This window comes from Aspergillus versicolor (genome assembly GCF_001890125.1).
Source record: "Aspergillus versicolor CBS 583.65 unplaced genomic scaffold ASPVEscaffold_1, whole genome shotgun sequence".
NCBI classification, from domain to species: Eukaryota; Fungi; Ascomycota; class Eurotiomycetes; order Eurotiales; family Aspergillaceae; genus Aspergillus; species Aspergillus versicolor.
The window spans coordinates 1-991,028 of record NW_024467524.1 but is presented as its reverse complement, the minus strand read 5'-3'; the positions used below and the strand labels follow the sequence as shown (position 1 = coordinate 991,028).

At 50.4% G+C, this 991,028-nt stretch overlaps 392 protein-coding genes and 5 non-coding genes across 397 annotated transcripts in view; 209 read left to right on the top strand and 188 right to left on the bottom strand.

Moving 5' to 3' along the window:
* The window catches only part of ASPVEDRAFT_220058 (uncharacterized protein), a 948-nt gene extending 91 nt beyond the window's left edge, over positions 1–857 (top strand). Inside the window, exons 1-3 of the mRNA XM_040809481.1 lie at positions 1–337; positions 402–489; positions 544–857. The exon at positions 1–337 is cut by the window's left edge and continues 91 nt beyond it. Coding sequence (XP_040661904.1) covers positions 77–337; positions 402–489; positions 544–692 — 498 coding nt within the window. The 5' untranslated portion in view covers positions 1–76 and the 3' untranslated portion in view covers positions 693–857. The remainder of the gene's footprint in view (positions 338–401; positions 490–543) is intronic.
* Positions 706–2,959, bottom strand: ASPVEDRAFT_35483 (uncharacterized protein). Its single transcript, XM_040811002.1, has 2 exons — positions 2,845–2,959; positions 706–2,767 (listed from the first exon to the last, which is right to left on the bottom strand). Exons 1-2 carry the CDS (start codon positions 2,897–2,899, stop codon positions 1,023–1,025), a joined length of 1,800 nt encoding a protein of 599 aa, XP_040661903.1. The 5' UTR covers positions 2,900–2,959; the 3' UTR covers positions 706–1,022.
* A 386-nt stretch (positions 2,960–3,345) lies between these two features.
* ASPVEDRAFT_157357 (uncharacterized protein) lies at positions 3,346–5,175 on the bottom strand. The gene is made up of 5 exons (XM_040808541.1): positions 4,795–5,175; positions 4,651–4,737; positions 4,516–4,596; positions 3,899–4,463; positions 3,346–3,844 (listed from the first exon to the last, which is right to left on the bottom strand). Exons 1-5 carry the CDS (start codon positions 4,917–4,919, stop codon positions 3,554–3,556), a joined length of 1,149 nt encoding a protein of 382 aa, XP_040661902.1. The 5' UTR covers positions 4,920–5,175; the 3' UTR covers positions 3,346–3,553.
* Positions 5,176–6,461: 1,286 nt separating this feature from the next.
* On the top strand, positions 6,462–8,166 carry ASPVEDRAFT_220021 (Zn(II)2Cys6 transcription factor domain-containing protein). Its single transcript, XM_040809480.1, has 3 exons — positions 6,462–6,946; positions 7,014–7,180; positions 7,235–8,166. The coding sequence occupies exons 1-3, from the start codon at positions 6,627–6,629 to the stop codon at positions 8,008–8,010; spliced, it is 1,263 nt and encodes a 420-aa protein (XP_040661901.1). The 5' UTR covers positions 6,462–6,626; the 3' UTR covers positions 8,011–8,166.
* On the bottom strand, positions 8,167–9,766 carry ASPVEDRAFT_219967 (uncharacterized protein). The gene is made up of 2 exons (XM_040809479.1): positions 9,477–9,766; positions 8,167–9,415 (listed from the first exon to the last, which is right to left on the bottom strand). The coding sequence occupies exons 1-2, from the start codon at positions 9,602–9,604 to the stop codon at positions 8,323–8,325; spliced, it is 1,221 nt and encodes a 406-aa protein (XP_040661900.1). The 5' UTR covers positions 9,605–9,766; the 3' UTR covers positions 8,167–8,322.
* Positions 9,417–11,053, bottom strand: ASPVEDRAFT_219956 (uncharacterized protein). The gene has a single exon (XM_040809478.1). The coding sequence runs from the start codon at positions 10,824–10,826 to the stop codon at positions 9,675–9,677; it is 1,152 nt and encodes a 383-aa protein (XP_040661899.1). The 5' UTR covers positions 10,827–11,053; the 3' UTR covers positions 9,417–9,674.
* A 1,682-nt stretch (positions 11,054–12,735) lies between these two features.
* ASPVEDRAFT_157352 (cytochrome P450) lies at positions 12,736–14,396 on the top strand. Its single transcript, XM_040808540.1, has 3 exons — positions 12,736–13,204; positions 13,271–14,162; positions 14,226–14,396. The coding sequence occupies exons 1-3, from the start codon at positions 12,841–12,843 to the stop codon at positions 14,278–14,280; spliced, it is 1,311 nt and encodes a 436-aa protein (XP_040661898.1). The 5' UTR covers positions 12,736–12,840; the 3' UTR covers positions 14,281–14,396.
* Positions 14,397–15,025: 629 nt separating this feature from the next.
* On the bottom strand, positions 15,026–17,078 carry ASPVEDRAFT_122213 (carotenoid oxygenase family protein; the record flags this gene model as incomplete). The annotated part of the gene is made up of 11 exons (XM_040805963.1): positions 15,026–15,100; positions 15,171–15,412; positions 15,480–15,542; positions 15,601–15,698; positions 15,769–15,819; positions 15,879–16,010; positions 16,063–16,142; positions 16,204–16,296; positions 16,348–16,490; positions 16,564–16,882; positions 16,947–17,078. 11 exons carry the CDS (start codon positions 17,076–17,078, stop codon positions 15,026–15,028), a joined length of 1,428 nt encoding a protein of 475 aa, XP_040661897.1.
* Positions 17,079–18,385: 1,307 nt separating this feature from the next.
* On the bottom strand, positions 18,386–19,693 carry ASPVEDRAFT_119858 (aldehyde dehydrogenase family protein; the record flags this gene model as incomplete). The annotated part of the gene is made up of 4 exons (XM_040805745.1): positions 18,386–18,674; positions 18,728–19,129; positions 19,201–19,503; positions 19,569–19,693. 4 exons carry the CDS (start codon positions 19,691–19,693, stop codon positions 18,386–18,388), a joined length of 1,119 nt encoding a protein of 372 aa, XP_040661896.1.
* Positions 19,694–20,450: 757 nt separating this feature from the next.
* On the bottom strand, positions 20,451–22,158 carry ASPVEDRAFT_118953 (cytochrome P450; the record flags this gene model as incomplete). The annotated part of the gene is made up of 4 exons (XM_040805655.1): positions 20,451–20,543; positions 20,599–21,448; positions 21,508–21,859; positions 21,915–22,158. The coding sequence occupies 4 exons, from the start codon at positions 22,156–22,158 to the stop codon at positions 20,451–20,453; spliced, it is 1,539 nt and encodes a 512-aa protein (XP_040661895.1).
* Positions 22,159–22,575: 417 nt separating this feature from the next.
* Positions 22,576–24,336, top strand: ASPVEDRAFT_23161 (cytochrome P450; the record flags this gene model as incomplete). The annotated part of the gene is made up of 4 exons (XM_040809524.1): positions 22,576–22,687; positions 22,750–23,004; positions 23,078–23,876; positions 23,937–24,336. 4 exons carry the CDS (start codon positions 22,576–22,578, stop codon positions 24,334–24,336), a joined length of 1,566 nt encoding a protein of 521 aa, XP_040661894.1.
* A 162-nt stretch (positions 24,337–24,498) lies between these two features.
* ASPVEDRAFT_119942 (uncharacterized protein) lies at positions 24,499–24,693 on the bottom strand (the record flags this gene model as incomplete). The annotated part of the gene is made up of 1 exon (XM_040805754.1): positions 24,499–24,693. A coding segment is annotated over one exon (195 nt), but the record flags the coding sequence as incomplete, so codon positions are not given.
* Positions 24,694–26,936: 2,243 nt separating this feature from the next.
* Positions 26,937–28,150, top strand: ASPVEDRAFT_120582 (uncharacterized protein; the record flags this gene model as incomplete). Its single annotated transcript, XM_040805805.1, has 2 exons — positions 26,937–27,002; positions 27,044–28,150. 2 exons carry the CDS (start codon positions 26,937–26,939, stop codon positions 28,148–28,150), a joined length of 1,173 nt encoding a protein of 390 aa, XP_040661892.1.
* A 95-nt stretch (positions 28,151–28,245) lies between these two features.
* ASPVEDRAFT_219720 (uncharacterized protein) lies at positions 28,246–29,864 on the top strand. The gene is made up of 7 exons (XM_040809477.1): positions 28,246–28,658; positions 28,705–28,810; positions 28,859–28,873; positions 28,928–29,065; positions 29,112–29,201; positions 29,251–29,415; positions 29,465–29,864. The coding sequence occupies exons 1-7, from the start codon at positions 28,376–28,378 to the stop codon at positions 29,544–29,546; spliced, it is 879 nt and encodes a 292-aa protein (XP_040661891.1). The 5' UTR covers positions 28,246–28,375; the 3' UTR covers positions 29,547–29,864.
* A 327-nt stretch (positions 29,865–30,191) lies between these two features.
* Positions 30,192–31,257, top strand: ASPVEDRAFT_77909 (uncharacterized protein; the record flags this gene model as incomplete). Its single annotated transcript, XM_040816459.1, has 4 exons — positions 30,192–30,757; positions 30,817–30,851; positions 30,902–30,987; positions 31,033–31,257. The coding sequence occupies 4 exons, from the start codon at positions 30,192–30,194 to the stop codon at positions 31,255–31,257; spliced, it is 912 nt and encodes a 303-aa protein (XP_040661890.1).
* A 309-nt stretch (positions 31,258–31,566) lies between these two features.
* On the top strand, positions 31,567–35,258 carry ASPVEDRAFT_67080 (uncharacterized protein). Its single transcript, XM_040815924.1, has 3 exons — positions 31,567–33,610; positions 33,653–34,399; positions 34,446–35,258. Exons 1-3 carry the CDS (start codon positions 31,637–31,639, stop codon positions 35,178–35,180), a joined length of 3,456 nt encoding a protein of 1,151 aa, XP_040661889.1. The 5' UTR covers positions 31,567–31,636; the 3' UTR covers positions 35,181–35,258.
* A 1,293-nt stretch (positions 35,259–36,551) lies between these two features.
* Positions 36,552–37,403, bottom strand: ASPVEDRAFT_871789 (uncharacterized protein; the record flags this gene model as incomplete). Its single annotated transcript, XM_040817995.1, has 3 exons — positions 36,552–37,054; positions 37,137–37,329; positions 37,374–37,403. The coding sequence occupies 3 exons, from the start codon at positions 37,401–37,403 to the stop codon at positions 36,633–36,635; spliced, it is 645 nt and encodes a 214-aa protein (XP_040661888.1). The 3' UTR covers positions 36,552–36,632.
* A 326-nt stretch (positions 37,404–37,729) lies between these two features.
* ASPVEDRAFT_48396 (uncharacterized protein) lies at positions 37,730–40,055 on the top strand (the record flags this gene model as incomplete). Its single annotated transcript, XM_040813998.1, has 2 exons — positions 37,730–38,414; positions 38,704–40,055. The coding sequence occupies 2 exons, from the start codon at positions 37,730–37,732 to the stop codon at positions 40,053–40,055; spliced, it is 2,037 nt and encodes a 678-aa protein (XP_040661887.1).
* On the bottom strand, positions 40,052–43,454 carry ASPVEDRAFT_48395 (uncharacterized protein; the record flags this gene model as incomplete). Its single annotated transcript, XM_040813997.1, has 6 exons — positions 40,052–40,276; positions 40,335–41,881; positions 42,179–42,647; positions 42,917–42,962; positions 43,029–43,225; positions 43,278–43,454. The coding sequence occupies 6 exons, from the start codon at positions 43,452–43,454 to the stop codon at positions 40,052–40,054; spliced, it is 2,661 nt and encodes an 886-aa protein (XP_040661886.1).
* A 320-nt stretch (positions 43,455–43,774) lies between these two features.
* Positions 43,775–49,353, bottom strand: tpcC (non-reducing polyketide synthase tpcC; the record flags this gene model as incomplete). Its single annotated transcript, XM_040805986.1, has 5 exons — positions 43,775–45,013; positions 45,059–47,428; positions 47,489–48,589; positions 48,652–48,952; positions 49,010–49,353. The coding sequence occupies 5 exons, from the start codon at positions 49,351–49,353 to the stop codon at positions 43,775–43,777; spliced, it is 5,355 nt and encodes a 1,784-aa protein (XP_040661885.1).
* A 495-nt stretch (positions 49,354–49,848) lies between these two features.
* tpcB (metallo-beta-lactamase type thioesterase tpcB) lies at positions 49,849–50,872 on the top strand (the record flags this gene model as incomplete). The annotated part of the gene is made up of 2 exons (XM_040813996.1): positions 49,849–50,019; positions 50,075–50,872. 2 exons carry the CDS (start codon positions 49,849–49,851, stop codon positions 50,870–50,872), a joined length of 969 nt encoding a protein of 322 aa, XP_040661884.1.
* A 1,478-nt stretch (positions 50,873–52,350) lies between these two features.
* ASPVEDRAFT_219633 (Zn(II)2Cys6 transcription factor) lies at positions 52,351–54,255 on the top strand. Its single transcript, XM_040809476.1, has one exon. It carries the CDS (start codon positions 52,462–52,464, stop codon positions 53,788–53,790), a length of 1,329 nt encoding a protein of 442 aa, XP_040661883.1. The 5' UTR covers positions 52,351–52,461; the 3' UTR covers positions 53,791–54,255.
* Positions 54,256–54,428: 173 nt separating this feature from the next.
* Positions 54,429–56,016, top strand: ASPVEDRAFT_121213 (FAD-dependent oxidoreductase; the record flags this gene model as incomplete). Its single annotated transcript, XM_040805863.1, has 2 exons — positions 54,429–54,663; positions 54,734–56,016. The coding sequence occupies 2 exons, from the start codon at positions 54,429–54,431 to the stop codon at positions 56,014–56,016; spliced, it is 1,518 nt and encodes a 505-aa protein (XP_040661882.1).
* A 416-nt stretch (positions 56,017–56,432) lies between these two features.
* ASPVEDRAFT_119635 (SDR family oxidoreductase) lies at positions 56,433–57,293 on the top strand (the record flags this gene model as incomplete). The annotated part of the gene is made up of 2 exons (XM_040805721.1): positions 56,433–56,762; positions 56,832–57,293. The coding sequence occupies 2 exons, from the start codon at positions 56,433–56,435 to the stop codon at positions 57,291–57,293; spliced, it is 792 nt and encodes a 263-aa protein (XP_040661881.1).
* Positions 57,294–57,853: 560 nt separating this feature from the next.
* Positions 57,854–62,677, top strand: ASPVEDRAFT_48388 (uncharacterized protein; the record flags this gene model as incomplete). The annotated part of the gene is made up of 4 exons (XM_040813995.1): positions 57,854–58,177; positions 58,728–59,444; positions 59,494–60,071; positions 60,970–62,677. The coding sequence occupies 4 exons, from the start codon at positions 57,854–57,856 to the stop codon at positions 62,675–62,677; spliced, it is 3,327 nt and encodes a 1,108-aa protein (XP_040661880.1).
* A 344-nt stretch (positions 62,678–63,021) lies between these two features.
* Positions 63,022–64,953, top strand: ASPVEDRAFT_77893 (uncharacterized protein; the record flags this gene model as incomplete). The annotated part of the gene is made up of 3 exons (XM_040816458.1): positions 63,022–63,109; positions 63,165–63,605; positions 63,665–64,953. 3 exons carry the CDS (start codon positions 63,022–63,024, stop codon positions 64,951–64,953), a joined length of 1,818 nt encoding a protein of 605 aa, XP_040661879.1.
* Positions 64,954–65,658: 705 nt separating this feature from the next.
* ASPVEDRAFT_77892 (putative serine/threonine protein kinase (Nrc-2)) lies at positions 65,659–67,812 on the top strand (the record flags this gene model as incomplete). Its single annotated transcript, XM_040816457.1, has 5 exons — positions 65,659–66,559; positions 66,613–66,786; positions 66,846–66,971; positions 67,029–67,410; positions 67,467–67,812. 5 exons carry the CDS (start codon positions 65,659–65,661, stop codon positions 67,810–67,812), a joined length of 1,929 nt encoding a protein of 642 aa, XP_040661878.1.
* A 1,276-nt stretch (positions 67,813–69,088) lies between these two features.
* Positions 69,089–69,425, top strand: ASPVEDRAFT_100018 (DASH complex subunit DAD3 family protein; the record flags this gene model as incomplete). The annotated part of the gene is made up of 2 exons (XM_040805579.1): positions 69,089–69,181; positions 69,285–69,425. Coding segments are annotated over 2 exons (234 nt in total), but the record flags the coding sequence as incomplete, so codon positions are not given.
* Positions 69,426–69,819: 394 nt separating this feature from the next.
* ASPVEDRAFT_122265 (mitochondrial 37S ribosomal protein uS5m) lies at positions 69,820–71,164 on the bottom strand (the record flags this gene model as incomplete). The annotated part of the gene is made up of 2 exons (XM_040805969.1): positions 69,820–70,091; positions 70,144–71,164. The coding sequence occupies 2 exons, from the start codon at positions 71,162–71,164 to the stop codon at positions 69,820–69,822; spliced, it is 1,293 nt and encodes a 430-aa protein (XP_040661876.1).
* Positions 71,165–71,562: 398 nt separating this feature from the next.
* On the top strand, positions 71,563–73,194 carry ASPVEDRAFT_67064 (tRNA (uracil(54)-C(5))-methyltransferase; the record flags this gene model as incomplete). Its single annotated transcript, XM_040815923.1, has 1 exon — positions 71,563–73,194. One exon carries the CDS (start codon positions 71,563–71,565, stop codon positions 73,192–73,194), a length of 1,632 nt encoding a protein of 543 aa, XP_040661875.1.
* Positions 73,195–73,374: 180 nt separating this feature from the next.
* Positions 73,375–74,927, bottom strand: ASPVEDRAFT_122758 (actin-related protein 3; the record flags this gene model as incomplete). Its single annotated transcript, XM_040806018.1, has 4 exons — positions 73,375–74,271; positions 74,318–74,712; positions 74,789–74,811; positions 74,893–74,927. The coding sequence occupies 4 exons, from the start codon at positions 74,925–74,927 to the stop codon at positions 73,375–73,377; spliced, it is 1,350 nt and encodes a 449-aa protein (XP_040661874.1).
* Positions 74,928–75,853: 926 nt separating this feature from the next.
* ASPVEDRAFT_119001 (threonine aspartase 1) lies at positions 75,854–77,628 on the top strand (the record flags this gene model as incomplete). Its single annotated transcript, XM_040805658.1, has 6 exons — positions 75,854–75,960; positions 76,025–76,224; positions 76,276–76,620; positions 76,678–77,283; positions 77,344–77,453; positions 77,512–77,628. The coding sequence occupies 6 exons, from the start codon at positions 75,854–75,856 to the stop codon at positions 77,626–77,628; spliced, it is 1,485 nt and encodes a 494-aa protein (XP_040661873.1).
* Positions 77,629–78,424: 796 nt separating this feature from the next.
* Positions 78,425–79,638, bottom strand: ASPVEDRAFT_121314 (TFIIH/NER complex subunit TFB4; the record flags this gene model as incomplete). Its single annotated transcript, XM_040805873.1, has 2 exons — positions 78,425–79,515; positions 79,593–79,638. 2 exons carry the CDS (start codon positions 79,636–79,638, stop codon positions 78,425–78,427), a joined length of 1,137 nt encoding a protein of 378 aa, XP_040661872.1.
* A 527-nt stretch (positions 79,639–80,165) lies between these two features.
* On the bottom strand, positions 80,166–83,927 carry ASPVEDRAFT_97580 (glycerophosphocholine phosphodiesterase; the record flags this gene model as incomplete). The annotated part of the gene is made up of 4 exons (XM_040818784.1): positions 80,166–80,381; positions 80,439–80,839; positions 80,897–83,728; positions 83,792–83,927. Coding segments are annotated over 4 exons (3,585 nt in total), but the record flags the coding sequence as incomplete, so codon positions are not given.
* A 2,596-nt stretch (positions 83,928–86,523) lies between these two features.
* ASPVEDRAFT_122939 (UNC45-central domain-containing protein) lies at positions 86,524–89,137 on the bottom strand (the record flags this gene model as incomplete). Its single annotated transcript, XM_040806033.1, has 2 exons — positions 86,524–88,941; positions 89,057–89,137. 2 exons carry the CDS (start codon positions 89,135–89,137, stop codon positions 86,524–86,526), a joined length of 2,499 nt encoding a protein of 832 aa, XP_040661870.1.
* A 1,650-nt stretch (positions 89,138–90,787) lies between these two features.
* ASPVEDRAFT_122605 (protein arginine N-methyltransferase) lies at positions 90,788–93,548 on the bottom strand (the record flags this gene model as incomplete). Its single annotated transcript, XM_040806002.1, has 4 exons — positions 90,788–91,108; positions 91,192–92,693; positions 92,758–93,382; positions 93,441–93,548. The coding sequence occupies 4 exons, from the start codon at positions 93,546–93,548 to the stop codon at positions 90,788–90,790; spliced, it is 2,556 nt and encodes an 851-aa protein (XP_040661869.1).
* Positions 93,549–96,471: 2,923 nt separating this feature from the next.
* Positions 96,472–99,351, bottom strand: ASPVEDRAFT_35450 (uncharacterized protein). The gene has a single exon (XM_040811000.1). It carries the CDS (start codon positions 99,027–99,029, stop codon positions 96,888–96,890), a length of 2,142 nt encoding a protein of 713 aa, XP_040661868.1. The 5' UTR covers positions 99,030–99,351; the 3' UTR covers positions 96,472–96,887.
* ASPVEDRAFT_35449 (nucleobindin SSP120) lies at positions 99,292–100,187 on the top strand. The gene is made up of 2 exons (XM_040810999.1): positions 99,292–99,511; positions 99,573–100,187. The coding sequence occupies exons 1-2, from the start codon at positions 99,394–99,396 to the stop codon at positions 100,052–100,054; spliced, it is 600 nt and encodes a 199-aa protein (XP_040661867.1). The 5' UTR covers positions 99,292–99,393; the 3' UTR covers positions 100,055–100,187.
* On the bottom strand, positions 100,156–101,926 carry ASPVEDRAFT_218807 (tRNA(Phe) (4-demethylwyosine(37)-C(7)) aminocarboxypropyltransferase). The gene is made up of 2 exons (XM_040809475.1): positions 101,753–101,926; positions 100,156–101,693 (listed from the first exon to the last, which is right to left on the bottom strand). Exon 2 carries the CDS (start codon positions 101,559–101,561, stop codon positions 100,257–100,259), a length of 1,305 nt encoding a protein of 434 aa, XP_040661866.1. The 5' UTR covers positions 101,562–101,693; positions 101,753–101,926; the 3' UTR covers positions 100,156–100,256.
* A 77-nt stretch (positions 101,927–102,003) lies between these two features.
* ASPVEDRAFT_122197 (uncharacterized protein) lies at positions 102,004–103,643 on the bottom strand (the record flags this gene model as incomplete). Its single annotated transcript, XM_040805961.1, has 6 exons — positions 102,004–102,186; positions 102,252–102,398; positions 102,424–102,747; positions 102,800–103,101; positions 103,153–103,340; positions 103,393–103,643. 6 exons carry the CDS (start codon positions 103,641–103,643, stop codon positions 102,004–102,006), a joined length of 1,395 nt encoding a protein of 464 aa, XP_040661865.1.
* A 348-nt stretch (positions 103,644–103,991) lies between these two features.
* On the bottom strand, positions 103,992–104,298 carry ASPVEDRAFT_77877 (uncharacterized protein; the record flags this gene model as incomplete). The annotated part of the gene is made up of 3 exons (XM_040816455.1): positions 103,992–104,006; positions 104,065–104,112; positions 104,188–104,298. 3 exons carry the CDS (start codon positions 104,296–104,298, stop codon positions 103,992–103,994), a joined length of 174 nt encoding a protein of 57 aa, XP_040661864.1.
* Positions 104,299–105,805: 1,507 nt separating this feature from the next.
* On the top strand, positions 105,806–108,441 carry ASPVEDRAFT_77876 (uncharacterized protein; the record flags this gene model as incomplete). The annotated part of the gene is made up of 13 exons (XM_040816454.1): positions 105,806–105,837; positions 105,930–106,235; positions 106,299–106,445; positions 106,502–106,596; positions 106,650–106,711; positions 106,774–106,874; positions 106,949–107,384; positions 107,442–107,541; positions 107,604–107,879; positions 107,943–108,078; positions 108,129–108,168; positions 108,229–108,274; positions 108,332–108,441. 13 exons carry the CDS (start codon positions 105,806–105,808, stop codon positions 108,439–108,441), a joined length of 1,887 nt encoding a protein of 628 aa, XP_040661863.1.
* A 661-nt stretch (positions 108,442–109,102) lies between these two features.
* On the top strand, positions 109,103–111,547 carry ASPVEDRAFT_77875 (uncharacterized protein; the record flags this gene model as incomplete). The annotated part of the gene is made up of 2 exons (XM_040816453.1): positions 109,103–109,660; positions 109,724–111,547. 2 exons carry the CDS (start codon positions 109,103–109,105, stop codon positions 111,545–111,547), a joined length of 2,382 nt encoding a protein of 793 aa, XP_040661862.1.
* Positions 111,548–112,498: 951 nt separating this feature from the next.
* On the bottom strand, positions 112,499–114,800 carry pps1 (tyrosine/serine/threonine protein phosphatase PPS1; the record flags this gene model as incomplete). The annotated part of the gene is made up of 6 exons (XM_040806013.1): positions 112,499–112,622; positions 112,677–112,733; positions 112,783–112,903; positions 112,961–113,845; positions 113,907–113,993; positions 114,050–114,800. The coding sequence occupies 6 exons, from the start codon at positions 114,798–114,800 to the stop codon at positions 112,499–112,501; spliced, it is 2,025 nt and encodes a 674-aa protein (XP_040661861.1).
* A 95-nt stretch (positions 114,801–114,895) lies between these two features.
* ASPVEDRAFT_218388 (uncharacterized protein) lies at positions 114,896–115,856 on the bottom strand. Its single transcript, XM_040809474.1, has 3 exons — positions 115,570–115,856; positions 115,048–115,476; positions 114,896–114,962 (listed from the first exon to the last, which is right to left on the bottom strand). Exons 1-2 carry the CDS (start codon positions 115,604–115,606, stop codon positions 115,076–115,078), a joined length of 438 nt encoding a protein of 145 aa, XP_040661860.1. The 5' UTR covers positions 115,607–115,856; the 3' UTR covers positions 114,896–114,962; positions 115,048–115,075.
* Positions 115,857–116,937: 1,081 nt separating this feature from the next.
* Positions 116,938–121,023, bottom strand: ASPVEDRAFT_218294 (tRNA methyltransferase PPM2). Its single transcript, XM_040809473.1, has 6 exons — positions 120,456–121,023; positions 120,171–120,388; positions 119,735–120,099; positions 117,968–119,667; positions 117,597–117,887; positions 116,938–117,527 (listed from the first exon to the last, which is right to left on the bottom strand). Exons 1-6 carry the CDS (start codon positions 120,783–120,785, stop codon positions 117,069–117,071), a joined length of 3,363 nt encoding a protein of 1,120 aa, XP_040661859.1. The 5' UTR covers positions 120,786–121,023; the 3' UTR covers positions 116,938–117,068.
* ASPVEDRAFT_35438 (phosphoinositide binding protein ATG18) lies at positions 120,720–122,946 on the top strand. The gene is made up of 5 exons (XM_040810997.1): positions 120,720–121,123; positions 121,176–121,330; positions 121,468–121,627; positions 121,680–122,556; positions 122,629–122,946. The coding sequence occupies exons 1-5, from the start codon at positions 121,072–121,074 to the stop codon at positions 122,672–122,674; spliced, it is 1,290 nt and encodes a 429-aa protein (XP_040661858.1). The 5' UTR covers positions 120,720–121,071; the 3' UTR covers positions 122,675–122,946.
* Positions 122,849–125,794, bottom strand: ASPVEDRAFT_157254 (mismatch repair ATPase MLH1). Its single transcript, XM_040808539.1, has 4 exons — positions 125,233–125,794; positions 125,002–125,181; positions 124,684–124,950; positions 122,849–124,631 (listed from the first exon to the last, which is right to left on the bottom strand). Exons 1-4 carry the CDS (start codon positions 125,326–125,328, stop codon positions 122,964–122,966), a joined length of 2,211 nt encoding a protein of 736 aa, XP_040661857.1. The 5' UTR covers positions 125,329–125,794; the 3' UTR covers positions 122,849–122,963.
* Positions 125,795–125,898: 104 nt separating this feature from the next.
* ASPVEDRAFT_58152 (proteasome regulatory particle base subunit RPN1) lies at positions 125,899–131,733 on the top strand. The gene is made up of 8 exons (XM_040815410.1): positions 125,899–126,672; positions 126,737–126,985; positions 127,041–128,077; positions 128,538–128,694; positions 128,799–128,863; positions 128,927–129,091; positions 129,149–131,461; positions 131,525–131,733. The coding sequence occupies exons 1-8, from the start codon at positions 126,072–126,074 to the stop codon at positions 131,555–131,557; spliced, it is 4,620 nt and encodes a 1,539-aa protein (XP_040661856.1). The 5' UTR covers positions 125,899–126,071; the 3' UTR covers positions 131,558–131,733.
* Positions 131,734–131,865: 132 nt separating this feature from the next.
* ASPVEDRAFT_35434 (protein kinase RIO2) lies at positions 131,866–133,747 on the top strand. The gene is made up of 3 exons (XM_040810996.1): positions 131,866–131,989; positions 132,084–132,228; positions 132,296–133,747. Exons 1-3 carry the CDS (start codon positions 131,927–131,929, stop codon positions 133,330–133,332), a joined length of 1,245 nt encoding a protein of 414 aa, XP_040661855.1. The 5' UTR covers positions 131,866–131,926; the 3' UTR covers positions 133,333–133,747.
* Positions 133,659–134,460, top strand: ASPVEDRAFT_122817 (mitochondrial 54S ribosomal protein uL23m; the record flags this gene model as incomplete). The annotated part of the gene is made up of 3 exons (XM_040806023.1): positions 133,659–133,747; positions 133,823–134,113; positions 134,226–134,460. 3 exons carry the CDS (start codon positions 133,659–133,661, stop codon positions 134,458–134,460), a joined length of 615 nt encoding a protein of 204 aa, XP_040661854.1.
* A 442-nt stretch (positions 134,461–134,902) lies between these two features.
* ASPVEDRAFT_23120 (putative LON domain serine protease) lies at positions 134,903–137,826 on the bottom strand (the record flags this gene model as incomplete). The annotated part of the gene is made up of 3 exons (XM_040809520.1): positions 134,903–134,990; positions 135,051–137,289; positions 137,355–137,826. 3 exons carry the CDS (start codon positions 137,824–137,826, stop codon positions 134,903–134,905), a joined length of 2,799 nt encoding a protein of 932 aa, XP_040661853.1.
* Positions 137,827–138,572: 746 nt separating this feature from the next.
* Positions 138,573–139,686, top strand: ASPVEDRAFT_23119 (porphobilinogen deaminase; the record flags this gene model as incomplete). The annotated part of the gene is made up of 2 exons (XM_040809519.1): positions 138,573–138,858; positions 138,923–139,686. The coding sequence occupies 2 exons, from the start codon at positions 138,573–138,575 to the stop codon at positions 139,684–139,686; spliced, it is 1,050 nt and encodes a 349-aa protein (XP_040661852.1).
* A 203-nt stretch (positions 139,687–139,889) lies between these two features.
* Positions 139,890–141,066, bottom strand: ASPVEDRAFT_23118 (IGBP1/TAP42 family protein; the record flags this gene model as incomplete). The annotated part of the gene is made up of 3 exons (XM_040809518.1): positions 139,890–140,462; positions 140,516–140,792; positions 140,855–141,066. The coding sequence occupies 3 exons, from the start codon at positions 141,064–141,066 to the stop codon at positions 139,890–139,892; spliced, it is 1,062 nt and encodes a 353-aa protein (XP_040661851.1).
* A 137-nt stretch (positions 141,067–141,203) lies between these two features.
* ASPVEDRAFT_181452 (putative RNA helicase/RNAse III) lies at positions 141,204–147,072 on the top strand. Its single transcript, XM_040808878.1, has 17 exons — positions 141,204–141,670; positions 141,761–141,879; positions 141,933–142,114; positions 142,165–142,268; positions 142,322–142,587; positions 142,638–142,745; positions 142,800–143,433; positions 143,486–143,544; positions 143,591–143,660; positions 143,713–143,781; positions 143,829–144,008; positions 144,074–145,147; positions 145,199–145,599; positions 145,653–146,190; positions 146,223–146,408; positions 146,464–146,616; positions 146,671–147,072. Exons 1-17 carry the CDS (start codon positions 141,635–141,637, stop codon positions 146,965–146,967), a joined length of 4,476 nt encoding a protein of 1,491 aa, XP_040661850.1. The 5' UTR covers positions 141,204–141,634; the 3' UTR covers positions 146,968–147,072.
* A 536-nt stretch (positions 147,073–147,608) lies between these two features.
* Positions 147,609–160,770, top strand: ASPVEDRAFT_120688 (dynein heavy chain; the record flags this gene model as incomplete). Its single annotated transcript, XM_040805812.1, has 3 exons — positions 147,609–147,894; positions 147,961–160,268; positions 160,324–160,770. The coding sequence occupies 3 exons, from the start codon at positions 147,609–147,611 to the stop codon at positions 160,768–160,770; spliced, it is 13,041 nt and encodes a 4,346-aa protein (XP_040661849.1).
* A 1,634-nt stretch (positions 160,771–162,404) lies between these two features.
* Positions 162,405–164,305, bottom strand: ASPVEDRAFT_35425 (survival factor 1 family protein). Its single transcript, XM_040810995.1, has 5 exons — positions 164,034–164,305; positions 163,730–163,948; positions 163,199–163,626; positions 162,769–163,145; positions 162,405–162,718 (listed from the first exon to the last, which is right to left on the bottom strand). The coding sequence occupies exons 1-5, from the start codon at positions 164,051–164,053 to the stop codon at positions 162,620–162,622; spliced, it is 1,143 nt and encodes a 380-aa protein (XP_040661848.1). The 5' UTR covers positions 164,054–164,305; the 3' UTR covers positions 162,405–162,619.
* ASPVEDRAFT_35424 (mitochondrial 54S ribosomal protein uL11m) lies at positions 164,266–165,268 on the top strand. Its single transcript, XM_040810994.1, has 2 exons — positions 164,266–164,638; positions 164,702–165,268. The coding sequence occupies exons 1-2, from the start codon at positions 164,510–164,512 to the stop codon at positions 165,032–165,034; spliced, it is 462 nt and encodes a 153-aa protein (XP_040661847.1). The 5' UTR covers positions 164,266–164,509; the 3' UTR covers positions 165,035–165,268.
* A 1,464-nt stretch (positions 165,269–166,732) lies between these two features.
* On the top strand, positions 166,733–176,511 carry ASPVEDRAFT_48356 (uncharacterized protein; the record flags this gene model as incomplete). The annotated part of the gene is made up of 16 exons (XM_040813994.1): positions 166,733–166,784; positions 166,838–167,139; positions 167,200–168,565; positions 168,625–169,386; positions 169,733–169,734; positions 170,436–171,331; positions 171,594–171,595; positions 172,202–172,203; positions 172,836–172,971; positions 173,112–173,190; positions 173,291–174,539; positions 174,593–174,803; positions 174,855–175,813; positions 175,866–175,954; positions 176,006–176,174; positions 176,233–176,511. 16 exons carry the CDS (start codon positions 166,733–166,735, stop codon positions 176,509–176,511), a joined length of 6,555 nt encoding a protein of 2,184 aa, XP_040661846.1.
* Positions 176,512–176,918: 407 nt separating this feature from the next.
* On the top strand, positions 176,919–179,085 carry ASPVEDRAFT_181435 (tRNA lysidine(34) synthetase; the record flags this gene model as incomplete). Its single annotated transcript, XM_040808877.1, has 5 exons — positions 176,919–177,057; positions 177,124–177,327; positions 177,392–178,549; positions 178,649–178,772; positions 178,836–179,085. The coding sequence occupies 5 exons, from the start codon at positions 176,919–176,921 to the stop codon at positions 179,083–179,085; spliced, it is 1,875 nt and encodes a 624-aa protein (XP_040661845.1).
* A 381-nt stretch (positions 179,086–179,466) lies between these two features.
* Positions 179,467–184,197, bottom strand: ASPVEDRAFT_48354 (putative Rho guanyl nucleotide exchange factor; the record flags this gene model as incomplete). Its single annotated transcript, XM_040813993.1, has 3 exons — positions 179,467–180,015; positions 180,072–181,909; positions 181,968–184,197. The coding sequence occupies 3 exons, from the start codon at positions 184,195–184,197 to the stop codon at positions 179,467–179,469; spliced, it is 4,617 nt and encodes a 1,538-aa protein (XP_040661844.1).
* Positions 184,198–185,611: 1,414 nt separating this feature from the next.
* On the top strand, positions 185,612–190,713 carry ASPVEDRAFT_23107 (uncharacterized protein; the record flags this gene model as incomplete). The annotated part of the gene is made up of 6 exons (XM_040809517.1): positions 185,612–188,796; positions 188,872–189,214; positions 189,268–189,656; positions 189,733–189,839; positions 189,907–190,283; positions 190,345–190,713. The coding sequence occupies 6 exons, from the start codon at positions 185,612–185,614 to the stop codon at positions 190,711–190,713; spliced, it is 4,770 nt and encodes a 1,589-aa protein (XP_040661843.1).
* Positions 190,714–191,496: 783 nt separating this feature from the next.
* Positions 191,497–194,301, bottom strand: ASPVEDRAFT_77853 (mRNA splicing protein SYF1; the record flags this gene model as incomplete). The annotated part of the gene is made up of 5 exons (XM_040816451.1): positions 191,497–191,779; positions 191,845–193,856; positions 193,920–193,973; positions 194,033–194,149; positions 194,212–194,301. The coding sequence occupies 5 exons, from the start codon at positions 194,299–194,301 to the stop codon at positions 191,497–191,499; spliced, it is 2,556 nt and encodes an 851-aa protein (XP_040661842.1).
* Positions 194,302–194,710: 409 nt separating this feature from the next.
* On the top strand, positions 194,711–196,176 carry ASPVEDRAFT_35417 (H(+)-transporting V1 sector ATPase subunit D). Its single transcript, XM_040810993.1, has 7 exons — positions 194,711–194,787; positions 194,841–194,851; positions 194,909–195,234; positions 195,282–195,330; positions 195,383–195,392; positions 195,453–195,493; positions 195,543–196,176. Exons 1-7 carry the CDS (start codon positions 194,717–194,719, stop codon positions 195,758–195,760), a joined length of 726 nt encoding a protein of 241 aa, XP_040661841.1. The 5' UTR covers positions 194,711–194,716; the 3' UTR covers positions 195,761–196,176.
* ASPVEDRAFT_67029 (U1A/U2B'/SNF family RNA-binding protein) lies at positions 195,958–197,027 on the bottom strand. The gene is made up of 4 exons (XM_040815922.1): positions 196,953–197,027; positions 196,873–196,879; positions 196,475–196,781; positions 195,958–196,389 (listed from the first exon to the last, which is right to left on the bottom strand). Exons 1-4 carry the CDS (start codon positions 196,994–196,996, stop codon positions 195,989–195,991), a joined length of 759 nt encoding a protein of 252 aa, XP_040661840.1. The 5' UTR covers positions 196,997–197,027; the 3' UTR covers positions 195,958–195,988.
* A 185-nt stretch (positions 197,028–197,212) lies between these two features.
* ASPVEDRAFT_t29 lies at positions 197,213–197,283 on the top strand. Its single transcript has one exon. It is a non-coding gene; the product is annotated as a tRNA-Gly (tRNA).
* On the bottom strand, positions 197,254–201,305 carry ASPVEDRAFT_181422 (tubulin-specific chaperone D). Its single transcript, XM_040808876.1, has 6 exons — positions 201,114–201,305; positions 198,527–201,029; positions 198,197–198,476; positions 197,778–198,122; positions 197,556–197,721; positions 197,254–197,508 (listed from the first exon to the last, which is right to left on the bottom strand). The coding sequence occupies exons 1-6, from the start codon at positions 201,285–201,287 to the stop codon at positions 197,374–197,376; spliced, it is 3,603 nt and encodes a 1,200-aa protein (XP_040661839.1). The 5' UTR covers positions 201,288–201,305; the 3' UTR covers positions 197,254–197,373.
* A 197-nt stretch (positions 201,306–201,502) lies between these two features.
* ASPVEDRAFT_157204 (uncharacterized protein) lies at positions 201,503–202,782 on the bottom strand. Its single transcript, XM_040808538.1, has 3 exons — positions 202,758–202,782; positions 202,194–202,706; positions 201,503–202,126 (listed from the first exon to the last, which is right to left on the bottom strand). The coding sequence occupies exons 2-3, from the start codon at positions 202,702–202,704 to the stop codon at positions 201,531–201,533; spliced, it is 1,107 nt and encodes a 368-aa protein (XP_040661838.1). The 5' UTR covers positions 202,705–202,706; positions 202,758–202,782; the 3' UTR covers positions 201,503–201,530.
* A 1,010-nt stretch (positions 202,783–203,792) lies between these two features.
* On the bottom strand, positions 203,793–207,514 carry pkcA (protein kinase c; the record flags this gene model as incomplete). Its single annotated transcript, XM_040816449.1, has 8 exons — positions 203,793–203,854; positions 203,912–204,317; positions 204,373–204,574; positions 204,630–205,605; positions 205,671–206,066; positions 206,122–206,691; positions 206,753–207,022; positions 207,106–207,514. 8 exons carry the CDS (start codon positions 207,512–207,514, stop codon positions 203,793–203,795), a joined length of 3,291 nt encoding a protein of 1,096 aa, XP_040661837.1.
* Positions 207,515–208,681: 1,167 nt separating this feature from the next.
* Positions 208,682–209,308, top strand: ASPVEDRAFT_35411 (putative eukaryotic translation initiation factor eIF1a-like protein). Its single transcript, XM_040810992.1, has one exon. The coding sequence runs from the start codon at positions 208,925–208,927 to the stop codon at positions 209,237–209,239; it is 315 nt and encodes a 104-aa protein (XP_040661836.1). The 5' UTR covers positions 208,682–208,924; the 3' UTR covers positions 209,240–209,308.
* A 231-nt stretch (positions 209,309–209,539) lies between these two features.
* On the bottom strand, positions 209,540–210,911 carry alg3 (dolichyl-P-Man:Man(5)GlcNAc(2)-PP-dolichol alpha-1,3-mannosyltransferase; the record flags this gene model as incomplete). Its single annotated transcript, XM_040805887.1, has 3 exons — positions 209,540–210,136; positions 210,206–210,729; positions 210,791–210,911. 3 exons carry the CDS (start codon positions 210,909–210,911, stop codon positions 209,540–209,542), a joined length of 1,242 nt encoding a protein of 413 aa, XP_040661835.1.
* Positions 210,912–211,301: 390 nt separating this feature from the next.
* On the bottom strand, positions 211,302–211,801 carry ASPVEDRAFT_35407 (uncharacterized protein). Its single transcript, XM_040810991.1, has one exon. It carries the CDS (start codon positions 211,772–211,774, stop codon positions 211,343–211,345), a length of 432 nt encoding a protein of 143 aa, XP_040661834.1. The 5' UTR covers positions 211,775–211,801; the 3' UTR covers positions 211,302–211,342.
* Positions 211,802–212,122: 321 nt separating this feature from the next.
* ASPVEDRAFT_216631 (serine/threonine-protein phosphatase) lies at positions 212,123–214,270 on the top strand. Its single transcript, XM_040809472.1, has 3 exons — positions 212,123–212,487; positions 212,547–213,801; positions 213,861–214,270. The coding sequence occupies exons 1-3, from the start codon at positions 212,471–212,473 to the stop codon at positions 213,861–213,863; spliced, it is 1,275 nt and encodes a 424-aa protein (XP_040661833.1). The 5' UTR covers positions 212,123–212,470; the 3' UTR covers positions 213,864–214,270.
* A 407-nt stretch (positions 214,271–214,677) lies between these two features.
* ASPVEDRAFT_121926 (putative C6 transcription factor (NirA)) lies at positions 214,678–217,598 on the bottom strand (the record flags this gene model as incomplete). The annotated part of the gene is made up of 5 exons (XM_040805930.1): positions 214,678–215,851; positions 215,906–216,274; positions 216,332–217,271; positions 217,337–217,391; positions 217,446–217,598. The coding sequence occupies 5 exons, from the start codon at positions 217,596–217,598 to the stop codon at positions 214,678–214,680; spliced, it is 2,691 nt and encodes an 896-aa protein (XP_040661832.1).
* A 1,905-nt stretch (positions 217,599–219,503) lies between these two features.
* ASPVEDRAFT_216583 (uncharacterized protein) lies at positions 219,504–221,266 on the top strand. Its single transcript, XM_040809471.1, has one exon. It carries the CDS (start codon positions 219,694–219,696, stop codon positions 221,188–221,190), a length of 1,497 nt encoding a protein of 498 aa, XP_040661831.1. The 5' UTR covers positions 219,504–219,693; the 3' UTR covers positions 221,191–221,266.
* An 823-nt stretch (positions 221,267–222,089) lies between these two features.
* Positions 222,090–225,965, bottom strand: ASPVEDRAFT_35398 (DNA ligase (ATP) DNL4). Its single transcript, XM_040810990.1, has 7 exons — positions 225,646–225,965; positions 223,477–225,587; positions 223,293–223,424; positions 223,106–223,238; positions 222,946–223,051; positions 222,465–222,894; positions 222,090–222,401 (listed from the first exon to the last, which is right to left on the bottom strand). Exons 1-7 carry the CDS (start codon positions 225,705–225,707, stop codon positions 222,376–222,378), a joined length of 3,000 nt encoding a protein of 999 aa, XP_040661830.1. The 5' UTR covers positions 225,708–225,965; the 3' UTR covers positions 222,090–222,375.
* ASPVEDRAFT_35396 (uncharacterized protein) lies at positions 225,936–229,042 on the top strand. Its single transcript, XM_040810989.1, has 3 exons — positions 225,936–226,254; positions 226,367–226,418; positions 226,469–229,042. The coding sequence occupies exons 1-3, from the start codon at positions 226,158–226,160 to the stop codon at positions 228,738–228,740; spliced, it is 2,421 nt and encodes an 806-aa protein (XP_040661829.1). The 5' UTR covers positions 225,936–226,157; the 3' UTR covers positions 228,741–229,042.
* ASPVEDRAFT_215857 (zinc-dependent alcohol dehydrogenase family protein) lies at positions 229,018–230,561 on the top strand. Its single transcript, XM_040809469.1, has 2 exons — positions 229,018–229,805; positions 229,884–230,561. Exons 1-2 carry the CDS (start codon positions 229,295–229,297, stop codon positions 230,408–230,410), a joined length of 1,038 nt encoding a protein of 345 aa, XP_040661828.1. The 5' UTR covers positions 229,018–229,294; the 3' UTR covers positions 230,411–230,561.
* ASPVEDRAFT_215914 (putative C2H2 transcription factor) lies at positions 230,548–234,429 on the bottom strand. The gene is made up of 6 exons (XM_040809470.1): positions 234,105–234,429; positions 233,780–233,996; positions 232,210–233,731; positions 231,871–232,137; positions 231,675–231,819; positions 230,548–231,617 (listed from the first exon to the last, which is right to left on the bottom strand). The coding sequence occupies exons 1-6, from the start codon at positions 234,133–234,135 to the stop codon at positions 230,713–230,715; spliced, it is 3,087 nt and encodes a 1,028-aa protein (XP_040661827.1). The 5' UTR covers positions 234,136–234,429; the 3' UTR covers positions 230,548–230,712.
* irs4 lies at positions 234,338–236,486 on the top strand. Its single transcript, XM_040810988.1, has one exon. It carries the CDS (start codon positions 234,724–234,726, stop codon positions 236,365–236,367), a length of 1,644 nt encoding a protein of 547 aa, XP_040661826.1. The 5' UTR covers positions 234,338–234,723; the 3' UTR covers positions 236,368–236,486.
* A 251-nt stretch (positions 236,487–236,737) lies between these two features.
* On the top strand, positions 236,738–240,318 carry ASPVEDRAFT_35393 (uncharacterized protein). Its single transcript, XM_040810987.1, has 10 exons — positions 236,738–237,317; positions 237,453–237,498; positions 237,596–237,755; positions 237,831–238,035; positions 238,084–238,660; positions 238,720–238,758; positions 238,815–238,883; positions 238,940–239,196; positions 239,255–239,907; positions 239,957–240,318. The coding sequence occupies exons 1-10, from the start codon at positions 237,184–237,186 to the stop codon at positions 239,998–240,000; spliced, it is 2,184 nt and encodes a 727-aa protein (XP_040661825.1). The 5' UTR covers positions 236,738–237,183; the 3' UTR covers positions 240,001–240,318.
* On the bottom strand, positions 240,048–243,492 carry ASPVEDRAFT_35392 (uncharacterized protein). Its single transcript, XM_040810986.1, has 5 exons — positions 242,973–243,492; positions 241,059–242,879; positions 240,920–240,999; positions 240,707–240,856; positions 240,048–240,609 (listed from the first exon to the last, which is right to left on the bottom strand). Exons 1-5 carry the CDS (start codon positions 243,069–243,071, stop codon positions 240,351–240,353), a joined length of 2,409 nt encoding a protein of 802 aa, XP_040661824.1. The 5' UTR covers positions 243,072–243,492; the 3' UTR covers positions 240,048–240,350.
* On the top strand, positions 243,479–246,073 carry spb1 (rRNA methyltransferase spb1; the record flags this gene model as incomplete). Its single annotated transcript, XM_040813991.1, has 4 exons — positions 243,479–243,496; positions 243,563–243,712; positions 243,774–245,463; positions 245,517–246,073. The coding sequence occupies 4 exons, from the start codon at positions 243,479–243,481 to the stop codon at positions 246,071–246,073; spliced, it is 2,415 nt and encodes an 804-aa protein (XP_040661823.1).
* Positions 246,074–246,229: 156 nt separating this feature from the next.
* On the top strand, positions 246,230–248,481 carry dot1 (histone methyltransferase DOT1). Its single transcript, XM_040810985.1, has 2 exons — positions 246,230–247,008; positions 247,081–248,481. The coding sequence occupies exons 1-2, from the start codon at positions 246,461–246,463 to the stop codon at positions 248,042–248,044; spliced, it is 1,512 nt and encodes a 503-aa protein (XP_040661822.1). The 5' UTR covers positions 246,230–246,460; the 3' UTR covers positions 248,045–248,481.
* Positions 248,163–249,175, bottom strand: ASPVEDRAFT_871638 (ATG16 family protein; the record flags this gene model as incomplete). The annotated part of the gene is made up of 3 exons (XM_040817992.1): positions 248,163–248,580; positions 248,644–249,008; positions 249,091–249,175. The coding sequence occupies 3 exons, from the start codon at positions 249,173–249,175 to the stop codon at positions 248,422–248,424; spliced, it is 609 nt and encodes a 202-aa protein (XP_040661821.1). The 3' UTR covers positions 248,163–248,421.
* Positions 249,176–249,615: 440 nt separating this feature from the next.
* Positions 249,616–250,534, top strand: rab7 (Rab family GTPase YPT7; the record flags this gene model as incomplete). The annotated part of the gene is made up of 6 exons (XM_040813990.1): positions 249,616–249,645; positions 249,704–249,757; positions 249,826–249,921; positions 249,976–250,155; positions 250,223–250,370; positions 250,425–250,534. 6 exons carry the CDS (start codon positions 249,616–249,618, stop codon positions 250,532–250,534), a joined length of 618 nt encoding a protein of 205 aa, XP_040661820.1.
* Positions 250,535–251,171: 637 nt separating this feature from the next.
* Positions 251,172–252,706, top strand: ASPVEDRAFT_77831 (uncharacterized protein; the record flags this gene model as incomplete). The annotated part of the gene is made up of 6 exons (XM_040816448.1): positions 251,172–251,291; positions 251,348–251,701; positions 251,757–251,762; positions 251,823–251,895; positions 251,951–252,369; positions 252,440–252,706. 6 exons carry the CDS (start codon positions 251,172–251,174, stop codon positions 252,704–252,706), a joined length of 1,239 nt encoding a protein of 412 aa, XP_040661819.1.
* A 665-nt stretch (positions 252,707–253,371) lies between these two features.
* Positions 253,372–254,761, bottom strand: ASPVEDRAFT_121730 (PH domain-containing protein; the record flags this gene model as incomplete). Its single annotated transcript, XM_040805912.1, has 4 exons — positions 253,372–253,593; positions 253,614–253,656; positions 253,684–254,453; positions 254,522–254,761. The coding sequence occupies 4 exons, from the start codon at positions 254,759–254,761 to the stop codon at positions 253,372–253,374; spliced, it is 1,275 nt and encodes a 424-aa protein (XP_040661818.1).
* A 3,517-nt stretch (positions 254,762–258,278) lies between these two features.
* Positions 258,279–260,008, top strand: ASPVEDRAFT_118744 (glycosyltransferase family 15 protein; the record flags this gene model as incomplete). The annotated part of the gene is made up of 5 exons (XM_040805638.1): positions 258,279–258,550; positions 258,618–259,019; positions 259,073–259,159; positions 259,214–259,610; positions 259,667–260,008. 5 exons carry the CDS (start codon positions 258,279–258,281, stop codon positions 260,006–260,008), a joined length of 1,500 nt encoding a protein of 499 aa, XP_040661817.1.
* An 862-nt stretch (positions 260,009–260,870) lies between these two features.
* On the top strand, positions 260,871–263,953 carry ASPVEDRAFT_215604 (uncharacterized protein). Its single transcript, XM_040809468.1, has 3 exons — positions 260,871–261,007; positions 261,237–261,523; positions 261,599–263,953. The coding sequence occupies exons 2-3, from the start codon at positions 261,349–261,351 to the stop codon at positions 263,869–263,871; spliced, it is 2,448 nt and encodes an 815-aa protein (XP_040661816.1). The 5' UTR covers positions 260,871–261,007; positions 261,237–261,348; the 3' UTR covers positions 263,872–263,953.
* Positions 263,954–264,268: 315 nt separating this feature from the next.
* On the top strand, positions 264,269–265,914 carry ASPVEDRAFT_35384 (Ran GTPase-binding protein YRB1). The gene is made up of 5 exons (XM_040810983.1): positions 264,269–264,351; positions 264,409–264,711; positions 264,874–265,132; positions 265,189–265,317; positions 265,372–265,914. The coding sequence occupies exons 2-5, from the start codon at positions 264,433–264,435 to the stop codon at positions 265,437–265,439; spliced, it is 735 nt and encodes a 244-aa protein (XP_040661815.1). The 5' UTR covers positions 264,269–264,351; positions 264,409–264,432; the 3' UTR covers positions 265,440–265,914.
* Positions 265,915–265,977: 63 nt separating this feature from the next.
* Positions 265,978–268,201, top strand: ASPVEDRAFT_35383 (putative transcription initiation factor subunit (TAF30)). Its single transcript, XM_040810982.1, has 7 exons — positions 265,978–266,300; positions 266,431–266,471; positions 266,735–266,886; positions 267,021–267,166; positions 267,230–267,370; positions 267,440–267,560; positions 267,619–268,201. Exons 1-7 carry the CDS (start codon positions 266,292–266,294, stop codon positions 267,705–267,707), a joined length of 699 nt encoding a protein of 232 aa, XP_040661814.1. The 5' UTR covers positions 265,978–266,291; the 3' UTR covers positions 267,708–268,201.
* A 518-nt stretch (positions 268,202–268,719) lies between these two features.
* Positions 268,720–270,114, bottom strand: ASPVEDRAFT_215348 (phosducin family protein). The gene is made up of 3 exons (XM_040809465.1): positions 269,366–270,114; positions 269,030–269,259; positions 268,720–268,906 (listed from the first exon to the last, which is right to left on the bottom strand). The coding sequence occupies exons 1-3, from the start codon at positions 269,969–269,971 to the stop codon at positions 268,891–268,893; spliced, it is 852 nt and encodes a 283-aa protein (XP_040661813.1). The 5' UTR covers positions 269,972–270,114; the 3' UTR covers positions 268,720–268,890.
* A 987-nt stretch (positions 270,115–271,101) lies between these two features.
* Positions 271,102–273,158, bottom strand: ASPVEDRAFT_215384 (WD40 repeat domain-containing protein). Its single transcript, XM_040809466.1, has 5 exons — positions 272,748–273,158; positions 271,891–272,603; positions 271,742–271,831; positions 271,565–271,684; positions 271,102–271,501 (listed from the first exon to the last, which is right to left on the bottom strand). Exons 1-5 carry the CDS (start codon positions 272,863–272,865, stop codon positions 271,481–271,483), a joined length of 1,062 nt encoding a protein of 353 aa, XP_040661812.1. The 5' UTR covers positions 272,866–273,158; the 3' UTR covers positions 271,102–271,480.
* Positions 273,159–274,777: 1,619 nt separating this feature from the next.
* ASPVEDRAFT_77823 (2-keto-4-pentenoate hydratase) lies at positions 274,778–275,581 on the bottom strand (the record flags this gene model as incomplete). Its single annotated transcript, XM_040816447.1, has 1 exon — positions 274,778–275,581. The coding sequence occupies one exon, from the start codon at positions 275,579–275,581 to the stop codon at positions 274,778–274,780; it is 804 nt and encodes a 267-aa protein (XP_040661811.1).
* Positions 275,582–276,279: 698 nt separating this feature from the next.
* ASPVEDRAFT_120028 (uncharacterized protein) lies at positions 276,280–277,440 on the top strand (the record flags this gene model as incomplete). The annotated part of the gene is made up of 3 exons (XM_040805760.1): positions 276,280–276,650; positions 276,707–277,025; positions 277,090–277,440. 3 exons carry the CDS (start codon positions 276,280–276,282, stop codon positions 277,438–277,440), a joined length of 1,041 nt encoding a protein of 346 aa, XP_040661810.1.
* A 63-nt stretch (positions 277,441–277,503) lies between these two features.
* Positions 277,504–277,943, bottom strand: ASPVEDRAFT_215454 (uncharacterized protein). The gene is made up of 2 exons (XM_040809467.1): positions 277,634–277,943; positions 277,504–277,566 (listed from the first exon to the last, which is right to left on the bottom strand). Exon 1 carries the CDS (start codon positions 277,853–277,855, stop codon positions 277,634–277,636), a length of 222 nt encoding a protein of 73 aa, XP_040661809.1. The 5' UTR covers positions 277,856–277,943; the 3' UTR covers positions 277,504–277,566.
* Positions 277,944–278,018: 75 nt separating this feature from the next.
* On the top strand, positions 278,019–280,299 carry ASPVEDRAFT_35375 (uncharacterized protein). Its single transcript, XM_040810981.1, has 6 exons — positions 278,019–278,571; positions 278,647–278,908; positions 278,971–279,162; positions 279,218–279,379; positions 279,430–279,662; positions 279,722–280,299. Exons 1-6 carry the CDS (start codon positions 278,467–278,469, stop codon positions 280,148–280,150), a joined length of 1,383 nt encoding a protein of 460 aa, XP_040661808.1. The 5' UTR covers positions 278,019–278,466; the 3' UTR covers positions 280,151–280,299.
* A 579-nt stretch (positions 280,300–280,878) lies between these two features.
* On the bottom strand, positions 280,879–283,856 carry ASPVEDRAFT_35372 (uncharacterized protein). Its single transcript, XM_040810980.1, has 9 exons — positions 283,691–283,856; positions 283,519–283,638; positions 283,333–283,463; positions 283,152–283,283; positions 282,556–283,100; positions 282,232–282,505; positions 281,999–282,174; positions 281,759–281,939; positions 280,879–281,700 (listed from the first exon to the last, which is right to left on the bottom strand). Exons 1-9 carry the CDS (start codon positions 283,741–283,743, stop codon positions 281,024–281,026), a joined length of 2,289 nt encoding a protein of 762 aa, XP_040661807.1. The 5' UTR covers positions 283,744–283,856; the 3' UTR covers positions 280,879–281,023.
* A 1,441-nt stretch (positions 283,857–285,297) lies between these two features.
* Positions 285,298–288,979, top strand: ASPVEDRAFT_48319 (uncharacterized protein; the record flags this gene model as incomplete). The annotated part of the gene is made up of 3 exons (XM_040813989.1): positions 285,298–286,810; positions 287,463–288,804; positions 288,859–288,979. 3 exons carry the CDS (start codon positions 285,298–285,300, stop codon positions 288,977–288,979), a joined length of 2,976 nt encoding a protein of 991 aa, XP_040661806.1.
* Positions 288,980–290,733: 1,754 nt separating this feature from the next.
* Positions 290,734–292,488, top strand: samB (MYND-type zinc finger protein MUB1; the record flags this gene model as incomplete). The annotated part of the gene is made up of 1 exon (XM_040813988.1): positions 290,734–292,488. The coding sequence occupies one exon, from the start codon at positions 290,734–290,736 to the stop codon at positions 292,486–292,488; it is 1,755 nt and encodes a 584-aa protein (XP_040661805.1).
* Positions 292,489–293,250: 762 nt separating this feature from the next.
* ASPVEDRAFT_48316 (putative oxidoreductase, 2OG-Fe(II) oxygenase family) lies at positions 293,251–294,608 on the bottom strand (the record flags this gene model as incomplete). The annotated part of the gene is made up of 5 exons (XM_040813987.1): positions 293,251–294,064; positions 294,136–294,152; positions 294,211–294,264; positions 294,314–294,373; positions 294,429–294,608. The coding sequence occupies 5 exons, from the start codon at positions 294,606–294,608 to the stop codon at positions 293,251–293,253; spliced, it is 1,125 nt and encodes a 374-aa protein (XP_040661804.1).
* A 3,396-nt stretch (positions 294,609–298,004) lies between these two features.
* ASPVEDRAFT_35363 (protein disulfide isomerase family protein) lies at positions 298,005–299,727 on the top strand. Its single transcript, XM_040810979.1, has 2 exons — positions 298,005–298,722; positions 298,810–299,727. The coding sequence occupies exons 1-2, from the start codon at positions 298,209–298,211 to the stop codon at positions 299,394–299,396; spliced, it is 1,101 nt and encodes a 366-aa protein (XP_040661803.1). The 5' UTR covers positions 298,005–298,208; the 3' UTR covers positions 299,397–299,727.
* ASPVEDRAFT_35361 (heat shock factor-binding 1 family protein) lies at positions 299,638–300,230 on the bottom strand (the record flags this gene model as incomplete). The annotated part of the gene is made up of 3 exons (XM_040810978.1): positions 300,019–300,230; positions 299,837–299,936; positions 299,638–299,733 (listed from the first exon to the last, which is right to left on the bottom strand). Exons 1-3 carry the CDS (start codon positions 300,094–300,096, stop codon positions 299,639–299,641), a joined length of 273 nt encoding a protein of 90 aa, XP_040661802.1. The 5' UTR covers positions 300,097–300,230.
* A 259-nt stretch (positions 300,231–300,489) lies between these two features.
* On the top strand, positions 300,490–301,709 carry ASPVEDRAFT_48313 (EBP2 family rRNA-processing protein; the record flags this gene model as incomplete). The annotated part of the gene is made up of 3 exons (XM_040813986.1): positions 300,490–300,612; positions 300,673–301,342; positions 301,405–301,709. 3 exons carry the CDS (start codon positions 300,490–300,492, stop codon positions 301,707–301,709), a joined length of 1,098 nt encoding a protein of 365 aa, XP_040661801.1.
* Positions 301,710–302,386: 677 nt separating this feature from the next.
* On the bottom strand, positions 302,387–304,269 carry ASPVEDRAFT_48312 (uncharacterized protein; the record flags this gene model as incomplete). Its single annotated transcript, XM_040813985.1, has 3 exons — positions 302,387–303,475; positions 303,538–303,974; positions 304,065–304,269. The coding sequence occupies 3 exons, from the start codon at positions 304,267–304,269 to the stop codon at positions 302,387–302,389; spliced, it is 1,731 nt and encodes a 576-aa protein (XP_040661800.1).
* A 473-nt stretch (positions 304,270–304,742) lies between these two features.
* On the top strand, positions 304,743–305,987 carry ASPVEDRAFT_119925 (pseudouridine synthase PUS4; the record flags this gene model as incomplete). Its single annotated transcript, XM_040805752.1, has 2 exons — positions 304,743–304,776; positions 304,840–305,987. The coding sequence occupies 2 exons, from the start codon at positions 304,743–304,745 to the stop codon at positions 305,985–305,987; spliced, it is 1,182 nt and encodes a 393-aa protein (XP_040661799.1).
* A 137-nt stretch (positions 305,988–306,124) lies between these two features.
* ASPVEDRAFT_214844 (putative GPI-anchored cell surface glycoprotein) lies at positions 306,125–308,205 on the bottom strand. The gene is made up of 3 exons (XM_040809464.1): positions 308,161–308,205; positions 306,732–308,102; positions 306,125–306,670 (listed from the first exon to the last, which is right to left on the bottom strand). Exons 2-3 carry the CDS (start codon positions 308,035–308,037, stop codon positions 306,624–306,626), a joined length of 1,353 nt encoding a protein of 450 aa, XP_040661798.1. The 5' UTR covers positions 308,038–308,102; positions 308,161–308,205; the 3' UTR covers positions 306,125–306,623.
* Positions 308,206–310,947: 2,742 nt separating this feature from the next.
* ASPVEDRAFT_35355 (2-oxo-4-hydroxy-4-carboxy-5-ureidoimidazoline decarboxylase) lies at positions 310,948–312,097 on the top strand. Its single transcript, XM_040810977.1, has one exon. The coding sequence runs from the start codon at positions 311,363–311,365 to the stop codon at positions 311,828–311,830; it is 468 nt and encodes a 155-aa protein (XP_040661797.1). The 5' UTR covers positions 310,948–311,362; the 3' UTR covers positions 311,831–312,097.
* A 198-nt stretch (positions 312,098–312,295) lies between these two features.
* ASPVEDRAFT_214595 (WD40 repeat domain-containing protein) lies at positions 312,296–315,981 on the top strand. Its single transcript, XM_040809463.1, has 5 exons — positions 312,296–312,803; positions 312,949–313,124; positions 313,200–313,360; positions 313,522–314,065; positions 314,114–315,981. Exons 1-5 carry the CDS (start codon positions 312,629–312,631, stop codon positions 315,845–315,847), a joined length of 2,790 nt encoding a protein of 929 aa, XP_040661796.1. The 5' UTR covers positions 312,296–312,628; the 3' UTR covers positions 315,848–315,981.
* Positions 315,982–317,049: 1,068 nt separating this feature from the next.
* ASPVEDRAFT_121042 (SRP9/SRP21 family protein) lies at positions 317,050–317,626 on the top strand (the record flags this gene model as incomplete). Its single annotated transcript, XM_040805848.1, has 2 exons — positions 317,050–317,130; positions 317,222–317,626. The coding sequence occupies 2 exons, from the start codon at positions 317,050–317,052 to the stop codon at positions 317,624–317,626; spliced, it is 486 nt and encodes a 161-aa protein (XP_040661795.1).
* A 437-nt stretch (positions 317,627–318,063) lies between these two features.
* ASPVEDRAFT_48307 (ribonucleotide-diphosphate reductase subunit RNR2) lies at positions 318,064–319,496 on the bottom strand (the record flags this gene model as incomplete). The annotated part of the gene is made up of 4 exons (XM_040813984.1): positions 318,064–318,671; positions 318,721–319,054; positions 319,152–319,397; positions 319,467–319,496. 4 exons carry the CDS (start codon positions 319,494–319,496, stop codon positions 318,064–318,066), a joined length of 1,218 nt encoding a protein of 405 aa, XP_040661794.1.
* A 1,933-nt stretch (positions 319,497–321,429) lies between these two features.
* On the bottom strand, positions 321,430–323,254 carry ASPVEDRAFT_181301 (putative mitochondrial oxaloacetate transporter (Oac)). The gene is made up of 6 exons (XM_040808875.1): positions 323,042–323,254; positions 322,894–322,968; positions 322,696–322,825; positions 322,171–322,642; positions 321,971–322,116; positions 321,430–321,923 (listed from the first exon to the last, which is right to left on the bottom strand). Exons 1-6 carry the CDS (start codon positions 323,056–323,058, stop codon positions 321,831–321,833), a joined length of 933 nt encoding a protein of 310 aa, XP_040661793.1. The 5' UTR covers positions 323,059–323,254; the 3' UTR covers positions 321,430–321,830.
* Positions 323,255–323,511: 257 nt separating this feature from the next.
* Positions 323,512–324,720, top strand: ASPVEDRAFT_121941 (WD-repeat containing protein SWD2; the record flags this gene model as incomplete). Its single annotated transcript, XM_040805934.1, has 3 exons — positions 323,512–323,619; positions 323,676–323,895; positions 323,948–324,720. 3 exons carry the CDS (start codon positions 323,512–323,514, stop codon positions 324,718–324,720), a joined length of 1,101 nt encoding a protein of 366 aa, XP_040661792.1.
* Positions 324,721–324,868: 148 nt separating this feature from the next.
* On the bottom strand, positions 324,869–326,518 carry ASPVEDRAFT_77802 (uncharacterized protein; the record flags this gene model as incomplete). Its single annotated transcript, XM_040816446.1, has 1 exon — positions 324,869–326,518. One exon carries the CDS (start codon positions 326,516–326,518, stop codon positions 324,869–324,871), a length of 1,650 nt encoding a protein of 549 aa, XP_040661791.1.
* Positions 326,519–326,679: 161 nt separating this feature from the next.
* On the bottom strand, positions 326,680–329,181 carry ASPVEDRAFT_35348 (putative integral membrane protein (Ptm1)). Its single transcript, XM_040810976.1, has 7 exons — positions 328,914–329,181; positions 328,660–328,857; positions 328,274–328,599; positions 328,173–328,213; positions 328,052–328,126; positions 327,390–328,000; positions 326,680–327,331 (listed from the first exon to the last, which is right to left on the bottom strand). Exons 1-7 carry the CDS (start codon positions 328,986–328,988, stop codon positions 327,044–327,046), a joined length of 1,614 nt encoding a protein of 537 aa, XP_040661790.1. The 5' UTR covers positions 328,989–329,181; the 3' UTR covers positions 326,680–327,043.
* Positions 329,182–329,364: 183 nt separating this feature from the next.
* On the top strand, positions 329,365–330,550 carry ASPVEDRAFT_121415 (uncharacterized protein; the record flags this gene model as incomplete). Its single annotated transcript, XM_040805884.1, has 2 exons — positions 329,365–329,450; positions 329,515–330,550. 2 exons carry the CDS (start codon positions 329,365–329,367, stop codon positions 330,548–330,550), a joined length of 1,122 nt encoding a protein of 373 aa, XP_040661789.1.
* Positions 330,551–330,672: 122 nt separating this feature from the next.
* On the bottom strand, positions 330,673–331,834 carry ASPVEDRAFT_23052 (DUF4112 domain-containing protein; the record flags this gene model as incomplete). Its single annotated transcript, XM_040809515.1, has 4 exons — positions 330,673–331,132; positions 331,183–331,397; positions 331,457–331,606; positions 331,820–331,834. The coding sequence occupies 4 exons, from the start codon at positions 331,832–331,834 to the stop codon at positions 330,673–330,675; spliced, it is 840 nt and encodes a 279-aa protein (XP_040661788.1).
* A 503-nt stretch (positions 331,835–332,337) lies between these two features.
* ASPVEDRAFT_119726 (putative GTP binding protein (GTPBP1)) lies at positions 332,338–334,320 on the bottom strand (the record flags this gene model as incomplete). The annotated part of the gene is made up of 3 exons (XM_040805729.1): positions 332,338–332,639; positions 332,688–334,200; positions 334,267–334,320. The coding sequence occupies 3 exons, from the start codon at positions 334,318–334,320 to the stop codon at positions 332,338–332,340; spliced, it is 1,869 nt and encodes a 622-aa protein (XP_040661787.1).
* A 413-nt stretch (positions 334,321–334,733) lies between these two features.
* On the bottom strand, positions 334,734–335,685 carry ASPVEDRAFT_35342 (U4/U6-U5 snRNP complex subunit LSM3). The gene is made up of 4 exons (XM_040810975.1): positions 335,469–335,685; positions 335,314–335,406; positions 335,190–335,226; positions 334,734–335,139 (listed from the first exon to the last, which is right to left on the bottom strand). The coding sequence occupies exons 1-4, from the start codon at positions 335,592–335,594 to the stop codon at positions 335,105–335,107; spliced, it is 291 nt and encodes a 96-aa protein (XP_040661786.1). The 5' UTR covers positions 335,595–335,685; the 3' UTR covers positions 334,734–335,104.
* ASPVEDRAFT_35341 (uncharacterized protein) lies at positions 335,535–338,584 on the top strand. Its single transcript, XM_040810974.1, has one exon. It carries the CDS (start codon positions 336,000–336,002, stop codon positions 338,223–338,225), a length of 2,226 nt encoding a protein of 741 aa, XP_040661785.1. The 5' UTR covers positions 335,535–335,999; the 3' UTR covers positions 338,226–338,584.
* Positions 338,576–339,796, bottom strand: ASPVEDRAFT_35338 (PIG-L family deacetylase). Its single transcript, XM_040810973.1, has 2 exons — positions 339,446–339,796; positions 338,576–339,363 (listed from the first exon to the last, which is right to left on the bottom strand). The coding sequence occupies exons 1-2, from the start codon at positions 339,690–339,692 to the stop codon at positions 338,681–338,683; spliced, it is 930 nt and encodes a 309-aa protein (XP_040661784.1). The 5' UTR covers positions 339,693–339,796; the 3' UTR covers positions 338,576–338,680.
* A 125-nt stretch (positions 339,797–339,921) lies between these two features.
* On the top strand, positions 339,922–342,094 carry ASPVEDRAFT_35337 (uncharacterized protein). Its single transcript, XM_040810972.1, has 5 exons — positions 339,922–340,276; positions 340,353–340,489; positions 340,546–340,917; positions 340,974–341,946; positions 342,004–342,094. Exons 2-5 carry the CDS (start codon positions 340,402–340,404, stop codon positions 342,011–342,013), a joined length of 1,443 nt encoding a protein of 480 aa, XP_040661783.1. The 5' UTR covers positions 339,922–340,276; positions 340,353–340,401; the 3' UTR covers positions 342,014–342,094.
* Positions 342,095–342,162: 68 nt separating this feature from the next.
* On the bottom strand, positions 342,163–343,361 carry ASPVEDRAFT_48295 (amidohydrolase family protein; the record flags this gene model as incomplete). Its single annotated transcript, XM_040813983.1, has 2 exons — positions 342,163–342,326; positions 342,377–343,361. The coding sequence occupies 2 exons, from the start codon at positions 343,359–343,361 to the stop codon at positions 342,163–342,165; spliced, it is 1,149 nt and encodes a 382-aa protein (XP_040661782.1).
* A 470-nt stretch (positions 343,362–343,831) lies between these two features.
* On the top strand, positions 343,832–344,971 carry ASPVEDRAFT_48294 (isopenicillin N synthase family dioxygenase; the record flags this gene model as incomplete). The annotated part of the gene is made up of 2 exons (XM_040813982.1): positions 343,832–343,906; positions 343,982–344,971. The coding sequence occupies 2 exons, from the start codon at positions 343,832–343,834 to the stop codon at positions 344,969–344,971; spliced, it is 1,065 nt and encodes a 354-aa protein (XP_040661781.1).
* A 166-nt stretch (positions 344,972–345,137) lies between these two features.
* On the bottom strand, positions 345,138–346,123 carry ASPVEDRAFT_118882 (SDR family NAD(P)-dependent oxidoreductase; the record flags this gene model as incomplete). Its single annotated transcript, XM_040805647.1, has 2 exons — positions 345,138–345,979; positions 346,051–346,123. The coding sequence occupies 2 exons, from the start codon at positions 346,121–346,123 to the stop codon at positions 345,138–345,140; spliced, it is 915 nt and encodes a 304-aa protein (XP_040661780.1).
* A 440-nt stretch (positions 346,124–346,563) lies between these two features.
* On the top strand, positions 346,564–347,427 carry ASPVEDRAFT_48292 (uncharacterized protein; the record flags this gene model as incomplete). Its single annotated transcript, XM_040813981.1, has 1 exon — positions 346,564–347,427. The coding sequence occupies one exon, from the start codon at positions 346,564–346,566 to the stop codon at positions 347,425–347,427; it is 864 nt and encodes a 287-aa protein (XP_040661779.1).
* Positions 347,428–350,066: 2,639 nt separating this feature from the next.
* On the bottom strand, positions 350,067–352,763 carry afeA (adenylate-forming enzyme AfeA). The gene is made up of 3 exons (XM_040809462.1): positions 352,093–352,763; positions 350,820–351,922; positions 350,067–350,752 (listed from the first exon to the last, which is right to left on the bottom strand). The coding sequence occupies exons 1-3, from the start codon at positions 352,351–352,353 to the stop codon at positions 350,365–350,367; spliced, it is 1,752 nt and encodes a 583-aa protein (XP_040661778.1). The 5' UTR covers positions 352,354–352,763; the 3' UTR covers positions 350,067–350,364.
* A 1,910-nt stretch (positions 352,764–354,673) lies between these two features.
* Positions 354,674–356,152, top strand: ASPVEDRAFT_118875 (integral membrane protein TmpA; the record flags this gene model as incomplete). The annotated part of the gene is made up of 1 exon (XM_040805646.1): positions 354,674–356,152. One exon carries the CDS (start codon positions 354,674–354,676, stop codon positions 356,150–356,152), a length of 1,479 nt encoding a protein of 492 aa, XP_040661777.1.
* A 940-nt stretch (positions 356,153–357,092) lies between these two features.
* Positions 357,093–358,664, bottom strand: ASPVEDRAFT_77787 (alpha-arrestin; the record flags this gene model as incomplete). The annotated part of the gene is made up of 1 exon (XM_040816444.1): positions 357,093–358,664. The coding sequence occupies one exon, from the start codon at positions 358,662–358,664 to the stop codon at positions 357,093–357,095; it is 1,572 nt and encodes a 523-aa protein (XP_040661776.1).
* Positions 358,665–362,964: 4,300 nt separating this feature from the next.
* ASPVEDRAFT_181256 (tyrosine--tRNA ligase TYS1) lies at positions 362,965–364,617 on the top strand. The gene is made up of 4 exons (XM_040808874.1): positions 362,965–363,624; positions 363,671–363,735; positions 363,793–363,859; positions 363,920–364,617. Exons 1-4 carry the CDS (start codon positions 363,066–363,068, stop codon positions 364,393–364,395), a joined length of 1,167 nt encoding a protein of 388 aa, XP_040661775.1. The 5' UTR covers positions 362,965–363,065; the 3' UTR covers positions 364,396–364,617.
* Positions 364,618–364,716: 99 nt separating this feature from the next.
* On the bottom strand, positions 364,717–366,087 carry ASPVEDRAFT_145538 (CaiB/BaiF CoA transferase family protein; the record flags this gene model as incomplete). The annotated part of the gene is made up of 1 exon (XM_040808064.1): positions 364,717–366,087. The coding sequence occupies exon 1, from the start codon at positions 365,974–365,976 to the stop codon at positions 364,717–364,719; it is 1,260 nt and encodes a 419-aa protein (XP_040661774.1). The 5' UTR covers positions 365,977–366,087.
* A 442-nt stretch (positions 366,088–366,529) lies between these two features.
* ASPVEDRAFT_35323 (putative cell cycle control protein (Cwf23)) lies at positions 366,530–368,439 on the top strand. Its single transcript, XM_040810971.1, has one exon. The coding sequence runs from the start codon at positions 366,646–366,648 to the stop codon at positions 367,951–367,953; it is 1,308 nt and encodes a 435-aa protein (XP_040661773.1). The 5' UTR covers positions 366,530–366,645; the 3' UTR covers positions 367,954–368,439.
* ASPVEDRAFT_48285 (uncharacterized protein) lies at positions 368,116–372,225 on the bottom strand (the record flags this gene model as incomplete). Its single annotated transcript, XM_040813979.1, has 3 exons — positions 368,116–369,422; positions 369,774–372,116; positions 372,195–372,225. 3 exons carry the CDS (start codon positions 372,223–372,225, stop codon positions 368,116–368,118), a joined length of 3,681 nt encoding a protein of 1,226 aa, XP_040661772.1.
* Positions 372,226–372,667: 442 nt separating this feature from the next.
* Positions 372,668–374,557, top strand: ASPVEDRAFT_48284 (histidine--tRNA ligase; the record flags this gene model as incomplete). The annotated part of the gene is made up of 5 exons (XM_040813978.1): positions 372,668–372,899; positions 372,957–372,981; positions 373,050–373,317; positions 373,384–373,632; positions 373,679–374,557. The coding sequence occupies 5 exons, from the start codon at positions 372,668–372,670 to the stop codon at positions 374,555–374,557; spliced, it is 1,653 nt and encodes a 550-aa protein (XP_040661771.1).
* Positions 374,558–374,814: 257 nt separating this feature from the next.
* Positions 374,815–376,554, top strand: ASPVEDRAFT_212620 (uncharacterized protein). The gene is made up of 3 exons (XM_040809461.1): positions 374,815–375,257; positions 375,313–376,089; positions 376,164–376,554. Exons 1-3 carry the CDS (start codon positions 375,071–375,073, stop codon positions 376,289–376,291), a joined length of 1,092 nt encoding a protein of 363 aa, XP_040661770.1. The 5' UTR covers positions 374,815–375,070; the 3' UTR covers positions 376,292–376,554.
* ASPVEDRAFT_35319 (DEAD/DEAH box helicase) lies at positions 376,367–380,246 on the bottom strand. Its single transcript, XM_040810970.1, has one exon. The coding sequence runs from the start codon at positions 380,164–380,166 to the stop codon at positions 376,516–376,518; it is 3,651 nt and encodes a 1,216-aa protein (XP_040661769.1). The 5' UTR covers positions 380,167–380,246; the 3' UTR covers positions 376,367–376,515.
* Positions 380,247–380,539: 293 nt separating this feature from the next.
* Positions 380,540–382,176, top strand: ASPVEDRAFT_181235 (uncharacterized protein; the record flags this gene model as incomplete). Its single annotated transcript, XM_040808873.1, has 2 exons — positions 380,540–380,718; positions 380,786–382,176. 2 exons carry the CDS (start codon positions 380,540–380,542, stop codon positions 381,768–381,770), a joined length of 1,164 nt encoding a protein of 387 aa, XP_040661768.1. The 3' UTR covers positions 381,771–382,176.
* ASPVEDRAFT_35317 (putative CorA family metal ion transporter) lies at positions 381,703–384,313 on the bottom strand. The gene is made up of 5 exons (XM_040810969.1): positions 382,384–384,313; positions 382,261–382,334; positions 382,155–382,210; positions 382,048–382,101; positions 381,703–381,998 (listed from the first exon to the last, which is right to left on the bottom strand). Exons 1-5 carry the CDS (start codon positions 384,005–384,007, stop codon positions 381,899–381,901), a joined length of 1,908 nt encoding a protein of 635 aa, XP_040661767.1. The 5' UTR covers positions 384,008–384,313; the 3' UTR covers positions 381,703–381,898.
* An 83-nt stretch (positions 384,314–384,396) lies between these two features.
* ASPVEDRAFT_35316 (uncharacterized protein) lies at positions 384,397–385,587 on the bottom strand. Its single transcript, XM_040810968.1, has 2 exons — positions 385,086–385,587; positions 384,397–385,037 (listed from the first exon to the last, which is right to left on the bottom strand). Exons 1-2 carry the CDS (start codon positions 385,450–385,452, stop codon positions 384,826–384,828), a joined length of 579 nt encoding a protein of 192 aa, XP_040661766.1. The 5' UTR covers positions 385,453–385,587; the 3' UTR covers positions 384,397–384,825.
* Positions 385,588–385,855: 268 nt separating this feature from the next.
* ASPVEDRAFT_77775 (DNA-directed DNA polymerase gamma MIP1) lies at positions 385,856–389,309 on the top strand (the record flags this gene model as incomplete). The annotated part of the gene is made up of 2 exons (XM_040816443.1): positions 385,856–386,018; positions 386,071–389,309. The coding sequence occupies 2 exons, from the start codon at positions 385,856–385,858 to the stop codon at positions 389,307–389,309; spliced, it is 3,402 nt and encodes a 1,133-aa protein (XP_040661765.1).
* A 350-nt stretch (positions 389,310–389,659) lies between these two features.
* ASPVEDRAFT_48280 (gluconeogenesis factor YvcK family protein) lies at positions 389,660–391,287 on the bottom strand (the record flags this gene model as incomplete). Its single annotated transcript, XM_040813977.1, has 2 exons — positions 389,660–391,023; positions 391,083–391,287. The coding sequence occupies 2 exons, from the start codon at positions 391,285–391,287 to the stop codon at positions 389,660–389,662; spliced, it is 1,569 nt and encodes a 522-aa protein (XP_040661764.1).
* Positions 391,288–391,639: 352 nt separating this feature from the next.
* atmA (DNA-binding protein kinase TEL1) lies at positions 391,640–400,754 on the bottom strand. The gene is made up of 6 exons (XM_040809460.1): positions 399,342–400,754; positions 398,947–399,287; positions 394,434–398,892; positions 392,933–394,385; positions 391,927–392,884; positions 391,640–391,866 (listed from the first exon to the last, which is right to left on the bottom strand). Exons 1-6 carry the CDS (start codon positions 400,673–400,675, stop codon positions 391,847–391,849), a joined length of 8,565 nt encoding a protein of 2,854 aa, XP_040661763.1. The 5' UTR covers positions 400,676–400,754; the 3' UTR covers positions 391,640–391,846.
* Positions 400,755–401,317: 563 nt separating this feature from the next.
* On the top strand, positions 401,318–409,908 carry ASPVEDRAFT_48278 (uncharacterized protein; the record flags this gene model as incomplete). Its single annotated transcript, XM_040813976.1, has 9 exons — positions 401,318–401,501; positions 401,585–405,946; positions 406,007–406,162; positions 406,215–406,489; positions 407,065–407,757; positions 407,811–408,891; positions 408,945–409,367; positions 409,428–409,788; positions 409,848–409,908. 9 exons carry the CDS (start codon positions 401,318–401,320, stop codon positions 409,906–409,908), a joined length of 7,596 nt encoding a protein of 2,531 aa, XP_040661762.1.
* A 124-nt stretch (positions 409,909–410,032) lies between these two features.
* ASPVEDRAFT_77770 (Gfo/Idh/MocA family protein) lies at positions 410,033–411,175 on the bottom strand (the record flags this gene model as incomplete). The annotated part of the gene is made up of 2 exons (XM_040816442.1): positions 410,033–411,078; positions 411,127–411,175. 2 exons carry the CDS (start codon positions 411,173–411,175, stop codon positions 410,033–410,035), a joined length of 1,095 nt encoding a protein of 364 aa, XP_040661761.1.
* Positions 411,127–413,633, bottom strand: ASPVEDRAFT_181215 (uncharacterized protein). Its single transcript, XM_040808872.1, has 3 exons — positions 413,393–413,633; positions 413,249–413,340; positions 411,127–413,199 (listed from the first exon to the last, which is right to left on the bottom strand). Exons 1-3 carry the CDS (start codon positions 413,540–413,542, stop codon positions 411,537–411,539), a joined length of 1,905 nt encoding a protein of 634 aa, XP_040661760.1. The 5' UTR covers positions 413,543–413,633; the 3' UTR covers positions 411,127–411,536.
* Positions 413,634–413,724: 91 nt separating this feature from the next.
* On the top strand, positions 413,725–415,062 carry ASPVEDRAFT_35309 (Gfo/Idh/MocA family protein). The gene is made up of 2 exons (XM_040810967.1): positions 413,725–413,903; positions 413,958–415,062. The coding sequence occupies exons 1-2, from the start codon at positions 413,850–413,852 to the stop codon at positions 415,014–415,016; spliced, it is 1,113 nt and encodes a 370-aa protein (XP_040661759.1). The 5' UTR covers positions 413,725–413,849; the 3' UTR covers positions 415,017–415,062.
* Positions 415,063–415,520: 458 nt separating this feature from the next.
* ASPVEDRAFT_119358 (uncharacterized protein) lies at positions 415,521–417,077 on the top strand (the record flags this gene model as incomplete). The annotated part of the gene is made up of 1 exon (XM_040805689.1): positions 415,521–417,077. The coding sequence occupies one exon, from the start codon at positions 415,521–415,523 to the stop codon at positions 417,075–417,077; it is 1,557 nt and encodes a 518-aa protein (XP_040661758.1).
* Positions 417,078–417,369: 292 nt separating this feature from the next.
* ASPVEDRAFT_t30 lies at positions 417,370–417,457 on the top strand. The gene has a single exon. It is a non-coding gene; the product is annotated as a tRNA-Gln (tRNA).
* A 282-nt stretch (positions 417,458–417,739) lies between these two features.
* Positions 417,740–417,826, top strand: ASPVEDRAFT_t31. Its single transcript has one exon. It is a non-coding gene; the product is annotated as a tRNA-Gln (tRNA).
* A 1,510-nt stretch (positions 417,827–419,336) lies between these two features.
* On the top strand, positions 419,337–419,426 carry ASPVEDRAFT_t32. The gene has a single exon. It is a non-coding gene; the product is annotated as a tRNA-Gln (tRNA).
* A 1,481-nt stretch (positions 419,427–420,907) lies between these two features.
* ASPVEDRAFT_66952 (putative dihydroxyacetone kinase (DakA)) lies at positions 420,908–423,478 on the top strand. Its single transcript, XM_040815919.1, has 4 exons — positions 420,908–421,219; positions 421,391–421,898; positions 421,955–422,580; positions 422,646–423,478. The coding sequence occupies exons 1-4, from the start codon at positions 421,210–421,212 to the stop codon at positions 423,272–423,274; spliced, it is 1,773 nt and encodes a 590-aa protein (XP_040661757.1). The 5' UTR covers positions 420,908–421,209; the 3' UTR covers positions 423,275–423,478.
* A 2,463-nt stretch (positions 423,479–425,941) lies between these two features.
* On the top strand, positions 425,942–429,669 carry ASPVEDRAFT_77765 (putative GATA transcription factor (Ams2); the record flags this gene model as incomplete). Its single annotated transcript, XM_040816441.1, has 4 exons — positions 425,942–425,948; positions 426,013–426,166; positions 426,223–428,315; positions 428,372–429,669. The coding sequence occupies 4 exons, from the start codon at positions 425,942–425,944 to the stop codon at positions 429,667–429,669; spliced, it is 3,552 nt and encodes a 1,183-aa protein (XP_040661756.1).
* Positions 429,670–430,273: 604 nt separating this feature from the next.
* On the bottom strand, positions 430,274–430,834 carry ASPVEDRAFT_120362 (putative ssDNA binding protein Ssb3; the record flags this gene model as incomplete). The annotated part of the gene is made up of 3 exons (XM_040805790.1): positions 430,274–430,347; positions 430,468–430,522; positions 430,589–430,834. The coding sequence occupies 3 exons, from the start codon at positions 430,832–430,834 to the stop codon at positions 430,274–430,276; spliced, it is 375 nt and encodes a 124-aa protein (XP_040661755.1).
* Positions 430,835–431,290: 456 nt separating this feature from the next.
* On the top strand, positions 431,291–432,715 carry ASPVEDRAFT_77763 (microfibrillar-associated 1 family protein; the record flags this gene model as incomplete). Its single annotated transcript, XM_040816440.1, has 1 exon — positions 431,291–432,715. The coding sequence occupies one exon, from the start codon at positions 431,291–431,293 to the stop codon at positions 432,713–432,715; it is 1,425 nt and encodes a 474-aa protein (XP_040661754.1).
* Positions 432,716–433,159: 444 nt separating this feature from the next.
* Positions 433,160–433,989, bottom strand: ASPVEDRAFT_122436 (trafficking protein particle complex subunit 5; the record flags this gene model as incomplete). The annotated part of the gene is made up of 2 exons (XM_040805985.1): positions 433,160–433,649; positions 433,700–433,989. The coding sequence occupies 2 exons, from the start codon at positions 433,987–433,989 to the stop codon at positions 433,160–433,162; spliced, it is 780 nt and encodes a 259-aa protein (XP_040661753.1).
* A 1,339-nt stretch (positions 433,990–435,328) lies between these two features.
* ASPVEDRAFT_181200 (rRNA-processing protein LAS1) lies at positions 435,329–436,965 on the bottom strand. Its single transcript, XM_040808871.1, has 4 exons — positions 436,819–436,965; positions 436,584–436,723; positions 436,032–436,508; positions 435,329–435,974 (listed from the first exon to the last, which is right to left on the bottom strand). The coding sequence occupies exons 1-4, from the start codon at positions 436,936–436,938 to the stop codon at positions 435,491–435,493; spliced, it is 1,221 nt and encodes a 406-aa protein (XP_040661752.1). The 5' UTR covers positions 436,939–436,965; the 3' UTR covers positions 435,329–435,490.
* Positions 436,966–437,351: 386 nt separating this feature from the next.
* ASPVEDRAFT_122523 (uncharacterized protein) lies at positions 437,352–438,554 on the bottom strand (the record flags this gene model as incomplete). The annotated part of the gene is made up of 1 exon (XM_040805995.1): positions 437,352–438,554. The coding sequence occupies one exon, from the start codon at positions 438,552–438,554 to the stop codon at positions 437,352–437,354; it is 1,203 nt and encodes a 400-aa protein (XP_040661751.1).
* A 1,253-nt stretch (positions 438,555–439,807) lies between these two features.
* On the bottom strand, positions 439,808–440,774 carry ASPVEDRAFT_211958 (uncharacterized protein). Its single transcript, XM_040809459.1, has 2 exons — positions 440,458–440,774; positions 439,808–440,402 (listed from the first exon to the last, which is right to left on the bottom strand). The coding sequence occupies exons 1-2, from the start codon at positions 440,674–440,676 to the stop codon at positions 440,052–440,054; spliced, it is 570 nt and encodes a 189-aa protein (XP_040661750.1). The 5' UTR covers positions 440,677–440,774; the 3' UTR covers positions 439,808–440,051.
* A 5,541-nt stretch (positions 440,775–446,315) lies between these two features.
* ASPVEDRAFT_48268 (putative NAD+ kinase) lies at positions 446,316–448,130 on the top strand (the record flags this gene model as incomplete). Its single annotated transcript, XM_040813975.1, has 5 exons — positions 446,316–446,348; positions 446,405–446,452; positions 446,515–447,553; positions 447,610–447,886; positions 447,974–448,130. 5 exons carry the CDS (start codon positions 446,316–446,318, stop codon positions 448,128–448,130), a joined length of 1,554 nt encoding a protein of 517 aa, XP_040661749.1.
* A 356-nt stretch (positions 448,131–448,486) lies between these two features.
* ASPVEDRAFT_35295 (uncharacterized protein) lies at positions 448,487–449,616 on the top strand. The gene is made up of 2 exons (XM_040810966.1): positions 448,487–448,920; positions 448,994–449,616. The coding sequence occupies exons 1-2, from the start codon at positions 448,624–448,626 to the stop codon at positions 449,489–449,491; spliced, it is 795 nt and encodes a 264-aa protein (XP_040661748.1). The 5' UTR covers positions 448,487–448,623; the 3' UTR covers positions 449,492–449,616.
* A 126-nt stretch (positions 449,617–449,742) lies between these two features.
* Positions 449,743–450,753, bottom strand: ASPVEDRAFT_119340 (NAD(P)-dependent alcohol dehydrogenase; the record flags this gene model as incomplete). The annotated part of the gene is made up of 1 exon (XM_040805686.1): positions 449,743–450,753. The coding sequence occupies one exon, from the start codon at positions 450,751–450,753 to the stop codon at positions 449,743–449,745; it is 1,011 nt and encodes a 336-aa protein (XP_040661747.1).
* Positions 450,754–450,960: 207 nt separating this feature from the next.
* Positions 450,961–452,415, bottom strand: ASPVEDRAFT_35294 (zinc finger MYND domain-containing protein). The gene is made up of 2 exons (XM_040810965.1): positions 452,354–452,415; positions 450,961–451,994 (listed from the first exon to the last, which is right to left on the bottom strand). The coding sequence occupies exons 1-2, from the start codon at positions 452,372–452,374 to the stop codon at positions 451,353–451,355; spliced, it is 663 nt and encodes a 220-aa protein (XP_040661746.1). The 5' UTR covers positions 452,375–452,415; the 3' UTR covers positions 450,961–451,352.
* ASPVEDRAFT_211866 (uncharacterized protein) lies at positions 451,933–454,640 on the bottom strand. The gene is made up of 2 exons (XM_040809458.1): positions 452,226–454,640; positions 451,933–451,994 (listed from the first exon to the last, which is right to left on the bottom strand). Exon 1 carries the CDS (start codon positions 454,586–454,588, stop codon positions 452,384–452,386), a length of 2,205 nt encoding a protein of 734 aa, XP_040661745.1. The 5' UTR covers positions 454,589–454,640; the 3' UTR covers positions 451,933–451,994; positions 452,226–452,383.
* A 113-nt stretch (positions 454,641–454,753) lies between these two features.
* ASPVEDRAFT_119450 (uncharacterized protein) lies at positions 454,754–456,553 on the bottom strand (the record flags this gene model as incomplete). The annotated part of the gene is made up of 6 exons (XM_040805698.1): positions 454,754–454,881; positions 454,944–455,077; positions 455,130–456,084; positions 456,134–456,296; positions 456,350–456,412; positions 456,470–456,553. 6 exons carry the CDS (start codon positions 456,551–456,553, stop codon positions 454,754–454,756), a joined length of 1,527 nt encoding a protein of 508 aa, XP_040661744.1.
* Positions 456,554–456,871: 318 nt separating this feature from the next.
* ASPVEDRAFT_121242 (uncharacterized protein) lies at positions 456,872–459,376 on the top strand (the record flags this gene model as incomplete). Its single annotated transcript, XM_040805865.1, has 9 exons — positions 456,872–457,141; positions 457,197–457,366; positions 457,443–457,555; positions 457,614–457,785; positions 458,187–458,392; positions 458,467–458,697; positions 458,757–458,924; positions 458,985–459,218; positions 459,285–459,376. 9 exons carry the CDS (start codon positions 456,872–456,874, stop codon positions 459,374–459,376), a joined length of 1,656 nt encoding a protein of 551 aa, XP_040661743.1.
* Positions 459,377–459,843: 467 nt separating this feature from the next.
* Positions 459,844–461,318, top strand: ASPVEDRAFT_35289 (hydroxyacylglutathione hydrolase). The gene is made up of 8 exons (XM_040810964.1): positions 459,844–459,997; positions 460,054–460,141; positions 460,193–460,264; positions 460,319–460,560; positions 460,618–460,709; positions 460,758–460,892; positions 460,946–460,972; positions 461,022–461,318. Exons 1-8 carry the CDS (start codon positions 459,886–459,888, stop codon positions 461,103–461,105), a joined length of 852 nt encoding a protein of 283 aa, XP_040661742.1. The 5' UTR covers positions 459,844–459,885; the 3' UTR covers positions 461,106–461,318.
* A 526-nt stretch (positions 461,319–461,844) lies between these two features.
* On the top strand, positions 461,845–462,448 carry ASPVEDRAFT_120676 (putative mitochondrial inner membrane protease subunit 1; the record flags this gene model as incomplete). The annotated part of the gene is made up of 2 exons (XM_040805808.1): positions 461,845–462,204; positions 462,269–462,448. The coding sequence occupies 2 exons, from the start codon at positions 461,845–461,847 to the stop codon at positions 462,446–462,448; spliced, it is 540 nt and encodes a 179-aa protein (XP_040661741.1).
* Positions 462,152–463,990, bottom strand: ASPVEDRAFT_145506 (mitochondrial 54S ribosomal protein mL38). The gene is made up of 2 exons (XM_040808063.1): positions 463,400–463,990; positions 462,152–463,350 (listed from the first exon to the last, which is right to left on the bottom strand). Exons 1-2 carry the CDS (start codon positions 463,932–463,934, stop codon positions 462,626–462,628), a joined length of 1,260 nt encoding a protein of 419 aa, XP_040661740.1. The 5' UTR covers positions 463,935–463,990; the 3' UTR covers positions 462,152–462,625.
* An 80-nt stretch (positions 463,991–464,070) lies between these two features.
* ASPVEDRAFT_35286 (mitochondrial 54S ribosomal protein uL4m) lies at positions 464,071–465,278 on the top strand. The gene is made up of 2 exons (XM_040810963.1): positions 464,071–464,250; positions 464,305–465,278. Exons 1-2 carry the CDS (start codon positions 464,167–464,169, stop codon positions 465,079–465,081), a joined length of 861 nt encoding a protein of 286 aa, XP_040661739.1. The 5' UTR covers positions 464,071–464,166; the 3' UTR covers positions 465,082–465,278.
* A 364-nt stretch (positions 465,279–465,642) lies between these two features.
* ASPVEDRAFT_77749 (mitochondrial 37S ribosomal protein mS47) lies at positions 465,643–467,191 on the top strand (the record flags this gene model as incomplete). The annotated part of the gene is made up of 3 exons (XM_040816439.1): positions 465,643–465,693; positions 465,751–465,912; positions 465,977–467,191. The coding sequence occupies 3 exons, from the start codon at positions 465,643–465,645 to the stop codon at positions 467,189–467,191; spliced, it is 1,428 nt and encodes a 475-aa protein (XP_040661738.1).
* Positions 467,192–467,473: 282 nt separating this feature from the next.
* Positions 467,474–469,151, top strand: ASPVEDRAFT_121933 (putative iron-regulated transporter; the record flags this gene model as incomplete). Its single annotated transcript, XM_040805932.1, has 6 exons — positions 467,474–467,759; positions 467,815–467,978; positions 468,027–468,066; positions 468,097–468,281; positions 468,325–468,855; positions 468,912–469,151. The coding sequence occupies 6 exons, from the start codon at positions 467,474–467,476 to the stop codon at positions 469,149–469,151; spliced, it is 1,446 nt and encodes a 481-aa protein (XP_040661737.1).
* A 98-nt stretch (positions 469,152–469,249) lies between these two features.
* On the top strand, positions 469,250–471,362 carry ASPVEDRAFT_211486 (Zn(II)2Cys6 transcription factor). Its single transcript, XM_040809457.1, has 3 exons — positions 469,250–469,329; positions 469,374–470,285; positions 470,333–471,362. Exons 1-3 carry the CDS (start codon positions 469,324–469,326, stop codon positions 471,311–471,313), a joined length of 1,899 nt encoding a protein of 632 aa, XP_040661736.1. The 5' UTR covers positions 469,250–469,323; the 3' UTR covers positions 471,314–471,362.
* ASPVEDRAFT_58052 (arylsulfatase) lies at positions 471,135–473,629 on the bottom strand. The gene is made up of 2 exons (XM_040815405.1): positions 473,147–473,629; positions 471,135–473,094 (listed from the first exon to the last, which is right to left on the bottom strand). The coding sequence occupies exons 1-2, from the start codon at positions 473,299–473,301 to the stop codon at positions 471,411–471,413; spliced, it is 1,839 nt and encodes a 612-aa protein (XP_040661735.1). The 5' UTR covers positions 473,302–473,629; the 3' UTR covers positions 471,135–471,410.
* ASPVEDRAFT_t1 lies at positions 473,581–473,659 on the bottom strand. Its single transcript has one exon. It is a non-coding gene; the product is annotated as a tRNA-Leu (tRNA).
* A 174-nt stretch (positions 473,660–473,833) lies between these two features.
* ASPVEDRAFT_77746 (sugar porter family MFS transporter) lies at positions 473,834–475,603 on the top strand (the record flags this gene model as incomplete). Its single annotated transcript, XM_040816438.1, has 2 exons — positions 473,834–473,990; positions 474,042–475,603. 2 exons carry the CDS (start codon positions 473,834–473,836, stop codon positions 475,601–475,603), a joined length of 1,719 nt encoding a protein of 572 aa, XP_040661734.1.
* Positions 475,604–475,820: 217 nt separating this feature from the next.
* atfB (bZIP transcription factor atfB) lies at positions 475,821–477,128 on the bottom strand. Its single transcript, XM_040809456.1, has 2 exons — positions 476,052–477,128; positions 475,821–475,997 (listed from the first exon to the last, which is right to left on the bottom strand). The coding sequence occupies exon 1, from the start codon at positions 476,983–476,985 to the stop codon at positions 476,092–476,094; it is 894 nt and encodes a 297-aa protein (XP_040661733.1). The 5' UTR covers positions 476,986–477,128; the 3' UTR covers positions 475,821–475,997; positions 476,052–476,091.
* A 324-nt stretch (positions 477,129–477,452) lies between these two features.
* On the bottom strand, positions 477,453–480,498 carry ASPVEDRAFT_211329 (uncharacterized protein). Its single transcript, XM_040809455.1, has 3 exons — positions 479,153–480,498; positions 478,774–479,094; positions 477,453–478,725 (listed from the first exon to the last, which is right to left on the bottom strand). Exons 1-3 carry the CDS (start codon positions 480,147–480,149, stop codon positions 477,920–477,922), a joined length of 2,124 nt encoding a protein of 707 aa, XP_040661732.1. The 5' UTR covers positions 480,150–480,498; the 3' UTR covers positions 477,453–477,919.
* snf4 (AMP-activated serine/threonine-protein kinase regulatory subunit SNF4) lies at positions 480,477–482,351 on the bottom strand (the record flags this gene model as incomplete). The annotated part of the gene is made up of 6 exons (XM_040817990.1): positions 480,477–481,034; positions 481,096–481,205; positions 481,256–481,612; positions 481,673–481,822; positions 481,883–482,024; positions 482,298–482,351. 6 exons carry the CDS (start codon positions 482,349–482,351, stop codon positions 480,849–480,851), a joined length of 999 nt encoding a protein of 332 aa, XP_040661731.1. The 3' UTR covers positions 480,477–480,848.
* Positions 482,352–483,670: 1,319 nt separating this feature from the next.
* ASPVEDRAFT_119762 (uncharacterized protein) lies at positions 483,671–485,021 on the bottom strand (the record flags this gene model as incomplete). The annotated part of the gene is made up of 4 exons (XM_040805733.1): positions 483,671–483,973; positions 484,034–484,323; positions 484,386–484,510; positions 484,573–485,021. The coding sequence occupies 4 exons, from the start codon at positions 485,019–485,021 to the stop codon at positions 483,671–483,673; spliced, it is 1,167 nt and encodes a 388-aa protein (XP_040661730.1).
* A 785-nt stretch (positions 485,022–485,806) lies between these two features.
* ASPVEDRAFT_48248 (CRAL/TRIO domain protein) lies at positions 485,807–487,022 on the bottom strand (the record flags this gene model as incomplete). The annotated part of the gene is made up of 2 exons (XM_040813973.1): positions 485,807–486,141; positions 486,197–487,022. The coding sequence occupies 2 exons, from the start codon at positions 487,020–487,022 to the stop codon at positions 485,807–485,809; spliced, it is 1,161 nt and encodes a 386-aa protein (XP_040661729.1).
* Positions 487,023–487,298: 276 nt separating this feature from the next.
* Positions 487,299–488,069, top strand: ASPVEDRAFT_211277 (Apc13 domain protein). The gene is made up of 2 exons (XM_040809454.1): positions 487,299–487,383; positions 487,437–488,069. Exons 1-2 carry the CDS (start codon positions 487,381–487,383, stop codon positions 487,887–487,889), a joined length of 456 nt encoding a protein of 151 aa, XP_040661728.1. The 5' UTR covers positions 487,299–487,380; the 3' UTR covers positions 487,890–488,069.
* Positions 487,600–490,323, bottom strand: ASPVEDRAFT_35277 (DNA-directed DNA polymerase alpha subunit POL12). Its single transcript, XM_040810962.1, has 4 exons — positions 489,861–490,323; positions 489,628–489,786; positions 488,276–489,575; positions 487,600–488,222 (listed from the first exon to the last, which is right to left on the bottom strand). Exons 1-4 carry the CDS (start codon positions 490,238–490,240, stop codon positions 488,049–488,051), a joined length of 2,013 nt encoding a protein of 670 aa, XP_040661727.1. The 5' UTR covers positions 490,241–490,323; the 3' UTR covers positions 487,600–488,048.
* Positions 490,324–490,563: 240 nt separating this feature from the next.
* ASPVEDRAFT_156927 (translation initiation factor eIF2B subunit delta) lies at positions 490,564–492,562 on the bottom strand. The gene is made up of 2 exons (XM_040808537.1): positions 491,925–492,562; positions 490,564–491,855 (listed from the first exon to the last, which is right to left on the bottom strand). Exons 1-2 carry the CDS (start codon positions 492,489–492,491, stop codon positions 490,860–490,862), a joined length of 1,563 nt encoding a protein of 520 aa, XP_040661726.1. The 5' UTR covers positions 492,492–492,562; the 3' UTR covers positions 490,564–490,859.
* A 282-nt stretch (positions 492,563–492,844) lies between these two features.
* On the bottom strand, positions 492,845–495,441 carry ASPVEDRAFT_35274 (kinesin-3 family protein uncB). Its single transcript, XM_040810961.1, has 2 exons — positions 494,735–495,441; positions 492,845–494,671 (listed from the first exon to the last, which is right to left on the bottom strand). Exons 1-2 carry the CDS (start codon positions 495,093–495,095, stop codon positions 492,993–492,995), a joined length of 2,040 nt encoding a protein of 679 aa, XP_040661725.1. The 5' UTR covers positions 495,096–495,441; the 3' UTR covers positions 492,845–492,992.
* A 37-nt stretch (positions 495,442–495,478) lies between these two features.
* Positions 495,479–496,165, bottom strand: ASPVEDRAFT_35273 (uncharacterized protein). The gene has a single exon (XM_040810960.1). It carries the CDS (start codon positions 496,054–496,056, stop codon positions 495,784–495,786), a length of 273 nt encoding a protein of 90 aa, XP_040661724.1. The 5' UTR covers positions 496,057–496,165; the 3' UTR covers positions 495,479–495,783.
* A 1,611-nt stretch (positions 496,166–497,776) lies between these two features.
* Positions 497,777–498,677, top strand: ASPVEDRAFT_122427 (YoaK family protein; the record flags this gene model as incomplete). The annotated part of the gene is made up of 2 exons (XM_040805982.1): positions 497,777–498,011; positions 498,079–498,677. 2 exons carry the CDS (start codon positions 497,777–497,779, stop codon positions 498,675–498,677), a joined length of 834 nt encoding a protein of 277 aa, XP_040661723.1.
* Positions 498,678–500,800: 2,123 nt separating this feature from the next.
* ASPVEDRAFT_77735 (uncharacterized protein) lies at positions 500,801–501,982 on the bottom strand (the record flags this gene model as incomplete). The annotated part of the gene is made up of 1 exon (XM_040816437.1): positions 500,801–501,982. The coding sequence occupies one exon, from the start codon at positions 501,980–501,982 to the stop codon at positions 500,801–500,803; it is 1,182 nt and encodes a 393-aa protein (XP_040661722.1).
* A 5,026-nt stretch (positions 501,983–507,008) lies between these two features.
* On the bottom strand, positions 507,009–509,288 carry ASPVEDRAFT_48241 (Zn(II)2Cys6 transcription factor; the record flags this gene model as incomplete). Its single annotated transcript, XM_040813972.1, has 2 exons — positions 507,009–508,861; positions 508,946–509,288. The coding sequence occupies 2 exons, from the start codon at positions 509,286–509,288 to the stop codon at positions 507,009–507,011; spliced, it is 2,196 nt and encodes a 731-aa protein (XP_040661721.1).
* A 965-nt stretch (positions 509,289–510,253) lies between these two features.
* Positions 510,254–511,729, top strand: ASPVEDRAFT_48240 (alpha-mannosyltransferase; the record flags this gene model as incomplete). Its single annotated transcript, XM_040813971.1, has 1 exon — positions 510,254–511,729. One exon carries the CDS (start codon positions 510,254–510,256, stop codon positions 511,727–511,729), a length of 1,476 nt encoding a protein of 491 aa, XP_040661720.1.
* Positions 511,730–511,822: 93 nt separating this feature from the next.
* On the bottom strand, positions 511,823–512,659 carry ASPVEDRAFT_35266 (uncharacterized protein). The gene is made up of 3 exons (XM_040810958.1): positions 512,329–512,659; positions 512,139–512,260; positions 511,823–512,072 (listed from the first exon to the last, which is right to left on the bottom strand). The coding sequence occupies exons 1-3, from the start codon at positions 512,471–512,473 to the stop codon at positions 511,971–511,973; spliced, it is 369 nt and encodes a 122-aa protein (XP_040661719.1). The 5' UTR covers positions 512,474–512,659; the 3' UTR covers positions 511,823–511,970.
* An 827-nt stretch (positions 512,660–513,486) lies between these two features.
* Positions 513,487–514,212, top strand: ASPVEDRAFT_121358 (uncharacterized protein; the record flags this gene model as incomplete). Its single annotated transcript, XM_040805876.1, has 1 exon — positions 513,487–514,212. One exon carries the CDS (start codon positions 513,487–513,489, stop codon positions 514,210–514,212), a length of 726 nt encoding a protein of 241 aa, XP_040661718.1.
* Positions 514,213–514,628: 416 nt separating this feature from the next.
* ASPVEDRAFT_35264 (protein-transporting protein BCP1) lies at positions 514,629–515,741 on the top strand. Its single transcript, XM_040810957.1, has 2 exons — positions 514,629–515,033; positions 515,097–515,741. Exons 1-2 carry the CDS (start codon positions 514,716–514,718, stop codon positions 515,652–515,654), a joined length of 876 nt encoding a protein of 291 aa, XP_040661717.1. The 5' UTR covers positions 514,629–514,715; the 3' UTR covers positions 515,655–515,741.
* ASPVEDRAFT_58034 (chorismate mutase ARO7) lies at positions 515,673–517,104 on the bottom strand. The gene is made up of 3 exons (XM_040815403.1): positions 516,711–517,104; positions 515,923–516,577; positions 515,673–515,870 (listed from the first exon to the last, which is right to left on the bottom strand). Exons 1-3 carry the CDS (start codon positions 516,779–516,781, stop codon positions 515,793–515,795), a joined length of 804 nt encoding a protein of 267 aa, XP_040661716.1. The 5' UTR covers positions 516,782–517,104; the 3' UTR covers positions 515,673–515,792.
* Positions 517,105–519,057: 1,953 nt separating this feature from the next.
* Positions 519,058–521,248, top strand: mdv1 (WD repeat-containing protein; the record flags this gene model as incomplete). The annotated part of the gene is made up of 5 exons (XM_040813970.1): positions 519,058–519,141; positions 519,219–519,822; positions 519,873–520,070; positions 520,120–520,919; positions 520,973–521,248. The coding sequence occupies 5 exons, from the start codon at positions 519,058–519,060 to the stop codon at positions 521,246–521,248; spliced, it is 1,962 nt and encodes a 653-aa protein (XP_040661715.1).
* A 360-nt stretch (positions 521,249–521,608) lies between these two features.
* On the top strand, positions 521,609–522,217 carry ASPVEDRAFT_210723 (uncharacterized protein). Its single transcript, XM_040809451.1, has one exon. The coding sequence runs from the start codon at positions 521,767–521,769 to the stop codon at positions 522,079–522,081; it is 315 nt and encodes a 104-aa protein (XP_040661714.1). The 5' UTR covers positions 521,609–521,766; the 3' UTR covers positions 522,082–522,217.
* On the top strand, positions 522,171–524,349 carry ASPVEDRAFT_210798 (uncharacterized protein). The gene is made up of 2 exons (XM_040809453.1): positions 522,171–522,211; positions 522,271–524,349. Exon 2 carries the CDS (start codon positions 522,318–522,320, stop codon positions 524,187–524,189), a length of 1,872 nt encoding a protein of 623 aa, XP_040661713.1. The 5' UTR covers positions 522,171–522,211; positions 522,271–522,317; the 3' UTR covers positions 524,190–524,349.
* A 165-nt stretch (positions 524,350–524,514) lies between these two features.
* ASPVEDRAFT_145481 (putative MFS transporter) lies at positions 524,515–526,434 on the bottom strand (the record flags this gene model as incomplete). The annotated part of the gene is made up of 7 exons (XM_040808062.1): positions 526,197–526,434; positions 525,834–526,147; positions 525,695–525,784; positions 525,081–525,644; positions 524,925–524,999; positions 524,749–524,876; positions 524,515–524,691 (listed from the first exon to the last, which is right to left on the bottom strand). Exons 1-7 carry the CDS (start codon positions 526,358–526,360, stop codon positions 524,515–524,517), a joined length of 1,512 nt encoding a protein of 503 aa, XP_040661712.1. The 5' UTR covers positions 526,361–526,434.
* Positions 526,435–526,715: 281 nt separating this feature from the next.
* Positions 526,716–528,771, top strand: ASPVEDRAFT_22980 (MATE family efflux transporter; the record flags this gene model as incomplete). Its single annotated transcript, XM_040809514.1, has 4 exons — positions 526,716–526,913; positions 526,986–527,096; positions 527,210–527,822; positions 527,885–528,771. 4 exons carry the CDS (start codon positions 526,716–526,718, stop codon positions 528,769–528,771), a joined length of 1,809 nt encoding a protein of 602 aa, XP_040661711.1.
* Positions 528,772–529,570: 799 nt separating this feature from the next.
* ASPVEDRAFT_210794 (agmatinase) lies at positions 529,571–531,259 on the top strand. Its single transcript, XM_040809452.1, has 6 exons — positions 529,571–529,816; positions 529,861–529,957; positions 530,011–530,101; positions 530,158–530,241; positions 530,299–530,520; positions 530,569–531,259. Exons 1-6 carry the CDS (start codon positions 529,685–529,687, stop codon positions 531,116–531,118), a joined length of 1,176 nt encoding a protein of 391 aa, XP_040661710.1. The 5' UTR covers positions 529,571–529,684; the 3' UTR covers positions 531,119–531,259.
* A 290-nt stretch (positions 531,260–531,549) lies between these two features.
* ASPVEDRAFT_210439 (uncharacterized protein) lies at positions 531,550–532,860 on the top strand. The gene has a single exon (XM_040809449.1). The coding sequence runs from the start codon at positions 531,641–531,643 to the stop codon at positions 532,787–532,789; it is 1,149 nt and encodes a 382-aa protein (XP_040661709.1). The 5' UTR covers positions 531,550–531,640; the 3' UTR covers positions 532,790–532,860.
* On the bottom strand, positions 532,860–534,253 carry ASPVEDRAFT_210508 (uncharacterized protein). Its single transcript, XM_040809450.1, has 2 exons — positions 533,783–534,253; positions 532,860–533,733 (listed from the first exon to the last, which is right to left on the bottom strand). The coding sequence occupies exons 1-2, from the start codon at positions 534,051–534,053 to the stop codon at positions 532,931–532,933; spliced, it is 1,074 nt and encodes a 357-aa protein (XP_040661708.1). The 5' UTR covers positions 534,054–534,253; the 3' UTR covers positions 532,860–532,930.
* Positions 534,254–534,454: 201 nt separating this feature from the next.
* ASPVEDRAFT_22976 (GDP-Man:Man(1)GlcNAc(2)-PP-dolichol alpha-1,3-mannosyltransferase) lies at positions 534,455–535,968 on the bottom strand (the record flags this gene model as incomplete). Its single annotated transcript, XM_040809512.1, has 2 exons — positions 534,455–535,071; positions 535,128–535,968. 2 exons carry the CDS (start codon positions 535,966–535,968, stop codon positions 534,455–534,457), a joined length of 1,458 nt encoding a protein of 485 aa, XP_040661707.1.
* A 719-nt stretch (positions 535,969–536,687) lies between these two features.
* On the bottom strand, positions 536,688–542,011 carry ASPVEDRAFT_48229 (kinesin family protein; the record flags this gene model as incomplete). The annotated part of the gene is made up of 5 exons (XM_040813969.1): positions 536,688–537,227; positions 537,280–541,263; positions 541,314–541,486; positions 541,542–541,871; positions 541,957–542,011. 5 exons carry the CDS (start codon positions 542,009–542,011, stop codon positions 536,688–536,690), a joined length of 5,082 nt encoding a protein of 1,693 aa, XP_040661706.1.
* A 4,716-nt stretch (positions 542,012–546,727) lies between these two features.
* On the top strand, positions 546,728–548,540 carry ASPVEDRAFT_35254 (SDR family oxidoreductase). The gene is made up of 5 exons (XM_040810956.1): positions 546,728–546,918; positions 547,008–547,293; positions 547,347–547,527; positions 547,583–547,842; positions 547,937–548,540. The coding sequence occupies exons 1-5, from the start codon at positions 546,818–546,820 to the stop codon at positions 548,267–548,269; spliced, it is 1,161 nt and encodes a 386-aa protein (XP_040661705.1). The 5' UTR covers positions 546,728–546,817; the 3' UTR covers positions 548,270–548,540.
* A 164-nt stretch (positions 548,541–548,704) lies between these two features.
* ASPVEDRAFT_35252 (uncharacterized protein) lies at positions 548,705–551,283 on the top strand. The gene is made up of 2 exons (XM_040810955.1): positions 548,705–550,755; positions 550,819–551,283. The coding sequence occupies exons 1-2, from the start codon at positions 548,836–548,838 to the stop codon at positions 550,927–550,929; spliced, it is 2,031 nt and encodes a 676-aa protein (XP_040661704.1). The 5' UTR covers positions 548,705–548,835; the 3' UTR covers positions 550,930–551,283.
* A 147-nt stretch (positions 551,284–551,430) lies between these two features.
* On the bottom strand, positions 551,431–551,841 carry ASPVEDRAFT_77717 (uncharacterized protein; the record flags this gene model as incomplete). Its single annotated transcript, XM_040816436.1, has 1 exon — positions 551,431–551,841. The coding sequence occupies one exon, from the start codon at positions 551,839–551,841 to the stop codon at positions 551,431–551,433; it is 411 nt and encodes a 136-aa protein (XP_040661703.1).
* A 607-nt stretch (positions 551,842–552,448) lies between these two features.
* Positions 552,449–554,768, bottom strand: ASPVEDRAFT_35251 (MFS transporter). Its single transcript, XM_040810954.1, has 3 exons — positions 554,360–554,768; positions 553,364–554,285; positions 552,449–553,309 (listed from the first exon to the last, which is right to left on the bottom strand). Exons 1-3 carry the CDS (start codon positions 554,632–554,634, stop codon positions 552,650–552,652), a joined length of 1,857 nt encoding a protein of 618 aa, XP_040661702.1. The 5' UTR covers positions 554,635–554,768; the 3' UTR covers positions 552,449–552,649.
* A 765-nt stretch (positions 554,769–555,533) lies between these two features.
* On the bottom strand, positions 555,534–559,689 carry ASPVEDRAFT_122188 (inositol polyphosphate kinase KCS1; the record flags this gene model as incomplete). The annotated part of the gene is made up of 2 exons (XM_040805958.1): positions 555,534–557,490; positions 557,564–559,689. The coding sequence occupies 2 exons, from the start codon at positions 559,687–559,689 to the stop codon at positions 555,534–555,536; spliced, it is 4,083 nt and encodes a 1,360-aa protein (XP_040661701.1).
* A 2,772-nt stretch (positions 559,690–562,461) lies between these two features.
* Positions 562,462–563,427, bottom strand: ASPVEDRAFT_35247 (uncharacterized protein). The gene is made up of 2 exons (XM_040810953.1): positions 562,963–563,427; positions 562,462–562,890 (listed from the first exon to the last, which is right to left on the bottom strand). Exons 1-2 carry the CDS (start codon positions 563,231–563,233, stop codon positions 562,577–562,579), a joined length of 585 nt encoding a protein of 194 aa, XP_040661700.1. The 5' UTR covers positions 563,234–563,427; the 3' UTR covers positions 562,462–562,576.
* Positions 563,428–563,865: 438 nt separating this feature from the next.
* Positions 563,866–565,174, bottom strand: ASPVEDRAFT_58021 (isocitrate lyase/PEP mutase family protein). The gene is made up of 3 exons (XM_040815402.1): positions 564,670–565,174; positions 564,137–564,618; positions 563,866–564,086 (listed from the first exon to the last, which is right to left on the bottom strand). Exons 1-3 carry the CDS (start codon positions 565,145–565,147, stop codon positions 564,030–564,032), a joined length of 1,017 nt encoding a protein of 338 aa, XP_040661699.1. The 5' UTR covers positions 565,148–565,174; the 3' UTR covers positions 563,866–564,029.
* Positions 565,175–565,374: 200 nt separating this feature from the next.
* Positions 565,375–567,580, top strand: ASPVEDRAFT_156861 (uncharacterized protein). Its single transcript, XM_040808536.1, has 6 exons — positions 565,375–565,813; positions 565,880–565,940; positions 565,997–566,168; positions 566,224–566,495; positions 566,574–567,216; positions 567,275–567,580. The coding sequence occupies exons 1-6, from the start codon at positions 565,682–565,684 to the stop codon at positions 567,468–567,470; spliced, it is 1,476 nt and encodes a 491-aa protein (XP_040661698.1). The 5' UTR covers positions 565,375–565,681; the 3' UTR covers positions 567,471–567,580.
* A 274-nt stretch (positions 567,581–567,854) lies between these two features.
* Positions 567,855–570,226, top strand: ASPVEDRAFT_48221 (Zn(II)2Cys6 transcription factor domain-containing protein; the record flags this gene model as incomplete). The annotated part of the gene is made up of 3 exons (XM_040813968.1): positions 567,855–568,456; positions 568,795–569,441; positions 569,490–570,226. 3 exons carry the CDS (start codon positions 567,855–567,857, stop codon positions 570,224–570,226), a joined length of 1,986 nt encoding a protein of 661 aa, XP_040661697.1.
* An 864-nt stretch (positions 570,227–571,090) lies between these two features.
* Positions 571,091–572,072, top strand: ASPVEDRAFT_48220 (DUF614 domain protein; the record flags this gene model as incomplete). Its single annotated transcript, XM_040813967.1, has 2 exons — positions 571,091–571,784; positions 571,837–572,072. The coding sequence occupies 2 exons, from the start codon at positions 571,091–571,093 to the stop codon at positions 572,070–572,072; spliced, it is 930 nt and encodes a 309-aa protein (XP_040661696.1).
* An 898-nt stretch (positions 572,073–572,970) lies between these two features.
* Positions 572,971–575,362, top strand: ASPVEDRAFT_77708 (PalH/RIM21 family protein; the record flags this gene model as incomplete). Its single annotated transcript, XM_040816435.1, has 2 exons — positions 572,971–573,088; positions 573,192–575,362. 2 exons carry the CDS (start codon positions 572,971–572,973, stop codon positions 575,360–575,362), a joined length of 2,289 nt encoding a protein of 762 aa, XP_040661695.1.
* Positions 575,363–575,885: 523 nt separating this feature from the next.
* ASPVEDRAFT_121477 (uncharacterized protein) lies at positions 575,886–578,052 on the top strand (the record flags this gene model as incomplete). The annotated part of the gene is made up of 2 exons (XM_040805890.1): positions 575,886–575,996; positions 576,079–578,052. 2 exons carry the CDS (start codon positions 575,886–575,888, stop codon positions 578,050–578,052), a joined length of 2,085 nt encoding a protein of 694 aa, XP_040661694.1.
* Positions 578,053–578,853: 801 nt separating this feature from the next.
* Positions 578,854–580,181, bottom strand: ASPVEDRAFT_120319 (pepsin-like aspartic protease; the record flags this gene model as incomplete). Its single annotated transcript, XM_040805786.1, has 4 exons — positions 578,854–579,191; positions 579,253–579,477; positions 579,528–579,805; positions 579,859–580,181. 4 exons carry the CDS (start codon positions 580,179–580,181, stop codon positions 578,854–578,856), a joined length of 1,164 nt encoding a protein of 387 aa, XP_040661693.1.
* A 2,269-nt stretch (positions 580,182–582,450) lies between these two features.
* Positions 582,451–585,860, bottom strand: ASPVEDRAFT_120606 (uncharacterized protein; the record flags this gene model as incomplete). The annotated part of the gene is made up of 6 exons (XM_040805806.1): positions 582,451–583,218; positions 583,268–583,557; positions 583,610–583,657; positions 583,713–584,701; positions 584,753–585,626; positions 585,710–585,860. 6 exons carry the CDS (start codon positions 585,858–585,860, stop codon positions 582,451–582,453), a joined length of 3,120 nt encoding a protein of 1,039 aa, XP_040661692.1.
* A 700-nt stretch (positions 585,861–586,560) lies between these two features.
* Positions 586,561–588,479, bottom strand: ASPVEDRAFT_122485 (putative UV radiation resistance protein (UVRAG); the record flags this gene model as incomplete). The annotated part of the gene is made up of 2 exons (XM_040805989.1): positions 586,561–588,336; positions 588,402–588,479. 2 exons carry the CDS (start codon positions 588,477–588,479, stop codon positions 586,561–586,563), a joined length of 1,854 nt encoding a protein of 617 aa, XP_040661691.1.
* A 392-nt stretch (positions 588,480–588,871) lies between these two features.
* Positions 588,872–590,026, top strand: ASPVEDRAFT_120830 (mitochondrial 54S ribosomal protein mL67; the record flags this gene model as incomplete). Its single annotated transcript, XM_040805828.1, has 2 exons — positions 588,872–589,162; positions 589,232–590,026. 2 exons carry the CDS (start codon positions 588,872–588,874, stop codon positions 590,024–590,026), a joined length of 1,086 nt encoding a protein of 361 aa, XP_040661690.1.
* Positions 590,027–590,738: 712 nt separating this feature from the next.
* Positions 590,739–592,523, bottom strand: ptcG (type 2C protein phosphatase PTC1; the record flags this gene model as incomplete). Its single annotated transcript, XM_040805929.1, has 2 exons — positions 590,739–591,188; positions 591,249–592,523. The coding sequence occupies 2 exons, from the start codon at positions 592,521–592,523 to the stop codon at positions 590,739–590,741; spliced, it is 1,725 nt and encodes a 574-aa protein (XP_040661689.1).
* Positions 592,524–594,456: 1,933 nt separating this feature from the next.
* On the top strand, positions 594,457–599,029 carry ASPVEDRAFT_48211 (uncharacterized protein; the record flags this gene model as incomplete). The annotated part of the gene is made up of 5 exons (XM_040813966.1): positions 594,457–594,571; positions 594,646–596,397; positions 596,456–596,694; positions 597,267–598,474; positions 598,525–599,029. The coding sequence occupies 5 exons, from the start codon at positions 594,457–594,459 to the stop codon at positions 599,027–599,029; spliced, it is 3,819 nt and encodes a 1,272-aa protein (XP_040661688.1).
* A 771-nt stretch (positions 599,030–599,800) lies between these two features.
* On the top strand, positions 599,801–602,520 carry ASPVEDRAFT_22955 (beta-mannosidase; the record flags this gene model as incomplete). The annotated part of the gene is made up of 4 exons (XM_040809511.1): positions 599,801–600,891; positions 600,943–601,376; positions 601,432–601,667; positions 601,729–602,520. 4 exons carry the CDS (start codon positions 599,801–599,803, stop codon positions 602,518–602,520), a joined length of 2,553 nt encoding a protein of 850 aa, XP_040661687.1.
* A 479-nt stretch (positions 602,521–602,999) lies between these two features.
* On the top strand, positions 603,000–603,251 carry ASPVEDRAFT_122429 (uncharacterized protein; the record flags this gene model as incomplete). The annotated part of the gene is made up of 1 exon (XM_040805983.1): positions 603,000–603,251. The coding sequence occupies one exon, from the start codon at positions 603,000–603,002 to the stop codon at positions 603,249–603,251; it is 252 nt and encodes an 83-aa protein (XP_040661686.1).
* A 3,234-nt stretch (positions 603,252–606,485) lies between these two features.
* Positions 606,486–609,021, top strand: ASPVEDRAFT_77696 (BRCT domain protein; the record flags this gene model as incomplete). The annotated part of the gene is made up of 4 exons (XM_040816434.1): positions 606,486–606,507; positions 606,556–606,617; positions 606,691–606,967; positions 607,025–609,021. 4 exons carry the CDS (start codon positions 606,486–606,488, stop codon positions 609,019–609,021), a joined length of 2,358 nt encoding a protein of 785 aa, XP_040661685.1.
* Positions 609,022–609,552: 531 nt separating this feature from the next.
* On the bottom strand, positions 609,553–612,820 carry ASPVEDRAFT_58006 (mitofusin). The gene is made up of 3 exons (XM_040815399.1): positions 612,411–612,820; positions 610,256–612,345; positions 609,553–610,199 (listed from the first exon to the last, which is right to left on the bottom strand). Exons 1-3 carry the CDS (start codon positions 612,764–612,766, stop codon positions 609,838–609,840), a joined length of 2,808 nt encoding a protein of 935 aa, XP_040661684.1. The 5' UTR covers positions 612,767–612,820; the 3' UTR covers positions 609,553–609,837.
* Positions 612,821–613,050: 230 nt separating this feature from the next.
* Positions 613,051–613,991, top strand: ASPVEDRAFT_77694 (ESCRT-III subunit protein DID4; the record flags this gene model as incomplete). Its single annotated transcript, XM_040816433.1, has 5 exons — positions 613,051–613,056; positions 613,110–613,324; positions 613,394–613,454; positions 613,513–613,773; positions 613,836–613,991. 5 exons carry the CDS (start codon positions 613,051–613,053, stop codon positions 613,989–613,991), a joined length of 699 nt encoding a protein of 232 aa, XP_040661683.1.
* Positions 613,992–615,846: 1,855 nt separating this feature from the next.
* On the top strand, positions 615,847–617,688 carry ASPVEDRAFT_121406 (uncharacterized protein; the record flags this gene model as incomplete). Its single annotated transcript, XM_040805882.1, has 2 exons — positions 615,847–616,655; positions 616,791–617,688. 2 exons carry the CDS (start codon positions 615,847–615,849, stop codon positions 617,686–617,688), a joined length of 1,707 nt encoding a protein of 568 aa, XP_040661682.1.
* A 226-nt stretch (positions 617,689–617,914) lies between these two features.
* ASPVEDRAFT_209141 (triose-phosphate isomerase TPI1) lies at positions 617,915–619,439 on the top strand. Its single transcript, XM_040809448.1, has 6 exons — positions 617,915–618,178; positions 618,283–618,562; positions 618,615–618,689; positions 618,790–618,902; positions 618,976–619,190; positions 619,257–619,439. Exons 1-6 carry the CDS (start codon positions 618,141–618,143, stop codon positions 619,283–619,285), a joined length of 750 nt encoding a protein of 249 aa, XP_040661681.1. The 5' UTR covers positions 617,915–618,140; the 3' UTR covers positions 619,286–619,439.
* Positions 619,440–619,592: 153 nt separating this feature from the next.
* Positions 619,593–621,046, bottom strand: ASPVEDRAFT_48204 (mitochondrial distribution and morphology protein 10; the record flags this gene model as incomplete). The annotated part of the gene is made up of 2 exons (XM_040813965.1): positions 619,593–620,881; positions 620,950–621,046. The coding sequence occupies 2 exons, from the start codon at positions 621,044–621,046 to the stop codon at positions 619,593–619,595; spliced, it is 1,386 nt and encodes a 461-aa protein (XP_040661680.1).
* Positions 621,047–621,294: 248 nt separating this feature from the next.
* On the top strand, positions 621,295–622,505 carry ASPVEDRAFT_35228 (ribosome assembly factor MRT4). The gene is made up of 2 exons (XM_040810951.1): positions 621,295–621,581; positions 621,670–622,505. The coding sequence occupies exons 1-2, from the start codon at positions 621,388–621,390 to the stop codon at positions 622,214–622,216; spliced, it is 741 nt and encodes a 246-aa protein (XP_040661679.1). The 5' UTR covers positions 621,295–621,387; the 3' UTR covers positions 622,217–622,505.
* Positions 622,381–623,013, bottom strand: ASPVEDRAFT_208993 (uncharacterized protein). The gene is made up of 2 exons (XM_040809447.1): positions 622,587–623,013; positions 622,381–622,540 (listed from the first exon to the last, which is right to left on the bottom strand). The coding sequence occupies exon 1, from the start codon at positions 622,960–622,962 to the stop codon at positions 622,648–622,650; it is 315 nt and encodes a 104-aa protein (XP_040661678.1). The 5' UTR covers positions 622,963–623,013; the 3' UTR covers positions 622,381–622,540; positions 622,587–622,647.
* On the bottom strand, positions 622,907–624,495 carry ASPVEDRAFT_35227 (U1 small nuclear ribonucleoprotein 70 kDa). Its single transcript, XM_040810950.1, has 4 exons — positions 624,131–624,495; positions 623,948–624,075; positions 623,799–623,895; positions 622,907–623,726 (listed from the first exon to the last, which is right to left on the bottom strand). Exons 1-4 carry the CDS (start codon positions 624,390–624,392, stop codon positions 623,101–623,103), a joined length of 1,113 nt encoding a protein of 370 aa, XP_040661677.1. The 5' UTR covers positions 624,393–624,495; the 3' UTR covers positions 622,907–623,100.
* Positions 624,496–624,670: 175 nt separating this feature from the next.
* Positions 624,671–625,211, top strand: ASPVEDRAFT_77688 (mitochondrial 54S ribosomal protein mL43; the record flags this gene model as incomplete). The annotated part of the gene is made up of 3 exons (XM_040816432.1): positions 624,671–624,709; positions 624,777–624,859; positions 624,920–625,211. 3 exons carry the CDS (start codon positions 624,671–624,673, stop codon positions 625,209–625,211), a joined length of 414 nt encoding a protein of 137 aa, XP_040661676.1.
* A 348-nt stretch (positions 625,212–625,559) lies between these two features.
* ASPVEDRAFT_48200 (putative RING finger domain protein) lies at positions 625,560–626,706 on the bottom strand (the record flags this gene model as incomplete). Its single annotated transcript, XM_040813964.1, has 3 exons — positions 625,560–625,706; positions 625,757–626,554; positions 626,662–626,706. The coding sequence occupies 3 exons, from the start codon at positions 626,704–626,706 to the stop codon at positions 625,560–625,562; spliced, it is 990 nt and encodes a 329-aa protein (XP_040661675.1).
* A 524-nt stretch (positions 626,707–627,230) lies between these two features.
* Positions 627,231–628,899, bottom strand: ASPVEDRAFT_22943 (pre-mRNA-processing factor 19 family protein; the record flags this gene model as incomplete). The annotated part of the gene is made up of 5 exons (XM_040809510.1): positions 627,231–627,694; positions 627,758–628,221; positions 628,290–628,728; positions 628,784–628,828; positions 628,887–628,899. 5 exons carry the CDS (start codon positions 628,897–628,899, stop codon positions 627,231–627,233), a joined length of 1,425 nt encoding a protein of 474 aa, XP_040661674.1.
* Positions 628,900–629,061: 162 nt separating this feature from the next.
* On the top strand, positions 629,062–629,927 carry ASPVEDRAFT_35225 (DUF4604 domain-containing protein). The gene is made up of 2 exons (XM_040810949.1): positions 629,062–629,363; positions 629,413–629,927. The coding sequence occupies exons 1-2, from the start codon at positions 629,333–629,335 to the stop codon at positions 629,874–629,876; spliced, it is 495 nt and encodes a 164-aa protein (XP_040661673.1). The 5' UTR covers positions 629,062–629,332; the 3' UTR covers positions 629,877–629,927.
* A 334-nt stretch (positions 629,928–630,261) lies between these two features.
* Positions 630,262–633,833, top strand: ASPVEDRAFT_48197 (GTPase RIA1; the record flags this gene model as incomplete). Its single annotated transcript, XM_040813963.1, has 6 exons — positions 630,262–630,324; positions 630,412–630,432; positions 630,505–631,430; positions 631,480–632,991; positions 633,062–633,384; positions 633,454–633,833. The coding sequence occupies 6 exons, from the start codon at positions 630,262–630,264 to the stop codon at positions 633,831–633,833; spliced, it is 3,225 nt and encodes a 1,074-aa protein (XP_040661672.1).
* A 184-nt stretch (positions 633,834–634,017) lies between these two features.
* Positions 634,018–635,249, bottom strand: ASPVEDRAFT_35223 (exosome non-catalytic core subunit CSL4). The gene has a single exon (XM_040810948.1). It carries the CDS (start codon positions 635,198–635,200, stop codon positions 634,445–634,447), a length of 756 nt encoding a protein of 251 aa, XP_040661671.1. The 5' UTR covers positions 635,201–635,249; the 3' UTR covers positions 634,018–634,444.
* A 525-nt stretch (positions 635,250–635,774) lies between these two features.
* On the bottom strand, positions 635,775–637,856 carry vac8 (protein anchor VAC8; the record flags this gene model as incomplete). The annotated part of the gene is made up of 6 exons (XM_040805967.1): positions 635,775–636,106; positions 636,172–636,921; positions 636,982–637,227; positions 637,282–637,395; positions 637,456–637,576; positions 637,671–637,856. The coding sequence occupies 6 exons, from the start codon at positions 637,854–637,856 to the stop codon at positions 635,775–635,777; spliced, it is 1,749 nt and encodes a 582-aa protein (XP_040661670.1).
* A 2,568-nt stretch (positions 637,857–640,424) lies between these two features.
* Positions 640,425–642,301, top strand: ASPVEDRAFT_77681 (FHA domain protein; the record flags this gene model as incomplete). The annotated part of the gene is made up of 3 exons (XM_040816431.1): positions 640,425–641,488; positions 641,549–641,645; positions 641,705–642,301. 3 exons carry the CDS (start codon positions 640,425–640,427, stop codon positions 642,299–642,301), a joined length of 1,758 nt encoding a protein of 585 aa, XP_040661669.1.
* Positions 642,302–643,359: 1,058 nt separating this feature from the next.
* On the top strand, positions 643,360–644,813 carry ASPVEDRAFT_122331 (bestrophin family protein; the record flags this gene model as incomplete). Its single annotated transcript, XM_040805972.1, has 4 exons — positions 643,360–643,487; positions 643,558–643,699; positions 643,762–644,324; positions 644,414–644,813. The coding sequence occupies 4 exons, from the start codon at positions 643,360–643,362 to the stop codon at positions 644,811–644,813; spliced, it is 1,233 nt and encodes a 410-aa protein (XP_040661668.1).
* Positions 644,814–644,944: 131 nt separating this feature from the next.
* On the bottom strand, positions 644,945–646,190 carry ASPVEDRAFT_120891 (uncharacterized protein; the record flags this gene model as incomplete). The annotated part of the gene is made up of 6 exons (XM_040805831.1): positions 644,945–645,161; positions 645,211–645,365; positions 645,417–645,575; positions 645,622–645,744; positions 645,799–645,996; positions 646,044–646,190. The coding sequence occupies 6 exons, from the start codon at positions 646,188–646,190 to the stop codon at positions 644,945–644,947; spliced, it is 999 nt and encodes a 332-aa protein (XP_040661667.1).
* Positions 646,191–646,413: 223 nt separating this feature from the next.
* Positions 646,414–649,210, top strand: vp16 (tethering complex subunit VPS16; the record flags this gene model as incomplete). The annotated part of the gene is made up of 7 exons (XM_040813960.1): positions 646,414–646,558; positions 646,610–646,716; positions 646,769–646,897; positions 646,953–647,446; positions 647,491–647,585; positions 647,635–648,905; positions 648,962–649,210. The coding sequence occupies 7 exons, from the start codon at positions 646,414–646,416 to the stop codon at positions 649,208–649,210; spliced, it is 2,490 nt and encodes an 829-aa protein (XP_040661666.1).
* Positions 649,211–649,253: 43 nt separating this feature from the next.
* ASPVEDRAFT_48190 (Alb1 domain-containing protein) lies at positions 649,254–649,887 on the bottom strand (the record flags this gene model as incomplete). Its single annotated transcript, XM_040813959.1, has 3 exons — positions 649,254–649,451; positions 649,507–649,799; positions 649,872–649,887. 3 exons carry the CDS (start codon positions 649,885–649,887, stop codon positions 649,254–649,256), a joined length of 507 nt encoding a protein of 168 aa, XP_040661665.1.
* Positions 649,888–650,124: 237 nt separating this feature from the next.
* ASPVEDRAFT_120814 (ubiquitin-specific protease UBP1) lies at positions 650,125–652,095 on the top strand (the record flags this gene model as incomplete). The annotated part of the gene is made up of 2 exons (XM_040805826.1): positions 650,125–651,029; positions 651,075–652,095. The coding sequence occupies 2 exons, from the start codon at positions 650,125–650,127 to the stop codon at positions 652,093–652,095; spliced, it is 1,926 nt and encodes a 641-aa protein (XP_040661664.1).
* An 81-nt stretch (positions 652,096–652,176) lies between these two features.
* ASPVEDRAFT_35216 (EF-hand superfamily Ca2+-modulated protein) lies at positions 652,177–653,272 on the bottom strand. Its single transcript, XM_040810947.1, has 3 exons — positions 653,082–653,272; positions 652,812–653,017; positions 652,177–652,749 (listed from the first exon to the last, which is right to left on the bottom strand). The coding sequence occupies exons 1-3, from the start codon at positions 653,082–653,084 to the stop codon at positions 652,386–652,388; spliced, it is 573 nt and encodes a 190-aa protein (XP_040661663.1). The 5' UTR covers positions 653,085–653,272; the 3' UTR covers positions 652,177–652,385.
* Positions 653,273–653,385: 113 nt separating this feature from the next.
* ASPVEDRAFT_35214 (bifunctional C97 family peptidase/thioredoxin family protein) lies at positions 653,386–655,734 on the top strand. The gene is made up of 4 exons (XM_040810946.1): positions 653,386–653,519; positions 653,566–653,580; positions 653,624–653,845; positions 653,893–655,734. Exons 1-4 carry the CDS (start codon positions 653,484–653,486, stop codon positions 655,357–655,359), a joined length of 1,740 nt encoding a protein of 579 aa, XP_040661662.1. The 5' UTR covers positions 653,386–653,483; the 3' UTR covers positions 655,360–655,734.
* A 1,380-nt stretch (positions 655,735–657,114) lies between these two features.
* ASPVEDRAFT_77673 (uncharacterized protein) lies at positions 657,115–657,756 on the bottom strand (the record flags this gene model as incomplete). The annotated part of the gene is made up of 1 exon (XM_040816430.1): positions 657,115–657,756. One exon carries the CDS (start codon positions 657,754–657,756, stop codon positions 657,115–657,117), a length of 642 nt encoding a protein of 213 aa, XP_040661661.1.
* A 9,152-nt stretch (positions 657,757–666,908) lies between these two features.
* Positions 666,909–667,879, bottom strand: ASPVEDRAFT_77671 (uncharacterized protein; the record flags this gene model as incomplete). The annotated part of the gene is made up of 2 exons (XM_040816429.1): positions 666,909–667,380; positions 667,449–667,879. The coding sequence occupies 2 exons, from the start codon at positions 667,877–667,879 to the stop codon at positions 666,909–666,911; spliced, it is 903 nt and encodes a 300-aa protein (XP_040661660.1).
* Positions 667,880–668,837: 958 nt separating this feature from the next.
* Positions 668,838–670,629, top strand: ASPVEDRAFT_208268 (uncharacterized protein). Its single transcript, XM_040809446.1, has 2 exons — positions 668,838–669,856; positions 669,927–670,629. Exons 1-2 carry the CDS (start codon positions 669,268–669,270, stop codon positions 670,433–670,435), a joined length of 1,098 nt encoding a protein of 365 aa, XP_040661659.1. The 5' UTR covers positions 668,838–669,267; the 3' UTR covers positions 670,436–670,629.
* A 194-nt stretch (positions 670,630–670,823) lies between these two features.
* Positions 670,824–671,733, top strand: ASPVEDRAFT_77669 (uncharacterized protein; the record flags this gene model as incomplete). Its single annotated transcript, XM_040816428.1, has 4 exons — positions 670,824–671,161; positions 671,217–671,375; positions 671,435–671,505; positions 671,558–671,733. The coding sequence occupies 4 exons, from the start codon at positions 670,824–670,826 to the stop codon at positions 671,731–671,733; spliced, it is 744 nt and encodes a 247-aa protein (XP_040661658.1).
* Positions 671,734–672,902: 1,169 nt separating this feature from the next.
* On the top strand, positions 672,903–674,208 carry ASPVEDRAFT_77668 (uncharacterized protein; the record flags this gene model as incomplete). The annotated part of the gene is made up of 3 exons (XM_040816427.1): positions 672,903–673,438; positions 673,492–673,741; positions 673,810–674,208. The coding sequence occupies 3 exons, from the start codon at positions 672,903–672,905 to the stop codon at positions 674,206–674,208; spliced, it is 1,185 nt and encodes a 394-aa protein (XP_040661657.1).
* On the bottom strand, positions 674,169–676,623 carry ASPVEDRAFT_180982 (uncharacterized protein). The gene is made up of 5 exons (XM_040808870.1): positions 676,121–676,623; positions 676,032–676,061; positions 674,846–675,081; positions 674,534–674,795; positions 674,169–674,483 (listed from the first exon to the last, which is right to left on the bottom strand). Exons 1-5 carry the CDS (start codon positions 676,334–676,336, stop codon positions 674,481–674,483), a joined length of 747 nt encoding a protein of 248 aa, XP_040661656.1. The 5' UTR covers positions 676,337–676,623; the 3' UTR covers positions 674,169–674,480.
* Positions 676,624–676,734: 111 nt separating this feature from the next.
* On the bottom strand, positions 676,735–678,236 carry ASPVEDRAFT_35197 (ESCRT-III subunit protein VPS24). The gene is made up of 2 exons (XM_040810945.1): positions 677,873–678,236; positions 676,735–677,819 (listed from the first exon to the last, which is right to left on the bottom strand). The coding sequence occupies exons 1-2, from the start codon at positions 677,918–677,920 to the stop codon at positions 677,181–677,183; spliced, it is 687 nt and encodes a 228-aa protein (XP_040661655.1). The 5' UTR covers positions 677,921–678,236; the 3' UTR covers positions 676,735–677,180.
* Positions 678,237–678,484: 248 nt separating this feature from the next.
* On the top strand, positions 678,485–679,629 carry wos2 (Hsp90 cochaperone SBA1). Its single transcript, XM_040808869.1, has 4 exons — positions 678,485–678,568; positions 678,744–679,069; positions 679,125–679,298; positions 679,352–679,629. Exons 1-4 carry the CDS (start codon positions 678,538–678,540, stop codon positions 679,430–679,432), a joined length of 612 nt encoding a protein of 203 aa, XP_040661654.1. The 5' UTR covers positions 678,485–678,537; the 3' UTR covers positions 679,433–679,629.
* A 789-nt stretch (positions 679,630–680,418) lies between these two features.
* ASPVEDRAFT_77664 (translation machinery-associated protein TMA46) lies at positions 680,419–681,638 on the top strand (the record flags this gene model as incomplete). The annotated part of the gene is made up of 4 exons (XM_040816426.1): positions 680,419–680,475; positions 680,535–680,552; positions 680,630–681,171; positions 681,224–681,638. 4 exons carry the CDS (start codon positions 680,419–680,421, stop codon positions 681,636–681,638), a joined length of 1,032 nt encoding a protein of 343 aa, XP_040661653.1.
* A 1,881-nt stretch (positions 681,639–683,519) lies between these two features.
* Positions 683,520–685,373, top strand: ASPVEDRAFT_22921 (sugar porter family MFS transporter; the record flags this gene model as incomplete). Its single annotated transcript, XM_040809509.1, has 6 exons — positions 683,520–683,574; positions 683,595–683,663; positions 683,712–683,773; positions 683,817–683,944; positions 683,994–685,059; positions 685,125–685,373. 6 exons carry the CDS (start codon positions 683,520–683,522, stop codon positions 685,371–685,373), a joined length of 1,629 nt encoding a protein of 542 aa, XP_040661652.1.
* A 336-nt stretch (positions 685,374–685,709) lies between these two features.
* On the bottom strand, positions 685,710–686,357 carry ASPVEDRAFT_119208 (uncharacterized protein; the record flags this gene model as incomplete). The annotated part of the gene is made up of 1 exon (XM_040805674.1): positions 685,710–686,357. The coding sequence occupies one exon, from the start codon at positions 686,355–686,357 to the stop codon at positions 685,710–685,712; it is 648 nt and encodes a 215-aa protein (XP_040661651.1).
* A 393-nt stretch (positions 686,358–686,750) lies between these two features.
* Positions 686,751–688,692, bottom strand: ASPVEDRAFT_156755 (cytochrome P450). Its single transcript, XM_040808535.1, has 3 exons — positions 688,244–688,692; positions 687,148–688,198; positions 686,751–687,093 (listed from the first exon to the last, which is right to left on the bottom strand). The coding sequence occupies exons 1-3, from the start codon at positions 688,617–688,619 to the stop codon at positions 686,913–686,915; spliced, it is 1,608 nt and encodes a 535-aa protein (XP_040661650.1). The 5' UTR covers positions 688,620–688,692; the 3' UTR covers positions 686,751–686,912.
* Positions 688,693–690,045: 1,353 nt separating this feature from the next.
* On the top strand, positions 690,046–691,226 carry ASPVEDRAFT_35193 (uncharacterized protein). The gene has a single exon (XM_040810944.1). It carries the CDS (start codon positions 690,191–690,193, stop codon positions 691,127–691,129), a length of 939 nt encoding a protein of 312 aa, XP_040661649.1. The 5' UTR covers positions 690,046–690,190; the 3' UTR covers positions 691,130–691,226.
* Positions 691,227–691,314: 88 nt separating this feature from the next.
* Positions 691,315–691,793, bottom strand: ASPVEDRAFT_77659 (uncharacterized protein; the record flags this gene model as incomplete). The annotated part of the gene is made up of 2 exons (XM_040816424.1): positions 691,315–691,581; positions 691,632–691,793. The coding sequence occupies 2 exons, from the start codon at positions 691,791–691,793 to the stop codon at positions 691,315–691,317; spliced, it is 429 nt and encodes a 142-aa protein (XP_040661648.1).
* A 939-nt stretch (positions 691,794–692,732) lies between these two features.
* Positions 692,733–694,530, top strand: ASPVEDRAFT_35191 (putative C6 transcription factor). Its single transcript, XM_040810943.1, has 3 exons — positions 692,733–693,497; positions 693,542–693,983; positions 694,035–694,530. Exons 1-3 carry the CDS (start codon positions 692,746–692,748, stop codon positions 694,323–694,325), a joined length of 1,485 nt encoding a protein of 494 aa, XP_040661647.1. The 5' UTR covers positions 692,733–692,745; the 3' UTR covers positions 694,326–694,530.
* Positions 694,446–695,696, bottom strand: ASPVEDRAFT_122024 (zinc-dependent alcohol dehydrogenase; the record flags this gene model as incomplete). The annotated part of the gene is made up of 4 exons (XM_040805947.1): positions 694,446–694,933; positions 694,987–695,065; positions 695,116–695,489; positions 695,549–695,696. The coding sequence occupies 4 exons, from the start codon at positions 695,694–695,696 to the stop codon at positions 694,446–694,448; spliced, it is 1,089 nt and encodes a 362-aa protein (XP_040661646.1).
* Positions 695,697–696,017: 321 nt separating this feature from the next.
* ASPVEDRAFT_35189 (uncharacterized protein) lies at positions 696,018–697,948 on the top strand. The gene is made up of 2 exons (XM_040810942.1): positions 696,018–696,655; positions 696,706–697,948. Exons 1-2 carry the CDS (start codon positions 696,237–696,239, stop codon positions 697,790–697,792), a joined length of 1,506 nt encoding a protein of 501 aa, XP_040661645.1. The 5' UTR covers positions 696,018–696,236; the 3' UTR covers positions 697,793–697,948.
* A 496-nt stretch (positions 697,949–698,444) lies between these two features.
* Positions 698,445–700,539, top strand: ASPVEDRAFT_207050 (sugar porter family MFS transporter). The gene is made up of 8 exons (XM_040809445.1): positions 698,445–698,583; positions 698,639–698,690; positions 698,737–698,992; positions 699,040–699,086; positions 699,130–699,331; positions 699,386–700,021; positions 700,067–700,197; positions 700,249–700,539. The coding sequence occupies exons 1-8, from the start codon at positions 698,512–698,514 to the stop codon at positions 700,443–700,445; spliced, it is 1,593 nt and encodes a 530-aa protein (XP_040661644.1). The 5' UTR covers positions 698,445–698,511; the 3' UTR covers positions 700,446–700,539.
* Positions 700,540–700,699: 160 nt separating this feature from the next.
* ASPVEDRAFT_121910 (uncharacterized protein) lies at positions 700,700–701,829 on the bottom strand (the record flags this gene model as incomplete). The annotated part of the gene is made up of 5 exons (XM_040805927.1): positions 700,700–700,800; positions 700,889–701,127; positions 701,174–701,282; positions 701,331–701,409; positions 701,458–701,829. 5 exons carry the CDS (start codon positions 701,827–701,829, stop codon positions 700,700–700,702), a joined length of 900 nt encoding a protein of 299 aa, XP_040661643.1.
* A 1,038-nt stretch (positions 701,830–702,867) lies between these two features.
* ASPVEDRAFT_35185 (GIY-YIG nuclease family protein) lies at positions 702,868–704,547 on the top strand. Its single transcript, XM_040810941.1, has one exon. The coding sequence runs from the start codon at positions 703,015–703,017 to the stop codon at positions 704,374–704,376; it is 1,362 nt and encodes a 453-aa protein (XP_040661642.1). The 5' UTR covers positions 702,868–703,014; the 3' UTR covers positions 704,377–704,547.
* ASPVEDRAFT_180954 (CHAT domain-containing protein) lies at positions 704,527–708,540 on the bottom strand (the record flags this gene model as incomplete). Its single annotated transcript, XM_040808868.1, has 2 exons — positions 704,527–707,157; positions 707,428–708,540. 2 exons carry the CDS (start codon positions 708,538–708,540, stop codon positions 704,527–704,529), a joined length of 3,744 nt encoding a protein of 1,247 aa, XP_040661641.1.
* A 184-nt stretch (positions 708,541–708,724) lies between these two features.
* ASPVEDRAFT_77651 (uncharacterized protein) lies at positions 708,725–709,555 on the top strand (the record flags this gene model as incomplete). Its single annotated transcript, XM_040816422.1, has 1 exon — positions 708,725–709,555. One exon carries the CDS (start codon positions 708,725–708,727, stop codon positions 709,553–709,555), a length of 831 nt encoding a protein of 276 aa, XP_040661640.1.
* A 762-nt stretch (positions 709,556–710,317) lies between these two features.
* ASPVEDRAFT_145412 (retropepsin-like aspartic protease) lies at positions 710,318–711,472 on the top strand. Its single transcript, XM_040808061.1, has one exon. It carries the CDS (start codon positions 710,707–710,709, stop codon positions 711,298–711,300), a length of 594 nt encoding a protein of 197 aa, XP_040661639.1. The 5' UTR covers positions 710,318–710,706; the 3' UTR covers positions 711,301–711,472.
* A 283-nt stretch (positions 711,473–711,755) lies between these two features.
* Positions 711,756–712,950, top strand: ASPVEDRAFT_66847 (uncharacterized protein). Its single transcript, XM_040815913.1, has 3 exons — positions 711,756–712,170; positions 712,237–712,639; positions 712,732–712,950. The coding sequence occupies exons 1-3, from the start codon at positions 712,168–712,170 to the stop codon at positions 712,848–712,850; spliced, it is 525 nt and encodes a 174-aa protein (XP_040661638.1). The 5' UTR covers positions 711,756–712,167; the 3' UTR covers positions 712,851–712,950.
* Positions 712,951–713,038: 88 nt separating this feature from the next.
* Positions 713,039–713,722, top strand: ASPVEDRAFT_206987 (uncharacterized protein). Its single transcript, XM_040809444.1, has one exon. The coding sequence runs from the start codon at positions 713,071–713,073 to the stop codon at positions 713,431–713,433; it is 363 nt and encodes a 120-aa protein (XP_040661637.1). The 5' UTR covers positions 713,039–713,070; the 3' UTR covers positions 713,434–713,722.
* ASPVEDRAFT_35181 (retropepsin-like aspartic protease) lies at positions 713,230–714,307 on the top strand. The gene is made up of 3 exons (XM_040810940.1): positions 713,230–713,349; positions 713,407–713,495; positions 713,639–714,307. The coding sequence occupies exon 3, from the start codon at positions 713,639–713,641 to the stop codon at positions 714,215–714,217; it is 579 nt and encodes a 192-aa protein (XP_040661636.1). The 5' UTR covers positions 713,230–713,349; positions 713,407–713,495; the 3' UTR covers positions 714,218–714,307.
* A 661-nt stretch (positions 714,308–714,968) lies between these two features.
* Positions 714,969–716,029, top strand: ASPVEDRAFT_121336 (uncharacterized protein; the record flags this gene model as incomplete). Its single annotated transcript, XM_040805874.1, has 4 exons — positions 714,969–715,275; positions 715,331–715,611; positions 715,687–715,928; positions 715,981–716,029. The coding sequence occupies 4 exons, from the start codon at positions 714,969–714,971 to the stop codon at positions 716,027–716,029; spliced, it is 879 nt and encodes a 292-aa protein (XP_040661635.1).
* Positions 716,030–717,747: 1,718 nt separating this feature from the next.
* On the top strand, positions 717,748–718,698 carry ASPVEDRAFT_22905 (retropepsin-like aspartic protease; the record flags this gene model as incomplete). The annotated part of the gene is made up of 1 exon (XM_040809508.1): positions 717,748–718,698. One exon carries the CDS (start codon positions 717,748–717,750, stop codon positions 718,696–718,698), a length of 951 nt encoding a protein of 316 aa, XP_040661634.1.
* A 341-nt stretch (positions 718,699–719,039) lies between these two features.
* On the top strand, positions 719,040–720,210 carry ASPVEDRAFT_35177 (uncharacterized protein). Its single transcript, XM_040810939.1, has 3 exons — positions 719,040–719,463; positions 719,526–719,922; positions 719,984–720,210. The coding sequence occupies exons 1-3, from the start codon at positions 719,461–719,463 to the stop codon at positions 720,076–720,078; spliced, it is 495 nt and encodes a 164-aa protein (XP_040661633.1). The 5' UTR covers positions 719,040–719,460; the 3' UTR covers positions 720,079–720,210.
* Positions 720,211–720,655: 445 nt separating this feature from the next.
* On the top strand, positions 720,656–721,577 carry ASPVEDRAFT_206959 (retropepsin-like aspartic protease). Its single transcript, XM_040809443.1, has 3 exons — positions 720,656–720,834; positions 720,931–721,487; positions 721,542–721,577. Exons 1-2 carry the CDS (start codon positions 720,749–720,751, stop codon positions 721,418–721,420), a joined length of 576 nt encoding a protein of 191 aa, XP_040661632.1. The 5' UTR covers positions 720,656–720,748; the 3' UTR covers positions 721,421–721,487; positions 721,542–721,577.
* ASPVEDRAFT_206797 (uncharacterized protein) lies at positions 721,373–722,059 on the top strand. Its single transcript, XM_040809441.1, has 2 exons — positions 721,373–721,494; positions 721,542–722,059. Exons 1-2 carry the CDS (start codon positions 721,466–721,468, stop codon positions 721,951–721,953), a joined length of 441 nt encoding a protein of 146 aa, XP_040661631.1. The 5' UTR covers positions 721,373–721,465; the 3' UTR covers positions 721,954–722,059.
* Positions 722,060–723,307, top strand: ASPVEDRAFT_206738 (uncharacterized protein). Its single transcript, XM_040809440.1, has 4 exons — positions 722,060–722,445; positions 722,535–722,815; positions 722,863–723,107; positions 723,156–723,307. Exons 1-4 carry the CDS (start codon positions 722,166–722,168, stop codon positions 723,202–723,204), a joined length of 855 nt encoding a protein of 284 aa, XP_040661630.1. The 5' UTR covers positions 722,060–722,165; the 3' UTR covers positions 723,205–723,307.
* A 102-nt stretch (positions 723,308–723,409) lies between these two features.
* Positions 723,410–724,488, bottom strand: ASPVEDRAFT_77644 (uncharacterized protein; the record flags this gene model as incomplete). Its single annotated transcript, XM_040816421.1, has 2 exons — positions 723,410–724,326; positions 724,374–724,488. 2 exons carry the CDS (start codon positions 724,486–724,488, stop codon positions 723,410–723,412), a joined length of 1,032 nt encoding a protein of 343 aa, XP_040661629.1.
* An 82-nt stretch (positions 724,489–724,570) lies between these two features.
* Positions 724,571–726,076, bottom strand: ASPVEDRAFT_206852 (uncharacterized protein). Its single transcript, XM_040809442.1, has 2 exons — positions 725,998–726,076; positions 724,571–725,885 (listed from the first exon to the last, which is right to left on the bottom strand). Exon 2 carries the CDS (start codon positions 725,791–725,793, stop codon positions 724,702–724,704), a length of 1,092 nt encoding a protein of 363 aa, XP_040661628.1. The 5' UTR covers positions 725,794–725,885; positions 725,998–726,076; the 3' UTR covers positions 724,571–724,701.
* ASPVEDRAFT_77642 (uncharacterized protein) lies at positions 725,984–726,690 on the bottom strand (the record flags this gene model as incomplete). Its single annotated transcript, XM_040816420.1, has 3 exons — positions 725,984–726,220; positions 726,268–726,327; positions 726,391–726,690. The coding sequence occupies 3 exons, from the start codon at positions 726,688–726,690 to the stop codon at positions 725,984–725,986; spliced, it is 597 nt and encodes a 198-aa protein (XP_040661627.1).
* Positions 726,691–726,721: 31 nt separating this feature from the next.
* On the bottom strand, positions 726,722–728,361 carry ASPVEDRAFT_35173 (NAD(P)/FAD-dependent oxidoreductase). Its single transcript, XM_040810938.1, has 3 exons — positions 727,472–728,361; positions 727,189–727,429; positions 726,722–727,142 (listed from the first exon to the last, which is right to left on the bottom strand). Exons 1-3 carry the CDS (start codon positions 728,271–728,273, stop codon positions 726,866–726,868), a joined length of 1,320 nt encoding a protein of 439 aa, XP_040661626.1. The 5' UTR covers positions 728,274–728,361; the 3' UTR covers positions 726,722–726,865.
* A 305-nt stretch (positions 728,362–728,666) lies between these two features.
* On the bottom strand, positions 728,667–730,037 carry ASPVEDRAFT_35172 (agmatinase). Its single transcript, XM_040810937.1, has 4 exons — positions 729,936–730,037; positions 729,804–729,889; positions 729,059–729,761; positions 728,667–729,008 (listed from the first exon to the last, which is right to left on the bottom strand). Exons 1-4 carry the CDS (start codon positions 730,018–730,020, stop codon positions 728,749–728,751), a joined length of 1,134 nt encoding a protein of 377 aa, XP_040661625.1. The 5' UTR covers positions 730,021–730,037; the 3' UTR covers positions 728,667–728,748.
* Positions 730,038–730,262: 225 nt separating this feature from the next.
* Positions 730,263–732,025, top strand: ASPVEDRAFT_120567 (Zn(II)2Cys6 transcription factor; the record flags this gene model as incomplete). The annotated part of the gene is made up of 3 exons (XM_040805801.1): positions 730,263–730,300; positions 730,346–731,117; positions 731,162–732,025. 3 exons carry the CDS (start codon positions 730,263–730,265, stop codon positions 732,023–732,025), a joined length of 1,674 nt encoding a protein of 557 aa, XP_040661624.1.
* Positions 732,026–732,099: 74 nt separating this feature from the next.
* Positions 732,100–732,984, bottom strand: ASPVEDRAFT_119532 (uncharacterized protein; the record flags this gene model as incomplete). The annotated part of the gene is made up of 3 exons (XM_040805710.1): positions 732,100–732,338; positions 732,387–732,722; positions 732,777–732,984. 3 exons carry the CDS (start codon positions 732,982–732,984, stop codon positions 732,100–732,102), a joined length of 783 nt encoding a protein of 260 aa, XP_040661623.1.
* A 419-nt stretch (positions 732,985–733,403) lies between these two features.
* ASPVEDRAFT_206585 (uncharacterized protein) lies at positions 733,404–734,261 on the bottom strand. The gene has a single exon (XM_040809437.1). The coding sequence runs from the start codon at positions 734,159–734,161 to the stop codon at positions 733,478–733,480; it is 684 nt and encodes a 227-aa protein (XP_040661622.1). The 5' UTR covers positions 734,162–734,261; the 3' UTR covers positions 733,404–733,477.
* On the top strand, positions 734,262–735,484 carry ASPVEDRAFT_206586 (glycoside hydrolase family 16 protein). The gene is made up of 2 exons (XM_040809438.1): positions 734,262–735,380; positions 735,439–735,484. Exon 1 carries the CDS (start codon positions 734,362–734,364, stop codon positions 735,325–735,327), a length of 966 nt encoding a protein of 321 aa, XP_040661621.1. The 5' UTR covers positions 734,262–734,361; the 3' UTR covers positions 735,328–735,380; positions 735,439–735,484.
* Positions 735,456–736,366, bottom strand: ASPVEDRAFT_206605 (uncharacterized protein). The gene has a single exon (XM_040809439.1). It carries the CDS (start codon positions 736,228–736,230, stop codon positions 735,583–735,585), a length of 648 nt encoding a protein of 215 aa, XP_040661620.1. The 5' UTR covers positions 736,231–736,366; the 3' UTR covers positions 735,456–735,582.
* A 665-nt stretch (positions 736,367–737,031) lies between these two features.
* Positions 737,032–739,555, top strand: ASPVEDRAFT_77634 (Zn(II)2Cys6 transcription factor; the record flags this gene model as incomplete). Its single annotated transcript, XM_040816417.1, has 6 exons — positions 737,032–737,172; positions 737,226–737,474; positions 737,517–737,588; positions 737,634–738,232; positions 738,280–738,730; positions 738,791–739,555. The coding sequence occupies 6 exons, from the start codon at positions 737,032–737,034 to the stop codon at positions 739,553–739,555; spliced, it is 2,277 nt and encodes a 758-aa protein (XP_040661619.1).
* A 44-nt stretch (positions 739,556–739,599) lies between these two features.
* On the bottom strand, positions 739,600–740,695 carry ASPVEDRAFT_57968 (uncharacterized protein; the record flags this gene model as incomplete). The annotated part of the gene is made up of 1 exon (XM_040815397.1): positions 739,600–740,695. One exon carries the CDS (start codon positions 740,693–740,695, stop codon positions 739,748–739,750), a length of 948 nt encoding a protein of 315 aa, XP_040661618.1. The 3' UTR covers positions 739,600–739,747.
* A 674-nt stretch (positions 740,696–741,369) lies between these two features.
* ASPVEDRAFT_122514 (uncharacterized protein) lies at positions 741,370–742,249 on the bottom strand (the record flags this gene model as incomplete). The annotated part of the gene is made up of 2 exons (XM_040805992.1): positions 741,370–741,441; positions 741,497–742,249. 2 exons carry the CDS (start codon positions 742,247–742,249, stop codon positions 741,370–741,372), a joined length of 825 nt encoding a protein of 274 aa, XP_040661617.1.
* Positions 742,250–742,515: 266 nt separating this feature from the next.
* ASPVEDRAFT_77631 (uncharacterized protein) lies at positions 742,516–743,439 on the bottom strand (the record flags this gene model as incomplete). Its single annotated transcript, XM_040816416.1, has 3 exons — positions 742,516–742,542; positions 742,601–743,114; positions 743,165–743,439. 3 exons carry the CDS (start codon positions 743,437–743,439, stop codon positions 742,516–742,518), a joined length of 816 nt encoding a protein of 271 aa, XP_040661616.1.
* Positions 743,440–743,712: 273 nt separating this feature from the next.
* On the bottom strand, positions 743,713–745,433 carry ASPVEDRAFT_66831 (uncharacterized protein). The gene is made up of 5 exons (XM_040815912.1): positions 745,037–745,433; positions 744,611–744,986; positions 744,441–744,558; positions 744,320–744,387; positions 743,713–744,264 (listed from the first exon to the last, which is right to left on the bottom strand). Exons 1-5 carry the CDS (start codon positions 745,181–745,183, stop codon positions 743,762–743,764), a joined length of 1,212 nt encoding a protein of 403 aa, XP_040661615.1. The 5' UTR covers positions 745,184–745,433; the 3' UTR covers positions 743,713–743,761.
* Positions 745,434–746,163: 730 nt separating this feature from the next.
* On the bottom strand, positions 746,164–748,156 carry ASPVEDRAFT_145393 (uncharacterized protein). Its single transcript, XM_040808060.1, has 3 exons — positions 747,726–748,156; positions 746,573–747,672; positions 746,164–746,506 (listed from the first exon to the last, which is right to left on the bottom strand). The coding sequence occupies exons 1-3, from the start codon at positions 747,997–747,999 to the stop codon at positions 746,273–746,275; spliced, it is 1,608 nt and encodes a 535-aa protein (XP_040661614.1). The 5' UTR covers positions 748,000–748,156; the 3' UTR covers positions 746,164–746,272.
* A 734-nt stretch (positions 748,157–748,890) lies between these two features.
* On the top strand, positions 748,891–751,278 carry ASPVEDRAFT_22888 (Zn(II)2Cys6 transcription factor; the record flags this gene model as incomplete). The annotated part of the gene is made up of 10 exons (XM_040809507.1): positions 748,891–749,057; positions 749,129–749,157; positions 749,201–749,319; positions 749,366–749,381; positions 749,426–749,641; positions 749,683–749,948; positions 749,992–750,006; positions 750,050–750,238; positions 750,281–750,729; positions 750,762–751,278. 10 exons carry the CDS (start codon positions 748,891–748,893, stop codon positions 751,276–751,278), a joined length of 1,983 nt encoding a protein of 660 aa, XP_040661613.1.
* A 59-nt stretch (positions 751,279–751,337) lies between these two features.
* Positions 751,338–753,404, bottom strand: ASPVEDRAFT_57965 (Zn(II)2Cys6 transcription factor; the record flags this gene model as incomplete). Its single annotated transcript, XM_040815396.1, has 6 exons — positions 751,338–751,605; positions 751,670–752,430; positions 752,482–753,020; positions 753,069–753,106; positions 753,174–753,265; positions 753,324–753,404. The coding sequence occupies 6 exons, from the start codon at positions 753,402–753,404 to the stop codon at positions 751,338–751,340; spliced, it is 1,779 nt and encodes a 592-aa protein (XP_040661612.1).
* Positions 753,405–753,446: 42 nt separating this feature from the next.
* ASPVEDRAFT_156709 (NmrA/HSCARG family protein) lies at positions 753,447–754,784 on the bottom strand. Its single transcript, XM_040808534.1, has 5 exons — positions 754,717–754,784; positions 754,182–754,667; positions 753,941–754,130; positions 753,716–753,888; positions 753,447–753,656 (listed from the first exon to the last, which is right to left on the bottom strand). The coding sequence occupies exons 1-5, from the start codon at positions 754,759–754,761 to the stop codon at positions 753,588–753,590; spliced, it is 963 nt and encodes a 320-aa protein (XP_040661611.1). The 5' UTR covers positions 754,762–754,784; the 3' UTR covers positions 753,447–753,587.
* Positions 754,785–755,245: 461 nt separating this feature from the next.
* ASPVEDRAFT_77626 (SDR family oxidoreductase) lies at positions 755,246–756,146 on the top strand (the record flags this gene model as incomplete). Its single annotated transcript, XM_040816415.1, has 4 exons — positions 755,246–755,282; positions 755,329–755,863; positions 755,924–756,023; positions 756,075–756,146. 4 exons carry the CDS (start codon positions 755,246–755,248, stop codon positions 756,144–756,146), a joined length of 744 nt encoding a protein of 247 aa, XP_040661610.1.
* Positions 756,147–756,678: 532 nt separating this feature from the next.
* ASPVEDRAFT_120215 (arylamine N-acetyltransferase family protein) lies at positions 756,679–757,758 on the top strand (the record flags this gene model as incomplete). The annotated part of the gene is made up of 3 exons (XM_040805779.1): positions 756,679–757,076; positions 757,124–757,193; positions 757,252–757,758. The coding sequence occupies 3 exons, from the start codon at positions 756,679–756,681 to the stop codon at positions 757,756–757,758; spliced, it is 975 nt and encodes a 324-aa protein (XP_040661609.1).
* An 894-nt stretch (positions 757,759–758,652) lies between these two features.
* ASPVEDRAFT_119596 (uncharacterized protein) lies at positions 758,653–764,872 on the top strand (the record flags this gene model as incomplete). The annotated part of the gene is made up of 5 exons (XM_040805720.1): positions 758,653–760,602; positions 760,623–761,215; positions 761,634–762,227; positions 762,304–762,821; positions 762,876–764,872. 5 exons carry the CDS (start codon positions 758,653–758,655, stop codon positions 764,870–764,872), a joined length of 5,652 nt encoding a protein of 1,883 aa, XP_040661608.1.
* A 659-nt stretch (positions 764,873–765,531) lies between these two features.
* On the bottom strand, positions 765,532–768,290 carry ASPVEDRAFT_77623 (uncharacterized protein; the record flags this gene model as incomplete). The annotated part of the gene is made up of 2 exons (XM_040816414.1): positions 765,532–765,810; positions 765,861–768,290. 2 exons carry the CDS (start codon positions 768,288–768,290, stop codon positions 765,532–765,534), a joined length of 2,709 nt encoding a protein of 902 aa, XP_040661607.1.
* A 1,842-nt stretch (positions 768,291–770,132) lies between these two features.
* Positions 770,133–772,578, bottom strand: ASPVEDRAFT_180912 (uncharacterized protein). The gene is made up of 7 exons (XM_040808867.1): positions 772,518–772,578; positions 772,246–772,469; positions 772,034–772,199; positions 771,914–771,988; positions 771,339–771,352; positions 770,697–771,274; positions 770,133–770,634 (listed from the first exon to the last, which is right to left on the bottom strand). The coding sequence occupies exons 1-7, from the start codon at positions 772,551–772,553 to the stop codon at positions 770,210–770,212; spliced, it is 1,518 nt and encodes a 505-aa protein (XP_040661606.1). The 5' UTR covers positions 772,554–772,578; the 3' UTR covers positions 770,133–770,209.
* Positions 772,579–772,739: 161 nt separating this feature from the next.
* On the bottom strand, positions 772,740–773,663 carry ASPVEDRAFT_22880 (tyrosine-protein phosphatase; the record flags this gene model as incomplete). The annotated part of the gene is made up of 2 exons (XM_040809506.1): positions 772,740–773,083; positions 773,135–773,663. 2 exons carry the CDS (start codon positions 773,661–773,663, stop codon positions 772,740–772,742), a joined length of 873 nt encoding a protein of 290 aa, XP_040661605.1.
* Positions 773,664–773,952: 289 nt separating this feature from the next.
* Positions 773,953–775,591, bottom strand: ASPVEDRAFT_119462 (uncharacterized protein; the record flags this gene model as incomplete). The annotated part of the gene is made up of 4 exons (XM_040805701.1): positions 773,953–774,233; positions 774,280–774,527; positions 774,570–774,803; positions 774,849–775,591. 4 exons carry the CDS (start codon positions 775,589–775,591, stop codon positions 773,953–773,955), a joined length of 1,506 nt encoding a protein of 501 aa, XP_040661604.1.
* Positions 775,592–777,354: 1,763 nt separating this feature from the next.
* On the top strand, positions 777,355–779,365 carry ASPVEDRAFT_206226 (uncharacterized protein). Its single transcript, XM_040809436.1, has 8 exons — positions 777,355–777,714; positions 777,762–777,962; positions 778,004–778,089; positions 778,139–778,182; positions 778,227–778,648; positions 778,693–778,892; positions 778,936–779,064; positions 779,109–779,365. The coding sequence occupies exons 1-8, from the start codon at positions 777,618–777,620 to the stop codon at positions 779,304–779,306; spliced, it is 1,377 nt and encodes a 458-aa protein (XP_040661603.1). The 5' UTR covers positions 777,355–777,617; the 3' UTR covers positions 779,307–779,365.
* An 809-nt stretch (positions 779,366–780,174) lies between these two features.
* ASPVEDRAFT_35148 (uncharacterized protein) lies at positions 780,175–781,832 on the top strand. Its single transcript, XM_040810936.1, has 6 exons — positions 780,175–780,430; positions 780,474–780,852; positions 780,899–781,016; positions 781,061–781,125; positions 781,177–781,207; positions 781,252–781,832. Exons 1-6 carry the CDS (start codon positions 780,260–780,262, stop codon positions 781,577–781,579), a joined length of 1,092 nt encoding a protein of 363 aa, XP_040661602.1. The 5' UTR covers positions 780,175–780,259; the 3' UTR covers positions 781,580–781,832.
* ASPVEDRAFT_35147 (uncharacterized protein) lies at positions 781,533–783,155 on the bottom strand. The gene is made up of 3 exons (XM_040810935.1): positions 782,432–783,155; positions 782,263–782,388; positions 781,533–782,218 (listed from the first exon to the last, which is right to left on the bottom strand). Exons 1-3 carry the CDS (start codon positions 782,807–782,809, stop codon positions 781,715–781,717), a joined length of 1,008 nt encoding a protein of 335 aa, XP_040661601.1. The 5' UTR covers positions 782,810–783,155; the 3' UTR covers positions 781,533–781,714.
* A 1,242-nt stretch (positions 783,156–784,397) lies between these two features.
* On the top strand, positions 784,398–787,029 carry ASPVEDRAFT_871257 (uncharacterized protein; the record flags this gene model as incomplete). The annotated part of the gene is made up of 1 exon (XM_040817984.1): positions 784,398–787,029. One exon carries the CDS (start codon positions 784,398–784,400, stop codon positions 786,870–786,872), a length of 2,475 nt encoding a protein of 824 aa, XP_040661600.1. The 3' UTR covers positions 786,873–787,029.
* A 265-nt stretch (positions 787,030–787,294) lies between these two features.
* ASPVEDRAFT_120985 (uncharacterized protein) lies at positions 787,295–789,587 on the bottom strand (the record flags this gene model as incomplete). Its single annotated transcript, XM_040805843.1, has 3 exons — positions 787,295–788,156; positions 788,206–788,907; positions 788,956–789,587. 3 exons carry the CDS (start codon positions 789,585–789,587, stop codon positions 787,295–787,297), a joined length of 2,196 nt encoding a protein of 731 aa, XP_040661599.1.
* A 399-nt stretch (positions 789,588–789,986) lies between these two features.
* Positions 789,987–794,548, bottom strand: ASPVEDRAFT_35146 (uncharacterized protein). The gene has a single exon (XM_040810934.1). It carries the CDS (start codon positions 794,237–794,239, stop codon positions 790,052–790,054), a length of 4,188 nt encoding a protein of 1,395 aa, XP_040661598.1. The 5' UTR covers positions 794,240–794,548; the 3' UTR covers positions 789,987–790,051.
* Positions 794,549–795,257: 709 nt separating this feature from the next.
* On the bottom strand, positions 795,258–796,422 carry ASPVEDRAFT_206102 (NAD(P)-dependent alcohol dehydrogenase). Its single transcript, XM_040809435.1, has one exon. The coding sequence runs from the start codon at positions 796,314–796,316 to the stop codon at positions 795,291–795,293; it is 1,026 nt and encodes a 341-aa protein (XP_040661597.1). The 5' UTR covers positions 796,317–796,422; the 3' UTR covers positions 795,258–795,290.
* Positions 796,423–797,919: 1,497 nt separating this feature from the next.
* ASPVEDRAFT_119842 (Zn(II)2Cys6 transcription factor domain-containing protein) lies at positions 797,920–799,767 on the top strand (the record flags this gene model as incomplete). The annotated part of the gene is made up of 3 exons (XM_040805742.1): positions 797,920–798,791; positions 798,849–799,081; positions 799,142–799,767. 3 exons carry the CDS (start codon positions 797,920–797,922, stop codon positions 799,765–799,767), a joined length of 1,731 nt encoding a protein of 576 aa, XP_040661596.1.
* A 312-nt stretch (positions 799,768–800,079) lies between these two features.
* On the top strand, positions 800,080–801,738 carry ASPVEDRAFT_120376 (uncharacterized protein; the record flags this gene model as incomplete). Its single annotated transcript, XM_040805793.1, has 5 exons — positions 800,080–800,310; positions 800,374–800,620; positions 800,673–800,752; positions 800,806–801,503; positions 801,558–801,738. 5 exons carry the CDS (start codon positions 800,080–800,082, stop codon positions 801,736–801,738), a joined length of 1,437 nt encoding a protein of 478 aa, XP_040661595.1.
* Positions 801,739–802,334: 596 nt separating this feature from the next.
* ASPVEDRAFT_871242 (uncharacterized protein) lies at positions 802,335–802,863 on the bottom strand (the record flags this gene model as incomplete). Its single annotated transcript, XM_040817983.1, has 2 exons — positions 802,335–802,826; positions 802,853–802,863. The coding sequence occupies 2 exons, from the start codon at positions 802,861–802,863 to the stop codon at positions 802,340–802,342; spliced, it is 498 nt and encodes a 165-aa protein (XP_040661594.1). The 3' UTR covers positions 802,335–802,339.
* A 487-nt stretch (positions 802,864–803,350) lies between these two features.
* On the top strand, positions 803,351–804,425 carry ASPVEDRAFT_35142 (WSC domain-containing protein). Its single transcript, XM_040810933.1, has 2 exons — positions 803,351–803,707; positions 803,757–804,425. The coding sequence occupies exons 1-2, from the start codon at positions 803,419–803,421 to the stop codon at positions 804,056–804,058; spliced, it is 591 nt and encodes a 196-aa protein (XP_040661593.1). The 5' UTR covers positions 803,351–803,418; the 3' UTR covers positions 804,059–804,425.
* Positions 803,915–806,627, bottom strand: ASPVEDRAFT_35141 (uncharacterized protein). Its single transcript, XM_040810932.1, has 11 exons — positions 806,206–806,627; positions 806,016–806,155; positions 805,896–805,967; positions 805,681–805,841; positions 805,539–805,632; positions 805,340–805,489; positions 805,114–805,291; positions 804,858–805,069; positions 804,602–804,813; positions 804,458–804,547; positions 803,915–804,413 (listed from the first exon to the last, which is right to left on the bottom strand). Exons 1-11 carry the CDS (start codon positions 806,393–806,395, stop codon positions 804,326–804,328), a joined length of 1,587 nt encoding a protein of 528 aa, XP_040661592.1. The 5' UTR covers positions 806,396–806,627; the 3' UTR covers positions 803,915–804,325.
* Positions 806,628–806,989: 362 nt separating this feature from the next.
* On the top strand, positions 806,990–811,438 carry ASPVEDRAFT_48145 (uncharacterized protein; the record flags this gene model as incomplete). The annotated part of the gene is made up of 9 exons (XM_040813957.1): positions 806,990–807,123; positions 807,169–807,288; positions 807,334–807,581; positions 807,627–807,989; positions 808,036–808,127; positions 808,177–808,641; positions 808,992–809,468; positions 809,513–810,228; positions 810,271–811,438. 9 exons carry the CDS (start codon positions 806,990–806,992, stop codon positions 811,436–811,438), a joined length of 3,783 nt encoding a protein of 1,260 aa, XP_040661591.1.
* Positions 811,439–811,538: 100 nt separating this feature from the next.
* Positions 811,539–812,793, bottom strand: ASPVEDRAFT_77605 (putative protein kinase; the record flags this gene model as incomplete). The annotated part of the gene is made up of 5 exons (XM_040816413.1): positions 811,539–811,699; positions 811,747–811,909; positions 811,958–812,265; positions 812,309–812,652; positions 812,696–812,793. The coding sequence occupies 5 exons, from the start codon at positions 812,791–812,793 to the stop codon at positions 811,539–811,541; spliced, it is 1,074 nt and encodes a 357-aa protein (XP_040661590.1).
* Positions 812,794–813,157: 364 nt separating this feature from the next.
* ASPVEDRAFT_77604 (uncharacterized protein) lies at positions 813,158–814,835 on the top strand (the record flags this gene model as incomplete). The annotated part of the gene is made up of 3 exons (XM_040816412.1): positions 813,158–813,185; positions 813,234–814,387; positions 814,431–814,835. 3 exons carry the CDS (start codon positions 813,158–813,160, stop codon positions 814,833–814,835), a joined length of 1,587 nt encoding a protein of 528 aa, XP_040661589.1.
* Positions 814,836–814,872: 37 nt separating this feature from the next.
* Positions 814,873–816,460, bottom strand: ASPVEDRAFT_120206 (uncharacterized protein; the record flags this gene model as incomplete). The annotated part of the gene is given in 4 exon segments (XM_040805778.1): positions 814,873–815,528; positions 815,571–815,782; positions 815,802–816,011; positions 816,054–816,460. 4 exon segments carry the CDS (start codon positions 816,458–816,460, stop codon positions 814,873–814,875), a joined length of 1,485 nt encoding a protein of 494 aa, XP_040661588.1.
* A 350-nt stretch (positions 816,461–816,810) lies between these two features.
* Positions 816,811–818,542, bottom strand: ASPVEDRAFT_77602 (uncharacterized protein; the record flags this gene model as incomplete). The annotated part of the gene is made up of 5 exons (XM_040816411.1): positions 816,811–816,980; positions 817,024–817,654; positions 817,700–817,784; positions 817,831–818,446; positions 818,491–818,542. 5 exons carry the CDS (start codon positions 818,540–818,542, stop codon positions 816,811–816,813), a joined length of 1,554 nt encoding a protein of 517 aa, XP_040661587.1.
* A 2,434-nt stretch (positions 818,543–820,976) lies between these two features.
* ASPVEDRAFT_77601 (uncharacterized protein) lies at positions 820,977–823,556 on the top strand (the record flags this gene model as incomplete). The annotated part of the gene is made up of 2 exons (XM_040816410.1): positions 820,977–821,035; positions 821,087–823,556. The coding sequence occupies 2 exons, from the start codon at positions 820,977–820,979 to the stop codon at positions 823,554–823,556; spliced, it is 2,529 nt and encodes an 842-aa protein (XP_040661586.1).
* Positions 823,557–823,900: 344 nt separating this feature from the next.
* On the top strand, positions 823,901–825,391 carry ASPVEDRAFT_48140 (uncharacterized protein; the record flags this gene model as incomplete). Its single annotated transcript, XM_040813956.1, has 4 exons — positions 823,901–824,213; positions 824,259–824,605; positions 824,654–825,106; positions 825,149–825,391. 4 exons carry the CDS (start codon positions 823,901–823,903, stop codon positions 825,389–825,391), a joined length of 1,356 nt encoding a protein of 451 aa, XP_040661585.1.
* On the bottom strand, positions 825,294–826,641 carry ASPVEDRAFT_205844 (uncharacterized protein). The gene is made up of 3 exons (XM_040809434.1): positions 826,257–826,641; positions 826,092–826,213; positions 825,294–826,048 (listed from the first exon to the last, which is right to left on the bottom strand). The coding sequence occupies exons 1-3, from the start codon at positions 826,482–826,484 to the stop codon at positions 825,457–825,459; spliced, it is 942 nt and encodes a 313-aa protein (XP_040661584.1). The 5' UTR covers positions 826,485–826,641; the 3' UTR covers positions 825,294–825,456.
* ASPVEDRAFT_22856 (uncharacterized protein) lies at positions 826,483–827,148 on the top strand (the record flags this gene model as incomplete). The annotated part of the gene is made up of 1 exon (XM_040809505.1): positions 826,483–827,148. The coding sequence occupies one exon, from the start codon at positions 826,483–826,485 to the stop codon at positions 827,146–827,148; it is 666 nt and encodes a 221-aa protein (XP_040661583.1).
* Positions 827,149–828,050: 902 nt separating this feature from the next.
* On the top strand, positions 828,051–828,377 carry ASPVEDRAFT_77598 (uncharacterized protein; the record flags this gene model as incomplete). The annotated part of the gene is made up of 1 exon (XM_040816409.1): positions 828,051–828,377. The coding sequence occupies one exon, from the start codon at positions 828,051–828,053 to the stop codon at positions 828,375–828,377; it is 327 nt and encodes a 108-aa protein (XP_040661582.1).
* A 440-nt stretch (positions 828,378–828,817) lies between these two features.
* ASPVEDRAFT_48139 (SMP-30/gluconolactonase/LRE family protein) lies at positions 828,818–830,072 on the top strand (the record flags this gene model as incomplete). The annotated part of the gene is made up of 3 exons (XM_040813955.1): positions 828,818–828,984; positions 829,036–829,513; positions 829,560–830,072. 3 exons carry the CDS (start codon positions 828,818–828,820, stop codon positions 830,070–830,072), a joined length of 1,158 nt encoding a protein of 385 aa, XP_040661581.1.
* Positions 830,073–830,123: 51 nt separating this feature from the next.
* ASPVEDRAFT_156658 (uncharacterized protein) lies at positions 830,124–831,283 on the bottom strand. The gene is made up of 2 exons (XM_040808533.1): positions 830,817–831,283; positions 830,124–830,770 (listed from the first exon to the last, which is right to left on the bottom strand). The coding sequence occupies exons 1-2, from the start codon at positions 831,276–831,278 to the stop codon at positions 830,159–830,161; spliced, it is 1,074 nt and encodes a 357-aa protein (XP_040661580.1). The 5' UTR covers positions 831,279–831,283; the 3' UTR covers positions 830,124–830,158.
* A 567-nt stretch (positions 831,284–831,850) lies between these two features.
* On the bottom strand, positions 831,851–832,817 carry ASPVEDRAFT_180870 (uncharacterized protein; the record flags this gene model as incomplete). The annotated part of the gene is made up of 2 exons (XM_040808866.1): positions 832,328–832,817; positions 831,851–832,283 (listed from the first exon to the last, which is right to left on the bottom strand). Exons 1-2 carry the CDS (start codon positions 832,780–832,782, stop codon positions 831,851–831,853), a joined length of 888 nt encoding a protein of 295 aa, XP_040661579.1. The 5' UTR covers positions 832,783–832,817.
* A 2,038-nt stretch (positions 832,818–834,855) lies between these two features.
* Positions 834,856–836,145, top strand: ASPVEDRAFT_66799 (uncharacterized protein; the record flags this gene model as incomplete). The annotated part of the gene is made up of 3 exons (XM_040815909.1): positions 834,856–835,054; positions 835,534–835,836; positions 835,896–836,145. The coding sequence occupies exons 1-3, from the start codon at positions 834,930–834,932 to the stop codon at positions 836,143–836,145; spliced, it is 678 nt and encodes a 225-aa protein (XP_040661578.1). The 5' UTR covers positions 834,856–834,929.
* A 59-nt stretch (positions 836,146–836,204) lies between these two features.
* On the bottom strand, positions 836,205–838,284 carry ASPVEDRAFT_156655 (NAD-dependent malic enzyme). The gene is made up of 6 exons (XM_040808532.1): positions 837,787–838,284; positions 837,613–837,741; positions 837,435–837,568; positions 837,122–837,388; positions 836,710–837,077; positions 836,205–836,664 (listed from the first exon to the last, which is right to left on the bottom strand). The coding sequence occupies exons 1-6, from the start codon at positions 838,276–838,278 to the stop codon at positions 836,333–836,335; spliced, it is 1,722 nt and encodes a 573-aa protein (XP_040661577.1). The 5' UTR covers positions 838,279–838,284; the 3' UTR covers positions 836,205–836,332.
* Positions 838,285–838,464: 180 nt separating this feature from the next.
* Positions 838,465–840,224, bottom strand: ASPVEDRAFT_118838 (putative MFS transporter; the record flags this gene model as incomplete). Its single annotated transcript, XM_040805644.1, has 6 exons — positions 838,465–838,624; positions 838,669–839,136; positions 839,185–839,599; positions 839,644–839,929; positions 839,973–839,998; positions 840,044–840,224. 6 exons carry the CDS (start codon positions 840,222–840,224, stop codon positions 838,465–838,467), a joined length of 1,536 nt encoding a protein of 511 aa, XP_040661576.1.
* A 478-nt stretch (positions 840,225–840,702) lies between these two features.
* ASPVEDRAFT_22850 (uncharacterized protein) lies at positions 840,703–842,156 on the top strand (the record flags this gene model as incomplete). The annotated part of the gene is made up of 5 exons (XM_040809504.1): positions 840,703–840,705; positions 840,846–841,074; positions 841,116–841,599; positions 841,644–841,792; positions 841,837–842,156. The coding sequence occupies 5 exons, from the start codon at positions 840,703–840,705 to the stop codon at positions 842,154–842,156; spliced, it is 1,185 nt and encodes a 394-aa protein (XP_040661575.1).
* A 19-nt stretch (positions 842,157–842,175) lies between these two features.
* On the bottom strand, positions 842,176–842,820 carry ASPVEDRAFT_121695 (2-hydroxychromene-2-carboxylate isomerase; the record flags this gene model as incomplete). The annotated part of the gene is made up of 1 exon (XM_040805910.1): positions 842,176–842,820. The coding sequence occupies one exon, from the start codon at positions 842,818–842,820 to the stop codon at positions 842,176–842,178; it is 645 nt and encodes a 214-aa protein (XP_040661574.1).
* Positions 842,821–843,106: 286 nt separating this feature from the next.
* On the bottom strand, positions 843,107–844,548 carry ASPVEDRAFT_35127 (magnesium transporter CorA family protein). Its single transcript, XM_040810930.1, has 2 exons — positions 843,809–844,548; positions 843,107–843,762 (listed from the first exon to the last, which is right to left on the bottom strand). The coding sequence occupies exons 1-2, from the start codon at positions 844,315–844,317 to the stop codon at positions 843,174–843,176; spliced, it is 1,098 nt and encodes a 365-aa protein (XP_040661573.1). The 5' UTR covers positions 844,318–844,548; the 3' UTR covers positions 843,107–843,173.
* Positions 844,549–844,985: 437 nt separating this feature from the next.
* ASPVEDRAFT_35126 (uncharacterized protein) lies at positions 844,986–846,370 on the bottom strand. Its single transcript, XM_040810929.1, has one exon. The coding sequence runs from the start codon at positions 846,362–846,364 to the stop codon at positions 845,102–845,104; it is 1,263 nt and encodes a 420-aa protein (XP_040661572.1). The 5' UTR covers positions 846,365–846,370; the 3' UTR covers positions 844,986–845,101.
* Positions 846,371–846,949: 579 nt separating this feature from the next.
* Positions 846,950–847,558, top strand: ASPVEDRAFT_35125 (uncharacterized protein). The gene has a single exon (XM_040810928.1). The coding sequence runs from the start codon at positions 847,164–847,166 to the stop codon at positions 847,344–847,346; it is 183 nt and encodes a 60-aa protein (XP_040661571.1). The 5' UTR covers positions 846,950–847,163; the 3' UTR covers positions 847,347–847,558.
* A 325-nt stretch (positions 847,559–847,883) lies between these two features.
* On the bottom strand, positions 847,884–848,963 carry ASPVEDRAFT_35124 (uncharacterized protein). The gene has a single exon (XM_040810927.1). It carries the CDS (start codon positions 848,849–848,851, stop codon positions 848,006–848,008), a length of 846 nt encoding a protein of 281 aa, XP_040661570.1. The 5' UTR covers positions 848,852–848,963; the 3' UTR covers positions 847,884–848,005.
* A 608-nt stretch (positions 848,964–849,571) lies between these two features.
* ASPVEDRAFT_77587 (uncharacterized protein) lies at positions 849,572–851,120 on the top strand (the record flags this gene model as incomplete). The annotated part of the gene is made up of 2 exons (XM_040816408.1): positions 849,572–849,796; positions 849,846–851,120. 2 exons carry the CDS (start codon positions 849,572–849,574, stop codon positions 851,118–851,120), a joined length of 1,500 nt encoding a protein of 499 aa, XP_040661569.1.
* Positions 851,121–851,244: 124 nt separating this feature from the next.
* ASPVEDRAFT_871184 (uncharacterized protein) lies at positions 851,245–853,036 on the bottom strand (the record flags this gene model as incomplete). Its single annotated transcript, XM_040817982.1, has 1 exon — positions 851,245–853,036. One exon carries the CDS (start codon positions 853,034–853,036, stop codon positions 851,369–851,371), a length of 1,668 nt encoding a protein of 555 aa, XP_040661568.1. The 3' UTR covers positions 851,245–851,368.
* Positions 853,037–853,691: 655 nt separating this feature from the next.
* Positions 853,692–855,025, bottom strand: ASPVEDRAFT_145354 (SDR family oxidoreductase; the record flags this gene model as incomplete). Its single annotated transcript, XM_040808059.1, has 3 exons — positions 853,692–854,678; positions 854,735–854,972; positions 855,015–855,025. 3 exons carry the CDS (start codon positions 855,023–855,025, stop codon positions 853,908–853,910), a joined length of 1,020 nt encoding a protein of 339 aa, XP_040661567.1. The 3' UTR covers positions 853,692–853,907.
* Positions 855,026–855,397: 372 nt separating this feature from the next.
* ASPVEDRAFT_77584 (glutathione S-transferase family protein) lies at positions 855,398–856,185 on the top strand (the record flags this gene model as incomplete). Its single annotated transcript, XM_040816407.1, has 3 exons — positions 855,398–855,635; positions 855,683–855,981; positions 856,030–856,185. 3 exons carry the CDS (start codon positions 855,398–855,400, stop codon positions 856,183–856,185), a joined length of 693 nt encoding a protein of 230 aa, XP_040661566.1.
* A 33-nt stretch (positions 856,186–856,218) lies between these two features.
* Positions 856,219–858,598, bottom strand: ASPVEDRAFT_205411 (C2H2-type zinc finger protein). Its single transcript, XM_040809433.1, has 5 exons — positions 858,451–858,598; positions 858,370–858,397; positions 858,258–858,321; positions 857,478–858,191; positions 856,219–857,430 (listed from the first exon to the last, which is right to left on the bottom strand). Exons 1-5 carry the CDS (start codon positions 858,535–858,537, stop codon positions 856,260–856,262), a joined length of 2,064 nt encoding a protein of 687 aa, XP_040661565.1. The 5' UTR covers positions 858,538–858,598; the 3' UTR covers positions 856,219–856,259.
* Positions 858,599–859,047: 449 nt separating this feature from the next.
* ASPVEDRAFT_90293 (uncharacterized protein) lies at positions 859,048–860,119 on the top strand (the record flags this gene model as incomplete). The annotated part of the gene is made up of 3 exons (XM_040818748.1): positions 859,048–859,108; positions 859,162–859,374; positions 859,428–860,119. Coding segments are annotated over 3 exons (966 nt in total), but the record flags the coding sequence as incomplete, so codon positions are not given.
* A 548-nt stretch (positions 860,120–860,667) lies between these two features.
* On the top strand, positions 860,668–862,868 carry ASPVEDRAFT_871163 (uncharacterized protein). The gene is made up of 5 exons (XM_040817981.1): positions 860,668–860,948; positions 860,998–861,117; positions 861,188–861,533; positions 861,585–862,259; positions 862,315–862,868. The coding sequence occupies exons 1-5, from the start codon at positions 860,821–860,823 to the stop codon at positions 862,507–862,509; spliced, it is 1,464 nt and encodes a 487-aa protein (XP_040661563.1). The 5' UTR covers positions 860,668–860,820; the 3' UTR covers positions 862,510–862,868.
* On the bottom strand, positions 862,459–864,463 carry ASPVEDRAFT_145351 (cytochrome P450). The gene is made up of 4 exons (XM_040808058.1): positions 864,359–864,463; positions 863,168–864,286; positions 862,931–863,106; positions 862,459–862,868 (listed from the first exon to the last, which is right to left on the bottom strand). Exons 1-4 carry the CDS (start codon positions 864,386–864,388, stop codon positions 862,715–862,717), a joined length of 1,479 nt encoding a protein of 492 aa, XP_040661562.1. The 5' UTR covers positions 864,389–864,463; the 3' UTR covers positions 862,459–862,714.
* Positions 864,464–865,225: 762 nt separating this feature from the next.
* Positions 865,226–866,070, top strand: ASPVEDRAFT_156629 (HAD family hydrolase). The gene has a single exon (XM_040808531.1). It carries the CDS (start codon positions 865,333–865,335, stop codon positions 865,948–865,950), a length of 618 nt encoding a protein of 205 aa, XP_040661561.1. The 5' UTR covers positions 865,226–865,332; the 3' UTR covers positions 865,951–866,070.
* Positions 866,071–866,559: 489 nt separating this feature from the next.
* Positions 866,560–868,696, top strand: ASPVEDRAFT_66786 (HAD family hydrolase). The gene is made up of 4 exons (XM_040815908.1): positions 866,560–867,432; positions 867,488–867,537; positions 867,598–867,743; positions 867,801–868,696. The coding sequence occupies exons 1-4, from the start codon at positions 866,714–866,716 to the stop codon at positions 868,407–868,409; spliced, it is 1,524 nt and encodes a 507-aa protein (XP_040661560.1). The 5' UTR covers positions 866,560–866,713; the 3' UTR covers positions 868,410–868,696.
* A 218-nt stretch (positions 868,697–868,914) lies between these two features.
* ASPVEDRAFT_35118 (uncharacterized protein) lies at positions 868,915–870,570 on the bottom strand. The gene has a single exon (XM_040810926.1). It carries the CDS (start codon positions 870,387–870,389, stop codon positions 869,037–869,039), a length of 1,353 nt encoding a protein of 450 aa, XP_040661559.1. The 5' UTR covers positions 870,390–870,570; the 3' UTR covers positions 868,915–869,036.
* Positions 870,571–870,785: 215 nt separating this feature from the next.
* On the top strand, positions 870,786–871,029 carry ASPVEDRAFT_35117 (uncharacterized protein; the record flags this gene model as incomplete). The annotated part of the gene is made up of 1 exon (XM_040810925.1): positions 870,786–871,029. The coding sequence occupies exon 1, from the start codon at positions 870,798–870,800 to the stop codon at positions 871,026–871,028; it is 231 nt and encodes a 76-aa protein (XP_040661558.1). The 5' UTR covers positions 870,786–870,797.
* A 1,371-nt stretch (positions 871,030–872,400) lies between these two features.
* Positions 872,401–873,920, top strand: ASPVEDRAFT_77576 (Zn(II)2Cys6 transcription factor domain-containing protein; the record flags this gene model as incomplete). Its single annotated transcript, XM_040816406.1, has 3 exons — positions 872,401–872,485; positions 872,538–873,229; positions 873,276–873,920. The coding sequence occupies 3 exons, from the start codon at positions 872,401–872,403 to the stop codon at positions 873,918–873,920; spliced, it is 1,422 nt and encodes a 473-aa protein (XP_040661557.1).
* Positions 873,921–874,087: 167 nt separating this feature from the next.
* On the top strand, positions 874,088–875,826 carry ASPVEDRAFT_35115 (uncharacterized protein). Its single transcript, XM_040810924.1, has one exon. The coding sequence runs from the start codon at positions 874,112–874,114 to the stop codon at positions 875,708–875,710; it is 1,599 nt and encodes a 532-aa protein (XP_040661556.1). The 5' UTR covers positions 874,088–874,111; the 3' UTR covers positions 875,711–875,826.
* Positions 875,827–876,674: 848 nt separating this feature from the next.
* On the top strand, positions 876,675–878,252 carry ASPVEDRAFT_48123 (uncharacterized protein; the record flags this gene model as incomplete). The annotated part of the gene is made up of 1 exon (XM_040813954.1): positions 876,675–878,252. The coding sequence occupies one exon, from the start codon at positions 876,675–876,677 to the stop codon at positions 878,250–878,252; it is 1,578 nt and encodes a 525-aa protein (XP_040661555.1).
* Positions 878,253–878,369: 117 nt separating this feature from the next.
* Positions 878,370–879,690, top strand: ASPVEDRAFT_205341 (putative carbonyl reductase). Its single transcript, XM_040809432.1, has 3 exons — positions 878,370–878,735; positions 878,790–879,173; positions 879,229–879,690. The coding sequence occupies exons 1-3, from the start codon at positions 878,486–878,488 to the stop codon at positions 879,474–879,476; spliced, it is 882 nt and encodes a 293-aa protein (XP_040661554.1). The 5' UTR covers positions 878,370–878,485; the 3' UTR covers positions 879,477–879,690.
* A 532-nt stretch (positions 879,691–880,222) lies between these two features.
* On the bottom strand, positions 880,223–881,162 carry ASPVEDRAFT_118939 (EGFR-like transmembrane domain-containing protein; the record flags this gene model as incomplete). Its single annotated transcript, XM_040805653.1, has 2 exons — positions 880,223–880,521; positions 880,571–881,162. 2 exons carry the CDS (start codon positions 881,160–881,162, stop codon positions 880,223–880,225), a joined length of 891 nt encoding a protein of 296 aa, XP_040661553.1.
* A 2,052-nt stretch (positions 881,163–883,214) lies between these two features.
* ASPVEDRAFT_57931 (NAD(P)-dependent alcohol dehydrogenase) lies at positions 883,215–884,552 on the bottom strand (the record flags this gene model as incomplete). Its single annotated transcript, XM_040815394.1, has 3 exons — positions 884,251–884,552; positions 883,537–884,182; positions 883,215–883,461 (listed from the first exon to the last, which is right to left on the bottom strand). The coding sequence occupies exons 1-3, from the start codon at positions 884,435–884,437 to the stop codon at positions 883,215–883,217; spliced, it is 1,080 nt and encodes a 359-aa protein (XP_040661552.1). The 5' UTR covers positions 884,438–884,552.
* Positions 884,553–885,272: 720 nt separating this feature from the next.
* ASPVEDRAFT_180822 (glycoside hydrolase family 27 protein) lies at positions 885,273–886,996 on the bottom strand. The gene is made up of 4 exons (XM_040808865.1): positions 886,708–886,996; positions 885,998–886,648; positions 885,796–885,933; positions 885,273–885,738 (listed from the first exon to the last, which is right to left on the bottom strand). Exons 1-4 carry the CDS (start codon positions 886,828–886,830, stop codon positions 885,427–885,429), a joined length of 1,224 nt encoding a protein of 407 aa, XP_040661551.1. The 5' UTR covers positions 886,831–886,996; the 3' UTR covers positions 885,273–885,426.
* A 239-nt stretch (positions 886,997–887,235) lies between these two features.
* ASPVEDRAFT_156608 (BNR/Asp-box repeat domain protein) lies at positions 887,236–888,575 on the bottom strand. The gene is made up of 2 exons (XM_040808530.1): positions 888,077–888,575; positions 887,236–888,008 (listed from the first exon to the last, which is right to left on the bottom strand). Exons 1-2 carry the CDS (start codon positions 888,529–888,531, stop codon positions 887,330–887,332), a joined length of 1,134 nt encoding a protein of 377 aa, XP_040661550.1. The 5' UTR covers positions 888,532–888,575; the 3' UTR covers positions 887,236–887,329.
* A 1,484-nt stretch (positions 888,576–890,059) lies between these two features.
* Positions 890,060–891,795, top strand: ASPVEDRAFT_35109 (putative nucleoside transporter). Its single transcript, XM_040810922.1, has one exon. The coding sequence runs from the start codon at positions 890,128–890,130 to the stop codon at positions 891,658–891,660; it is 1,533 nt and encodes a 510-aa protein (XP_040661549.1). The 5' UTR covers positions 890,060–890,127; the 3' UTR covers positions 891,661–891,795.
* Positions 891,796–891,853: 58 nt separating this feature from the next.
* On the bottom strand, positions 891,854–893,193 carry ASPVEDRAFT_119179 (pepsin-like aspartic protease; the record flags this gene model as incomplete). The annotated part of the gene is made up of 3 exons (XM_040805671.1): positions 891,854–891,931; positions 891,976–892,803; positions 892,849–893,193. 3 exons carry the CDS (start codon positions 893,191–893,193, stop codon positions 891,854–891,856), a joined length of 1,251 nt encoding a protein of 416 aa, XP_040661548.1.
* A 91-nt stretch (positions 893,194–893,284) lies between these two features.
* On the bottom strand, positions 893,285–895,416 carry ASPVEDRAFT_205291 (GMC family oxidoreductase). The gene is made up of 3 exons (XM_040809431.1): positions 895,167–895,416; positions 894,378–895,073; positions 893,285–894,323 (listed from the first exon to the last, which is right to left on the bottom strand). Exons 1-3 carry the CDS (start codon positions 895,207–895,209, stop codon positions 893,377–893,379), a joined length of 1,686 nt encoding a protein of 561 aa, XP_040661547.1. The 5' UTR covers positions 895,210–895,416; the 3' UTR covers positions 893,285–893,376.
* On the top strand, positions 895,329–896,557 carry ASPVEDRAFT_35107 (uncharacterized protein). The gene has a single exon (XM_040810921.1). The coding sequence runs from the start codon at positions 895,596–895,598 to the stop codon at positions 896,439–896,441; it is 846 nt and encodes a 281-aa protein (XP_040661546.1). The 5' UTR covers positions 895,329–895,595; the 3' UTR covers positions 896,442–896,557.
* Positions 896,558–897,457: 900 nt separating this feature from the next.
* Positions 897,458–899,339, top strand: ASPVEDRAFT_22822 (uncharacterized protein; the record flags this gene model as incomplete). Its single annotated transcript, XM_040809503.1, has 4 exons — positions 897,458–897,640; positions 897,743–899,028; positions 899,081–899,230; positions 899,300–899,339. The coding sequence occupies 4 exons, from the start codon at positions 897,458–897,460 to the stop codon at positions 899,337–899,339; spliced, it is 1,659 nt and encodes a 552-aa protein (XP_040661545.1).
* Positions 899,340–900,675: 1,336 nt separating this feature from the next.
* Positions 900,676–905,239, top strand: ASPVEDRAFT_48113 (uncharacterized protein; the record flags this gene model as incomplete). Its single annotated transcript, XM_040813951.1, has 10 exons — positions 900,676–900,690; positions 901,787–901,858; positions 901,906–902,040; positions 902,105–902,711; positions 902,767–902,849; positions 903,227–903,242; positions 903,301–903,474; positions 903,534–903,963; positions 903,985–905,057; positions 905,112–905,239. 10 exons carry the CDS (start codon positions 900,676–900,678, stop codon positions 905,237–905,239), a joined length of 2,733 nt encoding a protein of 910 aa, XP_040661544.1.
* Positions 905,240–905,767: 528 nt separating this feature from the next.
* Positions 905,768–907,345, top strand: ASPVEDRAFT_119592 (uncharacterized protein; the record flags this gene model as incomplete). Its single annotated transcript, XM_040805719.1, has 1 exon — positions 905,768–907,345. The coding sequence occupies one exon, from the start codon at positions 905,768–905,770 to the stop codon at positions 907,343–907,345; it is 1,578 nt and encodes a 525-aa protein (XP_040661543.1).
* A 1,061-nt stretch (positions 907,346–908,406) lies between these two features.
* Positions 908,407–908,760, top strand: ASPVEDRAFT_77560 (uncharacterized protein; the record flags this gene model as incomplete). Its single annotated transcript, XM_040816405.1, has 1 exon — positions 908,407–908,760. The coding sequence occupies one exon, from the start codon at positions 908,407–908,409 to the stop codon at positions 908,758–908,760; it is 354 nt and encodes a 117-aa protein (XP_040661542.1).
* A 645-nt stretch (positions 908,761–909,405) lies between these two features.
* ASPVEDRAFT_22817 (uncharacterized protein) lies at positions 909,406–910,241 on the top strand (the record flags this gene model as incomplete). The annotated part of the gene is made up of 2 exons (XM_040809502.1): positions 909,406–909,688; positions 909,805–910,241. The coding sequence occupies 2 exons, from the start codon at positions 909,406–909,408 to the stop codon at positions 910,239–910,241; spliced, it is 720 nt and encodes a 239-aa protein (XP_040661541.1).
* A 1,738-nt stretch (positions 910,242–911,979) lies between these two features.
* On the top strand, positions 911,980–913,610 carry ASPVEDRAFT_871137 (uncharacterized protein). The gene is made up of 5 exons (XM_040817980.1): positions 911,980–912,169; positions 912,230–912,272; positions 912,334–912,505; positions 912,567–912,703; positions 912,889–913,610. The coding sequence occupies exons 1-5, from the start codon at positions 912,032–912,034 to the stop codon at positions 913,524–913,526; spliced, it is 1,128 nt and encodes a 375-aa protein (XP_040661540.1). The 5' UTR covers positions 911,980–912,031; the 3' UTR covers positions 913,527–913,610.
* Positions 913,611–914,546: 936 nt separating this feature from the next.
* Positions 914,547–915,542, top strand: ASPVEDRAFT_22815 (uncharacterized protein; the record flags this gene model as incomplete). Its single annotated transcript, XM_040809501.1, has 1 exon — positions 914,547–915,542. One exon carries the CDS (start codon positions 914,547–914,549, stop codon positions 915,540–915,542), a length of 996 nt encoding a protein of 331 aa, XP_040661539.1.
* A 176-nt stretch (positions 915,543–915,718) lies between these two features.
* On the top strand, positions 915,719–916,717 carry ASPVEDRAFT_205134 (uncharacterized protein). Its single transcript, XM_040809430.1, has 2 exons — positions 915,719–915,875; positions 915,948–916,717. The coding sequence occupies exon 2, from the start codon at positions 915,966–915,968 to the stop codon at positions 916,323–916,325; it is 360 nt and encodes a 119-aa protein (XP_040661538.1). The 5' UTR covers positions 915,719–915,875; positions 915,948–915,965; the 3' UTR covers positions 916,326–916,717.
* Positions 916,718–916,901: 184 nt separating this feature from the next.
* ASPVEDRAFT_35102 (uncharacterized protein) lies at positions 916,902–918,181 on the bottom strand. Its single transcript, XM_040810920.1, has one exon. The coding sequence runs from the start codon at positions 918,088–918,090 to the stop codon at positions 917,110–917,112; it is 981 nt and encodes a 326-aa protein (XP_040661537.1). The 5' UTR covers positions 918,091–918,181; the 3' UTR covers positions 916,902–917,109.
* Positions 918,182–918,363: 182 nt separating this feature from the next.
* ASPVEDRAFT_77554 (uncharacterized protein) lies at positions 918,364–921,461 on the top strand (the record flags this gene model as incomplete). The annotated part of the gene is made up of 5 exons (XM_040816404.1): positions 918,364–918,452; positions 918,502–918,847; positions 918,902–919,255; positions 919,312–919,489; positions 919,546–921,461. The coding sequence occupies 5 exons, from the start codon at positions 918,364–918,366 to the stop codon at positions 921,459–921,461; spliced, it is 2,883 nt and encodes a 960-aa protein (XP_040661536.1).
* A 681-nt stretch (positions 921,462–922,142) lies between these two features.
* On the top strand, positions 922,143–923,675 carry ASPVEDRAFT_180793 (uncharacterized protein). Its single transcript, XM_040808864.1, has 3 exons — positions 922,143–922,403; positions 922,468–922,548; positions 922,614–923,675. The coding sequence occupies exons 1-3, from the start codon at positions 922,176–922,178 to the stop codon at positions 923,364–923,366; spliced, it is 1,062 nt and encodes a 353-aa protein (XP_040661535.1). The 5' UTR covers positions 922,143–922,175; the 3' UTR covers positions 923,367–923,675.
* A 1,560-nt stretch (positions 923,676–925,235) lies between these two features.
* ASPVEDRAFT_22810 (uncharacterized protein) lies at positions 925,236–925,664 on the top strand (the record flags this gene model as incomplete). Its single annotated transcript, XM_040809500.1, has 1 exon — positions 925,236–925,664. The coding sequence occupies one exon, from the start codon at positions 925,236–925,238 to the stop codon at positions 925,662–925,664; it is 429 nt and encodes a 142-aa protein (XP_040661534.1).
* Positions 925,665–926,575: 911 nt separating this feature from the next.
* On the top strand, positions 926,576–927,588 carry ASPVEDRAFT_120962 (uncharacterized protein; the record flags this gene model as incomplete). Its single annotated transcript, XM_040805840.1, has 2 exons — positions 926,576–926,970; positions 927,021–927,588. 2 exons carry the CDS (start codon positions 926,576–926,578, stop codon positions 927,586–927,588), a joined length of 963 nt encoding a protein of 320 aa, XP_040661533.1.
* A 423-nt stretch (positions 927,589–928,011) lies between these two features.
* Positions 928,012–931,359, bottom strand: ASPVEDRAFT_66762 (CAIB/BAIF family enzyme). The gene is made up of 2 exons (XM_040815907.1): positions 930,855–931,359; positions 928,012–930,798 (listed from the first exon to the last, which is right to left on the bottom strand). The coding sequence occupies exons 1-2, from the start codon at positions 931,337–931,339 to the stop codon at positions 928,044–928,046; spliced, it is 3,240 nt and encodes a 1,079-aa protein (XP_040661532.1). The 5' UTR covers positions 931,340–931,359; the 3' UTR covers positions 928,012–928,043.
* Positions 931,360–931,534: 175 nt separating this feature from the next.
* Positions 931,535–932,783, top strand: ASPVEDRAFT_145324 (uncharacterized protein; the record flags this gene model as incomplete). The annotated part of the gene is made up of 4 exons (XM_040808057.1): positions 931,535–931,809; positions 931,871–931,964; positions 932,020–932,149; positions 932,206–932,783. The coding sequence occupies 4 exons, from the start codon at positions 931,535–931,537 to the stop codon at positions 932,754–932,756; spliced, it is 1,050 nt and encodes a 349-aa protein (XP_040661531.1). The 3' UTR covers positions 932,757–932,783.
* Positions 932,784–933,343: 560 nt separating this feature from the next.
* On the top strand, positions 933,344–934,986 carry ASPVEDRAFT_118787 (uncharacterized protein; the record flags this gene model as incomplete). The annotated part of the gene is made up of 5 exons (XM_040805642.1): positions 933,344–933,456; positions 933,506–933,689; positions 933,744–934,038; positions 934,095–934,318; positions 934,375–934,986. 5 exons carry the CDS (start codon positions 933,344–933,346, stop codon positions 934,984–934,986), a joined length of 1,428 nt encoding a protein of 475 aa, XP_040661530.1.
* Positions 934,987–935,562: 576 nt separating this feature from the next.
* Positions 935,563–938,125, top strand: ASPVEDRAFT_119458 (uncharacterized protein; the record flags this gene model as incomplete). Its single annotated transcript, XM_040805699.1, has 8 exons — positions 935,563–935,982; positions 936,033–936,309; positions 936,360–936,634; positions 936,686–936,810; positions 936,867–936,934; positions 937,026–937,147; positions 937,199–937,377; positions 937,426–938,125. 8 exons carry the CDS (start codon positions 935,563–935,565, stop codon positions 938,123–938,125), a joined length of 2,166 nt encoding a protein of 721 aa, XP_040661529.1.
* A 262-nt stretch (positions 938,126–938,387) lies between these two features.
* Positions 938,388–940,077, top strand: ASPVEDRAFT_121971 (uncharacterized protein; the record flags this gene model as incomplete). The annotated part of the gene is made up of 5 exons (XM_040805941.1): positions 938,388–938,536; positions 938,606–938,756; positions 938,809–938,841; positions 938,893–939,187; positions 939,242–940,077. The coding sequence occupies 5 exons, from the start codon at positions 938,388–938,390 to the stop codon at positions 940,075–940,077; spliced, it is 1,464 nt and encodes a 487-aa protein (XP_040661528.1).
* A 407-nt stretch (positions 940,078–940,484) lies between these two features.
* Positions 940,485–941,752, top strand: ASPVEDRAFT_118706 (SMP-30/gluconolactonase/LRE family protein; the record flags this gene model as incomplete). The annotated part of the gene is made up of 2 exons (XM_040805635.1): positions 940,485–940,724; positions 940,796–941,752. 2 exons carry the CDS (start codon positions 940,485–940,487, stop codon positions 941,750–941,752), a joined length of 1,197 nt encoding a protein of 398 aa, XP_040661527.1.
* Positions 941,753–941,934: 182 nt separating this feature from the next.
* On the bottom strand, positions 941,935–946,113 carry ASPVEDRAFT_48104 (uncharacterized protein; the record flags this gene model as incomplete). Its single annotated transcript, XM_040813949.1, has 3 exons — positions 941,935–943,410; positions 943,476–945,815; positions 945,889–946,113. 3 exons carry the CDS (start codon positions 946,111–946,113, stop codon positions 941,935–941,937), a joined length of 4,041 nt encoding a protein of 1,346 aa, XP_040661526.1.
* A 5,411-nt stretch (positions 946,114–951,524) lies between these two features.
* Positions 951,525–952,110, top strand: ASPVEDRAFT_871101 (uncharacterized protein; the record flags this gene model as incomplete). The annotated part of the gene is made up of 2 exons (XM_040817977.1): positions 951,525–951,772; positions 951,833–952,110. Coding segments are annotated over exons 1-2 (402 nt in total), but the record flags the coding sequence as incomplete, so codon positions are not given.
* A 285-nt stretch (positions 952,111–952,395) lies between these two features.
* ASPVEDRAFT_77543 (uncharacterized protein) lies at positions 952,396–954,180 on the bottom strand (the record flags this gene model as incomplete). The annotated part of the gene is made up of 4 exons (XM_040816403.1): positions 952,396–952,789; positions 952,844–953,460; positions 953,516–953,879; positions 953,933–954,180. 4 exons carry the CDS (start codon positions 954,178–954,180, stop codon positions 952,396–952,398), a joined length of 1,623 nt encoding a protein of 540 aa, XP_040661524.1.
* Positions 954,181–954,544: 364 nt separating this feature from the next.
* On the top strand, positions 954,545–957,358 carry ASPVEDRAFT_22800 (uncharacterized protein; the record flags this gene model as incomplete). Its single annotated transcript, XM_040809499.1, has 1 exon — positions 954,545–957,358. One exon carries the CDS (start codon positions 954,545–954,547, stop codon positions 957,356–957,358), a length of 2,814 nt encoding a protein of 937 aa, XP_040661523.1.
* Positions 957,359–957,413: 55 nt separating this feature from the next.
* On the bottom strand, positions 957,414–958,319 carry ASPVEDRAFT_118900 (NAD-dependent epimerase/dehydratase family protein; the record flags this gene model as incomplete). The annotated part of the gene is made up of 1 exon (XM_040805648.1): positions 957,414–958,319. The coding sequence occupies one exon, from the start codon at positions 958,317–958,319 to the stop codon at positions 957,414–957,416; it is 906 nt and encodes a 301-aa protein (XP_040661522.1).
* Positions 958,320–958,596: 277 nt separating this feature from the next.
* On the bottom strand, positions 958,597–962,108 carry ASPVEDRAFT_57912 (uncharacterized protein; the record flags this gene model as incomplete). Its single annotated transcript, XM_040815393.1, has 7 exons — positions 958,597–959,990; positions 960,050–960,281; positions 960,345–960,602; positions 960,645–960,749; positions 960,816–961,660; positions 961,721–961,952; positions 962,091–962,108. The coding sequence occupies 7 exons, from the start codon at positions 962,106–962,108 to the stop codon at positions 958,597–958,599; spliced, it is 3,084 nt and encodes a 1,027-aa protein (XP_040661521.1).
* Positions 962,109–962,572: 464 nt separating this feature from the next.
* Positions 962,573–965,075, bottom strand: ASPVEDRAFT_121755 (beta-glucosidase; the record flags this gene model as incomplete). The annotated part of the gene is made up of 2 exons (XM_040805915.1): positions 962,573–964,836; positions 964,940–965,075. 2 exons carry the CDS (start codon positions 965,073–965,075, stop codon positions 962,573–962,575), a joined length of 2,400 nt encoding a protein of 799 aa, XP_040661520.1.
* Positions 965,076–966,140: 1,065 nt separating this feature from the next.
* Positions 966,141–968,366, top strand: ASPVEDRAFT_121552 (uncharacterized protein; the record flags this gene model as incomplete). The annotated part of the gene is made up of 1 exon (XM_040805897.1): positions 966,141–968,366. One exon carries the CDS (start codon positions 966,141–966,143, stop codon positions 968,364–968,366), a length of 2,226 nt encoding a protein of 741 aa, XP_040661519.1.
* A 106-nt stretch (positions 968,367–968,472) lies between these two features.
* Positions 968,473–970,527, bottom strand: ASPVEDRAFT_119336 (Zn(II)2Cys6 transcription factor domain-containing protein; the record flags this gene model as incomplete). The annotated part of the gene is made up of 3 exons (XM_040805685.1): positions 968,473–969,104; positions 969,168–969,400; positions 969,455–970,527. The coding sequence occupies 3 exons, from the start codon at positions 970,525–970,527 to the stop codon at positions 968,473–968,475; spliced, it is 1,938 nt and encodes a 645-aa protein (XP_040661518.1).
* Positions 970,528–971,026: 499 nt separating this feature from the next.
* On the top strand, positions 971,027–972,568 carry ASPVEDRAFT_121166 (uncharacterized protein; the record flags this gene model as incomplete). The annotated part of the gene is made up of 1 exon (XM_040805861.1): positions 971,027–972,568. The coding sequence occupies one exon, from the start codon at positions 971,027–971,029 to the stop codon at positions 972,566–972,568; it is 1,542 nt and encodes a 513-aa protein (XP_040661517.1).
* Positions 972,569–973,915: 1,347 nt separating this feature from the next.
* Positions 973,916–975,568, bottom strand: ASPVEDRAFT_22794 (uncharacterized protein; the record flags this gene model as incomplete). Its single annotated transcript, XM_040809497.1, has 2 exons — positions 973,916–974,979; positions 975,022–975,568. The coding sequence occupies 2 exons, from the start codon at positions 975,566–975,568 to the stop codon at positions 973,916–973,918; spliced, it is 1,611 nt and encodes a 536-aa protein (XP_040661516.1).
* Positions 975,569–976,817: 1,249 nt separating this feature from the next.
* ASPVEDRAFT_77535 (uncharacterized protein) lies at positions 976,818–978,079 on the top strand (the record flags this gene model as incomplete). The annotated part of the gene is made up of 4 exons (XM_040816402.1): positions 976,818–976,895; positions 976,968–977,048; positions 977,154–977,545; positions 977,716–978,079. 4 exons carry the CDS (start codon positions 976,818–976,820, stop codon positions 978,077–978,079), a joined length of 915 nt encoding a protein of 304 aa, XP_040661515.1.
* Positions 978,080–979,535: 1,456 nt separating this feature from the next.
* ASPVEDRAFT_156541 (glycoside hydrolase family 11 protein) lies at positions 979,536–980,483 on the top strand. The gene is made up of 2 exons (XM_040808529.1): positions 979,536–979,841; positions 979,915–980,483. The coding sequence occupies exons 1-2, from the start codon at positions 979,570–979,572 to the stop codon at positions 980,312–980,314; spliced, it is 672 nt and encodes a 223-aa protein (XP_040661514.1). The 5' UTR covers positions 979,536–979,569; the 3' UTR covers positions 980,315–980,483.
* A 1,246-nt stretch (positions 980,484–981,729) lies between these two features.
* On the top strand, positions 981,730–984,036 carry ASPVEDRAFT_35092 (uncharacterized protein). Its single transcript, XM_040810919.1, has 5 exons — positions 981,730–982,110; positions 982,173–982,249; positions 982,302–982,435; positions 982,491–983,097; positions 983,156–984,036. The coding sequence occupies exons 1-5, from the start codon at positions 981,757–981,759 to the stop codon at positions 983,652–983,654; spliced, it is 1,671 nt and encodes a 556-aa protein (XP_040661513.1). The 5' UTR covers positions 981,730–981,756; the 3' UTR covers positions 983,655–984,036.
* The last annotated feature ends 6,992 nt before the right edge of the window (positions 984,037–991,028 follow it).

The following is a 991,028-nucleotide window of genomic DNA, read 5'->3' as shown; positions in this document are numbered from 1 at the left end:
GCATCTTTACAATAAGATATTACATTAACTTTCACAACCTCTCTCCTCTGCTTTCGTTTTCTATCTTGATCGCGAAATGGCCACTGATATTCCAGGTCGCTCTGCCAATGCCGCGCATGTTCGCCGCTTCATTACGGACGTGCTTGTATCGGACTACTACACAGACCCCACCTTTGCCAGTGAAACAGCGCGTGCATGGCGAATAGGCCGCGGTTCTGAGCTCCATGATGCAAAGCAGAAATGCTTCGAAGACCTTTTTGGTGCTGAGATAGGATTCTGCCTGTATAGGAGTGTTCTTGAAGCGAGAGATAAGACGTGGCAGAGTTCCCGTATTGGCGTACTTATTACCTGTAGGTCTCGGCTTATAACCTTTATTTGCTAACGGGCTATCTTTGATGAAGTGCTTACCTTACTCAGGGGGTGTCTTTCTGTCGCCTCTTCTGTCCTTTTGGACTTTATATCAGAATCGGCCCGCGTCTTCAGATACTCGTGAGTGGACTCCTGCGCAGCCTGGATGTTGTTAACAGCTTATTCCCTGGGTAGCCTTGTTTACTCTTTTAATACATGGCGCTCTTTTGATGGGTCATGCCTGCTTGCGGCCCAAGGGGAGCTATATAAGCCTGGTGATGGGCCTTGTTAGTTTTGGTGCTTACGTTCTGCTTTGGTCTAGGAGAGTCATGTATACCTGTTGAGATTTAGTGATAGGTTGATTGATTGCCTTATAGTATATATATAAGTTGCTTAACTCTATTAATACTCAGCTGTTTAATTAAATTAGTCTCTATATAATTATCTTTAAAAAGCAGGCTGGTTTCACAACGTCTTGCTGAATACTCTTGCATGGGATAAATGCATAGAACAGCCTCTTTGTTTACTCTGGTATATATGACCATAGGGTGTGGAAAACAGGGCTTCCCGTCCGCTTTGGCGAGGCATCTTTGGCATGCCATAACACCTGGCGGTTCTCAGTATCAAGCTCAAGAAACTCGGGGAAGTTTCCAGATGGACTTCAGGAATTGTCCCTAAGCAGCCTTTATTTTCCTCCCGAGGCTAGATACTCGCCCCTTCCACTCCTCCACCAGCCCCGCGTAATCCCCTGGCTGATGCGGTACGAACAGATTCCTCCACCAGGACCCCTTTCTCGCCGTGCGCAGTCCCAAATCTCTAAGCAGCATATCCAAATAGGGGAGGACCTCAAAGACAAAATCCGCATTCCGCGACCCATGATTTGTTGGTGACCGCAGAGCAACAAATTCAGAGTGCAGTGTTGCCTCGCGGAGTGCAGACTTTTTGTCCTGCGGATGGTGTCGCGTGAGTTCGGGGGCATGGTTCAGGTAGACGAGCGCCCACAGAGCTTGCACTTCGGCGACAAGTGGTGTGTTGAAGGTGGCTACGGTTCCGAGGATAGCGATGCTGTGGTCATCCCATAGCTCCGGGGGAACCATGAAGCGCGCGAGACGGAAGGGGTGCAGGACTATCTCGTCGACATGTTGGCCCTGCGCGTCCTTTGTGCGGTACATCCTTCTGGCTGGGGCGGTTTGGAGCATGGGCAGGCGAGTGTAAAGCTCCTGGCGGGTGTCTTGCACGAGGTCCTGCTGGTCCACCAAGTTAGCGACCCATGGAAAGCCAAGGTCCCGTTCAATCCCATCCGGCAAGAAGCGAATGCCCGGAGACGCTTTCCAGCCCGTGCATAGAATGAGTCCTCTTGTGGGCAGCCTCTCCTGGTTGGACAAAACAACCGTCTTCCGCTCGAGTCGCTCGACATCAGCAATGTGCACCTTGACCAACCCCCGCCGAACCAGGCCAAAGAAATCCCCCGGGAAGTTCAAAATCGCCACCGCAGTCCCCGCCCAAATCATCTTATACGAGGGCCGTAACTTGGCCGTCTCCTCATGATCCTGGTACCGATTCGTCCGCAGCATATCCCACTCGAGCGAAGCCCAGAACAGACGCACGATCATCCGGCCGAGCCACGTGCCATGCAAGAATCGGCGGATCGGATTACTCGCCCAGATGCATGGGCTAAATACGCCCAGTGCCCGTATAAGAGGGAGGCTCTCGAGGAGGAGGTTCAACGGTGAGAAGACAGCGGCGGGAGTCATCCACGAGGGGCCAGCCCCGGACGCTCGGATGATCCAGTTTACCTGGTGGCCCTGGGATGCGCAGGTGTAGACGGCGTCCCAGGCGGATTTGCCCCCGCCGAGGATTGCGATTGGTGCTGTGCAGTCATCACCAGCTGGCTTGTTGGCGAAGAGGGTGTTTTGATAGTGAGCAAACTCCTTGACGTGAAACAGCGCCGCACCGAACGAGCCCTGTCCGTCGAACATAGGGATCCGCGGTTGTGATGTAAGCCCCGTTGCTAGAATGAGTTTCCGCGTCGTCCATATAGCTTCCTCCCCGGCTGCTGCTGTTGTGCATTGAATAGTCCACACTCCAACTTCCTCAGCATACTCCACAGTCTCCACCTTGCAATTGAATCTGACCCTCTCATGAATCCCGAAATGGTCCGCGTACGCTTTCAGATACTGATGAACTGCTCTCCCGGACATATGTTCACCGGGCTTCACAAGACCAGCCACGGCAGTAGCCTTCTGGATGGGAAAATCGCTATACACGTACGACTCCACTCGGTTATTCGTCCGGAGTCCTTCGTATACCCGCTCTTCGGCCCAAACACCGCCCACCGATGCGGCTGAATCTAGAACGACGAGATTAATGCTGGGATCGAGCGAGAGGGCGGTTTTGGCGGCGGCGAGGCCGTGCCAGCCTATTACAACGAGTTAGGGGTGATGACAATTGGGAGCCGTGGGTTGTAGACGTGGAGGGAAAGAAAGTGTCATGTACCCGCGCCAATAATAACCAGGTCAGCTACTTTCGGCTCCATCTGTATTAGACCCATTCTGCTTGATTCAGGATGTTCGGGAAATAGGCTCTCGTTGAGCGAGAACTTGGGTTGGCTGTCAAAAAAAAAAGCGAAATGCAGGGAGCGCACCGTCAGCATATAAATGCGTCTTCTTCAGTCTAGTGCTATTTTCCCGCCAGCTCTTGTACATTTTGCCCTGCCGGACACTTATCGAACGGCCTGGATACAGAAACATTGACCAACCAAGGGCCCGGACGTGTCCGCACGGGCTTCACCCCGCCCTCGAAGGCTCAGCTCCCTTTCCCAATCAGCAGATATTGGACATTATTCACTAGTATAGTGCGGCTGAGCTGACAAAGTGACGTGGCTGGGCTTAATCCAGTTGATTCAATCCCTTGTCTTCTCGCGAAGTGCTGGAGCAAAATATGCATGAGATCTCTTGGTATCTGAGTTTCTACTTGTATTGGCTCCTTGTGTTATCGCACCACCTAAGCCTGTTACTGCATAACTCATGAGTCGCAATATGCACCACTCTACTAACAAAATCACTAATCTACAAGAATCCGCTGCCACATTGACTAGTAAGACGGCATATGCTAAACAGAATTGGCATTGGTTTTCAGGAGACAAGGCATATCTTAGGAAATGTACTAGTAGACTAGTGATAGTTGTCCTTTGCAGTCTACAAGATTAAGCCTCTTTCCTAGGTGAAATGATGCTCGGGTGAGGCGGCGCGTCAATATGACCAGCTTTCCGTGTCAGGGGCACGTCAGCAGCCGTGAGGGTCAAATCATATTTGCCGTGAAAGATGAAGTTCATTGGGAACCCAGGGTTGAAGGCCACTGCCGTATCAATCCGGTCCATGTCCTCTTTGGATAGCTCGATTCCGAGTGCTTCAACGTTTGCTTTCAAGTGCTCGATCTTTCTCTGCCCGATGATTGGGAAGACATATGGCGACTTGTGGAGGAGATATGCAAGGGCCTGCGGAAGAAGTCAGTCCTTATGCCCGGCTAGTACACGTTGGAAGCACCATACCACAGCCGGAAGACTCGTATTCTTGCTCTTCGCTACCTTATCCAGGGTGTCCGAGACGCGAATCTCATCCTCAGTCATTGCATCATCAGATCGGCCTCCACTACTAAGCTCTCGAGCTTCAGGAGACTTCAACTTTCCCTGGGCCAGGGGCCCCCATGGGGCAGTGCCCATTCCCTGGTCTCGGCACATGGGGACGATTTCGCTCTCCATATCACGATGCAGCGGGTTCCACAGCCCTTGGTAGACAGAAAAGGGCCGCAGGCCATTGGCACGGGCGTAATCGTTGGCCTTGACAACAATCCAGGCGGGTGTGTCCGATACACCAAGATACAGAACCTTTCCAGCCGAAAGCAGTGAATTCAGTCCGTGCATGACCTCTTCAACACCGCTCGTGAAGTCCCACCAGTGCACATAGAGCAGATCAATATAGTCGGTCCGGAGGTGCTTTAAGCTGTAGTTCACCGACACTTTCAGCGATTTCATCGAGTTGCCAACAAAATTGGATTGGATTCGCTCAGTTTCGAGGTGGGCGTCGCGGAAACCAGTCGTGTATTTGGTGGCGATGCTTTTTGATGGTTAGTATATATACATAAATGAATAATAATAAAAAAACATACACCATCTGCTCGCGGTTTGCGCGGCTTTCCATCCACTCACCAATCCATCTCTCAGAATCACCTTGCTGGTAATTATTCGCCCTATGCAAACATGTTAGACAGCCCACCAGATAATATGTACAAATTGTGACATACGTATCGATGAAATTCCCGCCCATGTTGTAAAATTCATCCATCAACGCAAATGCTTCATCTTTTTTACATTTGCCCATGAAGTGCTCCCTATGAAAGGTTATTTTAAATCCCAAAGACCTAGTTAGTCTCTGAGAATGAACTCACCATCCCTCACCAAAGCTCATTCCTCCCAAACACAAAGGAGAAACCTTGACGCCCGCAGTTGGAGCGAGCACTCGATGATACCCCAACGGGGTTTTTGGCTTAGGTGCGAAGGTCCAGAAAGACATTTTATCAGATGATGAAAGCGAAAAGATGGCAAAAGTTCGGGCTCTCAAACGATGTTGAACTTGGGTTAGAATTGCCAGAAGACGAGGCTCCGCCGGTCTTTATACATCTTCATTGCCCTTGAGAACATCGTGTACGTATATCAAACGGAGAAGTCGGAAAGCTCCAAGGCTTCTCGTGGATTAACTCCGAAGCATAGATATTTCATGAATACTAAAAGACTGTCAGCAGTGTGCGCTAGCTTGTCATCAACACGAGATTTGTCGAAAGCTAGGTGCGAAGGTGAGGTGATTCAGAATTCAATGGCAAGTAAGCCACTCAGATTCGTGAGGCTTGCTTACAACGGCTGCAGCTCCGTGCTGTAGACCGTTAGCCTGACCACGGCGCTGCCCTACTCCTGTAATCAAGACCAATCATGCATTTGGACCTGTGGTCGGGGGCAGATGATGACTCGTAGGTGCACGCTATTGAAGTTGGTGGTATAGGCCACATCGGAATGTTTGATATAATCTATCAGATGGTAGAATGCTGAGAAGGCTGGTTCCTAACAAAGCAACTACCATACTCATTATCTGAGTAAGTTAATTAGTATATAATTTTCTTATTAGTAGAGTAATATATATATTTAAAAGTAGCTTGGAACCGTTTGTTAGAAGCTTTCTGTTTAGAGAGCTTGAGCAGTGCTGTTTAATAAGATAATTTGGAACCAAGCTAAATAATAGGCAAGGAACCTATTCTAATACCTATCAACTCTTCCAAAACCTAATCAAGTCATGGTTTATATAGCACATTACAAGAATAGCTTCTTTACTATTGTTATATAGTGCTTTAACTAATAGAGCGCTAATGGATGCCCTTTCTGTTCCTAATATAAAGGGTTAGCCTGTTGCAGTTAACAAGGAAGAAAAATATAGTTATCTGGTAGGCCTTGAATCAAGCTTACTTTCTACGTGAGTCTAGAGATAAATAACTCCATCTAAGATAAATCGAGCATGATTGGTGTCTTAGTAGTTAGCATATCTTACAGGGTTCTTACAGCTTGAGAAAGTTTATTAATCAGTTTTTTACCAAAACCATGGATTAAGAGATGTCGCTGTCGCGTTTTGTAGTCTAGCAGCTCCTCGTTGCCTCTAGTGCTTTCAGCAAATGTAGGTCCTGGTCAAGTAGTAAAGGCTGTCTATCGCGCACTCACCCTAATTACCCTGATCTCACCCAAGTCGCGCAACCATAATCTCACCTGGGGCAGCACCCTCCCAACTTTTGGCCACGCTTCGCACGCCGGCTGGTTAGTAGTATGGTGGGTGACCACATGCGAATCCCAGCTGTCGTATGCTCTGTTTTTATTATATAAAATTTTTTTAGCTCTCCAGGCGAAGTGACCTACCAAGGAATTGAACCACGGAATCCTGCATCAAACCCAATGGTTATTTCATATATCTCTAAGATAAATAAATAACTGAATACATAAATAATAACATGGTCTGTTCCGGTCCGAGTTCTCTGTCAATTTGCGGCTTTAGGAGGTGGGGAGATCAGCACCGAGAAGCCTTGCCCTAGTTGGGGGTCCAGTTTGCGTCTCTCGGGAGCGTGTGGGGAGCTACTCATGGTCATCTGTTGACAACACATGCCTTAAATGCAGGGGAACCGGGTACAGTCAGACTCAGTCGGTGACTATAGCATCTTATCTCGGTTGGTTGTCCATCGCCCTCATGTTTCGCACTCCACCAGCTGGCGGCCCTGTACATCCTCCCCAGAAGGGTCGGGTTCTAGATTCGGACCTCCCCTCACAAGACATCCGACAGCAAACCAGGACGCCCAACTCCCGTGCTCGGCAGATGCAGTCAGGGGTCGAGCGATCGGACTCGAGCGAGCAGCTAGTGAGGCGGCGCAGGCCTCGGTGCTCAAGAGCCTGTGAGCCATGCCGCATCCGAAAAGTGCGCTGCATAGCTGGAGTCAATGGCTCCCTCCCCTGCGAGAGGTGCAGAACCATGGACGTGAAGTGCGTAATTCGGCAGAGATTTGTACAGAGGTGCGTCTTTCGAGTCCCTGCTATCCGGCTTCTTTTGCGGCTGGACTGACTTCTCCCCTTCAAGCAGCGCATATCGGGTGAACAATTCATCGCGCAGGCCTTCCAGGTCCCTCGACGAGCACGCCGATCCCTTTTTAATGACAGCGTCGGATATTTTCCCCTCTATGGAGAGCCGGCAAACTCTAGTTAGTCCTCCAGACGACCTTGTATTCAAATCTAGTCCATCGCATCAAGGTGAGGAGGTACATCTCTGCCCTTTTGTCAGATCGGTTCTCTAACATGACATAGATCCCAGGGATGAGCTCCATCCGCAGGACTTGGGCTCGGGCTTGGGCCCAACCTGCGAGGAAAGCATTCGCACACCGGAATCGGCCCCAGAGATCGCATCCCACCCTCACCTCCACCCTCACTCTTCCACCCAACCGCGCCCATCAGACACCAGCGCCCAGACAAGCAGAGCAACCCGGGATATTCTCGCCCGGCTTGACTCTGAGATACTTGCCCTGTCGAGTGCCACGTTGCGCCAGTCCCTTATTCGACACCTGATGAGCCAGGTTCGAATCCTGATCAATACCATACGTCAGATCGAGCGTCTGGGCCCTGTAGGCGCCATAACCGACCCGTCCCGGAGATATTGGGGGCCTACCAGCCAAAGACATGGAATATGGGCGGATGCCGTGGAGAATGACAGCGACAGGAGGTGCAGAAACCCCGACAATTCCCATCCGTGGCCACCATCCATCGGATCGCACAAAACCGAAGGCTTCTTGTCTCAGAGCGATCCAGGGTATGGATTAGGCGCGGTGGGGCCAGACGGTAGTCGAGATGGCCCTGACCTCGGGACGACTTCGGTAGAGCCGGCGAGACCTGAGAGCACCTCGTCCGCAGGGGACGACGCGGCACGTCTCGAGAGTGGGATACGAGACCTGTTGGACGAGTTTTTAGACCCGATCCCACTGCCAGTCTCGGGGCCTGTCTCCTCTCAGCCCAAGTTGGGGCGAGGCGGCTACGGTGCATCTGCGCCTAACGTCGAGTTGGACGTCGAGTTGGACTTTTGGAGTTGAGAAGCCGCGACGGAATTCTACCAAGAGAATAGATAAAAAAAAAGAAATTAAGGCGACATATTTTCTACTGGTACTGAATGGTTGGGTCGCTGTAGGGTCGGTGCACTCTGCGCACCTGAACGATGTCCAGAATGAGATATTGACCATGATCACAAAGAATGATTCGATGATTCGACATTCGAGATGGACAATTGTTTAGAGCGATATCTCGATTGTGCGTGGTTTCTTACGTACTAGTCAGCCGCCCAAGATGAGCCATACAAAACAGCGGAGGCACACTAGATCTGAGCACTCCGAATGATATTCGCAAGTTCAATCGCCCTGCTTTAACTGTGATAAAGACTGTGCCATCTGCGAGACGCAGCGCCACTGGGAGCCGCATCGTAGCAGAACCGCCTCGTAGAGACCGACAAGACTACTGAGATTACAAGCACATACAGAACGCCCGTCCATCAGCTCCCGCCCCCCATGCTCCAGCCAATGTCGGAAGGGTTCATCCTGCTCCATTCCAAATAGCTCAAACGACTCTAAGCTGTCGCTGGCTGCTTGCAAGCTGGAGCCCATGGAACAGGCATCGCAGACTTGAACTGAGCGAGCATAGGCCCACACCACGAGGCCGGCCTCGTACAGGGCAATCGAGGCAATGAGCCCTATGTGTGGGATTGTCGAGGACGGGTTGTTGCCTTGCGTGTCCTGCTGGCAAAACTTGTCCCGCAACAGTTTCAGGATCTTGGCGGCATGCCAGACCGCCAACCTCGCATCCGGAGTCTGGACCCATCGTAAGGTGCTCGATTCGAGCTGTCTTCGGAAAGTGCCTGAGTATGGGCGCAGCCGGCTGTCGGTCGCTAGTTCTTTGAGTGTTTCCACATTGGCCGCTAGAACGATCTGCGAGAGGTGATACAGTGGGATAGCGCTGATCTCAAGCGTCTCCCTGTGACCCTTTGATGACAGCTCCGGGCCGAGTACCCTGTCTCTGTAGCCCTCCTTCCAAAGCGTCAGTTGCTTGGTCCAGAATTCGGAGCTCCGCGAGAAGCTGGCGGGCGTCTTGCTTTGCAAGTTCGACCGCACCCCTGCGGACTCTGTCCGGGACCGATGCCGCTGAGCGTCTTGCCAGAGCCATGCTTGCATCGCGCACAGTCCGTACAGGTACTCGTCCTCCAGGAGCGGGGGAAGGGTAGCACGGCAGTTCTGGTCCATGGCCTGATCGACCAAGTGCGTGAAATACATTGGATTCCGCTTTCTGGATTCGATCAGCTTCACTTTGTGCCATTCCTCCGCAGTCTGTGCCTCCCAGAGTCGTTCGGAACATGGCAGCGTGAGGCAGAACTCATCATATCTCAGCATCGGGCGGTATCCACGCAGGAAGTAGAAGTATATGTCTAGTCGAAACGCAAAGTAAGCTAGCCTAAAAGGGGACGCGTCAGTTTGATGGGTAAGATTTCGAAATGTTCGACCAGAGCTGCTACCTCTTCAAGGATTCCCGCCTAAGCCAGCTTGAGGGAATGGCGCCTTTGGCGTCATGGCGTGCGAGAATATACTGCTCATTAAACAGCCCGGCCTCCCTAAATACGGAAAGCATGATGCTGTGTTGCATATATGCTTCACTAAAGAATTGGTTGTCCTGGATATCGCATTAGTTGACAGCGTTATCACGCGCCGCAACGTCAATACAAAGTGGTAAAGGGGAGTAAATAGGGTGAAGGGTGCGCAATAAAGAAAAGTAAACGCTTACCGAGACCTGAAGCGTGAATATTGCATTCAGCAGCAAGGTCTGGTAGGTAGATACAGGCCAGCGCAACCCTACATCTTGCTTCGGCACCGGGCTGAACTGGGAATAGTCTCATGTTTAGTTGCACGCGCTGGAATTCTCGGGTGACTTGGTAACATACTAGTTTGTCTCGAAGCTTCTCAGTGATTTTCTTATGAATATCAAGGGCCGCGTCCATCCACGAGGGGATACCCGACTCCCACGCACCAATCATGGCCATGGTGTCTACCAGACCTTGGTCGTCTGTCTCTAGTTTGAACGTTGCCCTATGGACCACTGCCCACAGGCGGTGGAACTTGGCAAAGAAAATATCAATGCAGTGCTTGAGGGTTTGGAGCCCCAAAGGAAATAGGGACGGTGCAGCGGGCCTTGACGCCGTGTCGGAAGCCTCACTGTACAAAGGCAGGTTGTCTGGAGCCCATGCATCGCCATGCGATGACCATGAAAGGCCAGCTTCGTTAGTCGTGGATAGGAATGCTAGGCTGGAGTTGAAGATGCCGGAGGGGGCCGGAAGCCAAAGGTCCTGGGCACTAGAAGGCAACGCAGACTCCAGAAAAGTAGAGTCGAAAATATAGTCGAGTGTCTGTCTGTCAAGGTGGGAGGCTGGCGCGGTAGCACCAGCAGGCATTTCATCTTGGGATGGGCCATCAGGACATATCCTCCCGCGGACGGCGCCTGTCTCGTCAATAGATGAGACAGCTGTTGTGATGGCATGGGGTGAATCCGAAGTGACTGGTGGCCTTGGCAATGGCTGCTCTGGACTGGCCGTCGGAAGTGCGGCCTCCGCCCCAAGCGTCGACAATCGTGCAAAGGGCTCGACGCGATAGTTTTCGTCGGGACTCTGCGGCGAGACCGGCGGGTAAGCCGTCAAGTGCGCTGGCTCTGCTGGGATCTCTCGCGGGTGTTGAGATGCTGCCCTGTCCAGTGCTTCCCATGGTACGTCATTGGAGTTCAGAGTAGCAATGGACCCATTTCGCTCGGGTCCGGCGGGTGTTGGAAGATGAAACGATTGTGGAGGGGTGTGGCCACTCTGCCCTGCCAGCAGCATGGTATCAACGTCGAAGCATCCGTCGCCGCTCGGCTGGTCGTGCAGCAAGGCGGAAGTGTATAGGGAGGACTCTGTGGTATAAGCTGGCGTTTGCGGCTCGACTGGCACGGCAGCTCGGTCCTCAGCGGCTCGGGCCGGCTCGGTGGTGTTGCAGGGGTATTGGCAAAGGCTGTTTGACCGTTGACAGGCCTGGCAGGGGAGCTCCCCCGTGCAGGCGGCCTTGCGAGAGTGGCAGCGGTTGCAGGCAGCCACCACCCGGCGCCGGCGGCGACTGGTGCGGCGGGAGTTGGTCGACGAGTGCTGCGAGGCAACATGACGCTTGAGGACGTCCCTGGCAATGAGGAGACATCACGTCAGTAAATAGAAGCTGAGGGGGTGGATTGCTCACTGGCGACCATAGTTTTTGTGGCAAACGGGGCAATCGAACGGCTTCTGCAGCCTGTGCGACCGCAGATGGCGCTCCAGGTGTTCGTTGCGCCGGTAGGCCTTGTTGCAGCCCAGGACGGTGCAGACGTAGCCCCGGGCATCTTCGTGAGGGTCCATCGAAGCATCCAGGGCTGGCATTGTCAATGCAGGCTGGAGCGTCAGGAATGGGGGACGGAGAGGCAAGAGCTGAGAATCACCTCATCCGAGCGTTTCTACGTTTGTTTCCTATGGGCTCTTGGGCCAAGTGCGGGGTGCGGAGCGACACCCAAGATTGGAGTTGGAGAGCATCCATCGTAGTTGGCACTCCTTAAGGGCCACTAAGATTCGCAGGTTGTTAATGAGTAATGACCCGGGCGTCCGGTTGATCTTGTCATCCCGGGCGATCCAGCCATCCTGCGTGAGTTGATCCTCTACACTATTTTAGTTAGCTCGATCAACTCTATTCTGATACGATTGGTATAGCTCGAATGCTATGCTTAACTAGTTGGAGCCTGAGACTTTCGTTCTTCACAAAAACTTTCTGTCGAAATGCGGGCCCATGCGATGACTTGTATCATACCCAGCTGTACGGCCTCTCCGAGCTAGCCAACATGATTGACTAAATACTTTGAACAAGGCAAAATACGAGACTACCTAAATTAGGCCATTGCATGCAAAAGAAAGCCTTGGCCTTAACGACAACGAGGTAGCGGAGGGTATCCTTTGCACTCCTTTCTTTCGGGAGCATACGAGGCAGCAATAGACTGCGGTAAATTACCCCACTCGGCACGATGAAAATAAACGAGAATAACCATATAGTGAAAAGTATAATTTACCCCACATCATGCCGATTAAAGAAGAATGAACAACAGTATGCTGCTGACTCGGCTGAAGTCTAATTAGTTTGGTCTCCACCTCGCAAGTTGACCGAGTTGAACGAACCTGGGGAAACTATACGTCTGGTGCGTATGCATTATGCTGCATAAGGGAGATCGTGTCATCGGACACACAGGCACAATATACAAAATGGCTGAAAAGAGGATTGATTCTCCACTCGGCTTGAAGGCATCTCGATCAACCACCCCCACATCGGCTTATCGAGACTATGACGACGTGCTTGTCGGATGCAAGTGCCGTGGGTGCTCAACTGAAGGGCAAATGCTTCTCAGAACAGGGTACACAGAGGCCGAACAAGCATAAGTCATGAATCTAGGGCGATGACTTTACCGCGTGGGGGGCTGCTCCTTGATTACGAACGTTTCTCTGGACCCTTGTTAGATGGCTAAAGACAAAAGGACTCCATGTAAAAGACCCTTGAAAGGACTTTTTTATAGAAAAGACTGGTAGTCAAGGCCCTCTAAGCTACGCGACAATGGCATCCCAGACAACCCTTTTGAGGCTTTCACAGCCTTATCTCGAGCTCCTTCAGGAGTGGCAAGAAGCGCACTCTCTTGCGGCTTCGATAGCTGCTACAGTAATTGCGACTACTCTGTTGTTTGCAGCATACGTCTTGTATGCTCGCTCATTCTCGCCGCTTGCCAAAATCGACGGGCCGTTCTGGGCGGCGCTCTCTCGCCTCTGGCTTGTGAAGCATTCGAGCGATGGCGACATGCACCGCGTCATCATTGCGGCGCACAAGCGCTACGGGGATCTTGTCCGGACCGGCCCCTCAGAAGTCAGCGTTGCCGACCCCGGCGCCATCAAGAAGATATACGGCGCGGGCACCAAGTTCCGCAAGAGCGACTGGTATAGTGTCTGGCAGGGGCGGCGGAAGTTCGATATCTTCCCCGAGCGGGATGAAAAGATTCATGGGACGCAAAGGAGGCTGGTGAGCCACTTGTATGCCATGAAGTCCTTGGTGCAGTACCAGGATAAGGTCAACGAGGCGATCGAGGTCTTTGTCAAGAGGATCCGGGATCATGCGAGCCACCAGCCGCTGAATCTAGGTGTATGGGTTCAGCTTTTCGCTTTCGGTAAGTCCAATTACCCTATACCATGCACCTAGCCTCACGAGCTGCGGTCTAATACGTCTTGGACAGATGTCATTGGAGCCATTACCTTCTCCAAGCGGTTTGGCTTCCTTGAAGCTGGCAGCGACGACGGCCAGTTCAAGATCCTGGAACGCGCCCTCCGCTCGGGTGCGTGGGTTGGACAGATGCCGTGGTTATATTGGCTGAACGAAGCCGTGACGCCATACACCGGCAATTGGCTGGATGTGATGGTGCGACATGGCTCCGTGAGACAGTTCGCCAAAGCTCAAGTCGATGCGCGGGTGGCCACGGACAACACGTCGTACACCGATTTGCTTGCCCGGTTCTTCGATGTCAACAAGCAGAAACCCTCGGACTTTGACGAGACCGCCGTGCTGTCGATGGCGACCTCGAACATCTTCGGTGGCTCCGACACGACGGCGATTGCCCTCCGAGCGATCATCTGGTGCGTCCTCAAGAACCCACGCTGCAAGGAGAAGCTCGTGGAAGAGATCAACGAGCGCCGGCGCAACGGCCAGCTGTCGTTCCCTGTAGCCCTCGAGGAGGCAGAAAATATGCCATACCTGCAGGCGTGCATGTACGAGGCCCTGCGTCTGCATCCTGCGGTTGGCATGTCTCTTCCCCGGGTCGTGCCCGACGGGGGGATCGAGATCGACGGACGCTTCATTCCTGCCGGCACGACTATTGGCGTGAATCCGTGGGTCGCGCATCGTGATGAGCGGATCTTCGGGAAGAATACCGAAGAATTCAGGCCGGAGAGGTGGCTTGTCGAGGACAGGGCCGAGTTGGAACGGTATTTCTTCGCGTTCGGCAACGGGGCCCGGGCTTGTCTTGGTCGCAATATCAGTTGGATGGAGATGAGCAAACTGGTCCCAACCCTCTTTAGCCAGTTTGACGTGTCACTTACCAGCAGCGATGCACAGTGGACGGAGAAGTGCTGGTGCGTGCATCTATCATCCCTGCCATGTCTGCATTTCTGTGCTAACCAAACCTTTCATCGCAGGTGGTTTGTCAAACAAGACAATGTCTATGTCAAGTTTGCACCTTTGAAGAAATAAAGGCCGGAGCGTCGCAAGGTGGGTAAATGGCGTATACTACTATAGGTGATAGAGGTAGAACAGATTCTCGAGTTTCTTTGTAACGCCTAGCACTCATCAATGAAGTACGAATTCTTCTTGTTACACGAACTCTAGCCTTTTTCCATTGTAGATATTTCTTAGCACGAATGATCTTTATACGCGGAGTTCAGACCTGGGAAATACTTCTTCCCTATGAATACCTGCCAGGTTACGAGGGCCTGTTTAGATTAGCTTATATATATATGTTATATAACTTTCTACAAAATCTTTGTACTAGGTTCGTGATGTTATTATCTAGCGACTTTTTTTTTTTTTTTTAATTAATATCTTAACGTTTTACACTTAGTACCCTACCAAAGGCTACTAGTTATAGGAGGCCCTGCCTTTTGGAGTGTAGCAGCGGGCAAGGCTTGTAGAGTTGTAGAATCGGAGCCACAGCTAAAGTCAATTTCAAGGCGGCGTGTATGATCGAAACGCTGTTCGATAGCCCACAACCAGACCTACGACTGGATCGTATAATCTATGCCAGCCACAGAAGAGTATTCGTCATATCTCGGTAGGTCAATGTCGCTACTTAGTTGCAATGTCGATAGCTACAGGTTTGAATAGAGGCTGGGGAGAGGCTCAATAAAATCTCCCGTTTCAGGGATCCGCTCGCCGTCAACCCAATTGCCATGTACGGCAGATCGCATTCCTGGATCCTGTCAGTAAGTGTTTAGCAGGATCAAGGAGATGACGCACGGAAGGGTAGCACGATCCTGGCGACGATGTTCTGAAAGTCCTTGGTGTCTTGAATGATCTGCGGCAGCACCTCCATGTCAGCATGTGGACCGTGTCCGCTTTTCTTCACCAAGAAGGGGCCAACTAACCACTTCGTTCCTCAGTTTCGGAACATTGTCGATCATGGTGATCAGGAAACCGTCTCCTTCGGGTGCCTCCGGATACCGTGGGCTGAAGCATGGCTCTTGCACCAGTACGCCTGGCCCTGGCGACATGATCTCTAGCTTCCTTGTTTCGGAGTCGAATCGGCCAAGGCAGTTAAGCCCACGGAAAACCAGAGCCGGGTCGACCATGGACTCGGGGTTGAAGCAATCGAGGAAAGTATAGCGGGCTGTAGCCTGTTAGCCGTCTCGGCGACTTTTGCTGAGAGCACAGGTGCGACAATGGGGATAACTTACATCGTTTGGTCAAGAATCGCTCGTCTATGCGGGGGAATTCACAAGGGAGGTCGACCAGAATCTCTAGATGCGTGTCAACGCCAGTACTTGATGGGCATACCACTCAACTGGGCATCTGTACCTGGGTCTGCAACTTCTTCCGAGACAGCATTAGGGTCAATGGAGAATCTGACATAGTTGACCGTAACCGGCTTTGGCTCGCCAGTTGATGCAGAGCTTCTCTTGATCGCTAGCCGAGGATGGGTCAGGAAAGTCTGCTCGGTGCATGGTGTGTGTGTGTGTGTGGTACTTACGCAGAAAGGGGAACGTGTTGCTTGATGCAACTGTTGTGTCGAAAATGCTGTCACAACGACAATCAGCGCGCCGTTCAAAGTCGAGCAAGAGCCTGTTGCTACTCACATGTTTCGTCCCTCTTCCCAACATGCGCCAGTATGAATCGGCATCGAGTTCTTCCAGTGGAAAGTCCGTACGGGCTTGTCCATGTCCCTGGGCACAATGTAAAAGTACGTCGGCAGGCCCTCGTCGTAGGTCCTTGCCGGTGGAAGTCAGCACCATGAGACGCTTGAACGGGGCCTTGTCCTACCAGAGGTGACCATCCTTGGTCTTCAGCTGCTCAAAGCTCGTGCGGAAGGGCATCTGCTGCAACACAATGTAGTTTCTGGTCTAAGAAAGGTAGAGTTAGCGAGCGATCTGGGGTACGGGGACGAGGTGAAGCGTCAAGTACAATCGCGCAGTCGTGGATGAACCCAGTGATGACTCTTTCAAACGGTCGTTCAAATGTCTTCTTCCCATTCCTGTCAAGGATCCAAACAGTACACTACAACAAAGCCATTAGATAACAAGAGCCTTTATAAGATGGATTTCTCACGTCATTGCTTTCGGCTCCCTTGAGTCCGTAGCCAAAGCCGACGAGCTCACCCGTGTCAGGATCAACCTTGGGGTGCGCCGTGTAGGGCCCATTGACCGGGATCTGACCAGGGAAAGGGTTGTGGCCGACGGTGGCCATGGTATCTTTATGTTTGTTGTTCTATGTGTCAGCCCCTAGAAGGCGTTGGTGGGCAAGGAAGAAAAGGCGCTCGCTCACTTGGGTCCAGCTCATACGGCGCGCCCAGCTCCCCCAAGGCCAGCAGTTTCCCTGCATGGACAATGATATTGGTGTTGGCCACATTGTCCTCCATGGACCTCACGCAAGGGTGATGGGAAAAGGGGCTTGTCATAACCCCAAACATGGCTCGGCCAGCCTTGCGCTCGGCCAGGAACCGCTCTGTCAAGACATATCGCTGCTTGAACGAGGCCTTTCCGTCTTCAATTCGAAATGCACTGATACTACCGTCGGCATCGAACGATGTGGTCTTTGCACCGCCCTCGTAGTAGTCTCGCTCATAATACGGATCATGGGAAACCTAAGGGACACAGGCACCGGGTCAGGCTGTGGACACCTAGAGCAAGTTCTGGGGGACTACTTACACGATAGAAGGTGCCGCAGAGCTCCAGTGGGATCTCGCCCTCAACCTCGAGGTCGTCGAGCTCTGCGTGGGCTCGGAAGGGCCGCGAGGCGCCGGCGAAGTCCTCGTAATTAGTAGACAGAGCGCGCACCATGGTTAACGAAATCGAGTGTTGTGTCTGGCAGGATTCTTGTTGCCTTGGTGGAGGGGTTAATGATGATGATTTACCGTCCCAGCACTGGATACAGAGAGGTTTGGCATCTTTATATGGGGGCTTTGGGACGTGCTGCCCGTTCCACCAGAAGGCCACGACCATACCGTGTGGGGCATTAGGGCGTAAGTTGGAAGAAGTGATTGTTATTGTTACAGCTCCTACTCTGGACTCTGGAGTCTCGCTTCCCCTCACGCATTCAAGAGAAACCCCAGTGAGGTGGCAGGTTAGTAATACCCCACACGTTCCATGTTGCCCGAGTGTCATCATTTTGTGGAGGATCAACACCCCACACCATCTATGGAAAACCTGGGGAGTACCGGAGGAGCGGGGAGGATTCGCAGGAGCTTCTGTTGAACACCACTGCTTGAATGGTGATCGAGCACCCAGAAAGATCTGGGAGGGGCTGGTCATAGGATTACTTTTGTAGGCTCGTCCTATAGCTCCAAGGGATAGAATTTAGGTATGGGGCGAAGTCTTGCATTTGATAAGCCACACAGGTGCTCTATCTACTGAAACTGGCCATTGGCCGTAGCACCGGGTCCATTCTTGTAGCTGAACGCAAATCAAGAGGCAAGAGAATTCTAGCACATGGGGAGAGCCTCGACGCGCCATGCTGATCTGCGCAACCGCCAATCGAGCAGAGACGCAGAACGATCATCAGGAAGCAAAGCTCCCTTTCCACGGGAAGATTCTGTTTGTTGCTGATGGGGAGGCCTACGAAATCGAGGATCGTTTACAGGCCTTGGAGCCCGAGTGGCTTGGTAAGGAGAATAGCAGACTGCAGGCTCGAAACATGCAGTAGATGCACTCGTCACTCATCGACTCTTTTTCAAGGTTAGGGCAGGCCATGGAGTCAAAATGGAGAACGGGCTTACAACGGGTAGCAGGACGACGTCTAGTAGTTACAATGGCGGTTGGATAACATGTAGTTGTAAGTTTACTTTGTTGCTTTGGTCCGTTGTAAAAAGATTATTACCTTGAGCACTTGGCCATCAAGCGAAGCCCTCTGCAGGTTTAAACAGATCAGTGGGAGGGTCTTTGGAAAAGGAGCTCTATAGGCCAACACTTCATGTTCCATCTTGCTTGTGGCTCAACAGAGGCGAGATCTCTTCATCATACCAGGGACTGCGACACCAAGCGGCCTAGAAAATCTTCCATGTCGGCAGAGATAGGGTTTCTTGCTGGACAAGGTTTCCATTTAGATAACGAATCTCGTACTCATTTCCATCTTGTCTTGCTTGGCCCCCTCAGCTCAGATCAACAAACACAGTCTTGGTCTCTGTCCAGATATCAAGCCCTTCCGAGCCGAGTTCCCTGCCGGTCCCAGAGCCTTTGGTTCCGCCAATTGGAAGGTTCTCGCAATGATACGGCGAGGTAGTGTTGATGCCAATGGTTCCAGCCTCGAAGTCTTTGGCAAACCGCAGACCGCGCGAGGTATCCCGCGTGAAAACACTGGCGTATAAGCCGAACTCGGAATCATTTGCTTGCGATATCGCCTCGTCTTCAGAGTCGAACGGAATGACGCACGCAACGGGTCTGCAGTCTGTTAGTATATATATATATATATTAATTAAACCCTCTTGACTCACCCAAACACTTCCTTCCGCACAATATCGCTGCTCTTTGGCGGATCCCAGATAACCACCGGATCGACAAAGCAGCCCGTCCCTTCAGACGGAACATCTCCCATGGAAAAGCAGCATGCTTGCTGCTTCGCTCCCTCCAGCATCGCCTTGATCGAGTTGAACTGTTGGCGATCTGCCACTGGACCGGATGTCGTCTTGGGGTCTAGAGGATCACCAGCATGGCCTCTCACTTGAAGGATCTTATCCTTGTACACCGTGAGAAACCGGGCGGCCACCGACCTATGCACGTAGACTCTGGTACTGGCCATGCAGATCTGGCCAGAATTGAACATGACGGAAAATGCGGCGGCCTGGGCAGCCTTTTCCAGGTCGGCATCTGCGAAAACTACCAAGGGGCTCTTCCCTCTGCGGGCATGTCAGTACGGACGGCAAAAAAAAAAAAAAAAAAAAAAAAAAAAAAGTATCATGAGCCATACCCCAGTTCGAGCGTGCAGTCCTTTAGGTTTGATTCAGCGGCCGCTTTCTGAACAAGCTTGCCCGTGTGTGCACTCCCCGTAAACGAGATCTTGCGGATCTTCATATGGCGAGCAAGGCAGTCGCCGCAGGGCTTCCCAAGGCCCGACAGGATGTTCAGAACTCCGATTGGCAGCCCAGCCTGCTTGGCAAGACGAGCAAAGAGGAGAGAAGTCAGCGGAGACTTCTCCGACGACTTCAGCACCAGCGTGTTTCCGGCGATTAGCGAGGGCCCGATCTTCATGCACATCATGATCAAGGAAACGCTGTTTCCTCGCGAGTCAGCGTTAATCTATATATACAGGATCTCCACGTTAGACTGGCTACCTACTTCCATGGGATGATGGCCGCTGTGACGCCATACGGCTGCTTTAATGTCAGGTTCAAGTGGGTGTCCGTGGCCAGTGAGGTAACCCCGGCGATGTCGTGGCCGTTGATGCGATGTAAGATGTACATGAAACTGTGTCCCTTCTCGAAGCCGTCGGACGATGCGGCGATGAATTCGTCGATCGTGCCCTGCTTCCAGGATGTGACGATGAATGCATCGTCAACTGCAGAACACGACCAAGTCAGCCACGGAGGTCATCCCCCTATATGTAACGACGGAACAAGAAACAAGGGAACAAGACACACAGAACATGGATCGATACTCGGCCCACCTGGTACTTGTTAGCATATCGAGGCAGTAGCAAGCGAGGCGGGGGCGTTACTCGGCCGCGTCCCGATACACCCATCCTTCGCAAATCTCCCTGATCTTGAAACGCTCCAGGGCCTCTGCGTCGAGAAATAGGCCGCTGGAGTTGTTACACAGCGCGCGGTCTGGCACGAGGTCGGGCAAATGGGTGACCGGGTATTGGTTATCGGATCTGGGGCCCTTGTCTGAAGCCATCGTCAGCTCGTGGGACAGGCGGGTTCGTCTCGCTCCTTGAAGGTCACTTTAACTTGGGGCTTCTATGATGGATGTGATGAACGTGGATGTTTCGAACTCAGATATCAACTTATTCGAAGACTATGTAGGCCCGGAGGAACGATAAGCTATTTCCAAAGTTACAAAATTCTCCACCTGCACCCCATCGGCTTCGCTCCCCACGCGACTGTTCGCTAGACTTGTCCCCGCCGAGCTTGCAGCCGGCAGACCAACCCTTGTTGAACGGGGAACCTGCGCGTTGGCGCATTAGCAATCATGTGGGGAGATGGGGAGACGGGCAAAGACTCACCAGTAGTTGGCGGTTTTCAGATCTTTTTCTGGTGCGACCAGAACGATGTCAAACGCGCGGAATAGCTGCGGGATCAGCTTGGACATCTCCTGCCCCGCCGTTAGCAATGATGCGACAGTGACTGGAGCCAGCCGAGCCTCTTACCATCATGGAGATGTTCTTGCCAATGCAGACGCGGCTCCCCGCGCCGAATGCAAGAGACGACCGCTCCATTTCCTTCAGGCGCTCTGGATCCGCGTCCAACCACCTCTCAGGCCGGAACTCGTCCGCATCCTCGCCATAGACCCCCTTGTCGCGGCCAATGACCCAGGGGTTCATCCCAACCACGTAGCCCTCGGGGATGAACTTGCCGCAGATGGTGGCGCCGCCTTTGGGCACATGCCGCTCCATCAGCATGCCTACGCTGGGATGAAGCCTCATCCCCTCCTTGATGATAGCCTGTAGATACGGCATCTGCCGCGCCTCGCTCTCCTTGACCGGGTCTGATAGCCCTCCGGCCTGGTCCAGTTCGTCAATTTCACGGCGCAGCCTATTGTAGCAGACCGGGTTGGTAATCAGGTTGTGGATGATAGAGCGCAGGGCGATGGCAGTGGTGTCACTCCCCGCGAGCACGTTGGTGCTGGTGTGGTTTACAATGTCCGCACTCCCAAAGGCGCTGCCAGTCGTGCTGCCGCGGACACCCTCCTTCGCCATCTTCTGGAACCGAACCAGGAAGTCGTCCCGGCCCTTGTTTACCTCTTCCGCCTCCATTTCCCTCATGCACTTATTGGCAAAGTTGACGGCGGGGTTGAAGGTCTCAATAGCAGGCATAACAATTGGCAGGATGGGGTTCCCGACCAGCAGCTTATGCAGCCAGGGAATCTGCCCTACAACAGCAGCATAGATGAAAAATGACCCGATAGAGCTGATCACGTTGTCGACGTCTCTCGACTCTTCAATAAACCCCAGTGTCCGAGAGAAGGTGAGGTTACCAATCACATCAAACGCGTACCATCTAGCCCCGTTAGTATGTATGATGGATGCTTCTTGTCTGATATACGAGAGGGGGCATACTGAAGCCACTCCCCGAGGTCGAATGCTTGGTTCTCCCTCTCAAAGCTCGCGAGCTTCTCCATAAAGAGGCGCGAGACGTGATCGACCTTGTGCTCGAGCTCCGCCAGTGCGGCCATACTATAGGTGTGTGCCACCGGCCGCTTGATTCGGCTATGGTAGGCCTCGTCGCGAGTGGCGAAGAGGTTCATCAGCGGTTTCTTCTCGTAGCGTGCTGCCTGGATGGGGTAGAATGCAGTCTTGGTGAATCCTCCGTTCACCGAATAAATCGTCTTGATCGCTGCCGGGTCCCCGACGGAGACGTGCTTGGGTCCGAGCCGAACCAGGGCGCCATATTGCCGGTGGAGAGCGATTGCTGTGGTTTCATCGGCCGTAGAACACAATGACGCTGATAATGGGCCAGGGCTCACCTGTGTACTGAGAGCTTCCCTTGTAGGTATCCCAGGTTTTCCAGATGCTGGAGAAGCTGGCCCAGAAAGGCCCCGGGATACCCTGGAGATGACGGTCGAATTTGACGGAGAGGTAGTAAATAACGGCCGTGCAGAGGGCCACGAGCCACAAGTTTGGGGAAATGTAGAGATCATACTGACTCCGAAGGCGAGATTGCCCGGATGGCAGAAGCCAGTCCAGGGAAGCATCAGTGATAAGGCCCATTCTGAGTCTCAGCAGTAGTAAGAAGGCGGTTAGCAGAGAACTTTGAAAAGGCGACACCAGAGCCGTCAATAGTCCATTTCAGCGTCTACTTTGTTATAAGATGGAGAACACGTCCCACCCCACGCCGCCAGAATCCGGGGTATCTCAATGCTAATGCCCTGGGTTGATGATCATCCCCGCCGGCTCCCTCCCCACATGTTCCGGACCGCGCATGTAGGACCACCGTTGCTGCAAGGTCGGTCGGTGGGAACGAGTCCGTTGGCATCGGCTTTCCAGTCATTGAAGAACACATCTTGTGCTCGTTTCTACATTGTCTAGGCTGCGCCTTTCACCTGAATCCGACCAAGCCTTGGCCCTTAACACCGTCCCTGTTATCTGTCTTTACCTAGCAGCAGTCAGTGTTTTGGAACAGCCAGAATGCTTCTTGTGTTGGCTGCAGCCATGGTAGCAATCACCTGGCTTGCATTTGGGCTGATCGCTCCATCACCTCCGACAAAAGGCAGCCAGGGGCCCTTACCTGGCCCACCAGGTGCGCCGCAAGCATTCCAGTCTTTGAACTGGCCATAATATCCGCTAACCATGACTCCCAAGGCAAACCAATCGTTGGAAACCTCTTTGAGATCCCCCCGTACCATTCCTGGCTCAAGTTCAAGGAATGGGCTGACATTTACGGGCCAGTCTTCCGCCTCAACCTCATGGGCCGGCAACACGTTGTATTGTCAACCGAGAAGGCCGCCAATGATCTCCTGCGTGAGCGAGGGACATATTATTCGTCGCGTGAGTTCCTGCCAATGGCGTCTGGAATCCTCTCGCGCGAGATGAGGCCTTTGCTTCTCCCGTACAATGGTGAGCCCCCCCGCGGAGGAGCCACACCCGGAAGAAGAAAAAAACGCGCTAACTGCAGCCTGGTTTCTTGCAGACCGATGGCGCCGAGGGCGCAAGCTAATGCATCAGTTAACGATGCCGGCAGCAGCCGACTCTTACCAGGCTGTCCAGGACTACGAGTCCAAGAAACTGCTTGTCTCCCTGCTCGAGGCACCTGACAAGTACGACAAGTGGTTTGAGCTGTACGCCTCCGGGGTTGTTTTCCGGATTGGATTCAGCAAATGGATTGAAACCGGCGAGGAGCCTGCTGTAAAAAGAATCATCCAGGTTAACCATAATCTCGAGCGAGTCGCATCCCCTGGATCCTACCTGGTTGATTCAATCCCACTTCTTAGCTACCTGCCTGAATTCCTGGCCCCCTTCAAGCGCGAGGGACGGAGATTGCACAATGAAGAGCTGAGCCTCTTTCGGGAACTGCAGTCTGACGTGCGGCGTGAAGTGGACAATGGCTCTGAGGCACAGTCCTTTACGCGCACCTTCCTTGAGAACAAGAACAGCTACCAGCTCTCCGACGACGAGGGGGCCTATGTGATCGGCACTCTGTTCGAGGCTGGAAGCGGCACGACCGCAGCGGCCATGATGTCCTACTGCCTGGCCATGTGCCATTTCCCGGAATGGCAGAAGCGGATGCAGGACGAACTGGACGAGCAGGTCGGCGAGCGCATGCCGGAATTCAAGGACATGCCAATCCTGCCGACGGTGCGTGCTGTTACCAAGGAGGTGTTGCGGTGGCGCCCCGTCACCGCAGGTGGCTTTCCTCACCAGCTGACCAAGGACGACGAGTATAATGGGTTTTTCTTCACTAAAGGGACCATCTTCCATCCCAACCAATGGTAAGTGGTAACCCTCCCTGTTCAATGTGGCCGACGCTGATTCCCACGCCTCCACTCCAGGGCCATCCACCGAGACCCGGCACTGTACCCTGACCCAGACAACTTCCGACCAGAGAGATGGCTGGACCCAGCGTTCCCAACCACCTACAAGGAACCGCTGTCCAAGTTCCCCAACCTGCAGAACTTCAGCTGTTTCGGGTTCGGGCGCCGCATCTGCCCAGGCCAGAACATCGCTGAGCGGTCTCTGCACATCTTAACGGCCCGCATCGCCTGGGCAGGCAGCATCGCTAGGAAGAGAGGCCCCGACGGAAAAGAGCTGCTGCTGCCGCTGTACGACTACACCCGGGGCTTCAACACGCAGCCAGAGCACTTTGCCTTTGACATGGTTGCGCGTTCGCAGGAGCGGCATGAAGCCATCAAGGAATCTCTCAAGGACGCAAGGTCGAAACGCCCTGCGTAGTCGCCAGGAGCGGGCTATACCGTAACTATAGGGTGTCGATAGTTGACATGTTCACTTTTCGCACGACGCGTCAAAGCAATAAAACGAGACGATTTCGAGTCGAGATTAGTAGAAACCATGGAAAAAGAAGAATGCAGTGCTAGATATGCCATCCTCCAGTCGCTATATGTTTAATTGTTTTGTCAAATTCAGTACATACGACCACAGGGTGTGGAAAACAGGGCTTCCCGTCCGCTCAGCCGTACTTAAGCCACAATTATCAACGTGGTTAGAAGTATAATAAGCCCCGAGTGCGTTGCTACTCTTAGGGGTAATAGACACTAACTCTTGGGTAAGTGCAGGTGAGATAGGTGATAACGCGGTGAGAATATTACCTACTTAGATAAGTGGGGGTGGGAAGGGTGAGTAAAGAGTTTATAAAGTTCAGGGACCTGCTATAATAAATAGCAAGGCTTTTCCTACTTTTATCCAATATCTTTTAAACCTATAATAGATATATTTACTCTTACTATCTATATTCTTCCTATCCTTATCTCACGTGACCAAATGGCACTACCCAAAAAATCTTTAAAATATAAGAAGCTTGTGAACTTTAGAAGTTTATAGAATTATATAGATTTACAGAAGAATACTAATAGGAGCTAATAAATAAAAAGAATATTATTAGCTATAAGAAAAGGTCCCCGGCTACTGATAAGAGATATAAATATATTATTAAAAACTAGAGAATATAAGAAGAGTCTAGCCTACCCTGAAATTAAAATAGATAATATTAATTAATATAATAAAATAGATAGATACTATCAAGAGACTAATCTCAGGATTTATACTTTAGAATAAAGAACCCTTATCCTTCTATCTAGATTCTTAAGCTATTTTTAAAGAGCTATATTATACTTTATAAAAGTCTATTACTAAGCTAGTATAATATCTTATAAAATCTTTCTTATTTTATAAGTAAATAAGAAAGAGTCAGGTTAATTAAATTACTAGATACTCTTAAGAATAATATTTATAATATTTATTTACTATCTCTCTTATTTAATACCTATATTAATAGTAGTAGTATATCAAGAATAAACTTACTCCTAAATACAGGCTATATACTAAATATAGAGAAAAGTTTCCTGTAATAAAGATAGATCTTAATATTCTTATTTAATATCTCTATAAAAGTGATTATAAGGTCCTTGGCCTTTGGGGTTGTTGTAAATAGTGTGAAAGAGTGTAATATACCTAATAATCAAGAATATAGTATCGTGATAGCTGGATTTCAAGAATAAAGAATAGTTAATAGATTAATACTAAAGTTTTAAGTATACACCCTTCATGAAATAAAGAGGTATCTCTCTAGCTGAGTCAGCTTCAGGCTGACTTAGCTTGCGAATACTTAGTATTCTTCGCAGAGGCCTTACAAACTCCCATGGCCGTTAAGAACAAGGAGTCTATATTAGCTGACTTTTTAAGTATTTGTAGCAGGTAAGAAGACCTCTCTAAGTCACTACAGGCCAATATTATTATTTGTCCATCTGTTTACTAATAATTTAATTTGCCAGTCACGTGGGAGGTTGCATTTACTAAACCATCCTTCTATATAGACTTTTCCTTTAAATATTATGGTACTGGGAATGCTCCACCCCATTAAATTAATACACTTAATTATTATTACCCACTCACGCTGGCCTGGCTGTACAAGATAAGGTTTACCAGGCATGTTAGCTCTTGTCATGACTTTTATAGTTGTAATTATTTTATTACAAAGCCTGTTTTGTTAAAGTTAAAGATATCCTTATCTAATATTCCAAACTCCACCTATATATCTTGTAGAGTTGTAAACAAGTCCTGTATAAGCTTTGGGTCCTTGTATTTAGCTCTCTTATAGGCATACTTTCTAGTAAATTAACAGCAGATCTCTTCATGGTATTTAACAAAGGAGGTAACCCAGTTCTTGCTAACAGGGTGGAAGGAGGAGGGGTCTGCAGTTTATAGAATTATATTTGCTATTTCTTGTATATAAGCAGGTTATGGAGCAACTCCATGCCTATCCTGTAATATAATCCACTATATTAGAGTATTCTCTTGAATTTCAGAGAGTCTAAGGTTCTGGTTGCGGTGTTCTAATTTAAATTAAATTCCTTGTACGCGGTCGCGGAGAGTTCTGTATGAGATATTAAAGGCACGCGCCGTTGGATGAATTTTATGTTTTTTGTCTTCTTTTAAGTATTTAATTGCAAGTAGAATCCGGCCCTCTTGATCAATCAAATCTTGACGATTTTTCTTTCGATTTGGAGGCATGGTGGTTGCTTGAAGAGAGACGTGTAGAACACGCATTGACTTTTTGACGTGGCGGTCGGAGCACCCGAGCGGTCGGAGGACCCGTGAAATACGTTATCCAACACTACGCTGTAAATGACTAAGCTGCTTGGCAACCATGCAAACGTCTTCTCAGACTGTTTCTATCTCTTTCATCCACCACAACCAACATGGACCGATTACCTGTCGAGATTCTCTTGCACATCTACGAGCACTGTGATCAATTTCGTCAAGCGACGTCCCTGTCGTCTGTCAACAAGCGATGGCGCTCTATGTGGGAAGACAAGATGCCGACCATTCTGTGGCATGTCGGGACGGCCAGCGTTGTCGGCTTCAACGACGCTTTGATGGCAGTAAGCTTCTTCTCTGGTAGTGAACATGTCTAAGTGGATAGGCCCGAGCAACTACAATTGTCAAAGAGCAAATCCAGGCTGACAAACTGCCTCCGCATCCGTTCCCACTGCCATCTCTCCGGGACCCCAAAGTCTCGCTGGACGAGCTCATGGCGGTCTTTGATCTTCAACACCTTGCGGAATGCCTGGAGTACAAGCAGTGCCATAAGACCGACTGGGCTACCGACAATGACCTGACGGTCGACGCGATCTGGAGAGAGCGCTTTCGTCAGTCGCTGTACCGGGTCTTTCTCGCCGCTGCTGCCTTGACGGGCGCATATCAGGAGCCTTTCCTTAAGCAGACAGACGATTGTCCGAAATCGTTTGTCAAAGGCTATAAAGACGAGCTTATAGAAGACCCCGATGTACAGAACTTTGCTGAGGTGCTCACCCCGCAAGATTTTCGCTATCTGCTCCAGTTTCCCGTCTACAACTTCCAGGACTATGAAAGGCATGACGATACCTATGGTCGCCTGGCAGAGTTTCTGTTCCAACTGAGCCAGGAACGAGCCTGCCATGAGGGAATGGAGGACAACGCCCTGGATAGGCTTCTTTCGGACCACTCGCCAGAGGCCAGGGTCTTGTTCCACGAAACATCGCAGCTACTGGTCGCTTTTGAGTGCCTGCAAGAGAACACTGTCCGATCCGAACTTGGTCATGATGCGATGGGTGGAACTGGCCGGAAAGCCCTCATTGTGTCATTGGGATCGTTCTTCCCTGTTGAATTCGACCTGCCACTCTGCTCTGCAAACGTCGACCCCACCGGCCTGGCATACAAGAATATCACTGTCGACAAGCCCCCGGAGGTGCACTACCTCGGTCCATTGGACATTCTCTTGGATCTTGTCTTCAGAGAGTCAGGCCAACCCAACTATTACGACACCACCTGCCCTGCGCCCGCACCGCCCCTGCAATTCTTCGAGTACATGTACCGGAAGTATCTCGGCCTCAGGTTCTCCAAATCGGCGTTCGAGGAGTCCAAATATGCCCCATATCCCCGCTGGGTTGCCGACGCCAATGTTTTTTTCGACTCGTTCCGCATGTGGTCTGATAGCTTTGATGGGGCTCTTGTAGCTGACACCCCGCTGCCAGCTTTCTATCGTCGCTAGTTCTTACTACCCAACAAGGAAGGTAACATCGTCTCTGCCCAGGCCCCCTGCGTCCATCCTGCATTAGCCGTCATTTTCGTGTGTCAGATATTGCTTGGTTGAAATGGACCTCTTGTTACAAATTCAAGGACCTGTGTATGTAGTTACTCGGGAAATGATTATACAGATAACTGAATATTTGTCCATCCAACCTACACATCTCAAGGACCAGCTCCTAACTTCAAGATGAACAACGCGCTCAAAGTCACCATAACCTCTCTCGCTCTTGTATTCCTTCTCCAGCCACTACATGCAAAACCTTTCCATACTCTGGATACCAGCGCCCATCTGGCCCCGCGCAATGTCTCGTCAACCTGCAAAGCATCCGTCAGTACGGACATTTGGACAACGTGCCAGTCCCTGATCCAGCAGTACAACATCTCTCTTCCCGCGTTCTACGAAATGAACCCAGAGGTCTGGTACGACTGCTCGCAGTTCCATCCAGGTGAGGACTATTGTATCCGCGAAAGTGAGTGCATCCATTCTGTTTTGATTTGAGGTTCACGATTTCGCAGTGACGAGCTTCCCGATCTCAGAGGATGGACTCTGCGGTAGTCAGGCCGCGGAAACTGTGACGTGTATTGGGTCTGAATTTGGAGACTGCTGTGGCAGGAATGGGACGTGGGTCTTCCCTTCTCTGCATTGGTCCTTTGGCTAACGAGGCTATAGCTGCGGAAGCACAGAGTATGCCAAATCTGAATCTGATGTGGGCTGAGTGTCTCGGCTAATATGCTACAGCAACGAGTGTGCCATTGGCTTCTGTCAGTCTGGGATTTGTCCTGGGCTGGGCTACAGCACCAATGGCACATGTGGAGAGGAGTATGGTAACCTAATGTGCGGAGGGTCATTCGGCGACTGCTGTTCCAACTCTGGCGAGTAAGTGATTAATCCGTCCAGACCAATTACCCAACTAAGGAGCCAGGTGCGGAAGCACAGAAGCCCACTGCGGGCTGGAAAACTGCCAGTCCGGGGCATGTGAGGGCAGCACGACGAGCACCACAACCCCCACGTCGTAAGTCAGACGGCCTGATATGTCTTGGGTACTCAACTGATGAGAACAGCACCCCCACTCCACTCCCCGAGCCCTTCAGCCCCAGCCCCGACGGCACCTGCGGCTACCGCAACAAATACGTGTGCAATGGCACCGAGATCTACTGGGGGTACTGCTGCTCAGCTGCGGGATACTGCGGGACGTCTCAGTATCATTGCAGTGATCTCCAGGGCTGGTGGGCCTTACTTCCCCTCAGCTGAGTTCGACCTGCTGACCGTCTCTAGCCAGCCGGAGTTTGGGCTCTGCGATGTGACCAACACCGTCACGGCTTCTACAGGTGCAAGCGAGCCGACCACTACTTTGTAGCCCCAGCTTGGCACGTCTGGAAACTCGCAGGGATCTCGGTAGATAGATTTAGGTAGCAAATTAGCGAAATGAAAGGGCTTGATATCGGCGAGGGCGAAACTCCAGATCAGTCAAATCACCCCACCATCGCGTCGCAGAGTATTCGGCGTCCCGGTGCTGACAGTACTACTGGCCTTTTGGGCTGGGATGCCTCATCGAGCCGCCCCATGCCCGGTAGTGACTTGGCACTTGGAGCCATCAACCATTTTGCGGCCCCTCATGCACTTTGCAGTACATTAGCGTCTCTTGGTAGGGGTCATTTGCACCGCGGACCCTGACTTTCAGCTCAGGCGCTCTGGGGGCGACGCCTGAGGTTTCACGATGCTACAATGGAGTCGTTTGACCGGGGTATGGAAATTATGTTACATTCCAATGTAGGAGGGTGTGTTCAGCCGCAGCTCATGGCCTGCAGGTACGGTACGATACAAGCTGCTCAAGCAAACGGCTCAAGCCATGCATGGTACCGCGTGTGCATGTCGGCCCCGACGAAAGAGCAGCATGTTCCAAGTCCCATCGCCCCGACGTTTAGAATAACCCTCTGTATCCGCCTCTGCCTTCGACACCACGCTCGCCCCGGTACTCCTGTTATCCTCAAGTCTACCAGCCATGAGACTCCATGCCCTCGCCATGACCCTGCTGCTCCAGCTTGCAGCAGCCCAATTCCCAGGCCCCAAAGTAACCGAGATCGAAAACGGGCAGGAAGTCTGGAAGGCGCAGCGCTTTGAAGGCGACGACGAGGTCATCACCTATACGGTGCGCGACCACGGCACCATGCGCCCAACACTGGTCTACAACTGCGCCAAAGCACCATCCCTGTGCAAGACCGTCGCAAAGCACTTTGGCGGCAGCGTGGGAACAGGAACGTACCACTACGACGCGGACTATCGCATTCGACAGGGCGATAGCGGACAGCGCAAGTCGGTGCGGCGGAATGACAATTGCCCGTCGAGCTGGATTGATGGGCGCTGTCCGGAGGCAGACCAGCCCAGGTTCTATGCGGGTGCTCGGGGGTTTGCTGATGCCCTGATGTACCGTGGGCGTAATGCAGACCGGGAGCCGGATGATAATCGCTTGGCCGAGGAGTATACGAAGAGATTGGCGGATGGGAGCGTCAAGACGATGCACCGCGAGATTGGCGCGGTGCTGTCGTGCGATGAATGGCCTGCTGCTAGGTATGCCTCTTATATCCCATCGGCGAGGCTCTACTGATACTGATTGATTGCAACCACAGCTGGATAGAAGGGGGATCCGGGGGCGCGACATACTGTAGGTAGACTCTATCCCAACCCTATCTGCATAAGCTGATTCCACCGCAGGCTCTCCAATCGGCCAAGGCTGCGGTCGAACAAGAGCAGTCCAGACCGACCAGAACTGGCAGGCGCAGGCGCACAATGCCATCGGAGTATGTCATACTACTGTTCCATTCGAAAGTCAACTAACGTGGTAGATCTGGTCTCGCATCCGCTCGCCTGCTGATCGCCGCAATGCCGATACCCATGACCCGGAGTATACAATCTTCAAGTTTGACTTTCGGACGGTCGACGACAACAACAACGGATATGCGACCTGGGTCGAGGCCAATGGACATAAACGGTACTGCTATGGGCCGGACGTGGGAGACAAGAGTGATTGCAAGCCAGCATGGGATGATGACCCGGCAGTTCCGGAGTAGTATGTATAGGCTACCATTGTCAATATGATGTGTTCCCATACAACCCTGGGTTCTATCCGTAGGCATCGAATATCATGTTCACCCTAAGTCAAACACGGCCTCCGGCAGTGCAGGTTGCCTGATGAGCCGAGGCCTTGGGCCCCCTGCAGAGCAATAATCTCAAACAAGAGCTGAATCAACGGTAACGGCTAGTAATCCGCCCCATGCAGCCCTAGTAATGCGCTTGCTCTGCCAAGGACTTGGGGGCATGCAACGATGTATACCGATACCCAGGCAGTCCTCGTCTCAGCACTGCCCTCCCCAGTCCTCGCTTCAACTTATTACTTTACTGATGGTCTAAGTTTCGACTGCTTCGTCTGTCCTCAACCTACCAGGCAGGATGAAGACCACTCGTGCTCTTCTGTTCACGGCCTCCCTTTCTATTCTTCCATTTGTACACCCTCGAGCGAGTCCTTTCAATCGGCTACATCGACGAGCCGAATGCGAAGCCATCCAAGTCGAGGCCGACGATGGCTGCTGGGCTCTTGCCGATCGCTGTGGCATCACCCAAGACAAACTGGGCGAGTACAACCCGGGCGATGATTTCTGCACAACACTCGAGCTCGACCAGTGGGTGTGCTGCTCCGAGGGCGATTTGCCCGACCTCTCTCCACAGCCCGGCGAGGACGGGTCGTGCTTTTCCTACAGCGTCAAAGAGGGTGATGACTGCTGGGCCATTGGCGACGAGCACTATATCACGGAGGATGATATCTACGACTACAACGGAAATACCTGGGGCTGGGCTGGGTGCGGTGAAGGGCTGCAAGAGGGCCAGCTCATCTGTCTGAGTGACGGAGACCCCCCCATGCCTGCGCCCCTTACCAACGCGACTTGCGGTCCCCAGGTTGAAGGGACGGAGAGGCCCACCGACGGAACAGAATTGAAGGACCTGAATCCCTGTCCGTTGAGTGTCTGCTGTAACGTCTGGGGCCAATGCGGCGTGACCAGTGACTTTTGCATTGAAGCGCCTGCTGACACTGGCGCGCCGGGGACTTCCCTGCCTGGCGCCAACGGGTGCGTCTCCAACTGTGGAATGGAGATTGTCAACAATGATGAGCCCCCTTCTGAATTCGCCCATGTGGCCTACTTTGAAGCCTGGAATCCGGACCGGCCGTGCCTGCATATGGATGTTACTGATATCGACACCCAGAAGTACACCCATATCCACTTCTCTTTTGCGGATATTACGCCCGAGTTCACGGTGGACGTGAGCAAGATTGAGGACCAGTTCAACATGATGAAGACCATGACCGGCATCAACCGCATCCTGTCCTTTGGCGGGTGGGCGTTTTCAACCGACGCCCCTACCTACACGATCTTCCGCGATGGAGTCACCCCGGAGAATCGCGAGACATTCGCCCAGAACGTGGTGGACTTTATCAACGAGCACGAGCTCGAAGGAGTCGACTTTGACTGGGAGTACCCGTCCGCCCCCGACATTCCTGGAGTCCCTGCAGGCATCAAAGAAGAGGGCGAGCAGTATCTCGAGTTTCTAAAGCTGGTGAAGAGCCTCTTGCCTGACAAGTCCGTCTCCATTGCCGCGCCTGCTTCGTATTGGTATCTTAAAGGTTTCCCCATGCAAGAGATTGGCGAGGTTGTGGACTATATCATCTACATGACCTACGATCTCCACGGCCAGTGGGACTATGGCAACGAGTGGGCCAACCCGGGTTGTGAGAATGGGAATTGCCTTCGCTCGCATATCAACAAGACAGAAACCATCAGTTCGCTGTCCATGATCACCAAGGCAGGCGTCCCCTCAACCAAGGTCTTTGTTGGGATTGCCAGCTACGGCCGCAGCTTCCACATGGCCGAGGCCGGCTGTACTGGGGGGATGTGCAAGTTCACGGGCAGCTACAGCGAGTCTGACGCGACGCCAGGCATCTGCACCGACACAGGAGGGTACATTGCCTCTGCCGAGATCCGGGACATTCTCCGTCAAGGCCGACTAGGGCTTCGTTCCGTGGAAACGTGGTACGACGAAGAGTCCGACTCGGACATTGTGGTCTATGACTCGCTGGAGTGGCTCGCCTGGATGGACGACGACACCAAGGCCGGACGCATCGACTGGGTGCGCGGACTGAACTTTGGGGGAGTCTCGGACTGGGCTGTTGACCTCGATGGAGACGCTGGCACGGGAGGAAGCCTCGAGTATCGCAGCCCTGAATCGGCCACTGTCATTCCGTTTTCTGCGACGAGTGTGCCTCCCACGGCCACATTCACCCTTGGAGGGCCGGTCACGTCTGATGTTGAAGGCCAGCCGAATGCAGGCGCACAGAATACACCACAAGGGCCTGGAGCGGATCTATGCGAGGTAAGTCTTTTACCCGAAGGAATTCTGTCCTAATTTATGCAGTCTTGCGACCTCATGCGCCTGATCACCTCGACCTGCTGTGGTTTGGGCGGCAGCGTACGCAACGGCGTAGAAATCTCAGCCAATGTGCCTCTCGCCCGCGGCCTCATCCTCCCAACTGGCTTTCGAGTGAATCAGGATGTCGTCGAGTCCACCAATGTCAAATGGTCTGCCGGCGAGACAATCCCCTGGGAGATCATCATCCCCCGCGGCACCCGCTTCAAATTCCCCTTTGAGATCCCGCCTGGCCTGCAGCTGAGCGATACGGCATCGGAGGAGTTTGCAGACGACGACGATGACCAAGGCACGGATGGGGTCCTATACATCATTTCTGACTTTTGGGAGCGCCCGCATACGGTCTCATGCCACTTCCCCTGCACCATGATGTTCCCTCCCGTTACCACGACCAGCACCTGGACGCCCCCTCCGTTCACGACCAGCACGGACGGTGAGACCGAGACAATTACGCCGCCTGTCCACACCACCCAGAAGATTCGCATCTCGAAACACACCGTCCAGAGCAGCACGGACTCCCCGCCGACCAAGACCATTGGGCCGACGCCAGGTCCGGATCCGCTGTGTGTCAAGATGAGTGTCCCGGTCTTGGGCGATATCCAGGTCGGAATCTGTCCTCCATCCATTGACCCGTTCCCTCCGGATATCCCAGACGTGACCATAGTCCCTGTTCCTCCTGGAGGCAAGCCGGGGCCAACCAATCCCGCCAACAAGCCCTCGGAAGATCAAGAAGAAGTAAGCCGTATATTCAACGTTGAACTAAGATGCTAACGCAGTTCAGGAGGAGGAGGAAGAAGACGACGAGGAAGACGACATGAGCTGCGCTCTCCAAGCACCACCCCCCGATCCCGACGGCGAGTACAGCCCCATCGACAACGGCGACGACGCCCCCTACAATTCCGACTACGACGTGCGACCAACCTCTGGCCCTGGCTCAGGTGTAGACCCCGACGACGGCGCGGGTGTCGGATCCCCCATCACCACAATCATCACCGTGACTGCGCCTCCTCCCCCTCCACCAACCGTAACAGTAACGGTGACGGTCCCGGCCCCAGCACCAGACCCCCCAACGCCCTCGCCAGAGCCGGACCCCGAACCCCCAAAGCCAAACCCCGACACGGAAGAAGAAACCTGCTACAGCCGGCCCAACCGCGAAGTCTTCGGGGGAACCGTCCAAGACGCCCTGGACAACTTCTGCGAGTGGGCAGACGGGCAGAGCATCGCCGACAACGACTTCCTGCAGGTCAAGGCGCCCGGCGACTTCCTGTCTAATGTCATCGTCGGGGTAAGAGGCAAGAACAAGTGCGAGTTTGAGATTGAGGAGGACGACTGCAAGCGCATTCTGAACAAGGTCGTGGGGTGTCGGCCGGGGGGGTCGTTGCTGCGGATTGGCGGCGAGGTGGAGAGTAACTGTGCTGTGTGGACGTTGGATCCGGTTGAGAATCTGCATGGCGAGTGCATTCCCATTCCGGCGTTTGAGGCGATTTGTGCTTTGATTGATTTCTTTGCGCCGTGATCACTTGCATATATATTTGGGACAAACGAACCGCAATATGATAGCCCTCGTGTGAATCAAGGCCGGTTAGATCACCCATCCAATGACCATCTCCATCGCAATATGCCATCCGTCAATGATGTCAGCAGAGTAGCTTCTTTTTGACTATAGTTTGCCTTGACCCTACTCTATACCGTAGTCGGTGGCTGGCTTCTCCTGCGGCTCGTTCCTCCCGTCGGTCCGAAGCGAGCAATCTATGACATGGCCAGCTATCAGATGACGTCTCCATAGCCTCTTTCGTGTTTCTCTTTCTGATAAGGACCTGAGACGTGCTGAGATGGCTATTACCCGTAGAGCTCTATTGTTACATCTCCATTCCCGGAAGATGCGGAAGAGGCCTCATGATGCCAACGATGCCAGCCATTTGATATCAGAAAGTTGAGCCACATGGTTAGGTTTATATATCACCATGAACTAGAAACTGCTTAGTGAGCAGTTTCTCAGGACCTTTTTTGGTCTATGGGTTAGATCACGGGATCATGGTTGGCGTGGCTTTCACATATATATTAAACTTTTCAATTCTTTCTTTATACTTCTTAAGTAATTCTATATATAACCTATATTTCTATATAGAGAGATTATTTTCTGTAACTACCTTTTCCTTATTATTCTTTCTAAACTCTACAAGCTTACTTTCTCTTATGAAGTCTTCTAGCTTTAGTTAATATCTAGATAGAGGTATACTTAATAGGTCTTTATTCTCTATATCAGGATCTATATATTACTAGATATTCCTGTATTCAGCAAAGGTCTTAATCCTTTAATATTATTACTACCAGTCCTTATCCTCCTATAGTTAGATATTAGAGATCTCACTAGCAAGCTTTCTTATTAGACTGTCTATATCTATTATCTCAGGGTTACTGGGTATTTCTGTTGTTATTAGAGCTTTCTATATAGCTTTAAATTATCTAAATCAGTTAAGTATTTAACCAGCTAGATACTCTCCAGGCTTATAACTATTAGATTCCAGGCGGTAGACTTAATAGCTTAATAACTAATTACTGCCTTAACTTTGATAATATCTGAATTAAGTAAAAGTAATAATATTAAAGTCTTTAAAAAGAGTCTAAATATAGATAATTTAGGAGATTCTAATAAACCCCTAAATAAATATATAGCTAATCTAGTTAGGTAGATAAGTAATAATTAATATCTTTAGTTAATTAGCATAATAGCTACTCGGTCCGATTTAGTAGATTACAACCGATTCTTGGTGGTCAGTATTTCGACACCATGTTTAAGCCACACGCCGGCTGGTTAGTAGTATGGTGGGTGACCACATGCGAATCCCAGCTGTTGTATGTTTTTGTTTTTTATTTATTTATTTTCCCGTCCCCTTATCAAAGGCAGCAGTCAAGTTGTGTTACACATAAAATAGAGTGGTGGTTGTGAATTGGCACTTTGCTCCCATCAACCATCCTCACTTTCATCAAGACAAGGCATTTCCAAATCCAAGTCCGGAACCTCCCCAGCAACATTTCTATACCAGTCGACAGAACAAACATCCTCATACCACGCACTCAAAAAGGGAAACATCTCGCCCATTTTCCTCCGAAACGCCGCATAGGCACCCATCAGCATACTCGCCGTGAAAAAGTCCGCAACAGTCATGGTCTGTCCGACAAGATACCTACGGTCCTTTAGATACCGCTCCAGATGTCCGCACCGACGCAGCATCGCACGCAGCGAGTCTTCATCATCCTGACGGATTATCTGGCGCTGTCCGATCCGCGGGAGAAAGACACCCCCAATTGCCAGGAAGAGGTCCGAGTTGGCAAAGGACATCCACTGTAGGATCTCGAGAGAGTCGTTTTTGTCCTTTCCCAGCAGTGCTGTGGATTCGTCTTGGGATGCGACTGTTGCTTGTCAGTCTGGCCAGTTTATACTGAGTAGGTAGGGTTAGGGTTAGGGCACAGTAGAGAGTGAGAGGGATGCATTCCGAGAGCACGTAGCCGTCGGCCCTGACAAAGGTAGGAACCTGGCCGAGGGAGTTGTATTTGCAGAGCTGCTCGTGTGCATCTTTGTTGGTACTCTCCGCGTAGATGATCTCCAGATCCAGCCCGTGGAGCTTTGCCAGGGCGAGGATGGTGGTGGACCGCGGGGTTGGCTGGCTGCATTAGCTAGCCCTACACTAGCAGGGACGGAACGTACATTGTGGGTGTAGAGGGTTCCGAAGGACATCGCCGTCGTCGATTGGTTTGGATTGTAACTACTGCGATCGGGGACTATTTAACACCGACTTATAGCGCTGTAGACCGGAGGCCGCTGCGAGTCTGCGATACGCTGGATGGACTCCGACGATCGGGTCCCGAGCTCGGGGAAGACGTTGTTATTGTTGTACAGAGCTGATAGTGTTCTATTTAGGTTATTACGCTGCAGCGTATGGCAGCGCTTATCTGGAAATAGAATAGAATAGAATAGGGGTTGGCTGGTAGCTGCGCAGCATAAAGTCGGGTAGTCCATGAGCATCAGCGATTATAACTCTATCTATACAGACAGAAGAGAGAATGCCTACATATGCCGTCCTCGGCGCCACAGGCAACACAGGGAGCGCGCTCATCCAAAACCTCCTCCGCAACCCCTCCAACCGGATCAACGCCTACTGCCGCAACAAGGCCAAACTGCACCGTCTCCTCCCAGAGACCATCGACAACAAAAGCGTCTCCATCTACGAAGGCTCCATCAGCGACCTGGCACTCATCCACGCCTGCGTGCACCGCACCCGCGCAGTCTTCCTCACCGTCACATCAAACGACAACATCCCCGGCTGCCGACTATCCCAGGACTCGACGCAGACAGTCCTCGATGCGCTGCAGCAGATCCGCACGGAAGAGGGTCCCGATGTTGTTAAACTGCCGAAACTGGTCCTCCTCTCTTCAGCAACGATAGACCCGCACCTGTCCCGCAAAATGCCGAGCTGGTTCTTGCCGATCATGAAGACCGCGGCGTCGTATGTCTACGCGGACTTGATCGAGGCGGAGCGCATGATGCGTGCGAATGACTGGGTGGATAGTATCTTTATCAAGCCGGCGGGATTGTCTGTGGATATCCAGCGCGGGCATAGACTGGACTTTGATGAGCAGGAGTCGTTTATCAGTTACTTGGATCTGGCGGCGGCGATGCTGGAGGCTGCGGAGGACGAGACGGGGGTTTATCTGGGGAGGAATGTGGGCGTTGTGAATACGAATGGCAGTGCGAGGTTTCCTCCTGGCACGCCCAAGTGTATTGTTGTTGGCTTGCTCAGGCACTTTTTTCCCAGATTGCATAGGTATTTGCCGTCTACGGGGCCTACTTAGATAGCTTCAGTATATGAATTTGGTAATATCAGTCAGACTAGAACGTAGCCCGATTCTCCATAGAAATAACCCCGAAGTACTCGGGCATCGGACTTCAAGACATCCGATGCAGGACGTATATATACCTGGACAGTACTTCAGGCAACAGCAACAACAACAACAAAACAAACAACTCTACAAATCAGTTATTAGAATGTCCTCCCAGATCAAAATCTCGCCTACCACCCTGGGCCAAAACAACTACAGCCCGACTCCCCCCTCCCAGTCCGCCCTCGACCTCACCAACCGCCTCCTCCAGTCCAACCACGACAGCCTGCACATCTTCTTCCGCAACCTCAACGGCCACAACCACCTCGTCCACAACCTCCTGACTCGCCTCGTCCTCGGCGCATCCCCCTCCCAGCTCCAAACCGCCTACGATGACGACCTCCCCACCCAACGCCCCATGCCCCCACTCAACGAGAACACCGTCTCCCTCCTCTCGGACAAAACTTACTTCAAATCCCAAATCACAAACATCGACCAGTACACCAACTTCCTCCGCTTCTTTGAGAGGGAGATTGATGCCCGCGGGTGGAAGGATGTCGTGAGTGAGTATGTGTTTTCGCGGGATGAAGTTGCCGAAGCCTTGCTCCCGCTGATGTATGATGGTGCTTACCACTCCATTATTCACCTTGGGCTGGGTGTTGAGTTTGAGCAGCCGGGCGTTATTGCTGAGGCGTTGGCTCAGGCGGCGGCGCATGATTCGTTTGATACGGATTATTTCTTTCGTTCTGCTGAGGCGGCTGCTGCTGCAGCTGCAAAAAAGGTAGGTAAAAAGGGAGGGGAATCGCTTGTTAAGCTGCTCGATGAGATCCGGGCAACGCCGAACCTAGTTGCCGCCGGCCGGGTTCAAGGCCTTATCGGGACGATGAAGATGAAAAAAGCTGTTCTCGTGCAAGCAGGCGACCAGATTATTGACATTGCGTCGCGGTTTCGGGTGAGCGAGGAGGATCTGGAGAGGAAGACGGCGGAGGTGGTGAACCTGTGTGCGTATATGGCTGGGGCGGCGGCGAAGAGGGAGGGGTGTCAGGAGAAGATTGATTTCTTCTTCATGCACTGCGTGACCAGCAGTATCTTCTTCTCGGTGCTTGCCAGGCAGGACTGGATTAGTGTGAAGGATAGGGTGCGGCTGGTGGAGTGGAAGGGCAGGCTGGATCTGATGTGGTATGCGGTCTGCGGGGTGCCGGGACTGGATGTTGATGCTGTGAAGGAGTACCGGGGGCAGAAGACGGGGGATATAACCTGGGAGGAACTGTTTGAGCTGGTCAATGAGCAGCATGACGATGGGCATGTGGCCAAGTTTGTGCGGGCGTTGAAGAACGGGGAGGAGGCGTGCAGGCCGTTTGAGGAGGACTTTATGATCAAAGGGGATATGTGGCTGCGGATTGGAAGAATGGCATACGAGACGACGATTGATACGACGATGCAGACCAGATGGGTTGTGATGGCGGGGATGGACACTGCCTGGACTGGGTTCAAGAGACAGAATATTTAAACACTATCTAGGTACGCCAATACAGCAGCCTCCACCTCCGATCGGATGATCTTGTGCGTTGCATTGACTGGAAACCTTTCTAGTCCAATATCCTGCAGAAACAAGACTCCTTGCAGTGTATTCTCCCCAAGAGCGGCAGTAATGTGTGTTTTGATCTCCGTCTCTGTCTTGCTGGAGTGTTCAAGTACCGCAAAGGGACCGCCGGCATTGACCACACACGCCTGACAATTAGCGCAAGTAACAGATAGAACAGCAGAAACAAGATAGAATAGAACTCACCTGAGTAGACGCAAACTTCTCCAGACAACTCTCAAGCAGAGCTGGCATCACGCCCGAGATCATGTCCTTCTTCCTCCCCAGCACAAACACGATGCCCTCGCTGTCCATCATTCCCACATCGCCCGTGTTGAACCATCTCCTCCCTCTTTCTTCATAGAATGAATCGCCTGAAACGCCGTCCAGATATTCCTGGATTGTGCTCCCACAGCAGACATGCAGCTCGCCCAGCTTCCCTCTCCTGGCCACTTTCTCTTCATCCCAGATCCTCACCACTGCCCCTGCAGCAACCGCCCCAACCGGACTCATCTCGCCATAGAACGGAATCTGCTTCATCGCTGTAAACGGCCAAGTAAACACTCCTCCCCCGCCCACCTCCGTCATCCCATGGTTAATCACAACCCTCGCTTTAGGGAATAGCCGGCCACATTTCTCCAGGACATCCCTCGTCACCGCATCCCCACCAACCTGCACCGTCCGCACACAATCAACATCAATATCCCCGTTATAAACCCCCTTGCCCAACTCCACGGAAACAGCATGCACCATCGCCGGCGTCAGCACAATAAACGTCACCTTATACCTCTTCACCGCATCTAACAAATCATCCACATTAAATCCATTTCTTGTCATAACGACCGTCCCGCCCCCTCGCCACGTCTGCAGCGTCTGCGCCGGTGCAATACCTCTCGCATTATGAGCCTGCTGTAGCGCCCGTCTGCCGTTCTCTGGGGTTAGCAGCCAGGACTGCGACTGCAGTACATGACTAATTCCTGAGACGAGCAGTGGACACCCTTTTGGTTTTCCAGATGTCCCGGAAGTGAAGAGGATAGAATGTATACGAGTTGGATTGTCGGAGCGGGCAGCGGATAAGAGGGATTCTATTAACCAAGGTTCAACAGCTGAGGATGCGAGTGTTAACAAGGATTTCCAGATTGATGCCGTTGATGGATATGAAATCGCCGGTTCTGTGAGTGTAATTCCGAGAATGCTCCCATCTTCGTTTGTATCACTTCCTGGAAGAGGGATATTCCGCCGTACGATGTCCAATGTATTTGCTTCATATGCATCCTGCACCACGATAACAGCCGGTTTCACCCGCCGGAGCAGATCCCGCAACTCGTCGTGTTTCGAGATATCGAGCAGTCCCAGGTCCAGCGATACGATCGTAAGCCGCAGAATAACCGCTGCCCAGAGCAGGATTGTATACTCGATGCCATTGGGGATGAGCAGGAGTATGGCTGTATTCGGCTGCACGCCGCTGGCTAGCATCCCGCCTGCCAGTTGCAGTGCTGCGCGATGGAGCTGGGTGTATGTCCATGCTAGACAGGGTTCATGTTGGCTTTGGCTTTGGTTGTTGATTAGCGAGGCGAGGTGGTCTGGTGGTTGGTGGGTGCTTATTACTGCGAGGCCGTGCGGGTTTTGATGTAGGCCTCGCTCGATGTGGAGGAAGACTGAGGGTTCATTGACGAGGGGACCGCCGTCTATCTCTGCTTGCGAGGGACGTGGCTTGAGGCGGAAGAATGAGCGTAGAGAAGGCATTCTAGATACTGGATTGTGGAGGTAACGAGAGAGCCTTGGAGAGATGTCTATCCTGTAGGGCAGTTCTCCGAGCTCGGGGTTCAATTCGGGGTCCGGTGTCGTGCAGCTGCTGTTTAATAAATAAATATTAAAATAGTAACTAGTGTCGCAGTCCGTACAGTCTTTGGCCGACTCGTAGTCCAAGCCCTAACTAATCCAATCTCTCCCTAATACCTTCACCACCATAACAAACCAATAAACCAACTAATAGACTAGTCAAACACAAACCCCAAGCCCAACAACCGCAGCCACAAGCGGAAACAAACTCCTGACCAGATGCATCCACCCCCATCGCACAACCAGCCCCCTCACCCCTTCCAGTGTTGCCGTCACCTCACCCTCACCCCCAGTCTGATTCAAATTCCAGCTCTCCCTCTGCAATCCAAAAAGTACATTATTCGTCGCCGTCATACAAACCCACGTAAACGGGACCATGATAAGCGTCAACACCCCCACGAGCGCAGCTCTCCGCCACGGCTTCTTCCGTGAACTCTGACACGCAGCGATGTAGAAGTATAACACTGCAGTGACTATGGAGATTGAGGGCAGCGAGATGTGGCCGTAGTGGTATGTTCGCACCCATTGGTGGAGGAGTTGCGGTGGGTGCGTTGTTGTGTCGAGTAGCACCGGGACGGTGATTGTGCTGAGGGTTATCATTGCTCCTGATTTGTAGTTAATTTTATAGAATTTGGAATTTTGGGATATCATAAGGGACGGTACCAGAGAGGAAAGACCCTGATACAACGGCTGTGCTTTTGAGGGTTGAGAGGGATGGGGAGAGTCCTGCCATGGTGAATGAAGTTCTACGGAAGGAAATAGACCTGCGAAGGGGATAATAAGTGTAAAGGCTTAAATGGGAGATGTTACGTGTCCGGCTCGGTGAGTGTCTCGCTCTCCGAAGTGCAATCATTCCCGGGCCTGTAGGACAGAAAAAGTTGCATTGAATATCGAATCTGCAGCACATAAGTAACACCAGACTACTTCGTATCTGTAAACCCATCAACCTCGACGCCCTTGTCGATGAACTGCGATATCCATCCGATTGTCATCCTAAATCAGTAAGCACATCTCAGTCACTCTTAACCAGAAATAAATAAAATTAAAGGAAAAACGCACTTGCTCCTCTTCGTATCCGCAAAATTCTCATGGTCCCCGACCAAATGCTCCTTATACCACGGATCGTCCTTGATCTTCTTATAGTCCTCGAAACTGCGAAACACCACCTGACTGAAGCAGTCGTAGTCCGCGATATTCGCCATCTGCGGGTCCATGATCTGATACATCAGCTCGCGGGTCGAGCTCGTGTTGTGGATCTGTGCTTTGATCAGTGTGTTTGCTCGGTAACAGAATATATATGGGACGCACCTGGGTCCATCGCATTATCCCGTATTTCACCATCAGTCCTGTCGTCAGTGGTGCGGAGACCTCCTTCATGTGCTTCCGGTAGGCTTCTTCGGTCATGCCTGGTTTGCGGTAGCCGAGGATTGTGAGGCAGAGGACTTGGTCCTCTGATGTGCGTGCTGGGGGGTCTGGAAGAGACATTTTCTTTACTTGATGTTTTGGGTTCTGGAATATGATGATCTGGTAGTCTGATTTACTGCGATGGGGATGGCTTCTATATAGGGTGGAAATGACCCGAGTCCAAACCCGGACAGCGACGGCGAATTATCGGAACATTAATGCTCGTCTGTATTCTGTATACGAGCTGATGTCAGATCTGCTGTCAATTTTAAATTCCTAGAAAATGCTGTCTGTATATTCGATTTGTAGATCTATATACTCAAACCCTAATATTAGGCCGAAAGCAAGGAATACAAAGCATACAGTAAAACATACAATAGTACACCATCTAACAAACTGAACTAGTTGTAGTACTCCAACAACCAGCTTCGTAAATCTCCAATGGTGGGGTACTCCAGGAACAAACTACCAGTCACTGTCACCCCCAGCTCCTCTCGGAATTTCTCTGCAATCACCAGACTCATCAAGCTGTCGACGCCGAGATTGGAAAACGAGGCATCATCCGTAAGATCCGACAGCTCCAGTGCCGCTTCCTTGGAGATGAGCACCAAGGCCTTGGCTGCCACGCTGTCGCAATCTGCTGCGGGTGCTGGAGCGGGAGCGGGAGCGGGAGCGGTGACTGCGACTGCGACTGGTGCTGGAGTAGGAACCGGAGTAGCCACGGGAGCCGGCGCAGCAGCAGCAGGCTGGGGTTGTGGCTTTGCCTTAGACGCTGGCGTAGCTGAAGCAGCTGCGTGAGATATAGCCCCGGCCTCCTCTGGAGCCGTGAAGAATCGATTAAGCAGGATGCGCGGGTACCGACGGAACTGGATACCACCGCACATGCCAATAATGACTCCGTCTTGCATGACATAGACGTCCCCAAGATAGACAGTAGAGTCTTCCTCGGTCGGAATCATCTTCACGTAGGATCGGTATTTCGCGCCTGCGACAAGGGGCTTAGCGAACCGTAAAGATCTCCAGCCCGGTGTGACACAGTAGTTGGCCTTTGTGTCTATGGCGTCCGATACATTCATCACAAACCCGGCAAGATGCGCAACACTGTCGATAAAGTACGGCGGAACAGTCCAGGTACCGCTCTTCTCAGTAGAGAGCTTGATGTCGGCAAAGGCCTCGAGCTCATGCAGAACAACGGATTGCATTCCACGGTATTTCTGTGCATAGTCCACCAGGTTGTTGGCAAAGAGAAGGTACGCCATATTGTGATTGAAGCGATTCGCGACACCCTCTTCTGCAAGGCGCTCGAGGGCTTCCACCCTACCCTCAACCAGATGCTTGTTGGGGATCCACGTCTTGAGCCACTCGGAAGCATCCCCATAATAGATAAAAGCGCTTGCAAACGGCTCATCTGCGGTACCGTCGTTGAGGATATTTTGCCAAGTAAGATCAGCAACACACGAGTGGATATCTACAGTCGAAATGGTGACGCGGATATACTGAGGCTTCTTGGTGTTCTTCTGTGCCACGAGTCCACGCAAAACCACAAGGTCTGCCATGTTCATGTCCGGCGTCTTGCCCCCCTTAACTAGATTCTTATAGAGGTATCCCCCAAGGGTATACCCAATGTCCGCATGGATGGACTATTAACGTTAGCTAGACGCTGAGGAGAAATTGAATGCACTTACCGAAGTTACCACACCACATCCGTTCATCTTGTGTCCATGTGCGGCAGCCAAAAAGTCAGGCTGCATCATATCCGACTGCATTACAACTTTACCCGCAGATCCGCTAAAGCTCTCTTCGATGATCTGCTGGACAGTTGAAGTTCTCAGACCAGAAGGCATCGCAGGGGAAACGTGTCCCGTTTGCTGCGCCTTGAGAGCCTTTTCAGCATCATAGAATGTGTTGCCCTTGGTGAGGGCCCAGTCCCCATTGTACTGAAGCCAGTATGTCTTGTCATTCCAGGCATAAGTCGGCAGATCTAAAAGCCGTAGGCCTTTCTCGAAGGGGCGCTGGTACTCGTTCCATTCAATAGGCACCCCGGCGCAATGCAAAGCAGAAAGAGATTGTGACAATGTTACCCAGTTGTCCTCTCCTCTCTTCATGGAGGCTACTGCCACATTGACAGTTGGGAGCGTGGCTTTCACAAATCCTAAGCAGACAGGGTGAGGCCCAATTTCCACCCAGGCAGTGTCTTCATCAACCGTCGAGAAGTCCTGAGCCATCTCAAGTGCCGACAGGAAATTAACAGTCTCCCTAGTTGCACGGCGCATGTATTTCGCGTTGATGGTCTTATCGTCGAAAATGACCTTGCCCAATAGTGGAGATATAACGGGCATAGTGGGTGCTCGGAACAGTGCTCCGTTTTTGGCGGCCTCTTCGAAGTCGTCGAGGATGGCTTCTGTCTGAGACGAGTGGAAAGCAAATGCCACGTCCAGGATGCTGCATCGATAGCCACTCGACTGCAAGATATCGGAAACAATTTCAATCTCTTCCTGGGTGCCGCTAAGCACGGTCTCTTTAGGCCCATTGACGCATGCGATCTCATAGCTCTTGCCCTCCAACAATTTCTCAATATCAGCCAACGGAACACGCACCGCCAGCATTTTATGGCTGCCGACCTGGCATTTATCTTCCAATAGCTGCGCCCTGCGGCCAACAAGGAAGAGTGCATCACTGGCAGAAAGCACACCTGCCACATGGAAGGCCGCATATTCTCCAAGGCTGTGGCCAACGACAGCAGTTGGTTTGGCACCAAGTGAGATCCAATACTTGGCTAGAGAAATCTCGGTCGAAACCAAAGCCAGCTGCGTGGAAACCGGAGAATGGGCATGGTCTTTCGGGTAGCTACCATCCACCACTGGAATGAAGGATGGGAAGCCTTGCGCCTCTGCGAGTGAGTTCAGGTACAGCATCTGAGACCTGAAATACGGCGAGTGGTGAAACAACTCCAGGTCCATTGACTTGTATGATGCACCCTGACCTGTGAAGGCGAAAGTGACCTGCGGTGGCCCAGTTGTTGGGATAGGCTTGAGCGTGTCGACCCTCTCTATAATCGTTGAAAGTTTTTTCGTTACTTGGGCAATATCGGTGGCGGGGACTGAGGCTCGGTGGTTGTGGTGGTAGCGTCGAGCTGTGGTAGTATATGAAAGATCCGCCAGCGAGATCTCTGGGTGGGCTTCCAGATAGGCGATTAGCCGCTCAATGTTTTTCTTAAAGGAAAACTTGCTCTTCGCAGATACATTGACAACATGAGCCACCCGTGGGTCAACCGAGTCTGTCTCTCTCAGTGGAGGCTCCTCGAGGCAAACCGTGGTGTTACCCCCAGCTGCACTAAAGTTGTTCACCACGGCATAACGTTTCTTGCCTTCCACGCGCGGCCATGGAACCTTTTGATAGGGGATATGTAAATTCCTTTTGTCCAGATCCTTTGGGAATAAAGGATTGAGGCTGTTCTTTATACCCACATGTGGCGGAATCGCACACTTCTGATACATCAGCAATACCTTAAGAAGGGCGGTCACTCCGGCGACGGCCTCTCCGTGTCCAACATTCGCCTTCACAGCACCAATATGGAGTGGCTGCTGAGCGCTTCGTCGTTTAGTTATTGGAGCAAAAACGTCGGTGATGGAGGTAATTTCCACAGAGTCACCGGCCTGTGTGCCAGTGCCGTGCATTTCCACAAAGCTGACATCTAGCGGGTTAATTCCAGCGGAGCTCGTAACCTGCCGGTACAAATAACTCTGAGCACCGGCGTGGGGGTGGGTAATTGAGATAGCCTCAGCTGAGTGATTTGTGGCAGCAGCACGAATAACCCCGATAATGTTGTCGTTGTCCGCCTCAGCATCATCAAGGCGTTTCATGACGATGGATCCCATTCCATCAGCACGACAATATCCGTCGGCATCCACATCCCATGTCTTGCACGCACCGGGTGTCTTGGAGAGGAAGTGGCCATGACTGAGACCAGCAAAAGCGTCGGAATTAGTGAGAACATTCATACCACCGGCTACGACCATGTCGGTATCCCCATTCCATAGAGAAGTACAAGCAGCCTAATAGGGGATGCGTCAGTTATAAAACAATCAGTTCATATGTAGGTGCGTATTAAATACCTGAATAGTAGCCAAGCTGGAAGAGCAAGCAGTATCACAACTGAAGCTAGGCCCAGAGAACTTGAAGAAGTAGTTTATGCGTCCCGGACCAAACGCACGGCAGCCACCTGGAATGAAATAGGTACTGATTTCTTGAGCTGTGTTAACCTCTCGGTAGTCATCACTAGCTTGTCCATAAAATGTTCCAATTCGGTGGAGATTAGTGGCTGGGGTTCGATTAGCCACGTAACCTGCCCGCTCCAGTGCCTCGTATGCAGTAACGATGGCAAGGCGCTGCATTGGGTCCGTCTGTTGAGCTTCCCGCGGCGACATGTTAAAGAATGGAGCATCAAACAAACCAGGTTCGTCAATAAAGCAACCGTATGGGGTGTGGCTCGTATTCATTCTTTTTCCATTCGGGTCCCAGTGGGTTTCAACATCGAATCTATCAGCAGGTATCTTCCTGGCGACATCCAAGCCTTGCTCGAGTAGATCCCAGAACTTCTCAGTATCCGTTGCACCGCCAGGCATTCGGCATGACATGCCGATGATTGCAATCTTAGACTGTTTTGTTCCCCGTGGGCTTTCATTATTAGGCTTCTCAAGAATCCAGGGAATCAACTCCTCCGTTGACGCCTCGAACCCCTGAAGCTTGGAGCTAAGCGCAGTCCGTAGGTCATTGATAGGAACCGAAATACGAAAGACCAAAACTTCGCAGTTAGTTGCCGATATTGTATATGCCTGGTCAACGACGCCCTGAATGACATTGTCCCACAGAATGGGCTGTGTGAGGAGCTCCAAAACTAGCTTCTCAAACAGCTCTTTAGCGGTTGAACATGTGAAGTGTTTACCAGTCGAAGTCTGGTAGATTGGTACTGTAGGCGAGTATACTGTATCTATAGAGTCGATGGTTTTCGTAGATATGATCGCACGTGCATGCTGTTCGTTGTATAGGTGCTTGGCATGGCAAAGGCCACTGTACACAGGAAGGCTCACAACCTTGTGGCGCCTAAAAAATTCCGATAATCGCAAAACACGCTTGATTCGCGAAGGGGGCCCGCTGATCGTGACAGAATCCTCGCCCCATGCGCTGATAAAAATCTTGCTAGGTTGCGGGGTGTTCTTCGAAAGATCCAATATTAGCCATTAACCCTAATGCGGGTTTTAGGGCCCGAAAATCTCACCTCTCTGGCATGAATAGCGTCAAGTTCCGTCTGCACTTCTTCGACCTTGGCACCGGGGACAACCGAAGCCCAAGTGTCTGGGGAGCCCGACGTATCGCGAGGCTCTAGATTCTGAGAGATCTCGTCGACCAATGTCCCGAGACGGAAAGAGACCCGTACTACCTCGGCACCCGTAACTGGAAGATCGGCTAATGTAGAACATAATGACACAGCAGCAGTTGACAAAAGCCCAAGGCCCAGGCCTGCTAGATATGTGGATACGTTGTGTATGTCAAATCGGTCAGGTGTGTTCTCATAGTAGCTACAGAAATTAGTAACCTCGCGTCATCAAATATCCAGGGTGAATTGGCATATATACCCGATCAGAGTTGCTATTTCCAGGACACAAAGAAGGACGCCGTCCAAAGACCCACTTAGAGGCCCTTTGCGGAGCTCAGGGTAATCAGCAAGATTAAGAACAGTTTCAAAAGCAGGAACTAGAGATTTGACAGAAGTCGGTAACTGCCGTACTTCGTCTCGGACAGCAAGTGTGGCCTCATCAATAAATCTCGCGAGTATCGGGTGTCGTCTATCTTTACTGTGGTTGTACAGGTGGCGGAAGAGCCCCTGGAGGTCGTCTTTGGGAAATTCGTTGCTGAAGTAAAGAAGCTTCATCTTGGAGTATTCCGCTTGTGAGCCTGACTGGGGAGTGTAAACGGACATTCTCGCAGACAATGCCTTCTGGAAGCGGATGGGCCACCTGATCCGGTGTGTAAACGAAGGTAAGGCAGTTAGTTCACGGAAGGCGACGCAGATAATGATCAAGGAAATGAATGTGCAGATCTGAAGTGAATACAAGACAAACTTTGTTGCACCAGGCGAGATTTATTGTGGTCAGAAAAGATCTAGGTAGACCTGCCAAGCGATAAGTGTCAGACTCGGCCAATTCGGATCCAGCGGCGTTCGGCGATGCGTAGTACTCTGGACTCGTACTCGGAAAACAAGGTCCCCGGTCGGAGTCCAGCCCAATATGCGGCTGGCTGAGCGATTATTGGCAATGCCGATGGGGCTGATGTAGTGTAATGTTTCTTGTGCCCCGGCTAGACTTGATATTTCCAAGGAGACCTCTGGTGGTTCCCAGAGTTCTTTTACCTAAGACAACGCCTGAGAAAACAGGTTAAACTCGAGTCTCCCGAGTATATCCTGGACCCGGACAGAATGGCTCAATCTCAGCAGCATAAGGGTGGGTATAAGCAAATCAACAAAGCACTCAACATATGCGCCTTCGAGGATTATCTTTCTGCGCAGCTCAAGCACTTGCCTCGCCTTGAGGATGTGGAGCAACTCAGCCCTCGAGTTATTCGTGTCCTAGGGCAGAATGCTGGGAAGGTAAGATATTTCCGGCATACGAGTGCTGCCTCTGGCTAACGAAGCCCACATGTAGTTCACTTTGCAAGGGACAAACACATATATTGTCGGCACGGGGTCGCAAAGGCTGATAATCGACACTGGCCAAGGGATTCCGGAATGGGCAGATATCCTTGATTCTACCCTCAGGGACCGTTCCATCTCCCTGTCACACGTCTTCCTGTCCCATTGGCATGGTGACCATACTGGAGGAGTTCCGGACCTCCTGCGGCTATATCCCGATCTCACTGAGGCCATATACAAAAACTCCCCAGGTAGTGATCAGCAACCGATTGATGATGGCCAAGTTTTCCGTGTCGAAGGTGCTACTATTCGAGCGGTGCATGGTCCAGGCCATTCCCATGACCACATGTGCTTCATTCTCGAGGAGGAAAATGCCATGTTCACAGGAGACAATGTTCTCGGACACGGAACTAGCGCAGTCGAAGAGCTTGGTGTCTACATGGAGACTCTTCAGAGGCTGAAGTCACACCATTGCGCCATTGGCTACCCCGCCCATGGGGATATCATCACAAACCTCCCAGCGAAGATTGCTGGAGAGTTGGCGCAGAAGATGCGGCGTGAAAAACAGGTTCTCATGACGCTCGACCGACTCAACAAAGATTCCAGGCGAGCAGGCCGGGCCAAGAAGGCCAGCGTCACAGTCAAGGAGCTGGTGATTCTGGTGCACGGGGATGGGATTGACGAAGATGTGCGGACGATGGCCCTGGAACCGTTTATTGATGAAGTGCTGCGCAAGCTAGCAGAAGACGGCAAGGTAGCCTTTGAGATGCGAGGGGGAATAAAGCGATGGTTTGGTGTGGGAGTGTTATAAGTTCAACGTTGGAGTGCTGCTTCTTTCTTTGAATGGATGGAGTGAGGTTGAAGGCGCCAAGCTTTACCTGCGGTGTTCCTCGCCAAAAACTCGCCTGTCTTCCTTCTTCGGGTTCCTTTTTGTTTTGTACGCTGTCTCCCACTTCTGCCTAGATTGATTTCCCAGAGTCTCTTTGAAATGACAAAAAAATTACTGCCTACTTTCGTTACATTTCGACGCGTCACCCCAGCCTGCGGTGCGGACATTTAAACGCTTACAATCCTCCAGAAACCCAACCGCCCAAGTGCTCACACAACTATCAGAAAACGACGTCCTTTCTCATCGTTTGTCTTTGATAAATTATTCCAGCTGCTGCCTTTCCCACAGAGTCCATCACTCGATTGTTTGAGCCTTGCTGGTCCGACTCTCGGGCTCCGAACGTGGCGTGATGGATTGAGTACGGCAACCAGAAGCTGAACCAATATTTTACCTGACAAGATGCAGGGTTGGCTGAGACACCAAGGAAAGGGCTCGAGAATACCGCGCTGCCTGCTATGCGAGGAGAATAATCGCAATTCCGACCCGGTGTTATCCAGTGGCCAGTCGCCGAATCACACCATAGGCTCTTTGAGGCCATATCTTGAGCGTCATCCTGAAGGACGACAAAATAAGGTGGATATTAGTACGGTCACTAATATTGACTAAAGCTTGTTACGGACAAAGTACCGATGATCCCTGGGTCTCTCAGTTGCTTGCGCTCAAGCCGATCTCGGGTGGGCTCTTCTCACCAAGCTGGGCTTGGCTGTCAGCTCCGCCAGAGATTCCCATGTAGCCTATGACCCCAGGTCAAACTCGTTAAACTCACACTGAGTTGTTTGAGTTCTCCTGATAGATGAAGCAATCAATTGCTCGAGTCGCCTGGCTCCCAGAAATAGCAGAATCCCGGTCGGACAGCGGCAATGCTGTCGGTCTCCGGGGACGAAGTGGGAGCCCGTTTACCTGGGTCCAACTCAGCTTCAGCCTCAACCTCTATACTCGTCTCCCTCCCCCAGCCGCGATTTCGTCGTAGCCGGATACGAGTTGGGGGCTAACTTCTGGATATTACTTGATTTATATGTCTTCTGAGGTGGAATTACCGGTCAAATGACGTTGACGGCGATACGATGCCGCAGCTAAGTCTGAAGTTCCCGTGTCATGGCCACATTAGGCTGCATGAAAACTGCTAGTGCTGGCCTGGAACAATGGCGATGACGATAACTGGATTGCAGCCACCCTGGTCTGACTACGATCTATGTAACAAAAGCACACTGGACACGACCTGGCTGAATCAACAGGGCCATGAAGGGTGCCAGGCGACCGCTTCCCAGCCATAAAACCAATCCTGGGCATCTGTTCAGGCCCCGCATACGAACGCCAGACACTAATTGTATCTTATTGTAAGCTGACATTAAGCGGCTAGGCTGACCTGTCAATCCCACAATCCCAATAAACCCCGCCAGAGCTCGCCATGCTAACAAGCAGTGCAATCCTTCGTGCAGATGCGCTTTGTCTTTTTAATCCTGGGGCCCCTCACCCCTCCTTCGTTGTAAATATCCGATCATCATCCCCTCATGTTCACAATGGCAACCTTAAGCGCCGATGGTACTTCGCCTATCCAACCTCCGGCAGTAAAACTGAGAGGAAGCTGTCAGGCATGTGCGCAGTCCAAGCTCAAGTGCAGTCAGGACAAACCAACTTGTGCACGGTGCGCCAAAAGAGGTACAACATGCCAGTATCTAGTCAGCAAGCGCGCTGGCCGCAAACAGGGCAGTAGGACAAGCAGCCTCAAGACTCTTTCAAAAGAGTACCAACCTACGTCTGTTGAGGAAAGTGATGGTCAAAATGGGCTCCTGGATGCGTCCACACATTTAATGCAGTACGCTCTTCAACAAGATCGAAGCCTCGATGCGTGTCGGGAAGGTTTTCACCATCAGCGTACGCCGAGTTATCCAGAGAGCATCCCGAGCCTCCTCTCATCTGCTGGCCCTGCAACCTCAGCTACAACTCCTCTTACATTTGGACACACCGAGTTTGACGGCTTTCTTGCTTCACCGGTGTCCTTGTCGTTTCTCGATGCACCCGATGTGGACTATTTTTCCGGAGCCAAGGTCAATTTCAGAGATCTCGATGGAATTCCTGAGCCTTCTTCGTTCTTCTCATCCAGCGACCCAATACCGATGCTTGACGACAACATTATCGAGTCCCCTTTTGTGGCGAATTCTCCGGGTCCGCAGACTAATCTGCCTTGCTCACCTCCGCTACCGGAGATATCTACTCTCGGGGATCCACCGCAATGCTTCTGTTTTGCTCGTTCATTATCGTTGCTCCGGGAGCTCTTCCCACACCCTTCGTTGAATTGCAGAGCTACAAGCACCGACAAGAGTTGTTTCAGCCCTCCAACAATCCAACAAGTTATCGCTCAAAATGAGCAAACCATACAAGATATCAATCGAATTCTTCAGTGCCCTTGCTCTCAGGATGGCTATACTCTCACTATTCTTGCCCTCACCGTCTTCAAGATTCTGGCGTGGTATAGTGCAATAGCGTTGGATTCGCCCATACCCGGTGACAGTCAGTCATTTACAGAACAGGTCGACAGAGCACCAGCTATAATCAGGGGCTACCACCTTGAAGGCGAAGACAGGGACCGCATGGCCGCACAGCTTGTTTTGAGCGAGCTACATCCCGTGCAAAGACTAGTGAATACACTTTACCAACGGCTGAAAGACAAGGTATCGCAGGGCAGACTGCTCACTGGACCGAACATAATTCCTGTGGGAGCTAATGGGCACGAATCCAGCGTACCCCTGCACTTCCTCGACAAGCTAGCTGTGGATCTCGGAACTCGGCTACGCGGGTTGTCCAGTGAGATTTTTGAGCAATTACGGCGAGGCTGGTGATTGACAAACAATTGAGGCTTCGGATTCCATACTCTATACCCTACAGTGGACTTGCATAGTTAGCGGATGGTAGGCGCGTCCTCGATGTGATAAAATGTGATATATTAGTGGCCGGAGCCTTTGAGGTACAGCTAACAAAAGTACCTGCAACCTCTACTTAGCCCGTAGCCTTCTGAATGGAGAGGCGGGATTCAGTTCACACCGAGAATTCCAAACTGGTCTGAACAGCTCTGGCCTCCATCGTGCCGCGTTTTCATCCCCGAACAAGTCCTCCCAGTCTCCCAGCCATCAGCGGCTGCAGTCAATAGTCAGGCTCGATGGCAGCCTTGTTCTCTGTCCATCTTCCCGTCTTCAATGAAACGTCCCCGATCAATTGGAAATTTCCATTCCAAGCCACTGACTGAACTATGCGGAGTTATTTCCTTCAGTTCCATTGGTGAATTTTGATCCCCGAAGCCCTCTTCCATACAAACAGTCCATTCACTAGCATAGCTGTGGAACCTTTTTACCCCAGACGTGCTCCACCTCAGTACAAGGCTACAATGCCTGCACTTTTATATCGTCGATACACTTTATCCGTCAATACACTCGGGACACTACGCATCCCAATCAACAAAATTCAAACCAAAAAGTCCAATATGACACAATTCCCTGTTAACATCGCCAGCGACAAGGACGAGTTTGATCCGGAGCACTGGACAAACCCAGGCGCAAACAATGTCAACCGTCTTCCAGCCCGTCACCCCGAAACTGGAATCAGTGTCCTTATCGTCGGTGCTGGGATGGGTGGGCTCATGACTGCTCTTGAATGCTGGAGGAAGGGTCATACAGTCGTGGGCATCCTTGAGCGGAACGAGGGGCCTGTTTATTCGGGTACTCTATCTACCTTATCCTCTTTCTACTCTCAAACTAGGCAGCTAACTGGGGTTAATGAAAAAAAAAGGAGACATAATCGTCATGCAACCCCCGGCTGTCTCCATCATCCGCCACTGGCCTGATATGTGCTGCGACATGGAAGAAGAGCAGGTCCATGCTGCCGTTAGCTATGAGACCCACGGTGGAAAACATATCTACGGCCCGACCGTGCCATCATTCAACGACCCGGAACACCTCGCAAGCCGGAAAGGTCCATTCGTTGCCCCCGCCCAGGTCCGCCGGAAGTTCTACCGCATGCTACTACGGCAAGCCGCCAAGATAGGTCTCCAAGTTGAGTACGGAAGCCCCGTTCAGAGTTACTTCGAGGACCAGGGCGCAGCCAAGGGCGGTGTTGTTCTCGAGAATACCGGGGCGGTCCGTCTCGCAGATGTAGTCGTCGCCGCAGACGGGCTGAAGTCCGCATCGGAGATTCTCATTGCGGGCGAGCATGTCCCCACCAAGTCAAGTGGGCTGAGTATCTACCGGACTGCGTTCCCCAAGGAGCTCGCGATGAAAGACGAGGCCGTGCGGAAACGCTGGGGCAATTCTCCGCCCGTGTGGGAGTATTGGCTTGGACCGGGGATGTACCTCGGTGTATTTGTAGGCGAGGATATCATCTCGTTCGGGTTTACGCCACGAGACGTGCAAGGCACGGCGACAGAGTCCTGGGAGCCGGATACAGATCCGGAAGACGTGGCGAGGGCGATGCTGCGCGTGCCAGACTGGGACCCGGCAGTGCTGGCACTGATTCGGAGTGCGCCGCAGGGTGCGATCGTGCACTGGCCGCTATTGTGGCGGGACCTTCGACGCGAGTGGACGTCGCCGGCGGGCCATGTGGTGCAAGTTGGGGATAGTGCGCATAGCTTTATCCCGACGTCGGGGAATGGAGGGTCGCAAGCGTTGGAAGACGCTATTACGCTGGCGACTTGTCTGCAGTTGGGTGGATGTGTGAGGAATGCGCCGCTCGCAACGAAGGTGTATAACCTGCTGAGGTATGAGCGGGTTAGCTGTGCGCAGAAAATGTCGTTCGTCAATTCGCAGCTCAAAACTGCGACGGACTGGGATGCTATCTGGAAGGATCCGGCGAAGATCAGGACACGGTTCCCGAGTTGGATCTTTAAGCATGACCCGGAGGCATATGCTTACGAGAAATATGGACAGGCATTTGCGCATCTGATTTCTGGAACGGAGTTTGCCAATACCAATTTCCCTCCTGGGCATGAGTTTAGGCCATGGACAATGGAGGAAGTGTGGCGAGATATCGAGGATGGGAAGAGGGTGGAGGATCTTCTTGATGGCGATTGGTCTTGAGATCTGTATTCAAGATTCCATATTGGGTTCAAATGTATTTGACGCTAGACACCAGCTGCAGATCGAGTGTTGTTCGTGCATCTCCGAGAAGTGAAATCTCCGAGGGCGAGCCCTAATCGACGACTACAAGATAAACCAAATCCACCACCACAGCTTTCCAGTCCCAAATGATATCGCTGTCCGACTATGATCTTCGCATAATGCAGTCCGATTTACGACTTGACTTATCCCCTGCGGAAGTCTCTTATCCCGATTCTCGGGCACCGTACTCCTCACGTAGCCTAACCCAATTCTAGGGCCTATAATAAAACTAGGTACAAGGAATAGGTAAATAACTAGCCCCAATGCCTCCAGTAGCTCGTCTTTCCCTCATACGCTCCCACATTAGCCCTCCAAACCTTGACAACGAATTAAACATGGCACCTCATATCCCCTATCGCCTCGATGGCAAAGTCGCTCTCGTCACCGGTTCTGGCCGGGGAATCGGGGCCGCAATGGCCATCGAACTGGGCCGATGTGGTGCAAAGGTCATAGTGAACTATGCTAACTCACGCCACTCCGCCGAGAAGCTGGTTGATGAGATAAAGGCCCTCGGAACCGATTCAATTGCATTGAAGGCCAATATCCGCAATGTTCCCGAGATTGTCAAGCTCATGGACGAGGCGGTGGCTCATTTTGGAGGCTTGGACATTGTTTGCAGCAACGCAGGGGTTGTTAGCTTTCAGCACCTGGGCGATGTCACTGAGGTACATTTTCTTTTCTTTTTTTTTTTTTTTTCATTATCGTCAGAGCTAACGAGGTCCCCCTGAATAAAGGAGGAATTCGACCGCGTCTTCTCACTGAATACGCGCGCCCAATTCTTCGTTGCGAGAGAGGCCTATCGCCATCTGAACAACGGAGGACGGATTGTCCTCATGTCCTCCAACACAGCCAAGGAATTCAGCGTCCCCCGACACGCCGTGTACTCAGGCTCCAAAGGTGCCATTGAGTCCTTTGTCCGGGTTATGGCGAAGGACTGCGGTCATAAACAGATTACTGTCAATGCGGTGGCCCCCGGCGGCACTGTGACGGACATGTTCAATGATGTGGCGCAAAACTACATCCCCAACGGTGAGAAGTACTCTCCTGAAGAGCTCAAGCAGATGGCAGCCCATGCGTCGCCATTGCTGAGGAATGGGTATCCGTTGGATATTGCGAGGGTTGTTTGTTTCCTGGCGAGTGGTGAGGCGGAGTGGGTGAATGGGAAGATTATTACGGTTGACGGAGGTGCGGCATAGGTCGGTCTGACAAATGGTAGACAGGATTGAAATAGATTAAACTATTTAGTCAATGCATTAGTTTGCAGTTGTGTAATTGGTTGTTCATGTTACCAGGGGCGAAGGCATCGGATTCCGAAGGTGTTGACTGTCGGGGATTTCCAAGAAACTCCACGCGAGTACATTGTGTGCGAGAGAAATCAGTATTGTTGATTCCGGGTATGTCACGGTCTTTGACGGATTGAGGTCATTTAAATAAGTCCTTCACTCTGGTTCCTTAGCATCTGACAGTCCGATTCAGCCTTAACCAAACAGACCAACACGATGGCACTTCGCCCTACCTTTGAAGGTACATTTGCGGAATGCGCAGTATAGTACAATGCTAAGAAATGATCAGATATAAAAGCCTGTGAGACGGTTCTTTTTGAATGGGCAGAGAGTTACGATGGAAAAGACTGGGGACGACTGGAGCGATGCATCGCTCCCTCTCTCCGTGTCTGTCGCTCGTTATCCATGTGAGGGGCCAACGCTGATGTTCACAGATCGACTATAGGGCCTTCATCAATAAGCTCTGGGAAGATATGTCCGCCGCCGATTTCGTCGCCATGGTCTCCCATCCTCACTTTCTGGGCACCCCGCGCATCCAGACACAACATTTCATCGGAATGACGAAGTGGGAGAAGGTCAGCGAAACGCAAATCCTGGGACACCACCAAATGAGGGTCGCCCACCAGAAGCATGCGGACGACGAGTTGAAGGAGGTAACTGTAAAAGGACATTCTCACGGTACGGGCACAATAACATACCGGAAAATCGATGGGGTCTGGAAGTTTGCGGGAATTGAGCCGCATGTAAGATGGACCGAGTTTGGAGGGGAAGGTCTCTTTGGGCCACCTGTGGAGGAGGTTACAGCATGAGGGCCGATCAACATTACTAGGATTTGAATCAGAAATTATATCGCGTGGTGTGGTGCTCGAGAGGGCAACACAGTTGGATAGCTTCATGGTTTCCGAAACAGGACATTCGATATAGTGGTAGTGCAGTGCTTCGGATTTCTTAACACAGTAATGAGTAAGCTTACCGACCTATCGGCCCACTGTCCTTGGCCCTTCAGGGATGTTTCTGGCTTTTGCAGATAATTCGCGTCGGACGAGGACAGCCTCCTTCGCGTTCGGTGTTGGAGCCCAGCGAAGCCGAGAGCCGTTGTTGTACGTATTCCTCCACTATTCGCTGTCATTCCCAGCCGCAGACGCCACTTACAATCACTCTGCTGAGACAATCGCGCTGTGTTGTCAGAACTGAGAAATATCCCGAGTAGCAGGCCGCAGAACCCAATCCCGCTCCTCTTCTTCAGGGCGCTTCGCATATAACTACAGCTCGAATCGGTCTTTCAGATACCGGCAATTCAGCGTGTATGGGCACCCTTCCAAAATGTCCAACCTCACGGACTTTGAGACCTATACCAGCGACCTCACAGCTGCCGTCAAGACCCTTGTGTCACAGTCCCCGAGTCTCTTGTCCTCCGGCTCTCAACCGTTTCTTCCCCCAGACGCTCCCAGCGAAGCCCACCGGGCACGACAGTCGATTCTAACGACAACCACCAGACTACAGACTCTACTCTCCAGCCCCACGGATTTCCTCCATCATCTTACCGTCCAGAACCAGCTGCTCGCCTGTCTCCAATGGCTGGGGGAATTCCAGGTCCTCGCCTGCATCCCCCTCAGCGGCAGCGTTCCCATCAAAGACGTCGCGGATCTGGCTGGTGTTCCTGAGACTCATATGTCGCGCATTGTTCGGATGACAGCAACGGCCGGTTTCCTGAAGGAGCCTCAGCCTGGCCAGGTTGCACACAGCGCGCTTTCCGCTCCGTTCGTCACCAAGCCGTCTTACCTCGACGCCGTCATGTTTCTCGCCGGCACAGTTGCTCCAGCCGCTTTACAGATGCCCACTGCAACTCAGCGATTCGGCTCGTCTCTGCGTCCAAACGAAACAGCCTATAACATTGCATTCAACAATCCAGCCACCTTTGCTAGCACTAGTGAACAGCGTCCCAAGCTTCAGCGTCAATGGCCTGCTTTCCTGCGTTACGGAACGAAGGACATCGACGATCACACAACAGACCTACTCGCTAGACTAGACCATTTTCGCCGAGGCAACATATCAGTCGTCGAAGTATAACCTCCTAACAACACTTCTCTGGAAATAAACTAACATGTCACAGGTCGGCGCCCGCTCAATTGACCGCGCAACAATCCTCGCAAACCTCTACCCCTCCCTACATATCACGGTCCAAATCGCAGCCCCAACAACAGGACCAAACAGCTGGTCTTCACATCCCCAAACACCCTACTCCAAACATGACGACCTGCGTCCGCTGAGCTCTAGCCATACCAACAAAGGCAACACTGCCACAAGCAGCAGCAGCAGCTCCTCCTCCTCCTCTCCCTCAAGCCCCAACATAACAATCCAACAACGAACCCCAACAACCACACAACCCATATCCGACGCCTCCGTCTACATCTTACACCTCCCATCCCCCTCACCTACCATCCCATACGGGTCCCTTGCTACACGCATAATCGCTGAGCTCCGCGCACATCTCGACGTCCTCCGCTCCAACCCCGCCGCAACGCTTATCCTAACCCCGCGGCTGCTCCCGGACCCGGCGGCTGTGAACGCGGACACTGAGGCGTCTGCAAGATTACGGGATTTGTCTCTACTGCAGCTAGCTAATGAGCGGGAGATTGACCTTTCCGAGCTGATGAATATGCTGAATAGTGTAAGTGATAGTATGGGGAGGTTGGTAGTTGTTAATAAGATAAAATCGAGGGAGAGTGTGGTGGTTGTGTTGGAGGTTAGGTACCAGGTATATAATCGCTGATTTAGTTATCCATCTTGAATATATATCCCTGTGTACGGTTGTCTAGAGCTTTTTGTCTATCTATCCTAAGCCGTTTATAGTTTCCATTATTTAGCCTCCAGGTCTATAGCTGCGGGTCATATGGTGCAGCGACCAAGATTGAATGTATAATGGTGGGGTAGCTCCAGCCCATTTATATCATAGATGAAAGCTTCCGGACCACTCCAGTAGGCCAGGGTCTACTAGTGTGTCTAGTTGGCCTTTATCGATTTTCCTACAGTTCTCCCATAAAACGCCCCAGAAGTGACAATCTTCAGTAGCCCCGACTAACGCGTTGATGACGCTGTCTACAGCTTCCCGCTGCGTGGTTGAGTTGAAGCCGATCTAATGTTGAATTTTATTGAATTTTATAACAATTGAAAAGCGTTAATCTTGCCGTCCTGGTAGTCAAACATTAAGCTGGTAGTCTGATCATTGAGCGGCTTTTGGTTGCACGGGTGGAATGTAACCTCCTACCGTCTACACGTCATGCCAGGTTCTGGCTAGAGAGTCCTTCCCACTTCCAAATGACAACTCACTGACGTGCTAGAGCTATTCCCTACCTAATGCGTGCTTACACTCTTGAGTTCAAAGAGGTTGGGTCTGGTTCGGGTGCCAGCGGCAAAGACACCCATCAGCCGGAATAGGGAAGGGTTTAGAGAAGCCCACTACACTCTGTATCATGTCGTCACGCCGTGCTTCTGCTGCCAAAGTTAATTGAGATCTCTACTTAGAGGCCCCGCCCGCCCGAAACGAGATGTAGATCCGAGTTCCACGCACTATCGTCAACATGTTGAGCCGTCTCTATATCGCCCTGCTCAGCCTCTCTTTGGGCATTTTTCCGGTTGCCGCACAGGACCAGACAGCCCGGGTCTGGGCAGTATTTGGATATACTGTCAATGGGGAGAGAATCCCGAAGGTTTTCCCACGTCATCCGAAGTCATTGACACCATATGGAGCATACCAACTGCATGAAGCTGGGTCTGCCTTTCGAGACCGATATGTCGCTCTCGACGGGGTTGACAGCGACACCAGTGAAAGGATCGTGAACATCGCTCCTGAATTGCTCAACACCGAAGATGTCAAGGTCGCTTCCACGCCCGATACAGCCGTCCTTGCATCCGCCCAGGCATTCATGCAGGGCGTTTATCCACCGCTCAAAGAATCCTTCAACTCCTCGTTCTATGGAGGTGACTTGGAATTGGCCGACGGCTCTAGTGTCCAGGCCCCGCTTGGGGGATATCAATATCCCTCCATCGAAACGTTCGGGTTCGACGACCCTCAGTCCGTCATGATCGCCGGTCAAGCGCTCTGTTCTGCACATGGCTCTGCAAACCTTCAATACCTTAGCAGCAAGGAATTCTGGGCAACTTATGCGGACTCAGCAGCATTCTATGCTCACCTCTATTCTCAGGCTATTTCTGGAGGATTTGACATGAAGGGTGCCAACTTCGCAAACGCAACCAGCATCTCCGAGTTTTTGGACTACCAGGCTATGCATAACGAGTCTTTGTTGCATAACTTGGGCCAAGAGGACGTCGAACGTGCACGATGGTATGCAGGCCAATACGTATACGAAACAAATGGAAACACATCATCATCTGATGATGTTAAAGACGGCAAAATCAGAGCAATTGCAGGGCAAGGCCTGGCATCCAATGTTCTTGACGCTTTTGAGAGCAGTATCAAAGGGCAGGGTGCCCACGGGAAGATGACCCTTCGGTTTGGTAGCTCCCAAACAGCAGTATCGTTCGCCTCGCTCTTACAACTGGACAACAAACAAAATGCGAACTTTACTTCCCTGCCAAATCAGGGAGCCTCGTTTGTGCTTGAGTTGTTCAGCCTGGAGAGCGAGAGCTACCCTACGTTCCCCGATCCGTCACAACTCTATGTTCGGTTCCTCTTTCGAAATGGGACAGGTGCTGATTTCAGGTCATATCCGCTCTTTGGATACAGTCCTAGCAGGGTTGTTCTCCCATACAGTGAGTTTAAAGACAATATGCAAGGTGTGTCACTGGGTTCGATCGCAGACTGGTGTCAACGCTGTGACTCGTCCGCCGTGTTCTGTTCTGGCGTCGTTCCTGCAGCCAAGCCAGGCGTGAGCAACCCTAAAGAAGACAAGGGCGGTATGCATCCTGCCGTTGCTGGGGTTGTTGGTGCTGCTGTTACCGTCGGTGTATTGACTCTCTTCGCTGTTGTTGGATTCTTCTGTTGTCTACGCACGAACCGGGTGCGTCGTAAGTCGAGTCTTGGAGGCTTCAAAAGGAATAGCAAGATGGCCAGCGATTCGGATGTCACATTCAACAATCCACAATGGGGGGCCGACATCAAACCCCCCGCAGCTTCAGCCAGAGGGTATGAGCGACATGGCAGCTGGGAAATGGCCAACAGCCCTCCACGGCTTGCAAATTGCAGGGTTAGGTCGTCAGCTCTAACAGACGATATTGAAGAAGAGTGGCAGTTGCATAATAGTATGGAGCCTGTCAAAGCACGAGAGCATGTGTGATTTAAGCCAAAAAAAAGTGGACAGTTAGTATTGGAAATGGATTTCTGAGTTTGTTGAATGAGCAGGTTCTGTAGTCTCATCCATAATCTTCTCAAAGGGCCGCCGACTTTGGTTGTTGTGGTACGCTCTTTCCCTGTCAACAACCTCACTTTCCGTCCCACAACACACTCCCAACCCCAACCCCCTTCTCTTGTCTCCCTTTACCATCTTCGCCGACTTCTCGCCATCCTCTTCCTCTGTAAAAACGAGCCGTCACCAACGACACACACCTTCCCCATTCATTCTTTCACCAGAAATTTTCCAAACCCGACGCCTGTGTGGTATACATTCATTCATCCCCAGTCATGACCAAATACGATCTGCAGACCCTCCTGGCAGCGAAGACCAATGCCCACATAGATCTGGGCAGGTTCAGCGACCAGGCCTTCAATAGTAAGCTCCGTCTATGCCACAAGCAGAGAAGATGTTAACATGCGGTCCCGTCAAGATAACCTGGTCCGTTCCAATGTACTGTCTGAGCAGCCTGTCAACAGACCAAGAAATATGTCGGGCCATTCACGCCGCACTGTAATGGCCCCTTTGGCATTGAACGCACAGAATACCCCACGCCAGACAGATCACCATACTATGTCATCCAATTCCCAATTTGACGATGCGTTTGTGCGATTCGTTGAGCAACACACGTCCCCAAAGCCGCAGCGTGTCACCGCTGGTGGCCGCATTGTACCTATGAACCCTTGGGACTCACCTCCCAAGTGGAGTCTACCGTTGAGCTCAAAGGGTGCCAGCGCTGCGAACAGCGAGGCTTCGAAAACCGCTAGTTCGGCCGCGAAAATCGAGGCCAAGTCTATCTCTGAAAATCAGCCAAGGCAGGAGCAGGCGGCGAAGTCTGAGACCAGGGTTCCAAAGATGGCCCCACTGCCAGCAGGTAGATCCCCAAATTGCGTTTGCCAACCGCAGGTGCTAATTATGGTCAATGGCATTTAGATGCTGCTAATGCCCCATGCTTCCAACCTCCTGGCAGCACATCCAGCCCGTACCAGTATGCCAACGTTCCCTTGGCTACTCAACAAGCCCAAGGAACTGGGTTGCCTTCCTATTCAGCTTTTGGAATAGGCGGGGATAATTTTTTGAATGCTTTTGCTCCGCCGCAAACCCCAGCGCAACTAATAGGTCCGCAAACTGGATTTCCATTCCAGACACAGCCAGCTTCCGCAGCTACCTCAAGCTTACTAGGTTGGAATGGCCTCAATGGCCTAAATGCAGTATCCCCTGCACCATTTAGTCCCTATCAGCATAGCTATGCCGCAAGTCCTCCTACGGCCAGTGCTCAGTGGCCTCAGCTGCCACAGCTGCCCCCGTTGCCACAGGTTCAGCAGGTTCAGCAAGTTCAGCAGGTTCCACTGGTTCCGCAGTTGCATCAACTACCCCAAGCATCTCCCGCTACTCGCAACCAGGCACCTACATCCAATCAGCAATTCGTTGGGTCTCATTTTCAAGATGTCATATATCAGAAATCACTGGAGGATGCTGCCAAGCAGTATGATGCACTCTCTGCGCAGCTTTCCCAGATCGACAGATTCACCGCGATGCATTCTTGGGTCATCGAACCAGAAACGAAAAAGCTCCTCGTTGAACAGCGAAAAAGCTTGGTGCGTGAACTTGATACGGTGAGGCTCTATAAAGAGCATTTGCAGGTTCTGTTTGGTAAAAGCCAAATGAACGGCACTCTCAGGCCTCAGCAAGAGCCCATTACAATTCCAGTCACTCCCCCACAGAATGAGGCATGGGGGACGCCTACCAAATCTAAGTCGAGATCATTATCACCAACCGTCCGCAACCTCTACCGCACGATCGAAGAGACTGACGAACGCGGTGAGCCTATCGATGGGTTACTCTGTGCTTTGTCAGGCGCATCTAATGGGCTCGCGAAGAGGTTGAGTGAAGAACGTCAAAAGTCCCTAGGCATATCGATTAGGGAACCCCCACGGGATGTATCTAGCACGCTTATCAAGGCGAGGGACTCGAGAGAAGAGTCCCTGCATGAGGCACCAGAAAAGGTTGAATACGCCCAGCCCGTGCAAGTTTCCAGGAGACTTTGGCAATCAGATCCCCATCCACACTCGCCGCTGCTTTCTCAATGTTTCAACAGAGACTGGAGCCCAGTTCTGCAGAAGTCAGCCGCCCCGGCTGTATCTCAAAATGTTACAGCTCACGCATTTCTTCCGTCTTTCGACGGCGCGGGAAAGATAGCCGACGGCTTCGAACTGATCTAATCAGGAGCCCCATGTGGCGGTGATGGAGAGCAAGGGGTAAATTTGTTCCGGCGGAAGCCAATAATTACCGTACTCGGCAGGGATTTGGGAGTTGGGAGTACCAGGAGCTGGGCGCATTGAACTTGGGAGTACAGGGAGGATTACTACTGATAGGATGGATGATGAATATCTGGCCTCGTGTAGGATTATTGTATCTTTAGCATTGATTTGGTGCTTAACATAATTCGATTCACTCATTGAAAGTAAGTGTTGTTTGACTCGCGAACATTAATAATGGTGGCCAACTACGCCATTCCTGACTCAGCCACGGGGAAGAATCCCAATTCGACTCAACTCCACCTCCTCCTCATCCAACGTCCGCAATAATCAAGCAGTCAACGGCCGTGCTTCATGGACTGACCATCCCGCGGCTTTATCGCTTTTGCTCCTCCGCTCTTTTCGTACTATCCCTCTGTCCTTCTTTCCTGTCGTCTCGTTCAACAGCCGTCCCTCCTATTTCACCGCTCCTCTGTTTTATGCCTCTCCAACGTTACTAGCTCCACGCCGCCAATTCTCCCTCTCCCCGCGCTCCCTCACCCGTTCCCGAGCTTCGTCGCCAAACCAATCTGTCTTTGAACATCTCTGGTCGCAGTCGTTGTCAGCGTTGGATTTTCACGAGAATCACACCCCACGCTCTCTCCGGGTTAATTTGTTACTCTTGTGGGGATGACGCAGCTTTTCGCGTCCAATCCGTCCCCTGCGGCGAACGAGAAACGGGGAAATCTTCCCGGCCTATCCATGCCCTCCAAAAAACACTCCAACGATTCAAGTCATTTTCCAACGAAGATCAAGAATTTTTTTCGCATCAACAGCTCAAGTAGCGCATCCTCGCATCAATCCAACAATCACTCCTCCAACTCCGATCGCGATAACGGTTTCTCGGCCCCTGCCAAAAATGAGCCTAAGTCCACCTTCAGACAGTCCCGCTTCCTCCCCATTATCGGTCGCAATCGTTCTGCTACGGTAGCCAGTGAAGGGAATCCGTTAGACGAGGGAATCTCTCCGACCGCAACGGCAAACCCCTACTTCGTCCACCAAGGTCAGCCCGCCCTTCAACATCGTAACGACGGCTCAATACCCTCTTCACCGCCGGATACCCCAGAGCTACAAGTCGATGGTGTTTCGGCTGCGGAGCAAGCTACCACAGCTAACAAGGAAGAACTTGCTCGGAAACTACGTCGTGTCGCTTCGGCTCCGAATGCCCAGGGATTGTTCAATGCCAGTGACGCCGGTGCACGACCTCAAACTGCGGAGCTGGGTAAGGAACCCTTACTCCACTCAGGCGCTGCCGGCGATCCCGTTGGCCTGGTGGAAGTAAGCCTAAGCACCGACAATGACGGGACTCTTGCCGTTCCACAACCGGGTTCCGACAATCTTCCAACCCTCACACAGGTTCGCACGTCAAGCAGTGGTTTCCGTCGGACATACAGCTCCAATTCGATCAAAGTACGCAACGTCGAAGTCGGTCCGGCTAGTTTCGATAAAATCAAGCTCATTGGAAAGGGCGATGTGGGTAAGGTTTACCTCGTCAGGGAAAAGAAGTCGACTCGTCTATATGCCATGAAGGGTGAGTTACCACGCAACACCAAATGAGACCGGTTTGACTTACAAAAATGCTAGTTCTGAGTAAGAAGGAAATGATCAAGCGGAACAAAATCAAGCGGGCACTGGCAGAGCAAGAGATTCTCGCCACCAGTAACCACCCGTTCATTGTGACACTTTATCACTCCTTCCAATCTGAGGATTATCTCTACCTGTGCATGGAGTACTGCAGCGGTGGAGAATTCTTCCGAGGTATGATAACACAATAATCTTAAAATTGATTGTCCCTTGCTGATTATAACGCCTTACAGCTTTACAGACCCGCCCTGGGAAATCTATATCGGAAGACGCTGCTCGTTTCTATGCGGCGGAGGTTACCGCTGCGCTCGAGTATCTCCACCTCATGGGTTTCATTTACCGTGATCTGAAGCCAGAAAGTGTGTTTAGCAACCTTGACTACATTAAAAAAGCATACTAAACGGCCTCCTTCGCAGATATCCTTCTTCATCAGTCAGGCCATATCATGCTGTCGGACTTTGACCTATCAAAGCAATCAGGACCCGGAGGTGCTCCTACAATGATCCCCGCACGAAGCGGCAACTCCACCACGGCTTTTCCAACCATTGACACGAAGTCTTGTATTGCTGATTTCAGAACCAATTCGTTTGTTGGTACTGAGGAATACATTGCGCCAGAGGTAATCAAAGGCTGTGGGCATACCAGTGCTGTGGATTGGTGGACTCTGGGTATCTTAATATACGAGATGCTTTACGGGACGACACCATTTAAAGGCAAGAACAGGAATGCGACGTTCGGGAACATTCTCCGTGACGAAGTACCATTCCCAGAGCAGGGAGGTGCACAGCAAACTTCCAAGTATGTTATTCATGGCCCTTGCACCCTATTGATGCACATAACTAACCAAGGACCAGCATGTGCAAATCTTTGATCCGAAAGTTACTGATTAAAGATGAGACTAAACGTCTTGGAGCTCGGGCTGGCGCCTCGGACGTCAAAACACACCCGTTTTTCCGGCAAACACAATGGGCTCTTATTCGCCATATGAAACCGCCAATGGTCCCCCACCAAAGTCGCGGGAACGAGACCGTCAACTTCCGAAATGTCAAGGAAAGCGCGAGCGTTGACATTGGCGAACAGAACCCTTCCAAGATGAAGGGCGTTCCACTAAATTCAGGTCTCGCCACGCCGAATGGTGAAATTTCCGATCCTTTTGAAGAGTTCAACAGCGTCACTCTTCACCACGATGGTGACTTCTAGTTAAACCAAACCGTGGTGCTCAGCTTCTGGCCTTCCGCATACTAGACGAAACTGCTCGAGCGTATCCTGTATTGCTATCATTTCACGATCATGATGCATGAAAACAATTTGTATTCGAAAGTCAATATTCTGTCGCTTTTACTACAGGGAGCTTGGAGGCGTTTAGAATTTTAACTTGGGATTTTTCTGTTATCGATTTGCTGCAACTTATATTGGGTGGATGCCGATCTGCTTCGATGTCTGAATCTGCTTTACGCGTGTCATTTTTCGGTTCCTGTTATTGTGCTGCCTGCCATGGTATACTCTTGTCCCTTTTACAACGTTCCTTCCTATATGGCTATCAGTCGCCTTGCCATAACTATCCTTATTGCAGAACACGGCGTTGGCGATTTCGAATTTGCACTTGCGCAACACAATTTGTTCAACTACTGCCGCGTTACTATATGAACCGAACTTTTGCCTCCATTTCTCAAGCCCTATTGCTTATCTGCGCCATTTTTACTTACCTGGTTCGAGAAATTGGGCAGAAGGCTTTTCAAGGATCTGTGTTCAACACAACCCGCCTTCTCTACGTGCTTATCATATACATCCTTAGCCGCGAAATTCAATTGTCTTATTATTCAAACACTATTAAGGATAGAAAAGTAGGGCTGGCAGTTCTTCCCTGAGTAAATACCTTCATTGCATCAATATCTTGTTGCCATGCCCGTTAAGTAGGAATTACTGCCATCTTTTCCAGCTTCCTTGAAAAGCACCCGTATACAAAGTCCTAGCCATTTGAGGGATAGATCATTTGAGTCGCCCTGTATCATGCATAATGAAGATTCCAGTTTGTATATTGTGGTTAAATAATTAGTATAGTGTTTCCATCGTATGTGTTGGGCATACTGGAATATATATAAGTTGTTGCCATCAGTAGTAAGCCAAGATACTGCAAGGAAGGACGGATATTGCATGTCGCTTAGATGGAAATAAATATATTTAACATATAAGCTTCTATAAAAATGCGGATTTTCCTGAGGTTATTGCAGCCTGTGAGGGTTGGGTAATAACGCCGATATCAGAACGGCCGACGCGCTTCTTTCCCCGCCAACCAAAATAAATCCGGAGCCACCATCAACACCAAAACACCATACCAACAACCTCAAATCCCACTCGAATATCAACAAAAGCAACTCGTCTCCCTCAAGTAAAAATGTCAGACATAACCCCCACGCCCTCAAGAACTACAACGCCCCCGACAGACCCTCCAACGGACACCCACCCCGCAACCGAAAATGCCTTTCTCCGCCCCTCCCACCCGCTCGTCACCGATCTCGAGCAAGAAGTCCTGGATGAGTATGCACGCTTGCTGGGGAATGTGAATAAAGTATGTTATCTCCTTTACGGCACCCCTCATTTACCTCTTTTCCGCAAATTCAATTCCATGACCGGCCGATGGCTAACGTTCTTTTGCTTTTTCCCATCCACAGCTATCGACCAAGCTATCGGACCTCGCGGACTCTCCTACCTCGGTTACGCTAGATGGACTCCGGCAATTAGAGAGAAAAACGGCGACCGTGTGCACGCTGCTCAAGGCTAGTGTGTACAGCATTGTCCTGCAGCAGCAAATTTTCAACGAGGGGGAGGAACAACAGCAGCAAGGTGGGGACGGGGGAGAGACTGGGACCATGAATGTTGGGGATGAGGGAGGCTACGGGCATGCGGATATGAGTTACCAGGAGGGGTATTGATTGATTGATTTATTGATGAACTAGGTGCACTTGTTGGGGCCTGGCGTTGGGTTTCGTTTTCAAGTCATAAATTATATACCCCCCTGCTTTGTTGTGGTGTTTGCTTATACGGTCATGTTGTAAAGAAAGTGAGCCGTGATCGGATTCAATTGATTGATGGTGTACAAATACATGGTCAAATGCTGGAGAAAATATGGTAAAGGAAAATATTATATACATCGTCAGAATGCAACCAGAAGTCTGGCAACAGGACAATGTGCCATAATCGTACAGTCTAGTTCGCGCGTCGTCGTCGATCCCCTTCCTCCCTTTGCCCTCCTTCCTCTTTCGTGTCTCTTCCAGAATAGTATACCTTGCGAACATCTACCAGCTTCTTTCCTCGGGCGCGCGCGATCTCCTCTGGGTCGCGCTGGCTCATCAAGGCGTTGTAGGCGGCCTTCACGGTGTTCATGTGGTTTCGAGATCGTTCGACACGAGCAGCAATGTCGCTGATGCCGGCTGCGCGGCACATTTCGTAGATCAGACTTTGGCAGCGAAGACCGAAACCTGGACACTGTCAACTATACCCTTGTGTAGAACGGAACATTTGGAAGCTTACCAGGAGGGCGGCTCATCAGTTTCAACTCCACAGCACCCGACTTGCCTTTGACGTCGCCAAAGATCGTGCGGTTCTCATACCGAGGAATAGGCTTCATGTTTCTGATCGCACGGAACCTCGCCTGCACGATCGCATCTCCCATTTCCTGTGACTTGCCCTCGCCGATACCGAGGAGACCATTTTCATTGCCAGCAATAGACAGGACATACTGGCTGCGCACCTTACCAAGACGGGTCTGGTTTGTGACAAACTTCTTGACGAGAGATCGCTCCCTGATTTTCGAGAGCGTCTGCTGGGTGTGTCCGGTAGCCTTCATGAGCATCTTCAAAGCATCACTTGGCTCTTCGTCTACCTTGGAAAGGCTGGCACCCTCAACCTCATAGTATGGGGGAGGGTTTTTCATTTTCCCATCCAAGTTTTCTCCATGCTGAAACAGATCCGGCACAAGTGAACTATTCGGGTTCAACTCGTTTTCCTCCTTCCCAACTGTCACGCGGTTCGTCTCGGCGAATCGCACCCAGTCAGACACTGAAACGTTTTCTGGAGTCTCGGAGAAGAACTTTGCAAAGTCGTCGACGAAGTCGTCTTCGGTCTTCAGTCTCGCATTGTAGTCACTATTGCTCTCGGGGGCGCGGACGTGTTTATCAAGACCGGGCTCGATCACAGAGAAATCATCAAGATACGAGAGCTTCATAGGATCTTTGCGGATTCGGAACTGTTCAGCCAAGTCTTTCGGGTCAATGGCCGCCTCGCCGGCTTCAACCGCGGCGAGCTGCTCGGGGGTGTAGTGCTCCTTTAGCCATGCTTTCTCCTCCTCTGTGTAAGGCTTAAAATGGTCTGGCGTCAACTCATCGCGGATCTGTTTCAATGTCTTGCCTTCAACCTCAATTGGAGGCTTTGGGCCCTTGTCTTGAAGTTGTATCGCCGACAACTGGAACTGGCGACGGGGCACGCGAGGGCCGGGGGCGGCGGCGCGTGAAAAGCTGCAAAACAGACATCTGGCTGGCCGCGCGATACTCATGATGACGGATAGGCTCTTTGGCCCGTTCAGGCCGCGGGGAGCAGAAGGACGTGTGAGGGAGGGTGGAGTGTGGACGACGGGGGTGAATCGGAAGATGGTGGAGGACAACTTTTGAGGCCGGCAGAAAGAGAGAAATTCTCAGCCGCCGGCCTGGCCAATCAGCGCCCACCCTTTTCTGCTTTGGATCTTTTCTTCCATGGCATGGCCAGTTCGACTTTCTTTTCTTCCTCTGACTCTGCTGTTTTCTCGAATTTACATTTATGTTTCGCCTTCCGAGGTTGTCCGTTTGTCGCCAGTTGAAATACTGCCCTCCAAAACCCTCAGCGACTCGGTTACTCCCTGTCGCAAATTCAATCTCGATTTCTTTACAGCAACGGAATGCGCATCGCTCATCCATAATGCCTGGACCAAATAAGAACTTTCGCCATGGCCCCAAGCGGCAAAGGAGGACCGAACCTAAGCGGAAGGAAAAGTCGAACGAATTTGACGAGGTTTTGCAGCTCGATATTGACAAACTTCTGAAGAAGAACAAGCCTGAGGTCGACAGCGCCGCCGACGCTCCTACTCCGCCGCCGTCCACTCTTCCAGAACTTTTTACGGAGATTGAGGTGACTGTCGAGGAGATATCTTCTACAGGTGATGGGTTGGCACTATCAGAAAACAAGGATCATGTCTACATCGTTCCTTTCACAGTTCCAGGCGACAAGGCTCTTGTCAAAGTAGTGCGGCACGTCAAACAACTATCTTACAGCGTGACGGACTTTCTCAAGATTATCGAGCCTGGATCACAACGACGAGACGATGCGATTGGGTGCAAATACTTTGGCAAATGCTCTGGCTGCCAGCTTCAGATGCTGTCGTATGAGGATCAGCTGGCCCATAAGAAACGCATCGTCGAGAAGGCATACGCCAACTTCTCCGGCCTCATCCCGGACCTTATTCCTGCCATTGGAGATACATTCCCATCGCCTCAGCAATATGGATATAGAACCAAACTCACGCCGCACTTTCCTGCACCCATAGGTGGAAGAAACAAGGATATTCCGGAGTCTGAACTTCAAGTGCCACCCATCGGCTTCACTTACAAAAATCAACGGCGGCATTTAGATATCGAGGACTGCCCATTAGGCACGGACATAATCCGACAAGGATACAAGAGCGAGAGAAAGAGGGTAGCGGAAAATCTGTCCAAGTACAAGAAGGGCGCAACCATTCTCCTCCGCGAGACCTCCAGTCGCACTCCAAAGGAGGTCTCGGCAGACGCCAATGACAACTCCGACTCCAAACCAACAGTCCCAATCACCTACGAGAACAAGAACAAACCCGAGCAAGAATCTGGCGATGTCATCACCATCGACCGCCCAACCTACACTGAAGAAAAACGGTGTGTAACAGACCAAAACGCAACCTCAGTCGAGTACATCGACGACTACCTCTTCACCAACAAAGCCGGCGCCTTCTTCCAAAACAACAACTCCATCCTCTCCGGCTTCACAGAATACATCCGCCAACAATCCCTTGCGCCTAAGACTGACACCTCCACCGCCGCCAAAACCTCCAGCCCCATAAAATACCTCCTAGACGCCTACTCCGGCTCCGGCCTCTTCACCATAACCCTCTCCCCGCTCTTCAAATCCAGCCTCGGTGTCGACGTAGCGGGCGACTCCATCATCTCTGCGCGCGACAATGCACGTGCAAATTCGCTACCCAACACCGGCTTCGCCGCCGCCGACGCCGCAACCCTGTTTAAGGACGTTCCTTACCCGGCTGACCAGACGTTACTTGTTATTGATCCCCCGCGGAAGGGATGTAGCGAGGACTTCTTGCAGCAGTTGTTGACGTATGGCCCGCGGCGCGTGGTATACGTTAGTTGCAACGTGCATACGCAGGCAAGAGACGTGGCTGTTATGGTTCAGGGAGATCAGAAGAAGGGGCTGAGATATGATATTGAAAGTATTCGCGGATTTGACTTTTTCCCGCAGACGGGCCATGTGGAGGGTGTGGCTGTTTTGAATAAGGTTGCTATATAGGATGTTGGTGTGATATGAGATTGCTGTACCGGCGGCATGAACTAAGCTGCGACTTGCTCGCTCGAGGCGTTCTGGTATAAAAGTCTTATTTCAAAGCGTACGTGCTCGGGACGAGGATTTTATTTGCATAAATACTATAGACAAGATAATTCGCGAAGAACAACTAGAAAAAAAAAAGAACTAAGTACCGGGGCCACCAAGGAGAGCGAACCTCCGGACAATGCTAGGGCCAATTTCATCGTATTCTGCCTTAGTGTGGCAGTAGCTGCGGAATTCGGGAGTCTGACCCAGCAGACTGCCTCCAAACCACGGACCATGTCTCTGTCTTTTATGTGTCACGACGGCAACGTCTAAACCACCACTTCGTGCTCCTCCGCTTCGGGCTTCCGATGCACGAAGACGCGCGTCGACCAGGTGTCTAATATCACGTTGCAAGCGACGGCCAAAGTCTTTGTAGAGGGTAGAACCTCCAGATAACACAATATTCTTGTACAGTCCCCTTCGGACGTCGATTGGCGAAGACTGAATAACACCATCCACAACATTGGGTAGGGGAGTCAGGAAGTCGGAGGAGTAGATTTCGGGGTTGAAGAAGATCTCAGGAGCAAGGAACCGTTCATATCCGACATCAATGCTAACGCTACGCCCGTTGGGCGCAGTGACAGTATGCTTTAGGAAACGGTCCGGTTCACGATCGTAACGAGCAAACTCCTTGACGATATCTGGCGACACGTAACAATATTCCTCCTTCACCTTCTCGGCAGTCTTCAGGCTGCTATCCGGCTCGCCTCGGTCACGCAGCAAGCTTTGTACGAAGTAGGTAATGTCTCGACCGGCAATGGGAATACTCTTGATAGAAGATCCGATGACGTAGCCTTCTGCGACGGGAATAACGTGGGTGACACCATCACCCGAATCAATCACTGTTCCGGTGAGAGATCTATCGGTCACCTTAGAGGAAGTCCAAGAAGCTGCCAGGGCGAGCACAGCTTGGACGGCAATGTATAGACCAGCGCAGTTGAAAGACTCGAACATAATTTCGGCAGTATTTTCGCGGTTCTCCGGGGGGTTGAGCGGCTGATAACGAAGGAATAATTAGCAAGTCTGTACATGGCGCACTGACTGACCACGATAGGAAGCATTGTAGAGCCCCGGGACTTACAGGTTCGGTAAGGAGGAAGTAGTGATCCTCGGGCTCGACGCGGAGGTATTTGAAGATTGAGTTCGACCAGAATCGCTCCATTTGATCCCAATTTTCGATCTGTCCATGGCGAATGGGGTAGTTGATTCCATACCCAGGACCACTAGCAGCTGACAGAGCTTCGTCACCGATGAAAAAGTCCAGATCTTCTGTGCCACGCTTCGCGGACAAATGTCCACCTGCACCTCCACCGGAAGCTAAGAAGGATGGCTTGTTCGCAACAGCAGGCCGGGCACCGGCCCCGGCGCTTCCAGCACCAGCCTTTGTAGCAATTGCAGTGGGAAAGACGAATGAGGGCGAGTCGTTTCCGGCGAAACCTGCAGGCTGTCAGCTCCTTCGGATCACTTAGTGCGGGGAGTCTGCTGGGATGGAGCAGTAGCTGAACGCATTTACCTAGTTTTGAGTAACCAGTTCCGCTAAAGAATGAGGGCGTGATGTTAGCTACATATTCCTGTCCCATTTAATTTCTCAAAACATTGAAATCCGATATAACATACTTGTCCATGACAACGGCCGGGGTTTGGGGGGCCATGGCGGATGGGCTGGGGTGCACGCACACACACCCGCTGTCAACCAATTAACAAATGAGATAGGCGTTCAGTAGGCCTGGGTGAAAAGGCAGGCCCAGGAATTAGGTCGGTAGAAAGGAAATAAGAAACGCCAAAAAGACGGGGTCGAGCAGCTAGGAGGGGGCTCAGCCTGGAGGTATGGAGGTGGTGGGCAGGCAGGCAGATTAGAGAAGGCGGTGGGCCCAATACGTAATGGAACTGCCACGTGATCCAACGATAGTCAGCCACAGCCACAGCCACGGACAACAACTGTGGCTGGAGCGTCAACCGACTATACAACAAAACGTGTGTGGATTCTTCATACAACGGCGACAATTGTATATGAGCACCACGAAATGAGTCCAGCATAATCCCATCTGTTAGACATCTTGGGGATATCACAGTCTGGCTAAAAATGCTGAGTGCGCTCCTTTTCAAAACGGGCAACTGCCTTGTGAACTGAGCAGAGGAAGGCACTCGCAGTTGGTACTTCAACTCTTATATCATTCTCTAACTGCCTCGGAACCATTCCTTTGGCCCCTCATAAGCCGTGTCCCATTCATTATTAGCATTTTTTAGCTGTATTCTTCTCACCCTTTGGTTTATCTTTACACAGATCCTAAGATACCTCAGTACTCTGGTCAACCAAACCAAAAAAACTGTGCAGCAGCTTTGTTCAACTGTACCTTGCTAGCCTATTTTTACTCTCCTAAGTCTCCCCAGTGTTTATAACTGTACTGAGGGCGTTCTTTGAGCTAAACGCAACCCTACTTGCTGTGCGCATAAAATTACGCTACGTGATTAGTCGCCAGTTGTGCAATGCTTCAGTAGCAGCCTGGATCCTCCCATTCTGTTCTCCCAACCTCTCGCAAATCTTCCACCATTCGCCCAGCGAACTATCCAGGCCATCATGAATCGACCAAAGAGAGGAAAGCATATTTCTGCCATCTTCATCCACGCCGGGGCTGGTTATCACCGGCGCGATTTCGAAAAACCCCACATGAGAGTATGTGAGAGGTAAGTCCTTCCTATGGCCTGCTCAGGAGGAGTGGCCCCGATAGTGGTCGCTAATTCAAAATAGCGCAGCCAAGATTGCCATGAGTGTTCTTCGTAACGGTGGCTCGGCTGTCGATGCTGTTGAAGTCGCCATCATGTACCTTGAGGATGCAGAGATTACCAACGCCGGATACGGTAGTAACACCACGATCGAGGGCACTGTGGAGTGCGATGCCACGGTAGTTGACCACCTCGGACGCAGCGGGGCTGTCGGCGCCGTAGCGCGTGAGTATTTCTCTTTCGATTTCATGTTTCATCACTAACCTGGCCAACTAGAGGTGAAGAACCCCATCTCACTGGCCCGTACGATCCTCGATGCATCGAAGGAACATTTGACCTTACATAGAGTTCCTCCAAACTTCCTCGTGGGACCGGGAGCCACAGACTACGCGTACGAGCAAGGATTAGTGGTTCTTCCTCATGATGGCCTTGTATCAAGCCCGGCAAGACACAGGTGGATGCAGTGGCAGAGAGAACTCAAAGAGGCGGATGTTCGGAAACGAGCCAAATCACAAGGCTCAAATGAGATTGACAATACCTATTATCGCCGCCCTGTCAGGGGCTATTCAGCTCACCTTCCCATGAGCCCTTCCAGCACGCAATCAGCATCAACACCTACGAGTTTCCATGTGGGCATACATAGTATTGGCACGGGCAATCCAGACAGTGGGAATGCAGATACACGAAACAGCGGCATCCCAACTCAAACGGGCACTCAGTTTCCACCTTCCAATGAAATGAAATCCAAGAGCGATCATTCGAGTGGTGGTATATCCCCCACGCTAATACAATCATCCGCGAACCCCTTCAAGAGATCCTTTCTTCAACCCAATCCACTCAGGGCCACTACCCAAGCTGGCGTTCTCATGGATGTCGATGAGCCTTCGCTTTCATCCCACGGCCGGGACGGTTCTCTGCCTGACTTGTTCGGTTTTACGGAGGATCGTGTAAGCGATACCGTGGGCGCCATCGCTGTAGATAGCTATGGTCACATTGCAGCCGGTTCTTCTTCTGGGGGGATCGGAATGAAACATAAAGGTAGAATTGGTCCCGCAGCACTGAACGGGATCGGTACCAGTGTCATCCCTGTCGACCCTAATGACCCCGAAAAGACATGTGTAGCGAGTGTTACATCTGGCACAGGGGAGCATATTGCTACCACCTTAGCCGCACACACCTGTGCTTCTCGGGTCTACTACACCCAGCGGAAGCGCCCAGATGGTACCTTTGAGGAGGTGACTGAAGACGAGGCCATGGGGGCAATGATTGCAACGGACTATATGGGTAAGCGTATATACCCCTTGAGATACGATTCGAGAAGGTATTAACAGCTGTATTTGCTAGGCCATCCTGGAGTGAAAGCCAGCCCTTGTGAGGGTTCTGTGGGGATTATGACGGTCAAGCAGACAATAGATGGAATATACTTATACTTTGCGCACAACACAGATTCCTTCGTGAGTACTGGAATACCTTCCTTTCTACGGTCAATTGCTAATGGGATGGTTGCTTTAGGTGCTCGCCAATATGAGCAGCGAGGACAAGAAGCCGTCTTCTGTTATGTCTCGCAGCAACGGACACGGGAGTATTGCGCAGGGCGGGAAGGCCTTCCGAATGAAACGGTCCTCATGATGTTATGGACACCATTTTTTGATGCTTTCAGTGCATTCAGACCCTAGATCGTAGAGACATCACGAACTTGTGCCGCTTCTTTGTCCGAAACTGCTATCTATGACCAAATCGGTCTCACAGCTAGATCTGTCTTGCAGGTCTGTCTTGAGGTAATACGCCTCCTAGGACTCGTATTACGCACTTGTGCAATGCTTTAGTGCAGAGGCGTATCATAGTTTCTTTACTTTGCGCTTCTTTGAATAGGCTTCCCTAGGACATGCTGGTCTGCGTTTACGCTTCTTGTGTATTCTAGGCCAAACTATTTATATTGTTCACTTGGTTCAATTCATTGGAATAGGTATTTCCAGTAGCTCTACATAGCATTCGCTCAGCATGTGATGTAATCCTAAAAGTGCACTTTATTTATTAAAAAAAATCGTTGGATGTCCCAGAACTGGAGGGCTTATATTCTGTGATTCACGTCCCTCCAATAGCGCACGAAAACCTAAATGTATCCCGGATCATATCCTTATCCCGGGATCTTTCGTATGCAAGTGTGCATTTCCCTAAAAGATATTTCTGAGGGTGCCCTGCAACGAACGCGGATATGTGTCACGAAGGATGGGGTTGCTGTTTCTCCGTCCTCGTTAAGTAGATTCTAGCCCAATCTAGTATGCGCGATATCTGAATCCAAATTGTGTTCATGACTGAGAGTACCAAGCATGCATGTCACCGGAGGCCTTTGGTTTTGAATTTACAACCCATTAAACATTAAATATGGGTAAGTGAAATTGTATGAGAAGTTCAGAGACCATCATCACGGACCCGGGGTAGGCGTCGGTGTGGGTGTAGCAGAGACACCATTCGGGCGAACCTTCTTCTTCTTTTTCTTCCTGGCCACAACAGCCGGTTTGGCGCCGTAGTCACCGGTGTCTAGATGCGTGCCGCAGGTCAGGCAGTCGCCGTTTTCCGGTGGTTCACAGAAGATACTCAGGCAGATGGAGCAGACGAATCCGATATCCACAACGCGGCGGTGGCAGAAGCAGGCGGCGCGGAAGTCGACGTCGACGCGGGTTGGGAGGACAAGGTGCTTCCGGGAGCGCTGATCCGGGAGAAAGGCCATCATTAGGTATTGGAGGAGGCCGCGGGGTTCAGAGAGGGGCATGTAGATTCCCTTTGTTGCGTCGGAAGCTTGTTGGAGGAAGACAGCGTCGCCGCTGAGTTTGCATACGTCGATTGGGATGTGGAGGCGTTGGCACGCAAAGATGCTGTTCATGATGGGGATATATTGGTGTGCGGAGCCGGTCGCACTACTTACGGAGATTATGAGGATACGGGACTGCAGACTTTCTGCGCCGCTGTCGTTCGTTGCCGTTGAGCGCCGCGTGGTGGATGGGTCGCCGGAGTGGGTTAGCGAAGATGTGTCGCCGCCGTGGGCTTCGGCCCATGCGATTGTTCGTCGGTTGATGTGGGTGAGAGCCAGTGTTAATGCGCCTGCCATCATCGTTGAAGTGTTGCTTTCCACATCTGCCCGGCTCGTTGAGTCCATCAGGTGTTTCAAGTTAGACGTGACTTGTTCCTCCACTATCCTGAACGGGCGGTATTTGTTAACTTGTTTGCCGCTGTTGTTGTCGTTGCTGTTGCCGTCGGCAGTCATCGTAACATCGCCGTCAGCATCTTCCTGTGATGTTAAAGATGCCGAGGGGTATAGCCATGCGGCTTTATGACTATGTGAAGCGACAACGGCAACCTCGTTCGCATAGTTACAGGCAAGGTGGGCATTGAGAAAGACGAGAATATTCGCGACGGCGGTTGAAAATGGGAGATTGTTCTTTTCGTCCTTCTCGAGGAGCGCCCAGGCGTGTGGGTTTGTGTCGATGACGACCGTTAAGAGGGACGGTGCAGGGTCTATCAGGAAATTCATCATTAGCTCTAATTGCTGCTTGAGGTATAGGCTAAGAAAATAAAAGAAAAGATTGTCTTACCATGTGCACTCGTCTCATAGTGCTCAGTCGCGTCGACGGCGTTCATGCTTGTAAACCAAATGCCTCAATGCGAGAAGGTTTTGGTACTGTTCCAGGAATTGAGACGGTGAGGGAAATCGCGTATACCAAGAAAGGCCGCAGCGACAGGTCTATCTTTCACTTGAAAGAGTCGAGCATCATGACCAACCAGCTGAATCTCCCTCGCATAGGCAGATTCTGAGCTTTGCCGTCTATAAAGTTCCGTTGAGCTGCACGAAAGAAACCCACCAGGGCAAGATTGTCAAGCTTAGAAGATTGATGAAAGCCTAGACCGGTTTATGCCAGAAGCTCCGACTTGACCTCAAAAAAAGTGGCATGCATGCACGTGACACCGAAGTGGGTCAGCTTCTATACAAAAGGTACTTTAAGTATCTTTACAAGAGTCATATTTATATAAAAACAGACTAGTTTATTCATACTTCATAAACTAAGCTGAGCCCAATATCTAGAGTCGGGTAGCTATCTAAATGGCGCTCTTGTCTTCGACATCTAAATCCATCTAGCATGATGAGATATCCATTTCAATCAAAGAATAGCCTCCGGCTTGACATGGAGATGATCATCTTTCTGCTCCGTCTGGCTCAGAACCGGGATCTTGTAAGCCTCTTTGAGAGACGCAGTGGTCGGCTCGCTGAGCGGGCTGGCATGCGGGGTGAGACCAGGTGTAGAGCCATCGCGTTCCGTTAGACCTTTCCGAATGGCAAGGACGGAATCGGCGATAACCGCGTCAATTCCCTCGGCAGCTTGGAGCTACAAAGTATAAGGTTAGATTCATACAACTGATAAAGGGGGTTCTCGATATCTTACCTTGACTTTATACGGATCGTTGTTGGAAGTACCGTAAGAAACACAAACAAGACCAGATTCTTTGACCACGCGGATAAGGCGCGGGCAGAGAACAAGGCACTCTGCCTGTGTCACCACGCCGAGCAGGTTCCATCGGGAGGCAAAGCGAATCGCCTCCTGCAGACTACTGGCTCGGATATCACCAATGGGGCTGGAGCCGGAATCGGTCAGGAAAAGGACAGGAATAGATGGCTGCTTGAAGGCCAACAGCAGGCAAATATCGGGATTGAAGCTGGAGAGGATCATGTTGCGTCCCTGACCCATTTCATAAGCCTGCGTGAGGACAATATCCACGAAGGAATTCAATTCCACGGCATATGTATCCATCTCTTCTTCCTCAAGTTCATAGAGCATAGGGTATTCTGGACTTTGGTTAGCGTTTTGGTCCACCAGACGTTTTAATCAACAGATAAACTTACTCAACTCCATATTAAACCCAACATTCTGAGGTAGCAACTTGAACAACTCTTCCAACGTGGCAAACGGAGCCTGGATAGAGTTGCCTCGACTATTGCCTTTGAATCCCTTCTTCTTGAAGTCACGCGTGTGCTTGATCTTTTCGTTCAGCTCCAGGAGGTCACTTTCTGTGCCACCAACAGACATCGATCGGTGGCGGGGAGGGGGGTTGCTCGGTTCCCGTCCGTCGCTAGCAGCCATTTTCGGGGATGTTGGCGCTCGAGACGCAGGTGTTTTAGTTGAGCCTCGCTCTCCCAGTTGAAGGAATTGCTCCAGCGTAAGGGCATGTACAGGGGCGTCAATTCCTGTTTCGCTGACAAGGAAATCATGGTAGATAACAGGAACGTGGTCCTTCGTGAGCTGAATATCGAATTCGACATATGAAGCGCCCAAGTTGGCGGCTGCGATGAAAGACTGGATGGTATTTTCGCCCAGCTGCAATGAATTTCGGCTATCGAAATTCTTACCCAAACCACGGTGGCCGATGATCATTGTTTCCGAAGTCATACTCCTCCAGTATGTCTGCTCCCTGTTGACGGTCATGTTTGGGTTTTTGAATGGCGTGATGATAAGGAAGTTGAATGTAATAGATCCAATCACATCCAGTGTATTGGCCGCCACGATGGGAACAGTAGAGTCGCCTTGGAGGTTGATTCGGTGAGATCCAACCGTCGGCTTCACGCTGGAGAGCAGGGCAACACCACGTCCCACGATCTTGTCTTTTGAGCCTGCATAGGTCGGAACAAGGTCAAAGAGGAGCCTAACTTTGCTAGGGTCCGCCGAATGGAACACAATTGGTTCTGTCGCAACGTTGTCTTGTACAGGGAGATCAATGATCTCGGGTTCCCCATGTGCGCCGTTGGCAGAGACCACAATAGACAGAGCAGTATCCAGCTGAGTCGCGTGTGCGTTTTCCACAGGAATACGATCAAGATTCACAGCTTCCACGTGCTTTCGGATGTCCATCGTTCCCAGACTGACCAAAATCATGGCCTCATCGGTGAGATACCGATGTCCAAATGACTTAACAGGCTCAGAATACCGTGAAGAAGTACTCCCGGCAGAACTGCCGTTGGACTTCTTCTCCAAAAGAGATGATTGCGATTGAGACGACGGAGCAGATGTAGTAGAGGGAACAACTAAGACAGGCTCTGCCTCGGAGAGCTCAGGTGCAGGAGTGACTTTCGCAAGGCATCTGGCGATTTCGAGATGACCACGAAGGGCTGCATGTTCCTTTGCCGTCCAGCCGGATGAATCCACTCGCTCGAGATCAGCACCAGCTTCAATCAGAGCCTCAACGACACTCAGCGAGCCGTCAACACTGGCTACAAAAAGTGGAGTCCACGAGTATGTGTGCTCTGCAAGCTCAGTGTCTGCTTTTTGATCATCGTTTCCCTTGAGCAGAATACGAGCACACTTGTCATGACCGAAGCGGGCCGCGACATGCAACGCGGTTTCACCCTGTTGGTCTTGGTAGTTGATCTCAACTCCAGCATCAACCAACAGCTGAACGATATCAATGAAGTTGGCTTTGGCGGCCAGTGCTAGAACCGCGCTTGACCTTGAGACATGCTTGCGAACTATCGATTTGTCTGGGGCTTGCCCTTTCCAATTCTCTGCTTTTAAAAGCGTTTGGGTAGTTAAAGGGTGGCCGCCGACGACACTGAGATGAAGCGGCGCCCAGCCATCATTATCTTGCCAAAGCGGGGCATCGATTCCTTCGCCAACATCGAATACGTCCCAGGCCTGCAAATGTTCGATAATCACTTCACAAACAACCCTAAACCCATACTGCGCAGCATAGTGTAATGGGGTGCGTCCAGACATGTCTCTAGAAAGCAGGGACTGGCGTTGATCCGGACGAAGATTATCTAGCAGATGTTCGAGAACAGAGACCGCGGGATCAGACCTGTCCAGATGCTGGGGCTGGTTCGCTTCTTTCACCACTGGGCGGGGAGGCTGCAGGGTCGGAAGTGCGGCGGGAGTGATATAATTCGAGGTATCCAGAGGGAAGTCCAACACCATTGAGGCAGACTGTTCTGAATCAGCGGTAGTCTGAGCACGACCAATCGCAATCACCAAGCGATGGATGCAGTTGCGCTTGTTGATATCGTCGTCTTCCTCAAGGGAGTCCAAACGGCCAAGGACAGCAGAAATGCATGCTTTGGAGCGATAATAAATCGACCGCTGGAGAAGATTACGAAGAACCTTTTGGAAGACTTTGTCGCCCGCTTCATCCGCGGCCGTTTTCAGATCCTCTAACAACTCCAATAGAACATGGGTATCATCTTTGCGCAATGCTTCATCGATAGTAAGAAGCATGTTCGCAGGGAGGTTCAAATTGGGGCGAGAGGGGCCTCTTTTCAATGAAAGAGTAGAATGCGTCGAGCTGGCATCGTCGAAGGTCTTCTGGTCACCCAGAGCAGACAGCCAGTCATTAATCTTTTTCAACGCTTCGGAAACACGAGTGTTGGAGGCGAATGGCAATGGTTCTACCTTTGTCTCAAGGTATTTCTGCTTCGCCTGCGCTCCAACCTTTTTATCAAGCTTCTTGGTGATCTTGTTGAACCCGCGACGGTTGACCTCGCCATACCATTGCAACTTGCGGAATTGTCCACGCAACTCAAGCAATGCGGCCAAAAGGTCTTCCACGTCCTCCGAGTCCAAATGGCTCCCATCCAAGGGCTGTGAATAGCGGTCTGATAGTAGCTTCAGGCGACGCGAGAAGTCGGCATACTTCTTGTTGTAAAAGTGATCAACGTCCTCAAGGTTTCGGTCGAGGGAGTAGAAGAAGCCTAGAGGGGAGTGTTAGGAGGGCCGCTGAGCGGACCAAAACGCGCAATAATCAGATGGCTCACCGGCAAGATCTGCCTCGTGACCCGCCTTCACACGTTCCGCCAGGGATTTGATGAGCTTCTTCAACGACTTGTACCGGATGTAGGAGGAGCTCCATTCCGGCACCACATTTCGGGGCAAATTGCGCCCAAACTTCATATTTGCTGGAGTATCTCAAACCCTGCAAGTAAATCCAAACAAGCCGCACAGATATCAAATTGCGACAATTTCTTCGTTTAGGAAAGGGGAGGGAAAGAAAGAGAGTGCCTTTTCCAAAGCTTCCAGTCGACAGTTGAGCTTCCTTAGGCGCAACCACTAGTTCAAACAAAGGAAAACGCGACGGAGATTTAGATGAAGGAGGATTGGCGGATAGAAGAAAGAGAAGGGAGGGAGAACTTTGGAAACAAGGACGCCATGTGTCAGTTTTCAGGAAAGACCAGTGCGAATCTTGTATATCGGGGGGTGGAAAACCTGAAGCCGCCTCCGCTGAATTTGTAGAGACGGGATCCTCGGAGAAGACAGGAAGAGGTTGTGCAAGGCGGGAAAAAAAATAGCGGCTAGTAACGATTAACGATAGTCAACACGTGGAGAACCAGTAAAACGATGAAAGTGAGAGTAGCAGGCCAAAAAAAAAAGATGCGGTCAGGGCACGAAACGAGAGGATCCGATCAACGGGGGTGGACGGTGGAGCGGAGAGGCACAGAGGGCCACATCGCCGACAAGTAATCTGAGCTCTGGCGGGCACTGGGTGCCATGAGTGGCAATGAAGCCGGAAGGCCAGTCGGCGCCGGGGAGTGACCGCAGCGACAGGTTCGACCACACCGTGGGCTTGGGGTGGTGGGATCCATGGGTGGTTGCGGAGCGACAGATCCCGCTGTCTGGGCGAACCGATCGTGGGCGTGACCGTCCGACCAACGCTGATTTGCCATGTGCTTCGACTGGAACCAGAAACTCTCTCCGTCCACAGGACATGCAAAGCAAGGGAGATGCAAGGTACAGCAGATCAAGAAACGAAAAGAAAGACCTTGAAGCTATACGTACCTTAACCAGCGACCCGGGTCCCACTACGGTACTAGTACAGAGCACGCACCTACACTCCGGATGAGTTGAGCTTCGGAACCATTTCGAAAGATAGATATGATCAGCGACTTGGGAGACGAGAGAGATTGATGAAGAAGAATCGTCTTGATAGCTGACTTTATATTCTCTATACTCCCCAGACCGCTCGGCGTACTTTCTGTTCTCCGCACGCCTTGTCCCAACCGCGAGTCAACCGGGAGCTGAGCTAAGATCCATCAGTGATCAGACGTGGGGTAGCTGCTCACCTCGCCCTCCAATCTTCCTCACCATTGAGCATCTAGCCATGCAGCAGAACTTCATTTCTGACGTCGGCGCAACTCTGCTTCCCTTTCTGTCTTGTTCACGCGCCCAAATCACCCTATTCCAGCCGACCGCCGACAGGAATCCAGGATGGACCCCCGCGGCCAGGTGGGGCAAGATATCCAGCCCTGCAGTCGTTCCAAGCCCACAGATGCAGGCTGTAAGGGAGAGCGGGTGAATGTTCTCTTCTTTTCGAACACTTTCAGTAATTATGTATATTCCGTAAACGCAAAGATGTTAAATGCATCTGGCACTAAAATCTAATTTGAGGGATTCGAGGATAGGACAATCGGGACAGCATGTATATATAATACTAGCTAACCTAAGACTGTAAATATACGAGTCGTAATGAATCATTTTAGTTCCTGAATCATTATTATCCGAATTATGTTCCGATACTTGATCGGCTTCATAGACACGGACCAATTATAACTCTCGACATTGATGCACAAGCCCTACCTACTTGCCGCTGGTAAGCGTGTTGTTGCATATGGATACCTCTAATTAGACATCCACAACGCTCCAGGGGAAGCTTTCCCTCAAGTAGATACAATCACTCGCCAGCGCAGTCACAGGACTTGATTCCTGGAACCCCTTTGCCGACTGCCCCTGGTAGACAGTAAGGTGTGCCCAACAGCACAGCGCGGTTGGTGGGTACCACAGCCAGTGCTTTAGGGGTTCAATCGTCTTTCGGCTGAGAGGATTCACTAACAGATCGACTATTGGTATGTGGTGGGTATAATTGTACGTACATAAGGACCTTGCTATGACTTCATACTAGTTTGCATTGATATACACTGTAGCTTGCACTAGGAGCGTCGGTGTTATCTGTAAGATTTGTCTAGGCTTGGGACTAAGTATAGATAGTCTATCTTGGCAATTGAACCGAAAAAGAACAGCAACGAGACCGTGACGACATTATTCATTCTCATTCCATAACCTAATATCGCGTGATATCAAAGATAAGCAATGGCCTTGGTCGGGGCTGGTCACATGAATCCAAAGCGGGACCGAGTCGTCTTGTGCATTCTGTTCCAGGGCTACAGGCGCCGCTCTATGCAATTTGACCATCAAGGGAAGCAGTGACATTATAAGGATTTCACGTGAAGCCACCAGGAAAAGCAAGGAAAAGAAATCGAAAAGCTCAAGAACACCGGATAGCAAACCCCTGTCAGAAGCGCCCGCAAGAAACAACAATCATTAACCAACGCTGTATCCCCAAATACAACTTGAAAGAGAAAAGAATAAATTCAAGAAGAAAAGAGAGGAAGCGATGAAAGAAATTTACGAGGAAAAGGCGTCTATGCATGAAAAAAAAGTACTGGCTTTCATCAAATCATCAAAACAAACCCCTGTCGAGTTGCCCCGCCGTTGATTATCCCACCAAAGGCTTGAGCGCTTCGACACCAAGTTGGAGTACGAGTTGGTTGCGCGTCTTCTTCAGCATATTGGTTAGGACTTCAACGCCTCCACTTTGCTTCACGGCCTCGATCGCCCGGCATCCGATATCGCCAGAGGCGGCACAAGTCAGATTGCGGACGCACGTAACACCGCGGTGAACGAGACCATCGTCTGCTTCCTGGCAAAGGTTGAGCAGGAGTTGGACCCCGCGCGGCCGGTCTAGTATTCCGGCAATGACGGGATCGAACTCTGTCAACATAGCCAACGCGCCCCCGGCGGCGCGTTGTGTCGTAAGGTCGTCCGTGTCCGTAAGCGCGAGCAAGATGTGTAAACGCTGTCCAGCTCGCTTGGTGCCATCGGCCATTTTTATAATCCCAGACTCGCATGTCATTAAGTTACAAACCAGCTCGCAAGCAGCCCGTTGAATAAGAGAATTCTTAGAAAGCAACAAGTCTTCCACTTGCGGCCAGGCGTTGCGAACGATGGCCTCTGCTGCTGCTGCATCAGGATGAGTGGCCAGATTTGTGAGCGCAAGGAGACTTTCGAAGACTGGTAGCATATCTAGTGGTTGCTCAGCTGTCGCGCTAGTAGCCTCCGGGGGAGCAATGAGAGCAATCAAGGGTCGAATGGCCGAAGTAACATGTGGAAATCCCGACAATGGGAAGACATGGGAAGGGTTGACAGAAATAAGAATTCGCGCAAGAGCATGCGACGAATTCAGGATGTTGGTGTTGGTTGCACTGGAGCTAGTTGAGAGACCGAGTAATAGTTTGGCCGCGCCTTGTTGTGCCAGAGTCCCTCGCGACTTGGGATTCCGTGACAGTGACAGTAGGATGCGACCGATAAGTTCGTGATTTGAGGACGTGGTATTCCTGCCGCATGCCACTAGAAGCGGAACTACGCCTGCGTCGATAACAGCGGCACAGCGAGCCATGACATGCTTGTCATCTTCAAGGACATTCGGGCCATTCTTAACCGCACCGGCATTAGCCTCGGCATAGGATTTGAGTTGAGAGATTTTCTTCTGTTCTTCAGACAGGTTTGGGAGAAACTGCGTAAGATTCAAAATAATCATCAGACCTCCATAGAGGACCGATGTGTCGTTAGACTTGTCCTGCAAGATTTTGATCAGGCCTTGTAGGAAGCCCGAGTCACCGGCGAGCTGTTCCTTGACTTCCGGCTTGATGGAGGAATAGGCCAAACCCTCGATCGCATTCGAGATATGCTCAGCCTCAGGTCTAGACATTATTCCCTTGAACCGGTCAACAAGCTCAGAAACATGGCTGTCATCGTCCTGAGACTTGCCATTTGAAGCCTTACCATTGTTTTCCTTTGGAGAAGCCCGCAATTTTGCCAGAATAACAGCAGCTAACTCCGAGTTCTGGTCGGTCCCGTTGCTAAGTATGTGAGAAAGCCAGTTAGAGAGGTTTTTTGAGATCGCCTCTCGACTCGTGCTGCTAATGCAAGCAGCGTTAAGCAACTCCAGAAGTGTTATTTCCATTCTGCGGCTCTTCGAATCTCTACCAGTTAAAGGTTTCAGAGCATCTATGCAGACATCCGAAAGAAAAAGACCGGCCGCAACTTGCGGCGCAACAGGGAATACCGCAGCTATCGCGGAACAGGCAACGATAAGATCATCAATGCGGTTTTTGCTTAACTTGGTGAAGATGATCTTCGACAATTGCTTTTCTCCGGCGTCTTTGGAGGCTTCAAGGTATTTGACAGTCGCCAAAGTAGCTTGGCTTCTCCACTCAAGCGGTAGTCGGTGGTCCAACGAACTGACAACCACATCAAGGCTCTCGTCGTCCATTAGGTCTCGCAGCTGACTAGCCTCAATAGCAAGTAAACGAGCGATGCCCTTGAGGGAGCGCCCGTCCAGATCATGACCAGATTCCATAAGTTTGGCAATAAAGAGCTGGAACAGCTCCCGCTCACAATGAAGGCGGGCATCCTCTGAGGGCCAAACCGAGTGATCCAAAACAACGGTGTCTAAGCACACTGCGGCTCCATCGCCCCGGTCGTAAAGATCATCGAAAAAAGTGGTGACGGAGACTTGAAGCTGGCTGGAAAAATATTGACGCACACTGGCATTTTGGCGAACAAGCCCGGAAATAATATCGTCTTGGGCGGAGGACAGCGCCTGTGCTTGGTATGAAAGTAGGAGTTTTGCACACTCCAGCCCTACACTCTCTGGCGGAACAAGACCGTCAGTCCGGAGATACCGGGCGGCATCTTTCGCCGCCTTTTCGTCTCTCTGTGTCGCATAGCGGCGACAGAGATCGAGCAGGTGGTGGCCATTGCCTTCTTCTTGTTGGACCTTTACTAAGGCATCTTTGACAGTTGCATTGTCGGGCGCGAGCGTGAGCGCTTCTCGGAGATTTCGTACAGCAGCCTAGATTACATCACGAAGCGCGTTAGCCACTGCGCACGGGTAATACCAAGGGGAGGCAGCAAACAGCCAGTCGAACCACATTCAGCTGGGATATGAAGATAAATTAGTTCCATACCTCATGATGCCCCGAATCTCTCAACTCAACAGCCTCTCGCGAAAGGTGTACGGCGCGTTCCTCGCCTGTGGCGTGGACCATTTCAGCTCTGACTCAGAAACTTTTCGTTTGAGGGCGAAGCGCGAAAATAATGAAGATATGGTCGGCTAAAATACCGGGAGGTACGTCGGATCGAAATTGAGGTAGAATGGGCGAATGCTGTCCAGGAAAACTGGCAGGATCTCGTTGTAGAGGGGTGGAAGTGAATAGTCGCGGAGGGGTGAAAGAAGATAGATAAACTAGCCCACGCACTCCGAAACGGTTGAGAGATAAAGAAAGACAACAGTCATGGAGAGTAAGAAAGAAATCTCGCCTTCAAAGCCGCAAGTAAGCTGACCTGCGAGGAGGTAAGGAGTGCGAGTGAACGAGGTGATGATTATTATTGGGAGGGAGACTGAGAGATGCGCAGAAGCTGTCCGTCCGTCCAGGACCGCAACTTTTTTTTTTCTCTCCCGCCGTCACCCAAATCTATGGATCGCGACAGGTTGACCCAGATCTCGTCTTCCACGACAGGGCGTCAATGAGCAAACATCTCCGGTTTATACCCCGGTCTAGAGTCCTCCGTCTAGCATGTAGATGAGTGGCAAGAGTGAAGAAGATTGGCAGCACTTTGAATGCATCTGTGAAGATCAACTGTGCCCTGTGCACGGGTCTTCCGCCGACCCCCCGTAAAGTCCGTATACCGGCACTTCCTGCTCTCAGTCTCAGCAGCATTCGGCCTTCCCATCAGATAATCTCGGGGCCATCGAATCACGCGCAATCCCCCGCCGGCCAGCTAGTTCCTTCTCCAGTAAGAACGCTACTTGATATCAACAATTATGCTATCCCATTATGATGGGGAATTCGACGAGTCTCCGATAACGAAGCCCCTCGGGAGCCCCCAAACCAACCACAGCTTCCCCCCATAACACGTTGCTTTTCCCGTGGTGTGGGCTGAAGTCACCTCCCAAAAGAGCCAACTTCCAAGCCATTCTATTGTTTCATGCCCAGAGGCTCGTGTCGCACTATCCCGCCTCGTTCTTGCGTCCTTCAGCTTCGATGATCTGCAAAGTCCCATTTCTGTAATCCCTCCACCGATGGAGCCCTGGAGCTCTCCCAGCATTCACCCCGCCGGGTCGGAGTATGCATTTCCTCATCCGTAGTACCTATAAATCATTTTGGTCGACGACTGTCTAGATACTCGGACTTTCCAGATTATACGCGGAATGGCATCCGACTGGAGGCCTTTTTTTATCATCTCATTCTAAGGTCGTGCAACCTCAACATTACGGACAACCCGTGGACGTTTCGGTTATACTCTTTAAGTCTACGGAGTACGAGAGGCTGCACTCCGTGCAGTGTACTCCAGAGTACGACAGCTTGGGAGCAACAGGAGGGAACGTGGGATGAGTCTGCACGTGCATGGGTCTGATGTCAAACTCTGTATGACATTTCTTTTCCCCTCGCTCTTGACGCTCTGAAAGCAGGAGGATCCTCATAATAACTGTTCAAGAAACGAAGGCCGCCAAGTCCGTCTTATCAGTTCGGATATCACAAACTTGCTTGGCCTTTCCAATTGCTTTGCCAAGAGCCTGCCCAGAAATTGCTGCCACCACGAAATTCCCCCGCGAATACGAATCCAGGCAGCCTCACACACTAACAGCCACTATTCTGCCTCTCCGGATTCCGGAACGAGTTAAAGCAGATCTTGAGCTACATAAGACATCCATCCTTAATGCTTGAGTGTAGATCACTAATCCCCACCCTCACTCGCCTTGGGCCGCGTGCTCTCCTCTGCGACGCCTTGCTGTATATATCCGCATTGGCATCTTTGTAGCCAGCGCTATCTGCGCCTGGCGAAATAGCTCTGGCTCCACTCATCACCGGGGCGATGCGCTCTGATGCAGATGCTGACTCGGGGGCACCCTCGATAGCGAAAACTTCTACCATCCACTCGTACCACACCTTTCGGTCGTCGGTCTGTCTGTACATTGTGACGACAATTTCGCCGTTGTCTGGTACGCCAAGCGGCGTCTAGGTGATTGTTAGCATATCTAGTCCTCTTTTGTCACACCCCAGTATCTTCAAGGGGGTTGCCGGGAAAGCAAGGTTTTTACCTTCAGCGGAAAGTATATTGGGAACCAACTGATCATATTGGCACTCTTGTTTTCCATGGTAACTGGGTTGGTTGACAGTTCTACACCGGGATATAGAACCGTTTCGAAATAACCCCCGAGGCCGTGACAGACCCCACGGTTTGGAACGGGGAAGGCGAGTCGTGTCTTACGCACATTGTGCGCATTGGAGATCATTGAGGTGGAAGGCGGCTGGGGTGGTATATCTCGGTTAGGATGGGAGAAAGACCACGCAGTCTGGACGAACGGCGTTGTCGTCTCGGACGGAACTGTCGTGACTGAAGATCTGACACTGCTATAGTTGGGATCGGACTGATCTGTAGAAAGGTAATCAATGGCATGTAGCATGACCACATATGGTGTTTCAGGCGCTGCAGGATTCGAGATCGTTTGATTTGTAACATCCGCATGGAGCTTTGGTGCTGAAATTGGCGTGAAATGGGCCGTGTAAGAGGCCGGAATCGAGATACCATGCACTGGATCCAGTAGGTGGTTGACGCCATCTAGACACTCCGGTGAAAGTTCATTGTCGCCAAAGGAACCCAATAGCTCGGATATTACTATGTCAATCTTGGCGTGCACAGACTCGGTGATCTCTTCAGTTGAGGGAGCAGTGGATTTCTTAGCATCTGGGGCATAGAGCAAGTCATCTTCAATGCCGAGAGTCTGCCCGAGAGGTGCTGCTGGCGTAGACGTCTTCTTCTGCACAAGAGGCCCTTTCCACGCACGCATATCAGAGTGGACAAGGGTTACTTTTCCACCCCAAATACTCTCATTATGGCGCTGGAGGAGAACGAATGCGTTTTGGTTCTTTTCTACGACCCAGAGGTCGATTTCAACACCTGACTGGGCGCTAGCCTTGAGTGCCCGAGTCACCAACGGGCCTCTTCCTGCCCCGACCACCGCAACGACCACTCGTCCATCCGGATTAGAAGTGGGTTTCTTTTGTTCCACCCAATCGGTGAGTGCCTTTGCGATTGCACGTTCATACCATTCGTATTTTATAGGGTCTTTCTCGAATACTTCATAAGTGATGCTTTCCAGGTTGACGGTCAACGGCTGTAATGGTGCCTGGAGATAGTCCTGGTAACCAACGCCAAATCTTTCGATAGCGGTTCGGGGAGGTTGACGCTGCTGGAGATTTCTCATATACGATAGATGTGGAGTTTGATCAATGTACTTTTTGTTTGAGGCTGCGGCCTGCGCAAGACTCGGGTATTCGGTGCCAGGAAGATTGAGCACATTCGCCCTGGATGGGTCTGCCTCTAAACCTGGGAGGGATCCCACATCACAAAGCAAGATCCACGGTGCCGTTCGCAGGCGCATAAACCAGGATATCAAAGCCTGGTGTGATTTACCCAGGACTGGATAACCTTTCTGGTTCTTTATGAATGTGTTGGGGTCGATGGTGAACAGGTGGACCGGCTCCGAATGCCACCTAGATTGCACACATATCGGCGGTAGGTGTTTTGGTAGCGGGAGAGCTAAGGAGGCATCTTAGCGACGAGCAACTATAAATAGTAAGATGGTTAGGTAGATCTGTCTTACCTACGAAAAGCCTTGAGTGGTATTTACAGGTTCTTCTAATGGCATCCCAGGCATCCCAAGTACCGAAAAGGTCTATCCTCGGTGGTTCCATCCCGTTGTTATAAAAGAACTCCTCCCTAGCGAAGGGTGCAAGGTGACCCATCTCATCTGATTCGAGATCCTGATTGTCGACCATGTTTAACCAAATATGGAACTGGATGTACGGGCCTAGGTTGATCGCATCATGAATTGCCCGCGCGTAGTATATCACTCCCTCCGAGTGCATTCCATTGTGGTGCAGTTTCGGTCCTGGGACCAAAAGGTAACCAATGCCACAGAAAGCAGCGTAAGCAACCTCAAGCATAAAGACCTGACGGGAGATGTCTGCAATCAACGGATCTGGAGAACACAAATCAATCCAAGAGCTGGTCACTCCCATCAACTGGGACATTGCGTCATTTGGGGTTAAATTTGTATCGGCCGGTCCTAGTTGTGGAACAACTACAGGCCGCACATTCTCTGTGGTCATTAGCGTCCCAGAGCCATCACGAGACAGAGCCCGTATATTTGATAGATGAGAGGAAAGGAGACTGAGAACGCGCGAGTGGAAGTGGGGGGTTGTAATCGGAGTAGTGAGCATGTCATACTATACGTTGAGGGTTAGTAGCTGGAACAAAGGCCAGTGGAGAGGGTTTCCTACATACATTACTTTCATGTGCCAGTTGTACCACCTCCGAAGTAATTGGAACGGTGCGCTTGCTCTCATGCTGTCCGATGCAGAAGCTCGGAACGATTCCTTCCGACGAATCCATGGTAGGTTGTTAGAGGCTGCGTTTGAGGCAATGAGTGATATTTGGGAGCAAATATGGCTGGGAACTCTGGTCTATGACCTGTGGAGAAAGGCTGCTGGCGCTGGTCTCAAGTACTAGTTTGCTTCTTTCAACCGGGAACTATGAAAGCTTCGATTTCATTGGCGTTACCGATAGACGTTGAGAAAAGCTAAGTAGGAGTAAAGCCAGATCCTAGAGAGCCTCCGTCACCGACTGAACAGACAAGCAGGCAGTGGTCCCTAATAAAAAGGTCCAGTCCTATAAATATTTCGGGTCCCTTGTTTTGTTCCTTTAGCGGGGTTGGCAAAACCCCAGGGCGGTGAAGCTTGAAGCGGCAGTTCTGGCGACCGCCGGCCCACTTACCTATCTGAGCCGCCTTTTGTTCCGAAGGCAAACTGCGCAGTGAATTTTTTGGCCGCTTCGACTCGACTATCTCGTCGTGCCCCTACACTCCCCCAACTCGTCATGGTTGATCGACGTTCAGACTCAGAAGACAGATCTCGCGCCAAACGCCAGAAGATGGATAAGTCTGGGGCTGACCCCCGGGATAATCCCTATCTGGCTCATATGTACGCTGATACGTCCTCTAACGGCAACACAAGCTCTGAGGCTGATAACAAGAACTCAGCCTTTGCCAAGCTGCAGCGACATAAAACAACTGCTGCGCTGGCGCAAAAGGTTGAAGATAACGAGTTCAATCCGTTCACCAACCAACCATACTCCAAGAAGTATTTCTCGATCCTAGAAACTCGTCGGGATCTTCCGGTTCATGCACAAAGGTACGTAGTCCTTCCATGTAATTTGATTAGCAAATCGCTAACTTCCGCCGCTCCTCAGAGATGAATTCTTGAAGCTGTACCAAGAATCCCAGATCCTGGTCTTTGTCGGTGAGACCGGATCCGGAAAAACGACACAGATCCCCCAATTCGTCCTGCTCGATGATCTCCCACAAACCCAACGGAAGATGGTCGCCTGCACCCAACCCCGTCGTGTGGCAGCAATGTCAGTGGCTCAGCGTGTTGCTGCAGAGTTGGATGTCACTCTTGGAGAGGAGGTTGGTTACAGCATCCGTTTCGAGGACATGACTAGCTCCAAGACACTGCTCAAGTACATGACGGATGGTATGCTTTTGCGAGAGGCCATGAACGACAATGAGCTTAGTCGCTACAGCACCATTATTCTTGACGAAGCACACGAAAGAACAATGTCGACAGATGTTCTTATGGGGCTTCTCAAAGAAGTGGTGTTGCGCAGGCCCGATCTAAAGATCATCATCATGTCTGCCACACTGGATGCGCAGAAGTTTCAACGTTACTTCAATGACGCACCGTTGCTTGCCGTTCCTGGTCGTACCCATCCGGTCGAGATCTTCTATACCCCCGAGCCCGAGCAAGATTATGTGGAAGCCGCCATTCGCACAGTTCTCCAAATCCATGCCACTGAGGACGATGGTGATATTCTTCTCTTCTTGACTGGAGAAGAGGAAATTGAAGATGCAGCGCGCAAGATATCTCTTGAGGCTGATGAAATGGTTAGAGAGGCTGATGCAGGTCCCTTGAAAACATACACCCTTTACGGTAGTCTTCCGCCGCATATGCAACAGAAGATTTTCGATCCAGCGCCCGCCCCGCGCCGCCCTGGAGGTCGGCCAGGCAGGAAAGTGATCGTGTCAACCAACATTGCAGAAACATCCCTTACAATTGACGGTATCGTTTATGTTGTCGACCCCGGTTTTTCAAAACAGAAAATCTACAACCCCCGTATTCGTGTCGAGTCTCTGCTAGTCTCGCCAATCTCCAAGGCCTCCGCACAGCAGAGAGCTGGTCGTGCTGGTCGTACACGCCCCGGAAAATGTTTCCGCCTTTACACAGAAGGTGCCTTCAAGAAGGAATTAATTGACCAGACCTATCCCGAAATCTTACGCTCCAACTTGTCGTCGACCGTGCTTGAGCTGAAGAAATTGGGAATTGATGACTTGGTCCATTTCGATCTGATGGACCCACCTGCACCGGAGACGCTTATGCGAGCTCTTGAGGAGCTTAACTACCTCGCATGTCTTGACGATGAGGGCAACCTGACACAGCTAGGACGTCTTGCATCAGAGTTTCCCTTGGACCCAGCGCTTGCTGTCATGCTTATCAGCTCGCCCGAGTTCTATTGTTCCAACGAGGTCCTGTCCATCACTGCTTTGCTCTCCGTACCCCAGATCTTTGTCCGACCAGCATCCCAACGCAAGCGTGCCGACGAAATGAAGAATTTGTTTGCCCACCCTGACGGCGACCACCTTACCCTTCTCAATGCCTACCATGCCTTCAAGAGCCCCGAAGCGCAGGAAAATACTAAGCAGTGGTGCCACGACCACTTCCTTTCCCTGCGCGCCCTACAGTCCGCCGACAACGTGCGCATGCAGCTTCTACGAATCATGGAACGCGAGGAGCTAGAAATGATTTCGACTCCTTTTGAAGACAAGAAATACTACGAGAATATTCGACGCGCCCTGTGTGCTGGATTTTTCATGCAGGTTGCCAAGAAGGAAACACAGGGCAAGAGCATGTATATGACCATCAAGGATCACCAAAATGTACTCCTGCACCCTTCGACCGTTCTCGCCCACGACGCCGAATGGGTCCTATACAACGAGTTTGTCCTCACCACGAAGAACTATATCAGAACTGTCACAGCCGTTAAACCAGAATGGCTAATCGTAAGTTCCTCTCTGACACCTTATCCCGTTTGCCACTCCGTCGTTCATTTATCTAACCCAGCGCTTCAGGATATTGCCCCTACCTATTACGATGTTTCGTCATTCCCGAAGGGCGATATTCGCTCTTCTCTTCTTCGCGCTGCGGAGAGGCTCTCGCGCAAAGAGAAGATGCGTGCCGATGGAAAGAGACGTTGAATATTTTAGATATGAAATTTATAGACTATGCTTGCCATCTCGTCATGTCAATGCCAAAATGTTTTCCATTTATGATATACCCGCCAACAAGGGAGCGATGTCTTTTCCGATTTTGTGTGCTTATTTGTGGGCAAAGGACAAATAAGCCGACGTATTTAAGTTCCTATCTCCAGTCCCATATATGAAACGACCCAATTTGGAACAAAAGCATGCAATCCTAGGAGGCATTAGCCAAGAAAATAGGTTTCTATCTATAGATATAATGTACAGGTTTATAGGTATCAAAGGCCATAAGTATGGTCGCCAAAAAAAAAAGAGGGTAATAGAGCTGAGTGTAAGATATACATGACTCCAAGTAGAGTTATACGTAAGTAGTTAGAGGATATCATAATACAGGCTGTCGTGGCCACGTAGTTGTTCATCTAGGAGCTCACGCCACCAGCTCGTCCGTTTTGTGGAGGGCTTTCGCCTGAAGCGGGCGCCGATGTATCGCCAATCAGTTCTTCTGGATCAGATGTTGGTTTAGTGCGCGGCGCAGTCGTGTGCTGAGATAAATGGAGGACCATTTCTTTCAATTGGGCGACTTCACTTCTGAGAGTCACAATTTCCTGCTGTTGGGCAGCCATCGTGCCTTCAAGGGAAGTCGAGGCATTTTCGTTTTCCGCTTGGATTGTTTTGAGCGCATCATTAATGATGCCCTGTTCTCTCGTATCTTCTTCCATTGCCTTTCCAGCAAGTCTTCCCTCAACCACCGAGGTCAAAACGCGGCGGGAATATATCTGGGAAAGCCTTTGCAATCGACGAGCAGACCCTCCTTCCCCCGGGATGGGCATCTTATCAAGGTATTCTCCTACGATCCTAACAAACTCGAGATATTGGTCTGCCTTCGTCAGGTTCGCTCTCGGTACTGAGGTTTCCGCTATTGTCCACCACCTCTGAGATTCTGGATCGAATTCGGAGACAATGTCTTTTTGTTTCCGAGGTAGATCCGGGCTGAACCCACTATTAACGGAAGCCTCAATGACGGCATCAGAAGCCTCGAGCATGCGACATGAATCACATAGATGCACCATCATTCTGATAAGTCTCTCTACCCTTTGCGGCGGGTGTTCGGTCGTTGAAGCAATGAAAGCCAGAGCTCTTTGCAGGACGGGTAGTCCCTTTTCCCAATTACGGCGTATTGCGTAGAATTCCAAATACGACATGAGTATAGCAAAATCGTCCAAGTTGCCGGCGCCTCTCGCTACCATAAGGTACGCGTCAGCACGATCAGGCTGGTCGAAACGCAGACAAGCCCTAATGAGTGCAGCGTAGATAACAACATTTGCACTGTGAACCGGGGGAACTGAGACTTCAATTCCATTGACTGTCTTCGCTTTGTAGTAACCGAGACTCCCCAGTTCAATCGGGTATCCCTTTCCTTCCAACATTTTCAGAAACAGATCGAAGCCGTTCAGATCTTTACTCTTGCGAAAGAAGACAATAATTGCTGTTATCAGGGAAGGGCTTAGTTGAAATTTGTAAGGAAGTATCGTTTTAATAACCAGCCTGGCAATGTCGTTTTGTCGGGTTTTTGTGAATGCTATGATCATTTTCGTGAAGGTATAAGCCTGATCAGGATCTTGAACATCGAGTAGATTACTCGACAGCCTTAAGAGATATTCCTCGAGAGGCATTTCATTGCCCATGTATAGGTCTGTGTCTTGACGGAAGCGGTTTTCAAGCTGTCTACTTCGATGATTCACCTCTTTAAGCCGACGAATACTGATGCCTCGGGTTAAATCCTCGATGTTGGCCGTTGGGTTTGACTTAATCTGCCGTATCCTACGGCGAGTGGCGTTTAGCTCGAATAGAAGACCCGGCAAGTCAAGTTGTGGGGTGGAAGCGTCGTCATCATAATTCTTCAGGATACCGAAATAGCTGTGAGCAATCGCTGGGCGTAATACAAGCCTAATCGCAAGCTGTTTCAATGCGAGTTTCTTGATTGCCTTCGCGCGAAGCACATCTGACTTGAGCCAATCAGGAACATCCTCTACATCAATAGCCATGTCAAAATCATCGTCTGCTTCCTCTATCGGAGCCAACTTTTCAGCTTCTAGCTCTTGAACAGCCGGATCCACTCCTTCTGTATCGAGACCGACATTACTCGAGAAATGCGATAGTCTGCGCGGCGTTTGTGTAATCGGCGACCGAATGGTTCTATGTGTAGGCCGCGGCAGCGTGTGGAATCGTCTGGTCTGAAACGCCGTTCGAAAAAGGTTTGGGGTTCGCAGTGGTGACAGGGCACCCAAAAAGTATCCCCCCTCATCGAACAACTCATTCGCCTCGTTTACAGGCGCAATCCTTTCCTCCCACCTCCGGCGGTGCTTGCCATTTGCGGGCGCCTCTGTTGAGGCCGCTGCTGCAAAGAAACCGGTACAGCGAGCTGTGGGCGAGTCCTTGATACGTAATCTTCGCATGCTTGTCGTCGGCACCGTTCGAGGGGCCGCCTTCACCGCGGTGGTGCTGAGGCACGAAAGGCAGTGGGAGGTTGGCGCTGCGCTGTGGGACCATAAACGCTGCATTCTCAGGACATTCCAGTCCCTGTCGACGAGGACGGCGAGTTTGGTGATAGATCCCGATCAATCAGACATGTCTGTATATTCAATCTGCGAAGCCGGGTATAATTTGAACTAGACAAGCCAAGTAGGTGCTAGTGGTATGATGCTGGAAAAGTTGATAGTATCTGCGCCGGGAAAAAGGTCGGAGACGCCGGGATGCAAACCCTGCAAACACCCCCATGCAAACAGCTGGTCTGGCCTTGTCTGGGGCTCCTCATACGCAATCAACCCCGGAGAAGTTACTGGGGCTATTTTCTTCTCTTCTTGTCCTCATCCTATTCCCCAAGCTTGGCTCTACCTACCCGAACTGGAATCTCCGCAATTGACAATGCTGGGTATACTTACTACGGCACTGCTCGCCTTGAGTGGCAGCTTGGTGAATGCCCACGGGTCGCATTCCAGCCCCCAGGATCCCTCTGCAGATTGGGCGACTCGGCACATGCAAGGTGGGACCTTGGGTACCCTGCAGGAAATATCAGTGAACTTGCTCACATTTTGAAATTGCAGAGGAACATCACATCGATACCTTTGACGGCGGCTCTTTCTTCACCCTTCACGACTACGATTCATCCGGAGCGTGGACACCCGATGAAGTACGGAAAACATACGGCATGGACGACGAGTCCAATGCGGGCCTCACTGAGGAGCGGAAGTTGGAAGCGCTGAGGGAGGTCTTTACTCTTTTCGATCCGGCGAATACTGGGTTCATCAGCCGCGAAAATTGGTTGCACCTTATCTCCGACGGCGTGAAACTGCCGGATTTTGGGTTCGGGCCTGGCCATCACGGGGATATTGAGTACGAATACGAGATCCATCACTTCGAAATGTACCACGGCGAGGATGCGACGGAGGAGGAACTCACGCACCCTGAAGACATTGAGCATTTCAAGAGACATGACGAGGAGGACGCGGCGATGGATAAACTGGAGCAGCTTGAACGGATGGCAATTGTTGCGGCAAACATTCCGGCGAAATTCCGAAAGCAATAAGTTTGATTATATGTAGATTTATACATTTTCCATATTTGCATATGTGTATTATTGCGGTCCGTCACTTACGCTTCAAGGATATACCAGGATAGATACCATTCTAATGACTACATGATCCACCAGGACTGGCTTAGTATCCGATTGCCATGTAGAGTGCATTATAAGTTCATAACTGTCATGATGAATTGCTGTCGGAGGGTCGCTAATGCGACGACAGCTTGATATCGTATACACAGTGCATGACACCAGGAGCGTAGGTCTTGACTTGTTCAACATGCCGACATTCAGCGCGGTGCTCCAAATTAACCTTCGGAGATGCAGAGCCTTCCCAGAGCCTTTCCATTGCCGTTGTTATCTCGGTTCCTTTTTCCTGTATAAGCTGCACATCCACATTCTCGTGCACGTGGATCCATCCACCCTTGTCCTTGTCAACGATCTTGCAGGCATTCTCCCATGAGGCAATGGATGAGGGCAAAAGACCCAAGTTAACATGCCTGATGCTTGTCCAGCACCGTCGGTTGTTCACCATAGCCGCCCTAATCTCATTCATAATGCCTGCGGCGAAGCCGTTATCGCCATGGAAGATGACAACGCGGTCTGTATCACACAAACTCTCAACCAGTTCTGGAACGGGTATTCTAAGTTTCCCATCACTTTGTACCTTGACAACCCTGCATCCCCACCCATTCTCGACACAGCCCCTCCGTAACCCCTCCACAGACCACCCGTTTATCTCCCAACCCCAAACCCTCTTCACGCCCCGCTTCAAGTACGAAAACACAAAGTACCCAATTCCAGCATACATGTCAACCACAGCGACGTCGCCAGCAAGACTCCCTCCAAGTGACGCTTCATCCAGCCCCTCAAACGTAGAAGCGTGTCCCAAAATCCGTGCCTTCTCTGTGATATTCCCCCTCGAGAACATAGTATATAAAGGTGCCCAAATCTGTACGATTCCGTGGTTCTGGACGGTGCGTACCCAGAATCCCCGCTTGTAGGCATCTTCAGATGGTTGCGTATTCTCCTCACCACCTGATGCAACCGGTCCAAAATCCCCATATAATGGAACTAGTCCAACTGGGCTTCGCATTCTATTCTCGTGCCCGTCGGTGTCTGTGAGCACAATTGGGGCATTCATGGCGATGTGTGTTACCCCAAATCGGGCAAAGGAGTTTGCAATAGATGAGTATAGAGTTTGGCGCTGGTCTCTGCTTAAGTGCTCATATAGAGAGCCCCAGGCCGGAGGGTGGGTGAAGGCATTCCCCGGTAGGAGGAGCATCGGCTCATATATTGTGTATCTCTTCGGGAGAGAAGAGACCAACGCCTCGACTGATAAATCATGTTGATCAAGTAAAGATGAAGAGATGTTCGTTTTTATGAATTCCCCGATGCCTCTTTGTAGTGGGTTGGTGATGTGTCGTGGTCCTCGTGGGGGTTTTGAATCATTCTTGCGATGTTTTGTAGGCGCACCCGAGAACTCGGGGTCCAATGCTGCAGTTTCTGTCATTTTCGTGAACTATATATATAGTCTGTATGTATGTCCGAGTGATGCGCGGGAAATCTCATCTGATCTGAATATGAACAGAAATATATGTTGCCAGCTCACATGTGGTTATGACGTTGGTTGTGGACTTTATAGCTGAAGCTTGTGAGATACCGGAGAATCCAGAAATGATAGGGTAGTATCCAGGTAGCTACCTATACTTAGGACGAAGTCGATTTAGCAATGATTGGAGAGCACTCATGCCAATATCCGTGTCTTGTGGGACGGCAACACACATTGGTGCCTCAGGCCGAAATACCGTAATCCGACCAAAAAACTAAAATAACTAACCCCACTCTAAAGCAATGACTCTCTAAACAATTGAACCACGGCTCTCTAAACAACGACTCTAATAATGTACATGTATTATTAAAGAATAACAAAGGAACTATTTGGAAAATGGCGTTCAAGAAACCTGATTGAACTGCATCCTTGCCCGCTTCCGATGCTTTGAGAGGAAATACCAGAACCCTAAGGTAAGGCAAGTCAACGGCAGGGTCGCGGCGAAGAAAATCCAGAATTTCTTCGACGCTGCAAAATCTCTATCCTCTGGTGCATCGAAATCAAAGAGATTCATCCCCAGAAATGCCTGGACGCGCGGTTATTAGCCCTGTCGGTAGGTTGAGACAGACGGTATTATGCTGGGAGACTCACAGAGACAAAACTCGAGGGCAAATAAACCAATGTGACCATCGTTACCACAAAAACATTGGTATTGTCTTCGACAGATGCGTCGGTCAGCTGGAGCATTCGAGCTTGGTTATTGAGAGTCAGCGTTGTGGCCAGCTTTTCGTTGTTAGCCTGGTACTAATCGAGGATAACATACGGGGATCAAACGTACCAGATCCGAATAACCCTTCACCTTTTTCTCCAGAGTCTCAACACTTTTCATATACCCTTCTAGATTCGAAATATAGGAGGCTGTTTCATCAGCGAGCTTTTGGTGTTGTTTGTCCGTGATCAACCCTTTAGAAAGGAATAGATCGTTGGCTTCTGCCATTTTGCGAATAGTGGTTAAAGTGACCCCAATTTGACAAGAGAATGGTGTAATTGCGCTGACGAGATTTTGTGGATGTAACAACAAACTCAAACTCTCAGTGTTGCTCACTACCTTGGGATTGGAGAGGTCCATTGTGAGGGCGATATCGGCCTGAATATCTGTTACCACGGAAATTCATAGATTGAGACAGTCTGGAACCTACTGCTTCCTCAATTCTTTCCCCCAGATTTCGCAAACACCATCTCCAATTTCCAATATAGGTGGCGAAGACAAGCAGGTGAAGGGAAAACCAATTTGGGACTCCATCGCTTGGGGCAGTCGCGATTTCCCTCTCTAATCTTGTCTGTAGCTCTGAATAGGGGCGGGCATGGAGGAAAATCCAAAGGTTGCCAGTCCCTAATGGATTATACCTATGGAAGACACAGACTTGCCGGTATGTGAATTTAGTTGGTCCCTCAAGTCGGACTTGATAACCTTCGCTATAGGTGAACCTGTAGTGCATGTCTTGCAAGGGTTAGCAGAGAAAAGACAGACACAATTACCAAGAAGCATTACCAAAGGCCCCATCTTCTCGTTCGCGTATTGTCATTCCTCCATGCCCTGAATCTGAGGTGCGTGGCTTGTCCCCGAACAAGAGGGCATGATCGATAAAGGAGTCGTCAATGTCGTAAGTGTCCGTCAGTTTTCGCATTGCTGATTCTGTGATCGAGAGTGGATCTAGCGAGCTCCTGCAACATATTGAACTAGAGTATGGTAAGTTGGGTGCAGCAACACGAACGGATGCAATTTATTTACACTATGCGGGTCTGCGGCTTTGGTGTCGATGAGATATGGGTTCTGAAAACATCGCTATCACTGAAAACAACAGGCTCCGGCTGCGGGACTGTGTCATATAACCGTATGTCGGACTTTTCATGGGAGGCGATGAAAGCTGGAGATTGGAGCAGAGGTCGGATTGCCTTGTAGTGGTTGCGGGATGGAAGGTCGGACTTCTGGTCAGCGGTTGACACAGTCTCACTTCTTCCCCTCCACGTGAAGGCCCTCATTAATATGGGTGATGACACCGACATCTCTGTGAATCCTACAAATGAGCAGACGCTCTTGGACTGCTTCCAATTTCCTGATAATAACGCTCTTATAAACTTATGAACGAGAGTTCTCAGACCCTTTACTAGAATGTTGAGGCAGACACACGCCCGATAAGCAACGCCTCTCCAGGCGACTCAGCCATGCTTTAATGTCACAAAAGATTGCCACCTGAAAAAAAAAAATGCCACCTGTGAATAACTGGTCATGATTAATTCGCTCGGACTGACCGGCGAAGATCACTGCGCCCAGTGCGTTGTTAACTGGTTAAGCCTTTCCAAGAAGAGACCCGAAAGCATCAGGCTAACTTACGCAATCTCCTCCTGAAACGGGCCTTCGTTAGCAACTTGAACTAGGATTGATAGTTTCAAGGGAGCGTACCAGTTTAACCTCTCGGGGCGCATCAAAAACATATCTGCCACTCTGACTCTACCCAAAAAGCGTCAGCATCACTGCCGGAAATGGATGGGGAGACAGCCTTTCTCTTTCTCAGAGAGTTCTTACGCGGACTTGGATTGGTTGTTGAAAAAGGAAGCGGAGCCGGACTTCCAGATCCTCCATTGCGATATAGTCGCTAAGAGCCTCGCTAAGAACATTACGAAATGGAGTGCTCATGGTTGCAGGCGCTGTTGGTCTGGCTTGGGGGTGTCACGAATGGGGACCGGGCAACTGGATCAAATCGAGTCTTCGACCGATTTCAAAGGAGGAGGCGCTACGGGGATTATAATGGTGACTTGCCTCTTGTGCTGGATATGGTAATTCTGGCCCAAGAGCAGAGCCTCTTTATGCCAGTGACGTGGTTGTAGGAGAGCTGCCAACAGTTGAGGCCCTGGAGAAGGATAGGTCTGGATGGGAAGCTCTGGTCCGTTCCGAAAGTTCCCTTGGTCATCGCCGGAATTTACATGAGTCCGTCGAATCGCAGGGGTTATGCTTGTATGGATGACCAACATTATCATCCAACCAAGGTGATGATTGGTAGGAATCCCTGCATCGCCAGGAGGGGATGCACGACTTGTTCCCCAATGAGTTGAGGGCCCAAGCCCCAAGGCTCGTTCTCCGCATTTCCAAGGGCTTGTGCTCATGCTAGTTATCTGAAAGGCAGCTTATAGATCCCGACAACAGCGAATACCTAGTGCTAGGCGGCTGGTCCTCCATCGGTATGCTATTTAAGGATGGTCAGAAGATAGCAAGGAAAAGAGACTGGCTTTGATGCCATGATCGAGTCGTTAAGATGAGCCACATGATTTGGGAACTCGAAATTCGACGAATAAATGTTTTCTTTTTTTTCTTTTTTTTGCCCGTCTTCGGCCCTCGTCTTCATCCTGGCGAGTTTGAGGCGGAGGAGCCCTAGCCCCTGAGCCTTTGAACTTTCGCCTGCATGAGCTGGCCGGTCAGCCACTACTAGAGGCGGGCTCACCTTTCCAAGACCTAAAAAGAAAAAGAAAAGGTCTATTTTCGAACTTGGCAAGGAAGTTGTGCAAGAATAGTTATTTGGACGACGACGTTACAAGGAACTGGGTGCAGTGTTTGAATTCTATCTTTCTCTAACAGGGTCCGTTCTACATCGCAAAACGTGCCAGTGACGTTTTATCACGGTTAGCTCATCGCCGAGGACCTTCCTTACGCAAGTAACTCCGATGCCATCTGCAGCTGGGACACAGCATCTGATTTGGGCACTGTTCTCCACCGGTGGCTGAGCCTCTTCATACTGAGCATCTATGTGGGCTGCGGGATGTTGGGGGGGGGGCAAACGTGGACTTGTTTAACGACCTTCCTTTCTGTGTCTTAGACCATTAATGTCACCCATTAGGATACGAGCCTCTGAAACACATCAGGGTGAGCGGATGTTGTTTGGTTGGAGAGGCGAGCTTCTGCCAGCCTCGCAGCCTCGCAGCCTCGTCATGAAATCCCTGCCTTCTCTACGCAACCCGAGTGTTATTTTAATGGATCTGCATCAAGCCTGATGCTTTAGGCTCAGGCTGACTTGAGGTTTATAATCAAATTTCCTCCAATACTTGCAGAACAATATGCGTGTTCGCTTTCGCATACTTTCGACGCCCGGCAACTTACCAAAACAATCAAACAGTTCCTTCAGCCACTCGAGGAATATTCCGTTGGCGTGATGGCAGTGAATGATAACAGCTTTCAAGAAGAGTGAGTCAGTCCCCTCTATTCATCGCATCTGCCACGGTGTGAGGCATTGGTCAAACGAGGCTGTTTCTCACTCTTGTTGCGTTTGGGGCCAGGGAGGAACACTATGGGCACCCCTTACGCTCACGAACCCCCGAAGAATTGGTATTTGATGCCGCGTTATTCTACGACCGACAAAACCATGAAAGCATCGTCGGACGGAAACTTAAGAACGTGGTAGACAAGGAAGTCTTTCTGAGGGGAGCACGACTTGCCCAAGATCCATATAATATAGCTGGGGTGCCTGGATTGACAAACGTCGAAGCCGATGCACTTCGATTCGAGCTTAATTCAAGTCTACTCCAGCAAACAAAAGACCTGAAAGTCACCATTTTGGTCACGGCATGCGCTGCCATCACCCAGTGAGTGCAATATCTATGGATAAACTCATGTCTTCTCTCTTTATGTTTACTGATCATATAAAGAGGCTGGCAGCAATCGTCGATCAATGCGAGTTCATTCCATTGGCAGGACGCATTTTGGCACGAAAAAATTAGAGAGATTCCCGGCGGCAAGTACAATGTTTTTGGCGGATTTATCGATGCGGCACCATGGCTTACTGGAAGTCTCATGTGAGTCTAAATCTACACATCATAAGTCCAAGGCAGCATTGACATGTGAATATCAGCGGCACTTGGTTGAGTGACCCTTTGCAGGAGGGGCAGTTTGGAAGACGCCCTGCACTTTTCTTATCAGGAATTTGTTGTACAGCGTTTGCGTTAGGTGTGTTATTCCGCCACCCTCAAACTTACAATATTTCTAATGCCATATATTAGCGACGGCTAGGTGCAACAACTGGCAGGAGCTTCTGATTTGTCGCCTGCTACTCGGAATTGGGGTACGAATAACCTATAAACTTTTGCCATTTGGGTGATTATTGACGAGGAACGATTCCTTCAGATTGGGGCGAAGGCGTCGGTTGCCCCTGTGTTCGCTGCGGAGGCTGCTGTTGATCGTTTACGTGGACGACTCCTTATGATGTGGCAGGTTTTTGACACATTGTGAGTTTATATCCCACTCCCACCGAGGACGTACCATACCACCAAAGCGTTTTCTAAACAATATCTATTTCAAGCGGAATATTCGTTGGCTTTGTCTGCGTTTTTATTGCCGACGAGAACTGGAGGGTTATCTTAGGATCCGCCGCAATCCCTTCCATAATCCTGCTGTTCCTTGCTTTCCTCTGCCCAGAATCACCACGGTTTCTCATTCGTAAAAGGCTATACGCGGATGCCTTTTTAAGTCTTCGTCATTTGCGTGGAAGTGATATCCAAGCATGTAGGGACTTATACTCAATCCATAGCCAGTTGCAATTCGAGTCACAGAAGAGGCTGCGCAAATCTGGAAAATTGTCGAGAGATGACGAATGGTTGAGGAGGGAGCTGTATCAAGAAGTAGAGCTTCGCAGCTTGAACTTTTTCAAGCGTGTGAAGTCACTCTGGTCTATCAAGCGCAACCGAAGAGCGTGTATTGCTGCATTTATTGTGATGGCATCCCAGCAGCTCTGTGGCGTTAGTCCCTGAAATTGGAACCACCGAATGGACATGTGCTGACACTGATTATTTTAGGTTAATGTGCTCTCATTTTATTCATCAGTTGTTTTCAATGACATTAAGGAGGGAAATGCTATACCAAAAAATACGGCGAAGGTAAACTGGCTAAATTTTGGTACAGTACTCTCGCCTGGGCTAATAACACTCGTCTCTCTACTGACTTTTGAATTTCAACAGGCTTTGGGTTGGCAAATTTCCTGTTCACTATCCCAGCACACAGGTACATTGACGGATACCACAAAAAGGGCCGGCGCCTATTACTGCTGGTGTCTCTTGCCGGCATGTTTTTAAGCCTCATCGCCATCAGCTCCTTCTATCTCATCTCAGATTCTGGCAAGAGGACCGGGCCTGTAGCTGTCTTTACTATTGTCATCTACCTTGCTTTTTACGGTATTGGGGCTGGACCAGTTCCATTTACCTTTAGCGCTGAAGTATTCCCCTTGGCGTTTCGCGGTAAGCAGCACTCCAAAACCGAGAGTACTACTAGTGAAGGGTCACTGACTTTTTGTTGTCTAGAGGTCGGTATGAGCTTTAGTGTTATGGTCAATTTTATTGGCCTTACAATTCTCGTTAGCCTTGTTCCGCTTGTCAATAAATATGCGAAGAACGCCCAAAATACACGGCCCTATGGCTACCTTTTATACATATTTGCGTGAGTGATATTAGAGTCATTTACGAGAATAATTGGCTAATACTGTGTAGCGGTCTGGATGCCCTGGCATTTGTGCTGGTGTTCCTATTTGTAAGTGACCGTGCGCTTGTTTCTGATATGGGCTGGTTTCGCTAACCCTAACTTGCGAAGGTCCCGAGCACAGGCCAGATCCCCCTCGAACAAATGGACCAAATATGTAATATCAAATTTGACCCATATGACCACAAGATAAAATTCACTGACCATAATATAGTTGAAAAACATACATTTACTCATGTCAAAGAGCATTTTGCAGCTTTGCCCTGTCTTCATCACAGCAAGGACACCGATGAAGAATCTAACCAGATGCACCCCGTCACTTAAAATATCCGCAGACATTCATTATTAGGATTTGGTCTCCATGCTATGAAATTTATGTCTATTTCAAATTGTGTACTGGCGTTTGTGAAGGCGATTGATCTAGTAAGTCGTTGACCATGAAGCGCCATCTGCCTCTTGTGGTAACGTAGATGGACTTGGGAGGTGCCGTAACTCACTAGGACACTCACTTAATAGTAGTTAGATGGTATTTGAATGAATACACAGGCTATGAGACGGAATAACAGACCGTCTATGTTTAATGCTAAAGCTCGTCTGTCTATTTAACCTGAGCTTCATCCAACGCATAGCCACGCTGTTTCGGTAATAAAGAAGTTCACAAATGCCGCTGCTGCCTAGCCTCCTTAACTATCGGGCTAAAAATAAGAAAAGAAAAGAAAAGAAAAGGCTGCCTGGCTTGAAGGAGGGAGTTTCTTGGGCTCGTGACTTCGAGTCATCCTCAGCTCCTTCGAGTCGTCACTCCGCACCCTCAACCTCCTCCACTCTCCACCTCCACTTTCCCCAGCGCCTATCGCAATGCGCTCTGGTTCGAAAAAATTCATATTATTTCTCAATCTACTATATATTTCTCTATCACTGGTAGTTCATGTATTCAGTGATCGTCAATCTTCATATCCTACTTGCGCAGCTTTGTCAGCTTCTAACGATGCGGATGCCTTGGTTTAAGGACAAAAAGCTCGATATATCGGCACTAAGGGATGAGCTCCAGAAAGTCATGGTGCAAAATAATAGCGATCCCAAAGCCTCTCCGTTCGTACCACGTTCGAAACTCAAAGAATTCTGGGACGATGCGCGCCTGAAGGCATTCGCCGACAGATACAACGCATTCAAACCGGGTCATATAGAGCGCATCAAAAAAAGCTACCTTCAGACGCTTTCCATATTGGTGGTGAGCCAATGGAATGAATGGAGCAAATTTCAGGCCCTCTTTCTCGAGACGGAGAATAGAAGCGACGATAATATCCCCGGGTATCATATGGATATGTTGATGGCCCCAACATTTCTTGGGAAGTCAGGGTTCAACTTCTCTGTCCACCGACGCTTCTACTGTCCGATTGACATAGAAGAAGGCAAGCATCGTGAACTGGATGAGGGATGGATATTACCTGTTATTAAAAGGGAAGTGATTGGGAACGGAGGGGCCGGCACTGTCACCAAGGAGCACGTTTATCCCGAGCATCTCTGCTACAATGATGGACGTAGTGTAGGTTGATATTTCATGTTCCAGCTGCCAAATACTATATGAACTGACTGCCGATTGTTTTAGGGGCCCTGTTACATTGCTCGTAAACGTCTCACTAGCGCCAATAGGGATGTTGACTTTGCGAAAGAGAAGAATAACCTTGAGATACTGCGAAAACAGCTGAGGAGGAAAGAAAATAACGGAATCATGCCGTTCTTTGCGACTATTACTATTGGGAATCAGTTCAATCTTTTTTTCGAGTGGGCGGATATGGACCTCGAGCATCTCCTGCGGGACCAATCTAGCCGTATCAATTTTAAGGACTTGCTTGGAGAGTCTAGACGCCTGGCCGGTGCACTGGAATATTTGCAGGAAGAATTGGACCCAGGACTTCGATGTTGTCACATGGATCTGAAACCAGCAAATATCCTAGTATTTAAAGGCCCCGATCTGTCCAGTGCTGGGCACTGGAAGATCTCGGATTTTGGGGAGTCCATCATTAAGGCGTCTTCGGTCGAGGAGTCAGGCGAAACGTTTCGATATCCCCTTGGGCATAATTTGGAGGGTATTTACCGATCACCCGAGCTTGCCAGCAATGGCAGCTTTGGGCGCAAAAGTGATGTTTGGTCATTGGGATGTATTCTTGTCCGAGTCCTTGCCTTTGGTCTGGATGGCGAGAATAAACTGAAAGATCTGGACGAGAGGCGAGGGAAAAACATGGATGGAGAAACTGACTATGACCATAGCTTTTTCCATCGCGGAAGAGATCATCCCATTCGAAACCCTCACATTGAGGCCTGGTTGAATGAACTGCCCAACAGAGACAGCCCAGTCCCGACGCACGTACTGACACTCTTCCGCGACTTGCTCCTCGGGACACTTGAAATTGATTACAATGATCGATTGACTGCCGCCGATGTTAAAAGGCAAATTCGACGCATCCAGGAAGAATTGTACTATGTTCCTATGCCCGATAGCCTGGTACCAGTGCCGCCGCCGACGCCTCCAGAGTCACCTCAACCTCCTCCACCCCCTCGAACTCTACCGCGCGAGTCCTCAGATATTATAAAAAGAATCCTAAAGTGTGAAAATGACACCCAAGATCTACAGCATCTGCTCAGAGCAGACTTTAATATCGAGGAGCTTGTTGAAATGAACGGAGATTGGGACAGGCTATTGATTCATGCAATTCGGTCCCAGCTCACTAATATCGTGGATAAACTACTGGACACCCGACAAGATGTTGACAAAGAGGGGTTAGACTCGGGATATATGACCCCTCTGAGCCGTGCTATTTCTATGAATAGTTATGATATGGATATAATTCGTCGTCTGCTACAGGCGAGGGTAAATATCAATGCCGTTTCGGGAACGGGCCTCACACCACTTATGATTGCAACACGGTCCGGCCGTCTAGATGTCGTCCGTGAGCTACTGAAGCACGGCGCTGATTTTTTGGCAACTAGCAACGCAGGCTACACTTGTCTGCATCATGTCGCGTGGGCACAAAAAGAAGGGGCGGCTCTCATTAAAGAGTTTACCAGGAACGACCGGATACCAGTTGATACTCCCAGCAGCCTGTCGAATGAGACCCCATTGATTATGTTGGTAAAGGAATACCCATCTCACAGCAACAGGAGGCATCAATTAGAGTGGCGAGCAAAGTTCGATGCCTTTATGGAAGCAAAGGCCGATCTGAGCAAGGAGGACAAGAACGGAATGAGTCCTCTATATCACGCCGTCCACCGTCACCTTCCTAGAGCTATCGATGCACTTCTGAGCCAGAGGGCAAGAATGGGCTCCAAATACCCACAGCTCGAGGACCCAAATTGGGCCCCGGACGAGCCGACAAAACGGTTAATAGAAAGGAACCTTGAGCTGCAACCGCCACCCAGGATTGTACGTTGAACTGTACAGCCCATTGCTATATACCCTATATACCCATTTTTGTTTTTTATCGTTCTTTTTAACTTGAGTATATCTATACTGTATAATGTTCTGTGTCTCGCGCGTGACTTTTGGCTACTTATTTTCTTTCTTCCCCCCAAGTTTAAATACATTTGAATATTCACGTCACTTTGCAAAGAAAATGATCGACAAAGTTTATAACTAGAAAATCCCACGCGGTTACTTCATGCTCCTTCAACAATTAATACCCATGAAGTAGCTTCGGTGGCTCCTTCCATGTCTGCAGTTACGGCCAAAGTTCCTTCTTAAGTAGGTGGGGTGCTCGTGCCTTCCATTTTTGGCTCCGGTTTGAGATCAGTCCTGCCGAGGAAGCCAACTATTTACTACCCAGTTATTACTACCTGACATACCTATTGATGAAGGCGATCCCAATACATATTGGAACAAAATCAAGGTCAGCCAGTGAAAGGTGGTGAGTACAGACAACATTTGCCTTTGGAAATACAGAAAGGCTCGGTTGTAGAGAAGAAAGATGTCTCCAGGAACCAGCCACGATGGATCCCGTTGAAGACAAATTAACTTTCTCTATATACCATAGAGAAACCTTTAGGGAGAGGGAAAAAACGAAATGCCCTAAATCGATAAGACAACATGGTCACATAAAATGGGATCAATTTGAAGCGAAAACGAAGTGGGGTAATTGTGTCACGCCATAACTACATGCGTGAAAAGAGAGCAAGGAATATCCGTGTAAATCAAATCCATCTAACGCCAAAATCAAATCAAATAAAATCGTGAGAGGATGGTTCGTTTCGTCAGTTCGTCCGGTCATTCCTCACATTATCGATGCATCGAGTGTCGTCATTCATTCATTTCTGCCTGCAGACGGTTTGCTCTCGTAGTAGCGAGCCCTAAAGATGGTAGGTAGTTGTTGCCAATTCCCACGTCTAATTATCTCGAGTACGGTTTGTTCATAAGGGCGATCTCGCGGGCTACAGTTGCCCATTCGAGTTCTCTTTTTAGAGGTTGCTTGTTCTTCTTTTGTTGGAGCTCTTCCCACTTTAGAAGCTCATACCTGTGGGTCTAGTCAGTTTTGATAAGCGTTTTGCAAATTGGTACTCTTGCTTACACAAATCGCAAATGGGGCTGGATGATAACATTGAGTCTTCTCGCTCGAACGTAGCAACTGGAAACATGTCAGTGACATCTCGATACAAAGTTAGAGTAGCACTTACTATGCCCGTGGGAAGGATAGGTTCAGAGATGCCATGACCTCGGCGATGCAGATTGTAGCTGAACGCGAGACACCCACTCGGCAGTGAACTAGAGTAGCCGCACCATCCGATTTTCCTTTGCCTGTGTGGCACATTAACACTGGAAACCTAAGGCACATTTGGGCATAAAGGAACTTACGAATAAACTCGAGACAACGATCGAACTCTTCAGTCAAAGGGTCAATACCGTTGTCTTGCACCTTGGTGATATGCATCACGTTTTCAGCGCCCATTTTCGCGATATCAGAGTCAGTCCATGTAACGGCTTCACCAATGCTAAGAACACGTCGAATTCCAAGTTCCCACAGCATTTCCGGGTTGTTTGCGTGAGATAAATTTCCGAGGTACATATAGGGGAGAATTCGACTCGGGAGAGAACCATCGCAAAAGCTAAACCACCGAGGATCCGTCAATCGGTATTGTGCGGGATTCGCAGGGCTCTCTTGAAGAATCCTTTCTTGCACATTCCTCAGAAATGCGACATCGGATGGGTAAGCGAAAAAGTTTCGTTTCTTCTCTCTGTGAAGTCTAAGCCAGGCTTCACTTGCAGGAATACCTTCAGCAAACATTGTGTAAGCGATGACTAGTAGGGAGCTCTCGGTATACCCATCAGGGCAGTGAATTAGGATTTTTCGTGACTTTTTGGGAGATTCATCCATAGGGGTGTCCCCCTCGGCATCCGTCTCTGGAATCTCCGGGTTTGCGAGATAGAATATCCACCGAAGGGTGTTGATCAAGTCGTCGACATCCCTACTTTCCCCAGACGGGAGGAGTAAGGAGCCAGATGATGGAAATTCCAGTCGCTGCGGCTCTGTCGCAAGGCGCTTAGCTAGGTTCGCCAAATGACGAGGACCAGGAATTCCGGCAAGGTCATTTGCATCAATCATCAGATCGAAGGATTCGGCTGAGGGGGCACCAGAGGTACCAGCTTGCAGGAGATAATCCGGAGTAGGGCCCTGCCATACGTTCTTCGAAAGCTCGGTTGCACGAGACATAGTACACATCTCCAAACGCTCTAACTGGACTGGTATGTTTGTTAGACCGGGTGGTTATGGCACATGATGAATAATTATAATAAGACTCACAGAGATCCACGACCTGGTCTGTTAGGTGTCCACTAGAATTGACAGCTACCAAGCTGGGTGCTCTTCGTTCGATATCGGAAAATGGACCTAGATTTCGTTCAGTTCACCACATGTGGCGCAGCGGTACGACATTTGGAACTAACAAGAGACAATAAATGTATTGTATGACGGCAAGGTTTGGTCATGGTCAGAGCTGAGCCTCCAGTGATGTTGTGCGGCTGTAATTCTGCCCGCAACATCTAGAAGCTGCTTCGCAGTTACGCCATCCTGGCCGTATACGACAATATCGGATAAAGGGGCTAGCTTCGCAGTTTGAATGTGGAAGTTGCGCACCGAGAACCCTTCGCGAGGATCAACGGCGAGGAACTCAAATCCTGACGGCGCAAGAATCGCATCCGGAGCCACGGCGCCTTTTAGCCTAGATGTGGTCAAGTCCCCACCCACTTTGACGATTGTAAGACCTCTCCAACATTTAGGAGTGCGCCGGAGTGAGCGCCGTCGATTGGTGAAGAACCCGATCTGCAGGTGGTTTTCAGGGTGTAGACCATGCAACCAAGGAAACATCAGGTTGGGGTCTGGAAGGGGTTGCGAGGAACAGTGTTTGACAGCAGCCTCCAGTATCTCAATTTCTATCGAGTATAACGGTGGCGATTCTGCAATTTTGGGAAATGCATCGGGAGGATGAAGAGGCGAGGACGCCGGAAGATAGGCATCTTCTTTTGGGGTGGGCGAGCTAGTTCGCGAAGGGATGGGAGACGGACCGGTCGGACAGACAGGTATATGTTTGTTTGGAACCGGGGAAGAAGTTCTATTCAGGCTCAAAGCCGGAGACACCGACCCAGGAGGAGGAGTGGTGTGGCGCAGCGGCTGCTGCTGCACCACGACAGTTGCCATGTTTAATGATGCCCGTGTACGACAAGCTGGTATGCTGATGATATGAATGTCAATTGCCAGGTCCTATGAATTTCTGGCACGTAAACAAGCGGCTAGCTTCGAAATCAAGGCCGCATATTTTGACTGGTCGTTGTAGAAGCCCGGTAGCTTGTAATGAAATGCCTAATGGTGATGGTCCTCTTGTTAGTGGTGGGGATCTCACTATTCGGTTGGGTCATCGTCCGGTCAAGCACGTGGACCAACTTACTCAACTCGAGCTCCAAAGTTCAATCAGTCTATACTAAAACAAGCGCGTCAGTACCGCATGGGACAAGGCAGGAGTCGAGGGTTAGAGATATAGGGAAGAAGCGAGGTGATGAGGGAGTTGATTGTCGTGATGAGGAGCAAGTGGATGATCGGGCCAAGTTGTACCCACCCAGAGATAGTGGAAGACCCAAACCCCACAGTGAATCAGCGATAAGGGAAACCAGCGACTGACGGCGCGTGGAAGGGAACACAATTGGAAGGGCAAAACAGCACAGAAAAGACGGTGGCGAGAGAGGGACGACGAAGAGAAGATATGTACAGGTCAGCGCGATCGTTGCAGCAAGCCGAGGGCTGGTGTCGGCCGTGAGAGCGAGGCGAGAGGAAGAAGAGACTGAGACGCGAGAGTACGGGGGTGGGGAGGGGTAGCAGGCTAGGCGTTAGTGGCTCCGTTAGTCTCCCGCACTATAACTCGCCTCTATCCAACTCTTCCAAGATCTCGTCCCCTTGTGAGCTTGCCACGAACTCGAGAAATTAAAGTCTCCCCGGCTTATCCAGCTCATGCCTCGTGCTCGGCATCCGTCGCTGTATTACGCGCTGGTTTCCCCAAATCCGGCCGGAACTACCACATCACAGTCTACGCACAAATGCCCACGAATCCTTCCGCCGCTGTCAACGTGCCACATTAACACTTTATAGGCCGGCGACTCGACCTCATCCTGTTTGATTTTCGGATTCGCAGTATATCTCCTGTTTTTACTCCACACCACCATGACAAGAAATCCTGGCAAGTCTTGACGCCAATACCTCAGCACGACCCTTGTCGCGCCCAATGGGGTCTACGGGAGGAACCTGCGTCTCGGTCTGGCTGGAGCTCCAATTTGGTTGTGGCTCTGGCTCTGGACCACCAAACTATCAGCGTACGGCGAACACAATGACAAGGGGGTCTTGTTGTCCGTAGCGATCATCCCCCCTCACTGCTGCTCGAAGATGCCTAGACGCATGGCTTTCCACAAATAAACGTTCCAGCCATCTGATTTGACTTCGATCACTGGCCCTCCTCGATGGTGGTTGGCGCATCGGCCGTTTCCATGGTTGCGCTACAGTCATGCGCCTACCCTTGGTTCTGGGTGACCTCTGGGGCGCTGGGGGGAGATCGCGACAACTTACTCCGCTTGGGCTTTCATCGGGGTTCCTTGAGGACTCATTGCATCATCAACGAGGCAAGTCTTTCAGCCCTAATAACTAAGTTTTGTTGGTGCTTTTGGGGGATGGAATATGTGGGGATTTCAAAAGCCCCAGGTTTCAAAGCTCTAGCCTCAAATCTTATCGACAAAAATCCTGGTATTGGGCTATCAGAAGATTGCCGTTCAGATGACTATCTGAGATGAATCTATCCAATAGTACCCTTATCCTGGGGACACACGAGCCCTTCCGGCAACGATCTCGAGTAACTTGAAACGCGAGGAGTCCAAGGGCGAGTATTTTATCCAGTTGACTCTGAAACTTGCAGCAACGGGATCGTCTCCTTTGCCACCTTTGATATACATGCTTATTTTCTATTACTCCAATGTGGTGGCCTTTGTTTAATTCTCGCGGGGTAACTTGGGCCAAGCATCGGCCCTTCTCATCCCATCCCCGCTCGCCCTTCCAAGGCTGATGACGTATATGACCCTGTTGTGTTGGCGCCCGCACCTGTGAACACAGCTGCGTCCGAAATTCTCTCCCCTCTCAGCCCGATTTCTGTTCCATCTTATTGGCATATCGTCAAACAATGCTTGCGTTGTCTAGGTTTCACAACGCCCTGCAGCTGCTTGCCTGCATGAGCCAAGGCGGTAATCGCTGCGCGGCGCAGCCAGGTGGACAAATCCGACCGCATCACTAACTGTCCACTGCAGCCCTCGTGCAAGGAGAAGGATTTGTAAGTAAGTGGCAACGGGGATGCGTTTCCGAAGCAGCACGATTCGTGACCAGGGGCAGTAAGGGCCCCACCAACAGTGAAGGGTGAACTGGCCCACGGTCCAATTACTGTTCGGCCATCTCCTGCATTTCATCCGCAAGCCTCAGGAGGTAAAACCGCGCCATATCTGGCGGCATATCACCAAAGGACTTCACTATTTTCTCGAGGTCTTTTCTCCCCTTCTCATAGGCCTGTACATCACGGTTCCCATAGACATCTCGTCCACTCGCGTAACCTTGTGATAGATTGCGGAAGAAAACATTCACTGCTACACTCACATCTCCTGTAGGCGCAGCAGTATGCAACCAAAGTGGGGGAATGAAGAGAATGTCACCACGCTTGAGACGCGCTTCATGGGGCGAAGTGTGCGGGATTGAAGCTATAGACCCATCTGCACGGTTCTGAAATATATTTATTTTAGAACTCGATGCCCCAGCTGGAACATCAAGGTGTTGCACATCGGTTGGTGGGAAAAGTATGAGTCGCTTTTCTCCTTGGATTTGGCAAAGGACGTTTGCCATTACCTGAATAAGGGATTAGTATCTGCTTCAATACTGTTCTGCCCCGAAATACTTTGCTATTCGAAAACTTACGTCGTAATGAAGCCATAGAGTAACGGGCCCCGATATCCTCAGGGGCGAGCTGTGCGCATTCTCAACCACAGTGGACAACACTTCCGGCAACCGAAAGTCGTTTTTGAGACTAGGGAAATCTTCAGCCAGGTTTGCCGGAAGCTTGGCGGGTTGTTTGGCGGAAATGCTTCGGAGATATTGTCGGCCACCGGCGTGCACCTCATTCATGAAAGTTCCGAATTCCTTGGTGGTGTATGCAAAGTTCTTCGTTTGAAAACTCATGTTTTCTGTTTCGGCCTCGTGGACTACCACCTAAATTATATCTCGTTAATAACAACCGCCTTGAATGAGAGGACAGGAATGGAGGAGGAATAAGTGCATGGATATCCTACCTTACGGTCATTACCAACAGCGTTGACGAGATAGTCCTTACTCCATAGTTCAGTGCACGGCCCAATTTCCGAGCCCTCGATGATCACGGGCTGGGACGTGTCCATTATCTGCTGGAACTCATCGGGTGTCCCAAGTTTGACTCGAGGAATAGGAGCCATTATGGTGGTGGATTTATAGTTTTTAGGCTTGGGCCTGCGCTTGCTCGCCGATTTACTGGAAGTTGCTTTCGCAGGCTGGGCGTTTTCGGCACGGACCACGGCCCAGTTGTTTCCAAGTGAGGAGTCAGCTGCAGTTATAATCCAGGTACCTTCTGTCCAGAATGTTCCAAAAGAGAAGCATACGGCGCCGCCACCTAGGAAAAGGACCTGGGTAGGGCTGACCTCGCATGATGCGTGCCCCACTAGTAAGGGTCGTGGCCCGCCGAAAGCAGAGCTTAGCCCTATCGTGGACAGAACCGGTGTGCCTATGGGAGAACTACCTTCAATGCACTTGAGCAGCTCCGTCGAGTCAAGGAGCAGAATCTCGCAGTGGGATGGAACAATGCGTCGGGGAATAACACCACCAGCCACGACCAACCCCCACGAGGCAGAAGTCACGGTAGCGCCAAATCGTGGGAGAACCTCGTACTCTGGAGAAAACTTTCGCATGCTTTCAGTTTGGTCAGATAGCTCCAAGAAGATAGATCCGTCCGACTGTTTGTGTAACTTCCAGGTCCAGAAATCCTCTAGTATAGTACCATCCGCTCCAATACCACCAAAAAGTACTCCTGATGTACCATTTATATTGCCCAGGCATGCACCGAAGCGAGGCTTAGGGACAGTCATAGGGTTGCTGATTTCAACTATTTGCCATCCTTTCCCATTATCACTCCAGAGGAGCCAGGTATCTAAAGTTGTACCATCGCTGGTCTTCCCACCGTATATGAGGACACAACCGCCGTCGACTGTAAGTTTTGTTGCAGAGTGCCGGAATCGACCGACTGGAAGGTTGGATTCTGCATGCCACGCACCATTCCTGCGCACCCAGGTGTCCTGGAGCGCTGCAGCTGGTGAGGTTCGACCCCCAACTAGCAAGCAATCACCACTGTCGCTGAAGCTAGTCACAGTATGGCACATGCGCGCCGATACATCGCGAGGAGCGGGGAATGGGATGGAGGTTCTAGTGTTCTCTTTCGACGGCGAGTATAAATCGGTGTCTGCGAGTCGTGCTTGTGACCCCAACCCAGAATGATGACCAAGGACGCCCTCGTCTCCGAAAACCAAGGCACCAAACCTCCGCTGACTAGTAGGCAAACAGCAGTTCGGGATGATCTTAAATTGGTCTGACTTGTTGTCCACATAGCCACTGTGAGATACGGCGCTAGCTTCGGGTCCCTGTCTCGTGGAAGCGTGCAAAAGGAAATAATGCGACGCAAAAAGTGCAAACTCCTCCCATTCATCGAATACCTCAACAGAGTCCAACGAGGTCCTGAGCGAGCTGCTCACAAACTCGTCGTCTGACCATAGATCCCAAAGGCTGCGTGCATGTGCATGCGCCCACCCAGCTTCCGTGAAACGTCGCTCCTGGTCGGCCAAGGAGGGATATTCGTGGATGGAATATAGAGGTGCCCCGAGCTTACCGAAATGTTTCATCATAGTCGACGCGAACGGGTGATCAGGGCCGTCTGGAAAGAACTGCTCTAGAATGCAGAATTGGGAGTCTATAGCGTGGTGTAGTTAGCCTTGGCTGTTTAACAATATAGTTATGCAGGGCGAGGCTTCTCTAACCATTGCTCAATTTTGAAGCCCAGTTCACAACCGCGTTCGCGGATTTGACGTCCATGTATGTAAGAGACACTTCAGCAAGAAAAAGTACGGCGCAGTCGTCCGGGAGGATCTCGCTCTTGAGGACGTGATCCAGCTTACCCAGGTTCTTTAAATCACAACCAACAGCAACGTATTGCCTGCTGCGAACTTGCACGGCGCTCTCATCGGAGTTGAACTCTACATTCTCCAGCTGGTCCTTGATAGCGTCTGCTTTCTGGATCGCTGCCTTTTTATTGAGCATGAGTTTCTCATAGTCAATATCCACGAATGTTGTTTGGCTACATAAAGAGCGGTCCGTACTGAGGAGGATAAATGGGAGGGGGTCACTACGCGTCTGGTCTTAGTATACGGCTCTCGTCCTGCTGTTCCTCGGCGGGTGTTCTCATCTACGACTCACAATCCACATCCCAAGTTAAGGACAAACTTAGGCTTCTCTGATGGTTCCCTCATGAAGCGCCGTACGGATTCCTCCATGGCGTGCATTCGAAGCCAGTATCCACGGTTTATCAAAGGGGCACGTCTCTGGGGCTTTTTGACGAAGGACCGGAAGAAATGGGGTTCGCGGTAGTACAACATTTCGACGCTTCTTTTTGAAACTATACTGCTGTTGTTCGTCTGGGAGTAGAATGAATGTTAGGCTGCGACGAACGGTGGGTCAATCTATTCAGAATGAAGTACTTACTCCCATGACCAGATCTGCCGACTTCTCCGCCTTCGAGGGAGCTGCCCTCTTAGCAGGCTGTTTTGAAGAGGCCATGGCGACACACAACCGCCTGTTCTCGGGTGGTGGGGTTGAAGCTGGATAAGTTCTCTGCAAAGGGAAAAAAAAAAAGCGGGATGGAATCGATCTATTGGATGTGGCCCAAGCGTCCGAAATCGGCTGCCGCGATAAGCGCCAAGTTGCGGTAACAGAAAGGCGGCGATCTTGAGATCCTCCGCAGCCGCTCGAGCAGCAGCAGCTGGCTTTCTCTCCTCCTCCATATATGGTCGGCTTCCGATCGTGAACCTGCATAACATACAGAACCAAGACGCGCGACGCGACAAAACAGCGAGTCAGGGCGCGACAGGTGATGCGTGGCGACAGCTGACTGTTCCTGGCACATCGGACCCTGTGATGGGCGCAGCCGAACCCCTCCACTCTAAGCTTCTGGAACCAAAGCCCGCCTCTATGCCATTTTCCTTTTCTCTGCCTATTCTTCCATCCTATAATCTCGCGACATACCTACAAGGAGGTTGCTGTAGACCGCTATTAGAGCAAAGCTGAGCTGTGACGTGAGCCGCGTCGAGTCACCGGCAAGATGACGATGAACTTCGTGACGTTTAACCAGGACTATAGCTACCTGGCTGTAGGTAAGACATGCTTCTTGCGCGTGCTCCCGAGACACTTCTTGACACGAAATAGCGACTTCCAAGGGATTCCGTATATTTACGACAGACCCCTTCGCCAAAAGCTACGAAACAAAAGAGGGCAACATCGCCATCATCGAGATGCTCTTTTCGACCTCTTTGGTGGCTTTGATTCTCTCACCGCGTCGCCTTCAGATCACAAATACCAAGGTTCGTAGCCCCCTCGTCTCGGTTTTAATGCCGTATTGTAGCTCTCTACCCCATGCCTTGGAGCCCACGAGCAATAAATGCCCTTCGTTCGGTTTACTATGGGCCTGGCACATGATTAACTTGTCTCCGAATCATAGCGACAATCTACGATATGCGAATTAACATTTCCAACCACCGTCCTGGCCGTCAAGCTGAATCGAAAACGACTGGTTATTGTCCTAGAGGACCAAATATACCTGTACGACATTCAAACCATGAAGTTGTTATACACGATCGAGACATCGCCGAACCCGAATGGTGAGCCTTTGCTGCGCGCGGCCAAGAGTAACTGCAGACTGACCGTTTATAGCACTATGCGCGTTGTCGCCGTCCTCTGATAACTGCTACCTTGCATACCCTCTTCCTCAAAAAGCCGCCCCTTCTTTGAACCCTCCAGCTCACGCGCCACCTGGCAGTACTCACGTGTCCCCAACAAGTGGTGAGGTCTTAATATTCGACACCCTGAAGTTAGAGGCCATCAACGTGATTGAAGCGCATCGATCACCGCTGGCATGCATTACAATGAATGGCGATGGTACGCTCATCGCCACTGCGTCAGACAAGGGAACCATCATCCGAGTGTTTTCCGTACCGGACGGCCACAAGCTATATCAATTCCGTCGTGGCTCAATACCGTCGAGGATCTTCAGCATGTCCTTCAACACAACGTCAACCCTCCTTTGCGTGTCATCATCAACTGAAACGATCCACCTTTTCAAGCTTTCACCCCCGTCCCAGCAGCCGCCCCAAGAAGGTTCGCCAACATATTCCCCGCCTACAGGTCGTAGAAGAAGCTTTAGCTCCCTCAGCCAGTCTCCGGACGAGGACAATGCGAGTGAGGAACACGGGTCCTCGGATCTATCTGGCAGAAAGCATAACGGGACACTAATGGGCATGCTCCGCCGCACCTCACAAAACGTCGGTGGTGTGTTCGCTGCCAAGGTTGGAGGGTACTTGCCCAAAGGTGTAAGCGAGATGTGGGAGCCAGCCCGCGACTTTGCCTGGTTCAAAATTCCGAAGCCTAGCCAGGGCGCCGCGCAAAACCCAAGTGCGGGTCCGTTACGGAGTGTCGTCGCAATGAGCAGCAACACACCCCAGGTGATGGTAGTCACGAGTGATGGCAACTTTTACGTTTTCAGCATCGACCTTTCCAAGGGTGGTGAGGGGACATTAACGAAACAGTACTCGTAAGTCAATATAGCAGTGTCCCTTTCCCATTAGCGTGTCGATTTCAATGCGCTAATTAACATTTCCCACAGTGTACTCGAATCAAATGATAGACTGGGACACTCAGTCACAGACTAGCTATTATGCTGATTTGTTTATCGACTTGATACCACTGCGCTCTTTACTATGGCTCGCATTTCCTCCACTCTCGGTGTTGTCACCATGGCTATGTATTACCCACAGCGTTTGACCATTTTACTATTTGTGGATCTACTCTGGGATATCCTCTTTGGCGTTAGTTTTCTGGGGGCTACTAGTCGGCTTGATATCTTCAATCATCCCATTAAATCTAATGCACGACACGTTTCAGCAACTATCTCCCGTCAGTAAATCATAAATTCGTATCTACTCATGCAAATTTATCCCTTTAACATCGTTCAAAGACCCTATACAATCCTTTCAAATCCGCAACCTCCACAACGCCCCTCAGCAACCTAGTAGTAGCAACAAGCCGCGCCCTTAGAGCTGGGAAAACAACATGTTCTAGCATGCGCACCATTTGCGCTCGACGATTTCGGACAAGCTCATCCTCTTTATCTTCAGGGTCTCCTTCCAAATTTCCCTGCTGCTGCTGCTCCGCCTGGGGCGGCCTGGGTAGCTGCTCCGGCGTATAAAAGGACGCGAGTTCCCACAAGAACGTCCGAAAACATTCTTGCTCGCTTGTCCAATCGACATACGGGCCAAGACGGAGGAGGAATCGCGGCAGTTTGCCCAAGCAGGGCAAGTAACCCTTTAACAACAGGGGGAGGGTGAGGAGGTGGCCATCATCTGAGATGTGGATGGAAAAGTACTCGCTGAGCATTTCTCGTCTATCAACCAATGTCTTTGCGACAATCTCGGGGGCGTTGGAGAAAATGGAGCGTTCTTCCTCGGTTTGCTGAGTATCATTGCTGGTGGCGGCCTCGCATTCAGCATCTGCCGCTATGCGGAGGATATCTACGATTTTAGGGGCTGGGTCTAGTTTGATTGTGCCGAAGTTTCCAAAGTCTGTTAGGCCGATTTGGTAGAAGAATTCGTTGCAGAACATGCCGTAGTCTATAAGGTAAAGCTTCACGCCCGATTGGACGGCCGCGATACGGCGTTGTTCGTCAACGAGGCCGACGTACGTGTGGGATGCGATGGTTTCGGTCAGCGAGTTGTGCATTGAATTGCGGACGGTAGCCCGTAGGTGCTTCACGGATGTCAAAGCGATTTTGAGGGGTTCGCGGTCTGTTGTGTCGTAGTGGAAGCCTTCGTCGAGAACGGTCTGAGCGGTTGGTTCCGCTTCAGCTCCCTCTGCCGTGGTGGTTTGGTGCATTGCGGGTGATAACATGGAGGTTATTTTACGTACGCGGGAGTCGGTACGTACTAGGTTGTTCTCGTATGGTTTTTTCGTGGCTGCTGGTGTTTTGGGTCCGGCCTCTGGCTCTTGAGCTGATGGTCCAAGAGTCTGTACGGAAGGGAGGAGTGTTTGGGTTAAAAATGTTCGGCTGGAGTCAACTTGCGCCAGCTTCGATCTGATCTCCGCGCAAATGCTCTCGATGATTTCGTCCTCGTTGAGGAAGTTTACTTCCCGTTTTGTAGGATGGACGTTTACATCCAACCGGTGTGGTTCAATCTCGAGGTCAATGTAGACGAAAGGATGTCCACCTTTTGGTAAGAAACTTGCGTATGTCTGCTCCACGGCTCGCTTTATGGGGGTAGACTCGACTGCGCGATGGTTAATAAAAAGAAGAATAGTGGTTCGTTTAACGTGGTAGTTTGCATTCGTGACCAATCCAGATGAAGAGAAACCCAGCTTCTCATCCTGGACGCTGAACTCGACCAGTTCATTAGCCACTGCACTCCCATGAATTTGACGAATTCTGTCAGTGGTATTTAGAGCAACTGCCGTTGAAATGCTGACGCCTGCATCGCCATGTTTGCGGCAAGAGAAAGCAACACCAGAGCAGTGCACTGCATAGCGGCCAACTACATCCAGGATCTTGGCGTACTCTTCACTGGCTGAGCGGAATGCTCTGCGTCTAGTTGGCACATTATAAAACAGGTCCTCGACCTATTGGGATTAGATGTGTGACTATCCTCCAAGACGTACTAGTATTACTCACTGTTATCTGTGTACCTCCACGGCCCGCGGTGGCTTTTGGGACAGCGTTCTGCCCTGGCTTGGAAGGAACTAGCTTTCCATCTCCATAATGAGCTCTCCACGCACAGCTCGACTCGGCGGTCTTCGTGGTTACAGTTAGATGGGCAATATGGCTGATACTAGCTAACGCCTCGCCACGAAACCCGTATGTGGCTATTGACGTGAGGTCCTCAAACTCTTTCAGTTTGGAGGTTGTGAATCTCTCACAGAGAATGGGAAGGTCGTCTCGCTGTGAAGTCAAATTAGCCAGAATATTATGGTTTACATGAGCTTGTCATACTTCAATTCCGTGGCCATTATCGGTAATCTGAAGAAGTTTAAGACCTCCTTCTTTCACAAGAATCTCGATGGAAGTCGACCCTGCATCGACCGCGTTCTCTATTAGCTCCTTCAGTGCGTGCATGGGAGCCACAATAATTTCTCCGGCCGCGATTTTGTTCACAACATCCGGATCCAGGGCCTATTGAATGAGTCATTTGATTGCCCAGTGATATGGACGAAAGTAGCTCACTTTGATTTTTTTAGGTTTACGAGCGCCCTCGGTATCATCAATAGGCCGCTTGGTGCCCCGAGACTCGGGGATGTCAACGTCCATTTCAGGCTCCATGACTGAACGGATAATCTCTGTCGCCCCCGTAGATCATTTACAATGCCTATGTTAATTGCGAAATAACAAGCATAACGGATAACACGAATGTCGAAATTTTGGGACGGATCTCCGTGTTGTTTGTAGATGGTCGGGCTCGATGATATTGATCCGTTTCGGAGATATTCCCGGAAAGAAATAGCGGAGAAAAGATATGCCGACCCACCAAATACAACGCCAACGGCCTGGGGCATCGTGATGGAGAGATGGAGTACAAGTAATATCCCAGGTATGATATATTTCTGTCAACCTGCCTTAAAATAGACGGATGCCACTCGTATTAATCCCAATCGATCAGTAGATGATGCACGTACGATCCACTATGTTGTGCTGACAGAATTAGATTATATTTCCTTCAAACACAGAGTAGAAGCTTTTTTAGGGACATTCTCAAGCTGTCACCAAGTTCTTTGGTCAGGGCATGGCTTAAGCCTAAAAAGAGTGAAGTGACAATGGAGCCTTCGAGTTGAGCACAGGTTCGCTGGCAGACGGGAGCATCCATGCTCAAAAGTGGGCCTGGAGGTGGAGCTCCTTTCCCTAGCAGCCCCAAGATCCAGCCCTCCGCCGGAAACGTGAGACTGCAATCGTCCACCTATTCGTATTCATCCATATCTTTCGTAATTGAGCTTCGTTACATGTTTCTTCGTCGATGAAGTTCTGCTATCTTCAAGCTCCCTGGGAGCCGCTCTTCATATGTCTAAACCATGTTAACCTCCAAACGGCTCTTCCCAGCTGATGAAGAGCTTGGGAAGAAAGATGACGACCACAGGCCTCATGCCCGTGCCGACCAGCGATGGCAGCCAGAGTCGTGGAAGCTTCCTCGACGCCGACGTTTGCTTCTGATCCCCGTGATACTATACCTTTTCTTTATGTTCTTTAAGAACATGCCAACAGACATTGGCCCCGCCTGGGATCGGCCGAAGTCTAGATTCGCACCATCACAGCATATCGTGCCTGATACACCTCTTCCTCCGACGATGCCTGAGTCTGAGTCTCCCCCACAGGGACGGCAAGATACCGGAGATAATAATAGTTTATATTATGAGGGGAAATTGCACTTCTACAACCTAGGGAAAAGTCTGAAACCTTTCCGGAGTCATGTTGCAAACAGCCCGTTCAACGCAACGGTATTCGCAGCTGGGAGCTTGGGAAGCGTGTCCGATCTTTTGCCTCTTGCATGTCGCATGGCGAATGAGAAGCTGGATACAATACATTTTGTATTAATGGGAAGAGACGATGTCTCTATTGAGGGAATACAGCGAGTCAACGGCTTGGATGATGTGAGTTGTCCAATGAATTGGCATGGTGAGCGCTATTTTACTTTCTGTCTCTTCCTAGCAACCTACTAATATGCGAGTATTTCCCGTAGATGCTCGTCCCGATTATGCTCAGTGGTCAACGGATGGTCGCATGGAGCAAGCTATAACTACTGCACTACCCTACATTAAGGCATATCTTCGACCACAAGTTCTGATCACACAGGGAGAGCTCTTGGAAGACCTGTTTTTCACACAAGGCATACGAGAATCTCAAAATATTGGAATACCACATATTGCCTTGCCTCGTAGGGCAAGAGAGCTCATGTGGATGGCTACTCTTGACAGCCATGCTCTTCGAAGTAAGTATCGCAGTGCGTTATACTATATTCCCTATGCTAAAAAATTCAAAAATAGATTGGAATGATATACATGTCGAGTTCCTCATTTATGCGGCTCCTGACTCCGCAGGGCCCATCGTACGATTAATAAAATCTTTGGAACATGCCGATTTTCTTGGTTTCAGCCCCAGTTTAACAATTGAGCTACCTTCTCGCGTTGATTCTGAGCTTCTTCAATTTCTGAAGGGCATGCAATGGCTTCCTAACACGTCTGGCAAAATTACACTTCGCCGACGAATCCAATCACATCGGATAAGTCCCGGTGAAGCCTCTCTACGCGCGGTTGAGGCTTTCTATCCAAAAGACCTCACTCTCTCGCATGTTCTTGTACTCTCGCCACATATGGAACTAGCACCATCATTCTATCATTACTTGGTGTTTAACATGCTAAAGTACAGATACTCGATCCGTTCAAGCATGCTACCTTCCAGGTTAATGGGAATCTCGCTAGAACTTCCATCATTACCACTCTCCAATATCGAACATTTCAAACAACTCCAAATTGGCCTTACACGATTTTCGGATAACAACACTCCAGACGCACTGCCCTTGTTTCTATGGCAGGCGCCTAATAGTAACGCCGCGCTATATTTTGGTGACAAGTGGGCTGAATTGCATTCTTTTCTCAGCCAGCGGCTTGTGAGTAGAGAAGTAGATTCTGGCAACCCTCTGGAAGAAAAGATTATCTCAAAAAGGTATCCTGCCTTTCTGGAACCCCTACTCGAACTCCTTCGTGCGAAGGGATACTATCTACTCTATCCGGCCTTTTCTGATAAAGGCCGGTTTTCACTTGCAACTTTCCACAACGAGCTGTTCCGGCAACCAGATGAATTCTCCCCGGACAATCCCGATATTCCTATTTCTGAAGCTCTTGGGGAGTCCTCGGCTCCTGAGAAACCGCTAAGCAAAGCTTCTACTCTGATGACTCATCTCGAAGCGTTCTCACTGGACCTACCCGATATCACTCACCTACCCATATTGTCATATCGAGGGGAAGAAATGTCAGAGTCTCTTTTTTATCAAGAAACAGAAGAATATCGGGGAAAGTTCAAAGTGCGGTATGGAGGTTGCCGAGAGGGTTCGGGGAGCGGCGGGAACGCGGAAGACTTGTTCTGCGAAGTTTAATCACTTCCCGAGTAAATGCACGACATATTTTATCCCATATTTTAATTAGCTATACACTTTATTGATGTAAAAACCTGAAGCATCCTTTCTATAGGTTTCCAGCACGTGATATATACGTGACACGTGACGTCAACCCGGCGTTTGTGTCTTGGCAAATTTTGGATTACATAAGTCGATAGAGCTCCACTGGCGCAACGACCGAACGGCGACGAGGCAGAGCTCTCTGTTTCCATCAACAAGCTTATGAATCACATTCTACCCCATCACTGAGTTTCCCGGGTCCCAGACACTTCCCTGTATCTCTCTGTGATCTTGTTTCACCACTCTCCACCTCACTTCAGCTGACCACACATCCCGCACTTCAACACAGGTCATTCACGCCAGATAGCCATCGAACATGGCGAAGGAAGGCGAGAAGTCAGCTCCGGCCGACAAAGGCAAGGGCAAGGTCGATGATGTGAAGGACATTCCTGGAGCAAAGAAAGACAAGCCTGAAGATAAGACGCAAGCCAACGGAAAACAGAAGGATGACAACCCCGAGGATGGTAAGTAGCTCCTACGTTGTCAAACGGGAACCTTCAGAATTCCCTTCTCGTCCCCAATCATGAAATGTTGTCTAACGATTTTCCTTTTTTTCTTCTTCTTGCAGAGGAACTAAGTGAGGAGGATCAACAGCTAAAGAGCGAACTCGAGATGCTCGTGGAGCGGTTAAAGGTATGATGATGGGGTGCGCCTTGCTATTGAATCTGTCGGTGCTAACGATATGCTTCACTCTAGGAACCCGATACCTCCCTTTACGCACCTGCTTTGGATGCCATCAAGAATTTTATCAAGACCTCAACCTCATCTATGACGGCGGTTCCGAAGCCTCTGAAGTTCCTGCGACCACACTACGATGACTTGGCAGCCCTCTACGACAAGTGGTCGGCCGGTGCGACAAAGGTTGGTTTGTTTGGCGCCGTATTTGCGCTCGGAAGCTGATGGATTTTATTTTTCTAGGACTCTCTGGCGGATATGCTGTCTGTTCTTGGGATGACGTACGGTGACGAAGAGAAACTCGAAACGCTCAAATATCGGCTCCTTGCCAAATCCGAAGATCTCGGCTCGTGGGGTCACGAATACGTCAGACATCTTGCATTAGAAATCGGACAGGAGTACCAAAACAGGTTGAATGCTGAGAAGGATGTGCAGGATTTGATCGATCTCGCCCTCTCCCTTGTCCCGTACTTCCTAGGCCATAATGCGGAAGCCGACGCGGTTGACCTGTTGAGTGAGCTTGAAATTATTGAGGAAATTCCTCGATTTGTTGATGAGAACACTTACTCAAGAGTTTCTTTGTATATGGTCAGCATGGTAAACCTCCTCACGTACCCTGAGGATCAACAATTCCTTCGCACGGCGCACGAGATCTATGTTCGCTACAAGGAACTCACAAAGGCCATCGTGCTTGCTATCCGCCTCAATGATGTCGATCTCATCAAGAGCGATTTGAACGCGACGTCGGACCAGTCGCTTAAAAAGCAAATGGCTTTCCTCATTTCCAGGCAACAAATTTGGCTCGACCAGCTGGGCGATGACGAGGAAGACCAAACTTTTATGGATTGCTTGAACAACACGTCAATTCCAAAACACTTCAAGTCGCTCGGGAAAGAACTTAACATCCTCGACCCGATAATGCCAGAGGACATCTACAAGACACATTTGGAAAGCAGTCGAGGAGCAGGCCTCACCAATGTTGACTCCGCCAGGCACAACCTCGCAAGCGCTTTCGTTAACGGATTCGCGAACGCTGGATTTGGCAATGATGAGATGATGCTTGTTGAAGGTGATAAGGGTCCTTGGGTTTGGAAGACAAAGGACGATGGCATGTTGTCCACCACCGCCTCGATGGGTATGCTCCTCCATCGCGATGTTGAAATTGGTTTGGATAAGATCGATAAGTACACCTACGCCACCGAGGACCAAATCAAAGCCGGTGCTCTACTGTCTATTGGTATCCTTAACTCGGGTGTGCGCATTGATTCAGACCCTGCATTGGCACTTCTGAGCGACACCGACAATTTGGAAGCGAAGAATGTCCCAATGAGAGTCGCTGCAATCATGGGTCTTGGTCTAGCATACGCTGGTTCAAACAAAGAGGAACTTCTTGAAGTTCTGTTGCCTATTGTCGAAGATGTATCTCTGGACATGCAACTCTCTGCAATGGCAGCTGTTTCACTTGGTCTTATCTTCGTCGGCTCCTCAAATCATCAAGTCAGCGAGGCGATCGCCACCACCCTCATGGATGAGGAGCGCCAAAAGCATCTCAAGGATAAGTGGACTCGCTTCATGGCTCTTGGTCTAGCGCTACTTTACTTCGGCCGCCAGGAGGAAGTCGACGTGATCCTCGATATTCTCAAAGCGGTCGATCACCCCATGGCCAAACCCACCTCTGTCCTCGCTTCGGTATGTGCTTGGGCGGGTACCGGCACTGTCCTGAAGCTACAGGAGCTTCTCCACATTTGCAACGACGTTATTGAGGAAAGTGACGAAAAGAAGGGCGATGAGCTTGTTCAATCCTATGCTGTGTTGGGATTGTCATTGATTGCCATGGGTGAAGATGTTGGGCAAGACATGATTCTCAGGCAGTTCGGCCACTTGATGCACTACGGTGCCAGCAACATCCGAAAGGCCGTTCCCCTTGCCATGGGCCTGATTAGCCCGAGCAACCCCCAGATGAAGGTGTACGATACGTTATCCAGATACAGTCACGACAACGACAATGACGTTGCGATCAATGCCATTTTTGCTATGGGTCTCTGTGGTGCAGGTACAAAGAACTCGCGTCTGGCACAGCTTCTACGGCAATTGGCCAGCTATTATCATCGCGATCAGAACACTTTGTTTATGGTCCGCATTGCTCAAGGTCTACTGCACATGGGCAAGGGCACCATGACGCTCAACCCATTCCACACCGATCGCCAGGTGCTAAGCCGAGTATCGGCTGCTGGTTTGCTTACCGTGCTAGTATCATTGATTGATGCGAAGCAATTCATTCTCGCCGAACACCACTACCTCCTTTACTTCCTCATAACTGCCATGTACCCACGATTCCTTGTCACACTTGACGAGGAGCTTCAACCCCTTCCCGTTAATGTCCGTGTGGGTCAGGCTGTTGATGTTGTTGGGCAGGCAGGTCGCCCCAAGACGATCACTGGCTGGCAGACACAGAGCACACCAGTGCTACTTTCTTATGGTGAGCGGGCAGAGCTAGAGGATGAGCAGTACATTCCTCTTAGCAGCACCCTAGAAGGGCTGGTTATTCTGCGCAAGGTATGTTAATTCCACATATTTCTGTATTCTTATCCCACATGGACTCTGCTGACCCGTTTTTAGAATCCTGACTGGGTAGAAGAAAGCTCCACCTAAGCAAATGGCAGTATTCTTCGGATAGTATTTAGTGAGATAGAGACGGCGCAATGTCAAGCGCCTCTATACAGTTTAGGTCTAATGTATTCAGAAAAGCCTGAAAATATAGTAGACAAATGATCTCCTAAACAAATATGCTTCTACCAATGTCTACGTTCTTGTAGGGTAGTCCGTGCAATATCAACATTGTTCTTCATGTCGTATTTAGATAAGAAGTCAAACATTTCCCGATCCGTCGTTAGGGTATAGGGCACGTGCGATAAGAAATCCCAAATTTTGCCGCAACATTGCCCCGACAAGATCTCACGACAAAAGAGCTCAACATCTTGTCCAGCTATTTCGCTAGTTCCAGAAGCAGAGACATTCGATATGAAGCTCGATCCGAAGGCCATCCGCTACCTGACTTCAGAAGACTTCCGTGTGCTTGCAGCAGTATGCCTTGTTCACCCCTCATCTCCCCGCATTGCCAGAAACTTTGACGCAGCGCGTGTAAAGAGCGGAGAACTGATAGAAGTGTTTTCTTCAGGTCGAACAAGGAAGCAAAAACCATGAAGTTGTACCGACCCCTTTGATTGCCCAGATTTCCGGCCTGCGAGGCGGTAGCGGCGTAAACCGTTCAATCTCAAACCTTGCAAAGACAAACCTGATTGCGAAAGTGAAGAACGCAAAATGTATGCTTATCTACGACTCTTGTATATCTGTCACTTTTTCCCTAATGCTGATGTCCTTTTACCAAAGATGATGGATATCGACTCACGTACGGCGGTCTTGATTATTTGGCCCTCAATGCTCACCAAAAGCAAAAATGCATATACTCTGTCGGCAACCAGATCGGCGTCGGAAAAGAATCGGACATCATAGTTGTTGCGAATCACAAGGGGACACAGCGAATTCTGAAAATCCATCGACTTGGCCGTATCTCGTTTCGAACAGTGAAGACCAACCGCGACTATCTACGAAACCGAAGCACGGGATCATGGATGTACATGTCGCGTTTGGCCGCGATGAAGGAATACGCCTTCATGAAAACATTGGGAGAGAATGGGTTTTCAGTACCGGAGCCTATTGCCCAGAACAGACACACGATCGTGATGAGTTTGATCGATGCCTTTCCGCTCCGGCAAATCTCCAAGGTCCCCGATCCGGCTTTGTTGTACTCTGAATTGATGGATATGATTCTGCGGTTGGCTCGTTATGGATTGATTCACGGGGATTTCAACGAGTTCAATATTCTTATCAAGGAAGTCGAGGATCCGGAAGCGAAAGGGAAGGGAAAGGCGGACGAAGGGGAGGAAGACGACGAAAACCTCAAATTGATCCCGGTGTTGATCGATTTTCCACAGATGGTATCGATTGACCATGCCAATGCTGAAATGTATTTCGATCGCGATGTGAACTGCATCAAGCGATACTTTCAACGGAAGTTCCACTTCGTGAGCGATGTACCAGGGCCGTTCTTCTCTGAAGCGAAGAAACAGATGTTAAAAAATCCCGGCAAAAGGCTTGATGTTGATGTGGAGGCTTCTGGGTTCTCAAGAAAGATGGCACGCGAGCTTGAAAAATACATGAAGGAAGTTGGTGCTGACGGAGACCATAAGGAAAACGATGAAGGCGCCGAGAGCGAGGAAGATTCAGAGGGGTCAGGGTCGGAGGATGACAACTCTGGGGATCAAAGCGACACGAAAGGGAAAAAGAATACATTAGTGTCCGAAGATTCGCAACGCGATGGCTTGGATGAGAGTTCTCAAAAACTGAAGGAACTGCATGTGTCGTGAACTTCTTGTTGCCGCCCAGATGGGACAACAATTACACAATCTAATATTAATGACTGTCATGATCGAAAAATATAGATTCTAACTCATTCTTGATCGAATTTGAAAATCAATGTAGAATTTTATGACCACTACTTCTTTACATACTGGAGAATCTATAAAAATCGGCTACGGCCCGTGAAGCGGCCAACCACGCAGTTTTGATCTGCAAAAGTTCCGCAATCTCAAAAGACCGTCAACCTTCACTCTATCTCAACAAACACCCAACACCACTCCAATACCCGTTTTCAAAAACCGTCCTCTCTTGATTCGGGATCTAAATCGCCACAATGGTCCGAAAATGGTCCAAGTTACTCGCGAAGCCCGCCGGCTGGCTCCCGCCGAACGCACCACTCTCACAGCGCAAGCAGATATACCTGTATGTTCCTTCGCCAGCTCTGGAAGCCTTGCTCCTCAATACCCCGGTCCTCATCTAATTTTGCACAAATTCTAGCCCCAACTTTACAGTCGCTCTCATCCGAACGCCCTTCCTCCCGCCCCGATATGCCTCGTTCTACGTCCCCTTGAATTTCAATAAGCTCGATATGCGCGACTACCTACAACGTTTGTACGGAGTTGGCGTCCTCAGTATACGTAGTTATGTTGAGCAACAGAAGGTCACGCGTCTCAGACCACAAGGAAAATATGGATATGGGAAGTTGCGACGACCGACCTCGAAGAAGAGGATGACTGTTGAGATGAAGGAACCGTTCGTTTGGCCCGAAACTCCGGAGAACATGGATGCGTACGTTTATCCCCTTGTTGGATGTATATTTGTCATTCTGGAATTTGAGGAGGGATGGCGATTAATGCGTTGAGATTGTGCACCTTACTAACGTTTACTTTTTTGGGCGTAGGTGGGAGAAGGACCAATTCTTCAAGGCCGCGAAATATCAGGATCAGATCCAGAAGGCGCAACGACCAGACGCGGGAATGCAGCCGGACAAGGAGTCTCGTGAGGCGTTTGATGCGGAGGCCAAGAAGTTGCTGAGTGGTGAGAAGCCATGGAGGCCTACGTGGCAGGCTTTGGGATTGAATTATGACAGACCGGCAGTTGGATCGGCTAAGGGACCTTTTTCGGGGAGCTCATAAGATAAATGTGGATGGAGACCCTCAGAAAGGCTTGTAGGAGTATGATCGGTTTTCTGTGGTTAGGAATGAGGTCTAGGGATGTATTTGTTCAATGGGTTGCCTTTCTTTCTGGTGCTGTATTAACTGCCTGGTCATGCTTGTATTATATCTGTTGTTTCATAAATATACATATCAACATATATATATATATATACGGATCCGTAATGTACCAGGGCCGAATATATGCAAGGCGACCGGACAAAGTATATATGAGGGGACCTGAAAATAATAAAAGATATATAATTGTAAGGCTGCGAAAAGGTACCAGATGCTACGTATAGAGTGGAGCTGTGCAGATGAGAAAACGAGAGAAATCAAAACAGAACGTCAAGGCTACATAAAACGTTGCAACTGGGCTAAGTAACGAGGATAAAGGACAGTGCAACGGGTTGGAAGCAATATACTACAGACGGCTCTCGACAAAGTTCATATGATGCTGGCCGGGCCAGTGGGCATCGGGCCAAACGTGTCGAATAGCTTCCCAAATGTGCCTAGAATTTAAGATTAGTAACGTAAAGACCTCAACCAAACATGAGTGAAAATAGACATACTTGACATAGATGATCTCAAGGCCATTGCTGACTTCCTCAGGGATATCCTTGACATCCTTTCGGTTTTGGTGTGGAAGCAGAACGGTAGTTACGCCCGCCCGCAGCGCGCCGATAAGTTTTTCCTTGATACCACCAACGGGCATCACACGCCCACGAAGAGAGACTTCACCGGTCATTGCGAGCTTGGGAGGGACAGCCTTGCCTGAGAATAGTGAGATCAATCCGATGGTGTGTGCGAGCCCGGCAGAGGGGCCGTCCTTAGGAATGGCTCCCGAAGGGCAATGCACATGCAAGCTCCGACTCTTCATAATATCCTCGTTAGGGTCGGGAGTCAGGCCAAGTTCGAAAGAGTGAGCCTTGACCCAAGTGAGAGCGACTTCGACACTTTCCTTGAGGACATCTCCAAGCTTCCCGGTGAGTTGAACGCGACCGTTTCCTGGCATGTCGGCAACCTCGATGAATAGAATACTTCCTTGTCCACCACTTGAATATGCGACTAAACCGGTAACGACACCTGGACGGCCGTGTTTCTCGGCAATTTCCTCGTCGAATCGCTCGATTCCTAGGATCTCTTCCAAGTCATCGACGGTCACAACGGGATTATACGTCTCAACCTTAGCGGTGTCCGCAGCATCCGCATACTGAACCGCTTTATAGCGACAAATGGAGCCAAGTTCTCGCTCGAGGTTGCGGACGCCAGATTCTCGGGTGTAGGATGTGGTAGTCTTGTCAATCACATCGTCTGACAGGACAACCTGGCCATCTGTAAGACCATTTGCTCTGATCTGCTTGGGAATAAGGTGTCTTTTGGCAATGTGCCTCTTCTCAACAGTTGTATAACCAGATAGCTGGATAGTCTCCATTCGATCGAGGAGAGGAGCAGGGATTGTATCAAGAGAGTTTGCTGTTGCCAGGAAAAGAACCTTGCTCAAATCAATGGGGATGTTGATGTAATGATCAACAAAAGTGTGGTTCTGCTCAGGATCTAAGACTTCAAGCATTGCTGCAGATGGATCGCCTTGGAAATTAGCGCCGCCGATTTTATCGATTTCATCGAGCAAGAACACAGGGTTAGCAACGCCAACTTTCTTGAGCCCGTTGACGACCAAACCAGGCATAGCAGCGACATACGTTCGTCGATGTCCTCTGATCTCAGCCTCGTCCCGTACACCACCAAGAGATATCCTGTGGAACTTTCGACCAAGAGCAGCGGCCACCGACCTCGCCAAGCTGGTCTTTCCAGTTCCTGGAGGGCCAACAAGAAGAAGAATCGGGGATTTATCGGTCATACGCCTGGATGTTAGCATATGTAGTTTTGATTCGATAGCAGCGCGGTCCGACTCAGGTAAAGATGGAATATCCTTTTCAATATCCCCACCAGAGTTATCCAACTCGCTTGTTAAGGCAGCGATTTGGCGTTCAATATCCTGATTTGTTGTTTGCTTGAGTCTCAAAACAGCAAGATATTCTAGCAATCTCTTCTTGATCCTGTCCAATCCGTAATGGTCGTCATCCAGCTGCTTTCGTGCAAGTTTCAAAGTCTCTGGGCCGAGCTTATCTTGAGTCACCTTGGTCCACGGGATATCTGCAAGATTCTCGAGATAAGTTCTGATTACCCCGTATTCCTGGTTGACTGGCATCATCTTCCGAAGTCGTCGCAGTTCTTTGTCAGCAATCTTCTGAGCCTCAGGGCTGAGTTGAGCATCTTTTAGCTTTTGCTGCAGCTCATCAACTTCGTTAGACTCCTTTTCATCTGAGTCATTGTTCCGTCCCCCCAATCCGGGTGGGGGGTTCCCTGAACCGCCGGAAATGCCACGTTTGGATAGTAGTTCTCGAATTCGAGGATCTAGTTGGCCTAAATCGACCATAGGTCCTTGAGGAACGCTATCTGTCGAGACCGTAGTGAACTTGACATTGCCACGAATGTTCTGGTTCTGCTTGCTCAGGATGTCAACTACTCTTTCCAATCTGGTTTTTACGTCCAGTGCTGCCAGAACGCGAAGTTTTTCCTCAAGGCTTGACTCGGCAATATCAGCCATAACATCCGCGAGTCTTCCAGCCTGACCCAAGTCAGACTTGGTTATGATCAACTCAAATTTGCGCGCGATGATGGGTGACAACCGGGGCCCTCCTGAATTCGGGATCAACGAGGTGTATCGTAGCAGGGTAAGGAGTTCCTTCGATAAATGCCTTAGTTGCTCAAACAGCTCTACAATGTCTGCATCGTTCCGCGTTGGCTCTATATATTTCAAGGTCAATGCTAAGTAAGGGTATTTGAATGAAGCGGGGGTTTAAGGAGCCTACCTTTCTCGTCGTGGAAAATACATTCCGCCTCGAAGAATGGACGTTCCTTGAGCACGCGTTTTATCGTAAGACGTTGCACACCTTGAACTAATAGATGAGGCTCAGAGTAGGCACGACGTTGAACACCAATAACCTTTCCGAGCGTGCCGTAACGATACAGATCTTCCTTCCTCGCTTGGCCGGCATCGATAGATTCGAATTCTTCTTTCGTATCTTCATTCACCGCACCGTTATCGATCACGCGTTGGCCATCCTTGGTCAAGTATGGTGAGCAGAGGGGTACGCAGCCGAACGTTATGGAGTTCGCATCTCGCTTGTTCGTATGCGTACGATCGAGCAACGAGGATAGGAGATTGGCAAGATCCGGCCGGTTCGAGACTGGAATTCGCAAGGTCGCCCCGGGTAGTAAGACAGAACCCTTAGGAAGCGGAACCAAGGATAGCTTTGTTGGCTTCCCCCCGTTGGAACCCATCTTGGGTGGCTAGATGGTTAAGCTAGCCTAGAGGTTGCAAGTGGAGGGTTGAAGTCCGAAAAATGGCAATAATTATAGGGTGTTGGGATTCGAGGGTGGAGGAGGTCAGAGGACGGGGGCGGAAGGTGGAGGGCCGGCTGCTTATAAGGTTGTTGGCAAAAGGTTCCAGAACTCCGTGGATGAGTCCGTCGGGGATTCTGGGGGAATCGTGAAGACTAATCTGAGAGATAAGCCTATTCCGAAGCCGAGGTTCGTCGTTACGTCAGTTTCTCCGCAGGAACGAACGCATCGGCTCTCACGCGAGTAAAATAATTGGTTTTATACATATGCATCCAAACCCGACTAGCTCTATCTTTGCTATTCAACTTTGGTCAAACGTATACTCCTCCGCTCAAATTTGTTTAAGCCATCAAACTGTCGGAAACGACTGAGTGAGGCGATTCGCCTGTCTCGGGGTTTCCGCGGTGTATTGGCGGCGTATCACATGGTAAGGCACAGCTTAGAATTGCGTAATACTTTGTAACAGATGCACATGGCCCGTATTCAATCATACACGGAACCGCCTGCCGCTGGACGGGTCTACCATACAATTAATCAGTCGACAAACTCGGCTCCTGTCATCCGTCCTGTTCAGCCACTCAGCCGCCTTCTCGCCCCCCGGGTTATATCATTTACAAAAGAAGGCATATTTTTGTCTTCTTTATTGCCGCGCGGACAGCTGTTATATCCCACGCCCAGTCGCCAAAATGACTACCCAAGCCCCGCCACCCTCCGCAGACCCCGCGTCTCAGAAGATCTTCACAATTGGCACGCGCAAATCCAAACTCGCTCTTCTCCAAACGGATCTTGTTCTTGCAGCCCTGAAGGAACGATACCCAGATTATACCTTCAAGATCCACTCCCGCGAAACCGCTGGTGATCAAAATACGACCATTGCGCTTCGGGATTTCACTACTAAGAATTTATGGACACAGGAGCTTGAGGACCTACTCGAAGCCGGTCATGTCGATCTTATCGTGCACTCATTGAAAGGTATATTGCCTGCCCTTTTCAAGCCTTGCTTATTGTGAGCTAACTGTACCGCAATGTATCTCAGATGTTCCCACGCTTTTACCATCCTCCTGCAAGCTTGGTCCGATGATGAAACGGGAAGATTCGAGAGATGTCTTGGTCCTTAAGAAGGGCCTACCTAATATGACTCTGGCTGAAATGCCGGCTGGCTCAGTCGTGGGAACATCGTCAATTCGCCGTACCGCCCAACTTGCTCGAAAATACCCTCACCTAAAGGTAATGGACGTTCGTGGCAACATTGGAACTCGGCTATCCAAACTGGATGCAGAGGATAGCCCTTACACATGCCTTATCCTTGCTGCTGCAGGGTTACTACGTCTGGAACTTGGAGATCGGATATTCCAATTCTTGGATTCAAAGAACGCCGGGATGCTGTATGCCGTTGGTCAGGGCGCATTGGGTATCGAAATTCGCAAAGATGACAAGATTATGGAGGAAATGCTGAGCGCCATTGGGCATGACGAAACAACATTTGCTTGTTTGGCTGAAAGGAGTCTTCTACGTACCCTAGAAGGTGGTTGCAGCGCTCCACTGGGAGTTGAAACTGAATGGGTTCATGGCACCGGGGGGTCATCGAAATTGAAAATGAGGTCTGTCGTCGTAAGCGTGGACGGTAGCGAGAATGCCGAGGTCGAGGTCGAAGAAGCAGTTGACTCGGCTCAGTCTGCAGAAGCGTTTGGCGTCACAGTGGCCAAGGCACTGGTCGCTAAAGGAGCCGGTAAAATCCTTGACGAAATCCAGCAGAACAAGCAGAATCCACTGAAAGTGCCGGTCTCCGAATCAACTTAAGATTATGTTTAAGGCAAAGGAGCTGCTGGTCTCTCCTTAAACTTGATTCTTTGGGTTATTAGCTTCGATCCTCGGAGAAATACAAGGCCTAGACTGCGATCTACCACAATTTTCTACCTGCATTACCAGATGTTTAAGATCTGTGCATACAAAGATGGATTATGGTACATAGACAAAATGTGAATGCCTCATGCCAATATCAATTAACCCCTATTCAAGGTATTTCCAGAGCCTCGAGGGTTTGCTTCTTTGTATTCGTCCCATTCTCTCGCCTTCATCGTCTCTTCATCGGCCTTGTCTAGATCGTCTTCATCGACCTCTACTGCTTCCGGCTCACCTCCCTCGATTATGCCACCGCGCCTCTTCTCTTCCTCCAAATAATCGTCAATCGTCATTGTAGGCAAATTGTGCCCTGACCGGAAAACGCCATCGCGAAGCTGCGTACGGCGATCGAGCAGTGTGAAAGGTTGTAACGGCTTCCCATCTTTACTCAAAATCGGTCCTAGTTTGCCTCCTTGGAGAAGTTGAGATATCGGCGGATCCAAACGCTCCGAATAGTTTTCGGCGCCGCCCCTGTTTCTCCCACGCGCATCAAGTTGTTGCGAGTCATCGGGCTTTGGAGGCATCGTCCGAATTGCCGACAGCATTGAAAGCTCCTGTACTAAAAGGTCCAGCGATTGAAACGTCTGATGGGTGTATAAATTGAGTTCCGCCAGGTAGAGCTGCCGTACATCGTCTTCGTCACTTTGCAACCGTTGTTGATTCTGGGAATAGTACTTTGCAGCAACGTAAGCGATATCCAGATTCATCAAATAGCGGGGATTCCAACCTCGAGTCTCTCCTTTAGTTCTTTCTCTTCCTTAAACCTTGTTATTTTGACTTCTCTCCGGGTGGCGGGATCGTTCGTTTGCGTTAATGAGAACGAGGAGGGATTCGCTACATAACGCTCGTAGAGCTTTTTATCATTCGTATTTAAAAGTTCGTAGTCTCCCAAGCGTCCTAGATATTTTTCATATTCTCCCAGAGCTCGATGTAATGTAGATTCGCGATCTGAGTTATAGGATCTTTGGAGAAGGTCCGCAATGTGATATTCGACCGTCAGGTACCTATTGCAAGAGATAAGGAGTCAGGCATCAGCAAGCCGTGAGAAAACTCGGGAGTGTATTACTGTAAATCGACTGTCGAAATATCTTCTAATAGCTCGTTCGAGCTGAACATGGACAGCATGCCCACCAGTCGCTGGCATTCCTCGAGCTTTGCTATTGTCGCGTTGACATCGTCGCGGTAGGTATCGGAGTTTGTATTCGGACGAGTTTCCAATGCTGTTTTTTCTCGCTTTGCATCGTCGAAGACGGATCGGAGGGTCTGAGGTTGCTCCATTGCGGCTTTGAGTCTGCGTAAAACTGGATGATGTTTGAAGAAACAATCTCCAGCTGCCTCAGATGTCGATCCATCGCCGCAGACAGTAAGAGTTTAATTTCCTGGGCTGCCCCGCAGTACCTAACAATCTCCCCACCACAATCGGCTTTCCATCTATATTGTACTCCGTACGCTGTGCTGCTCTTGCACGTTATATCGAGTTAGGTATCCTCGCTACCCTCAGTTGTTGAAAATGGGACGATTCTTTATCAATGTAACGATGCCCGTATTGGTGTGCTGTCCTTCAGTGTCTCATGCCAAGTTATATATTTATATTAGTGGATCGGTGAACAAGATGTTTATGGATGAAATGTGAATGCGCGTTTGCTCAGTGTTTGTTAGCTGTGTTTAGCCTCGAGTTGTTAAAAACAACTGTCACTGCTCATCATCTCACACCTCTTTCTACTTCTTCCATTGACTGCTCCTTATCTTTCGAGAATCGAAAATTCGTACGAGGACTTCAGCCTGGCAGATTGTTTCTTTTGTCAGGACCTCGAAAATATCCAGGTTTATCTTTAGCAACTGCATCATGGGGCATGCAAGATCGGCAGCGTCAGCGTCAATGGTGAGTCCGTCGTCCTATAAAGCCCCGGTATATCTCCGGAGGCCAAATGGTAGTGTAGATACCGAGAGGATGCTGACAGTATATTTCAAGGTGGGTTCAATTGAAGATAAAGACAGCATGTCATCCGACCAGTCCGAGATCGAAATAATTTCTCCCATCGAGGATGCCTCGCAGCGTCGAAAGACCCAGAAAGCCAACTTCGAGGCCTTGTCAGTAACCGAGACTCATCGCTTCCTCCTCTTGAAGATTAACATTCTCCTAGACTCGCTAAGCGGGCTGATGCCTGTGATGAGAGAGTTGAGCCTTTGCAAGATACCCAGGTATCTACCGCTCGACTCTTTGCATCCAAAGATAACCAGCAGGGTACTCTAGACCCACGAGAATATCAGGTAGAATTATTTGAAAGGGCAAAGGCGGAGAATACAATCGCAGTTCTGGCTACAGGTATGTCAATCATGTCCACAACAATATTACATATTCTAATCATACTATAGGAGCTGGAAAGACACTGATAGCTGTACTGTTGCTAAAACACATTATCGAGAGAGAACTTAACAACCGCGCAGATGGAGGAACGCATCGAATTTCTTTTTTCCTGGTATTATGAAAACGAGGTATATTGAGAGCAAACAAGGCTGATAACTCTCATAGGTTGATAGCGTGACTCTTTCCTACCAACAAGCAGGAGTTTTGCGAAACAACCTCGACACAAGCGTTGGTCACTTATTCGGAGCTCTGGGTAGTGACCTTTGGAGCCGAGAGACTTGGGATGAGTTTCTGAAAAAGTACATGGTGATTGTTTGCACTGCAGAAATTCTTCATCAATGCTTGCTTAATGCACACATCCAGATGGAACAGATCAACCTCCTCATCTTTGATGAAGCGCACCATACGAAGAAGGACCACGTTTACGCACGGTTCGTGACGAGTGCCGAATTTAACAGCGCATACTCTGATTATATTATAGGATCATAAGGGACTCATACCTTTTGGCAGAATCGTCGAAAAAGCCACGGATTTTTGGAATGACGGCTTCTCCAATTGACACGAAAGGCGATGTTGCAGAGGGTGCTATGTATGTCGTCGAAAAAACCCGCTTTCATGATCGCACTGACTAATGCTTATACAGGAACCTAGAATTATATCTGGATAGCAAAATTGCAACAGCATCCCAGCTATCTCAAATACACAAATTCATCCAGCGTCCCACGGAGGAGGTATGGTTTTATGATAGGCTTGAATCACCTTTTGGAACCAATCTTTACAATCTGATGGAAAGTCGTTTTGGTGACATTGATGATCTGAAGTCTGTTTTTCGATTTTCCTGGCAAGCGAGCTCTGAGCTTGGTAGATGGTGCGCAGACGGGGTTTGGAGGCACATCTTTTCTGCCAACGTGCTACCAAAACTCGAGGGAAAGTCAAGAGAGGAGATGTCCCGACTGCAAGAAGCGAGTGACATTGCTAAGGATCATACGCTTAATAGCCCAGATGAACGTGGTCAGTTAAGCCAAAAGGTCCGCATTCTCCAAAAAAGGCTAGCCGAACACTATCAGAACAACCCAGAAACAAAATGCATCGTTTTTACGACAATGCGTTATACTGCCTTTATGTTGTTGGAACTATTTACAGCTTTGGAGATTCCGCATATAAGGCCTGGGTTATTGATCGGCGCGCGATCTGACGACCTGACATCGGCAAACATATCATTCCGTCAACAATTTCTTGCCCTTGTTAAGTTCAGGAGTGGGGAGATTAACTGTTTGGTAAATATGGAGCTGAAGCTTTGTATAAATATGTTATTCTGACCACTGGTAGTTTGCTACTTCTGTGGCCGAGGAAGGCCTCGATATTGCCGATTGTAATCTGGTTGTACGGTAGGTTACACATCGACACTTCTACCAGATGATACTAACCATCTAGGTTTGACCTATTCAATACCATGATACAATATGTTCAGAGCCGTGGCCGTGCGAGACAAGCCAACTCTACAGTACGTTATGATGCATGCTATGCCGATACGATCTAACAAAAGGTACCACAAGTACGCGAGTATTGTCGAGAGAGACAACGAAGGACATCAGCAACGCCTCCTTGAGGTTCGTGATGCGGAGGTAAGCGTGACCTGGTCCCAGGAATCATGCTATGGCTGACCCTATAGCAAATCATGCAAGCCTTTTGCGAATCACTTCCAGAAGATCGAATATTAAAAGGGAATGATGGGCCTTTGGGATTCTCGAACTCAGACGAAGTCGAAAGAGTGTATACAATCAAGAGTTCAGGTGCGAGGCTGACCTATCACTCCGCCTTGGCTGTTTTATCGCGGTATGCAAGTTCCTTGGTGAGTACCGACCTAGTGGATGGAGCATACTATTCCCATCAATTAACAACCGAAATGTCATACAGCAATACGAAGGTGATACCTCAGGTCAAGCTACCTATGTGGTTCTACCATCGAAAGATATGTTTGTCTGTGAAGTAATACTACCAGAGAGGTCTCCGATAAGAGGCCTGAATGGTAGTCCGGCGATGAACAAATCGACGGCAAAACGATCAGCAGCGTTTGATACTTGTGTCTTGCTGAGGAAGCACAAACTACTTGATGATCACTTCAACTCCGTTTACCATAGGCGCCTCCCAGCCATGAGAAACGCAAAACTTGCAATAACCTGCAAGAAAACCAATCAGTATGACATGCTACATAAGCCAACTTTTTGGGCTCGGGGCCGTGGTATACAGCCGGAAACATTATACGCCACGTTCCTAACATTTACGCCTACCAGACCACTGTCACGAAAATTAGCGAGCATGGTTCTATTGACTCGAGAGAAATTACCACGACTCCCGCACTTTTCTATATGGCTCGAGGAAGAGGACGTGGAGACAGAGGTTCGGTTTCTTTCTGTGGAAACAGCGTGTGTATTATCCACGGCGAGGGTCAGTGCCATCACTGAATTTACACTCCGGGTATTCCTTGATGTCTTCCAAAAGACGTACGGCTGCGAGCCTGAGAACATGCCATACTGGCTTGTTCCTGCAAGCACACAAAACGCTCCAGAATCCGGTGTTGATCCGTCAACTTGCATCAACTGGGATACTGTTGCCTTGGAGGATGATCTTACCGGACTGAACTTTTCAGAGATAACGGATCCGGAGTCCTTATGTGACCGGTTTGTGTTCGATCCCTGGGATGGCCGCTGTCGGTATTTCACTCTATCTGTGGATGAAAACTTGAAACCATCAGATCCTCCACCTTCATATGTCCCGCATCGCCGACACATGGACGACATAATGAACTATTGTATAAGCCTGTCAAAAACCTCACGCGCACACTTCCTCTCCAGGTGTAGTTGGAACCAACCAGTCTACAGAGCGGAGTTGGTCAGACTTCGAAGGAACCTGCTCGACAAAATGTCAGATCAAGAGAGAAAAGCGGAAACGACGTGCTTTGTTTGCTTGGAGCCCTTAAAAATATCGGCGGTTAGTTGCCCCTAGGATTTAAATCACGCTCAACTACTGACGCCGCGAAAGCTTCCCGCCTCTGTTGCAGCATCTTGTCTTGCTTTCCCCGCTATAGTCACCAGACTTGATAGCTATTTAATAACCCTCGAGGCTTGCGCAGAGCTGAATCTCATTGTGAAACCAGACCTTGCCTTGGAGGCATTCACTAAGGACTCGGACAATACCGAGAAGCATCGTGCTCAACAAATCCAGTTCCAGAGGGGAATGGGGAAAAACTATGAGCGCCTGGAGTTCTTGGGGGATTGCTTTCTCAAGATGGCAACATCAATCTCCCTATTTGCACAGAACCCCAACAACGACGAATTTGACTTTCACGTCAAGCGAATGTGCCTAATATGCAACAAGAACCTGTTCAATACTGCCATCAAGAAAGAGATCTACCGATATATCCGTAGTCAAGGATTTTCCAGGTATGAGCTTTCTCAAAACTTTGCTCTACAATAAACTCTGACCATAACTGCAGACATACTTGGTACCCCGAGGGGCTTTCCCTATTGAAAGGTAAGAACCATAGTAAGAAGCTTCTTTCCTCGGCGAAACATTACCTCGCAGAAAAGACAATAGCAGATGTGTGTGAAGCCTTGATAGGAGCTGCTCTACTCTCCGGTGGCCGTGATAATCGATTCGATATGGCAGTCAAGGCGGTGACCATCCTTGTTGATAGCGAGGACCATGAGGCGTCTTGCTGGAAGGACTACATTTCCGCTTATACACTTCCTCAATACCAGACCGAGAATGCAACTGGTTTTGAGAAAAAACTAGCACAAATGATCGAAGAAAATCTTGGATACCAGTTCAATTATCCAAGACTACTCCATTCAGCATGCACTCATCCTTCCTTTCCTTCGGCGTGGGCTGCTGTGCCTTGTTATCAAAGGCTGGAGTTTCTTGGTGATTCGTTGCTTGATATGGCCTGTGTAGAGGACCTGTTCTCACGGTATCCGGATCGAGACCCGCAGTGGCTCACAGAGCACAAGGCAAGTCGCCAGCTAAGCTCAATGGTGGAAAATGTTTCACTAATTTATATCTCCAGATGGCTATGGTTTCCAACAAGTTCTTAGGAGCCCTGGCAGTCAAACTCGGTCTCCATAAGCACATCAGGATGTTCAGTACGCCACTATTTTCTCGGATCAATCGATACGCAGAAGAAATAGATGCCGTGGAATTGGAAAACGAGGTCGCTGTCGACTATTGGACCGGAACTACCGATCCGCCCAAGGTATGCCTTCTAAGCATGCGACAATACGATTTCGCTTAGCTGACCTCACCAAAAGTGTTTACCAGACATGGTGGAAGCTTACCTAGGAGCTATATTTGTGGACTCAAACTTCGATTTCGGGGTTGTTGAAGCATTTTACCAACGACATATAAAACCGTTCTTCCGAGACATGGCGATTTACGATACTTTTGCCAACAAACATCCGACAGTAAGTCCACATCCATATTAAATAGTGAAACAGACCGGGACTAATCCCCACTAGACTCTCCTGCATAATCGACTGACAAATGAATATGGATGTACGGACTACTGCTTGAAAGCGGGCGAGATCCCTGCCGTTGACGGAGAACCGCCTCGGGTGCTGGCCGCTGTGATGATCCACGACACTGTTATCGCCGAGGGAATAGCCTCATCAAGTCGTTATGCCAAGGTAAAAGCAAGCGAAAAAGCCCTGGATATGCTGGAGAGTATTGGACAAGCTGAATTCCGCGAGGAGTTCAAATGTAATTGCCGAGAGGCGGAAAGCCCCCCAGAGACGGACCTTGGAACAGCCGTTTGAGATAAACAGGTAGTCCTTAAGTCTCTAGGAGGGTAATTAGACAAACATCTCTGTACTTTGGGTTGAAGAAAGATACTAGATAAGCCTCTTTAAAAGACTTTCTGCAGCCGCTGGAGCCATGGTCTATCAAACAAGCAAACCAAGGGACCCAACGGCGCAATAACGGCGGATCACGTGTAAAAAATAGGAACCAGCGAAACGTGGCAAGCCGCTAGTTCATGACAGGACTAGCGTGATTTACCCCCTGAAAGGAACCAAAAACACGCCTGTGAAGCCCGCCGCGTCTCTGGCTCATATTGCTGATTTGTACCTGCAAGCGATCAACTCAACCTCTGGACAGGTTGGAGCTAAATCGACAGCCGGCCGGGTTTTTAAACGCTCTATAATCATTTAATCCACACTTTTTCTACTCTGATTCTTTGCTTTCAGCGTATTCCCTTTTTGCGTTGCCTCTCCGATATCCCGCGTCACCACCGCCGCCTTTCTTATCGGGCTGTTGTTTGTTGCGAGCATTCAACCTTACGCTGCGAAACGTCGCCTGTCTGCGACCTATTCTTCGTCCCTACCACGCCGTGACTTTCACCTTCTAGTCGACCATCGATGACACAAGCGGGTTACTTTTCATAGATAAATCGATCGTGATGGAGGTCGCCTCTTCCGAGATCCCTGACGGTGTCCCGACCGCCATCTCCGAGGGGCCCTTGGTTGATGCAGACGCTGTTGTGCAATATTTGGTGGATGTACTGCAGGTTACTCTAGGAGCGCTGAGAAGCGAACTTGAAAACACCGGCAGCCTTTTATCAAAGCCCAAATACAGTGAAACTGCGCAAAGATGTGTACGGTTTGCGTCGGAGTCGCAAGTTGCGCTCTATGTGCAGAAGGATATTGTGGCATCCGAGAATACGAACGGAACTGCGGATGGTGAGGGTAAGTAGGCCCAGGTCCTTACGGTCAGTAGGATGGCACTAAACTGACTGATGTGATTTGCCTCAGAGCCTCCAACGCAGTATGTGTATAACCTCTCGACCGAGCTGTCCTCTTTGTCCACGACTGTCGCATCGGTGGCTTTCGTAAAGCGGCCGACTGCTATTGATCCCTTGCTCCCTATCTCGTCACAAATCCAGGTTATGAACTTGCCTGGTCCCGTAATCCTCAACAACACGCAAGCGCAACAAGGGACGTCGCAGTCGCCCTACGAGTTTTTACATTTGATGGTGCATCATGCGCTTAGCCCATACTTTGAAGCCAACACTCGCGAACAGGAGGGTACTACGAAATCAAAGACTGATGCGGAGGGCAAAACCGGAGTTCCAGGTACTAAGAAGAAATTCGCGGAACTGGAACTAGGACTTTTGCATCTGCAACAGAACATTGAAATCCCCGCCCTGAATCTACCTCTGCACGAAGTTGTCCAGGCCGCCCTTGTCGATGCGGAAGCGCGAGGTGTCAAGCCTTCTGTGGAGCTTATTGACGCTACGCTACTTGAGAGCAGCGCGTTCATCAACAGCATCCAGAATAATGTGAACGCTTGGATCAAATCCATCCAGACCATTACGAAGATGTCTCGCGATGCGGATAGTGGGTCAGCTGCGCAGGAAATTAACTTCTGGCTATCCATGGAATCAGCTCTTGAGGGTATCGAGAAGCAGCTGCAAGGAGAGGGAGTTGTGCTGACTCTGGATATCCTGCGCCAGGCGAAGCGGTACCAGGCCACCCTCAGCTTCAATGCCGATACTGGGTTGCGTGAGGCGACGGACCTGGTTCAGAAATATAATCAACTGATGCGAGACTTCCCTCTCGATGAACTCCTCTCTGCGACCTCGTTGCAGAAAGTCCGTGAATCTATTACACTCATTTTCAACCATCTCAACAAGAAGATGAAGATCTGCCCATACCCAATCAAGCGTGCCCTTGCGCTTGTAGAGGCCATCTCAGGCGATCTTGATTCCCAGATACATTCCTTACTTAACGGCAGGACCATTCTGCACCTCGACTACCGTGAATTCCGCACCCTTATGAAAACTGCTAGTGCTATCTGGAGGACCTGGGATGATAACCTTAAGGAATTCACAAACGTTGCTCGCGAATCCACCAGGCGTCGAAACGAGAAGTTCATCCCGATTAAAATTAACTCGCGCCATGAGAAGACGCAAGAACGACTGAAATACATGAACACGTTCCGCGTTAACCACGAGCAACTCCAGCGAACCATCGCAAACGTTCTTGGTCCCAAAAGCTCTTCTGCTGGAGACTCTGCGGCTGGTGCAGGATCCGATGGAGCAGTGATTGTTGAGGAAATTGGCGACGTTGACGCCGTCGAGGAAGTTGCACAAGCCTATGCCGCTCTTAAGAGTGTGGACGTGTTGGATGTCTCACCACAAGGAACACAAAATTGGATCAAGGAGGAAATCGCGTATAACGAACGAACTTCTCGGGTCGAAAATTCAATTATTGCTCGCCTGCGTGATCGTCTTGCCACTGCAAAGAACGCCAACGAGATGTTCCGGGTATTTTCCAAGTTCAATGCGCTGCTTGTGCGCCCTAAGATCAGAGGGGCTATTGGTGAATACCAGACGCAACTCATCGAGAACGTAAAGCAGGATATATCTGCGTTGCATGAGCGATTCAAACAGCAATACGGCCACTCAGAAGCCCACGCAATGGCTCAGCTTCGCGATCTCCCCCCTGTTTCTGGTGCGATTGTTTGGGCACGCCAGATTGAGCGTCAGCTGGACGGGTATATGCGGAAGGTCGAAGATGTTCTAGGAGAGGACTGGCACCTGCATTCTGAGGGCCAGAAGCTTCAGGCCGAGGGTAATTTGTTCAGGAAGAAGTTGGACACTCGCCCCGTCTTTGAGACCTGGTTGCATGATGTACAGCGGCGACGAATCACTATTTCTGGACGGCTGTTCAATATCATCCGCAACCGAGCTGCAGGGAACACGTTGGATCTCGCGGTGAACTTTGATGCCCAAATCATTGCTCTTTTCAAGGAAGTACGGAATCTCCTCTGGCTCAACTTTCAGGTTCCCCATGCCGTCAGCAACATTTCCAAGGAAGCCAAACGCGTGTACCCATACGCCATTAGTTTGATGGAGAGTGTTCGGACATTGCTCCAGACTAACCGCTCCATATTGTCAATGACTGACGTCGCGATGCTCCTTAATGGGTATGTGAACGAGGCTCAGAGCATGATCGTAAGGGGAATTCCGCTCCGGTGGGAGTCCTTCGTGCACTCATACGAACTGCATGTGAAACACGCTGCTCTAGCAAATGGTGCTCTTGATTCAGTTATGCCCAGCAGGGGTGAAAGCAAGCACGTTCAGTTCGTGCGAGAGTTCGCCGCCTCAGCTTCCGTCCTCCAACATAAGACCGCGGTTTTGACTTCTATCAATGATACTATCCAGAAGGCAACCCACGAGCTCAAAACGTGTCCGTATGAGTTCTCTGCCTTCAAGCAGCGCTTGAATGTCATCCAAAGCGCAGTGGACAAGCTGAACCTCGAAAATTACGTCAATCTCGGTTATTGGGTGCACAACCTGAACCAGAAGATTGAGGCGATCCTCCAAGAACGCCTACACAAAGCAATTCGAGAGTGGATAAACTCATTCCAAGAATCACAGAACGGCCAGCAATCTTCGCAAGTAATTAACGCTGCAGGCGAATCAGAAGTCCCGGCGTACAGCATTGAATTTCCCGCCCTTACCCATGAGATATCCATGCGTAACCAGGTGCTCCATCTTGACCCACCTCTCCAATATGCTCGGGCAACGTGGTTCTCGCATTTTGATAACTGGCTCGGTGTCGTCTGCAACCTTGAGAAGATCAAGTCATCCCGCTACCAGATATCCGTTGAGGTGCAGAAGGTTCAGCTTTCGGAGGCCTGTTTTGCCGATCTCTCACAGTATTGCTCCGAGGAATTGAATCTCGTTTACAGCACTGTCGAAGTCAGGCTCAAGGAAGTGTCCCAGTATGTCGACAAGTGGCTGCAATTTCAGTCGCTTTGGGATTTGCAGTCTGAACAAGTATATGACATTTTGGGCGACGACTTGTCTCAATGGCTTCAGCTTCTCCAAGAAATCCGCAAAAGCCGGGCCACTTTCGACACATCGGAAGTTAGTCGGTCGTTCGGTAACATTAAGATTGACTACGAGCAAGTCCAAACTAGAGTCAATGCGAAGTACGACCAGTGGCAGCACGAAATTTTGCTAAAGTTTGGCTCTAAACTCGGAAACCGCATGCGAGAAGTCCATTCTGAGATCGCCACCGCTCGACACAACTTGGAAGGGCAAACCCTAGAGGCTGCTTCTACCGCTCATGCAGTCTCCTTTATCACTATTGTGCAGCAGTGCAAGCGCAAGGCTAAGGTGTGGGAGCCTGAGGTCGACATTTTCCGTCAAGGCCAGGCTACTCTTGTCCGTCAACGCTACCAGTTCCCTAGTGACTGGCTTCACGTTGAGAATGTTGATGGCGAATGGGCGGCTCTCAACGAATTACTTAGCCGGAAGGGCCAAATTGTTGCGGACCAGACCGAAGGTCTACGAGCAAAGATTTCGGCCGAGGATAAGGTCATTAACGACAAGATAGCTGAGGCCATTGCACAGTGGAATGAAGAGAAGCCCGTATCTGGCACTATTCCGCCAGAAGAAGCCTCCCGCTCTCTTAGCTCGTTCCAATCACGCCTCGAATCTCTCCAGTCTGAATTTGAGATGGTATCCAAGGCTAAGGAAGCCCTTGATTTGCCAACCAGTGCGGAATCTTCATTGCCCGCAATCTTGGAAGAGGTCCATGATTTTATGTCTGTTTGGGCCGCTCTGTCTACTATTTGGAAGAGCCTTAACGACCTCCGAGACGCACTTTGGACCAGTATTCAACCGAGAAAGCTTCGCCAGTCTATTGACGGCCTTATCAAGATGACCAAGGAAATGCCCAGTCGGATGCGGCAATACGCTGCCTTCGAGCACATTCAGAACGTCTTACGGCAGCTTTTGAAGGTTAACCCCCTGCTGTCGGACATGAAATCGGAAGCCGTCCGTGAGCGACACTGGTTGAAGATTTATAAGGCTCTCAAGCCAGGAAAGAGATTCTCTCTCGTGTCTCTGACACTAGGCGATGTATGGGATCTCCAACTTGCGACTAGCGAGAACGTGATTCGAAGCATCATTGCTCAAGCTCAGGGAGAGATGGCTCTTGAAGAATTTTTGAAGTCTGTCCGCGAGACTTGGCAAAATTATTCACTTGACCTGGTCAACTACCAGAACAAGTGCCGACTTATTCGAGGCTTCGATGACCTCTTTGCTAAGTGCAGTGAGAACTTGAACTCTCTGCAAGCTATGAGGCATTCTCCTTATTACAAAGAATTCGAAGAAGAGGCTTCCTCATGGGAGGACAAACTGAACCGGGTTCATGTCCTTTTCGACGTGTGGATTGACGTCCAGCGTCAATGGGTTTATCTAGAGGGTGTCTTTACTGGCAATGCTGACATTAAGCACCTTCTGCCGCTGGAGTCGAGCCGATTCCAGAATATCAATTCAGAGTTTTTCGCCGTGATGAAGAAGGTGTACAAGTCGCCATTTGTTCTCGATGTCCTTGCCATCAATGGAGTTCAGAAATCTCTTGAAAGACTTGCTGAGTTGCTGAACAAGATCCAGAAAGCTCTGGGTGAATACCTGGAACGAGAGAGAGTTTCTTTCCCTCGTTTCTACTTCGTCGGTGATGAGGATCTTCTTGAAATCATTGGAAACAGCAACGACATTTTCAGAGTCGCAAAGCATTTCAAGAAGATGTTCGCCGGTCTGTCGGGTGTTCTGATGGATGACGACAGCAACATCGTAGGGTTCACGTCAAAGGAGGGAGAAGAGGTTAGGCTGAAGAAGGAGGTCAATCTTGTCAAGACGCCTAGGATCAATGACTGGTTGACTGCCCTTGAGAGCAACATGAAGACAACCCTGGCCGAGCTCCTGGCGGAAGCGGTTGAACAATTCGAGCCCCTTTACAACTCGCCCGAGGTTGACCGCACTGCCTTTGACGACTTCATTGCCAATTACCCTGCCCAGGTCGTCGTCCTTGCCAGTCAGGTTGTATGGACAAACGAGGTCCAGAAGTCGTTGGAGAACGGGGGCACAAACCTTCCGGCTCTCTTTGACGCCCAAGTCAGAGTACTCGAACTGCTTGCAGTGACCGTTCTTGGGGACCTGGATCCCATCAGCAGAAAGAAATGCGAGCACCTCATTACCGAGTTTGTCCATCAGCGCGATACTATTTCCAAGCTCATCGGGTCAAATGCGACGAGCCCCACACACTACCTCTGGCTTCTTCAAATGCGCTATGTTTACGAGAGCGAAGGTGACTTCCTGCAACGATTGCACGTACATATGGCGAACTCTAAATTGAACTACGGATTTGAGTACCTCGGTGTTCCCGAACGTCTTGTGCGCACTCCTCTTACAGATCGCTGTTTCCTCACCCTTACTCAGGCACTATGCCAAAGACTCGGTGGTTCTCCGTATGGACCGGCAGGTACAGGAAAAACCGAGTCCGTCAAAGCCCTCGGTCTCCAACTCGGTCGTTTCACACTTGTTTTCTGCTGTGACGACACTTTCGATTTCCAAGCAATGGGCCGTATTTTCCTCGGTATCTGTCAAGTTGGTGCTTGGGGATGTTTCGATGAGTTCAACCGTCTTGAGGAGCGTATCTTGTCGGCTGTCTCTCAACAAATCCAAAATATCCAAATTGGCCTCAGAAATGGCGAAACCGATGACAAGTCTCAGATCGATCTGGTTGGCAGACGCCTGAGTGTTAACCTTAACACTGGAATTTTCATCACCATGAACCCTGGGTATGCTGGACGATCCAACCTCCCAGACAACTTGAAGAAGCTCTTCAGGAGTGTCGCGATGTCAAAGCCCGACAAGGAGCTTATTGCCGAAGTCATGTTATTCTCCCAAGGTTTCAAGCAAGCAAAGCGCCTCTCGCAGCAGACTGTGCCGTTCTTCGACCATTGTTCCACTCAATTGTCTAAACAGGCTCATTATGATTTCGGCCTTCGTGCCCTGAAGAGTGTCCTGGTCAGCTCGGGAGGTCTTAAGCGTACACGTATCGCAAACACCGATGGGGAACTGGGCCCCGACGAGATCGTTGAACCACAGATCATTGTTCAGAGCCTTCGTGAAACCATTGCTCCCAAATTGGTTCGAGAAGATGTCGCAACCATGCTGCAGATTCAGGAACAGGATTTCGCGGGCGTCGAATATGTTCCAGCTAACTACGAGAAGCTTACTGCTGCCATTCGAGAGATTGCCCAAGAACAACACTTCGTCGACAGCGAGATGTGGATCACAAAGGCTCTTCAACTCTACCAGATCCAGAGCATCCATCATGGTGTTATGATGGTCGGCAAATCGGGAGCTGGTAAATCATCAGCGTGGAAAATCCTGCTCCAAGCCCTTTCACGCATTGAAGGAGTTGACGGAGTTTCTCACATCATTGATTCAAAGGTCATGTCGAAAGAGGCACTCTACGGTAACCTCGATAGTACCACTAGGGAGTGGACAGATGGTCTCTTCACTGGTATCCTACGAAAGATTGTGGACAACCTCCGTGGTGAAGACACTAAGCGACACTGGATTGTGTTCGATGGGGATGTTGACCCAGAATGGGTTGAGAACCTGAACAGTGTGCTTGACGACAACAAGCTGCTTACCCTGCCGAACGGAGAACGGTTGAACTTGCCTCCAAACGTCCGCATCATGTTTGAAGTTGAGAGCCTCAAATATGCCACCCTGGCTACTGTCAGTCGCTGTGGTATGGTTTGGTTCAATGAGGATACCGTGACGCCCTCAATGATCATCACGAACTATGTTGAATCGCTTAAGACGAAGACTTTTGAGGACCTGGATGATGACAGTGCTCCTGCCGGCCAAAGTGTTGTCAAGACACAGGATTGCCAAGATATGCTGTCAACTATCCTTTCTCAGCTCCTGCAGACCGATGACCTCGTCCTTAAGACTCTTGCGGAAGCTATGAAGTACAACCATATCATGGAGTTCACGGATATCCGCGCTCTCAACACTCTGTTCAGTCTCGTGAATAAGGCTTGCCGGAATGTCCTTGAGTATAATATCCAGCATGTTGACTTCCCTCTGGAGTATGAGCAAATCGAGTCTTACATCTCCAAGAAGCTTCTTCTTTCTCTTGTTTGGTCTTTCACTGGAGATTGCCCCCTAGGGGACCGCAAAGCTTTCGGAGAGTTCGTGTCTGGCCTCACTACAATTGATCTGCCCATCGAAACTGATTCATCGATCATCGATTTCGACGTAACCCTCCCCAAGGGGGCTTGGTCAAGCTGGCAATCTCAGGTGCCAACTATTGATGTTAACACTCATTCCATCACTCAAACCGATGTGGTTATTCCCACGGTGGATACTGTTCGGCATGAAGATGTTCTCTACTCATGGCTTGCAGAACACAAGCCACTGCTCCTCTGTGGCCCTCCAGGTTCTGGTAAAACCATGACACTTTTCGCCGCGCTTCGCAAACTGCCTAACATGGAGGTCGTTGGCCTCAATTTCTCCAGTGCGACAACCCCTGACCTTTTAATCAAGACCTTCGAGCAATACTGTGAATACAAAAAGACGCTGAACGGTGTTATCATGTCTCCCAGTCAGATCGGTCGTTGGTTGGTTATTTTCTGCGATGAAATCAACTTGCCAGCGCCTGACCGATATGGAACACAACGCGCAATTTCCTTCCTGCGCCAGCTTGTTGAGCAAAATGGCTTCTGGAGAACGTCTGACAAGACCTGGGTTGCTCTTGACCGCATTCAATTTGTCGGTGCTTGCAATCCTCCTACCGATGCAGGTCGTACGGCTCTGGCCGAACGATTCCTTCGCCACTCCCCTTTGATTATGGTGGATTACCCTGGAGAAATCTCGCTCAATCAAATCTATGGGACATTCAATTCGGCCATCCTCAAGATCCTTCCGTTGTTACGTGGTTATTCCGAGTCCCTTACCAAGGCCATGGTTCAGTTTTATCTGGAGTCTCAGGCACGATTTACTCCGAAGATACAACCCCACTACGTATACTCACCTCGTGAACTGACCCGATGGGTTCGTGGTGTGTACGAGGCCATTAAGCCACTTGAAAGTCTCTCAGTCGAAGGACTTGTTCGCATATGGGCGCACGAAGCCCTGCGGCTTTTCCAAGACCGTCTTGTTACTGAAGACGAGAGAACCTGGACTGCGGATGCTGTTCGACGAATCGCGCTCGAAAACTTCCCTACTATTGACCAGGAGCAGGCACTGAAGGGTCCAATTCTGTTCTCTAATTGGTTGTCTAGGAACTACGTTCCCGTTGAGCAAGAGCAACTACGTGACTTTGTCAAGGCGCGTCTCAAGACATTCTGCGAGGAAGAGGTTGACGTTCCCCTCGTTCTATTCAACGACGTCTTGGAACACGCTCTGCGCATTGATCGTGTTTTCCGTCAACCCCAAGGTCACCTTATTCTCATCGGTGTCAGCGGAAGTGGCAAAACAACACTGTCTCGCTTCGTTGCCTGGATGAATGGGTTGAAGGTCTTCCAGATCAAGGTGCACGGCAAGTACTCTTCAGAAGATTTTGATGATGACCTCCGAAGCGTCCTTCGCCGTGCCGGTTGCAAGGGAGAGAAGATCTGCTTCATCATGGACGAGTCCAATGTTCTGGATTCCGGATTCTTGGAACGTATGAACACTCTTCTGGCTAACGCCGAGGTTCCTGGTCTTTTCGAAGGGGATGAGTTCTCCTCCCTTATGACAGCATGTAAAGAGGGTGCTCAACGGCAGGGTCTTATTCTTGACAGTCAAGAGGAACTGTATAAGTGGTTTACTCAACAGATTGTCAAAAACCTGCATGTTGTTTTCACCATGAATCCTCCCGAGGAGGGCCTTTCCTCGAAGGCTGCGACTAGCCCGGCGTTGTTTAACCGTTGCGTTCTTAATTGGATGGGAGACTGGTCTGACCAGGCCCTTTTCCAGGTTGGCTCTGAACTCACTCAGTCGGTTGACCTTGATAAAACCAACTTTGTTGCGCCAGACAGCATACCAGTGGCGTACCGTGAGCTCAGCCTACCAGCATCACACCGCGATGCGGTTGTTAATGCAATGGTCTATATCCACTATTCGCTCCAACGATTCAACAAGCGCCTACAGAAACAACAAGGAAAGACAACCTATCTGACTCCTCGCCACTATCTTGACTTCGTCGCCCAGTATGTGAAGCTGTTCAATGAAAAACGCGAAGACTTGGAGGAGCAACAAAGGCACTTGAATGTCGGTCTTGAGAAGTTGAGAGACACCGTCGAGAAAGTCAGCGATTTACGTGGTAGTCTAGCTCAGAAGAAGACGCAGCTTGAGAAGAAAGACACGGAGGCCAATGAAAAGTTGCAACGTATGGTTGCAGACCAACGTGAGGCGGAGCAACGTAAAGCCGTGTCTCTCGAGGTGCAAGCTGCCTTGGAGAAGCAGGAACAAGAAGTTGCTACTCGAAAAGAAGTCGTCTTGCACGATCTTGCGAGGGCTGAGCCTGCGGTCGAGGAAGCACAAAAGAGTGTCAGTAACATTAAACGGCAGCACCTTACTGAAGTTCGTTCCATGGGCAACCCTCCCTCTGGTGTTAGACTTGCTTTGGAAGCTGTTTGCACTCTGCTTGGGCATAAGGTTGATAGCTGGAAGACGATTCAAGGAATCGTTCGAAGGGACGATTTCATTGCCAGCATCGTCAACTACGACAACGAAAAGCAGATGACGAAGAACCACAGGGTGAAGATGCAGAACGAGTTCTTTTCCAAGGAGGATTTCACCTACGAGAGAGTCAACAGAGCCAGCAAGGCCTGTGGTCCGTTGGTTCAGTGGGTCTCAGCACAGGTCAACTACTCTGAGATCTTGGATCGAGTTGGACCCCTGCGTGACGAGGTTGGCCAACTCGAGCAACAAGCGCTTCAAACTAAGGAAGAAGCCCAAACCATTGAAACAACGATCAAGGATCTTGAGAACAGCATCGCCACCTACAAGGATGAGTATGCTGCTCTTATTAGCGAAACACAGGCAATCAAGACCGAGATGGAGAGAGTGCAATTCAAGGTCGACCGGAGTGTGCGTCTACTCGACAGCCTGGCTTCTGAGCGTACCCGATGGGAGGAGGGAAGCAGGTCCTTCGAAACCCAAATCAGCACACTTGTTGGCGACGTTCTCATTGCTGCGGCCTTCCTCGCCTATGCCGGTTTCTATGACCAACAATTTCGTAGGGCGATGACAGATGATTGGGTCCAGCACCTGGTCCAATCCGGCATAACCTTGAAGCCACACAACCCTATCACAGAATACCTGTCAAACGCGGATGAACGTCTTGCCTGGCAAGCGCACTCCTTGCCAGTCGATGACCTTAGCACTGAGAACGCCATTTTCCTCAAGCGCTACAACAGATACCCCCTTATCATCGATCCTTCTGGCCGTGTTACCGAATTCTTGCAGAAGGAAAGCTCAGAACGGAAACTCACAGTGACCAGCTTCCTAGATGATTCGTTTGTGAAACAACTTGAAAGTGCACTTCGATTCGGTAACCCCATCCTAATTCAAGATGCCGAGCACTTGGATCCCATCCTCAACCACGTCCTCAACAAAGAGTACCAGAAAACCGGAGGACGTGTTCTCATCCAGCTGGGCAAACAAGAGATCGATTTCTCGCCTTCATTCAAACTTTTCCTCTCGACAAGAGATCCCTCGGCATCTTTCGCACCTGATATCTGCAGCAGGACCACATTTGTGAACTTTACGATCACGCAAAGCAGCTTGCAGATCCAATCGCTCAATGAAGTTCTCAAATCCGAACGAGACGACGTGGACAGCCGGCGTTCCGATCTTGTCAAGGCTCAAGGAGAATTCAAGGTTCATCTTCGCCAGCTTGAGAAGCGTCTATTGCAGGCCCTAAATGAGTCCCAAGGCAATATTCTCGATGACGACAATGTTATCGAAACACTCGAGACGCTCAAGAAGGAGGCTGCAGAAATTTCCAAGAAGATGGCTGAGACCGAAGGTGTCATGACAGAGGTAGAGGAGATCACTCAGCGCTACAGTATCGTTGCACGCTCGTGCAGCGCGGTGTTCGCAGTGTTGGAACAGCTTCACCATATCAACCACTTCTACCAATTCTCTCTCAAATACTTCACCGACATATTTGACTCGGTTTTGCACGCCAACAAACACCTCGACAATTCAGGCCTTGATAAAAAGCGAGATTACCTTCAGCGCATTGATATCATTCTTCGAGATCTCTTTGTTACCACCTATCAACGGACTTCGTTGGGTGTCATTCAAAAGGATCGTATCACCTTGGCCATGCTCTTGGCGCAAGCGGCTCCTTATCCCATGGACAAGGGCATTATTGATACCATTCTGGATGAGTCCACTGAAGGTAATGACTTGTCAGCCAATCCTGAGGCCAAGGTCCAGGTGATGAGCGGGTTTGCGAACATGTCGCTATTCAAATCCCATCTCCCTTCAGTGGCTGCAGAACAATGGGATCAATTCTTGAGCGAAGAACTCGCAGAGAACTATGTCCCAGCTGTTTGGGACGAGAATACATCGGAGCTTGACAAGCTACTCCGGTCCCTACTGCTTGTCAAACTCTGCAGGATGGACCGATTTGTGCCGGCTGCTGAACGGTTTATTGTTGCTGTCTTCGGTCGCGAGCTATATGAAGGAAGCACTGACCTGCAACACATCGTGGGGCAAGTAACTGCCACTTCACCAATTTCCCTCAGCTCAAGCCCTGGGTTCGATGCTAGTTACAAGGTTGACGCCCTGGTCGAGCGCACGCACGCAACTTGCGCAAACATTGCTATGGGTTCCAACGAAGGTCTCGAGAGTGCCGACAAAGCGATCAGCAACGCGGCTTCCGCTGGAACTTGGGTCCTGGTCAAGAACGTACACCTTGCGCCTTCGTGGCTGCAGAGTTTGGAGAAGCGCCTAGCCTCACTCAAGCCTCATAAGGACTTCAGGCTTTTCCTCTCCATGGAATCAAGCCCCAAGATCCCAGTCAATCTTATCCGCGCTTCTCGTGTGCTGATGTACGAGCAGCCGGCTGGTGTGCGGGCTAACATGAAGGACTCCCTATCTTCGTTGTCTACTCGCGCTAGCAAGGCTCCTGTTGAGAAGGCTCGAGTGTATCTTCTCCTCTGCTTCTTGCATGCTGTTGTCCAAGAAAGACTGCGTTATGCACCCAGTCTTGGCTGGAAGGGCTTCTGGGAGTTCAATGATAGTGACGTAAGTATCCCGATTTCTGGCTTCATTGTATGAACCCAACTAACTCGTGTAATAGTACGAATGCTCAGCATACATTATCGACTATTGGGTTGACACCATTGCCCAAGGCCGATCTAACGTGGCACCTCAGAAGCTCCCATGGGACATGATCCGCACATTGATAACCGAAATGTATGGTGGCAAGGTCGACGACGGCGAAGACTTCCAACAGCTCGAACGCCTGGTGAATAGCTTCCTCACCCCAGCCGCCTTCGAAGATGAATACAAGCTCGTTTCCGGCGTCGAGAATGATGAGTGCTTGACGCTACCAGGAGAAACTGGCCTCCAGAACTTCGTACAATGGGTCAACAACCTTCCAGAGAGAGAGCCACCGACTTACCTTGGTCTGCCGGCAAATGCAGAGAAACTTCTGCTCGTTGGGCATGGCAAGAAGATGATCTCAGATCTATCCAAGGTGACTTCGTTGTTGGATGAGGGGGAGCAACTTATGATTGAAGCTTAGTATTAGATTCGGGGTACTATGTCGAAGCCGCAGGCGCATATTAATTGTCCATTTCTTTTGTTCCGGCTTTTGGCCATACTCTGATATATTTTTTTTCTTTTTCTCTACATTTCATGTTCCTTTGTTATTTTAAACTCTTTAAGTCTAAAGTTCTTTAGGCTATACATTCCAGCAATAGACTTGTATGCATATATCCCAGCCATGTTCATGAAAGTCCTGGCCGCGGAAGGGTAAATTTCTCAGAGTGGACTGACTATAAGTACGTTTGAGACCCTGTCGAGCAACCTGAGCAGGCGAACTTCTCCCAGGGTTGGCGCTCCACTTAGAGATGTCAAACAGCAGCGTGGAGCATGTGTGGAGCGCGATCAACAACCACACGCTCTGATCTACGGTGTCCTGTCGGCCAGCAGTCCCACGATAATTTGACCCAATTTACCAACTGTCATAAATGCCATTTCACTTGCTTCAATCAAACCCGTACAATGTATGTCCCATCTACTCACCCGTAGTATGTTAGCACAGTAATCCAGCCAGGAAGACAACGGAAAGAAGACATACCCGACTCAGTGCGAAGACGACCTATTGAGTATGGAGAATTTTCAGTCAGCGTGCATTCTACTGGAACACGGTCCGATAAACCCCCTCGATTGCTCAACGCGTCTCGTATAACAAGACAATGCAATTCGAAGACGGCAAGGCAACAAAAAGGAATGGAAATCGACAGGAATGTCAAGTAAGAAACTTACGTCTCTAGTTGTAACGAGCTAGAAACAACAAGCGAGAAGCCGTCAGTCCGGAGCTAGTATCCGTAGAAGCAGTTGCTAGGGTCAAATTGCTTACCTTGCGCTGGTGAGACGGCACTGTACTCGATTCGAGTATTAGCATAATGTGTCTCAGGATCTGTTTTTTCATGCAAGAAAAGGAGATTAGTACGGTACAACCCCGCACATGAAAAGGGCCATGGAATAGAGCAGGCTAGTAGGCTACACACCTCCGACAACCGATCCCTCAAGGCGAGTCGGATCTCATCATAGATCTCCTTTTTTATCCTGTATACGCCTCCGCGACGGGCAAGACGACTGGGTATCATATATTAGACCAGGGCTGCACTCGGAGAAAGGGATTGCTAGGACTTACCGGATGGCTGGTCGTGCTATATTGGGGCAAATAACTGTGTTAGTCGGGCTGGACTCCTCTGTCGCCTTTGAGATACCCTCATGTGGATGTGTTTGTGGGTGGGAGAACGGGTCCCGGGGAGGTGTGACAAACGTACTAACGCCAAGTATGTTGTCCCGTAACACCCTGTATGCGTGATATTAAATATTAGTATTTCTTTTTAGAAGGATGGGAAGGAATGTATCGAGGATGGACTGGTTAACGTACTTGTGGCGCCGGTATCCTGCCAGGGGTAGTATGTGTACGGCAACTCGAGCCATTGGTCTGCATGTGATGATGATGGTTTATTAGGCGAGGTATTCAAGCAAACGGAATAAAAAGGTGCTGGATAGTCGAGTCGGAATTGGGAAGGATACGGGGTCACGAAAGACATGGTCGAAGGGTTGTTACTTATGGGCTATCATAACACTTTGTTTGTTGTAAAACAAGTCAATTGTGTTGAAGTTTTGAATATATGAGTCTTATTAAGCCATAGCCAGTTGAAATGAGTCGATTCTCTGCCTGGGCATACTGATAATGAGCAAAGCACATTGTGGATTAAACTAACTATACACTATGCAGACCTAGACTGCTACTTTATAGATATGTAATGTAATTCTCGTGGCACATGTCTTGAGCAAGCACTCAAACGCCGTTGATAATCCTGGGAACAGTTTTATGTACGTTCAAACATTCAGGAAATGAAAGTCGCCTCGGAGAACATGCTTCCTTCCTCCGTAAATTCTTCGTCGCCGACCTTGAGCTTCAGGGAGAGCTTCTCCTGAGGCGAGTACTAATGAACAGTTAGCTTAGCACAGCTAGCCCCGACGATTCAATGCTTACCTGGAAAATATATGGTCGCGCACCTGCGACGCTGCCGGCAATGGTTTTGATGAAACCTGGCACTTCGGCCATGACGTCGACACGGTCAAGTTTTGGCCCAAGAGAGCCGTCAAGCTCGGCGGTGACGGGCTTACCGTCCTTCGTCTTACCCTCCCACACCCATTTGATAGACTTCGGCTCCGGCCAGTTACTAGTTTCGTCCTCTGACGCATCTGTGTGCGTTGCGGTGTTGGTGGTACCCGCGTAGATAATCTCGCCGTCCTTGACGACACCGCCAACATTTACCACGGTCGAGCCGTAAGAGGGCGGGGTCGTAAACTCCATCATGATAGCAGAGAAAGAGGGCGTCTGGAAGTTAACAAAGTTCCAGCGGGAAGCTATTCATGTCAGAATCATAACATTATCCTTCCACCGAATTTTCTGTACGCACCTGCATGGTGGGGCTTCATGCCCTGAAGAGCTTGGGAGAACAATCCTCGACCCTTCATGTCATAAACCTTCTCCTTGGTGGTTATAGTTCCGGCTACACTGCATCGGGGCCAGAACATATGACGCATAGAGCCCCATGGGTTCTCGGGGTCTGTACCGAAGTATGTGGTGCCATCCTTGCCGATGGCGAAACCCGGCGAGGTGCGGGCAAAAGTCAAATCCACGAGACAGCCTTCGTTCACAGCAGATTTAAGAGCGTATGCATCGCCCGCTTCATTCAAAGACAGAGAGATGTTATCAGCGGCAAAGGAGAACATGCTCTCATCGAACATGTGGTTGCTCAGAGGATCGGAGAACCAGATGTGGGGGTTTCCATCGCCTGAAGTATTGAAGATCTTGCAGTTGAACTGTGCGGTAGTATGAATTCCACTGTGCATAAACCATACAGTTAGAACCGTATGGGAACCGGCAAAGGTGGGAAGTAAGTAAAATCGAGGGGTGGACAAGACGGTGATGTAACGACGAGACTCACGCGATGTTGCTGTAAATGATCTGAACCATAACTAGCGTGCCATCGTCGGCCATGGCATAGTACGTCTGGGTCTCGACATTTGTGTACTGGAAGGCGCGCCACCGCAAATCCTCCTTGGTAAGCTCTTTGTAAGGGGCATCTTCGGTCTGTTGCTGAGAGACAGGTTGGATGGCTTCAGGGCCATAGATCGGTTCCTGCGTTCCCGCAACAGCGGAGAGGCTGTGGAGATGGTCAGCAGGGCGATGATATGATCGCAATCAAGGGCTGAAGGAGGAGATGCATTGGAAGGAGGAGATAAGCTTACGTAGATTTGAGCCAATTCATTGCGGATGGTCAGAATGGGTGTTGTAAGAAGGAAGGTTGAAAGGGAAGGGGACAGGAGATCAGGGAGAAATCGATAGCGCGCGGGGCCCAAAGGGGTCTTGCAATCGACAATCAGAGCTTAGGGTAGGAAACTCGCTCAGGCCAGGAGCTGAAGGAAGAGACCCAGGTAATATCTGGGTACATATGAATTTCTAAACTACTACCAGTCCGTCACCACATCCTTAGTCTCTCGTTGGACCGTGAACTACGTTCGGGCAACATTATTTAGTTATGACGTTCAGCATTTTTCCCGCGAGCACATTTGGGAGGTTGACTCCCAAAACGGATAGAAATCCCGGCTTCCGATCTGCCATTCCGAATCGAAAATCTTGGCCGCAAAATACAGAAACAGCTCTGTTGATGTTGACGAATTGAACAACCCTTCGATACTTCCTCGCAACATAACACTCCTTCACAATGGCCAAAAAAGCCTTAGCCAAGGACCAAATCGTCAAGCTCATTGTGGGAGCCGGGCAGGCCAGCCCTAGTCCCCCCGTCGGTCCAGCTCTGGGTAGTAAAGGTGTCAAAAGCATGGACTTCTGCAAGGTAAGGAGGCCCCGAAAAACACTGGTCGGATGATACGAGAAATAGGGGACTAAATATCCATAGGAATTCAATGCCAGAACAGCTCACATTAACCCCGGTGTTCCGATTCCCGCTCGCGTAACAGTGCGCCCTGATCGCTCCTTTCACTTCGATATCCGCACTCCCACGACAACATGGCTGCTATTGCAGGCGGCAAGAATAGAGCCACGCAAGAACAGAATCCGTGGTGCCCAGAATCCCGGGCACGAGACAATCGGCAAGATCTCCCTGAAGCACGTGTATGAGATCGCGAGGATCAAGCACTCCGAGACGAGATTATCGGGATTGAGCTTGGAAGGACTTTGCAAGAGTGTAATGGCACAGGCCAAGTCCGTTGGAATTCAGATCGTCCCATAAGAGGTCAAATGGCGGAGTTAGACTACTTGAGTGATGTGGTGTCATTTGCATTGTGCAATAAGCAACTCTTTTAAATATTATGATACCGGCGTTCTCGGAGATGGGTCTGTTATACTATGTACTATAGCCTTTGCATGCGATATAGAAAGCGCAACTAATCGCCACCTTCACATACTGTTCTCTTCACTCCCCTGCCCAAGTGTAGAGCGAGACTTGCCAAATTCAAAGCTAGGGATGAAGCATATGCCCATGGGGAAGGTGTAGCGAGAGTGACGGCCAGGAGCCAAGAAATACGTAGTAATGAATGATGACGCCCTGTGTCACCGAGACTCCTCAGAGAATCTGTCTGTTCTGGTAAGGGAGGATCATAACCATATCCAAGCTCTTGGCAGCACAACCCAAGCAGATAGTGACTCAGGAAATTATGCATTTTGCACATGGATGTTACTAATATATGCTTGGCAACACCCACCGGGCGCTGAAAGTGACAGAGGCCCAGCAATTCGCCTGGTGCCACTTCGTAAAGTATGAGGAATTGGAGTGGGATCCCCGCAGTATAGTGCAGGCTTTCGGTCTGGAGATAGTACATAGTTATGGATCTTGCGTTAATGCTTTTTTCCAGAAATGGAATAGAAACGCTTGCCAATAGAAAGGACGCGACTTGATGATGCACCCCATATTATCCAGGTTGCGTCGGTATGCAAGGAGCAATGAATCCCGGCTGCTTCTGGAAAACATCACCGATCTGGAGCAGCGACCAATGCGGTATCCATGTTCAGCCACCTGCACGGGATCATTCTAGGCTGGATTCGAGAAAATCGCATTCTCCCTGCGGCTAGGACTACTGTAACCCAGCGGGGTAGATGGAGTTGGCAGGTGATGCAACGGATAATACGGAGTGCTCTTCAGACTCCAGAGTAGTCATCAGCGCTGCCAACAGGGCGTGTCTCCGCGGGATTCCGGATGCTGCGAGGAACGAAAATCATTCTTCGTCTCTACCCATCGACTTGGCGAGCATTCTGCTTCTTGTCCTCTCATCGTCAGCAACCATTGACCGGTCGCCCATTTGTTTCTCTTCTTCCTGGCCTGGAGCCTGATAAAGCCTAGCCCATGTGGTCAATCTAGACTGCAGTGGATCTCGCCGCTATTGCCGCCGCCGCTTGTTTTTCTCTCCAAGTCGGAGACACCGCCGCCGCTCTTGCTTTCTCTCCTCCAGTTCCCAGTTCTATTTCTACTGCTGCTACTAGCCTCTCCCCCTCCTCCCTCCCACCTTTCCCTATCAGACTCTCCACTCTCCTCTCCCCTTTCCTTACCCTCTCCCCAGTCGCAACGGAATCTGTTGCTGTCTTGGATGATTCCTTGGTGGTCCGAAATCCCGTCCGTCTGCCTCCGGCCCTGCACGCCGCCTACGAAGCTCCCGGGCCGTTGTGAGTAACGGCAGCAACCGGACTCGTCGAAACGTTTGCTCCGTCGCCCACGCGCAACCCGCGCCCTTCTACGCCTTGTCCCACCAAGTTCCGTCACCAATCGTCCTGAAAGAAAAAGGAAAAAGAAAAGGAAAAAAAGAAAAAAGGAATAAAGCAAGCTTTGCATGGGAGTTGCTTCTTTTACCTTCTACTTCTCATCGTCTGTCACGACTCGTTAAACTCCTATTGCATCTTTGGAGGGGCATGACTTCCGCCCGCGGTCCTCGACAATATGACGTCTAAGGCGACTGACTCTGCAGATGGGAAGAACCCTGTGCAATTCGGTAAGCACTAACTTTCGCACTTGTGATTTTATTCCGTTTGTACGTTCTAATAGGATTGCCGTCTTCAGCCGAAGCCCTGCATCCCCAAAATGTAGACCAGACGCCCGCCGGACAGGATTCTGAGTCTGGAAACACCGATGCCAAATCCAAGCAGCAACCTGCACAGGTGCGCTTCTCTTCAGTGAATGAAGAGTTTGAGCCACCGGAGCTGCCTCCCTCTGGTAAAGCTCCGACCAGCGATCCGAAGCAAGAAGATGATCTCCGTTCGCTCGCGGCAACCCTTCAAAAGTCTCAGCTACAAGAGTCGAGAATGTTTAACATCTCGTACGATCCGGTTTCTCTTCCATCATCACGGGTATTACGCCCCGTCATTTCATTGGTGGGGTAGTCTGTTTGCTAACTACTTGCCCCCTAGGTCGCATCTCGAGAGTCGAGCGATCGCAGTGCACGAGAGAACGGCTCCGAGTTACCGTCAACTCATACTTCTCCTCCAGCATCAGCGATGCAATCACCCCCTCTTACGCCAGCTGCGACTCATTCGCATGAAGCTACCGCACAGACAGGACCTGCGCAAACAACAGCAAAGCAAGCCCCTCCTCCTTCCCAACCCTCGGAAATCACCCCCTCTGCCTCTCCCCCAACAAGCGCGCAATCTAAAAGTGCAATCGCTCAAAGCGCTCCCAGCTCACGTCCATCGTCAACGGATCAACTATCGAGACACAACGACGTCGCACAAACATCCTCACATCCTCTCAATGGAACGAAACATCAAGCGCAATTTTTCGTTGGCCCGGAGGGAGGCACGCGGGATGAAAGTCCGCCAATGACTCCCGGTGTCAACGTAGAGAGCTACACCCCACCCGGTGCCATCACACCAATTGGCGAGCCGAATGACCCGTATGCACGCAGCAAACGGCCGCCACAGTCGAAGAATCTCACTCAACTTGATCCACGATTCATATTCACTGGCCGTGATTTGAAACGCAGGGGTCACCGTGCGACATCTCATCCTCGTCCTTCGAGCGCGCGCTCCTCAAGTGCATCGGATCTCAAAGGAGGCGATAAACGAGCGGGTATATTCGGCGGGAAAAAGGACGTACGACAGGGAGAAGCAGAAACCAAGCCGCATGGTCATATGTCGGAGCTAAAGCGGTTCTTTAAAATGGGTCACAAGCATAAGCGTGGGGAATCGCCCACCTCAAAGAAGTCCAGCCGTTCGTCTGGAAAGAACACTCCTTATCAAATGGCACCCGACAATGTTCCATTTGCGGATGACCATGGGCTCAACTCCAAATACGGAAAACTTGGGAAGGTTCTTGGCTCAGGCGCTGGTGGTTCCGTCCGGTTACTTAAGCGTAACAGTGACGGCGTGACATTCGCCGTAAAGCAATTCAGAGAGCGTCATTCCTGGGAAACTCTGAAAGAATATTCCAAGAAGGTGACCGCCGAATTCTGTATTGGATCGACTCTCCACCATGGTAATATCATAGAGACACTTGATATAATCCAGGAGGGAAACCATTGGTACGAGGTTATGGAGTATGCGCCGTTTGATCTATTTGCCATTGTCATGACAGGCAAAATGTCCAAAGACGAAGTGGCTTGTTCTTTCAAACAGATCTTGAGCGGCGTGGCATACCTACATGGAATGGGCCTAGCTCACCGAGATCTGAAACTGGATAACGTTGTCGTCAACGAGCATGGAATTATGAAACTCATTGACTTTGGAAGCGCTGTGGTCTTTCGATATCCCTTTGAGAATGACATTGTGAACGCGTCGGGTGAGTCCATGACAAACAATTATCATTTGTAACTACAGAAAGTGTTCTGACTGCTTTAGGAATCGTCGGATCCGACCCATATCTGGCGCCAGAGGTTTATGATGAGAAGAAATACGACCCTCGCCCAACAGACGTCTGGTCTCTAGCCATCATTTTTTGCTGCATGAGCCTACGCCGGTTCCCTTGGAAGCAACCCCGAGTCAGCGATAACTCTTATAGACTTTTTGTTTCGACGCCTACACCTGGGACTCCTGTTCCCGATGCTGATCCAAAGCGGCACCGGCCTGTGAGATCGGCGCCGAATCTCACAATTGCCCCCAATGAGGATAAAGGTGCACAGTTTGCATCGAGTATTAGTGAAGAACCTTCGAAAATAATGGCGACGCCCCCACGGTCCCCCGTTAAACCGCCGGCGTCTCCTGTTAAACCATCGGCAGCCAGCCAGGAGGAAAATCGCCCACCAGAGAACCCACAGGAGAAGACAGACGGCAACAATGGCTCCGACAACAAGACTAGTGGCCAAAACAAACCCACTCGAACTACAAGCAAAGAGGCACCCCCGCTTCCATCTGGCTCAACACAATCGAGTGGGCAACGTCAGGAAGTGATCAAGGGCCCTTGGAGACTGCTGCGGCTTCTTCCTCGTGAAAGCCGCTACATCATCGGCCGCATGCTCAAAGTGAGCGTGAAAGACCGAGCCGACCTCGATGATGTATTGACAGATGAGTGGGTGCGGAATATCAAAGCATGCCAGCAGGAGGTGACAGGGGAGTTGATTAAGGCGTCGGGTCATACGCATGTCCTCGAGCCGCCTTCCCCGAGTGTGCCTGTTGCCAGTAAGGCGAAGTGATTTGGGCAGCTGATTGTGTATAATGACCGAACTGAAAAGGAAAAAAGCTTCGTTTACCCTTCTGTGTTGTGCGTTTTTAGATGCATGGCGTCTTGTGTTCTATACCGTCCTTTCGTGATGATCTTTCGCGGCGCTGCTAACTACAATTAGACCTACTTTGTCGTCAACCGTTTGTATCCCCCAGGTGGTGGATCTGTTTTACTTTCTGTGCCCCATATGCCCATTGTCATTGTTCATACACCGTTAGGTCGACTACCTACTCTAATTCGTGATCCGTCTTTTGTCTCATCTCGGCGTTGTGGTGGGTGTTGTGGCAGCAGTATGTTTTGTTTAGTTTTGCTCTTTTGTTCCTTTTTTTTTCAAGTACTTCGTTCTTGCTCTCTTTTTCTTCCGCCTCACTTTTGGCTTCGATATTGCCCCGTAAGAGTTAACACTGTACGCGAGTCCAGCAGTACATTTGGTGTATTGCGAGGCTCTTTTCTTTCATATCTACCTGTCTTTAATAACACCCCCGAGGCGAGCTTGTTTAGCCATAGATTACATGAATACATCAAAAGTGATCAATTTGATCAATCAACTAGTGCTAAGTTCGGAGAGTGCGTCCTTACGGATATTGCGGACAGTAGTGAAAAGCGCCGAAGCTGGCCGAGCGGGATTGCGGTATCGGCGGAGATAAGGCGATTACGGGAGGGCTGCCGACAAAATGTTGGACTTGGACTGCATTGGAAACCTTGAGGAATCTCCAATTCTCCATTTCTCCATTTCCCCAAATTTCGCCTCCCTGATTCTCTACGCTTTCCTCTCACGTCTCCCGGACCGGATTCGAATTGGGAGCCCGGAATGCTAGTTTGACTTTTGCTCCCATAATTCCTCCAACACAGATGGCGGAGTCACGAGATCAAAGTCAAGAGTCCTTGGTGTCCTCTCTCTGGACCAGGTCCCTAATTGTACGCCATGGACGCCTTCTATTCCAAAATTGCCAGCATGAACTGACCCAGGCACTCTGCCGACTCTTTCTAGTCCGGCGCTGTTGCGGGTCTCACCGTCGATTGCTCCCTTTACCCGCTTGACACCATCAAGACCCGTCTTCAAAAAGCCAGGCACCATGCGCCCGCAGCCCCGGCTCCAAGCGTCTCTCTCCGACAGACAATCCGCGGTATCTACGCAGGCCTTCCCTCTGTTCTGTTCGGTTCAGCTCCCTCCGCCGCATCCTTCTTCATCGTCTACGATGGCGTCAAGCGCACCCTCCTTTCCTCAGCGAACCCCGAGTCACAATCTCGCAGCCACATAATTCTTACACAATCGCTCGCCTCTTCAATGGGTGAGATCGCAGCTTGCGCAGTCAGAGTTCCGACGGAAGTCGTCAAGCAAAGAGCCCAGGCCGGCCTCTTCGGCGGCTCCAGTCGGCATGCGTTAACGGATATCTTGTCCCTACGGCACCCGGACCCCAAGACCGGCGCGAAGAGGGGATACGGTCAGGTTATTCGGGAGCTGTATCGTGGAGCCGGTATCACGATTGCGCGTGAGATCCCGTTTACGGTCTTGCAGTTCACGATGTGGGAGGCTATGAAGGAGACATATGCCAAGCGCCGGCAATTGGAGGCTGGATTGGCTACGGCGGGTGGCGCACAGGTGCCTGCATCGACAAGTGCGGTTTTTGGTAGTATTGCGGGTGCGATTTCGGCGGGGTTGACGACGCCGTTGGATGTTATTAAGACCCGGGTTATGCTCGCTCGGCGGGGGGATGGTTCGGAAGGGAATCCAAGAGTAAGAATTAAGGATGTAGTGCAAGAAATTTCCAAGGAAGGGTTTGGAGCTTTTTGGAGAGGTGTTCAGCCGCGAGTTGCGTGGATTGGCATTGGGGGTGCGATCTTCTTGGGTAGCTACCAGTGGGCATGGAATACTTTGGAAGGAAAGTCGAAGGCAGATGATTAGGTTGAACTGACGTATCATAATGTGTATATATACTGATAGAATCTCGATTAGAGCTAGAACAGTCATAAATAGACGAGGTCGGATATAACTATACCTTCGAGCTACCGTCTGTTCATGTCTCGGATAGATGTTCAAGAGCTGTGATTGGCAAGCCTTCTCTGCGCGGCTTATGCACAATGGTATCACAAAATCAAGACACCTCGTGGTTCCTGAGCAACCATTGCAGCTCTTTCACCTGCTCAGGCGTAAGTAGGTATTCCATCTTCTCATGCGAGAGAAAGTCGTGGTCCGCCGCCTCGAAGCCCGGGACAACAGTCTATTTGAATCAATGGATATTAGAACATACCTAGTCCATAGTTAGCGGTATTCCATCAAAACTTACCTCGCTGATCAATAATCCTCCAGATTGCAACTGTTCCTCGTTTCCATCCCCATCCTTGACTCCTGATGAATCATCCTCTGGCAACGAATAAGTCGCCTTCTAGTCACCCCTGTCCCCAAACCATTGCAGCCGCTCCCCCATCTCAACCCTGTGTCCAACGACAAACGACTCAATTGACGCTTTTACCTTACCCTCGCCGTTTCCACACCCCGGCCGGTCAGCATGGATGACGATATACCGTCCACGGCCGCGGTGAAGCGTATGCACCGTCCGGCTGCGATTCCGATGGAACGCGCCAACGGGCGAATGAGGCGTTAAAAGATAGAATATAGTTGTGCTTGCGGATCGAGTTGTGTGGTTGCCATTGCCATTATTGTGTTCATTCTTATTCGGTTCCCCACTCTTCATGTCAGTAGTAGGGTTTTTGGTGGCAGCGCTGTGTTTGTTTATGCCTTCGACGTTGGTGTAGTGGTAGGGGTTTTGTAATGTTGAGATGAGAGATTGGATGGAGGGAGATTCGTGGGAGAAGTTGGATGAACAGGGGATCTTTGTTGGAGGATAGATGGCTTGATCGAGGAGAGGGGAGTATATTTTCCCTAACCTATGTGAAAAGACCAAGCAGCTTGTGCCAGTCTCTACTTTGTATAGTTATATCATTATTACATTCCAGAATATATACAATTACCCACTTCGGACCCATTTATTTAGCCGGATCGGGCTCAGTGTCAGTCTGTGCCGATCGAGGTTGTCGCTGCTCGCTTGCCAAATTGCGGTCGCTTCCGGAGCAGATTTCAATAGAGCTGGTCTATATAGCTGCAATTAAAGAGGACGGGGATCAGATCCTTTATCAAAGGAGTGGAAGAGGAACGAAGGGGCCTAGCGCATCGGCCAAGTAGATTAATAAATCCATCAGGCACAACCTCATCGCCTCCAAATCCCATTCCCCGCTTCTCCTCCACAGCCTCCTTCTCCCAGACGTCGCTTCCTGCTGTGCTAGAGTTGTCTGCTGGTGCTTACCACCCTCTTTCTGCGTTGTTGGCGTTGTATTTGTAGAGGAATGCTTGTCTCCACCGCTATCTGTCTGATCGCACGTTTGTGAGCAGCGATCGTCCTGTCACTGCCTCCGCATCGCCCGTCCCCTCCGCACTTTCACCTGCTTCACCCGCACGCCTGTCGCCGTTGTCGCCGTTGTCGCCTACTGCATGGCACGCAAACTGAGCCATCAAAGGGTCACATATGGTAAGTGCTTTACGTTGCGATGGCTTTTGTGTCTTCTTGTTTTTACCTCTTTCTTTCGCACTCCAAAGCCCGCTCGCACGCCCTCCGATTGCTCCGATGTCTGGATTTTGCAGCTGACCAAATAATCGTTGTCTGTCCAGTGCTCCCTCCGGCTGATGCACCTGGTGGTCATCGGCTGGGTATCAACAGCTTAGCGATAGACCCGGAGAGATCGACTCTGTGAGTGCCCGAACCGCCCTCTGACGCTCCCTGCCAAAGGGACACTGCAAGTCGCAGTCGTCGGTGTTGCCCCGATTCTGACCAAACTCTCTTGAACCAGCTACTCGGCTGGTCGCGACGGAGTTATATGCTCGTGGGACCTCGACCTTCCCTCGCTTCCCTCATCCTCAGCCTCGAAACCCGGTCCGACCAAGTTTCGTAATCAGGTTCAGGCGCACACGCACTGGATCAACGACATTGTCCTGACGCAGAACAATTCTGCCCTAGTTAGTGCTTCGTCGGACACCACGGTTAGGCTATGGCGGCCTCACTCCGAGACTACGGACGTTCCGGAGCCCATCGGTAAACACACCGACTACGTCAAGTCGCTTGCGAGCCCAGGATCCCAGTCAACATGGGTTGCGTCGGGCGGCTTGGATCACAAAGTTAATTTGTGGGACCTCAATGGCAAAGGAGAAATCCTTAGCATAGGTGCCGCTGGTACGGATGAGGGTGCGAAAGGTTCAGTTTACGCTTTGGGTGCTGTCTCTTCCGTCGTGGCTAGCGGTGGACCCGAAAAGCTGGTGAGGGTGTGGGATCCCAAGTCCGGAAAGCTGATTACGAAGTTCGTTGGACATACGGACAATATTCGAGATATTCTAATCAACAGTGACGGCGATACGATTATGTCGGCGTCTTCGGACCAAACTGTCAAGATCTGGTCTCTGACGGCAGGTCGATGCATGCATACGCTGACTATGCACAACGACAGCGTCTGGTCACTTTATTCGAACCATCCCAACCTTTCCGTCTTTTACTCCAGCGACCGATCTGGTCTGGTTGCCAAAACTGATACGAGGAATGCTTCCGATATTGAACAGGGTATGTGTGTAGCTGCAGTACAGGAGCATGAGGGGGTGGTCAAGGTCGTAGCAGCTGGCGATCACATCTGGACTGCCACACCAACGTCCAGCATCAATCGCTGGAGTGACATCGATACAACTGCGGATATTGACGCCCCCAAAGTGCTTGCCGATCCTCCAAACTCGAACGCAAAAGGGTCAGACAAGTCGCCGCCCAAGGAAAAGCCAACAACGATACCCTATGAGTCACTTTTGCTTCTTTCCAACACGTCCATACTGCCAAGTTCACGGATACCCCAAGCATCCAACCCGGCTGCAAATGGTCAACCATCCTCACCACGACCGGACATTGAGGAGGAACTAGGTATCACAGTTCCTGTTTTCTCTCTGCCTGAAGAGACGGTAGAGGGTCAGCATGGCTTAATCAAGTACTGTCTGTTGAATGACCGGAAACGCACATTAACACAAGACTCTGCCGGCGAAGTGATTTTATGGGATCTACTTAGGGTAACCACCGACTACCTCCCCAATTGAGACGGGGCCGTGCTAACGGTATCTAGTGTGTGCCTATCAAGTCATTCGGCAAACGTCATATGGATGATGTGGAATTGGAAGTCAACACCACCGAGAGTGTCGCACACTGGTGCACGATTGATATCCGAACGGGGAGGCTGTCTGTAATACTCGAGCCGGGAAGGTGTTTTGACGCGGAAATATACGCGGATGAGGCTCAGCTAGCCGACTATTCCCAAATACGAGAAGATCAGAGATGTGCGTACGCCCTTTCCTTACAATGGATTTTGTCTTGCTGACCTGGTATAGTGAACCTGGGAAAGTGGGTCCTACGTTGGCTCTTTGCTTCGTTGGTGGATGAACAGGTCAAGCGTGATGCCGAATACCGTATCGAAGCGAAAGCTAAAGCGGAGGAAGTTGCCAAGTCACATAGTCAGACCGCGCCAGTGGATATCCCCGGCAAGTTAAGCGTACCGATACCGTCAGATCCATCTTCGGCTCCTGGACGCTCAGGCTATGATTCATTCGGCAGTCCTACAACACCTGGTTTTGGAATAGGTTTTGCCACAAGCCCCGGTTCGTTGACGGCATCGGTTTTAAACCACGGGCATAACAATCACAATAACATGGGGACGTCCCCAGGAGAGTCTTCTGATTATTTAATGTCACATCAAAGTGCCGATGTGGCGAGAAGCTCCATGTCGGATAGGTCGAGCGACTACTTTTCGCCTCCCAAAACTCAAACAACATCCGGAGAGCCCGACAAGTCCCTACCCACATCAGGAGGAGAACAGACACCAACTGCTACTTCCGCCAGTGAGCCGGATAAGGAGGAACGCAAGAAGAGCAGCTCGCGCTTTGGAAAGAAGTTCCGGATGGACTTCCCCAAGAAGTTGGGACGGACTTCGACTGAAGTTAAGCCTCAAATACAAGAAGAAAAAGTGGAGGAACCTGAGATGACATCGGTAAAGGAAGAGAAGGTTTTCGAAAACAACCTCAGCGGCTTTATTGAGCGAGTACATCACGATTATGAGGAATATATCTCCGGCAACCCAAACCAGGACCTGGTGTCGGCGTTTGCTCCTAGTGACGAGAGCGAGACACCTCTGCTGGAGATACCAAATCGCACTGTGGTCTTTATCCAAGAAGAATCTGGTGATTCGGTTGTGGCCACTGATATCTACAGAGGCACTGTTGAGAATATCAGCCAGGACAGAGAGAAACTTGAGAAAACCATGCCGCTGTGGCTGGCTGATTTGCTACTCAGGGTAAGTGAATAGTTGCATAATTTGGCCCGTTCGTTTTTTTTAACCTAGCCAGAACCAAATGCCCTTCAAGGAGCCCGTCAAAGTTGCATTTACGCTGAAACCATACGACGACTCCCTACCGCCGGTCGTCAAACCAGACCCGTAAGTACCGATCTCTGCTGTCCTCTTGGATACATACTGACGGAAATACAGACCTAGCTTCAATGGCAATACAAACAATTCCCGCCTGAACGCCAACCGAATGCTTCGGGCTAAGAAAATACTAGCATACGTATCGGAGCGCATTGAAGAACCGACCAACGACCCGGTACAAGATGCAATGAAACCCGAGGAGTACCTTGAGCTGTACTGTCAAAATATTGTATGTGTCTCTTGAGATAGCTCTCATCACGTCCTGGAAGCGTATTAACAGCCCATAGCTCATAACCCCCAACATGACCCTTGCTACTATAAGAGCGCTCCATTGGCGCAACAGCACTGATATGGTTCTCCATTACAAGGCTACCGACAAAAAGGCGATTCGACTGATAGGGTCTGACAAAGGCAACAATTCCAAGGAAAATCCAGGAATTGAGGAGCCCCAATCCAACCAACAACCTCAGTCTGAGTCAGGTGGTGTCGGAACTGCCCATGTCGAGGATACCGGAGCTTCACCGGGCAGCACGGCATCAGGCTCTGCCTCTGTAAACAACAGTTGATTTAACGCTGTGTTATGCGCTTAACCAGCATAGATATCCTAGCACATTCTCGCCTTGCCTTGTCTTTTCCTTTGGCGCGCAGCAGGTGAGGCCCATGATGGCTTCCTTGTGTTACGGTGGTAGGCGATACCTCTGTTCTCATTTTTAGCGATTATTCAGTTGCCCTCTGTGTGAATACGGCATAAATATGTATATACTAGCTATTAAAGCGCAATTTTTGGTTTACTCAATTAAAGAATTAGGTCTTCCATGTAGTTAGTAGTATGGATATATCTCGTGGTATATGGATCACGTGCGCAGCCCTGCCGCGATACCGTAAAGCGGCAAGACATCCGTTTCGACCTCACACTTCCTTTACCAATCCACCCAGTTTATAACCCCCCACACGTACGATATATGGATCATACATGGCAGCATCATGCATTTTGCGGTCAAAAAGCGCAGGCGCAATTACCGTCCCGCAATTCACCGACGCGCTCAGTCGAACATGGCTCGAATCGGGTCGTTTTCGCCCTGGGACGACATCAGCCGTGCCCCGTAGACTAGGTTAGTAATTTCTCCAGCTGACTATGTTCTGAGTATGAAAAGAGTTGGGGCTTAGTGATAATATAGGCCTAGCTGTCAGTGGGGGAGCAGATTCCATGGCCTTGGCATATTTATGCAGGCAATGGGAGAGACAGAAACAAGCCCAAGCCCGCGGCGTCAATAACAATGACAGGGATGAAGCGAGAGTTACGGCTTTTGTCGTCGATCATAAAGCCCGAGAGGAAAGTACCCAGGAAGCAAACACTGTTGCGACCTGGCTTAGAAAACTGGGTGCGTGCTTCAAGCTGTGCGCCCCTTCCAAGCGCTGTGGTTGAGCCTAGCTAAGAAATCCCAGGTATCACGACCCAAATCCTCCCGCTAGACTGGACGGGCGTCAGACTTTCTGCGTTTGAAACGCAGGCGCGTGGCTTAAGATTCCAGGCACTGGGCAAAGCGTGTAGGAACCGGGGTATTGAAGCATTACTTTTAGGTCATCACCAGGATGACATCGTCGAGACTACGATCTGGAGACTTTGCTCCGGTGCCCGCGGTGCAGGACTAGCGGGAATTGCTCCTCTTGCGAGGATTCCAGAGTGTCATGGTCTTCACGGAGTGTCGGGGAGTGGGGAGACCGTCACTGTGGATGCTGATGAGTTTGCCCAGTCTCGACAGCAAACCCCAACTCCAAACCAGCTGAGCAGTGCGCGGGTATCAACAGGCGGAATCCTCATCTGTCGACCACTTCTATCATTTCCTAAATCGAATCTCGTTGCGACATGTCACGAGAATAAAGTTCCGTTTGTCTCGGACCGAACGAATTTCGACCCAACCCTTACGCCTCGAAATGCGATCCGCTCGCTTCTATCGTCTAATTCTCTACCATGTGCCTTACAAAATCCATCTATCCTATCTTTAGTCGACCACAGTCGGAGTTTAATCCATGACTCGCTTCGTTTATCTGATAGGATTCTTGAATCCCAATGCAGGCTACTTAACCTCCGGTTCGCTTCGGGGTCCATCACGATCCAGTTTAAATCTCCCCCATATTCGACCATGAAGGACCAACAGCAAGAGATATCAGCTCAGCGCCTCCACGAACTCCAATCTCTCACTCTTCGTCGGATAACAGAACTCGTCTCCCCGTTTCCGGACAACCACTTCTCACTCAGTAGTTTTGAAGGGTTTACCAGCCGTGTCTTCCATTCTCCCGCAACCACAGAACAAGTAACCGGGGAAGAGAAAACCGAGAAGAAGCAAAGACCATTTACATTAGGTGGTGTGCTCTTCCACCCCCTGAATTCCTCGAATACCAACCCCCCTACGACGACATCAACAACTAATGACGATGATGGTGCTGACTACGGGAACACGAGCTGGCTCCTAACCCGCCAACCATACATGCGCCGTCGCGATCCAATCCTCCACTTCCATGTACCAAATCCAACTTCACCAAGAAGTCCAGAACAGGAATCCTATATACACTGGACATTATGGGATAATCGTTTCTGGATCCGTGCTTCGATCACCCCTGGACAAGATCCTTTGATGTCTCAATGTACCTCAGATCCCAAATCTCAACACGGGGACGAAGAGAAAACCTCCACTTCTACAGCCGTCCCTACTCGGACACTATCAGAAAATAACGAGGAACGTTCCAAAGAAAGCCGAATCCAGCTTGTCATTCGTCCTCTCCGTCAATCGGATCTATCCGCCGTCCGTCGCCTGGATACCAAAAAGTCAAAAACAAAGGGTCGGAATCCGAATTCTGTATATGAAAGTGATGGTGAACGTGAGGACAGCTCTGGTGTGGCTGCATTTTTTGCAAGACTAGATCGAGAAGCTCCGGGGCAATCACGGTTTACAGTTCCAGTCCTTGCTATCTCGAAGGATGGGGCTGACGGCGCTGTGCCACCAGTTGATGTGCCGTTGGCCTTGCCAACAATTGATCTAATGTTTCCGAGGTTAGAGTCTACGGATTGGACATTAACCTGGGAATGGAAGTATAAGATGATTGACCTTGAATCATTAAAGTTAATGGGGTCAGTATAAGCTATGCACGCTAATCCACAAATGGAAAAATGGAAATAGATCCACCATGATAATGAGAGAAAGTAATCAGACAAACACCATCGGTGATTGATCCCTCGCCTTAGCATAGTCAACCGGCCGAGGTGTGATACATGCAGTTCAGCCACTTGTTTACATACAAAGAAAATGACATCATTCAAAGAATGGAAATCCGTACTCGCCGGTCTCCTAAGTGTATCCAAATCCAGACGCCGTAAGTGACCAAGTCCTTAGAAGAAAATACAAGAAACGCTCATATGCTTGTACCTGACACCCAAATTTCACCCATGGCGCGAAGGACATAACAGACCAAATCTTGGCAACTCGGTCCTGTTTAGCACGAAGTGGTGTCCCTCGATGAAATTATTCAGCGCTTGCCTTGAGCAAAGCCACTGCTGCTTGCTGGGCTCGAAGGCCCCCAACTTCGCGTTTCAGTCTAAAGTTCTCTTTCTTTAATCTCCCAATTTCGTCCATTGCAGATGACAGCTGAGTCTTCAACGCATCCTCACCATCCCCAGTGCGGACCTCCTTGGCGAGTTTGCTCAGCTCCGAATTGAATCGACCATAAAGGGCTTCGTTCTCAGCACTAGCCTCGCGATACAGCTCATCGAGCTTTTTGGCGCGCTTCTCGCTCACAACAAGGGACGACTCCAGGTCCTTCTCCATGGTAGAGGTTCGGTTGTTGAGTTCGCCAGATAAGCTTTCGAACGCTAGTTCTAGATTTCGCATCCGGGCCGACAGGGCTGCTGCGCTTGTGTCGTCGGAAGTGCCCTGAATTGTTGAATCTGTCAGTTGTCGAGTCGGCGATGGCCGAAAACCTCGAAGCTCTTGACCAATAAGCTCCAGTTCATCCTTCAAGCCTAGCTGAGCGATAGATTGTGCCTTTTTCTCGCCTTGAAGGCGGTCCCGGAGCTGTATACGGATTAGCGAAGTGCGAAAGGTCTACAGATTGGAAGTTAGAGACATACCTTCTGAGGACTTTGTAGCCGCAACCTCTGCGATTTGGTTAAAGACGATGAAGATAGTGGACGGGTTGACTCCGACCCGTTAATGTGTCCTGATCGCTCTTTCAGCACAGGGGCCTTGGAGCTAGGAACTGCAGACCTGCGTTTTGGTTCCAAACTAGGGGAGAGGGATTCTTCAATCCTCTTCCTCGGAGACCTGTCGGCTGTGGAGTATTTTGGGTCGACATTTTCTTTCCGGCTGGGTGTGACTGGGCGGACAGGTGAACGCCGGCTAGGTGAGCCCTGCCTTGGGGGTGGGCTACCTTTTAAAGGTGACGTGCTACGGTTGGTGGACCCTGAACCATGGCTAGTCTGAGGTCGAGCAGCCTTTGAAGGAGTTAGAAGATCGGTTTGTAGATTGGTCGAAGAAGACTCAGGAGTTGTGGGACGGGCGGCTTGACTCGGCGATAGGTTAGAAACGTCTGTTGATGCCGTCCCTGGTCGCAAGTCGGATAGCGAGCTCCTTCGCTTTCGACGCACCCTGACTACACCGCTTCCCGAGGTACTCTTTATTGAGGGTGGCGGGTCTTCTTGTGAACTTTCAGGCCGCCGGAAAAGTTCTTGCGATATAGAAGCACCAGAGCGATCGCGAGAGCCTGGGCGTAAGAGAGAACTCAAACTTGTGTCAAGGTCTATCGACTTTGAGCGTACTAACAGTGAACCTCTCGGTGTCCCCGGTTCTGAGTCGTTGGGGCCCTTGTTTTTGCTGAGAGTTCTGAGAATTGAGGCAACCTTGCCTTCTCCAGAGTTTTCTCTGTGTATGCCGAAGCCAAAGCGCTTGCGGAAAGACGATGCGTTGGAACCAACAGAGCCTGGAGTTTGGGAGGCAGGCTTGGTCAGATCGCCAGTCAGGATTCCCTCCAGTGACGAGCCGCTTGGGACGAACTCATCAAAAAAGTGGTCAAAGTCATCCACTAATCTATCCAGCAGAGACACGTATTGCATTGGGTCACCTTCGATCGTTAAAATCTCCGCAAACGCGGCTGTCAAGGCGCCCCGATCGCCATCACTTCCAGAAGCATCGAGAAGATCCGCAAGGAGGCGGATAAGTGAAGCGAGAGCGCGACGGTTCTGAGGGCTCATATCGGCAACAAATTTCCGAAAACATTCCTCGAACTCTCTAGGAAACATGGCATCAAACTGGCTCTGGAGCATTCGCAGGCTAGTGGGATCTATGACTGGACCCATATGCTCTTTCCATGCGTTTGCCATGAATGTCTCAAAGGCCACGAACAGCGTGTCAACCGCTACCTCAGCTGCCGCCTGGAGCCTTGCTGGATCTTCTAACAGGACGTTGTATAACTCGTTAACTGATGACCGGTCCACATTGTCCCTTGTTCGAAGGGTACGCCCAACAATGTTCCCGCTCCGAGATTGCAGCGCTAAAACATAGGCAGCAAATGCCTGTTCTAAAACCGTAAAAGGACTATCCGATACCTTGGAGGGCGTCGTGCCTGCGACGGGATTTTTGACTGGAGTTTCCTCTTTTCCCGGGAATGAAGATGGCAAAGTATTGGACCGCGAAACATTAGCGCGAGGAGGCGGCATTTTGGGGAATTCACCCTGTAAAGTGGCCGACCCAGGAGCTTTGGAGCTTGAGGTACTGCTGTCTCGTGAATGGCCTCCACCCAGGAGGTTTGCAATCAGTTTTGTTGGCGAGGGAGGGCGGAATCCACGCGGAGTCTTAAACTGCCCTATAAGATGGCCAGCGATGTATTTGATTATAGCAAAATTAGAATGAACTAGAGACTCCGTCATGTGCCTATTCCGAGTGTCATGCAAGGGTTGGAGGATATTCAGCACTTTTCCAATTAGCAAATCAAACTTCAAACTGAGGATCCAGGCAGAGGGAGTACTCACAGCGTTTTGAAAGCACTGGAACGAAGCCATCCACCGTGACGATGTCCGATGAACCTGCACCTACTATCGAGTCCACGTTGACCCGATACTGATCTTCGCCCACCAGAGAAACCGATATGATCACCTCCAAATCTGTATTTCCCAATGTCTGGGTGCAGAGCGCCCTTGGTGTATCAAAGACGACTCTAATCTTTGACGGCGCGGGCCGACTCGCCTCCACACCATGTTCGTCTTCAAACACACACGCCAGGATACCAAGGTTGCCAACGGTACCGGTTGGATTTCGGAGCGACCACCCCCCACTCTCCCTTTCTTTTTCGGAGAACCTTCCCTCGATCTTTGCCTTAATAATCTCCTCAACGATCCGACCAGCACGGCCCCCATACATTGAGACCGGTTCTAAAGCCAATAGGTCCACGGATGTATTTTGGTTAGGTTTCGACGCCACTGAGGCAGGAGCAAGAAAGAGAATCCGGCCGCATGTAGATTGCATGCAGCGTACTGTATGAAGGTCATAAACCTGTACAACCCGGATCTCCGCTGAAGACGCGAGCGGTCCTGAGACACCTTGGGCCGTATAAGACGCGTTATCTAGTTCGGCCATCAAGCCACGTGCCGTCATGCGACTCTCAGGAACTTTCGATAAAAGCACAAGACAATTCTTGTATAGCAGCATAATCCCCGCATCCGAGTCAGCATCTGGAGGATCCAAATGATATGGTGACGACAGCCCGTTGTAATCGACCGCAGTAATCAATCGGCCAGTGGGTAAGACAGTGGATGGCCACCCATCCACCAACTCTTTTAGTCGTCGAAAACCTTGATCATGGTTAGTAGAAGAAGGATCATCAAGTGAGCAAATGTCTTTGATTATATCCCGCGCTTTCAATAGTGGGCGGACGGCGGGGTGTACCAAAGGAAGGCTACTTGTCATCGTGTCGATTAATAGGCTATAACGCGGAAGTCGTTGAACAGGTTCCATCAATAATGATCGCAGTCTCTGTTCCCCAGTTTCGTATACGCGCCTGGAGAAACTAGAGTTCTTGTCCCTCATGAACGAGTTCAACGTCTGGGTGAAGGCGTTATGGGCGCGCATATAATCTCCGTAGGGCTGGGAAAACTTAGGAAACCATTCGAGAAGTGCATTTGCAAATGCTACAGCACCAATTGCATCTCGTTCGTCTTCAAGTGACCGTTGGGAAGTGGATGCTGGTAACTCAGTGTCCTCAGTAATGTCGGCAATAGCATCCCTTTCCGTATCCTCCAACACATTGCGAATGACATCCAGGAAGCCCATATTCACATTGTAAATCTCATTCAAACATGGGGGAAATAGCGTAGTCAAGTCGGACTCGCTAGGGCTAGTACTTGATGCCGATTTCCCTTGTGCTCTCGCGCGGAACTCCTCGGCCACTTCACATACAAGGCTATACAGCTTGCTGACATATCTCTCCTCGGTATCTACTACCTCGCACATAGTCAGGCGGAGTGACTGTTTCTGATTCTGAGAGAACACCTTGGAGCGGCTGACATTGGTGGGTTGTGACGGGGCCCGTTTCAGGCGGGAGGTTGGCAAGAACATGGGTGTTCCTAAAGCCCGTATGAGAGATGAATATTTCCCATAATTAACATCAGCAGTATCTTCCGTATCCGTAGGTTGGTCCGCGGCATGGGTGTCGTGTTCTGCTTGTTCGGGAGGTTGGATGGTCCCGGCAGGAAGTACTATATCGACATCGACCCATGGGACCTTGCGTTCCTGAAACGCGCCTCGGATATCCCGCACGATATCAGTTGTATTTTCCACTTTTACCATGCGATTTGCTAGGTCGGCTGCGTGCATCTCATCGAACATCTTAGGGATTTGGCCCCCCGCCTTCCCCGCGCGAGCTAGAGCTTGCAGACAGTCCTTTGCGGGGTCGGATAATTCGGCGAAGTATTTCAGCATGCCGACAGCCAGGGCGCGACAAACCTCGTCGCCTTGCTTGTCTCGAGGTAGATGATTGACAGCAGCATACAGCGGTGCTGCGGGGGACACGGTGATACGCGAATAGCTTTGGAATCCGGCAGGTGTCAATATATGCGCCTGGATGCGCGAACTGCTCACGGTTGCATTTGCGGTGGATACGGGCCCGTAGAAGACAAATATGGACGATAACAAAGGGTCCGAGACATGGTATAGGCTGAGCTGGTCCAAAGGCAGGTCCGACGGGGCACACGAGGGGGTCGCCATGGTGGCCGATGAGGAAGGTCAGAGCGGCGCGGCGCGCGCACAGCGATGGTGAAGCGCTCGAGCGGGAAGGGGAAGAGCGAAGGATTCAAATGGTCGTTATTAGATTAGTAGATATAAGGGCAAACAGAGAAAAGTGAGGGAAAGAACTGAAGAGACCAGAAACTACCTTGTAGGTAGCAGCCCAAAGGTCAGCTGTGGAGAGAGAGCGACAGAAGAGTACCCATCCAAGGTTAAAGAAAGGGAAACATAGAAAAAAGGATGGGGAACATGATAGAGAAGGACAGGCAGTTGTTATTATGACCGATAGGCCGGACAAGAAGGAGAAGGGTCAATTGAGAGAGTGAAACGTCCTCATGCGATGGCAGCCGAAAGAGAGCCCCTCCATGGAGGCTGACTAGAACGGTGGCAACGAGACTGAGGAGACGGAGAAGGAGTGGGAAAACAAGGGATCAGTTGCACAGCGCAGGCTCCTCCGCCGAAACAGAACCCTGGGAAGACCCTAAGACTCTGGGTTGATCCAGGGCGCTGGGGATGAAGATGGTAAAAAAAGGTTGTTGTTGTTGTTGTGCCGGTGATTTGTTGTGGTTGAGCTGCAGCAGCAGATGATTTGCGCCCACCCAGCATTAGCTGATGCAGTGGAGGACAAGAGAGGGGACACCCGAAGCAAGCACTGGCTTTAAGTAGATCTATTTAATTTACTCTGCTGAGATCTAGTCTAACATGAATCCATCCCGGCCCAATTCCATTTGAGACCAGAAACTCATCCACTTCAACACGTGTACTGCCGCTGCTGGTGGTCGCCCCCGTCAACCGATGCATCTGGGAAAAAGAAAATAAGAGAAGGAAAAAATCTGAAAAAGCTAAATGCAGAAGAGACTCGAGAAGACGGTGCACGCACCCCGGCCCTGCCTTCCGATCATAATCCGTCTCGTTATCCGATGCAAGGAGAGAGAGAGACTCACGGTTTGTTTATCGGAGAGTTTGGGTGGAGAACCGAAGCTCAGCATTCAAGCATCAACAACCACACCGCCGCTCTACCATGGATCAGTGGGACAGCCCGAACCTCAGACAGAACGGCAGGCCAAGATTCCGGTCGTCTCATTTAGATTATCTGCCATTCATTAAGCACCTCCTGGCGCCTTCTAGTTAGATACTCGATCACTGGCCATCTGTTGACTGCAGGTGGATGTATTATTCAGCTTCCGGAGGGTATAAACAGACCAAACCCAAATGGGTATTTACGCGCTAGACCCGATCAAGCAAGCAGCCCTCTCCGCCTTTTTGCAGCTGTTGGAACTCTTGAATTGTGTCCACATCGGCCCTGGTTGTATACAACTCCAATTACAAGGGCCATGATTTAAGTTTGTTCTTCTGCCGGGCACCCCCTAATCTCCGCCGCTCGCTTCTGCCCGTTATGTCGTCCTCGTCTTTGCCCATCGCCGTCGACCCGGTCGCGTTAGTGACAACAGAATGTATCACGGTCACCTCCGCCATGCGGAAACATGCCCGATGGGCTCACTCCTCTGTCGCCGCCATTCTGGGCAGCGGCACCGTCTCTCGTGTCTATGATCGCGAGACATCTGCTCCCCCCAGCCCCCGTGGTTGGAGCACACCTACCCGACCGAGGTCGAGGCTCTCCTCCGCAGACGATGATCACGCCCTCGCCAATCGGTGGGGACTGAGGGGGAAGAAAGGCAAAAGCATACAGGATAACCCTCTAATTTCCGCCTTCACTCGACTACGCAGTGACCTCAAAGACTGCAAAGATGTCAAGACATTCGACGCCCCCGCCTTGCTACATCCGTTCCTTCAGGTCGTCCGCTCTTCTTCGACCTCCGCCGCTATCACCTCCCTTGCCTTGCTCGCCTTAACCAAGTTCTTCTCCTATAAGATTATCGACCGCAACTCCCCCAGAATCTCTATGGCCATGCAGCTGCTGTCCGCAGCAATCACCCACTGCCGGTTCGAAGCTAGTGATTCCTCCGCCGATGAGATCGTTTTGTTGAGGATCCTGAAGTTGATGGAAGGCATGCTGTCCGGGCCGGAGGGCGAACTTCTGGGGGATGAGAGTGTCTGTGAGATGATGGAGACCGGTTTGAGCATGTGCTGTCAGGTCCGCCTTTCGGAGGTTCTCCGAAGGTCTGCCGAGATAGCTATGGTCAATATGTGCCAGGTTATATTTATGCGACTGTCTGTGTTGGACTCTGATTCAGAACCGCTCGACCTTGATAATCGACAACCGTCGCATTTGAATGAGGTTGAGCGAACAAACTTCAAAATGGACCCCTCAGTTGACGGAAACACTGTCGCTTCTCAGCATCCTTCTGCCATGGGCTCTGACACAGCTGTCACGGACCGCGAGCACGCCAGCTCTGACGGTCCCTCTGATCAAGCACTGAATGGGGTTGCAGTCGCTGCTCCACCAAACCCGGATGATGACTCGGGTCCCGATGTCAAGCCCTACTCTTTGGCTTCCATTCGAGAACTCTTTCGTGTGCTCATCGACCTTTTGGACCCAGACAACCGGCAACATACAGACCCCATGAGAGTTATGGCGCTGAGGATAATTGATGTTGCTTTAGAAGTCGCAGGACCCTCAATTGCCAGGCACCCCAGCCTAGCATCCTTAGCACAAAACGACCTCTGCCGCCACCTATTCCAACTCGTCCGATCTGAAAGCCTAGCAATTCTCACTAGCTCTCTCAGGGTTGCTGGTACTCTGATTCTGACATGCCGTCCTGTCTTGAAACTTCAGCAGGAGCTCTATTTATCATACCTAGTTGCGTGCCTTCATCCGCGGGTAGAAATACCAAGGGAACCGGGAATCAATCCTGCTTTGTATGAGGGAGTCCCCCAGGCGCCTAAGGTGGTGAAGCAACCACCTTCTCAGAGTACTAGTGGACGATCCACACCCGTCGCAGTGAAAGATCGACAAAAGCTTGGTCTAGAAGGGGGCTCCAGAAAACCCGAGACGAGGGAAGCAATGGTTGAGAGCATTGGCGTACTGGCACGAATTCCCAGCTTTATGGTCGAACTCTTCGTGAACTATGACTGTGAAGTTGATCGAGCCGACCTCTGCGAGGACATGATCGGATTACTTTCTCGGAGCGCATTCCCTGATTCAGCAACGTGGAGCACCACCAATGTGCCGCCCCTGTGTCTGGACGCACTTCTGAGCTACGTACAATCTATTTACGATAGACTTGATGAGCCGGCTTCCACTGAGGGATTTCCGTCTAACGAACAATTGAGAAACCGACGAAACACAAAGCGGGTCATTGTGCATGGAGCTCAAAAGTTTAACGAAGATCCCAAAGGTGGGATTGCTTATTTGGCGTCTCATGGCATAATTGAAAATCCGGATGACCCCGATCAGGTCGCGCGGTTTTTGCGAGGTACTACCCGGCTATCGAAGAAAGCGCTCGGTGAATACATCTCGAAACGATCCAATGAGAACCTCCTCAATTCTTTTGTGGATCTCCTCGAGTTCTCTGGCAAGTCTGTGGTTGATGGGCTTCGAGATTTACTCGGTGCATTCCGATTGCCTGGCGAATCCGCTCTGATTGAACGAATCGTCACCACTTTCAGTGAAAAATACATTGAAAAGGCCCAGCCCTCAGAGGTTGCTGACAAGGATTCCCTCTTTGTCCTGACTTATGCCATTATCATGTTGAACACTACTCTTTATAACCCTAACATGAAGGCTCAGAGTCGTATGTCTTGTGAAGACTTCTCAAAGAACTTACGGGGTCTGAATGCCGGGCAGAACTTTGCCCCAGAGTTCCTCGAAGAGATCTATGATTCTATTAAACAAAACGAAATCATCTTACCTGATGAACACGATAACAAGCACGCATTCGACTATGCATGGAGGGAATTGCTCGCAAAATCAAGTACTACTGGAGAACTGGTCACTGGTCAAACCAACATTTACGACGCAGACATGTTCGCGGCTACCTGGAAACCTGTAGTCGCTACTCTATCATACGTCTTCATGTCCGCCTCAGACGACGCGGTGTATTCTCGCGTGGTCATGGGTTTTGACCAGTGCGCTCAAATAGCTGCACGCTATGGGTTGACTGATGCACTTGACCGGATCGTCTTTTCTCTTGCTTCAATCAGCACGCTTGCCACGAGTAGCCCACCTAGTACTGCTCTCAACACCGAAGTACAGGCTGGCAAGAGGAGTGTTATGGTCAGTGAGCTGGCCGTGAAATTCGGTCGAGACTTTAGGGCACAGTTAGCCACCGTCGTGCTCTTTCGAATTCTAACAAATAACGAGAGTTCGGTCCAGCAAAGCTGGTCACATATTATCCAGATACTCCGAAACCTGTTCATCAACTCTCTCATTCCCCCTTTTGATTCTACTCTGAATGCCAACCTCGATATTACCCCGATCCCTTTGCAGCCGCCATCGCAGGTTGTGGATCGTGACGGGCGAGGCAACGACACAGGACTACTCTCCGCCTTTACGTCTTACCTATCCAGCTATGCAGCTGATGATCCTCCGGAGCCATCAGATGAAGAACTTGATAATACACTATGCACTGTAGATTGTGTGAGCGCATGCTCAATCGACGAACTTCTTTCGAATATCAGGTGAGCGCCACCCTCAGATTTCCAGCCTTGGATGCATATGCTAACGACTTTCTTTTTTTTTTTTTTCCTTGTCAGATCTCTCCCCTTGGACGCTGTAGCGAAGATAGTGGAATCGTTACAAGCTCAGTTGCCTGAAGAGAGTGCCCCAGCGGTCATTGTGGTTAAACCGGAACGGCCGCTTCCATCAACGCGAGCAAATGCCGGGCCAGACTCAAGTCAAGGGCGATATGAACCAGGAATGATGTACCTGTTAGAATTGACCGCAATTCTTACCCTTCGAGACGGACAAACAATTGAAAGTCTGGGCGAAGGCCTTCTGGCTTCTTTACAAGGTTTCATTCGAGATGCTAGGAATCTCCACCCTCTGGCATTATCACGAGTGGTGACTTATCTACTGAACTTGCTTCGGCTGAGCCATGTATGGACTTTTACCTCATAAATCCGGTGCCCTACGTTCTAACTGTTAACCAGGATCAGCCTTTCACCCGTGTTCCTGTCATTCTTCATGGCATTTCTAGCTTCGACCAAGACACGCTGGAGAGTGTCGCAGTGTCTATCGTCAAGGGGCTCTCGCGGTGCGTCTTTGACGGCAACCTTCTGCGGAATGAAATTACTGTCTCGCCGGACTTCTGGTCCATCCTACAACGCTTGCATCAGCACAAGGACGCGGCGCCCTTGGTGTTCAGTCTCCTGAGAGCCATTGTCGATTCAAACCCTCCTATCGTGACGGCTGACAACTACGAGTCTGCTGTCGCCCTTGCAAATGAGTTTATAAGTGCGGGCAGCGTAGGCTATATTGAAGAAAGACACAGGGACACTCTTACACGACGCCCCAAAGGTGTCAAGCAACCAAAGCAAAGGTTCGATATCACGCTACCCTCTCTCCCCTCTTTCTTACCCAACCCATTCCCAAACATGCTAACCCGCCTTATGCAGTGAAAATGAAGTCGTCTCGCGCGGTGTGACCGCCATTGGCCTCATATACCATCTTACCAGTCGGACTCCGACTCTGATCAAACAATCACATCTAGAGGATGGTGAAGGTTTGTGCATTCCATCTCCAAACCGAAAGTATTCACGATTGACCTTGGACTAATTATAAAAATCCAGCTTGGTCAGCATATTGGTCACCAATATTCCACTCCTTGACTTCCCAGTGTACCAACCCTTGTCGAGATATCCGGCACCATGCTATATCTACTTTACAAAGGTCACTTCTCTCTGTCGGTATTGGAGCCGATAATGAATGGACTGCGATCTTTGATCAAGTCCTTTTCCCTTTGATCTTACGGCTACTCAAGCCTGAAGTATTCCACTCCGACCCACGCGGAATGGGTGAAACCCGCGTTCAAACAGCGACCTTGGTGTGCAAAATCTTCCTGCGTTATCTTGACCAACTTCCAAACGCGGAGGGCATGCTAGAATTGTGGCTCAAGATCCTCGATATCCTTGACCGAATGATGAATAGCGGTCAGGGAGATAGTCTCGTAAGTTTGCCTTTCTGGTTGTCTTTAATCAGTATTACACGATATCTAACCCACTGCACAGGAGGAGGCCATTCCGGAGAGCATCAAGAACATAATCCTAGTCATGGCAGACCAGGGCCACCTCGTCCCACCCTCACAAGATCCCAGCAAGGAAAATATCTGGACCGAAACAAAGAAACGCCTAGAGCGGTTCTTGCCTGATCTTTTCAAGGAAATCTTCCCCGACGCACCTAAGGAAACACCGCCAGCCTCAACACCTGCTTCGCCTCTACCCCCCACCCCCGCTGAACCACCTTCAGAAAACGCACCAGGCGACAAGGAAAAGGAAAAGGAAAAGGAGCCGGAAACCACAACCGTAAGTGAAAAGGAAAACCAGGCAGTTTCTGAGACCCCGAAGGCCGAAGAGAAGACCGAATCTGAACAGTCCTAAAAACTTTTGACCTAGAAGGGCGACGGAGATAGTATTTGAACGAATACCTATGCATTTGAGTCACTTTGTTCATTTAAATACCCTGGGCATTTATAGCGTGGACAGCCTTGTTTTTACTTAGATCTACTTAGAACGAGGCGTGTAAATATACTGTTTGTGCCTTTGTTGTTGTCGTGTTTATGTGGCTAGAATGCTATGATATATAAGTAATCGATTTGACTTGGGTAGGGTGTCTTTCATGCCAACCTAATTTCGCATTCATACAGCAGGCAGATATAATATTTTAGGCCATTCAGACTACTAAAATAATGCAAATCGAACCAGGAGCCTTCTACAGACTACGAGAAATCATAAAATAGTTTACAACTCTAGTTAAATACCAGAAATCCTCAATAATCATTTCATCTATACACAAAACGCCATTGCGTTGGAGAAGATAGGTATCGCAGATTCATCAAAAGAATGACTTGGCTTGCACAATAAGACAAGACTGCAAGAAACCAGGAGATAAAACATAGGAGATCAATATAGGGTACAGAGAGACAAACACAGAGCACACCCTTGTCTAGGTGTTTGAGATGATATATTGATCTATTGAGTTCAGCCGTTGTGGACGGTTAGGTAGCGGTTATGGTAGTAGATAGATAGGTAGATGGTTTAGACAATCATTGGCGCGTGATTATGTTTGTTTTGACGGGGTAAATGGTACCGGGAGTTAAGGAAAAAGAGAGGGATTGACTTCTGTTCGCAGTGGCAGCGTAGTTGAGGGAGAAGAGAAGATCTCTAGTCCGCATCCATGTCTTCGTCATCGAGATCGATGGCGTCAGGGTTCGCCGGAGCAGCGGCCGCAGGTGCTTGGTTGGCAGGAGGAGGACGATTGCCGCCTTCAGGTCCGGTACTGGCCGCAACGAAGCCTACAGGTGCACGCGCTTGTCGTTCCAACGCCGCCATGGCATCTGCTGTGGTTGCGTCCATTTCTTCCCCTCCAGTTTCCGGTTCAGCTTCGCCTTCACCCTTTTGTTGACCGCGGGCGATGGCCTGGGACGCAATAAAGTTGACGTCGGTGCTGTATCGGATTGGTTAGTATGTTGCCATAACAGTATAGTAAAAATTGGGGTTGGGGTTGCATACTTGTATTGAGCTTGAACACTTCGCTTGATACGAAGCATTTCCTTGAATGTATCTTCGTTTCCGTGCTGGACTTCGAAAGCTTCCCATTTCTGCCAGAATGGCGCATTGGTGCGCGGATCGCAGAATTGAGATGCATGGCCGTAAATAGCACGTGCGCGATCAATTTCGCCCAATCTCCTTTCCATCTCGGCGAACTTGAGGCACATTTCCTTGGCCTCTTGATCAGGCAAAGCGGCAATACCCCGCTCGTAGATCGGCCGCGTAGACGGCAATCCGAAGTTGGAGGCGGACTTGGTGATGTAGAACTCGAACATTTCAAAGCGGTCTTCATCAGAGACAGCCCGAGTGGCACGTTCGTAGATTCGCATCGCGTGTCGAGCCAATCCCCGCTCCTCTTCCAGGTTTCCGTACATCAGATAGAGCGGTTTGGCAAACTTGGGAGGACAGCCATCGAGCGCCTGTTCAAATAGATCCCGCAAACGCTCAATACCAATCTTTCGATCAACGGCTTTGGTAAGATAAAGATTCCAAAGTTCAAACGCAACTGGATAGGTGAAGAGGTCCAGGCCTCGTTCGTATACTTTGAACGAATCCTCGAAATATTTGTGTTCCTCAAGGAGGTTGGCGTAGTTGACAACAGTCTGAGGGGTGGCAATTCGCAACTCGAAGATCCTTTCATACACCTTCTTCGTCTCCTCGATCGATGAAACACTCTCCACCAGATCGACATAGAAACTCCATAGCCTCCAGCTTTTATGAACGCGTTGCTGAGGGGAGAGTGTCTCGTCAAAGTAATCAACGGTCGATTTCTTGGGCGCTTGCGTTGCCTTACCCATGATCTCAACCGCCTTGTCGAAGTTTTCGCTGCGCAGCTCCATCTCCGCCCATTCACACCATGTTTCCGCAAGCTCTGCAACTGATTTGAAAGGAACTTTCACGGCTTTCTCGAAGATAACCCGTGCAGGGCCCAAGTCTCCGCCGCGCTCGTAGAATTTCGCGTAGTTGACCCAGAGCTCCGAAAACTTGCCAACAGCCTTTTTGGGATTGATAGCTGATATAGCAGCGGTGTATGTTTGTACAATTTCCACGTTGTTGTCACCCCAAAGAGCCACCCTCTTTTCCCATTCAATGACATTGTTGGGATTTTGCCTAAGTAGAACATCATTGACCAAAAACGGTCGTCGATCCATAAGTTGTTCAAATCTGAGCATCCGAAGATCGAGATCGAAATCGGCTTCCTCATCGGCTTGGTTATTATCAGTCCGAACGGCGGCAGCTTCCATCAGGTTGCCTATGATGGATTCTTCGAATTCGACATAAGAATCAAATATAAGAGTAAAATCGCGAACTGTCATGACTGTCGTAATGCCCTCCTCAAAGACATCGCGTGCCTTCTCGAAGTTGCCTTTCGTGATCCAGTAAGTTGCCAGTCCGGCCCAAAGTTTACCTTTTTGGTCGGCAAATCGATCGATGCCGCTACGCAGAATTGCGTCCACATCAATTCCAGACTGAGGCCCTGTCTCGATTTTCTTCGCTTTTGAGACCAGTAAATCCACCATTTCAGTGAACAGCTGGAAGTTACTCTTTCCGTCCCGGGACTGAAACCTTGGGTCGTTAAGAACCCCCATGTAGCGCTTCACGGCGTCGGTATACTGTCCCATCTCCACAAGGACGTGGATGTATTCCTCTGCACTCTCTGGGTGGATTTGCATGTATCGAGCCCAAATTTTCACTGCGGTTTGACCGGAAGCAGACCGTGCGAAAGCCTTGTATAATTTCCAAATCCGATTGTGCTGAGTTACCGGCAACGCTCGCAGAGCACGATCGAAAGTTCTCCTAGTTTGTGTAACGAGCGGCTGTTGAAGAATGAAGGAGAGGTACATCTCCCATATCCGAGGCATTTTGTTGAGTAGGATCAACGCACGCTCAAACAGTGCGTTGACCTTCTGAAATTCGGCCCGGTATTTGGTTGCATTGCGATTCTTAAGATGTTTCGTTCGAAATTCCAAGTACTATAATAAATCTGTTAGCATATTCCTCCAGATATCGATCAGTGGGATCAGAAATTTAAATACCATCTTCCAAAGCTTGTAGGACCTCGGGAGCTGTTTACAAGCACGCTCTAGAACCTGTCAAACGTTTAGTATCTTGCGAAAACGAAGGGAGCGAGCATGAAAATATCACTCACGAAAGCCTGCTCATAAAGCGTCCCATTTTGCTGTTTGTATTCGATGTACGCAAGCCATGGCTTGATGCTGCCGGGATTCCGAAGGAGATCCTGCTCGTACACGTTGTCATTATCGGCCTAATGCGGTAGTTATCATATTAGCAGTCATTTCCTATTCACACGGGTAGCTTTTTACTTACAATCAGATATAAATCTGGCCGGGAGGCCGAAGATCGATCCATCTCTGCGTGTTGCCGGTGGGATCTCGGGGGCAGAAGCGTCCCTGGCATTGCGCCACTCAATCGAGCGGGACCGACTCACACGGTCAACACTTATTCGCAATAAAAAGTGGTGGCATGAACGGGAAAGCCTTCTCGTCGCGTCGTGAGAAAACCGACAAGCGCTTCGCCGACGAAGTTGGCAGCGACATCACGTGATGGATGTCAGGCAAGCCTCAGGCCACGAGCTGGTCCAAGCTCCTCTCATTCCGGTGATGTTATCGACATGTCCCTCTCCGCCTTTGGACCGCTATCATTGTTTGCGCCTCTCGTTGAATTCCGTTTCCGGATACTAAAACAATGTCCGGAGCAGTGGTGAGTCGCTTGTTTCTGTATTATCCACATTATTGTACGAGCCCCTATTGATATGCTGGCTTCTATATAGGGCCGTGAGGCGGTCTTCCCGACCCGTCAGTCGCTTGGGTTGATGAAGAGTAAACTAAAGGGCGCGGAGACTGGCCACAGTTTGCTAAAGAGGAAAAGTGAAGCTTTAACAAAGTACGTTCTTTTTATATCAATAATTGTATTTCTGATATCAATACGTTTTATAGGCGTTTCCGCGGTATGCATACTCGTCGATCGACCTCTCCGCATCACCCACGCTAATACGGATATCCAGAGATAACCCGACGAATCGATGAAGCCAAACAAAAGATGGGGCGGGTCATGCAGGTTGCTGCATTTTCCCTGGCGGAAGTGAGCTACGCTGTTGGTGGTGATATCGGCTACCAGGTCCAAGAGTCCGCCAAACAGGCCCGATTTCGAGTCCGGGCGAAGCAGGATAACGTTTCTGGTGTTCTGTTGCCTCATTTTGAAAGCTACACGGAAGACTCCATCAACGACTTTGGCTTAACTGGTCTTGGAAAAGGTGGACAACAGGTACAACGCTGTCGCGAGACTTATGCCCGCGCGGTCGAGACCTTGGTCGAACTTGCGAGTCTACAGGTATGGAAGTACATAACAGTATACCGGCGGCTGGCTAATTAGTATAGACTGCGTTCGTCATCCTTGACGAAGTGATCAAGGTTGTCAACCGAAGAGGTAAGCCTTCACTCCCAATCAATTGACGGCGCCTATATTAACTCAATTCTAGTAAATGCTATGTGAGGCCTTCGCCCCAGTATTCGTTTTCATGAATTCAACAACTAACGAAGTTGGCACAGTGAACACGTTATCATTCCACGAACAGAAAACACCATCAAATGTCAGACTTAACCCCTCCTTGCCTTCACACACACGCTAACCCACCATAGACATCAATTCCGAACTCGACGAGCTCGACAGAGAAGAATTCTACCGACTCAAGAAGGTGTCGGGCAAGAAGCAGAGGGATGTTGCAGCAGCTGATGCTGAAATTCAAGCCGCGCGCGAGAAGGAGGCCCAGAAACAGAAACAATTGGGCGATGCCACTGAAGAGCCAGAGGCGCCTGACGTTCTAGGGGAACAAGAAGACACAGATGTTATTTTCTAGCATGTTTATTCCCATTTACTTGTATGTAGTGTATTTCCTTTTGGCATTCAAATGTTTCTTGCCGTTTGCTGTTACTTTAGTTTCTTCGGCCTAAAGGAAAGGCCATACCATACATGCATGCATGTTGTAGCATTTCGCATACTCCATAGTTGCGATTAGGTAGCTCAAACCCATAAATCCAGCCCCCAACGCCCATAAAAAAAAAGAAATAAGACAACGATAAGCAGCTCATTGTCTCTGGAATGTAACCCGAATTGGCTTCCCCTCCGGGCCCATCGGCATCCCCGATGTAGCTTCTTTCGCACTGATAGCGCCAGATTCGCTCTCGTACTCCACAAATGCAATTCCCTTTCTCCCCGGTACCAGTCTGACTTCCTGGAACCCTTCGAACCTTCCAAAAACACTCGTGAGAGTCTCCTGGTCTGCTGTATCGGGAAGATCCCGCAAGAACAGAATCTTGTTCGGGGGTAGATACTCGTCGGGGATAACGGCCGCCGCAGCGCCGGACGTGGGCTTGAGACCAGCACCCTTTGCTGTCTTGGCAGGGCGACCCGTGGCCTCGGGCGCACCGACTGGTGGGCGTTTGAGTTTCTTCTGGGCCTCTAGGGCTTCGTGCGCTTGTCGACGCTCTAGAGACTAAGGTTAGTATATTGCACCACATCACACAACCATTCAGGATGCCCAAGTGTATTTGAGATAAGATAGAAGGCATACCCTTCTCTGCTAGCCTCCTCCGCTTGTGGGATTCTAACTCGTCATCCCCTCCCTCTCTTAGCACTGTCGCATCGCTCCTTGTCTTCGCGTAATCCAGGACCATTGGTTTGTCGAATAAATCGAAGCCATTGATTTCGTCAATGGCGCGGGTTGCGGAGTCGACATTGTCAAATACGACGAATGCTTGCCCCTTGGCCTTGAGGTTTTTCTTCGCAATGATTTCGAGGATCGTCCCGTATTCCGAGAAGATTTCGGACAGCGCTTCTTTTAACTCATCGGGCTTTATGCGTTCTTCAAGATTACGAACCTGCAGAGGGTTAATCGATGTTCCAGGAAAGAGAAGAAGAAAGCTTTAAATGGAGTATCGAGGGGCTCCGGAGAGGGCTGGCTTGACGTACGTAGACTCTGCGGAGAGCTGTTAGTTGGGCTCGGTCCCGGTATGGAGGGGAAGCTTTCAATGGATTGAAGAAGAACTCACGTGGGATTGGGAGGGATACTGGCGGGAACTGGGACAGTGGCCATCTTCGCGACACGGTAGATGGGTCGTCGCAGGCCGAATTTCCGTGTTTCAATTAGTGTTTTCTTTGTATGTAGTCTGTCGCTCTCGCGGCCTCATGCAGCTTGATTTGCTTGCCGCTTTAGCAAGAGGTCATGTGACACAACTAGCTGGAATAGGAAATAGGATCTAAAGTGGACTTTTGGTCCATAATGGCAAATTTTCAGACAGGACTTCAACCAGCATCATTGGTCTAGTGGTAGAATTCATCGTTGCCATCGATGAGGCCCGTGTTCGATTCACGGATGATGCATAGCAATCCTTTTTGTCTTGTACCCGACGTGTTTTTTTTTTTCCTAGCCTCAAGAGATATATTATCTAGTACCTCTAATGCTACGAGAATTCATATACTGGCCACAAGTCCTCTCACCTCTTCCACCTTACTCTTTAGCTTCGTTGGCTGACTCGCCCAATCTTCTAGCTTCACTAAGTCAAGGTTGGTTTCCATGAACAGATATTCTGCCGCCGTGGTCCGAACCTAATGCCAGTTAGAAGAGCCCCGAGTTTGATATTAGTAGAGCGTACCCTTGGAAACGGATGAAGGAGCATCCCTGTGAGCTTTTTCATCACGTCACCCCGCACCTGCTCTAGTCTTGAGAGGGGTGCATATGCCCGGATTGCAGCCTCGAGCCTGACTATATTCTGCGTCTTGAAATGGGCTTTCTGAACAAGGATGAACAGTTTCCTCAAGCTGGGCAACGTCAGTGCTTCCCACATATGTCTCACTAATGGGGCTAAGATACTGACCTTGGGTCCCGGAATTGAGGAGCGGAGGCGACATAACCATCTAATAAGAATGCTGATATTTCCAAAATTGGTATTGCGTAACGGTCATCTGGAAGCTTCTCATCCAGGATAAGGAGCAAATCCTGGATAATGGCCGTTACTCTTTTGGGCTGTTCTGCAGCTGGGTAATTGTTGATATTTTGGATTAAAGCTGAGCGCGTGGCGCGGATGAGTCCCTCTGCCCCCGCCACAGCGGATGTCGCAAATCCCTGGAATAGTGGAATCCGTAGCCAGTCGATTCCTTGCAGCTCTAGCAGTTGCACAAAGTAGTCGGTTGACGACACTTGACTAAAATGCTCATAATGCCTGTTTCGATTAGCATATTCGTTAAGACTCATCCAGCACCTGCACATATACGTAGAGGCATCACGGATCCATACCTCTGCAATGGTGGAAAACCACTAGCGCTATCCCAGAAGACCTGGAGGCAGAGCCAAGCCTCAAGTCGGACCTTGTCCAACTTCTCTGCTGCAAGACGGCAGAGGCAACCGACTATGTCTTGGATGTGTGACTGGTTGGTGAAGCTACTTTTCCTTTGCAGCACGATTTTTGCGGCTTGGATACCTTCCAGCCTAACCAAGGAGCCAATATCACCTCGTCTATCTGTTGTATAGTCGTTCAAAAACCCAATGAGACTACTTGCAATATTTTCGGTCACATCTGTATGTCGGTTAATACCGTTTTCCTGCGGTTTTCGAGGAGCTGCATACCTATATGCGGCAGAACGCCCATGGCAAAGCTCTTAACGGCTACCACTCGTTTCTCAATTAATTCTTCCTTTTCGGCACACCGAATGAGCTCTTCAATCACAACTTGTCGAGTAGCATCAGTTGGGTTAAGCTCGCTGAATATAGAGCCAAGAATGGAGATATGGCCTCGACCGGTAGGCAAGTTCCGAGTTGTACGAATGTGCGAAAGCCAGCCTTGTATTAATTCGTCCTGCTTCGAAGATTGTACAAGGTACCACAATTGCGAGATCGCTTTTGACGAGGCTTCTATTGAAATATCGTCATTCCTAGAGAGACAGAGCATCAGAACCTTGCAGGCTTCTTCAAGAAGAGCAGGCTCAGGTTCGTAGCTCTGGTGCTCTCTGAGACGGTAAGATGATCTAGAAAGTGATGCTATTAGACACGAAGCAGCCTCAGCAGTGAGCTCTGGGCGGGAGGTCTGGAGAGTCAGGTCGTCTTTAGTTGGCCCAGTCGGCGAGCCAAAGATTTCCCAGAACTCAGATATCTGTCTAGCAATGTGACGTGCATCTTCATTGGTTTTAATTATAGATGTCTCAAAATCATTGAAAGCATCGATCACTGAAGAGATGGCAAGAAAGCACCCATGTCGTGTCTCAACATCGCTGCGGGGAATACTATAAAACCTGTCTAGTAGTTTCTGAAGGACGACGCGCATGGACTTGTTGGCTTCCTGTGTACTTAACTCCCCAAGAGCCTTTGCTGCGTGTCTTCTGGATTCGGCGTCGGCTGAGCCAATGCCTCTCCATTGCATCAATGATTCGAGCAGCGGGCTCCAATACTGGGGGCTAAGAGCAACTGTCTCTTTTGCAACGTCAATCATCGCCCTTGAGCGCCGTGCCACGGCGTGATAATCCACTACCTGGACAATAGGGATCCCTTCCACAATAGTATTGGGATGGCGACCGATAAGTTCTTGAAGGGCAGCAGAAGCACCTCTTCGGATATTACCAGACGGGTCCACGCAAGCGGCACAAACAAGTTCGATGGCAAGCATTTGGAGAACATTGACCCCAGATTGGGCAGTGGGGGAATATATTGCTTGCCTGTTAATTGCAAGGAGCTCCTGCGTTGTATATTTGCGCGATATAGCCCATATACCAAAGCACGCGGCATCCCGAACGCCAGTCCCGACAGAGCTTCCAGTGGACGACCTTTGTTCGAAGTCTAAACCGGATACAAGGGGTTGCAACACCTTAGGAAGTTGATGGGTTGGAGGTGCATGGCGGAATAATAGATGGCCTAATGTGAGAATTAGGCCTTGCCATCTTTGAGCGTCGACAGCGCTTAGATTGCGTTTCAGTGTGCTTGTTCCGATTCGCCTCGCCTCAGAAGGCGTTATTATAGTACCATCCCTTTTCTCATACAGGATATTTTCTTCCAATGAGCCAATAACAGCCTCAATGACTTCAGTAGCCATGTCCGGGTCCAGCTTTAGGGTCACAATACTGAGCGCCTTGCTCGCGGAAAACCTTACAGGAGTATCCTTGTCCGCGAGAGCTGTCAAAAAATAATCAATTGCATCTTCCAGGATAAAGGAAACCTGGTCATCAGATACTAGATTGCTGCTTCTCTCAGCAAGTAAAAGAGCCATGACGGTTATAGACCGAAGGATTTTGATGATGGTCTTTCGAGCTAGAGCAGACGATAGAATCGCCTGAGATACTTGGGTATCGCCTTGCACGATACGCATTATCTGTTTAAAAACAGGGACGATGAGAGGCGCGAGGTCCTCGGCTTGGCCGGATCCAGTCAAACGCGCAAGAAAAGATAGCACGCCGATGTATGCGTAGACAGCGGAGGAATCAGTACCAGTGGGAGGTTGGATTACATTGAGCGCCCAATCGGTGAGATTCGTCAACAACCCTAGAGCTTGCATATCTCGGCGCAGGACGAGACGTGCAAGAAGCATCGTTGCGGCTTCACGCTCCTTCCCTGCTACATTGACATAGGCCAACGCAACTGAAAGAAGAGAGGTGGCCACCGCCGGTGTTTGCGGCGAAAATCGCTCATTTGGTCCGGATACTTGGTATGGAATTGGTATATCGTCGGATGACATCGAAGACAGGTCAAAAGGTGCAAGCAATAAATGCGCGAGCCATATAAGCAGCACATAGCGCTCCTCCCACACTAACCGGCTTGGGATATCTTCAGAAAGAGCATGAGGGTCGTCTGACCGAGTTGTATCCCACTGAATGAAGGCGCGTAGCAAAGGTTCAAGGTATTTTGGCTCATTGTTTAAGAACCCACTGATAACCTTGACCCCTCGTACCTTACAAAAGGTGTAAAGGAGCCTGCAGATAGCCCTTGGAAGAGGATACAAAGCTCTAGACTGGTTTCTAGCCGATTTTATGGCATATTGATTGCTATGTGTTAGCAGGTATGACAACAGAGCCTCGACTAGAGGAGGCAGAAGTGATTGCAAGTGCTGATCCAGCAACTGCGGCCATTCTTGGAAGGGTTCCAACTGAAGATAACTGGTTAGCAGAGCCCTAAGTTTTTGGCCTATATCCCGACCGTGTACAGAGAAAACCATATTTCCGGGACTTACAAGGTTGACGAGCCTTTCTGTTTTCGAAGCCAAAGTCCATCTTCGTGGGACTCTCTCACCTTTTTTGGTAGATTGTGGCTTCCAGAGCAAGGACGGCAATTTGGCCGAAAATTCCTCGACAAGATCCCCAGAAGCACGCTGGAGCTTAACTTCTCGGGCATCAGCTGCATCCATGATGGAGTTGGGCTCTCATCGAAGAAAGATACCAAGTACAAATGGCGGGGATCCTGTCGATCTCACAATATCGCGCTATCACGTGACGCATCTTGATCTATAAAATTGTTTGGCCAACAAGAGATGGGGATCGTTAAGATCAAATGAAGGAGAAGAAGAAAAAAAATTCTGGGTTTTATGATGACCAAAATATATACAAGCAAAACTGGATTACACGCCCGGCGGGCCCGGCTCTATTGTCGCTTAGAGATCCTCACTTACAGCATCATTCCCTGGAGACTTTATAAAGCCCCCATAATTGTTTTCCGCAAGTTGAACCATCGTGTTACGGATATGCATCACAACTATAGCGATTGACAGGGAGTTCCATACGTCCTGCCCTCTCTCCGCGAAATCAAACTGCAAGAAGAATTTGCCGTCGGGTTCCTCATCGTCTTTCGAGAGCTCCAAGTCGTATGTCATTAGAGCGACAACTGGTCCACATATGAGAAACCCTATCAGCAAGGGTTCCTCGATTTGGTTCAGTTCAGTCGTGGGAGACAGTTCCTCGCCTGGTGCATCAATTGCTTCTTGCAATGCGGTTTGGTGTCGAACGGCGAGCTTTTTCAAACGTTTATTGAGACGTTCCAACGCTTGGCGAACAGATTCTTTCTCTCTTTGTGCGTGTATAGCATGTATTGGTATTGATCCAGGACTAATTTCGAGGTTGACATCATATAATGCCCATCGTATATACTTTTGAATCGTCTGTTTAATCAGCGGCTCGGGCCTCTTCTCCACAATGCTACAATCCCTCACACGCCCGCTGAGGGAGAACAGATTTCCGAGAGACTTAATAGCTAAACGACAAATAAGCAAATGAATACAAAGAGAGGCTGACCAAGACAGAATCATGCGAGCACTTACCATAGAATGCGGTGCTTCTTGATATTTTGATAATTGGTTCTGATTGCTGCTTTCCAGACTCAGGAAACAGAGAATCAGGCAAGGTTGGGAAATCAAACTGCCAATGCTTTGGGGCAAGCGGCTCGAACCCGCGCATTGCCAGTTTTAGGAAAAGGGACCTCTCCTTTTCGGTGTACATGCCCTCGGGAATGTCGACTACACCGGCCAGACGCTTCTCTCGTTCCCGGTCGAAGTCAAAGAGAACTGTTGCTTTCTCATTGTCAGGAATATCGTACTCCTCCGCCTCCTTGTACTCCTCGTCATCACTTTCAGCAACATAATTGGTGTCTTCTTCATACAACGCGGACCGTCTCCGTGTTGGATGGTTCGATTTGAGGAATAAGCTCGGTTCGCTGGCCGCGCTGGAGGCGCCGGACGACTCTACGTATGGTTGCACATAGTTGTTCTTGTTTGCGTGGTTCTCTGTAGTCCCAACAGATGTGGCTTCGCTTGCGACTGAGATGCTAGGCATTCCTGCATGGAATTTAGCTTTTTAAATGCAGGAAGAATTGATTTGGGCCTTACTAGTATTCGGTTTTTTGGATGGAGGTGAGCCCTTATATTCAAATAGAGAACCTTGGTTGTCTTCTGTTTGCGGCTTCCTTTTCCGCGCCCCAGGTTCTGATTCGTCTTTCTGTGGCGTATAAGTTGGGTCTTGGAGTGGTTTCTTCTTAGTCTTCGGTCTAGGCGTGGAAGGTTGTTGTTTCTCGTCGTCATAGATGACTCGCAGTTCGTCCTCGCTGGAGGATATGGCAGCTGAGGACATGATTTTGTAATGTCAAGAGATCACTAGCGTCTTCAATAGGTGGAGAGCCTACACTATCCAAGTTGTGGACAGGAACTTCGAAGTGAATGGGGGAGAAATGTTAATTTGAGGGATGGAATGGCGTGCGCTGGTTGCTCTTGGACCTTTGTGCTTCTGGGAAATAAAAGATGCTATTTTCGTATGCAGATTGTGATGCCATCAGTGGACTTCTTTGTCGTGATCAAGATGGACTTTTGGGGACAAAGAAACATACCTGGCGGTTACTGGAAAGAGCCAGACAGCCAGCTGGAAACAGTGCTTCCTTTGTGAGATTTGGGCGTAACACTGGAATTGACATCGTTAAGCCGGAAACAAAGACAACTGGGCTGAATTGTAAATGCGGTGTTGCGGAACAGGTTGAGACTTGAGGATTCAGTAATAGCTGGAATTTACGAACTCTTGCCTTGGTGATAGGAACAAAACGGCCCCCTTCCATTAAGTCATACAACATTATTAAATCGTAGGGTTTGGGATAGCGAAGAACAATTACATTCCTTGAATGGCGAAGTTAACAATCCATTACAAGGCACAGACACGCGTTGAATAACAGGAAACCCTCCCCAGAACACACCCCATTTTTTCTCAATTTGCGCCCCCTAGAAGACCACTCAAGACCTGCTTTCAAAACTCTTATGGGTATGTATGTGTAATGACTATCATTTCAGCGCAAAAGGGGGGTGGTAATCATCCGGACCAAGAATCTCAAATGCGACATAAATCCAAACTTCAACACTTCGCTGAACAGAAAGTCCGGACTAGGCAAAATCCGCAGTATAAGAGAATCCACGGAATTCTTCCTGCATAGCTTGGGAAAGAACTAGAAGAGAAGGGAGTTAGCATTTGCATTGAAACGATCAAAAAGGTAGCGCCTTACCTGATTGCACTGGGGTTAGCACAGGAGTGACACTGGTGAATTCTTGGTCAAAGTTGCTAGTATCTGTTGCGCTGCTGATGGTAGGCATGAATGGTGGCGGAACTCGCTTGTGGTAGATATCGTCCCAGTTAATGTTGCGGAAGAAAGCGTGGGACATAACCTCTTGGGCGTCTGTGGGGCCAGATCCCAGTCTCAGTTCGGGCTCCCGGGTCAACAGCTTCTGCAAAATAGAAACCGAATCGCGGGGCATGTGAATCGGGTAGAGAGGCTCATCTGCAAGAATAGCATCGTAAATCTCGTCTTCATCTTCTCCACGGAACGGAGACTGCTGCAGAAGCATCTGGTAGATAAGGACACCGAAAGCCCACCAATCGACCGCTCGACCGTACTTCTTATCAAGGAGAATCTATGATATTTATTAGTATGCGGAGCTAAATATGATGAGAGATGAAGAATCATACCTCAGGTGCCATAAATTCTGGCGTACCACAGAAGGTGCTCGTGGTAGATCCGTACCACATGTTCTCCTTGCAGAGACCATAATCAGCAATCTTGATATGCCCATCAAGGGTTAATAGAATGTTGTCGAGCTTCAAGTCACGATAAATAACGCCGTTCTCGTGGAAGTATTTCAGAGCCAGCAATACTTCTGCTGCATAGAATCTAGAGATGTGTCAGTTACTAGGATAGGTCGATCGAGCAGGAAGGCAATACATACTGTGCTCTCTTCAGGCCGAATTGACCTCGTTGGATGTGCAGCATGAGATCACCACCACTGATATACTCCATAACGAAATAAACACGAGTTTCTGTTTGGAAACAAGCGTGCAGGTTGAGAAGGAATGGGTGGCGCTCCTTATTGGCAATTAGGAAAACTCGCTTTTCGGACTTGGTGCTTTCGACTTCGTCATTCTCAATGATGAATTCCTTCTTCAACACCTTGATGGCATATAACTTCTTCGTAGACTTGGTTTCCGCCAGCATGACTTTACCGAAGTTACCCTTTCCGAGAACAGCCAGGAAGTTGAAGTGGTCGAGTCCAATTCTCATCTTCGCTGCCTGAGGAATTTCTTCTTTCGCAGCCACTTGCTGCTGCATGGCTTGCATAGCTTGTTGCTGCGGTTGCTGTTGGGGTGGCATACCGTAAGGGGCTGGTGCATTAACCTTCTGCATTGCTTGGGCTGCCTGGTAATTTTGCTGCTGCATGGCAGGGGCCTGTTGCTGGTAGGATGCATATGCAGCAGGGTCATAATGAGCATGGGCAGGGGGCTGGATGGGTCGGCTCGAATCCGGAGGTGCCTGCTGAGGGCGTATGCCTGTTGCCATGGCTGCCGCAGCGGCAGCAGGGCTTGACGAAGAGGTTCGTGGGGGCAGTGGCTGGCGCTGAGAAGTAGGCGATTGCGGAGGTATATAAGAAGTTGCCGCAGCACTTACTGCTTCAGAGGACGGCGGCCGTTGAGACGCCCCATAGGACAACGGGCTCTCCGCAGGTTTCGGGTAGGCATGCGCGGAATCTTGAGACGCCCCTGCAGTCCGAAGCGTCTTACCGCTCAGACCAGAGCTGACAGATGGGGACTTGTTGTGATGCTTGTGGCGGATAAGGGTTTCCAGGATCTGGTTTGCTGCCTCCATGGACATGCCACAGAAATCGGGAACCAAGTGCGTACAGTGCGAATGGCAAGTTAGACCACACTCTGCCAAGTTACAGGTATTAGCTATCAGTTCCCACTATGCGCATGGGGATATGGAGAATATTTACCTGAACAGCGCTTGGCATTCTTCCGCCCAAAAGGTAATAGGTAGCCGCAATGACAACACCAATTGGCAGAGATATTGGAATACCCATCCCAACGATGCGGGATGCGGTGATTGATTTTCTCCTCGTCGGGGTCTGTCTCGTAGTTCGCTTTGCTGATACACTTCGTGACGACTTTCGGGTAGCACTTTCGGTGACAAGTGTATTTGCAGTCGGCGCATTGCATGCCAGCAGCATACTTCAAGAAGTCGCCGCAAAGAGCACAACGCATGATATTGTAGAACTGCTGTGTGATGAACTTGTGACCTTGCTTTTCGTGGACTTCCTCCTTTCTCTGCCGGACTGCACCTTGACGGTTGAGACCTATGTCGAACGGTCTTCGATCCTTCAGTTGTTTCGCTAGGAAGCATGTTAGCGTGGGACATGAATAAAGCTACATGAAAAAGATCATTACCGAAGCTAATTGATATATGGATTCTGCCCACGGGTTCCAAGGCAAACCACGAGTCAATCATCAGCGGAGCACCGACGGAGCCCGTTTGGCCTTGGGCGCCAGGGTTTCCATAGCCTCCAGGACCAGGGTACTGTGACGGGCCGCCTGATCCTCCAGCTGTATCCGGTCGCCCAGGACCAGCGCCGGGCTCCATCCTATCCGCAGAAACCCATCCCGAAGCGTTTATCTCGGTTTCAATCTTCTTCCGGCGCATCTCTTCCGCGATGTCCGAAATGCGCAACCAAAGCATACCAATTGGGGTGGGTCTCTCGCCAGACTTATCGTATACAGTCAACTCAACCTCGTTTGCCTTATCGATGTCGAGATTGAACGTCTCGTCCTGCCATCGATCGGACCTGGTCGCCTTTGTCCTGGCCTTTATAGTGTCTTCTACCTTTACAACAACGAATGTCTCGGGACCCCTGGAAAACCTCGAGCTAGCCGCATGGTCGACGTCTTGAACGGCTTGGATACGCATTGTCAAAAGACCGGTTAGAGGCTTGCGCAAGTTTGGGGCACTTAAACTTTCATCTATAGATACCAATGTTAGCTGAATAAACTCCTAGTTTAAACGAAACGAAGAATCCCGTACCGTCATCAGCAGTATCAGTCGACTCAATATCAACATGCAAGTCTTCATAACGTTTAAGGGCCTGCTTCAAAAGCTGAATTTTCTGGTTACTTTCAACCCGCCGGCCCTCAGCATCCGCGCGACTCTTTCTATCGCCTTCGTCTTGGTACAGGCGAACCATCTTTTCAATGCCTGCTTTGTACTGCTTTTCGACACTAAGTTTGAATTCGAGCTGGGACAACATGAGTTGGATCTTCGGGCCAAGATATTGGGTATCATATTTGATCAAGTCTGATGGATAAGGATATGTATTAGTATATAACTCCGAGATAGCGGTGCGCTAATAGTGAAAGGGCCATCAGTGTCCAGCATACCGAGCTTGGTATAATTCGGGCGAGCCTTAGGCACAGGCGCAAAAGGTCGGGGGTCCTTGAACGGAGCGCCTGACGGCATGTTTCCTCCGCCTGGCTGCGCATAATGTGCAGAATCACCGTAACCTGAACCGTAATCTTTCGGCGGAGGGGCGGGGCCATCATCAGGGTTCGGCGGTAAGCGTTTGTCGGTAGGCGAACCGGATTCTCGCTCTGCTTGACGCAGTTGCAGCTCCTTCATCTTCTCTTCCAAGTAGGCGATATTCTTCCGACCATCACGAATGTTCCCGTCGACTCTTTGTTGCACCATAGGGTTGTCAGTCGACAGTCGCATGTTTGTTGCGGCGGCGATGAGGGCCTTTTCCCGCTCGATCTTGCGGAGGACCGAGGCGATGAGCTCGTCCCCGTCCATGGTGAATGACGCCTAACCTAGGGGGATGGCAGTGGTCGGGGAGGAGCGGACTCGGCGGTGGTGCAACGAAGCGACCAGTTGAAGAGGGGTAGAGAAAAGGAGAGAAGACGGGAAATGGGAACACTCCGTCGAAGGAAAGAACAGACTAGGCGAAGCCGGTAGGGTAGGCAGCCAACAGATTGGGCGGGATTTGGGGAGGGGAGGTTTGGAGTGTGGAGTTGGGAGAGCGAGAGAGAAGCGGAAGCTGTCGCGGGGCTTTTGTTGACAGTGACAGGGCAGAGAGGAGGGGGCGCCAGCGATGGATCCTGCAGCCCTCAAGAAAACCTCACCAGATCCTTTCGAACCCTTGACACATGTGAGACAACTGTATCAGTCGATGACGAAATGAGGCCGATTTTCTCAGATTTCTGTGGCAAGATCGATAAAATATCCACAATTCACAGAATTTATTGTAAGGGGCTGTGCGGGACAGACAATTGGGGGACACAGCCAAGGGGAGGCACGATGTGAACCTTGCGATATGCTCCAGTGAGGTTCCAGACTCTCGCACTGTCAATGAGAAAATGAATGGATGCCAGGCTGAGATTTGTCTCTCGGACTTTCTCCTGTTGAGTTCCTCGAGGCCTTGATTTGCTTTAGCAGTGGCTTATGCCTCACGCGTCTGCGATGGTTCAGGAATGAGGCCGGAATTCGCCCGCAGGTTACTGGGCCCTCAACAAACAGTTATCCGAACACGGAGAAGGACACAATACAATTATGTGCATGTGCCAGATTCTTGTTTGGACTTGAAGCCGGGAACAATTCGTCAACGTAAACCGTATGTTCGCCCAGCAGGGATTTCCGGAGCCTACTTCCAACCATGACTGCCAAAGAACCCCTCATCAGGCCTCGAACATCCCTGACTGCAGCCTTTCAAGGCAAAAAAGCAATTAATGCTCACGTTACGGAACCCAACCTTCAGTCCATGCTTAATTCTTACTCTCCGGAGTTCACGAGCACACCTCGTCACTCGTGCTGCCCCTTACTGTATAGGAATTTGCAAATGTACTATCGGGGGTCATGTGCGGCAACCCTGTTTATGAAGGGCCCGTCAATGGCGATAGCGGAAACTCGGAAGTATATGGTTTCAACCATTTAGCTCGCATGCTGCACTACTATGGAGGGCTTGTCTACTTGGTCATCTTGATGAGTACGTAGTTTATTGCCTAGGCTTTGTGGATTCTGGCCGTTTTATCTTAGTGGCCTCAAAATCCATTTTCGGGTTAGCGTTCACGTGACATCGAAAAGATCTCAGCACCGCGGGGCATAGGAGGGGTCTATTAATTGTCAATTCTCAGTGCGGTGGGCATATAGTTCGCCGAGTCAATATTTGAGTATCCGCCCTTGAAATCCACACCCAAAATCTCTACAATGCCTCCTCCGAGACGGAAGGTGCTTGCCACAGCTGAAGAAACCCTGTTCCCGCCTGATGAACTTTCACCGGGGCAAGAGATCGCGCGAGTTATTAAAGCCACCGGAAACAATATCTACTCGGTCGAATTTCCCTCAAAAGAAACAGCCCTGGTGGAGCTTCCGGCTAAGTTCAGGTCCACCATCTGGATGAAGCGCGGCTCCTTTGTGGTAGTGGACACGAACGCGCTTGATACCCGTGACAACAAGCTTGGAGGAGAAATCGTTAACATCGTCCGGGACGAGAAGGCCTGGCGCAAAACTCCATTTTGGTGAGTGGGCCGATGTAACCGTCGTGGGTAACGTATCTAACTCTTGAAAAAGGCCAAAACAGTTTGTGAAACAGTCTGCCGTGGTATCTGACGACGAGGAAGAATCAAATGTCGGAAAGATGCCATCCTCCGACGAATCAGACGCATAGCAAGACGACGAGTTGACCATGTCCGACGGCCGAATATACTTTCGCGCAGTTCATCCCCTGAAGCAAGGGGGAAACAACTTGTACTCCATACAACCTTAATCAAAGATAAACCACCAACCGATTTGCCAAGCCCTGATAAATATCCATACAACTTCTCACTGGATGTGTTCTTTTGCCTTGGCCCTTGGGAGTGAAGTGGGAAATGCGGTGTTCCTGTTTTTCAGGATGCCAAACACCTGGGCGCAAAGCAAGAGTACAACAACGGCGGAGCTGAGGTTGGTGCTCGGATACACATTCCAAGCCAATTCTTGGAATAGCCAAAGTGCATAAATGAGAGCTGGATGATATTGAGCCCGCCATAGGAGGAAAGGACTCGCCCAAGAGAGATAGGCGAAAAATTGGTAGTGTATAGACCTTGCACACAACAACCCGATGGCAAGGGTCGTCAACAACACGGTCATAATGAAGGATGGATGGAGGACTACGCCGTGATGTCGCCCCGTCAAGAAGTTGTTCACGAAGTTGGGCAAGTTGGTACCGGACGGCTTCAAGAAGCTCGTGACCCCAAAAATAACCAGTATGAGCAAATGTAAAGCTACCAGGCCCAACCAGAACTCTCTGGAGAGAAATATTTCCTCTGGTACAAATCTCCAGTTCACCGTCCACTTAAACATAAATTGTCTTCCAAACTCGAAAGCGCGTTCAAAGTAGCCGCTGGGATTCGCCTGTAGGAATGGTGTTGCAAGCATGACCTATCTTTGTGTCAGTTGACCATCCGTGGAAGCATTAAGGGAAGTTCCAATGAAGGTGTAGGCACAAACCTGAATACCCAAGGCTAGAATAGCCAGTCCGATGCACGACCTCATACTCAAGCTCAACGCAAGTATCACAATAACTGCCGGGACCAGGAGAATCAAGGTCATCTTAACACCCAGCCCAAGGGACCAAAGCATAACCGCAGGAGTCCATCTTCGATTTATAAAGAACCAAATAGCGCCCCACATGGCCAGCGCCGCAAGTCCATCGTTGAAGAGTCGCAGCATATACACACTATGCAGTCGTTTGGACAAAACGAGCAAAGGGAACAAGTACGGCGGGGCGCCAACTCGCCGATAACAAGCCATAACTACCGTAAGCGTGATCAAATATAGGAAAGCGAATATAATCTGGCCGAAGGCAATATCCCGTCCTTCATCGGTTAAGTTGTGGAGTAATGCGTAGCTGTAGACATGGGCGGCAGGGTAGACAAGCGGCCCCGTGGAACCCTTAATCAAAGTGTAGTCGCGCTCTCCTGAGAGAAATAGTTGTATCTGCTGCATATATGTCGTCCAGTCGATTTCAGTATCTGTTGCAGGCTATTTGTTAGCTCTAGTTAACTGAATGCAAAACAAGATTGTCCAACTCACAAGGCACTTTCCATATGATAAGAGCGCAGAGCAGGCCGTCCCCGATGTTGAGGAGGGGTGCGATCCATCTCGTATGCTTGGGATTTGAGCACAGCTCGCTCACTAATTGTATCAGATCCATTGTTAGTGTTGACAATGATTTTCAAAGTCGCGATCGCCGTCATCCTTGGCCTGACGGTTGGAGTTGGATGGAACCTTAACCAATGATAGCTGTCCTTTTTCGGATTAGCGGCTAACCTTGACATAACAAAGATTTTTCGATGAAACATCGCGCGAGGCATCTTCGAAGTATTTGTCTATTTTCATAATAATCATCGTAGTTGTTACATATAAGATCTCTCGAGGTATAGATTGAACCGTCAACAAACAGACAATGGTCCAGTAGTGGTATATGTACAAGGGTATATCTCTGGGTTGACCCCTCAGATGGGTTGCCCGGATGCCTATAATAAAGGCACAATTGGGTCAACGACGCCGTCGTTGGCTTTATTCATAGCATCTTCCTCCAGTTCGTCACATTCAAACACCCCTCCGCCTGGGTTACCAGTTCTGTTACCTTCCGACATCCGCTTGTTGGCCCTCCTCCGGGGTCGTCTGCGTAGTCGTCCGGTTCGAAAAGCCGAGTAAGTCGCCTATAATCCCAGTTGGTTTTGGTACTGGGCATTCTCTTCCGGGTGCGGAAAATCGTTTGGCCTCTTCTTCCAGTTGTAGAAACGTCGAGACCTCCTCGTCGGCCACTGTCGATGACGGTTGGGGAAGGATGTTCCCTTCCTGTATCGCATCAACATCCTTCCGCTTTCTTCGTCGTATCCGTTGAATCTGTTGACCGTCGGGCGTGGAAATTATTTCGGAGTCGGCAAATGTGCGCCGCGGGGAAGGACAAGGGAATACGTGTGGAATACCGACAACCAAAAGTGATGCCAGTAAGGTGCCGGCAAAAAGGCCGGTTGTTGACCGCGACCGCGGATGTAGATGGGGAGGCATATTTGTTCGGATTGTGAAGACGAGCAACCGCCGTTACTATGATCTTGCAATTGATCAGGGCGACATTGGATGTGTTGATTCTGTGGTGTGGGCTAATCAGTTAACAGCGGCATTGGTAGAAGGAAAGAGGGAAATAAACATACAAATCAGGATCGAGAAGAAAGTATTGATATTAATTGGGTTATATCATGCCCTAGACAGGCATCTCCTGTGCAATGGCAATGCGGAGGGATGTGCAGCTGCAGGACGTGACCGGATGAAGCCGTATGTTGGAGCCGGCGGAAGGAAGGGAGAATTCGGCCTAGTCTTGGCGATCAGATCTAATCTTATCTATATTGTTTTTGATTGGTCAAAATGCCTTCCGCCCAGCAGAACGCGACACACTCTGCCCGGACACCTGAGGCGCGCAACGCAGCCAACTCCTCATCAGCAGAATCTTCGTCGCCTCTTTGCAGGTAACCCCCCTGCTTTTCACTCTCGTTCTCTCTGGATTCACTGCACAGAGGCTCTCAGATGAGAAGAAAATGATTGTCTCGTTTCCACACTCATAGTGGACCATTCTTTTCTATCCGGAGCTCCAAAACGCTATCTCCCCGCCGACCTCTCCTCCAGAGCTCAGGACCCACAGATAAACCTTCCCTTAAGCCTAGCTGTCGTCGTAGAATCACTCCAGTGCCTCGCTAGTGCTGTGTTAATATGAGTGATCTTGATAGGTATCATGCAATAGCTACCCGTTCGGCGATGAAACCAAGCTAACGCCTCCCTCCTCTAGGGCGATCGCCCAACTGCGCGCCTGTCGCTTAATCCCCGAGGCCCAAGTCCGTGAGCTCTGCTACAAGGCGCGAGAACTTCTAATCGAAGAAGGGAATGTGGTTTGCGTTGACGCACCAGTTACGATATGCGGGGATATCCATGGCCAATTTCACGATCTGATGGAACTTTTCCGCGTGGGCGGAGATGTTCCTGACACAAATTACCTATTTATGGGCGACTTCGTCGACCGCGGTTTCTACTCGCTTGAGTCATTTCTTCTCCTACTCTGTCTTAAAGTCCGTTATCCCGATCGCATGACTTTGATTCGTGGGAATCATGAATCTAGACAGATCACAACAGTCTACGGGTTTTACGACGAGTGTATTCGCAAGTACGGGAGTGCCAACGTATGGAGGTATTGCTGTGAGGTGTTTGACTATCTAGCACTGGGGGCCTTGGTCCTTGGGGCTAGTTCGGAGTTGCAACCGTCAGGGCCAGTTTACAACGACACTACTCAATCGACCATGTCAGCCCCCGTCAATAGCGAACTTGAGACTGAGGTGCTGAACTCCAGGGGCGACGTCACCATGAGCACTTATAGACCAAGACAGAGGACCTCGTTAGACAATGGCCACACAACACCAACCAAAGACCAGGCGCCCATGAGGTCTGGCGCTCCTGGAACAGGCGCCTCTGGCAGTGGGGCAGGCAGTTATGACAGCAGAACAGGGGCGGTGCTGTGTGTTCATGGCGGACTTTCGCCACTCATTGATACTGTCGATAAGATACGTCTTATTGACAGGAAACAAGAAGTCCCCCATGAAGGCGCCATGTGCGATCTCCTTTGGTCAGATCCCGACGAAATCGACGGTTGGGGTCTAAGTCCTCGCGGTGCTGGCTTCTTATTTGGTGCTGATATTGTGAAACAATTTAACTACAAGAACGACCTTTCACTCATTGCCCGTGCTCATCAGCTTGTGATGGAAGGCTACAAAGAGATGTTTGACGGCGGGATCGTCACAGTCTGGTCAGCCCCCAATTATTGCTACCGATGCGGAAATGTCGCCGCCATCCTGGAGCTAGGCGAGGATACCAGCAATGGAGGTACGGTTACTCGAAGTAATGGAGATTACGGAAGAAGCAACGGTATCTTGACTAGTGCCGTGGACAAGCCAGCTCTACGTAGCCCTGGAAGGAGATACCGTGTCTTCGAAGCGGCTGCGCAGGATACAAGAGGCATGCCTGCGAAGAAACCAGTTGCTGATTATTTTCTGGTGAGACTTTCTCCTTGGTCCTTTCCCCCAAACCCACACACTAACAGCAGCCATTGCAGTGATACCACACAACCGTACTTCTGTTTCCTTGGCTTCCTCCCAAAAGCCAACTTCTCATACCCCCCTACTATATATGTTGGCTCCTTATTTTCATCTTCCGTGATTTTCTTATCGTCCATTACGGACCTTCTCCCCAGGTCCATCTTCCTCCTACCATATTTCCTCGGTCTATTGAACCGACTTTCCAATTGATGACGACATTAGATATGTAAGCTTTTCCAAGCATATGTTTTTAAAGGAACGAAATGGGAGTTTTATTTTGCATTGCCACGTATGATCTTCAATCTATCTTGATTGTGTACGCAGGGGCGTCCTCCGTGTCACAGTAATATAAGCTAGGAAAGTGCGGTTGGTGCAAGATCGAACCACCGCGTAAGACATCCCTCCATGGTATAAATCAGAATCCCTTCCTGCTACTCGATTTTTCGCCTTTTTATAATGGATGATCAGCCACAATCCGTTAGGCTTGTCAAGTCAGCATGAGGTTTCTTATAGGCTAAAGCAAGTATACTAGTCATGAGGGCCCGGGGAATAAGAAGGAACCAAAAAATATATAGGTATATACACAATGAATAAATAGCACGAATTCCAATACCCCCAAGTTAAGGAATCCCAGTGTAGGAGTGGGATACAAAGGGAACTTCGTACAAGTATATTGAAGGCACCATAGAGCGCCAACGAGGGAGAAGAGTAGGAAATAGTAAGTGGGCATATATGCATGTTATTACATCGTAAAAGTCATGCGTATAAATCTACCAAAATCAAAAATCATAAAGGGGTATTAATTGGAAGCGGTCAGATAGAATAGACCTGCTTCTATTGCTGAAAATTCCCGGGAACGGCAAGATTATTTTGGTTGTTGTTAGTACCAGGAGCGTTCTGATTCCGCCTTTCCATGTTAGGAGGCATTGTGGCTAGGATCTCCGCCGGCTGTGGAGGCCTAAAATTAGCATCAGACGCTGCTGTAGAAGGAATATTTGGCATATTGTCCTCGTAGTGCCAATCTGGCGATGTAGTTGGAATACTGTTATTCCAACCCTGAGCCCAGTCATCGGCTCCCAGGTGTAGTGAATTTACGTCACGAGACCACCAGTCCTGACTTTCTTCGACCAGGTTCTCTGACGCATCAAAGGTAGTGAGAGGAGAAGCGGCGGAAGCGGCAGACATATTGTTAACGGCAGCGAAGGAACGTAAATGCGCTTCATTTGGATTGTACCATGCTTCTTGTGGCGCGATTTGACCAGAATGGGCGGTGTTATAGTTGGTCGAAACTGGTCGGAGATAAGTGGGTTCGGGTTGGCGAGCTTCGTTTCTTGCGAGCTGGGCACTAAACGATCGTTGGGCTGAACGCATGTCCGATACCGAGAGGGGAGCTGAGCGTGTCGGTGGAAATTGAGAACTGAGAGGCCCTGCTACAATGGGCGACGACTGGATGATAGGATTGGCAACATGAGCGCCTACGGCCTGCACAGGAGTCGGGGAAATATTGGCGGCCGAAATTAGAGGTTGGGCCATATCGACAACTGGCGGTGATCCTTCGGAGGCTGAGGGCGACGCAGCCAGGTCCCAAGAGCCCCACGAACCCCATCGCGCATGCGTTTGTTCAAAAATGATAACAGCCTCTCTGGGTAACTGGATCTGCCACTTATTGGCGGATATGTCCAGGATTCGCAGTGTTCGCCGAGCACACAGCCAAGACTCTCCCATTTCCTCGAGATGCTTTAAGCCGTGTATAACATCTCTCTGGGCATTCTTCTCAGGTATATTAAGAATGTGGATTGTTAAGGCCGTGTGTGCTATATAAACTGCAATGTTGCAAATTTGTTTGAACCCATATGTACGTTTATAAAGACGAAGCAGTTTCGACACGGCCGCAGCAGCCTGCGTGCAAAGCTTCCGGGGAGAAACATGTTGAGGAAGCGGTGACGTCGATTTGCTGTATTTGAGGAAAGGGCGGTAAAGGTGAATGAGGAGTAGCTGGAAAAACATGCTACGGTAATTTTAGTAAACAATGAGGACAAAGGCATGGTAGCTGTTAACTTACTGCATGAGTAGTGCCTGTGGTAGCTGGCCTTCTCGTGGTTCAAGCTCCTTCGGTAATCCTTTCTTCCAAGCTTCTAAACGTGTATGAATCTCACTCAGCTTTTTCAGCTCCATTTGCTTGGACGTCGGCTTTTCTGTGGGTGTAAGGTCATAGAAAGACACTAACAAATCTCCACTAATTCTACACAGCTCGGAAATTTGAACGGCGACTGCCCTTGTTCGCGAAGGCTGTGCGTATTCACGACTAGCGCCCGTATCGGTGTAAGGAGACCATAGTGTTGATTCTTCATTGGGGATGATATACAAATTCGCGGCACTCGTGTTGGATGTTGTGAATTGAGGTTGACGGCCAAGATAGTTAGACCAGCATCTAAAAGAAAGTTAAGTTAGCATATCCATCACACCAACTTGAAAGAAAATTTCATACTTGTCAACAAGGAAACAACCCCAAAAGGTAATGCGCCGCGCATCGGTTTCTTCCTCGTTGAGGTCGCGTGTCACGAGACTTGAAGATTCCAGATTCAAGCCCAAGTCAAGCGCCATGCGGAAACTCATTCCGCTATAGACCCAACCTTTCCCTTCACGACCGCACCCGGCCTCTCGTACGGACATGAGAGCCAGGGCCTGAACCGTGCATAGCTTTGAATTGGCAAGTTCGTCATTCTCATGGACCAATCTTTTCGCCTCCTTGAAGAAATGGTTTCCAGCAGTGGCAGAGCTGTCGGGGTCCTCATGAGCTCCTGGCCAGGAGCTAAAATGGCATCCTAAAGCCAGCATGGTGTTAACTAGTAGTGATGAGCAATATTGACTCGGTACCCCACGGATGTAGTCACGGTAGAAGAGTTCCTTGGAAAGGGTGGTGAAAAACGGATAATGCCACGTGAAGTACATGGTCATTAAGTGGTTAATGAGCCGACCGTCATCAGTAACCCTCGTCCATTGCGTGACGGAACCCTCAGTATCCCCGCTACTATCCAAGTCGGGGTTGAACTCATTGAGTTCTGACCCAGGAGGTAGAAAAATGAGATTCGACGTTCCTCCGATGAATTTGCGAGAGCCGTCGAGGACAAGATTGCTCATCTTTCCGGCCAGTTCAGACTCAAATTGATCCGTCTGGTTGAGGTTCTCATCTTCAGGGACTGCAGGTGTAGCCAGGGCTTTTCTCTCTTGATTTAAGAGGGACTGTGCCACATCCTCCAGGTTCTCGCACGACCTGATCTGCCGAACCAGATCAAAGGCGTCTTCTTCCTCATAATTGAGTATGGCCTGAATTAGAGTTAACAAGGTTGAGTTTTTGGTTCTCAACGTATCGGTATCCTTCTTATAAACTCCTTTTCGACGATGATCGGAATTGGGATCATAAACGCCTAAAAAAATTATGTTAGCCAACTTTATCCCCATTCCCATATCTAGTCAAGGTGGGGCGAAATACAAGCTGTATGATAGACGGAGGAACAGGCGGCGCAGCTAGGAAGGTTTCCATCGCACTAACAAAGGGTTAGATTTGTGAAACTTGTGTACCCAATATCGGCACTCGTTACCTTGGACTTCCGCCTACGGCACGCGATACATGCTGTGCTGACACAACGTCGTTTTGATGAAGTGGCATTATCCGCATTTGTCTCTTGGGCCTTCGACGACGGCTTTGTTCGAGGTCCGTCGGAAGTGGGTTCCGGGTTGAACTTTTCCTCCATCATACTCAAGCCCAGACAGAAATGTGTGACAGCGTCGAAGAAGGAGAGCGCATGCTTAACAGAAGAGGGCGCTGGTGTTTTCCCGAGGACGACCGCGAACAGGACGCAGAGAGGAAATGCGAAACGGCTTTGGCAAACTCGAGACTCGGAACAATGGGCACACCATCGAAATGGCTACCGGTGTTTGACGGCGAGGCAATCTATCCTGGGATCCGGGAATGCGTTAGGTCGGCGCGTACAAAGTAATTGGTAACGATGCGCAGAGCATGGCGCACAGATATGCGCAATATCGTTTGGCCATGCTCTAAATCGAATGCTGAGTCCTATACTTACAGCTTTCTTCAGCAGGATCGAAGGATGTCCCCGGGGCTGTCATCCATGACCCGCAAGTGGAGGCGGGCAGCGTTCGGGGTTCTTGGAGGGGAATCGTTGATCGGAGTCAGATGGAGATCGCGGGCAGGGCCAGTGGTTTCAGTTGTCGATATGCGGCAATGAGGAGCCGGGGTGGGAGGAGCTCTGGATGATTATTGGGTGACAGACTCTGTGCAAGATAGCAGCTGGAATCCTGATAGTCCGGGGTCCTCGTCTGGAAACAGCATGATACGCCTCGACATTCCTGCGGTTGGCTGAACGGCGCCGATAAGCACTGCTGACTAAGTAGGTGCCGGACAAGTTGATTCTCAAGGGCTTTCGTGACCTCTCGCAGGCCTTAACAATTGGGCATCACTCATATCTTCACGCTCAAGAGAGGAATCATTTATATTACAGTACGGATGGTAGTAACTACACGCGTGCAAATATGCAAAGATAGTTGAGCCTCAGATCGGAGGCGCTATGGTTTACACACGTTTCCATCCCCGCCGAGCCGATGTCCGACTCGAGAAGAGTCCATTGTACAACTTGACTTTTCCGGAAGACGCTCTCAGGCGTTGGAGTGCTTGATGTCTGTTGCTGGTTGCTTTGGATCATTATGTCACAGTACAGAGTGCGGGCAGATCAGATGACTCTGGCGCGCCCAGCCAAGATCGCGTAAGCGTCAGCAGCGCTCTTCTCTTGACCCTACATTAGTAAGTCATTATCTATTGTCAACTCGTACTTTGAAGCCGTCGAAATTTCCCTGTGTAGCTCCAACTTGTCCAGAGAGGTTGGGCACGCAGGCACTGCAAGGCATCAAACGAGTTAGTTCCCAATCAAGTTAGGTAATAGACTGTTCACGACTGTTCAAATAAGCGGTCGGCTAGAAGAAGGCAAGAGTAATCGAATGTTCTTGCGTGGGGATTCTCTTCGTTGGTATTGCTGTTATTCGTCGCTTGGTTCTCCTTTTCTCCATCCTTTTTCACACAAAACACTGGCTGAAGAAGAGAAACTTACCAGATCGCGGTATTGTATTGTCATGGAGGTCGTTTCGGAAACATCAAACACACGAAAACAGGGGCCATGCGTGAGTCCAAGCCAATGACTAGACCATATTTATAATAGGCCATGAATAATGGTAACTCAAATACAAAAACGATACGCCGACGACATGTAATTAACGATCCAGAGCGACGGTCCACCTGCCAGATGCCGTCACTACCGCTCTTTTCCTTATCTTTGGCTTTGATTGTGATTGAGATCATGGTTCACAACACCTACTCTACCTATCTATCCAGGACTTTTCTCTTGTCTTTCCTATCCCCCTGTCCACTGCTGGTCCATCACCAGGTATATTCTTGACTGTCAAGGGTGCCTCTGCTGGTGACCGTCATTCGACCTGTTGACCAGTCATACAGCTGCAAGTCGCGTGCCTGCATCCTTGGTGCGGCCACCCGCATCGGGCCTCCACGCTTTATCGTCCTGCGGCCTGCCAACACAGCAAACCGTTCACGGTAGTGGGCTATTATTTATCATCGCCGAAATACTTCCTTTCTCTCTCCCTTTCTCCGAGTTCTTCCTATCGAGTCAGAGCGTCCGCTTACTCCTGGACACCTCCCACTCTTCACTTTCCCTCTTTTCCTATTTCATCCATGTATCTCGCTCAAACTCTCGACCAGAGTGCCTCGTCAGGCTTGAAACTTTCGTCCGATAATCTCCGCTGTGTCCCCAAACAGTAAATATGATGGTCCCTAGGGGCTTTCTCTTTAGCTCAATACCTTCGCCAAAACCGCTTGAACGGAACGTGAAACAGCGGCCCCTAGTTGCAAGGTCTTCGATCGACATGATGCCGCAAGAAGATGACTCGGCTCTTCGGTTACCAATCGAGTCCAGCTCGCAGAGCATACACACTAATCCAGTCGTCATCCCTCCCAAGCGCGGTCACCGAACGACTTCTGCGCACACTGGCACAGTGAGGAAAGACCCAAAGACCCCGAGAAGAACTCGGGTTACTCGCCAGTCATCGTCGACGGCCATGGGTGACCGGCCGGTACCGACATCTATTGCATCTATATTGGAAGCCACTGCAATCCCTGTCCCACGGCGAAGTTGGGCTGCTCGGGAATCTCGGAAGTTGCCTCGTGGGAACCATGTGCAGGATTTCAGCAAGTTACTGATGGACGGACTGGATGAGCCAACATTCTGTGGCACGGGAAATTCCGCATTGGACGTCCTACTTAGCCCTCCGGAAGATATTGAGAAATCTTTCGCCTCGAGCGATGGTGACAGCGAATCGCTTTCCTATTCTGCGCCATCTATCTCGGCCGACTCTGTGCCATCTTTGGATGCAGACTTGGAAACCCCTTATAGTCTCTCCACACCATTTACCCCGTCTAGTCAACGAAGCCCTTCTGAGAAGAGCTCACGGCGCCGGCGCCCTTTCAACTGCGAGAATTGTGCTTCCGATCACCCACTTCTGGACAGGGAGCAACCAGAGTCGGAAGATGAGCAAACAGTCAACAGCCATAAGTCATGTCCGCTGGGCTCTACTCCTCCCAAACCTTTAGCCGCCTCACGATCCTTCCCGCGCCTTGGGTCATTCAAGTCGAACCTAACAGCTTCGCTACGAGCGATTAAGTCAGCGGCGCAAACTGTTTCAACTTTGGCATCACCCTCGGTCCAGCCCGATGACTTTCTCAACCGCTCATTTTTCACCATAACTCCGAAAATGACGGATGACCGGAGACCACCCCCCATGAATGAAACACCATCTCCCGCCTTGCGCCGGTATCTGAACCCGATCATGATTTCACCTGCAGAGATGTATAGCTTTCAGGACCAGCCGCATGACTCGCTTGATTCGGGGGCTTGCCCGATCTCAGTCCAGATGCAAACATACCATCATTCAGGAAAGCATGGGTTCCGAAGGGGGCGCTTTCAGGTCTCCAACTCTAAGAATCGTAGCCGACAGTCTTCGCCTTTTGACCCCGAGACACCTCCAATGTCACGTCAGCGAGAACCTCGTGAGAATAGCGACTTCCTTCGCATGGTTGTTCTAGAGACAAACATGAGACGCCGAGGAAAACTACGAGATGACATTCCCACTCGAGCTCGGGTCTGGCTACCCCCTCGTAGGACCGGTCAAACCAAACTCATCCCATTCGAGTATGAGGAAGAAGACGAGCTAGAACCTCCCATTCCGTCACGATGGATTGGGATCTCCATTGAATCATTCTGATCCCACACGTTCGTTTTCTTGTCATTTTCCCCCATCTACCACTTCGTTATGCACAGCGCCGGGCGTCTTCATTTGATTCGGTTTCTGTATCGACGGCTATTTTCTTACTCTGTACTTGCATTTTGGGTAGGCATTTCAAACCTACTTTGAGGATCATTTCAACGGCGCAAAGGCCAAGGTGTTTGGGTGCTTGATACCATTTTCCCCAGTCTTTTTTATCTTCAAAATGGCCGTCGCCTCAATATAGCGAAGATTACATCCAAAATCAGAAATGCTATTATTATGATTAACTTGAATATCTACTCCGTAAAAACACAGTATGCACTCTGTATCGAGCCAGCAACGGGCACAACATCCGAGGCATCGACTCTGAGCCGATTATCCGTAATTGGACAGAAGCTCATGCACAGTGACGTTCCATGGATGCCACCAAACACTAGTGCAATGGATTTTCACGAGAAAGCCCCCAGAGAGAGTATTATCTAACCCTTGCAGTGAATGGCTCACGTTTCCTTGCAGAGCGGGGAGAGCCCAGAGAGAGCGAGTTGACACATCACTACTCCATCCATTCTCGGTACTACTATATGGAATTCATGGGCGAGAACTCCTTACTACTAGCCTCTTATCTGAAAGGTTGCGCGTCGGCCGATGGTCCACTCGACGCACCGCTACGTACAGGAGACAATGGCGAAGTTCAACTGGATGCCGGATAGCCTACGCTGCCTGGCAGCCTGGCAGCCTGACTCCCTAGTGTCCAGTGAACCCTTCCCTCGACCCAATCGAGAACTAGCGTCCAACCCCATTTTGCAGCTTTCCTGCTTTCTCTGGTCCAAGAGAGGGGTCGTCTCTTCTCTGGGGGTTTCTTTGTTGGCAGGGTTACTATGGGGGAATGGATGCGGTGCACGGGCGGGATTGGGATTGGGCGTTGACGTTGAGAACATACATATTTAGTGGTCATCTGGCTAAGCTGGTGACTTGGCTGATACTGCAGGTTGCAAGAAGAGGAAACAGTGAAGTCATGCTCTTTTGGGTACTATATTTTGAAGCTAGGTGTTTATTACCGCTATGGTGATCAGGCGTATTTGCATCGGCAAGGGGTATCTGAATTTTCAAATGTGTAATATATGCTATACCACTCATTCACTGGGGTTTGAGATATGCTGGTATGGGCGTGAATGAACGTTCTCATGATTTATGGGATGGTTGGAAGCCTAAATGAGTTGATAAGGGTTAGTCTGCTTGCATGGACTCCGGCCAGGAGGATGAAGACTCACGCTCTTCATCCAAGAGTGTCCGCTCTTTCCAGCTTTCCTCAATCCATTCAACATTGACAATGTGTGGAATCCGTTTCCGCGCTGATAGCGTTTCACGAAGCGTAGATATTTCCGATGCTGGGGTCTCCGGGCCCACGACAATATGTGTAATAGATGGATCATCCGCTGATTCTGCCACGCTTGCACCGGCAAACCTCGCTGTGTTCCTGGCTCGGTTGGTTCTATTTGACTGTTTTGGTTGAGAACTGTTTGATTCCAGATCATCCTCGCCGCTTTCAGGGAAATATATGATCAATCCCTTGAATAGCCACCCCAACGGCATTGTCCAACCAGAATCGACCTTTTCTTGAATACTTTCTGTAACCCTTTCAATGACCTCAGGACTGCAGGCTTCATTGTCCTTCCGTTCTTTGCCCATTTTCTCCAAAAGCTTATCGATGTCAGCAAGCAACGATACCATGGACTCTTGGTTGACACTTACATCCCGCAGTTCTTCGACTGTGGTATCGCGAGCATAACTGTCATTGAATTGATCTATGCTCGCTGACACTGATTCTTGTTTATCTTTTGTGGTGAAAAACATATGTCTAGGCGCAGTTAGTGAGTATCTGATTCCCAGTCATTGACAAGGGACTCCATACCTCGGCTCAAGAGGAAGAAGCAAATCCGGAAGACCAGCGTCAATTTCACTCTGGCGGATACAGTCAAGTATCCAAGATGGTCTGATGATGTCGACATCGCCACTTTTCTGCAAGGATGCTGCTTTCACTGTTCCTGTTCAAGTGTTAATCATCAAAGGGTTCCTAAAAGATCCCCGGCATGACTTACTCCTATCTGCGATACAAACCGTATCGGAAGCAGCGTTGTTCGTTTGATAGAATTTGCCTCCATTGGCTTTCACCAGACTCTCTAGTTCCGCCTTTGACTTCTTAACTGGTGTATTTGCATCGGTCAAGACATCTGGGACTGGTTAGTCATTGGCGATAAGAGAAGTACTAGGGTTTCAGTTTACAGAAGTTGAGCCCATCAAATATATGCCCTGATGGGCCAGAGTATTGAACCTCTGCATCCTCGCTATACCCCGCTACCGTGAGCGGCTTCTTAGTTGCTGCCTTTACCCGCTTCTTGCGGAAGTTCTCAACATTGAACTCCTTCTCCTTTTGTTCTTGTTCGACGTTGGACTTCAGATCTAGGAATTCCTGCACAGACAGTGCACTACTCCAGTCCTTATCCATGCGCAGCCGCTTGAACCGCGGGAACCGAAGCGTCAAACCGATTCGGAACTGGTCACTAACCGACACCGAGGCCGCTTTCACACAAAGAACCACTGAATTCTCAGGTTTTATCCACATGTCGGGTCGTTCGTGCTGAGCATCACCCCCTGCAAGTTCGATGTATGCCATGGGCGGCTTCTTGGGGTTCCACTCCGTCCACTTGCCGTCGGTGTGATGTCGAATGTTCGCGTAGTCGGCAGCCGTGAAGCCCCCTCCTACTTTGCAGAAAGAATAACACTTGGTGGGGTTCGACCCTTGAGAAGACTGCCCCTCACCAACCCTCAAGCCGCACAAGAAGCTAGAAAGATTGCCGCCTCGGTGGCCAGACCCATAGTAGCCTCCGATAACGACGAGGTCAAGGGACTCCCCAAACTCGGTCATATATTCGGGCTTCACTTTCATCCAATCATCGTGTCGCTCATTCAATCGGTATGGGGACCTAGGGTTCTTTAGAACTAGACCTTCAGATGCTTCCGCCACTGCTCTCCTGAGCGAAGCTTCAACCTCGGCCTTGGTCGTAGCCTCTTCGAAAGAATGTATTTCAAATCGTCGATGTACAGGGTTTATGACTTTCTGTAAAGCATTTCGACGGTCACGTAGTGTGTACCTTGTCAAGTCTCGACCGTTGAGATAGAGGATATCAAAAATGCGGAGTAGCGGGTGTATGCCTTGTTGAAATGGATTCCTCTGCTCAGACAAAGCAGCCGTCTTGAGTGTACCAAAGGGTTCAGGGGCATCTTGTTCAGTGTTCCAAGTAATCATTTCGCCATCCAATATCAGGTTATCAGCCCCATCTGCGAAGGCATCTTTGAGGTGTCGGGTCAAGGAACCAGCGTCATCGTATATTCCATTACCGTAAAGATATGTGTAGTCTTTAGCTTTTCGTGACCAAAATTTGAACCTTTTGCCTCCTGGCACAGAAGCATCAGATACCATATGAACCTGCATACGTTCTCCATCAAGCTTTTCCTCAATCCAAAAAACAGGGTCATCTTCCGTTGGTCTCATGCGGTCAATCATGCGATCCAATGACTGCATCTGAAACTGCGCAAGTTGTGGTTGGAAGCATTGCATCAATGAAACGCCTCGATCTTCCGCATCAAGCCGGATATTGGGGTCGTGGAGCTCCCAGCAAACACGGCGCAGACTACTGGATATACTGTAGAGGTTTTCCGCATCAGGGTGCCACACATCAAAAAAGGTCCTCTCTGTCGCTCCCACTTTCATCTGCCGAAGTATAATCCGAATCAACCACATGAGCTCCTCGGGGTTCATCCGGCGGTAGAATTCCGCGAGAATAGGCAGCTGCTGCTCCTCCTTCGACGCAGTGGATAGCTGGTCAAGCTTCTCGTTAACTTCTTCGATCAACATACGCCCAACTTCTGTGCGCATTGGTCGTTTCGAGACGATATCATAGCACCTTCCGGCAAAATCGCCTGCCATGCTGGATGTGGCCGCTTGCCCAGGAAGCTTCCAATTCAGAAGATTAAACCCATCCTCAGAGTTCTTATCGATCTTCATAATTTTGACAAGCATCTTCCCTATCATCTTCTCTTTCATCCCATACATTGGCCGGTCTCGGTCCTTGTCTGGAAGGATTAGTCGGAATGCGGGGTAAATGTCGTCGCCGACCTCTTTCCGCCATCTTGAGATAAAGCGATCTATAACATCGCGCCGTCTTTCGAATGGATTTAGATTTGTGGCTGACTGGCCATGAGGACCGGCTTTCCTGCGACCCCCTGGTGGCCCAGCAGGGTTCTTTTTTATTTCACTAAGAGGGCGGAAGAGAGTCTCGAAGAGATCGTGGAATGGCAAGGTGGGAGCAGTGTTTCGAGGACGATTCGGATATCTATGTCAAATCGCAATGTTAGCTCAATTATGGCATGGGGGAGATAGAGGATGTTTACTTTTCATCAAGGTCGGACTCTTCGCCCTCCATAGCTTCGCGCATGTTTTCATCGCGATCCATTGCGATTGTAAGTCCGTATTCAAGGTCCCATATAAGAACAAGAGAGATTTATGCTCCTCGTGGACCAGGAACAGCTTGAGAATTTGAATTGACTCGCTGTCAGAGGAGGCGGAGACGCAGATCGCAGGCAGCTGTAGGCTCCAACCGCTATCGATAAGGATGCATGTGAGGTGACATCACAAGCCAGGAAGCTCTCGTCTCTCGTGGAGTCACCATACAACAGACTCGGAAACCATTTGGCTATTGGGTCAATAAAATCAGCGGTGTATATTGCTGGTAAAGGCTCCCCAAGGTCGTATTCACTCTGACCATTTGGTACAGTGCATGTGGCTGAGCAGCATCTGCCCCGATCTCTTTATCTTATCCGTCTTTTCCCCCCACATTGTTGGAGAAAGAAATCGATTGTCTACTTCGAACTTACCAACCTACATCTCTTAACTACATCTCCAAATGCCCAGAGGAAGGCCTAGGTCTGAAGTCGCTCCATGCCGGTATTGCAAAAGGCAATTCAAGCGACTGGAGCATTTGCAGCGTCATGAGCGAACCCGTCCGTTGCCCCCTTCCCCGATCCTGTTTGCATTACCGGGCCATGTTCAATTTACACTCTAAGTATTTGTAAATTATTCTGTATGCATTTATAGTTGACTGATTTAGCATAGACACCCAGGAGAAGCCGTTTTCATGCCACTGTGGTTGCTCGTTCGGGCGGCAGTAAGTATATGTGCAGAATTGTGAGATTCAGTACCTGAACTTGTTCCCAGGGACCTTTTGGCGCGCCATGAAAGGCTATATCATTCTGAAGCAGATTCTAGACCTGAGGTTGATGCAGGTGTTCAACGTCCTCCACACATGCCAGCCTCCTTCGATCAAAGCCAAGGCACAGGTCTGACACCACAATCAAATCTAGGCAGTTCTAGCACCGCGCCAAACCTAGGCTTGGACTTCTCCCATTTTACAGAAACAGTGGCTCCAGACTCTAATGTTTCAACCTATCTCGCTTCTGGGGATTTGTACCCTCAAGTGGATGTGTCTCAGGAAGGACTGCAAATCCCTGATCCGTTCTGGGGAAATGATGCATTCTCATTCCCAAATTTTGTACCGTCACAATTCCTTGACACTGACGTCTCTCTATATAATCTTTTTCATCAGCCCTCTTTCCCGAGAGACTCCGTGTCTCAAGCACCCGCCCAAAGCCCATTAGAAACACACTCAACCCAAAGCAATTCTGAGTCCGAAGCAGAATTTCGTGCTCTGGAGACGAACCCTATTCCAGAGCGTCCGCCCAAATTCCCGTCTGTAGGAGACCAACTCCAGAATACTGGGCTAGAAACTGGGTCAGATGCCGTGAGATGCCCGTGGGCCGTGTCATCAGCGACCTACAAAACAATTCTGGGCGAGATCACACAGTATCAAGATGCACTATCGAATTTTTCACCACCATCAAGATGTGCCCTGGTCCGCTACCTGGAGGGCTACTTCAACGGGTTTCAAAAACACCTACCTTTCCTTCATCCACCAACCTTTGACCCAGGTAATATCAAGATTGAGCTTCTCCTGTCCATGGCTGCAATGGGAGCGATGTACCGATTTGAATATCCCACTGGCCATTATTTATATGGGGCTGCACGATCTGTTCTGGATTATCGTCTCCAGATTCACCGTAGAAGTCTAGTCGGTCAACTCACCCGGAAACCCCAGGATTTTTTTGCTACTGGAAGCTGTCCAGGCCACTCTACTGGCCTCCTATCGAATACTAACGAGAACGATGACTCCAGTTCTCGAACACGAGGGCCAGACTTTTCCTGTTCAAATCTCCACACCGCGCAAGCTCTAATTATTCTGATGGTTATGAGCTCATGGGGTCAGAAATCTTTAGTACAGGATAGCATAGCAACATGCAGCCAGCTTGCCTTTATGATACGCGATATCGGAATGCACGAGTCAGATAATACCAACGATCGAGATCTCAGATGGCTGGAGTGGGTAGCTTACGAAAAACGACGGCGCACATTGTTCGCGGCGTATACTATTTTCAACATGCACACCATCGCTTTCAATGTGCCTCCTATGATCTTAACTCGCGAAGTCTCCCTTAATCTGCCATCCTGCGAAGCTGAATGGAATGCCACTTCCTCAGTGCCATGGGAACGCTATCGCGCGCTGTCTGCTCTGCATAAACGTGGATTTTCAGCAACCATGGATCGATTGACAAATGGGGAAAGTATATGTGAGGAAGGGGCTATCTCATCGTTTTCCAACTATGTCCTAATTCACGGGCTGGTTCAGAAAATTTATCTTGAGGTCCAAGATGGAACATTTCCTGCTCGGGAAATTTCTACAAAACCTGAACTGCAAAAATCCATAGAAATGGCCCTCAGGTCCTGGCAGTGTTCCTGGGAAGCTACGTGGGAGTCAACACTAGACCCTTGCTCGCCTAAAGGGCCGCTGGGATTCAATGCAACAGCCTTACTGCGGTTGGCTTATATCCGGCTTAATTCCCGTGTCGCAATGTGTCATGAAATGATCTCTGATGACCCTGATCATATAAGAAAAGTTCTTACCCAGGTTCGCAAAATCCAGCTCACACGATCTCCTTCGCTAGATCGCACAGTCCTACAATGCATCCATGCGCTCAGTATTCCTGTACGAGTGGGTATTGCATACGTCGCGCACACGCAGACATTACATTGGGGAGTACAACACTCAATATGCCATCTTGAATGCGCTTTGTTTCTCACAATGTGGCTGCAGGGGATTTTGGATGCTGTTAGAGTGGACGGGATGAACTCGCTGCGTGGAGATGAGCAGCAACTGCTTGCTATGACGCAAAATTTGGTTCAAGAAACCCATCTACGGGAGACGGTAGATCAAGAGGGTGACCCTGCGTCCAACATCCATCGTCTTACGGCATCGATAAGTCGACTTTGGGCGGAGATCTCGAGCGGTACTCATGCGTTTGATATTGTGCACCGAGTAGGGAGATCTCTTTCTGTACTTGCTAGCGTTCTAGAATCGCAGCACTCTGGCACTTGACAAGCAGGAGATGTATACCCGATATGTATTATATTTTTCGTATCTTGAATGCCTTGTTTATGATCAAATACTGAAATGTAGGGCATGTTATCCCATGGGGGTTGCGGGGTCTCGCCGACCTTCTTAAGCAAACCTGTCTATTCTATCATGGTTCTGTCCCCATTCGGCAGCCTTCTCGAAAAGTGAAGTTTGTATCATTAAACTATTTCGTTATTCTTTACCTATGTCAAGTGCCTTGTTTGCTTCCCATCTTGCCAAGCTTACAAATACTCTCACGATTTTCAACCCCAACTCTCGCCTCCACCACAATTGGGGTTAAAATTCAATTCGCATCTTCTTCTTCGAGTGATTGGAGATTTTACAGTAATTGTGGATGACAAATGAGATAACAAATCAAGCTGATATTTCGAATCTCGGGATGATCTCCATGACGTTCAATAAATTGGGGGGGAGGATAACGCAACATATATAAATACTATCCGTCGACAACGTATTATAGATATCCCAAAAATAAAGAACCGCCACACACATTTCAACCATCACCCATAACCATCATGTCCAACCAAACCGTCCTCCGTCTCCCCCAGCGAGACAGCTGGTCCAGACTCACCTCATCCACCGAGCCCTGTCCGCAAGCCTCCAAACACGAAGTTCTCATCAAGATCCGCAGTGTTGCCCTAAACTTCCGCGACATTGCAATCGCAACAAGCCAATACCCTTTCCCCGTGAAAGACAATGTCGTCCCTGGTTCTGATGCAGCCGGAGACATCGTCGAAATCGGCGAGGGTGTCTCGGGGTTTGAAATTGGTGATAAGGTCGTCATCGCCTTTGACCCTTCCTCTCTGTATGGCCCTATTAAGACTTGGGGTGGAGGATTGGGCGGGCCTATCGACGGCGTTCTCAGGGAGTACATTGCGGTTCCATACCATTCAGTGATTAAGATCCCTGCTACGTCCACTCTGAGTTATGCGCAGTGGGCGAGCGTTGTCTGTACCGGTGCTACAGCTTGGAACTCGCTGTACGGTGCCATTCCTATCCGCCCTGGACAAACGGTTCTTTTCCAGGGTAAGTACCCATACTCAACCTTACAGTTATATAAATCATGTCCAGATATCATTGCATACTAACACTCCAATTACCCAGGAACTGGCGGCGTCTCTATAACCGGACTCGTCCTCGCCAAAGCCGCTGGCGCAACAACAATCATCACCTCCTCCTCAGACGCGAAGCTCCGACACGTCAGGGAAAAGTACGGCGTTGACCACACAATCAACTACAAAACCACCCCCGACTGGGCCACCGAGGCGCAGCACATCACAAACGGACAAGGGGTAGACTATATCTTCGAGAACGGCGGATCGGGTACAATCAAGCAGTCGATTAACGCCATTGCATTCGGCGGCGTGATTTCAGTGATTGGGTTCCTTGCGTCTGCGAGCCAGGAGGAGATGCCTGATGTTGCAGGACTGGCGTTGAGCAAGGGTGCTATTGTGCGTGGGATCATGATTGGGTCGAAGCAGTTGCTTGAGGAGGCCGTTAGGTTTATTGGGAATAGAGATCTGGATGTTCCTGTTGAGAAGACGTTTGAATTTAACCGGGAGGAAGTTGTCAGTGCTTTTGAGTATTTGACTAGTGGGCAGCATGTTGGAAAGGTTTGTATTGAGTTTTAAGTTATTGGGTGGCTGTTTATTCTGTTAAGTTGGGGGATGTCTTATATAGTTGAGAGCTTTATTCAATATATGGCCTAAGACTGTATAGAATCCGAATACCTCAAAGCAAAGGCTGTGAAAATAGATTTATAGTGGAGAAATATAAGCTGAAGTACGATATTTCTAGAACAACAAAGGTATAAAGATCTCAAAGGACGAAACCTCACCAACCAGCAGCCCCATAACATCAACGAACCGGAGACTTGATGGTCCAGCCACTTCATAGTTCCCGTCATAGAATGAACAACAAGGACAAATATATATCATACCAAATCAATAAGCCTCATCAAAGTTAGCATAAATGCTTTCGCCAAGCCCCAGGAGTGAAGACCCGAGAGAGTTTCGCAGCCAACTCGCAAAATTTGCTCCGGCCCATGTGGTGCGCAAATATCTCCTACATTCGTCAACATCCCTTTCATCATTTGACCCTCTCTAACAAAGGATTGTACTAGCTCATCAGAGCACGGCTGGTCGAGGTTAATAACGCTAGGTCCGATTGCTGAGTCGCGTCGGGAAGTCGCGAGGTCGGGAGAAGCTTGCTTATAGCACAGCCCGTACGCCCATAGCGTGAGTATTGCGAGGTAGGTGGCTTCTGGCTCGTGGAACGCCTTGGTGGAGTACTTGCGCACATGGTATAGCACCGATCCGGCGTGAATGACGGCTAAACGGGCTTTATACTGATCATGTTTGATCCAGCGTAACACATAATGCCACTCAATAACCCGTTGACGGTCTTCCCAGTTGACCTCCTGCGTAGCTAGCAGGTTTACTAAATGCCGAATTTCTCGGAACGGCGCGAGAAGTATGATACGGGCGGTGTGGAGGTGCAAGATTGTGGGATGTTCGTGCCCGTTTGCTTTGGCTATGGTGCCGTTCGCAGTCCAATGGAGGATATCCAAACAATCGCACGCGCTGTTGCGCCATTTCGAATACGAAGGGATCCCTGGTAGCCAAACAGATCCTGATGGAATTGCTAGCTTTCGGGACTGCTTTTTGGCGGTTGGATTCCAGAATGATAGCGGGCGGCGGAAGTACTCGCCCACTTCCCACATTCGATGGTATAGTGCATGTATGAGCAGAACGTGGCTGAACTCGCTTATTTCGGGTATAAGCTTTTTTTCGATGTACAAGGTCAGCACCGCGTCGTAAAGGGAAATCTTTTCCTGCTCTACAACGTAAATGTCAGCCTTGAATTACTGGAGCATACGTGAAATAGCAATAATACCTGAGTTTCCTTCACGAAGGCCTTTCCATATACGAGATGAGGCTGCGTGCCAGATCTTTTCATTGCACGGAAGAGGTGCTTCGCCGTCATCTAGAGAAAAATACGATTTCGTGTCGAACTGGTAGGAAGCTGTACAATCCACAAGCTGGCATCACTTAGCATATCACTTCAATAGTGGTAGCACGGTATCTCATACCCATATCAGATATCCCGTACGTCTTCGAGACTCTTCTTCAACCCATATAATCCATTGTTGCTCATCGGGCGGTTGATCTGATTCAGTAGTCGGATTGTCTGAGCGGGACAGGAGCTTCTCGCGCGTTGCAAGGTTGATGAGATCACCAAAGTCGCCAAGTGCGGAAAGCTTGCCATTTTCACTGCCCCCATGAAGTCTCCCAATACAATTCAGTAAAATTGCTTGAAGGAGCCAGAGTGGCGGGTGTTCAGATATGCTCTTCTCTTTCTGGAGTGAAACTCTTCAATTAGCTACCAAGAAAAAATGTGACTACCATGCACAGAAATTACTACCACTCACCTCAACACTGACTGCTCGACGAAGAAACTCGTGGAAAGCTGTTGCCGTCCCGTTTTGCTCACAGAAGCTTGCAGAGTGGCTGCCTATTGCGGCTAATGCAAGCGTGATTATCCAGTGACATTTGTTTGGATTAAATGTTGGAGTATGGAAAATTGGGTATATGGGGTGGAAGAAGTGAAAATAATGATGAAGAAAATTCGATAGCGTTTGTGTATCTGGAAAATTGCTCGAGTCGAATTTGGAATAAAGAAAATTTTCGGTACAACATAGACGCAAAAACGCCTGGCGTATTTCATCGTACGTCGTAGGTTCAAGGTTGCAACCAACTGGGGTTTCGGGCATGGAGTCCGTTTGTAGTTCCTGAGTTGGCGGAAATGCAAACTGAGGTTTGCTATTTTGAAACTTTAGAAATATATCGAGGGACTCAGCATTTTGCGTTGGCCACGATGACTGGGTCCGCCTGTGCTTTGGAAGTCGTTCACTTGGCTCACCAACAGTAGGGTCTGTAGGTCGTTTGGATGGACCCGATTGTGATTGCTGACGCTGTCCACGAGCGAAATGACCGGGGCTTTCTACATCGCCGAGCGAAGTGCTTCCAGAAGGCGTTTGGGAGATACTCCCCGACAAAGAAGAGCCCTGAGTGTCCGTATTGATAACCGGAGGTAGCCATGTTGTCTGGCTTAACGAGCCATCGAACACGCCTGCTTGAAAAGGGTGTTGGACCCCAGACGTTAAACCTTGATCAGGCGCCGATTCGAGTAAAAAGTCGCTTGACAGCCAATTTATTGTAGGAGCTGCGGTTTGACCTAGAAGTGGTTGCGGGAAGCCTAATTGTACATGTGCGTTGCCCGAACCCGAAATCCCAGCAACGAAGTTACCAGGTGGAGCAACTTCAGTGTGCTGCCCGTCTAATGGATAGCCGAGTCGCTTTTGGTCAACCGCCAGAGGCGGTTGGATCTGAGTTGGCGGGGCCTGGGGATATAATTGTTGGTTTACACCCCCGTACGGGGGAAATGATTCCGAGACGGCAGCAACGTCCGCTCGAATTAGGGAGGGCGAATGTCCGTCACGTTCAATGTCCGCATGGATATTGGGCCCCAGCATACTATCTGAGCGGGACGTAGAAAGGGTATGGGATTCCGGCACGTGCAGTTGAAACTGGCCCATTTGATATCCGGGTCGACCGGCGGCGTTTCCACTTTCTTTACCCCGAGAGGCCTCGGGGCCATGTACGGAGAAGGGATGTGACGTTGATCCGGAGAGCGGACCTTTCCCATCGAGCGATATAGTTTGGCTTGCGCCCTTCTGAACCTTGGCTTTGGAGCGTCGCTCGGTCGGATACTGGCATTCGAGAGATCTGTTTTCGCAACGAGTACACGGCATACCACCGCTACAACGCACCCTCGCAAGCGCACATTTGTAGCAAGCGCGAAACGTCTTGACGGTAATTCGGTGTGTGCGATCCTTTCCCCCGTCAGTGCCTATGGTATGATGACTCAACTCATGGCGATGAAGCGTGTCACTGGTGATAGTTAGACCGAGGACCCGGACGAAAGGTGCACTAACATACGTTCTGGAGAAATGACGACCGCATTGAGTGCACTCGAAAGGCTTCTCCTTAGTATGGCTGCGAAAATGGCGCTTCAGGTGCTCGGGTCTCCTGAACGTGCTCTGGCAAATCGAGCACTTGGTTTGGCCGCTGGCAGACGAACTCTCTTCAATGTCAGGACCATGGTTGGCGCCGCCAGGTCTAGCTGTCGCTTCAGCTTCCTGCGGATCTGAAGATTCTGTGATGGATTGTTATTCTATGACTGCCTCCAGACTGGCTGGATTGCGGGGGAGCGGAGATGAAGGTTGGAGACTTGGGTGTGGGTTACGGAGAGGACTGCAAGTACCTTGGCTGGTATCGCTCTTTTCCGGGGTCATACTGCCTCACGGACGACTGAGTCAAAGACGACAGGAAAATAGCATTATAGCGCAATGCATCAGGACAGGGAGACATAGGAGAGAAGCAGGATAACCCCGGCGCATCGCAAAAGAGACGCGGTTTCTCGAAGCAGAGCTAGTCGTGTGAAAGTGGGCCGATCACACATTTCGAGCCTCTGAAGAAGTCGGTTGATATTAAGCCAGATTTAAGACTGGGGGAGGAAGCGGGGAAGTCCGAGATACGGGAGCCAGGGCTGTCGCTGCTGCGATTTGCGAATGCGTTTATGGAACCGGGAGTTATCCGTCATGTCATCTTTGCTGCTCGGTTAAATAATGGCGAATAAAAATAGAATATTCAGGCGGAGACGCAGCAGCGTTGTTGACGTTTGAAACTCCGCATGGGCTCACGATGGGGATTTTCAGCTGAGACAACGGGTGACACAGGAGCCTCATCTCAATGCAAGCTCGGCCACCCCTATTCTCGAGTTTCAACGCGTTTCCCACCGACCGATCTCGATATCGACACCAAACACGAGCATTCTTCGGCCTGCAGCTCGACCATGTTCCAGACTTAGGCTCGTTCCACGAATGGCCAAACCAGGTTTGACCCCCTCGCGGGACCGCCGACTGCCTCCCCGCAATAATGTGAACGCGAACACCTCTCCGAATCGCGCTGCTTTACAGGGAGCTCTGCTAGCTTTCAACCATGCTACGCCCCCAAAATCCCAGTCTCCATTAAACATGGCAGCCCGCCCGCCCATTTCGCTTCTCGACTCCGACCCCGATCCCATGCCAGAGCTGCCCGAACCTGGAACCATAAAGGATAAAATCGCCCTCTTCAGCTCAAATCCAGCTACGCTTGAGCCGAACAACAGGCCTAAGAGTGCGGCCGGAAGTGTACCAGACATTACGCGCCAGAAAACCCCCCAATTGCTTGCGGCTGAGATTGCTGCGGGAAGCTCGAATGGGCCAAATAGCAAGACTACAGGCGTGGATGCGCAAAGGGCCCAGTTACAACGGATTGGAGCGGCCCTGCCGTCACCTATCCCGGTTCGAAAGCCACTCGCAAACTCGCGGATATTGGACCCGTACTTTGACGATCCTGAAGAACATTCACCTCCAAAACGTTACGTTGGCCAAAGGTCCGCCTCACCCAAACCTTCGACATCTTCCCGACCTCCGATAACGAAGCCGCGCCCTGTCCCGCCACCTATACCTCGAAAACCTTCGCCCGCGTTTAGTGAGCCCCTATCAGTCGATCGCCGTCATGAAAATCGAAACCGGTTCGAGTCTCCGAGCGGCCCTATCCCTCTTCGCTCCAAGGCTTCTGCATCCACACTGCCCGAGGAAGAACAGCCTCCTGCACTTCCACCGCGACGAGCCGCGACCGTGATGACCAATTATGCATACGAACCGCAAGTTAATTTGGGACGCGCTAGGTCCCCAGCGTTTCCATCCAGCCCGAGTGTCATGTCATTATACAGCCAGTCGCAAAATCGCAGCAGTACAAGCATGCTTGACAGTCTTTCGGATGTGACTAGAGACGGAACCTCGGATGCAGTCGCAGCTTCGTCACTCGCATCAAACCGGGCACTACAGACAAGGAGGCCATCGCCACCGCCTCCTCCGCCATCACGCAGACGAAGATCCCGATCTCGATCCATATTGGGCCTCCAACATCAACATAAAAAGGATCGCTCAGCCGATCAAAGCCCAGGAGGGCTTCGCGAGACCCTCCGAACACAACCCAAACCAGACGACGAAGACGAGCGGAATCGCCGCCAACACCGAAATCACCTCATCCGTAAGCATCCTCATAAGCACCAAGAAGGCGATCGAAAACGATGGAGAAGTGAAATCACAGAGAAAGAGCGCAAGAGATATGAGGGCGTCTGGGCTGCAAATAAAGGACTACTCATACCTCCTAACCAAGTGGCGGACAAGAAGGCCGCAGAGAATGGAATCCCGCCGGGTATGTATCCTCCAGGTGCTCTGGAGATGGTTGTGAACCTTGTAGTTCAAGATATCTGGTCGAGGAGCCGCCTCCCGGACCACGTCCTGGAGCGAGTCTGGAACCTCGTGGACGGACAGAACATTGGCCTGTTGACGCGCGCGGAGTTTGTCGTGGGAATGTGGCTGATCGATCAGCAACTGCGAGGACACAAGCTTCCAGCAGTCGTTCCTGATAGTGTATGGGCCAGCGTCACGCGGGTTCCAGGCATCTCTCTATAATGCACTATACCAAGCCTTAGATACTGCTATACTAGTACGAGTTGGAAAGCCAGATAGAAGTTCAATCTTAAGTAACTATTGATCACACCAAATACAAAATCGATTCCAACAAAGCTTCTCTCCACCGTAAACTTCGGATCGTGCGGTAGAAAGTCCTGACAGGGCCTGGAAAGACAGCAGGACGAGCGAAGACCGCGGCACGTGATCCCAGCGGACCAAAAGTGGAAAGAGCGAGGAAATCCCGTCGAGGTCCCGAGAAAACGGAAGGCGCGCTGGAGGCCGCGATCCGATCATTCAGATGATGTGCTCGATCGTAGGCCTGGGATAGCCACATTCTTGAAAACCATCGTCCAATTGAGTGCTCCCCAAGGCTGGCCTTCTCCAGGGCCTGCATGATCTTCGCAGTGACTCTTGTTATGTGAAGCCCGACCACGCCACATTAAGCCGCTCCTGTCATGACCAAATCCCGAACGCCCACTGTTCGGGATTTGGTCGTAAGCCAACAATGGCTGATTCATCCCGCCTGGTCCCTTTGCGACTAACGGGCGATCCACGCTCTATATATCAGACCACTCTTTCGGGCCCTGACTGCATTTGAGATCGGTATTCCCCGTGGTCGATGAGAAGACGGGGAAACTTTGACGATTGCACTGTTCGGCACCACGGAGCGATGCGCATCCCGACAGTCTTCGTTTGCGGGCGATTGTAGTACGCTCTCCTCCAAAGGGCTGCATGAACCAGGCCGACAAAGATTCGGGCCTTGCCAACGTACTCTTAACGCCCGTACGTTGACCGATGAATTTCTCGGAATTCATCATGGTTTTGGACCAAGTTGAACACCAGGGGAATCTTAATGGTGTCTCAGCAGTGACACAGTCTATCACGTCGAGGCCCACTGTTGTCCGCAAGAAATTCGCAAAGCCGCCAGTCAAGGTAGCCTGTTTAGCTTGGTAAGGAATGCCATGGCTTAATGCTGTCCCTGTGGACCCCATTTCCCCCCATTCTGTCTGGAATAAAGCTTGTCTTGAATTCAAACTTACCTACAAGCACTATCTTATACATCTCAACTGACTAATTGGTTGCAGTCGTGCTTCGAGGACTCGTTGTGATGGACAGGATCCTTGCGCCAACGTAGGTCTTCTCCATGTCATTTGGTTTCTCTCTCTCTAGCTTTGTTATAATTGAGGTATGATTGGCTAATGCTGGGACAAATCGTCTCCTTGTTCAGTGTCTTAGCAAGAAAAGAAAATGTTCCTATCTGCCAAGTAAGCGTGGGGGTCCAAGGAAGAAAAAGAAGGCCCCCATTCCAGCAGAAGACATTGTTCAGCAAAAACAAGGTGATGTCGAGAACCCTGTTCTCACACCAGTGACCCCAGATTTTGAGGACGGTATGTCGATCCAACCGCCGCCTTTACTGAGCAAACCCCAGCAGACCCCGAAATTAGGCTAACAAACAGTAATAGCCCTATTCGGTCAGATCGATGTGCTTTCAACCCCTGGTGCTGGGCTCAGAAACTTAGACTTTCCATCGGATGTTCAATCACTGTTTGCAGGTCTATTCGCTCCGAATGATGGCGGTAACACTCAGGTTCAAATGGAACCTACCCCATCCTCATCAAGCGCATCGTCACCATCCGTAGTCAGGACATACGGCAGTGAACACGAAATGTAAGTTATTTCTTGTATGGTATTGGACTATACTAACCGTGAACCTAGATTAAATGCTTATTATGATTTCATTCATAACTATTTTCCGATACTGCCACCGAGAGTAGCACCCGCTTCCGTTGACAGCCCCTTGGATGGCGTTGGCTCCTACTTAGAATCTCCCACCGAGGAACCAGCTATCGTTTATCAACCTCGTTCTCCGCTCAGTCTGGCAATATCTGCCGTTCTAGCACTAGTGCCTCACTCAAATGACTCGGATCCGTCATCCGCTAACTCAATCATCCGACGCCGGACATTTGCGCATGCCTTCGCACAAATGGCTAATGCTAGCATCGAATCCGATTGTGAACTTCATGCTTCCCCGTCAAACCCCTTTGAATCTCCGGGCAGTGATCGCCAATTAATCAATCGAGAATCATTTCACCCTCAAACTCCCGTAGAGCTTGAGAGCATTCTTGCGTTGTTAATACTTTCTGTGTACGAATACACCCAGCGTGGGAATCTCCTAAAGATGAGGTACCGTGCTGGCCAAGCGTTGGCAATAGCATTAGACATGTCCCTGCATTCTCTTGGGGAAGAGTATGATGGATTTGCGGAGGCTCGAAGGAGGGCATGGTGGATGACGGTAAAACTATCCTTATTCCAAACTCTACTCCAGTCACTGACTTTTGTATTCTTAAACAGTACTACTGTGTCCTTCAAGGCTCGATTGTTAGTACGACAGTGAGTTCACCTGGTCAAAATTCTGTCAACGTTGTTCTAATGCCTGTGACAACTAGCCTCTTTCCATCGACGCGAATGACCCGCAGTTCGTTACGCCTTATCCTAGGTTTGCTGCCGATCCCGATGTAAGTAATGTTAAGACCTATGCCATAAGAAATATCCCATTTAACGATATCCGCAGGGCTGGTCTATTTTGATCCAATCTCAGCAAATACTGGTAACGGCAACTCAATTCGTCATCGATCTTAAGAAATGCATTCCTACGGGGACCAATATGCCATACATTTCTGAGAGCATGCAGCGACTTGACACGTGGTCGAACACAATATTGTCGCAATCGAACCTCCCTGCGTTGGTTTCTCGGACTGTTGATGGTAATCTACCCGAGCATACAACAGCGCAGAGTATCCGTGCGATATCAAGGATAAAGCTGTCAAGGTTAGTGCTGACTGAATGGTAACAAAAAGTATATATCGTATGCTGACACTCAGTTCAGTTCCCAGATCAAAATCCATCGCTTCAGAGCATTCTCAGACATCCCGATATTCCTTAAAAGGCACTGTGATCTAACCGCAGCTAATTCATCGGAGCCGGCATCGAAATGCGCCCCTAAAGGCTCAAAGCCTTCGGGTGAGATTTCGAATATTGGCTGCTCTTGTACTAGTTTGGATCAATTCAAACATTCATCCTCGAGCGAGTACGCGCCGTCATCTACATCGTCCACATCGTCCGAGTTTCAATCCTTACCTCAGTACTCGTTCATTGACGAATTTCCTTATACCAGCCAACATTCAGCAAGGGTTTGCTTGAGGGCGTCCTTATTAATATCGCACATGTTTCAAAGTTTACCTGTGCCTCAACCGCTCACTGGCTGCAATAGCCCGCACCAAGCACTGCAATCTCTACCTCTGAACCAGTATCCAAGAACTATGCCGTCATTTGCGTGTTGCCTAATGCAAGGCAGCTATGCCCTTCTGATGATATTCTATCAAACGAATTTGGCAAATCAGGTGCCGACGGAATTCGGAAACAATCAGGCCAATGCCCCGTCTGATAGATTCACAGAAGAACTCCGTCAAGGGCTTGAACGGATTATTAACGCCATCTCGAATTATACCATTTCTTATGAGGCATTAAATGGAATGAAAGGTGAGTAAGGATTTGATGTTATAGCGAGCCAAGCTGACAGCAAACCCAGACGACATTCAAGGTGCATATCATACGGCGTTCTTACAGGGGTAGATGATAACCTCTGCTGCATTTGCATATTGGACATTCTGCGGTGGGTGATATTGAGACCTCGCAAATGGGGCTAGGCTAGTAATGATCGAAGCTATTATATATTAATACCTATTTTCTTGGTTGTCATATACCCCACTACTGAGTTGGTTTACATTGATTTGCATCCATCCGGAGTGTACATAAGCGGGTCATGCGTAGATCTATCGGTTTTTGCTTATATTGATATTCAAAGTTCTGCTCCCTCACTTTAGAAGATAACGTATTTCATACTCTATTAGTTTATATATTCATGATAAAAAATTGGATACAACCCAGCAAAACATCAACTTTCCCAAAGTATATGATTTCAGTCAAAGTTTAGAGCGTATGCCTTCTAAGCGGAACTTGACATCTTTTAGGACTTTGCTCGTGGGCTTCCAGTCATCGAACTGCTTCAAAAGTTCCATAGTTTCGTTGTATAATTCGTGTCGCACATATTCTTCTTCGAGGAGACCACGCATAGCAAATGGGAGAATATATGGGTTTGTTGCAGGAGGTGGGTGACTCCGTTTTATGTTAAGGGGTGCGGATGAGACAGGGGATGTTTCGAGGGCGAATTCGATTGCGAGTCTGAGGTGTTTGTTAGTTAAAATTCAATATATACTTTAAATTTCTGTTGAGAAAGTCTTTGGTAGGAAGAAGCAATGGGAATAATGGGTGGACATACCGATATACGGCGTCGTCATCGTAAAGTCGGGAGTGGCCTTCTCCTGTGTAGAGACTACCTGCAAGTGGAGAGCTGAGTTCGCGGATGAGACCGTGGTCTGAGACGCCGAGGTTGCGGAGTTTGAGGGCGAATCCAACCAAGTGTGAAACACTATGGAGAAAAAAGTCAACGTTAGATGTCGGAACTGGCTTGTGCGGAGAAGGTAAAACATACAAACTTGGGGCGTGAACCCTGCCGTCGACGAAGACGGCTCGGTATATGTATGGGTGGGACACAGGGGAGAATAGGGACGACTATTTCAAGTTAGTTCTCGGATTGTTCGCTATTACTGGGGTGTTATAGGGCCAGTTACCTCTAACGAGACGAGCTGATCATCGATACTCCCAACATAGGAGATTCGTACTCCGAAGTCTATACATGTCCTTAAAGCGGACTCGTAGCCCTTGGAGACTTGGCTGTACGGCAAAGCAAACTCGAATAGTTCTCCAGCAGAGCCGCTGATCCATCTAGACCTGTAGTCTGTAAACGGTCCAAGATTTACGCCAGCCATAGCACAGATTCCAACTCGATTGGCGTTGACACAACCGAACGCTATAAGTTTAGCAACCAGCATGATTCCAACCGGAACCCCTTGACTATGGCACGCAACCAGAATGAAATCAGCGCGCCTTATTTCCTCCATCCAGTTGAGAAGTAGTTTCCAAAGCAGATCCACTCGTTCGGCGATGCGCCCTTCGCCTTCTAGGGCGATTTTCTCAATCTCGCAAGTGTATCCGTTGTCTTCCGTATATTTGCGTATAGCTTCAGCGGCCATGTTGGAAAACCTAACAGATGTTCCAGTCGGCTGACCAAGGACACTTCGTATCAAAGGGGCAGGGAAGTAACCATGGATCCCTATTGCCAAAGCCCTTTTAATGCGCGGGGGATGAGGGACCTTATAGACGTGTTGGTTATTGGCCTCCTTGTTATAGTGGAGGAATCGACCGATCGATTGGAGCAATGTCGGTCTATCCTGGAAAGCAAATGTATCTTTAAAATGCGGGAGAACTTGGTTTGGTATAATCTTCTGCAGCTGTTTAGAGGCCTCAGGAGCAACCGGAATCGGAACCGGGGCCTCTGAAGTATTTGGTAGCTGTGATACAGCAGTGTCTGGTCCCGACAGATCACTAGGGGGAGCTTTGATTTTAACGCTTCCTTTGTTGATTATTTGTGGCTTTTGTCCGGTTTCAGTCTCCGGGCCACTCGCCACTTGTTCTGGAGGCACATCCCGACTTATAGTGGCTTCGGCTGCTTGGGCCTCTTGCGGTTTTCCCTGTATGGTGTCTTTGGCGGAATCTCTGAAGAAGAAAGACCAGGCAGACGCCCTGTTTCCCGTACTAGTCGGAGTAGCTGAGCCACTGTCTGTTTTTCTATTATCTTGTTCTTCTTGTGGACAAGGTGATGCGGTTGGAGTAGGAGGATTCTGTTCTACTGTGTTCACGGATGGCTCATCCTTAGGCTTGTCGGCCCCTTTGGATGGGGATGATCCGTACCACATCTGAAGCCAAGAGCGCTTTTGCGACGCGGGCGCGACTTCCGTAACCTCCGGCGAATTATTTGGGTCGTTTGCGCTAGGGTCTCGTGTCGTTTCTTGTAAAGGTTGTTCTACAGTTGAATATTCAAGCCCTGGCGCCTGTTTCGGTGTTTGCTCTGGGGTAGGTTCACTTGGAGTAGGTTTATCGCTTGCGAACGGTGTGTATACCCATGAAAGCCATCCACTAGGTTGACTTACAGCCGGGACCGCGTTGTCTGAGTTCGCAGGCTGGCCAGTTGCATCCGACTGAGATTCCTCTGAGCCAACTGTATCTATCCCGCTATTATCATTTGATGCCTCCTTATCAGTTGTTTTCCCTGGCGAAGCACGGTCCGGTTCGTGGTTCTCTGCGGGGGCCGATGTGGAACCATCTGAAGCAATGTTGATGCGGGTCGTTGTAGCGTTGGCGGGGAGGGATCTGGCCGACCCGCCCACTCGTTTTGTAAGCTGAAGAGAAGGATGTCGTTGTTGTTTTGGAGTGTCAAGTTGAGGTGTAGATACAGACGCGGCGTTGGATGGGTTGGGCTTGGCCATCGAAATGCTCTCACGGGCAACCTCGGTAACAGGGGCCGCTTTTGACGGCCAGACGCTTGGATACCACTTTCATACAAGTTAGCTATAGAACCATCGAATTTCAAGACCATGGTCACTTGGAAAAAGAGATGAATCACGCCGGGAAGAGACCAAACTTACTAGGCTCCCTCTCGAATTGGACCGTTCGCCGTTCGGGGAGGAGATCTCAGGCGATTGAGGGCTAGGTTTTACTCTCTTGCGAGGACCCGTGGACGCCATGGAAGCTGCAATAAGAACATCACCGAAACTAAATAAAATTTGAGGTATTTGAGGCGCTGAAATGCGTACGAAGGTAACTGCTATTAACGACAAAGGACTAAAATTAGAGCTGAATTATTGATTATGGCAAGGTTATTGTTCTGACTCTTTCCCACCCAACCACACGTCACATGCATGCTCTTAGTAGGCGTCACCGCCTTTGTATTCTGCCTCAGGCGCAAACATGTGGCTGGTGCCCGTCACTGCCACACGTGACTAAAGAAGGGAAATTGTGGGGCTAGATCCAGGCCGATAACTTTTTTTTCTTTTGGATAAACTCGGATTCTCAAAAGAACAGGCCTTTCCATCAGGTTAATTTTGTCGCCCCGGGTTGCTGCCGAGACCATCTCGACCACCGGTATCGCACAATGGCGATTCAGAAAAAGGTATTTTAGTTTGGTTTAACGAAAACAATTTCACTAGAAGTTCACTAAATGCTGACCTTCTCATAGCACGGCAAGGGTCGTTTGGATAAGTGGTATCGCCTTGCGAAGGAAAAGGGATACCGAGCAAGAGCCGCGTTCAAATTGGTTCAACTGAACAAGAAATATGGCTTCTTGGAAAAGAGCAAGGTTTTGCTGGATCTTTGCGCGGCACCTGGAGTGAGTACCCTGGATGGTCGCCCGGCTTTAATCTTTCGAATTGTACTAACAACTAGATAAGTCATGGTGTCAAGTTGCTGCAGAATGCATGCCTGCTCAGAGCTTAATCGTTGGTGTCGATTTGGCCCCCATCAAACCGATCCCCCGAGTCATTACCTTCCAGAACGATATCACGACGGAAAAATGTCGCGCTACGATCCGATCACATTTTAAGCACTGGAAGGCGGATACAGTTCTGCACGATGGTGCGCCGAATGTTGGTACGGCGTGGGTTCAGGATGCTTTCTCTCAGGCGGAGTTGGTGCTTGAATCTCTTAAGCTTGCTACGGAGTTTCTGGCCGAGGGTGGTACATTCGTAACCAAGGTTTTCCGATCAAAGGATTACAACCCTTTACTGTGGGTTTTTAAGCAGTTGTTCTCGTCCGTCGAAGCGACCAAGCCTCCATCCTCCCGAAATGTCTCCGCTGAAATCTTCGTTGTCTGCCGCGGTTTCAAAGCACCAAAGCGCATCGACCCCAAGTTTCTTGACCCGAAGCATGTGTTTGCGGAACTTGCAGACCCTACACCCAATAACGAAGCTAAGGTGTTCAACCCTGAAAAGAAGAAGCGAAAGAGAGAGGGTTATGAGGAAGGCGATTGGACCCAGTTCAAGGAAGTCCCAGTGACGGAGTTCATCAACACTACAGATCCAATTGCAATTCTCGGTTCGGCCAACAAGCTGAGCTTCCAGCAACTCCCTGGGGGAGACCTTGCGTTGGCTACGTTGGATCGGCTACCAGAGACCACTGAGGAGATCCGCAATTGCTGTGAGGATTTGAAGGTCCTGGGTAAAAAGGAGTTCAGAAACCTTCTCCGGTGGCGTCTCAAGGTTCGCGAGAAGTTTGGACTGGTAGTGAAAAAGGGACCAGCTAAGGCAGACGTAACCGAAGAAGTGGCGGAGATTGCTCCCATGGACGATGAGCTTGCCATTCAAGAAGAGCTCCATCGCTTGAAAGACAAGGAGAGCACGAGGAGCAAGAAGGAAAGACGCAAAGAGAACGAGAAGAAGCGCAAAGAAATCGTTCGATTGCAGATGCACATGACAACTCCCATGGACATCGGAGCGGAGCAGTTAGGGCCCGGGGGAGATGACGCCACATTCTCCCTTAAGCGTGCTGAGAGGGCTGGGGCAAAGGATGCCATGGCGTCAGGGAAAGAAATTGCAGTTGAGAGTGAGAGCGAAGAATCCGAATCAGAGTCAGAATACGCCGGAAGCGACGACGAAGAGGACCGTCTAGAGAGGGAACTCGACTCGCTATATGAACAGTATCAAGGCCGCAAAGAAGATAAGGATTCGAAACTGCGAGCAAAGAAAGCTCGCAAGGAGTACGAAGCTGAGGAGTGGGAAGGGTTCTCCGGATCAGACAAAGGGAGTGATGACGAAGAGGAAGAGGATGCAGAGACCGAATCCCGTGCTGCTCCTTCAAATGAAGCTCTCTCTAATAACGCCGCGCTATTCTTCGACCAGGACATCTTTCAGGGTTTGGAAGGTGTTGGCGATGAGGAGGACGAAGAAGAAGACGAAGACGAAGAGGACGAGGACGAGGAGGATACGGACAACGAGGTAGTGGAAGAAAAACGACCGCAAAGCAAAGCCGTACCTGAGAAACAGAAGAAGGCCAACGGTACCAAGAACAGTAAGCCATCCGAAGACTCTTCGGATGACGAGTTCGAAGAGGCCGAGGAACCGCGCAAAAAGAATGGCCAGCCTGGTAAGTAACACCAAGGAACGTAATATGACAATAGTTGCTAACTACATTGCTAGACATTGATATTATCACGGCTGAAGCTATGGCGCTGGCTCAGCAGATGGCTACTGGAGAAAAGAAGTCGCATGATGTGTTCGATGACGGATTCAACCGATACGCCTTCCGTGATGTCGACGGTCTCCCAGAATGGTTCATTGACGACGAGGGCAAGCACAGTAAACCAACCCGTCCAATCACCAAAGCAGCAGCAGCAGCAATTCAAGAGAAGATGCGCGCTATCAATGCTCGACCTATCAAGAAGGTGATGGAGGCCAAGGGCCGCAAGAAGCTCAAGGCAGCCCAGCGGATAGAAAAACTTCGCAAGAAGTCCGCGCTACTGGCGGAGGATGACACCCTGAGCGAGAGGGACAAGGCCCAGGCTATTACACGAATGATGAACAGGGCGACCAAGAAGAAACCCAAGCAGCAGGCGAAGGTGGTTGTTGCCAAGGGAAGCAACAGGGGTATTTCTGGCCGGCCCAAGGGAGTGAAGGGTAAATATAAGATCGTGGATGCTAGAATGAAGAAGGACGTGCGGGCTCAGAAGCGACTGGCGAAGAAGAAGCAAAAATAGATTTACATATCTGTACATAATACATAGACAGGTCGAGACAAATCTGATACCCGTGAACCAACCGACAGAAGATGAATCTCTGATTCCTTGTAGAAGACCCAGAGCCATGGGAGTGGATATGACTAAGAGTGGCAACCTTATCGATCGTCGCCGAGTGCTGCTTTTCTTCACCCGCCATCGATCTCACGCGGGCCGGGGCTGGATTTTCGCATTTGCTTCACACGCTCTTTTACCCTTTTCTCTCGTTACTCTGCAGCTTGTCGTACATATGTTGCTGCCAGTGTAAATATTCCCTTGTCTATATTACTGCCTCTCTTTCTTCCGAGTTGATTTTTATCTTCGCTTTTCATACTTTATTCCAGCCCGCCCGACCGCCACTACTACTCGATGGGATTCTTTGATCACCTCCAAAGAGGAGGCTTTTCGCTCCAACCGAAGAAGCCGCAGATTCGTCAGGTGGTACAGTCGCGACCTGCCCCCTCCTCACGCCCGGCACCTCAAATCGCAAATAAGCCTTCCTCAGGAAATCTCTCCGCCGAACCTCGGCAGAAGACTCGAGAATCCGCCAGCCGGTCAGCCTCGGGGGATAGAAAGCTCTCACAATCGAAGCGGCGACTGACGCCGTTACGGAACCGAAAGCGCCCGACTCCCGAACTGCGGTTGTCTAGTGATGATGACGACGAGGGGAGCGACACGGATACCTCTCTCGAAGTACGCAAACGCGCAAGGACAGGTGACAGCGCAGAGCCGGATTATGGGAGACGGCTGCGATCAGTGAAGGCGTTCTCTGGGGATGACGCTAAATCGCTTCCCATTGTACACGCGGCGGAGATCACGTCTGTGCAGAAGCCGGGGAAGTTCAAGCCAGCATTTGGGAATGCAGATCAGACCTCGGAAATTCTCCTGCAGTATCCTAGTGCGACGCCGAAAGAAAGGTATGGATGCTCACAAGTTTATTTGCGACAATCGAATGTTGGCTAACGGTATTTTATTTTCTCGCATTCTAGATACGAAGTGGTGGTTCCCCGCGACGATAATGAGTTTAAACCCCTCGATGATATTGTCCAGGTAATCGAAACAATAACCCAGGCATACATACCTGAGGACGAACTGGACGAATTCAACAATGAGTCGAGTGGTATTAAGCGAAGATTACGGCGCGGCCTCGCACGCGGAGACGAACCCGAGTTTCGCCAATCTGTCACGGACTATAACCAAGCCATTGAACGTCTACGGGAAAGCGGAAGTGTCGCGAAAAATCTAGACGCCACTCACCGGCTTAGTTTGCCTCACGTCGAACGAATCCTGACACAGATCTATTCTCGGACGGTGTCACCACGAGTTGAATCTCTTCGACAATATGAGAATGGATCTGACAACGTGTATGGTGAACTTCTTCCTCGGTTTATCAGCTCTATCTTCAAAGAAACCGGGCTTAAATCGAATCATGTTTTCGTTGACCTCGGGTCCGGAGTGGGGAATGTGGTTCTACAGGCAGCCTTGGAAATAGGTTGCGAGAGCTGGGGTTGCGAGATGATGCAAAACGCATGCGACCTGGCAGAGCTTCAACAGTCAGAGTTCAAGGCGCGATGCCGCCTGTGGGGCATTGCACCAGGAAAGACTCACCTAGTGCGAGGAGATTTCCTCAAGGAGCAAAGCATTATCGATGTTCTGAAAAGAGCCGATGTTGTCTTGATAAATAACCAAGCCTTTACCCCGCAACTCAATAACGAATTGATCAACCATTTCTTGGATATGAAGGAGGGATGCCAAATCGTCTCCCTCAAGTCATTCGTCCCTGTTGGCCATAAGATTCAGTCGCGGAATCTTAATTCACCTATCAACCTTTTGACAGTCAAACAAAGACATTATTGGTCTAACAGTGTTAGTTGGACTGATGTTGGTGGCTCATATTTCATCGCCTCGAAAGATAGTTCTCGGCTCAAGGCTTTTTCGGATAGTTTGGCATAAGCTATTCTCGATACCGTGGCGCCGCAGAACACTATTTGGACAAATGCCTCCTTGTATAAACTTTTTTGAGTTCTTTTGGTGCACGGAAGATGTTGTATTTTGACGACGTAAATAGGATACCATTATTATTGCCAATACAGAATAGATACCATATTTCACCTTCATTATAAAAATTACTGGAGTTTTACAGGTCACCAGATCGCCAGGGGCACATTGTCCACTTTATGAGTTCAAGGCATGCGTTCAAATCTAAAGGCCCAGTTTATGAAGAGTAGCGTACTGTCTACGCAGTGGAATGTTCTATATGCCGGAGGGATATTAGAAATGAAAGGGGGCGGCCAGCTATTCACCAAATTCAAAGAAAGCCAGGGAGGGTATCACGAGAACTTGGAAGCATCATTCATGGCATCTGCCTCTATCCCCATCCTGGCCATCCATCGGTCAACCAGATCATGGTTTTCCCTTTGCAGACGATCTGCGCGCTGTTCGGCCATGTTAATTTGAAGGTTCAACGCAGCTAACTCGTCTTGAAATTCCTGGAGACAACAGGTGTTAGACTGTTTCCCAAGGTCATTAGTTAAGCGACTAGCCAAACATACTTCTAAAAGCTTTGCTTTCCCCTTTAATTCCTCATCTCTATCCCTTAATCGAAGTTGCAGGTTGGCGATTTCACTCTCCATCGAGGTAATTCGTTTAGCGTCATGAGTGTTTCTTTTCCGCAGCCTTTCCAGCTCTGTAGTTGCACGAGCAAGTCGTTCTTGAAGCTCGGTACGGGATCGTTGTGCTTCTGCTAGATCTGTTCTCGTCGTGGATAGAATATCCTGTGGGGAAGGTCCTTGTACTCGAGGTGCCTGTTGTCTGGGATCGGCGACTGGTGGGGGGTTTATAGATTGCTGCGTAGCGATGCCCGGAGTACCCGGTGTTTCTACCACCGAGGAGGCTGTTCGATCGGCAAGCTTGGTATCTAAAGCAATTGAATATATTAGCAAGAAAAGTACACAGTAGAATCAGTAAGTATGAGAACCAAAAGGAAGGTTGATTCGTACAAGCATTGTATATTGTGAGGTTGGCCTTCTCATGGCGATCTCGAGCTGCCAAAGCGGCAGCGTACTCGCCCCTCCAGTGGGCCATGTGAGGGCAGCTTGTCAAGATAAACGAATCATGAGATGAGAGATGCCTTAATGATCATATTGCGACCCGAAGCTCGATACCAAAAACCCAAAGCTGCATCCGAGAAGAGGATCAGCTATGACAGCGCATAATGTTTAAACTGCCCGAGAGATGGGCGATAAGGCTAAGTGTAGCTAAGCCCCTCTTTGGCATCGTCGAACAGGGAAGCTCCCAGCACACCGCCTCTTCCACCGCCCGCTTCGACCATGCATCATCAAGCCGCTGCGGAGCAAGCCCAGCAACTACTCCTCACTCCTCATCCTCCTACTCCAGGCACTTTACCAAAGTCCCCTGTATTTTAGACTCCGTCGCTCCGGGGATCTTATATTCGGGGCTTTCTGATTTATCTCGGTACCCGACTACTTCTTTTTAACTTTGACTTTGCGCACCTTATCTGCGCAATGGCGTCACGGAAGAAGGTTATGCTCAAGGTACACTTTGCGTCCTCACCAGTTTCGTCTGATAGTTACTAATGCAGTACGCTGTTAGGTTATAATTCTCGGAGACAGTGGTGTCGGTAAAACGAGTTTGATGAACCAATATGTCGGTGTCACTATATCCTCAAGCCAAAGCCTTGGTTCATGACTCGCTGACGTCGGACTCGGAACAAGGTCAACAAGAAATTCAGTGGAAGCTACAAGGCTACCATTGGCGCTGATTTCCTGACAAAGGAAGTTCTAGTTGATGACCGACTAGTAACAATGCAGGCATGTGCCCTACGATGCGGCACTCGAGAAAACAAGCTAACCTGTGATGGGCAGATTTGGGATACCGCTGGCCAAGAACGTTTCCAGTCTTTAGGCGTCGCATTCTATCGAGGTGCCGACTGCTGTGTTCTTGTCTACGATGTGAATAACTCGAAGAGTTTCGAGGCACTTGACAGCTGGCGTGACGAGTTCCTCATCCAGGCCAGCCCGCGTGACCCTGAGAGTTTCCCATTTGTAAGTTGAGAAGCAAATACGTGTCTGTCCGTTGTGGGGATAACCTAAGCTGATTATTTTGAAATAGGTTGTTATTGGAAACAAGATCGATATGGAAGAGAACAAACGAATGATCTCTTCGAAACGAGCCATGACGTTTTGCCAGTCGAAGGGGAATATTCCATACTTCGAAACAAGTGCAAAGGAAGCTGTCAATGTCGAGCAGGCGTTCGAAGGTGATACCTCTATTGGCAATATTATATTTAATAAACATAGCTGACAACAACTAGTCATCGCTCGAAGTGCTCTAGCCCAGGAAGAAGCAGAAGAATATGGCGGAGACTACACTGATCCGATCAACATCCACGATAATACCGAACGCGATGGATGCGCCTGTTGATACCCCGATGCTGCACTACATGTCATTGGTTTTACCTGATGGCCACTATTTGCTCCTTTTCTGCTGCGCTTGTAGAGAATTATTATTCCATACCACTGGAAAGCTTGGAGGGATGCAATTCCCATTCATAAGCGTCTATCCTGTATATCCAACCTGGGCGTTCCGTGTGTAACACTTCCCCGTCTTCCTTCCCGTGCTGGTTCGCATCAAGATATCTTTCTGTTTTGGCTGTTTATTGCTTTTGATGCTCTGCTTTATTCCAGGGTATAGTTATGATCTTCTAGGAGTCTGGAATATTATCATTTTACTGTTTGGCTGACGACCCTACTTTCCGCAAGCGGGACGAGGTAGACTGTGGGTGGATCTGTCCCGGGCAATTTACTGCTTTAAACACCCCGGCCGCCCGGATCTAGAACCTTAATCAGTAAATACTATCTACAATCATCATTCAAGCATGCCATTAATTGATTTTGCGCCTTGCAATCGCTCCCGGGAAATGTGTTGATTATGTGTTGCGACTCTTCTGTCAGCTCACCTCAATTGCGACCGATAACGCCATCACGCGCACAAACCTCCCCCAACACCTCCGCCCCTCCCTAATCCAAGTTAACAGCGCTGGTGGAATATCGGTACCTCCATGGAGTCATCATTAAGCGAAAGGCGCCCCGGAATAGCCAGCACAGCCAGGAGAACACTGGGGATCTGTCTGCTCCTCGTAGTGGTGACATTATGGACAGCATCCAACTTTTTGGCCAGCGTGAGCGCCATCCATATTCTTACCACGAGCCACTCTAACGATACTACTCGCACCAGACTATTTTCGCCGATAATACATACTCCAAACCGTTCTTTGTTACCTATCTTAACACCTCGACTTTCATCCTCCCACTCTTCACGATTGTCGCCAGCAGGCTCTGGGGACTCTTCCGCTCGGGGAAATTATATCAGGTCCAATCATTTGAGAACTTGCTGCAACAACTTGACTCACATTACCCGAGTGCTGAATCGGAGCGCATACTCGAAAATGACACAGGCTCTGGTGCAGAACCTCGTGGCCCTGGAGCGTGGAATGCCTCGAGGGCCGACGATGCGGGGAAAGGCCATGGCAACAAGAAGCTGGGCCTGAAGGCGACTGCAAAGTTGAGCCTCCATTTCTGCTTGTTGTGGGTGAGTATTTTAAGCATGGACTTGTCATATTGCCTATCGGCTAACGTAAAGTTAGTTTACTGTGAGTGGTCTAGGTACAGAGGGAAAGTGCTGTTGGAAAACGTATTAATTAATGCCGTAGGCGAACTATTTCTCAATGGCTTGTCTGCAATTCACGACTGTTGGAAGCACGACTATCTTGACGTCTACCAGTGGTACGATACCTTGGAAGAGCTCAAATCATAAAGCAGATAGCTCACTCTGTTCCAGGTGTATGGACTCTCATCTTCGGGGCCATTTTTGGTATCGAAAAATTCACAGTACGCAAACTCGCCGGTGTCATCGCATCCCTGATTGGCATCATTCTCATATCTCGCGTCGATCTTTCTGGCTCCGAGAGCAACCCAGGAGATGACGGCAACAGCAGCCGCAGATTCCCTCCCAAATCCGCTGGGGAGATCGCGCTGGGTGATGCAATGGCAGCGTTCAGCGCAGTGATGTACGGCGTCTATACGATCGTCCTGAAACGACAAGTCGGTGACGAGTCCCGCGTCAACATGCAGCTCTTCTTCGGCCTCGTCGGCTTCTTCAACATGTTCCTGCTCTGGCCGGGCTTCATAGTCCTCCACATAACCGGCGCTGAGCCCTTTGCTTTCCCTTATACTAGTAGAGTTTGGACTATCATACTCGTATGCTTATACTCCGACCCCACTAATAACAGCTGACCGTCACGGTTATACTAACCAATTAACCGCACAGATAAATGCTCTCTCCTCTCTCTTGTCAGACATTTGCTGGGCATACGCGATGCTCTTAACCTCCCCGCTGGTCGTAACCGTGGGTCTCAGCCTAACGATACCGCTATCCCTGGTCGGTCAGATCTTCCTACAGGGCGAGTACGCCACGCCGTTATATTGGGCGGGGGCCACGGTTGTATTCCTTTCATTTCTAGTCGTTAACCATGAAAGTCAAAACACTGCGCAGGCAGGTTATGACATTGTTCCTGGGGAAGAGAGGGAGGATTAAAGTACCAGAGGTATATAAAGTAGCCAGCTCCTAAGCAGGCCGCATTCTCTTTTATGGATTTCAGATTCCAGGGTGTTCGGGGTCATACATGGATTGTCCAATCACGCTTTAACAGCAATACGAGGGTATGATGGCAGGATATAGTATATAATTAATTTCGCATAGAAATACAATCTGAACCCGGGAAAGAGCCAAACCAAGTCACAAGAAAGCAATTTCAGAGAATATAGGATGTGATTAGGCAAGGATACAAAGAAAAAGAGGAAGAAGGAGAAAAAGGTATCTCAGGCCCAACGCTCAGCTGCCCTTGACGCCAATATAATAGAAGGCAAGCTCAAAATAGTATACACGCCCTGGGTTGTGTGGGAATCATTAATGGTTACCAGTAACCATTTCAAAAGGTAGCAGTGACAGAGAAACTAAAACCAACCAATATAGTCAATAGTCCCGGGGGTATGTAATATATTCAATTAATCAAAGGGGGCAAAAAGGAGGAGAGAGAAAGAGGAATAGGTCAACGAGCGAGTAATAGTGATAAGCGAGGTAGGGCTTATCGAGAGGTCAAGGCACAGAGAAGATAAAATAGGAGATATAGTGGACGGAGTGGAAAGGAATAAAAGGGGGGTTAGAGGTCTGTGAGCGTGTTAGGCTTTATAAATTAGATATTATGGCGCTGCTGGTTGGTTTCCCTGTTTCTTCCGCGCAACAATTATACTTTTCAGGGCACCTAGCCACTGCGCAAGAGATTCTTCGTCGGGCGTCGAGAGTCGGTATATTTTTTCCTCTGCGATTATCTGAAGACAGTAGCTTTTGGAGCGAGATATAGGGTCAACCTCTGCGGCGTCGAATATTTGAGTCATTGGAATGATTTGGACGGCGGAGTACTCCTGTCAAATGGTTAGGCTACTCTCATAAATAGCATATTCACGTTGGAGGTGAAAAAGGAAAGACTCATGAAGGAAATATCGAGTGAAAACTAGGAAAAACGTACTTGTTCGTTTTTATAGAACGCCAGGCTCTTTGCTCGTAGTACAACCCACAGGCGTTTCCAATGTCGCACACCCCCTTTCATCTTGAGACACTTCAGGTAGCCGCTGCAGACAACCCTTTCTGGGTCGCGTAGGATCCCGGTCTCGTGGTTTTTAGCGGCTTCGCGAGAAAGAGCAGACTGCGGAATGGTTGGCGCGGACGAAGAGAAATCATGGGCCGAAGGCTTGGACTTCGAGTGGACACTCGTGTTACTTCCAGGCCCATCCGACCATTCAGAGTATGAGGTAATGTCATTCGCTGAATAGTCCGCAGGACTAGCAAGTCTCTTTCGATGACTAGAAGGCAGGTCACGACCAAATTCAGGGGAGCTTGCCCTCTCCCGATATTCAGTATCCGAATGGTCAGTGGTGTCATAGACGCGCTGTTTGTTAAATACCACGGCATCCTGCTGCTCATTCTTTTTTGAGAGAGCAAAAAGAGCATCCTCGTCTTCATTTAAGCGGCTTTCGGTACGTATCCTCGCAATCCAATCCTCCATATCCTTTTCCGACAAAGCCTGAAAACGATAGTTCTTCGACGAAGTGAATATAGCGAAAACAAACTGTCGTGAAGAACGGTGGGATTTGATAGGTGCAACTGCAGTCACCTCGGAGAGTGATATGGACGCTCGCAGCCGGGTCGCCTCCTCATCCTTGTAGACCGATAACAAGTTCGGCCGGAGAACGAGATACGCAGGTTTCCAAAATGCTCTAAACACCTACGCCGAGCTAATCAGTATGGTTCGTTTCCAATTATGCGCGAACTTTAATGACCAGGCAGACTTACATGCTTTGGCTTCACCCGGCGGTTCACTTTCTTTGACTTGAGGACCCGATCAAATTCAAAGCTTCCATTTTCGTTGACCGGAGAAAAAGTATCCAAGTTCATGTGGCCGTTACGATGAGCAGTGGGTGGTTGAATCGGCGAGAGGAAGGACTGTTCCACTGTGCCATCAGGGAGGTGAATCGCGGGGGTATTAAGCCCCTCGAAAACCAGCGGGCCGGGCGCCGCGCGCTTTTGCCCCATGACGTCGCTAAACCGCGCTGTATATGATATTTGTCTTATCGAACGAAGTGTTTATTGTCGAGGTGGGAGAAAGCTGGCGCTAATAGGACACTGAGCAGGCGCGCATCTAGGCCAACGGGGCGGCGATGGGATCAGGCCTCCATAAATAGTATATGGAGGCCTAAGGACAGACGAAAAGCGGCAGGCAGAAGTCAGCCAGAATGTTTCTGGCTGACAAGAACAGGATATTGGAGGGTACCGGCGCAAAACAGACTGCACGCAAGAGGCTGTGTTGAAAGGGACGAGATGGTGGGCACTCCTGAGTCCAGAGTCCAGAGGCTGCGGAGTCGGCGCCTACTTTTGCAGGTGTCGACTGTTGATCGCACGTTTTTTAAGTTCAACTCCACGGCCAGGAGCAAGAGGGAACCAAGGGCCAGGAGAAAACACAGCCAGTCCAGTTATTCCAATCGAATCGAATAAATTGGGCCGCCTCGTCAGATACTATTATTGTATGCTCTATACAGGCGCTGCGCAACGCTCCCTCGCCCCTCAAGGCGTCCGGTCTCAACTAGAAAGCAAGCTCTTTTCTCAACCACTGATTCATCCCCTAATCCCAATAAGGACTGGCGCATACTAGTTCCCGCTTCTAGACTCGGCCTGGACTAGCCTGCTCCTTCCCGTCCACCAAAGGACCCTGAGTCCTGCATAACTCCATCGAGATATACGAATTGAAATGGGTTAAAGATACGTCGCGCTGGTGTCAGCCTTATCCGGAGCCAAGGAGATGATATTCGTGGGCTTCTTTTCAAGTTCGTGGTCCAAGTTCTGGCTGAACTCTGGCTCTTGGCGTTTCGTTTGAAGTATGGAGTAGCCGAGTACCACGACCGGCACTGTCTGTCATAAACAAGCTGGAGGTTATAGGGAACCTTCTCCAGGCTGTACTGGTCAGCCATCCCTTCCGTCAATAAAAGCACCAAGCTCCATATTAGGTGCATTTCTGTCAAGACTATCCATGCTCGCAGAACTCCCTACTGCGTATTGTCATATAAACGCACTATGGACAGCGCCCGGTAAGTCGAGGTATATCAATCAGATTGTTTCTTACGCATTTAAAAGCCAGACACACACAAGGGGTTCGTCGTCGACACTCGAAGTTACAATAGCAACTGAAGCTGAATATGTGACGGGAGGTGCAAGGGGATGGACGATCCATGGGAACAATGTGCGGCTCTTGCCTAGCTGTCCCCCTTTCGCACATGGCCCATGGCGCTAACGACATTGTGCTCTCTGTGGCTAGGTATAGACGCAGCAAGAATGGCATTGCCAACCTGATAATAAACGGGCCTGTGCGCCAACGTCTTCAAGGTGGGTGAACTACGTACTGTAGTTCTTGGTGGGAGCTAATGCAATAATGAGGTGAGTGAGAACCATGACTCGTATAACTTTTCTTTTCCTTTCCTTTCTTTTCTGGACCGAAATATTGATTGTCTTGATTCGGGTTACCGGGATTAGGCAGGCATCAGCATACCGGATAAACCTACTCGGCAGTTTCTGGCTCCGCTGGCGATTCACGGCTCTTGAAGCATTTGTCGTTTCGAGTCCAATGGTCCACCAGGACAAATCCTGTAACCATTACTTTGTGGAACAAGTGGCCTTAACACCCGAGATCAAGTTTTGGTAGTGTAAGCGCAAATACCCCTGTTTCTGGATTTTGGTCCTTGAGTCCCGCATACAATCCCCAGATTAGGAGAACCACGATAAAGAGTGACCGCTTGAAGTATGTGAGTTTAATACACAACCGAGACCGCGAGAGGCCACATATCCGAAAATCCAAAAGCGTAAGTCACGTGGTATGTTGTCGGTTTCAGGGTTCTGCGCTGCCGCTGCGCAGCTGGCGAATATTTACCGCTAGTATCAATTTTACCGCATATAATTATATACCGTACCTTACACCCCACGGACGGTGACTGTTCTTGTTCTGGACCGAGTCCAGGCTCAACAGTAAGGGAATAATAAATAATATTTCGCCTCCAGGCATAAAGAAGTCCATGATCTTGCATACCATTGACTAGCACCGAAGTCTATTAGAGATATGACAAAGCATAGGTTGGTTATAGCCAACTAGGTACCGAGCTACATCAGGTGTGCTTTTACTGATTACTGAGCATTATAACACCCAACGGCTGTGACGAAAATAAGGTCTTCATGATTCAACTGTACAGAGTCAGGACTTTTGGCTCCTCTGCCCAATCCAATTGTGATTATATCTTGCGCGACCATGAACATCGCAGCTAAGGCTACCAAGGCACCTGGTTACAACTTACCGCTGCTGAGGCCCTGGGGGTGACCACTTGTATGCGGAATGAGCCGGATCTCCCATCTCAATAGCATTATTTGGACTCCGCTAGTATTTGGTGTTCCTGTTGTTCCATCTTGCAAACAGAAAGGGACCATGATGGAAGCGATAAGTTGTCCTAATTATTCGCCAATTCATAAATGCGACTGCACGAGTCAGCCCTAGAATCGAATGCGTCCACACTCCACGAGTAATCCAATTGGCAGATAGGCGGGTCAGAGGAGGCTTTGGGAAGCTCAAGCCCGGGTTCCTTAGCTTAATTACATCGTGTTACTCTTATAGGCGGGCTAAGCGTCAGGGTCTGAGGACCTGGTCGCCGAAATCTCCAACAGTAGGAGGGCTATGAATAAGAAATATTAGCCCGAAGGCGCTGCAACCTTGACAGATGAGTTTAATTGGTATTTCTGGGCTCAACCAAAGAACAAGGAAGTCGATCTTTGATGTTTATCCTTCGACACTCGCAAGTAATAGTTCAGCGTCTCGTGCAAGGACAAATCATCGGTACAGTAAATATCAGGTACCGTACCTTACCAGGAGCAATTTCTCAGGGGAGCCGCCTTTCCGGGCTGGGAGATTAACTTACCAAAATTACCAGAATTACCACCTGTAATCACGCCCATGGCTGCTGACGCCTCCCTACGCTTGGCAAAACTTCGACCATCCCCGTCCCTAAAATCATTCCTTCGAGCCTTCAACTTCATCGGACGCTTCCGCAGCTTCTCGGTCTTCGACCTGGCCTCACCGTTTCCTCATCCCGATTGATGTCCCGGTCGCCGCCCCCCAAACTATTGACCTCTGTGTCTAGGGCCCTCGTCGCTTGCGTTAATTTTAACGCCCTTCCAGTCCTCTGCTTGGTCAACTAAGCAAAAGTGCAGAGAAAGGAGGCTTGCCTCCGGCCGCTCGTTCATTTCTGCTTTTCGCACAGATTTATTTCACCTCCTCCCTTCGTCTGTTAATATTAATCATTGTGCCCCTGCGATTGTCAAATTGACAACCAGCTCGCCGCCGATTCGATCCGTTCCAAGCCGTTACTCGCGTGCGGCAGATATAACTTGAGGGGAATCATTGGAATATTTGCGGTTTGCCTTCCAAACCTACACAACTTCGGGCAGGTGCCCAACTGTGTTGATTGGAATTTGATATCGTTTCGCGGGTTGACCCAACCTGGGCACGCTTGCACCCATGGGCCTCGTTCAACGAGTTCAAAAATGGTTGCCCTCAACACCGAGTCTTCCTTTGGATGACTCGTCCTATGAAAAAGGCCACAAATCTTCAAGATTTGCATTTTTCAGGCGCAGGATACGGTTGAAGGGCAACTCATCTATTTCTGTACCCCTGGGGTTTGTTTTATTATTTCCATGCATTGTAATAGTCCTGATTTTGCTACTTTTCGTCCGACATCCCGCCTCCCCAGGGGGGATTCTAATACCAGCGGGCACGCCGCCATCTATAAGGTTCGTGTGCTCTTATACAACATTCAAGGTCAATGTTTATTATGTTGCTAACAATCCGCTCTCATAGAAAAATAAGCGAGAAATATGATAAAGTTTTCGCCACGGGTTGTCTTCCGGTTGAGGGAACAGATGGTCCCCGTGCGAATGCGGCCTTCGTTGTGCTGGCCAGAAACAAGGAAATAGACGGCGTTATCCAATCAATGAAGTCCATCGAACGGCACTTCAACCGCTGGTACCGCTACCCCTACGTCTTTTTAAACGACGCCGAGTTCGACGATAACTTCATCAACACTGTCAAAAACTATACAAGTGCTCCCGTGGAGTTCGGAAAGATCGACGAGTCAATGTGGGGTTACCCCAGCTGGGTTGACCACGAGGTTGCCAAAGAAGGCATTCGGAAACAAGGAGATGCGGCAATCATGTATGGTGGTATGGAAAGCTATCACCACATGTGTCGCTTCTATTCTGGGTAAGCCATTACGTTTAGTCCCATGTTGTTTGAAGTGCTAATGTCGCCCTCAGATTCTTCTACAGACACCCCTTACTCTTGAAGTATGAATGGTATTGGCGGCTGGAGCCCGAGATCACATACTTCTGTGACATCACCTAGTGAGGATACCCTTTTCAGTGTTGGCATTTGACTGTTACTGACTGATGGATCAGTGATCCTTTCATCAAGATGGCCGAGGCCAATAAAACTTACGGATTCACCATTGCTGTCAAAGAGCTTCGCGAAACCGTTCCGAATATCTTCCGTTATGCCTCTGCGTACAAGCGGAAGAAGAACATTAAATCGCAAGGTTTATGGGAAATGTTCCTCGAACCCATTGAGGAACCGAAACTCGAAGATCAGCAACCAGAGACTCTCCCTGAAGAAATCCTTATTACCGAGCCCGGCGAGACCAATGAAATCGACCCTGAAACTATGGAAGGAGAGAGCTATAACATGTGCCACTTCTGGAGTAACTTCGAAATTGCACGCTTGGACTTCTTCCGGAGCAAAGAATATGAAGAATTCTTCGAGATGATGGACCGGAGTGGTGGCTTCTGGATGGAGAGAGTGAGCGACCCTGTTAATCGCTTTTACTACCCTGTTGGCTAACGATACTGCTCCAGTGGGGTGATGCACCCATACATTCACTTGCCGCTGGCGTCCTTCTGTCCCCGAGTGATATCCACTATTTCCGTGATTTCGGCTACCGCCACACCACAATCCAGCATTGCCCTGCAAATGCTCCCGCGCGACAACTACCGCGTATCCCGTACCTAGAAGAGACTACTGAAGATGAGAAGGCGCGTATAGAAGAGGACGAGTATTGGGCCAACCCTGATCCCGTTAAAGAGAATGGTGTCGGCTGCAGATGCAGGTGTGATACAGACATTGTGGATGTTGAAGGCAAGCAAGGCAGCTGTCTCGCGGAATGGGTGGATGTTGCTGGAGGGTGGGCATCTCCATAGACACGGCCTGCTATAATATTCATTGTATAATCTTCACGTCGTCATTTCCGTATCTACTTGTTCGGCTATGAGCATCACTCGGGTCGTCGTTGGAGTTATTATTTTTGTTTGAGCCTACCTGTTACGTTGGCTGTGGGGTTGTGGGCGGCGTTTTCCTTTTTTTTTATTTTACGGATATGACGACTTCTTCTCTAGAAGATGGCGTGGCCATTATCATCAATATCGACAAATCATCTAGCGTGTTTTGTGTATTTCACTTGGAGACTTTTTGGGGGGTGTTCTTTCTCTTGTTCCCGACTTTGCTGGACATAAAAGACTCGCGGGGCTTGAAATTGGTATTCGAAATTGATAGTTGTACGGATCATGGATACAGAATAGACGCAGTGGAGCTCGTAGGACCTCTGCTTTGATTATTATGGTAAAAACGAAATGCACTTGTCCCTGTTAGCCATTATACAAAGACCTACTGGCCCTATTTTCTCTGAAATGGGAACGTCTAAATCGGTTACGTATGTTGAAGGATCCGATAGTTTTTGGCCATGGAAAAAGCATATCACCTGAGAGTACTAGGTACAGTAGATATTCCGATTTACTCTGTACTACCATAGTCATAGAGTTATATCTATGGTTGGCAGAGGAACCAACTGGAGTATAGCTACCGTTCGGGCAGTACCACTATATCCATACCTTGGCGATATCTACCTATGGACCGATAAGCGCTCAGGTTAAGACGAAGAGTCCTTGTAAAGTTCACAATTTACTTTACTACTGACCATAGTCCAGTCTTCACAGTACCCGTAACTTTGGACCGACCACCCCCTCGTCATCAGCTGACTGCTTATCTGACCTTGTTACGCCTTGCACCTGCATCTGTCACTACTACTAAGGTTCCTCCATCGTCTTTCTTCCTTCATCAACGCCAGTGTCTCTGATAAAGTGAGAAATATTACTGACCCGATCATTAAAAGCCAAAGACCCTCATACTAACCAACGGACGGGGTGAGTCTTTCTTTCTACTTTTACTCCGTAACTCACCTGACTCCTCTTCCGCCCGGCAAGTTGGCACTCTCCCCCTCCCCCACATCAACGGCCGCCTAGCTTGTCATCGGGCATCTGCCTATTAGGCTGGGCCTGTTCAGAGAAGCTCTGGGTCAGATATCCTAAAAGACAACTTTGTCCTCGTCGAGTTAACGCACACTTCTTCGCTGAATTTTTTGTTTCATTCAAGGGAGTCAAGTTGTCGAGCGTCTCGTTCGACCCGAAGCTCCTCCGCTCCGCTTTACTCCATTTGACCCGCTATTGATCTGATATCCGTTGCATGGCATTAACACTCTCACAATATGGCTGACTCTTCAAAGCCTCCTTCCAGGCGCCCACATACTACCTCGGGCATTTCACATTTACAATATCCAACGTTACCTCCCCTCAGTGGTTCGGTTGAGGAGTGGTTATCCCGCTCGACGCCTATCAATATGACGTCAACGCCCCCGGCAGACCATCCACGACAATCGTTAAGTGAGAGCTGGGCAACACTGAGTTTATCAGATATACACTCCGAGGATGGGGCTCCTTCTGAACAGACCGATGCAGGATCATTAATCGACCCAAGCGGCCCTGATGACGTGGCGAGCCTAGACGAGCGGTACAGCAGCAACGATGATATGGATGCGGACTATGAGGAAGGCCTAGAGAACGAAGGCTACGACTCCAGAAGTGATGTTTCCGAGTCTCAAGAGCTACAGCCCATGTTTCCTCAGGTCGGATGCTCCATCGACGACAGTGCTCTCACCGCTCAGACTGCCTTTCGCCAATCCACTGAGTCTATCGAATTCATCGAGCCTGACCAGTGGCCTGAGGCTGAGAAGGTACAGCTCAAGCACACCATACGGTTGATCGATGGTCCCGAGATTGCTGAGCTAGGAGATAACCTCCCCACCCATATGCAAGACTTGACTCTGATGGCCACTCTCCAACAAACGATAACAAAGAAGAGCATCGACACGGATAAACCATTCCGCGTAGTGTATGTCGGAAGTTCGGAATCCCGCGGCATCATACTTGACAAGCTTGGTGATGTCCTGGTGTCGAGCACGTCTAGTGGATTCGAAAGCAGCTCAACTGAGTCTTCCAGATACCATGTGGTTCCCACTTCGTTCGGCGCAGGCGCTGTTCCTAATTTTGCGGAGCTTCTTCCCATCCACTTCCAGCTAATTGTTGACGAATGTCTCGAGGCCACGCCTGAGTCACATATTGACAGGCCTAGGACAATTAACTTGAAGTTTAAGAATCGACCTGCGTGCACGTCTCTATGGGCAGGGACCGGATATAGTATCTCATCATCCACCGAATGGGTACTCCCAGATATGGCCATCATTTTCCTGTCCTCGCAGGACACCACGGCCGCTATGAACACCCAGAAGTCTGCGCGAATGTTCATGGAACGACATGGCGTACCAACAATGGTTATTTCAGAGAAACCTTTCTGGAAAATGTCAAGGGAATCAATCCCCGTGAATCACCACAGTCTTCACATGTGTCTAGAATCTCGCCATATACCCACCGGCAAGACCACGGTTCTGAAACGATATCCGATTGATCTGAGCACTTTTGAAAGTATATCGCCCGGTCAGCTAAACAGAAATTTGGCGTCATTGGCAAACATTTACCCCAGGAAACACCCCAAGTCTTGCCCAGGTGTTGTTCAGAAGAAGTCGGCTTTGGATGTCAAAGGCCTCACTCAAAAAGTACTACCCCTGCCCTACTTGAGTGATGATACCCAGTTGGCCTTCGTGCTGCGTGTCTTAATGATTACCGCCTTATCCGCCGGGACACTCGCCCTGGGTCATTTAGCCTTGAAGGCCGCTGCATTCTTCATTTCAAGCCTCTTCGCTCGGTCAGTAACCACTAGTCAAATCTCCCCCAATTCTAGCATTCATACTACCAGCATCGTCCCAATGGCGGAGGTGGAACAAACTTCTTTATCAGCACTTTCGTCAACGACTCGCAACGTTCAAGTTTTGGGACACCAGCCTAACGGCTTGTCCCAACTTCAACATCTAATACGCGGGGGACCGTCGAGCATCGATTTATTACAGCCGTCCGAGAATTTTGAAATCCAAGTAGTCGGCGATTGCCATCTTGTCATCAAACCCCCAAACAAATCATCGGGTTCAAAAAGGTCGCCAAACTTCAATGTCCGAGTTACCCGACGCAGCCAGTGGCTTCAGTATGAACTTTCTAGGCTCTTTGATGGTGTTTACTCGCTCAAACTGGACCGAGAAGAGGCGTATGGTCATGTCAACGTCACCATTACCGTCGACTCAAAGCCACCAGTTAGCCAAACCGTGTCGGTGGATCTGGGAACACCTTGGCTAAAAGTTGCGAACTGGAAGCGTGCAGCTCAGGCCATTACATCAGAGCTTGTGCGGGACGTGGGCACAGCGCAAATGGGATTATCGGAAGTCTATGGCCGAGCCTCTAATGAACTCCAAGTACTCGTGGGAGACATAGTGAAACGGACACATTTTCTTCGACAGAAAGCGAGCCTCCTGCGCCGGGATTCTCTCTCGGTGCCTTTCAATGCGCGAGATATCGTTTTACCAACGTCCAAGCAAGTTTCCGAAGTCTTTCAACGCACTGCTGTGCAGCCCTTTGTATCCGCGTCCTCTGTGCTGCAATGCCATGCCAAAAAGGTAAACGATGAAGCGAAACAGATCATAAGCAGTACCTGGGACAAGATCAATGCTTGTGCGCAACGTCTAAGTCCAAAAATCGGGGAGCATGTCCACAACGTGCGGAAGTCGAAGACCCTCGACAAAGCACATAGGAGAGCAAGACGCTTGATGAAAGGAAATGCCTCATAGGGATTGTAGATGTTTGGACAGAGCTATGTTTGGGATAACTAGCCCTATCCAGCACTTGGTTCTACATATCCTATATCTCTCTTTTATTCATATGTTAATTTTGCGTCCATTATTGTTCTACTCACATCTTTTACTTTCTTATCAAGTTTGGGTTGGGTTGGTTTCACACGAATAATGTTCGCGAAGATGAAATCAACAGATATTTTGAGAGACAGTCTGTCTTATGTAACAATGAATAACGAAACAATTCTTTTCCACAATGGTCACTCAAGCCCCAAACGAAATATATATGTAATGTTGTTTGTTTCTGATGTGTAGGCAGAAGAACTCGAGCGGTGGCACACTAGTGTTGGCGGCCTCAGGCCATGAACCTACCCACTTACAACCAAAAACAACCCGCCGCCCATAATTTTCCCCTCCTCCTCTCCCTCCCCAGTGATATCCACCCCATAGAGCCCTTTTCTTTATATTTCCCATCTTCAGGTAAATCGCAACGGCCTTATCTAACTAGAGTCCTCCTAACTGTATCCAAATCTGCAGAAACCGAAACGTACCTTCACCATGTCTGACGCCGCTGAGACTAAGCCCGACCCCACCACCAGCGCTCCTGAGGAGACAACAAAGAAGGCCGAGGAGACCACCACTGGCACTGAAACTTCCAAGGTGGAGGAAGTTAAGGCCTCAGCTGAGTCTGCTACTGAAACCGCGAAGGATGCGGCTGCCAAGACGTCTGACACCGTCTTCTCCATGTTCGGTGGCGGTCCTAAGAAGGAGAAGAAGGAGGATGAGGAGGTAGATGAGCCCTCTGGTTCTTCCAAGGCCCAGAAGGGTGAGGATGAAGTAAGTGCACACTTGTTCTTTCTTTCTTCTGGTTATCTTTCTGGTTCGGTTTTGTTGTGGTCTTCTTTTTTTGTTTGTGAGATCGCGTGCCTTCAGGGGCAGAATTTTGCGGATATAGGTTTAAACTTGGGGCAATGGCTAACACGGATACCCTACCTATAGGAAGAGGCCCCCGAGTCCCCTGAAGTCCACTTCGAGCCCGTCATCCGCCTTACGGAGACTGTTGAGACCAAGACCAACGAAGAGCTCGAAGAACAGACCTTCAAGATGCGCGCCAAGCTCTTCAGATTCGACCGTGATAGCAAGGAGTGGAAGGAGCGTGGTACCGGCGACGTTAGACTGCTGAAGCACAAGGAGAACGGCAAGAGCCGTCTGGTGATGCGCAGAGACAAGACCCTGAAGGTCTGCGCCAACCACTACAGTACGTACCTCATACGCGGAGTCATCTTTGATCCTGAAGTGCTAATGCGAGTGTAGTTGTCCCTGACATGAAGCTCAGCCCCAACGTCGGTAGTGACCGCAGTTGGGTTTGGAACGCTGCTGCAGACGTCAGTGAGGGTGAGCCTGAGGCTTCCACTCTGGCCATTCGGTTTGCCAACAGTGAGAGTATGTTACCGCATTGCTATCCACGCGAAACCGACTTTTTCTAACCCGATGCAGATGCCAACCTCTTCAAGGAAGCTTTCGAGTCGGCCAGGGAGGAGAACGCGAAGCTTCTCAAGCAGTAGATTTCCTTTCCAGACCGGCTTCTCAGAATTATCGAGCATTTGGAGGAATATTCTTAATGCATACTTTCTACCCTTCTATCACAACGAGGTTGATGGAATGAAATCTCATCAACTCGGCGTTTCTTTTATTTTTCTCCCCTGACACGATTCCCAGTCGATTCCTAACCCATCATCCTCCATTCACCCTACCCTGCCCACGCCTTATGTACGCATGAATGAAAATGCAGAATGATGGTTCTGCTAATGGATTCCCCGCCGAGCCGATTATGACGCTGGCATGACCCTGACTTCTTGGTAGACACTACCGTATGACGGTCTTTTGTCACTAGTTGAGGCGGCCGTGTTCAGCCATTTGGCAGTAGATAGACACACTATCCATCGAATATACAATGAAAATATGTGCATGCCTATGATAGTCTATAATTCAAAGTGCGGCTGGAGGAGTTGTGGCTGCTTCTGGAGGGCTGTGTGTGTAGGAGGGCCGTTGTAGTTCCCCCGCCTGCCTTGCGGGCTCCTCTCGCCGCCCATTCTTTGCATCGGCTCTACGATTCTCTGCCTCCCCTCGCGCGCCCACAACGACCTAAGCACCTCTGCTCGATACTCAATCATCAATTTTATTTCGCTCTTCTCCTTTATCTGCCTGTCAGCTTCAACTCGCGTCTTCCTCGTCTCCTGATTCTGCGGAGTTGCTGGAGCTTTCGGCCGCCAGCTTTTCACTCCGCCTGCGACAGCTTCGGCCCCGAAAGCTGCATTCCCACGAAGCCTCCCCCTCAAGGGTAACTAGCTGAAGCACCTCTTATCCTCCCTTGCTATCGAGTCCGCAACTCGCGTCATCTTGATCCTAATACCAACATGCCCGACGTGAGTCTTCCGACCTTGTAGCTCCTTGTTGGTCCACGTCGCTACAAACCCACCTGGGCGTGGACACTCTCCCAATAGCTTAGCATTGCATTTGCGCAGCTTGCTAACGAACGCGTTTGATCTCATACAGGTTAAGAGAAACGTTAAGCTCATAACAGAGCAGCAGGTCATGTATGTTTCCACCCCGGTCTCGCCTCCCTAGCTCCGCATCAAGAATGGGCCCAAATCCGTGTACCATCCTCCTTCGATATTCTGTCGCTGGCACCTGTCTCGTGTCATTGCTGCTTTTGCGTGCTTATAGGCAGATGTTCTTGACTAGCGCACACATTCGCATGAGACAATGAATAGTCGCGTCGCCGGTGTCGCCGCCGATACTAGGGATAGTCCATGGATATAACAAACATTTGCTGATGGATTTATTTTGCGTGTTACAGAAACAAGGATTCCGGCGTTGAAGGTTTTCCACTCCGAGCATGGTCAATTGAGGTGTACCTCATCAACGACCAGGGTGAGCAGGTGGCAGCCAATGTTTTCGACAAGGTGACCTACAATTTACATCCCAGTTTCGGGAACAGAGCAAACCAAGGTCCGTTATTATTTCCGATTCTTAGTTTCTTCGGCCCACCTGTTATTGTTCTGCGTTTGTCCGTACTATAGGACCGCGAATGTGTGGAGCGGGGAGCGAGGGTTGAACAGTGGCGGCTAACCTAGAAATAACAGTTGTCAAGAACCCCCCTTTCAGGATCCAAGAAGAAGGATGGGGTGAGTTTGATATGCAAATCAGCCTCACTGCCGCGGACAAAGACCATGTCATCGCGCACGACCTTAACTTTGCGCAAACGCGCTACGAGTCCAAGCACGTCATTGTATGCCTCAGCCTCGCTTAGGATTTTGCCCTCGTCAGGATTCGGCGCTCACGTTTTCTATAGACATTTAAGAACCCCAAGCCAGCCCTGTTAGGGGTGCTTCGCGAATCTGGACCTGTCCCTGGCGATGAGAATGGGTTGAAGTCGAAGCGTTCTGCAGGAGGAGAGGAAGGATCCAAGAAGAAAAAGCGAACAGACAAGAGCGTGAGTCGTCTCCCCTCCTTTTAAGTAGGAAAAGACGAAGGCGTCGATATCTAATCACTTCTTCCACAGGTTGATATGGACAAGCTGGCCGATGGCCTTCAGCGACTCGGCGAAGATGATCTCCTCCAGGTGGTACAAATGGTTCACGATAACAAGGCCCCCGACTCCTACACCAAGAATGACGTTGAGCGTAAGTCCCTTCGCTCTCAAACCCGTGAGGATAAGCCATCCATTAACATCTTTACCAGAGGGAGAGTTCCACGTCGATTTGTATACCCTCCCAGACTCTCTAATCAAGATGCTATGGGAGTTCACACAGGAAAAAGGAGCTCTGTGATTATCGATTCAGCAGTTTTTGCCTCTTTTCCATTGTTCCCATTTCCAAATCCTCTCATGTTGGCGTGACCGTACCCTACCTCATTTAACCCTTTTTTTGTATCCTTTCTGCGTTTGAAGGCTTCCAGAAGTCCAATTTTCCAATTTACAGCATTAACTACATATGTTGGTCCCAGTTTTCTCTGGATCTAAACTGAATCCTTTAGCGGGAAGGAAAGGCACTGGAGCCTCTGTTGGTTATGGATGATGGTCCACGAAAAGACAGATACATTCCAACTCTTTCAACTAGGGCCTAGGTTATTTCATTTTTTTCCGTTTTTTTACTGCCTGTCGTTCTTCTTTCTCGGATTCCATTTATTATCCTCTTAACTACACGCAAAAATACAAGTTTCAGGGAAGAGGCGCTTTGCTTGATAACGACCAGAATTTAGTTTAGTGAACGTTTTCTTATGAAGAATAAAATGAGGAAATAAATCGAATTGAATTGAATCCTAGACTTGAAGACCTGGGCACTTTTCAGCCGCCAGGGTAGAACAGGATATATCGAACTCTATGTGCAAACCTGGTATAAAGAACCACCTGAGGTACCAAATAGGATTACGGAGCGGTTGTTTCCAAAAGAAAAATGTATTTAGCCTATAATATACACAAGGATGACTACTTAGGTAGCTAAGTATCAACCTATACTAACTATATCCAACATAAATGCAGCAGCATAGAGGCAAGACAAGGCGAATATCATCCAAGCAAGAGCGTAAACGGAACTTGGCAAATCGAGGCGGATATCTTAAGAGTGGGTAGGAAATACTCGGTAGGAAAGACGAAAACATGCATGCATGCATGCAACAAAGAAAATATGCTAGAGAATGAAAGAAAATAGTGGATGCAAAATTTGGACCAGCCGGGCCTCTCCTGAACACCGAACAGATTAAGAGACAGGTAAAATGGGTAATAAGAAATGTAAAAGGGACAAGGCGGGATCTATTAAATGGACGCCTGGACAAAGCCTCCTGGAGGGGGAAAAAAGGAAAGAGACGAGGTAACGGTAGGAGAATGGAGGACTAATGCGTCCCTGCGAGGCTGTACCAAGAGAACATCTCACTCTCACAAAGTCACTGCAGGTAGAAACAGAGCTCGTCCTCCATGCCCCGGAAATCAAGTAAGGGTATTAACCAAAGAGAAATCTATATCACTCGGTGCCTAAAGGATATGTTAGTTTCATTCGGCGAATCTTACGTTAGGCAACGGGGTGGCCGGGCACAAGAAAAAGCAAAAAAAGAGAAGACAAAACATGAGAACAAAGCAAAATAAAGGTGAACTCACGACTTGAGAACATCCTCTAGACTATCGGCGCTGCAGCTTCGACCCTTCGGGATTTGCTGCAGAATGTCAACAATTGTTGCAAAGACATCCCCGGCTCGGTAAGCCAGTAGCGCAGGAGGTTTGATGTGGTCCATTTCCGCAATTTCGTGATGTAGCTTAACGAATCGGACCTTTGGCTGACGAGAAGCAATTGTGTTCAGGCAGTCTTCGACCAGGGCACTGGTGTTTGACTAGTTGGAGTTGATTGGTTAGCGAGTTGTTCGATTCCACCCCCTTGCGTATACTATGTGCTTCTGAAACAAGTTTCGACTGCGGAGGCGGGGCGATGTGACCTACCTCAGGATCATACAGACACACCACCACAATCTGGTCAGACGGCACCTTCTCAATTGCATCCAAATAGCCCACCGCATCGACCGTGTCAACGGTCCCATAGTATTTCCGCCAGGGGCTAGGCCGTCGGCCCTTCTGGCTCTGCAACTGCTGCATACGTGATTGACGCCACCGGCGCATGAATTTGTCCTCGTCTGCCTCGTCGGGATCACTCCCTGAGCCATCAGGCGGCGGGGAGTTGTGGAGTAGAGTGGCATCAGTGGAGGACTTGGAGGAAGAGTAGTTGTGTGACCGGTCGGCCGCTGAGGTACCAGAGACGAATGACTTGCGGAAATTGCTTCTGCGGGCACGCTCGAAGGCTTGGGCATCAGCGATGACACCCTTGGGCCCTGTGTTGGCGTCAAATCTGGTGTTGGGGACAGTGTAGCCACCGGAGCGAGAGCTCATGGCTGCCATGGCTTCGTCGTCGTCGGAAAGGTGGACGTTGTCGAGGTCCTCAGGGTCGGGAGAGGAGTCGCGGTCAGAGCGATTATTGCGGTCTTCAGGATGAGCGGATGATTTCTCGCGATTGCTGAAGAGTTGGTTGAATTCGTCTTGGGCGGAGGACATATTGAGAAGAAGAGAAAGCCGAGGGCAGCGGAGGGAATTGAAACGGTTTTATAGAAGCCTGACAGGTCTTTTTTTAGAGAAAGTTTGTCTCGGAATAGGAAAAGCAAAAACAACGTGAAGTAGACTGGGGACGGCTCCGACTCGAGAATGCGTAGTGTTTCAGCGTCGCAAGAGGGAGTGAAGGGAGGAGAGCGGAGCCGGGAGTGGGAGACGCGGCGGCAAGTGAAACGCATCAGCCCCTCGGCCGTCACCACAACAGTCAACAACCACGATCGTGTGAGCTTGTGATGGGACTCGCTGTCCGCAGAAACCGCAATTTTGCAGCCGATCTCCGGACGACAACTCAGCAAGGCTGTTTCAATATTTCCAAACAGCCGGGCGGGGGGGGGGGGTTGGAGCGCCCGTTGTCTGTCATCGTTTGTCTCAGCCTTTGTCACGCCTCGCCCGCTGCCTACATCGGGAGAGCTAGAAGCCACCAAGAATCTTCACCTCTTTACTCTTTGGGATGTTTCTTCTTTCATCCACGTGGGATGCGCCTATCATGCAGTCTACTGGGATCCGTCGCTGCCTCGAATGAAGATCGCAACCGGCTTTCGATTGGGACGTTTGTTTCATCTTTGCTGCTCGGACCACCAGCTGAATCCACGGTGGCATGCTCACTCGTCCCTGACCGCAATTCTTCCCTCGAAAGGATTCATAGACTTGATTTGACTCATCCGACTCTCTACTACTCACACGGCTTGCAACTTTAGAAGATAATGAAACAGTGATGGTAGGAAATTTAACTGGTAATGCAGCAAGCTCAAACACACGTCAAGCAGGGCTCGCTTCAAAACACTCAAACTCTCCAATGTAAGCTGATTATTAGAAGATAAGAAATCGAGATGCACTCAAAGGAAAACGTCATGGCCTATCCGAAACATTCCTTCCTCGTCTTCAAGGGTACATCCAGGATCAATGCGTAGAAAAAGAGACAATCCAAACCATAGGTATAGCGAAGGGTACTTAGTTCAAAAAAGGGAGAAAGAAGGGAAGTAAAAGAAAAGGAAACTCATATGAGATGAACAAAGGAAAATAGTCTTGAGGACTCATTTTGAAGCTCAATCATTCAGATGAACTCCAAGAGAATCCGCGTCATTTCAGACACCGAGTCGGAGCCCCTGCAACCATCCATAGAGAAGACAACATTAGTACAAACCGGTGCATAAGATTGTGTTTTCTTTTTTTTCGATTTCTCCGGTTTTCGTAATCAACCAATTTCAGGTACGAGACGACTGAATCACATCCTTCTCAGCCATCGCTTCTTCATGGTGATTCAATCCGCACCCACTGCAGTTGAGCCACGAAAGACGGCGATCAAGTGGTTCCTCGACAAACAAGATTATCGTACAATGCGGACATCCGGCCTATCGGTGGGCGGAAAAAAAAATTTCAAACTAGGAAAGTCGCAGAAGACTGAGACAGGGTATCTTTTGTCGTGGTATTTTTGTTTTTTCATATTTCAGCCGTTTACCAGGCCCAGACCTTGAGCTGTTGTTGCGAATATCAATTAGTACGCGGTGTTTTCAGGGAAAAAAAAAATCCATGACTTACCAGTGAGTCCCAAGACCCTGTGCAGAGACTGATACCATCATTGCTGACACCAAGACAGCTGACACGGTTCTCGTGGCCACTTAAAGACCCAACCTTGTCTCCTCGGAGAACATCCCAAACCTATTGGGCACAATTAGCCGTCTGTCACTATGATGGTAAAAGAAAATAGCAACATACCTTGCATTCAAAGTCATCATAACCAGCAAAAAGCAATCTTCCTGAAACCGAGAAGCCAACTGACGTAATACCGCACAATATTTGATCGCTCTGTATCAAGATATAATTAGCATTGCTCATCCTCAAAGATACAAGTCAGTTGTTCTCACCTGGTAGATGTTGAGCGACCTGTCTGCGCGAATGTCGAAAAGACGGCAAGAAGTGTCATCAGAACCCGTACCGAAAGCGTTGCCGTCTGGGAAGAATTGGATAGCGTTGATATCGGATTCGTGGCCAGCGAAAGTCTGGACGGCCTTTCCAGTACGGATATCCCAAAGCTTGGCAAAAGCATCACAGGCACCCGAAACAAAGATGTTCTGGTTAGTAGGGTTGATGCTGATAGACATAACGTCACCGAGGTGATCCGCGAATTCGGTGACCTTGGAGCCAGACTCGATATCCCAGAGCATGCAAGTCATATCGCCGGAAGAGGTGATGATGCGACGATCGTTAATGAAACGGCAGCATGAAAGATAGCCCGAATGTCCAGAGAGTTCGCGCGCGACACGAGTTGGGCCCTCTCGAGAGGAAAGGTTGTAAATGGAGCAAATGTTGTCCAGACCACCGCAAGCAACATAGTTTCCACTGGGGGCGTAGGCGCAGGTCATGACCCATGATGATCTCAATGGGATAGCGTGTACCTTGTTCGTGGTGTATGCATCCCAGATGATGAGTTTTCCATCTTGCGAGGCGGAAACGAGATGGCGACGGTCAGTTGACCAGTGCATGGCATAAATCTTGGCCAAGTGACCTTTGAGCGTTCGCCGAGGCTTCATTCCAATGCGAGGCAAGGGGTCGGTTTGGTTCTGCGCGACATCACGCACTGTTCAATTTTGTCATTGTCAGCAAATCTGCAGAGGTGGTAAAACGGCCAATGCGATAAGGGAGAGAGGGCGGGTTCTCCATGGGGATCCGGCCACAGCCAACAACACGATCGAGTGAAAGACAAAAGGGGGAGAGTTCGTACGGTTTGTGTCAGCAAGGTCATCCTTCCGGCGTCTGATCTTATCCTTCAGTCCTTCGGCTTCGCGCCTGGCGGCGGTAATCTTAGCTTGCATCTGTTCGCCGCTCATATCGGCTGCCATGATACGGAACCCCTGGGAAATGGAAGGCGGCAATTGGGGGGTGACAGTGGGAAAGGGAGAGGGAATTGACCGGGTAGAGGCGCGTCGAAAGATGCAGGAGACCGGCGTGGAGAGGAGAGGGCGGTGGGAGGGAAGTCAAGAGAGAATGGCGAGGTTGGGATGTCGTTGTCGGGAGCAGTGAGAGGTGGAAGGGGAGAATGAGAGCGAGTTGAAGGGGCTCGGAGTGAGGGGGCAGCCTGAGGTTGACGGCCGATTGGGTGTGGAGCGAGTTCAGAGGCGGATGCGACCGAGCGAAACAGGTCCAGGTTTCGACCCAGCGCACTGGTCAGGATGTCGAGGCGATGGGAAAGTGCAAAGAATACGAGAAAAAGAAGAAGAGAAGAAAATAGGGACGAACGAGCTGCGAAACTGCGAAAGTCAGGGGGAGGCCGGATGAGTGAGCGCGGAGGGTAAAACGCAAAGATGCCAGTACTGTAAGTAATCTTGAATAGGGACTGAGGGAGTTTCTCCGTCTCATCCACTAATGATGACAATAACAATACAACGGTAACTAACTAACTAACTACCTACCCCGTACCTTATGCTGAATAATAATACGTCCTGACTGCTAAAGCTGCTGCAAGTGTTTTCCGTACCGCGAAGGAATTGTCATGATCTCCCGTCCTGCACTGCAGCTTGCAGGCTATTGCGGACCCGAGAGTGAAGCCCCCAGCCTCGTCCACTGGAGCCAACCACCTGTCAGAGGAGTAAGGGATCGCACATTGTTTACGAAGCCGACGGGTTTGAGGCCTCTACATTCTACAATAATGGAGCAGTTCTTCGAGAAAAGGAAAAAGAAAAAAAATAGCATCGATAATTTAACGGTTGGGTTAAAAGGGGACCACCACCAAGAGAGGCTGCCAGGGCGCTCGTGGATCTCTCAAGGCCAGAAATGGAGCAGCTCCGTTAGCACTTGAGAACTATTTCAGACGTTAAACCCCATTAAGAATGCAGTCCATGGTAGCCCCGTCTCGAAACCTCCATTTAATTTCTCGAAGAACTGCCGAATGCTGCAATGGCAGTCGCTGGGTCGCAGGTTTACTTGGGACCATCCCGGTTAAAGTTGATGTGCGTCTACCGAATATTCAGGAGTCGAGCATTATCTCGAACACATAACAATGATATAACTTGCGGGCATCACCAACCTTAAAGAGCAGCGATGTGCGCTAATTTCGCTCGGGTGTCGGCAGGGTACTTTTGAGGGGCTGGAAAGTTTTTTGGAATCGTCTGCAGTCTGCCTGGTGTTGCCGGTGCTTTGAGTTTGGCCGCGCCTCGTGGTGATTTCCGCCCAGAGCAGATCGTGTCCAAGAGCAGAGAGATCAAAGAAGTGGAAGATCAAAGAACAACTGAGAGGCGAAGCAGGATAAGCTCTCCGCCTGGGCCCCTCAGCAGAAGCCCTGCACCGCACAATGGCATTGGCGCTCGTATTTGGATTCTGGCTGAATGAAGTGAAGGTAACTTAATAGTTAATAATGCCGGCTTATAAATTTGCTCGAGGCTTGCAGTGGGTCCCGATGGACGACTAGGCCAGGCACAACTTCGCGATCATCAACAGTGGGGATTTTCTCCAGGTGCGTTTACCAGATGGCACTCTGGGTGGCCAGGCTAAATTAAGAATTATTCATGCGTCTGCCTTTCTCATTTCCCATGTTGCCTCCCGCTGCTCATCTGCTTCTGTCTGCGAGTCAGGAAATCCGCATCTCGGCCATGGTCCTCCACTGAGTTCACAAGCTTTCGCGGCCGGAGAACCTGTTTCGAGCCCGTATCTACTTACTGACAACTGTGAAGTATCTACTTGCCTTCAACCTCTTCAACAACACTCAGCAGAAGCTTGGACTTTGGAGCTTGAACTTGATGGTGTCTAATATTAACTCTATATTTTGGATTTGGTTGGGGACACGACATCAAACTCAATGGTCCCCCATCCCTCAAAAGTACAGGTCCACCGTCCCTCTTTCTCCATGGGCACAGCCTGCAGGCAACTACCGGGCATGATCACCTGGCCAGCCTTGAACTCAATGCCATATTCAGCGAGCCTGTTCGCCAACCAAGCAACAGCACCCAAAGGGTTCCCAAGAACATTCCTTGTGTTCCCCCGCATCACCTCTGTGCCATTGAACTCCAGAACTCCCTGAATATCATTGAGCGCGATATCCGTGACCTTTCGCGGTGAACCACCGAGGATAATGGCGCCCGTGGATCCATTGTCCGCCAACGTATCCGCAAGCCCAATGTTCCAGTTCTTGACCCGCGAGTCGATAATCTCAATCGCCGGGACGGCGTAGTCGATGGCGTTGATCACATCGGCGACTGTGACGTGCGGGCCCTTGAGATCCTTGCTCAGCACAAATGCGGGCTCGAGCTCGACAAACGGCTTGATGAACTTCTCACGGTGCAGCGGCGTGCCTTCGTATGTGAACGAGCTTGCGTGCAGGAAGCCGTAGTCTGGGTGGTCAAGACCGAAGGCGGTTTGCATTACTTTGGCGATGTTGCCCAGCTTGTATCCGACTAGCCGGTCGCCGTTCTTGATGGCATACTCCGAGTTGACCTGCTGGACTCTGAATGCGCTCTCGGCATCGAGCGCCGGCCATGTCTTTGAGGGCGGATCGATGGGCTTTGCTTCGGCGCGGGCTTTGCGCAGCACCCCGGCGACGTCGTTTAGATCGAAGCTGGACATTTTTTTTTCTTCTCTGGAGGAAAGAGAGGGTATGAAGGAGGGAGGAGGAATAAGGCAGATTGGTGATGACGGCTTGTCTACTGTGTATCGGCGGGTTCTAATACTTATAATATAGCCTACGTGATGGCGAGCTTCGCTGTCAAACAATTTCCCCCTCGGGGAACGCAAGATCTGGAGCTTCAAGCTTCTCCAATTTAGGGACAGATCCGATCATTGCCGGAGAAGCTGGTGTGTTGGGATGGGACCGTCGGAAGAGAAGCCGAAGAAGCCGAGATAGACGCATATTGAACCCGAAAGTGGCCCAGATCAAACCCGAGCCCGACCTTCCAAACAACCCCTGGGCAGGGTTTAAAGTCTGGATTCTTTTAGTATATCAAAGATCGGGTTCCCACCGATCCCCGCGCGGGTTGGATCCTATCTTATATCAAGGCAGCCCTAGATACTCCCCGGGGAAGCTCCCTATCAACCTATCTATACGCCTCGGAGAGAGCCGACTTCGGGCATCATGCGATGGCACTGGGTCACGATGCTTCGAGCTACCACGAGACATCATGCGGAGACCTGGAGTTGGTAGACGTGGGGTTCCAACTGTTCAGGTTATATAAACTTCCTGCTGGGTGTGTGACCCAACAACCAACACTTCATTCTTCAGGCTTCAATAAGACTCCCTTATACACACAAAACACAAACCACCAACAATGGCACCTTCAGCATCTTTCATCGACGATGTCGAGCCCCCTGTCGTTATCGGCCCTACCACAAAGAAGGCCACTAGACCTTCCAGCGAGCTGCCCCAGTCGCTGATCCAGGCGGCAAGGGCCACAAAGAAAGAGGACTTTGATCCCTCCAAGCACTTGGGCTTCCAGTACCCAAAGACCATCTATACTATGGAGCAGATTGGACTCCAGGGACAGGGCATCTCGCCTCACGCTGGCTCTGAGCCCTTCCCGCTCTTCACCCAGGAGGCCATTGCCCAAATGAGGGCGGAGATCTTCTCCGAGCAGGTTCTCGCTGAGTGCCAGTACTCTTCATCCTTCAATAAGCACATGGTCCGGGGCATGGGCCCAGCGTAAGTCCAACCAATACCTCGCCACGACATGAGATCACGTTTGCTAATTATACTAGCCGCGCTCCCTTCACATACGACGCCTGGAAGTCGCCAGAAGTCCTAGAAAAGATCTCAGCAGTTGCAGGAATTGACCTTGTGCCTTCCATCGACTTTGAAATCGCCAACATCAATATCTCCATCCGGGACGAGAACTCGAAGGTGCAACAGAGTGTGGACCTCGGGTCTGACCAAGAACTTCCCGCCGTCGCCTGGCACTACGACAGTTTCCCATTCGTGTGCGTTACAATGCTTTCGGACTGCACAGACATGGTCGGTGGAGAGACTGCCCTAAGAACCCCCAGTGGTGATATCATGAAAGTCCGCGGTCCCGCCATGGTAAGCTTCCCTCTCCATATACCCCCCCTGCTATATATATCCAGTAGTTAACACGACTTCACAGGGAACCGCCGTTGTCCTCCAAGGACGATACATCGAGCACCAGGCCCTCAAAGCCCTCGGCGGTCGCGAGCGTATCAGCATGGTCACCTGCTTCCGACCAAAGTCGCCCCTGATCAAGGACGAGACTGTCCTGGTTGGTGTGCGCGGCATCAGCGAGATCTCTGAACTCTACACCCAATACACGGAATACAGACTAGAGATCCTAGAGGAGCGCATTCGCGACAAGCTGAGAAAGGAGCGCGAGCGCGGGATTGCTAAGCGGCCGTATGACATTGCTGGCACAAAGCGCTGGCTCACGCACCAAAAGCAGTTTATTGAGTCGATGTTGACGGAGATTCAGGACCTAGATTGAATAGATACATAGTTTGGTGGTAGTGTACGGAGTAGTGTATGATGGATTAATGAATTTCTTTGTTGTTACTCTGGCTATACTACTTGAATCTGTTAGAAATAACAGTTAAATACATTCGGTAGTAATCTACAAGATTTTAGCTCTTCACTCCGACAACAGTACCATGATGCTAAAAGAGTGCACGATCACATACTCAATCGCCAACGCGAGGGACGACATAACCCACCCGACAACTAAGCCAAACTTTACATGGTCTGCCCAGATAACACGGAAGCGGCTCGGAATAAATGCATGCACATTCCAAGAAGAAGACATCCAAGCCGCCAGGTCCTTCCATCCCATGGCAGTATGCACGAACAAGGCAAGGAGACAACTGCACGAGGAATCCACACCACTTGATCTCTAGATGCATCATAATGCCGGCACTGTTCGGGTAATTGGCACGATCGATGCTGATGTCAGTAGATGAGGTATATTATATATCAAAACCCATAAAATATATAATGATTTCGCTAGTGCTGCGGGTTAAGAGACCCCGAAGAGGCCCCGGTGAAAGCCCAGCAGGACTAGCGAGAAACGACATCATCGCCGTCAAGAGTGCAGCACCTGATCCCAGAAGAGTAGGATACGGGCAATCATTACGTCGTCTCGCAGCAGGCCGGTTGGAATAGGGACGGCTACCGGGTATGCTGTTCGCTGCTCTGAGTGACTCAAAATAATAATGTAAAGAGAAAGCTCTCGGGAGCTGGCCGAGGGGCGACAATGGAACCGAGCCCCGCGCTCCGAAGGGAACCAAGTCACCTCAACCAACTCAACCAAGTCTCCAATCTCCATCTCCAGTCTCCAGTCTCCACCGAAGTATGAGAGGCACGCTGTGGGGGGACCCCAGAATCCGACTGTTTTCTCGAATCCGACCTCCTGTCATTGGCCTGCCATGCGCTGTGTCCGGTATAAAAGGTTGACACCGTCAGCCCTCGCCCCTGCGCTCTGCCAGGTGCAAATTGCACAGTCGATTTTTCTCTCAAAATGGCGGCTCCCAACCTGAAAGATGAAGAGCCTATGCAGATTGAGCATACCACCCACGACGATGTCTTTGGAGAGATCACGGACGAGGGTCCCAACTACCGCAATGTGCATACTTACCTCCACTCACTTCTGATTGCGTCCTCATGAGTCAATGGAACGCTAATCACTTTCACTCACCAGGTCGGGTTCGTAGGAACCGTCATTCTCATGATGAAGACCCAGATTGGCATGGGTGTTTTGGCCATCCCGTCTGCCTTGGACGTCCTGGGTATGGTCCCGGGCATTATCTGTCTGATTATCGTTGCCTGCATCACCACCTGGTCCGGCTATATCATCGGCACGTTCAAGCTTCAGCACCGTGAGGTCTACAGTATCGACGACGCTGGTCAGATAATGTTTGGCCTGCCAGGCCGACTTATCCTCTCGGCTGGATTCTGTCTTTGTATGTTCCTTACCCAAGCCTGTTCTAAGGTCATTTCATGGATAGCCGCTAACACTACGCAGACTACATTTTCAACAGCGGCTCCGCTATTCTCAGTCTCTCGATCGGCTTCAACGCTGTCTCGACGCATGCGACTTGCACCGCTGTTTTTGTCGCCATTTCCGCCATCGCCGGGTTTGCCTTTTCTAGTATCCGGACCCTGGGCCGAATCACTTGGCTTGCATGGATCGGCCTACCATGCATCCTTATTGCAAGTATGTCGTGTTTGTTTAGTCTTTAGCCAGATACGCCACATACTAACGCTGTTAGTTATTATGGTTACCATTGCAGTTGGTGTGCAGGACCGCCCGGATGCTGCACCAAAGACAGACGGCCCTTGGGTTTCTGACTGGAAGGTTGCTGGCGACCCTACCTTTGCAGAGGGCATTGCGGCCGTTTCAAACCTCTTGTTTGCCTTTTCTGGAACTCCTGGTGAGTAAAGTCGTTACAGGATACGGTAACTCAATATTAATCCTCGACAGGGTTCTTCTCGATCGTCTCCGAGATGCGCGATCCCAGCAAGTATCCGGCTGCCATGCTCATTTGCCAGTCTGGTGTTACAGCCGTGTACCTGATCATCGGCTGTGTGGTTTACTACTACTGCGGTTCATATGTCTCGTCACCGGCTCTCAGTTCCGCCGGTGCCCTTATCAAGATCATCAGTTACGCCTTTGCCATACCGGGTCTTCTCGCAACAATGACCATCGTCACACACGTAAGACCCAGCTAATCAGAAAGACTGGGGCATCACTAACAATATTTCTTCGGTTCTAGATTCCCTCGAAGTTTATCTTCGTCCACATTCTCCGAGGCTCCCGGCACCTCAACTCCAACTCCCCAATCCACTGGGCGACCTGGCTCGGCTGCACTTTCGGAATCACACTCATTGCATACATCATTGCTAGCACTATCCCAGTATTCGACGCGCTCGTGTCGCTCATCGGTGCCCTTCTCGGCCCCGTCATGTGCATCCAACCCATGGGCTGCATGTGGCTGTACGACAACTGGGCCAAGGGCAAGAACGAGCCGAAAAAGAGCAAGCGCTGGATGCTTTTGGCCGGGTGGAGTGTGCTCCTTGTTGTTATCGGTACCTTCTTAATGGTTGCTGGTACTTATGGCTCCGTCAAAGGTATCATGGATGTTTACAATGAGAGTGGAGGATCGAGTGCCTTTTCTTGTAAGGACAACTCGAACTCGATTTAGCTTGAACCTTTAATATCGGGGTTACTGGGCAGGGGAAGGATGGCAGGCGGATGATAGAAAGATAGACAATCTCAACAAGACGGATATAGATATTTTGTTACAGCGAGTTTATAGCACTACGGACATAGACAAGAAATTCTCACGACTTCCAAAAAATTTACAGTCTCAGGGCATACCACCCCAATCGCTGTCTACCCGACCTGCGTATTCTTGTACCTGACATCGGAGACAACCGGAAGGATTCTCACATATCCATCCTGCCACTCCACTAATATGCTCGGCTTTGAGGCTTATGCAGCGATCTCGGCTGCGGCTGCGGCTGCGGCTGGGCCAGGGCCAGACCCGGCTGGGGGAGGGATTCAACTACTTAATGCGTTATAGCTTGGATTGCGGAGTGCTTACACATATTCTCCTGCCGGCTGCACCGATCACTACGTACCTGAGTATAGTACAAGTACGGATATCAAGTACCGACGGAAGCTGGAATGGAATCGTTCTACCCGATGGCCAGTGCTGCTGGGCTCATCGGGACGAAACCGCGGCGAGCTGAGTCTCGTTCTATTTTCCAAATGTGGAATATGAGGTATTTATCCAGGTTCAGGGTTCATGTTTATCTTTATACGGAGTGCAGAGCACGTATAACTCGGAATGAAGCCGATGGAAAGCCGAATGGCATTTGAGTCAAAGGTATAGCCATGGCCACTGCATTACCAGGTAATAACCACCGGCATCCGGCAAAATAAAAACAAGAGGTATTCTATTCCCAAACCCAACCAAAGTCTATCTATCTATCTATCTATCTACTTATTCATAACGCTCATCCAGACTCATACTTCATACTAATTAATCAACCGATGCTCATATCATATCACATCATACACTCCCCTTCCACGACGGACTCGGATCCAACACACTGCTCTCCGAGCCCCCAATCTGCTCGATAATCGACAGGAACTCGTACGACGATATCCCGATCTCACTAAGCAGCTCTGCGCTGTTCGCTAGATGGGGCAGGGATGAGGGCGACGAGTGCAGGTCGCCGTATGGGCCATGCACGTGTGTGTGCGCGTGTGCATCCATCCCTAATGCCGGATCAATAACCCCCGTAGGGTCATGCATATGCGGATGTTGGAGCTGGTGGTGGTGGTTGGGATGACCCTGACCCTGACTGTGGATATACCCCTGCGCATCAACAGGATGTATATCCCCCGCGCTACCCATGACATTCGCATTCACATTCACATTCTCAGCCGCCCCTGCTCCAGCATTCATATACCCCTCAGGCGTGGCGAGGGTCAAAGCCTGCAGCCCGGCGCGCTCAATCCTCGCCGCTAGTTCTTTGAAGAGGCTTTCCAGATGCGAGAGTTCTGTCTTGCGCGCTGCGGCGAGCATATTTCCCTTCGAAACCATTTCGTCTAGGATCGAGTGTGCTTCGTGGCTCCAGCTGTAGCCGGGAGTGCTGTCGGTGGAGTGTGGGAAGAGCGTGTTTGCTATCATTAGGTGGAGGGCGGCGCCGTAGGTTACTTCCATCTCGAAGGGGAGGAAGACTTCTATGGGGATTGTTAGCATGGGTAGCTGTGCTGGTTTGGTTAGGATCGAGGGGCCTACCTAGAAGACTGTTTTCGTCAGTTAAGATCTGGAGTGTTTTAAGGGCTGACTTTATCCCCGTCGATATTAGGGCTTTGGTTGGTGCGAGGAAGCTCTGCCACTCCTCTACTCCGTGGGTTGATCGTTCTAGCCGCTCTTTGAGGACGGATAGAAGGAGGGGTCGTGTTGCGACGAAGACGCACTGTGCAAACGGAATATCAGTATTAATTGTGTTAGTTGGTTAGTCGGACTCAGGCTTACTTGGTGGTATAAAAGGGTGATATAGCGGGTGCCTTTTGGCATCGTCTCGACTGAGTTTGAGGTCTTGGGGTGGACGATTTCTTCGATCTCCCGGGCGTAGACAGTCATGGTCTGGAGGATTGTTCTCGTTTTATCTAGGAACGCCCCCAGCTCGGTTTTTTCGTTTTTGTAGATTGCTTGGTCGCGAAACAGTTAGCGTTTATTTTCACAATACAACAACAAGCTAGTCTTACTTGTCAAGATGGACGAAAACAAGTATGACAGTTTCACGTGCAGGCTTAGGGTAGCGTCTCGCCTTGATCCTGTATTCGCAGGCTTCAGTACGGTGGTAATGTCGCTATCCTGGGTAGTCATCGGCAGGCCCAGAGAGGATGAAACATGGCGGTCCATCACATAGAGCGTCCACCAGAGGTTGCGGCAGCGATCCACAGTATCGGCGCCCAGTTCTTCCTCTGGCAGCTCTGTGTGCAGCCCGTCGAGTTGGGCTATTCGGATTGCTTGTCCAATCTGGGCTTGTTAGTTATTCGAGCGGCAATCAGCCTGCGGGAAGGACTCACGTATACGTGTGCTGACTCCCGGTGGTCAATGGAGTAGAGGTACAGTCCGGTCAGAGCGAGGACTTCAACGGCAAGGAGGCCGTCGGTCCAGAGATTCGTATAATCGGGCATGAGAGACATGGCACGCAGGAAGAACTTGGACCCAGGCGCATCCTTGGTGTTGCGAGATCGGAGGAGGAATGCGTTGCCGAAGGCAAGGACCAGAAGAAAGTGTACGAACCAGAGGCGGTTTTCAGTGGCCTTTTGGAGGGAATTCCCGGAATAGAACTCCTGTAAGCGAGCTGTAAATGACTCTTCATCGAAGAATCGATAGTGCTGGTCGAGATGGTGTTTGACCGTGTTGAAAAGGTAGAGTGCGTCATCGATCGAAGGCAGTCCGCTGATATCAGGAGGATCCTCGGCCGGCGCTGATCGCCAACGTAACGGATAGACCTCTTTATCTAGGGAGCTTGGGACTTTGTATGGAGATTCCAGGTGGAGGTTTTCCGCCATCATGAGAGACAGCCGGGTAGTCAAAGACCATAGCGATGTTGGCGCCAGCCATACTAGATCGAGAGGTTAACAATAGTCATTTTGATACTAATTTTGATACTCACTCCAGCCGCTTTTGCCTTTGTAGAGACCATTAACTGTTCTCGATGGTAAAGTGAACGGGTTGGTCCAAACATTGTGCTCCGGGCTGATGGTGTGATATGCAGGTAGCTCCTCCTGATGAGGCCCCGTACTCACTATTATCAGTCAGTAACAGGCCTCCTGTCACCTCTGCATCTCTCTTACCAGAACATGTCGTGTCCACTTCGGCTACAGACCCAAAAGCGACATCAGCAGATCGCTTGGACCCCGGTGAGGGCTCCTGTCGCTGTGGAGTTTGATGACCTTTTGCTTGCTGGATTAACTCCTGAAGATATCTGCGCAGGTTGTTGGTCGAAATTCTTCATAGTCTGTAAAAACAGAAGTACAAACCTCTCGTCAACCATGACCTTGTTGGCATCTGTATAGTGGCATTCAATGCCGCGCCGCTGGCAGTTGGCACATGGATCAGCGCCAGAACATTTTATCTTGCTCTGCCGGCAAGCGATGCACCTGCTACGAGTCAGCTGTGGACGTATTTCTTAAGAAATGGCAAAGTTCTCACGCGTTCGAAGTCCGTTTTGGCTTATACGGTTCAGCCTGCGCCTGTGCTGCCATTGGGCCAGAGTGCGTCAGGGGATATGCTCGTCTTTTGGCACATCAATAAAATCGCAGCAGTTGTATGGCGGGGGAAATGAAGAGCCGCCGGACGACCATGGGCGATTATATTATTATGTTGAGACTTCACCGTGGTGGTAGAGCCAGACTCAATGGCCAACACCCCGCACAGCTTTCCCACAACCACCGGTTCATATTATTACCCCAAACCATTAAGACACTTCCCCACTACTTCAGAAAGCAAAACCTGAAATATCGACATTATTGGAACCTTGGCAGGATCGTTAAGCTTTTTTGTCTACAACTAGAATTAACCGGGGTGCCGTCTGGAGTGTTACTGTTGATTCCTCGATGCCGAAGACCGACCATGGACTGTTGCACTAAACAATACTTGTGTCGGTTTTTCTCCTGCTTACCATTCTAGCAGAGACGTCGTTGAAATCCTCCGGAAATGCTCCGGGTAGTACTGACAGCTGGGATCCAAATTTCCACGATTGCCACACAAGACACCACGGGGACTCGGTAAACACAACCGAGTATATAGATTGAACACGCTGTTCAGCCCCTGCACGCCCTGGCCTGCACATGGCTGAGGCTGGTTATCGTGTGAATTGCCTCAAAAGGAGAACATTTCCCCCCGCATCTGACGCGAGGCTCGGGTTCCATCCGAGATCATCCCTTCGATTGATGCGATTCGAGGACTGGAAGCGTTCAAGCGAGCGGCGGGCCAAGTGGGGTCATGTGACTCTGCTCGTCGGGTTCTCCACAGTCTGGCCCGAATCTCGCATTTTTTCTCCAAACAGAGTCAAGTTCGATTTAAGCATCGGGATTGTCTTGGCCCCCGCCATGGCACCATCTGTTGAGGTGAGGGTTGAGACGACATATGGAACTCTGGGATTCATGGCCGAGAAACCCGATCTCAGTGGCATTTTGAAGAAACCAAGCTTGAACCAAGGTCCATCTGGCTTCTGCCCTGTGCTCTCCGGAGTCGGACTGAACCGATTATGTGAGAGTGACGTCGGCTTCTCAATCCGAGACGCTTGCCACTACTGTCCTCACTACCAGTAACAACAGTCTTGCCGAATATCGGCTTCTCTGCTCACCCAACTTTCAAGCTCGCGGGTCAGGTCTGTCTGAATCTTGGCATGCTTGGTTGATCCTCGACTATTGCAGCTGGCTAGATCCCCCTATCGGCCTCTTTCCGTTGAACGTGCCCGAGGTGAAAATTCTGGTGACGGGTTGGGATTCGATATTCAATCGTGATCACGTTTCCAGCTGCGAATCACGTCGATCAGTGTCTGGAATCCTCCACCTTATACCAAATTACCAGCATACTACTCCCAAAGAGGGCAATACCTTGAGAAATGGAGCTCTCCGCCATGGGGTTAGCCATCTAGAGACAAGAGACAAGAGACCCGAGGCCCAGATTTATGGAATCCAAGACTTCGCTTGCATTTGTGTGGCCCTGGATACTTCTTTGAAAGAATATATATTGGCCGCTGCTCCACGACAAGCAATTGTAGCACCGCGGCGCCGAGAATTGGTAACTTCGAAATGACAAGCTACGAGGAAAAACAAATGCAAGACCGAACTCAAGCTGAGTCCTCCGGTATCTTCGATTCCCCTGAGAGTGACACGGCCACACTCTCTTGGGACGATCATAGGGACCCCGAAAATCCTTACAACTGGCCGCTGTCACGGAAATGGACTCTGACAGGCCTTGCCGCCTTTGCGACATTCGTCTCTATGATGAATGGAACTATAATTACGGTTGCACACTTCGAGATCACGGAACTCTTCCACGTTAGCGACGCCTCATTTCCGCATTCCTACTGGCCTGTTACAACGTGGGCTTCCGGCGGCGCATGCTCTGCCCTGTTTATACTTCCATTGACAGAGGACTTTGGAACTCGACCTGTCTTTCTTATTACATATATTTTATTCCTCTGCTTCCTCATTCCCCAAGCTTTGGCCCAGAACTTTGCCACATTGGTAGTCACACGGTTCTTTGCTGGCTGCTGTGTTGCCATCCTGGCCAATACGGCTGCTGCAGTCGCCGGAAATGTTTGGAATACAGAGTGGTCTAGGTCAATTCCTGTCAGTCTTTATATCCTTGGCTACATGGGTGGTAGCAGTATGGGGCCGGTGATGGGAGCTGCAATCTACCAATCCTTGTCATGGAGGTGGATCAGCTACATGCAGCTCATCTATTTCGGGGCGCTGTTTCCGATCTATTACTTCCTTTTCCACGAGACACGCAGCGACGCAATCCTTGCAAGCCGAGCCCGGGCCCTGCGAAAAAACGGCAAGGGTGATCCTGCAGGGCAAGCGGCCGGACCCTCTTCGCATCATCTGAGTCTACAGCAGCTCATCGTCAGCTCCACAAGGCCGGTGGTTCTTTTCTGCACCGAACCTGTTCTTTTTGTGTCCACATTATGGTCGGCTTTCACTGTGGGGACCCTGTTTCTTTTCACACAATCAGTCGAGCAGGTCTTCATGGAGCTGTACGATTACACCGTCTCGCAAACCGGGTTTGTTCAGGCCTCGATAGTCATCGGCGAATGCATAGGCTTCTTGTTATGCTTCGTATCGAGGAGGCTATACTTCGCATCCGCGTCTCGAAACACCGAAGTACCGGGAACTCCGATCCCAGAGGCCAGACTTTATATGGCTGTCCTTGGCGGAGTGTTCGGCATAGCTGGTGGTATGTTCACCTACGCCTGGACTTCATACACTTTCATCCCGTGGATCGCCCCGACGATCAGTCTAGGTATGGTCGGAGCCGGCAGTGTGTTAGTCGTGGCCGGGGTGTCAGACTATGTGGTCGATGCCTACAGCCAATACGCCGGTAGCGGAATTGGCGCCGTTGCGACAGGGGAGAACCTCTTTTCTGCTTTCCTGCCCCTGGCGACTATGAGCATGTACACCAACCTCGGATTTCAGTGGGCGAGCACATTGCTGGCTTTTATTTCCCTGTTTCTTGCTCTTGTCCCGACGTTGATGTTTTTCTACGGGAAAGAAGTCCGTGCTCGCAGTCCTTTTATGAATGGGTTGATGAAGGACGCTGGTAAGAATACCGAAATGGTATAGTTTTAGCTCACTTGTTATGATTTTGGTGAATGGTGGAATATTGGTGCCTCAAAAATGTTGTTGTTAGACGCTATAGACAACATGCTTAGATATAGAGAATCTTATACTATCGATTTTACATCATCATAAGACCTGCATTGGCATAAGATAACAACTCACGTAGACATTCACCCTATTTGGTGCGCTAAACACTTTCTGCACGATCAAGCAGTCGCTGTTACCAGTTCCAACACTAATTACCCCTCCCCCCGTACTCCAGATCCACAATAATATCGGGGTTGAATCTAGACCCAGCTACTCTTTTGATATGTCATAGCTCTTAGTGGAGAGTGCGCCCTCGGGTCAGGGCCCGAGAAGGCCCACTGCCCTCGGGTTCTCAAAGTATGACGAACCCGATCTCACGCCTCCAACACCGAAGGGCTCGGATGGTGAATACGGCGTCATTGTTTGGGGAAGTGGGATGTCGGAACACTTATAAGCTTGCAGAATGGAGGGGTTCGCTGTTAGAATCGTTGGTTTTAAGCTATCACCTGTCTCCTTAATCTCCTCGCCTTTCGTTCCCTACCCTCTACCAGGCAAATAATACCTTCCCCTCACAATGGCCCCCTCATTTGCATCCAACCTAAAAGACCCCAGCCTCTTCGTCGAGAAGTCCTTCATCGACGGCCAGTGGGTCGCCGCGAAATCAGGCAAGACCTTCAACGTCTACAACCCCGCCACCGAAGAACTCATCGGCACCGCCCCGGAAGCAAACACTGAAGACGTCAACGCAGCCATCCAAGCTGCCGCGAAAGCCTTCCCTACATGGCGCGCCCAGTCCGGTCGCCAGCGCGGACGCATCCTGCGGTCCTTCTTCGACCAGATCATCGCGAATAAGGAGGACATTGGCAAGATCATCACGGCCGAGAACGGAAAGGCGAAGGGCGATGCCGAGGGCGAGGCGCTCTTCTCGTCCTCGTTCTTCGAGTGGTTCTCTGAGGAGGCTCCCCGCATCTACGGAGACGTTATCCCCCACAGCAACCCTACCCACCGGACGCAGGTGATCAAGGAACCCATTGGTGTTTGCGGTCTCATTACGCCCTGGAACTTCCCCATGGCTATGGGTGCGCGCAAGGTCGCGGCCGCCCTGGCTGCGGGATGCACCGTTGTCATGAAGTCCGACGGCCTGACGCCGTTCTCGTCGAATGTCCTGGCTGTTCTTGCGGAGCGCGCGGGCGTGCCTAAGGGTGTGATCAATGTTGTAACTGCGCTCGAGAACACGCCTGCTCTGGGGCTTGCGCTTTGCGAGTCTGACACTGTGAAGAAGATCTCGTTTACTGGTTCGACGCGCGTGGGTAAGCTGCTCATGTCGCAGTCTAGCAGCACGCTGAAGAAGCTGAGCTTGGAGCTTGGTGGTAATGCGCCGTTTATTGTCTTTGACGACGCAGATATCGAGACTGCTGTGGCGGCTGCTATTGCTAGCAAGTTCAAGGTTACTGGTCAGACCTGTGTGTGCGCGAACCGCTTCTTCGTCCAGGAGGGTATCTACGATAAGTTTAGCAAGCGCCTCGTCGAGGAGGTGAAGAAGTGCCAGGTTGGCAATGGCTCCAGCGCTGGTGTCACGCATGGACCTTTGACTAACGGCGTTGACAAGACGCAGGAGCACATCCAGGATGCTGTGAGCAAGAAGGCTACCGTGCTGCTTGGCGGCAACAAGCTGCCGTCTGTAGGCAAGAACTTCCATGAGCTTACTATCCTGGGTGATGTGAACGATTCCATGAAGGTTGCTAGCGAGGAGACTTTTGGCCCTCTTGCTGCGCTGTCCAAGTTCAAGACGGAGGATGAGGTTGTTCGCCGGGCGAACAGCGTCGAGGTCGGCCTGGCGTCGTACCTTATCACGAGCGACCTGGGCAAGGCCCACCGTGTCTCTGAACGATTGGAGTTTGGTATGGTTGCTATTAACACCGGTGTTATTTCTGACTCTGCTGCTCCGTAAGTTACCTTCTACCCTGACTTTGATAGGTACGGTTTACTAATTTCTACTAGATTCGGAGGTGTCAAGCACTCTGGTATGGGTCGCGAGGGCAGCAAGTACGGTATCGAAGACTATATCAGCATCAAGATGATTGTCACTGGTGGTATCAACACGGTGTACGCCAACTTGTAAGATTTCAATGGGAGAATGAGAAAAAAAAACGAAGCTCGCATGATGAGACAATATGGGATACTGGATTTTCAACCATCGATAGAATTATGTATTTGAGAAATGATAATGACCTTCCTCTGTTCATACCTTGCAGTACCAGCACATTGCTATATAGTTCTTAATCTGGTCTGCATCTAGTCGATTGTATTTTTTTATTTATAATTTTAAAATCCATGTTCATCCCTAATGACAGCCATCTAACATGTTTAAAATTCTCCTTCAAGGGTCCACACATTACTGGAGCATTTCCCAATTCACTAGGCACAGGTCACTCAGGTTACTGTGGAAACAGCCCAATCATGTCCGGCCTGCATGCAGATACACTGAGGGTACTTTCGTCCCCAGACAGTCGGGCACAGCTGCGAAAGGATATGACACCTGAAACGAGTAAATAGAGTTAGCACTTGGTGAACAGACCACGATCTACACTGTACTACAGTCTACTTTTAGACTTCTAGACCCGATGGTTCATTAGCAAGACGAACAGTCGGCGCTTATACAACTCTATTTTTAGACATCCCCGGACGATCGATCAAACAAAGAGATTAGAACATGAAACACGTTGAAGACCCCCCATCTTTTACACTACTGGGTCAGGGGAAATCCAGCGACGAATGAATTGTTGAACAGAGTCCACAAGGCTGATGCATGTTGAATCCAGGCGTCTGCCAAAACACGGCGCGAGGGTCGTGGAGTTGGTTGGAGGGCGGCTAAGATCGGTTGGCGCCTGTGGTTTCTAATCATAGCACAGGCCTCGCCTGGTTTTCACTTGCTGGTGGTGTCCTCCTGCCGTCTGTGCGAGAGAAGCTCGAGTCATTTATGATGTTTGGTTTAGTTCTGCTTTCATTGGAGGGGTTTAGTGAGTCAGTGACGTTGTTTGGAGACCGCTAATTCTGCGTGTGATGAGGGGCCATTGTGGGATGGGCACTGCAGTACAGAGTGGTCTGTGGTAGAACTCATAGTATGAGGAATGAGCCAGGCCTGGTAAGTCGATTAGAGCGAGAGATTAGATGAGCATGATGAAATATGGATCAGGGCACAGAGTACCAAGTATGGCGGCTGAGCGGCGAAATGGATTATGTGGTGGCGGGAGGTAATGAAGTGGGAGCCTGAGGCCCGCCCGACAACTCCGCTTCCAAGGTTGCCTCCTTAAGTTTGCCCCCCATCGCGGATTATTCATTCATGGGTCGCTGAAAGCAACAACACCCGTAGAGTCATCGACCACACTGTTCCGGGCGTGGACTCTGGATTTGCCATCGGATTGTTCTTGCGCATCTCATCATCCCCTCATTAATTCGCCTATCATTTCCACCGTCTTCAAGGTACCCTCATTTGCTGCTGTTGTTCTCCATCCCGGCCACCGCCTGACTGTCACGGACTTGTCTTGGCAGCGACAGACCTCCCTTTCACGCCTCCTCATCCATCACTCGACTCTTCTTTCCATCTCAAGCCTGTCGACCATCGCTCGAGGACCTTCTGCGGCCATCTCATTTCCCGCTCATCACCCCATGTCTCTGAGATAAACACTTTCTGTCTTCCGCCATCTCTCTTTCCTCCCCCTTAACACCCTCTCTTTCTCGCCTCTGCAGCGACGAGTTTTCGGTCTCACTTTAGGGGCTGATAGCGCATCACACCCCCAACCACGAGTTTTATCACCCTTCACTTCTATCCCAACTCGACTCTAGTCCGGCGCTCTCATCGTTCCCTCGCCCATCATGCGGGAGGTCAACTTCAGCATTCCGAATGTCAACAAGGCATCCGTCAATATCACCACCACCCTCTACGATCGACGGGCATTAGACTGTACATCGACGTTGCCTCTCATCAACTCGCTCAACCATCTGGCCTACTTAACGACCTCATCTGCTCGGATCCGTGATATTCTCACCGTCGATGGCGGCATTGAGCGATTGGTCTGCATCCTCAAGGAGGGTCGCAGTAACAACCTGATGGAGATGTGGAAGTGGAGCCTCGCCTTCCAATGTGTTGTCAACATTGGAGTACGGGGCTCGGAAAATGTCAGGACCAGAGTGGTTGAGGCTGATATGGTACCTGTCATTGCGACTATCTTGGATAATTATATTAAAGTAATCGACAAAGTGCGCGCACGTTCGGATTCGGAGGCCCAACGACACAAGCACCAGCATTACTCTCAGAAGGCCTCTCCGTCCACGAGCGATGGCGCGGGTCGCCCCTCGCTTCCCGATATCTCCAACACTGAACAACGCACTTCTCGCCGTCAACCCCCTCCCACCCACATCGAAATCCCTCCGTTCTATCATGACACTCGTGCGGTGGACTCAAACGCCATGGATGTCACTTCTTCTCCCCGAGTACCAGTGACATCTCCCCCTGAGAGGAGCACCTTTGGTCAGGACGCACATGCTCACAGATCCCATGCAAACCACCGTCACAGAGCGATTCAGCCCTTGGCCACAGCCATCCCCTCGATGGATACTGCGGATGGCTTTGGACTACGCCCCGTGCGTGACGCTGAAAGGCTACCTAGCATGCTCCCCGCCATATTCAATGGACTCGCATCCCAACCAGACTCCCCAACCACCCCTAACGACCATAGACACATCCGAAACAACGCATCGACCACCCAGCGCCCAACCCTTCGGCAGAATCAGTCGACCTCGGGAGAGTCGGATGATGCCACTGGCGAAGACGCTGTAATGGGAGATGATTCTACGTCGGGAAACGCTGCAGAGCCTATTATCGGCGTCCAGAGTGGTATGGATATTGACGACGATGGTGATAGACAAACCATGATTGATAGCGTTTCTGACTCTCACGATTTGACGGTAACGGACACATCAGAAGGTCAGGACGCGGAAACATTCAACATCACCCACCGTTCTACCGTTGACGGGAGTATCATCAACAATGACAATGCTCAGACTGTCAACAACGCCAACTCTCCTCCCATTGTGCCCAGCCCGTACTCTCTATACTTCCGCGATCGGCCAAACACCGCCTCGCAAAATTTCTTGAACACAATGCCACGCGAAGAGGATGTCTTGATGTCGCTTCAACTTTTGGCTTATGTTTCCAAGTATTGCAACCTCCGCTCATACTTCCAGAACTCACATCTGGTACCCAAGCTCAAGGTCGACCGAGAACTTCAAATGCTGGACGAGGGAACTTCACCGATTGAGCCCCTGGAGGAAGAGGATGAGTACCTCCTTCCCGATGATGTTAACATCTTCCCCTTGGTGGAGAAGTTCACTGCTCGCCATCATTCAAAAGACATGTCGTACTGGGCTTGCGTCGTGATGCGGAACCTTTGCCGGAAGGACGAGTCCAGGGGTGGTATTCGTCAGTGTGCGTACTACAAGTGCGGCAAATGGGAAGAATTTACACGGCAATTCGCAAAATGCCGTCGTTGTCGTCGCACCAAGTATTGCAGCAAGGACTGCCAGAAAGCAGCGTGGCTATATCACCGACACTGGTGCGCCACGCCATGACCGGATGAAATTTTGTCTAATACCCCAATGCATACCGGCTTGCATAGCGTCGCCTATTGTCGCTCTCATTTTACTCATTTTGTACTGTTTTTCTTCTCAGAGGTTTCATATTTTAACCCGTGCATGGCATTCGGAACCTGGCGGTGTTCCTATTTATCCGAGAGATACCTTTTTGTGTCATCTTCTGCAAACACTCTTCGCCCTGCAGCCTCGAATACCCATTCCAGGGCGCTGTTTCCATTTATGCTGAGTTCTTCAGCCCGTCTTACTCATACGAATCACCCCTAGCGGTCATGAACTTGCGACGTCATTTTCAACATTTGTCTTACATGCCTTTTATCCTCCTTTCTGCCACACCTCCTTGCTCACTGTTACCAGTACCTTGTTTCTAATCCACCGTCGGCCACGATTCTCCTTTGTCAGTGTCTGAGCATTTCTCATCAGCTCCAACATCAACCCTACCGGGCTCCCCGGTTCTCTTTTTCTTTNTTTTCTTTTTTTTTTTTTTTTTTCTTGGCTGGTTTTTTGTACTCTTTTTGATATTCTCCTATTGGCTATACCTGTTGGTCTTCTTTTTTGTCTTTTCTTGAAACCACTCGTCCTGTCTAAAGGGAGAATTTTTGTCTATTGCATTCAATGGCCTGTGTGCATACATATTTCAGCACTACAAATCACATACCTATATTCTGAGACTCGCTGGGACTCTCCGGGTGCCACTAAAGGCCCTCAAATGTAGAAAGTAATGGAAAGACATCCACTGCTCTACGGAGCATTTTGATCCTCTGCCTGTCTAAAATCATACGTCGCGTTTAAACGCAGCGCAAGATGCTCTTCAGCCGTAAGCGCCCGTTTCCCAGGTCCAAGGTCCCCTGCTCCTCCTCCAAATCCCACCTTCTCTTCCTGCACTCCTGCACCCTTCTCTTCCCGGTAAGACCTAACCACTTCGCTCGGCATAGGGACCAGCTCCGTACGATCAAGCGGATGGCAAAAGAAAACAATACTATACCGATCCTGCGAGCTGTTCCCGGTCCTTTCAGACGCAGGGAAAACAACACGGTGCACGGTTGACTTCAACAATCCGTCAGTCCAGTAGCTTAGCAGGTCGCCAATGTTAACGAGGATAGGCGGGAATGTGTATTCGTCGTCCCGGTTCTGGCTCTGACTCTGGTGGCTTCTCGGCTCAACGGGGACAGGAGCCCACGTTCCTTCCGGGGTTAGGATCTCAAGGCCCGGCTGTCCTGGCCTTTGGAATAATAGCGTGATGCTCCCGTAGTCAGAGTGTGCGCCGGCACGGACGTCCACGCCGTGGTCGTACCCTGCTGTTTGCGGTGCCGAGACGGATGGGTAGTACAGGTAGCGTAGGATACAGCCTGTCGGGCCTTGGGTGGGATCGTGGCGGGTGATGAAGAAATCTGGGGAGATCTTGAGTCCTAGGGCGAGGAGGCTGAGAATGCGGTTACAGGTCTTTGTGCAGAGCGATGCGAAGTGCTCGATCTCTGCTTCATGGGGTGCGATGGATGGCGGGAGGGGTTGTTGGGCTTTGCCTTGGGCGTTGAATTCGCCGAAGTTGAATGCTCTGGGAGGTTGATCTGGTTATTTTTTCTTACTCTATTTATGGTTTGTTTGAGGATACAAGTGAGCTCTCACTCTTTGAAATCGCCCATCTATCCGAGGTTAGTTCTGACTTATACTGAGGTGTTTTGGAAAGGCTTCGATACTAACCCGCTGATGTTCAGGATCTAGAGTCTCAGAATGCATCCCAGACCAGCCACGGTTCTAGATGAGAGTTAAAAAAAAGTCAATGTAGGGGGAGATCAGTACGAACATTTGACTGGATCCGACAAGGTTCTTTCTCCTCTATGGGTGATGCAAAGAAGCCTTTCGACTGTAATGAAGGCTTAATGCTCTGGTAATAAACTGTTTAAAAGATACATGCATACCCTTTCAAATGCCTTTCGCACGTCGTCGACCTCAAAGTCGGTTCCCTTGCTGTCCACATAGAGAAAGCCGTACTTGGTCGCAGCCTCAAGCATGGCATTGCCCACGGCAGGGTCATCGGGATTGGATATGTCGAGAATGGGAAGGTCGATTGGGGCTCCAACTGGGGTATATTCGGCCATTTTTACAGTTCGGGGTTTGATGGTAGAACAAAATGCTCAGGTGGGTGGTCCATATAGAGTGAGTGCGGGGAGCTCCGAATTATATATCTTGGAGACACTTCGTTAGAATCGAAAACGTTATCTTGGTGGCCCCACCAGTTGGGACTGATGTCTTGCCCATTTCCCTTGGCTCCGTGGATCGAGAGCCAGTAGATTTTTAGAAAATCGGGCATTATAAAAGCCAGGAAGATTGAAACGCAGAAGGTAGTGGGCAGGTCCAGGCTGGTGGATCCCGTGATTGGATCGGGGTGTCAATTTGGAACCTCCGGCTGCGTTGTCGCATCGTTCATCTTCGTGCATTGAGCTCTGCGACTTTGGCTACTTGGCGACTGCCACTGAACTTCATCCTCTCAACATTTTCCTCTCCCTTCCTCTCTCTTCCCTCCCACTTCCAGCTGGGTGCCCTCATCTATCACCCCGCTAGGCTGTCCATGCCTGTTATCGGCACCCGCATCGTGACCTGTACCTGATTCAGCTCCAGCCTTAGCTCCAGCTTAAAGAATGCCGAGTAAGCCCCCCCGCGCAGTTTCCCAATTTCGTCAGTAGAACAATGCTTATACAGTCTGTGCTCGATAGTCCGCCCATTGGACGACTGGGTCTCCGGCATCTCTGCCCGCACCTCATCGCTTCCCCTCTCCGCCCTCAAAGGGGCAGTCGTCGGTATTGATGCGACGCACTACATCTCTCAGCACCTCAGCCACCCCTCCACTCGCGAGCCGCTTCTAATCGCTCTCGGAGGGTTTCCTTTCGCCCTCAGAAGCAATATCGAGAAGGAGTTGCAGATTTTCAAGGACCTCGGCGTGGCCTGTATCTTTGTCTTCAATGGCCTGGACTTTGGAAAGAAGAACCAACGACCTCAGGTGCACCATGAGACTGTCCGAGCATTCGAGCATGCCTGGGAGCTATACGATCAGCAGCAGGCTGACCAGGTTGTCGATGCTTTCAGCAGCGTTGGTATGGTCTCTTGCTCTCAACTTATCGGAACGTGCTGACGTATCTTTGTCACTTAGGTACTCCTCGACCAGAATCTCTCTACCGCTTCTTGCAGCGCATCCTTGTTCAGAATGGTATCGACTATATGGCAGCACCCTACAGTGCTGCTGCACAGGTAAGCAGCAGGCTTGGCTCTCCCCGCTATATGGCGGCTAAATGCGCACGGTCTGACACCTGTTTTCTATAACACAGCTCGCCCACCTCAGTCACGGTCCCAATTCCGTTATCGACGCTATCTGGGGCCCCTCGGAAGTCCTACTTTTCGACGTCGAGAAACTCATCACAAAGATCGAAATAGACCCTGCCCAGTTCTCCTGGATCACCAAGCAAACCTGTCAAGAGGAGCTGGGAAGACTGTCAAATGACCAATTCCTTGAATTTGCACTTCTCCTAGGCTCCTCATTCCTCCACACTTTCCCATTCTTCGAGAATCCTGCGTTCCCAGCCAAGGTTGCTTCTATTCGTGATGCATTGCCCATGTTCAACGCCGCCGGGCGGAGTGCTCTTGCTCTATGCACACAGTACGAAGAGGAGCGCCGCATGCAAGATGTCCAGTACACAGACCGCTACAAACGTGCATATATGAATGTCAAACACCATGTGGTAATGGACTTGGAGGGAAGAGTTGGCCCAATGGATGCCGATAACAGCCCCACTGACATGCACGAGGTTATCGGCCAACGTCTTCCGGAGGAGCTTTACTTTTATATCTCTAAGGGCATCCTTGGCCCTGACGTGCCAAACTATCTCACTTCTGGCGAGGTTCTGATTTCACTACCTTTGGGCATCGAGGATTCCAAGATATATCGGCAAGTCGCGGGAGAGAACCTTGCCCCACTCAGAGAGCAGTCAATGTTTCTACTGTCGAATACCCTCCATCGTTTCTATCAGAGCAAGACGATCAATGTCCGGACATGGTACGACGAGAACGCCGATTCCACAGTCACGCTTCGAGCACCTCCTTCTGTTATACACTCTATTCGTCAGTGGAAGGTTCCCAGCGATCGGTATACCGCGGGAATCAAGAAGCTGCAGGGGTCTACTGGGCCATTCAAGTTTGCTGTTCAAAGTCTGAAAGACTCGGATTTCGTATCGAAAACATTCTCCCCTAAAGATTCTCCAGTGAGATACACCTTTTGTGATCCTTTGCGGTTCAAGAACTAATTGTTGGTAGCCACTCTCATCGAAAGACGAATTACTTGCCAATGTTTACTGGCGGTTCCTACAACTCCGCGGTTATATCAATGAAAAGCATCAGCTCACGCCCTGGGGTGTCTGCCTGGAACAAGCCCTCTCTGTTCTCAATCCGGAAGACTCCCTAGAGGAAGCTACCTTTGTGGCCATTGAGCTAATGAGGTTTGGAGTCCTCAATGCTAAGCAATGGTTCTCCCATGTCTCTGGTGGCCCAATGAGGGGAACAGGTAAGGCAATACAGATCCATGCCAAGTAACCGCCGACTGATAATCTTTCTAGATGAGGACAAATCTTTCAACATGCTTATTTCGCGTGTTGCTTGCATTGGCAAGCTGCAGCACAAAAACATTGGTTACTCTGGACCACTCAGTAGACAACTACTCTCTTACCGGTCTCTCATAACGGAAGTCCGCACGACGCTACGAAACCTCATCGAGATTGTGCTTGTTGGGCTCCTTCTTAGCGGTGACGCAAACCGCGACCGCAATGACTGGTCCGAATTAGGCATTAGGTAAGTGCGATTCGCTACTGTAGGTAAATAGCTGAAGCTGACATACTTAGCCTTCCATTCATTGATGACAACGACTGTGGTCTAGGTATTGCTGTCCGAACATATCTTGACGATCTGCCCCTGCAGGCCGAGCCAACTTCTCCAGACTCGAGAGAAGAGGTGAAGTCAAAGGGCAAGGATTGGTTCCAACACAGCGATAGCTTCACAGGGAACTTGCACCGGGCGTTCAAGCTATGGGATGCGGTAGGTAGATCCGTTTTCTTATCCTCGAAACATTGCTTACGTTTCTCAAGGTCTACAAGGGTTCGCAGAACGCGGGCAAAGAGTTTAAGGATGGCAAGACTTGGGCAGATGCGAACAAATGGTTATCTGAGAGACGGTGATACAAGGAAAAATTATGGACGGCTACACCTGGTAGTAAAAAGCCCGCTCTCACGGGCCCAGCTATGTCCTCAACAATCTACTATGATATATCTACATCTTATGCATTAGTAGGAGTTGGGCATGTCGCGAAAAGGATAACCTCTTCATAGCCAAAAATGAAAAACAATAATGAAATATGCCCAAAAGGTGGTAATTCAATGAATAGTTAAAGCATGGTATATTAACAATTGCTATGCCTCTGGAGTGGTGGCTTGGCCTTACAACTCTTGGTATCCGTACAAGTGTCCTCTTCCGAACCGCAGATCCGCGCCAGAGCTTCACTGTTATTATTATTATTAATGCGACCAGTTACGTACTTAAATAGGATCGGTCCACCTCAGCTACCGGGCTGAATCTCTCCCCCCTCCTCAGTCCATCGACAGTTGATCTGTCAAAATACTCCACAAACACACCTTATCACAGCTTCCTTACTCCCCAAAATGGCTCGCCTCAGCATTCTCCTGCTGAGCTGCCTGGTCACTCTGGCCACCGCCGGCTCCGCCGTGCTCGACCTCATCCCCAAGAACTTTGACAAAGTCGTCCTGAACTCCGGCAAGCCCGCGCTAGTCGAATTCTTCGCACCCTGGTGCGGCCACTGCAAGAACCTCGCCCCCGTCTTTGAAGAGCTCGGCCAAGCTTTCGCCCACGCCGAAGACAAAGTTAGCGTTGCGAAGGTCGACGCTGACGCAAACCGCGACCTCGGCAAGCGATTTGGAATCCAGGGATTCCCGACGCTGAAATGGTTTGATGGCAAGAGCGAGACTCCCGAGGAATACAAGGGTGGCCGCGACCTTGAGAGTCTGACTGCTTTCATTACTGAGAAGACTGGCATTAAGGCTAAGGGGCCTAAGAAGGAGCCTAGCAATGTGGAGATGTTGACTGATACGACATTCAAGAGCACGATTGGTAGTGATAAGGATGTGCTTGTTGCGTTTACTGCGCCTTGGTGTGGTCGTATGTTTCCCCCTCCCTTCCCTTTTTCTCTGTTTCCTGAATAGCTGTTTAATACTGGAATTGGTGTGCTAACGAGACCGGGAATAGACTGCAAGAAGCTCGCCCCAACCTGGGAAACTCTCGCCAACGACTTCGCTCTTGAGCCCTCCGTTGTTATCGGCAAGGTGGATGCCGAAGCCGAAAACGCAAAGGCCACCTCTAAGGAACAGGGCGTAACTGGATACCCCACCATTAAGTTCTTCCCCAAGGGCTCGACCGAGGGCGAGATCTACCAAGGCGGTCGCTCCGAGGAGGCCTTCATTGAGTTCCTGAACAACAAGGCGGGTACGCACCGTGCCCCTGGCGGCGGATTGGATGAGAAAGCCGGCACGGTTCCTGCTCTTGATGAGTTAGTTGCGAAGTACACCTCTTCGCAGAACTTCAACGAGCTCGTTGGTGAAATCAAGAAGGCTGCCAAGGGCGTTCAGGACAAGTACACCGAGTACTACGTCAAAGTTGCCGAGAAGCTTTCGCAGAACTCCGAGTATGCGGTTAAGGAGTTCAACCGCCTAAAGAAGGTGCTGTCCAAGGGTGGCTCCGCCCCGGAGAAGATTGATGACCTGATCTCGCGCAGTAACATTCTGCGTAGATTCCTGGGTCAGGAGGAGAAGGAGAACGCGAAGGATGAGCTGTAAATGAGATCCGAGATTCGCCTCGTTGTATGAAGAATTGATTGTATACCCTGGGTACTGCAAACCGTAGTATTTAGGAAAAGCTAGTACTATATATTATTGGCTTACGGATGCATAGAATGAAATATGATGCAACGTTTGTCTTTTTCAAGGTGTGGAATTGCTGCAGTACGGATATTCGTAGGGTATCTCAAAAAGGCTATAAAGGACGCTTCCTCCACGAGTCGAGTCAACAATTGTATATCTCATTTGGCCGGAGTCGAGGTCGATGTTGTCCCCGCATCCGCCGCAACACTCAAAGAAGCCTCCAAATCATCTAGTCGTCTTGCCATATCATCAACTGTTGCACATTGGAATAGCGTCAGCGTTCGCCCTTAATATAGATAGACGGGATAATGTAGACTAAGCCGCAAAATAAAAAGGAAAAGAAAGAATTCACTCACACTTCCCAAACATCTCCCTAGACACGGTATCGAATTTATGCTGCAGCTGGTCGATCAGCTCATCCACGGCTTCGGTGAATTGGCCCTGGGCATCTGTGCTCTAGATACTCAGAGAACACTGTTAGCCTCCGTATGTGCAAAGAGCGCGAATGGATTGTATTGACGGCGGCAGGGTTCCGAACCTGCGTCTTGTTTGTTGCAGGGGCGGAAGGGGAGAGGCTTTCTGTCTCCGCGGGGACGGATGCATCGTTGGCAGACATTGTGGGGGTTGGATTATATCACAGGAGTAGCCGAGCTGTCAGGATTGAATTATTTGCCGGGACCGTCGTGATAAATGTAGAAGACGTTATATGAGAGTTCGCAGAGACAGTATACGCTCGAAGAATAGTTTAGCTGGAACCCTGCACCTAACGAACGGAAGCTCCGTCTCGTATCGATAAGGCCAGCCACTTGGACATGGAGCAATAATGTTCCGTGCCCAAAACACACTAAACCCTTTAGTACTAGTCCTTCCTTATCTTCAACACTAACCATATCGGTACTAGTACAATTCGCAGCTCAAAAAAAATCCCGTAGATTGATGCGGCCCCGACTCCCGTTGCAAGTGTTACTCTTTATATACACCCCGTTTTTTTTTTACCTTTTGAGTCAATATGCCTAAGAGAAGCAAGCTGCTCCAGGCTCTTGATGAGCACAAGGGGAGGGATTATGGAGCCGAAAAGCAAAAGAAGTTGCTCAAGGCTGCGAAGAAGAGAAAGGGTGTGACAGGCGAAGAGGTTTGTTTTTCACTATTGTTTGATCGGGTTTGACACTCAATGCTAATTGGATTTTTAAAGGAGGGACCGGCGAAAAATAAGAAGGCTGAAGAAGAAGAGAAGGAGGAGGAGGAGGAGGAGGAAGAAGAGGACGAAAGCATGGACGACGCCGAAAAGAACTCAGATAGCGACGGCTCAGAACAAGATGGTGATGAAGAGGAGGAGGAAGAAGAGGAAGAGGAAGAAGATATCCCGCTCTCTGACCTCTCCGAAGACGAACGCGAAGATGTTATCCCCCACCAACGCCTCACGATCAACAACAGCTCCGCCCTCACAGCATCCACAAAGCGCATCTCCTTCGTCTCCCACCTAACGCCTTTCTCCGAACACAACTCTATTGTTTCAAAGGAAACTAACGATGTTCCGGACGCCAACGACGACTTGAACCGTGAACTCGCATTCTACAAGACTGCGCAATCTGCCGCTCTACTGGCGAGGAAGTTACTCAAGAAAGAGGGTGTCCCGTTTACACGACCTCGTGATTATTTTGCGGAGATGGTCAAGACGGACGAGCACATGGGCAAGATCAAGAAGAAGCTCTACGATGAAGCCGCTGGAAAGAAGGCCTCCGCCGACGCAAGGAAGCAGAGAGATCTGAAGAAGTTTGGCAAGCAGGTGCAAGTTGCTAAGCTGCAACAGCGGGCCAAGGAGAAGAAGGAAGCAATTGAAAAGGTCAATTCTTTGAAGAAGAGTATGTATTTCCTATCGCATTTTATGGAGCCGGACGTCCATTTACTAACAACCCCCCCACAGAGCGGAAGACAGACACATCAGGTGCTGGCGGCGAGGGAGATGAGCTCTTCGACGTCGCCGTTGAAAACGCAGTCGAAGAGAACCCTCGTAAGCGTGGGCGCAACGAGACCGGCGGACCATCGCAGAAGCGCCAAAAGAAGAACGAGAAATTCGGCTTCGGCGGTAAAAAGCGACATTCCAAGAGCGGTGATGCGATGTCTAGCGGAGATCTGCGTGGCTATTCAGTTAAGAAGATGAAGGGTGGTGCAGGTGGCCCTAAGCGTCCAGGGAAGAGTAAGCGGGCTGCTGCGAGGGGACGTTCTTGATTGATCTAATCCCATTGCATGCGTACATTTTTGTATGCGGGAAATCCTACTATTACTATTATACAGTTATTCATCTTTTCTTCTGTTTGTTCCAATCAGGATACCGGAAGTAAGGCTGTCTTGTGCGCGTTTGGGTCAAGGTTTCGAAAAGCAATTTGTTCCATGAAGTAGCTAGAGCTGTAGCTGTGGAATTGAGATATCTATAAAACTGCGCCGTGCGTGCCATACTTTCGTGGCTGCTTCAATGCCAATGTTCCTGGTAGAATACGCCTCCAAAAGGTGAGTCAGGTGCAGGTATTATCCAACTGCCCAGACATGAATATGAAAAAAAAAGACCGTTAGTATCGTCCAATGTTGTTTTTCACCCTTGGATTTGGGCCCTTGACGGATTGAAAAACAGTCGGTAAACTGAAGAAACCCCGCTAGGCTGCATTGTGTACGCAGGACTAGAATAGCTCGTGTGGAATACAACTATCCCACCTGCTCTGATATCGCGAGAACCTTTATCAGAGAGCGAGGCACGATGCCACTCCGCTCCTCCGAAGGGACAAGCTGAGGTGTTAGTGGTCAGCCAGAGTCCCAGACCGTGCGACTCAATCCGTTCATACTGCGCAAGCGATATGCTGGGCTGCTTGATGTGTTCAATAACATGCTAAAGGTATGCTTTGCAGCCGGCCTTAGGTTCCAATTTCATTATGCGTGCCGTTCATTTCGCCATTTAGCGCTGCCAGTGCACCATCGAAAGCACTCATTCCTCGAATGCGATTTAGGAGGTTATCGACGCGAAGATTAATGTTTAGTCTTTGTTCTGCAACAACTAGATCGACTTTTGCCTTTGTGTCATCCGCATGTGCCAGAGAATGATCTTGGACCATCTCCTTGCCGCGCTTCGAAGTACATCTGGTGATTATCTTATCGCAGCCGGGTACTTGGCATACCCACGTATCCCCTGGGGAGTTGGCGTCATGAGAAGTCCCCGAGTTCGGGAACAACTCGGCAGCTGAGACTGAAGTATTTCGACTCCGGAGAGTTTCTTGTAGTGGTGTTCTTTCGACAACAGGTGTCGACTCAGAGTCTGATAGTATAGATCGTGTCCGCCGTTTTGCCCTAGTAGACAAGGGGTCCCGAACTAGGTCGTGACCACGAACCTTACTGGGGGTCTCAAACTCATCCATGGCATCCTGATTATCATCGGAAAGTTCATAATCCACTGCTGTGCTCCGGGTCCGCTTGCCATTTCTCTTCGACGCAATCTGGCTCTTTGGTCGTAGCACAGACTTCCGGTGGCGGGGTCTTGGGTCGTCGTCACTGTCTTCGTCGGAAGAACCACCATCATCAGATAGACGAGGCCGTAGCGGAGTGAATGTCACATTTTCCAATTTATTCTTCTTGGATGCGGCTTTCAATTCTTTATAAATGACCTTCTTGGACCAGTCAAATACGTTCGTCTTGGCTTCGTTCATGGATTCAAGAATGCCAGTAGCAGTTGATGACAAAAGATTCTGTGCATACTCTAGACCGTCGATCTCGAAGCGGTCCATCAGAGTCGATGCGACAAGCTCAAGGTTCAACTGTCGCTTCGCGAGGTACCCTGCTTCTTTGAGATCAAGAATCACTTTATAAATGGCATCTGCCTGGGCCTTCGAGATGGCTGTCGGGTCAGGCGTCGGAGCCCTGTCTTCCATTTCTTCATCTTCATCATTGTCTTCTTCCTCTGTCTCCGCCTCCTTTGCTTCCTTTTGAGCGCGAAGCTCTTCAAAATCCTCCTAGAAACGAACTTTAGATCCGACATTCAACACCTCGGGGGAACATAGAATAGACCACATACCGGAAACTTTTCACAAATATGTGGAAAAATATTCGTCTCAGCCCAATTAACCTCCTCCTCACCATTTATCATACGTGAGAGCAAAAAATTATGATGCTTGTAGAAAACCTCGGCGGAGTCGTCACCGTCCTCGCAAATCCCATGCGTGTGGAGCACATATTCATCACACAAGTCCTCAAGACTCGGGTAATTCCACTTCTTCTTCCTTCTCGCACTCCTCCTCTTTGGCTTATTCCGATCGGTCAGGAAATATAGTAGATCGATTGCCTCGACGACGTCGTTGAACACGGCCCGGTACCCCTTTGCGGGGGAGATGGAGAACCAGCCAGCCTGGCCGGCAACCCAGATTCCGACTTCCCCATCATTGTGCTGCCCGTAGGCGAAGTGGCTCACATTATCGATTACAATGCGCTTTGTTAGATAATCCGGGTCGAGAACTATAGGTGGAGAAGGGATATGTTAGCTGTTTGTCTTCATAGATCGCGAGCGAGCGAGGCGCGGTTGTAGTGCGTAAGTGTAATACAAACCTAGGGACTCCTGCTCCTCCTCTACCTCGTCCAGACATCCCGTCACCTGGACGGGGTTCTCTGGTGTGGCCGTGAGAAGATTGGCATAACGCGACTTGCCAGGGACCAAGATTCTGACCTCGGACAAGCTGAATTCTTCCCAGGCGTTCTCGTCGACGAGAGACGGGTCTCTGGCGGCCAAGACGCTATCTTCTCGGGATGTCATGTCTCGGGAGGTTGCATGACGCCCTGATTGCTAACAGAGATTGACCAGGGATGACCTGGAGGCGTGTGAAAGGATGATGCAGTGGGAGGTGGAGCGGACGACGGGGAGTTGAGTGCGGGCAGTGTGAGGGTGATTGAGTTGATGACGATGGGGGGTCCCATCGAATATCTCGGGAATCTTGGTAATAGGGTGGTAAGGATCGGTAATTTACGCGGAGCTCAGCTCTTCCTGTGTAATTTACGGAGCTTTGATACCACCGCGATACTTGCTAGAGCCTCGAACTATTTTATCTTTCTTCCAGCTCCGGATTGAAATTTTGAAGGGTGCTCAAAAATTATCTTTGTGATATTGGCGCTTTTAAATTGTTTTGAGTGCTTTCGTCATCGGTCTCGTTCAGCTATATTCACCCAAAAAAAACATTTCTCCCGCAGCCGATGGGCCTCCGTCAAGGATTGAAGCTGTTTCGCACCACCATGTCCGGAGAAAAGATCTACGAGGGCGTCTTTGGTACGTTCACCGTATAGCAAAACCTCTTCTGCACTCAATGTCTAACTAACAAAAAAAAACTAGCCGTTCACAAGCCGCAAGGCGTCACCTCCGCCGACGTAATCCGCAAACTACAGCACCACTTCAACCCGTCCGACGTCTTCAAACCATGGCTCGAGACCGAGCGCGCGCGACGCAATCGAGAAAGCAACTTCCAGCGCAAACGCCGTCGTAGCCAGCGCCTTGACGTTAAGATCGGACATGGAGGAACCCTCGACCCCCTCGCAACCGGAGTCCTCGTTACGGGCGTTGGCAAAGGAACGAAATTCCTCAATGACTTTCTAGGGTGCACAAAGACGTACGAGACGGTCGTTCTCTTTGGCGCAGAGACGGATTCATATGATCAATTGGGAAAAATTGTTCGTCGGGGCCCGTATGAACATATTACTCGTGAGGCGGTGGAAAAGGCGCTCGAACAATTCCGGGGGAAGATTATGCAACGCCCGCCTATTTTCTCGGCGCTCAAGGTTCAGGGCAAGAAGTTATATGAGTATGCACGAGAGGGGAAAGTACCGCCGATTGAAATCCAGTCTAGGCCGGTGGAGGTACTTGATATGCGAGTTCTCGAATGGTATGAGCCTGGAACGCATGAGTATAAATGGCCCGAGGAAGAGGCCGCTGCAGATGAGAAGGCTGTTGCGGAGAAATTGCTGGAGAAAGACGATTCTTTGCCTGTTGCTCCAGCAGCGGACGATGCTGATGCGACGTCGAAACGCAAGTCGCCTCCAGCAGAAAGCCCCAAAGACACTGAACCCGAACCTACGAAGAAACAGAAAGTATCCGATGAGGGTGACGCCGCACCCGCCACGTCCGAGAAAACCAATGCGCCAGAAGCGACAGAGGAAAAGCCCACAGAAACGACGACAGAAACACAACCTGAAGCTTCAGAGCCATCGAATGGCCGATCACAGCCACCTGCAGTGAAGATTACCATGACCGTCACTTCCGGCTTTTACGTTCGCTCTTTAGCACACGATCTTGGCAAGGCCCTGGGTAGCTGTGGCCTTATGAGCGCGCTTGTGCGGTCCCGCCAGGCAGACTTCGACTTGGAACCGGAGAGGATACTCGAGTATAAGGATCTCGATGCCGGGGAGGAGGTTTGGGGTCCAAAAGTTAAGAAGTTCCTGGATGAGTGGGAACAGAAGAGAGCTGCCAAAGAAGGCTCCAATTAAGAATTGTAATTATACGGATATCCTCACCACTTCCTATAGACGCTTGATCCTCGTGGCAGGCGAAGATAACCAGTATCATTTAACTGACAGTATTCATTTGCCACATGCTTTCTATCATCTGAAAGCATATAAACTACAAACATAAGTTAAAGCCTGCATGTAATACTAGATATAGATAAATCAGTACTACCTACCCAATGCATATTAAACAAAACACGGCATACAAAAATGGGAAGGCCCGTTAAACGAGGAACGAAGAATATCTAATTGTGCTCAACCGTCGGTGCGAAAACACGTAAGGGAGATGATCTAAACATGACGGCTATGTAGCGAATCAGGCTCGAGGCCCATACATTTGGCCAAAGAAATGATGAAGGAGAAAGAAAAAAAAAGATCTGAAGATTGAGAGGTAATTGACGCTCCAGATGCAGTATCAGGAATGAAAATAGTCGGTCGAATGGACAAAAGGAAAATCGTTTTGATAGGGTATACCGCTGGAAAACATGCATGATAACAGGGAAAGAAATCAAGACGACCCGGGGGCATTTGGACGATGAAGTGAGCGGGATAGATACATGAAGGGATGCAATTTTAGGTCGAAAGAAATGTAAATGAATGCTATGATGGTGAAAGGAACTATTTAGACACGAGTTGTTGATGAGTACCATGGGCATCGACAAGAGCTGTTCATAGTTAGTTTTATTCCGCCGGTATAGCGTTGGATTATTTAATATGGTAACTTACTTTGGAGAACAAACGCCTGCCCTTGCCTCGATTCACAGGCGCATTGAAGGGTGCTTCCGTCGAGGAAGTCCAGCAAGATACTATTGGCAAGTTCTTCCCGTTCTTCGTCAGGTACGCAAGGTGTTTTAAATTCAGTCAAGTGGTATCTCTTGACCATGTTGCGGTTGCTCGAGTCCATGTTTCCAGGTGTCAAAATGAGATAGCCTTGACTGTCAATTCGGATAAACCGTCGTTTCCACAGCAGCGTGTCGGGAAATTGGACATTGAGCTCGCCGATGTCGACAGGGGCGGGAAGCTCAACAGTGGTCTTGGAACGATTATCCAAAGACGGCATATTGTCCTCCTCCTTGAGCGCCGGGCTTTTTGAACCGACGGTGCTTCTCCGTGAGGGTGAAGTTATCGAAGACATACGGCGAATGAGTCTGGAAGCACGGGATTCCTTCTTCTCTTCGGGCGAAGATGCTGATGTCTCACTTGGGGACCTTGAGAGGAAATATCCGTCATTTCTAGATGACACGGATAACCTACTCTCTGAACGAGGCATTGTACCTGCAGGTGGCTTGGCTGAGCTTATAGAGGAGACGGACATTTTACGCGGTTCAATCTGGTTCGGAGTAGCATCTGGCGTCGGATCCCGTGATGCAGGCTGATCCGATGTGCCATGCTCAACGGTTAACGGGCTGGCTTGCAGATTGAGGGTGCGGGGCTCCGTGCCTGCGTTCAAGTCGTTCGCTGGAGCGCTTGGCTCGCGGATTATGCGTGCAGTGACAGAGACAGAGTTTGTGGGCTGTTCGGCATTGGTGCTAGCCCTCGAGTCGGGACGTCTCAGACTCGCAGTTCGAGAGAAGGGCTCCGGTGCGTACGATGAATGTCGCGATAACGACGCCTCCGAGTTGCCGGTCCCATATGATACGGATGCTCGTTTGCGAACAGCTCCAAAGGAGGCTGCATTTTGGGTAGATAAATTCGGGGGAGTAGCTGCACCCTCGCGGTTGCCTGAGAACTGTTCCAACGCTTTGATGCGCTTAGAGATACCAGAAGAAACATTGATCTTCTTAGCCACCAAAACGGGGCTTGTTGGATCCTCGGCCTGTGAGAATGGACTCGAAACTGACCTGGCGGTAGCAAAAGCAGGTGCATTGGCATACTGAGGTACAATAGCACTTGGGTTTGAAACCGCACGCGAAGTTCGCCAGGCATCGGATCCAACGTTATCGCTCCCACCGTTCGAGTATGGAGAAAGAGGAGTTTTACCCACCGAGATGGGCTTTGCCTCCTCCACCGTAGCACTTTTCAGTTCTTCCATGAAGGAATCATCGGAGAGAAGGTTGTCGTCATCCGAATAGTCGGGTGTCGGAACTTGGATAGGCTCTAGGGCAGGTTTGAGCTTATCCTTACGCGTTGTTGAATTCTGCTGTTCCTCGCTTACAGGCCCAGACGATGGTGCATTCTGCAGCTCGGCGAGGTTCGATGGGGTTATCGTTGAAGTGTCGGTGACGGCTTCCGACCGCGCCTCGGACTCCGGAGAATGCGAGGAAATGAGTGACGGGGATTCGACGGGTTCAGGTGCTTCGGCGCCAGCGTCTAATTCGCTTTCGTTTGCAATAATGGTCTCTTTCTCGGCCGGCGGGGGAGTTGCAATAATTTCTGCTTCCTCCCGAGACTTTTCAGGATTGTCTTGAGGTGGGACGTCAACAACGGCGCTAGGCGAACCGGGGCCGCACTTAATTTCATTTCCAGTGGACCCGGTCGAGTCTTCTTGAAAAGGGACCGTTTCAGGCTCGGAAAGAGGGGCTTCTGTTTCTGGATTCTCGTCGAGGTTGGCTGGCTGAGAGTCCGCCGGTGAGTAGGTAGTGCTTGGCAGTGTGTAATCAGACTGATCATTGACGGTTTCTACAACTGGTTCTTCTTTGGAAGTTTCTGAAGAGACCTTTTCATCGTCTTGAACTTGAGTAGGTTCGACTGGGTTATGTTGAATGGTGACAGGCTGCTTGGTTTCAGGTAGTATGTTGGCTGGTGGAGCCTTGCTGTCATGCTCCGAAATGCTAGATAACCTTTGACGTCCCTTGTCGTACGCCGCTTTCTCGGAGTGTAATCCAATATTCTCTTTATCGTCGTTCAAGTCTCGTGCTGTATGGCTCGTTTCGTTACTATTTTCCTTTGTCCGCTTCGCTTCTTGTGCCCTCTTCTGCATTTGAGACTTGCGGAGCTGTAGTGCCTTCATCAGTCGCTCCTTCTCGTTAGAGGTCGAGGACGTGGAAAGGGCACTAAGTGACTTGGCACCAGGAGAAAGTTGAGGCCTTGAGATTGGCATAGATGATGGGGGAACCAGAAGCGGGGGCACTGGTGGTACCCTGGCGGTGCTTGCAGATGTGGTTACGACAGGATTTCCCTGAGAACGGGGACGTGTGAGGGGAGGATTGGATTTGCGAAATGGAGAAGCCCGAATTCCGGAGGGCATCGAAGCGACTGGACGTTGTTCAACGCTGCGAGCGGCCGTTCCCGATGTACGGGGGCGTCCACTCCCATCCACTGAGGGCCGCGGTCCTAGCTTTACCTTGGGCTTAAATCCTGCAGCGCGTTCGAGTTCTCGCAAGGATGGCCTGGCCGATTGCGTAGACTGACGGGATTCGGAGGGCGCGAGAGATATATCATCACGAAGATTCCTCGAGGAAGTCGGCCGTTCCGAGTGGTAATCGGGAGAAACAGGGGTTGGAAATCCGTTGATTTGGGCAGAATCGGGGCTCGTTGGCGTGGATATATCGTCATTGGGGGCTTGCGGCGCCGCTGAAGCTACTGAAGGAGGTACAACCGTGGCTTCTGACAATTGACTGAAAGACCTCTGCCGGACATCTTGGGATTTGGCCTGGGTTTGTGCCGTCGTATCTTTGGCTGGAGATTCTTCTGCGTCTTCCGCAATTTCCATCAGTCTCCGACGACGGAGTGAACTCGAAGAGGAGGTGATAGAACCTGAGGCGGTGTGTAGCAGACATGCAGAGGAAAGGGCGCTTTCCGTCAACTCGGTGGGTTGCGATAATGAAAAGACCGTATCATGAGGTGAAAATTTGTCTAAGACCGATTGGAATTGGACGGTGGTTCGGGCTATAGATTGCAAAAGCAAGACAGGTTAGCAGGGTCAAGAGGTAGCTAGAAAGGGGGCAAGCAAACCTCGTACGAGTCGGGATAGGTCTTCAGGTAGATAGCTGAGTATGACCTTCCTCCGACGATATTGTAAAAATCCATAGAGCGGAGAACATTCCTCGTAGTTTTCGATCGCATTTCGCACATCAGGCACGCCTCCTGTCCCCCGCCCATGAAGGGCTACTTCATCCCTTGATACATAGCGTAGAAGAAACCTAACAAGGAATGATAAGCGTTAGAAGTCTCTACTGAAGGCTTGAGTAAAACACGTACCATCCTCCTGCTTCAGTGAGAGCAATCTGATAGGCTTCAATGACCGGAGGACTGTCTAAGCCATTGAGAGACATGGCGGGAGCCGCATTAGGCTGAAGGAGGCCTCGAGTGTGACACCTGGACAGGTGCTTTCGTTGTACAAGGCAAAAGAGGGGGAGGGGACTTGGCTTTTGGGAGGAGATCGGGGAGGAATCAGGAACGGGAATAGACACAAGGGAAAACGAGCGACAAAGTGAAAAGGAGACAGAAAAGAAAGATATTCCACCCTGGGTCAGGAATTTGCAATGAGGTCCAGGATGGCTTCTGGATAGAAACCTCGAGGAGCCAGAGCGACCGTGCCAGTCACGAACCCTCAGGCCTCAGGAGTTCAGGGGCTTGTTAGTGGCCGGTTCGCAGCCTCCACTTTGGGCGAATGCGAACTGAACGTGGTTCCTGGATTCTGAGCTGCCCAATTCTGAAACGCAGGAATTCTCAATCCTGACTGGCTCTTCGCAAATCTCAATCTTGGATCGGGGATTCGAATAAAATGGGCACGGACGGATTTACAAAAGCTCATGCGAGACGATGAAGCTTCCCAGGTCCCAACGCGGTCGGCGAGTTGCTGAGGCTTCACTCTGACTGTTTTATTGCTTTAATCGATCGATTTGGAAGGAGCTTCTATTATTGACTGCAACCTTGCTCTTAACAATACCATTGATCGTCTCTATTGGCCATCTCTCAGCCGAGGCTTCCCATCTCCATCTCATCTCGATCCTTCGAAATCGATGGACACTTTTGGGTCATAATCATCAGCCCAGTGCCCACACTAACGTTTCATATGTAGCCCAATCCCGCGAACTGAAATAATGATGGGCAGCGCTTGGTCCGAGCTATTTACGCTCGACAGACTGTGGTCTGTCACCCGTTGCACGATTGGCATCATTCTAGAAGCCCGCCAGTGCTTTAGTGCTAACCCGATTGGATGTTTACAGTCTACATAAGTATGTACTACTCTGTAGACTGCGGGGAGGGCCGTATAGGCAGACTGCCGTGACACTCGATCGCGATAATCGATAATCGCTGGACTCCGCCCCGCCAAAAGACTCGGAGAGCCCCGATGCGGGGGCAATGACCTCAAGATCTATTATATCTACAATGTGTCTACACCGTTGACAACCTACCTACTTCCAGCTTCGCTATCTAGAATAATCAGTCCACTACTGCAACTGTAAGCAACAATGCCACCTACACTCCCACCGGCCTCCTCCTTAAAGGAGCAGCCACAAGAGCAACAATTCCAAGCTCTAGATACCCTCTTCGAATCCTCACCAGAGCTTCACACCCTCATGGCCCCGGTCCTCGCCAACCAAACGTTCTCATCCTACGCAAGCTTAATCGACGCAGTTGGGGGCCGGATGTCGGCGCTCTCGGCCGCAAATTCGCCGACCGACAGGGACATTCTTGTAGGGATTCTCGGGTCGCATCCCCGCTTGGGACAGCCGAAGACAGCCGCTGCTGGCGGCGGCGGCGCAGAACATCTCAGCGAACTGAGCAAAAAAGAGCAGGCGAATTTGAATACGGGTGCGGAGGAACAGGCAGAGAAACTGCGCGCGCTGAATGCTGAATATGAAGAGAAGTTCCCAGGGCTGCGGTTTGTGTATGTGATATTGGTACTATTACATGGGCTGTTTATTATTCGGTGCTAATTGTTTCTCCAACATGGAAACAGGACGTTTGTGAATAAGCGAAGTAGGGATGTGATTATGGAGGAAATGCGCAAGAGGATTGATCGGGGCGATTCTGACAAAGAGGTCGAGGAGGTCATCCAGGTGAGTCATTTACAACGTGTCCATACAGCGCGGAGACATTCTTATCTCGTGGCAGGCCATGTGTGATATCGCCAAAAGTCGGGCCGGGGAGTTGGTATAGACCCTGACAAGGACGCTTGGACGGGAGGGAGCCGCTGGAGCTGAGTTGACAAACTCCCACGAGTCTGACAGCCGACAGGGTTTGGGTGAAAGGCGGAAATTCAAATCCTAAAATTCTTGACTGGACGAGGTTGGAGTAGGCTCTGAACGGCAAGTCTTGCACGCACTCGGGGCATCTCGTGTGCGCTTAACCTGCTTGTATTGTACTGTATGTCGATGTTGTGGCGATGAAATCATACCCGTTCTATCCGCCGCAGGTCCAGACTTTCACTGCCTTCAGTCGGCAAACCACATCGCGTTTTCCACTAAAATGAGACAAGAGCCGGCAAAACCGAGGGCCTAATGAGATATGACAGCGTATCTCCTCGTACTGTCTCCGTTAATGAAATAAAAAACTTGTTCTCCGGCCCCGGGCTGAGATAGCACCCCTACTAAATCAAGTACCACCAAACTAATAATTAATCGCTCCGCGCTTGATCCGCGCTCCTTCAATTTCCTCTCTTTCCTCCACCTCTTCTCCTCCCATACCGTCGCATTTCACCCTCGTGCCCACCGCATATGCGATGAATAAAAGCCATGGCGCAGGCGGAGGCTCTGAGAGGAAGAGGAGACGGTCCAGGGTCTTCCCTCCCGGCGATCGTCACCAGTGACCCCTCGGGTTCAACCACCAACGACCACAACTTCGACGAGTCCAGTCCGCTCACCCCCGTGCAATCTGGACTACCGCGATCCTCTCGGTCTTTTCCAATTGGTATGTTCTTGTCACGAGACGCGCATATCTGACATGTCCAACACCTCACCTGCACCTCGTGTCCCGATCTCTCCGAAAGTTTCGCGGTGGTTTTGCGCAAGGACGATCATTCGCTGATAGTTGCTTACTCTTTCTTCTGTGTTAGAATCTGCAGCGTCCGATCTTGCTTCTGGTTCGAGTGGAAATTTGCATGATGCGAAAAGAAATTCCCGCCCAGTGCCAGCATATGGCTCCGGCTCCAATCTTGCTGGCCGGAATTCGACATCCTCTCCAACCGTCTTCGAGAGCGCCGACTCTAGCGCGATTGATCCGTTGTCCCAAGTAAGGCCATCCCCGAACTTTCCTGCAATCTGTAAGCACTAGTGGCTGATTGTATTGTCTTGCAACCAAATACAGCATATTATCAAGCGCACCAATACTCAGAAATCGATCCCTCTCAAGCTACTGGGAAGGGCATCTTACGAGGCTGAAGCTGGCGGACTAGATAAGCACAGCCCAGTCGACCAGGGTCCGAACCGCGGTGAACAAGCGCCCCAAAAGCTCGTCAAAGAAAAGAAGTACGTCCAGTCTGGCGCTGAAAGAGTGGAGTCTGAATGCCCATTTACGAGCCGCGCATATATCCTTTGATCCATCCTCACTTAGTCTTTGTTTCCACACTTTTCTACCTTGTTTCGTTGTCATATTGCATTGAAACAAAACCGAGCTGACTGCGCTATAGAAAGGGCGTTTCCTTTTTGAGTCGTATCATCCCCGGCAAAAAGAAAGAGACATTCTCCGATGAAGAGGATAATGTATCCGAAATGGGTAATGCCCGCACCGATGTTTCTGCCGCTGCGCAACCGATAGGCTTTGTTCCCCGGTTTCCACCGCCCCCAAAGTATGCTCGAGTTAAAGCGCATTATAAAAAGGAAAGGACGTTCAACCGGCTGTTCCAAGCCCAGGAATTAGAAGGCCTTGATAGCCCCGCCCCTGCAGACGAAGATGAGCGCCCCGGAACCGCGGGTACGCAAAGCAGCAGAGCTACTGGGAAAGCTATATGGGCCTTGATGTTCTCGAAGGATGGAAAATATCTCGCAGCTGCGGGGCAGGACCGAAAAGTTCGAGTCTGGGCAGTTATTGCCTCTCCAGAAGACAGAGAATCGAGTGAATCTGAAGGCGAGGATGAGGAACCGCGGCGGTTAAAAGCACCGGTTTTCAAGCAGACCCCGGTCAGGGTGTACGATAGCCATTCCGGTAGTATTCTGGATTTGAGCTGGAGCAAGGTATGCCAATCCGAATTCATATTCCAGTACGAAACTGACTGATCTTAGAACAACTTCCTACTCTCCTCGTCCATGGACAAAACTGTCCGGTTGTGGCATGTATCCCGGCCGGAGTGTCTGTGTTGCTTCAAGCACAGCGATTTCGTGACGTCAATCCAATTTCATCCGCGCGATGACCGTTTCTTCCTTGCGGGATCTCTAGACATGAAGCTTCGTCTGTGGAGCATCCCGGACAAGAGTGTGGCTTTTACTGTGAATGTGCCCGACATGATTACGTCAGTCTCATTTACACCGGATGGACGATACTCGATGGCAGGATGCCTGAATGGTCTGTTAAATATATATGAAACTGATGGATTAAAACCTGCGGGAAACATCCATGTTCGCTCGGCACGGGGTCGCAATGCCAAGGGCAGTAAGATTACCGGAATCGATTCGATGGTTTTGCCACGCGATGACTCGGAAGGCGCCGTGAAGCTTCTCATAACGAGTAACGATTCTCGCATTCGTCTGTATGACTTCCGTGACCGGACCTTGGAAGCTAAATTCCGTGGCAACGAGAACACGTGCAGTCAGATCCGGGCGACGTTCAGTGACGATGGGAAGCATGTAATTTGTGGCAGCGAGGATCGTAGAGCCTATTTTTGGTCTACGGCACCTGTTGAAAAAGATGCCGATAAGCGAGCCTTTGAAGTCCTTGATACCCAATCAGCAATGGTGACAGCGGCAGTAATGGCCCCAAACTCGACGAAGCAGGTTCTGGGGGTTTCAGAGGACCCAATATATGATCTTTGCAATCCGCCACCGGTAACCCTCGAGAGCAAAAACAATAAAGAGAATGGTCGACAAAACCGCATCTCAACGGCCAGTAAGCTGGCCCAAGAATCACCTGGGTTTCTTTCGCGCTCAACGCATCCCGACGGAAACATCATCATCGCAGCCGATTATTCGGGAAAAATCAAAATCTTCCGACAGGACTGCGCGCATAACAAGCGTAGATATGATAGCTGGGATACCCACTCGACGATCTCCCGCCGGATCCTACGCCGGACCAACTCCGCGAGACAGAGCATTGCCTCATCTATCGGTAAGGAGTCTTCGCACAAGACGCCTTCAGAACGGATCATTTCGTGGCGGAATTCTGTCATCGGACATGATAACACAAATAATAAAGGCCACCGAACACCCAGAACCCGAAGCACATCGCCACAAAAGCCCGTACAAGGCTTGTCACGGACTTCTAGCCCAGGTCGGGGATCATCAGGCGCTCGAGGTGAATCACGCTCAGGATTTACCACGTCTCCGCCACCGTCAGTATACAAGTCTTCGTTTGACAGCCCGCGAGCGAGCTTTGCCGAGAGGCGCAAGCGTAACGAGGAGAAACTGGAACAGGACGACCCCCATCGACGCTCTATCCCACAGTCAGCGGCCGCAATTATCAACAAGGGGAACAATAAGGATAATCCTCTCTGGCTACAAGGTGACCAGAGTTATTCATTCTATAACAGGATCACTCAAGACGCGCTGGCGGTACACCGGAACTCCCCTGGTCTTCTGGACCCAAGTCCACAGCCCAATGGAGAGCGAAGATCCACTCGAGGAAGCATACTAAGCAGCGAATATGCGTCGTCCAACCTCTCCGATAATGAGAACGAAAACGATGTTCTCAGATGCGAGGGCTGCTGGGGGACGAACTTCAAAGCAACTAGGGGTCGAAACGGCAAGCAACGCTTGATATGTGTGCGGTGTTCTCGACCACTCCCCACATCCCTTGATGGGTAGTACTGTAGTACTCATCATGCCTTTCCTTTTTCTTTGTTTTTATTTTTGGCTTCCCTTGGATATCAGCACGTATTAGGATCGGTTCATGAAGATACATTGGCGTCAAATGTAGCATGTTGGACATTATTTGGACTTTTTGAGCACATCACGACTGTATTTAACCTTGTATAATAGCAACGAATATGGATGAGAGAAGACAATGAACGTTTATTATTCATGAAATTGACTGCTGCCTAATTCACCAACTCCACAACCGCATTGGCACTGGTTAGGGGAGGAGCGCAGGGGTTCCGGTTCGGCTGGCAGTTCTCAGGTTTGGGCAAATGGAAGTGTCACGAAATAAGCTGCACGCAGAAACCGGCAGACCAATCTCACTTCCACTGTAGGGATTGCAGTGCGTGCTGGGCTTGCCAATTTCGACCTGTGAGTGTGAGAAATTGCAGGTGTTTAGATGTTCGGCCGATCCGGGCATTGGCATTGGGCCATGGGGTGCTTTCCAACGTGAAAACTATATGCAGTCAATTCCGTCCATATTATGAGGGGCCAATGAAGTTATTACGGCTTCAGGATTCATAAGAATGACTATTTAGACCATCTAGGTTGTTATTTTTTCCATTGCAAACCGCAATCAACCGGCGAGTCCCCCGTAAGGAGGTTCTAACGAAGACTAAGAAGGGCGTCTTACGATGAATATATATATATATAAGGTACATAGAGGTATACGGAAGGTCTTGTAAGAAAGAGGGAAGATTGGAATCTCACAAGGAGGCATAAACTGGCTAGGTGTCGATGTTAGGAGAAACAGAGCATATGTCAACGTACAGTTGCGGTGAATTGGATTTTCGTTAGTGTACTGTTCTTGACACGGGTTTCTCTGAACTATCATCTCTAAAGGGCTGCATTTCAATAACTTGTCATTTAGCTGCTGCGAGAGTGAAATTAAAAAGAGGCAATGACTTGCTCCCAGTGTTAGTTCATTAGTATACTTTGGCTGGTTCTCGAGAACACAGTTGAGGCAGAATCGCCGCCAAGCCCGCTAAACTTCACTCCACTAGGTACATTGTCAATTTACCATCACCACTACAACTACCAGATAGTCGACTTTCACCTCCCCCGCCTCAGCTCAATAAATTTCCAATTATACGTCGCCGAGTACAATTTCACATCCAGCTTTTAGACAGTCAAGAAGAGACCCCGAAAAAATGCCTTCAGGCCCCTACCTCCCAACCTCCGCGGCCTACCTCAAGGAATCCTCACTCCTCCTACAAGCATACCCAGACTCAGTACGTTCCCATAGAGTACAAATAACTCAGACCAATCCTTGAAAAAAAAAAAAAAAATAAGAAACAATTCAATCTAACCAGCTGCTCTCAGACCCGGATAACAACAAAATACACCTTCCCCAAGACCACCCCCTCCAACTCCAACTCCAACAAAACGCAACCTCAACAAACGTCAACACAAGAAAAGGCACCGCTCGCAACCCTCGTCCTAAAAACATACACCCCCGAAGTCGGGATATGTCTGAAATACCGCACGAATAAAGCTGCAGAGGTCGGACGATTGATTACGGCGCTGGGATTACTAGCTGGCGGGGCGGACCTTGCTACGTTGGATTCGGGCGTTGCGAATGTGGCTGGGACAGGCGGGGATGTTGAGATGGGTGGTGTTGAGGAGGGATTGACTGCTACTACGGGCACGCCTACGACAGGCGCAGAAGCTGGAGCAGGAGCGGGTGGGAAAGGGAAGTCGAAGAAGAAGGGGAAGGGCAAGAAATGAATGTGACTGAATGTCGACATGGAAGCGTGGCATGGAGATTACGTATTATACTATGATTGATCCCAGAGTCCAAAGGCTATCGCGCAGGGCCGTGGCAACGTGTTGTCCACTTGGCTGAGAAGAAGACGTAATTACCACTGGGCAGTCCAGCCAAGTCCCGGCCCGATGAGGCACTGGAGGGTCTTCACGCTGGCGACAGCGATTATTCAGGCTCTACATACACTCAAGAGTTTATATATCCAATGTACACTTGATATACTATTCTTTGTACTAAATACATTATGGGACGAGACAATTTATACATTAAACAAAAGAAATACGAATCCGCCTATACAAACGCCGAGCCCATGCGTATCCTTCAATAATCATCAATCAATGAAACAAGCAGACCCAAACAAAAACGTAGCAGGGAGAGGGGTATAATGTTGTTGCGCTGTTTAGAAGTCCTCGTCGAAGGACAGGCCGTTACCAGTGGCGGCCTTGGCTTCCTCCTGCTTGGGGTCCTTCTTGGTGCTTGCCATGACACCGGCCTTCTGGTAATCACCGACACGCTTCTCGAAGAAGTTGGTTTTACCTGCCAGAGAGATAGTCTCCATGAAGTCGAAGGGGTTGGTGGCGTTGAAGTACTTCTTGTTACCCAGAGCGACAAGGAGGCGGTCAGCAACGAACTCAATGTACTGACACATGAGGTTGGAGTTCATTCCCAGAAGCGCGCAGGGAAGAGCATCCGTGAGGAACTCCTTCTCGATAGCAACAGCCTCAACAATGATGTCCTCGACGACCTGGTTGGATGGACGCCAGTTCAGGTGAGAGAACAGCAAGCACGCAAAGTCGGTGTGGAGACCCTCGTCACGAGAGATGAGCTCGTTAGAGAAAGTAAGACCGGGCATCAAACCACGCTTCTTCAGCCAGAAGATAGAGGCAAACGAGCCGGAGAAGAAAATACCTTCAACGGCAGCAAATGCAACCAGACGCTGGGCGAATGTAGATTCCTGGTCCTGGATCCACTTAATAGCCCAGTCGGCCTTCTTGCGAATGCAGGGAACTTTTACATGTCAGCGCAATCAACAGCAGGGGTATATTTGGAAGCATACTAGTATCAATGGCATCAAAGAGGTAGGTGCGCTGCTTGGGTTCCTTGATGTAGGTGTCAATCAAGAGAGAGTACGTCTCGGCGTGAATATTCTCAATCATGATCTGGAAACCGTAGAAGCAGCGGGCCTCGGGAATCTGCACTTCTCCACTGAATCGCTCCAGCAGGTTCTCATTGACAATGCCATCGGAAGCGGCAAAGAAAGCCAAGACACGTGAGATGAAGAAACGCTCGTCATCGGTCAGGCGGTTGTTCCAGTCGTGAAGATCCTTCGAGAGATCAATTTCCTCAGCAGTCCAGAAGGAAGCTTCGGCCTTCTTGTACATTTGCCAGATCTGTGCATCGCGACGCGTCGTGTTAGTGGGCAACATTTGCAAGGCGGTAGGGGAAAAAATTCCACTCTACGCGTGACGCGTAGCAGGGCGCGCTCACCTCATGATACTTGATAGGGAACAAGACAAAGCGGTGAGGGTTCTCTTGAAGCAGAGGCTCATTGGCCTCAATTTCCCTAATTTTGAGCTGAGCCTTAGAGGGCTCAACAGGCTTCTCTGCAACGGGCATGGGGGTGGCGTCGACGGCAGTGTCGGGCACGGGCGCGTTCTCCTTGCCCGCTGTTTCGAAGTTAAGCTTCTTGACGGGAGAGTCGTTCATCTTAAGGTTCTCGAGAGAGGTAGCAGCCTATTAAAGCAAATTGTTAGCTACTTTCTGTTCCCAAGACGCGTCAACGCGACGGAATGGCCGACATACCTGCTTCGAGGGAGTGAGCTGCGCAGACATTGTGAAAGAAAAGGAGCTCCAGTTCTTGAGGATTAAGATAGAGAGAAGAGAACCGAGAGACAGCAGAGCTAAGTGAAGCTAATGATGGGGTGAAGGGAAAACAGATCGGGGGGGAAAAGCTGGGAGATCTGAATTTAAATAGGAAGGAAGAGGTCGCGTCCGCGGGTTGTCGTACGCCTGGGCACGTGACTGCCACGGATTTTGCTATGGATGTACCCCGACGCGTGTGGGAGCTTCACGACGCGCTCTTGTCAGACCACCTCCCCATTGATTTGGTCCGGTTTCGCAATCTCCACTGTACCTGCGGTGCCGCCTGTCTGTTATTGGCTCTAAATAAAATGATATGTACGCCGAGTTGCGACCAACGCAGGTGTTGATCTTATCAGATCAGATAATAAGATCTCCAAGACCTCGACCACGGCGCGCCGTATATTGAAACCAGATGCTATCCTGTATGGACTTTTATTTCTGCAAGTTCAAATAAAATTACTATAGCACAAATCACGCGTCAATATCTTACTCGTAAGCTGGCATCAATAGTGGTACTGTGTACATTGTCCGCTTGTCGCCCGATTCTCCCGCCACTGCCTCCTTGCCGACAAAGAATTGCCCAATACCCACTAATCCCCATGGAGCTGAAAATCTAATTCTTATGAATCATCGAATAAGCTGACAGATCAGCCCAGAGGAACGATCCTTGTTTAATGTTTATACGCTCCTTGCTGGCGAGTCGCGATTCCCATTCTGGAACCTGATTTGTACATCGAGCCCACCCCAGCCATGGACGGCGGATTTACGGAAAAAGGGCCAAGAATACTGTTGTCATAGGCGGGCAAATGTCCCCAGTTTTTTTGACCGCAATGCATGCTGGAGCCTAGTGCTGTCTTATAGTCTTTATTGAGTGGGACCGGATTGAAACTCGGGAAGACCAAGGAAATGGAAGGCCCATACGCGCATTTCGTCGCGTCCGCCGTAAACATTAAACAGCATGAACGTGTTTGTGTGATTTCAAACCCTTCCCCAGTCCCACGGCATGTTCGAATCCCAGCCCCCATCTCCACACCGACATCGGTAAATGCGTGGCCAGGTACCTTCAGTGGATGATCCCTCTCATACGGATACTCAAGTTTGAGTATTTGCAGGTGTGATTGGCCGCGTTGTAACTGGGTTTCATTGCACATTTTGCTCTTGGTGAATCCACTTGCGTGGCTCTCAATCTTATTGCCACATGCTTGCACTCCTATAACGAATGGTATAATTGGGGCTCTTCCTCCGATGCCTGTCATGCTATGCTGCCTTTACAAAATAAAGCCTATCCGCCATACTCGCAAGTATACTCTGCTGTATTATAATCCGAACCCGTGGTACATAGATTGCTCTCGTGTTCTTTGTGTGATGGATATAAAGAAAGAGTTATATACTACAAAGTAGACATTGTGGCCATGCACCTATTTGGTCGCGGATCTTCTCGGAGGACTCGGCCGTGGCCGGGGTAGGGCTAGACAGCTCTCATCGAAGAGGCTCTGCCCAACTCAGATATCTCATCTTATACTAATCAATAAATGGTTCTGGCTTTTTGCAAAAGACTTTTGGTAAAGGGCATCACACTTATGGCTGTTTCTGCTTTGGTATTTCCCAGTTATCGGGCACAGTATTCCGCTGCTTCCACAATGGTCGGAGCCTCTGTATTATTTGAGAGCACAGTTTATTGCCTCAGCCAGAAGAGTACATGCTACGGTAATAATTCTCGCGTGGGCATCTAGATAGCTGGCATTTGGCATTTGGCAAGCTGTGACCATGATCTTATCAGATCTCAAGTAAGTGGGCCTTCTATCAGCTCCGCTGTACGTAGACTTGACCCAATGTTTTGTTTAATTTACTACGTATCTACCACACTCATGTAGTCATATCCATGGACGACGCGCCGATTTACGGCTTAGGTCAAGAAGTTAGTTGTCATAGTAGGGTAGATCAACAACGACCCCAGTTTTTTGGCCGCATGCCGGAATGAAAGTGGAGCAGTTTCAGCTTGCTCGGGAATCGGGATCATCATGATTGTGAATGTTTCCAGGACGCGTCCACGCGAGCTCGAACATGCCCCCCGGCCTGCTTGACCTCCGTCTAGATGAAACTGCACTGGTATTGAAATGTATCCCTGGATGCATTAACTAACCTAATACACCAATTTCTAGAACATTGATCAATAGGGCGGCAAGAACTTTAAAAAAAAAAAAAAGGTGTTTATATACATTCCATGCGCCAATTGCGAATGCCGGTTTGTCTACTCTGTGCTTTCCACTGTCTGAGGGTATGGTGAATCAATTTTTCCAACTCTTAAAGATTGGCCTTGAGTGAGTCTGAGAGGAACCTGTCCTCGGCCCTGCGCATGAGCTTATTGGTTTGCTCGGCCAAACTAAGAGTCAAGATCTGGAACGTGTTAGTTGTTTGATTGCAAAATTATTGACAGTACTTACAGTGTGAGGTAGGATACGGGCCAGATGAGCGAAGTAACCCTTGTAGATAGCAAGGATACCTTCCGTTCTAATCGTCTTCGAGAGGCAGTCAAACACGCCTTTGTAAAGGTTGCCAGTTTGGTTGTACATTCTGGACATAATTGTATCTGAGACAAGTTAGATGGATGCAACTGGACCGGAACCTAAGTGTCTTAACATACCAGGAGGGTGCATGACACAGCAAACAACGAAACCGGATGCTGTGCTACTGGCCAAGTGAAGGGCTGGACCATCTTCCATGCCTAGGTGCCTAATCAAGCGTCTCTTCGCAAAGAAGTATGTAGGTAGTTGGACAGAGCTACCGAACCCAGTTCGCACCATGGCTGCCCCTACTCCACGGTATAGCCCATTAACCCCTTCTGAGGTGTAGATCTTCCGCAGACCGTCAAATGAGTTCCGGTATTGATGTTGTGTGCCGACGGGAAGGAAAGGTGAGAATGATTGAAGGCGGGTTTTGACAAGGAAGAACGGTGAGCCTGCGGCAGCTCCAATGATTCCCGACGAGGCACCGGCAAAGACGTTAACACCGAGGGATTGGACTTGCGGATCTTTATAAATAGCGGTCGTGAGCCCGCCACGAATAGGCTCGTAGAAACCGAGACGGCAGCCGTTGAGGAGAACTTGATAGATGTACTACATACTTTGTCAGTTGATATGGCACTATTTCCAGCGTCATGGGAACATACCGCTGAGCCGATTCCCCGGAACAGACCTCGAGGGCCCTCGTTCTGCAGAATGACCTTCACGCCATGGAAAACACCCTTATATTTCTTCGCGGCCTCGGATTTCGCCTGAAGCTCTCCTTGTAATTGTAGACTAAACGAGATATGGCGATTAGCATTGTGATCAAGCCGGCGGCCGGGTGGAGGTGGTGAGTGGCATACCGAATCTTTACCGTTTCAAAGCTGTGTGTCACGGTGACTGCGCCGCATGCTGCGATACCTCCGGCAATAAACGCGCTATAAATTCATCGGCTTATTGTCAGTGCCACATTATTTTTAAGATCCTATATCGTGCGAGAGTGCAGCATACCCGGTCGTTGTAGACATGATATTCGAGATATGATCGCCGTAAGCGGAGGCGAATCGGTCAAGGTTTTCGGCAGCGGGGACCAGGTAATATGGGAAAAATGCGCAAATAAATGTGAAATCCCTTATAGCATAAAGCGGCGAAAGGCCCCAAGGGACTTGTATAGAGAGCGAATGAAGCAAAGGATGGCGCGGGGAATCGACAGGGTGGTGGATTAAGCCTTTTGGAATTATAAATGTCAGAGCGCAGCCGCGATTCCGCGATGTCGGTGATGGAGATGAGCCTTGTGTGATTGGTCCGACAGAGCGTGCCTGGTCCGACCTCGGCTAGACCAGGCCCTTTTCTCGCCGCCAGTAACCGCCGGAGAGGAACAACGTTGTCGCGCCAGAAGCTCTGGGCTGGTACCTGACTAGCTATTCCCATCTTTGGCCTTACAGCGACCTACAGGAACCATACTCAATTAGCCATTAGAGATGGCGGACGGCGGCCAGTCCACGCCACAACAGCTTCAGCTGCAGCAGCAAGGAGCTCAGCAAACCCAGAAGGTATCGGATATCATTCGTAGCTATCGGCCTGCGAAGGTGGGATTGACATTTTCCTCACTTTACCTTCATGTCTAATTGAATTATTTACCCAGGTGTTCAAGCCGACAAAGCAAGAGAGCTTCATAACATCGCTTGATTTCGATGACCAGGGCGAGTTTGTTGTCACTGCTGGCGATGATGACATTATTCAAATTTTTGATGTCAAGGGTGGTACAATGACGAAGTCGGTTCCCAGCAAGAAATACGGTGCGCACTTGGCTAGGTTCACCCATCATTCCCGCCAGGTCCTCCATGCAAGTACAAAAGTTGATGGTATGTTGGCTATTATCGGGCCACAATGGTCGTCTGCTAACTGTTGAATTAGATTCTTTGCGATTGCTCGACTTGCACAGCGAAGGGTATATACGCTACTTCTCGGGACATACCGATAAAGTGACGTGCTTGGCTCTATCCCCGGGAAGCGATTCAGTCATTTCATGTTCAAAGGATGACACAATTGCAATCTGGGATCTGAGCTCCAGGCATGCACAAGGCAAACTGAAGCTTTCGACCCCGTATCTCGTGGCTTTCGACCCTTCCGCATCCGTGATCGCGATCGCCTCCCAGTCTACCTCATCCGTTCTTCTCTATGACTTCCGAAACTACGACAAATCCCCATTCTCCACGTTTGATCTTGCCCAATATGAAGAAAGATATACCCCGTCGACGCGTGGACGAGCTTGGACTCGACTTGAATTCTCCAATGATGGAAAGTACTTGCTTGTTGGGACAGACTATCATGGCCACTTTATCCTCGACGCTTTCGAAGGCAATCTCAAGGCCTTCTTGGTTGGTAAGAATGGCTCACCGGGTAGAGCAGCCCCTGTTTCAACTACGGGAAAGCCCCTTGGACAAGGAGATGCATGCTTCACACCAGAAGGTCGGTACGTTATTGGAGGATCTGGAGACCACCAAGATATGTTGGTGTGGGATTTGCAGCAGACCCCGGACGCAAATCTCGTTTTGCAGCCGATGACCAAATTGCCGCATCGCAGTCGGACTGCTGTCGTTGAGTATAATCCGAGATTCAACATGGTCGCTTCTGCGGACAAAGACATTTTCTTCTGGCTTCCAGAAGACACTTCAAAAGCAGTCTAAAACGTCAGACCAGCCATACAGAACGATACGACGCAGAAAGAATACTATCGGCAATATAGCACTTGAAAAGACAACAGCAAAGGATTTCATACTTTCAAGGGTATATGGGCTGAATTGTATATCCGATTTCGGTTCTACAGGCGGATTTTTAATCTCTCCGGCCCTTTTCTTTTCCTATCAAACTCCTCGCCGTGTCACACACCCAGATTAATGGGCCTATCAAGTCTTCCTCATCTCGATGCATTTCGATCAAATTCTCGATTTGCTTGACCACCGTCCTATTGCTCGTTATGGTCATAATATCTGAAACCCAGCCGTACATAAATACGCTGGTATTTATGTCAGACAATATTTCTTCCACTTTTTGAGCAATCGGAGGTAACTTTGCCTGCTTGTTTCCGGAAGCAAGGGCTTTACTGGCATCGACTACCCTGATGGGAAGGCCAAGTTGAGCAGGTACCTGATAGTCCGACATTTTTTGAAGTTCCTCAACTATTGATGCTGACTTTGCACCAGCGAAGGGCTGATCACCCATTATAATTGTCATCCGTTGTTTCTCCGTTTCGGTGCCAATTGTCTCCACGATCTCACGCATTCTTTGAGCGGCTTCACCTGTGCACACCAGCTCGTGGGACTCCATCGCTGGCCAAAGCTCTGTTGGTAGCAATGGTCGTTCACGTTCAATCTCAATCTGCCGGTTAATCGCCCTATGATGCTGTTGGGAGGGTGCTATTTCCATGGAATGGGACAAGTCCGAAATGATGGCCAGCAATAGGGTGCAATCAACATTGAGCGTGGGCGTGAACCTTTTGAATCGGTTTGGAAGAAGACTTCGAACCTCGTCCTGGACAGAAACAGCTTCTGCCAGAGGGTGTTCGCTTTTATCAAACGTCTGCACGGTAGACACGTCCTCTCCACAAACAACTACCACGCCATGACTCCGGATAGCTCTTATAAGATCATCAATCTCAGGAACCTGCCCTTCCACAATTTTCGGAATCATAAACCGTAGCCGAGGTCGCCTGTAATTCACCCTAACGAGGTTTGCAGCTTTACCCATGTCACTCGCCAGCTTAAGCAACTCAATCTCGTCGTCGTCGTCGTCATCGTCGTCGTAGTCACTATCGTACTCACGGCCATGATTCTGTAGAACGGTTCGTTCCTCCCCATCTTCATCGATGTCCGAACCCCCCTCCCAACCCTTTTTAGCCATCTCAAACAACAGCCTCGTCTCCGAAATTGTAGAAACCTTCACCCATTCTTCACCATCATCCGCGACAATGTCCACAAGCACACTCTTCCGTTTATCCAAATTCTTTTTCCCCGCCCCCTCCTCCCAGTAGAACCTTTTTCCGAACGCAACTAATCCCGTACATGTTCTTTTCGTAATCGTCCAAACGGCCTCGTAGAATGGTAAATTCGACGATCTTAACGCATGGACAGCCCTCAATTCCGCCGCCCGTATATCTATGGCCTCCTCGGACTCATCATCTTGGCTTGCAAGTCGCGCACTCGCGTCTTCAAGCTGGGTAGACAGTTTCTCGAGTGTTCTCAGTTCTGAAAGGGCATTAGAGCGTAGGGACCGGACTTCAACGGTTTGCGGGTTCCGTTGCGTCTCTGCGAGGAGAGCCTTGAAGGCGTCGAGTTCGGCGAGGAGAGTGCGGCATCGCGTGACCAGGGATTGCGCGAGATTTTTTCCGCTGGAGGAGGATTCCGCGTCCTGGTTTGAAGGATTTGGGTTGTAGCTTGACACCACTGTTACCTGCGGCTCTTCGGTGCTGAGAGGGCTGCCCCGCATGGTGTGTTTGTGCCACTTTGTTGTGCTTTGGTGGATGTGGGGGGATTTTTTGGCGGGCGGAAATCCATGGGAATATTCAGGTTGGCTTATGACTGTAAATAGATAGCCCTACCAGGCAGCTAAATGCACCCGTTAACATTTGGAATACAAACTAGTATATACCATGTTTTTTTCATTTTGTATATATTTCTTTTCATATGCCACTAGTGCTGACAAGGACATATTTCGTACAATGTACAATGTAAAGGCGTTCATCCCTCATCGCCAAATCAGACTTGACATATTAAATAGTACGTTAGAAAATAGAGAAATAATAGCTGTAAACATCCCATTCATAACGCCGCCATATGCCTTCCAAAGTCGAATACAGTCAAGATCCAAGAGCCTGTTTTCTGATGTGTCCTCGGTGGGGTGAGCCGAAAAGTGAAACCTTCGGAGCTTGTTATCAATACACAAAAAAGGCGCGACTGGCCGTCACGGTTCGTTGGGACAGTCGCTCCACCGGAAGAAAGAATACAGCAGTGTTTAATCCATATCTCTTGTAAGTGCCTTCCTTTCGGTCGAGTTACGCGGCGAGTCCTCGTCATCGGTCCATTTATCGGGATCATCACCAACGGCGAAGATTGTCTCAGAATCCATTGCATCTAGAGACTCCCGAGTTCGTGCGGCGGAGGGAACAGGCTTGGGAGGTACTGGTGATAGGTCACGGCGCTGTTCATGAGGAGGCTGTTCGTCCAGGCCACCAAGGGCATCCTCTTCGTCCAAAGCTCCATTGAAGGATCGAATCTCGAAGCCATCGTCGTCTTGAGCGAGCTGCATGCCGTGTTAGCATCAAGACCGAATTACTGTGGTAGTTGTATGTATGACTCACCTCGTCACTCATCGCAAATCGCCGATTGTTGGCAGTGGGACGCCACAAGTAGGCAATGAATGCCAGATCAACAAAATAGACAATGCTGAGCCATCCATCCAATACAAACCAACGACTCTTCCAGTGTTCGGGTAAGAAATCGGCCTCGGAACGGCTAGCGAATGCAAGAGCATTGATAAAAATGAACCCAAATAGCACGATGATGCTACCGAGGAGGCACCACCAGAGCTTCTTATACATCATCGCCTTGGTCTTCTGCTTCCTGTCGATCAGATCTTTCATAGTTGCATTCAGTGAACTCAAAGTCCACACGTAGAATGCAGTCAATGTTGCGGCAAGAGGGAGTTCAATAAATAGAATGAGGATGCCAGCAGCTTCAGGGGTAATGGATAAGCTGGCGATAGCATAAATCATGGCAAATACAAAATGCGTGATGGCGAGAATGCGAACATATACCATAGTTCGACCCAATGAAGGCTTGACCACACCGTAGCCCATACAGACAATAAGAAGCAGGAAAAACGAGAAGGAGGTGCGAATCGCGTTGAGGACAGAAACGACAACCATCAGTACTTTTGCTCCAACATTTAGTCCGTGTCGGTTTTGATAGTCTGGCGAATGTTAGGAATGCACGTGCCAGGACATCGGAAGGTCCGACGTACCGTAGAAGCCCCATGTCATCAACTGCTCTAAAATCAAGAACACCAAGATAGCAGTAATGTAGTTTTGCACGGGCACTAAAGTTCATTAGCAAATGCGCGTCCGTCGTATCGAAAAACATACGGATATCATGGCGGTTTTGAACGTATAGGAAGGCCCAGTACCTGTGAACGGTTAGTCCAATCTTAAACCTATAGCAGACAAAGAGGTGGAATGGAACTGACAAGCCAACAACGGCGTAAACGATTGTCAGGCCCCCATAAAATGGCAGCTTCGGGATCTGCGCGGCTGGAAGCTCGCCGTACGCATTCCTAAACTCCACCACGCCCCTATAATCGTCGCCAGAATAGCCGTATGTGCTCACACAATAGTATCCTGTCTTCTTTATGGGATAGTTAATGGCTTCGGGGTTTTTAAGATGTACTCCTTGTGAGAGTATATGAAATTGAGAGGCATCGCTGGCGTTCGGGGCGAGAAGGAAGGAACCGAGTTGGCCGGAGGTGCATAATCCGTCTTGTACGCTGCCTTGATCGCAAATCGATTTGTAGTCCTGGAATATGAGAATAAGTCAAACAGCCTTGCTGAGCAACGAGGGAAATGTGTCGCATACCTCGGGATCGTCGGATATACGTCTCCCAATCAAAGCTTCATCACTCCATTCGAAGATCAAAAGACTAACAATAGGATCAAAATCACCATCGGTCGGTAGTTTTGCGAACTTGGTCAGGATGAATGGGTCGGTATTTCCGCCCCAAGCCTTGCGGCTATACATGCCCGAACATTGTAACCGTTTGGAGGCGTCTTGCGTCTGCGACCGATATGTTAAAACTGAGGATCGGATACATAGGGGTCCAATTGCCATACCAATTCCGCTTCATTTGCAAGAGTTAGCCCTGCCAATAAGGCAGACAGCCCAAGCGCCCGAATCCAGCTTCTCATTTCGACTTCACAATTGGAGCTACAATACCGGGCTCCTGAAGAGCAAATTAAAGTCTAGTTGAGACGTATTATCATAGAATATTGCAGGGATGAACCATGCAAGAACGAGGTTTCAGGCAACTCGAAGACTTATTCAAAGTTAAGCAGCACTCGCCGAGGGATGGAGCTGTGACAGGAGCCCGGAGATGCCGCGTGTAAGGTTGACAGGCTGCACCTTGAGAGTCCGCCCAGCATAATAACGATCATCGAGCTCAAACTCCCACCGCCTTCTGTTTCTGTTGCTTCAGTATCGCCGCCATTTAAATTCTGCCTCGGGGAAAATCTCCCCCACCACCACTTTTCCAACGCTTGATTACAACTCAGTGAAGATCGCAAAATGCCTGGGAAACAGTTGTCAGATCCATGCATGGACTGTAAGAATGCGGATGCTGTTCTAACTATTCGGCGCCGCTCTCTTTGCAGGTGTGTTTCCCATTCTTTCCAACGCAATTTTTTTACGCTTTCTAATCATATTGCTCCCCACTAGGGACTGCTATATACAATTCGTGGGATACAAGGCCTTTAGGCGCATGGAGAAGTATCGTCTCCGGAAAGATTTACCGAGGACCGGGCCATGTCCAGTGCTTCTGCCTCTGTCGTACGGTCTCTCCTCGTCGGTCCTATTGAACATGGTTCATGCACAAGTTGAAGAACAGCTTTCGAAGCCCCGCGGCCCTCAAGCATTTGAACTCCACGTTCTCATTGTTGAACCATCGAGTATTTCCTCGTCTAGTATGCCGCAAGATGAAGCCTTCGAGTTGCTCCAGTGCCGTTTTCCTTTGGCCTCGTTCACCCGCCTTCCTCTCCACAGTGTCTTCGAATATGTACCAGGTTTGGATCGCATTCTAGCCGAATATGCTGGGCAAAGCTTCGCAGATGATACCACAAGGCCTCCGAAAGAACGCCTTGATGCGTTTCGTGCGTCTATTACTTCACCTACTTCCATCGCCGATGTCGACTCCATCCTACTCAATAGACTTATCATCGCCTTTGCTAAGAGCATAAACTGCGTTGGAATTATATGGGGAGACTCGGATGACCGACTGGCTGCGAAGACGCTAGCTAATGTCTCCAAAGGGCGCGGCTCATCCTTAACGTGGCAGGTGTCTGACGGACCGTCCCCATTCGGGATGCAATTCAACTTTCCGTTGCGGGACTTGTTTACAGCAGAATTGCAGAACTATGCCAATTTCTTCCCGGAACTCACCCAAGTAATAATCCCGGACGCTCCTCTCTCGGATAACATTCTCACAAAGAACCTGTCTATTGACCAATTAATGATGCGCTACGTTTCGTCCCAGGGTGCCAAGTATCCAGGTGTTATGTCCAACGTAACGAGGACAGCGAATAAGCTTCAGGCGTCGCGAATGCCCACTGATGGATCAAGATGCGGACTATGTGACACTGTTATTTGCAACCCTGAAGGGGCGACCAACCAATCTCAATTCATTGTTGACTCCGAGAAGCATCCATCGAATAATTTCTGTTACGCTTGCGAACGCTCTCGCCCAGAACTAAGCTAATTCGACATTAAAAGTTTGCGCTCAATATTGGAAAACACGGAACCACCAAGATTATATATATTATATTTTCGAAAGTCCCACCTAGTTGCATGAAAAAAACAATACCCGAAACCGGGTATTCATCATCCCCGGGCTGGAGGGTTGTCCAGGTTCCCGCTCTCAAGGTCGGTTTCTTGGGCCGCCGACCTGCCGCCACGGCCCTTGCGGGACTTTGACTTTTGCCGGCGGACTGAGTCGTTCCCACGCTTCGTGTTTCGTGAACCAACGCCGGCCTCTGAATCGTATCGGTCAAATTCGCTTGGCAAGCTTGGGTCAACGTCGGTTCCATGCTGTCTTTCTTGTCTTGCGATTGTACGGGCGCCCTTTTCCCGCAAATGTTTCTCAAGAACGACGGCATTTCGTGTGTTGCACTTGTATGCGGCGTCTGCTACATCCCCGACGAACGGTATAAGTCCGATGAAAAAGTCAATAATAATATTGATCATCATCTGTGTTCGAAGCCGAGCGGGAAGCCCCCCGTCGATACCTTCGCAGGTTTTCAACACCATCAACGCTAACATGGCATCGGCTGCATCTCCAATGCTAGGATGTGGTTAGAGTCAAGCTTCCATGGTGGTGGCGTGTGTACTTACAAAGGGAATATACCGATAACACTTCCCCAACCGAATCTAAGGCCGCAAAGACTGAAAAGGCAGAGGTCCAGTCTATATGCCCGTCGCTTGACGCGTGTAAGGACCTTGCTATCATTCTCAGAGAGACCAGGCGGGATAGCCTTGCGTCTTTTCTGTGTTTTCTTGCCAAACGCTCGGCCTAAACGCGACGCGGGGACTTCTTCGAAGTAGGGATCCTAGAAAGACATATTCTGTTAGCTTCTGTACAAACAAAATGGTGCCAGGGTAAATTCACCTCCGTTCCAAAGTGATTCCTCGCAGACTCTGCGAGAATCTTCTTCCCGACAAAGGAGAAAAGAGCGGACATGTTGTCGGCGATCAGCTCAACTCCGAAATGTGTATCGCGGTTATTAGAAACAATATAAAAATAAAATAAATGCTCTCCCTGTGTGTATAAATGTGTACAGTAAACGTGATATGTATACGGAATAGAGCAAAATCAAAAATTGGACGGGGCAGCGATAATAAATAAATGTCTCAAGTTCTCAACCCTGAAGATCAACTCTTGCAGAGACGTCATTCCAGGCTGCACATGCTTGCTCTTCGAATGGTGGAACATACACCAGCCACAATTGACGCCACAATTGTTACATCATACCCAGTGGCAGTGCATTTTGGTTTATCACGAGATCTCCAATAATGACTTCCAATCGCTGAACCAAGGTGAACGTACTATTGATTGTCTGATTGTCTATGAATATTAAAAATTGATCGTGTTAAATTGTATCTGGAAGTTGGGTATCGTCATGGGAGCCCATTCTACACCGTATACAAAGCCCTTGTCCTATTATAGATGGAAACGAAGCAAACCTATCCACAATTCTGTCCTCATTGAGGTTGTATTATCCAAGTAATTTGAGATTCTAGTATAGTTTGACACAAAAAGGAAACTAAAAAATAGATTCGCGTAGCGACAAGGATCGTACACCAAACGCAGGCCAGCCCGGATGCATGGGAAGAAACCCAAAATTAAGACAATAAACGAAAGCCACTAGGTACCATAAATCTATTCGCAAAGAAGGAAGTAATGGGCGATTTGAATCAGGGAGCGAAGTACGTAGAAGCCGGATGTATTGCACAGAAAGTCTCGATGAAAATGGCCCAAACCATAACTAATCAACGCCTCTCTTTCCGCTCATACTCCTTCCTCACCTCAGCGTTCAATGGATTGCTTGGGTCATAACCGACACTTTTCACAATGCCAAGGCCTTTGGTTTTCCCCTCTCGGAACAGCACTCGATCTCCAGGAGCGAGAAACTCGGGTCGCTGCATGAAGCGGAACGCAACCAGGGCACGGTCACCAGTCCGGATGAAAGGGCGATCAATATCAATGACGGAGCATGTTTGGCTGACTGCCCCGACATGAAGCATTGCTTGATACCGAGGTTTGATAGTCGTCGCATGCGACAGAATAAGAACTATTTCGAAATAAGTAAAGATCTAACAGCAGTCATAAACAAGCATACCTTCTGCAACGAACTCCCGGAAAACTTTGGGGGGCTGGTCCAATTTCTTGAGCACAACCATGCCTTTCCGGACTTCCTTCCGCCGGACACGCTTCAATGCAAATGATCCAGATTGTCCGGCAAAGCAAGCATTTACTTGGATACGCTTCCGTTCAATAGACTTGATCGTAGTCGTTGTGAATTGGCCGAGGGAATCGGGGCCAACAAGTACGGTATCACCAGCATGAATCACTCCGGATTTTGCCACTCCAGATACAACAGTCCCGACATGAGGAACAGAGAACGTGTCGTTAATCAAAAATTCGAAAGGCGCATCGGGATTATAATGCCCGCGGTAGGGAAGGATATTCAGGAATGTCCGGACAAGTTCCAAATTCTCTCCAGTGACATTAGAGACTTGAAAAATGGGACATATCCGCTGAGAAACAAATTGCCCTGCAGTATTGATGGTCTCTTCCATATTCTTGACAAATATTGGGATCTTCCTAGCACCAGGGGACTTGAGGATCTTGGTCAACTGGGAGATAGTCTCCTGCAATATATGTGGAGGGCATATGTCAATCTTGGTTATGATGACCATGACGGGCACATTCAGAGCCAAGGCAATTCCCAAGTGCTCTTTACTCATCCCAATAAGGCCGTTGTTGGCTGCAACCATTAGGAGACAGTAGTTAGGGTTGCTGCTCAGCATGCCGAAGACGGTCGTTCGCAGGTAGCGCTCGTGACCCGCCAGATCAGAGAACGAGATAACCTTAGCAGAACGTTTCCCCACCTCCTCCCAAGAAAGCTTGCGTCCCTGTGAGCTGCTCACGATTTCTCCATGGCCGTCAAATCCCATGATCTCCAAGCCCACGGAGCTGGTCCGGCCGCTCTCGATTTCATGCTTGTGGCGGAAGAGATTCACCCGAGCTTTACCTCGCCCATCATCCAGTCCCCCTTTCACAAGTACTCCAAGCATGGTACTCTTACCGGCATCAACATTGCCCACGACTGCCATGCGTATCTCTGCCATTTCCTCTAGCGTTTGCGCAGGCTGCCGAATAAGCACTTTGGCACATGCACCCTTTATTCGGTCGTTCGCAGTACGCGTCTCTTCGGGCCCGCCAACATTGTAGGTTAGAAGGATACGGCAGTGTGCAGTAATGGTTGTTGCCGCTTCTTGCAGCCGCTGTAGCGCTGTATTCCACTGGCCAAGAGTGAGTGACATAGACTCTCCGCCATCTTCAACTCCGAGGTCGAAAATGGTCTCCCCATGGCCTTCATCAATGCGGTTCTGCAGAATCTCAGCAAGGACCTTGGTATTCTCGTCGGACTTATCATCCGGGCTAAGGAGAAGGTCCTTCAACTTGACTGTTTTGGGGTCATCGGATAGGCCAAGCTGGTCAAGTATCTCCAATTCGGCATGATCCTCATGCCCGGCAGGCTGGTTGCTTGTACCATTGTCTAGAGGTGCCGTTTGGGTGGCGCGGAGTGACTGTTGCTTGTCCGCGTATTCCGCGAACTCGCTGAGCGCCTGGCGCAGGGTGGATTGTTAACAGAGGGGCCAGAATGAGGGGTAGTAGGAAAAGAGTCAACTTACGAGCTCACCCCTTCGCCTGTCCTCGAGGGACGGTTTCAGGGCGTCCGATCGCATGATCCGTAATTTATGCGCAAAGATTGAATGAATTCGTAAATAAGTATAGGTGCGGTAGTGTAAGAATAGCTCGTAAGTGAAGTGTATATGGGTGCTGAACTAAGACGGTCGGAAATGAAGAGTCGCCTACGGCGTATTCAAACACGTATTCGTACGATCATTCTCCCCGAATAGGAGTTAAAAACAGAATATAAAATATGTGAATGATTGATTGATTTGGGTTGGAGGTAACTGTAGAGTGCAGGGGAGGTATGAGGCGAGTTAAATATGACAGGAAGAAATGATGGGGAAGCTTTATCGATAGCACCCGCGAGTCACGGTGTCTTTGAGTCATAACCAACAAAGTACAGCCTCCTGGGGCACAACAACGGGTGCATCAACTGACAAAGGTGGCTGGGACTGACTCAACCAAAGGCTGTTCCTTCTGAAAGCCGGAGAGAGTGACTTGCTACAATTTGGCCTTCGGATTTTGTAATTTATTCACTAATACTCTAACAATTAACCTCCGAAGGAAACATATCGCCATCGACCCTATGGTTCACATGATTTATGCTCCCAGAGCACCACAAATCCAGGTGAACCTAAGGAAAGCAACAGTGCGTGGGAGTCATCACCACTGTGAAGACCATGTCCGGTTATCTTCTAAGTTTGTCTGGGCCATCGCCAGATTCGTTGTCCCATCCTCATGACTCGTCAAGTCGGGGACTCGTTGCGGTTAGTGACTCGCAGCTGGTGCTTGTCATTCTAGACTTATTGTATCCATTGTGTCTCAATATTGAATTGATCAGGCTTGGGGAGAAATTAGGACAACCGAGTCACCTGGGCGAATTAGTTGACACCACAGAAGGCCACGGAAGATGACAACGCACCTCGAACGAACAGCATCTCTTCTTGCTTTTTGATCGTCTAAAGGTGAAAATAAAACGTTAGACAAAAATTTACTCGTCACGATGTCGCGACAAACGCGGTGAGCAGGAAGGGATGTCAACGCACGCGAATGTGCTCCTGCTCGTTCTCGTCCTCCTCGACCACGTATATTGTCTCCTCAACCTCGCCCAGCACTAGGTTGCAGTGACTGTCATAAGCCTATAAATGAATTGAGTATTAACAGGAGGCTTGAATGTGGCTGGATGCGACAATAGACCCACGTGTAGACGACCCTTGAGTTCGCGATCACCCCGCAGCTTGACAAAGACAATCTCGTCGAGAGAGAGGCGGACCAAGTCCAGCGGTTCAGAGACGGAGGAGGCGCCTGCACCCTCGGTGTCGGCCATTTTATCGCAGAGGGAGAGGTTGAAAGGAAGGGGAGTGGTGAAGGGCTGCACAGGCAAAATTCCGCCAGAACGATCGGATAGGAAAGCAGCAGGTCTTCTAACCGTTCTAAGGTTAGTCTGGCCAAGACCACTAGGGCGTTAGTGCGACCGGCCCCCTCAGTTTCCCCAGACCCCCAGCGGCCGCTTTGACATGAATTACATGGCACTTGCACCTGACAGGGAGGAGCACAAGGCCTCGTTACATTGCCTGCCTAGCTGTAATCATAATATTAGCTCTAATAATGAACAAGGGTGTGCTGGCGTCTCCTCACTTCTCCCCTGGCCATGCCTTCTCCTGTTTTCTCCCCCAACTACCCTCCTCGCCTTCGCTCCCAGATTACTACTAGGCAACACTAGGCGTTCTCAATGCGGGTGATTGCTGGTCGCTGCGAGGGCCTGGCCTCTCACCTTCTCTTTCCCTCGTGTCGCCCTTCCATCCGTCATCACTCCCATAATCTGCGTCCTATTGCAGCTTCTACCCCTCAGTTGGCACGATGGTTTAACACCAGCGGATCTCTGGCTTCCTGGAGCTCTGGGTTCCTTCCAAAGGCCAATGTTAGCAATCTTCCGCCGGAAAGCACTATTATTTCCCATAAACATCCAAACCATGAAGCACCCGGTCTGGACAACGTTGACGTTGACCGGACTGCCCTGGAAAGGGAACTCTATTCAACGTTGGAAAGCGGCCAACCTGACCTGATAATGGCTGCTCTACTTAACTATGACTACGCAGAATTAGTTGCTACGATGCCACAAAGCGTCTTTACGGAAGCATTCAACTGCCTTTCTCCCGCATATTTTATTGAGCCCTTCAAAGCACTTCACCGACCGCTACACCCATACACCGTCGAGCTCAAACAATTCAAGTCCCAGGACGCGATCTTCAATGATTTTGTTAGAAATCTGTCGTCTATTGTTAGAGTACGGCGATCGGCAGGTTCTACTCTGGGCCTTGCTGAATACTCTCATCTTCTTGACTGCGCTCGGTCTCTGGGCGACGCGGTGATGGCAGATCACATCTGGCATTCCATGAAGCGGGACGGGATCCTCCCTGACATCCACTGTTACAACCAGTATATGGAAGCCAAGGTTTGGAATTCTGCTTACACTGGTAGAGAAAAATACCGCCTCCGTGTAACGCCTTACTACTATAAGAAGCGAAAGTTTGGAGATTCCGGTTTTGGGGGCTTTGGGACTGCAACCCGGAGTGTACGAAAAGAAGTGAATGATATATTTGATGAGATGACAGAGGCAGGCATCGAAGGTACTGAAACGACCATGATAAACCTTCTTCTGGCATCCGCTCGTGTCGGAAACAAGACCACGTTGAGGGATCTTCTGAAAACCGTCTGGAACGTCGACGTTGACTTACTGACGACGCATTACCCTGGCGAAGTCACCAAGTACGAGCGCACCTCACCTTTATACCCATCGGGTCGCCTTCTCAGTGCGGTAGTCCATGCGTTTGGTTCAAACAATGATATCTTCACTGCAATGCGGCTTGTCGAGCATCTTTCCAAATCTTATGACATAGAAGTTCCACACTCAGTCTGGGCCGAATTGTTTGAGTGGGCTTTTATCTTATCACGCCGTACCAAAACCAACGAGAAATATCTAGAAGGAGGCCCGCTTCACACTCATGTTCTCTTAGATTTGTTCGATAAGATGACAAAGGAGCACAATGTGAAACCAACAGTGGAAACGCATACAAAGCTCGCGATACCTGCATGGTACTATTGTCATGTGAGAATTTTTTTAAATCAAATGCGTGCTGCATACCAGATCATGGATGAGACAAGACGGAAGAAGATAACTGCGCGAAGAATGGTCGAGTCGTACTTACGACACCCTGGCGTCAATGGCAAACATATCGATCCCCGGATTCTACGCTCACGAGCATTTGCGGATGCCGTACACTCCTACGATGTTCTTCGGCTTCAAGTCATGCAGCAGACAAGCATGATCGAACGTCTCGCGCGCCTCCTTATCTTTAAAACTGGTTGGATTCGCCCCAACTGGAGAGCTTGGGAACGGCAATTGTTACCTCGGTTCCTTGAAGAATGGAGAGACTTTATTCCAGACGCAATTCGCTGCTGGACACATTCAGGCGAAATCCAATTCCATGGCCCCATCAAGTTCGGCCATAGCCGTGTGACCACCCAACGAACCATACAAGTTCGCCGACCCTCAATCAACGACGATTTTACTCCGGACCCAGACTATGATATCGAGCTGGAGGACGATATCATATGGACTTCATTCCGCAGAAGCATAAGCCCCGAAGACCTCCAAACTCCTTTGCTCAAGCGACTATTTGAACCCGTTCCCTTGGAAGTCCATGATTATTATCCCGGCTCACCGAGTTATGACGAGGGCATTTGTCCTGATAATCATATCAATGAGAAAATGCATGGTAATATTGAGAACGGATATGTCCCAGCTCCCACACCTGCGCAATGGGTTCATCTGGCGTCTTTTTCACGCGAGCAGAAGGATAAAATGCTTAAGGAGACATTTGGGCCCTGCTATGAAGTAAAGAACAAGGACGATGAATACTATGAGTCAGGTTCAGCGAACGCGACTCTCTCTTAATTTGTCGTTTAACCCCAACTGATCCTGTGGACTTTTCCCTTCTTTTCGTTTTTGACTTGTCTATTTGCGCGGAGTTGGTGTAATCTGCCCCCAACGATATAGCGTAACATTGTCTCCTCAGAGCCCGTGTTTGATCATCTGATAGTGCGCTGCGTTGCTTTTTGTTTGGCGCACACCAAAATACCCCGATTTAAATCCAGAAACTCATGGCTTGTATCACAATCTTGATGTCTCTATTTTCATTCCAGGTGAAATCTCACTTGCAAAGCATGTCCGGTTAGCTAGACCAATTTGTTTGCGGTAAATTCTAGAGCATTCTACTAAAGAAGACATGGACTTGTTGAGTATTATATATATCCAACTGTATTCCACATGTTTTTGTAAATCTATGTACTGTACATCCAACGTAGGTATACCATGGCTTACCACCTCCGTAGCAAGAGAGGAAGAGTACGTCACACCCCTTCCCTCTTCAAATCATTAACAACCATATACCTGCCAATCCCAATCCAACCCCACCGGAACCAGACCATCTGACTCTTATGTGCCTTGACCATAGCCGACTGCGCCGTCATCCACTCCCCCACCGAGCTAACAAACAGCATCCTTGACGGCGAACCCTCCTTCCTCCCCGAGCCCTTCTTCCCAGAGAAGAATGAAAAAAGCCCATCCAATACCCCCTTCGCCATCGTAAATGGCGCATCAAATACTCCTATATACTTCCGCAGCAGATTTGTCGTGGTAAGCGTGTACATAGTTACGGGACATGAATAACCCGGCGCGTCTTTCATGAGAGTGGTCAGGAAGTGTCGCGCGCCGTGATACAGCGAGCGGTGGTTCAAATGATTGCTTATCCCGCCCGCGTCGAAGGTGAGAAGAACGTCGATCGTTGCGTTTGGAGCGGGCTGGCTATCTTTATTCTTCTTGCGCGTGGCTTTTGTGCTGCCGATGTTGTTGTCTGGTGCGAAAGTTGCAGTAAGTAATGCCGTGACGTCGGCTTTCGTCCACTCAATTGACATGCTATCCTGGAACCGCGGATCATCGAGAACAAGGACGTCCGAGTCGTTTCGGATCCCGAGGCGTTTCGCGCTTTTCGTGAGTTCGTCTCTGCGGATATGCCCGAGGCCGTCGGCGTCTCCTATTTTGTGAAAGATCCCTCGTTAGTTTTCCGGCACCTCACCTAGGTGGAGGAGAACAGGGGGAGTGGAATTGTAGCGCACCGCTGCTAAGACAGAGAATTTTGATGTGATTGCCAAGTTCTGGCTTCGTCAAGGCGAGTAGAGCCGGCGCAAAGAACATGGCTTCATCGTCCGGGTGCGCGATCAACAAGCATATTCGCTTGTTGTACAGCAGCGGGAATGTGCGGGCGAAAGGCGACGTGGTGGTGGAAGATAACGTCCAGAAAAGAAAAATAGCGGCGATAACAAAGCCGAGTGAAACGAGGGTTTGCGGGTTCATGTCGAGCATTGTTTTTGCAAGAGGGCAACAGAGAAGAAAGAGGTGACGTTGGAGATGCGCGCGAAGTGGATCGCCAGCGTGGGCTACGCGGTGGATCTTGTGGGGGGAGGATTCGGCAGCTTATGCCTAAGTTACGGTTCTCTCTCCCTTTGAAACATGCCCAGGCGAGGAGTGCAATTACTAATACGTTGCTTGTATGACGGTAAACTATTCATAGCGGAAAAGACGATTTTTACTACGAGAAGCGACGTTGAGCTAACTATGTGGTAGGTTCACATTTTTTATGCTATGGGCAGTAGAAGTATCAGACCCGCCTAATATAAACAAAGTGCAGAGTCAAGACTGTCAGAGACAACAAAAGGTATATGAGACGAAGCAAAACTCTACTACGAAAATATTTTACAAGTGAAGACTTTACTCGTTCTCAGGAGACCTATAAGCGCCCCAGCCCTCTAATGGTAGCAGTGATTTGGATGGGCTCGTCGAGTCGGGAAGGCACCCGCCCAGGTCTGCTCCTTCCTTTTTCGATTTCGAATTGCCAAACGGCAGGATACCCAGATGGCCCTGTTCCCTTACACATTTCTTGAAGTCGGGTGAGCTATGTTCTTCAGTGCCTAAGTTCGGGTTTGCCAAGCTGTTCTTGATTTGACTCTCGCTCCTGTCGCATAGATTACCTCTTCACTTTGGGATTTAGAGCAAAGTGTACCCATTCAGGGCAATGGAGTGCGTCTCCTCGCCGTCTTCTGCTCAAATAGCCCTCGCTCTGGCCATTGTCAAGCTGAAACCAGTAGGGGTTGACATCAAAGGTCCCTATCCTGTCTTCGAATTCTCTGGTAAAGCCTGCAGCTAATCAGTTCATCAGAATACATATTACAAACTCGGGAGTCAATCAAACCCTCAAAAACGGCAGAAGCATTCCAGTCGCCCGATAAATTCTTTGACGGCGTTTCGTTCTGGAGGCAAGCGTACGAGAGATCGGAGGTGGAGCAGAGCAAGTTACTAGACCGCATTTTTGAGCTCGAAGAGCGAAATGAGGCACTTACCGCAAAATTAAATCCTCGAGGAGAGACTCCGACGAAGCCGGCAGTGAAGTTGCCGCTGAAGCGCAAGGACACTATTAACCAACCTACCGAGAAACAAACCAAGAAACAGCGACAGCTTATGAAACGCTCTCTTGCTGCAGAAGTCGAGATATTATATGATGGTGTCATCACTCTTTCCGACGATTCCGGGTGTAAGTAGACATCACAGTCGGCTCTCATATATACTGACAGTGGAGTTTCCGTCAAGCTACGAGTCCTTTTGTGAGACAGCTCTATCTTCTTCAAAAGGCTCTGCAGAAGCGGGATACTCCGAGTATTACCCGAACTGCTATTTCTTTATGCAAGACTTGCGAGAATGAGCTCGTCAGCATAGTTCCACAAGAGACCCAAAGAGACAGGTCCAAGTACCAAACCCCGGCACAAGCCACACTGTCACATTTCTGTCTGAGTCTGCGAGCCATCGAATTTTCCATTACACTCCTCTTACTAGCCCTCACCAAGCTTCCCAATACTGGAGACTCGAGGCAGGAGGAGGCACTGCTCATTTACCATGTAGTTTGCTTATATGAAGCAGCCATCAACACGTTAAAGAGATACTGCAAGAGGATACCAACGCCGGCCGCTACACCTATAACAGATTATCATATCCAGACACGAGCAAAGACGTCGAATCGAACAAAAGTGAGCGCTGCGGATGAAAAAGCGATAAAGCTGACTTCATTACTGGACCGAATGATCACATCTCTCAACCCAACCTGCCCTATGCACCAACGGCTACTGGAGGGATTCCTTTACGTCTTGTTAAGCCGTGTTGGAAAAGTTCTATGCGTATTCGTCTTTCAAGACCTAGAACTACAGCCAGATCTTCGAGCTGATTTTCACAAACTGCCACTCCCTGCCGGTCTGATAGACGCCGAGCTCGATGACAAGTCATTAGGGGGCACTGAGACGGAGGCCAGGTACCTAATTTGGCTATTGCAGAGGACTCTAGCTGCCGTTGATACTTTTCCGCCTTTGTTGAATTCTGCATCACCAGAAAATCCCTCTGGACAAGTCCAATTCGGTATCAGAGCAAGGTTACAGAACACACTCTTTCACGCAGTTTTTGGTGGAGGCTCGGAATTTGAACAGTTTTTACAGCGTCCTGAACCTCCTGAGAACTTTGACATAGAGAGATTCCTTGCAAAGAACCAGGTTACCGACTCGCCAATTCCTGAATGGTATATACAACAGGTCTGGGGGCTCCTGGGATGCGATGATATACTGACTACAAACAGTTATCCATGACACTGGCAGCATGTAGCCTATAATACGATGGGGCCTGTTATTTTCTCTTTCGGTAATACTATATCTATATACATGCAATGCCCCCCGTTATCTTCTTATGTTGTCGTTTTACTGTATTGCACTATCTAGAGCAAATAATACCCAGCAATTCATCTTTTCAAATTTAGAATGCGTGCGGCGTTTCCACCTAGAACGTCGGCTACCGTCTCAGAATTCGTGTCAAACGTGGAATGGATCGCCTTGTAGTTGGTCGTCACACTCGGCCAGTCACCCTCTTTAGAGTCAAGTGGAGGGAAGAACGGATGGTCGGTTCCTATAATTTGATCAGTAATTCGTATCTTAGATACGAATATTTGGACATACCGAAGAGAAGACGATCCGCTCCCGACGCAGCCATTGCTGCCTCTAAGCCAGGTTTTCCATAAACCACAGCATCCAGATATATATTTGTTTTCAGCACATCCCATACACTCCTTCGGGGACCCTGGACGTCACCTCCACCAGAAATAAACTTGCGCTCATGATGAATACAGCTATCGATACGCCCAGCAAGGAAAGGAAGAGTACCGCCAGAATGCGCCAGGAGAATTTTCAACCGTGGAAAGCGATCAAACACTCCCGAGAGGAGCATCCGCGTTACTGCAATCGTAGTCTCGAGCGGAAACCCTAACGCCAGAGGAAGCACATGGCCATATCGACTCGTCGCATCGGATCCCCCAAAGGCCTCATCTGGCAAGCCGTAGTGCGGGTGTAGAAACATTAGTGTGTCCGTATCTTGGAGCGCCTGCCAAACGGGATCAAGTGTCGCATCGTCTAGTCCTTGTCCTAGTCCGGACGTACCCATAATCACGCCGCGTAAATGTGGGAGCGTCTTGAGCCGTTTTATCTCATTGACAACAACATCAGAGCTGGGGGCACTTAGAGGTAAAGCACCCATTGCAAATAACGTCTCCTTCTGGTCAAACGCTAGGGCATTTCTCGGGTCAGCGGCCTTGTTCGCCCCCGCACAGGTCTCTTCGAGATTATTGTTGATTCTCTCCGCCCATATCTGGGCTTCGCTCGGTTCAATGAAGTCGAGCCAGGGATTCGCGAGAGAGATCACACTGCAGTTGATTCCGTGCTGGCGCATGAACGCTAACTTGACGTTGATGTCCCAGTAGGAAGAGTCGACTGGGCGACCGCGCTGGTCTATAGGTATTGAGGGATCATCGTCCGATGATAGAATAATCAGTCGTGGGTCTTTATTGTTGGATGGGTCGTGGACGTATGGGACTGTTTTTCGTGCCCTCAGCATTTCCATATATGCCGGGGGATAGACATGGGTGTGGATATCAATGATGAGAGGCATGTTGATAATTAGATTTGGGTCTTTGAAGGGCGATCAAGCAGATGAAGGGAAAGGCAGAAATAAAGAGAAGGAGAGGCAGAGGAGTGATCATACGGTGAGTGTGTTGCGGGGTTCCTGTGGTTGCAGGCCCCCTCTATGCATCGTGACATCGTCTCATTTCCCGTATCTCCAGGCTGCTCCGTCTTTCATCAGAGATAAGTAACGTATCTTGTCCCCCTAATCACAATCCGTCCGTTTACTTTATCTTTCCCACCACTGGTAACTTTCAGAGACTCGGCCACTGCGATACCTGGGCCTGGCCCTGTAGGTGGTGATATAACTAGGATCTATCGACTCTTCCCCGCTCGTCCATTTCCTTTTTTCCTCCACTCCATTTATCCTTTGCGGGTTCTCTCTTTTCTGCTTCATAATCCGGAGAACTTTGTCCATTGGCTCCTACAAATCCACTAACCTATTCTGCTCGGTGCATTATGGAAGGGAATATGCCCTTCCAGGCTTGTCAACCCGTCTCTGAGACGGTATCAAAGGACGGCCTGGTGATTCCAGTAGGGCTATCCACTGTCTAATTGTGCCCCTCTAGTCGCATGCCTACCAAATTAGAAGAACTGATAAGACGGCAGATTATCAACTTCGCACCCTTCTTAAACGGAACCCCAGCTGATAAGCATGCCGTGGCCATGTCGGTCGTGGACGCATTCAAAACATCGGGCTTTCTCTACCTGAAAGACCACGGCATCCCGCCCTCCGTGACAACCCGGGTATTCAAGTCATCTGCGACATTCTTCGCCCGCCCCCAAGAGCAAAAGGATACACTTGGTTGGACAACCCCGCAGGCGAACCGTGGTTACGTTAGAACCGGCCGAGAGAAGCTGAGCACGGTCGACAATCGTTCCGACCCGGAAGATCATCGTGCGATTCCAGATCTGAAAGAAAGCATGGAGATCGGGCGTGAGGGCGTCGAGGGCTTTCCGAACCGCTGGCCAGACCATCTAGACGACGAGGGAAAGGACTTTAAAGACGCGATGCTCTCGTTCTTTGCCATGTGCAAGGAGCTGCATATCCAGGTAATGCGGGCCATTGCGCTGGGAATGAATTTACCGGTCCAATTTTTCGACGAGTATGTGGATCGAGGTGATAACAACCTGCGTCTATTGCATTATCCCACTGTCCACAGGGACGTCTTCAAGATGAACCCGGGGCAAGTCCGTGCGGCAGAACACAGCGACTACGGTTCTATAACTCTTCTTTTCCAAGACCAACGCGGCGGACTCCAGGCGCGTAGCCCGGAGGGGACCTTTGTCGATGTCACTCCGTTCCCCGATACAGTGGTTGTCAACGCAGGTGATCTGCTGGCCCGATGGTCCAATGACACTATAAAGAGCACAAAGCACCGGGTCATTGAACCACCAAAAGCACATGGTGAGGATGATGATGGCTCCGAGATGTATCCGGAGCGATATAGCATCGCATACTTCTGCAACCCTAATATGGATAAGTTTATTGAAGCGATCCCTGGTACATACGGCGAAGGGGCGGATATCAACAAGGCTAAGTACCCAGGTATTACCGCTGGAGACTACCTGGTGCAACGCCTTACTGCGACGTACTAACAGTTGGATCATTTCACTTCACTCTCGCCCAGTTACCCACGCAAATTTATATCCTAGCGTTATTTCCCGCGTCTTCAGCCTCAATTGTTATTCCAAGTGTATATGGCCTACCGGTCTAAGACTATACATATCTTTCTGTCTATAACAATTTATCCTAATAGCAAGTCTAATAAGAAGATTGCAAAACACTCAACCGACCGCCATCAGTCACCGTAATATTCCCATTAAGATAGCCTCCCGAAGCTCCAGCCATCCAAAGTATCAAGCCAGCAATATCTTCCTCTCCACCAGCTCTCGTCATCGGAATCTTAGATGTTGGGAATGACCCGTCCGACACCCCCTTGTCATCACCGTTGAAGTTTTCATCTGCTGACATTTCAGAGTAGTACAACCCCGGTGCAATCCCGTTGACCCGGATATTGTATCCTGATAACATTGTCGAGAGGATTTTCACCAGGTGATTTACAGCCCCTTTGGAAAGATTGTACGCGAAATCAAACGGAACGCGTCTCGAATAACCAGCAATACTTGAGGTCATGATAATCTGGGACAAAGGCGCAGAGATCTTGTTTTTCTCTGGCGCCGGGCGACGCTTATTCGCAGCTTCCAACAGCGGCAAGAACGCAATGGCCGTATAATATGCCCCTGTTGTGTTCACTTCAAACACCCTCGTAAATTCCGCCATTGGTATACTCCATAGATAGTCTTTCAGTTCGGAGATGGAGGGATTTGACCCATCGGCATTGGGTTTGATCCTTGCGGGAGGACCGAGAACGCCGGAATTGACGACTAGGAGGTCAATGTGTCCAACTTGAGCTGCAATTGTCTCATATGCGGACTGGAGAGATTCTTGCGAAGAAACGTCTCCGGGGACCGGAATTATGGTGTCTTTCGCGTTGGCTGGGCCGAGGGAAACGGTTTCCCGTAGATTGTCTTCGCGTCGGCCTATTATGAATACCTTGGAAGCACCATTCGTCGCGAGGGTCAGTGCCATTGTACGGCCGAGACCTATGGATGCTGTCAGTCTTTATGTATGAGGGTAGGGGGTGGGGGGAGGTAGTGGGGGAAGAGTGCAGTACCGCTTCCGCCACCGGTTATGACGGTCACCAGTCCCTTGACGTTATACAGATTTGCGGCTTCGAGGTGAGACATTGTGATGGATGAGAGTTGGATTGGGATAGTTCGAGGGATAATGGAAGAGTAGAGGAGGGGAGGGAATTGGAGACGTGCTCGCTGTTTTGCGGGGTTTATCTATGGCATCATCCGCGCATCGCCCATGACAAAGCGTGTGTCCGACCTCCGACGGCTCCCATTATTTACTTGTAAATAAAACATGACAGCTGAGAATGGTGCTTATAGCACTGAATTCGAGAACTATGCTCGGCCTTGGTAGAAGTAAATATTTTTGGATTGAGTTGAGTTTAATAGGGCGGCCTGAACTATAAGGCGCAGGCAGGATAACTCCGCTTATATCCGATCTGGATTTCTGTCCGAATCTCAAGTTTCCCAACATGAGCCATCAACAAACATTTTTACTCCCGCCACATCAACAAATTTGAAATATACCACTGCTTGATCCAATATTCATAAAGATGGATCCTCCACGAAACCGAAAGCAGCGACGAGCCGCAGCCACCGCTTCGCAAACAGATTTCTTTGATCCTTCCTCGATTCCCCTCGCCCATCCTCCACCAAATGATCCTTCGAAACCCCAAAAGAACGGGAGAACGCTGGTAGATATGATCGCAGAAAGGCAAGGCCAGCTTGAGGGAACCATTGGTCCCTCGGGTTCACAGAAGGGCATCGAGACGAAGTACGTGGCCATCGACCCCGACACGGGCGAGATTTCTCCTTTCGGCCAGTCAAGTGTGTCGGGCACTGGGAATGAAGGCCAGCTGTCTGAGGAAATTGCAAAACATGAGGAAGATATAGACGACTACGATCCCATCTCACCTTTTATTGACACCGTGCTGCTCTCTATACCCTTGACCGTCTTACATTTGACATTGGGGTATCTGGCGGCCCATCAATACGCACAGAGCATTGAACTCGACGTCCTCTTCCGCAATTCAGGTTTTGTGGCGTTCCCAACGTTGACCCTTCTCATCCACCTTGCTCACGGGCATATCATCTCTTTCCACCGGGGTCAAGGAGAATCTGAGACCATCTCGCTCTTCCCGTGGCATCCAGAGAAGCTCTCTTTCTCGTTTCTGCGCAAGCTACTCTTCCCACCGTCGCTAAAGACAGTAATCTTTCTTCCTGGAGCAGTTATTCTCGGGAACAAACTCATGGAAATGACCAACGAGGACACTTACTACGCGGTTATGAGGCAAGCACCGGCTATTGGGACATTATGGGTGTGGTGTATTCTGGAGATTCCCGTGGGTGCCGCTTTTGTCGGAGCACTGGGCCCATTGGCATACGGTGTATGGTTCAAAGGGTACGGCATTCTTTAAGCGCCTCGATTTTAGAATTTGACCAGCCCTCTGGTATTCGTCTCAAATTGGGCCACACGGGTCTTCCGGGCGGCTTCATATTTCCTCACAAATCTAATACCGGGTATTGGTAATTGGCACGGAGACTGCATACGGGTGGCTTCTCTTGACTGGACGCCAGGTTGTTTGCTTTGTTATCGCATTTTGCTGAGGGAAGTGTTTGCCAGCCAGCAGGCACGGGAACGCATTTCATCACACCATCACCTCAAGGAACCATGAAGCTTATCACCAGTTTGTTCATCGAGGGCATATTCAACCTTTCAAGTCTACGCTTACCCTCTGAGCATTCGAGCAAGGATATTCTGGAAAGGAAGTGACGTGGACGAGATCATGCATGAACATCGGTTGTTTGTCAACAGTTGACCTCGCGGGAGATTATCGCTACGTTTATTTTGAATTCGGACTTCAAAGACCTGCGTTTCAATCCTGCAGATGCAGCTATGCTCTTTACCAGCAGTATTCGGAACCAAAAACAGAAGGGGTCTCATCGAGAGGTCAGCATATGCCATGACATTGGCTCAACGGGACTATTGTCTAATCCTCGTGATGCCGCGGAAATAGTTCTCTCCCACTGATTTTTACATGTGGCCGACAACCAGCCTCGAACTCATTCATGCATCGTGCAGCTTTCCGGGCAAGATCACATCACTTCTGGTGTCAACTCGGAAGGCCCATTATTTCTGCCAAACGCTCAACAAGCCCGAGCTTTCAGGAATGATAGCCAGCTGCGTATTCTACGAAGCGTTAAACCTGTCGATCTTGGAGTCTAGTTCAAAGTCTTATGTCACCCGACGCACAACTGTACTTTCACAACGTATACGCCGGCCTGACGTCTTCCTCGCTCAGCTTTTTTTTAGACCATCACGGAGCCTTTTTCTTTGTGTTTTCCCCTGTATCTATGAAGGGGGTTGTGACCTGTGACTCTTGGACCGTCCGGCTATTGACAATGGGACCTGCGCCGTCGATCGATTGCTTGAGTCACAACCGAGGCGAGAAACGTGGAACAGACACCATAGTGGCGTTGGTAACCCCCAGCTGTCGGTGTCTCGAAACTTGAGCGCGGCCTCCACCCTGCTCGATCTGATCCTGATCTTGGTTCCGATCCTGGCTTTCAGTGGCATGACAGTCGATTTCGGATGGGGCTTCTTTTCTCAACAAGGAAATAGATACGTGTCGATCTGTAGTACTTTCGAAGGCAAGACCTTGAACGACCCAGGCCGAATCAACATTGCAGGTTCCAAGGCTCATTCCTTCGGCCAAGTTGTTCTCCAAGCGCTGAGGTGTGGAGAATTTCCAATCAACTGATCCGACTATTGACTATTGAGCACTAAAATTTAGCCAATTACGTACGGATATTGCGTCTTGTCACAACTCCGGACGAAACAGACCCCGAAACTATTGACTTCCCGGACACCTCCGGTGTCCAGACGCAAGTTAGCAACGGGCAAGAAAACAAAAACGTGGGCATGTGTGCGGATCGGATCGACTGATCGGCGTCGTGACGGCTGCCAGACTCCATACTTTGCACGGGCCTCTTCATTCTCTACAAATCTCTAAACTCATGTACTTCCGAGCTAGTTAGTGGAGAGATTGACCCCAAGATCCAGTTTCCAGCCCCAATAGCTCTTTCCAAAACTTGATCCCATGCTGAATCCTCCAGTATACCGGAACCCCCGGGTGGAAGTAAGGCCCCGCTAGACGAGGTTAGCATAGACCAGATAATAATTATTTCCCGGGTTGACTCGCAACTAGCGCTGATCGCATGCTTGCTTTTTCGGCTTCAGTTGACACTTGACACCCGAGGCAGACAGTGGCGCTGGCATATCCAGTGGTGGATCAGACCAGGCTCCAATCCAAAGTGCGCGCGGGTCGGAGAAGCACCTGGGTTCCTTCCCGTCCCTGTGGCGGAGTGGAGGGCCTTCGCTGCGTGTTCCACATGCAATGCGAATCACGACATGCCTAAACGGGTCTTACAGACTGATCGCTGAGGAGTCTGACGGTGCTCGTTGAAAACATGATGGAGCTCTCATGCCCCTCATACCTAAGCGAGGATGACTCCGCAGTGATGTTCTCAAGGCACGTTGAGGACTGAGACAAGGGCAAGCTGGGGGGTTGTCACAGTCAGGTGCATCACCCGAGCCCGTCGAGTTTGAAACCGAGCTCGAAAACTGGAATATGCGAGCAACTGGGGTCTTCCATGCTTTGCCTTGGATAACAGCTGTGCCTTAATGATGTGATCCAAGGGAGGGGTACGTATCTCATGCGAGATCCCTAGGGATCGTGTTTCACCTAAAGATGTCATTCCTCCTAGTGGGGAGCTTCTACGACCCTTGTCTCGGTCGATATTCGGAGCTTGTTGTGTTATTGATGAGCTGTATACTACTATTTTTGGTAGTCTTACTGCAGTAGGATATGATGTGATGCGATGTAATATGGAATCATAATATTCTGGGTATTCTGGTATCAAGTGAGTGTGAAACTTATCACCATGCTAAATACTTAACAGTCAAGTGCAGGCTAAAAACGAGTGAGGTGAGGAGAAAAGCACAAAAATCGCGTCATAGAGCAGGATACAAAATACAAAAAGCAAATTCACTATGCCAAAATCTGAACTTCCCTAATGCGAGCTTGGACCAAACAACGCCATTTGAACTTGGACAGAAAAACAAAACAAAACAAAAAAAAAAACAAATACCCCAATCACTGATCAGAAAACAAAGAATTGAAAACAAAGAGCTACAGAACGCCATGCATTGCAGCCAAGGAGTGAATGAACTGAACTCCCAAGGTTCAACAATTGAATAATCAGTGCATCATCAGTCAGTCAATCATAAAATTCATCAATAAAGAGTCACTGATTGGAAACGAGCGAGGGAAATCAAGGGTGGTGAAGTCGTATCAAACTGAGATTCTGCCACCATGCATGATTCCAACACTCTGGAGGCTAGCGCCGCGAAACCTTGCGAGCAGGGAGCTGACGATCTCCCGATACGTGTTCATCTGGGTGAGCTTGAATCGCTGGATCTTCCCGCTCGGCGTGCGCGGGATTTCCTCGACAAAGATAATACCTCCGTCTAGCGCCTTGTAAGAGGCCAATTGGCGACGGCAGAAGAGATAGACTTCCTCGGCGGTAAGGCGCGTGCCGGAGAATGTCTTGGATCGCACGACAAAGGCACGAGGAACTTCGGTGCTGCCATCTTTGGAAGTCACGCCGGTGACCGCGGCATCTTCGATTCCTGGGTGTTTGAGAAGAATCCCTTCGACTTCCGCGGGCGCGACTTGCCATCTGTAGTTGGCGATGTGTTAGTTCCTGAAACTAGTCTGGGAAGTGGAGTTTGAGGGACTGGGCTCACCCTCGAACTTTGATCAGCTCTTTAGTCCGTCCGACGATGTAGTAGAGCCCATTATTTACGTATGCCACGTCTCCAGTGCGGAACCAGCCCTGCGCATCTTTGCAATCGTCTTGGTATTTGTAGCATGTGAGCAACCCCGAGCCGCGCACGTAGAGCTCTCCCGGCTTGTTGTCGCCTGCGACAAGGTTTCCGTCGGCACCAACAAGGCGGGCTTCGTACCCGGATAGGAGCCGGCCAATACTGGCTGCGTTTGTCACCTCATTGTAGCGGCTCTGGAAAATGATTCCTACTTCAGTCATCCCCCAAAGCTGGGCCGCGTAGGCGTCGAGAGCAAGAAGTTCGCGGAACTGCTGCATCGAGGCCCCGTCAATTGGCGCACCAGCAACGGCAACGTAGCGGAGGGATGAGAAGTAATCGCTGACTGGTAATTTGCAGCGATTGAAGGAGTGGACCATTGCGGGGACCATGTATGTTTCCGTAATCTGGTACTGGTACACGGATGTGAGATACTGGGCTATCTCGAAGCGGGGCAGGATGTACAGCGGCTGCCCATAGCGAATTGGGAAAATGTGTGACCAAAGTGCTCCAAATAGATGGAACATGGGCAATGATATTAATCGCCTGACTTCGTAGGGGACATCATGCACAAGTGCCACATGCTGCGATACTATCGCATGGTGCGACAAAACCGCTGCCTTGGGTAGCCCTCCAGTGCCGCTGGTGGAGAACAACGCAGCCGGCGTCGATTTTGCGATCATCTCATTGTTGAACCTAATCCAGTCGTTCTCACCGTATCTAAGAAGATGAGCGAAATTCATATAGTTGTCATCTCCACTCTCAAGGTACGGCACTGGTCCAGACCCAACGAGCTGTGCGATTTGTTCTGCTGCGGAATCGTCTAGGACACAAACCTGGCTGGGGAGCATGCCCTTGTTGGAGGAAGCACCGAGGACGGTCGGAAGCGCATCGCGGTTCGTGACGATCAGCTTCGGCTCGGCCAGCGAAAGGATGTGTTCCAGTTCCTGAGGTTGACTGCGTGCGTTCGAGCCCATGAACACACCGCCGGCACCGATAACACTGAAGAACAGTGCGGGGTATAAGATCTGCACCAGGATGGAAAATCAGTATACTGTAAAAGGAAGGAGGGCGAAGAGAGACAAAAAAAGAAAAGAAAAAAAGAAAAGAAAAAGCAAGAAAAAAGAAAAAGTACACATATAAACAACAGAAAAGCAGAACATGTCAAGTCAACACGGGATTTAATTCTTCAACTTACGCTATTTCCCAAGTGGACCAAAACACAGTCGCCCCTCTGCACATGATGGGCCTTCAATCCAGCAATCAGGGTCCGCACAAGGGTTCTGAACTGTCGAGCATTGAAAGAACGCGAGGGGTTTTCTGCGTCAATGTATACTGGCCGTTCTTGGTCAAACGGGACAGGGCCGTCAAAGCAGAAGCTCAGTAAGTCGGTGTATACATCGTTGGCATTGCCGTATTGGGGTCGTGCCAAGGACGATTCCCCAAGACCCATTATCATGAGGTTGTTGAGGTATTGGTCGGGGTTAGGGTGTTGGTGCGAAAAGTGGTTTGGTGCCAGTTAGGGCTTGGAGTATGGAGGAGACTGAGGAGAGGAAACACGTCAAGAGTGAGAAACAGGGGATGCTGCTCGAGCGATGGGACATCGGGGTGATAAATAACTTTGCGTCTGCAGTTTTAGAAATCATTTCAAGTAGCCTAGAGACGTCTCCTTTGATGACAATAATAATTCCAGTTTGACGGGATCCGATTTGGAATTTGGAATCTCCTCCGTAATTTGCTTGGGGGCCTGCGCCGCACGTCCCAATTCGCCGAGTCGCTCTGCTAACAATAATCCCTTCGGGGCTCGTTCGCTCGGACCAAACCCAAGCGCCGCCCAGATTGGGTTGCTGATCCTGTTCTTGGTCCACAGACGAGGCTTGCGTCTAATCGAAGGTCGGTCACCGCTTCGGTTGAGATCAGAGCTAGTGGAGTCGCTAAAAGGACCGAAATCCTGGACGACGAACGAGCAAACCCCAGCAATGGTGCGAACATGTTCCCACTTCCCAACCCCAGGTCGGTCCGTCGCTCGATTTGAAAGACACCATCCAGCGCTTTGGGCAGAGGATGCTTCAACCGAGGCTTCGGGATCTCCCTATTGGCCGGCCTGATGTGGCTGAGGTCTGCCCCTTCAGTTCTCTGTTGCTGTCCCGTTCCTCCAGAAACCCACCTTCCAATCCTTCGCGGTCGAGCTGAACTTCTGAGCTAGAGAGCAGTGAGTTCCCGGGAAAGAGAGCTGCTCGGGTGACAGGCAACCAAGCGGAAAGTTAATTCTCCAAGATTCAAAGGAGGGCACCCTGTGTCCGCACTTTACCCGATCTTTCATAATGCACATGCAATCGCGTCTTGCTGCGGATGCATGCCAGGGCGCAACGTCCCGGACTGCTGCGTTGTTTCGCTCGAAAATTCCCAGGAATCAACGCACATGCGCGGCGGAATCCGGTTGCAGCTGCATCTCGCTGGAGTATTGGCTTGTCATAGTACCCCGCCCTAAAAAAAATCGACCAGGATAAGACGGGTGACAATTGCATTGATCCGCTGCTGATCTCAGCCCTCCACAGCTTCGACGCCATCCATCTGGCTGTCATCCACCCCACTAACCTAATTCAGGAGGATAGCAAAGTCCAGCCAGGCGGTCTCCCCAGTAGCCCCGCCAATTGCCAGCCTGTGCTGAAGCCAAAAGCAAGAAATTTGTGGGAACTTGGATCCGCGAAGTCCGTCAGGCATCTGCAGAGCGCAGATACCAGATGGAGACTTCGTTACATCCTCCGGCAACTCGGGCTCCACGAGTTTAGGCCCTTGGGAGCCCCTCAGCCATTCAGTCTCGTTTAGAACCACTCCAGTGTGCTCGCTAGAGTTCGGTGTATCCGATCGTCTTCTCGATTTTGTGCTTTTGACGGTGTCTCTGTGGGGCAATGCGGACGAACACCGCTGGTTTGTGGCGATTCTGACGAACGCCTTGGTTTATTCGTGCTGTCTTTCCATGTCGATCTTGTCACCCAGCGGGCTGGGCTGCACCTGGGCTACCTGCATCAGCCGGTTGAAAGAAGCTCTCGATCAGGCCGCGTCTTCACTGGCAGACACCACCACCCCAGAAGCGGGTCGGGATCCTTTGAGCTTTCCCACCCTGCAGTTACCATCGCTTGGCGCTACAGTATTCCCTATCGAGACTTGAGACAAAGAGAAACCGAGGCGATGCCGTTATATCTTGTGTGTTGCACGCTCATTGGGGCACATCATGTAGGACCTAACTTAGCGGGTAACGTTCCGTGGAAGAGACCCATTTCTGGAGACATCGGGCTGATGGTGACAGCTGGAACCCGAACCTTGGACCAAAAATCGAGGACTGATTTCTTTTCCCTGCCTTCGCACGGGAAGGGAGGGGAAAAAAGTTCCTTCTGAGATAAGAAGGGTGCCATGGTGGACCGACCATGTGGGCCCGGAGTTGTTGAGAGAACGATGGACCTACCTACTTTGGAGGACACGGCTGAAAAGCCCGATGCAGGTTGACACTCTAGGAAATATCTCGTCACGTAAACCGGAAGGTGTCAAGCGAAGGAATTCAAAAGAGACGTGCACCCTGCGCCGTGGAGACACCTCAGTGGTCGACTTGATTCTATATTCCTGCCTATGAGCACATGCCGTCACTTGTGGCTTCTTTTCGATTACTTACCTGATTTCCTCTCCATTATTATACCCCGTGACATTATAGAACTCTTATACTTCCCCCCCCTTCAACATTGGCATTCTGTATCAGCAGTCAGAACAGCAATTGAAGCGTCATGTCTCAAGTTGAGGAGGTCAAGGAGGTCATCGTCTCGAGGCCTCCAACAGCGGTGTGCGTCCCAGAGAGCCCAAGCGAAGCCAGCTTCGCAAGCATCGAGAAGTGCATCATCAAAGATGTCTCCGAGTTGATGATAAAGGACGAGTACAGCTATGACCTTGAGGCACAAAGTACCAAGAGGAGAGTGATTGCACCGATTCGGTATACATTCCTCAACATCTACCGTCGGCTCTTCACTCTCGTCTTTCTCGCCAACATCGGAGTCTTCATCTATGTGCTGATTGCACGTCGAAAACTTCTCGCGCTCATCAATGCTGCAGCAGCCAATCTGCTTGCATGCGGTCTTGCGAGACAGCCTCTGGTCGTGAACACCATCTTCTTCACGGTATGCTCGATACCAAGATCCGCACCACTTTGGATGCGCCGTATAGCATCCAAGGTGTACCATTATGGCGGCGTACATAGCGGATGCGGTGTTGCCTCCCTCGTCTGGTACTTGGGCTTCGTTGGCCAGTTCTCGCGAGAGTACTTCTCTCCCGGCAAAGGCATCACAACTCCATTTTCGGTGGCGCCAATCATCCTCACATACATTATCATGGCCCTTCTCTTGGCTATCATAATCGTCGCCTACCCAGGCTTCCGATTCAAGCGACACGACTATTTCGAACTCACCCACCGCTTCTCGGGCTGGCTGGTCATAGCCCTCTTCGTCGTCCTCCTCATGGTTTTCGTCCATGAGTTCTCCGCTGCCGAAGGCACACCTATGGGCCGATTCTTGATCGAGCTCCCAGCCTTCTGGTTCCTCATGGTTGTTGTCGCAGCAATCATCCAGCCCTGGCTACTCCTCCGCAAAGTCAAGGTCACACCCGAATACCTCTCCCCACACGCCATCCGCCTCCACTTCAATCACACAACAACCACCTTCGGCAAGGGCATCCAGCTCTCCAAACACCCACTCCGCGACTGGCACTCCTTCGCAACGTTCCCAGACGCCGACCTAGACGGAAACAGCTTCTCCAGCGTCGTCTCCAAAGCTGGCGACTGGACCTCCGCATGTATAAAAGAACAACCAACCGCGCTCTGGAAACGCGGCGTGCTCATGTACGGCTTCGCATACGCAATGCGGGTATACAAACGCGTGGTAGTCGTGACAACCGGATCCGGCATGGGCCCCTGCCTCTCCTTCCTCGGCGACGAGAACCGGCCCAGCCTCCGCGTCATCTGGCAGACGAGAGCACCCAAGCGGACCTACGGCAAGGGCGTACTGAATCTGGTGGGCAAGATGGATCCGAACCCTGTGATTATCGATACGAATTCGTCGGGTCGCCTCGACATGATTCCCCTGATTCGGCAGGTCGCGCGCGAGCATGACGCCGAGGCGATCTGTGTCGTCAGTAACCCGTTTGTGACGAAGAAGGTGGTTTTCGAGCTCGAGTCGATGGGGATACCGGCGTATGGACCGATTTTTGATTCATGATTGATACTATGAAAGATATGATTTTTGACTTTATTGATGTGGAATATATATGATCTTGATGATTTCAAGCAATGAAAAAGTGTTGTTGTTTTTTTTTTTAAGAAGTTTTGAGGTTGTGTTGTGCAGATGGTGCGGTGTGTGGCAGTGAGTGAGGGGTCTTAGAATTGGGCCTCAGTACGGTATATGATGGCGAGAGGGAGAAACTTAGGCCCCCCACCAACTGGCCGTGGGAACTTGACACTGTCCTCTGCATTCTGTGTTCAGCCCCCCGCATGAAATACTCTGCGTCGCAATGCATTGTGCTCGGACTTTGTCCTGTAGGGAACGAGATTGGCACATGCAGGGCGCTGGGTACAGTGAATCACTAACCAATTGGGAGTATTGCTGCGCCCAACCTTCCAAATCGTCTTCCTCGACGGGCTTAGGCCGAGGCTGCGGTTACAAGCGGGATGGTTATATAGCTTAATGAATATGATAAGTTAGAATACTCCATAGTGTGGACTTGTATGATATTATCATTATTGAAAAAGTAATACTAGTCAAGTATATCGTGAATCGTAATCGAAGCCGTCTGTATGGGTCGAAACAAAGAGAAAGTAAAACAGGACAATACTATGGTATGATGGGTATCATGCAAAACGATATATCCACCCCGATGCACATTGTAAGAGAGGAGACCTCGAAAACGCCCAAAGATACCGCAAATAAACTTTTTTTTCGTTGTCAAGTTGATATTAGAAGTCGCCCGGTGGAAGTGGCGACATAAAATAGTTTCGAACAAATGAAAGCAAAAAACAAAAAATAACAATCTCTTGGGGTAAAGGTGAGGCGAACAAGGATAGTCTTTATTTTCGATTTGTGGTCATTGCATTCGTAAGATTCATTAGTTCGTACCGGCCCGATGTCTTCGAGAGTAATTAAATTGATAAATCGCCGGTGTTTATGATTGTTGAGAGTCCGCAGATGGTGCTCGGTTTCGACTATTACCGATTTCCAGCGGCTCAGTGATTAAATCGTCGGTTGTCAGTCGACCTCGTCCACGGCAGGAGGAATTGGTGGAGGAGGTATCCAGTCGAAGGGAGTCCATTCGGTCCAACTCTTCATAGTCTGGAGTCGGCAGAGGTGAGCCATGGTAATCCTCCATGGTGCTTCTCCCATCGAGCATAGTATAGCCAGGAGGACTGGCAGGAACATCCTCGTACACCGGCGGCATTTCTTCGTCCCAACTAATACCGAGTCCGCTTCTTTCGGTAACGTGTAGGTTGAACTGCATGCGAAGGACGCGTGCCGCTCCTGTAGGTGTGATGAGCCTAGTGTTGCGGTTGGGGCAGAACTCTTCCGCAACGATCAACTCGATGACCAAATTGTGCTTCGCTTCGAGTCCACCTTGAGCCTCAAGGTCACACACTGGGTTGGATGTGGGGTTGATGCTGGCTTCAAACTCCATGCTGATCTCGCCTCCGGCAGTGTCGAAGTCTGACTTCCAGCCATCCTTCTCCTCGTTGTGGCCGATGATCCGAGTTTCCTGGTGCAGAACGCCCTTCCCCTCGCCACCAATCTTGTGGGTGTGTTTAGCGCAGGCCGTGGAGACGATCTTCTGGTGCTCCTCGATTCGCCACATCATCTTACGCAGCCGCCAACGAGTCTGGGTCTCATCCCCCTTGTCCAGGACTCCGCTCAGAGTCATCTGGACCGGAAATTTGCCAATAGGATGAACGACGGATGGAAGCACAATGCGGCCAGTCAGGTTGGTGGGCGGGAAGATTCGAATCGAGGACTTGTCGTTACCGGGAAGGATTGCGCGCCTAACGTGTAGAGGCATCTTGAAGTTGTACTCTTCACCGTTGATGTTGCGTCCGTGTGCTTGGAGGAAGTATTCAATCTGGCCCAAAGAGCTACTGCATGATGCTGGAACATCGCCAGGGAACAGGTAGCTGAAGGGGAAGTCGTGATCACCGCCCTTGAGAAGAAGGGGCTCAGTCAGGAAGTCCCAGCTTGTCATTTCCTCAGTCTTGGAAGCACAGTTCGGACAATCCCTTGAGACAGGCTTCTTTGTTGTCTTCTTGATCATGAGGCGCATATCGAACTTGTCCAGCGTGATGCCCGCAACCTCAGAAACATTGATTCTGAGACGGCCAGAAAACAGGGCTCCGGTCGAGTTGGCGGGAGTTCCGTAGCAAACGAGAGGCGGAGACTCAACAATGACATCAAGTTTAGCTGAAGCTGCAGCATCTTCAAAGCTGGTACGCTCCTTTGAGCGGCCTGCGCGTCCGGGGAGGCGGCGTTTGTCTTTGCTGTGGTCGCGGTATGTGTGGATAAAGTGGTCCATGGAGAAGGATAGGCGTCGCTCTGGTGAGTTTGGTCGAGAGGAATTCGTGCTTCTAGGTGTCCTTGGTGTGGAAGTGTGAGAGACATCGTTTACGGAAGTGGTTGAGGAAGAGTTGGAGTGAGGGAAGATCGAGTGGTGAGAGAGGGAGGGGCGGACAAGGTTGGAAAGGAGACGGCCCGGCATTGTGAAGAGAGTAGATTCGGAACTCTTGTAAAGCAAAACGGGGCCGAGAGTGGCAACAGGGATAGAGGAGACAGAAGGAACAAGTGTTTCGGCAGTGAGTTGGGCCTTGGGATTCTGTAAAGCTCCCTTGGTGTAGGCTATACAGCCAAAGCTGTGGTAGTAGTAGATGGCTATCTCAAGTGGTTCAGGACTCGATGCAGTGTTGCACAAGCTGTATGATGTAGTAAGCGGCTGCGCGCATAATCCCCTGGTGTGAGTAGGTAGTAAGAGTTGCAGCTAGCAGCGTGCTAATGGCAGGCGCGGGGTGTGGGAGAGCAGAGAGTAGTATAGCGGAGTATACGAATTGGAGGGAGGAGGCAAGAGGAAACAGTTTTGGATGAACCAAAAAGCGGGCGAGGCGCTGCCTTTGAATGACATTTGCATTTGTCTACTGACTCTTCTCGACTAGTTCTGGTTGACTACAACTGAAATTTTCTGAGCCACGCCGTAGATTCTCGTCGGTTCCCACATGTAACGGAGACAAATTTTTCTTGGTCTGGCCACCTTAAAGCGGACAATAAAAGCAGTTGCTGGTGGGGCTCATGTAGGGAAAAGGCGTCATAGTGGAGATTACTGCCTGTGACGGCGCGGTTTCCATACGTGACAATACATGATCTGGGCTTGGCGTCGCTGCTCCGAGGAGACTCTGAAGATCGATGTGAGCTCTCGGACAGTCCCAAGCTGTTTTGCATATACTAGAAGCATGCGAGGACCAGCTATCACCATAACAATGAGGTCGATGCGCTGCCGTCACCTGGCTAGTCTCTACTAACATGTCCAATGCTAGTCCGACCACCTCGGATGAGAACTCGGGATTATCTCCATGTACGTCCATCCTTCGCTTTTAGGCGAGCAGGACCTTGGAGGCACTTGAGCTAATTCTGAGGTGTCGACCATTCGAGAGATTATTCCAGACACAATCATGAATGCGTGTTCTCAGAAAGCGCATCCAACGGATCCCAAGCCCCGTGCGCGATGACTCACGGAAGATGGGGTCCGTCTCCATCTTGGGGTACTCCGGCTGTACGGAGTCGACTCGGTACGGAGTAAACTGCTGGATTTGTTCTCGACCTCAGTGATCTCCTAATATTGCGTGATCCAATGTCGACATGGAGATTGCTTAGTTGCTGGTCAAGTTTGCGCAACATGGCTCCCGAGATTCGGTCCAGGCGATGAAGTCTGACAAACTACCATGGTAAAGTCCGTGCTGGATGATCTTCAATGGTGTCATATGCTTGCAATAATTAGTGCACAAAGAGATGGGAAGGAGCCGGCGGGCTGAACCAACTCCGCCGGAAGTACTTGCTCGGGGCGATTTGCAGGATGGTTGTATACAGCACTCGACGGCTGGTACCGCGGGACAATACCGACTACGAGTAGCTGAATGGACTACCGTTAACCCAAGCAAGCAAAGACGGTGCGAATTGACGATCCAGAGTCTCGTGCTAAAACGTGGCTGTCTCTCAGCGCCTGACCAGGGAGCTGATTGCTGCCAGTGCTAGACCAGATGCCAGGTCAGCTGCCGTGAATCCGTGAATCCGTCATTGAGCCATCACGTGGCGACAGGAGGTCCCTGAAGGCTCTCCAGAGTCAGAAGCATTGACGCCTCTGTCGGCGGCCTGGGCGTAATCTTCGCCTGTTTGATCGGTGACCGGCACCGTTACAGGAACGTACCGTACAGTACAGCCTGGAAATCCGCACTAGTTGGAGATCCTTTTCCAACTGCGACCCAGGAGGGGCATGAAGAAGGGGGAAGTTCGGAATTTTCCTGGCCCAGCATCATGTAACCCATGTTATGGATCTCAGGGTTGTCCTCGTTGTCACGGCTCCACTTGCAAAAGGCAATGGCGGCTGTTTCTCCCTTCACGGCAGAAAATTCCACAAAGTTTTTGTTTCAGTGTTTTTCCCTTCCAAGGAAGCCGGAGGCCGTTCCGTTGGCTTTAGACTATGACTACGTATTATTGATGGTGGTGTCCGATTCTCCGCCAACCTGCCTGGTTTGGCTAGGCCTCCTAGGTCAAGAGACCCCAATGAACTGCAGGCGCCGTAGCGACGTGCTCGTTGTCCCCGGCGCCCATGCAATTCCCCGCAATGCAGGAAATTTAGCCGGTTGCGGGGGCGTTGCATCGTCTTGCCTCGCTTGCGCTGGGGCAGTCGACGCCGCAGTCAGCTGCTGAAAAAGCAAACAATCGAGGGACAGGCGGATGAAGTGAAGGGGGGAATCATTATACAGCCAGATCGGAGTATCAGATCAGATAGAAGGGATTGTTCTGGACAACCGCTGTCAACGCGGTCGTGGTCCCTTTTTCCGACATTTTTAGAAATTGCTGGCGAATGAGGACCCCCAGCGGCGAGCCCATTACCTAACAGATTCGTCGTGGATGCAACTTGCGCAAATGCCCAGTGCGTGGTTCTGGTTCCCGTAAGAACTTTCGCTAAGTTAATTCTCAGCCCACGAATGCGTCTTGCCTGCCGTCCCGATCGGGACTCTGCCGATTTTCAGTCCTCAACATCGGCATCAAGGTACATCATGCCATCTAGACATCGTCTCTTCTTCCGTGCCTTTTCCGGCGCGGGATTAGCATGACAAGGCGCCATCTCTTCCGACTACTCGTACTTTGTTTCTTCTTGGCTTTCGGATGCGCTGGCCGACTCGACGGAGTGATGCCCCCATCGCGATCAGACACCGATGCAGGACCGGAGTCGTATACGGTGTGACACCTGAGGCAGTGAAAAATACAGAGCAATATCGGACCGATGTCCGACTTTCACCATTTGGAGGCGGCTTTCGCCGCCCGCCTACTTTCTTCCCTTGCGCCTTGTCACGATCCTCCAACGTCAACTCTGACTGGTCCACTCGGCCGAGGATGGAGATGGTGGATCACGGGCGCTCTCAATTCTTCGGAACCAATCTGGAATCATCCACAGTGGACCACGCTTTCTGGAGCTGAGCCGAGTTTTCTCGGGGCGTAACGATTAATAGGGCCTCTGTTGACATTTGTTTCCCCTGCGGTTTCCCGGCGGTATGCGAAGCAAGCCGTCACAGGGGCGCTCAACACCCTCGACTATGGAGCATCAATTGCTTCAATTCGGTGTTCGATCTTAGCGGTTCCATACGAATTGCGCCAGATGGACTATAGGATACGGTGAGTATCAAAACCGCCCGTGACGATTGCAGAGTCAGGCACCGGATGGCGATATCAAACTCCTATTGGTCTTCCCGCGGGAAAGCCTGCTAGTGCGGCGGCTTTCAACCTCCCATCACATCAACGAATGGAGGGGTTCCTGGCCAGAATCTTCAAGAGGCCCAAGCTCGTAAGGAAAACGCGCAATCACCTGCTGTCCTTGTTTGAAGCTTGTCGACCGATGTCCATCAAACCCGGGCACCATGACCAATCATGTCTGTGTCTCATGACACCTTCCTGAACATCTTGGCATCACGCAAGAGAACCCGGCCCGGTTCCGAGAATTGCATGGCGATGCTCTCTTACCTCTCCTCCCCGGTCAAAGTCAGCGTCGTACACGGCTCACGGCCCGGGAGGCGATCCGCCTCGTTCAGCTCCTGCTGCCATTATTTGATATCACGTCGACATCTCAAAACATTATTCGAAGTGTCCGTAATCGGTACCCATCTAGCATGAGCTTCTATACGGTGTAGATATTTATTCGGACGAAACATGTTTCGGGTGAGACTATTTTTGGAGTTTACGCCACCTCCAGGTCATTCCTACAACATACTCTGCCATGAGCCGCCATGTCTTTCATTACATCTCACCGTCTTTCCGGATTATGGCGCTGAGCTATTAAGTTACATCTTGTTTGGTGACTCAGGTCTAGTCTTTCCGTGCAGGACTTCCCCCATACTGGACTTGCAGGCATGGTTTGTGGCTTGCTGCCTTTATAGTCCTTTCACAGTATAAGCTTACTATATAGTTGTAGACTACGACATATAAAAACAGTGCTTTTGACCTGCCCAACAGTGCTGAGCCATGTACTAAAAAGCACCCAAGGTAGCAACGCACTTGATCGGTGTTGAAAAGCATGCTATGATTAGTCGAGCTGGTACACAAAGAAAATGACGGAAAAGCTGATGAGATCACTCTGTATGCTCTACGACGATATTGTTTGACGACCATGTTCCTGGATGCCTGAGGCCTGATTCAACGCCAGGACCCAAATGCTGAGTCAGGGTGGCTGTCAGGGCCATTCCGATTTCCGACCGCCTTTCCGCCACCTGAGATCAAAGTGGCAGTAAATTTGAGGCGGGGTGAAGATCATGAGTCAAAAAAGTGTATCGATTTCATCCCACTATCCAAGCCCCTCCTCCCTCACGCGCCCACACAAATTTTCCAGCACGACGCGATGGCCACCATGGACGCCGCGGCAAAGGCCCGCCTCGATCTCATCACCGAGAACCTCGCAGAGACCCTCAACCCCGAGATCATCGAAAACATTCTCGCCGAAGGCCGAAACCCGCGTATTTACTGGGGAACCGCGACAACAGGACGCCCTCACACCGGTTACTTCGTTGCGGCGATCAAGATCGCCCAGTTGCTCGCTGCAGGATGTGAAGTCGTCGTGCTTCTAGCCGATATCCATGCCTTCCTGGACAACTTGAAGGCGCCTCTCGAGCTTGTCGAGAACCGCGCGAAATACTATTCCAAGGTCATCACGGCCATTCTCGAGTCTGTTGGCGTGCCGACTGAAAAGCTTGAGTTTGTCCTTGGTAGCTCCTACCAAAAGTCTCCTGAATACACAATGGATGTCTACAAGCTGTCATCCTTGGTAAGCGAACATGATGCCAAGAAGGCAGGTGCGGAGATTGTGAAACAGTCAGCGAATGCACCATTGAGTGGTCTTCTCTACTCTATTCTGCAGGTTCTTGATGAGCAGCACTTGAATGTTGATGCTCAGCTAGGAGGTAAGTTCTTTGCATCCCCATTCCTGGGTTATACTAAATATATTAGGCATGGACCAAAGAAAGCTTTTCGCAGCGGCTGTGGAATGGCTGCCCAAGATTGGATATAGAAAGGTGAGATAATAATAAATCATCCGACCTATAGCGAGCCCCATAACTAATGCATCCTAGCGTGCGCATTTGGTCACACCAATGGTTGCGGGTCTTAGCGGAGGCAAGATGAGCTCCAGTGTCCACGGTATGTTCTCCAGCTATTACGTTGTTATCGCAAGAAACTAATGCAGATTTCCCTATACAGACAGCAAGATCGACCTCCTCGACCCTCCAGATGTCATCTCGAAGAAGATCCGCAAGGCCGAGGCAGCCCCTAAAATCATCGAAGACAACGGTGTTATCGCCATGGTTGAGTTTGTCCTCCTCCCCGCAGCCGGTCTGAAGGGCAAGAAGGAATTCGTGGTGGAACGCCGAGACGCAGAGCCCTTGGTCTACACAGATATTGCCAAGTTGAAGGAGGACTACGAAAACGACGTTTTGACTCCACAATCACTAAAGCCCGCTGTCACAGCCGCCTTGACGAGCTTGATGGCACCCATCACGGAGGCCTACAACGCTTCGCCTGAGTGGCAGCAGATTACCGAACAGGCCTACCCACCACCTGTCGTGGAGAAGAAGCAGAAGAAGGTCAAGAGCAAGGGTACTCGCCACCCCGGGGCCAACAAGGAACAAACCCTTCCAGAACGCCCGAAGCCTACTGAACCCGAAACTCAAAACTGAACAATTGTATGCACATATAAGCGGTGTCGATTCATAAAATAACTGGAGTGTTAGATTAGACACAGTATATTTTCCAATGCATGACGTGTTTATGACTAGTCATCTTAAAAGTTCCATTACGTTATGTAGGGTCGAAGCCCTATATTGTTTCTCCAGAAGCTGCGCAAGCTGTGTAGGTTTATACGGAGAAGTCATCTTATCTTGTTCCCTTACACATCTTTCCTTCCCTAACATAATATTATGTGGCTCTGATGGCATGTAGAAGTACCATAATATATGAAATTTCTCAAAGTGATGCGATCTAACTAACCTCTATTACCACTACCTTGAAATGCCCAGCTCCGCCAAAATCGATTCGTTATGCTCGCCCACCTTCGGGACTGCATCCATTCGCGCACGGAGTCCTTCTTGCTCAGAACTGAACCCAGGGGGAAGAAGAGCCGGAACAGTACCTTCAGGCGTCTGCACCTCGGTCCATCGGCCTCGTGCACGGAGCTGTGCATGTTCCCAAACACCCTGCATGTCATTCACATTGGCGTTTGCGATAGAAGCCTTATCGAGTCGGCGAGTAGCTTCCTCCGAAGTAATACCGGCGAAGGACTTGCAGATGATATCTTTCAATGCGCCGCGATTCTTGTCGCGCAGCGAGTTGTTACAGAAGCGCGCATCCGCAGCAAGCTCAGGCTGCGAGAGAACAATGGTGCAGAAGTTGGCCCATTCGCGCTCATTCTGGATGCCCAGCATCACTGATCCGTCGCCTGTCTCGAAGGGGCCGTATGGGTAGATCGAGGCGTGGGATGCGCCGGCAGGCACAGGGCCCGGGGCGCCGTTGAAGGCGTAGTACATCGGGAATCCCATCCACTCGACCATGCTCTCCAGCATCGAGATGTCGATATGGCTCCCACGCCCGCTCTTTGAGCGCTGCAGGATAGCTGCTAGAATGTTACTGTAGGCGTACATGCCCGATGCGATGTCCGCTATAGAGATTCCGACTTTCGCTGGTTCTTTGCCTGTGCCGGTAACGGAGAGCATGCCGGCTTCGCTTTGGACGAGGAGGTCGTACGCCTTCTTGTCTCGGTACGGGCCGTCCTGTCCATAGCCGGAGATATCACAGACAATCAGCGATGGGTGGGTTTCTTTCAAAGCCTGGAATGAAAGGCCCAGGCGGGCACTTGCACCGGGTGCGAGGTTCTGCACGAGCACGTCTGCCTTGCCGAGCAGGCGCATCAGGACCTCGTGGTCTTCGGGCTTCTTCACGTCCAGCGCAAGGCTCTCTTTCGACCTATTTGTCCAGACGAAATGCGACGCTAGCCCGTTCACCCGCGTGTCGTAGTTTCGCGCAAAGTCGCCCACCCCCGGTCGTTCCACCTTGATCACCCGCGCTCCCATGTCTGCTAGCTGTCTTGTACAAAATGGGGCTGCGATCGCTTGTTCTAAACTGACGACTGTGATTCCAGCTAGGGGGCCTTGGTTATTGGTATTGGACCTGCGTGCGGCGGATAGTGAGAAGCACCTTGCGCTTCCTGCTATTGCTGGCTGCGACAGGCAGCGGGAACTTTGTGATGATAACCTGGCAAACATCTTGAACGTGGACTTGTGGCCTGTGAAAGCGAGATCTGGTCAAGCGGTTTGATACAACCAGGAAACAAGTTTGGTTTATAGAGGGTCCGTCGTCTATCGTTGTCGGTAATTCAAGCGGAGAGCATTCAGAGGAGCATGTCGGTTACTTAGTGCATATAACCGAGGCGCATTCGAAGCAGCCTTCTCCAAATCGTCAGGCCCCATACCCCAATTATTGCCTTCCATCTTCTCTGAGTCTTTGGATGTTCAAAATTAATAGGCTGAATTCCGAAAAGGCGTTTGTATCTTGGATCCGATAGCGTTGTTTTAGGGTGTAGGTGGGTAGCAGTCACGCATAGTTGAATAAATATATAGTTGCTGCAGTTGCCTGAGGCAGTCGTAGGACGCAAATATAGATAGACTCAAAATGGCGTAAAAGAAGTCTCATTACTTAAATATTCATAAATTAAAAAAAAAAAAAGGCTCAAAGCTGATAGAAGCATTGGAAGCCGAAGTGTTGCTCCCGCAAAGGAAAACACTCCGTCACCGCCAACCAACGCAGCAACTTCAACCTCGACAACAACCTCCGAGTGAGAGCTTCAGGCAGCTCAATCACCTCTACACTACTCACCCCTTTCATTTCAAACCACATAGCCATTCTCTACTTGGTGTTAAAGCCAAACCGCCAAAATGTCCACCGACGACCTAAAATCCCACGCCACGTCTGGCGCCCATGACTTCTACGCCCTCCTCGACATCTCACCCACAGTGGCCTCCACCGAAATCCGCCGCGCATACCGACGCACAGCCCTCAAATACCATCCGGATAAGATTACAAACCCGACGCAGGCAGACATCGACAAGTTCCATCTCCTCCAAATCGCGAATGATGTTCTTTCTGACCCGACGGTGCGCCAGCTGTATGACAATGCGCGGGAGGCGCGGGAGCGCAAGAAGCGCGAGCTTGATATGATGGACGCGGCGAAAAGGAAGATGAAAGAGGATTTGGAGGCGAGGGAGAGAGCTGGGGCTGCTGCTACTGCTGCTGGAGGTGTGGGTGCGCAGCGCGGGGTGAAGAGGGGTTGGGGCGCTATGGGTGATGACGATGCGGAGGAGAAGCTTGCGCAGGAGATTGAGAGGATCGCGGAGGATGGGAGGAGGAGGCGTAGGGATGCGGAGGACAAGTTGAGGAAGGAGGTTGAGGAAGATGAGAAGAGGTTGCGCGAGGAAGAAGAGGAGAAGCAGCGGGCTAAGGATCGGAGTTCGAAGCGGGTTGATCGATCAAATGAGGGTGGGAAGAATGTCCCTGAGCAGGAGCGTGCGGTGAAGGTACGCTGGACTAGGGAGGGACGAGGCTTGGATCTCGACAAGGATCGCCTGACAGTGTTGTTTGCGCCATTTGGTGCAATTGAGAGCGTCCTTGTCTTGAAGGATAGACGGCAACGTCTTGGGGATAAGAAGGAGAAGAAGACTGTTGCGACAGGCGTGATTGTCTTCGCCTCCATTGTTAGTGCGCATACCGCCGTGCTGGACAGCGAGAAATTCATGCACGAGAGCCTCTCCCGGACGGCCAGCGACTGGAACGTGATCGACTCTGTCTTTTGGGCCACGGGAGAAAAACCAGACCTATCAGGACAAGACACTGGCTCTGCATCTCCGCCAAGTCAGGGACAAGCCGCTCCTTCACCGAAGGAGCAGGGTACATCAGGCTCAGCCCCCAAACCCACTTTCAGTTTCGCAGGGCTCAAGGCTGCAGGATCTGGCGGGCAGTCGGGGAAAGCGCCATCTTTTGGTTCTTTCGCATCAGCAGCAGGTGGTGCCAAAGCAGCGCCCCCTACTGAGTCGGCGAATGGCGTAAAGACGCCCAGTTTGGAAGAAGTCACGCTGATGCGATTGAAGAATGCGCAACGTGAAAAGGAGCGAAAAACGCTGGAGGAGCAACTGAAGAAAGAAGACGAAGCTGCAGATGCAGCCGAGGATGCTGCTGCCAGAAGCTAACTGTCTACATATTCAAGGACGAAGGCGTTCTATGATTTCTACATGATTTGCTTGAAGATACCCTTGCATAATTCTCCTAGAGTTGCACTTATTTTGCATTGTGGCGTTATACAAGTCTAGAATAACTGTACAGTAGTATACAATAACGACCATTGGACCATTTCATCGTTGAGCTCCTTCTTCCTCCAACTGCTCTACATAATCTTTCGCACGGTGGCCTTCGCGATTAGTGTTGTTGGCTTTGGCACCGCCAGCCTCGATAAAATCTCTTGTCCATGATGGCACAATCGGCTTGATCTTCACCTCTCCGCTTTCCGGGGCGTCTGGTGTTTCCGAACCATCCCAGGAGATTTTAAACTCCTGGTCAGGGCTGAATTGAGTCGCCTCGCCAGTAAGTGCGATATCAGTCATCATCTCCAAGCGACACAGCGCAAGTCCGATATTACCAATACCTCCCAAAAACTTCCCGGCACTGCGGCCCTTACGCGGACCGACCTTGGAGATATTCGTTCCTGAAGGAGGCAGAGGGGGCTCAATGGAGGGATCATAAACGGGTACATCCGAAGATGAAACAGCGCTCATATCACCTTCGTACAGCTGGACAGGTAGAACCCGCTTCCGCACAACACCTCTATGGTGTGTTCGGATTGTGAGTTCCTGACCGACATAGCAGCCCTTGCGGAAATCAACGCCCTTCATCATATCCATGTTGTACTCCAATGGCAGCGCTGACTCGCCCACAACTTCGGCGGGGCCTTCCGCAACACCATGAAGAATCCGACGGACAGTATACCCATCTAGACCGGTCTCCGAGCCCGCAACCTGCGTCTCATCGGGAAAGTGCGCTCGCAGGTCGTCCGCTCCGGGTATGATTAAGCGGGATCCGAACCCAGGTGCCCGAGTATCCACACATCCAACAATCGAGGCATCCGATGGGAAAGGTGAGGACGTTGGCGGCTCTAGATTATACGCCGCCCAGCGCGGCTCAGTATGATTCTTCCAAGACGCCCAGACAGTCCGCTCGCCCTCATCCAGAGCGCGCAGCTTTAGCTTGGCTCGTAGTTTATGTTTTTTCAGGTGCTTCAAGAGCTTCGGCACGGCGTCCTTATCCACTTCCACTAGCCATGCCGGTTCCTCCGGTGAAGCGGCCTCCGTCGGGGGTAGCGGGTAAACGAATGCGTCGTTTAGAATTCGGCCGTGCGAGTTGAGAAAAGCAGCGTAGGTTCCTGTGTGCCGTACCCTGCGGTTTGGGTCATTCGCAATAAACATATTCTGAGTGATCAGGCCCTGTAGAAACGTCGTACTATCGACGCCCGTAATGGATATCAACCCTCTGTTGGTGAGGCGAGCATATCCGGCCTGCGGGGGAGACGGCGGACTCCGGGGCTGCTGAGTGGAAAGCAATCGCCATTGGGTTGAGCAACGGGTGCATATTGACTGCGGGAGTGTCGTGGGCCGCATCATACTGACTAGAACCTCTCTTTGCCAGCGTTGACGAAGCTGGGATAGTTTACAAATCGATCGGGCGGACAATGACATCGATCCCTTTTATTGGTAGGCGGTAACTAAAAGTGGCAGTATTCTCATACGTAACAATTGTTTGGACCTCGGGCTTCGAACCCGAAATCATGGGCTCCCTTGTTAATGTATAACTATCAAAAAAAAAAAAAATATACAAAGTCTAGAATACAAGTAGACTTATGCAATGCTAAGAGAACATCAATAACTAACAGCTTATTTACTCCCCCTAGCGACTCCTTCCAAAAATCCAAGTAAAAATGCTTTATTAGCAGGGGACGCAACTCGGTCAATGCTGGAACCCCCCTCGTCACTGGGCACTCCATTGCCCGCTGGGTGATGATGCGGTGTAAGAGGGCTAACAACAGAAGGTGCAGTAGAATGCTTGGAGACAGAGGTCTGCAAGTTCAGCTGCTCTGCAGGTGGGCCTTTCGGGGAAGGAGCAGATTTGCCGAAGAGGGAGAGCAGGGCCTCTCTTTGGGCGGGCGTTTGGCTCGGCCGCCGGTAGGTATCTGGGTGTGGAATAGGAACATCAGGAGACCCAGAAATATCCGCGGTTGCGTGGGGCTCTTCCGTATCCTTAGTCCGGATGGGTAGTGTGCCCTCCACGACCGCTTTATCAGAACGACGCAGTATCTGCGGCTGGAACGTCTTCGCTGGTTCTGGAGACTTTGCCTTCACAGGCCGAGGACGAGAAGTCTGAACAGGAGGCTTTTGTCTTGGACTAGGAGTTTGCTCCCTCCTAGCACTTTGTGGCCTGGGCAAGATGGTAATGGGTGAAGCCAGAGGCTGTGCCTGCCGGTCTCGGCTTTCTTGACGCTTCGGGTCTTTCTTCTTCCTAGTCGACGATTTTGGAATTGCCTCAAATTGTGGTGTATTGAGTGGCCCGGATACCGTGGCGGATGTCCAAGCCCCTTTGGTTGCTTGCTGATTAGTGTTTGAACCCGAGTTCGGACGTTGGAGGATCTGCTTCCTTCCCGGAGACGCGGGATGCGCTGATAGCTCAGCCGGCCGCGAAGCAGCTGGCCCTGGAGATCCCTTCAACAAGCTAAGCAGCTGATCCTGATGGTGGGAAGGTTTACGTTCATTCTTTTGAGGTACCCCAGGTTGCGCTGCCAAGGTCGAAGCAGCGGTCTGCGGGGCCTGTTTCTTCTCGTCTCTAAACACGTTCAATAACGCCAAAGAATGACTTGTAAGCTTCGGTGGAGGCAGATTGCTAGCAGGTGGAATGGCTGCACCCTGGATTTGGGGAGGTTGCGCTGAATGAGAGAATTGAGGATCTCCCGTCCGCTGGTACGGAGCTGGAGCAGGAGCCTGTCCCTGGACAGGATGGAATCCGGGTGGTAGCGGTGGGCTTGGCGGAGCGGGACGGTGTTGGGGTGAATCGAACGCGCCTGGGTAGCCAGCCAGGGTTCCTGATGGGGGAGCTGCTGAGAACGCCGGCGGAACTTGCGGTAGATGTTGATTTGCCGAGGAAAATGGGACCTGCGAAGGATCACGGTATGGGGGTGGAAAACGAGGCACATCGCCCATGGGCCCGGCATATTGCTGAGGGAAACCGGGAAAGAACCCCGACGGCGGGTGCGGTTCAGGTCTATCCAGATGTGACTGTGAAAGTTGATTACCTGAAGAACCGCTCCGTAGTAATTCCAGAAGAGCATGGGATTTGGACGAATTCTGATCGGTATTGGAGAATTCTTGGACTGGTCCTGGCGCAGGAAGACCGGCGTTGATGTTGAGGAGGCGCTTAAGATGCGCAGATGCATCTTGAGATGCTGCCACTTCAGGCAAGTCACTAGGAACAGCTGCTTCCAGAGGCACTTTGTTCGGCAGGTGACCAACATTGGTGGCCTGGAGACCTTCGTCCATCGAGAACTCTCCATCATTAAGAGCTTGGCCTGCATCCAGATGCGTTTTCGGATCGAGTTTCTTCTGCTGCGCAATCCATTTTTTGAGCGGATGTAGGAAAGGCGCAACCATGTAGAATTTGTTCGCATTGGCAGCAGCCTGTCCCTGATCGTATTGCTTGCTCTTTTTCAAAGTCGGCAAATCCGACAACTTCCACCATTCAATCTTACTGATCTCCTTCCTTGTCCGAGGCTCAAAGTAAGCGTCACGTGGTACGCCGCGGAAAACATATAACCTCATGTGTTGTTCACGCATGGTGATCTCAATGAACTTAACGTTCTCATCGCCAGGGACGAGTCCTGCTTCCTGAACGTCGTAGCCAGTTTCCTCGTATACTTCACGAATGGCACAATCAATATCCTTCTCATCTTTGTTGATTTTCCCGCGGGGGAAACTCCAATTCGCACCCTTCTTCCAACCCTTGACCAGGACGACCTCATCCATTTCTTGGTTCAACATAATGGCGCCACGAACAGGAACTCGAGTCTTGTAGGCAAGGAACTCAGAAAATGCGGTCATATGGTGGTATCGGGACCAGCTGGCCATGAGCGGACAATGCTGGAAAATCCGCAGAGCAAAAGCTTTCAGCGATAACGAAGGAAGGGCCGGATCCAACGGCCGGATGAAATCTTCGTAGAACCATTGCGCTTCCTCGACTTGGAAACATATTCGTTCAACTGATTCCAATTCTTCACGAGGCAGGTTTATAATAAAGCGGACGCACAAGTCATCTAGCCCTGTTTGCAGTCGCTGTTAGTGAGCTGGTTCACGCCGAGAGGCGCGAAGGGAGGGGCAGATCGAAGAACAAAACTTACAGTCCTCCAGCTGCATCTTTGTTTCGGTCATAGTGTAGAGCGTGCGATGACATTTCAAGACGGCCTACTGTGGCCGAGTGTTGCTTCAAAGGTCGGGCGTGAAAGGAAGTTGTTGACGTAGGCAGTCGTCAAGCTTCAAGGAGAGGTGCTTGGCGAAGCGCCAACCCTGAAGCGTACAGTTATTGTGCACACAGTACTGGAGAGAAAGTCGTGGCTTATCTGGTCGCGACAAACGCAAGAGTTGTTAGGCGAGAAAGGAGCGTCAGGCCGTCAGTTGTCGAGGAGGAGAAGTCGGACAGCTGGTGAAAGTCGGTGCCAGGTGGGCCAGCTGAGCAGCCTGGTCAAGGCATCAAGGCAGGACACATGTGGCGTAAAAGCTGCGCCACACCCCGCCACACCTGACTCATTATGGAAAACGCGAGAAATCTTTCCCATTAGTGCCCCTCATTTTCGCGGGTCGCCAGTCGTTATTCATGCGTTTTTTAGTCTCTTCAGTCAAGGCCTTCCGCGATCTTTCCCCGTGTGCCCCCTGGAGACCTCTCATACACACTCATTGGGAAATCCGGGCCACCAGCGTTCACTATCGACACTTTCGTTCTTTCACTTCTCAGCCTTCACAAGACGAATCAATAGACATGGCAACGAAGGAGGGGAAGTCAAATAAGTTGAGCTTTCAGCTCAAGACGCCCAAGGGCACGAGGGATTGTAAATACTCCTAGCCCTAACCGCATTGGATTCCATTACTAACTTACGCCTTCACAGGGATTGGCGTTGATATGATCCTACGGTAACCATCATCCGATTACGAGTGTTTCCCATCGCGTGCGTCTCATTTACTTACGCTGTACCCCACAGTGAATCAATCTTCAGCGCCATTAGCGAAGTGTTCAAGCGCCACGGCGGCACACAACTCGATACACCGGTTTTCGAACTCAAGGAGATTCTGGCGGGCAAGTATGGCGAGGACTCCCGTCTGATCTACGATCTTGCCGACCAAGGGGGTGAGGACAGTGCGCTTAGATATGATTTGACAGTGCCGCTTGCGCGGTGGCTCGCAATGAACTCTTCAGTGCAGCACATTAAGCGATATCAGATTGCCAAGGTGTATCGACGAGATCAACCGGTGAGTTATCCATCTCGACAAGTTGGCAGAACTGTTGGTCACAGGCTAATTCATTGGGTTGTATAGGCAGTTGCAAAAGGGCGGATGCGCGAGTTCTACCAGTGCGACTTCGATATCGCCGGTTCTTACGATGCTATGATTCCCGATGCCGAAATCCTGAGAATAGTGGTGGAAGTCTTTGAAGCGCTAGGGATGCAGGATTCCATCACAATTAAGCTCAACCACCGGAAGATCCTGGACGGATTATTTGGGGCTTGTGGAGTCCCTGAAGATAAAATTCGCTCAATAAGTTCGGCAGTTGACAAACTCGACAAGGTACGTCCATGTTTTCTCTGTTTGGGAACCCCACTGACCGGATTAGCTTCCATGGGACCAGGTCAAACTTGAGATGGAAGAGAAAGGTCTGGAATCTAAGGTTGCGGATAAGGTTGGAGAATATGTGAAGCTGAGTGGTGGCCGTGACATTTTGGAAGCCATCAAAGCAGACGAGCTTCTTTCGGCAAATGAGAACGTTAAGAAGGGCGCCGAGGATATGGAGCTTCTATTCAAATATCTCGAGGCTTTCGGCGTACTAGACAAGGTCTCTTTTGATCTATCCCTTGCCCGAGGCTTGGATTACTACACTGGTCTGATTTACGAAGTTGTTACACCTCTTTCCTCTCCAGAAGGATTCGCCAAGTCCCAGAAGAAGTCCTCCAAGTCAAACGGCGATGATCCTAACGTCGGTGTGGGCAGTATTGCTGCGGGTGGACGCTACGATGACCTGGTCAACATGTTCAGCAAGAAGCGTCAGATCCCCTGTGTCGGCATCTCATTTGGTGTTGACCGAATTTTTACAATCATGAAGCAGCGAATTGAGCAGGATGCCAAGGATGGAAATTCCGCTGTTCGCGCCAGCGAATCCGACGTCTTCGTCATGGCATTTGGTGGAAAAGGTTTCAGTGGCATGCTCGTTGAGCGCATGTCTGTTGCCAATCAGCTGTGGAAAGCTGGCATCAAGACGGAATTTGCCCAATCAGTGAAGCCTAAGCTACCGCAGCAATTTAAGCTGGCTGAAGCGGGCGGCATCCCACTTGCTGTAATTCTCGGAGAGGACGAATTAGCAGCTGGCAAGCTCAAGCTAAAGGAGCTTGGCTTGCCAGAAGGTCACCCAGAAAAGGACGGATATTTGATCTCGAGGGAGAATCTAGTCGAAGAGGTTCAGAAGAAGCTGAACAAGACCACGCTGCCGATTCGCTAAGTGGATGTCCACATATCCTTGCATTATTAGCAGACTAATGCTCAGCATGTCGGAACAAGATACCCAGCGAGGTTAAGAGGAACACAGGGCAGCTGGCTATCCTGATAGGACGAAAAAAATAGAATAGATATCCAATCGTCATAGTACAATTCTTCTTTCCCTTTTCTTCCATTGGAATTCTAGTGTCTGTTCCTATTCGATGATCACATCGCCCACGTGACCCGTTCCTGACGTCACCGCGCTCTCTGATTTGCAGACTGACAACATAGGAAGCATGAATCAACATCATTGAACCCATGGACGACGAGGACGATGACGTCTAGATGGTTTCGACCCTCACTGACGTACAATGTTTTACACAAATCGCTCGACTCTATATAACAGGCTTCTACCAAGCTCTTGGCCCAAGAAAGTGGCAAGACATTATTCACTCGAAGAAGCACACAAAACAGATCAGTCTTAATCTGGTTACCATTCTCCACACCTTTCACTTGGCATTGCTTCTATTCTACTATGGCTACTCAAGCTATTCACAATGCATCTCGGGCCTTCTGGAGCGAGGTTGATGCGCTCCGAGGCGAGCAACAGGCAGCTCAGACTACCGAACAACGCGTTCCGCAGTCGTATAAAGAGGAGCCCATTGCTGGCGTCCAGGGCAAAGGAACCATAAACGACCCATACGATGCGGGCAACCGAGACGGTAAGCATGACTTGTTCCATTGAGGCTGATCGGGAAGCTGACCCAACTTGCTTAGAACAACCGGAAGCCCCCATATCCAAAGAAAATACCGCTGCCACTACAGAGCCTCTTTCTTCCACAACTCCCGGCACCGGTACTGGCGCTGGCGCTATTAGCGGCACTGGCACTGGCACCGGCACCTTCCAGGACAAGTACCGGAGAGGCAGTGACAAAGCAACACTCGTATCCTCGGGCATGGAGCATCCTTCTGGTCTTGGTGCAGGAAACACTCAGAAATATGAGGGCCTCGGCGGGTCTCGCTCTATGACTGATGAGCCTCAACCTACCGGGGCCACCTCTCAACCCTCTGGCTCTACCTCTGCTGCGACGGCCGCCGCAGGATCTACAACTGGATCCACTGCTGCTGGAGGTTTGTCCGAACAACGAAGCCAGCCTTTATCCACACCATCCCAGACCCAGTACCAGAAAACAGCCGCTGACTCCACTGCTACTGGCACTTCAACCTCACAGCCCGAGGTTCAGGGCACGGGGGGTGCTGGCGGGCCTAGCACTACTGGTACCTCAGCCTCACAGGCCCAGACTCAGGGCAAGGAAGGTGCCGTCGAGTCTAGCACCACTGGAACATCAGCCTCAAAAGGCAATAAGGATGGTGCCGGCGCCCAGAGTGCTGACGATGTTGCCGCTATGGCGAAAAAGAAGGGTGTCAGCGAGGAGACTCTCAGGGGCCCCAAGGTTTCCGTACCCCGGGAATCGTACGCAAAGCAGCAGAAGTTTAGTACTGCGGGGTTGAAAGAGGGCGAATCGACCGGTCAACCCAAGACATCCAAGCCTGGTTAGTAACCATTGCTACTGCCTCGTACTATCATCTAGCATCTTATGTTCTTGCTAACCACTTTCTCATTATAGAAGGGAAATCTACTGAAAGCGGCCAAAAAGCCAGTGATACCAAGAATGCCAGCAATGGGAAGGATAGCGGTGTGCAGCACCATAGGAGCGTGAAGGAGAAAATCAGTGACATGCTGCATCACCGCTAAGCCCTCCTTTTCTGTGGTAATGCAGCCGCTACGCGAGTAAGGCAAATGGTATGGCCGTTAATTATGATTTAATCGGTAGGCAACGCTTCCATTAATTGTATTATAATAGTTGATATGTATTATGAATCGTATGAATATACGTATATACAAAGTCTACCCATTATTATACCATCGTAGTTGTACCAATCCCGCCTATGCGTATACATGTCAGATGTAGCGCAACATCACTCAAACAGCAACTTCAATTCCTCAATCCTCTCCTTCCTCTTTTCATCCTCATTCCCATCGCCTCCAACCAACCCTAGCGACCCTGCAATATTCATCTTCCGCTCCTGGATCTTTAGCATCCTTCCCTCAATCGAGTCTTTCACAATGAATCGAACAACATTTACATCACGAAGCTGACCCATCCTATGTACACGGTCGATCGCTTGTGCCTCAATTGCAAAAGACCACCAGGGATCCATCATGAATACATTCGAGGCCGCAGTGAGATTGAGACCGACCCCGCCGGCACGAAGACTAATCAGGAGGACAGTTGGGGAAGAAGCGCTTCCACCCTGGTTATAGGTTGGGGCGGTAGGACGTTTGGGTGTATCTGGTGTGCCTGGTGCGGGCGTGGCTGTTGTAGGTGTGGATTCAGCCTGATCGAGCTCCTCCTGAGTGAAGGTATCGGTTTTACAGAATTGAGCTAGGACTTCAGCGCGGGCTTTCTGTGGCATTGTGCCATCGAGACGCACGTGTGCGATCCCGGCTTTAGATAGCTGGGGGGCAATGAGGTCCAGAAAGGAGGTGAATTGGGAGAAAACAACGGATTTTGTACCGGCTGGGACACGAGAGAGGCGTGAGAGAAGGGCGTGGATTTTGGCTGATGTATGGGCGGATGGGGAGAGGGGGTTGATTCTTCGCAGAGAGATCCGAGGTGTCGGTTGAGAGCTGCCATATAAGTCGTTACTATCTATAGAGGAGGGTGGCTCGGCCGGTGTGGAGTTCGGCGCGTGACGGACGACTTCGAAAATGTCTTGCGCCGTTAGTGATGCACGGCAGGAGAAGCAGCGAGGCTGGACGCCTTTGTCTGTTTGATGCTTTATGTAGTCCTCTAGGCACTTCTTGCAAGCGCTGTGCCAACAAGATGTGACGGCTGGGTCGATCATCGGTTCCTCTGAGCAGATGGGACATTCTCCACTTGACTCTGTTTGGATTTGGCGTAATGCGTGGGCAGTGAAAGTTACTGATGGATCTTGAGGTTCGTTGGAATTGGCGTTTTGAGTCGTTGAGGTGAAGCGGCTAATGAGTTCTTGGAGGTCCATATCATCTTTGAGTTCGTTCGCCTGGTCGGCAGAAGCTGCGGCATCTTCCTCATCTGCAACGATTTCTTTGTTACGCGTAAGGATTGGATGACAACATGTCTGGCGGAGACGGAGGAGTTGTGCAAATATTGTTGAGTACGACTTGAGCAATGTTCCGGCTTCCACGTTGCTGTTGAATGTTTGCTTCGCCCGAGTGAAAATGTGATTATAAATTTCCCTTTCCTGCTCTATAAGCTCAACTTCTTCAATTTGTACAGTCCGCTTGGGTAATGGCACCAACGGCTCGCCTTCAGGTGTCTTCATCGTCTTGGTACGCCGAAGGACCAGTGGCTCGAGGACCGTCTGCACAACGCTAAGCGCGCGTACGAATTCCTTTGATTCGAATGGCGTAGTAATGAAGGTTTTCCAGAAGGAAAAGTTATCCCATGGCTCAACCTTCAGGAACCTCACCAAGCTGAACAAATCTTCCAGACGGTTGACAATGGGTGTGCCAGTGAGAACCCATCGGTGTGTTGCCTTGATATCATAGCAAGCCCTGGCTGTCTTTGATCGCCGATTTTTGATAATGTGAGCTTCATCGAGGATGGTCCGGAAGAAGTCTACCGAGAATAGATTTCCTGGTGTCCAGGAAGCGCCCGCTGGTATCGCTTGTTGAGACCGATGCTCCGCCAGGACCACACCATAACTCGTGACAATCACATTTGGGGCTGCAGCATTATCGGCAGAACACAACTCCCGTAAGTTCACAGCCTTCTCGTTTCCATAATACATTAGTACTTTCATTGAACCATCATTGGAGGCTTTTACAGCTTCATTCTCCCACTGTGCAAGTAAAGAAGTTGGCGCAACAACTAGGGTAGTATATGGTGCCGGCACTACGCCGGACGCGGGAAGCCTGGTCAAATTTCTGGGGTTCTGGTTTAGAGGAACATTCCTATGAGAATGAATCAAGCTAAGCATCTCGATCGTCTTGCCCAAGCCCATCTCATCAGCTAGGATGCCACCCAGACAATGTTGTTCTTGAGCAGGAAAATCAAGACTCAGTTCTCCAGAGTAGGGATTAACGTAAAAGTGATCTATCCCTTCAATAGTCGGCATTTCTTGGTCATCGACGTCTTTCAACGGCCACTTATACTCCTCCCAAAGCGGGTGCATCGAGTCCTCTCTACCGGACTTTTTATCTTTTTCCTTTGAAAGCATCCAGTGTAATGCCTGCTTCTGATATTTTCGGAGATTTAAGGCAAATGACGGCGGGGGCTGAGCTTCCGGCATATTGAAATCGAATGACTGTGCCTTCTTATAGAGTGCATCAAGTTGATCTTCCTCGAGCTCTGCGGGTTCCTCTTCTTCAGAGTCATTATTTCCGGGCTTGGCCCCCTTTTTAGCTTCTTGATCTGCCATTTCCGCCGCGCGGAGCAATCCTTCCTTTTTCTGCTTTTTGGTCGTGTCGTCCTGCGATGTAGCTTGGAGACCAATCTCGTCGAAAAGATTCACAAGAGCGACCTGGCGAAGACGCAGCTGTTTCTCCTCGGTGTTTTCTTCCTGCTCGAAAATTGTTGTCGCCCTATTGTCATCCATTGATTGATGTAGTATCTTAGGCTGGAACGCTTCTATTCGCATGTAACATCGGAGCTGCAGATAAATAGTGTCGTTCACTCTAAGTCGATCCGGAGCGAAAACACAAGATCCTCGAAACTCACAGATCTTCTGATCGATTAAGGTGGACACCCATTCGGCTGTCTCCCGTGGAAGTCTTCCAACCTCTTGGCCGGCGATGTTCGTGAAGCGTGTGAGAACATCCCCTTTCTGGTTGACCCTTAGTTTTCCGGTACGACCACGAGTTGAGAGAGGCTGGGACCTTGCACGCTCAATTCTAACTTCGTCACCGTGTTGGATAAAACCTAGCCCGCTTCTAGTGGCCCACGCTCCTACACCGAATGCCCCGACATATCTTAGCGGAGGCTGGGATGTCCAGATCCGTCGCGGAGCCGCTGACTCGGCAACTTCCACCTCATTCTGCACTGAAGCTGTATCATTCGCTATTGATACATTCGATGGGGTCGGCTGTTTGGATACTGATTGAGCTGGGACTGGCCCACAGGGTAATAGTGTCGTTTGACTTGATCCAGCATTTTTAGATGTCTTCCACGATCCATCAAAGTATATATTAATCGCTTTCTCGAGGTTACCACCGGATATTTTCCGAACTTTCTGTAACGTTTCCTGGGGCACCTCTTCACCCACGATGCTGATGAAAGTCGCCGTATCGAATCCGTCTATACTTTTTTGGCCTGGAGATTCGGAGGTTTGCAGGGAGGTAGGAAAGGATGCCGCTTGCTGGGCTGACCCGGCATTTCCAGGTATATGGTCTCGCGGCGCTAGGTGGAAAGCATGGGAGCCGTTGAGGCCATTATCTAGTCCCGTGTGCGAAGGTGATGGTGTCGACGCGTCTAGACTCGATGTCGGGGCCCCAGGTTCGACGGCGGGTTGCGGCGTGTCGTGTGGATCATCAACGAAAAAGCGTCTTTTCTTAAAAGGACGATCATTAGCAGCGTCGAAGTCCATCGTGTGCCAAGTATATATGTGTTTGGACAAGATGAGGTGGGGATGTGAGAAAACTAAACATGGAGTCGATTGAATTATGCTGGCGATTGTCTCTCGGGAGACGCGCCGACGCGCGAAAAGTCCGTTAATTAATATTCGGGCCGACGTCATTTGAGAATTTCAGCGGAGAAAAAAAGTACCTCCCAACACCAACGCCAACCTCAGTGTATCGAGTACTCAAACTCCCATCTTTTCTCGCAGATCTCCAGTTCAGGCTCAGGTGCATTGCTGTTGATCCGATTATTGTTTGCTACTTCGACCGGTCTTGCGATTCTGCGCAATCCATTCGACAAAAGACCGGACATCAAACCTACCTCAAAACAGCCGCAAAGATATGTCCTTATTTAAGGATGCACTGCGGCCATGCCGCTCGAGCTGCCAAATGCGCAATCTCTATATTGTCCCCAAAAAGCCGTTTCATCAAACGCGCGAGCTCAGCACAAGTCCTCCCATTGCCGGCGCAGCGGAAGAAGAGGTCCAAGCCGCACATAGATATTGCCTTAATCTTCTCGAGTACGCAATCGCTCACTCCAGCTATACGGAAATATTCGGTGCAATGCTAACCATATTTGTCTTACAGAAAATATGACCGACCCTCTTATACTTTAAGCACCTTCATCCCCCGCCAAACACAACCAGCCTACATCGCCCTCCGCGCCCTCAACTCCACCCTCTCCCTCATCCCCGACACAACCTCTTCGCACACAATCGGCCTAATGCGCCTGCAATTCTGGCGCGAAGCCATCGCAAAGACACTCGCAGGCACACCACCGAAAGAACCCATCGCCATTCTCCTCGCGTCAGCAATCGAAGACTTGCACCACAGAAGCGACGGAAAAGCAAAACTAAGCAAGAACTGGCTGAACCGCATGGTTAATGCGCGGGAGCAAACGCTTACGAATGATCCGTACCCCAATCTTGAGGCGGTGGAGAGCTATGCAGAGAATACGTATAGTACATTGCTTTATTTGACGCTGTCGACTATGCCGATGGCTAGTGTTACGGCGGATCATGTTGCGAGTCACATTGGGAAAGCTGCAGGGATAGCGGCTGTTTTGCGGGGATTGCCGATTGTAGCATTCCCGCAACAAGTGCAGCAGGCGCAGGGTGGACCTGTTCAGGGAGGGTCCAGGCAGGGTGCTGTGATGCTGCCGTTGGATGTTATGGCGCAGGCCGGGGTGAAAGAGGAAGAGGTATTCAGGCGGGGGGCGGAGGCAGAGGGCCTACGTGATGCGGTATTCACGGTTGCGACAAGGGCGAGTGATCATTTGATTACAGTGCAGCAGATGCTGAGCAATCTGCGGGCTGGGAGTGACGTCGGCCATGATTTTGAACATGAAGGGGAGGAGGATCATCAGTATGCTGTTGGAGACGGTTCACAGCATGAGTCGCCTCTCGATGAGGTAAACCGGGCCTTTGGCGTTTTCATGCCTGCTGTTGCAACGCGACTCTGGCTGGACAAGCTTGAGAGCGTGGACTTTGATATCTTTAGACCCGAGCTTCTTCGGTCTGATTGGAAGCTTCCGTGGAAGGCTTATATGGCATTTCGACGCAAGTCTTTCTAGAATATCTCTATTATAGAATTTACAATATAGAACTGAATGTACAATATAAGGTCACCGCTCATGGCCTAACAATAATTGTCATCGAATACGGTTTTGTCGCTGTGGACCAATTCCGATAAACACCAAGGTCAATCTCGCTTGGATACTTTTTGCCTTCTCTGTCGTCTCGAACTGGAAATAAGGCGTCTTTGTGCCAGTAATACAGCATACCGCTGGATTTTATCCCGCCTGGCAAGATGGGTTAGCACGGTCACGAAATTGTCGAGGGGCGCCTCACATCAAAATAAGCGTAGTTGCAAAGACGAAAGGCGGTGCAATTATCCAGAAATATCTAACCAACCAGATCAGCTTAGGTTTGTCTGGCCATGCCATCTTTATACTTACGAATCGCTATGGTCGGTGACTCCAGAGAATCTGTCAAAATTCATACCAAAATAACCCTGTTGAGAGTGAGCATAAGATACTTGTACTCGCTGCCTAAAAGACCAACCGTTAAAAAGGTAAGAGGGAGATACAAGCACGTCACAAGAGTCAACTGCTTCATACTCTCATTCTGGTATGCACCTACTATATGTTAATAGAACAGCCAAGGAGTAATCGACGAGGCACTCACCGATTGTGTTGAAGATCAGATCAATCATGTTGTCTGCAGCTCTTCGCATTTGGTCGTATCCCTCAACGATGGTAATACAGTGATCTAGTGCATCGCCCAAGTATGTATGGCACATAGGACTTATGGACACACTCGTGCCACCTATACTCATAAGATTTGGAGTACTAATGCCGATGTGTCCCGGAGCGGAGGAAGGTGTCGCAAACCCTGGAGGACGGAGTGTTGCAACACCAGGAGTGCTGATGGGTTCAGAACGATGGTCGCGAAGAGCATTAATAATGGTCGCAATCGGTTGCATAACGCTGCGAAGGATTGCGATTTCGGATGTTAGGATATAAAGACTCTTGGATTGGTCAACATCCGGGTCCGTCAGGACGTCGAGCTCAAGATCACCGATTGCGTCTTGGTAGGCTGTGGTCACCGGTATCGCCAAGTCGATAATGGCATCCAATATGGCCTGCACGAGCATACTGGCATCGCATGACTGGCGTAAAATCGTCTCAGGTTGGGTAAGGCGCCTCGCAATAGGCGCCTCAATCTCTTCTGCACTTGCTTCGAAAAATGAAATGACAGTATTATCAGCGTTGAGAAAGATTGAAACTTGTTCCAGTGTTACGCCCAGGCCCTTTGGAGCTAACACAGCATGGCGCTCCATGAAAGCAATCCGATCTTCGTTCGGGCCACCTCGGTACCGCTGAATACTGCGCGCAGGACCAGGAACATCAGCGAGATCACCGAGTCTGGGGTTCTTCGAGGATCCATTCATAGCAAACCGAGAGCCAGCTCCATCGGTATTCCTGTTTGATGCTTCATGTTTTCGCGATTTAGGCCAGAAGATATCTTTCAGGGCAGCCAGGATAACACGTCGCCGGGTGGGCTTCTTCACAGATACCGATCTGCTACTACTCATCCCGGAGTCTCTTCGATTTGGCCTGAAGGACTCATTATCATCAGGGTCCTCCTCTTCTGAGTCGCTCGAGTCCTGTCGAGTGGTGATCAACTTTTGTAGCGTAAGAACGATATACGCATGATCAGAATACCAATCCACCTTGGTGCGATTGGTCTCGTTGATTAAGTCTTCCAGCGCAAGCCTGTGCAATCCTTTTTGGTTACCCAACACCCTAATAACATCCCAGCTGAGTCCATTGACGTTGATCCACCTGCACTGCACCCAGGGCTCCCGCTCTCGGGCCATAAATTGCTCTATCGTGTCGTTGTCGAGTGCGTATTGGCGCATTTCATTCTGAGAGAAGTCCACTACAGTGATATCGCACCGACGATGTAAGCTCGTTGATATTGAGGTCATCCATTCTGCATTATAAGCCGGGAGAGGTCTGGTAGGATCAATACCAGGCTCCGTCCCCGGCTGCCAGCTTGGGTCGTGCGCAACAGTGTCCGGACGGTATGAACGGGCAGTATTAGCGCGTCGCGCACGGTGCCTGATTGTCTCCTGAGAGCTCGGCCTTGCAGGAATAGTCCGCGTCTCTGGTGATGTGGGTTCCCAGGTGGTGGGGAAAGGCTGTTCCTGCGGTGAACGTGGATGGGCTTCAATATCAGGCACTGATCCAGACCGTGGGGACGGGGTGCTCGCAAATGCGGCATGGTCATGGGAGTGGACGCTCATATTGCCCAATACACAAGGACCCTATCAGAGCCGATGAACAGGAGAATGTATTTCAAGAACATCGAGTGAAGCTTGATGTGTTTTTTCCAGTTGTTGTCGCGGCTTCTTTATCTCCCATTCGGATCCCTTGTCGTCGGAGATGACGTTTCAGGGGAGGAACAATTTCATAGGGGTAATACCATAAGATGGAGAGGCCCAGCGATGGAAGAAGTCGAGGCAATAGTAGTGGAGACAACCAAGGTGAGACCCCGAAAGAACGTCCAGAACATACCACGTTCCATTCCAACCTTGATGGTTTGGCTTAGGCCTTTGATGTCACAGCTGGACCCTGGGTGACGTCTTGGCGCTCTTACCCGATTTGGGACTTTATACATATCCCGGCCCGTCGTCCCTGCCGCAATTAATTTACCCACCTAAGTGCCGAGCGGATGCCTTCTACTTCAATGATATAAAGCCATAGGCAATTTGATTTCTTGGACTATTGTACATAAGGTATGTTTCTCCTTTCATGTTGGTTGAAGCTCTAAACCACGGTCTAGACTCCGGGCCGTTGCAGGTCTTTCGCATGGATAGCTGCAAGCACATCGCGACCGTAGCGCAGTCATATGCACTGACATGTCTCGACGGGAGTGATGGTGGCGCTTCATATAATAGCGGCCCTCGCCATGGCACCATACCCCACAGGCTCAAACGAGGATGTAATAATGGGAATACCCCAAATGAGCCTTCTTTTCTATGGTGTTCCATGATGTCGGTATGATAAGTGGGGTTGTACCTAGTTGATAGTAAAATGGTGTCCAGATATTCAAGACGAATATTCAAGATGTACCCCCGTGCTTCGTCCGCTTTTTGGTAACAAGCTTTATTTGTAAAGGTATAAGATTTCTCTTGTTTCCGGGTGCATCTGCTCTCGCGAGAGGTTTTCTGCATACGGGGCATGTACCCCGTGGGGTTTTTCCCGTATGGTCTGCTCGCTGCTCTTCACTAAATTTCAGTGTCTCGATAATGCACTTATGGCAGAATAAATGACCTGATTCGAATCAGCAAATGCTTACAGGTTCACCGCCAAGGTGCCTACCGCAAACCGTAGTTGTAGCATCTACAGGAGTGTCCATGCACACAGGACACGTATAACCAGTGAGTCGTGAGCGCGCATTTGCGCTATCATCTGTGTGCTGGGCGGCGACTGCATCTTCACGTTGCCTCGCCAGTACTTTGGCAATAGCTGAATTTCCATCGACATCGGTGAGATCAATAGACTCGATAGGTTCATTTTCGGGTTGAGATGCTGTTGAGGAAACACTCTGGTTCGTAAGTCGGCGGCGTTTACGAGACCCTGAAGGGCCTGCTTGAGTAGAAGGTCGTCGAGAACGAGGTGGTGATGAGGATGGTATCTCCACCGTTGAGATGCGACGTCTCTGAGAGGAAGAAGCCTGGTTATCCATATTTATAAGGGGGAAATCTAGGGTTATGTTCGTTCAAATCCTGGCTGGGGAATAACACCCCTCTCAGTGATAAATGTCTATTGAAATAGGGAGACAACTGCCAAAAGAAGTGCATAAAGGCGAAGGAGTGCCCGCCACTTCATTGTTTGACAATCCCGGATTCTGCCCAGCTTATCACCTGATTGATAAGGCATCGACTGTATCGGCAGGCGGTGTGATTATCAGGAATATTATTCTTCCGTACCAAACTGTCGGAACGGAACTCTTGTTCCACGATAGGAAAGAGCGTTGGTGCTCACTTCCCTCCCTGTCTCATGTTGCCTCAACTCCCAACGCTCAAACCGACACCATTTCAGTTGGCTTGTCATGGAGCTCATACGCTTGGCTTTTTCTCAATAGTAATATGCTTAGGAGTCACTACCCACCCTATTCGAGGGGCCTGACTCGTTTCTACGCTCAGAGACTTCGCGTTCGCCCCCTTGTACAGCCGCATGCTTCACCACTCTCAATAAGACACTCCAGTTCGCAAGATGGCAGAAACGAGACCCAACAGACACAACTAAAAGGTAGGTTACAATTGTGAACGTGCGACGGGCTCTTTGACGCTAACTTTTTAAGTCCCTGCTGCGGCGAGGTTCAACGAGATCGGTGTCCAACAACTGAGCGACCATGTCTACTCGCAGATATTTTTCAATAAGTCGAAACCGCCTGATCCGAATCTAGTCGCCCTATCAAAAGACCATCTCGCGCGCCATGATCTACTTGGGAAAGCACAGGAGCATGCGGATCCGGTCGCCTTTGACCTGCCCGCTCTCCAGGGGCAAACGTTGGATGAGCATTTCTTCAAGCTAGGAATGGACTCGTCAGAGCCATATCTCACTCACTCCAAGCAATATGCGCTAGTAAATTCACCGGTACTACCTCGAAAATGGATCAAGCGCAGTGGGTGGACCAAATATAACAAGGATGGCACGTGGGAGGCTGTGGAGGCACCGAACGAGTCAATGCTCACTTTTGACACTGAAGTGATGTACAAAGAACACCCATTTGCTGTAATGGCATGCGCTGTTAGCCCTTCGGCTTGGTATGCTTGGATATCCCCATGGTTATTGGGGGAATCGGAGAACGAAATCCAGCTTGTTCCCTTGGGTGATCCAACCCAACCTCGTATCATTGTCGGACACAACATCGGCTACGATCGTGCGCGCGTATTCGAGGAGTATGATTTGAAGCAGACTCGCAATTTTTTCCTTGACACAATGTCTCTCCATGTTGCTGTCAACGGAATGTGCTCTCAGCAACGGCCTACGTGGATGCGCCATAAGAAGAATAGAGATCTAAAAGAAAAGATTGCAAGCGACAACGACTCTGTCGAGCTCGCAGCGTTAATCGAAAATAAGATGCTGCGGGAAGAAGAAGAAGAACTCTGGGTTGGGAGAAGTTCGGTCAATTCACTTCGAGATGTGGCTAAATTCCACTGTGATGTTACAATCGACAAGTCCCAAAGGGACTACTTCGGGGAGCTTGACAAGCCTCAGATATTGAGTAAATTGGACGAGCTACTTGATTACTGCGCTGCTGATGTTGCTATCACCCATCGCGTATATAAGAGGGTTTTCCCCAATTTCCTTGAGGTTTGCCCGCATCCAGTCAGCTTTGGTGCTCTTAGGCATCTCTCCTCCGTCATTCTCCCGGTAAATCAGAGCTGGGAAGAATATCTCCACAAAGCCGAATCGACGTATCATCAGAGGTTGGACGACGTTCAACGGCGGCTTGTCGAACTATGTGATGAGGCGCTGAGTGTCAAAGACGATCCCGAAAAATATAATAATGACCCCTGGTTACGACAGCTGGACTGGTCCGGCCAGGAGATCAAAATGGTCAAAGGCAAGAAAAAAGGAGACCCTCCCCGCCCAGCTGCCAGACAGAAGAAACCCGGCATGCCGCAATGGTATAAAGACTTGTTTACATCGAACACATCAGATATAAACCTAACGGTAAGGACGCGGATCGCGCCCGTACTTCTCAAGCTCTCATGGGATAGCCATCCGTTGATCTGGTCAGATAAGCACGGTTGGGCATTTAAAGTTCCTCGCGAAAAGGCTCACCTGTACGAAAATCAGCCTGTGGTTGCATGCGATATGTCCGAGGAAAAGAATGCAGAACTGCAAAATGATAGAAGGCACATCTACTTCAAACTTCCCCACAAAGATGGACCACAAGCGCGCTGTGTCAGTCCGCTAGCCAAAGGTTACCTGCAATATTTTGAGCGCGGCACGCTATCGTCTCAGTATACTCTTGCCAAGGAGGCATTGGAAATGAATGCGTCTTGTTCTTATTGGATCAGTGCTCGTGACCGAATCATGGGTCAACTAGTCGTTTATGAGAATGACGTACGGTCCCTTACGCCGAAGAAGAAAGAGAATGAGAAACTAGGATTCATTCTGCCTCAAATTATTCCAATGGGAACTATCACTCGAAGGGCCGTTGAAAATACATGGCTTACAGCCAGTAATGCCAAAGAAAATCGTGTCGGCTCTGAGTTAAAGGCAATGATCAAGGCCCCGCCTGACTACGCCTTCGTTGGTGCCGACGTCGACTCTCAAGAACTATGGATTGCAAGTCTGATCGGTGATGCTCAATTCCAACTTCACGGTGGAAATGCAATTGGATTCATGACCCTGGAAGGGTCCAAGGCCGCTGGAACTGATATGCATTCGCGCACTGCTAAGATTTTGGGCATTTCTCGCAACGATGCGAAGGTATTTAATTATGGCCGTATTTATGGAGCCGGTGTCAAATTTGCAGCTACTTTACTACGCCAGTTCAACCCATCCATGACTGAGAGACAAACCCAGGACGTCGCAACCAAGCTGTACAGGGAGACGAAGGGTGCCAAAACCACTCGCCGCCTTTTGAGTGACAACCCCTTCTGGCGAGGCGGCACAGAGTCCTTCGTCTTCAACAAGTTGGAAGAGTTTGCCGATCAAGAACGGCCACGGACTCCAGTTCTAGGTGCTGGTATCACTGAAGCTCTGATGCGGCGCTTTATCAATAGAGGTAGCTTCATGACCTCACGTATCAACTGGGCAATCCAATCTTCTGGTGTAGATTACCTTCACCTACTGATTATCTCCATGGATTATCTCATTCGACGCTTCAATATCCAGGCCCGCTTGGCCATCACTGTCCACGACGAAATTAGATATCTTGTCAAAGAGGAAGACAAATATCGCTCTGCTCTGGCTTTGCAGGTTGCGAATGTGTGGACGCGCGCCATGTTCTCGCAGCAGGTTGGTATCAATGATTTGCCACAGTCCTGTGCCTACTTCTCTCAAATTGACATCGACCACGTGTTGCGAAAAGAGGTCGATATGGACTGCGTAACCCCATCTCATCCACACAAAATTCCCCACGGCGAAAGTCTTGACATTCTTGAACTCCTCAACAAAAACGACCAAGCCCGCTTAGACCCATCAATCACCCCAGTTTCGCCACCATCGCCAGAAAATTTTAGTTACACACCTCGAGAAACCGTAATGTCTGCACTTCAAACCTCCAATAATCCGGCTCTTATAAAAGCTCAAATCACCAAGGGTGACAAGGAACTTCGAGAGATTATAAAAGAGGTCACTCAGGCAAATACTCCGACCAAACAAACAACGACGCGGTCGAATACCCGCACCAAATCAGCCAGTGGATCTACAGCTACAGCCGAACCCCAAAAAGCAATTCTCATGGATATCGGTTCGGGACTCTACGGTGGTGACTTTCGAGACTTCCCGCAGGGGAGCAGGCCTCCCCAGGTCAATTTCGGCCGTCAGACTTGGAAACCACGCCCGACGGCGAGAGCATAAATCATCTTCAATTTCTTTCTTTTAATTCACCTTTTCATTTCCTATGTATATGTCTTTGTTGTACGGTCTGCCAAGATCTTGCATTGCACTTTTTATATCCTCGATTACACTTCGCAGATGTATTATATGACTTACGAAGCATGGGGGCGGCGTCTGTGGCCTGTGGTGTGGAATCAAACTACAAAGCTATATTTTTTGGATTTTGGATTGATATGGTGATCATAATGTGAGATGTAAATAATAAATCTGATCTACTTTATCTACCAGTCTTATGTCTTTCTGTCTAATAAAAATCACCCCAATTCACAAGTTCTCGTAACCAAGTCCAAAACAACGGACGAAACAAGTTTCTAAACACCACTTTTCCTCCCTGTGTCCAATGTATTCCTCCGACTGGCCGCGCCCCTCAACATCCCATCCCCTTTCTTTCCCAATACAACCTCCAGCGCCTGAATCAGGCCTGTGGAGTCATACCTCATCCCAATAGGGACCTCAATCCCAGTCTCTCCTAGATGCGAGACGATTTTCCGCCCATAAAGACGAAGAGTCTCAATACCCAGTTCAGAAAGCCGGTCTCTGTCGACGTGCGGTGTCCCTGGCCCTTCGAGATGGAGGACGTGCGTAACATACGAGGTGTAAGGGAGTGAAAGGCCTCCATCATTCAGAGCTAAGGACGGGAATGCTTCAATATCTGAGGCGGATGTAGATGCCGGCGTGGGTTCGGGCTTCATACGTCCGCGACTCTCTTCGCCCGCACGAGTGATAGCTTCGATGAAATCCATAGCCGAGAATGGGTCTGAGGGCGGACCGGTCTCTCTATCTAGAGAGCCGTTTAGGATGAGGATCTTGTGGCGCGCCGGGCTGGAGACGATGGCTTGCCCGACGCCTTGGAGGACTAAGCTAGGGATGAGAGAAGTGTAGAGGGAGCCGATACTGTATATAATCGCCTGTGAATCGCGCAGCGACTCAAGAACGCGCGGGCTGGCACGGGGTCTAATTTCCTGGCCGTAGGGGTTTATATACCAAACTCTAGTGATGCGGGCGGGTAAGTCCTCGTTTTCGGACTTGGAAAAGTTGATGCTCTTCTTGCGGAGGTGGGGGAGGAATCCAGGAGGTTGATCGTCTTCGTAGACAGCTGTGTCGAGGACGTCAGATGGTTCAGTATAGTCGATGCCCTGGTCGATAGATGTGCTTGTCCCGCCGTCCTGCAGGGCAGGGTTTGGTCTTGGTGACGCCAGGCGAGGTGGAAGGCTGGGATGAGAAATGCTGTTTTGGCCTACGATGATGGTTCCATTGGCCAGCGAGGCGGAAATGTGGTGGGAAAAGTTCGAATTAATTGCAGGGATCACTCGAATAAGGTCTGAAGAGACATCGCAGATGTTGCTTAGTAGATATATAGCGCTTTCAAAACTCCCGCTGAAAAGCCGTGCGCCTGTGAGGAACAGATTGCCAACACTTGCAGAGGAAAAGTCGAAGGTTGAGGATGGTGGTCGAGCACGCTTGAGAATCTCCAGGTTAAGGAGGTTGAAGAACGACCGGATGAGCTCCTTCTTTGCTGGAGTGATAGATCTCCATAGTGCTGAAGTGCCATCCACGATAGCAAGCCACTCACTATGGGCGGAATCATCCGCCGGCAGTCTATGATTGAATAATGTCTTAATTGCGGCTCGCTCTGAATTAGGAGGCGAGGGTGGAATCAGGCGAACTAATCTACCTGTGCAATTTTCATTAGTGAACCAGGCAAAGCCGTGAAAGAACAATCAAGATACTCACTCCTTACATCACCAATACCAGGCCCGCCGAAGATCCGGATCAGCTCCGATGATGAGCCCCCATTGTCACTGATCGGGATGATATAACTTAGGGAACAATCCTTGCTTTGCCGAACAGAATCGAAAACATCCACGAGGTTATTGGCAGCACTCCCTCCGGAGAAGACCACAAGGCCCCTGTTCGAGGCAGAGGGCGTACTTGACATAGTAGTTGTGGCCAGCTAGTAACGTGGCTACTTGTGGCCGGTGTGTTAAAGAAAGTGTAGTCGAGCGACTGGAATGATAACTCAAGCTGAACCAAACAGCACCAAAATGAATAGAGATCTTGATGCCGTCAGGGTGATATATATTTTTCCCACACAAGGAGGGAACCAGGGATACCTGTTCAAAAAGATCAAGGAGTCAAAAGCTCGGCCCCACATTCAGGGCCTAAAAGATATTTTATAGTCCTTGAATAATAAACAGAAGGTCTGGATAAGACCCAGATTAAATATGAAAATTGATGGAATGTCAGGCTGTCAGGCTGGGCGAGTTACCGAGTTTGGAGGTAGAGAAAGTGAGGAGCGGATGACAAAAGAGGCAAAAATGGCAGCTGGTCACGCCCCCTGGGGAAGGCCACGCTATGTCTTCGATTTACAGAACTAAAAGGGCTATTTTTATACTGAGGTCGCTAATCGGTTCAAACCCAGACATTCATGCAAAAAATTTATAAGTGCACTTCTATCTATGCCTCCCAGGTCATCATCCCTCGTAGACACCTAACGTTCATGCATATGCGGCCCAGCCTACATCACATTTTCGATTAGTTCATGGTACAACCAAGAGACAGGATGTAGATAACATACCGCAGTACAGCACAGCGAGATTCTTGTCGTCCGTCGCTTGCTGAATCAATTCATTCACAGTCGCTGTAACGCTTAGGGTCTTGCTCAGCTTCTTCGCAACAACAGTCAAAGCCCTATTAGCCTCACTTGGCTCATTCGTGGGTCGTTGATCGACAGTCGAACCCGGCAGGGCTGGAGGGCCATCTCCCGGTTCATGCTCTTGTATCTTTTTCATTCGTAATGGCGATACTGTCCAGCTGTATAACGGATCATACCGGAGCACATCAAGGATCGTCATGATGCTGTAAGATTCCTGTCGAAGTGCTTCCAGTGTGAATTCACAGCAACGCCGGAAGACCCCTTCAGTCTTAGCAACACCCATTCCGTCAACCAGATCGCGCGTCAAGCGGAACGGAACGACTTCTGGGACAGGCAGAACGCGCCCCTGCTCGAAGGCGACACCTAAATCGATATGTACGACTTCGCCGGTCCTCTCATCTAGTAAGATATTATGCCCGTGGCGATCCCCAAGTCCAAGGACGTGGCCCAACATTGATATCGCTGCCGTGCTCTGGGTATACGAGAGTCTTCTCCCAAACCAATCATCTGGGTTGTTGAATTTCTCCATGAAGAAGTACCGCAGAACAGGATGGAAGTGATCGGTCACGTTCCGGTAGGTTCTAACACGCTGCTCGAAGGATCGTGTCTGTACATCGGCAACATGCTTGCGGCAGGCACTGGGCTTCATATCTTTTGGGTAGTATCGTTGATGCGCGGGCATCAAATATTCGTTAAGCGGTATTGTATGGGGAACAAATTCGATGATACCCGAGTTTGAAGTCAAAGGAAGTACTTTATAGGCCCTGATACCTAGATTTCGCTGTCGCGTGGCCTGGTGGTCTTTGAGAAGACTACTGACTTGCTCAAAGACTTGCTCCATAATAGCGTCTTGCCGCAAATCATCATTGCCTCCCTTGAACTATGATACTGTTAGCAGAAATAAGAAGAAGGCCAACATAATTCTTACAAGTTGCTTATACCGCACACCATTGCTGGCCACTGCGGTGACAATTTTAGGCGCGCTTACACCAGAAGCAATCGTAAACTCGGGATTATATCGGATAAGCTTAGGGACATCACTATAGTCACAGTCGATGCGGATCTCGATTTTCATGGTTGGGGGCGGTAGCCTTTGGGTTGCGGCATCTTGCTCAAGACGTACGCCAGTCTGTAATCTTTTGAGCTGGATCTTTGCACCGCTTTTAGCCTTGTCATCCAACCGATCAACGGCAAATCGCACATAGTTGATATTTGCATTGTGAACCGTCACCCACAACGGCCCTATCCTTCTATCACTCCTAAGGACGTCAGCCAAATGTGTGGCGGCTCGATTGCGTGACAAAGCCGATTCATCTTTTCCACCCTTGGATTTGCTGCTTGAAAAGATTTGGTACATTCCGTGGAATGGATGCTCGGAACAAATTCGGAAAACCAGGGCAGATAGCAGACGCTGGAAATCATCGGATAAATCCAGGAGACGCGACGTTAGTTGGTTCATTAAAGGGGCAAACTTTCGACTAGGGACATCCGCAAGATATTTCGAGACTGCCCTATTGGCAATGTCGCTGTAGGACTGGTCAAGCCACAACGCGCAGAAACGGAGAACATCGTTATTGTATGCTTCGCTTTCTTTCAAGCAAATAAGATAATTTTCAAGACATTGCTGGAGGAACGCTTCCCGGCTGCGCTTGAGACGCTGATACTCACGATCATCTAGATCAAACCATTGCTTTGTTTTTGCCCTGTGAAACTTGAGATTGTCTCGTTCTTTACCTTCAGCAGTTTTGAGCATTGCATCGAGGGCGAGAACTTCCTTTTCCTTGCGATTGCGGAGTTGTTCAACACGCGAAAAGTCTTCCAATCCGTCAGAGTTCTGCAATTGCTGGTCACAAAACATGGCAAACCCATGGTAGACTCGCCCGGCGTCTTCGGCCTCTGAGCGGCCCTTCAGTTCCTTGACCGCGGGTGTTAGATAATTCTGGATAATCGCCTCTGGCTTCTCCAAGCGGGCCTCCGCGATGTGGTGACCTAGAGTAACAAGAAGCTCTGCCCGGCTCATGGGAATTGCTTGTTTGTGGAGGTCGTTCCTATCCTTGAGATGTTGAAGAATTTGGATAGACGGTGCCATTTCCCCTTGATCCCATAGCACATTGGCTAGGTCAAATTTTGCCACGCCTTCAACATTCAGTCCTAGTGAAGCACTTTGATCTGAGAGTTTTGACAGGTATACAGCGGATTTCAGTGAAGCTTGCGCGATGCCATGATTTCTAGCGATATGTATAGACTGACGGATAACCTTCACCTCGAGCAGCTGCGCATCATGATCGCCCAGGTTGAACGCAGATTTGAGATAATCATTCTGCTTTATAGATGAGAACAGCGTTTCGTGTGAGTTCAGAATTTCGCCAACTTCGTGGACGCTGGGTGCTTATTAGTGCTGAATTTTAATTAGCAGGAAGTTCACGTACTCAGTAGTTTTCAACCAGGACGTCCTTTTCGAAACCTTCTGCCATGCCTGGCTTACTTCTTCCGCTGATTTTGAATTTAGAACCTCCTCAATTTCAGTCAGGATTCCAAGGACCCTCATCGCTGTTCGCAAGGACATCGCTGATCGGCTATCGCTATCTATCAAACCCAAACTGTTTGTCAAACTTTCATCGATAGATGTATGCATGTCAGTCAACGTTCCATATGTATTCAAATTTTGGAAAGCTCTGAAGATGGTCGCCGAAGGCGATGAGTTCAGTGGGGAAACAGGAATGTCCCATTGACGCAGATTTGTGGCAGCCATAAGCATGCTGCTAAACGGAATCACGGCATCATTTGAGTTTCCAAGGACACCAAGCATAGAATTGGCGATTCCCTGAAGATTGGTCGAATTGAGCGCGTTGAGAACACCATAAGTATTCCCAGAACCAGTCATCTGCATCTGGCTATCGTAATGCGCGCTTTGGAACAGGAGGTTTTTGAATCCAGAACTCTCGTGCTCGAGCGTTTCCATAACAGAATCTAGAGAGGATGTCTGCTGAATTCCGTAGAAGATGTCTGGATCATCGATGTTCTTGAAAATGTCGTGCAGAAGTGCTGCTGGTGGCTCGTATTTAGCAACAGAAGACCGGCGCGAGCCAGACGCAGAACGTGATGCATGAATCTCGAGGAACATAAGGGCTGTTTTAGGCATTCGGCATCTACTGGCAGCCGAGGAAGCTACTGCGTAGTCAATATCCAGCCAAGATTCTCGCTCGACTATCGTATGCTCGTCGGGTCGGGGTTGATTGTGCAGGTAAAGGATGCAGTTGATTATAAGTCGTGAATGGGGGACCACCTTATCTTCATTGTTTTGCAAAACCTCGTTGAAGATTTGCGACATATTGTCCCGTATTTCAACCTCCCCTCGATACTCTGCCAGCAGAGCATCATGCAGAATGTAGGGGAGTAGCCGGGCTGCCAAATCAGGGATGAGGTATAGAATACTGTTCAATGGCCCAATAACTGGGTCATCTGATGCTGTTTTCGAAAGAAGAAGTCCCACATTACGCGCCCAGCAGGAAGGTGAAAGACCGACATCCCATCCACGTACACGGTCGCGTTCTTTGGCCTCTAGGGCACGTAAAGATATACCGGGGCACTGGTAAGGACTCCATGTGAGAGCTTTCATGAGTGAAGGAGGAATATCGGCAGCACAGAGTTCAAAGTCGGGAAATTTGGCAAGGTTAGTAACAATGAGCTGTAAGGTACGCTCAATGGGCCCCGTTTGGTTACTATTTAGGAGCATACTGCAAAGAAGTTGAAGAATATTCGCCTTGGAACGGCAGAGGATATCGACATCGGACTGCGGCGAGAGGGGTTGAAAGAATTCAAGGTCTTGCTCTCTTAATAGAGAGTCATTTATTTTGCCAGTAGCCGCGAAAGCTTTTCCGACCACTCTCGCAGCCCAGGACCGATATTCCGGACCGGGATTGAAATCTCGGAGAGTTTGGCACACAGTGATAGCGTTAGCAATGGCATCTTCATCTTGCTCAATGGCCGCGAGTTGATACCCAGTCGCCCCGTCGGAAGTAGTACAAAGCAGCGAGATAACGTGATCAGATATTTGTTTGCTGAGGAGACTGCTCTTGGATTCACGATCCTTTAGCACTTCGAGCAGTAGATCAGTTTCACTCACACTGGTTGAGCCGGGCTCTTGTCCCACCGTGGCTTGCAAAGAACCAGTGAACCGCTGAAAGCGCTCGGAAGAGTAATCGTCTAAGACAGGCGACCTGTAGGAATTGAGATATTCTTCGAACCAACCATAGAACGTTTGGATGTTACCAACAACAATTTGCAATTGGTGTTCGTGCCGCGGGTTCGTCGGAGGCGATTTCAGGAACCTTTTCAGGGATAGTGATGTAGAAACGGCAATCCCAGCCATTAGACCAGGGTTGTCAGTCAAATATGGCTTCCCAGCCTCCAGCAAATACCAAAATATTGACAGCGCATCCTCAGAGCAAAATATATCCACAAGGAAAGGTTGAAGGGCATGGATAATCATTTCAAACGGGTAGTCACTCAGCATGACAGGTCCAGCCACACATACCAAGATCTTGATCTTCCGTATCACAGAGCAAGCATGTAGGGAGCCAAGAGCAGGATGGATTGATTCCAGCAGTGTCCGGCAGACATATGATGCTAGAGTAGGAGTCCAGATGGTCTCAAGTTCATAACCACTTCGTTTGCATAGGAACTCGAGTTCATCGAGCAGAAACCGTGCTCTGAATGACGGTTGTTGGTTTGCCGGCAGCACGGTTCTCGCAGTGTCCTTGCCAGAGATTTGTTTGAAGGCATTAAGCGCCCCTCGAAAGTTTTCCCGTCTGGAGAACGCTTTCTCAACCTGCTCATAAAGGTCAAGAACCCCAAAAAATGTGGCTATAATTTGCGGGAATTGTACCTCGATCAACTTCATGAACTGGTCAGAGCCCAGGATCTTCTTTAGTCGATTCTCCACACCCTTGGGCTGACTTCCCTGCCCTGGAGGGGTACTTATGTCACTAGCTATAGTATATGCCTCTGCCTTGTAGAAAGAGTCTGCCAGGAGCTCAACGAATGGCCGACACATAAACTTTGATAGTTCCACAGCATCAGTTTCACTGGCACGCATCATTATTTGACCAACAATCTCGTCTTGAGCATCACTTAGCATGTCCTCGAGACTAGCATAACCAAATATGCTAAAAGGCATAGACATAACCGACTGCGTTTCAGTCCAAGTATATATTATCTGAGATGAGAAAAGTCGAAATATCTCCTTCGCATCCGGCAGCCCCAGCGCGGCCGAAACCTGCTGTAGACATTTTTCGGCGTACCATAAAGAGTGATGTACTTGAGCCGGGGTCTCAAAAATATGATAAATGCTCCTTCGAAGTAGTGTGTGCCACTGAGAAGCAAGCTGGGCAAGTAGAAACAATCGAACAGCAATGCCCTCTTGCCAGTCAGGATCTCGCGGGAGACAATCAAGGACATCATTAAATATAACATCATGATCCTTGAGAAGAAATTGGCCGAACAGTTGAGGAATCAGCTTTCCCGCATTGAATTTGACCAACACGCCCCCTTCTCCGATAATCCGGAAGAGTGTCGTTCTAGGTGACGGGCTTGACGAGTCACTCAGGTATGTGGGGTTCAAACTCAGGACGTTTCCTAGGAGGTGGGCGAATGCAACCAGCACTGATGGAGATGCCCTTCCTCTCTTTAGAAAAACTTCGGTGAACCAGGTATAAATGTCTGCAGCTGAGTCACTAAGATTGTCTTGAATTCCACTGGTCCATGATTTGACAACGCTGTCCATCATGCGAATACAAATCAGATGTGAATTTTCACAGCGCTCCAACTCATATGACTGGAGGCACTTTTCACCTAAATCTTCAACTATTCCGAGTAAAAATTCTCTATCCATCTCAGCACATGACTCATAAACGAAAGGTAGAAGTTCATGTGCTGCCAGAAAGTCAACCTGATCAAGACTGGTAAAATACTCATCCAAGGCATCACCAGGTTGTTTCTGGGAGGAGTCAACTTTGGCAGACATCCGCTGAAAAAGAGAAAGACGGATGGTCATGTAACGCTGGAAGCTAGCAGTATCTTGAAACAGGGGTAGATCTGTCCGATTCCCAGATACGATGTTTGACACCTCCTCGATCTGGTCCGTTGACGCCAAAAAGGGATCGTCCAAGTCCATGTCTCCCTCCCTCTCGTTGGAAGCAGATATCTCTTTATGGGACTGTCTGTAGCCTTCGAGAACTCTGCTTAACGGGGCCACAAGTTCATAGAGAGCCTTGTGAACACCGGCCACTGGTTTGGAAAAGCCTGAATCCAGAGGAATAAAGGACGGGAATAATAACAAGGAAGGTAGAATGAAGGCAGATTCGCGTGAAGCTAGAAGTGAGCAGATACTCTCCCACAAACGATGAGTGTTTGAGTGCAAGGCCTGTAGCCGAGATCCTGGCTGCTCCGGTAGGCAGAAACTGTATAGAATAACAGTTATGCAGAAAGACGTAAGAATCTGGACCATATCCGATGTGATGTGCCGTGATTTGTCTTCGGATAATGCCTGCCAAGAATGAAGGAAATATTCCGATTTTGCTTGCAACAGGTCAATGACACCCAAATCATTTGGATCAAGCTGTGAGAATTGCTGGATAGAAACTGTCTCTTCCGCATCCCACATATCATATACGTCTAGCAGACTGTGTATATCAAAAAGATAGCTCCAGATTCTTTTGTTTGTGTGGTAAAAAAACCAACACTTCGCAATAATGCCTGTTGGGCCTTTAAACAAGACACTAGGTTGGCGAAAGGGCCTGTTTGTACAAGCCATGATTAAACTCAAAAGCTCAAGTGGGCGTGCAAACGCAGCAATCTGCGATGTTTGTGTTCTATCCATCGATGTCCCTTGTGGATATTGTAAGTTTGTCGCGATTCAAGCACAAGAAGGGCGCAACATACCAATGCTCCACGCATCTCTCAACCACGTACAAATCTGGCTAGATGCATTTGAAACAGATCCCGGGTTCATTTGGGTCTTCATTCTGATTACACTTGCCCATAACTCAAGGGATGCATCGGAAAGGTTGGACGGCCCATTCAAGTTTACAAATGAAAGCATTGAGTCCATCGTCTCTACCACAGCGGAGTAGTCCAACAGGCCAAACTGAAGAATTTTATTCTGGAGATTACAAGCAGCCCTGGAGGTGAACTGTGATGTAGAGGCACGAGACGTCAAGTCCCATACTTGTTGCCAATGTCGTTTGAGAATCAATGCATCTGCCTCGGGGCTAGCTGCGATACTATAGCGGAACGTCGTTAACTCGGTTGCCAGTCATCGGTTTAAATGCACCTACCTTGCAATCGCAATCATTGTCCAAGAAGATACGGCGCTATTGTCGTCGTGTATATTTGGGATTAATCGCTCCAGCAAGGAGACTTTTGACTCGATGGAGGCATAATGGTTAGGGAGAAAAGGGATCAACTGGAGGGCAGGCACTCTTCTAGCGCCAAAAGACCCGGTAGAATCTCGAAAAACATCGTCTATCTTCGACCCGAGTCGTTGCTTTTTACTCGGAGTTTCGCCCTCAACAGGGAAGGACAATCGTGTACCGAGCTCTTCAGACATCTCCATCAATCTTGCGATAACCCAGACTACTGTCCAGTTATGTTCAGACCTAGCAGCCTCTAGTCGTGGCCACAGATGAAACCTTTCATGCGGCGCTGAACTTTTTGAGTCGAACACCAGCTCATCCACCTGGAGGATGTCCTTCTCAGGACGCTTGGAATACTCGCGCTGTAAAGTATTCATAAGCCCATCAATTATAGTTTCTAAATCAGCGGCAGGTGCTCTTCGAATTTCATCAGTAAGGGTAGTCACAATAAGCATGGCAGTGACGAGCAATTCGTCCTTCAGGCCTATAAGCTTTGTGGCCCAGTGTTGTCGGATGGATGGAACTAGGTCAAGTAATGTGTTTCGAGTGAGCTCCGAGTTATCGAATATGACTCTCATCACCACTGTATTAATGGTAGAAAAGGCTGACTGATGACCACTTCCGGCAAGAGGCGATGACCTTACATATTTTGCCAGCCCAGGAAGTAAGCTTTCCGCATTCTCTTGAATAGGCGCATTCGCGACTCCCGAGAGTATTCTGATACATATCAGGGCTTCTTCAACTGCCCCAGGAGACCCTTTTGGTTTCTCTCTAAGGGCTAGTGAGGGTGTCATCCTGGATGGTGTCGATCGGCCGCCGCTAGCACTAAGGTAGTCATCCATAACAGATGTGTGAGGACTCCATGTGCGTCGTTGGCTTTCTTCGTCGTCTGAAATATCAACGATCCTGAGACAGAAGTGCATTACATTCTCCCATTCTTCCACGCCCAGATGTTCGACATGTGGGGGGTAATGTAAGATTGTACTCAAGCACTTCGTATAGTCCACACTGAGAAGCTCAAAAAGGGCTGTCCCTGGATTGGCCAAGACATCAGTGATATGGTCGATAACAGCTCGAACTGACTTGGTCCGCAAGTTGCGAAGCAAAGCATCAACAGCCGTACGGAGAACGGAGACACATGCAGATAGGCGCGAAGAAGCGGCTCCTTTGGAACTTGCTCGGGTATATAATGATTTCTCCGTGGAGATAAGACGGAAAAGAGACTCAAAGATCTTGTGACAAGCTTTGTCGCCCATCGATTGCCTGTAAATCGGTATATGTCAATATAAAAAGCGTTTGAATCAAATCAGATCGATCAAGTCATAGGAAGCTCCCATACAGTTTCGAATTGCGCTTATTCTGCTGGAGAATATGTTTCAAATCTAACGGGCGTCAATGAACGGGAACAAAAGCATTCGATAATAAACAAACCGGCTAAGCCATCTGTGCGGTCTTTGATCTTCTCCGACGATAGAAGCGCAATCGCTCCATCGAGAGTAATTTCTCCCTTCATCGTAGGAGCGTCTTGGCTTTAGTTCTGGGCTAGAAAACAGTGGGAGCAGCTCTGTAGCTCATCTGGGAATGCACAGATGCCCCATAATTCAACAAAACTTGCGATGTATGCGCTGCGATGTGGGTATATGTCGTCTATCGGCAGCCGATCTTTCACAAATAACTAAAAAATATTATATTCGCATGAAAACCCCCAGCTCTGGGGCTGTTTTGGTGTTGAGCTGACGGATTGTTGGTGGGTCACTAAAGCTCTCGCCGCCTTTGTAGACCGCCGGAATTTTGTCGCGTTCTCCGACCTTTTTTGTTGCTGGAACAAACACTCTGATGCTTCTTTGCATCGCATCTCCTGCGCCGCGCTTCGAGCACCAACTCGTTCGGCTCTGAGCATGGATAGCGCAGAATCTCTGGTTGGCCTTCGCGGCCTGTACCAGGATCTTTCTGCTCTCTCTGACTCGTCTCTTGTCAACATAGACCGACTCCGCGTCGAGTTGGAGACTCACATTCATGCCTTTAGGTCCCTACTTGACAAGCCCACAAAGAGCAATGCAAGCCGACAAAGTGTTCTCTCTGGTATGACTAAACCATACGCTACGATTTTCATAATTGAAATGGTGAAGAAGCTCTTGCGCTGACTTGCCCCACACCGAATACAGGGAAAATCACAATCAACGATGTGGAATATTCAGTCAACGAGGAATTCCAACAAGGCGCACTTCAGGTCGCCGACGCACTCGATATCGACGAATTGGTTGCATCGCTGTTATTTCTCAGGGCCCAAGAGGCTGCTCCAATGCTGGATAGACCTCCTGTGATTGTCGCAATCATACAATTCCACGAACGGCGACACTTCTTACTAGAATCACTGCGCCTCATCTTCCAGGAATCTTTCGAGGTAGAGCGGGAAGAGACGCAAGAGTTGATGCAAGAAATGTTGGCTCATGTTGTCGAGATCAAAGACGGCCAATTACGGAACGCATCATTATTCACACGCAAATGCCTAAAGTCCATGGAGGATATCGAGAGGTGGCTGGCTCTCCTTGGTGAACAAATCCAAAAGGTTTCCCTTGTTGGAGAAGCAGAAGATCAGGACATCATGGAGGCTATAGAGCACCAGCGCACCACGTTGTTCCAGCAACACGAGTCGCTGGGTGCAATAATATGCTACCTTTTCAAAGGGCCATACACGAGCTCTGAGGATCTAAGAATATTGCTAAACCACCTCAGGAAGATCGACCGTTTTGATGGCATACTTATCCACTACGTTCCGTCCATAATTTCCTCGTTTGTCCAGCACGGCTCTCCCGAGCGATCGGGTAACTATAATGACGCCCGGAGCCTAAATACAGCCATCCTCGCTACTAAAGATGGTCAGAACTGGAGACTCCAAACATTTCACTCGGCAGTCGTCGCACTTTGGCTCGCAGTCTACAGTGGATGGGACTACGATGGGCCGTCGTCAGCTCCACCAGGTGTAGACCTCGAAAAGGAAGGTGAAGAACGTACAAGAATGTTCATGTCGGCCCTAGACGACGGAGGTCTGGATCTCCTAGTTGCCATTTGCTCAGGTGTGAGTGGTGAGGAGTGGAACGACCCAGTCCGCAGTGAATTGGTAACAATGCTGTTGAGAGAAAGTGCGTCTTCAATGAGGGAAAGTGGTTGGGCGACGCCTGAAACGGATCCATGCTCTTCATATTTGAAATTCTTGTTAATGGAGAACTTTGAGGCCTTTGCGGAATCTTGCGTGGCGAATATGCCGGACGCTGTTCGAAAATTGAAAACCGAGGAGGACTCTCAGAGACTGGATCAAATTACCGCGCTGAGGGATGGATTGACTTCAAATCTCCATCGCAGTCTTGTGGAAGCCCGAACACATCTTGAGTCTTTTCTATTGATCATGGCCTTCGCATTCGAAGGCCGTCCTGACGCAGCGCAGGAGTTCTGGGCCGATCCCGATGGAAATCTATACGGCTTTCTGCAGTGGGCCTCCAAGCGACAGACCGTACCCAGGGTTAGCGCCTTTTGCGAACTATTATGTTCAATCTCTGGAGGAGAGGACAATGCCGCGTCTGCGCATAGGTTTCTCTTGGAAGAAGATAAATTCATGTCCTCAAAATTCAAGCGGTCCACATCCATGAATTGGTCGCAAATGTTCGCAGAACTTCAAATATACGCAACACGAGTCACAGAGAAGCCCACAACGACCCAAACCATTCAGCACGCCAGGAAGTTCGAGCCGGCTGAAATGAGTGAACCGGAAAGTCCTGTCATGCTCTCATGTTACCTCCGTCTTCTCGGGCATCTTTCCAGACAGAGCTCCGCCGTCCGGGAATGGATGCTACATCACCCATCGTTCAACATTGTTAGCACACTTTTGACCCTTTGCGGTGGGCCATTACCCTCTCACTTACGGGCAACGGTGTTCCAAGCACTTGCAGGTCTGATGTCTGATAGGAGCGCTCTTAACGGAAATGAAATGTGGCTCTCAATTGATCAATGGATCTCTAGCGGAGCTATGAGTGCCTCCGCTCACAACAAAGTTCCTCTGGTTTCAAACCCGCTTATCTGGCACGAGCAGCAGGCATTCGAGAAGATTGGTGAAAGCTTCGACCAAGCCAATGCGTTTATCGTTCTTATACTTTCCCTTGTTTCCCCGGCTATCGATTCAGCTGATTATCACCTCTGGTTGCCCTTTCCCGAATCGCTTGGCTCGTCCTATCGTATGCCGGGTATTGAACCGTACATAGACTTCATCTTGGGTCAAGCACTCTCAAGAAAGATCCCTGATCTCAACGAGCGCCAATCTAGACTACTCACTCACAATTCTCTGGATTTTGTCTTGACATGCCTGAATTCCTTCAACGAGCCCCTTGTTACTGCACTTAGCGGGGCATCGGCAACACCAGAACCCAGCCTTAAAACTTCGACACTGCTCACATATGTTCGCCTTCATCCGTTCGCGCGTGTAGCCGAGTGGCTGTATAATGAAGATGTTATCAAGGCTATTTTTGCAACAGCAGACCAAAAGGTTGCCGAGATTTCGAAAGCTCCGTCGGACTCTATTTTGGTATCATCCTTGGTTAAGAGCATTGAGGTTATGTATATGATTATGGATCTCCAGTCAACATACTTCAACATCGTTCGACCCTTCATAAGATCACAACCTGGAAGCAGACTTAACGTTGCAAATTCTTCGCTCTCCGCGTTCGAGGACTGCGTCTTGAACAATTTGCAGATCATCCCCAATTTGTGTCTATATTGCAGTACGGGTCACCAGCAGCTTACCGTCTCTTCAATGGCTCTATTGGAAAAGCTATCGAGTTCCGAGCGACTGAACAGGCTCTCTTCCCCGGAGCTATCCAGGTGGCGGTCATCGAACAAGATTGTTGAGGTGTTGAGCACAGAGGTTGATGTGGATGGTGTCTCTCGTCCTTTCGTGCTTCATATGCAACCCGACCCGAGGGAGCTTGATTCTGGCCCGCTAGCTTCGGGTTACATCATACGTCAAAGCCTATTACAGCTCCTCAATAGCTGTTTGGATATGATCTCGGATCGGCCTACAGTTGCTCACTTGCTGCTTGGTTTCGGCTGTGTGGGCAACCTGCTTGATGTTTCCCCTGAAGGTTTGTTCGCCAACGGCACGTCCTTACTCCACGCCATTCTAGGTTACGTGCAAAGTTACCCGGGTGAGTTGGACGACAACGTTGTGCCATGGATGCTGCACTCGAAACGCACGGCGTTTGAAGTATTGAAACATCTATGGTCGTCGAAAATTTCGTCATATTATACGTTAGCGGAGATGCGTGCCAGTGGCTTCCTTGTCAGCTTGTTTGCGAGCCAGCCTCTAGTGGGGCCAAGCACGGAATGGGATGGCTTGCCACTTGCGGCAGAGGATTTTTGGGTGTGCGAATCGACAGTCGCGCTCGCGGAATTCTTATTGTTTAGAAGCTGTCTATTCGACTATGCTGCAACGGAGATTCGCTCTGCGGCAAAAATTGGTTCACCCACGTTACTAGAGAATATCCTGTCTACGTTGTTTGGAAGCTCCGCTTTAGATAATGGAGCAATCCTTCCAAACCCGACTGTGTTCGACCTTTTCGATTTCGCGGACCTCGATATTCAGTTCCATGCGCTGACACCAGATGTGGAGTTTCTCGCCGGGCTTAACATTGACGTGTGCGCAAAGCCGCAAGCCGACGGCTCTTTTGCATTATACGACATTCCCCAAGTGGAAGCACTCATACAAGCCAGGAAAGAAGACCGATTAGCAGACAATGAGTTGCGTCCGCAGGATTCTGAATTGTTCGATGCTGAAGGGGAAAGCTTAATTGTGTTCCTGCGAGCAACAAATCAATCACGAATAATCAATTTCAACCGGCGCATGGCACTCCGCTCCTGGGCTGAGTTACTCACCACTATACTCACTTGCTGCGAGCTTGAGGGTGGACGGAAATTAACGTTCATCCTACATTCCATTCAACTAACGCTACCGAAACTTGAGGGTGCTATTGAAGAGAATCTCCCTGAAGGTCTTGAGCTGGCCCGGTTGGCGGAGACGTTGGTTGAACATTTGGAGCCAACATCTGGCAAATCGACACCTCCGAGGCGTAATGGGGATATTGTTGATGAGAAGCTACACCAACTATTCCAAATCTGTACTCGAGGTATCGTCCTGTCCACTGGGAGTGTCCATCTAAAGGAGACTTTCTACAACATCTGCGCACTCTACATTGCCCGTGTCGTCTCCTCTAGTACTGGAAATGGTAGCATGAGACAACACTGCCAGCAAGTAGTCAAATCATCGGGTAGCGCTCTCATCGAGGCCATTTGCGACGACGCCTACACCGGCCAGGAAACGTGCCGAGTTTCAGCCCTTTTACTGCTCAATGCTCTGGCAACGCTGGACAGGCACGCGGACGCTATGTTAGCCGAATCAATAGCCGAGTCCAATTACCTGAGTTTATTCCTTGATAGCATTCGAGTGTTGCCGGTCGAGCTTAGGAATGCCCAAACCAACGGTAAGTGTTTTCCATCCGTCAGTTCGTCACTAGTCACGAGTCACTAATCAAGAATTATAGACACGCCTATACTCTTATCATATTACGAATCCCTACTATCCTTGCTGCAACAGCTCTGCCAAACAAAACCTGGCGCAACTCACGTGTTAAAGGCTGGCTTATTCCAGGCCGTGCGCGATTCACAGCTATTCGCTGCGGATCCCGACCTTGGTATCGGTATGTACTAATGCATTCTTAGAAGACTCCTCACCTCATTCTCTAACCATAGCAGACATTGATAACGCCGATGCCCTTCGGAAATACTACGATCTCCTCGACTCGGTGCTCCGAGTCATTGTCACGGCAGCATTTTCTCGAGGGTTCCACAACGAACAAATGGTCGAGCAGACCCGATCCTTCCTCACGGAGAACAGGCAGAGCATGGTGGGCATATTCAAGCGTTTTGCCAAGATTGGCGGATCTGGTGCAGTCGACCACCACGACTCACTTACCAGCATTGCGAAGTCATACACGGCCCTTGTTGCTGCTACAGACTTTTTAGAGGTGCGCACAATCACTCTGCCGTCCCACATCAACGTCTAACTTTTCATTGTAGGTTGAAGAAAACGTAGTCCAGCAGCATATTGGGCCGCAGCTATTTTCATAAACCAGGTTTTGCATAAGAAGTCGATGCATGGAAGGACTGGTGTATTTATGGGATAAAGCATATGGGAATTGATTCTAGTATACATTCGACTCACGAACTTTTCATAACACATCAACGAAAACAACAACACTTATTAGCTCTTCAATTATCAAGCCATTTTAAGCACGGATACGTACAGCTTAAGTAGTGTAAAACCGAGGAGCGCTTTGAGCTTCCCCCGGATTCATGATGTGCTAGCTTATGTCATCATGTATTATCTTAACTATCTCTAGCTTCAACGTCAATTGAACTGCGGAGGTCCCTCACTCCCAGCTTCCTTCATATCTCAGCTTACCATCGCATCAACCAGCAAATCGAGGAAATTCTAGAATTAGAGGCTTCTTGCGATGGTTTTCGTGATCCGAACACTTTTTGGGTCTTTCCAGCTGTGAATGCTTCCCCTCTTCTCCCTCTTCTAGATAGAACCGGGTAGATGCAGCAGAACTCGAGAGGCGCCACCGAGCAGAGGAGCGGTAAGCGCAAGGTTTCTAGCAAGAGGAAGCTGAACGATCAGGAGGCTTCGACTCAACAACCTCCAAATCAGCAAGCGACCATCTCGGAGCTCCTCCACCGCAACAAAGCGCAAGACGAACTTCCATCGCCGACAACCAAGCGAGTGCGATCGTCTCTCTCGTCCCTACCTCCGAACCAGCCCGGCTCCGGCGAAATGTACAGTTTTTCGAACACAGGGACAAAACCGAGTGGTCCGAATACCGGAGAACCTGTCTTGTCGAATTCCGCCCTTCAGCCCAATGCCCCATCCCATCAGAGCAACTTCACGCCGCATACTGGAGCGAAGAGGCTGGTTGTGAAGAATTTGAAGACGGGCGGTCGCTTAAATCGGGATTCATATTTTGATAAAGTGTGGGGTCAATTAGATGCGGCCTTATCAGCAATCTTTAGTGGCGGGAAGCCGGAGATATCACTCGAGGAGCTATACAAGGGGGCCGAGAATGTATGTCGTCAGGGTCGGGCTGCAGAACTATCAAGACGGCTTCAAGAGCGATGTCGCGAGCATGTTACCGGGAAATTACACGATTCTCTGGTCGACAAAGCCCGGATGGGATCCAACATCGATACTCTGAGGTCTGTGGTAGAGGGTTGGAAAGTATGGCAATCAATGCTGGTATGGTCTCCTCTATCATGATGCGAAAACTTTTATACTGACACGTGCAATAGGTTACCGTGCGCTGGATCTTCTATTACCTTGACCAGTCGTTTCTCCTTCACTCCAAAGAACATCCCGTAATTCGAGAGATGGGTTTAATACAGTTTCGACAGCACATATACTCCGATCCCACATTACAGCAAAAGATACTCCAGGGCGCCTGTGATCTCGTCGCTGCGGATCGCAGCGAGGACCACAGCATGCTTGCCGACTCCTCCCTTCTTCGGAATGCTATTGAACTATTCCACAGTCTTGATGTTTATGTTTCTGGTTTGGAGCCTGTGCTTATTGCGGACTCAAAGGGGTTTTTTTCCCTTTGGGCTCAGCAAGAGGCATCCGGATATCTAGCGTCATATGTGGAAAATAGCCATCGCTTGATTGAGAACGAGATGAATCGTTGTGAACAATTTTCGTTCAACAAGACCACTAAACAGAAACTGTCTGAACTACTCGACCAAACTCTAGTAACAGACGAGGAAGATGTCTTGTTGAATCAGAAGGACATTCTCGGTTTGCTGCGAGTAGAGAACAACGTTGCTCTAGCACAACTTTACACACTCCTTGAGCGAAAGGATCTTGGCGCCAAACTGAAAGGCGCCTTCAGCGCATACATTGTGGAGGAAGGGACGGGTATCGTTTTCGATGAAGAGAAAGACGCGGAAATGGTTTCCCGTTTGTTGGACTTTAAGAAACAGCTTGACAATATCTGGAATGAATCATTCCGTCGAAATGAAGACCTCGGTCACACTCTCCGCGAGGCCTTTGAGACGTTCATGAACAAGGGCAAAAAGTCAGACTCCACGGGTGGTACGGACAACCCAAAGACCGGGGAGATGATTGCGAAATACGTAGACAGGCTTCTTCGGGGAGGATGGAGACTAGCCCCCACACGAGAGGCAGAGGACATGCCACTGGCAGATGAAGATGCAGAGATCAATCGACAGTTAGATCAGGTGTTAGACCTGTTCCGCTTCGTCCATGGGAAAGCTGTCTTCGAGGCTTTCTACAAGAATGACCTGGCTCGTCGCCTCTTGATGGGCAGAAGCGCAAGCGATGATGCAGAGAAGAGCATGCTGTCAAGGCTCAAGATAGGTTTGTATTTTATGCAATATCACGTTCTCTATTGTATACTAACTGGGTTCCAGAATGCGGTTCGAGTTTTACACACAACCTCGAATCCATGTTCAAAGATATGGAAGTTGCTCGGGATGAAATGGGTGCTTATAGTTCCATTCAGCGAGAGCGACAAACTCCTCTTCCGGTTGATTTACACGTCAGTGTGCTATCCCAATCGGCATGGCCGACATACGTGGATGTCCCAGTGCGGATACCGCCGGAGATCGCAACCGCCATCAGCGACTTTGAGAAGTTCTATGACAGCAAATACAATGGTCGGAAGCTCACATGGAAGCACCAGCTAGCACACTGTCAGATCCGGGCAAGGTTCCCCAAAGGAAACAAGGAACTTGTCGTCAGTTCATTCCAGGCAGTTGTGCTATTATTGTTCAATGAACTCCCGGATGGGGGCACACTTAGCTATCGCCAGATTCAAGACGCCACTACACTATGTAGGCCACCTTGCCTCAATATTTTACTATTCAAGACATTTCTTTACTGACACCTTCAAGCGGACCAAGAGCTTACGCGGACGCTCCAGTCTCTTGCGTGCGCCAAATACCGGGTTCTCAGCAAGAAGCCTAAGGGTCGGGATGTTAATGAGACCGACGAGTTTGCTTACAATCCAACATTTACCGACCCGAAAATGCGGATCAAGATTAACCAGATCCAGCTGAAGGAGACCAAAGAGGAGAACAAGACAACCCATGAACGCGTCGCCGCTGATCGTCACTACGAGACTCAAGCAGCAATTGTGCGGATAATGAAAAGTCGCAAGAGCATCACACACGCCGAACTGGTGGCGGAAGTTATCAAGGCGACGCGGAGCCGCGGTGTTCTTGATCCATCGGATATCAAGAAGAATATTGAGAAGTCGGTTCCTCTACCATTCATTCTCTTACGCATCAATTTGCTAACCGTAGATTAAACAGGTTGATCGAGAAGGATTACATGGAGCGCGACGATGGAAACAGATACCAATATGTAGCCTAGTTAGACACTACTAATTTGTCTTTGTACATGGCTTTCTTTACGAGCTCAAGAGCATTCTAGCGGTTTTTTTTAGATCAGTCAGGCGTAAATCAGAACTCCACCGTCTACCTATATAATATGAGCTCTAAGCCTCTTCCTCCTGAGGAAACCTCGCCCCACCCTGAGCCCTAATCACATCCAAAATCTCCAAAACTCTTACCGTCTCGCCATGGCTCATCGTCTCATTCTCTTTCTCCCCCCGACTAATACTCCCCGCCACCGCATCAGCTTCGAAGTAGAATCCCATCCCCTCCGGTTCAAACTCATACCTCTTCCCTTCCTGCTCCGCACTCGTACTCGCACTGCCAATCTTAGGATAAACCGTGAAAGCACGCGGCGCTGACGCCGCTGGTCCCTCGACAGTTATGTATCCCTCACTTCCCTCAATCCTCATAAACACTCCCGGCGTCCTAGCCTCCGTTGTGGACGTCAGGATACCCTGGCGTCCTGTGGTTGGGTAATGGAGTATAAAAGACGAGGCAACATCAATCCCATCCCTAAGCGTCTGAGTCGCACTCACACGCGGCCTCTCATTTACCTCCGAATCAAGGGTAAGTAAGCCCCAAGTCAACGCATAGATGCCTATATCCAGCAAGCTCCCTGCGCCCATTCTGGGGTCTTTAAGTCGCGAGTCAGCAGGCAACGAAGCGATATCCTTGTCGAGCCCAAAATCGCAGAACGTGCGGCGCACGTCGCCGATTACCCTGTCGGTGTAGAGGGCTTGACGCAGGCTGGACGTTAGCGGGTGGAATCGCGTCCACATGGCTTCCATAATGAAAACGCCCTTGGCCTTTGCGGCGGCGAGAACCTCGCGCGCTTCAGAGGCATTTAGTGTGAATGCTTTCTCGCACAGGACGTGTTTTCCGTGAGCGATTGCGTCGAGACAGTTCTGTTTGTGGAGGCCGTGGGGGGTGCCGATGTAGACTATGTCGACAGCGGGGTCGGCGTAAACGCCCTTATAGTCGGGGTAGACAGTTGGTTTAGGGAAAAGGGCTGGCAGGTGTGTTGTGAGGAATTCGTTGCCTTTTTCGAGCGAGGAGGAGCCGATTGCCTGGATGCTGTGCGTTGCGGAGGTGGATTTGCGAGGTGTGGTTATGTCTTTTGTGAACCAGGAGGAGATGAGACCCGTTCCTTGGGGCTGTTAGTATTATTACGAGAGTTTTGAGGCAGTAGTTTTACCGATTATGCCCCAACGGAGGGTCGGAAGGCGAGTGTCGGTAGAACCCATTGTACTTCGTTATTAGGGCTAATTCGTTTATAGGACGAAATTGACGGACTTTCGGTTTGTTTAGTAAAAGTGGAGGGCTTCCAGCAATATTAAAGTCGGGCTATGGTCAGGTTATATGACAAGCTTATCGGTGAGCACCCCACTTCTCATAGAGGTTACGAAGGGAGCCAAGACAGCATGGATAGTGTACGGTGTAAGATGTCCCGAAGCATCAGCCTCGTTGTATGCGGAGAAGCGGCTGCTATCCCCGCAAGAAATGGCGTTAAGTCCGTGTCTCCCCGGCAGGCTTGCCCAGGTGGGTCCCAGCAGCGAGCCGAAGTATAACCAAACGAACCAAGATGCATTAGGCTAGTGCATACATTTACTGAGTCGGGCTTCCAAATGCTGGTACGGGCGGGTTAACCGACTGGTAGATATGCTGAAGAGCAAGTCTTGCAGTGCGCAAATCTGGGGCTTCGTCTTCCCAGTATGCGATGCCCGCGATACAATTGTCCATCATTGTAGTCCAATCTGAAGGCATCGCAATGTTCTGGCTCCTCGCAGCCACCAGCACCAGGAGACCTTTGGTAAAAAGATTGCGTGCTGCAAACCAGGATCCATGGTGCCTATGTCTAGTGAAACAATTGCGGAGATGGTTAGAGATATTCTCCAGGCATAGGTTAGCATTCTGCGCATATATCGGCATATTCGGATCCCGGGGGCTGGAGTGTGCCGCCAAATACAAAAAGGGTCGCCAAATTCGCTCACGGAGATCTAGGTACCGCGCGTGGAGGAAATATGATAGTTCATCTGCAGTGTCGGCGCCATTAGATTGGAACATGGGCGGAAAGTTCTCCAGCCATTGAACGGCCTGAGCATCGAGCTCCTCAGCAATGCGCTGAAGGTTATGGATAGGCATTTTTGTCCATTCGTCTGGGTCCAAAGGGTACAGTGTGGCAGTAATGCGGTTTAGCATTCGCCGGCCTGCAACCTCTGACAAGTAATAGTACCAACTGCGTTCCGAGCTGGCAGCCAAATTTGTGGTTGATCCGACTTGAGTTCCACCATCTGGATACAATACACTCTCCGGGGGAGAAGGGAAGGCATCGGAATATTCTACCTTGGCCAATTCTGTTGGTGGCAACGCAATTTCCTCTCTCATTTCACAGTCTGACTTCAGACAGGACCAGTAAAGGCGAGATCTGACTGTCTCCGATGACTGTTCAACAGACTGGTTGAATGATGAGGATTTCAGATGGGTTTGAAAATAGGTACAGGCTCGGTTGAACGATAGTGAAGCTCGTAGGGGTCGCATTGTATACATTTCGTAAACACCGACGAGGAACGCACATTGAATAGCGATTATCGAAGGGCCTAGTAAGCCGATTCGCTTGCGTGCCGCATTGTAGTATGATTCGGCAGTAACATAGTCGCGGCCGTCCTGATGGGACCTATCTTGAGGTCCCGGAGTATCAAGACAGAAAGGCCTGGCGACTGTTCCCAAGGCACATGTGATAAGAATCAAGCAGGACGGTCCATCCCATCGAAAACCATCTTCCTCGATACGGCGAGACAGATTTCTCAGCTCGTGGGGGTCCAGGATTGGATTCTTCGTGTGAACGTTTTCCAAGAAATTCTCAACAAGTAAAGGAACGTCTTCCTCGCGAATTCCACGACCCCTAGATGACACTCCTTGCTCCACGGTCTCTTCAGGGCAGGACGGGTTGAAGAACAACTTGTCGAGTTCGTTCGGGTCACAAAGACCACTAAGAGAGGGCCATTTTAAAACACGGCCGCTCGCACACTTTGCCTGAAGCTGCTGTGCTTCTAGCAAAAATGTATATTCTGTACTCTTGTAAATCGTTTCGCTGGGAGATGTTGTTAGCGTCAAATTAGAGCCGGCACTTTCCCCAGACTCCTGTGGGACGTTTCTCGCACCACCCGGGGTGTCGGGAAATGAAGTGCGCGGAGTGCCGGGGCTTTGTTCTATCAGCCGGATAGCATAATTTACGCGATCCAGAATGGCAAGGCTCGCCGGGTCAAACCTGGAAGATCGTTAGGGTAGCTTCACGAAGAGCGGACCAGGGGCCTTACGAGGAAAAGTCTGTGGAGGTATCCTGATAGACGCATTGGAATTGCAGTGAAGTGCATGTGCCACAAGAAGGACGCTGGTTGTCACATTTAGACTGGCGGCCTAATTAGCCATTCTGTATCAGATTTATCCAGTATCCGCAGTACCTTTCTCATGCGGCAGAGCTGGCAGGCCGCCACAGCCCGTCTGCGAGGATACGCACTGCGTGGTGCGCTGACTCGAGGCCTCTTTGCAGCCGGGGGATCCCCGGCACCATCTGCGTCCTCAACGCTTCGGTGAGGACTCATTTGCTGCATATTCGAGAGGTGGGCTTCGAGGCGCTTGGATGGAAAATGCGAATCACAGCCTAGAGAAAACCCATAAGGTACCAACGTCGATGTATGCAGGATGATGGAGGGAGTTGTAGGAAGGTTGCCGGTTTTCCCCGCTCGAAAGCACAAAAGAAAAAGCAACAGACTCCAACTGATTGTAACACACTCTCGAAGCTCCCATGACAAGACAATGCGGGGCTGCTCAATTGCCGATTTTAAATTGAGATGCCCCCCAAGTTCTTGCCAATGTCGCCGCTAACCTTCCGTTGCCATACCTCACTTGCTATCCAAGATGGGTTCAGGCATCGTCCGCGTTGGTGTGATCGGTTGTGGTGAAATCGCCCAGGCAAGACAGCTTCAAAGGTTCAATTCAGCTTATTTTTTTCTAATTGACAGATAGGTATCACACATTCCAACCTTCAACTTTCTGTCCGACTACTTTCAAGTCACCTACCTCTGCGATATCTCCACAAGCGCTCTACAACACTGTCAACGCAAGGTGGCCGGAAATCCTCCAAAGGTTACAAAATCTGCCGAAGAACTGTGTAGTTCGCCCGAAGTCGATGCAGTTCTGGTTTGCAATGCGTCTGCTTATCATACCGAACATGCACTGCTTGCCCTAAAGAACGACAAATCAGTATTAGTCGAGAAGCCGCTCACCAGCTCTTACAAAGACATCGAGAAACTCCAGGCTGTAGAAAAGGCTTCCAAGGGCCAGTTGATGGTGGGATACATGCGACGTTATGCGCCTAGCTTCCTTGACGCCATCGCAGAGATTGGGGGAATCTCACAGATTCTATACGCTCGGGTCCACGATATCATCGGACCCAACGCAGCATTCGTTGGACAGTCAGGAACATACCCCAAGCGATTTGACGATTACGCCCCTGAAGACTCACAAGCTCTACATGATAAGGATCGAACGGCTTCAGATGAGGCTCTAGCTGCTTTCGGAGTCATTGCCAATGACGAGACACGTCGGATGCTGATGATACTGGGTGGTCTGGGGACACATGATTTATCTGCCATGCGGGAGGCTATTGGGATGCCGAAAAGCGTAATGGCTGCGGTGCTGAAACCTCCTATCTGGACAGCAACTTTTGACTACGGGTCATTCCCAGTTGTCTATGAATCCGGGATCAATCAAGTCCCTATTTTTGACGCTCACATCGAGATTTACGGGCAAGACAAGATTGTACGCATCAACTACGATACTCCATATGTTAAAGGGTTACCAACGACAATGACGGTGCGTGAGAAAACAACCGGTCCGCGTGGGGAGGAATGCTACCAAGAGCGCAACGTGCGAGCCACGTACGAGGATAACTATACGGTAGAGCTAAAGGCGTGGCACGAGTCTATCGTCCAGGGAAGTGAGCCTAAAACAACGATCGAGGACGCCCGACAGGACGTCGACCTGATGCAGATGCTTCTGCAGGCGGCGTTCCCAAGTGTATGAATTATAAAAGAGTTTTAGATTCAATGTCAATAAAATGTTTCACAAGAACTTAACTCCCCAATAATAACGAGACATGAATTTATTCAAAATTCCAAATCATAACAAGATCGCCACTCTGTATCGCCCAACTTGCCTAGATGCATAGAAGGCCGACTCTCCCCGTGGCCAGGGGAGCCATGATCCTCCGGTGGGAGACGGCACCGGAACCCTTGCCGTAGTCTCCATCCCGTTCAATCATTCATTAATCTGCCTCTTTTGGTCTTCCAGTTCAGGCCTGGGTTTGTGATTGCCCATTCCCATCCCCGCAAGGTCATTCAATTCCCCCATGGGGTGCCGGTCCATCATGCCCCGTTCACCCCCAGACACCACAGGGATTCAGGTTTCGGCTTGCTCAATCTCAACTGCATGGAGGCCGTGGTCTAGGAACTTAAGAAGGCTCGTGTCTCACTTCCGACCGCCGTCCAAATTAGGCGCCTAACTCGAATATTTCTTTCCACGTCTATCATGGCCTACAAGGACATTCAAGTCAGGTCGGTTGGCGCTGAACTGGCCAGGGTACTTCCTAATGACGACATTCCCTGGTATCGAAAGCGATACCTTCTCCGTCTCAATTTCTCCCTCCTGAGCCTCTTTCTCCTCTCCGCATCCGATGGATACGACGGCACCCTGATGAATGGTCTTCAGGCTCTTCCTCGTTGGCAGGAGTTTATGAACACTCCAACCGGCGCATGGTTGGGGTTCGTGAATGCTGTACAGAATCTCTCATCCTTCGTCCTCTATCCCATTGTCGCCTGGTGCAGTGACCGCTTTGGGCGAAAGACAACTCTCGGTATCAACTTTCTGTGGCTTGCTCTCGCTGTGGCCCTACAAACAGCCGCAAAGAGCCCTACAATGTTCGTTCTAGGGCGATTATTCATCGGCGGCTCTTCTTCATTTACTTCAGGTTGCGCTCCAATCCTCATGGCAGAAGCTGCTTATCCCACCCATCGAGGTATCATCACGGCCATGTTCATGTGCGGCTGGCATGTCGGTTCCTTCCTTGCTGCCTGGGTTACATTTGGTGTCCGCAACGTCCCCGACAACTGGTCCTGGCGTATCCCATCCCTACTGCAATGTGCCCTTCCCATACTCGCCTTCCCAGGCTTCCTCATGGCCCCCGAAAGCCCACGATGGCTAGTATCAAAAGAGCGTGTAGAAGAAGCCCGCGCATTTCTCGTCAAGTATCATGCTGGCGGCGATGAAAACTCACCTCTCGCCAGCTTCGAACTCCAGGAGATCGTGAACTCCTTAGCACTTGAGGCACAACACCGCAAATCCTCCTCGTGGATGGACTTGCTCCGGGGCCGTGGAAACCTCCATCGGTCCTTCATCTCAGTCACACTCGGTGTCTCCTCCCAATGGAACGGAGTCGGAATTGTCTCATACTACCTCGCTCCCGTCCTTAGAAGCGTTGGGATCACGTCCGTAACAAACCAGACCATGATCTCTGGCTTCCTCCAACTCTGGAATCTCATCCTTTCTGTCAGTGCAGCCTTCAATGTCGACCGCCTCGGCCGCCGTACGCTGTTCATCATTTCCAGCGTCGGCATGCTATGCTCATATATTATCATCGCAGCTCTCTCGGGGTCCTTCGCACAAACAAATATTGCAGCAACGGGTATTGCCGTGATCCCATTTCTCTTCATCTACTACGGCTTCTATGACATCGCGTTCACGCCCCTCCTCGTCTCTTATACCTGCGAGATCTGGCCGTTCGATCTCCGCTCGAAGGGTCTAGTGCTGGGAATGAACAGTACCCGGGTAGCATTGTTCTTCAACACATTTGTCAACCCGATTGTTCTTGATGCAATAGCATGGAAATATTATATCGTCTACTGTGTTCTTTTGGTGATTATCACAACCACTATATGGTTCTGGTATCCGGAGACCAAGGGCCATACATTGGAGGAGGCGGCTGCTCTGTTCGATGAGGATAAGGGAGCAAATAGAGAGAAGAACATCATGCCCGTGGTCGAGGATAAGGGAAATGCTACTGATTTTTCGCACATTGAAAAGGCGTGATTTATATCATATTGGTACTGACTACTTACTCTCTCTTACTCTATAAAAAAACATTGATATCAGGAAGGTGCGACCTACCTCAATCCAGCCCCTTGCTAGATACAGATAGAAGGGGCGACCTGAGTCGGTCACTCTTTCCCAATTCAATGCGTGTATTGTTCTATGTAAAATGTGGCACACTTTATCTATAGGCGAACACTATTGCGCTGCCCTAACTTGGGGTTTTTGTGCACCTTAGATTCGTATGCGGGTACTGATAATTTAAACTAAAATTCCCGAACACAACAACCAAGGTCTTGTGGTCTAATGGTTATGACATCAGACTCTGATACTTATTAGAGTCACATCTGGTAATCCCGGTTCGATCCCGGGCAGGACCTCTTCTTTTTTGTGGGGGACATCATCCTCTATTACTCCCAAGAACTTTTTTTCGTATTGGCTGTGACACACTGACTTTTAATCAATATAAGTATAACTTAAATAAAGACTTTTCCAACTCCGCTGTTACACACGCTGACACACGGGCAAGGCAAGTGCCAGGCACAAGCTGGTTAGCGCGACCTGGAGACTGCCGGGAAGACCCGTAATTTCCCCTTTCGGCTGCGGTTAGCCCTATCATGGATCTCAACAGTGTATTTTCCCCCGGCGACCAAACATCCGCCGGTCGTATGGTCTAATGGTTATGACATCAGACTCTGATTTATTTAGAGTCATATCTGGTAATCCCGGTTCGATCCCGGGTACGACCTCATATCCCGTTTTGTTCTGTTCTGTTTTGTTTTTGCTTCAGATTTTTGGAATTGGCGATTGGTGGTGATGGATGATGGCAACGTTTGGTTGTGGTGGGTGTGATATGAGTCTGACTACGCCTACTCCAGAGTGGGTAAGTTGTCTTGTCTTTAGGGCCGGAACAATTTGTGAGACGGCCTACCAGTGGTTTCCTGGAAGACGGCTTTTCATACAGGTCTGTCAGGGAGTACATCGTAATAACAGAGTGCGCTGTGATCATTAACTAATACTTGACAGGTCTTTCCCAGTGCGCAAGAATTAATGTTAAGGCTACTAGTAAAACTGCAGCTTGTCTGATGGGCTTTTTCATCTCATGAGTTGACTGTAGTGTGCAGTTTGAGTATTCCTTGCTGCGGGTCTGATTTCCATACAAGGGCAGCCGTTTGCGTATCTCGAGGGCTGGCACAAGTCCGGCAATTGTCCCTGGGCGATAGTACTCCGCCAGACGAGGGCGGGAGGTATTGGAAACTGTGGGAACGAGACGGGGTTGGGATTTGCGGGGTAGGCTGCCAGACTACGCGGAACAATCCTTCATAGAATACGCGCACATGTAGACGTAATTGGTAGTAGGTATGTGGTTGTTGTTAGGTAGATACCCGAGTATACCTGCATTTATCCAGTTATGAAGGCGGGGCCCTGCCATCTCCAAATTATAGCGCCTCGGTCTTGTCGTGGCACCTCTTGGCCGGGGTGCAAACTCCACAAAACGCGATCTTAGTTATCGGCCATTCTCCGGAACGCCAATGTCAACCATCTGCGGGGTGTTGACATTTGGGGTAATGGAAACATCGCTCCTCTCTAGGTTGGGGAAGCGAAGGCGTGGTGAGCCGGTTAGGTTCGGAAAAGCCTGGACGCCACAAGCCATCTACTTGCTTTTCCGAATGGATTCGCTTTCCAGGGTACGCCGGCGTGTCACTTACAGGGATACTTCCCGTGCTTGGTCTTGTCTATTTGTCGTGTTTTGTTCTCGGAGGAGCTCGGGCTCTTTTTGGCCTATATACACTCGGAAAACTTCAACAGTATGAGTTTTCGCTTACGGATAATAGACTGATCATCCGGGGCCGGGCCATGGCTAGTAGATTTTGCCGCGTAAATCTGATGTCTGATCGGTATTGACCAAGACTTTGAGATGATTTGTCCTCTTTCCGGTTGGCGAATTTTCCAGAGAGAGGTACTGGGTATTGGTAGGCTGTTGGAATTATATATAACGAGAGTTGTACATATTTTGTTTTGCAAGTCGGTCGGGAGAAAAAAGAAAGTGAGACCGGAAGGACTTTAAGAAATGGGTTAAAAAAATAATTTTAAGTCACTTGTTAAACTTCATTCAACTATCCTTAAATAGGACGATTGCTGCTGTGGATTGAATGGATTCAATGGATTGAACTGACAGTTGAAGCTAAAGCCTTTTTTAGTGGTGGATTTTGATTGAGAATTATGTAGTCAATTTGTGAACAAAACACTAACCAATCAGGTCTTGTGGTCTAATGGTTATGACATCAGACTCTGATACCATAATTAGAGTCACATCTGGTAATCCCGGTTCGATCCCGGGCAGGACCTCTTCTTTTTTTTTCTGATTCGGATTTTTACCCCGTTAGATCAGAAGCAGCCAATTTGAACACTCCGCTAATACGTAGTAATTGGACGCACGGTACGGTGGTATCGACCGGTGAAGATTAAAATGTATGATCCATAAGGAACTCATGTGAGTCCGTCCATACTGCCAGGACCCAGGGACCTTGTAGATCCCGGCCGAGAATCAATCACAGGGCCGACGTAAAGCTAGTGTGGCAGGCCCCTTGTTTGGAGTTCCGCGGTAGGTATGCCGCACACCGCAGTGCTGGGCCCCTGGGGAGGAAAGTCCAGAAGCGGGATGGAGACAGTCTGGACCACAAGAGGCTCACGTGGAAGTCTGAGCTTTTCGATCCACCTTCTGGAACAGCCCGGAGCAGCTCCAGCTGGAAACAGCATTGATCCAGGAGTCCCACGAAAATCCTCCGGCGGAGCAGTCGCAATGAAGATCCCCTGCAATTTCTCAGTCGCATGACCTCTCCTGCGACGGTCGAGATTATCGTGCTGACAATTACCCTGCCCAACGATAATCGGCAATACTATCAGCGATGAGCCCTCCGTGACGTGTCCAAGCACCACTGCGAGAGTCATTGAATTGGCGCCAGACGTACGTAATTATCTGAACACTATTGCATGAGAGCCAGCGTCCGGTCGCCGATGCTTGGGCACTGTCTGCAAGAGCGATAGGCTCAGCTCCTGAATGGTGAGAGCTGGAGCTTGAGACCGAAATGTGGGGTGGATTATGCCACCCCCCAAGCCACCAGTCGAAATAGAAAAAAGAAACACGAGTGACAGGATTATTCACCACCGGGACTCGATCCCCAGGCAGCGTTCTTCCACAGACTCCCACTCAATCGTTTTTCTGATTGACCCGGGGCTGGGCGGGATCTCCGCAGAAGGTAATCCGAAGCGCTGGCACGTCGCCTCTCTCTCCGATCCGTTACCGGATTTGAGAGATCAGTTCCAGTTCCTGATGTATGGATGGGGTCATGCACCCGAACCTGTTCATGTGAGCGTGAAAAAAACGGACAGCACGAAAAAAGGTACGACAACAATTGACCTCGGGAGCTCCTTGCCTCTGCCAGGTGCAATGCCTTGTTACGCCATCTTGAAACGGTCACCTGTGAATTTGGCCGGTGGTGCTTAGATTTTCCCTATTTATCCAGCGCGCCCTCACCCTCTCTCTCTTCGGCTCTCTATAATTTCCCCTCTTGCTTCTTCCCTGTCATACTCGACTCCTTCCATCCGTCCCCCTCTCGCCGTCTCCACCTTTACTTTACATCGTGGTTCTCACTGCAATTGCGTCCCTCACGCACTCATCAACGCATCCGCTCTGAATTTCGAGGTAAGCTTCCACCCTGCCATTGACAAAGGGCAGACGTTCTATTTCATGCCCACCGGATGCAAGATCATGAAACAGAGGCTGATGGGGAGAGATCAACTTTGCAGTACACGCCAAATTTCTCCACTTTTTTTTCCCCGCTGGAGCCGGACTGAGCATTGATCTATTGTCCAACACCGTGATAGTGTCCCTCGAAAACCACGCAATAACCGGAATCTTCGCTTGGAGTATTATTGCCCAGACTTGCAAGGAACAGGCGCGTGCGCAAACATATAAAGGAAGGTGTTCCGGCCTCTTGGACGACTGTCTTCCAACTTCTGGTTGCGCATTGCAATTATAACTGGGCTCTACTATCGTCCTACCCCACCACCATCTTGAGCTTCGACGTCATAACAGGTCCCCCGGACGCTGATCTCCCAACTGTTCGCCATGGCGCAGAGTACGTTATTTCCAAGTCTCCTCTTTCTCGCATTTGCGATTCCGGCCAATTCTCGTTGGCATTTCCTTCCTGTCACCCCCACATCGCTCCCCCTCCACGATCACCGTGAAGCCAGATTGCTCCACAAAATATGCCAGAACTGAGGCCGAACTGTGCGCTAACGCTCCCCAGCAAAACACTTCTTCTCCGACCCCACTCATCTGGTGCAAACTGCCCTAAACTCCCTGACACTCACAAACCCTTCTCTCGCCCTCGACCATGAGCACAAGGTCATTTTCCGCCGGCCCGAAGCCGTAACGAAAGGAAAGGTCGCTATTGTTACCGGTGGAGGCTCAGGCCACGAACCCGCTTTCGGAGGATATGTCGGCCAGGGCCTCTGCGACGCTTCTGTGGCGGGGACTATTTTTGCGTCTCCGTCTGCAGAGCAGATTCGCATTGCCGCGATGGAGCGTGTTAACCACGAGAATGGAGTGCTCATCATCCCCATGAACTACACTGGTGATGTCCTGAACTTTGGTATGGCCGCAGAGAAGTCCCGGGCTGCTGGTATCAGAACCGAATTCTTCGCCATGAATGATGATGTTGGTGTTGGAAAGCTGAAGGGAGGTAAAGTCGGCCGCCGTGGAATTGGAGGTGGTATCTTTACCCTAAAGATCGTCGGGGCTTTGGCAGAATTAGGGTAAGTCGCCGCCGTTGCTGCTACCTGTGTCTGATCAGCTTCCTGACATTATCCAGTGCTTCGCTTGACGAGGTCTACCAGACTGCTCAGCTAGCAAACGCCAACATTGTCTCAGTGGGTTCCTCTCTAGAGCACGTCCACGTGCCTGGCAGACAGCCCTCTGATGACCACATTCCTCACGGCGAGGTTGAAGTTGGCATGGGTATCCATAATGAGCCAGGATCTCACCGGATCAAGGCTACGCTTGTGGAACTGGTTTCGACAATGCTCCTTCAATTACTCGACCACAACGACCCCGACAGAGCCTATATCACTCGTAAGCCGGAGGACCAGTTTGCGCTTCTGATCAACAACCTAGGAGGCGTCAGCACTCTCGAATTGTCGGGTATCACCGATGAAGTCTATCGCCAGCTCAACCAAGACTACAAGGTCAAGCCCGCGCGAGTTATCCAGGGCACCTTCCTCACTAGTCTTAACGGGATGGGATTCAGCATCTCGTTACTCAAGCTGGCAGACACAGGGCTGGGCCCTGGCAAGTCCTTCCTTGAGCTCCTTGATGCCCCCGCTGAGGCAATCGGCTGGGCCGCACCCGTCAGCCCCGAGAGCTGGGAGTACCGGAACAAGCCGGGAGTTGAAATGAAGAAGGTCAAGGCTGCCGAGCAGCCACCAAGCAATGTGAAGCGTATGTTATTTTTCTTTTAAAGGTCCCACTACCAGGTCTGATGGCCATGCTAACATTAATAATAGTGGACATCGCCCAGATTCGCAAAGTCCTTGGTGCTGCCCTCAACAACGTCATTAAAGCAGAGCCCGAAATCACACGCTACGACACAATTGTTGGAGATGGAGATTGCGGCATTGGCCTCAAGCGTGGTGCCGAAGCTGTCCTCGCACTCATCAATGATACTTCAATCAACTTCAACGGCGATGTGATCAACACCATCAATCGAATCGTAACAGTTGTTGAGAACACCATGGATGGTACTTCTGGCGCCATCTACGCTATCTTTTTGAACGCCCTCGTCCACGGACTCCGCGAACAAGACAAGGGCTCCACAACAGCTGCCGACGTCGATGTCTGGGGCTCCGCTATGAAGTACTCTATCACAGCCCTCGCTAAGTACACACCTGCTCAACCGGGTGACCGGACCATGATCGACGCACTTGTCCCCTTCGCTAAGACACTCGCGGAGAAGAGAGACGTGCATGCTGCCGCCAAGGCTGCAGAGGAAGCCACCGAAGCCACAAAGCACATGAAGGCCTCGCTTGGGCGTACAGTGTATGTTGGTGGCGAGGAAGAGTGGGTGGGTAAGATTCCCGACCCTGGCGCCTACGGTCTCAAGGAGTTCTTCAACGGACTGGCAAGTGCTCTGTGAGCGATGCTGGTTCGGCTTTTGATGAAACAAAATAATAAAGTTGTTTGGCCTGGCAGGCGCTAATGTAAATAATTTTTCGTTTTCGTGGGTTGTTATTTAGCATAATTTGATGATGCCATGAGCGGATTAGCAAATGATTTTGAAACTCCAGGTTGAATTTCATTACCATGTCTACCATTCTACGGGCTAGTAATTCTATTTTCCCTCTATTTTCCCTTTCGTAGCATCAACTTTAATATCCACCCTGGGCCTACTCCCAAAGACTCTATAGTTATCGACCCAGTGCACCACCGTCCTTCCCTACCCGAAAGGCTTTGAACATATGGTCTGCGCGCAAAGACCCGTGGCTAATCTGATATCGTTATCAGAAACGCCGATAAAATATAAAATAAAAAAAGAGAGCGAGGTCTGGATTTTCCAAGGAATCTAAGTATACGGCGGAATATCAGACTAAGGGTCAAAGAGTGAAGGGGGGGTATGACGGGGTCAATAGTCCAAAGGGTTTTTATTTCAATGGAAGAGTTTAAGCTTTCCTTATTAATAATAAAATAAAATGAATAACGTTGAGATTTATTGGTGTCGTTGTCTGTTGTCTGTTGTCTTAAAGAAGACTTGCTCCCTGGCTAGTATCCAAAACCACCCAAGGTATGTCGTAAGTGCGTGTGCACATAGGAACCATCAAAACCCTTCTCTCAGGGGATCATGAGGTTGAATTTCTGATACCAGGCCAGTGATAAAAAAACATGTAACCAGTGCGTGATGGATTTTACTATAATTTGATGAAGCCTGGTGGCATAAGGATGCTTTAAAGGCAAGTTGCATTATTTGTTTGGATTGCAGTGATATAATCAACTGAAAGCAAGAAGTAGCTTGTGAAAGCAACCATGTCTTTTCTCGACCTTGAAACTGCCTAACAGGTAAGTAAGTAGGTAAGTGGCTTTGTTTGCTGTTTTGGGGTGATTCCCCAGGATTTCGGGATGTAAGCGAATCCGCGTTGGTGGGATACAGTATCCGTTTATTTCCCTTCAATCTTAATGGAACATGGAAGTTAGAACTACGGTTGATGATGGAACTACGGTAGAGGCGGTTGCCATATTAGGCCTGGGTCCAAAAGCTTCAAAGTTAGCCAGCATGGGTAGCATCACGTGAATGTAAAAGTTTAGGCAGACGAGGCAGCCTGTATGAGTGACTAGAGCAGCCATGCAAAGCAATCTCCAATAACTGCCCAAGGAGATACATGGCGCAATGTTCGGCTGGCTTGGACGGTTGAGACGTTTGGCCTACTACTTCAGGGTACTGGGTCGGTTGATGTGTGCTCTTCCTTGAGACCGCGGTTGGTATTGAGAATTAGAATGGCTGCCTTTGTGTCGACCTTGAGATAAGGTGCCCCTCCACGAGAGGTTTCATAGTGGACATGTGGGATATCAGTGTTTCGCGACTCAACGGGTGGGGAGAGACAAAATAATGACTGGACGTAAAGATGGGTGTCTTGCGATAATAAAAAGCCCGGTCGCACTGATGAAATCAGGAATAAATGATGGAAGAGCACGAAGAGATTGATTTTCTGGGACGGAGCCCGCACTTGGTGATGGATATAGATGGAAACTAGTGTCGTACACGAATGCCGCGGTATTGGATGGAAAGGCGTGGCGATGGCACAGATAAAAGCCAGATAAGCGGAAGAACCGGAAGAACCGGAAGACAAGACTAGATGCGAAAGGAGGCGAGTTGGCTCTCCAGCTGCTGGGTGTGGTGGGTGGAAGAGACTGCAATGAGGTTGCAAGTCGGAGTTGGTATGGCCTCATGGAACCCGGGGGGTCTGAGTCATCTGATATCGCATGGTTAATACAAAGGAGGGGTAAGCCTCAAAGGCTGGAGGCCTGTGTCGGTCGCTGGCAGTATAAGAAGGGTTGATGGAACCCGATTGCTCTTGTCGACTTCAAACCACCTTCAACTGGCGTTGGAAGTTGCGAGGTCTCCCACGTTCAGGCTAAAGCTTGGCGGCTTCCTAGTTTGCCGTGTTTGTTTTTAAAAATCACGTGACTTACCGCGTGTGTGGGGCCGCCTCCCGTAATTCGCGAATCGCGGGCGTTCAGTTTGGCGGCGCGTCTTCCAGTCGCGATCTGCTGGGAAGCTTCACGTCTTTTATGCAAGGGCGTCTCTTCAATCTTCCCTCATTCATCCATTTCTCCCAACCACTCCCCCGTCCCTGCTTCCTGAGCTGCAGCTCCTCGACGTGTCGGATGAAGAAGAAAAGAAAGACCGGCTCCCCTCCCTCCTAGCTTCCTCACCGCTTCGGTCTCCCTTCGCTGCTCCCTCGTCCCGCGTTTACATTCCCGAGCTCCCTCCTACGACCTCGTTGCATACCGTTGCACACTCCCGGTCGACGGGCGTCAAATTCGTCAAGAGTTGCCGATCGATAAAACATTGTGGGATTCTAACCTTTGAACCTTGCTTCGGCCATTTTCGCTCAATTGTGGCTGCTGTGGAACGCATTCTTCCCATCTCGTGTCTCTCACGCTCCGAACTCTCCACGGCCACCCAACCTTTAACACACGAACAACTTTCACTCTATCTATTGGCTTAATCCTACACCTGGTTATTGCTTATGAAAAGTATCTAGAACCTGGTGGGATGGATTCTCAGGACGGGATTTCCGTCCGGCCCATGAGGCGTAAGTTTGACCTTTCTACCGTTAATTTGCTGGACCTGCTAACCAGTGGGCTTGGAATCTCTAGTCAAGGTACTCTATACATTCGATAATGACAATAAAACGAATTGCTTGGCCCGATGGCCCCATCTCCTTGACATACAAACCGCCGCCCTGGATGAGAAAACTCAAATTGGAGTGATCGAGCTCAAAACCTGCATTCAAGCCATTGTTTCTGCTAGGTGGGTGTTATAGCTCGGCAGATGCTTGAGCTGTCTGCTAACTGTGTGTTTATTAGTCCGGAATTGGTCGCCCAGCTGGGCCAGGATTATACCGTCTACGCTTATGATTATTCCGAATATGAAACGCCACTCGTCGGACAGGGTATGCTATCGTGGGTTTTGGCGTCATCGTCCCCAACTCCCAATGCACCGGCACACCAGTCAATGACAATGGTAACGGGCCGTGTTTGCAAGAACGTGCTGGGCTTGTTTTCAAAGGGTGCTCAGGAAACGCTGGAGGTTAAACTGCGCTTGGTGCCTGTACCGACGGCAATGCAAAGCGAGTACCTGCAGAGCATGCAGAAATACCGAGAACTAAGCAACGTTATTCCGCACGAGTTCGATGCCCAGACCTGGACGGACTTCATACGGCAAAACCCTGACGTGATGACGCCTACATCCCAGGCCGCAGCCCAAGCACCATCTCCGGCGGATCATTCTGCAATTGAAAAATTCCACCAGATTCTCAGTGCAGGCTCCACACCCAGGGAAGCGGTGTCGATGCCCACTAACCCTCCCTTCCGATCCATATCGCCTGCACAGTCAAATCTCAGCATAGCAAGCAGAGTCCAGACCCCAGGGAGTCAGTTCCAGCCCCAACCCCAACAAGAACAGTTGCCATCACGACCATCACATTTGGAACGGAGCCAGAGCGATATTATCCGCCCTTCATCTAGTGCTTCCATGCGTGATGCCGATTTTAATGCATTTGCAAGGTCTGGTCGTAGGGATTCGATACAGTCCGGTTATGGCAGCTGCGACGAATCGGGTGAACAACAGCCACGGAAAAGAGCAAAATTGTACCGAGCTGAAGCTCCTGGAAAGGCAGACCTAAATATCGAAAGGCAGCCAAGCTCTTTGAGAGTGGCTGCCAGCACAGCAGCTTCTGTTCGGATCCATCGCCCGACGCCAATCAACCCTCTCATTTCTGCAGCTCAGAATTCAGGCGAAGAGCCGGTCCGGCCCCCTACTCCCATTTCCGGCATGAACAGTTTACCCCGCCGTGCACGCCCTCTTCCAAGCCTTCTTCGAGAATCATCAATCCAGAGCAGCACTCAATATACCTCGCCGTATCCCATGAGCGATGATCATCCATCGGTAGAACCGACTGCAACATCTCCAGAGGAGTCCCGGTACCAGGGCCTATTTGAGCCATCCTTCAGTATGCCGTCTTCTCCACCGGTTTTGGATTACGGGTTTCCCACTAGGTCTAGCCCAGTTCTTCCGCCCATGGCCGCTGATCTGGATTCTGGTTTCATGAGCGGTGGTATTGATGAACTATTGGATGATGAGCTCGGCCCTCCACTTGACGGCAGTGCAAGGCCAGCATCGAAAAACACGACTCGATCAAAGCGAACTGTTCGCTCGGCCGCTCAAGCCAGCTCCCCTGCCAATGCCATTGAAATACCCGATACCCAACCCACGAATGTTTCTGCCAGCGAGGGGGTTCCAGACCGGCAGTCTCAGCTACAGAACCAAGCTGAGATTCTTCCTGTAAGTGGGGTGCACGCTGAGCAACAGAAACAACAGCAGCAGGCCACGGAAGTTACGGCTGCGCCTCCTCGCACTTCTCAAATAGCCTCACGGCCCTCTTCACGACCTTCTTCGCGCGCTAGCGTGCGACAAACACACAAGCCACTAGCTCCGGCTCCCATCTCCCAGAGTGAACTGGAGCAACTTCTTAGCGCAATTCCCGCCAGCGACCCAATCGCTGGACAATGGCCAGCACCCTCCAGCGATATTGGCACCGCTGAGACTCCAGGTCCGCAACTCACGAGCGAAGATGGCAAGCTTCGCAGCGGGGCAGGAGCCAGACGGATGAAGCAGGTTAAGCAAGTTCAGGCACGTCTCGAGAAGTGTATCCGGGACGGACAAGTTCCGCCATACTGTGAGAACTGTGGCGCCATCGAGACACCTACTTGGCGTAGAGCGCACTCCAAGGAAATCAAGGGCAGCGAAGATGAAGCAAATGAACTTGCCAAGGACCCACTGGTGTTTTTCTGGCGAACAGTCGATAAAGATGAACAGGAAAAAGTCACCAAGTTCAAGATCTACAAGAAAAGCCTGGTGGACGCAGACAAGGATTTTGCTCAAGTCTTGCTCTGCAACCGTAAGTGACAACCCCCCACGATGAATATTCATAACCAGACACTGACTTTCCCAAAGCTTGTGGTCTTTGGCTTCATAAGTTTAGGTTTATGCGCCCTGAACACAAATGGAACAAAACTAGTTATAACAAGAAGAAGCGCCCCCCGAGAAACCGGAGGGGAGGTGGCCCACTCTCGACCGACAACCGCAACCGAAGTGAGTCGTCCAAACCGGACGCATCATCACCTGGAATTTCAGACGCATCGTCACCAGCAGCTGACGATGACGCCACCCCCTATCCCGACAACGACGCCAACAAGACCGGCGAAGACGATCAGGACAAGAATGATGACGCTCAAGAGCGACCAGCAAAGCGCCGTCGCGCAAATAGCGCGGAGCCCCGGAAGTCATCTGATATGGCAGGAAGCCGCTGGCAAGAGAAAGATGCAGCAGAAGCGCTTCAACGGGCTATTCAATCTAGCCCGGCTAGAAATCTTGCAGTTCGCAATGCTTCAGCCCCGGGTGAGAACAACCTTACACCCAAGTCAGTGAGGAGAGTCTTGTTTCCTAATTCACAGAACGAGGGGGGTCCTTTGAAAGCATTAGGCCAGTCAGTATTAAACAGCCCTAAGCGAAGCTCGCGAATCTCCAACTCCCAGGAATCAAATAAAGAATCCGGCGAGAAAGAAAACCAGGCTGCAACTGGTCTGGACCGGCTTTTCGAGAGTCCCTCGTTCGAACTGGACATGTGTGTCAGCCCTACCCCCAAGCGTCGAAACCAACGCCTGAATGTTGGGGACAAGCGGCACTCGCTTCCGTCTATCTCACCGGCTGCCAAGTCTCGAAGAGACGGGGCTCCGGATACCACCCCAACTCGCCACTCTACACGTCGGCTCCAACGTGTTCAGAGCAGCCCGGGATCTGCGTCTCGCCAGAGTCGAACACCTGGGCGCTCTCGTTCCAATTTCCCCGACCTTCCCGATTTGTCTGATGATATCTTTGGGACAGCGGCCTTCCAAGGAATGGACGACATGATTGTTGATATTTTCTCGGATGATGCTGCCCTCCACACAGACTCATTATTTGGGCTTGACTCTAGGAACTCGACGCATAACAACTGGAATGATTGGCTCCCGTCAGACTGCAATTCCCCATCCAGATCAGATGGAAATCAGAATAACGAAAATTCGACGGACATTATAAATGCGCTCCTGTCCGATCCCGATCTTCAGAAGGGCATGTTTGAATATTCCGAGCCAGGCGGCGTTGACTCGGGTTTCTTTAGCTCCGATGCTCTTCAGGCTGAAAGGATGATCGTTGACGACAAAAATGATACGCCGGCAAACCAAACCTCCCCCAATTCGGAACAAGTTTAGGATCATGTTTTACGAGTTTCTTATAGTTGGTTTACTTTGTTTTTCTTTTTATTCCGTCATATTTCCAGCGAAGGCGTTTGGGGAATCTTCTCGCATCATACCACGAAAAGCGTAGAGCTTCGTGATATTTATGGGTGACGGCAGCATTCGCTTTTATTTCACATTATACCTCGGAAAAGTTGGGGTACGCTTTGTACGCCTTTCCCGAAGCAAATAGTACAGATGCAGATTAGCTGTATACACTACCAAATACATTACCACGTCAGATTTATGTTTATTCTTAACCACTACTAATGGCCGTATAAGACTGGAATTTTGCACTTGTTGTATGTAATACGGGAAACAAATACGATGAAGTTTTTTCCGGCCAAACAGTCAATGTTAAATTAAATTCACTTCTGCCTATATCACTCCAAAGCATATATGATCCACACCATCAAATCCTGCTTTCCGTCCATAACTAGGGTATATGAAATGGCAACAAATGAACGCTGCTACGTAATGTCATGCAGGTAGCAGGCAGAGTTCATTTGTCGCATACTATGTAAGTAGCTTTTGTGCTTTAACAGGCCATTAAATCTCCAGAAAGCTAGAAAGATTAGATCTATTCAGCCGAATCGTAAAAGATAGGCTTCAGCTTATGTGTCACATCGACAACTTTCTCATAGATTTTGTAGTCTAATGTTTGGAAAATATGTTAGTTAATGATCCGCTCATAAACAAAAACAAGAAAAACAACCATGGTAGGTACGGAAAAGAAAAACAACAGTTCTTAGGATCCCGCGGGAATAAACATACCACAAGAGGCAGGATTCCCCCAATCCGTCGTTGCAAGAACCCGAATCCCAAGACCCTATTATCATACACCCATTAGCAACTAAAACCAGCCCAACTATAGATGTAGCTGCGCTGGACATACCTGACCACCCTCCATCTCCGCAACCTTCCCAACAACCTCAACAAGCTTCCCCATCTGCAAATGTGAATCGGGCTTCAGGATAAGCGTGACTTCGCCGTGAGACCCGCAGGTGATTGTTGCTGTGTCGCCGCAGAGAGAAGTCACTGTTCCAAGGAGGCGCACTGGCGGTGCGGAGCGCGAGGTAGAGGTGGCGGGGTTGAAGGCGTGGAGGTGCGACGGGAGGATGCGGGGAGTTTGGAGAGACATTTTGTATTATTATCTTAGATTTAGATGCGAGGTAGTCGGTGGTATTGTTTGGCGTCGGGTTCTGTTAAAAGGAGGGTGATGGTGGTGGTGTATTGCGGTTGAGGTTGAGATTGTGAGCTGTATATCGGCGGGGGATGGATCGGAAATTGAAACGCGTGAGACTGACACGAAGACACGTGATCCAGTTAAGCTTGCCAAGACATTGACGGAGTTATCGATTTCGAGATTTGAGATAGCTAGCTGATAGCTTCAAGTTTTTGAACAATCGATGCGCTGCAGCCCAGCGTTTGACCATACCATCACTTTTCCTATTTACTATTTATATCGGCAATAATATTTTGCATTCATGTCGAGTTGGTTTCTCTGATAATCTCTGTTTCTCGTCCTCCATACCCTCGCATCCTACCTATTCGCCTTTCGAGCCCGAACGCGAAAGCGAAGTAAAATATTGCTACAATGCCGCCCCCATTCCCGACTTCGCATCGCGGCATGACTGCGAATCCTGTCAGGCCTGGCCGATACCGACCCGGAAAGGCCGTCGCCGAGGAACCGTCATCTTCGGAAGAGGAAGAAGAGGACAACGAAGAGGAGCTGCGCGAACAGGAGCGGAAGAAATTAGAAGAGCAAAAACGGAAGCAGAAAACTGCGCCGAAGGCGACTTCGTTTCCTGGGGCTAAGGCTGTGACGAAGGGGGTTAAAGATGTTAAGATTGAACAAGAGGAAGATGATGAGGAGGGGTTTGTGACGGAGGAAGAAGAAGAGGAAGAGGAGGAGGAGGAATCGAAGGGAGGCGTGTCAGTTCCATCAGCTGAACCTGTAAGACAGGTTTCAAAGCCGCAGAAGGAAGAAGAAGAGGAATCGGAATCAGAAGAGGAGGAAAGCTCAGAAGAAGAAAGTAGCTCAGAAGAGGAAGCCCCCCGGCGCGTTCTTCTAAGACCTACATTCATCAAAAAAGACAAACGAGGCACTGGCCCAGCAGAATCACAAGGTGGTCTTGGCACAGGCGCTGATTCCATAGCGGAAGCAGAGGCACGGGCAACCCAACGACAAGAGAAGGCAGACGCGCTGGTTCGCGAGCAGATTGAGAAAGACGCCATCGCACGCAGCTCCGCAAACAGGGCTTGGGATGATGACGAGGCACTGGCAAACGAGGAAGCTGGTATTGACGACACAGACGGAAAGGATGCAGAGGCAGAATACGCAGCTTGGAAGCTCCGCGAGCTCAAACGCATTAAGCGCGAGCGCGAGGCGATTGAGGAAGCAGAAAAGGAACGCGAGGAGATTGAACGCCGCAGGAACCTAACGGCCGAAGAGCGTGAACGGGAGGACCAGGAATTCATCGCGAAGCAGAAAGAGGAGCGCGATGCGACTCGTGGCCAGACCGGGTACATGCAGAGATACTTCCACAAGGGTGCGTTCTTCCGCCCAGAACTGGAAAAAGAGGGTCTCGACCAGAGAAACGCTATGGGTGCTCGGTTCGTCGACGATGTTTCTCGGGAAACGCTGCCGCAATACATGCAAATCCGTGATATGACAAAGCTAGGAAAGAAGGGTCGAACGCGGTACAAGGATCTTCGATCCGAGGATACTGGGCGCTTTGGAGATGGCTTCAGTAACAGACGTCGTCAAGATGCCCCCATTGGAATCACGGATGAGCGATTCCTACCTGACCGTGGAGATGACCGTCCTAAGGGTCCTACGGGTGCAAATGCTTCTGCGATGCGTGAGAGGCGCAGGTCAAGGTCTCGATCACGATCCCCAAGACGGGACCGGGACCACTCTTCAGAAAGGCATGGCCCTGAGACGAGCAGTCGCAGGAAGCGGAGCCCTTCACCTTACGAGGACCGTGACAAACGGAGACGAATGAGGAGCGCTTCTTAACTCATTCATATGTAATTTCTATGGCGTTGACATGTACATTAAAGCATAGGCAGCTTCGGTTATGATGCATGAAATCTGAAAGGTGTTTTTTTTTTTTCAATAAGGCTCACTCATATTTCCACCCCGAAAATGAGAGAAGCCCTGAAGGCTTCTGGGTATCTTCTGCTTATAAAGTGTGGTGGATCGAGTTCGCCCACGGGCATTAAAGCGTCTGGTAGCAGCCCTTTTCCTTTACCCTCCATTCCCGTGTATAGGGACTGTATATCTGGCTGTGAAAGAGGTGTATGTCGGCCCAACCGCGCCTTCGACAGATCAATACCGATCACGGCCATATAAGCCCTCGGCCTCATACGGAATATGTTGGTGAAACTCCTTTCACGCGATACCCGTGTCAGGCATCCCGTAGCCACTTCACTTCAGCCCACAGTATTTCACTTATGTTGCTTATTTGACACCTGCCCGTTCCAGCACTTTCTCCCTCTCCATGACACTCTCGCCGAACCGCAAGAGGAAAATAGTTCGACTGGGCCACAACTCTGTAGGCTGGTTATGGGCTGTGACTTTGGCCTCGAAGCCACACCCATCACACACTCCCTCGATTATACCAGCCACAAAGGCCGCGCAGTTAAGTTGGTTCATCTCCTTGGGAACACTGATGTATGTGTTGACGAGTGGGTCATTATCCGTAATCATATATTCGTTCGGCGTGTCCGGTGACACAGAGTGTTCAAGAGCATCCGCGGGGCGGTTGAAAAGGAGTCGCCAGAGCGGTCCGTGGATAAGGTGTAATAGGGGCAGGACTCGGAGTGGTCTATTAGGTGGTGATGCTGAGGTTGAGGAGCTTGAAAGAGAAGATGATGAAGAGCTAGACATTGTTCGGTAGAAGAGGAGATCGAGTAGACGGAGACCGAGGGGGTATCCCTGTTCATTTAATCTGGTGTTGACATTAGCTCTGTGCTAAGTAGATAGATATAGGATGCTCACCGTCTCTCGAGGTCTTGTATACCAGTTACCCTCCTCTGGGCGTACGTAACCATCTCTCCAAATAGAAAGGCGAAGCTCGCCCGGCTGGATTCCGCATTCCGACTGCGGTTTAGGTGCCTATCGTAGATGGTTTTACGGTTTGATGGGACCCGAAGTCCCGGAGTGGTCTGTGTCGGGGTTTGGATCTGTGTTTGCTGAGGGAGCTGCTTCTCGGTTGGAGTAACAGTTGCAGCACTCTGCACACTGCTGCTCATAGAAACGATGGAGGAATGTCGTGGGGGGTGCGACATGGTGTATCGAGCTAAAGGGCGGGGATTGAGTGGTCCAAGAAACAAACGGGACGGGACGAGCAGGATTGTTTCGTTTCAATTGGGCGAGTTACATGCAGAACATGGTGGATTAGTCGGACTCACAAGGCTGGATAGGAGACTCTCAGGAACAAGATAGCTGGCGTCGGGCATAGTGGGTTGGCGGAGTCGTGGCGGAGTTCCGCTCTCACCACAAACTCTACGGCGCACCACAAGTGCAGTTTGCGCGGATTGGCTGATTCTCTCTCACCCAATCCATGGCCAATGACTTGTTGAGGCTCAGTACTAGGGCAGGAATAATAGCGCTTGCGATGGTTCGGAGTGCCGGGGACCCGTAGGGCCGAAGGGGCCGTTATTTAACTATTGACCCCTGATTATCGACGACTCAAGCAGATATCTCCAGTATAAACCAGGCATACCTACTCGAAACGACGATGGATCGACTATACGGACTACTCACCGGGAAGTCCCCCGAAGAGGTCGAAGCCCACAAACAGCGGAAAAAACGAGCCAAGGCTCGTCGCCAGCGTCAACGAGAGCAGCGTGATCGTGAACAACACCCCCTGAATAAGTGGAAAGCAGCACGCCCATTCATGGGCGTACTGGGACAGTCATGGAAGGCTTAATTCAAGATATCAAGGCGACTGGTGACTGCCAGTTGACTGCCACGAAAACCCAAGGAGATCAAACTGTATGTTCCCACAATGGGTATGGGGAGAGAAGAGGCTAATAAGCACCCAGTACCGAGTTGCGTTCGACGGTTTAAGCCACAATACCTCGATGTTCATCCAGATTAGAGACTGAAGTCCTTTACCACGAGCCTGGCGATGGAGCTATGAAGTGGACTGCAAACCGACGGACCGCTCAACAGTACTCTCGGTGGATTTCGGAGTCCAGGTTAATCTGAGCTTTTTTCGACCGAAAAGACCAAGACCAGTTGCTTGAAAAGTACATACCACTTCTTATGCAGACTGTTTCACTACGCAAAAGGTTGGCCTTTTCATTGAACAAAGAGCTTAAATATCCGGTGTTATACAACTCCACCTTCATGTCTTTCATACATGCCGCTTCACAACCTGAAGTAAGGAGTAATCCACCACGCCAATGGCGCTGTAGTTCTGCTATGCCGCGGGCAAGCCTGGTATTTCCTTGCAAGGAAAGCACGATGGAGATGCTGACATCGTTCTTTCCCAAACTAAGTCACTCGGGATCCAAGCTTATTGTGGTGCCTCCCGATATAGGCAGTTGGTTCGAAATTCCAATAGGTACGGTAGTAAGTTAGATCGCACCTTCCCAAGTAGTTTTTTACACATAGGTCTTTCCTACTGTGCAAAAGCCCTCTCTCGTTCTGAGTGTTTTTATTCTCTGCACCTTTTTATAACAAATACTGGGTGTAATCATTCTAGTAAAGAAACTTGGGTATAATACAGAACCTGAACCATAGCCTATTCGAAAGTTTTCTTGCTTAGAAGTAAACCCAAGTCTAGACAACCCCCAATGGCCGGCTATCCCACGTATCTGCCATATCCCAGCCAAATTTGTTCAACGTCGTCATATCATCATCTGCATCCGGTAACCGAGATCCACCAGAAGACTGATGCTGAGAACCCAGCTGTTGCGAGACTGTAGGCAGACTATTACTTTCGGCCTCCTTGCCGATACTCTTCTTCAACAACGTCGTCCAGTGATTCGAACTCTCCTCGCAAACAGCTAGGACGTAAGAAACTGATATATACCGTCTGTGCAGCTCCCACCGCGTCGAGCGCAGTACATGGTCCAGCCATGTGTATACACCTTCGCTGTAGGGATCACTTTTCGTACTTGTACTTGACGAGCTTGTAGATATAAATGCCAGCTCGTCCGCCATGGCCTCAGTCAACGCGACGAGGAATGAAGGATACCCTTCTGTAATCATCTGGAGCAGCGGATCCCATTTACTGATAGTCTCCATTAGGGAGTCACCAAGCCTATCAATCAGAGTTAGCATTCTGCAAGGAAAGGATGAAGAGGGATATTTCACTCACCGTCGTTCGGTCGGAACAAGCCACCCCTCTCTCAACATAACCATTGCCACCACATTCTCTGCACCTCTAGTCTCCTTCAGAATCCCCACAATCCTAGCTGCAACACTCGCCAGGTCCATCTGCACCCTCCTCTTCTTCCTCGACAGCCCATCCGCGGATCCGACCCCCTTACCGTCTGCAGTCGCATCAACGAGCGCACCCACTTGCCCAAGTACCCCCCTTACCAGCTCCTCCAGCTCGCCACCCCCCGAAACACCAGAAAACGAATCAGCTCCCACTCCTCTCCAATAAAACCCCCACAGCCACTCCAACGACCGGCCCGTCGAATCCCTCAACACCGTCAAACTCGGCAGCTCGCGGTGCGTGGCCTCATGCCGCAGTTCCACAAATGAAGCAGGAAGACCGAGGTCCAGCGCGCGAGAAAACATACTCTTCTTTGCGCCGTGGAGTTTGTTGTCCACCAGCCCGGTTACAAATCTATAATATATACAAGCTTAGTAAAGTGAACTGCTGCAGAGATAAGCCTTGTAAGTAGATAAAGTAAGTACATACCGACAAAATGCCGCAGCATATGTTGCCCTTATTGAAAAAATGGAGTTCTTGCTTGCATTATCGTGCAGAATGGCGTCTGTGAGAAGGGCTGTGGCTTCAACAGCGTGTGGGAGGTTTCCGCGTAGTTTCCAGGCGGAGACCTGTATGTATTCAATTAGCATTGCAAATTTAATTCATCCTGTTAAAAAAAAAAAAAAAAGGACTCATAGTAGATTGGGCGAATGTTGAAACATACCGTTGCGCAGGCCTTCGAGCGCATATCCGGCCCGCTATATTCAGGCGTCGGATAGAATTGGCTCCGCACGGCGAGGAGGTCGGAGTGGGTTTTCCATGGGGTGAATATTACTTTTGACATCTTTTATTTTTGGGGGGTTTTTTTTTCTTGGAGGGTATCTTAGGGAAGGAAAATGTGTATATACAATATATGCCTGGTGGTGATTTTTTGATCGGGGAATAGTTTTTCCATCCGGATCTGATTTTATTGGGATTCGAGCGTATGTGTTCTCCGCTCTCTTCTCTTTACTCCCGTACTTAGGCTGTATAAAAGTATAAATAAGGTCTCAATGTTTTCAATGGTAGATTGTAATAATCTGGTATTGACACTTGCTTAATACAATGAACGCCGTCCGGTTCGGGGTCTCCACCCTAGCTTATGCTATTCTATGCCATGCAGTTCATCCAGCTAAACCGAAACTCCCGTGCTATGCGATAATCGAAAGCGGAAATACAAGGGGTAAAAAAAAATAAAGAACATAAATCTAAAGTTGTTCAAATCCATCCATATCCGTAATTCATGCAAGGTGGAGCAGCAATGTTGAAGGAAGGTCGGTAATCGCCCATAGAGGGTTGTTCGAAGTCGTCATCAAAGAAAAAGGATTTTTGCATCGCACTATCAGCCGGTTTACTCCGTTCTTTGCTCGCATTGTGATGCGAGTTTTGTTGTTGAGTTTGACTTGTACAGTCCTGGTTCAATTCTTGTTGGTCGTCATCGTCATAATCTGCTTCGTTGTCTGCCTCGTTATCTGATGATGGTGTAAATGTTTCTTCCAATTTCAGCCCCTTGCCATTCATTCCCTGCAAAGGATCATCGGCGAATGCGTCTGGGTTGTTGTAAAGACCCATTCCGACGAGCTCATCTTCCGAGTCGGGCTTCTCCAACGCAGACATCGACTGCGGCTCAGCCTCGTCGCTGAATTGTTGAATAGGAAGAAAGTCAGGCGTGGCTGGCCCAGTCAGGCGCCCGGACGATACACTTCCATAGTTTGAGGGTGGGACCCCCACGGACGGGACGCTCTGGTTGATCGATACCATGTCGAAGGGCCAGTCGTTTGATATCGGTTGTGCAAGGGTGGATAAACCCGGATGCGACCCATCGAAGAAAGTACCGTCAACCTGAGGATTGTTGACTTGTAAGAAAGACGTGTCTTGGAGGAAAGGCAGTTGATTTTCAGCCGTGGGTAAAGTCATCTGCTGAGAAGATGGGAACTCCGTTGGGGCGAATGTTTGCAGCATAGCAGCTTCATCATTAAAAGCGCTACTTATTGGTTGTTGTGGTTGAGGACAGGCTTGTGTAACTGGGAGATTAAATGTGTGCATCGCCATAGTTGAAGGATCATAGTGCGATGATGCCGGATATTCCGGCTGCCTTGATGCTGGGTGCCAGCTCATAGGTCGTGAGTGGCGTCCACGCTGGATGACCGATTTGAGGAGAGCCGCATTCAGAGAAGCCTGATAATCCTGGTTGGGAAGTTGGCGATACATAGGCGAGCTGTGCATTGTGGTGGTCCTCCGTCTGCCCGCAGAAGAAGGACTATTCCCGGCACTACGGGGTTTGGTGATACGCCCACTTAACCTGGGCTTTGGGAAAGCATAAATGAAGTCTTGAAAAGTGGTCGGAGGCACACATTGCTGGTTATCCTGGGCCCATTGCGAGCCCGCAAAAGTGGCACCAGGCTGTGAGTGGTAGTTCATGAGGTGTAAGGCGGGATAGTAAGCTCCAGAAAGGGAGCATAAAATAGAAGGAGGGATAGGAAGAAGGGAAAAAAAGAGGTCGCAAGTAAAATATGAAGTTCAGTTGTAGTAGTGTTGATAACCAGACATAGTTACCGAATGTGTTGGGAGGCGGATCAGGAAGGAGGTATATATGAGTAGGTAGCATCAAACATGGGGCGGATCCATGGACGGCTGCGGCAATATGCAAAGACCTTTAGCTTCACCTGGGGTTCAGACTTCAAGATGACACAGGGTGGTCACCAGCAGGCGCTTGAGGCAAGGTACGAGAAAGCCAGGACCATACAAGTCGCATGTAGGCCAGCGCCGGGTTAAGTACTAGCCAAAGAGAAGGGACCGACTATTGGGCCAGATCATCGACAGCGGAAAGCAAACTCAAAAAATAATAATAATCCTAAATTAAATTAAAAAGAAAGGAAAGGTGGAACACAAGGAGCCTTGTGGGTGGGCTAGCTCGAGCATGGGCATGGCATGGACACCAAATTCCTGATCTACCATCCGCTGGAGCTCTACGATCGCAGGGTGAATGCTGATTGCCAGAGCAGCACATGCTGGTTGGGAATGACACGACGTTGACACGCCCAAGGGGGCTAGAGTGTCTGAGGAGTCATGGGGAATGGGTGGATCAGAAACAGGAGAGTCAGACAGGGGGCAGCAAGGCGTTGGTGGCAGTCTGGCACGGCTCCGGAAGGAAGGAGCGAAGGATGTGAATATGGGCAGCAGTAACAGTAACAGAATAGCGCGGATGGAGCCTGAGAGGCGCCCATGCCAGTACCACGGTATGAAGGCGGCAATCGCCAGTCCAGTCTGGACTCGGCGATGATAGGCAACCTGTGGGAGAGGGTCCTCCGCGTAAGAAGACAAAACTAAGAATGAGGTCCATGATGTGGTGGGGATGATCCGACGGTCTCAGAGAACAGAGCGGCCTGGGGCTAACCTGCCCAATACAGTAAGTTCCAGGTCAGACTGTGCAAGTCTGCTTCGGGCTAGTGTGCAAAAACAGCCCATCCGTCTCCGTACCTTATTATTATTCCGTTTGAACCAGGACGCTCACAGGCAAACTGTGGCACTTCTTCCTGATCGCCGACCCTGCCGCTGTGCGAGTGTCTGCGTGACCTTGCCCTCCCATATTTGATATTTCATTATTACGTACTCCATCCTGGCCCTTGAAGTAAGTTCTGCCCGGATTCCTCACTGGTCCCCACAAGTTCACCGTTTCCAACCTGTCAAATCGCCGTTACGCAAGGACAACCGATCATTCGAATCTCCGAAGTATGATGGTGGCTGTGACCAATAGACAAAAGGGCGTCCATGGCTGGGCGCGTCGCCTGGTCCATGATTTCGAGATGAGTGGCTTTTCCTGAGTAGTTTTGACTTCTGCCTCTGTGAATAACACGAACCAATTTGCCTTTGCAGAACCCGTTTCTCTCCAGCGCCTAGTTTAATCTAATCGCCAGTCTAACCGGAAATGGCGGAAACAACGATCAATGATGTGATCATTCTTTGATAAACCTGGCATACCCACATTTGATACCGCTGTATCCAGGACCAACCAAGGATACGAGAGGAACCACCGTTAGCGCCCTTCACACCACCAGCTGCCTTCTGCGAATCACCTTCCGCGATATGCTGTCGGCTCGCCATGTTTGTGTGGAACTTTTCTGGCGCTCCCAATAATCTTTCCCTTGTCTGGCTCCATAATCCCAGACTCAAACTGGGGCAAATAATGAAAAATCCCTTCCTCTTGAAGGTTCTACACCGGTGAAGGAAGAATGGACGGAAGGTTCGGCCACGATACCAAACGCCACACTGTTAAGTTTTGGTCATTCCCGAGTCCCATCTCAAGTGGGGTTTGTGCAAACACCTTTATGGGCAGACTTGCGCACTTGTATAAGACGATACAGTCACCAGATTGGTAGATTATATTAAGTGTGCCACTGCGGAGTGACGACGACTTTGATGAGCCACTTTTCCCGCGGAGACGACGGCATATGCACTCCATCCTGCCGAGAATCAATTCGCAACCCCCAACAAAAGGAAGGTCAAGGACGGGTGACTTGTTTGGAGGGATGTGCATTGTCATTTGTGCATGCGTCAGAGGAATCGATGGGACCACAAATGGTCCTTGATGGAGCCGGCTTCCAGGAAACGCGCTTTGCCTAGGGTGTGCTTTGCCGCTTAGGGTGGTAGTTCGACTACTTTGAAAGCCGCACCCGCTCGCTGAACGAGGCCCCCCAGGCCCAGGGGCTCGACACCGTCAGCAGCCCAGCAAAAGGGATATGAATATCAAATGCCTGATAGAGCAAAACAGGAGCCATGCGGTGATCAGATTCTCACTGCTGCCTGTCACATCGTCCAACAACTCGTCCAACAACCAACTTGGTCCGGATGAATACGGACTTGCCTCTTGCAGAACTCAACCATTACCCAAGCCTTGATCTTTTAGAGGATGCCAAAGCGGTGAGAGAGATTCACCCTTCGTCATCGTGCCGAAGTGGACCAAAGAATAAAATGAAGTAGAATAAACGAAAAAAAAGACAAAAAAACTCAAAGCCCCGTGCGACCATCAGACTTTGAATCGACACTAAGCAACCGCCTATCGGACAATTGACCTTCAGTCTTAACTCTTGAGATCATCGCCCGGCTGTCCTACAAATCAGGAGACGGAGATTACAGGAGGAGAACCGCCAAAAGAGCGAGTGCGGGGCTCAGCTCCACCGAAGAGGGGAAGGGTGAGAAGAACAGAATTCCAGAAGGTCAGGGGTCGGGTTAGTTCGACCTTCTTGAACTTCCCTTCAGAGCGAGGACTCAGGAATGGGAAAGGGAGGAAGGGCCAGCCACTGTGGGTCTCCGTTCCCATCTCCCGAGAGACAGCAAGTCGGACGACGACTCACGATCGCTTTCCGGATACACTTCTGCAGCCCAAGCCCCCCGGCCAAGTGGAGCTCGGTCTTGTCGCTCGCAGACGGAACGTTTAGGCGTCTTGTCAGCATGCCGCGGCGATTCCAGGAGGCCCTCAAAGTAACTGTCTTGTAACCGAGCCCGCGGTCTGGAGCAGCGAGGAGGCGAGGAGCAATAATCAAGGCACGACGACCAAGGTTTCCTGCTGACCTGTGCTGGATCCCTACGGAGTACAACGCCGATCGCTTTATTTGAATCACCAGCTGGGCTGTATGCAACCTCCAGCAATAATCACCCGTCGTCAGCAGCGTTGCCTGGCGCTGAAGGGATATTATTGGGAGATGTTGTGAACTGAGAGGTCACCCAGGAATTGATGATCATTGACCAGGACTGCAACCCGCAAATGAGAAACAGCACCCGTCCTGACCTTCAAGCACAGCCTTAAGGAATGCATACGACCGTCTCATTCGCTGCTCCTTGCGAAGCTGTGAACTGTGCGGCTGGAACCTCGGAGTGGGGAGATCTGTCCATTTTCCACAGACGTCAGTCTCAGCAGCCACCGCAACCAGCTCTGCAACTCAGACCTGATCCAGACGCGCCTTCTCGGGCGCGGGTGGGACTCAGGCGAGCTTCATCTGAAACTCAAACTACGGAATCGTAATAATAGTGATGATAATATGAATACGACACCAGCAACTCAGACATGGCCAGAGCGGTGATTGTTCTTGTTTCGCTGGGGGTCAAAAATTAGCCATGCTAAGAATAATCGGCGGTCGCACTGTCCCAGACAGCGCGACACCAAACCTCCTTCGGCAACAGTCGCTCTCGGAGACTCCTCAGCTGTAACATCCACAAAGCCCAACGGAGAGAAAGGGAGAGACACAGGAAAGTGGCGCCTTGCTCCTTTTTCATCAATCTTTCTCTTCCCAGCCGTCCACGGATTTTCGGCTGTCGTGCTTATCAAACCGTGGTTCGGGCCCGAGCGTCAGCCAAGGATGCAAAGAAACGGGAAATATTAATAGAAAAAAATTCAAAGGGGAAATTGAATTCAAGAGAAAATCCAGCCTGGTGAAAGGAAAAATGGAACATTTTGACGCTAAACAATTTGGCTTACCTTAGTGGCATGTCAGTCCCTATTTTGGTTTTTCTGGATGGATCATCATCGGAATTCGACGAGAAGCTGATCTTGTTGGGTTCTGCGGCGTGCTTGCGGGACGCCCAAGCGCTCCTGACGAGTCATCACATGTTGTATGAGGGCGGTGCGCCGCTGATTGCTTCTCGAGCATGTCGTTTCTTGCGGGGGCCCATTCCTTCAAAGACTCCTTCCCTTCAGGACCGGGCACAGGGCAAATGTGACACGACAAGACATACGCATTCCTGGGTTCACGCCTTTAGCCTACAAGGGAGTAGCCGCCGGCGATATCACGCAGAGAGGCCTCCTCGAGGATTCGGTCCTTTTATTGGGCCAAACGGGAGCGTCTCCTCCGGGGTGCAAGGCTGGCTCTGATGCGGGATACCTGCATGCATACAATGTATGCCATTTGAGTCATGCTCGCCTGCAGATGCGTCCCACCCTCTGTTGAACAACCACTACTCCATCACCTTTCTGGACGGACAACAAAAAGAAAGGAGAGTGAGCATACCCCTCTGTAGCCTGAACCTTCTTTTCCTGCAGCCCAGCAGCCATGATTCCAATTAATCTCTTCCAACTATCATCGCTTCTGTCTCTCGGCCCAAGAGGGCCAGGCCGCGAGGGGAGGTCACCGGGGCGGGTGGCATTGCATTGCATTGCATCCATGATTATTTCCCTGACCGATCAGATGCTTCATGCTTTGATCTCGAGCTCAGACATTGTGGCGCGGCCATGGCACAGTCTACATGTCCGCCTTTGAACATCCGATTGACTATCCGAAGGATGAAACTGCGGCAGAACTTGGCTTGCACCGGGCTTACAAACTCCCACGTCGCTCTCTTTGCAATATTGAGAAGATTCGAGTTGCAGTAATTTCGTATTCCCAAGGCGCCTGTCGCCCCGTATTATCCACACCATAAGTCGCCCAACTCGCTTTCAGCTGCGTATATTGCTGCCTTCCATGCGGCAGTGTCCAAAGGGTACCCCCAGTTAAAGGCCAAGCCTCCCTCACACGTGCGCAGACCTTCCAAGACTCTTTGATTCTTAAACCAGTTTGGTATGTAAGTCCGGCGCGGAGTCATCGCAATAGTACGAAGTGGCAAATTTGAGGCATCCTCTTACAGGGGCCCAATGCAGACTCAGTTCCATATGCTAGGAGGGGAACCGCATGACCCCAACTTCGACTCCATCCTTAATTGAGGTCACTTTTGTATGGGGTCCAGCGCAGCATTTGATCAGCTCAGGCTAACGAATCAGACACGACAGCAGCATCTCGCTTGTGTGCGTCTTCCGGCAAAGTTTGACGGGCCAAAGACTGGTACCCGTTACAGTTTACGGTCAACGGCCCTCCTGGAGGCCAGGCGCATTGACGAGTGATATTAGCCAGGTTCTTGTGGCTGGCGAAACAAGGTTAAGAATTAGGAAGATTCGGGCAAATAAAATCCAGCGTAGAACTGGCCCGATCCTGGCTGCATTGGCCACGGCAGATCAAGTGGGACTCTCCGTTGGCTCGAGTCAATCACCAATTTCCAGGACCGGCGGCGCACACTCAGCATTGTGATAGCCGGCAAAAAGCAAATATATCACACGCCGCCTCGTCGAGGACTCCGTATTATCCTCGAGGCGTTCTCGATTCTGAGGCTTGCATGGGTAAAGAGGCAGGGATGGCTTCAGAGTCTGTGTCTGACTTTGCGGCCTGCATAACCAAGCACCTCGGTCAACATTATTTCCCTCGCTTGCATCGGCTCCAAATCAAATACATTTGATTCAATCTGCAATATGGGGCATTCTGATTACCCCCTGGCAGTGGACCGCAGGCATAATGGTAAAACAATCGGTCAATAACTTGCGGCCCAGGATTCAGGATCCGATTAGTGAGCCACCGATCCGCCTGGATCCTGGACTCTGGAATCAACTTCCGCCCAGTTATTGCAACCGGCCGTTCGCAGGAAGTTTATTCGTGTACTGTGATTGCCAATGTCTATCAGAATTGTCTTCCTTCGTCCCGCTGGGTCGGAGGAGCTGGGCTGGTTGGGACTGGACCCAATTCACTCTACCATGGTTTTTGATTGGGAACCCAAGAGTGGCCCAAGCGCCATCAAGGTTTGGAAAGCCACATGGTTTCGCCAGGACAAAGAGAGCATCGCATCATACTCCATACTCATGGCTTTGTGGCTGCTCGACTAGAATACCCAAAATGCCGGGGTAGGCACAGATTGTGGAGGACGCTGACCTTGTGGTATTGTGCAGCAACCCGCCTCTCCAACAACGAGCCGATGATTATCGCTTTTCGTGCTTCATCCGGACTTCGCCGTCTCATCTTAATACTTGTCAAACTTTGCATGGACCTCCAAACTCTCCACAGAAAGGAAGTCCTCCGATGTCAAGGCTCAAAATGAGGGGCCAAAACGAAGAGTTAGGTGGAGCTGGAGCTTGCGGTGGCTGGCAATAATCTATTCACGTTGCAGTCGCTCGCAACGACAACTCCAACAAATTCGCTTCCTTCCCTTACAAGCGCTTTCTCCTGCTTTCACTGAACATGAATCGCGGCGCAAATCGTGACCAGCTGGGGGGTCGATTATTGAACCTAAATCCGGTCCCGTTCTCGACTGCAGGAACCACAAGCCAGAATCAATTGGACACACGCTGGGATTTGCGGTCGGACGGACGCCGGGTTGTTGCAGGCGCGACTCCTTCGCTACTTTGGACTATTTGTCCCGTGCAAAGTTTGACCTGATTCAGGGGACCTCGGGCTCTGACTCCTTTAAGGGTTGGAGGGGCTGTGATGATGAAATGAGGGGCATCGTGATACTGCACCTTGCTGATCAGGTCATCGTGGCGGGGTGACAAGTCCATTTTTTTTGTCTCAGTTGTCCAGTTGCTTTGGCTTCACTCACCGACAAAACCGCACAACTGTTGTGCCAACTTGGCAATCTATGACTCCGAACTTTGGTCACAGACAAGAAGACTTCGTCACCTTGACCCCGGTGGCTCTCCACCGCGGTCCGGACCATCCTCCGTCGCTCTCCCCAAAGTCGAAGACTGGGCTGCTAATTATACTTGAGACACTGGCAGGCCGAGGCAGTTCTATATTCGTCATGGATTCCTTTGTCTGGCTTCACTGTCGTCAGGCACTATTATTATCAAATAACTAACTATCCATTATTTATCAGTCATCATCGGAAAGTACCAGAGGAGGACCGTACTGGTTTGGGAATATCGTCGGCGATAGCTCAGTAGTTGCGTAGCGAATTGAGAGGCCGACACACAACATCCGCTTGAAGTATATAATTCTGAATTGATATCATGCAATGGTTTGTCTGGTTGTGAGCGAAGGAGCATGTCAGACTCCGCGAAGCTTGGCTGTTAAAACCCCTACCCCAAATTATGGGAAAAATATGCCTCATAGAATTGACCGATTTTGCCCAACTCTTTTGCCTAACTAGTTTGTCGACTCCTACACTCAATACACAACTCTCATCTCTCCAAATTATCGCCCATTGCGAACGACCAAAACAAGTTCTGCAATATGGAAGGCTCCCTAGCTCCGCAGCGGACCGACGTCATAGACCGCTTCCTCCACACAGCATCATCGAACCTCAACCAGAGGCAATAAAACAGACTCGAAAAGAGACGGCAAATGACGCACTCAGCCGGTTTTCTAGCTCCAGCTCCAACTACCTATCGCAATGGACAGACGGAGCCCAAGTCCTCGAGATACGGTACTGTCCCTTTCGTGATAGCTGTACAACAAACACGCTGACGCTCTTATTTCAAGGGCCGCGACGGACACGAGCAGCAAGAAAACGATCCCAATCAATTTGAGGTAATCTCTCTTCATATACATCTGTATTAAATAAATCACTAACTCCAGTTTGGTGTGGATAGGTCCTCCTTCCCCCTAGAACCTACAGCCATCGCCGCAAGGCATCCCTCGTAATGGCCGATGAACCCAGACACCCAGACCCCGACGAAGCGACAGCATGCTTCGTGCATTCCCTTATCGCGGGTGAAGGGCTAACACCTGCCCGAATCGCCAATTTCCGGATATCGAAAGACAAATCGAAGTTGGAGGCGGACATTGTCGATAGTTCCGCTGCCGCGGCGCACGATGTCGCCATCACGGAAGAGGGCGATGAGGAAGCAGAAGCGGACATCGAAAATATAAAACCAGATAGTCATCGGCGGGCGAAGTCGCCGCGGACGAAGGCGAAAGAGGTCGAGTCCCGACAGCTCACGAAGAAACAACTCTCCGATATGGCGTGGAATGTGCGCAACCTGTCCAAGAAGCTTGATAGCATTCGGCTTAAGCTCAATGTTAAGACGATTTTCCTTGTCACCAAGGCTGGGGATGAGTCGGTTGTTGATGCGACGAGGAAAGTTACGCGGTGGTTACTGTCTAGGGACCGTGGAGTGGAGTATGTGGTGTACATTGAGAACAAGCTGCGCGGTGACCCGGAGTTCAATTACGAGGGCCTGCTGAAGGAGAATCCGGCTGCGGAAGAGCGGCTCAAGTTTTGGGATACAAAGCTGGCTACCGACCAGGCGTCCCTGTTTGACTTTGTTGTTACGCTTGGTGGTGACGGGACGGTGCTCTACACGAGCTGGTTGTTCCAGCATGTTGTACCGCCTGTGTTGTCCTTTTCGTTGGGATCGCTTGGGTTTTTGACCAAGTTTGATTTCAATCACTATGAGAGTATCCTGGGGTCTGCGATCCAGGACGGCGTCATGGTTAGTCTGCGGCTGCGGTTCGAATGCACGATTATGCGGAGCAACCCACACAATAAAGAGAACCCGTTTAGCAAGAAGCACCGAGATCTGGTCGAGGAGTTAATAGGCGATGAATCGGACGGCACCCTCAGTCATAGGCCCGACGGGGTCGTACATATCCTGAACGATATTGTTGTGGACAGAGGGCCGAATCCTAGTAAGTCGTGCAATCATCTATATGTATGCATCATGCAGCAGTACTGACATCCCTAGCCATGTCATCAATCGAACTCTTCGGCGGTGACGAACACTTCACAACCCTACAGGCTGACGGCGTCTGCATCGCCACCCCAACCGGCTCAACAGCCTACAACATGGCCGCGGGCGGCTCCCTCTCGCATCCCGATAACCCGGTCATCCTGATCACCGCAATCTGCGCGCACACGCTCTCCTTCCGTCCGATTATCCTCCCCGACACCGTCGTGCTTCGGATTGGGGTTCCATACGACGCAAGGACAAGCTCGTGGGCGAGCTTTGATGGACGACAGAGGTATGTATCCCGCCCAAATAATCAAGTTGTACAAGCTGCATGCACTATTTTATACTGGATGAACACCGCTAATGCCACTCCCGACAGAGTTGAACTGCTGCCTGGTGATTACGCGACAGTTTCCGCGTCGCGATATCCATTTGCAAATGTCCTGCCTCATGGAGGTCGTGGCGATGACTGGATGCGTAGTTTGTCGAAAACGTTGAATTGGAATACGCGGCAAAGGCAGAAGGCTATGCAATAGTTTCTTCCGGTTTTGATCCGGTTTAAAGTCTTTCTTTGGTTTGTTAAAGCATTAGGGCATGCATTTATTTGGTATCTATCCATGTTATATTCTACGTCATGGAGTAAATGAGCGCATTTGGATGGCCAATGGCAAGAAAAGTATAGGTAGGATAGGAATTTGAATAGCCAGGAGTATTATTGCCTTATATAGCATATCCTTCATATAGACTTACCGGATGCCAAAGTCCACTACTCATGCTGACCATCTGGGGATCCCATCTAGATCAGAGGTGTCAAACCGGTCTCTGCTATAACCCCTACACCTCAGAAATCAACGCATTATACTGAACCAACTTCTGGGGTAATCTTTACCGTTATAAGTTAAGCGTGGTGGAGCTGCCTGACTACCTCGGTACTTCACGCGACCGATACAATCACTTGCAGATGAGCTCAAGTCACAAGCTTCCCATTTCACTTCCGATTTCCTTCTTACATCTCCCTATAGGCCTACCATGAAGCCCGCAGACGCAACTTTCATTATATCCGGCGGGTGCTCAGGACTCGGGCTCGAGACAGCCCGTGAGCTCCACCGCGCCGGGGCCAATGTACTGCTGCTGGACTTGCACCCAGGCCTGGATGAGGACGCGGTCAAGGAATTCGGCGCCGACAGAGCGAAATTCGTGCAGACGGACGTCACCGATACTTCAAGCATCGAGTCTGCCGTTGCTTCCGGTGCCGACTGGATCAAGCAGACCGGGAAGCGGTTTGGAGGAGTTGTTGCGGCTGCCGGTGTTGGATTACCGTCCAAGGTAAGAATATCGTCGTCCTATTGACTGGTGAGACTTCTTCAGACTCACTGTATCCTGTTATTATCACGAGTAGATCTATGATGCACGATCAAAATCTCCTGTGGAAATGTCAAGTATCGACTTCGTCCTGAACGTGAATCTTCGAGGAACACTTGATCTGCTCCGTCTCTGTATCCCCCACCTAGTTCAAAACGAACCTTTCACCGGCGACGGGGAACGAGGCGTGCTCATCTTGGTCTCCTCATCTGCCGCCTTCGATGGTCAGCCCGGCCAGGTTGCCTACTCCGCGTCAAAGGGTGCGATTGCCTCCATGACGCTCCCGCTGGCCCGGGATGTTGCTAGATACGGCATTCGTGTGGTCACCATTGCCCCGAGTCTGTTTGAGAGCAACATGACCAAAGCTCTCCCCGAAAAGGCGCGGGCGAGTCTTGAGCGCGTGATGGAGTTTCCGCGCCGGGCAGGAAAGCCCGAGGAATTCGGACACATGGTCCGATCGAGTATTGAGAATTCGATGTTGAATGGGACTGTTATCCGGATTGACGGGGCTATGAGGATGCCGAGCAAAATGTAAATACTATATGCACCGTGTCTTATATTCAAGTGATCAACTGTATTTTCACAAACTATATATACCTGGGGTTCCAAAGTCAATGCACAGTATTTTCTGAACCTACTATCTTACTATATAATTCAAACCCATTGTCTATGTCTAATCCTCTTGTACAGGAAGTACGCGAACTCCCTACATCAAAGCCAAAAGAAGTAGACTTATAATTTGCATTTCGTCATGATTATTGTTACATGGGGCAATATATTGTACATTCACGCCTTGGTCGAGACGTGCACAAGGACTTTTCCCGAACTGGAGCCCTTCTTTAGATGCTGCAAGGCTTCAATTGCCTGCTCAAACTCAAATGTTGACTCGATGATGGTCGCTATTTTCCCCTCTGCCAACCACCTCGCAAGCTGCTCGTAGTCCTCGTGTACATTCTTAGTGAAAAAAGGTACAAACTTGCGCGGCGTGCCCCCTAGGAATGTCGGCCACAGCAGGCCCTGAGCAAAAGTCTTAGCCGTGTCAAGCGACGCAGTGGCCCCAACGGCAATATAGGGTCCCTCCGGTTTGAGAAACTTCGGCGTCGTAGAGAAAAAGTCCTTTGGCGAGCTACCAACGTTGTCCACCACTAGATCATAGACTTGACCCTCGGCTTCAAGCACAGCCACGATGTCGTGGACTCGGTAGTCGATGACCGTGTCGGCACCTAGACTCTTGACCAGGTCGACTTTACCCGTTGAGCAGGAAGTCGTGACGTGACACCCGAGCGCCTTTGCAATTTGGACACCAAAGGTCCCTGTACCTCCAGAGCCGCCGTTAATAAAGACCCGGTCCCCGGCTTTGACGTAGGGCTTGATGCTTTGATACGCCGTCATCCCCGCCGTGGGCAACCCGGCAGCCTGATCGAGATTCACGCCCTTGGGTAGCACGGCGTATGCATCCCGTGGCAGCACCACGTACTCAGACAGTGAGCCGTCCGCCTGGAATGGCTCGACGCGGCCGAGGACATTATCGCCGACCCTGACGTCCGTTGACCCATCGGCCACGCCCACGACAGTACCGCTGAGATCCAGGCCCACTGTCTTGGGGAACTTGATGCTGGCGCGGGATAGTATACCCATTTCCAGGGTTTTGTAGTCTGCCGGGTTGAGACCGGCGCTGGCTACGTGGATGAGGATCTCGCCTTGCTTGAGGGTTGCATTGTTGGGGCGTGCGGCGTTGTCGATGAGTTTGAGGTTCTCCTCGACGGGGCCGGGTGTGGCTTGTTGCCATGCTTTCATGTATTCTGTCATAGTGGCTAGAGTTAATTTGTAGTTGAATTTGGATATGAAGTTGAGAGATATTGTACGGGGATGTTAAAGGTAGTACTGACGTAACCACTTGGCTATGGGGTCTGGCTGCCCTTAGTCAGCGAGCCGGGATGAGCTACTTAGGGCTACATTGCTGTATATTATGGGAAATAGTGACTTCTCCTCGTAAGTCGCTGCCCCGATTCGGCTTGTAAGCTCCTCTATGTTTCCTGGATGGTCAGGTAATTAGATTTCATATAGACAGAGATGAGTGCGTTCAATCGGGCCGTGCATGACCCGCAGCGGGCGGACCCGTTGTCACGACATCCTGATCCACTGCACAGTATACAACGCTGAATAGGAAAAGGATTATATCAGTCAAGGCCAATATTTTGAGGGTCTATTATCAATGTTTTCCCTATGTAGCCCGCTAGATACGTATAATGGCGACTTTCGGTGCAGAAGACGTCACAGCTGAAAACATATAGGGTCTATCTCCCGCAAAAGCGAAAGGGTATCATTAGCGGTAATATCGACGGGGACGAAGATGTCGGATCTTTGCGGGATATTGCCTCCTTGACTTCTTATTTTCACTCCGCGGTTGGCTCTGGCTGTGTACCTCGACTGATAGTTGGCATGGCAGACGCAGGTATGCCGTAGCAGCGAAGGTATTCCGAGCGGCACCGGAAATCGGCCAGACTGATATCACAATATGTGTCGTAGTCGACTTCTCTGATTGCCACCATGGGGCCGCGGAATGACAAAGGACATGCCATTGAGGGACCCGCCGTTGCTATAATGCTTTTGTTGTTGGACGACCCATCGCTCAGGAGGTTGTCACGGGCAATAAGAGACACATGGTAGTTATTCCGAGGAGCGTAGAACTTTCCTGGTTTTTGATTCCCGAGATATGGAGACACATCAACCCACTCGTAGTAGACATCGTCCATAGAATCTGCTGTGCATTTGACCCATATTATGCGTGGGTTTATCTCGTTTTCGGGAAAGAATATTGCTCGTTTGTGTTCGGGAGTTGGGCTTGGACGTAGGGTGATAAGCTGTTTGCAGAGGAGCTTGTGAGAAGCAAAGTCGACGCTCTGGCACTCTGTAGAACAGTAGCTGCAGTTACGGCACTGTGTACATTGTCGAGCGGGATATTTGTTGCACACGGCGCAGTGATCATCCCTCTCTAGTGGCGGGGGATTGGGAGCAGCCCTGAAATAGTATTGTTCCTATTTGTAAGACGGCCAGATTAGTTGACCTTCTGGTGTTTTGCATGGGGATTACAGAGTAGACCAACACTGATGCCATGGCTGTGCTGTCTAACCAAAAACGTGGTTCCAAAACAGAAGACTTCGTTCTTGATCAAAAACAAGCCGCAAAGTGAACTCGAAGTATTACCAAGTAGGTGATGAGTGTTATGAGAATAGGGAGGGAAAAGAAAGAATATGCAGACTACCCACACCGAAGGAGAAAAAGATAAACAAAACCCCACAGCCATGTAGAGGATGATAGTAACACACTGATTGGCATCTGAATTGAGAGGAATAAAGGACGAGACAGTAAATCTGAAGGACATGGGGGCGCTTACAAAATCACTCGCTCTGTCCATACGACACGGTCACACTCCTTCCTCTGCGGGACTCTGTGGCATTTCACCGAGCAAAGTATCAGAGAATAGGCCATAACCAGCCATCGTAGAGTCAGGCATGGAGAGATCCAGTCGCAGCTGTGGATCAAGATTCGACCCCATGAGCGCAGACCGCGTCTGCGGACTGAGAGCTTCCTGGACATCGAGCATTACTTCTGGACCGTAGGAAGTATCCTGCGCTGGGAACGCTGGGAGCCAGAGATCCTCATCTGCGCTGATTCCTGCGTGGGAGTGATCTCCCCAGTTATAAACCGGAGGGCAGTTTAAGGGATAAGCAGACGACGTATTTGAGGTCGAGCCGTTTTCCGGATGAGACAGTCCTGGGGTATCCCGTTTTGGACTCTTCGACACCTGACCCGGAAAGAGAGAGTCGAGCTGTTTGGAAGCCTGCCGGTCAAGGATCCTCTTTATGCGCGCTTTGATAATCTCGATACTCCGGTTCAGGCCGGGCATGGCAGTAGCAGTACGCTGGAGGACATCAAGCAGGAACCTCAATTCCGTCCAAGCCGCTTGGTTGGACTGTAGTACGTCCTCCGATGTCTCCAGCTGGTACACGGCGGTCGTTGCGGCCATGTAAGTGCAATAGCTATTCATGTATGTGATGTGGTGGAACCCAAATGTATGTACGTACATTTTGAGAAGGCCGTATATTGCGGTCGTTGCAGATCGACATATCTTCCAGCTTTGTCGGACTGCGGCTGGGCGAGGAACCTCACTACTGGCACTCGCAACATGCGGTCGATGGAGAAGGATCAGGGTGTTGTGGTACATCAGGTTGAGCGATGTGATATGCGGCGGCGGGCTCAGTTCAGGCATCTTGTTGGGTGGTGTGTAGAGGAACGACGGCAGGGACGAGTGCCATTCCTGGAGCTCCTGTTTTATCTCTACAAAAGCAGCAGCTTTGTCGGCAGACTGAGAGCTATAGAGTTCCAGCATCACCCGCGTGAGTATTTTGCAGAGTTTGCACAGCTCCGTGAAGCAGGACATGATACGGCCTGGGGTGGGTGGAAACGGAGGGAGCTCCGAGGCATTCGCATCAGGGCCGTAGAATGGTACCCAAGGATCATGGTCGGTAAAGTCGTCGAGGAATTCCAGGGAGACGTTTTCAGCGCCCATTACAAAATTCGGCATCCTCCCGAGGTACATGCTGATGTGCTTGTCCCACGAGTATAAGCTCCAGAAGAGACGTTTTCGTATCTCGATGTCTTCTGCTGAGAGCGATGTGGAATATTGCTGGAGCTTGTCGGGAGAGACGTGCAAGCCCAGGTCAACGGCCATACGAAAGGCCATTCCCGAGTAGAGCCATGCGGCGGAGGACCGGCCACAAGCGACGTCACGGGCCGACTGTTGGAGTAATGCTTGGATCGTGGGAATAGCAGGAGGATTGAGGGTCTCCATAGCAAGCAACGCCTTTGCCTCTGTCATTAAGCGATCGGAAAGCTCCTGGAATGTCTCGCCATTATTATTCGGGCTCCATACTGAATCTGGTGACCGTATAAACCGACAGCTGTGGGCGTAGAGAACTTTGACGAGAGTGGAGGAGCAATATGTGGACGATTGCTCTCCGCTGGCAAGTCGAGGCATGTCCCTCGTAAAAGCTGGACGATATACGAAAAGGAAGCTTGGATGCAACCAGCACCAGTGGAGCTGCAACAAGGTGCTTGCGAGATCCTTGGAGATATTTGCTAACGACAAGGATGTATCCAGGTTGCCGATTTCGAAGTCTTTCTGGACGGCAGCATTGGCGACAAGATGTTGCCTGGCATCTGCAGTACCTTCGTCCGTTATTGTTGATGGGGGAGTTCTCGCGTGCAGTGGTCGAGCAGGTGTTTGTGGAAGGTCTTCATGGATGGCAGATGTCTGGTTGTGATAGCTGACATCTCCCAAAGCATCCAGGCTCATTGGGTCAGTGGCTCCATTGCTGAAAGCCGAACTGACAAAGGACGAACTAGAGGGAGAAGGTGCACCAGCACCACTAGAGCTGCCATTGAGTAGGCCCCGCTCTAATTCCTGGATGCGAGACTGCAGTGAGCGCACGTAGGCAAGCGAGGGCAATTTATCATAGTGGCACTTGGAAGCACTGGCGATGCAGGCCGAGCAGCTGGGGGACGCGCCGTCACATTTGCTTTTCCGACGGCGACAAGTAGAACAGACGATTTTATGATGCCGCGCCATCTCGCATGATGGATTTTTTTTTTAGTTGGGGAAGAAAGGAGGTGGAGATGAGATGGAGATGGAGACGGAGATGTTGGAGAACGCGGAGACTTTCCAACGACTGACTCGCTTAGTGGCCAGGCTTAGCTGTACTACACTATTCAAATATTTCATAAATCCTATCAACTACAGAACATATCGAAAATCCTTGTTTTCAAACTCTGTCCGATCCTGCATCCCAGCTTCATTACTTGTAGCCTTGTCAGCCGGCCCATAGCGAGAGTCCCTGCGGCGGTTGACCGTGAACATGTAGCCTAATATCATCAGCATCAATTCTCGGAGTACAGAACTATTGTCAATAATGTAGAGAGCATACCCAGAAGTGCCAAATGGCAAGCAGCCTTAATCACGTACCCGACCAGAAGGCCAATCGTGGCTCCCTTGTATTCAGGCGCTTCGGATGGCTTCACCACGAATGGCCCAGCGAAGTTACCCCAGCAGTATGCAGTACTATCCCATATTAGTTGAGCAACTCACGAATCTATGGAACTACAATACTTACAATGTAAGTGCGTTAGCCATAGCCCGATGCGTATAGCCAGCCATGTTCGATGAGATCGTCACCAGCGAGACAGTAAATCCCACAGACTGCGCATTCACCAGCCAGAAGCAGACCAGCCTCGACCACTTCATTGACCGGGGCAAGTAGGCCATACACCCAGCAGAAACGGTGCAAAGAATATTCGCGGCCGTTGAGGTCAGCAGTCGGGAGTTGGGTACATTCAATGTGATAGTGCCGCCGATAACCAACGCTATAATGACGACCGCGTCGCCAACAGATTTTAGTTCTGTCGTCTTGGTCTGGGTAAATCCCATATCTTCAATAATAACCGTCGAAAAGGAATTGACGACGCCGTTGGGAATGGCAGCAGCAAACACGGAAATAAAAAGCAGTATCGCTTTTGGATCGTAGAATGCAACCAGGCCTTGCTTCTTGTCGAAGGCCTTGTTCTTGATCCCTGTTTCATTTCCAGCGACGCGTTTCACAGCAAGAATGCGTTCAGGCTGCGTTAAAAAGAAGGCACTGGAGGGCGAATCAGGCAGGACAAAGAAGATCACAAATGCCCAGAGACAAGTGGCCGCCCCGAGGATATAAAACAGCAGCTCCCACCGCGCCGGACTGAAATCTTCCGGGAGTTTAGAGAGCCCAAAAGATATATAGGACCCTACAATGCCGCCGAATCCAAGCGCCGAGTACCAGATACACTGGCGGAGTGGGATTTCCTGCCGGGTATACCAGAAACCGGTCATCAGGGTCAGGCCTGGGGTGACGGCTGCCTCGAAGACACCCATGATAAAGCGGACACCTAAAGCGCTGGAGAATGTATGACATTGTGTCATGATAATTACCATCAGCCCCCACATAAAGCAACTCACGCCTAGCACGCGCTGAGCTGGATACCTCCCAACTAGCCATCCACATGGGTACTGCCCGAAGAAGTAGCCCGCGTATACCACTAGAAGCTGTTAACATTGACTCCCAGATTCGGATCCGAAGTAGCATACTTGCTGAAAGATAATTGAATTCCTGGCCCTTTAGCCCTAAAGTCTCTTGGTATCCAAACAGGTTTGCGTAGTTTAGAGCCGTTTTATCCATGAATTGCAGCGCCTGGGTGACGAGAAAGATCGGGAGAACAACCAGGTCAATCTTCCACCTGATTTTGGAGTTCTAGATATTGTTAGAGCATTGGAGGAAGAGCGATAGAAAGAGGATGGACTCACCTCCTTGGCTGTTATCTCCATATGCAACCCTTCACGGTATTCCTTGTATCCGACAGCATTTTCCTGAACAGAATTGAAATTAGCAATTAAGCATAAACTGAGAATAACAATTATCCATACCTCGTGGACTGGGTCTATTTTCTCCTTTGCGACTTCGATATCACCCTGAGGGGGTCCCTGACGCGCAGCCTCTTGAATGTGCATGTTGTCGGATCGATCCTTTGGCATCGTATCTCTCAGAGACGAACGAACTTTGCAAGACAAGCTGATTCAAAGTCTGGACATCCCTGGAAAATATACGGTGTGATCGTCATGCATCTTTTATTCTCCACGGGGTCCCAGCCCCCACAGATTCCCCCACAGCCGGCCAAACTCCGCTGGCCTTGATGGTCCTCCCTCCGGCAAGTGCCCGGGAATATGCCCGGCTGCTAATTTGGCCAAAAGTCGAACAAGGCACGGTCTGTAATGATGAGTATTTCATGACATGTTCATCTTCGTTATAGCAATCTTCCAGTCTGCCCAATGCCGACTTTTAATACAAACACCACATGGCTTGCCCAGCCATCAGGATCTTGCTGTCTAAAGGGATCCCTCCACGAAGGCAATTCACGTGGACGTTTTATCACAATTGCAGGCATAGAAACATATATATCAGAGCCCGCCAGCAACGCAAATGGCCATATCCTGCTATACTTCCCAGATGTATGGGGGATGTTCCCAAACGGCCTTTTGGTAATGGATGCTTTTGCTGAGGCTGGATACTTGGTGCTTGGGTTAGACTATTTTCGGGGTGTACGTACAATATTTCCTTTGTATCTTCTTCAAAGCTCGTCGCTGATCAGTATAGGACCCAGTCTGGAAACATCGCCGGGACCGCCACGATCACTCGAATCCAGATTTCGATTACGAGGCGTGGAAGCAAAAGCACATGGCCTTCGCGGATGAGGCTGTTCCGCGCTGGGTTGATGAAGTGAGAAGAACGTATGGTCGGTCGTCGACCAAGTACGCTTGCGTTGGGTGCGTACTACCTACCTACCTACCTACTCCGTTCTTGCTCATGAGGAGTGATATCTAACTCGTGGCCTACTTCAAGTTACTGTTTTGGCGCCCCGTATGTCTGCGATGAGTTGGCAAAGAGTACCGTTACAGCTGGTGCATTCGCCCACCCGGCCTTCTTGACGGATTCGCACTTTGAAAATATTACCAGTTTGTCTTCCTTGCATCTTATTGAATTATTGAAAATAGCTAAAAGAATTTCATTTAGAGCCGCTAATGCTGTCCTGCTCCGCTGAAGATCATACATTCCCTCAAGAAGCTCGGCGAACTGCGTTGGATATCCTGGAGTCAGGTAACAAAATATACCAACTACAACTATTCTCCGGTGTTACACACGGGTTTGCCCTCAGAGGGGATATGAATAATCCATACGAGCGTATGTAACTTCTACTATTTTAGCTCTTTTGGAGCCGAATGCTGACATCCTTAATACTTAGGCTATGTGAAGGAGCAGAGCTTGAAGGGTATTGTAGAGTGGTTTGATTTTTGGCTGTCACAGTAGCGTAAGTAAGCGATGATTAGAGAATATTAGACATTATTATTAAACACGTAAACACAATGACCTATTGAAAACTGGAGCTGTTCAACTCTTCACCTGTAGTGTTGCCCGCTACCCAAGCCCTAAGTATAGGAACATTGGCCTTTAGATGTCAAAATACATACCACGGAATTGATCATTTAATATTCACTAAACATAATCTGGTTAAATGAATGGTCTTTCCCAATTGCATCATACTTCGTGGAGCGAGACAACCGGCAGATGCCCGGGGTCGCAGCCTAGGATCTGCGGTGTTCGGAATATGGCCGATACTATGAAAACGCAGTACGGGCTTTATAAGAGCGCGTCACTAAAACTTACTTGTCTATTGAGAACCCAACGCTCAACCTACTTTCCTAACAGCACTTCTACTATCATGGCATCTGCTAAGGCTTTCGACTTCGCCGGCGAGACGGCTATTGTCACCGGTGCTGGGTCACGCATGCCTGGTACGTTTGATTCAGTTTAAGTGCTGCTGGATGAAGAAGCAGTAGTGGTTAAAGGAAAGAACTGACAGTATCAGGCGAAATCGGCAACGGCCGAGCAACGGCGATTCTGCTCGCCAGACAAGGCGCAAAGGTCGCCCTCGTTGACTACAACGTCGAATGGGCACAAGAAACAAAGCGCATGATTGACGAAGAGGGCGGGATCTCAGAGGTTGTACAGGCCGATGTTACAGATGAAGAAAGCTGCCGGAACGCTGTTGCGAAGACCGTCGAGTTGTTCGGGACTGTGCATATCCTTGTTAATATTGGTAAGCTCCATCCTGCTTAGGATTGTTGAGGTATACAGTGGTAATGTGTGAGTATTTAGTCGGAGTCGGTGGTGCAATGGGAGATGTCACAAAGCTTGACCTCACAGCCTGGGAGCGCGACTTCAAGATCAACGTGACAAGTATGGTGTTGATGAGCAGGCACGTCGTCCCCGAGATGAGGAAGAACGGTCGAGGGGCAATTGTCAACATGTCTTCCGTGAGCGGTCGTAAGTAGTCCCTTCCCCTCCTTATTGTATAAACGTTTCAATGGTATAACATGGAAATAGTCCTCGGTGGAAACCCCAGCCTCTTATACCCTACAACCAAAGGTGCAATCATTCAAATGACCCGAGCTATGGCTGCCCAGCATGGTCCTGAAAATATTCGCGTGAACTGCGTTTGCCCTGGCATGGTCTTTACCCCTATGGTCCGGGGTAGAGGCATGACGGATAAAATGCGGCAGGACCGGATCAACCAGAACCTGCTGAAGCAAGAGGGGACGGCGTGGGATGTTGGCTATGGTATGGCAGCTTTATGTTGTTGAGATTGAAGAAGAGAGCTTTCTTTGCTGACCGTGGGATGTGTAGCAATTGTCTTCCTCTGTAGCAAAGAGGCAAAATGGATCACAGGGTTAATTATGCCGGTGGATGGTGGTGTAAGTAATTCCTTTCCCAATTAACCTCATCGGATTCAAGCTGATTTCTGTCCCGAAGACAACTGCAGGAAAGGCAGACAGGCCGGCTTTGAAGGCTGATACTTTGGCGGAGGAGAACACGGGGGTTCCAAACAATTAATAACATACCGCATATATAACAGAAACAGTTTTGATTCGGGCCTTGTATAAGCTTTTCAGTCTATAAATGTCGTAAATACAGTATACCTTCTTGCTGCACGAGGATATATACAATTGAACGTTTCGAGGCTCCCAACAATCTTCCCAACGGTTTTCAACTTGCTTGAATTAATACCCCCAATATCGGAATAACCGAATCAACCGCAGAAAGCCATAAGAATCGGAGACGGAGGGTCGGACGGTCGTATATACGATGGCCGCCACAGTGGCTGGTGGGGCCAGCCTATGAGGTAATGTGTATTTCACCACCCGCAGACTCACTGCTTATTTAGTACCAGTCTCCGCATTATTAATGCACCTGCAGACAGCTCCTCCTCGTTCACTCTTGGTCGCCCATGAGCTTCACACGCGCCACCCGGCCATTCCACAAGGTCCTTGTTCGTTCTATAAAGCCGTCATTGCCGCGACCGCCTTCTAGAGCCATGCATATCCAGTCGCTTCCTATGTGTATATCTCTCTTGGGATCTTTATTACCTAGTGGCCGCTGGCTAATGTTTATACAGGGACTGGGAAGGGCAATAACTATGCCTACCTGGTAACCGATGAGCCGACAAAGCAGTCGGTTATTATCGATCCTGCTAACCCGCCGGAGTAAGTTCCTGCTGGCTTAGATGAAATTCTGTATTAAGCTAAGACATACAGGGTTGTCCCGGAGTTAGAGGCCCAAACCAAGGCCGGGAAGATCAATCTGACGGCTATTGTAAACACGCATCAGTATGCTTAAGCTCCCATGAAATATCACGGGCACGATATACTAACAGATGGCAGCCACTGGGATCACTCAGGCGGCAACAACGAGGTGCTCAAGGCCTTCAAAGTCCCCATCATTGGCGGCAAAGATTGCCAGTCTGTTACGAGAACCCCAGCCAACGGGGAGGTCTTCAAAATCGGAGACCGCATCTCCGTGACGGCGCTGTACACCCCGTGCCACACGCAAGATAGCATTTGCTACTTCATGCAGGACGGGAATGACAAGGCTGTTTTTACCGGCGATACGCTTTTCATTGGCGGCATGTTTAGCTGGCTGTCTTATTCTTGGACGTTTGCTAATTTTGTTTACTGTCTAGGATGCGGCCGGTTCTTCGAGGGTACTGCGCCTGAAATGCATAAGGCGTTGAACGAGACGCTGGCTGCTCTTCCGGATGACACAAAGGTTTATGTGAGTTTCGTGCCTATTTGTCACTGGGATGCGACTAACTGTGTCTAGCCTGGACACGAGTACACCAAAGGCAACGTCAAGTTCTGCCTTGCGGTATCGCAGTCTGAGCCCATCAAGAAGTTGCAGGCTTTCGCGGATGCGAACAAGCAGACACAGGGCAAGTTCACGATTGGCGATGAGAAGGTACGTCACTTGCAAAGCGCCTGATACGGCGAGCGTGGCTAACAATAATCTAGCTTCATAACGTGTTCATGCGTGTCACCGTAAGTCAAGCCTTCAACAACTGTACAACTCAAGCTAACAACAACTTAGGACCCCGAGATCCAGAAGAAAACAGGAAAAACAAACCCCGTCGATGTCATGGCTGCTCTGCGCGAGATGAAGAACGCAATGTAATGACCAACTCTACTCAATTTCAAACAAGTCCAAAGAATATGAATGCCATTCAAATATAATTCAAGTATAAACTACGTGTGTAATTTGATTGTTTCCCGTCTTACCACCCAGCCTCCCATTCCCATAGTTAAATGGGGTCCAAGCCGGGCTATCGTTCAGGGACTCTGGCCAAAGACCAGATCTGTATAGAATTCATCTTGCTTCTGTGTCCACACTCACTCGCTCTGGTGTTGAATTTCGGCAGCGGCGAGCTCTAGCAATTTAGAAGCTGTTCTATATAAGAGTAAAACAAACAAACAAACAAAAAATAACTAAATGAAAATTGTCGTCTGGGTAGACACATTAGTCGGGATTGACGAGTGACGCTCAGGGCAGCATTAAGCACCTGGTTCAGTCATATCCATCTGATCCCATCGTAAATGTGTATCCCAACAATTAATCCATTTGATAGAATGGCCAATTGCACCAATTGACAAGCCTGAGTCGCTGAATTCCTGGTAAACCGGAAAGGCGGGTAGATGAAGAAGAGAAGATGATCCGCCCACAGAAAATCTCTTTAAAAGCGCGGCGCGCATCACGTGATGTGCTTTCCGTACGAACCCACTCGGAGCTTCACCAGGAGCTCTCGATACGGAATCTAAGCAGTTCAATTCCGCCGCAGCCGACAGCTCGACGTTTCAATTAATTGACATCAAATCGCGCAAATGCAATGAAGTGAAAAGAAACCAGACCAACAACAATGGAATCCCTTCTCCGCCATTTCCTCCGCACCACAACTCCGCGCTCCATCCTCCGTTTGACCTACTACACAGCGGGGGCCGGCGCAGCCGCAGCCCTATTCTGGGAGAATGTGCTGATGTTCCAGCTCTCCGAGGGGCCCTCGATGTACCCGACCTTCTCGCCGCGCGGCGACTACCTCCTGGTCTCGAAGATGCACAAGTACGGCCGCGGGATTGAGGTCGGGGATGTGGTGCGCTTCTACCACCCGAGCTTTTTGGGCGTCAATGGCGCGAAGAGGGTTATTGGGCTACCTGGGGATTTTGTTTGTCGGGATGAGGCGCTTAGTACGGGGGTTGGGGGGAATGGGGAGATGATAAGGGTATGCATGTTGCTTAAACTTCTTTCTGGGGAAGGAGGATGTGCTAATGATTATGGTGGTTTAGGTGCCGGAAGGGCATGTTTACGTAGGTGGGGATAATCTGCCGTGGTCGAGGGATTCGAGGAATTATGGGCCGATGCCGATGGGGTTGATCAATGGGAAGGTTATTGCGAGGATTTGGCCGCTGTCGAAGATACAGTGGGTGGAGAATTCGTTGAAGCCTGTTCAAGAGGCTATCGAATGAAGTGGACGGGGGTGCTGCTACAATGTCCCGATTTGTATAGTACGCATGCATGCATGACTGGAGTTTGGAGTCGGGTTTGAACTTGTGAAAGGTTGCTATATTCATACATATGGTTGTACAATACATCTAGGAACGAAATGTGATAGAACAAGAACAGTGGTGGAACGATAACCGAGGTTACCGGAAGGTAGAGGGGTTTCTTCTCTTGTAAGGCAGAGCCTCGCTTCTCTTGCGTCGGAGCTCCATCTCGGCTTCAGGGAAGCCAATCTGCTTCATGACTTCCGCTGTGTCCTCATCCCAGAGAGTTCGGAACAGGTGCGCTCCAATGGGCTTGAGGTGGTACCGCGCTTGTAATGTGCGGAGGAGGGTGGTGTCGCGGTTGGTATCCTTCGCCTTGACGGCCGCAAAGTCTAAAGGCTTGTTGTCCTTCTGCTCCAAGACGAAGAGCGACAATCGGTGGTAAGGGCTGCCCTTCTGAGCAACGGGAGGAAGCCAGGGCATGACCAGCTGCGACTCTGTCGAGAGCTGGGAGAGGTCGACCTTGGTGTTGATAGCTGAGATGGGGATGTTGACGGCAAGGTAGTGCATCTTGTAATCGAAGCTATCCTTTTCCACGTTGGGAACGTCCGAATCGACGACGGCGATAGTCACCAGCTTCTCTTCACCGTCGAACACTTGCACGTCGAGTTTAGGGGCGCTGGTGCTGACCATAGAGTTGACAAATTCTCCAGGCTGCACGGCCTTCCTGTTGAAATAAAGCTTGGTGTCGACAACCGGGTCGCAATGGGGAAGAACGTCGGGAATTACTTTCATTTGCGTAATTCGTTGAATGATGATCTTGCGGCGGTATTCCCTCCATTTCTGATCGGCGAGGTAGCGGTAGATAGGTTTGCTCATGTCACCTGCTCGTGGTAAGCATCTCTGTGAAGAAAGGAAGAAGTGTTTAATTACCTTGTCCGTCTTCAAACTTCTTCTTCACCAAAGGATCGTTGATATCAGCGAGAACCTTGAGCTTCTCAAGATGTATCTCCAGCGCGCGGAGCCGGGAGTGGGTAGAGTTCTTTGCTCGCTCCTCTGCCGACAGAGCCTGAATCTTCGCAATCTTCTCACTAGTAGCCGTAATTTCCTGCAGCTTCTGTTCTCGATCCGAAAGCAGGACCTTCCGTGCTTCCTGGAAACATTGGTAGGGAAGCTGTTCGAAAGGCACGCTGGGCGCACCCTGCAACGCGGCACGACGTCGACGGGACCCGACCGGCAAGATACCCTGTCGTATCAATCTTCGCTCTAACCGGGGACTTGACACAAGTGATGGGTCGGGCGATTTATAGAACGGTTGGCTCGCGGCTTCGGTCTGGGCTTCCTCCTGGGCGACTGCGGTGGTCTGGAAAGCGCGCGTCGTCTGCAGCTGGAGGCCAGAGAGGCCTCTCATTGAGGACCTCTGAAGGCATTGAATTAGAGGCCGGGAGGCCCGCTCACAATGGGCCATTGTTCCTGGAAAATGGGCGAAGGGGTGTAAATGGAGGTGGACGGAGACGGTCGCGCTGGCGGGTTGATGCTGAACTCTGGCCGGGAACTTTTTTTTCCTGGTTGTGCCAAGCCTCACCACTAGTGCCAAACCACCGCCCCGACTGAACTTTTGGCTGCTCTCAACCCGACAATTCACCTGGGGTTTTGACATTTATTCAATTCAATTACCCTTTGCCGCAACTATCGTCACAATGGCTGGGAATAACGTTTTCAGCACATTCAAATGGCTGTCTCGCAGCTCAAGGGGACTCCTTTCTGGGGCTGAAGCCACCACGGTATGATTTCCAGTCGGCCACTGGAAGAGAATACTAGAATTGACCGCTCAATAGCAACGATGCCTTTCACGATCGATGGCCACGGAGTCGCCGGCCGCCACCACCGAGTATCTTTCGAGAGAAGCCCTCCAAGCCAAGTGGGCTCCGAAGCCAGTCCTGGCGACAACCTACTCCTTCCCAACGATGGAACCCGTCCAATTTGTCGAATACCCCCGAGACCACCTGCAGATGCCTCTACGAAAAGACTTACTACACCGCGCGGTTGTATATGAAGGCGACATGACCCGACAAGGTTCTGCAAGCACCAAATGGAGAGGTGATGTGCACGGAAGTAATCGGAAGCTGTACGCGCAGAAGGGAACTGGAAGGGCGCGTGTTGGTGACAAGAAATCGCCAATCCGACGGGGTGGTGGTGTCGCTTTTGGCCCGCACCCGCGAGACTTTTCGTCTTCGCTTCCGCAGAAGATTTACGACCAGGCCTGGCGAATTGCTCTTAGCTACCGGTACAGGCGAGGGCAGCTCATCATCATCGACAATGAAATTGGAATTCCGGAAGACGCTACGCCGCACTTGATCAAGGAGATCTTCAAGGTCAACCGCTGGGGGAGGGAGTTTGGCCGGTCAACTTTGATCACAGACAAGGTGCACGAGCACCTATTCGACACGGTGGACGAAGTCAGCGCACACGCGAAGATCCTGGACCGTAGCGACGTGGACGTGAAGGATTTGCTGGAGACTGGCCGATTGATCGTGGAGAAGAAGGCTTTGGATCGCATTCTGTACCATCACTCGCGGGATTTGAGGAGCCAGCCAGCGAAGGCTACGTATTAATCAATGTATAGCGCCGGGTGCTTGGGATACTTTCATTTACTGGTCAATTCGACTGGGTGTACAAATAGATATTTTCAGTATTGTATGAATCTTTGAGTTCTTTGCATATTCTACGGGGCTAGTACATCAAGCACATGCACTGTATGAACAATTGGTATGAACTGTATTTCTGTGAGAAACAGCCCGTTTAAGCCTGTTTGACTACAAATATTTTTATTTTGCAATTAAGAGCATAAACAACAGGAATAGTAATATTTATGTAATTGCTCTAACATCATAGCGTTCCCTCGGCCATCTTCGCTTTCAGTCGGCGGCGGAAAACTGCAGGCAAAAAACTTCCGAGGTCGAAAATCCTCCAACTTGCGGAGTTCGAACCGATCATCTTTCGTCACGACCCCATCTATCCGACTTAATACCTTCGCTCCCTCGGTCCATCCCCTCCTTCTTTTTCTCTCTCTTCCTTCTCCCAGACAGTGGGTCTGCCTCATGTTACTCCGACACAGCCTCCCCCGGACCTCAACGCCGTCGAGCTGGTTCTCGCGGATATCACCAGCAAGCACCATGCCTCTTCGCGCCAAGGTGACCAACCCAGCTTTCACAGCGGCGTCAAAGGTATTCGACATCTGCAACAATATTTTTCGCGTGGTGAGCTAACGAATTGCTGGTTAGATGTCGACCGACTCAAGTGCAAAGACCCCTACACAGCCCTCGGAAGAAGACGATGTCCTTTTCAATTCTCTATACGGAGTGCGACTGGTAGAGCTCAACAGGCCAAAGAAGCTCAATTCGTTGAACGGCTCGATGGTTACCAAGATCCTTCCTAGACTTAAGGTTAGAAATCCGGATCGAAACATATTGGGAGCTCCGTTGCTAATCATGAAATGTGTTGATATAGGAATGGGAAAAATCTCAACTCGCCAACATCGTGATGGTCTCGGGAGCTGGCTCAAAGGCTCTATGCGCCGGCGGCGACGTTGCTGCTCTTGCGCTACAAAACGAGTCAGGTCCCGAGGGACAACAGGCTTCCGCCGACTTCTTCCAGCTCGAATACAAGCTCGATCACCTCATCGCAAACTACCCAAAACCTTTCATTTCCGTCATGGACGGCATCACAATGGGCGGAGGAGTCGGACTTAGTGTACATGCGCCGTTCCGTATCGCTACCGAGCGTACCCTTTTCGCCATGCCCGAAACGACCATTGGTTTCTTCCCTGACGTGGGCGGTTCATTTTTCCTCCCTCGCCTTGATGGTGAGGTTGGCACATACCTGGCATTGACATCGGCGCGTCTGAGCGGTGTTCAGACGCTGTACGCCGGCATTGCCACACACTACTTCCACTCCAGTGTTTTGGGCAACCTGACGACCCGCCTATCAGAACTGACTTTCAATGACCGCGTTTCTCGCGATGAGCGTTTGCGGCTAGTTAACAGCACAATGGCTGAATTCTCGACCGGTCTTCCTTCCATTCAGGAGGAGCCAATTCAGCTGGGTGGAAATGTGCGCCGCGCCATTGACCGATGCTTTGGCCATGATACAGTGGAGGAAATCATGCTGGCACTGGAACAGGAGACGGAGTGCAAGAAGTGGGCTAAGGAGACGCTAGAGACTATTTCGTCTCGGTCGCCTACATCTCTCAAGGTCACTCTGCGCCAGATGCGACTCGGCAAGCAGTGGACCATCTCTGAGACGTTCCGGCGCGAGGCTCACGTTGCTGCCCAGTTCATGCGCCACCCTGACTTTGTCGAGGGCGTCAAGGCACGTCTGATGTCGAAGCCCGCTCGCCAAGCTGCTTGGAAACCCGCAACTCTGGCCGAGATCAACCAGGATCAGGTCGACGCCTTCTTCAACATTCCGGAAGGCGAGCAGCGCATGGAGCTCCTGAGCAAGGGCGACTACAAATCCTACCCACACTTGATCTACGGCCTGCCTACGGAGAATGCGATCAAAAATTACGTGCAGAACAACCCGAACTCAAGGGGCAATATTATCGAGCACTTTGTGAAGACATGGGAAAACAAGGAGGGCGTCAAGGAGAAGGTCGGTGAGGTTCTGTCGCGACAGACCGTTAAGACTGACCAGGGTCTGCGGTGGAGAGACGACAGCGCGTAAAATGGCTAATAGTAGACTATGGCGTCTCTTTTTCATCTGTAGACTGTTTGTATGCATATTTACACAATTTTATTTAAAGGTTTAAGAAGTTCCGGTATATTCTCACGCCATAGGAAATAACCCGCTCCCCCGCAGTCTTCGAGCCGAGTGGTCTGAGTTTTCCCCCAAGGTTGCTCTGGCGGCTTCGAACTCGCCCTCCTGTTCCTATAAATCATAAGATCAGAATCCGATATGCAGATATCCAACTTCTACGCTTGTTAATTGATCGTGCCCTTCTCCATTATGGATTCCGAGCCGTTGATTTCCAACGGCGCTCCGGCTTCTTCACGGTCTTCCGCCAGTAACCGAGTACTGCTCCGACTCTACACATCCCACTTCCTGTCGACATGGAACTCGCGCATGTTTGAGTTTGGTGCTGTTGTGTTCCTTGCATCGATATTTCCCGGTACCTTGCTCTACGCCTCGGTCTATGCGCTGGTGCGCTCTCTCTTCGCAGTTGTTCTGTCGTCATGGCTTGGGGCGACGGTGGATCGATTAAACCGGCTGTCTGCCATCAGACATTCCATCAGTGCGTATTCATATAAATTAATTGTTTGAGAGATATATCGCTGATCCAGAGCTAGTATGGCAACGTATCCCCGTTGCGGTGTCTTGTATCTGCTTGGGGATTCTCTTGAGATCGCCACCCGCGCACTTATCATGGATACTGTTCACCGCATTAGTTCTACTTGCGGGCGTGGAAAAATTAGCTGCGACGGCTAATACGGTTGCAGTGGAGAGAGATTGGGTGCGTTGGCATTCAGGTATTCAATGGCCCAGAGCTAACATTTACTAGGCTGTGGTGATATCGGGCGCGCTGCTCGTTTCGCGGAAAGGTGCTACATACCTCAAACCTGATTTCTAAGGGCATGGCTCACATGGATTTATAGATCTGAATGCAACCATGAGACGGATTGACCTGTTTTGTAAGCTTGTCGCCCCGGTCGTGGTCTCTTCCATGGACGGCTTGCTATCCACCAAGATTGCGATCTGGGTGGTCTTGGGAATCAATGTGGCGGTCGTCCTAGTCGAATATTTTGCAATTGCACAGGTAAGTCAGTTGGCCTCGGTGTGTGGGGTTATTCTTACAAAAGCAGGTATACTATTCTGTTCCTGAGCTAGATCGAAGTTTGGATAGGCAAGACGACGAGGATCAAGGCGAAGGGGAGCAGGCAGAAGAACGCTCTCTCCTCAGGCGCATCTCGCAATATGCCCAAGGAACCATTGAACCATGGCGGGAATATGTGCGACAACCAGTGTTTCTGGCCTCTTTCGCCCTGAGTCTCCTCTACCTTACTGTATTATCATTCGGTCCGACCATGGTGACCTTCTTGCTCCACTCCGGATTCAGCTCCCTACAGGTCAGTGGTATGAGAATCGGCGCAGTCTTAGCGGAGATATCAGGGACCTGGGTTGCCCCATTCCTCATGGACCGGATTGGTCCTATCCGCTCAGGACTGTGGTTCCTTAACTGGCAGTTCTGTACACTGGCGGCGGGAGTGGCTGCTTTTGCTTTCGCGAGTGACTCTCCCCAATTAGTTGCGGTGAGTCTCATAGTTGGTGTCGCCCTCAGCAGGCTGGGTCTCTGGGGGTTTGATTTATCGGTGCAGTTTCTCGTCCAAGAGGTATGTAGCAGCCAGCAAAAACTGTCTTTCTACTGCAGCTGTCTAACTGAATGCAGAACATCGACTCTGGTAAACGAGCGCGCTTTTCAGCAACGGAAATGGCGCTGCAAAGCATGTTCGAGATGGCTTCGTTTGCTACGACGATTGTCTTCGAGGATCCTGATCAGTTCAAGTATCCGGTGTACATCAGCTACGGGGCCATTGGGGTTGCTGCGGTGTGTTTTGCGGCGTATGTGCGTCGGGAAAGAGGGCATTTGCTACACACGTCCAAGTGTATGGGCGACAGTCGGCTATAAATAGACAATTCGGTAGACAATTGAATAGATTAATAGGTAGTTGATCTTATGCTCCATATTCGTATACAATATAGATTGTCGTAAAATTAGTGCGGGGACGGATTTGTTCCCCGCAACAGCCCAACATCTCGGACATCCTCCCCTTTCTCTTCCACGCCGCTGCTGACTGCAAATGGAGGTATGTTTTAGTTCAAATCTGTAGAGCCCATCTAACATGCTCAGACACCGCCCCAAGCCCGGGGTCCAGGTCGTTCAGGACCCCGCCGCCGCACCGGATGCCTCACCTGTCGAGCCCGTAAAGTACGCTGCGACGAAGCGAAACCAAACTGCGCCAACTGCAGTCGTCTCCGGCTGCAATGTGTCTACAAAAACGTGATTATTCAAGGGATACCCCGTGCTCGGTCATCTCGCGCTCGATCGACTTCCAGTACTACACAGGAGCCCGAGGAAGCGTCGCCTGCTTCTGCTGTTAGCGACATTCGTACTGTGCCCCGACCGAGCGAGCAAGCACGCCATCAGCAAGCGGCAGCTCAACAGCACACAGCTTTACCGTCATCCAGTCCTGAGGGACCACCTCTTTCGGATTTCCCCGTCCCTTTCGACATGCTAGGGTTTATTGGGGAAATCACTTCTGATTTCCAGCAGAAGCATATCGATCTCACGAATGGGGGGACCATCGCCTCCTCTTCAACGGCTATCCCCGAGGTCGATGGTAGTCTGTTCCATGACGAGCGACAGATGACCTGGGGTCCTGGGGGACCAGGGGATATTGGACTTTTACCAGACCAGAACTCTCCTCGAAGGTCGAGCGCGGGAGAAATCTGGGAGGAAGAGCTGCTTGATTATTTCCGGGAGAGAGAGGCCCCGCCTACGATCTTTGGACCGGTCGATTTGGAGTGGAAGTATGTGAGAGATGCTATGCTTTCTGAGTCCGGGGACTCTCGTGCGCTTCTACTATCTATATATTGCTATTCGGACTTCCATAAGGCTTGGGTTGAGGGAAGGCCATGGAAACTGGCGCCAACGTATCATGCGCAGGCGAGTTCGGAGATTCAGACTTCTTTACTGGGGGATGTGGGCGAATTGTCGCTCAAGAGGATATTTAAGAGTATTTTGCTGCTTATGTTGGCCGAGGTGCGATCCCCTCCACCATATATACGGAAAGCTACTAACAGGAACAGCTCATATCCCACGAGAACTGGCGTCCAGCAACTCCGTTCCTCCACACCTCCTACCTCATTCTCCAACGCTTTTATAGTCGTACTCGGTCCTGGACTGGACTCGCCCATCTCATCGCCTCATGGGTCACTCTTCTCGACATCAAAGCCCTCGTTGCTGGCCGTGACGGGGACCCTCTCGCCGACTTTGGAAACCTCACCCCTCCTGAGGCCAATAACATCTCCAACCCTGCCTCAGAAAGCGATGACACCTCAGACGACCCTCTACTCACATGCCCAACCTACCTAATCACCCACTCGATCACTTCCCCAGCCTTCACCTTCTTCCTCGCCACTCAACAACTCACACGGCGCATCGTCATAATAGACCTACACCACCGCACTCGTGGCACCGTCTCCGACGAGTTCGAAGTCCTTCAGATTGCACACGCAGTCTCCGCAGACCTTGAGACTCTCTGGAACCGCCGCCCAAAAATCCTAGACCTCTACTCCTCAACACCCGGGGACGAAGAATCCCTCTATGATTTTCTCGCCCCGGCCCTGGCAACGACTATCATTCGGACTTTCAGGACGTACGTTGCGAACTTCCTCGCCTTGTTCGTATATCTCCACCGTGTTGCGTTTGCGATCTACCCACGTACCGATAGGGTCTATCGAGCCGTGGACCAGATTATCCATCTTGCGAAGGAGGAAAGTAGTCGTCCACATCGGTCTGGCAATACCTCCAGATCAGGATCCGTGCCAATGGGGTTTATATGGCCTTTATTCATTGCGGCCCTAGAAGGCTCAATTGAGCAGCGGGGTTGGATCGTCGCTGAGATACAGCGCATGGCGGCACTGGGCCCGGGACTGGGGCACCCCAACACAGGGAAGGCGTTAGTGCTGCTTGAGGAGATGACGAGGCGCCAGGATACATCAAGGACGTGGGCGGATTCGAGGTGTGTGCGCCGGGAGCTGTTTGCGGATTTCTTTGTAATGATATAACTGTATATATACTTCCATCTAAGTTATGGCACGACAGATCTGAGATCGTTTACTAAAAGCGTGTTATGTACATATTCATTTTATTGCCTTGTTATACCTAAAACTGCTTAACAGTTCGTTGAAACCTCGGCGGCTTCCGCGTAAACTTCTCAGGCTCATCCCTCGCCCCAATCTTCCAATAATCATACTCCATCCACGCATTCTCGGGCATCTGCGCCTCCGTCGCTTCAATGAACTCGCCCAGATCCGGGTTCAACGGAATAACCCCAGTCTCGATAACATACTGGTCCCAAAGCTTGAGCAGCTTCTCCAGCCGCTCGGGATACTTCTCTGCCAGATCATTCACCTCGCCGGGATCTTCAACCAGGTTATACAGCTGCCACCGCTCTGGACCCTTCGGCTTGGGTATATACACGATCTTCCAGTCCGCGAAGCGCAGGGCAGCCCGTCCGCATGTCTCCCAACCCTGGATGAAGTCTTTCTCGTGGATACGCGGGCTACTACCCTTCGCCCAGGCGTGGAAGCTCTTCCCGCGCATCGGAACAACCTCACGGCCCTGGTATTCAGGCGCGGGGTGTGAGATCCCAGCCATGGACAGGATCGAGGGGGCCAGGTCCATAACTGTTGCGAATTGGTCGGTGATTGCGCCGTTGCGCGCGCCGTCGGCTGTTTGGACAGAGGATGGGAAGCGCGCGAGGAACGGCACGCGCACGCCACCTTCTGTCGTGTATGCCTTGTAAAGGCGGGATGGGGCAGTGGCGGCCTGCGCCCAGCGCGGACCGTACCAGATGAAGGAGTCCCCGTTGCCTAGGTTCTCGTAGCTGTTGTCATAGTATTTGAGGAGGTGCGGGAGGACGCCGGATTGGACGAGCGGGTAGGCTTCGTATGCGGCGCCCTCGGCGCCGTTGTCGGACATGAAGCAGACGAAGGTGTTATCGAGTTCGTCGATGGAGGCCAGGTAGTCGGTTATTTTGCCGACGTTGGCATCGATGCATTCGACCATCCCTGCGAAGACTTCCATTGCGCGGCAGGAGAGTTTCTTTTCTTCTGCCGTGAGGGTTTCCCAGGGCTTGCCTTCGCCTTCGTCGACGACGACGGGGTGGGGTTCTACGTCCTGGCGAATCATGCCGAGAGCCTTGAGGCGTTCGAGGCGTTTTTGGCGCAGGGCGTCGGGGCCCTCATCGTAGACTCCGCGGTAGTGGTCGATGTATTCACGGGGTGCTTGTAGAGGCCAGTGTGGAGCTGTAAAGGGCAAGTACGCGAAGAAAGGCTTATCCTCATCTTCCTTCTTGTTCTTGTGCCAGTCGCTGAGATACTCGCGCAGTTTATCGCCATAGCCGTCGGACGAGTACCACCCCTCGGGCAGCTTTTTAACGTACTTGTCGTCCTCCATGTGTAGTGCGATATAGCTCGCCTCGAGGAAGGTCGGGGTCTCGTCTGGTTCCTGGAGCTGTGGTTCGTAAGCATAGTGGTTTGAACACGCGGGCAGATGGGCGAGCGAGCGGTCGAATCCACGCTTGAATGGGGAGCGTTCCGGCGTGAGTCCTAGATGCCATTTCCCAGACATGAGGGTGTGGTAGCCGGCGTCGCGCAGAATCTCGGGGAGAGCAACGACCCGCTCATTGAGATAGCCTTCGTACCCGGGCATACCGCGCTGGGGAGCAGTGTCTGTACTGGAGCCCTTGGGGCCGTTCTGGCCGGAGATGTTGGTCCATTCGATCAGGTTTCCAAGCCCGGCTATGTGGTGGTCGGTACCTGTCATGATCATGGCGCGGGTGGGTCTATCACTGTTACTTGACATCCTACAGGATGGAGTATATGCGGGGAACATACGAACAAGCAGCGGCGGCATGGAAGTCCGTGAACCGCACGCCCTGCTGGGCGATTTTGTCAATGTTGGGCGTGCGAATCTCGCTGCCGAAGCAGCCAATGTCGGAGAAGCCCAGGTCATCGGCGACGACAACGAGAAAGTTGGGGCGTTTACCCATGTTTGCGGTGTCGCGTGAGGCAGAGTTGGGGGTGGACGCTCTCCATGATGAAGCAGAAGCACAGCTGTATATAGCTGGATAGAATCGTCTATCGGCTGTCGGCAGAGCTGCGACGAGCTCCAGAGGGTCCTCGACCCCTCCCCCTCATCGATCACTTGGGAGGGAAGTTGTTACGGCCAGAGCGGGTGGTGCCATCTGACGCAATGTCGGCTGTCGGCTGCATTACTGTTTTGGTTGAACCAGGAAAGAGCAAAAAAAAAGAGAAAGATACATTATGTATGACAACGACCGGATTCGAACCGATGATCTTTCGAACTGCGGCCTAAACACAGCGCCTTAACCACTCGGCCACGTTGCCTGAGAATATCACAGTTTGTGATTTTTTGCCTATATTAGTCAGCACGTTCCTGAGGGGGGAAACTCTGTCCCTGGCACGTGGCATCCATGACAACTTGTAACTATACAACAACATTGTCTCGAATAACGTCATCTCCATCCAATCGCACTTTCTAAATCTCACAGATGGATGAGCATGTCTTCCTACACGCAGATTCCCCAGGGCCACCCTGATCCTGACCTCACTCCTTCCGACAACAACCCACCTCATGACTCCTCTCTCCGCATCTACTGGCTCGCGGCTGTTGTCTGCTGCGGGGGGCTCCTCTTTGGCTATGACTCCGGTGTCATCGGTTGTAAATCCAACCCCTAATCACCTAATCTAAACTAATAGATTAATCCAGGAGGCGTCCTCACATTCGACTCCTTCCTTCGCGACTTCCAATACTCCGCACACGACCAAACCCAAGTTAGTGCCATTGCCGTCGGCATCCAACAAGCCGGCGCCCTAGCAGGATGCCTGCTTATCTGGCCACTCACAAACCGCCATGGCCGTCGGCGCGCAATGATGCTCTGCTCCTCTGTCTTCTGCCTCGGTGTCCTCTTCGAAATCATCAACTCGCACTCCCTACTCATCTTCTATATCGGGCGTATCATCTGCGGACTCGGCGTTGGGGGTTCCGCCACCGTTAGCCCTATATACCTCGCCGAGATGAGTCCTAGACACCTCCGTGCCCGTCTCGGCAGCGGGTACCAATTCACTTTCACCGTCGGAATCTTCGCCTCATACTGGATTGATTATGCGCTGCAGTTTCGAGCCCCCACGCCTGCGCAGTGGCAAATCCCGCTCGCGCTGCAGCTCGTTCCCGGCGCACTCATGGGACTGGGAATGCTCTCCCTAACCGACAGTGTGCGCTGGCTTCTGGCAAACGGCCACACCCATGCAGCATGGACAAGTCTGCTCTGGATCCGCGGCGCAGACAATAAGGGCAAGAGAAGCAACAGCCCCTCAGCGGTAGCGGTAGCAGTAGAATTCGCCGAAATGAAACGCGCCGTCGACGACGACAGAACCGCTACCGCAAACTTCCACCCGCGCGAGCTCCTCCTCCGTCCGAACCTGCACCGCATCGCCCTAGCCGTCTTCCTCTTCGTCGCGCAGCAGGCCACGGGGGCGACGGCACTTGCCTACTTCGGGCCCCAGTTCTTTGGGCTCCTTGTTGGCGCCCCTAATGCCGGCGCAGGCACAGGAGAGGAGCAGTCAAAAGCAGAAGCAGCAACACATTCCCTCACCCTCTTTCTAACGGGGATCTTCGGCGCCCTTAAAGTCCTCAGCTGCCTATTCTTTCTCATTTTCGTGGCTGACCGGTTCGGTCGAAAACCCCTTCTTGGACTCGGCGCGCTCGGGATGGCAGGTTGCATGATTTTCACGTCTATCTTGCTGAAGTCCCAATCTATATCCCCTCCTCCCCCACCAGCTGAATCAACAACATCATCATCGATATCCCCCACAAGCATAATAACAATCCTCCTCATCTACACCGCAATAACAGTCTATAATCTCTCCTGGGGCCCATTGCCCTGGCCGCTAACCGCCGAGTTCTTCCCAACGCGTCTCCGCTCCCCGGGCGTGTCTCTAGCAGTCGCAAGCCAGTGGGCGTCGAACTTTATCTGGTCGTCCTCGACACCCTATATACTAAGGGATCTGGGGTGGGCGACGTTTTTGCTTTTTGGGGTCCTGGACTTGGGTATTGCGGCGGTTGTTTGGGTTTATTTGCCAGAGACGAGAGGGCTGAGCCTTGAAGAGGTACAGGGGGTTTTTGATAGTTATCGTGGCGTTGATCATGAAGGAGATGACTATGAGGAGGAGAGGGAGGGGCTTGTCAGGCAGGGGAGCTTTGAGGGCGAGGAGGATGGTGAGGAAGGTAGGAAGAGTGGTGCTAGTATGCATGCTGCTAGACAGACCTAACCTACTAATATAGCTATACTTGTATATATATCTAGCTAGTTTTATATCATTAGATTGTATTAACTCGATATTACATAATAACCATGTGTTGAAAGCGCGAGCTAGACTAATATATATGAACTATAACAGTGAACAGGAGAGCAATGTGTTCACACTGTCGAGCAAGAATGAGCTTGGCTCATCTGTAATCACAAACCTACAACTCCAAACTCCACAAGCACCTTAAATTAAAGCTCACGCGTGCTGAAACATATTCCACCCGAATTAAATAAGTAGCCCCCGAGATGTCACTGAAGCCGACCCAACGCTACCATATCATATCCTGCTTTTTTTTCTTAAGTCATAACGGCCGAACTCCAATAAATCAATATCGCTCGTCATCACTTTGAAACAGCTTCGTAAGTCACAAATTGGCCCTCCAGGGTGCCAAAAAATACACAAGTCATACGCTGTCAAAACGATGACCAGGCTCGATAATAATCGATATTTCAAGCCGTTGGCGGACAAGTACCAAAATCAAAGGCACATGGCTCTTGCTTCGTATCAGTGCCGCATCCGTAATATTGTGTAGGGACGGCTGAGTAGTCAGGTTGGCCGTCTTGAACGGTGATCCTTTTGGCCATATTTTGTATGTACGCCTTAATGGATTCGTGATCACATTCAGAATGTTCAAGAAGCTGGTTCTTCGCCGCCACTATGTCGTCCCGCAGCGAATTCACAGTACGGGTGAGTTCTTCACGTCTGATTCTCTCATACTCGAACCTGCTCTCCAACTGCGTATTCTGTTCCTTTTTCTTCTGGCGGCATTTGCTGGCTGCAAGCCGATTGCGCGCCCTCGTCCTCTCCTGTTTGTTGTCACCCGGAGACGAAGGCTCTACCGAGGTTGAAGCCCGAGTACTTGCGCTTCGACTGCCACCTCGGGATCGAGCGCTACTTCCTCGACGGCGCTTTGCAGGTACCCCAGACGAGTGCTCAATGCTCGAATGGAGCTCTGCGGGTTTGTGGGTCTCAACGGGAGAACGGTCAGATGGGGGAGTGATTTGGCCGTTCTGGACCTGGTGGTTGGTCGACATTTGTCCAAGCTGTGGTTTGTTCGAGCTGAGACTGAAATTGTTTGCGACCTTGGTACCAGCCAAATTGGAAAATGACTGGACATTGTTGACACCGCTTGTGACAATGCATGAAGGATTGACAGTGGGCATAGTAGGGTCAGCATCCCACATATCAATGTGTTCCTCGGGGGAGAGACTGTATGGGTTGCCCGCGATGCCAGGGATGTCGGACGGATACTGCAAACGCTGCATTTCCGACGCAGAAATGGTGCCTGACATGTTGGGAGAGATGAAAGGGGCTCCTAGAGGAAAGAAGTTGGAGCGAGACATGAGAGGAAATCAATTTAAAGAGGACGAGGATGTGAGGCTTGACTGCGAGCAGGAACCCATGAAGTCAAACAAAGAACAAACACGAGACGCGATGATGTACAAACGGCAGCACGGCAGTATTGGTGGTGTTTGACGATGTGTTGATGAAGAGAGGAAAGGGAAGAGAGTTCAGGTTGAAAAAGTAGGGAGAGGAAGGATCGGGAGGGAATATTTTGGAAGGAGAAGGAGGGGATCGGATACTTGTGCCATCCACTGTATAGTGCCGAGTGTGGTGAAGGCCGGATGAATCATCCGCGGCCAGGGTCTTGCCAATTGGATTTCGCAGCAAGCAAGCCCCGACAGCTCCTCAGATAGCTTGACATCATCGGTAGCCCGTCCATGAAGCCCAGGAACGCTGGAGCAGCGAGAGACATCATCTGTTGGTGTTTACGACTGTACCAGCGATGAAACGTCATCGGCAGTGAGGGCAGCGTCTGATTGGCGGCTGATTCTCCGTGGCAGCTGGAGTATCTTTTTCTTTTCGTCGGGGGGAACATCCGACAATCAACAGCGGTGGATCAGCAGAGCTTGCCTGGACTCTGGACTCTCGACGTGGGGCTTATAGCTCACTACCCTGCTGATAACTGTCCGAAACTTGTTCTCCGTTCTGTTTCTTGGTCGTCCACCCCTCTTCCTGCAACAGCCCGTCCCACCCGTCTTCTGGAGGCTTTGGTTGCGGCTGCCGCTATATCATTGATCGATGGCTCTCAAGGTTCACAGGCATGCCCCGCTGAGATAAGCGTTAGTGCCGCATGGTGATTGCCGTCCGGGCGCATGGCCCGGCCAACTGGATCCTGCGGCCGGTCTAGATTGATCTGTGCTCAGGTTCGGCATTATGAATTGTAATGAGGAAATTAATCCGACATAACTTATATACATTTGTCGCCGAAAAGCATCAATCCCCTGTCCCCGATCCTTCTCTGCTCTCGCCACTTGTCGCACGGCCCGGTCCTGCAGGTACATGGCCCTCTAGCCCACGCCGCTCCCAGATCCGCAGCTGTCGGCTGATGCTGCGCCAGTTTCCAATCAGGAGTGCAACCACCCGCTGGCTCTCGATCTCCTCCTGAATGGCATGGAACGTATCGGGACTGTCGCTTCGCCCGGCATCGATGAGGAGCGGGCCCAGAGTCGATGCAAGCTGGTCAGAACTTAGCTTGTCTGTGCTACTTGCAATGGGACGCCGATTTGACCGTCGGCGCTGACGCCGCTCTAGCTCGGCCATTCGTTCCGTTTCATGGAGCAGCAGCGAGCACAATCCAAACACCGCACAAATCAGATTGAGCTGCATCGAGCTGGTGAGCGCCAGTATTCCAAGGCTCATGGCTCGCACCTTGGCATAATCTTCGGCCGATAGCCCGGCGAGACAGCTGCCAGTTCGCTGTACCGACCGTGAAGAGATTCGCCCGTGGCAAATATTAACGAGAACCCGATACAGCTGCATAGACCCCAATATGCCACCAGGAATCCCTGCTAATAGTGCCTTAAAAGTGGATGCGATGCCGAGAACCCGCGAGCTTTGATTCTCCATGTCTGGCTCGGAAGCTTCATCTAGGAAACTCGGCAGTCTGCTGCTCCTCATTGTCATATGGATCCTAACCCTTTCCTTCTCTGCGGATAGAACCTGGTCTGCAAAATAGTGGTACGTTTGCGTGGCTGTTTCGAGGTCACCAGGGTCGACAAAGAGGCCTTGCATTCCTGGAGCTACGCGAACGTCAATAAACTAGACAAAAGTAGGGCTTGGAAACTGACCATAACTTCGCAGATGGTTGATAGTGGCCACAAAGCACACCGGAAGGTTGAGTGTAGTCGGTGCAAAATCACCTGGGAGTGTTAAGAAGCCAAAGCCACCAAGCCTAGCTAGTGTTTCTAACGGTTTCCCCTGTAACGACGTCATTAGGCATGATCCCGTGAAGGGCGTAGTAAACGTTTTCATTCGCCGTAAACTCCTTGTTCGGGGTACAGCTGGCTCAGCTTTGATATGCATTGTTGATCGCATAGTTCGAATCCGACCAAGGAGCCGGTCTCGTCTCCGCTCTAGCTTGTCATCGGGTACTGCAAAGATACCATCCACTACCACCATTAGAGACTGCCTGAGGGATCGAGATGCGTTCGTTATCACAGCACTCACCAGCCCTATCATATTGACTAGCTTCATCAGGGTTGGCACCCAGGGGTTCCAAATATAGATCGCACGCTAGCCTATTAAACGAGTCCGTAGCCAAACGCCGATCGGCAGGCGTCGGCCAGCCGTTGAACCCTGATAGCGTGGGGCAGCGCCAGCTTGATTGCGACCAGTTACTCATTTCACGGACTTCGCTAGGCCTCGATGAGAATGGGTTGTCTGAGCCACTGTACCCGGAACTTGATCGGTCTGTAGATTTGGTGCCCTTCTCTGGCTCCGAGAACGGATTGCTAACGTAGGTTTCTGAGCGTGCAGCTTCGTAGACATCGTCGAATGGGTTCTGGCGAATTATGTCCTGGTCTACAACGGTAATTGGCATCGACACCCGTTTAGACAGACGATGGCAAACAGTGACATTGGTAGCGGTTGAATTTACTGACTTTTCAGTTGTATCGCTGACCTTTCGAGTTTCATCGTCCACAGAAACCTTGGATAGCCCGTTGGGTTGCGTAGCAGCTACAACCTGATCGCTTTGTACCGCAACATCGCCAGCCTCTTCAGAAGTGGAGTTTTTGGGGTTTTCATCGTCTATATCTCCGTCCTTGCGGATATCAAAATCGAGTCTCCGCCGTCTGTGTGTACGGGTGCGAAAGAGAGTCTTGAAACCCGCGAAGCGTCGTGAAGAGTATCCCGAGTTACTCTGAAACTCCAATGGCTCCGTGGTACTGTTACCGGGAGCATCCAGCTGTGTGCTAGGTTCTGGATTGGACGGCCGTGGGCGGTTCTCTTGTAGCTGGTCCGTAGCGAATTCACCGCTGGATGCGCACACTTTTTTGGGACCCCCTGGTTCATTCGAGGGTGTTTCTTTCAGTGGGACTTTAATTCGTTGCGGTGACTGGCTCATAATTGACTGTGGCCGACCCAGGGTCCAAGAACGACGATTGTCGGATGCGTTGCTTCCTTTCCCTGACGACCAGGAAAAGATGCTGTTGAGGCGGACCATCCTGCTATGCAAGAGTAGCCGTAAAGGGTGTGTCAAGCAAATCCGCTCAGGTGTGAAACAAGTTGTTTTCTTGATGGATGTTTATGGCGGGGAAACAGAGCTGAACCCGTTTCTGTCGTCCTTTCCATTTGATGTTGGCAGGCTGGAACCAGCGTCCCTTCCTTTTTCGTGGGCTCATGCGCCGTCCCGGAAGAGAAGGTACGACCATAGCCCGAGCCGGCATCCATGATCCGAGCTTTCGCGATTAAGTATTGTCGAATGTCGAGTTTCTTGAGGGAGCTTAAAATGAGCCCTAGATTTGTTCAGTCGTACCAATTATACACCGCCGGGCATATCTCATACAGGACGGGATAGGAAAATACAAATACATCAGGAATTCATACAGAGAAGGGCGTTAATCATAATATTTGTCGTACAAATGGCAGAAATCTATTGTTGTAAAGCCAAACGCCGATGCTAGACTGCTGGCTGGCTATGAACTCCCCTGCAGGAATCATGCCGAATGAATCCAAAAGTCATATTATACCATCTTTTTGTCGAACAGCAGTTCCAGAAAGATAGGAACATTCAGAATGAGCCAGCCATTCGTCCGTTGACGGGCCATATCGTGGTCGTCTCAGGGCTGATCAGTAGATAAAACAAAAACACCGTTCCAATGCAATTGCAGGCCATGCGAAGACACCTGGGCGTGTCCTTAAATCATAAAGCTTCATCACCTTCACCTTCCAGCAGAATATACTGTAAAATGTCGCTCAGTGTTAGAACGCCTTTTAATCGGAAATTCTCGTCCACTACAACCAGACGGTGCACGCGGGACTTGCGGATAGTATCGAAAATGGTGTCTAGGCCGTCGTTTAGCGAGCAGGTATAGATTCCAGGGAAATCCTGTGGGCCACATATCAGCAAACACAACTAATTGAGGTATATAGTTGGAAGTAAGTTATACCGAAGGTCGCTTCTTCAATGCTTCGCCAACCGTAAGGCTCAAATCGTCATATACACCACCCTTAATCAATGCGATGACGTCGACTGATTCGAAGACATTGTACACAACACCTAGAAGATGTGAGCAGGCGATTAAAACCGTCACATTTAAACGTCCATACCTTCCGAATTCACAATCGGCACACTGGATATACTCCGCTCAACCAGGATATGAATCACATCAATGACGGGTGTGTCCATCGACGCGGTCGCAATATCACCGTAGGAACCCAGTTGGATTTCCCCCAAGGGTTTCTTCAGTTTCTGCGTATCGCTAAGGTTGACTGCCACAAATTTGAGAATGCGGTACTGCGTGATGACGCTGAGGACAAGATGTCGGTCTGTTTGGCTATCGTTGGTGACAAGCGGAATCCTTCGAGCTCGGGACTCGAGCATACGCCGACAGGCCTCGTACAGCGGTCGCTCTGGATCAATGGAAATTGTCTCGGGAGGCGCAACGCCCAATGCCTTTTCCACCTCTGTATCGTCATGTCAGTTGAGAGCGCATACCAGGAAGGGGAATTCCGGTTTCCACGGACCTCGAAGGTTATCCAAGCGGAATTGGTCAATCTGGTCCAAAGCTGCGGGGTTCTGGAAGTAATATTGAATGACATTGATGTAATCCGACGTAGTCAGAAGACCGGCAAAGGTGGACGACTTGGAGTCCCACAACGGTGCCGAAACGATGCCTATTATGCGCGCGGAGTCAACAATGGCTCTTCCCGTAGATTGTGGCCGCCCGAAGTCACAGGCGCAAAAGTACATACCATTCTGGATAAGAATGTTCAGACTCTCTTTCACCGAGAGCGCCGTATCGAAGACAATGAGCCGGAAACTCAGCGGAAGGACGTCATAGCTAGTGCGAACCTTGAGGAAGTTGCGAATGGCACTCTAGAACAGAAAGAAGGGAGCTCAATTAGCCTTGATCTCAGACGACTAGTCTAGTAGTTAACGAATCATCATTGGGGAACAGGAAGCGATGGCAAGTGCGGGGACACGGTGATGATCGATCGAGATGTCTACCCTCCAAGAGAAAGAGTTCTGACGTAGGCGAGACATGGGGGAGAAACGAGACAGACCAAGCTTCAAGAAGTCAAAAAGTCCCGAGCAGGGACGTAAGCAGGAAAAGCGAAAAAAAGAAAAATATATATATATTAAACTCACCAGGCCTTGACGCTCCTCCCGATCGATCGCCCTGTCTGGCTGGGATGGGGGCATTGGATGTGAGGGGGGTCGTGATCGGAGGTAGGAGGAGGGCTGGACGAAACCACGCTCGTGACCGCAGATTGGAAGGAGGGGAAGGACGGAAAGGGACGCGGACGGGAGCGTACGGGTGCCGACAGTGCGAGGCGTGGAGGAGGGAAAAAACTTGGTGGAAGGAGGAGGAGTGTTGGTGGTGGTGGTGTCGTTGGTCGGAGGCGGCAGCCCGGAAGCGCTGATTCTGCCCGTGGGGTTGCTGGTGCTGGTGCTGGCTGCCCGCTCACGATGCTGCTGGTGGTGTTGACGATACGAGCTCCCTTCTGACACGATTGCCATCTCGACTCAGCACCGGGGCACAGAGAGCCGCATACGATCTTGACCGGAGGAGGGGTGGCTACGTATCTAACTGGCTGGGGGTTTTTGCAGGGGTTGAGGATGCAAACGAGTCGAACTATATAAGAGCTTAGGATACGCATACGAAGAGCTTCGACCGTGGGGCAAAAAGAAGAAGAAGAAGAAGAAGAAGGAGAATGAATTTAACGAGTCCATAGTCAGACGTAAAATACCGGCGTAATGCGACAGTTCGCACTACGATCTATAGCCATCCGGTTCACCAATGACGCTTTCCAAGACTCACAGGCCCAAGCAGCTCCCAACAGTGTATGGACGGGAGGGGAAAGGAGGGGTTCCTCTGTCAGAATATTAATAGCCTACCACTGCATTCCTGTTCCTGTTGAGGTGCAGGATATCCAGTTTACGCATCGTCCTCAGTCTTGCTTCAAACGAACCATCTCATTCCCAAAATGGTGCTCTATCTTTTCCTCAACCAAAGCTGTCAATTTATTTGCAGCCTCAGGCCTCCTCCTCTTCACCCAAACGGCAACCCCGCCATCCCCGCACGTGACCCAACAGTGCGACGGCACTCAGACCCGACACTGACTCTCTATCCAACTCCATCTATTCCATCACTACAATCAGACCTCAGTCAGATGTCAAAGACTCAGATGAACGGTACAATATATGCCGTGAATCAGCAGAAACCGAAACTGCAAATTGTGTTCTCAGATGCCCGGGAAGATCAGAAGCATGCACCACTGCACCGTGTATTTACATCTCGCTATTGATAAACACCAGTCAAACAGATACCCAAGTTGAACTTCATCTTCGTTCTGCCCATTGATACTCTACCTCTGGTGGAATCTCTGTAGACTGTTGTTGTCGCAGCTAAGCCCCGATGTAAAACACACAACTTTATTGATAGAACCGAGCATCGGATGCTAGACACTTCTAGTTGTAGGTCTGGTTGTGATGTTAGTATATACGCGCTTAGGCTGATATTATTCGGACGGAATAAAAAAACTTACAATTTGTTTCACCGGTGCATCAAAGTGCGCCCACATCCCATATTGCACATTATCCCCAGCGGTCAACCGAGTGCTATATCCCTTACCATCCTTGCAACCGAACAAGAAGCTCATCGGGAATAGGGGCTCAAATGGTGCAGCATTCTGTATTGACTGGACTTCTTCAAGCGAAAGTTTTGTCGTAATTGCATCATTCATGACCTTAATCTGGTCTACACTCTGAACGCCAACAATCGGTATCACATAGGTCGACTGATGGAAAAGATACGCTAGAGCCTGTCGCATTCGCCTGTTTAGCGTCATTCCAGCAAAAAGGAAATATTAGGAGTAACCTACAATGGCTTGGACCGTAGTCTCCTTCGTAACAGCAACCTTCTCCAAGGCATCTGATACAGCGATCTCGTGCGCGCCCACATCGTAGAAGCTCTTCTGTCCAGCTAGCTTTTCTTCCCGTTCTCGTCTCTGCTGAGAAGACAGGAGTAAGCCTCCCCCAAGTGCAGCCCAGGGAACGATCGCCATCCCCTGGTCTTCACACATGGGGATGATTTCGGCTTCTATATCACGGTATGCAGCGTTCCAGCGGCCCTGGTATATGGAGAACGGGGTGAGACCGTTTTTCCGGGCGACTGCGCGTCGGGGTTAGCAATGATATGAAGCCAAGTAGATGCAGAAGATAAATTACACGTACACTCGTTCGCCTTCACTACGACCCACGCTGGAGTATCAGAAACACCCAAATACAGTACTTGCTTCGACATGACATAGGAATGTAATCGGGTCATGACCTCTTCCACAGATGTAGCAAAATCCCACCTATTGATCAAAGTATTAGCCAGTGAACTTCCAATATGTATCAGACCCAAGGGAGAGCATACCAATGAACATAAAGAATATCGATATAATCCGTCTCCAGCCTCTTCAAACTCTCCCTCACGGAAACAAGCATACTCTTCGCCGAATTTCCCACAAAGTTACTCTGCAGAGGCTCACTCTCACGGCTACCAGGACGACAATGCGCCGAGTACTTGGTCGCAATCACCATTTGGTCCCGGGTACCCCGGTCTTTCATCCAGGCGCCAATATGGGCCTCGGACTGTCCATTGTTGTAGACATTCGCGGTGTCGATGAAGTTACCGCCCAGCGCGAAGAATTCGTCTAGTAATTTAAAGGGATCCTCGCTGACCCCGAATAACTCGCTCCATTCATTTCCGAAACTGATACCCCCGAGGCAGATGGGAGAGACTTTGACTGAGGCTGTGGGGGAGAGGATACGGTGGTTTGCTAGGGGGCTTGAAGGTTTGGACGGGGGTTGGAAGAGAGACATTTTGGTAACGGTAAATATGAGAAACAAGGAGTAGCGAGTATTTTATTAGGAATTGAACGTATGCAGCAGCAGGTTTATATAGACGCCATTTACTCCACTTTGTATATTCTCGTCGGCTTATGCAATATGCTTACGGTTCCAAATTTTAATGTGAAATCCATTTCTATAAAGTAAGTAGGAAGTATCTCCAAGCCCCAGGTGAGGAGTAAAAAAGGGTCTTCGTGTAAAGCAGTGTGGAGCATAAGCAACTTGCATTAGTTTCAACTTTCCCCCACAAGAGCCGATCAAGCAGGGACAATATTCGTTTCAATGGGCCAATCAGGTGTGTAATGCATGAATAGCCTTGTCTGCTTCCATGGTTCTTCTCGAACCCACTGTTACGCCCACATGTCTTAAATAAGCTGCAGCTTAGGGCTATATTGATGGCTAGTGGCGTACAATCACCTAGCTAATGTCTAAATAAAACGGGGGCAGTTGAATCTTCGGTTTTGTCTGAACCCATTTCTAGTTTGGCAAGGAAAGGCAGTAGAGGAAATACAGACCTTTGCCATTTAATATCTCTGAATAGCTAACTTGGAAGTCGATTCCTAAACATAGGCTGCACAGGAAGAGAATAGAAGTATAATTCTATTGACAGGCTCAATAACATATCAACCGAAAAAATGAATATTCTATATTCAGAGTGAAGTGTGACCAAAGGCACAGATCTTTTCGCCTGCAGACAAAAGCAGAGCAGTATGCATAAATCTAATTCATTATTCCTTAGGGCTTCGAGCCTAGGAAGCCTAGGTTGTTGCATCGGCGCCATTCGTTTCGCTTTCCTTCTGAGCGACGCTCGGGCTGGTGCCAGTTTTGAGGTAGTGTTCGTATTCTCCAATACGCTTTCCACCTTGAATCCAGCGCTGACGGTATTCCTTCTGCTTTATCTCAGCCAGCTTGTTCAGCGCAGGCCAGTATGCCGGGTGGTCGTATTGGAAATCAACCTCTCCGCCAACAGATTTCATAAGCTGGCTGGGCGGGACATGGTTGCCCAATTTCTCGTTGAACTTGAGCTTTTCCCTAGTAATGGGGTCAAGGAACGGGGTGACGATCTTGAAGAAACCCATGATGAGAAACGACACTGGCCGATGTTAGCTAACTGACCTCCACAAGCTCAAATTGGAAAAACAGCTTACGATTAATAACCAATGCCCGCCCCAGCCTCTCCGGATAATGATTCTGCAAGAAATTCACTGTATCCCTCGCCTGCCCAATACTAGCATTCTGTCCAGATTTCGTCTCGCTATAGTCCACGATCAACGCCAGCGTCTCCTGATCCGGAGGCATCAGTTCAATCGCCCGCTCCAGCATAAAGACAAGATGCTGGACCTGCCGATCACTCTTCTCGGTATTCTGGTTCGACGGCAGGAGATACAAACACGGCCGGCCGTGGATATCGTAGCCTAGGAGGACCTGCTTCCCTGTCTCGTTCTCGATGGAGATGTAGTCGGGCGTCAATTTCTCGATCCCGTACTCACGGCGCCAAGTAAGTGTACGCTGAAGTCGCGCTACAGCCTCGGGGGCGTTCCATTTCGTCGCGCGCAAATAGCGGAGAAGGCATTCGCGGGTGAGGAACATGCGCTCGTCGTCCGTGATTGCTTCGGCAGGGGCATTCTTAGCAGACGTCGTGGGGACTGTGGTCCACTCGGAGACAGACTTGAGGACGCTGTCATATTTGGTTTGTTGGTCTGATGTCAATTGGGCGGGTTGAGCGGGTTGAGCGGTGTCGATGGGGCGGGGGAATGGTTTCTTGATGACACCGTCGGCGGAGGATGATGGCAGATCGAGACTCTCGATCGTCTCCTCAGGGCCTGAGGGTTCAGGGGCCGGCTGTTCCTGAGCTGGAGGTTCTGCCTGAGGTGTACTTTCGGTTTCTGTCGAAACCTGGGGCTTTTCAGCTGCGGCGGCGTCACCATTGACTGGGGCAGTCGTCGCTGGTGTGTCAGATGGAGCGGTGGACATGGCGAAATATCCGTGGTCGGTAAGTTGCAATTGAGTTCAAAGAAAAACGTCAACAAAACAGCTGTTCATTAAGCCAAGAATTAGGGCTGAGGAGAAAGCAATTTTATGAAAAAATTCAGCTCTCATGCGATAATTCCTTCGTGGCTTCCGAGCCGCTGAAATATGTTGTGATTGGCGCTCTCGTGAAGAGAGATGATCGACGCGGTAATCTCGACAGCTTGCATAGCATCTCTGCACAATTCTGCTGATTAATAGTGTACCCCGGAGTCCGCGGCCTTCCTTGCTTTCGGAGACAACCACCACCACCAGACACACCAAACAATAAACTACACGTATCCACCGATTACGTCGAGACAAGATGGTATGGGCCTTTTCCCAAGTATTTCAGCCCAGTGAAAGTCTAACCCACACCAGAGCAAAGACTCCTCTCCTACGCACATCCACATGCACCACCCGCGTCTAGCAGACTACTTCGAAGACTTCACGCGCCCACATACAAGCCACACTGCATCACTGGCTTCATCGTCCTCGTCCTCACATACATACCATAACCAAACGGTGACATATGGGTCCTCGTCGCCAGCCCTGATCCCCTCTTTCCTCCCCGTCGAGGATATCTACGTGGCGCCGCAGTATCAGCCGCCGAACCCGGAGGACGAGGACGACGTTGTCCCCGACCAACACGCTGCGTTTGGAATCACGAGGGCCATGGAGAGACGCAGGGAGACTGTTTGGAGGGATTTGGGACTTGAGGGCTTGGTTACGAGTGGTGGGGCTGGTGCGAGGGGGGCAACCAAGGGGGGGAAAGTGAGGGTTAAGGATGCGGGTAGATTGATGGGTGGGAAGAGGGTTGTTTGCTTGCGGTGATTTCGCATTTTACTACGCCTTGAAGTGGTTGGTGTTGAGTGGCTTCTTTCTACACGTTTATTGATACCCCGGATGCATGCAACAATCCAATGGAATGGTCATTATGATATCGTTACACCTAAACGCCTCATTATACATTTGCAGGAGCTAAAGTGGCTCCTATATCCGGACTATATCGACCCGAGCCCGTTCGTATAGATTGTGGCTTAAGTTTTTCTGTTCCTGCTCTTCCTCGCTGACGACACGGGGGTGGATGGCCATCTGCACGTAGGTCCCAGCTGCTCGTCGCCTGGAAATAGAGCCTGGGTTTATTGTGAGGATGCTGTCGACCACCTGTTTATTGTTAGCACAAATCGCCGTCATCGGGAATCACCGGATTGCCCTACCTTGACGAAAGGTGGCAGCATGCTCGGCACAATCAGGATATCTGGCCGCACATTCCACCATTCACCCAACTTGAAATAAGGTACATCCAGCGCAGCACCCGTTGCTAGTCCACCATCGATTCCTGATCTGGGAAGAGCATCCCGAGATGATGGAGGGAATATGGGCATAAAGTGTCGCTGTTCAATAATGTACTTCACTAGACGGGTTAGGATGTTGGCCTCCTTGGGTCTTCCGTGGAGAGCTTCTTCACGACGCAGTTCGTACAGCACATCATGCGAGCACATTCCGATAACAGTTTCATTCAGCGAAAATGTCACTGGGTTGGACACCATGCGGGCTTGTTTTGGCAATCCAAGCTCCTTCTTGGGAAGCTGCTCTTGTGGCCATGAAACGTGTTTGCTCACGGCGTCCCGAACGGAGGGGACGAGAGCAATTGTGATGCTCGGGACCGCAGCAGCGAGCTTTTGTAGTTGCGTGGATATGAAGTGCCTAAAGGCAGTGGTGAGGGTAACTGTATCCGGGTCTATGTTGTTGGATTCTGGAAGGTCGAAATCACCTGATGCCAGCAATGGGTGCTCAATGTCCAGGAATGGTCCCATGAGGATAAGCCCATCTGCATAACTCTCTGCGGCTTTTTGGCAAATTTCCTTCAATGGCTCAAAATCTAAGTTGTCGTCTGTCGTATATGGTCCGGAAGCGATCATAACATTCAAGGGTGAAGTCCCAGACTCGGATACGCGCTCATTAGTAGTCTCAATAGTTGGAACGGACGATACGGCGGGCGGCAAAAGAGGTGGTGGAAGAACCTCTTTAACTGAAAAGTAATTTCCCGACGCATTGATCCCCAGCAAGGCAACAATTTGGCCAGGGAAGAAGTTCACTGATGGGATCGAGTCCACATTCAGAGGCACCCTTTTACCGGCACCGGAGCGCCTCGACGTCTCGAGTACAAGCGACGCTGGATTGAGCTTCCCCTCTATACTGTCAGAGGCAATGCGCCCTACAGCAACAATCTCGCTTGTGCTCTGGACAGCAGCACTCCCGAACGTGATGTCTTCGTTCTCGTACTTCTTCTCGAATATGGCCGTAAACTCGTCAATCCGGTCGTCCAGAATCTCAGACGCCTCTGATAATCGCATAGCCATAGGCTTGTACCCAAACTTTTTGAGGTCCGTGTTCGCAGCGGGGCGCATTCGAGGCTCCGGGAACGGCGCCATGGGTGTTTCGGGCAGAGGCAAATGCTCGTTGATCGTTTCAATCGTCTGGCCAGCGTTCGGGCGCTCTGAAAACGGGACAGATCTATACCAAGTCAACGGCAATTCGTTATACCAATGAAGCGGCCAAAACATACTGCATCCCATCCCCACCACCACCATTCGTCGAAACCTTCGTCTTCGAACTAAGCGGCGAATCTATCTTCTTCGAAACGGACGGTGACGAAAACTCCGCCTTCCTCTTTGCTGAGCCACCAGCACTCCCAGGCGTTCTCCCAGGTGTCAATCCGTCCAACCTATTCCACAAACAAATCACAGTTCAGCATACGCTTAAACAAGCCCAAGATGATAGCGCAGGACAGAAACCTACATCCCAAAAACATCACCAGTACCAGTACCAGCAGCCATCCCCACATCCCTCTCCCTCGCCCTCGGAGTCGCCGCAACACCACCACTGCGCTTCTCAACCTGCTGCCGGCCCCTCGCCTGCCGCTCCAAGTTATCCTGCACATCCCGCTTAAACAGTCTCACAGTCTCCAGATCAAGTTTAGTCTCCTCAGAACCCATGCGTAGACAGTAAGACTCCCATCGGTAGAATAGTTCCTGGGCCGTGATTCCATGAACCCGCATTATGGATTGCAGCTCTCCCAGGACGTCTGCGGGGAGACCGTCCGGCGCGGAGGGAGCAAAGAGCTCGCTTAATTCGCCATTGGATGTCTCCGAGACGGCTGGGTCCTGTACGGAGCCCATTGTTGTAAATTTTGGGACTGGAGGCTTGAGGGACCTGAACGTGAGACCTTGGGTTTAGCTTTGGTGTCGGTTTGGACTTGGTTGATTGTACGGCACTTTTGCTAAACGGGAACGCGAAACGCGTGCCGACAACGCGTGCGGTTATCCCTTACCGCCTGCTGAATTGGATGTCATGGACTGGTGCACGTGATATCATCCGCGGGCTTGGTTCTATGGTTACTATAAGCGTGTTTTTACAGCTCCCTCGCGGGCTCTCGCTTGGTTATTTGAATGGCGTTTGGCCAATAGTGGCTAGCTACATGATTCAAAATTAAGCATGTATTCGAGGGAATGGATGTTCAAAAAGTACACCTCCTAACTCGCTACATGGACAACCAATTAGGTAACCAGCAGATATCACTTCAATACTTTTGCTCTAATGTTCGCTAGCCATACAGCATAATCATAGTCAATACAACATGGTTAAGAGTCCCGCTAGTGCAACCCCTGCGCTCCGATGCCCGGAGATGGATGACAAGTTTTGAGACAATGCCAAAAATGAAAAAGACCCATACAGTATGGACAATAAAGAAGAGAGAAAGAAAACCCAATGCGACGAATAGACGCTAGAAGAATATGCTTACATATTCGTGCTCATGCGGTGCACGATGGGAACAGCGCTCGGCGGCAGGCTACCCATCTCGGTCACCACCATGTCAACGTATTCGGCCGGTGTGGCGTCGTATAAAAGGTTCAACAGTTGCAGGTTGGGCGTGTCTCTCCAGTCCGCGAGCGCGGATGCGTTAGTTTTTGATGCGGGAGTAGACTCAGACGGGCTGGGGTTAGAGGCAGCGGCCTTGCCACCCTTCTTCGGCTCGGGCTGCGCAACTGCAGCAGGGTCTGGTAGGTCCGTCAATTGGGTGGGCGGTTGTGTCAAGACCAACTCATCGGCATCGGCAATTTCGTTGACGACAATGCTATCCAAGGCGACACGGTCTGTGAACTTGACTGTCTCGCAGCAGACGATGACGGGAATTTCGACTCCACCAGCACGCTCTTTGGCCGACATGGCGACCAGCGCCGTGCCGACGCGCGAATACAGCCGTCCATTACTAGTCATGGCGTGAGCGCCGAGGAAGACTTTCGTTGCGTCCTTAACTGCATGGCTGATGCCGCTAATGAGAGAATATTGAACCTCCAAACCGGCGTTGGCCAACGTTCTCGCCAAGTTCTTACCCTCAAAAAGTGGGCGGGAGTCGATGATGGAGACGCGGAATTTCTTGCCCTGCTTGAACGCAGTAAGAAGAGTCTGTTTCACAATGGAGCTGCCTGCAAACGTGACAACAACATCCCCATCTTTAATCTTCTGTGCTGCACTGCCAGCAATGACCTGGTCCGCAACAGTGATCTTCTCGCGAATAAAACTGTCAATGAATTCGCACAATGTCGTCTTGGCTTGCGCTTCGGGGACTGACGGGTCGATGGAGGCAATTTCCAGTTTAAGGGCTCGAATAGCATTTCCCTGGCTAATGGAGAGGGGGCGACACGTAGAGAGGTATGTAATCTGATGAGATAGATGGGTAGTCAAGTGACGGGCAAGGGATGTACCCATTGGTGTCGTATACGCTTCAATTACCTGGTCAAGTCAGCAACACTCCAGTAGTTAATCGTAAAATGTGTGTGTTTTTTGTAAGCCGAAACATACCCTCTTGAAAGCCAACAGCGTCGCAACACATCTCGCACTGCTTCCACAAACCACGTAGTCTCTCATCTGCAACCCCAACGCCAGAACAGCGGGATGCACTTCCTTCCCAGCACCCGCAACTGTAGTCCGCCGCTGCTGTCCATAAAGATGTCCAAAAACAGCAACATTCTTATCCTCCTGCTTCTTCTTGCTCTCTCCCTGGGGCACATTCGGCGCAGATCCTCGTCGAGGAGCAGAGCCCTTCTGTCCTTTAACACCTTGTCCCGCGGCCGCACCTCCAGCATCAGCACCACCCTTCTTCCCAGCCGGTGTTCCGGGGCCTTGTCCGCCTGGTGCCCCGCCGCCGCCCTCGCGGTCTGCTTTTTCGCGGGCCCGACGGGCAGCCTTTTCGGCCTTGGCCTTCTTCTTCAGCTCCGCGGGTGAGAGGCCTTCGCCTCCTGGCGCTGCGTCGGCGGGGCCGGCTTTGTCTTTGGGTTGTTGTTGTTGTTGCTTGGCGGGCTTTGCGGGTTTCGGGGCCTTCTGGCCTTGCGATTGAGATGGTTGGGAGGCGGGTTGCTGTTGTTCCATCTTTGCGGCTGACGGATCCGAGGCGGGCGCAGGGGTAGGGGCGGCGGGGGGGGATGATACGGTGTTTAAGGTAGGGTCGGCTGAAGTCGCCATGTTGAGAGCACGGGGTTGAATGCGATGGCGGCAATCAGGAGGGGCATTGGAGACTTTTTTTCGGGCGGTTGTGGGGATGGAGGGAAGCGCGGTGGATTTGACTCACACGCCGAAAAGGGCGATGATGCCATAAGCGGCAACTAACGCAGGCTGCGGGAGAGGCTAGCGCAAGCAACTTGAACTATGAATTTACCTCGTTATTCGTACAGAGGACAAATACAAAAGCAGAAGCACATATCATAATCGAATTCATTGATTACCCAATGCCCATCGTGCAGTCATCCTGACATACCTTCGTCTCATCATTGCAAGGTCTCAAGGAATCAAAAACTTAATACAAGAATCAAAGCTCACAAAAACCGCCCAGAAAACGCCGCTCCAGGATATAATCGCTAAACTACGAGTGGGCTAATTCCCTAAAATATCTCCAAGTGCTCGCCGTCGTTTACGGCCCTCATGCTTTCGGTTGGAGCTGAAGCGTTCGTGGTCCGTGGCGAGCTTCCGTTTGAAGACATCGAGGTCGCCCAATAGGCCCTCCATAGTTTCCTGCATCTCTTGGGCTTGGAGATGGTTTCCACCGGCCGGAACAGTGTCGTCTTCGTCTTCCCAGATCAAATCCGGCTCCGTGTCGATCTCTGAAGTAGGAGAACCAGGTCGGTTTTCCTTGTCGTCTACCAGCTCCTCTTCGTCCTCCTGTTCCAAAATATCAACGTCGCTGAGGCGCTTCTCAATTGTGACTGGTGGGATTGGGTTCTTCAAGCTATCCAACGCCAGCTTCAGGTGATTGCGCAATGCCTCGTTCTCGGTTTGCAACTGTCGAATCTTGCACTCGCTAACCATCTTGGTCTCCTCCATAAGTCTTTGAAGTTTCTCCACCTTCTGCTGGTATTCCTCGAGACGCTCATTCTGAACTTCGGTTTCTCGACGGTTTTGGGCGGATTGGCTGACGCTGAGCTGCAAGGTACGGATTGTTTCCGCCATTTCTTCAAGTTGTCGGTCACGCTCGGCGGCAGAGAGATGATCCTGATTAACTTTTGCGCGTGTACGAATATGTTTGGCCTGGTCCGCATAACGTAGGGTAGAGAGAGTCTCTTCGTAATCTGTGGGTGAAATACAGGCAATCATGGCCGTCTTAGAATTGCCCCCAAGGCTATCTTTCAGCAACCAGGTGAGAATTGAATCGCGATAAGGGACTACTTCCTTGCCCTTTCGCTTACCCGGTCGCGCTGCTTTGGGGTCGGCCAATGCTGCAATGACTCTGCCCAGTGTGGTGAGGGACTTGTTAATGTTGGATCCTTCGCGGAGGCGTTGGCCGGTGGCTTCAGTGGACTTGGCTCGTTCGGAACCCGCAAGATCAACAAGCCGAATGCGTGCTGTACGCTCTGTAGTTTCATCTGTAGAGAGATCATGGTGGATCTGCTTCAAGGTGATCGTAAAAACTGCGTGGGATCGCGAGGATGTATCGTTCATTTTGGTGCTAGCAGTGGTACGTGAAACATCACCTTTGCGCATGTACTTCATGATCTCGGCATAGTTTTTAACAGTGACTTCGGTAAGATCCTTCACGTATGGACCTTCAGAAGGCGATTCCCGAATTCGAAGATAATGAGGTGAATCCGTCCGGGGTACAAGTAAATCGCGCACATGCTCGTTGTACACCTCGAAGTAAGAAACACGAACGTTGAAGCTCACATCCGGCGACTCGGCGCTCTCTATACGCTGGAATAAATCCTCACAGGTTCGGGGAATCAGACCCGGTTGCTCAGTGTTTCCCATCATGGTGTAACTCTTTCCCGAGCCTGTCTGTCCGTATGCGAAGATGCAAGTGTGGTAACCCTCAAAATTATGGTCCAGAAAGTCTTCGCCGAGACAGTTGTAGATATCCTCTTGGTGAGCATAATGATCGTCCGCTTCATTGTGCGACCAGAACGAATTATCGAAAATAAATTCCTTGTCGTCTAGCACTTTCCCACGAGCCTGCGACTTCGGTTTGGTCTCGTCGAACGTATGGGATTGCGGTGCTCTCAACTTAGTCGCCTGGGTGTGAGGGTCCATTGAAATAAGGCATTGTGCCTTGCGCTCGATTTCTATAGATCAAACGCTCTCGTTAGCTTTCGTATTCGTGACAACCAAGGTAGGCCTAATAGTACCTCTTTGCAGGAACTTCCGCACTCGTACGACGACGTGCACGTTTCCTCCAGGCCCAGGGCTGCCACCGCCATCTAATCCTCTTTGCACTGCAACACCCTCCCTTGAGCGCAGGGATGGGCTTGACGCGGTCGATCGAAGGGCGGCAGAAGAAGCGGCGCTTGAATGTATAGACGGGCTCGTGATCCCCGTGGCCGAAGAAAACCCAGACAACGAAGCCGAAGACTGCGAGCCGGAGGCGATGCCCGGGGCGATGTGGTTGTAAAAGCGCGGATCCAACGCCATCTCTTCACTATTTTCACTCAATAACTGTACAATTTGAGCGATGATGTCTCGTTGACGACGGACAAGGTGATGGTACATACAGGTCGGTGTACCACTCGGGGCAAAAACACGCGAATAGGCAGGTGCGACGGTGGTGATTGCCGCTCGAGGCGACGAGTGTTTATAAAACGCGGATTCGCTTTTCAGTCGGAATTCTCAATGTTCAAGTGTTTGAATTAGATGGAGTGCGATAGACAGACGAGGTGAAGCGACTCTGCGATGTGAAGTAAAAGAGCGAAACATGCAGCAACCCAAGTAAGGGAAGTCGGAGACAGTGAGGATAAGCGACAGCAATCCCATTAATCGACTTCAATCACAGCACCGCAATATTCCTCACCCTCATCTCACGTCTTCTGGCAGATGATAGTCGAGAAGAACAACAACGGTGAGTTGAACCGTTACAGCTGGCTTCGTTTTGGTTTTGCCGGATTGAGAATCGCGTGGAGCCTGAGGCAGCTCTAGGCCTATCTCAGTGCGGGCGGTTGCCATAGCAATGACTCCCCTCTCGTTTGGCTATCATCCCCAGTTCGATCCATATCTTTAACATTCATGCATTCAATTATTTACTGGTTTATTTACTTGATTTGGGTTTGTTTGATAACTACATGTCAAAATGAGCGTGTTGACATGGTGAAGCGACATCCATCAACTCGCAGCGACGGCGTCCGCCGACTCTCAAATACCCAGTCTGGTAGGGAACATCAGTCTGAAACGGACTCTGCGCAACTTAGTCGAAGTCATCGAGTGAGGCAGACACTTCATCCGCTTCCGGGTGACCGTGCTGGCCTTTGCTCAGCTTAGCACCGTCGATATAGGAGTAAGGATCCGAAACGATGTTTCCGTCCTTATCCATTCCGGTCTCGAGCATCTCTTCGATACTCCAGCCAGAGGTAGGGTCCTGTTGTGACTTCAAGGTGCTTGCGCCTTGTTGTGTCTTGGACGCAGCCTGCTTGGCCTGGTCGCCAGCGGGACTAAAGGTATTGGTTTGTTTTGAGGACATGATACTAACTGAGTTTGAAGTCAGGCTTTGCCAGAGGTGTGACAACTGCGATGCCAAGGTGACGTACCTCGTTATGATATCTCGATTGATAATGTTTCGGTTGCTCTGTTGAATGGCTCTCAGCTAATTAGGAAGAGGTATTACTGTTTTATATATCACAGCAGGTGGCGTTGATGATGTGTTATGACGCGGAGACTCTACAACGACGACAGATATTCCTCCATAGAGAAGGCGTCAGCTGCCGTCGATTCGATCCCCGTCCTGGGGGAAGTTATGATTGCACAATGGGGGCCATGAGGTCATGGGCCATGGTCCAGACAATCTAGGTGGACCACGGTCTTCTCTGAGTTGTCGAGATGTGGTTCAGTGCTCTCTTTGGCGTTGTTTTGGGTTCAATCCCCAGTGCGGGGAACCCATGTTTGGATTTCCAATGTTGGAAAGACATTACATCGTCAAAACGTGGCAACGAATGGCCTGCCCGAGCGATATCGCCACCGGCACAACCACATTCATCAAAACGACAACCACCTTGAGATTGGAGCATCCGGCTTCATCTCTATCAATTATGATGCTGTCAAGTGTAATAACAGCAGGGTTTAGTAAGTTGGACTGCATTTCGGTATTCAAATCCGCGTCAGATATATAATTATGGTCCACCTATGGCTGCAGCAAGCAGTTCTGACCAGGTCTTAATCGATCAGTAGATCCAAAAAGTACCAATTACAATCAAATAATTAATCCTCAAGCCACAGAAAGTTTAACTCTCGGCGCAAGCTGTTTTGCATATCCAAAATGCCAACTAAGTATATGAGAGCGGCTGTCTAAGAACATCCATCAAGATACCACCCTACCAATTCCTCCTCTAAACTAACTTCCAAAAATCTCTAGACACAGTATACACAATATGCTAATAGCTAATAATCCTTGCTCTCCACCATATCCGCTGGGGTCCGAGACCGACAGCGGCGAGAGCGAGACTGAGCAAATTTCTGGTACAAATTGGGCCAAAGTATATCAAAGTATGGAAACACTGCTTCGAAGTGTGTGAGAAGGATTGCATCTTGGTGTAGAGTGGATAAGATTACTCCAAGAAGGCGAACTGCAGTTCAGCCCTATGTCTCACAACTCTTTGTATTCTTTTCTTCAGGCTTCCTGGTTTCTAGCTCTATGCCTACGGTATTGCAATGATCAATGATTGTTACAAATTGATAGCTTGTCACCGCAGCGGGTTGAGGACCCGCACAGTCCACAAGGCTCCTACAAGTTGACCCCAGCCAGGAATAGGATTCAAGAGGTTCCTTATTAATTAAGAATCTTACCCTGTATACTACGCAAGGAATAATAATCTGCCAAGCTTTGTAGATTTATCTCAACTCCGGTTGTTGCATCCTTCTGCTAGACCACTACGCTGCGGTGTACAGCGCAAACTTGCTAAACTTAGGGACTTATTATTTATTTCTCTAAACTGCCGGTGGATTCAGCTAATAATGGCACAGTCTTAGTGGGAATTGCGCCATCGCAGCTGTGCTTGTTGTGCATGTTTCCCAGGCACCGACATTTCGCTCAGCCCTACGAGGCTGTCAGTTGCCGCCGATCGCATCGCCGTCGGTTCAAATTCCGACGCCGCAGAGTTTGCTTCCTCCCTCTTCACCTCCCCTCCTCTCTCAGAATTCACTGGTTACTGGCCACTGCGCAGGCTTCCATGATATAGCAGGAAGACATGGCATCCCCGGCCGACATCGAAGCTAACAATGCTACCGCCAATGGCGATCTCAAGGTCACCAACGTTAATGGTCCCCCGAGCGAGAAAAAGCCGGGAACCGCGACCTCGCTCTGGTCGCAGTCCGTCTCAGCCAGATATGCTGACCTCCTCTGTCTCATCCTCTGCTTCATCACCGGGCTCTGCGACTCCGCTGCCTACAATGCCTGGTCTTGTTTCCTGGCCATGCAAACCGGTTCGTCCCACTGACTCACCATGTCCGACATCGGCCCAACAAGGAGTAGACTTGCTAACAAAACCAGGAAACACAATCTTCCTCGGCCTAGGCGCCTCAAACCTCCCATCCGGCAAACCATGGGGCTGGCTCAAATCGCTCGTCTCCATCGTCGCCTTCTTCATCGGCGCGCTGCTCTTCTCGCTCTACGGCCGCAGCATCGGCCCCAAGAAGCGCGTTACCCTGTTCTCCTCATTCCTCTTCCAGGGAATCCTGGTCATCATCGCAGTCGCGCTGATAGAGGGGGACCTGATCCCGCACACGCAGGCCGAGGCTGCGTCTCTAACGGGTGGAAAGCTGTTCCTGGAACTCATCCCCATTGCGCTGCTGGCGTTCCAGTCTGCCGGGTCGATGACTGCGGCGCGTGGGCTTGGGTTTAATGAGATTCCGACGGTGGTGCTGACGAGTGTTTACTTTGATGTTGCGAGTGATCCGAAGATTGTCCGGGATGTTCGGGGCAATGTTAAGCGGAACCGGCGCGTGGGGAGTGTGGCTTCTTTGCTGGTTGGGGCGATTGTGGGTGGTTGGTTGAGTAGGAGTCGTGGGGGGATGGAGAGTGCGTTGTGGCTTAGTGCGGGCTTGAAGGTGATTATCTCTTTTGGATGGCTGGTGTGGTTTTCTGAGTGAGTGGTCTGTAGATGTTGGTGTTGGATGTTTGGGTATAGATATAGAGAGGCCTGGGTCTCGGCCTGATAGTGACCCATCGCAATAGAGCTTGAATACTAGAATAGCCCTCTTTCAAGGGCTATATAATTCTATACAATCAACTCACTCCGTACGGAGTCTAATCTTCGATCAGACCCTCCACCCCGGTCTCATGTCTCAGAGATATGAGTTAGATGGGTGATCTGATATTTATATATTGGCGTGTTTAGATAATTTGCGTGACGATATAATATATTTTTGTACACTTCTACACTGCATAGTATAGTTATGATCTGGGATACTAGGTAGTTTAATATTATATGTAGTAATTCGACTTCATTAACAAAAGTCAGGACTGAATATCACGTATTTGTGGAGTACTCTCACTACAAATATACATATACTCTCTAGATACACCTCACCAAGCATAACTGCCCAGTCACAAGAAGTAAGAGTCCTTCCAATACCGCCACACCCTAAAATCCCTCGTCCAACTACTACAAATCCAGAAATAATCTAGAATATACCTCAGCCCCATATACGCCCAGGATCAACCATCGACAGCCAACTCGTATCTGCATCCTGCACAGCACCCGACTCTCGTCGTGGACAATACCATTGCTTACCCAGTCCAACTAAATTAACCAAATTGGCAGCCAGGCCGAGAGAAGTCCAACAAGAGCCTCATTCCGCCCCCCTCTCTCCTCCCTCCCTCCCATTCATCCCCATCCACCCCTCCACTCCAAATATCACTGCTAAGTGGTATGTATGTCAGTATCCTTGTTAACATGCATCCAATACTGAGTAGTACCAGTACTATACCAATACCAATACCGAAAAGCCCCTGCCCCTGCAAGAACCCCCTCCAACCAAGCCAGAAAGTGATAGGCTGGATGTTTGCTGTACCCCTCCCGGACTCTTTCGGGCCAGGCTAACGGGCGCACGTGGACACGAACGCGCATCCTCCCGACTCTAGCCTATTGGCCGATATTAATTGGATTGGAGAACCAGTGCTGGCTGCCAGGGTTCAGTTGGAGCGGCGGAACTTCGCTATTATTACCTTACTATGAAGTGAAGTGACCGGTTAGAATACGAGACCAGATACCGGAATACCAGGTATGGTTATGATCCATGGATTAGAGGCATTTCAGGTGCTGCTTCGGGTATTGTTATTATGTTACGGTTGAGCTGGTTGGTTGGTTGGTTGGTTGGTGGATGGAACGGACGTGTCGCGAAGAATGCTGCCCGTGCAAACCACGCCTCGACGAGCGGGGCATACTCTCGCTATCAATATCAACAATAACATCAACATCAACATCAACACCGCGAAAAATGCAGACAATAAGAATAGCAGAGGAATGCAGCGAGCTCTGTACTGTAACCCGGATTCCGGCCTTGGTACTGAATAGTTACTCATGCTAAGTGAAGACCTTGGCGGGGCGCTTGCGGGCGCCGGGCAGTGACGAGGCTGCAGGCGAATGAGGGGTACTGCTAATAACGTTGCATGCAGATGTGATGTGATTGCTGAAGGTTACGGCTACTACGGTTTGGGCATGGCTTGATGAACTGTTCTTGTAATGACATCAACTGGTGTACTACAACTTGATTGTAAAGAAGTATAAGTATATTGCAAAGTAATCCAAGGTAAATAAGTTTGATTAGGTAGTGGGTTAGCAAAGAAGGAATCAACCCAACAAACTGAACTGAAGAACTTGAACAGCTCGCAGAATGGTATCATAAAAGCAGAGATGCAAATGACTCCCATGAGCATGCACTCCAAATCGAATCAAGTAAATCAAGCAGAATCCCGTCCCAATGCTAGAGAGGGAAATTAAAAAAAAAAAGATAAAAAGGAAACTGCAACAAAGGAAAAAACAAAGGAAAGACTCTTCAGTTAAAATCAAGCAGATAACGTTGAACGTCAAATATCGCTTGTAATCACAAAGATCAGAACGCAACGAGCAATCGCAATCCAAACGCGCTCAAATGCAATCCGGAAAAGGTGCAATAGTAGTGGTAATCATTCGAAACTTCGAATCGAATCTTGTGGCACATGGCACACATATCTCATCGCCATCAGGCGCATGTCTTTTGTTTTTCTGTAGCTAAGCGGTTCGCTTGCGCAGTATGTCGTCGCAGTTTGCGTCAAATCGCATATTCCATACACGGACACTATTCATCAGCTTCTCCGTATTCTCCAACTCACGGTCGCGACCAAAGATCGACTCGACAAATTCACAGCCTGCGTTGCGGCCCATCGACACCGACTTGCCACCTTCTCGCTTGGCGGCCTTCCACATGAACTGCTCGCACGTCCTCAGCAGCTTCTTGAAGCGCGACCACAGCCGCTTCCCGCTTTCCAAAAAGTCCTCCACGGTTTCTTGCGAATCAATGTCCTTGATCCGGTCCACACATTCCGCGGCCCTCTTTACTTTACCAGCAAGTTTGATTAGCAATAGCCAGAGTTCGCCTGCGACATCGGCCATTGGAGTTGAGGCGCCGTGGTGGAAAACGGTCCAGTCGTAGATCCACTTGCCGAGCGAGTTGGCGTCGAACACACTGCCAAGCAGGATAATCGGCGCTTCGGTCGGGTCCCAGTTCTTTATTGAGTAGCCTGGCGGGATTCCTGCGCGCTCGGCATCCTCCTCGGTGGCCTTGGGTGGGGGTTTCGACGCTGTCGCGGGCTTCGGCTTGGTCGGGTTCCGGGTGGAAGTTGACTGGCGACGGGCGCGCGACCGTTTGGCGGCATCAATGTCGTCAAAAACAGGGACCTGGGTAGAGGAAAAGAAAGGATCAGTGGTTGTTGGCTTTGGCTTCCGTTGGGACGTTGACGGGCGCCGGCGGGACTTGTTTGGTTCCTCGCGGGAGGCGTATCGAGGCATATCATCGTATCCATCATCGACCACATCCACAAAGATAGATCGTTTCCGGGATGACTGCTGTCGAGGGAAGGGGACAGCACCGTAGTCATAGATGCCAGCGGGAGCACCGGACATGGTTTTGCGACGGTAGTAGGAGGGCGGAATGCCACCAAAAAAGGCACTTACATTCTCGTGCTTGGACGGGGTGCCAAATTCGGGCATTGCGCCGTAGAAACCATGGCTGTATGCGGACGGAGGCGCTGCGTAGCTGGCCTTGCGGCCATGGCGCTTCGTCGGACCTCGCGGCGAAACAAAGGGGTTGGTGAACTGGTTCGCATAGTAGGCGTAGTGAGGAGAGGTCGGGGGAGAGTTCATGTAGTCGAACGAGGGCCACCCAGTGGGAGGTGGACTAGAGTAGTGGTACATTATCGCGAGTCGAGCATGAATATAAGAGCCGAGTCACGGGGGGTGTGTGTGATAGTCGAAAATGCAATATATCAAAGCAGACCGAAGAAATCGACAACTTTTGAGAGCCCAATTACCGATTAACCAAACAACAGAACAAGCTAACAAACCAGAAAAGAAATATCAAAGAGCAGGCAAAAAATCACAACCCAGTATATTGTACAGGATATCGTCCAGAAAAACCCGATCGACGCCGATCAAAAGGACAACGAAATCGAGATATCAACGACGGGGGCGTCACCGTGGCACGGCTTTGAGGGGAGAGGAGGATTGAAAGCTTGTGATGTGCGAAGGGTGCATTTGAACGATGTCGGACACCCGAGCGTTGAGTTGAAATCGAGCAAACAGGCTGAGTCTCAGCAGAGAATGACGGCGAAGGACCGAGGATCTTCCAGGCGACTCCTGAAGACCAAATGGGACGAGAGTGACAAATCCTGGGGAAGCCGAGTGAACCCAGGAGAGCTGGCGACAGTGGCGAAAAGAGCGAGATTGGATGTGAACCCAAGATGGGCGATGGTGTAGCTTAGTTGGATGGCAAGGGGAGAAGACTCAGACTAAAAGAGAGCGAGCGAGGGCGAACCAGTTTTGTATGAAAAGTGCAGTGAGTGTCTTGGAGCCTGTGGGCCCCAGCGGTAAGCGGGCGGCCGGTGGGGCTGTATTGGCGCCGTAAATTTCAGCGCTGCTGTTTTACCGTATTATTCCAGACAGCTGGTACTTTAGATTTATCAATAATTATCATTTAATTCATGCAGTTCTGCCGACATGGCCTTCGCAGCTTTATATACTCCTGCTTTCTGGATTATTTGTCTGAGTCACGTTGGGCACGTCTCTCGCCGTCAAGGCACGGGTTCAAGATATAGGTTATCCTTCGCCTCGCCTTGACTCAGGGCCATCCACTGCCCTCCAGTTACGCTGGTGCTTTCTCACACAGCTGGACACGCGGAAAACAGGAGCCTACCAGAGTGGGAATGAGAGGGTATATGGATCGGGCAGTGAGTCACCGGCTGAGCCGTCATCGCCCCAGACGGCGGCTGAGCAGTGTATAAATAAAATTTCACCTTGAGTCAAGATTTCTTTGTGTTTAATCTGCCGTCAGACGGCTGCCTATTGGTATGGAGGTGTGGCTGTGGCGAGAGACAGCCCGATTTTTTCATTGGCGGGCGATCGACCTGCGAGAAAAGGCCAGCCAGAGCGTCCGGAGAGTGGCCACTATTATTACTGGCCCCGGGCCATATGGCGCATGGCTGCATGTGCGTCAGGGACGATTCTGGATGTGAGGTCATGTCCCCAGAGCGACCAGTCTGTCCCATGGAAGGCTACCGGATGCATCCGCTGCATTCCGTGGATCAAACGACCCAGCAAAATAAGCTCGACCTCGCTAAGCCGCGACTGCAGCGATGCAAAAGTAAAAAGGCAAAAACTCCTGTTGGGCAACCATCTGTGCGATGGGCTTTACCGCCGACTTGCTGGGCACCCACCACACCATCACACAGGGCAACGGGTCACCGCAAGTTGGAAATACGACAAGACTGGGGTCACTAGTGCCTGGATTCATGGATGAGTTGAATCATTCGGTTGAATTAAAATTCAGGAGGCAGAGATCGCGACTGCTGCCTGCCAGCGAGGCCAGCCGTTCTAGGGCAAAGTGTAACCCCTAGCACAGAAAAGCAAGCATGCGTTTCGCACTCGGGTTGAGAAGAGGCTTCTGATGGCGCACATGGTGTTCTGATGCGAGGGACACGGCACCAATGAGATTGGCAAGGACGATGGAAAAAAGCTCGAGGGCTGCTAGAACTTCGGATCGCAGGGAAATGGGCCCGACAGAATAACTCCGACCCAACGGTTCACCAGCTGCGAATCGCAAAGGCCCAATATATTAGCAAGCAGCGACAAGCACAGACTCGGCGCTCGAAACTGAGTGCGACTGAGACGAACTAGCCAGATCACGGCCCACCATCAGAGTTTTCACACCCCTTGCTCTGCTTATTCTCAATTTCCTGCGCAATCATGGGCGGCCATTTAATATTGTCGATATTTATATTCCGTCTCATTTATTCATTGTCCCGTACGACCGTACTGTATTGTCACTTACCGGGACGCCGTGTCTCATTGGCAAAGGGGGAAGGAGCGATCGAGCGGCCTCTTCCACATACCTCTTGCATCGCGTCTCTACCTTCTCCCCCCCGGCCTTTGCTCGAGACTGCCAATTCCGGCTCTGGACAGGAGATGCCTGGTCGTGTGATTCGTGCATTCCCATCCCCTTTCCTCGCCTCTCCGAGCATCTCAGCTCCAAAGATTCACCCTTGACTCGTCGTCACGGTGTGTCTGAGAGTAATTTCCCCTGGATTGGCAGGATTCGCTTCCACCAGCCTCACGCCGATCGTGCGGCCAAACGAAATGAGCACCTGAAGCAAGGAAAATCCCTGGTTTCACCTGCTGGAAGGATTTGTGTGCATCCAGCCCTTGCCCTGAGCCCTACCCCCCAAGCACATAATGCATGCATGGGACTTTTGTTGGCACGTTGTCCAGGCTTGCTCCATCTACCTGGTTTGAGTGGTCAGAACAGAGCCTGACACGAACATGTTCTCCCCGTAAAATATAGAAATTGATGTAATTCGAGTTTGGATACCCAAATACTCGGCCCTCGAATGGAATGAATGATGAATGATGAATGATGAATGCAAGGCTTGGAAGGCTTACACCAGCATTACGGGGTATAACTATTCATGTCGTCTTACACTCTTCAGCCTTGCATACCATCAGCCATCCCACATAACATGCAACCAGCGAACAACTCAACATCCAAACCCTGGAACTGAAAGACTCGGCCGGTCGCGTCATCCAGCGCTAGCTCCTAGTATTCAGCGACGGTGTTGTCGAGTTGTATGCACACGAGTACAAGCACACCACACTAACCGCTAGCGATTGTATCTCCCGAGAAAATCGGCCCTTATGCGCCTGCGCTGCTGGCTGCACCTGCAAGGCTGACCCTAATCCCTATCGTTCTACCCAAGACTCAGACTAAGAGCAGGTCGGTTCCCACTAGCCTGCCCCGACATGTGCAGTGCTGTCCAACGGAGTGGAGTCGGCGATATCCCCGCAAATGAGCGCTTGACACGCCGAGTAACCGCTGTGGTGGTGGGTTGAACTTCACTCAGTATCAAGGGTGGATTATTTTTTCTTTGTTATCTGGGTGTTGGCATTGAAGTCGAATGGACGGCAAGGAGACCGCTCTTCCTCCTTCCCTTTGGCCTTGTTTTTGTCGATATTACTCGATAGTATGACTTTTTATGGAAGATGGGTGATACTGATACTGCATCCTTTGGGTATTTGAGGAGCTTAGCCCTCGTTCTCATTCTTGATAGGACCCCGCTTCGTCGACACCGTATTCCAGGATTCCATTAACCCTCCAGCCCAACTCGTATCCATCTCGCTTTTCTCCGTATGACTCGAGACCCACGAGCATGATAACAATGACAGCTGATCGTATTCGAGTGCAGAATTGTTGGAGACCTTTTCCGCTCCATACACTCCCACTAGTAAGTTAGTTCGTGGGCGTCTCGAGATTACTAGGGCTCTCGTAGCGTCAGTGCCCTAGCAACGAGTGGAGGTGTGGACTGTGGAGGGGACAGACAGGAGGGGTGGAGGGGTAGTAGGTTGTACTTGGTTGTATGCGTTGTTCATTATTCAACCTCGAAAAAAAAAAAGAAAAAAAAAAAAAAAAAAAAANAAAAAAAAAAAAAAAAAAAAAAAAACAGGTTTCTTCTTGAAAGGGAAAAGGCAAATGTTCAATTTTACAACTGGAACTTAGTAAAAGTACAACTGCGGTATTAGATTCAGTTGCCTGATTTCCCAGATTTATTGCATCGCATTGTCTATGACTAAGTTGCACCACCACTCATAACTAAAGTATGCTATCTTGCATATCGCATATCGCATCTTGCATAAAGCATAAAGCATAAAACAGACGTCGACTGCACAGACACAGACTTACCGGATAGTACTTAGTGCTCCCGGTACTTCCAACTTACCGAGTACCCAGTTCAAGATTCATACTTTATGCACGATGTAAGGGGGACTCGACAGCTCTCCAGCTCGGATCCTGTAGATAAGGCCGGCCGAGAACCTTAACTTTTAGCATCTTCAAGTTCATCTCCCGCATGCAGTGCAGTGCAGTGCAGCCCACTGCAGTTTTCTTCATCCCTGGAGCTAGCGGTAAGGTAGTATCTAGTATCTTGATAGCCGGGTGAAGGACTACAGTGTATACTGTATACTGTATACCGCTCCTTCCGATATCCGATATCGAGCAGCTGCAGCACAGCGCAGTGCAGCGCAGAGCGGTACAGTACAGTGCATCAGAATGCGTACAGTCCAAACGTAATCATATACTGAGTCTGGAGTCTCGACTCTGGACTTTTGGCTCTTGGTAAATCGATTACCGACTTTCCTTCAAAGGATAAATAAGCTCCAACAGTAAGACATGCATAAATACATGAACACCAACAAACAAAAACACAAGCCAACAGGCAGAACCATAAGTTGGTCGTGGTCACCCCTAGCATAATATTGCTTGGTTGTTGCAATGGAAAGAGATTTTCTTGCCTGGCCGGTGTCGGTTTCAAGGCTGGTTTTTTTTTTAGTGAATCGACACCGCTAGATTTCTTTACTGGTTTCGGTGAGACGGAAGAGATGGTGGACTGGAGTGTCGATGTTAATTGTTCACTGGGTCATGGATGGGGGTTTGACGAGGTGGTTGAGCTGGAGTTGAAGTTGTGGGCCTGGGTTAGTAGTGCATGGGTTATTTGACGATTACCTACTGCCCGGATGGTATCGAAGCTTCTTGTTTGGACTCTCTTAACCCAATGATCTAGCAAATCTTACGAATATCTAGTGAAAGTGGTAAAGGCTTTTCATTAAAGTGAGATATATCCAAAGCCGGCCGTTTCTAATTTTAGTTTGTTTCGTTATACATGAACTTCCATAACCGTCACACCACCATATATTCTCCTTCTGCTCGCTTAGCCTGCATCAAATGGTGCCATCGGAACCCTGGTCCTTTGAAAGGCGCCTCAAGCGGCAAAGTCTGTGGGTAGACGGGCGATGCGAGGTAAGCGCTGTTCTCGTTCATTTCAGCAGTAGTGTCCGCCCAGATTTTCTGCAACAGCTCTAGACATGAAAGATTGTTGCAGAAACCCGAGTCCTTGGAGATATCCTGGCAGCGCTCTTGGATGATTCTACGATGTTCTTCGAAAACACACTCTGAGCCGGTGATGAATAGAGGCCACAGCAGGTAGACGTCGGACTTGACTGCTACAATATGTGATATTGAGCGCTGCACAATCTGCTGGATGCGAGGGTGCGACGAGGCTAGATCCGGGTATGCGAGGCGCTCGCTGTAGAGGAGAGCTGAGTGCCGGAATGTTTCAGATATGTGGAAGACGTCCTCCACGTTTTGAGGAGCAACACCCGACTGGCAGAGCGGTGAGGAGGGTGGTGAGATGTACGCGTGCATCGATGGGGGGATAACACCGGTTGCAGACCCTTGGTCGACTCTGTCTTGTGGAAACCGCCACGCCTCTAATTGCTGTCTGACGGAATACCACTCCGCCAAGAAAGCTGGAGACCGAGGCTGCGTGGTCTGGTCGCCGGGTCGCGGCAGGGTCGGCAAAGGGAAAACAAACGGATCACTTTGCGTCGGGACCCTTGAGAGGAGCGCATCGGGAGTGTAGTACGCCATTGACGGCGGCGGGACTGAGGTAGAGATAAAGACGTGCGGTGAAGGTTGTGTGCTATTTTCCTGGCTCTGGCTGAGGAGATTCAACCGACCCAGGTGTGAAATGATTTTGAACAAATCAGCATCACACCCAGCAAGGTTCTCGAGGCCCCATTCATCACCAGCGGTGGCAGTGAGGTCAATATACTTGTTATGCAGTTGAATCTCACGGTCGTTGGTTGTCGCCGTCATGGTGTCGTACCATGAAAACATACGGATGAACCATCTCAGTTCGTCCGACGGATACGGGGAGGAGCGCAACCGGATCGCGAGCAGCTTGGTCACCCCAGCAAACTGGGTTTTGAACTGACCAACCCCGGTGTCACAACCATGAAACAAGCATAGTATTAACAAGGTGGCGAGGACTGAGTCCGAGAGCCTCCTGTGCGGGTCAGCCAGCTCCCTGTTCAGTTCCTTGACCGCCATAGCACGATGATATTGCTCCTCCAAAGCAAACCCGTCCGGGACGGAAGGGTCGGAGCCTTCCTGCATCGATGCATCAGTTAAAGCTCGATGCGCTAGGGAAGACATCCGCGCAGGTTCCGTCCGCCCCGTTGAGAAGGTTCCCCGTTCACGTCTCTGTCGCAGGTTGCTGGTAGACAAGGTGGCAATCGCCTCTTGAAGAGACGTACTAACCTGCGCCATACGCAAGACGGAAGTACGGAAGGGATTTGTTGGGCTATCAAAAGCCACAATCACCGGAGCAATGACTTCTGCATAATAGCTAATTAAGTATCGAAGGCGGGGGGTTCGCCCAACGGACCGTGCGAGAAGCAATTGAGATAACGATGGCGAGTGGTTTGCCGCGGGATGGTAGCAGGAGCTACGTCGTCTCGCCTCTGCAATCGCCTCGTCCGTTTCCTTGTCTTCGGTGGACGAACATGACCACGCTGCTGTTGGTGGCGAGGGAAATGACGGGGACCATGATCCCGTCCAGCTCCCAGGCGCAGAGACTGATTCCACATCTGTTGATGAATCCGTCGATGTGTGTGTCGGCGGATGAGATGGATAATTTGCCGGGCTTGGTTGTCTCCAGAACACCGGTTGAAATTGAGGGGACAGTACTTCTGTCGGGGGAGCAGACTCATGCGCCCCATTAGAGATCGGAGAAGGCTGGGCATAAGACTGGGAGTCCTGGACGGTTGTCGTACTATTTGGCGGTTGCGGCCTTTGACATTCTGGTCCACGACGAGGCTTCTCCTTCCCAGCAGCCGCCGGCTGTGCGCCACTCACTGGTAGAGACAATCCTCGAAATTTCCCGCGGCTTGCAACTCCAACGCCCCATGTCAACGTGGTCTTGTATCCCAAGCACTCGACCCCATATTGTAGGCACTGCGAGCAGTACGGGCGGCGGCGGTCACACGACGAGCCACTGCGGGCGCAGGTGAAGCAATCGTCGGCCGCACCACTCACGACAGTTCTCTTCCGCCTTTTACGGGCAGGCGCCGATGGGGGCGGAGGTTTCTGTACTTTGGCTTGGACAGCCTGCGACATTCTCTGCCGCTGAGGAGTTAAGTCTGACCGGCAGTCCGTGCTGCGCTAATTGCCGAGTATTATCGGGGATAGGGGACGATGCGGAGGTGATCCGCGCTGTGGGGGTCCATGGATTGAGAATGAAAACAGAAACTCACGAACCGGGCAGGGCGAAGAAGTAGTTCTTAGAGGCAAGGAGAGGGGCCGAAGGAAGAGGGGAAGAAAGAAGGAGAAGGGGAGGATTGGAAGAATGGCGCCGCGGTGCCAGGTATAATACGGATAAAGTTCATAATTCTCCGGCGAGGAGACTTTTTTCGGTATCGCCCAGGAAGATTGTTAAGCGTATCCAAAAACCCGCAATACGGCGACGTCTTTAGCAGGCAGAATGGCGATAAGGGCCCTGTTTGGCGGCAGGTTCCGCCACCACAGACCAGCCCGGTTAGTCTGTCGGGACAGTCGAGGCAAGTTATTCAACCCGGGCGATCGGAAACTCGGAGTTCAACCAAAGTCTGCGTGCCGATCGTCCTGTCTGTCTTTGAATCCGCTGAGAGTAGATCACCAGCGGCAACGATCTGCCGGGTCTTCAGTCATTCTATTCGATTGTCGACTGTCAAGGGGTCGACGTTGTGGCAGACCGCGTGCTTGGTGCACGATGCACAACGTGGCTGATTATTCAGCAGACGCCGAGGTGATCTGCATTGCGCCTTCCGCTCTTGGCCCCGAGCTAAGTTTCAGGGGTTTTGCCACCGCTTGCCGTCTTGGGGTTCTTGTTACAAAGTGCTGAGAAATTGCGTGGACTTTGATTTCTTCGTGGAACTCTGACTGCTGCAGATTGAGACTTTTGATTTCCAAGAAACGTGTCGAGGCCGGTGATCTAGAGCTGCCCAATTTATTTTGAATATTGGCTGCGCCGCCGAAGCGTGATTGCCGCTGTAATAATCAAAGCCAGCTACCATGCGACTCTTGCCACCACCAACATCATAGTCATGCCCGTTATCCGCCGCAGTCGGCTGAGGACGGTCCTGTCCACAGTCGCTGCGTTGTTCCTTGTTGCCACTGTCTTCAAGATCAATTGGACTCCAGCGCCTGCCTCGGTGGTGGTCCCTAACACCGCCTTCGAAGTGCCTCTGCCCGAACGCCAAAGTGTGTTTTGGAAGGCCTTCAAGCCGATACTAGAAGCGCACTCACCGAATTGCCCGTCGCCCCTGCATGATCAGGATGTTGAAGCTACTCACTTCAATGTGACCACTGCTGAAATCCGGCCTGACTTGACGTTCATGGACGAACCCAACGTGGTAGCGATGCAGGATGCTCATTCACATTTCTTGGATGATATCGCAGATATGAAGAAGGTTCGTCCAGTCCATGCTCCTGGTACCCGCGGTATAGTCTCCACTGCCGGTGGTCAATACCTTCCTGTCTTCCTTGCTACCCTGCGGATGCTACGACGTACCGGGTCGGAACTCCCGGTGGAGGTTTATATGAAAGATGCCAGCGAGCATGAGAAGAGCATCTGCGACGAAGTCCTCCCGAAGCTGAACGCACGGTGTCTTATACTTGCCGACGTGATGAAGAAGGACTTCATAGAGCATTACCAGCTCAAGGTTTTCGCCGTGCTTTTATCTTCTTTCGAGGAAGTGGTTTGGATGGACGCGGACTGCTTTCCTCTCCACAAGCCTGAGCTGCTTCTTGATTCGGAGGCGTTCAAATCGACGGGCTTGATCACCTGGCCTGACTTTTGGGAAACAACAGTATCGCCTCTCTACTTCCGAATCTCGAAACAGGAAGAACCCCCGATGGACGCTCGGCAGGCAACCGAGGCCGGTGCTTTCGTTATTTCCAAGAAATCTCATTTGCGGACACTGCTACTGTCTGCCTACTATAACTACTACGGCCCAACCCACTATTTCCGGCTGTTGTCGCAAGGTGCACCGGGTGAGGGGGACAAAGAAACCTTCCTGCAAGCTGCCTCCGCCCTTGGCGAATCCTTTTATGCTGTCAGCGAGAGAGTTCAAGCGATTGGCCATCCCGCACCGGACGGGATGTCTGGCTCTGCCATGGCCCAGTCTGATCCAATCCAAGACCACGATTTGGTTAGCAAGGGACTACTACGGGTCGTTGACCCTAGCATAGCCGAAGCACCGAGGATATTTTTCATCCACGCCAATTATCCCAAATTCAACCCCGGGGGGAATGTCTGGGGAACGGAGTTCGAGACCGCCCCGACAGTTCGGCCTGACGGGACACTGGGCCGGGCATGGATTTTTCCAGAAGATGCCATTCAGCGGTTTGGATATGATGCCGAGAAGGCGTATTGGGAAGAGCTTAAATTCATCAGCTGCGACCCTGGAATTGAATTCCAGACATGGGTGTCTAAGGTTGAGACTTGCCGCAAGGTCGAGCAGTACTGGGGAGAAGTTTTTGCAGAACCGCATGACGACGACTTCCAATGGAGTGCGTGATTGAGTGACCACATATTTGCAGAATTGACGATTCTACGACATATATTTACGAGCGACGACCGCTGATATCAGCTGTACTATATCGCATAATACTTGGTTTTTTTTTTCTTTTTCTTTTTTTGAACTTTTGCATATTACAGCCTGGGATATAATAGAACGAACCCAACCATCGAAGGCAACAACTTAGCGTCGCAATCCAAACTTCATTATATCATATTGTACAGTTCACGTCATGAACAATCTATTTCTTAATCCCCTTCTCCTTCAACCGCAGCTCATCTTCTTCTTGCAACTCTTTGTCAATCTTCGCTCCTTTTGATGGCTCGTTTCCGTGAAGCTTGGCCTGCATAGTTTATTAGCCACTTCAACTTTTACATATTTGGAGGTGAACAGGTGAAAGCAAACATACCGGCTTCTCAGGATCCTGCTTGCTAAGTTCAGCCTCGGGCTGGATATCCCGGTTGTGGTGGTGTGAGGGGTCAGCCTCTTTGCTCTGGGCGGCGAGTCGGTTTGCAATGGAGCGTCCGTCCTCTATAGAGCAGTAGCTGTTAGATCTTGCTTTCTCCACTTTGAAAATTCGTGCTGGTGCGAGAACATACTTGAATCAAGGGTGGAATGGCTCCCCTTCTCGCCCTGCTCGTATTGCTGCTGCTCCTTGATGGCGGACTGGGGCAGGTTGCGCTGGTCGCCAGCTTCGTAGAAGGCGCCCTTGCCGACGGATGATTGGGCAGCTGAGTGAGACATGTTCGTAGTTTTGATGTATGTAGGTTTTTTGAGATGTAGATGGGAATGGAAATGGGTATCGAATGAAATATGGAATAAATGCAGAGGGTGTTGAAGTGAAGAGCTATGGTACGCTTCTGGTGGGCGTCTATATAGGGTTACGTTGAGGAGGTGATGTCATTATATCATAGTTGACGTTCTAGGCATTGAGATCATACGTGGGGCCCGTGAGCGAGAACACCTTGTTAAGTGTTGCTTTCTGGCCGCGGGCGAGAATGTCATCAATGGTTCTCGACGGTGCTGGAATCTGATCGTTACCTATGCCGTAAAGCTGGTTTCTTGGGGCTGCCGACCAGGGCAGAGCTATGTTTCTATGACGTTTTGGGTGTCGTGTGCTTTGGAGCTCGACCTAGTGGCAGGTTGCTGACTGGCTTTGACTTTGATAAATAATAAGTACTTGGCAGGGTGATGTTCGAGAATTCTAAGATGTTGCAAATACTGTTGCGCCGTGTGGTTTCATGCCTGTCTGCTGTCTAGATGAAGCTATACTACCCCGCATATATTTTTCGAGAATCTCTGCAGCGATAAGCTTAAAATTTGCCCATCTGGCTCAAGCTCTACCAACTTTATAATGTTCGGACCAGTCTAAGTGCTTATACGGCGATTATTGCTCTTTCGCCTTTGACACAAAGGATCATGGTCTATCCAGCTGCCAAATCCGGAAAGGATGAGACATCCCACTTCAGCTGGTCCAGGCTCTTCCAGCTGCATACCACGACTCCAATTTACTCCAATTGATAGGCTACACCGGATCTCTCCGGACCAGCTGTTTCTCCAAAGCAGCCAGAGGAGTCGAGGCTGATACCCCAATGGTCCGACTGCCCCTGCCCCGTTTCCATCGGCAGCTCCATCACGTTCTCACCGACACGCTATCCCTCGCCCTCAAAAGGCCTCTGAATCCCCCACTCCGGCAACACACACCTCCCAAGCTTCACAAAGGCCGGAACCAGCTCTTCCCACGAAATTTATCCACAATGGCTACCCCTTCACTAGACCCCCGCTACCAAACCCTCTTCCAAACTCTCGAATCCCGCTTCGCACAGGCAACCTCCATCCCTGCCGAAAAATGGCACATCCTCGCAACAGCCACCCTCGCCGCAAGCCCAGACCCCGAACGCGCAGACCAGCTCTACCTCTACCTAACCTCGCAGCCAGCATATAGCACCTCCGAGGCACGCAAACAACTAGTCCGCCGCATCCGCGAAGCACTCTTTAAATCTGTCATAATCGTCGGCGTCTGCAAGCCCATCGAAGCAATCCTATCCCTGTCCAAGGTCGAAAAGGAAGAAGATAAGGACTTCTCCGCGCCAACACGGGAGGACTGGGCTTGTGACGCGGCGAACCACCAGCGCGGGGTCGACTGGTTCAGCAAGCTCTATGCGCGCAATAGCGGGGCGACGCTGGATCTGTTTGCGGCTCACAAGGACTTCTCGTGGCTGAGTATGGAGATTACGTATGGGCTGTTTTTGAGTGATCGCCAGGTCCTGGATGATTTGGATACGCAGATGGTTGTGCTCCCGGCGATTATGAGCCAGAATCTGCCGAATGAGACGCATTGGCATATTCGTGGGACTAGGCGGTTGGGTGTTCCCATTGAGGATGTGAAGATTGTGACTGAGTGTGTGAAAACTGTTGCGGAGTTTTATGGGGTCAAGTTGGATAAGGTGCCTACTGTTGAAGAGGTGGAGAAGGATGTGTAGACTGGCTATTTTCGATGGTTGGGTATAGATGGTGATATAGAGGAGTTTGTATTAATCCTACTATGAGATATCAGTCAATGGGTTGTGTTCCATCAGTTTCGATCAAGAAAGATATGTAAGAATAGTCCGGACTGGCTTTTGCCTGAATTATTTAGAAAACAACCGCGAGAGTGGTATACCAATTAGTACTATATATAGACCAATGGATGTTGGCCATTTCAAAAACCAGAGGTCACCGTGGTTGCAAAATATGACGGGAAAATATCGAGAGGTAGAAACTCCGCATATTTAATATATATATTATTTTCTTCCAATTGAGAAACTGTGGAAGAATAGCGATGTCGTCAAGATTATTTATTCACAGTGGAAGATTGACGGATCTGCACCCAATCAGGAAAGACAATTCCGGAGCTGGAGCAATAATTTTTATCGATTCCCCTCACTTCGAAGTCAACCTTCCACACCACCCACCACCCACCAACCCCGCAAACAGCACAATCACAATGGGCAAGCGCAAGCAAATCAAGGACGGCGACGTCGCTATGGGCGGCACAGATCCCAACGTCGACGGCGACTCCTCAGACGAGGACATGGAGATAGTCAACGTTGATTTCGAATGGTTCGACTTCCAAGAGATCGATTTCCACGGCCTCAAGAACCTCATCCGCCAACTGTTCGACGTTGATGCTCAGGACATCGACCTCTCTGCCTTGTCTGACCTGATTATCTCACAGCCTCATCTTGGCTCAACGGTGAAGACAGATGGGAAGGAGTCGGACCCGTATGCGTTTTTGACCGTGCTGAACCTGCAAGAGCATAGTGTACGTTTACAATCTAGATACGGTACTTGATTCCCAGACAGGATAGCTGACTGGATTGGATAGGAAAACCCCGGCGTTAAAGGTCTAACCGCCTACCTGAAACGAAGAGCCAGCAGCACACCCTCCCTAGCCCCCCTCGCCGAACTTCTCTCCAAAACACCCATCCCGCCGATCGGACTCATCCTCACGGAGCGTCTCATCAACATGCCGGTCGAGGTCATCCCGCCGATGTACGGCATGCTGCAGGAGGAAATCGCCCAGTCGATTGAGGAGAAGAAGCCATGTAACTTCTCGCACTACCTGATCGTGTCCAAGAACTACGAGGAGGTTGAGTCGAAGCTGGATGCGGAGGAGTCGCGGCCACAGAAGAAGAAGAAGAAGGCCGCCGCTGAGAAGGGACAGAGGTTCTTTTTCCACCCTGAGGATGAGGTGCTGGAGCGCCATGCTCTATGTACGGGTGGGTATGACTGGTTGCATAAGCATGATGAGGGACACTCGGATTCGAAGCGGGCGTTCCAGGAGTTGGGAATTCTGACGAAGGGTAGTTTAATGCTTTTCGAGGCTGGGAAGCTGGACGGTGCGGTGAAGGATATGGCGGAGGGCTACAAGCCGCCGGCATAATTGACGTTTTATGGTATGATTTATAGATTAATGTGGCCATGATAGAGCAATATAAAAGTTGTCTATTTTTTTCCCCCCCCGAACTAAAAATATCTATGTGTCGTTACTGCATAACGGACTATGCGCAAGGGGGAGAGTTTACTCCCATTGTGTACCCTTCAAGCGCTGCATCAGATACTCTACCTCCACGACTTTGGTCAAAGGAATGACATATTCCTATTCTCGTTAGTTTCATTCCACAACTGAATAAACGGCGACGAGTGCTTACCTTGTACATGGCCTGGACAGCATTAACATCAATCTTCGCCCCCGACTGATCAGGGAACCCAGGATCCGTGCCATAAGTCTTCGCCTTGAGCGCCAGCCTCTCAAGTACCTTCTGCTCAACCTTCGCATCCGTAATCGCCTCATCAATGCCCTTGCGATCTTCAGCCTTAATCAGCGCCACAAACCTCTCCGTCTCCTTCTGGAACTTCGACTCCGCAACAAACTTCCCAAAGTGAATACGCCGCGACAGCGCCTGCAAACAGCTCACATCGCACGTCGCCGCAGACCCGTAGTTCTCTTGCTTTTCGCCCCGGTCACCCCGGTCGCCAAACCTTGTGCACACCGCGGGGAGAATGTTCTCGACGTAGCGCTGCTTGATTACCTCGTTCACGCTCACGTCGTTGTCGTGCAGGATCCTGGGGTAAGAGAGGGGTTGGAGAATTGGCTTTTCGAGGGCGGATGGGAAGAAAGGATACTCGTCGGGGGACTCGAAGCGGCGGACGCGGGACTGCAGGCGTTCTTGCTCGCGGAGGAGGTAGTCCATAAGGCTGATATGTTCATCTGGGATTGAGACGCCGCCGGGGGCGTATATTGTCGGGTTTAGGGGGAACTGAACACGCTCGATTAAATGGAAGGTTATTGTATCTTCCAACCGGCTGTTTTGTTTATTTTTTTCATCGTTAGTTTCGCTTTACTTTGCTTTGCGAGATTCGGGCTGTTGCCTTTGGGCCGTAGAGAATGGAGGGGATTTTTGCGGGGTATGCGACTCCGATGTCGCTGCGGCCTTACATGAGTTGGAAGCGGATGTTGGCGAGGTCCAGGGCTTTTGAGGCATCCGAGAGGTCAATTGCTGTATCCATAGTGTGAGGCAGTGTCTATTTATTGGGATGGAGCGGAGATATCAAAGCTGGCAGGACGAGGAAGGGTGAGATTCGGGGGAAGAGCATTTTGGTTGAGCTGCGGGGCGGGTCTGGCTTTATTCTCCCAGGAACAACGAGCCGACGCCAATACCACCTGGCAGTCTGAAAGGTGACGTCCCCGACTGAAAAAAGCAATACCGACTATCTGGGCCCGAAAAGGGAGCGGAGGCAATAATGAATCCAATATTGTAGGGATTTTTCTGTTTGTTGTCAATGAGGGGACCTGCTACCGGGCTGGGTTTGGAACTAAGTCCTGTTCATCCCTTCATGCAATGTATCATGCATTCAGCCGCCGTTTGGTGCTGAAGTGGACCTCTGAACCACCTGTACAATTCTAAGAGGATGCCAAAATTTCTGTGCAACTTTGTGCTCTGGGCTCTGGTGAAACCGCGGATTCCCACAGAAAAACAAGCGTGGTGTCTTCAGGGTCATTGACGAGATATCTCACAAGTTTATGTGAGTTGAGGGAAGCCATAAATGATTTTGAAGAGGAAGCTTTGATCGATGGCCATTCGCCTGCAAGGCAACAAGCACTGCCTAGTTCAAGCGCTACGAGTTACTAGTATCAGGTCTGATTCGTGCCGCCATCTTCACCCTCCTCAAGGACGAACACTTTCAACTCACTGGCCCTTTTATCGAAATGACACAGCTCTTAAACTTACCGATCGAGCTAGTGCAACTGATTATAGACCATCAAGAATCTCAACGCGACACCAACGCCCTCATCCGCACCTGTTCCTACCTTTATAATACGTTCAATGTGTCCCTCTATCAGTATAACCTGAAACACCGCAACCGCTCAGTGTTGTTCTGGGCGGCCCAGCGCGGTATCGATGGCGCAGCTGCAAACTCATTGAGGGCAGGGCCATATACCGAAGTGACGGATATAACTGGAGAGACGCCGCTGACAATAGCTGCCACGCGAGGACACTTGGGTGTTATGAAGCAGCTGCTCACCGTCGTTGACCACGGGCTTGATCTCGAGACAAGAGGCCAGTATGATCGAACCGGATTGGCATTCGCAGCTTGCTACGGACAAACAGAAGCAGCCAAGTTATTACTTGAGCGGGGCGCGGACCGTGAAGCAAAAGATATGGATGGGAAGACACCTTTGCTATTGGCCGCTTTGAACGGTCACGACGAAACCGTCAGGCTATTTCTCGACCATGGAGCTGCGGTAGAGGCACAGGACCAGCATGGCCGAACGGCACTCTCCTGGGCTGCAGAGCACGGAAGCCTCAGCGTCGTTGACCTCCTGCTGTGCCAGGGAGCGGTTGTTGATATCATGACAGCTAATGGCAGTACACCACTGATTCTTGCGGTGCGAGCTGGACACGAGGGAGTGGTCAAGAGATTGCTTAAGGCTGGAGCGGACCCGAATGCTAGCAGTGCCAACGGATGGACTGCGCTGCATCACGCGGCGTACAATCTCCAGGGACAAGTGGTTAGGCATTTGTTAGAGGCAGGAAGTGACCCAAGGGCTACAATTTCGCACAATGTATACCGGGGCAAAACGCCAGCGGACCTAGCTCGCATGGTTATAGTGAGTACGTCTGAGAAGAACGCGGTATATGAGATTCTCATGACGGCCGCTGGAGACAGTCCCTTGGGAAGTGTCAACACCGGAGAATGAATTATGGATCAAAAGTGGTCGATCTTCGTCAAGAGCTCCTGCTGGCGATCGGGAACCCGGAAGATGGGAGAGTGTATCCACCAGGGGCATTACTCGCACAGCTGTACGACGCGGCCCCGTGGTGGTCTTGAGTTTGACGTCTAGGTTACAACGGGCTCCGTGCTATATCTCTAGCAATGTCCGGTCGCCGTTCCTGCTTCAGCAGGATAGAATCCTTACTGTGCAAACGATGAGCTCCGTCGACGGGTCTGCCAGGCTTGCGTTTCCACGACCACAATATCAAAGCAAGTCACGAGCCTTAATTTATTTATCATGAATTAAAGACATTCTAGCTGATAAGGAAATTAAAATAATAAATAAATGTTGGCCGAAAGTGCAAATGACCTGCTGGAGCGGTTGTCTGCGGTATGGAACGGCAAAATCACATTTCGAATTGTAGGGATCCGGCGCCGCGGTAAACGTCGCGTGCAGCTTTAGAACTTCCTCAAGCGACCCAAACTACCCACGCGCTCCTGTCTTTCGCCAATCTTGCTTCCAAAGCCGTATGTCTATTTGGCCTTAGAGGATTACTCTCGTCCGTGCCATGGACAAGCACCGCCGCGATGACTCTCCCTCCGGTCTATCAGACATTGTCGAGCGTGATGGGCTCCTGGGAACCGGCATTACCGTACCTCCCCCTCTCCTCCCTCTCTACTCGCCTCTGAGACTTCGCGAGAGTATCGCTAACTAACAATGCTTGAACAGTCTCGGCACATCGAGGCCTTCGGGAGAAAGGTCACATCAACTGCTGGGCACTTGATGGGCCCCTCCGGCGACCCGACCAACAACCCCCATCTTCAAAACGCCATGGCTGATATCCAGCGCGAGCTGCGACGCCCCGGTACACAGCGCAAAGTATTCGCCCTCACACGAACGACCCCGACCGATCTCGTTCGCTCCAAATTGTCGACTGCCGAAATCCAGTCTCGCGCCCTCTCCTCTCTCCCCGACGACCTCCTTGAGAACATCCCTGACGACTCTAGCAGCTACTCGCTCTTCCAAGGATTTCAGGTCTCGCAGGATGACCAGGAATATAGGAAGACACATCGCAGGGGGCGATCGAAGTCGAAGAAGCTGTTGAAAGATAAGGAGGGGGACAAGCAGGCCCTTCCGTCTACTTCGAGTGATATGAGAAAGGAGCGGGACCTGCTGAATCGACGGATGGAGTTAATGGGCGTTCGGAAGAACATGTGCAGCTCGGAGATTCTTGACATTGACAATAAGATTGCGAACTTTCATCGAATGCGCCAAATCGTCTTGGACCGCTTGGCTGGGCTGGAGATGGAAGAGGCCGAACTTGAACATGAAGGTGCGTTATACATCTACTAGTTTTGGGTAATCTAGCTGACTCGGTTACAGTTAATGAGATTGAAAATAAATTGGAGGATATGGGAGAGGGGTCTGACCAGACTGCACAAAACGAGGCTCCCACACCAGCGTCCGAGGGCAATGAAGAACCTTCTTCTTCAGAGGACCAGGCCATGGATGCGTCGTTCATGTCGGAATCAATATACCAGAAAATACCCTCACCGCGGAGCTTGAAACATCGATCAATACGTATGAAATTGTGATATTTAGGTCAGGAGTAACGGCTAATTGATTATAGGGAAACGATCCATGCCGGTTCTGCACGAGCATTTTGCACCGGGTTCTGAAATAAAGGAAATGCAAGCGCATAACGATGTCGTCACAGCTATTGATTTCGACTATCCGTTTGGCACCATGATCACGGCCGCATTGGACGACACTGTTCGGGTTTGGGATCTCAACGTCGGCCGCTGTACAGGATTCTTGGAAGGACACAATGCCTCGGTCAGGTGCCTTCAGATTGAGGACAATGTTGTCGCAACCGGTTCCATGGATGCTTCTGTGAAGCTCTGGGACTTGAGCCGTGCCCGGACTGCTCACAAAGATAACCGCGTCAACGGCAACGGCGAGGGAGACGATGCCGACGATGCTACGGTCGTGTCCCAATCAACCTCTTTGGAAGATTGTCATGTATACTCCTTGGATGCCCATGTGGGTGAAGTGACGGCATTGCACTTCAAGGGAAATACATTAGTATCCGGATCTGCCGACAAGACACTGCGACAATGGGATCTGGTGAAGGGCCGCTGCGTGCAGACACTGGATGTTCTTTGGGCTGCTGCTCAGGCATCTTCAATCGGAAGTGAGTCACAATGGCGTCCATCTGGACGTTTACCGGATGCTTCTGCCGATTTTGTGGGTGCCGTGCAATGCTTTGATGCTGCCCTAGCTTGTGGTACTGCTGATGGTATGGTCCGGCTGTGGGATTTGCGCAGCGGGCAAGTCCACCGAAGCCTAGTAGGACACACTGGCCCCGTAACGTGTCTGCAGTTTGATGATGTACACTTGGTGACAGGAAGCATGGATCGCAGTATCAGAGTATGTGCCCCCGCCTTTTCTATTCCATTCTGCGGTATACTAACTTGATATAGATATGGGATCTTCGTATGGGATCGATTTACGATGCCTATGGTTACGATAAGCCAATCACCAGCATGATGTTTGACACAAAACGGATTGCAGCCGCCGCTGGGGAGGACGTCGTCAAGGTCTACGACAAGGCCGATGGTCACCACTGGGATTGCGGTGCCGGAGTTGGTGCGGATGAATCGGTACCAGGCCCTGCAACTGTCGAGCGTGTCCGACTCAAGGATGGATTCCTTATTGAAGGCCGCAAGGACGGAATCGTTTCGGCCTGGACTTGTTAGGTCACGCGTATATGACCCGGTTGAACGCAGTCAACTGGCCACGTACATGTCATTATTATGTCCCTAGTCAGCGATTGTCTTTACATAGGCACCTGTATATTGTATATTAAGCATTTTATTTTTGGAGTACGATAGAAGAGGGTGGGATGGCTGTCTTACGGTCGGACTGTAAATTCGTTGTTCAACATTATTCTCTCTTGAAACTGGAATGACAAAGATTTAAATTTTGAATCGACCTGTTTCTGGAGTAAAAATAGCACGAAGGGCATAAAGCAGGCGATAGTTACTTTGGGAGTGTCTTTATTGTCATCGTCATTCATCCAGAGCTTCGCAGAATCAAGCTTTACCCGATCGGGTATACGTGTTTCCCCATACATTCCACCTTCATTTCTTCCTCTCTGCGCACATCATCTTCTCTAGCAGCGCACCACCCAACGCTGGCATCCTATCTAAACGCGTCTCAATTGCTGCGCGATGAGACATTGCATACATTATCATATATAACGGCCGTTAATTGTATGTCTACACGGGCTGGCGCGTCTAGCTCCCGCGCGCCGTGTTATCCATCCCGTCAATTAAGAGACGAGTCGGCCGGCTGTTCTTTCAACGACGCCGCCAATTGCGTTCTGCGACTCGGCCCTTCCTGGATAACGCTTTGGTTCTCTTTCTTCGCTTTTGTCATCTTTGCTTTCCGGCGCAGAACAAAGCAACTTGGGGTGGTGGCGGCTGCCTTGTCTGGACCAGCCGGGCGGTTCTTTCACCTTTTCCAGCCATCGCGCAAACGACCTTGGTGTTACTCAAGTCGCAGTGTTGCCTCGTCTTTTGGAGCATAATTATTTGAATATTTCCTTTCGCGCTCTCGCTCCAGATTGCTACAGCTACTTGTTTTATTTTCGAGCTTTACACCTATATCCCCAATCTTATTGGCAACCTGCTTCGATAGCAGTTGATCATTCTCAAACTGTATGTGGATCTACCTTTGTCGGGATGTCTGGTTTGGATTGCGCTGATTTATGATGTAGGAGATACCTGTCTATTATCCTATCTTTCCCTAGGTGGAAGCATTTAAATGCCACCCAAGAAAGCTGCTAACAGGCGTGCCGGGGCCGTGGCCTCGTCTGGCAGTCCTAGCCGCCGCTCTACGAGGTTGGATGCCGGTCTGGGAGGCTCTGTTTTACCTAATATTCCTACAAAGCAATCCTTCGCCTATGGTTCCTCCTCGACTCCGCTTCTCCCGCATATGCTAGCTGCAAAGCCGCATCAGAATTTGGCGGAAATGGCCGACTCCATTGAAGACGCCGTCCAAACCGCCAAAGAGCGAGAAGTCAGCAGTAACAGTCCCAGTGTGAGCTCGCAGCGGCGCAGAAAATCAAGTGCCGAGAGCACACCTCCCCCACGGAGGCCTCGACGACAACCGACACCTGACGAGGTGCAATTGCAGGCTTCATTGAATGAGGCTTCGTCAGCAGCACCATCGACGCCTACTCGCCACTCATTCTCCTCTGATGGGAGCCCACCTCGCGAAGTCATTGCGGCGCAGCTCTATCCTCGTATCATGCAGCGAGAAGCCTCGCCGACCCAGGTTCCTGTTCCCTTCGACTCTCACATGCACGGAGACAATTCTTCTGTCATCTCTTACAACGTCGAGAGGGATATCCATGATGACGACCTTAGACGGACGCGGTCAAATATCACCGCGCCACCACGACGATTCTCGGGGCTTGCTTTCGCACAGAATACTATTGAGGAAGAAGACGAACCCACGTATCATTATCCCTCGCGTTCTGCGTCGGTCGAGCAATCTATTCATGAAGCTCCGGCCAGAACCATCATTCCGGATCACTCCTACGTGGAGCCGCAACCTGAAGAACATCAAGATGAGAGACCTCGGAGGCCTCAAATGAGATGGGAGCATCCTGACCAGCAAGAGCATCCTGGCCAGCAAGACGTCTTTGTGGATTGGTCTCTCCGATTTCTTGTGGTGGCATTTATATTTGTTGCGTTCTACATTTTCGGCCCCATGATATATAATCGCCCACTCTTTCCTTCCAACGGTGCTTTCAATAACACTGATCTGGACGCGCTATCCAACCGAGTGGTCCATTTGGGATCGCAGGTATCGTCTTTATCAAGGGACGTGAGGTCATTTAAGGCGGAGATTAGCAATGTACCCGCGCCAACAACGGTGTTTCAGTATCCAAGCAATGGCCGTCAGGACTTGGCTAAGACGAACTTCCTCTCGATGGGCCATGGCGTGATTATCGACCCATATATGACGAGCCCCACCGTTGGGCGCCAACTGACGTCGTTCCAACGGTTCTATATGTGGCTCGCGGGCGATAAACATATGCAACCACAACCACCTCTTGCAGCTTTGACTCCGTGGGAGGACTTCGGAGAGTGCTGGTGCAGTGCGCCACGTAAAGGCATGTCGCAGCTTGCAATTCTTCTGGGGCAGCGAATCATCCCAGAAGACGTGGTTGTCGAGCACTTGCCGAAAGCCGCGACGATTAGGCCGGGAGTTGCTCCCCAGGAAATGGAGCTATGGGCGCGATATCGATATGTTGGCAAGGGTGCGCGGCCCTACCGTTGGTCCGTTTCTTCTTTTCTCCGGGGGAACCCGCAGAACGTTGCAGGACAGGATGCTCTGCCGTCTGATAGAAGAATACTGCATGGGCCTGTCATGGAGGCGCTTCGGATTGCGTGGCGCGGCGAGCCTGATGAGGCATTTTCCGACGACAAGCTCTTGGGGGAGGACTTCTACCGAGTTGGTAAATGGAGATACGATATCAACGAGTCGAATAACATCCAGAGGTTCCCGGTGACTGCGGTTATTGATTCCGATGAGATTCGAGTGGACAAGGTTGTTTTCCGGGTGAATTCAAACTGGGGCGGGAACGAGACGTGTATCTACCGACTAAAGCTGCATGGGAAGATGTAGTACAATCAAGAGAAGGGGTTTCGTTATTATTCAGAGCTCGCCAGGTCGAGCAGAGCAGCGACGATTGGCCGTTTGATCAAGTCGACAGAGGAAGCGCGGCGCCGCCCACAAGTGTGAACATCACACTCACGGGCATCGTCACCGCTAGGACTTGGTACGATCAGATCGCAGCATATCTACAAAACGGGGGAGTGGCGAGGAGTTTGGCGTTGGACGGCGATGCAAGATATCCCGGATTTGGCTTTTGCTTCTTATTCTTAGGGCTGTAAATATAGACTAGACTTGGTATACTCAATGCACATATCTTTGCGCAGGATACATGCTTCTAGATGGCGTCAAACTCGGGATTCACCCACGATGGCATCGGTGCCGTTGCCCGCAAAGTTGCCCCGTAGAGCTGCAGGCCCGCAAAGAGCATCGACCCAGGAATAACCACAACCAACGCCTGCGCCGTGAAAGTCCACGTCCACCCAACGGATTCCTGCCACGGCGTTATAAAGAACTGCCAACATTAGTCCAGCTCTACCAAATAGAAAGAAAAATGAGAGAAGGGAATTACAGGATTAATAAACGCGCTCAAGTTCAGAAACACCGCGTAGAAAATGACCACACTCGTCGACTGCAGCGGGTAACAGTCGATGATATAGCTCGATACCACAGTATTGCCGACCTGGATTCCGGCTGCGACTGTTGCTGTTAGAAGGAAAGGATAGTTAATATGATAAAGAAACATACAGAGGAAAAAGGCAACCTGCCCGACCATCCAGTGGTAGGAGTTATCTATACTGACCCCGAATAGAACCAAACCAACTGGATGAAGCACGGCATGTTAGTTATCCGAATTATAAAATAGTAAGAGAGAGAGAGAGAGAGAGAGAGAGAGGAACGAACCAGCCGTAACCAAAACAGCAGGATAAACCAGCCAAAGCCTCATCTCCGCAACCCTTACCCCCCCATTCCGTTTCGCTAGGCGCTTCACGATGTAGTCACTCAGTCTCCCCGAGCAGCACACCTCAGAGACCACAGTCCCCACTAGCAATCCGAGGAACAACAGGCCTTGGATCAGCGGGGTGTATTGTGGGTACGCGGCTGGGATCATGGTGATCACGGAGAGAACCCACCAGTACCAGAGGAAGCCATAGCCCAGGACGGCGAGGGAGATTGTGGGGAGGGTGAATGTGTATAGAAAGCGGGTTAGGGTTGTTGTGAGGCGTGGAGTGGACAGAGCAGGGAGGGGGGAGATGTTGAGGAAGGGGAGGGTTTTGGTGCGGGTGGGTTGTTTATGTTCGTTTTCCGGGTTGATTGTTGCCGCTGTTGGCATGAGAGAGAGCATCATGCTGCGCGGGTAGAGCGTCTCTGGCATGAGGAAGAGCTCGAGCAGGAAGAGGAGGCCGAAGAGGATTGCATTGAACCAGTTGATCCAGGCGGCGCTGACGAGGTTGAGGAAGCCGCCGACTATCATCAGCATTAGCATTTCTGTGGATATTCAACAGATAGAGACGCACAGGTTGGTCCGACCAGTAATCCTGCATCAATTGCAAGAACCCACAGGCCGAGCTTCTCGCCGCGCTCGTAGTCGAAGAAGAGGTCGTTCACTGTCAAGTTGGTTAGTTAGGGTGATAGGTTCGTATAGGGACGCCATACCAACGGCCATCCCAACACTCGACGCCGGGCTCACGCCAAACCCCTGGAAGAACCTCGCAGCCATATACCCTCCATACCGATCCGCGACTGCAGCGCCGATTGTGGAAACGAGGGCAATGAATGTGCCAGTCACGAAAACGATGCGCCGGCCGTAGATGTCGCTGAGCGAAGACCAGAAGAGCGGGCCTACTGACAGACCCAGGGCTGGGACTGCAACGGTCCAGTTGACCTGGGAGTATGAGATGGCGAACTGTGTCTGGATTTCGGGAAATGAAGGCACGGTGGTGGTTGTGAGGTAGGTGAAGAGGAAGTATCTGTAGGGCTTAGTTGGGGTGGTTTATGCAAGTTAGAGAATAGTCATACTTGAACATGACAATACCGAGGATGGTGTGTTTCTGCAGGCGAGACCAGTTCAGGGGATCGAGAGGGTCTGCTGTTGGCTGGGGATGGACTCTGATGCCATTGCGCTCAACGGGGTCGGCTGTTGTGATGTCCAAGGCATTCTTTTCTTGGACTGCTGCGTCCATTTCTGGGAGATTCTCTGCTAGAGAACAGAGAGTTGAAAATGTGGAAATGGATATATAGGGCCATTTTTATAAAGTGGAATGATGAGAGATGATACAATGAAATTGATAGAGACCGAATGATGAGACAGAGAGATATCTCTTATCGCATCCTGAGAATGGAAATAATGTATGGCTATAGTATAGACATTCTAAACAGTCGATAGCACGATTATTCATGCATAACCCAATAAGATGATATACCGCTAGACTAAAAAGCCCCCAACATAATCTGTTTAAGCTATAAATGCACTAGCCATCCCATTATCACCAGTCTCATATCACCACTGCAACTGCCCTGATCTCCGTCTCTCCCACAATGATCGGCCCAACCCTCCTCGTCCTCTTCACAGTCCTCAAAATTTCCACGGCAAAGCTCCTCCTCTCAACACTCATAATCTCAATTGCCATTATTCACGAAATGATAATGATTCAAATCGATGATTGCGACCCGATAACAGCGACCCCGAAACGCGCCATTTCATACTTCATCCCGGAACTCTCTATGCCTGTTTGGGTAAATAGATTGAGAACTGATAAGCGATGGGACAGCTGCGATCTCGGAGGGCTTTGATACCTGGTCTTACAGATTTTTGGCTATCGGTGGGGTATGGTGTACGAGCTACTGCGTGTGCTGGATGGGCCCACATTGTATATGGAATCTGCTGCTTTGCGTGGATGCTTCGGTTATTTGGGGAAAGTATGAGCTACAGAGTGTGATGTATGACATGAGTACCTTATGAGTAGAGACAGAATATAACTGCAGGAAACCTTCCCCTATTTCCTCCTCGTTGTTGTTTTTATTCCTGCAAGATGTATGACTCTCTGCGTACTTCTCGCGACGGTTCACCCGACGACAATCCCACCGAGTATACTTCTCTGCTATCCAGGCCGACTGACACCGAGGACTGCTGGGATTTTATATCTCCGGAAGCCCAATGCGATGACAAGCAAGAGAACAGGAGAGCCATTCTCTCCGAGTTTTGGTGGCTGCTCAAAAGCTGTGTTCCCGTTATACTGGCCTACTCTCTTCAGAACAGTCTTCAGACCATCTCTGTTTTAATTGTCGGACGAATCTCCCCTGAGCATCTCGCAACCAGTGCTTTCTCGCTTATGTTCGCCATGATCACGGCGTGGATGATTGCGTTGGGAGGCACGACCGCGGTGGACACCTTAGCATCTTCATCATTCACGGGCAGTGCGAATAAGCACGACCTTGGGATCTTACTGCAACGCGGGTTCTTCGTCCTGAGCTTGTTTTACCTACCGGTTGCCGTTCTCTGGGCGTGTGCAGAGCCGGTATTTCTGGCCCTGGGACAGGACCCTGATCTCTCCAGGGACAGTGCCCGTTTCCTGACTTGCCTTATTCCCGGTGGGCTGGGGTACATCTATTTCGAGCTCATGAAGAAGTATCTGCAGGCCCAAGGTATGCTTTTTGTTGTTTGCGCAGGATCCAAGTTCCACCGTGCTATTGGCTGATGATTGTAGGTATCATGCGGCCTGGGACGTACGTCCTTTTGATTACCTCTCCGCTCAATGCGCTTCTCACCTACCTTTTCTGCTACATTTTTCACATGGATCTGCTGGGTGCCCCATTTGCCCTCGGCATCTCGTACTGGCTCTCATTCGCCCTGTTGGTTCTGTATGCGCGCTTCATTGCCGGTTCTGAATGCTGGGGTGGATGGACAAGAGAGGCCCTCCAGAACTTACGCACCTTTGCCCGCCTTGCATTTCTCGGCATCGTCCATGTCGGCACCGAATGGTGGGCCTTTGAAATCGTCGCCCTTGCCGCAGGCCGCCTAGGGACCATCCCGCTCGCTGCCCAGAGCGTCATTATGACTGCCGATCAAGTACTGAACACGATCCCCTTTGGAGTAGGTGTCGCCACGTCTGCGAGGGTGGGAAACTTGCTTGGATCAAGGAATACAGTGGGTGCTGCGAGAGCAGCCAATGTCGCTGCCTGTCTCAGTATGGTTCTTGGTGGGGTAGTCCTGGCCGTGCTAATGGGGACGCGGCATGATTTCGCCAAAATCTTCAACTCTGATGAGCGCGTTGTTCGCCTCACGGCTGAGGTGTTGCCGTATGTGGCTCTGTTCCAGATTGCCGATGGCTTGAATGGGAGTTGTGGCGGGAGTCTAAGAGGAATGGGCCGGCAGCATATTGGTGCGTTGGTGAATCTGGTCAGCTACTACTGCGGTGCGTTGCCTCTAGGTATCTGGCTTGCGTTCCATGGCTGGGGACTGAAGGGGTTGTGGGTTGGGCAGTGTATCGCGCTGTACTTGGTGGGGGCCTTGGAGTGGATGGTTGTGGTTCTTAGCAACTGGAATAAGGAGGTCGATAAGGCTTTCCTGCGGATGGAAGACGGAAACAACTGAATGGTGCCACGACTGTAGGCTAGAATATTGAGGCAGAACCAAGAATTGTGTGTTTGGAGATTTACCAATTCAACTAAATCTCTCGAGTAGCTCGGACAGGAAGGCGGATAGAGAAGAATGAACCATGACCAAGCCGTTATCAGGCAACTCAGACCAGTATTTCTCCGCGGCCTGGATAACTGGCGAAATCACCAAGATGGAGATGAGAAGGAGAAGATGATTTCATAGATGAGTAGAATTTTGAGGACTTGAGATAGAAAGCATCCCCTCATGTCATTGGTGCGATAAGAGACCTCGTCGCTGTTGGTTGCTGGTGGGCCTTGTGTGGAAACTGGGGAAGCTCTGTTTGCCCACTTTCCAAGTCTTGTCCTTCTCCCCCGGCCTTCCTTTTTTGTACATCGGTTTGGCGGTCGTTGTATCATTGGATATGCCTTCTTATCAGTTCTCGTCATTCCTTATCAGAAAGTACTGTATTCAGCATGCGCTTATCCATTCATGGATTTCATGGATCTCCTTTCATTGTTCTGATTTGGAAGTTGAAGGAAGTATTGTCTCTCAGGTGCATCATCAAACCTATCGCAAGATTTATCAAGAACCCCATCTGCGATTTAACTCAAAATATCGCCTCGATCGAGAAGGCCGGAGGAGAAGAGGATCCGAACTCGGCGCTCTGTTTGTCTTGTGAATGTTAGTTAGTACTGTGGGTTTGTGGGCTGGAATTAAGATACCACTGAATCTTCAACCAAGCGAGTCCATTCAATTACCTAAAGAGATTGGCTGTTGCGAGTAGTCGTCGAGGGCGAGAAGTGAGAGTTGTGTTGAGGGGAAGAGGACGACAACATACATAAGCGGTCGTCCCTCAGTTCAACCTTCAAACTCCATCTCTCCCCTCGTGCACTCTCCTTATACAGTCATGTTTCTCTCAATTACGGCCCTCTTTGCCTTTTCAGCAGCGGTATCTGCCCACGGCGGCCACCAGACACCTCTTACAGGCCCACTGCAGAAGTTGTGGTACAACACACTCCCAGGCGATGGCGGCACTCAGGTAAGTATATGCCCTCTACGAACTATCACATACTAACCAGCCAGGCCGACTCTGTCTTCTCTGGTATCTCAACGTTCGGGCGTCTTCCGTACTTTCCATGTCTCGCCAGCGAGGAAGAGAAATTCGACATTGCCTTCCTTGGTATGTTACAATTTTAATTGAAGCTTACCTTATGGCCGTGCTAACTGCCGCAGGTGCCCCATTCGACACTGGCACTTCCTACAGACCAGGTGCTAGGTTCGGACCAAACGGCATCAGGCAAGGTTCTCGTCGCCTCAATCTCTAGTTTGTTCTCCCGGGCTCTGCTTACAGTGTAAAGGCTCACGCAAATTGGCTTTCAGTGGTGGTTACAATGTGCCGCTGGAGGCGAACCCGTTCAGCGATGAGCTGAGAGTTTTGGATTGTGGTGATATCCCAGTTACTTCGTAAGATGCCCTGGGGTAAATAGGGTTGTTGGTTGTTGCGGAACTGACTTTTGACAGATTCGACAATGCCTGGGCTATCAAGCAGATCGAGCAGGGCCATAACAGCTTGTTGATGCGCAAGCCCTATACCAGCTCCAGCGATGCCGGTGTCTCTCGGGCTGGCAAGACACTTCCACGTATCATTACCCTTGGAGGTGACCACACCATTACGCTGCCGTTGCTGCGCAGTATCAACAAGGCATACGGCCCAGTCACTGTCATCCACTTCGACAGTCATCTGTTAGTTAACAACACTGTTACAAAGAATGTCTACTGACATTGATATAGGGACACCTGGAAGCCAAAAGTGTTTGGTGGCTCACCAAGCGAGGTTGCATCCATCAATCACGGAACCTACTTTTACCACGCTGCCATGGAAGGCCTCCTGAGGAACGACACCAACATCCACGCCGGCATCCGCACCACTCTATCTGGCCCCTCAGACTATGACAACGATGGCTACGTCGGCTTCGAGATTGTCGAAGCCCGCGAAATCGACACAATCGGAACCGATGGAATTATCAAGAAGATCCGGGACAGAGTCGGCACCGACAACCCAATCTACCTTTCCATCGACATCGACTCTATTGACCCGGCCTTTGCCCCTGGAACTGGCACCCCTGAAACTGGCGGCTGGTCGACTCGTGAGATTCGCACGATTATCCGCGGACTCGAGGGACTGAACTTGATCAGTGCGGATATTGTTGAGGTTGCGCCTGCTTATGACACGAATGCTGAGCTGACGACTATGGCTGCGGCTGATGTTCTTTACGAGGTTCTCACTATTATGGTGAAGAATGGTCCCCTGACTGTTGACGACTCAAGGGAGGATTTGTAACTCTCATACTAGTATGTTTTGGATATTTTGGGGGTTGCTTTTCCATATAAAATCACTAACTATACATATTTCGCGTCATAGTCATCTTGAATGATAAAACATATCTCTCTCTGATGTAATTCCGGGCCTATCTCTCTTGTTCTGTGAGTATTGAAGAAATACTGCCATATTGTGGGCCAGAATAGAAATTAAGAATGGACCCTGACAGACAAGCGACCAATGAGCATCGATTCTGTCATCGAAGGTCGATCAGATAAGATCAGATGAGGCACTGGGTCAATCATGTTGGAATTCAAGGATAGAACGAGCTCAGGCTTTATAAAATACGGTTTAACTTTTGAATCCAAATCAAGAAATTCTACTGAGCGCCAGTCCCACTTGCGTAGAATATGTCTAGGGCAGGCGAGAATAGCAGGAGCAACCACCATGCGGCCATTTCTTCCAGAATTCCATTACGATCCAGCTTCAACTTTCAAATTCAACACCCCTTCACTTTTATATTAATATTCCTTATTCAAATCAATGAGAGTATCAGTCCCGTTCCAGCTACCTCTATGGTATCTTCCACCGCCAGAGCCTCGGACCGACGAGAGAATGGCATGCTTTGTCTCGACTGACGGATCCCAACCAGACACATTGATCGAAGCTGGCGGCTATATCTTCGCAGTCCATTTTAGCAAAATCGCAGACCTGGTGCAAAATCTGAGTCGACATGCTCCCAACCCCCTAGATCACCAGGACCCAGCTCTACATCGCTTCCGGTTTGTTGCAAAGAAGGACCTTGCCAATCCATCCAGCAGGCATCTTGGTATCGTCGATACCAACATAGCAAATGCTAGTCCAACGGGTTTGGATCCTCCAACCCAACAGGAGGTACATTGCCTCGAGATGTGGCTACGGGCTGCGTATAGACTCGTCGTGCCGATTCAATCGCTGGAAAATCTCCGGAATTTGTATGACCTAGCAGCCCAGTTTTCCTGTCCTTCATGGATGGGCCCATATCTCGATTGGCTTTTACCCAACATCGTGTGTAGTGAGTTTTGGCTTGATATGCGGGATCCGGGTCTTAGCTTGAGTTATCTTAAGATAGCGGAGGACACAAAGTCGAGGCTGCTTTATCACGATGCTCTCACCATGCTCAGCACTGAGTTTGACGTCTATGACTCGCAGAAAGAGGATCATTTCTCAATGTATCTCGATAGTCGTACCATTTCTTTGGCCAAGGCGGTTTCTCAACGGCGGGCGAAATGTGTTGCAGAGGCGAAGAGACGGCTCGGTATGATTCGCAGTGATTTGTCTTGGTGGCTAGCACAACATCGTTCAAAAGGCGAGTGTGAGGTGGAGATAGCAGTGCGAGAGTTGACAGTCTTGCGCGACATGCCTGTCAACTGTCAGAGCCCTGCAACACCGAAACCAATGGCGGAGATCGTGTTTCTTTCCGATATTATAGGTGTACTGAATCGCTTCAAAGCATACTGGCTGCAGGGATTGGAGGGAGAGTCTGTTATGAACATGGTAAACAATTTCTGCAAGTTCGCCAAAAGAATGCAGCGAAACGGAATGAAGCTCGACCGTTATGGCAAATTGTTTATAATCACGACCGAGTTGTATGAAAAGGACATCGACTTTATTCTTGGACCACAAACACAGCGACAGTATGTAGCTAGCTAGATTAGACTCTTAATAGGATCATGGTTAAAGCCAGTCTAATAACCCAGTTGATAATCAGTTTGGGAAAATCTACATATATATACAAGGCAATACCCCCCATGCGTATTTCGCAGTAGATATATATAAATAGAAGCGATGCAATTATATAAAATTAGAGCCCTCCCCGGGTAACTCCGGAATCCCCAGACCTGCTGAAGACCGCACGCTCGTATTCCCCGTCCCTCCTCTCGAGTCTCTACCATATCCTGTCCTCGTCGTATGTTCACTCCAATTCCCAACCCCAACCCCAACACCCAACCCCACCGGTGCCTGTGCCTGTGCATGAGCATGTCCCACCGCAGAATCCGAATGAACCTCCCACGGCGGCTCATACACCGGCCTTGCCAATTTCTGCGGGAGCTCCGACGGTGGGAGACTCCTATTCCTGTACAGCGGGACAGACATGGGGACCTGCTTCGGCGGGAGTATCGATGGCGGGACGGTGAGTTGGTCCATAGTCGGCGAGGCGGACGGGTGGCGCCATGCCGGTGGCGGTTGCTGGGAGTGTGAATGATGATGAGGATGATGATGGTCTGGGTGGTTTTGGAGCGCTTGGGTGTGTGTGTATGCTCTTCGTGCGCTGCGGTACTGGAAGTAGGCGAGGATGGCGAGGAGGCAGATTAGTGGTGCGCCGATGCCGGCGCCGAGGCCGAGGGCGATTTTGCCGGTTGAGGTTAGGGATGTTGGGGAGTCGGTTGTTGTGGGGGAGTCTGAATCTGAAATTGGGGTGGTTGAGCTGGAGGGAGATGATTTGGTGGAGGATGTGATAATGAAGTTTGCGGATGTCCAGCTGTGCGAACCGGCTTCTATGGCCAGGAAGAAGATTGAGGAGTCGTTGAGATCGAGTGAGTATGTTTGGACGGCCCAGGAGAAAGTGTTTATTGTTTCGGAAGGGTTTATTTTGGCTGTTCCTCTATTAGTTTGAGACCGATGGCTGTGAGTTGGTGGACAAACCGAAGATATTCCCCCCATTGCTTTTATTCCCACTGTCCTGATCGCGCTGCCAGATGCTGATGTTGAAGATGTCCAGGTCCGTCGTCCATGAGATCTCCTGGACGCTTCCCAGTTCATAATCTGGCATTCCATCTGCATCGGTCGACGAGGGCGGATTCGTGAAATAAGTCCTGTCTGAATCCGCTGCAGATGCATTATGAGACAGTGCGACAATAACCAAACTCCAGACGCAGATAGAAACAGGCAACGAAAACATCAGGCATTTCTTCATAATCCGGGCCGTGAAAAGGCCCCTTTCCACGATGTCAATTTCCTTCGAGAAGAGAAGAGGAAAATGCAGAGCGGGGGGTATAGACGCTGGGGTTATATGAGAACAGTCGAGGCTGAATTGGCGGGCTGTTTCAGGGACCAGAGCAGGCCATTGAGAGCTGCTGCATAGCCGCTGTTGGAAATGTCAGTGCCCAAGAAAGCAAGTATTGTCTCCGGGTTCCTGCGGCGCAGACCCTTTGCAGTTGTGATGTTTCGAGTGGGCGAGGACTGGCTGCCAGCCATTGATTAAGCGCCGACTGCCCTAGGGCTCGACAACTCGACGTCGCGACCAGGCTGGTACTTTTGAAGGCCTCAATGCATGTCGAACTAATGCGCAAATGCATATGCGATGCTACAGGGGTATTATACAAAGCCAACTAATCTCAAAGCCAAAGCAACAAGAACCGCGAATCCCACCCCGACTATCCCCAGCAAAAGCAACAGCTGCTGCACTCCATTAAATGCCCGCCTTGAAGAGCCCAGCATCTCTCCAATCTCTACTTCAAGTTTCTCTCCCATAGCCCGTAACGAGAACTCCGCTTCCACTCGATCCTTCGCTTTCGCCGATATCTGCTCTAGCTCGCTTTCGCTCATCTGGTAGAGCACCTTGTCCATCACCGCGGTCCATGCCGGGACATCCGTGGCGTCGCGGAGCCAGCCCGTTTCGCCTTCAAGGATTGTTTCCAGCGGACCACCGGTGTTGGATGCGAGGACGGGGATCCCCGCACGCATTGCTTCGATCGGGACAATCCCAAAGTGTTCGTTTATTGGAGTGTAGAGGAGGAGGGAGGATTGGGAGATGAGGGTGTCGCGGAATGCGGACGGGGTGGAGGGGAGGAAGAGCACGTCGACCGAGTCCGGGATTGATAGAGCGGAAGGGACGGTTTTAGAAGTCGCCGTCTGAAGGCCGAGCGAAGTCGCAAGCGTATCTAATTCTTTGTGATATTGGACGTTCTCGACGATTCGAGGGTCGTAGCCGCCTGCCAACACCTCTCATTAGCACTGGATCTTTCAAAAAACAAGCAGGTATACATACCAGCAACAACCAACCTCGTCCCCCGCCTCTTCTCCTCCCCAAGCCCATGGTACGCACGAATCGCGAGCGCAAGATCCTTCTTCCTCTCAAACCGATTCACACTAAGCAGTATCTTCTTCCCACCCCATAACGCCTGCTCCCCCTCCCCCTCACTCCGCTCAATGACCTCCGCACTCTCCGTATCAACACAAGGATAAACAACCCGTACATCCCCTAACCTATTGCCCCCAAACACCCCCGCCACAACACCCCTCGTAAACTTCGAGTTCGCAACAACCCGGTCCGCCGCCCCCACCGCCCACCCCTCAAACCAGTCAAACGGATACCGGTACACGCTCTTCAACGCACTCAGCAGCAACGAACCCCCCTCATCCCGCCGCGCCAGCAACTGATCCGGAAAATGACAGTAGAACAGAATCCGCTGTCTCGCCGAACATCGACTCGGGCCGAATGTCTTGAGTAATGGTACACAGGCGGGGACCTGGTCGACGATAAACACCTCATCCGTTTCCTTATCTGTCCGCGCAGCCGCCAGTTCCCCCAAAAGCTCCACCGTCAACCAGACCTGGCGGAGAATCGCAAAGAGGACGACAAACCGCCCGCCTACATTGGCTGGGAGGTATTTATCCCCACGCACACGGACATCGAGCGTTCCGTCCCGCGCCTCCTCGAAGCAGTGTGACTTGTCGCAGTGTGAGGTGTAGATTGTGACTTTGTGGCCGGTGTTCTGCAGGGCGAGGGCGACGTCGATTATAAGGCGTTCGGCGCCGCCAATGCCGAGGTCTGGGTGGATTATTGTTATGTTTGACTTTGCGGGGGTCGGAGGCTGTTTTGCTGCCATGTTGACAGGGTTGGTTGGGTTGGTTGTGGTGTCTGGTGTCAAGAGGGGCTGTTGAAGCTGAGCTGGAGCTACAACTTTACTGTCAGTAAAGACACGCGGCGGGCGCGACGTCATGTGATGAGTCAGCTATTTTATACATTGTCGAAACCTAAATATACTTCGGATATAGGTAAATTAAAATTATAATATGAAGGTTATAGGTTGGGAAACGAAATACTTTTCTATCTCACACCCGTGCTGTACAGATTCAAGCATAAAGTGGGGGGTATTCAACTTCTACTGCTTTGAGATGGGACAAAAACGACAATTCGCTATCCTATAAGCGATGGCAGTGCCTAGCCGCTCCTAAACAATAAACAATAGAAAGTTTAAGCACATCAGATACAGGATAATGGGTAGAATGTACAAGCGTCAGGTGATTGATTGCAACAGTCACACTTTCAGCAAAGAAGGTCGTGAAGAAGTCATAAAAGGGGGGTACTGAATGAAAATGGGTAATGCGCATGAAATATCAAGGTCGGAGAAAGCAACTCAAACGTGGGCACAATTCAAACATTGACAAGATGTGAAGGAAAAAGGTATCAGATGAAGGTATACAGGGGAATCAACGTTTAATTCATGATGCAGTGACGATCTGAAATTCGCGTTTCAACATGGGCAAGAAATGAAGAAAGGATAAAGAAAAGGCGTAGTATGTGAGGATGAGTAAAGGGGAGTGTCTAGAAGCAGTTGAGCGTGCTCTTCTTCTTCTTTTTGTTTAGTGCGTTCATACGCTCCTCGAGTTGGGCTCGAGCAGCTTCGGCCTCGCGACGAGCGCTCCTCTCTTCCTCGACGGCTTGAAGCGAGAGACGTTGAGAGCTGCGTTCTTTGCGCATAGTGCCTAGCTCTTCCTCCAGTTGCCAGGCCTTCTTCTTCCAGGCGTCGCAGTCGGACTTGACCTTGTTGCTCTGTGCTTCTAGGTCGCCCAGAGCCTCCTCCAGAGTGGCGGTGAGTTGCTTCTCAGCATTTAGATGCTTCTCGATAGTACGGATACGAGCCTCCTGTTCCTCGACAACCTGGCTGCCGACCAGCTCCTTGCTAGTGTGCCGAGAGCTTGGAGGAGACGAAGTGCCGTTGGTAGCGGCGGCAATTGTAGGGAGAGGTGGAAGGGGAATAGCAGGCGGGGGCGAAGGAAGAGACGCCGCCGAAGAGCTCTTGCGGAGGTTGGATGTGAGAGAGCTGCTGCGGTCGTGGGAGTTGTCTTGGTTCTTGATTTGAAGCTAGCCTTTGTTAGTAAAAGTTTTCAGATAATGTAAGGATTATACTACTCACCTCGAGCTGCTCAATGCGCACACGGTAAGTCTCGATATCCTTCTCGTAAGTCACGATCTTAGCCTTGGCGTCTTCCAGAGCCTGGTCACGCTCCTGTTGAATGACAGAAAGTCGGTTGTTGTGCTGGTCGAAGCTGTTGGTGATCTGGTCCTCGAGTTCTTCGACGAGGCGCGCGCTCTTTTGCTTCTCGGCCAGGGCTTCCGCAGCGAGCGCTTCCTTCTTCTTGATCTGTTCATCCCTCTGCAGGAGAGTGTCTTCCAACGTGGCCACGAGCAAAGCAAGCTCATTGACCTTGCCATCCTTGTCCAAAACAGCCTTGTTGAGCTCTTCCACACGGTTGTCATCTCCTTGTCTGGCCTCGATCTGCTTACGGAGATCTTCATTCGAGCCCATAAGTTCGGCATACTTGTCTGAGAAGTGCTGCTTCTGGGTGAGAATGTCTTGGATCTGATCCGCCAGGTTGTCTGCTGTGACATCAGACTTGATAAGGTTGGAAACCATGCCAAGTAGCTTAGCCAGCTCGTCGCGTGACTCAGAAATTTCAGTTCGCAAGGCCACCATAGCCTCTTCGTGCTGGTTATTTTGCTCGGCGATGCGTAATTCATGCTCACCTTGGGCAGCGGCCTTGGTTCGAGTCTCCAGCTCTTCCAGCTCTTGCTTATGAGACGTCTGCAAAGACTCAAATTCCGCCTTGTGTGAATTAGCAAGGGATTTGTGGCTTTCAATCTCTTGCTCTAGCTCGGCAATGCGGGTCTGGCGGGCATCGATTTCAGTCGAAGTTGACGCAGATTCAGTGGCTCCCTTTTGGGCCTCGTGCAGCTTCTCAAGAGAAGCAATCTTTGCCAGATGAGTGGCGGACGTGCTTTCATGCTCCTCAACCTTTCGTCTTAACTCTTCCACAACCTGGTTTTGCTCTGCGCGGTCACTTTCCAGTTGTGTCGCTGCCACTTCCTTGTCAGTGACTTCACGAGAAGTGCCACTCTCAGAACGCATAGTGTCGATTGTAGCAAGAGCGCCGTTGAGATCCGCCAGGGTAGATTGGAGTTGCTTCTCCGATGACTGCAGGGATTCAATGGCGTTCTGGTGCTTGCCTTGCCATTGTGTCAGCTCGCCCTCAAGGCTCGTGATCTTCTTCTCCTGCTCTTCCACATGAGCATCCTGCGCCTTGGCTGCTTCTTCCTGGGTCTTCAGGATGCCCCTCAGTTCCTCAATTTCCTCAAGAAGGACCTTCTCCCTCATTTCGTGGGCTTCCTTCATCTGGTTTAGTGTGTTCTCTTGCTGGACAATCTGGTCACGTAGTTGGTTCACAAGTCCCCTGTCAACCGGAGAGGCGCCCTGCAAACTGGATCGTTCCCGAGTAAGACCTGAAATGATGGTGGATTTCATTTCCATCTCCTTCTTCACGCTCTGGTTCTCCGATTCCAGTTGCTGGATACGTTCCATGCGGACATGAAGCTCGTGCATCGCACCATCCAGATGAAGGTCGAAGTTCTGCATAGTATCCGGGCGAGAGGAAAATTCCTCAGTTGCGAGACTGCGCAGGCCGGTGATTGAACGGTAAGCTCGGTCAACATTCGACATGATACTTTGGCTGGTCTTTCGGCGAATGACAGGATTGAAGCCGGGTGTTGTCGGAGGGGAGGTAGATTTCGATCTCTGTAGCTGGGTCTTGAGGGATTCGACTAAGCTTAGGGTATCCTCGTGTTCCGCCTCGAGCTCAGTGTATTTCTGTTTCATCACGTTGACGCTCTCTTGGTGATCCAAAATAAGCCTACGTAGATTTTCATCATCGTGTGTTCCGTTGGGCACAGTTCCGTCTTGAGAATCAACGGTAGTTTGCGGCGTGTTCGCATTATATGAGTCTTGCGAAGTAACAGGCTCCCCGGCCAAGGATAATTCCGATGAGAGTGATTGCGAGAACGAGTGTTGTGTTCCAGCTTTCGACGCGGGAGCCTTGGTATCCTCTAAAAAAGAAACGGGACGAGAAGTTGTGGTCGGGACGATGTTTCGGGTGTTTGCGTGGCGGTCCTCATCCGCAGCATCCTGGCGAAGTTCCGCCATGGTTCTCAAGGCTTCCTCGTACTTGGCCTCAAGGGTCTCGTAGTCATTGAGGGTGTTCTCGTGCTGCATACGTAGGTCGAACAGCTCCTGGCTAACGGTTTCCAACTTATCGGAAACAACCCGCATCTGAGTAGGGCTTGAAGATCCGCTCCGGACATGTCCATTCTCAAGGTTTTCAAGGCGGCTAGTAGCACTTTCAAGGGCCTTCAGACCGGAGTCACCTTGCTTTGTCGTCGACTCGGCCTCTTCAGTCTCGCCCTCGACTTCCTCGGGGATTGGTTCAGCCAGACCCTCATCGGAATCTGGGATAGCTGTTTCAGCGGCCTCGGTTAGTACGTCAAGAGACATCCCACGCTTTCGTGGTTGGTAGGCTCCTGGAGGAGCAATATCCGACTTGAGTTGGGCTTGAGTCTCGTCCTCTTTCTTGCCTTGGATGTTGTCCAACTCGTGAAGGAGAGTGTCCAGTTTGCCGAGGCTTCGTTGACGATCAACAACGTGCTCCAGACGGTCAATCTCGCGTTGCATAAGTTCCATGTCTTGGTCGGCCTCGGCTAGGCGCTCTTCCAAGGTGGATATATAATCTTCACAACTGGCCTCACTATCGCGACAGCGGCTGATCTCTTTGCGCAGTTCTTGTACTATCGCGGCATGTTGCTCTTCGCCAGAGGTTTGGCCGTCGAGCTTAGACTCTAGTTCATGGAGATAGGTTTCCGTGCTAGACTCTCGGTCCAAAAGTTTCTGGATGCGGGTCTGGAGCTGAGTGTTGACCGTTTCAACGTAGGCACATTTGGTCTCACGTTCGAGGAGAGTACTTTCCGTTGTGGACAAGGAAGTCCGGGTGTTTGAAAGCGAAGACTCGAGACTCTGGATAGTCTTTTCGTACTCTAGAACAACTTGTTCAACCGATTCCGCGAATGAGTGTGATCGCTTAAGCCTCTCAACAGAATCACCCACAGCGGATTCCACGTCACCATTCTCGCCATTAGCTGGAGTCTGCTGCGAATCCCTCGCAAGCTCAGAGATTAGCTTGGCATGGCGTTGGCTTAGTGCGTTATAACCCTCCTGGACATCGAGAAGTTGGTTTTGGAGCTCAATTTCACGTTCATTCTGGCGTTCAGCGCGTTCCTGGGGAGCGACAGTTCGTCGTTCATTATCCTCCGCATTGCGCAGTTGTTGCCGCAAAAAGGCAACCTCGGCCTTGAGTCTCTCAATCACTGCATGCTTGTCGCCTTCATCGGCAACCTGCTGTATACGAGGTTTGCTTTGGATCGCTCTCGCTCTCTGTGCATACTGGACTGTGTTCAAGGTTTCACTGAGATGGAATTCTGCAGGGGTAACGCACGCAATCATGTATGTGTAAGCGTTTCCACCCAGCGAGTCCTGAAGCAGTCGAGTAAGTTTGGAGTCACGGTAGGAAACGTGAGAGCCAGCTTGGCGAGAGGATAGTTGCGAGATGACCTTCCCCAGAGCAGCAAGACCAGCGTTAATCGAAATACCTTCGCGGGCACGCTCACCGGAAGCTCCGGTGTTTTTCAAACGCTCACTTCCGGCCAAATCGACAAAGTGGAGCTTGCTGTCGACTGTTACGGACTGATCGCCACCAGAGGGCATCTCGACCGGCATGGACATGCGCTTGTCCTTTTGTGACGTTCCACCGCTGCCAGACTTTCGCTGGACAAGGTTCAAACTGAAGACTGCATGAGATCGCGAAGATTTGGCGTTGATTGCGGTAGAGTCGGTCTGTCGAATGGACGAACCGAAATTCAAAGCCCCGATAAGATCCTCAAAAGAGTTGATGTTTACTTGGTGTAAGCCGGTCAGGATAATGCGGCCCTTGGTGTCTTCGCGGATGGTGACGGCACTCCGATCTGACGAGGGGACGGAGTCTGGAAGGAGCAGATCTCTCAATTGTTCGTTGTAAATCTAGAGAAAATTAGTGTCCCTCAAGGCATATATCCAGTGGGCATTCATACCNCGACGTAGGTAGCTTTCAACTGCCAATTCTTATCAAGGCTTTGTTTTCCAAAGCTTGATGCAGAGCTAACTGAATATCGGGATGGCGTACGGAGACCGGTGGAACTGTTGCGAGAATGTTTGGGGCCTTCTAGTTTCTCGAATAGAAGTTGAGCGGCACGCGGGATAATACCTATTGTCATCAGCGATTTGCACTTTTCATATAAAATGCGAACTAGCAAACTCACCCATCGCCGAAGTGTCGTTCTGCTCATTTGGGCCTGAGGTTCCCATTGTGTAGGATTTACCGGCACCAGACTGGCCGTAAGCCAAAATGGAGACATTGTACCCTTGCAGGAAGGAACCGACGCTGTCGCTAAGATACTCCCAGACGCCCTCCTGTTCGATAGTTTCGGCGAAAACGCGATCAAAAACGAAGAGCTTACGACCCTGTGGTACATCGACGGCTAAGCTTGTCGGCGACGTGACATGGGCCATGGAACGTTGGAAACGCTGCGGGATCAATTCGTAGCCGGGGTCGGTGGGCTTCAGCGGAGGACGGACACGGACGGCTGCGACTGGGTCAGTACAGGAGCGAGAATGTTTGTCTAAGCGGGGAAATGACAGCTCTTGTGGCATTCCACAGAAGCTTAGATGGTAAACGCACCAACTTTGACCGCGGTTTTTCCATCCTCATCAGACGCCCGGCTCCCCCCATGTTTACTGCTCATACTCAAGCGGCTGTTGCTCCGCGGGGTGCGCATTAAGGCGCTATAAGGTCTCTGGGGGCCCGGCCCCGTGGGCGACGCTGGCGGCGAGGCCGTCATGACCTTTCCTGTATATATGCGAACCGCAGATTGATGGGGTCGGAATCGATGCGGTGAGTGGGTCGATTATCGGTCAAAGAATGAGAGAGAAGGAAGTCATCAGCGATCGATCGCTTGTCAAACGAAATGCGTCGTTGGCGATTCACGATAAAACGGTGCCTCTAGAGAGAGATTGTGAAAATCGCAAGAATTGGCCACCTGCGACACGATTTGCGATGGGAACAAATCTCCTGATTATTCCAGAGCGGAAATCAGGCCAGCGCCGTGGTCGGTGAACTACCTGGTGGGAGAAGTCAATGGTTAGAGTTGCTTTCAAACTTTTCGCAGCGTCTGCGACAGCTCAGGAATTTGGCAAAGAGAAAAGGCGACAAAGAAAAAGTTGGGGATGCACAGGCCCGGTCAATGTCAGGGGTCCTGGGGGGAGGGCCGTGTACCGGAGATCATGGACCGTCTGTGAGTGGATGGAAGAGGGAGGAGGGGAGGGTATACGCACAGGAGCGGTATCGTGGAGGAAAGAGGCTGAGGAGGAAAGCAAAGGGGCGCGCCTTCAAGAAAAGGAGAGGGCGAGAGAACGACAGAGAAAGAAAGTTGAGTGTTGACAGGTCTGGGGATCCATCGGCCTGAGGGACTGGGACGGTCTCCTGAACCACTAAAGTTAATTAACTCGCCCGCAGCGAATGGCCTGTCGCTCTGAGTCTCGCGCTGGACTCTTGCAGTTGCGTCTCTGAGGAGGCCATCCATTTATGCCTGCCTCGGATTCTACGGAGTTGTCTGTCGATTTAAGGATAATTAAACTCAGTACAATGCCAGGAGCAAAGCACCGCCGGCCTGGGCCTCGACTTGGATATTGTCTTGGATATCGTTATCTCAGCCGTTGTGTCAACGGTGATCCTATTTTAATATCCTATTTTAATATCTCCAACGGTTCACGGGCGTTCTTCGACAAAGAAGTGAAACCATATTCGTAAATAGCGACTGCATATGCACATTTCCCGGGACTTCTTGTTGTTCATTCCCCTGAACCATCGCCCAATACTCTTCCACGCGGCCTGAACCGGAGCGTCCCACGGTTCCTGGGATCGCAGGTTGGGGAACCAAACGGCCAGTCTCAGGAACCAAGGCACGCGTTATTCTTCTATTTGGGGAATGAACTCTGCCAGGGGCAAATTATTGCAGCGACTCAATAATTCGCTGACAAGGGCATCGATATATCACGATAAGCCGGTGTAGTCTCTGCTTCAACTGTGAGTGTCGAGTGCTTGTCTGTACAGAATCACAGCCAGTCTATACCGGATCCAGCCAGGTGAAACACCCCCAATTTCCTCTCACAAACTCATCCGCCGTCGACGTGAACCCTCAACTGAAGCTCTTCCCACGGCCGACGAACAAGGAAAGAACTCCAACTGACAGGAAGACGGCGCGTTACGAATAAATGATCAAGCGAAATGAGGACCTGCCCCGGGCTTCCTTCTCAAATCTCAACCCAACTCCCGCGCCCAGGCCTCTCTGCCGCCCGAAGCTTGACTGGATCGTGCAACCTTGCAACTGCGGGTCGCGCGTCGACAAACTGTTCGATGGGTCAGGATTCATGGTTTTTCAATCATGGTCGCCCCCCGCAGGAGACTCAAGCTACAAAGGAACCACGATTTCAAAGTTGCGCCTACTGCAGCGACCTTCCTTTTGCCCATTCAAGCGGTGTGCTCGTGGTCAATTTCTTCAACGAGCCAATCGATTCACTGAACAACGAGAATTAAAGATGTGGACCTCCACAGAAGCAATTATCCTGCCATCCTCAAAGGACCGTGGAGCCTTTCAAGGGACCACAAGACTTAGTTAGGGGCCTGGACTGACCATCACCAGCATGGTTCATCGATGGTCCCGCGAGTTCCATAATTCCGTCCCGTCAGTGTCACTCAGCTTGCCAGCATTCCGCAATTTCAGTCGCTCTCATCGTGAGCGCATCGACCAGAGTCTGGGTCAACTCGTAGACTCGATACATTAATACTTGGCCCGTCCACCAGATCGTGCGGGATCCATCCATCCAAGATATCGAGCGAGGACTGAACCAGTACTGGACCCCCTCGCCTTGCATTTCACAAGGGCAGTAAAACCCACATCGACCCCGAAGATACTAGGGCATCGCTGCATGCTTTTCCTGCGACTTCCAATTGCAGAAGGCACATGGAAAATTCTTGCCCAATCCCCTTGTGAATGAATGGTCAGGGTGTCGATCGCTGACCAAGATACGAAAAGGGGAAGTTCGTCGCTCATCTTTGAATCAGCGATAATAATACTCCGAATATCTCATTCGTGATTCGTCCAGGCGAAATATTTTCCTCCAGAGAAGAACTAACGAGAAAATTCATCCGTCGAACAACATGCAGAGAGAATTCGACCAGACCAAGCAAGTTTAAACCTGAATTCGTCATCCTGGGACGCTCTAGCGCTTCCTCCCAAGTGTCCGCGAAAACCGTTGAACGCCGAGACTCGAGGCGCACTAGACCAGTCTCACACGAGACAGCCCAAGTCGATCGAAATATCCCAGATCACGGAGAGAGCTGTCAAGGCTCAGCGCGCCACATGTGCAACCGATTACGGCGAGGCTTTATCGATCGGCCCATTCAATTCACCATTCTATATTGGTCCATGCTTGTTTCACCTTTGGACTTTGGACACTGAAGGTTCGCTCCTTAATCGTTCGTAAACCAGGATTGTTCAACGGTGTAAAATCCCAGCCGAGATTATTCCGCTTAAAATATGGAACTCGAGGCCTCGAAATTCGAAAGAGTCCCTCCTCCGACACTACCGAGTCGAGCTATTCTCCACGCGGCGGCCTAGCAGCCGATCTTCACCCACGCAGGAAATTCGCATCGTGGTAAAAGATCAACTTAGGTTTCGGTGCGACTGCCATCAACGTTCACTGCCAGGCTACCCACGAGTAAACCAGAGTTTCCCTTCGGAGTCTAGCTTCCAACTCGGAACTTTACAGAAGTGGAGTCGCACCTCACCTCTGCCTCTGAGTCTCTTACCCTCTTCAGCAGTTCAACGTTCAGATTTCAGTTCGGACTTAAGAGATGCAACACTTCACCGTTGATCGCGCGGGGAAAAAAGGTCAAGTGCGGTATTACGATCAAATACGCGCGCGGATCTCGCCGGCCAGTTCCAATAGTACAGGGTCCTTTTCCCCGAACAGAAAATTCAAAAGACGCGGTCTGTTGTACTATTTCTCCGCCGTTATGCCGAAATCTTGTAGAATGTCGATCGCCTGCGCATGTGTATATGGACCAGCGATCCACCGAAGACTGAATACGAGTGACGAGTCAGGCTCTCACGATAGGATCATCTTCACGATCTCCAGGACGTGCTCGAGCACGTTCAGTTCATTGTTGGAAACCTCAACGAACTGTGATCGCCGTCTGCACGGTGCACCGATATATATCAGGTGAAATATACACAATGCAAAATCCACGTCTCCTACTACTGTAGGCAAATGTAGTTGATGGTCTGGAAGCTGCAAGCAGCAGCCTCTTCTCTTTAATCTAAATGTCTAATATAGCCCAAAACTCTTCTTAGCATAATGATAGCCAGGAAACAGATGACTCGCCGCTCGCCCAAAGCAATCGGATACTGCATCCGGTAGGTCAGCCCATAGTCCATACCAAGATATTGCTCTCCCTCACCTTCACTCGAGCAACGGGATAGGGAAGTGTATAGGAGCTGCTCTCATAAATACACAGAAGACTGAAAAGAACAAGTGAGAATCCACACAAATCTCATCCCCTAGGTTTATGCCCAGCTGCACCGTTTTGCTGTTTGTGTGATACTGGGTTTATGACAGCTTCGTTGCAAACCACTGAGCTGCCTGTTGTCATACTTTCTCCTGTGGATGGAGACATTGCAGCCTGTAGTCCTCTGAAAAGTAAGTTTTGAGAAATAGGGTGTAGGAAATAAAACGCATGGTTGATGGTCATGGTTAGAGGGTAGCTCGTAGTGATGATACATGCCGTCTTCACTGGAAAACCATCGCCTGGACTGTCAGGTGCCTTGGCCCAACAGAGCCAGGCCGCATCTCTGAGCCATTTCCCTTCTCTTCTAGCATATTACTCGCCTTCCCATGTCATCCATATACTCAGATAATAAACGGCTTAGGCATTTACCATTCTATGACGTGCACCGTCACAGTCAGAAAGTAAAGCTAACCTGGGCCTGAAAGGCTTGTATCATACTACTGTGTTAATGGTTAGTTCAGGTCTCCACTTAAGCTCATATTGATTATCTATCTGGGTTTCATGTAGAAAGGAGCGGAGAAGAAGCGCGAGACAACCTTCGACCACATACGCATGGGGCTTATATGGATTGGGTCCAAGGCCTTCTTGACGCCGCATTTCATAATGGCTGGTTGACGACGTAGTGATTCATGTAACCCTTAACAAAAATTCACGGCACAGTACTTCTTGATAGGTATATCTGTATTGATGTTGACTACATCCGAGACATCGGGAACGGCGTTTCGCGATTTCGGCATTTCGGGAAATGGACTGACTCGGCAGCCCGATGTATTTGGAAGGAGGGGCAGTGGTACATAACAAAGTATCATGATCAACAAGGCCATAAATACGTATGAGTCCACTCTGAAATTCTTCTCCAAGAGCAAAGTATCCTTCCACAGCTTACTTGCTATTGACCTTCCGTCAAAGATGTCCTCTACCAAACCCAAGGTCGCCTTCGTCACTGGTGCGAACGGAATTAGCGGAAATGCTATCGTGGAGCATTTAATTCGCACACCCAAGGCAGAATGGTTAGTATATGAATTCTTAGTATAATTCAAGGATAGCCATATTGGACTCTCCGTTTTATCTGGCTTCAATTTGGGTTGACTCTGTATAGGTCAAAGATCATTATCTCCTCCCGCAGCCCCCTCAAGGGGTATTGGCAGGATCCGAGAGTGGAGTTCATCGCATTGGACTTTCTCGAGCCTGTTGAGGCAATCATCTCAAAAATGGCTCCTTATTGCCATGATGTGACACACGCTTACTATACTTCATATGTGCATACCGACAATTTCGCACGCCTGAAGGACTTGAATGTACCGCTATTCGAGAACTTCCTTACGGCAATTGATCAAGTTGCAAGGAATACTCTTCAAAGTGTGTGTCTTCAAACTGGTGGGAAGGTTAGTCTTGTAATGGCTATACTTGCACACCGGCTTTTGCTAAGAAAACCCAGCACTACGGAGCGCACCTGGGCCCCGTGAAGCAGCCATGCAGCGAGGAACACCCACGGTACGATGATAAGGGAGAGAACTTCTACTACCCTCAGGAGGACTTTATGTTCGCGATGCAGAAGGACAGAAATTGGACGTACAACATTATCAGGCCGAATGCGATTATAGGGTTCACACCAGGGGGTCAGTCTCTCTCTACCTCTATATGAGCACGGAGTTAACGCATTTACCATTTCAGGGAACGGGATGTCCGAAGCTCTCACGCTGGCATTGTATTTTCTCATCTGCCGAGAAACGGGAGAATTCCCGCGCTTCCCTGGGAATCAGTTTTTCTATACCTGCCCTGACGACAATTCGTATGCACCTAGTCTTGCCGATCTCAGTGTTTGGGCGACCACGACTCCAGCGGCGGCCAATGAGGCCTTCAACCATGTCAACGGAGATACATTCGTCTGGCGGTATTTCTTCCCCAAGATTGGGAGTTATTTCGGCTTAGAGGTAGGATAACCCTCAATACCCTATCCTCACTGGAAAGCAAGGTTCTGCCTTGACAATACCCGTTCGCTATAAACTAATGCAATACGGGTTTCAGGTTCCAGAAACAACCAAATTCGGTGCAACAGGTGAAGCCGGAACCCAGACTGATAATGAATTCAAAATGGGAGAGTGGGCAGCTGACAAGAAGCCCGTGTGGGAGGAACTCTGCCGGAAGCACGGCGGTAACCCGGAAGCCTTCAACTGGGGTACCTGGGGGTTCTTTGACTGGGCCATCGGTAAGGCCTGGCCCACGGTTAGCTCTATCACCAAGGCGAGGAAGTTTGGGTGGAATCGGTATGATGACACCTACGAGAGTTGGATTGAAACGTTCCGCTCGTTTGAGAATGCCGGTATTTTACCGCGCAACGGGGGGAAGGAAGTATCCTGATCGGCTGGATTGATATGATAAGGCTGAGGAATGTAAAATTCAAGATATCGGCTTGCCATGTTCACCGCAGCCTGAACCCGAAGATTTCACGCCTGCCAACGAGCAATCAGGTTGGCCAGATTGACCGTAACCAAGGATCATCCAATAGTACCTTGTGAATTCTACCTCCCTGGGCTCCCATTTGAGCATCTTGTCCAGGAATCGGATGAAAAGCTGCTGTTGTTCGCCCCTCCGAATCCGCATCAAACTTTCGTAACCCAATTTACCCATCACCTGATACCTGGATTGGAATATCTCGCCAATATTCACGGGATAGACTTTATCTGGTGAGTACCATAGTAGAGTTTCTCCGAAATTTCGAGTTGATGACAATAATATCTATTTCTGTACCTGAAGTACCGAAAGTTGACTGTTTTCCTAATTAGGAAACATGACGAAAGAGGAAGGTTTACCCACGTGATTTCGCGAAGGACGGAGACGCGCCACGTGAATCTTCCATCTATCGCGGCTGTCTGGTGTTGTTATCGCTATCCTCGCCCCTCGTTCGTCCGGAGTGAGCCAGCAGGATGCCGCCAGAGGTCATCAACCTCATTTCATCGACCCCTCCGCCTCCCCAAAACCTCCGCGAGCCTTCTTCCTCCATTAGACGATTTCGCTCCAGCCCACCTGCACCCGCCGATGCGTTCTCGATCCCGCTCTTGTCGGACGACATTGACCTTGATCTTGCACAATTTACCAACGATGGTGTAGAGAACCTCGATAACCCGGCCAAACGGAGACGATTAACCCCGGAGATTGACACGGCGACCAAGTCACCCCGCGGTAATGACAATTTTCTGCCCCCGCCGAACCGGAGTCATTTCGTTTTCTCCGATGAGATTGTGCCCTCTTCCGATGGACCTTCAAATGCTCAGTCTAAGCGGCCGGTCTTCACGCTAGACTCCGATCCGATTGTTTTCACGTCTTCTGCCCCCCAACCGGCTCGGCAGAATGCGTCCCCGGAGAAAAGGAAAGGGAATAACCAACGAGCTACTACGAAGTCGGGGGGAATACAGATTGACGATGATAGTGACAATGGCACTGCTCTTGGTGGCGGTGGTCCGCAGAGTCGCAAATATCCTTGGGAGGACGATATTGATCAGTCCAGTGACCCATTCAACGTTCCAGACCCTAGCGAGTTATTCAATATCCCAGAGACGGAAGTTGTGGTGCCCGGGTTGCGCTCAGAATTATCTGGTAGGACAGCAAGTTTACTAGCAAACCTTAAGGAACACGCAAAGGACGATGCTTCTGATGCTAGAGCACTTACAAAACAGAAATCGCGTGGACGTCGGGGTGGTAGCGAAGAACTGCTTGATCCTGATGAACTGCCTGAGCCTCGGGGTGGCCGCAAGCCGAAGAAAGCTACAACAACTAAACCAGCAACCGCAGACAAGGAGGCAAAAGCAAAGGAGAGAGAGGCAGCCAAAGCGCAGCGTGACCGCGAAAAGCAGCTGGAAAAGGAGCGGAAGCAGAAAATGAGGGACGAGAAGGCGAAAGACAAACAGCTCGCTGCTGAAATAGCGGATGTGAATAAACTCAAGGTCGAAAAAAAGAATTCCACGCCGGAGATGATAATCGACCTTTCTTCGTCATTCAAGGAAACCAATATCGGCAACCAGGCACTAGAGTATATGCGGGCGCTTGGGGTGGAACATTCCTTCTTTGACAGTTCGTTCCAAAATCTCATCAAATGGCGGCGAAAGACGAAGGCCACGTACAACAAGGCCCTCGGCTACTGGGAGCCGTGTGAACTCCATATCCGCGAAGAAGAACATGTTTTATGCTTCTTAACGGCGCAGGAGTTTGTCGAAATGGCAGCGTCGTCTGTTGACCTTGACAGACCAGATGCGCCGAGTGACCTGGAGGCGCACATTCTCCGCTTGAAAAGTGCTCATCCACGCTGCACAGTAATCTATCTCATTGAGGGCCTTACAGCATGGATGCGCAAGAGTGCAAACGCGCGAAACCGGGCATATCAAGCGGAATTCCGCCGCAATCTTGAGGAAGCCCAAGGGTCGTCAACAACAGCATCCACATCCACTCAATCGCGCCGCAAGAAATCAACCAAATCTGACTCCGTCCCACAAATCGACGATGATACAATCGAAGATGCGCTTCTCAACCTTCAAGTCACGCACGACTGTCTCATCCATCAAATTGCAGCGCCAGCAGAGACTGCAGAATGGATTAAGGTCTTCACGGAACACATTTCAACCATCCCTTACCGCCGCGAACGCATGGAGGATAACGATTCTGCCTTCTGCATGGAAAGTGGCCAGGTAAAGCCGGGAGAGGATGCATTCGATTCCTACATTCGCATGCTCCAAGAGGTCAGTCGAGTTACAGCATCGATGGCGTACGGAGTAGCTCATCAGCACCCCACCGTTGTCGATTTGGTGAGGGGGATGCGGAGAGCTGGGCCGGGGATGCTAGAAGATGTCAAGGTATCTCTCCTTCCTATTCTATAACCCTTAAGGATCCTTTTCATCTAACTTATCTATGCATAGAAATCAGCAAATAAGAATGGCGCTGTTACGGATTCCCGTATCGGTCCTGCGGCAAGTCGACGTTTGTACAAAGTGTTCATGGGAATGGATCCGCAGTCCACGGATATTTGAGGGTGGCATCAAAATCCGGGCTTTGGCGTTAGGATCAACATTGGCGTTGGTTTGATATTGGTAGTCCGTTGGTTGGCGCTCCAGGATTTGGAGCATTACTATTGGCATGGTTTTTTGCACTTTGGGGGCCTTTTGCAGTCTTGATGTACAGACCTACTGGAATATGGTGTCAGTGTTTGATTATTTGCGGTTTGTCACGAATCACGGCTTGACCTGGACATTAGAGGATACATGTTTTGAGGAGCTATACCTCGCATATAGTACATACTAATCACCGAATATTTCATCCACGAGTGCTCTCAATGTACTTACACACTTTTAAATCATAAACTCCTAGTACTTAGTCGACGGAGCGTTACTAGGCTGAGAACAGTTGTATAGCCGAACCTTACCTGCGCAACCAAAAAGAGCTCCACCAGGCGTAAGTAAACCGAAGCAGAACACCATGCTCTTAACAGAAGTAAGGCTAGATACAAAGATACCAGAGCACCATTCGATTCCCTAGCACTCAACGTTGTTCAACCAGAAGAAGTGGTATCTCCCAGACGCCAACGGGTTAGTATCAGCCTGGGAGCTCGACTGGCCACCAGGCCAAACAGTGGTAGTCGATTCGCCCTCTTTGATAGTGGCAGTACCGGACAGTTCCAGGTCATTGATACCCTCAATGCAGCCCTCCCAGTCCTTGCCGTTGATGTTCAATGTGCCGCAGCCGCCGGCGCACTTGATCTCGGTGGTTGCGTCTGGGTCGTCACTGTACTGATCGGGATCGTCGCTTGTGTAGGCGAACAGCTCGCATTTCACAGTGTTGCTGCCGCCGAAGTTCACTTTGTTTTGCGAGGTCTGGAAGGAGAATGTGCAGGCTGATACTAGAGGGATGGCTGCGAGGCAGATGAGGGGGATTGAGTTGCGCATATTGGTGGTAAATGGAGTCTTAGATTTGTTAGTTAGGTCTAGTTTTAGAGTGAGGGGTATAAGAAGGTCTATACCGGGTGGGAATCCTGAGAATAGGAGGCCTAGTAACAAGGAATCGAGACTTGAGGAGAGAGAAAGTCTGTTAGGAAATAGTCCTCGAATTTATAGGATGGAATGTGTACGCTATACTAGGGCTTCTACAAGGGACCAGGGCACCACCCGCTCCCAGTAAAGATAAGCATTGGAGTGGATTATTCCGTGAAGAATTTTGACCAGATACGATAGCACGACATTCATAGATGCGTCATATCCGAGTTGGGTTGTGTATCAATGCAACTTTACGAGTCAGAGACTAACCCAGAGAAGGAGCCCCCCCCCCCCCAAATGGCTGACGGCTCTTTGAGCAGCTGAATAGCCTGGCTGGATAATCTACAGTGTCAGAAATGGCCAGTAGGGGCTGTTAACAGTTGATGGGCTTCGAGATCGCCAGGGACTAAGGAAAAGGATGCCCATATTGGCCCCATAGCCCTATGGGGGTTTCCCAGTCGGTAGTGATCTGTCAGCGGCCGTTTGGGGGATAAATATGATAGAAAACCGGGAAAAAACTACCGGGTGAACTGGTGACCCTAAAAGAGTCATAGATATGTGATGTCTATATCGAGTCAAGTAAGTGTCTGTTCTAGTTGAGTCGCAGTTCTCTGCCTGGTTATGCAAACCCAATCTATATAGCAGTATATAAAAAGCTCAAAGGTAAACGGAATTACACCAAAACGCCGAATATCGTGCCTAAAACGTATATATGTAGATGTCAGACGACGACCCCCCTTCGTCGCCATGACCCCCAAGCAACCAACCAGGTTACAATGGCAACCCAGACGCTAATGGTACACCCGATGGACCAGAAACCAAAACATCCCCAACCATGGCACTGTCCGTTGTCCGTGGGCGAGTGATCTGCGGCATCTTGATATCCGCGTGAGTAAATGACACCCCACATGGCCGAACCCGCGGCGGGGAACATGGCGACAATTCCCCAGTTTGTGCCAAAGTTCTCGACGCCCCAGACTACGGAGATAACGATCGGGACTAGGGAGAACGCGCTTCCGTAACCGAGACCGACGAGGGCAGTGGTTAGGTGGGAGAGCTCTGGGTGGCTAATTGGAAATGGGGATGCAAGGAGGAGAAAGCCAAAGGAGAGGAGAAGCGCCGATGAAATTAGGAATGCAATTCGTGAGAGGGTAGGGTGGTGTTTGGTCGTGGACTGTTCTGTGCCTGCGGCTTCCTGATCCGCAGTGAGATGGTGGTGGTTGGTGGTGGGGGCGAAGAGGTCAGAGAGTGAGCCGGTTAGAAGTCGGGCAATGGTGGACGTAAGCGCTATTATTGTGACGTGTGTAGAGGGCAAGCCGGCGGGATGTTCGTCGATAAAGGCTGTTGAGTCTGAATTCAGGGTTTGTACAATTGTTCCCAGCTGGGTCGTGTTAGCAGCAGTATCGGTCAAATGCAGGGTTAGGAGGTTACACACGTTATTAAGATAGGCTTCCCCAGGGCCAGTAACCAAAAAGAATCCCAGCGCAAGCCACCACATAGTGTGATCCGCAAGGAAAGCCCTCGTTTCATAATTCAGCAACCAATTCTTCTTTCTGCGCTCCTCCTCTTCTCTCTCTTTCTCACGTCTTGCGGCCTCCCGTCTTTCTTCTGACAAGGTGACGGATTGGTTGTCGTCAGACTCATTATTCCCGTCAGTTTCAGAAAAGGTCCCATACGCAGCCCTCACTTCACTGCGTGGTCGGAAGAATTCACTGTCTGCTAACAAGCCGCTTCGCTCCAACTCCTCGACTACTTCGTCAATGTACTTCTCTTCTTCCCCATCCACGATCCGGAGCGCAAAGGTACCAATGATTCCAATGGTTACAAGAAGGATCGCAAGGAAGACAAAATATTTGTAGACGTCGACATCACCACAGTTTCCATCTCCCAGACGTTCGCACAGAAAGTAAGTGCCAACCTGGCTTTGCCACATTCCGCTCAGGCCGAAGGCTGCAATGGGAACAGCAAGGATGATGCCCTTGTGCTTGCCCCTGCCAAAGTTCTTTGCACATGTCGTCACAGCAGCCAAGTACATACTGCATGTAGCCACCCCAATAGCGACAAATGCCACTACCATTACCCAGAATGGATATCCTGAGCCGCCAGCATCCGGAGGTGGCCCACTCTTATACACGGAAGCCGCAAGGAGATAGCCGCAACCGAAAGTAATCCCCGCGAATAAAGTCAATGGAGCTGGCGAATAACGATCGCAAAGATACCCCGCTAGAGACACAGGGAGATACATCGATATACCCGCTGCAATGGAGACCTCATTCACCCGTAGCTGGGTATAGTGTAAACGAGTCAACAGCAACGGTCCGTACAGCGAGAACGCTGTAATGCTCCCTGCGCCGAGACTATTTCGAAGCTCAAATGCGTAAGTAGGAGCACTTCCGGGTTGACAGGTGGTGCATAGAGGGAAGCGACTTACCATGTAATGACTCCCCAAATGAAGCTGCCAATGCGGACAACCTTCCTCGCTATGTTCCGCCGGTCCCTTTCCACGATTTCTTCGACCACGTCACTCAGGAGGCCATCGTTGTTGTCGCTATACCGATTGCTCATAGAATGACTCGAGTCAGGCCGTGAGCCAAGCAAGGCATCGCGCTCTTGAGCGCTAGGTTCATGTGGAGAGGCTGACTGACGGTTCCTGTCGAAGTCGCGCTTATCGATGACGGGCTGTGCCTGGCCATTCGCATCTGCCATGTTCTCTAGCCGCGAGTCTGTCGCGTTATACCCACGTAAAGCTCTTCCTCAAAGTCATCGAAAATTCAGAGCAAGAAAAACGGCGTACCCTTGCCCGACTGTTACAAAAAGGGCGTGGAGTAGGAAGGGATGGGGAGAGACCCGGACTGACGTCGTGGCTCCGCACGAGATATGCGGCTTATCGTTGATGCACGTGATCACTGCTTATCAACTCGCACCCAAACTTGTATAGAAGCATAATGGCACTGCATCGTACTACGAAGAAAAGGATGTGAAGACAGGCTGAAACACTTATTACTGATTTATGATACAAACACATTGCATAATGGCGTCCTCAAATGACAAGCAAGGCCCAGGAATCGAACAAGTTCCCGGATGGTATATTCTAAAACAGGCTGTCCGAAGAAAGTGCAGGAGACCAGAATGAAAAGAAAACCGTGGAGGGGACTCCGACCATGCGCCAGGCACAGAATGTAGGACCCCCAGAGAAAGTAAACGTGCCATGATTAGTCATCAATCGTCGTCACCGTGAGAGACATCATATCTCTGCCCGGGTTGGTACAATGCTTTTGATATCATGAACTTCAAAACCGAGAGTATGAGTGAAAAGAAACGGGACAGAAAAATTTAAAACAGCAGAACCACCCAATCCATTTCCATGCAATACTGACGCCACATTCATTTATCTTTGTCGGATTCATTTTGCTTGAATCAAGAGACAAAGATGTAAATCCGTCAACTCCAATTCACAGGACAAACAAGGTGCAGTGGGGGAGGAGGCAATCAAAAGAAAAAAACAAAATAAGAATTAGAAAGAGGTAAAAGGAGAAGCAGACGTAAAAAGACGTAAGGCTAAAGGAGATTCCAGCTAATAGACCACAGCTTAAAAAAGGCTGCGCCTAAAAACTGACTTCTCCGGGATCTTGATCCATGACATTTTCATCCCAATAGCGCTCGGACATGTGGTGTTCGTTGGATGGATGAGGGTTAAGGGCAATGCCTTCACCTTCGCCTCTCTCGATATATTCATCTTGGTTGACTTCCATCATAATCCGTTGGAAATACATCCTCAGAGTACGAAGCCCACGAAGATATCCACGGTCAATATCGTCGGGGTGCTGAGGGGGGCATGGCACATCCGGAGCAAGTTCATCCTCGCCCGTGATACAATTCGCAAAATCAACGACCTTTAGTTTAACGTCAAAATTATTATGCCCATCATCAGATTGTCGACGTTGCAGTTGGCTCCGTATATTCTTATTCGAACCACCCTCCACTTGATGGGTCTTCGGTGAGGGGTTCTGCTCGCCGTCATAGAGAATCAAGAGGCTGCTCGCATAGAGACGATAACGCTTGAGTCTCCGGATCATGTTCTCTAGCTTTGCCAGCTTGTCGAGAATAACTGGAATTTTCTTGGCGACACTTAGGTAGCTAATCCCATCGTAAAGAAAACGAGTTAGAGCGTCCTGGAATTCTCGTCCCGATTTCAGGTCACGACCGAAGTATTTGTCCTCAAAGGTGTACTCTTGTTTCTTCACATTCCAGGTTTGCATGCCACATAGTCGAACACCCAGTTGCTGGGAGGTTGTACTCTGACACTTGCGTCTTTGGGATTTCTTTTTCTTGTCATTGGCTTCCACACCATACTGGCGAGTGCCCATCTTGAGATCCAGCACACAAGGCTTGTTCATCCCTGCAGTCAAATCTTCCAGGAGCAGGAAAAATTGCACTCGGTCATCTTTTTTCGTTTGTGCCTCCTTTGGGTTTGCTGGGGGTTGTGTACTTGTATCATCTCCAAAATCGGGGAAGACGAACTTTTTAGAAGGGTCGAGGATATGAGGGTCAGAATTAAATCTATTTTGAGCAACCACATTGTTCGTTTTGGTCGGACTCGAGCTTGACAGCAATGTTTCATCAGATCCCGTCGAAGATACCGGCGCATCACTTTCCATCGAAAAGATCTCATCTTCTTTATCTCCGCCATATCCCTCGTCTTCGAAAAAGAGAAGCTCGCCGCCCCCACCCTTATCGGAATCCATCGTTCCACGCCGTTGTAGGCCACTTCCTGAGTGACGGCGCCGAACTGTTCGAGAACGTGATACCGAGCTAGAGCGTTGCGGCACCTCTTCATTTAACTTTACTGGATCAAGACGCTTTTGACTGGCCTCAAGCGCTGTGGAAGCAGATGATGAGAGTCCTCGACCATCGCCGTTTTTCTTCACAATGTCAATCGCTGGTGATCGGAGTGCTCCTATTCGTTCCGCACTGCGGGGTTGACTAGAGGTTAGACTCTCCGAAAGGTTGCTGCCTCGGCGGTGGCCATCTGAGCTTGTTCTCGGTAGGTTGAGAAGCCCCCGAGCATGGCGTCGGTGATGGTGGATTGCTGGGGGGCTAAACACTTCTCGGAGAACCTGCTCTTGGAGTTTTTGGTTGACAGTTGTGGCGCCCCAGGTCTTTTTCACCGGCGGTGGAGGAGAAAGTCTCTCATCCAAAGGGCTGTCTTGATAATTTTGTCCGTTTGCGACTATTCCAGGGTCATGCGGATATGGTTGCATGCCAGGCACAGCAGCGTCGGCCGTGCGAGGCCTTTTATGGCCGTAAAATAGATCAACAGGGAATATATGGCGGTTATTCTCTAGTATGACCTTGGGAACTATCCCAGTAACCTGACTTTGGCTAAAAATGCGCTCTTTTTCCATAGGCTCTGAGACTTGACGTGAAGAGCTTCCCGAGATTTGTTCACTCTTCCTGTGCGGATCGTCTGCAGCATGCTCAACATCAGATTGTCCTATTTGGTTCTCTGAAGACCTCTTGGGTCGCTTTTTCGAGAACGTCACGTTGAGAACTCCGATATACCTAGGGCGATAGTTAACATCTGACTATGATGACCATCACGAATTGTATAGACCATGAAGTTTCCATTACTTACCTGGGGAGGAACATTAACATCTCGGGATGCCTGCGCTCGATGCGCTCATAGAATTCGTTCTCCCTGTTGTTGAGCTGCTTACATACAGCGCGCCTGGAGAAGCGAAATACCGTTGTATGCCCGCCTACCTGATGCCGATATGGTTTCAACTCAACGGCACCGACCGGCGTTACTTCACTTTTTGTGTGTCGGGGACGAGGGATATGCGAGCGTTGCGTGGGGGTTGCCGTGGGTGTAATCTCAGCCTCATCAGTCACGCTAGACTCCTCATCCCGAGCAGATATCCCGCTGTCATCTGCAGAGAGTGGTTCGGAATCTTCAGTTGCATACTCATTGTGGCGCTGGATCATGGAATCAATAGACTTCTCATTTAGCTCTTCTATTGGAGTCTTCCTGTCCTGAAGATCGCCGTGCAGGATTCTACTGTCATTTTTAGATCGAAGAGTAATATCCACATGATTAGTTTCAGGCTCATCGAGAGCAGTATGTCTCTCTGGCAATAGACCGTGGCTACTCTCCGCCGTCGATTCTTCATATGGCTGCAAACCATGTGGACTCTCCTCAAACGACTGTACTGTATCGACCTCGTCGGAAACTGTCACACGCTCATGTGGAAAGTAAACTGCAGAGGATATTTGTTCATCTTCCTCCTCGCCGAGCGGAGTTGAACCAACACGTTGTTCCTGGTCTGTATCTGACAGGGGAGACGGGGGATGCAAAAGGCCTCTGGCCTTTTCTGAATACTGAGTAGGGATACTTCCCGAGAACGAGTTCTCACGCCCGCCACCAGGAGTAAGGTGGAAATTCCGAATCTCCTCAAGGAGGTTTCGAGGTAACGTTTTAAACTTAAACTGAGAAGTAACCTCTTCAGCCGTATAATTGTCGTGGGGCTCGTCACCTTTGGTTGGTTTGATCAGTGGGGCATTAGCAAGTGAAAGCTGCGACAGGCTCTGTGTAACTTGGACTTCCGATTGCTCAGGAATCGTTAATTCGTGGTGGTCGGCGCGGGAATGCCGAACGTCCGCATATATCCGTTGTTGCTCCTTGTCATTTGAGTCAATCGCATCGTCGTGCCGTCCAGCACGGTCATCTCGCCGTTTGCGATCTGGGGACGTAGCGGTGTTCTCCTTGAACAAGCCCAGATAATGACTTGACTTACGACTGCGGACATGGGTTCCAGGCTCTGCATTAGCGATGTTGGCCTCGATCGAGCTTTCGACTCTTGCTCGACGACTGCGGCTAGAGCTTCGTTCAAGTTTGGGATCCTGCGTTGTATCCCACGAGGGTTGTCCTTGTGTGTGGTGGGAGCTAGCCCCTGGACCGGCACCTGTGAGTTTGTGATCGGAAGAGGTGACCATCAATTGCTGTCCCAAAGAATCGTCGATCGGAGCTGATGGGTAAAGGACACGACGGGACGCCTGCGGTGCAACAGCACCCGCACCTACACCATGAAAAGATGACTGACGATATAGCGGGAAATCCCCCCAGCCGTGACGCTGTTCTCCCCCACTTGAGATATCAAGCTCGTCGTCTAATGTCAAGGCTGAATCTTCCGGGGTCAAGGAGAAAGGAGAATGAGAAGGAAGGAGCGGGGCGGAGCGTAACGGATTGGTTCTGTGTACGTCAACTTCCATGTGGGCGTCGTCGACGCGACGGTTGTAGGAGAGGACCTTGGGGGTAAACGATGAGGACGATGCATTTTCAAATGAAGTGATCAGCTTTGCCGGAGCGTCATGACGGGCAACTTCGACGGCGGGGAGTTGCGGTGAATTGGAGGCTTCGTTATCGGAAGGAAGGTAATGTGTTGCGAAGATGCTGTCCCTCTCAGATAACTGGGGGCTGTTGTAACCAGTATAGTAAAGACCTGCGCGATTCTCCGGGGGAGCGGTTGTAACCCTTTTTAGACTTGAGGTGTGCGGCGGGTTAGCCCACTCGCGAGCCGTGGGGGATTCAGCGCGGGATGGGGAGGGTGCTTGTTTTGGATCCAGATGGGCGAGGTGGTCCTGACGCCGCTGTTTGCCGCGAAGAGAGCCCGGGCGTCCAGAGCAATCATGTTGGGCAGAGGCAGCAGGTGTCACCGGAGGAGTCGAGGGGGTATTCTCAGATGCAGATGGAGGCCTTGACATGGGGATGACATTGGTCGGGAGTGCACGGTCAGAACAGGGATTAGAGGAACCCAACAGGAAGAAGAGCGTGGAGGAAGAAGGATTGTGGTTGGTGTTTCAGTTGGGCAGGGCGGAAAAAGGAAAGCTCAAGAGGGATCTGGCGTCACTGCGTTAGAGGAGCAATCAAGAAGATCAAAGAACACCCGCCACGTTCCAGGGCAGGGCAAGCTTACAGGTTAGAATCGGGACGTCGCCTCAAATAGGGATAGATTGCCCGTGAATCGATTAAGGTATGATGATGAACAAGCACGGCGGGCTTGAGGGGGAGTCTAGCGCCTTCCAAGGGTGTTAGTTTGGGAGAGAAGGAAAAGCAGCTGGCCAACCCGGGGAAGAAGTGATGCGGATCCTCGTCACCGCTTTCCCGCTGTTCGTCTCAGGAGGCCAGCCCGCCAGCTTCACGCATGCCCAGTGCTCCTGTGGAGTGCAAGGGAAAAGCAATTATCGCAATCCGAACCTGTGGGCTCGCGACTGTTGGGAACTCCTCCAGCGAAGATGGTCCTGCCCTGAACACGCCCTCTGGACGGCAGATTCACCCCAAGATTCTGGTGAGGGATTAACAGCACGGAATGGGAGTTTCAGGCCGTGTCTCTCCCCGGAATGAAGTGGAACGAGACCTAGATAAACTCAGAGAATGAATCCCCGAACGGCCGAGCAGTTGGAAATGCAGGCCAATCAGGTCCAATCCTGCTGCGAATGCTTCGGTCAAGAGAATCGGAGTGGAAGCTATCTCCAGACCAATCTCACCAACTTTGATAAGCACGTCGACACATCTGGTTATTCTCGACAATAATTCTCCCTTACTATTGCTGCTCTTATATCCCTCGAGCGACTGTTCCACTGGACAAGTCTTCATCCCCTTGATTGCGCACAGAACTTGAATCGGGCCTCCGGATGTTGGCACGCTGTGCAACCGTATAGCGAGAACCTAGGATCTGGATACAGAGGACATGGAATTCAGCGCACCCTTTAAATATGATCCAATGACTCTATATCCATTATTCATACAATGGTACATATCGATTCCCGGCCGGATCCCAAGGATCCCAAAGCACGCAAGAGGGATATGGAAGCCGATCCCATTCGTTAAGGACCAGAATGCACGATGCAATATCATTTCCAGTCCTGCTTCTCCAGAGACAACTTGGCTCGCTCCATCCGATCCTGGATTATAGCTGATAGCTCATCTCGAAGGGCCGCAGAACGACGACATTCCAGGAGGTATTTCATCTCAGTTTCATCCCCACACCGCATGACCCCTTCAGCCACATCTACCAATCATTACAAAACGTGGTCAGCCTGCTGGCTCAAAGCTTCCAACAACTTCACCTAGTCCCAACTCCAACATCGGCCGATTCCTTCTGCAATCCGCTTTCAATCAATCACGGCCTTAATTATTTTGTGTTCTTTGGCGGTGCATGATCGTCAACACTGACACGTCGCTCAGGATTCGGCATCCCAAAGGACCCAGTCTCCCCTTCATTATATTCTCGGGACTCGACGGAGAATCTTCCTCAGTAATTTTCAGAAGCGCATCGTCGTCTCAAACTCCCACTTCTCCAAACAATCTTAACCCCAGGAGGCTGTTCCGTTAGCGCATTTGGGCCACTCAGCCTTTACCATTCGAGCTAAGCCAATCTCGCAGCAATTCGGCTGCAATCGTTGAATCCCAACTCCTGATGTATGAACCGATAAATGCTGCAGCCTTGGATCGTTTAATGAAACATGGGAGTGATTGACTCCCCCTTGCTGCCCAAGTCTTGTCCAGCCCCATTCAAGTATTCTGCTTGGGTTTCAAGAGAAGTTGCATGTGGTTGCAAGGACTTTACCGGCACCAACCCAAGACGGGGGTGCACATGTCTTCACTTCATATGCTAATCCTCAAAGTTTCCAGCAGTTCGAACCTTTCATGGCTCTGTTCTAGTCAATCAACTGCCGGGCTAGCCCTCCAGATACGGTGGAGAAGGGATCAATTGCGCCGGCTTTTCCGTAGCATGCATTAATCTCTTCTGCCTAATCGTCGATTTCTCCTATCACACTCAACAGACTAGGAGAGTAGTCGTGGTCTCAGGGCAGTTCTTATCGACAAAAAATGGCAAGTATGCTTCTGCATCAAATAGAATATTGCTCCACGGACCAAATGTCTACAAGATCTCATACGGGGGTACGACAGGCTACCTAAGTATACTAAGTGTCCATACTTTCAGGACACTCGGGACATAACGGGCAATAACAATGAACTTCTAAACGCGTAAGGGGACAATGCTTGGGCCCTATTCTCAGGGCACTTATAACCAGTATAGCCGGTTTAACGATCACTGATTCTAGGTGACTGTTTAACCGCATATAAAAGTATGATAAATAGGCACGAACACACGCCAAACTGTTGACAGAAGCTAAGGCACTCGAGTTGTATCACGCGAGCTATTCCCCACGCCGATACTTTACTGGAATTCCATCTACCATCATTTCAATGGTCGAACCACATTAGAAATTGTTGTTCAGCTCATGATCGTATCATCTGACCTGGATCTCCACAGGTGACTATCGGTACTAGTGCGGAACGCCCTAGGATGCCAAAGCTTATTATTTATATACACTTTGGTCTCAGTGCCTGCGTATCTATCTAGATTAAAGGTTTATTTACGGTTATGTCTACTATGAAGTGCTCCAATACTGTGCTTAGCAATCTAGGAGAATGATCAGATTTATGTTATTAATGGGATTCGAAAACCCCCCATATAGAAACATGCACGTAGATCGTATTATATCAGTAGAATAATATTTTTAATACAAAAACCATATTAAACAGAATCCAGGTATCAGTAAATTCACCATGCCATCCACCAGCCTATCCGTACTTGCTACCTCCCAAAACATTCCCAATCGAACTTCCAACATTCTGCGCTCCAGACTGAACGGTGGACGCAACGCTCTTCCCACCTTCAACAACCTGGTCTGTCACACCAGATAATGCACCCCCATAGGAGCCACTTTCGTCCTTCCCTCCTCTCTCAGCGCGGTTAACACCCTCCTTCGACGCAAGGTTCCCAACGGGTGCAAGTAGTCCTTTATCCCCGAGCTGGTTGCCAACGAGATTATTGGCATCATCTTGGATCTGGTTAATCTTGTCGCTCCCTGTGACTTTTGTTTGGGAGAGGGTATCTACACCAGGAGCCCAGTACGTCAGCAAACGTTTTCACAGAAAAGAGAGTGAGTAGCAAAGTTAGCAAATACCCTTTGTAGTATAAGAAGCCTTATTATCCCCTTTTCCAAACCACTTCAGGTACTGGTCTTCGAGCCATGGCATCCACTTCTCGTATTGTTCGTTGTATGCTTCCTTGACCCATTCTGCGTAGCTCTTGTTCTCCTTCTCCGAGGCGGGCAGGTTCTCGTAGAAGTGGCGCTTTTGTTCCTCCGTGTGGGAGGGTGTGGATGGTGCTCCGGCGCGGTCTGGAGCCTGCGCTTGGCCTGTAGATTGATCTTGGGAGTGCGCGAAGGGATTCATTGTTGCAGATCAATAGGTTGTTGAATAGTATAATAAGTTGTGTTAGTGAGAAGATATATCAGCAGCGATGGCATAGCTATATATCCCTAATCTTGAGATGATTTAATGCACAGTGATATACACCCTTCAGGTGCCAAGAATGGGGGAATCACCGTTGACGCCATCTGGCGATGTCATCGGGATCGAGATCCGTGGGATTCTTGCTTGCCATTCGGTCGGTGGCGCTGGTGAATGATGGGAATTCTTCTCTGGATTGGATGGAAGGCGACGACGCCCTGACGTCATCCACTACATCCCGTTCTCGTTCTATGTGTATCAGACTCTGGATTTTACCTATATGTGATCTTGTTAATATTTTTGTTGGAGATACAGGGGATGTTTATGATCTGTAGCTGATCATTAGTGCCTAGCGCAGCCTTGTGAGCCTATACTGGTCTTTGTGGTGGAGAGAAGCCATCATTTAGATTGGCCTCATCGAAAGGGCCATGTCAGGCACTACGCCTGGATAGACTAGATCAGGATGGTACGGTGTACGTACCATTGGGCAGCAATAAATATAACCCTTGCTTAGAAGGAATCATGGTATGTTGGCATCTGGTCTACTTTTGTATCCTATCCTTCGCATATACTCCGTATATGGCCTAAAATGACATCATTTCCGTTCTTAGCCCTATAAACCTGCATAGTACAACTTTAATATATTGATTTATGACTGAGATAGACGTAGTCTCAGTCTAATTCAGTATCTCATACTTTGTATATACATATACCATCAGTCATGTATTTGAGTACATGCTCACTTGGGCGGGTTGACCAAGCCATCCTGATTGAACTCGTACCGAGTCTCTCGATCCTAGAAACAATTAACATCAAGCCTCAAGCAAAGAGGAAGCGAAAACTTACCCAATACTTGTTGAATCCCACTCCCTTGCAAACTTCCGCGTAGCTCAAGATCATCGGCGGTGCACCCTCGGTCATGCTCTTCTTCAGTGCGTCCAGTGTTTCCCGAATGCTTTTCAGCTTCGCCGCGACGAGAGTCCACGGGTAAGCAACGGCGCAGAAACCAAGCTCCGCAAGATCCTTCGCGGAGAGGTTCTCAGTCTTACCACCCTCAATAATATTAGCAAAGGTAGGAATTCCAAGCTCTTGGACACATCGTTGCATAGACTCTCTGTCTGGCAGGGCCTCAACAAAGACAGCATCAACACCAATCCTTTTGAACTCCTTGGCACGAGTCATGGCTTCGTCCCAGCCATGGATTAGTGCATCCGTGCGGGCAAGAATGAAGATATCCTGTCCCTCGTTGCGAGCGTCGACAGCAGCCTGGATACGCGCGTAGGCTTCACCTCGGGGAACGACGGACTTGCCCTTGGTATGACCGCATCCTACACAATCGAATTAACAATGGGTGTTCTAGAAGTGACAGGGTCTCTTACGTTTAGGCCAAGTCTGATCCTCAATCATAACACCCGCAGCACCGGCAGCAGCGAATGACTCCACTGTCCTCTTGACATTCATGGGGCTCCCGTATCCGGTATCGCCATCCGCCATAACAGGAATATCCACCTCGCGCACCACCTCTTGGATTTTCTTGCAAAGATCCTCCATGGCAATATAACCTGTATCTGGTAGCCCGAAACCGCTGGCCACTGCATATCCGGCAAGGAATACGATGGGGAACCCGGATTCTTCGACGAGTCGAGAGGACAGTCCGTCATAGGTACAAGCATGAGCAATGATCTTGTTGGGGTCGTTGTGTGCTTCTAACATCATTGTGCGAAGACGCGATGTTTGTGCAGAAGGGATTCGGCCGCGGACATTCTCGAGTGTAATGGTGAGAGGCGCTGTCTCGCCGTTGCTGGAAGAGGTAGGCTGGTTGGGAGTAGTGAACTTGAAGGGGTATGGAACAGACATTGTGATTTGCCTTGGGTTAAATTTCTGAAAGGTTATTTTCGGAGCCAAGTAATGACCTCAATGAGCCTTTAAATATAAATAATGTTCTCGATGAAGGGCACGTTGAGGAGCGGGTATTTTGCATACAGAGTGGGCGCGGCAATTTGGCAATATCCGCTATGGAGGACACTGGAGAAGCTCTCGACCGAGACTCCCCCAGTGGAGAGCTCAAAACGCGCCAGAATTTCCTTTTCTTTCCAATCAGCAGGATTCGACTCTTGGGGGTCCTGCTCAAACTCCAATGAGCGCGAATTAATATGCCATGCAAAGCGGATATTGCCAATTAACCACAGTTGATCGTCGAGTCCCCTGGTACCCCGTGGGGATGAAGTGCGGAGAGCATGGCTAATGACACTTTGCCGTCGAATCTCAGTTAAGAACATGTCAGCAGGTGTTTCGGTTACCGGTGTACCCTTACAATTTTAGGATATAAAGAGGTCAAGGAGGTTGTGTTGTGGGTGCGAGCATTTCTCATTTCTTCGTTGAGACACCACAATGACTACTGAAAGTAAGGGAGAGATGCCGCTCCATTTGGAGCAAGTCCAGCCTCAAGACGTTGAATGCGTGGGAAAGACCGAGCAGCCCATCCAAATCTCAGCGACTGAGGAAGCTTTTATCCGGAGGAAGGTATGTCTCGAGATTCTCATCCCTGGACGAGTAACTTGATAGCAGCTCACTTTTAACTAATCTTAGTTCGACCGTCGCGTTCTTCCGATAGTCTGTATACTCTATGTACTGTCCTACTTGGATAGAGGTAATGTCCTTCCCCCACCTGCGCTCTCCTGTTCCTTCAGGGCTCACACCATGCAGGAAACATTGGCAATGCTAAAACCGCCGGCATCGACAAGGACCTCGGACTAGACGACTCGCAATGGGCTTGGGTCTTGAATGCTTTCTATATATGCTATGTGCTCTTCGAATGGACCACTGTGTTCTGGAAGCTTTTCCCTGCCCACATCTACATCACTGCGCTATGCATCTGGTAAGTGTGGACTTCCCCCTATCCCTCTTCTATCTCGAGCTGAGCTTTGATTCAGCTGGGGTGCAGCGGCTATGTGTGCTGGTGCAGTCAATAATATGGCGGAATTGATTGTTTGCCGATGCCTCCTGGGAGTGTTCGAGGCTGCATTTGGAGCTGGTGCACCCTACTTTCTCTCAATGTTTTATCAGCGACGAGAACTCGGATTTCGTATCTCGTTTCTACTGGGAATGTCCCCGGTTGCGAACTGCTTTGCCAGCGCGCTCGCCTACGGAATCACACATATCAAGCACTCGACGATGGAATCATGGCGGTTTTTGTTCATTATCGGTGAGTCCCGTTCTCCTTCTCCTGTTTTCCCTCTCCTGTTCTCAGGCATAGTACAGAGCAGTATAATAACATAGACAGAGGGCGCACCCACCGTCCTATTTGCGATAGTTGTCTTTTTCTTCCTCCCCGACTCCCCCGGTACCGCGAAGTTCCTCTCCGAGTCCGAACAAACCACTGCAACCGAGCGTTTCCAGACAGTCGACCGTACAGCCAAGAGCAGACTTGACAAGCGTCAAGTTCTTGCGGGGTTGACCGACTATAAGAACTACATTCATACCTTCATCCATTTCTGCTGCAACTACTCCTTTGCGGGCCTCTCGAACTTTCTCCCCACCATCATCCAGCATATGGGATACACGTCGATCAACGCCCAGGGGCTTGCGGCTCCTCCATACTTTGTCTCATTTTTATTCTGCGTAGGCGCCGCCATATTTTCCGACCGATATGGGAAAAGGGGTCTTGTGATCGTGTTCTTCTCTACAATTGGAATGGTCGGATACTTGATTCTTGCGGCTGTGCAGGACGAGAATAAGGTTGGACCCCGATATCTTGGAGTCTGGCTGGCCACGTGCGGTGTCTTCCCTGCGCTCTGTATCAACATCACTTGGCTATTGAATAACCAGGGGGGTGACTCCAAGAAGGGCGCCGGCATGGCTCTGCTGGCTGTGTTCGGGCAGTGCTCCAGCTTCGTCAGTAGTACTGCTTTTCCCGACGCGGAAGGGTAAGTCCATTTCCACCTACCCAGTATTCTCCTGAATACATTTTTAATTCCTCGTTAGTCCTATTTACATCCGAGGCTGTGCCGTTGGATGCGCATTGACGGGGTGTATTGCACTCATGGCAGGAGGGTTGTACTTGAAGTTGAACTATGAGAATAAGAAGCGAGATAGGCTTTACGGGCCGGTGACTGACGATATACGCGTCGATGTTACCAAGGACGGTGATGCAAACCCCCAGTTCCGCTACTTGGTTTAGCTATATATAAGCTGGATATGACAATTTGTAGATTAGTATTAGGTATGCGTAGTTGAAGTACTACTATGTAGTTGACAAATTTACAATGGAGAGTGAATATAAGAGCCGGGGATCAGAATACACTTGTGTTTGCATTTAAGCCTTAAATACTTTAGTGCGAGGAAAAGCCCCGTTATTCTTTGCCGTCTTTAATCGGCCTATGAGAGACCGAATTTAATAATTCAACCCCAGTCCTTCTTGCTTCCCCCACCCCGACGCCAACTTTCTCCCCGTGTTCGACCCAAATCTCCATTCCTCAACTTCACTCAACTCCGCGGATATTCCCGCAGTCCGCCTCCATTATCTTTACCAAAATATTACTGCTGCTGGGAAGTTTAGCAGATAATGCAGCGGCCCCCACGTAGCAGAGCACCTGCGCAGTACAATTTCCAGCGAGTCTACAAAGCATGCATCCCCTGCCGACAGCGGAAGGTGAAGTGCGAGCCAGGGCCCGATCAGAACCACCCATGTAAGCGATGTCGGAAGATGGACCTGGGCTGTCGGTTTTCGACGAAGCAGCCCTGGTCAAGAAAGAAGGATACAGAGAACGGGGCCGATACTGTTGCTCATCATGACTTTTCGGCTTCTGAACCTCGTCAGAAATTGCCCTTTTATAATGCAGCTACGATGACGGCCACGACGGCCGGGGGTAGCGGGCAACCGTCGCCTTCGACTTCAGCTTCGGCTTTGGCAACTGCGGGTTTCGAAGATAGTGGGTGCATTTCTACGACGGTGTTGCAGAAGCAGGTTGCGAGTGGGAATGATGCGTTGAATATTCTGTTTGATGCGGCGGCGCAGGCGGGCTCTGGTGCGCGCGCTCCACAAACCACGGTGTCTGCTGATACGGCATCCCCGTTTGACGTTCGATCGGAGGAGAATGTGCTTAAGATCTGGGAAGGCTGTCGGTTTGTCAAAATGGGGTGGTTCACGGCGGAGGAAGCATTGTTGTACACGGACTGGTTGGTCGACCACCTGCCTACCTATAGATTCTCTGACAATTTTCCTGTGGTTGTCTAATTTTGCTGGCAGGTTTTTTCAAACATTGGCTCCCGTGACGACGCCAGTCTTGACAGGCTTCTTTGCGTCCCATAATACGCACTACTGGCTGATTACCCAAGAGCCAGTTCTGTGCTGCACGATACTGATGATATCCGCGCGATACCATACCCTACCTGGACCCTCTGGGGCCTCTAGAGGGTTTTACATTCATAACAGGTTATGGCAGCATTGTCAACATCTCATCTTGCGGATTATGCTGGGGCAAGAAAAGCTCTCAAAGGCGAAGACACGGCATATATCAACCATTGCTCCTCTCGGAATGGTATCCTCTAGCACTGCATTTCCCGCATGAGTCGGACGGATGGGATTCGGATTGGATGTTAACAACGCATACCATGCGAGATCCACCTTCTACTGGGCAGGAACTCCCCATGCAGGACCGTTGGAGGGAGGATGTTGTGGAACCAACAAGACGTTCAGAACGAATGTCATGGATGCTGGTTAGTTCGGCGCTCGCCCTTGCGCATGAGCTCGGTGTGTTCGACTCAAGAGACCATGTGAGCAACGCGAAAGGGCAGGATCAGATTGCAGGTCCAGACGTCGAAAGCTATCTGCAGGATTTAGATCTCAGGCGCCAGCGACTTCCGTCATTGCTATTTGTGACTGTGAATTTACTAGCGTCTAGGATTGGCTGCACATCTATCATGCCGGATCACTCCAAACCGTCAAACCTTGATAGGATTATGGTCGTCGACCTTGAATGGGCGAGATTCATGACCTCATGGGCAGATCTGACAGTGTTGACTCGGACACTGCGAGAAACATTCTTTACTCTGACCAAAAGTAATGACACCCAGTGTATTGACTTTGAGTCTCTAGAGCAATGGAAAATGCAGCTTGCAGCTTGGAAAGACCACCATCACGGCATTGAAAGTGAGTTTGTGCCAGGTTGTTCTAAATATATGGGCTAATCCTGGCTAGGCTTTTGCTATGATAATATTCTCCAGATTGAGTACCAATACCTGAGGGTTTTTGCCAGTTCCCTCGGAGTCCAAGGCATCGTTGAACGCGTACTATCCGACACGCTCCCGCAAGGAACAATCGACGCAACATTTGTCTCACAGGCACGCCAGCTTAACATGAGCAGGAATGAGTACGAGTTCATTGAAGAAGTCATCGATGGGGCCTGCGTGATCCTGACGCATATTGTATCCCTCTCCGACCCCCGATGTCTTCCGATGAGGGTATTGTCGCGCATGATAAGCTCCTCAATATTTCTTCTCAAAGCGCTAGCCCTAGGCGTGCGGAAGACCAAGTTACAGGAATCTCTACATTTGCTGGATGCGGCAATAGCTGCTCTGCTTTCTAACCCACTAGATGATATCCATCTTGTCTCAAGATACGCCACGCTCCTTAAGACCCATGTGTCGCGCTTGCGACAGACATTCGTTAGCTCTGGGCAAGTGGAGAACCAGAGTAATGAACCAAGCCAGAATGAAACTAGCGATCTTAACGAACTAGAACAGCCGCCCCAAACAGAAATTACATGGGATCCTGATATGATGCACTGGTCTGACCAAGTTGACTTCAACGACTGGCTGTCTCTTCCGCTAGACCCCTTGATGGCCCCCTTCGGATCCTGGGACGGGGGCCAAGGGGATTTAGGGCTAGAGTCAGACTGTTTAGACCTGGACTTTATTTGGAATCTTCCTCCATAGTACTCCGGACTCGAGGCTGGGTGCATGCGTTATTGTGTGGCGTTGAGCGGAAGGTAGCCCTTCAGCTATCACATCCACACAGACTAGTGCGAGCCTCGACACGAGACAAGGCCATTACACTGTGCAGGCAAAATGTTTCGTTTGCGAGCACTAATGCCTTGATAGATGCGAGGAGGCTTCTGTGGGGCAGAAGTCTTGGAAGAGCGAAGACTGAGGAACGATAATCGAATGTGACGACATACTCGAACAGGCAACAGAGAAGAATTTATTCTTAGACGGTGGCAGTGCTCTGTTTCGAAGGGCGAAGCAAGGCTGCAGGAGAACTCGTCTCTGCAGTCTGACAAAGAAGGCGCTTAGAGCGTGTGATGTGACAGGGCCGCGCTCTGTGATGGTGGACGCATCCCCACGGCGCTATCTTTTCTCTAACCGGGCGTCGAGCCAACCACGGTTGTTTATTGTGTGAACGGCGCTCGCGATCATGCAAGCCCAACAAACTCGCCCCATCGGCGTGGAGATCGTCCAAGCTCAAGCCATTCGGGTCATGGAAGTTGTATTTGATCGTCCCCGCAGGGCAGCTCACCGTTAACAACAGTTCAATCCTCCGTCGCGCTCCGTGAGGTCGCTTCAATGTTTTTCTCCTATTCACTGTGCTCTCCATGATCATTTACACCAGGTATCTTTTCTGATGAAAAGAGGGTGCTCGCAAAATAGTGGTTGTTGACCTACTCAGAGCGAATTATTGAACGGTTTGTCGTCTTATACGGAACTCCTTGAACCGTTTGCTGGTCGCATGATACATGACCGCGTGTCTGCGAAGTGTTCAATATGAACCCACGGGTACGACTGAGCTTGGATACTTCCAATATGGGAGTTAACAACCGATACTCCTTTATGGAAACGCCCATGGAAATGTCTCCCCCCAACCAGTTCCATTCGCAACCTCCCTCCGACCCAGCTGCGCACGACGCTTATTCGATCCACCAGTCGCCGCATTACGACATTGAGAAGGCGCATCTTGCTTCGCAAGGCCCGGATATTCAACAACATCCCGCCCTCCAAGCTCCGTTTGCCGATCATACACCTCACCAATCCGCGACAGAATCTCGGGGTCAAAATATAGATCCCCCAGGATCCCCCGGTCCCCTCCCAATCAAAGCAGATCCTTATACGCAAAATCATGAGCATGGACGTCAAAATTTGCCTGTAGCTCCCGATGCAAACCCTCTTCAGTCGCCTACAATACCTTACTTTCCTCCTCCCGTTAAGGCACCGACAGCGCAAGCACCAGCCGCAACTGAGTTTGCGCCATACCATCAACCGGGCCAAATATCACATCCAAATCAGCAGGTGAAGGGCGGTGGATGGAGTCATGGTCTATGCGATTGCTCGAGTTTCGCGGGGACGTGTTGCCTTGGCCTGGTATGCCCATGTATTTTATATAGTAGGACTCAACATCGTCTGAGTATGAGGTCGCGAAAAGAGGACCCAACGAACATGCTCGGCCATGAGACATGCAACGGCTCCTGCACCGCAATGGCTCTGTTATGCGGCTTCCAATGTAAGTTCAAGCCCCAAACTAGAAATGTCTTGATTCGGTTAACAAATGTTAGGGCTGCTGGCTACCGTCCAACACACTCGAACCCGCAGAGCATATGCGATTCAGGGCAGCATTGCATCTGACTGCGTTCGCGCAACGTGCTGCACGTGCTGCACGCTCATCCAGGATGAGAAGGAAATAATGAAAAGAGAAGAGGAGCGGGCGAAAGCATCCAGAGCCGCGGGAGCTACATTGGTATCTCCGTACGCAGCCCCGTTGCCGATGTCGTACGGTCCACCCCCAAGGTGAACAGAGTCCGGCTTTTCCCACGAATGATGATGAAGTAATTATTATAATTATTATTTTGAGCGACTTTGATGCTGGATACCCCTCATGACTGGATTGCATCTTCTGTGAATCTTACCCCAATCGTTCACGACCTGCTCTTTGGATTATATACCGCGCTTTGTACTACATACCACAGCGTCCAATGTTCTAGGCGGCAGCTGTTAATTAGCTTTTCAATCCATTTTCATCCTCTCCTGCTGATTCATGGCGGTGCGAGGCTCGTCGAGTTCCTTGCATGGCCTGGGCCTTGCTTCTGTCCTTCCATAGGGAGCGCCCCGGCTTGCAGACGAATCGGCGCGCAGCGCCAGAATATGCCAACTACCACGAGGCCCAATTTCATCCGCTCTACCCCGTTCTCAGAGCAGACTAGTAATTATAACTTAAATAGGCCTCCGGAAGAGACAACAGAGATGTGTGGTGGGCGGTGAGGGACTGATGAGTCCCCCGGGATCTGGACCACTGACAATCGACGGTGGCGCAACTCCAGAAAGGCTTCTTTCACCTTCATCCCCAGACTAACCAACGACAACCCCTGGGCATTTAAACTGTACAGCTCAATCACATCTAATTTTTTTCTCGCCGCGACTGTCTTTGCATCGCTTATCTTCCGCACATCCATCCTACCGCTCGACTCCGACTCAAATTGTGTCTTACCCGCATCCTCCGCCTTCAGAGCCGGCGCCGACCGTCTGATCAAACCGACCGCTTGCCTCCTTAATGACTGACTCGGCGCGGTGATGGGGAACTGAACGGGAAATTTTGATAAATGCCACCTGCATATAGCATTGATGTCTGGGATACAGGTGCTGTCGGGACGTGTATGAGCTGCTTTGGTTGCGACGTGACTTGGTAATTCACCATGGCCATGGAGGACGATGACGGCCGCCTCGCTCCCCGCCAAATATGGGTCGCTCCCACCAGCACGACCACCAGGAGTTATGTACCCGGCTGTACTCCTTTTGTGCTTCCTAGTGACGGTATGTTCCTAACAGTTGCGCCCACCATGCCTTTGTTATACTGGCCGGAGGCCACTGGGCTTCGAGTTGTTTCAGGTTGACTTACTTCTCGTGTGCTTTCTAGGGTATATATTTTTAAATCGCACATACTCAATACCTCTTACCGAAAATGTGATCTATGATCCTATGTGCACGAGCACACCAACAAACACCGACTATGCGGACGCTGCGCTAGATACCCGTGACCCCTTTTACGCATCGGTAACCCCGCAATTATACGCCATGGGCTGTGCGACTGTCGTTAGCTACCTACTTGTTATAATTCTGCTTATCACGCCTCGAACATTTTACGTTGGTGGCCCTGGAGGTGGTGCCAATTTTCTCGGTCGACATGGGATGGTAAGCGGGTCCTACAGCAATAACTCCTCTGTCGTGGGTGTTGGCGGTCGTCCATGGCTGCAAAAGCTCGCCGCACTTCTGGTCGCCATATCCCTAACGATAGCGACTGCCGATTCTTTTCGGGTGGCTGAGAGGCAATATGACCACGGTTATTCGGACGCCGAGGCGTTGACTTCGGAGGTCATCGACGGAACTGAGATCAAAGTCGTTCGAATCATCTCGAGTACCTTTTTATGGCTGGCCCAAGTTCAAACTCTGATCCGCCTTTTCCCTCGACATAAGGAGAAGGTCATGATCAAATGGGCGGGCTTTGCGCTCATTGTCCTGGATACCATTTTTGCGATCCTGGATAAGTTTTTGGTCAAGACGAATACCACCCGACCACGACTCTATGAAGATGCCATTCCGGCACTCAGCTATCTTTTTGAACTCGCCCTCAACCTCCTTTACGCCGCTTGGGTAATTTTTTACTCTTTATCAAAATCTCGATTCGCCTTCTTTCATCCGAAAATGAGAAATATTTGTCTGGTGGCGCTGTTATCTTTATGCGCAGTCCTGATACCCGTTGTCTTTTTCGTTTTGGATATTGCGAAACCCGAAATAGCTGGATGGGGTACCTATATTAGATGGGTTGGCTCGGCAGCAGCGAGTGTCGTCGTTTGGGAATGGGTGGAGCGTATTGAAGCCTTGGAACGAGACGAGAGAAAAGACGGCATTCTCGGAAGGGAAGTCTTCGATGGTGATGAAATGCTCGAAGTCACGCCGTCTGAGGAGGTTGATTGGCCCCGTCAACAATACAATGGTGGGAATGATCGCGGTGGAGGCACTGGAATGTCTTCAGCTTGGGGAGGCATGATGCGTCCGTTAAGACCCCGCGGAGGCCGCAATACTCAAGGCCCAAACGCGGGTCAGGGCGCTACTGCGGCTACAAGGGCACGACGGCGAGGGTCCGCTAGGCCTACTCCGCCGCCCGCGGCTGTCACCCCAGTCAGTCGAGCTGACACAACAAGCGCGGCTAGCACTGTCTATAATGTGCATTATTACCCGGTCTCCAGCCCCACGCCACCAGTAGCCATGCCTTTCATGGAGGAAGAGGACGAAAGGTCTGATGGCGAGAAGGAATTTGCCATGGTCGATAACCAACAGGCCGATTCACCTACTCAAAACACTTCCATAGATCCAAGAAGAGAGGATTCACCGCAGATTGTAAATACGGAGCATCGATGGCGGACGATCCTCAACCCATTCAAGGGCAGACATGCAGCTTTACCACGAGAAGTTGCTTCTGCGCAAGCAGAGGAAGAAGGATTCCTTCCGTCGGACGAACATAACCAGGAAGGGGATATAGAGTCGTCACCGCGTACTTCCCGCCGGCCTGACTTCTTCTCATTGCATCGCATGACAAATCCTACATCTAGACGTGGGAGCGCCACTGAACAGCTGCCAGTCACGGTGATTCCTGCTCGACAACGCGGCCAGCATACATGGTCGCCGCAATGGTTTACAGATTCCAACTTTGTCAATCGGTCCCCAAGCCGGCGAACTGCACAGCGCTCTCGTGATCCACGGATGAGAGTTATCCAGCCACAAGTTCAAAGCGCCGCGCCATGGACGGCTGCTGACGTGGAGGGGTCCTTCAGCTCTATGGATTATGAGTTGCGTTACGATCCAGAAACCGCGGCCCTTGTGCCTGAGGATCCCTCTCCTGATCATCACTCTGCGCAGCCCGAGAATCCGGTACATCCGACTATGCCGACCCAGGGAGGAGATCGTTCAGAGACACAGTCAATAACGGAGGGTCGGCAAGACACCCAGGATGTGCAAGGCGCTGGGCAGCATTCTCATGGTCCTCGGAGGGGCGGGACCGACAGTGAGGCGTCTGGGTCTCAGCGATAGCCGCGATCGTGCCCAACCTTATCTTATTCCTTCATGTTTTATTGTGTTCGTTTGGATTTAGCGGGGAGTAACGGCGGCCATCCACCTACTGCATAGTGGAATTTGGACTTTTTTTCGGGTTAAAATGGACCGGCATTGTCCGGACTATGGCATATATTTGAAAACAAGATACCCTTGTGATGGATTTCATACCATAAATACAATAATTCCATATATATTCATTCTATTCTAATTACATATTTCTACAAGCGCGAGTAGTGGGTAAGTAGTAGTCCTGTTTTAACCGCAGTTGAGTCACCCGCTGTCCGCGAAATGGCGAAATGGCGAAATGGCCGGCATCCGTCATAATTCGCAGCTCGGAACCTCAGGCATCCGTCTCACTGAAAAACATCATCCAGCTTCTTTCACCTTCGACCTCCACACCTCCAGGCCGCGCTCGTCGATAGATGCCTTATTCACCTATCGATTTGTATATTTCGTCGTTGGTCGATGCTCCGCCGCCATAGTTGCTGGACATCGCATCATGGCGGCTGTCAATCGGAATATGTTCGATGCGTGCGTCGCTACAGAGCGGCCTCATGGCCCTAGCATGCTGGTCCTCCCGTTGAATCTCATTGCGCAGATTGTCGGTTGCGTACGACTCTCCTTACTTCCTCGGAACTACGGTACCTACGTTGAAAATTACACAAAAAAAAACTGACATGGTTTCTGTGTAGGTGGATGATCCGGGCGACCTCGCTCGATTGTGTCGAACATGCCGCGTCCTCAGTTACATGGCCCTCCCCCAGCTCTACCGAAACATCATATTAACCTCCTATGATAAAATCCGATATCGCGGCGACCAACCGGAGGGTATGGGAAGCGCCAGTCCGTTTACAATGGGGTTGAATGCAGTTATCACGCGACCGTACGCACTGTTGGTGCGGTCGCTCACCTTGCGGGGGGACTGGCGGGAGCAAGAACTCGAAGAGCACGCGCGGGTCGGCCGGGTGCCGGATTCCTCAATGATGCTGAATATAACCGTGCGCGCGGCTATCGATAAGATGCTGGATTTGGAGAGCTTCCGCTGGGAACTCAGCTCAAAGATGCTCGAAACTGTGTACCTGGGGCTGGCGCAGCTGCCCAAGCTGACCTCTCTGACGATAAGGTTTCCGTCGAGCCGGCATCCCCGGCCAACGACTGTGATTCCGCCGATGCCGCACCTAAGATATCTCAAGATTATGGATATTGATCCGCTCTGTTACCCCGATGATATATCGACATTGCTTTGCACGGCGAGGAAGTTGAAGGAGTTGAAATTGCACTGGTCGCCGCGCATGAGAAATATGCAGGAACCCAGTGTCATGCTTCACGATTACTTTCGCAAGTGCATTTCCATGAAGAAACCGCTGGCTATCAAAAAACTCGGGATGTCGAATCTATATGCTCGCCATAGCGAGGAGTTCAACCTCGCGTTCGATACCGACACGGTGGAGGAAGTGACAATGCTCCAAGAGGTTCGGTCAGAGTGGGCGAATCTGAACACATTCGTTGACAGCACATGGCCTGTTATACCTCATACTAAACCTATGGTGCTTAAGAGCCTTAGAGCAAACGTCTATAACCAGAGACAGACCGAGTTTCTCGGAAGCTTCACGGGTCTTGAAAAAATATACTTACTCGGTGCGACAAGCCTTTCTGATTCGATCAATTCACCTCGGGAGCCAGCCCCATGCGCAACGACTCTCACACCACCCGGATCCGATAATGCGAACTGCCCTTCGAGGGATCTTATAACTCCGACATCGGCCGACTCCCCGTCGAATACGCCTAGCTTACAAGCCAGAATCAGAGATAACTCCATAAACAGCATCGTATTAAACCACGCCGCAACACTCCGGCACCTTCTCCTCCCCGCGCGGTGGGCACTTTCATCGAATATAATAGCCCGCATTGTCCATGCAAGTCCGCAACTAGAGCAGCTGGCTTTTGCAGCGGAAATATCAAGCATGGACACATTAGGGCTTCTACTTCCCTTCCTCCGAAACCTTGAAGCATTGCGCCTTCTCATCCCAACCGGGACCTGCACGTCACCTGGAGACGAGACGTTCCCCAAGCCTCCCAAGCAAGGCAAGGACACAAATGGTGTCGATGTTGGCGCTAGGACCTTCGCAGAATTTGTAGAACAAGACGATGAAACCCTCATAGAAAAACTAAGCGAAGCTCTCGCCGATCAGCAGCTCTTCCAAAAGCTGAAAGTCCTCGGCTTTGGCCGGAAGGCCTTCCTTCTAGGCGAATACTACACAGTCCCAGCGGAACAGTCACAACCGCGAGAAGGGGTCCAATCCCAAACACCGGCTGAATCTCGCGCACCGAGTATGGATGACAAGAGCCCGCAGAGCTACAGTGAATCTGAGCAAGGGAACAACGCTGGTTTGGGCCTAGGCCTTCCAAGCCCAGGACCAAACCAGACACAGACAAACTCACCGAAGCTCCCTTCATTTCAACAGAAGAGCTCTCAGCCTACGCCAGTTCTCGGGAAACGAATGCGAGATGAAGAGACTGCCCTTGTACGCGAGTGGGGTAACAGCGTAGATGACTGTCTATTAGGAGGTCCTAGGAACCGTACGTTGCGACGCAGGGTGCAGCGCGTGGGCTGGGACGTGGTAAAACAATGGGATATATGGGGCAAGGATACTCAGGAACTCTGAGTCAACCCTTAGGCGTTCGAATGCGTCGAGCCGACACGACACGACGCACGCTGATACATTTCACTCTCATCTTCGCTATGTCCTCGCCAAAAAGCGCAAACTTGAATCCCGGAGCTGGAGCTCTAGCGTGTATGTCTTGTCTTGTCTCTCCTTGATACCCAAAGGGAAGTGCGAACTCCCGCAATTCATTTTAACGAGGACATGCAAAAGCATCCTACTTTCCAACAACGAAGTCGGTTGATTCGACGGTCGACATACAAGCCTACATACGAATCATCATATTATTGCAGTATATACACAAATCTGCAGTATCTGCTCATCTACATTTATTTATGCCATGACGCTGGGCTTAGTTTTTGGTCCGGTGTTGGCTGCAGGTGTTGGAGCTCTCAGTTATAGGGTGGTGGCTGATTTGGTTTACATTTTTCGATAGAGTTTAGGTTGGGCGCATTATTTAATTTAGGTTATTAGCTCTCATCTCCAAATAATCTAAATTTATCTATCCGCACCTTACTATATACGGTATTCAGCGCGATACCACCAGTATTGTTTGGTAGTGATCAGTACCATGATGTATTCATTCCATTTAGGTTTGATATACCCATATTAATTTGATTGTAAGACTGCTATTGCGTCGTTACTCTCTATATATCGTTCCTATTTCCCCTAGGAACAGGGTTTATTACGAAAGAGGATATACAAGGCAAACCGAATCGACGCTCAGTATTGCCGGAGAAAAAAGAAAAATGAGGATGAAGATGAAAAGCTGGCGAGTCTGGGTAGTGAGGAAGGAGCCTAGGCTTAAGCCTGGGGCGCAAATCCAAGACGAGGTCCCTCATAGTCGAAAACGACGTATTGGCTCTTCAGGAAGATGTCTCCGAGGATGGAGAACTGCATGCCCAGGTTGTCCTGGATACCACCAAGGCAGGTGTCGGAGCCGTCGGTCACGGGGGCGTAGTTGATGTGCTTTCCTGGAATCACAGCTTTGTAGCCGTTGATGTCGATGGTGAAGTCGGGGAGGTCGGAGTCACAGGGGAAGGTCCAGCCGCCGACCAGAAGGTTATCGATGGCACCGGGAACTTGGAGGTAATACTGGATGACGACAAGGGGGTCAATCATGATGAGGGTGGTACCGGTATCTGGATGTATGAGTCAGAATAGAAAGCGATTATTTGGTTCGGGGAATGTTTTGGAGCGTACCGGCAATGGCGTCGAACTTGATTCCAGAGGCTTCAGCTGAGAACATCCAGAACCCCTGAGACTTGTCCACGTCCACGTAGGAGAGCTCGCCCTGATATTTGTCATGGTCGATGAAACCGAAGTCGTAGCTTCCGGGTTGGTGGTACTTGAGGGCTGCAGCGAAGACAGGACTGTCGAGCTGAGACTTGACGGTATCAACGAAGGTGGTTTGACTCTTAGGTTCAACTAATGCGCGGTTAGTAGAGCACGTATTTAGATATGTTCTAACGACTGACCAGTGTTGATGGAGCTGAATGATAGGCCGAGCAGGCCGTCATTGTGCTCGTCTTGGGCGAATTGGTCACTAATCTTAGAAGCGGCTTCAACTGCCTGGCTTTGCGCGGTAATTCCGCCAAGCGTAACGGTATCCTTGTAGACATCACCGCTTGCGCTGCTACCATCGCCATACGAAATTTCCCAACTGTAACCGTCCAGCTTCTGAGAGTGATCAGAAGGCTTGTAGACACTATGGCCCTTCTGCTGCTCAGCTGGAAGCTTGTCGGAAAATACCCATCTATGTATATATTAGCCTTTGGCGGCCAGTGGAACGAGAGGTCTGCTACTTACAAATCAGCAGATCCTGTGTCTATGTCTAGATTCATCTTTGTGCCACCGACATCGACTGGAGTCAGATACATGATGTCGTACTCTAGGGGAGTTGTCACAGCGGTACCGTGACCCTCAGCCTCTCGGAGTTTATCAGGTATGGGGGAACCGTATTTAGCCAACGTTCTGCCGTACATCTTTGGAAAGTTAATGCCCTGGCTGCTGGACTTTGGGCTTAGGATTTGATCGAGAGTAAAGCCCTGGCGAGGGTTGGATGTGGGCACCGCAGATGCGACGGCAGCGAGGCCGACGGCCACCGAAACAACCTTGCTGAAGACAACCATCTTGGAAGGATATGTGACTATGTGCCGACTAGGACGGTGACAGAAAAGCAAATAAGAAGGGTCAATTCCAGATCTGAGAATCTGAAAAAGCCAGTAAAGGTGTTGTGCTATATCAAGTCCGGCGGGAAGAGAATGGAAACACCTTTATACGTGACCAGGTTCCCCTCAGGGAGCGATAAACAGTGGATGATCATCACAATCTGAAATGGGCACAGGTCCCACCTGATACGGGCTTTCACAGCTCTCCGGGGTGGCCCCTCAACGAGAGTAGTCTAGTGGAGAGGCACGAAGTGCCCCGTACTAGGAATCGAGAGCGAAGATCGTGCCGACCGATGGGCATGCTATCGAGCTGCGATTCATGTTGGCTTACACGCGACTCAGATCAAGCATATCAGGTCCAAGTCCAAGCCCCGGATTGGCCAGTCCCAACAGAATCAAGAAGGTAGCCATGTTCCTGGCATGTGCGTGCCTGATGTCCAGGCACGAGAGGAGAGCCCACGAGTACAGTTGTGGAGTTGACCATGATGATTGCTTGTCTAGCTTGGTTCGGACAACTTAGGGGGGCCAAGGAAGCTTTTCGATGGACGAGGGCATTGGGGGCCCATGCGGGGCTCGAGCTTGTTGGGCCATGAACTGCTCCACCGAAGGCTGAAGGAACGCCGAGCCCTCATCCCACGATCATCATTTGTGAATTGAGCGGCGGAGCGCAAATGCCGCGATGGAGAAATCAACAAGTGTGGAGGTGCCGAAGAGCGCCCAGCGGGCGAATTGCAAAAGAGTGTGGCGGCTCCGGTGGGCTGGCGGTTCAGGGGCAAGAATAATATCGTGAGCCAAGGGTCAGTCAAAGCCAGTCAAGAAGACGAGCTAGGGAAGAACAACAGCCAACAACCTTGGAAGGGACTGGAGACGATGAAAGATCAAGGATAAAGAGAGAAGAGAAAGAGCAGCGGTCACTGGGCAGGTCACATGAAGCCTTCCGTCTGCTCTTGTCTACACCTGAGGTCTACACCGAGCCTCCGAGGTGTCTTGGGCCTTCGAAGTTACCTTCCACTACGAGTATCGAGGCCGTGCAACAACTCAATGGTTCTCGGCGATTCTTTGATTGGTCGTCACTCCATTGCATTCGCGGCCCCAGCTCGAGGGTCGTCAAATCATGGTCCATATCATGCAGCCTCCCCGCTCCCCGATCTCAATGACAAATGTGACAGCAATGCTCTGAAAATCCCGCTGGTCCCAGGGAAAGTTCCAATATACGAGCTCAAGAGGGATGAGAAGGGGCGACGGCGTACAATGTTGCGCTGTGATTTGCTGATCAGCCAAGAATCGCCGGAGAGCACGAGGTGAGGGCCGACAATCACAGATCCTTTCCAAACCACTGTGGCAGTGACATGGAGCGAGCCACTGGGCTTGAGACGACAGTGAGCAGCCTCTGCCTGTGTGGCGTTGACAAGCTGCAATCGCGGTTTCATCTTGATGTAATCTGAGTAGAAACGATAACGACGCTTTCGGATTCCAATTCCAGCGCATATGTCCGGGTTACCATCTATATGAGATTGACTGGTTTACCCGGCATCACTTTTGGCGCTTCTAGGAACTACCATTTCGAATACACTTGCACCCAATGCCCAAACTTATCATCACGGCTGTCATATCGTCTCAAACATGTCTAACAATGCACTTAGCGCAGCCCCTCCTGCTTCGGATATATAGTCCGTCAAGCGCAAAAGCGGTACAAGATTTGCCTCAGTCGCACCTTCCATAAATGATCATCTGCGCTGTTTTGATAGACAGGTGCGATGGATCATGTGTGGGCAGGACGGGTGGGGAGGTCCAACGGCCGGGTCGGGTACTGGTTGCTACTTCCTATTCTGGACTTCAACTGCTAATCAGTCCTTGTAAGGAAGGCACGCCTCAGGTCGTGAGTATTTCCTATCCGAAAATGACCCCAGGAGGTGCGGATGCTGCTACTACTATCTAGAAGTGGCAAGTAGGTGCAAAGTAGTGGACTAATGTCCTTTATGTTGGCGGGCCTGTTTACCTCTACAAACAAAACCATAAAACAAAATGCAGTGCAGTATTTCAGGCTAAACAAAAGCATTTCGCGTTTATTCATACAACTCATAATGTATAGACCATGTCAACGATATCAATAAACAGGAATAAACCGCCCACAGTATAGCCAGGTTAAAATCACACTATACAAGCTCGTACAATCATCGGCCTATTTTCAAAATAACTCGTCGTAGAAACACCAAGGCAGTCGAGTTGACTACGACTGCATAAACTGCGAAGACAGCCCTCCGCCTCCAGACTCAAGCCCCTCACCACTCCCGTCATACTGCTCGTTCAGCAAGACCTCAAGCATATCGAACTCTCCCACCATAGGCCCCGTGCCACCAAGTCCCTGATCCACGACCGCAGTCGAAGAATTGAAGAACTGGTCGAGCGGAAGTGCGAACCAGTCTGAAACTCCAGGTTGGTTCTGGTTCTCGGCCATGGACTGAGGCGGCACGACCGAGGGGACTGAACCGTCCATGTCACCTGAGGGCGTAGTGGTGCGGGGTTCGTAGAAGTTGTAATATACCGATGGTGGGGGAGGCATGAAGCTGACGTTGATGTTTGAAGAGTTGATGGGTTGTGCTGGGATGCCGGCAAGGGGGTCGTGAACTGAGGTTATGGGTGTTGTTGTTGCCGGCGGGTGAGTGTCTGGATACCCCAGGTTCTGGTTGTGCGTTGAAGAGTGTGCTGGCGTCCAGCTTTGGTTGTTTATGCCATCACGTCGGGCGATGGACGGTGACTCGGCCCGAGATGTTGGTGCAGACGTCCGGTCGTGGCTTTCGTTATCACCGCTCCGGTCTAAGGGGGCAAAGCGGAGGAAGCGTGTGCGGATATTTGTTGTTAAGAGCTCCACGAGGCGGGCAATGGCGTGACTTAGGTGGATGTCATCGACAACGCACGTTCGCAGTGCTTCAACGGTGCGGTCCTGAAGATCGAGGGATATGCGCACATCATCTTCTTTGGCACCCAGAGTGAAGGTCTGACAAGGTCAGTGTAAGGTACACATAATTGAGGACTTCGGCGCTTACTTTGAGAATGAATATCATCCCGGAGAGAAGCCGGAAGCAGGTTCGAACAGGGGCATGTTTCAAATGGTCTCCAGGAACAAGGTCCTCAAGCACTGTTGTCAGGATCTTGCGAGATGCATCGACCACCTCTTGAATAAAAGGTTCATTGACGCGGTATAATTCCATCAACACACTATATGACCCGCTGCCCGTTGCGGGGCCAGGTTTGTTATTAGCCTGTGCCGCCTCGTTTGACATTGTTGTCCACCGATCGACCACTGCTTGCAATGCTAAGGAGTTGACATATACCCCTTGAAAAACGTCAGTCTCTGTTGTAGTTTTAGGACACTATCGTAAACTCACGAGTATATTCATATTCAATCATCAAGATATGCCTCATTGCCGGGTGCACTAGAAATAATCAGTATTTTCTTGAAAAGAAAACAGAGTCCCACGGGTAACTCACATTCGGTGGAATCAATGGTTTGCCGCCACTCTCGAAGGAAGGGCTGAAATCGGTCAATCTGATCTCGATAGCGCCCACTCCGTATAAGTTCAGACGTCTGTTCATTAGACGCAAACAGGTACTGATTGGCTTTGTACATAATCTTAGATATGCCAAGCCAGCAATCATGCATCTTATCGATCTCGTTGGCCTTTGAGCCAGTCAATGGAGTTGGCTGGATATCATCCGACCACTGTGTCAGTGGGAGCATTGAAGGTATACCCAGGCGACCACTGCTTTGCGTAATATACACGAGGATGAGGCGACGAAGTCGACGTTTACGGGTTTGCTCGGCTATCGATTCAGTAGATAATTTCGCATCGCTCTTGTTGTCAAATACACCCAGCTCAAAGGCTAGCGCTTGCGCAGTACTGAGTAACATCCATGACATCCGATCTGACCGCCACGCTGGTTCCAGCCATGTCTGGAAGGCCAGTCTGCCCTCAGGTACGCCGCTGGAGCCTCGATTCGGGGCGTTTTCAAGATCATTTTCCAGGTCTTTGTCATGCAAGCCAGTGTGCACGTCAAGGTCAATTAGTGCATTCTCATCGTCACCCGGAGGGAAATGCAGATTGCGTGGGTGCCAATCCGTAAGAATCAACAGAGCTTCAATCGTACCCAAAGATCTCAGGTTTCCCTTGTGACTGATCTTGGCAGATGTTGTCGTTAAATAGGACCGAGGTTTGTTTATGCCGATGCCGTTCCCACCAAACTTCTCTTGGCCCCAGAACAAGCGCTCAATCATTCCCCGCAGATACGACCAAAGGCGGTCATGTATGTAAAAAGCTCGGGAGTGCGCGCCGTCTCCGCTCGGCTTCATATGTCTCGATGCAGCGGTCAAGATCGTTACCGCCAGGACCGGTTCATCAGTGAGGAGTGTACGATGTGTCGACGGATGTGAAAAGTCAGGGATGACGATTGGGCTCAGGGGTGCAAGATGCTCATAGTAACTAGGGCCATAGTCAGTAAAGAAGATGTTTAAATAGGGAATAGTGTCTTACTATGCAACGTAGGCCATTGACTCCTCAACCGAAAGCCAGCCAGCACGGACAAACCGTAGCCGAGACCATGCCTTGACAGCATCCAAATAACCCGAGTCTGAGGGATGTCCTGCAGAGCTCGTTCGGTCGCGAGTGTCCAAATGGGACTCCCCGGAAGCCAGCCCACTGCCCTGGAAGTAGTTTGTAGACTGCGCAGTTCCGGATCGATGTTGTCGTGAAAACGAACCGCCTGCGCTTCGTGGGGTTCCCGTCTGGGTCATGGTCGACATGGGTGAGGTGAACGACGAGCCTGACTGCCGCGTCGCAGCATACCGGTTCTCTAGGCTTTGGCGATTCAAGTCCTCAGTTCTTCCGGCAGCCTCCGACAAAAGATGCAAAGCATCATGGCTGTTACTGATTGCAGGTGATAGTAGCTCAACGGCGGTACGGTTCATCATGGGCTGGTTGCCCTCAAGGCTAAACCTTGGGACAGCTGACCTCTCCCCAACGGAATACACCGGGTGCCTTGTATTCCTTAAATCTGTGAACTGCGCCGTAGACGTAGACAAATTCGTACCGTGACCCTGACTACCGTTGCTCGGCTGTGGTAGATGGCCGTTCGAAGGGGATTTGTTAATCCACTTTGGCTGTGCTTGGCCGGGGGTGTCGAATGTAGGAAGCTCTGGCTGTGGAAAAGAAGAGGATCTCGCGCTGGGTGAAGGCTCGGCTTTGGACGCATTATCCCCGGTCATCATTCGCTTGTCACGGCGAAGAACATCATCGACATTGCTCTCCACGTCGGAAGTCTTGCGTTTGCGCCGGGTGGCGGAGAACTCGCAGCGCTTACTCTCACGTCGGCATCGTACACATGGTGGCGGGCGGGGGTTATCAACACCTAGAAAAAGAAGTCACAGTCAGTATCAACGTGTTGCACCTCGGGGGCGTACTAGCTGGGTTCCCCGCAGGACATGGACTCACTCCCAAGGTCACACTTGACTTTGCGCTTGCGACATGGATCGCAGGCCTGATAGCCACGACGATGTTGGATATTCGATGGGGACTGGGATCTGCGGGCAGACGTTTCGCGAGAATAAATGCCGTTATCCTGCTGCCCGTCGGGTGGTGCCATCATCACTAAAAAAGATCTGCCGAGACCAGGTCCAGATGGGGTGGATAGGAAAATGTCTGGGGTTTGCCGATGCAAAGCGACGACGACCGCCAGAAAGCGTAAAAGCGGTGGGGAAGTTGGAGTCGGGGAAGCGTCGTTTATCAGCCGCCGCCGGGGACTTTTCAACTTGCACGGTGAGACCAAAGAAGTACAGGTGACTCGGTCAGAAGAAATGTGAAGACTCGAGACTCGAAAGCCATTCCGAGACGGCCGTTGAATGAATGCGGGGTAGTGAAGAGAATCAATCCCCTTGCGTCGAGTGGCCGAGTGGGCGAGATATGAAGCGGAGAACCAGTGATCGTGACCTTGTTATCAATGGGAACTCCCAAGCACTCGGACCCCTGCTCTTTTAATTTGCGCACCTTATTAAAAGGTGTTCTTTTTTGGGCTCTTTGATTTGTGACCCCTTTTTCAGTTCATATTCAGAATCAAATAAATATATACGCTGTTCACCAGTCGTATCCTCCAGTTATGCGGGGTATTGGCCCAATGCTAAATACGTATGTACAGGTACTGGAGGAGCCTAAAATAATAATAATAATAATAATAGAGCCAACACGCCGCAGCCAAGTTTCAAATAATCGCTACACGCGGCCTCATTGCCCATCAGCGATACGAATATAAGCCAAGTAGCGCAGTTACATTCGGCGCGGTTGCCCCGTTAAGCCACCCCAAACGATGCCGAACTGCTTGGAGCGGAGGTAATCGGCTTCTTCCCCTTGTCTAGTGCCACCTCCCCATTCAATTTCGACATCGGGCTCGCGCCTCGTCGAGGAATGACGGTCTCGCCATAGATCGTGCTATCTTCACTGCCTCGGCGGGAAAGACTAGGTGTCAGGCGTCCTGGAAGCAATCCCCGGATTCCTCCAGCCTTTCTTGCGGGGATCTCCGACGACCGCGCTGTGAGAACATACAAAAGATATTTCAGATTTGGAAGGGTGTGACGAATGTCAAGCACCCGCAGTCCCTGCTTGTTAAGCAAAAACTCGATATCTTTGTTCAGTAGGAACACACCATACTCGAACCGGTATTGTACGTTGACTGGATGGAGAGGGTAAGTTCTCTGCGGGAGAGAGGTGGACACAAGGTCCTGTATCAACGAGTTTGACAGGTATGGTGTTATTGGGTATGGCACCGGTATCGAGAGATAAAAGGACAGCAAATAAACCAAATGTGCGGTATATCCAAGGGCTGCCGCCACCGCATCGCGATCAACGTCTGTGAAGTTTGAGTTGGGAAGGGCTATACCGGCAATAGTGAAGGCCAACGGCTTGTCGTGAATCGGTTCAATCGGGTATATGTCAAGGATGTCTTCGGAAATGCGCCGAATCTGGCCTTTTGTTTCTTCTGTATTTTGGTCCAACAACTTCGTGCTAGAACCCAGCTTCACTCTCGCGTCGGGAAGATGGCCACGCACCGTTTCCCGAGCAGATGTCCCACGCTCCATAGCTTCTTTTCTGGCCTTTATACTGGCAATTAGTTCTTCCTTTCGTTTGCTAGCCAGGCGGAATTGTTTGCGCTCGCCTGAAACTGCGTTTTTGGTGAGCGCGAGCTTGTCCCGAGCTCGGGACGCTTCGCTTGTTTTCTCAACGGCATGCTGGTTTTTCTCCAGAATTGTACTAATTTGAGATTCCAGTCTTTCTCTAGTTATTAAAGCATCCTGTATGCATTCGTCTAAGTTCGCAAGCCGCATCAGTGCGTCGTACGATGAGGTTGGCAGGGCCGCTGAATCGCTCGACTTGGAACTCGATGTAGAAAACGGCGCCCATACTGGCGGAATATCGGTCAAGTTTGTATATACGCCATCTGGGAAATGGAAAAGAATGGAATTCGAAGGCAGTGGTTGGTGGAAGTTGTCCAGCGATCGTCCCAAAAACTGGAGGGATTGTAAATGTAGTTGTAATTCCACGAGCACCATATAATCATCCATTGTCGCTGTTTTCACCCATAATCTCAGCGTAAGGTGATCTAAACGCGAGAATAGTGGACCACAAAAATTGAGATCAAAAGCACGGAAGTTAGGATTCATCGCATCCTCCACGACCTCGCTCACGTACACTGGCTCATCGATGCCATCGCAATGGATCGAGAACCAAGTGTTTGCCATCCGACTACGTGTAATGTCCTCCAGTTTCACCTGCCTCATTTGTGGGTTTGAGTCACTCCATGGTAGGGTACTTTTTCGGCGCGTCTGTCGCAAAGGGAGTCGCGGTTCAGGACGGACAATCTGGTCGCCAGATGCGGGGGAGGACTTCAAGTTTGTGAATGAACGTGAGTGATGTAAAGACCGTCCAGCATCTTGAGCAAGAATTTTAGATGGCGTCTCCAGGGAGTTTGGAATATCCTCATCATCGATCGTCTTCCCTCGAACCCTGCTTGGGGGGTCAATAACAAGGTTGCGTACGGACACGCCTTGTAGATGCCGAAGCTTTCGACTCTATCGCGCGATTTAATTAGCATTCTAGTAGACTCTAAAGAGACTCGATACAACGAGAAACCCACCGATGGATAGATAAAGGGTCTGTCGCGGCGATTGCCCATATCGTCATTGATCAGCCCATCGGAGGTGTTGGCTGCCATTGCGAGCCGTCAAGGGAGCCTAAAAGGGCCTGATCGTGTGTTCATCCAGTCGCCATATAAGGGAAGCAACTTCACAAACAATAGAGGTGTCGAAGATAGTGTAATTGTAAAGAAGGAACTTATACTCGAGGTCGACGTTGAGGTTCAATGACCTCCAACTCCACTTGGACAGCTCCCGGCTTGGTAGTCGAGGCGGTTTCCCCCGTTTGGACTCCGCCGCCGAAAAATTGATGATCCGCCCTTCACCTTACAACTCTCTGCCCAACAAGCCACTTCTCCAATCGCCCAATCCCATCGATGCCTGCATTGCGATAGAGTATCTCGTGCTCTAATTATCGACCGACCGATTTCCACCCACCATACGCGAGGCGCAGACCCGCGTTCTGGCCACAATGGCCTCGCAACCAGTCCAGAAGAAGACCCTCAAGGGGACCTTCGAAAAGATCCTAGACCCGACCAAGATGGGTACCTGGAATATCGTCCGTCGTCCACCTATTGAGAACAAAAGTATCATCCAAGGAAAGCCCCGGGAGCAAAATTCGAATGCCTTCAAGGCACATCAAGTGAAAGAGGGTGTGCGGTTACGGAAAGCTCTGAATGCCTTAACACACGGCAAAAACATCTTTGTCTACCATAATATTAGAACGAACCAGGTGGTTTACTCGCTGACAAGATACCTGGAGGTTAGTGATATCATTCTGGGGAGATTATAGTTCTAATCTTTGCTGACGCTGTTTTTTCTTCATTGACAGAAAAACAACGTCCTTCGCCAGCTAGTATACCACGGCAAGAAAACTATTCCCGCAACGCTCCGAAAGGACATGTGGGTTCCCTACTTTTCCGTTCACTTCAATGATTCCAAGGTTGGCCTGCGCGCATTCCATCTTCTCCGCGAATTCTCCCTGCAGCGCCAGCTCGCTCCGCCGCGAGAGATGGTCACGATCACAGAAGAATTCCTGAACCAAAAGCGACCGCGAAGCCCGGAAGAGGCCAAGGAATTTGATGAGAAATATGGTGACAAAATCGGCTGGTTGATGGAGAAGAAGGACCGAGCCCGCGCTGTCATGGACCAAAAGGCTACCAGCGTCGCCGATATCTCCGCCGTCTTGGCTATCCAGGAGGAGGAAATCAATGACGGATTTGCTGATGGCAAGAGAGGTTATTTGACCCGCGGTGCAAGAAGACGTCGTCGGGACGCTCGCAAGAAGGAAGAGGCGAAGGCAAACCAAAATGCTGAACGGATTGCCAAACTAGAAGCCACTTTAAGTTCGGACCAGGTCACATACAAAATCCAGGAAACCCAGGACGCCGACACTAAGTCTAAATCTGCTGAAGGCGCTGAAGGCAGGTCGGCAGAGGACCCTGTGAAGATTCTCTGGACTGATATTCACAACGCTCGATACGCCGAGAATTGGCCGACGCGAGTCCTACATGGTGAATTGGACCTCACCCGCGGCCATGTGATGCCAGGACAAAAGCCACTCTACCATGGTATTGAAGTACTTGCGGATAAAGCCTTCACGGAGAAGGAACCCGCTTCATCCTGAGCATTCTAACTCAGCTGACCTTTGTATTTAAATGCCCTCCATGTGCATTATTTTTCCTTTATACTTTGTTGTCGGAGATATTGCTGGCCTCGCCTTGTATTTTTAGAACTCAGACTCCCTGTTCGGCCTGGGAGTGATTGGCGTTTAGAAGACAGAAAATGATAGTATATTGTAAACCATTTTAAATGACCTTCCCTACAAACCATTGTAGCAAAGAAGTCTTCATCATCTTTGTATATCCAAATTGCCAATCAAATTCGCTCCATGATATCAAAATATAAATACACGGAGGGGCACTTGCGACGCAGCCAGGCCCTCATCCCCAGCATTGAGCGGGAAATCACAGAGTTTGGCTAGCCAGAAAGTGCGCCGGAACAAAAATTGAAAAGACAAGGCTTGGGCAGGGGCTGTATGGCAGAAAATGGTGCAAGATGGGGCATCTGCATGACCAAAATCTAATGTACAGGCCTGGTGACGACAACTGAGGAGTTATTGCAGTTCGCGATCAACGCCAATAGCTAAGCCACAGAAAGAAGGAAAGGATAGATGGGCAAGGGGGATATGAGATAAGACGAGAAGCAACAAAAAGAAAGAAGAAAAACAAGGGCGAATAGAAACAGAAATGAATAAGATTTCAATTGTAGATATAGCCTCAAACCTTGCTTCTATTTCTTCTTTAAATGGTCTCGATATCTTCAGTTGCAGATGTCACTTATTGATTGTCGTTTGCATCGCGCTTCTTTGGCTCATTGAGTGCTCTCGCCGGGGCGTTTGGCGAGACAGACAATTGCGATTCGGGCTCATCACCCGATAACCTTTCTAGCTTCTCTTCCCCCTCTTCATGTACCTTCTTGAGTGTTTCTGACTCGTCTGTTATCCCAGTACTAGCCATGCTCTTTCTGGCACCTTCGACGATCTTATCGGCCTCGCTTATACCACGCTTGTGATCGGCCACGTTTTGGCCGTCTACAGAAGCAGGGTCAACTGTCCGGCTGGCAACATCGCGGTGGCGGTCTGCGTTGAGGCGAATCACCATACAAGACAGGTTGTCAGTACTGAACCGCGCGAGGGCATGATCAACCAAAATCTTGGACGCCTCCTGGGCATCAGATATATTGCGAACTAAATCAACGGCTTCTTGGTCACTGCACACGTCCCAAAGCTGCAAAGCTTTTATTAGCACTGGTTATGGATTTTTGGGAATGATGTCTCGTTAACTCACCCCATCGCAAGCCAAAATGATGAACTCATCAAGGTCTGGCTGGATGACAGTCTCCGTCGTGTAAGGATGCCCAGTAACAAGGTCTTTGATATATGCGTCGCCCAGAGCTCTAGTCACCGCAAGAACTCCGTTGACGCGGTTATTCAAGATCAAGCCACCCGCGTTCGCGATTCTTCGCCCTTCGTTCTCGTCACTGCCTTTGTGATCATAAGACAGACGAAGGGCTTTGCCGTTTCTACATAAAATAACACGAGCATCACCAACATTGGCGGTATACAGCACACGCTGGCGAATGGCCTTTTCTCGTAGCTTAGGAGGCACGGCGGCAACTGGGGTGGCAGCTGCTTCCTGCGTGGGCGTATCATCGGCTTCCGAATTGGCTTCGCCCTTAGCAGCTACCGCTGCTGCGGGTCCGATAGCAGACGAGCCGGTTACTGAATGTGATGTGGGAACTCTATCCTCCCATCTGAGCAGTGAAACAACTGCAGTGCAACCGCTGTTTTTCACGGGTAGTTTTTCTAGCTGCTGGTCAACAGCAGTAAATGTCTGATCGAGAAGCTCGGGAACGGGTGCACTGAGATTCTTGCGCATTACATCCTCCAAAATCAAATGCAACTTTTTCCCACACCATTGCGCAGCAAAAGTACCTGCATGGCCATCAAAAATTGCAAAATACCCATTGTCCGTTTCGACGACCGGGGCCGGCTCTCCGGTCTTTGGCGAGGTATCTCCGGGGTTACAACTTGGATCAGAATCATCGATCTGCGCGGACGGTACAGCGTTCCCAAGAAAATTGTAAAGATAGGCATGCGTATCTTCCATAGTCCGGCGACATTTTTTATTCCGATCCTCCGTAACACCGACTCTGAAAGATGACCTAGGAGTTGGTAAAGATTCGCCCGCAGAATTGTTCAATGAACCTTGTGGAACATTAAGCGCCGGGTCCATATTTCCGTATTTGTGGATGGAAGAAGACTCCTGAATAGTGTAGTTGAAGGAACTGTCTGTTCGCGGACTATTAAGGCTCAGGGAGTTCTTTGCGTTGGCGAAGAATGTCGCCGCCTTTGAGACGGTGCTGCTTCGGCGCTTCTTGTCGCCACCAGGGCTTTGTTCCTCACTTGCTCTGCGTGCAAAAAATCCACTTGGAGGGGAGGATTTTTTCTGAGATTCGTTGGGATCCTCGGTCTGGATACTTAATGAAGGGGTATTGATGGCACCGGAGCGGGCAACAGTGTCTGATTTATCTTTGGGTGGGCTCGAGGAGCCACTGAACATCCTGTTCAGCAACCCACCCTGACCAGAAAAACTTCTCCTCTTATTTCCTGCCAGCTTGAATAACTTCTGATTTCAGCCCCGCAAGTACGGTACGGTTTCTAGGGGACGGCGGGTGAGCAGCGGAGGCGGCGATAGATATATGCGAACGGCACGGTTGACGTAGCGCGAAGAAAGGCGGCGGAGCCGGAGTAGTGGCGCTGGAAATGAAAGGGAGAGGGTTAGTAACTAGATCTATGGAGTGACAGCTGTTGAAGCCGTGGGGGTGAATGGGTGGGCGGCCATTCTGAAGCCTCAGATGACGCTCAATCAGCAATGTCGTCGGGCAATACTTGCTGCCAGAACAGCACGAATTCAGGCTTCATCTCAGAGAAGCCCGACAACAATAACTAATAAACATCAAGCACGAGTTTCAAATGGGTCGCCGCATGTTTCTCTATCCAACCTGGCCTAGACAAGCGGGTTTGTTTGTCCCGGGCGCGGAGAGCTGAGCCCACCCCGCTGCGCGCCGTCCATCGAGATTCACAAACCAAACTGGCGGAGCTGGAAGGATTAAAGGCACTCACGGAGGCACTAGATACGAGAGAGTTTACTCTCTGGACCGAGGAAAGCTATAGCGGCCCGAATTGTCGGAAGGGAGGAGGACTGATGAAGGTGGAGGAGGGATCGATGGATATTTATTAATAGTAGTCTCACACGCATAGGTCAATGCAGCGAAAGGTGAATTTGCCCAGAATGAAATGGATGCCAGCGGACTTCCAATCATCACCGGCAGAGTCGGACTTAAGGATAAACGTGACCATGAACGGGTGGAGCACCCCAACTGTCGAATTTCTTGTCGCTGGTCGTTGAAGGCCAGGGTTTAGGGAGGACTTTTGATACACGATCGAACTATGGGGTTTCTGCCAGATTTCGATGACAGCTACCTAACGTCTTGCCCGATCCATCCCCTCATACAACTCGGTTAGGAATTCGCCCCAACGTGGCATGGGGGATGGCGTCAGAGCAATGGGGGCATCAGTTGCATTAGGCATAGCGTGGGTAATGATGGGTCTCTTCCCGGCCAGATATCTGCATAGCCCAACCTAACTACCTTGTAAATACGACCCTCTGTCGGTGCCTAGACCTACATGATGGGAGGCTACAGTCTTCCACCAGGGGCATGCTCCCACATATTCGAGGCCTGGACTGGGGTATGCAAGCCGATGCCTAATCAGGCAAAGCAAGGACCATTCTCACACGTGACTGATGACGTACGGGATGACTAACATTATCTAGCTTCCTAGAACAGAAGGAAGCCTCTGCCCAGCATGGCAAGAGCGATCAACTGCTGGCGAGTATCGGACTCCATCCTTGAATTAATATGTCGGTGAACTACCGAATAATTGAGTGCGTAGTACCGTTCCTGGAAGTTATAATCGGGTTTATATTCACGACATCATTTATTTTCGTCAATTGAGGCTGTTCGATGGTGGCTTAAACTATTGTTCAGCGCAAAAATATATACTTTGCGGGTGTCCAACACATATTCATTAGTGTTCATTTTTCATTTCCTTTTTTTTTTTGGCCAAATGACCAAGTCGGATATTAGGAATCATACGGCCACTACTCGTAAACAGGCGAGACAAAATGGTCCAGTTGAACGTTTTATACTCGCAAAGTTTGAATTACAACCAACGTCAGAGGAGAACCTCTCGAGCAACAACCATGCAGCGTTTATCGATAAGGATAAATACCACCCCACGTGACGTTGTAGCCAGAGCTTTGAGGAGGAGCCCACGGAAGGGTTGACAACTTCCGTTGGCATCACTATCCCGAGCGCAGCGTTATTATCAGCTTTTTTTTACGTTCCTTCTGAATAAAATTTCTCTGACTCCTTATTATGGGCTCTTCCCGGCCGCCGGCTTGATATCTCAGTCTAGAAGAGCTCGCAACCATGGCCTCTGAATTCATCGGCTACAATGTGCTGGTGACCCTTCGCGCACCCCCAGGCGCTACTGTCCAGGGGGTGGTTGCGGATGTCATCGGTCAACGCTTGATGCTTCAAAATGGTATGTCTGTTGCTATTTTTTTTTTTTTTTTGGCGTATTGCATTCTGTACAATTCTAACGAGGTGACCATTTAGTTTCTTTGTCATGGATCGGTTACCCAGTCCCGGCGTATTCCATCGAAGCCCCAGATATTGCAGATCTGTCCTTGAAACCATCCGATAGACCTGGAGCGCAAGCCGCGACTACACCGCAAGTAACCAGGAATGTGGCGCCCCCGATATCGAGAAACCAAACACAGCAACAGTTTGTGGACCCGGCGATTCTAAGTTTCTCAAAACCTTCGAATGAGGTTCATTCGAGCGCGCAACTTCAATCGAACTTGATAGATGGCCCTGCCGCCCGACAATATCCTGCGCCGCAGAGCGCATCTCACCACATATCCCACGCAACACCAGCTACCCTCAACGAGCCGTTCAGTAACCTAGAGCTGAATGTGAGCAGTATTCCAACTCCGCAAGTGGAGCCGGAGAAGGAGCTACAGGGCCCCTCTCTCCACGCGGCTGAAGAGCCCCCGATTCATGCCGCTAGTCGTCATGGTACGGTTCGTGGTCGTCGCGGAGGAAAACAGAAGGCGCAGAATGTCTATAATGAGCACAATGGGGCCCTTAATACGAACCCAAAGACCAAGGGGTGGCGCCAGACAGCTTTTGTCGAACCTTCTAGCCCAAGCATGATGAACTCCCCGCAGCCGTATAAGGAGAGAGGGGCACTCAATAATAAACGGCGGAAGAAGAAAACCAAAGGCTATACGGAAGAAACAAATGGATGGGCAACTGAGGAGGCAACAGATATCCAGGAACTGGGCGAATTTGATTTCGCAAGTAATCTTTCCAAATTCGACAAGAGACGGGTGTTTGAGGAGATCAGGAACGATGACACAACTGCCGATGAAGCACGACTTGTTAGCTTCAACAAAAGGGTTCCAAAGCCCGGAACCAACGGAGGCCGTAACTTACACTGGACGGAAAATGTTCTCGACGATAGTCCGGAGGAGGAGAGTGATAATGGAGCCACCGACCATGAACCGAGCGATGCGAAACTCAGCAGCGGGACCTTTTCTGGACGCGACGTATCAAGGCTGTCGGTGCGTGGCCGAGCGTCACGGAAAGGAAGCGGAATCCTTGGACAACCGCTGATTCCAGCACAGATCAATACCGTCGGGCGCCATCAGTTGAGCGGCTCTCGAACAAATAGCCCGCTTCCTACAAAATCACACGTTTCAGCGTCGCCAATTACCGGGCCTAGCGTGTCGAACGCCACATTACGACTTGCGACTACGAACCGAAGCTGTCCGACTGTCAGCCCTCTACAAATTCTCGAAGTTGAGCAGCTAGCGATTGGCGAAGTGGGCCTGACCGAGGATATGATCACTGAAAATGCTGGAAGGAGTATTGCGGAGGCCGCTGTCGGCCTTCTAAATAGCGATGCAGCTGCACCTACCATCTTGGCTCTCGTTGGAAACCATAGGACTGGAGCAAGGGCCATTTCTTCTGCTCGCCATCTGCGGAATCGTGGTCACCGTGTAACGGTGTGTATGCTAGGAATCGAGCAAGAAGTCGAATTGCTTGAGAGCTGCCGTAAGCAGGTTGAGATCTTCAAGAAGATGGGCGGCCGCTTCCTGAAATGGGAAGAACTCTCTCCAAGACTCTCAACTTCTGAATTCGAACCTGATTTGATTTTGGACGCACTATTTGGTATTCATCTCACCTTCAACGACTTGCGAACGGATGACCAAGCGACTGCGTTCCAGATGATTTCTTGGGTTAATCGCAGCGAACTTGATACGTTATCTGTTGATGTCCCTTCCGGCATATCCGCTACTACTGGTAAGCATCTCGTTATCTATCAATTGTGAACAATTTATCTAACTTTCGGAATCTACAGGAGAAGTGACGTTTGTCGAGAGTGGGCAACTGCGTGTCGATTCGAAATCGATTGTCTGTCTTGGAGCGCCGAAGACTGGGCTAGTCAATGCTCTGCTAGCTGGAGAAGGATCTTCTTGGAACCTCTCTGTTGCGGACATTGGAATTCCTCAGATAGCCTGGCGAAAGTTTGGCACTCGTCGACGACATGGTATTGATTTCGGAAACCGATGGATTGTATCTCTACGATTCCAACCCTCCGTTGTTTGAAAGGCGATTGGCTTTGAACAACAATATAACGATTATAAGTAGAACGAATAAGGCATTGAGGCGTTCTGGTAGAGAAAACTGGAACACAACCGTGATTTTATCTTTAGCGTTGCAAATAGTCTATCTCTTGATCAGGAACTGTATAGCTTTATCTTAGGTATACCATACCTCACTCACACATAAATAGGTACCAATATCAACTTCCTGTCCACTACACAGTTTATTTAATTTCATAAGGTTGTCGGATCTCATATTGCAGCTCATGCGTGCCTAAGGCAGACATTACATCCCGTAGGTACAATCTAACTTAAAAAAGGTTAGCTTCTGTCTTCGAAAACTACATCATTTCAAGGTTCGCGACCCCGACAAAGAAAGACCCTGTCCGGCTCACAGTATAATTGTCGTCAAAATGGGCAAAGGTCAGTATAATCACACCCTGTTTATGATCCAGAATCTAACGCGACTCTCCTCCAGGCACTGATAAGCTCTACGTACGATGAATTCCCCGGTTTTCGTCCCTTATCGTTGAAGAAGATTTCCACTGATCGCGATGATATTCATAGATCACACATTCGGAATGGGCCTCGGACGAAGCATATTCAGCCAGCGCTGGCGCTGGCGTTGGCAGGGCTAGACTTGGAGCTGACGGAGCGTCTTTCAGGCGCCTACCATTCAAATTCTGCTCGCTGTCGCTGCAACCCTTTGAGCACCCCGTCTGTACGCAGTCCGGCACGATTTTCGACCTCACAAACATCCTACCCTGGATTAAAAAGCACGGAACGAACCCCGTCGACGGAACGCCGCTCAAGGGCTCGGATCTGATTAAGTTGACGATCGCGAAGAACGATGCCGATGAATATATTGATCCCGTCACGTACAAGGTTCTTACGGATAACACTCATGTTGTCGCATTGCGGAATACCGGGAATGTGTATGCGTGGGATACGGTTGAGCGGTTGAATATTAAGGGGAAGATGTGGCGGGATCTTATGACAGATGAGGAATTTAGCCGGAAGGATATAATTACATTGCAGGATCCGCAGAATATTGAGTCTAGGAACTTGAGCTCCTTCAATTATATCAAGGAAGGGGAGACTGGGCTATCTGATGAGCAATTGCGAGAGAGGGAAGATCCGGCTCGGAATGTGAATGCGAATGCGCTGGGAAGTTCTGCGAAGATCTTAAAGGCAAGGGAGGCAGTGGCTAAGGCTCGGGAAGAAAGAGCCCAGCGCTCTGGGACTACAGCCGCGAGTGCGGCGCTGGCGAAAACCGGTGCTCCGGCAAAGTCCTTACAGAAAACCGCGTCCAACCAAAGTGGGAAGCCTGTACCCTACAATGCCGCAAAATACACGACTGGACTGGCGGCTGCGTCGTTTACTAGCACAGGAATGACGCCTCACACGTCGGCCGAGTTAGCACTGTTGTCGGATGAAGATTACATGTTGAAGAGAGGTCGGGTGAAGCAGAAGGGATACGCTCGGATATCAACTACGTCTGGCGACGTCAATCTGGAATTACACACGGAATATGCACCTAAGGCAGTCTGGAACTTTATCAAATTGGCGAAGAAAGGTTACTACAAGGATGTGACTTTCCACCGCAATATCAAGGGATTCATGATCCAGGGAGGTGACCCCACGGGTACTGGACGGGGCGGCGAGAGTGTCTGGGGAAAATACTTCAACGACGAGTTTGAGGGCCCTCTTAAACATGATTCCAGGGGCACACTCAGTATGGCAAACAAGGGGAAGAACACGAACAGCAGTCAATTGTAAGTTCGGCTACTATCAGTAGACTGAAGATATTTACTAACATTCCCAGCTTCATCGCCTATCGTGCTCTGCCTCATTTGAACCTCAAGCACACAATTTTCGGCCATGTGATTGACGACCCAACGCCTTCATCACCGACACTCAACAAACTCGAGGCTCACCCCGTCAATGCGACAACTAACAAGCCAACACCTGACGTCCGTATCATCGACGTTACAATTTTCGTGGATCCATTTGAAGAATTTTTGAAGCAGAAGCAGATAGAACAATCTGCAGAAAAGGGTGAAGGCAAGACCGCCGAAGACGAAGAACAAAATAGCCGTCGCGCGGAAGACGACCAGGTCACTTGGACTGGAAAGCGAGTGCGCGGGCCTGGAGCGGCTAAGGACGAGGGTTCCGCTGGGGTCGGGAAGTATCTCAAAGCAGCCTTGACTGAGAGGGCCGGCCAGGATGAGGACGAGATTGTGGAATTTGTGGACGACGAGCCAGCGCCAGAGCCGGCGCGGAAGAAGTTCAAGGGAGGCGGATTTGGTGATTTCAGTTCTTGGGATTAGAAATGCTACACGACTTTCATTTCAATCTGGCTTGCTGGTCGTCAAAATGGGACTGAGGTTGGCGTTCACGGAGGTCATCAATATTGTGGCCCAATGCCAGTCTGAAGGCGTCTAGTTCGATGGACCAGCATTTTCAGCCCTTCCGCCGTATATGCACCGAGTCCGTCAAACAACTAGGAGAAATGGTTGTTAAAGCCGCTGGGTCTATTGGAGGCATGAATGCTCTCACAGATCCTCGACTGAATGCGTTGCTATCGAAGCATAATGGTTCCTTGACTTTACCACTACAAGATCAAAGATCCATGATTTCTAGGAGGCTACTTCTAGCAGTACACTGTGCCGTCAGAGACTGGATATTAGTGAACCAAACAAGACGATGATAAAAAGAATATCATGCGGGGAAGAGCCAAACTGATACGAATAGTATGGGAGTGTCGATCTAGGGAAGAAATTTGAGTTACAGGGGTTAATAACACAGTGGCTACAATTCAACGGAGCATTTGCCCCCAAGTATAAATATCCAAGTAGATTATAAAGCGTTTTCATTTCCCGACAAGCTTAATTATTACGGCGTTTCACGGTCGACTCTATTCTCCATGACCGGGGAGTCTCCCCGTCGACTGCAGATTGGAGTAGGCTGGGCTCATAGTCCGAGTACCCCCTCAATAAAATGACGTGGTGAGCATCTGGCACAATGCATGATGCAGGGTGCTTAAAAAAGACCATTGCCCATGCCTGGCGGGCTCTTGCAATACAGTACGCGCCTCAAACATGTCAGAATCATTCCAATCCATAGCCCTAGAGCGAGGCTGGACATTCAGGGACGCAGAAGATGGACCAGTGCTCCCGGTATCCAAAGTCCCCACAGTTGTCCACCAAGACCTCCTCGACAACGAGATCATACCAGATCCCTTCGTGGGCCTCAATGAGCAGGAGTTCGAATGGGTCGGTCATCGGGACTGGATCTACCGGACTACCTTTTCAACTCCGGAGAAGCACTCTCAAGGAAAGAGATGCAGTCTTCTCTTTGAGGGCCTGGACACGTTTGCGACAGTTAGACTGAACGACACTGTGATCCTTGAATCTGATAATATGTTCATCCCGTATCAGGTTGACGTGACGGACGTTGTAATCTGGTCAGAGACTGAATCGAACCAGAACATACTAGAGATCCTGTTTGAATCTCCCATTCGAAGAGGCCGTGAAGTGGTGAACAGCCACCCCGAGCATAGGTATATCGCGCATCAGACCGAGGTAGGGCGTCTTGGGGCCCGGAAGGCTGCATATCACTGGGGATGGGACTGGGGTCCAATTCTGATTACTTCTGGGCCATGGCGACCTATCCGGCTGGAGACTTATGCTGATAAGATTGAAGACTTGTGGATGCAGAGCGTTGTTTCTGAGGATCTGGGATCCTGTTCTGGGACGCTCCATGTCCGGACTGCAGGGAGGAGCGCGGAACGGATTCAGTTCCAATTGAGAGCGCACGAGGAGATTGTCTTCAGCTCTGAGACTACAGTTGGGGAGAGTGGAATGGGGGAGGTGAAATTCAAGCTTGACAAGCCTGCTTTGTGGCATCCCCATGGGTATGGGCAACAAAAGAGATATGAGCTGCACGCGGAGCTGTCCAAGGGAGATACCATAGTGCATGAAGTATCGAAGAAGGTCGGATTCCGTCGTGTTGAGCTGGTGCAGGATAAAGATGACCATGGCCAGTCGTTTTACTTCCGCGTGAACAACATTGATATCTTCGCGAGTGGATCGTGCTGGATTCCTGGAGAGAGCTTCTTGCCTCGATTGACAGAGGTAAAATATCAGGACTGGTTGAAACTGATGGTCGAGGGGAACCAGAACATGGTCCGGTATGTTATTCACGCTCTATCTAAGTAAATTGGTCTCTGATGAGCTGGTAGCATCTGGGGAGGAGGCATCTTTGAGCCAGAGATATTCTACGAAACATGCGACGAGCTCGGGATCATGGTATGGCAGGACTTCCTTTTTGCCTGCGCCTCATACCCTACATACCCCGAGTATCTTGCATCAGTCGAGGATGAAGCTCGAGCCAACATGAGACTCCTCCGTCACCATCCCTCCATCATCATATACGCTGGGAACAACGAAGACTACCAGATCCAGCAAACATACAATTTAACGTACGACTACGATAATGACAAGAACCCTGAGTCATGGCTGAAATCTTCTTTCCCTGCCCGATATATCTATGAATACCTCCTGCCAAAGGTAGTAGAAGAAGAATGCCCGGGGCTTCCCTACCATCCAAGCAGTCCATGGGGAGGTGGAAAGCATACGACTGACCCGACAATTGGGGATATCCACCAGTGGGATGGTACGCCGTTCCTGCATTCGTTACATGTTTCCTGCAAATTTACTGACTATTACAGTCTGGCACGGAACTATGCAGCCATACCAGAACCTCCCCTCGATGGGTGGTCGATTCATCAGCGAATTCGGCATGGAAGCATACCCCCATATGCACACAATCGATGCCTTCATCGATAAACCTGCGGAGAAATACCATCAGTCACTGACAATGGACTTCCGTAATAAAGCTCGGGACCACGAACGCCGACTGGGGTCTTATATCCTGCAAAACTTCAAGGTCAAAGAAGACTTCAAGGTACAACGAGCCCACTATTCTGAACCAGCTGTTATTGAACGAAGAAAGCTAACACTGGTAGTCATACCTCCACCTCTCCCAACTCACCCAATCTGAAACCATGGCCTTCGCGTACAAAAGCTGGCGCCGTGAATGGGACCACGCCCAGAACCGTCGCTGCGGTGGCATTCTCGTATGGCAACTAAATGATTGCTGGCCGACCATCTCCTGGGCTGTTGTCGACTACTTCCTTATCAAGAAGCCTGCGTTTTATGCCATTGCACGGGCATCCCAGTCCCTCGCAATTGGCGTCTCGCGTACATACCACGAATGGGTCTCCGGACACGCTCGACCACCTAGCTCCTCGCGTTTCGATGTCTGGGTTTCCAGTAGTATAGTGGAGCCCGTGTCCGTCTCTGTTGAAGTACGATATGTATCAATTGCCACTGGGGAAGATATTAAGCCTCGTTCCTCCTTTGATGATATCCAAATCCGTCCGAATGGGTCAACCGACGTCCTTAGCGATACCATAGATTATACTCAAGACCCAACCATCCAGCCAATTGTTATATCCGCAAAGCTACTCGCCAAAGGTAAAATCATAAGCCAAGACATAGATTGGCCACAACCACTCAAATACCTTGATTTGAGAGACCGAGGCGTGAAGGTGGAATACCTCGCCTCCGAGTCTACGATTAGAGTTACAGCTGCAAAGCCGACCAAGGGACTTGTGTTTGAAGAGAGGCCGGGGCTTTGGTTTAGTGACAATGGTTTTGATGTTGTACCGGGAGAGGACAAGGTTATTGCTGTAAAGGGGATTAACGGTCAAGAAGGGATTCCGTATTGGACTTATTTGGAGGACGATAGGGCGTGAATTGACACAGAGGAGGATTGGGAGAAGATACCAGTCATCTTGAAATTCGAAACGCGTTCTACTCATCTTCACGAACTTATTTGACTATTTCGTGGTGGTTCAGGCGGGTCTTTTAGCGGCTGTCCCATGAATATTGAATGTGATGGTATTCCAAAGGCCAGCTATGTGAGATATGGAAAGTATAAACTCGACTAAACTCCACTATACAAAGGACATCGTGAAGCCAAAATCCAGACAGGATATTGTTAGCTTTCTCATTGTTGTACTTTGTATACACTCCCTGCTCATAGAATGTAGTCTAGACTACCTCAGCCATTTATTGACCATGACATCCCGAACCTACGTACGGAGGTCATGGTGGTATCACTGCACCGATGCTAAGAGCGAGGAAAACCGCTTCACACAGGCCGAAACCTCCAATTCTCGATAGCAACAACCCCCGTATTCGATAAACGCGAATCTTCACAACATCAGCCAAAATGCCCAAGGGTCCCATTTCCTCACCACCTCTGCAGCCCAAGAAAGCCCACAGCATCGTGGACGACGACGCCCCCATCGACGACTACGAGAACGCCGTTCACGAGTGCGAGAACGAGAATGAGAATGTCCACATGCTGGCCGATGAGCCAAATATTGCTGCTGCGCGGAGGGCAAATAAGCCTGGTCCGACCAACCCAAATCAGGAAAAGGGAGGGACTGGGTCGCAGAATCGGTTGAAGTCGAGACATTGAGTTTAGCCATTGGGATATTTCCGTATAAGACGTAATGTTTGGGTGCGTGGTTCTGGATGGGATTTGTTGTTTTAGTTCTGTATTATAGGAGGGGTCTAAGCACCACCACCATAAACGAAAGAGGATATCTTCTCATGTGACTTTATATATGTTGCTCAGTATACGGTCCCAGTCGCCGTAGAGGCGTTGGGTTGAGCAAAGCACTATATTGACAACACTCTATAGTGTAGTATCCTTTGAAGAAAAACCGCAAGTCACCGCGCCATGGATATCATTATTTGCAAGTAGAGAAATGGTGAGCCAGTCAATAGAAGAAAATAGGCTTGATAATGGTAATAAAAAAAGCACGGGCCTATCGTCCCTCGGCTTGGGCGATAAGCTCGTCCATATAGTCCTGCTCGAAGTCGTCACCTGCACCGCCTCCTATCGCCCGCGGTGCTTTGACCGGTTTCGACTTGATCAAGTCACTGACGTGGACGAGATTTTGATAAAAGTCGATGACCTTCGGATGTACCATGACTTTGCGCGGATCAAACCGAAGCACTTGAAGTCCGGATTTAGATGTAGCTCGACTTAAAGCAACGTAGGCTTGTCCTTTCTCAAAGACCTTACCAAGATCCACCTTGACTCTTGGTAATGTCTGACCCTGGGCCTTGTGAATGGACAGGGCCCATGCAAGGATCAAGGGCACTTGCTGCCGCTGGGCTTGTACTTCGCCATTTGGCAACTCGATCTTCCAGGTTTCCGGCTGGCAAAGAAGATGCCTTTCCGTCCCGTCTGGTTGGATGAAACACACCAGGGGCCACTTTCTAGTGACGACAACACCCCCATCCTTGTGAGTCATGCCTTTCAGTTTCTTGCGAGAACGTGCCATCCTTTCCTCATCACCGTCGTCTAATTTGTCGCCCGTAAAGTCGTTCTCATTCTCCACATAGAAATCAAACGTAGCTTCATCCATAAAGGCGACCACCCGACCAATCGACCCGTTCACGAGGGTCTCCTCCATATTTTTAATGAGCATAACTTGTGAGCCTTTCTTCAAATGAATTGTAGGAGGGGCCATGCAATTGGAGAGCAGTTTTTCACGAAATTGAGCATCCGTGATACTTCCGGAATCTACTGCATTGAACGTCATCATTTCACCTGACAAGCGTTTCATTCTAGCGGCATTTGCATTCTCTACTTCATAGCGTGTGGGAAACCTGGAGAACAATGTTAGACATAGATAGAAACGGGGGATAGAATGCATACAGCTCGGTAGCTTCCAGGGAATCGTGAAAATCTAGCGGCCGAGAGAGTTCCCTGAAAGCCTGTACTGTCCGCGAGCTCAGGTTCCCCAGGCGCATCTCATTCAGCATGTCGGCAAACTCGGGGTCACGCTGACGGAAAACGTGAGTCAACAAGATCGTGTGTTGTATTGCAGTATTCCAGCTGGCTGCAGAAAATGAAAACTTCGCCTCTCGATTTTGACCCTCTGGAACCGGAGGCAATTGGAAGAAGTCACCAGTGACAACAAGTTGGATGCCCCCGAAAGGCCGGCCGTTGTTCCTTATTTGTCGGGCAATTTCCTCGAGCTTATCGAACAGATCTCCATCGACCATAGACACCTCATCAATTACCAGAACTTTCGTGCGCAGCCAGCGATTCCGGGCTTTTTGATTTTTCTTGATCTGTAGGCTGTTAGAGAAATGTATGTAGCAAACTACAATAAGGAACGTTACCTTTTTTACCAGTTCAGGTACAGGCTCTTTTCCCAAGCCAATCCCCGCGAAACTGTGCAGTGTAACACCCTCAATATTACACGCAGCAAGTCCAGTGGAAGCAGTGACTGCAATGCGGTCCGGTTCCTTTCTGTACTTATCCCGCAGCTTCTTGATGATCTCTCTCATGAGGACTGATTTACCAGTTCCTGCCGAACCCGTAAAAAAGATACTCTTTCCTTTTTCAACAACAGCCTTCAAGACATGGCGCTGCTCATCGCTTAGAAATATAGGGGCAACTTGTGTACGAGGCGTATGTTGCTTGGCGCTGGTGTGTATTTTCTCAGCTTGCGCTTTCTTGTTTTGTTTGCGAAGTTCCTTCTGCTCCTCTTTAATTGCACTCGCAGTTTTATTCCATGGAGCCGCCGAGGATGGACGCGCGGGCGTCTTTGGTTTCGGATCATCGTCTATTACAATAACATTGCTCTCTTGCTGTTTCCGCCACGGGACGGTTCGAGGGGCAGCGGGCTTTTGAAAATGAGTGGGGGGTGATGATGACCAGGGCAGTTGTATGCTGCTAGACGGTGCAGGGTCATCATCCGGTGGGACAGGCGGAAGGTCAGGGTACTTGATGTCTGTACTGTGGTCATTCTTGGAAATCGGAATGGCCGATAGCGATTCAGTCTGGGATAGTGTAAGATGTGATTTCGCAGTCCTGAATGAATCCTGTTCCTCGAGGCTGTTTTTTTCAATCTTCGCTGGAGGTATAAAGGGATCGGGTGATTCAAAGTCTAAATCGTCATCATCATCGAAATCGTTCTCGTCAAAATACACGGCATTGTGGAGAGACCCTAGGTTGGATTTCGTGCCCGTTATCTCGATCTTCCGTTTCACGCCAATAGATTGTGTAGGTGGTTTGATCGCAGCATTCCCATTAGCATTTGGAAGAGTTGATTGAAGCGGCCTAGCATTTGTAGCCGAGTGATCTTTGACTGCCTTTTTAAACATCACTGCCGGCCTTTCTGCAGCACTCAATGGCCGTGATGACGCGTATCTTGAGGCAGTTTGAGGAATTAACACTGAACCATTGGAGAAGGATTGGCAAACGGCAGCTGATATTCGAGGTGACGCCCTAGAAAAGTACATAAACAGTGAAGGAAAGAAAAGGGTAGCCTCCTTAAACGAGCGTGAGGATTTATTATTAACTGGTGGTCCATTTGAAGGCTCCGCGTCCCGAAAAGCGCGTACAAGGATATCAAGATACGCGCCGCTATTACACGTGACCGTGATAAGGGCTTCATTTCCGCGGTGCTGCTCCGTGGGGAAACCAACAAAACTTGACGGGGTTCTCTGTCAATTTGCGAAGAATTGTTAGGAATACGGCATTCTCGTTGTTTTCTAGACTAGGACAGCCCGGGACATTTCTGAATACATGAGACCAACGCGATAATACATTATTTGGACGCGCAACCTGCGCTGGTTCTCGAGTTGGATCGGCCTCGATAAGCCTCCGATTGACGGTCAATCATGAAGCATGGCAGGGAAAGCTGCCTCGAGTCAGTATACTTTGCGCATTTTTTACAGAAGCCTTGCTGATTTAGTAGACAAGGAGCTCCCTCTTGCAGGGGTAGTTCTCTGTTTCACATCCATTCTTCCGGAACAGCGGGTGAGTTATTAACTTGCCCATTAAGAGGTGACTGCGGTAGTAGTACGATGCTGATAGAACGAATCGCATCTAGACTGAGTTGGTCACAATTGCAGGTCAGATGGGCGCGGGCCATAACTATGACCTCACATCCGAAGTTACCCATTTGCTAGTCGGCGACACTAGCACCCCGAAATACAAGTACGTCGCACGCGAGCGGCCAGACGTGGTTGTGCTTCAACCAGAATGGGTAGAGGCAGTGCGTCAGTCGTGGATGAAGGGTGGGGATACCAACATACGTGATCTCCAAGAGAAATATAAGCTGCCAACTTTCGCCGGTACCGCGATCTGCACAACGGGCTTTGGCGACAGTAAGTAGGCGACGTGGTTATTAGGCTGGGACAATACTGACACAGTTTCTTTAATAGTGGAAATGCGAAATCACATTCGTACACAGGTCCAATTCCATGGTGGCCACTTCAGCCGAGACCTAACGAAAACAATGACGCACCTTATTGCGAGAACTGCAGAAGGTGAGAAGTACAAATTCGCGACACAATGGAATGTCAAGGTGGTCACCTTTAAATGGTTCACCGACAGCATAGAGCGTGGAATGATTCTTGAGGAGACTTTATACCACCCTTTATTACCACCGGAAAAGCAGGGTTCTGGAGCCTGGAATCGCTCTTTACCCGCTCCTAAGAAGAAAGAGTCAGATACAGAAAGCTCATTAGGGCCCCGGCCACGAAAGCTGCGCAGGATAGCAAGTGCCAAACTTGGGGATCAAAATGAAAACATCTGGGGTGATATCGTTGGCATGGGCTTTGAAACTGCAGAGCCAAAGCCACCGAGGCAAAAGCAAGAACCAAATGAGCGGAAACAAAAGGATTCTTCTGCAGTCCAGATAGCCAAGTCCTTCGCCAGCGAAACCACGGGTGCCCTTTCGCAGCCCCGCGAACTAGCTGGAGAACCAGCCATCGATCGCCGAAATGGGTTCTTGGATGGGTGCTTCTTCTTAATCCATGGCTTCTCCTCAAAACAAAGTAATGTATTGCGGAACCATCTGTCATTCAATGGTGCCCAGTTGGTAGGCTCCCTCGGCGACTTCTCTCGACCAGATATACCAAAGAAGGGCCATGGCCTTTATATCATTGTCCCTTACAAGACTCCACGTTCTAGTGCTCCATCCACCGATGATCTAGCCTTTGAGTGTGAAGTTGTTACCGATATGTGGCTAGAAAGGTGCCTCGATTCAAAAACCTTGGTTCCTCCTGAATCCCATATTGCAAACACACCAATACCTTCATTCCCTGTCAAAGGGCTAGCGGGCATGAACATATGCTCCACTGGATTCTCACGCATCGACCTTCTACATTTATCGAAGCTTGTCACTTTAGTTGGCGCCACATATAATGAGTATCTAAAGCCCACAGCATCTGTGCTCATATGCAACGGGCCAGCATCCTCGAACCTCGAGAAACTACGCCATACTCATGAATGGGGAGTCCCAGCGGTGACTGTTGATTGGCTGTGGAGCTCGATCCGTCAAGAGACGAAACAACCTTTCGAGCGATATATTGTTCGAAAACAATCGACACAAGGCAGCAAAGATCTAGAAACGCGAAATGGCTCTCGCACAGAAGCCGGCCGGCACTCCGAACAGACCGCAAAGGAAAAGGAAACAAGACAAACCATCCACGAAAGCCCTCACAAGGTGGCCCCAAGCAAACTTACGCATAAGCAAGACTCAGAACAACAAAAACCTCCAACGGAGCCTCCACCCAAAGCCGACGAAAACAGGGTGAAATCCCCACCAACAAAACGCAAATACGAGGGCCAACCGTCAGAAACAGACTCTTCCACAAAGTTCGCCTTCGACATTGCGGTAGGGGGTATCCTGAAAAACGCACGAACGGCGACATCGCGTTCAAACTCCGAGTCAACTGGAGACCATGACAGAATGCGCTCAAGGCGACCAAGGCCGCTCCTCGGGCGTGCCCAGTCGAACTCCTCAGCTCGCGCGGCTGAGCAGCAAAAGACATTCTCCCGGGCAAGCTCCATCGACACACTCAATGAAGATGGATGTGGGAGTGCGATTGAGAGTATACATACGGATGGCGGTATTCCTTCGCTTGGAAACAGTGGCCGGTTCGACTTTGAGTACCGCGACAATGAACTTCAACGGGGTGCTGAAGGCGCAGAAGATGAGACTCCGCCAATGACACAGTTGAATTACGAGGATCCTGATGCTGTAGAGATGAGGGAAAAATTTCTTCGACATGCCGGTAAGATTGTGAAGAAGCCAGCGAAGAAGCAAGATTTGGTCATTGGGGAAGTTCAGGATCTGGAAGCGACTGGGTGGGGGACTGGACGGAGAACGCGGAATGCGAACAAGACTACAATTGTGGAAGATGACGATTTTTGACATTGCTATATCCTCTAATTTGCACGTTTCTTTTGATGATTGAATTTTCTGTTGGTTTATTTCATATTTTATTAGTTGCGTGTTGCATCGCATGTGGATGGCGTTTTGAAAGGCTACCCTATTGCATGAAGGCTTGAGAAGCCATGGCGAATCTTAGATATGCTGCCTTCGATAAAATGTGATGAAATTAGTAAATATTCAATATCTTGGCAAAAAATAAAGAAAACATGGCGTGGGTGTACAGTGAAGTCAGTATTCAACCGGGTATAGGGTTACTTTGCAGTAGGGTTTGGGGAGCAAGGTAATGAGGCTTAAGGGCCTACGCATGTCTCCCGGCTGGAAAAAAATCATTCTCAGCTCAGCATAGAGCAAGGCATTTAGAGGGAAAAGAGCGACGGAGATGAATTGAACCCCCTTTCATCAATAGAATGGGCAAATAGACACAGGTACAGCAGTACGTACTGAGCATGGCATGAGAGGGTTACTTCCAAATGCAAGAATTTTATAGGGAGTTTAAGAGTTGGTTGGGAAACACTGATTTACACTGAATGAGATTCATATGAATTTACGGTTCAATTATTTCGGGCTATCAGAAGCGAAGGCGCCGATGTAGTATATGGACAAAGAGATAATCTAAAGTTTCCCAAGTTGGAGGGGAATGGTTTCAAAAATAGAAGGAAAAAAGAGGAAGGGAGTAGTGAAAGGAATGCAAGTTGAACACGATGGGGATATTTTGCAACATTGAGATATGACAGAACAGCAGTAAGAGATACATCGTGAAGGTTCGTAATTTTGTACATGGACGATCAGCAGGCACTATGCGTCATAGGCGCCGAGTCCACCAGGTAGCGGGCCGTCGAGATCAATGTTCTCGACGGAATTTCTGTTGTCAGTGGTATCGCGGAACAGGTTAGCGAAGTATTTGCTGGCCACTTCACTTTCCTGCTTCGTTTTGCTGACTTCTTGCTTACGTCGCCCTAGATCTTCGACATCCTGGGCCAGGGAGCTGTGCAGGTTGCCGGCGGGTACGCGAAGAATACGGCGCACTTCAGACGATATCCGAGTAGAGTTGGAATGGACGTAATCCATCTCTGAAAGTGTCGCGGCAATTTTCCGTGAAAGCCGAGGAGGAAGTGTGGCAGGAATTGCAGAGAGCATATATGCCGTAGTGATAAGAGCTGAGGGGCGAGTTAGTTAACCGCAAAAAATAATGCATCACAACAGAGAATCTTACCAGCAGCGACAACACCAGGCACGAGAAGACGTCGCATATTGTTTGGCCCGAGGAATTTAACAGCGCTAAACATGCTATCAACCCAGCTAATACCACCAAACGCCCTACCACCCAGAACAGTCACGGCTGTCATGGCCACGCCTGTTCCGGCAAGCTTCTCTTGCCGCTCCCAAAGTGTAGAGACGTCGAAGAAATCCAGTAGCTCTATTTCCGTGTCCACCTGTCGAGCAAAGGCATGACGACGTCCACGGCGGAACATTAGATCGGCGCGGAAAGTGGTTGCAGTAAACTTGTCTTCACCAATATGTAACAGGCCAAGGTTTTGAATAAACCCTACTCCCTGGGCCGTCTTTGTACGAGCGTAATCCTCGCATCCAGTCACTGAAGCAGAAATATGATCTAACATGGCCAATTTCAGATCTTCAGCATATTGGAATGCAGAGAAGATTCCGGGGTACTCAACACCCAAGTTGGCCTCAGACACATTGGTGATTGCAGACGTCAAGGTTGTCCGAGTATGCTTGTACACATCCTCGCACGAATCGTCAATGCATTTATCGACTTCTTCCTGCAGTTCGACCTTCTTCTTTTTTCCAGTTTCATATGCAGGTTCCAGATCTGCCAATTCCTGCAAGACATTGTGGAGCTCATTATCCGCCACATCGCGATTGACGGAGGCTAAAGAATTGATGTCTGCAAGAAGGTTGAGAAGATAGGTCCGCGCAGGGGCCAACTTTGAGCGAGATCGTTTCTCCAGAACAAATCGACGCAACGAACTCTCCAGATTCTCGAAATCTTGGATCTTTTCCTTCTCCTTCCCTTTACCCTTTCCTTTGTCACCGGGCTTGTCGTCGTCATCATCATCACCATTCGGCCAGTCATTTCCATTGGGATCAGAGCCTCCACCTCCACCACCTCCTCCACCGCCGGGACCTTCGACAGGGCCCTGCGGCGCAACAGGAATAGCATTACTCGACACAAAGTGGACAAGTTCAGCAGACTCCTTATAGGTGCGGGGGCTTAGCTTTTTAATTTGGTCCAGAATCATTCGCTCGCATCGCTGCTTGTCACGGATTTGATCGAAACCGTTGACAACCATAAACATATAAGCCTTTTCGTGTGCTGCGTTCCAAATGAAGTCCTGGGCGGAGAGGGTGAAATGGTTGGCAGCCGAAACTACAAATACCACCACATCAATTTCCTCCTGGCGAGCAAAGACAGCAGTAGTCTTCAAGGAGTCCGAGTTTAACCCAGGGGCATCGATCAAAGCAATGTCCACCACTCCATTGTTGAGCAAAGACTCATCGATGGTTCGTACGTCCTTCACATAAACCTTGCACTGCATATACTTTGAGTTGTCGATGACGATATTCTCGAGTTCATTCAGCGCGTAAACGTCGTAGGTAGTCTCATCATTGCGGTTGTATTGTTGATTCTTATGCACGGCATGCACTTCCTCGAGTCCACCGTTCTCCCGAGCATCCAGGACCTCACAGAAAATGCTAGTGCAAGGTTGCTGGTCTTCGGGTAGCACCTTGCGACGTAACAGAGCGTTACAGAATGTGGACTTTCCAGCGTTCAAGTCTCCAGTAATTAAGACCTTACTCGAAATGTCCTCGATTCTGTCCCGTAGCGAGAGTAAATGCTTTACGCTCTGACTGATTTTGCCATCCAACAATGATGCAATGGACGACTTTTCGAGAGAGTGTACCAATTCAGCTTGTGACAAAGCTCCTAACTTCAAGTCCAACTTCAGGATCGAAAATTCTTGCGCAATTTGTGGGCTCATCAATCTTGGCTCTGGCGGAGCCCGGCGTTCCGCTGTAGCACTCGATTCTGCAAGCTCTTCATTCGTGGGCATGGTAGCGGCACGTTTCAAACTTCCAGGCCGCGTCAAATCACCCTGTTCTGCGCCCGAGCTCCCGAAAGACGATTGTGTTTGGTTTAAAGAAGGCCTCCGCGGGGGAGAGTCTGGGACACTCTGCGCGGCGGGATAGTGCGCGGGCCATTGTCGGTTCATGTCCTGCAATTCTCTCAACGTCTCAATTGTCCGGGAAATGGCGCGCGCAAGCTTCGTTCGGTTCGAGTTACTATACTCGTCATTAGCATTCCGGATAACCCAACAAGATTTTACCAGCCCCAGGAAAAGACATACTATAGCAACTGGTGGACATGACTGGCAACAACCTGCTTCTCGTGCTCGGCGGCGGGATTCCATTCTCCAGGTTGTGTAGGAGTATGCGCAGGGGTCGGCCTATCCGCCAACATCTCAGATCTCCATCCAGCACTAGAGTCTCCATCGGCTATACTGCCACCATACCCTGAGTCCGTATTCAGTGTATTCATCAATGCCGTAGCACTTTCCGAGGTCGAACCATTCCCAACGGTCATATAAGAGGGCGGGAGCCCGGGGACGAACGGGCTCGCCTCTGGCCTTTCATCGGGTGCGTGTCTCGATGACCCCTCACCGGCAGCGGAGCCAGCTTTTCCGGGGAAATATTCCTGACTCATGGTGATAGACGTGTGTTGTGCATAGGGTTTGCGTGAGGATGAATGCGTGGCGAGGATAAGGTGATGTGAGTTCTCTCGGCGCGGGTAAAAATTACGTCCCAAAAGGGGATGGTGGCCGCCATGTGACTGCCTCAAGAATCCACCCGTGGCGTATCGCCGTTTCGCCGTTACAAGTCTGGAAGCCTGATGTCACCGCAGCTCGCCAAAGGCCTGTGTTTCTTGTGCCGCACTAAACCCTCCACCGTTTCTTTCCCCTTTCTCTTCATATTTGCCTTTCTGTTAAGATGAATGTGAGTGTCTGCGATACCTCTATCGACAGGTCCACTGCTAACATTTACCTAAGATCGTCGAATGGGCATTCGGAAAGCGTATGACGCCCGCAGAGCGTCTTCGCAAACATCAGCGGGCTCTTGATAGGACACAGCGTGAACTGGATAGGGAGCGGACCAAGCTGGAGAATCAGGAGAAGAAGCTCATACAGGATATCAAGAAGAGTGCGAAGAACGGACAAGTCGGCGCCTGCAAGATCCAGGCGAAAGACCTGGTACGGACACGGAGGTATGTCGCTTGGAACTCTGGCCCATGTTGACCTGCAAGCAAGTCGCTAATAATATTTTTGATGCATAGATATATCCAAAAGTTCTATCAGATGCGAACACAACTACAGGCTATTTCTCTTCGCATTCAGGTACGACGCTCCCCCAAATATATGCGCTTGGCACAGAGCTTACGTATACATGGTATAGACCGTTAGGAGCAATGAACAAATGATGCAGTCCATGAAGGGTGCGACTATGCTATTGGGAAGCATGAATCGACAAATGAATCTCCCCGCGCTGCAGCGGATTGCGACAGAATTCGAGCGAGAGAACGACATAATGGATCAACGGCAGGAGATGATGGATGATGCGATTGACGAAGCAACAGGGATGGAGGGAGAAGAAGAGGAAGGCGAAGACATTGTCAAAGAAGTTTTGGACGAGATCGGTGTAGATCTCAACCAGGCGGTTAGTATCCTCTTTCGGCTAGTGATGTAGGCACTGGTTATACTGACGCATCATCTGAACAGCTGGGTGAGACGCCCTCGGGGATACAGAAAGAGTCGGTCAACGAAACGCGGGTGGCTCAAGCGGTTGGTGCTGGCGGCGGCGGCGGCGGCGGCGGTGGCGGCCCTGCAAATGATGATGACGACCTACAAGCAAGGCTCGACAGCCTCAGACGATAACCACGACCTATTCTCCCTCAAGTCTCTACACCGTATTTTCGACATCAATTTTATTTGGTAAGGGATGAGCCCTAACCTGTGTCAACCACGATCTACCCACGACGTTGTTAACGGAACAAACTTGATATGACGAAACTATTGATATCACGAACTTGGCCATGGCTACTTAGATTCCTGTTCTAGCCAATCTCTACCTTCCATAATCTTAACTCGCGGACCTATCCGCTGTCGAGGCACTTGCATCCTTGTAAATGAGGCTCTAAGGTCTCAAGTGAGAATTCTTCGCGTGTGATATGATGCAACTCGCGACCCCCACGCACTTTTACTGGGCATTGTTTGGAATGTCTGCTCAGGATCAGAGCACTTTTCTTTGGCGGGTCGCAGGACATCAGGCAGCCATGAAAGAACGAATAAGCAAAATCTAGCAGCCTTCAGGAATTTCAACTCTGACCACCAGACCGGGATAACCACACCGAAGGGCGATTATGCGACCGCTCTAGAGGCACTACTAGCGGAAGCAAGTACATAAAAATATAAAGTAGTACGTACGTTTCTCTTCTTTTGTGACCGTGGGGCACCTGCAAACAGCCGTGGAGTAAGCCACTCATAGTAAGAGCCTTATCTGTGCCCGGTTTCCAATTTGCCCGGGCTAGTGAAACGAAAGGGAGGGTGAGCGTCTAGCGCCCGTTAAAGAGGGATCACTTTATTATCAGGTAAGCATTGCATGTCCCAGCCAATGTGCAGTTAATGAATGAAGACCCCGCATATCGCAGAGGGAGCTTCGGGCTGTGGAGCAATCATTGCAAGCAACTTCGCAATTAATGGGCTTGCGGCTCCCATGCATGCAAAGATTAATACAAACAATTACAATTAGTTCCAAGGTGTTCGCACTCTGACTCACAGAGTCATCGGTAATTGGCAGTTGGGCAGTGGGCACAGCCCGAAGCTAAAACACGGACGAAGCAGCTTGGAGTTGGGGCTGGAGCAAATCTCGAAGCAACGGCATTGGTCTCCTTCTCTTGGCTGCATATACTCTGTCAGAGAGCTTCTCACAGGATGCCATCAACAAGCAGGTTGTTGAGCCGCTTACAATCCTGTGAGCTATGCATTGCTGCCTCAAACCGGAATTTATACCCGACAGCTCGGGAAGAAGAGGTAACCGGTTAACCTCCATGGAAGCAAAGCAACGCGAGTGGCTTTCTGTGTCATCTCACAACCAAGCAAAAGAGCCTCAGTTAAAGCAAGGCTCACCTCCACTCAAGGTTTCCGCCTTGACGCACCTCAATCAATATGAGACTTGCGGCTGACGCAGAACCGAAGGGGCGTACATTGCCAAGTTGGATTTCCATCCATGCTAGATGCCTCACCTTTCTGTGCCCGGGTTCACAGCCTCACTTTGTCACTCTAGCTGTTCCCCAGTGATAGAGTTTCTCTTGCTGATTCGCCTGAACTTCTACATGAAATTATCCCCGCATTCCGCCCGAGAAGCAGTCTTCTGACGGGATATCGGGCGCTCATGGTGTACAAGGGCACTGATATCAAGTGTGCCACGACAGAACCCCCATTGGCCAATAGAAGATTTCCTAGGACAGGGGTTTTGAACGGTTGCATTCTGAGCCCATTGAGCGTCCGCTGACCCCCCCTTTAAGAAAAGAGAATGCGTGTTTAATTTGTGTAGGGATAGTTGAGGTATTTCAAAGCCCTCGTCGCCTCGTTTGAACTTGTTGGATTGTAATTCCCTAGTCTATTCATTCCTTTCAAATCAGCTTTCCTGGTTCCTTTATCACATTAGATCACAGCCTCTTCCACATATTGCCCTTTTACCTAAGGCCCTTGGGGAATGATGATCACCAACATGAATACCCCTATGCCCCATCCACATCACGCTCCAACTCACCCGGGCGAGAGACCTCATGTCTTGTTCAACACCCCGCATAGCCCTGTGAACCATGATCAGCTAGCGAATCAGATGAACCAACTCCGCATTCAACAAGAGAGGTTTAGCCCAAGAAATGAAAGAAGGTCGTCAAGGGACTCCATTGCTAGCACTGATATCGACGAAGATGCGGCGACATGGTATGTTGGCTACACATTCTTCAAGGCCCAGCCAGCTCCGGGCCATCCATACTCCTGGAGGAAAGTCGACAAAGCCAAGATAAACCTGGGGCAGGGTGACCTTGCCGACCTCATACGAAAGAGGGCTAGGAAAATGTCGACCGCAGATCAATACCAGAGCCTAACTACTATCAAGCGGCCCCATGTGGATCGCGTAATCGAGGATCTCCAACAAAGCAACCCTCAATTCCAATGGAGCTGTGCCTATGTAAAAGAGGAGACCCGGGACGTCAAGGGAAAAAGCTTCCGTCGTGATTACGAAACGACTTCAATGAGCATCATACTCGTGGGAAAACGGACAAACCGATCATTTTCTGGCGAACCCCGAGATTTCAGAGACCAGATGCCTGGCCAGGCTCAACGTCCCTCACCCCAGAACCAGCATAGACCTATCGTCGGAAATGGACCATACGCTGATCCACGAAGTGAGCCAAACATTTCCCCAACGCCAATGCCATCCCAAATGCCTGGAATGCAACATGGGCTTGCACAATCTCATCAACCAGGCCCTGCTGCTTTCCGCCTGCCACCACAGAACCCTATGGCAGCGTTGAATCCAATGGCCGCACAGAGCCCGATGGCCGCACAACACCCGATGGCCACACAGAACCCTATGGCTGTACGAACCCCGATTCCAGGCCCACAGCATTCGGACCACGGCAATTGGACACAAGATGTTACAAGAGACTCCCTACCACATCCTCCGCTGCCACATCCACCGAATCCTAGGCCGGCGGTGCACAACCCGATAAGTCAGCCGTTTGTGGCGCATACTAGACCCGATGACCAAGAGGATGATGCACGGAGAGTCAAGGTCGATCCACGCGTCCAGAATAATAGGAACGAGATGCCCCATCAGAATACAACCCACCGTCATCAGCCCGAATTTCACGTGGATCATCGGATGAACGCTAAAGGAAAGCGTATTAAGTCTCCAAAACCGCTTTTTGGATCAGAGCCGGACCTCGTGTACGACAGCACTAGCAGCGGAGACGAGAACCCGACGCTTGAATACTACGACGACGACTCGGAGGAAGAGTTCTCTAGCCGAGAAGTCAAGTCAAACAAGGCTCGCCTACTATCGCGAGGAGGCGTTCATCGTGGCGCCCGTTCTCCATCACAGTCCCATCATCGTTACCGCACACACTATCGGAAGCAACCCCGACGGGTTGCAGATCGTGGGAACAGGAGATATCGAGAAGATGCCGATATCGACTTGATCCCAGCGGAAGGAGTGCATAGTGCAAGGAACGTGGCCAGGACTCATGGCAGAGGTCGGCAATGGGGTGTACAGCCCAGGATAATCCACCAAGAGCCGAGCTCCGATGAACTTGATGTACTTATGATGAACCAGTACCGAGGACAACCCCAGAATGAGAGCCGAAGCCGGGTTTTGGATAATTGGCAGGCAGAGCTGGCACAGCGCGAGAACTTCATCGAGTACCAGGAGCAGAGACTCAAGAATACGTTTCGCAACGATCGGATGGATGATATGGGTTATATGTATCGTTCAAGGTCTCTGCGAGATCCCATGCCCGCATATGCCCGTCATTATCCACTGAGGGCCCTGAATTACTATTAGCCATCGTTTCGCGTATCCTGAAAACTTATTGCCCGGTTCGTTTTCTTGTCTTCTTTCGGGTATTTCATCGGCATGGTCTGTTTGGCCGTGGAATGCAATGGGGACCTGAAATAACTGTTTTTCTTTGTTAATACCATCATATTTCAATCAATTCCTGTACTAAAATAGGGCCAGTGTGCCCAAGAAATGCTCGAAATTGTGGTAGTTCAGGTAGTGACGCAGGGCCAACTCACAGGACTGGGTCGGCAGCCCGCTTGAATGACTTCACCCCGAGTTCCCTATCGATAAGGCTGCCCCTCCATTAAGTCACCGGGTTAGTGCACTCCCGCTGCTCCCGTTTATTTTCGTCATCCCTCGCCCTGCTTCAAACTTCCCTCTTCCAGCTTCCAACTCACTACAAAACATCTTTTTCCCTTTCCCAACTCTCGAAACCATTCCATCTATCATACAAAATGCCTCGCCAATTCTTCGTCGGTGGTAACTTCAAGATGTATGTCCTTACTACCCCGCAATGCCTCGCACCCTCGTGGCCGCCATATACTCCTGCCTCAAGGCCCCGTGGCTAACCATTGTTTCCGTCGATTCCAATTACAGGAACGGTAATGCTGAGAGCACTACCGCCATCATTCAGAACCTCAACAAGGCCTCTCTGGATTCATCCGCCGAGGTCGTTATCTCCCCTCCCGCTCTCTACCTCCTCCTCGCCCGCGAGATTGCCGACGAGAAGATCGGTGTCTCTGCTCAGAACGTCTTCGACAAGCCCAATGGTGCTTTCACCGGAGAGATCAGTGTTCAGCAGCTCACTGAAGCCAAAATCAACTGGACCATTCTTGGACACAGCGAGCGTCGCGTTATCCTCAAGGAGAGCGATGAGGTACGCGCACTGTTACCCCCAATGACACCAACCTGAATGCTAAGAAATTTAGTTCATTGCCCGTAAGACCAAGGCTGCCATTGACGGTGGTCTCAGCGTGATTTTCTGTATTGGTGAGACGCTCGAGGTAAAGCTCCCTTTTTCCATTTTCCTTGATCTTAATTACCCCACCTTGATCAAGATTTCCTCCCAATTGAGTTGTTTGTGCGTATTAACGACCTCTACAGGAGCGTGAGGCCAACAAGACCATCGAGGTCGTCACCCGTCAGCTTAACGCCGCCGCCAAGGAGCTTTCCCAGGAGCAGTGGAAGAAGGTCGTCATTGCCTACGAGCCTGTCTGGTAAGGCACATCATGAGCTAAACTTAGTCGCATTTTCTTTTTGTTGAACATTAGTGGACTGACAGATATATAGGGCTATTGGAACTGGCAAGGTTGCTACCACCCAGCAAGCCCAGGAAGTTCACGCTGCCATCCGCAAGTGGCTCAGCGACGCCATCTCCGCCGAGGCTGCCGAGAACACCCGTATCATTTACGGTGGCTCGGTGAGTGAGAAGAACTGCCAGGAGCTCTCCAAGGAGGCCGATGTCGATGGATTCCTGGTCGGTGGCGCCAGTCTTAAGCCTGCCTGTATGCCTTCCCTGCCTTTCGTCCTTGTTGTTACCTGAATGCATTTATCACTAACCCACATCTTAGTCGTTGATATCGTCAATGCTCGCCTGTAAGCCTTTGTGCTAAAATTCAACACGCGAATATAAAAAGGGCAAAACTCCACGCTCGCCATGATTTTCAAGCGTAATCGCCTCTTCGATGCCATGTTGTGGTATCGCAACGGCATCTATTAAATTTATGTAGCCTCGACCTACACAGAGGAGTTTTGCATATATCTCTACAACATTGAAATAAAAAAAGAAATATACGATATCCGTCTCGCAATAACGCAGATTCATGGTGTCTATTGTCTCATAAAATCTGATAAACTATATACATCTAGACAGTGTTCATTCAAGTACATAGATCCGAAGAAATCCCTCATGAAGAATATGATACCGAAACCCCCACGCCCCTCCAGTATGAGGCCGGTGAGCCCCCACCGCTGCCTTGAGCCCCGGCTGTACCCGGGGGATTTGCATATGACGATGGTGAGAAGGAACTCGGGCCGAGCCCGACACCGGCGCTGACCAAAAGCTCCTTCACCCGACCTTCCCAGAGAAGACGAACATTCCAGGATTGGTCGACTCGTAGCTTAAGCACGGACTCTTGAGACTCATCTTCATGGTTTGGTCGTGGGATTTCAGGTTCAGGGGGTGCCAGGGGAAAAGCTGAGGGATCCCAGACACGGACCTTCCTGCGGGCCCATTCAAGATCGTCGCCATCGCTTCCCGCGGCCAACTTGGGCTTTTTCGATTGTCGCCATAGTTCAAATCCCGCTACCATCTCGCTTTCCCAACTGTAAACATTGAAACCGAACCGAGAGCTAAATGACAGATTGGGAGAGGCGCGTAATGAGTATGAGGTTGAGAGGGATCCCGTCAAGGGAGTTAGCGTGAGTGTTAAAGTATATGGAAAAGTTGATATGGGAGCACTAGGGCTGGGTATCAATGACGACGACTGTGGATTGGAAGCAGCTGGCAAAGTGCTGAACCTTAGACCCGTGGACATGCCTATTAGCGATGATACTGGGGAATAATAGGCCTCTGCGCCGGCAGATAGCAGTGATAACCGTTGGATGTCATTGTGAAACCGGGGATCGGGGCCAAAGTTCCAGAGTCCGCGCCAGCCGAAGAGTGAATTATCCGTACTGAATAAATACTCATTGCTGTATTTTCCGGTGTCATGAGACAACTGGGTCAGGAGCGTAGCCTGTGGTGCGGACTTTGATAATGGAGGACCGCGTGTCGAGGACACAGCAAGTGAGAGCTGCATCGTTGGGGAGATGCGTCGCAGGAAAAGCGCGTTCAGGGTTGTCGGTGGTGGCAAGTGCAACGTTGCATGGAGCAATGTTGCCTTCTGTCCATCCGGGCCTTGTCCGTAGCCATTGCTTCCACTCTTAATTCCATCTAGTATAGAGTCCCAATTCCACGAGTCAACAGGGGGGGCGATAGGCGCATGCACTTGTCGATAGCCTGGGGCGAGATTACGAAGAGGTATTAAAGCGCTTTTGCTTGGCAGGTTGTCAAAGGATATGTTGCTGTATAGGTATGATACGGAGCCTTCGATCAATCCGACGGTACCCAGTGTATAACTTGTCGCGAAGTTGGGGGTTGACAGAGAGGAAAGGTGAACCCGGGCACGCTCGGGGGTTGTGAAGTCCAAGAGGGCTACACAAACAGTCAATGCAAAATCCTTTACCAACACATATGTAAATGCCTGAGAGCGAGCTACTCACACTGTGTGGTCGCTGTGAGCGACGAGTACGAATTATCGCGGTTCCATTGCGTCCGCTCCGCGAACGCGAGTTGGATGTAGTCCATGAAATCAAGCATCGTCAGGCACCCACGACAACTTAACTAGAATATATGGGTGTTATGGCAAATTTGATTTCGGTGAAATGGCATGCAGCATGATGAAATTAGAGATCAACCGTGTAAAAGAACATGATAATCCGAGGATGAGGCCGCGGGCCATCAGCTCATTTCCCCTTTGGGTGAGTCGGATAAGGCCCCGCACCAACATTAATCCGGCGTTATCAGCGAAGAAAAAAATAATTCCACTGCGATTCAACAATATTCTCCGCACTTGTATATAACCCAACTCGCTTACCCCGAGTCTCAACGACAGCCTTTGACATCAGGTGTATATTATTGCCAATTGTCGATTTTTCACCATGCCTCGTTCCAAGCGTTCCAAGATCATCCACGAGTCCAAGACCGCCAAAAAGTCCCACAAGGAACAGACCAGACGACTGTACGCTAATATTCGCGAATCCGTCGAGAAATATGATCACCTTTTCGTTTTCTCTGTCGACAATATGCGAAACACGTATCTGAAGGATGTGCGCACAGAATTCGGTGACAGTCGGTCAGTGCACCCATTTGATATTCAAATCCCCGCTGCGCAGCTTTTCCTATCACACAGGCCTAATTAACATATAACTGACCAAACACAGCCTATTTTTCGGCAAGACGAAGGTCATGGCCGTCGCCCTCGGTCATAATCCCGAAACCGAGGCCGCTGAGAACCTCCACCTCCTCACTCCCTACCTGACTGGCGCTGTCGGTCTCCTTTTCACCTCTCGAGACCCCACTTCCGTTACCGATTACTTCGAGTCTTTCCGGCCTATGGACTTCGCCCGTGCCGGAACAGAAGCCACCCGATCTTTCTCTATCCCTGCCGGTCTTGTCTACTCCCGTGCTGGCGAGATCCCTATTTCAGAAGACGAGCCCATCAGCCATACGATTGAGCCTGAGCTGCGCAAACTGGGTGTTCCTACCCGTCTTATCAAGGGCAAGGTTATGCTTGAGTTGACGGACGGGCAAGACGGATTCCCTATTTGCAAGGAGGGAGATGTTCTGGATTCCCGACAAACGACACTGCTGAAGATGTTTGGGGTTGAGACGTCGGAATTCAAGGTTGACGTGAAAGCTCATTGGACTCGGGAAACCGGCAAAGTTGACATCCTGACGAAGGACGAGGGTGGTATGGATGTGGAGTAAATTGTTGGGTTTCTCAAAAGTGGTTTTCGTTTTCTTCCTTTTCACGGAATCCCCTTGGGCATCTCATGGAGTTAGGATAGGCGTTTCTTTCCCTTTATTCACCACCACTATCACTCTCGAGTCTCAGATTCGACGCAACTTCACGAGCGTATGACGGATATATAGAATACTAAACAAAGAATTTCGTCTGTTCATACCTTCGCGCTGGGAAAAAGTAGAGAACAATTGTACCGTTTAACAGTCTACAAAAACTAAATAATTTGTCATTTGAGGCTCATTAAAAAAAAAGAACTATTCCCGTGCTTTACAATCGTACGAAGATCTCTGGCATAGGTTATCGCTGATGAGAAACCTTACCTTATCTTCTTACCTGAAATGCAAATATCCCCCAAACAGTTCCACCTAAAGAAAATATTCACTAAAGTACATACTTACCCCAAAGGCCAGCGGTGCAGATGGGCCATAACAGGTGAAAGGACAAGACAGGAGGGAGAAATAGAAAGTGCAATCGAGGGCTGGAGAAAAGCACAGGGTCGACGAGGGCGACGTTCAAACCATGAGTTTTCTTCCGATGAGAACCTCCAACCTCCGGGAAAGCAACGGATCCTTGGAAACAGAGCTAATGAAATAAGTTCCCCGCGTGGTAATAAACAAATACTTTGCACCCATTTGATTGTGAGCCTGATGGTGTTTTTTTTTCGACTGTTGTAAGTAGGCGGGTCCGAGGTAGCTGCTGGTGTTGGCATTGGCCTTGCGTTGTCTTACCCAGTGCAATGTTGGGGTGGGCGATAAGAGCAAAGAAAGACTGTCAACCAGAAATACCCACCAACAAACCATCATAGCGTGCAATGTTAATGGAAATCCCTGGGATAAGCGGGACGCTTTTAGTAACGCCGCTTAGCACGAGGATCATCGTATGAATCATCTTCATGATACCTCTTTCGTCCTTGGTCCTCCCTACCTCCGTAGCGGTCGCGCTCGCGGTCACGGTCGCGGTAACGATAGCTGTCCCTATCACGGTCACGGCGGTCATCACGATCACGGTCTCGCCTGTCTCGATCTCCATAGCTGTCCCTTGGCCGGATGGGCTCACGATTGCTACCTGTGCCACCGCGCCCTTCGCGGTCACGACCTCCAAATCCTCCACTTCGGCCACCTCCTGGTCCCGATGGAGCATTTGGTGGCGCCTGCCCACCGAATCCGCCCCGGCCTCCTTGGTATCCAACGCCTCCGCGGGGTCCGAATCCACGATCGTTTCGGAATCCTCCTTTGAAACCTCCTCGCCCGCCGTAGCCACCTCGGAAACCTCCGCCATAACCACCGGGTCCAGAAGGTGGGCCAAAACCTCCTGGGCCAATAGGTCGTGAAGGCAGTGCCTTGGTGTAACCACGCCCCCCAAGACCACCACCGAACCTACGAGGCTTCCATCCTTTCACGGTCCGACCACGTTCAACATCCACCAAGACACGTCGGTCTCTGATTCTGATGCCATCTGTTTCCTTGTAGGCCGCTGAATTCGACGAAAAGAAGATCTATATTAGTATGAAATATGACAAACGACGGAATCACGTATTAATAGTACCTTTCATGTCTTTTTCGCGTTCATAAACGATAAATGCGTACCCTCGGTGTGGCTTCTTCGAACCTTTAGGCGTAACGGTATCTTTAACAATGCGAATCTAAAGACAGTCAGCTTTTGCTAATTTCAAAACGTATCCGTAGTGCCGGTACTCTTTCGATAGGACCGAATCGTCCGAACTCTCGCTCGAGATCTTGGTCGGTCACTTCATAGCTTAACCGAGAAACGAAAAGAGTTTTGAATGGATCGCCGCGCGCTTGCCCATCATTGTTGGGGTCAACTATGCAAATCGTTAGCAGAGGTTAATCGAACCCGACATCATCGGACAATCATACAAGACTCGAGGCCTTCGGTCAAATGCTTATTCAACCGCTCCTTCTTCTCCGTCTTTTGGCGCCATTTGCGCTGCAACCAGGTTTCAGCTGGGTTGTATTCGGTCTCCTCTGCAGCCTTTTTCGCGTCGGGAAGGAATTGTGCGATGCCTGAGATTTTGCTCTTCTTGACGTCTTCGGGGGCGCGGTCAATGGGAGTGACCCAACGTAGCGGTGGGCGAGGCTGGAAGAGCGCCAGCAGCGGAGGGGGAAGCTTGTCCGTCATTTTGCCCCAGGTTTATCTCAGTCGAATTTGTAGATGAGTGGTTTAACGACCGAGATAAAGAGGCAAGAGGAAGCTTTGTGAGTCGAGCACCTTTTGCGTAGCTCAATTGTTCCCGAATTTCGCGTTCCCCGTTTGGATACTTTGGCTTAGTTAACCGCTTGGCGCGTTAGGCGGAGTTGCCGCGAGCCAATGACATCGGATGATCACCTCGTGAAAAAGTGCCCATTCAATTGCTGGCGTCGAAGTCAACGAGACCACTATCAACAGAAACCGCAACGATGCCGGTAAAAGGAATTCGAACAGTAGCTGCTGCTAGGGTACGTGAAATCGCCACTTCCTACATATTTGTCCGCCGTAGGGCTCACTCACTAAAACCCTCCACAGAACGGCGTGGGCGCCTTCATCCTGCAGTGCAAGCGCCTTGATTTCCACTACTGCGACTGGGCGGGCAGTTCTCGAGGAATGCTGTATGTTGACCCCTGTGCTTTTATACTGGAAATTATGTTTTCTGATACTGATAATGATAGGGCGTTCTTGAAACACTCCCTCCCGGCTTTCGCGAAAGAAAACCCTCAGATCGAGATCCGAGTTTCACCACGACCTCACAAGCACCCCATTATCAAGGGTCACTATATCAACGGACGTGAGAAGGCGATTTGTGTGCGGAACCTCGAACCTGAACAAGTCTTCCAGAAGGCCAATCTGTTGAAGCAGGCCAGTGGCGAGAAGTTGAAGCGCACCAAGAAGCCCGTTACAAGTATCAACGACAGTGTGCGTGGCATCTGGTCTCCCTACCATGGAGACCTCCGGTCGGTTTGAGTCGGGACTTCTGTTGGTTTTTAGCATCGGTGTTACTCTGCATTTTTCAAGGGATTCTGTTATTATATCCTGAACATTCTCCATGGTTGGTGACCAGTCTGTATTATATTTGTGCATATACCGTTTGAAACAGATTCTTAGACCAAAGGTCTCTGAGCATACGCTTCTATTATTCTCCTTTGAGTAAAGGTTGATATAAGGAACTAATAACCAAAAGTTCTATTCCCGCTGTAACGAGAACGATATGTCCGAAAAATAAATACAATGAGGGTATCGAAACAATGAGAGAAAATGCCAAACCCAACACCAGGCCATGCAGCCGAAAAACATACAGCCCACCTGGAGCCATCATAAATATACTTGAAACATTGCTTTAGGAGCGCTAACAGGCTTCCCACAATCGGCAACTTGACATTTTGCGAATGGCCTTGTCTTTGCGTTTGCTTTTTTCGCCCGAGTTAGAGAACGATTAGTAGCACATTCTCCGCAATAAACCTGTCGTGTGTTAGACATCAACCAACTTGAGGCAGGGTGTGAATACGAACATGTCCACATTGTTTCGCCACCCATATTTGTTGTTTAGTGTCATTGCCTGTTCCAAGCTCTTCATCACAGTTAGGGCAAGTAGCGACATCATCCTCGGCGAGACTCCTTGTGAAGCCTTCTGGCGCCGGGCTCGGGGCTTTATACGAGATTCCTGGCCGCTCCCGTTCAGGTCTGTCTATATCTGGTGGTAATCCCAGTAATTCCCATTCCGCATTATCCAGGTTGATGGTTAGGTCCATCGGTCCACCAGCATCCTCCCCGATCCACAGTGTTTCTAAGTCCCCGCGCGAGAGATGTGATGCTGCCCTCCATGGAACTTCTCGCCGATAGCGGGGGTCATTTGTAGATCTGAACATCTGCGGTAACGGTAGGAGGCGCCAAAAATTAGAGGCCGTGAGACTTTGCGTCCTTGGTGGTGGTGGTGGCGGCGGCCGTGGCGGCCGTACAGTTGAAGAGATAAACTGAACTTCCGGGCTACTTGGAGGATCTGGCTCCTGCTCCTCTTCCTCGTCTTCTAAGTTGACGACGTCTGCCATTATATCTCGTCCAAATCGAGGCGGCCGAGGTTGTCGCCTTCTGCTTTCAGGAATTTGCCGCCTGGGAAGCTCTGGAGAATCCGGTTCATTCGTTAAATCAATAACCTCCGAATCTTCTTCTGGCGGTACAGAAGGCCCCGTTGCGGGCCGACGGAAATCGAGGCCATCGCCAGCGTAGCGGGCTGGAGGCATGGCTAGTGGAGGGAGGGTAGGGCCAGGTGTTGAAGTTGAGTGGGTTGTTGAGGGTTCTTGACGGGGTCGCTGCAACACAAAGATCTCAGCAAACTTGCGGCTAAAGTCAAGGGTGTTGGGAACAGGGCACGGATATAAGAAAACCCCGCATCGAGAGGGGAATGAGGAATACCGACCTTTCTTCGCCGAGCGATAAACTGAACCCCGGAATCGCTATTCATGGTAGAGTGGCGATTGCTTGTAGAGTATTTAGGGTGGGAAGGAGGGAAGTAGAGGCGCAGAAACAGTTGGAACAAAGGAAAAGAGAAAGAAACGGTGAGAGGACCTTGAAAGATTGGAGATTGGAGAGTTGTAGTCGTGAAGCCTCAAAGGCGGTCATGGTGGAGGTCATTCGATTGCTTAGTTATGGCGAGCCAGCCAGTTCCGTGAGGCAGTCGGTGACGCTCAGTGTCCGAGTCCATCGTAAAAACAGCGCCTCCTGCGCTTAAATGATTTGAATGACGCCAAGGATGGTCATAAATTTCTCAATTTAGTTAAGAATTGCTGGTTCTCAGCTGATCAGCCCATTCAAGGATGAAGAGGAAGTGAGAAGTATAACAAGCTAACTGTGCATCACGCTACTGTCCTTTTGTCCTTTATTCTCTTTGCTATATCCCTTGCAGAACACCTAAAAGTACAAAAATAGAGCCACGAAGAAATGCATTAACAAAGAGCTTCCCCGCTACTTTCAAGGTATCAGATATCATTACTGCGCTGTCAAGACCGTGATTCCGCCATCAGTATTCAGCGCCACAATGCTTTGAGCAGCAGAGCCCCAGACCACGGCTGCTGCAGGCACGGCACTGCGCAAGGGCTCTGACCAGGCCTTCGCGGCCTTAGAGTACTGCTGGACGGTTAGCCCGCTAGGGCCACCAGTGAGTAGGAATTGTCCTGTGTAATCCCAGTGGATTGATTCGACCTGACTGCCCGTTTCGAGAACCTTGACTTCCTTGGAGCTACGTAGATCCCAGATAGAAACCATGGTAGAGTTCGCTGTCGCCGCGGCTAGGAAGGTTCCGTTTTCTGAGAAGAAAACCTGCTTCACGGGACCGCTGAGGTCGTAGTTTGCGGCCACAGCGCCCGTTTTGATATCATATATCTTTATCTGACCGTCCGCACCACCAGCGGCGAGGAGGTGGCCGTCTGGGTGGAACTGCACCGAGAGAAGGGCTACAACGGTGGAAAGTATTAGCTAATGGTCCAGATACTGCGGGTTTAGTGGGGGATGCTTACATGCGTCGCTGAAATTCTGCATGATGACCGCGTTTGTAGTCAGATCATACAGCACGTAGCTCTTGTCTGCTCCAACGGATGCAACTATATCGCCGGTCGCATGCAAAGCGAGGCTCGTGGCTGTACCGGCATGGGAGTTGAATCTTGCAGCCTCCTTGTTTCCCTCGAAGACCTGCACAGACCCCGTAGAGGAGGCGACAACCGCTTTTTCACCAGCCCAAATTGCATCAGTTACCGGGCCATTTATCTGAAGAGTCTGAACAATCTGTTTCTGAGCCAGGGAGAAAACGCCAACAACGCCCTCAGCAGTCTCGACAAGGGCCGAATCGCCGGACGAGTTAATCGATAACGTTTTTCCACCGGGGTAAAAGGATTCGGTGCTCTCGCTCGGCTTATAGGCGGAAATGGATTCGCTGGTCGCCCATCCTTCAGGAACAGGACGTTTGCGTCGAGACTTAGAGAGCCTGCCCAAAGTCAGTTGAACAATCCCATATTTAGGAAGCTTATATGTGAACAAATTGGGTAGACATACGATGCCTGCGTGCCCTCCACTCGCGCCAGGACCTCCCCAGGCAGTCCAGCAGAGTCCACCTGCATGGCATCACCAGCCCCAGAAGCCCTTGCACCGACAGTGACCTTTGATAGCGCGTCGCGAGCCTCATCTCTTTCTTGGGTCAACCGCGCAATCACTCGCACAGCTGCATCATGTTGATATAGCGCAGCACTCAGCTCCTGTCGCGTTTGAGCTAGGGTCTGGCGCAGTGTGTATGTTTCCAAAGCAAGAGCATCCCATTCCTCCTGAAACACGCTGAGCAACGAGGGAATCGAAGTGAGTGTGGGAGGTCGGGGTCGGACAACGCGCTGGGTCTTGACCTCAATGAGTTCGTCTGTAGAAAGCTCATCCCCGGTCACCGGATCCTTTCCATTCTCGGCGATGTAAGCCTCGACGAGACGTTTCTCAAAGACGCTGCCTATTCAAGAGTCAGCGGTCGAAGGTGGTGGGTGTCTGGAAGTCTGCAAACCTACCGCTCTTAGGCGAGACTACAGGCTCTTGCGGTGCCTCTCCCGAAACTGTCGCAATGGTTGTTAATAAATGCTCAAAATGGAGGTGGTCTTGTTTCTAGCTTACTTGCGCACAACATGATGTGTAGACCGGTTGTTTGATGGAGAAGACAGTCTGAGAAGGTGAAGCTGCGGCTCCTTGGACTTTTCGACTGTCGCTGAATTCGGACTAGTGTCACCGCCGCCGCTCTGCGGATCGGAGATTGCTTGGCGGCCAGCACCCAGCAACTGCCATCGACTGATGACGCTGTGGGCGACTCTGAACAACAAATGTACCTTGGCTCGATGGCTTGAGGCGCTTGTATAATCTATCGCTCACCGTCACACAGCGTCTCAACTGATATGTGCATTCCCTAGACTGTGGAAAGCATCACCGAGCATAATCTCTCGGGGAATTTGATACGCTGAAGCATGAGGAACGGCTTTGTTCTCTTGCAATTTTCCGTCCAGCGTATCGTAGATACTCTCTAATGCCCCTGAGCATCGGCCACTCGGTTATTACTCGATCAGGCCATGTCATACAACGCGAAAAATCTCGCCTATGGTAAGACCCCTTCCCCATTCGCAGGGTCCTCCTTTAACACCGGCTCTAGACGCGAAGGAGCCTGCATTTCTGCAGCGACTAAAGGGCCAATACGGAAATACCTCTGGTGGCCTAGAGCGCCCAATATCACAACGACCTCGCCGAGTACGAGACGATAACGAGGATGACGGACCTACATATGTCGATGCGGAGAGCAACGAGGTGATAACCAAGGAGGACTACGAGGCCATGGTGAATGGCGGTGGCGACCAAGAATCTGAACAGCCTGAAAATGGTGTGAAGGACAAGGACGCCGCTGCCGAGGATGCTGGAAACTCCAAGAAGACAGAAGGATCAACATCAAAGCAAAACATGGCAGAGATTGGAGGGCCTCGAAAGCGAAAGCAAGCAAAGGTCGTTGGAGATGAGGATGAAGCTCAAGAGCCTAAAAGCGAGCCAGTGCGGTTAAAAGACCCAGGGCCTCGGAAGCCAAAACAGAAAAAGAAGAAAATAAAGCTCTCGTTTGAGGAGTAATCTAAGCAAACCATTGCCTTTGGCATATCGCATCTCAGTACTGTACGTAGGGGCGCTACCAAAGCTGCCAATAGCTACATAGATTCTCCCAAGACTTTGTAGCGACAACCCCACCCGCCACAGTAGAAAAGACGTAAGCTATATAACAGATGACTCATTTTGACTCTTCATGAGCCAAATGATTTATCAAAAACTGGGGCTATGAGCGGAGTGAAGTCATATTTGACTAAAACAATAGTTCTAAGAGAGTAGTTGTGGTGAAATATTTTTCCCAGCACAGTTCCGCAATTCACGGAACACCAAGAGCGAAATCCTCACGCGACAAGCCGCCTTGGACAGGAAAATCCTCAGATCTCGGTCGCGGTAGCAGCGCCATCCTCCGAAAATGCCTGTTGTCAGCGTCGAAGATCTCGTCCGTCTGCAGCGGAAGCCAGACGATATTCGAAATGTTCGTTGCCCCTCCATCATCTTTTCATCCCACTTCGATGCGAAAGCGGGTGACGTTCTAGCTTGCCAGACTAACCATGTTCTCCAGATATGTATTCTAGCACACGTTGTACGTTGAGTATAAGACAGATCTCCCATTTAGATATCGTTTGAATTAATCTAATCTTTTGTTTGATTTCAGGATCATGGAAAGACATCATTGACAGACAGCCTTATCGCGACGAATGGCATCATCTCGCCCAAGCTGGCGGGCAAGATCCGCTATCTGGACTCGCGTCCAGATGAGCAGTTGCGCGGGATCACCATGGAGTCCTCTGCGATTTCACTCTTCTTTTCCATGATGCGTCGCTCTGCGCCGGACGCCCAGCCAGAGGCGAAAGAGTACCTCATCAACTTGATTGACTCTCCCGGGCACATCGATTTTAGCAGCGAGGTATCGACAGCTTCCCGCCTCTGCGATGGGGCGGTGGTCCTGGTTGATGCCGTAGAGGGCGTCTGCAGCCAGACAGTAACCGTTCTGCGCCAAACCTGGGTTGAACAACTAAAGCCGATTCTAGTCATCAATAAGATGGACCGACTAGTCACTGAATTACAGATGACCCCGGCAGAGGCTTATTCACATCTGAGCAGACTCCTAGAGCAGGTAAATGCTGTGATTGGTAGCTTTTACCAGGGTGAACGTATGGAAGAAGATCTTCAGTGGCGAGAACGTATGGAAGAGCGTGTCAGTGCCGCAAACCAGCAGAAGCAAACACAAGATGGGGAATCCGTCGAGGGGATCCTTGATGGCGCACAATTCGAGGAACGTGATGATGAAGACCTATACTTCGCACCTGAGAAAAACAACGTTATTTTCTGCAGCGCTGTCGACGGCTGGGCGTTCACTGTTCGACAATTTGCGGCAATTTATGAGAAAAAGCTCGGAATCAAGAGGTCTGTTCTCGAAAAAGTTCTTTGGGGAGATTACTATCTTGATCCCAAGACTAAAAGAGTTCTGGGTCAGAAGCACTTGAAGGGACGGGCTTTGAAGCCCATGTTTGTCCAGCTGGTGCTGGATAGCGTCTGGGCTGCGTACGAGGCCACCACCGGCGGTGGTAAAGGAAAAGGGTATGACAAACCTGCGTTTTTCGCTTTTTATATACTAACTGTATTGCAGCGACCCTGCATTGCTAGAGAAGATCACAAAGTCCTTGAATATCAACATCCCGCCATACATTCTACGTTCTCGCGATCCTAAAAACATCATGACCACCTTGTTCTCGCAGTGGTTACCACTCTCTACAGCACTCTTAGTCTCAGTCATCGAATACTTACCAAGTCCCCGGGCAGCCCAAGCCTCTCGATTACCGCCAATGATCGAGGAGTCACCAGGATCAAAGCTCGTGGATACAAAGATAAAAGACGCAATGATTCAATTCAAGACCGGCTCCGATGAACCGGTTGTAGCTTATGTTAGCAAGATGGCTGCCATTCCAGAAAGCGAACTGCTATCAAGCAAGAAGACATCCGCAACAACTATGTCCGCCGATGAAGCCAGAGAAATAGCCCGGAGAAAGAGAGAAGAGATCGCCAAAATGCAAGCAGAAGCCGCTAGCAACAACCAAGACGACGATTTCTCTCGAGTAACTTCCGCATTCGAGCGAGTCACAGTAGACGATACTGGTGAAGAGGGTGAGCAAGAGCAGAAAGAAGACCCTGAACATCTAATCGGGTTTGCACGCCTCTACTCTGGAACACTTTCAGTCGGCGATTCTATCTATGTCCTACCACCCAAGTTTTCGCCTGAAAACGCCCACGCAAGCCCGGAGCCGCAAAAGGTGATTGTGACAGACCTCTATCTGCTCATGGGAAGAAGCCTCGAGCCCCTCAAATCCGTTCCTGCGGGCGTCGTCTTTGGAATCGGAGGTCTCGCCGGCCACATCTTGAAGACGGGCACCCTGTGTTCACAACTTGATGGAAGTATCAACTTAGCTGGTGTCTCGCTGGATACCCCACCGATCGTGCGAGTGGCCCTCGAGCCTGTGAACCCATCTGATCTTAGCAAGATGGTCACAGGACTGCGTTTACTCGAACAGAGCGACCCATGCGCCTTATACGAAGTTCTTCCAAACGGAGAACATGTGATCCTGACCGCAGGAGAACTGCATCTCGAGCGCTGCTTGAAGGATCTCCGTGAACGGTTCGCGAAATGCGAGATCCAAACCGGCCAGACCATTGTGCCATACCGAGAGACCATTGTCAACGCCCCCGAAATGGCGCCACCCAAAAACCCAGAGCTAGGAAGAGGAGGGATCCTGACTGTCTCTGGGTCGAAACAGTTGACTGTTCGGTTACGGGTCGTCCCTCTGCCGGAAGTCGTCACGGAATTCTTTACCAAACATGTTGGAACAATCAAGCGGTTGCAGTCTGAGAAGCGAACCACCAAGGCGGAGGGCGAACCTGATAGTACGCAACAGGACGAGGCCACCGATGCCGCAGGCGAGGCAAGAGACGTCACCCTTCTCTCTCTCTCGGATTTCAAGAAAGAACTAAACAAAACCTTCGAAGAAGTCAAGGAAGACAAGGAACTATGGAAGGACGTCGTCGAGAGGGTCATAGCCTTCGGTCCCCGGCGAATAGGCCCTAACATCCTCGTCGATGCAACAGCAGTCAACACATGCGAGAAATTGTATGCACCCATTCCCCTTCCCGTCTACCCATATCTAAATACCAGACACATTCATTAACAAACGATGCAGCCTCCTCGACGACCACAAACAACAACCGAGCATTCTCCCCGAAACCGCCAGCCGCGACGCTCTCACCGTCCGCGACTTCTGCGACAAAATCACCTACGCTTTCCAGCTCGCCATGGGCCAAGGTCCACTATGTCAAGAACCCATCCAAGGAACAGCTGTCTTCCTCGAGGAGATCCAAATCAACGCCTCGGAAGACGAGATCGATATGGGCCGTCTCACTGGTGAGACGATCCGTCTCGTCCGCGAAAGTATCTCCCAAGGTTTCTTGGATTGGAGCCCCCGGGTTATGCTTGCTATGTATAGTTGCGAGATTCAGGCGTCTAGTAAGCTTACCCTTCGCTTTGCATACCCCCAATCATATAGTATTGTATGTACTAACCAATCCACTTCAGCTGAGGTGCTCGGCCGCGTCTACGGCGTAATAACCCGACGTCGAGGTCGCATTCTCTCGGAAACAATGAAAGAAGGAACTCCCTTCTTCACAATCCTCTCTCTCCTCCCAGTGGCGGAATCCTTCGGATTCGCTGAAGAAATCCGTAAGCGGACATCCGGCGCTGCGCAGCCGCAACTTATTTTCGCGGGTTTCGAGGCTCTCGACCAAGATCCTTTCTGGGTTCCGGCTACAGAAGAGGAGTTGGAGGATTTGGGCGAGCTTGCGGATCGGGAGAATGTGGCGAAGATGTATGTTGATGCTGTTAGGGCGAGGAAGGGACTGTTTGTTCAGGGGAGGAAGTTGATTGATGCGGAGAAGCAGAAGACGTTGAAGAAGTAGATACTTAGGTATATAAAAAAGGGTACATAACGTGTTGTTTCATATGATTTATTAAAAGGCTTATTGAAGGGAACACCACCCTGTTTAGCTGGAGGCGTGGATTGTATATATTTGTAGTTTATGAGAGCCACTCGGCTTGGCTTAAATACTGGCAAGTGAGAAGCCTCGCGACGAACTCTTTTTACCCCAGTAACAGCATAGATCGATTAGTATTCAAATGTCAAAGCTATGGATATCGGAGCTTTATATATTATACACGGCCGCAAGTTGGACGGAATTTGTCCTCTAATATATGGAAAATGATTTCATTGGGTATCTAATATATCTGGCTCACATTCATGTATGATACCAGTTGCTCATGGTTACTGCCACAAAGAAATACTGCTGCTTCGGTGCAGTAGTGTCGATAACGTCCTAGATTCGAGTTGTTTCTGGGTTTCTCAACTCCAGATATGCGCAGGCATAGCTCCGAAGGCCATGCCATAAAGATTATCGGCTGGCCAACGTGGACGTTCGGTGACTCGGGTTGCCATCGGACAAGATGGGCTCGGCCAAATGGCCGGACTCTGGTTTGCAGTTCGAGATTTTGAGTCGTCTCGCGATTCTGTACCTCAAAAAGGCCTTGCCACCTTCCTCTGCTCTGCACCTCCCGTAACAGGGTCTCTCATCTCCTTCCAACTAACAGGGAACATCATGTTACCTGCTTCGCTGCGAGCCATGACAACACCGAGGTCATTTCTTGCAGTGGTAAGATAATAGAAGCTCTGGTCGCCGAGCGAAATCACCGTCCCGCGAACAATATCTCCAACCCGGAACATCTCATCCATAACAACCCGATCCTTTTCGACGGCGCGCACGTCCTCCTTCCGGATAAGTGCCTGGAATCGGAGCTCGTCCGAGCTACTGTGGTTCTCGGGGTTTGCGGCGGAGGACAGTATCGATTCGATGTTGTCGTTGTCTGACGCCGATTGTGAGGGGTTCAATGCTTGGGAGCTCTTGGATTCGTCTAAGACGACGAGTATTGAGACTGTAGCTTGTCGTTTCTGAACGCGGGTTACACGGGCAAGGACGACCGAATCCACGGCTGGAAGTGTGTTGTACTTGGGTTTTGGGGTTGAGGCTGTGGATTGTGCAGATACGGAAGGTGTGGATGTGTCCGTCGACGCTGTCGCCTTCTTGAACGTTCTCGAGACGCTGAGTACTGACTTTGCTTGAGACTTTGGCTCTGTCTGATCAACAAAGACCGGTCCGGCGATCGATGCATAGATGAGGGAGTGGTGAACATGGGTCCCAGGGCCAGCGGAGAAAGTCGCCGCCGCTCCTAGGCGCTGACCCGGGATAGCCAGAGACGGTAGGGAGTTTGCCATCTCCGCAATCAAGGCGAACAAAGTAATAATAATGAGTGTCGGGGAAAAGGTGTGCGACTTCACTCATCTGGAGCTAGAAGGTCTTTTTACAAGTGGATCAGTCCGGAACCAGAGTTTACCCGAGTCCGCAACAACCAGTGAAGTATATACAGAGCTAAAACAGCTCAACCCGTACAGCAAGACAAAAGATAGAGAGTTTATGAATGGATATACAGTATATCTAAGCTAGCACTTCGACTAGGGGATGACGCTGCATCTGGCCCATCCGACTACAATATTATCCACAGATACAGCCACGTCATCACAACAAAATCCGAACATGAATAATCAGTTCCACGAGGAGGGAAAAAGTAAAAGAAACAGATCCTGTCACTCCGAATGCTCGCTGAAGAAAATGAAGCGACACCAAATAAAATGCCTCTTAACACCCATAACATAAAGTCAACAATGTATATCAAGGCAAAAAAGGTCAGAAAAAGTTGAGGAATAGAAGAGGATATCAGAATGAAAAGGCGCCCTGCGAGAGAAGCAAGATGCAAAGAGAAGTCAAAGAAAACCAGACTAGGTTTCGGTGTTAACCTTCTACCAGAGTCTGTTTAGGCCCGCCTCCGAGAAACTCGAGGCATCGCCGCGCCAACGCGATAACCTCGGCTTCGCCGTCCTCCGTATCTTCTTCATCGGACTCAATGTTCTTGTCAGATATTGACTTGACCATATGAACAAGGTCCTCTGAGCTGCCAATATAACCAAGAAGACGCTGGTCCTCAGACTCCAGGAGTTGAAGAAGCGTCCAAATGGCGATATGCTGGAAAGTAGGGTCTCCGCTAGCAAGGAATCGCTTTAGGTAGCCGTAGATACCACCATTGGGATCCGCCCAGTCTCGAACAAAGATAGTGTAGTCTCCAACTATCGATGCGTCAGCTTCCAGATATACGGTTCTAAGAATGGCGAGGATAGGGGTTAGAACATACCTTTGGATGATAGATTGCCTAGCGCGGCAGCGCTGTTTCCTTGAACTTCAATGCTGTCAGACTCCGTCAAAGGAATCAACACATCGAAGACACCAAGGCTGAGAAGATGGGGTTTCAGTTCATCGCTAAGGGCCAGGACGGCTATAGCAGCAGTCATTTCAGACTGAACACTTATGGGGACGCGAAGGACAAGATCTTTACACTTCTGGACCGCACCAGCTTGAAGTACAAGCTCCTTGTTGCGATCCGAGCTAGCGGCAAGATTCCGAAGTGTAGAGATGGCGTGACATTGAATTTCTTCATTATCTGTCGATCCTAAAAGATCGACAAGCGGCTTAAGGAACCCGGCGTCGATAATAGGCGATTCATTGAGAGGGTGAATGGAGATATTACGAATGCAGGCAACTGCGGAGAGAATAAGGGGAAGATAGGATGACTGTAAGAGGCGGAGTAGAGGAGGCAACCCTTTGGCGCGAACAATCTCAAGCTGGTACTTTTCGTCGGATGCAAGATTTCGAAGAGCTAGAGCAGCCTGGCACTGTACTTTCGGGGTAGATGAGTCCATTAAATACACGAGCGACTGGACCAATCGTGACTCGGTTTGGGCAAGTCGTTTGCGATTTGACGAATCAACTGCGATGTTACTAAGGGCTGTCGTGCAATAGTATTGGACATCGACGTCGGAGGAAGAAAGCAGTTGAACAAGGACCGGGATCGCACCGGCATTGACAAGCTGTTGCCGGTTGTCGTCTAGAATAGCAAGTCAGAAGGAATTCGAGACAACAGTTTACGACGGGGCAAAACGCATACCTGAATGTGTCATGTTCAGAAGGGCCCCTGTCGCATTGCGCTGTACACGCATGTCCTTCGATTTCGCGAGGCGAATTAGTGGCCCCAGGGCGCCGGACCGGGCAATCTTAGCCTTGTTTTCTTCATGGGTAGCAAGGTTAGTAATACAGCCGACTGCATTACACTGAACCTCAACGTTAGGCGACATCATTTGCTTTATTAACGGGGTAAGCCCTCCCAGGGTAACGATCAACACCTTGTTATCCGCTGGTTTCAGTCAGCATACGTCGGTGAGGGAAAAGCAAGGTGACTTGAACCGACCATTCACCGCAAGGTTACCAAGAGCCGCACTTGCAGCTCGTTGAACCTCGATATCAGAACTCTGTAGTAAGAAAAGAATTGGTTCGAGAGTGTCCCGGTCGACTTCACGCACATCTGGGTTTGGCTCAACGTTAGCTGCCATAATGCTTATCATTCCACCATATTGACACCCACCTCGTTCTGTGATCTCAGCGAATGTTAAACTGGCGCTTCGTTGGAGGTCGACATTTTCAGAGTAGACTAGCGTGCTCAGCGCACGAAGAGGTTCGCCAGAGAAGAAGTCCGTTTCAGCTCTCTGTTCATCACATAGCGTTAGCAACGACAACCGGCGCGAAATAAGCGGAAGATAGAGCAAAAGTCTCCTCATCCAAAGGAATACCTGGACCTACATTTTCAAGGTAGCCTAGCAGATCAGATACAGCTTCTCGTTCATTGTCCGCCAACGTTGTGTCATAAATTCCTTCTCTTGATCGACCGCCGAAAGGACCAAGGCAGGCTCCAAGACAAGCGGTGATTCGGCAATATCGGTCGACTGTCGACAGGCCAGAGAGACACGCATTCGCGATTCCGGCCATGGCTTCAGAGCCGGGGAGCCAATAGGATAGAAATCAGGCCCGCGAGCGTCGAGTGTCAAAGAGTGAGATTAGGTTGAACGGCAGTCACCGCGAACGCAGAAAGCGTACACCGGGGAGCTTGGTTGAAGCTGCTCCTTCCCTGTTAGGTATATCTCTAGCCGCAGCCTCGGATAAGCTGTTTCGCAGATACTGTTTTATCGACAATAGAATCGAGGCCGACCGCAAGAGGAAGGGTTGGGTGGAAAGAGAGGTTGGGGTTCGGAGGCAGGTTGGACGGGGACCTAGCTCTGCATATAGGAGGAGCTAAAGCTTGACTAAAAAAAACAAAGCGACGTCGGGCGGTGGAAAGAGGGAGGATGTAGCAATCACGACCGGTCGCCCCGAAAGCTAGCTATTCGCAAGAAGTCGGCTCTGATCCCCAAGGCCCTGCACAGGTGAATGAAGGCAATGATGGAAGAGGGGGGGAGAGAAGGGTGAAGATGGAGTTAGTGAATGACCAAGCGGGTTTAGTTTAGTATGGGCTCTCCAGCTCTGGCGGCTGGTGACCGCGAGCGAATGACGGCGCATATATCTGAAGCAGCCCGGAAGCTCCCACCCACCTCCACTACATTATCGCTTCTTCCAGCTTTCTGAATAGTTTCATGTTAGGTCTTCTGTGAATCGTACTATTAATTAAGATGGCATATTCAAATAATATATTACTTGCGTATACTGATCGACCTTATAATATCTATCGACCCTGTTACACTGCTGTCGTCCATCGAGTCACCTGTCCGATAGATAGCGTGCGGACGGGAGCAGGAGCACTAGGAGATATGATATGGACAAGCGAAGATTCACACCCGGTTTTGGTCATACCTACGGGGTACAAGGTACTTGGCCGAACACCGACTCACCGAGTCGCCCACGCTTACGAAGCCCGTCGATTCTAGCAGCTGTCATGATAAGATATCGATCTTCCTTGCATATCTTGCGCCTTAACCATAGGCGGCGAATCTCTTCGCATGATGCGCCCTGGGATTGGGGCCGACTAAACGAAGTACCTGGAAAGTAACTCCGTACCACTACCGGGAGATCTGCCTCTGGGTTTGTCGAATTACATGTATGCTGGAGAGCGGATGACCAACCCGGTCGTCAATAGGGAGCTTCGTTATATGGGACCCTGGCAGATCGCTTTGCTGCGTCTTGCCTACCCCAGGTATTAATATATCTCATAAGACGTTCATCCCTGTCATCATCCTGAGCTACATCGTAAGTTGAAACACAGCAGTATCACCTAAGACCAAATTGGACTGGTGTGCTTGGCCGCGCTGACAGGAACTACGAAATCCGAGGGACAGGCCTGGTCGTTGAGAGAACACTGAAGACAAGAGCATCCTCGTTTCGTCAACACGTTATCTAGAGTATATTAGCGCTGCCCTTCTATACGGGTTGCCACAGACCACGTGAGACAGAGAGCATAACGTCACATGCGGAGATGCGCTCATGACCTTGATGCCATCGTGGATCTCTGCAACGCCCGTTGAAGGAGCGCAGCGCTGTGAGAGGCTCGCCACAGTTTGGCTCCAGGCCTTAACCCATCGGCCCCGCACTCTAAGCCCACTAGCGACCGACTAACAGGATGCCCATCAAAGCACACCTTGCCATCCTAGATCGCAGTGGCAATGATAGCCGTCTTTGTCAATGCGTAGTAGGACATTGGATAGAGATGAATATAGACCACTGGGCCGTAAGAGGGGTCCATGTTTGTTGTCGTCAGAAATAGATACCCCGAGCCGAATAGCGGGACATTTGCGAATCTGGCTGTAAGGTTTGAGCCAACTCTGGTCCCTGACCTCGCAATAATAATTCGACTGGTGCAACTGCAGACTCGGGCTATTAGACAACGCTGCGATGCGCAGGTGCTGCTGCTGACTGCATTCCACAGGCGTTCGGCGTAAATATGGTGCGAGCCTCCAGCTGGCATGATCGATACCCACTAAGAATGGAGTGTTTCGTGTGTACAGGATTGACCAAGTAATTGGAATACGTACCAGGACAGCCCTCCGGTCGTGGACATGGACGGCATTCCACTCGCCCCCACTGCCCAGGCTCTGCAGGCCGCTGATTGCTGAAGTGAAGATCGCCTGCCATCTGTCTGGCAGGGTCATACATAATAAGAACATGGGCTCATGTCCCAACTCCTCTTGCTTTCCCTTTGTCTCTGCATCTCCCACTTGCATTCCAGAGCCTTGACTCTACCACTACCCATTGGAACGTGATCTTTGAAATTTGACGCCCCTCGCCCAGCCTCTGCCTCTGGTTGAATTGCTCGCACACGATCAGCCAAGTCTCGCTCTCCGAACGTGCGCTATATGCAACCCAGCACATAGACTCAGAGCAATTCGCCGATCCCCTCGAGAAAGAAAGAACCACAATTCCCAGTTACCTCGCACCAGCGGCTTTGTTCCTTGCGGTTGACATTTATTTGGCGTATTCCTTTCTCTCCTGTCCTATTCTTCGCCAGTCCCGTCGTTGCCAGCCTTTGCCCGCCACGGACAACGTACTAAAAAGGCAGACCCGCGCCCAATGATGGCAGCGTCAGTGTCCGCCTCCACCTCGATTGCCAGCCCCCTTCACGTTTCATCCGATTCCCGTTTGGGGCCTCTTCGACGCTTGAGCCAACTGCGTGCGTATACGCAAACTCATTTTTCCTCTCCCCACTCTTCTGCCACTCCCTCAGATTCTTCCACGCCCAACGCCCAGCAGCGCCCTCGTCGTCACAGCATCAGCGGCCGCCGACTGTCGTGGTTTTCCCCTCACACTACCACGCGCTCCGACTCCGCTCAGCCGACCGCCGCGGCCGCGAGTCCATGCCCGGAGCCTCGTGCTGCGCCCGCCACTTCGAATCGCCATAGTGCGATTTTAGTCCCAGGTTCTCGTGGTCTCGAAATAGACCAGCGATCTCATAACCAGTCCCCTGAGTCTTCCAGTTCGATTTCCTCGACAGATTCTTCGAGGCGACCGGCACGCGAAGCCATGGCTAGGCTGCGACCTTCGCTCCCAAATCATCAGGACTCTCGAAGCGAGCAAGCTTCGAGTGCGCCGGCGCAGACTTCTGCGCCTCCTAGCACAACGCTCGACTCCCCTGACCCGGTCATCGCTGACAGCGCCTCGCCCGGCTCAAAATCGAAAAAAGGAGCAACGATCCGTTTTTTCCCTCACCAGGACCCAAGTCAGAGCTCACGTCCGTCGTTACCTTTTATTCCCGTCTCGCGCACTCTCCCATCCGACACTTCTAGCATTCGCGTTGGCCGATACTCCGAGCGAGATGGGCTTCCTCTTCCAAATCCCAGCGAGCCATCGGACGCCCCTGTGGGGTTCAAGTCGAAAGTCGTGAGCCGGAAACACTGCGAATTTATATACATGAATGGACAGTGGCATATAAAAGATGTAGGCAGTTCGTCTGGGACTTTTTTGAACCACATGAGATTGAGCCAACCCAATATGCCGTCACGAATGTACACCATCAAAGATGGAGACATCGTACAGCTTGGTATCGACTTTCGCGGGGGCGAGGAAATGATTTTCCGCTGTGTTCGTATCAGGATTGAGTGCAACAGATCCTGGCAGCAGCAGCCGAATGAATTCAAGTACGCTCCTAACCTCGCATCCTTTCCGCGCGCTGGAGTTTAGGCTAACCCATACTTCAGCAAAAACACCGAGAGTCTGATCAAGAACTTGGGGAAGGGTGAGACTGCTGATTATTCTGGTTGTCGGGAATGTTCTATTTGCTTAGGATCGGTCCTGGTAAGTCTATACTACGCTTTCGGGCGTTTGAGAGTATACAGAACTAACCGCGGTTACAGAGGCCCTATCAGTGCCTATTTATGGCCGCCTGTGCTCATGTGTGGCATTACAAATGCGTCAGCCGCTTAATACATACCCCAGACTATCCTATGTTCCAATGCCCGAATTGTCGGGCATATACAGATCTGAGTGCCGAGGTTGACGACACCAACGATTATGAGGCTGAAAGCACCGACAAGCAGGCACCAGAAGACCAACGAGAACCAGCGGAGGAGATACGGTCTGCGACGTGCTCTCCTCAACTAGACACAAGTTGCACTTCTAGTGACTCGCGCACCAGCGAAGAAGGCGTGGTCCCTGAATTACCAACCAGCACCCTCTCCGATAACGTTGAAAACATGCGTCTAACGGACAACAATCCGTCAGAGCTCCCTGAGGCTTCCATAACATCTGCGCCAAGTACCGGCACCGATGTTCCTGGCTGGCAGTCCCTGGCACGAGTTCCTACTGCAGTCCCGCCTAGACAGGCTATACTACGGGTGGATACCCCTGTGCGCTCCGAGTCGTCAGATGAAAACCCGTTGACACCTCGGAACGACTCCGGACCCTTGGCCTTTGATGGTCGCGCTGGGATGTCATCTACGGATGCGCACTAAAACCTTTACCGCTATCTCTCTATGTGGTCGAAACTTCCGCATACCAACTTCTACCTTCAATTTGCATGGCAGCACCGAAAGACATTGCATTTATATTTATTCATACGTGCTGTGTGGCGTTGTTGCACATCAGCTATTTCCATCCCTCTGATTGCATTTCCTGGCATTTAAGCATTGCGATATTTTCTTACATCACCTTTAATCAGGATTATACCCCTTTACAGCTTCGCTTACACTATTTTCACTCGCTGAAATCCACCGGTACTTCGATGGTTTCTTTTCCTTTTCCTGAACTTCATTTCGATTGACTCGGCCCGGGTTCGAATTCTGCATAGCCATCCCTATTATGCCTTCTGCATTGGGGTTTCCATTGGATTTAATAGGATTGGCGCGATGTTACGGGGTCGGATATTTCAAGTCGATGGATCATTCTTTACCCATCCTTCCTGGGCGTCTACTATTTTCTTTCATAACCATACTCTACTGACCGAATGCCACAATGTATATGATAGACATTTTGATCTCGTCTACGAGTGCAGATTCGGAATCAATATTACATGTGAACTATAACCAGTCCCAAAATAGCCCCTCATTAGGTAGTCTCACGGTGGCAAACACCTTGTCTATCAACCCCGCCCACAGCGCCACTTCAATTCATACCAAGACACCAAGGAAGCTCGAGAGACACCCTCCAATCCACATCCAGGAGGCCCGATCGACAGATTGCGGAGACCTACCCCGCGTCTTGAGCGTGGTTCAGGAGTCGTGCTTCATACGCCAGGATGCGTCGTGGCTGCACAACATATGCTCTGATTCGTCGTCTGCTATGCACCAAGCAAGCATGAAATTGATGTTCACTTCGAGTCATTTCCAACGGGTATCACAACGAAGCTGTATATTAAGCTAGTAATGGGCTACTCTTAGTCCTGTGGAGCTAATACCTAGCTCCCCACCTTTATTCAGGTCGTTGAAAGAGCTTTGATACCGCCCTTATTGACCGCTACGCACCTTCTCTCTCCTCCTCTACACCCTCCTCCTTTTAGCTATCTCAGTAAGAAATGAGGTTGAACTTCAGCGAACTGCCGACCCCGACTTTAAGTCGCCAGAACACATCCGTCCCTCCTCGTCATCACTACCGTGCAAGCACACACCCGCATCTTCTATCGTCGCGTCATAAGCCGAGAAGGTGAGCTACTTCGGACAACTATTATCGAGAGGGCAGTTTGAAAGTAACAGGATATAAATATACGATGTAGATGGCCATTGGTCTTCCGCTTCATCAAAGGCGCAATCCATGGCGCGATCCTAGTTTACGTCCTTTTCCACGCGGCGTTCACAGCTTTCGTCGTTTGCCTCGATCGATATGTTTTTGATTCGGTTGGGTTGCCGAATACTATCGTGAGTTCCAATCTCACCCAAACTCAGCCATCCTGAGTGCCAGCACTAATAGACACCGAAAGATCCCATCCCTCTCCATCGTCGTCGGCCTGATGCTCGTCTTCCGCAACCAAACCTCTTACAACCGTTTCTGGGACGGCCGGAACGGAATGACAGCCCTGCACACCACAATCCGGAACCTCGTCCGCACAATCCTCACAAACGGCTACAATACCGCCCATCCGCCCACAGGCGCTGAGCGCGCTGATATCGAGCGCACGGTGCGCATCCTCATGGCCATCCCGTTCGCTGTGAAGAACCATCTTCGCGCGGAGTGGGGGGCGGCCTTTGCGTTTGGTGGTCTTCCTGGTCTTATCGGGAGTGATCTCTCGCAGACCGGGGCGGCGGTGTATAACCCCGTTTATGCGGGGTTGTTGCCCGCTGAGTTAGATGGGTATGAGGACGAGGGGTTGGGGTTGCCGTTCCAGTTGACGTTTTTTGTGGATGGGTTTATTAGGCGCGGTGTTGAGAGGGGGTGGTTCCATGCGCCTGGGGCGAGTCAGATGCAGGCGCAGTTGAATGCCTTGATGGATGCGTTTGGGAAGATGGAGACGATTCGGTTGACGCCTATTCCGGTGGCGCATTTGTATGTCTTTTTTCCCGGCCTTGTTTGTCTTGTCTTGTGTTTTTCATGTGAGGCGAGCGGGTTACTGATATGTGCATGGGCTGGTGTAGGATCCATCAGAAACAGGTTCTCGCTTTATATGGGTGCGTTCTGCCCTTCGCCATGGTTGATGATATGGGCTGGTGGACTGTGCCGATCGTCAGCTTGGTGATCTTCACGCTCTATGGCATCGAAGGGATCGGCTCGCAGTTGGAGGATCCATTCGGTTATGACAGGAATGACATCAAGATGGATGCGCTGGTTGGCGATGCGAAGACGGAGATTGATGTTGTGCTTGCGGAGTGGCGGAGGGTTATGGAGATGGCCGATGGGGGGTATCGGGCTCATGAGAGTAATAGTAATGCTGATGGAAACCATGAGGGTAGTGGTGATGGCTTGGTTGCGGAGAAAGGGTTCGCCATGCCGGATATGTTTTTAAGATCGAGAGTGAGAATGCCCGGTCAACCATAGAGTGCGGATTGATTCTCGGCTGGAGTTTGGGTTTGGGGAATTTGGGAAATTTGTATTAATTCGGGCATATCTCTATAATTTGTTACTAGAAGCTTTTTGAATCCCTTTACAACCGCCGCGCTAGGTGTTGCCTATAGAGGAGCCTCCAGCGTAAGCACACTCTCAAGTATTGTATCCGGAGTCGCATATTCCAACACCTTCGTCACAGCCCTCAAGTCACTCCCGTATTGCAAACTGCGATCATCCTCGGGCCTCGCCACGACGATTCGATGGCGGAAGACCTTTTTAGCCGCGAGCGCCACGATCGACGGCGTGAGATAGTCAACACCGTGAATGACAGCGAGGAATCTGCAAATGTTAGCTTCCCTGGAATGGTGTAGTAGGGTTGGTGATTTACTTGGCAAGTTTTGTGAATTGGATGTTCGATCGCGCGGAAACGCCACCCCCAACAGCACGGCTCAGCCGAAGGAAGACGACAATGTCCTGTTGATAGCGGATGAGCTCTGCAGTAGCTTTGACTGCTTTGCTGGCGCTCTGGAGCCTATCCAGGAGCTAGCCGGGTCAGTACTCGCGTAGATTTAATAAAACGTACGGTAAGCTTACCTCATGGCCGATGCTTGGATGTCGATTGTGCTCGCGGGATCCTGTTCTATGAATGACCGAGGACAGGGATACCTGTCCATCAGATTGCCAATCATCATCTTCTAAATACACGTAGCCGTCTTCGGAGTCGTGGAAATGTGAGATAAGAAGGTTATCGTTCTATGTAGGTTAGGAGCAGCTTCCCGGTGATTAGCAGTAAACTTACTAGATGGGAATTGAGCTTCGGCCGAACCTGCCCTGGATCGCGTTTTACAACAGGGACAAATAAGAAGTGTGGCGGGGCTTCGATGGCATCGTTCCCCATCGCCAGCTTCTTCGATCGCATCAACTACTGATACATTAGCTGAGTGAAAGAGAAAATGCCGCTGAAGAGACTCTGTACCTCTAGGGCCTCAAGCTGTATGTTCTCAGACGCACAGTCGAAATTTTTTGCAATAACAACATCAACAGTGCTGTATTCCACTGCGGCCCCTGGTTCCTTGCGAGGGTAGGCACATATTTGATCACAAAACTCTCCAAAAGATGTGGTATCTGAGAATTCCACAACTTTGTACACAAGACCATATGTATGCGAGCAGATCTGAAGCCATAGTTAGCCTTTGTATGAAAGCATCTTGTTAAACTTACCAAGGCGAGTTCCGCAGCAACGTCATTAATGTTGCCCCCAGTAGCTTCAATCAAGCAGTGTTCCTGCCCGCCCAAACACAGGAGAAGAGCTAATTCAAGATCCGACAGTTCACGAGCGAGCTCGCTTATGTCTTGCGTATCATCCATCATTATATTCCGAGATGAAACTCATGGTGCATAAACGCAGCTGGGTCTATGTATTGATGTAGAAAGTCGGGGCCGCAGTGGCTGTGGGCAGCCTGATATGGGCGTAGTCAAATCGGGTTAGCGCCGGGCCCAGCCATGTGAGCTTGAGCTCCGAACGACAACAGGCGGCGACCAAGAAACAACCACTGCATCAGCCGCTTTTCCATGAATCTGTCATCTGCCAATGGCGCCGTCTAATCCACTGGCTAACTGGGAAAGGCTAGGAACTAGCTTCTATCGAAAAGTCCCTGTTTACTTCTCCGTCTTCGACGACGATGTCGAGTTGGAGAACTACATTGTTGCCGGCGCGCCGTACGGAGGGGCCATTGGTATGCGCTTCTCTGCTGCATTTGGTTGAAATAAGTGTTGATTTGATGTAGCGCTGTATCGAGATGAAAGCAAACCCATGAGGTTTCGAGACGCGCAGACGTCGAAGTCGAACATTGACATTTACTCCCGTTCTGGGAAGCGGATTAACCGCCTTAATGTGCGTTCCTTTATCCTGCTAGTGAGCTAGCTGTATATCTGACTCGTCCCAGTGGGAACATGGCACGATTAGAGGGCTTGGATGGTCCGATCAGGAGGAGTTACTTGTGATTACTGAGGATGGCACTGTTCGACGGTACTTTGGCTTGTACGGTGACTTTACTTCATTTTCTCTGGGGAATGTAAGTGCAATCCAAATCGAGTTCGGATTTCAATTTTATGGGCTAACTTCCACAGGGAGCTGAGGAGTATGGAGTGCGGGCATGCCGGTTCTGGAACTCGGGCTTTGTTGCTTTGCTTGCCAACAATCAGCTAATTGCTGTTTCCAACTACCAGGAGCCGCGACCCAGGCTATTAGCACAGTGCCCGGAAGGTGAAGTCGCTTCATGGTCATTGATCCCTCCAGCTTATACGCTGTCTCGATCGGTCGAGGTTCTGCTTGCTGTTGATAAGACGATATATCTCGTAGATCCGACGGACGCAGAGGACAAAGTGCTCCAAAATGGACCATTCAAGCACGCTAGTGTATCGCCTACGGGCCGGTTTGTTGCGCTAATCACAGCCGAAGGCAAAGTCTGGGTGGTTAGCAGTGACTTCCAGAGCAAGTACAGCGAATATGACCCAGACTCCCGTGTCACCCCTCGTACCGTGGAGTGGTGCGGCGATGACGCAGTTGTTATTGCCTGGGAAGACGAGGTGCATCTCATCGGCCCAAACGGAGCTGCTGCACGGTAAGCTTGCCATCCGCTGTGCTAGAAGTTTTCTAATTTGGTAGGTATTACTACGATGGAACCGTTCATATCCTGCCAGAGTTTGATGGCGTTGGTCTGATCACTAATGATACTTATGAATTTTTACACAAGGTGTCAGGCAAGTTTCCTGCTTGATTTCTCATTTTCTCTCCTGCTGACTAGAGCAGACGTAACTGAGACTATTTTCCGACTCGGTTCGACATCTCCAGCGTCCGTTCTTCTGGATTCCATCGACCTCCTGGAGAAGAAGTCTCCCAAGGCAGACGATAATATTCAACGGATCAAGCCAAGCCTACCAGAGGCAGTTGATGCCTGTGTCAGGGCATCCGGGATGGAGTTCGATGCTTATTGGCAGAAGCGATTGCTAAAAGCAGCTTCATTTGGAAAATCAGTTCTAGATCTGTACAACAGCGATGAGTTTGTTGAGATGACCGAGAAGCTGCGAGTATTGCAGGCAGTGAGGGATTTTGAAATAGGACTCCCTGTTTCATATGAGCAGTATATGCGTTTAACTCCGGAGAAGCTGGTTGAGCGTCTTGTGAACAGGAGAGAATACTTACTTGCAATTCGGATATCAGAATACCTCCAACTCCCTGCTGACAGAATATACGTGCACTGGGCGAGTTCGAAAGTCAAGGTTTCTACAGTCGACGATGAAGCCGTGTGCAAGTTGATCGTGCAGAGACTGGACGGAAAGCCGGGAATCTCCTTTGAGGTAATCGCACAGGCTGCTTATGACGAGGGCCGCACTCATCTAGCAACGGAGCTTTTGAACCATGAACCGCGGGCCGGGAAACAGGTTCCATTGTTGCTCAATATGGAAGAGGATGAAATCGCACTGGACAAGGCGATCCAGAGCGGGGATGATGACCTCGTCAACTACGTCGTACTTCATCTGAAAAGCAAGCTTCCCATCGCTAGCTTCTTCAGGATGATTAACACGCGCCCAATGGCATCTGCACTTGTGGAGACGACCGCCCGTGAAGAGGACACCGAGTTGCTGAAGGATTTATTCTATCAAGACGACCGGCCTTTGGATGGCTCTAACATACTTCTTTCGGATGCTTTGAAGCAGACGGACTTGCCGCGCAAGCAGGAACAGCTTCAGCTCGCTTCCCGGTTAATCTCTGACTCTAAGGACCCGACATTGATCTTGCAGCAGAAGCTACTAACTGAGTCGTCACAACTGCTCAAAGTCCAGGAGGTCTTGGACAAGGATCTGGCAGAAAGGTCTGAGTTCCTTGGCCTGAGCCTGAATGAGACAATCTACAGGTTGATCAGATCTGGATACGGTAAACGGGCACAGAAGATCCAAGGCGACTTCAAAATGCCCGAGAAGACATACTGGTGGTTGAGACTACGAGCATTGGTAGCTAAGCGTGACTGGGGTGAATTGGAAGAAATCGCCAAGGTTAAGAAATCACCGATAGGATGGGAGGTGAGTCAAGACATTATATCATTGGTATCATTGCACAAGCTGACATGAACGTGAAGCCTTTCTATAACGAAATTTTGGGTGCTGGAAACACAAAGCTGGCCTCGGCCTTCGTCCCTAAATGCACCAACCTGCCCGCCGAGGAGAGGATTGAGATGTGGGTAAAATGCGGAATGATTGTAAAAGCCGGAGAGGAAGCCTTCAAGGCAAAGGATGTCAATACCCTCGAAGTTCTTCAAGCGAAGGCCTCCGGCCCGTCTGCCGTCGAGGTTGGAAGGATGATCAACCAGCTCCGGCCAAAGAAATAGTGATGCGATCACTTCGTCTTTTATCCATCTTATGGTCAGTGCCTCAGGTAATCTCGTCGTCCTCATCAACAGGGGCATGCTCGTCCACCACGACGTTTTGAGTAGCAGGTTCTTCGCGTGATTTGGACCTGTTTCCGGCGGCTGTGGAAACATCAACCATAGCATCGTCGTCGTCATTACTACCTGCTTCAGCCAGCGCCTCGAATTTGGACGCTTTTCCGTTCAGGTCGGTCCACTCGGCCTAGATACACCCGTTAGGTTTAAGAACAGGTTCTGCAGGGTGTCTGGACTCTTACCCTGCGGGACTTGACGGCTTTCGCTCGGTTCTCGCTCTTGGCCACCTTAATCTCTAACTGATCCATAATAGCTTCTGCCTTGTCAATGCCCTTCTGCTGCCGCAGGCGTTGCGCCCGTGATTTGGCTTTCGGTTTAGACTGTTTCTTTGACACCCCAGCATTGGCACGATCGGCAAGAATGGACTCGCGTTGCATGGGCGTGTTCTCAACTCGAGGAAGGGAGGTCAAGGACTTGTCGAGGTCGAGACTCGGTGACGCTGCCCGGCGGGCAGCCCGCGAGTGTTTTGATACATCTGATACAAGACTGTTAGCATAAGCGTTTAGAGGCAGTTAATACCCTAACTAGAGGTAAATGAGCGACTCACTCCTTGCTTTCGCCATAATTTGATATCGTCGTTTGTGTAGCTTTTTTTCTGCGTAGAATATTTTTGTGGAGACTGCTATCGATAAAAGCCCGCTACGGGCGACCGCACGGACCCAAAGTGCAGCTGGGGCGCTTTCATGCAGCCGATCTGCAGGTGCTTCCTTTCTCCATACTACACTTTTTCTTCCTCTTCTAGTTGCCTATGTTTCCAGCAACGCTGTCTCTATGCCGTGTTTCATAGCCTTCCATCAGCCATGAATGCTCGCAGAGAGGGGATTGATTTCCTCACTCAGAGTCGCTATAACAGCAGGACGTCCTCCGATTATGATGATTTCTGGCATCACTTGCAGAACGCAAACCTAACATATATTCTTGTGACAGCTGTATCAGTTTTCTTTTTCCTTAACTACCTTAAACCAGTCCCAGCATCGGTTGTTGGCACCGTGTGGGATCTCGTCGTCTATCTAACGCCGTCTCGAATAATCGCCGCCCTGGACTCGAAAACCGCAACAGAGGAACCTTCGGACCCGCCAAACTTCCAAGCAAAAAGCGAGGCGATGCAACGTATACTCGGACTCGATCATGCTTCGTTCCCTTCATTTTTCCCTCGGCCGACGGCTCTCTCCGGACTCAGCACCGCCCTCTTAGGAAGCAAGGACACTGTTCCCCCGGGGTTAGGGAACTGGGATAACTCGTGCTACCAGAACAGCATAATCCAGGGGCTAGCGTCGCTCCCATCGTTTGCGGAGTTTCTAGGGCGGAATATCGATGTTCTTAGTGGGAAATTCTCACTTTCGACTCATGAAGCACTCAGGGGGATCATCGAACGGTTGAATACTGCGGATAACCACGGTCAACGGTTATGGACTCCCGCGGATTTGAAATCTATGAGCAGCTGGCAACAGCAGGATGCCCAGGAATATTTCTCGAAGGTGGTCGACCAAATCGATCATGAGGTGCAGCAGGCTACAAGACGACAGACGCGCAACCTTGGTTTGAAGATGGCGGGACCGCAAGAACACGTTATTGGGGCTGCTTCAACACAGGCGAATAGCTCTGCTGAATCAGGGCAGTCGGCGAAGCAATCATTCCGCAATCCTTTGGAAGGCCTTCTTGCACAGAGAGTTGGATGCATGCAATGTGGATGGACAGAAGGACTGTCCCTGATCCCTTTCAATTGCTTGACGGTGCCTTTGGGGGCGAGCTACGAATACGATGTCCGGGACTGTCTGGATGAATATATGAACCTGGAGCCGATTGAGGGTGTGGAGTGCGCGAAATGTACCTTACTTCGCGCTCAAGACCAACTTCGCAATCTGCTGCAGCAAATCAAGGATGACGAAAAACTCTCACAAACGGCCGATTCAACTACCATGTCGGACGCGCTCAAAACATCAGCTGAGCAGCGACTGCGGGCTGTTGAGGAGGCACTATATGATACCGATTTTACGGAAAAGACCCTGTCGAAGACATGCCACATCCCCTCGAAGAGCAGGGTTTCTACAACAAAGTCAAGGCAAGCTGTTATTGCAAGACCCCCCAGCTGCCTCGCCATTCATATCAATCGGAGTGTTTTTGACGAAAATACTGGTTTACTGAGAAAGAACTACGCCGCCGTCAAGTTCCCCGGGGTCATTGATTTGAGCGAATGGTGCCTAGGAGGAAGTTATGCGGAAGCCGTCGAGGAGAAGATCGAGAACTGGGGCACAGATCCTCGGGTATCGATGCTACCCCCACCAGGCGCCGTGAGAGATACTTTCGGACGCCGTTACGAGTTGCGTGCGGTAATTACTCACTATGGCCGCCACGAGAATGGCCATTATATATGCTATAGAAAATACCCCGTCGATATATTCCCGGCCCACGTCCCCGAAACAATTTTGGAGGCGGATGGCGAGAAAGAAAAGGCCGAACGTTGGTACCGACTGAGCGATGAGGACGTTCAAATGGTTAGCGAGGAGAATGTGATGACCCAGGGAGGTGCATTCATGTTGTTCTATGAATCTGTTGAAGCGTCTGGCTCTGGGCTAGGCGAGACCAGCTCTAATGGAGTTGGGAATCCAGCAACGAGCTTCAGTTCTGCTTCACCGGAAGATATGTCTTCTATTACCTCGACAGCCACCGATCGTTCGACAGTCTCCGACACATCCCGCGCTACAAGCGTATCGACCGACGGTGTTGATACACCCAGCGAGAAGGACCAGCCTAACTCGGAAGTCGACTAGACCTCCAGTATTGACCACCTTCACGTACCCTTGAACTCAAAACATGCAGTTGCGTGTACAATGATACCCAAACAGAGCATAATAGGCGTTAGCGGCTTGCCAGATTTTCTCTTATTGTATTTATATCACGGAGATCTTGGTTGTATCAGTACCCACTCCGAATACATTAAACTAGTGTCATTGATAAACCTCCAGCAAATATACTGGTAAATTTTATGTATGCATCAAAGGCCACATCCAACACCTTAAACACCATGCACGCAATAATCCATGACCGTAAGAAACCAAACCTAGAAAACGCCCGCCCGTAGCATGATATCATGAAATTGCTCCAACGACACCCCAGCATCCACACCAGCACCCCCATTAGCTTCCAGAATCATATCCCTAAGCAACGCATCGCCTGAATCCTCTTTCAGTTCGCGTGCGATCCTTCTCAAATGGCTCAATGTTATCGGTCCGTCTGTCCCACGGGTAAACAGCTGAAACGCAGTGTCGACCTCCGCTGACATCGCCTCGTCAGACCGCGATCGCAGTTTCGCCGCCGCGACAGAGAGAAACGGCGCATAAGGAACGTAACCAGTGACTGTGGGGTCTACCGCCGAGAGAATCGATTGGAGTTCCTGCGAAGATTCGGGGGAGAGACCTAAAGCTCTATTGAGCCATCGGAGTTAGTGTCTATAACTGCAGGCGCATCTCGGAGAGGACCAACATACACAAGAGCCTTCCGCACATCCTCCCTTGCAATCACCCCTTCCTTTTCATTGGGGAATTCCTCGTTCGGCTCGGAGAAGATGTGGAATACCTCTTTGATCTCGTTTTCTTCTTCGCCGCTGATGTCGTTCTCCTTCGCGAGTTTGGATTGTCGTGCTTTCTTGGGGGCTGACGAGGATGCGCTGGGCGCGGAGCGCTTCTTTGGTGGCTTTGGTGGCATAGCGTTAGTTAAGTACCTAGTGAAGCAGCGGGAGTGAAGTAGATGTGCTCACCATGTGGCCGTTGAGTTAGGAAGCTTAGATGCGGTGGTTTGCGGTTGACGTCAAAGAAAGCCGTGAAAGACCCAGAGGCGGGGCTCGGCCATTGGTAGGCGCGGTGAAAGACGGATGACACTCTGACTTTCGTCAGACACTCATATTGCAGAGCAAGAAGACTGCAGTGGATAGCTGGATATCTGATAAGCTGTTGGATCGTCGCATCTCATCGAAGAGGACGGAAGCGCACGCCCGTGATGCTGACGTAAGGCGTCGTACCTGGCATCTGCCTTGTTGCTTTTCTTCACCTGCATTTGTAGGAGGTTGATCATTTTACGGAGTACTTTACTTTGGTATTTGCAAATTCTCTTATTGATTTCTTGCTTGGAAGTTAGTTCGCCAGCGAAACCACGGCTCATCATGGATGTAGAGCTGTATGTCTATGACTTGTCCCAGGTAAGTTACTCTACATGAAGATGATTTACATTGCTAACTCGCACAGGGAATGGCACGAATGGTATGTACAATGCTCACGAGGATGGCATCTCTGACTTGAGTAGTATTCGATGGCCTTGACTGGGACGCAAATTGATGCTGTGTATCATACCTCCCTAGTCTTCAATAACGTTGAGTACTACTTCGGCCAGGGTATTCAGACTGCTCTCCCTGGTAGCACGCATCATGGACAACCCATGGAGAAAGTCCATATGGGCAAGAGCGAGCTCCCGTTCGAAGTGATAGAGGAGTATCTGCAATCGCTGAGCTCTGTCTATTCTCCAGAGGTATGGGGTTCTGTCCCAGTTAGACGTTATATCCTAATAAAGTACAGTCTTACGACCTCTTCCTGCATAACTGCAACAACTTCACCCAAGATTTGTCCATGTTCCTTGTCGGGAAGAGTATCCCGGAGCATATTCGGAATCTTCCTGAGACGTTTCTCCGCACGCCGCTAGGTCAGATGCTGAAGCCCCAGTTGGAGGGTGCCCTCCGTGGGGTAACGCAGGCCCCAGGGCCAGGTCTGCCAGGACCTTCTGCACGGCCTGCTGCTGTCCAGGCCCAGAACAAGGCCCGGGTGGTAAGCAACTTGAGCGAGCTTCAGACACAACTTTCTTCCGCTTCGAAGACTTGTGCGGTCATATTCTTCACCTCGGCGACTTGCCCCCCGTGCAAGATGATGTACCCGTTGTACGATGAGCTCGCTGAGGAGGCTGGCGCTCGGGCTGTCCTCATCAAGGTGGACACCAGTATTGCCCAGGACGTTGGCATGCGGTACAGCATCCGCGCAACACCTACCTTCATGACCTTCCTACGAGGCGAACAACTCGATCAATGGAGCGGAGCGGATGCAGGCAAGCTACGTGGTAACGTCGGGCTCCTTCTCGAGATGGCACACCCTACGCACCGACACCGCGAGCTTCGCCTGCCCAGCTTCCAGCGCACCATCACCAACTACGTCATGTACAAGAAGACTCCTCCACTTGAGAAGCTCGTCCAGAAGCTCAAACCACACGACCAAGACGCCACCCTCCTCTCCATCATCGACTTCATCAAGCGTCGCACCGAGTCCGCAGCAGACACTCCATTACCAGCCGACCTACCTCACTTCGCACCCTACCTCACGCAAACCTTCCAGTCTCTCCCGGTAGAGAACCGCTTCGCCCTCGTCGACCTCGTCCGGCTCCTCTTCATCGACCCCCGCGTGGCAGGCTACTTCGCCGAAGACCCAGCGCACACTCTCCTCCAAGCCCTCTTCTCCCTGGACGACCCCTCTGAATTCAGCACCCCCTACAACCTCCGCATCGTCACCCTCCAACTCGCCTGCAACCTCTTCTCAACCCCCCTCTACACTCACCACCTCTCCTCCCCAACCAACCCGCTCCGCCCAACCCTCCTCTCCCTCCTAACATCCACCCTCCTCGACACGCACAGCAACCTCCGCGTCGTCGCCGCCTCTCTAGCCTACAACCTCGCCGCAATAAACCATAACGCCCGATTCACTGCTGCCACCAACCAAGACGCCAGCGCCGAGCCCCTAACAGAAGAAGAACAAGTCGCGCTAACAGCCTCGGTCGCCGAAGCGCTCACACAGGAAACAAGCAGCGCCGAGGCCCTGCACGGGCTCCTCTTCGCCCTAGGGCTTCTGATCTACGAGGCGCCTGTTGACGGCGCAGTGCTAGATCTTTGTCACGCGCTAGGTCTGAAAGATGTCGTGGACGAGAAAAAGAGCGTTGAGGGTGTCAAAGGTGACTCTTTGTTCAAGGAGGTTGGGGGCGAGCTATTGGGGAGGGGCCTGTAAGATAGTCTCAATAATCAATCGCTGCGTTTCAGATGACGAGGAAGGGAAGTCTAACTTCTGGCCCTAGCCTAGAGGTTTAGGTTTGGATGTTGTTTGATTTGCTTTACTTTGCTTTGCTTTGTTTTGCCTAGATTTGATTAGACTCGGGATCGGAGATGAATGGAGCGAGGGCGAGTGAGACGCAGGCCTTTCCTTACTTCAAGACACTTAACTCAAAGTTTTTTCTACCTACGGCTCGTTCTTTGAGTTGGAACTTAGCAGGCTTGACTTTGAGAAAGGGGTACTGGGGTACTTTTGTACTTAATCAAACAAATCAAAGAAAGAATCAGCAAACCGTTGGAATGATCGTAAGCCAACGACCTGACATGACCTGGCTTACACTCCGGCTCCATTTGATTTGATTATTCAACCCATTGGCAGGGAGAAACCTTAAGCACAAGCACGGATAGAAAGGACTAAATCTTAATTTCAGAAAGAAAGAAAGTAAGAAAGCAATATGCGACGGCGCTGTGATTGAAAGGGCCCCCCCGGGCTCCTCCTTCTTTGTTGCGACATGTCGTGATGAATGAACCCCGAGCAGATCATCTTTTTGCTTTTGCCGGCTCTAGATCTGAAAGCCGTGTCAGTTGTCACCGAGTTAGTCAAGGGCTTCGTTGTCAAATCACTTCAGGTATCTTTGCGTACGGACGGTGTTCATCTCCGCGCACTAGCTCTAAGTTAGTAGTTACTAGTCTTGCTGTCGTTGTTTGATGTCGGACCGAGGGGTCGGATTGGAGTCCGCCCCAGTACCCCAGGACAAGGCGGTGCGAGACGGGGCCAGTTTCAGTTTCAGCTTGGGGCCTAATACTACAAAGTACTCCGTATGGATACGGCTTTCGTATAATAATACTGTAGGAGTCTAAGAATAGAATGTATGGTGTGTATGATAATATCATAACTCGTATTCAGAGTCGAATGCTACCTAATAGAAGAGTAGATGCTACCTAGATATAAAGACAAATCAGGATAAGGGATATCCGGTATGGTATGGGTATGACGCTGGGCTATGCTAATGAGTAGGAAAATCGGAAAGGAAATGCAACCAAGTAACTAACGTGAGCTGCTGTGGCACGCTCGGGTATGAAGATAACAGAAGAAGAGTACACGACTGGGTATCGAACAGGACATGAATAATAAGATAAGTAAGTGAAATAAGGCAGATGATCGCTAAAGCAGGAAAGTAGGATTATGAAGGAAACGATTTCCCGAAACGGAGATATCAAGAAAGAGCCCAGTGAGTCATACTCCGGAGTTGACAGCACAGACAAGAGAAGAAGAAAAGAAGATGTGATAAGATGGAGAAGAGTGGGAGACGATGAGATCTGGCGGTGAAGACAAGGTGGGTGATAGGCTGCTGCATGCATGAGCAGCAGTCATGGGGGGAATTTCTTCAGGCGCCGACTGCGACTGCAATTAGGTAAGCTGCGGGTCGGGTCGGGCACCGAATCACAGGCCGGCGCGAGACTGCCTCTTTGGGGAATTCCCGCCCGCTCAGCGCGTTTGACCTCCGCACGTGTGCTCAGCCTCGTTGTATGCCCGCTGACATGCTGAGATGAAGCTGGGGCGAGGCGTGCCGTGGTGGTCAGCGAGGTGATATGCTGTGTTGCTGTGGTGGTGGTGGTGATGATGTTGGTTGGTGGTGAGGTCAGCACCGCTCGGAAAGCCCTAAGAACGACCCGCGTGGAGAAACCGAGTGCTGAAGACGCGGAGAGCTGTCTAGGTGCGGTAGACAATGCCCTTGGAAGACGAGGTGGTGCGGCGCTTCTTCTCAGCGACCACGGGCTTGCGCTTCTTCGTGCGCTTGTTGCTTTGCTTCTCGGTGGCTACAAGCTGGGCGACACGCAGTGCCTGCTGGGCTTTGGCGTGGGCCTGGACCTGCGCGAGGAAGCGTGCTCGCTGGGCCTCCTCCTCGGCTGCCATGCGCAGCATCTGGACCTGCTGCTCGGTGGTCATGCTGCTGGCTCCCATACGCAAGTCGATGCCGGCGGATTCCTCGTCAATAACTGGCTCCGGGGTGATGAGTCCACCAGGGAACAGGTCCTCGTCAGAAAGGTAGGCGCTGGCTGAGGAGCCCTCCGTATCGCAGCTGATGAGCGAGGGGCGGTTGGGCCACGAGGGGAAAGCACAGGCGTTGTTGGTGGAGTTGGAGGAGAACGAGCACTTCTGGGGGGTGATGTCGAGGAGGTCGTCGTTCAGTGACGGTGGTGGCGGCGGCGGTATGCTACTCGCCAGCGGAGAGCATGTGCTGCTGCCGAAGCTCATGTCGAAGTAGACATGGTGGTTGCTGGAGCTGGCCTCGCTGAGGGACGAGCGTATGCTGGACTGGTCCCTGCTCCAGGGCTGGAATGGGTACACCATCTTGCAGGTGTTGTGGATAGTGAGGAGAGAATGGTGGTGGTGTTGTCGGTTTGGAGAGTGGAGAGTGGAGTTCAGGCGAGTTGAGAGGGAGACAGGAGGCTATATACGCCGTAGGTGAAAGGGTGTGTTATGAGGCGTGTTGTGAAGGATGTGGTGAAGAAAAGGGACCCAGACAAACAGCGGAGCGTGAAAGGGCTATATATGAATGTGAAAGGGCCGGCCAGATCGATCGGGGGTTCTGGACTCCCTTGCATGGCCCAGCAGATAAGGCGCCGCGGGGAGGGTATTTTTTTATTTTATTTTATTTTATTTTTTATATTCCCGATTTGGCCATTTTCGAGACCCGAAAATGGATAAATAAATCGGGTGGGGCCCCGAGTTCCAAAAGGCCCAATTCCCGGCAATGAGGCGTTCACTGGCGACGATGACAACCTGTGAGTCAAGCGCGGCGATCAGGCGGAAGGCGTTCCGGCCAACTGCTGCAGATTGATGTTTGAATATTCTGAATAATTCGAGGTTTGAAATGATCTGTCCAGACTCTTGAGAGTGACAGATGCGCAACCAAAGTACGTCCAAGTCTTGAGGTGGGATCTATCGATTTGTGTCTTTGATCGTTCAACCGTTCGTCCTTTCATCCTTTGTGTCCGACTGTTTTCTTTCAGCCGGTCCGCGGACCGGGGAAGGTCGGATGGAATTTGGGGTCGCGGCCGTGGGGACGAAGGGACCAGCGAAGGAATACGGAAAAGGAAAAAATAAAATAAAATAAAATAAAATAAAATAAAATAAAATAAAATAAAATAAAATAAATAAAATCAACCGCCAACCATTTTCCATTTAGCCGCTGACGATTTTCGTCCTTGTTCCGGAATAATTCATTCCCCAGATGAACCGTCTCATTTTCCAGCTTACTGTCCATTCTGACAGCCAGACTTCGGACGGACTACGGAGTTCTTCAGTTTGCTTCGTGTAGCGGTCTGGGTTTCGTACCCAACCGTCTCTGCTTGGTGTTGGTGTTGGTCATGCATTCTCACCGCTCCAGCTCAAGCAGACCCTGTTCCCGGCGGATGTGCGACGCCGCTGCATGTATTATGTACTCACCCCTCCAACTCATAAGGGTTCGCGTCCATCCTGCCCAGTCCTTGCTGCATCGTCTGGCGGTCAGAAACAAACAGTCAAACGCCGACAAACATCCTTGGTGTTGGAGAATTGTGGTCGCAGATTGAGACTCGACAGGTTTGACTCTTCACATTGTCTCCCTGATGCGAATCACAGACGTACTTTGTATCAAAAAAGCAATATCGGATGATCTCGTGGGACTTCCGGGTGAGATATTCGTCCTCGTCACATCACGGGTGTCTCCGCTACGCGGTATGCGCGGGGAATCTCCGGCGATTATTCTCGCTGCTTGTTACCTCAGTCAGAGCAAAAGCTGTCGGGCGGTACGGAGTAATTAATTAACTGTTTCTATTCGCGATTTGTGTCAACTGTATCACTTGTATCAATTGTAGGGCCGTTTGTTTGAGCCTGGAAATCAACTCCCGACCCCCACAGCTCATCTCCCCGTTGGAAATCGAACCTGAGCCACGGGTCGCCCCCTTGTCAGGCTGTTGGTCTGACGGAGGACGGAGGAACCTGCCGCAGGCCCGCCGCATCTCCAGTTCGGTGAGCTCGTGGATGCTCTAGAAGACAAAGAACGAGTCGTCGGCTTCTAGCTTGCCATCCGCCGTCGCACCATCGCCGACCGGCAAAACTAGGCACAATTCTCTTCCCAACACAGCAAGGCGACTCCACCATCCGCCATAAATTCGCCCTTTTCAAGTGCCGCTAGCTCAACGGCTTTAAGTCGGAAATCTCCCCGTTCTCCAACCGTCATTTTCCGTCGGGGGCGCGGCGGATTCCCCCTTTGAAATTGGCCGTCATTTCCTGAACAGGAACGTTTGGTTCATTTGCGGGAAAACTCCGGAATCGACCCAAATTTCGGTCCTGCTGGTCTTCGCTTCTGATCCTCGCTCCTGATCCTCCTCGCTCCTCGGCGGAACGCTGCGCGAGGGACCTCCGCGTCCGCGTCCCGGCTGGATGGCTCTTTTAATAACCGAGGTCTCCCAATCCCCAGGTTTGGCTCGCCTCACACAGTCACGGCTGCCGAGTCCGAAGCAAATAGACGTAACCTCGGAAAATTACAAGAATGTGAGGCAGATGGTGAGGCAGTTGTGAGGCAATTGTGCACTGTCGGCGGCCACGCCAGAGGAGGGTAATTGAATGTGATGCGATGATGCGACACCGACTGTACTTTGGCTACCCCTGCTTCCGCAGCTGCATGTACGGCTATCTGGGTGTGATGCAGCATGCCCGATCCGGACTCCCAGGAGACTGGGACATCCACCGGAGAAACTGAACTAACTGAAGTTGAGTGTTTGCTAGAAATATTGGTTGTCCTGTTTGCCAACCACAGAGTGGGATTATTTTCACGAGCCTCTCGCGGCAAACGTAAAGCTGGTCCGCGAGGGTCCTTGAGGAGGAATGGTGGGACAGCTGCACCGGGCCGGGCCTCAGCAACGAGTGACGAGTCTCGTCACCACAACAGTGGTCGAACACCGGTTGTTCGGTTGAAGGTTGTTACCAGTCACAACCAGTAAGCCATGGACCGCGCCATTCGCGGGACGACTCTCAGCCAGAGCTCGCTCATTGCTTTTCCTGAATTAATCCCACTGCCGCCATCCTGATCCTTCATCTGACAACCGATAATCGAACCGTTGCCTCGGATTCCCCACCCTTCGCGGAACCGACCTTGAGCATCCGTAAATGATGAATCGTGCCCAAGGGGCAGCAACGAAGCATCAGCTCCAGGAACTAATCAAGGCTAAACAGTAGTCGCAATGATCAGTCTCCATCAACACCCAGCCATCCAGCTCCGTCTGGGACTTCGTCATCCAGCAAGCAGCCAATCAACTTCCCCCCATGCTCGGGAAGGCCCGCGGAGCGGCGGGACAAAAGAACTAAAAGGACCGTCGCCCAACCAGTCCCCAGTGATGGGCTCCAAGATGGGGCTGGCCCCTTTTTTGGCCCCGGTGACTTGGTAACTGTGTCTGCAAAGGCGATCTATCATTTACTTGGGCCTTGACTCCTTGACACTGACTCCTTGACACTTGCTTGCTGACTCTGCGTCTGTGATTGACTGTGATTGCGACTGTGAGTGTTGATCAACGGCCTGAAGACAACTGACCTGTTCCAAACGGGAAAATGATAGTGGGGCCGGGGGCGCGGAAAGGCAGTTCCCATCCGTACCAAAGATCAGGGGCTGCAGAGCTCAGTTCTCAGTTCTCACTGCTTCCTGCTTACTGTTATGCACATGTACATTACTCATGCACAAGCAAGCCTGGAAACTGGATGTCCAGTAAATACACATAAACCTCCGTACCCTTACTCAGGACAGCTCAACCTTCATCCAACACCCCATTGCGGATGATGCAGTTGCAAAGCACCGTGCACATTCCAGCTTAGACCCCTACTCATTCCAAATGACGACGACCGGCGTCTATAGTCCATGCAAGTCGAGCTCAGACCGAGCACGATCGATCGGATGCATTCCTCCCTCCCGGTTCTGGATACATACCAGCTGCAAGCCTGGATACCCTTACCGGGAATTGGGGTGGACACGGACCACCGCCGCTTCTTCAGGATCAGATCACAATGCATTATCATTGTCAATAGTGAATCCGGGGAGACCGGGTGGAGACGGAGTCGTCAGTTCCAGTATCCCAGCTTCTGCAATGCATTTGGTATGGAATATGGATACATTGATTAATATTATTAGATTTACCTGTCCTTGCGTTTGGATCGCAGTTGATGCATCATTACGTTCTATCGAACTGCGCCATTGCTGTGGCTGAAGGGCCAGTGCAGTATTTTTGTCTGTCACGAGGTCGAGCCTCTCAGTTATGACCTCTGTTTATGACCTGTGAATACTAACAATAGAGGCGAGGAGCTTTGACTGAGGCTCGAGCTCATCCAAACAGGAAATTGCCACCTCCCATACCAAACAACCCTGGAAACCTGAATCATGGCAGGGAGCTCCCAAACGCGGGGAGCCAATAACCGCCCGAGGGAGCAGCTCCCGAACCTTGAATGCAGTCAAGGTTCGAGTCAGAGTTTCAAAAATCAAGAACATGCAGAAGGCCTGGATTCTTCATGCGAGGCGCTCGCCGCTTTGCTGTGGCTGAAGCTTTGATCCCGGTGCCCCGGCTCCCAGTCCCAGTCCCCGCCCTTCGCTATGATCTCCATCCCATCCCCATCCCATCCCCATCTCATCCCCATCGCGTCTCCCTTCCGCGGCACCCCCGCCAGGAGCTCGACGCAGGGGATGGATAGCTCCCGCAAATCATTCACGGGGAACCAAACATGTCTGTCGCCGCCGCCACGGGGACAGGCTCTGTTCGGAGCTCTAACTTTGAGCTATGGCAGAATAGCCCAGACCATGAGGTTCGCCTCAAGGTTTGGATATCCCTCCGTTCCGGAAGTACGGGAGTACTTTGTCTACAATGCAAGCTGGTGGATCGCTCGTGGAGAGCGATAGCTCACGGGCGAGTTGAGTTATCCGCACCCGCGGCGCACGGTACATAGATCAGTCGTACTCGTACAACTCGAGCAACGCAACGCAACGCAACTCTGGTATGTGGCGCCGCGATCGCAAGGCAGCTGGGGCAACACCCATTTCCTCGTCAGGTGTAACGACAATGACCTTGTTCTGCGACGGTGACGCCGGCCCAGCTTCTTCAAACCACGCCACTGACGATGGAAGGACGGGGAAGTCGAGAAAATTACGGAGTACACCCTCTGTAGGTGCAATGTTCCAACCCTGTAGTCCTGTGCCCGGCAGCGCACAGATCAAGTCCCAGGTTAGGTATGTGACTCCTCACCGCGGAATCGCCTCCCCGCGACGCATCCTCCGCACTGGTTTCCTGGGTGAGGAAATTCCAGATTAGGCATTGCTAGTTACTACTTTGGGTTCCAGCTTTCCACCGTTCGCTGTCTAGTGTCGAAGCGTCGGATCGGCTCCGAGGTTGCCGTTCTTCTAGTGACGGTTATTATTATTATTATTATTGTTTAAGCGCAACTGAACCGGGCGGGCGAGAGAGGTTGAAAACTTGAATCGGACAGAAGCCGAGAGGTGAAGCGGTTAAGCGGGTATTGAATTCCATCGGGAGGTTTTCCAGCCTTCGTTCTGTTTCTTCCTCTTTCCTCTTCCATGGTTCGAACTTCGGGCAAGCCTGGGGTCCGGGGAGAAGAGCGACGGCCGGGGCACTCAACTCCAGTCCCCTTTCGGAAATGCACTCCGCTCCGCATTTAGTTGCACTCAGTGTCGCCTCAAACAAATCCACCAAGACTCCTACTTGACTAAAGACACTGTTACGTACTGTTCTAATTATTGCCATAGACGCCCTATCGAAAAGCCACCGCAAGTCGGAGGAAATCTCTTACTGGGGCGAGACGCGTTGTTCGCCACCACACCGGCTATATTGAGCGGCAGTGTAGAGTGCTGGGCTTTCGGCTTTTGGCTTTTGCGGTCTTGGACTGTCTTGGACTCTGAGTCGAGACGATCGATTACCGATGACCGGCGACTTCGCCAAGAAGAGGATCCGGATATTTCCCGGCCCTTTCTCGGTGTACTTTATTCTCGAGTTGGGAGTTTAGTAATCCGGCTATACGGTGATCATGATCATAATCGTGATTGCCACGACGGTTGGTCGGCGGCGCTGACACTCGGTCGGTTGAGGTCGGGTCGGAGTGTTTCGGGTATAATTGTGCTATAATCACGTATTATGATTATGAATATGATTATGCTGAGCTGATCTGTTAAGGCCGAAGCTCGTGTCGAGGCTCAACATGCCGATGCTTGCGAGAGCTTTATTTACATGTGAATGACATGAATATGAATATGATTGACAGCCATCCAGACGTCATCGTGGAATTTAAAGAAAATAATCCGGGAGTCCTCAATGCAGATATTTGACTGTTCAGATAAATACACAGTAATATTATTAATTTATTGATGCGGAATTGCTGATATATAGCGGGTATATATATATATTCGTATGTATTTGGTGTTTGACATTAACCGACTGGTCAAAACAGAACGAGAGCCTCTTCATCATTGTTCATAACAAGCATGAGCTAGACACTGCTACTCGAGAATGACACAATAATTACGATTTTCTGCTGTCTCGGTTCTCGCCGAATGTCGCTCTCCTAAACTCTAACCTGAAGGTCGAGACCGTGTTTATGATTTCCTAATCGGGATATTTAGTGTCCAGCCTTTTGGTGGTCTTGGAGTGTGGGTCGCGATGAAGAAACACATGCTATGACTCTCTGCAGGGTGGACTTCCTTGATATCTTGGAGGGTGTTAAAATGAAGGCAGCGCCACCCACGTTGAACTGGCAATCTGTTACTATACTATTATTCAATATTAATCATAATCATGGCGTGTCGGTGCCGGTCTGTTCTCGAGGTAACCGCGCTTATTGAATATCGTCAGTTTCCCCTCCATCCCCTCCAATGGCAGCCCCCCCCCACCTCCCACGTTTGGTGATAAGATTTATCAGCGGTTGACGGTGTAGTTTTTGGTCTAGCGCCAGTCAGCCTGGCAGCCCAACATGTAACATTATTTTGAATAACCGCTAGTAAACAGGGAACACATGAGTTGCCCCGCTGCGGTTATCGCGACATGGGTGTCGTTCGAGAAGCCTTCCGTAGATCGGTGGGTTGCAGTGCTCGACTGCTAGTTTCTGGATTCAGATTTATTGATTCTTATTATTGATGAGTCGATGCTATTCTTGCGACGCGACACGGCGGACTCCGAGTCCGAGGCGACAGGCAGCGGCAACACAGACCTCGTATCTCACAATGTCTCAGTCGGATGAATTATTATCGGGGTCAGAGCTGAATATCTGAGCGACGCGTCAGTCGGACTCGGTGTTTCTCACGCAATTGGCCTTGCGAAGATGGTGCGTTGACTATCACTGGGTAATCGTCATCTCCAATCATGCCGGCCATCACGGGCAGCAAGTGATGAGTCTGAAGACAGCACAGACACATGGGCTCTGGCTCGTGATTATCTTATTTATTGTGGTGATAAGGCTGGCGCCCTCATCCTTGTCGCATCGCGCTCTCGGACTGCCTCTCGCTCGTCAAATCAGCCAACGATCCGGAGGTGCTGCGATGGTGATGCTGATTAGTGGGCTGGTTGCCAGATGACGGAGAGGTCCTTGTCCATTATTCCTGCAAAATTTGAGGGTCTAGACTCGCCAAGTTCCGCCACTGGGCTTGATGGAATAATAATAACAGCTCCCGGTGGCCCAGTGTTTTGTCCAATGTGTTTGCCGGCCACGCAAGCCCTGAGTCAACTTTAGTCAAGAAGACAGCCAGGCGAGAGCGACAAGAAAACCCGAAACAGGGCACGAGCTGCGTATCAGGGAGCCAGGAACTGGCGGTGAAATCAACCCTGGTTGCTCTGTTTCCTCACATGCATTAACCTGCATGTCCCCTCAACTGCTGCTGCTTGTCCCACCATCCAACCACAACCACACAAGACAAAGTACCTTACCTTGAACCCTGGGTAGATACCCTAGGTACCCGTGCAGCAGAAGCACCAAAGCTGTTTGCGCATATCAAACACATATCAAACTCTACCAGGATTTGATCCGGCCGTTCTTTGTTCTCCGGCAGGTAGAGACAAACATCCCCGCCCGTCACGGCTGTGTCCGTTTCACTGTGCATGCATCGCATTTGCATCCCGCCAGTTTGACGTGGTGCTGTGCTCGCTCCAGACCCTTCACCGTATTGTTTGCAGATGTCCTCCGTCCATCCCCGGGTTGTTTTGTCCTTGCGGTGAGTTGACCGTCTTTTGATACGTTAGACGCGGACGGCGCCGCTTCCGTCTCATTTCCGACCCTGATCTCGATGTTGATCTGGTTGGGGTTGCTGACGATGAACTGGGCGATTACTGGCGGTGTTTCTTTTTGCGGGAAGGACGGAGAATAATCCGCCTCTAAGAGAGAGGCAGGCGTTCGAGGTACTTAGGGCTGTCTGGAGATGACGGTGAAATTGCCTTCAAGAGCGGGAACGGTGATTGCACTGGAGGAAAGTGCCCAACTGTTTTCAATCTTGGGTGTCGCAGCTTCCTCAAGGTCAACAGTGGTGTTTGCCTTTGAGCAAGGGTGAGTCGCGCCTTTCTGCTGTGATACAACCCGTAGGGAAAGAGCGATGAACACTCTGAAACGAGGGAGGTGCCCGCCAGTTGCTCCTTCCGATTGCTCAAGATTAACCATGAGGACTGCACTTTCCTTGTGGCGATACCACTCGCAAGGAAGGTGCGATAAACACCTGGTATCCATGGTGATGGCGCACTTCCCAGTTGTTGTCAAAACTAACGCCTTCCTATGGTTAGGTTGATACTCTCCTCGGCTGATACTACCAGGAGTATAGGAATAAAAGACAGTACGCGGACACTTGCGAGTATGATGGCTGAACCCTTTCCAAATGCTGAAGGAGGGTTGCACCTTCCTGCACGCACAGTTTAGTTGCACCTTCCTCATTCTGGAAACGCTTATGAGGCAGGTGCGATGGTTGACGCCGGATATCCATAGTGATGAGTGCACCTTCTACTGGTTCCTATTCAGACGTTAGTGGTCGTGCCTTCCCTTTCGGAGCTGAATCGCACCTTCTCACTGTGCTAGTGCCCACAAGGTAAGTGCGATGGATCGCCTTGGTATCCATGCTGATGAGCGCTCTTCCCTTCGGTGTGGACAGCAGTCGCGCCTTCCCGTTGTAAAATCCTGGACAATCGCTCCTTCCCTGTGATACTAAAGGAGAAGGAAGGCAAGTGCGATGGGCTATGTACCTGAGTCGCAGTTATCCTTCCTATTCGAAACAGTTTTGGTACCTTTCAAGCTGTCCATCCAGACATCGTACCTATTATCGTATGGAAATAAGAACACCTGGTTGCTTTACAAATGGTGGCTCATCGAACGCACCTTAGAATACCACTGCCCGGGTGAGGATGATAATATTGAACTGTCCCGTGTTTGATCTGGATGCACTATATAGACAGCACTGAGGTAAATACAACATGTTCCAACAATCCTACAATACACATCTAAAGTAGATATAAAAAAAGACTCGACACTGTAGCCATGATAATAGTCCACCCAACCCTAACCCCCACCGCACCTTCATCCACAGGCCCCGACTTCACAGGACTAGACGAGGCATCATTCGACCCATTCGTACTATTCATCCCAGATCCAACCTTGACACCAACAGCAACACCCTCAATCCCTGTCTTGAATGACGAATTCCGAGCCATACACCCCTCAACAACCCTCCAGGCTCCCTCCATCTGGTCCCCAAACACAGAATGCTGAACAAGCACAGCGTTCATGTCGTTCACCTCCCGCGCTTTCCCGTCTTTACTCATCTCGATATCACTCCCTGATGTATCCCCAAACTGCCACTCGCTGTATGGGTACTCATGCCTGTTATACCAATATGCCACAGCACAGCCCCACGAGCAGCTGAATTTGCTTGGGATGACTGACGATTGCGAGATGTAGCAGTTCTCACCATTCCTGTATTCATAATTAGCCAATCTTCAAAAATATATGGAGGGCAGAGTGAAGAAGGGAGGAGGACATACTCATCAACCGCACAAGCCGACATAAGCGTATACTCCAATACCCGTCCAACCGTAACCACAGGGACGTTTCGAAATTCCATCCCCCCCCAAACGCCAACGCCCTTGAGCGCTGCATCGCCGTCTTCGGGGCTTGAGCATGTGCTCTCCACGTTCTGGATATACTGCGCCAACGAATCATGACATGTCTTCATGCATGTCTTTGTGAAATTGGACTTTTGCATGGACGGGAGGTAAGGACGCATTTCGTTGGCGTTGACTAGGGTAAGGAGGTAGGGGTCACATGCTATTTCAGCGCTGTAGGCGGTTTTGCATTCTTCTGAGGTGGTGTTTGCGAGGGAGGTGGTGGTGTAGGACCAGTAGGGGGTTTTGGTGTTTAGGGTGAAGGCGCTTGTGAGGGGGAGGAGAGGGAGGAGAGTAAGGTTGAGGCGCATTTTGGATTAGTGATTATTCAAGATATTAAAAGGTAAGATGCAGTAATGGAAGATTAACGAGAGTAAAAGGCCCGCAGGCGCTGTATAAAGAGTTAACGATAGACTTGGGTAGATAACCGGCACTCATACTCGCGTCCTGAACATGCTGCAGATGCTGTCTTGGAAGTGAAATTCACGACTCATGAGAACAAATGGGCCCACGGTTTATTTAAAAGGATGGTTCTAATATCACGCTTGTTTAGCGGTGGCACTGGATCGCTTAGTTCGAGTCTGGACCCTGGTGAGGCTATAGACTAGTTTGGGTCCACTAGGGTGGAAATTTTGGATTGCAGGTGTGAATGGAAAAGGAAGAGAAGAAAGGAACCAGAAAGAACGGAAGAACTGCGATTCTCCTTGGTTATAAATAATAAGTTTGACATAGAACTGTATAATATTCGTATAGGGTTGCTGAAAAGATGATCTCATCGTCTCGGGTGCCTCCGAATGCCCATCACGCTAATTTGAGATCAAGTTAGTTCAGTTCAGGAACATCTCGAGATGAACCAATTGTAGCTATTGCCCCTGTTTAAGGGTGGACCATTTGAACCGATTAATGCCGGTAATCATAAGATCAGTTTCCTGACAAGGTTCGTCGGTCCACTGAGTTGTGACTGCGAGAGGATTCTTCACGGAACTGTCCCTATGGAACTGACTCATATTTGGTAACGATGTTTGGGATATTACGACCCAGCCTTCGATAAGTGTAGTCGCACTGACATTGACAGGCACCGCCCAATGTTCGTCGTCGCCTGCCGGTCCTAGGAGTGTCTCCCTGCGTGGTATGACCCGTGCAGCTCAAGCCAGCAATTTTACCCTTAAACCATCTATATCTCCCTGACTCGAGTAAAGTCTTGACTCGCTAAGATCGCGAACCTCAGATATGCCGATACCCAGGAGAATATTGCCGACGACAACACCGGCTCTACCAGAGCTAAACTGATTCTCTAGACAGTGAGATCGCATTCGGGTCTCAGTACGGCGTCTGATTTGTCAAAAATGTCAAAGAGAAAAGAAAGGAATCAAAAGGACTAGGCAAAAACGAGGATGTGGCGATGTGAAGGGACGACCCCGGGAGAATAATCCGCAACTAGGCTCGAGAAAGGCACAGCTGGAGCCTGGAGTTAGTGACAGACCGGAAACGTCAATCTGATAAGACGCAACTTCAACTGAAGCTCCGACAATCGACAATGCCCAGGCGTACCATGCGCTAGGACACTTCGCGTGGGGCGAATGGTTTCATCTTTATTTCCTCCAGACACCAATTATCCTCGAGAGTGTAGATCCATGGCTCAGCCAGGAACTTCAAATTCCAGCGCAGCTTGCTTTAATGAATATGAATATATTATTATATGCGAGGGCTTGAGAGATGTCAGTTGAAATACGAGTGGCTGCCAAGAGGTGGGGGGTCGAGCGGTGTCTTGTTCTCTCGCCTCGGATCTGTCACTCCTGTCACATTCTCCTCTTCTGCCATCACTCACAACACCATGAATGCCGATTTTGTCTTCATCAATGTGCAAAAACCGAGAGACGCCCTCAAGCTGGCGAAAGACTCGCGCATCCGGGCCCATGTGACGCGCAGGCAGTGGAAACAGACAGAACAGCGATCTCAGGAGGCGGTCGAGAAAGTTCTGAAAAAAGCAAAGAGACAGGCTCAGGACAAAGACCTTCTCAAGCCTGAAAGCAAGAAAAAGACCGAGAAGTCTGACAAAGTCGACAAAGTTGACAAGCCCGATAAGCTTAAACTCGAGCGTGGTCAGCAGGGCCGAGTCGCGGGCGCTCTGATCAAGTACGATCCTCCGCATTCCAGTCCCGCCCAGTCGGTGCCTGTATCCTTCTGGGCCTTGCCTATTGATCGGCCCTTTGGTGGCCTGCGAGGGGACCCCTTTCGGTCTTACCCAGTCGCATGGAGGCCCTTTCTACCACAACTGGTAGATCACTGTATGTACTTCCCGTCTCAACTCGATAACTTCGTTGTAACAGCTTTTAGACCTTATGAGCATGGCCGTAGATATCCCTGAACTGGACCAACCTGGAAACAGAGGCCTCCTTCGTACCGACTGGTTCCCTCTTGTCATGAGCGACCCATCGCTCTTCCAGGTGATTGTCTTGCTCGCGGCATCCAACTTTGCATCCGTGCAGGACTCAACAGATATGAAGCTACACCTGCTCGGTCTGCGATGCGACGCAGTACAGGCTGTGAACGACACCCTAGAGCTGCAGCCGTCTGCCGTCAGTGATGCCTTGATCGGTGCGATCGCAAAAATGGCCAGCTACGAGGCCATGTACGGAAATGTTGAAAACTATGCGGTCCACATGAAAGGGTTACAGCGGGCTGTCGAGCTTCGTGGGGGCCTTTACTCATTGGGACTTGGTGGACTCCTGCGTCGCATTGTGATCTGGATCGACCGCAATGGGGCGTTCCTAAATGGGTCGACGCTGTACTTCCCTGGTGAAAGCTTCGCACCAGGACAGCCGCTGCCGGACCCGAACCCAGGCCATTTTCTAGGAGCGCAATAGTAGTCCACCGCCTGAGTTGACGGTGGCTGGCGGGACAGAGAAAGAAGATGATATCACCGGCTATGAACCATTGATCTGGCTCCGATGGGTCCCCGTCCCAAAAAGGTTATCACATCGACACCGATCGGCCACGCTATCCCCAATTCGGTTATCACATTTTGTCCCAGCTCCTTGACGATCTGGATATCCTCAAGCTCGGTAACTCTATGATGCGACGGGCTACGCAAACCGAGCGCATTCCCCTTAACTCCGTGAATGTGGGTTATGGCTGCCGGGGTTAAATACCCTTCCAATTGCACAGCTACTCCTCCCTCAATCCTCGACAATCAACCTTCAACCAACCCCAAGACTTAATCCCCCCCAAAGTCAAATCCCCCCAAAAACCGCTATGTCTCTCGCTGGAAAGGTCGCTCTCGTCACCGGTGGTGTTAAGAACCTCGGTGCCCAGGTCGCCCGCGAGCTCGCCGGTCAGGGTGCCAGCCTCGCCCTCCATTACCACTCCGCCGGCAGCCAGTCCGACGCCAAAAAGGTCGAGGCCGAGCTGAACCAGTCTGTCAAGGTCGCGACCTACCAAGCCGACCTGACCTCCGCTGGTGCATGCACCAAGCTTTTCGAGGACACTCTCCGTGACTTCGGCAAGATTGACATCGTTGTCAACACCGTCGGCAAGGTGCTCAAGAAGCCTATCACGGAGATTAACGAGGAGGAATATGACTCCATGTTTGCGTATGCTTCTATTCTATTTTCAACAGCTGTTCTGTATTTTACTGACCATGAAAAGCATCAACTCGAAGACCGCATTCTTTGTCCTGAAGGAGGCCGCCAAGCACGTCGCTGACGACGGCAAGATCATCACCATCGTCACGGCCCTGCTTGGTGCCTTCACCGGATACTACACCTCATATGCTGGCAGCAAAGCGCCCGTTGAGCACTTCACTCGGTGAGTTCCATAAACCCCATCTCGATCAATTGGTGGCGTATGATACTAATACTACGCAGCGGTGTCTGCAAAGAACTCCAGGGTCGTCGCGTCAGCGTTAACAACATTGCTCCCGGTCCCATGGATACTCGTACGAAACCCTTCTATAAAATAAGGAAAAATATATGTGCTAACGACCCCAGCCTTCTTCTACCCCCAGGAGTCCCCCGAGGCCGTGGAATTCCACAAGGCCAATGGAATGGGCGGCCGCCTGACTCTCGTCGAGGACATTGCCCCCATTGTCCGCTTCCTGTGCACGGATGGCACCTGGATCACCGGCCAGACCATCTTCGCCAACGGTGGATACACTACCCGCTAAACGTGACGCTATATGTTATAACGACCTTCCAATATATGGATATGATGATCCTCAATAAAATTATTCGTTCAAATCTTCTGCGATAGCCAATGTCCAAGTAGGGCTCCTCGTGCGAGGATGTAGAAAAGGTCCGAGTTGGATGTTGGGGAAGTAGCCCAGGAAGAGGAAGAGGCCTGTGATCCAGCCGACAGAGCCGATAGAGTAGGACTTTAGTTGGTTGAGGTCTTGGTAGGATTGGATTGTGCCGTGGATTGTATAAAGCTTATTCTGTTAGTTTTGAGGCTTAATGACATGCGTTTGGTGAGACGAACTGAATGAGGAGGGCAGGAAGCCGAGCTCCGTGTCTGGCGGAGGGCTGTTCTAAATTTCAAAGACTCCATCTAAAAGATGGTTTCTTCTGGGCTATGAGCGTAGGTGGCCATTTTGTGATATCCAGGGAGGTTGTAGTTGGTGAGTTGTGTTGTGGGGGGTTGTTGACATCTGATAATGATAGCACTACATAACTACTAGTAATTTAGCCCCCAGAGACAAACCATAAACATAAAGCTAGTCAGACTCTAATGCAAGCCGCTGATCCACTGAATAAGATGTATGCAAGGAAATAAGCTTCTTTGTCATGGCACTGAACCAGGGTCCGGATCATGGTCCGGAACATCGGGTGGTGGGGAAGAAACATGGTTCACATTATACACCACAATGCATTATCTTTGACACTTAGCATGTCACTGAGTTTCTGGGAGTTCCTCAGAGGCTATGGACTGTGAGTCAATCATTCACTAGCTATAAATATGCAGGTACTGTAACTAAGACTGAACTTTATAACTATCGCTGTACAACATCTGATATCGGCATCGAATAGTGTACAGATGATATCAGGGACATCTCTTGACTTCTACCCAGGTGTATTTGACAAAAATTGCTGCTAAAATAGTAGTGTTTTTGTGTTTCAGCTCATGATATCAGTTCCCGTGAACATGGCAGAAGTGAAGCACATATGACAGCATAAGGAAGAGGGCACCGGGACTGCAGTGCCGGAATCCGGTGCGTTGATTATGGTTTCTTCACATCCAAACTCTCTTTTTTCCAACTTCATGTACTCTCAGTCCCTTCCTTCTCTACTATCTCTCTCATCGACCCCTCATCCATCAAACCCACCCAGTCGCGTCGAAATGGACCCAGCCTTCCGCAAGATACACAGAGATATCAACCGTCTCCACGAAGAAGAAGAAAAGATCAAGTCCCTCTCTGCCGCCAGAGAGCTCGGCATCAAGGTTCGCCGTATTGATCGGACCTTCTCAACCTCGTCATCACCTGTGAACTTCAAGCCAGCCTTCTTCATCCCGCCAAAAGGAGACAAGCTGAGCACATACCATCGATGTGCGAAGTGTGCATCTTGTGCGGCACCTTCTTCTCCATCTTCTTCTTTGTCTACCTTACCCAACCGCCTGTCCTCGTCTCGTTCGTTTTCTGCCTGGTCGTTCTCGAGACGTTTCTCATTCTCCTCTACCCGCTCATCTCCCGCCTGTGAAATAGAAGCAGAACCAGAACCAAAGGAAGAAGAACCCGAAGGTGAAGAACAAGAACAATTAGACTGTGAGCACAGTGAAAGGTACCCTTACATGATCCGGAGCCTGGCCGAGATGCAGGGGATTGAACCACCCGCTCTCCCCAAGGCAGCTCGCCAGCCCATCCTAACAGCCAACGGGTAAGAGATAACCTTCCGATCCAAGATCATCTCGATACTAACACTGTCTCAAGCCCAGTAATGAAAGGCAAACTCCCACAAGACGAGGCCGTCGAACTCCACGAAGACGATGAGTGGAAAGTCACTCAAGTCCTCGAAGACACCACCTATAACAACCCACACGCCATCGTCGAAATCGTCGTCAGAGGGCAAGGATATACAGATGGGTCCTTTCTAACCGCCAATGAAGTAAAGGCCATCGTGCGCGTAATGAAGCTTCGCATGGATATGAGACAGTACCGCCACCATGGCTGCTGCCCTCCGGTATGTTCTTCGCTATGTCTAAACTTCCATGCTGTTTTTCGCTTCTCAAGACATCGCTGATGAGATAGGTCCTTGCACTGTCTTATGTTGCAACTAGGTCCGGAAACGATACCGAGTATCGCTCGGGAAGAATCCTGCAGGCATACCACGACGGACGGCAGCTGGTGATTCAGTATTCGGAACGGTTTGATCTTTCCAATGCCCAGCGGGCAGCTGTGTCACTCGAGAAATTCCTCCGTTATTATTTCTGTGAGCCGGTGAAGACCGGGGCCCTTGCCGAGAAGAAGGATGAAGACTTGTGGAAAGTGTTGCAGAGCTGGAGCGCCATAAAGAGACGTTATCACATGGACTCGAAGAAAAATAACGAAAATGACAAGAACGAGAACGGCGAGAATGACGGGGCAGATGGCGAGACCAAAGACCACTTCCTCCGCCACTGGTTTAATAAATTATTGATCTTTGCGTAGCTTTTGCTACGATTAACCCAAGTTTCTACTGAGATTTGGACGGTTGCTCATGTAATATTCATTTGCTTGTAACATACACGCGGTCTTGATTGACCCCAGAGATAATCGAAGTAACGACGAGGAATATCAATGCAATAACAAGTTCATCGAAGAGAGTATAGAAAAACATATGGAAGGAAGATAATCATATTAGGGAGTAAAGGGTTCCGAAGGTTGCTCTGGAGCGCGCGCGAATAAACGAAGCAGTTATGGATCCAAGCCGGAGTGTGTATTTACTAAAGACAAATTAATCGTCAATCCCACAATAATCAACAACGGTACTCACCGAAATCTCAGCCATTCCGAGATCCTCTCCGGCAGCGGGTTGCTGGGGGGCGGCGCCTGCTGCGGCATTGGCTTCCGGCGCAGCGCCATTCTCGTTTCCGGTATTGAAGTAATCAACCATCTCAGCATCTAATTCTTCGGCGGTCTTGGTCTTAGGACGACCGGCGGCGCGACCACCGCCCCGGCGAGCACGACGACCGCGTCCTGCTTTGGCATTTTGGGTCTTCGCAGTGGTTGCGGGCTTCGGCTGAGCTTTGGTTTGGCTAAAAGATATTAGTGATTGTTCGTCAATTGCAATTCGTGTGAGACTCACGCTACACGATCGCCAAGGGGCTTGGGAGCAGGCACGGCAGGGGCGTGCAATGCATCGACGATGACTTCGATCTTCATCGGTCGTCCATCCACGAGAAGTCCGTTCAAGTCCTTGGCCGCCTTTCCAGCTGTGTCGGGTTTGCTGAAGACGATTGATGCGATACCACGGCTAGTGCCGTTTTGGTTGTAGGTGAGCATAACTCGCTTGACGGGACCTGCAGACTTGGTGAAGTATTCCTGTTGGAACGAGGACAGAAAATTAGTACGTTGGCTCGAAAGTATTATGAAACGCGTCAGCAGTGCGGCCATGGTCGCAGTGAAAAAAAAAAAAGAACAAGGCCGAAATTCGACATCAGCGAGCATCAGCGAGCGCACAGCGGTGGTTAGTTAAGTAACTAGCAGACCAGCGTAACCGAAATTATCGACACCGTAAACCAAGTCGATGGCGAAACGGCCATCAATGTTGCCCCAGCGCACAATGATGCGATCACCCTCAGTATGTCCCCTCACAAATTGAAGCAGCCCATCCCATGTATCACACCCAAAAAAATTTCCAACAAAGAGAGGACAATACAGATAACCGAGCCAGAGAGCACTTCACTGGTCGCTTATGCGGCAAGAGAGATCCCGTATGCCAAACACACCCATACAAGGGCAAATTTCGAGCGACATAAAATATCGCAGTCTCAAGATGAGACGAAGGGAAGCGCACAATACCCACCAGATCAATTTCGGGATCGATGGATTGGGTTGTGCCTTCCATGCAAGTCCACTGACTTTCTGGTTCACTGCTGATATGCTGATGCACTCGCTGACGCCCAAGACCCGAGAAATGAATTACGCAGGTAGGAAAAGCAGGCTAAATTTTTGGTGGTGTATATTTCAACTCTCACCAAAGCGCGGTCTGCGGCGTTATCAGGCAAAGGTTTCGCAGACCCCGATGCAAGATACACGTTTGCAAGACAATAGCAAGCCTCAACTTCCGACGTTCGCAGATACCAGAGTAAAGGCAATACAGTGCGATCGATCAGGAAGGAGTCACTGCCTGCGCATAATGAAGCAACCACCACGGTATGAGCGACGCAGTGGGGTCGGAGGGCGAATGGGAGCCGCTTCGACCCGAAGGCTTCGAGGAAAAGACACGGCGATAGAAACCCAAGGCGGCGAAGGCCTCTCGATCAACATACCTTGACATTGGCCTCGTTCACATCGGCAGGCTATAAAAAGCGCGTTAGTGAATGTTGCAATGATGAATGATGTTGCGATATTTGCTTACCAGGCCGCTGACCATGATCTTGCTCTCGCCAGAAGCCGGATGTCCATTCTGGATGGCCTTTCCAGCAGGCTTAGCATTCTTTGTGGTCTTCTTGACTCCTCCAACAGGCACGGCGGCATTTGCAGCCTTTGACCGGGTGGCGCGGCGGCGGTTGCGCACGCCCTGGCGACGGTTGACGAGAATCTCGTCCAACGACTTGTCGAGCTTGGCAGACATTGTTGGTAGATAGAGGATTGAAGAGAAATGCGAGACTCGTGGTTGAATAATGAGTGTTTCGCTGACGTTGGGCGCGAAAACCTGCGGTGGCGCCTGTCGTGTTTGTCTTCGACAGGGGGCGCGTAACAGCTAGGTGGTTGGGCACTACGCGATGATCGTGACGCGCAGAAGTTCAATCGTAGTAACGAAGAAAATTGATAAGAAGCGAGTTCGTAGGTTCTGTGAACTAATGGAGATCGATGGGGAAAGAACCTGAGAGGGAGGGAGATGGGAGATGATAAGGACAGACTCGGCAGGTTTGGCTGTCCTGAAAGAGGAAGGCGGAGTAAAGTGACATAACCTGTGACTGTAGCCTGACACAGCCGCTAGTACTAATCGGGTGACTACTTGGGTGCCTACAAACACCCAAACAATAACCAGTGCTGGGGATTCAAGTGCTTTTTCGCAGTGAAGTAGTTCGAATGTTACAATACGTAAATATCTACAGGTGAAAATCGGCGGGAGCGGTGATGGATGGAATGAATATTAAGTCGTAGTGGCAAAGCACCCACCATCGACTAATGGCCTGAATATGAGACAGCTCGTACGATGTGTATAGTATGTAAGGAGTGTTAAAGAACAGCAAATAGGGCGCGCAGTCTATTTCAGAATTCTGCATCCAAGGCCAGCTGTTTGGCAGAGTTCTGAAATCAGAATATCGCAAAATGACAGCGCCGCCAACTTCAAGAAACCATGGACGCTCTACCGTGCCAAACTCCGTTGAAACAATTAAAAGACAAGCCGACAACATCCATAATACTTGTATATCCATGCAACATCATGTCAAGGTCGCTGATAACCGAACTCAGCTCTTTAGGGCTTCGAGACGTCCCCGCATTTGCGCGAGAGCGGCTTCCGGGTCCTCGAACTCTTCTTCGGCCGGCTCGGGTTCCTCCAGCGGTTTCTCCGGTTTGACTTCCTCCACCTGGGACAGCTTTCCCTGTAAAATTTCCTGCAAAATCTTATCGACCTCCTCGTCGGCTTCTGTCTCCTCATCCTCGAGTAGTTCGTTATTCGGGATAGCGTCGTCCACCATTTCCTCGATAATCCCGGCGCGGACCAACTCAGTGGCCAGCTGGTGCATCGTTGCTGACAGCTGCGGAAGACGGATCAATGTATTAACGTCCTTCATGATACCCGTCGACTTTTGTAGACTGCCCTGGATCTTTCGCATGGAGAAGGCTTCGTTGACCTGCATCTGGACACTTTGTAACTGAGCCCGGCTAGTTGATAATCGGTTCGCCTGCCTTCTAACTCGAACAAGCTCACGCGCCAGTGTTTTGGCTTCGATGTTGGCCTGTTTCGCACGGGACGGATTCTTCTGGGCCCGCTTCGAGGCACTGACGATGGTCTGTCGCGTTTTGGTATCGAGAGTTTTGAGCTGCATGATATCGCGATCCAGCTGGCGGGTGTTTGAACGGATAAGTTGGTTACACTTTCGCATCTGCGAATGGACAAGTTAGTATGGACATGATGTAGTGGTTGGGCTGAATATACCTGCGTCTGAGGGTCTGGCCCAAAGAAAACAGCCTTGAGAGACTCCATATTGATCCTTTTTGTTACTGAGTCGCAAGGCAATGAAGATTGAACGACCGAGAGTCTGGATACGCAGTGCTTCTCAACCGAACTTGAATAACAAAGGGAAGCCCGATTCGAATGCCCGCAACCGGAGCGGGGTATGGGGTGAAGAGTAGGGCTTGATACCTGTGAAACGCAGGGAATCGAGAATTAAAGCAGTGGTAGTGAGATGTGAATATCATGAACTCATGCTTGTTCAGATTGGTTCTTCACACTCCAAGTCATTCTGCGACGTTGCTGGCATTGCCATGAGCCAGCCGTTGGAAGTTGGCGGCGCCAAGAGTACCTATGGCCTGGGCGCGTAGTTGCCTGAGGCCTTCACTCAGTGAGGCGTGACGTCGCGGGTGAGGGGAGGGAGATGCAAACAGCGCAAACGGGCTGAGCAGGTTCCAGTACTTTCTAAAGTTTCTAGCACCACTCGAGTGGTGATCATCAGCTCGAACAGAGGCTGGATTTCTGTGCTTGCTCCTCACTGCCGTAACAACAACCCCTTCCAAAATCCTTACCATTCACCCTCATCTAAATTTCAACCCCTTCTCTACTACTCTCTTCTGTCCCGAATCTCCATAACCTCTACCATCACCATGCCCGAGCTACCTCAACACACTCCCGAAGGTACGTTATTCTAACGGGTCCCTCATTATTTCCCCGCTTCCGTCTGGTTCGGCTGTGTGCATCCTAGCACCCAAACCAAAATAAATACCCCTGGCCATCGAGATTTGGTCTTTTCAATCCGCTTGCTATGTTGTTTTAACTGTGCGAATTGCTAATTCGCGTCTTAAATCTGCAGTCACATGGGCCCAGCGCTCCTCTGCGTCTGACCCCGAACGCAATTACCTCTACGTGAACATCAAGGCTGCTGATGTGCCCCGGCCTGATGCGAAGCTCGACATTACTGCCAAAAATGTCACATTCTCCGGCCCCTCTAGGAAGGGCGTAACATACACGGTCTCGCTTGACTTGTATGCTGAGATTGAACCCGAGAACAGCAAGGTGAACCACAGCGACCGCGACGTTGAGCTTGTCCTACGCAAGAAGGAACTGAAGGAGGAGTACTGGCCCCGTCTCCTCGAGACTTCCCAGAAGATGCACTTCCTGAAGACCAACTTCGACAAGGTACGATCTTTATCCCGATTTTTGATATAGAGAATGGAATGCTGACTACTGGTAGTGGGTGGATGAGGACGAGCAGGACGAGGCACCAGAAGACGACTATGCCAACAACTTCGGCGGGTTTGACCCCAATGACCAGGGTGGCCTTGGCAACATTGACTTCTCGAAACTTGGTGGTCTTCCCGGCGCCGGTGGCCCTGGCGGCGACTTCGGCGGCGAAGGAGATGAGGAGGTAGGTCTCAGCCGTTGATATTGCGTATTCCCCCCAGCTAATGTTGCGTTTAGGATGAGGAAGAGATGCCCGCACTCGAGGAGGCTGACGACAAGGCCGGTGAGAAGTCTTCCAAGATCCAGGAGGTCTCGTAAACATTGGTGCTTTTTGGAGAATCTGGAGTTGGGGACGGGCAAGGGTTGGGCTTGCAGGAGGTTCGCCCTCCCAGTATAACGGGCTTTCACGATCATCAGTACACTACTCAGTTGACACTCAGTATCCGGGCTGATTGCCGATGCTTAAATCTGCGTCCGGTCGATTTTAGTGGCTCAAGGCGAAATGCCTTCAAGCGCATGGACAATAAAAAAAATAACATTATTGCAAATTGTATCAAGACAATTAGTGCTATGATATCCATTTTTCCGGACTACTTGTTTCTGTAGAAGACATTATTAAAACCTTTATCTTGCGTGAATTAGACGATACGTGTTATTAATTGTGCGTAGTGATACTGCTGCCTCTTTCATAGCCTTGAGCCTTGGCATAAAACCATGCGATGACGTTTTCAGAAATATATATTGTTGCTGGCAAGTACGTTGCCTAGATATCTCCGAAATAGCGGGGTTTTGGAAGATTCTGAGGATTTTTCATCGCACAAAAGATATAACGTATCCAAGAATATAACAGAACAGTGCTCGTGTGCCTCGCATTAATTGAGGTTGTTCGGTAAAAGATTGGAGCCAAGTCATTGGCGGAGGGCGGATTATGTGAAGGAGTTTTGCCCGCCACACGCAGCGAGGCTTCGAAACCCACACCGAATGTGGAGGAGAACTTGCAACTTTCAACCAACTCTGTGTGCCTTCACCACTATCGTTGATTTCCTCATCCGGCCGAGGCTTCACGGCCCTCTTCTTGTTGTCTCTGATCGTATCATAGATCGGGCTGCCCTCCCTTTGGTCTTTTGTCCTGGGATTCGATAAAATAAATCTCTTTTCATCCCGCCTTTCCTCGCACACCACCAGACACCCGCGCCCCTCCACGACGCTAACCTCAACTCAACTAGACCGAGTTGAGAGCATCAGTTTATCAACGTTCTCGTTTCTATAAAGCATTTTAGAGGGGTTATATAAAAGTCGCCACCATGCCTCCTAAGAAGCCCGACCAGCCTAAGAAGAAGAAGGCCACCGTCGATGACAAGGTTTGTGGACAGTTAAAGAATTTTTGTTTGGAAGCGTTTGCTAACAACGATCTGCACAGACCTTTGGCATGAAAAACGTACGTCACGGCGCCCTATCCCTTCTCTGTCGCCACTCGAAGCCAGTAAATAACTAACGGATATTTACCTTGGACAGAAAAAAGGTGGAAGCGCCAAGAAGCAGATTGCACAACTACAAGCACAGGCATCCCACAGCAAGACCGCCGACGAGAAGCGGAAAGCAGCCGAGAAGGAGAAGCGGGAGGCTGAGAAGCGGGCGGCTGAGCAGGCGAAGAAGGATAACCTTGAGCTGTTCAAGCCCGTCCAGGTGCAAAAGGTTCCCTTTGGTGTGGATCCGAAGACCGTGCTTTGCATGTTCTACAAGCAGGGCCACTGTGAGAAGGGTCGCAAGTGCAAGTTCAGTCACGACCCGAATGTAGAGCGCAAGGCGGCCAAGAAGGATCTTTACACTGATTCTCGAGAGGCGGAAGAAGAGAAGAAGAAGGGCGATACCATGGACCAGTGGGATGAGGAGAAGCTTCGCAAGGTCGTCATGAGCAAGCACGGTAACCCCCGGACGACGACTGACAAGGTCTGCAAATACTTCGTCGAGGCAGTCGAGAACCAGAAGTACGGTTGGTTCTGGGTTTGTCCTAATGGAGGTGACAAGTGCATGTACAGACACAACTTACCGCCTGGGTATGTTCTTCTTTGACCGAAAAAGGCATGACTGGCACTAATAATATTCTAGATTCGTCCTCAAGACGAAGGAACAAAGGGCGGCAGAAAAGGCCATGATGGACAAGTCGCCACTCAACACCTTGACCCTGGAAGACTGGCTCGAAAGCGAACGACATAAGCTCACCGGAGATCTCACGCCCGTCACGCCAGAGTCCTTCGCCAAATGGAAGAAGGAACGCGTTGACAAGAAGGCCGCCGAGGAACAAGCCCGCAAGGCCAAGGACGATACCGGAAGATCACTATTCGAGAGCGGCAAGTGGCGGGGCGAAGACAGCGAGCCAGATTCGGACGAGGAAGACGATGGAACTTTCAACCTTGCCGCGTTACGGCGAGAGACCGAGAACCTCCAGGCAAGGAAGGAAGAGGAGCGTCTGGCCAAGCTGCATGGTCTCGACGTGGTGCCGACAGTGGAGGGCGAAGCGTGAGGGGCGCTCAAGATCTCCAAGTGACGAGGGCGTTTGGAAGATTGGGTTGTGGAAACCCTTCCCATACTGGTATCGGCCTGTGGCTGTTGTCCGGACTCATGGTGTGATCGTGCTGACTACAAGCCTGCGTTGACGGGTGGGAAGTTGTGAGCTATCGCAATCAGGCCGAGACTGTGTGGCTTGTAAGGTGAACGCTGGTTTATCCATGCCCTGTACAGCTGTGCGCTGCAGGACTGGTTAATTCCGGAGCCATGGAGAAGACTCCGTGCAGCAGCGGCACACAAGGTTGGAATAAATCGTTGTGTTGGAGGACAGTCTACCTGACATGATCTTATGCTAGATGTTTGTACGTAAAATGGTTGTTATCGCGCCGAGTTTTGAAGGGTGCATAAATTGCCGCTTCCAATCCAATTCCTCTTCACGTGCCGTTCTATACTCGTAGCCTGCGTAGCGAAGATGTAGAGCATACTGACGCAGGTTAACTTATCTTTCTGTTATGTTGACGGACTAGAGCTCAATATAGTACAAATTATATCCAGGCCACCCCGCCATCTAATGTTCACGATGGATAGCTTCACTTTGCAAACACAACAAAATTCGGACCCCCTGAATCACGGTGTGCAGGGGGAACAGGCTTTGCCTGTTTCGGAAGCTCGCTTACTGCCATTATATCTAATTTATGAGGTACATACTCATTTAAAGAGTAACAGGAATTATGTAGCGGGTTGAGAGCTGATCCGTAAATATTATGTTTACAGTACGTCCTTGATGCCTGAGGAATTAAACAACCGACGATAGGAGAATAACTCGAACACGAACGTCGCAGCAGAGGATACGCGAGCTCGGATGACGGGTTAGTGATCTAAGGTACGTTTGGGAGCTATTTTAGGAATGTAATTGATACAGAATATGCCGTCGGATGAAGCCGACCGAGATTCATAATATGACAATTATCAGTTGGATAGTGATTGTTATTGACACTCACAGTCACTCGACGGATATCACCTGATTCCCCCGCAGAAGATGAACCTGGAGAAGTCCCTTGATCAGGGCTCAGACGGTGTCATTTAGTGGCCGGCTGTGATTGGCAGGGGCGCCGCTGCCAATACGGACTTATTTTATTGGGGGCGAAGAGCGAAGGATTCCTGAATGCCCAGACTCATTTCGGTGATGGCGGGCGAGTGCGACAGTGACTGCCAAGGGCTCAGCTGGTGATGTTCCACCAATCGCCCAGCCCTAACTGCGCTTTGTCTGGCCACCAGCACCATGAGAGACTGTCGGGGTTAGTTGGATTAATGGCAGCGGGCTGACTGATTTCCGCCCTTGCAAGACGTGTATCATGTGTTGGCTGGGTGAACTCAGTGAGCTCACGGTCCCCGTCCCTGCGATTGTGATGTCGCCTGCAGTTCAGACTGCAATCACTGCGAAACTTACTGCCACCCTTGACTCATTTCAGTTCACACCTTGGATTCATTTGGCTTCCTCGTGGCTAAACTAAGCTTGTCACGCGTGTTTTGTTTCTCCCCAGACTCGGCGCGGGGAAGAGCACCAGCGCTTGATTGGAACCTTTACGAGAGTACCAAGACCGGGAGCCTTTGTGGCGTCCACTAATTTCCTTGTGAGTTTCCAACAGACCTTTCTTCGGGGGAGTTCAACCGAATGAGAGCGCGCCTCTGGATGTTACGTTGCACTGCTGTTTCTGAAGCATTAACGCTGCATGTCAGAATGAGGGGGATCCTGTCCGGTGGTTCGGTTGAACTTGCCGCGGGCTCTTAGGATATAAGACGCCCTTGGCCTCCTTTTCTGCTCCTCCTTGATCTTCTTCTTGCCGTTTTCCGTCTCAGTGTCTGTCTTGGTGTGCTGTCTGCACCGGCCGTCAAGATGCAGCTCGGAAAGTCCTACAATGTTTATTTCCTTTGCGCGTTCATGACCCTTGGTATGTTAGCACTCTTCTAGCTTTCAAATACAAGCTGACCGTACGGCTAGGTGGTGGTCTGTTCGGTTTCGATATCTCGTCTATGAGTGGTAAGCCAAAGTCCAAGTCTTGATCTAGTTTAGAGCTCACCATTGCAGGTGTTCTGGGCACCAAGGCCTACATCAATTACTTCCAGGTCGGAGATGGCAATTACAAACAGGTACGTCTTAGAATATGAAAGCAGAACGTGACTAACGGTTTAGGGTGGAATTACCTGTGCGATGCCGTTTGGCTCGCTCGTCGGTGCCTTGTGCTCCAGTTTCCTCGCCGACAAGTACTCGCGTGTCACAGCTATTCAGTTCTCCTCGACTTTGTGGATCATTGGCTCTGTGTAAGTCCCCTGACTTGTAACAACTTTGATGATGAATCTGACAATTTAGTTTTCAATGTGCCTCCAACGGAATCGCGCTGCTCGTCGTCGGCCGTGTCATCGCAGGCCTCTGTGTCGGCATCGCGTCCGCCATGGTCCCTGTCTACATCGCCGAAGTCAGTCCCAAGCAAATCCGAGGCCGCATGATCTCGCTGCAGCAGTGGGCCATCACCTGGGGTATCCTGATCCAGTACTTCATCCAGTACGGCGCCAGCAACGTCGACGGCGGCCCGGAGAATGAAACCCAGAGCACGGCGGCTTTCCGCATCCCCTGGGGTATCCAGATTGTCCCTGGTGCTATCTACTTCGTGGGGCTGTTTTTCTATCCCAAGTCACCGCGTTGGCTGGCGAGTAAGGACCGCTGGGATGAATGCATGCAGGTCCTTGCCCGTCTCCATGGGAATGGCGACATCAACCACCCCAAGGTTCTTGCTGAGTACAAGGAGATCCAAGACGCGTTGGCTCTGGAGCGAGAGCAGAACTCGACCAGCTACGAGGAGTTCATGAAGCCGCGCATCGCCAAGCGTGTCTTCCTGGGAATGAGTCTGCAGATGTGGTCCCAGCTCTGCGGGATGAACGTTATGATGTATTATATTGTCTACATCATGCAAGGCACCGGAGCTGGCTCGCCCCTCCTCACAGCCTCAATCCAATACATCCTCAACACGGCCCTCACCCTGCCCGCCATCCTCTGGCTCGACCGCTTCGGCCGTCGTCCTGCCATCCTCATCGGCTTCACCATGCAAGCCATCTTCCTCTACGTCGAAGGAGCCCTGCAAGCCGGATACGGCCGCACCACGCGCGAAGGCGACGCAAACTCCACCGCCATCTCCTGGACCGTCGCCGACCACCCAGCCGTCGGCCGCGCCATCATCGCCATGTCTTACCTCTTCGTCTGTTCGTTCGCGACGACCATCGGCCCGACCTCCTGGACGTACCCGGCTGAGATCTACCCAGCCAAGGTACGCGCCAAGGCCGTCTCTCTGGCGACAGCCTCGAACTGGACCTGGAACTGTCTCTTGGCGCTCTTCGTCCCGCCTCTTCTTTGGAGTATCAACTGGAAGATGTACATGATCGTATGTCCCCTCCCATCCACCCATCCCGCATCCATATTACACGAGAAAGAAACTAACAACACTAGTTCGCCGCCTTCAACACCGTCGCCGCAGTCCACATGTTCCTCACAGCCCCCGAGACAAAAGGCTTCACCCTCGAAGAAATGGACGAAGTCTTCGACAGCGGCGTGCCCGCCTGGCGCCGCGGAAAGGTGCGCTCGCGCCTCGACGACATCGAGCGCGAGATTGCAGAGGGGAATCTCAAGGTCACGGACCGGACGGGCCCTGTTACTGATGACAAGGTTGCGCCTGAGAAGGGTAATGAGCAGGTTTGATTGATATGCTTTGCTTTTTTAATTAATCTGGTGGATAATGAGTGGGTAGTGGTGCTGGGAGAGTTAGGGCTAGGTAGTGAGATTGCAGAGACTTCTCTATGAATGTAATTTGTTTGTATAATGCGAAACTTAGGAACGATTACTTGGATCGCACTTTCCCTATAAATATGAAACTTATTTAGGAAGGAACAGTTACTCCCATCGCACTTTCCGTTTAGGGCTATGCATAAATCTAGGAAGGCGCGCAGCTTTCACAGGAAGGAGCGACCAATTCCATTGATAGCCCGAGGCCATCCCATATCGTACCTAACTTGAAAGTTGATATAAACTATTTCACTATTCCACCCACTCAAACCCTAAAACCGGCACCTCAAACGGCTCCGCCGTACAAGACGCATTAAAGAACTCATCATGCACACAACTCAAACCAAAGTCCGTCTTCCCGGAATATGTAATCCTGCTCCCGTTCGCACAAGTCAGCGCATGGCCTGTTCCGAGTATATACTCTATCTGCCCGGTGGATGTTTCATAGTTCGAGGAGCCGTAGAAGGAGATTATCCGCCCCATGCCACGGTCTGCGTAGCCGCAGTTACTCTCCCCGTTCCCGATATCGTGCACGCGGTACCCGATGTACTCGTCGTGGCAGGTGGGGCCGTTGCTGAATTCGATGTCGAGGGTTTGAGGCGGTCCGTACCCCCATGGTGAGTAGTTTGGCATTCCTGTGTAGCAGACGTTTACCCAGCTTCCGCCGAGGGCAGAGCAGGTTGTTTCGTTTGGGGTTGTCCAGGCGTTTTGGTAGAGGCAGCCTTTTGTGGCGATATCGGTTGGGTTGTGGATGCAGTCGAGGCTGTGGGAGGCGTTGTGCCAGGTGAGGTTTGTGACGGTCCAGGTGGGGAGGGGGCAGCCTGGTGGGGGGTTTATAGAAGCTGCAGATGTTGAGAGGGAGAGGGAGAGGATCCCAGTTAAGAAGGTGAGGATGTTCATTTTGGATGACAGTTAAGTGGTTTACTCGAGGAAGGCAGACTATTTATATTCGCGAAGGGTAGTATGCGAGTAACGCTGCATGATGCAGTAAGCAGTTAGCCGCCAATGACTCTATATTGTATAAGACATGCTAGCCTGAACAGTTTAGGAGGGAGCATCTGAGACAACTGCAGATTTCGAGATAACTTGATCACAGTAGTGGCGCTCGATCTATCGTTTCCAGGCGGATTTGAGACTAACCGACGAACTGAGTCTAGAACGCAGACATGCACAGGACATGCATGGCTGAGACACGGGCAGCACATTACTGGGTCCAGCGCATAACGGGGGACTAAGTCGGAGTCAGCTTCGGCGAAGGCCACTATCGCGACTGGACGAGGGATATTCGTTTTACATGGCTATTGATTTTGTATTTCGTGAAGGTTGTATAAGACAATATTGAATGTAGACAATAACGGAGTTAAACACCAGTTAATAACTACCAATGCAACCAGTACAGCATTTGCAATTCGCAAACATCAAAATCAAACCAACTAATGACTTAAGAATACTATGCTATGCCTTAATAAACCGCACCAAGCAAAGATGCTCCTCCATCCGCGGAAACTGGTCATCGTAGAAAATCTCATACCGCGCCGTAACCCCCGGCGAAACCCCCTTGAACTCAGGCGCAATCTCAGTCTTGTAAATTCTATACACACTCGCAAGCAGGGTCGTCATCTCCGCCATGGCAAGACTGGCAATCGTGGTTAGCTATATGCATACTTGGTATGTGGTATAAATGGCTTACTGCATCCCGATACACATCCTGCCTCCACTCGAAAACGCCCAGAACCAGCGCTTCATTTCGGCCTGTTCCTCTGCAGACCCTGAGAGCCATCGTTCCGGGTTAAAGCGCATCGGGTCTTTGAAGACTTTCCCGTTGCGGTGGAGGGTGTATGGGCTCATGCTGACCAGTGTACCTGCGGGAATATGATACCCGTCGATGACCTGGTCTGTATCTGCGAATCGGGGTTCTGTTCCTGGGAGTGGGGCAAACAGACGCAGAGTCTCTTTGATTACTGCATCTAGGTAGGGGAGTTTATCAGCAGCTACAGCGCTGATGACGTTTTCATTGTCGGCTAGATCTTCAGGATTCAGGGCTAGGGATTGGACTTCCGCGCGCAGTTTCTCCTGGTAGACGTAGTTTTCCGGCTGCGAGAGGATGAACATCACCCACATGATTGTATCGCTGGTAGTGTCGATTCCGGCGAGGAGGTGGTCTGCGCATTCGCTGGCTACGTCGAGGTAATCCATTGCGCTGGCGGGGTCGCTTTTGGAATTTTCCTTATTTGCTGCGAGGAGTAAGCGCTCGGCGATGCATTCGCTTGCGTCGAGGCCGCTGGTGGTGGATTTGTTGATGACTTCTGCGGCTTTGAGTGCGTGGACTCGGATCCCGGTGTATGTTGATGGCTTGTTCATTGGGAGGAGATGGAGGGATGTGAGTAGGGACTCGACCAGACCGGTGCGGGAGTACAGCCAGCCTGTTAGCGAGGGGAAGTGGATGGTGAACCAGGAGAGCTTGCGGCGGTCGTGATCGAGGATGTCGTCGAGCAGGGCCCGGTCTGGGGCCGCGGTTAAGGCTGTGGTTGCGCCGTGCGGACTCTTCCCATAGAGGAACTTGGTGATTGAGTCGAGGGAGAAGTAGTGCAGGGCTGCGAATATTTCGAGTCTACCGGTGTCGTCTGCTTCTTTTTCGATCAGGTCCATGAACTGCGCTGCTTTTTCCTGAACCATTGAGGCGTTACGGGGTGAGAGGACGGTGGATTTGGAGTATGCGTGGTTGAGCAGCTTCTTGCGGTCTGTCTCTATTAGATTTATCTATAGTAATAGAGGGAGGGGCAAACCTCGGTGATCTCTTCCAGAGGAAACGCTAAACATGTTCTGCCTCCCGTATGCATCGAACATGCGATAGAAGGAGCTTCGCTGGAAGACAGTGCCCGCACCGTAGATAGCGCGCAATGCGGAAAGACTGTTGAATGCGACTTCATTTGGGCCAACCCGGACAGCATCGCCGTACTTCTCATGGAGAACCTGCATGAAGGTGGTCCTGGTACCGCGGTAGTCTTCGCACGCGAGACGCCATTTTGTCAGGGCAAAGAGTTTAGGGCCTGGAATAGGACGGAGCGGAGAACTGATGAGGGTTGTGTATATTTTGGTGATAATGTAGAGGGAGACAACAGCCCCGAGAGCCTTGATCACGGAGCTATCCATGACTACCATGTTGGGGTCTACAGTTGGACATCAGGAGCAAGGCAGGGCATTATATCTCCAAGTCGACTCCCCGCTGCACTCGGACGCCCCGCCCAACAGCCAAAACGGCAGTCGTCAGCGAGGGCACAGAGCTTAATAACTAACACGCTAAATGTTATTGGTTTACGGGGTTGGGAAGCCTTATCGGACCCTTACCTAACCGCTTCTCTCGCCATGCTCTCCTATCTCCGTACTTGGGAATTGTTCTTTTACTCCCCGCACTCCCCGCACTGTCTAGTAGTATCCAAAACGAAATAAATACACTAAAGTAGAGGCGGATTCTAAGTACATAGTTTAACAATTTAGTTCTAGTGAGTACAAATTCAGACGATAGAAAGAAGATTCTCATTCCCCAGACTTGCACACGAACCAGAGGCAGAACGCACAATGACAATTGGAAAATGGGTCGGAGTCTGATCCAGAGCAGGGAGGGTAGGCAGGATGCCTGCTGAGCAGAAAAGCCATCTAAGCGCGACAGCATCCTTGAATAGAAAGACTGAACTAATTCTTCACAAAATCGAAAGAATAAGACGTCTGGTAAAAGATACTCGCTTCGTAACAGGTACTTTTTTCCGGACAAAGAGTTCTAACGAAGCAGGCGGGATCTCATGGCTACCCTCGCTCCACAACAATACCAAAACATGTGAGTGAAAGTATAAAAGCAGCAATAAACTATGCATAATTATGGAAGTGGCCTGTTCCGAGGAGAAAGAAATAGAGAGTTCCCGAAATGAGTTCTTTATTGGTAAAAGCCCATGGCTCCTTCGCGCCTTCCACAACAGTGCCTTGTAGAGTCTTGCTTACCGAACTTTGATGTCTAACCTCTGGTTGGCAGCGCTACGAACTACAATAAACTTGGATCATATAATGTCAGTGCAGAGAATGGATGATAGTCCCGTGTATTATTAGGAAAAAGAATTATCTAGAAGACCTTTGGGTCGTGTGCTAGAATTAGCACTGTAGACCTCGCCTGAATAATATCAAGATCTCGATCCCTCTGCACATTGAGCTGCAGCCTTGGATAATTGCATAGCAAGCAAAGCTTGGTAATGCCAAAATCTCAGCCTGATGCTTGACACTAGGTTGCTCTTTATGGAGATACTGTAGTTTCGATGATTGAGCTAGAAACCAATTCTTCGCTCACTGGACTCGGAATACATTTATAAAAATAATAATAATGATATTATTATTCCACGCAATGGATTATAATATCCATATATCTCAACAAATATAGATCTTTCATGATTCAAAGTGACTCAGAAACACGAAGGAGCGAATGCCTATGTAAGATCCTCGGCGTCCGCGCACCCCGAGCGTATATCGCCAACCATCAAGTTACCGATGACGATGCCCAGACAGAGAACAATTATAAATTCATCCGAGATTATCAAGCAGGGTGAGAAACTCACCGGATGGAATTATATAAGAGCGCCCTGATGGCATAAGACTCAAGACTGGACATCATCCGCCGGGTATACTTCAAATAGCCCTAGACCGGAAGCCTTTGTACCGCACCCCTCGACTGAAAATACAAAAACAACATGACAATCGCAATCGCCGGATCCGGCGACCTAACCCGGTACATAGTCGAAGAAGTTCTCGCCAGCACATCCCACAAAGTGATCCTGCTCGTTCGCACCCCCAAGTCCCACTTCCAAACGTCCAACCCAAACCTCATCCAGGAACCCGTCGACTATAACTCCGTGGAGTCCCTCAAATCCGCCCTGGACAAACACGCCGCGACGACACTCATCTCCACGATCCTCACCTACGATACCAAGGCGTTCGTTTCTATCCACGAGAACCTGATCGCGGCCGCGCTGCAGAGCCGCGAGTGTACGCGGTTTATCCCGTCTGAGTATGGCGTGAATATCCCTGATTACCCCGACCAGCCGGGGTTTTACTGGGAGACTCGCGAGCCGATACGCCGGATCTTACGGGGCCAGAAGGAACTTGAGTGGACGCTTGTTTGCTGTGGGTGGATCGTTGATTATATCCTCCCAAGTGCAAATCGGTATATGAAAGATATAGGTGATTCCTTCCCTGTGAATCTTGCAGAGAAGAGAGCTGTTATCCCCGGGACTGGCAGGGAGTTGGTGGATTTTATCGCTGCGCGGGATTTGGCGAGGGGCCTTGTTGCGTTGGTTGAGATGAAGAAGGGGGAGTGGGAGGAGTATGCGTTTCTCTCGGGGGAGCAGATGAGCTGTAACCGGTTTGTTGAGGTTGTTAAAGACCACTATGGATTTGGGGATGGGTTTAAGGTGGAGTATCATTCATTGCGGGAGCTGGTTAATGAGGTTCGTGATGCGAGGGATGAGTTTGGGAGGATTGAGGCGGAGTATAAGATTGTTATTCCGAGTGGATCGGCGGCGTTGGATTGGGATGAGGTGAGGAGGCATCGGGAGAAGTATTTTGGGAAGTTGAAGTTTCGCGATGTGAGGGAAGTGCTAGGGGGTGTTGGGGAGGGTGTTATTGTTTGATATTCAATCCGTGATCTGTCTAGCTTCTACCAATCTACATGTCTCGCGAGTCAAGTTCAACAGCAGTAGACAACAATGACAAGATCTGATACAACGAAAGACCCAGATAAACCCCCAAATCATCCAATCCTCGCACATGATTCCAAATCAGAAGGGAACCGACAACGCAGACAGGTCAGGTCATCTTAAAGGTCAAATTCGCAAGAAATGCCGTGATCCCGCTTCCCACAGCCAGAGTCCGACCCGGACAGCGATCGCTTCTGACCGCGATACGACATCTCAGCTCCACTGAGGTTCGACGAGTCCGAGTTGCAGCCGTTACCGTTGACGACAGTGAATGAGTCGCGGAGCCCGGTGTCCCCAGTGCCGAAGGTGTACTTGTCGCTTGCGCAGTCCATGGTTAGTGGAGCGACTTGGCTCCAGCCATTGCCGCTTGGTTTGCAGATGCGGATCTGGCTATATTAGCAAGTCAAACAAGCAGATGAAGATGGGGGGGGAGTACCCAGGGTTCACCGTCGATCTCGGTGTCGCGGATGGAGGTGTAGTGGACGACGAACCTGCCAGTCGTAGGGGGAAACGCGTGCTGGTTGGAGTTGCAGTCGAAGAGGGCGTTCGCTCCGGTTGCGGTAGTGATAGCAATTGGCAGCAAGGTAGAGAGCTTCATCGTGGATAGATATATGTACTTGCTGTAGAAATTGAGAGAAGTGATGCTTTGAATTGGAGTGGGAGTGGATTGAGAATAAAAATTGCTGGTACCCCGGGACCTTTTATACCTGGCTTGCTCGATGCAAATGGCACTGGTGTTTTGGACGCTGTCTAGAACATATAGTCTTTCTCTGTATACGTTTTCCGAGTTTGGGGGTATCGAGCGCCGCCCTACTCAGTCCGGTCAAACACGGCGCCCAACATCAACCTCTCCACAAGAGTCTCCACCAGCATTGCCCGAAATACTGGGGATTTTGAAGATATCGAGCAGTGGTCGTCGCAGATCTGCAGGGCTACCGTACCGAAGCTAATGATGGTGGGGATGTAACCTGGCTGGAGAGTATAGGCTAGCTTGGTTGGAAGTACATGTATCATCTTCTGCAGATCATCTCTTTGCTAATAAGCACGATCGTTCCTTATTCGATGGGGGAAAAAATTTTAGGCGACCCCTGGACTGAGGAACCAGAGCCATAGCCCTATCAAATCACGCCATACCCAGTTTCTGCTGGCTCGAGATTTGTGAAAGACAGAAAACGATAGTTGGCCCTCAGCCTTGATATCGTCGGCGCTGGGTACAACTGGAACAGGCAATTAGTGGAGCCTCAGCTGCTATTAGGGCTATTGTTGTAGTACTTGGCTTGCCCCACCGAATAAAGACTGAATGGAAACCCGAATACCCATTTGGCATACCGTATGATTTATTGTTGGTACACGTATGTTTTGTTTGACTGGTAAAATGGAACCATCTGCCTCGTCCCATTCTGAGCCGATGTGAGTTCAAGGGAAATGCCAAGATCTCAGCCACGAGCTTGAACTGCCTTAGTAAACGTGGGGGTGGCTGGAATGCAGACATGTGGAGAGTCTAGAGTTGGAGTCTGGACTTGATAGACTTGACCACCTTCAACTTGGCTATGCCACCCAAACGAGCCTGCGACAACTGTATCTCGCGCAAAGTCAGGTGCAGCGGCGCCACGCCCTGCGAGACCTGTAGTGATGCCGCAAAACCGGTGACCTGTACGTATCTGCGGCCAGCAAGGAAACGAGGGCCTAAGGCGCGACGACTCAGACGGGGTCACCTTGCCGACTCCAAGGAACCCTCGCCGGGGCTGGGGGGATCTCCGGAGCGCATTTCAGATAAAAGTAATGGCCTGCCCGGGCAGATATCTAGATCCGTCCTCGCGCTGATCGTGCGCCACTACCGGCAGAGTTCATACAGTGTCTGGCCGGTTATTAATGCCCATGGCTTCTTACGCGAGATCAACGACATCGAGCCCGAGAACTCGGACCCCCAGGCTGCGATGTTTGATTGTCTCGTGACGAGTCTTTGTGCAGCAACAATGGCGCAGCTGCATCTTGCGCCGATCTGGGATGGCAAGGTGCTTGTGGATAGCTCGGTCATGGGACGGACCTGTCTGCGCCTAAGAGATGATTATAACTGCGACCGTGGGAATATTGGTATTTGCAGTGTTCTTACTTCGTTTTTTCTGCATGTTTATCATGCCAAGTTGAACCAGCGCACGGCTGCGATGCTGTATATTCAGGAGGCCATAGCTGGGGCTCGTGTTTTGGGATTGGATAGGATTTCACGGTTGCACAATGTACCGGAAAGCCATTTGATTGTCAACAAAGAGCTTATATTTCCCTTGTTGTGGGTTACAGAGAGGTAAGTTTGTCTCTTGTTACGGATCAGTAGCTTATATGCCGAAGGGGATATGCGCTGCATCTTAATGCTTCTCCGTTATATACCGAGCCATTATCGCTGCCCGAAATTACAGTTAGCTCTACTATTGATGCACAGGCGCACGGGCTACTCGATCTCGCCCGGCTGTTCGTTGCGTTCGACCATATATCCGTACACCGCCAGCCTCACGCCATTACCTCTGCCCCGTGCCTAACAGACACCGAGGCGAAACTATCTTCAGTCTGTCTAGCAGAAGATCAAATATCTGCTAGAACGGCGGACTGCCATATTACACGAGAGTGGATGAGGACTATTCTCTGGCAAAAGGCGCTCGCGCTGGGGTTTCTGTCTTCGAGCTCTTATACGGCGCTGATGAACTTTGGTTTCCCTGGACAGATTGGTCGGGATTTATTACGGTCGTTGCGGTGTTTTACTGCTGCAGATTTACTTCCCTTGGGACGGGATCAGGTTAGTATACTCTGCGCAATATTGAGATGGTGGGTGACTAACAGCTTCCAGTTATTGAAATGCTTTGAAATAGCAAGCACCCTGGCAGATACTATCCTTCTCACTTCATCCACGACATATTCTGGCTGCGAGTACGGTCCACAGGACTTTCTGCATGCGCTGTATCAGAAGTTGCTGCCGTCTCTTGAGCAGGATACGGTGTTGCAGCATAATCTGCGGAGTAAGATGGCTGAAGTCCTGATCACGGCGCCGGCGAGATTGTTGATACGGGAGCCGAATGGTATGGAAGAGGAAGAATCAAGGGAATACAGCGCGACAGCTGGGACAGAATTTACCGTATAATAGTTAGTGCGGATTGTATTGCGAATATCAAGCCTTATGAACGGGACATGCATATGCACTAATCGCAGATTATTATAATCTATGCAGAGAATTTGTTGAATGCAGATAACTCTAATCAGCTCAATCATTGGCAACTTGAAGAACCACTCGTCCAGAGATATCCCCCTTTTCCATATCCTCGTAGACCTTCGACAAATCCCTAAATGGCCTTACCTTGATAACCGGCTTGACAACCCCGCGCCGCACTAGCTCAACAGCGTCCATACACTCTTTCAGTGATCCAACAAGATTACCCGTGATTCTCAACCCTTTGATCACAATCGTGCAGATCGGCGTCTCCAGACCCGGGCGTCCAGGCGGAATGCCCACACAGCTCAAACACCCTCCCACCCGTAACATATCACACGCATTGGCAAAAGCCCTGGCACTACCGGCCGTGACAACAACAGCGTGCGCGCCTAGCCCAGTTATGCTTTGCACTTTCTTCACAGGATCCTCGGTTGCAAAGTCGATATACTCGCTCGCGCCAAGTCCGAGGACGAATTCTCGTCTACCGGACCCGGTATCCACCCCGATAACGAGGGCTCCTTGTGCTCGAGCGTATTGTACTAGACATATCATATCAGTGGCTGAACTATACTAAAGATCTTCGAATACATACCGGCCAAATGCCCAAGACCACCACCGGCCCCAACAACAACCAACCAGTTCCCAGGCTGGATCTGCGTATTCAACACGGCCTGGAAAGTCAGCCTCTCACCCTGTGAATTGAATGAACTATGAATAATACCTTGTAAGCAGTCAACCCCGCACAAAGCACCGGCCCCATAACAACCGGATCCACATCATCCGGCAAAACAGTCAAGTAGTCCGCATCCAGCGCAATATACTCCTGGAAACTGCCGTCCTCGTGGTGTAGATGGTTCGTGGAGCGCACGCAGTACTGCTCTGTACCCGCGAGACAGAACTCGCAGCGTCTGCAGATACGGCTTGCGAAGCGGATCCCTACCAGTCCGCCGACTTTAAGGCCTGTCGGGTGTGTAATGTCGGGACCCAGGGAGAGGATTCGGCCGATTCCTTCGTGGCCTCCGATGTGTGGCAGTTTGATTTTTGTTATGGGGTTGCCGTCGGGGCCGGCTGCTGTGCCGGATTTTGTGTGGAGGTCTGTTTTTTATTCATTTTATTACTATGAGTTTAATGTTTGGATGGTTATATGGACGGACCGCTTTGGCAGACACCTGTGTAAAGGACCTTTGCTAGGACTTCGTTGCGGCCTGGGGTTGGGACGGGGTAGTCGTCTTTGAATTCGACGGTGCCGCCGAGGTTGGAGACCAGGGCGACGGTTTGGGTTTGAGGAATGACTGAGCCCATGTTGTTGGAGTGAGAGTATGAGAGTATGAGACGAAGTTGGAACTGATTCGTAGCTACGAAGGGGTTATTTATGTCTATCTGGGAGCGTAGAATTGTATGCCATCACGATACGTGGGATGGTTAAGCCATCTGACTATTCACTGTTCCCTTCCAAAGTAAACCATAACAAGAGATACCATGCAAGGGGTGACTGGACTTCAGCATCAACGTCAAAGTGCTGGTGGTTTGGGACGCCACAGTGTATTTCTCCGAGCCAATTCTCCGAGGGCGTGGGGGCGTGGGGTCAACCCTGACAACTCCAACTCCAACGACATATCGCTACTTCGTATTACCCCATGAGGAGTGGCTACTATCACGCTAGACCATCACGCTAGACTGTAAGTATGTTTCTGCTACCACTTGGTAAAAAAGTAGGTGCCGAGGGTGCTACTTACGTGCGGGGTGATTCTATACGTGAGCCGATTCCTTTATAAATACCAGAACGGCCCTTGACAGGGGCAGGGGTTTGATTATCCATTGTATTCCAATACGACTGTTCCAATGTTTGACATCGATCTCAACTTCAGCCACTACAAATGGGCATTCGCCTACTGTGCGGTTTCCGCACTTGGGGCCCTGGTATTTGGCTACGACAACACGTACTACAGCGGCATCCTGGGCATGCAGGAATTCAAAAACGATTATGGAACGCGTGTCATTGACGGGAAAAAGGCTTTGGCTACCGACTTCACATCGCTGACAACGTCAAGTATCTACATCGGTGACATGCTCGGGGCTTTGAGTTCGGGAGTATTGAATGACCGATTTGGGCGGAAAGCTGTTCTTTTGATTGCGGCATTCTTCGTCCTGGTTGGGGGTATTGCTCAGGTGGTGGATACTCACTTTGAGGCTGTTATATCAGTTGGTCGGATATTGATTGGTATTGGAGTCGGCAATTTCACAGTGACTTCGCTTCTCTAGTTCGTTCAACCCATCTCGGCTGTTAAAACTGACAACTGACTATATTTAGTATTGGCGAGGTTGCCCCAGTTGAGGTTCGCAGCCCTGCCCTCTATCTGTTCCAGTTCCTGCAGTCTTGCTCCCAGCTTGTGGCCGCGGGCTTGACACAAGGCACGAATAGCATTAGCTCGTCGTTATCCTACAAACTACCCATGGGCGGCCTTGTTATACTTCCCATCGCGGCATTTATACTGGTTCCATTCATCCCTGAATCGCCAACCTGGTATGTCTCTCGCGGACGAAGAGACGAGGCCCAGAATGCCCTGTGCAAGATCCACAGAAGCAATCCTGCATACGAACCTTCAACCGATCTTGAACTTCTCGAAAAAGCCCGCGAGCATGAAGAAGAGCAGCTGGCGGCGTCGTCATGGAAGTCATTACTTCTAGACCCCATCGAGCGGAAGAAGCTGATATGGGCTGCCGGAGGCATGTACGCCCAGCAGATCTGCGGTATCATCTTTTTCTACAACTACGGCGTTGTTTTCGCCCAAGAACTTGGTGTCTCTCAGCCGTTCACGATAACGCTCATTACCATGATTCTGCAGATTATCGCCGTTGCCGTTTCAGTGCTCACGGCGAATAAGCTCAAGAGACGCTCGAACCTGCTCTACAGCACGGCGCTCATTCTCCTCGCATTCATCATCATCGGCGGTATTGGCACGCAGAAAGATCTCTCCACGGCGTCGAAATACGTGATTGTCGTCTTTTCATACGTCGTCATCTGCGCTTATAACTTCGGCCAGGGGCCTCTGACGTTTGCGATCACACGCGAGCTCTCGGTAGGCGTCAACCAGAATAAGATCATCTCGGTATCGATCTTCGCGCTCTATTTCTTTCTGTGGTTGATTTCCTTCACGGCGCCGTATTTGTATACCAGTGCCGGGCTGGGGCCTATGGTTGGGTTTGTTTACGCGGGGACGACTGTTACCTCGCTTGCGTGGGTCTGGTTCTGTGTTGGTGAGACGCAGGGGAGGACGAGGCTGGAGATTTCTTTGCTGGTTGAGCATGGTATTCCTGCTAGACGGTGGCGTACCCATGTTTTTGCACGGGGTACTACTGCTCAGGAGAAGGCAGATGTCTCCCATGTGGAGGGCTAATCTCGGGGGGAAAATTATGGCTTATCCATGTACTATTGAATGGTGTATTCAGTTTATCTTTTGGAGTGTCTCCATGCAGTTCTGCTTTGGATCCCGGATGGTTTTGCTATACTCAGCCTTAAAATGGGAACAAATGGCGGGATGATTATAGGGTTGGTTAACATGAGTTAACATAATTTTAAATATGTATGTGTATATGTATTCCATCAATCTGCAGGCTCCTTTCCACTCTTGAAAGACTTGAAGCAGTCTTTCCAATAAAGGAGACGCCGATCATCCTCATGCACAACCCCCACGCTCAAATAAGCATTGATCCTCGGGATTTCCCCAGACTGTCCACTCCCCCCGCAAAGAGGTGCCCATCCCCACACGGAGAGTCACCGATGTTCGGAACAAGGTTGGTAGTGGAATCCTTGAAACAAGGCTTTGCTGGATGCGGTAGTTTTGGCGAAGATTCCAGCCAGTCGTTGTCGGTTAAGCAATCTGTTCTGCGAATCTTTCCGTATGTAGAATAAGATGCGGCCATCCTCGGCAGAAAGGCCGAGTGCAGGCTAAATTGTCTTTGTTTAGCAGGAGTTGGGGTTGTGATGGTATAAAGGCCTGTTGGTACCCCCACGCGTCGGCGGTGTTTCTCTTCTCTACGGCCGATGGGAAGCGATTGTTTACTCTTGTTCTCTCTATTTAACTTCTAATATCCATACAATTAGTTGCTATTGACCATGACAGTTGCACGGGAGAAGAAAAAGCCCTTCTTTGGGTTGACGGGGGGATGGCTTACGTTTTGGGTCACGGTATGACAAACCCTTGTCTGTGTAATTGATGAGACTGACGATTATTTCCCACCAGGTTGCGTGCGCGACTGACATGACCCTATTCGGCTACGATCAAGGTGTTTTCAGTAAGTTCCCTCCAACTGATCATCCAGAAGAGAATTGACATGGCAGGCGGCGTCGTTATAACGCAGGACTTCCTCGAGCTCCACGATCTTGTCGGGCCTACGAAAACCAAGACGCTGTCTACCGTTACCGCCATCTACGATGTGGGCTGCTTCCTAGGCGCGATCCTGGCTTTCACGGTTGGTGAGCGCTTGGGTCGGAGGAAGGCTCTGTTGGTGGGATCGACTATTATGGCTGTTGGCGCGATTCTGCAGACGACGTCGTTTAGTCTGGCGCAGATGTTTGTCGGTCGTATCGTATCTGGGTTGGTACTCTCCTCTGGATATAGGCTCGGCATTAATGGGGGTTTAGTATAGGAAATGGAGTAAACACCGCAACGGCTCCTATATGGCAAACAGGTATGATTCTCAATATAGATTCATACAACACTAACGGTTATAGAAACGTCTCAGTTAAAATGGCGCGGCAAACTGGTCATGCTCGAGATGATGATGAACATCGCCGGGTATGCTTTCGTTAATTGGATTAACTACGGTCTCTCCTTTGCTGGCGGTGCAGTCGCCTGGCGATTCCCATTAGCGCTGCAGCTGATGTTCATTGCAATCCTATGGAGCACGACGCCGTGGCTCCCTGAATCTCCTCGGTAATACTACCCATTATTTGCCCTTGTCTTATACGACCATATCTAATAGTGTAGATGGCTCCTCGCGCACGGAAGAGAAGAAGAAGCAATAGAAGTCCTCAGCTGTCTAGAGGCAAAAGAGCCAACCGACCCGTTCGTCATAACGCAAAGGAACGAAATCGAATTCGCAATCCAGTACGAGCGCGAGAATGCAGTGCCATGGCGCGACTTGCTGAAAAGCCGCCCGAATGACACGAACAGTCTTCGTCGACTCCTCCTAGGCGCAGGCAGCCAGTTCATGCAGCAGTTCGGGGGCATCAATATCATGTCTTACTACCTGCCAACTGTGTTAACAAAGTCGGTGGGGTTAGGCGAGGAGACGGCAAGACTATTGACAGCGTGCAATGCCATTTCTTATTTCGTATTCTCAGGAATGGCAGCCCTGCTTGTTGAACGGATGGGCCGACGGGGATTGATGCTTCTGTCGACCTTTGGCCAGTTTATCTGTTTCCTGGTTATTACTATTCTATTGCGGTATGCGGATGTCTCTAGTAACGGGCAGGCATTTGGATCTGCGTCCGTGGCTTTTATATTCCTCTTCCATGCGAGCTTTGGGATTGGCATGCTCGGTGTTCCGTGGCTTTATCCGACTGAGATTAATTCCCTGCCGATGAGGACGAAGGGTGCGGCCGTGGCGACTGCTACTGACTGGTATGGATGAACCTATTACTTACTATTGTTTCTGACGGGTTGCAGGATCACGAACTTTGTTATCGTGGAGATCACTCCAATCGGCATACAGAATATTGGATGGAAGTTTTGGATTGTTTGGACCGTAACAAATCTGGCTTTCTTGCCCGTGTTGTACTTTGTCTATCCAGAGACAGGTGAGCTATGAAACTATACTTGTATTGGGTGGCATGCTGATCATATCACAGCAAATCGAAGCCTTGAAGATATCGATGCTTATTATCGTGATGATCCGTCGCTTATTGTCATCGGTGACCCGGACGCCATCTGCAAGAGACGGCCACAGAAGTATATCGATCGTGAAGATGCGGAGATGGAGCGGACTGCGGCTGGCAAGGGTATTACCGGAGCGTCTGAGCATGTTGAGGTTACTGGATTTGCTTAACGGTAATTGAGGATCAATTGATCAGACAGCGCCTGATTGCAATATACCGATGAAGCTATGAATGTCGTGAATAAATAGATGGGACTCTACAGGATCGAACGGTCACCGGTGTGCTTACATGTTTATACATCAGATGATAGAGCGTCAAAGGTTATATAGGTCCGAGTATTAGACTTATAGTTGGAATTTAGTCCACGCTGATATAGTAAAGTTACTTACTATATTCCCACTCAGGTATCTGCACCATAGAAGATTCACTCTCCGTTCGAGAAGACCAACGCTCTCACCTCACCGCTGACCCTAGGAGACGGGGTCTCGGAGCAATTCAATGGTGTAAATGATGTATGAGGAGTGTCTACAAGTCACCCAGTTAGTATTTCGTATGACCTACAATTTCAAAGCCCAAAGAGCCAATGGAGGGGAAGTAATAGACATCTACTTACATTTGACACTACCTTCCCTCGTATCAAACCCTTTGAAAAGAAGCACATCCTCTGCGTCTTGTCCGCTCATATAGTACCACTGACAAGTACCATTCGGCTCGTACTGCGGATAGAGCATGGTGCCATTATAATCACCGCGTATCATATCAGTTTCGATCAAGGTCGATGTGTCCAGGGTTCGTCTATCACAGACGGCAATCGGGTGGTCCTCAATCGGGCCGCTTATGGGTCGCCAGAAACTGGGCTTGTTAGGGTTAAATTCTAGTATCCGGGCAGTATACTCACTTGATTAGTTGGACTCGTCCGGAAAGAAGGTGGTGGGATTCTGCAGGGAGATGGTTTCGAATGCGCTCCATCATTGGAGTTCCGATCTCGTCTCGAGTTAGGAGTGTATCTGGATATTGTCAATGTACGTCTGTCGGGTGATGAAATTTCGAAATACCGATATGGACCTGCCGAGCAAAGCCCTGCAGATTTGGATTTCTCCTTCGTCTGTCCTTCGCACTCTTTCTCTTTCTGATCTAAAAGTGAAACTTAGCACCTAAACAGTGTCTATAGTTGGTACCTACCTTCCAATCAAAAATCATAACCTCATCAGCCCCCTCAACATGACGTCTCAAGATACCTTCGCACTCCGGCAAAAAGATATTTTCAATCTTTTCAGGGTCCGAGTAGTCGTATGCATTTGCAAGAGCAGGCCGCGGACATTTCAAGTAGACAAAGCCGTTTGCGTCAAGATTAAACGGAGTAAATCCCCGAACATCTTTTATAGTTTCCGCATGTCCAGCCTCGCAGAATACCAAGTTGGTTGTCTTTTCTCGCGGTTTTGCTTTGTTAGATTTTCTCCGTCCAACGAACTGGCCAATGCGATATGGCCGTGTGTGGGTGTAGCTGGGCTGCCATTGAAGATATGTCAACTTTGCCTGAACATCTGTAGCCATATCATGTCTTGTGAGCCGGGCATGAACATGAATGAAAACACAGAGTGAAGGCAGCAACAGCAATGTAGGGAAGTATAAGTAAATAAATCTTATGTCTTATAAGCTACGGGTAAGAGCCTCTAGCACAGTGGATACACTTACTGGAGTGGGTCGCGACGACTCATAGCTGTGCGTTTGGGGCCATAAACGCTGCCACAGCCTCAACCAGCCCCAAAGTGAGTCATTTGTGTGTCATTGAGATTTGGATTAAGACCCACAGAGTTCAGGTGGTAAGTGCACATTCCTTGATATTAATAAGGTATCGCTTAGTCGGTTTGATTTAGCCCTAAGAGTATAGAGCACGGGCCTCTATGATGACAGCGACAGATATCTATTCTTTGGTTACTTTTATCCTTTTGTGGATGACTAATTTATGGCATTTTCCAAGGTATTTTAGAGTACTACGTTTGCTCAAGACTCCCTTACATCCTCTTCCTAATATAGATATCCGCGGTACTGACTATATTGCACTTGGCCCGACGGGTCGTTGCTGCGCTACAGTATTCTCTCAATTGTTACAAGCTGTTAAGAAAGTCGTCCATTGTAGTATAAATTTGGTGTAGTGTAAGCAGTATCTATGGCAGGCCTGGTGCCGCCAGCTTTGCACGGCGCTTGGGCCAAAAGCGTTGTTGGTGCGTGCTACTAAAAACTAAATTTATATTGGGTACTGGACAAGAAGGGTCATCGCACAACCAACCAACCCATCTCAGGTCCAACTGGGTGCAAAACAATAGGACCAGAATTCTCCAGTTCCAGGCAGCAAGCACAATCCCTGCTCAGCTGCGCCCAGCCAGCGAAACGAGTTGCATCTTTGCTTTTTCCGTGGCGCGTACAGAAACGTCTGCCCGTTGTAGATTGGTGGTATTATTATAATGGTAGAGGTCAAAAATAATAGCGACAAGTGATACTTTATCAATAGGGTCGCTTATATTGACAATGGCGTACTTCGCGCGGACAGCCTCAGCTCGGGGGCTACAACACTGGCAACGACATCTACTTGCAGGATGACGTCGGCAAGGGTTGAACGGCGGGCATTGAGGCCGCACCATATGACCACTGCGGTGATCTAAAATAAGTAAAACTCCGCAGTACGTGGAATGGAGGCTGCTGTGCCGCTGGAATGCTGGGAATCTGCCTTACTAGATCATGGATTATAAGCGCCCAAATCCGTCACCTCCGCCGCACAGAATCTTGAGAACTATCATCACGCAGACGACTCGTCTTGTTCGCTATCGTACCATGGCAAAAGACGAAGATCCTCAGACTCCTAACCAAGGAACTTTGCGTCCAGGGCATGATGACGACTGCTTCCCAGAGTCGGATTCCCTACGTTCTTCGCTAGGGTCCCCGGCGAGTTCGATATTCAGCGCTAATGAGTCAGTCTCCAGTGAGGATACTGAGCCTGACTGCTGTGCAAATCTGGATAATGAAGGAGACAGCCCAAAAGAGCCGTCCACGCCCGACATCCCATCCATCAAGGGTGAGGATACTGAGGCTGTAGATGGGTGGCTAAAGGAAGAGCTAGATGCCTCAACAGATGCCTCCACAAGAAAATCTACGGGTATCACATGTCTTGGACCGAAGTCGAATTGTTTACCCCGGCCAACAACCACGGTGATCAAGGAGGAGGACGGCCGTATGGCAAAACTAAATCTTCTTGAAACATACAATCAGACCTTCAGAGACCGATCTGAACCGCCTACCTCAAACGACCCGCAAACCACGCGACGACGATCCTTCAGCCTCGTCGTGGATTTTAGATTCGCAGATCATAAACTATATGGAATGGCAAGAACTGCATCGCGAATTATTAAAAGCGACATCGGCGTCAAGCCAGACTATTCAAGAGAAGCGGCCCAAGTTAATACACCGTCACCATCTGGACGACTTGTCCCTCCTCAGGCCTTCCAACCGCATAAAGCAGCACTCTCCAATGTGCCCATCCAGAAAGGGCTACAAGAATGCCTCACTCGCCCGCTGGCACCTAAGGATAGCACACAGACGGGATTCATATACGTCTTTTGGTACCCTGGTGGTTTTGGACACGTGAAGATAGGATACACCAAGGATGTCGAGAAGCGAATGAAAGAGTGGTCGAAACAGTGCGGGAGAAAGCTAGAGAAGTACTTTCCCTCTGAACAAGCAGATATGGAACCTGTGCCTCACCGTCTCCGAGTTGAGCAACTCGTCCACGCCGAGCTGGCGAGATATCGAAAGGAGGAGCCTAGATGTGGGGAGTGCGGGAAGAGGCACATTGAATGGTTTGAAGTCGACGTGAACTTCGCTATATCTGTTGTACAGAAGTGGGTGAAGTGGATGCGAGAACGTCCATACGAGCGGGTTGAACTAGAGGATGGTGGAGTTAAATGGGTGCTCGGGAAGCGGCATATGGATAATATTGCACTACTCAGTACGCCATCACCCACGCCCACAAGTACACCTATGCCTATACATACACCCAAACCTAAGCCAAAACGCTCCTCGGTGCGTCGAAAGTCCGTCCGCTAGCCCCAGCATTTCGCGATTATCAGCGCCAAAAGGCAATGTACATCAGCGAAGGAGGGGACTCTGCAGAGACCCTGTTATATATATGCATATGTATCTAATATCTCTCATTATTTGAAGTTATAGTGCCAATTGGATGTATGAGGCTTTGTGCTACGCCCCCATATGAATAAACGGAGCCCAAGAGAGAACATCATTACCACGCATAACGCCTTTGCTGCTCCGATATCGCTGGAGTGCTTCATGTAGCGCGTACGGGATAACCGCACTCAAGCCGCCTCCAGTACCCGCGGCTGGGATCCGGCGCCCCAGTTCCTCGTAGAATAACCGCGACACTGAAACAGCAGCCCTGTCGCGAATTTCCCAGAGGGTCCCGATAACGTCGGGAAAGCCGATGAGCTGGAATGCGCTTGCTATGTGGATGGCCTCGTCGAGGAGATCATCGGAGGAGTTCTCGGCTGTCGAGCAGGCGGATAGGTACACGAGCTGAGCGTTGTCGTGGCTAATCGTTGCCAGGTCTGTCACGGTTAAGAGGGAATGTGCCTGGGCACTGGTTGCTCCTGCCGGTGGGGAAAGGATGAGAGCGCTCTTTGAAGGGTCCGTTGGATTGGCCTCTGCGTGGCATGAGAAGTGGAGGAGGTGGCTTTTTGGGAGCTCCTGTATGACGTCCTCTCTGGAGGGCCTATGGAGTATCGTATGGGTTGCGATGTTGTCCGAATATTCCATGATTGAGCGTATCTCAGACTCCGTGTCTAGGTCTTGTTGGCCTGCCTTGGTAGGTGCGGGCACTAGAAGCATATTCAGATCCTGGCCCGCGCGACGATGGCCTGGTCTGACCCGTGAGAACCTTAGGATCTCTAGAGTTGGGGTATAGCTGGAGATGGCATAGTCGATCAAAGCCGTGCCATTCCCGTCACCGGCCGCGTGGATGGGGAAAAGGCCCATATATCCACTTGCTACCCACCAGATGCGGGGAAGAGCAGTGCCAGAGTTATAGTCATGCGTGGAGAGTCCGAGAGTAGTGAGAACTGGTAGAGCAGCTGTATCCCAAAGCCAACGGAGGATGTTCTGGAGGTCCTCATTGCGCTGTCTCCTGGTGCTAGGTCCACCCTTTGAAAGCTGGGTTTTCCCGGCCACCTTGGGTACGTGGGATTTCATGTCCTGGAAGCGAAGTGAATCTAGCTGAATACTGGTAACACCTGTGCTGTTGATTATTAGAGCGTCGCTCCGATACTTCGTGACATTGAATGCCACTATCGGGCCGGCTGTGCCAAGAGAGACATACTCCCCAGGAGACAGTCGGCTCAGGAAGCTTTCGAATCCCGGTACCGCCCGAATTCGGCTTTCCAGGTCCTCGAGTGCCCTGAGATTGGTTGTACGCTCCGGGCCAGCAGCACTACGTACTCGTGGCTTTGGGCGGACTTTTCGCGGGGAGAGGGGATGGTCCGTTTCCGTTGCCCTTGAGAGCGACGAAGTGGTGGAAAGGAGGATTTGCCGACGAAGCCCAATGTACTCTGCATAGAGGTCTGACTGTGACTCCTCAAGGGCGGAAATTTCGGCCTTAAGATCAATGGTTAATCCAGCTATCACTCCCCTCCCGGCCTCCAGTATCTGCAGTGCCCTTGCCGGCGACCCGCCCACGTGAAGAACAGCCGACGCGGCGAGAGATGTGAAATGTGAGATATTCTTCAGCAGGTGTTGCTGATCAGCTCGGCTTAGCCAGCGGGGGACCAGGAGTGGGAACAGCTTGACAACATCTGCCGCCACAGAGGTTGCGGCACTCCATTCTCCATGGGTGACGCAGCAGTGAAAGGCACTTTGCCCGGCTTTGATACGGTCCAAGGGAGGGGAGTTTTCATGGCCGAGGGCTTCCGTAAATAGAACTACTGGATTGGGCCCCGTTTCAAGGGGATGGTCTTTGGTATCAGAATTCTCCTGCAAGAGCATACCGGTCAAATTCAGGTACATTGCGCGATTTGGATGGCTTTCCCCGGCCGCATCGAGTGTCTGCCACGCTAGATTCGTAGCCTGGGAAAGGTCCTCTGGGTTTTTATTATACCGGAAAAGATCTGCCAGCGTGGAAGCGGTGTTATAGAGGGCGATGCTGTAGTCTGGGTCCTGCTCAGGAAGGATGCGCAGGACTTCGCGCTGTACATCGACGACTGCTTTCAGATCATCATACAGACCCGCGACGCCAAATCGCGCCTTTAGATGCAGCCCAAGGCTGTTTAGAATGCTAGCCTTTGATATGTCCCTGTCGGTGTAAATCTCCGATGCTTGGGTCGCGGCATCGATGGCCTCCATTAACGTCGACATATCGTCGGTTCGTTCGAACAGATATCCAAGCTGATCGCTCAGTGATTTCAGACACACTACAAGCCCAAATCGATTATCATCCGGCATGTCATCCATGGTTCCTCGCATTAGCTGTATTGACTCCTCTAGATCGACAAGGGCGCCCAATTGTTCATATCGGTGGCTAAGCTGGACACTTAGGCTATATGACATCTCGGCCCGGTCAAGGGGACCGACGGAACGGATCGAAAGGGCATCCTGGATGATTTGAATGGCCTGTTCCAAGTCCGGGAGTGACCCTTCAACGCGGTATCGTGTTTCAAGCGCGTGGCTCAAGAACCAGAGGCAATATGGCGCCTGAGGATGCTCCGACGGAACAGAATTGAACGCCTTCTCAGCGAGTTCGATTGCATGTTGGAGGTCGTCCTGCCGTTTGGTCAGAATGTAGCGCTCCTTTAACCGGCGACTGATGGTGCATAGCTGGAGAGGCTGGGAGAAGCCAGGAGGCACATCGATCGTCATCGCCTCCTCGATCAGTTCATCTGCAACTTGGATGTGCTCCATCAGTCCTGATTTAAGGTACTTGGAGTATTGAAAGTCGCTAATATCGAGGAGGAGATCAATTCGGCGGGTGTCATCCTGGGCAAGGCCCTGTAATGCCTCTGTTCCTAGCAAAATGGCACGGTCCAGGTCCTCTGTCTTGGACAAGTACTCAAAGCGGCGGTTGAGAGCCAGCGCCATGTGCCACTTAAATCCCACGGCGTCTGGATGGTTCTGTTTTGAGGCATCGATAGTCTGTTGCGCGAGTTCGATAGAGCTATCCAAGTCGTGCATCTCGCCGGTGAAATCAAACTTGCGCCCATATAGGACGCCGAGCTGGTCCCAGTGCACGAGCAAGCGAGGATCATCCATGGATATGGCTGAAATAGCTGTCTTCTCCGACGTAATTGCTTCGTCTAGATCTTCTATATCTCCGAGTCGAATGAAGCGGTCCTCCAGGAGAAGGCTGACGTTATGAAGGATCTCCGACCATCGCGCATGGCCGGGGATAAGATTGGCAGCCTCGATTCCATGATAAATAGCATCATCAATATCTTGAACATTATGACTGACTGTGTACCTCCGCCCGAGGGCATTGCTGAGATTTTTGAGATACAGAGAGCGTTCGGCAGGATTGCAGCTACTCTCCTCTGTTGAATCGGCAGCAGTGGTCAAGTCGACCGTCTGCTGAGCACAATGAACAGCCTTGTTAATGTCATCTGGACGCCCCAGCCTTTCGAACCATCGCTCATAACAAATACCCAAGTTTCCGAGGAACATGGTTAAATTCTCGTCTTCTGGGTCCGTCATCTCCACGGCCTCTTGTGCCATTCGCGTTGCAGCCTCCAGATCCTCTGCGTTTCTGGTCTTCGTGTAGCGGTAACCATAGATGAGACCCAGAGTGTTTTTGCACTCTGCCTGGAAAGCAGTATCTGAGGCGGCGAGTTCAAGGCCATGGATGGCCGCAGCAACGGCGCGTTCCAGATCATTGGCATCCTGACTCCATTCAAACCGGTCACCGAGAAAGGTAGCAAGGTTATTGAGCACTATGGCCTGTTGTGAGGGGTTACCTATTGTCTGCGATGATTCCTCGACAAGCTCAATTGCCTCTGAAATATAACCAATGCGACGGCATGCCTCATACCGCTCTCGAAGACGGCTCCCGAGGTCGTTCAGGTAAATGGCCCGCTCATGGAGCCGTGCATTTGCCAGCGCCTGCCGGGCGACGTTGATCGACTCATCGAGATACTCTACCTCCCCGGTTTCCCGATAGCTTTCCAGTAATGCGCGACCCTCACGGCCAAGATGCGCGGCAGTGGGTGAGTGGTCCATCGTGGAATTATAAAACGAAGCGCTCTGGGTTGGAGGCAGATGGAGGGCCCAGGTGGCCACGCAATAGGTATTGGGGGCCAGCACGCGCTAGCTAACTGAATCAGTTGCGAGTCGTACTTTTGACCCTGGCCTGGCCTGCCCCTCACCGTTTGTGCTTCTCTACCCGGCTCATCGTCGCGCAAACATGTCGCCGCAGACGGTTCTTGGTCTGTCGTCGTTCGCTCGAGAGGACATCCAACTGGCCAGCTTGATCCCCGACATCAGAGATATCGATCTTGACTCGTTAGAAAGTGTCCTGCCCCTCCAAAACGATGATTTCACCGTCCGGGACGTCGACGACTTTACCAGCTTTTTCAATGGACATTCGGACAACAATTTCCAAGGATTCCTAGCCCAGGTTGCGAGATGGACCACACAGCGAACAAAAGATGCAAACATAACCCTAACGGCACACAAGGGCCGCGTCTACACCCTGAGAAAGCCCAACCTGTGGTTCCGCCGACTCTGCGAGAGAGAAGAGGTCCGAGAATGGCTGCAGGAGCAGATTGAAGACGGCAATGATACTGCTTATTTTGTTGTTGGGCTGCATACCCTCTTTGATGCTGCTACATCGGAGGGACTGGCGCTCGCATCTGAGAACCGGGGTGACATTTCTGCCCCTATATCGGATTCCAATTTACCCCTTGTCGCCGGCAGCGGCGCTGGACAAGTGGGCTTTGTGGCAGGCCTCGAACGCTCCGGAAGCACAACTCGCAGTTGCACGCTGCCGGGGGAGCAGGTATTTGCTGTTAGGTTGAAGAGGGTAATCCTGCGCACCTGGCGGACGCAGGATGTTGACAAGGTGCAGCTGGAGCAGCATAGTTATTGGGTGATGGCGTCGGATAACCGAGCTGCGGATGAAGGCGATTCTGAGGTGCTGGAAGCATTTTTGGAGGATGATTCATTGGAGGAGGGCGGACTTGCAAGCGAGATAGAGGATATTGCTGATCGATATTACTTTGTTGTTCTGAATTAGTCCGAATAGGGAATGGAGGTATATCAGCAAGCTGTTATAGTTCATGCGTAATAGACATGCGGGTGGCCTGAGTATTGCAAGAATTGTTATTGTGGAATCGATCAATCTATACGACCGGCCATGATCAATCAGCTTTAGAGGCAGATATTGAGGAAGCTCTACACTTTAAGCCATCCAAGCGCATTCAGCACCAGGTAGAACACACACACACACACACACACACACACACACACACACACACACAGAGCCCCGTCCACGCTGCGCCTCGCCAGGGCCAACCTGCCAAATTGTTCGGTGTCGTGGCCAGTCTTGAGTGGTAATTTTGACTAGCTTTTAGGTGGTGACACCCATAGGATCACTGGGGAAACCCCGGAAGTTGCCCGGAGAAAGGAGCATAGTTTCCGAAGCTGGGCAGTCTGGCCGTGTTGAGAATGCCAGTTATCGCCGAAAACGTCCGTGCTGAGGACCTCACATCTGCTGGTGGCAGATCCCTTTTTCCTCTCTGGATCTGGAACTTGGACGGAACAAGGGCTGTGTTTAGCTTTACATGATGGGAACTGGTCACGCAGCCCGGGCGCAATAATGAATTAACACTCGTATTTAGTTTGACGGCCAGAATAATGCAAAGGAGCTACAAGTAATATTCATCAGTCTCGGCTCAACGCTGAATTGTGGTGTCGTTAAACAGCGTTTGGTTCCCTTTTGTGGCTATGCTGTGAGGCTGCGGCCGGGCAGCCATCGTATCGTTAGTCTCGCAAGATAAAAGGGCACAAGAAGGGCAACAAGCTATCAGCCCGGCCTATGCCTTGCACTAGCCGCATCATTGCCTATAGCCCTGTTCGTCACTCGCCGTTCGACGTAGTGCCGGAGAGTTCGTGGGCCACCCTCCTTCCGTTACGATCCTTCTACGAGCTGTCGTCTCTCTAGCCATCCTTAAACTACACTATCCTCTTCGGCGACACCTCAGGTGCCGCTTCCAGCTATACCTTCACTGTCCACCGCTGCCCGTCTGAAGCATTGTTCAGCACATCGTCCCTCCACCGATATCCTCCGTTTAAGACCGTCCTACGTTTCCCAGCATACTCCCTGTGACTAGTCCCAGCCCCAACGCACCCTTGTTCTACCAAAGTATCAATACCACCAAACCCGTCATGAAGCCCTGGCGTCCCTGGGTCCGTAAAAAGATTAAAGCCGGGGTCGACCCAGAGCCTGGTACCGATTCAGCGAAACGATTTCCCCCCGATGAGCCAGACGACCGCGGCGACAGGGCAGCGCGGGTCTGGGCAGTGCTTTCGAGACTATTCGAGCTCGCGATCAAACCGCGGCGGCGAAACGGTAAGGGGAAGGGAAAGGATATAACCGCGGGGCTCGATGTTGTGATGCGGCTTGAGGGAGACGAGCCCGCCCAGCAACGGCTGGCGACGGTGACCCTCGACACCCAGTGCGACCGGATGAATCTGATGAGTTTGCGTGTTTGGAGGAGGCTGAACGAGGGCCGTGGTGCGTTGGACCGCGTCGACGACGTCGCTGTGCGCACCCTGGGGTCAGAGAGGATCGGGATTCTAGGCATTGTTCGAGGAGTCGAATGGCGCTTCAGGGGGGGGTCGAAGACTTACAAATCCGACTTCTATGTAGCCGACATAGGTGGGTTTGACGTCTTGGTAGGGAGTGAGACCATCCTCAGGTATGATTTGCTGAGGCCCGGCAGCGACCTTGAGCGTTACTTCAATGAAAATGAACGCTGAAATGCAGAACTGCGCTTCATGAGAGCATGAGCAGACCAGATATTTGACATTTGCATGGCAGGAGTTGGGGGCTCTTTAATTTGATTTGATTTGTTGTGTTTTGCGTATCAGAAAAGCCTCAGTGCTCATACGTCGGACTGGGTTGGCATACTGTACTATAGAAATAATAGCCACCTTGAGAAACAGTTCATGGCCCAGTTGGGATCTTCCTTGTCATAACTTACCCCGCCTCTAATGCCGTGATCTACAGGGATGTGATATCGCGAGGATACGACCAGGGCGCGTAGTTGTGTGTTGCTATTCGCTGCCAATGGATGACTCGTTGAGACACTTCACCCCCCGTGGGTGTGCCAGGAAACCCAAGTCTTATGAGAGATGCAAATACTGCATAATGACGGGAACTTCAGCCGGCAATTTATCAGCATGGTCAACCAATATCTGTGGCCTGCAGACTGTTCTCCTCACTGACAGCCTTCCGCTTGAGGTAGAATCCCTGGCCTTCGACTCTGTGAAATGCAAGTGTTCGATTATTGCAGGGATTCTATGATGCCAACGAGGGCCCTTATATTCGATCTGGGTTACTACCCGAGATATGATCCAATCTGAAGCAAACAAACCATCATGATACCACCAACCTGCATATGCTACCTATCCTCCATGAACATTCCGGACTGACCGTCAGTGTCAATGAGGCTCAACAAGATATCCATACCCAACGCTGCATCTGGTCGCAGATATGAAAGCACCGGGGTCGCGTCGTCGTCCATGGCAAAAGAAACGGCATAGTGAAACTGTGATACAGGAGACTCATCAAACCACAAGCCTCAGAACATCTACGAGTTTTACTGCCGTCAAAAGATATACAAGATGGTACGTTGCCACACTACCCCCGCAAAGTTCGATGGACGTGCCATTAACCCTAAATCTATGATCCAGGGATCCAACGACGCGGAAATCACTGTCAGCAACTACACCGGTCAAGGAGGGCACATAACCCTGAGGGCTGCAATCGAAGAGACCCTCGGCGACAACGCAATCTCGGGGAGCCTCTTCAGCCGGATACGGGGTATGCTGGAGGTCACACCACGCGACCTGAATGTGACCAAGACCCTGGCAAGCTCCAACGGTATCCCTTATACCGCGCGACGCAAGGTGTGCCTGTTCACGAAGGCCCCTGGAGGATGGCGATCAGAGAATCTTGACTTCTACATTATTGAGGCTCAGGAGAAGAATATCATCGGCCGATATGACATTGTTCTGGGGAAGGCCTCGGCGGATAAGCTCTGCCTGAATGATACGTCCAAGCATGTGGCTCCAACCTATCTTGATAAGGGGAATGGTTAGTACATATCCATGGTTTTTGCTGTCTCGCTCCTTGACCTTTTTTGGAGGCCTATAGATCAGAGACGCTAATACGTGGTTGCCATTTAGATCCCAAGAAATTCGACAAGGAATCGGAGGAGAAAGGCAAAGCAGGGCGGGAGAAGGCTCTACAGGCCGAGGCTGAATCCGAGAGGATCAAGAAGGAGCGAAACGCAAATCAGAAATAGTCTACAACAACCAACTGATATGATGCTGGGATCTGGTCAAGTCTTTGTAAAGCCAGAGTACTCGTAGAGTGCGCGGAATCTGACAGCAGTACAAGCCATGTCCAAACACAAAACGCAATGACGTAGACCATGCCGGTGGTGTACGATGTAACCAGAATAGCGCTGACTCGTGCTCAGTAGTCCAGTCTGCCTCGGGCAAGGCTGCATTCTCCAAGCCGCGATGGTTGGCCCAGCTGCATCCGAGGCGGGCGATTTCCATCGCTTGCCTCTCGCGGGCGCAGCCTTTCGCTTCATCCCTTGCATGTTTGTCCTTTTCATGTGGCTTGGCCGCATGGACATGTGCCAATCAACAAGGAATCGTTTGTCCCTCTCACATCACCGGACAGCCACTACGTTTCGCTGCCACGTCAGCTCAGCCCGACCCTATTTACGGGAACCGCCTCTGCCCAGACGAAGAGCCGCAAACTGTCTATTGTTGGAAGCCGCATACGTTCCGTGGGTGAGCTTTGTTATTTCGATCCAGCGACTTCATGCTAATCAGTATGACATTGCGAAGGGTTATAAACCGGCGCAGCCTCGATAGCTAGCCTGAGAGCCACATACGAGCCTTGGATGGATATATTAATATAAGGATACGTTGCTGAGGTAGTTAATAGTTTCTCTACAACCCTATCTATCTTTCTGCCCTCCTCCAACACCAAAGTGCAAAAGAAAACATGAACACAAAATACCTCGCGCCATCCGAACCAGCAAATCTGACGTGTGGTTTCTTTCGACCTCAATTACAGATGCGAGATATACTCTATCGGATATTGTCCTGCTGCGACAGGAGGGCCAATGCCCGGCTGAAACCACAGCATCCTGATACAGATCCTCCGCCGAAATTCCACTTCGACCGCCTAGGATCGGAGATCGAGAACGATGCCGGGGATAATAACAGGAAATTGAGTCCGGGGCGCCGACACAGAATTAAAGGGTTCGCATCGGAGCCGTATAAGGTTCCTTCTGAACAGGTCTCGTCAGACAAACGAATCTTGGATATTGAATTGGGGAGACATCAGGACGAGAAGGTCCTTTATCGCCGCTTACTGCTGGATCATCAAGGCGATCTAAACGCTGTATCAGACGAAGTTGCGCGCCTCTTGGGCATACCGTTCATGGCATATAACGGTCCACCGGTACGCTTGCCCAACGGGTCTTTGGCAAACCCACAGGGCAGAATAGAAGTTGAATGGAGCATATATAAAGGTAGCAATCACTACAGGACGGAAGTACTGGTTATCGAGAACAACTCCTTTGATATGGTGTTAGGGGCGTCTTCAATTCGGGATCACGGGCTTTGGGAGCAGACTGCAGTATCCTCATAGGTAAAGTAACATGGAAACATATCGGGGACTATCTAGATTCAAGCGGGTATAGGAGGTTGGACTTGTATGTTACATAGCGAAGTGGCGGAGAATGATCTGTGGAGTTTGGGTGAAATAATCCCAGCGAATGTATCGACTCGTGAGATTAACAAGATACCATTCAAAAACCCAATGTCCTCTTTAAAAACCCACAAAATAGTCATTCAATAACGAATGGCGTTCGATAGGCCGCAGAACCACATGCATTAGACCGAAAGAGGATATGTAGAGGCAGTGGGAAACGCAGATTCTGCCTTGAGTAGACCAAGAACAGCTCTCGATGCAGTACAAGAAGCCAGAATGACAGGATGACCCTGCTCGGCCGCTGTATGTATGACTCGTATGCCTGCGGAGCCTATAGGCACTGGTTCAACGGACAGGCGTGGAGCCCAGGTCACTCGGGTATATATGCATGTGCATGCAGGATGGCAGTACACCGTGTCGTACGCATGCTTATTCTGAGTGGATGTGGCCAGAACGCCTCCGCAGAATTTGCTTGAGGCTTGAGGCTCAAGTACGACCCTTGTATGCCTTGCGAGAGACCTGCTAACCCCAAGGTATTAAATGTGATGGCGATAATAGTATAAGCATGAGTGCGAGAACAGCGACCTCAACACTTACACACAAACTGTCACTATCTTTATCCCGCTGGATAGAGCCCTAAGACGTGCCGAACGAGAAAGCCTGCGAAGGACGTCGTTGGTTTGAACAGATGGGGACCGCGGTATCACCAGCAGAAGATGGAGGCTACGACGAGCTAGCTTCTCTGATGGTTAGAGATAAGGGCCTGTCGACCTTTCGCTCATACATGAAGCTCAATACGCAGAACCTGCTCATCCTCCAGGCCGAGATTACACTTACAGAGAAGGAACTCAGAAAGATTATGCAGGAGGATCAAGACTCGGGTAACTTCCACCGCGAGAAGTACAGAGCCTGCGTGTCGTATATGAAGGAAGGCTTTGAATCATCGGCGCAGTGGGAGAAGTGGATGGTCCTGAGAGATCTATTGGAAAAATACAGTAAGCAAGTTTCCATCTGGTGAATGTACAGATTGCCTTGCTCATGCTTCAACAGACACCGCATTGGCGCAACACAGACAACTACTCCAGTATAAGCAGCCGCATAGAAATGACCTGCGGTTGCTTAAACAGTGGCTGGAAAACTATACCCAGTTCTACGGCACTGCCGAGTATGACCAATGGTTCGGCACGGAAGAGCACGAACGGGACCTTATCGCACTGTCTGCGCGATACCAGAACGTCGATCCACTGACGAGGTGGGTGTTCGGGGTCTGTATCCCGTTCTGGCACGGCCACGTATCCATGCAATATAACAAAATCTTCAAGTCTGCTCAGGTTTGTGCTCTCTCTTTATCAACTTGGATTCCCTTCGGCACTGGATATGCGGCTGATCCGAAGCCATGGGTATAGCCCAAGGCAGACATTGAGACAGGGACAGTCTATTATAGAGACGAGAAGATCATCCGTGGAACGAGAATAGCAAGCACATTGATATCCTCTATTATCCCGGCCAGTTCGATGATAGTACTATACTTTGTTGACAATCTGATTATCCGGCTGGCCATCATCATTATATATAATGTTGCGTTTTCAATCTTCATCGGCTTGTTGGCGAGGGCTAGACGAGTTGAAGTATTTGCGACTTCTACAGCGTGAGTCAACGACAAGCACTCTTAGTCCAAGCTAACATAGTTTATCGCATAGCTTTGCCGCCGTCCAGGTTGCGTTCATCACCAATTTCCCGCAGGCCTGAGCGGGAGCTAAGTTTTAGGGGCTATAGTGTGGGTTTAAATACGGATGTGTTAAATTGGAGATGGATATCCGCTACATGAACTGTCCTACAAGCTATACTAGCTCGTCTACGTGTGGCCTGGTTTAGGAATGCGGAGCGGGGGCCCAGGTTGTTGGCTTAGACCAGCGGCAGTTACCGATGTAATCGGCAAGGCTATGATATGAGGAATGGCAGCAAAGGCTGTTATTGATATGCGGGATATTTTAGGCCCCTGGAAAGGTCTTTTTGGGAACGCCTTATCTCTGGCCGGGGCTGGCGCAAAGAAAGTGACTGTGCTGTAGAGAAACCCATGTCATGGGCCAAGAAAGCAAAAAGCCGGGGTGGTTCGGGGCGATCTTGTTCGTGCTGTTACGTGGATCGATCAGGGTGTAATTATGGGCCCTCGTGCCGTGTATGGTAAGAAACAGAAACTAAAACATATCTCGGTACGCTCAGATCCATCACTCGCCGTCTATCAGCGGGAGACTGCGCCAACCAATGTCGAAGACATGCTTGAATCAGCCTGACACCCGGCTTTCACCAGAGACTATTCCCTGTAATTCTTTCCGTGCGCGTACGCGTACGCAGCAGCAGCGGCGTACCCCTGCCAAGTCTTCCATTGATGGCATTCTGCATCGTCACAGATCCCTTGGACAGTTTTTCAAGTCGTACTTGTAGGTGAAGAACATCCTTATTTGATTATTATTTGTAGCTAATAAATGATAAGCTGATGTTAAGAATATTGGACTGAGAAGTTATCATCTGCGGACGCTGCTGGGTTATTGTTCCAGACAGCCACAACACAAGATTTCTTTCTCTTTGGCATTGCTTATTATATACTCGTATTTAGCTTCAGCAAGCCCAGTAGAATCCAAATGCAGTCTAGTATAGCCCCAACAAGGCCCAGGCTGGCACAACATTTGGTAACCATCTTTGAAGGGTAACGGTATTATTTATGGGTTGTTGCCTGATGGTGCGATTTAGTGCGAACATGATCGCCCACTTACCGGTACATCACTTCATGACAGCCTGACGAGTCTCGATCTGGCTTGTCCCTTGCACTCGGCCACTGCTCTTAGCCTGTAAAACCAGACTTTGTCCATTGTTACTGGTGAAGAAATCACTGTCAGCTACTGGTGGACAGGGGGGAACTTCCGGGGTCTCGTGTTGACGTAGGGCGCCTCGTTCTGTGGCGTAGGTATCGTGGATCGTTTCCCGCCAGGGACAGTCAAACACACTCCACCGGCGATTATAATAGGCGAGCTCATTGTTCCCAGTTCTCACCAGGAACGGGGAACATTGTATTCTCTTCCGGCAATATACCACGGGTGGGTGTAAATAAGTGTGAAGGCTCGGCTGTGGCGTGCAGTTCCCTTTGATCACCCTCTTTCCACGCACCTCCTCTCATCTCACTGACCATGCAAAGCTCGTGTTCTTTTTCACAATAAGCTGCTTATGCTTAGACCCACCCTCTGTGTCGCTTTTCTCTCTTATTTTCTACAGACTTCGAAAACGTACTTGTTTCTCATAGACCCGGGCCACGCCCGACACTCTGCAACCCGCCTGCTACCCACTGTCTATCTCCTGCACTTGCCTACACAGCCCCTACTGCTATAAGCCCACGTATACCTCCGTCTCTGCGGCGTTCCAGCCTCAGCATCTCTTATCCAAACCGGGCGCGGTACCGTCATCATAGCACCATGAGAAATGGCCGGATATTTCGATCTCGAAACGGACAGGGGCAAGGACGAAGCGATCCAGGATCTCGTACCGATCTGGGGAACCCCCCAAGTTCTGATGTCATACCGCCAGATAGGTCAGTATCGCGCTGGAAATCTTTTTTGAGGAAGGTCGTACCTAGGAAATTGGCTCGCCCGTTTCGTAACGTCCCTTGGAGCCATCATGGGGAAACTCCGGAGGTGGATTCTGCAGAAGCCAGCCAGCTGCCTCCGCCATCGCTCACTACACGACGACGTCATGTCAGCTCCCGGGCGTCGCCTGGCAATAGGACGCTCTCTTCTGATATGGGACGGATATCCCCCGAATCCAACGCACCCCGAATACCTCAATCACCACCCGGGGAGCCGAATTTGCCTCCCGAGCCGACCTCCCTGACGGGCGATGCAAGCCTCGCCGTATCGCCGCGAAGGCAGGCTATCTATATCGACGGCGAAACAACACCTCAATCACCACCCACGCTGTTTCGCCAGGTGAGCGCCCCGCAGAATATAGTGGTCGGACTTCCTGGAGACGATCCGAGCCGGAAACGCCAAATGGCAGCGTCGCTGGACACGCAGTGCAGGGGCCTTAATCTTATGAGTTCCGAGGCATGGGACCGATTGAACGAAGACGGCCGCGGGGTTCTAGAGTCCGCTGGCGACGCCTTTGTGCGCAATCTGGGCCCGCACAAGCTCCGGGTTCATGGGGTGGTTCGCGGGCTCGAGTGGCATTTCAAGAACGGGTACCGCACGTACACGGACGACTTTCATGTCTTTGACATGCGGGACTTTGATGTCTTGATTGGAAGTCAGAGCATCTATCGGTATCGGATTTTGGAACCTGGGCCTGACCTTAGGCGTCACATGGAGAGAGATGCGGCAGATGAAGGGGGCGGCGGTATATATATTGAGGTGAATTCACCAGAGCATTAGCGGAGCGGGCGTTTATAGGAATAATTGCATCTGCAGACGGACGATGTCTTGCTTATATTTGGGGGCAATGTATTTACTTCTTTTGGATTTCTTTGTTACAGGGACTTAATTATTAATGGCTTCATGCTGGTAATAACCCGCGGGAGGCGCATGGGATACGAATCACGAGCATTTAATTCTCTGCCGCTCATTGCTACTGACAGACATGATGGCAAGGCGACGTAACATTGGTCCGCAGATGCCCCGTGGGATGCCGGGGTTCGCCGGACTAGTAAGATTATCAGGCGCCTTCAAAAGCAATAGAGACGGCTCACCAGCGCTCCCATTACGTGGTCGACCAGGCCCGTGGGTGCAGATCCAGACCAACTCCCTGTGATAAACCACCACGATAGCTACTCCAACGGGCAAAATTATTTGCTTCCAATCCGACGACACGCACATATTCCACCATCGCAAGGGTCTCGGCTGAATGCACCACCCTTGCAATGGCAGGCATCACATCGGCTCCGTCTATTCGACCTGCCTGACTCCGCCGGATGCCGCCCAATGCGAAGCAAACATATCACTGTCTGTCTGCAACCGTCTACCCTCCATGAAAAGCGAACGGCAGACCGCATATTGCGATGCGGCTCAAAGGACAGAGATGGATACCCAACACGGCGCCTGGGTCCAGATATGAAAGCAGGCGCTATGTCCCGCTGTTTGTGTGGAGATGAGTATAGACACGCATGATTACTAGAAGTGTTTTTGAGGCAGATCAATATGGTGAGTTGCCACCCTTCTAAGACCTGGCTGAATAGGAATAACCCCAGGCTTTACAAATCCAGGAAGGAACCACCACAGTCATCACGGTCAGCAACCACACCGGAGTGGGAAGAAACGAGACATTCAACGCCGTCATCGACAAAACAATCTCTGCGAACGCGATCTCCCAAAAACGCCTTAATGACCTATGTGAGAAACTGCAGGTGACACCAAGTGAGCTGGGCAGGGACAAAACGTTCGTGGACTCCTACGGTGTTGTGTACACTGCACGTAGCAAGGTGCGTCTGCTGGCCAGACCACGGGGCGGAAGACATACTTCCGTCTTCGACTTCTACGTTGTAGATACGGGCCGGTATGATGTTCTGCTTGCGAGAGGGTGGATGGATAAATTCCCTACGAAGCATCCGGGGGAGCACATCGCGGCGCCGACGGAGCTTATAAATAACGGTCCTGCTCAAGGTGGGTGAACTTTCCATTGCATCGTGGTGTTGTTACGGAGCTGATATATGTCCATTTTCAGCAAAGGCAGAGGAGGAATTAAAGAAGCATCTGGAGGAAGCTGCAAAGGCGCAGGCTGCATTTGACAAGCGCAGGAAGGAGCAACAAGCAAAGTAGAAGCAGGATTGTATACTCGGTGCTATTCATGCTGTGTATCGAGATTTAAGGAGTATCTACTGTTTCAGAATTCTCCAGGGAACATTGCATTTCGTACATATCTCAACCAGATTTTCTCCAAGTCGCTATCACGAGCCAGAGCTAGGCGGCAAGTCTCCTGCTCCTTGCGCTGTCCTGACAGATAGTTGTGTGACGAGGAGTCAGCGCTCGTTTCCCAGCATGTGGGAGGTTGATCACACGGCTTAACATGGTCTCACTCTGACGGTCTCAGTGAGGCTCCATTGGCCACGAACCCCCTTGCAAGGGTGAGCCTGCAGCTAGTCGATCTCTATCACACGTCAGCAGGCTCGTGCGGCGGCTGTGCCCCCCCTCAAGGAATCCTTTGCCAAGGCCGCACATAAAGAAACAAAACAAGCTGGTATCCATCGTTCAAAATTGATGGAGAAGCCCCGAGCAAATACCAATCAAAGGCTGATAACGAAAGGAAAGGCTGTGATGGCATGTTGACGGTAAGGCCTCGATTACTGGGAGCCTCATTGTAGCCTTGATTAGATCTTACTAAAAAGAAGAGGTAAGTTCAGTCCGTTCCATATCCTTATACACTTATACCGTCACGATATGCGTCTGAAAAAAGAGCACTGACTTGTTATTTCTTCTCCGTGCATTCCAGATGTTTTTCGAGTCGTGGAAACAAAACGGAGCCAGCAGCCTAATATCCTGGTGCGACTCCCGCGACACGCCGCTGTTCAGAAAGAGGTATTCTAGTGAGAGATATCCTGGTGAACCTCGTCCTTCGAAAGGCCCTTTCCTCGGGTTTAACTCACGGCGCACGAGTACCAATACCAGCGCCAGCACACAGACAACGAGATGGTCGCGAGGCCACGCCACTACCTTCGAGGGCGCCCATCAGCGATATAGCAACGCGCCGCAACCATGCGATATAGCTTCCGTGCATATTCCGCAAAGCGCCTTCACCTACGATATAATACTGTTCGCACTGCCGCATGAGAAGCCCGTTTACCGCCGCTTGTTGCTGGACTTCCACGGCAATTTGGATGCAGTATCGGATGATATCGCGCAACTCCTGAACTTGCCAATAACACCCTATTACGACGAAGTGCGCCTGCCCAACGGCTCTGTTGCGAAGCCTACGGGAGTGACAGAGGTCAAATGGCAGATATACGGCGGCCGGCATCGGCATACGGCCAAGCTTTTTGTTATCCCGAATAGCCCTTTCGATATGGTCCTGGGGGTATCTTCAATTCGGCGATGTAAGCTTTGGAAAGACGATCGCGATATACGGACAGGACTCAAGTATAATACGAACAAGCGGCTTGTCTAGATGGATTTTGGGTGTATATAACGTTGGGCTTTTCATGTTGAAAGAATGATACGGTTTTGTCAATTCTGTGCCCTGCACGAATTAGCTATACCCGCTGTAGAACGTGGACTAATTTTCGTAGATTATTTGCTACATCAGCCTGCATACTATACATCAGAAAGAACGGCCATTGCTACGTGAACGAAGACACCCAAGACGTGACAGTCGCCTCGATCACGAACCTGCAGCAGGCGTATTCCAGCGGCAGAACAGAAACCCCGATGTATGCCTTACACAGCAAAGGCAGCCTCGACACTGCTCGGGCAGCAACTGCCATGATAGTGCTATCCCACGTCAGTACCGGGCGCACGGGAATACGGGTCTTCTCCAAAGGGCTATCAGATAGCCTATCAAGCATACTGTGTGGATGCGGTGCTGCAGGTGGCCCGGGTTACTGGGGCATTCGTGCCAACACATGCATGACACTACGAACTGTATACATGAGTAGTGTATGGCAGTGGTGCGGGGCTGAGGCTCTAGCCTGTATGCCTTGAGAAATGCCTATAGTCGGACTTGGTGGTATCAATTTAATCAAGCTTGATTCGTATACACGTACTTCTCTATATACGCACGCTCGTATCTTCAGAAATCACGTCCAATCCACTGAACACCCCATACCAACCCCAACAGGGAGCACCTAGCAATAGGTATCCTGCTGACTGTGCTGTTATTCCACGAATTGGCGGCTAAACGATCGAAAACGGAGATGGCAGGCTATGACAAAGTAGCATCTCTGATGACAGGGGACAAGGGGCTGTCAATATTTCGCTCGTTCAAGAAACTGAATACAACGAACCTGCTTTACCTGCAGGCAGAGATCACACTCAAAGAGAAGGAGCTGAAGGGAATTATACAGGAGGACCAGGACTCGCAGGATCCCTATCGTGAGAAATTCTCAGGCTCTGTATTGTATTTGAAAGGGGTCGGTGAGCCTTCAGAGCAGTGGGAGAAGTGGCTGGAGCTTAGGGAGTTGTTGGAGAAATATAGTGAGTTCTCCTATTATTCCAATTCCCATCCGTCCGTGCAATCGTTCGCGTATCTCCACTGTGGTATAAATCAATGTGCTTATCCTCAGACACTGCATTGGCACAGCATGGCCAGCTCCTTCGGTATAAAGCGCCGCATCAGCGAGATCTGAACATATTTAGTCAGTGGCTGAAGCATTATACCAAGTTCTGGACGGTTGATGAGATTATGCAATGGTATGGTTCAGAGGAGAAGGTAAAAGACCTGATCACGCTGGCTGGGAGATATGAGAATGTCGATCTGTTGACGCGATGGATGTACCGAGTTTTCATCCCATTCTGGCACAAGCATGGATCTACTTGGTGTCGCAGACTGACCAGATCTGAAAAGGTTTGTAGTGCGTTTCTGAAACTGAACGTGTGTTGACAGTGGTATAGTCCATGGTGGCGGATGTCGAGACAGGGACAGTCTATTACAGCGATGAGAAGATCATTCGTGCGACGAGAATAACAAGCACATTGGTGTCGTCCCTGATTCCGGCGACCTCGATGCTGGCCCTATTCTTCGTCAATAACCTCAAAGTTCGCCTGGCGATCATATTCATATACAATGTGGCGTTTTCAATGATGATTGGCCTTCTGGCAAAGACCAGGCGGGTTGAAGTGTTTGCGGCTTCTTCAGCGTGAGTTAGGTCCTCTATTTGACTTCATAAGCTGACAGTTTTGGATAGCTTTGCAGCTGTGCAAGTGGCGTTTATTACTAACCTTCCTGGGAACTGAGTGCAGTTACGTCTTCAGATGTGCGATGTGGGTGGACATTCGAGCATCCCAAGGTGGAGAATATATCAAATGAGATATGCATGTACAGCCTGTACAGTCTTGCAATCTATACCAAGCATGTGCATATTAGCATTATTGTAACTCAGTTCACGCCCCTCAGCTTAGGCCCTTCGGCATACTCCACTGAGCTGAACATATTTGGATATCAAGACTGTATCGAATCTAGATCTAAACCGAACATCTCATGAATCTCAGGATTGCCACAAATGGCAATGTCATAATACAAGTGCGTAATATCACTAGGATCCTCCGGCATCCCACCCGCCTCCAGGATCAGCCTCACCATTCCAGCATGCCCAGTCCTCACGGCCACCCATAACGGCCACATACCACGCATCGTTGGACTAAGATCGACGCCTTTCTCGATAAACAGACGCGCCATGTCAACGTTGCGATTGGAAATCGCCCACCATATTGGTGGCTCATCGGCTTCCGGATCTTCAACCTCCGCTCCATGTGATAGCAGAACCTTTACCGTTTCAATATCGTTTACGAAGGCCGCGTAGGAGACGGGGCTTAGTGAACCTTCGGTGTCTTCCAGCAATGCATCCAGCCGGATATTCAGATCTGCGCCACGGGCGAGGAGGAACGCGACGACGTCGGCCTTGGAATATCGTAGCGCTTCTGCAAGCAGGCTTCTCCCCTCGATCTTCGTGTTCATGGTTATGTACCCCCCCTCGAGAAGGAACTCTAGCACAGGGATATACCCGGCCATCATTATATATTTATGGAAGCAGTCCTGCGGGTCGACACCCGTCTTCAGAGCGATGTTTAGACAGTCCACGTACTCCAGTAAAACTGCGATACACATGCAGTTGCGAAGATCTTCGCCCAACACGTCTTCCATAGTACCATTACCCACTTCCACCTGATTTCGATAGGGCTTTGCTGCGTATGTTGTGGGTATCCAGCCTGAGGACGTGGTGCTTTCCCGTGCGGCATACCGGTAATCCACCGCCAGCCGCTCCAGTGCGAATTGCCCAAGTGGATAACAGACTTCTAGAAGCGTCGATGCGGTGTGGGTCTGGATCAGGAGCTGCTGGAGGGAGTCATACCACCGGCCTTTTTTGTTAGTTGGTGTGACTTTCACCTTGGCGAGTGAGACTCACGGCAGACGCACATGGCGTTGATTATTGGCTGCCAGGTTGATTCGGTTAGTTCAGACGGGGATAACTGTTCCAGAATCAGATACTGGATATCGAACGGGAGAGCGGTGGATGCCATTGCCTTTGCGAGTGTGTTGAGGGGTGAGGCTGGAAAGGAGGTCAGATTCTCCCCTGCTCGATACGAGGTTCGTATTTAGAGCTTAGTACGTCCGGGGTGGCTTGGTAATCGCACTTTCAGTTTACAACTAAAGTTCGATATAATACATGATGGCCACGTGGATTGTCAATTTAAGACAATGCAACTGCTCCATGCGATATAGCAATTGAATAATCACACCCCGAGCTGTTCAAGCGGCCGTAATACCTTCCACAGTAATTGCCTTTCAAGCCCATTACCACCCTCGTTAGAAGATCCAGCATCCGCACGGGAGTCACTTTGCATCCCCTCTAGACAGTCAACCACAACCTGCAGGTATGTCTCCCCAGTAGCGGCCGGAAGTGTCTGCTTGGCTACTTTCAGCAGATGAACATCTTCCCTCTGCTTGACATCAGGACCGACTATCCTCCACATCCCAATCTCCAACAACACCACACCGAGACTGTAAATGTCGTCAGAGGGTCGATATTCCCTCGGGTTCGCGGTCCACAGGTCCGGGTGTCTGTATACATGCGTTTCCACCACCGGTTCCGAGTACGACCCGGACCCTTGAGCATTGACTCCATCCCGCACTGGATGATCGTTCTCGACTGGCTGCTCATCTAAAAGCGAGTGCAAGAGCCCACGTAGGAAGGGCTCGTCCATGTGTAGATTTCCGCTCTCGTCATAGAAGAACATTATCTGGTGACCCCCGAACGATCGATGGAGCCATTGGGCACATTGAAGGTTATAAACCACCTGTGCCACTGCGCGAGCGAGGCGGATCCTTGCGTTCAATGACGGCCTGCTCTTGCCTATCCAATACTCCTGTTCCATGATCTTTCGTAGGGAGAAAGGTGGTATTGTAGGGTCAACCCATGGAGGTACCTCGGATGCGAAGGCAAGAATTTCGGTTTCGGTGCCGTCGTGTAGGGCCCTAAAGGTGAACCAGCCTAGGCACTTGGGAATGCGGCAGGTTGTGTCTCCATCCCTGAGAAGTTGACTTGCCTTGCTGAGGAGGGCGACTACCTGGTTACGACGGCGGAGCTCAGCGTCTGAGGGTTTAGATCCTTCCAACGCAGATAATTGGCACTCTATGAGGATAGTATAGGATGTTTCATCAGGAGAAGTATAGCGCGCAGTAGTACAAGAGCCAGAGAATGGATTGTCGTCATCGAAATCGACCTCATCGGGTAGTCCAGTAAATTGCGCACTCGAGAGCTTCAAGTCTCTTATCGGTGCATCTTCTCGTAGTACTGGGTAAGTTATTTGGTTCATGTTTTCCATATTGATCGGGTTATTGCTTTATACAGAGTGATACGGGTTGAAGGCCTTATATATCATATTTTACCTCTGTAGCCTTATCTTGGCGCTTCTGCCTGCTGGTTGTCAATATGATCTTCAGTTCCTAGTGCTTACATTGTCATGACGAGCTTTTTTCCCGACATAAAGTCTGTGCACTGCGCTGGGATGGAAGCTAAGAATACTGACAATGTAGTGTTTTTAGGGCTGGCTTGAGTGGATTCGTAGTCGTGCCAAAGATGTTGTTGATGGACTCGACCATCAGGTGGCCCTGCGACACGTTGGTCTTGACGTAGATGATCCCGCCCGCGGCCAGGATGCCTTTTGTGATTGATGGGTTCTCGGAGGAGATATTTCGGATCCAGGATACAAGTCCCGCGGTAGCGTGGACACCTTCAACCTCGTATAGATCCTAATGCTATGTTAACATTGAGTTCACACGATCATATTCGAGCTCACCTTCAGAGACACCGGTAGTCCGTGCAAGACCCCAGCAGTCTTCCCACTTTGTTCCATGTACTAATCAAGGAGTCTTGCCTGCTTAAATGCCTGCTCATAAAGTATCGCCGCACGACAGTTAACAGTCTGCTGTGCAATCGACGCCCACTTGCAATACGCCTCCGTCACCGCTACTGCAGTATACTGCTTCTTCGCAATGCGTTCTAGCAGGACTGCTGCGTGACCAATATCCGTTATCTCAATATCTAACGGTGTCAGGATACCACAGTTCAGGACTTCTTGGTCTGCGGGCAGCAGTCTCCTAGCACCCCGTTCAGGGTGTAGTGGTAATCGGTGGGGAAGGGGGATGCTCTCGTCGCGTCGACGACGTTTCTCAGCAGCGGCTTGCTGCCAGTTGGGAATTTGGAATGGTGGACTGGACATTTTGTTCAATACTTCTTGTGGTTCTGTCGGTGCTGGGACTATTAATACCTTTGATATTGGCCGCGGCGCAACGGACGGGCAAGTGGAACCGTTCTCTTACACTAGACATTATGTGCTGCAACGAGTCCTTACATATCAAATTGCAAAACATATCGCTTTGTTCAGAATTTCGCTACTAAAGCTTTGCTACAACCTTCGCATCCAGCATATCCTTCATTTCCGACCTGGGCCACTCCGGATTAAGAGACGAATCCAGCTGCTCGGCTGTGCGGTCCCAAGCCCACTTTTGTGTGAGATGTGAATCAAGTTCCCCCACTAGCATCTGCGCAATGTATTTCCCGATGATGGGGAAGAATTTGAAGCCGTGGAAGGAGCCACATGTCGCCACATACAGGCCTTTTGCAGCGGAGTGCGGGGAGATGATGAAGTCTCCGGTTGGGGTGAATGCGTCCCTGAAGAATTAGCTATGGAATCCTAGATAGGAGGGGTTTGATTTACCAGCAGACTCGGAATTTGTCGAAGCTCCAGGAGGCGGTTTGGGAGCCGTAGAACATGCGCGCGGAGTAGCGGACGTCGTCTTGCAGTTTCTTGGACACGTTCCACTGAGAGTAATCTTGGTCTGTTGGCGGTGCTGATACGAATCGTCCGGGGAGGACTTCTTGTGTGTTGCTGAAGATCGTCGCTCCCCACCACTTCAGCTGCTTCTCTGGCGTTGGGGGAAGAGTACCCAGGAAGGGACCTGACTTGTTAGCTTGGTTATGCATAAGGGCGTAAGGCGTACCTTTATCAGCGGCATAGCCCTGGAAGCCAACCGGCATCTTCGCAAACTTGTCATACGACGTCTCGTCCAGCGTCACCATCCCCGTCGTGATTCCTCCAGCAACAATCCTGGGTCCAGCCCTAAGATCCTCCTTCCCAGTAGCGGCAGCGCTATACTCCAGCAACTTCGCCGTAAAGGCACCGGTAGACAAAACAACCTTGGAAGCCTTAATTTCCTCCCCCGTCGCAGTCTTGACTCCAATACACTCATCCCCATTAAACAGCAGAGTCCTGACATCGGCCTGCACATACTTGACACCCAGCCTAATGACCTCCCTCGTAACAGCCCTCAACGCATCCCCAGCAGCCCCCCACCCACTCGTCTTATTCACAAGCACCTCCCTCGCATCCGTATAATCCGCCTTATCAAACAACCCACCATACATCTTCCTCGCCTCCTCCAGCGGATACGCCGCAATCTCCGCCTTGCGCCCTAGCTTCTTGTAGTTATTCACCACATCCTGCCCGTACTCATCCCGACAAACCCAGTACACCCCCGTCTCGTGGAAATACGGCTTCCACAGCGGGTCGTTGTTGAATATATCCTGTGCTTCGAGGGCTAGCCTGCAGTAGTCGATGTCGGCGTAGTCGGCGCGTACGACCTTGTTCCAGTCCCAGGATGCGGCGACGCGGGTTTCGGCGTCGAAGGCGTCACGGTCGACGAGTGTTATGGAGGCGTTGGGGTTGGATTTGATGAGGTAGTAGGCTGTCGAGACGCCGAAGACCCCGGCGCCTAGGATGAGGTATGATGGACCCTTACTCATTGTGATTGTATTTTGATAAATGAGAGAAGAACGTGAGCAGGAAAATATCAGGTAGGAGGTTTTTTATAATGTGGGATGGTGGGATGTGAGGGGAAGGTCTGGTTGCCCGCCGGGAACCAAAGAGCTCCAGTAACTCCAAGTATACTGCTGGAACAACTCCAATTGGCTGATCGAGTTGGAGATCTGGAGGTTGGGGAGCTGGTGTGGGGTAATTCTTATCCCGTTTTCCGCCGGGAAACTCCGCCGGTTTTTTTCCGCTCACCGTGGTAGAGATAAGGCAAGGGATACGTTGAGACGTTTAGACCAGTGAGATAAAGTACAGCTATCAATTGTAACAGGCCTCTAAGACATGCTTATGGTGACCACGAGTCTACCATCGCAAAACGTTCATATATCGTGTGGATATTTCCATTCATAGCTAGGTATTAGCTTAAGAAGGTCCTCTATCGTTAAGTGCCTGCCATCTGTCATGGTATCACAGCTCATCTTTGCCTGCTGACCGAACAGCAACGCCCTTCTTGTTTTTGGTCATCGCCGCCAGGATATCAATGATCAAATCTGCAGCAGCCACCGAAGTAGTCTCTGCAGTTGAATCGTACGGCGGACTGACTTCTACAACATCTGCTCCAACAAGGTTGAGTCCTTCCAGGCCTTTGATATACCGCTTCAGCTCTCTCGTCGTCCAGCCCCCAGACTCAGGAGTTCCAGTCGCAGGAGCAATACTCGGGTCAAGAACTGCATGGTCAGCCATAATAACTTCATCATGGAGGGTTAGGGCTGCGTACCATCAATATCAATAGACAAATACACCGGGTTATCTCCAACCACATCAACCGTGCGCTTCACGATGCCTTCAACGCCAATAACATCAATCTCATGCGCCTCAATGCGGTGGAACCCAACATTCTTCTCATCAATCTCATAATCCTTCGGCCCGAATAACTTGGTGCGAAGCCCACCATGCACACTCGCTCCTTTCTTAATACATCCCTCCCGACTGGCATGCCAGAAGAACGTCCCGTGCGTGATAGCGCTCTGCTCCGACGCAATGCCCGTATACCCCTCATACGGATCCCAAGTATCCAAATGCGAGTCAAGATGGATAACAGAAATAGGCCCGTAGACAGTCTTCAGCGAGCGCAGGATCGGAAGAACAATCGAGTGATCCCCGCCCAGACTCACAATGCGAGGATGCGTCCAGCCCGCTTTACTTCCGTTGGATGTCGTCTCATGGTGCAGGACCTGTCTGTATCCTTGTTCCATCTGTTTGAATGCATGTGCGGCATCAAAGGGCGTGATCGGGATGTCGCCGCAGTCGATAATAGATAGGTCTTCTTCGAATGGATCAACCCCCCAGACGGTATTGTAGCTGCGGCCTTTTTTCTCGCGCGACGACCCGGCGCGGATACCGCGTGGTCCGAAGCGGGCGCCGGGGCGGTAGGATGTGCTGGTGTCGTAGGGGAAGCCTAGGACTGCGATGTCGATGGGCTGTTTGGTTAGCTGGATCAGCAATACTATGGAGGTGCGTACTGTATTGTGTGACTCGGCGAGACAGCGCTGCCATTCGAGATGGGCGAATGTGACGGGCTGCGAGAAGGGGAGATCCTTGTCGAGGTCTGTAGACGTTAGTGGTGTTGCTGTATGTGTAGTGGTGAGTCTGACCTTCAATGGGATGCTGGTAGTCGGGCCCGACATTGACGGTGTAGGCAATTTGGCCAAAGGCCAACAGAGCTGTGTAGAACTTCATGGTTGTCTTGAGTGAAGATAACGATAGCATTATACTTAGTATTATACTTGTAGTATTTATAACTTCACGATAAGAGTCTCCACCGTCTCCAACCCCGCTCTTCTCGCTGACGACTTCCCCGTCTAATTCCGTCTGATTATCCTCTTTTATCACATCGTCTCCTACCAAAGCGCTGTCTTTATTAGTTAACATAATTCTCGTCTATCGCTGACACCTGCTTCGCCATCAATACCTCCCACATTATGCCCCGCCGCGTAACAAAAACCAAAACCTTTGCCGGGTATTCCCGACACCTTGATTTGCCGAGTTGTACTGACAATGATAGATGCTGGACATGTCGTCGCCGCAAGGTAAAATGCGATAGTCGCCGGCCGCTGTGTCGTCGCTGTGGGGATTCGTGCGAGGGCTACGCTGTCGCGCTGCATTGGATTGGCGGGGAAGATGAGCGGCCCTGCGAGGTTAAGCGCAAGGCGATGCTTATTTATGATCCTCGGCTGCCGGTGCATGCCGATCTTGAAGAGGTTGACCGCATGTTAGATGAGCTCGAGGCGATTGTGAATCTTGTCGGCGAGGGCGCTGTCGGTGCGTTCTCGGCTTTTGCATATGACTGTGTGCTGGGGGATGGCCGCAGGAATGACAGTCCCAGGATATTAGAGGAAAGTCTGGATGATATGCAGCTGGAACTAGTTGGAGGGCAGGTAATGTGTTTGCCATCGGAGCTCTCAGTCCATGTCGAGCCGGCAATGACGGAATTAATGCACAACTATATCCATGTCGTCGCCGATCTGCTGCAGCCAACGCACCACAGTCAGAATCCGTACCGGTCTCTGTATGTCCCGAAAGCGATGGACGCTGCGGCGGCCTTGCTACTAGTCGGTGTGAGTGGGACGCCTTCGCATGTTGGTACGGCGCTGCTGCATGCTCTGCTGGCTGTCTCAGCCTTTCATATGCACCGGCACTGTCCAAGTGAGTCGCGGTATAACCAGGGACGATTACATCGGTTGAAGGCAATCGAGAGCTTGCAATTATCGATTACTGAGGGGAATATCGACTTCCACACTACCATGTCGGCTATGCTGTCCATGGTTTCAATAGATGTATGTATTCATGAACAAAGTGTATCATCGGCTAACTGTTGTAGCTCATGGAAGGGAGCATGTCGGATTTCTGGATCCACCTGGATGGCTGCGAGAAGCTGCTTTCAGTAGTCAAGCAGAATCGATCCCCAGGTACTGATCAGCTGTTAACGATTTGCTCGTTCATGGGCACTCTATCTCGCTCCACCGATCCATATCTACCGCCAAAACCCTGGAAGGGGGATCCAGTGACGATCGAGGGCTTATTGGCAAAGTCTCCATTCTTCCCTGATAATCATAGTCTAGAATTCACATATGGCATTACTGCCACATTAGCGAGCTACATGGACCTTACCATCTGCCTATCACAGCACCTCTGCTACTACACCACAAACTACATCCCAATTCCTGACTCTTTGGAAAGAGCAATCTCAACAACCCACAACGCCTTAACATCCTGGTCCATCACAGACGAACCTCTAAGTTCGGTTCCTCCCGACGACACAGAAACACTCTCCCTCCTCCGCTGCCACATCCTCGCCTTCCACGCCGCCCTCGTCATCCACTTCTACACCCTAACGAACTGGGACCCCGCAGTACGAACTGGAGCAGACTACAACCACATCTGCGTAACGAACCTCCTCGCAGCTGAAACCTTGAAGTCCTCCGTCAGCACCCGCAGCGGATGGAACGCCATGGCCCCCATTGTCTGGCCGGGATTTATTGCAGCTTGTGAAGCGGCGGTTGATCAGCGCCCGTTGTGGAGGACGTGGTGGGTTAATGTGCAGCGGTATTGTATTGGTAGCATTTCGATACTTTGGGATGTGGTACAGGAGGTGTGGGACTCGGATGGATATGATGGCATGCCTGGACCGCGGTGGATGGCTGTGTTGAGGCGGAGTGGGAGGAGGGTTATGAGTGGGGGTTGATCTATTTCTTTTATACGCCGGCATATACAATTTATCTGCGCTATGTAAAAATAATCCGTCCAAGCAGAGTAAGTCTATAGCATCCGCCGAATCTCAGTCTCCTCCTTGTACTTGTCAAACTCAGGTGCCCCTAGGCTATCCCACCACTTAAACAACAAGCCCTCGCAAATACGCTGAAACCACGGCGTATACTTCAGAGAAGTATCCTCTAGCATCCCCCTCAGCTGCTCCGGAGATACCCACCGCATATCTTTAATCTCATTCGGGTTCGCATCAACATCCACCTCAGCCCGTATAAACAGGATATAATCAACTAACCATTAGCACAAGCCACCACATGCTAAAGATTTGTAAAACGCACCCTCATGCTCCCCCCACTTCCCATCACCAGCGAGATAATGCACTCGCGTCAGGAACTCAAAGTCTTTAATAGGGACTTGCTCAGGTTTGATCCCCAATTCCTGCTGCAACTTCCTCTGCGCTGCTCGTTTGACGCCTTCGACCGCACCCGCGAAATCATCACCCACCTCCCCGGGGATATCCAGCGGGTGCGAACAGCAGGTATTCGTCCACAGACCGGGAAAAGTGATCTTTGCGTCTGCGCGCTGTTGCAGCAGTAACTCGTTCCGCGAGTTGAAGAGGAAGCATGAGAATGCGCGGTGTAATAAGCCCGCGTTTATGTTTTTCATCAGGTGGCCTAGAATCGTCAGCTTGCATTAGGTATAAAGTGTAAACGTTGGTGTAAACGTACAAGCATGCTTGCTGGCTCGCGCGATGGGAGTGTCGAATGAGTCTACCACGATGCAGACCTCGTTCATTAGTTGGGCTTGCTGTGCATCGTACCCGCTCAAGTCGCTTTCGCTTGCGGAGAGTTTACCGGGGTTGGATGTGCTAGTGAGCGGTTCAAGCTCGGGGAATCGCTGGTATACATTTTCGGCTGTAATTGCGCTGTTTGCCATATTGTAGAACATCAGGCAGATGGCTGGTGAAACTGAGGAAGCTAAATGTGCCAGCTTGGACCCTGAATTCGTCTCAATTCCCCGCCCTTGGAAATTAAGTTGCAATCCAGTTAAACTTGCCAGATCGTCGCGTGTTTTCCCCGATGACGCGGCCAGATTCAGGGTCCATCGTACAGGCCCCACGGGTTCCACCGCGTTTCACTTTGGAGAGCGTTCTGTGCTATTATCCAGCAGATTGTCCGATCATTGCTACATACGCTGACCTGCTCTTGGCCCTTGCGCATTGGAGTGTAGATGGTTACTTGTATTTTAATTGCACATTTCAGGTCACTTATACCCTCTAACAGGAAGTACCCTCGTCTTCTAAATAAGTATCCGCTTGTTAAGACAGGTACGAAATCACGAACACCCTAATATTAACGAGAAGCAGAAAAACCCTACATCTTCCCAAAGCCATAGTCTGATGTATTTGATGTCCTCTGCATTAATCATGTCATGATGTCCTTTTCCAAACATGTACAGGCCTAGCAAACCCCTCCTCGTCCCTCTCGAACTCAAGTATCCTCTCAAACCCCTGCGCCTTCAACTCCTCATCAAACGGTGGTCTAATCTGAATATTCTTATACGTCTCTCTCAACTCTTTATTCCTCTTCGAAGCCCTCGCATAATTGCTCATCGGCTGCGGCTCAACAACCAAATACCCCCCTTCATTCAATATACTGCGTATATGCTTAAACAGCGCCAACATCCCATCATCCCCGCTATTCAAATGAACCCACTTCGTAACGGACAGCAGCAAGACAACATCAAACGTCCCCAGGGCCGTGCCTGTGTATGCAGACGCATCCACAAAATCAAAGTGCTCAAACGTGCACGGCCCGTCCGGGTACGCTGCCTTCGCCTGCTCAACCAGCCACGGGTCGATATCGACGCCCACAGCGGCTGCCGCACCGCAGTGCGCGATTGCCTCGTGGGTGAGCTTTCCTGCGTTGCAGCCGAGATCTATGACCCGTGCGTTGCGCAGGATCTCAGTTGGGAGAAGTGAAAGGCGTTCATCTGGTACGGCCTGTGCCCGGAACTTGGCGTAGTAGTGGTGGTAGTTGCCGTGCCGGGCGGCGAGGTGGGTGGCTTTAAAGCGCTCTGCTCTGGATGGTTCTTCTCCAGTTGGTTCTGTCATACTTGGAGAGATATGTGGTGTTGGCGAAATAATTGATCATGCCAATATGCAGGATTTTAAGCCAATGGGGTTGCACAGTTTGCATGATGTTTGTGCCTGGGGCAGCAATACCCGGTAAACAATGACGTCAGCTCTGCTTCCCACTGTGTTGTCTCCTTCCGCGTCCCCACGACGTCCATCACTGTACCACTACAGCCAACATGCCAATCAGACAGGCCTTCCAGGGCATCGTCAACAAGGCCGAGAAGGCATTGGGAGAATTCACCAATTCCTCTCAGTCTCAGCCAGGACAATCCTACAACAGGCCTCCGCCCCCACCGCCAATTCCATCCTCGACTCGCCCACCACCAGCACCACCAAGTTATGGCTATGCGCAACAACCCCAGGTATATTGGCAACCCAATCTCCACCCGCAAGTCCCGGTCTCCGCAAACTTCCACCACGAACAGGGCCAACACGGCTGGGGCAACAACGAGGCGCAGAACTACGTCGACAGCCCGCAAAACTCATTCCATGCCACGCAGGGCGATGCACTAATCGTGCGTGCGCTGATCAACCACGGCCATCCTGACCCGGCCCAGAAGTTCACCAGCGCTAGGCTATCGAGTCACCATACCCTCGCTCGGCCGAGGGGGTGTCTGTCGGCTAGAATCATCGCGCCGGTGGCAAGGGGTGTTTGGCCGGCGTTTTGGCTGCTGCCTAGAGATCCGTTTCGGTGGCCTGAGGATGGGGAGGTGGATATTATGGAGGCGTGGAATGGGGATGCAGTTAACCATACCTGTTTGCATTGGGGACATTTCAATGGCGAGGATTGGAATAAGCATCGTGTGCTTGAGACTCCGATTCCCAATATTACGTCGCCGGTCGGGGTAAGGTATGACTTTATCTGGGATGAGGATGAGGCTACGGGTCGAGGACGGCTGGTTTGGTTGATTGATGGCAGGCCTGTTATGAGAGCTGAGAAGCCGCCTGGTACGAGGAGGATGAGTGAATTCAGGATCCTCATCAACATCGCTGTTGGGGGAAATGTCTGTCAGGGGAATATGCCCAGCGACGGATACTACGACACCGTGGTTCGTGAATTGGCCATGTGGGATGCACCGCCTGGGGGTTGGCATGAGTTTGAAAGGCTCTGGAGTTATTCCAAGGACGGCAATACCATGTAACGAAGGATTTCCACCTGAAAAGGCTTTCCTTGAGGTTCCAGCTAATAACTTAGGCGAGTTGAATGCCTTCTGGCAACGAAAGAGGTTGATACTTATGACAGCGATATGTAGGACAAAATTGCATAGTCATAGCTACCAGAGCAACCAGGCCTTTCCATACGAGCACCGGAAGTAAGCGCCGTGCATGTCTGCTCGCTGCAATGAAAACAACACCGCGATTCTACACATGAAATACACTGTAGCAAGGCAGCCTGGTCACTCCTCAACATCAGAAGTCCGAACCGGCTCCGCCGTGTCACTCTCATCAGAGAAATCCGAGTCAACCTCTCCATCTTCCCTAATCCTCCTCCTCCACTCGTCACAGTGAACCAACATCCTCTTTTTCGTATCCCCCTCCCACTCAACGCTCAGCCCAGCCCGCCTCAACGACTTGGCAATCACATCCCCAACAGCTCGAGTCCTCTCCTCCGACTGCGTAAACGACCCATAGGACAGCAACACATCCCCACCCCCAGCCATGATCTCGGTATCCTGCTCGTGGAAGAAGACATACCCCCGCGTATCCTCATCGCTCTCGCCCGAAAGCTCGGAAACCCCACATCTCTGGCAGCAGGCGAAGTTCATCCGGGCAAGGATTCGATGAATCCGCTCAAGCGAGGAGAAGGCCTTGGAAAGTTTCTCCGAAATTGTAGGCTCGTCAGGCCACGATTTCTGCCGTTCGAGTTGGCTGGCCCATTCGAGTTCGACGATTGGGCGGATTGCGTCCTGCGCTTGGGAGAGTGTCTTATCACGATGCGAGTTGATGAGATAGTCTGCGACGATCTCGATGATTTCGTCTGCTGTGAAGAAGCCGGATTTGATGCGCCAGGGGATGAGGCGTCTTGCGTCTGCGTCTACTTCCATGATCTCTCGAAACGTTGCTGATGCACATTGTCTGGGAGATGAAAGGGGCTGCCTCGTATTTGTATTCTGGTGCTGATTTGGAATACGAGGGCTGATACGAGGTGCTGCCTGGGCTGCCTACACCAAGACGCTGGGATGGGATGCCGATACGAGCCATCCCCTCAGTCTATCCACAGAGCATGCAGCCACGGCGTTTTTAACCACGTCAGGATCAACCAACCAGACCCAGCACCAGCTGGATGTGGTTGCGCAAGATGTTAGCGTCGAGACAATGGGATGGAGTGCTATATTTGCGCCCTTCCTTTCCCACGGAGGTATACAAGCTCTGAATGTGGGTTCGGCTACCCGCGTCAACAGGCCATCCACGCCGCTGCAGGACCTGGCATTCCCACTTGCAATCACACTCCCGCAGCTGACCAGCATTGTAGATATAAGTATGCAGTCTCCATATATCTCTTCGAGGATATATTCAGACCCATCGCATAATTACGTAGCTGTGCTGGTTATAAACATATATTGTGGAAGAAGCAAATGAACCATGAGAAAAATCTATCTTCAGGAACAGTTGCTACCAAGCCAAATGTTCTCAGCCTCGTCATTTACCAAATAGATCGAGTATACAGATGGTTTACTTTGACATACAGCGCTGAGTCAGCGAAGGGCAATGACGTCTTTCCCATGACGTCGTTCCAATGACGTCATTCAGAGCCAGCGCTCTTTATGTAGTTGTCCTGGTGGAGAGAAGCTGTCACTTCACGTCCTTGCCACTGCCCTGAATTTCAAACAATTCCTCTGTTGAGCATGACATCACGCCCCGGTCATGACCTGCCACGAGTCCTCGCCCCATTCCCCCCCGATAACCCCCTGAAGGCGTCCGGCCCCGTCCCACGGCGGACGAAACGGTCCAATGCGTGTATAGCGTGTAAGACGCGGAGAATCAAAGTAATTGCCCAGCTCTTAGCTACATTCTTCTTCCACTGTTGACGCATTCGTAGTGTGGTGGGACGCATCCTTGTGATAAATGCACCGAAGCAGGCCGCAACTGCATGTTTGTAGTCGAGGGCGATCGGCGAAGGAAATATGCCCAGAGGCGTGCGGAGAAGGACCTTACCACGGCCAATCAGCTGTTAGATGGTATTATTAAAGCTTTCAATGCGGATGATAATGCACAGCTCCATCGTCTGCTGTTTGCTGCGCAGGAATACCGAGCAGGACGGTCTGTTCATGATGCCGTGGATGAGCAGGTTTGTGATTGCCATGTAGATGTTACAGGCTGACTCGATTAGGTCCCAGAAACTCTAAGTGATGGATGCCAGCCGAAGATCGAGGAGGATCGAGCTCTGGACGGGGTTTTCCCGGTATGTAAGCCATATCCCAGTTAATGTAAATCTAATATCTTGTAGCCTGTGCGTTGTGTTTCATCACCTGTTGGGTTTGAGGTGGGCAAAGATCCTAATCGCGACGAGGCCAGCAGGGCAACTGGGTATATTGGCAAAGCATCTGAAATCTCGTGGCTGCAGGATCTAGGTGCCATGCTAAATAAAAATACCCAGTCACAGATTGACGATTCCGCCACGTCAATGAACTATCACCTTGATCACGTCCAGATACCCGAACTTGTTCCCACTGAACCAAGATGGCTACCCCCTAAGCCGTGGGCGGCCCACTTGGTGAAGATCTTCTTTGAATTGGTGGACCCTTCGTTTCCACTGATCGATAAAACACTATTCACGGCCCAGTTCGATCAGGCGTACACTTGTTCGGGACCGGAGCCGTCGCGCAAATGGCTTGCCGTGCTCAACATGGTGCTCGCTGTGGGCTCTAGATACCATCAGCTATATGAGCCGGATTCCAGGAGAGACATCAACGATCGTGTCTTTCTTTCCCGAGCAATAACCCTAAGTGCTCCCTCCGGTATAGCCACCAGGATTTCGGGACTGCAACAAGTCCAAATTCACCTGCTGCTGGCCATTTATTACCTGGCCTCGGGTCAAGTAAACCAGTACGGCCCGCCATTATAGTCTTAGTTATTTGGCTGACGTCTGATAGATCATGGCAGATAAATGGTCACGCTGCACGCTTGGCAATCTCGATGGGTCTCAATCTGCGTGCAGACAAGGAGCACATAGACCCTTCGTCTCAAGAGACCCGTGCTCGTATCTGGTGGTCCGTTATCGTCTTAGAGAATATACTCTCCGGCATGACTGGTCGGATATCACATGTTGACTATCAATCCATGCCTCCGCATCTACCCCCGCCATATGATGAAATCCGATTCCGGCAGCCAGCAGCCAGAGAATTCCCGGGCAGTCCATCCTCACGTCGAAGACAACTGCAGTGGACTATAGATTCGACTACCTCGGAGCTATATATACGAGATCCATGGCTTGAAACTATTATACCCAGCCAGTCCCTGTATTTCTTCTACCTCACCGACCTGGCAGTTACCATGAACGCCGCCAGTAATGCCGTCTACAGTCTAACCGCCACCACCAACAGTGTGAAAAGCAGCATCCTCTTCTACCAAGGAAAGCTCCAGTCATAGCTATCAAGCCTGCAGCCCGTATTCGAATTCACTGTGTTCAACGCGACACACGCGGAGCAAACCCAAAAATCCCCATCAACCGACTCGAGAGAACAAATCGGTCTTGCCTTGGCTTACTACGGGTCACAGGTTATACTAAACCGACCCTGCCTAACACACCCGGACATCAAAGCCGGCACTAATATAATAATCCCGCGCTCGTGCTTCGGCGACGCCAGCGCAAAAGCCTGCGTCCACTTCGCTCTGGCGATTATATCCGTCCTCCCCGACGAGCCGGACATGAAGTGGATTCTGGAGATGGCTTCGTGGTGGTACCTGTTGCATACTATAATGCGCGCGCTGACGATCCTGCTGATCCAGCTTTCAATCGGCCAGGTGCCCATCCTCACCACGGACGGGAACAGACTGGGCAAAGAGCGAGACGGGGAAGGTGTTAAGGCTGTGCGCGATGCGTCGAAGAAGGCCCTCTTCTGGCTGCATAGTATGGCGAAGCAGGATCCCAGCTCGCGGCGCGCGTTCCTTATTAGCCAGAAGCTGTTTGACCACATCACGATGCAAGCAGAGGGCCGAGAGAGTACTGGTGTTGTCTCGGCGGGGAGAGAGGCAATGGCCGCCGGACGGCAGGCGTCTGATGATTCCGGCTTTGCCTCTATGAAGATTCTGGGGGATGCGTTTAATTGGGGGCCGGATAATACGGCATCGGAGTGTAGGGATGAGCAGCAGCAGGCGCCGCTTTCGTTGGATCCGGCTTTGCTCTCGTTTGATAAATATGATTATTAGTTTATGAGACATGATATACGAATTAGCCTAGAATAAATAAATTTACGATTTGAGTAAACTAGCTAGTAGTAGTAAATTGATGTCCCATGCGTACTGATTGTTGTATAACTTTCATTGTAGTACATGTTTGCCATGTATACCAGTCTCAAGCAATACTCACACTGTAAAATACTAGTTAGTTCAATTAGAGGTTTAACAGACACCCCGTTCATGCAAATAATCTTTTGCAATTGTTTCAAAGGTACAAAACTCCACCTTATCCCCCCACTCACACAACCACTTGACAAACCTCTCCACCATCCCAATAACATGCAGCAGCCCACTGGTCTCAGGATGCATAAGTAGCGGAAACACAAACGTGCCATCCTCGCGATCAACCTCTGCATTCTCCCACAGCCACAAGAACATGTCCTTCCACCGCTGCTCCACAACCCGCGCATCCACCTGCCCCTGCGTGTTCACCAGATGCGGGAAATACTGCAGCGCCATCATATCCTCGTTATTCCACCCCGTTGGAATCTCAACGAGCGGATGAATCCCCCCAGCGGGGGTAACATGCAAATCCCTCGTAACAGGCGAAGGCTTCAACCACGAACTCGCCGGTTTGCCGAAATCAATCCGCTCCGGCGCTCCATCAGCAGGTGTAAAGTATGGCTGGGAATCGTGGTGGCTCAGCGACGAGTCATACAGAAACCCGAACTCACGCAGTAAGGAGACCGTCGATTCCCGGATCTGATACATAGGCGCGCGGTAGCCGAGCACTTTCTTGCCGGTGAGTTTCTGTGCAACGGCCATGCATTTCACGAGTACGTCTCGTTCTTGGGCTGGTGTCATCTGGGTGGCTCCTTCGTGGGCGTACCCGTGTAATCCGATCTCGGCGCCTGAGGCGACGATTTCGGCGACCGGCTCCGGGAATGTTTCGATTGTGTGGCCTGGGATGAACCAGGTGACTTTGTCGGCGATGTTGTACTTTTTGAGGACGTGGAGGAGGCGGCGTGAGCCGACGTGGGCGGCGAATACGCCCGTGCTGTAGTCGGAGAGGGTGTTGTCGGGGTGGTCGCTTGTGCCTATGAAGGCGGAGAGGGCGTCGAAGTCGAAGGAGAGGGCGATTCTTGCCCGAGCCTGGCGGTTTGTAGACATGTTGCTAGAGTTTGGAGAGTGTTGCTAAGTAGTAGGGACAGAAGGGTTTATATGCGTTCCGTATTGAACTTCAACTTGAGTTAGGGCAACCGTCAGCGAGATGGGTTACTCCAACCTCACGGACCCCACGGCTTATCTATGCGTCTTATTCCGGGGTTAACCGTACTTGTATGGACGGGTAGTCAATAAAATTGGGTCTTCGTTTTCCTCGACGACAAACATCGTCCGCGGCGTTTACCACAGATGCTTCTCGGGGTTTCAGTTTCTTGGTGCATGGATCGGACGCTCTCGGATTGCCCTAGCAGAGCACCGGAAGTATGGAACCATAGCCCATGGCCCATTACAACCAGAAGCGGAGGACCTGTCAAATTGACGTCCAAACTGACAGCTACGAAGGCTATAAACAGCCACGTTTCCACCTATAACTCTTAATTCTAAGATGCTACCTCTTCTGTGCTTCTTTTCTAAAAACAAAATTAAGGACTATATTAAGTACCTGCCCTTGGAGGACTAAACTGAAAGTTTATCATTGAGCTGCACCGAAGAAAATTGGGGACAGCCAGTCATAACAGGACTGCAAACTTCGAGTTGCAAGGGCGACTGTTGATAAAAAAGAGATTCTCTTATCGGCGCCGTACCCGTCGTCCAGGCCGACTAGTCTAGAGTATACGGCCTCACAGCTTCGAAGATCCCAATCCCTCGACATCAAACTCTGTAGTACACAAAAGGAACGTATCACGAAGCGCCTGGGTTGTTAGCATAATCCGCGGATGTGATAAATGAGACGAAAGAAGAGCTTACCGAGAGGCGGTACTTCTCATTGATCGCCTGATAATCCTCGCCTGCGAGCATATCACAAAAGTGTCGAATCGAGGGGTAATGCACAATAGAAATCTCATTCCACCAGTCCTGCTCCGGCCTTCCCGGCGGGCCCCGAGAATCGCTGTGCGGCGACTGCACCGGCACCACATTTCCAACCAGCTTGGCATTCCCACCGCGTTTGCCTGCGACCGAGATGAATGCCTGTCCGTATTGGTAGTAGCTCTGTTTGCCGTTGGGGTATTGAAAATGCAGCAGATTGAGCATGGTAACGGGGCCCGGATGCGTTTTTGTAAGCTCGCCCATGAACGCAAGCAAGCTGGGGGAGACCTCGAGGTTTTGCGACGTGGACTTAGCCCCATCCTTGAGGATTTTCTCGAGAGAACCTGTCAATGGGCATTCGCTGGATTCACGTTGCAGTGTTGCGTTGCGGGACGGATAGCTGGCAACGAGTTTGGACGGGATGCCTGTCGTTATTCTGTATTCGTCTGTGATCAAGCTGCGCAGGGTGGCAGGAATCGGATCTTGACTGTCGGCATCTGCTTGGAGAAGAACCATGAGATCCCAATTCTTAGTCGCAAGCGGGTTGTTGTCGAGTTGCGTCGGATGGATTACAACATGCCGAGGTCTGGAGGCAACGATGACCTTGGTCGAGGCATCTTTCAGTTGTTGAATGAACGATCGGGGGCCGGTGGACCCGTCGAGAGTCAGAAGGTGAAGCGTACAGACAGGCATGACCCTTTGTCAACGTGGAGAGAAAGAACAGTCTCGAGAAGTGTTTATCTGCTGTGATCTCATCAGGATCCAGCTCGGTTATCTGATCTCTGCGGGGAAAGGGGCGCCAGATGATTAAGCTCGGTAAACTGCCGAACCACCATACCATCCATAGGATTGCTAATTCAGTAGCCCTGTAACCAAATAATAATCAAGATATTTAGGTACAGCTCGGCTGTTTTTACTTCAACGACAGTACCTTGCATCATTATTAAAGTTTAAAGCCGCTATCTCTGGTTCGTCAATCGTTGAATCTGTATTGGTTAGGAATCTGCAAATCTATATACTTTCATTTCCCCGTAACTCAAGCACCCTATCTTCATGCTCTCTCTCCTTGTTAACCCTCCTTGCCCTTCGCAGAGACGGCATGAGAAACCCCGCGTATACAAATAGCGCAAAGGCACCAAGCTCCATCATGTACTGCATAAATGCAAGGACATACACATTAGCAGGAGTCCCGTCACCATCTAGATCTCTGCCTTTAAATGCGGGTGTGCTTGCGAATGTCGACAGGAGCATGTACACGACTCGAACAGCGAGGAAGGGCGCGCTGCACAGCGCCAGACGGAGAAGGGTTGTTGCATCTAGACCCTGCTTCCAGTCTAGTTTCTCGTTCGGCGTATCTGAGCGATGTTGGATGTAGAAGATGATGCAGATTATAACTTGGACGGCGAAGAGGGTGGTTACGATTATGGTTGCGGCGTAGCTGAGGTCGTCCCCGCTGGTGAAGGAGGAGATCACGCTGAGGATGAAGGCCGCGTATTGTGATAGATGCAGGAGTGTCCAAACGCGCGGGTGGATTGGGTCAGACGGGAATGTTGATTTTCTATTCTTATCAGTTTATAGGGTCAAAGTGGGTAGTAGGCTAGTGCGCACACGTTCTCGATAATCTCTAGCATGCCGAGTAGGAGGGTCATGACGCCGATGGACGCGAGTGTAGCGGCGGCCACTCGTAGGCCGTTACTGTCGCTGGCTTCTGAGGCGAATTGGAGAGCTGCGCCGGTGACTCGCAGAATTGCAAAGACGAAGAGGTACAGCCAGCCCCATGCTTTGCCGATGCTGTGTTTGTGCAGGAGGAAGGATGTCGGGGCGAGAGACGGGGCATAGAAGACTATCAAGGCGATGGAGAGGCTTTGGTGTGGTGTCAGCATTTTGAAATTTTGTTTGTCTGGTCAATTTCTGCAGAGGTTCGGTATAAATAGTCGATAAATAGACGAGATGGGACCGAGCACCGAGTGAGGCTATACATGCAGCACACCGTTGATCCTGCCAAGCACCGAGCACCGAGATACCGGCCAATCAACGGGAGTTATTCACGCCAAGGAGCTAAGTTGAACCACTCACACAGCCCTGTTCGGATCCGAGGCCCACTTATGCTCTGCTGTTGAATCATAACAATGATGCTTTGGTATATAACCTGAAATCTATCCTTACTCAAACAAAATTATACTAAACATTACTCATAAGACATAATCAAACCCCCCTAACATCCGCCTGCCGTCTCCAGTCCTCTTCCGAGCCAGAACTCGCATTCGACGAAATGGCATGCACATGCCCACCATGATTCCTATTACCCTCCAGATCATCAAACTGCGTGACTATATCCGTCGTCACAACAACATTATTGCCCCCAGGCACAATATGCTCCTTACTCCCATTCCCGCCACTATTTCGCCCGCCCAGATCTCCCAACTCCACCCAGTCTAGATCCCCCTTACCCGCGAACGGCATCTTGGAAGACCGATACGCATCAGCTTGGAAATGCGAGTTCGTGCCGCGGTTGGTGTTGAGGGATCGGCCCGGTCCGTACGGGTTACTCCCGCTGTTGTAGTACGCCGGTGTAGATGTTTTCTTCGATGTTAGGCCGAGCCGTTGTAGGATTCGTTCCATTAATGGTCGTATGGGCGGGACGCAGCCGACGACGATGACGATCCAGGCTTCTGTCGATGCCCAGATTAGCAGGGTTGGTTGGGCCCCTACGCTTGTTAGTATGGCTGTGGCCTTTTTGTGGTATGGTAGGTAGGGACGTACAGGTGATATCGCTCGTCTCGGTGAGGGCTTTGAGCTCGTAGGTCTTTACGGCGGAGCAGATTGCTGCTCTGGTTGAGTTAGTTGGTTGAAAATATAAAGATAATGGGAAGGGGAGAGGTACATCCAGCCTAGGCCCATGAGGATGGACAAGGCTACCTTGATGCGCAACTTCATCTGCAACTTCCAGAAGAGATGGATTGGGTAACTCGCGAGCAGGGCATCGGAGAAGGTATTGAAGCCTGCCTGGCCATTAGCACACCTAGAAGACTTGAATATGAGGAGGAGACGCACTGGCTTGAAAGAATGAGTAATTCTGGTTTATCTTCCGTCCTGGATTACAGGTCCCAGGTATCGAGTCGTCCCATAGTTTCTGCATGGGCGTGCACTGGCCCAGGATGGTGCCAAGGACGGCGATATTCACAGCTGCAATCAGAACTCCCAATATTATCAGCAGCCACGGTTTCTTCTCGTGCCGGCCGCGGATCTGCATCAGGAAGGTGAGGATGGCCAGTTTGCCGAGCATGGACGCTGCAATGGCCAGCAGTTGGAAGACCCATGACCAGTGCAGGGTTTGGACTCGCTGTTCGGGGGAGAGCGTGTCGATGTGCTGGCCCATGCCATGGTGGACGGAGAGTTGGAGGAAGATCTGGGCTGTGACTTGGGTTGCCTAGGTAGTATACAATTAGATATCAGATATTCAGAGATGGAGAGACATACGACTGTCAATCCCGCAACGCTAAAATCAGGCCGGAAGCGAGCGACAATCTTCCAGTTTGTGATGAAGCGCATGCCGAAGAAGATCAGGCCAACAACCGTCTCAGCCCATGAGACGGCCAGAATCACAACGGACTTGTCGTCTGCCATTGCTATGGGAGGGCAATGGCTGGCACTGCAGGCTTCATGAGATAAAACTCGGTGGGAAAAGGGTGATGGGGACGATATGCCGGTACTAATACGGACGTGGTCCGGTTTGCGGGCTTACTGGGCGCAAGCATTTATCCATATTTCACCGAGCCTGGAGGGGCAGGGATGACAATTTCTGGAAAGGAATTGCATTTGAGCCACGAATTAAAGGCCAGTCTCGTTGCCAGTCTGGTTCGTTCCTGCGTGCAAATTTAATCCTCGAGAAGGAAACGCAATCAGAGCAACCTCAGACCATGAACCAATCCTGCAGACAGCCATGCAAGACAATCGACGAAATTGAAACGCACGAACAGGATGATGTAGACGCACCATCTCGGGGAGGATCTTCCATCTCGGAGCGACTCTCCGTGGACAGACTAGACTGCGTTCCTCCCAGGGTATGCAGCACGAGGGAAAACTCAATTCTCAAGCCCCACCAGCAAGAAACACCATGTAATGCTGCAGGCGAAACGCGATATAATGGGCTGAGGGGTGAAGGTGTGATCGCCCACCTGCACCCAGTTGGATGCCCATGTGGCCGTTCCTGCGATGATCAGGGAATGGATGTATGAACCTGCCCAGCTGGGTAGGTGGCGGAAACTCAAGATGGGGGAAATCGCTTGAATGGATGTTCAATGGATAGGCTGATGTGGCACTGCAATGGGTCACGGCAAGTCTGGCCGAGTCCGTCCGGCGGCCTGTCAGGGCTCGCGATGGATCATGGCTGGTAAGCCACCGGAACCCCTTTTGGACGGACTGCGCTAAGGAAGCGACGGACTGGCCGACGGGCTCGCAGGATGAGACTGCGTGGGGCGGACTGGCAGATCGCTGAGACTGGGGGCGGGTCTCGCAATAACCCTAATACATTGGATCCCTGGCTGTTGCTCAGTCCGGTAATACTTGATAGGGTTTACGCGTTCTCGACTGGTTCAGCCCCCAATCGACTGGACGGTTCAACTCTATTATTGGAGATTCATTCTTGTCCTTTGCAAGTAACCTATTCGCCCCGACCAATCCCCGTTCCCGTTCCCTCGTTCTCTCACCTGTTTACTACATAAGTCCGGCTACGTGGAGAAAGTTCCTATTGTGCAGCCAGATGCGCATCTCCTTGCCCCTGAGGTAGAATGGCAGGTAGAACAGGTAGATAACCACATTAATCGTAGCCACCGTCATAAACACCGACAGCAGCCCGCTGGCGTCAATAAAGTCATTGATCACCCACGTCCAAATCCACGCGATGCAGGATTTCAGCGCGGCAATGGTGATCATCACCTCGACGGAGAGCTTAGCAATCATTAGTTAGCATGGCATGCCCCGAATCACGCACGGCAGGAGAAGTATTAAACTTACCTCCTTGTGACAGTCCAATGCATAGTTCATCCCCAACGTGGTCCCCATTTGGCTCCCCACCGACAGGACCCCGGCCCCCACCACCGGCATGGCCCAGTGCATCTGGTGCTGATAGGAGAGTGCGAACCACAGCGCCCCGAAGAAGGTGAAGAACGCTGCTAGTAGACACGTCGGCAGCCGCATTTCCGGTTCGCGGATCCCGCGGTTGCGCTTTGTGAAGTAGTTCGCGATCCAGTCGCTGACGGGCCCGGAGAAGAAGACTCCGAATAGGGAGCCAACAAAGGGCGAGAGGAAGAAGAGGCCCTGCGCGCGCGGGTTGAAGTTGTAAGGGGGTGGTCCAAAGAGCTGAGCCACGCATGCACCCAGTATCACGTTCCAGCTGAGGGCGAGGCCGTAGACGAAGCAGGACCAGACGACGGTTGGGTAGGCCAGCAGGACAAACGGTCGCAGGAAGATGTGCCTGAGGTTGACGTTGGGATCGCCTGAGCTCCAGAATTTGAGCTCCTCCAGGAAGCTCTTCTGTGGGATGTGGCTGGTTTCCTCGATGAGGAACTGGTGCTTTTGCTGGCCGTCCGCCGACGATGGAGCTGAACCAAAGGGATCCGGGCGCGAACCGGTGTATTTGGTCTCGGGCATGAGGAACACCATGCAGATCGCATTGACAAAGACGAATATCGCCACGATCCAGAATGCCCAGCTCATCCCGAGGGCTTGCACGATCAGTCCAGAGAACATAGGCCCGAGCTCGTTGCCTCCCAGCACGGCCAAACCGTAGATGGCTACGAGCTCTCCACGGTTGTGCAGGAAGAAGATGTCAGTCACAGTCGAGGGCACGATTGATTCAATCGGCGCCTGGAACGCTCCGAGAAAGGCACGCCCGACGATGAAGACAAGATACGTTTTGTTGGATGCGACGGCCAGCCAGATACAGGCGATGCCCATCAGCACGTTCGAGAACAGATATATCGGACGCCGGCCATACTTGACGGCAAAGGGCATCCAGACGCAGTTCCACACGCCCTGGTTGATCAGGCACGCTCCATTCGCGTAGGTCAGTGTCTGCAGTGTCTTCCCAAACGTCCCGGACAGCTCCTCCATTCCTGCAATTGTTAGAACCCCAGCAGGTAATCAGTGTGTAACCGGGTAAACGCACCAGCTGCCATGATCGGGCCCGTGATCGCGCCCATAAACGCATACCAGCAGGCATTGAAGAACGTCAAGTGCTTCTTCCACGCCGGCCACCGCAGAGGATCATTCGGGTCGTTCGCGGACGGTTGCGGCACCAGCAGCATACGCGAGTCGCCTTTGCGATGCTTCAACTGGTGAAGCCGATCGGCCACAGCCCCATGCTTGGACGCATCATCGAACAGAATCTCCGTGCCAGGGGCGCTGGGGAAGTACTCGCCCTCGTTGTCTTGACGGTCCATGTCCTGTTAAGCAAGAGAAGTTGCAATGACAATGACAATAGCACTGACCGGTTAGAAGTACAAGTATCGGTAAACGAGTGACAAGAAGAGAAAAGGAAAGGAGCGTCGGTTAAACTGCAGCAACAGTGGGCGATCCAGACCCTTTTGAATATCGCCCGATGCAACCCCTGCTGCTGCTGACTCGCTGGCCAACCATTAACTCTGCTCGTCCATCCTCCGTATTGGGTTGACTTTAATTCCGAGTATTTCCCCCGATCCATTTGTCTGTCTCGGAAAGTCCGACCTGATGCATCCTGGCCCTTCTACCGACACCGTCGCTTTCTTGTGTACGGTGAGTGGAGCAACCACTAGGCAGGAGAAAAACTGGCATTTATGCAGGTTAGTGTCGGTGAAATTAATCGGAAATAAGCTTGCCAGATCGTATTTATGAGAGGTCGGCCCATCTCGAAGTCTGGTCGTATTTTTAATCGCTGTCAGGTGGAGATATATATCCAACTCCCAACACTGATCCCCCAAAATCACTGTTGGGCCACGATAATAATACATGCATTGTAGAGAACGTGATAGCCTGCCTTATACTTGTGTGTATAAATTTTAAATTTGATCGTCTTGTCGCTGCAACATCGGTATAATTGAATTCGTCGGATCGAACGACTCCTACCAGGCGCTGATAGAGAACGGTATCGAAGGCCACGAATCCGACAGACCTCGAACGGCTAAATATAAAGGCCAGACTCGTAAGAGGAGCTAAAATAACTGGCATGTTCCTATTTGGTGGATGGTTATGTAGTGCATAAGCCACTGGCATAATAAGCTGACTCACCAACAGTGAGTTATGCAGGGATATTCTGTCAACCCCGAGCACCGAGACCGAGATCGATCCACCACACGATGCAGGCCCCGAGACTCAACAAGTCCTGCGACCAGTGCCGGACCCGGAAGGTCCGCTGTATAGGTATGGATGCTTCTACTGTATATTCATGCGCTGTATTCATACGTGCTGTCCCGCTAACTACGCAGTCCCGTCCACCGCTGCCCCTGCGTGCACCCACTGCATAGTAAGAAGGGTCATTCTACATTCTGATCCTAGCTTACGACTATAGAAACGCAATGAGGTATGCCGGTTTAGTAATCTGAAACGAAGACTTCGTGTGAAGGGTATGTTCTAGTCCTGGACCCTGGGCACTGTTAACCGTTCCAGCCCCAACGCCAAAAGAGGGATCCGGCGAAGAGTTCAAGCCGTCAGATCTATTCATTGATCGGTTGATTCGAAATCCGTCGGAGAGTGCAGTTCTATATGACGAGTTTTCTATTCTCAAAGTAAGTTCTGTCTGTGACCTTATTATCTTCCTGTCTAACTGTCAAGGTCCACGATGATCGAGGTACGCACCATGACCTGGGAATTGTTCGCTACTTACTATCACAGTGCCCAGTTCAGGCCTTGCCTTTTTCTCTGAAAAGCGGGTTGACTCGTTGGTGAAGCGGCTCGGCCACACCCAGGTCAGGGAACTGGTCCAGCAGATTGACAAAACAATACGAACACGCTTACTCGCAAGACCGGGCAAGGAGATATCGTTGTACAGTCTGGCCAGCATTCAGACAGAATTACTAATTTATCCAGACGCTGCGTCCCATATACAACGTAAGTTACCAATTTATCGTTATCATCTCTAACATGTATAGGCTACTTTGAGGTCCTGCACCCGATATACCCGTTTCTCGATCGGCAGTCATTTCAAGCGAAAGCGTCAAGTCCGAACCTGCTTCAGGTGCTAGAGGAGGACTATTCATTCTGTGCGCTGTATCATGCAGTGTTGGCACTCGGCTGTCAATACAACGGATACAGCTCGTTTATCCCCGAGGACAGCCATGCATGGAAGCTCTTTCAAACTGCTCTTACTCGTCTAGACCGGATTCTCATGACAGCAGAATCACTACCAAATCTTCAGGTAAGTCGGCTCCATTATTCTATACTTTTTACTAACCGTACAGGCATTAACGGCAATGGTGTGTTCTGCATTCGCCGTCTGTGGTGCAAGCTAATTTGTAGACCATCTTTGCAACAAATACTTTTAGTCTCCAATTAGATCAGACTCTACTAGGCGAGGCTGGTCGAATGGTACTCGCACTTCGTTACCATAAATCGATTGTTGCCGAGGATGTTACATTGTGTCACCGAGCGTTCTGGGTGATATACCACCTGGAGAAGCGGTACACCTTCCAAGCGAGGAGCAGCTCAGTACGTCTTCCTGAACTGAATCAGCAGCTCTAACCAAGATAGATGATTGCGGACCACGACATCGGTTGTCCGATCCCGGATACCCCAGACGCAGTTGTTGCAGACTATAACTGGCTGGTCTCGTCTGTTCGCTTTGGCCGGATATTGTCCGTCGCGTACGCTTCGCTGTTTTCTATATCTGCATCGAATCAGCCAGACGACACAACCATGGCTGCCATTGACCATGTCCATACACTTCTCGAGGAATGGCGGCTGTCTATCCCGGCAGATTTCCGACCAAAAGAACCTGTCCAACGGCGTCGCCTAATGGACGGTGCATCCAAGGAGATCGCCCTGCGAACACACTACTACTATTACCATGTAATAATCGCACTAGAACGGCTCACGCTCCATGTCAGCAGAGACATCGCAAGAAGCGAGAATGCCATGCGGACGCTTCTCAATACCGCGCGGGAAATTATTAACTTAACGCGCTATATCGACGTCGAGCCGTATACCGCAGTATTGTATGTACCCTGGCCAGATTAAGACGTCCGTCGCTAACCAGCCTACGTAGTATCCTTGCCATCATACCCCTTTCCGCGCTGTTTATCTTATTTGATTTTGTCGTCCATCATCCGAACGACCCGGATATTCGCGCACATCTGACACTCCTAGACATCATCACCGGCCACTTCAGTCAGCTGGACTACGCGTCAAACGGGGCCCTGCAGTCCTCGTATCTCTCCGGATTCTCGCATATGGCCAGACAATACGTGGAAAGCGTTGGCTTATCGAAACGGCCTGTCGCGGCAGCAGCTGAATCTACAGCGCAGACACCGGGTGATAATCTCGTCTCCTCGGTATATGCCCCGTCGCATAATGACCCTGGGGTATCTTCGAGCGACGTCACACTCATGCAGGGGGTTGAAGAAGATGAATATGGGGGCCTCGGCTTGGACAGTCTCTACTTCCTCACCCCGGATAGCGACTGGATGGCTGGGATGTCTTCCCTGGACGAATTCGATCCGAGGGAGCATTACGGGTCTATTTTCTTATAAGATGGTAACTACAAGCTATACAGGTTACAGCGGTCGTAAGGTTATTTAATTCATTTGCTCTATACCCACTTCTGCTGGTCTATCGCGAGTCTGTTCCGTCTAGATATAGCCCGTGCGCAAACCCCCACAAGTTCCGTCGTGAACCCGTCCAGATACTGCAAGTGGATGACTTCGCCCAGCGTCAGTTTCCGGATGGGAATGCGGTGGATTAGCTCGAGGACGCTCTCGAGTAATTCCACGTTGTGCCGCGTATCATCATCCTCCGGGTTAGAGATAATATTGCAGAAAAGTGTCAGGACGGCGGTTGTGGCGTAGAAGAGGATGACCCTGATTTTTTTTCATGCGTTAGTGATTGCTTCTGTATCGAGAATGGCTGGGTGGTAGGATATACCAGAAACATTCCCCTTCCACGACGGGGAGGACTCTTTGGAGGTAGGACAGGGTCGAGCGGCTTGCTGTGATGGACAGGCCGATACTCGATGTGATGCCCTGGAGCGGCGGGCCTGCGAGTTCACCCTCGGAACCCTGGCGCCGACTGCTCGCTTGGTGGATGGAGATTACGCAGTGGTAGTATGCGAGCCGTAGCATAACAGCTTGTGTGTTTATGTTAACGCTCAATGGGGTTTCGGATGAGAAGTACAGGGTTGGACGGAAGTCTGCTGGTAGGGAGAGTCTCCATTGCTCTAGGGACTCGTCTAGGCTGCGGATGTTTGATAGGAGTTCTGAAACCGATTGGTCCAATGAGTCCTCGGAGTAGAGTTTCTGGTATACACTTGCTTTGAGCATTGAGAGGCGGATATCCCAAGGGAAGAGGGGAATGGTGTGGTTGGTTACCTCCATCGGCGTCGTATACCGCTGTAGATTGTCGTTGTGGTGCTGGATATAATCTGGGGGTAGAGTGAGATTGCAGTGCGTGTCGTTCATGCACGGGGGTTCGCCTGTTCTTACGCATATGTCCTTGTCGAATGAGTAGCATAGCCAGAATAGGTCTCGCAGGTGGAAGTTTATATCGCTCTTATCGTAGACGGAATTGTTCGAGGTCCTGGTATTAGAGGGGGATTTGTGAGCCCCAAGGGTATATAGAAGACGTGTGGCGATGGACAAGGTTATAGCTGCAGATTGCAGGTCTCCTAGGAAATACTGAAGTTGCACCTGTTCTCAATTAGTCCATGCTAAGACAAACTTATTAAGGTCAGGCTGTACCAGCATTATTAATGACTGGAGTCCATCAACCGTCATTTCCTGTATCACAGGTGTCATAAAGCTCTGTGCTGCGGAGGCAAACGATCGACAATCCATGGCGCCATGAATGCTATCGTCGAATCCAAACAGGGATACCAGGGATAAGAACGAATAGATACAAGATTTGGCGCTGGCAGAACCAAAGGATTGGGCAGGATTGTAGGCGAGAGATATTGTATTCCCGATATTCCACCTGCTCAGAACGGGGAATATCACACTTTGGAAGGATGAGCAGTACACCTGAATATACCGTTCGAGCTCGGCTCTACTAGGGAGCTCTGGAAGAGTTGCCGCTGAGTCTGTCACGGAACGAAGCGGTTTCAGCCATGGAACCTCACGAGAGAATAGCTTGTCGAAATTGATTCTCTCCCCTGTCTGAGACTTGACCCATTTTTGGCCTTCATCGGAGAATACGTGGTGGCCTTTAAGATACGAGGCGGTGTTCAGGAATGGATTTCCCGGTCTTCCTTGGTCCACCAGGCCGTTGGTTATGGATGGATCTATAAGAGATTAGCTACGAACTCGGTCTTCCCAGGGTGTCTGCATACCAGGATAGGTAACTGTGGGCGAAGAGACAGTCGCCTGGCTACTAAGGGTTAGCTGGTAAGCGTTCTGGCAAGTGGCGGGAGAATGGAAATAGCCAGGTATAATACCTTCCGCCAGCCTTCCGGATTCGATTATAAGTGCAAGCCAGGCTGTGGTGCTCGCACCAATTGCACTGTGGGAACCCTGCGTCACACTTGATCTATTGTTCCAGGAATAAATGGTAAGAATCCGCCACTTCTCATGCAGGGGAAATGTACCTTCTTTTGAGAACAGGAGTCGCACGCCCGCCGCCTGGGTGCCCGAGCGGCCCGCTGCGATAACGTACTCCGCTCTGGCATTGTTCAACCGGGATATATGCAATATTACTAGCCAAATGGAGAGCAAAAACTAATTTCGATAACAGCTACAATGATTGACTATAAGTGGGTGGTTAGCCCCCGCTGAGTAATCGCAACTTCTCGGACTTCCGTCTTGGCATAATTTCCCCAACGGGACATCCAGCCCTATGCGCTACATTCCAGTTACGCCTCCTTCAGCAATCTATGCTGGCGAATAAACTCAGACCAAGTCTGAAGCTTTAGACCAGGAATCTATGTTGGCGTTTTGTCAGATGATTGCGTCTGATGAATGGAACAAGGTGGTGACTTACGTCTCTTGCCTGGACAAATTCATCACTTGCGTAGACGTTTCCGCACTTTTCGAAGATCATCAGTTGCTCGGTGAAGTCTAGTGCAATATCGTCTGACAAGCCGCTATGGGTCATAAGGATCTCCTGGAATTCGGCGGCGCTCACTGGGACATAGCGAGTCGGGACATTGTAGTCTGTCAACGGATTAGCACGGGCAAGCCAACAATATTGGTTAAATAAGCATACGCTGTCCCAATTCAGCCAGTTTGTTGGCCTCGGACAGGCCTTGGGCCCAGAATACAATTGTCTTTGTGAAGTATACTGCGCCGGCTTGGAGGACTATGTGGACCAGCTTCCCCGTATCGGAAATGGCAACGTTCGGCAGCACTGTAGCAGGGCTGTGGGGGAATTTGAGAGTGTAGGTCCCAGACTCATCCTGAACCACGATATTAGCATTGGGTCTAGCAGCCGGATGAAGGAATCTTACCTTGGTGGGCAGATACCGGTCGGGATAGGTCAAACAGTTCTCAAAATAATTAGGAAACAGCACGGTCGTGGTCTTTGCCCACAGTTCTGGTTTACTGGTCCGAATATACTCAGTAATCAAGCTCTTGCTTTTCCAGTGGTGTACATTCAGAAATTGACCCCCTGACAACGCAACCGGGTCTGGCAATGCGCTCCATATAAAGTGCTGCAGTGTTGCAGTTGCGGCTGCAGCATCAGCGATGGCTTTGCCCTGCTCAATTTCAGCAGAGGCTGACTGCTTCTGCCAGAAGTCCGTCAGTGCATAGATAACGTGTGCACCGGTAAAGGCTGTGGCGAGGGCCTCTCTGCCGTCGTCCAAGTCTGCGTACTGGACTTCAACGCCGCGTGCTGCGAGTGCTTGTGCGGCGGGCTTGGCGGGATCCCTGGTTAACCCCCTGATATGGTAGAGATCAGGGTGTTGAAGGAGCTCTTCTATAACGGACCCGCCCTACAAAAGATTAGTGACTCGTCAGTAGCAGTGGATCTGAAAGACTTGCCTGAGAGCCGGTGGCGCCGATAACCACAACACTGCGTTTTGCCATGTTAACAGAAGGACTTGGTGTTGGAATTGTATTTGATAAGTTAAGAACAATCTCATGAAGGAATCCGTAGGATATTTATAGGAAGAGACGCCTACCTGGCCCCGACTGCTGCCGATGAGTAAGCGGCAGGCCCCATGTGGTGGACATTCTTTTGCCAGATTGGGTTACATACAGAGTGGAATACACATGTAGCCCTTTTTGGTCGGCTTTCCGGTGATTATCGCAACATATACTTAAAGGATTCCATGATAAAGATTATCATGATCCACACCCCACTTAATCCCCTCGGATCGCCTGTCTCGCCGCTTAATCATCGGGGAGAGTTAGCAAACTAGGTTAGAACAGTGTACACAGAGCACAATGGCGTGTTTACTATTCGGAAACGATATACATAATGCTATCAAGGTGTGCGTAATATAAATACCCAGGCGTGCTAGCCGCATGAGAGTACCCCGAACAAGTCCAGAGTTAAAGCACCAGCAAAATGAGCCAGGTTGTACTTATTACTGGAGCCAACCGAGGTATGTATATATGTTAGGATAGTTTTCGAGGTTAGCTTGGCCGCAGGCATCGGAAAAGGATTCGTCACATACTATCTCGCGCGTCCAAACACTACAGTCATCGCAGCCGTGCGAGATGTCTTGTCTGAGCAAGCGAAACAACTTCATACTTTGAGCAGGGGCAATGGGAGTCGTCTAATTATTGTGTTCCTTGACGCCAACAGTGCAACAAGCGCTGCGCAAGCGGCTGCCGAAATCCAGATAAAGCACCGTATCGATCACATTGACGTTGTCATTGCCAATGCGGGAGTCTGTAACTCTTGGGGGCCTGTTCTGGAAGTGGACGAGTCCGATATGTATTCTCACTTTGAAGTGAACACCATGGGCCCTCTAAGGCTGTTTCAACCCATGGCACCGTTGTTGCAGAAAGCCAGAATACCAAAGTTTGTCTATATATCCACTCAGCTGGCAAGTATTGGGGGTATTGGGCAGACTCCGACATTGACTGTTGCCTATGGAATTTCAAAGGCTGCTGGGAATTATCTGGTCAGGAAGATCCATGCAGAGAATGAGCATTTGATTGCTTTATTATTCGATCCAGGGTAGGCATATCTTCCACCCCGTTCTTGCCTAATGGAAGATTCACATACGCGGTGTTTCAGTCTAGTCCAGACAGATATGGGTGATCGCGCTGCAGAGTTTCTTGGACTCGATGCGGCGCCAGTAACCGTTAAGGAGGCCGTGTGTGGAATCGCAGAGCAGGTAATTCAAACATTGCCACTATTTCCGTAAAGATTGTTAACATTACTGCAGATTGATACAGCGGAAAAGTCAACTACCTCTGGTGAATTCTTTAGTTATAACGGAGAACGCGTGGCCTGGTAGCACACAGTCAGATGATTGGGACTTCTCGACTCGAATATTCAATCCAGGGCGATATTACGTGTATGTTTTGTTTTATGGGAATGGGTGACCTTGGGCTTTGAGATGAACACCACTAGAAGGGTTTGGCGGAATTAAACGGGTGTAGTCGGATAGAAGAGTCTATTGAATGTTCAGAAGTTTTGCCGATGTCTGGTATCGCCGCAGGAAACTCGTAGTTTCAAGGGCCAGGGTGCGGGTATGCATCTGAGCATGCCTATTTTGCACATGCGGGCTGCACGCATTTTGAGATGGGGGGCTTTCGGACTTTTCTGCGAGTAAGAAGTTAATAGCGAATTGAAGTGGTTGGTCGAGGCAACTTGACATGGATTTGGTGGCTGCATTTGATGGGCACATTCCGCGTATCAAGGCTGCACACCAACAGGGGTGGAGTAAACATGCATGCTTAGTTTCTGGCCCAGGTATAAAACCCTGGAACGCCCCAGGTTGGAGTAACATGCTTCGCTGCATATAATTACTTAACATAACGTCCATCATGGCTGCCAACCCCCCAACATTGACCACGGATCAATTAGACCTGTATCTCCAGCGCATCAAATATGCCGACGACACCACCTCCCGCGTGAAACACCTTAAACAGTCCGTCGAGAAAAGTCCACTGGAAGCATTGACGGAATTACAACGAAGGCACCTGAGCTCTATCCCCTGGGGCAACTCGGCCCTGCATTACTCGAACCACCATTCCATTTCCCTCGAGCGGGCCTGTATCTTTGAGAAACTGGTTGTCCGTCGTCTTGATGGCTACTGCATGGAAAATACCAATCTCTTCTACATGGTTTTGTCCTCCCTGGGGTATCAGGTCTATCCGGCTGGCGGCCGCGTTAGTCGGGCGGGTGTTACGGGGAATCCAAGCGAGGAGGGTTATGTATGCTTGTAGGTTGCCTTGAAGCTTTTATGCGGTAGCGCTGGAAACATAAGAGCATTCGCCTAACATGGCTGTCCAGGAGCCACATGATCGTTATCGTGACCATAGCTGGCCAAAAATATCTGGTACGTTAATAACCGCGTCGTAGACTAAATAATACATACTCATCGTGATACTTTATAGGTCGACGTTGGTTATGGCCGCAACAACCCCACCAGCCCATTGCCATTGCAGGAGAACGTGCCAACAACGTCAATCCCGCCTGAGGAGGTTTCCCTGATCAAGGCGCCTCTGTCTGAATTCGTGGACCAAACACAAAAAGTCTGGATCTACCAGGCCCGGAGCAGCTCTGAAAGCAAGTGGATTCCACAATACTCTTTCACGGAGACTGAGTTCCTGCTAGAAGACTTCGCTATGATGAGCTATTTTACAAGCACGAATCCGGAAATGCCGTTTACTCAAAAGCTTGCTTTTAGGCGTATGATCGTGGATGAGCAGACTCTGGAGGTTATCGGGATTTATATTCTAGCAGGTACAGAAGTCAAGAGGGTGCTTCGTGGGGAGACTGAAGTTATCAAAAGGTTCACCACGGAAGAGGATAGAGTACATGCCTTGGCTGAATACTTCGATATGCACTTTGAGAGGCATGAAATTGAAGGAATTCGTGGGTTGCCTTCACAGATCAAATAATTAGTTTCCTGAAGTAAACCGCCTCTAGCGATCTTCGTCTGCCCCCATATCGAAGCTATTCAATCGATTGGATATTAATGCAAGGCTTGTCTGTTTCATGTAGCATTGGCTGTCTCTTGCCGCCCCTGGCGTGTAGGGTGGCCATTGGTATAGACGCCTTTATCATGACAACACTGACGTGGCGTTTTGAAATAGCCACCCATTGATGGGCTTCGTCTACCAGCTTCATAGTGCAGATATCGCAGTTGTAAAACATTGGATCTGAATTGTAACCTGATATAATTAGACACAGAGTTCGTTTATTGGACTGGTTACCACGAACCACGATGCTGGGACCGGGTTGACGGGGAAGGACATGGGGCGATGCCCCCTTTATTATTGTTTGCTTTTTTATGCCAATGTTAGAGTGTTTCAGAGCCTGGTCGTGTGTCGATCGCGTCATTAGATGCCGCTGTCATTCTGCATTAGTTCCGTGACGGACTGCCCAGGTGCTGTTCAAGATGCCTACCAAGCTACCATGGCTTCTGGTATACACCGAGAAATTTACCAGTTGCTCGGCTGCCATATTCACGTATTAATTACATATTCTTGAAGTCCAATGTTGTAATGATGCACTACAGGTTTTGTTTTGGTTTTGTTGGGTTCCCTGGCATTGGACTGTTAGGGCAGCGCTTAGCACGGGACTTGCCTTTTTAGGCGCTGCATCCCTGTCAAGTCGTTGGCCCCAACAATAGAAACAACCACTGGGGGCGCTTACCCAGCACACTAGAATAGGTCGTAAATGAGCTGGGGGCGATCCTGTTCAAAAGTCCCAGCGCCAGCTGAACGAAAGGGGAGCCCCCGGTGTGAAAACACAGACTCTTCGCTCATCAACAGAGTGCAGAGACAGCAAATATGGCAAATATTACTCGAGATCGAGAGATTATCTCGGAAATCTATTCTCAGTCCGGTGGCTTTTTGGGTGATACTGAACAAGAAAAGGCACTTGGCAATTTCCTGGGTGCTCCTGTCCTAAAGGCAGCAGCCAAAGCGTGGACCAGCGACACACGGTTTTTTTACGAACTCATTCAGAATTCCGACGACTGCTCATATACCTGGGCAGAATCCCAAAAGAAACGTCCTTCCTTGTGGTTTGATTTCAAACCGGGTCGCATTATCGTCCATTGTAACGAGGATGGGTTCGAAGAAAGCCATGTCCGTGCATTATGCAGCGCTGGAAAGAGAACGAAGACAGGGCAGATCGGTGAAAAGGGAATTGGCTTCAAGTCGCTCTTCAAGGTTGCCTGGAAAGTCCAGATCCAGTCTGGTCCTTTCTGCTTCTCACTGCAGCACCGAGAGGGACAGAATGGCTTGGGGATGATAGCCCCCGTCAACGAGGCACACGAAGACCTTTCAGAAGATGTACGGACCCAGTTCACTCTCTTCCTCATTAGCCCAGAGCACTATCTGGACCTCAGAGACAAGCTACTGAACTTTCCACTGACCATCACTGCGTTTTTGCGCAACACCAAAATGGTGGGTGTCTGGCGTCAACATACATTCCTTACGTTTTCAAGTGTGCGTAATTACGACGAGGTTTGTCTCTGTCTGCGCAACGGATCCGGCATAGTAAGAAGGGCAGACTTCATCCTATTTACACAGAAGGTAGCTGGACTACCGCGTCGAGACAGTCGTCCTTTCCCTGGCTCGACCGAGATGACACTGGCATTTCCATTCTCTAGCGAGTTGCCCCCTGCAGTCTCAACAGCTGAATATTTCGCGCATTCATACCTTCCTCTGTCTGCAGCGGGAGGGAGCCTAAATTTCCTTGTGCAATCCGACTTCATCGTACAGGACAATAGGGAGAGTCTGGCGTGTTGTCCTTGGAACGACCATCTCCTGAGCGAGCTTCCTCAAGTTTTTCATGCTGCACTTAAAACATTGTCTTCGATGGAGCGGTTTGAATATTCATGGCCTCAATTCCTTCCTACGGACGACACCAAACGCCCTCAGTGGGCACAGTTCCATAAGAGTGTCAAGCAAGACCTGAAACATCTGCGTATCTTCAAGACTGTGAAAGGCACACTGAAGACTCTAGAAGAGGTTCGATACTTGCAACCGGAACACTGCGACTCCAAAGGAAATCCTTTGTTTAGCGACTCGGAAGAGGATGTTTACCTCTCAACTCAGTATAGCGAATACTATGGGATCCTCAGTACATTTGGCCTTCAGCCTATTTCATCGCATCAGTTACTTCACCGACTACGCCGCCATCTCTCTAGCATACTATTTGGCAAGGCGACGTTTGAACAGCACTTGGAAGATGACTGGTACACTAAAGTGGCTTCCCTTGTATTGTCATGGATGGACTCGCCTCTTCACGATTTTGTGAAAGAGGTGGAAGCACTTCATCTTGTTCCCGTATATGAGAAATCACTTTTCGATCCTATAAAAACGCTTAAACTGTTCAAAAGCCCAAGGAAGACTGACATTTACTTCCCTCACGACACCTGTGGGAACTTAATTCCAGATTCAATTATCGACACAGTGCCGGTGGCCAGTGCAGCGAATGATATACAGAAGCAGCTATTCACACGACTGGGCGTCAAGCGTGCAAGCCAGGCTTTTGTTATCCAGTGCATATATTCTTTGAATGACAAAAGAATCTTTCGTCCCGGACTTTCCCAGTCTGTACAGAATCTTCGATATATGTTTTTGGCCGCTCCTGACGGCCGCGTAATCGACACTGAACGTGTTCTCCTCTATGATGATGCTGGGAAAGCCCTGATGAATCTGTCGCATAGTCGACCCGACATATACTTCAAAACCGCTGATGTATACGGTATGAGCGAGATCTATCGGCTCGTCGGCGGCACAACATGAAGGCCCATCGCCTTCCGTCTCTCCCGGTTTGCTTTCTACACCCCAGTTATACCACTGATTTCCAAAATGATACCGCGTGGAAAAGCTGGCTCGAGGATACCTGCTGTATCCGAACCGTCCCAAGGCTAGAAACCTTGGATTCTCCCGGGCGGCCTTCCGATATACTGAAGTGTATAGTGAGGTATCTCCCAGACAGGTTAATCGGCATTTTGAAGGTGCACTGGGATACATACGAGAAGGAGCTAGCCAACGCCTCCCCGGCCACCGTATCATACATCAAGGCAGCCCTTGTTCCTACTGCATGTGGCAAGGTACCTCTCGAGGACACTTACTTGGGGTTGCCAGAAATGACAGACATATGGTCCGACTCTTTGAAGGACAAATTCCCGTTTCTTTCAATTCCGTCCATGTGGGCCAGCGGTGAAAAGGTCAACTGGGAGTTTCTCTCGCGGTTCGGGGTTACTACGACATTGACGGCCGATTATCTGTTGGAAAGTCTGTCCAGGCTGTCCCAAGTATCTCCCAGGGAGCATGCAAGGATTGGTTTCTTTAAACTATATGCCGTACTGGCCGATCATCCGTTTGCGGAATTATGGTATGTTCATTAGCTCTCGCCTTGTATTTGTGGCTAAACCTGCTAGGGACCGTGTATCGCACCTCGACTTGGTCTACATTCCCAATCAAGATGGTCCCGACAAACTTGTTAGGATTATGGATTGTATTTGGGATGGGCCAAAATGGTCCACAAAGTATCACCTGGCACAGTTCGATGATTATTCCTGTAATACCAAGGTGAAGGAACTCTTCCAGAAGGTCCTGAGCAAGCAATCACCGGACTGGCAAGCATCTTTCGAGGAGCTGTCGCGAATTAAACGCAGCAGAGTGAGAGATTCGCATGCCCCGCTGGATATTTACAACTATCTGGCGACAGACTCTCTCGCCCGCCGCGACTGGAATACCATTAGGTAAATTGTCACGCTCATTGCTGCGATCAAAGCTTACATTACAATTAGGGACCGGTTCGAGGTCAACAAGTATATCTATATCCCAGACAAAGATGCCTGGTGCGAACCAAGCGAATGCGTGTGGAGCGCCTTCCCAATTACTAAACGAAAGTATGGAATACGCCAACTCTATCCGGACTTGAAAGAGTTCCTTGTAGATGGGCTTGGTGTATATACACCGGGTGTGGGAGATTGCGTTTACGAAATTGAGTTGGCCGCATCTGTATGGGATCCAACGTCCGGCCAGGTGTCGGCCCTTATCCAGGAGCTGAGCGGTCTTAATCCTACATCCAAAGAGCTTCAGCGTCTGGAGCTGACTAGGTTCCTGCCTGTTCGGCAGTGGGGTTCATATGCTTTATATGTGACTGTCCATGACGAGTTTGTAATTGTCGACGATGTGCGCTTTGGGGTCAGTTCTAGCGTGCCGGTCCTTAGCATGACAAGAGAAGAAGTGTGTCGTTCACGAGCATTCATTGAAGCTATGGGACTTGCGAGCCGGTATGTGTCGAGGCAGCTCATAGAGGAGACATACGTTGTCAAGGACGAGGGCCAATCCGACGACCTGACGCTGGCCATGCGGCAGAAGGCTGAATTTCTATACCGGTAGGATAGACCCCGTCGTTTGTTGTGGATATAATTATTAACGATGATACACCAGATGCGCAATCCACTACGGTAGCCCGAGATTTACGCTTTCTAGAGGGAAATCAGAACGGGTTTTCTCACAGGCCACTGTCTATATAGCGACGGACCTCAAGGGATTCTTCAAGCTTGAAGGAGGACTCAACGTGCGTAACAGCCACCCCGGCCGGGTTCATATCGAAGACGCCGATAGCACACTCCGGATATACGTTCCTCTGGATCCAAAACAACGAGCTATCTCCTACGCGACAGAGCTCCCGCGGGCACTAGTACGGGTTCTCTTGATACGTGATGAAACAGCATGCGATGCATTTGCCACTGTCTTGCGTGAACCTGTCGACATCCTGGATGACATTCTCACTGAGAAGGGTGTGATCCAATTACCCACAACGGAGCCAAAAGGCCAAGGGCTAGCGATTCGTACAAAGACTCAGGCAGGGTCTGAGAAACAAATCTCACACTCCATACCCAGCTCAAGCTATATGAAGTCAACTCGGAACTCTGCTGCAATAATGCTGGAAGCATCCGAGGAGTGCATTAAAAAACAGAAGACCTGTGGGTATACGCTTTCAACTAGTCGTCAGTTAACTAATGCGTGCATTTGTACAGTATCGTCTCGCTTGACCGCATTATCCCGAAAGTATAGCCCTGCAGATATAGAGGTTGGAAGCCTGGGCACTATGAGCCCCCTGTTTGGATATCTGTTCTCAGAGGAAAATCGGCACCTTACAACCATCGCAGCAGCCATGGATATGGCAGCGCAGAGCTTTGAGCCTGTGTGGATAAGCTTCTTGCTTGGGAGTCCCGAGATATATGGTCCTGTCACAATCACTAACTCTGCGATTGAGATTGCTATGCAGAACGAAGTTTGTGGCAACGAGATCACAAGATGCCTATTCGAATATCTTGGTCGATCTGGGCAGGAATTTACTGTCACAGAAGCTCATCTGCAAGCCGCAGCAGAAAACGAAAGATGTGGGCGACAGATAATGCCTGTTTTGCTTGACTATGCAAAGGACAAGCACGAGGGCATGAAGGTAATCACAGCAAAGGTGTTAAGAGCTGCAGTCGAGAACACTGAATGTGGCGATGCACTTGTTTCGCTCCTTCTTGAGCAGCAGAATATCAATGTCGCTATTACGGAAGATGTTGTCATTGCAGCTGCAGAGAACGAAGACCACGGGTGCCAAATAATGGAACAGCTGTTGGAGCATGATAGCCATATCACGATGTCTTCAGCTATTTTTACAGCAGCTGCGGGAAATATGGAACAGGGTCTGGACATCACGAAGCTTCTACTTCAGCATACCGGGGATAACACTCTAATCACGGAGGATGTCATTATATCAGCCATGCGTAATGATATGGACGGTCTTCATATTTTGGAGCTCCTGAAAGAGCACTGCGAGAGTCTAGATGTGACAGAGAACATCTTAATTGCAGCAACAGAAGGCGATAACTGTGATGATATTCTGGAGTTCCTTGGTTTATCTCCAGACTCTCTGATTACCAGCTCTGTCATTGAAGCTACGGCAGGGAGCCCATTTTACGAGATTGATTGTTTGCGACGTCTTCTAGACCTCAAAAGCTTAGATACTGAGGTCACTGAGGCGGCTATTCTGGGCGCCGTCCGTTGGGCGGACCAGGTCGAGCTTCTAGTCAAACACCAAGGACGCCTCACTGACGCCTTCCTAGTAGCGGCAGTAAGTACGGTCGACTGGCCTCTAAAATCGGCCATTCTTGATCAACTCCTCGCCCATGGTCTCCGCATTACGGAACCTGTCCTGGTAGCAGCTGCTGCAAACCCGGGACATGGTATAACTGTGGTTCCCATGTTACTGGCATCTGACAAAGAGATTCGTATCTCTGAGAGTGTCATTCTTGCAGCTGTAACGAATCCTGGCTCATATACAGATGGCATCGTACAGATCCTGTGGGACCGACAGCCTGATGTTCCCATCACCGAGGAAACTATTATTGCGGCTGCGTCGACAGATACCTCTGCAGTGGTGAGGCTAATTGAGTTAATCAATGCGTCCCCTGATAGATGTGCTGTTCGGATTGGAAGGCGCCTCCTCGAAGCTCTATCAGGGAATAGGTCATGTGGAGCGAAAGCGCTGCGTCTGCTACTCGAAGACCTAGCCGCAGACGAAAAGCCCATCCCAGTTACTGAAGAAGCATTAATCAATGCGGCGGGGAATACGGGCTGCGGCTTTGAGGTCATGGATCTGTTACTCGATCATGGACACGTTCTTTCTGACCGAATGTCTGAGGAAGCCCTAATAGCAGCAGCTGGGAATTCATTATGGGGACTTGAGCTCCTGGTCCTTTTTGTCGACCATGACTATCCCCTCTCGCACTCGAGAAAGGTCGTTAATGCGGCGCAGGAGAATATCTGGGCTGGCGAGGAGATTCTGGCGTTCATCTTGAGACACGTATATACAGATGATTATGTTCTCGATGGCGGCTATTCTTCAGAAGACGAGGGCTCAATGTTTTCTGGGGATACAGAGGTACCGGAGGATGGGGACTTCACAGACGACAAGAATAGCTCAGAAAGTGCAGAGGGGTCTGAGGAAGCGTATGAAACTGCAGACGATGGATAGGGAGTGGATGTATGGATTTTGGATTTCGTTCGCCACGTAGTAAAGTGTCCAATATGATCACGTATCGTCAATCATAGTAATCACTTGAGACAACCAATACATCCCAAATGTAGGAAAGGGATGAGGAAAACAGGGATGGCTGCAACCTTGGAAGAGAACACCTTGACAGTCTGCACATTCCATAGTCCATACCCCCATTCCAGCGCAAGCGAGATTACATACATTCCAACACCCACCATGATGTCTGCGGATGGGAATTGGCAAGGTAATATCCCGAAGTACCTGCACAGACATTCTTCTTCTCACTGTTACCAAATGAATCCAATGGAATTGTGGAACGGAAATGCCGCATCTCAGGGTATGAGGCATGAGAACTGCACGAGTCAGTCGTAAGATACATCTCCTAACTAACAAGGAGTTCAGATAACTCAATAAACTGGCGTAATTTGTTAGTATGAAGTACGACATGAAAAACCTGAATGCAAGACTGAATAAAATTCGGTATAAAACTGCAAGGTATATCCACCCGACAAAAACTAAAAGATAGTAGTAGAAAATAAAGAAAAGAAAGGTAAGATCTATACAGGAACAGCCCGCTAGGAGCGATTAAGTAGAAGAAAGCAAATGATGGGTTTTATTTTGTTTTGTTGTTTTGTTGTTTAGCCAGACCCGCCAGAGCCAGAACGAGTCGACGATGTTGGCGAGATGACGCCATTCTTGGGCGTGCCTGGCCGGGACGAGGCCTGTCGGTAGAACCGGAAGGCCTGGCCGTTGACCGAGTCGACAGGGGAAATGGGGAGACTGGCGCTGCTGGCGTTGCGCATGTGCTGGTCGTTGATGCTGGCGGTGTAGTTGCGGCGCTCCTTGAGGGGCCATGTGGACAGGCACGCACGGGGGATGAGCCCGCGCTGGTCGGTTTGGGTGACTGTGCAGAGGGCCTGTGGATGTTAGTATTTTTATTCAGGTAGGATCAAGGAGGAAGACTTACCCATCCGTCATCGAAGGCCTGGTCCAGGCGCACCATCGTTCCCTCGCTGACTTCGAGATGGCCCGTGCTGCGTGCGGCGAAGGGCATGTCGACGCGGTACACTGTCACATTCCATGGCTTGAACGAGGGGACTTCCTGTTGGGCAGGCTGATAAACCGGCGAGGGTTGTGATGGTAGGTTCGGTGATGGAGGCTTTGATCCCGGGGGTGATGGTGGTGGCTGTTGCGGTTGTGGCTTGGACTTATTGAGGTTTTCTGATGTCGACGACTTTGTTCGTTCAGGCTTCTCGTCTTCGCCAGAGATACGGCCAGCCTGGGCGTCGACGCTGATGTTCGCCGCTGGGTTGTTCATAGCCACGGTTCCAGACGAGACACTGCGGACCTTGAACAGCTCTTCGCCGATCATCTCGCTTGGAGACGGGAAGTGAGTCTGCCCTTCCGGGGTTTCCTCGCCTGATTCCGAGACGCTGGCGAGGCTGTTCATCGTGCTCCATGATGAGAGCCCGTTGTTGCTCTTCTCAGTTGGCTGGCGCTGTGGAGGCTGCGCTTGGCCGTGGGGCTGAACCTCTGGTTGAGCCTGCAGTTGAGACTGGGTCTTGGGCTGGGGCTGTGTCTCCTGTTTGACTGGATATGGGGCGCCGCATTGGCAATGACACTGGTGCTCGAGCTGAGCAGGAGGCGGGGGCTGCATGTGTACCTCTGGGATGAGCTGCTGGGTATGGGCTTCCTCATCGACTTCACGTGGTGTCTGCGACCGGGCAAGAGACAGTTGAGATCTGTTGAACTTCTGCGTGACAGCACGGACGGTCAACGACCCGTTTTGCTGCACCTTGGACAGAACTCTGGGGAGACGGTTCGAGGGCTCTGGGGGTGGTGGAATGTGCAGGAACTCCTCCGAGAAGCCGTACTCGTGGGCCTGTAGGCTGCGTCTCTGCGCCGGCGAGAGCTCCTTCTGGCGGAGGCCCTTGATCTTGTTAGCGGCGAAGGTTGCTGTGGCAGTGACCGGGTATAGCACGCGCTGGCCGCGTTCTTTCCATGTCGGCCTCCTCAGGGCGGGATGCACGTCGCCGGTGAACAGCACCGGGGGAGGCAGCTGGGTTGTGTCAGAGTCGACGGTGCTGGTGCTTTTGTTGGCCTCCACAGGACCAGCGTGGATGGACTGTCTGTTGCCGTTGTGGTTGTGGTTGTGGTTGTGGTTGTGGTTGTGGATGGGATGCTCGTGAGGGTCAGGGAGGGAGCCGTCGCTGTTGTTGCCGCGGGGCTTGAAGTTGTCCGATATCCCGACTAGAGTCAAGCTACTTTTCGTGTAGAGGTTCGAGGCGAGGTTGTACATGGGGTTTTGCTTCTCGAGAGGTGGGAGATTCTTCTGTTGGCGAACGGCCATTTGTAGGGCTCGCTTCTTGCGGTGCAGTCGGTAGAAGATCAGGCCCAGCAGGAGCAGGACCAGGCTCATGACACCAACGGCAATCCCGGCTTCGGCACCGGGAGAGAGTCTGTGGGATCCGGATGGGAGCCCGGGGGATTCAGTGGCGGGCAGATCAGACTTGGTGGACGATGGCGAGGTGTTGGACGTCGTGCTGGAGGTCTTGTCTTTAGTGGACGCTGGGTCCAGCCAGACCTCTGGATGCCATTGTCCGTCATTCAAGTTCATTTCTTCAGCCTTGGCCGAGTCTGTCGAGTCTTTCGAATCTGTCGAGTCTCTCGAGTCTGCCGAGTCTGTCGACTCTTGGTTAAGTGCATTTGTGTTTGTGTTTGTTTGAGACTTCTGGTTCTGACTGCCTGTTGATTGCTCGTTGCCATGCCACATCCCATCGTCGTAGCTGGAGGACTGTTGTGAGGAGCTTTTAGAGCCGGTGTTGGGTGCATTTGAGTTCGAATTGGCGTTCCAGTTACTATTCTGTGCAGCGGACTGCTGCGTGTTCGCCTGGCTCTGTTGTCCTTGTCCTTGGCCGGTTTGCGCTTGGCCGCTCCATTGGCTTTGTCCGTTGGTTAGACCCTGTGTACTACCACTTGTTGCTCCAGTGCCAGACGCTCCGTTGGACCATTGCCCGGAGCTTTGACCTGTGCCTTCAGCTTGGGAGCCCGAGGCCTGGTTCGAACTGGCTTGCTGTCCTGAGCTAGCCTGTCCGTTGGACTGGGCCCCAGACCCTGCGTATTGTGATCCACTGCCTGAATTACCTGCGGTGCCAGCAGTACCGGATGTACCTGCACCGGATGTACCAGCGCCGGATGTACTACCAGTATCTGCACCGGATATCCCAGCAGTGCCAGCATTTCCAGAACTGCCAGAGCTATCGGCAGCTCCAGCATTATACATCCCACTATTATACTGTCCAGAACCCTGGGATGAGCCCTGAGAGGAATCCTGGGAACCTTGATAACCTTGGGGGCCCTGAGCTCCCCAATAAGACCCGGCAGCCGCAGATGCCATGGTGGGTTGTCGAAATGGCGAGTAGGTGTCGTGTCGTCAAAGAAAAACGCCGGGACGGAGGCGAATCGACGTGAAAGCCATTATTATACTACGCGAATACCACTGCGGCCTTTGTTTTGATTTCGCCTTCCTCGCAGAATGTGTTTATTGGTTGATTCGGGGCAAATGAACCCCTGGGATTTGGTTTTGGAATGCCCACTAGTCTGTTTGAGTGTTTTTTCTGTGTTTCGTGACTCCAATGGAGCCTCTTGGGTCATGTTTACTTGGTGGTTCAGGTACTCAGATATGTGCGGAGCTTGCATTCTTGTGGTGTTGAGTGCCGGCATTCCGTGGATATGCCAACAAAACAACCGCTTGGAAGCAGCTCACTGGGTGCATTCTTTGGAGGATTGATTCAACAAGTAATAATCAACATTCCGGGATTAATATCTCATAAACAAGAAGTACTTGGTAGCATTGGCTCAACCAGGGGTTGCAGTGGGTAGGAGCATTTTGCCCCGAGTCACGCAACTTTCGCACCGGGTGGTAAAGCTGAATAGGACATCAGATTTGGAATATTCTTCCTTTTAATAAAAAAAATCAAGGGTCTTTTGCACGGTGCGAAACCAAATGGGCAAGGCGCGCCTGGGCGTGGTCCGATGCTCTGGATGGCGCAGCTAAGCAATAGGGACAGCCAAGCACACATTCAGGTCAATTTCGTCGCGTATTTTAAGCGCATAAATTATGATCCTTTAGAATAACCTATACTCAATGTAGTGCCAAACTGCGATGCCGCGATTAAACCAGGTGCCCATACACGCCACCGCCACGGCTAGCCAGTGATCACCTCGATGAGCATGATAAAACCTCTAAAAACTGATTGTAGTTTTTCTTTTTAAGAGATATTCATGTTATATTTCACTTTACGTACGTGTCATTGCGATCTAGTGGACTGTTAAACTCTGTTGTGAGGAGAATGCTATAGTACCACGTAGGGGTCATAGGGCACAAAATATATATTCCAGCACTGATTTCACAAAACCACGACGACGGCATCTCAGCCGCCAAAATACCAAGAATAAGCAAGTTCTAACGTGCATTATTCGAATAAATTATAGTTTTCTACGAATAGACATATTCATGAGGATATATTTCCATTATAATGAATCTTGAAGTTGCCGTTGTAGTCGATGGTACGTGTGTTGAAGAATTGGCCGTGCACAATAAAATCACGTGGATATCAGCCAATAAATTGCGATGAACTGATCTGCATTCGATTATTACTGGATTACAGTCACGTGCAGTACCCACAGTGAGACTCAAGCCTTTAGGACACGACCTGGAGGGATCGAGGGCATCGCACAACTATGGATAAATTGTGATAGCGATTAAGATCGTCGTCTGTGATGAGATACCCTGGAAACTCTCAACGTTACATAACGAGCGCCACACAGATGATGAGGAACTCAATAACCCCAGCTCTGCCTATTTTTGGACTTGGGTTGGAAGATGTTCGACACTGCAGGCGATCCTGCATGAAACCTTCCTGTGACAGGCGAATACCTTCTGCATCCTGCAGCCAGGATCGAAGCGTTTGAAACCCCCTGGCGGGAAGAAGGCGTAAACAAACCGGGCCCTGGAATGCTGAGCCCCTGCGTTGCGGCTCGGAATGTTCCGTCGATGGATAGCTGAGGTGGATGTCGATGAGAGCAGGTCACCCCAGTCTCTGTGGATGGGAAAGAATATCAGTATTATTGTTGCTGTGATTGAGTATGGTGTGCAAGATATTGGCATGTAGTGGATTGCAAGAAGTCCATACTTACATAGACTGGATGAGTCGATGCTGGTTTGCCGGCAAGGGATGGACATCACAGTAGGTAGTTTGAATATATATTTGCACTTATACATACACCCGTATAGGCACTGTAGCTAATAGGTAATTACAACTTTGCCTTCTGACCTCCAACCAAGGCAGCAACATCCCTCGCAACCCCCCAAGAAAGCTCATATCCTCTCCCACCAGCACCATACCCATGAACAATCCTCCCCTGCAGCCCATCAACATCCACCTCCTCAACCTCAATCCTAACCCCCCCTTCCCTCGCCGGCCTCCGGCCAACGATATCCCGAATCACGTCAAACCGGCCCCCACTCTCCTCCGTAAAGGGGAACCACTTGGCCGCGTTCCGCAGCAGCGTCTCCCTGGTCTGCAGCGACGGATTCGGGTCCCAGTTGTGCGGCTGCTTCGTGCCCCCGATGATCGTGCCGCCTTCGAGCGGCCGCGGAACGCAGAACGACCAGGTGCCGTCGCTGTTCTGGCGGGTTAGCGTTACGCTGCATGGATTTCGGACCAAGCATGTTTGGCCTGAATTATTAGCCTACTTCCATAAAGCTTTTAATGACAATTAGAGAAGAATGGTGTAATACCCCGAATGATAAAGGCCTTGTCATCGCCGAATCCCGTCCCGGAACAATTCACGACGGTTTGCACATTCCGCGCGAGATAGAATGCCTCTTTCGGATTCGCTAGCGTATATGTCTGAGTCTCTCCACCGCGCAGGATAAATCTCCGTAGTAGGTACGCGCAATACACAGGCGAGTTGATGCAGAACGTACGGTACTCGACGCCCCACTTTACACCGGATGGTAATTCCTCAGCTGGGAGTTTGCGGAACCCATCGAGGTGCGCGTAGTTGTCGAATACGGACTCATCCAGATATTCAGGCGGTGGGTTCTCGAGGTGTTCGACGGCGTCGGTGAGGGAGACGCCTGAGGCCGGGTTGGTCGCTTCAGTGCGGAATTGGGTGTAGCTGTATTGGGCTTGGGATTCTTCGCGGATGGCCTGTGGGGTGTGTCCTGGTACGGGGCGGTAATGGGCACCGCCCCAGGGGGAGGCGTAGTTTATGGATGTTGTGGAGGGCCAGTCGCGGGCGACGAGGAGGATGTTTTGAGATGGGTGGGATTGTTGGATGGTGAGTGCGGTGGTGAGGCCGAGGACGCCGGCGCTGTTGTTAGAAGTTTAGAACTGGTCTGGAGTAGGAGTAACTACTGGACGCACCCGATCACGACGATGGTTTCTTTTTCTGACATGATTAGTTTGTTTCAATGAGGATGACTGGAGAGATGAGGGGATTAAATAATCCCCGCATCCAGAGTTGAACTGCCGATTCTCGGTGACTCAGAGTTGGAGTCGGAGACAGAGCTTAATCTCTTGTCGTATACGATGTCGTTATACGACACTGCCATTCACACGATTACAGACTTCTACAACGGAATTCTACAAGGACTGGCTACACTGACTGGGTAATACGACGAGAATCGGAAGATTCCATTATTCTATAGAAAGCGATAAAACTCCTTTCGAGCATGATCGCTATGCGGTGGCTCGTCCTGCAATCGGCTACAAATTATCCATGTCGTCTTCGGTGCGACGGGGCCAGCCTCGTATACGGGCAAACCGTGCGAGATCGCAAGAACTTCTCCGATGACCGCAGGACCTGAACTGCACGCTGCAGGGTGGGAGTGGGAGCCAGCACCCGGGGTATATTGTAGGTGGTTGAGGTTATAGTCGTAAGTCATTAATCCAGCGCGTCCGGCAGTTTCTCGATGGTGAATTTTCCGCGCGCGACCTTCATGATCGGAACACCGGGGATCTTGCGGAGTCGGCGGCACAGGTCTTTATCGTTTGTTCCGACGATGTAGATTCGGTGTTTCGATACCTGGCTACATTAGCACTGTGTTGGACTTCTTGGGTGGAGGCTTACTCTGTCGACAAGGCAGTCATCGGCGTAGGTGCCCTTGTGCGAGCACTTGACTCTCTCCCATCTCGGATCCTTGGCTACCCGCAAGGCTAGTCGGTATTTATCGCCCAGCTTTTCCAATTCCGCAATCGTGCAGTCTGTAAACGTCGGGATACACTTCGCATACAACCTGGTCATGTAAGAACTTATCCTAAATCCAATACCCAGGTACATACAGATCCATCATGGCCGGGAGCAAATCAAGCTTCGCCCGAATAGCGTGGGAGACAAAGTTGGTATCGACCAGGATACGGTACGGAGGACCGAGGGCAGTATTGGCAGCAAAGAACATGTTCGTAGGGGCCTGGACATGGCGGGCGACTTCATCGGGTTTCTTCTCCTTTGGTTTTTCGGGCGCTGGCTTGAGTCGTTCGTCGCGGGCTTTGATCGTGCGCTTCATCTGCGGGGGGGTCAGTGATTAGACTTGAAAAGTGTTGTCATTACCCACTTGCGCGAACTTCTTGGTTTTCTTTGCGACACCCATTGTGATGGCTGGTGTTAGGAATGCTTGTACTCGTTAATTGAAGATTTATTCAACTGCTGATAAGAAAAATATTTCGGGCCGATTCCGCCGATCACATGATCAAGTAAATGCATAAACCTTGCACAAATCTAGATTAGGAAACAGTCTATGCATAATGCATAACTGCCATACGGGCAGTATTCTATTCTAAATACATGAGTGACTGTTCAATGCGAGATTCCGTTTCATGGTAGCGATATCAGACTCCGAGAACCCCAGACTCTTCAAATACCCGACCACGCCTCCATGCTGCCCATCAAGAATGTTCAGAAACCCAGCCATCCCGTTCGCGTGCACGCCCCAGAGAACCAGCAGAACTGGGTTATTCCACGCCGACTCGCCGTACAGACTCTTCATCATTGTCAGTAGAGCCTCGCGACCGGGCTCGAGTCCAACCCGGGTCAGCGTGAAGTCGTGGATGATGGCTTCGTCGGCGCTCCCTGCCAGACGGTGGATCAGGGCCGCCAGGACGCCGGTGCGGTCTTTTCCGGCTGTTTGTTTTATTCGTTAGCAACGTGTATACAATGAATGGATAGACAAACCGGAGCAGTGGAAGAGAAAAGGCTTCTCCGGTTCATCGCGGATATGCTCAAAGACGGCCTTGTAGACCGGCGCGTGCGAGGTGAGATAGGTCGTGTACATCTGCACCAGCGCCTCGGTTGATTTCTCCGGATCGGACGGAGGGGCCGTCGCTGAGTTTGGCGGCTTCCCACCCAGTGTATCCGGGATCCAGACGACTTGGACGCCGTCGATGACGGGACTCGGCTTCTTGGTGCGCTCGTCGGGCCGACGCAGGTCGTAGATCTTTTTGATCCCGAGGGTGTTGAGAGCTGTTACGCCATCTGGGGTGAATTCTGGGGCTGGGGCTGCTGAGCGGTAGGCGAGGCCTGGGCGGAGGACTGCTGGGGATGGAGAGGTGGGAATGGTTGCGTTGCTGATGTCGCGCAGGTTGAAGATGCCCGGGACGGTGCTGAAGGGGGCTTGCGAGATGATTTCGGCGACTGCTTCAGCGGGCAGGGCTGTTTGGATGTCGGTTGCCAGCAGCTCTTGCAGATTGTAATTCGACCCCATGATGCAGTTATTTAATAAAATGGTGTACTGTTTCGAATTTATGAAGAGAACAGGGGAGATCCTGGCAGGAGTTGCAGCTGAAGGGGATTTGTACCAATGCGCTACTCGACGTATATCGCCCGATCAGGCAATGTCGTATCCAGCCAAGTAGCTAACTCGAATAAGAGGAGTCTAGAATTTGTACGATGTCTCGCTTTGACTCATCTTGTCAGCGCCGAGTGCGGGGCATTAACAGATGAACCTCGGTTGTCAGTGGAGCACAGCTGATCTCTTTATATAGTGAGTATAACTACTCATTCTTCTTCCCTACAAACCCTCCACCCCGTAACCCAAAATAACTAAACCCGCAAACCACCACCATCGCCGCAAACATCAGCCAGTACGCCGCCCGGAACCCTTTCAACGTATCCTGTCCTGAATGTTCCGTAACAGAGGCAGCAATGGCAGCGCTCACAGCCAGTCCAACCGAGTTTCCAACCTGCGAGACGGAGTTGAATACGGCCCCCGCAAGAGCTTGGTTCTCGCCCGGGTAGGCGCGGGATATTATCAGGTTGGAGACTGTGAAGAGTACTAGAGACCTGTTAGAAGGGTGAAGAATAAATAAAGGAATACGCACCATCTGCGTGGATAGGGCTGAGAAACATGGACACGAATGCACCGCGCCAGTACACCCAGCTTGGCTTTATGAGTGCCATAAGCAGTGGGGAGACTGTGCTGATTACAGCGGAGACAAAGACCAACTGGCCCACGGAGATTTTATCCACTGTATACCCGGTGAAAATGTTGGTTGTTGCACCTGCTACCACCATTGGGAGGAACATGAGCGATGAAGACAGGGCGGAGTGGTGCTGGATTTCTTGGAAGCTGAATTCGTTAGCTAGGCTAGGATGCAGGTGATGGACGCACTATAGAGACGTAAAGTACTGCAGGGCATTGAGCTCTGCCCAGGCAAAGAAGACGATAATGCAGGTCGCGCTGAACAATTTGCTCTTCCAGAGACTGTTGGGGATGAGCGCTGGCCGGCCGTGTTTCTCCTGCCATCCAACCCATACGACAAACGTCGGTAGGAGGACGATGGATACCGCGAAGAGAACGATGATGTACGTCTCTTGTAGATTGTGGTAGTTCTCCGTGATTTTACTATACCTCTCGTTAGTGACGCCGAGAATCCAAGAGACGACTTACGCGAGAACGAAAGAAAGCAACGCCAGCGAAACACTGATAATCGGCGCCCCGACCCAGTCGATATTCTTCAATCCTTGGAGAACAGACCCAGACATCGGCCTTTCCTGCGGGAGGGACCAGAAAGCAAGAGCGGAAAGCAAACCGTTGATGATAGCACTGATATAGTATCCAAACCGCCACCCGATCGAATCCGCAAACACACCACCCAGTATCAACCCCACCGAGTACCCCAGCGGCTGTCCCATACCCATAGACGCAAAGCCCAGGTTGCGAGCCTTACCAGGTGGGAAAGTGCGCGTCATCAGACTCACGGCACAAGGGAGACACATGGAAACTGCAATCCCAAGAAGAGTCCGGAAGGCGATGAGCTGGTTACCGGTTTGAGCCAGACCGCAAGCTAGTGTGAAAGCTGCAAAGAGGAGACTCCCTGTTAGCCAGACGCGCTTATCGCCGACGACGTCTGCAACGGCGCCGAATATGAGGAGTGTGCACCCGGCGGCGAGGGCGTATACTGCTGCTGGCCACAGCAGGATCTCGTGGTTTAGGCCGAGGTCGGGGGCCATTTGGGGGAGGGCGACGGTGAGGATGCCCGAGCCCATGGTGTTTAGGAAGCTGACGCCGGATAGGGCTACCACGGCTGTTATGGCTTGCGCTTTGCTGGGTTGTGGTGTGGCATGGTTCTGGACTGTCTTTGCAGTTGTGGTGTGGGTTTCCTGAAGGACGATTTCTTCTGTTTGGGACATTGTGAGTTACACCCAGAATAAGTTGCATTAGTTATTGCTTTACAGGAAAGCGACTGAGTTTATAGTCGTGCCTCACGGAATCAATTCCGACGGTTGGTAAGCCCGCCGCTTACTCTGTTCGCATAGCATCTTGTTATCTACCGACCAGCATGATGGCTATATGAACAGGCATTCCGCAACTGCACAGAATTGATGAAATCTTCATCACGGATCAAATTTGAATTCCATCAGGATTCCTTAGTTTGAGGACTAAGTCGGTAAAACAGGATGCGCTCTTCAGGATACTAACACCTTAGTATTGTCCCATGTCCTTCACCATCAACGCCATAGTGCAAAGCGACTGATGCCTCTGTTGAATTGACCTTGTCGCCAGAAGCGATATCGACAAAAGATAGCATGTTTGTGCCTGACCTGTGTCGGGAGTCTCGAAGATCCTTAAACTGGAATGCGCATTCCCTGGTCCACCAAGACGCGGTTGAATGGCAGCGACGCGTCTCACTTCATATCAATTACAGAGGGTACAGACAGTACATAATGAAAATATTCAAGCCCTCGTACTTCATAGAGCAGCTCGTATACGCGATTGTTCAACTCATGCGGGTCGCCAACGAGCTTCTAAAGCTATACCATCCAGCATCAAACGAACGCCGGCTTTTTCCGGCGGTATAATCAAACTTAAAAATGAGTTGCAATATTCCACTCGCAGCTAAAGTCACTTCTGGATGCACTGCCTGGTTAAATTGGCATTTAGTTGCATCAGCGCTAAGCTGCGCGCAACCCTGCACGGCCTATCAACTGCGACAACAAGGACAACTTGCATGATCACTCCCCCCTCTGCATGAGGTATGGTACATGAAAAGAAAAAGATAGGCACTAGTGGCACTGCCCCGCACTGAGCTGTCTCTGGAGGTTCGTCCCGTTCGAGTACCGAACCCATCGGAGTAGAAATGCTATCTACCATGGATTATGGGCCGCCTACAACGACTTCAACTTCCCACATCGTCTGGGCAACTCACACTCTATCCTAGCTTACAAAGAAAGACAATAATGCGGAGCTGCTGGACGATGCCGACCAAGACTCGGAAGACGACACTGACAATGCTGAGATAAATGATTATGAGACAGACTGCGGGACAGCGAAAGCGGCGATTCTATCAGGATTCAGAGAGTCTGTTAGACGGAAGTTTCCACCTTGTATTGCTCAGATATTCTCGTAGTGTAAGGCATGGGATGTCGCCCTCCGTTGAAGAGAGCCTGGTACATGATCCAGATATATACAACAAGTAGATGAGGGTTCTCCGGTGTGCGCTGTTTGTATTGCCGGAACTCAGCGCCGGCATTGTCCTTCCCGGTGTTGAGACTGGCGAAACTGGGATCCAGAACACCCCATTTACTACGCAGCAAACGAATAGAAGAACTGCGTCGGCTTCCCAACTGCGCTGAGAAAACAGCGGGAATGCAAGTATTCTGAATGGCAAGAGGCCAGAAGCCAAGCTCATGGGAATAGACAGGTAGCTGTATATCGCGGAGACACTCTAGCTCGTACTCGTATCAGACATCAGGAATTGCAACGATGGCATACAGACGCGTGGCGGGAGACATCAGGGAACCCCGCATTTGGCCGACCTTTTCCAGCCCCGAATGTGAGTGCCCATGGGGAATGGGGGAGAGGGTGAGCCGAGGAACAGACTAAATTAGCGGCGCTCCTGGTGCTCTCTAGGGTTGGCGCTATGGAGGCAAATGCTTGATGGTCTGGTCACACGGCAAAACGCAACGCTGCGTTGGACAGGGGGTTGAACACGGGTCAAATGAACCCGAGGTGGCCATTCACGTTGTTTTATTTGTTGGCCCCCCTGGTTCGATACCCCGGGTCTAGTATGTTTTGTTGTTCAATGCCGATGGTGCAGCCGACTTCGCCGTGCATTCTCCCGAGATGGACTACTCCGTGGACCTGCCTGGCATATAAGCCAGTTTTTTCTGAGTCTGCACCCCGTACGATACTGAAAAGTCCATACTGACCGTCGCCATGGGCTGCTACAAGCGCAAGATCACCGTCAACGACAATGCCGTCACGAGTGCGGTCAACCTGACACTGCGCCAGTCTCTGCTACCAAATGCGCTAGGTATTTATTTCAACATGAAGCATGGCGTGCACTGCTAACAGGTTTAGTTACAATCCTGTTCTTCCTCTGGGGTTTCGCATACGGACTGCTCGACGTGCTCAACTCGCACTTCCAAACCACGTTAAACATCACCGCCAGCAAGTCCAGCGGTCTACAGGCGTCGTACTTCGGGGCGTACTTTGTCTGCCCGTTGACCATCTCGGGATGGATTAATCGCAGATTCGGGTTTCGGGTGACGTTCATGGCAGGTGAGTATCTTCCGACAATCGCTGGCGTCGCTGACCACCAGGCCTGGCAACTCTTGCCGTCGGATGCCTTCTCTTCTGGCCGAGTGGCGTGAAGAAATCGTTCGGTGGATTTTGTGGAAGCATGTTTGTACGTTCCGTTCCCCTGATTATAGAATTGATTGATTCTGATCATTCAGGTCGTCGGAGCAGGTCTTTCAACCCTTGAAACCGCCGCAGACCCGTACGCAGCCCACCCGATGAGTATAGGACCAGCTAACAGTGTAGATTCCTCGCCATTTGCGGACCCCCTCGATACAGCGAGATCCGACTGAACCTCGCCCAAGCCGTCCAAGGCGTCGGGACATTCGTCGCGCCCCTCCTTGCAACCCGGGTCTTCTTCCAAAATACGGTCGACACAGACCAGGGTCTCAAGAATGTGCAGTGGGTATACCTCGGTGTAGCCGGCTTCGTCGGGCTGTTGATAATCTTATTTCTGCTCGCCCCGTTCCCTGAAATCACCGATGCGGACCAGCAGGCGCTTGAGAGCATGATCCACGATGGCGAAGAGGAGAGTCCGCCGCTGAAGAAACAGTATAACCTGTTCCTCGGCGTTTGGAGCCAGTTCTGCTATGTCGGGGCGCAGATTGCCCTCGCAGGGTATTTTATCAACTTCTGTCTCGAGGCGGGTTATTCGTCTGCTATGTCTTGTATGTTGTCTGTCTTTAATAGGTGATGCGTGCTAATGGAATAGCCGATCTGCTTGCCATCGCGCAGGGTCTGTATGCGGCCAACAGGTTCATCGCGACCGGGTTGATGATGATGAAGGCGTTCAAGCCGCGGTATATGCTGACGGTGTACTTGGGTCTTTGTATTGTCTTTGCAATCGCCGCAATGAACACGAATGGCGCGGTGTCTGTCGCGCTCTGCATTCTTGTCTTCTGCTTCGAATCGGTATTTCCACTTGACAACGTTGGTGATAAAGCTAATATTGTAGTGCTGCTTCGCAACGATCTTCTCCCTCGCCCTGCGCGGTCTCGGGAGACATACAAAGGTCGGAGGATCGTTCCTCGTCGCTGCGATTTCAGGAGGGACCGTGTTCCCTCCGATGATGGGTGCTGTTGTGGTATGTAAACCATTCTTGGTGGTGAGGAATGCTGACGCAGGTAGACGAACAAAAACGCGCACCTGGCGATGGCGATCCCGATGATGGGGTATATTCTGGCGTTTATCTTTCCGGTTTATGTGAATGTTTTTAAGAAGGATTCGATGGATATGCACCGCAATACTGCGATTAATGTTGATGTGCCTGTTGGGAAGGATGTTGAGCTGGAGCGTGCGGATGCCGAGGAGCGTCACACAAACTGAGATGCCAAGTATTGGGATGTCTGGTCTGATGGGGTGGTTTGGTAGTTTGAATACTATTCTGGTTGCCCCTACTTCTAGTACGAATGACCAGAGGTCCATAGTCTGAAACTATTGAATTTCAACTATTCTCCGTACAACAATTGTGTTGCAGGTAGAGTGGCAGTCCACCGTGCTGGCACACGAGGTGCAGGGGTGGTGAAGGTGCCTGACATGAAGTTGATAGATCATTTTATCTGCATCCATTCTCCCGCGCTGAGCTGTGGAAATGCAACTGACTCGTGCGAGGACACCGAATTAGGGCTTGACCGCTTGACAGAATCTGTTCGCTGAAGCCAAGTCCGATCTCGATTGAATTCTACGAGCTGACCATTCAGACACACTGAAATGAATCCGGCATTTGGAATCCTGCGGCCAAGTCAGACCAATGTTTTTGTTCCTGCAAGGATGGGCGAATCACTCTGGTGGGGATTGGGCTGGTCGAAGAGTCGTGGCCCAATGGAGCAGTATATTCTTTTTACTTTGACTATGGCAAGGTGATACAGCCGTCTAGCGCGTTGTGCGGGCGGCCATTATGCTGTATACAATTCTCAATATCTGTCAAGTTACTATTAGATCGAGTTGCCTGGCATACTGACAGTGCGATCACACAAGTCCGCCACGACTTGCTACACGTGTGATCTGCAGACGGACTCGATGAGTCTAATAATCGAGATCCACAACCCTGTCAACTGCAGATCCGGTCCACAGCGGGATCTTCGACTGGAGGGAATGGCCTGCGATTGTTGGTTGATCCCAGTCGTCGGGTCCTGTCGTATCTGGCCTGCTCACCGACGAGAGAATAACCGCAAGGCTCTGTCAGTAATACTTTCTACGAATGCAGGGGACGATACACTCGATGCCAGTCTCAAACACCTGAGACTGTCGCGAAGTGCACGTTCTCTACTACCAGCATCATGAACATGGAGAGCGGTACAGACCGTAATTCGATCTCGCAGGAGGCTCTCTATGCCACCATATGGGTGGAATATGGCATCTGTACCGTGGTCATGCTCCTCCGAGCGTACTCGCAGTTCTTCGTCCTCCGCAAGTTCACCATCGATGACTTTGTGATGCTCGGTGCCTATGTTCGTCCCCTTACACTTTATTGTGTCTATCTAACAGACCCAGGTCTGTCAAGGCGTTGCATCCGCACTCTGCACCGCATCAACACACTACGGCCTCGGGGCCAGCGTTATGAGCCTCAGCTATAGCAAGATCGTCAACGTCTTGAAATTTGTCATGATCTCGATGCCTTTTGGGGTACTTGCGCCTTTGTTCGGTCGCATCTCCTTTATCCTCTTCCTCCTTTCGTCGGTTATCACCGTCCACAACCCGCGACGGAAATGGCTGTGGGTGCTCGTCGGTCTGCAACTGGTTATCAATATAATCCCGTGCATTTTGCAGTTTACGCAGTGTCAACCGGCGAGTGCATTATGGGATCCTCTCAGCCTGATCCAGAAGTGTCAGGGTGCCGTTGTTGTTCAGAAGTATGGGTATTTCCAAGGGGGTGCGCAACTCAAGTCCATACTTCACATTGATACTGACCAGCGCAGCATTCAACGCATTGACGGACCTTATTCTGACGGTAATCGGCCTCGTCGTTATCCTCTCCCTCAAAACCCACCGCTCCAATAAAATCGCGCTTTGCTCAATTCTGTCCTTGAGTTTATTGTGCGTTCACCACCCACAGCCAGGACATACCTAACAGCGTATAGGGCCATGATCGCTGCTATTCTGAAGACAGTCCAGATCCGAATTATGAATACCTTTGAGTTTAGCCGTACGTACTGTCAAACACCGCCATTGAGTTAATGCTAACTGGAGTTTATAGAAGCCATGGGCCTCTGGGCAATCTGGTTCTTGTAAGCACCCACACCCATCTACCCAAACAATACTGACAATCCAGAACCGAAGGAACAGTCGTAATAGTAACGGCTTCTGTCCCCCGTCTACGCGCAATCGTCGTTCTTGGTCGCCAGCCAAAGTCCTCTTATACCCCTTACAATACCGCGACACCGCGGGGTCGGTCCAACAACATTAACAACAGTGCTGAGAATGGAAGCTACACTACAAAAGACCAGTCTGTCCGAAATAAGTACATTGATACACCTATTGACGAGACGGCACTCTTTGAAGAACGCGGGAGGAGCGAGGATATCCCTGACGACTTTGAGACTCTGCCTATGGAGTCGGCGACGGAGTTGATTCCCGTGAGAGGAAGGTCTGCGGTATAATGTTTAGTGTTTAGTCTTTAGGGTTGTACTGTGATTAACATGTATATTAATGAGGGTGGTTTCGGTCCTATGGATGTCTGATTACATTAAGCAATATGTTCGGCTGTCTGCCAGTCCTTGTAGGCCGAGTAGTTCCTAAATGGCCAAAACGGCAACTAATGCACCAAGAGCGCTGGATACACTGTATGGGTTGATCTTGCTCGCTGCGCCGGTGAACTCTGGACTGTCTGGTCCAGTTTCCGTTCCTCCAGAGTCCGACCCGTCCGAGCCATCCGAGCCACTGCTGGAATCAGACCCAGAGTCACCCGAGGTTGACGAAGATGACGAGTCGGAGCCCGAACTGGAATCTCCGTCTGAGGAGTCAAGGTCGGACCCTGAGCCAGATGTGCCAGAGCCGGACGCAGAGTCACTTGAGCTGTCATCACTGTCAGAGGAGCCTAGATCCAGGTCGAAGTCGAACCCGGAGCCTGAAGACCCCGAGTCGTCACCAGAACTTCCAGTCTGTGTCGCTGATGGTGAGGAGGCCGTTGTTGTAGAGCTCCCTCCGTTGTCGCCACCACTTCCACTGCCTCCACTACCGCTATCGCCGAAGAATAGATTGATGAGATACTTGATGATCTCCATTAGATAGTCGAAGAGCTGGACAACGTTAGAGAGATTGGTAATGTTGTATAGATACATACCGGAGCGATATCATTAATCAGGTCGCGTATCTGAACGGCGGTGTCGTGTGTCAACAAGATACTTGCATTATCAAGGATAGTTTTGAGCTTCTTAATCAAGTCCGAGTTGAGCAAGTCAAGCAACGTCTAGATGATTAGTCTTTAGCATTATAAATAGAGAGATACGCACTGGAAGCAGCGGTCCAAGTTGGTCCGTGAGATCCTGGATTGCATCCGAGTTCAACAGGTCAGAGATGGTCCCCACGAGGTTCTTGGTGTCCTGAGCACCCCCATCTCCCAGGAGCGAGGCAAGATTGGTGATGATGGTGTTGATATTGTCGAGCGACTCTGGCTTGATCAGGTCGAGGATTGGCTCGATGAGACCTTTGATGTTATCCACGATGTCGCCTATATCCAGTGCTCGAGTCATGAACACGTGCAGCTCATCCTGAGAGACACCGTCTACCTGGACGAGAGAGATATCGTGGTAATCCGAGCGTACCTCCGAGACGGTAGCAGTGACGACCACCGGCAGCACCAGTAGAGGAAGGTATCTTGGAATATGCATAGCGAATGGCAGGTGTCACCTCGAGGAATCAGACCAGGTCAAGAAAAGGCGGATTCTGGGGTGCATAAGCGGGTTTCATGCCCAAGATATAGCCATCTTCTCCGCTTCGCCAGCGGCTCGCTGCAGGAAACGCCGTGAGGGTCCGATGCAGGGATTACTACATGTGATGTAGTGTCCCTGTATACAGGGTCTAGCCAGTTGCTGGATAGCCTCATGATTAATCAAATCTCGACCAATGCTGAACGGAATCGATCGTAGTGGCTGTAAAATAGATTGCTGGCGGAGAATGAGGGCGGGGTGTTATGACTCTTGCGATCTGACTTCGACATGACTGACTCGAATGCGGGCGTTCAAGGAGCCAGACCAGCTTGTATAAACTGCAGGGTCTGGCCAGGTTAAATACGGACCAAGCGAGCCAGCCCTAATAAGGTCAGCACATGCCAGCCAGCATGCCAGCAGCCACGAAAAGTCACGTATCTCGGCCCGCGGAATAACGCTTGGCTAGCTTTGCATAAAACCATTTACATAAAATGTCTCAGTTACGGCATAATTGTGATATTTTTGGTTACTGCTCTATTATTTTTGTTACTGGTAATATCTGGACACACTGGCACAGACTTGCCGCAATTCGCTTTCTGTAATCCTTAGTTGACCCGCAGTACCTTGATTGGCAGGTGTTCTGTATTGGTGTTGACCTCGCCAACACGGAGATGTTTTGCCCTGGTGCACTTTGTGCATTACGCACATTATCTTGGTACATAACTGCAGAGCGCAAACGCAGTACCAGATCCAGATACACAAGCTTTACCCCTTCAGTCGCATCTGAGGTGATTCCTGCCTCATGGCTCGACCCTGGGGAAAATAAAAGAGACAAAAAAAAAAAAAAAAAAAAAAACAGAGCTGTTAGGGGTTTGTATGAAGACTACGATAGAATGTTATGATTGTTTACTTGTTTACAGATGCTTGCATGGTTATGCCCGATTTGCGAGTTTCTTGCCAGAACCGCCACTGTCTCAATTATGACTATCCATTAGCGAGACGCCGTGCAAAAACTTTTCGTATTCTTGGTACACATCCCGTCGAGATAGCAAGGACTCTACAAAGAGCAAATACACCCGGCATAGCTAACTCAAGGTGGTGCCAGAAGGAAAGGTAGAACGCCTTGCTCGCGGATGGTGGGTTGACTGACTATTGTCTTTTACAAGCTGCCACTTCACTAAGCTAAACCTAGGCGCAGTAAATAATTCATCTACTCTGTAAGGAAAATATGTGAGGTGGCTACGGCTGATTAAGCTGGACTATGCATCTATACACAACGCCCGACCTTCACACTTCACTGCTACCGTGAAGGCGGCAGTAACTATCAGCCATACTGCTAGTGAAGTTGTGAATATGTGTTACACAGAACACTCTCGCTAAGTGATAGCACAGAAATCCTCGTTTATAAATAGGGCAGCAGTTTCTGTCTGATGTGGATTATCCTGTTCTGTCTTCAAACTGAACACAGACTGATATCTTGACACTTCTATTGACACCCTACATTACATCCTCTACTTTACACTTCTACTTCAATATTCCGTTCTTTCCAATGCCTGAACGCGAGAATATGATCAATTCGGACGCCGAGAATATGAGAGAGGCCGCCCGCATTGTTGCTGCCATCGACGCCGACCTCAACACAGCCACCAACAAGAGCTCCGCCCACAAAATGGAGGCAACCATGCAGGAACATAGTCGCAACGTTGCGGCCATCGAGGCCCATCTCAAAAACACCAGCAACAAGCGCCCTGCCGTCACCATGAATCCAACCGAACAGGAACGCCGTCTCAAAATCAGAAAGATCCTGTGCAAGGCCCACAACGCCACTCGCCCACGCAACCTTTTCGAAACTCTCGTCGTGGACAGGATCACCGGGTGCCCGTTGACTGGGAAGCACATGAGCGTTAAGGAAGCCTGCGCCCTGGTCAAGGAGCAGTGGGTGAAGGAAGGCATCTGGGATCCGAAATGGAGCAAGCACGGTATTCCCTTCGGTCCCTGGAAAGCAATGGAGTACATGAACCCCCCGGGCTTTTGGGAGTGGGCCACGATGGAGCGCCAACCAATCCCTAATGGGCCGTTCCATCGGTTCCAAACGCACTTGAGCATGCTGCAACAGAGCATTTACAAGGAGAAGGGCGAGATACCACCCGACGATGTCCTAGCCACCCGCGTGCGCATGGCGTGGAAATATTGGAACATTTGGAATCGGAACTGGGGGGCTGCGCCTGGACAGGAGGCTAAGTGGAACCACGAAATCCCCCTGGAGGCGTGGCTGAAGGACGAGATGGGTGATGAGTACATCTATGATCCTGATACTGCTGTGGAAGAGTACCATGAGGCTCCTTTACCCGCGTGGTTCGCTCTGGCCAAGAAGGACCCTTCGAATGTCGACGCGGCCGGGGCCTCAACTTTACCTTCTTTGCCGTTCATTGAAAGGGACTGCTCCGGTGAGCCTCTGTATGGTATCGACAGGATCACCAAGACAAAGACTAGTGGCATCAACCGAGCTGCATTCGGCAAACGACAAGGACCGTCCATCTTCGGCAGCATAGACAGCCCATACCAGTTCAATCGGATCCGTCTGCCAAACTGGGAGGGATGGCCGCTATACCAATGCTGTCTGAAGTGTTCCCCGCATCGTTCTTCAAGGTCAGCGGGGGCCAAACTGTTGGCTTGTGGCCCATGCATTCACCATACTAACTACGACCCAAACACGGCGATAGCTGATTCATATACACTGGAAATGTCCAATACCCCTCGGCGAGCACCAGGAGGTCTCAGCTTCTCAGGGCTGATATCACCATACATGGACTGGGCGGCACTGGAAAACCCGCAAGACTTCGTTGGCAATCCCGCTGTCTGGGCCGGGGAGGGCAGGCGGGCAGCCACTCGGCGGAGGCTGGCTCAACAAGAGGCTGATAAACGCCGGGGAGACCCCGTTGGAACTGGCAACACAGCTCCCACTAATTCACACTGGCAACGTGGACTGCCTGGCCTCGCTCAAGACGACATTGGTCAACTCCCGCCAACCGTGGCTGTACCGAACTTTCAGCCATACGGGGCAATCAATGCGAACAGCTTCGATGCTCAACAATGGCTCCAGCCGTACATAGATCAACAGACAGACGCTCTCCAGGGCTACAGCTACCCTAGATGTCAAAAGGTACGCCGCCAATATCAACTCAATAGCCTTGCCACAGGCCGGAACTGGTTACAGCCCCTGGCGTACCCAACCCCAATGACAACTCAACACACGATTCCACCATTAAATACCAGACCGGCAAGTCTCGTCAACACTGATTACCATCAGAGGGCTGCTCAAGATGACAAGCTTAAGTTGCCCCCTCGCACTCGGTTCATGCACAGCTACCCCGGAAACCTGAACCCAAGGGCCACTGCATTCCAAGCTCCAGCCCAGCCCTCGGATCCCGTCTCGAAGTCCGAAAAGAACACTGACGGTAATAAGAACAAGCGTGATCGTGCTGCTGATACCGGCAGGGCAAAACTCAAGGGCCTCGACGACAAGGACCGGTCACAGCGAGCCCCCGCGCCAAAGACAGTCGTGACCACCGTACGCGTCGACGGAGGCACCGCTACCCTGGATATTGGGGGAAGGATTAATCCGAAGACTGCGAAGACAATTAATCTCCTCCGTGAGGGAGTCGTGTTGATCTGGTCCCGCAGTCCCGAGAACCCTGATGATCTGCGCATTCGTGTCAAGATCTCTCGTCCTCAGGTGTCTGATCAGGACAAGGGCGCTACTCAGAATAAGGGTACTGCTGAGGGCGCTGCTACCGAGGGCACTACTACTCATGGTACTTCCGAGCAGAAGAAAACCAATGGCGAGCCCGGTGTCACAGACGAGAAGGGTACTGTAGACGAGGGTGGTATTGCTTCCAAGAAGGGCACTACCGGTGAAGGCACTGCTCATGATGCCACCACTGACGAGGCCACCGTTGACGAGGAGCATGCCACCGATGAGAAGGCAACCGCTGAGCCAGCCGAGGACTGGGATATGCTCTAAGGTGCCGATATGATACGTGGCATTGTCCAATCCCCAGGCTCTGAAAGAAAGAAAAAGATGGGAAATATGAAAAGAAAAACCTGTCAGAAACTGCTTTGTCGTTTTGTTCGAGTCATTAATTTCAAGCTTAACTAAATGCAAGAAAAAAATATTATGCCCAAGAAGTCGAGCCGTGAAGAAGTCCATTCTGTAGAGCGTAGCTTTAGACCAACAAAGCCTGTTATTTCTGGCTATGTGGATGAAATACAGCAGGAGAAAATAATTTACACAGAAACTTTTCTTCATTCAATACTCCATTGCGAATTATCAAAGTTGAATTTTACTCGTACATGGGGTGAAAATTCCTCCAAACGACTTGGATATCTGGGCAAACAAGAGAAAGAGATTCGAAGAGACCACAGCAAAGATAAAACTGAGAAAACCTATCTAGCCGAATCAATAAGCCCATCGAGACGGTCAGACCAGAGGTCGATTGTCTGATCGAAAGTCTCATCCTCGCCCAGCCACATTTTGTAACTGAGCCTGGCGTATGCCACCGCCTGGGAAACGAGTCGTGGTGCAATCTTGATATAAGCCCTAGCAAGAATCATCCAGCAGCGGATAGCTCTGCCCTGGAGCATGCCCCATTTCTCTACGTGGAGCTGAGTACCAGGGACGTATGGGAGCTCCGCGCCGGTAACGACGTAACTGAGTGATTCTAGAGTTTTCAAGGCAAACTTGACAGACTTGCGGGGGTTGTTGTGTGCAGCGTGATTGCTTGCAAGAGCAAGACACATTTCCCAGAGCTCGAGGCGCGGGACTTCCAAAGCTGGTCGACGATATGTCTTCTCCGTGGCAGAAATGATAGATTCGGCTTTGGCGAAATGTGGAACCTGGCGCGAGAGGGCCTTGTGCATGTCGGCAACTTCCGATTTCCTTGCTGAAGTTGCACTTTTCTCAGTTTCTCGATAGTCCTGACACAGAACGCAAGTGCAGTCGAACCCCCAGTGGCGCATGTTGCTGGGCATGGAGTCGTAGTCCGCCGCTCTGTACCAGATTGTTATCTCAGTGTTTGCAGGTATATCCTCAGTGGCACGAATGACCATCATGTCTCCAATGAACGCGTTCCTAGCATTGGAATGGCAGGCGTGGTTGATGTACGAGGCCATAGGCCAAAGGCCGCCAGAGGGAGAATCCTTGTCGAGCTCGACTTTTGGGCTGCGTCGCAGGGCATGGATATAGTGCTCCCGCGAGGAACGCGGACAAGAGAAGGAATTATTTGACAGAATCCGGTCAACGAGGAATCTGGACATGTTAGCATAATGGCTCTGAGATGTATCTGAAGGCGGCTCACGTATCCACGACAGGCATACCATCAACCTCCGAAACGGTGACGGGGTTGTACGATCCATGATGTAGAGCGGTGACAGCTGGCGCCATAGATGGGTTCTGTTGCAGTTTTTGCACGGCCAAGGGGGTCAAGTCTACATCAACACCCTTTGTCATCTCGCTCGTTTCTATGTTTATGAGAATCGAACGGTGCTGGTCAGGGTTGGCAATGTCGGAGAACACATATGCAAAGGCTTTCTCACAGATCAACAGATCGCCTGCCTGCACTGGCCTGGTGGTAAACAATCCTCGTCCTCGGGATTTCGTGTGTTTGACGGCGACTGGGCCAATGTAGGTGGCGCGGTCCAGAACGGGTGGAGAGCGTTTCCTTGCCTCTGCTTGCATTTGCTTGAATTGATACCGACCGTGTTTCTGTTCCTTAAGCCTTTCGCGAGCTCTTTTGAACTCGGCTTTGGCGGCGTCATAGTTGGGACAGGCTAAGGCGAGGGCTTGATGAGCTTCGCAAGATTCCTGGAATCTCTGGAGGTGGTACAGGGCTTGGGCCTTGCGAAATAGGGTCTTCTTGGAGGGTTGGGGCTCGGGCAATCCGTCAAGGTCGCGAAGTGCTGCGTCAAACTGATGGGTCTTCAGAAAACAGAGTGCACGATTCTGCCTGATAATGACGATTTCGGCCGTGGATGGAGAGCACTTCAGAGCCTGGGAGTAGCTATAGCCCACGTCAGCTCTGTCTACAAAAGAACCAGATATATCTTACCAATCGATAGCCTGGTGATACTTTCCCTGGCTGAACTTGTCATTTCCTGCTACTTTCCAATCATTGGCAGAACCATCGGCATTCATGACTTTTGGCCTCCATGACAGTGGGACGATGGGATCATATTCAGGTACAAAAATGATGTCGGAAACATGGTCAACGCGAATAGCATGATTCCCGGCAGCCACGACCTTCAGATAGGGTTCTTTCACCACCATCACTGTTCCTTGCGCAAGTCGGCCATCTCCAGTAAGGTGTACATCCTGGTTATAAAGTGTCAGCTGAACAACATCCCCCTCTTCATCCTCGACAATCAGCATCGCTCCCAGCATCAGACTTGGAGGTGTTACGGCCCTTAACACGATGTAGGAGCCACGATGATGGGTTTCCAGCATGAGGTCTTTGAACATACACGTCTGGAGCATATCCAACGGGGCAACCGACGGAGGATAAGCCGGTGGCAAGAACGAGGTACGAACGGGATTCTGGATCGGGTTGATCGTCGATATCTTCTGCTGAAACATGAATTGCATGATGGTCATCTCGCGCGACTGCATGATATCGGGATGCTGGCCTTTTCGAGACTGAGCGGCCTGTAGGGTGCGCATCTGTTGCTCAATGAGGTTACGCATATCAGCCTCGTCGAGGCCTTGAGGGGCAACCATCGTGTGAGCTGAGGATGAAACAGTTCTCCCGAGGTGTTTGGATAGGGGCAGAGAGGATGGATGTCAATAAAACGCGTTTTGTGTTATTCCAGTTTCTTCGCCACTGGACGCGTGCCCTTAAACTGTCAATTAACATGCGAACTTCATTCACTTGCTCATTCACTACTGTGGTTGCTCCACAGTTCGCTACAGCTCGGGCGAGACGGACTCACGAAACTTCTATACAAATCTGTTTAAGTGTTAGACGATCTAGCGTTCAATCGAACGGTGTTGGAATATGTTGGATGAAAATTCCACATAAAGGGCCAAATCAGCCATATGAGGGGGCGCACAAGTGACTATATTGGAATTGGTCTTGGGAGTGGACCGGGAAGTGCAATCCCACGCCGGTATCAGGTATTTCATTTAGTTTCTCCTTAACTATCTTGTTTTTATTCGCTTAGAGTACTTAAAACCTTGAAGCCTTTCACAACTGAAGAATATTCTACCAGTCGTGGACCCAAATCCCCTCCCTCTAGGAATGCCCGTATCATGCGGGACATCTCCTCGAGCCCATACGCTTCACAATCTCTCAATAAGTCCTGGACCCCTTTTCTCCAGTCGTCCGAGATGTGTCCATACCCAAGCAGCAGCCTGGCCATCTCGTGGAATTCACGGCAATTCTGTTCGCGGCAAAGAGCAACAACCAGGGTCAAAACGTTTATTCCTTTTCTAGTAGTAATATCGAGAGACTTGGTGGATAGGCAAAGCATCATTACCATTTCAGGTTGAGCACTCCGTATTGCTCGCTCCAAGGCCGTGCGGTCTTCACTATCTCGCGCATTAGGGTTCACTGTGTCCGATATAAGAAGCATTGACATCATTTTCGCTGCCGTCTCGTCCCCTACTGTCGCGCACCACGAGAGTGCTGTACGCCCATTAGAGTCAGTAGCGTCATACTCGCATCTCCTATCATTGTACAAGAGGCTGAATATCCCCATATACCCCATTTTCACACAGTACGTGAGCACGGGCGTACCGTCCGGCAATCGTGTCGTGGGATTAGCCCCGGCAGCGACAAGGAGCTGGGCATATCCCTTTCGAGACTTTTGGACAGCTAAAGCAAGTGCTGTATGTCCCGTGTGATCTTTATGTTCCATATCGACTTCACATGACACTGCTAAGAACTGAATGATATCATCGTTGAATGGTGTCAGGACTGCATTATGCAACGCCGTTTTACCAGAATTGTCTGCAGTGTTTGGGTCTCCCTGAGCTTCATGAAGTATTTTCATCACCGCCAGCCGGCCAGTGTGGTTCGTTCGGCCTTGAGCAGCCAGGGAAAAGAGAGTTTGCCCTTGCGAGTTTCGTTCATCGACAGTTTGGGGTGCATGTCGGAGTGCGGCGCTTGTGAGCCGGTCAAATCCTCTCTCGGCAGCATATTCCAGGAATGTCTGCCCAAGGAGTGAAGGCCAGCGTTCAATTAAGTGCTGGAAGCGGGAATTGCTACTTGTCCCATTCCCTATCACGGCGTTGGTATTCGTCACTACGTCGTGTTGACTAGTATTATAGAATAGCCCAATGTCTGGACCAAATTCCATTAGAAGCTCCACTACAGCCTCTGATGCAGCGTAGGAGAGGGTGGAGGCCGGACTAGTTGTCATTCTAACGGCGGACCGCCAGTGTACTTCCGCGCGCTTGTATTCACCCGTCTCTAGTATCTTGCGCAGAAGGGCCGTGTCCCCAAACTCCGAAATGTACGAGAGGAAACTGCGTGAGGATTTGAACAGTGCGTCTAACTTCATTTTTCTAGGGGCTTCGATGGACTGCTGCTCTGCTGTATCTGAATAGGTGTCCTCGGACGTATCAACACCCAGTAAGGCCCTCGCAGCGGCTTTGCCCCCGGAATATAATGCAGCAAGCAGTGGGTATCTGAATCGGCCACCAGCCATCAGCTCCAGATGACGAGATCTATCGGGGTGGATCCTGATCAGAGCCTCCGCTCCTTGCTCCGAAAGAATATACAAGCGGTGTGTTTCACGGCTATAGCGATGAGTGGAATGTTTTTGGAAGGTGTTGTAGAGGGGAATCCATTTGTCCACAACCAGATTTTCAAGGAACGACGTTTGCGACACTCCGAGGCGCTGTGCAGTGTTGGCATGGTGGATAATGTTATTAGCGGCGTACTCTACAAAGGGGAACTTGCTTAAGATTGTCTGGGCCTGATTTTCATCAAATGCAACACGCGCGTAACCAGCACGGCCACCATGGGATTTCAGGTCAGCTCCGAGCTGTAGTAGGCAGACCCTGGCAAACTGGGCATGACTCTCTCCTTCGATGTTACTTTCTCTGTTTGCCAGTTTCTTCATTCCCCCTTCCTTAAGGAGAAAATCTCGCACTGACTCGTGAATGAACTGGACGGTTGGTGCCTTGGACTTTGTGATCTCAGCTAATCCCTTCGACACGTCTAGAATAAACTTTCTCAGAACCTCTCCTGTCACCTCTGATTCGATGAGAGGATCTTGAAGCTGGTTCTCAGAGCCGGTAAGAACTGCAACCTGCAACTCTTGAGGACTGAGGGGCCGCTTGGAAAACAGGATAAATTGGATGCAGAGGACCATCTCATCTATATCTTTGGAATCTCTTGTGAGGATATCGAGGAACAGGTCATGCAATCCGGCCGGGATCTCGTCGAGCCGTCGTTTCAAGGCTTTGGTGCGACCTCGATCATGCTCCTTGTTCAGGATGGGCACAACCAAGGCGACCCAGAGAAAAATACCGGACGATTTTCTCGATATCTCAGCTTTGATCTCGTCAGCCTGAGGCGTATTCTCAATCTTGAGCTGAGACTCAATATAGAGGCGGATATCGTCTCCATGCTCGTGCTCTTTTTCCAGGACCAGTTGCAGTCCCGTTCTGATAGTGATCTCCGGATAGTGGCGACTGGAGAAACAAACTAGGAGCTCGCTTGCTTTCTCGCGGGCACCGAGCTCCTCAAATAGAGATACCATGTCACGGATATCATCCTCAGGGCATTCATCCAATGCGTCGACATAGCAAACGACGCGACGGTCTCGAAGGCGGCCGACAACCAGTCTAAATACCTCTTTGAGCATTTCCGATTGCCAACCACTGTTTCTGATGGTGTTCAGGCTGTTTGTGCCGCAGTGATCCAGGCACGGCATGAGATCAGACATTCTGGACAGCAGATTGAAAAGCAGCGAGCGATACATGCCATTGGTTGATCTTTCTAGAGCATCGCCTCGAGCATTGAAAAAGAACGATATGACGACGGCATTCTTCATGACCCTTTTTGCTTCCTGGAAGAGAAACTTCATCATAATTGACTTGCCCGCTCCGGGCTTTCCCTTAATCCAGAGAAACCCGTTGTGCTTCTCCAATTTTCCAGAGTCAAGCCACTCCTTGTACCGGCGAGATTGGAGCATCCAGCGGCAAGTCTTGCCTTGTGCGCCCTTAAGGGACATTTGGCGGGCATCAATCTGATCAAATCGGAGCATGTTTAGCAACTCCTTCCTCTGGCCATCCGACAGCGTCTCTTGATATGCATCGTCACCTTCTCCTTCATAAACCACAGCAAGGCGTTCCAATGGCTCGGACACGCTAGAGGCCCAAGATATCAAGAAAGCTTTGGCGCAAGAGGCAGCAGTTGCCGCGGCGTAGTTTTGCATTATCTTATTCTTATGGCTATCCGCGTAGTCGCACACGCCTTTTATAATGATGCAGGGCAGGCTGTCCCATATCCCAGCTCCTTCCATTTCAAATCCAATTACCTTCTCTCGCGCGGCAAGTGCGTCGCGGTGTTCACCGGATTTCATGACTGTATCAGCGGAAGCCATAGAGCCGAAATGAACACATGGCCTAGGAGAGTCTGCGCTCAGGCGATTTCTTTGTATTAGAGAACCCATGCATCCGAGCTTTCTGCAGCTGAGGTCTAGCGCTTTGTCGCAAACAGCGTCACGGCTGTAATGACAATCCGCACAGAGGCAGGTGGCATCAGGGTGCTGGTGATAGTGTTTATGGCGATAATCGGCGGGAAATAATTGATCTTGCGACGTTCCTGGATACTGCCATTTGCCATGGTGATCGCCTCGGAAGCTCTGCTGGTATTTCCAAGTATTCTCTTGCAGCTGGTCATGCATTCTCCGGGTCTTCAGACCGGACAAAAAGCTCCTGATCGTGCGATTGGGCCCACCGAGAATCTCTTTAACAGCTCCATTTCGCCTGAATCCATCGGGATACTGCTTGCCCAGGTCATATTCCACAACCTTGTCGCTGACAATAACGTCTCCCAGGATGATTTCGGTTTGTTCGGATGGAAATGGCACTGCGCCGCAGATCCCTACCAGGAGGCCCAGAGTGACCCTTGGAAAGCTCACCTGTAAGTTGGACGCAACGCTTGCTGCACTGGCTTTTCCCATTTCAGGAAGGCAGGTCAACACAACATTGTGAGTCCCAATCCGGCCTGTCCGGTACCAGTTCGGATCGCCTTGCCGCTTGCCGTACACGTTCGCGCCAAATTCATCGTAAGTCTCATCAAATAAGGCCTCGACGGCGTCAAACTCCAACGGCAAGGCGCAGATAATCGCCGTTTCGAATCCATTGCGAGATTGAGGGCGCATCCTAGTCCGCTTCGATAGGGCCTGGAAAGGGTATTCACATTGTCATCTGCACCAATACAAGGCTTCAAGGACGATTTTTACCCTCACCAGGCTGGAATATGTGAAGATATGAAGTTGACACGAGGTGAAGTTCTCTCGTTGGGATCAGCCTTGCTGCGCCACGTCGATACACGTGATGTCGTCAGTCATCACCAGAAAAAGACACTGGAATCGCAAATGTAAGACTTCGTCGTTGGAAGTTTTATAACTGTAGAGATGAAATATTAAAATCGTGGTTTGGTGGTGGGCCCACTGACGAGTAGAGTGTGAATCTCATCATGCCGGCCAGTGGGTCGAATCGAAAATATGTAAATGGCCGTTGGCACACATAACTGCCCCTACTAATCTATTTACCAAAGTTCCCTTGAACATCTTAAGCTGTGGGTCCGTTTTTGGCCACCTGGTTAAGCTTCTCCGATAAAGAACTGGCCCCAAGCAGAGCCGAAGTTAGGAGAGACCATTCCCTGGAAGCTGCCAACACCAGGGAACAAGAGGTCAGGCAAACCCACAAAGAAGGGTCATTGGCCGACTTACTAGTGCTGATTACAGCAGTCTGTTAGGAGAATTCTGAAAAAACTAATTTTACTAGTTACTAGGTGGCCGGGTAACCAATAAAGTTAGCATTCAGGAATGCTGTAAGATCTTGCAGTGAGCTCTTCAGATATTTTAGTGCTGATCGACGCTCCCTTGTGTAAAAGGAATGCTGGTTACCCAATCAACCTTCAATTTCCCATAAATATCAAGAGTTAGAACTGCTGTCAGAACTGGCGGTGAGTCCATTATATAGCATAGCTGCCCTCCCAAACATGCCATGGATATTCTCGGGCTCCATGGACAGACAGGCTTAACTTACAGCTCTTGGGAAAATTTTAGAAAGTGATAGAAATTATAAATTTAATCTACTATACTGTGAGGCTTGACTTGCGGCGATCTATAAGTTAGTTACCATAACTAACCCGTAGGTTAATTACTATTAAGAGGACTGTAGAACGCAGCAATGCAAAAGCTAAGGTTAAACCTTGACGACAATCTTTCCTGTAGTCGCTCCCGACTTGATCTTCTTGATCGCCTTGGGCATGTCGTGGAAATCGAATATCGTGTCTATCACCGTCCGAACCTTCCCAGCGGCCATCCACTGGGCAATGTGTTCGAATCCTGCCAGGTTGTTCTTTGCGAAATAGACCTCGAACTTGGCCCGCCCGCCACCAAACATGAATGGACAAAGCATGTTCCTGCAGATAGTCTGCACGACGCTAGCCATTATACCACCAGGAACCATGACGAATTTGCCGCCCTGATCAATGAATTTCGTCGAGGCTCTGTACAGATCGGTTTTCTCCTGATATGCATAGTCGACAACTAAATTGAAAACCCTGCCTTTTCCGCTCAACACCGAAACCACATCTCGAGCGCGATAGTCAATCACTTCATCGGCTCCGAGCCCTTCGCAAAGACTAATTTTGTTTGTAGAGCATGATACTGTTACATGGCATCCCTGGGCTTTGGCGAACTGAATAGCAAAGGTTCCGACACCCCCTGTACCTCCATTTATGAAGATCCTATCACCCGCTTTGCAGTTTGGAACAATAGTCTCATAGGCAGTAATGGCTGCTGTGCCAACACCAGCGGCTTGTTCATAGTCAATGTTTGGCGGGATTAGCACACATCCCTCTAGTTCAGCTGTCGTAAACTCCGCCATAGTGCCAGGGATGCCTCTGGGCGTGTCTACCCTCCCAAACACGCGGTCGCCAATGCACAGGGAAGTAACGCTGCTTCCAATCGAAACGACTATGCCGCTAAAATCCATGCCGGGCAGTGGTGTTTGCTTGATTATGGCGTTTGCGGGCCAAGTCATCTCCGCAAACAGAGGGTCTGCTGGATTGACACCCACGCACTTGACTTGGACGAGAATCTCTTCGGCCTTGAGACATTCCGATGGCCGGGGGTGCGTCTCCTCCAGCTCCATTCCGTCTTCCAGCGGCAGCTTCGGGAATCTGTGTATCCAGGCACGCATCGTGTTGCTCACCGGCATTGTCATAGCTTAAAAGGCATGCATGCACGAGAAACAGGGTATGAAATAATAAATTGATGTTTATCCTTCTGGCCCTCTAATTGGTGCCGTTACTGTTTTTATATACTTCTAATATGGTGCAGAGATGAAGGTTCAGGCAATCGATTTTTCGGATTGTCGGGTGAAATTCTGAACCGCGGAAAGCGATTATACAGGAGTTTCCGAGATTAAATCGTAGTTAACATGCTGTCGGTATTGAGGAGCGCCGGGCAGGGTGCGGATACATGGATTCTTTGGTGCGCCACGGCCCGGACATACCAGCGCGTGCAATCTCGGTTTCTATTGAAGCGATTGAAGCGTCGCAGAGACATGAGAGCCAGTATACTGTCAGGGAAATGCGGTTACAAAATCCAAGACGGACATAAGCATGCCTGAACAGGCGAAAAGGGTCCCTCGACCTCCACAGCCCTTGCGCGCGCATACGCGACTCGCACATTCCTGTTTTCTATCGTGCGGCTGTATGCTTCTTTCAATATCCTCGAATCGCCCCTCTATGACCTATCTTTGGCGACGTTTGCGATCGAGTTGGTGTGTTTGGTCAATGACAGTATGGTGTTTGGTTATATCAGGAAGGACTCCCGGCTTTTCCTTCACTTCGCGCTGGTGGTGACAATGGTCGGATGTTCGCTGTGGTGTCGGCCGTATCATGTGGGTTGGGAGCCACTAGATATTCCCTGTTATTAGGCGGGGTCTGAGTATGATGAGAGGACGAAGAGTGTCTTTCTCTTTCTATAGTCAGTCTAGGGCATCCGAGCTAGTACGGTGAGCGCCAATCAAGTGTTTAAGGCGGTGCGCTGTTGGATTCCTTCGGCTAATCCTATATCATAGGATGCTATCATCATTACAAGGAAGACACGAGGGTTGCCATTGGGATCGGCAAGATTTACTGGCATAAGACTAGACATGGGAGTGGGCGGAGTGGATGGAATGGCCGACGCGGTTTTCTGGCGCAATCGACGGTGGATGCCATGATACCGGATTCATGTTAATTAGCAATTGAATCATCTTAGAATGCCTGGCAGGCTCAGCTCGCCCAAGGTGGCTCAATTCAATCCACAGCATTGTGTAATAACTATACAATCCTATATAATTACCACCTAGTAGGCCTCTGGCCAATGCATATACTTCACAAAAGTCCATCCGATTTCTTTCAGACAGTCCGCTTAACTAACAGCGACGCTGTGGTTCCTCCGATTCCTCCGCCCCTCTATCGGTGGTCTAACAACGCCCACCAGTCAAGATCTCAGGCAGCTCGCAGCGTCCGGGCCGGACCCGGACCGGCGCGGGGGGAATGCAGGGCTTCAGACTCGTCCAGGACATCCACACTTTCAGTCGAGGATGCCCGTCAACGATTTCTGCGGGGATGTCTCCACCGACCACAGTTTCCTGGGGAATCCCTGAAACCCCTGTATTCCCTGCGAGGAACTCAACGTCTGGTGAATCGTCCTGATCTGTTTGCAATGGCCTCCGTCGCCAGGCGTTCCGCCCAGGCCTGCACGCGATGTCGCCAGCAGAAGGTACCCAGTGTGCTCTCTAACCTCCGGCGACAACTAACAAGGCCGACTTTCAGATGAAGTGCTCCGGCGACCCAGCCCCCTGTGAGCGCTGTGCCAAATTCGGGCGCGAGTGCGTGTTTGAAACTGTCAGCAGAGACTACACCGGCTCTCTACAGTCCCCGCTCACCCTGTCCGACCAGCCCCATAACTCCCTGGATCGCATTGATCAGGACGACAGTCGCCCATCGGGAGCCCGCAAGCGAAGTTTCCACGAGAGCAGCGATGTCAAGTTCGCCCGCAAGGCCCATTGTCCTCCTCCGCGCTATGCAGAGTTCACCCCCGAGGTCCCCACGGCATACTCGACCGTCCAAGAGCTGGAGGAACGTCATCTGTGGCCGCGGCCGCATAGTTCATCTGACCCTGCGTCAAGCCGGTGTTCGAGTGGAGGGCCGACCCTCGCCTCATGTCTGGCAGACGCGCAAGTCTCTCTCGCAGAGGCGCGAGAGATGTTTGCATTGTTCGGTGAGCGCATGGCCGTCTATATTCCCAGCTTTTACGCGACCGACTTTGGCAGCCTACCGGCCCAACCAGTCTTCACTTTGGCTGCGATCTACATCATGGTACGATATCTGCCGGATTCGTTGAATCTGCGCACTCGCGTGGGCCGCGTGCTCCGTCGACTGCTCGCTGACCTGCTGTTATCTCCCACCACGGATGATTCGCAGACTGCCCTCGGCAACATGCACGGCCTGACGATCCTCTACAGCTGCTGCGAGGCTACTGGGCCCAGCTCCAGCGGCACCGAGAGTTTTGATATGCTGACCGCCAAGGGACTGACCGAGGCGTACGCGGTGAAATTGAAACTGGGTGTCAACTGCTCCTTCAACAAGGTCTATGCGCAGCTGTCGTTAGTCTGGGTCGTGTGGCTGTACACCATGAGCCATCAGTACGAGTGCCCCTGGATCCCGTCACCGTACCCTATTAACTCGGATTTCCCCTGTAGTTCCGCCATCATACATGGCTGCCCTCGATCCCTTTCGGCGTCCCCACAGCTCCTGCGGGCCAAAGCTGCCCTGGAACAGAGTGTTGACCATCCCCGAATTCGCGTGCTCTTGGGCGAGTGTGAGTTGTGTCTGCTCTGGGAGAGATCAATCAACACGCCTGGCGCCTCCCCCGCAACCGTCGACGATACCCTGAACACCTGGCAGCTTGACTGGCAGCACTTTCTGGCGAGCAGTAAGCATCTCAACCCGTATGTGGCACCGTATGTTCCGCTAATTAAGGAATGCGCAAAAGACACCGCACCAAGCCGACAGCTGCAGTTTCATTTCTTCTTCACCCGGTTCCATCTTCTCACCCATCTCTCGGATGGGAACGGAGAACATCGCGTAGCCGTAGCAGAGAGTCTCGATGCCGCGCACGACTTTCTGCAGTCCATGCGTGGACTGTCCCCAATCGCAAAGGATCGTCTCCGTTACATGGGCGACTTTGGCTTTGTGCTGATGGCCTACGGCTGCTTGTACGTCCTTCGGGCCCTGGAGTCCAATACTATCGTCCCTGCACGTCGGGTCGGCTTTCTGCAGCTCGTGGATGAGCTAGGCGCGCTGATGCAGTCACTTGGACCGCAGACCAACACCCGTCCGTCTGTCTACGGGGTTGCCATCCGGTCCATGTGCAAACAACACCAGGGCACGCTAGTAGAGATCATACCGACTAGTGCAGAGGACGGGAGTCCGACGCAGGGTCCTGTTGGTATCCAATCCCTCATGCACGCCTCGCAGACGGAGCCCAATCTCGTTATGCCGGCAGACGCGACCATGGTCCCGGCCATGCTCAGCCAGGCGGAGATTTGGGAGTTGGATCATGATCTGTCGATATTGGACGGGCTGATGGCTGGAATCCCCGTGCCAGAGTATCCATAAGCAACGACTACACGGGAGGCGATGCTATAAGTCCGGCTCATGGCGCCAGCCATGGAGCACTGGCTGGTCGTCCCGTTCTCGCTTCATCCGGGCCGAACGAGCGCTGTCTCTAGGTCATCCTGGTCGTATCCGGCCCGGACGTGCCAAGCGGGGATTCATCGACCTGGGGAAGTTGAGGCGACTGGATCTGGAGACGTGTGGGGGATCGTTTTCTTCTCTTGACTGATGATACTATATATTCGTTCGCCACACTCCGTCTAGTACCGAGCTGTCCATTATCAACCTGAACCGTCAATCGAACGATCAACCACCATGTCGAAGAAGGATGTATCTGTCCACGAAGGAGCCAGTCCAGAGCTTGAGATCGGACTTTCCCTGGGTCTGTCCGAGGCGGAGCAGAAACGCATCAAGCGACGCATCGACAGGCGGCTGATCCCAATCGTAGGGCTTATGTACTGTGTCTCCCTGGTCGATCGCACCAACGTTGCCGCTGCCAGCGTCGCCGGTATGATTGAGGATCTGAACTTGATTGGAAACCGATACGTTCGTTGCATCTTTGGTTCCATCCGCTTTCTTCGCCTGTCGGGCTAATAATGCCAATGCTAGTCGGTAATCACTCTCGTCTTTTTCACCACGTATATCGTCTTCCAGCCTCCGTCGACGATTTTGGTGCGCATACTGGGTCCGCGCGTGCATCTCGGTGGCATCACGCTGCTCTGGGGTGCAGTCATGATCGGGATGGGCTTCACGAGGACGTGGGAGCAACTGGCTGCTCTGCGTGTCGTTCTTGGCTTGTTTGAAGCCGGATTCTTCCCAAGCTGCATCTATCTCCTCAGCACCTGGTACACGCGCTGTAAGCGGCCCGATTCGTACACCTCCTCGAGCGTTGTTACTGACTGGAGTAGACGAAATGGGGACGAGGTACAGCTTGTTCTACGCCTTTGGAGCTGTCGCCGGAGCCCTTGCGGGCCTCATGGCTTATGGTGTAAGTGTCCTGCCCTCCTGCCGGTACGAAGACTCACCTGGCTCCGCCGATAGCTGGTACACATGGACGGGATCCGCGACATGCGAGGATGGCGCTGGCTCTTTGTCGTGAAAGGCATCCTCACCTGTGTGATAGCCCTGGCAGGCTTTCTGCTGCTGGTTGACTTTCCAGACTCGAACCGGAGCACCTGGAGGTTTCTGTCCCAGAGCGAGCGCGCCTGGGTCGTGTCGCGCGTGGATGCCGACCGGGGCGATAGCACAGTGACCAAATTCTCCCTCAAACGCTTTGCTGGGCATGGCCTGGATTTCAAACTATGGCTGTTCGGGCTGCTGTTCTTCTTTACCTCGTCGCAAGGCTACGCGCTCTCCTTTTTCACCCCCATCATCCTGACTACCGGCATGGGCTTTGACGCCACAATGACCCAGATTCTGCAGATTACCCCGATGCTCTGGGGTGCCTGCTGCATGTTTGCCATCGGCTGGCTGGGCGACCGATGGAGGGTCCGCGGGCCACTCATCGTCTTCAACATGACCGTTGCCATCGTGGGGCTTGCCTTGATCGGCTTTCACAGCCTGACGGGGGTGCGGTTTCTCGGGCTATTCCTCGCGAGCGGGGGCTCCAACTCCAACATTCCGTTGATCATGGCCTACCAGGCAAACAATATCCGGGGCCAGTGGAAGCGCGCCTCGGCCAGTGCAATCCTGGTGGGGCTGGGGGGTGTCGGAGGCATTGCCGGCAGCCTCGTATTTCGGTAGGGTTAAATTCCCCCCTGGCTGGGGGGGCGTATGCTAACGACCAAAACAAGCCCTTCGGATGCTCCTCTGTTTCGGCCGGGTCTCTGGGCCTGCATCGCGTTCTGCGTCGCCAGCATTGTCCTGGTGCTTGTGCTTAGCCCCTACTTCTGGTACATGAACCGCCGGGCTGATCGGGGCGAAATCGTCCTTGAGGACGAAGAAGACAGAGAGGTACGCATTTTTGTTTCCTGAGCTCTTGCACTGACCTCATCGAATTGTAGGTTCTGGACTCGGAGACAGCACATTTCCGGTATACATATTAGTTCTTAGTGGGCACGTAGGTAGTAGTTCCTGTTGCCCTACTTTATATTTCTATTACTCTAGCGCCGAGATAGTGTTCGCTCGGCAGAAAAACAGCTCAACGTATTTATTTCCCTTCTCGATATACCAACGTACTGTTGACACGGCTGTAGACAAGCACCTTAAAAAGCTCATCTGCGTATCTCAGCGCCTTCCAGCCCCCTCGTTTGCACTGCGATGGTGACCCATCCAAGGGGCCGGATATGCTGCGCATAATACCTAGAACAAGTCCATTGAATGCTGCCTGTGGCGCAGATGGGGCGTGGGGTTGAGACGAAAGGAATTGTACCCATACGGCTAGGGCTCATAATGCGATAAGGAGCATAAGGCCACCAACTACACTATGGCAAAAGGAGAGAATGAGGGAGACAGACAATGTTAGAAACAGTGTGTTGCACATTACAGCGCATAGGCCTAGCTGGTCGGGTCGTTTCCGAGGCTATGAAGATTTATCTGCCCAGAAAACTACTGAATATCCGCAACCCAGCCATGGTCACAAATGCAAGACACCTTGCAGAGGGAGCTTCCGGCTGCTGGACCCAACCCACACCGAGTAGTCACCAGGCTGAAGGAGCCACTTCTGCGCCGCCGGATCCCAGACACTGAGATCGCGTCGTGTTAGATTGAATGTCACCTTGGCTGTCTTTCCGGGCCGAATTTCAGGCTTCTGAAACCCGCGGAGCTGCCTAACCGGCGCCCCTGGGATACCCACGTACAATTGAGCCGCTTCGGCACCGGCAACCGATCCCGTATTCTGTACCTCACACGTTACTGTTGCGACTATATCCCAAAGGTCATCCTGTCCTCCCGGAACCACTACACCCCCTGGATACTTCCTAGGGCGTGACTGATGGCGCTTGATCCTGAGGCGGGAGTAGCGGAAAGAAGTGTAGCTCAGTCCAAATCCAAATTCATACCGGGGGTTGATACGCTCTTTGTCAAACCGACGATAATCGACATAGACCCCCTCGGAGAAGTTGCTCTGTGGGAACTCCAGGAAGCTTACCTGCCTCCCATGTCAACTTCTCAGCTAACTCCCACCCTGTTTCCTGAGAGTGAATTAGACTGTTAATTACCAGTCACCTATCTTACAGACTATAAATCTTATACCTATATCTACTACTTACTATAACTACCTATAGTAGCCCTGTCATATTATAAGGAAGTATTAGCTACCTATATATAGTTATGCTAAGGTACTAATAACTCTATAGTAGTATTAATTAATTGAAAATTAAGACATCTTACTCTCTCTAGAATCTAGATAAACTAAGCTATATAATTATATAAGAGAGAGAGTAGAAATTTTATTTATTATTAATAATTAATATAGAAAGGCAGGTATATAGGCAGTATATAGAGCACTAACAGTAAAAAATAGTTGTTTCAGAATTCTCCTAACAGGCCGCCGTGGCTGATGTGAAATTTGGCCAGGCCCACCAGGAACAGGGCACAGCAGCTCCACAATCCTGTGCGGCTGCAACCAGCTCCTTTCCCAGAGTTCCCAGATTTGGCGTTGATTTTCTTGTTTCTGTTTCTCTCTCCCTCGATCTTCCCAAGTCAACCACCAAAATGAAATTGACTTCTGCTTTCGCTGTGTTGCCGTTCGCCGTGGCTGCTTCAAAAAGCGAACAAGCCAACTACATCGGCTGCTTCACCAGCTCGGGCTCGCTCGCAAACCAGGGCTCTTACACGTTCGAGTCTGTCGGCCACTGCCTTAATACCTGTGAGGCAGGAGATTTCAAGTATGCTGCTGTTCAAAAGAACGATTGTTTCTGCGGAAACGCCGTTCCCGAGCAGACTGATTTGACCGCCGATGACCAATGTGGCTCCCCTTGCCCTGGCTTTGCCGGCGACAACTGTTAGTTCCCCCTCTTGAATACCTGTCACTTTGCTAATGATGTATATAGGCGGCGGTCGCGCTGCATGGTCGGTGTACTTTGGACGCAATGGGTCCAAGCCGGACTGGTTGTCGAGTAGCTCTGTTGCAGTGACAAGCACGTCTACTGTAGGCGCCACCAGCAGCGAATCCTCAACCTCGTCTACTTCTTCGGCTTCTACCTCTACGTCGCAGCACGCTATCCCGTCTTCTGGCTCTCCTACATCTTCTGCCAGTGTATCCAAGGATCCTTCAGCATCGGCCTCGACCTCCAGCATCGACCCAACCAACACTCCGAATAGTGCAAGTCGCCGCTTCAAGTTTGGCTTTTAAACTAGCTGTCTAGACGCGCTAGTTCTTGTACTGCATTGTGTGAACGTGACCAAGACCGACGACGAGTTGCGGTGGTCGCATATAATGCAATAGAAGACCTAATACTGGTAGGCGACTAATTGGATAGCGGTGCGCTGGTTGTTGGTATAGCATCAGCTGGTAATATACGACACCAAATATCATTTTAGACTACTTTCATTGAATATATCCATCTACTTGTTGTCTTCCGTTATGTTCAATCAAACGCCGCTCAACTCCTTGAACGACCTATGCCTCCTTAGTCTGCGCAATAGCGTTAATCTGCACGTCCGTAACATGCTTGTCGAACTTGCGCAGGCTGACTTTCTTCTCGAACCTACACATCTTAGTACAATCCCAGAGCATAGGAGACAGACTTACAGCTCGTCAATCTCAGCCGGTGTCCTTCGCGTCACTTCGGGTAGTATGAACCAAGCAACAACGACCGATATGGCACCAGTCGCGGCGAAACTAAGCAATCAGTACCAAGTCGTGAAAAACAATTGGCACCTTGAGTAAACATACAAAAAACCAGTTTTAACACCCCACTTCGTCGCCCCCTCGTTTATCATCAGCGGCGTGCAGAAACTGAACATGATGGCTACCATATTTGACGATGCGAGTGACCATCCGGCTGTTTGGGCGCGGAGACGCTGTGATGGTATCTCAGCGGCGTAGGCGTATCCAATTGCAGAGGCTCCTGTTGTGGAGAAGGTTGCGAGACAGGCGAAGAATATCTATTCCTTTAGCAACGAAAGTGATGGGATGATTAGAGTCATACCAGAAGGGAACTCAGTTGTGGCGTGGTATAATCAAAGCACCCGACTATCCCAAGAGCTAGAACGGAGAGAACAGTAACAGCGTAGGGATAGACGGTCAATGGTCGACGTCCGAGACGATCAGTCAGCGTACAGGTAATAATCATAGAGATTATCTGGACGCAGGATAGAATGAGGGTTACGAGGAACGGATCTTCGCTTCCGGCATATTGAACTACAGATGTCAGTATTACACTTGAGCAGGTGTTGGACTCATACAGAAATACGTGGCGTAGGTGTTGAACACCGACAGTCCGACAAACTGCTGTGTTATCTTCGGCCACCCTGCTATTATAAACCGGGGCAGATTCCGGCCCTGGAATACCGCCCACATTCCTTGTTGTTTATCGCGCTGCGCTTGTTGGCGCTCCTCTGTGATTGTTGCGGTCATGATGCCCTGCTTTCGTTAGTGCGCTCCGAGTGAATACAAGGTAGACGGACATACAATCTGTTCCTGGACATCGTAGCCATCCACACTTCCATTGCACACGCGCAGGACTTTCGTAGCCTTCTCATGTCGGTCCTTTCCAACCAGCCACCACGGGGACTCGGGGAGGGCGACAAAAATGATTCCCGACAGGCCAACCATTGCCCACTAAACACTTAGTCTGGTATCCAAGGTCGAGCTGGTGGTGGCAACTGACCTGGGTGTAAATGGGCGTCCGGAAATTATACGGATCAGAGGCATTAAGACGGTTCAAAGCGACGGAGGCAAATAGTTGGCCGATAACGAACCAGCTGGACACTATGTCAGTGGCTAAATATCATGGAATATAGGAAACGTACAAACTATATGCATTGATGAGAAAGCCACGAAGCTGCGTAGGAGAGATCTCGGACAGGTACAGAGGCATCGTCGACTGGAGCATACCAACGCCCATACCGGAGAACAGTTTCGCTACCAGCCAGTGGTCCCAGTGCGTTGCAAAAGACTCGATGAAGACGCTCTAATCAAACAACTTAGCGGTGATGGCCGAGAAGGGAGGGAACAGGTGGCGTACGATAACGAATGTGAGGAAGATGATGTACAGCGCAATCTTTCGTCCATATCCGTCTGTGGCATATTGCAGAAGCTGTATACTATCAGTATTGTCAAATCAGTAATAAATGATGGCAAGTACAATTTGCCCAACAGTCTGCCCGGCAGACTGAATACCACCCCAGGCCGAGATGTATTTGCCCTCGATGATGGACGTTTCTGGGTTCGCCATCTGCTGGATAAACCCTTTATTCGATACGACGCCCCCGTTAAGATTGATTTCTGGGTCAATTAGCCACGCCTCTTCGTGTTTGTGGTTGTGGTTGCCGTACGGTATCCATCCAGCGACGCGCTGAACGCGGCAGCCATCGCGATCATGGTCACGACTTTGAACCGGCGCAAACTCTCCCAAATGCTCAGATTGTCCAGGGTCGATCGCATCACAGGCTGGCCCTTGGTGGGTGCATCTCCTGCATCAGTGGTGCGGTCTTCCACCCGTTCGGTCTCGATCTTTTCCTCCATGTTCTTGGCTGGTGGTGAATTGGAAGGAAATTAGAAGTCCCCTATTCCCAAGAATTCAGGATAGCAAAGGAAAAAGGTATAAGGTACCCCGCATTTACATTTATAGCACGGGACGAGATACCCCGGCGAACAGGGCTGGAAACAAGACACCCGCGGCTCCGGGTGACATGTCGGCTATTGATAAAGCAGACACCAATCGCCGTATATTAAGCAATGGCTTGATCAAAAAAGCATATTACTCGTGAAAGAAAGAAGAAAGGTCAGAATTATTGGGGTGCCACCGGAGTTATCTGGCCGGCAGCACATCTAGGCTAATATCAAACCCAATCGGCTAATTCCGACCAAGTCGCTTGGATGTCACAAGCTTTCAACTGGCTTAGAGATTCAACCCCTCACGAATCCTGCATGGCGGAGACGGTAATTCGCTGTCTGATACACCGAGGCGGCAAATGCTTCCACTTACTGACTGTCTGGGCACTTTGGGACTTCCCCGTGGGGTTCGGCGATCGCACTCCATCGGGTCTGGGGGTTGGAGAATGAATTATATAGCTGGCGGCTCCAGTCAGGAGGTTATGAACCATTGTCGGTAGAAAAATGATCTCCCAACTTGGTGCTGCGTGGCTCTTAGGGCATACTGTCCCTGGTGCTCTGGCGCTGTCTTTCAGTGTGCCTGCGACCCCACCGGAGAATGCCAGTAAACAACTGTCTGCCGCACCAGTTGGTGTTTCGTAAGTTAAACAGTCTCCCAGAAAATCAGACTGTTAATGAGTTAGACTTGAGTTCTTCACTTTCCCCGGGTACATGAACGATGTTGCGGCGACCACGACGTGTCTTGAGAACCTCAAAGACTTGAGTGGGACATGGCCGCCCATGAGAATTGGCGGGACTACCCAGTAAGTTCACAATATTGGTCGTGAATGGCAAGTTAACTTCTGCAGAGACCGAGCAACGTATGATGCCTCCTCTCCGGATGCCGTCACCTACTCCGTCGATGATCCTGCTGATGCGCCGGAAACCCTGACATTCGGTCCCTCGTTTATGACCCTGGCTTCAGAGTATGCTGGGAGTGTTGTTCTGGGCCTCAATCGCCGACTCAATAATATCGAAAACACTATCAGTGCTGCGAGCCTAGCCGTGAGCGAGATGGGCAATTTAAACGCCATCGAGCTGGGGAATGAACCAAACTGTGGGTTCTCTTTGCCAATATCCAACCGTTAACTAATGTATGTAGTCTTCGGTGATAGCGACCCCATCGCCAATGGCGCATCCTGGACCGCAGAAGCAGACTACGCCTCGCAAGTTCAATGGCAGGACGCAGTGTGCGGGAACCTTTCCGCCACCGAAATAATATCGGCTGGTGTATACTTTGGGACATCGCCGATGAGCATCCAAGAACTGATCCAGGAGGAGGGAGACGCGAATAGCTACGTGAAGGATTACTGCTCGCATAACTATCCGCAGTCGTCGCCAAATTATGATCTCGCTGCGTTGATGAGCCATAGTGGGATTGCGTCGCAGATCGCGCCTTTTGCTGGTGAAGTTGCTGCTGCCGCGGAGGCTGGGAAACCCCATGTTTTTGGGGAGACTAATTCTGGTACGTTAAGGCATAATCATGTTGACGCCCTTCTAATATATTCCAGCTACGCAAGGAGGCGGCGGCATCAGCCCGACATTTGGAGCGGCGTTGTGGATCGTGGACTATGTGATGCAACTAGTAACCATGGGCACTGATGTATGACTGACTACCTGACAACCATAAATTTAGGATTCTGACGATTTAGGCAATTTACTTCCACCAAGGAACGATCGGAAACTGCCAGTACTGCTGGTGGGGACGATACACGACCGGAGCCCCATACTACGGAGCATACTTCGCAACAATGGCCCTGGCGAACGCAGACAAAATCGCGCCCTTGGACGACCAATCTACCGCATACGCCGCATACGCCATCTACGAGAATGACAGTCCGGTGCGTGTGCTGCTGTATAACTCGGACTACTACAGCACCGGCACGCGCCCGTCAGAGACCTTTACGCTGTCCGGTTTAAGTGCGTCTACTGTTACTGCCAAACGACTGACAGGCGCGTATTCAACCTCTCGAGTGGATGAAGGAGAGAGCCCCACTGTTGCTGGCCAGACGTTTGGAAACGGGGATTGTACTGTCCAGGGAACGGAGAGTGTTGAGACCGCGACAGTTTCTGGGGGAGAAGCGACTTTCACCGTCGGTGCTTCTGAGGCGCTGTTGGTTTATCTGTAGAGCACTCTACCGTACTGCGTGATGATTAGCTTCTGATATTGAGGATTGTGATACGTCCCAGTAGGAATATACATATGATTAAGGAGAGCTGCTTAAGCAGCATAATCAGTTAGGCTTCCGTAACAGTCACAAAATTGGATATAAGTCCTTATTGGAACACTAGAGTAACAACGGCAAAAGAGTCGGGGTAAAGCAGCCCGAATATAACCGAGGGGCAGATATAAACGAGCAACCTCCGGCCTGACATTCTAAATGCACAGTGAAGATGCTAAGAGTAACCACCGACGAACAAAAGGTAATCATCCTCGACATATCTTGAAATGTCGCTAATAAAACAGACAATCAACGAGCTCCAGGCCAACTGGGTCTGGGTCCCTAACTGGGTTGATTCGTCCTCGTTAAATACGGCTGGTCGGATTGTTCGGTTTAAGCGACAGTTTCCACTATCTACTCGACCTAAGCAAGCGTTATTACATTTCTCCGCCGATACACGATATAAGCTGTTTGTCAATGGAGAGCGCGTGGCGGTTGGGCCCACGCGGGGCAGTCCGTGGATCTGGTACTACGATACCCTCGACATTGCGCCGTATCTGCGAGAAGGAAACAATGCTATACAGTTTGATGTGATACGCTATTTTGCAGCTGTCCGTGGTGCGATGCCTTTTCAAAGGACGGCACTCCCGGGTCTGACGGTCATCGGGAGTGTTGAGACTGCGAACGAGACCCTGGAGATCAACACTGCCAGCGAGTGGGAGGCACAGATTGACGACAGTATTCAGTTCCCGATGGGATTGGTGGATGATCCGTTTCTACATGTATGTCTCTTTCTAGCATTGGATATATGACACTAACTAGGCAGATTAACGAGCGTATCTCTCCGACTGCCCTCTCTCCGCCAGTACAGCCAATAGTATACGGTATCAAGACTCTAAATGGTGAACTGGCGCCCTGGAGACTGCGACCACGGCCTATTCCTATGCATGAGGAGGGAAAAGTCGCTGTTAATACCGTTCGTGATTGTCAGAGCAGACTTCCTGCAGAACAGTGGGCGGCCAGCCTGGCAGAGGGGAAAGCAATCGATCTCCCTGAGAATTCATCCCATACACTGGAAATGCAGGCAGACGTTCATTCAACTGCATTTCTACGGTGGACCTTTGAAGCAGCAAAGTCATCATCTGTCCGTCTCAAAGTTACATACTCTGAAGGGTATGAGCTGGATCCGCGTGCATATCCCTTCTTCCGTACCAAAGCAGACCGACTCGATGCTACGAATGGACATCTTATCGGTCCATTCGACGAGGTACACTTGGAGGTGTCTGGCGCGAAGCCACTTATATACGAGCCATTCTGGTTTCGCACATTCCGTTTACTGCGAATGGAGATCACAGTCGGATCCGAACCAGTGAGCCTTACCGGCTTCGAAGCGACGCAAGTAAACTATCCTCTCGCAGTAAAAGCGAGCTGGGACAATCCAGGAGACCCCGATGGTAGTGCCATATGGGATGTCTCGATCCGCACCCTGCGCAACTGCATGTTCGATGGGTATTCCGACTGTCCATTCTACGAGCAGCTTCAGTATGTGTTCCCTCCCAAAACCATATTGTTCTAACAGAATAGATATTCCGGTGACTCCCGCTCAGTCGGCCTCTTCCACTACCTGCTCTCCGGCGACGACCTTCTCATGCGACAAGCAATCACCAACTACGCAGCGTCGATTACATTCGAAGGCCTCACGCAGTCACGATTCCCATCGCATGTTCCGCAAATTGTCGCCGGGTTCTCCCTCTACTGGATCCTGCAGGTATGCGATCACCATCTATACTTTGGCGATACGGCTTTCACGCGCTCGTTTCTTCCCCGCGTGGACGGTGTACTTGAATTCTTCAATGCGCATATCGACGACCTCGGGCTTGTAAGTGGTCTTCCGGAAGATGTCTGGCAATATGTGGATTGGGTTACGACGTGGGGTGCAACAGACGAGCATCCTGACAAGGGCGTCCCGACGTCCGGGAGGAAGTCGAATCGACATACATACTTTAGTCTCCTGTATGCGTTCGTCCTACAGAAAGCAGCGCAACTAGTCCGGGATGTAGGACGGCCAGGGTACGCAGAGGAGTACGAGTCTCGCGCAGCTTCACTACAGGAGGCTGCCCGGAAACATTGCTACGACGGGCAGTTCTTCACGGATTCGACGACCGATATTGCCGGAGATGATTCATACTCGCAGCACTGCCAGGTATTTGCAATCATTTCCGGTACTGCAGCTCCAGAAGACCGCGCTCGGCTCTTGAGAGAATCATTTGCGGATCCTAAGTTCTCTAAGTGCTCATATATGATGCGCTTCTATGCGCTGCGTGCATTCAGTATAGCTGGAGACGAAGTATACGAGGGGTTCTGGGATCAGGCATTCCAGCCGTATAGGAAGATGCTTGCACAGAACCTGTCGACGTGGGAAGAGGATGATGTGAGGCAGCGCTCGGATTGCCATGCATGGGGGAGCGTTCCTATCTATGAATACTGTGTGGAGTTGGCTGGTATTCAGCCTACTTCTGCTGGATGCAAGAAGGTGCTCTTCAAGCCAAGACTTGACCTTAGCGATGCTTTAAATGCTAGGGTTGCCCTTGGTAGTGATAACATTGCCAGTATCTCCTGGACTACAAGGAATTCCGGAGAGAAGGATGTATATTTGAAGTTGAGCAAGGCGGTTGAGGTTGTCAGTCAACTCCCAGGGCGACACCAGGTTGAGCACGGTCTCATTGACAGCCTCTGCCTGGTGTTTGAGTAAGAAGTACATGGACAACAGCGCGAGAGTTCCGTTATAATGCCACCAATATGCCGGCTCGACCATGGTCCAGGTACACTCAACATTGTGGCGTGATTTCTGGCTATGAACCTGTAAACAGTTCCCGGACAGTGGGCCGATCCTCAGGCCTCCAGCATAACAACCTAGAAATGAAATCCACAAACAACAGCTCGTCACTATCACAATTCTCCAGCACGGCTCTAAAGTCAACTTTTGGAATAAAAGATGGGAATTTAAATTGCCCTATAGGTATCAGTAAGAAATCTCTTGCCATTGGGAAGGAAAAGTACCTTTGTCGTCAAAATATTGGGGGCTTTGCTTCCCACGCTGAAGCACGTCCAACGGGGGCGACCCAAGGAATGAAATAATCCGACCAAGATGCGCCGCCTCAGTCCAAGTCTTCGGGTCACCTGGCTGGTCAAACGGTCCTCTCCCGAAGAATAACTCCCAGAGCTGGAGATATTAGCGAATCTACCTCGTAACATGGATAAGGAGTCGTACGATTGCACCCAGGTTCCATATATCAGCAGGATAACTCCACTCCATTCCCAGGGAGATCTCAGGGCATTGGTATTGAACAGCTTGAATGGTATGACTATGCGGTTTATCACCATGAACTGCATTCCGCAAGCCCTGGATCACAGGCGGGCCCAGGTCGTGGAGTGGTATGTTCCAGATATTGCGAGAGAGGTATATCGACCGATCGACGAGTTGCTTTCGGGGTGATGGTTCGTTGAGTTCAGCGTCAGCGATCATGGCTGCCGTGGACGGGTCTTTCAAGCTCATCATTATGTTATCCGGCGTTAGATCTAGCATGTTAGTCTTGTTTCGTACTGATACTGGGTGGCATACCTGTGTGGATAACATGGCATTCCTGATGAAGGTAGTGCAGACTTTCTATAATTGCTCGGGTGATCGGCTTTAGAACGTCGAGTGGGATGGTTTTGCGTTCGAATCGATGTTTCAGCATCCACAATGGCTCACATAGGGCATCGAATACCAGGCAGGTATGGTATCCGCGTGGACCGGAAAGGGTAAAGGAGTCCCGCAGATTTTCAACTCGCCCTCTACCTTTATGATTAGGATTCGCATTGAGGATGTGATGTGTGATGGACAGCTCGTGCTCGATATAGTCCCGGACTGGGTGGGCCGTTTTAACCTTGACAGCTACGTAACGAGGAGATCGCCAGCGCCACCTCCAAATTAGCACGAGTTTATTACAACAGGAAATGGTCATACTGATGCAAATCTTTGGCAAGCCACGCTGTTGAGGCAACACCAGGGCCCAGTTTAGATACAACCTGGTACCGGTCGTTGAGTGTCTCGTAGACGCGCATGGGATAGAATTTCTCCGGCGTATATCCAGGGGCATTTTCCTCCTCCACCAGCCTTGTCGAAGGAAGCAGCCTTGCCGGTAGACAAGGGGGGACTTATGGCTTGGGGCGGAGAATACGTGATAGATAGGCCATGTCGTTGTTAGAACCATGACGTACGGACCTCAAGCTGTCAAATATTATTTTCAAACTCACACTTCCCATTATTAACAGGCTTCTATATAGACCTCGACTGATTGGACGGGACTGTTTACGCCGTAAAAGGCATAGTCCCGTCCGTCCGGTCTCGGCGCCAAGACCTTCCCTCCTCTCATCTCAGCGTCCCAGGCACCAGCTTTCTTTTCTTTTCCTCTCCTTTCTGCGCAGAATGCCGCGAATCCGGGTCGACAAATACGGTAGGCCCATACAAACCTTAATTCAATCAGTTATCTAATGGCATGCAGGGACATGGCTCCGTCTGTTCAAAGGGCGACCAACACGGACTGCATGGTCGTCCCCGTCGGCGTCTGCCCGCACCAATTACAATCGCAGGCGGCCTAGACCGGACGGGGAGGACTTCGAAGAGCAAAGTATCCTGCGCAAGTTCCTCGAGAATAGCGCGACGACGATCGCTGCACTGCTTATGCTTGGTGGCGCAGGGTACGGGTACCACGTCTTCTACAAGCGGCTTGTACTGCAGAAGATCGATAATGCGTTTTCGCCGGGTTTCTCGTCACTAGAGCTTGCGGCGCTGGCGCAGCATGGGTATACGCTTGAAGATGGGATTGATGAGGAGTTCCTTAAGTTCCGGATTACGAGGCCGGAGCAGGCGCTTATTGATGGGATTGTTAGCGGGAAGGTTAAAGGGAATTACTATCTCCTGTTCGGGGAGAAAGGGACGGGGAAGAATTCGATGTTGTTGGAGAGTATGTCGAAGATTCATGGGCATGGGATTGGGATGTTTGAAGCGCATGGGGATATTGAGGTCTTTCGACTGCGATTGGGCAAGGCGATTGATTATGAGTATCATGAGGATTATATTGGGGGGATGTTCAATATTCGGGGTCCGAGGGATTCGACGGCCCTGCTTGATATTGAGCGCGCGTTGAATAAGCTGGAAAAGGTGGCGCTGAACAGGAAGAAGACGAGTGATCTGCCGCTCGTCCTGATTATCAATAACTTGCATTATCTGCCGGATAATACCGAAGGACAGCAGCTGCTTGACCTGCTTCAGCAACGTGCTGAGATGTGGGCAGCCAGTGGTTTGGTTACACTTGTGTTCACCAGCGACCAATATCGCACGACCGAGATGCTACGACTACATGCAACGAGGCTGCAGGTGTTGAATATCCAGGATATACCCAAGGACATGGCGATTGCCTCATTGCGCGCCTTTCGCCAGAGCACGTTTCGCGAAGACGTTCCTTCCAGCGTTCTGGACCAGGTGTATAGACTTGTCGGAGGTCGCCTTATTCATCTCGATCAAGTGGCGAGGTCAAAAGACATGCTCAAAACGTGCCGCTCAATCTGCGAGAAAGAAAAGCGGTGGCTGCTGTGTAAATGCTGGATTCTTGGGGCAGAGATGGACGATAAGGCTGAAGACCAGCAGGATTTATCGGTATGTCCCCTTTAATTTATCCTATAACATACTAACGATATAGTCCGGCGCGATGCTTCTAGGAAAAACTCTGGTAGAACTAGAGAAAGACCCCGATCGAACGCACTACGTCTCTGGGCTACCAGGCATTCCACTCCACAAGGCACAAGAACTCATGACGCGCGCGGATCTCATCAAAGGACTGGACGAAATGAACATCATTGCCATCGACGCTGATGCTGTCGTTCGGGCTGACTCCGTTCCCATGCAGAACGCCTTTCGGACTGTATGCGAGGATCCTGAGTTCGAGGAGCATCTGAAGGCCACCCTGGATCGACTCGATGAACTAGAAGGGCTTGGAAGGACGACAGAGCTGCGATTGAAGGACTTTATGGATGGGGAGTATGAGATCCGAGTTCGTGGTGATGGGAAGGATACGTATCTTTCTGTTGAGAAACCGCAAAACTAAAGCAATTCATCATTATGGCTTATTTTGCCAGATTACTCTATACCCCGACCTCTTCCGACCGCAGAGTTACCGGTCCTTCTTGGTCACTGGCCTTGGTCGGACCCTGTAGGTGATCCTCGGACTGACTTGAGACATGGGATTCGGGAAGTCTTCGAATGAGGCCCTTCGCGATATCTCTCCTTTCCAGGTATGCGATCACTCCGATGAAGGGCAAGGTCAGTGCCCCAGTTACTAGGCTGGCAATATATCCTTTGCGATAGTTTGGCGCATCAGTAACGGGATAGAATATGAGAGGCCACCAAGTCACAAAGGCAAAGTCGAACGAATTCATGAATCCTGTTGCAATAGCTCGTAGCTGTACATCATGGCTGGTCACATCGGCAAGCCAGCTGTACCACACAGCTTGAGGGGCGTAGGTAGTCCCAAGCAGGTAGAATGCGAAGAAGTAGCCTGCTGTTGGAGGATCGGATACCAGGATGGCAGAGCCGATAACGAATGTCACTCCGATGGCAATGGACACTTCCCAGCGTGATCGTATCTTGTCAGATATGACGGCGTAGATCACGGTTCCTACGATTCCAGTCGCATATACTGCTGTAGGGTAGTTGTTTTGCTGCACGGTTGTGTAGCCTTTGGACGCCATCCAGAGCGCCATCACGTTGTTACCGAGACTTTGTACACAAAGCGAGTACACTGGTACGTTAGCAAGAACTTTTAAGAACTGGGCTGACTTACGCATGAAAATGAAAGGAAGGAGATAGAATTGCCAGCTCCAGAGGACGCGCTTAAACACAGTCAGATCCCAGGAGTACTTGGTTGGTGCAATGATGCGAGTGGCAGCATGCTCCTTTTCCTCGGCATTCAGATACCAGGCAGCTCGATGCGCTGGAAGGTCTGGAATAAACACCCATCCTGTGGATATCAGCCTGCATGAAGGGTCGTAGATACTGAGGTGACCTACCGAACAGTGCCACTGGCAGAGTCATAACCGAGACAATGATGAATATCCATATCCAAGCAGGCAGGCCACCCTTCCCTGCCAGACTCTGCAGCAGTCCTGCCTGAATCCAGCCGCCAGCCATCGATCCCAGATGACCGAAGACGCAGAATACCGCGTTTCTCGTGCCCAGCTCCGTCCGTTTATACCAGGAGCCGAGAATAAACAATGCCCCAACACTACAAGGTCAGCACATAACGCCAAATAAAGGAGTATCTTACTATGCAATAGCTGAGAATCCTCCCTCAATCGCATTCAGCAGAATAACCTGCCAGGCCTTGGTCATCCGGAATGTGACCATCGTCAGGACACTCCATGTCACATTTGCCGCGACAAAGACATATTTCGGTCGGACTAGAGTGAGTAGGCTTGTCCCGGGCATCTGAAAGACAGCATAAGTAACCAAATACGCCGTGGTCATGTAGTTGTATTCTTTTCCTTGGAAGTTGAGCGCCTCCTTCATTCCACTGATATAGGCCGAGGAGTAGCTGGCGCGTGTAACGCCAAACAGAAACCAGATCAGTGAGAAATACGGCAGCAGTGTCAAGTCCAGCTTTGCAAGGAGAGCACGATCCTTGGGCTCTGTGCCCCAGAGCCAGATGGCGATTCTCTCCCGATTCCCCATCATTAAGTTGTGTAGTGATGAGATTCAACAGCTGTTGACTGATTTAAATACCGAGGGGCGGGGATTGCAAAGCTTGTTGCGAAATGACGAATATTTGCACAGCTTGATTTCTCCACCGTGTGATACTAACCAGATTGGAGCTCCTGCAGATGGTCATATACTATTTATTGGAGGGCAGATAGGGCAGGACCACCAACCGACTCTACACTGAAGGCGCCACTCAGACATCCCCTAAAGGCTTCTACTCATCAGTCGTATATTTTGCCCGTGGGACTCTACTATATCCGATAAAAGACTTGAAAAGGATATAGAATTAATTGTGTATCCTACAAGGCGCATCTACCAAACTGACCCTAGCACTTCCCTTGCATCCACACCCGGACTCGCTTTCCATAGATATAAAGAGGAACAGTCGCAAGTAGAAACGCCAAATGGATGCCCGCAATCTCCAGAAATGTATCTCGCGGCCCAGACGCTTTAACCCAGTCGACGACGAACAGCGAGAACGCCAGACCGTGGGAATCTACCAATTAGCAGTGCACCCTGTTTATGGAAAGGAGACTCACTCTTCAGTAAGCTCAAGATAACCTGCGCCTCAATTGCAGAAGACTTGTGGCAGTCTAGACAGTACGTAACAGCGATGGTACTTCCCAGGATGCACCCGAAGTATATGAACCCAAAGCACACCGTCGGGACAATCCAATGAGCATGAGTTTCAATACTCCAGCCGTATCCTCCAAAAGCAATGACGGTCGCGATCGTCGCTGGGATTAACATGACGAGCCGCGACTCAGCCTCGTAGATGCCGTTGTTTCGGTATGCTTTCATGCACGCGAGGATATCTGACACTTTGCCGCCAACGACGCTACCTAGGATTGTCCCGAGCAGAGGTGAGATGTACAGCAAACCTGTCTGCATCGGTGTAAATCCATATCCGTCGACCGATTGGAATAGGTGAGATATTGTGTCGGCGAGAACAGCTAGCCATCCGAGTGAAAGGGCATATACGGCGGCGGACCACAGCAGTGGGACAGAGTTGAGAAGGCGAAACGGCTTGAGTGCGAGGGAGAGCCAGCTTGCCTCTTGAAAACGCCCATTCCAGAGGGCCATGGTGTGTTTGAATGGAAGCGGTGGTGAGATGCTCAGGTTGTCGGTGTAGATTTCTCCAAGGGTGCGGTAGCTTGCAGTTGAAATTTCCTGTTCATGTTAGTCAAGAGGTTTAAATATGGGCAGTTCTCTTACACTGCGAGCACCGCGAGCCCAGTATGTTTCCCTGGCGAAGAGAAATATAAAGCTGAATGAAATCCCGGACAGAATCGTTGTAAGCCTAGCCATATCAGTCACCCACCCTTAACTATTGCGAGACTACGTACCATAAAGCCCAGCGCCAACCTAATCCCTTAATAACGCCAGCCCCGATCAACGGCGCCAGGCTCTTCCCAGCTGCCAGGAGCAGCATATAGATGCCAAGTCTGAATCCCCGTTCATGCGGCTGGTATATCTCCGATATCGTCACGGATACCAGAAACTCACCCGGACTGGACGCAATACCCTGGACAAGTCTGGCTATCATGAGACTAGCATACGACGGACTAGCAGCAGCCCAGGCAGAAGACGCAATGAGCAGGACAGAACCGGCAACATATACAGGCCGTCGTCCGAATAAAGCTGCAGTAGGAGACCAGACTGCAGCGCCTACCCCGAGACCGAGCATGTAAATACCAATGTTGAAAGAGACCTGCTGGTTGCTTACTCCGAAAGTCTCGGATATGGCTGGAAAGCCGGTTGCGAGAATCGGGCACAGAGCTGCGCAGAGGAAGCTGTTGAAGCCCGCGGTGAAGAGGAGGATATCTCGACGCCATGCTGGCCAGTTGAGTGGATCATTGGGAGAATCGCTGGTTTGAGTTGGCTTTGCTTGGTCGTTTAGCTGCTCTCGCAGTTCGGGTATACTTTGGCGTGGGCCGACGTTGGTGAACCACACTTGGGTCCCTGTATATGTTAGTGGGGTTTGAGGATAGTGTAGCAACACCTACCAGGTGGATAGAGAGCGAGCTCAACACTCTTAACTTCGTCTTTTGTGTCCATTGCTGCGGGGTGTTCGATTGCTATCTTCGACGGGTGATGTTCGGCGGGAGCCAATTTATATACAATTGCACTGAAGGTCGAGCTCATAGCCAGCTCTAGCCCAACATTCCTGACTGCGATCGGTCTAGACTGATCCAAAGAAACTTTTAAATGCCACTTGGGTGAATGCAATTAATGAAATAATGTCGTGGGTGAGTACCAGTTGAGTAGCCCTACCCGCAAGGTCCCTGCTTGGCGGTCGGTGGATTGCATCAACCAACTGGAGATCTCTCGTGGTGATGATAGATAGTAATTCATACTGTCAAGTTTCTGGCCCACTGCAGCGATGAGAAAATTTAGGTACATTCCATGCCCTCTGCGGTACCTCGGGGTACAATCTTGCTACCGCGAAGAGAAGCACAACCACAATCAATCTATGAGGGCTTTAAATTGATCACATGCATGAACCATCGAGGCACGAAGGGCAAAGGAATGGCCTGGCTGTGGTACCTGACAACAAGAATGAGCGCTTCTGTGAGCGATTTGGGCAGCGTCGGGCGCCACGTCGGACTCTTTGATGCCAGCACTAGGATATCAGTTTCGGCCCGGCCCAGGCCATCGCATTTATGCTCTCGGCCATAGTGTCGATCAAAGCTTGGATTGGACTGGGTGAGTAGGAATGTTGCTCGTGTCTCCCTTGCTTCGGGATATCTACCAGTCACAAGGCGAATGTGTGGAGGAATGGACAGGTGTTAAGATGTCGAACATAATTAATATCCGCTGACTGATACTGAGCGCTTCCTACTTCTGAGAGCTATGATAGGTGGGAGTGGTATAGAATGTTAGATCCTGAGCTGGCCTGCGGTGTGAACCACATGCTGGCAATCTGTCCTACCATCCGTCTATAGATGCAAATAGATATCGCTGCTGATTGATTCAGCTAGATGGCAGACAGAAGGTGATTCCGCGAAATATGCATTACCAGCAGATGATACTGGTGGCTTTTACACACAACCCGTCCACGATAGGAATTACAGCCCTTGCAGGTATCGCACCTGCATAAAACAACATTGCCGACAGGAGGTCACAGTACAGATAAAGGAATGAGCAGGCATTATAATGAGCAAAGAAGATAAAATAACTCACAACTGGCTCTGCCGGAACGGCCATCCGCGAAGGAATCCCAGTCCAGGTGCAGCAGGCACTGTCATCCGGCCATCAAGAATATCGGACGGCCCATATGCATCGTGGCAGGAAGCATATCATGGCTGGCCAGCAAACACCGAAGAAACTTTCTGGAGTCTTCTGGCCCGGGTGAACAAGCAGGCGAATCCAATATCGGGCCCGCATGCTTCCTGCACGCTCGTTGCAACCCCAGCCGCTGCAGATATCGTGCACGACACGCCTTGGTTAATCCGCCGAATTGCTGAAGGTTGATGTTAATCCTATCGCCTGCCTCGTCGGCGATCACCTGGATCATAGATTTCTCGGTAAGTGCCGATAATAAGGATATTAGTCCGACGTGGGCAAAGAAACGTCCAGACCCTCTAGTGGTGGTCTTAGGATTTTAATATGCCTTTAACGGTGAAACCTGTGCTCGAGTCAATAACGAATCGCTTGTGGGCTTCTTATCTTTGATCATCTGGACAATGCGCCGCGCATCAAGCACCGGATTGCCACTCATCTCGACTTAGAAGCCCCCGGCGTTTTATTCCGTATTCCTCGATGAGGGCCGCATTCTCCCTCGTGCATATACAGGGTTTGATATCATAATAGGAATGTTCACGTCGGTGCGACGCTCGGGAGCTCACCAACCGGAACGCCCGTTGACTTGCCGAAGATATCCCAACCTGCAAGGATCGAGACCGATGAGTCTCGGTGCAAGTAATATATTCCCCCGGGGTAGGGCATGTCTTGGAACACACCGATTCGTTGATCTTCGTTGCCGTACGATATTTTCAGTGGCAAGTTGAATATACCGGTGGAGCTGTAATGCGTCAATTATACTGCTAACCCTTGATATTACTCTTTCGGAGGTCATCCGATCAGGCATGATTGTATACTCGCCCAGCCGAATCATCCTGTCGTCCTCCGCTAGCTCAGGTTGCACAAGCTAGTCTCCATAAAATATGGATATCGACTAGAGTCCACGGGCTTCATCTCTTCCCGCGTGTCGATTTGGCATTCTGAACTTGAACTAGGAATCGGTTCTGTTCTCTCAACCTCTGATGCTCCATGTGGGTCTGCATACCGCTGGCATTTTTGTGGAAAGGATCATCACCTCGAGTAAATAGTTACCATATATGAAAAGCCAAGTGCAGCTCTTCCTCCACATCAACGACCGAAAGGTCTTCGGCGTAGCAGACACCGACCCCCACAATGCCGAGTGGGCAGCAGGTTAAATGAGCATTCCGGCGCGACTGACGACATTCCAATCACCAGTTTTCTACAAAAAATGCTGCGACTGGCTTATGCTATAGTCCTCGTGTCGGCTTTGGTTGGCGGCGTTTACAGGTATGCTTACCTTTGAGAGAACCCAGAAATACCCAGTACTGATTCCTGTAGTGAAGTAATCGTATACCCAGAGCACTACGCGCAAACAAAGCAATCCGGCCGATATAATGACAACTCAACATGTCTGACACTCACCCCATCCAATCCAATCGCGACGTTGGATTACTCGACTGAAATCGGCGGGTTTCCATTCTTCCATGCAGAGACCTCAGGCACGGTCCAGGTGGAGTCCAAATACTCCGAGGCAAAGGAAGGTCTCGATGCCCCGTTCGGCGACGGGCCGTGGACATTTTCAAATGGTCTTGCGAATACATTTCGCGTCGAGACGTTTAATATCAGCGAGCCAGGCCGAGTTGAATCGTTCTTCCAACAGGGTGGACTGCGCTGGCAGAGACTGCGTCTGCTAAGTGATCGGAATGTCACGATCTGTGGGGTTGGGATACGCTCTTTCAATGATAGGACGGATGTGACCGAGCTGCCTGGATACTTTGAATGCTCGAATCCGCTGTATAATGAGATCTGGAAGCTGGGTGCGCGAACCGTCCAGCAGGCATGTATAGAGAAAGGAACCGCGCCGACGACTTGGGAACTCACACCAGACGGAGTACTACTGCGAGGGCAGCAATCCGCACAGTCTGCACTCGGGGCAGAATTCGCAAACTATACCATGTCCTTCAGGACGAAGATAGTGCGTGGTGGAACCGGGTGGAGGGTTGCCTCGTCCCCCGCTTCATTTGGTCCTTCGTTTCTTCTTACCAGCGAGTATCCTGAGAATTCGACGTTCTTGAATACGAATCGCACTCTTGTGCCTGCTAATACGCTCGCCGTTGGATATGGCTGGAACTTGGTCAATCAGACCTCTTTGCCCACTGGCAAGGTTTCTTACTTTCCTCTCGACTTTAATGTTACGGAAGGGCAGTGGATTGATATCTCGACCAGGATTTCTCCTGAGGGCTATATCGTGACAATCAATGACCGCCACCCTGTAACCGTACGTCTAAATGACCTGCAACTAGTGTCCAACGAGCGGTTCTCCTCTGGCAGCGTGTACTCAGGGACATGGGGTTTCGGACCGTGGCAAGACCAAATCGCCTACGTCAAAGATGTGCTAGTCGAGTCACACAATGGAACCCTCTATGAGAATTCAATGGCAGACGACGAATCCGTTCTTGAAGAGTACGGGGTGATGGACAACCCAGCATCAGTATGTCTAGATGGTGCGAAAAGAGATCGACTCATCTGGTCAGGCGATTTTGCACATACCCATCGCGTCGTCAGTGCCAGTACATACCGACCAGACTTTATCAGGGGCACGTTAAGTTTCCTCTTTGAACGGCAGGAAGTATCTGGGCCAATGGCGGGATTATTTGCCATGTCGCCGGCGATGGGGCAGTCAGCGAAATATACATCGGTGTACAAATCCTACGGCCTACTAGACTACCAGATGCTGCTGCTTAATAGTTTTGCGCGGTACTATCTGGAATCTGCGGATATTCAATTTGTCAGGAAATGGTGGCCTAAAGCTAGAGCTGGTCTGGCGGCTCTCCTACCACTCGTTGATAAGTCCTCTGGACTTGCTACGTCTTCACTAGGTGCATTCTTTCTTGGGGAGGGAAACGGCACCGCTGCGTCCGCACTGTTTGCATACACCCTTAAAGATATGGCCAACCTGGCTGATGCTGTAGGAGAGCACAATACATCAACTCATTGGAAAAATACAGCAACGAATATCTCCCGCGCAGTTAACAACAAACTCTGGAATGAGAATATCGGGACGTACAGTTCCAGCGTCGCCTCCATGAATGAATCATCCTACATCGGAACAGCATGGGCCATCCTATCCGACACAGCCAATATCTCCCAAGCGACCTCGTCAATCGCAGCCCTTTCATCCCTCCGTTTGGGAATCGGCTATAAACTCAGCACAGACATGGCCGACACCGACCCGGAAACGAATCTCTCGCCGAATCTGTCCGGGTTCCTCCTCGAGGCTCTATTCAGTCATGCCCGATATAACCCTGATAAAGCCACAACGGACACGATAGATTTCTTGCTAAATGGCCTGTGGGCGGCGATGGTCGACCAGGATGAGTACTATACCGGGACGTCATGGGAATATGTCTATCCCGACGGACGCCCGGGATTGGATCTGTTTACCTCGCATGCGCATCCGTGGGGCGGTGCGCCGACGTACATCTTCTCAGAGTATGTTCTTGGTGTGCAGCCGACGAAACCTGGGTTTGAGGAGTGGTTGTTTCGGCCTGTTATTGTGGACGGGCTTACGTGGGCGAGGGGTAGGGTTCCGACGCCGCGGGGTCGTATCGAGGCGGAGTGGGAGTTGGATGGGATGAGTCTTGTTTTAAAGGTCCGAGCCCCGGGGGGAACGAAGGGGGTTGTCAGTATACCTCTGGCTGCGAGAGGATGTCGGATAACTGGCGATGGACATCAGGATTATTGTGGCGGAGAAGGGGTGCGTGTGGTTGTTGGGGAATCGGCGTCTATCGATGTCTCGTTGGTGTAGTTTATTCCATCTTCAGTTCATAAGGATATCCCTTATAGAAACATACCATGCCTACCAGTATTGGCAGTACGTAAAGTGCGGACATGCAGCAATACCCAAGGAATCCTTGCCCGCGGGAAGATAAACTTCATTGAAATAACAGGCTGGAGCGCCCGACGATCATATGAGAATTGTTACAGAGACTCCGATTTGCCCACAGCGCCGCGATCTCCAAGTCTGTCGCCGGTCGCCGACAGGGATAGATTGAACATAAATAGGGAACTGTTTACATCTGGCGATTTGCAGTCCAAATGTCTTTCAAGAGATTATTCAAATCCGTTTCAACGAGTCTCCGCGCTGCCAATATGACAAAGCAATATAGCACCCCCTCCGTCTTATATACCAAGATCGATAAACGCCCGCCGGAGGTTGTACGCAGCAACGGGAATTATCTCGAGACCAGCGACGGACGAACGATCTTTGATGCCAGTGGAGGCGCCGCGGTCGCTTGTCTGGGACACAACGAGCCTAGAGTCAAGCAGGCCATCATGGAGCAATTGGACAAGACGGCCTACGTTTACTCGCCATTCTTCACTGTACCAGCCGCTGAGGAGGTCGCTACGTATCTGACCGACTCAACAAATGGAGCTATGAGCAAGGTGTTTATCGTCAGTTCCGGTATGGCTGTTATGTCTGGTTAAGACGCGATACTCATGAATGCAGGCGCCGAAGCGATAGAGGCGGCGCTGAAAATGGCCCGTCAGTATTTCACAGAGCTGCCAGAACCGCAAATGCAGAGGACCAAGTTTATTGCGCGCCGGCAGTCGTATCATGGGAATACCCTGGGTTCTCTCGCAGCAGGCGGACACAAAGCCCGTCGAGCGATCTTCGAGCCGATCCTCGCGACAAATACTTCCCATGTCTCTCCCTGCTATCCATACCGGGGGAAGAAAGAAGGCGAGAGCGACGAGGCATATGTCGCCCTTCTTGCAGAGGAATTAGAGCACGAGTTTCAGCAGGCTGGGCCGGGGAATGTGTGCGCCTTTATCGCGGAGACCATGTGTGGCACGGTAAAACCCCCTAGCAAATTAAGTTAGGGATTTCAGCTAATTAGCTAGACATTGGGCTGCGTTCCTGCTGTTCCAGGATACTTCAAGGCAATGAAGGAAGTATGCGACCGCCACGGGGCGTTGCTGATCCTTGATGAAGTGATGTCTGGAATGGGCCGCACGGGCACGTTCCACGCCTGGGAGCAGGAAGGCGTCGTCCCTGACCTTCAGACTATTGCGAAGGGCTTGGGTGCTGGTTACGCCCCGGTCGGCGCTTTGCTTGTTGGGTCTCGCGTCGCTGATACCTTAGCCAAAGGGACGGGGAGCTTTACGCACAGTCAGACGTATCAGGGTCATCCGATCGCTTGTGCAACGGCCTGCGCGGTGCAGAAGATTATAAAAGAGGATAATCTGCTTGAGAACGTGCGAGTACTGGGAGAATATCTTGGTAAACTACTTAATGAACGACTCAGTGGTCATAAGAATGTTGGTGATGTGCGCGGGCGAGGGTTATTCTGGGCTGTAAGTGCCTTATTCTTTTCGTAACTCTTCTAACAGATACAGCTCGAGTTTGTCAAGGATAAGACGACTAAAGAGCCGTTCCCGGTCGAGGCTGGCATAGCACAGAAGGTGCACTTGACAGGACTACAAAATGAACACTCCGTCTCGGTCATACCAGGTGTTGGTGTCGCTAATGGGAGGGACGGGGATATCATCCAGATAGCCCCTGCCTACAATGTCACCAAGGCAGACATTGACGAGATTGTCAAAAGAGTAGAGGGCGTCGTCAATACCGTCTTTGGGTAGAATTCACTACGCCTGCCCACTACCTTTACTGGTTGGAATCTAGATATAACGAATTAATATGCCATTCATAAGTCAGTGACACGACGCAGCCGCATCATGCGAAGCCAGTAAAAGTGCGCCCATAATTCATCCAGATACGCCGGTCCAGTCTTGAAATCGAGCACTCTCACAGCCGATGCCTGGTGGAAGTAGAACCAGATGCGTAATTTTGCATTATGAGATGCAGCCGCCCCGGTCATACAAACCCAGCTGAACAGTGCAGGCATCTGGGTGATCCAGACTTCGGCATTGGTTAACCCCAGTGATGCTTGCAGCTCACTTGCGAGGAATTCTATTTTTATTGATGCCCCTGGATCATGAGATTGGACCACGATCAAGTTGAATATTGTGACTGCTAGGTAGCAGCAGTGGAAGAATGGGTCGTCCTGCTTTGTTGTAGACTTGCTGTATTCGTGTGATTCGGGTGGATTATTAGCTGTAGTCTGACAGCCCAGCTTGAATTCCCGGAGATGCTGAAACATGTTGATGATGTTTTGAAACCCTGGAAATGACAATGCCTCGGACGAACGAAGGATGCGGTCCTCAAGCCCGACTGGTGGGCCTAGGGTTGGAGACGTCGGACTCAAATCAAACATAACATGGTAGATAATGTTATTCCTGTACCTTTTAGCAACGTCTGTTGAAAGAACCGACAACATACATCTGTATTACTCCTGCTACCATCCCATCATAGCCCAGCTTGTCACGCCCGCCCCTTATGTCTACTAATTGCCGAAGCCCGGCCATATGGATGTCGGCTGGGCCTCGATCTCCATGTATATTCTACCACCATTAGATAAGTAATAGAAGACGGAATAACACTCACTGCAAACATCGCAAGGGGAATAACGGCAAGAATCGTCCGATCATCGGCGGCAGACTTCATATCGGAAAGCCGTTCATTCAAGAGGCGGATCGCCTCATTCTGGTGGTATAACGTGATCCAACTTTGGCTTCTCTTTTCTAGATGATCGAAGTGTGACGAGCCCGCGTATAAGGTAGCATGAAAAAGACACGGCTCGCTCAGGGCTCCTTGCATCCAGTGCCTGCGCATGTGGGAGGCTGTGCTGTGGACATCTACCTGGGGTAGTCCACATACGCCGAGGCCCTCGCAGACTATCTGCTATTTAGACGTGAAAGACGATGGGTGGGCGACGTACATTGATGCACTAGTCGTGGCATATACCAGCGCGCAGGTATGGGGTACGATTTTGGTAGGTCTGGAGAGTGGACTGCCAACGCTCGATACAGCTGGGCTGAAACGACTACGTAGAGGTCATCCGCAGAGTTCTCCGTGGTCAGGCTGTGCGGGGGGTAGAAGCACCTCCGGGATTGTCTGCCGGCATGAGCATCTTGCCCAGATCTTGGAAGGGGAACATACTTGGTACATCGAGCGCAGCTGGGAGACTGGCGATCACACTTTCTTTTTTGCTGTCGACACGGATCGCACGCAACGAGCATCGCCATGTCGCAAGGGTGGCAGCGGCTTAGGCACCGATACCGCAATGAGCCCCACGAGAGAGAGAAGAGGAAGGATTCAAGCCGCAACGATCGACGAGCTGGAGCTGACATGGGCTGCAGGGGTTAATCCTATTGCAGCTGGTGCGAACCTTCAGCTCAGCCACACTGGCAATACGAGCCCAACCGCCGTGTCTCTTTCGGTGGTTATATTCACAAGGCCAATACCGTCGGTTGCTTTCTACGTCGGTTTAAGGTAAGCTAGACTTGCCCATATATACCAGGCCTTTACCTAGTCTTTACGATTCAGGGATGTCAGGTCGATTATGCGCAGCATCAGCCAATCCAGAGCCCAGCAAGCCAAGCAGGCGCAAAGATACCTGATCTTTCAACAAACGAATCCAAATTATCATCGCGGGTTCCAGCGTCCTACCTTATGGAGATATACTGGGGTGGACCATTCTAGGAACATCCACTAAAGACACGTACTGCGCAGGTCCACAGCTCGGATGAGCTAAACACATCTCGATAGCCTGACGAGTGACGATCTTCGCAATACCTACCCTGGGGTGATCTTCAACGATACATCTTCACCCTCCAGCTCTGCCTCGCTTGGCATACATGTCCCCGCCTTATACTCCGGTCTGGGAGCCTGCGGAGCCCTGAATAAACCAATGCATTGTCGCGTAAACCCCAACGGGGGCTAAATGAGTTGGGTTATCTATGCTTCCTCCAGAGCACGGACACAGCAACCGATCAATGAATCCTGACGTACACGCAGCAACGGCCTGTTCCAACAATATGTGCTTTACTCTGGGTCATGGTGTGGATGCTGATCAGATTTCGCCAAGCTAGTACTACCCTCCGTACACCATGGCCATATCAGAATCTACGGATGGTTGAACGGCTGGCTACACTGAATATCAAACATTACGTTCACTGCTGTCTATCCGAATGCATAGCCCATACTGCGCAGCTTGGCAGGAAACGCGTAATGTTGCATATTGGGGCCGGTTCATAACATCAGATGACGAAAGGGTGTATACAAACACATAAATAGGCCGTCCATCCCGCTGCTTCTCTCCATCGCATTTCCATCCTCACCAGAAGAATCTCCAAATCACCTCATCAGTTCTTGAAACACTGGACCGAATCTGCAAACATGAAGCTCCCTACTATTTCCGCTACCGTCTTTACCTTGATTGCTCTGAGCACCTCCGCCGCCGCCAACAGATGTGACCGCCAGGAGAACGCCCTCTATACATACATCGTCGAGGCCGAAGACGCCGAAGACGCAGGTGGCATCTGCAATGGTCTGTGGGACAACCTCAAAAGCGCAGCCTGTGTTACGTCGGACGAAAAGTGCAGCGAGGGGGATGGAAGCATCAAGTGGTCGTTTGATGTCGGCAGGGGCTGTGGTGGTGGAAGTGTTGAGGGAGCTTGGTCTGAGGCTACCGGTAACAAGTATGGCACTATTGATTGCCCTTAGTGGCTGCTGGGAATAGCTCGGCCTCCCATCAACATATGCTTGTCAACAAAGTGTGTGATGGATACTTGAGTGGGATGGCGCGGACAGGATGTCTTTTGTTTCTTATTTCGGTTGTTTAGTCTTCTGTCTTTTGTCTAGTTCGTGCCTAAACAGTTCCCTACCGAGTCAATGCAGCTGCTATTGTTATATTACTTCCATGTGCCGTTGGAGTAAGTGCAGCGGGAACGCTCCGGGCGGAGTAGCCCGCATCTACTCCAACAGTCACTTTATAGGGCTTCGGCCATGCTTATGTCGTCGGATAGTTCCGCTGTGTGCCTGAGCTTGCGGGGTCTCCGGATTGCATTGTTTTGTCCGGGGTCTACTGAACTCCTGTTCATTATAAATACGGAGAAGGGACCCCTTCCAACCTGTGTTTCCATTGGAAAGCAAGCCTAGTCGCCATGTCCAGCTTTTTGAATCCCCTTCCACGGTTCATGAATGGCACTGTTGCCAAATGGGCCTATGTTTCTTTGAGTGCCGTTGCTACGCTGCCCGGGAACTTTAACCGGTCCGCTTTGGACGCACCATGGGCTGACCCTGATGTTTCTGATGGTGGTCTTGCACGGACGTAAGTTCCCAATTGAACTCTTTAATACCTTCTAACACTCTTCCTGTCCAGTTTAACCTTCCTCAACAAAACGGACTTTGTTGCATACGACCAAAAGTTCTTCGACATCATCGGTCCGGATGCAACGGTGGAACATGTCCAAAAGCTAGCTTACCAGTCCCACGAAGCCCCCTGCTACATCCCAGATACGAACCAGGTATTCTTCGTCGAATGGGGTCCCCCAGGAGGTGATGATGGAATCCATTCCTGGCAGTACCTCCTAGACGTGGAGACGAACAAGTTGAACCAGATCACGACTGATCCTCCCTTGCACAATGCCCACGGGTGTGTTGTCTACAACCACTCGCTCTATGTCGTTACCGATGGGTATGGAGACGAGGAGTCTGGCAAGCTTGTCAAACTCGATCCGCATACCCTGAAGCAGGAGACTCTGATCAATAACTACCTCGTTCAGCCGTTCGCTGGGTTTAATGACTTGGAGATCGACCCGCGGGGGAATTTCTATCTAACCGATTCCAAATCTGGCTGGGTATGACTATATCGATTTCCGATGTATTCAAGACTAATGTCAACAGGGACGGGAAATAGTCGACTTCACACCTCCCACAAACCCAACAGTCTACTTCGTCGAGCGTGACACATTCCGCATCAAGCCCGTCCATATCACGGATGGAAACGCCAACGGGGTCGCCATCTCGCCCGACGGCCAGACTCTGTACATCCCAGACACTGGCATCTCCCACTTCCGCCCGTCCAACAAAAGCCCCTACCGCAAGCGCGAGATGTCTGCATTTGATATTTCAAAATCCGGCGCTGTCCTTCCCAATAAGCGCCTCCTGTCTGAGCCGATTTCGTATTTCTATGATGGCCTGCGCGTTTCCAGGAATGGATGGATCTTCGCTGGTGCTGGAGATGGGATTGATGTCATTGATCCAGAAAATGGGTTTACGTTGGGGACTATCCGCGTTGGAGGTGGTGAGAATCTTGCGGTGAGTATGACCTTTGGGAAGAATGAGCTGTGGATTGTAGGTCGTGGGGGTGTTTGGCATGTTAAGAATATCCGTGAGCGACTGGACAGGGATTGGTGATAACAGTCACTCCTGGTCCATCTAATATGAAAGGGCAGCCATAATTATCACCCAGGCTGTATTGAATATATACGTTGCTAGAAGTCTTATATAACGTCGCTCAACCCCCTCTTCTCCAGGTCCAAGTCCTCGCCGACCCTGTCCCAAACTGCAAGCCTGGCAGCATCATTCGTACAGTATGGCATCGCTTCAGCCTCCCATATCCTATTAATATAATGACCTCCTCCTTTGCCGCCAAGTAATCCCACCCCCTGAACGTCAGGATTCGGGCCAAACTCCTGACTCGTGGCGGCATAGACGATAGCGCGACTACCCTGTTGAGGCGTGATACCGAATAGAGCAGAGAGTGGTTTCAGGATTTTCATCCCAAGATCTAGCCATGATTCCCGAACATCTGGCCGAGGGTTGTTCCAGATTCCGGTATTCACATAGCCGGGGTTGATCCCGTTGATGGTGATGTGCTTATACTTGTCGGTTGAATGCAGTCGGCGCTGTAGCTCGCACAGCCAGGTCTGGAAATATAGTTTGTTGTTGCCGTACGGATCCCCTGCCATTCCGTCTTCGCCGTTGAAATGCTCTAGGTCAAATCTTCCTAGAAAGTGGAAGCAAGACGTTGTACACACGACTCGTGGCTCTGCGCTCTTTGCGAGGGAGTCCAATAGCCGAAGGGTCAAAAGTACATGCGATACAAAGTTTACCTGTCCCGTTAGTAATTGTTTCTATAAGAGTACGCCGGTGGCTAACCTGATGCAATAACTCTAAGCCATCCGTTGTTAAAATCGGTTTCTTCGACGCCGTCGGACTGATCCCGGCATTGTTGCAGAGGATATCAAGCCCGCGCCCAGTCGATATCCACTTCTCTGCAAACTCCTCGACAGTGCTTAAATCGGCCATATTGACCTCCCACCATTCTATCGTTGATTCATGCCCGGCTGCCTGTGCCAACTCCTTGCATTTCTCCGCTGCAGCGGCCGGGTGCGTTTCCCAGGCCGGCGGCTCGCGACAGCCAAGCACGACATTTGCACCGGCCTCTGCGAATGTTTTTGCTGCTTCAGACCCGATTCCATTATTCGCCCCTGTTATAATAACCCATTTCCCTGCCAAGTCAGGCACGGGGACTTCTGTTTCGGTCAGGAATGTGCTGTTTGTCCCGCGCAGGGCGTTCCAGTGGCACCACAGAGCAAATGGATGCTGGTTTATTTCCATATCGTTTATATATGATATATATAATATAATAAATAGGTAATTGTTCGATATAAGTTGATTTCAGGAGTCGCGGCGATTTAAAAGGGGACCTCGGCTTTTTACTCGCTTGCCGAATTGGGAATGGCTCGCGAGATTTCCCAATCGGGTCTTCCTTGCGAGGGTGAACCAAGACTTGTAAGGGTCTGTGAACGCCAGGAGTAGGTTTAATTCTGTTGCCTCGTGGATGCTCTTAGCCTGGCGTACTTTGGGTTTGGCATGAGATCGGTAAAGGATTTGGCTTGCTGCCTGTTATGGTTTTAAATCCATGGGAAATATATATCTCCGCCGTCGTGGATAAGGAGCAGCTAAACAATGCATCAACCTATTATACCTAGCCTACACATGTAAACACGCCGGAGCTGACCAGAACTCACCGATATCACTTAGACCTAGTACTGTCCGTGACCGACAATTAGAATTAACTACAGCTAGGTCGCTACCTACCCAGTTGGATAATTAGATGTCATGTCTCGTTTGAGTATTACTTCAGTCAGGGTATACAATTACTAACAAGGTAATTTCTACAATATGGCTCACCAAGGTAATACGAGTGCCATACCTAAAGCAAATGAAACCGTCAAAGCCCCGACCACCTTAATGCCCCTGGTCGACCAATCCACCCGAAGCGCCGACGCAGTATTTGTCCCGGCGTCCGTGTCCGGATTCGAGCCCGATACATCAGACGGCTTATGCATCAGGTAGATCGGCCCGGCCGCTGACACAGGTATAAGGCCAGAAGTCTCACTGTCGCTGAATGTCGTGATGACGGGGGTTGGCGTCATGAGAGTAGTGGGCACTTTTGGCTTTAGCACCCCCGTCGTTGTAACCCCGTGTAGTACAAACGAGGTGGTTGTAGGTTCCAGAGAGCCATAAACTCGGGCATACTCCCAGACGCAGCCGGTGGATATCGGGCGCGGGGGTAGTGTTGAGTAGCAGCTGGTAGTACCGGAGCCCACGGTCATCGAGCTGCTGAATTAGCTTGGGGACAGGAGCGAGGAGGGTGTTCGTACCTGGGACAGCATGCGATTACGGTTTCCTCCGGGTCTAGTAGGGCCCCGAATACGTTCCGTAGCTTATATGCGTACGGCCGCCCGGCCTCGACGTCTAGATAATCGTCATAGTCGTCGGCCTTGAGTAGGCCAGACGACGTGACTGGGCCCTGGCCGGGGCGGCCAACGGCACCGACGGTTTTCCAACCATCGGGGCAGGATGGGCCAGGCGAGTAATACGGGATAATATACCAATTTGAGGTCATCTCCTTTGCCAGGGCCGAGTCGGTTGGAGGAATACCGCACTTTGCGTTCCATGCCGTGTCGGAACATTGGTTGGCCCACGCAGGATTCTCAGAGGTAGTTGTGGCGATTTGGAAGCTGGATTCGGTGCACGAGGCAGCAAGAGAGTACGTGGCCGGTGCAGGGCCAGCATTGGCGAGAGTAAAGCCGATGGTAGAGGTTGCAGAGGGCATGGCTAAGAAGTAGGACGATGAGAGGGATATGTAGCTTGGTGGAAGGGGTGATTTTATAACCGGGCCCAAGCAGCAATAACGCTTCATTTAGAGCCACGCGAAGGGTTGAGTCATGGGAATAATCCCGCCAAATAGAATTGCTTCCAACAACAGGCTGTGCTTGTTAGTTGCCCCTGGACGCCGCTAGCTTCTTGGTGTCTCACGTCCAGTGGTGAAGCTATATAAAGCCACATATAGGGCCAAATCTCTGCCACTGCCAGCGGCCTTTACCTGGAAATATTCCTGTGCCGTGGCATTCCAACTGGCGTTATGTGAGATATGTTATTGGAGCCTTACTCAAGCCAGCTGTGACCAGCAGGGATTTCCACAAGTGGATTCCGGATCGCATCGAGATCACCGAAAGAATATGAGTGCAAGAACGAGAATTTATTTTTTCCTGCCAAGAAGTGGTGAAGACCGACAAAATTGTCAATGCGACTACGGAGCAGTGGCTAGGCAATTGGTGACGGCCTTCTTCGGCCACCGAGAATTTGCATTGCGGATTTAGTCTTGATGTTCACTCACTATGAAGGTAGACGAACTTGCAGTCCATGGCCGAGGGCTGGACGTGCGGTTGACTGTACTAGATATTGCACTCAGCCAATTCGTCGTGCAGTCCACCTAGTAGTGCGGGCCTAAGCTACTAGTTGTTGCCATCCTCAACAAACTACGCGACGATTAAGCCTACGAAGGCATGCTTCTGAAGTACTCGGTGATAGAGACATGTTGTTCGGTAATATGGTAGCAAATAACCAAGGTGGACAACATAAAGTAGCGGAGTAATCCAGGTATGCTCATGGAAGTAGAACCGTCAAACCACGTTTATCTGGTCCATAGTTATAGTTCTATAACTGGGTGGTAGAAAAGCCCACGCGCCTCCTACTCATTCCCCGTAAAGTCACAGTCCTTCCTGGCACAGCGGAACACGTAACCACCTCGTTCCATTTGCCTCCGAGACCATGCATCACAGTCACATAACGGATTGCCCTCTCTGACTCCCTCCCAGTCATCGAACACCATTTCTGGGCAGACACGACAAGAGTAGTGCCATCTGCCCCGGTTGCCATTCTTGTCGCTTTCGGTTTGGCGCCTTCTCATCGACCTGTCATGGCACCTGGGGGAGATTTCAAACAGGCGTGGGATTTCGACTCGCATGTCTTTGTCTGTCTGAGGCGTAAAGTCCTCTCCAGGAAGGATATTAGCCAATGTTTGATGTACCATCATAGACACTTACTTGTTACTGGTGCTGGAATATGGGCAAGTGAGGTATAATGAATCAAGGATTCCATCCGGACAGAGAGCGTCCTATTTATGTCCCAACTGCCCTGCAAGTGCAGCGATCGAGCGGTCATCCAAAATTTCTCTGGTAAGCATTGTAGCGATGCAACAAGGAGAATGATCAAAGCCAACCAAGGGCTCTGTCCAATAATCACTCCTAAAATATTAGCCACCACCACCTTCTTCCTCCCTAGTCTTGTCGAGTCCTTGTTAAGACTGCGCCGTAAACTATCAGATGACATGTTCATCAACTGCAAATGTCTGTGGCATCTCATTCATTGACATGATAGGGCAATTTCTTAACCCCCATCTCGCAAGGAGGGAAGCCCATCCGGGCAGCGGGTGTCTTGTTTGTTCCGCTTGCAAGACTGCCGGCGGTTATTGGACAGAAATGTTAGCCTTTAGCCTTGCGCCAAGCGGCACTCTACGTGTTCACCAGGCATTACCGCAAGACTCTATACGATTCTACGACAAATACTGCTTTGCTGGTCATCGACCGTGGAGAGATGCCCGTCGAATGGGTGGCCCCGTGGCAGGCACGAGTCGTAACCACACTGATCCTTCTCACGGCCTTCCCAGGATTGGCCTTGCGTCATATATACTATCTGGGGTTGATCCACGGTGCTGCAGACGCGTCTCAGACGCGTTCCCTTCACTATCTGTGCAAAGAAATGGCATAAATACAAGTGAGGATCCCCGTCTTCTTCGTTTAACCCGTGGCTCACTTCTCATTACTCTCCTCTCCCCTAGATCCCTTTAAACTACACGCCCTCAACTGGCAACTCGCCCCGTCCTTTTGTCTCTATTGTCTTTATTTGGCTTCTTTTATTATGGCACATGCCATGCACCCATCCGGGACCGCAGAATTGAGAGAGCGAGAATTGCTCCTCGGCGTTGAGGAACTTGGCTACAATTATTATCAGCCCCCATATGTTCCATACTGTGATGATGGATCGTAAGTGCGCCAACGCTAACATTTCCCACTAGGTACCACCCCAAGTGTCTGCGACCAGATTCTAGAAAGAATGTCGGCGATATACAAAGCTTGCCAAAGGTCGCATAATATTGGGGCGACTGATAGTGGTACATGGTGACCATCCAGTCTGGAATGTGGTGCTCGGAAAAGCCGATAAAAAAAATAGAAATGAGCATCGTCGACAAGGGCAATAAGGCTTGCGTGAAGTCGGGGAGAAAGCTAAGAGCCTAAGGGAAGTTATGGCTCAGGGGCAGGATAAGCGCTTTGCCGAGAACTATCTTTGTATACATTTGGTACCACGCATTTGAAGCCTTGCAACAGAAGTTGCTGTACCCCACCTGTCCCGCGTTATTGCAATAGTGCATACTAGCTGAAGCTTCTCCCCGCCACTGTGGGCGTGGTTCCTCCATAACTGGAATCACTGGGGGTGGATTATTGCTAACATGATTGGCCGTTAGTGAGTTTTGGATGAACGGTGGGATTAATAGATATGGCGACCAGCTGGAGCTGGTAGACCCTCGTTATGAGTACCTTGATTTCAGCACGCAGTTGAACGGTGTTAACCGTTCGGCTACTGAGATGCTTTCGGGGACTGATTTTCAGAACAACGATTACCCTGAGCCCACCGTAGGGGGGTATTGCTCTACGGACGTCAACCTGGGCGCCATTCCAAGCACGGGTGTTGCTGATGGTGCGTCTATCAGCTTCAACCCGGATGACTATGAAGGCGGCTGGGTCCCAGAAAGGCTGTCATCCTACAGGTATGTTAAATGAAGCGCCTGATTGCTCCTGTATAACTAACACATATCGTGTTTTGAAGCCCCCAGAGCGCTGTACAGGCAGCCCCCCCAGAAGAAGCCCTGGCACGGCCAGCGCGCTTCGTTCCTATAAAGCCCGCTCCTGCAAAACCATCTAGGGCCCCCGTGTCCAAGGCTCGGCCAAGGCCTCCAAATCGATCCTGGGTGTGCCAGTTTTGCGAACAAGCTTTCCCGCATTCTTCCTCGCGGGGCAGACATGAACGCGAAGTGCATGGCGGCCCACCACGTGTCCCTGGTCGTCGACGACAATGAAATAATTGCGGGCCTGGATAAACATGGGTGTTGAACTATTTATTCAAGAATTGGGATTTATTTGTGGTTTTCTTATCGGGGTTTGCTTTGATCTATGTACTCGTCATTATGTTTAGCCTTTTTTTAGCCTGTGGACGTTGTGTATAGACGCCGTCCATTGCTTCACTATATAGAAAAATAAATAACCCTATATTGCCCTCTCAAGAGGTCGATATGTCGCCTCCCACATCTGCACGCGAATCCACTCCTCCAATTCCTTCTCATCACCCGGGATTCCCTCTTGCTGTTCCAGCCCTTCCTCAACAGCCGTCTTGATTACGGCCTTGGCAACGTCCAAACTCAGCTCCCGTACGTCTTCCACATCTGGAAGAAGTGGTTTATTAGCGTCTTTGAGAACTGGCGCCTTGGCTGCTAAAGCCCTTGATGCAGCGACGACCATCTTCTCGGATAGTCGGCGGCTCCGCGACAGCACAACTCCAAGGCCGATGCCGGGGAAGGCAGTTGAATTATTGCATTCGGCTGTATAATTAGCACTTGTCCATGCTAAGGTAGAGGTGGGCCTACCTATCTCCTTCTTCACGCCGTTATGCTCCACGGGAGGAAACGGGCTGCCTGTCGCGATCATGGCCCGGCCGTCCGTCCATTTGGTGATATCCTGCGGCTGGGCCTCGTGCAGCCGGGTCGGATTGCTTAGGGGGAATATAATGGGGCGGTGGACATGCTTCGCCATCTCGCTGATGATTTCCTCAGTGAAGGCACGGGGTTTAGTCGAAGTGCCGATGAGAATATGTGGCTTCACGCGTTTGACGACGGAGAGCAGATCGATCTTTTCGTTTTCTGGCCATTCACCGTCTTTTCGAGCAAAATACTCTTGACTAGGGGTGAGTTCGTCTTTTTGCGATTTTAGCAGTAGCCCTTGTTTGTCGATGCACCTGTATTATTAGCAAAGCACGTTGGTGGTGGCTATGGGGCATACCATATCTGCTTCATTGCCTCGCCCTTGTCTATCCCGGCTTCGGTGGCAATGGCGTCGCTTATCTGGTCGGCGATGCCAGTGCCTGCAGACCCTGCGCCGAAGCAGACTACTCGCACGTCTTTCAGTTTGACATTGCTGACCTGAAGGCCGGCCATCAGGGCAGCAACTGTAACGCAGCCTGTTCCCTGGATGTCGTCGTTGAAGCAGGGTATCTGCGTGCGGTACTTGTCGAGGATGCGTTTGGCATTCTGCAGCCCAAAGTCCTCGCTGGATGGTCAGTGCTACGTACTTCAATGCTTTGACAGTGACGTACAAATGGATATATGCGTTTGGGAATTTCTTCCGTGCGGCCTGGACGAATTTGTCGATGAACTGGTCGTATTCCTCGCCGCGGGTGCGCGGTTGGCGCAGGCCCAGGTATAGATCGTCGTTTAGTAATTTTTCATTCTATATAGTCAGCACTATATTTTGAAGATGGGAGGAGAGCGTACATCTGTCCCGCAGTCCAAAACAATAGGCAGCTGTCGTGATGGGTGGATTCCAGCGCAGACTGTTGTTATGACCAGCTTCGCAACAGATATCAGAACTGCACCGACTCCTTGGTCGCCAATTCCAAGTATCTCCCACTGTTAGTAATGAATGATACTAGTAGGGAAAAGGCATACCTGCTCCCCATCGCTGACAACGATGTAGTCAATATCGTCGCCCGTGGAGAAATTATCGAGACTTTCTTCAATGCGATCCTGGTCGCGAATATTCAAAAAACACCCCTCTGGCTTCCGGAACAGCCTAGAGTAATCCTCGATAGCATCCGCCTCGGTCGGCGTATAAATAATGCTGAACATCTCCTTCAGATGCGACTGCAGCAGCTTGTAGTACAGCACCAGGTTCTGGGCCTTCATGCTCGCCATGAAGGTGTTCTTGGCCAGATCGTTCGGGCGACTTTTGTACTGCTGGTATGCCCTGTCGACCTGCTCGTCTAACGTTTGGATGTTTGGTGGGAGCAGGCCGTGGAGTTTGAATTCCTTGCGTTCGCTCTCTGGGTGGGCGGACCCCTTGTTGAATGTTGCGCTGGTGAGCAGCGAGGTGCCATGGTAGGGGCACTTCACGGGGCCGTGGGCGGCCCGGGGGAGATGCTTGAACCTGGATAGACTCATTTTGTCTGAGAAAGGGGGTTGTTAATGTTACAAGAGGGTGTGAAGTTATACAGAGCTGTCGATGACGCAATGCGGTGGGACAGCCCACGTGGGGTATTTACATCTTATCAATGGTATTTAGAATATGTATTCTTATTTTCCGATATTTAATATACGATCCCAGTTAGGAGGGAGGGATGTACAATACTAGTATACATACGTGAAATGCAGGTTCTCCTTGTCCGTCAAGTCCTTGAACGCAAGACGATCACGCTCGCTGTCATTCAGACCAAGACCTGCTCGCCGTTTATTCTCGCGAAACCACAGCACAGCCAATACCGACGCGCAGAGGATCGTAATGCAGTAGCTGACTATGTTAGCAGTGCCATGTTGAAAGTAAAGAGGTCATACCAGATAATAAGACCAGTCCACAGATCAGGATAGTGGTCCGCCTTTTGCTGGCTGTGGATCAACTGAGGACCGACGATATTGCCAACGCAGTACGCGACAAACACAGCCGCGGCCGTAAAGCTCTTCTTCGTCTCGCCTGCAATGTTACTCGCGCCGAGAGAGATGGTGATGCCCACGACTGGCCCGAAGAAGCCGATCAGGGAGTATCCAGCAACGGGCGTAGCAGGTTTATATCCCCAGCTGGATTTCCAGATCATCACGAAGCCCGCGATGACCGGGAGACAGCAGAGAACTAGCGATATGACGCGGATGTTGCGGTAGCGAGAGCACAGCCAGCCGGTACCGATGATGCCGAATGCAGAGATACCGCCGAGCGGAAACTGGAAGAGAATGCTTTCTAGGGAAGAGTAGCCGAATGTTGAGACTATAAGAGGCCCGAAGCCAGATACTGCGCCGTTCACAGTGTATCTAACCAGTCAGCATCCTATCCATCGCAATGAAAGAGAGTATACATACGCAGCAGCCATAGTCAAAGCTACAAGCCAGATCCGGATATCCAGGATGGCCTCTTTCAGTTGCCCAGTCTTCAGTTTTTTATGCTTCACTCCAGTCTGACTCGCTCGCAGTCTCTCCACTGCCACCAGACGCTCTTCCGGAGTGAGGAACCACGCGTTGAGAGGGTCGTTCGGAAGGAAGAAACACCAGATTCCAAATAGAAAGGTCAAAATGCCAGCGAAGATGTAAATATACTGCCACGGCTTCAAGGCCCCGCTGTCAATCTGGGCAAAGCCGTAGTTAAAGGCACCGCCGATGATAGTGAACCACCCGGTACCGGAAAACCACACACTCTGGCGGGACGATTGCTCTCGCTGTGTGTAGAAGCCGCTCACTATTACCATGAATCCAGTTGGGATGATCGATTCAGTGAAGCCTGACGAATTAGACCAATTTCACATCGGGTTCGGGGGGTCTTACCGAGGAAGAATCGCTGGGCGTAGAGTCCTTTCCAGGTAGTTACACCGGCAGTAGCAGCGCATATAATGGCCCAGATAATTACGGCTGGACCTAGAACGCGTCGTGTTTGGAAGCACTGCAGGATGTATGTCATGGGATAAGAGCCGGCAAGCTGGCCAAAGTAGAAGATGGAGGTTGCCCAGCTCAGTCTGGACGTATCCGTGACTGGCGGGCTGACTGAGTTGTCAGTAACCGACAGCTGTAAGTCGGTAGTCATGCCAAAGAGGACTGCATTTCCAAGAATTGCCTGTAGAGTCAGCTAAAGAACGCCTACAGGTCGAGCGTCCCACCTTGTCATAATACACCAGACCATATCCTGCGACGTTAGTACACTGCCTTCTAAGGGTTAAGGGTTGCATACCGATTACCATTGCAGGCATCAAGAACAGATCAATCTTCCGCAAAACTCGCCGTTCCACCTCGGGGTCAATTGGCTTGGCTTCCTCGCCCAGCAGGTCAATCCCGCCGGTGGCGATGGTCTTTTCGTCAACGCGGGGATGCGCATCCCGCTCCTGCAGCTGCTCCTGCGGCGAGTTCGACATTGCACCGTCCATCCAACTGCAGCACTGACACGCACTACGAAGACATTTGCGAGCTCCCCTGCTTAAATAGTGAGGACGTGATTTTTTTTCGCGGCGGACGCAATGTCGGAGTAATCTCTACCGGCCAATCAGCGAGTGTAAACTGGATACAACTCCATCGCGCTTGACTGCTAAAGGAAAGGTGGACATGACGTCAAAAGTTTATTGCAGCCCCACGTGTATCGGCCACGGTTGACCAGGGATTTATAGTGGATGCTGTCACTGACTGGAATAAAGTGAGCTTAATGCCTTTGTCTGAGTGGACGGAGATCAGTACCGTGCATTTCCCATACCTGGATATAGTATTGGTGCACTGCATGAAATGATTTCTCTGCCCACTATATATAATCGCATTGTTTGTCCAAAATACCTATACGAGAATCGACAATACAATATATTATATTATTTTATTTGGAGAAGAATAAAATTGCGTATCATAATGGTAAACGACGTGATTTCCTGACTCAGGGTTGGAGTCCTACTCCGAAGACGCCATGGGCCATATCTATGATGTGACCGGATGCATGGCCGTTGGAGATATCCAAGGTAATAATCTGGATAGCTGTGCTGAACGGACTACAGGTCGCAATATTTGTATCCCAAGTGAACGTCCTGATCACATCCAAGAAAGGAACCATGACGACAACAACAACAACGATTGAAGCACCGCCAATCTCCTATGTACAGGTCCCAGAAACATCAGAGGACCTGGAGTGGGCGGATCTAAGGACCCTCGATCTGGCCAAATTCGATCAACCTGGTGGAAAGCATGAGCTGGCTGCTGAACTTACAACAGCGATTGAAGATGTCGGTATGTTCACCCGTTCCTACAAGTTGTACCACATCTTATAGAAGCAGGATTTTTCTACGTTACGAACTACGGCCTGAGCAAGGAAGAAGTGGATGCGCAGTTTGGCCTCGCAAAGACCGTCCTCTCCCTACCCAACGACGAGAAACAGAAATACCGTGCTGCACTAGAACAGGGGGATTATAACGGGTGGAAGCCAGCGGGAATTCGTACCCTCGTTCCTGGTGTTAAGGATAACTTTGAGATCTATAATATACCAAAGTTTACTCCGGAGCATGCGGATCGGAAACACCCGGATGTAGTTAGGGAGCATTGGCAGAGCATCGAGCACTTTTCAAAGCATATCCACGAGAATATTGTCAAGAAGCTGCTTACCGTGTTTGCCATTGCACTAGGGCTAGAGGACGAGGAGTGGCTGGTTAACAAGCATCGGTACGAGCAGACCTCTGGGGATCATCTGCGGTACATGAAGTACTACTCGCGGAGCCAGGAGGAGAATGACAAGCTGGGCGGCGTCTGGCTTAAGGGGTATGTACACACAGTATAATGACAGAGCTAGACTGACAGGATAGACACTCTGATATGGGAAGCCTGACACTCCTTTTCCGCCAGCCTGTCGCGGCACTGCAGGTGTTGACCAGAGGTGGTGAATGGAAATATGTCAAGCCGCAGATGGAGGCTCTCACCGTGAACATTGCCGATGCGCTGCAGTTTATGACGAGTACGTTCTCTCATTACAAACATATGAGGATGCTAATTTTCTAGATGGATACCTCAAATCGAGCATCCACCGCGTCATCGCACCGCCAAAAGACCAGGCTCATATTGACCGTTTGGGGGTTCTGTATATGGTACGCATTGAAGATGACAGTGATCTGGTCCCAATCGAAGAATCCCCTGTTCTGCGCCAAAAGGGACTGATCGGTGAGAAGATCCTTGGGAGCGATGGGCAGCCGCTCAAGGCAGGCGAATGGGTGAAGCAGCGAGTTATCAAGAACCTGGGCGAGTCTACTGAGAAGGACGGCGACAACGAGGTGAACGATGTGGAAATCCTCAAGGGTGTTAAAGTGACATATTACGACTGATCTTTATATACACATAAAACTAGTATTTGTTGTCTACAACAATTGGATCTCTGCCACTTTTGATCACCTCCTCTACCATATCCAAGCGGTCCTGTCCCCAGAATGTCTCCCCTCGTATGGTGTAGAACGGCGCACCGAAATACTGCTTCGATTCGGCCTCTTGAGTTAAAGCCACCTCTTGATCTGACAAAGATTTTTCGGTTTTCGCCCGATCCAGCAATCTCTTTCCCTCCAGTCCAGCCTCATCTGCCAACCGAACAATGGTCCCCGGGTCGGCAATATCAAGTTCCCGTGCCCAAACAGCCTCAAGCCCAAGTCGGGCATACTCCTGCACAGATGAGCTGTCATGGCCAGACTCTTCAATTGCAGCCAGAAGCACACGATGAGCAAGTGAAGGGTCGGCAGGATAAAACTTCGGATGCGTAACGAGCGGAATATCGCGAATGCGACGCCACCGCTCCATCTCAAGAAGCCGGTAGGTCTGGCGCTGGGCGGCGCGTTGTTTCACAGGAAGACCTCCGGATATCGAGAAGATGTACATGAGGTCGATTGGTTTGAGGATGACTTTTGCGTTGGTTGATTGTGCCAGCTGCTGGAAACGCCGGCTGCCGATGTAGGACCATAATGAGACGAAGGAGAAGTAGTATTCGATTACTGGCGGCATGTTGGTTTCAACTGCTCGAATTATTGTGATGTTGTTTAATCTGGAATATAGGATTTTCAACTAATCTAGAGTCAAGACCATAGCTATGGCGTGTGCAGACGCGGGAATGGCGACAGATGACACCACCATTCAAGGTCACCAATGTCTCCAAATAGTGGAATTGGAGACATCATGACTCGTATACTAACATATTTTGTAATTTGGAAAATTACCGAGAAATATAGGGAGAGCATCTACCGTAATACTGCAGCAACGAGTCATCCTAGAATGGACAACCTACGATCCAGTGGAGAATGACAGGATTTTGGCAATTCTATGGCCAATTCTAATGTATAACCCGGTTCATGTGGTAGCTACAACAGCTTAAACCTCCACGCCGCAAAGCAAGCAGCGAGAATAACAGCAATAAACACCCCCACAATCCCAAAGAACCACGCCAGCGAACCCTCAACATCATCCCCCGGAACAGTAACATTCATCCCAAACAACCCCGTCACCATATGCAGCGGCACAAAGATCGTCGCAAGGACGGTCACCTTGCTTAATCCCGAGTTGAGTCTCGCGCTCAGCCGCATGTTATGCACGCTCGTCTGCGCGAGGAAGTTCGACTGCAGTCTGCTCGTTATCTCGTCGAGGTGCGCTAGTTCAGCCAGGATCGTGACGAGGTGGTCTTGGACATCGCTGAGGTAGACGATCAGATCGCCGGCTGGGAAGGCAGGGTGCCAGCGTTTTGTCTGGCAGCGCTTGACGAAGCCGTTCAGCACGTCGGATTTGCCGGAGAGGGAGTGCGTGAGGTGGTTGATGCGTTTGCGGAGGTTGTAGATCCGCAGCATTAACGGGGTCATGTCGTCGTCTCGCGCGATGTAGATCTGGTCTTGGATTGCTTCGGATTCGCGTGACATGGCTTCGATTTTGGGCTGGAAGCTGTCGATTACGTCGTCCCTGCATTCATTAGTTATTGGTTTACTTGGGTATGGGGGTGGCGTACAAGAGGGCATAGCAGATCCAGTCGCTGGAGAGGACGGATCGATCGTGCAGTCTGGCAATTCGACTGCGCACTCGACCGACATGGCCAGTGCCGCTGCGAGAGAAGGTTACTGTGCCATGACCGAAGACCAGGATGAACAGCATCTGGGGGCTGGGACGACCTGGCATTGCAAGCAAGGGGCCATCCTCGCTGATCTTGGGCTCTTTTATCTCTTGATCGTCGAGCGAGGCAGACAATGTGCGCTGCGTGATGAGATAGTAGTCCGGGAAAGTCTCAATCTTCTGTCGCGGCTCCTGCAGGGCAATGTCCTCCACCGTCAGGGGATGGATTGCCAGCGAGCGAGCAACGGCAGCGACGTCGTCCTCTGTACCGTCACAAACGTCCAGCCACCAGACATCGTCGGATGTGGGTTTCTCGAAGTGCGGTGCTAGTTCTTCCCAACTCGATGCGTGCTGTGCCTTGTCGGCATGGCACGAGAAGAAGGTAAACTGGGGAACTTGGCCGTGCATGCTATCGGTGCCATTAGGCTGCAGTCAAAACGATATGAGGTGTCTGGTCCCATTCAACGAGGCCACGCAGGAGCGTATATCTTTCCATGTGGAACGAAACCAGAGACAACTGTCAGCGCGTGTTCGTGCATGAGGTTGCAGACCGGACGAATGGGCAGAGCAGCAATTAATAACTTAACAACAGAAGGAAGCCAAGCCAGATGCCGACAGTGCCGGATTCTCTGGGGACTCTGTAGGGCTGAGTGATGTTGCAGTTGGTTCAATCCACATAAATCTGAGACCCACCGTATACTCAGGCAGCAGCATTTCGCCACCTTTTCTAGGCAGTTTGTCATTGCACTCGGCGCTCGGACAGTCTCCGGATTCCTGGCGCTTTATATTGTTATCGAGTTTATGGAAGTTCAAGTTCAAGATGGCCAACCCTGCGGTGTAGGTTGAACTCCATCACCAAGAAACTTCGACTGACCGTGTAGACGCTTGACAAGGGCCATGTGGAATCTGATCTGGCTGTTCCTGCTGCGACCGCTGGGTTTGTTTATTGTCACCGGCGGGCTCGTTTCCCTGGTTCGCTATGCCCTGGCCGCCTGGTCGGGTTGATCTGGTAAGTCTCATGGAGCTTACGATGGTTAAGTATTAATTATCTACACAGCAATTAATGGTGCAAATGGAAGACGAGTGAATGATGGTTCAGTGTGATTTGTGATAGAGTAATTACATAAACTGGATTAATAGAATAATTATGAGCGTTCAATGCAACTGTTGACTCTATGAACCTGCCAGCAGGTTATTTTTGATTCCACACAGCCTCGCCGACAAGCTCCAATAGATATCGCTCGCGATGCTTCAGTAGACGTCGTGCCTGGTCGCGTATAAATTGTCGACATTCCTGTTCCATTCGAGATACCTCGTCTTCTGATCCGTTTTCCAAGTCGTTCCGCGAGAGGTCGACAGTCTCCGATGCAGCAAAGAATCGGTGATCTGGCCATTGTCGCGCGACCCAGACAAGGAAATACTCGAACATCTGCCTTTCCTCCAGAAATGCTAGCATATTATTTAGAGTGCCCATCTCTGCCAGGTCGGGAAGTTGGGATTGTGCTGCTTCGATCGAGGCCAGACAGTCCAGGGCATCCCCTACTGCGTCCTCGTCTCCCTCCTTCTCCTCCGCAGTAAGATCAGGATTGATCGTGAGCGGTCGGTCGTAGCCCAGCTTTGCTCTCCAGAAGAGATTGCCTGCGATCATGGCGATAATAGTCGGGATCAGGACGACGTATCCCCACCACATCTTGGCCGTCACCATGGATGCCATCCCTGCGACGAGTCCATTGACCCCGTTCACCCCTGCATGCCACTGGAATCGCCTGACGCGCTGGCGTAGCTTCGGTCGCACCGTCTGCACTGCAGGATCGGACTGGCAGGCTGAGTATCGCACTTGGAATCGGTAGACGAGATAGCCAGACCAGCAGGCGTTAACCAGCCCGAATACTGCTGCGAATCCGTTCCCAACGAAGCCAGAGAGGAGATTGCTGGCTAAGAAGACACGGTGGTCTGCGCCCCAGATGGCCATGATGGTGCCAATTCCGACTAACAGTGCGCCAAAGCCCATGAGCAGGTCCATAAACATGCGGTCGATGGATTCAGTGCCGAGTTCGCGCGTGTTGACTCCTAACACAGCAGCAGTCTTGCCGTCCGTGGGAAGGGACAGCAGCGCCTGCCGTTCGGCGTAGAGCAGCAAGACGTTTTTCGAACTGAGATAAAAGTCCCGGACTGCGACCAGCGACATCATCAGAGCGATAGGCCCTCCGATAGCCATGAGAATCATCGCATGGCGTGGGACGGGGATCTCATTCCAAACATTGGCGGCAAAGTCGCCAGCATTGGCGAGCTCAAGGAAACCTACCCCAGCGAGGAGATTGTTTTTCAGCGCTGCATGGCCGACCGCGCGGTATCTGCCTCGTCGCGATCGCTCGAGAGTAACTGTTTTCGGCGTCGTTGTTGACTGCGAAGGGGATGTCGAGCCGCCAGCTACGGCCGCCATCGTTTCGCCCATGGTGGTTAAAGAAACAACAAGACCAGCCGGGGATCAGGATCAGAACTTGGCATTGCCCCGTAGGGCTGAACCGGGTCACCGAATGTGCTTGAATGGTGGATCAGTGCCTGGAATGTGTGTGGAGGAGTCGCTAGGCACCCTCATTCCCCACTGTTGACGTGGCTCGTCACCGTAAGTTTGTTCTATTTTGTTCCCAGGCTGCTGTGATACATCCAAGAGTCTCACCGACTGGTTTCACTTTCTCGATTGACCCCAGTGTTCCTTCCTCAACCGGTCGGTTAAGGTGTGAGTAGAAACTGTTGGAGATAGGTGGCTGACCACCAGCTGTGCATGGCTATTTGGTCTTAGCGGTATAGCATCTCGTCATAAACATAGTATTAACCATATTAATCCCAGCGGTTCACTAGGTAATCATTGAGTTTATTCAAATAGTTACGTGTTTGAGCAATGTTCGTACTCATACAAGAACTGGTTGATGTTATTCATGGGAGCAGGACGACATAGACTGCGACTGGAATGCTAGGAGAATGTGATGACAATGGAGTCCTACCACATATCCAACGTCTACTAACGAGTGACAATGGAATTATTTCCTAACAGAGGCTGACTTGGTCGTTTCACATATGTTTCTGCTCATGCGAACCCACTAACTATACCACCTCGACCCCAACATCGGATTTTTTTCCCACAGAACCTTCCCACCGAGTTTGGGATTCGCATATTGCGACAATGAATATTATGACGCGCATTCACAACTCGCTTTTGCGTTCCAGTTAATCTCGGACAATTGTCAAGCACAATGTCCGACTCGCGCAGTTATCGAGAGACTGATGCCCACCAGTATGAGCATTTTCCACAGTATAGAAAAGCCATTATCGTCGCCATTCTGCCATTCTTTGCAGCTCTCTCCCCCATGTCATCGACATCAATACTTCCGGCTGTTCCCGGAGTGGCGCGACGTACAGCACCACAGGGAGTGTGATCAATGCCAGTAACGCAGTCTATCTTGTCTTTATGGGACTCGCAGGACCGCTATGGGGACCATTAAGCCAGATTTGGGGACGCCGTCAGGTTTGACTATAGAGTCTGGGCTACTGTATGTTGCCCCAGGCGGGGCGGGGGTATCTAATAGGTACATTGCTAGGAGGCCGGTGGGCAGGTTATATAGTACGAAGATGAATCCGTAAACGCGGGGTCCATATCCCAGAAGACAGGCTGAAGTCTTCTCAGCCGTTTATGTTGGTTATACTTCCCGCGTGTATGCTGGTCTATGGACGGACGGTCCAAAGGCGAGCAGGCGGCATGGCTTGTTGTTATGGCTCTGCAGGGTATCGCGCAGCTCTTTGCCATATCCAGCTTGAACACGTACTGCCTCGACGTGATGCAGCCAAAGGGGTGCAGTACTAAAGCAGTCGCTGGAAACTACATTGCTCCGCTACGTATTTGCTGCTGTTGGGTCTGGGGTCGTGCTCCCGGCTGTTCGGGCGATAGGGGTTGTCTGGTTTAGTACGATCAGTGCAGGCTTGCTTTGTGCTTCTGTAGTTAATGTCTGCGCAACCTCGACATATGGAACCAAGTGGCGTCAGCATATTGATTCAACCAATTGAGCTACTATAGCGAGATATCCCATAGACGTATAGACTATATTTTGCTCTCCCACCGAGCTGAAACCCCCCATCCCCCGTCAACTAGAATATCAGTTCCAGTGATAAACGACGCCTCATGACTACACAGAAACGCCACCGCATTTGCAACATCCGATGCCGTGCCCACGCGCGCGACCGGGTTCTTCCCAATCCTGTCCTGCATATGCTCTCCCATGGGCCCTGAGAGCTCTGCATGCCCCATTGCAGTGAGAATCAGCCCTGGACTGACGGTGTTGATCCGCGCCCCCTTTTGCCCCCAGGCCGCTGCAAACGCTTGTACGCGGAGAATGTTCCCGCGCTTCGAGACGCCGTACGCTGTAAACCGGGGCACTGACTCGGCGGAAGTAGAATTGACATGTTCGAGCTCTGAGTGGTTCAGGAGCTCGCTAGCCGGAGCAGTAGCGAGGTGCCGTTCCAGATCAGCTGATAAATGTCCCTGTGTATTGTGCCCGGCGAGACTGGCGATGATAACCAGCGATGTACCGCTACTGGCCACAGGGAGGAACGCGTCGATAACATGCGCCACTCCTAGCAGGTCGACCTTGTAGATCGCATCCGGCGGCGACCGTGCAGGCGACAGCCCAGCGGTATGCGCGATGACCCTAACGACACCCAGGCGTGCGGCGGCCTGGGCGAGGCTCTGGGCGGCGCTTTCGTTGGAAATGTCGGCTTGCACGGTGTCGACGTCGTGGCCTTCATGTCGCAGAGTCTGGGCGGCGGAGTCAAGCTGGGCTTGTGAAAAGTCAGATAGAACGAGATGAGAACCACTTCCAAGTCGCCGTGCGATGGCCAGCCCCATGCCACCGCATCCGATAATAACAATAATAGACTTGGAGGACATTGTGGTGATAGAGCAGAGATACGAAGTCAGGCGGATTTGTGCCCCGCAATGATCCTTCATGCATGTGATAAGCTGACAGAGCTAGCAACAGAAATAAGAATATGCAGTTGCAGTATTTCCTATTCCTAAAACGCCAAGTCTAATGTTGTTCTTTAGCTGCTTGGGGTGGAGGCTTCACCCCCGACCACCAGGCCTAGTCAGTCCGTCCTCGACAGTTCTGGGGATTCACCCATTCGATTGGTTATAAAAAGCTAAATCTATAGGTCTCACACCTGCTCGGAGCTGCCTGTTCATGTGCGACACCATCATCTGCTTATACTGGACGCCGAATTTGGTTCCATGACAGAAGTTATCGCCATCTACCATTTACCACGCCTGCAAGAGCCCCTTCTGGCTGACCAGGAGCAGCTGGATGTACCAGGCAAGGGCTGGATTGGTGTGAAGAGCATCTCTTAAATACAATGATCGCCCAGTTTGACACGTCACCAAGACACGGCAGTCGAGGACCCATATCAGTACGCAGCAAGGGGCCTACTCAGAAATTAAGGTACTGGCTTTGGATATTGTACCACATCCAACCTTGCTTGGATCGACTTCAGAAAGGCCCCTCGCTTGTTATGATCTACAGAGCACTAATGGCAGTTTCCTGTCGTATAAAGGCGTTCCACCCCATGGTTGACTATCCGCCGTGTGCTTGGAGACAGATGCGCTATCAACATTATGGGCTTCTTCACAACAGACAAGCCCGTGGCTCCTCCAAGGGTCCCAACAGACACAGTGCTGCCGGTGTCGCTGTGGGATAGCGCGAATATCCGGCGCAAATGGTGTTTGCATTATTGCTTCCGATTCAACGATGTCCTGGACCCGGGTGAGCTCCACAACTCGCTGGAGCGGCTGATGCAAATTGGAGAGTGGCGGAGACTGGGTGCACGCATACGGATGAATGTAAGTCGTTGCTTTGTCACTTCTGGTAGTGACGTCCCTGACTAGATAGAGCAATGGGGGGCTTGAATACCATATCCCTGAAAGATACGATGAGAGCAGGCCTGGTTTCGAGTTCAATGTTACAAACTATGATATCCCCCTTGAAAGCCATTACCTGGCAGAGAAGCTCCCCAGGGCCACCGCACAGCCCAGTGTGCAGGGATGCCAGGAGGAAGCTGTGAGGTCCTTGTTTCTTCATCCGCAGCATCCGCGGACACTGGACGACTGGTTGTTTTCCGATCGCCCACTGCTCGATATTCACGTCGTCGCTTTTGAGGATGCGACCCTGGTATCGGTAACATTCATGCACATACTAACCGGCGCATCTGGAATGCGTCTGATTCTCCGCGCGTGGTCGAATGTGTTGAATGGACGCGAAGATGAAGTCGGTCAACTCAAAGGCATTGGCGAGGACCTACTAACAGACCAAAGCAATGGATCGGAGCCGACAGAGTATGCACACTATGACAACAGAGTAACGGGTATCAAGAAGTGGGTATTTGCCATCTGTGCACTATGGGATAAATTCTGGTATCCTTCCGTTGAGTCGCGCGTCATCTGCATCCCCGGGCCATATGTCGACAAACTGCGAAACGAGGGGATTGAGGAGCTATCACACGCCGCAGCACCGGGGCAGCCATCACCATTCATAAGTCATGGAGACGTCCTACTGTCTTGGGGTGCCCGCACAATTGTCAAAGCCCGTGGAGCGTTCCCCAGCCGGCCACTGGCGGTGTTCAACACATTCAATGTCCGCCCTACACTGCTCCAGAAGTCTGCGTCCGATAATACTGCCTTCATCGCGAATGCATGTTTGATGTCGCCAACATTCTTATCTGTTGGGGACGCGTTGAACCTTTCGCTGGGCCAGGTGGCCTCGCAGTTCCGGGCGTCGTTGGTTGAGGAGCGCACGAAGGCGCAGAGCCAGGCGCAGCTCGCAATGAAACGTGAGGCCTTGGTCGCTAACGGCTCAACGGCATTCGGCATGGATCCGCGATCTGTTGTAATCGGTTGTACAAATTTTCACCAGGCTCGGTTTTTCGACATTGACTTCTCCTCGGCGGTGCGCTGTCCGAAGCGGCATTCGGGTGGTCCGAGTGAGAGGATCGGGAGGCCAGTATGTATGCTTGTCGGCAGAGATGTGGCAGGCCCGGATTTGTGGACTATGGGAAACGTACTTGGGAAGGATGGGGATGGGAATTGGTGGCTCACCTGGAAGTTGCCCACCCAGACATGGCCAGCGTTCCAGCGGGAGCTGGAAAGTCTGCGAGCGGAAGGGCGCTAGCACATTGACAACATGAATATATCATAGACGGAAACCAAGAAGTAGCTTGGTTCCGCAATTCTCCTGGTGTCGTTGGCTCGTGCGGATGCAGTTCTGGTTTGCGAGAATTTCAATGTAGACCATCGATAAACTATGTATATATATATCACAACCAGAGCTGAACGATGATGCCGTGTGGCAAGAGTAGTAACTCGGGTGTGATACAACGCTTGAACCAGAACTATTAATGCTAATAAGCTAAGGCAGCCCTACGGGCTTTGTTCCACCCCCCCACGTTCGCCCGTCCAGCTGGCCATGGTGACTCCCTTAAGGAAATGATCCGCCATATGCTGCTCCCTCTCTTTCCAACTGATCATGCCCACGTCACAGAATCCACAGCGGCTTTTGATAGCATCGGAATTATTCTTGAGCGAGGCCAAATCCGGCGTCCACCCGTCCCACTTCCGACAGCCATGGAACTTGTACAGATGCTGCCACAAGTGGTCTTTGCGGCTAAAGACTCGTCCACCACCAGGACCGTGGGAACAGTAGTCGAGCTCGTGCGACCGGAAGTGGTCGTCAGTAGGAGATGTATGGCCGCAGAAGATGCACTCGGGACTCTCCTGGCCAGTGCGCCAGATCACGAACGATTCGTCGGGGGCTAAAGGGACAGCACAGGCCCACGAGTTGAGTCTGGGCATATGGACGCTTAGCTCGTGGCGTCGCCAGTCGAATCTCTTCTTGAACGTCCGCGCGCAAAATGTACACTGAAAGGTTGGGTTGGATGGAGCAGTTGAAGCTCGGGTCGATGAAGGGGGTAGCGTGAACGCGTCATGGCTTGTACCCAGACTGCTAACGGAGTTGCTGTCATTTGAATGGCAGAATTCGCCCGTCGAATCTGGATTCGATGAAGTGTATAAGGACTGTGGTTGGCTGTGAAGCCAGGAATCCCCGCTTATAGACGACGATGCGTAGCCGGCACTTCCCGCGGGCTGCGAGTCCGTGTAGAAGCTGTCGTTCAATGCGCTCTCCAGCGCGGCCGGAGATATGGTTATGGGCTCCTCATCTGGAGGCGAGCAGCGCCAGCGATCCAGTGGAGTCATCATGCTCAACGGTGACACGCTGGGCATCGGTGATCCTTGCGGTAGGATCTTGCGTTGAGCGACCACCCTGTCTGAATGGCGCTGCCGCCGTCGGGCATTCAGGAACCAGTTGTTAATTTGCGTCTTTGTCAGCCCAGTCTGGCTTGCAAGGTCGGCCTTGTCTGCTTTTGTTGGATATGGATTGGAGATATTGCAGGCCAGCCATTCTCTCAACGGCCGCGTTCGCTTGACAGAGCGAGAATGAGAACCAGCTCTCTCACTTGTGTTAGAGGATGCCCCAGATAATTCGGGCCGAGTGGTGTCCAGTGAAAATAGTTCGTATTCGTCAAAATCAGGACCGTCGGTGCTCCCGGGCAAGACGTCGTCCTCTCTGATCCCGTGCAGTTGGTCAATCACGGGCCGATTCGTTTCGTATTGATGTGGCTGCCGCTTGTGTCGCTCTGCAAGACTGCATTGCCGGAACAGAGCCACACAGCTGGAGCAAGAGGTGACTGGGTTTGGATTGGCATCTGTGGTCTGCAGGGAGAAGCATTGCAGGCGCATACGGCGGCAGTACGTGCAGGGCTCCGGGGGTCTCCAGGCACCTTGGGGGAGAAAGAAGTCGTCGTCATCCCAGCCAATTCCTGGGACCAGAGTGTCGCAGTGAAGGATATCGTCTAGCGATGTATCATTGGGAAACGGGTCTTCCAGAGACTCTCTTTCGTTCAGGCCGATACCAGATGCCTCATCGTTGGGTTGTGGTTGAGAACCGAAGAGGCCTCTTGCGGGGCCTGATTCAAGGCCCTCAAATGAAGACCAGTCAATCTTGTGATCGCAGTGACTAAGACCATCCATTTAGATGAGCAATCGCCAGTAAGCCCCGTTATCGCAGGAAGAGGAGTCTCATGAATCTTCGCCACGATCGGGGGACAGCGGGTCACGTGGGAATTTGGGGACAGTCACGTGGTACTGGGCCTCTGATTGGCTGATGGATTGTATGCAGATGGCCTCATCCTGTAAGGGCTGCAGTGAAGAACGAAGTGGAACGGTTAACATCATTTGTTAATAACATAGCCCAGGACCTGCATGGACTTCTTTCACTTTGTACAACCCCGATTACAACCCCTCGGGGCGTATCCTGGAGATCGCACGGCATATCGACCAATGTCCCCTTAGCAGAGACAGATCAGGCTGAAATACCTATCACAATTGTCGGCTGCACCCTGACCGAGACCAGAAGGGGATGTTGACGTTGATTCTACTATCTAAGATCAGATGGTCTGGATTGGCGTCAGTTATAAGTGTACACTATCTGCCCCTTGCGTACGTCACATCTAATCCCGTTGCTTACATGCCGGACTCCATCGCTCCGCAGAAGGGCCCCTTGGAATCATCCTTTCAGATGCCTATGCACACTGACCACCTACCAGGAAGCCTGTATATAGTGGCAGAACTGTCACCAGCGGGAGATCGCATCCTTGCACCATATGACCCCAGGTAATTTCTACAAAGACCGTCGAGGACTTCCTACAGCCATGGGCGACGACGCTGAAGTGCATCCTGGCCGATCTTGATCGAATTGTTGGCGACTTATATTGCGTCCAGTGGAGGTAGATATCCTATTACACCGATGGGACAAGGGTCGGCACTACGAATAGTTCCATGTATGCTGGGAAGGAGCTGGAATTGACTACCTGGATATCTTCCATTTCTAGACAATGACACCTCAGATCTGGCCCTCCAGGAATGGCGCGAACTGTCTGACAAAATCGGAGACTGTTTCTTTAAACGGCGTATACTTGATGGTGGGAAAATCTGTCACCATCGGCTCCAGATCGACTTCAACATGCTTCTTTATAGCTTGAATCCCTGTCGGAATTTTTCCTTTGAGAAATGGCAGCTCGCTCTGCATAATATCCGATGCCATCTGATATGTAAATGGCTCCCTTGACACCGGAATATACCTCTTCCCCCCGGTAGCGGGCGTGAACAGAGCCTGTACATGAATCTGCGCCAAGTCACGGACATCAATCCAGAAATTGAACTGGCAGGGAGGAAGCTCCTCAGAAGCAGAACCGCTGACTACATTCCACAGCATCTTGTTGGACTCGTTCAGATCGCTCACCGATTGGGGGATCTGTGCCAGTGGTCCAAACACCATGGACGGGCAGAGCGTTACTAGGTCGAATCCTGGATTTTCCTCCTTCATGAACTTCCAGGCTTCCTGTTCTGCGAGTGTCTTGGATCCTCTGTATGCCTCGCGTGCCGACGCATGTGGTGATGCGGCCTCGGGGTACGTGATGGGATTCCAGTCGTTGGATGTATATTTCCAGGGCGCCTCCTCAGGCTTAGACATGTCAAGCACTGATCCAAAGGAGGATGTAAGGACCACACGTTTGACTCGAGATTTCAAACACGCGCGTAGGATAGAGCGTACTCCCTGGATAGCAGGGATTATTAAAGCTTGTTCGTTGTCTTTGCAGTCGTATTTCAGAGGCTGTGTCGATCAGTGTTAACACTTTCTTCTCCGAAGGCCCTGCTATTTGAACGTACACTTGCTACATGGATGACCCCTGCTATATCCTGTACCGCGTCGTCAAACGCCCCCGGGTCCGTCAGGTCTCGGATGAAGACAACGTCCAGCCTGTCACTGTGTTCTCTCCTGCTCGCAAGGAACGCACCGGCCTTCTCCTTGGACCTGACCACAATCCTTACCCGGGTTCCTTGTTGAAGCAGCGTGTCCACTACATGGGCGCCGATCAGGCCCGTTGCGCCAGTAACCAAGACGTATCTGCGAGATTAGACGTGAAAAAGACCGGGTAAGACAACTTACAATTGTTCCATGGTGTAGACAGAGACTTGAGGATATCATAATACTAGTCTGTAGCACAATTAGTATATGGGAAATCCATTCCTTTCATGCTTGTGACAGGAGTGGGGACCAGATAAATATTCCGGAGGAGCTCCTCCCACTCCCCCACCCCACTGAATGCTCTCCCCTCACTCCTCCCTTAGCTGCAATGATAGAATAACTAAGATAACGACGTATTGCATATACTAAGTTGGATAACATGTCCGCTGTGGCTCTAACGATTCCCAGTCACGGCACTGTGGAAGCGGTTATATATCTTGACATAATGCTGTCGAATTGACAATCGTAACCTCGTTCTTCTAATCGGTACCCTAGATTGTACGTTGCATCATCATTTATTTACTATGTCCCTCGGAAAATTATATACCTACCCAAAGGCCCCTCGGTCCACCATGGTGGTGTTTGTCGTCAAGTACCTCAAGCTCGACGTGGAAATCTGCAACGCCTTTCCGATCAAAGTCTATCCAGAGAAAGGGGGCGTCGGAGAGGAGTATCTCGCCAAATTCCACACTGGAAAAGTCCCGGCATTCGAGACTGCAGACGGTTTCTGTGTCTACGAGAGTAACGCCGTCGCGTGGTTTCGTAAGATCCCAACAGCTCATCTCGCATTTCAACACTGACAGTAATAGTCTCTCACCAGGACCCGAAGAGCACACTCCATGGTTCCAACCTACGAGAGGAGACGACTATTCTTCGCTGGGCTTCGTTTACCAACTACGAACTCCTTCCGCCAATTATGGCCTGGATCCAACCCATCATTGGCAGAGCACCATCCAGCCCCGAGATCCTAGAGAAAGCCGAAGAGGGCTGCGAGCTCACAGTCCACGCCGTCGAGAAAGAGATCAAGGGGAAGCAGTACCTGGTCGGCGACACCCTGACCTTGGCTGATTTGTTTGTTGTCTCGGGGTTGGCGAGGGGGTACCAATATGTAAGACGCACACTCGTTATTATGTCCTATCCTGACATGTCCTCGTAGGTCTTCACGAAGTCGTGGGCAGAAAGGCATCCCATAGTCCATGACTACTACATGCGCATCCGCAACGACCCAGATGGCATCTTCGACAGCATCCTGGGTCCTAATGTCATTAAGGACGTGGCCAGCGGTACATACCCTGACTACGATGGGCTGTAGAGTTCGTTTACAGTATGGACAGCTGTTCAAATGCAGATATGCAGATATGCATTACTTGTAACGCTTAAGCGTAATCAAGAAATAGAAGAACTGGCCTCTATAAAAACGGCTTCAATGCATGTTGCAACCGGCCACGTATTTCTCTTTGCAAGAACCGCTTCAACGCATGAAAGATATTGTGCTTCGTAGCCATTCAGAACAGAAAAGCCTGTTGCGCTACCTGGAGTTAACCCCTCCTGTCGGCTCTGTTCTCTGTCTCTCTCGTCTTTCATTCCTATTGAGGTCAAGATATTCTGCATCAAAACTCGCGCGGAGACTTTGTAAATATTTGAATGAGATCCGGACCGTTCCTGAAGTCCAAGGGCTAGCAGACGCACAGTACGCCATCCCATTAGACACGATTTGAAGCCTAATATGGTAATAAACGGATCTTCGGCTACACGATGGGTGTCCTTGCCCATAACGCCCACTGGATCCATAAGCAGACCCTGGATGTTTTCCAAGCCGGCAGCTACGCGGATGACGTCGCGATCCTCGTAGACATCGCGCAGGTGTTTTGATCTCGGCTTTCCCAGCTCCCAGGCGGTTGAAACTGCTGTCGGCAATCCGTACTCGACGACTCCATTGGTGAGCAGTCCGTCCTGGTGTGTTAGACATAGCACCGTGTAGTGCCATGCAACCCACACCTGGTTCCAGAGACTGTCAACTGTAGTCTCTTCGAGGCTGTCCTTTGTGGCTTCTCGCAGCTGGTGGACGTTTGGCATCAAGTCAGCGAGTGTGTTCAGTGCCTCCATAACCTGCGCCCGGGCGGACTCAGGTACAATCGACAGACGATGTCTTTCCTTATCATCTGGGCTTCGAATGTTGTGGTAGAGAAAGGTGCTGCCGAGGATCAAGTCTCGGACCATCATCTGAATTTGCATTACGAGCACAAGGCCCGCAAAGGAAGATCTCCACAGCAGACCTAAGCGTTTTCCGGGAGGGGCTGGGCTCATGAGATGCATCAGGGTGCTATACAGGTCGCCCTGCGCAGGACGAGGGTTGCGGTTGGCGGCGTCGTCTTCTGTTTCGTTGAGGGAACAGTCTTGGTCTAGAACGAGGGCCTGCCATGCGGACGCCGTTGGTGCTGACCAGATGTTTTCGCTGCAGGGGAGGTCATATTTTATTTCCAATGCGGTCAGCAGAGGTCGGATGTTGCAGCAGATGGACATCTGTGCGTCTATATAGTAGAGCGAATATATAACGCTTTGCCGTATTAGCACATTTATATAAAACTACTCGGATATACGCACCGCTTACGTGCCTCAATTGTAACAGCAGATCGCCAGTCGCGCTCAACATAAGCGCCGGAAAGCAGTGAGTCTAGATCGGGGATGATGGCGAGCCCATCACTCGGTTGGCTGTCTTGAAGGAGCTGATGCTTCCTTGCAGCGTCTACCAGCCTGCGATGAATGCCCAGAGCGGTTTCAAATAAAGTATCGTCGCAACTATGAAAGGCGAAGTATTCGAAGAGGACATAGGCTTGAAGTACCCATACCTCGCGGAACCCAGCACATCGATTCCTCTCTACGTACGAATCTAGAGACTCAATGCCAGAGTGTAGTAGCGCAAGGCTGATGTCATGATGGTCACCGGAATGGTAGACGGCGCCGATACACGCTACTGCCTGGAGGAGAGGCTCTGGTGTCGACGTAGTGTCGAATGTAGGCTGGTGGATGACAGGAAGGATACCTTGAAAGCCTTCGAAATAGGCGGATACAAATAAGGGGAGCTTGAAGACCCATGAGATGCTGGAGGCAGAAAATGCAGTTAACGATTGCGGCATGGGTGGCCTTTCGCTTGCCTGTATAGAGGTTTCTACATCCTCTTTGCGAAATGGTTCACCAGGAGGCAAGGCTGTTGCAATTGACTGCTGGGCAGGTGTCAATAGCTGGGGTCCATTCTTAGGGTCCTCAGCCGGACATTCTGCTAGGTGATATTTCCTGATATGACGCTTTCTTAGATCGCTACATGAGAGCAACATCAGCATATCAACTGCATTAAGGCATAATAAGAAATAGATCATTGCGAACCTCCTTGCGAAGCCAACGCCACATTGCGAGCACGAATAACGCTTGAGGTTCGGCTGGCGATGAACTGCTAGCATGAGTATGCTTTAAAAATCCAAGGCGCAGTTATACGCACCCGAGGCAGTATGTCTGGTCAGATTCTCCTACCAAGCAGCTACTATTAGACCACACTCATTTGACTACCAGCCATACGAACCTGTCTTGTAAAGCGCACGGCACACGTTGGACAGGCAAAGGGTTTCTCGTGGTCGCCCGGTGCCGTGAGTATCTCCATCATGTCCATGGCGAGGAGCTCACCGAGGATTGTTGGATCACCGAGGATTCTTGGATGAAGGGGACGGGAGGATACCCCAGTTTGCAGATGATATCTGGGGAAAAGGTCTGTTGGAGTCGATTTGTTGCTGTCTTCTGAATGGCCGCCACTCTCGAGCTATCTCAACTAGCTGCTTGGTCTGTAATCTCCCGCCAATTGCAGGACTTGTTCGGACGGACATGATTTACTTGGAGATAATCACCGGGAGGGGCCTTCTCCTCTTGTTGTTGTCCTCCAGTCCTCCCTTCGTCAGAGCTATCTCCTCTCATTGACATCATAACTTGTCCTCCGTCCTCCGTCCTCCATATCCGAACATTTACTCTTCCAGGTTTCACACTCCTCCGTGTATCCAGTCTTCCAATATGACCGGTCCTGGCACCTATGCTGCCAGGAGCCTACGCCGTGTAATGTCCTGGCGTATTTAAGCATGCAATTGTGTTTATCTCGAAACGCAATGCAGCCGTGACAGTCCCGACTGCGATCAATATGTCTGCTCCATCGCTCCCCCATTACACGCCCGCCGAACCCACCAAGGAACCTTGTATGTTAACTGCACTCTCTCTGAATTCACCTAATGCTAATTGGTACTGGCAGTGGACTATGTCCAGCTCGTCAATCTCGACCTGGCCAAGTTTGATACCGCTGCTGGTCGCGAGGAACTCGCTAGCAGTCTCTTTGAAGCAGCTACAGGCCACGGCTTCCTCACTGTGACCAACCATGGGATCTCCGATGCAGTGTATCAGCGGCAAATGCAGATCGCCAATGGAATCATGACACTCCCTCCGGAGGAGAAAGCCCCCTATGAAGGTACATTTCCGTGATGCATATTTAAGGCCTTTAACTCCTGCTGACTGCAATAGTGACACCCGAGGAAGATGCCCGTGGCTTGTATGTCGGCTTCAAACCTGCAGGACCCCTTGGCCACAAGGGTGGTTTCCCCAAGCAGCTCGACCACTATAACATCCTCGTACATGACCCCAAGAACCGTCCACACCCAGAGATGCTACGCCCACACCTCAAGGAGACATACGAGGTCATGCACTTCATCCGCAACCACATATTGAAGAAGCTGCTCACCCTGATGGCGATGGTTCTCGAGATGCCCGAAGAGGAGATTCACGACACTCATGCCCTTGGTGGTTCCAAGACCGAATACATCCGTTACATGATATGCGAGCCTCGTCCCAAAGACGAGAGCGAGAAATACCGTGATATCTACCTCTCTGGTCATACCGACTGGGGTTCGTGGACTTTTCTCTTCTCACAGCCCATAGCTGCCCTGCAGGTCCTCGACCACCGAGACGGCCAATATCGCTGGGTCAAACACCAGCCTCATGGGTTGGTGATCAACTTTGGCGAAGCGCTGGAGCGCCTTACGGGTGGTCTTTTCAAGGCCACCATCCACCGCGTCGTGCAGCCCCCGGTCGACCAGCGTCATCTCCGTCGCATCGGTGTTATCTACTTCGCGCGACCTGCGGACGATCAGGAACTTTCCCCTCTGCAGGGATCCCCTGTTTTGCGGCGAATGAGCCGTGACAAGCCCATGGACGACCGCGTCTTTTGTATGGCCGACTACTTGGATGCGCGTAAGCACGGCTGGAAGCGCTACGAGTATGATATTGACCGTCCGGCGGATCCCACGAAGCATGCCGATTTCTTTGCGGGAGAGTACCCTGATCCTGAAGGGCACAAGAGCCTGGGCAAGTTTGATGATGTTCCGAGAGAGGTCTACGTTCCCCAGCTGAAGGCATGATCAGGAATTCCATAGCCTTCAATTACCGTAAATGTTTATAGTCGATCTTAACAGAATGTCCATGTATTGCTTAAACGATGCTACTATGTATTGACTAGTGCCTAAGTACTTCGCTATCACGGACTACTCCTACCGTAGACTTCCAGACATCTCCAAATCCATCCAGCAGGTTCCCCGCATCCAATCGGTCATAGTAATTCGTTCCGTTATCATTGCATGCCGGTGGAGCGCCTCCCGTCCTCCCAGCTGCGCATACCGTCGGAGCAGGGCCTTTATCTGTGGAGCGCAGTCTGATCAGTTGAATTTATCACTACGCAGATAGCGTGAAGATATGCAGTTATCACCTTGCGAGTAAAGAACAATTGCCTGGTAGCAGGCTACATATTTTATTAGCTGGATTCCACTACTTTTACCAGCATTCAGTTGTGCCATCCTCGATTCATTATTCGTCATTGGCATCAATCCTTATTTGTTAACCACGTCTACAGTCCGATTGCAGTATGGCCATTAAAGCGCTCAGTCAGATCCGCCAATACTTCACAAAGGCGCAGCAATCTCCCTTGGAGAAGAGGCTGGTCTTTAAGCTGGACTTTTTCATCCTGACATTTTGCTGTCTCGCATACTTCACGTACCTGTAGTCCTGATCCCTCGTGCGCTCAGGATGCTAACCCATTTAGCAACTACCTTGATCGCGCGAGTATAGCCCAGGCCTATGTCTCGGGTATGAGAGAGGATCTGGGGTTTCAAGGCGCCGAGCTGACCGTTGTGCAAACGATATATGCGGTGGGATATCTAATGTTGGTTTAAAACCCCCCTGGTACTACAAAGCGGCAGCATATGAACAGGACCTAACGTGACAACCTTCAGCGGCATTGTTCCGAATAACCTGCTCCTTACCTACTTCAAACCGAGACAGTTCTTCCCTGCCATGATAACCTCGTGGGCAGTACTAACCATGATCAATGCCGTTGCCCAGACGCCGCAGCACCTCATGGCCATCCGGTTCTTCCAGGGCTACTTCGAGTCTTGCGTCTTTGCAGGGACGCAGTATATTCTAGGATCATGGTACACCAAAAGCGAACTAGGCCAGCGCACCGGGCTGTTCACTGCAAGTGGGTTGGCTGGAGGGATGTTCGGTGGTTTCCTGCAGGCCGCTATTTTCTCGTCGATGGACGGTCTTCATGGCCTTCCCGGGTGGAAATGGCTGTTCTTAGTATTTCTCCATCCTTCAAGTGTAGCCAACCATTATCTAATCGTTTACCAGATATGCGGTATAATCACTATCCCAGTGGCCATTTACGGATACTACTTCTTTCCCGATACGCCGTACACCACCTCTGCCTTCTATCTCAGTGACGACGAGAAACAGCTGGCACGGCAACGTGTACCCTTGGTTGAGCGTGGCGAGCCAATCCTCACTAAGAGTTTCCTTAATCGCGTTCTCACCTCGTGGCACTTATACGCCTTTTGCTTCTTGTGGATCTTAGGAAATTGCTCGGAATCGCAAGGAAACCAGCAGCTCTTGAATCTTTACATGCAAGCTCATCCAGAGCGAGGATACACTGTTTTCGAAATGAACAGCTGGCCAGCCGCTGTACAAGGTGTCGGAATCGCCAGCACACTTATCTGGGCTATTGGAACCGATATATGGGGCCACCGCTGGGTCGCTGGATACTATGTCGGCATCGTTTGTATTGCGAACGCAGTCATGATTCTGGCGAACCCGACAACAGTGGCCACCAAGTACGCAGCGTACTACTGGGCCGGGTCGATCTACTGCATCCAAGCGACTTTTTTTGCGTGGGCTAATGACTCGATGAGAGCGCAGCCTCCTACCTTGCGCTCCTGTGTGATTGCCTGTATGAATTCCGCGGGAAATTGCTTTCAGGCCTGGTGGCCGCTTATTTTTTACCGAGCGGACGACGCGCCTGATTTTACTGTAAATTCTCAACCCCTTCACATAGGGTTGGTGGATGCAGCTAATACCATGATAGATCGGAATGTACGCTATGGTTGCAGTGGGGGCTGGGTTACTCGTCTGGACTACGGTGCTGGTGTGCGTAGACTCGCGCACTGGAGTGCAAGTCATTAACGCTGTGGACGAAGAATGTGGTTCCAAGACAGACAGGGACAGGGACAGGGGCTCTAGTAAATGTTGCGATGTTGACAGAGTTATCTTAGAGGCGTGAGTAGTCTCGCCCTAATGTATGCAGGCCGCCTTTATATATATATTCGTCAAAGCAGTTTTATGGAACCGATCCAGAGCATGAACACCACCCAAGGGTTGCAAATAGGACAGAATAGAAATGTACCTCGCTGTCTCTGATTTTCTCGGTATTCAAATGCCCACTTCACCAACAGCTCTTGACATGCGTTGTACATGTATTATTCCTTTCAAACTGCCTGTCGAAGATGCACCCATAATGGCTGGTTCTCCCAGACAATATAACTTTTGGACTTGTCCCAATGATGTGACTGGGGATCAAGACTTATATCAAAGTTCCATAACATCTTGCTAAGGACAAGACGCATCTCGGCGTACGCGAGACTACATTTAATAAGCGACATGATTCGAAAGGAGGAAAAAGGCGCACGCAAAGTTAAACTTACTTTCGGCCAATGCAAGCGCGCGGACCAAACGAAAAGGGCTGGAGAGCCTCTTTCTTGTCATTCTTGAAGCGAGGGTCGTTGTTGCTTTTTAGCCACCGTTCAGGATGGAACGAATTTGGCTCGGCGAAGTTGGACAGGCCGCGAAAGGTCGAATAATGAGCGACGGAAACGGAAGTCTATACACGAGAGGGACGTTGTTATACTGCTGTCACACAAGGGACCATCTAGACGACTTACCCCTTGAGGCAAATACTGACCGCAGACCACTGCGCCTCCGGGAGGAATGACCCGAGGTCCAATAGCTGGTGCTGGAGGATACATTCGGAGACCTTCCTCAATGACAGCATTCAGATATGGTAACCGGGATACATTGGAAGCTGTGATCTCTGCTTCAGAGCCGAACGCAGCCCGAACTTCTTTCACAAGAGCTTGATAGCACTCAGGACGCTTCTTCAAATAGAAGAGACATGCACCCAGTGTGGTGGCAGTGGTTTCACTACCGGCCTGTATGAGCAGAGCAGCATTAGACTGAATCTCCGCGGTTTGCATTCCACGCTCATCGTTGTACCGTAGAACATAAAAGAGAAAGTCAGGCCGAGATGTGCTGGTGGCGAGTCGTTTATTCACAAGATCCTTGCTGAACTTATAATGATCAACGCGCTTGCGGATTAATTTCTTCGGCATGAGCTTGCGAATTAGAATTGCAAGGGAAGGGTAGATTGAAAAGGCCCTGAGAACAGCACCAGTTTTGATGCTTTTGAACGTGGTCTCGACCCAGGGATGATACTCCGAGCCTTCCAGACAACCGAAACTCTCCCCAAACGCCAGATCGCCAATTATATCAAAAGTCAAAAAGTTCAACCAGCGGAGCATATCAACTGGTTCATCATCGGCATGCCGACTGGCTGTGTCTCCTAGCCGACTGATGAAGGTGTCAATATATCCCATGATTAATGGTTCCTGGTCCCGCAAGGACCGGTCAGAGAAGGCATGCGTTAGCAGCCGTTTCTGCCGCGCATGATCCACGTCGTTGGAGTTGATGAGGTTAGCGGCGCTACCACTAGAAGATTGAATATAGAACTCGGGATCTTTGGTACATGATGGCTTCCCGGCCTTGCGATGACCGTAGATATCACTCCAGGCCTGTGCATCTCGATACGTCAGGGCGTTGGGACGAATGCGCACGACGTCACCATAGCAATCATGCAACTCCTGGATTTTGCTGTGTAGCTCCCCTGAGATTGACCATTTGAAATAGGACAAATTGGATATGGCCGCTAGAGTTGGACCGGGGAACTTGCTCAACGGGTGCAACCAAAGCCTCCAAAGAAGACGCCAGATGATTGCGGCGATGGCCTATTAGAAAGTTTAGCAGTGGCCTCAGTTGCATTCGTGCTACTCGGGTATAAGGAGATAATCAATGCTTACAAGGAAGAGGATTTTTTGAATTTGTAACATATTGCTCTTGGAGAGGATGGCATTGAAGAGGGCCAGGGTGAGTAGCTTACCTAGGTATCTTAGTGGGAAACTCGCTTTCGACTATCAAGGCTACCAGGGATCCATCAGAGAGGTTTCAATTGATATTTCCGCAGACTATGCACCTCGTGCTGACTGTGACGTAAGCTCTACAGCTCACAACGCGAGTTGGACAGCCAGGTGGGTAGTTATTTACGCCGCAATGCTACAAATGAGAATGATTCATACTCCTTACATACATTATATGTACATACAGATACGTGCATTCCAAGCCTGCCTGCCACAGCCTTACGGACATACCGAGGTGTACCGTGTACGTGGCCTCTCGGGGGTTGTGGACGACTTCCAAGGGCTCCTCCGTGCATGCAGCTAGCAGCATAAAAAGTCGGTCAGGGGGTTATATTATCTAGCCCTGCATACCGCGCCATTGATGAATATCTTCGGCCTATCCGTCTGCCTCGGTCGACGCAAATCGCGGGACTTGTGTAACATATGTGCTGCGGAAGGCTAGGTAGATGAGAGGTCAATTGTCGGTGCGGCGGGTGGCTGTTGCTTTCCTCCATGCATTCCGAAGGGATTGTTTGAAACTTTGAATAGCAGCAAAACGAGTGTTCGATTAGTTTGCAGGAGAGGCAGGAGGAGTTCGAGGACTGTGGGCAAATGGCGTGCCTTGCGTGGTCTACTATTGAACCATGCTGATCATGGCGACAGGCTGCGTCCAAGTACGTGTGAAATGAAAAATTCACAAATTTTAACTAGGCTATAAAAATAGCTTATAGCAAGCCTGAGTAGTCTATGCTGGGGGTCTGTTTTTCAGGTCAAATACCAAACTTAGTTCCACGCAACAGAACGACTTGAAACAGGCGGTGACCGTTGAATTCTCTCTCTTCGTGTCAGATTTGCTCCTACGGATTCATACAGACGAAATGCCTTACAAAGCTGTCGTCTTCGACATGGGAGATGTGCTATTTCGATGGACTCCTCAGCTGAAGACTTCGCTTCCCGTGGCAACGTTGCGAGATATGGCGTTTTCGGAGACATGGTGCGACTACGAGAAAGGCAGATTGACGACCAGTCAGTGCTACCAGAAGCTGGGAGAGCAGTATGGGGTTTCAGAAGATGAACTTGCCTCGACATTCTACCAGAGCACCGCCTGCTTGATCCCCGATCCAAGGATGACCGAACTACTTCGTGAGCTTAAAGGTCGCGGGCTGGCCATATACATGATGACGAACATTCCTCGACGAGATTTCAATCAGCTGCGATGCACCAATTACGAGTGGGACCTGTTCGATGGGATATTCGCTTCCGGCTACATTGGCATGCGAAAGCCTGACCACGACTTCTACCAGTACGTCCTGCGGGAGGCTGATGTGGCGCCAGCTGAAGCTATTTTCCTCGATGATCAACACAAGAATGTGGCGGCCGCGCGTGAAACGGGAATTCTCGGTCTCTTGTTCGAACATGCACGGAAGGATGAAATTTGCGATGAGCTTGTCGACTTGCTGAGTCGCGATCCTGCCGCTGAATCTTGCATAGTGTGATAGCCATTTAGTTCCAGGTGATCCAACAAGCCTCAGCCTTACATATACAGTCCCATTTAAGTATATGAATTTCTGCGCGTATGCTGTATCACTTGATCAGCCACATGTGTACTGGAAAAGCCACAAGCGCCTTGGAAATATGCTGGGTCCAATAAGATCGGCATGCGAGTGATTTTGTAACGATTCATTGTCAATAATACCTTCCGAGGTGATACTCGAATGACCACTGGCATTGATAACGTGTTCCCACGCCGAAGATCGTAGAGTCTGTCCGAGTGTCAATATGCCTTCGGTGGCACAAGGTGGATGTCAGATGATAGCTTTCTGTGCCGAGCTCTCGCGATACGCTTTATTGCATAGCCCAGAGCATGTTCTAGCTGCGAGGAGTAAATAGACTGATGGTATTTTTTATTGCTGCCCAAAGGGAGAGACGCCGATCAATCTAGACGTGCGCCGGATCTTGTCTTGAACAGAGAGACTGTACCGAAGGTCCACGAAAATTATTGATCCTGACGCCCCCGTGCTCAAGGAAATGGATTGAAGCTTTCATGTATTTATAGGGATAGGAAAAGTCACTCTGAATGTTTCTTTCTCGTCACAAATGGTGTAGGCTGTTGTGTTTACCTTATATTGCGTGAAGCTACTCTTTCTATGAACGCCACCAGTCCAAATTCGAGTTAGCCAGGGAGCACTTCAACCTTCTCGAATACCAAACCAGCTTCCCAACTCCGTTGCAATCCGTTGCGAGGCGTAGTGATACACAATGGGTTCCACCAAGGCTCTTGTTGTTGACTTTGGGAATGTTTTGTGTACCTGGACACCACCCAGGGAGTTATCCATCCCGCCCAAGAAGCTGAAACAAATCATGTCTTCTGACATTTGGCTCGACTATGAACGGGGTATCTATAAGTCGGAGGACGAGTGCTACTTGGCGGTTGCAACTCGCTTCGGCGTCTCTCCCAGCGACCTCTCCTCGGTGATGAAAAAGGCCCGCGAGAGCCTGCAACCAAACACCGCAACCCTGAATCATCTGTCTCATCTCAAAAAGACCCAGCCTGGCCTCAGGATATACGGTTTGACCAACACCCCTCTCCCAGAACAAAGCAGTGTACGATCCATCGCCCAGGAATGGCCTATCTTCGACCATATCTACATATCAGGCATCCTCGGAATGCGCAAGCCGGACATTGGCTGCTACAGGCTGGTGCTGCGAAAGATTGGGCTTCCAGCGGAGTCCGTGGTCTTCATTGATGATTCACCCGAGAACATCCTGGCCGCGCAGTCACTGGGAGTACACAGCATACTGTTCCAAAGCCACGACCAGCTCTCTCGTCAGCTTGGCAATGTGCTGGGTGATCCAATCCAGCGGGGCCATAACTTCCTACTCTCGAACGCAAAGCAAATGAATAGTACGACCGACAAGGGAGTTATTATCCGGGACAACTTTGCGCAACTGCTGATCATCGAGCTGACGCAGAACCCGTATGACACCGTGATTCTGCAGATTCTCACAGGATCAGACTAACCATATCCCTAGAGACCTTGTGGCGTTAGAAACATGGGACCGTACCTGGAATTTTTTTATTGGTGAGTGTCGTCTTTTTGCCATAATTGCATGCGAATAACAAAACATTATTATATTTACAGGACCTCCACAATTGACAACTGAAAGCTTTCCCAATGATCTTGACACTACCTCCATCGCTCTCTCGGTTCTTCCGGTTGACAAAGAAGTGGTATGGTCTGTGATGGACGAGATGCTAACGTTTACCAATGCGGATGGGATTTTTATGGTATACTAGCCCCCGATTACCCTGACACTTAGACCGTTCGACTGACTTTCCCGATGGACCTATTTCGACCGATCACGCCCTCGAGTTGATCCGGTAGTTTGCACCAATGTCCTGAATCTTTTCTGCATGCATGGACGGGAAAGCGAAGTTGCAGCCACATTTGACTGGGTGCTGGACGTTCTTCGAAATTCGGCCTATTTATCAGGATCCAGATACTATTCTTCGCCTGATTGCTTTCTATACTTTCTTTCACGGCTGAGCTGTGTGGTCCGAGACGGCACGCGACGCAGGGAGCTCAAGTCACTGTTGAAACAACAAGTGAGCCAGCGTATTGGCGCTGATGGTGATTCCGTCTCTCTCGCCACTAGGCTACTTGCATCGAACATTTTAGGAATCACAAATGGCCGTGATCGCTCCAGGCTTCTTGCTCTGCAGGAAACTGACGGTGGATGGCCTGCTGGGTGGGTTTATAAATTCGGAAGCTCGGGGGTACAGATTGGCAATCGGGGGCTCAGTACAGCCTTGGCGTTAAAATCAATTGAGCGTCAGAAGGGGCCTGTTGAGGCGATATCCAGTGAGCCAGAAGCGTGGTGGCCATCCCTCAGGCTTGACCGACTTCTCAACGTTTGGCCTTTCATCGACTGGAAGGGATATTCGCCGAGTTGAGATGACTACGCGGAGTAACCCTCTAATCAGTAGATCGGAATAAGTATGGCACCAGCCATCGTCAACTCTATGGTTGAACATATGCCGTTGAGTTACATGGCCCAGTTGTATCCTAGCCAAAACCGATGTTGGGGGTTGGATGTGATTGATTATCTTTGGATTAGACTTTTCTATATGGCAGTAAACAGCGGCCATTCAGCAGCTTATAGGAAGTGCAATACACCACGGTAGTCTGCTATTCCTATCGTTTCCGCCGCTCTTTGCTCACAAAAGACCAAAAGAAACCGGGGACTTTGCCTTGGCCATCCATTGGAATGTAATACTTCCTGCCTCTATGTCAGAAATCCTTGTCGTAGCCCGGGCCTCGTTGGGGGTTCATTCGTGCTCACCCATCTTCTTTTCCAAATCTGTGGCAGCTGGAGCCCTTCTAGTTTTAAATCTGACGCGAGGTAGAGTTGAAGAGAGCTAGGGAGATCTACTAGTTGCCATGGACGGCTGCAATACTCTCGGGACTTTGACTTGGGTGATCATTTGTCATTTTTACTATCCACATTCAACGCTGAGCCCCAGATTCCCTCGCAGCTATTGTGTCATCTGTCACACGATTTCCACTACCCCCCCTGCACCCTATTCATTGACGTTGAATGTTTTAACTTTCAGAATCCCGGCCTGAAGCCCGGCCTTTGTTTCGGCAGCTATAACGACGCCGGCTACGCTATATCTCTTCTCCGGTACCTGATTCCATGAGGTGACAATCAGTTGACCAGAAAAGAGCTCATCCCTGAACACATCTGTGAACTCGGCCCACTTGACGTCCAAGAGAATAGGCATCAGGAGTGTCGCTTCGTGGAGGCCCCTTTTGACCGAGAGGTGCTGTCGCAGTAGGCACAGAGGCGTTGCCCCAGTTGACCGTGGATTCAAGTCAATCACCAGAGGCTCACCGTTCTTATCTCTCATCACGTCAATGCCGAATGGCCCGAAGTAGCCTTGCGCATGAGCGTAGCGAGCGGTGCAGTCTAAGATGCTTTTGTTCTCGCGATATATCCGGTCCTGTTCTTTGTAGGAGATGCTGGCACCAATCCAAAGCTTGTCTTCACCGAACAACTGCCCACAAGCCCCTAAAAAGATGGCTGTGCCTTCCTTTGTGACAAAAAAGGAAATTCCAATTGATTCCCCAGGAATGAATTCCTGTAATAAAAGGCTTGCCGGTTGGAACCCATGATTTTCACGGTTGAGCTGGCGCAGGATGAGATGGAGCTCGTCTGTGACAGTACAAACACAATTGTCCCAGTCTTCCTTGGAGCGCACCACAAAAGTGCCCCCTGAAGCGGCAGAATATTGTAGTTTCAGAATAAATGGGGGCTCCCAGACTTGAGCCTTCGAAATTAAGCGCGCCACTTCTTTGCCTATCGTGTCTTTGTCTAGCACCTGGTCAGGGCTGAGAATCGAGTCGATAATCTCTGTCTTTGGCGTGGGAATCCCGGAAATCGCAAGCGCCCTCTTCGAGCTCAGGTCATATTGTACTTCAGGATCGACCAAGGATGGAAGGTGAGCCAGGCTGTCTTGGCTTCGCACCGTCACAATTCCAGCGTTTTCGGGGAGAGAAAGCTTGGATGGGTGTTTTATGCGGTGTGTCTCTGGACGTTGGTCTTCACGCAGCGCATCGTATACGCGTTCAAATTCATAGCAGAATGTTTTGAGACTAGCGGCGGGTGTCTCGGGATACTCCAAAAAGTAGATAGGTATGTTTCCAGCGATGAAGCCCAAATGCTGCGGATAGCCCTTGCACCGGAGCACCAGCCCGACTGCGTCCCCTTCGACAAGGGGCAGCCCACTGTATATAAATTTCTGGGAATGTGGAATCGACGGAAGTATTGGGGGCAGATCGTCGGTAGCGCAATAGGCCAATACAGCTCTCTCATGCTGTTCTGCAAATAAATCAGACAAGGTCGTGTCGAGTACGACAGGAGGGAAAGCCATCGTTTGCCGCGTGCCTTTGCGTCCAGCCGAGCTCATATTCAGGAAATAGGAAGTAGAAGTTTGGGAGTTGCAAGAATAGCTGCCAGGGAACAATGGTCGGTAAACAGAAGATCGAATCGGTCTGCTTTAAGCTATTAAAGGGATTTTAACAGAATGGTATGAGGCTGTATATATAGGTCTTACATGCACAGTGTGAGAAAAAGGAAGATGTCTTCCGCCAATAGTGCATTCCACGTAAGAGTACCAGAAGAGATTCTAGAAGCTGTAATTTGCAATACAAATTTTGCATTGAAGACAGCCCGCTTCCTTGCATGCACGCAAGCCCAGTAACTAGCGCAATCAGCAGAAAGGGCCAAGATCAGCAAGAGGATATTGACAGGTTCAAATGATCTCCCCACCGCTAGTTACATGTACAATTGTGACACAATCTTGCTGCAAACCTGGGACACCAGCACCCGAGAAGCGCCAATGCGCTTATTACCCAATAGAGGCCGCGATGACTCGCGCGCAGAGATTGCCGAACAAGCCAGAAGAATTGGTAAGACACTGGTACAATACACGTGTAGCAACACCAGAGTCGTGTCCAACCCCGACTTGTACATCGCAGTCCATGGGAAGGCCATTGGCTCACGAAGGTGAGCTCCTATACCGTTTAAGAACCACCAAGATGTCGTTATTCCTATTGTCGGTCAAGCCGCTTGGGGAATGCGTTACATGGAGTCGGGCTGTTCTGAGTTCCTTGTCCAGCGTTGGACTAGACAGGTCTCAGTCGGAAGTTGTGGAGCTCTCTCTCGCCCCTGTGGCTCCGGGTGTTGTTGCATGGAAGAAATTATATACTTGCCAGACAGGCGAACATGAGTTGATCATTTTCGAGAAGAACAGCAACAATGCTCAATATCAGGGGATGACGGTGGGCCCAAGGCCCGAGAATGTCAATGCGGCGATGGACAGCCACACCTCGCTGACGCCTAAGCGCGGAGGTTGGAGACCATCATCTCGTACAGCTGGCCGGCCAGGGCTGTCGCTAGAGAGGCTCCCAATAATTCCTGTTTAGTACACCAATCTCTCCAAATGAAACAATGTGGCCGGAAGTGACGGCACTTCGGGCCCTGGTGCTTGACGGAAGGTGCTGAAGTTACTCGTCTCGAAATCTAGCTAAAGAACACCTGCTCGCCAACGGTTGCCAGAAACAAGGGAGCGCTAGAATAGAACGATCAACTAGTCTATCTCCGCATATAATGTAGGCGGCAATGGCAGCCTGGAATGGAATTCTGGTGCGAGAAACAGGTGCTTTCCGTCATGTTAACTAATAGCAAACACGTCAAGACGATATGCTTGATAGGAGGCGGATTGTTCGATGGGACGACGACGACGAGAGCAACGGCCAGTATCATCTCTTATCATTCAGTCTTTCCCTGGAAGTCGGTGCCGATAAGGACGCCACCAGGGAATATCGCGTCGGAATGTCGATGGCTGGCTGTGAAGCCAAGAGTTGCTGCTCATAGACGACAATGCATAGCCACTCCCACTGGCTGGCCCTGAGTATATGGAGAAGCTGTTATTTAATGTGCTTTGCAGCGCGGCAGGAGATATTATTATTAGTTTTTTCTCTAGAGAGAAGTAGTACCAGTAATCTAGTAGAGTTATTATACTTAACAGTAAGCCCGATTTTTACTCCCACATATATAATTGTCCACCCGGTTTTATGAAACCCGCCGAGGGCACGAACCAGACCAAAGGGTTCCAAATAAGACAGAACAGAAATGTACCTTACTGTCTCTGATTTCCTGGGTACTTGAATACCCGCTTCACCAACAACTGTATACTCGTCGCCCTTATTTAGCAGATTTCCATTGTCCACCTAGGCCATCCGTTCCTGGCCCCACCATAGGCTGATTTGAAATCCAAACAACACATTAATAATCGCTTGACAGGATCTCGCTAACTAGTTAACATTAATGAACTACGGATCGCTCCTGGTAATTCACTGCGATTAGCTGCCTGACTCCCCATGGAACAATCTGGACTTCAATCCTTCATGCCTGACGAGAGGAATCCTCTCCAATGTCCGAAATGCCTCAAGAAATTCAAGCGGCGTATGTAACAACACCCGGGAGTTGCGCCGCTGATTTGCTGAAAACGAAGCAGGAGACTTGGTAATGCGCCATCGACGGCGCTGTCTGCAAAAGAACCCCACCACCCGCCAGAAGGCGTGCAATGCATGCGTCCAGGCAAAGGCAAGGTGCAGTTATTCCCAACCGATCTGTGCGCGATGTGCGAAACGGGGAATGTCCTGCGAATACGCGGCCAGGGTGTCCAAAGTTACGGACTCTGCCAACGACTCTGATCGGACTGCAGCCAGGACTACGGAGCCCGGTGGTCAATTGGACCTCTGGGGATCGGACAGCCTTCCCTGGTCCTTGGACTTGGCTGATATCCCACTGGACGTGATCAGCGACAACCATAACCCAGCTCTCCCAAACGCCGATTCTAACCTCGTACCCCCATCACAGCACGATAAGCAATATTATGACGTGCTGGGCATACCTGATATTGTAGTGGTCCCGAATCCAACGTTTGAGGTGGACCCTGACCTTTCCAGATCAGACCCGTCCCAGTGTCTGCGACTGCTAATGCAGTATCCAATGCTATTAATGAAGGATGATTTCCACTGCCCTTTCGCGCATCGCAGTCTCTTCAGCGAAGATGTGCCCGACATGACCGTTTTGGCTCACACGCCGGTTGCAATCTGCTGCGCGAGTGGATTGCTTTCAAAGCAGAGTGCGCCTTTTGTGAAGCGTACTATGAACGCCCAACGGCATAGTATAATTGAAGCATATGTAGGAATCTGCACTATCCGCACATGGATGAAACTAACGCTATTAGCCCGACTATACCTGCATGGAACAATGGGACGCCCTGCATGCGATGCTCCTGTATGAGATCCTCGATCTTTCACCTGTCGAGGAGGGAATACGCTGGAAGCAGCGCCCTCGTGGTCTGGTAAAGACCTCGTTCCTAGCTCGAATGGCCAGGGAGTACTCGGAAAAGTATGTAGAAACGTATGATGCGTCTCTGTTGCCATCCCCTGGCACCTGGACTAAATGGGTGGTCGCTGAAAGCGCCCGGCGCACTGTCTTCCTGGCGAATATCGTCAACTTCTTGAGCAAACGGGACAGTCAATCGAAGAAGCTATCAGTAAACTACCAGCCACTCGGTGATGAGCTGATCCTGAACATGCCTCTACCCTGCTCACAGACTCTCTGGGCTGCCCGCACAGAAGAAGAGTGGGAGCAAGCAATTGCCACTGCGCCGAAACATAACGATCCATTTTCAATCTTCATGGACAATGAGGATACTTCGCAGTTATCACTGAGATCTCTGTTTTCAATAATGAGCGAGGATGATCTCCGGGTGAGGGCACAGTCCACCGCCGGGTTTGGCGACTCCGACCAGCTGCGAGCGTTTATTGTTCTCTGTGCATTGGAGCAATTTGGACAAATAAGACATTGTTGCACTTCCATGAGTTAAGTAACTCCTCCGTCTTGGTTGTCCATCGGAGTTCCGTTGTCGACCATTTTTCTCCGGCATACGACCACAGTTCTCCGACGGCCATACGCAGGAATTAAACACAAGATAGGATACACCGGGACAGTCAATTTGTCAGCCGCTCGATTTTAAAAGAATATGCTGTGAAGGTTTTGGTAGCTATATAATCAGCCATGGCTGCCTCTGTTGGGTTCCTCGGCGTGCTTATTATACCATTCCTCCTGCTAGGACTTTTTGATATGATAAGAGTCATGACTACAAAATCCATAACCCAAACAGCCACCTTCCAGCTTCCTGGCATTGGGCGGCGAGGTACAGGTATCCTAGTCGGGCACAGTATCACCCTCAATCCCGATGCTGGCGCGCACGACATGAACGAGCCTCGCGAGGCCTGGGCTCTCAAATCTGGCCTATACACCCCACGACAACTCGTCGAGAGCTTTGCTCCCCTGCTTGATACTGTCGTCCTTCGCCTGGGCCCTGACCCTCCCAACGTGCGATCGTCGCGATGTCAGTTGTTGGACAACCTTGCTGCGAACCTGGACACCAACACTCGAGAAGCGTCCATGCGTTTCCCCAATGAAGACCTTGACGACTCACGCACAGAGATCGCCGACCAAGCCAGGGGGATTGGTAAGACGCTGGTGCAATACGCGCGCAGCCACACTGGTGCTGTTGTCAATCCCGACCTGTACCTCCGCAGTCCATGTGAAGGGCACCTGCTCACGAAGCCGAATGTTGATCTGATGTTTGGTCCTCGCAGCGAGCCACACCTGATGCAGCTGTTCAACGAATATATGCACCAGATGGTACTTCTTCGCGACGCCCTCATCCCTTTTAAAAACTACGAAGACGTTGTTATTCCTATTGATGGCCAAGCCGCCCGGGGTATGCGCTACCTGGAGCCGAGCCGTTCTGAATTCCTCGTCCAGCTTTGGACTAGACAAGTGTCACAGTCGGCGGTTGTGAAGCTCGCACAGGCCCTTCTGGCTCCGAGCATTCTAGCTCAGAATTCGAGAACCACCTCAGGATACGGTTTCCAGTACGCACATGGCCTTGTCCTCCCCGCTGTTCTCGCTGGAGGGGAGACCCCGTTTCATCTACTCCAGTACATTGCAGCTCGGCTAGTTGAGGATGCAACCAATGATATTCTCTTCGACTACGAAATGCAGGATTACTACTCTGCCCGCCGCATGGAAATTTCTGGAGCTGCAGCTACCCAGGCTCCGGCTTCTTACCCGCCAGGCACAGAGAGTCCTGCTGTGCAAAGGGCCACTATCGAAATTCGGCCAGCGGTGTCTGACTCAGACTCGCCAACAGTCCCAAGTCGACATCTGGAACTCCGTCTGGAGCTGGATAATGGCCGGTCAATTTCCGTGGACGTCGGCCAAGTTTGCCGCGGCCATCGCTACGCATACATTGCACACCAGGCGTCTTCCGCATCTATACCCGAAAATGGCATTCAAACTGGGACCGATGACGCGAAAACATCCGATGTGATTGTGCATGATGCTACCTCTGTCCTTCGGTCCGGGGAGGACGGCCTTGTCACTGCCAAAGGCGGGTTGCATATAATCCCCGTCCAGGATCCACTGGTCTCTTTGGCCCTAATGGGGGTGCTCTATCCTGAAAATGTAGTGCTTCTCCCGATGGAAGAGAGATTGGAGCAAGCAGAGAATTCTGGGAAGGGGCTGGAGCCAAAGTTTGTTCTCTGGGGTGGCGTGGAGAGGGGTGGGCTAAGAGGAAGATTCCAATATTCTATTCCTACTTGATTATATTTTAAGAGATTATACACAAGTCAGACAGGCGTACGCGGGCTCATCACTTTATACAAGAACAATAGTTCTACGCTATCAGGATACTCAATATCAGGGAAGAAAGTTTGGCCCAAGGTCCTAGAATGTCAATGCGCCGACTCCAAGCCTTAGCCTATAGACAGCCACCACCTCGCTGACGCCTATCCCCGGGATTTGGAGACCATCAGCTCGGACAGGTAATCTGCCAGTAGCTGTCGCTAAGCATTCCCAAGAATTACTATCTAGCGCAGTGGAAGCGGGGCCACAACTCCAACTTCCCCAAATGAAATAACGTGGCCGGAAGTGACGGCGCTCTGTGCTCCTGTGATTGACAGACATTCAAGCATAGGGCGCGTAAACGTCGTAGTCACCAGTATATTTGCGCAGAGCGATGCGTAGGAAACCCGAAGACTCGCTAACGGTTGCAAAAAATAAAAGAGACACCTAGAACGACCCGATAACATAGCGGATCTGGGTATGTAATTGGACAAACTGGTGGCCTGAAATATATTGCCTATGCGAGGAATAGGTGTTTTTTTTTCCGAAGACACCACGCAACACCAACCATCTCAATAAGATATGTTTAGTACGAGGCGGATGGTCCGATGGAACGACGACGAGGCCAACAAGGGCAAATATTATCTCTTATCATCAAGGCCCTTCCCTCAGAGACCCGCTGCCCGATAAGGATTCCATTCAGAGAAAAGGGCATATCCTGTCGGAATGTCCGACAGCCACCGCTTTCCCAGGAATTCGAGATGACAAGCAACCAATGGTCGTTCAAGAAAGCTAATTTGGCTCTGGATGATGGTTGATACAGCTGGTCCCTTGTCCGTGCCGAAACTCAAGCCCAGCAGATAAGGATGGCGGACTGTGCGGCAGTACTTATAAACTATGATGGCCAGCTACGTACACTGTCCTATCCACAATACCCCGAACCATGAATATTATATCGCTATCAACAGACAAGCAAGATCAAATTAGTGCACAGGATGCCGACCAGGAAAGCCAGAAGGTTGGTTCACTTGCTGAATCACCGAATCTCCCGTCAACTCAACGCCGTCTGAAAGCTCGCCATGCCCTGTTTATTGCCTGGGGTGGCACCGTTGGAACTGGACTTTTTATAACCACCGGCAAGACCATTGCGACTGGAGGACCGGCGTTCCTAGTTGGAAGTTACGTTGTTCTCTCAACCCTGGTGTACTTCATCCTCACGGGAATCATCGAGATTGCGACATTTGTCCCAGTCCGCGGCGGATCGATGAGTCGTTACGGTACCCGTTTTGTATCGAGAAGCTTTGGTTTTGCAATGGGCTGGCTCTATGTCTACTCCTTTGCGGTTTTAGTCCCGTTTGAACTTACAGCATGCGCCATTATCATCGACTTTTGGCAGCCTGGCGTCAGCAGCGCAGTCTGGATCACCATCTGCTTGGTGCTGCTTGTCGCTCTCAATGTCCTTCCAGTGCGCTTCTATGGCGAGGCAGAATTCGCCTTCGCCGGAATTAAATTGGCGACCATTATCGGCCTGCTGATTCTTTCGTTCGTGCTATTCTGGGGAGGAGGCCCGCACCGTAACAGGCTCGGATTCCACTACTGGAAAGATCCAGGCGCAACGAATACTCTGATTCTGGAAGGGGATATAGGCAGGCTTGTTGCAGTCATCGCGACTGTCCTTAGCAGTGCGATGCCCTTCACATTCACGCCCGAGATGGTGGCCGGGACTGCAGCGGAGATTCAAGAGCCAAGGAAGAACATCCCTAGGGTCGCGAAACACTTCACCTGGCGACTGATCATCATGTTCGTTGGCAGTGTGATTGGCATATCTGTCATTTGCCCCTCTAATGCTCCCACTCTCGCCAGCGGCAGTGATGCTGCAGCGTCGCCCTGGGTGGCTGGCATCCGCCTCGCTGGCATAGGCGGACTGAGTAGCGTCATTAATGCTGTGGCGTTGGTAGCTGCGTGGTCTGCAGGGAATGCTTTCCTTTATCTGTCCAGTCGGTCTCTGCATTCCATGGCCGTGGAGGGAGCGGCCCCACGCATTTTCCAACGGTGCACTTCAAAAGGAGTTCCCATTTATGCCGTAGGGGCAACATCTTGCGTCTCGCTCCTGGCGTACCTGACGCTCAACTCGTCCTCGGCGGAGATCCTGAACTGGCTCGTCAACTTGGTGAATACTGGCGCGTTTCTGTCCTGGGTCTGCTGCTCCATCACTTACCTGCGATTTCGACGGGCATGCCAGGAACAGCAAGTCCCTACAGATGACCTTCGGCAGAAGGCACCATTACAGCCGTATACATCATGGATAAATATTTTCGTTTTCAGCGTTTTGTGTTTGTTGAATGGGTTCACTGTCTTCTTCCCCTCCCAGTGGTCCACTGCGACATTCGTATCGTCGTACATTGGACTGCCGGGATTTTTCATCTTGTATCTCGGCCATAGATTGTCTCATCCGCAAGATCCCTGGGTCATCCAGTCGCATTGCGTGGATCTACGGCCTGACGTCGAGCCAGACGATTGACGTAGATGGCATCGGTTCCGGCGGAAGACCGTCGCCTTGGCTGCTGTCTCAATGCCCACTGTGGGAATGATAAACAACCTGCCCAATTGGACGGGTTTATTCTAGACACTTAGCCGAGCTCTCCACCGGGCTCGGACGGACCCCGAATCCCCTCATTGACCATAAAAGCCTGTGTTTGTCCGTCTTGAGTAAACAGTCGCTTTCTGAAATAACACCTCTGTTGAATATACGAAATGTCTGGATCTCCAATCACCCAGGGCAACTTTGTCCACAATAACACCACCGCCCCTGCAAACGAGGGTGCACTGGCTCTTTTCAGTCTCAAGGGGAAAACTGCGATCGTTACGGGTGCCGGTGCGGGGATTGGCCTCTCGGTGGCACATGCTTTTGCAGAGGCTGGAGCAAATGTTGCCATATGGTATAACTCCAATAAACAAGCGATCGAGAAGGCAAATGAAATTCAGAACAAGTATGGCGTAACGTGTAAGTGCCATCCTTATTCATTTATTCTGTATATTCGTGGCTCACACCTTCTAGGCAAAGCGTATCAGGTCGATATTAAGGACCCCCAGGCTGTGGAGGATGCCGTAAACTTGGCAGTAAAAGACCTGAATGGGCGACTGGATATTATGGTCGCCAACTCTGGCATTCCCTGGACCCAAGGGCCCATGGTTGATGCTGAGATTGCCCACTACAGAAATGTCGTTCAGACTGACCTCGACGGTACCTTTTACTGCGCCAGGGCTGCCGCTGCGCACTGGAGGAGGCAAAAGGAAGAGGGCACCGACATTAATGGCAACAAACTCCAGAAGTTTACATACGGAAGCTTCGTCGCCACTGCCTCGATGAGTGGCCATATTGTTAACTTCCCTCAACTCCAAGCTGCATACAACGCAGCCAAGGCAGGAGTTATCCATCTCTGTATGTTTCAAGAACAACTCATCTCAAAGTTTAATTTGATGCTCATGAATCTTAGGCAAATCTCTGGCAGTTGAATGGGTCCGATTCGCCCGTGCCAATTCAGTTTCTCCTGGCTATATTGCAACCGAGATCTCCAGTTTCGTCTCCGAGGACACAAAGTCAATCTGGAAGGATAAGATCCCGATGGGTCGTGAAGGTGAATCGCACGAGCTGAACGGGGCTTATCTTTACCTTGCCTCCGACGCCTCCAGCTACACTACTGGGGCGGACATCGTGGTGGATGGAGGGTACACTCTACCGTGAGCCTTGAGCCTCCGGACCTGTTTGTGAATAGCTTCAACAGCGAGTTATGACCCTGCATAGCCAATGACTTTCCATGCAAGTACATTATTCAGGTTAGATAGAATAAGGAACGCCATGTTGGAATCTCCTATCGGAAGCGAAAGCACATGAACGCGTGTATCCTAGCTGCAGGTCCGCGAAAGGACCGACTATCCTCTGTATTGCAGAACATTGCGTTAACCTCTATGAAGCGAAATGCAACGGGTTGCTTACGGGATACGTTCGTTGCTGATGGCTGGCCCTACGAGAACTTCCTTGGCTAGGGAGGGACCACCAGGAGCTGAACAAGGGCAGTGTAGGATTACGTGCAGCCAGGTTACTTGATATTATGCAGGTCATTCCTCTGACGCATTTCCCAGTATCTCCAGTGGCAGTGCTCAAATAAACGATGGTCCTGCCGAGAATTCAACTCAGACATGGTAGTAACGTTGCCTTCCCTCTGCGGCCAGGCGTCCCACGCTATATCGTTCTGGAGTTTTCCCGCAGCAACTGGCTATCAGTACAACATGGCTGGACGACGATTTGTGGAACGGTGGAAGCCAGAATGATCCTAACCGGGGAATGTATGATGCCACTGCAATATCAGATCGCAGAGAAGATAGAACGCTTCGGATTATTTATTAAACATGCATATGTATACACTCAGGCTTAGCTTCGAAAGAAAGCCCTGTCTATCTAACTTTATCATTAAGCTTGCAGAGTTCTCGTTACGACCGACTCCCCCCATCCATCTCGTGGATCTCTGGTGGTTGATTCGTGCTATCCAGCTCGGGAATTGGCTGCGGCGTCGCGCCAAGTACCCCCAGCCCATGCTGACCCGATCCGTGTTTATACTGATGTTGCACATCCGTGTCGCTTGAATATAGCTCCGATACTGCTCGCCCAGACTCCGACGGCAGCGGGGGCGATGAGGGCATACTACTAACTCCTGCTGGGGACATAGACAGGTACCCTGTATTTGGACCGACAGTCGTTCCCCCGGGGCTGGAAAAGTGCGAGTCTACATCTGTTAGCGTGCAAATCCAGATAAATATAGTCAACAGAGAGAGTCATACCCTGGTACGGCGACGCAGGACCCATATATTTCCCCGCAGACGTGTCCTGCTTTTGCATCTTCCTCCTCCTAAGAAACCACCAAGCAAGCGCAATCACAATCACCACCGCAGCAACACTCCCAACCACAATACCTGCAATCGCGCCGGCCCCGAGCCCATCATCCCCCGAGTCATCACCATCGTCCCCCCCATCCGCATCCTGAAACAATGTAAATTGATCCTCCCTCGACGAGCTCCAAGCCGCTGCACGCACGTCGTCCTTTGGACACCCCGTCGACTCGGCGCAGGCGTTCGATGCGCAGCAGCCTATGAACGGCACGTCGGTGCCATTACACGTGTACCAGTTATCACTAGGAACATCAATGCAGTTATTCGGTGTGAGGCTGTCGAAGATGCTTGTGTCAAACGATGCTGCGTGGACATTCGGGCACGGAGATGTATTATTGCTGTTGGTATTATGGCATGGGTCGGACGAGCAGCAGCCCACGAAATAGGGGGGGTCCGGACAGGCATACCATGTGCCGCCGGCAGGACAGGTGAAGGTGCAGGATTTTGAGCCGGAGGCACAGTCGGAGTCTGAGTTTGCGGACATTGTCTATATTATATGTGGTGGTTCGGGAAGAAACGAAAGTAGGGGACAGTCAATGTTTGAGATCTGCGGGTCGGGGGGACACAGGAGCCCGAGTCGCGTATTAAAGGAAAATCAGACTCAAAACCAGAAATAAACACAGACCTAGAGTAGTTTAATAATGTCACGACGGGGTAAGGCTGAGATGGTGAAGGAGCTGCACTGCCTTGCCTTCCTTCGCGGCTGGATCACTCGGCGTGTTTGTGATTGGCAGTTCGGCCGCAGGATTCTAGAACAGATATTAAAGAAATTTGAACGGCCCCAACTAAGTGGGTCTAATGCTCGTGCTTGTTAGCGCTGACAGCTGTTAGGTTGGTTCGTCTCGTTCTGCGGCTGAATGGGAGCACTGGGTCGTTGCAGCTTGGATGGAATTGGGTGCTCGACTCTTGACTTGATTGATGTCGGCGAATTCTTCGTTATAGGTCTTTCTATATCTTTTGAGCCATCTTGTCTTCACTGTTTATGAATTGTAGATCCAACATTGCGCAAATGGCCTAGCACAGCCCAGTTCTCGCAAAGTCAGGCGTAAGCCACATAAAATGGGGCCTGCCTCCACAGAATTATTGGGGGCCAACAGCTGGTGGCCTCAGTTGGCTTACTCGACTAGTTCGGGCCCGCCATGTACTAGTTTTATAAATATCCCCTATGCCCAGCCTGCTGGCATGAGTTGGATTTCCCATTTCCAGTACGTTTGCAGCCCCCTGGCTGTAGCATGATCGAGAGATGGTTCTCTTGGCAATTACACCCAGAAGTATCTTGGAGAGCGAACGGAAGTACCCAATATCAGATTACGGAGTGGATCAGCCCTGGCGAATACCTGCCTCTTATTTGAGGTTATACCAGCAGGTCACTAAAAGGAACAAACAGTTTAAGATGGCCAGCATGCACATTTTATGATACTTAGAATCACCCACTATCTTATAAACTTTACAAGCATCCCACGTTGGTTTAGCAATGGTAGAGTTGGAAAGACCAATCTATCAGAGTTTTTGAGTGAAAGGCTCCATCTCGGATCGGACTGCCTTCACTAAGCATTGATTAATGTACCGAGAGACGATAAAGTGTGTTTGGGTATGTGCCAAGGCGCAGCCAAGTCGAGAACGAAGAACAAATACCCAATTAGCGGACAGCGATTAGGGCGTATATCGAACCCAGGATGAGCGTGCCAACGCCGTATGCATGGATGATCATGAAAAGTACCACCTGGGAGACGATATGTCTTGTGATACCGAGTGTCCCTGCGATGAATGCTAAGGAAGATACAACTCATGAAAATAAACCCAGGCAAATACAAAGTGAAATTAGAAACGGTGACGATGTTGCTTATTTCGTCTTGGCCGTCCATTCCACCTGGGCTCTGAAGGTAAGTCCATTGTGGTGGTGGTAATACGAGCAGACCACAACTCACCTACTTGGAACCTGTGGGCCTCCGCATGGTTGTCTCAATCCTCGATATCTCAAGTTTTGCCTCATATTTCCTGACCTGGATGCGTTCCAAAATAATTGCGCAAGCTTGGGTTGGGCGAGACGCAGATCGACTCTGCGAGACGTTGATCTGAACCGTAGCTAGTGTTCAACGTCTTCTCCGACACGATGGTCTCCCAAAGGAACTGCTACTTACAGCACATGCCTGGCAGCTCAATTAGGTCATACTGAAGCTACCACGCCCTTCATTCTCTTCGATCATCCATTTCCTGCAGAGCCAATAAGATTGCCCAGTATCCTCGTCGAGTCACAGGTGTGTTACATCCGAAGAACATGAAGCGTTGTTACACAAGATAGCTAGAGAGTAGAGAATGAGCCGGGGGTTCCTGTATTGAAGGGAGCGGCATGTTGACTACAAAGAGCTGTCAAACTCTTTGAAACTCGGTGATATATATCTTCATCACTTGTTTTGGACTACATACGAGCAGATTACATCCTGGTAGACACTATTGGAACTTCATTCAACTCCTATCCGCAACCGCCGCCCACAACTCCAAACTCCATACTCATATCGAATACTAGAGGCCAAATCTAGAGATGCTTCTCATTGACGAGAACATATCGGTAGCGCGCATTGCCTCCTTCCATATCCACAATGGCCTTGTTTGCCTCCGCCATTGGACGTTTCTCTACCCAGGGAACTATGTTCTTCGCAACAGCGAAATCGAGCATCTCCTTGATCTGTGCAGGTGGCCTAATGGCGCTGCCCGTGACTTTCACTGCACTAACCAAAAGGGTGAAGATATTAATTGGTGGTAGCTCTCCGTTGTCGGGGGCCCTGAGCGGAAAAGGATTTCAGTCAGATAGGTTGCACGTCTAGAATAATTCATAGGTGGTTATCTGCGAGACTCACCCAACTTGCACAAATGTGCCGCCAGTCTTGATTAGACCCAAATACTCATTCATGGGCATATTGGTAGCCGAGACTGTAGAGACAACCAAGTCCAAGCTGCCAGCGTGCTTTTGCGCCCAATCGTTATCATCCGCAGTTGCAATGTATTCATCGGCACCCAGCTTTAATACATCATCGCGCTTGGCGGCCCGACGCGAGATACCAACTACTTTATCAGCCCCAAGGGCCTTTGCAAACATGACGGCAAAGTGACCCAGACCGCCGACACCAACAATGCCAACGGACTTGCCAGGGCCGCATCCATGGTTCTTCAGCGGCGAGTAGACAGTGATACCGCCGCACATCATGGGTGCGGCGTGCTCGGATGGCATCGCGTCGGGGATCTTGATGGCGAAGTGCTGGTTCACGCGGTGGTAATCAGCGTACCCGCCATAGGACTTGCCACCTTCGGGAAAGACAGAACCATAGGTGTGGATATTGGAGCGCTTGCAATAGCTTTCCTGGCCGACGGAGCAGTCAGGGCAGTCTGCCTGCATACAGCTTCGCGCTTGGGCGCCAACACCAACGCGGTCACCCAGCTTGTGCTGCTTGACATTCTTACCTACACGCACAATGGTGCCGACAATCTCATGCCCGACGCAGCAAGCTAGACAAAAGAGATGACATCAGCCGTCGTGAACAAACAGAAAGGGTAGGGCCAACTCGTGTTCATACGATAGTCTGTTGGGCCCCAGCCAGAGCGCAGCATGTGAAGGTCAGAACCGCAAATGCCGCAGTGGGTGACTTTGATGTCAACATCATCCTCTGTCCATGTTTTAGGTTCAAACGCGCCCCATTGCATTTGGCCGCCGGCCGACTCCGGTTTGTCGCCCAGCCAGCCCTCAAACTTGTAGTTGGCCATGGTGGATTAGCGGTGATGGTGGCACTAGGGATGAACAAGGAGAGATCAGTAGAGGGTTTGAACGACCAGATGAAGATATTTATGGCTTCGCTGCCAGTTGATGTTTGGTTTCGCCAGACGTCATTCTGTAAGCATTGCCTGGAGATAACTTCAAGTCTGTGCCGTGAAGGTTGTATAGATTTGCCGATGACTTGGATCCACCCCTGGTGCCCCAATTGCTGACATGTGGGTTCGAGCCCGCGGATCCCGCTGCCCTCTGAGTGGACAGAGATAAATCACCTCAGTGTGGACTACATGTTACAGTATCGAGTCGTCGCAATGAAACGGTGGATATGGTTAATGCTGGCCGGGGAACGTGTTCAATATAGAAGCCATGTTGATTTTTACCTTGTTTTCTAGTACACGTCGTGCTAAGCTATCTAGATGCTGCACTCTTAGGAGATCTTGGTAATATCCTGATTCGACTCTCAAGGGTTTCCTTGGAAGCTTATAGTATCATGTCGTAAGTCTAAAAGCCGATAAGGCAGTGCTTTGTGGTGTTTGATACTGTCTCGTGTTTCGAGGCTGGCGAACAAGCCCATCTATCATCCATAGATAAGTATTAAGCGCCAGCCATCAATCGTACCTTTAACGTGTTGTCTGACCTGTCATTCCTCTTCGCTTGGTACATAGCAAAGGGCAAGAGAATCCTATGTTGACCCTATTTGCTGTCGGTGACTAGTGGGTCTGCACCCTGCTTCCATTAATACTTCTCAAGATATCAATAAGAATTAATAGACCTGGATCTTATTCTATAGAGACAATAATTAATAGATCTGGGTATTATTCTATACGGGTAAGAATCAACAGCAGGAGGGTGTATTCTTAATAAAGTTAATCCCTAATCTAGTTTCCCGTTTCTAATCCAGCATAAGCTATTAGCGGGCGGGGATTACCAACAGACACCCGATTCTCCCAGACTTAAGGACTATGCTACCAGTATGCATAATTCAAGCAGTCGTGACCTTGAAGATAGCAAAGTCGTCATCTGCCACATCAAAAGTGATTCCCTCGCCAGTACCAGTCTCTCCAGAATACAGCTCCTTCCACTCATAGGGACCCGACTGGAGCCCTGGTACATCAACAAAGTTGACTGAAAATTCCCCCCCACCGCTGGCGGCAGCGAATGCAATCACTACGCCGTCACTCACTCGCCCAGCCCAGTACGGATATATTTCGCCAGCGACCGGTGCAGGGGCGCTTGGGGGCTGGAAGATGCCTGCAGCGATGCCAAGTTCATCTTGATTGATATCAATAATATCCTACCTGGCCATTAACACGATGGGTTGCCGCAGAGTGATTATGGATTACCACTTTACCTTGTTGGTCAGGATAGCCAGCGATGTCTCCGGAATGGTATTCAGATCAGCTCCAATGACGAGGGGCGACTTAGTAATTGCCCAGAGCCCAAAATGCAGTCGCTCTTGGGGCTCTGTTAACACCCCATTACCCACAAACTGGACAGTTCGATCTTAGCTGCCCGGTAATGCTTCACGGATAGTGGTTGGAGAGCCCACTTACTAGCATGTCAAGGTCATTGAAGCCCCCCGGACCCGAAAACTCAGAGATATCCGATGCCCTGGCACCGATTCTAATCACCGATTCCCAGTCTCCCCAGTTGTCGCCCTCAATGCGCCAAGAGTGGCCTAACGGAGCCCCCCAAGTCCACACCTCATTCCTACCCCACTGGCACATATTGAACAAGATCGCCTTTGTATCAGATACACTCTGGAGCGCATCGTGCATTGTCACATACCATGGCCTGGTGTCCACGGAATCTTCCCAACAGGTCTGGGGCGGCGGCTCAGTAGTGCATGGGGTGAAACAGTTATCGTGCTTCCAAAAGTCAATATCCCAGGAGGCTAGGAGCTGCGCATCTTGCACCTCATGGCCCTGGGAACCGGGGTAGCTGGCGCAGGTCAATTCACCAGCGCACCCGTAGAGACCAAATTTCAGCCCCATGTCGTGGATTTGATCTACTACAGCGCGGATTCCGTTAGGCCATTTGGTAGGGTCAGGAACAAGGTTGCCTTCCCCGTCCCTTTCTTTAGTTGACCAGCAGTCATCAATGTTAATGTAAGTGTATCCGAGGTCTTTTAAACCCAGCTCGACAAACCGGTTTGCGGTGTCCAAAGCGTATTTCTCCGATGCAGAATCACATTGCGCGACGTTCTAAAGGGCCTTAGCTGGAGAAGCCCACATAAGAGGGTACGTTGTGGAAATGATAATACCCAGCTACTCCAGCCCATGTGTGGAGTAAGTCCAATGGAGTTGTTCCATCGGCGCTCTATCCTAGTAGATTGAGCGAGGACTAGCATGGAGCTCCAAGCTATCAACTTCGAGATGGCCGCCATGATCCCGTGTGGTCAAGATAGGAGCAAGGAGTGTGGTCTTCAATATAGGTTGCTCTCAGCGATCTGTACCGCATCTCAATATGGGAAGCCGGTCTATATGCTGTTCAAGGAAGAGGGACCGGCTAATGACTCGTGACGATCCTATACCTGAAACACGGGAGCAGTGAATATACCCATTTGGTCAAGCGCTCCGTATTGCCCGCTTCCTAGGATTTACAGCCTTGCCTAAGGGTGATCAATCCTTGAATTTGAGCCAACCCTGTCGTCGGCCTCTACCCCACAGATCTTGGCCTCCCCGCACTGGAAATCTTCCCGTTGTAGTAATAATGGAAATCCTGCTTTCGATCGCGTTAAACCGGACGATGATCCTTCCTTGGCTGGAGATTTATGCCAACAACCTTGGTAATTTATTTTAGCCTAGTGTGGTTAAATACCTCATTTATCGCTTCAAAGCAGACAGGCAAATCTCAATTAGCCAATTTAGATTCTAAATCAGTTCTCAAGGATGTGTCGGGATCTCCCACTCTCCTGCAGTTACTGTCGTACTCTCTGCCCCATACAATCCCCCATTGAGGAACAAGATCACATTCTTCTCCGGCATGACTGTCAAGGATCTCGAATACGCAACGCCCTTTCCAGTGGGGACTTTAATCCAGGCATGCGGATGGCCATTCTCCCGGTTGATAAAAACCTCCTCATACGTTCCATCACTGAGAACGATCGTCCCATCCGGACCCCCATCCGGTGTCCAAACCGTATATGGGCATGCCGCAGGGATTGTTCCATCCTGGGACCTGAGGAGGTGAGATTCGGCACTGTCAAACTCGAGTGGGCTATCCGCAATGCGGTAATGAACAGCATAAGGCACTTCGGCTGCAAAGGCAAGCTCATAGGATAGGATGTACTTCCCATTGCCTAACTTTTCCACAGTAGTCATACCGGGGCGCAGGGTATAATTAGCATATGCCACGTCGTTAACTATGGGTCCCCAGTGGACAAGATCCCGCGTCGACTGGTGTGCCAGCTTCTGACCGTGCAATGGATCGCGTTGGTCCGAGTAGTAGACGGTAAGTTGGTCCTCGTACAACATGATAAACGGCTCCCAGATTGGATGGGCCCCATTGGTCGTGTTGGGTGCAGTCCCGGTAGCGACAACGGATACAAACTCCCAGGTCAACCTGATGGATTGAGCACCAATTAGCAACAGAAGGGCGCCGGATTGTCAGGTGGGGTGTGGGCGGCTTACCCTCCGTCTCGACTGGCATAGACCTCAATGTTTGTGGATGAAAAATCCTTGGGAATGGCATTTCCAGATGCCAGAATCGTTCCGGGTGGGAAGTCGCCCACTTGCCGTGGCAGTTCGTATAGAGATGGTTGCCAGATGCCACCGCCAGTGTAGTTCTGATGAGTGAAGTAGAGCTTTGAATACTCAAACCAGGACTCGCCTTCATTTTTAGACTTGAATATTGGTAGATATGGTCCGTCGGGGGCCCCGAATGACCAGGTCGAGAGCATAACAGGGTGTTTGTGATGTTCCTGCTGGTGATTAAGGAGAATTGTCCGCCCATAGGAGGTTTGCCGGTCCTCCCAGCTTTCAGGTGGTGTAAATATGGTCACATTGTCAAAAGTATTATGGTGAGATGCTTTCACAACACCTATAGCCAAGGCTAGAGCTACAGCCAAACGGGTAAAGGCGGCCATGAACACTCGGTAATTAGGTTGTTGAGGCTGGGACTTAATTGACTGTCTCTCAAAAGGTTACGAATTAGACCATGACAAGCTGACTTTTTGTGGATTTATATCTTCCTTCGGCTCCTTGAGTCCTGGATAATAGGCGGTTATTATGGTAAATGGCCGGATAGCGGTACTTTATTCCGCCTGGAAAACGCCCATCCCAACACTACGAAATAGCATACGGTTTGTACATGGTTTAAATTACCTTTTGCATTATCTGCATAAAGCCCGAGGTATTCTGTTAGAGGCTTTCCAGATACCAAATTTACATAAGAGCAGCATTAAAACCGAAACAGGCACGAAATGGCCCATTCTAGTCTATAACTAGCCCACAAACACTCCTTCCGATTAAATCATTCAAAGTACTTAATAAATATTACTGACTGCCATCCAAGCTAACCCGGAGAGAAGAGGGGTATAACGGTTCTATAATCCCCTTTACCCGCGCATTGACCCAGATTTATAACCAAAAGGCATTACACAAACGCGGGCCTCTGTGACGAGCACGAAGCCCAGCAATGACGGTTTGCGTGCTCTTGAGAAATAAAATATATCAAAGCTTCTGAGGTCGGCAGTTCCAAGTGACTCACTCATGACTTTTATCTTTAGAGCATGCCTCCAGTCCTCCCTACCTGGGAGTGGCCACGTTGGTGGTGACCCATTTCTAAGTTCGCCGTCGATCTGCGGGCGGGCTGGTTAGCATACATGGATCAGGGCTAAATGACTTTACTGCTTCAATGTAAATCATGAGCATCACCTATCCCCGCGGGGATTGTGATTTATTGCGGAGAACTAATATAAACCGAGTTTGCGCCGGCGACATCTCTAGCACGCGAGGGTCGCTTTCTGATGCCTTCTAGATAGAATTGTCATCGAGTCTGAAAAAATGCCCACGACCTTTCTGAGGACTTTTTTGAAGGACATGTTGAAAATATGCAATACGTGGACCCTTTCTCCGAACTCGGGTTGCTGGAGACAATTACTGGAACAGCCACATATCATAGAGTAGAAATTCGTCCGTCGAAGAGGTCGCCTCCTGTCGAGCATACCTAATTTGATGGCGGGAGATTGCACGCTCCATTCAGCCCGTATACGTTAACCTGATATACCAGTGCACAACGTCAATCCCGGGCGCTTCGCACGCAGGTGTATCACCCAAAACTACCACTTTTAACATACTAAGATCTGAGTAAATTTTGAACTTCAATATCAGTATAGTAGGTGATAAAGAGTGTTATTGCAGTCTTAAGGATTGCAAGAATCGTCTAGTTATCTTATAATATTAACAATGTCGCTATAATTAAAGTACGCAAGGAAATACTTGAACAAAATTGCCTGCCCACTTATGCGTAGGAGCTGTACCAGATGATAGACAAGATAAGAAAATAATTCCTATTAGTCAGTGATCCGACAAGCTTTCGACAAGCGTTCTCAACCGTTCAAACTTTTGTGGGGCGTTCTGAAATTTGTACGTGATAAGCCGCTGTCACTTCCCCTCCCTTCTTTCCGTCGCCTGCAGCGATATGAATTTCTGCCTCTCGTCTATCCAGTTCTCTTCTAACAATGGAATCCAATTCTGACCCCGAAAAGGGCGCTCCCACTGAGAAAGGCACCGAGGTCAGCTCCAATGAGGCCCCTGTCGACAGTTCCCCAGGTATTCTGGCCTGGTTCAACAGGCTGGAGGAGCGAATGGACAGAAAACTCGGCGTCGAGTCTGAAGCCATCGATCGCAAACGTCCGGAAGACAAGAAGCCAGTCTCCTGGTTTGAAGAACTAACGATGGCGCTGCTGTGGGCCAGTGGAGTCATGAACACCTCTTGTTTTGCGACAGGCTTCCTCGGCTGGGAATTCGGCCTCAATCTCAAGCAGTCCATCCTCATCATCGTGTTCGCTTCGCTTCTCGGCGGTGCTCTGACTGGATTCTGTGCGACATTTGGTGGTGCGACTGGCCTGCGTCAGATCAGCGTGAGTCGATACAGCTTTGGATGGTGGCCCAACAAACTCCCTGCACTTCTCAACGGTATCCAGCAACTGGGCTGGGCAGCTGTTTCGTGTATAACTGGTGGCCTGGCCTTGACTGCAGTTTCCGATGGCCATGTGTCTTTGATCCTGGGGATTGTCATCCTCGCTGTCGTGGCACTTTTGATCTCCTTTATCGGGCTGAACGCGATTCTGGTCTATGAACGATACGCATGGATGATCTTCTTTGTTATCTTCATGATAATCTACGGCGAGACTGGTCAGTACGCCGATAACAGGAGTCCAGCGACTGCAGAGGGACTGACGCTGTCTGGATCGCTTCTCAGTCTGCTGGCAGTTGTCTACGGTTCTAGCGCCTCGTGGTGCACCATGGCCAGCGATTACTACGTCCATTATCCTGCCGACGTCAACCGCGTGAAAGTCTTCCTGTTAACAACCTTTGGTATTGCTTTGCCGACATGTATCCCCATGATTGCTGGATGCGTGGTGGCTTCTGCGTTCCAAAACAAACCAGAATGGCAAAGCGCCTACGAAGACCAAGGGCTGGGCTATCTCATCCAGGACATGCTGTATCCACGGGGATTTGCCAAGTTCCTTCTGACCCTTCTGGTTCTGTCTGGCATCAATCAAAATGTGATCAGCATCTACAGCTCTGCCATCTCTTTTCAGCAGCTGGCTCGACCGTTCGCTCGCATTCCCCGTTTTCTGTGGACGATATTCTCCTTCGCCTGTATATTGGCGCTAGCAGTTGGTGGAAGAGCAAAGTTAAATGACTATCTTCAAAACTTTCTGAGCTTGCTTGGTTATTGGTGTACCAGCTATGCGATTATCTTATTTGAGGAGCACTTTATCTTCCGCAAGGGCAAATTCGATAACTACGACCTGGAAGGATGGAACGACCCGGCCAGGTTACCTATCGGTATTGCTGCTGCGGTCTCATTCTGTCTGGGAATTGTAGCGTGGTGTATGGGAATGGACGAGACCTGGTTTATTGGTCCTTTGGCTAAGATTATCGGCGAGTCTGGTGGTGATGTTGCCAACGAGCTGACCTTTGTCGTTACTGCGCTGTCTTACCCACCAGCTAGGTATTTGGAGCTGAAGTACTTCGGTCGCTAGCTTTTACATAAAATAGAATAGTTAGAAACATCCTGTCAGTCACTTGAACCGCGGGTTTATTTATATAGCAGTAAACATTTATATACAGGTTTCCGGTCCGAGATAGATACGACTGTCCAAGCGGGCTATTATTCACCGTACGAGACTGCGCCTTTCACTACGTACCATCTCCCAAATATAGAGCAGCGACTGTTCATTGAGAAATAGTCAGACTTTGCCGCACGCCCTTCGGTTGTACTGCCCCGAATTGCGAATTACCGACATCAAATATCTACCGGTGTTAGAAATGGCTCACAAACGAAGGATGCGACGTACAGCGTAAATCCCGTTGAGGAGTGTAGACCCAAGGACGTCATTCTGCAAAGTTCCTCTGCTCTGGATGCCTCCATAAATATATCCAGACTTGGCCTCGGCGAAGCCCAGATCCTCCTTTTGGACGACAACCTGCTTCTCTCCCACAGCAAGTGAGACAACGGGTAGCTTGTCCTCTGTTGTATCAGAAGGGTAAATATAGCCTTGACTATCCTCATCGTAGTGTGCTCCGGGAATGGCATCATATATCGCCTTGCACGTGTCGTCGTCTACCAGTGCTAAAGGTGTCCCCGTATCGGCAACAGCCTTGTTTCCTGATCTTGTTATCATGTTCCCGTTTACAGTCGCAGAAGATGAGTCAAAGAGCCACGACCCGTGAGTCTGGTCGATCGGAGTGTAATGAATGTCGTCTCCGGACGCCTTGACCGTCTCCTGGTCGATGAATCCGAATGTGTAGAACGGCTCTGTGTCTTTCCAGTGCCCCAGCTTGACAGTGAACAGATTGGCAGACTTCGAGATATCCTGTGCAATCAGATTCTTCACGAGCGATCTATCGGTGTTGATATTGTTGAATGCCAAACCCAACACGCCGTCGCCAGTACCCTGGAACTGGGTTGATATGGTGTCGGCCAGCTGAATTCTCTGGTTCTCAACCTTGAAATCACCAAGAGATACTAAGTCTGTTCCTACTGTACCAGAGGCAGAGGCTTCGTCGCCATACGAAATCTTCCACGTGGAATCCGACTTTTTGAATGAGCTTGACTTGCTCGCGTCAAAGACCGTGCCGGTGTGCTGAGAGACGGTCTCCGAGGGGAGCTCGCTCGACCAGACCTACTTCATCAGAATTTATCCTTGATTCCATGGGACGTCACTTACCCAGAGGTCCGCAGATCCTGTGTCAATTTCCAGATTCACCGTCTGCGCGGGGGTTCCGATATTTACTGGGGCCAGGTGCATCGAGTCATTCTGAACATCGTCGGCACCAACTTCGCCAACTTCATTTGTGTCCGCGACTTTCTTTCTTAGAACGCGCTGGATGCGGGCTTTGCCACCTATGGGCTTGTTGGTGTATTGCCGCCCTGTTTGCTGCAGATGGCCGCCGTAAAAGTACCGCCCCCCTTTTGTCGGGGAGAAGCGGTACTTGCGCATGAGGTGGACATACGACTTGGTACCAGATTTCTGGTAGCGGGGATTGGAAATGAGCTTAATTTTGGAACCCATACTGCTGTCAATAATATTGTAGATGGGGAGTTGAGGTGGTTGTTTTGATGGGCATTAAATATCTCCGCGTTGAATATGACGTAGTGGCGTCGCTCCATTCAGGAAACTATCATCACGATCTACACTGCACATGAGTGGCCCGACGTTGCAGTTAAAAAAATCAGATACCATACTGATAACTACTTATGTCTCGTTTAAATTGTACTCGCCGATCAAGACATCCGCACAAGTCGCCCCCGTTAAATACGCCGTAGCCTGGGTGTGGTTATTTGTCAACAGCGGCACAGCACTCATATCAGCCACTCGCAGCCTTTCGACTCCGAAAACTTGGAAGCGGCTATTCACTGCTGCATCTTTATCATCTTTTCCCATCTTGACTGTCCCCGCCATGTGCCAGCTCGAGGAAAGATTGTTCTTCCAGTGCTCCAGAATATCCTCATCGGACTCGGACTTCGACCCAAGGATCGTGGCGGTTGTATCTTTGGCTATGGCAGGGTGTTTGGTCAGTTCTAATACATGGCGATAGATATCAATACAGGCCCGGCGGTCAAAGGGATGCTCAAGGAACTTGGGGTCGAGGAGTAGCGGGTCATCGGGGTTTGCGGATTGCAGTTTCACTTCGCCAGTAGACTGCTGGTTCATAAGGAACATTGTCAAGCAGATATACGAGTAGTCCTGGAACAGATCTGGAAGGACAAGATGAACCGGGAAGTTGGTGATCAGCTCGTACTGCGGAATTGTCTCGCGGGTCATGAATTCTCGAGTAGCAGATGGTAAGGCCTTGAACTCGGCAGACGAGGTGATACGGTCGGACTTGAGCCATCCACTGCCAATTTGACAGCCGTAGCACGCCCATGGTCCGGTGCCATCTTCCTCCCATTGTTCAAATGCATCCGCCATGGCTTTTTTGTCTTGGAAGAACGAGTTCCGGTCGTTTGTCGATGGATCTCGAGCCAGAATCATAGGCGCGAACGGATGGTCTTTAAGGCCTTGCCCAACAGCCGGAAGATCATGGACGACTGGGATATTAAAATTGGCGAGTTGACTTGCAGGACCAATTCCTGAGTGCATCAGGATCTTGGGGGTCACCAAGGCTCCAGTAGATAGAATCACTTCGTTCCGGGCGAAATCTGAGGAGCGTCAGTTTCCAAAATACCTGTCTAGTTCCCTTGGAAAGTCCTGACATTTCCTCCCCTTTGTCTCTACACCTACTGCTTTCTTGCCATCCAACTGTACGCGCTGCACCGGACTATCCGTAACAACAACCAAGTTATCAGGAGCCCGAGCCAGCATATCTGCAGCGGTAGTTCTTCTGCCGTTACACGCAGAGTTAATGGTCAGTCCCAGACCTAGCGGATTTCCAGAATTGTGGTCGAGATTCCTCTGTAATCCAGCCTCGACGAACGAGTCCAACAGAGGCACAAGGTCTCTGTCCCATTGCTTTGCATACCCAACTTTCAACGGCCCATCATACCCATGATTACCCTTGACAAGATCATCTTTCAATCCTGAAAAGCTCTCCAGCCTTTTAATTCTTTCCTGCATCTTTCTCCAAGCAAAGTTGGAATCCTCCACAATCTCCGCCCATGCCTCATAGTCATCTCGAGCACCGACAGCAAAGACACCAAAGTTAATGGCGCTCCCACCACCCAGGCCCTTGCCTGTGCTGTAGTCGATTTGCCGCCCGTTACACTCTGTCAGCGGTGCTGTTTTGAGTCCCCAGTTCATGGACGGTGCCTGTTCGATGAACGTGCACCACCGCCTGCCGTCTATACGCAGGTTCTTCGCTCCATTGGATCCGCCGGCTTCGAGGAGCAGAACACTGGGTTTGGCTGCAGCTTTTGCCAGGCTCGTCGCGACAGTACAGCCGGCAGGTCCGCCTGAAATAGTCAGTTTAATCGTGTCATTCTGCTGCAATAAAGATATGGAACCAAACCAGGAAGGAAGAGTAGGAAAGAGAGAAACTACTGTACCTCCGACGACAATAAAGTCATATAAATTCTCCTGTTCGCCCATAGTAAGCTTATCGCAATAAACTCGGAAATCTCCGGCTCGACTACACAGTCGGGAATAAAACCCACAGGGTGACAGGTTATATATATCTGACAGCAGTGTAAGAAAATCAATTGCATCACCACCAGTCTACCATGATTCTGGAACGATTCTTTGTCCATTAAGCTTCGTATAATCTGGAACGGAAATAAGCTTATCGCAGTGAATGACCATTAATTATCTCGGCTAAAGGGCCGTTTGGGGAATTGGGGAATTCCGCGCCACTGTGCCCCGCGAACGGCGACAACCGACCAACACAACTCGGCCAGCTCCGACACTCTTCTTTAAGAACAACCCATTCCTCAACCAGGTTTATCCATCCCTCACGTCCGTTCCAGAAAACACGCACCATGGGAAACGACCAGAAAATCGGCACCTATTATGCCCCAACGGGCGGCCTGCCGCCACAGAGCCAGCTGCTCACAGACCGCGCCATGTTCACCGAAGCGTATGCCGTCATCCCCAAGGGCACTTTCAGCGACATCGTGACAAGTTTTCTGCCCTTCTGGGACAAGACGCGACTCTGGGTGATTGCTCGTCCACTGTCAGGCTTTGCCGAGACCTTTTCGCAGTACATTGTCGAGGTCCAGCCAGGGGGCGGCAGTGACCGTGCTGAACTCGACAACGAGGCCGAGGGAGTGTTATTTATTGTCGAAGGACAAGTTACCATCACCCTGAACGGCGCATCGCACACGCTCACCGAGGGCGGATACGCATTCCTGCCACCAAATAGTGGCTGGACGCTACGTAACAACGGCTCAACCACGGCTCGCTTCCACTGGATCCGCAAGGCGTATGAATACATCAAAGGCCTCGATGCACCCGAACCACTGTTCCTGAACGAAAAGGAGATCGCGCCCACTCCAATGCCAAACACCAACGGCACTTGGGCCACCACCCGCTTTGTCGACCCCAGCGATATGCGCCACGACATGCACGTCACCATCGTCACCTTCAAGCCAGGCGGCGTTATTCCTTTTGCCGAAACGCATGTCATGGAACACGGCCTGTATGTGTTAGAAGGAAAGGGAGTGTACCGACTCAACCAGGACTGGGTGGAGGTGGAAGCGGGCGACTTCATGTGGCTACGAGCCTTCTGTCCACAGGCCTGTTACGCCGGTGGGCCTGGTAACTTTCGCTACCTGCTTTACAAGGACGTGAACCGCCACATGAAGCTCTCACGATCGAAAATATAGCATCCATGGATCAGATGGGAAACAGCCTTTGAAAACCGGGTTTCACCCGACGAACGTGAGCAAAATCAATCCTGTATTAGTACTACAATAAACATATCTCAATTACTTCATTGCATTTCATTTCTTGCTCGCTAAATGTAGAAACTCGACGAGTATGTAGAAGAAGCGCTCGACCCGACTATCTCCGAATCCATTGGTAGCAATATGCCACAAGAAGGAATATGGATGAGACTGATATTTCAAGTACGATCGTCTTTCAAGCCCTTTACCCTCTGTTGAAATGAGAAGCTGCGTATCCTTTGGACAAGATAACCCTTACATACACTGGTTGGTATCGGGGGATTACATTGGCTGGTGGGTGCTTCGACCCAGTCCCTTGTACTCCTCGAACGGTTATCCCTAGAGGGAGCTACGTAATGTCGGTGCTTTCTGCTGCCCCCTGGTAAGGTTTATGCAGTTCTGTTTCCCATACCGGCTTATCTGCCCGAGAGCTAAACGTGTTTCTGCCCAATTCGGGCTAATAGTAACGGGCGATGAAGAGCTTTGATTTGGTATGAGTGTGAGTGCACTGTTTCCTTGTTGATAATGCAAATCTATCCAATCAAGATGTCTCCAATGGGAATTAGTAAAATATAGTATGCCCCCGCAGTGATTTTGCAGGTTGACGACTATGTTAACGTGGGAAAAAATCACCCAGCTAAGTTAGTCCGTGCGGAGAGTCTCAATTGGAGACAGTCTATCTAAAGCCAAGAACTTGCAATAGTGCTTGCACGGACGTACAACGTAAGATAATTGGAGGCTTGTAATATGTATATATGCAGACCATACCTGGCGCAAGACCTGGCTCCCCTGTGCATCTACTATAACCACAGGGCTACAACCCTTCTCGAAATTTGTCTTCTATTACGCTCCTGTGTGTTTCTATTTCGGGTACTTTGCACCCTATGACATACGACGTAAAGTTTTTCAGTTTGCTCTTGAGGTCTATCCGCTGAGATATCCCCGTCTCCTTCACCATGCCTCCCAAGCGCGATGGTGCGGAGAGCGAAAAGGGCAACACCAACGCTCTGAAACCCGACCCACCCGAAGTGCAGCAGGGTATGATGACGCCGGTACACCCTGAAACAACCCATCGGAACCTGAAGTCCCGTCATATTCAGCTCATTGGCATTGGCGGTACTATCGGCACTGTTCTTTATGTATGTTTCGTATAGGGGAGGTGTCCTGCACCGATATTCTCTGCTTTATACAAAATAAACTGCATCCATTCTAACACTGAACGCATACTTGCGATTGTATAGGTACAAATTGGGAACGGCCTCCTTAACGGTGGCCCGGGTAGTCTATTCCTGGCCTTTAGTATATGGTGCACTTTCGTCCTCGCCGTCACAGTGTCCGCTGCCGAGATGGTCACATACTTGCCCGTCTCGTCGCCGTTCATCCGCTTCGCTGGGCGTTATGTCGACGATGCCCTCGGGTTCGCTGCCGGCTGGAACTATTTTGTCTTCCAGGCGGCCCTTGTGCCCTTTGAGGTTGTGGCCTGTAACCTGATCATCCGATTTTGGACTGATGCGATTCCTGTGGCCGCGGTTATCGCCATTATTATCGTCCTATATGCCGTTCTCAATCTTCAGGCTGTCCAGTGGTATGGGGAGTCTGAATTCTGGGCGGCTTTGGGTAAGTTAATCTTGATTGTCGGCCTGATCATCTTTACCTTTGTCACTATGCTCGGTGGTAACCCACAAGGGGACCGTTTTGGGTTTCGTTACTGGAACAACCCGGGGGCATTTGCAGAGCTCTACTATACTGGTAGACTCGGAAGGTTCCTTGGGTTCCTGCAATGCCTGATCCAGGCCGCGTTTACTATTGCTGGGCCCGACTACGTGTCGATGAGCGCCGGAGAGGTTCAGAACCCGCGAGTTATCATGCCCCGCGCCTTTAACACGGTTTTCTACCGATTGACCGTTTTCTTCGTCCTCGGCTCACTTTGCGTTGGCATACTGGTTCCATATGATGACCAAGAGCTAACAGATTCTCTTCAAAACGGCGAATCTGGTGCAGCGGGATCCCCTTATGTTGTTGCGATGAATCGTCTGCGTATCAAGGTACTTCCTCACATTGTCAATGCAACAGTTCTAACAGCCGCCTTTTCCGCCGGCAACGCATACGTCTACTGCGCGTCACGATCACTATACGGCCTTGCGTTAGAGGGAAAGGCCCCCAAGCTCTTTGCGCATTGCACCAAGAAAGGCGTGCCCTTCTTCGCTGTCTCGCTGGTGCTCCTCGTGGCACTGTTAGCATTTCTCCAGCTGTCATCAAGCAGTGCTGTCGTCCTCGACTGGCTTGTATCTCTAGTGACAGCATCACAGTTGATAAACTTCAGTGTAATGTGCACGACATACCTATGCTTTTATCGCGCGCTCAAGGCACAAGGAATCTCCCGGGATAGCCTACCATACAAGGGTATTCTGCAGCCGTATGCAGCGTGGTATGGGCTTATCGGTACTTTCGTCATGACTTTTGTCGGTGGATACACCGTATTCCTGCCACTGGATGGCTTCTGGCAGGTGCCTGACTTTTTATTCTCGTATGTTCCCCCGCGAAGGCAAATCCAGCCGCACTCACTGGCTATTCTATAGGTATACCATGATTGGCGTCTGTCCGGTGCTCTATGCCGGATGGAAGCTTGTTCATAAGACAAAGATCAGGAAGCCAACCGATGTGGACCTGAGCGAAGGTCTCGCCGATATTGAGGAGCACGAAAGAAATTACATCCCTCAACCGTCTTCGTAAGTGTCGACCTATATCCTTGAAACTGAGTTTAAAGTCTGACTGGCCTTTTCCTTCTATTATCCCAGGTCCTTATTTGAGAGGGTTTTGGATAAAGTCTTTGGTTAAGGGAAGCTGTTTCGCCAATCTCTGCCATCGAAAGGAACACCTCGCCAGTATGGTATATGCTTGGTTAAGAGTGTATATACGTCCTTTAGCCAGAAATAGACTGTCTCACATACAAACATGTTCACAATCACTGAAGTCCTCCCACGCTCTGGGCTTCTCTTATCTTCCTGTCCGGTGCCGTGCAACACGCCATGGCAACAGTAGACAGCCAATGCCAAATGCAGTATATTTAGCGTACCTTGTATTGAAATCGAACAACATAATTACTCAGTGTAGAGTGGCCCGAAGCTCTCTTCTTGTACTACATATGTTCCGACGTCTCCAAATACATTCTTCTTGTCTGCCCGTTTGAAAATAAATGTATATCACCTATGAAAGCCAGCTACTCGATTCAATATCTTGCAGTAAATACAATGCATGTCACAAACGGAGTACCGCATTATCGACCGAAAGAGACAGGTTGCGTTATGCATAAATTTCATTCATACGATGACCTCCTTGGTTGCATAATTAACAAAATAATCACCAATCCAGTTTCCCCCCAGCAGCACATTCTACTGCCTGGCATACTGAAAACTGGTAAGCTTCGTACTTGTTTGAGCGGTATGGGATAACTCACGCATCTCTGCCTCTGATTGCTCTGTATTCTCTGACTGCAGCGCAGCCGGCTTGATCTCTTTGCCTTCCGCTATTTCCTGCTGCAGATGGGAGTCCACCTTTTCAGCAATGAGCGTTTGACCATCTTTCCAAGGTCAGTAGTAGATCTTCACTCAGCACGCCGGAGGTGGAACCTACAGATGTGGGATTTCGAGTGCGATCCATCCTGGATAGCCTTCCTGTAAATTGCTTCAAACCCCTCGTGTTTCAACCGCAGTTGCTCGTCCCAGGTCGTCTTGATCTTCTCGTCCAGCGGGGTACCCTGTCTCTTGACCGAGTATGCCTCGCATCGCAGGGTGGTTTTGCCGACAGAGTCCGGAGAATACGTGACCAGGAACCAGAACGGAGAACCACGCCTCGTGTAAATTGATGTCAACATGCCGAATCGGATCTGGCTCATATGGTTCAGTTCAAGGTCAGGCAAGGCCTTTAAATTTGAAACAATTCCTGTCTCTATAAGAGATGAATTCTCGCGAATATCACGGTTGTCGGTGTTGGCCACTGTTGCTCATTGTCAGCTTGTCTGGATGACCAGCATATGTAGACGGTGGAAGGATAGACAGTGGTAGGCATACCCATGACCTTCCAGTTAGAATTCCGCTGCATCAGCCAGCTGTGAAGAAACTGCGAAGTCTGGTAGATCATCACAGGCTGACCGATCTTTGTCCCCCGCGGGACGATGGCATTGCCCCCCGTTGCAGCTCCCTTCCTGCGATCGAAGTTGATATGGACGAATCCCGCGTCATCCGTCCTGCAGTGAATCTCGAAAAGGCTATTCTCCTCTTTCTTGAAGCCCGGGACCTTGTCAAAGAGCGGGGCCTTGGTGAGAGCCCCCGTTGTATTGTAGCTCCAGCCGTGATACCCACAGCCTAGAATCATCGCCGACCCTTCGGCCTTCTTTGTGACCGGAAATGCCCGATGGCGACAGACGTTGTGAAATGCGCGAACCTGCCCATCCTTTCCAAGAATCAGGAATATACGGAAGCCAGCGACCTCCGTGGAGAAATAGTCGCCCGGTTTTGTGAAGCGGCCGCGATGGGTCACGCATATCCATGTCTGCGATACCAATATGTGTGGTTAACAGTGACTCAAGGGAGCAGACACTAACTCTCCAAGGACGGGCGACTCACCTGGCTGAATATAGCTCTCTTTTCGGCTTGGAATCGGGATTCGTCGGTCCACCATTCGGAAGGGAGCTGCGTCTGCTGCGCGTCTTGATGTTGGATATCGGTGTGTGGCCGTGATTTGTATAACCAGAGGTTGAAGCCAATGGAGACAATCAAGACAGGGAGTAATGCACTATAGACAATAGCGACCAAGTGAGTATAGTCCGCCATCTCAGCAAGCGTTCTTGTTGTGACAGTGTGTCGGGGTGGGCAAATTAGAATGTTGATCAAGGGTGACCGTATCGAAGGATTCACAATACTGTCGAATAAGATGATATAGTTTCTCAAGAAGTAAATATCTCATATGTCCAGTGAGCTTGTGGGCGGGCATGCAATCGAACTTCCCGATCGGGATATCCGGTCCTCCCCGGTCTGGACCAATCAGAGACCTTCAAATCAAGGATTTCTTTTTCCCGATTCGTCCATTGAACTTCATACTCAGGGCATCAATGAGACACTCAATTCGGCAAAAGCATAGAAGTGCTTGTATAGAAATGGGGTTTACTTGAATCAACGGTAGCCTATACTGAGTCCAATTTCCCTGGAACAATCTTGAACATTGGGCTCTCATATACTGTTTTCAATAAGAGATCTCGTACTTATTTCGATATGACATCCTGCAAGACTACCCTCCCGGCCTCGTGGTATACGAGCAAGGCAATGTACGACCTGGAGAGGATGGGGATATTTATGAAGGTTTGTCGTGACTCTCCAAAACTGGTGTGGGATCTAATTGGTATCAGAGTTGGATTCTTCTCGGTGCAGTGACGCGCTGGCCTGAAGCCGAGCAGGAATACCACGGAGAAATGGTGCAGATTGAATATGTCATTCGCCGTTCGTCTCCTGACTGGAGGACCATAAAGGTTTCCACCAAGGCTGTATTTGCCTAGCCCGGTTCCTGCTTTCAAAGTCTTCAATTCTAACAATGGGTAATTCCCAAAGGGTTCGGAGATTCGCACCCATCTCACGTCTAACGGTCTCCTCTTCATCACCTTATCGGACGAGACAGTCAGCTTCGACGAGTTCTTCCCGGGACTGACTGAGCTGATCTCGAAAGTCGACTTCACTGAGCTCCCCATCCGACGACCACTGACATACCCAGTTGACTACAACTGGAAGACCATGATCGACGGGTACCAGGAGTGTCTTCACTGCGCATACGCTCATCCGGAGTTTGCCAGAAAGTATGCGCCTCAGACCTACAAGGTCATCAACCACCACAACTACTCGCGTCATATCACGAGCGCCGATGGATCAGACGGCGACGGCGTGTTTGTATACCTCTTCCCCAATTCCACATTGAGCGTTTATGGCGGCGGCATGACCTCGTGGCACGTATGTCCGTCGGATGATCCCACTCGAGCGGTCATGGAGTTTGACTACTATCATAAAGAGCCGCTCGGGCACCCGGAATTCGAGGAGTTTTTCAGATTTACCCGCCACGTAGCACTGGAGGATATAGGGTTGTGTGTTGGCGCCCAGGAGAATCTAAATGCCGGTATCTATAATGCGGGCCTCTTGAACCCAGAGAAGGAAAACGGTGTAGTGTGTGAGTATCCACGTCTTTCTTCTTTGCCCAAGTAAATGCTAACCATTAATCCTAGACTACCAGAGCCGCGTGTTGGCAATGTGCTCTAGTGAATTCGAAAAAGGTTCAGCGTCAGTGGCAACCAGGGTGACTGCAGCGGTTTGAGCGGCGCTGTCTTTGAAGTCCTAGAAGGCATATTCGTAATCCCGATGTAACTGAATTTATTATTGGAATAAGCTATCTACAGCAGCGTTATTAGTTTGATTGTAGTCAGCGATGATTAACTCAAACTGGCCAAAATTCCCCCGCTCGCGTCATAGCACAGATGCAAAGTTGGGGTTGGAGGCACTAGACACCACCGTGCAGATAAATCTGACACTCTCTCCATTCCAACTCTCCTTCCAACTCCCACCCATCTAGGTGAGTGAATGCATTGCGAAATGAACAACCCAAATGTAAGACCCAGGCCACGGCGGTTGTTACCGGGTCGACGTCCAGAGGAAGATGGTCAGCCAGAGATTAGAAGGCCTAAGCAGGTGAAGAGCCGTGACGGTATGGTGAATGCTATTCACTCCAAACACACAACCAGGTTAACAGTCCACCTCTATAGGCTGCACTACTTGCAGGGCTAAGCGCAGAAAGTGCGACGAGGCGAGGCCAGCTTGCTCCCAGTGTCTCCGTCGACGGGTCGCTTGCGGTGGCTATAACAAGGAGCTTAGATGGAGGCATGAAGGGTTTGAAAATCCTTTGGGTCCAAAAGAGGCGAATCGATCGTCAGCCGCAAGTACTTGACTCTTCATGTGTGCTCTCTCATCCACAAGCAGGGTTTTCTGACCATCATAGGCCACAAGCGAAAGGAAGTCGATAGCGCCCCGGAGAGATTGCGGATTCCAGGGAGAGGGTCTTCAAACGAGAGGGAAATTCACTCAGCAGCGGTGGATTTAGAACGCTATTTCGACGACTTTCAGGATTATCAGACACTGCCGAGCTTCGAATTGTCGCCGCTACTCGATACTGGTGCTTCCACTCCGGTAGACTCGGGTATAGACTTTGATGCCCTCTTCCCAGGTTTAAATACAATTACCGTGCTCCCTGAAGGCCCACTCAGTGTCACAGGCCCGGTGGAAACCAATGAAGGTACTAGCTCCCAGGCGGCAGGAAACGACCTCGCAGCTGGTGGACTGAATGGACAGATCATCGAACCATGGGATGTCCCACTCGATGGATGTGATAACCCGCCTCTTAAGTTTACTGAACAGGGGTTGCTTGACTGGTACCGTCGTCCTGACATCAGTGACCATAGCGCTGAGAATATTGCATGCGTTTTCATATACAGGATTTGCGAGGTCCTTTGCATCGCGGATACTCCCAGTGGGAATCCGTGGCGACAGATAGTCTGGCCACTCGCTCAAAGGCACCCTGCGCTTTACCACGCGGTTGCTGCAATGACTTGTTTCAGTGCCCTGCCTCGACTCCGCGCCGATGGCCTTCGTCACCTCGAAACCAGTGTGCAGGAGCTGTCTACCAGGCAGCAAGATAGCATGTCAGTCGAGGCGATGGCCACCACACTCCTGGCCCTCGCAATGGCACAGACTTGGTATTATCCCCGGTCATACAACGGCACCCGGCACCTGAAGAAAGCCCGAGGCCTCATACAAACTCTCTCCACCAGCTTTGCAACACGGCCAGTGGATGAGTGTCCGACCCTCAAGTTCCTTACAAACACATGGACGTACATGGATGTTCTCACACGGATAACCTGTCCTGACGATCAACCCGGCGACGTCGACTTCATGGCCGATCAAATTTTAACAACATCAGACCCCAATCCAGGTCTCTACGTTGACCCTCTCATGGGCTGTGCCAATACATTATTCCCCTTGATTGGGTGTGTGGCAGATCTCGTCAACCGCGTCCGCAGGAGCTCGCAGAAGACAAACTCCCCTGCCATTGTCTCCGCTAGCACGGAGCTCATGATCGCAATTGACCGCTGGACACCCAGCCCACTGCCACTGTATTGGTCGTGTACCACCAACACCATCACCCCAAACGCCTCCGATTTGTTTCAGACCGCCAATGCTTACAAGTGGGCGACACTACTACTGCTTCTTCAGGCAGTCCCAGAGCTTCCATGTCGCCTATCTCACCCGGATATCGCCCGAAAAGTGCTTGTTTCCATCGCGACCGTCCCTCTTAGCTCCAAGGCTGTCTTCTTCCCCATATTTCCTCTTATGGTCGCTGGCTGCGAAGCCGAAGGTGCGGAAGACTGCAACTGGGTCCGTGCCCGATGGGAGTCACTGTCCACCTTCAATGGCTCTGGGATTGCAGACAGGTGTCTTGATATGACGCTGGAGGTTTGGAGAAGACGTGACGAAGCCGCCCTCGGAGAATCATCAGAGGGCCATGGATCTGAATTAACAGCCGCTGAGCATCTCGCGACGGGATCCGACACGTGGATGGCCACACCAGAGCCGTGCTCAAATGTCACGGTGAAAAGTGAGTTGCATTGGCTCAGTGTGATGAAAGAATGGGGCTGGGAAGGTATGTAGCCAATGTATCCGCTGTCTTTCTTACATTTCAGCTACTGATTTCGCGTAGTGATGCTGGGATAGCCGTGCGTTTATCCGGAACATGATAAGCATCCATAAATGAAATATCCATAGTCCGTTATCTAATTAATACATGTATCTTATCATGCAAATAGGCTAACCGTTGAGGACCATCTTACGAGAAACTGGGGAGAAGTGCGAAACCCACGGTGTGTTAATTAGGGAGGGGAGGCCTTATTAACCAATAATAGGGGAAGAAATTGAACTGAACGTTGATTTAACTTCGATTATGGCCCACGCAACCAATGGAGCTCAGAGCGCGGCTGATAAGCTGTCCTATGCTGCCGCTCCACCAGCATCGCGGACCGAGACCGCGATGCGTCCATGCTTATCACGCGGGGTTACGCCACGCCTTTCCCCCCTCTACATGTCCACTGGGCTTGATATTGGACCTTAAATACCCCAGATTTTCAGCTTGATGGCCGACCCCAGGTTCAATCGACATCGTTTGAATCCCCACCCTCCATCATGCCCAACTCCGATTCTAACGCCGACGAGGCGCTGGCGGCCATGGGATACAAGAGCGAGTTGCCCAGAAAGCTCAGCATGCTCAGTGTCCTTGGCCTGTCGTTTGCCATAATGGCCGCTCCCTACGGGCTCTCGACGACTCTCTATATCACCCTAGATGACGGTCTGTCTGTTACTATTATCTGGGGCTGGGTCTTCGTCACCCTTATATCCATCGCCATTGCGGCGTCACTCGCCGAGATCTGTGCAGTATATCCGACCGCCGGCGGTGTGTACTACTGGAGTGCCATGCTGTCAACTCGACGCTGGGCGCCGCTAATGTCCTTTATCGACGGGTGGCTAACGCTCGTGGGTAACTGGACTGTGACACTCAGCATTATTTTCGGGGGCGGGCAGATGATTCTCAGCGCAATTAGTCTCTGGGACGAAGACTTTGTCGCAAACGAATGGCAGACTGTGCTTATGTTCTGGGCCGTGCTACTGGTCTGTGCGTTGGTCAATGTCTTCTTTTCGTCCTATCTCGACTTGATCAATAAAATCTGCATTTTCTGGACCGCCGCTAGTGTCCTCATCATCCTCGTTACCCTCTTGAGTATGGCCGACGACCTGCAAAGCGGCAGGTTTGTTTTCGCAGAATATGACACGTCGAACAGTGGGTGGCCGGAAGGCTGGGCCTTCTTCGTGGGTTTGCTGCAGGCGGCGTATACACTCACGGGGTACGGGATGGTGGCCGCAATGTGTGAGGAAGTTCAGAACCCACACCGCGAGGTTCCCAAGGCCATTGTGCTATCTGTCATTGCGGCTGGGATTACAGGACTGGCTTACCTGATTCCAGTGCTCTTCGTCCTGCCAAAGCAACTGGATATTCTACGCAATGTTGCCAGCGGACAGCCGATTGGAACTGTTTTCAAGATGGCAACGGGGTCCGCGGGCGGCGGCTTTGGTCTGCTGTTTCTGATCCTGGGAATCATGATATTCGCGGGTATTGGGTCATTAACAGCTGCTAGTCGCTGCACGTATGCCTTTGCGCGGGATGGTGCTATCCCGGGCTTCAAGTTATGGCGCCGGGTGAATAAGAAGCTAGATGTGCCCGTATGGGCTGTTATTCTGTCTGCTTCTGTTGATGCGCTCCTAGGCCTGATTTATTTTGGCTCCACTGCGGCTTTTAACTCCTTTACCGGTGTTGCTACCATCTGCCTATCCATATCATATGGCTTGCCTATCATGATATCCCTTATACGAGGTCGCCAGGATGTCAAACGCTCTTCATTCTCCCTGGGCCCGCTAGGATATATTGTTAATATGATCAGCATCTGCTGGATCCTCTTAGCAGTGGTGCTCTTCAGCATGCCATATACTCTGCCTGTGACCCCTTCGTCCATGAACTATGCCAGCGTGGTGTTCGCCGCGTTTGCATTGATCAGTATCATCTGGTACTTCGTCTACGCCCGCAAGCACTTTACCGGTCCGCCGGTGAACAAGGAGCAAGCGATTCCAACCACGGGCGTTATGACGGGCACCGCGGTGGATCCTGAGTACGAGCTATCGGAGACAGAAATGAAGAAGATATCCATGTAGATTACATTCTCTTACCCCTTGCTAAGCAATTCTTGTTTGGAATATCATGTTGTTCCATGCTTCGTCATGCACGTCGACGGGGGAATGTTATTGATGATAATTGCTGCGATGATGAAGGCTTGTAGTTCAACATCACAAACGCTGACTAACCGTAAATGAGAACCATCTTTTGGTTGACCATGGCTCTGATGGAGATTAAACACATGACAGTCCATAGCATATTCCACGTGCAAGGAAAGCTTCCAGGCCGTGTTACGTGGTCAAATGGATCCGCGCACCGCGCTCCCCTACTCGATTGATTGGCGGGATTGCGGGCCTTGTTTAGCCGCGATGGATGGCTTCCGCCTATATTTCAGTATTAACTTTGCAAGCTCTATGTTTTGTGGGTCGAGGGGGCTGATATTGGTCTTGGTCATGGCAGTTTGGTTTCAACCCAGGTTGGGATCTGCGCTAGGAAAGAGCTGAATATATATTTACGGGAGGACGGTAACAAGCCACTCCGCAAAGTATCGAGTTCGTCGAGTAATTTGGGATAGCCCGAAGAGCACATACTACTCAGTGGCTTGGCTGCAGTCTCCAGCTATCGAACTCCACCAACCCACCATATAGAGACCGACTACAGCAAACAAGCACAGCCAAGCCCTACCCCAGATTCCTAACCCTTCGCTAATTGCCAATAGAAGATCCTGTTCATCCTGCTCGCAGCTAGCAATATTTTAGCACTTTTTGGATATTGAATACGCCTTGAAGATTGAACAGAACCCGAACAAGGAGGCTAGGTCAGCGGCTGAATACGCCCTGAAGGATGAATACGCTCACCAAGACGAATACGCTCTCGAACGCGGATACGCTCCGGGCAGTGAATACGCCATGATGAGTCTATATCTAGAAGCTTGTAAGATGAAAGTGCCACGACAGTAGATATATAAACCATCGTTCATATCTCAGTCATGAGTACTGCTTAATTCAGCAAAGTTGAACAGTTCCAATATCACGGCAATCGCTTTTTTCGATCTTCAATTCAAGAACAGCTTTTTTTGCTATTTTTGACGTGTTTGAAAATGCATTTTTCCAAGATCGTCACCGCGGTCGCCGCCCTCTGCATTCAAGGCAGCCTGGCAGTCAATGTCTTGACCTACACCGGTCGTGACTGCACGGGTACAGTGCAGGATGTCAAGGTTGATAATAATGCAGCCTGCTCCACTGAAACCCAACCATTCCAGTCCTATGTGGAAAATGGATGGGGAAAGAGTAACGGCCAAAGGATTGCGTTCTACGCCCAGCCCAGCTGCAGTACGAACTCATTTCTATATGACACGTACTCTTATGATGGAGACTACTTCCACTCCAAGCAATGCTACAATATCGACGGCCACTCGCCTGTTTCGACCGCTCGGGGCATGAAACTGTACTAGCCAGGTATGCTGGTAACTAAACCTTCCCATGGAAATAATTGAAAGCGGTAATTAACGTGGCTCTTGAGAAATAGGCGCCTCGCAATTCAACTGCTCCGTCAAAGGCATACTGCCATTGTTGTCCAGGTGAAATATTCATCTATGCCTCCATCAAACATGCAACCTTCACCCAGGAATTAGTCGATACTTCTATATACAAACCACTCATATGGAGGGCACCTCATCGATCTTGTTCATTTTTATGGTGACGAAGCTGCACTACAGTGATATCAGCCCAATCTCCAGTTCCTGCGAACTTGTCTCGGTTGAGCTATTCTGTCATTCTCATGTATTTAACCCAGTCGCTCGTTCAGTATTGTCATTAATCAGATTTGTCGATTCATGAATCAACCCAATACCCCCGTTCTTCCTCAGACGGCGTTTGCTGTTGTAACATAACACATGTCATCTCTGCTTTGCCGTATGGAGGGAAATGGGGTAAGGCGCCGCTGGCTTTGCTGAGTGCGACGGGCGAGCGGGTCTGGCTGAAACTGGATATGGCCTCCGAAATACTCACCTAACTGCAAGCCAGCTGGGCCTTCTCAGCATATTATTCAGCATCTCCATAATGGTGTCAGTTTGGCATTGGGATGCTTTTCATGCAGCATGTCGGCACGGAGATCCTCTGGAGCCGATACAGCGCCATACTCTGCGGGTGCCTATCATCTCTCTGGCGGCCATGCCATCACTCGATACGATGTTACATTCGTTCGCATAACGACAGATACCGGAATTGAAGGCTGGGATGAGAGTACTCCGTTTGACCGATACAATGCATCGCATGATGGCGGCATCCGAGCTGCCATCGCCGAGATAGCCCCTAAGATATTCAGCCTTGACCCTCGAAAGGTCGACCGCATCAGCGACGCCATGGATGCAGCCCGTCTGGGTAAGGAGCCGGCAAAGTCCGCAATCGACATCGCGTGCTGGGATGTATTCGGAAAATGGGCCGGGGTGGACGTATAGATGCCCAGCTACCCGTTCTCCTATCACTTCTCGTACCAGACGTGGAAGGGACGCGGAAATACATTGCTGACTCGAGAGCTGCTGGGTATACTGTGTTCTCTGTCAAGATCGGGTCCGATCCGGTGGCTAACGCCATCCAGGTTCAGGCAGCGCTTGACGATCAGACACATGGAGAACACTTCCTGGTCGACGCCAATGGCAGAATGGTGGTTGAGTCCGCTGTTCGGATGCTCAAGCTCCTTCCTGGTGGCCTGGACTTTGTCCATGAAGCCCCCATCGCTACATATCGGGAGAGCATCTCCCTCTGCCGCCGGACGAACGTGCCTATCATCTTTGACGATCTGGCATCAAATGAAACTACGCTTGCTCAAGTCATAGCTGATGATGCCATTGACGGGATAGGACTAGAGATCTCCAGGACCGATGGCTTAACTGTCTCACCGTTGACAAGATCGCCAAATAAATTGTTCAATTAAAAGACAAACATCTTCTAGCGACTGGCCATGGCAATAAAACTAAAACTTCAGTGCATAGGGTGGGACGAAAACGACGGCGATTCTGTGGCGACGGATCAACAGGGAGAAATCTAGCGATCTTTTGAGACGAAAGGGCCCAATAACACCCCGATGGTCCTCGCCGAGCTTGAGTTATATGGGCTACCTCCTTGAATTTCTCTAAATATCGGTGCATTTCGCCATCGCCTGCCAGGCCCACTACGGACCTATTCCTTGGTTTACTACGTAATGGAGATTCAATATGTAATCTATAAGTGCTCACTACTGTGGGAGATTCTTTGTCTCTGCCGCGCATCTTGAACGTCCCATCAGTCCCGAGTATCGGTAGCCATTTGGTATCGTGTGCTCCAAGCGCGGATTCCAAGATTCTCCAAAGTATGGGGCGACGCAATATCAGCAACGGTGTTTGAAGATTGAGCTTTTTGAACCCCACCCGGCAGTATTATCCAAATAGTACATGCTAAGTCTCCCGAGTCCAAACAAAGCCTATAAAATAAGAGAAGCTCTGTATTCTAGGCCCACAACCAGGAGGGCTCACAGCTAGAGAAGAGGCGGGGATTGCGTTGGCTCTTCACATGGCATCCCACCGTTCAGCAAAGGATGCCGTCTTCGGAAAGTGGGACCGGCACACAGCCACCATCTCGAAGCTTGATTGAATCCATTATTATTATGCCGCAGCACCCTCAGTCTCGAGGTCTCGATAGTACCTTGGATCGGTAACGGGGATCGTCACTGGACTCGACTCGCGCGCAGAGAAGCATGGCAGAGCCCTGGGTGTGCGACAAGGCTTATCATGAGCAACGGAATATACTAGCAAAAATGTGGCGGCTACTACTTCCCACAGTGTTACTTACTCGTTAATGTCACTGCCCTTGTCTGTGTCCGGCCTCACACAGATACCGGGGAACTGAGCCAACAGAATTGAGCCAACGGATGTGACATCTGTCACCCACAAGCTTTTGTGGAGCAGCCGTGGGCTAATGAGACCACGCGCTATCTGGTTAATAGGTCGAATTTCCCGGCATTCTGGTAGCCAACGACGCGTCGAGGATCTGAACCAAACTATGTTTGTAGGCTACGGGACTAGGGGACCTCGATGGCTGACGAAATCATTCCCATCATGGAGTTTACTATGGTCCCCTGACACCCTAGGCTCACCACAGGCCTGATGAGATTATGATTTACGATTTACCCATAAATGATATCATGCTCTCATTGGCTCATATGAGGCGTTGGGGGTGATTTTCGGACAGGCGGAAAATGGCTTTATGGGTCCCCGATTCCATAACGCTATAAACTGGGTCCCCGACATGAACGTGCCGCAGCAACCCAGGGATCCGTGCAGAGTTTCTTATTTCAACTAAATAAATATTCCGATCCCCTTCACCTTTACTTTTCTAGGACGGGGAGTCAAACTAGATAAAAATATGGACGAATGAACCGGAGGATCGAAAAAAAACACTCCGCCCCGTGAACTAGCGGATCTCCATTCTGCGTCACTTATCCTAGATCCAGCCTGACGTAATCTAAGAGGATTGTCGTGTCTGAAGCAAGTAGTTTACAAGCAAGTATAGAAGATCTCCAGGCTTTCTTTTTTATTCTCCACGGAGCGTTAAGCCAATTCCTCATTATTTCGATCAGAACCAACCACTTCCCAGGTCAACCATGGTTTTGCAACTAGAACAACGTATATATTCCCAGCAACATCCTATCCGAGCACTTGAGGAAATTCGTGCTGAATTATATGCAATATGGGCTATAGTAGCTCGACCGAACTCTTCGTCGAATGGGCAGTTGGCCTGGCGATCATTGCTGTTCGTATATATGCCCGTTGGTCCGTGGGAAAGCGGAACTTCTACTGGGACGAGCTATGTCTAGCGTTTGTGACGGTGTGTCTTTGTCTCATTTCCAATATACATATATCCATTATGGTGGTTTTGACTAGTTAGGTATTCTGGACGTTCCACACGGTATTCCTGTACCTTTGCACAGGTATGCAATTCACCTCGCACACGGCCTGCTAACCACCTCTAACCCGAGTGATGAATACCAGATGTCTATGGTTCCAACATCGGCCTCAACGAGCAGAGTGCCCTTGAGGTACCTAATGATCAGGTTGGAGCCTTGCGTGAAGGCTCTATCTACGCGTTCGTTTCCTGGCTTGCCTATATATTCATGGTGTGGTCGTTCAAAGGGGTCCTTATCTTCCTCTACAGCCGCCTAACGTGAGTGACTAAGAACCAAAGGAAAGGGGTCTGTCGGTATTGGGTACTAATTTATCTGCAGAACGGGCCTCCGGCAACATCGTATTCTACTCGGAGTCGGCATCGGGGCTGTTATTACATTTTTTGCCTCTCTGTTCTTCCACCTCTTCAGTTGCATGCCTGTTAGCAGGAGCTGGCAAGTCAAGCCGTATGCCGGTGGTAGGTTCCAAAAACAATATTACGTTGAAGGGTGGAAAGGAATAGCATAATACTAACAAAAACAAGATAACTGCACCATCCGGCCTAACAATTACATTGTAATAGAATGCCTCAGTATTGTGTACGTCGAAAAACACCATGACCACTGGCTCACTCACACTCACTCTCCACAACCAAAAGAACAGACATAGCAGTCATGGTCGTCCCGATGCCCCTTATTGTCGCCGCCCGAATCAGTACCTTGCAGAAGATCATCCTCTGCGGGCTCTTCTCCTCCGGCATCTTCGTCATGATCGCCGCCATCCTTCGCGCCTACTACTCCGTCACGAACATCAACAAGCTCTCGACCGCCCTCGGCTGGGCCTCCCGTGAAGCCCTCGTCTCAGCGATAATCGTCTGCGCTCCGGGAATAAAGCCACTTTTGACTAGGATTGGGTTATTCCGGTCTTACGGGTCGTCAAAGGGGTATAATAATTATACAAGCGGAGGTACCCCCGGGTCGAAGTCGAAGTCGAAGTCGAAGTCGAGGAATACGAGCACGATTTTTACCTCAAGAAGTAGGAAAAACGGTAGTGTTTTGCACAGCTTCACGGATAAAAGGGACAGCAAAGGTGACGGGCATACGCATCCATATGAGCTATCACGCCTAGAGCAGAGGAAGCGCAGGGGCAGCTCGGGGGAGAGCCAGGAGCATATTATTGAATCTGGGTATACAAATACCAATACATCTACTGGGACGGGAGGGAAAGGTGAGCGCGAGGACAGCCCAGATCATGGGATTCTGGTGACTACCGATGTTACGCTTGCGCGCGAGGATGCTTAAGGTGCAGGGCGGTTGCGGGCTGGTTTATACTGCTGGGATGCAGAATGGATGCTGGTTTGCTTGAATAGCCGATGTGCCTTTTTTAGTTAGATTCAAGTCTTCTGACTGCTTCGTTATTTTCTGTTTTACGTGTCAGGCGACTGTAATAGCCCCGGCTGGAGTGGCAGCGATTCTACACCTTTTATTTGTATGCCCATATTGAATCGTACAGGGAGGGAAATACGTTATGATACACGGGCTAGGGGTTATCCCTTGGGTATTCTATGCCTGCTTTAATCTTAATATTACTATTATATAAACTTATTATCTACCAAGACTTTAATAGAAACCCTTAAACTTTATATACAGAACAGAAAAGTTGGCTTAAATCCATTAACCCTATCTTATTAATAGTATTAGGATGACCGTAACCCGAAGTAACCCATCGCTATCTCTAATCCAAAGTAGATGAGCTTTGTTACACAACATACCACACTATCAGTTTCTCGTCATCTAGGCTTGTGTCAGCGTCGCTTTGTCCACTCCTGTTGTTAGTGTTTCCTGACTGGCACGCCTTCATCCCCAATAGCAGCGCGTCCCACTCTAATCATCCTCAGCCAAAGTAGGGAGTGGCTCAAGGGTTCGTTTGCCCAGGACGTAAGATCAAAAGCTACAACCACGGCGGAGAAAGCAAAGCCAACAAAACAGCAATAGAGGTCATCGCGATCGGATACAGACTCCCATCAGCGAGAGCGTAATCTACTTCCGGATGCGGGACACTGGGCCGAAGACACGTCAAGAGAGAGTGTTGAATCAATCTATAAATACGTATTATGCATGCAGATCCCGCTGCCTGGCTGGCGGGCGCTGCCGCGGAGACGATTGAATGTGACGTGGCGACCTGTTCCAGGAAATCTGCAAAACAATTCACGAACACCCGGCTCATGACGATCAAATCCAAACCTGCAGACGGGTTGGGACGCTGGTCCTTGATCATACAAGGCAATACATACTAAAGGGGTATTCCGGCGCCCTTGGACAATGTCCGCTGGAATTCACCATCCGGAAAGCTCCGTTATGGAAACACCTCAGGCCGATAGTCTCCAGCTACAGCACTACGGCGATGCCCGCGACTCGCTCTCTCCGAGCCTCAACCGGGCTAGCGACACTCACCCGTTGCGCGAACAGATAAATTGGACGCGGCAACTGGTCGTATCGCACGGCCACCAGAAGGGTTCTACCATCGAGAGGACGCAGTATGAAAGCCGGTTGGCGGGAGCCAGGAGAGAGCTGGAGATACTGCACGAACGACTCGAGTTCGAGGCAGCGAATGGGCGGATGTGGAGGGAGAAATATTGGGCTCTTGATGAGACGGTCAAGGAAGGGAAGATCGCTGTCGCCCCCGCTAATAATGGCGTGGCCGCCATGCACGACAACGGAGAGCAGCCCAACGAAGGCCATTGGCGCGTGCAGTACCAGAAAGAAAAGGCTGAGCGGCTGAGGTGCGAAGCCAACTGTGACGCCCTCCAGAGAGAGGTAACGGACCTCAAATTGGAAAACGCCCGCATGCTTGCTGCCAGCCAGCCAGAGGCAGTTGCAGCAGCAGAGGCGACATGGCGCCCAAAGCTGGAGACAAGGGAGAGAGAACTCGACAGGTCACGATCAAAAATCGAGGATGGGAACCGTGAGCTGGCATCGGAACGGGAGATGCATGAAAAAGCAAAGTACGAGTGGGCATCCCAAGAAGGTCAATTGAAGGATGCGCTGGACAAGAAAGACGCCGCGATCGGCGACCTGGAGCAAGAAGCCCGTAGACTCCAGGAAGAGCTCGAAGCTGTCCGAGACGACCGGGGCTTGAGTAAGAACTCTTTAGTTGCTAAATACCGAAAGAAGATGGATCAGGCAAATAGGCAAGCCAACGACCTCAAGTTCCAACTCCGAGAAAAGCAGCTTGCGGTGGAACTGCTGGAGATGAGGCTCTTGGAAGAGGAGGACGCGAACCAGCTCTGGAAGTACAAGTACGTGGTTGAGCATTAGGTATCGGTGCATGGTAATCACAATGGCTGCCTTCTTCCAGCTGGCGAACTGCCCATGACTGATGTGTCCAACTGATTAGAACGAAGCGAGGCAGTTTGACTGCAGCCCTGCATCTGAGTTGCATATTGTTTGGCTGCATCTTCGGCGCGAGGCGAGGCCAAGCAACCCCAATTCCCAAGCAAAATCCATGGCCGCCGGAATTTCAGCTTTGCTCGGCCATCAAAGGGTGTGACCATCAATAAATGACACGCGTCCCTAGACTGGCGTGTATTTATTGCACCTTGCCTGATTCCATGTCCAGGACGAGTTCACACATTCACTACCGCAACACAGGTCAGTACATCACCAAGAATTCCAGTTCATCTTCTCCCAAACCTAACTAACGTTGCCCGCCCATCGACACAGCCCCCATCTTAATACACTATGGCCGACAAAGAGGAAAAATCCGACCAAGATAAATCCAGCACCGATGCGTCGAATCGCGAACCTCCCAAAACAGGGCCCAATCCCGGGTCACCTTCACCCGGCTCAGCCGCACAAAGGCTTCGACAGAACCTTGTCGCTGTGGAAAAGAGCTCTTCCCAGCTGAAGGGGAGAGGGGACTGGGTGTATAAAGAGAACAATGATCTCAAGGCGCAAGTCAAGGAGCTCCTGGAGAAGAATGCGGAACTGAACAGTGAAGTCCAATCTCTGCGTGGGGACATCGACTTTGCCACCACCGAGCTGGAAACTGTCAACAAGGCGTTGCTGGGCTTGATGGATCCTCCCCCGCTTGCAGAATGAGATTACGGCATTGCTCGGTTTGGCAGTATGGCAGCATCATGTAGCGATAAATTCTCTGTTGAATAATAGACTTTGAATCCAAGAGGGAATCATCTCCACCGAACGAAATGCCCCTACAACTACCTCGTTTCGAATGTCTCACGGCAAAAACGCCTCAGCAGTAACTTTGCAAGACTTCATTTCCCAGCAATTAACTGTTGGAAAGATAGAATGCAGGAGTTCTGGGGCATGGGGCAGGGTTGACGGTCTGCAGTTCATCGATATATTGTAACGCCAGGACCCATTTGGGAAGCAAGGGAGTTAGAGCAGCCAGCTATACTGGGACCAGATACCAGAATTAGCCGGCTGGACGAGGGCTGATCGCGAAGCGTACGGGCAATTCAACTCTGCAACTGAAGAAAGCAGCTCGCCTCAATGACAAGAGATTATGTGGCTGCACTCATTTTGAGTGAAGGAGATCACATTAAACTGCTTACATTGATAGAGGAGGACGATATGATCCTGGTAAATGAATCCCCAGGCATTCGGGTGTGTCAGAACTGTTCAAAATAGCGTTGGGGACTCGCTTGCGTTGGGCGGCTGAACAAGGCAGCTCAACAAATTGTCAAGCAATGAAACTCCATATTACGAGGCTATTCCCTATACAGAATGTGCAGGTACCTAGGTCCCGGTTGCTTGCTCTAGTGATTATATGTTCATTTCAAGCCGCGCAGAATGCGGAAAGTGACTCGGTTCCATGTAGGTTATAACATCCTCCGAAGCCCTAAATCGTTCCGCTGTGCTGTTAACCAACTTCTTCATCTAGCTTTCTCTGCCTCTCCCGCTTCCACGTCAACGCCTTGCTGAGATTCACCACAAAGACAACAGCCGCGACTATTCCCAACCCAAGGATCACTGCCAACGGCACCACAATCGACACCACCGCCAACCACCCCGAAACAACCCGAAAGGCCGCGCTGCGCTCCAGGAAGTCCGTCGCAAGACCGGTCTGCATCGCCGTCAGCGCCAGCGCAATATAGACAGTAGTTATACTAAGGGGTGCAATGTATGCCGTGAAAAGCTCGCCGTATGTCTGGTATTGGAATTCATAGCCACGGATGAGGCAGCCGTGCCGCAGGCGGTAGACGAGGTTCAGGCGGGATAGCCGGAGTTCTCCGTAGGTGTAGCGTGGACTTCGTTTCGACGGAGATCCCAGGCGTGTAGTGGCTAGGGCTGAGCAGTTGCTCGTCCTTGCTGTGAGGACTTGCTGCGTGAGGAGGACCCAGGAAGGCCACTGCAGAGATGCGGAGACGAGGTTGTGCGACTGCGCAATGGCAAAGTCACTCTCGGATTGGATGAGTGCGAGATAGGAGCAGAGAAAGCCGACCGCATCAAAATATACCTGAGCATGAGGGCATATATGGTCGTGCCAAAACTGCGGGGCGAGTAGGTATCGCGGTAGTGGCTTGATGTGCATGCGGCGCGTTCGTTCCCAGACGAGGTGCATTTCTACTCGCTGGTCAGGGACGATACTGCGCCCGACTGCGACCTGGAAGGTCAGCGGGCGTGGAGGAAGCGCGCGGCCTGCTATCCACAGCCACTCTTGGACGTGAGTAAGTCGTTTGACGCAGAGGTCACGCGCCACAAACTGCGACGCGTTCAACGAGGGACAATACTGGGCGTGGGTTTGAGGGCATCGAGTCGAGGCAGGGAGCAGATCACTAATTTCGGTTCTGGAAATGGCGGATGATGCAAAGGCAGACTCAAAGGGTGGTTTCAAAGCCATTATGGGCCGGACAACAAGCAACACTTCGGGGGACCCGGGCAGGCCGAGAGTTAAATCCACGCCCGGGTTGGATGACCTGTCGCTGATCGAACAATATACCTGCGTCGTCTTGCATCTGCACGACGTCTGCATGGCTGCCTCCCTGCCTGGCTGACGCGACTTTTGCGAGGTCCGACTATGCTTTTCCTTTTCTTGCTTTTCCTCGTCTTTGGTTTGCTTTCCCCTTCACTGGAAAACCAGCCACCCCAGCCAGACAGTTTGCCCACGACCAGAATGAGTCCATCAACGAAAGATCGAACATCCGTGGAAGACAACTCCTGCAGGCTTCAGGAGATACGTACGGTTACAGAGCCCAAAGTCACGTACGCCGCACCCACTGCAAGTCGTAAGCTCCAGCTCTAACCCTCGCAGCATCATTGCCATCCATGGCCTCGAGACATCATCCGCCGGCACCTGGGTATACAAGCACAAACGTGTCCGGACCTCAAATCACAGCGGGGATACACCAGGACAGCCAACGAAGGCTGCAGAAGAAACAAATTGGCTTAAAGACCCCAACATGTTGCCACTAGATGTGCCAACGGCACAAATCTACACGTATGACTGGCCAGGCAATTTCCTCAGCGGGAGCATAGATGAACCCCTCAAAGGACACGCGACTACCTTCTTGGCTGACCTTGGAGCTGAATTGCGCAGGCAGCCGAAGAGGCCAATCATTTTCATCGCCTCGTGTTTCGGTGGCCTGCTGCTGGCCAAGGTACGGACGGGGGGCATTCTGCTAAACGTGACGTAGGCTAACGGAACAATATAGGCCCTTGTCATGGAATACCAGGACCGCGATCGGCGCGGCGATATTCTCAGTCAAACAGTGGGCATTGTCTTCCTTGCAACCCCGTTCAGAGGCACTGCTGCGGCCGCACTGGCCAAGTGGGCAGCGGTTGGCGCGAGGCTCATAGGCAAAGAATCCTCTCAGTCACTTGTTACTATGCTATGGAGAACAAAGAAACAGCTAAAAGAATTGATAGACGACTTTGAGGAAGTAATGGCGCACCCGATGCCAATGCCCCTGCGCTGTTACTACGAACAGCAGAAAACACAGATGGTACGGCGGCTTCGCCCAAGGATACTGGGCAGAGCACTTGCTCCCCTTTCCCCCAAGATCATGGTAAGTACCCTCGGTGCCTCGGTCTTATCATGTCGCATCAGCCTGACCTCTGGTAGCTGGTCGATCAAAATTCCGCTTCGTTGAGCGGCGCTCGTTATAAGCAAGGACGGAACGTGCCACACGTTCTGATGAACAAGTTTAGTGGTCGAACTGCCAGTGACTACAAGATCCTTATAGATGATATCAACCACTTTGTGAGTAAAGCTCAGCATACGATATACGGCCGATCACAGGGTAAGGTTTCATTTCTCCTGTCTTCTTCATGACCCAGGCTGATACGCCACTGCCAGCTCCCAGCATAGCGCATGTCATGATTCCGGGTAGACGTAACAAGGATTTTGCTGGCCGGAATATTGAATTAGAACGACTCGCGAGTCTCATTCCCCCGAGCAGCTCTGAAAATCACTGTCCAGTCAACGCTATCGTTGGTCTAGATGGAGTCGGCAAGTCAGAGCTGGCGATGGAGGCTGCGTACAGGCTCCATGAAAACTACTCTGATTGCTCTATGTTCTGGGTAAGATCTGACAGTGAAGAGAGTTTAAAGGCTGACTATGAAGGCATCATGAAAGCGCTAGGGCTTCCTGTCCAACCGGATAACGCGGTAAGGGAAGTCAATCAGGAACTGGACAACAGACCCGGTCCATGGCTCCTGATATTTGACGGTGTTGACGAGAAAGAAACCTTCTTCAAAAAATGGCTGGACAGCGAGTGGCTGCCCAAAAATAAAGTTGGCTCCATTCTTATAACCACGGGGAATAGAGGCATCGCAAGCAAACTCGAGGCGGTAACAGTCGATCTCTCATTTATGAACGACAACGAAGCTCTTGACTTCTTGACGCGCAGGCTCGGTAGTACCCACGCCGGCATTGATCCCACAGGTCAAGATGCGGACACTGTTGAGCTACTACGCCTTTTGGCCGGCCTCCCCTTGGCGATTGATCTTGCAACGAAGTACATTAATAACACAATGTGCACCGTCCGAGACTATGTTGAGTTGTGGCGCAAGCAGGGCGGGAAAATGATCCGCAGTCTTTGCGAATTTCCATCAGGGCAGCAGCGGCATAGTTCCGATGTCAGTAGACGCGCAATGGCCGCTACATGGCTGATCACGCTAGAGAGGATCCAGCAGAATACAAAAGCCTCATTTGAATGGATGAAGTTTATCGCACAGTGCGACCAGAGAAATATCCCGATATCGATGATTGAGAGGGAAACCGGAGTGACGCTGAATGATGCAATTGAAGAATTGATGGCATATTCCTTCGTGACCAGACCAGAGTACGGGTCACAGTGCATTGATGTCCATCCGCTGGTGCAATTGGCAATGAAAATCTGGCTGTCACAGAGAGGCCAGGGGAAGTCGACGACACTACGCACTATAGAGCGTCTACAGCTCCCATTCCCAACCAGTGAAACCCTGGACAAATGGAAGGATGAGATTGGCCATGTCGAAAGCATGCTTGAGCAGCACAGCGACGAAAGCATTGGCTACGTGCAATCAGTTTGGCGGGTGATTTATATGGCAGGTCATGCAAGGTATCTGCTTAATGACAAGACCAGGGCAACCATGCTGCATGGTCGTGCGATGAGAATGGAAGCCCTAAACCCTGCCAATCTTTCTGCAACTGCCGCACGGCTGAGACGCGAGGGGAAGTACCAGGAGGAGGAGATGCAGTACAACGAAGTGGTGAAGCAGCACAAGGTTATCTTCGAGAATGATCATCCTATTGTCACCGAGCAGGAGAAACATCTTGCATCCACGCTGCTTATGCAGGGAAATACTGAGTCAGCAATTAAGATATACTCGAGGGTGCTTAGCGTGGAAGAGCGCATGTTGGGGACTGAGCATCCCTGCACCCTGGCTACGAGAAGAAGCCTCGGTCTTTCCTTGAAAGCCAATGGAGATCTGGCGGGGGCAATTGCTCATTATGAAGCTCTCCTTCGCGTGGAGAAAGAGACATTAGAGAATATAAGCGCAGCAGCCATTAGCAGCATGGATGAGCTCGCCATTCTGTACCAACAACAGGCGCAGTATACCCAAAGTGAATCGCTGCTGAGGCGGATAGTTCGGCGAAAAAATGGGATATATGGCGAGCACCATCCCTCGACCCGGGCGAGTAAGAGACTGTTGACGCTGGCGCAGGAACGGCGCTACAGCCTCTCAAAGGATGCTGGCACTGCGCCACGTACCGATGATATGCGTTGACCATGTATAATGAAATGATATAGTTAGACAACCACTTGGGTCTTGCTGTTGCACCTGCTGTGGAGGGAGATTAGTATTCAGAATGATTACATTTTCTTACTATTCTGTCACAAGATTAATTTCAAAAAAGATAAGAATTTACCATTTACATTAATATACTACTATTCCACTGTTCCCTGCAGGAGCTAGCTATAATATATATATATAAATCGTATTTATAAAGAATTTGATCTAGATATCCAAATTCTTTACGGATATACCATTACTATATATAATAAAAAAGAATATAGTATCGGTTGTGAATTTGTGACGGTTAGCGGGGCGCTGGAAACCTACCCCGACAGTACAGAATCAGTGGACTCGAGATTATGCTTCCCACTTTTTGTTCCGTGCGCTGGCTGTACCAACCTTGATAGACTTCATTTTTCAACTGTTATGGCTGTGTCCTCCGTACTTGCGACCTAGGGCTCTAAACGAGCTTAAATCATAAATGATTATCTCCTGGTGGCTCCTCCGCGGAAATCCACCAGCATTCGCCAGTAAACAACTGAGACACATTGAAACCTCCCCAGTCCTGCTTTGGCAAGTGGATCGCTAATATTGTCTAACGCCAAGCAAGAGTGACGACGTCTGCAGTGGCTGTGCTCAGTGTATTAAACCCGCTAATAAACCAGAACTGCAGAGCCCTAGTGGAGATTCAGGATTCATACCGCAATGTTGCTCTCTGCCCGACGAACGGTCATTGCCAGCTGCGGGATCGTATTATGTATACTGCTTCTCATATTCTCCCAGCACCGTGCCCCTGCACCGGTCATACCACCAATTGCTCCTGTCGCTCCCAGTTCATTCAACGGCCTGGCTCCACACTGGACGACGGAGCAGTTGGAGCCCCGATTTGCGTACGTGCAATATGCGACCGACGTCAACTATCTTTGTAATTCTGTGAGTGGCAGCAACACCCATGCTGTGACCCATTACGGATTGACTCGTCGACTCACATGAACAGATGATCAATTTTGGCCTGCTCGTGCGCTACGGAGCACAATATGACAAGGTGTTGGTCTTCCCAAAACAATGGGAAAACGACGTGAGCAGAAACTCCTACCATGGCTGAGTCCCGCATCTGCTAAGCAGTTTGCACCTTGACACCAGGCCACCTCTCGCGAGCACCGTATCCTCAACAAAATCCGTATTAAATACGCACACCTAAACCTCAAATTCCACCCCGTCGACATGCTCTCTACATCCGCCGGTGACCCAACATGGCGCAACAGCCTAACCAAGTTCCAAGCCTTCGGCCTGACCGCGTACACCCGCGCTCTGGTCTTCGACTCCGACTCCCTAGTCCTCAACAACATGGACCACTACTTCCTCAGCCCGCTCGCCCCCGTCGCCGTGCCCCGAGCCTACTGGCTCACCGACCCCAGCGTGAAAACCCAGATCCTCAGCTCCCACGTCATGCTCATCGCGCCAAACGCGGGAAACTACAACAGGATTCTCGCGGACGCGAAGTCATCCGGCGATTTCGACATGGAGGTCCTAAACCGGCTATTCGGCGACAGTGCCATGATTTTGCCCCATCGGCGCCTTGCACTGCTGACCGGCGAGTTCCGGAATAAGGATCATACCCATAAGCTGTATATGGCCGAGGATCCGGACGAGGAGTGGAATGCCATGGCGGAGGTCTCGCGGGCTTGTCTGGTGCACTTTAGTGATTGGCCCTTGCCGAAGCCCTGGCTGCCGCATACAGATGAGCAGTGGAATTCGGCGCTTCCAGAATGCTTGGAAGGAGACAAGGAGACGCCTGATAAACCAAAGTGTGCGGATGTTTTTATGTGGACGGGTATCTATGAGGATTATCATCAGGAGAAGGACCAAGTTTGTGGGCCGCTTTTGGATGTATAGCAAACCGTGACTTAGGGTGCTGGTTCGCTACTAGAGGTCTTGCTAGATAGTACTTGGGAATGTATTGTTCGTACGGTTCTAGTGGAAACATGCGAACAATTCATCTTGGCCGACTCGGCGCCGTCAGGAATACCATGTGGGTTTGGCGTGATCGATCCAGCCAGATCAGCACATGCTTGGACATATAGCAGACTTCAAAAGAATTAAGACAGTCGTCACCGCATATGCCGGGGGGGTCCAACTGATAGATGCAATTGCCATCGTAATCAACTGCCCTAACTTCCGACGTTCTGAAAGCTGAATGTGGACCACAAATTCACTGCAATGTGGTGTATCAATACTAGAATATTTTCCAGGACATGAGGTGGGAATATCTTACAATCAATGAGAAGCGCCGACTATGGTATATCAAGACCGTGTCTCAAGGGGAGGACTTATATATTGTTCTTGACATGCATATTCTGTCAAGTTCACTATACATAATCAAACTCGAGTAGATGTGTGGATTCGAGCATTAGACAGATAGATGACTACGCAAGTCTGTTCTTAATGAAGAACTTGATACGTCTGGGGCAGTGTTCTGAAGACTGGGATGGGTAGGAGCATATGCGAAATACGTTGCTGTCTCACCCCTGATGCTCGTCCCTAGGGCATATGGCTGGAGCTGGGAGTTTGCAGCCGCAATACCAGAGGAAGGATGGATCTTCGGCTCCTGCAGTTGCCGGTTAATTCAGTAGCCAACCTCCGGCTCCAACACAGGCATGGATAACTGCGACTCATGCCTCCCGTCACATAGCCAGGATTCAACCGGGGAGGCGAGTGCTACGAAGGCGAATGTCTATTGTTGATAGTAATGTCCGTGACTGAGACCTAGTCTAAATTGGAGAAAGTCAAGGAGGCGTGAGTGAAGAATGACCTTCCGCGAGGGCCTGTTCCTATGCAGCGTTTGGTTCCATGGAACGAGACTGTGTAGGCATATTTACTTGTGGAGAGCAACGCGATGAAGGTCAGGATTATTTTTATTGTAGACTGATATTGTATAAACGTCAGTAGTCATCCTATTGGTGGTCGGTCAGCCAATACCAAGACCATAATTACTCGTATATTCCGTCTCCTTCGTCGATCTGGGCTACCCCAGTATGTGAGCGTTCAGTGTCACTTGCTATAGCCTTCCTCTGTGCGGAGTACATGCTACTAAGAGGCTTATGGTTCTCCAATTTCTCGGCGTACAGATCTGCTCCACAGTCCAGAGATATAGTCTTCCTGGCCACCCGAGTCTTCTGCCCTAGTCGAATGAGGGATGGGATCTATATCAAGGCGGCCTTTAGAGCGATTTCTGCCGAGTTTGATATTATTACCTTCCACAGCTTAAACAGGGAACAGTGAACCAGAATACTACCTCTGACGTACTCCAAGGTCCAACGTCCCCATGTGGTAATTGCTTGCACACGGGGGCCATTGGCCCCCAACTGGCTTACAGTTGATGGACGGCCGGGCGTTGGGTTCCATGGACCCATAACGGCCATATCGACGGTTAAGGGCCCCTGTTCCGAAGGCAAAGAGTCATCCTTCATACTTGCCCAGAATATAGCGTGTCTGGGCAGCAGTATTCATAGTAATCAATCATAGTCCAGCAGGTAAGCCGAGCCGGATACAACGGGAAGGACAAGACCAAGGCATCTAGATTACGGCTATATAAAGCCATGAAGACAGAAGCATTCTCAAGCACAGCAGACAACCCTCTCTAACTTGCAAACCTCCATCGTCGTCCAACGCCTTATCTTATTTCCAGAGGTAGGTACCTCGATTACACTAAATGGCTACGAGTCTTACTTTTCTAGAAAAGTTGAAGGCAACACCGTACACAACATGCGTCTCTCGGTCCTTGCCCTCGCCGCTGTCACTCAGACAGCCTTAGGATGTACCTTTGGCATAGCGTTAACCCATAGTACGGCGCATGGTTCTGACGAGGTCGAATGTTACGCACAGATCTGGGAGAGTGACGATGTCGACTTCTGGAATGACGGACCTGCCTCCTACACCAATACGGAATGTCAAGCCGGCTGCTATGATGTTGAGCATAAAGGAAATACCTACCAATTCTGTCTTGATTCCGTGGCAAATAATCGACTCCATGGAGACGCCACTGTTCAGCTCACCAGTAACGGCGGCGGCGACTTGCTCCATATCAAACCCGATGGAGAGGAGTATCATCAGGTGGCGAACGTCTTTCTTGGCCAAACGGATTACCGTGCTTATTACCTTGCTGGTACTTCCTGCCCTGACGGATCGGCCTAGCGGGCTGGTGAATGGTGTGTGAAAGATGTTACAGTTTGAACATCACTTGGCCATCTATTCGACGTGTGGTGCAGATGGGCCTTGATGGTCAGGGCCTGGGTTTCGGTTACTGGGGAAGGAAATTATGCTTATTTAAAGCTGTGGCACACATGGCGATGGGATTGTCATAAGCTGTTTAGGCTCTTTGTATATGCATTTGTTCTTGGAAATTAATAAATCCCATATCAACAACGTTGTCATACTAAGTAAGTCCAAGTTGGTAGTATAGCCTGAAAATGATATAACCTGCCCTCGCAAGCATAATTCATATGTGATAACATCCCGAATTCGGTAGATATCGAAGCCATTGAAATGTCCAAGTTGGATTTCGTCAAGACCCATTTTGGGCCAGGATCTCTAACCTAATTCCTAATCTTAGCCCTTGATTTGGGATTCGAGGGCCTGGTTCCCTTCCTCACCTGTGGCGAGGGCCCGGCCGAGGTGCAACAAACAGGACAAACACTTGCGTGGCTTTGTTATACAATTTATCTACCTAGAATAGGAAGAGCGTGAGTAGTTTATAAAACTAAAGGTCTACGAGAGTCGGTGAGGCTCGAGAGTAATCCCGGGATCTATGCAGGATTGAACCGAGTTTGTTCCAGACGAAAATGTATAGGACTGAGTGATAGAAGTGAACAAAAATCAAGAACAGATGTACATTACCCCTGACCAACATTTACCCTCGATGAGAACGATTGTATAGCGGATAAGGGTGGGGTTGTTAGGCTAACCGGGTATCCGATAAGTGTGCGCAGCTAGCCAGAGCGTGGGTGATCTGCGATGACTCAAACCACCAGGAGGCCAAAATCTATAAGATTATAGCATTTCCACTGCTTCAATGTCATCGATATTGTTCGACTGCAAGAGATGAGATGACCTCTGCGTTTTCAACTCCCCAGCTTAGCAAGTATCTTAAGCACCTTGCGCTTCCCGCTGAATATGACCAGTTTATCCACGATCCGCAGCATTTCCCGAAGACAGAAGAGGCACTGACTACTCTTTTCCGGGGTCAAATCACACGGTTTCCATACGATAATTTGTCAGCACATTATTCCAACACAGATGTTATCGATATTCGGCCGGAAAGCATCTATGCCAAGCTGATGGGCCCCGAGGATTCAGTGCCATCTGGGCGAGGAGGCTATTGCCTAGAGTGCAGTATCTTCTTTTACCATGCTCTGTTGGGCTTGGGATTTTCTGCCTACACGACGGGAGTCCGGAACCGAGGGCGGATTGATGGCGTGCCTCAAGGCGAATACAGGGGATGGTAAGACTCCTCCAAAACCCTGCACCCAAACCAAACTGACACCGAAGCAGGACACATATTGTGACTATCGTCCAACTTCCATCTGGGGAGCAATACCATGTCGACGTTGCATTTGGGGGCGATGGACCAACGCGACCGCTGAGACTAGTGTCAGGGCAACCCGTTCATAATCTCGGAACGCAAGAGGTGCAGCTTGTTCACGGAAATATTCCCAAGCAAACACGTCTTGAGCAAAAGCTCTGGGTATACCAGTACCGCAATGGGCCCGCAAAGGAGTGGAATTCTTTCTATGCCTTTGCAGAGCTTGAATTCTTTCAAGATGACTTCGAAGTTATTAATCGGTATACAAGCTGGGAAGCTCGGGACAGGGGCAATTTCTGGGTTGTCAAGTTCATACGTGGCGAGGAAACGAAGGGGCTGCCTCTGCTTGATGGTGAGAGTGTCTTTACGGATGCAGGCGCGGTTCCTATAGTTGGAAAACTCATGTACATCAATGGGGTGGTGAAGCTGAATATGGGAGGGAGGACACGGGTCATTGATTCATTCCAGAGTGAGGAGGAGAAATTTGGTGGTCTGAGGAGATGGTTTGGAATGACAGTTAACTCAATAAGGCTTTGAATTAGGAGCTCAAGCCTAGTGTGTAGTAGGCAAGGGAGGATTTGAAGGCTGCTATTTGAGTACACCGGTCTTTGGGGAGTAAGTAAAACTAGCAGGTCCACTGTTAAGCGATAGTTGGTCAGGATTGTCTTCCCACCGCGAAGAGATACTCGGACCCGGGGGAGTGAGAGTCGTGGACGACAAGGGGATGCCCTCATTATCCATTCCTATTCACAGTTATTTCAAATAGGAGTAATGCCTTTAATCAACCCCAGACACCCTTAAGATATACATCTTCCTTTAGCTATTTAGATATCATACAGATGCTCCCCCCACACAGTAACAACGCCAATGGGATGTGGTCTCGCGCTTAGCTTCTATCTCATGATGCTCATGGGAGCTGTAAAGATATCGTCGGTGTACTTTGGACCATGGCACTATAGTATTGGTATGGTATTCTTCTTTGTATACTAATTCTAGAGCCACTTCTTCTCATCCGTTCCCAGAGGCTTTGGCATAACATCCCACCCCACTCTCAAACCCTCGATGGAAGCTGAGTGTTTAACGGCAGTCATCTCGCCGAAGCCAGTCTCTCTTGTCTCTAAGTACTCCGGTGGCACATCTGTTGTACAGGTATAGTCTTTCGTCGCGAACCCTGTCTTCCCCTCAAACTGCCCTAGTGAGCGTAAGTACTTCATTACCCCGGCAAGCGACACATCAACCTCCCATGACCCTCCCTCTGTTGCCTGCTTATACAGCGCCGCCATAATACCCGCTGCGAGGAAGTATCCACCCGCATGGTCAAGCGCCTGACACGGTGTCGGCCGCGCTGCTTCTCCAGCGTCGAAGTGCTCGGCTTCGGAAACATTCATGCCCGAGCACGTCTGGACAAGAGAGTCAAAGCCGCGCTTGGAGCACCATGGACCATGCGGCCCATATGCAGACATATTAGCACAAATAATATTTCGGTGCTTGTATCTCTCTGCGAGGTCAGAAGGCGACAAGCCCCGGGAGGCAAGACCACCAGGTCGGAAGCCCTGTACAAAGACATGTGTGTCATCGAGGAGGCGTGATAAGTCACTTTGGTCAGAGGCATTAGATAGATCAAGATGAATAGTGCGCTTGCCGCGGCCGAAGTCACGGTCCATTGTCGGGAGGTCAGGCAAGTTAGGGCTTGTTACCCAAAGGACATCAGCGCCATGTGCTGCTAGGGTTTTGCCTGAGAGAGGTGCTGCGATGACACGGGAAAGCTCGAGGACACGGAGGCCACGGAGGGCTTTATCAGCGTTAAGGGATTTCATGGATTGTGGTAGACCTTTCGGTCCGTCAGAAATCTTGCGCAATATGATAGGAAAGTCAGCAATGGCCCTGGCTTGGGGGAGGACATCCCACTCAGCATAACTGCGGAGCGCTGAGATGACGAGTTTCGAGTCAAACGCGGCGGATTCGAGGTCGATTGCTCGCCACGCAGCGATCTTAGCGGAGACTTCCTCGCGGTGAGCACCTGCTGGACAGCCTAAGAGAGCCTTTGCGCCATCTCGGTGGTTAGGAAAGGAGTCATGAAGGCGAACATAGCCGTCAGCGGCCTTGTGCAGGCCACCAATCGGGCCCCAGGGAGAGGGTGCTGGCCTGCCGTTCAAAGTATACAGACGTTCAGACTTGAACTCGATAGCTGCATGCTGCAGAGGTAATGTTACAGCAGGGGTCAGGGTTGAGTTTCTATGGGCATGTATCTGCGCTGCCAGAAGGGCCGAAAGCCCAATAGAGGCTTGAGCAAGGTGAGCGATCTTAAAGGAGGACGGGAGTCCCAGTCCTTCGCCTGGGAGATGCAGGTGGCCCAGGGATTCGGTAGGTAGACCGAGTGTCTTCCAAATATACGCTACACTGTCCTTCGCAGTGAATGTTCGCCGTGATTGGACGTTATTATTGCTCGCCTTGGGAACTGTAATGCTCAGCAGTGGGCCATGCTGTTGGGTGCCCAGGGTATCGCGTTCACCAACAGTCCCCTGCTCCCATGGTCGCCGAATCGTGCACTTCCAAGCTAGCGCTGACTCGAAGAACATGTTCGTAATTATGTCCTCATGTTTGAGGTGGTATAATTGCATAATTCGGTCGTTGGTGAGGATCTTGGCATCCCTGACTCTTCTATACGCATCTTCGTTGTCGAACATGATATCAAAGGTCAATTCGAAAGGTCCCGAGTTTTTCGATCGGATGATCTTGGCAATCTCCAGCATCTTGCACTCTTCCTGAGGGATAGCTTTCTGTGTAAGTGGTTGCAGTGTTTCGGTGGCAAGCTGGTTCCTCTCCTCGTGTGTCAGGCCGGGGCACGGGGAGCCGTGAGATTCATTATCAATGGTAGTCAGGCTGATGGGGAATAATGAAGCCTCTTCGCCCTTCTGCAGGTTCACAAGGTGATAAATATTGAATCGGAATACAGGACCTGCCGGCGTCTCATGTGGTGATAATGGAGAGGCAAAGTTGCCTGTGGTAGAAACCTGGTCGGTATACGGCATATGCAAAATCGATGCTCTGGCATTGTTGGCAATGGTGTATGACAGCTCCTGTGACGGAGCGACGACTTCTCCTAGAATTCCAAGTTCATGGCCCGCGACCGGCAAGGGTTCGATAGGACCCATGGTGCCATTACGACCGTAGAAGTGGAAGATAAGACGACACTGAGGAGACTGGTCGAGCTCTGGAAACAGCTTCTGGGTATAGGCCCGTACCTCATCCAGGAACTCATCAATCTGGTTAATTAAGATAGGGTCTCGGATGCCTCCAATGAAGATAGTGCGGTATCCCAGCTTCTCAACGCCTTCGAGCTTGACCTGGTATACAGTGCTGGGAATGAACTTTGCGCCACGCACACGCACAGTCTTTTCAGTCAACTGCTCATAAGAAGCGTCGTCGAGCACGAGAACACCACCAGGGCCAGGCAGGCGATCAGGGCGGGTTTTCTCATAGAGCGTATGCGCTGCGACCGAGAGAGGAGTGCATCGCTCCCGGGGGGACAGTGGCGTCAGGTCGAAGGAGTCATGGCGCATGGTTGCAATCATGGACCGGCCCTTGGGGACTGCACAGATTCCACCACACTCCATGATCTTGCCCATGTGCCAGGCGACACCGGGCTCTATGCCGTGGTATATTGAAAAGGCAGCGAAAGGGGCCGGATCATAACTGCGACCGCCGAGGATAATATCTGGCTTGGATTCCAGAGCTTTAAGGTACCTGTTACTCCAGTTAGAGAGTCCCCTCCTAAGCATCTATCACTGAATGAGACGTACGGCTCGGCGCCCATTTGAGCGACAATATCAATCGCCCTCTCGGCGCTGTCAGCAGTCAACGCCTCGACCGGACCACAGGGGCCGACTTCCTTGTTCAAGATGCGCTCTGTAAGCATTGCCTTGTTGAAGCCAGCAGAGATGGTCGCAACTTTGAATGAGAAGCCCTCCTTGGCTGCAATCTCCTGGACAATCTCAAACATCTCCTGCACATGCTTGTCGCTACCATCACCGCCAACTGATCCAATAAGGACTTGAATCTTGTGGTGAAAGCAGGCCTGGAGAATGGGTGTTAGATCACGAACATAAGATTCACGACCGCACGTCATCTTATTCAAGCCGAGCTTGTAGGGGCCGCCGTCCGTCGAACCGCTATCCACGATGATAGCCTTGGGCGAGAACTTCTCGACGCCATACCAGAAGTGCTCTGCCCTGTAGCCATAGCCAAGCATGGCATTTGGCGTGAGGATGCTGAATTCAGAAGCCATGGTCGCGGGTTGGCATGACGTGCAGATTGGCGATCGCGCCGTGTCTAAATATGATCGTGCGCTGGGGGATCGTCGGAATGATGCCGACTCGCATCCGGCATCTTACCGACAGGTGGCCGCGTGCACACGCGGGAATACTAAAGAATACGGCAAGACCGTCAAACAAGAGCATCATCTTCTTCTGGCAGAGTCACAATGTCACCACCGTACCTATCAGTGATTCACTGGATGCTCAAGGTGCTCGGTAAAGCCAGTCTCCCGGATACCGAAGCCCAGTTCAAAGCGGCCCCGATAACCACCATTTCAAGGCCGGCGTTCAGCGAATTGCCACTACGCAAAGGAGATCCCAAGGGGTCTGCCTGGCAGCTCTGGGGCAAGGATGATGAGCTTGGCTCGCTGAATCTGATCACGGAGGATGTCAGCCGGTCGGCCGCGGCGGAGGTTGCCCTGGGGAAATCAGTTAACCTGAAGTACATTTGACTTCCATCGCCTTACAGTATTTGGGCTGAGCACTGACTGCATTCCACCCAGCCTCCCGTTGGACGTGCCGCTCAAACCGATGAATCCCCGCAGGAAGCCGTGTGTGCATACCTTCATCGCCAAAGGGCATGCCAATGACGACGAGGTGGGATGCCTGCTGCCTAGAAATGTAATGTATACTTACACCGAAGATATTACAGCTCGACTTCAACACGCAGAGCTCCAGCCATTGGGATGGACTCCGACATTTCCCGTACAAGGAAACGGGTCAATTCTACAATGGGGTTACACAGGAGGAGCTGCTAGCGACAGAAAGGATAGGGATTCAAAGTAAGTCGGAGAGCCGATATTGCATTCCCCACGCGGAATCTGATAAGCACTTCTAGACGTCGCAATAAACCCGATAGTGACTCGCGGAGTCCTTGTGGATTGGTACTCGTTCGCGTTAAGGAATGGCTTACCGCACCGGGCATTTACCAACCAAGCAATCCCACTAGAGCAGTTACTACAGGTTGCACGAGAGCAAGGTGTTACTTTCCGGAGGGGTGACGTCCTTATAATCCGCACAGGCTGGACAGCGGCATATTCAAAACTAAGCACGGAGGAAAAAGAAAGACTCGGTGGTCGCGATGATCGCGCATCGATCGGAGTTGAAGCCACAGAGGACTACTTTCGATGGCACTGGGAGCAGCAGTTTGCAGCCGTGGCCAGCGATACAGTTGCCTACGAGGCCTGGCCGTCCCCAAGGTCTTGGGGCGTGTGTATGCACGAGGTGCTGCTTAGCGGCTGGGGCACGCCAATTGGGGAGTGCTGGGATCTGGAGGAGCTCAGCGAGACTTGTAAGAAGATGAATCGGTGGACTTTCTTGTTGACTAGCCAACCGTTGAACCTGCCCGGAGGGGTTGCCAGTCCACCAAATGCTACTGCGGTCTTTTAGCGAGGGAAATAGACAGATGTTAGTTAGACTGATGCCAATTCGGTGCCGAGATTCGCAAAGAGTTATGTCAATATCCAGTTTCCGCCGCTTAATACAGGAAATCAATCAAGCAGGCATGCTTCCCCCCTTGGACCATGACGGCTTAACTCCGCGGTATAGATGGCCCAGATAGTCTACTTGGGTTAATACCCCGCAGCAGGCAAACGAGAGGACACGCACGTGGGACTTACGTGCAGCATCTCGAACGGATTGTAGGCTCCCCGGAATCATGCCGACAGCCAGTGTCAATATACGGTAAGATGGCGAGACTTGGCACGGGTCAAGCAATCCCTTCATTCGCTTTCGTCCCCAGGTTGACCCCGGATTCCTTGACCCTGCCAACGCCCGGAAATGCGAATTTCTCGGTGGAGGGGACCAGTCCATCCACTTCCCTCCGCGGGAGATATAAAGACGAGTAAGGACGGTCTACTTGTCTGTTCCAACAAGCGCCGTGCTTCTCATCTCCAATACACTTCGTCTTATTACAACGTGATATCAAAATGGCCACTCAAGAGATCGGCCACGACAACGGAGATCTTGTTAAGGACATGGAAGATGTTAAACATAGCGAAAATGCTTCGGCCGGTGACCTTCTTGCTCAGTACTCGGACGCAGAGAAGACGAAGGCGTTCCGCAAGTTGGATTGGAATCTGATCCCTTTGTTCGAGCCCTTGACTCTGACCTTGTGATGCTTGTGCTGACAGCCACAGGCTTGGTGTACTGTACATGCTGTCGTATATCGACAGAGGAAATGTTGGAAACGCTTATACGGCTGGTATGGGTGAGGAATGGGGCATCACTTCCAACCAGTACTCCTGGATCATCACTGCGTACTACATTGCTTACATCGCCTTCCATTGGTTTATCCTGCTATGGAAGCTGGTTTCGCTCCCAGTGAGTTCTTGTCCCCCCCCGATCAAGGCGTGCAGTTGCTTACCCTCAGTCTAGATGTGGGTCGCTATCATGGCCTTCGGATGGGGCGCTGCCAGTATTCTGCAGGCAGCGACGACAAACTTCGCCGGGATGATCGCACTGCGGTGTCTGATCGGGGCTTTTGAGGCCGGGTTCGCCCCTGGTGTTGCCTTCTTCCTGTCATTCTTCTACCAGCGGTCAGAAATGGGCTTCCGATATGGTTTGTTCATTTCCTTTTCGCCAATCGCCAACTGCTTTGCGTCGGCATTGGCCTACGGCATTGTGCATGCGAGGACATCGCTTGCTCAGTGGCAGTTGCTGTTCATCGTCGGTGAGTCTACTCTCTGTCGTATGGCTGGCTCATCTGACCATCAATTGTTCTCCCAGAGGGCATTCCCACTATCTTAATCGCACCACTGGCGTACATGTTCCTCCCCAAAGGCCCGGGCGAATGCCACTTCCTCACAAAGCCAGAGAATGAAATCGTCCGCCTGCGTGCCCTAAAAGCGCGTGGCCACGAAGAAAAGGGCAAGCTGGACCTTAAGCAGGTTTTTGCCGCTTTCTACGACTACAAGAATTATTTCCAAGCTGTCATTATCTTCTGCTTGAATGTACGTCCTCGCCGCAAACCCACCAAGTTTGATGCTAATCATCTATCTTCCTCCAGGCTGCCTTCGCCGCTCTCCCTGCATTTCTCCCGACCATTATCGAAGACATCGGCTATTCCTCCGTACAAGCCCAAGGCCTGTCCGCACCTCCCTATCTAGCCTCATACTTTGTCTGCCTGGCAGCCTCCTTCGCGTCTGATAGGCTGGGCAACCGCTCTTACTTCCTGACTGCTCTCAGCACCGTCGGCGCGATCGGGTACCTCGTGCAAGCCCTGGTTGAAACCAGTGGCGTTCGCTACTTCGCAACATACCTCATCTGTGCGGGTGTCTTCCCAGCCGTCGCACTAACATTTACCTGGGTTACCGATAACCAGGGCTCTGCCTCGAAACGCGGGGCTGGGCTCATGATCTTCGGGATGGTCGGCCAAACAGGCTCAATCGCGGGCTCACGGTTCTTCCCCAAGGAAGAAGGGCCGTTATATGTGAAGGGGATGGCGATCAGTGCTGGGTTGTTGTTTTTTGCCGCGCTGCTGGCGCAGGTGTTGAGGTATTCGATGAGCAGGGAGAACAAACGCCGGGACGCAGAGAATGGGAGTGTAGATGTTGGAGAGATGCCGGACGAGGTGGTCAACTCCGGCGATGATCATCCTGGCTTCAGGTTCATTCTGTGAGTTAGAGAGGGGTGGGAATAGTAGGCACAGGGTTTGCGGACTCCCTGGATGGACGGATTTGAGGGCTCAGAATTACGGAATTGCCGATACATGTGCGCCTCTCGAGATACATATCTGTATATATATATATGCTGAACAGTCAAAAAAAAAAAAAAAAAAAAAAAAAAAANAAAAAAAAAAAAAAAAAAAAAAAAAAACCCCAAAAATAAAAATAAAACAAGTAAATGAATAAGAAGATCAAAAAGAAATATTTTGACTACTATACGCACAGAATCACAGAAGTTCTGGCTATTATCCAAGACAGATAGACGGAATGAGCGTAGGGACAGCACCATAAGTGACCATGCGGGTCGCAGAGTGGCCTACCGATCCCGGGAATACATATGCAGTCTCTTGACGGAATCTCTGCTTCTAAACAAATGTTTGCCCCCAAAACATTCTTAACTGGGCTTTCAATATCTGACGCTCACCCAATAGACTGGCAAACCAAATAGGAAGGCGGCGGAGACTCTTCACAAGCTGCAGTTCCCCGCAACAGCCACGCCCATTCTCTTCCAAACACCCATGTCTGCAGCGATGGGCTCGTCGCGCGCGAAAGTACGCAAATACGATTTTGCCTGCCTCGAGTGCCGCCGTAGGAAGGTCAAGTGCGATGGACGACGACCCACTTGCGTCAACTGTACGCGGTCAAGGGCGACCTGCCATTATAGAGACCAGTCAGTCTTTGTGTCGCGTCTGGCTGATGAGCTGCAACTATGCAAGGCGCGCGTGCAAGAATTAGAAAACCAAATTGAAGAATTGGCAACTCTCGATTCGACTGCAAGAGACAGCCGCCTTACAGAGCTTGTCCTTCAGCTGCGACAGCGTCAATCGGATAACCATGCTCGGCAGTCGATGGAGCTCAGTCCTTCGCCGGCTGAGCACGATAGACTGGCTCTACATGATGAGATTTCGTTTGACGGCGGTGCCATTGACAGCCTCGACGTGGAAGGGAGAGTTAGTTTGTCGCCCGCTGTTTCCCTGAAAATACGCTGATCGCCTTCCAGCAACAATACTTTGGAGCGACATCTCGATTCCATGCGCTCTCAGATGGCCGGGCGCAAGTCGCTGAGCAATCAGATACCCAAGCCACTGAAATCCAAGAGATGGAGGTTTATCACAAAAAGTGGTTGCATTCTAATGCGCCCTTCCAGGAATCTTGGGAGAGAACAGCGTATACTAACATTCATCTCTACACGGAAGCTGATCCCGTTACTTGCTCCAGCCTTCTGAAGGTGTATTGGGCATGGCAGGCGCCTCTTCATAACTATGTCTATAGACGACGTAAGTTGCCATCTTGGACCTCTACAACGGTAGGATGTTAAGCACGTTAGTCTTCTTCCGCGACATGGCCCTCGGAGGGCCCTACTTCTCCAAATTCTTGCTCAACGCGATCCTGGCGCACGCATGCCGACATATGCCAGACAATGACCCTAGGTTTGCACCTTTTGAGAGGGGAGAAACGTTCCTACAACAAGCGATGCTGCTTCTGATTGACGAGATGAAACAAACCAGGCCTAGAGTACCGACCATCCAAGGTCTTCTAATCCTGGGTGGCAGACAATGCGCGGTAGGTAAAAGTAGCGAGGGCTGGCTATATACAGGAATGGTAATAGCACCTTAGGATCCCCTGCATGTTTGTTTTCGCTGATTTCTGAAGGCCATTCGAATGATCACCGACCTTGGGTTACACCTGAAGAGAACCAAGTTTAGTATGAGGAATATGGAGCCGGACGATCTCGAAGTACGAAAGCGACTATACCTGTCTGTGTTTGCGTGGGATAAGTGAGCCTTCTATCGAGCGAGTGCGTCGCCAGTATATGACTGACACATCTAAAAAGATCAATCAGTCTCTGTCTAGGACGTCCGCCATCCTTAAGAGACATGCCTTATACACCGTCGTCGCTATGTGCGTACCATTTCTCTTTGGTTCTCTACCGTTCCCAAACGCCCAGTCATACCGGTGGTGAATCTCATGCTGACCATCCGGACCGTAACAGTCGACGAATCCGACGAGGAGGACATATGGCAGCCGCCACACCTGCTAGAGACAGACAAAATCTACCCCCCGACAAAGTGCCACAGCACAGTGACATTCCAGTATTTGTGTAAACTTGGAGCGGTATGGGCTGGTTTCCCATCCACCCAGGACCCTCAGCTGATGAGTTTTCAGATTATAAACGAGAGCTACAATACTGTATACAGCGAGGACGTTCGCAACATTAACCCTGCTGCGATATTCAGACTTGAGAAGAAGCTTCGTTGTTTCCACGAGCAGCTGCCCAGCTTTCTCCGTGTGGATGATGCGGCAAACCTGCAATCTTGCGTCCCACCTCATATCCTGTGCTTAAAGTGAGTTTCGACCATTGCATTATTGTTACGATCACTGAGAATAAATAGTATCCTCTACCATACGATCCTAATATTGATCTACCGGCCGTTTTTCACTTGGAGATGGGAAGCAAAATTGCGCGAACATCCCCTCGCACTGCGGGCACAGGAGGTCTGCACAGAACAGACCATGGCCGTCAACGAACTCTTCCGAACATACGGGAGGCTGTTTGCGTTTCAGTACCAGAGTTACCTGGTGTCCTACTGTGTCTACACAGCGGCCACTATTGACGTCCGTCTTATGCAGCACGATGAGAAAACAGTTGCCGACATGGCCGCGGGCCGCTTAACAATCACCCTGCAAATGCTCGAAACGGAAGTCAAACAAACCCCCGGTATTAAGCGGAGTGTAGAGATTATCCGTTCGCACCTTGGTCCCCAGTGGTCTTCTGAGACGCAAATCCCGCATACCACACTGTCACAGGGGATGGAGCTGTCGGATCATGTACAGGATGCTACAATCGAGAGCACTCAGCACCCGTTGCACACACCTGTGTCTACGGTGGAGGAGCAAAACGTGTACAACCCAGCAGAGAACAACACCGGAGCTGACCCGCTGGAGTCAGGACTGTGGGAAAGCATGCAAGGGATGATGCACTCTGAACTGGAGCTGGACCCAGCCTCCCTGGGGTGGTATTTGGATGATTTTGGCGGGGGATTTGTGCCGGACATGGCTTATTGCAGTCCCTTCGGACAGCAATTCCAGTAAAAGACAAGTTCTAACCCCGGCTCCAACTCTCCCTACGTAACGACATACGAAACTTGGAGTACGATCTCCACCTTGAATCCAACGGCGGAAAGTTGCCGGATACTTGTACAACTTGTACCCACCGGCTCGGCAACATACCGCCAACAAATCCTCGGTCTGACTCCGAGCCTTGACTAAGTTTTCCATGCTCGTTAAATAACTTGATTTAGGAATACATGAAGAAGGGCGATAGCTCCTTGACTTGACAATTGAGACAATGACAATGGCGAAAAGCACGAGACAAGTGGGAGAGGTTAAGTGCCTGGAGAACGTTGATTCCGCAGCGCCAGCGAAACAGTCCGTGCAAGAGAGATGGGGCAAGGAAGAAGAGAAACAAGCGCTCCGGCGACTAGATTGGCATCTAATTCCATTGTTCGTATCCCGCGTCTTGGTATCCTTGGTATTCTTGGAAGCCAACCAGTCCCGCTGATTCGCTCACAGGCTCGGTGGTCTATACCTTTGCTCGTACATGGACAGGGGCAACATCGGCAATGCAAAAACGGCTGGCATGGGCAAAGCGTGGGGTATGACCTCAGCTCAGTACTCGATGGTCGTCACCGTCTACTACATTGCTTATATATGTTTTCACTGGGTTTGTGGGCACTACCGCTAAATTGCTCAAGGTAAAGCTGACGAGTGAATAGCTGATCCTGGCATGGAAAGTAGTTCCTCTTCCTGTAAGCAGTTCATTACCTATATCAAGTGAGAGACGGAACTGATATGTACAGCTATGGGCGGCCTTGATGGCACTTGGATGGGGCTCGATGGATATGATCCAGGCGGCGACGGTGAATTATGCAGGCCTGCTTGTGCTGCGCATTCTGGTCGGTATTTTCGAGGCGGGATTTGTTCCTGCAGTTGCTCTCTACCTGAGCTTCTTCTACCATCGTCGCGAGATGGGGCTACGTTACGGCTTGTTCATGTCGTGCGCTCCCTTGGCAAATGGAATAGCCTCGGCGATTGCATACGGTGTTGTCCATGCAAGATCTAGCCTCGAGCACTGGCAGCTTATATTTCTCATTGGTACCCCGGCCCGTTGTGGTGAAGTGGTATAATGGACTAACGCATTAATCTCAGAGGGAGCACCCACGATCATTCTTGCCGCTATGGCATACCTCTATTTGCCCAATGGCCCGTTCGAATGTCCATTTCTCGATGACCGCCACAACGAAATTATTGGGCAACGCGCAGTAATTGCCCGTGGCAACGACCATCAGAAGAATATCAACTTTAAACAAGCCTTTGCTGCCTTTTCTGACTACAAAAACTACCTTCAGGCAGCAATTATCTTCTGCTTGAACACTGCCTTCGGCTCACTCCCGGCCTACCTGCCCACCATCCTAACAGACATGGGATTCTCCCCCACCCGGGCGGAAGGTTTCTCGGCGATCCCGTACCTTTCAGCGTGTTTCTTCTGTGTGGGAATCAGCTTTGCGTCCGACTATTGCCAGACTAGAGGCCTCTTCATTTCCCTCTTCACCTTGGTCGGAGGCGCCGGATACGTTATTCTGGCTTTGGTCTCCACCAACGCCGTCCGATTCTTCGCTACCTTCCTCGTCTGCGCCGGAGTATTTCCCGCAGTCTCGCTTACGTTCACATGGGTAACAGATAACCAAGGTTCATCGTCAAAACGAGGCGTTGGGCTAGCGATTTTTGGCATGATTGGACAATGCGGCCCGCTTCTTGGAGCTCGGATTTTCCCGTCTAGTGAGGGCCCTATATATTCGCGCGGCATGTGGATTTGTGCGGGGGTTCTCTTTGCCGCTGCCACGCTTTCCCTTGTACTGCGACAGCTCTTGGTACTCGAGAATCGACGGCGAGATCGGGAGTTTGGAGCGAGTGATGCGCGCTACGCGCCGCTTGATATTGCGGACCAAGGCGATGAGCATCCTATGTATAGATTTGTGCTGTGAGTATGCCTGGAAGATGAGCCATACGCCGCTACCAACAGGCAGCGTTCAAATGGCCTTGAGCAATGACGGCTGGGTTCAAATAAAAAAGCTTGTTATCTCTATCTTAATTAGGGTTCGAGATGACGAAGAAGATTGGCGAAAGGTAATGCCGAATTCGCAGTAACTCCATTTCAATCCTTTTCGCCCGAACGCATTGCCACGGTTAGATGCCACTAAAGTAAGCAAAGCGCTTGGACCTTCTACGCAAGGCCAAGATTGATAGTTCCGACAATCAAAATGTGCGGCCGGTAAGATGCCGAACAGCTTCACATAGTTACAACCCTATAAAACTACCAGCTTCCCCCAGGGTATGTTCCTGAGAACAACAACCACACCCTCGCGCATCCGGGACAGCCACTATGAGACTCATGTCACTTCTGCTCCTTCCTACCCTCGCTGTTGCCGGCGGTCTTCTCGTCGGTCCCAACGTGGTGAAAATCACCAAACCGTGGAATGATGTCTTTCCCTACAAGAACTTCAACCGTAACGTGACGGTTCCATTCTGGGAAACAGACCTTCTCCCGGAGCCTGACTACTCGGAGATCGAAGAGGACCTAGAGACAATTGCGAATGCCTCGTTCGTCGTCTACGACGATGCTTTCTACAAGGTTCGTTCCCAGGATCGACGCTCTATACATATAGTAACTACATACTTGCCCATGGACTAACACGTACACAGCTCCTCGGAATAGCAAACCACACCGAACAGAAAATAGTTGAAGAAATATTCACTTTCCCAGCGCCCCCCAACTATGCTCAACGCCAGATTCACGACGGCTCCGTGTACGTCCTCGAGACGGACACGATCTTCGTCGCGGAGCTATTTTCCCCCAGACCTGGCTATGGCATGCAAGCGATTCCCTACGTGTGGAAAATTGATATCTCAAACCATTCCTCTCCGGTCGTCCAGAAGGCCTACCCAGATCCGCCACTCACCATCGCCAACGGTGCCACGTACTTCAATGGCTCCGTCTACTGGGCCCATGAAGGCAACTACACAACGCCCAGCGCGATCGTACGAATGGACCCAACCACAATGAAGACAGAAATAGTAAAGAACAATTTTTACAGCCACCGGTTCAATTCCCTCAACGACGTCGTAATATCCCAGAGCGGCGTCGCCTTCTTCACAGACGGTTACTACGGGTACGATAACTTCAACGATACGCTGTTCCCCGAGCTTGCAAACGGCGTGTACCGGTGGGACATGCAAAGCGGGAACATAAAAATGGTAGCCGGCGCTGCAGAGGGCTCATTTTTCAATCCTAATGGGCTCGCACTAAGCAGCGATCAGAATAAGCTCTTCATCACGAACCGGGGGGAGTCGAGCTCAGATCCACACGGAGGTCGGACGATCTATGCATACGACGTGCACGAGAGCGGGATTTCGAATCAGGAGATCTTTGCGTATGCTGATGCGGGATTTCCTGACGGGATAAAGACGGATCACGAAGGGAGGGTTTATGGCGCTGTTGTTGGGGCTGTGGATGTTTTTGATCGCGCGGGGACGCTGTTGGGGAGGATCAAGGTTGATCGTGACGATGTGGCCGTGAATATGGCGTGGGCGGGGAGATGGCTGTATATCTTCGGAAGGAATAAGATCTATAGGGTGGAGCTTGAAACCCAGGAGAGCTGAAAGGATGGAGCAGTCTTGTACTTCGTGGGGTGATAGCTATATAAATCAATATATATACCCGACCAAAGTAGCTACTAGGTACGCGACTACATATATATTAAACAATTGAAGTCCGCTTCATTGTTCAAATGTTTATCCAATGGATTTCAGTATATCATACAGTGGGAGCGTTGCCGCGGTTTTCAATTCTCGAAACTGACATACTCCTTCTCGATGCGGCCCAACCAATCATCAAATGTGATCTCTTCACCTTCAAACGGCACCATTCGGTATGGGGTGAGTTCCACGGAGTCATCCAACCGAGGGGCGCGCAGAAATTGATGCGTACTGTCACACACCGCAGCTGGGAGCGCATCCTGTTCGATCTTTTGAGCACACTCGTCCTCAAAGGACGCGTTAATGCAATCTTGACACCACTGCGTCTTTTCCGAGTATTGCCAGACGCGATTGCACCAGCCGTTGCATCCGAGCACCTGCTGCCCTTTGAAATTCAATTCCATCAGCGCCCTGGTTGCCATCAGGTTTGCCATGTCTCCGAAGGCAATAAATACTGATAGGAGCTGGCTGTAGGCTGGAAGATCGTTCCCTTCATCGCCGTCAGAGAGGATATCCAGACTTAGCTTCACGCTGTCTCGAGCGATCTGCTTGGCCTTGACTTGGTTGCCCTTGCGCCAGTGATACCGAGCAATGTAGAGCCTCGGAGGAACGAGAACATCACCCTCCGGGGTGCCCTCGGGCAGGAGTGTTTCAATCCTCTTGAGATAATCCGAGACTGATTCGGTATCAGGCCCCGAAGCGTCTGCCTTTCGTGCGTAGTATGGCGCGATAATACTGATCAGTGACGATAAGAGGTACTTGTCAACGCTGCCGGCGCTGCTAAGGGCCCGACGCCAGTGCTTGTTTGCCTTGGACGAGCCGTTCTGCAGCGCATGGGTTGCTTGTCCACAATGATACAGAAGCCGGCATTCTGTGTTGCGCTCCCCACGTTCTTCGACGAGTTCAACTGCGCGCTCGTAAGCTGAAACTAAGAACTCCAGTTGTTCTGTATGAAGAGCAGCTTGCAACGCTATCGGATGAGGAAATGCTTTACCACCATTAAGGGCTATCAATTCAGATAGACCCTGTAGCTGCTCCGTAGATTCCTCCTGTATCTTGCCCAAAATCTTCATGATCTCGGGCCATCTCTCCTGGCTCGCCAAGAAACGTAAACAAAAGATCTCGCGCACGTAGTCAGTGAAATCAACTTCGACCGCCCTGTTCCAAAAGTTGATGGCAGCATCAGTGTGCCCTTCATGCCAGCTGAGCTCCGCAAGAATGCACAACATCTTGGCGAGTCCCATTCGATGAGGAGATGATAGCTTCCATTCGCTACTGGACTCAAGAGCTTCTGCGGCTGGCTTCAGGATTGTTATTCCATCGCGAGGGCTGACCAGACAAGCCAACAAAGTCGATGCTCTCCAGTCATTCGGATCTATCTGCAAGGCTCTGCGGGCCCGGTCCTCCGCTGCCTGATTGTTCTTTCCTAGTTGAAGAAGGCTGCCAATTTGCGTGTGCCACACTGAAGTCTTTGACACTTTCAATAATTCCTCGCACCACTGTTCAATTGCTGGAACTGTTTCCACGGGGCTGGTAAACGGCGTGAGGTAGTCGGGTTCAAACTATAGACAATGTTAACAGTGTTTCAGACAGCTATTTCACGAAGAGATCAAAACTGATTACTAACCTTTTGTAAAAATTCTTTGATGAATCCAAAGGCGCTCAATAGGAGTGGATTGAAGTGCGGCTCTTGCAATAAATGAATGGCCATCCGCGTCACAATTGGCGTCAACAACTCTTGATGGCCATCAGTATCATGCAGACCGGTGATCCAATTCCGATCTTCATCACTGATATCGAGTCCGACCGCCGTATCACCGAACCAACGAAGAATGAGTGCAGTGAAGCCGTCGCCGAGCATCAATCTAGCGGCGATGAGGCGCTGTTTAGCCTCGCCACCGTCGTCATTATCCATTGCGATGTCGATGGATTTGTGATTAGTAAAGAGTTTGATCAGGAGGGGCCCAAAACGCCTCTTGCATTCGACGTCCACGAGCGCCATGTTGACAGCAGACAGGTGCTGTTTGAGGTTGCTTCTGGCGTACGATACGAGAGCTGCACTCGAATGTTCTGTCTCTCCAGTGAGCAGGCGCAAACAAGTAAGCGCCATCTTGGCCTCCTCGAAGGTTGGATCGTCTTTGTAGATTCGATTTCTCCGATCCTGCCTCTTGTCTTTGAGGAAGTTGTCCAGGTCTAGCTTAAGGTATGTTTCGGGTGGGCAGACTGTAGACAGGAAGTGCTTGACCATGGCCGTCTCACCCGGTGACACTGCTGCTCCTGGGCCACCCTGCTCTCGTGCAGAGGACAGATCTCGCTTGTCGGGGATGGAGTCCTCAACCTCAGGAGCACGGAAAACCACTTCGCCTTTACTGGTAAGTTTGAACACAGGGTAATTCTCCCTGATCTTATCCGCTAGCGTCAACAGGGACGATTCGCCAACAGCTGCTCGTAAAGCTTCAGTCATCTGCTTTTCAGTTAAATTCTCGCGATACCGTCGGATCCAAAGGATGATCTCATTGATCTCGGAAATCTCTGCCTCCGAGCAGTTGTGGTTCAGGCGTTCAATTTCATTCCTGATTTGCTTGATACGCCCGTCTCCTGCCTTCTTGAGAGCATTCACGATAGCAGACTCGTACTGCCGCTTGCTGATATCGTCAAGGGCCAGATTGATGCGGAAATAATCACCGTCTGTTACTCGACAGAGCTCCTCACAGACTCTGGCCCTAAGCTGTGATATCCCGGGTCGTGCTTTATCACGCAGGGTGGGCATGGAATCCATTCTCGACTCGATAACTCTTTCCACGTCTGGACGGTTTTTCGAACTGAGAGAAATAGAATTAAAAGAGATGCTATCGACAGTATCCAGATGCCGGGAACACTGGGGGTCGACCGTCAATAGTACTCGGACACGTTGACCAGCCTTCACATTGGATGCACGTTTCAGAAACCGCTGCATGCCCTGTCCCATCTTACCACTCAGACCATCAATCACAATATAGAACATGACGTCCATATCGAGCAGGTCTGCATTCTCGAACAAAAGATCGCTGGAAATGGAGGAGGGATCGATCTCTTGGGTCGCTGCACAGATCCTCGCCACAGACTTCATGTACTGCCTCTCGGCCTGCGTGAACTGCCAGACAAGGGACTTAGCCGCAGTCTCGAGATTTCTTGCGTCCTTCAATTCATCGCGCTCTGATCCTTCAAAGAAATAATATGCGGTGGCAACTCGGCGGTCCGTTTGTGTGGCTTCTTTCTTGTGCAGAAAATGGTGGATGATCGCCGACGACAGAAAGCTCTTGCCAGTGCCATTTCCTCCCTCGATTGCGAGAATATTGGTTTCCGATTGGCCTGTCTCCCAGCTAGAAAATGCTGGCTCGTTGAAGATCCACTGTCCTGTCTCTCGCAGTCTGTGACGCAAATAATCACGGTAGCGGAGGCGCCAGGGAGTCTCCGGCTCCCCTGGAAGACCAAGGGCCTTCTTGATCGTGGTCTCCCTATTGGCGTCCTTTCCTTGCGCATGAATCGCAGACACAGCGACTTCGACCCTTCTGGTCGCATCCAGTGCTTCCTTGGCCGCATCTGCTGCCTCGCGGGAGAAGAGAAACGTTTCAGCAGCGACCAGATTCCGCTCTTTGTTGACGAGCTTGGCCATTTGGCCCAGCAAAGGCTGGATGCCGTCGTCTGCCAAAAACATGACCTTTAACGCCGTTTTGATCTTTTCACCGTAGGAGTAGCGCAGATCCAAGGCCGCGTCGCAGACTCTCACAAACAAGTCCATCTGCTGGACCGCTATCTTGGTTAACCTGGCGTCCATTTTCCCCTTGACGTAGGAGTGCAGGCGATTGAGATAATCTGTACATTCTTCGAACAGCTCCCCCAGTCCGTCAAACGCACCCTGGTAGCCTTCATACGCGTCGATAAGGAAGCTGATGACGTTGTAGCATTGCGCCGCGGGTGCAAATACCTATCAACTCGTGGATTAATCATATGTGCCACGCGATCAAGCAAAATAATTGTAAATTCCGAGGATGATTTACCTGCGACGCCGCATCTGCGGCCATCCCGCCAACCTTCCCGATAACAGTCAAGGTGTTGCCAAAAATCGCTTTCGCTTTGTCTCTCTTGCGCGGCTCTTTCTGTTCAACATTCTCGATAAAGTCTTCGAGTTCCAGGTTTTCGTTGACTGTTTTCTTCTCCCGCGCCGCAATTTGCTGCACTCGATCCTGAATCTGAACCCAGAGCGCCATCAACGCTGGGTCCATTTCTGGAGGCTGCTTCACATGCGCCGTCACATCTTGGCATTTGCTGTCAGAGACTGGCACTATCTCTTTTGATGGTTCACTTGGCTGCGGTGACTGAGGCAATGGCCCCGGTACGGCCTGCCTGGGCTGTTCGGGTCCCGGTGCTGGTGCTGGTGCGGGATGCGTTGACGGTAATTTGCCAACCGGGGCCTGTAGAGAAGATGTCTCTGCGCTTTCCGCAGGGGGGACCTTCTTCTTGCACCTCCAGCGACGGAAATGCATCTGCAATCATTAAGCGCGAACGACGATTTGGGCGAGCCCTCACTGTGTTGGGCATTGTGGTCATGGATCCCATTTTATCTGGCGAGCTCAATATCAGCTCGCCACGTCATTCGCATTCTGGATAGATCGGCAAACCGTGGTGTCAATGCGCAGGAGTGGAACTGCGATGGGCACATCTCCTACTGTGATCGGTAGCTCGGCGGAGTGATGAACATTTGAAGATAATGAATAGGAAGCGGCAGGAAACTCAATAGTCTGATTTTGCGACCCTTGGAAACTGAAAATCAAACTGATCAGCGCCAAAGCTGCGATAGACAGTCTGGATCGAAATCAGTTTCACCACTTACATGCAGAGATTCAATCTCGATCCCTCCTTCAAGACTCACCATACACCCCTGAACGCCTGTCTTGGCGGCATTTTGACATCGTGTACCCCCCGAAGATCTACACTGGTATGACAAAAGTTTGCGTCACCTCACAAAGACTGAAGAATACATTACGGTACTCTAAATACAGATTCCGCCTTCCTAATCCTTTGAGATATTCTAGGGCTATGATCGAGTGGTATATAAATTAGAGGCACTAGCGATGTATTCTCAATGAGATACAATATATATATATATATATATATGTATACAACTTTGTAGAACTCTGTATGGTGGTGTGCTACAGGGCTTGGTTGATCACGCATAACGATGGATCTTTATGGAAGATCGTAGATCTTATATATCCTCCTACAAGCATTCCTGGGTCTTGAAACCTATTCTTACTAGTATTAATCTTTCTTTCCTAACTATAACCCTCTGTACAACTGATAGAGCGAAGTTTGAGCCAATGTCTTTGGGTCGTCTGCAAAAGAACCTCCTCACCCTTGGGACGGTGTCGATACCAACAGTGGAGCCGGTGCCAAACACAAAAAAAAAAAAAAAAAAAAATGGAAAGAAGGCACAACGGACCCAGCAGAGACTGGCCGTTGAGCAGACCGAAAGTGAGATAGAAAGGTCTGGTCTACTTGGGCAGGACTGTTATTGGGAGCTATTGTAAACCAGCTTTGCTGAAGACCCTCCGCAAAACCCTCTACCTGCTCGCGAGGAGCAGGGCTGAGTCAGCCTCTGGCTAACTCGGTAACTCTCTTTGCTTCGCGAAGAGAGAAGACTCAGAACTTCAGCATTAATCTAATAACAATCCTTCTTTCTTGGAATATACTATTGGCAACCTCTATATTCCTTTTACTAGGTGTATTACACTCTTTCACACTATTCGCAACAACCCTAAAGGCCAAGGACCCTTATATTATATTAGTATTATAATTAGGAAAAAATAATTTAAAGAATTAATTATTTTTTATCTTTACTCTAATCCTTTAACTAAAGTAAGTAAGCTTTATATAAAGCCTTAATTTTACTATTTCCCGGGCCTATAATCTTTATAAAAAGAGTCTCATCAAACCGTTCAATAAACACCAGCTGGCAAGCACACACCAAGTCATAGTCACCCCCAATAGTGGAAATCCGCTGGGTACTCCTATTGAAGGGAGTGGTCGGCCTGCTAGTGAAACCCTAGCTGGGACACTCTTATCTTCTTATACTCCAGGCTTGCAAGAATGAATAATGCTGTGCTGTATATATTATTTATATCAAGTAGCCTGCTTGTATAATACTATTTAATATAAGCAGGCATAATTAATATATAATAACAGACACTCAGACCCTACTAGATATAAAAGATTTCTATAAATTCAGGTTATTCCTAAAATATTATCTAATCCTATACTCCCGTTCTGGTATAGGGTCAAGGCTATCTTGACAAGATATTAATAATATTTCTTTACTACTTTACCATAGCTAGTGGCTTGCTCTTCACACTCTAACTCATAACCTAGTCATTCAATTTTCAACAGGATATATATAAATATAAATAACACGCTTAATTTAATAAAGTTACTCTCTCGGCTACTATAATCTATTATCTACTACTAATAACCTGTTTCTAGATTAGCATGGCAAATAACAGTATTAGCCAAGTTAATAAATTACTGTTAAATATATATAAGCTATATTAGGCTCAGTATCCCAGCCTCCCGGGAGATATTAAATAGCTGTAATAGACCTAGAAAATGCTATCCCACTCCTTGACCCTAGATAAAAGGGCTTTTACTATTTACAGAGCTTATCTATAGTAAAATACCAGTTATATTATAGCTATAGACTAAGAGGCCTGTACTATAGTAATAGTATAACTATATATTATCCAGCTAGAGTATAATATTATTAGTAAGAGTTATATTATTAGCTTTAATAGTAAAAGGAACCCAGGTATAGAATAAGATAAGTAGATAGATCTTATCCAGGACTATTATATTAAGAGAAAATATAAAATATAGTATACTACCTACCTAGAGTGTCAGTACCTAGAAAGAAAGAGTAAAATATAACCCTATTATCTATACTTTAAGAATATTTACCGAGTAACTTTTCTATAGACTCTAGAGTAGACCAGTATATATTATTCTGTGACTAATAATATCTTGCCTAATAGTTAGCTAATTTTAAGGGTAGATCCCTACAGCTTGCTACAGAGTAGAGAGAAAGATATAATAGATAATTTAAACTAGTATAAAATAGCCCTTCCTAAGGAAAATATATTTATAATATCAGAATTATTACTGCTTAAACTGAGAAGAGACACGAGAGTGCTATTAATACTCTTAGCTAGATATACTTTATAATCTTTCTTTATATCTACTGGTTAGACTATCCTATAGTAGCCTTGCAGCTTAAGGATTATATATTAAAAAAGTCTAATTTTAAGGTATATAGAGTAATTACTAGTAGTAACAGAACTCTAAGTAGCCTCTCCACGCCTGACTATACTATCAGTCATCAAGATAGAATATAGAGCGGATTATCTACTATCTACAGCCCTGAACAGGCTAGCAATAGCAGTGACAGTCATTCCAAGTACTATAATCCAAGACACCATCATATAATCTTATAAATGTATGAAGGAAATTATTATGTGTCAATCCACGGCGACTGCAACGGGGGTTTAACAATAACGAGAATCAATCGGTCTTCACCAAATATCGCGTGACGTGGCCCCTGTGGCATGTATCATCAGCCTTGCATAACAGTCCCTGCCTCCTTGCTCCCGCTTTTTCCTTTCTATGGATATATCACAATCCTGCAGAGGCAACAAAGGCCTCCCATATTCCTAACTAGGAAGGATCTACCAAAGGAAACTGTATAATAGTCTAACTGCCTGACCTGGCGTGGTCAAGCGTCAGGACCGCCACCTGTCCACTGTCGGAGACGACCCTTGAGGGGGGTTCTATATAAGACCTCTAGATACTCCAGTTCTATAGATCCTTAAGCAATTCATTCTGTTTCCAATGGAGAAACCTGATTGGTTGAACCAGATTCTTTTAGTACGTTGACATAGCTAGAATCCAGGCACCCGCGGGGGCCTTACAGAAACTAATTTTAATAGAAGATTACTACTACCACCTATAACTAATTATATGTCGCGACCTATATAGACTATATAGATGTAATCTGGGCAGGCCGGACTATAGAGTCTGGTTATAGTAATCTTTTAGCCTAGTTAGGAATATACTTATCTAGATATATATTCTTATAGTATAACTAGACTCTATAGATAGATAGTCAAGGTTTAAATCTAGCTATAGTTAACCTGGGAGGTTAATAACTATTCTAGACCAGTGGGTGGTAATAATTTAACAGAAAGGTGGGCGCCTTATTCCACAGAACTAATCGCTGGTCCTCGCCAGGAGGACAATCGGAGGACCATCTCTACGTCAAGTGGCGGCTGCAGTTGCCTCAGGCACACTTGCCCGGCGCCCGCATATAGCGGCGCATACCACTACTACAAGGTGACGGAGCCCTCTGTGTAAGAACATACTAGTAAATAGAATGTCACCAAGGTAACACTGTCCAGGTGGATACCCCGGCTCTGAAGGCCAAAAGCAAGGTCACCAGCATCAGCGGACAGAGAACGGGATCGGACGTCGGATCCCTTCAGGCCGAGGCACTAGGATTAGGCCTATTATCATTAGCCCTATCCTATTTCGGAAATATCACTATTATATTGGGTTTAGTGCGTGTTTCGGGGCCTATTTCGGGGTGGGTTTAGAAAGATCCTAACCTGATCGGTTTAGGGGGATAAGGCTCAACCCGCCCCAACCCAGATGCATGTCTGGTACGAATCCTGTATATACTATGACCTCACCTAGTCCTGCAGGGTAGTGTAAAACAGTGCGCTTAACTCGGATGGTTACTCCTTGTCCATATATTACTGTGTTCGGACAGGGGTACCTGGAGGGATGGGAATTCGTTGGAACCCTTTTGGTTGACCAGCTTCTCCCGTCGGCTCAAGCTGTGTTCGACTGATATTGGTGGCTCTACGGTCTGCATATCTAATACATAGAGCCGGAAGCTCTGTCAGCCTTACCGACCTTGGCCCCCAATCTCCACTACGCAGTGTCAGACTCTGCTAACATACGATGTAAATGTTATTGGACGAGGATTCCTGCCCTGAGGGTCTCTTCTGCTTGGGATCATCTGTGGGGTCATTACAAACCACACGGAGAGCCTGACTTCGAAGAAAGATGTACTCTGGTTACGCGTCTACGGCGGAGCTGGAGTGCAATCATCCCCACAGCCTCTCGTTCCGCAACCACCGCCTGCAGGCATGGCCCCCGCTGATCACAACAGGCCCCCACTACATGCCAAAACAACTCGCTGTGGGCGGGTGCTTGGCCCCGGCCCCCAGTTTCACAGGCTTTCCCTGATAGCTTTGAGAAGCGCCATTCCGCCCCGTACAGGCCTGGGCATCCTGGTTTACCGGATACGACTCGAGGATCATTCTTAAAGGGGTTATTATACAGGCCAAGAAGGCTTGGCCAGCTTCATAGACAGATACATGTAGAATATACGAAGTATGGAATCTTTATTTCTGTAGAAATACAATGCGAGATCCAGGTATATAAAGACCACGGCTCTCGCAGTTATCCAGGCTCTTCATCACCAGCACGATCAAGCATTGATCTTCTATTACATCTTGAATTTCCTAAATCTTGAAATCTATCTTTCCTACGCAATATGTTCAAGTCTATTGTCCCAGCACTTTTCATGGCTTCATGCCTCCCAAATACCCTTGCAGCCACCTGCTCTGCTGTCGGCTGGCTGACTACCAGCTCCGTGGTTGGCGCAGGCCCCCAGGGTGGATCGAGCGGAGTCGTCCTGTTAAACGGCGATGGCGATCAAATTGGCCAACTCGAGGGTGATGAGGGTGCCTGCACCGACCTCGCGCACATCGAGGGTGACGGGCTCGTCGATACATTTGGGTGGGCTAGTACCTGCAATGTCAATACCTTCAAGTATGCCCTAATAACGCCTTTGTTTGACTGCCATGTATAAATACTGATTTGTCTCTCCAGGGAATGCCACGGCTCTTACAATGGCATGGGCCATATCGATGGCCTGCCACCTAGCGATCTTGATAGTGATTTCTACGGTATTGGAATTTCTACGGGTGCTCAGTGCAAGATTGAGTTTGAATGCTAGGCTGGTGGATTGTTTATCCCTCCAGGGACGGGAGAGTCACTCTTTAAGTTACATGTTTATATTACTCTCATTTAGCTTGGATTTGCTTCCGTTATATCCCCCTTGTGGTGCCAATCGTGCATGGTGGCATGCCTTGGTCTTCTACTGTGAGCTTTATAGTCCAATCAATATGAATACGCTCGGGTTTACCCTATATTATTTTATATCTAGTTCTAGTAAAGGGGATAACCTACCAGGTCTATATAGCCAGGCTATATCTAAAGATAGTATCAAGTTAATTCAGTCCTAGGTATTTTAGATAAGATCTATCCTACCTACCTGGAATATATCAGGAGGATACGAGCAGGCAGCTAGGAACGTGGGGTATTTTTCGGGCTGTGATAGAATGGCACAGCTTTTGGCGACGATGCTGTCTAGCTTGCCTACATCCTAGCCGCTATACCTCCCCCTTTGCACCCACCCCTTCCTCCGTAAATACATAATCGCCAAACTTCCTCGCAGGGACCTTGCAATCAAACATTTCATCCAGCTCGCGATAACTCCTGCCCTTGGTCTCGGGGAACTCCATAAACACCACGACAGCGCCAAGCACACACAGCGCCGCGAAGACGAAGCCCGTGCGCGCACCCAGATTCCCCTCGTCAGTATTAAACATGTAAGGCACGACGAATGAGAAGAGCCATGTTGAGAAGCCGCCAGCCATGTAGGCAATCCCCTGCGTATGGGCGCGAAGCTGCGCTGCGGACACTTCGGCGGCGACGACGGGATATGCACCGCCGACTCCTAGACCGAAGGTGAACATGATGATTATCATGGCGATGCCGACGAACCTGCGATTACATCGTTAGTAGGAAGGATATGTGACGTAGTTGTAGATCACTAACAAAAGTGCCGTATTGCTGGAAGGGAAGCACCCGGCAATACCGGACGCCAGCCACAAGAGTCCAACCGCAAGTGTACTCCAAAGGATAATGGTTCTTCTGCCCAAGGTAGCCATCAGGAACCAAGATATGACATTCGCTGGCAGGCCGACACCGATCGCAACCTGCATCAGCATGAGCGACTTGTTAGCGGCCATCCCAGCCTGCTGCAGAATGTACGAGCAGTGGCCGATATAGCTCATGCCCAGGCACTGCTGCAGGGAGACGGCAAGGACGGCAATGCGAGTGCGGCGCCAGTTGACTCCGCGGAAGCACTCTAGCAGCAAGGAAGACTGTTTTCCGTGTAGCTCGTTGGCCTGTTCATATTCGAGGGTTTCCTTCGCCTTTGTGAGTGCGACGGAGTGGTCAGAGCCGAAGTACAGGCGGCGGTAGCACCGTGCAGCCTTCTCGATGTTGTTTTTCTTGAGATAGTAGACCGGGCTTTCGGGGATGATGAGGCCGATGAGGATGATTGCCCCAGAGAAGGCCCATTGGGCAGCGAGGGGGATTTGGTAGGAGGCTGGTTCGAGCATTGTCACACGCGAGTATACGATTGACGTGCCGACCAGCTGGCCAACGACCTGTAATGCGTGGTTAGCAGCTGCATTTTGTCGACGATGAAACCGGCAAACGTACGCTCATGAATGTATAGCTGGAGAGCAGCGGACCGCGAATCCTCACCGGAGCAATCTCGGAAATGTACGTTTGGCTGGTGGATTGGAAGATGCCCAGCCCGGCACCAAGCACTATCTTACCCCCGAGAAACATGTTGCGCCGGCCGCCCAGAAGGTCCCTCCGGTCGCTGATGTAGCAGATGGCAATTCCAACCGTCGCAATGACACCACCCAGAGAGAACGACCAGCGGCGCCCGAAGCGGTCCTGGACGTACCCGTTGGTCACTGCACCCACCATGATACCAACGGCGGTCATGGCGTTCCAGAGGGCGAGCCAAAGCGAGGGCACAAAGAGCTTGCCGTCGATCATCTCTCCAAAGACCATCCTATTCACAGTTAGCAAGTACAACAGGGCCGCGATGGGAGGCAGACGACTCACTGGAAACCGGGCATCGAGGCCACCAGACCGACAACGAGGTTGTCAAATCCAAACGCCGTCGGGCCGATCGACATGAGGAACGAGTAGAAAATTGCCTTGGGGTTCTGCTTCACGCACTTCCATACACTGAGGTCGTCCAGACTGCACTCCGGGTGCTCGTGCTCGTGCTCGTGTGCGGCAGGTGAGGCCTGCGCGTCCTCTACGTTCTCCGCGCTTCCCAGGTCATCTTTCTTTTGGGTGTGCGACATCGTCACAGAGATAATCAACCGTGCCTGTCCGGAATTTCTGTCTGGGTCCAAGGCTGGCGATAAGTATGAATTGGTCTTACACGGTGAGACGGGGCGGCGCTAGAGTGCGATATTGGCCATGCCAAGATGATGGGGAATCTGGGATTCCACGCTGACCTTATCATGGGTTAAGCACCCACTTGATTAACTAGCTGGCATGACGATACAACCGTACATGACAGCAGGTCCGGGCCGGACGAGCGCTGATGCCCGTCCGGATCCGGGACGGACCGGCAGGATGCTCGGGGTTCCAGTCACGGCCTCAGATAAAGCAGAGAACAGTTGATGAGCAATGCAAACGATTTGTCGCCCTCAAGCGCACGCCATGAGTAGTACCCTCGTCTCACCGACTGCACTGCAGTTCGAGCACCATGCGACCGGCTTCGGGATCGGCCACCCATCACCGCGTCTGTCATGGAAGCTCACTACCCCTGGCACCAGACACCCCAGGGACTGGACCCAGACGGCCTATGAACTCCAGGTAGCTCGAGGAAGACAGCAACTGGAGCAGAGGTATTATGTCGACAGCGACCAATCCGTGCTGGTTCCGTGGCCCTGGAAGCCCCTCGAGTCGCGCGAAGCAGCCCGCGTCCGAGTACGCTGCCATGGCAAGGAGAACGCCGCAGACGAGCAAAGTGTCAGTGAGTGGTCGGAATGGGCAACTGTCGAGGCCAGCCTGTTGAGACAGGAGGACTGGCACGCAGCGTTTATAACATCGGCTCGCCCCATCGATGCTGCCGCGCCGCTGGCCCCAATTCGGTTCCGCAAGCGGTTCCAGCTACCGATCAACTGTGTCCCTAAGACTGGGGCGCGGCTGTACATTACTTCCCTGGGGGTGTATCACGCCTTTCTGAATGGAACCCGTATTGGCGACTACTGCTTGGCGCCTGGGTGGACTGCTTATGACCATCGACTGAACTTTCAGACATTTGACGTTACGGATCTTCTGCACGATGACGGGGAGAATGTGCTGGCCGTGGAAGTCGGGCCAGGATGGTACGCAGGCCGATTAGGGTTCAATGGCGGGAAGCGGTGCTGCTATGGCAGTGCAGACCTCGCTGTTCTTGCCCAGCTTGAGGTTACGACAGAGACGACTGGGATCTGCTGGATGCTGCCGTCAGACGACACGTGGGAGTGCCTGCAGAGCGCAATCCAGTCCAGTGAGATTTACGACGGCGAGGTGTATGATATGAGGCGCGATGATGCTTCATGGACGATTGCTGGCCACGACCAGAGGGACTCACCAGCAGTCGCCGCGCGCGTGGTGGGCTGGCCACAGGGGAGGTTGGTCGCCCCAGACGCACCCCCGGTTCGAGTGGTCCAAGAAATCCCAGTTTCGGAACTTGTGGTCAGCCCCAGCGGAAAGGTGATTCTGGACTTTGGTCAGAATCTGGTGGGAAAGGTCCGTATCCGGTCAGCCACAATCCCCCAGGACTGGCAGCTCTCTCTCACCCATGCAGAGGTCCTAGAGGATGGCGAGCTGTGTACGCGCCCCCTCCGCACGGCGAAATGCACCGACGTTATCCTAGGGTCTGGAAAAGAGCTCTCTAACTGGACACCGGCATTCACATTCCATGGCTTTCGGTACGTCCAGGTTGATGGTTGGGCCGGCGGACAACCTTCGCCCGATAACTTTGTTGCCCTTGTTATGCACACCGATATGCCGCGTCGAGGATGGTTTGCGTGCTCGAACAGCCACATTAACCGTCTCCACAACAACATCGTCTGGGGTATGCGTGGCAACTTTGTTTCAGTTCCGACTGACTGCCCACAGCGTGACGAGCGACTCGGGTGGACTGGCGATCTGCAAGTGTTCTCAAACACTGCCGCGTATCTCTTCAACACTACAGGCATGCTCGCCGAGTGGCTGCAGGATCTATCGGCTGAGCAGCTTGAGACCCACCGCGGTGGAGTTCCGCCTCTAGTTGTGCCTGATGTGATTCAGAAGGCCGGTAGGAGCCTGCCACAGGCTGTCTGGGGTGATGCTGTGGTAATAGTACCAGACGTATTGCATCAGTACTCAGCCGACCCGAGCATTCTCCGGCGCCAGCACAAAAGCATGACAACGTGGCTGGATCGCGGCATACCACGGGGTGCTGACGGGCTCTGGGATCCAGAAAGATTTCAACTGGGCGATTGGTTAGATCCAACAGCTCCACCGGATCATCCTAAGGACTCCCGGACGGACGGGGTGTTGGTAGCAGATGCATACCTCGTGCATATAACATCCACACTCGGGGCGATATGCAAGACTATTGGACATATACAAGACGCAAAGCGCTACACGGCCGACGCGGAACGCCTCAGGGAGGTCTTCGCCGCAAAGTACATTTCCCCCCAGGGGAACATCATGTCCAACACCCAGTGTGCTATTTCCCTCGCAATTTGCTTCTCGCTGTACCGAAATATAGATCAGAGGCGCACTGCGGCAGCTAGCCTCTCTCGCCTCGTTCGACGGGGCAAGTTCGCAGTCACATCAGGATTCGTCGGGACCAAGTTCATTACAGAAGCCCTGACCCTTACACGTCAACCCTCTCTGGCATACCGAATGCTACTACACAAGAGATGCCCCTCCTGGTTATATCCACTGACGCAGGGTGCAACAACGGTTTGGGAGCGCTGGGATAGCATCCAGCCTGACGGCTCAGTTAACCCCGGTGAGATGACCAGCTTCAACCACTACGCTTTGGGGTCGATTGCCAACTGGCTTCATACCAGTGTTGGTGGTATTGCGCCGTTGGAGCCAGGGTGGAAGACCGTCAGGATTCGGCCCGTGGTTGGAGAGGAGCTGCAGTGGGCTGAGACGCGTTTCGATGGGCCCCATGGTGAGGTCCGCTGTCGGTGGGAGACAGACAAGGGGGAATTCCGCATGGTTGTGCAGATTCCGCTGAATACAAGGGCATTCGTCACAACTCCTGACGAACAACATACGGACATAGTAGAGGAGGATGAACCGGGGACATGGATTGGGTCAGGGGTGCATGAGTTTCGCCGCCCATATACCGCGAAGGAAGACTGGCCGCCACGGCCACTTCTCGCTCCGCTTGAGCGGGACGATGATGAAGCTATCTGGTCAGATTCAACTGGTGTAGGGCATTTTACCAACGCGGAGTTGCTGGCGGGGCGCGGCGACCCTTGAACGAGTGTCAGAGTCGACAGTTTCCCGCCTTTGAATGATATAAAGTGTGCTGTTCCTATTCCTGTGGTACATAGTAATCCCTCCAACAATGCTCCTCCCTGAACCCCAACAAGAGCTTGATCTTCGCATTTGAAATCGGGGCCTCGCGATCCTCCAGCTCCCTCGTCACCGGAACCGCAGGACAAACCTCCGCAACAAGCTCCCCAGCCTTCCTGTCACACGTAATTTCATCATTGACCGCGTTGAAGATCTGGAAACCCAGTCCATTCACTTCAACGCCGCGCTCACACATGGCCCCCAGATCCCTTACATCCACATACGACCACCCATGCCCCTTCCACCTAACTGGCTCCTTCACGTACGACTCAAAAGCTGCATTGTAGTCACCGGGGAGGACTACCCTCCCAATCCGCAAAACATACACATCAAAACCGGCAAACCGCTTTGCGAACCCCTCCGCAAGAACCTCCGTACATCGTTTCGACAGCGCATATGGATCCATGGGCGCGGGCACCGTCTGCTCCTCGGTAACAGGGAAAGAAGCGAAATCCACATCGCCATACGCATACGTCACCCCATACGCGCATATCGAGCTCGCGACGATGATCTTCCTGATGCCCAGCTTGCACGCCGCGTCCAGCACATTATACGCCGCAGTGACATTGTCCCGGAACGTCCTGTTGTCAGGAACGAGCATGTTGCGCGCGTGGCCGGCGAGATGGATAAGGACGTCCGGGACGCAGGACGGTTGTGCAGGAAAGGGTTCAGACAAGGCAAAGTGTGAGTTAAGAGCGTTGTAGACGTCGCCACCGTTTGTCAGATCGGTTTTGATGGTGTGCACTGTCGGTGGGCCTGCCGTGAGATCCAGGTTTAGGATGCTGTGGCCTTTGCCGAGGAGTTGAGTGATTATATGGCGGCCGACTTGGCCGGACCCGCCGGTTATGATTATGCGTTTTGGCATAGGGGTTGTATAGATGCTAGATTCTTCGTGGTTTAAAGCGTCATTAGTTAGAGACTTCAAGCAAACTTCGTACCCGGGCGAGTATATATATTATTATCGTCACCCGGCGGAGCACCATGTCACACCGGCAGCCCTTCGCGTTATCCGGACCGGACGGACCTGGCCTAGAACCTACTCTTCTATACACATGATGTATCCTGATTGAACATGTACTATTCTTTAAATGCTCCCTCCCCGTGCAGCACATTCCCTAGATACAGAGATACAGGAACTTAATCTACTCCTCACATCGCCTCGCACCCCCAGAACCCCTCAAATGGCACTGCACAAAAGGTACCACTACCACCTCTCCCAGTAGCCCGTACTCAGCCTCAACCGGCACAGGGGCGATGTTCTCCGTCCCCTCGGCAAGAAAGTGCCCGCCAGTCACCAGCCGCTTCCAGACAGGTCGAAGCGCATTTCCAAGCGGCGTTGCAACGATAACCTCCAGCTTATTCCTGCCGTGTACGAGGTATGCCGTTATATCCACGATTGGGCGGTATATGTCCACCGCGGGAAGAAGACGTGAGTTGAGAAATATCTGCACCGTGTGTGAAATCGGAGGGAGTTCGAGGTACGCCCCGCTGCTCTGTGTAGTTCTATCATCTCCATCTTCGCCGGAGCCCCATTGAAACGTGGTACTGTAAAACCCGCGGCCACTGGCGTTGCGGAGCTCGTCGGATATACTCGTCCAGGCCCTTAGGTCCTTCAATCCTCTATATGTGGAATTCCATTTCACGGTCCCGTAGGTATCAAAGTGGTCCTGGGGAGGGTCCCAGTGTTCAACGGTGAGTGTCCAGTCCTGTAAGCGACGAGAAGGCTCGACGAGAACTTCTAACGAGTGACGTTTTCCATTTGTCTCTGTAACCGAGGCACGCGACGGACGACCAGGCACGCCATTTCTTATTTTGACCGTTGTCGCATTGGGCTTGTTGCTCGACAGAGGAGCCGGCAAGGTGATATCGAGGATGGGCCCTTCGGTGAACGTGAGTTGATCATTGCGCGTCGGCTCTGGGGTAAAGGCCAGGAGGACACTTTGGCCCTCGGCAAGCTCGAAGAATATGCGGGTTGTGCGCTTCGTGCGCGTGTACGTGGGGATACGGGCGTATTGGCCTGTCCACGGATCGAGTCGGTAGGGGGTTCCTCTTGTCTCGAAGTCGACGAAACCGCTACTGAGCACGGGCTTTGAGGACGAGCGCTCCAGGTTGTTGAATAAGAATACGTAATCGACGCCAGTCTGCGGGTCGTGTCGCCATTGAGTGAACCACGGGCTGTGCGTGGTTAGACGGGCTCGTGGATAGATATGCAATTTCAGCAGTGTGTCTGCCAGTCCTCCATTGTGTACGACGTGGACATTACTGAGGCGGGAAATGCTGTCGATGGTCTTGGTAACGTGTGCGTTGCAGCTTATATTGAACCCCAGGCATCCGGACGGTGGGCCGCCGAAGAATATCAGCGGCAGCCCTGCGCGGGCGAATTGAGCGAGATGGTCAACTCCCTCAGCAGTCATGCTGTCATTAGAACGGACTACCATGGCTCTGAAGCCCTGCTGTTCAGGAGCAAGAACACCGCCAGAGGCGTGTGCGGATGGAAGATCGAAGTTGTCGGGGCTCAGGTACTCGTAGGTATACCCTAAATATCGACCACGATAGTGTGAGAAATGGCTATTACCGCAGATAATGATAACTAACCGGCCTGATTCAGATCCTCAGGAGCGTAGTCCCGAGGCACTGACGGGTACGTTGTATACTTCGAATAGAATGCAATGTCCTTTTTGGCAGAACCTGTCTGAGATATTGCGGACAGTCTTGCAATATAGTCCAGAGCAGGTCGATAGTAGTCCCACCCAGGTTGATGCGGGCCATGCATTTCGGAGAAAAAATACACAAACGTATTGATGCCCGGCCAGGTGGTGTTAGGATACTATCAGAGTCAAGAGTAAGCAAACGATTTCCACGCCATGGCTTCCTGGAAAGCGCAAGTTACCTGGCCTGAATACGGAAAGCCGTGCAACACGAACTGGTTGACCGAACCAACAATCGATCGATTGACTTCCCACAATAGTCTCGTGAAATTTTGTTGATAGGCGTAGCTGGAGTCCGCGCCCAATTCAGAGGAGATGACACGCTTGCCCGCGAGATTTGCAGGACCGGCGTATTGGCGGTATGCGTCGATGTCGTTGTTGAAGCCTAGACTCTCGCACTCGGGCGCATCCACTAAATGAATGTTGCGTTGCTTCACTTCCTGATTAGCTCAAGTAAGGTTGTACTGGCAGGTGGAACCAACCATGTCAACAGGCATGTTGTAGCCTACTTGGTTCGAGAACTCGACGCCGAGCGATTTCGACCACTCGCCCAGTGCTTTGAGATACTTTCCCTGCAATTCCCCGAGCTATATATGTCCCAATCAGCAAGCCTAGACTCAATCGCACGCAGAAGAAGGAAACGGGTGTCAGACCGTGGCTCGATAATCAGCGATATGCGCATTTCCCGCGTCCTGCTCGTCCGTAATCCACCAGACAGATGGCGCCAGTCTGGAGCCGTACCCATTCTGGTGGAAGAGTATGGGAAGCCATTTGGAGATCTCATCGCCTGTCCGCCGTCGAAAGACCTCTGGCAAAGAGGGCGTCCAGAAGACCTTATTGGGAATCTCCGCACTGTCCTCCCACGCATAGTTTCCAACCTCTGCGATCAGCTCGCGCGTCCCATTGCCGAGCAAGTACTTGTCCCAGAAGTCGGTAGTCACACGCGCTCCCTTTTCAGAGAAATGGTCTACCACCCACGAGCCGTTATTCAAGAAGCTAGTCGGCTTGCCCTGGGGGCCTCCCAAGAGTGAGGGAGGTTGGTAGACCCCATGATGGAACAGGTGCTCGTAGACCACAAATACCACGTGCTCAATACCATCACTCTCGGGGAAGTTGATGGATAAATGACCGTCGGAGGAGACTTTCGACGTGATATCAACAAGACTGTCGGCCGCCAGCGTTACCTGTATCCGTGGCGCTGGAGCCCCATGAGGCAGACCCGGCTCAGGGCTGCTTGTATTGACAGACGAAACAGCCGTGCCCGCAATGACAGCCAGTAACTTTCCAGCTGCCGGCTCAATGCCTGGACCCCAGCCGGGTATCTTCTCGTCAAACGAACCGCCGAGCGGGACGGTAAAGTTGAACGAAGTAAGATCCCATGCCAGACCTTCATTGTCCAACTCAGCCGGAACACCCTGCCCCATAGAAGCCCCAATGGCAAAGTCCATAATCAGGCTGTTTTCGCGGTGTGCCTGCAGAAGTGCCTTGAAAATTGTTTCTACCGTTGCTCCTTTAGGATGTGTTTTTCAATGCCTCGTTTCTGTGTTGGGATACTTACGCCATGCCTCGCCACCCCAGCTGTAGGTTGACCAGTCAACAGGAACATAATACCCTGGAGTCGTTTCGTATCCGTAGAAGCCGAGTACCTCCAGTCCGCCAGCGCCAACCTGCTTTGCGCGTGCGACATCTTGCACTGCAGGGCCGACTTCCACCGACGCGTCAGGAAGCCAATAGCGGAACCGAGGCCGTACGTTTACAGGGGGGTCTTTGAATTCCGACCAGTCTAGTGACTTGAAGGAGGTCGCGTTCTCGAGGCACGCGCCACGACTGCCTAGGATGGTGAGGCAGACCAGATAGGAGAGCTAGAAGTACATCTGTTCAGCATCCTTCGTGAGTTCAAGCGGTATTCAGACTTGGGGATCCCGCACCCAACCAAACATAGCCATTGGAAATTGCCAATTCCAACTTGGAGGCGCACAACAGAAACCTGCCTCTGAGTCAGGGGCCTCTCTGCATCAATTCATATAGCAGCGGCCAATGGCACGCAGGTGATCTTCATCCACAGCCGGCTCCGGCCCGATCGGGAAGCAGTACTGTACCGGGAGTGCATGAGGGTGAGCCGAACGAGATGAGCAGGAGGGAAGACAAGTATCTTCGGGCCCTTGTGATCATTCACATGATAGTACCTCGTTAGGGCCACCGTAGACGTTGGATATCTAATTTAGCAAATCTACATGGCGCACCTCGCTCGATTCGGCCCCGTAATCACCGTGATCATAGGCGGTAGACTTGAACAGATTGACATAGGAGAAAAAGTTATAGTGCGATGGCCAACATAATTACATATTCAGGAGAATAAGTGGTGACGAGATCTATGACTTGTGCTACGACCAAGCTAACCATGGCCATATCATACTCGCAGAGTACCTGTCAGCTGAATATCCAAGACACTCTTGCCGATGTAGATCGGGTATCTGCCACGCTGCAAAACCCAACTCTGCCTCGCGACATCCCATGTGCTCAGATCGCGTCGGGTGAGTTCGAAGCTGAACCTTTTCCCCTGGCCAGGCCGGAGACCCTGTTTCTCAAAGCCGCGCAGGACCTTCTTTGGCCCTCCAGGCAGACCAACATACAGCTGCGCTACCTCGGCGGCTTTAACCTCCCCCACGTTCGTGACAGTACAGCTCACCTCCGCGACAACATCCCATAGAGAAGGTAGCCCCCCCTCTTTGATTACCTTACCGGGTGGCAGTTCCGCCATGTTGACTTCGCGCCTGAGGCGAACTGATAGCTGGGAATATGCAAAGGACGTGTAGGTTAGTCCAAATCCAAAGCTATACCGTGGCGTAATTCCCGGCGCCTCAAAGGCCTTATAGTCAATATACACGCCCTCGGAGAAGTTAGACTGTGGGTAGTAGGCATTCAAATCACCTCTAGGCACCTCGGGGCCGAGAAGATCTCTGTAGTCAGAGGCCTTCCGGGCAACTGTATAGGGCAGGCGGCCGGACGGCGACTGCTTCCCGTACATTACTTCGATAAGTGCACGACCGGAATCCTGGCCCGGCACATGCGCATAGAGGACGGCGGTGATGTTAGAATTATCAATCCAGCGGTCAACCAGACGGATGCCTGCGTTATGGATAATAACTATGGTATTATTGCATTGGCCTGCGACGCTCTCCACCAGCTCGTCTGAGTATGGGTCGGCTAGATATGGGCGGTCCCAACCCTCGGAGGACTGTTCATTAATGAATACAATACAGGCTTCACTTGCTTGATTCACCTGCGGGTGCTGCGAAACAAAGTCCCACGACAGGAACGTCCCATCCTCGTAGGCCTGGCGCTGGAACGCGTCGAATGGGGCGTCGATATATGCTGGTGTGGTGGAGCCGGAGCCTCCGCCCGAAATAAGGGTTCCATTGAGCGCCACGCCGGGCCCATTGTCGTTGGGGTCTGCGCTGGACGTAATGATATGAGCCAATCGAAGATAATCAGCAGCGGTACCGTCCGGGTAGATAAGGGTGTTGTCGAGGCCCATCCACCGTCCGCTAAACCGCGTCGCGGCCACTGCATCGTAGCCAAAAAGCGACAGGAACTTGGGTTTGTGCAATGGAAGTGCATTCTTGATGTTCTTTACCAGAACATGGCCTTCGACTGCACTCTGTAGCCGTGTCTCCTTGGATTCAGGATCACGCGCATCAGTCAGGGTATGCGGGAGGAGAGGACTCGCGGGTATTCCATGTCCAGGGCTCTTCAGAGGCGAGTACTTGTACCACGCAGCCACAATCCTGGTGGCCATGTCATCAAGCCTTGCCTGCGAGAGCGAGCCATTGTTTATACTAAGCGACAGCGTTCCGTTTGCCCAGTATGGTGAAGTCGGCATTGCCATATCAAGACCTGCCGCTGCACTCGCAAGCCCAGTATACTGACCCTCCCAATCAGAGACCACAAACCCTTGGAAGCCAAGCTCTCCCTTAAGCAGCCCATTCATAACCTTGCTATTCTGGCATCCGTAGCTATTGTTGATGCGCTGGTAGCTGCACATTGCCGAGCCAGCCCCGGCCTTTACGGCATCCTGAAAGGGCCACAGATACAGTTCGTGCATCGCCTTATCGTCGATATTCGAAGAAACGGAGTTATTGGCAGTGCCTGGGAAAAGCATCGGAGGCATGCGATTTGTCTCCTGCTCGTTCCCGATCAGGTGCTTGACGCACGCAATCACCGACTTCTGCAGCCCACGCACGGAGTCGCCCGTCAGCACACCGGCGAGGTATGGATCAGTACTGAATCCCTCCCAATTGCGCCCACCTCTTGCAATTCTTCCAATCGGACCGGCAACCGGTCCGAGCGCGACATTGACTCCCTTCCTCTTAAACTCTGTGCCGATATAGTAAGACCGCGCATGTGTAAGGTCTCGATTCCAAGACGCCCCAGCATGGATGCCGGCGGGATATGCATTGACCATGTCCGTACCCCTGACCCCATTTTCCGCATCGTGCAAACAGATGCCCGGGAATCCGACCCGAGGCGCGCCGCCGGATATACCGGAGCATCCCGTGGAGTTCGATTTGTAGCCATATGTCAGGTTGCTCTTCTCGTCGTTGGTCATCTGTCCGACAAGGGATTTGGCTTTTCTGTACGCAGTTGCCCAGTCTTCCCATCCTGCTATCTCAGCTAATGGTGGAAGTAAAACAGTTAGCCTGAGGGAAACACCAAAAAGTCTCATTCATTCGAAATGAGGCCAATGCCCCGTCTAGGTGTTTGTTTGTTTACTTACGGCTGGGGTAGACGGGCTCAGACCTGCCATACGACCAAAAGCTCTCCAATGCTGCAACATCAACTGAATCGTTCTGGCCTCGGCTGCTTACTAGAGCCAGCTGCGCAGTTACCACAAACAACAGCTTGAGCCGCATTATCAACATATATTACGCAATCCTTGGGCGAACCGGGATGCGGGTGTCGATCGACGATGGCAATGAAACAAGATCGTCACTGGCTTCGAAACCCAGCAATAGCAGGGAGCGACATCCTTTGCTATATATACCCGAACATATTGCCGGAAAAGGGAACGAACAACCTTGACAGCACGTGGCTGCGCGTGAACTGTGGGGGAAAAGGGGATGCCAGTGCTCGGGCCGGACTGCCACATCATATATGCCCTAATCCGGGCCGAGTTGGTCCATGATATGATATTGTCGTGTGCGAAAATTAGGCGTACCCAATTCCAGCCATCTACGGCATTCGTACATCAGAAGATGCCTAGCAGTCATAATTACTCTCCGTTCTGGAAATGAGCTGGATGAAGCTAAGATATGTGTTTTAGAATTAGGGACGCCCAAGAGAAAGCCTATCACTCCACATTATTCTCTGCTATTACTTCTATGGGCAATACACAGAAATATATATATTAATATATATAGAGATATCGAAATACCGCCATGTAAATCTAGCAATATATTAGGGTTAAGATATAATAATATAGTAATTGTAGCCGTATAATTTCGGTTAACTCTATTATCGTACCACACGCAATCCGTGTTCTGACCTTGAATTTCCCATGGGCCATCCAGTACAACTAGTAGTATTCGATATAGTCCGACACCAACGCCCTCTGTAGCTTACACACAGTAGGCCGCACCCAAAGGGTCTGGGCCCCGAAAGGCCCCCGTATCTTCGTTTCCAGCCTCCCGACAGAGTCGAATAACCGGGCAGATGGCCAGACGAGGCCCGAACGTGCACGTAACCCGAAGCGGTCCGGCCGGTCGAGTGGAGGCTATACTCCTTGACACAGTCGGCTGTATCGGAGCTGTGGAATAAGATGGAGAGACTATGATTGACCTAGTGACTATTAAGACATAGAAGGGCAACCGAACGCCAGACAGACTATTCTCTCCGATTTCGTTCTTTTTCCATCATTTGGTGGATACCCTCTCAACTGGCGACTTGTTCTCTGCCAAGCTGCGAGGCTCGCAACGGCCATGACACAAAACATCGACTTCCAGACGGCGGTCGAGTCCGTGAAATCCGGCCAGGATCCATCCCTTGCGGCAAGAGAGCTGCTCCATGAGCTCAATGAAGAGGAAAGGCTTGGCCTACTGCATGGCGATCCCGGATTCTGGGAGGGAATGCACAAGCTCTACACTGGATACTATCTCGCGAATCCATACGTTCATGGCGAAATCAAGAGGTTAGGGATCCCCGGCATCCGATACTGCGATGGTCCGCGCGGTGTCAACATCAACAAAGCAACCGCGTTTCCGGTCTCGATGGCACGGGGGGCGACGTGGGACCCTCGCGTGGAGGAACGTGTTGCGGAAGTCATCGGCCTCGAAGCACGGGTGTACACGGCCAACACGGTAGGCAGCGCTTCAATTAACTTGCCCCGACATCCGGCGTGGGGACGTGTCCAGGAAACATATGGCGAAGATCCACTGCTCCTTGGCGAGTTTGGAGCGGCCCATGTGCGCGGTCTGAGGCCGAATGTCATGGCCTGTGTGAAGCACTTCGCGCTGAATTCAATGGAAACTGCACGGTTCCGCGTCAATGTGCATGTGGACGAGGCCGCGCTATACGAGTTGTACCTGCCGCACTTCAAGCGATGTGTGGAAGAGGGTGCGCCGGTCATCATGTCGGCGTACAACTCGGTCAACGGAGAGTGGGCCAGTGAAAACCAGCACTTATTGACCAACATCTTGCGCAACTTGTGGGGGTTTAAGGGAGTCGTCATATCTGACTGGGTGTTCGGAGTGCGTGACGGCGTCAAGTCCGTCAAGGCCGGGCTTGACATCGAAGCCCCATTCCGCAATCGGCGAGAAGCCTCGGTGCGTCCGGCTCTGGACTCTGGCGAACTCAGCTGGACAGAAATCAACCAAGTCGCGCACCGAATCCTGACCATCCAGCTGCTCCACTATGCGACTCGCAACCCAGAAGAGCCCACCATTGACGTGGTATTCAACAAGGCGTCGCGCCAGCTAGCCCGCGAAGTCGCATCGAAATCCATGGTCCTGCTGAAAAATGCCCAGGTCAACGGCGAACGACTACTGCCACTGCCGGAGAGACTAGGCAGTCTCGCGGTTATTGGCCGCCTAGCCACCTCGCGCCAGACGGGGGATCGTGCATCGTCATTGGTAGCGTGCCCGGAGGTCATATCCCTGTACGACGGGATAAAAGATGCGCTTCCGCATGTCAGGATTCTACTTTCCGACTCTGATAATGAGGAAGGTGCCGTGAGCGCCGCAACGAAAGCAGACGTGGTTGTCTTGGTGGTGGGATACGATGCAGAGGACGAAGGCGAGTTCCTCCGGCCGTCGAGGGAAACCGATCCCAGTGCGCAGGCGTTGTTACCGGAGCCTGATGATTCCTACTGGGCTAGACGTGTCCAGTCCGCCAGGAAGGCAGCAGTGAAATCCGCAGCCACGGCTAGCCCGGGGGAGCCGGAGGAACTTCAGTCAAGGCCCACTGGGGGTGACCGACGCTCGCTGCGTCTCCGCGACGAGGATGTGAGGTTGATTCATGCCGTCGCTACTGTGAATCCCCGAGTTATCGTTTCAGTGATAACAGCAGGTGCAATCATTGCAGAAGAGTGGAGGTTCAAGGTTCCCGCGTTCCTGGTGAGCTGGTATAGTGGATGCGAGGGGGGAAGGGCGCTCGCAGACGTCCTGACAGGCGCGGTGAACCCTAGTGGACATTTGCCGTGGTGTATGCCCCGAAGCGAGGCAGGCCTGCCCGAGTTTGACGCCAATGCGAACGAAATTACATACACAAAATGGGTTGGACAGCGCCTCCATGACCGCCGAGGGGTGACAGCCGCATACCCGCTCGGGTTCGGACTTTCCTACACCAAATATCTCGTTGAGAGAGCAGTGATTGGAGGCGCCCATACCCAGGGAATTCGGCTGCAGGTGCAGGTGCGCAATGTCGGCGAGCGAGCAGGACGATGCGTCGTGCAAGTGTATGGATGCCCCAAGTTCCGCACGGCAGCAGATGACTTCCCTACGCGAGTTCTGGCGGGCTTCCAGGCCGTTGAGCTGCGCGCCCACGAGGCAAAATCAATAGAGGTTGTAGCAGCCTCCAGCCCCTTTCACCGATGGGTGAATGGGCAGCTGCTGTGGGACGTGACGCAAGTTGTGCTGGAAGTTGGCCAGTTTTCAGGAGACCCCGAGGCAGTGAAAGTGCTGTATCATCCGCTCACCTCACGCATGTGAGAGTGCCGTCTGTACCGTGTCGCAGCATGTATTAAAATAGGCCTAGTCTCGAGCATCCGCCTTCTGACCTGCCAATATATAGATACCTTTAGACTTACTTGTGTGATTATGGCTCCTCAGGCACCGGGATACCGGCCATTATCCCGTCAAACACGGAGAGATCCGGATCAAGTGTCCAAAATCCCGGAGATAATCGGCTCTGGCGGAGAAGGTCCTCGTCCATGAGACCTTCTGCTGGCATTGGGAGGTCCATGTTGACCTGAGACGGTCGAGACAGACCAACCACCTCGGCTACGTTTTGTAGATTAGCCGCATGTCCAGTAGGCTGGCCATCCATTCTGGTGATTCGATACTGCTTGCACATGGCCTCCAGCGCATACCCGTATACGGTCGGCCGAGTATCGCCTCTCGGGCCCAACGACTTCATGAGTGAGGCCAGATCTTGAATCATCCGTAGAAACTCTCTCTGATTCTCCAGAGTGACTACATCACTCCTTAGAGCCCGGAGGACATATAAGCCCACATAGGCCATGAGCACAAAGGCAAAGTCGCAGAGATAGCGCAGACGATCCTTGGATATCGGCGACAGGCTCCCGATCCAGTGTAGGAAATCCCGTGCTGCATCAAGGCTCTCACCCACCGCAATATAGAGCTCGCCGGTCTCACCAACCATGTGTGTCAAGAGGTGAAAGCGTGTGAAGAAGTAGTGGAAATACAAGTGTCGACCTTGGGCCGCGCCTAGAGAACCGCACCGGTTAGCAAGGGGTTAAGGAGAGAATCCCAAAAAAAAGGTCCGCGTACCACCAGACAGGAACTCTTGCCATTCCGCTTTCCAGAGATCCAGTGCCTCATACACAGTTTGTGGGTTGCTCCCCTGGATAGCAGAAGCTCTTTCCCACAGCAGACAAAGCTCGCACTCGCCCAGCAGCAGGCGAATGCGCGGATGATGGACCGTCTGCTCCAGGGCTACCTTGACCCGGAGAAGCTCAATTGAGCCAGAGAGGGTCCGAGGACAGCCGTGAATGACAGCGCAACTAGAGTTCATTAGTCGAGGGAAGCCTGCAGTAAGTCAAGGATGGGGGTCCTACTGATGGCTCATTGTGTACAGCCACACCACCCACACCAAAGGCAGCTTATCACTGGATACTTTGTTCAGGGCACAGTCAACGCCAATCTTGCACTTTACAGCGTACGCCTCAGCGATTCCCTTCAGCGTGAGCATGTCGAAGCCAGAATCCCCCTGCCGATGATCGGGACTGGGCCCGGTCGCTTCGCAGCACGAATACAGAACAACAAGGCCCTGCATGTTCTCCAACATTGCTGCACTTGCCTGATCTCCAGTCGGCTGAAGAATCAAGTCCGAGACCAGCCGACGCAGAATGCGACATATGCGATCACGCAGGGCGTCGGAGTCAGGAAGATAGCGCGCAACGGCATTAATTGCGGCCAGGACGTAAAGCGGCTCGGAGGGGAGGCTGTTGAAATCAGTCGCATAGAAGGAAGGGATGAAGGGAGACAGTCGCTCGCCAAACAGCTTGAAAAGCTCTTGTGCGTCAGCCAGGGTGATGCCGGCCTCCATGAGACACGCTGAAAGGCCGGCGCGATCGCCGGGGCTGGCTGCCTGTCGACCCCCTGTGCATCGCCGTCTTTTGTCACCAGTACTGTGCCCATCCGACGGAGTTTGATATCCCCCCGCCCAGTGGTGGCAGTTAGTTTCCAGCTCCTGCACACTGGAATAAGGTGTCGCATTAGGCAGCAGGCCTGTGGGTCGCGAAGCTGGCGGTTGGGGACGCGTTCCCCCGCCGGAACCTCCTGTGCTGACCGCGTCCAGGCTGCGATTGCGAGCACTCGAGGGACTGCGGTGAAGGTGTTCCTGATGTTCCAGCGTCAAAGAGCCGTCGGAGGGAGTCAGCGGAGGCTGCTGGTGGTGGTGATTCTCGGCACGGGGCGCAAAAGTGCTGGTCGTAGCGAGATTCATATTGGGGGGCTCGAAGATGCAATCGCGGCCGAACCTCGCACAGCGCTCACAGGGGGCTGGGCCGCCTGAGCATTTCATCTGCTTGCTGTCAATTCTCACGAGGAGTCGCAGATCCTCTTCGCAAACGTACCTTTTGCTGGCGACAACGCGAACATGCCTGGACAGAGCGCCTGGGGGCGGCATTGACGGCGGCCATGATCAGAGCTCTGCTCGAATGGATACAGCAGCGGATGTTCTCCTATCCAGAGGCCAGGATTAGGCCAACGGGGAGATGAACTGCCTGCCCGGGGTGTTGCTGGGGGTGGATGGGTGGCGTGCGGGCAAGAATCCTGCATCCACCCCCCCACAGAAACACACAAACTCGACAGGCCTCGGTCTAGTGCTGGCCGAGCAGCCTGGCTCGCCCATTCTGTCACAGGCTCTCGTTCGGCCCGGTCTCTGATTTGCCAAGCACTGCGAATTTGATCCAGTGAAGTGTTCTCGTATCATTAATCAACGCAGCCTTCTGCCAATATGATCATCCGTACCGGGTCCGGCCCGGTCGCCACAGCCTGGGGAAAGGTTAAGCAACCAAGCAACCAAGCATCCTTGCAAGGGGCATTTACCAGTGCTGATAAATTCCGGCCGATGTCATAGCCACTTGGTGTCTTGCTGTAACCCAACTGCATTCTGACCCGCCATGATGGGAAGCGTTCCGAGCACCTCCAGCTGCAGCAAGCTCGACGCTCCCCAGGTGCCAGGCGCAGTCATCACCTCCTTTGTCGCCGCGGAGCTCCATGGAATCAGTAACTCCTTTGTCGGCGACAGCATCAATGGGCCCGTCGCCGCGAGCGACCTCCGAGTCTGCGACATCAACGTGACGCTGACCCACCCGGGCCTCGATGACGAGGTCAACTTCCAGCTTTGGCTCCCGCTAACCAGCTGGAACGGCCGATTCCAGGCTTTGGGAGGTGGCGGCTATGCAGCAGGCGCGAGCGAAGAGGAACTCGGCAACGCAGCCGCCCATGGGTTCGCGGTGGGCACTACGGATGGCGGTGGCTTGGGAGAAGACCAGGTCACTGTCTCCCCTGATATCCTGAGCCCCGAGGGAGAGATCGATCTCGGCACCTTTTCCGACTTTTCTGCACGCGCCCTGCATGAACTGGCCATCGTGGGCAAGGCAGCCTCGGCCAGTTTTTATGGCAAAGCCCCTCATCATTCCTACTGGACTGGTTGTTCGACCGGCGGCCGTCAGGGCTACATGATGGCCCAGCGCTACCCAGAAGACTTTGATGGGATTGTCGCACACGCTCCAGCTCTGCGCTGGCCGAGCGTTGTTACCAGTCTACAGTGGCCGCAGATCGTCATGGACACTTACCAGCACTACCCCAGAGCTTGCGAGTTCCAGTACTTGTTGAACGAAACAATCGCGGCGTGCGACGAACTCGACGGTGTGAAAGATGGCGTCGTCGCGGATCCCTTCAACTGCCAGTTCCACCCCCAGACACTCGTGGGCCACTCCGCCAACTGCAACGGACAGAATATCCCCATCTCGCACAACACCGCCGACATCTTCCAGCACATCTATGACGGACCCGTGAGTCCAACTGGCAAACCCCTCGAGCCGGGCCTCACGTGGGGCACCACTCCAGCTTATCTGGCCGGCACACTGTCCCTCGGCGATGTCAGCGGCGGCATGGACTTTCCACTCTCCGCGGCCTGGTTCTCGATATTCCTGGAGAAGAACAAATCCTTCAACCTGTCCTCAATCACAACAGACGACTTCCCCAACTACCTCTCCCAAGCCTGGGCCGAGTACGGCGGCCTCATCGGCACATCCAACCCGGATCTTAGCCCCTTCCGCAACCACGGCGGCAAACTCCTTACTTGGCACGGGTTGGCGGACGGCCTTCTCACAGCAAAGAACACGCTTATCTACCGCGACCAGGTCGAGCGCGTCATGGGCGGACCAGACACTACCAACGCGTTTTATCGTCTCTTCCTCGCGCCCGGGGTCGACCACTGCGGAGGCGGCAATGGGCCTGTCCCGACCAACACCCTTGACGCTTTAGTTGCATGGGTAGAAAAGGGCAAGGCCCCAGATGTATTGCACGCCGAGTACAAGGACTCCAGCGACGCTACTGTGACTCGCAATATCTGCCGCTATCCACTTGTGGCGCGGTATGATGGCAAGGGGGACCCGAACAAGGCGAGCAGCTACTCCTGCCAGAGCTCGTTTGTATAGAGCCGATGTGTCATTAATTTCCTCCCTTCTGATTTGTTTACGTGCGAATTATGGCAGATAGATAGAAGAGGCGTCATGGATGCTCGCCTGTAATTTTTTAATCCGGGGATGTCCACTAGAGCTGAGCTGATAGATCTGTCAATATATATTTCGCAGACTCAAACTGGAACCCTAACCTTGCATAAGCCTAAAGTACATTGGCGCCAAAGTTCAATTTTCTTTCACTGCCTTTTCTTTTCCTTTTTTTTTTTTTTGCCCCTTCATTTTGTGACATACTCTCCTAGTACCACTTTTATCGTTGTCGACAAAGTGCACGCGTACACCAGTGGGAGCTTGTAGAGCCCGTAGTGTAATAACGGGGAGACTGAGTTTCACCAACCTGGTACCTCTCATTACATCATCATTCCCAGATCCTTCGTACTATTCCTCTTCAATTCAACCCGGATCTAACGTTCAGCAGTTGCCTTGCGTCCGGGCCGGATGAGGTAGTCGTGCACCTGTTCGGCAAGGTCCCCGCAAGTCAGTAATAGTGTCATCCGCCCGTCCCTGCCTATCTGCAGGTCCAGGCTAAACCAGGAAGACTTGGCAGCGCCACAACTCCTTTCCCAGAAAAGACTAAACTCAATCGGCGGTTTACCCCAGACCGGACGTCGGGACCGGGGGAGTCAGCTTAGTGAGGGGGCTTGACCAGACCAGAGATGGTTACAGGCTTCCAGATTTTATATTTATTTCCAGAGGAGGATGTCAGGCTCTGCCTCTTAGACTACCAGCAGCCTACCTAGGATCTCGGTAGTGGATTTGGCCCCCTTGGGCTCTGGATACCTATTTGGGAACACATGTGGCTGCTGGTTCCCCACACCATTGGCTATATGGAAGAATTGTATATCAATTGGATATCGAGAGGTATTCGTAATTTGGGCTGACTGATGACAGATTGGATCGGAAGATGTAGTTCTTGCCTCCGAAGATACGAAGAAGAATAGTGTACATGCAGTTCCGACAGACCCACAGGTATAACGACTTAAGCTATATATTTGAGGGGTATTGTGTTACTGCAGACTCATAATGGCTTCATATACGGAATATTGATTTTTCCAAGCTTGTGTCATCTCTAGGATTTCCTATGTTGAGAGACGGAAAGCAATTATATAACAAAGTGAGGATGTTATGCGCAACATCAACAGGGAGAATCGAAATAAAAACAACAGCAAAATAATATTGGACGGTATAGGGCATCAAAGAGTAAATATAACGCCCCTATACCAGGTATTGTACATGCCTTGGAAACCCATCGGCTAATTGAAGTCGAGACCTTCGAGGCAAGCCACTATCGCAAGCTGGGGATATCTAGAGACGGAAGTTCTCAATATTCTCGCTCCAAAAGTCATACTGCTTAGCTCGGAAGTCATCTGTGGTAAGCTCATTCTTAAATCCCTCCTCATGGACCAGCTGAGCGTCGGACGGGGTATACTTTGGCCACTGGATCAGCGGGCTGGATATTCCACCGCCATTGGGATCAAGGGTGCTTATAAATGATATCGCATAGCGCTGCTGGGTCTGAGCCGGGACAGTCGAGACATTGGAGAGCAGCACCATCCCATCCGAGCCGTGGAAGGAGCCGAGAGGGTTGGAGCCATGAATGGCAGAGTTCAGATACGAATAGCATGGCACATGCGAGCAGACATGCTGCAGGTGGAAGCGGCGTTCAAAGATGAAGGCAAGATCGCCCAGGATCGCCGCGAGGCGCTTGAACTGGCCAAAGACGTTGTACTCGAGCCCGGTGCGGTATGGGGAACCACTTATCCCGTTGTCGTCGGGGTACTTGGAGACTAGAGTTTTGCTGTCTTGCTCGTGGCCCGGGAAATAGGTGGCTATGTAATCCTTCAGCTCTGCGTCGGTGGTGATATTTGCCTGCGTCAACGCGAACAAGGTGCCCTCGTCTTCTGTGTCTCCGCTCAGCACGGGCACTTTGGCGAATTTACCCTGGCTAATGGCGGCGTCAGGGCTGACGGCGAAGAATTCGTCTGAGGGATCAGGACGCGGGAAATAAGGCAGGTTGATGCCCAAGTGGCCATATTCTGTACTCAGGCTGTATGCGGCCTTTTGCAGCACTTTGGCGTCCAGTGCTCGCAGGCAGTCAAGGCTATTATTAGTACCGCTGGAACTGCAGCCTGCGCGAGAAACCACCGTGTCATACACGTCTTGGGCCTTGGGGTGGTCTACAGGAAGGGCAGGCAAAATAGACCCTGATCCCAGCATGACGCCGCGGAAAAGACCGTCGGCGTTGCCTCCGTTGATCACTGTGTGATCTAGTGTGGACATTGACCCTGCACTGAAGCCGTAGAGAACCACTTTGTCCGGGTCCCCGCCGAATGCAGCGATGTTATCTGTATCCAATTCCGTGGTTAATGCTAGGTCCGACGCTTAGTGTGTATTGGAGGCTGTATTCATACCATGGACCCATTCGATAGCCAGTCGCTGATCACGCAGTCCCAAGTTCGCATTGCCAACCATCTCCTTGCCCGGCAAGAAGCCGAACGCACCAAGGCGGTACTGGATGGAGACAAAGATAAACGGCAGGTCCATTTCGGCTGCCTTCGCGACCAGCGTGGTGCCGTCGTTCCCATCTTCGGCACCGCCGGCGGCAAAGGAACCGCCGTGGATAAACGCGACCACGGGCAGCTTTTTGGTGCTGGGGCGGGTGGCTGGACGAAGGACAAGAAGCTTCAGGCAGTCCTCGGACCCGGTAGAACCGTCGGCCTGCACACACACGGATGCGGTCTTGGTGCCATCTAACTCGCCAAAGTTCGAATCGAATGGCTTCGGACGCTGGAATCGCAGATTACCCACCGGGGGCTGCGCAAATGGGATTCCCTTGAAGAACTCGACGTTGTCGCTGCTTCCACCGATAATGGTTCCATTGGCGATCTCGACGGAGGGCGCACGTTTCTCTAGAGCTGCTAGAGCCACCGCAGCGAATGCCAGTAGTTGAAGCTTCATGATGATTAAGGAACCTTTGCACTGGATATTCAATTGGTATTGATTGTGCCTCGATTTAATGGTGCTACTGTTGAAAGGCAGTATATATATACATTTCCATCCGACTGAATAGGTCTGCTAATCCAGCAAGGGTCAACATGCATGACCAGCCGACTGACATCTGTCAGTGTGCTCCCGTTAGCTCGTTTCCGGAACCGGCCCGTACGATCTCAGCTTCGAATTGCAGTAGACTATCACACGGCGAGTATATTAGGGCCCGAAGATCTTCACGGCACACAGTTTCGGGAACTGTATGCGGCAGTTGATGCGGGATTTGAGTTCTTAGCCAGGTTGCAAACCGTTGAACTTCTTCACGGGCCCATGAAGATATACCGCGGTGCTTCCAATAGTAAGGCACAGGCACCGCCATATCTCACCGAGGTTCATCACAGGATCCCAATAACATGCAAAGTGGTTACCACTTGTCTGTTACCCCCGCAGAAAGTGGCACCAGCAGCCCAGAAAACACGCACCAATCCCTTGCCGGAGGGGTTTGCCATTCATTCAACCCGCAGCGGGGTTAGGTTGAATTCGGGTTAGATTCAACGGGTTGGTGTGGGCTGAATTAGACAACAGTGAACCCATGAAAGACTTGAATACTAATAACTAAGCAGTGACAAGTTCCAAGTTATCATAACACCATGTAGACGCGTTGTATAGGTCTCCAGGATAGCAGTCTAGAAGAGAATCTGGATTTGTGTGTACTGCCCTACCAGGGCGACCATCACACTTTGTCGCCACATGTCTGTAAAGTAGGAAAGGGGTTCAAGCACCCGGAAGTCCAACCACCAGTAGCCTACTATCAAGCCGTCATATCCCAGTTCCTACAATCGGCCATGACAGTCCTGCCTACAGCAACTGAGTTACACAGCACAGGATATTGGGAGCAGGCTGCATACGGGCACACAACTTCAGGGCCCTAGTAACCATGGGTCAAGTTCGAATTCTAATTCGAACCGGAGAGCCAGGCAAGACTTTCTTCTCCGCAATTACCGGGAGTGTGTGGGGTCCCCACATTTATGAGCGTGAGTCCTCCCCTTCGTTCGTCCCTGCAGTTAAACCCTGCAATATATTTTCCTGCCGAGATTATCTTCATATCACTCTTCTTTGTCATAGTGTCTTATCTTGTATTCGTGCACGGCACGCACGCGATGCAATGCAGACTTCGCAGCTTGTCCAGACCGTGTTGCTATGTTTTGTTACTCTGTTCATGGCTCTGCGTGTCTTTACGCGGTTGGGGCTTATGAAGGCTCTTGCGCTTGATGACTACCTGAGTATACTCGCTTTTGTGAGTTTCGGATTCTTGCTACGGATTCGGAAGCGTGCTGTGCGTCCACTCTTGCTAACCACTTCCGCAAAGTTTGTATACATTACGCGCGCAATCACCCTCTATGTCGGCTTGGGAGACAGCGAAAGGGTAGCGGCTGGTGTTAAAATCATCGTGCGTCGCTCCCATACCCTTCATCTTGATATGCCTGCCAATGCGGCCAGGATATCACCCTGCTTCTCCATAAAAAGTCCGCTAACCCACATTGACAACTTCTAGATAGCCAACTGGCTCATGGTCCTTTTCTACACAGCCGGAACATGGATAATCAAGCTCTCCTTCTGTGTCACGCTGTACAGGATCGCGCTGAGCAAAGCCCTGACAGGGACGATTATCCTCCTCGCCATCGCCACTACGATCATCACCATCTTCGAGTTCTTCTGGATCCTGTTCTCTTGCGAGCCCGTTCGCAAGCTCTGGGAAGGACCTGCTGTTGAGGGCACCTGCCATGTACAGAACACGTGGGGAATATCGCTCCTAGTCCACGCCGGAGTTCTGCTGGTCGTGGACCTTGTACTAGGCATCGTTATTCCTGCGGTCGTGCTCCGCAAGTTGCAGATGCGCATGCTGTTGAGAATTTCAGTCGGCGTTACGATTGCTGTTGGGTCGCTGTGAGTATTATCCCTATTATCTAGCAACATACATGGATCCGATGGATCGTGCATCGATCGTGCCCCCGATGTTACAAATGCCTGCCACTGCCACTATCGGGCCTGCTTTCTCATTATGCAGCCAACCGCAGCATTCACGTAGCTAACCATGCCTCCGGTGTCGAAATCAGTGCAAGCATCGCAGCAATCGCCCGAATATACTTTACCTACCGCCTTTTCCAGATCCCCAAACGCGCCGCGGAGAACCTCAACATCTGCATGGACGTTGAGTTCGGTGTCAACATCATCTGTACTGCCGCAATGACGCTGAAGCCTCTGCTTTGCAAAACGGGGATCCTGACCGCCTCTACTGTGTCGAGATCGGGGCCACAGTCTGTCCTGATATTCCCTGGCCGAAGCGCGCGGTGTGGGTCGGGAGAAAGAGGGTTGCGAGTTCAGGACGAGGAGGAGATTGCTATTTGGTCTGAGGCGCAGGCGGGGGGCCTTGTTGTGCTTGAGGACAGGTTTTCAAAGGTCTCAATTACCAGCAGGTAGAGTTCGGTAGATAGTCTTGTTTTGCCTCTCTCTCTTTCTCTTTCTTTTTTCTTTTTTATTTTTCTTTTTATTTTTTTTTTTATTTTTTTTTTCTACTTACTCGTTTTTCTCGGCTTTATTTTAACCCTTTCTTACTTTAAAAGTTGAGACTTCACAAGATGAGAATCACTACTATAATTAACAGCTCAAAATTGCCCACTGTAACAGGGTTGCCTGTTGCCTGAGGTCCGGTCCGAACACGCCCTGTCCGGCCCGAACGTTGCCGCGTAAATAATTGTATAGTTGTTTCTGGGCACTTGGCAAATAATCTGCTCATCTTGCTCTGGTTTGATTAGTAGGAAGACCTGTTGCTGTTGCACATAGTTCGCGTCTCGCACTTTGACACCACTCTGTGAAGAATCCAGCATGCACTGTAGCCCTAATGGGTGAACTTCGGCTTAACTGCCTCCCACCATTTATAGTTAGCTTATAGTTAGTTAGTTTATTAGCATGACCTAATCAATCTCTATGCTCCAGTATTGAGCAACTCCTAGGGGGCGGAAAGCTTTGCCCTTGAGAGGTTGGTTATGAAAAGTAAATGTGATGTTTAAAAGGTATAGTGATAATTACAGAAATGAATAGTGGTGCACAGGGAATGAATAGCAGCACTATACTTTTTCTGACTTCCCAGTGCTTGTTGATGCTCTAAGTGTTTCGGATAAAGTTCGACAAACTATTCAGGCCCATTGTACTGGGATGATAGGTGGTTTGCAGGCTAAGAATGTGATTACTTCGGCAAATGAGCAAGATGCCATGAATGTCAGAGCCGCACTTGCACATTGCCTCATAACACTGTTGTCCGCTACTCTTTCTACAATGAACGACAATGGCCATGTCACTCTCTTTGGAAAATGTGAATAGCCTAGAATAATGCTGTAGTCCCACCCGACGTTTCAGCCAGGGACTGGGCGTCGGAGGGCAAATTATCCTCTTGGGTAATTGATTCAACTCCCCTCCAACACCACGAGGCAATAGATTCTGTTGATGATACAGGTGATGTCAGGTGGAAGGTCCATCCTCGCAATAAGGCTGAATGTACTCACCCCACCACCATCTGTCGCGTCATTTAGCCGGCACTTGTTCTGGTTCTAGACTTTAAGTTCTGAGATGAAACTCAACCTCAGACTTACCCACATTCCGCCTCGGATTTGGACACCATAGTAGGGGCTTAGTCCTTCTCGGGCTACTGGCCGCGTCCGGACAGAGTAGAGATCACCGATCTGAAACGCCGATCCCAGGAACTTTTCAGCTTGGCGTCGTCTGAGGCATTGAGATGAGGCCTGAGCTTGAGTGCTTCTGCCGAATCCTCAAACATCCGCAATTGCTGGATTATGGACTCTTCTGGCTAAATAGAGCTGCCAAAACAACGATATAAATACCGGCTTCATGTCCCCCAACATCACCCTCCCTCAACATCGCATCTCATAATCAAACACCAACAAACCAGCAAAATGATCCTCTCGCGCATTCTTGCCCTTGGGGCCGCAGCTGTCGTGCCCGTATTGGCTCTGCCTGGCGTCAATGGCGATGCCATGCTCAACCTTTACAAGCGCCAAATCTCCGACTCCGAGACTGGCACCAACAACGGCTATTACTATTCCTTCTGGACTGATGGTGGCGGCTCTGTGAGCTACACCAACGGTGACGGGGGAAGCTACAGTGTCACCTGGCAGGACAGCGGCAACTTTGTCGCTGGCAAGGGCTGGAACCCGGGTGAGGGCCAGTAAGTCCTCACATGACACCCCATCTTCATCATATATCCTATATATTGCAGTAACTAATCTACGTGCGTAAAGGAGCGTGACCTACGACGGCACCTGGGAGCCCAGCGGTAACAGCTATGTTTCCGTGTATGGCTGGACCACCTCGCCTCTGATTGAGTACTACATCGTCGAGGCATTCAGCACCTACGACCCTTCCAGCGAGGCAGAGGAGCTGGGCTCGATTGAGAGTGATGGCAGCACTTACAAAATCTTCAAGACTACTCGGACCGACGCGCCCAGCATCGAGGGTACTGCTACTTTCACGCAGTTCTGGTCTGTTCGCGCCGACCACCGCACCAGCGGCACGGTTACTGTGCAGAACCATTTTGATGCTTGGGCTCAGAGCGGCTTGGAGCTTGGCACCCACAACTACATGATCCTTGCTACTGAGGGATATCAGTCGAGTGGCTCGGCTTCTTTCACTGTCTCTTAAGTCCATGACTTATTATTCTTTCGACTGAACAGTATGAGCTGGATCATATGTGAGCTACGGGTTGGTTTGGTACTGTGAAAGTATTCAACATGCTTGTGTACATTAAATGTGACCTTAGTCGATGTTGCTTAGAATAGAACACTGGTTGTTCTTATGGTTTTGATTTGATGGGAATCGCGTAGTAATGCGTATGCCAAGCAGGCCATTGTGTGCGAGGAAGACGAAAGCATAGTAGACAGTATATAAAGCGTCATATATGTAGGAGCCGTGATCTCCGACAAGCCGAACGATAGGTAAGCCGAAAAGGCACGGAAGAGGTGCTACCAAACACATTTCCGCTGACATGATGTTCTATTATACTTGGCAGGATGAAAAGACGCCTATAAGGAAGCCGAGATGCTGCCTATTATAGAGGATATACCAAGCTAGTTAGTGAGGTAAGGAACCACTTCACTGACCGAGCGATTGTGGTCTTCGCACCTCTTCAAGAAAGTAGGTACAATACTGAGTACCCTCTATAGAGAGTGCGTGTCAGAAGACCATAAATAACTATCTGTTTCTCCTAGACTAGGTAAAGAAAACAGAATCGCTACGAGTGTAGTAACTAGGTCTGTAAGTATATAGTAATATCAGGTCTCTATTGACGGGACAATAAAGGTAATCTTGTAGGATGGTCAGTTCCTTGAAATCATTTCCCATATAAATATATATATGTCCATTGCTAGTCAACTATTTTCACTGGAACCCTCTACGAGCTTACGGCTATAAATGCTACTTTAGAGACTGATAGGGCTTGTGAAGATTAATGAGTATATAAGTATCATATGACATTTATGTAGATAGACTCCTTTGACCTGGCCACTTGCTCGTACAGCCTTGATAGTTGACGCTTGAGTGTTTTCAAATCAAATTAAACCATAAAGCTCAAGGCATACTATTATTCTAAGGGTCCATTCTTTTCATCGCAGCTCGAGCTTGCAGCGCCTCCTTATCCAAGTCATCAATTTATTCAGCCGAAAGAGGAAGGTCTTGGCATATTTATGCAATTCAGGTTCCATGAGGTTCAACTCGTGGTCCGAGACCTTGGAACCTGAGTCGGACCATCTCGAGGCCTAATAGCATTAACCTTAGACCACTCTCCAGTGAAATGTATCTGGAGCAAAGATACACACAGCCGCAGTCCGCCTTGCTTCTGGGAGGGAAAGGAGCCTTGGCTGCTGTTCGACCTTCTGGATTCAGCCTCGCCGCACCTCCCAATAATATTTTGCGAGTCTTGTGCACAAAGAGCCAATCAGACAAGCCTTGAGGGAATGTGCATGCAACATTGACGTGGAGGTGCAGCACAGACCCCCCATGCTTACTGTCAGCGGGGTATTCTTGATAAGATCCTGAATTAGGAAGACTTTATCTCAACTCTCTCAACAAACGTGCCCGCACTCACCATGTCCTTTGGGTTCAGTGTCGGAGACTTCCTCGCCGGGGCAAGCCTGGCTTACAAGCTCTACAAGTCGCTCTCGGAAACGAAAGGCACATCAAGAGACTACCGAACTTTGACTTCGAAGTTTCTCATCGTGCACAAAGTCCTCCTCCAAGTTGAGCAACTCCGGGCGGCTAACCAACTTGCCCAGTCGACTTTGAATGCCGTCCTCTTCCTTACCAACGGAATCAACGAGGCGATGGGTGAGTTCATGGTCAGATTGGACCATTATCGAGAGGGTCTACAGACAGGGGGATCTGGAAAGCCGGTTAAAGACATTTACTTGAAAAGTAAATGGTCGTTGAAGATGCCTGACGAGGTGAGAGCATGACATTCCCTGTGGATTCTTAGGAAACGTGCTGACAACCAGCCTTCCTGTAGATAAAGAGACTCTCCGAGATCCTTAATTCGAACTTGCTGTCTCTCAGCATTCTAATACAGATGGCCTGTTGGTTCAAGTACTGCACATCTATACTCAGGAACGAACAACATCACTAATACTAGATGTAGCACTGAGAGCCAACTCGGATATTCAGTGAAATTTTATCGAGTAGGTCAGAGTGAAGGCTCCTCCAAGTGTGGCTTTCCGCATGTTAAATTATGTGCCACTCTCACAAATAAAAGCACAAATTGTTCAAGCCCCAGTAAGTGCTGGTACTGTAACATGGTGTGGTGCATGCCAGCTAACTTCCGGTTAAGACTTTGGCATGGTGCCCCGAGCCAAGGCCTCAGACTTTTTTAGGCCTGGCCAGGTATTCTCGGTGGCTGTTGAAGGAAGGCTGTTGCTGCATACAACAGATACTCATACAATGATTAATTGGGGAAGTCTGCCATTCGAATGGGTCCCTTTGAAATCAATTCCAAACATTCATGAGCGTGAGAAGGAACGAGCTATCCGGCAGAAGAAGAACCTCAAGGATATTCATAAGCTCCCACTGGCTGCAATGTTCCAGTTCGGGAGTGTCCTAGACGACGGTCGAGTTCGATGTCATCTCTGTTCAACCAAGGCCGTGTTCCACAAGGCCTTTTGGGTTGACAACCACTTCAGAGTAAATCACAACGCGCAATACCTTGAACTGCGGGATAAGTCAAGCCGATATCAGAGGCATAAATATATAGGTTTAGATGAAATGGGTACAGATCGCCCTGTGCTATCCAGTGGTCAAATCGAGGACCTCGTCCGAAAACTCAGCGATTGGCTCCCTGCCAGCAACGCACATGATCCTTGGGTTGGATCCATTATGCTTCGCCGGTTTGTTGTTGTCCGACAGGGCACTGAATCCTGCCTTTGCCTTGGTATACACACGTGCGTACTGTGCAGACTTGCGGCACATTTACCATGACTGACCATTTTCTACATACAGATATGCTGGAAGGGGAAGCTCTGACCAACCTGACCAAGAGCTCTTTTCTATACTCCACTCCTCAAAAGATATTCCCCCTTTGTTGCCGAAAGAAAAAGGCATCAAACTTCAACCCATACGCCTAAAAGCCGAGCATCCATCCACAGCATTGCCCAGTTCTGCTCGGATCCACTTTGGGCGCGTGTATGAGGTCCAGCATGATGTGGGTCTCAAGAGCATCGGTTTAATCCATGACTCGTCCATGGAAGCGCTCACCTCACAGTTTGATGCTCACTGCCAGACAAGGCCCATAAATTCCTCTGATCAGGGTGCAGCAAGCACTGCGGAAGGAGAGGCTTCGGCAGATGCCACAGTCATGCCTGCAGATTCCCACATTGCTAAAGAGATCCGCGACAATGTCAAGTCCATCAACGGTATTGACTCGGCCTTGCATGCTGGGAATATATTCACCCCGAGGTCCTGGGTAGATGAGCTAAGGATGTACCTCGGCAGGAGTTGACGGAGCAAGCGGATCTAGTTTCCCCATTTCATGATTTTCGGCCGGATCCTATACCTTACTTGAGCTTTCAACTACGCCCCAATAGACATTCACAACCTGCCCTGAAATCCTATACCTAACCTGGCCTGAACCTCCTGGGTCTATGTCACGGCTAGACTTGTACACAATCGAGTTCGGTCGAGTTTAGGCTTATATAAGGTCCTGTCACGGCCCAGGCCGGACCAGGTTATGGGACTAGCCCTAGCCCTAACCCACAGGCGGTATCCGGCCGTATGTATGACCGGATTAGGGTCCACCCGGTTTGTTAGACATGGCTAACCCTAGATAGACTATAACTAGATTAAAAAAGATTATATAATTATATCTCTTATATAGCTCCGGCTGAGCTATAGATTTTATAAAAAGTAAGAATAAGACTTATTTTCCTATAGCTATAATTTTAAATTCTAGAATCTATTATTATATATATAGTATATGTGAGGCCTCCGCGAGAATACTGAGTATTCGCAAGCTGAGTCAGCCTGAAGCTGACTCAGCTAGAGAGATATTCCTTCACTTCGCGAAGGGCATATACTCAGAACTTTAGTATTAATCTATTAACTATTTTTAATTCTTAAAATCCAGCTTTATAATACTATATTTCTTATTATTAGGTGTATTATACTCTTTTATACTATTTATAATAACCCTAAAGGCTAAGGACCTTATAATTTTAATACTTAACTTTATATATAGTCTATCAGGGGTAATAATATCTAATATATAATCAGGTTCACAAGCACTAGAATAATAATAAAAATCTAATATAATATATCTCTTATAAATAAATCTTATAATATCCCTAAGTAAAGAGTCCAAGTCTTTATAAACTACTTTATATATTAGTTATAAGACTACTTTAACTCCTTTATAGTAAGGCCTGGAAGTCCTACCGCTAGAAAAGCTTTATAGATAGATAGAATAGATTAGAAAAATAGAGAAGTAAAAAAAATTAATTATAATAATCTAATATAGATCTACTATACTATAGATAATAAGAAAATATAATTATAATAGATTTATCTTATCTTTACTAGTTCTAAAATACTTCTTACTATTTAAAATACCTATAAAAGAAGAGTAGTACTATATAACTAATTATATAAACTACTATAGCTTTATATAAAAGATTAAGATATATAGAGATACTAGTAATTACTTAGATAAAGATCTTCTTTATCTTATAGTATTCTATCTTAATTTAACTTTTTAAGGAATATAGAAGTTAGAGTTATCTATAAAAAAGAATCCTATATAGAATAATCTTTATAAATTTCTATAACTATAGTTAGGAGATCCTGTAGATAGACTTTATATAATATAGAATAAAGCTCTTTATATATAAACTATAAAAAGAGAAAATAATTATACCTATTTATAGTACTAGTATAAATAGTAGTTAGAATTTAAGAATAAGAGCTTAGATATTAATATTATTATATTATAAATATTCTTTAAATCTTATCTAGTAGCTATTAAGTAAAGGATTTATAAATAGCTATAATTCTTAACTACTCTTATAGAATTAGTATCTTTTATTATAAAACTTTAACTAAGTCTTCTAGTACTACTATAAGAATAGTTAAATTAAAAAATAAAATCTATAAATTAATTATTATAAAAAAATAGTCTCCTGTAAAAAAATAAAAAGAAGTTTAAGATCTTATAAAAATATAATAGACTAGAATACTTTAAGAATAAAAAGAAAGAATTTTCTAATAATAAAAATTAGAATCTATAATACTTTAATTATAATAAGCTAGAATATATTAAGCTAAATTACCCTAGATTTATAATAAATTAAGTATTAATTATATAATAGAAGGACCTTATAATTATAGTAGTAATAGATATCTAATAACTAGTTATTAATAAGGACTAATTTATAGTAGAAAAAATCTTCTTAATTATAAAGATTTCCTTACTAAATAATATTATAATAGATTATAAAGTATTAATAAACTATAAAAATACTATTAATATTATTCTATCTCTTCTTATAAAGTAAGTAGAATAGAAACTACTCTTTTATTAGATCTATATATAAGTAATAAATAAGAAGAAGTTACTAAATTATAGAATTATAGAGATAGAGCTTAATCTCTAAGACTTATAAAGTATATAGCAGGCCTTCTATATCCTTATAATAGTATCTCCAGATATAATAAAGATAATACTAAAGATATTCTAGTTAATAATCTATAATTTAATTATAAACTAGATAGCCTAGAAGTATATTTTTAATTTATAAAAAATATTAGTAGATATTATCTCTATAGAGGATTTTAAGATTATAATCTATAATAATTAAAATAAGATTTTTATAATAAGTATAATAGATATTTAAAATATTATTATAGATAAAGAACTACTAGAGTAATATAATATATTTATAAATATATTCTTAAAGATAGAATTATAGGAGTTATCTTCTTATTATAAAAATATTAACTTAAAGATTAAACTAGAAGATAAAAAGAATCTATTATTTAAATTAATATATTATTTTTCCCTGCAGGAATTAGCTATAATATATAAATATATATAGATAATACTTATAAAGAATTAGATCTAAATATTTAAATCCTCTGCAGGTGCCTTTTTATAATATATAGTAAAAAAAAATAGTAGTATTTAAATATATATAGACTTTTATAATTTAAATATAATAATACTAAAGAATTAATACCTACTACTATTAATTAATAAGATAATTTTATAACTAAATAGTATAAAGATCTTTATATAGCTAGATCTTTATAATATCTATAACTAAATCTAAATTATAAAGAGAGATAAGTAGAAGATAGTATTCTATATAAAATATAGATTATTTAAGTATTTAATTATATTTTTTAAACTAACTAATACTCCTATAATATTTTAAGAATATATAGATTAGATATTCTATAACCTGCTAGATATTATACTAGTAATATATATTAATAATATTATTATCTTCTTATAAGATATAGCTAAATATTAATATTATATATATAAAGTACTGAAGAGACTTTATAAGACTAGACTATACTATAAATAAAGTAAGTACTCCTTTATAATATAATAGATTAACTTTTTAGGGTATATTATTACTCTATAAGAGATAGAGATAGAGCTATTATAAATAGTTATTATTTAAGACTAGCTAATATTAGAGATAGTTTATAATATTCTAGCCTTTCTAGATTTTATAAACTAGTTGTAAGGCCTCTGCGAAGAAGACTAAGTATTCGCAAGCTAAGTCAGCCTGAAGCTGACTTAGCTAGAGAGATACCTCTTTACTTTATAAAGAGTATATACTTAGAACTTTAGTATTAATCTATTAATTATTCTTAATTCTTAAAATCTTACTCTTGTAAGACTATATTCTCTATTATTTAAGTATATTATATTTTTTTATACTACTTATAATAACCCTAAGACTAAGGATCTTATAATTTTAATATTTTACTTTATATTTAGTCTATCAGGGATAATAATACTTAATATATAATAAGGCTTGCAAGCCCTAGAATTCTCTTATAAAGTAATAATTTATTCTTTATAAATAAACCTTATAATAGTATTAAGTAATAAGCTAGATTTTTTATAATTATCTACTATAACTAACCAGAAAGGTAGAGTAACCTTTTTATAATAAGACCTTATAGATTTACTGCTAGAGGAGCTTTATAGATAAATATAGAAGATCTATAATATAGAAGAATAAAGAGAGTTAATTATAGTAATCTAATAGAGAACTAGTATATTATAAATAATAAAAAAATATAATTATAATAGATCTATTTTCTCTATACTACCCTTAAAATACCTGCTACTATTATAGATACCTGTAAAGAAAGAATAGTACTATATAATAAATTATATAAATTACTGTAGCTTCATATAAAAGATTAAGATATATAGAGATATTAGTAACTATTTAAATAAGAATCTTCTTTATCTTATAATACTCTATCTTAATTTAACTCTTTAAAGAATCTAGAAGTTAGAGTTAGCTATAAAGAATAATTCTATATAAAATAATTTTTATAAGTTTTTATAATTATAATTAGAAGACCCTGTAGATAAATTTTATATAATATAAAGTAAAGCCCTCTATATATAAGCTATAGAAGATAAAAATAATTATACTTATCTTTAATACTAGTATAAGTAGTAGTTAAAATTTAGAGATAAGAGCTTAGATACTAATACTATTATACTATAAATATTTTTTAAATCCTATCTAGTAGCTATTAAGTAAAGGATTTATAAATAGCTATAGTTCCTAACTATACTTATAGAATTAATATCTCTTATTATAAAGCTATAACTAAGTCTTCTAGTACTACTATAAGAGTAGCTTAATTAAGGAATAAAATCTATAAACTATCTATTATAAAAGAATAGTCTTTTATAAGTAAATAGAGAGAAGTTTAAGATTTTATAAAAATATAATAGACTAGAATATTTTAAGAATAAGAAAAAAAAATTCTCTAATAATAAAAATTAGAATTTATAATACTTTAATTATAATAAGCTAGGATATATCAAGCTAAACTATCCTAGACTTATAGTAAATTAAGTATTAATTATATAATAAAGAGACCTTATAACTATAATAATAATAGATATTTAATAACTAGTTATTAATAAGAATTAATTTATAATAGAAAAAATCTTTTTAGCTATAAGAGTTTCCTTATTAAATAGTATTATAATAGATTATAAGATATTAATAAATTATAAAAATATTATTAATATTATACTATCTTTTTTTATAAAATAAGTAGGATAGAAGCTACTCTCTTACTAGATCTATATATAAATAGTAAATAAAAAGAAGTTATAGAATTATAAAATTATAAAGATAAAGTTTAATTTTTAAAATTTATAAAGTATATAGTAAATCTTTTATATTTTTATAATAATATCTCTAGATATAATAGAGATAATACTAGAGATATTCTAGTTAATAATCTATAATCTAACTATAAATTAGATAGCCTGAGAATATATCTTTAATTTATATAAAATATTAGTAGATATTACTTTTATAAAAGACTTTAAGATTACTATTTATAAAGACTAAAGCAAGATCTTTATAATAAGTATAATAGATAATTAAAATAATATTATAGGTAAAGAGCTACTAGAGTAATATAATAAATTTATAAGTATATTTTTAAAAATAGAACTATAGAAGTTATTTTCTTATTATAAAGATATTAACTTAAAGATTAAACTAGAAAATAGAAAGAATCTATTATTTAAATTAATATATTATTATTCTCTATAAGAATCGGCCGTGATATATAAATATATATAGATAATATTTATAAAGAGTTAGATCTAAGTATCTTAATCCTCTATAAGTATCCTATTATTATATATAGTAAAAAAAGATAGTAATATTTAGATATATATAAACTTTTATAGGTTAAATATAATAATATTAAAGAATTAATATCTACTATTATTAATTAATAAAATAATTTTATAACTAAGTAGTATAAAGATCTTTATATAGCTAGATCTTTATAATATCTATAACTATATTTATATAGCTATAGGAGATAAGTAAAAAATAATATTCTATATAAAATATAGATTATTTAAATATTTAATTATATTTTTTAGACTAATTAATACTTCTATAATATTCTAAGGATTTATAAATTAGATATTTTATAACTTACTAGATATTATACTAATAGTATATATTAATAATATTATTATTTTCTTATAAGATATAGTAGAATATTAATAATATATATATAAGATACTAAAGAGGCTTTATAAAGCTAGATTATACTATAAATAAAGTAAGTACTTCTTTATAATATAATAGATTAACTTTTTAGGATATATTATTACTCTATAAAAAATAGAGATAGAGCTATTATAAATAGCTACTATCTAAGACTAGCTAATATTAGAGATAGTTTATAATATTCTAGCCTTTCTAGATTTTATAAACTAGTATTATAGATTTATCTATTATTATATAAAGATTACTATAGATTTAACTAATTTTTTTTATAAGCTAGCTAATAGCCCTGTAAAAACTATTAAAGATTAGAGTTTAGTTATAATAATTAAAGCCTGTAAGGCAGTAAATACTCTTAAGAAAAGATTTATAGAGATAGTTTAGTTAAATTATTTTATTAAAAATCTACTCTTATAAGTTAAGATAGATATCTCTAGTAGAGAACTCTTAGGAGTTCTAACTTAATTATATCTAAATATAATATAGAGGCCTGTAGTATTTTTCTTATAGAAATTATTATCTAGTAAAATAAACTATATAATAAATAAATAAGAACTACTAACTATTATAAAATTCTTTTATAAGTAAAGATACTACCTATAAAATAGTTTATAAAAAGTTAAGATAATTATAGATTATAAAGCTTTAATAGTATTTTAGTTATCTTAAAAAATACTTTTATAAATATAGATTTACTAGTTCTAGTTCCTGGTAGGGTTTAGATTTTAGATTATCTATTATATAGAAAAGTTAAATCCTATAAATAGACTCTCACAGTAAATTAATTATATAAAAAATAATTAATATAAAAAAGACCTAAATAGTTATATAATATAAATAAAATAGAGACTACTTTTATAACTAGAATTTATATTTAAGCTAGTTATTAGTAAGAATCAAGCCCTTAAAGTTACTATAGTAAATAATAATTATAGTATAAGTATTATAAAGAATATAATTTCTTTTTAGTTTAATAAAGACTAGCTTATAGCTATAGCTATAGTATTCTTAGTATAACTTCTAGAGTTAGAGTTTTTATAAAAAAAGATATAGTAATTTTATAAAAAAGAGAGACTATTTTAGAATAACTTCTTATAAAAGTTACTAGAGAGTTTACTAAAACTCTTAAAAAAAAATTTATTTATAAAAAAAATTTAAAAGATAATTTATAACTATAAATATTATATAAAGAACTTAGACTAGTATAAGAATACTCTATAACTATAATATTATTAGATTATACAGGATAGGCTTCTTTATAACTAGAGAAAATTATATATTCTAGACTATTACTAGCTATAAATAGAAATTCTTATAAAGTTATATAATAATCTAATTATAGGATACTTTATAAAAAAAAAAATCTTAGAATTAATATAATAAAGATTCTTCTAGTAGAATATATAGAAGTTTATTATAAATTACTATAAGATCTATAGTATTTACCAGGGATTATAAATATTATATAAAAAGTAATAAGAATTATTAAAATCTTTACTAGTCCCTATAATATTTTAAAAATAAATTAGTATAGATTTTATTACTAATCTACCTATAAATATTAAATATAAGAACTTAGG

What these genes read in the sequence shown, in the direction of transcription:
- ASPVEDRAFT_35398 (XM_040810990.1), bottom strand. Translation starts at nt 225,707, where the DNA reads ATGGATCGCGATGAAAACATGCGCGAAGCTATGGAGGGCGAAGAGTCC. An exon ending in GAGTCCGACCTTGATGAAAA is followed by an intron (nt 225,588 to 225,645) that starts GTAAACATCCTC and finishes GATTTGACATAG; the next exon opens with ATATCCGAATCGTCCTCGAA. An exon ending in GGTTTGTATCGCAGATAGGA is followed by an intron (nt 223,239 to 223,292) that starts GTAAGTCATGCC and finishes ACACTTGAACAG; the next exon opens with GAACAGTGAAAGCAGCATCC.
- ASPVEDRAFT_156541 (XM_040808529.1), top strand. Translation starts at nt 979,570, where the DNA reads ATGATCCTCTCGCGCATTCTTGCCCTTGGGGCCGCAGCTGTCGTGCCC. An exon ending in TGGAACCCGGGTGAGGGCCA is followed by an intron (nt 979,842 to 979,914) that starts GTAAGTCCTCAC and finishes ACGTGCGTAAAG; the next exon opens with GAGCGTGACCTACGACGGCA.
- ASPVEDRAFT_35177 (XM_040810939.1), top strand. An exon ending in AAATAACGGTCCTGCTCAAG is followed by an intron (nt 719,923 to 719,983) that starts GTGGGTGAACTT and finishes GTCCATTTTCAG; the next exon opens with CAAAGGCAGAGGAGGAATTA.
- irs4 (XM_040810988.1), top strand. Translation starts at nt 234,724, where the DNA reads ATGGCCAAACCAGGTTTGACCCCCTCGCGGGACCGCCGACTGCCTCCC.
- ASPVEDRAFT_205411 (XM_040809433.1), bottom strand. Translation starts at nt 858,537, where the DNA reads ATGGACATGATGGAGATACTCACGGCACCGGGCGACCACGAGAAACCC. An exon ending in CCGTGCGCTTTACAAGACAG is followed by an intron (nt 858,398 to 858,450) that starts GTTCGTATGGCT and finishes GCTGCTTGGTAG; the next exon opens with GAGAATCTGACCAGACATAC. An exon ending in GGCGTTGGCTTCGCAAGGAG is followed by an intron (nt 858,192 to 858,257) that starts GTTCGCAATGAT and finishes GCTCTCATGTAG; the next exon opens with CGATCTAAGAAAGCGTCATA.
- ASPVEDRAFT_35228 (XM_040810951.1), top strand. Translation starts at nt 621,388, where the DNA reads ATGCCTCGTTCCAAGCGTTCCAAGATCATCCACGAGTCCAAGACCGCC. An exon ending in ACAGAATTCGGTGACAGTCG is followed by an intron (nt 621,582 to 621,669) that starts GTCAGTGCACCC and finishes GACCAAACACAG; the next exon opens with CCTATTTTTCGGCAAGACGA.
- ASPVEDRAFT_35107 (XM_040810921.1), top strand. Translation starts at nt 895,596, where the DNA reads ATGGGAAACGACCAGAAAATCGGCACCTATTATGCCCCAACGGGCGGC.
- atmA (XM_040809460.1), bottom strand. Translation starts at nt 400,675, where the DNA reads ATGGGCGACAAAGCTTGTCACAAGATCTTTGAGTCTCTTTTCCGTCTT. An exon ending in GAGAGATGCGTGGAGCATTG is followed by an intron (nt 398,893 to 398,946) that starts GTATGTTGCGCC and finishes AATATCCACAAG; the next exon opens with GGACATCGATGGATAGAACA. An exon ending in GTGTGCGGTATAAGCAACTT is followed by an intron (nt 392,885 to 392,932) that starts GTAAGAATTATG and finishes ACAGTATCATAG; the next exon opens with TTCAAGGGAGGCAATGATGA.
- ASPVEDRAFT_35181 (XM_040810940.1), top strand. Translation starts at nt 713,639, where the DNA reads ATGCGAGATATACTCTATCGGATATTGTCCTGCTGCGACAGGAGGGCC.
- ASPVEDRAFT_35363 (XM_040810979.1), top strand. Translation starts at nt 298,209, where the DNA reads ATGGCTCGCCTCAGCATTCTCCTGCTGAGCTGCCTGGTCACTCTGGCC. An exon ending in TACTGCGCCTTGGTGTGGTC is followed by an intron (nt 298,723 to 298,809) that starts GTATGTTTCCCC and finishes GACCGGGAATAG; the next exon opens with ACTGCAAGAAGCTCGCCCCA.
- ASPVEDRAFT_208268 (XM_040809446.1), top strand. Translation starts at nt 669,268, where the DNA reads ATGCGAGGGCTTGAGAGATGTCAGTTGAAATACGAGTGGCTGCCAAGA. An exon ending in ACCACAACTGGTAGATCACT is followed by an intron (nt 669,857 to 669,926) that starts GTATGTACTTCC and finishes GCATGGCCGTAG; the next exon opens with ATATCCCTGAACTGGACCAA.
- ASPVEDRAFT_181215 (XM_040808872.1), bottom strand. Translation starts at nt 413,542, where the DNA reads ATGCAGCAAATGAGTCCTCACCGAAGCGTTGAGGACGCAGATGGTGCC. An exon ending in AGCTCTGCCGCATGAGAAAG is followed by an intron (nt 413,341 to 413,392) that starts GTACTGCGGATA and finishes TTAGGCCGCCAG; the next exon opens with TCTAAATGTGACAACCAGCG. An exon ending in ACCTCCACAGACTTTTCCTC is followed by an intron (nt 413,200 to 413,248) that starts GTAAGGCCCCTG and finishes ACGATCTTCCAG; the next exon opens with GTTTGACCCGGCGAGCCTTG.
- ASPVEDRAFT_35417 (XM_040810993.1), top strand. Translation starts at nt 194,717, where the DNA reads ATGAAGAGTAAACTAAAGGGCGCGGAGACTGGCCACAGTTTGCTAAAG. An exon ending in TCGAACTTGCGAGTCTACAG is followed by an intron (nt 195,235 to 195,281) that starts GTATGGAAGTAC and finishes TAATTAGTATAG; the next exon opens with ACTGCGTTCGTCATCCTTGA. An exon ending in AACAGAAAACACCATCAAAT is followed by an intron (nt 195,494 to 195,542) that starts GTCAGACTTAAC and finishes AACCCACCATAG; the next exon opens with ACATCAATTCCGAACTCGAC.
- ASPVEDRAFT_35115 (XM_040810924.1), top strand. Translation starts at nt 874,112, where the DNA reads ATGGCTGCCTCTGTTGGGTTCCTCGGCGTGCTTATTATACCATTCCTC.
- ASPVEDRAFT_35227 (XM_040810950.1), bottom strand. Translation starts at nt 624,392, where the DNA reads ATGACGGACAAGCTTCCCCCTCCGCTGCTGGCGCTCTTCCAGCCTCGC. An exon ending in GACCGAAGGCCTCGAGTCTT is followed by an intron (nt 624,076 to 624,130) that starts GTATGATTGTCC and finishes CGATTTGCATAG; the next exon opens with TTGACCCCAACAATGATGGG. An exon ending in GATTCGGTCCTATCGAAAGA is followed by an intron (nt 623,896 to 623,947) that starts GTACCGGCACTA and finishes GACTGTCTTTAG; the next exon opens with ATTCGCATTGTTAAAGATAC.
- ASPVEDRAFT_145506 (XM_040808063.1), bottom strand. Translation starts at nt 463,934, where the DNA reads ATGGCCCATTGTGAGCGGGCCTCCCGGCCTCTAATTCAATGCCTTCAG. An exon ending in GAAGTTTGAAGACGGACAAG is followed by an intron (nt 463,351 to 463,399) that starts GTAATTAAACAC and finishes TACCACGAGCAG; the next exon opens with GTGACATGAGCAAACCTATC.
- ASPVEDRAFT_35317 (XM_040810969.1), bottom strand. Translation starts at nt 384,007, where the DNA reads ATGAGCGTCCACTCCCATGACCATGCCGCATTTGCGAGCACCCCGTCC. An exon ending in TCTGATCTTCAACACAATCG is followed by an intron (nt 382,335 to 382,383) that starts GTGAGTGCCTCG and finishes AACATATAGTAG; the next exon opens with GTGCATACCAGAATGAGAGT. An exon ending in TCCCTCTTACCTTTTTAACG is followed by an intron (nt 382,211 to 382,260) that starts GTTGGTCTTTTA and finishes CACTCTCAACAG; the next exon opens with GGTTATTTTGGTATGAATTT.
- ASPVEDRAFT_215914 (XM_040809470.1), bottom strand. Translation starts at nt 234,135, where the DNA reads ATGACCCCGGAAAAGAGCGATACCAGCCAAG. An exon ending in AAAGAGCGATACCAGCCAAG is followed by an intron (nt 233,997 to 234,104) that starts GTACTTGCAGTC and finishes AATCCATCACAG; the next exon opens with AATCTTCAGATCCGCAGGAA. An exon ending in GGTCGTCATTTCTCCAGAAC is followed by an intron (nt 233,732 to 233,779) that starts GTATGTTAGTGC and finishes AACTATCACCAG; the next exon opens with TGACACGCTTCATCGCCATG.
- ASPVEDRAFT_35286 (XM_040810963.1), top strand. Translation starts at nt 464,167, where the DNA reads ATGGCTGGGAATAACGTTTTCAGCACATTCAAATGGCTGTCTCGCAGC. An exon ending in CTGGGGCTGAAGCCACCACG is followed by an intron (nt 464,251 to 464,304) that starts GTATGATTTCCA and finishes ACCGCTCAATAG; the next exon opens with CAACGATGCCTTTCACGATC.
- ASPVEDRAFT_211329 (XM_040809455.1), bottom strand. Translation starts at nt 480,149, where the DNA reads ATGGTCCGCCTCAACAGCATCTTTTCCTGGTCGTCAGGGAAAGGAAGC. An exon ending in TAGTCAATATGATAGGGCTG is followed by an intron (nt 479,095 to 479,152) that starts GTGAGTGCTGTG and finishes TAATGGTGGTAG; the next exon opens with TGGATGGTATCTTTGCAGTA. An exon ending in CAACCATCTGCGAAGTTATG is followed by an intron (nt 478,726 to 478,773) that starts GTCAGTTTCCAA and finishes ACGTTCGCGTAG; the next exon opens with CTCCAGGAATGCAAGGCCTC.
- ASPVEDRAFT_211866 (XM_040809458.1), bottom strand. Translation starts at nt 454,588, where the DNA reads ATGGCGCGGCATCATAAAATCGTCTGTTCTACTTGTCGCCGTCGGAAA.
- ASPVEDRAFT_35342 (XM_040810975.1), bottom strand. Translation starts at nt 335,594, where the DNA reads ATGGCCGACACCGAGGGTGCAGGCGCCTCCTCCGTCTCTGAACCGCTG. An exon ending in AACTCAAGGGTCGTCTACAC is followed by an intron (nt 335,407 to 335,468) that starts GTGGGTCTATTG and finishes ATTCATTTATAG; the next exon opens with GCTTATGACAGTCACTGCAA. An exon ending in AGAGATGCTGTTCGTTCGAG is followed by an intron (nt 335,140 to 335,189) that starts GTGCGTTGTCAT and finishes TAATTCGCCCAG; the next exon opens with GTGACTCGGTTGTCCTAATT.
- ASPVEDRAFT_206738 (XM_040809440.1), top strand. Translation starts at nt 722,166, where the DNA reads ATGGCAGGCTATGACAAAGTAGCATCTCTGATGACAGGGGACAAGGGG. An exon ending in GGAGTTGTTGGAGAAATATA is followed by an intron (nt 722,446 to 722,534) that starts GTGAGTTCTCCT and finishes GCTTATCCTCAG; the next exon opens with ACACTGCATTGGCACAGCAT. An exon ending in GACTGACCAGATCTGAAAAG is followed by an intron (nt 722,816 to 722,862) that starts GTTTGTAGTGCG and finishes ACAGTGGTATAG; the next exon opens with TCCATGGTGGCGGATGTCGA.
- ASPVEDRAFT_157352 (XM_040808540.1), top strand. Translation starts at nt 12,841, where the DNA reads ATGCACCGCGTCATCATTGCGGCGCACAAGCGCTACGGGGATCTTGTC. An exon ending in GGTTCAGCTTTTCGCTTTCG is followed by an intron (nt 13,205 to 13,270) that starts GTAAGTCCAATT and finishes CGTCTTGGACAG; the next exon opens with ATGTCATTGGAGCCATTACC. An exon ending in CAGTGGACGGAGAAGTGCTG is followed by an intron (nt 14,163 to 14,225) that starts GTGCGTGCATCT and finishes CTTTCATCGCAG; the next exon opens with GTGGTTTGTCAAACAAGACA.
- ASPVEDRAFT_181256 (XM_040808874.1), top strand. Translation starts at nt 363,066, where the DNA reads ATGGCCACCATGGACGCCGCGGCAAAGGCCCGCCTCGATCTCATCACC. An exon ending in CCAAGATTGGATATAGAAAG is followed by an intron (nt 363,736 to 363,792) that starts GTGAGATAATAA and finishes AATGCATCCTAG; the next exon opens with CGTGCGCATTTGGTCACACC. An exon ending in GATGAGCTCCAGTGTCCACG is followed by an intron (nt 363,860 to 363,919) that starts GTATGTTCTCCA and finishes TTCCCTATACAG; the next exon opens with ACAGCAAGATCGACCTCCTC.
- ASPVEDRAFT_35148 (XM_040810936.1), top strand. Translation starts at nt 780,260, where the DNA reads ATGAACATGGAGAGCGGTACAGACCGTAATTCGATCTCGCAGGAGGCT. An exon ending in TTGTGATGCTCGGTGCCTAT is followed by an intron (nt 780,431 to 780,473) that starts GTTCGTCCCCTT and finishes TAACAGACCCAG; the next exon opens with GTCTGTCAAGGCGTTGCATC. An exon ending in GAATACCTTTGAGTTTAGCC is followed by an intron (nt 781,126 to 781,176) that starts GTACGTACTGTC and finishes TGGAGTTTATAG; the next exon opens with AAGCCATGGGCCTCTGGGCA.
- ASPVEDRAFT_35277 (XM_040810962.1), bottom strand. Translation starts at nt 490,240, where the DNA reads ATGGGCTCCGTACAGGACCCAGCCGTCTCGGAGACATCCAATGGCGAA. An exon ending in ACTGGTGATGTTTTTGGGAT is followed by an intron (nt 489,787 to 489,860) that starts GTAGGTTTCTGT and finishes TTTGTGGAATAG; the next exon opens with GTTGGACGGATTGACACCTG. An exon ending in GGTGGTGGGGATGGGATGCA is followed by an intron (nt 489,576 to 489,627) that starts GTATGTTTTGGC and finishes GACTTGGTATAG; the next exon opens with ATCTGTCCCGTTTTCAGAGC.
- afeA (XM_040809462.1), bottom strand. Translation starts at nt 352,353, where the DNA reads ATGATAATGGGTCTTGGGGAATCGTCCTTGGCACGACCCCAATACGGC. An exon ending in TGGTCCACTTGGGAAATAGC is followed by an intron (nt 351,923 to 352,092) that starts GTAAGTTGAAGA and finishes ATCCTGGTGCAG; the next exon opens with ATCTTATACCCCGCACTGTT. An exon ending in GAGCTGATCAAAGTTCGAGG is followed by an intron (nt 350,753 to 350,819) that starts GTGAGCCCAGTC and finishes CGCCAACTACAG; the next exon opens with ATGGCAAGTCGCGCCCGCGG.
- ASPVEDRAFT_35252 (XM_040810955.1), top strand. Translation starts at nt 548,836, where the DNA reads ATGCCGCCAGAGGTCATCAACCTCATTTCATCGACCCCTCCGCCTCCC. An exon ending in GGATGCTAGAAGATGTCAAG is followed by an intron (nt 550,756 to 550,818) that starts GTATCTCTCCTT and finishes ATCTATGCATAG; the next exon opens with AAATCAGCAAATAAGAATGG.
- ASPVEDRAFT_145412 (XM_040808061.1), top strand. Translation starts at nt 710,707, where the DNA reads ATGAAGCCCTGGCGTCCCTGGGTCCGTAAAAAGATTAAAGCCGGGGTC.
- ASPVEDRAFT_35185 (XM_040810941.1), top strand. Translation starts at nt 703,015, where the DNA reads ATGGATTATAAGCGCCCAAATCCGTCACCTCCGCCGCACAGAATCTTG.
- ASPVEDRAFT_210798 (XM_040809453.1), top strand. Translation starts at nt 522,318, where the DNA reads ATGCCACCCAAGAAAGCTGCTAACAGGCGTGCCGGGGCCGTGGCCTCG.
- ASPVEDRAFT_214844 (XM_040809464.1), bottom strand. Translation starts at nt 308,037, where the DNA reads ATGGAAGAACTGAAAAGTGCTACGGTGGAGGAGGCAAAGCCCATCTCG. An exon ending in GCAGGCGTTTGTTCTCCAAA is followed by an intron (nt 306,671 to 306,731) that starts GTAAGTTACCAT and finishes AACTATGAACAG; the next exon opens with CTCTTGTCGATGCCCATGGT.
- ASPVEDRAFT_35264 (XM_040810957.1), top strand. Translation starts at nt 514,716, where the DNA reads ATGGGCAAGCGCAAGCAAATCAAGGACGGCGACGTCGCTATGGGCGGC. An exon ending in TGAACCTGCAAGAGCATAGT is followed by an intron (nt 515,034 to 515,096) that starts GTACGTTTACAA and finishes TGGATTGGATAG; the next exon opens with GAAAACCCCGGCGTTAAAGG.
- ASPVEDRAFT_145393 (XM_040808060.1), bottom strand. Translation starts at nt 747,999, where the DNA reads ATGGACCGTCAAGACAACGAGGGCGAGTACTTCCCCAGCGCCCCTGGC. An exon ending in GGGCCCGATCATGGCAGCTG is followed by an intron (nt 747,673 to 747,725) that starts GTGCGTTTACCC and finishes TAACAATTGCAG; the next exon opens with GAATGGAGGAGCTGTCCGGG. An exon ending in CATTGGACTGTCACAAGGAG is followed by an intron (nt 746,507 to 746,572) that starts GTAAGTTTAATA and finishes ATGATTGCTAAG; the next exon opens with CTCTCCGTCGAGGTGATGAT.
- ASPVEDRAFT_35102 (XM_040810920.1), bottom strand. Translation starts at nt 918,090, where the DNA reads ATGGCTTTGAAACCACCCTTTGAGTCTGCCTTTGCATCATCCGCCATT.
- ASPVEDRAFT_181200 (XM_040808871.1), bottom strand. Translation starts at nt 436,938, where the DNA reads ATGTCAAAAGTAATATTCACCCCATGGAAAACCCACTCCGACCTCCTC. An exon ending in TATGCTGCGGCATTTTGTCG is followed by an intron (nt 436,509 to 436,583) that starts GTATGTACTTAC and finishes TATATATTATAG; the next exon opens with ATTTGTAACCGGGCTGGTGG. An exon ending in CTTGTTCCGACCGAACGACG is followed by an intron (nt 435,975 to 436,031) that starts GTGAGTGAAATA and finishes TCTGATTGATAG; the next exon opens with GCTTGGTGACTCCCTAATGG.
- ASPVEDRAFT_35125 (XM_040810928.1), top strand. Translation starts at nt 847,164, where the DNA reads ATGTCCGACTCGCGCAGTTATCGAGAGACTGATGCCCACCAGTATGAG.
- ASPVEDRAFT_205291 (XM_040809431.1), bottom strand. Translation starts at nt 895,209, where the DNA reads ATGGGCGAACAGGAGAATTTATATGACTTTATTGTCGTCGGAG. An exon ending in TGACTTTATTGTCGTCGGAG is followed by an intron (nt 895,074 to 895,166) that starts GTACAGTAGTTT and finishes TGACTATTTCAG; the next exon opens with GCGGACCTGCCGGCTGTACT. An exon ending in AGAGACAAAGGGGAGGAAAT is followed by an intron (nt 894,324 to 894,377) that starts GTCAGGACTTTC and finishes GACGCTCCTCAG; the next exon opens with ATTTCGCCCGGAACGAAGTG.
- ASPVEDRAFT_210508 (XM_040809450.1), bottom strand. Translation starts at nt 534,053, where the DNA reads ATGAAGAAATGCCTGATGTTTTCGTTGCCTGTTTCTATCTGCGTCTGG. An exon ending in CAATGGGGGGAATATCTTCG is followed by an intron (nt 533,734 to 533,782) that starts GTTTGTCCACCA and finishes ATAGAGGAACAG; the next exon opens with CCAAAATAAACCCTTCCGAA.
- ASPVEDRAFT_219633 (XM_040809476.1), top strand. Translation starts at nt 52,462, where the DNA reads ATGTTCACAATGGCAACCTTAAGCGCCGATGGTACTTCGCCTATCCAA.
- ASPVEDRAFT_156709 (XM_040808534.1), bottom strand. Translation starts at nt 754,761, where the DNA reads ATGGCAAAACGCAGTGTTGTGGTTATCGGCGCCACCGGCTCTCAG. An exon ending in ACTGGCTGAATTGGGACAGC is followed by an intron (nt 753,889 to 753,940) that starts GTATGCTTATTT and finishes ATCCGTTGACAG; the next exon opens with ACTACAATGTCCCGACTCGC. An exon ending in AATTTGTCCAGGCAAGAGAC is followed by an intron (nt 753,657 to 753,715) that starts GTAAGTCACCAC and finishes ACGCCAACATAG; the next exon opens with ATTCCTGGTCTAAAGCTTCA.
- ASPVEDRAFT_66762 (XM_040815907.1), bottom strand. Translation starts at nt 931,339, where the DNA reads ATGGCTTCTGAATTCAGCATCCTCACGCCAAATGCCATGCTTGGCTAT. An exon ending in GCTCAAATGGGCGCCGAGCC is followed by an intron (nt 930,799 to 930,854) that starts GTACGTCTCATT and finishes CTGGAGTAACAG; the next exon opens with GTACCTTAAAGCTCTGGAAT.
- ASPVEDRAFT_35146 (XM_040810934.1), bottom strand. Translation starts at nt 794,239, where the DNA reads ATGCGCCCTCAATCTCGCAATGGATTCGAAACGGCGATTATCTGCGCC.
- ASPVEDRAFT_58021 (XM_040815402.1), bottom strand. Translation starts at nt 565,147, where the DNA reads ATGTCTGTTCCATACCCCTTCAAGTTCACTACTCCCAACCAGCCTACC. An exon ending in GGATCAGACTTGGCCTAAAC is followed by an intron (nt 564,619 to 564,669) that starts GTAAGAGACCCT and finishes TCGATTGTGTAG; the next exon opens with GATGCGGTCATACCAAGGGC. An exon ending in TGGGATTCAACAAGTATTGG is followed by an intron (nt 564,087 to 564,136) that starts GTAAGTTTTCGC and finishes AATTGTTTCTAG; the next exon opens with GATCGAGAGACTCGGTACGA.
- ASPVEDRAFT_210723 (XM_040809451.1), top strand. Translation starts at nt 521,767, where the DNA reads ATGTCTACACGGGCTGGCGCGTCTAGCTCCCGCGCGCCGTGTTATCCA.
- ASPVEDRAFT_157254 (XM_040808539.1), bottom strand. Translation starts at nt 125,328, where the DNA reads ATGGAGCCTGAAATGGACGTTGACATCCCCGAGTCTCGGGGCACCAAG. An exon ending in GTAAACCTAAAAAAATCAAA is followed by an intron (nt 125,182 to 125,232) that starts GTGAGCTACTTT and finishes CTCATTCAATAG; the next exon opens with GCCCTGGATCCGGATGTTGT. An exon ending in GTGGAGGTACACAGATAACA is followed by an intron (nt 124,632 to 124,683) that starts GTGAGTAATACT and finishes TAATCCCAATAG; the next exon opens with GTCGAGGACCTGTTTTATAA.
- ASPVEDRAFT_35189 (XM_040810942.1), top strand. Translation starts at nt 696,237, where the DNA reads ATGTTTGACATCGATCTCAACTTCAGCCACTACAAATGGGCATTCGCC. An exon ending in ACAGTGACTTCGCTTCTCTA is followed by an intron (nt 696,656 to 696,705) that starts GTTCGTTCAACC and finishes GACTATATTTAG; the next exon opens with TATTGGCGAGGTTGCCCCAG.
- ASPVEDRAFT_35173 (XM_040810938.1), bottom strand. Translation starts at nt 728,273, where the DNA reads ATGAGTAAGGGTCCATCATACCTCATCCTAGGCGCCGGGGTCTTCGGC. An exon ending in GGGCTATGCCGCTGATAAAG is followed by an intron (nt 727,430 to 727,471) that starts GTACGCCTTACG and finishes CTAACAAGTCAG; the next exon opens with GTCCCTTCCTGGGTACTCTT. An exon ending in GACAAATTCCGAGTCTGCTG is followed by an intron (nt 727,143 to 727,188) that starts GTAAATCAAACC and finishes CTAATTCTTCAG; the next exon opens with GGACGCATTCACCCCAACCG.
- ASPVEDRAFT_35316 (XM_040810968.1), bottom strand. Translation starts at nt 385,452, where the DNA reads ATGGATAACCAGGCTTCTTCCTCTCAGAGACGTCGCATCTCAACGGTG. An exon ending in TGCTACAACTACGGTTTGCG is followed by an intron (nt 385,038 to 385,085) that starts GTAGGCACCTTG and finishes GATTCGAATCAG; the next exon opens with GTCATTTATTCTGCCATAAG.
- ASPVEDRAFT_180982 (XM_040808870.1), bottom strand. Translation starts at nt 676,336, where the DNA reads ATGTCTGCCAAGCTCGACAAGTCGTTGGACGAGATTCTCGTCAACCGT. An exon ending in AGATCATGGTCAGCGGCCTG is followed by an intron (nt 676,062 to 676,120) that starts GTAAGCAAATAT and finishes CGCTTTTTATAG; the next exon opens with CCTGCCGATGTGAACGAGGC. An exon ending in CCCCTTGGCGATCGTGTAGC is followed by an intron (nt 674,796 to 674,845) that starts GTGAGTCTCACA and finishes AATATCTTTTAG; the next exon opens with CCAAACCAAAGCTCAGCCGA.
- ASPVEDRAFT_35411 (XM_040810992.1), top strand. Translation starts at nt 208,925, where the DNA reads ATGCCTCCTCCGAGACGGAAGGTGCTTGCCACAGCTGAAGAAACCCTG.
- ASPVEDRAFT_35384 (XM_040810983.1), top strand. Translation starts at nt 264,433, where the DNA reads ATGTCTGACGCCGCTGAGACTAAGCCCGACCCCACCACCAGCGCTCCT. An exon ending in GGTCTGCGCCAACCACTACA is followed by an intron (nt 265,133 to 265,188) that starts GTACGTACCTCA and finishes ATGCGAGTGTAG; the next exon opens with TTGTCCCTGACATGAAGCTC. An exon ending in TCGGTTTGCCAACAGTGAGA is followed by an intron (nt 265,318 to 265,371) that starts GTATGTTACCGC and finishes AACCCGATGCAG; the next exon opens with ATGCCAACCTCTTCAAGGAA.
- ASPVEDRAFT_156658 (XM_040808533.1), bottom strand. Translation starts at nt 831,278, where the DNA reads ATGGAAATAAACCAGCATCCATTTGCTCTGTGGTGCCACTGGAACGCC. An exon ending in GCTTAGAGTTATTGCATCAG is followed by an intron (nt 830,771 to 830,816) that starts GTTAGCCACCGG and finishes CTAACGGGACAG; the next exon opens with GTAAACTTTGTATCGCATGT.
- ASPVEDRAFT_218294 (XM_040809473.1), bottom strand. Translation starts at nt 120,785, where the DNA reads ATGCAGGTTCACGATCGGAAGCCGACCATATATGGAGGAGGAGAGAAA. An exon ending in CGGCAGATCTGGTCATGGGA is followed by an intron (nt 120,389 to 120,455) that starts GTAAGTACTTCA and finishes TTCTACTCCCAG; the next exon opens with ACGAACAACAGCAGTATAGT. An exon ending in CTGTTGGTAATGACCGTAAG is followed by an intron (nt 117,888 to 117,967) that starts GTAGGATATCCA and finishes GATATAATTTAG; the next exon opens with GTGGTAGTCCACGAGGCCGA.
- ASPVEDRAFT_35372 (XM_040810980.1), bottom strand. Translation starts at nt 283,743, where the DNA reads ATGGCAGCACAGGCGCAGGCTGAACCGTATAAGCCAAAACGGACTTCG. An exon ending in AAGGTCATGGTTGACGAGAG is followed by an intron (nt 283,464 to 283,518) that starts GTTTGTACTTCT and finishes CAACCTGCGCAG; the next exon opens with ATATCTTCAGGAGTTAATCC. An exon ending in GGGAGTCAGCACACGTATAC is followed by an intron (nt 282,506 to 282,555) that starts GTGAGTCCTTCC and finishes TAACAAGCCCAG; the next exon opens with ATTGGACAAGCAATCCGAAT.
- atfB (XM_040809456.1), bottom strand. Translation starts at nt 476,985, where the DNA reads ATGTCTCGCTCCAACTTCTTTCCTCTAGGAGCCCCTTTCATCTCTCCC.
- ASPVEDRAFT_156927 (XM_040808537.1), bottom strand. Translation starts at nt 492,491, where the DNA reads ATGGAACAACAGCAACCCGCCTCCCAACCATCTCAATCGCAAGGCCAG. An exon ending in CGCTGTTGGCTTTCAAGAGG is followed by an intron (nt 491,856 to 491,924) that starts GTATGTTTCGGC and finishes TGACTTGACCAG; the next exon opens with GTAATTGAAGCGTATACGAC.
- ASPVEDRAFT_35142 (XM_040810933.1), top strand. Translation starts at nt 803,419, where the DNA reads ATGAAATTGACTTCTGCTTTCGCTGTGTTGCCGTTCGCCGTGGCTGCT. An exon ending in TGGCTTTGCCGGCGACAACT is followed by an intron (nt 803,708 to 803,756) that starts GTTAGTTCCCCC and finishes TGATGTATATAG; the next exon opens with GCGGCGGTCGCGCTGCATGG.
- ASPVEDRAFT_219956 (XM_040809478.1), bottom strand. Translation starts at nt 10,826, where the DNA reads ATGCTGCTGGCAGGGCAGAGTGGCCACACCCCTCCACAATCGTTTCAT.
- ASPVEDRAFT_206586 (XM_040809438.1), top strand. Translation starts at nt 734,362, where the DNA reads ATGCCAATCAGACAGGCCTTCCAGGGCATCGTCAACAAGGCCGAGAAG.
- ASPVEDRAFT_209141 (XM_040809448.1), top strand. Translation starts at nt 618,141, where the DNA reads ATGCCTCGCCAATTCTTCGTCGGTGGTAACTTCAAGAT. An exon ending in TCCTCAAGGAGAGCGATGAG is followed by an intron (nt 618,563 to 618,614) that starts GTACGCGCACTG and finishes TAAGAAATTTAG; the next exon opens with TTCATTGCCCGTAAGACCAA. An exon ending in ATTGCCTACGAGCCTGTCTG is followed by an intron (nt 618,903 to 618,975) that starts GTAAGGCACATC and finishes ACAGATATATAG; the next exon opens with GGCTATTGGAACTGGCAAGG.
- ASPVEDRAFT_35118 (XM_040810926.1), bottom strand. Translation starts at nt 870,389, where the DNA reads ATGGCTTTCCCTCCTGTCGTACTCGACACGACCTTGTCTGATTTATTT.
- ASPVEDRAFT_35216 (XM_040810947.1), bottom strand. An exon ending in GATGTGCGGAAGGCTCTTGT is followed by an intron (nt 652,750 to 652,811) that starts GTATGTTGGTCC and finishes ATGGCTCAATAG; the next exon opens with AGCTTTAGGTCTCTCCCCCG.
- ASPVEDRAFT_35449 (XM_040810999.1), top strand. Translation starts at nt 99,394, where the DNA reads ATGCTGGGTATACTTACTACGGCACTGCTCGCCTTGAGTGGCAGCTTG. An exon ending in GGCGACTCGGCACATGCAAG is followed by an intron (nt 99,512 to 99,572) that starts GTGGGACCTTGG and finishes TTGAAATTGCAG; the next exon opens with AGGAACATCACATCGATACC.
- dot1 (XM_040810985.1), top strand. Translation starts at nt 246,461, where the DNA reads ATGGGATTCTTTGATCACCTCCAAAGAGGAGGCTTTTCGCTCCAACCG. An exon ending in AGTGCGACGCCGAAAGAAAG is followed by an intron (nt 247,009 to 247,080) that starts GTATGGATGCTC and finishes CTCGCATTCTAG; the next exon opens with ATACGAAGTGGTGGTTCCCC.
- ASPVEDRAFT_210794 (XM_040809452.1), top strand. Translation starts at nt 529,685, where the DNA reads ATGTTTCTCTCAATTACGGCCCTCTTTGCCTTTTCAGCAGCGGTATCT. An exon ending in CAGGCGATGGCGGCACTCAG is followed by an intron (nt 529,817 to 529,860) that starts GTAAGTATATGC and finishes CTAACCAGCCAG; the next exon opens with GCCGACTCTGTCTTCTCTGG. An exon ending in ATCCACTTCGACAGTCATCT is followed by an intron (nt 530,521 to 530,568) that starts GTTAGTTAACAA and finishes ACATTGATATAG; the next exon opens with GGACACCTGGAAGCCAAAAG.
- ASPVEDRAFT_35193 (XM_040810944.1), top strand. Translation starts at nt 690,191, where the DNA reads ATGACAATCGCAATCGCCGGATCCGGCGACCTAACCCGGTACATAGTC.
- ASPVEDRAFT_215348 (XM_040809465.1), bottom strand. Translation starts at nt 269,971, where the DNA reads ATGTCCTCCGCCCAAGACGAATTCAACCAACTCTTCAGCAATCGCGAG. An exon ending in TGTGTCTGTATGATCCTGAG is followed by an intron (nt 269,260 to 269,365) that starts GTAGGTCACATC and finishes AACTCCAACTAG; the next exon opens with TCAAACACCAGTGCCCTGGT.
- ASPVEDRAFT_871163 (XM_040817981.1), top strand. Translation starts at nt 860,821, where the DNA reads ATGGCCATTAAAGCGCTCAGTCAGATCCGCCAATACTTCACAAAGGCG. An exon ending in TGCTGTCTCGCATACTTCAC is followed by an intron (nt 860,949 to 860,997) that starts GTACCTGTAGTC and finishes TAACCCATTTAG; the next exon opens with CAACTACCTTGATCGCGCGA. An exon ending in GGTGGAAATGGCTGTTCTTA is followed by an intron (nt 861,534 to 861,584) that starts GTATTTCTCCAT and finishes ATCGTTTACCAG; the next exon opens with ATATGCGGTATAATCACTAT.
- ASPVEDRAFT_35126 (XM_040810929.1), bottom strand. Translation starts at nt 846,364, where the DNA reads ATGGGCGAAACGATGGCGGCCGTAGCTGGCGGCTCGACATCCCCTTCG.
- ASPVEDRAFT_35141 (XM_040810932.1), bottom strand. Translation starts at nt 806,395, where the DNA reads ATGGAGGAAAAGATCGAGACCGAACGGGTGGAAGACCGCACCACTGAT. An exon ending in GGCAGACTGTTGGGCAAATT is followed by an intron (nt 805,968 to 806,015) that starts GTACTTGCCATC and finishes GATAGTATACAG; the next exon opens with CTTCTGCAATATGCCACAGA. An exon ending in GGTGTTAAAACTGGTTTTTT is followed by an intron (nt 804,548 to 804,601) that starts GTATGTTTACTC and finishes CTGATTGCTTAG; the next exon opens with TTTCGCCGCGACTGGTGCCA.
- ASPVEDRAFT_208993 (XM_040809447.1), bottom strand. Translation starts at nt 622,962, where the DNA reads ATGCCAACACCAGCAGCTACCTCGGACCCGCCTACTTACAACAGTCGA.
- ASPVEDRAFT_220021 (XM_040809480.1), top strand. Translation starts at nt 6,627, where the DNA reads ATGTTTCGCACTCCACCAGCTGGCGGCCCTGTACATCCTCCCCAGAAG. An exon ending in CGGCAGAGATTTGTACAGAG is followed by an intron (nt 6,947 to 7,013) that starts GTGCGTCTTTCG and finishes CCCTTCAAGCAG; the next exon opens with CGCATATCGGGTGAACAATT. An exon ending in ATCTAGTCCATCGCATCAAG is followed by an intron (nt 7,181 to 7,234) that starts GTGAGGAGGTAC and finishes AACATGACATAG; the next exon opens with ATCCCAGGGATGAGCTCCAT.
- ASPVEDRAFT_219720 (XM_040809477.1), top strand. Translation starts at nt 28,376, where the DNA reads ATGAACAACGCGCTCAAAGTCACCATAACCTCTCTCGCTCTTGTATTC. An exon ending in GGACTATTGTATCCGCGAAA is followed by an intron (nt 28,659 to 28,704) that starts GTGAGTGCATCC and finishes ACGATTTCGCAG; the next exon opens with TGACGAGCTTCCCGATCTCA. An exon ending in AGCACCACAACCCCCACGTC is followed by an intron (nt 29,202 to 29,250) that starts GTAAGTCAGACG and finishes TGATGAGAACAG; the next exon opens with CACCCCCACTCCACTCCCCG.
- ASPVEDRAFT_35319 (XM_040810970.1), bottom strand. Translation starts at nt 380,166, where the DNA reads ATGGACTTCGACGCTGCTAATGATCGTCCTTTTAAGAAAAGACGCTTT.
- ASPVEDRAFT_205844 (XM_040809434.1), bottom strand. Translation starts at nt 826,484, where the DNA reads ATGCGCAGGCACTGGATGCAAGGAGCCCTGAGCGAGCCGTGTCTTTTT. An exon ending in TTCCCCTTGCGATGTTTGCA is followed by an intron (nt 826,214 to 826,256) that starts GTGAGTGTTATT and finishes TAATGGTGGTAG; the next exon opens with AATATACATGGAGATCGAGG. An exon ending in GTAGCAGGAGTAATACAGAT is followed by an intron (nt 826,049 to 826,091) that starts GTATGTTGTCGG and finishes TAAAAGGTACAG; the next exon opens with GAATAACATTATCTACCATG.
- ASPVEDRAFT_35434 (XM_040810996.1), top strand. Translation starts at nt 131,927, where the DNA reads ATGAAGCTCGATCCGAAGGCCATCCGCTACCTGACTTCAGAAGACTTC. An exon ending in ACTTCCGTGTGCTTGCAGCA is followed by an intron (nt 131,990 to 132,083) that starts GTATGCCTTGTT and finishes TGTTTTCTTCAG; the next exon opens with GTCGAACAAGGAAGCAAAAA. An exon ending in GAAAGTGAAGAACGCAAAAT is followed by an intron (nt 132,229 to 132,295) that starts GTATGCTTATCT and finishes CTTTTACCAAAG; the next exon opens with ATGATGGATATCGACTCACG.
- ASPVEDRAFT_181422 (XM_040808876.1), bottom strand. Translation starts at nt 201,287, where the DNA reads ATGGATGCAGCTGATGCCCGAGAAGTTAAGCTCCAGCGTGCTTCTGGG. An exon ending in CAGAAAGGCTCGTCAACCTT is followed by an intron (nt 201,030 to 201,113) that starts GTAAGTCCCGGA and finishes AGTTATCTTCAG; the next exon opens with TTGGAACCCTTCCAAGAATG. An exon ending in CCTCAATTCCGGGACCCAAG is followed by an intron (nt 197,722 to 197,777) that starts GTCAGTATCTTA and finishes GACGTTGCCCAG; the next exon opens with CTTGAGGAAACTGTTCATCC.
- ASPVEDRAFT_35295 (XM_040810966.1), top strand. Translation starts at nt 448,624, where the DNA reads ATGAAGCCCGCAGACGCAACTTTCATTATATCCGGCGGGTGCTCAGGA. An exon ending in GTGTTGGATTACCGTCCAAG is followed by an intron (nt 448,921 to 448,993) that starts GTAAGAATATCG and finishes TATCACGAGTAG; the next exon opens with ATCTATGATGCACGATCAAA.
- ASPVEDRAFT_215454 (XM_040809467.1), bottom strand. Translation starts at nt 277,855, where the DNA reads ATGATGCATCTAGAGATCAAGTGGTGTGGATTCCTCGTGCAGTTGTCT.
- ASPVEDRAFT_35383 (XM_040810982.1), top strand. An exon ending in ATAACAGAGCAGCAGGTCAT is followed by an intron (nt 266,472 to 266,734) that starts GTATGTTTCCAC and finishes TGCGTGTTACAG; the next exon opens with AAACAAGGATTCCGGCGTTG. An exon ending in ACGAGTCCAAGCACGTCATT is followed by an intron (nt 267,167 to 267,229) that starts GTATGCCTCAGC and finishes CGTTTTCTATAG; the next exon opens with ACATTTAAGAACCCCAAGCC.
- wos2 (XM_040808869.1), top strand. Translation starts at nt 678,538, where the DNA reads ATGCCCGAGCTACCTCAACACACTCCCGAAG. An exon ending in ACCTCAACACACTCCCGAAG is followed by an intron (nt 678,569 to 678,743) that starts GTACGTTATTCT and finishes TTAAATCTGCAG; the next exon opens with TCACATGGGCCCAGCGCTCC. An exon ending in TGAAGACCAACTTCGACAAG is followed by an intron (nt 679,070 to 679,124) that starts GTACGATCTTTA and finishes GACTACTGGTAG; the next exon opens with TGGGTGGATGAGGACGAGCA.
- ASPVEDRAFT_35392 (XM_040810986.1), bottom strand. Translation starts at nt 243,071, where the DNA reads ATGGCGTCCACGGGTCCTCGCAAGAGAGTAAAACCTAGCCCTCAATCG. An exon ending in CCAATTCGAGAGGGAGCCTA is followed by an intron (nt 242,880 to 242,972) that starts GTAAGTTTGGTC and finishes CTTGTATGAAAG; the next exon opens with TGGTATCCAAGCGTCTGGCC. An exon ending in AGGGTTCACGCCCCAAGTTT is followed by an intron (nt 240,857 to 240,919) that starts GTATGTTTTACC and finishes TTTTCTCCATAG; the next exon opens with TGTTTCACACTTGGTTGGAT.
- ASPVEDRAFT_35124 (XM_040810927.1), bottom strand. Translation starts at nt 848,851, where the DNA reads ATGTCCTCCAAGTCTATTATTGTTATTATCGGATGCGGTGGCATGGGG.
- ASPVEDRAFT_35254 (XM_040810956.1), top strand. Translation starts at nt 546,818, where the DNA reads ATGTCCTCTACCAAACCCAAGGTCGCCTTCGTCACTGGTGCGAACGGA. An exon ending in CGCACACCCAAGGCAGAATG is followed by an intron (nt 546,919 to 547,007) that starts GTTAGTATATGA and finishes GACTCTGTATAG; the next exon opens with GTCAAAGATCATTATCTCCT. An exon ending in GGAGTTATTTCGGCTTAGAG is followed by an intron (nt 547,843 to 547,936) that starts GTAGGATAACCC and finishes TACGGGTTTCAG; the next exon opens with GTTCCAGAAACAACCAAATT.
- ASPVEDRAFT_66952 (XM_040815919.1), top strand. An exon ending in GGGGCTTTGGCAGAATTAGG is followed by an intron (nt 421,899 to 421,954) that starts GTAAGTCGCCGC and finishes GACATTATCCAG; the next exon opens with TGCTTCGCTTGACGAGGTCT. An exon ending in GCCACCAAGCAATGTGAAGC is followed by an intron (nt 422,581 to 422,645) that starts GTATGTTATTTT and finishes CATTAATAATAG; the next exon opens with TGGACATCGCCCAGATTCGC.
- ASPVEDRAFT_181452 (XM_040808878.1), top strand. Translation starts at nt 141,635, where the DNA reads ATGGGGCATGCAAGATCGGCAGCGTCAGCGTCAATG. An exon ending in AAGGACCACGTTTACGCACG is followed by an intron (nt 142,588 to 142,637) that starts GTTCGTGACGAG and finishes ATTATATTATAG; the next exon opens with GATCATAAGGGACTCATACC. An exon ending in GTCGCCAGCTAAGCTCAATG is followed by an intron (nt 146,191 to 146,222) that starts GTGGAAAATGTT and finishes TTATATCTCCAG; the next exon opens with ATGGCTATGGTTTCCAACAA.
- ASPVEDRAFT_157204 (XM_040808538.1), bottom strand. Translation starts at nt 202,704, where the DNA reads ATGCCTAGCATCTCAGTCGCAAGCGAAGCCACATCTGTTGGGACTACA. An exon ending in AAGAAGCACCGCATTCTATG is followed by an intron (nt 202,127 to 202,193) that starts GTAAGTGCTCGC and finishes TTTGTCGTTTAG; the next exon opens with CTATTAAGTCTCTCGGAAAT.
- ASPVEDRAFT_181301 (XM_040808875.1), bottom strand. An exon ending in TCCGGGGAATCGGCTCAGCG is followed by an intron (nt 322,643 to 322,695) that starts GTATGTTCCCAT and finishes CAAAGTATGTAG; the next exon opens with TACATCTATCAAGTTCTCCT. An exon ending in CTGTGTCATGCACCCTCCTG is followed by an intron (nt 322,117 to 322,170) that starts GTATGTTAAGAC and finishes AACTTGTCTCAG; the next exon opens with ATACAATTATGTCCAGAATG.
- ASPVEDRAFT_156861 (XM_040808536.1), top strand. Translation starts at nt 565,682, where the DNA reads ATGACTACTGAAAGTAAGGGAGAGATGCCGCTCCATTTGGAGCAAGTC. An exon ending in ATCACTGCGCTATGCATCTG is followed by an intron (nt 566,169 to 566,223) that starts GTAAGTGTGGAC and finishes GCTTTGATTCAG; the next exon opens with CTGGGGTGCAGCGGCTATGT. An exon ending in GCTTTTCCCGACGCGGAAGG is followed by an intron (nt 567,217 to 567,274) that starts GTAAGTCCATTT and finishes ATTCCTCGTTAG; the next exon opens with TCCTATTTACATCCGAGGCT.
- ASPVEDRAFT_35337 (XM_040810972.1), top strand. Translation starts at nt 340,402, where the DNA reads ATGGAGTGCGTCTCCTCGCCGTCTTCTGCTCAAATAGCCCTCGCTCTG. An exon ending in AGTAGGGGTTGACATCAAAG is followed by an intron (nt 340,490 to 340,545) that starts GTCCCTATCCTG and finishes TCAGTTCATCAG; the next exon opens with AATACATATTACAAACTCGG. An exon ending in TCTTTCCGACGATTCCGGGT is followed by an intron (nt 340,918 to 340,973) that starts GTAAGTAGACAT and finishes GTTTCCGTCAAG; the next exon opens with CTACGAGTCCTTTTGTGAGA.
- ASPVEDRAFT_35309 (XM_040810967.1), top strand. Translation starts at nt 413,850, where the DNA reads ATGGGTTCAGGCATCGTCCGCGTTGGTGTGATCGGTTGTGGTGAAATC. An exon ending in GTTGTGGTGAAATCGCCCAG is followed by an intron (nt 413,904 to 413,957) that starts GCAAGACAGCTT and finishes ATTGACAGATAG; the next exon opens with GTATCACACATTCCAACCTT.
- ASPVEDRAFT_156655 (XM_040808532.1), bottom strand. Translation starts at nt 838,278, where the DNA reads ATGAGTCTATCCAGGTTCAAGCATCTCCCCCGGGCCGCCCACGGCCCC. An exon ending in CCAAACGCATATATCCATTT is followed by an intron (nt 837,389 to 837,434) that starts GTACGTCACTGT and finishes CTGACCATCCAG; the next exon opens with CGAGGACTTTGGGCTGCAGA. An exon ending in CGGCGTGAAGAAGGAGATAG is followed by an intron (nt 836,665 to 836,709) that starts GTAGGCCCACCT and finishes CTAATTATACAG; the next exon opens with CCGAATGCAATAATTCAACT.
- ASPVEDRAFT_35251 (XM_040810954.1), bottom strand. Translation starts at nt 554,634, where the DNA reads ATGGCAGATGCGAATGGCCAGGCACAGCCCGTCATCGATAAGCGCGAC. An exon ending in ATTTGGGGAGTCATTACATG is followed by an intron (nt 554,286 to 554,359) that starts GTAAGTCGCTTC and finishes GCTTCGAAATAG; the next exon opens with TCTCGGCGCAGGGAGCATTA. An exon ending in GGGAAGCCTATCTTAATAAC is followed by an intron (nt 553,310 to 553,363) that starts GTGTGTAACCTC and finishes AACACGACCCAG; the next exon opens with CTGGGAACAATTGTACAAAC.
- ASPVEDRAFT_35323 (XM_040810971.1), top strand. Translation starts at nt 366,646, where the DNA reads ATGTCCACCGACGACCTAAAATCCCACGCCACGTCTGGCGCCCATGAC.
- ASPVEDRAFT_35355 (XM_040810977.1), top strand. Translation starts at nt 311,363, where the DNA reads ATGCCACCTACACTCCCACCGGCCTCCTCCTTAAAGGAGCAGCCACAA.
- ASPVEDRAFT_210439 (XM_040809449.1), top strand. Translation starts at nt 531,641, where the DNA reads ATGAGAGTATCAGTCCCGTTCCAGCTACCTCTATGGTATCTTCCACCG.
- ASPVEDRAFT_205134 (XM_040809430.1), top strand. Translation starts at nt 915,966, where the DNA reads ATGGCCGACAAAGAGGAAAAATCCGACCAAGATAAATCCAGCACCGAT.
- ASPVEDRAFT_35266 (XM_040810958.1), bottom strand. Translation starts at nt 512,473, where the DNA reads ATGTCTCACTCAGCTGCCCAATCATCCGTCGGCAAGGGCGCCTTCTAC. An exon ending in CCATTCCACCCTTGATTCAA is followed by an intron (nt 512,261 to 512,328) that starts GTATGTTCTCGC and finishes ACTGCTCTATAG; the next exon opens with AGGACGGACGCTCCATTGCA. An exon ending in AGCAGGATCCTGAGAAGCCG is followed by an intron (nt 512,073 to 512,138) that starts GTATGTTTGCTT and finishes TAAACTATGCAG; the next exon opens with GCCAAGCTTCACGGAAACGA.
- ASPVEDRAFT_35172 (XM_040810937.1), bottom strand. Translation starts at nt 730,020, where the DNA reads ATGAAGTTCTACACAGCTCTGTTGGCCTTTGGCCAAATTGCCTACACC. An exon ending in CTACCAGCATCCCATTGAAG is followed by an intron (nt 729,890 to 729,935) that starts GTCAGACTCACC and finishes TAACGTCTACAG; the next exon opens with ACCTCGACAAGGATCTCCCC. An exon ending in TTTGTCTATTGATATTGATG is followed by an intron (nt 729,009 to 729,058) that starts GTACGCAGCCCT and finishes CTGACCATGCAG; the next exon opens with TTCTTGACCCGAGTATTGCT.
- ASPVEDRAFT_66831 (XM_040815912.1), bottom strand. Translation starts at nt 745,183, where the DNA reads ATGGCAGACGACAAGTCCGTTGTGATTCTGGCCGTCTCATGGGCTGAG. An exon ending in GCGTTGCGGGATTGACAGTC is followed by an intron (nt 744,987 to 745,036) that starts GTATGTCTCTCC and finishes TATACTACCTAG; the next exon opens with GCAACCCAAGTCACAGCCCA. An exon ending in TTACTCATTCTTTCAAGCCA is followed by an intron (nt 744,559 to 744,610) that starts GTGCGTCTCCTC and finishes ATGGCCAGGCAG; the next exon opens with GCTTCAATACCTTCTCCGAT.
- ASPVEDRAFT_206585 (XM_040809437.1), bottom strand. Translation starts at nt 734,161, where the DNA reads ATGACAGAACCAACTGGAGAAGAACCATCCAGAGCAGAGCGCTTTAAA.
- ASPVEDRAFT_35092 (XM_040810919.1), top strand. Translation starts at nt 981,757, where the DNA reads ATGTCCTTTGGGTTCAGTGTCGGAGACTTCCTCGCCGGGGCAAGCCTG. An exon ending in CACAAATTGTTCAAGCCCCA is followed by an intron (nt 982,436 to 982,490) that starts GTAAGTGCTGGT and finishes CTTCCGGTTAAG; the next exon opens with ACTTTGGCATGGTGCCCCGA. An exon ending in CTTTGCCTTGGTATACACAC is followed by an intron (nt 983,098 to 983,155) that starts GTGCGTACTGTG and finishes TTCTACATACAG; the next exon opens with ATATGCTGGAAGGGGAAGCT.
- ASPVEDRAFT_67029 (XM_040815922.1), bottom strand. Translation starts at nt 196,996, where the DNA reads ATGGCCACTGTCCCAGTTCCCGCCAGTATCCCTCCCAATCCCAC. An exon ending in GAGGAGGCTAGCAGAGAAGG is followed by an intron (nt 196,390 to 196,474) that starts GTATGCCTTCTA and finishes CTTAGTCTCTAG; the next exon opens with AGCGTCGACAAGCGCACGAA.
- ASPVEDRAFT_145351 (XM_040808058.1), bottom strand. Translation starts at nt 864,388, where the DNA reads ATGTTACAAATTCAAAAAATCCTCTTCCTT. An exon ending in GTCAGTATTTGCCTCAAGGG is followed by an intron (nt 863,107 to 863,167) that starts GTAAGTCGTCTA and finishes TCTCGTGTATAG; the next exon opens with ACTTCCGTTTCCGTCGCTCA. An exon ending in CGCGCTTGCATTGGCCGAAA is followed by an intron (nt 862,869 to 862,930) that starts GTAAGTTTAACT and finishes TATTAAATGTAG; the next exon opens with TCTCGCGTACGCCGAGATGC.
- ASPVEDRAFT_35197 (XM_040810945.1), bottom strand. Translation starts at nt 677,920, where the DNA reads ATGGAGTCTCTCAAGGCTGTTTTCTTTGGGCCAGACCCTCAGACGCAG. An exon ending in GGCCAGACCCTCAGACGCAG is followed by an intron (nt 677,820 to 677,872) that starts GTATATTCAGCC and finishes GTCCATTCGCAG; the next exon opens with ATGCGAAAGTGTAACCAACT.
- ASPVEDRAFT_180912 (XM_040808867.1), bottom strand. Translation starts at nt 772,553, where the DNA reads ATGGGTGTCGCAAAGAAAACCAAGAAGTTCGCGCAA. An exon ending in ATGACTGCCTTGTCGACAGA is followed by an intron (nt 771,989 to 772,033) that starts GTAAGCCTCCAC and finishes TAATGTAGCCAG; the next exon opens with GTATCGAAACACCGAATCTA. An exon ending in CAAGGCCTTTATCATTCGGG is followed by an intron (nt 770,635 to 770,696) that starts GTATTACACCAT and finishes CTAATAATTCAG; the next exon opens with GCCAAACATGCTTGGTCCGA.
- ASPVEDRAFT_871137 (XM_040817980.1), top strand. Translation starts at nt 912,032, where the DNA reads ATGGGCTATAGTAGCTCGACCGAACTCTTCGTCGAATGGGCAGTTGGC. An exon ending in TATGTCTAGCGTTTGTGACG is followed by an intron (nt 912,170 to 912,229) that starts GTGTGTCTTTGT and finishes TTGACTAGTTAG; the next exon opens with GTATTCTGGACGTTCCACAC. An exon ending in TTCCTCTACAGCCGCCTAAC is followed by an intron (nt 912,506 to 912,566) that starts GTGAGTGACTAA and finishes ATTTATCTGCAG; the next exon opens with AACGGGCCTCCGGCAACATC.
- ASPVEDRAFT_35147 (XM_040810935.1), bottom strand. Translation starts at nt 782,809, where the DNA reads ATGCATATTCCAAGATACCTTCCTCTACTGGTGCTGCCGGTGGTCGTC. An exon ending in AACTTGGACCGCTGCTTCCA is followed by an intron (nt 782,389 to 782,431) that starts GTGCGTATCTCT and finishes CTAATCATCTAG; the next exon opens with ACGTTGCTTGACTTGCTCAA. An exon ending in TGATTAATGATATCGCTCCG is followed by an intron (nt 782,219 to 782,262) that starts GTATGTATCTAT and finishes AACGTTGTCCAG; the next exon opens with CTCTTCGACTATCTAATGGA.
- ASPVEDRAFT_35223 (XM_040810948.1), bottom strand. Translation starts at nt 635,200, where the DNA reads ATGGCAAACTCCCTACCGTCTCTGGCTATCCCGGGTCAGCGCCTAGGA.
- ASPVEDRAFT_35393 (XM_040810987.1), top strand. Translation starts at nt 237,184, where the DNA reads ATGGTTTTGGACCAAGTTGAACACCAGGGGAATCTTAATGGTGTCTCA. An exon ending in GGTTTGCTGCCGATCCCGAT is followed by an intron (nt 238,884 to 238,939) that starts GTAAGTAATGTT and finishes CGATATCCGCAG; the next exon opens with GGCTGGTCTATTTTGATCCA. An exon ending in TCAAGGATAAAGCTGTCAAG is followed by an intron (nt 239,197 to 239,254) that starts GTTAGTGCTGAC and finishes CACTCAGTTCAG; the next exon opens with TTCCCAGATCAAAATCCATC.
- ASPVEDRAFT_215604 (XM_040809468.1), top strand. Translation starts at nt 261,349, where the DNA reads ATGGCTGACTCTTCAAAGCCTCCTTCCAGGCGCCCACATACTACCTCG. An exon ending in CCATCCACGACAATCGTTAA is followed by an intron (nt 261,524 to 261,598) that starts GTGAGAGCTGGG and finishes AGACCGATGCAG; the next exon opens with GATCATTAATCGACCCAAGC.
- ASPVEDRAFT_35348 (XM_040810976.1), bottom strand. Translation starts at nt 328,988, where the DNA reads ATGAGAAGCTGGATTCGGGCGCTTGGGCTGTCTGCCTTATTGGCAGGG. An exon ending in TTGCAAATGAAGCGGAATTG is followed by an intron (nt 328,858 to 328,913) that starts GTATGGCAATTG and finishes TATCGGTCGCAG; the next exon opens with ACGCAAGACGCCTCCAAACG. An exon ending in TCAAAACCGCCATGATATCC is followed by an intron (nt 328,127 to 328,172) that starts GTATGTTTTTCG and finishes AATGAACTTTAG; the next exon opens with TGCCCGTGCAAAACTACATT.
- ASPVEDRAFT_35214 (XM_040810946.1), top strand. Translation starts at nt 653,484, where the DNA reads ATGGATGTAGAGCTGTATGTCTATGACTTGTCCCAG. An exon ending in GCTCTGTCTATTCTCCAGAG is followed by an intron (nt 653,846 to 653,892) that starts GTATGGGGTTCT and finishes AATAAAGTACAG; the next exon opens with TCTTACGACCTCTTCCTGCA.
- ASPVEDRAFT_180793 (XM_040808864.1), top strand. Translation starts at nt 922,176, where the DNA reads ATGTTGCTCTCTGCCCGACGAACGGTCATTGCCAGCTGCGGGATCGTA. An exon ending in TCAACTATCTTTGTAATTCT is followed by an intron (nt 922,404 to 922,467) that starts GTGAGTGGCAGC and finishes TCACATGAACAG; the next exon opens with ATGATCAATTTTGGCCTGCT. An exon ending in CAAAACAATGGGAAAACGAC is followed by an intron (nt 922,549 to 922,613) that starts GTGAGCAGAAAC and finishes CCTTGACACCAG; the next exon opens with GCCACCTCTCGCGAGCACCG.
- ASPVEDRAFT_211958 (XM_040809459.1), bottom strand. Translation starts at nt 440,676, where the DNA reads ATGACAATGCACATCCCTCCAAACAAGTCACCCGTCCTTGACCTTCCT. An exon ending in GCGCAAGTCTGCCCATAAAG is followed by an intron (nt 440,403 to 440,457) that starts GTGTTTGCACAA and finishes AAAACTTAACAG; the next exon opens with TGTGGCGTTTGGTATCGTGG.
- ASPVEDRAFT_219967 (XM_040809479.1), bottom strand. Translation starts at nt 9,604, where the DNA reads ATGCAACACAGCATCATGCTTTCCGTATTTAGGGAGGCCGGGCTGTTT. An exon ending in AGGCGGGAATCCTTGAAGAG is followed by an intron (nt 9,416 to 9,476) that starts GTAGCAGCTCTG and finishes GTCCCCTTTTAG; the next exon opens with GCTAGCTTACTTTGCGTTTC.
- ASPVEDRAFT_205341 (XM_040809432.1), top strand. Translation starts at nt 878,486, where the DNA reads ATGTCTGGATCTCCAATCACCCAGGGCAACTTTGTCCACAATAACACC. An exon ending in GAACAAGTATGGCGTAACGT is followed by an intron (nt 878,736 to 878,789) that starts GTAAGTGCCATC and finishes CACACCTTCTAG; the next exon opens with GCAAAGCGTATCAGGTCGAT. An exon ending in GGCAGGAGTTATCCATCTCT is followed by an intron (nt 879,174 to 879,228) that starts GTATGTTTCAAG and finishes CATGAATCTTAG; the next exon opens with GCAAATCTCTGGCAGTTGAA.
- ASPVEDRAFT_66786 (XM_040815908.1), top strand. Translation starts at nt 866,714, where the DNA reads ATGGGTTCCACCAAGGCTCTTGTTGTTGACTTTGGGAATGTTTTGTGT. An exon ending in TACCTGGAATTTTTTTATTG is followed by an intron (nt 867,538 to 867,597) that starts GTGAGTGTCGTC and finishes TTATATTTACAG; the next exon opens with GACCTCCACAATTGACAACT. An exon ending in ATGCGGATGGGATTTTTATG is followed by an intron (nt 867,744 to 867,800) that starts GTATACTAGCCC and finishes CTTTCCCGATGG; the next exon opens with ACCTATTTCGACCGATCACG.
- ASPVEDRAFT_206605 (XM_040809439.1), bottom strand. Translation starts at nt 736,230, where the DNA reads ATGGAAGTAGACGCAGACGCAAGACGCCTCATCCCCTGGCGCATCAAA.
- ASPVEDRAFT_35294 (XM_040810965.1), bottom strand. Translation starts at nt 452,374, where the DNA reads ATGGACAGAGCGAGTGATTTT. An exon ending in TGGACAGAGCGAGTGATTTT is followed by an intron (nt 451,995 to 452,353) that starts GTAAGCGCCCCC and finishes TCTTACAAATAG; the next exon opens with GAACAATACTATTTCAGGGC.
- ASPVEDRAFT_218388 (XM_040809474.1), bottom strand. Translation starts at nt 115,606, where the DNA reads ATGAGCTGGATAAGCCGGGGAGACTTTAATTTCTCGA. An exon ending in GGGAGACTTTAATTTCTCGA is followed by an intron (nt 115,477 to 115,569) that starts GTTCGTGGCAAG and finishes ACTAACGCCTAG; the next exon opens with CCTGCTACCCCTCCCCACCC.
- ASPVEDRAFT_206987 (XM_040809444.1), top strand. Translation starts at nt 713,071, where the DNA reads ATGGTTGGCCCAGCTGCATCCGAGGCGGGCGATTTCCATCGCTTGCCT.
- ASPVEDRAFT_35424 (XM_040810994.1), top strand. Translation starts at nt 164,510, where the DNA reads ATGGCCAAAAAAGCCTTAGCCAAGGACCAAATCGTCAAGCTCATTGTG. An exon ending in AAAGCATGGACTTCTGCAAG is followed by an intron (nt 164,639 to 164,701) that starts GTAAGGAGGCCC and finishes AAATATCCATAG; the next exon opens with GAATTCAATGCCAGAACAGC.
- ASPVEDRAFT_206852 (XM_040809442.1), bottom strand. Translation starts at nt 725,793, where the DNA reads ATGGAAAACATGAACCAAATAACTTACCCAGTACTACGAGAAGATGCA.
- ASPVEDRAFT_35247 (XM_040810953.1), bottom strand. Translation starts at nt 563,233, where the DNA reads ATGAATCCCTTCGCGCACTCCCAAGATCAATCTACAGGCCAAGCGCAG. An exon ending in GGCTTCTTATACTACAAAGG is followed by an intron (nt 562,891 to 562,962) that starts GTATTTGCTAAC and finishes CTCCTGGTGTAG; the next exon opens with ATACCCTCTCCCAAACAAAA.
- ASPVEDRAFT_211486 (XM_040809457.1), top strand. An exon ending in TGCTGCTTATGTTGGCCGAG is followed by an intron (nt 470,286 to 470,332) that starts GTGCGATCCCCT and finishes TAACAGGAACAG; the next exon opens with CTCATATCCCACGAGAACTG.
- ASPVEDRAFT_215384 (XM_040809466.1), bottom strand. Translation starts at nt 272,865, where the DNA reads ATGGCAGCCGATATGAGCGGCGAACAGATGCAAGCTAAGATTACCGCC. An exon ending in GGTCGCTCAACATCTACCAG is followed by an intron (nt 271,832 to 271,890) that starts GTGAGAACAACT and finishes ATCTTGATACAG; the next exon opens with AGCGATCAAATATTGTGCGG. An exon ending in ATGATGACTTTGAATGCAAG is followed by an intron (nt 271,685 to 271,741) that starts GTATGTTGCTAT and finishes TGTGCCCAATAG; the next exon opens with GTTTGGGATGTTCTCCGAGG.
- ASPVEDRAFT_156608 (XM_040808530.1), bottom strand. Translation starts at nt 888,531, where the DNA reads ATGGCCGCCTTTACCCGTTTGGCTGTAGCTCTAGCCTTGGCTATAGGT. An exon ending in TATGCCAGTCGAGACGGAGG is followed by an intron (nt 888,009 to 888,076) that starts GTAAGCCGCCCA and finishes TCAATCCATCAG; the next exon opens with GTTGACCTGGGAGTTTGTAT.
- ASPVEDRAFT_35273 (XM_040810960.1), bottom strand. Translation starts at nt 496,056, where the DNA reads ATGTCCTCAAAACAAACCAATACCTTTAGTCCCGCTGGCGACCAGGCC.
- ASPVEDRAFT_58052 (XM_040815405.1), bottom strand. Translation starts at nt 473,301, where the DNA reads ATGGGTAAACGCCCCAACTTTCTCGTTGTCGTCGCCGATGACCTGGGC. An exon ending in CATGCCGCCGCTGCTTGTTC is followed by an intron (nt 473,095 to 473,146) that starts GTATGTTCCCCG and finishes TAACAGTGATAG; the next exon opens with ACCCACCCGCGCCATGATCA.
- ASPVEDRAFT_35450 (XM_040811000.1), bottom strand. Translation starts at nt 99,029, where the DNA reads ATGCAGCGTTTATGGTCCCACAGCGCAGCGCCAACCTCCCACTGCCTT.
- ASPVEDRAFT_180822 (XM_040808865.1), bottom strand. Translation starts at nt 886,830, where the DNA reads ATGGCGGCCATCTCGAAGTTGATAGCTTGGAGCTCCATGCTAGTCCTC. An exon ending in TCAATGACCTTGACATGCTA is followed by an intron (nt 885,934 to 885,997) that starts GTAAGTGGGCTC and finishes CGAACTGTCCAG; the next exon opens with TTTGTGGGTAATGGGGTGTT. An exon ending in TGGCTATCCTGACCAACAAG is followed by an intron (nt 885,739 to 885,795) that starts GTAAAGTGGTAA and finishes ATGGCCAGGTAG; the next exon opens with GATATTATTGATATCAATCA.
- ASPVEDRAFT_35341 (XM_040810974.1), top strand. Translation starts at nt 336,000, where the DNA reads ATGCGGGTGATTGCTGGTCGCTGCGAGGGCCTGGCCTCTCACCTTCTC.
- ASPVEDRAFT_216583 (XM_040809471.1), top strand. Translation starts at nt 219,694, where the DNA reads ATGATGGTCCCTAGGGGCTTTCTCTTTAGCTCAATACCTTCGCCAAAA.
- ASPVEDRAFT_157357 (XM_040808541.1), bottom strand. Translation starts at nt 4,919, where the DNA reads ATGTCTTTCTGGACCTTCGCACCTAAGCCAAAAACCCCGTTGGGGTAT. An exon ending in GGCGGGAATTTCATCGATAC is followed by an intron (nt 4,597 to 4,650) that starts GTATGTCACAAT and finishes ATGTTTGCATAG; the next exon opens with GGCGAATAATTACCAGCAAG. An exon ending in ATACGAGTCTTCCGGCTGTG is followed by an intron (nt 3,845 to 3,898) that starts GTATGGTGCTTC and finishes CTTCTTCCGCAG; the next exon opens with GCCCTTGCATATCTCCTCCA.
- ASPVEDRAFT_35127 (XM_040810930.1), bottom strand. Translation starts at nt 844,317, where the DNA reads ATGCACGGCCAAGTTCCCCAGTTTACCTTCTTCTCGTGCCATGCCGAC. An exon ending in TGGATCTGCTATGCCCTCTT is followed by an intron (nt 843,763 to 843,808) that starts GTACGCCACCCC and finishes TAATGAATGCAG; the next exon opens with GGACGACGTAATCGACAGCT.
- ASPVEDRAFT_35375 (XM_040810981.1), top strand. Translation starts at nt 278,467, where the DNA reads ATGGCGGCTCCCAACCTGAAAGATGAAGAGCCTATGCAGATTGAGCAT. An exon ending in AGGGTCCCAACTACCGCAAT is followed by an intron (nt 278,572 to 278,646) that starts GTGCATACTTAC and finishes TTCACTCACCAG; the next exon opens with GTCGGGTTCGTAGGAACCGT. An exon ending in ACCATGCATCCTTATTGCAA is followed by an intron (nt 279,163 to 279,217) that starts GTATGTCGTGTT and finishes TAACGCTGTTAG; the next exon opens with TTATTATGGTTACCATTGCA.
- ASPVEDRAFT_58034 (XM_040815403.1), bottom strand. Translation starts at nt 516,781, where the DNA reads ATGGATACAGCAATTGACCTCTCGGATGCCTCAAAAGCCCTGGACCTC. An exon ending in AACATCCGCTTCCAACTCAT is followed by an intron (nt 516,578 to 516,710) that starts GTAAGGCCGCAG and finishes TAAACAAAACAG; the next exon opens with CCGGTTGGAAGATACAATAA. An exon ending in CTGTCCAGGCCATGTACAAG is followed by an intron (nt 515,871 to 515,922) that starts GTAAGCACTCGT and finishes TAACGAGAATAG; the next exon opens with GAATATGTCATTCCTTTGAC.
- ASPVEDRAFT_156755 (XM_040808535.1), bottom strand. Translation starts at nt 688,619, where the DNA reads ATGGTAGTCATGGATAGCTCCGTGATCAAGGCTCTCGGGGCTGTTGTC. An exon ending in CTCTGGAAGAGATCACCGAG is followed by an intron (nt 688,199 to 688,243) that starts GTTTGCCCCTCC and finishes TAATAGAGACAG; the next exon opens with ACCGCAAGAAGCTGCTCAAC. An exon ending in AGGATGTGTATCGGGATGCA is followed by an intron (nt 687,094 to 687,147) that starts GTAAGCCATTTA and finishes CACGATTGCCAG; the next exon opens with TCTTGCCATGGCGGAGATGA.
- ASPVEDRAFT_35289 (XM_040810964.1), top strand. Translation starts at nt 459,886, where the DNA reads ATGAGCTTCACACGCGCCACCCGGCCATTCCACAAGGTCCTTGTTCGT. An exon ending in GATCCTGCTAACCCGCCGGA is followed by an intron (nt 460,142 to 460,192) that starts GTAAGTTCCTGC and finishes TAAGACATACAG; the next exon opens with GGTTGTCCCGGAGTTAGAGG. An exon ending in GCTATTGTAAACACGCATCA is followed by an intron (nt 460,265 to 460,318) that starts GTATGCTTAAGC and finishes AACAGATGGCAG; the next exon opens with CCACTGGGATCACTCAGGCG.
- ASPVEDRAFT_35274 (XM_040810961.1), bottom strand. Translation starts at nt 495,095, where the DNA reads ATGTACCATCACCTTGTCCGTCGTCAACGAGACATCATCGCTCAAATT. An exon ending in GCGGAAGTTCCTGCAAAGAG is followed by an intron (nt 494,672 to 494,734) that starts GTACTATTAGGC and finishes TTTGATCTATAG; the next exon opens with AAATCGAGCGCAAGGCACAA.
- ASPVEDRAFT_35396 (XM_040810989.1), top strand. Translation starts at nt 226,158, where the DNA reads ATGCCCAGAGGAAGGCCTAGGTCTGAAGTCGCTCCATGCCGGTATTGC. An exon ending in GCAGCGTCATGAGCGAACCC is followed by an intron (nt 226,255 to 226,366) that starts GTCCGTTGCCCC and finishes GATTTAGCATAG; the next exon opens with ACACCCAGGAGAAGCCGTTT. An exon ending in GGTTGCTCGTTCGGGCGGCA is followed by an intron (nt 226,419 to 226,468) that starts GTAAGTATATGT and finishes ACTTGTTCCCAG; the next exon opens with GGACCTTTTGGCGCGCCATG.
- ASPVEDRAFT_212620 (XM_040809461.1), top strand. Translation starts at nt 375,071, where the DNA reads ATGGCTACTCAAGCTATTCACAATGCATCTCGGGCCTTCTGGAGCGAG. An exon ending in CGATGCGGGCAACCGAGACG is followed by an intron (nt 375,258 to 375,312) that starts GTAAGCATGACT and finishes CAACTTGCTTAG; the next exon opens with AACAACCGGAAGCCCCCATA. An exon ending in ACCCAAGACATCCAAGCCTG is followed by an intron (nt 376,090 to 376,163) that starts GTTAGTAACCAT and finishes TTCTCATTATAG; the next exon opens with AAGGGAAATCTACTGAAAGC.
- ASPVEDRAFT_207050 (XM_040809445.1), top strand. Translation starts at nt 698,512, where the DNA reads ATGACAGTTGCACGGGAGAAGAAAAAGCCCTTCTTTGGGTTGACGGGG. An exon ending in GGCTTACGTTTTGGGTCACG is followed by an intron (nt 698,584 to 698,638) that starts GTATGACAAACC and finishes ATTTCCCACCAG; the next exon opens with GTTGCGTGCGCGACTGACAT. An exon ending in CTTTGTCTATCCAGAGACAG is followed by an intron (nt 700,198 to 700,248) that starts GTGAGCTATGAA and finishes ATCATATCACAG; the next exon opens with CAAATCGAAGCCTTGAAGAT.
- ASPVEDRAFT_35483 (XM_040811002.1), bottom strand. Translation starts at nt 2,899, where the DNA reads ATGGGTCTAATACAGATGGAGCCGAAAGTAGCTGACCTGGTTATTATT. An exon ending in CCTGGTTATTATTGGCGCGG is followed by an intron (nt 2,768 to 2,844) that starts GTACATGACACT and finishes TCGTTGTAATAG; the next exon opens with GCTGGCACGGCCTCGCCGCC.
- ASPVEDRAFT_206226 (XM_040809436.1), top strand. Translation starts at nt 777,618, where the DNA reads ATGGGCTGCTACAAGCGCAAGATCACCGTCAACGACAATGCCGTCACG. An exon ending in TCTGCTACCAAATGCGCTAG is followed by an intron (nt 777,715 to 777,761) that starts GTATTTATTTCA and finishes TAACAGGTTTAG; the next exon opens with TTACAATCCTGTTCTTCCTC. An exon ending in TTGTCTTCTGCTTCGAATCG is followed by an intron (nt 778,893 to 778,935) that starts GTATTTCCACTT and finishes CTAATATTGTAG; the next exon opens with TGCTGCTTCGCAACGATCTT.
- ASPVEDRAFT_206959 (XM_040809443.1), top strand. Translation starts at nt 720,749, where the DNA reads ATGTTTTTCGAGTCGTGGAAACAAAACGGAGCCAGCAGCCTAATATCC. An exon ending in ACGCCGCTGTTCAGAAAGAG is followed by an intron (nt 720,835 to 720,930) that starts GTATTCTAGTGA and finishes TACCAGCGCCAG; the next exon opens with CACACAGACAACGAGATGGT.
- ASPVEDRAFT_156629 (XM_040808531.1), top strand. Translation starts at nt 865,333, where the DNA reads ATGCCTTACAAAGCTGTCGTCTTCGACATGGGAGATGTGCTATTTCGA.
- ASPVEDRAFT_66847 (XM_040815913.1), top strand. An exon ending in CTATCTTGATAAGGGGAATG is followed by an intron (nt 712,640 to 712,731) that starts GTTAGTACATAT and finishes GTTGCCATTTAG; the next exon opens with ATCCCAAGAAATTCGACAAG.
- ASPVEDRAFT_206102 (XM_040809435.1), bottom strand. Translation starts at nt 796,316, where the DNA reads ATGACAATGCCGGTGAGCAACACGATGCGTGCCTGGATACACAGATTC.
- ASPVEDRAFT_67080 (XM_040815924.1), top strand. Translation starts at nt 31,637, where the DNA reads ATGAAGACCACTCGTGCTCTTCTGTTCACGGCCTCCCTTTCTATTCTT. An exon ending in CTGGAGCGGATCTATGCGAG is followed by an intron (nt 33,611 to 33,652) that starts GTAAGTCTTTTA and finishes TAATTTATGCAG; the next exon opens with TCTTGCGACCTCATGCGCCT. An exon ending in CCTCGGAAGATCAAGAAGAA is followed by an intron (nt 34,400 to 34,445) that starts GTAAGCCGTATA and finishes AACGCAGTTCAG; the next exon opens with GAGGAGGAGGAAGAAGACGA.
- ASPVEDRAFT_35425 (XM_040810995.1), bottom strand. Translation starts at nt 164,053, where the DNA reads ATGAATTGGCTCAAATCTAC. An exon ending in ATCATTTACAGCAACATCGC is followed by an intron (nt 163,627 to 163,729) that starts GTGAGTCTCGTC and finishes GTTTATGCACAG; the next exon opens with TGGAATTCATACTACCGCAC. An exon ending in CATGAAGCCCCACCATGCAG is followed by an intron (nt 163,146 to 163,198) that starts GTGCGTACAGAA and finishes TGACATGAATAG; the next exon opens with CTTCCCGCTGGAACTTTGTT.
- ASPVEDRAFT_218807 (XM_040809475.1), bottom strand. Translation starts at nt 101,561, where the DNA reads ATGACAGAAACTGCAGCATTGGACCCCGAGTTCTCGGGTGCGCCTACA.
- ASPVEDRAFT_215857 (XM_040809469.1), top strand. Translation starts at nt 229,295, where the DNA reads ATGTCCAACCAAACCGTCCTCCGTCTCCCCCAGCGAGACAGCTGGTCC. An exon ending in ACAAACGGTTCTTTTCCAGG is followed by an intron (nt 229,806 to 229,883) that starts GTAAGTACCCAT and finishes CCAATTACCCAG; the next exon opens with GAACTGGCGGCGTCTCTATA.
- ASPVEDRAFT_35109 (XM_040810922.1), top strand. Translation starts at nt 890,128, where the DNA reads ATGGAATCCAATTCTGACCCCGAAAAGGGCGCTCCCACTGAGAAAGGC.
- ASPVEDRAFT_35191 (XM_040810943.1), top strand. Translation starts at nt 692,746, where the DNA reads ATGCCACCCAAACGAGCCTGCGACAACTGTATCTCGCGCAAAGTCAGG. An exon ending in TTGTTGTGGGTTACAGAGAG is followed by an intron (nt 693,498 to 693,541) that starts GTAAGTTTGTCT and finishes TATATGCCGAAG; the next exon opens with GGGATATGCGCTGCATCTTA. An exon ending in TTCCCTTGGGACGGGATCAG is followed by an intron (nt 693,984 to 694,034) that starts GTTAGTATACTC and finishes AACAGCTTCCAG; the next exon opens with TTATTGAAATGCTTTGAAAT.
- ASPVEDRAFT_58006 (XM_040815399.1), bottom strand. Translation starts at nt 612,766, where the DNA reads ATGAGTCAGGAATATTTCCCCGGAAAAGCTGGCTCCGCTGCCGGTGAG. An exon ending in CATGTCCACCAGTTGCTATA is followed by an intron (nt 612,346 to 612,410) that starts GTATGTCTTTTC and finishes TGACGAGTATAG; the next exon opens with TAACTCGAACCGAACGAAGC. An exon ending in GCCTGGTGTTGTCGCTGCTG is followed by an intron (nt 610,200 to 610,255) that starts GTAAGATTCTCT and finishes CTCGCCCCTCAG; the next exon opens with CTCTTATCACTACGGCATAT.
- ASPVEDRAFT_35438 (XM_040810997.1), top strand. Translation starts at nt 121,072, where the DNA reads ATGACGATGAACTTCGTGACGTTTAACCAGGACTATAGCTACCTGGCT. An exon ending in CTATAGCTACCTGGCTGTAG is followed by an intron (nt 121,124 to 121,175) that starts GTAAGACATGCT and finishes GACACGAAATAG; the next exon opens with CGACTTCCAAGGGATTCCGT. An exon ending in GACATCGCCGAACCCGAATG is followed by an intron (nt 121,628 to 121,679) that starts GTGAGCCTTTGC and finishes GACCGTTTATAG; the next exon opens with CACTATGCGCGTTGTCGCCG.
- ASPVEDRAFT_58152 (XM_040815410.1), top strand. Translation starts at nt 126,072, where the DNA reads ATGTTAACCTCCAAACGGCTCTTCCCAGCTGATGAAGAGCTTGGGAAG. An exon ending in TGCTCGTGGAGCGGTTAAAG is followed by an intron (nt 128,864 to 128,926) that starts GTATGATGATGG and finishes GCTTCACTCTAG; the next exon opens with GAACCCGATACCTCCCTTTA. An exon ending in GGTCGGCCGGTGCGACAAAG is followed by an intron (nt 129,092 to 129,148) that starts GTTGGTTTGTTT and finishes TTATTTTTCTAG; the next exon opens with GACTCTCTGGCGGATATGCT.
- ASPVEDRAFT_35225 (XM_040810949.1), top strand. Translation starts at nt 629,333, where the DNA reads ATGTCATACAACGCGAAAAATCTCGCCTATG. An exon ending in CGCGAAAAATCTCGCCTATG is followed by an intron (nt 629,364 to 629,412) that starts GTAAGACCCCTT and finishes CACCGGCTCTAG; the next exon opens with ACGCGAAGGAGCCTGCATTT.
- ASPVEDRAFT_214595 (XM_040809463.1), top strand. Translation starts at nt 312,629, where the DNA reads ATGGCGCAGGCGGAGGCTCTGAGAGGAAGAGGAGACGGTCCAGGGTCT. An exon ending in CTCTCGGTCTTTTCCAATTG is followed by an intron (nt 312,804 to 312,948) that starts GTATGTTCTTGT and finishes CTTCTGTGTTAG; the next exon opens with AATCTGCAGCGTCCGATCTT. An exon ending in AAGCTCGTCAAAGAAAAGAA is followed by an intron (nt 313,361 to 313,521) that starts GTACGTCCAGTC and finishes ACTGCGCTATAG; the next exon opens with AAAGGGCGTTTCCTTTTTGA.
- ASPVEDRAFT_35407 (XM_040810991.1), bottom strand. Translation starts at nt 211,774, where the DNA reads ATGCCTCCCCATCTACATCCGCGGTCGCGGTCAACAACCGGCCTTTTT.
- ASPVEDRAFT_35338 (XM_040810973.1), bottom strand. Translation starts at nt 339,692, where the DNA reads ATGCTCGACATGAACCCGCAAACCCTCGTTTCACTCGGCTTTGTTATC. An exon ending in AATTCTCTGTCTTAGCAGCG is followed by an intron (nt 339,364 to 339,445) that starts GTGCGCTACAAT and finishes TTCACAAAATAG; the next exon opens with GAGACGCCGACGGCCTCGGG.
- ASPVEDRAFT_206797 (XM_040809441.1), top strand. Translation starts at nt 721,466, where the DNA reads ATGATACGGTTTTGTCAATTCTGTGCCCT. An exon ending in TTTTGTCAATTCTGTGCCCT is followed by an intron (nt 721,495 to 721,541) that starts GCACGAATTAGC and finishes TAATTTTCGTAG; the next exon opens with ATTATTTGCTACATCAGCCT.